At 45.0% G+C, this 1153433-nt stretch overlaps 13 protein-coding genes, 8 long non-coding RNA genes and 3 pseudogenes across 117 annotated transcripts; 11 read left to right on the plus strand and 13 right to left on the minus strand.

Moving 5' to 3' along the window:
- Window positions 1–60654: 60654 nt before the first annotated feature.
- On the minus strand, window positions 60655–121982 carry GPATCH2L (G-patch domain containing 2 like). Of its 19 annotated transcripts, none has more exons than XM_086319513.1 (12): window positions 121913–121982; window positions 121254–121548; window positions 119079–119754; window positions 104019–104083; window positions 97092–97268; window positions 95055–95134; window positions 92299–92366; window positions 91180–91219; window positions 89543–89578; window positions 89106–89191; window positions 72309–72403; window positions 60655–66057 (listed from the first exon to the last, which is right to left on the minus strand). In XM_086319513.1, the coding sequence occupies exons 2-12, from the start codon at window positions 121546–121548 to the stop codon at window positions 65897–65899; spliced, it is 1779 nt and encodes a 592-aa protein (XP_086175639.1). In that variant the 5' UTR covers window positions 121913–121982; the 3' UTR covers window positions 60655–65896. The 19 variants fall into 19 exon arrangements, 14 of the variants coding, with proteins under 14 accessions (XP_086175639.1, XP_086175633.1, XP_086175642.1 ...); XM_086319507.1 differs by having other exon boundaries at window positions 121176–121548; XR_015133953.1 differs by lacking the exon at window positions 91180–91219 and adding an exon at window positions 91080–91134 and having other exon boundaries at window positions 65737–66057; window positions 89543–89618; window positions 121176–121548.
- Window positions 121983–122093: 111 nt separating this feature from the next.
- Window positions 122094–124777, plus strand: LOC147363966 (uncharacterized). The gene is made up of 2 exons (XR_015133958.1): window positions 122094–122824; window positions 124145–124777. It is a non-coding gene; the product is annotated as an uncharacterized LOC147363966 (long non-coding RNA).
- Window positions 124778–170643: 45866 nt separating this feature from the next.
- LOC147363967 (uncharacterized) lies at window positions 170644–176315 on the plus strand. Its single transcript, XR_015133959.1, has 3 exons — window positions 170644–172257; window positions 175251–175393; window positions 175742–176315. It is a non-coding gene; the product is annotated as an uncharacterized LOC147363967 (long non-coding RNA).
- A 33243-nt stretch (window positions 176316–209558) lies between these two features.
- IFT43 (intraflagellar transport 43) lies at window positions 209559–317017 on the minus strand. Of its 7 annotated transcripts, XM_086319587.1 has the most exons (10): window positions 316641–317017; window positions 313307–313360; window positions 310130–310222; window positions 268470–268534; window positions 238125–238157; window positions 237443–237489; window positions 210808–210880; window positions 210491–210566; window positions 209950–210012; window positions 209559–209820 (listed from the first exon to the last, which is right to left on the minus strand). In XM_086319587.1, exons 2-10 carry the CDS (start codon window positions 313316–313318, stop codon window positions 209701–209703), a joined length of 582 nt encoding a protein of 193 aa, XP_086175713.1. In that variant the 5' UTR covers window positions 313319–313360; window positions 316641–317017; the 3' UTR covers window positions 209559–209700. The 7 variants fall into 7 exon arrangements, 6 of the variants coding, with proteins under 6 accessions (XP_086175713.1, XP_086175712.1, XP_086175715.1 ...); XR_015133964.1 differs by lacking the exons at window positions 313307–313360; window positions 316641–317017 and adding an exon at window positions 313092–313155 and having other exon boundaries at window positions 237610–238157; XM_086319586.1 differs by lacking the exons at window positions 313307–313360; window positions 316641–317017 and adding an exon at window positions 313092–313155.
- Window positions 310157–343366, plus strand: TGFB3 (transforming growth factor beta 3). Of its 4 annotated transcripts, none has more exons than XM_086319584.1 (8): window positions 310157–310295; window positions 318871–319700; window positions 328660–328823; window positions 329319–329448; window positions 335321–335428; window positions 338026–338191; window positions 340784–340937; window positions 342113–343366. In XM_086319584.1, exons 2-8 carry the CDS (start codon window positions 319223–319225, stop codon window positions 342269–342271), a joined length of 1359 nt encoding a protein of 452 aa, XP_086175710.1. In that variant the 5' UTR covers window positions 310157–310295; window positions 318871–319222; the 3' UTR covers window positions 342272–343366. The 4 variants fall into 4 exon arrangements, with proteins under 4 accessions (XP_086175710.1, XP_086175709.1, XP_086175708.1 ...); XM_086319583.1 differs by having other exon boundaries at window positions 310159–310295; window positions 318488–319700; XM_086319585.1 differs by lacking the exons at window positions 310157–310295; window positions 318871–319700 and adding exons at window positions 320169–320312; window positions 322061–322191.
- Window positions 343367–346520: 3154 nt separating this feature from the next.
- TTLL5 (tubulin tyrosine ligase like 5) lies at window positions 346521–663143 on the minus strand. 50 transcript variants are annotated; one of them, XM_086319523.1, is made up of 35 exons: window positions 663007–663143; window positions 660905–661073; window positions 654892–654998; window positions 641586–641668; window positions 640203–640309; window positions 636634–636764; window positions 631377–631459; window positions 623733–623802; window positions 623224–623308; window positions 611689–611790; window positions 609822–609913; window positions 608932–609039; window positions 597199–597280; window positions 595590–595651; window positions 594028–594122; window positions 591493–591534; window positions 581938–582051; window positions 581592–581683; window positions 567083–567145; window positions 562023–562061; window positions 556320–556477; window positions 555080–555386; window positions 550521–550641; window positions 547664–547810; window positions 546462–546565; window positions 543794–543921; window positions 540475–540558; window positions 539504–539899; window positions 532332–532519; window positions 509459–509613; window positions 447165–447360; window positions 426767–426984; window positions 401927–402009; window positions 357135–357220; window positions 346521–347173 (listed from the first exon to the last, which is right to left on the minus strand). In XM_086319523.1, exons 2-35 carry the CDS (start codon window positions 660976–660978, stop codon window positions 347003–347005), a joined length of 4173 nt encoding a protein of 1390 aa, XP_086175649.1. In that variant the 5' UTR covers window positions 660979–661073; window positions 663007–663143; the 3' UTR covers window positions 346521–347002. The 50 variants fall into 50 exon arrangements, with proteins under 50 accessions (XP_086175649.1, XP_086175652.1, XP_086175650.1 ...); XM_086319526.1 differs by having other exon boundaries at window positions 662845–663040; XM_086319524.1 differs by lacking the exon at window positions 663007–663143 and adding an exon at window positions 662691–662842 and having other exon boundaries at window positions 532332–532516.
- On the plus strand, window positions 493134–498599 carry LOC147363971 (uncharacterized). Its single transcript, XR_015133966.1, has 3 exons — window positions 493134–493474; window positions 494072–494172; window positions 497377–498599. It is a non-coding gene; the product is annotated as an uncharacterized LOC147363971 (long non-coding RNA).
- On the plus strand, window positions 617739–636798 carry LOC147363972 (uncharacterized). The gene is made up of 3 exons (XR_015133965.1): window positions 617739–618212; window positions 622922–623012; window positions 635058–636798. It is a non-coding gene; the product is annotated as an uncharacterized LOC147363972 (long non-coding RNA).
- Window positions 663144–663205: 62 nt separating the features above from the next.
- ERG28 (ergosterol biosynthesis 28 homolog) lies at window positions 663206–673585 on the plus strand. Its single transcript, XM_086319593.1, has 5 exons — window positions 663206–663304; window positions 665631–665794; window positions 668384–668474; window positions 671382–671500; window positions 671627–673585. Exons 2-5 carry the CDS (start codon window positions 665662–665664, stop codon window positions 671704–671706), a joined length of 423 nt encoding a protein of 140 aa, XP_086175719.1. The 5' UTR covers window positions 663206–663304; window positions 665631–665661; the 3' UTR covers window positions 671707–673585.
- A 3080-nt stretch (window positions 673586–676665) lies between these two features.
- On the minus strand, window positions 676666–702774 carry LOC147363974 (choline/ethanolamine transporter FLVCR2-like). Of its 7 annotated transcripts, none has more exons than XM_086319575.1 (11): window positions 702050–702771; window positions 698920–699025; window positions 696107–696247; window positions 687913–687980; window positions 686624–686727; window positions 683299–683409; window positions 682128–682236; window positions 681868–681979; window positions 681252–681294; window positions 679497–679523; window positions 676666–677766 (listed from the first exon to the last, which is right to left on the minus strand). In XM_086319575.1, the coding sequence occupies exons 1-10, from the start codon at window positions 702632–702634 to the stop codon at window positions 679514–679516; spliced, it is 1389 nt and encodes a 462-aa protein (XP_086175701.1). In that variant the 5' UTR covers window positions 702635–702771; the 3' UTR covers window positions 676666–677766; window positions 679497–679513. The 7 variants fall into 7 exon arrangements, with proteins under 7 accessions (XP_086175701.1, XP_086175700.1, XP_086175706.1 ...); XM_086319574.1 differs by having other exon boundaries at window positions 698884–699025; window positions 702050–702769; XM_086319580.1 differs by lacking the exon at window positions 702050–702771 and adding an exon at window positions 700560–700694.
- Window positions 702775–720388: 17614 nt separating this feature from the next.
- On the minus strand, window positions 720389–729448 carry LOC147363975 (ergosterol biosynthetic protein 28 homolog). Of its 2 annotated transcripts, none has more exons than XM_086319594.1 (5): window positions 729163–729448; window positions 726838–727002; window positions 724391–724481; window positions 720742–720860; window positions 720389–720615 (listed from the first exon to the last, which is right to left on the minus strand). In XM_086319594.1, the coding sequence occupies exons 2-5, from the start codon at window positions 726968–726970 to the stop codon at window positions 720539–720541; spliced, it is 420 nt and encodes a 139-aa protein (XP_086175720.1). In that variant the 5' UTR covers window positions 726971–727002; window positions 729163–729448; the 3' UTR covers window positions 720389–720538. The 2 variants fall into 2 exon arrangements, with proteins under 2 accessions (XP_086175720.1, XP_086175721.1); XM_086319595.1 differs by having other exon boundaries at window positions 729340–729417.
- A 7265-nt stretch (window positions 729449–736713) lies between these two features.
- LOC147363976 (uncharacterized) lies at window positions 736714–745861 on the minus strand. 2 transcript variants are annotated; one of them, XR_015133968.1, is made up of 3 exons: window positions 745641–745861; window positions 745049–745232; window positions 736714–738366 (listed from the first exon to the last, which is right to left on the minus strand). It is a non-coding gene; the product is annotated as an uncharacterized LOC147363976 (long non-coding RNA). The 2 variants fall into 2 exon arrangements; XR_015133969.1 differs by having other exon boundaries at window positions 741001–745232.
- An 11570-nt stretch (window positions 745862–757431) lies between these two features.
- On the plus strand, window positions 757432–808287 carry LOC147363977 (choline/ethanolamine transporter FLVCR2-like). The gene is made up of 10 exons (XM_086319596.1): window positions 757432–758472; window positions 780489–780630; window positions 783053–783193; window positions 793429–793496; window positions 794730–794833; window positions 800497–800607; window positions 801390–801495; window positions 801656–801767; window positions 802448–802503; window positions 806434–808287. The coding sequence occupies exons 1-10, from the start codon at window positions 757888–757890 to the stop codon at window positions 806509–806511; spliced, it is 1503 nt and encodes a 500-aa protein (XP_086175722.1). The 5' UTR covers window positions 757432–757887; the 3' UTR covers window positions 806512–808287.
- An 11134-nt stretch (window positions 808288–819421) lies between these two features.
- LOC147363978 (tRNA wybutosine-synthesizing protein 5 pseudogene) lies at window positions 819422–820374 on the plus strand (annotated as a pseudogene). Its single transcript, XR_015133970.1, has one exon. The product of XR_015133970.1 is annotated as a tRNA wybutosine-synthesizing protein 5 pseudogene (transcript).
- Window positions 820375–821708: 1334 nt separating this feature from the next.
- LOC147363979 (uncharacterized) lies at window positions 821709–831625 on the minus strand. Of its 2 annotated transcripts, none has more exons than XM_086319597.1 (4): window positions 831089–831625; window positions 827228–827261; window positions 826671–826793; window positions 821709–823386 (listed from the first exon to the last, which is right to left on the minus strand). In XM_086319597.1, the coding sequence occupies exons 1-4, from the start codon at window positions 831095–831097 to the stop codon at window positions 823229–823231; spliced, it is 324 nt and encodes a 107-aa protein (XP_086175723.1). In that variant the 5' UTR covers window positions 831098–831625; the 3' UTR covers window positions 821709–823228. The 2 variants fall into 2 exon arrangements, 1 of the variants encoding a protein (XP_086175723.1); XR_015133971.1 differs by lacking the exon at window positions 821709–823386 and adding an exon at window positions 825903–826168.
- Window positions 831626–855066: 23441 nt separating this feature from the next.
- LOC147363980 (ergosterol biosynthetic protein 28 homolog) lies at window positions 855067–873462 on the minus strand. Its single transcript, XM_086319599.1, has 3 exons — window positions 873129–873462; window positions 862546–862636; window positions 855067–856031 (listed from the first exon to the last, which is right to left on the minus strand). The coding sequence occupies exons 1-3, from the start codon at window positions 873151–873153 to the stop codon at window positions 855863–855865; spliced, it is 285 nt and encodes a 94-aa protein (XP_086175725.1). The 5' UTR covers window positions 873154–873462; the 3' UTR covers window positions 855067–855862.
- On the minus strand, window positions 868131–869216 carry LOC147363981 (tRNA wybutosine-synthesizing protein 5 pseudogene; annotated as a pseudogene). The gene has a single exon (XR_015133972.1). The product of XR_015133972.1 is annotated as a tRNA wybutosine-synthesizing protein 5 pseudogene (transcript).
- Window positions 873463–879557: 6095 nt separating the features above from the next.
- Window positions 879558–935065, minus strand: LOC147363982 (choline/ethanolamine transporter FLVCR2). 3 transcript variants are annotated; one of them, XM_086319601.1, is made up of 10 exons: window positions 934032–935065; window positions 906998–907103; window positions 904383–904523; window positions 894368–894435; window positions 893031–893134; window positions 887236–887346; window positions 886348–886453; window positions 886082–886193; window positions 885346–885401; window positions 879558–881415 (listed from the first exon to the last, which is right to left on the minus strand). In XM_086319601.1, exons 1-10 carry the CDS (start codon window positions 934698–934700, stop codon window positions 881338–881340), a joined length of 1551 nt encoding a protein of 516 aa, XP_086175727.1. In that variant the 5' UTR covers window positions 934701–935065; the 3' UTR covers window positions 879558–881337. The 3 variants fall into 3 exon arrangements, with proteins under 3 accessions (XP_086175727.1, XP_086175726.1, XP_086175728.1); XM_086319600.1 differs by having other exon boundaries at window positions 906962–907103; XM_086319602.1 differs by lacking the exons at window positions 904383–904523; window positions 906998–907103; window positions 934032–935065 and adding exons at window positions 895095–895279; window positions 896364–903352.
- Window positions 895783–906940, plus strand: LOC147363983 (uncharacterized). The gene is made up of 2 exons (XR_015133976.1): window positions 895783–895908; window positions 903346–906940. It is a non-coding gene; the product is annotated as an uncharacterized LOC147363983 (long non-coding RNA).
- Window positions 935066–940512: 5447 nt separating the features above from the next.
- Window positions 940513–944599, minus strand: LOC147363984 (uncharacterized). 3 transcript variants are annotated; one of them, XR_015133975.1, is made up of 3 exons: window positions 943778–944173; window positions 943203–943366; window positions 940513–942604 (listed from the first exon to the last, which is right to left on the minus strand). It is a non-coding gene; the product is annotated as an uncharacterized LOC147363984 (long non-coding RNA). The 3 variants fall into 3 exon arrangements; XR_015133973.1 differs by lacking the exon at window positions 943778–944173 and adding an exon at window positions 944469–944599 and having other exon boundaries at window positions 942393–942604; XR_015133974.1 differs by lacking the exons at window positions 940513–942604; window positions 943778–944173 and adding exons at window positions 942611–942748; window positions 944469–944599.
- An 18579-nt stretch (window positions 944600–963178) lies between these two features.
- On the minus strand, window positions 963179–985125 carry BATF (basic leucine zipper ATF-like transcription factor). Its single transcript, XM_086319603.1, has 3 exons — window positions 984805–985125; window positions 982416–982520; window positions 963179–963738 (listed from the first exon to the last, which is right to left on the minus strand). The coding sequence occupies exons 1-3, from the start codon at window positions 984865–984867 to the stop codon at window positions 963529–963531; spliced, it is 378 nt and encodes a 125-aa protein (XP_086175729.1). The 5' UTR covers window positions 984868–985125; the 3' UTR covers window positions 963179–963528.
- On the plus strand, window positions 963733–971689 carry LOC147363986 (uncharacterized). Of its 2 annotated transcripts, none has more exons than XR_015133978.1 (2): window positions 963733–969943; window positions 971362–971689. It is a non-coding gene; the product is annotated as an uncharacterized LOC147363986 (long non-coding RNA). The 2 variants fall into 2 exon arrangements; XR_015133977.1 differs by having other exon boundaries at window positions 971391–971689.
- A 58599-nt stretch (window positions 985126–1043724) lies between the features above and the next one.
- JDP2 (Jun dimerization protein 2) lies at window positions 1043725–1089270 on the minus strand. 5 transcript variants are annotated; one of them, XM_086319605.1, is made up of 4 exons: window positions 1089064–1089270; window positions 1078132–1078355; window positions 1052999–1053103; window positions 1043725–1044860 (listed from the first exon to the last, which is right to left on the minus strand). In XM_086319605.1, exons 2-4 carry the CDS (start codon window positions 1078330–1078332, stop codon window positions 1044675–1044677), a joined length of 492 nt encoding a protein of 163 aa, XP_086175731.1. In that variant the 5' UTR covers window positions 1078333–1078355; window positions 1089064–1089270; the 3' UTR covers window positions 1043725–1044674. The 5 variants fall into 5 exon arrangements, with proteins under 5 accessions (XP_086175731.1, XP_086175735.1, XP_086175730.1 ...); XM_086319609.1 differs by lacking the exon at window positions 1089064–1089270 and adding an exon at window positions 1088305–1088450; XM_086319604.1 differs by lacking the exon at window positions 1089064–1089270 and adding an exon at window positions 1087889–1088136.
- Window positions 1089271–1144457: 55187 nt separating this feature from the next.
- Window positions 1144458–1145798, plus strand: LOC147363988 (glutamine synthetase-like; annotated as a pseudogene).
- The last annotated feature ends 7635 nt before the right edge of the window (window positions 1145799–1153433 follow it).

Raw genomic sequence — 1153433 nt, forward strand, 5'->3', positions numbered from 1 at the left:
TCAATTTAGGAGAAGACTTGGCTTAACAGACTCCTGCATTTTTTAGGCTTCGTTTACCAAGTGATGAGGATTCCTGGCAATAAATTTGAACACCTTCCATTGCTCAAAACAGACCTAAATAGGGAATTTGTCATTTTATTGGCTGTCCAGCATATAATCCCCCTTCCTGCTATTATCCCAATATTGAAAATTCACATTGGATGTCTTCTTGGGAAAGAGAACTCCTGCCCATCAAAATGGGGAATCGCCCACAGGGTGACATCCTAGGGGTAGAGGAGGACCTGTCCATCATTGTTTGTTGTTGTTCAGTCAGTAAGCTGTGTCCAACTCTTCGCGACCCCATACACTACAGCATGCCAGGTTTCCCTGACTTTCACTATCTCCAGAAGTTTGCTCAAACTCATGTCCATCATTAAGGAAGCTCAATCTTGACTCTTTTGATCCATCCTCAAAGATGGGCGAAGATGGGTGAGTTCAAATTTGGCCAATGGGACCCTCTCTCCCTGGAGCAAGTGATTCAAGTGTGTGGGGCAGCTGGAGGCTGTGTTTATCTCAGCAGTCACTTTAGGGCCCAGACCTGCCAGTTCCTGCTCAGGTGGGCTTGGTCGGAGTTCCTGCTGCACAGTCCCTGGCTCTCCTGGCTCCTAAAAAATTTGTGAGCCCTTGATATCCCTTTAGAAAATTCCCTTTTACCCATTAGAGAACCACAGCCAATTTCTGTTGGTTGCAACCAAGAACCTTCCCTGACACAATTTGCATTATAAGAGCGATCATTCATTCAGCACCTTCTGAATGTGAAACATTGTACACTTTGCAGTTTGACTACAGCTACCTTTGTATGAATTACAAGATACCCCCTATGGTGGCGGGTGGGGTGGGGGGGGGACTTGAAATGCCCCTTCCTCCATGGTGACACAGCATAGAGTGGGGCATAGAGTGGGCTGGTCCCTTTGGGTTTGAGCAACTTGCATGGTCATACCTGCCTGCTTTGCTGTAATTTCTGTAACTACCCCTCAATGTTATCAACAGTTTCTGGGAAACCAAGGCTCAGAGATGTTAAGCAATTGCTCGTTTCACTAGTAAGTGGCAGAGCCAGAGACAGACCAAATCTGCTTGACTCCAAAGCTTGCCAATTACACAACACCCACTGCCTGCTGCATCAGAGATGGACCTAACCTAACCATCCAGTTAGAGAACTGGACAGAAAGAGATTTCCCTGGTGATCCAGTGGTTAAAAGTCTGTCCTTCCAGTGCAGAGAGTACAGGTTCCATCCTTTGTCTGGGAATTATGACCCCACGTGCTGCAGTGTGGCCAAAAGGAAAAAAAAGAACGGATAGGAAATGAAGCCAAGCAAAGACGATTTTAGGGTAAGAGCCAGCCCTTCTAGTCAGAAGCACCCTACTGAGCAACGTCCACAAGCATTTGTTCAGGGCTGTCTGATCAGCACCACCAGAGTGGGGGCAGGACCTAAATACACTACACCCACTGAAGTTTATCAGAAAAGACAGCAAAGCCATGAGCGGGTGAGAGTCCATCTCCCCGCTGCTTCTCTTTCACTAGAAGCCAGAGTAAAAGTACATGAATTTCCCTATGACCCAGCACTTCCACTCCTAGATAATTACCCAAAAGAAAACACAGATCTATAAAAAGGTTTTGACACATATTCATAGCAGTTTGCTCTTAACAATCCCAAACTGGAAACAACCCAAGGTCCACCAACTAAAACAGAATAAACAAATTATATACATTCACAGAGTGGATGATAGTGAATGATAGTGATTCTGTTCAGTGAATGATAGCAGCCAAATGCAAAAGACTTCATAGAGCGTGATTTCATGTAACTGAAATACAACCTATGGTGACTAACCTATGGCAACGATACTAACCTGTGATGATTGAAGTCAGAACATCGGTTTTTCTATGGTGGGGTGGGGGCAGGGGAATAAGAGAACTTTCTGGAATAAAGGAACTGTTCTATATCATATCAATTTCATAGGTATTGTTGTTCAGTTGCTAAGTTGGGTCCGACTCTTTGTGAACCCGTGGACTGCAGCACACCAGGCTTCTCTGTCCTTCACTATCTCCCTGAGTTTGCTCAAACCCATGTCCATTGAGTTGGTAATGTCATCCAGCCATCTCATCCTCTGTTGCCCCCTTCTCCTCTTGCCCTCAATCTTTCCTAGCATCAGGGTCTTTTCCAATGAGTTAGCTCTTCGCATCAGGTGACCAAAGAATTGGAGCTTCAGCTTCAGCAACAGTCCTTCCAATGAATATTCAGGGTTGATTTCCTATAGGACTGACTGCTTTGATCTTGCCATCCAAGGGACTCTCAAGAGTCTTCTCCAGCACCACAGTTGGAAAGTGTCAATTCTTTGACACTCAACCTTCTTTATGGTCCAACTCTCACATCCATACATGACTACTGGAAAAACATGGTCATAATCCATGGAGCTGAGCTTAAGAGCTATTTACTTTATTATACGTAAATTATACTTGAATTGTTTTTTCTAATGTCAGTTAAAAAGAAAAAAAGAATAAAGGCCAGAAGCTGCTCTTCCCTGGGGCTCAGAAGGCCACTTCTCCCCCCCCACCCCACAGGTGTGGCCATCCTACTGACACTTGGCACTTCCCGACCTGCTCTCTGGCCCCCAGGCGGGTCCACTTATCCTCAGCCTCTAGACTTATCGCTCCTTCCCCCAGCTGGTGACGGAATTATCTCCACAGGATTCTAGCTGGGAAGAAAGACATTATAAAGAAACCTCTCAACATCCAAAGGAACTCCGCAGCTTTGGTTACAACTGCCCTCTGTAAGCTGCCCGTCCATGTGAGCTGCCTCGTGGACAGACAGCCTCAGAGGGGGACTAGATAGCTTGGGTCCTGTGGTCCAAAGTATTCCTTGGGGAAAGAGAAAGACCCATTGTCTCAACGCAAACTGAAGAAGGCAGATGAAATTCCAACCGCCTGTCCGGGCCCTCGATGAAGTGTTGGAAATAGAAGTGGGGGAGAAAACGCCTCTTTTCTGAGAGGCTTTGTGGTATGAGAGAAAGAGCATGCACTCTGAGGCAGGGACAGGGGTTCAAACCCCAGCTGTGCTACTTATCAGGAGTGTGACTGGGAGCAGGTGACAGCCTCTGAGCTGGGAATGACGCACGCTTAGAATCCTACCCATAAAGCCTCATCCCCTCACCTGAGCTAAGCACATGGCATATGAGGATCGTTGCAACCTTCCTGCAGACACGCAGTAACACACATGTGCAGAGGTAACCTGTGTACATGAACAGGCAAAGTCCTCCCCCTTCTTTGCATCTCAGGCTGAAGGTCAATTCCTCAGTGATGGCTTCTTGGGCCTCTTGCAAACCAAATTAAACCCCCCTCCCAAATTCTCTCTCAAGCACTTATTCCAAATTATTATTACATATTCATCTGGGCTCATATCTCCCTTGTCCCCAGGCTACTATTTTCATGAAGGCAGAGACTACATCTGCTCTCTTTATCCACCCTTCCAGTAAACACATAACACAGAGCAGGGCACGTAGTGAGTGTTCAGTACATATTGTGAGTGAAGAAACTCAGATCCATGCTAAAAGATGGTTTGAAACGAATTCTCTCCAGAATCTGGAACGTGACGAAACTCAGTATGCAGCTACACATGGCAAAAGATACGAGATGTTTCTGCACGAAGATATGTGTTCATGGAGACTATCATTAAAGTGAAACCCACAAAACTTTATTCCTGGTTGGCATCCAGCCGTAAACTGGCATCTGGCAAAAGCACCATTTTTCATTCTAACAACCTGCATCTGTAAGCGGCACGTGCTCATAACAGAGCATATGCCTTTCACTCTGAAAAGCTCAATAAATCACTTGTGATATTTTTAATGGAGATGAAATTAAATTAAAACTATCAGCTTTTATTTTTTATGCAGTTCGCATTTTCAACATTTATTTTAGAATAGTTCAAGATCTGTAAAACCTGGGGCTTTGGTCTGAGGTTTCAGAGTTAATTTCCATATTAATTTAAACTGCAAACATGATTTGGAAGTAAATCTACTGCCAAATATATATATACATACATGTACATTCAGAAATCAAAGGTGCTTTTGGGATTATCAGTGGATATAGACTTCCAAGGCAGAGGAGCCTTGGAACTTAATTAATATTGCGGGGGAGGGGGTGTAAAATTGTTTTTACGAGTTAAATTTTTAAGGAGGTCAGCTTCTGAAGTATCATGCCACCCTATTAATCAACAACTTTCCTTTCTTCAGATCATTCTCTATGACTCACTTCTTCTGAGAAGCCTATTCTAAGTCCTCTTCAAGGAAAATAAACTCAGACATAATCCTGACCACCTGCCAGTGAGCTCTCCCCAAAAGGAGGCAGTAACGCTGAGCTGGGCTTGCAGGAACACTCTGAACAAGGAGCCTGCTCACCTTTGCTCACCAGGGTCTTTGCCCCAGCCAGGCTTCTCTGGCTGAGTCAGTCACACCTGGCCTGTTTATTTCTGAGCACACACAGTGAGTGGAACCCTGTGCTGAGAAGGTTTAGCAGCTTAGCTCTGTAAGGTCACCCTCTTTCTCTCCTCATCTTATACAGAAAGAAATAGAAGCCCAGAGAGGTTAAACAACTTGCCCAAGGCAACTGAACTGAACTGAGTGGAGTAGGGGGTGTGTGGGGGATGCCAAGGTCAGGCTAATCAGAATCTTAGTGATTGGTGAAGAGAGGGGTACCTAGTCAGCGCCAATGAGAACTGGTCCTGGGATTTCTCCTGGTACCTCTGAGAGAGAAGATTTCTTGTTCCTAGAGTTGCTGAGTGGGCAGAAGACAAGCCAAGAGCTATGACAGCTATCTTGCCACCAAGGAAAGGAATGATGTCAGCACGGAAGACATGGAGATGAGGAAGGGAAGGCACAAGGTTCTAGATAACATGGGGTGCCTGGACCTAGTTCTAACAATTTGATCAACCACAACTTTTCAGATACTAGGGGTGATACTTCTCTCTTTGGCTTTATCCACTGTGAGTTGGCCACTGTGCTGTGCTTAGTCACTCAGTCTTGTCTGACTCTTTGTGACCCCATGGACTATAGCCCACCAGGCTCCTCTGTCCTTGAACTTTTCCAGGCAAGAATATTGGAGTGGTTTGCCATGCCCGTCTCTAGGGGATCTTCCCAACCCAAGGATAGAACCCAGGTCTACTGCATTGCAGGCAGATTCTTTATCGTATCAGGGTAACCCCAGTTGCCTGATCACTATTATGGGCTAAAACGTGTCCCCCCTAAATTCATAGGTTTCAGCTTTAACCCCCAGTACTTTAGAATGTGGCTGGATTTGGAGATACGGACTTTTAGAGAGAGGTGATAAGTTGAAATGTAGCTGTGAGGGTGGGCCCTAACCCACTCTGACTAGTATCCTTATAAGAGGAGGAAATTGCATGTACAGAGAGGTCCCACAGCCTCAGGCAAACGAGGAAAAGGCCCTGGGAGGATGCAGTGTGTAGGTAGCCATCGGCAAGCCAAGCATAGAGGCCTCAGAAGAAACCAGACTGCTGACACCTTGATCTTAGAATTCTAGCCTCCAGAACTATGAGAAATAAATGTCTGTTGTGTAAGTCAGCAGTATTTCGTTGTTGCCGCCATGATGATTACTTCTTTGTGTCAATCTGACAGTCCTAAGGGAATGCCCAGATAGCAGGATTTCTGGGTGTGTCTGGGAGGGTGTTTCTGGAAGAGATTAGCATTCGATTCAGAAAACAGTAAAGCGATTCACTCTCTCCAGGGTGCGTGTGTAATTAGTCGCTCAGTCATTCGTGTCTGACTCTTTGTGACCCCGTGGACTATAGCCTGCCAGGCTCCTCTGTCCATGGGATTCTCCAGGTAAGAATACTGGAGTGGGTTGCCATTTCCTCCTCCAGGGGATCTTCCTGACCCAGGGATCAAACCAGTGTCTCTTATGTCTCCTGCATTGGCAGGCGGGTTCTTTACCACTAGCGCCACCTGGGAATCTGTTGGGGGCCTGAATGGAACAAAAAGGTCAAGGAAGGTGAATTCTCTCTCTTCCTGAAAGAAGAATGTCCATTGTTTTCTGCCATAGACATCGTAGTTCCTGGTTCTCAGACCTTCAGATTCCAGGACCTAGAACTGGAGTTACACCCCCAGTTTTCCTGGTTCTGGCTTGCAGATGGCAGAGTGTAGGACTTCTCAGCTCCATAACAGCCTGAGCCAGCTAATAAATCTCCTCTTATTTATCAGTCTATCTATGCATCCATCCTATTTGTTCTGTTTCTCTGGAGAACCCTGACTAATACAGTTGTTGTTGTCCAGTCACTCTGGGACCCCGTGGACTGCAGAACTCCAGGCTCCTCTGTCCTCCAGTATCTCCTGGAGTTTGCTCAAATTCATGTCCATTGAGTCAGTGATGCTATCTAACCATTTCATCCTAGCAAACTAATACAGCTACCAAAAGAATCTTGGTTTTCCTTTTGCTCAATCTATGGGAAGAACCATAAAAAGCAGCTTTTCAATACTGGATAAAAATACAGGAAGAGCTTCAGAAATGAGGGGGAACAGGGTGCTGAAATAGTCAGAAAGGACTTGGGTTGGGGGAAAGATGAAACTGGGGTTGGAAGTGAGCATTTTATGTATAGTAGATAAGTAAACTAGCCAGGGCTTCCCGGGTGGTGCTAGTGGTAAAGAATCTGCCTGCCAGTGCAGGAGACAAAAGAGACAAGGGTTTGATCCCTGGGTCAGAAAGATCCCCTGGAAGAGGGCATGGCAACACACTCCAGTATTCTTGCCTGGAGAATCCAATGGACAGAGGAGCCTGGCGGGCTATCGTCCATAGCGTCGCAAAGAGTCAAACATGACTGAAGCGACTTGGCACACATGCAAGCAAACTGACCAGAGAATAGCTGGGAGAGAAAAGGAAAAGTGGGTATTTAGGGGTTAGATTAGGGAACGGTTTAAAGTCCCGTCTAAGGAGTTTGGAATGTATGTTGTAGATGACAAGGGTTGGGGTAGAGGAGGGACAGTTTGAAGGTGGTGTCAGGGACAGGGAGAGACCAGAGTCAGGGAAGTCGTGACTGAAATAAGGATCACTCCCAGAATCGCACTGGGGGATGGAGAGAGAAGGAGGCAACCCATGAGTTTGCTTGAGACAAGGCCCAGTTCCAGGCTAAGGAGCCCCTGTGAGTCGCCTGGAAAGCTCTGGGGTTAGACTCAGTGAAAGCTTCAGTCTGCAAATGCTCTCTACACTTCTACACTTGCCTCCCCTCAGGGGCACAGCTGGAGGCCACTGTCACTGCCAAGGGCACGCAGCTAACTCCCCCACCATTTCTGCCCCACCCTTAATGCCAGTCACTGTCAGAGCTTCCCAGTTCCACTAACGCCCATGGCCTTTGTGCGTATGCCTAATATAGACAATAAAGCTTTACTGCCCCAACAAAACTCCCCTGGGTCCAAAACACCCTCTAGATCCAGCCTCCAACCTGGAAGAGGGGTGAAACCGTCCTCTTCCCATAGCCTTCCACCGTGGCAACTCCGCAGAAACCAGCGCCAGGGCCCTTTCACTCAACAAGTACTTGCTGTATATCTACAACATGCCAAGCCCTGTGATAGGCGTTGGGCACTGAAATACAGGATTCAGGTAAGATCTGGGTGGGAGTTCATCCACTGCGAATAAGACATTACAAAGCCGTCATAATTAAGATTTTATAGAATTGGCTCAAAAATGGGCAAATGGGCCAGTGGAACTAAATAGGGTCCAAAAACAGACCCGTATTTATAGGGTCATTTGATTTACAACAAAAGTGGTATTGCAGATCAGTGGGGAAAAGATGGTCTTTTGAATAAATGGTGCTGGGTCCAATCAATTTCAGTAAGGAAAATAAAAAGAAAATTAAGACCACCCATACCTCTTATCATACACAAGAATCAACTCCAAATGGACTATAACGAAAACAGAACAGCAAAACTTTTAGGATAGTATGTAAGAAAACAGCACTGCCTATAGAGAAAGAGATCAATATATTTAACTTTGTTAAAATTAAGAAACTGTTCTCCAACTTTGATGGAACTGTTCTCTAACTTTGATCAAAGACCCCATCGAGACAGTGAAAAGCAAGCAACGTGGCAAGAGAAGATTCTTACCAGGAATCAACCATATAACCAGCATAGGACTTACATTCAGACATATAACTCCCTCATATCACTTATTTTAAAAGCCAAACACACAAAAAAGAAAAATGGGCAAGATACTTGAACAGGCAATTCAGAAAGAGTATTCCAGTGAGCCAGTAAAGATGAAAATGTTGACCTCATTACAAATCTGGGAGATGCAAATTAAGGCTGGAATGAGTTACCTCCATCTATTTAAAAAAACCTGACGTCTTTGTTCTAGAGAAATGTGAAACAACAGGGACTTCCATGCAATGCTGGGGGAGGGAAACTTGTAAAAACAAAGTGAACACTTTGATTCAGAAAGTCCTCTCTTGGATCCACAGCTAAGAAAAATGTGTGCACAGGAACACCGAAGACGTGGACACAAATGTTTATAGTTTATAGCAAGCCTTTTCATAATATTCAAAAGCTAAAAACTGCTCAAATATCCATCAACAATAGTTTAGATAAACTGCTGGGCAAGTTCCTACAATAGAGTACATACCCAGGTGAAAATAAATTAATTACAGCTAACCGTAACAAAACTGAGCTGAGCAAAAGAGACCAGGCACAAAAGAGAATTTATGTTATGATCCCAAGTTGCTCTGGTTCAGAAATAGACCAGACTAACAGTGGTGTTAGAGGTCAAGGGAATTGTTGCTTGCAGAGGAAAGGAGGGGTAAGGATTGAGAGGGAATGGAGGGAATTTTCTGGGTTGCTGGCAATGTCTGGGCAGTGAACACAGAATTTTGTTTTACAATAATTCATTGCATTTTATCCTTTATGTTTTGCGCAATTCTCTGTATATGTGCTATATTTTATAAATTGTTTTTTTAACTGAATGTTTATACAGCCAACAAATTCACAATCGAACTGGGAAAGCAGAAATGTAATCAGACACTTATAACACAGTGAGATAAATGTGCTGATGAGCCAGGCCTGGCCTCCCCTCCCAGCTTTGCCACATCCGAGTCATGTGATGACAAGTGAATTAGCCTCTGCTGGTCTTTTCCTCTTGTTTAAATGGGAATGATTATTATGCTCGCCTCATGGGGTTGTTTAAATGAGTAAATAATAGGTAATACGGCTAGAATATACCTTGTATACAGTAAATGATTGATATTCCTGTTAACTTTTATCATCATTGGGCTTTCCTGATGGCTCAGATGGTAAACAATCTGCCTGCAGTGCAGGAGACCTGGGTTCAATCCCTTGGTCGGGAAGATCCTCTAGAGAAGGGAATGGCAGCCACTTCAGTATTCTTGCCTGGAGACTTTCATGGACAGGGGAGCCTGGTGGGCTATAGTTCATGGGGTTGAAAAGGGTTGGACTCAACTGAACGACTAACATTTCCACTTTTTTTTCCCCAATTATCATCACTACTAGTTTCACTTTCACTATATCACAGGAGCTTAAAAAAGGAGCACGCAACCCACACAAAAGGCAGTAGAGTTTCGTTAATCTCTTCTGTCTGCTCTTGATCACTCTTCAGCCAGCTTTGGTACCCAGATGGCTTCCCTGGTGGCTCAGATGGTAAAGAATGTATCTGCCTCCAATGCAGGAGACATGGGTTGGATTCCCAGGTCTGGAAAAGCCCCTGGAGAAGGGAATAGCTACTAACTCCGGTATTCAGGAAGGTGGAAGAGAAAGGCACAGCATTATATTCCCCTGCCCTGTCTGCAAGGTCTTGGAATCAGCCACGGCAAGCAATTCTCAACCTCACTTGCCTCAGGATCAGGCAGAGGAACGCCAGAGTCACTACCAATGCTTGAGCCATCCTGCCCGTGCCCTGCGCACAGCAGGTGCTCAAGAAATGTATATTGAAGGACTGTAAAATAAGGGGAGGAGCATGAAAGGGGAAAGCGGGTGAGTGAGTGAGCAAAGCAAGCTGAAGAGCAGGCAGGAAACCCACGTGTACCAACAACTGTGACTAGGAACAGATGTCGGACATCCTTTGGCCACCTCCCTTTCCCTCCTTGTGGCCAGAATCTTTGCTCTTCCCTGTCCCTCATCCTGCTCAAACCTGCTGCTCACCCAGACTAGAGGTCACATCATGATCCACCGAGCCACCTACTGCTCAGACGGCCATGTGAGGGAGTTGCTATTTATCTTTGTTACTGCTGCAAGTGTCCGAGAAAAAACAGCTTCAGAGATCACGTCTGTTGGGATAACCTATTGATTTGTGTCACATTTCTCCCAATCCCCATTTTCTTGTTGTTCAAGACTGGGTCAGGGCAGGTCAAAAATAACTCTTTCCAGTGGAGGCAACAGACTGGGGAATTCTAACAGGAATTCTGAATTCTCTAAAAGGTGTGGCCTGTGGAAGTAATGGAAAACCAAGGTAACCCGCTGCCAAATGGGTGGGTGAGGGGGTCAGAATGAGGCCTGTGACATTCAGGCTGAGGGAGAAAAGACAAAATTAACTAGGAAGATAGAATGGATTTACAACTTAGGATCGATACTCAGTACAAGATTTGAGAAGTCTTTTTAAAATTAGTTTTTCATACTGGACACACCAGTTTGCTGAATATAGTCCAAGTATTAGCCAACTATTCTATGGTCAATGAAAGGGAAGACATTTCATATTTATGAATACCAGATCATCTGCCAAATACTTCATCTATAGGATCAGTCGGCAAAATATGACCAAATCCAACCACTGGCTGTTTTTGTAAATAAAGTTTTCTTGGACCACAGTCATGTTCATTCATTTATATATTGTCTATGGCTGTTTTACTACTAATAGAGTTGAGTATCAACTCTAAGACCATATGGTCTGCAAAGCCTTAAATATTTACCATCTGGCCTGTTGCAGAAAACATCTATAGGATCTTGGTTAATTGCCACATCTCCATTTTACATAAGAAAACTTTAACTCATGAGTTAAATAACTTATTCAAGATCAGATTTAAGGGTAGTCCTGGGATTTGAATACAAGTCTGCTTGATGCAAAAAAAGTTCCTATAGATATGTGCCATTTTCCAAAGAAGAAGATATTATGTTCAATCTTAACAATGCTATTTATTTAAGGCAAATATCTACACAAATCACAACTCTACAAGTCAAATTTGGCCCAAGGACTGCTTAAACCCCACTCTTTCAATTGAGTGGTTTTTGAGGTTAAGGAAGATTTCTTTAGGTTTAGAAGTCTTTTGATTATGCTGAGATTTCAGGGTAATGGTATTTGTCATTTAGTTAACTTATGGTCCATTTCATCTTAATTAGCTCTACGTTCCTCCTTAATCTTGACCAATACTAACCAGTAAGATGGGGGGACAAATATGAATCCCCTCTTGAAGGAGGCTAAGTAGGGGCATGAAAAGGCAGTGACAAGGCATAATCAGTAGTGATTTAGGCACAGCTCAAGTCTTCTCTGTGTTCGTCTTTCATCTTCACTCCCTCCCCTGGCAGAAGAGTCATCCCGTCAGACACCGGGCATAGCTGTCATGATATTCAGGAGGGAGGAGGTAGAAAATTGCAGAACTTTTTCAGAATGCAACACTTTCCAAAGAATCTCTGATTCTCTCATATAACTGATAGGAACAGATAGGATACCTCATAGGAACTGATGACTGATAACTCAAAGTGGGAGAAAAAAAACCCTCATTGTGGTCAGAATGGAATGAGGAAATATGCTACTGTTTGGAAAAAAAAAGTATTAAGTGAGGAAGAAAAGGCAAGTACAGAGAGATTCTCAAAGGACATGACATGACATCAGCATCTTGAGAGAGATTATTTAGGAATAACTGAGAAGAAATAATTCATAGAATGTGATTTTTTAATAGATCCAAAGGACATTAAGGTAAACCCCTGGTCCCCTGTGCCCTGTAGCTCTTCTGGAACCATTTGTCCAGTGCTGTGAGTATGGAGTTTGCAAAAAAAAAAAAAAGATACCTGGGAATTATGGAAGGATCTCAAAGGAAAGGAAAGAAAAACCATGGGGGTATTTTATTGGATGATGTAGAATAAAATCCATCAGTGCAATTGATGGCAGTTCCCCATCACTGCCAACCCTAATTCTGAAGCAAAGTACCTTCAGGAATGTACTTCTATTCAAAGTCAACCTGGGGACCCCTGAGAGACACTAACCTTACCGATCTTTGGAGAAGGGATGCTCCAGGGTTAAGCTTGCCCTTTTCCAGCTGCCCCAGACATCCTAGTTCTCATCCCACAGTTGGATCCCTCCCTCACATATTCTTGGACCGGCCTTTTCTTCCCACCTCCACACTAGCTGCAGGGCGTGGACCATATGACCACGTACACATCCTGTTCTTGCCATACAGCTTCCCTACCTAGAACTGTTTGTGGGAGAGCAGCCCTATTGATACTCCAGAGCAAGTTTAGAGAGAACGATGGGAAAACCAGGAAGGCCCAGGCATGGGCAAAGCCCATGAAACTGACAAACACACTAAGAAATGTCTTTAATGTCAAATCTAGCCCTGTTTTCTGTCCCGCTCAAGACCACCTTTTCCAAGCAAGGAACTTAAGCCCCATTACAGTCTTTGAACGCTGCTGGGGATCGCAACTTCAGAACCGAAGCAGCTCTGGTCCCAGGCCGAGGCACCTCAGGAGTTAACCAGGGGTATTTATTTACAGGTTAAAGAGGCCAGCTCCAGAGTGCGCGCTGTGCTGAGGAGACGCGGAGCGTGAGCTAACAAGACGCTCTCTCTAGCGGCATTCTGGGCGATTACTCCCGAGCACCCAGCCATACCAAAATCAATAAACAATTTCAGCGCAGCCCAGGGAACTTTGCCACACTTAATAAAAGTCTCCAGCTGCAGTTATGGCTTCATTTCACCTTAACGTCTTCTTTAACTGTCCCTTCTTTTCAAGATCAATTAGAGGTACATGCAAAGAGAATAAAGAAATCCGCACGTGCAGACGCCCACACGCTAACACACACATGGCCAGCAAACAAGGTCAAAACTGGTAATGAGGGCAGATGGACTCTCCCCTCGTTGCTCTAATTCCCAGCTTTAGGGTGAGTGATGGTGGATATGTCTAGGCACACGGTTGGGGGAGTGGGGTTGGGTTTTGGGGGAGAAAGGAGAGGGAGAGAATGGGGGGATTTGTCCCCTAGTTCCTAAGTACATATAACTAATCTAAATACAGAAAGCGCTCCTACTCTATAGGTGTCCAAGTCAAAGTGTTAGTCGCTCTGTCGTGTCTGACTCTTTGCGACCCCGTGGACTCTAGCCCAGCAAGCTCCTCTGTCCTTGAACTTTTCCAGGCAAGAATGCTGGAGTGGGTTGCCATTCCCTTCTCCAGGGGATCTTCCCAACCCAGGGCTTGAACCCAGGTCTCCTGCACTGCAGGCAGATTCTTTACTGTCTGAGCCACAGGGAAGCCCATGGGTGTCCAAGGAGCTCTGCTTTTCTGAAAACTGCTCATGATGCTTTGCTTTTGATTGTTCATTGACTCCCCAGAATATCAATTTAAGAATAGACAGAAATGGAACTTCCCTGGCGGTCCAGTGGTTAAGACAACGTGCTCCCACAGCAGGGGTTAGGGTGTACCTCTCTGGTCGGGGAACTAAGATCCTGTATGCCACAGGGTCCAGGTGTGCAAAAGGAGAAAGAAAGAAAGAAGAGAGAGAAAAAGAGGAAATGAGGCCAAACTGTGTTGATTGTATTGCTAGTGACTTGAATTAAAAGTTAAGAGACGTTGCTTGGAGCAGTGAGGCTGGATGGAGAAGAAGAGCTTTAATCTATGGACCAAAATGATGCGTGTTGTTGGGGTGTTTGTCTCACACACATGAGAAGCCCACTGTCACAGTAGCTCTGGCACTTGTATTAGTGTCTGCTTAACTGACCAGAGTTGTTAGCCATTTTCCAGGCTTGATTGGATATGTGATGAAACTAAATGAGAATCTGTTTAATTTTTTAAGCATGGTCCCAGTGTGTGGTACATTCTATATATTAGAAAGTTCATTACATATGCACGTGTCTACATGCACAAACCCTTTTCTCTCACTTTGGAAAATTACTGGACTCTGTGAGATGAACCACTCACCCTTTTAGGAAGTCAATAACACTAATTAATTCATCATCTTTCTTGGATTCTTTGCCACTGAAGTGTGGTTAGAAACAAGTGGAAAGCTTTATCTGCAAGAAGCAAGAAGATAAAGACCTTCCATGAAACATCCTTTACAAAAAAAAAAAGAAGCCACTCAGATGATGGGAATAGAGATAGTGTTAGGACTTTTAGAGTGAATAGTTCCCTTTCTCTGACTATAACTCTGAGCAGTAAGTGCCAAGAGACATCAAGCTGACCATCTTCCTTCAGGTAGAGAAGTCCTTTTGGAAGAAGAGATAGTGACTCTAATTGCTAGATGCGCTGTCCTTTCCCTAGACTGTAAAGGCACCCTTGCCATTGAGTATGTGAAAAGTGGACACACACGTGAAGAGGAAGTTTTTTTTACCAAGGACTCTTGATCCCAGAATCCGCTCTACCTCCCGGTGTGTCGGTACATTGGTGCTGCTTCTCTGAGCTACAGGCTTTCTCCACTTTTCCAAGGATTTGACTCCATCATCAGAACAGCTTCATCCTCTACTCAATTCTATGCTTCTCTCTCCAACTCCACACATTCTCATTCCCGCCTGCCACTCTCCAGTAGACTTTCACACCTCACCAGTCATCTTCCAATCAAGCTTTGGGAGACCCCAAGCATTTGGAAGGGTACAAGACATTTAAGTGGCAATTATAGCAAAGTTCATATTTCCCCCTGCCAGTATAGGAAGTGGCTCTGTGTAAAAGTTCTGTTCCTAGGGGTAGAAAGAATTAATTGTATTTGACAACTTCTAATGCAGTTACAACAGGTTGGAATGCTAAAATTTGCAGTTTGGGAGAATATTCTTTAGCACTTCAGAGTAAAGAATAAAGACATACCAACCACAGAAATAAAGCAGACTTTCTAAATTTGTCTATTTTTGTTCTGAGACCAAACTAGATATGTCGACAAGTCAATTACAGAGCTGTCCACACACTAGGCACTTCCTCAGGTCCTGGTGGCCTTCCATCACTTACTAGCATGACAGGTCCCTGACATCTAGTTAACACATGAGGCAGGAAATCCTAAGCCTACTGGTAGCTAACATAGGATAAACCACAGGTGCACCTACCTTTCTAAAACTCAGTCAATAAACACATTTGTAAAAATATTCCACAAAATGTAGACGGATCTGCAGGTTCTAGCGGAAAAGCCCAACTACAAAGGTGTGTGTTCTTATGCCTTCTTCATGCCTCTAGCCTATTTAATATTTTCATGGTGAGCACAGAGGGGGAGGCTCATGTCTAATTCTGTCTTTTGATTTCCTGCAGGAGCTCAGGATGTGCAACTATCTTTATAAGCAACCTTCACAAGCACACTCGTTTAAAAAATAATCAACTGGGAATCTGGTTAGAGTAATGCTTAGTGGTTGAGGACTAAGAAAGGCAAGGTGGAGATTAATGCAAAATATATTAGGTAGCTAAAAAAGAGAGAAATTGGACACCTGGGTATCTGAAGGCCTCCTTTATTTTGAGAATACATAAGACTTGTAAGATAATACACCTTCAAGTGGTGATTCAAATAGTATAATTCACCAAATTCACAAATGACAAGATCTGATCTTTGTATATTTTCTGATCTCTGTATGGTTCTGTATATCATGTAGAGCTTTGAAATATATATTTGGAACCAAATAACATGGAAACTGGCTTCATCTGTAAATCAATTCCAGGGTTACTGATTGCCTTTTAAGGAAATTATTTGATAATTAAGTGTATATATGAGCTATGACAGGTGATTGAAAATCACCTAGAGAGAAGACTAGAAATAATCAGTCAATGTGCTGACCTGGCCTCTCCCAACCTAGGCTACCCTCAACACCCACACTCACCCCACTATAACATGCGTGATAATTGATCACCTCACACCCAAGTCTCAACCAAACTCACTTAGCTGCTGATATTGGGTTTCTGTGTAGACATAGCTAGCACTGTACTCCATGCTCTTTTAGGGCATGTCTTGTAACCTATTCCATTTAAACTTCTGCGCAAAGAGGACTGGGGCTTCCACTCATTTCTATAACAATATAGGACTCTGATTCTCAGAAGGTCTACATCCAACTGCTGCATTGTGTAGGGTTCCCTTTGGGTCAAGGACTAGCACAAGTTCTTTCTTGGTTCTTCTCAGGGCAAATAACGAACAATTACAAAGACTTTTTTTTTTTCCACATGACTAAGGCTACTATGGCTCAGTGGTAAAGAGTACGCCTGCAACGCAGGAGACACAGGAGACATGAGTTTGATTCCTGGGTCGGGAAGATCCCCTGCAGGAGGAAATGGCAACCCACTCTGGTATTCTTGCCTGAATAATCCCATGGAAGGAAGAGCCTGATTGGCTAATAGTCCAAAGGGTCACCAAGAGTTGGACATGACTGAGCACAGCACACGTACAAGGCGTTCTTACTCAGTTCAGTTCAGTCGATCAGTCGTGTCTGACTCTTTGTGACCCCATGAATCACAGCACGCCAGCCTCCCTGTCCATCACCAACTCTCAGAGTTCACTCAGACTCACGTCCATTGAGTCAGTGATGCCATCCAGCCATCTCATCCTCTGTCGTCCCCTTCTCCTGCTCCCCATCCCTCCCAGCATCAGAGTCTTTTCCAATGAGTCAACTCTTTGCATGAGGTGGCCAAAGTACTGGAGTTTCAGCTTTAGCATCATTCCTTCAAGAAAATCAGAGATACCAAGGGAACATTTCATGCAAAGATGGGCTCGATAAAGGACAGAAATGGTATGGACCTAACAGAAGCAGAAGATATTAAGAAGAGGTGGCAAGAATACACAGAAGAACTGTACAAAAAAGATTTTCACGACTCAGATAATCACGATGGTGTGATCACTCACCTAGAGCCAGACATCCTGGAATGTGAAGTCAAGTGGGCCTTGGAAAGCATCACTATGAACAAAGCTAGTGGAGGTGATGGAATTCCAGTTGAGCTATTCCAAATCCTGAAAGAGGATGATGTGAAAGTGCTGCACTCAATATGCCAGTGAATTTGGAAAACTCAGCAGTGGCCACAGGACTGGAAAAGGTCACTTTTCATTCCAATCCCAAAGAAAGGCAATGCCAAAGAATGCTCAAACTACTGCACAATTGCACTCATTTCACACGCTAGTAAAGTAATGCTCAAAATTCTCCAAGCCAGGTTTCAGCAATATGTGCACTATGAACTTCCTGATGTTCAAGCTGGTTTTAGAAAAGGCAGAGGAACCAGAGATCAAATTGCCAACATCCACTGGATCATGGAAAAAGCAAGAGAGTTCCAGAAAAACATCTATTTCTGCTTTATTGACTATGCCAAAGCCTTTGACTGTGTGGATCACAATAAACTGTGGAAAATTCTGAAAGAGATGGGAATACCAGACCACCTGACCTGCCTCTTGAGAAACATGTATGCAGGTCAGGAAGCAACAGTTAGAACTGGACATGGAACAACAGACTGGTTCCAAATAGGAAAAGGAGTACGTCAAGGCTGTATATTGTCACCCTGCTTATTTAACTTCTATGTAGAGTACATCATGAGAAACGCTGGGCTGGAAGAAACACAAGCTGGAATCAAGATTGCCGGGAGAAATATCAATAACCTCAGATATGCAGATGACACCACCCTTATGGCAGAAAGGGAAGAGGAACTCAAAAGCCTCTTGATGAAAGTGAAAGTGGAGAGTGAAAAAGTTGGCTTAAAGCTCAACATTCAGAAAACGAAGACCATGGCATCCAGTCCCATCACTTCATGGGAAATAGATGGGGAAACAGTGGAAACAGTGTCAGACTTTATTTTTTGGGCTCCAAAATCACTGCAGATGGTGACTGCAGCCATGAAATTAAAAGATGCTTACTCCTTGGAAGGAAAGTTATGACCAACCTAGATAGCATATTCAAAAGCAGAGACATTACTTTGCCAACAAAGGTCCGTCTAGTCAAGGCTATGGTTTTTCTTGTGGTCATGTATGGATGTGAGAGTTGGACTGTGAAGAAGGCTGAGCGCCGAAGAATTGATGCTTTTGAACTGTGGTGTTGGAGAAGACTCTTGAAAGTCCCTTGGACTGCAAGGAGATCTAACTAGTCCATTCTGAAGGAGATCAGCCCTGGGATTTCTTTAGAAGGAATGATGCTAAAGCTGAAACTCCAGTACTTTGGCCACCTCATGTGAAGAGTTGACTCATTGGAAAAGACTCTGATGCTGGGAGGGATTGGGGGCAAGAGGAGAAGGGGATGACAGAGGATGAGATGGCTGGATGGTATCATTGACTCGATGGACGTGAGTCTGAGTGAACTCCGGGAGTTGGTGATGGACAGGGAGGCCTGGCGTGCTCTGATTCATGGGGTCGCAAAGAGTCAGACACGACTGAGTGACTGATCTGATCTGATCTTCCAAAGAAATCCCAGGGCTGATCTCCTTCAGAGTGGACTGGTTGGATCTCCTTGCAGTCCAAGGGACTCTCAAGAGTCTTCTCCAACACCATCAAAAGCATCAATTCTTCGGCGCTCAGCTTTCTTCACAGTCCAACTCTCACATCCATACATGACCACTGGAAAAACCATAGCCTTTACTAGACGGACCTTTGTTGGCAAAATAATGTCTCTGCTTTTGAATATGCTATCTAGGTTGGTCATAACTTTCCTTCCAAGGAGTAAGCGTCTTAATTTCATGGCTGCAGTCACCATCTGCAGTGATTTTGGAGCCCAAAAAATAAAGTCTGACACTGTTTCCACTGTTTCCCCATCTATTTCCCATGAAGTGATGGGACTGGATGCCATGGTCTTCGTTTTCTGAATGTTGAGTTTTAAGCCAACTTTTTCACTCTCCACTTTCACTTTCATCAAGAGGCTTTTGAGTTCCTCTTCCCTTTCTGCCATAAGGGTGGTGTCATCTGCATATCTGAGGTTATTGATATTTCTCCCGGCAATCTTGATTCCAGCTTGTGTTTCTTCCAGCCCAGCGTTTCTCATGATGTACTCTACATAGAAGTTAAATAAGCAGGGTGACAATATACAGCCTTGACGTACTCCTTTTCCTATTTGGAACCAGTCTGTTGTTCCATGTCCAGTTCTAACTGTTGCTTCCTGACCTGCATACATGTTTCTCAAGAGGCAGGTCAGGTGGTCTGGTATTCCCATCTCTTTCAGAATTTTCCACAGTTTATTGTGATCCACACAGTCAAAGGCTTTGGCATAGTCAATAAAGCAGAAATAGATGTTTTTCTGGAACTCTCTTGCTTTTTCCATGATCCAGTGGATGTTGGCAATTTGATCTCTGGTTCCTCTGCCTTTTCTAAAACCAGCTTGAACATCAGGAAGTTCACGGTGCACATATTGCTGAAACCTGGCTTGGAGAATTTTGAGCATTACTTTACTAGCGTGTGAGATGAGTGCAATTGTGCAGTAGTTTGAGCATTCTTTGGCATTGCCTTTCTTTGGGATTGGAATGAAAACTGACCTTTTCCAGTCCTGTGGCCACTGCTGAGTTTTCCAAATTCACTGGCATATTGAGTGCAGCACTTTCACATCATCCTCTTTCAGGATTTGGAATAGTTCAACTGGAATTCCATCACCTCCACTAGCTTTGTTCGTAGTGATGCTTTCTAAGGCCCACTTGACTTCACATTCCAGGATGTCTGGCTCTAGGTGAGTGATCACACTATTGTGATTATCTGGGTCATGAAGATCTTTTTTGTACAATTCTTCTGTGTATTCTTGCCACCTCTTCTTAATATCTTCTGCTTCTGTTAGGTCCATACCATTTCTGTCCTTTATCGAGCCCATCTTTGCATGAAATGTTCCCTTGGTATCTCTAATTTTCTTGAAGAGATCTCTAGTCTTTCCCATTCTGTTGTTTTCCTCTATTTCTTTGCATTGATCGCTGAGGAAGGCTTTCTTATCTCTTCTTGTTCTTTGAACCTCTGCATTCAGATGCTTATATCTTTCCTTTTCTCCTTTGCTTTTCGCTTTTCTTCTTTTCACAGCTATTTGTAAGGCATTCTTATAGTAATCCCTTAAAAGTGAAAAGTGAAAGTGTTAGTCGCTCAGTCGTGTCTGACTCTTTGCGACCCGGTGGACTGTAGCCCTCCAGGCTCCTCTGTCCATGGGATTCTCCAGGCAAGAATACTGAATGGGTTACCGCACCCTTCTCTAGGGCATCTTCCCAACCCAGGGATCAAACCCACATCTCTTATGTCTCCTGTATTGCCAGGTAGGTTCTTTACCACTAGAGCCACCTGGGAGGCCCGAACATGGATGCATAAAGTCCCACAGCTTTTGAAAAGGACAATTTATTATCACTGTGCCGTCAGTCATTAATGCTGTCCTAAGTCGATCAGCGTTTTTAAGACTCATCCTTCTTTCTTTTAAATTATTAATGACTGGGTTTGGTTTCAAAAATTTCACCTTTGTTATGAATTCTGTAGTATTCTCTGATACACATGTGCAGATTTGCTTGGAATCTGCAGTTTTTGCAATTATTTAACTTAAAGACCTGCAATGTTGCTGTTCAGTGAACCATCCATATCCCTTACGAAAAAAGGTAGATTGATGAATCCCCACCACATACACACAATTTCACTGTAAGAGATCCTCGACTGTGATTATCGAGTTCTATTTTCCAACAGAAACTGAACACAGGTAGGTGATCAGCCAAAGTCACAGATTCTAGCCCTTTTCATGAGCACACAGGGTACCTGGATACTAATAGCTTAAGAAAGAGATTCAGCATCAATGAGAAATAATATGTTTCTTAGTGACATTAAATTTGTGCATGAGACCAGTCAGGATGGAAGCAAATTACAGTACACATTTTAGAGTTCTCCTGTGATTAAAAAAAAAAATCCCCCAGTGTTGTAATATTTCCACTTATAGAAATTCTGAAATTTGTTCCTAGTTTTGGAAGACAGTTCACAGAAGAGCTATGGTAATGTCACTGTACAAACCAAGTCCTTTCTAAAGGTTGAATCAGAAAACACATTCAGGAAAGGGTAGTTTGTGGAAATGAAAATTATTCTAGGAAAATCAATACACCATCTAAGAGCCTTGGCTTGGAGGCTCTTTGCTGCATTGTTCCCTCACTGAAGATCTCGTTCCTCTTCTCCAAGCATCCTACCATGGACCTTTCATTCCCATTCCACCACTGTGGAGGAAAGATAACCTTTCTCTTCATTAACTTCACTTCCTTCCAAAGGTTTGCTTCCATTTGGTCAACTAACACAAGAAAGAAGTTGCACCAACTTCTAGAATTCAGACAAAGGGCAATCGCAATACACCGATAAATGAATCCTTTGCTGACCCAAATTTCAGGTGGGAATGGGGACTCCCCCAGTCACCCTCAACTGACCTCGCACCCTTTGTGACTCCAGCATGGCATGTTTGACTGTTGACTTACTAGGGTTATTATTATATTTAACTCTATTAGATACAGCAAGGAAAGGCATAGATAAAGATATAGACACACATATGTAATACACCTGGAGAAGGGCATGGCAGTCCTCTCCAGTATTCTTGCCTGGAGAATCCCATGGACAGAGGAGCCTGAAGGGCTACAGTCCACGAATTGCAAAGAGTTGGACATGGCTGAGCAACTAACACACACACATGCAATACACAATATTATATAATGATTTTTCGTTAAGTATCCATTGTGTGCAAAGTAGGTTCTTTGAAGGGAGAATGACACGAGGGTGAGAAATGTAAGTGGATGACTAAGAAGACAATATCTGAAAAACCGTTTGGCGTTATAGATATCAAAACTGAACATACACTTTTAAGAGGTTACTCTATGACCCATCAACCTAGCCCTGATGTATGCATACGTATATTCACCAGAAGAATGGACAAGAATGTTCACAGCAACACTCTCTGTCACAGTCTCAAACTGGACACAACATGGGTGTCCATCAACAGGAGCATGAACACAGAAACTGTGGTATATTTATACAGGGCAATGCTATTGCAATGAGAACGGACGACTGATCCATGTAACAAACTGAGTGAATCTCACAGACATAATAACAAGCTAAAGAAACCAGACCAAAAACATAGCACTAGGCATAGAGAATAGACTTATGGACCTGGGGAGAGGGGAGGAGAGGGTGAGATGTAGGGAAAGAGTAACATGGAAACTTACATTACTATATGTAAAACAGATAGTCGATGGGAATTTGCTCAGGAAACTCAAACAGGGGCTCTGTGTCAACCTAGAGGGGTGGGATGGGGAGGGAGATGGGATGGAGGCTCAGGAGGGAGGGGATATATGTATACCTATGGCTGATTCATATTGAGGTTTGACAGAAAACAACAAAATTCTGTAAAGCAATTACCCTTCAATAAAAAAATAAAAAGAAAAAATACATAGCACTGTATACTTCCATTTGCATGAAATTTAAAAATAGACAAAACTGACCCATGTATTTAGAAGTAAGGATAGCAGTTATCCTTGAGAGGGGCTGGTGATTAAAAGTGGATAAGGAAAAGAATGAGAAAGGGAAAGTAAAAACTTTACTTGTACTTACTCTTTCAAAATAAAAATTAGATATATTTAAAATGTACAACATGATGTTTTGATATGAACGTACATAGTGAAATGGTTACTAGAGTCAGATCAGATCAGATCAGATCAGTTGCTCAGTCGTGTCTGACTCTTTGTGACCCCATGAATCGCAGCACGCCAGGCCTCCCTGTCCATCACCAACTCCCGGAGTTCACTCAGACTCACGTCCATCAAGTCAGTGATGCCATCCAGCCATCTCATCCTCTGTCATCCCCTTCTCCTCTTGCCCCCAATCCCTCCCAGCATCAGAGTCTTTTCCAATGAGTCAACTCTTCGCACGAGGTGGCCAAAGTACTGGAGTTTCAGCTTTAGCATCATTCCTTCCAAAGAAATCCCAGGGCTGATCTCCTTCAGAATGGACTAGTTGGATCTCCTTGCAGTCCAAGGGACTCTCAAGATTCTTCTCCAACACCACAGTTCAAAAGCATCAATTCTTCGGTGCTCAGCCTTCTTCACAGTCCAACTCTCACATCCATACATAACCATAGGAAGAACCATAGCCTTGACTAGACGAACTTTTGTTGGCAAAGTAATGTCTCTGCTTTTGAATATGCTATCTAGGTTGGTCATAACTTTCCTTCCAAGGAGTAAACATCTTTTAATTTCATACTAGAGTCAAGCTAATTACATTTCTGTTTACAAGGTTACCATTTTTTTGTGTATGGCAAAAGCACCTGAGATCTATTCTCTTACCAAATTTTCGGTATACAATACATTATTATTAACTTTAATCATCATTCTGTACGTTAGCTCTCTAGACTATTCAGCTTACATAACTGCAACTTTGGACCCTTTGACCAACATCTCTGTTTTTGCCTGGCCTTCCCTCCCTGGTTCTACTTTTGGCTTCTATGTATTCAACTTTTTAAGATCCGCTATATACGTGAGATCATATGGTCTTTTTCTTCCTGTTTCTGGCTTATTCCACTTGTATGATGTCCTCCAGTTTCACTTATGATGTAGGAAACGGATACATAGATGTAATTCAGTACATTCCTTTGTCCACTCATCAGCTGATGGACATTTAAGTTGCTTCCATATCTTGACTACTGTGAATAATGCTGCAATGGACACAGACATCTCGTCAAAATACTGATTTCATTTCCTTTTGGCATATACCCAGAAGAGGGATTTCTGGGTCATCTGGTAAGTTTTAATTTTCTGAGGAACTTCTGTACTGTTTGCCATAATGACTATACCAATTTATATTCCCATCAACAGTGTGCCAGGGTTTCCTTTCCTTCACATCCTAACACTTATCTTTTATCTTTTGATAATAGCCACCCGTACAGGTGAGGTGATAGTTCACTGCGGCTTTGATTTGCATTTCCCTAATGATTAGTGATGTGGAACAACTTTTCATGGTGGCCATCTGCAGATCTTCTCTGGGAAAAGTGTCTATCAAGTTTCTGTGTGGTCAGACCACTCAAGAGGGCTGTCCTCTTGCTCTTTGTACGCTGCCTGCTTGGCTAGTCCCAGCTTCACCTACACTCTACTCGCATAAGCACACTTGCCCCCTCCCCCCAGCTAGTGACTGTTCTAATCCTCAGGCCAGAATGGCTGCACCTGCTAGTTTACTAAAGGGAACTATCTGACCTCTTGAGGGTCATTCATCTGAGGGGCTGAAAAACATGCCCCAGTTGCTGGTTTCCCTGGCAACTGATGAGCCAACCTGATGTCAATTCCCCCTATAAATGTTAGTAGCCTCTTTTCCTGGAGAAGGCAATGGCACCCCACTGCAGTACTCTTGCCTGGAGAATCCCACGGACAGAGGAGCCTGGTAGGCTGCAGTCCATGGGGTCTCGAAGAGTCAGACATGACTGAGCAACTTCACTCTCACTTTTCACTTTCATGCATTGGAGAAGGAAATGGCAACCCACTCCGGTGTTCTTGCCTGGAGAATCCCAGGGGCGGGGGAGCCTGGTGGGCTGCCGTCTATGGGATCGCACAGAGTCAGACACGACTGAAGCGACTTAGCAGCAGCAGCCTCTTTCCCCACCAAGAAGCAACAGAGGCTGCCATGGTCCATTTGCTGGCCACCGTACACAGTGAGTGTCACTCCAGGAGCTTTTGGTACAGGCCGGTAAGATTCCCATCCAATAATCCATTGATGTCTCTTTCACCAACTCCGGGCTCTGTCTTCAGTCCCCAGGCTGGGCAACTACAAGGTTTGTTGGCCTGTAGGGTGCAGCCCAACCACTGAAGAGCCAGTCAGGAGGCCAAGGAAACTCCCATGAGCACTGAGATGTCAAGAAATATGGAAGGGAATGGAAAATTGCAGGGGTAATCCCGAGGTGGCCGTCCACCAGCATGCAGGGCCCTGTGGCAGCTGACCACTACGGGAGACATCTTTCTCTTCTATTATATTGGTGGTGTCCTGTTAAACCTCAGAGTCTCTTTCTAGCTTAAAAGTAGCAGCCCCAAGGTCCTGGCTCATCTGACTCCACGGGGGTGGCTGGTGAACACAGACAAAATCTCAAGGACTGAGATTATCTGTCAAATACTTAGGTGTTATCTGACCCCTAAATAGTTACGGACACAGGCTGTAGGGATATTGATTCAGGGACAGACTTGTGAGTTGGACATGGCCAGTTACCTAGAAGGGTTTGCTTGGGTCCTGTGGCAAGAGCAAAGTAGTAAGAGTATCCTTGGGCCTCTGGGGCAGCTACAGATGTAGGCAGAGCTGTCATAGAGTGTGATGGGTACCAGCCCTGTGCATCTACAGAGCATTATAGCAGGTGGAAGACCTTACTAATGGTCTACCTGGGTCATCAAGTAATGCAGAAAATCATTATTCAGGGTCTGAAACAGCTGTGTATAATGTAAGGGCTGCCTCCCCCCCACTCCATTGGATAGCAACCCAGGAATCCTCTTTAACAGCCATGAAGTTCAGAAATGGGCTGATAAAAATGACCAACACTGGCACTTCCACCTGTCCACAGCCCCACCGCTGTCTGGCTAATTGGAAAGATGAACAAACTACCTAAACAAGAGTTGAGATGGGAAACCTGCTCTCCTAACACAAGGAGCAGAGGGCTGACTGGAGCCCTACTGCTGTAACTGAACATCCCAGGAGCAGTCATCCTGGTGCCGTGCTGTGTTAACCACAGAGGCAACTAGTCAACACCATCTGAGTTCAACCCCTGACCACGGAGGGACCCCTGCCAACTATCGGTCAGGACAGTGACTCAGGTTTCCTCTTGCCACAGGACGCACCTGGGGGATCACATTATAAAAAGCCGTGGGACAGGAGGATAGGTCCCTGGTGGTTTGGGTTTGCACCCCGTGGGGAACAGGAGTAGAAGAGAACTTAGATTTCACCTTCTACCTGCCCCACTCAAGACCACTCAGGAGGCTAGGCACCATCATATTAACCCTGTGCTCTGCTGTTAATCCACCTCTCCAGTACTTGGCATCAACTGTGGGGACTGAAAGGGCTGGCCAGGACAGAGACCTCAGGTTGGGGCGGTGTTACCTCAGAGTGCTGCCATGGCTTGTATTCTGCTTAATGATCATGGTCTCCCTTGTATTATGCCTGTTAAACATCTTCCATTTCACCCCTAGTCTGAGTAGAGGGAAATCTGTTTGCAGACTGGGTGACAATGGTGGCCTCACTATGAAATGAGTCTGATGGCTGGGTCTGCAGTGAGATGCCGTTGTTTTCCTACAAAGCTTGCAGGCCTGCAGGTGCAGCCCAACAGGTCCTTTGATCTTTTTCTTTTTTTTTTTTAGATCGGATGGTTTAGCTTTTTTCGCTGTTGAGTTGTACGAGTTCCTTTGTATTTTTTGGATAGCGGCGGTTCATTGGATACATGGTTTGCAAATATTTCTCTCGGTCCATAGGTTGCTTTTTCATTGTGGTGATTGCTTGCTTTTTCACCGTGTTGGTTGTAGATGCTTTTTAAAATATATTTCTATTTATTACTTATGTTTGGCTGCGCTGGGTCTTCGTTGCTGATACAGGCTTCTCTAGCTGCAGTGCACAACCGTCTCGTGGTGGTGGCTTCTCTTGTTGCAGAGCGCAGGCTCTAGGGCAGGGGTGCCGTAGTCGTCGTGCGCGGGCTTAGTTGCCCTGTGGCGTGTGGAATCTTCCCAGACCAGGGACTGAACCCATGTCCTTTGCATTGGCAGGTGGATTTCTTAACCAATGGACCACGAGGAAAATCCTGTGTGGATGTTTTTTAGTCTGATATAGTCTCACTTGTTTATATTTGCTTTTGATGTTGTATTCAAAAATCATCACCAGAGCAATATCAAGAAGCTTTTCCCATATATTTCCTTCTAGGAGTTTTTATGGTTTCAGGTCTTATATTCATTTCAGGTCTTTAATCCATTTTTAAGTTGATTCTTGTTTATGATGTAAGATGAGTCTGATTTAACTCTCTTGTATGTAAATATCATGTTCCCAGCATCATTTATTGAAGACATTATCCTTCTACCATTGTGTATTCTCGGTGCCCTTGTCAAAAATGTGTTGACTGTATATGCTTGAGTTTATTTCTGGACTCTCAATTCTGTTCCATTGACCTATGTATCTGACTTTACGCAGTACCATACTGTTTTTTGGTACAGTGGGCATGCATTTATTTAGAAATCTGTATTTTCATCAATAAAAATGAGACTACATATATAAAGTGGGGGGTGGGGGAAGAGAGGGGAAAACTAACAATAGCAACAGAAATGGTAAAATACTTAGGAATAAGATTACCAAAACTTCATATACTCCTATAAAAGATCTAAAACATTAGAGAAACACAATGACTTGAACTGGAAAGACATGCCATGTTGGAGAGGAAGAAATTTTCCTCTACCCTTCTAGATTCTTCTGGCTGATCTAAGAATTAAACTGACATGAGACTGATTAACAGAAGAAAATCAGACTTTTAATAACATCTTCCCAGGTGGCTCAGAGGTAAAGAATCAGAAGACAGAGGAGACACAGGTTTGATCCTTGGATTGGTGAGATCCCCTGGAGAAGTAAATGGCAACCCACTCCAGAATTCTTGCTGGGAAAATCCCATGGATGGAGGAGCCTGGTTGGCTACAGTCCAAGGGGTTGCAAAGAGTTGGATATAACTGAACACACACACAACAGCCAGAGTGGCCAACTGCCCTAGGAATGCAAGGTGTTAGGTGGCTAAAAAATCATGTCCCTACATGCTCTTTGTCCTCTCTAAGCCCTCTTCAGTTGATGAAACTGGCCAGACTCTGGCCAAAATGAATGCTGACTAGCAAGTTCTTTTAGTTTCAGATTACAGTATTGGGAATAGAGCCTGGATCTTTCCTCAGCAAATTAAATCTTTTAGCCCGCCACCTGTATTGACATGTTTTCCACACATGTGGATAATGTTTCTCTCATTTTGAGAACTTTCTCTAGCATCTAAGCATTATCTCATGGCTTTTTGCCCAATGAGAACTGTGGAAAAATCCAGCACTAGTCTGTATAGAGTATGTATGCTCACAAGTTCTAAATCTGTGCCCCTGCGACTCCACAGGGAGCTACTGTAAACTGTGTCCAGACAGAGCCCTAGTTTGGGTTAAGAATAAAGCCGGAAGACGGAGGCTATTTTTGGCTGGTTTTCCCTTTTTCATTTTGAACATGAAAAAAATGGGATGGGAACTCCCAGATGTACATTAACTGGCTGCCCAGCTTAGGATGGCTTAGGGAAAAGGAAGTTTTTCTAGAATGCTGCTGCTGCTGCTGCTGCTAAGTCGCTTCACTCGTGTCCGACTCTGTGTGACCCCATAGACGGCAGCCCACCAGGCTCTCCCGTCCCTGGGATTCTCCAGGCAAGAACACTGGAGTGGGCTGCCATTTCCTTCTCCAGTGTATGAAAGTGAAAAGTGAAAGTGAAGTCGCTCAGGCGTGTCCGACTCTTAGTGACCCCATGGACTGCAGCCTACCAGGCTCCTCCGTCCATGGGATTTTCCAGGCAAGAGTATTGGAGTGGGTTGCCATTGTCTTCTCTGTTTTCTAGAATAGGGGTTCTCAAAGCTTGATCCGTGGACAAAGAGCAACAGCACTATTAGAAACTTAGGAGGAATGCAAAGTCTCAGATCCACCTGGACCTACTGAGTCAAACTCTGGAGGTGGAGCCTGGCCATTTGTGTCTTAACAAGCATTTTAGGAGATTCTGATATTTGTTCAAGCTTTAGAAAAATCCTACCCTCAACTTACAGCATGTAATTGATAATCACTTGGTTAAGTAACTGGACTGGATACGTTTCATTTACTCTAGTTTGTGCACAAACAATGGTAGAAACACAGAGATCAGGACGTGTGGCTTGTAGTCAGATAACTGCTTAGAATTAGCAGCAGAGCCTAGGTCCTTGATTTCCAGAAAGTGGAAAATGTCTAGTCTTTTAAGAAGAATAAGGCGGTGTGAGGGAGGCACAGAAGAAAAGGAGAGGGAGGAGGAAAGAAAAATCATGTATTTCAGTCCTGGTTCCCTAAGACATCAATTCTTAAGACAATCAGAGAATTCAAACACCAGTGATCTTCAAGACAGACTTAAAGTTAAACATTTTCAACAATCCTATGCCCCACGACACTCAGCATTACTGAGGGCGTTGTTCACATCTTCGAGGGAACAAACATCCCACCAGAGATGTGTCTGGTGCTTCAGAACTTTCTCCCAAACAACTCATTTGCTTTTATCTCCTAGACACTGAGAAGGGAATTGTCAATTATGCTTCCTTCTTCTGGAAAACTCAGAATCAAATTAGCAAGTGCACATCAATCGGCCTTTGGTAGAACAGCCTCGTGTGGCTGTCTTGTTTTCCTACCTCTATTTCCCCTGCCTGATGTTGCTCCCTGACCGACTACCTTGCTGCCTTGTTCGTAGTTTTGTCAGACATCTCTAATCCTTTTAGGAACAAGACTGGCGATATGAATTCAAAAGGTGGAGGGATTCTTTTCCCAAGCAAACTGAAAACCTGGGAGGAGCAGAAGGGTGACAAGCCACCGGTCCAACGGGAACTTCCCTGACCCCCTCCAGCAGTGGTGGCCGAGGGCATAGCAATCCAGATCAGCCTTCGAAAAAGCAAGAGCAAACACAGGGAAAGACAGCTGTTAGTGGCAGAAAAGCTTTGTGCAAGTTGGTTTCCAGAGTTGAGAAAGGGGGAGGCGGAGAGGAAATTGGGTTCTAGCTTCTCCATCTCATGAAATGGACCTACTTTTGTCTTCCTTTGTCTAAAGACTAAGTCGGCATCCACACAAAACTGGCCTACCTTCTGGACCCAAGCCTTTCTCCCTTTGAGTATAATGAACCAGCTACAGGGACAGACCACCCTGCTTCCACTTGGCTCAGAGTTCCCAGGGAGACGGGCTGGCTTCAGGACAGGGAAGCATAGACAATTAAAGGCCTCTGGTTCAGGCTTATTGCAAAACTGAAAGAATATTGCTTTGATTTCCTATCTAGTTTGGAACAGGTCAAGGGTATCTTCCCTGGGTAGCTGTCTTGGAGGGACTTATTTCAGCTTCAAGGCAGGCTGACTGGAAAGGACTCAGGAGTCAGCCACGGAACAGGGTGGTGGGGGCTGTGTGGAGCGGCCCACTCCCCCAGCCAGGAAAATTTCCATCCACAGCTCCATCAGAACTGCAGCGTCAACCTTGATCAGTCCCTTCTGAGACCAGTTACATCCATAATGACACCTCTGCACCTTCCCCTTCCCCCAGGGGCATGACAGATGACAGGCTTCATGGAACAGGTCCCTGAGCCGCGATGGGAATCCGTCTCGCTCCACTGCAGGAAAATATATATCCCTGAACAGCTGGGAGGAATTCTTTCATTATTCACCTGCGGTCTTATGGCTAGTCCTCACTTCCTCATTTTACAAGAAAAAAAAAGAAAACCGATTGAATGGCATATTCTGACAAGGCTTGTTTTTAAACACCAGGCTGGATGGAATAGGGGAGGTGGTGGAAAGAGCACTAGGAACAGAGGGTTTGTGAAGCCCAGGGACCTGGAGACGAAGAGTAGAGCTGCCCCTGCAGGTGGGAGGCAAGGAAGATTCCCAGGGTGGCCTGTACGCGTGGTGAGCACACAGGGTCAGCTCAAGAACGCAGGCTTATGTCCCCCTCAAAAGCTTTTTGTTGGGAGCAGTTCACAACCATCCAGAAATCAGACTAGGGGAGCTGTGTAGAGAGGAGAAGACAAATTATATCAAAGGCAGAGATAGTCACAGTGTGAATAAAGTGCAAGGTAGACACCCAAAACCCACACACTCAGTGTCGTCCACAACAGAAGGAAGCACGGGCATATTGAGAAGGTGGAAATCCTTAGAGTTCTCATGAGGCTTACCCTCCAGAAGCTCATCCTAAGGTCAGGGGAAGCAGGCCAAGAGGAGATCATGGGGGAAGCAGCAGGGAAGGCAAGTTGGGTGGAGTATACCACAGTCATCCTGGCTAGGAGGAGGATCTGGCCAACTCAACCAGTGCCCATAGGGGTCACACTACCACCTCCAAGGCAATATGGTGGTGATGGTGATATTTGACCATCTGGTCAAAGGCTGCAAGACTCATTCAGCTAGAGGCAGAGTATCTGACCAGTTCTTAACTAGCCTTCAGTATTAAACTGAGGCTTAGCAAACATCCACCATATTCATTTTCTATGCCATTTAACTAACTACCACAAACTTAGCATATGGGGGCTCAGATGGTGAAGAGTCTGCCCGTAATGCAGGAGACACGGGTTCGATTCCTGGTTCAGGAAGATCCCCTGGAGAAGGAAATGGCACTCCACTCCAGTGTTCTTGCCTGGGAAATCCCATGGATGGAGGAACCTGGTGGGCTATAGTCCACGGGCTCACAGAGAGTTGGCCGTGACTGAGCAACTTTCAGTAGCATCTTTAAAGACACATTCACCCTGTATGGTCTCTGTGGGTCAGAAGTCTGCACACAGTCTGAGTTCTTTGCTGAAGGGCCTCAGGTGTCACTTAGGGCTGTGCTCTCTTGAGAGGCTCAACCAAGGGACCTGCTGCCAGGCTCCTTCAGATTATTAGCGGATATCATGTCCTTGTAGTTTCCAGAGTGTGGGTTTTAGTTTCTTGCTGGAATCTACCCTCATCTCCTAGCGACTGAGCACTGTCCCTTGTCACCTGATCTGCTTGCTTCCTGCAGCTAGCTTCTCCAAAGCCAGCAACAGAGAGAGGGTGGGGTGGCGAGGAGAGGGAGACCGAGGAAGAGAAAGGTGGCCAGCAAGATGGTGTCTCACATAGCATAATCATGGGTGCCACAGCCATTGCCTTTACCGTATTGTATTTGTAGAAGGAAGTCAGTCAAGCGGAGGGGGTTACACAAAGGTATAAACATAGGGAGGACAGCCGTGAACAAGCCGTGTCTTAGAGGGAGGCGAGAACAAAGTTACCTCTAAGAGGGAGGCAGAGAAGCAGGAGGGTGAGAGAGTCTGGAAATTAAAGAACGTGTGAGATTTAAAACTATACCTGCAAACCTCAGTATCTGGACTGCATTTGGATCCTGATGTTTTTCATGTTTAAAAAACCTGTTGATTATGAAACAATTGGAAACTTGAATATCAATTGGATATTTGAAGACATTAAGAAATTATTACTTTTTGAAATTATATTTGTGGACTTTTAACGAGCCCTTACCTTCTAGAAATTCATCTGAAATATAAAAGATAAAATGATATGCTAAGAGATTTTTCTTTACAAAGCTACGGGAATAAGAGAAGGTAGAGCTATGAATGAGGTAGGAGCCCCAGAGGCTGATGTGGGGCTGGGATGATGGGCACATGGGAGTTCATTAAGTTACTAAGCTTTCATAGATACTCAAGATCCTGCATAATAAAAGCTTAAAAATAAGCATGAGTATATACCCTTATTGGTAATCATTATTAGTCATTTCCAGGGGATCTTCCCTACCCAGAGCTCGAACCCAGGTCTCCTGCATTGCAGGCAGATCCTTTACCATCTGAGCCACCAGAGAAGCCCCATTAGTAATCACAGACAAGCAAAAACCATGTTAGATCACTTTGTGTCTATCAAATTGCCAGAAATTTTTTTACGTGACAGTACCCATTGCAAAATGAGGATGTGATGAAACAGGGGCTCAATGTGCTGCTGCGTGGGGATGGAGAGGGGGTGGAGTGTAAGAAATCATCTTGATAATATGTATCAAGGGTCTTAAATGTTCAATATCCGTTGATCCAATAATTCCATTTCTAGGAATTTACCCTAAAGGAATAGCCCTCAAAATGGACAAAACTTATGCACAAAGATAGTCACTACAAGACGTATACCAAAGAGCAGTCCAGCCCTGGCCACTGAAAAGTCTAACGCTGTGATTTATGATGGGTGCTTTGGGCCAAGTAGGGGCTTCCCTGGTGGCTCAGCTGGTGAAGAATCCCCCTGCAATGTGGGAGACCTGGGTTTGATCCCAGGGCTGGGAAGATCTCCTGGAGAAGGGAATGGCTACCCACTCCAGGGTTCTGGCCTGGAGGATTCCATGGACTGTGTAGTCCATGGGGTCACAAAGAGTCGGACACAACTGAGTGACTTTCACATTTTTTGTTGGGCTAACTGGTGTCCACTCTGTGTCTGGAAGGACTGGAGACTAAAGGGGCATTCTCCCAGGGAGCCTCTGGATATGGTTTACCTGTAATCTCTGGACATCAAGGCTCAGGTGAGCTTCCTTGGTTGGCAGTACTGATACATGTTACACACCGTTGCCGGAAAAGTAACACTGTCTGTGACTCCATGGGAAGAAGACTGCTGGAAGCTCTTCCTCTGGCTGATTTTCATCTTTATTTTGAGCTGTGATAAACCATGGCCACAAGTATAACAGCCATCAGTGAGTTCTGTGAGTCCTACAGTGAATTATGGAAACTCAAGGTGGTCTTGAGGACCCCTAAATTTACAAGGGTGTCACAAGTGAGGGTGGTCATGTGAACTGTTCCCTAACTTTGCAGTTAGTGTCAGAAGTTAAGGCAGTCTTGTGGATTGTGCCCCCTCTAACCTCACATGGGGTTATCTATTAAAAAAAAATTTCCCAGGTATGACTTCAGTGTTCCATAATGGAACAGACTTATGCAATATTATGCAGATATTAAATGTAGCAATCATAAAGAATTTGTGTTACTAAGAGGGAGGGTATGTTACATGTCCCAAACTAAAAGTTTGATTTATGGTATTTTTACTACACACATGTAAGATTTTGAAATACAGGTAGAATAATGTGTACATGAAGTACACCAAAATGCCAATGGGTAGCTGTTATGGGCTAGTAAGATTGTGATTTTGTTTTTTCTACTTCTCTGAACAATTGATGCTTTTGAACTGTGGTGTTGGAGATTTTTCTACTTCTCTAAACTTAAATGGCCCATAGTACGCCAATAAGTATAACTTACTTTGATAATCAGAAATGTGTGTTTAATCCCTCAGTTCTGGCAATGATTCCATAGCATAAGGTAGCTCGTGATTGGGAAACTCTCAAAAGCTCAAACCTGACTATAAAACTAAAAATGTCACCAAAAGGAAAGAAAGGAAGACGGACTGTAAGGAAATCTAAGCAGTTGCAAGAGGAACTCTGACAAGCACAAATATAAAGGGTAGAGAGAAGAAACACGAAACAAGGGACCTACATAACTCTGCGAACAGTGACAGGCAGTGCTATAGAAGAGAAGTCTGTGATGACAAGGTGATGTGTGTCTATAATGGGGGCTGTGCCCTGGTAAACCCTTCGGATCACTTCCAGATTAACACTAACAGCAGAGCCTTCAGTCCTTAGGTGAAGCAATGGGGCCTTGAGTTGACACAGTACTCAAAACACTTTCCCAAACACTGCCTCTATTCTCAGGGGCTTCTGTTCTTCAAAATCTTAGCAGAGCTGAATGTGAATAAAAACTTTAATGAACAAGATGAGTTGCGGTTAAAGGGTCAGATGGCTGAAGCCAGCAATAAGGGGAAAAAGATGCCATGGGCACTGTTGTGGAATGATGGAGATTTTTATCAGAAATAAGGCAGAACTTCTACATCCCCTAATTTGCTTCCCTCTTTACTGTCCAATAAAATCTTTTACCATGAAATGTGTAACACAAATGTTGATAAGAGGGAATCAAAGCCCTGAGTGAAGAGATTATAAAAAGTGCACCTGTTTTCCAGCTACTCTAATGAATTAAAGTCGCTTACCTCAATGAATTATTCTCCTAGATGCTGATAACTCTAGCAAATGGGATTGCTAACTTATTGTCAAGGATCTTGGATATAACTGGAAGAACAGAAGATTCTAGAAGATGCAGGTTGGGGCTTTTGTAACAAGGGTAGCGTAGATCTAATGCATTATGTTTCACTAAGTATCTTCATACAGATTCTTGCCTGTTCTTTGCAGCAAACAAGTATAGTTGGATCAAGTGAGAATAAATGCTAAATGATAAAGCTGCATACAGAAGCTTGAAAGTGTAAGTGGGAGGGATTTAACTGTTCCATTCATCTTACAGATGAGGAGGCTGAGGTTCTAACAGACCTGCTAAATGTCCCACTGCTAGTTTACTTTGCAAATAAAGGAGCTTATTACTGCCACCCAAACAAGAGTATCAAATTCCAAGTAAGCTCCAAGCACTAGAATACAAAATGGTGAACCTCAGGATGCTGTATGGATTCATGTATAAACATACCCACGAAACATCAGATTGACATCATTTCTGTCTTTGTCGTGATTGTTAGGCTCTCTGATATGGCATATCTATAATTCAACAAAGGGATTTCCTGATCCCCTTCCTCCAGGCACAAGGCTGACTGTCCTTATGGATGTGGATATGTGTCAGAGGCATCACCCAGGAAACCTGGAAAGTTGTGTTAATGGGGACCTAAAGCTGAATTAAGGAAAGCTAGGTCAGAACCTGGTAACAACCAAAACCTGTACTTTATTCTTTTTAGTTATATTGCAACAAGCAATAGACTCTCTCATAATTTTAAGGGGAAAGTGGAAGAAGTATGGTAAGTCTGGGAGAACTTGTGGAATTAGTAGGAAGGTGGAGAGGCCGGGCAAGGATGAGCAGGACTCAACTGGCTAGAGCTGTCTGGTCAGGCACTCCCGCTGGAACGCGTGGATGTGCTGTTGTCTCTGGCGGAGGGGACACTGTCCTTATTTCGTGACTCAAGATGGCTAGCAGTGGAACTCACTGTCCCAACCTTCCATTTAGTGGGCCCACCCCTTGAGCCTGGAGAAGGGGAGGAGACATTTCATCTAAACTTCATGAAGTGAGAGCAGAGGAGGACAGATCCCCAAAGAACAGAAATGTTGCTGGAAATAAGGTGAATGAACTACGTTTGGACCCCTGGGGTAATCTGCCTTCTGGGCCTGTGCTTATATGTGGAGTATTTTAGCGAGAACACACTCCTCTACCCGTGAGAGAGTTGAGATAGGACTGAATGAGAGAATGCACAGCAAAGTGATTCATAAATGGAAAGATGCCACAAAAGGCTTAATATTATTAATTGGACAGAAGGAGCGAAACTTCTCTGGCGCACTTTGAGAAGGAGCAGAGAGTGTCCATCAGCCCCCCTGGGTTCTCTTGAAGCCTGCCTGCCCAGTGGGAGTCGCTGCTCTGTTAGGTAGTAACAGGGTGGGATGGGCTAAGCCGGCATCTTGGTCTCCGTCTCTCTGATAACTGGGTCTGTCTCTCATTTGGTCCTCAAGTTGGGAAGGAAAATGGATCTCAACCATCCACTTCCAGCCCCATCAAACCCAATCTCAGGGAAATCAGGGGAGCCAATGAGCAAGCCACAGTGAAGGCCGCGGGTGGAAGGCAAGCTGGAACGGGTCCCCAAGGCGGGGCTCCATGCTCATGGTGACTTTGATCTAGCTCTCACACTGGCTTGCATAAGCCTGCAGCTGCTCAAGGTCCCAGAGTACCCACACATGACATGGAATTTCACAGTGCAGTGGATGAGATATCGACATAAGAGTGGGCAACAGCACAGACTCCATCAGAACACTTGGGGTCAAATTTTGGCTCTGCTCGGTGGTCTCAGGCAACTTAATTAACCTCTTTGTGTCTTATCTGTTTAATGGGAATAGTGACAGTACCAACTCCACTGGGTTATTATGCAGATTAAATGAGACAAGTCTGGCACATAGTAAGGCTCAGTAAAGTAATCATCATTATTAAGAAAACAGCATATGCAACTAGAGATTATCACACTAAGTGAAGTCAGTCAGAAAGAGAAATGCCATATGATATCACTTATGTGGAATCTAAAATGTTCCACAAAATATGTGACACAAATGAAACAGAAACAGAATCAGGGACATAGAGAACAGACTAAGTGTTGCCAGTGGGCAGGGGGTTGGGGAAAGGAGGGGTTTCAAGGTACTAAAGTATAACACAAATAACTATAGTCAATATGCTAAGTCACTTCAGTCATGTCCGACTCTGTGTGACCCCATAGACGGCAGCCCACCAGGCTCCCCCATCCTTGGGATTCTCCAGGCAAGAACACTGGAGTGGGTTGTCATTTCCTTCTCCAATGCATGAAAGTGAAAAGTGAAAGTGAAGTCGCTCAGTTGTATCCAATTCTTAGCGACCCCATGGACTGCAGCCTACCAGGCTCCTCCATCCATGGGATTTTCCAAGCAAGAGTACTGGAGTGGGGTGTCATTGCCTTCTCTGACTGTAGTCAATATTCCATGATAAACCATAATGGAAAATATTTTTTTAAAAAGAATGTATATACACGTGCAACTGAATCACTTTGCTGAACAGCTGTAATTAACACAGCATTGTAAATCAACTATACTTCAGTTTAAACAAATAAAAATTAAAAATATAGCACAGCTGCTAGTTTAATTAGGGGAGTCAGTAACTACCATACCCAGTGGGATTGCCTCAGAGATATTAACTAAAGGAAGTTTTTAAAGGTTATTCAAGGACCCTGTCCTGGATGCCATCCTCTCATTTTTGCCAGTGATGGAGAGCAAGACAGAAAAAGGTATGCTTATCAAAGTGCAGGAAAACCAAAGCTGCAGATGAAGGTACACGCTTGCAATGGCAGGATATTCAGGATCTTAAAAAGGTGGATCCACAAACCAATCTAACAAGACAAAATGGAATAGTAATAGTAATTGTACTGTTCTTCATGTAGATCCAAATGTAATCAAATCATATGAGCACAGGGTAGACAAACAGCTTTGCAGCATGTATTAGAAATGCAAAGAGATTTTAGATTAGAGCTGTTTTAAAACTAATCCAAAGGATGTCTTCCAAAGCCCGCTTACTGACCACCAGTACAGAAAATGGAAGGGGATGCCTCTCACTTACCTCTGGGCTGATGATGGGGGATTAGGCAGGAGCAGGAAGGCTACTCAAGGAATTTGAAAGGAGAAGGACCAGGGGTATGCTTCCAAACCAGACTCTTTGATGAGTAACCAAATATAAGGGTTAAATCTAAAGGAACTTAACAGGATTATGAATGGGAAAGAATCAGAAGAGGTTGGGAACCAAGTGCAAATAGGATCTAAGTGAAAGTGGAGGGGCATTTGAAGAGGAAATTATGAGTGATGTCCACGAGCAGCATAGAACAGATTTGGGCTAGTGTGAGAACATACTTTCTAAGAGTTGAGTTTTCTGACAATGGATGAGCAACACTGTGAGGCAGTAGTATTCAGGAAACCATTGGGTTTACCTGATGGGGTAAATTATATAAATTTCATAAATCGGATGGGGAATAGGGCCGGGCCACAGATTTAAGTCCCTGTCAATTCTGAATTTCTGTGATTCTATCATGAAACCATGAATACACAGCCTTGTTCTGACAGCAAGCATAGCATCTATCATATTAAGGGACATCAATCCATTATGTAACCCAGAAATTAAAGTTCAGTAAAGCCACTCCTAAGCTGCCATGTTTGATAGTTAGCTGAGCTCCTAACCCAAGAGTTCAAAGAAATTGAAGTCATGTTTTCTCTTGATGCCCGTAGAGAGTTTGCAATCACCTGGCTGCGGGCTGCAGCCCTCTGGATGGAAAGCATGTCTGAGTCAGTGCCTGTGTCAGGAGACAGATGGAAGCTGGCCACATGACCTCTGGTCCCACATCCATTCCACCAAATGGAGAGACATGACAAGCCTTTTATTTTCAGGACAGAGCGCCATTGATTATTCCCTGTTAATGCTTCCCTGTCGATGGCGGGCAGGGACTAGAGGGAAATGGAAGGATGTGATATCCGGGCCCCCAAAGGGAAAATCAATGTGATATGGTTTGTATTTCATCCTAGGATAACCTCTTTCTCTGAGTTCCAACCCACAGGCCACTGTTTTTCTCCACCAACTCCTCCAGACACTGTCATGTCCTTTCACACTCATTAAAGGACAGGGAGGAAGGGGAGAGCAGATAAGGAACAGGCACCGGGAATTATTAAACTCAGCTTTCATTTTCTTTTTGGAATTCACAGTCACTAAACAGGCTACAGGATACACGGAAACTTCCTCAGCAGGTTCAGATCAGAGGGGAAGAGCCAAATAAGTCAGCCGAAGAAACCCTTGTCTGACTTATTACTGATGCATCCGGCAGTCAGCTAGTCTCAAAGGATGACCTTGGAAAACTGACAACCTAGAAACTGCATGCCCCCTGGCACAATGCTGAAAGTTACAAGTTCAGAGAAAGAGGCAGAGACTTGTAATGTGGGGAGGTGAGAGGGAAGGAGCAACCTTTCTTTGTGTACACACACACACACACACACACACACAAATCAAACACCAAAACTGTTTATGTTCCTCCCTCCGCAAAAGGAACTCAACATTTTGAAACAAAATGCTTGAGATTCTGGGATCTTCCCTGTGGGGTCTGGGGGAAGAGAACGCAACACTACCTTACTGTCTTTTTAAGTAGAGATGCAAACCAGAAATATCCTGATACCTAGAACTTATACTTACCCTCTAGTTCCAGACAGGGCTTTTTATTAGCATTTAACCTCCTCAGAGTTGAAGCCACAGAGACCCATAAGGCCGTGTTGCTTCTGGAAAGCTACAGGATTATCTACTGCTATTTTCCCCTTTCATGTAGGAATTGACCCAGGAGAACTGAATAGACATTTTAACTCCACTTACTTTATGTCCTAGGTCCAGGAATCATGGACCAAGCCCTCTGGTTGGGGGAGGCTGGACCAGGTGACCTCCAATGAACTTTCCAACTCTCAGCCTCTACGTAGGGTCTCTGTGGTGATGGCCAGAGTGGCCAGGATTAGGAGGCTGTTCTCTGCTTGTAGGTAGAATTGAGTAGCCCATGTTTTACATACCTACACATGTGGATACCAGTTCCACTGGTTACAGGCAGTACTCTTCCCAGTACTACAGGTATAGGATCATATCTGTGTTACAAACATGAGCTACTTTTAAATAACTTAGAGAAAGCATGTGTCCCTAGCAGGAGCATGATTCATTTTATGTTACTCAATTCACAAATGACTTGCAAGCAATGCCACCAGAGAGGCTGTGGATCATGAATATCCTAGAATGGTCTTGAGGCCATGTCTCCACATGTTCCCGGATACAACTCCCCACAGTGGGTCAAGTTCATTCATGCCTTGGGTTCTAACCCCGTCAGCTGGTCACAGTAACTTCTGCCTGAGTCCTTCTCCCCTGGGCTTTGGGGCTCCATTAGTCTTGCTTCCCTATTGCCTAGGTGATTTCCCCTCTACTCCACAATGGCCAGATAGGCACTTTGAAGTTGGGGAGAGGAGGAGCTAAAGACCTCCATGAGCAATTGCTTAGGCCAACACCAGAGATAATACTTTGGCTACTTGTGAAGAGCCAACTCACTGGAAAGACCCTGATTCTGGGAAAAGATTGAGGGCAGGAGGAGAAGGGAGTGACAGAGGATGAGATAGTGAGATGGCATTACTGACTCAATGGACATGAGTTTTGGCAAACTCCGGGAGACAGTGAAGGACAGGGAAGCCTGGCGTGCAGCAGTCCATGGGGTCGCAAAGAGTTAGACATGACTTAGTGACCAAACACCAACACTACCAGCGATAATTCTATAGGGAAAGCAATTATTCTAGAGAAAGATGCTGGCCAGAAGCCTGGGGTGCTGAGTCCCAGCATGGCCTTCACTGTGGAAGACCTTTTTCAAACAGCATGGAGAATTACATATGGCCCCATGATGTATTCTAAAAGGAAATGCCAGAGCCCCTCAAGGATCCCCAAATGGCAGGGGGGAGGACCCCTCAAGGTGGTCCAGGAGGGCCTCTGAGCAGTACTTCCTGCCCATTTCCTGAGTGTCAAGGGGAGGTGAGGTCTATAATGCCCTGGCTCTCAGACATCCCCCTATACCCCTGCTCACAGACATTTTTTGTTTGTTTTGTGTTGTTTTTATTGACTATAACATATCTCCAGAAAAATGCACATCACGTTTCTGAGCTGTATTCATGTTGCTTCATGTCGTTTATTAATCTTTATATGTATTAATATTATTCCACTGTATGACTATATCACAATATATGAATTCATTCTGTTGATGAATTTTTGTATCATTTTAAGTTTGGGTGACTATGTATAGGGCGGCTATGTCCCTGTGGTTTGGGACACATGTGTACACGTTTGTATTTCATATATAGCTAAGAATGGTATTCCTGTGTGGCTAGGTTTGCATATGTTTAGCTTTAGTTCAGTTCAGTCGCTCAGTCGTGTCTGACTCTTTGCAACCCCATGAATCGCAGCACGCCAGGCCTCCCTGTCCATCACCAACCCCCAGAGTTCACTCAGACTCACGTCCATCAAGTCAGTGATGCCATCCAGCCATCTCATCCTCTGTCGTCCCCTTCTCCTCCTGCCCCCAATCCTTCCCAGCATCAGTCTTTTCCAATGAGTCAACTCTTCACTTGAGGTGGCCAAAGTACTGGAGTTTCAGCTTTAGCATCATTCCTTCCAAAGAAATCCCAGGGCTGATCTCCTTCAGAATGGACTGGTTGGATCTCCTTGCAGTCCAAGGGACTCTCAAGAGTCTTCTCCAACACCACAGTTCAAAAGCATCAATTCTTTGGTGCTCAGCCTTCTTCACAGTCCAACTCTCACATCACATGATCACAGGAAAAACCATAGCCTTGACTAGACGAACCTTTGTTGGCAAAGTAATGTCTCTGCTTTTGAATATGCTATCCAGGTTGGTCAAAACTTTCCTTCCAAGGAGTTAAGCGTCTTTTAATTTCATGGCTGCAGTCACCATCTGCAGTGATTTTGGAGCCCAGAAAAATAAAGTCTGGTACTGTTTCCACTGTTTCCCCATCTATTTCCCATGAAGTGATGGGACCAGATGCCATGATCTTCGTTTTCTGAATGTTGAGCTGTAAGCCAACTTTTTCACTCTCCACTTTCACTTTCATCAAGAGGCTTTTTAGTTCCTCTTCACTTTAGCTTTAGTGGATATTGTCAAATAACCATCTAGGTGGCTAGACCAGTATACACCCTTGCTGGCAGTTTAGGGGATTGTCTGTTGTTCCGCATCCTTACCAGCACTCATTGTCAGTACTGTCAGTCTTTTTCATTTTAGCCATTCTGTTGAGAGTGTGTGGTTTCGTGGTTTTAATTAACATTTCATGAATGACTAATGATGTTTAACAAACCTCTTTCATACACTTACTGACCATTTGGATATCCTTTTTTGTGATGTTTTCTACAAGTCATTTGCCTGGTGTTGGATTATCTACTTATTTAATTGATCTGTAGCCGTTTCTAAAATAGACTGTGGATGCAAGCCTTTTCTCAAGTATTTGTATTGCAAGTATAATCTCCTACCCTGTGGCTGACTTTTTTTTTTTACCCTTAATTGAGTTCTTCAAATAGAAAAATTTTAATTTAACCTGATACATCAGTCTTTATCTTGCTGGGTAGTACTTGTTATTTTGCATAAGAAATATTTACCTACTTCAAGGTAATGAAGACATTTTCCTGGTTTTACTTTTGTTTTTCTTTTGGAAGCCTTATTGTTTTATGCTTTCACCTTTATAATACAATTTTTTATGGAACTGGTTTTGTTTAATTGGTAAAGATAGGGTCCAGAGAAGGCAGTGGCCACCCACTCCAGTACTCTTGCCTGGAAAATCCCATGGATGGAGGAGCCTGGTGGGCTGCAGTCCATGGGGTCGCGAAGAGTCAGACACAACTGAGCGACTTCATTTTCACTTTTCACTTTCCTGCACTGGAGAAGGAAATGGCAACCCACTCCAGTGTTCTTGCCTGGAGAATCCCAGGGATGGGGGAACCTGGTGGTATGCTGTCTATGGGGTCACACAGAGTCAGACACGACTGAAGCGACTTAGCAGCAGCAGCAGCAAAGATAGGGTCAAGATTTATATTGCAAGTAAATATTCAGCTGAATGAGCACCTTTATGAAAGATCATCCATTCCTCACTACACTACATAATCATCTTTGTCCTTAGCAAGGGATTGTATGTATATGGGTCACTTCTTATCTCTATTCTATGCCATTGGTCTACTTGTCTATGTGTACATCAATACCGCATAGCACTACAGCTTTATAAGAAGTCCTGATACCTGGCAGTATAAGTCTTCCAGCTTTGTTCCTTCAAGACTATCTTCTCTATTCTTGGTCCTTAACATTTTCATATAAATATTAAAATTAGCTTGTTAATTTCCCCCTCCCAACACCCTCCCCACCCCACCCCTCTGCCCCCGCAAAAGCTGATTTTGACTGGATTGCAATCCTTCTAAAAACAGATATTTGAGCCTTCAATTCATGAACACAGTGACTTTCTCCATAAGGTCTTTTTAATCTTTCAATGTTTTCTCTGTAAAGGTCTTGTATATATTTCATTAGATATATTTCCAGGTATTTTGTATCTTTGATACTATTATAAATAGTATTTTAAATTTTCATTTTCAGTTTATTATAGGTATGTAGAAACATGTATTTCTTTAATCCAGAGACCTTTCTATATTCATTTTTAATAATTCTAGCTATAGATTCCTTAGAATTTTCTACCTTAAGCAATACTTTTATCCGTGAATAAGGACAGTTTAATTTCTTCCTTTCTAGTTTTTCTAGAATCCACCTGCAATGCAGGAGACCTGGGTTTGATCCCTGGGTTAGGAAGATCTGCTGGAAAAGGGATAGGCTACCCACTCCGGTATTCTTAGGCTTCCCTGGTGGTTCAGCTGGTAAAGAATCCACCTGCAATGTGGGAGACCTGGGTTTGATCCCTGGGTTGGGAAGATCCCTTGGAGAAGGGAAAGGCTACCCACTCCAGTACTCTGGCCTGGAAAATTACATGGGCTGTATACTCAGGGGGTCCCAAAGAGTTGGACGTGACTGAGCGACTTTCACTTCTGGTTTTTATAACTTTTTTTCTTGTTACAATGGTTAGACTCACTAATTCTTTTTTCTCTTGTTATAATCGTTAGAATCACTAGAATTCCTAACCTAGTACAATATTGAATAGAAGGAATATTAAGAGGTATTCCTAATTTCAGGGTGAAGGCATTCAGTATCTATTAACTATGATACTCTCTGTAAGATTTTTACAGATGATCTTTACCAGCTTAGTGGAGTTTCCTTCTATTCTTAGTGTATTAAGAGTATTTGTCATGAAAAGTATTTGATTTTATTAAATGCTTTTTCTATATCTATCTATATCATTTGGGGCTTCCCAGGTGGCACTAGTGGTAAAGAACCCACCTGCCAATGCGGGAGATGCAAGAGACACGGATTCAATCCCTGGATCGGGAAGATCCCCTGGAGTAAGAAATGGCACCCACTCTAGTATTCTTGCCTGGAGAATTCCAAGGACAGAGGAACCTGGTGGGCTACAGTCCATGGGGCCTCAAAGAGTCCAACACGACCAAGCACATACTTACATATTTCATTCTACTGAGATGATCTTATCCTTTTTCTATGTTTTTATGTTAATTTGGTTAAACAGACTCATTTTTAAATTGAGATATAATTCATTTACTACAATAGTGATCCTTTTAAAGTGTACAGTTCTGTGGTCTTTCAGGATATTTATAAAGTTGTACAAGCATCACCAGTATCTAATTCCAGGACATTTCAACCACCCCCAGAAAGAAACTCCCTACCCATCAGCAATCATTCCTCATTAACTTCTCCCTCCCAGACTGTCGTAGCCACTAACCTACTTTCCGTCTCTGTAGATTTGCCTTTTCTAGACACTTCATATAAGGAGAGTCATATGTGGCCTTTTGTGTCTGACTTCTTTCACTTAGCACAGTGTTATCAAGGTTCACTCATGTTGTATTATGAGTCAGTATTTCATCCCCTTTCGTGGCTGAATAATATTCCATCATACGGATGGAGCACCTTTTGTTTGTCCATTCATTAGTCAGTGGGCATCTAGATTGTCTCCACTCCTATTATTAATCATGCTGCTATGCACACGGGACAGAGGTTCATAGGTTTTTAGTTCTTGAGTAAACAGCTAGGAGTAAAGCTGCTGGGTCATACGGTAACCTGTGATTAACCTTTTGAGGAACTGTCCAGCTCTTTTCCAGGGTGGCTTATACCACTTTACATTCCCACAGCAATTTGTGAGAGTTCCAATTTCTTCACATCCTTGCCTTACTCATTATTGCCTCCCTCCCTCTCTCTCTCTCTCTCTCTCTATATATATATATATATATATATATATTATTACTGTCTTCTTCATGGGTGTGAAGTAATGTATCATTGTGATTTTGACTTACATTTCCGTAACGACTAATAATGTTGAGCATCTTTTCCTGGCTTGTTGGCCATTTGTATATTTTCTTTAGAGAAATGTGTACTCAAGTCCTTTGCCATTTTTTTTTTAAAGTTGGGTTGTATGTCTTTTTGTTGTTTAGTTGTAAGAAAAACTTAAATATTCTGAATTTAGACCCTTATCTGATATATGAATTGCAAATATTTTCTCCTGCTTTGTGGGTTATCTCTTCATGTTCTTTATAGAGTTTTGGAGGACAAAAATCTAAACTTTTGATGAAGCTCAGTTTATCTTTTTTCATCTTTTGCTCGCTTGTGCTTTTGGTGTCATATCTAAGGAACCATTGCCTAACAATGTCATGAAGATTTACATTTGTATTTTCTTCTAAGAGTTTTATGTTTCAGCTCTTACGTTTAGATTTTTGATCCATTTTGAGTTAATTTTTACATATGGTATATGGAGATCCAACTTTTTTTTTTTTAACATGTGGCTATCCAGTTGTGCCAGCACCATTTGGTGAAAACAGTTTGATTTTGTAATGTTAAGCCAAGCCTGCATCCCTAAAATAAATCATATAATTGGACACTACTTGTTAATTTTGTTTAGTATAGTTGTAAATATGTTCATGAGAAATATTAGTCTATAATTCTGCTTATTATAGCATACTAGTCACCCTTTGGTATTAAAATTATGAGTTGGAAATTGTCTCTTATTTTTCTATTATTTGGAAGTTTGTGTAAGATTATGGACATTTCTTTAAATATTTAGACAAAATTGCTAGTTTCAGTTACAGATTCAACTTCTTTTTTTTTTTTTTTTTTCAGATTCAACTTCTTAAACAAACATAAAACATTTAGATTTTCTTTTTCCTCTTCAGTTGGTTGTGTTTTCCTAGAAATTTCATGTAGATTTTCAATTTATAGGCATGAAGTTCTTTGTAGTATCTACTTACGACACTGATAACTTATACCTTCTTTCTTCTTCTTTATTTTCTTCATCTGGCAGTTTCCCCTTGTTAGCAGTTATTAATAATATTGGTCTTCTCAAAGAACCCACCTCTGGATTTGTCGACTTCCTTTTACCTATTTTTCTGTTTCATTACTTTCTGCTAGTATTTTCATATCTTCAGTTTTTTCCTCCACTCTTCTATCTTTGGATTTAATGTACTATTATTTTTCTACTTTCTGAGATGGACACTTAGCTTGATTTTTAACCTTTATTATCTTTTATTATATGAAATTTTAAAGAAACAAATTTCCCTATAAGTACAGCTTTAGTTTTGTTCTTTAAATTTTTATACACATTTTATTGTTATTTAGCTCAAAATACTAATATTCATTGTAATTTCTTTTGAATTATTATTTAGAAATATATTGCTTGATTTCCAAATATGTGAGGGTTTTCTAGTTACCTTTATGTTATTGATTACTACCTCAATCCCACTTTGGTCAAAGAATGTATTTTGGATGGTTTTACCTTTTGGAACTTGTTAGAACTTACCAGCATGGTAAATGTCCCACAATTACTTAGAAAGAATACATACTCAGATAAGGTTGACTGTAGTATGGTATGTGTGTCAATTAGATTTAATTTATTACTCACGTAGTTGCAATCTCCTGCGTGTGCACTCAGTTGCTCAGTCATGGCTGATTTTTTGTGACCCCATGGACTGTAGCCCGCCAGGTGCCTCTCTCCCATCTTCTTTTTTTTTTCACTCTTTATTCCATCAGTTCCCTATAGTTCTGTGATTGTGCTTTTAAAACTGAATTAAGTGCATCAAAATACAAAATTATTATATCTTCCTGATAGACTTATCTTTATGAACTGATCTTCTATCTTTAGTAATACTTCTTGACTTACATTTACCTTGACTGCTCTTTGTATGGCTACATCTCCTTTGGGTTAGTCTTTGCTGGGTGTATTTTTTCATTGCTTTGCTTTCAATCTTTCTTTGTCTTTACACTTAAAAGTGTCTCTCTTGAAAGCAGTATACAGTTAGGTTTTTAAAATGTTTTTCCACGTAGTAAGTAGTTTCTTTAAGACGATTCCAAATGATCTTCACCTCTTGTCATTCGAGCCCTTGTATAATCTCCTCCCCCTTGCGCGTGCACTGAGCCTGACACACCTCTAGTGAATTCTAATGACCAGCAGTCAGGAGTTATGTATGTGAAAACACATACACAGTTGTATCTTAGGAAAGAAGCATGGCTGTAATTTTTTTCCAGAATACCATTCAGTGGTCCCCACTTCTTGAATATTTTCCCCACTGAATGAAAAGCTGCCCTAATCATAAACTCCTATTTCTGAACTGTTTTGTTTTGCTGATCTAAAGTATGACCACACTGTTTTAACTGCTGTAAATTTACAAGTTTTAAAACATCTATGGAGTTAATCTCCCTCTATTACCATCCCTCTTTCTTGTATATTCTTGCTTGTTTTTCCATATGAATCTGAGAATCAGCCTGTGTAAATCTTTTTCTTTTTAATCCTATTGGTATTGCTATTGGGTATCACGTAGATTAAAAAGAGGTGACATCTTTATGATACTGACTGTTCCTACTCAAGAACATGGGATGTCTTTCCATTTATTCAGGTCTTGTTTTATGTCCCTCATTAGCATTTTAAAGTTTCCTATAAAGTAATGTTTCTTAAGTTTATTCCCAAGTATTTTATATCTTATGTTTTTGGCTATTATAAAATGACCTTTTCTTTCCTTAGAGAATGTAATTGGACATTGTTCATACAAAGGCTATTTACTGAAAATTAATTTTGTATCAATTTATTAAATTCTGATTTTTTGGTTGGTCTTCCTTTAGTTCCTAAGTAAACAACCCAGGCATATCATCTACAAATTACAAGCCTGTCCTCTCTTCCTTTCTAATTTCTATACCTTTAACTTCTTTGGTCTAATTGTTTTGTCTAAGTCCTAGCGAACAATTTTAAATGATGGTAATGATTAGTAAATGTCTTTGTCTTATTTCTGACTTTAATGAAATTGGTTCTCTAATTCTCATTTAAGCATGATGCTGGCTTTGGGTTGAGATAAATATATTTTATCATATTAAGGAAACACTCGGTTAGTCTTAATATTAAATGAGCCTTGTTTTCCTGAAATAAGCCTCATTTTGTCATGGTGAACTACTCCTGGCTAGAGCCAGCTTGATTGGGTTCAAATTCTACCACCATTATGGGAAGTTGAGCATTTATTAGGACATTTGATCTCTTTTTGACTCAGTTTTATTGTCTGTAAAGTACGGATGTTAAGAATATCCACTTCACTCACTATGTTGCTATGAAACTCAAATAACTATGGCAAGTTGAGCATTTTTTCAAGTGCTTAAGGGGCATTTGCATTTTTTTCTGTGAACTGTTCATACCCTTTCTGTATTTTTCCATAGGATCTCCTCTATTTTTAGAAGCTCTTTATAAATTAGAGGGGTTTCCCTAGTGGCTCTGGTAAAGAATCTGCCTGCAATGAGGAAGACCTGGTTCGATCCCTAGGTTGGGAAGATCCCCTGGAGAAGGGAACAGCTACCCAATCAAGAATTCTGGCCTGGAGAATTCCATGGACTGTATTGTCCATGGGGTTGCAAAGAGTCAGACAGGACTGAGCGTCAGTTTAGCTATAAATTAGAGACTAGCCCTTAATCTTAATCAAGGAGAAGGCAATGGTAACCCACTCCAGTACTCTTGCCTGGACAATCCCATGGACGGAGGAGCCTAGTAGGCTGCAGTCCATGGGGTCGCACAGAGTTGGACACAACTGAAGTGACTTAGCAGTAGCAGCAGCCCTTAATCTGTGAAATAAATTGATGATGTTTTCCTAGTTATCACTTGTAGTTTATTTTACTTTGGTATATTTGAGATGCAAAAGGAATATTTTTGTTTTTGTTTTTTAGCATAGCCAAATATCTCTCTGTTGTATCTAGATTTTTAAGTTATCCTTAGTTTGGAGGATACAGTAGCCCCAATTCTTCACCCTTTATCTGTATCCCCATGCTTTACCGTGTGAATTTACAATTCCTTCCACCAGATGGGTGGAGAATATTTTCCTACTGGTCCAAGGAGACTGAAAGACATGTAGTGTTATTACGCAATAACTAATCAGTACTGTTAGGAAAGTTTCCTCACTCCCAGGTTATAGAGCAGGGATGACAACTTTTAAAAAATATTTAAGTAAATATTTTAGAGTTTACAACCAGATATATTCATGTATTTTTCCTTCTCCTCATTAAACCCTTCAAAAGTGAAAAAAAAAAAAAAATTCTTACTTAGCTTTCAACAGTCCAAAAATAGTCTCGCAGATTTGGACCGGCCTGTCTACTGAGAAATTCATCTTATTTTTTCCAGTATGTCTTAATATTGTACAACTGAATCTCTGATCAATTTCAAAATTATTCTGGCACATAGTATGAGAAATAGATCAGTTTTCATTTTCATATGACTATTGAGTTATGCCAATACCTTTCATTTCTATAGTTCATCTTTCCTCCCCACTGACTTAAGGTACCACCTTTTATTTTCTTTTTTATTGTATAAAAAAATAAGTATAGTTGACTTACAAAATTATATTCCAGTGTACAGCACAGTGATTCAATATTTTTATAGATTATATTCCATTTAAAATTGTTACAAAATAAGGGCTACACTTTGCTGTTCTGAACAATATATCCTTGTTGCTTATCTATTCAATACATAGTATCTTTTAATCCCATCTGTTTTGAGCTCCTTCCCTCTTCTCTCTCTCCACTGGTATTAAATAGTTTGTTTTCTATATCTGTGAGTCTGTTTTGTTATATACATTTTTTTTTAGATTCCACATATAAGTATAATATTTTCTAGGTCCATCCACATTGTTGCAAATGGCAGAATTTCATTCCTTTTTATGGCTGAATAATTTTCTTGTTTTTCAGTTGGTTGGTCGTGTCTGACTCTTTGCAACCCCATGGACTACAGCACACCAGGCTTTCCTATTCTTCACTATCTCCCGGAGTTTGCTCAAACTCATGTCCATTGGCTCAGTGATGCCATCCAACCATCTCATCCTCTGTCACCACCTTCTCCTCCCGCCTTCAATCTTTCGTAGCATCAGGGTCTTTTCCAATGAGTCAGTTCTTTGCATCAGATGGCCAAAGTATTGCAGCTTCAGCATCAGTCCTTCCAACGAGTATTCAGGGTTGATTTCCTTTAGGGTTGACTGGTTTGATCTCCTTGCAGTCCAGAGGACTTTCAAGAGTCTTCTTCAGGACCACAATTAGAAAGCATCAATTCTTAGGGTCCCAGCCTTCTTTATGGTCCAACTCTCACATCCATATATGACTACTAGAAAAACCATAGCTTTGACTATATAGACCTTTGCTGGCAAAGTGATGTCTCTGCTCTTTAATACTCTGTCTAGTTTTGTTCATAGCTTTTTCCCCAAGGCTTCCCTGATAGCTCAGTTGGTAAAGAATCCACCTGCAATGCAGGACATACTGGTTTGATTCCTGGGTCAGGAAGATCTGCTGGAGAAGGGAAAGGCTACCCACTTCAGTATTCTGGCCTGGAGGATTCCACAGACTGTATAGTCACAGGGTTGCAAAGAGTAGGACATGACTGAGTGACTTGCACTTTCACTTTCTTCCAAGGAGCAAGTGTCTTTTAACTTCATGGCTGCAGTCACCATTCACAGTGAGTTTGGAGCCCAAGAAAATAAAGTCTGTCACTGTTTCCATTTTTTCCCCCATCTATTTGCCATGAAGTGATGGGACCAGATGCCATGATCTTCTGTTTTTGAATGTTGAGTTTTAAGTTAGATTTTTCATTCTCCTCTTTCACCTTCATCAACAGGCTCTTTAGTTCCTCTTCACTTTCTGCCGTAAGGGTGGTGTCATCTGCATATCTGAGCTTATTGAGTCTCAAGATTCTCCTGGCAATCTTGATTCCAGCTTGTGCTCCATCCAGCCCAGCATTTTGCATGATGTACTCTGCATATAAGTTAAATAAGCAGGGTGACAATATATAGCCTTGATGTACTCCTTTCCCAATTTTGAACCAGTTCATTGTTCCATGTTGGTTCTAACTGCTGCTTCTTGACCTGTGTACAGGTTTCTCAGGAGGCAGGTAAGGTGATCTGCTAGTCCCATCTCTTTAAGAATTTTCCAGTTTGTTGTGATCCACACAGTCAAAGGCTTTAGTATAGGCTGAGCAATACTCCATTGTATACATACAGAGAGCTACACATAGAGAGAGCTATAGATATAGACGGAGAAGGCAATGGCACCCCACTCCAGTACTCTTGCCTGGAAAATCCCATGGACGGAGGAGCCTGGTGGGCTGCCGTCTATGGGGTCGCACAGAGTTGGACACGACTGAGTGACTTCACTTTCACTTTTCACTTTCATGCATTGGAGAAGGAAATGGCAACCCACTCCAGTGTTCTTGCCTGGAGAGTCCCAGGGATGGGGGAGTCTGGTGGGCTGCCGTCTATGGGGTCGCACAGAGTTGGACACGACTGAAGTGATGCAGCAGATAGATACAGATATGCAACACATCTTTATCCATTCATCTGCTGATGGATGCTTGGATTGCTTCCATATCTTGGCTATTGTAAATAATGCAAGTATCATTTCAAATTAGTATTTTGGGGTTTTGTTTTCAATAAATACCCAGGAGTGGAACTGCTGAACCATATGGTAGTTGTATTTTTAGTTTTTAGAGGAACCTCCATACTGTTTTTTTCAATTGAGGCATTGTAGATGTACAATATTAAGTTGCAAGTGTATAGTACATTCACAATTTCTAAAGGTTATAATCCACTTATAGTTATTATAAAATATATTCCCCATATTGTATAATATATCCTTGTAGCTTATTTATTTTATATAGAATACTTGGTATCTCTTCATCTCTTGTCCCTAACTTGCCCCTCCTCCTTTCTATCTCCCCACCGGTAACCACCAGTTGTTTTTTTAATAATTTTATATTTACTTTTGATTGTCCTGGCTCTGTCCCTGCATGCGGCTTTCCCCAGTTTGCAGCGAGTGGGAGATCCTCTCTAGTTCAGTGTGCGGGCTTCTCATTGTGGTGGCTTCCCTTGTTGCAGAGCATGGGCGCTTGGCTGCCTAGGCTTCAGTAGCTGTGGCGCACAGGCTTGGTTGCCCCAGAGCATGTGGGATTTTCCTGGACCAGGGATCGAACCTGAGTCCTCTGCATTGGCAGATGGCTTCTTGACCACTGGACTACCAGGGAAGTCCAACCACTAGTTTGTTCTCTATTATCTGTGAGTCTTTCTTTTTCGTTATATTTACTTGATGTTATATTTTTTTAGTTCCACAAATATAGTATTTGTCTGTGACTTAGTTCACTTATCATAATTGCAAATAGAAAAATGTCACTCTTTTTTTATGGCTGAGCAGTAGTAATAGTTCATTGTGTATATATACCACATCTTCTTTATCCATTTATCTGCTGATAAACACTTAGGCTGCATCCTTATCTTGGCAATTATAAATAATTTACACTTTACTGGTATATTTACTACTATATTTGAATCCTTTTACCATCTTGTATACTTTTTATTTTTCTTAACTTTCTATTTTCTTGTTTTACCTTTTATCCATTATTAGTTTAAATGCTATATTCTTTATATTTATTCTTTTAATAGTTACTCCAAATATTTTAACATATCTACTTACTAAAGTCCCAAATTAATAAGACTCTTTAGTCCCCTCTTGAACAATTCAAGGGCAGTACGACATGTTACCTCTCATCAACTCCTTTCAAAAGTATATGCTTTTGTTACCTGGTGTTTCGAAGCCTCTCTTTGACTTCCTGAAATATATTTAAAACATGTTTAACATGTTTATATTTCATGCTAATAAATATCTAGGTTGTTTGTGAGTATGATTCTCCTGTATACTGTTTCTGATGATTTGATCTCACGATATCTTATTTCCCTCTTGGGTTTGTGGTTTTTAAGTGTGAGCTACCGATAATCTTTGTGATTTTATCTGTGGAAATTCTTTTGGTACCTAGATTGGAGTTTCACTCTTCCAGAAGAGTGTGTGTTTGCTTCTGCCAGTCATCTGGGGTCACCACCTACCTTGGTCCACTGTAAATTAAATTCCTACTTGCAGTATTTTGGACCACCCAATTAGTATAAATTTGGGCCAGAAACCTCTATAAGGGACAACTTGTTAAATATTTTTAGGTTAAATTAAAAGTCCTTCCTCCATCCAGGGCTAAGGCCAAGAAAGGTATGTTCCCTTGCTGTTATTTCTGCTTGGTGTATTTATTTGGTATTCACCCTTACACTGCAAGTGTAGCACTTCCGAGGTCCTCACTCTGGGAGATCTCAGATCTTTCTCCCTTGAGCAGGCCCTCCTCTACCTCCTGCACTCATCAGAGTCATCAAGAAAGAGACTCAAGGAGACCAAGTCTCAGCAGACACCTGCAGGGTGGAAGATGGCTTCTGTCTTACTTGACTCCCAAGTTTTGAGCTTTCACATCCCTTTTGACCTCTACATATTCTTTCGTTTCTTGCCTCTGCTCTGTGCATGTAGAAAGCTATTTTTGACCCTCAATGATAAAGCTAACCCCAAAAGTACTAGGTAAGTTAGCAGGATAAAAAATTAGCATATAATAATCAACAGCCTTCATATATAAGAACAATAACCAAGTAGAAGACATAATGGCAGAGAGAACCCCACTTACTAGCAACAAAGATTAAATATGTAGGGAATAACCTTAACAAGAAGCACACTGAAGCTATTCAAGGAAAATTTTAAAGCCGTCCTTAAAAGGCACACAGATAGACTCGAAGAGTAGAAATACACCCCCTGTTCTTGGATAAGATGATTCAACATTGTAAAGATGTCAGTTTTCCCTGTTAGTTAATAAATGTAACATGATATAAAAAATACCAACACATTATTTTTATGGCGTAACATGGGTTGATACTAAAGTTTATATAGAAAAACAAACATGTAAGATTAGGAAAACACTGAAAAATTATGACGGGACTAGCTCTCCCTGTGCTGTAAGTTTTCCATAATTGAAACAGTGTGGGACTGCGCTCAAGTAGACAAACAGACCAGTGGAACAGAAGAGAAAGTTCAGAAAGAGACACAGATGCATGCAGATCCTGGGCTGAACCCTTAACCAGAGAAAGAACGCTATTGGCAAAAGTGGTGAAATTCAATGAAGTATGCTGCTTAGTTAATAGGGTTGTGTCGATGTTCATTCCCTGGTTTTGATACTCGTATCTTGCCTACGTAACATTAGAAACTGGGAGAAGGGCATACGTCAATTCTTTGTCCTATTCTTGCAATTTTCCTTCAGTCCAAAATTATTTAAAAATAAAACGTGTGTTTTTTAAGGTTTTGAATCCCGGACCTGAGAATATAGAGAGAAGACTGAGTCACAGTAACGTGGCACACTACAAAAGGGCCACTGGCCACCACTGTTGGCCAGAAGCACTTAACTGGCTTTGCTGTACACAGTTCCAAAGGGTTCAGCTCCCTTGATTTGCTTATAGCATGCTATCAGTAAGATGAAAATTACAGATCAGCACTTAAGTGTGGGCCAGATGTGTTGTTTCATCCTGTGGATGTTTTCTACAGCCTTGAAACTGCAAAGATTGTGAAGGTCCCTGATCTAAAAAGTGGGACAGGATCAATACATTTACTGTCACTACTGAGAAATAAAGCCTCAAATGCATAACTGGTGGTTGACAGCAACGACTCTTACTGAGGAACAGTACTAGGAATTAAGACCATCACATTGTGCTTTAAATTCTACCAAGATAAAATTTAAGTTGACTCAAGTTGAATAACTTCGGACCGGTATCACCAACAGAACAAGTAAGGGAACTGGACAGCCATGGTATAAATTGGTATTTCCAATTAGGTTCAGTCCTAAGTATGTCAGTAGCTCTTACAAATAGGGGGACCTGAACATATTTCCCAGAAGATTAATTAAGGAGGTGCAAAGCAGTTTGTATCTCAGTCCCAGTGCTTTGCTCACACAGTGGGCCCGGTGCTGCAGGGTTTCCATGACTGCACAGAGGACCATCACAGCTCTCCAAATCAACAAGCAAGCCCGTGTCCACAGAGCTTGCTTTTCTGTCTCCTGCCTACTGTTCCCTGCTCCTCTGTATGCTTTATATGTCAGCCTTGCCAAAATACTTGCAGTGCTCTCTACCTTTGGATGGCCTCATCCTCTCTTAACACTTCCTTATCCTTCAAGATCTGTTACAGTATTTTTTTAATCCTCCCTCTGTTCATTTTGAGTTGAGTCACTTGCTCCTTGCTGCCAAAATACCTTAATATTCTTATCTCAAAGTCACTCCACATTGTAGTATTTGCTTTCCTTGTCTCTCTTTCAGAAGACCACGAACTTCGTAACAGCAGAAATGCCTTCCCTCTTTGCTCCCAGCAGAATGGTTGGCATACAATGTGTTCTATACACATCTATGGGGCTTCCCAGGTGGGCCTTAGTGGTAAAGAACCCACCTGCCAATGCAGGAGACGTAAGAGACAAGGGTTCGATCCCTGGGTCAGGAAGATCCCCTGGAAGAGGGCATGGCAACCCACTCCTGTATTCTTGCTGGAGAATCCCATGGACAAAGGAGCCTGGTGGGCTATAGTCCATAGGGTTGCAGAGTCAGACATGACTGAAGCGACTCAGCAGGCAGCAGGCAGGAATACACATCTACTGATTGAAAGGACGTGTATGAAGGCCAAGACTTTAAAGACAGCTATTTGACCAGCAGTTCCATAAGGTTAGCAAGATGTTACAGTCCCCCACTGCCTTTAACAACTCAAAGCTGTGCTCTCCTGGCTTAGGGATCAGTTTCGCTCTGGCACACACGGGACAGTACCTTTTTATAGCCATTGGTTTGTTAGGTTTTATTGACGTGTGCTCCTGTCACTTTCAAAAACAAAAGTAGGTCAGTGTAGGAGGTGCCACAGAAGCTGGCTGTCTTCTTTCAGGGTCATAAGCACAGAGGTTAGACCAGCTCGTGTACAGTTGCTCTCACAGAGGAACAGCCCACCAGAAGCAACACATAAGTGAAGTAAAGGAATCTCACCAGACACCCAGCCCTGGGCCCAGAGGCACAAAGTTTATTTCAGATGTACATGCCCACAGTTCATTGGTATTGAAAAAAGGGGCAGCATAGGGTATTGGTTGGGAATAGAACCTCTAGCACAAACAGACTTAAATTTGAATTCTGGCTGATACTTAACCAGTTATGTGACTGAGTAAGTTAATTAGAACTGTAAGTGTATTTTGCTGCTTTAAAACAGAGATAAAAGTCCCTGTCTTAGAGTTGCTGAGGATTAAGGAAGATGCTGTTTACAAATAGCACATAATACTCAGTAAACAGTCACCATTATTAGGAGGAGGGGGACAATGGGCTCTGAATAGTAGTCTACTGGTTTCCAGCAGAGTGTCCAAGGGACCCAGAATGTCCTGCTTTGTGGCAGCCACCCTCTTCTCCAAGAAGTCCCTGACGAAGCAGGCTTAGTGAGTTCTCAGTAATGATCGGTTCTATCAGAGAACAGGGCAATGATTCTAGTGGGCCTCTGTCATTCCTATCAGCTGTTCGGTATCTAACCTGCCCTCCTGTGTTTGGGGGATTCATTCATACTCAACAAAAGCTAAACATTGCAGATAATTTCATTCTCCCTTCCTGCAGTCAGGACACAGGCACCTGGCGACTCATCAGACCTACCTGTCCCAGACTTTAAATCAGAAGCTAGTGATATGAAGAAGCCAGAAACATACAGAGTCCCTTCTGGTGAGGGAGGAACCCCTGCACAGAGATCCAGAGGCATCACGCAGTGATGTGGAAAATCAAGTTCCACTTCCTCATTAGTAAGGATAATGCCTGAGACTCCAAAAAGTTGTTCTCTGAGAAAGGAAGCTCCAACAAGGCACCCAAGGTCAAAAAGAGGTGACGAAATGAGTCTGTCTCATCCCTGAAACTCAAACTAAAATCTTACCAACAGCAGCAGTAAAAATAGACACCTTGAGATGGCTTTCCTTATGGATGGTAATTATCACTGAAAGAACGTGCGTCCCTCCTATCAGTGCTTTAAGCCAGCACATTAAGGTGGCTTGGCAAAGGAAGTCATCAGCACATGACTATTCCTCAAGTAAAGGAGGTAAGGGCAGAGGCAGACTTTGAGTCTGTGTTGGATTGACCTACCGACCAGTCTGCCCGTCTGTGGAGGCTGAGACAGTACAGAAGTAGGAGAAAGATCAGGAGAGCAGGGTCAGAAAAGGCAGAATTCCAGAAAGGAAGCAGTTACGTGGTATCAAGACATCAAGAATGTCTCTTCACATGTACCCCAGCGTTCATTACAACACTGTTTCCAATAGCTAGGACATGGAAGCAACCTAGATGTCCATCAGCAGATGAATGGATAAGGAAGTTGTGGTACATATACACAATGGGATATTACTCAGCTATACTATACAGAGTGAAGTAAGTCAGGAAGAGAAACACCAGTACGGTATAGTAACACACATACACATATGGAATTTAGAAAGATGGTAACAAGGATTCTATATGCAAGGCAGCGAAAGAGACACAGATGTAAAGAACAGGCTATTATTGGACTATGCGGAAGAAGGCAAGGGTGGGCTGATATGAGAGAACAGCGTTGAAACATGTATTCTACCATATGTAAAACAGATGAACAGCCCAAGTTTGATGCATGAAGCTGAACACTCAAAGCTGGTGCTCTGGGACAACCTAGAGGGATGCGGTGGGGAGGGAAGTGGGAGGGGGTGTTTGGGATGGGGGAGGGGGTGCGGGTACTCCCGTGGCTGAGTCGTGTTGATGAGTGGCAGGGGCCACCTGAGTCACGTGAAGTGATTGTCCTCCAATTAAAATTGTTTTTAAAAAAGCGTCTCTTATGTCTCCTGCATTGGCAGGCGGGTTCTTAACCACTAGCACCACTCGGGAAGCCCAAAGATCAACCTAAGGACTAAATTTTGGCAACTAGAGGTCATTGGTGAACCAGGCAAGAACAATTAGAACTGTTCAACTGGTGAGGGTGGCAGCCAGGTTTTAACATGTTTGCTCTTAGCCCCAGGGGCACGTTGGCAGCACAACCTTGTTTTAAAAAGACTGTCCCACCACCACCCCATTCCTGTGTAACTGGCCTGTGTTTCAGTTGAGGGAATTAGGGGGGTTTTGTTTTTTTTTTTTAATCTCCCCAGATGATCCCAGTGTGCAGCCAGGGTTAAAAACTACTGCTTCAGTGGATTGAGAATTAACAGAAAGTGCAGGAAAGGGCAGTACTTTTAGTGCTAGTCAAGAGGTTCAAAGAGTTGAGGAAAGGTATTTTTGTTTGAAGGGGAAGTCTTTGAAGGTGTTTAAATGCAAAGCTGTACGTGTCAGGAGTGAGAAGTTGTACTGAGCAAGGCATTTGATCTAGGGAGAGGCCCTGAGTGTAGGAGAAGGGATTCTTAGGGGCAGGACAGGCATTTCCAAGACAAAGAGGAGGTGAGGAAGGGTGTATGCGAAGGTGTGTAAGTGGCCTTTCCCCCTCTAATGCTCTACTATCTCTTAGGGGAAGGTGAGATTCCCAGCTGGGAGTGAAAGGTGGGAACTCAAAGGGTTTAAAATGGTCAGTTTGTGAGAGCTAGTGACAACAGGTGGGAGACTGAGTAAGACAAATATTTAGAGCAGTTCAAGTTGTCACCATGATTTGGCGGTGACAGATGTTTCATGGAGAAATACATGGCCCACTGTGGGCAGTGGTGGGGGGCGGGGAGGGGAGGTGCAGGGAGCAAGGTGTAGAATCTATACCCAGTGAAATGAGTTGACTTTCGTCATCAAGGCCGTTGGTAAGTTCTTGGATAATTCCTTTTTCAATTAAACATTTGCATGAGGGATCTGCAAGGGTCAGAACTCACTTCTAGGGAAAGAAAACATTGATTTTCATAACTTTTTATGTCTTTAAAAATTTTTATACTCCAATACCTTGATAAAATCTAGTAAAACTACCATGTTTAGCCAGAGGTGCTTTTTAACTAGTTTTCAAGATGGAAAAAGAAAAATTATGTGATGCTTTAAAACACTACAAAAATTGAAAGGCGAGCTAAACAGTCTATTATGCATGTGTATTAATCGTGTTTTTTATTTTCTATGTATTATGATGTTTTGACATCTTAAACAAGGTTTCTGGATGGGGAGACTGCCCCTCCCAGGGCTGGCCAGTTCTTAGACCCAGCAAGGGACTCAGCATGCGTCTGATGTGCAAACTAACCAGGTCCATGGAGACATACCTCCTCCCTTTGACCTGCACATCTCAGGCTGCAATCATCCCAGGCCAGGCATCCAGCAACTGGAGCCTACAATGTAGCCTTAAGGACGGGGAATTATTGGGAATTATTCACTAGCCATTCCTAAACTGTTCTCCCTGCCCTGCTTTGCCTTTCCCAAGAAAACCCCCATCAAGGCCCTGGCCTAAAACTATCACTTGCTCCCATCCTCTGCTTCTGACCCAAACTTGGTCAGAAGTTTTGGTGTGGCCCTGCCTGGCAAACCATGCCTCTTGTTTCTAGGGAAACTAACATTAGACTTTTCTTTCAGTGGCACTGACCTCTCTCCATGTCATCACTCAGTTGCATTTATAAAGATCCAGGCACAAAACAGGAGCATCAGAGGAAATAGAGAACTCCTCCATAGCTACACATCTTCCCAGAAAGAACTCTGGTTCACAGGCTTTAGTAATAAAAGTCAGACCAAGGCCAATTCAAAGAAATAAAATCTAAAGAAAAAATGGCCATGATTTCATTTCAAAGCTTTAAGATTACCGTCTTCGGAAACACTGACTAGAAGTCAGCCAAAGAAAACATATAACACGCTGTTCCTACTGGTCCCCAAGCCCTGTGGAATCACTAGATGAAATGTAAAACAAAGACAACAGAGTGTGATTAACTGGGATCACTGAAAATTGATTTTTACATGCTCTGAAGTACTGAGATTAATTCCCAGCAAAAGACAACCAATAACCCAACAGGTATTTATTACACAATAGCTATGTATTAGAGGTGGATCCCCCCCTTTTTTTTCATTTTTGTGAGCCACACTTTAAAGGCTTCTTCATTATGATGCTGGAAAATACATGACATTTTCCCATGAAACCAAGATGTAATGAACAGGTATCATAAAATCATGGGTGGCACTATCTTACACAAATGTTTTACTGTCAATGGCGAAAAACAACTTATCACTCACAGACTAAAAATCCAGTTGTATTTTAATCCACTTTTTAAAAGAGCTGTTTTCCATCCATCTAAAAACGACCTCAATGACATTTTTCTCCACATCATCCTATCTCAGTATTTCCAGATCTTTTAGGACCTTGAGGGGAAAAGTATGGTAAATAAAGACATTTAATAGTTTCTGCAAAGAACCATACACAAAACATTTCTATACTTATGGAGGAAAGTATAAGAGCACCTCAGAGCTTAGGGGGGATACCAGTATATTAAAACACTTCTTTCCAACTACGGCAAAGCCTGCAGTTCTAACACATCATGTGGAATCCCCTGGAGGGTTGGGCCTCACCCTCAGCTTCTGATTCAGCCGATCTGGTTGGCAGAGAATGTGTGGGTGCTGTTGGTCTCAGGGTCCTAGTCCGCTTACCCCATGCGTCTCCTTCTCTTCTCCTCACCTTCTCACTCTGGATCTTGCCAATATCCTTTTCCTTGGTGAACATCTTCAGGACCTGCCCCACTCTTCAAATACTGTGCTTAAAAAATGTATTCCTCACATTTGGCAGTTTTACCTAGTGCAGTGGCAGGAAAATGTCTTCTTCGGGCCATCGAGTTTGTTTTGCTGAGCTTCTTACAAACTTGATAATCCACACTCTTCAGCCAAGATTATTTGATATCCTTGTTTCTTTTCAACGTTGCTATCTGTAGGCATTTGATGTTCATGTTTTGTGACCTCAACGAAGATGAAGGCATCACTGGACCACTTGTGTTCAGTGCTAACAGCTGCTGCTGCTGCTGAGTCACTTCAGTCGTGTCCGACTCTGTGCGACCCCACAGACAGCAGCCCACCAGGCTCCGCCATCCCTGGGATTCTCCAGGCAAGAACACTGGAGTGGGTTGCCATTTCCTTCTCCAATGCATGAAAGGGAAAAGTGAAAGTGAAGTCGCTCAGTCGTGTCTGACTCTTTGTGACCCCATGGACTGCAGCCCACGAGGCTCCTCCATCCATGGGATTTTCCAGGCAAGAGTACTGGAGTGGGTGGCCACTGCCTTCTCCAAGTGCTAACAGCAGAATCCACCAGCTTCCTCACCTTCCCACTCTGTGCCAGTTTTCTAACGGGGTAGAAACCCAACCCGAATGCTGTCATGTTGGTCACTCCACTCACTGTCATGACTAGAGTGGGAGATCAGGAGATAAGGAAATACTGACAACTAAAATGGGCAGTAACCAAGGAAGCAGCTGACAGTAAGAGCAATCTGCTTCCACCACCCCTCCCACCATCATACGGACCATGATACAGTCTATAAACTACGCCCCAAATAGAATGTAGCCACAGCTGCCGGAGAACGTCACTCTGCTCTCATCCCAGCTCAAGGTAAGGTTCACCAAATATAGAATGCTGAATACGGATTCTAACACTGAGATTTTTACCTAGCCTGATCCCCAGGAAACAAAAGCTTGTGGCTCAGAATCATGTAGTAAAAGCCAAAATAAAGCAAAGACTTGACACGAATCATGCATCACCAGGAGACTTTGCCTTAAGCCAAAGTGGGGAACCCATCACACCAGCCATGACAGTGCTCACCTGGCTTCCTTGCTCAACACTGTGATTTGTTCGACTCTAGACGACTTCTGTGATAACTCTGCTCCTGTACTTGGAGCATCAAAACTTGCTGTGCTGTGGTCTAGACTGTACTTCTGGTTCCAAAATGCAGCGATATCTCAGATTCATCCATTTGGGATTCAGAAATAGTTTAATTACCTGTCCAAGGTGTTGAGCTGCACTTAGCAAAGGATGCCATAAACATCACCGATTAAGAATCTTTATTTCAGCTTTTGGTCATTTTGTTGCCAAAACAGGTCTTTTTGCAGCCTGTCTGTACAGCCCAGCAAAACAATGTCACCTGAAATTTCCAATTATGCTTGATTTCTATAGAATTCAAGGCCTATTTATCAAGAACACACCACTCAACAAAGATCATACTCTGCTCCTCCAAATTTGGCACCAAAAACCAGCTACTAATTTCTTCTGAATAGTTATCAAAATGCAACAAAACTTCGGATGCAAATGAAGTTGTTCCCTTTAAAACACTGAATCTGAAATATAATCTTAAATTCCCTTGAACCTGTAAGCAGAACTATCCTTTATGAAAGATGCTCAGGCAAGTAGACAATGTCTTGACTTTCGTCCATTGTGAAAAATACCCAAGACTAGGACCTAGACAGGCAGACTATAGCATGCTGGGATAAATCCGAAACCTGAAATAAGGAGGAACTGGGGAACTCTGCTTCAGTTATTACTTTTGAGCAGATCATACATATGTGGGCTCAAAAATTATCCTCAAAGGAAGTCAAGCTATTATCTGGTTTTCTTCCAAGAGATTACAAAACTTGATTTTGAAATTATTTTTTTGTTGAAAGGTAACAGATTTTTCTTAATTTGTAACATTACACACTTTGTTGTATAAAAAGGAAATTCAAAGCTTAAGATTCAAAATACACTTGATTCTAAGGTTAGTCCTCTGGAATGGACTCATACAAAAAACAAGCAGAGTAAATCAGTGAGTCTTCTATAAGCATGCTCATGCAGCAGCTTTAAAGAAGGAGCACAATTTACAACCCTGTGTTGGAATGTATTTGTGTGCTTAATGGCTATTCTCTTAGGCAATTAATTTTCTTTTCTGCTTATTACATAAAGGTAGATATGGCATTTTGGGACTTCCTGGTAGATCAGCTGGTAAAGAATCTGCCTGCAATGCAAGAGACCCCCGGTTCAATTCCTAAGTCGGGAAGATCCCCTGGAGAAGGGATAGGCTACCCAGTCTAGTATTCATGGGCTTCCCTGGTGGCTCAGACAGTAAAGAATTCAGCCACAATGTGGGAGACCTGGGTTCGATCCCTGGGTTAGGAAGATCCCCTAGAAGAAGGCATGGCAACCCACTCCAGTATTCTGGCCTGGAGTATCCCCATGGACAGAGGAGCCTGGTGGGCTACAATCCATGGGGTTGCAAAGAGTTGGACATGACTGAGCAGCTAAGCACAGCACAGCATGGCATTTTGGGGTGCTCCCTGCTGAAAGTATTCAAAATATTCAGGAAAGATTGATCAAGAAAGAGGATATACAGCTTGTCTGGCATACTGTTTCAAAAATATGAGTCTCAGAGTGACTCAGTTCTATTAATGAAAAACAAAAGATTATAACCCAGGACTAAGAAAGTCTGAAAGTCTGGGATTTTAGTCTTGGCTTGATTATGTGATTTGGGGCAAGTCACGAAGTTCTGTGACTATTCTTAACCCTATAAAATGTAAAAGTAGTAATCACCTACCTTTTCGTCACAGAAATATTTAAAATGTAAGTAAAGCTGTTCATATAAATTACTTTTAATCATAGGTAAAAAGGAGAATTATTAGGTTATATGTCATGAAGACAAAGATGCTACCCAAACTACAGAGGTCTCAATAGGCCATTATCGCAAGACTGATCTCTGCATGAGCCATGGAGCTTACTGCAAAGAAAATACAAGTATTATGTTCGTGGATTTCTCCCCGAAATCCAACAAATTCCATTAGAGATGTGTGCCTCAGGACACTACTGGGACTAAGTAAGAATGCACATATGACAACAAAAAGCTACCTTCATCACTGAAACAACAGAGTAGAACCACTTCATAGTCAACAGACATTGTTCCCTATACTGATGGGTGCAGCCTAATGGCAAGGAAGTACACGCGCCACCACAAGGGCACCTGGGCGGCTCCCAGGGAAGCTGGGCTGGCTTGAGCACTACTCCTCACTCCAATCTCCACCTGCCCCTCGCTCCGCAGGATCCCTTGTTACGGACAACGGCCAGGTTCTCAGTCTTCGATAAAGTGCTGCGTAAACAGCTTCCGGTCCCCCTTTCCCACCAGATTCACACCCACCACACTGATATGGCCATTCTGTAGCTACCACTGGTGAGGAGGACAGTTTTCAAAGGACTACGAGAGCGCGGCCCACCCTTACGTTCTGTGTGAGAAGAGGCACAATGGCGCTTCCGGGAGAGGAGGCTCTGTCCCGCCAGGTGCCGGAGTGCGCGCTGCTCCAGAGCGCCACCAGAGCAGTGGGCACTTGAGAACGGCTCCTGCGTACTGCAGAATAAAAGCACTCAATTTGTACCGAAAAAGAGCCCTTCTGCCAACCAGGTCCCAGGATGACAGACACTCTTGATGATACTTTTTTAGAAAGGGTGGCTTTTCTCCAGTAGCTGTAGGCAGTCACGTATTCCTCATTTTGACAAAGGATCATCCAACTTCAGGCATGGCTGTATATATAACTCCACAGGCAGCTAAGCCGTCATAAACACGCCAAGTATAAAGTCATGTTGAAAAGACATTTTTCCTCCCCAATGTATGGCCCCAAGAAGCCATTATTATAATAGAGTATGAATTTCTGCTACAGGTTATTGACCTATAATACTAACAGTAAAAGTCTCGTTTAGTACATAAAGGCTTACACCATGACATGAAGTATTTAGACACAATCCACCGACTATTTTAAATTCGCTGTACACCTAAAGGACCTTCTTCATTACACCCATCTGTATGTATATGTATAGAGGTCCTCTTTGGGTAGAACACAGACTTTGGAGATGAGGCAACATACAGTGCAGCTGCTGGCGATGCCAACAGGCCATCTAGAAAAACAGAGTAAGTTCCCAAGGCCCGTGCTGCTGGTGGCTCTTCTGAGGCTTCAAGTTAAGAACTTTCTGGATTTATCTTATTGGCACTCTGCTTGAATAAAGACCAAGCTCAAAGGCAAGCCTTATCTCCTGCAAATTAATTCCACACACAGGTCTTAACTCTGTGTTTGGAACTGACTGCAAATTTAGAACTTCCTCAAATGGTATTAAAAGCACTACACAAAAAATACGCAAAAGCAGGTACTGGTTTTTCAAGAAAAACAGGACATATCTGCAAAAAATCAACAGCTCTGTAAACAGAGCTGTAGGTAACTGTTGGGACAACAACAGCAATTTAACATATACAGCATTGGATGGCCTTTTTTAAAAAAACTGCTGTCTCAATCCTTTATAATAATAATAAAAAAAAAGATTTGCACAACATGATTTTCTAAGAGAAAGAGTTCACTTCTTTGTTTGAAGAGGAGTCAGTCTGATGGTGAAAGGGCTGGGAATGTCAATTAAGATATGCAAGACAATATAATACAAAGTCTGATATTTGTTTCAACAACATCCAGTCAGCTCCTGGTGGGTGAAATACTGCGTTCTAGCTGTATCCAGGGCTCTTTTCCTGTGGCATTTTAAAAGACGTAGCTGCAGCTGAGTCAGTGGCTTTCTCTGCCGCAGAGGTCCTGACCAGCCACTCCGAGTCTGGAGGTCTGGGGGCCTGTGACGCTGCTGTAGCTGACTCCACTGCATCCATGTGAACTGGTAAGGGTGTTACGGTTAAAGTAAGGAGGAAAAAAGTCAGAGAGACAAATTAGAACAAGAGGCATGTCAACACAAAACTTTCGTAATCCTCATATTTTATGTCCTATTAAACCAAGCAGCTACATAGGGTTTCTTTTTTTTTTTTTTAACCAAAAACTAAAGGCAAGATTTAAGTATGATAAGTATTTCTCCACATCAAGAAATAGGTTTAACTGAACAAATGAATAAATTCAGGACTACAAATTCTTAATGTACTAATAACCACTTATGAAGCATTTATATGCCAGGAAGTATACTATATAAATACTGTATACTTACAATCTTATTTCTTAATGCAAACTCTTAGAAATAGGTATTGCCATTTCCCTTTTTTGGGTCAGAAAACTGAGGCATAGAGAAAGCAGATAATTCATTCAGAGACACGGCTGTTTAAGCAGCAAGACTCAAACTCATATACTAGACTCCAAGCCCTCTGCTCTTTTTATAATGTTCCATGCCTCCAATATGACAGAGTCACCAATGAACACTGAACAGTAAGGCAAATGGTAGAAAAATTACACAGCCGGGCCCTGTTTTCAGCACGGACATTAAGACATTCTGGACAGGATGACACTGCTTGTGCAGGGCTGTCCTATTTCTTTTAGGACACCTACCCTTCCGGACCCTGTCCTTGAATGCTCAAAGCATTCCCAGTCACTGTGACAACCCAACACTGCCCCCACATTTGCAAATGCCCCCTGAGCAGAGGAGTACAAACCACCATTACTCTACTGAAAACAAATATACACTAAAATAAAGCAAAATATTAAAAATTTTCATTTTTATCCTGTCACAATAATTCTACTCCCAGGAATATAATCTAGAAAAGTAATTTTCAAATTATGGGTCACAAAACCAATGTAGTAGGTCATGACAAATACTTTTTTTTCCCCCCTTAATGAAAAAGAACAGAAAATATCAGAGGGAACCCAAAGGTTTATTTCAGATTTTACAGGTACACCCAATATATATTCAAACAAATTTCTTACTGTGAGTTACCAAGAAAAAAAATCGAAAGCTATTACTCTATGGCACATATACAAGTTTTTTAGAGGGCAGTAGTTTTCAAACATTTCAGAACCTCAACCCCAGGAGCAAGAAATACATATGACATCACCACCCAAATCTCTCTTTTTCACACACAAGTACGCATGCTCATTCACTCTTATTTAAGTGAAAATAAATTTCATAAAAACTGTACCTACCATTACCCCAAGGTCATCAACCACAGGGGAAAAACTATCTGAGGAAAACTTTTTGTGTTGGCTACATATATATTTTTTTATTATGGCAAAATACACACAAAATATACCATTCTAATAATTTCTAAGCATACTCCCCAGTAGCATTCAGTACATCCACACTGTTGCACAACCATCACCACCACCCATGTCCAGAACTTTTTCTTCATCCCAAATGGAAATTCTCTACTCATTGAACAATAACTCCCCATTCTCCTCCTCCCCCAGCCCTTGGCAACCACCATTTGTTTTATTTTCTAAGAATTTGATTTGTTTTAGGTACCCCTTATAAGCAGAATCAAATCGTATTCATCCTTTTGTGTCTGGCTTATTTTCCTTAACACACTGCCTTCATTCATATTATAATGTGTGTCATAATTTCATTCTGATAATGAAAGTTTTCAGGTTGAATAATAACTTGTTGAATGTATAGATCACATCTTGGTTGTCCACTCATCCGGGGATGAACATTTGGGTTGCTTCTACTTTTGGACTGCTGTGAGTAACGTTGCTATGAACAATGTTGCTATGAACACAGGTGTACAAATACCTATTTAAATCCTTGCTTTCAATTCTTTTGGGTGATGTATATCCAGAAACAGAACTGCTGGATCACAGGGTAGTTTTATGTCTAAACTTTTGAGGAACCACGAGATCTTTACAGTGGCTGCACTATTTATATTCCCACCAGCAATACACAAGCTTTCCAATTCCTCCACATTCTTCAAACAACGCATGCTGTTTTTTGTCTCTGTTTGCTTGTTTTGATACAGCCATCATAAGAACTGAGAAATGGCCAAGAAAAACTTTTGCGTATGTTCGCCCACAGAATGGTGCAATACTTTCCCCAGTAGCACAAACCAGCATGAGAATAAGAATCTGATTACGATTATCATAAGAATATGATTGAAATGTTTATCAAGAATGACTAACTGTAATATATTCATCATGCTCAGAAATGGAATACTATACATATGGCAATAATGAATGGATTCTGGTAGGATAAAATGTGAATGGAATCAAGAACTAGGTGAAACTTGTAACATATAATATGACATTCCACTTACAGAAGCTTCAAAAACATGTAAAACTAGACAATATACTGCTTAGAGATACATGTATCTGTTGTCAAAACTATTTGAAAACAACCAAGAATGACAAATAATTAACCAAAAATATATATTAGGAAAATATATTCCCACTCTCCTTCATAGAGTGGGAAGAAAATTTTTTAAAAAGACATTCTTTTTTTTCCTAAGGGAATCTTCCTGTTTGAATACTTACTTACTTGACTGCGCCAGGTCTTGGTTATGGTACTTGGGATCTTGGGTCTTTGCTGCAGCATGCAGTATCTTAGTTGCAGCATGTGAGATCTTAGTTGCAGCATGCGAACTCTTGCAGTTGTGGCATAAAAGATCTGGTTCCCTGACCAAGGACTGAATCCAGGTGGAGTCTCAGCCACTGCACCACCAGAGAAGTCCTGATGCTCTTTTTTGTAAAGTAGATGGTGGGTACATGGATACTTGTTGTATTGTTTTTCTTTACACCACGTATATATTCTATAAACGTTCTTTTGCGGACATTCAATATTTATCTTCAAAAACATTTTTAACTTTAAAAAATATTTAAACCTAATTAAAAGGCATAGTAGGCAATAAGAATCTGCCCCATGACTCCTGAGACAAGGGCCAATCTAAAATGGAAGTACTGAATCCAATCCCAGGGTTAGAATAATATTGAGAATAACTCTGTTTTAAAGATTCTATTCACTTAATTCATACATTAAATATCTAATGAGATTGTTCTATGTGTGGAGTGCTGTTTTTTAGATGCTGGGGGTACAGCAGTGAGTAAGACAGGTGAAACTTCCTGCCCTGGTGAATGCACTGCTGGCATGGCTGGCCTGGTATCTGAAATCTTAGACAACTAATTAACAGGTTAACTGTTGGGTACCCTTTCAAGGACACATATCCTATCCCAAGAAGGTCAAAAAAAGGCTCTTGGAAGGGCCAATGTAGTCAGGGCTTTAGGGACTTCCCTGGCAGTCCAGTGGTTAGGACTCTGCACTTCCACTGCAGGGAGCACAGTTGGGAAATTAAGATCCCACCCCTCCCCTCACCCCCACAAAAAAATAAGTCAGGACTCTCAACAGAACATCTTGTCATCCCAATTCTCCTTTACCTAAAGCTATATGTTTACTTTTTGGAAAAAAAAAAAAAAAAAAGGAATTTGCACACCCAAAGCTCTGATTTGCCACTCTAACAAAGAAAATCATCACAAGAAAAAGAAGTCTTGTTTCCATCTAAGTTCCTTATGCTTCTTATAACTACTTAGTCTCTCAAATTTTCAAGAAAATAACCCTTTTTTCTTTTCCAGTTGCATTCTTTAAGAACATACACAATAGCTGGTTCACTTCAGCATGGGGCAGACAGTACTAGAAGTCCCTGTTCTGGTGTATCAACCTTAAAAGCAGGTTAATACTCTTACTCACTAGGATCCAGGGTGGATCCCTGTGCACTAAGCACAAGCATGTTTTAAAGCCACAGAGGGAAGGGGAGTGGAGATGGATCTAACCAACGACCCCATGACAAGGTCCTTCTCCCTGGTCTTTGTTAGTATTAATACAAAAAGACAGGAAGGCACGTTTTTCCTTTTTGTTCTTCACCTTTCTAGTCTTATTAATATCTTTAAATCCAGTCAATTTCAACTCAAAACTTTCCACTAATGGGGGAGGGGGAAAGGGAAAAGATTTGTGGCTGCATGTTTAAGAAAGAAGCTGAATTCATCACGGTGACAGGGGAGAGTGTTGGCAGAGATCTGAGCTATTTATTCTTTTAGGAAAATCCTATAAAGAATGACACAAGGAAGCCTCTATCTGCAGTCTTGTTCATCACACTGGTGAAGAGTCCGATAACAGATGTATGCAGGAGCGTGATTTAGTGCCAGGAGCTGGCCCCTGATGTGTATTAATACAGCGGCAAAGCGGAACGCACCTCTCTTCATCACTCATTTCTATAAAAGAGGTGGAATCCGAGATGGCCCGATGTTAGGCAGAGCAAGCCCATTTGTTCTACTGACTGATGGCGCGGGCTTGGGCTATGTCCTTCACCTCCATGGGGCACTCAGGTTGTGGATAGGAAAAAAAAAAGAAAATATTCAGTGAAGCAGGCCTTAGTCAACAAGTGAGAGGAGCTGGGCTTAGCAGGGGAAATGTTTAAGGCTCAAGTCTTCTTAATACCTCCCAGTACTTTCCTGATTTGAATATGGAGTACGGATTGTGAACTCTTCTCAGCAGTTCTGCTCTTATCAGCAATTAAAAGTTAAAAACATAAGCTAGACATTAAGGGGGAAAAAAAGAGCAACAACAAAAAAAAGAACAAAAAAGAGGGGAGACTACATTTCACTGTCTCTACTAATTCCACAGACTGGATGAAGACCTGGGTTTTGACGTGGAGTCATGGTTTGGAAGCAATCCTGTCATATATAAGACCAAACGCCTGCAGTGTTTAAGAGGGCAGCTTGAGAGTCATAGGGAAACTGGACTGAATCTTGGTCTACAATTTATGAACCATGTAACCTCAGTGACTATTTTAACCTCTCTAAGCCTCAATTTTCCCGTGTGTAAATTGGGAATAAAAAACAGCATCTCCCTTATTAAGTTGTTGCAAAGATTAAGTGAAATAATTCAGACAAAATGTTCAGTTCATGGCACGGCCATGTGAAAACTCGCTTAAAAAAAAATCTTCCTACAACCATCAGAACTGTGATTGAGACTATTCAGTATGAACCACTATCAAGTAGCCATCCAAACAGAAGCTCACACAGGTCAGTTTCAGAGTATGCTGAAACTTACTAAGTTAGAGAGAGAGCAGTTTCTATCTGTCTGAGGTCTACTCTTTTACTCAGGTATCAAGTGCTCTGATCTATATATTATTGGGCTGGACAAAAAGTTCGCTCGGGTTTTCCCTTAAGCGATAATGGAAAAATTGGAATGAACTTTTTGGCCAACCCAATATCTATTTTCTGAAGAGAATAAAATAATTTATGATATACTCAATTCCCTCAGAGTGAATTCACCACCAGCAAGAAAATAACCATAAGTACTTCTGATAGGTCCTATAAGCAGATACGCTCTTTTTAACCAGAGTAATTTATCCTAAAATGTATTACAATGTATAAAGTATTTCCAATGATTACTAATTACATTTAATTATCTTAACTCCAAAGAAAAATATCTACAGACACCCAATATTCTTGATGATATAAATGATGATATAAATATATAATCATCTCCCTTTTTTCATCTAAGGATAACATACATACAGAGCACCTAATCAATGAATCTTTATATGTGCATATACTCATGTAATCCCCACCAAGTTCATGGTATAAAGCATTTCCAGCATTGCAAAAAATTTTTTTATGTCATCCTCTGGTCCCTACCCTACACTGACCGTAACTACTATTTTGGTTTCTATAACTAGTTTTGCCCAGAAAACTTTTAAGTTTTAACTTGAAAACTTAATTAGGAATTTCATGACTAGAAAAATACGAGCACTCTACTAGACATTAGAACAGTGATACGTATTGTACTGTACACAAACATGAAAGTAAAAAACCCGTGCGGCTCCTTTACTACTGATTAAGCTGCCACCCTGCCAGGGTTTTCATTACCACACATCTAACTTCCTGTCTGTGCTGCAGCAGAAGTGCAGATGACTCCAGATTGCCGACAGTGAAACACAGGCATTCAAACTCAAGAAAGCAGAAGACAGTGAAAAAGAACAGACTTTAGGGTCAGAGAGACTTCAAGCAAATTACTTTTCACATTCTCAGTTTTCCCATAGAAAATGGGAATAAAATGACCTACTTTCTCATAAAGGTGACATGAGAAGGTGTATAGAACATATAATTTAGTGCCTGACACACAGCAGGTGGTCAATGAAGGATAACTACATATCTAATTACCGGCATTTGGGCTGGACAGCGATGCCGTGGCCACAGGTTTCCGTTTCCTCTTGATGTCACGTGAACATGGGGGCCCCAGGTGTATGTTTGCCTGTCTGCAGATACGAGGAAGAAAAAATACTGCTTAAGACATTATGTTCAGCCCAGATGAAACCCCTCACCCACTACACACATACACTAACAAAATGGGCACCACCCTTTGCCATCAAGTGTCAGTACAAGATTCAGAATTAATCCTAACTTATTCTTTACACACAATATATACCCATTTTAAACTTATTACCTGAATTCAGAACAGACATTCAAGATTAATTTCAATAAATATGTGCTTCATTACATGCTGGTTTTGTACAATTATTTTTCATAAAAACCACAATTGTTCTAAACTTGTTAATGAAATACTTACTCCCAAGTGGTAATATATTGAAAAGTTTAATGCTGCATGAACACAGATATTTGCATAGAATTTCAATAGCAGGTTTAACCCTTCTATCAGTATAAATCTGGATTTCTAATAGTGACTGTATCACAAAATTAGTTTCTGTGATTTTTAAAAATAATAATTTATGTGCTAATAATAGGTTCCCTGAAATAAATATTCAGCTTGTTTAAAAAAGAAAACAGTAAGAACTTCAAAGCTAGAAAAGCAAAAGATTCTCTGAAAGGCAGTGGACTTAACACTGAAATTTTTGGCAGGTTATTTTATATAATTTTTATTTTATATTGGAGTATAGTTGATTTAATATCTGTCAAGATGGCGCCCACCAGAGCAAGACCCAGTTTTACTCACAGCCAGTCCCTCCCACCAGGAAGTGTCTACAAGCCTCTTATCCTCATCCATCAGAGGGCATACAGAATGAAAATCACAATCACAGAAAACTAATCAAACTGATCATATGGATCACAACCTTGTCTAACTCAATGAAACTATGAGCCATGCTGTGTAGGGCCACCCAAGACAGACGGGTCATGGTGGAGAGGTCTGACAAAACGTGGCCCACTGGAGAAGGGAATAGCAACCACTTCAGCATTCTTGCCTTGAGAACCCCATGAACAGTATGCAAAGGCAAAAAGATGACACTGAAAGATGAACTCCCCAGGTCAATAGATGCTCAATATGCTGCTAGAGAAGAGCAGAGAGATAGCTCCAGAAGGAATGAAGAGGCTGAGCCAAAGCAAAAACAATGCCCAACTGTGGATATGCATGGTGGTGAAAGTAAAGTCCAATGCTGTGAAGAGCAATACTGCATAGGAAGCTGGAATGTCAGGTCCATGCATCAAGGTAAATTGGAAGTAGTCAAACAGGAGATGGCAAGAGAGAACATTGACATTTTAGGAATCTGAACTAAAATGGACCAGAACGGGCAAATTTAATTCAAATGACCATTATATCCACTACGTGGGCAAGAATCCCTTAGAAAAAATAGAGTAGCTCTCATAGTCAACAAAAGAGCCCGAACTACAATACTTGGATGTAATCTCAAAAAGGACAGAATGATCTCTATTTGTTTCCAAGGCAAACCATTCAATATCACAGTAATTCAAGTTTATGCCCCGACCACTAATGCCAAAGAAGCTGAAGTTGAACAGTTCTGTGAAGACCTACAAGACTTTCTAGAACTAACACCAAAGATGTCCTTTTTCATCATGCAAAATTAGGAAGTCAAGAGATACCTGGAGTATCAAGCAAGTTTGGTTTTGGAGTACAAAATAAAGCAGGGCAAAGGCTAACAGTTTTGCCAAGATTATGCCCTGGTTATAGCAAACATCCTCTTACAACAATACAAGAGATGACTCTACACATGGACATCACCAGATGGTCAATACTGAAATCAGACTGAATATATTCTTTGCAGCCAAAGATGGAGAAGCTCTATACAGTCAGCAAAATCAAGACTGGGAGCTGACTGTGGCTAAGATCATGAACTCCTTATTGCAAAATTCAGACTTAAATTGAAGAAAGAAGGGAAAACCACTAAGCCATTAAGGTACGACCTAAATCAAATCCCTTACGATTATACAGTAGAAGTGACAAATAGATTCAAAGGAGTAGATCTGATAGACAGAGTGCCTGAAGAACTATGAACAGAGGTAAATGACATTGTACAGGAGGCGGTGATCAAAACCATCCCCAAGAACAAGAAACACAAACAGGCAAAATGGCTGTCTGAGGAGGGCTTACAAATAGCTGAGAAAAGGAGAGAAGCAAAAGGCAAAGGAGAAAAGGAAAGATATACCCATCTAAATGCAGAGTTCCAAAGAACAGCAAGGAGAGATAAGAAAGCCTTCCTAAGTGATCAATGCAAAGAGATAGAGGAAAACAATAGAATGGGAAAGACTAGAGATCTTTTCAAGAAAATTAGACATACTAAGGGAACATTTCATGCAAAGATGGGCACAATAAAGAACTGAAATGGAATGGATCTAACAGAAGCAGAAAATATTAAAAAGAGGTAGCAATAATACATAGAAGGACTATTAAAAAAAAGATATTAATGAACCAGATAACCATGACGGTGTGATCACTCACCTAGAGCCAGACATTCTGGAGTGTGAAGTCAAGTGGGCCTTAGGAAGCATCATGATGAACAAAGCTAGTGGAGGTGATGGGATTCCAGCTTGAGCTATTTCAAATCCTAAAAGATGACGCTGTGAAAGTGTTGCACTCAATAGGCCAGCAAATCTGGAAAACTCAGCAGTGGCCACAGGTCTGCAAAAGGTCAGTTTTCATTCCAATCCCAAAGAACGGCAATGCCAAAGAATGTTCAAGCTACCAAACAATTGCACTCTTTTCACATGCTAGCAAGGTAATGCTCAAATTCTCCAAGCCAGGCTTCAACAGTCTGTGAACTAAGAACTTTGAGATGGTCAACCTAGTTTTAGAAAAGGCAGTGGAACCAGAGATCAAACTGCTGACATCTGCTGGATCATAGAAAAAGCAAGAGAATTCCAGAAAAACATCTGCTTCACTGACTACGCTAAAGCCTTTGACTTTGTGGATCATAACAAACTGTGGAAAATTCTTAAAGAGATGGGAATACCAGACCACCCTACCTGCCTCTTGAGAAACCTGTATGCAGGTCAAGAAGCAACAGTTGGAACTGGATATGGAACAACAGACTGGTTCCAAATTGGGAAAAGGAGTACGTCAAGGCTGTATATTGTCACCCTGCTTATTTAACTTCGATGCAGAGTACATCATGCAAAATGGTTGGCTGGATGAAGCACAAGCTGGAACCAAGACTGCCAGGAGAAATATAAATAACCTCAGATATGCATATGACACCACCCTTATAGCAGACAGAGAAGAACTAAGGAGCCTCTTGATGAGGGTGAAAGAGGAGTGTGAAAAAGCTTAAAACTCAACACTCAAAAAACGAAGATCACGGCATCCGGTCCCATCACTTCATGGCAAATAGATGGGGGAATAATGGAAACAGTGACAGACTTCATTTTCTGGGGCTGCAAGATCACTGCAGATGGTGACTGCAGCCATGAAATAAAAAGACACTTGCTTCCTGGAAGAAAAGCAATGACAAACCTAGACACTGTATTAAAAAGCAAAGGCACTACACTTAGCCAATAAAGGTCCATACAGCCAAAGCTATGGTTTTTCCAGTAGTCATGTATGGATGTGAGAGTTAGACCACAAAGAAGGCTGAGCGCCCAAGAATTGATGCTTTTGAGCTGAGGTGTTGGAGAAGACTCAGAGTCCCTTGGACTGCAAGGATATCAAACCAGTCAATCCTAAAGGAAATCAACCCTGAATATTCATTGGAAGGACTGATGCTGAAGTTCCAATAATTTGGCCACCTGATGCAAAGAGCAGACTCATTTGAAAAGACCCTGATGATGGGAAAGACTGAAGGCAGGAGGAGAAGGGGATGACAGAGGATGAGATGGGATAGCATCACCGACTCAATGGATGTGAGTTTGAGCAAGCTCCGGGCGATGGTGAAGGACAGGGTAGCCTGGTGTGCTGCAGTCCATGGGGTTGCAAAAAGTTGGACACGACTGAGTCACTGAACAAGAAATAGTTGATTTACAATACTGTGTTAATTTCAGGTGTACAGCAAAGTGATTCAGTTATACATATACATGTATGCATTCTTTTTCAGATTTTTTCCATATGGCTTATTATAGAATATTGAATTCTCTGTGCTATACAGTAGATCCTTGTTGATTATTTTATATACAGCAGTGTTTATATGTTAATCCCTAACTCTTAATTTATCCCTCCCCCCAACCTTTCCCCTTTGGTAACCGTAAGTTTGTTTTCTATGTCTGTGAGTCTGTTTCTGTTGTATAAGAATAGTTCATTTCCATCGTACTTTAGAGTCCATATATAAGTGGTATCATATATTTGTCTTTCTCTGACTTGACTCAGTATGATAATCTCTAGGCCTATCTAGAGATTATGAAATTATGAAATTATGAAATAATGCCTGCTACAAATGGCATTATTTCATTTTTTACGGCTCAGTAATACTCATTGTGTGTGTGTGTGTGTGTGTGTGTGTACTGTGCGCGCGCGCACAGTACACACACACCTTCTTTATCCATTCCTCTACTGATATACATTGAGGTTGCCTCCATGTCTTGGCTATTGTAAATAGTGCTGCAAACAGTGCTGAACACTGGGGTGCATATCTTTTCAAATTATGGTTTTCTGCCCAGGAATGGGATTGCTGGACCATATGGTAATTCTATTTTTAGTTTTCTGAGAAACCTCCATACTCTTTTTCAGTGGCTGCAATAAGTTACATTCCCACCAACAGTGTTAAGAAGTTTCCCTTTTCTGCATGCCCTCTCCAGCATCTGTTATCTGTAGACTTTCTAATGATGGGCATTCTGACTGGTGTGAGGTGGTATTTCACTGTACTTTCGATTTGCATTTCTCTAATTATTAGTGATGTTGAGCATCTTTTCATATGCTTTTTGGCCATCTGTATGTCTTCTTCAGAGAAATATTTATTTAGATCTTCTGCTGATTTTTTGACTGGGTTGTTTATTTTTTTGATATTGAGCTGCATAAGCTGTTTGTATATTTTGGAGATTAATTGCTTGTTGGTCACTTCACTTGCAAATATTTTCTCCTGTTCTATGGGCTGTCCTTTCATTTTGTTTATGGTTCTCTATGGTATGCAAAAGCTTTTAAGTTGAATTAAGTTCCACTTGTTTATTTTTGGTTTTATTTTCATTACTCAAGGAGGTGGACCCAAAAATATATTGCTGTGATTTAAGCCAGAGTTTTCTATGTTTTCCTCAGAGTTTTAGAGCATCAATATCTTACATTTAGGTTTATAATCCATTCTGAGTTTATTTTTGTGTATGGTGTTGGAGGATGTTCTAACTGTACACGTAGTTGCCTAGCTTTCCCCACACAACTTATGGAAGAGACTGTCTTTTCTCCATCGTATATTCCTGCCTCCTTTTATCACAGGTTGATCACAGATGTGGATTTGTTTCTGGGCTTTTTATCCTGTTCCACTGATCTGTATTTCTGTTTTTGTGCCAGTACCAATACCGTTTTGATGAGTGTAGTTTTGTAGTATAGTCTGAAGTCAAGGAACCCAATTCCTTCAGCACTCTTTATCTTTTTCAGGATTGCTTTGGCTACTTGGGGGTCTTCTGTAATTCCATACAAACTAAAATTTTTTGTTCTAGTTCTGCAAAAATGCCATTGGTAATTTGATAGGGATTGCACTGAATCTATAGACTGCTTTGGGTATACAGTGTTTTGACAACATTGCTTCTTAAGAACATGCATATCTTTCCATTTGTTGTGTGTCATCTTTGATTTCTTTCATCAGTATCTTATAGTTTTCAGAGTACAGGTCTTTTGTCTCCTTAGGTAGGTTTATTCAGAAGTATTTTCTTTTTGATGTGATGGTAAATGGGATTGTTTCCTTAATTTCTCTTTCTAGTCTTCTGTTGTTAGTATATAGAAATTCAAGAGATTTCTATGTATTAATTTTGTATCCTGCAACTTTACTGAATTCCCTGATGAGCTCTAGTAGTTTCCTGGTAGCCTCTTTAGAATTTTCTATGTATAGTGTATGTCATTTCCAATTTGGATTCCTTTTATTACTTTTTCTTCTCTGATTGCCATGGCTAGGAGGCTGGTATGCTATTTCATTTCCCTGCTTCCACCTTCCTCTCAACCTAGACAGATCCTATCCCTGATTAAAGGACCAAGCTGAGTCAGTCTCACATCTGCACACAGCTTTCCTTGAACACTCTAGGCCTCATCAGCCATGAATCATTATTTAACTGGTGTATATGTATCTGGTTTCTCTAAAGAGGCTAACATCCTTGGGAACAGGGACGCTGTTTACATTTATTTCATAATTTTCCAGTGACCTACCAACTTCAGCACAAGGCACACAGCTGACCCCCACTAAGTATCTGTTGACTAAAACAGATATGAATGAATAAAAGTTTAAAAAAAAAAACTTCTCAATTGTACACTTACGGGGGATTCAAACAGTAATTTTTTTTAGCCATGCCGCACAGTTTGCAGGATCTTAGTCCCCTGACCAGGGACCAAACTCTGGGCTATGGCAGTGGAAGCACTGAGTCCTAACCACTGCACCACCAGGTATTCCCTAAAATGGCAAATTTTATGTTATGATATTTTAATACAACTTTAAAAAACACAGCCAGAGTACAAAGCATATACAAAAGACTCCAATAAAATTATATCAGATGAACTCCTAATTGGTAGTCCTAGCTGGGGAATCAAGTCTCATGGCTTAACAGCCTTAAAAATGAAACCTCACTCAAATCTAAGAGAATCTAGTTAGCAAGGCAACAAGACTACTGTTGAATAGGCAAATTTTCCTATCCAGAGGTCCCCAATCTGGCAACTTCCACAGTTTAAAAACATATGGGCATGTGCACCCACATGCTTCCCTCTCGCCCTCACACACACATGTATACTCTCTCTCTTTAAAACAGCAAAAGCTTAAGAGTCAATTCAACTTATAAACAAGAAAAAATAAGAATTTGACTGAAACCATAAGAAATACTTTAGAATGCAAAGAACTCTACAAAAGGCAGATATTTGCAATATAAAGCCTATGGTCCAAAAAATTCCACCTAAGTCACCTTTTATTGATCATTCGCATCTATATGGCAAAAGACTATAAGTTAGGTACTCCATGAATAATTAATCCTGAAACCCCAAGTGAAAGGAAAGTATAAATGTGTAAAATAGCAGAAATGATCCATTTTTTATACCTTATGGAGTTCTGGGAATAAGTCTAAATCAGCATGCCGATTTAATAATAAGAAACACATAAGACAGAATGTCAGAGGTAGACAGGTCTAAATGTAGACATATCAATTGCCTTTGAAGTCAAAGACACAGGCAGAAAAGAAAGTGACACTACAAATTTTGTTTCTCCTCAAAACAGAGAAGTGTACAGAACAGAGCTTCTATTTTTCCCACAAGCAAGGTGCTTGAGTAAATACTATCCAAGCCCTTTGTTCTAGTTCAATCAAAAGTGAAAGCGAAAATCGCTCAGTCTTATCTGACTCTTTGCAACCCCACGGATAGCCCGTGGACTTCTCCAGGCCAGAATACTGGAGAGGGTAGCCGTTCCCTTCTCCAGGGGATGTTCCCAACCCAGGGATCGAACCCAAGTCTCCCACATTGCAGGCAGATTCTTTACTAGCCGAGCCACCGGCGAAGCCCAGCTCAATTGTGCTTCTCCTAAAGAGCCAGAGAAAGGGAAAAGTCAAGCAAAGGGAAACAGTTTACAGCCATGCTCCTTTCTTCTTTACCTTAAGCTCACTGAAGGACTCACTAAAATGTTTCAGATTAAACATTAACCCCATTTCTTCAAACTAAACAATGTTATTAGACATCAAGACAGTGGCTACCCTTGAGCTGTGGCTAGTGGAAGAGGGACAGCCACTAGAAAAGGCTCAGGCAACTTGCGGGATTCTTTCTGGGAATGTTCCATTTCTGGATCTAGATGCTGGGTTACTAGGATGTGGCTTCATGAAAATTCATCAGGTGTGTATTTCTTCGTACACTTCTCTGTACGTATATTATCCTTCAATAAAAACTTTTTTAATTAAACTTTTTTAAATTAAAAACTATTGCTTCTTCAAGGTCAATGTTTATGAAATGCTAAGTTTTGACAGATACAAAATAACAATGATAAGAAAAACACTCAAAAGGGCTTTAAGGTAGTAATTCTCAAAGTATCAACTTGAGCTAAACAAAGCAAATACTGCCTTTTATTTACACACCGTCCATCGTTTCACAGCTCTGTGTGCTTGATACATGTCAAGAAGATGGCTGAGGGCACGTATTATCACTCTCTATGGGCCTAGTCAGTAACATTTATCCCATATTTTCAAGGAATGACACATTTTGGAATAAAATTCTTTACATTTTAAACCATTTTAAATGGAAATGCAATGGTTTTTTAAATGCTTATTTTAGTAAAAATGAAAATAAGTATTACTTGCCTACTGTTCCGGAGAAGGCAATGGCACCCTACTCCAGTACTCTTGCCTGGAGAATCCTATGGATGGAGAGCCTGGTAGGCTGCAGTCCATGGGGTGGCTAAGAGTCGGACACGACTGAGCGACTTCACTCTCACTTTTCACTTTCATGCATTGGAGAAGGAAATGGCAACCCACTCCAGTGTTCTTGCCTAGAGAATCCCAGGGATGGGAGAGCCTGGCGGGCTGCTGTCTATGGGGTCGCATAGAGTCGGACACGACTGAAGTGACTTAGCAGCAGCAGCAGCCTACTGTTCTACACATAGTTATCCCCTGCAGTATATAGTGCAACATCCTGAGGAGGCCGCTGTGTGCTCAAGGTGGTCCTTGCAACACCTGCCCCCTGGGCCTTGCTTCCTGGATCCCCCACTGGTCTCTGCTCAGCGATGTTGAGGGCTTCGGGGTTAACTGTCCCTACGTTAGTTAAATGACTTCCGACTGCTAAAGCCTTCACCCTGTCACTTCTCTGCAGTAAACGGTCTACTTCTACCATCTCATTCCCACTCCTAATTGTTATACCTTCAAAATTCATAAATTCCTCTTAGGAAAGAACTGGAGGCTTTCTGAAACCAGACAACACAACTTATTTTGTCATAAAAGTATGTAGTTCTGTGTGGACTGTTTCCTTTCTACTCAGGAGGGGAGTTTTGCTCCTTTCACTGTTCACTGAATTTCTACCTGGTGGGGGAGATGATATGGTGGTGAATGAAACAGTCTCTTCCCTAATGGACTTTATAGCCTGGGCCCACTTCCAGAAGCACAGCTTTCCCAGTTACAGAACCTGTATAGAAAGGAACTGAGGCAGCCCTAAAGAGACGTCACGCTCACTCCTAAAATTCAGGTTAGTGCTCCTTCCCTCTTAAAACATTTCTCTTAAGGCCATTTCCAGGTGGGAGAGTCATTTCATAAGAGGCAGAATAACTTCACAACTTAGGGCTGAGTAACAACAACAAAAATTGTGTTGTTTTCACTCTGACAACGTCGCTGTCTCCCAAAACAGGGACTGAAGAGGGCCAACACTCAGGTGAGGAGGCATCACAGAGGGCCAGGGAGCAGCAGGGGCTTCCCCTTCTCCTGGCACGCAGACCCCGATCCTTATCCACTGAGTGGCAGAAAATTTAACTACATTTCTTTTTTTAATTTTAACTCTTTTTTTCCTTTTAAAGAGCAGTGCAAGTTGCTTTTGTATGGTGAACCATGTCCTGTGCAAGGAGGGAGGGAATCTTTCAATTATGCAGAGGCAAAAAAAGGCTAAGTACTAGTTAAGCTAAAGCCACCACCAAGTTAAAACTCCCTTCTCAACTGAAGTGATATATGGTTATGTAAGAAGCTTTTACAAAATACACATCTCCCACCACGCAGGGATGGAAGAAGAATCTGTAATATGTTTATTTTGAAATTCTACCTCAGGTAATTCTGATAAGCTTCTACCTACTGTGAAAATTACTGAGCTAAAAAAAAAAAAAAAAACCTCCCAAGGCCAAGCTAGTCCATAAAATAGATCTAAATATTTAACTTAAAGAATAAGAGAGTGATTAAATGAATATAAATGTAGATGAAAAATATATTTATTATTCCCCAGTATGCAAGCAATTAACCCAGAGGAAAGACAGGCCACGTTCGCTCTATTCGTCTGATCTGGGCCTCAGTGTTCCGGGCACTGCTTCTTTCACAGCATGAGTGCTGGGTCAGAACTTCTCCTAAAAGCATCACATTCAGCAGCATTTGCTGAAAAGCTCTGGGGGTGGTGTGGGTGGAACGAACATTAAAAACATTAAATGCACTCTTTAAAAATTCTTACTTCAGGAAAAAAAATCACTAAATTCACATTGTAACTGTGAAGGTGAATGCTGAAGATTAAAAATTAATTGAAAGAGTATTCTGTATATTCACACGTAAACACAACACGTCTATTTTATTTTTTACTGCAGGTAACTGAAAAGATCAGGTGAGTTGTTAAAACTGCAGTGTTACTTAGGAAACTGGGCAGGTCACTATGTCCTTGGGGCAGGAATGTACTTTTAGGGGAAGAAAAACTTACTTTGAGAAATACATGCATGTTTAATAGAACCAATGTTGGCAAAAAATAAATAAATAACTGAAGTGACTGCTTTAGATTTAGAACAAAGAGGTTTAAAGTCATTCCTAAGGAAAGAGAACAGTCTTCTGTCAACAGCAAGCTAATTTTTAAGGAATGGTTCACCTTCAAAAAGCACTCATTTTAAAAACTCACTGAAAAGTTCATGTTTTGGTATGAAATAAAAATAAAATTTATTTTAAAAAGATATTTATTTGCTGTACTTCTCCTTTAAAAACACACAAATAAGTAACATCAGGAAAAAACTATTGATATTTCTAATGACCAAAGGTCATATACATCATATATTCCAATTATTCTCCTCAATTACTAATCTATTCACCTCAATTATTTTTAACAAAAATTTATGAAGGCCTACACTGTGCTGGGTACAGAGGTTACACACAAAATGACTGAGCCAAGGGCCCGTCCACCAGGAGCTCACAGCAGAGGGAGGGAGGCCGACGCATAAGGCGATACGAGACACTGAGCTGTAATCAAGGAGCAAGGAAAGTGAGAGGGGAGAATGAGGGAGAAGAGGAGGAAACCTCAGGAGTACAGACCCCTCCTCACATGTGATTTTACCTTCAGGGTTACGTGACATTTATTAGACACCCAGTCGGGGAAATATATCTTCACAGACTTGCACATTTGACAGGACCCAGGCCTATGACACTAGAAACAGGAGTGTCGCAGTGAGGAGAGAAAACCACCTCCCGATCAGAGGACACAAAGGAGGTTTTAGGAAGAGATCCTGGCAATCCCACTCATGTTTTCACTCAAACCAAACCCTCAGCAGTTTGTGACAAACTGCTCGCCAGCACCTGAACATTCTCTGTAATCTACTTACTTCCCTTTGCTGGGCGAAGGCTGGCATCTCATGCCACCCACAGGAGTAGAACAGTTCCATATCCATTGGAAGGATGGGTATATTACAGTAGCAAAACAAGAGAGAGAGAAAATGCTTTCATCATTCCATACCTGGCAGTAAGATGCCAGCTGGCTGAGAGCTGCTATAAACAAGACAGTTCAACAGAGGACAAAAGATTCCAGAAGTGTTCACTACAGAATTCGAAGTCCCGGTAGGAGCGGGCAGCCGTGTGGACAACGTCACAGCACAAACACTTCCTAACACAGGACTGAAACCAAGCGCTGAAGAGGTGAGCGAGAGCTACTGTGCACCACAGCATCCCCAGCAGAGAGAGGACTAATAAAAGGTTCTTTCCCCTAAGCCCCGAGGTAAAACCTGAGGCTGTTTACTATGGCTCCAAAGGTCAAAATTAATAGCATGAATTGAGTCTTCTTTTTGCTCTTTGAAACTCCTTGTCAAGTGGCACAGCCAGCTGGGCACACAACTCTGATATGCAGATCATAGCGTTTTTGAACAGATAAAATGAATTACAATGAGTGCAGACTATCATATTTCAACTAACAGGAAGGTCTCTCTCTCTTTCACCCAAGCACTGTCCAAATGCCTTCTCTTATAGTCCACTTGGGGTCATTTTAAACACCTCAAGAATCTATACTAAATATTCATTAGCAAATGACTCTGGAAACCAACTCAAGGTTTGTAAAACTGCAGTTATCCTTAGAACAGGGTAGTGTAGTTAACTATATAACAAAAATAAGTATTAGCTACCAGTATGCTAAATATTCAAGTATATTATTTCATTTTGATCCCGACCAGCCCCCAAAATATTGATATTTTCATTTTCAAGGTGAGGAAATTGAAGTATGGGGAGGTTAATTCTTTTGCCCAGGTAAAAGCCAAGACTCCTATCTGAGTCTGCCTCAAACTAATATGAGATTAAAAACTTAAAAGAAAGAATAAAAGAAATGGTGATACACTACAAAGTGATCACCCAAAATAGAGGAAAGATCAGGAAAGTCAAAGAAACTCAAAACTGCCTCAAGATATTCAAAAACTACAACCGGCGACTTGTGCATCATACAAAGAGATGTAGCAATTTATAAGTTCCAGTTATGGTTCTCTAAGACAATAATGGTTTTAAAAAAAAACTACCTTTCAATCAATAAATCTCTCATTTTGGAAAAAGCTGCCTACAGCACTAGTTCCTTATTACCATTCTGGGACTGTGTCCTTGACAGCAAAACCAGCGCTTCTACCAGAACACCAATCACACCATCTGCTGTTTGAGCAGCAGCAATTCTTAGCACCGGCCCCCGGTCTTACTACTTTAATAGCAACAGCCCAATACCAGCAACCAAAGCAACCAAACCCAAACAGCTGGCTTACGAATTTTATCTATATACACCCTGCCCACGATCCAGCTACCCACACACTCACCCATCAACTCTGCCCATTTGCCCACCAGTAAGTGCTGGACCCTACTGCTCTCCTCCTCACCTGCAGCAGTTCTCCAATGCTAAGAGAACCCAGCATTGTCCCTTCCGTACAGAACTGTGCTCACAACACCCAAGCACAGGACAATTGTGAAATGGGCTTTCCTGTTAAGTAAATTACAAAGCATCGGTCGTAAAACCATATGCATCTCGGGCAACAGTTCCCAAGCCTGGCTGCATGTTAGAGACACCTGGGAGCTCCAAAGCACTGCCAGTGCCCGGGCCTCATCCCAGGCCAATTGGATCAGGATCGTGCCAAGTGGGGACCAGCCTAGATAGACTTTTTTTTTTAAGCTTCTCAGGTAATTCAAAAGTACAGCCAGGGCTGAACACCAGAAAACTTCAGTATTTCTAGGGCAGTATTTCTGAAAACCTCTTAGCCCACAAATGAATCAGTGGTACAAAGACCACACAGGTTCGCTCTCACTGCACCCGCCATCTGGGTGGTATTAAAATGACACATTGATCACATTTCTCTTAAAATCACCTCCCCATTATGTCTTGTTTATGGCAATGGAAAGCTAACAAGAGAGTACCTTGAGGTCACTCACTGTCCCCCAGCAGCCCCCAGGCCTCACTTGGAGAAGGTGAGGAGGTGCTTGAGGAACCCTCCCTCTCTTGCAGCTGAGTATTTGGGGGGAGTTGAACTGGTCCCATCCAGGCAGGAAGCAGCCTCAGCTCAGTAACCTGACAGGAGGAAACCTGCACAGTTCAGGCATGATCATCAAACTCTTTGTGCTCTTACAGGAGAGTAATTATAGGCATGTGAAAAAAGGGAAGCACTCCCCGAGGAACTCTTCCTCACATGCTTCCCAAGAGGCAGTAGGGCCATTAAAAATTCCATGATGAAGAGGAAAAACAGCCTGGGAACAGCCAGGAGGCAATACAGCAAATTAATACACCAGGCCTCCTCGGGGAAAGCTGTGATAAAACAGGAAACACTTCTCTCTTCGCAAAATAAAATTATACCGCTAATGATAACATAGTCACCACACACACACGCACAAATCGTTCTAATGATGGGTGTGAAATTCCCAATGCTGCCCAGATGCTTTGAAAGGAATCTTTACAGCAAATAAGATGAAACAAGAAAAAGACAAAATTTCCATTCGAAACAATTTTTAATGTGGTCACTCACCTGCCTCTTTCCTGCCACCACTGCTCTTTAACATCCTTCCCTAGGTGCCAGGTTTTGTTAAATGGTCCACTCTTTGCAAAGCCCACCATCCATTTCTGAATCTGATAGCACCCGTCAGCCACACTGGAGCTAGGCTGCTCCTTCTCTGCTGACCCCTTGCCAGGCAGGGACCTTGCTGTTAAGGAAAACAGGGAGCCCCGTGGGAAGTGACTCATCACCCACATTTCCTAAAACCTGTGGAGGTCACTTGTGCTGACCATTTCCCACAGATCGGGGGTTCCCAAACTTTATTGCTCGTGCGCCCTCAGTAAAAAAAATCTGAACACTCCTTATATATGTAATACATACACATAAAAATATGTGCTGCTAGACTAATATATGTATAACTTAAAAAAAATTTTAAAGCATAAGATAATAAATAAATGTAAGTTTAAAAATGTTCTTCCCGTGCCCCAAAGAACCTTCATGTTTGCAACCCCACTTTGTATCCACTGACCCAGGAATGATGCCAGGCAGGACAAGCATGAGCTGTAAGTGTCCACACTCTCTCATCCTGCTTTCAGCAATAGTCTGAAGCAATAAGCACTATTTCCACAGAGCTGAGTGCACCAGAAACACAGCCTCGGCTTCCTTATGTTTCCAAGTCTGCACGGCTTGGAAGAGAACCACAAGCACGGCCGGTAAGAGAACAAAGATAATGATGTGGATAATGAGATGCACAAAGAAACACGAAGCTCACACCCACTCCAACCAGGATGAGGCCTTAGAGGCAATAGGAGGCCTGACAAAGGCATGGATACACCAATCTCAGCACAGCTCAAGGCAGCAGAAGTCGGGGGAGGAGGACAAATAGTCCACTTTCAGTATCTGACATGACATGGTTTTACTCACAGAGTCTTCCTGAAGAGCACACGTGGACATTATTTTATTTGGTATTAAAACAAGTAGCTGGAGGGCTGCTTTCCTATGGACTGAAATTTCATCTTCCAAGACAGCCTGAGCACTACCACCTCTAAGAAAAGCTCCCTGAGCCTGAGTGAGGAGCTGCTCTTCTGAGTTGCTATCACTCTGGTGCACACAATACCTGTCATTCCTAACTGTAGTTGTCCATTTCTACACCTGACCCTCCCATGAGGATATAAGCTCCTTTAGGATAGTATTAAATATTTAAACAAAGTACCTGGCACATAATAAAGTGTAAGGAAGTGAAAGTGTACTCAGTTGTGACTGACTCTTTGCGACCCCAGGGACTGTAGCCCACCAGGCTCCTTTGTCTATGGGATTTTCCAGGCAAGGATACTGGAGTGGGTTGCCATTCCCTTCTCCAGGGAATCTGTCCCACCCAGGGATTGAACCCGGATCTCCTGCATTACAGGCAGATTCTTTACCATCTAACCCACCAAGGAAGGCTTCCAAGGAAGGCTTCCCAGGAAGGCACATAGTAAGGACTCAGCAAATGAATGAATGAATGATGGCTAAATAGCATGCGACTAAGAAAAGGCCTTACAGTAGTTTACTAATATCCCCTAATTTTCCAAGCTCTTACTTAACACCATGCGTGATAGTCTCTTTTTTCAAAAGATTTTTCCTACTGAAATACTACTTTTCCAGTAAGAGGTCAGGCAGGCGGTTATAGTGCAGAGTTCATTATTATAGGCCATAGCAAATATCCTAACTATATCCATGAAAAAAATCATTTCTTTGTGCAGCCTGCCCCCCAAATCTATGAATATATCCACTTAACAATGTGTTAGGAAGAATAAAGAAAAAAAAATCATTGGAACCTTGGGAAGAAATTCTTTGTGCCACGAGAAATAATAAAAGTTCTATGGTTCAGCCTATTAGCTGCTCCTTATGCACAATAACCCACTAGGGCATGCCATCATAGAAACCATATTTACTCTGCATTCACCCAACTTGAGAGAATGTATATTCAGAGGCACTGATCTCATTCTGCTATCCAAGTGCAGGATTTATCCTGACAAATTCATACTGAATGCCCTGTAAGCGCCAGACACTGTGTTAGGCGTGGGGGCCGGACGTATCAGGGAACAAGACAAGGTCCCAGCGCTCTGAAGCTTATAGTCTAGTGAGAGACAAGGGGAAAAGTAAGAAGAAAAACAAAACAACAATAAAGTCATTAGAGACTGTAATTAAAGCTCTAAAGCAAAGAGAGAACGAGCGGTGAGAGGTGCAGGCAGGCACTTTTACACAGGATAGCCGGAGGGGGTCCTCCCAGAGGAGGCGGCCCCAGCTGGGGTGAGAAAGAGCCAACCACAGGAAAAGCTCTAAGACGGCAGTCCAGCAGAGGGAACACGTGTCGAAGGTTCAGCGGCAGGAAAGAGTTGTGAATCTGAAGAATAAAACAGAGCTCCCAGGCACAGCTGGATCTCTCTCTCAGTGAGGAGGAAGCAGTCTATGAAAGGAGGCTGGACAAGAAGGCAGGAGTCAGATCACAGAAGATGAGTCAGAACTTAGGTCAAAGCTGAGGTTTTAAATCATACAGTAAGCCATGGGACCACAGGAAAGATAACTTCAACACTCTGCCTCAGTTTCTGCCTCTCTAGAACAACTCCTGACCTCAAAAAGTTGTTGAGAGATCAAAGTGGACAGTATACACTAACATACTTTAATCTGAAAAGGCTTATAAAAGGACAATAGTATCATCTAGAAAAGACAGTCACTAGGACACAATTACCTGGCAGAGCAGTGCGCTGGTGAACACCTTCGGTGAGAAGCGTCAGCAAGAACATCCAGGGAGTAAAGGGGAGAGAGAGGATTAAACTGCAGAATAAATGAGATTATTTCAGTAAGGCTTACATGAAACAGACCTGATCCTAAAGGGCTACCTGCTACTTGCTTACTTTTCCCCTTTGATTATTCAACTCTCCTGTCACACCACAGACACCGTTCAATCAATCTGTGCACAGTCAACAGTGTACCCACAAATGTAGCGTAACTAATCTAGCCAGCCTCAAAAACAGGCTAGTCCTTGGTAAGCAGCAATTTTTCAAAAACTTCTGATACATAATAATTACTTAAGCGGCAGAATACAGTACTTTCTAACTGACATAAAGGGAACTTATGCCTACTGATTTGCAGCCCTTGTTCCCAAGAATACTAGCATGAAATTACCTTGTCCTTATCCTGGCAGATGTTTCCAGTGAATAACTGGTTAGCACAAACCAGCAGCAGTGTAGTGGAAACAGAACTAGATTAAGAATTAGAATATCCAGCGTTTAGTTCCAGCCTACCACTGAGTTGTCATATACTAAAAACTACAAAATCTCTTTGGGCTTTACCATCCTCATCTGTAAAACAGATGTATCACTATCTGTCTTACCTATTTCATGGGATTACTGTGAGGGCTACATAAAATATTACTTTTGGTTTAAAGTAATTTCAGTTTCTCATCTGTAAAACACCTATTCACCTCAAAAGGGGGTTGTAAGGATCAACTGGGAACTACATAAAAGTACATCACTTTATGTCGGCTAGCCTTCTTTGGATTTTTTTCTACAGTAAATACTCCCCCCGCCCCCACATTTCAGAAATAAATATATATGAATACCAGAAGAACAGTGAATGGTGTTAATCATCTCAAAAGAACTTAAAAAGTACACAAATTAAGCAACTGTCTGTCAGAGGTTCCAGTTCCAGTGCTGTATGACTTTGGGCAAACGGTTTAAACCTCGTTTGTACATAATCCATCTCATCTGTAATTAACAGATCTGGATGAGATGATCATCATAGGTCTCTCTGCCTTTAGATTCTGATGCAAACACAATTAATACTCTAGCGTAGCAGTTTCCAAACTGTAGTCTCTCACATTCCACCTTAATGACTATCTACCGATCACCTGCTCTACTACTTATTTCATATTTTCCTGCATATTAAGCTTTACTCAGCATTGTCATCACTATATTTCTGTGAAATAACAAGTTTGATAAAATGATTACATTTTTCTAATATAAATTATTGTAACTAAAGTAAAAACTGTGGATCCACATGCCATCTAAAATTATATAAATTCATACCAGTTAGGTCTAACACTGTTCTAGTTCATTTTGAAATAGTAACTTCAAGGCGAAAATGCCAAGTCTAAAAAGTATTACCAACTTATTAACAAGATAATAAGCAGAAAAACCAAAAAACCTATCAGTATTCGTCTATTTTACAACTAATCATCAAGATGAAACAAACTCTCTCGCAACAAAACACAAAAGGCTAGGACATTAAAGGAACACACTGAGAGCCACTGTCAGCAATTTTAAAATCAGGACCCTTATAAAGGCCTAGATACGCCGAGGGCCCCTCAGGAGTAGCCAGAGAAAAGAGTAAGAGGCTCTAAGGCCTCAACCCCATTTCAGCCAAAGCAGCTCTACCTTCCTCTGCTTCAAGTGTTTAGGATTCAACATTGCATTTCTCAGCATGGGATGCTAATACTGAACTAAAAAATAGGCAAATGAAGTTCATTCTGATTTTTTACTGCAAAGTTCAAAACCAGAATAAAAACTGGATTCCTATGAAATACGTCACACGTAATAAACGGAAGACCACAGCTGAACCTAAAAAGGTGAAGGGACTCTTGTTCCTACTAGTGGATACTAAGATACTTGTGGAAAACAGTTCTCCAAGAAAATCAGAATAACATACGGAACACGAGCCTTACCTCATGTGCACAAGCAGAAATGTGAGGAAAACCAGAAGCCAAGGCTTTATTCTTTCTAAAGAAAAGGAAATCAAATGATGACAAAGAAAAATAATCTTACCTGATTTCGTTCTCTTTTCCCAGCTGATGGTAACCAGAAACTACAGAGAGGGAGAGAATAAGAGGAAAGAAAACAATAAAAGAAGTGGTGAGTGAAGTTGCTCAGTCGTGTCCGACTCTGCGACCCCATGGACAGTAGCCAACCAGGCTCCTCTGTCCATGGGATTTTCCAGGCAAGAATACTGGAGCGGGTTGCCATTTCCTTCTCCAGGGGATCTTCCCGACCCAGGGATCGAACCCGGGTCTCCCGCACTGTAGGCAGATGCCACCAGGGAAGTCAGAGAAGTGGTACGAACATTATTAGAGACGAGAAGATAAAAAAGATATTGGATTAATGAAGTGAAGAAAAAAGAAATGAGGGGGAAAAAAGGAATCAGAGGAGAAAAGGAGACATTAAATGTGTATGAACTTTTTTTTTTTTTGCAGAAAATGACTCTTCAAAGTAAAAAGTCAGGATACAGAAGACTGGACACTAAAACAACTCAAGGCGATGGTGTGAAACCAATGCACTCTCAGCTGTGCGGTGAGAACAGGATCCCAGTTCAACAAGGGCACAGACCACAGCTTGTCAATTTTATAACAAACAACCAGGCTGGAACGATACAGGATCACAATTGGACACTGACCATGACACAAACTAGAGACACCAAAGAGCCAACTGTGTTAGGGGGTAAGGCTGTCACAAGAAAAGGCAGAACGCTACACACAGGCTCTCCAGTAGCACGTATCACAGTAGTTAGAACAAAAAGATATTTCTTTGTCTAGACGCCTAAACATGGGAAGTGCATACAGAAGAGAATACAGAAGCAATCACACATTTTGAACAAAAAAATTTTAAGAGATGGAAAAAGTGATTTAAAATACAACATTCTCATTAGAGGCTACTTTTACAATGTAGCACCTAGAGACATAAAATGCAAAGAAATAAAAACTAGTCTAGAAAGGAAAAACTAATCACTCTCATGAACTCAGCATGTTAGCCATGTTATAAAGTACCAATCTTTAAGATGACCTCATTCAGCTCTACAACAGAATTTCCAGGTTTCTTCATAAAATGTTCTTCTGCGCTCTCCTCCAAGGAACAGGCTAGGAGAGGACCGGTAAATACAGAAGCACTTACTCTTTCTGCCGAGGGTCACTAATAAGGTGGCCTATCCTCTCAGTACCCAGATTACTTATGCTGGACTCCTGAAAAGGCAAAGAAGGTAAAACAATCATTAAGTATGATCTGTCACCAAACTCACCCTTTCCCATGATTATACCAGCAACCCCAAAGCACATGTCAGATGTCAATCTTAAAATCCAATAGCAACTAGACAGCTTTTTGTGGAACTGTATTGTAAAAGTATTGCATGGTATTCTAGACTTAGTTTTCTTTAGTGCTCAGAAAAAGTCTTTTTTTTAAACTATGTATAGTATTTTAATATACCTCCTGGACTTACTAAAAAATGTCAAAATAGAAACAGTTTTTAAAAAAATCCAACAGCAGCCAATTTTTAACAGGCCAGCACACCAAATCCCTAGAGTCATTCACTTATAGCCTCAACAGCCTTCATAATGCGACATTTGTGAAGTCCTCACTAGGAACACCTAAGTATCTACTGACTGTATACAGGTCAAAAGATTTTTGTAACTTACAAAAATTGTCATCCTGTATTTTGTCTGTTAAACATCATCTCCTAAAGTAAAAATACAAGTTGTATAAACTGGTTCTTAAATTAGTGGTTCTCAAGATTGTAATACAAAATCATACCCATACCACCACAAGCAATTCAGAAACTAATCTCAAAAAAACTGGAAAATGGCAGAAGGCACTCACCCTTCATTTAACTTGAGTACACTTACAGTGAGTATCTATCACAGAACTTGGGCAAGCGTATTGACAGTACATGAGCAAGAGTTACACGCGTGTGAGGACGTGTTAAGATGAAAGAGCATAAGTCATGGGCATGAATGTCAAAAATGTCAAGCCTGTTACTCAAACACATTTGTTTCTGGGCAAACACTATTATCTGTACTCATCTGTGTGTGGATTAGCCTAAACATGAGGGTACACATTTTAGCAGAACTGACTGTAGAAAAATTAACTTGGAGGTCAGATTTTGGGTGGGAGTGGAGCTAAATGAAAAGGGTTCCCATACTGTATTCTTCCTATTTTTCACTCCTTACACCTACGCCTCTTGGTCACAGACACAACCATGGCAATGGGGCCACGAGAAAAGATAGGTGAAAAATGAGCTATTTGTTACAGCAGAAAAATTATTAACTTAAAGTGCCGTAATGTTTAAATTTACAGTTTATTACTGTGTAAATTACAAGCAGTACTTTGCGTAATTAGCAGCTCGCTGGCAGGGAGCTGTGAATGAAACTCATTATTTATGATTACAATTTAGAAAAAGAGGAGAGAGATAGGGGAGGGAGAAGAAGGGGGGCAGAACAGTGACCTCTGCTAGAAATGACAAATATCCCTTTAAGGTGATGAAGATGAATTAACCAAGTAAATATTATCCTATTCATTTGAAATCATTACAGACACATCCAACAGGCCCAGTTTTCCTTCCAGGCAAGCTAAAGGGGGTTCTCCAGGATGAAATTATTTACTTCCATGGGGTGGAAGGCTCTTATTCTATAGGAGCTGAAACAAAATAAGGTAGGTGTTAGGGAGAACACCATGTGTCAAGCCTAACCAATAAAGAAGAAAAGTCAAACCATTGCTCTCTTCCCCACTCCCAACATCCTGGGGCCTCCCTCCACTCCATGTATTCCTACCTGCTAGCTGTCCTGTTAGAATAAGCTCCCACAATAGAAAATGCAGCACTGTGTTGCCTATAAAATGAGTAATCCAGAAGAAAAGGTATTCTTCCAATAATCAAATATTTTTCTAATTAGAGATATGAAATAGAATTTAAAGACAGATAAAAATATGACTTCATCTCAAAATAAACAGACTCACTTCTTTTGCAGCTCCCTTAAGGCAGGAAGACTGTGGCTCTGATCACTGCATACCTGGCCGGGCACAGGGCCTGCCACACTCAGGCAGTCTAGATACTTACTGAGTGAACAAACATATTAATGCTCTAAAAATGCCTCTCCCACCCTTATTCTTTCTCCACCACAATCTTCTCTGACTGGTATTGAGCCTCAGCCTTATTTTCAATCTCAAAGCCAGAGTGAAAAGTAAGTAATTAATTAAATTTAAATTTTAAAAAGATAAAAGAGAAGTAGACCTGGGTTCAATTCTCTGTGTTTTGCCACTTCTATCTGGATAACATCAGACATTCGTTAACACCTTTGAACCCATTTTCCTCATCCTTTAAAGAAAATATCACCTTTTTAACAAGAGTTTTGGGAGGAATAAATGAACTGAGTACCTAGCAGAGTCCCTGGCAAAGGCAGAACTGAGTAAACGGTAGACAGTCCTCTCCTATGGCCAAGGAGGGACTTTTGGAATTTGATAACAGGTCTTGCTTCCCATTTTTTTTTTAATGAATTAGAATAAAAGACCAAAGTTAGAACAAAAGAAGCATTCGTGAATTCAAGAGGAGTCATAAAGAAGCCAAGAGCATTTCAACTTATACAATAATAATATAATCAAAAGAGTAGAAGGGACAGAGAGCGGGCCTCTAGGTTTACAGACCACCAACACTGTCATGACAGTGTTTGCTTTGTCAGAACTTCTGTATGAATCAAGCTTCAGCTTTCATGTATGTATCCACTCATGTCCTATATAATGTTCACTCTTGTGAATGTGCAAAATACATCTGGTTTAATTAACCCCAGGGAGTTCTTCAGCACCTTTGATTACCAATAGGATACAAATCTCTTGGGGAATAAATTATCCTCCCAGGGAGCCTAGGAAACAGTGAGAGCTATCACCTTCCCCACAAGCCTTCTTCGCCCTTTTCTGAGGCATCGAGCTGCAGCTCCAGGCAGACGATTAAAGCGAGCGTGGTACCCTAAATAAAAAAGAAGACAGACCTCAGTAACTGAATGCACAAGATTCATTAGCAGTGATATGCTTTTAGTACACAAAGGCCTTCCACCTGGGATCTTACTAGATTGATCCTTAAACCAGTATCATTAGGCTATTTGCCAAGGATTTACTATTCCTTTGTCTTTGTCACCAGTGGTATGATCTTAGGCATGTCATTTACCTGTGACCTAGGCATCCTTGTTTAAAAAGGGAACAATCGTTTGCTCAGTCCGCTTTTACAGGACTTCAAGACTCCATGAAACAGCATATGGAAGGTACTTTATAAACTGAAAACACTACACAAACATAAGGTATTATCAATAATTTCTAATTACAAATTAAATGTTAGCTATCATCTCAAAAACATTCTAACTCAGGGGCTTCCCTGGTGGCTCAGCGGTAAAAGAAATCGCTTGCCGGTGCAAGAGACACGGGTTCAATCCCTGGTCCAGGAAGATCCCATGGGCTGTGCAGCAACTGAGCCTATGTGTCACAACTACTGAACCTGAGCTCGAGAGCCCACGATCTGCAAATACTGAGCTCACGTGCCACAAGAACTGAGGCCGGCGTGCCCTAAAGCCCATGTTCTGCAACAGGACAAGAGAAGCCACAGCAATGAGAAGTCTGTGCGCCACAATGAAGAGTAGCCCTTGCTCACCGCAACTAGAGAAAAGCCCGCACAGCAAGGAAGACCCAGCGCAGCCAAGAAATAAACAAACAAAAGTATTTAAAAAAAATTTTTAAAGACATTCTAATTCACGAAACAGGTTAAAAAAAAATAGCATGTATAATATAACCCCATTTTTCTAACTGCAGCATATGTTCTATGCACAGAGGAGACTACTGGGAGAATCCACATGAAAATATTATCAGCAACTCTGGCTGTGGGATTACAGGCCATGTAAAGCTTCTTCTTTCTAGTCTTGCTTATTTGTATGTACTTTAAGTGGTGCATAAAGAACTTTTAGAAATGGTCATTGACGTGTTTATGAAAACTATTAAGGTGTCAAATGACGTGCCTCGGCCAGGCATCCTTACCAAGAACAGACTGCTTTGAGAAGGCGTTTCAATCACCCAAATTCATAATGAAACACTGCAGGACAGGAATTCACAACTCTTAGTGCAATGCTGCACCCACAGATGCTCAACATACACTTGGAAACTGGATGATTTTTGGTTTCTGGGGATCTTTTCATCACAAATTTACAGAGCTAAAAGAAACCTCTGAAACAACATTGTTCAATGTCACAATATCCTAAGTCATCACTCTGATGCCCCAAGGAAATGAAGTTACTACCAGTCACAGAGCTAGGAAGACCGCACCAGAGAGTATTCCCACATTTCCTTCCCCCGTCCTAGGCTCCACTCACTCCACTTTGTTACATCATAGTCAGTGGAAAAGCACAGGGAAAGAATACACATTTGTGTTAAAGCCCACAATAACAGAATTACTAAAATAAAAATTTTTTTTAATATTTTAAAATCACCCATTTAAAAATGTCATTACGCCTGTTGTTGTTATGAATGTTGTTACTGAAATCTGTTCTCTTCCAAGATCCACTACTTCAGGCTTCCACTGGGCACTCAGGAGCCCATCGGTTTCACAGGACAGGCAGCAGTGACACACTGCTGGGCTTCTTTGATCTGGCACAGATGGCAACTGCAAGCTGAAGGGATGCCCTGCTAATATAAATCCCAGGAGTCTCCGTGATCCCTGCTAATATAAATCCCGGGAGTCTCCGTGGATTGATTCAGGTAAGAATGGAGAAAACCTCAAGCTTTGAGACTGACCGTTGAACCTTCTGGACAACTCCCTGGCCTAGTTCTAAAATTCAGACAGTCAATGCATGCTTACAGGCATGAGTAGGCTGGCCATGGGCGGACTCCCCCCAGAGAGAACATAAAAGTATGAAGTATGTTTTGGTTTCCTCAGAACTCACCTCTTTGAGCTGGTCGAGAAGGTAAAAGGAATGTGGAATCGGAAAGTTTATCCAGTCCAGAATCCATTCTCTCTACCTCGGAGCAGTGGTCAGGAGCCCACTTGGGCAGCAGATTAGGGACAGTGAATCCTGGGACGCATTCTCCTTCATAGAACCAATCACTCTGCTCATCGTCCCCTAAAGGAAAGAGATTCTGTCATGGCTAGAATTTTTAACGTGCTCTAAGAGAAGCCAAGTGGGAAGATGATGTCTCAGTGATATGGGTCTGATTATATTTTTTTAAATAAAGTCAAAGTACAAAAAAAAAACGTTTGCTACTTCTTGATCCATATTATGACAAAAACCGGGACATCAGACTAGTTCCACATAAATGTCACACTGAAACTGGGAAGCTTTTGATAGTCAAAACTAACAAAGTTACCGCTTATAAGTCCTGTCCACCTACCAGAATCCATGCTAAAAAATCTGTAAATTTGTTATCTCTTCCAAACATTACACTAACTTCAACTTATCAATTAGGCAACTAAAGCCCAGAAAAATCAAGACAGAGTTAGTAACGGTGAAGCCACGGTACGCCCGAATGACCCCAAAGCCTTTCACATAAAAAAGAACCGCCGCTCGTGCACCATTCTAAGCGGCATAGATGAACCTGGAGGTTAAACCCACAAATACTACTCAATTCGAAACTGGCTATTTTTGCAGGATTTCTTGCTGTTATTTCTTGTACTAGGTGAGTAGAGAATGTATACTCGTCCCTTGTTTCTTCCTTGATATCTCATTGATGGGACAGAAAATCATCTTGACAGTAGCAACCCAAGCTACCAGAAAAAAAACTAACCACAAAGACAAGGTAACCCCAAGGCTTGTCGAGAAGCTACACCATTTGCCCGAGGCCATACTCAATTACTGACAAAGTCAAGACTAGAACCATACAGCCAGACTCTTGGTTCAAACTTCTTTCTACCAGCTACTATAATAGCATCTCAATTTCCAGAAGAGCTTATTCCTGCCCACAAAGAGTAAGATGGATAACTTTCTGTCTGCTACCTCTCACCCTTTTCAAAACAGCAAGGATGAAGGAAATTATTACTAGAACATCTAAAGAGTTCACATTGCATTCATTCTGATGGGCACTGGATCTCAGGGAAGCTGCTCAGACCTGTTAATCACAAGAAGTATCAGATTCATGGATCACTAAGGATAACTCTTAAATCACTGCAGAGATCTTTAAAAGGAAAAAGAAGCCACTAAAGAAGCTGCTCCAAATATTCTCTTATAAAAACACAACATCAACAGCTGTCTTTCAGAACAGTGGTTCTCAACCTTTAGTGTGCTTCAGAAGGATGGGGAAGGACTACCAGAACACACACTGCTAGGCTGCACTGCCCAAACTTCTGCTTCTGGCCTAAACAGGACCAAGAACGCACATTTCTAACAAGTCCCCTGGTGAAGCTAAACTGGTCTGGAGACCACATTTGGAGAACCATTACTCTAAAAGCATCTAACCTAACCAGGTATAAGAATGAATAAAAGATAGGCATCAGAATTAACGATGATTAGTTTCACTCCAAGTCAATACAGTGATTCCTTCCTATTCATAAGCATTCCTTGGGCCCTTTATTAATTAGTATATCATAATTTTCTAATAACAAATGGCAGATTAATAGGGAATTTTTTTTGTTTGTTTTGGTTCTCAAGCATTGACTCCAGATTTTCGATAATACAAGAAAGGACTCACTGAACTGGAAGGACCCTTGTGACATCATTTAGACCAGTAGTCTTCAACCCTGGTTCACTAGGATGCCTGATGCAGGAGCTCCTCAAAAGAGGGCTGCCAGAGAATAAGGGAGAGGCTGAGTGCGTCAGGCTCTGACCTCCTGCTCCTCTAGGAGCTTGCTTTAACCAGAGTGAGTTTAGTTGTTTTATAATTTGAGGTTCTGTGTACAATTTTGTTTCAGGAAGAGAAAGGAGAATTTCCCCCTTATCTGTGTTCCCCAATAATTATTAAGAGCTTATTATATGCCAGATAATGTGTTACTACTGTGGTAAAAAATAAAAAACAACAACAAAAAACTCCTGCCTCTGAAAAGCTTCCATGGAAAAGGCATGCATCTGTTACCAATAAAGTAATATGGTCAGTAAATAAAACAGTAAGTTCAGGGAAAGAAAAAGAGTTAAGGGTTCTAGGAGATGATGTGTACACTGACTGTATTAGAATCCCTTTAGGAAATATGTACATTTAAATGGGGTATTTGAGACTTCAGTGATTATTTACAAACATGTAAGCAGTATTAAGAGAAGCCAAAGGGATGCTGAAGCATCCCGGAGCCAGCAGAGCAGTGAGTCTTTACCATTCCTAGACCTGAAGAAGCAAGGGGAAATAATGCTTACCAGAACGTGGAGAACTGTGGTTATAGGAGAAGGGTCCAAACAGGGGTGGTAGCCTTCAGCAGAAGAGCACAAACAGGAGCAACCAGGAGAAGGGAGTCAGGGACGGTTCTAATCCAATGCGGTACCCTGCGTTATTGTTTCCATCTCTTCACTGCCTCCCCATAACAGAATGATACATTCACACCCTTTGCCCTTTGCCCTGGGATTCCACAGAGCCTACCCCTTGAGGAAGAGCACACTTTTTCATCCCACAGACATGGGGCTTACTCATCTGACTGGCTTCAGGTAGAACATTAGCAGATATGATTCAAGCAAAAGCTTTAAATATTCATATATGTTCTGGCTTGGTCACTTGGCATTCACGTCCTCTGCCCTGAGAAGTCCATGAAACGCAGAGCCATTGCTCCTTTAGCCTAGGTCCCAGAATAAGAAAAAAATGAGTAGATACAAACCTAACTTGAAGCTTGGAGACAGGCTGAGCCCAGGCAAGAGCAGCTGAACCACAGCCAAGCCCCAGCCCCACAGCAAGAAATTAATGTACTGGATTGACCACACAGTTTGTTTGAGTTTTCCCATAGCATCTTACAGCAAAACCTGAACGGACCATGGCCAACCCAACAATAAACCACTGAAAGCTAGGGCTGCTAAACAGTATTATCATAATAAAAACTTGATACAACCAATCTCATTCACCTCCCCTGCCACACACACTTCCACTGCTGCCTCCTAAACAGCCAAACCCAACCAGAAGTTGAGAGCAAAAAAACCCATGGATGTAGTCCATAAATATGCCCCAGAGGAGCAAAATGAGCACAGTCTTGGAGGATGACCAGCCATTCAAGGCAAGGTAAAGACGAGAAATTCTGAAAGAGATGGGAATACCAGACCACCTGACCTGCCTTTTGAGAAACCTGTATGCAGGTCAGGAAGCAACAGTTAGAACTAGACATGAAACAACAGACTGGTTCCAAATAGGAAAAGGAGTACGTCAAGGCTGTATACTGTCACCCTGCTTATTTAACTTATATGCAGACTACATCATGAGAAACGCTGGGCTGGAAGAAGCACAAGCTGGAATCAAGATTGCCGGGAGAAATATCAATAACCTCAGATATGCAGATGACACCACCCTTTGGCAGAAAGTGAAGAGGAACTCAAAAGCCTCTTGATGAAAGTGAAAGAGGAGAGTGAAAAAGTTGGCTTAAAGCTCAACATTCAGAAAACAAAGATCATGGCATCTGGTCCCATCACTTCATGGGAATTAGCTGGGGAAACAATGCAAACAGTGTCAGACTTTATTTTTCTGGGCTCCAAAATCACTGCAGATGGTGACTGCAGCCATGAAATTAAAAGACGCTTACTCCTTGGAAGGAAAGTTATGACCAACCTAGATAGTATATTCAAAAGCAGAGACATTACTTTGCCAACAAAGGTCCGTCTTGTCAAGGCTATGGTTTTTCCAGTGGTCATGTATGGATGTGAGAGTTGGACTGTGAAGAAAGCTGAGCACCGAAGAATTTATGCTTTTGAACTGTGATGCTGGAGAAGACTCTTGAGAGTCCCTTGGACTGCAAGGAGATACAACCAGTCCATTCTAAAGGAGATCAGTCCTGGGTGTTCTTTGGAAAGAATGATGCTGAAGCTGCAACTCCAATACTTTGGCCACCTCATGCGAAGAGTTGACTCATTGGAAAAGACTCTGATGCTGGGAGGGATTGGGGGCAGGAGGAGAGGGGGACAACAGAGGATGAGATGGCTGGATGGCATCACCGACTCGATGGACATGAGTTTGGGTGAACTCTGGGAGTTGGTGATGGACAGGGAGGTCTGGCGTGCAATTCATGGGGTCACAAAGAGTCGGACGTGACTGACCGACTGAACTGAACTGAACTGAACTGAAAGATGAGATTTAAGGCAGAGAGACCAACATAAGGAAAGACACAGAAGCAGGAAGAAACATACCTTTGTGCTGAGAACTCTAAGCAATTAAATATCACCAGAATGTGCAAAGTTGATGCAGAGACAAAGGGCAAGGCTGGGGCTATAAAATATTCTATGACCTTCCATAATATACCAAGGATTTCTTGTCATTGGAAGGCTTTCCAAAGGCCCAAAACTTAATCTGTTGTAGTAACTCCACACTTTCTTACACCTCTGTATACACAGCATAACCTTTGAAAGATGCATTATGATACTATAGTAAAAGCAAAGAAAAAGAGCAAATATTAATATTAGTAATTCTGAATGTATGCTCCAGTTCATTCATGAAAGACCAAACTTTCCTGGTATGAGATAAGAGAATCAAAACCCTAGCTACAGACAATGCAGGAGTATATACGCACAGTCTCTAATGACACCTAGCTCCCTCAGAACCAGAAACGGATAGGAACGCATTCACAGCAGCCTCCATTAGAGTGGGAAGCTCAACAACTCCACTTGTACCCACAACTCTGAGGCATGGGTGAGACACCTCCCCATGGTCTCTTTACAAAATTAGGATTTGGAACCTAAGTCTCACAGTCCTGGGATCCCTTCAGTTACTAAGGAGCCAATATGGATCACCTAGACATATAGCCACCATGCTTCTAGCCTTCAATCACTTAATCGTCAGAGAAAAATCACTGAATTTCAGAAGGGACTTTAGACATCTACAAATCACTCACTTAGATTAAGAAAACCACAGTCTACCCTTTATAAAATTACATTCTCAAACCAGTCAATCCTAAAGGAAATCAACCTGAAATATTCACTGGAAGAACTGATGCTGAAGCTGGGCCACCTGATGCGAAGAGTCTATTCACTGGAAGACTCTGATGCTGGGAAAGATTGAAGGCAAAAAGGAGAAGGGAGCAGCAAAGGATGAGATGGTTAGATATCATCACCGACTCAATGGACATGAATTTGAGCAAACTCCGGGAGAGAGTGGAGGACAGGGAAGCCTGGCATCCTGCAGTCCATGGGGTCGCAAAGAGTCGGACACGACTGAGCAACTGAACTGAACTAGCAATAAAAGGGAACAAATTACTCATAAATGAAAATATCACAGATAAATCTTACATACTTTAGATGAGGAGGAAAAGAAGCCAAACACAAAGAAATGAACATTCTGTAATTCCATTTATGAAGTTCTCCAATTGGCAAAACTAATCTAAAGTGGAAAATAAAATCAGAACATTAATTGCCAGGGCAGGGAATGACAAAGAAGGAACACAAAAGAAATCCCTGGACAGATAGCAATGTTCTATGAGTTGGGAGGTTACAAGACTTCATTTGTTTGTCAAAATCATGTAGCTAAGATACGCACATTTCAATTCATATAAATTATAACCAAAAAAATGATAACAATAATACATGGAATGTGGGGTGGAGTGTGGGTGGAAACAAATGAAATAACAGCAGAAAGCTGGTAAGTGTTGAAACTATCTGACTGGCTCATGAGGTTCATTATTGTATTTTGTTTACTTTCCATACGATTGATATTTGTTTAGAATTAAAAACTTAATATATGTAAACAAATAAATAAATTGCCTTATACCTGACTTCTGGAAAAGATTAAAAAAAAAAGAAAACCACAATCTAAGGGAGCTATAAAAAATTCTTACTGTTACACACTTAGTGTAGCACAAAAGTGTATAGGACAAGATCAAACTACTGTTTAAATAGTAAAAAATAAAGAACTGATAATTAACACACACAAGCCTTCCTCACAAGAAGTTTCTACTAAACTTCAGAAAACAAGATCTTTTCTATCGTCTCTTCACCCAGAACACTACGATCATCTATTGTTGCTGTTTACTCACCCATCAAGTCCGACTCTTTGCAACCCCACAGACTGCAGCACGCCAGGCCTCCCTGTCCCTCCCCATCCCCTGGAGTCTGCCCAGGCTCCTGTTTATTGTATCAGTGATGCCCCCTTCATGGATCACCGCCCTGTCATGGCAAGGGGGCTTGCATAACTCAATGAAGCTGTGAGTCATGTCATGCAGGGCCACCCAAGATGTATGAGTCATAGCAGAGTTCTGACAAAACGTGATCCACTGGAGGAGAGAACAGCAAACCACCCCAGTATACTTGTCAGGAGAACCTCATGAACTATATAAATGGTCACTTATAAATAAGGTTAGAAAAGTATATTCTCTCCATGTGAAAATAAGAATGTCTTACCATCCACTAATACAATGTTACAAAATAACCTTATTGTTATTTTTTGGTTTTAATAAAAAGCAACTTTCCAAAGTTCTATCCTTGATACTGTAACACCCCTGGATCAATGATCCTCAAATTCTGAACTACCTGCATTAAAAAAAAATCACCACAGGTACTTATGGAAAATGCAGACTCCAGGGGCTAACTCCAGACCAATCTGAGGAGCTCAGGAACTTGCAGTTTTAACAGTTCCCCACATGGTTTTTATGCCCTAAAGTTTGAGAACCACTTTCACAGACAACCATCATACTCCCAGTAAGGCACTCCTAGAACCATCCAAATCCTCCCAGAAACGCTGAACCAACGTCCCAAAGCTAGGATCATGATTACCTTGCCGGCCTTCATCGTTGGTAAAGAGCCCCGTGTCGCTGCTGCTACACACACTGCTGGTTTCACTGAAAAAAAGAGTAAAACACAAGAGAACACATCAGGTCCAGTCAACACGAAGCTGTCCATTCATCTGCTGGTTTTCAAGTCGAAAGATCCCAAGTTTCCCTCATTTCATTCTAACTCATCAGAAATACAAATTTCACAGTTAAGTGTAGGGGTAAATTCATTTTCCCCCAAACAAAAGAAATGTAAGAAGAGGAGAATTGTAAAACTTTTACTTATATTTTATAGTATTTTCAAAAGATTGCAAGTCACTTTGTTAGTTTACCAAGAGGAAGTTATTTATAGACGCTCACAGAAGTAAATTTCAACCTGCTTTGGTATATTAAACAACACAAATTTATCAACCAATTTTATTTTTAAATATTGTCAACTATCAGTTTCAAATGAAGCCGTGCAACTTAAAAGATAGCCAACATGTTTCAAGTTTTCCCATTTACAAAGCAGCAAACAAAAATCCAGAAAAAAAAAAAATCAGTATGACAAAAATTATATTTTCTAAATTTAATGTCTCTTGATATCAAGTGGATACAACAAAATTCACTTTAAAAATAAGGTTAAAAATGAAAACGTAAAAACAAATTCCATTTGAATTCACCAAAATAAAAACTCTGGCTCCACAGAATGCTGTCCAAGTCAGCTTCATCCTGAGCTACTTCCAACAACTGATTCTGCCTCTTCGGATGCTGCGTTTCTCCCACCTAATCATCAAATTTGATTTATCTGGCGCAAGAAAAATTTCTCTATTCTTTATAATACTAGCCATTTCCTTGATGGGGATGTTTCCTTCCAAGCTAGTCAAGTTCGTTCACGTGCTCTAGAAGACAGAAGAAGCATCCTCACCCTGCTGCATAAAGAACAGGCTTGGCAAAACCCCAGTCTGCATTTCTGGATCCAAACTCTGAAAATATTTTGTATTTTGCAACATTTCCAAATGTCTTGCCAGCACTAAATCCTAAAAATGCCAGTTAAATTATGTAGCAGTGTTTCCTCACTTAAGCTTGTCTCTGGGTAACAGATCCAGGAAATCTGTTGCAGTGAGAGCCAATAAAACATACCTGATTTCTTTAAAGTTTCTTTCATTTTCCTCTACATTTATAAATGGGAACATTCTCCGGTGTCATTATGAGAAATGTCTCACAAAACTTAGCACCACTGGATTCTGATGGATTTAGATTCTTCAAAGCGCTCTGCAGTTAAATCCAGAAGACATCCTCACAGGGTACTGCATTCTTCCTACTTCTGAGTTTAAGGAACGGTGCCTGCTAAATTTATGGTGCTGTTTTTGTTTTTAGCAAGTTCCTGAGAGCATTAGTGGTATACTCTAAGTCCACTGAGTCTTACTACACATCCTCTCATATCAACTATTTTATTACTATCATCTTACCTCAAAGGTAAACCATATTTTATTTATTTTTTAGCTCCTCTACATGTTAAGGAGGGCTTAAAAAGCACATCAGACCATAAAACAAACATTCTCCTCCACCACTGTGTTATATGCATTCTTGGTTAGCATATCACTGAGATGTAAGGGTCATCAAACAACAGCCTGTCAACTATTTTTGTGTAGGCTGTGAGCTAAGAATGGTTTTTACAGTTTTAAATCACCAGGTAGAGGGGCAGATCAAAAGGAGACTATTTCGTGACATACAGACATGACACAAAATTCAAATTTCGGTGTCCATAAATAAAGTTTTATTGGAACAAAAAGTTCCTATACAGTTTTGCTCATTCGTTGACTATTATAGATTTTGGCTTCTTTCACACTACAACTGCAGAGTTGAGGAGTTGCAATAGAGAACATATATTACCCACGAAGCCCCCAAATACTTGCTAGCTGGCTTTTTACCAAGGAAATTTGCTGTTTCCTGCTCTATGGGTGTTTTAAGTTCTACCCTGCAATGTCTATGGGCTCCTCTATTTGAATATTTCCAATTAAGAAATTAAAACTAAGGCCTTATTACAAAGTCTGTGGATTCTGCCCCCATTTATCTCCGGCCACCTGTAAGCACTACAAGATACCATGTTTCTTTCATCCTTTTTTGCATGGATTCCATTATCTCCTCAGACTCTAAATAAAGGGAGTGATCTGCTGGATCCAGGAAGGTATGGGTAACCTAAAACCTTCCTGTCTTGTATATTTTCTATTTCTGTCAACAGTATTTAAAGAGACTCACTGTTCTTGAAAGAGCTTGCACTAAACTTGTCTGTAAGTTTTCTATATATAGTTAATTAGAGTAACGGCAATGATGTCATAGAAATACCACCAGGATTTTAAGACTGTGTTCTAGGGAGATATGTATTTTCTTCATTAAGAAAATAATGTGTGCCTTACAGAACACTTATTACATAAAAGTATCATCATTCCACCAATATCTGGAAATGATTATTTCATCTGATAGCATCTGCTAATTCTATCTATGTCTCCAGAAGAACTTGCATTGTGAAAATCTAACCACATGTAAAAAAAAAAACTGTTTGCATAATTTACTGAGGACAAAGAAGGGAACTTCATGGCATTATCTGCACATAAACACTATGATACAGCATATAAAAATGTAGGGCTAGCTATGAAATAGAAGCAAATTTTTCCTTTTCCAATTTATAGGCCAAAGTCCGGTGGCCTTCATTCACTTCTGAATCAGAGATTACCATTTAAAAAAAAATCAGATTAGTAGGATTTTAATAATGATTCAGTCAACTGTAAAATGTTAATTCAGCTAATTAAACAGAATGTTTAATATTCTGTTAAAAATAAGCACTTATCTTCCAATAAAAACAACTGTCTTTTAGTACCTTTATACATCACAAGGTCAAAAAGTTCAAAGGTGGTAGACTACTACACATTTTTCCTATTACAAAACCATGAAAAGAGTTTATACCTTTTTTTGCTATGGGCAATTTTACTAGGCAAGGAAAATAGCTCTGTTCCTCATTTTTATAAGAAAAAGAAAATGAGATACTACCTCTGTTATCCACTTCACTATAGTTCTCTGAAGCTTAGTCAGGAAGACAGAAACTCAGCCTTGATTAATCATCAGAAAAAGTAACAAGATAAAGCCCACAAAGATGCCAGGTAGTAAAAACCTTGTCTTTTCCTAAAATGACAGCAACTCCTAGAGGCACCACGCCTCCTGCCTTTGCCTTGGGAGCTGTTCTGTACTCCTTGTCTCACATGATTCTAATCTACAGAGAGCTTGCATATCAAAGTTTTCATTGAATATTTTGAAAATATTTGGGGGCAGAAATGTATCAATCCTACCATACAATATTCAAAAATATTCTATTGTAAATTGGGGCAATAAAAAGTCTCTAACAGAAGAAAGAGGAGGAAGGATTTCCCCCACTATTTCCCCTAAACTGTCACTCATTCACTTAGTAAGCGTTTATTAAGTTTTTCTTTATACCAGGCCCTGCTATAACCAGCACTAACACTAACAAGGAAGCAGGCCAACCACAATTTAAATCCATGTATTTTATTGAGAAGAAAAAAAACTTAGCCTAGTCTATGGAAGAAGAGTGTGAAAACACAGAAAGAAGAGTGCTTTCCAGTGAAGAAAATTCTCCAGTGAGGGTGGTGCAAGCTGAGAATTTAACCTTATAATACTGGGAAAATCACCTCATATTAGAAGCCAGAAAGTATCTCAAAAATATTCATATGTGAGTAAAATAGTAGTAATACCTCATACTTCTCTGGTTTTCACTGAAAAAAAAAAAAAATCCACAATTCAGCAGCATAGCCACTATTTAAAATAAGACCAAAAAAAAAAAAAAAAAAATTAAAGCCTAGATTTTTGGACGACCAATTAATTGTATTAATATTACCTACTTTTTATAAAATTGTTAGAAGAACAACTGAACCATATCCAACTGAAGTAACATAAATGTAAAGAAATTCAACCTAACCAGCAGTTCCAAAGGCTTTCCTCTCTCAACATTTTATTATGAAGACGTCCAAGCAAACAAAAAAACTTAAAGCAGTTACCACTCACACTCTATCATCTAGATATTGCAATTAACATTTTGGTTTTTTTGTCTTGTCACACATTTGTCCGCCTATCCTTACCCAATCATCTTGGTAATTCAAGGCACTCTGGGTAAACCAGATGACTGGGCATGCCATCCATTTTCAGAGGGGTAGATTATTACAGGAATCCAGCCTAATAAAATACTATTGATATTTCTCATCCACTTAAATTGTTAATTCCAGGGTAGAGTTAGCTAAACATTGTAAATTTTGGTACAAGTTTTTAAATGCTTTCATCTGAACTGCTCTTCTTTCCAAGTTCTGAAAATGAATTGCCTGTCCTTTTCAGGAACAATTTTTAAAAGTATGGTTTTCAAATTAGGAAAAACTCTCCATTTTTAAATCACAGTATTTTTATTCTATAGAAGAAATCAACGTTTTGGTCTTACTGAGTTTTCTACTATGAAAGTCATGCTTGTTGGTAAAAGCAGCGTCAATGAAGTAAAAACTCCATCTCAGTACCAGAAACACTGAGAGCAGTGGTTCTCACCTGGAGGTAATTTTGTCCCCCTTCTCCTATCTTCCCGCCCCACCCCAGCCCTTGGGATCACTGGACAATATCTGGGAAAAGCTTTTTTGTCAGGACTTGGAGGCAGGTAGAAGGAGCTGGTATTCTACTGGCATTTAGCAAGCAGAGGCCAGGATGCCACTAACATCCTACAACGCACAAGACAGCCCTCACAACAGAGGGTCATCTGGCTTAGGACTGTCGGCAGCATCAGAGGTGAGAACCCACATCTAGAGAGATGAATAAAGTGGAGGGATGAAGGGGATGGGACATCACAGTTTAGGAGGGAAACCACTTCGGAGGAGGGGCAGAGGTCAATATCTTATAGAAGAAACAATGTCATTCTGTTGCCAGGACTGGGTGAGGGCCTCAGTCTGAGGTCTAGCAGATCCCACAATGAGCAGGTAGCTGGACCTTCAGGCTAACTGGTCTGAAGAACTGAACTCCTCACAAGTTGTACAGGTCACCTTCCCAGCTTAGCCCAGACAGAAAGAATATCCTACAGCCATGGACAAGAAAGATCCAGGCTGGGAAAGAAGGAAATACCTCGCTTACCTCAATGTCCCCAATGCCTAATACAGCACCTGGCACACAACAGGCATTCAGTAAATGTTGCGCAAATGAAATGAACTCATTCAAATCAGCTCTGTTGCCTCTCCTTGTATGGCTTTTGTGTCATGTCACTGCACCTCTCTAATCCTATTTCCATGCACGTTAAAATGTGGATGGACTGTTCTGAGGGTGTGCTACGAGGATGTATCACGTACGTTATCATGTATGGAGTCTAGGATGTATCTGTGGAGTCTAGAGCTATTATACAAAGGCAAAGGATGAAAGACTCAAAGGCTACTTCTAGGGTGATAATTTTTGTATGTTTCCCAATAATATTATTTTAGAGGCTAATAGTAGTAGTAATTTCCTCACTGGTATTCTTATTAAAATAGTCATCTAAATTCAATGGGACTCTCAATTATACCTCAATCTAAAAATTCTGTAGGACTCAAATCTATTTTCACTTTGAATGGAAAATTAATATGTGACCTATGAAACCTAGCATTTTCCCCACACTGGGTTTCACCCAAGAGAGGGAGACACTGCTCTCAGCAGATATTAGACAAGTATCCCAAGAAGAGGTTTGGCACTTGAATTATTAGGAAAACTATTAATACAGAAAGCTACTATTCTGTATGACTCAGGGAACTCAAACTGGGGCTCTGTAACTACCTAGAGGGGTGGGCTGGGGAGGGACATAGTAGGGAGGTTCAAGAGGGAGGGGACATAGATACCTATGGCTGATTCATGTTGATGTTTGGCAGAAACCAACACAATATAGTAAAGCGATTATCCTTCAACTAAAAATAAACAAATCTAATTATAAAAAAGGTTACTATTACTTATTGATAGCAATAACATCATTTACTGTGTTCTACTATAGAACCAACAAAGTACTAAGTGCTTTATATTCATTATTTCATTTCTTTTACCCTAAAAGTCTATGGGATAACTATGTCAACCTCATAGTACAGATGAAGGAATGTGGCTTGGAAAGATTGAGCAACTCATCCCACACTGCACAACAAGCATTAGAACCAGGCTAGTGTATCTCCACTCCAGTACTCTTGCCTGGCAAATCCCATGGACGGAGGAGCCTGGTAGGTTGCAGTCCATGGGGTTGCTAGGATTCGGACACCACTGAGCGACTTCACCTTCACTTTTCACTTTCATGCATTGGAGAAGGAAATGGCAACCCACTCCAGTGTTCTTGCCTGGAGAATCCCAGGGACGGGGGAGCCTCGTGGGGTGCCGTCTGTGGGGTCGTGCAGAGTCAGACACGACTGAAGCGACTTAGCAGCAGCAGTGTATCTCCACAGCCCACTCACTGAATGGCCACTAAAACACAGGTGATGTAGAGTCATCTCATTTACTGAAAGTCAATTCAGGTTTATTCAGAACGTAATTATGAATTTCAGCACTTCTCATTTTCATTTACCTGAAAATGCAAACAGACTGACTGAACTAGGGAAAGAGTTTACTCTCTGCTTTTTGCTACTTAGAACATTCAGATACAGCTGAAATTCTACCTATATTTTGATGACTACAGCTTATAAGCTAAAAATGCATCATACATGCTGAATAGCATGAAAATGAATTACAAACTCAATTCAGAAAAGATCCTCTCTCCCTTTTGCTACATCTTAAAATTTAAAACATAAACAACCATTTTCAGTATACTGAAAATATAACAATGTATTCTCAGGAATCTACATCTTGCTTGCCTTTATAGTTCCTGAATGTCCTTTCTTTGAAATCAAAGTAAAAACATTCTCTTAGTAAGTTCTGGGGAAATAATTACTCTGAGAATATCATTCCTGAATTTAGCTTCATGCTAAGTAACGAAAATTTTCAGAAGACCAGTAGCCACCTGTGGTAACCAGATTCCCGCATGACTCCCAATGATGCCAGCCTTCTGGTATTTCACACCCTGGTTGGCCTGTGTAACCAACAGCACAGGCAAATCTCATGTCTGAGATTTGGATACTTAAGGGAGAGCCTGCTCTCTCCCTCTCTCCTGCTCTCTCTCTCTCCTCCTTCTCTGTCAGACCATCTGCTCTATGGGAGGCCAACGACTATTTCTCAAGGATGCTAACAGCCCTGTAAGAGGGGCCCAAGAAAAGGAATTGAGACTCTCAATCCAGCAGACTATTAGGAAATGAGATCTACCAACAGCCCTGTGAGTGAGCATGGAAGTGGATTCCTCAGCCCCAGCTGACCCTTGAGACGACGAGAGCCCTTACCAACCGTGAAACTGCAGAAGAGACTCTGAACCAGAATCACACAGCTAAGCTGCTCCTAGATTCCTGACTTCAGAAACTGCACTTGAAGCTGATGTTTTATAAAGCTACTAAGTTCTAGGGCAACTTTTTCTGTAGCAATAAACACAGCATCTTTATGAATTCTCCTTGCTTTCTAGCCCTAATGAGAAGCTTCTAACTTCGAGAAGTCAAATCTCTGAATTCCCACAACTAAGAGCTTGTTCTCTGACCTGTGCTGTTTAGTCACTCAGTTGTGACCCCATGGACTGTAGCCCTCCAGGTTCCTCTGTCCATGGGGATTCTCCAGGCAAGAACACTGGAGTGGACTGACATGCCCTCCTCCACGGGATCTTCCCAACCCAGGGATCAAACCCAGGTCTCCTGCACTGCAGACAGATTCTTTACCGTCTGACCCACCAGGGAAGCCTCTGACCTGAGAGCTTACTAATTCTATCATATTCCTGACCACAGAAAACTGTAAATTTAGACCTGAATAAGAGTTCTTTATACTTGTCACCATTACAGTAAGGAGGTACAGAATTAGTGCTATCAGTTATACTCAAAAGTTGTATCAGCAACTTTACCACCTCGGTTTCTCACCCATTTAAATTATTAACCAAGTAGCTTAAGTAAGATGTATCTTTTACAACTAACTTTAAAAGAAATAAGCAGGATGGAGTTAATGGCTTACAGTATCATGCTAAAAAATAAGGGGCTTCATTTTAATTTTTATTAAATAATGAAAAATACATTTAAAAAAATTTTAATTGTCTTAGAATTTACAAAAACAGAAAGGTTACTCCTAGACCTATCACCTGAAACACCTTCCCTGGATTTCCCTTCCTTGAAGTGGTGTATTTATAATCATATGTAATCAGAGTTCCGATTATGGAAGCCCTCATGACTGAAGGACGGGTTTTTCAGAGAAGTATCTCCCACCAACTGCAAAATTATTCCCACAGTAAGTTATGAGAATGTGTAATGAAGGAGGTTATTTTTTCAGTTTCTTCAGATGGCACCAAGAAAGAAGGCAGCAACCTCTCCAGTTTCACAGGTCAATTAACATGGCCACTGCAATCAGGTATACTTCGTGGAGATAATGATTTCTGTCAGGATTTTGCTACTGAGCTATGGCAGTGACTTAGAGAAGTCCACCCCCTCCTTTTAAGGCTTAGTTAACAGATTCATCCTCAGCAAGACGAGATGCCTTTTCAGAGTAAGTTTTTAAAGAGCATGTATTTTGAGACTTGGAATACCTGAGAATGTCTTTCTGGTGTCTTCCCACTATCTTAGCTATACATAAAATGCAGGGTAGGGAGGGAAGAGGAGGAGGGGAGCAACCTTTCCCCTCAAAATTCTACAGGCAAGTCTATTAGCCCCTGGCGTACAGTACTCTAGGGATGGACACCAACCTTATTTTCATCCCTTTGAAGATTTTCTTTGCAACTGTTCCACTCCCACCACCAAAGCAAAATGCAAAAATGTTGCTAGGATATGACTAGAGGTCTCTTTTCATTAGCTTTCCCTTTTAATCTATACGCTTAATTGTTCAACCCAGGAACATGTTCTCTCTTCAGTTAGATTTTTTAAATCATTCTTCTATCCCAATGGTTTGGTTTCTTCCTTGGGAGTAATCACATACCTGCAGACTAGGCCTCCATTCCTGTGCTCCAGATCTATCACCTTCTCTCTCATTTTTATCTCCTCTGTGCATTTTGGGAGGGCTTCCAAAGTTTTCCACATCATCAACTCAATTTTCTGCAGAATGAATTGTCCTTCATTGTAACATTACATTTCAAATCTCCCTACACTCTTTCCTCCCACACTTCTGGGTTGTCAAACAGCTATCTTTCTGTCCTTATGACTTTCTGCTCCTGTTTCAAAGTGATTAGACTTCCTTGCATCCTTATGAAGATTTTCTAAAATGTTCTTCCGGTTTTCACGAGCTGTCATTTTCAAAGATGTGTTCTTCCTCTGAACACTCAGGAGGGTGTGCCCTTCTTTTTATTCTGCAGAACCTGCTCAAAAGCCCCTTGCTGAGAATTAGTTTACCTACATTTTGGTATCTGCCAACAGAAGGGGTAGCTAAATTACTCCTGGTCCCATTCTCTACTCCCTTGGATACAGGTAACACACTCTTTTCACATCTACAACAAGCCAGGAAGATAGAGCCCCTGGCCTAATTCACCCATAGATTTTTATCTCATACAGCTACGCGGGAGATTGAGATGGGATCTTCTTCTGATCCTCACTGCCTGATTCTGACCCCATTCCAGGAGTCTGCAATAAATGAAGGTATATAAATACTACAGTCTCCAGAACGCACTGCTACTACGAGTGCTTTTTCCTTCTCTGTCTACGCCAACAGTAAACTACTCTTGGAGACTCTTATTTCCCAGGACTCAATATGCTATGACTGCCTCCTACTCCCAAACATATATACACACAGAAAACACTACAATTCCCTATCCGAGTACATTCTGGGAGTTACAACCTCCAGACAGAAAATCAAGAATACTGACTGGGAAGTTAATGGTGCAACAACACTCGAGCTAAAACTACAGCTGCCCAACTTCCTGACTGAACTGAACCCTGCCTTTCTGAACCAAGGGCAGACTATAGGGAGAGAATGCAGGACCTCACTACCGACAGTCAGGGCGGGCTCAGCATGGCTGCGGGCTTCCCACTGCACTCTCCAGAGCAGGTCTATCAGCCTTGCAGTTTGACAAAATCTTGGCAATAAGTCAGCTTTAAGTCCTGGTCTCTGGCAATGTGACTTTGCAATGTTTCACATCTTCGTAAATATTTTAGGGGGTGGCTGAGGTTACTTATCAGATGCTTTTTAAGATGTGAAGTTATAATGATGTGAAGGAGACTGTGACAAAACAATTACAGAATCTCAGTGTTACAAGGGACCTTACAGATCATTCAGTTCAGCCTCTCCAACTCTACAATTCAGTAAGAGGTCATCAAGCCCAGGCTTGAAGTGATCTACCTGGTAAAACAACTCAATTTTTATGGAGATTTAATTTTCAGAATGCTGTATTTTATACTGAGGCAACACTTCACACTCTGCACTTTGTATCTATGGATTCTAGTTCCTTCCTCTAGAGTCACAGAATAATCAAAACATTTAAGAGACAGATCTTCAAATACAATAATGTAACATTAAATCCACCTCCCAAGTTGTTTTTTTTCCAGTTATTCCTTAGCATATAGCAGCAGAGCTTTGAATAAATCTATATAAGCACACTGTGCCCGCTATGCAATACCCTCAAATGTGACGGTATAACCGCAACAATGGTAAATACCCTCTTGGTCAGCATCCCTATTTACAGAATGGAAAACAGAACATCCTCAACCTACCACATACAGTTTTTTCCACAGCTCCAGTAAACCCCTGATTAATGACCTCCACTTGCAAAGGAGGCTACTTACCTTAACCATGAAATAATGAATGCTATTGATCCAACAAGCTACTGCTATAGAGTGTTATTGATCACCCATCTTTGGTTAAAATGGTCCTCATTTAGCAATTTCACTGTTGCAAACACCTGGAGCAAAGCATGCTCATAATTAAAAAGAGTTTGGGAGAGTTAAAGTGAGAGGTGATGGACAGAGATCTCAGCTTTCCACCACTTATTCTTGCTTCTGAGCTATTATTTGTGTCAGAAGGGATATTGATTTTCTATAAAAATAAGAAAACAAGAGGCACCAAGGGGCCGCAGAAGGTCAGCTTGGGCTAGAGAAGGAGGGGGGAGGTTTAGCACTCTATCTCTGTCATTTGGCTTCCAAGAGAAGAGAATATTTTCTTTCCTGTGAGATTGGCTTCTAATACATCACCTTAGGAAGGCTCCTGACTGCAACTTCAGGCCACCACCAAACCAATTCACTTACGAAAGAAAAGAAGCTAAATTATATTCAAGGGGAACAAATGAATGATGTTAGTGAAGAATAAAGCAAAATTGGACTATGACTCACCTAATTAATAGTCACTGTACAGACAATTTGAATAAAGATCAGTAGAAAGTAATTTTACAAAAGAGTTGATCTATTCTAGAATGGAACACACATGGATAGAAAAATATTAAAATAATAATTGAGCTTTTTACATCATAACCACTTTCAGTCCCTCAGAACTCTTGAGGGATTGGTTGGTACAGAATTGAAGGAAGAACAGAAACAGAAAAGCAAAAAGAATTATAGGTTAAATTTAAAACTACTCTATGTTTGTAAGCAGAATAAATTTTAAGGAAAGTAGAAATAAAGTTCTCTGATTGAGACATAGATTTTCAAACTGAAAACACCTAATATATGCTTTTTAAAAGAACTATTTACTAAGCAAAGTACAGCTTAATGATCAACTTCATCCTAATAATTTTACAAACTGGATCATATATTCCGCCAACCCTCAAAAACACTAATATCAAGTTCTACACTTTGATCTGTATGCAAAGTGGCACATCCAAGCAGATTTATGAAAGAGTAATAACCAAGAGAATTCTTAAAAGGATTTCTTTTAACGCAGAAAAAAGGTTGAAAAATTTTGACAGAATCAACTCATCAAGACAGTATAACATCTAAATCATGAACTACTGCCTCCTTAAAACATATGCTAATGTTAGTCCTGTTTATAGGGTATATTTAATAATCTAAGCTAGAGATTTTGGTTCCAATTTACTATTGACAGGCAAAACATAACGTGCAGTCAAGGAATAACTAAGAATCACCATGAGACTTTCCTGGTGGTTCAGTAGTTAAGACTCTGCACTTTCACTGCAGGGGACACAGGATCCTGTTCAAGGAACTAAGATCCCACATGTCACACGGCATTGCCCCCCCCCCCAAAAAAGAATCACCCTCCTTCCTCATAGAGTATATTTAGGGGGAAAAAATACAAAGCACACGTGCTTGTAACTAAGATGAATCAGCATCAGTCAAGGTGAGTTGAAGACTCCTAAATACACTCTGAAGAATTTTTCTCATTCTATGTCTGCTACTTCTCCACCCAATATTCCCTTAGCTACAAGGATTTTGGTGTCCACCAAAAAACTCTTGTTCTTTGAAAGAACTCTGAAGTTATGGGCCAGGAAGACAGCCCCAATGTGGGAACAGGTCTCCTCAATTTGAAAAGAGAAGAATTTCCTAAGAACCGCTGCCTACTTCAATTTACCCAAGCTTTCATATAACTAGATATGTATTATCACAATCTGACTATAATGTATGACAGATGTATCTGGGTAAGAAGGACCTGGAAAGATTCAAGTGCCTCACTGCTAAGTTACAGGCTCTGTATCTGCAACCATACTTGGGCTGTGATCTTAGAGAAGACAGAGTTAACAGTCACACACACATACAATTAAGTCACAGTTTAACAAGAAATTCTGGGGAAGAAATACATATACCCAAAAATATCATTCCAAAAAGCAGTTTTTTTTTTTTAAATTGTCATTCTTAATAGGAAGATGATTATTATTTGGTATGTAAGCTTGATATTGAAACAAACTTGAACACCTCAATTGAGGGTTTCACCATTATGAAAGGATACAAGTTAAGCATTTCTTGTCTGATTAAATATAGCATGATGAGAGGAAAAACAAAAGGGTTTATAATCCAAAATCATACATTTAAATTGGGTTAAAAGGCCCTAGAATATACAGCAGAGGAAAATCAGGAAAGCCAAATTATAAGCCTGCCAAGTCTGACTCTCTGCAACCCCAAGGACTATAGCCTACCAGGTTCCTCTGTCCATGGGATTTTCTAGCAAGAGTACTGGAGCAGGTTGCCATTCCCTTCTTCAGGGGATCCTCCCGACCCAGGGATCAAACCCGTGTCTCCTGCATCTCCTGCAGTGGCAGGGGTGTTCTTTACCACTGAGCCACCTGGGAAGTCCCACCTAGTTGCACAGCCTGGCAAACATAAAGTTAGTAAGAAAAAATTTTAAAGCTAGATTAAAAACCACCCATGAAAGGTACAGGCATACAGACCTGAACAGCTTTTCCTATTCCTGACAAAGTCTCACCTTGAAGTTCCTAAGATTTACGCTTTTGTTTTTCAGACAAATCTCAGAAGAAGCAAAACCCTAAGAAAGATCATCTGTTCTATTAGTTGTAAAAGTTAAGCTGAGACAGAAAAGTGCCATGGGAAAAGCAAGCTCAAAGAGCAATCAAACGCAGTGGTTACCTATGAGCTATGGAATTAGGTTTGATTCCCAGTTTTGCTACTAGATGACCTTGGGCAAATTATCTCCACACCCATAAGCTCTATTTCCTCGTCTATAAAATACAAACAGTGGCCCCTACCAGAGAGGGGAGTTGTGAACATTCAAAAAGAATATACGTTCTGCACAATAGTACAGGGCCTGGCACACAGTTAGTGCTTAATAAATGCTAACACTGTTAAGGGATTCCCTCATAGCTCAGTTGGTAAAGAATCTGCCTGCAATGCAGGAGACCCGGGTTCGATTCCTGGGTCGGGAAGATCCTCTGGAGAAGGAAATGGCAACCCACTCCAGTATTCTCGCCTGGAGAATCCCATGGACAGAGCAGCCTGGCGGACTACAGTCCATGGGATCACAAGAGTAGGACACAACTTAGCAACTAAACCACAATAGTAACAATAATACAGTGGTCCTCAGTTGGGAGTACTCAACCCTACGAGGGAGCACCCATGAAGGCATTTGTTTTGATACTATGAAGGGTGGTGGGAACTGTGTAGGATGCCAAACATGGGACACCCCTCTTCACAAAGAGCTGCCTCACCCAAAACACCAACAGCATCAGCATGGAGAAACAGACACCACACATTAATATTCATAACAATATTAAAGCATCAAGCTGGGGAGTATTGATGTTTCTAGGACTATCTATTTGAGATGTAAAAAATTTTAAAGTCACCCAAAACTACACTGACATTTTAAGCATGCACCCATCAGAAACAAATTTTGCTGGCTCAATGACATCTGGTGTAAGACTAATGGGATTCAGTACTGTTATTTTCAAAGTCTACCATGTATTCTGACAACTTGAATGTCAGCCAATAAAATAAACTCAATACAGTTAAACTGAAAGAAGTAGAAAACACAAATAGAGCCCAGAAATATTACTATCTCAAGCCAGGATTCTTAATGGGTAAAGGCAGCTTACCAAGAACATTTACAAATTCCATATGCCTGGCACCAGCATTTTCTCTCCCACGCACGCATGTGCACACACACGCACACACACACACACACACACGCACACACACACACACACACACAAATCTCTGCTGAGGCCCTGGTTCTAAAGAATAGTTATGTATGTATGAACTGTGTGGCATAAAGAGCAGCAAAATGTTTTTAAAATAAAACTCTCGGTTATGCATTTGAGGTACACATTTTAAATGACTTTCAGAAAACAAATGTGTTGCTATAAATATAGCCTTCTTGATATAGGGTGACAGGATCATTAAGCCAGAGATAAACACAACCTGACTAGTTAAAAGAAAGCTACAAAGTCAGTGTATCAGAGGCTGGTTTGAAAGAAAGTTGAAATCATCAAGACTGTGGATTTGTGCTTAATTTGTAAAATTAACCAGGAAAATCTTTTGACTTAGTAAGATCAAAATAGAATAGAATGGGAGTAGAATGGAAATAGAATGGGACATCTCACCATTCTGACATGTTCTCATCAGAGCCCTGTTTTTGTTCATCTGCTTCACACTCCATCCTTTCTTTCCTTCCCGTTTTGCTTAGGAAAGTCCTGTTTTCTGCTGATTCACACAACCCGTGACCTGATGAGGTCCAGGGAGTATTCTCCTTCCAGCGGGACAGACGCTGCTTCTTGGCCGACTTGAACCTGCAGCCTCTCTCGTAGCTCCAATCTGACACCTTGAGCTTCTGCTGAAGGCTGGCGGCCACCTCTGACGTCACTCGCTTCACCTTACGCCGGCGCCTGAGCGGTCGACAGGGTGCATTTTCAGTAAAGGAGTCAGATTCATGCCAAGAATGCTGCTTACTCTTAACAATGGCGTTGAGAGCTGGGTGCCGTTTGACTACCATTGTGTCATCAGAGTCACTGAAATTGGTGACCGGGGCCATTTCTCGACAGTCCTTGAGAGCCTCATCCAGACTGGACTCAGAGGCCTCACTGTAGCAGCAGGTATGCTCTGCCAGGTGAGTGAAGTCTGAACGGCGCTTCCGGCCTCTCCGTTTGCGAAGCTGCCGCCTCTGCTGCCGCGGGCTCAGGGCCATCTCCTCCCAGAGCTCACCAAGCTTATTCTGCTCAGATGTCTGCTCCAAGGCTGAGGCTAAGTCATGAACCAGCTCATCCATGAGGCCACATCTACCTAAAGGAGGTTCAGAAGAAAAGAAAACAAGAGAAAGACTCAATAGGATCTGTTGCTTTAGGATAATTTTTTAAATAGATCGCGGCACTGCAGAGTCCACTCCATCTACAGAAAATTCACCTGCGTTCACCTGGCTACACTTAAGATTCTATTCCTATCATCCATGCACTGTTAAGTCACTAAAAATAGGTGTCTGGCCCTTGTCAAATGCCTATAGCCGTCATGTTCTTGAGCACAAAAACTCAAAATACTCACCAGATGACAAATGGGTTATTAGTAAAAATAAGCAAACTCAGGGGAGTTATCGCTCCCTTTTCCCAATTAAACTTGCTCAACAAAATTACCTGATGATGAGATCTAAAAGGTTTAGAGAATGTCTCTTTAGACAGGAGCAGAAAAACACTCCACTTCAAAATCACAGATGAAAAAGACTGTTCTACAGTCTTGGGTCACTAAGAAGAAGTGTTCTGGCAGGAACAGAAAAACAACCTAGTGACGCCCTTACAGAGGGCTGCCTGCAGCTCTGGTGATCCGGGAATTTGTAGTGATGCAGGTTTGTGCTGTGCCCGGGAAAAAAAAGGACAGTTTGCACCCACTCTGGTTCCAGCTACCACCCAGAGGCTATGAAGCAAAGAGCTTTAAAGAGTATGTCATAAACTTGTGAATAATTAGCAACTTTTAAGTTCTTCTTCACTCTCCTTCAGAAAATAAAGTGAGCATCCAAATTCTGTGCTTCGGTGCCAGACAATCACACAGAAACAGGATATAACTGAGGCTGAAATGACAATATGTGGAGTCTCTAAGATTTCTAGGTAACAGCTTTCCAAAATTTCCTATTTTTCAACTCATTATTGTCAAACCATCATACTTCAGGGATCACTTCAGAGGCAAACCTTCCAGAGGCAGAGAGCAGGAGGAACAATTTTCAAAATGCCTTTTTTAAAAGGGAAATGTGTAATATACTTCGTACACCTAATTAAATACATGTTAAAGTAGCACTTTTTCCCTAGCTCTTAAGTTCAACCTATTTCAAGACCATAATTAGAGCTTAAAACTCTATGGTGCCACTCTCAGACCATATTTCCGTTCACCCAGTTTATATTTTGCAAAGGACTTTCTAAAAACCTATTTTCATGCGATCTCCATGCCAACCAACTCAAAGTCAGGAGGAGCAATAGTTGACACCTTGTTCCAAAACTACCAACCAAACAAAACTTCTCAAAGTGTCAAAAGCCACACTCACTTAAGCAATAAGCTATTTAAAATGCCATGACTGGGGTTTGGGGAGACAACTGTCCCTAGAAACCAAATAGGTGAATCTAAATCTACTTCCCTCATCTCTATGCTTAACTACTGCTTTAAAAACTCGGGCAAAACTGTACAAACTTTAACACGGAACAACTAGAAGCTGAATGCCTTGCCTGTGCAGTTGAATGCAAGCCTTTCAAAGACTGCAAAAATTGGGACAGCAGGTGACAGAAGAACCCTGGAACTCCTACCCTCCCTGGATGCACCGTCCGAGAGGATCCGGGGCCAGGCAAGCAAAGGCTGTCCGAGTTGCGCAAAGGATGGGACCAGAAACCAGTAGAAGTAAAAAGAAAGATGCAGGCAGGCGCAGGGTCGTGTAGGTGCAGACAGGGTTGGGAGGGGAGACGTTGCGGGAAGACAGGAGGGAACTTCCCAGCTGGGGCGACCCAGGAGCAGGGAGTCAGCTCTTCCAGGGCAGAATCTGCCAAGATGCAAGCCTTGGTGATCTAAACTCCCTCCGTGCCAGGGGTCGCAATGTGACCACATCTGTTGGGGAAAAAAAGTGTGTTTCGAAGGGCTCTCCCCACCACGACCCGGGGCCCATCCCCGAGGACGAGGGCGACCACAGCTTGGGATACCAAGCCCTTACGCTGTCGCCACTCCCTAAAGAATCAGAAAGTAGAGAAGACAAAAAGTGACTGTCACCTGGCAGATGGCCCGAAACCCTCATCCCCCACGGATTCGGGGGGAGATGGGTCCTGAAAAACAAGGCCCGCCACCCTCACCCGCTCCCGCCAGCCTTTGCCGGCCCCCTGACGCCCCCCGGTCGGTCCGCCGCGGCCCAGAGCCCGGATCCCCACTGGCGCCGACCCCCCCGGACCCCGACCCTCTCATTTCCAGTCCCCCTCACCCGCTGCCGCAGCCACCTCCGAAGGCCGCAGCTTGCGGGGCCGAGTCTCCCGGCCGGAGCTTTCCTCTCTGACCTCATTTCCGGTCTGGGCCGGAGGGGTGGGGCGGCGGCGAGATGGGAGGAACTTGGCGGCGCGGGAGGCCCCGCCCCAGCACGGCGCTTCCTGCCAGCAGCCCCTCCCACTTCCGTCCCGTGGGACGCTGGGGGCCACGAGAACCCAGAAGGAAGGCAAGGGGGCCAGGAGCGGTGGTGTTTTGGGGCAGACGAAGGACCGGGGCTGACAGGACCGTGGCGCTGAGGTGCCCATCTTGGGGAAGAGCCTACCCCGTGCAGGCCTCGTCTGCCTTGGAGACGTCAGGAAATTGGGCCCTAGAGAGGGGCGTGGGCCTTGTCCTTGCTTGCTGACCGGCTTTATACAAGCGCGTGGAAGTTAGGGAAATGAATCTTCATTTCCTAACTATGAGAGTTGTATAGCCTTTGGCAGGATAGCGTCGTAGTGAGAGTAACAAGTAGTACTGGATTATAACTTGAAGTATAGAATTGATGCTTTTGAACTGTGGTGTTGGAGAAGACTCTTGAGGGTCACTTGGACTGCAAGGAGATCCATCCAGTCCATCCTAAAGGAAATCAGTTTAGAATATTCATTGGAAGAACTGATGCTGAAGCTGAAACTCCAATACTTCGGCCACCTGATGCAAAGAACTGACTCATTGGAAAATTTCCCTGATGCTGGGAAAGATTGAAGGCGAGAGGAGAAGGGGAAGACAGAGGATGAGATGGTTGGATGGCATCACCAACTCAATGGACATGAGTTTGAGTAAACTCTGGGAGTTGGTGATGGACAGGGAGGCTTGGCATGCTGTGGTCCATGGGGTCGCAGAGTCAGATGCAACTGAGCGACTCAACTGAAAGGTAGCAGCCATAGTCAAACTGGGGTAAATCAATCACTTATACAAATAAATGTATAAATGGGGAAGGAGTAATGTCTTTGGTGCAGAATTCTAAACAATTTTTATAGCTACTCCACCATGAGGCCTCACTCCTCATTCTAAATGTGGCCTGTGCCGTGACTTCCTTCTGAAGAGTACCATGTGAAAAGTGGCGGGAGGAGAGTAACTTCTATAGTGGAGAAACTAAACAAGCACTGCCTCAGTCAGGTGATCAAGGTTAATATTAACAGTGATTAATCATGTTGATAGTATGTGCACTAGCGAGGATATGACAAAAATGGCCTTTCCTTCTAAAACTCATAATCCCAGTCTCAATAAAAGGGAAGAAGTGGGCAGCCCCCACATGAGGGACATTCTACAAAATGTCTGACCAATATTCCTCAAAACTCTCAAGATTTTCAAAGACAAAGTCTGAGAAACTGCCACAGCCAAGAGGAGCTTATGGACACATACCAAGTAAATGTAATATTGTATCCTGATGTGACACTGGATTAGAAAAAGGATATTTGGTAAAAACTAAAGAAATGTGGATAAATTATGGGCTTTAGTTAATAATAATGTCCCAACATTGGTTCGGAGAAGGCAATGGCACCCCACTCCAGTACTCTTGCCTGGAAAATCCCGTGGACGGAGGACCCTGGTAGGCTGCGGTCCATGGGGTTGCTAAGAGTCGGACACGACTGAGTGATTTCGCTCTAACTTTTCACTTTCATGCATTGGAGAAGGAAATGGCAACCCGCTCCAGTGTTCTTGCCTGGAGAATCCCAGGGACGGTGGATCCTGATGGGCTGCTGCCTATGGGGTCGCACAGAGTCGGACACGACTGAAGCGACTTAGCAGCAGCAGCAACATTAGTTCATTAATTGTGACAAATGTTTACTAATGTGAGATGTTAATAATGGAGGACCTGAGGGTGGGGTTGTGGGAACAGTAGTACCTCTGAATTTTCCTGGAAACCTAAAGCTATTGTGAAATTAAGTTTATCTTTAAATAACTTTGACCCTGAAAATTCTGCCTCTATGAATTTTGTCTAAAGAAAAAATTAGAAATGGACAATGTAAAGTACAGGTAATTAATCCTTGTAGTGCCAACTTAAAAAAAAAAGCCTAACGTAAGATTTGTGAGTTAAGTTTTATTGGGGCAAAATGAGGGCTATAGCCCAGGAGATAGCATCTCAGATAGCTCTGAGAAACTGCTCCAAAGAGGTAGAGGGGAAGGTGTATATGTGGTTTTGGTAAAGGGGGAGCACATGCAATCAAGCACGTTCTCTTTTGTTTGGCAGAATGTTTCTCCTAGTCACCAGAAGCAGTCATCACCATGAAGGACTTTAGGACTTCTCTGGATATAAGGAGATACAAGAACTGGGCTCATAAAGTCGACTGTGAAATTATTTAACCATCTGAAGACTTGTTCTGCCAGTTTTTCCCAAAGCACAGAGTGCCTCTTTTCTGCCCTCCACCCTGAATTCCTTTCAGGGATTGTTGAAAGTCAACATGATTTAATCCTTGTAGAGGTAGATGGCAAGTGGCAATTTGTAGTTGACAGGAGCATTGTGGGAGGTAGGCATGAGACTACTAGAAAAAAGCCAGAAATCCTACAACAGGGGTTACTTATCTAAACTACTGTATGTCTATGGGATGGAATACCTTGCAGCCTTTTGACAGTGATTATAGAAGAATATTTAATTTCACAAAAAGTCATCAATTTCTGATTGTGTACATTTCTGTACAATGGTTGTACTTTAAAACATTCCTTTAAAGAAGAAAGTGGGCGGGCCGGGGCGGGGGGGGGGGGGGCGGTTACGGGGAAAGTTTCTTTAAAACTGTAGAGTATGAGACTATTCATGCATAAAGGAAATTAAATCTATACTTGCATAGGAATATGACCAGAATAATACATTGCTTATCATCCAAAATAGTTCCATTATAAGTTATTGTATCTCCTACATGTTGTTTTTATGGGTTTTCAGAATTTTCTATAGGTGAAACATTGTATAAAGAATGAAGGGAGTAGACAAAGATGACTTTGAGCCAGAGTGACTAACAGAGTGAAGTGAAAATCAGTTGTGTCCAACTCTTTGCAACCCCATGGACTGTAGCCCCATGGACTGTAGCCTGCCAGGCTCCTCTGTCTATGGAATTCTCCGGGCAAGAATACTCGAGTGGGTAGCCATTCCCTTCTCCAGAGGATCTTCCCAACCCAGGGATTGAACCCAAGTCTCCCACATTGCAGGCGGATTCCTTACCAGCTGAGCCACCAGGGAAGCCCAAGAATACTGGGCTAACAGAGGGGTTGGTGCCTTTTGCACAACTAGAGAAGTCAAGGAGAGAAAAAAGTTTGGTAGAAAGATGATTAATTCCACTTTGGACATGCTGAATTTGTGACTCCCACAGGACAAAAAGATGGAAATGTTCAAGAGGTGTCTGCAGCCATCAGCCTCTTTTCTGCTTAAGTGAAGTTCTCTCCCATAAATCATATCAGCTCCCATAGTGTCACTTCCCTCCATCAGCAATGAATGCTCCTACATTTCTTGAAATCCAGCTTTTGGTTTCAGATTTATGCTAGATAATTTCCACTTATTTTCTCAACCAGCACCTCCAGGTTAAGATGTCAAAACAAATATTAGTTTCTTCCGTAATCCCTATCATATTTGTCCTTCCCCCACTGTTCCCAGTTTGGGAAATGTCACCACCATCATGCAGTTACCCAGGTAAATTAGCCATTAGCCCCTTTTTTTCCCCCTTAATACTTCTTCATCTAAATAAATGCCAAGCTTCAAGGATTCTACTTTGATAGTATTCTTGCATCTCCCCTCCCCCTTTTGCTTTCTGTCTGCCATTGGGCATATCTGGGTAGGCAGCCTCTCTTGTGGATGGCATAGCAGCCTCCTTACTGGTCTTGCCACTTCCATTCTCTCCCCCAAAAGTCATTCTCTACACCGGCACCAGAGTGAGATTCCTGAAACACCATTTCACTTCATCTTCCACTATCTCCTGTGTCATGCTGGGCACACCAGACCGCTTGCTTTTTCTTGAACACCCCTGGGGTTTGAGGGGATTTAAAGGCTCAGTGTCAGTGTCACCTCCATGACGTCTTCACCGTGCTTGCCTACTCTTTGGGATCTCTCAGAACTTGCTGGCATCTTTTTTTTTTTTTCTTTACTGGTATCTTTATTACAATATTTCTTCACTCAGCCTTGAATCTGAGACAATTCTGTGCAAGTTTGCCTCCCCAGCTAAATTACTCTTACAACAAATACTCACTGAGTACCTATCACACATGTGGCCCTACGCTAAGCTCTGGAGATATAGCTGGGTGAGCAAAAATGAAGCCTACTGCACTGCCCCAGAGAGTCTCCTAGCCATTGTAGTCCCACCAATTCCAGGCACAGTCCTTTGTACTTCGTAGGTGCTCCCTAACTACTGTCAGTTGACAAAAGTAAATATTTGTTTACTATGCCGGAACAGGAAATTAGAATTGCTTGTCTCAATCTTAAGAGAAAATTTAAATGAAAACTAGTGACGGTGGGAGCCATGGGTAGGGCCACTCAAGGAAAGAGGATACAAGAGAAGAAACCCATGGAGGGCAAAGCAGTCAAAGGACAGAGAGCAGTGGAAAACAATCAGTGTGTAGAAGCCAGAGAAGGATGACATTTACAAAAAGAGACCAAGAGGACAATTAGAAACAGGTGTCAGGAAAGGCCATCACACTTGCTAAGTGAAGCAAGCACTGATTATAGGGTTTATGGAGACTTGGAGCAGGTAAAGTGGAGGCAGGAGAGAAACCAAGAGTGAAGCTCCGTACATGATAAGCTGTGTCCTGCCCTGACGGCTTAACTTCCTCATCTGTCTGTCACAAGAGACAACAACAAAACATACTCATCTCTTGGGTGGAGGTTAAATAATGCAAAATGTTTCATTTAGAGCCCAACACAAATTAACCACTCTAAAAATGTTAGTAATTATGGAGTAGCTGCTGCTGCTGCTGCTAAGTCGCTTCAGTCGTGTCTGACTCTGTGTGACCCCATAGAAGGCAGCCCACCAGGCTCCCCCGTTCCTGGGATTCTCCAGGCAAGAACACTGGAGTGGGTTGCCATATCCTTCTCCAGTGCATAAAAGTGAAAGTGAAGTCACTCAGTCGTGTCTGACTCTTAGCGATTCCATGGACTGCAGCCCACCAGGGTCCTCCGTCCATGGGATTTTCCAGGCAAGGGTACTGGAGTGGGGTGCCATTGCCTTCTCCAAATTATGGAGTAGAGGAAGTCAAAAAGTTTCCCTTAACTGACCATCAGGATGGAACTTCAAGTTGAATGAGCAAATCACCAGCTGAAAAGATCTGCACCCAGTAAGGAACAACAGGCTTCTTCCTTCTTTGTTTCCCACAGAGGAAAAAACAAGTACCTCCACTGGCTGATTCATCAGATTCCATGTAGTTATAATAACCTGAAAGTCCTCTGCATGCCTGCACAACCTAGGATATAGTCCCTGCCCCATACTCCTAGTACCAGCCCATAAACTCTCCCTCCATGCCTCCCCACTCCCACCCCAGGGCCTTGGCATATGCTTTCCTGAAACCAAGAATATCTGTCTTTTAGGGCTTTGCAGGTGAGGGTCATGGAATATCCTCATCTTTGAAGTTTTGGCTAAAATGTCACTTCCACAAACAAGCCTTTTCTAATACCATCTTAAGAAATCCTCCTCCCCTAAAGCCATTTTCTATCTCATCGTCTTCTTTATTTCACTTATGGCCTATTTCATAATCCAACGTTAACCTTATTTTGTGTGTATTTGTTTATGCTCTGTCACATCCCACTACACTATAAATATCATAAGAACAAGGAGATTGTCTTTTCTTATGCTTTTGTGTTCCTTCACAACTCATCTCATCAAAGCTATGGTTTTTCCAGTAGTCATGTATGGGTGTTGGAGAAGGAAATGGCAACCCACTCCAGTATTCTTGCCTAGAGAGTCCTGTGGACGGAGGAGCCTGGTGGGCTGCTGTCTATGGAGTCGCACAGAGTCAGACATAATTGAAGCGACTCAGCAGCAGCAGCAGCATGCTTTTAGAACTCATCGTATGGGATTAGTTAGCGACTTAGCATGCATGCATGATGTATGGATGTGGGAGTTGGACTATAAAGAAAGCTGAGCACTGAAGAATTGATGCTTTTGAACTGTGGGTATTGGAGAAGACTCTTGAGAGTCCCTTGGACAGCAAGGAGATCCAACCAGTCCATCCTAAAGAAAATCAGTCCTGAATATTCATTGGAAGGACTGATGTTGAAACTGAAACGCCAATCCTTTGGCCACCTGCTGTGAAGAACGGACTCATTTGAAAAGACCCTGATGCTGGGAAAGATTGAAGGCTGGAGGAGAAGGGGACGACAGAGAATGAAATGGTTGGATGGCATTACCGACTCAATGGACATGAGTTTGAGTAAACTCTGGGAGTTGGTGATGGACAGGGAGGCCTGGTGTGCTGCAGTCCATGAGGTCGCAAAGAGTTGGACATAACTGAGCGACTGAACTGAACAATTCGTCTCCTTGTTCAGAGCTTCTCTAAACTGATCCAAGACATTCTGAATCTTTCCCCCAAATATTCCAATAGCCACTGAAGGGATGTTGTTAATACTAATAGAAGCAGTGTCCACCAGGGAGGACAGGAAGTGTTTGCATTTACCTGAAAAATGGGTACCTCCCTGAAACTTGCCCTCCTCCCTGGCCCCAGCCCTTCTGACACCTTCTCTTTGGCAGGTGGCAGATGGCAGAGGCTTATCAAATTCTATCTATGGCCCAGCTCTCTTACTCTCTCACTCACCCTCCTCAACAACATTGAATTTGGGAGGTTGTCAAGGTAGCATTTATCAAAGGCTTCCTATGGGCCAGGCATTGTGCTGAAGACTTTAAATTCATTATTTCATCTTCTCAGTATCCTTTTTGATGTTGGTGTGTGTATTAATTTCCTGTTGCTGCTAAAACAAATCACTACATGGTGACTCCAAACAACACAAATTTATTATCTTACAATTCCGTAAGTAGGTCAGAAGTTCCACATGGATCTCACTAGGCTAAAATCAAGGTGCTAAAATCATGGCTTGTTTCTTTCTGAAGCCTCTAGGGGAGAGCACATTTCTTGGCTTTTTCTAGCTTTGCCAGGCCTGCCGAATTCCTCAGCTTGTGCCCTCCCACCATCTTCAAAGCCAGCAATGTCAAATCTCTCTGATCCTCCTGCCACCATGTCTGTCTCTGACCACAGCTGGGAGAGGTTCTCTGTTTTTAGGAACCCATGTGCACCCACATGAATAATTCAGGATAATCATTCCATCTCAAGATCCTTAACTTTAATCATACCTGCAAAGTATATTTGTTTGCCAGGGCTGTCATAACAAAGTACCACAGACTGGGTGCCATAAACAACAGTCATGTATTTTCTCCCAATTCTGGAAGCTTGAAGTCTAAGATCAAGATATGAGGAGGTTTGGTTTCTTCTGAGCCCTCTCTCCTTGGCTTATAGATAGGCTGTATTCACTCTTATCTTCACAGTGTCTTCCCTCCAAGTATGTCCCTGTCTCAAGTTCCACTTCTTATAAGGGCACCAGTCATTGGATTAGGGCTCACACTGACAGTCTCATTTTAACTTAATTATCTATTTAAAGATCCTATTACCAAATATAGTCAAATTCTGAGGTACCAGGAGTTAATACATCAACGTATGAACCTGGGGATACAGTCCATAACAGATTTAAGTCTATTATCATGCTATATATTTTCAATTTGTCCCATCTGTTCTTTGTTCTTTTTCCCTCTTTTTCTTCCTTCTTTTGGATTAAGTGCTTTTTATTATTTCATTTTATATTCTTTGTTAGTTTATTGGTTATACCTCTTTTATGTCTTTAGTGGCTGCTTTAGGATTATTAACTTATTAACTTATTTTACTCTGCCTTCAAGTAATATTATAACACTTTATACCTTGTATACAACAATACCCCTCCATTTCCTCTGTCCTAGCCTTTGTGCTATTGTTATCACACATTTTACTTCTAAATATAGCAGAAATCCCCCAAAACATTCTTTTTAAAAAATTAATTAATTGGTTTTGGTTGCACTGGGTCTTTGTTGCTACAAGTGGGCTTTCTGTGGTTGCAGCGAGTGTGGCTACTCTTTGTTGTGGTGCGTGGGCCGTTGCAGTGGCTTCTCTTGCTGGAAGTACGAGCTCTAGGTGCACAGGCTGCCAGTAGATGCCTGGGCTCGGTTCCAGCACGTGGGCTCAGTAATTGTGGCTGGAGGGCTCTAGAGCGCAGGTTTCGTAGTTGTGGTGCATGGACTTAGCTGCTCCATGGCATGTGCAGTCTGCCCGTACCAGGGATCAAACCCATGTCCCCAGCATTGGCAGGTGGATTCTTATCCACTGTACCACCAGGGAAGTTCCCCGCAGTACACTCTTACTTGTTTGCCTTAAACAGTCAGTTATCATTTAGAGATTTTTTTTTAATTAGGTCAAAGAGTTATAATTTCACAAATGCCATTTTTGGTGCTTTTCATTTCTTTGTGTAGATCCAGATTTTTATGTAGTATAAATTTTCCTTCTACCTAAAGTATTTTCCCTTAACATTTCTTGTAGTTCTGGTATGTTATTGATGATTCCTTCAGGTTTGTCTGAAAACATTTTTTAAAAGCTTTATATCATCTTCATTTTTGAAAGATGGTTTGCCAAGTATCGAATCTTAGGCTGATGGTGCTTTCAGTACTTTAAGGATACTGCCCCATTGTCTTCTGGCTTGTGTTATTTCCAGGATAAAGTCTGCTGTTACTCTTATCTTTGTGCCTTTTACAGAAAACACCTTTATGCTGTTGCTGCTACGTTTTTCTCTGTATCTCTAGTTTTAAGCAAGTTGACTATGATGTGTCTTAGTATTCTTTGCATCATGTCTATTGTCCTTGGGATTCATTGACCTTTTTGGATCTATGGGCTTATAATTTTCATTCAACTTGGAAAGTTTTTGGCTATTATTTCTTCAAATATTATTTTTCTCCCCTCTCTTGCTCTCTACTTCTGGGACTCCAGTTACACATACTTTAGATTGCTTCAAGTTGTTCTTTCGTTCTTTCTTTTTTGTTATTGTTGTGTTCTGTTCTCCACCAACACCCGCCCCGCCCCGCCCCCGCCGTGTGCTTTATTTTGGATAGTTTATATTGCTGTCTTCAGAGTCACAATAGTTGCTTCTATATCATCTAATCTATTGTGACTCTCACCCAATACATTTTTCATCTCAGACATTGTGTATTTTTAGAACTTAGATTTGGGGCTTTAAAAAATCTTCCATGTTTTTCCTTAATATGCTTATATTTTTTCTACCTCGTTAAACATCAAATATAGTTATAAAAGCTGTTTAAGATCCTCATCTAATAGTTCTGTCATCTGTGTAATTCTGAGTCCGTTTTTACTGATTGTTTTTTCTTTACATTGCAATTGTATTTTCCTGCTTCTTTGTGCCTGGTAATTTTTTAAATTGCTTTCCAGACATAACTAATTTTACTTTGTTGTCTACTGGAAAATTTTGTATTCCTTTAATTATTTAAGGTGGGAGTAAATACAGTCCCTAGCTGGTACAGTGGTAAAGAATCCACCTGACAAAGCAAGAGATGCAGATGTGATCCCTGAGTCGGGAAGATCCCGTGGAATAGGAAATAGCAACCCACTTAAGGATTCTTGCCTGGAAAACTCCATGGACAGAGAAGCCTGGTGGGCTACAGTCCAAGGGGTCTCAAAGAGTCAGACACACCTGAGCACACTCACATGCACAAGCATATACTCCATTAATGCCAGAAAAAGAAGTCCCAGGCCCTGTATTACATTGAAAATATTTTACTGGCTTGGGAGACTAGAGATTATTTTTCAGTTCAGAAAGCTCTCAGATCAGATCAGATCAGATCAGTCGCTCAGTCGTGTCCGACTCTTTGTGAACCCACGAATCGCAGCACGCCAGGCCTCCCTGTCCATCACCAACTCCCGGAGTTCACTGAGACTCACGTCCATCGAGTCGGTGATGCCATCCAGCCATGTCATCCTCTGCCATCCCCTTCTCCGGCCCCCAATCCCTCCCAGCATCAGAGTCTTTTCCAATGAGTCAACTCTTCACTTGAGGTGGCCAAAGTACTGGAGTTTCAGCTTTAGCATCATTCCTTCCAAAGAACACCCAGGACTGATCTCCTTTAGGACGGACTGGTTGGATCTCCTTGCAGTCCAAGGGACTCTCAAGAGTCTTCTCCAACACCACAGTTCAAAAGCATCAATTCTTTGGTGCTCAGCTTTCTTCATAGTCCAACTCTCACATCCATACATGACCACAGGAAAAACCATAGACTTGACTACATGTACCTTTGTTGGCAAAGTAATGGCTCTGTTTTTGAATATGCTATCTAGGTTGGTCATAACTTTCCTTCCAAAGAGTAAGCGTCTTTTAATTTCATGGCTGCAGTCACCATCTGCACTGATTTTGGAGCCCAGAAAAATAAAGTCTGACACTGTTTCCACTGTTTCCCCATCTATTTGCCATGAAGTGATGGGACCAGATGCCATGATCTTCGTTTTCTGAATGCTGAGCTGTAAGCCAACTTTTTCACTCTCCACTTTCACTTTCATCAAGAGGCTTTTGAGTTCCTCTTCACTTTCTGCCATAAGGGTGGTGTCATCTGCATATCTGAGGTTATTGATATTTCTCCCGGCAGTCTTGATTCCAGCTTGTGTTTCTTTCAGTCCAGCGTTTCTCATGATGTACTCTGCGTATAAGTTAAATAAACAGGGTGACAATATACAGCCTTGATGTACTCCTTTTCCTATTTGGAACCAGTCTGTTGTTCCATGTCCACTTCTAACTGTTGCTTCCTGACCTGCATACAAATTTCTCAAGAGGCAGATCAGGTGGTCTGGTATTCCCATCTCTTGAAGAATTTTCCACAGTTTATTGTGATCCACACAGTCAAAGGCTTTGGCATAGTCAATAAAGCAGAAATAGATGTTTTTCTGGAACTCTCTTGCTTTTTCCATGATCCAGCGGATGTTGGCAATTTGATCTCTGGTTCCTCTGCCTTTTCTAAAACCAGCTTGAACATCTGGAATTTCACGGTTCACATATTGCTGAAGCCTGGCTTGGAGAATTTTGAGCATTACTTTACTAGCGTGTGAGATGAGTGCAATTGTGTGGTAGTTTGAGCATTCTTTGGCATTGCCTTTCTTTGGGATTGGAATGAAAACTGACCTTTTCCAGTCCTGTGGCCACTGCTGAGTTTTCCAAATTTGCTGGCATATTGAGCGCAGTACTTTCACAGCATCATCTTTCAGGATTTGGAATGGCTCAACTGGAATTCCATCACCTCCACTAGCTTTGTTCGTAGTGATGCTTTCTAAGGCCCACTTGACTTCACATTCCAGGATATCTGGCTCTAGGTGAGTGATCACACCATTGTGATTATGTGGGTCATGAAGATCTTTTTTGTACAGTTCTTCTGTGTATTCTTGCCATCTCTTCTTAATATCTTCTGCTTCTGTTAGGTCCATAGCATTTCTGTCCTTTATTGAGCCCATCTTTGCATGAAATGTTCCTTTGGTATCTCTGATTTTCTTGAAGAGATCCCTAGTCTTTCCCATTCTGTTGTTTTCCTCTATTTCTTTGCATTGATCGCTGAAGAAGGCTTTCTTATCTCTTCTTGCTATTCTTTGGAACTCTGCATTCAGATGTTTATATCTTTCCTTTTCTCCTTTGCTTTTCACTTCTCTTCTTTTCACAGCTATTTGTAAGGCCTCCCCAGACAGCCATTTTGCTTTTTTGCATTTCTTTTCTATGGGGATGGTCTTGGTCCCTATCTCCTGTACAATGTCACGAACCTCATTCCATAGTTCATCAGGCACTCTATCTATCAGATCTAGGCCCTTAAATCTATTTCTCACTTCCACTGTATAATCATAAGGGATTTGATTTAGGCCATACCTGAATGGTCTAGTGGTTTTCCCTACTTTCTTCAATTTAAGTCTGAATTTGGCAATAAGAAGTTCATGGTCTGAGCCACAGTTGGCTCCTGGTCTTGTTTTTGTTGACTCTATAGCGCTTCTCCATCTTTGGCATCAAAGAATATAATCAGTCTAATTTCGGTGTTGACCATCTGGTGATGTCTATGTATAGAGTCTTCTCTTGTGTTGTTGGAAGAGGGTGTTTGTTATGACCAGTGCATTTTCTTGGCAAAACTCTATTAGTCTTTGCCCTGCTTCATTCCATATTCCAAGGCCAAATTTGACTGTTACTCCAGGGGTTTCTTGACTTCCTACTTTTGCATTCCAGTCCCCTATAATGAAAAGGACATCTTTTTTGGGTGTTAGTTCTAAAAGGTCTTGGAGGTCTTCATATAACCGTTCAACTTCAGCTTCTTCAGCGTTACTGGTTGGGGCATAGACTTGGATTACTGTGATATTGAATGGTTTGCCTTGGAAACGAACAGAGATCATTCTGTCGTTTTTGAGATTGCATCCAAGTACTGCATTTTGGACTCTTTTGTTGACCATGATGGCTACTCCATTTCTTCTGAGGGATTCCTGCCCGCAGTAGTAGATATAATGGTCATCTGAGTTAAATTCACCCATTCCAGTCCATTTCAGTTCGCTGATTCCTAGAATGTCAACGTTCACTCTTGCCACCTCTTGTTGGACCACTTCCAATTTGCCTTGATCCATGGACCTGACATTCCAGGTTCCTATGCGATATTGCTCTTTACAGCATCAGACCTTGCTTCTATCACCAGTCACATCCACAGCTGGGTGTTCTTTTTGCTTTGGCTCCATCCCTTCATTCTTTCTGGCGTTATTTCTCCACTGATCTCCAGTAGCATATGGGCACCTACTGACCTGGGGAGTTTCTCTTTCAGTATCCTATCATTTTGCCTTTTCATACTGTTCATGGGGTTCTCAAGGCAAGAATACTGAAGTGGTTTGCCATTCCCTTCTCCAGTGGACCACATTCTGTCAGATCTCTCCACCATGACCCACCCATCTTGGGTTGCCCCATGGACATGGCTTAGTTTCATTGAGTTAGATAAGGCTGTGGTCCTAGTATGATTAGATTGACTAGTTTTCTGTGAGTATGGTTTCAGTGTGTTTGCCCTCTGATGCCCTCTTGCAACACCTACCATCTTACTTGGGTTTCTCTTACCTTGGGCGTGGGGTATCTCTTCACGGCTGCTCCAGCAAAGCGCAGCCATTGCTCCTTACCTTGGACGAGGGGTATTTCCTCACCGCCGCCCTTCCTGACCTTCAACGTGGGATAGCTCCTCTAGGCCCTCCTGCGCCCCCATGCAGCCACGGCTCCTTGGACGTGGGGTTGGTCCTCCCGGCCACCGCCCCTGGCCTCGGGTGTGCGGTTGCTCCTATTCCCTCTAAATTCTGTTGACAAGCTAGTTGTTTCCTTTTGTAGTCCACCTCTTTCTTAGAAAGAGCCAGCTGATCATTTCAATACTCTACCTGGAAATTTCACTACTCAAATCCATAAGTTGATTAAGTAATTTTTCTACTTTCCAAATTACCTCAGACAAGTTTTACTAATTGTTTAACTATACATAATATGGGCTACCTTTTTTTCCTGCTATAGCAGTATCTTTATCATCTTTCCCAGCCTACCTACTTGCTTTCCAATCCCAAAGCCAGTGTTTGTATCTTTGCCTTGGGTTTTATTTTTGTTTTTGGCAGCATCAAACTTCTAAGTACCAATTTATGTATCAGTTATCTACTTCAGAATAATACTGCATAACAAGTCACTCCAAAATTTGGTTGCTTAAAACAACATCCACTTATTATTTCTCACAAGTCTATAGGCTGACTGATTAGGATTGCCCATCTGGGGAGAATTGGCAGATCTCGTCTGGGATTGTTCATGTACCTGCAATCAGCAGGGAGACGGTTGCTCTAGTAAATCTTCATCTGGGACAACTTGACTGTCTTCCACATGCCTCAAGCACAGTCATGTTCTCATGACCAGAGTCTAGCCCTGGTATATTTTCATGTGTGTTAGTTGCTAAGTCATGTCTGACTGTTTGCAACTTCATGGACTGTAGGTCACCAGGCTTCTCTGTCCATGGAATTCTGCCAGCAAGAATACTGGAGTGGATAGCCATTCCCTTCTCCAGAGGATCTTCCTGACCCAGGGATTGAACCCAGGTCTCCTGAATTGCAGAAGCGTTCTTTACAGTCTGGGAACCTGTTCTTTACACCAGGGAAGCCCATATCCTCATGACGGTGGTAGTGTTCTAAGAGAGGTATGCACGAAACTACACATTCTAAGATAGAAACATGCAGTGATGACTCTACTCCAGTCAAGCTTATAATTGAAACATTGGCCAAAGCTAGTGATGTGGCTAAGCCCAGAGTCAGCATGGAAAGGCATTAACAAAGGGAGGCATGAAACACCAGGATAGTAATGCAATGAGCTCTCCTACCCCTAAGTCTTAGCAGCGTCCGCATTTTGCATTTTACGGATAGGAAACCGAGGCATAGAGATGTTAAATGACTTGCCTAAGGTCTCAGGTCATGTGTGGCGGAGCTTGGGTTTGAACCCAGGTGATCTGGCTGTGGACTTCAGTGTACACAATGCTGAACTGCCTTCTGAGAACAGGCATTATGTGGGGTCTCTGCGCACCCCCCACCCCCACTTGGATAACGGGTCATCTAGCCTCCTCTTGGGGCCTTCCAGAGACAGATGGAAGCCACTGCCTCCCCAGAGGTCAGCCGGAAGTCACAAGGTCTGGCCAGCAGTGGTCCATGAGGTTGGCCCCGACCAGTCCCTGCTTCCTGCCCCCCCACCCCACCCCGTGCCTGTGGCAGCACGGTGAAGTGTTTCAGGGGTTAAAGGCAAGGAAGAGGGAAACAAAAGAAGGAATAAAGTCAAGAAATGTGCCATGAAGCTTCTTGCGGCGGCGGTGGCGGCGCAAAGCAGAGAAAGTCATTTCCAACTTCTTTCATCTCCTAGATGAAGCCACTAAATAAAGGGGCAAAAGCGGCAAACACAAGGGCTTTTAATCTGTCTCATCTCCTTCATAATAACTGCAAATTCTCCCCGGGCCCCTGGGAGTGAGCCTCTTCCCTCGGCTCGGCCTTATCTCCCCCCTCCACATTTCGCGGGCGCCGCGCCGCTCCCCGCGCGCGCTGCCCGGGCCGTCCCGGCGAGGCCTGGGGGAGCCGGCGCTCCCCGCCTCATTGTTCCGGCGGCCCGGGGCTCGGAGGAGGGATGAAGGCTGGTCAAAGGGAAGCGGGCTCGCCGCGGCTTCATTAACGGCGGCCTTTCAGCGGCGCGCATATCAGAGCCGGGCCTTTTCAGAGGCGCTAATTAGCAATTTGGATCCTTCCCCCCTCTGGAGAGGCGCCTTCAATCTAACAAGTGGGATCAGCGCGGCGCGCTCTCTCTCTCTTTTTCTTGCACTTAATATTTATTGTTTTCCGTTTCTCCCTCTCCCTTTCTTCCCCTTCCCCACCGGCCGCATTGTCCGGCTCCGCCACCAGATAAGGCCTGCGGGGTGGGAGGGGCGGGGGGAGGGATGCATCATTAACCGCTCTTAATTTCTCTGCGGTGATAACTTCCTCTCTCGCACGGAGAGAAGTTAATCTTTCTGGGATGTTGAGAGAAAGAGGAGAGTTGGGACAGGATGGAGCTGGGGTGAATGACCATAGAAGGGCGGAGATGACAGAAGGGACTACTCTCCTCGAATCCTCCCCACACACACGATTTCCCAACTTTCCTGTCCGACTCCTAGGCCTTAGAACTGGATACTCGCATTCTTTGGCGCCCATCCCGGCTCGACTCCGCAGCAACCTTTCTCAACCTATAGAAATTCAACTTACTCTCCAAAGTCAGGTCGGCTGCCACCGCCTGTATGACGCGCACCTTGATTGCCCCGTCCTGCCAGAATTTCCCTCCCTCCGCCTTCTGAAATCTCATAGCACTCGGGACACCAATTTTATATGGTGAATTCTGCCCACCTTCTGGTTGTTCACGACTCAAGTGTAGGGGTCACCAAATCTTTAAAATGTCTATATCCTCCATAGGATCAGCATGCAGTAAATGTTTGTTGAATGAATAGTCAGGAATAGCAAATTCCTGACTGCCACCAGAGCACAGGTTTGTCTCCTGTGTGTGTGTTTTTACTTCCTTCAGTTCAGTCCAGTTCAGTTCAGTTGCTCAGTCGTGTCCGACTCTGCGATGCCATGAACCACAGCACACCAAGCCTCCCTGTCCATCACCAACTCCCGGAGTTCACTCAGACTCACATCCATCGAGTCAGTGATGCGATCCAGCCATCTCATCCTCTGTCATCCCCTTCTCCTCCTACCCCCAATCCTTCCCAGCATCAGGGTCTTTTCCAATGAGTCAACTCTTCCCACGAGGTGGCCAGAGTATTGGAGTTTCAGCTTCAGCACCAGTCCTTCCAATGAACACTCAGGACTGATTTCCTTTAGGATGGACTGGTTGGATCTCCTTGCAATCCAAGGGACTCTCAAGAGTCTTCTCCAACACCACAGTTCAAAAGCATCAATTCTTCGGTGCTCAGCTTTCTTCATAGTCCAACTCTCACATCCATACATGACCACTGGAAAAACCATAGCCTTGACTAGATGGACCTTTGTTGGCAAAGTAATGTCTCTGCTTTTGAATATGCTGTCTAGGTTGGTCATAACTTTCCTTCCAAGGAGTAAGCGTCTTTTAATTTCATGGCTGCAATCACCATCTGCAGTGATTTTGGAGCCCAGAAAAATAAAGTCTGACACTGTTTCCACTGTTTCCCCATCTATTTGCCATGAAGTGATGGGACCAGATGCCATGATCTTCGTTTTCTGAATGTTGAGCTTTAAGCCAAACTTTTCACTCTCCTCTTTCACTTTCATCAAGAGGCTTTTGAGTTCCTCTTCACTTTCTGCCATAAGGGTGGTGTCATCTGCATATCTGAGGTTATTGATATTTCTCCCGGCAATCTTGATTCCAGTTTGTGCTTCCTCCAGCCCAGCGTTTCTCGTGATGTATTCTGCATAGAAGTTAAATAAGCAGGGTGACAATATACAACCAGTCTGTTGTTCCATGTCCACTTCTAACTGTTGCTTCCTGACCTGCATATGTGTTTCTCAAGAGGCAGGTCAGTGGTCTGATAGTCCCATCTCTTGAAGAATTTTCCATGGTTTAAAGTGATCCACACAGTCAAAGACTTTGGCATAGTTAATAAAGCAGAAATAAATGTTTTCCTGGAACTCTCTTGCTTTTTCCATGATCCAGCGGATGTTGGAGATTTGATCTCTGGTTCCTCTGCCTTTTCTAAAACCAGCTTGAACATCTGGAAGTTCATGGTTCACGTATTGCTGAAGCCTGGCTTGGAGAATTTTGAGCATTACTTTACTAGTGTGTGAGATGAGTGCAATTGTACGGTAGTTTGAGCATTCTTTGGCATTGCCTTTCTTTGGGATTGGAATGAAAACGGACCTTTTCCAGTCCTGTGGCCACTGCTGAGTTTTCCAAATTCGCTGGCATATTGAGTGCAACACTTTCACAGCATCATCTTTCAGGATTTGGAATGGCTCAACTGGAATTCCATCACCTCCACTAGCTTTGTTCGTAGTGATGCTTTCTAAGGCCCACTTGACTTCACATTCCAGGATATCTGGCTCTAGGTGAGTGATCACACCATCGTGATTATCTGGGTTGTGAAGATCTTTTTTGTACAGTTCTTCTGTGTATTCTTGCCACCTCTTCTTGGTATCTTCTGCTTCTGTTAGGTCCATACCATTTCTGTCCTTTATCAAGCCCATCTTTGCATGAAATGTTCCCTTGGTATCTCTAATTTTCTTGAAGAGATCTCTAGTCTTTCTCATTCTATTGTTTTCCTCTATTTCTTTGCATTGATCACTGAGGAAGGCTTTCTTATCTCTCCTTGCTATTCTTTGGAACTCTGCATTCAAATGGGAATATCTTTCCAAACATATAAATAGTACCTGCTACCTCTCAGGTACTATTCCAAGTAAACTATATTAAATTAAAATGTCATTAAATGACATTCAGTCATTTAATCCTCATACAGCCCTAGGAGGTAGGTGTGATCTGCATTTTACATATGAGAAAACCAAAGCACAGAGAGATTAAGTAACTTGCCTATGATCACAGAGACTTCCCCGGTGGCTCAACAGTAAAGACTCTGCCTGCAATGCAGGAGACGCAGGAGACATAAGTTTGATTCCTAAATTGGGAAGATCCCCTGGAGGAGGAAACCGGCAATCCACTTCAGCATTCATCCCTGAGAAATCCCATGGACAGAGAAGCCTGGCAGGCTACAGTCCATGGGTCGCAAAGAGTGGAACACAACTGACCAACAGTATTATGGTCACAGAGCTGTTCAGCAGAGTTGGGATTCAAACATAGGCTGCCTTGCTCCAGACTCTGTGCTCTTAAAACCACCTTGCCAGAATATGATCTTGGCTTCCACAGAGATGCCTGCCTCTCTAGCTGGATGGGAGGGAGGCCTAAGCCAAAAGTCCAGGCAGGCACAGAAGGGATGGGTAAAGGTGGTAAATTAGCAAGGCCTTCACCTGGAAAGTCGACACCACAGCCAGATTTGACACTTGGTATTTGGCGTTTGGCTACTAAGTCAGTGATATCGGTGATGCCCGAAGCCCGGGTCCCGTGGACCATACCGATACCGGCCCCAGCTAACCTGATCTTGCTCATCCCAGGCCCGCTCTGCTCACAGAGGCGGCAGGGCAAAATCCCCAACAAACTCTGGTTTCTGCTATTCCAAAGTGCACGGAATGGAGAGGGAGGGAGGGCAGGAGAGCCCCTGAAAATCCCCTCCGAATTATAAACATATCCTCTTTAAGTACATTTCTAAGGATAACATTTGTATTACTCTGTCCTGTGCCTGCAGATAGGGCCATGCCTATCTCCTCCATCTCCCCTCCTTTCTCTACACTCTGCTGGGAGCAGTCCCTATCTGAAACGACGCTGGCAATCCGCCTTCCCTGCAATTGTTTCGATTGAGGGAAAAAATTAATTTCTGCCTATCGTTAATTGAGAGAATTGTGTGGAGGGCGAGGGAAGGGGAGGGGGTAGGAGAGGAAGGAAGAAGGCGGAGGGGAGCAATCGTGTTATTAACCGTGTCCCTTTCATAAGCAAATATTCTGATTGCCATCAGTGAGATGAGAGGCTCATTAATGCAGGAAGCAGAGAGGTGATTAGAGAACTTTCAAGAGCTATTGAGCTAAGTGGAAGGGAGGGTGGCAGGGATCTGGAGGCCGAGGGAATTTGGGAAGAACTGGGATGTGAGGAGGAAAGCCACTGGCCTTTTAGATGGGCTTTCCTGCTCTTCTGCCCCCTCTTCCCCTCTTCCCTGTACTCACTTCCAAATGGTTCCCAAAGCCATCAGCCAGAGTTGGGAAAATTGCAAAACGGTGAGTGAAAACTTTGCAAAAGACATACCTTCTCCAAAGACTCATACATCCTGATGCTAGACTGGTAGTCCACAGGTCAAACTGTCCAGCCCGTTACAGGTTTGTCTAGTGGCCTGTGGTTTAAAAATTATGTTGTTATCTTTACAAGATCGCCTCTACTCTCTGATGCCAGTCCCCACCGATTCCTGTTTATTGCTCCCATTCTGCCTCACTTGTTTACATCCCTCACTTGTTCCCTGCTAGTCTGTGACAGCATTTCTGTCCCACTGGAGGCCCAGGGAAGTGGGGATTGAGAGAGGGGGGCTGTTGAGAAGAGGTGGGCATGTGAAAGGGTGGCAGGGGTAGATGCCATTGGTGTCACCTCCCATTCTCCTGCCCACCCCCCTCTGGTTTCAACCATAGCTGTGCTCACCAGATACATGTGAACCCACCCCAACCAAACCTACCTCCAGCCAGAGCCTCACATTTCTCTCCAGTTTCCTGTCTTAGGGACTTCTCCAGGAAGAAGGTGCTTAGCAGTACCTATCACCAACACAGAAGCATGGTGGAGAAGCAGGGGAGAGTTTAAGTGTATACCTGTGAATGACTGAGTCACTTTGCTGTAGAGCAGGAATTAACATTGTCAATCAACCATACTTCAATTAAAAAAAAAATTTTTTTTTTAAATCGTGGAAGAGTATATAGTCCCAGGGCCAACCCTTAGCCAATGGGGCACAGAGGCTCATGGACAAATACCCTAGCCTTTCCAGAAGCACAATTCTGGGAGGCATTCTGAACCCAGTACAGAGCGCCTGATGGAGCTGAACCCCGCTCCTCATAACAGCCCTCTCAATAATCACCCTTTCAGTTTCCTCTTTATCACTCTCGTTTTCTTCACCCTTCACTCCTGCTTCCTGACGTCATTTCTAAAACTATCTATTCCCAAGTCTACCCAAGCTCTGCTTTCAGGGGAACACAAACAAAGACGGTGGCCATGTGTGTCCCCAGCTCGAAGGACAGGAGATGATCACCAGGGAGAAGTGGCAAGTGCCCCATCAGTGATGGCTCCGCGTGGCTCTGGGCAGCAGTGGTATTAAAGACAAGTACGTGTGTGTGAGGCCAGAAGACCAGGAGCCAAGGAGGACGAAGAAGCTGTACACTGTGCTCAGGCACTGAGACAAAGCCACACGGGGACGCAAAGATGGGAGCACCTGGAAACTGACAGTCTGGTCAGAAAGAGCCATGTATGCAGCCCCATGGCAGCACAGCCCAGTGGCCAACCTCCCAGGCTGTGGCCAGCCACTGCACCAGGGTTCAGCATGCTTTCAGACCCTGTGTGATCAGCTCTAGGTGCTTCCCAACCCCTCCCAAACCTCCCTTCCAAATGTGGACATGACAAAGTCCCCATGACAAATAGGAAACCTGCCCATCCTTCCTCACACCGCGGCACTTTACCTCCCAGAATCAACGCCAATGCCTGTTTTCACAGTAAGATGGTCCCAGCTGGAGGTAGAGACAGGCAGAGGCTGCCTCTGGCCAAGGAATCTCAGGAAGAAACAACTGGAGGGTCAGACAGCTGTGGTGGTTCTGCTCCCAGCCTCCACATCCAAAGAACATTTGGATTCTCTTCCAGGAACCAAATGTTCTCTTCCATCATATTCTGACTCTAAAATCCACCAGCAAAGAGATCAAGACCAAAAAGAGGCCAAGGAAAGAACTGGAAAGATGAAAAGCAGAAAAGGGTGAAAAGTAGGGGAGAAGCAAGAGGGCCAGGCACTTGGAGATTTTCAGAACAATCTCCATTCTCTATGGTGCTTTCTGTTAAAAAAAAAAAAATGAAAAAGGAATGATGGAGAAGGGGAGAGAGTCAGACAAGTTTAATGATGTGTGTTCAAAGCTCAGATTGGAAAAATGACAGAGAAAAGCAGCCTGTTTCGGCACTAATAAATTGTTCTCTGCCGTAAGAAGCGCCTGTCGCGGCATTAATACAGGCCCCTAATACACGGGTCAGGGTTAAGTAATTCTCTCCGGCAACTTAAGCGAATAATGAAGCTGGCAGCGGCTGGTGGTGCGGTGGGAGAGATGGTCTATGCCGCCGGCACTTTGTCTTCATTTATTATGCCAGCGGCCGCCCGGACGGGAAGCCTCCGCCGAGGAGATATCGCTTCATTTCGGCAAGGTAATGAAAGCCGGGTTGGGGGGAGGATAAACCAATTTGCCGGCTGACACTGGAAGGAGTGATTTGCAGACTCAAGAAGGGGAGAGGAGGGCCCATGTACAAGGAGGCACAAGGCTAAACCAAAGTGGGCCAAGGCCCTTCCACTCTGCACAGACCAGGTAGGGCTGCTGAGTGGGAAAAGCATACCAAGCTAGGGGAAGGAGAGAGCAAAGTCAGGGCCCAGGTCAGTGGGAAGGTGGCTGGAAGAATCCACTAGGAATAAGGGGAAGGACCAGAGATCAGGCCAAGGAAAAGAAAGGTCTCAGACATACTGGGTGGAGGCTTGGGCATGAGGCATTGTGAGAAGAAAACAGAAAGTGGAGGACAAGTAGAAGTCAAGGCTAGTCTGGCACGGAAAGCCAGATGATAATGGCAGGGGGGGAAAGTGTTTTGGCTGATGACAAACTTGAACTATCTGGAGCTAAACTGTCTTTGAAGGGAGAGTCTGAAGACCACCCTGATGTTGAGTGATTGCTTCCTCTGTGGGCAGCGTGGGCCAGCCTGGCCATCAGAATCATCTTTGGCAGTTTCTGTTCTCCAATGATATCCTTAGGTGGCAATCTGAATTTGGGGACAGAGGGTCTGAGGTTGTTGTTAAAGAGGAGTAAGTTGGAGGTGCATCTCTTCGGAGCATCTCTTCGGTCTGCTGCTGCTGCTAAGTCACTTCAGTCGTGTCCAACTCTGTGCGACGCCATAGATAGCAGCCCACCAGGCTCCCCCATCCCTGGGATTCTCCAGGCAAGAACACTGGAGTGGGTTGCCATTTCCTTCTCCAATGCATGAAAGTGAAAAGTGAAAGTGAAGCCACTCAGTCGTGTCCGATCCTCAGCGACCCCATGGTCTGAGGGACTGCAGCCTTCCAGGCTCCTCTGTCCATAGGATTTTCCAGGCAAGAGTACTGGAGTAGGATGCCATTGCTCTTTGGTCTGGATGTGTCCAAATCACAGCAAAAGCCCCTCACACCCACACACCCCCCGCCTTCACTTCTGTCTTAAAAGTCGGGGGAAATCCTCCCCCGGGTCAGGTGTTCAGCTGAGTCTCCCTTGCAGTTGAGTACCTCCCTGGAGCAGTCTGGCCCAATTACAAGATGCCATTCTTCTCTGTCACTTGGGAGGTAGGCAAGAGAGCAGGGGAGAACTGGTGAAAAGACCCAGTCCTGCCAGTCCTCATGGAATGTTTGTAACTGGGTGTTACCAACTTGCACATGCTTCATCTGAGCCAGGTGAAATACCCATAGGAACAGACATAATCCCAGGGATCTAGAAAAGGTCTAGGAACATAATCCCAGGGTCTAGTAACATTGCCCTGTAATATTCCCAAACATTATCAACTTTCTTTCATCCTTTCAGCACTAAGACTTTTGGACAGCTCCAGGCAGACATTCAGGTTACCAAACAGGCTTTCTGCCCCCTATATTAACTCATTTTCAAGTTACCGAAAATCTGTTCCAGGTTTTCCAGGTGGCTCAGTGGTAAAGAATCTGCCTGACAATGCAGGAGATGCAGGAGATGAAGGTTCAATCCCTGGGTCAGGAAGATCCCCTGGAAGAGGAAATGGCAACCCACTCCAGTATTCTTGCCTGGGAAATCCCATAGACAGAGGAACGTGGTGGGCTACAGTCCATGAGGTCCAAAAGAGTTGGACATGACTTGGCAATGGAGCAGGCATGCAAGATCTATTCCTTCTCCCTTTCCCCAAGATTAAGGTGATCGGTTCTTCAGCAATCATAAATGGAGAAGAATCTCAACTTCCCTGTCCTCCCCTTGCCAACATGCATTTCTCTCCCTCTTGCCCTACACCCAGTCCTCTTCCCCATCCTCCCACTCACACACTCCCAAGTAATGCTGCCACTTTTCTCCCCTGATGCGGGTTAAGGATTTCCAATAAGGACCAAGTATTTGAAGCTTAGCACTGCAGTCTCTGGAGGAGCCAGGCCAATTTCACACTAATCTAACCCATGAAGGGAGAGAGCATCGGAAGCAAAAATTACATCAAAGAGAAGTTAATGCTGAGAAGCAGGCGACATAAAAAGGAGCTGCTTTCAGTTTCAAATGACTACACCAATCTGGATTAAGAGATCAGCCTGCCGAATGCTTGTATCACCATTTCTGTGCCCGGGCACCAGGCAGAATTGAAGTCTTGTCCTCAGGCACTTCTCTGAACGGGGGTCAGAGGAGAAAATAAAGCTTCCAGCTTACCTGCACATTCAGTGAGATAGGCCATGCCCTGTGCTAGGCACTTTTGAGGGGAAAAAAGTTAAAGATATATAAGAAAAAAGACTAGAAAGAACCACACACTACTGTACATAAAATAGATAATCAACAAGGACCTATTATATAGCACAAGGAACTCCACTCAATATTCTGTAACAACCTATAATGGAAAAGAATCTGAAAAAGAAGAGCTATAGGTATAACGGAATCACTTGGCTGTACACCTGAAAATAATACAATGTTGTACACCAACTATCCTCCAATATAAAATAAAACATTTTTTAAAAAAGACTAGAAGGAAGCACACCAAAATGTTTGTTTTGGAGTGATTTTTTTTTTCCTCTCTCTATTGCTCCACATGTTCTGTAATGAAGTTACATTATTTTCACAGTGACAGAAATAGAGTAGATGTTTAAACAGCAATGGAAATGCAGTGTTTTTCTCTCCAGCTGGAATTTATATCTCCAGGTATTTTCCTTGGCACAGCACTTGACATAGTTATGCTTATATGTGAAAAAAAAAAAAAAAAAAGCACTCTATAAAGGACCACACCGAGGTGGGCAGGGTGTGGTCAGTGACAGAGGGGAACTATAGGTTCCCTGACTAAGACAGAAGTGGCAACCGGAGAAGTTCTTAGCACTTTAATTTTCCCCTTTCCCATAGGATCTAGGGGCTCTGTGTTTTTGATTTCCCAGCATTTCACACAGAGCCTGACTGAATATCACTTATTAAATGAGCAAAAGAACGAATGAAAGGGAAACTAAAGATCTTTTCCATTTCATTTGACCACAGACAGAATTGCTCCAAAGTAGTCAATTTAAATCTATTCCCCACAAGGCCACGCGGCTCCCTCCCAAACACATAACCTGGTGCCCAGGACAGAATTCTTTTTTTGCCCTCAGATGCTCTCAGCCTGACAGAGTCCCTTGGGCAACCACTATGCCTGCCCCAGTGGGGTCCATCTGCCCTAATCTTCCCACCGTTGGGCTTCTTCCCACTCACTCCTTGAGCCTGAAGTCCACTGACCCCCAGGGGAATGACCCAGAGGGTGAAGTGGAAAGTCAGCAAGAGCCAGTGGACTCAGTCTGCCCGGCTCCCCAGGTGAAAAGCCGCCAAAGCCACGAGTCATCCCGTCTTAAGTAAGTGGACCTGAAGTGAGACCAGCCTGCTGCCCACCCCTCCTCCTGCCCACCCTCAGGCGGCAGCCTGACAAGTGTAAATCCCAGAATGAATGAAGGCGCCCGGCCTCGGGGAGCCGGTGTCTCCGCGCGCATCTCCGCGCTGATTGACTTGTCGCCTCTGTGAGGCTGACTCTATCAGCTCCTCGGCGCCTCCAATTCCAGGTGTGATTTAGTTTGGAGATGAGAGGTGACAGTTAACATTGGTACTCGTCACTGTAGATCAGACGCAGTCACGCTGTCTTCCCCCTCCTCTCCTCCCCGGCCCGCCCGGCCATCCTCCGAGGTGAGCGCACTGGCTCCCGCCGCGCCCACCCACCTCCCGGCCCGCTGGCGCGATCCGGATCCGCTGGCTCCCGCCTGACTCCTTTCCACCCTCTGCCCTCCCAAGGGTTTCCTCCAAGCCCGGGACCTTCCTGGAGTCTGACCCCCGGACGGCCCATATCCCCTGTCTACCCCGCGAAGCCTGAGAGGCTTTTTGGTTCTTTCACCTCCTCATCTTCTCTCTTTCCTGGTAACCCCAGCCTCTGGATGCCGTCCTTATCTGCTGGCATCATACTTATGACATCAAAGAGCCGGCCTGGCGCTCACAGCTAGACCATGGCGCTTTCCTGGGGATTGCAAACAATTTCACAGAACACCAACGTCAGACAAAGCCACTCCCTGGCCACGGTGAACCAGGGTGAAAACAAGACCACTTCAAGATCACGCCTGAACATAGATAAAAACAAGAACCTTATCCAAAGCACAAAATGACCAGCCGCCTCTCTAACCTAGCCAACAGGATGACTGCTGCTTCTTTACCAATCATAGCTTTAGCCTAGGTCTAGTCTTGTCTTCTGGGTAAGATTCATAAAAATACCCCAATCATAGAATTAGCCCATCTTCCTGTCAGCAACTAACCCAGAGCACAGTCCCAATTCCTTGAAGCCTCCCCTGTATCACCTAGCCTGAGTCCAAATCCTCTAATAGTTTATTTCTAACACCTCCTTATCCAGACATCCTACAGTGCGCCATGGTGTGCACTCTGCATCATGGCAACAAGTTAGTATGTCCAACTTTGCTCAACTGCAGGTACATTCCTGAGGGCTTTGGCTGGGGGACGTTGGCACACACTTTGTATTTCCCCCATTCACAAACCTTGATGCAGAGGCCCAAGGACAGAAAGTGATGTGCGTGAGTGAGGGAAGTTGGCAGGAGTATGTTATGTGCTGGGTCAGCGGAGCAGGGTTCAAGTCAGAAGGAAAAAGAAAAATGTGTAAGTCTTCCATTTCTCATACGAGTGTTTCAAAGCTCTCCACACTCCAGAGAAGTGAGGGATGCAAGCCCCATTTTTACAGCTGAGGAGACAGAGTTGGAGAGTGAATAATAATTTGCCAAAGCCACATAGTAAATGGCTGGGATTCTAACTCAGGTGTTATATTTGTGACTCTCCAAAATTCATATGTTGAAGTCGTAACCCCCAGTGTAATGGTATTTGAATATGGGGACTTTGGGTTTGGATTTTGATGAAGTCATGAGGGTTGGGTCCACCCCATGATGGGATTAGTGTCCTTATAAGAAGAGAAAGATAAGCCAGAGAGCTCTCTCCCTTGTGAAGAGAAAGTGGCTCTTTACAAGCCAGGAATTGGGTTGCCACTAGGAACTGAATCTGTTAGCACCTTGATCTTGAATTTCCCAGCTTCCAGGGCAATGAGAAAGAAATGTCTGTTGTTTAAGCCACCCAGGTCACTGTATTCTGTTACTGCCACCTGAGCAAACCAAGACATTAAGGTCTACATCATAGAAAGCCATACTCCCAGGACTTCCCTGGTGGTCGGGTGGTTAAGAATCTGCCTGCCAAAGATGGGGACATGGGTTTGATCCCTGGTCTGGGAACTTAGATCCCACATGCTGTGGGGCACTTAAGCCCATGTACCACAGCTCCTGAGCCTAAATGCCCTAGAACCTGTGCTCCAAAACAAAAGAAGCCACTGCAATGAGAAGCCCACGCACCACAGCTGGAGAGTAGCTCCCACTCGCCACAACTAGAGAAAGCCCACGTGCAGCAACGAGAAGCCTGTGCACCTCAAGGAAGACCCAGCACAGCCATGAATAAATCAATTAATAATAAATAAACAAGAAAGCCCCACTCCCCGATAGATTCCCCCCATTTTAGTATTAACATTTAATTATAAAAGTAATACAGTAATAAATTATCATTGTAAAAAATATATATTGCTGCTAATGTTTGCCCAAGCTTAAGTCTTGATATCTTCTTGATCCTTCAGAGGTATTGCCATTAGCAGTTTGGTGTATAAACTTTCAGTTCTTTTTCTATGTACTTACATCCATATATAAATACCCATAGAAAATATATATCATTGTTTTGTGGTGTGACTTTATCTTTACAGAAAACCTTTCTACAGAAGCCCTACAAGCTCAGGGATTTTGCCCTTGATCTTGAACTTCCATGGTCATAGTTGCATCCCCAGGATCTAGAAGCGTGCCTGGCACATACTCGGTGCTCAGTAAACATTTGTTGGTTGGATAAATGGGTACAAAATCATGGAACCTTAGAAAGCCTCCCATGTGAAGGCTCTGGGGCTACCGCATTCTATTCACCGCCTCCTGGCACTCTGAGGTGGGCGGGGCAGGATGTGGTTCTGTCCTCCGGGCAGGATGTGGTTCTGTCCTCCGTGTGGCAATGCCCTGTTGGTGGACACTGTGGTTGTTCCTGGTTCATCACTACCTGGTGCAGCAGTGGACAGTGTGCACTTCTCAGCTGGTGCACACGTGCACAGGTTTCTCTAGAATAGACGTGGCTCCGTGGGTCACAAGGAATGCAGGGTTTTAATTGTCTCTCCCAAACAGTCCTTTCCAAGAGGCTTTACAACTTATTCTCCCTCCAGCAGTATGTATGCCCGAATTCCTGATAATCCTTGATATTGCAAGCGTGCGTGCTAAGTCGCTTCAGTTGTATCTGACTCTTTGCGACTCTGTGGACTGTAGTCCACCAGGCTCCTCTGTTCATGGGACTCTCCAGGCAAGAATACTGGAGTGGGTTGCCATGCCTTACCTTAATGGGATCTTCCAGATCCAGAAATTGAACCCATGTCTCTTATGTCTCCTGCATTGGTAGGTGAGTTCTTTACCACTAGGACACCTGGGAAGCCCCAATACTTGATATCATTACACTTGAAAATATTTACCTATTTGAAGGGTAGGAAATGGTACCTGCTTTTTTTTTCCCACATGATTACTTATACCAAAAGGTTCCTACTATAATTTCTGTGCAAGAAAAGTAGAGAGAAAGAGGAATCCCAGAGTATATTCAGGGAAACCTAGTGAAATTATAATAGCTGACATTGTTAAACACAGCTCTGTGTACATGCTAAATCCATACCTGGGAGGCAGACACATCTGAGTTTGAATCCTGGGAAAGCCCCATGCTAGCTGTGTGATCTCAAGGGAGTCACTTAGCCTTTCTTGGTCTTGGGCCTCCCTATCTGTTAAATGGGGGAAATAATGGTACACACATTACAGGGTTGTAAGAAGAATTAAATGAGTTAACATTTGTCAAGTTCTTAACATGCCCGCCCATCACGCTGTATAAGTGGTCATTGGATAACTAAAAATGGATAGTTATCCACTGGATTACTAACATTAGAGTCTACATTTTTTTATATGTATTGATTCATTTCAGTCTCCCATCAGTTTTAATGAGGCAAAGACAATTGTTAATCTTGTTTCAAGGGCAGAGAGGTTGAGAAATTGGTCCAAGGTCACATAGGGCAGAGCTAGGATTTGAACCCAGATTTCCAGCACCACTTAACCACTGCACTGTATGTCAATGCTGGGAAAGGAAAGAGGCAGATTTTTCTTTTTGTGGGAGCTGTGAAAAGTGGAGGAAAACTCTGAAGTGTTGAGGAAGAGGCCACCGCAGCCTCCATCAGAGGACACCGCAGCCTCGTCCAGGGGAGCACTCTTCCCTCCATCCGGACTAGTTCTGGTCCAGAGTCCAAAACCTGTGTCCACACGCAGCCCCAGCACTTCCTCGCTCTCTGAGCTCGGGCGAACCGCCCACCTGGAGAGCCTCCTGTATTCCTATGTCAAAGTGCCATCTGAACAGGCTTCCTAGGTGGCACTAGCAGTACAGAACTCATCTATCAGTCCAGGAGACAAAATGCCAGCAGACTTCCCCTGAGGATTAAAAGCAATAATACCCACAAAAGCCCTGAGTCTGACAGAGGCCCAAGAAAACCTCATTGTCCTTCCTTCCTGGGGCTTTAGGGCCATTTCTCTATTCAACCTCTTCCTAATTCTCTCCCCTTGAGACTCACATCATCATGAGGGTGGACCAGCGACATTCCAGGGATGGGGTGCTGAGCAGTCTGCTCCAGGTACCGCAGTAAAGGGCTGCATTTTCATAAAGAATTTAAAGACACATCATTGAAAGTCAGCCTGCTTTTTATTATTAACATGCTCTAGTGATTTTAAACTATACCAGTGATAAAATCAGAGAAGGCAATGGCAACCCACTCCAATACTCTTGCCTGGAAAATCCCATGGACGGAGGAGCCTGGTAGGCTGCAGTCTGTGGGGTCGCTAAGAGTCGGACACGACTGAGTGACTTCACTTTCACTTTTCACTTTCATGCATTGGAGAAGGAAATGGCAACCCACTCCAGTGTTCTTGCCTGGAGAATCCCAGGGATGGGGGAGCCTGGTGGGCTGCTGTCTGTGGGATCACACAGAGTCAGACACGACTGAAGTGACTTAGCAGCAGCAGCAGTGATAAAATACTCCTCCTTGGGGAAAAAAAAAAAAAAAAAAACTTTTGTTGATTTAAGTTCTAAATGCCTGCACTCAGGGTGAACCAGCTCCCTACCCAGCCCTTGGTACAACACTGGGCAGGAATTCTTCTTGGTGCAGGAGCATCTGCTCCAATAATGAGTCTTCACCTGGACTTCTTTGGGGGAGGGTAGCAAGAGGCAAGGAGCCAAGGGAGCATGACTCTATGGACCACAGATGAGAGCCCTTTGCTGCTGCTGCTGCTAAGTCACTTCAGTGGTGTTCGACTCTGTGCAACCCCATAGACAGCAGCCCACCAGGCTCCCCCGTCCCTGGGATTCTCCAGACAAGAACACTGGAGTGGGTTGCCATTTCCTTCTCCAATGCATGAAAGTGAAAAGTGAAAGTGAAATCACTTAGTTGTGTCAGACTCTTGGTGACCCCATGGACTGCAGCCCACCAGGTTCCTCAGCCCATGTGATTCTTGCTGCATAACAAACCATTTCAAAGCAACATGGCTTAAAACAAGCACCGTGTTAATGATTATGATACTGTGGGCTGGTTGGGCAGGGCTCAGCTGGGATGGCTTATCTCTGCTCCATGTGGTTCACCTGGGCTTGGTCTGTGGCTGGAATTTGGGCTGAAAGATACAAAGCCTTCCTCTCATGCCTGGCCCTTCAGTGGAGATGGCTGGGACACTGCAACTTTTCTTTACTCCTAATTTTTCATCTTCTAGACCCTTCTTTGCATGTGACTTTTCTAACAGTATGACCTAAACAGTTTTTACCCTGTGGCTCAGAACTCCAAGACAGTGAAAGTAGATGCTCTCAAGGGCCTCTTTGGACCTGAGCCTAGAACTTGTACAACCTTCCTTTGGCCACCAGTCATGGACCAGCCCAGGTTCAGTATGACAGGGAACTACACAGGAATGTCAATCAGAGAGGCTCAGTACCCCACCCAGCAAGGCACCATCTGGAAGCTGTGACTGTCCTGTAGTCAGGGAGTGGTTGAGCCTGGGTGACAGAGCTGTGCAGCTGAGGGTTTCCTCTGAAGCCTTCTATAGCCCCACCCCAGGACACACTTACCTTACTCTGGGTAAGGCCTGGTCTCCCCAGGACCACCCCTCCCCCTAAATTCACCCGCTGGAATATCCCTTTCCTACCCCCATGAAAACTTACTCTCGGGATTGACGTGCCCTACTGACCTGTGCTGACATGTCATGCTGTGTGTGAATAAGCCCCGGGCAGTCCTGGGCCTGGCCCTCCCACCTCCCAGGAGGCCACAGCAGTCTTCTGGAGCAGTGAGTGAAAGTGTTAGTTGCTCAGTCATGTCCGACTCTATGCAACCCCATAGAGTAGCATGCCAGGCTCCTCTGTCCTTGGGATTCTCTAGGCAAGAATACTGGAGTGGGTAGCCATTCCCTTCTCCAGGGGAATTTTCCCTATCCAGGGATCGAACCCAGGTCGCCTGCATTGCAGGCGAACTCTTTACCATATGAGCCACCAAGTTCCTTGGTAAAACTCCAGGCACTTCAGCAAGTGGGTGCAGGAGAGGTTCCCGAGCAGGTGGGGGTGTGGTATCTCCTGGTTGCCTGTGTCCCTGATTGACTATATGCCAGTGGGAATTGCCCATTTGTCTGGAAAATTAGAGCCCCCTCAGTCCAGGCCATTCAGGGGAGTTTTCTGTTCATTACCTTCTCAGCTTGTTCTCTGGGTGCCTTTCCTTAATCATTTCCTTCAGAGCTAACAGCAGTCACTACCACACGCAAGTACTGCTTCTCTGTCCCAGCCTTTGTGTTGTGGTCTTGGGGAACTGCCTCACTGCGTGGAGGGAGCTGCTGTCTGAGGGGGTGGGGGAGCCCACTGATGCTCCTCCATCTCCTGTGCTCTAAGCCCAGGTGCGAGGCCCATTATCCAAGACCCCTTCCGGCAGGCCCTGCCAGTGCCTCTTAGCGTCTCGCCCTCCCCCTCTCTCTGAGCTGCACCCAAGTGTGTGTGTCTATTACAAGAAGGGGGAGAACAAGCCAGCAGTATGTCACGGGAGTAATAATTACATCCCCAACTCCCATCATGCCGTCTGCTGCTGACCTTTCACCCTTCCTCTCTTTTAATCACCCCCCAGCATCACTCACTCTGACAGAGCAGCAGCACGGGCCCTGTGACCTGTCAGCCCGGGGACATGACTTATAGGGCCTCGCAGGTGGACAAAGGGAAGGGAGATAGGCCACATAAATCTCCCTGGTGAATAAAGGAGAGTAATGGAGTGCTCTCCCCAAGCCCTCGATAGCAGACTTCCGTGGTCTTGTTATTCGGCGCAGAGTTTCGGTGATGAGGAAGTGGCCCCGGCTGACGTGTGGGTCCCAATCAACCTTGCCAAAGCCAGCAGCCTCTACAGGAGCCCCAATGTCACATCCACCCTGATGTCCCCGGAGGGGGCAGGACAGGGGAGGGCAGCTGGCTCCCAGGCTGGTTTATTGCATCTGCAAGTGGAGGAGTGCTTAGTTGCTCAGTCGTGTCTGACTCTTGTGACCCATAGCCTGTAGCCTGCCAGGCTCCTCTGTCCAGGGGATTCTCCAGGCAAGAATACTGGAGTGGGTTGCCATTTCCTTCTCCAGGGGATCTTCCTGACCCAAGGATTGAACCCAGGTCTCCTGCATTGCAGTCAGACTCTTTACTGACTGGGCTACAAGGGAAGCCTGCAAGTGGAGAGGAGGAAGGGAACCCACCTCAAGCCAAGCAGCCCCTGGCCTGGCTGCTCCTTGGGTGGTGGTCCCTAAGCTTGGTCAGGAGCTTCTTCCAGGAAGGGGAGAGGGCAGGAGCATCCGCAGGCCTGGAGCTCGCTCTCTAGAGAGAGCCCGGAGTGGTGCCCCTTACCTGGTAAGAGGTTCCCTGGACAGAGAACATTGAGGGGGTGACTTGGCGGATTGTGTGCAGGATTCATCGGGATCCTTTCAAGCTTCACTAATTAGCATGAGAGAACCTGTTCTCACTAAGGCATCTGAGAAGGAATGGGTACCCAATGGCCTGGAACCCTGAGCTGGGCAGGAATATCCCCCTCCCACAGGCAAACCCTCGAGTGGGGATGAGTTGCTGATTCTGAAACTCACTCATTCATTACGACACCAGCTGCCTCTCAAGTCTTTCTTTACCTGTTCATTTAGCTGTGGGGCTGCAAGCTAGGGCCCATGGGTGTCTTTTGTTTAGTCTGGAGTTGTTTTATCAAATTAGAATTTGCAGTTCTTCAGACAGTACTGGCTCATTCCAGTCCACACTCCACAGACACCTGCCATCACACTTAATCATGGTTCCAGTCATCTACATCACCTGCCTCTTCCCTATAGATAGTTTGACCCCAAGGAACCCCCTGAAGCCCAGGCCTGATTCCTAGGTGGTCCCACTCAGACCCTCCATCCTTCTTGAGGACAGTTTCTGCCTCACCTCCTACATCTGTCTGGAGAGCACATTAACTTCCTTGAACCTTTTATAGCTTTTACTGCATTTGAGACTCAGAATAACTCCCTGAGATGTCAAATGGCATCACCCCCATTTGGACAGCTGGAGAACATGAGTAAGAAGAGTAACTGGCTTGCTTTAGGCCACACAACTGGTCAATGAAAGACAGAGGAGGACCCAGAGATTTTGATTTCAGATGTCTTTTTTTCCACCAGACCATCAGTTCAGTTTAGTTCAGCCTCTCAGTTGTGTCCGACTCTTGGTGACCCTATGGACTTCAGTACACCAGGCTTCCATGTCCATCGTCAACTCCTGGAGCTTGCTCAAACTCATGTCCATCGGGTCAGTGATACCATCCAACCATCTCATCCTCTGTTGTCCTTCTCCTCCTGACTTCAATCTTTCCCAGCATCAGGGTCTTTTCTAAAGAGTCAGTTATTCACATTAGGTGGCCAAAGTATTGAAGCTTTGGCTTCAGCATGAATATTATTAGCATGAATATTATTCACCTTGCAATGAATATTAGGATTGATTTCCTTTAGGATTGACTGGTTTGATCTCCTTGCAGTCCAAGGGACTCTCAAGAGTCTTCTCCAATACCACAATTCAAAACATCAATTCTTTAGCATTCAGCTTCCTTTATGGTCCAGCTCTCACATCTATACATGACTACTGGAAAAACCATAGCTTTCACTAGATGGACCTTTGTTGGCAAAGTACACCAGACCATAATTCTAATGAATTTTTGCCCCCACCACACTCAACTACACATTTATAGTTGGATCATCATATCTCAGAGTGCAAGGGCTATTGGGTCCAATTCTCTACCTTTATGCACAAACAGCCTTCATGATAACTCCAGCACAGAGAGTCCCACAGCCCCTGCTGACACCTTCTGGGGCCAAGGGACTCACCGTCTCAGAGGGATGGTTTATTCCATCCTTGTGGAGTGTATTTGCCTTTAGAAAACTCTTTCTCATCTTCCTGGAGCCCAGATATGTGAGGTCCTCTTACCACCACCATGGACTCTTCTGCTGCTCTCAGTATCCACATGGAAGTGGCCCTCTCATTTGAAGGATTTGAAGACCCTTTGTCAGGTTCAACAGGCTCAGTTGCTGTATTGGTCAGGATCACAAGGGACAAAATACTGACCCTAAAGGGAATTTATTCATTCATGAAACTGGCATGATCCAGGATTAGGCATTAGGGGACCCAAGGGTACAAACAGTGTTTTGAGGTGCCTGTCCCCATTTCTCAGCTCTGCCTTCCTCTACACTGACATCGTTCTCAGGTAAGTGCTCCTGATATGGAGGCATCTGGGTAGACTCAGCCTAAATCCCACCAACTCAGTAAATGCCATGAAAAAGAGTTCCCCTTTCCCAAGAATTCCAGAAAAAGCCATGGGTAGGACTGTCTCTGACCGAGCTTGGGTCACATGTCCACCCATTAACCAGTCCCTGTGTCCAGGAAGATGGAGATCTCTGAATGGTCAGGCCCAGGTCATACACCCACCTCCGGGGATTGGCCCCACCTATATGACATGCCCAGTGAGTTGGGGGGAGTCCCTGAAGGAAAATCATGGAGCACTTTACAGAACATGGGAAGATGGAGATTGGCCCCCTGTAGTAGTCATGGTTTCAAGGCCTAGCCATCCTGCTCATTCTCTCTCTGTGCGTTCTCTGGTATGTTTCTTTCCTTGTGGGGTGTAGTTCAGAGAGTAGAACTGAGTCTCCCACAGGTGGTATCATCTGTGAAAAGTGGGTTCCAAATGTGTCCTACCTGACTCCTGGACACTCCACTTCTATCAGACATGCAGGGTCCCATTCGGGACCACACTGCTGTTCTGGCCCCCTGCGCCTGCAGGCAACTAACACACCCCGGTCTTGTACTGCCCTTTGTCCGCCAACCTCCACCTCTTGGTTATCACAATGAGGATTTTAAAAACAAAGGAGTAACACCATTCAAGGCAAACTGTTCAATATCACAGTAATCCAAGTCTATGCCCCAACCAGTAACGCTGAAGAAGCCGAAGTTCTATGAAGACCCACAAGATCTTTTAGAACTAACACCCAAAGAAGATGTCCTTTTCATTATAGGGGACTGGAATGCAAAAGTAGGAAGTCAAGAAACACCTGGAGTAACAGGCAAATTTGGCCTTGGAATACAGAATGAAGCAGGGCAAAGACTAATAGAGTTTTGCCAAGAAAATGCACTGATCATAACAAACACCCTCTTCCAACAACACAAGAGACGACTCTACACGTGGACATCACCAGATGGTCAACACCAAAATGAGATTGATTATATTCTTTGCAGCCAAAGATGGAGAAGCTCTATACAGTCAGCAATAACAAGACCAGGAGCTGACTGTGGCTCAGACCATGAACTCCTTATTGCCAAATTCAGACTTAAATTGAAGAAAGTAGGGAAAACCACTAGACCATTCAGGTATGGCCTAAATCAAATCCCTTATGATTATACAATGGAAGTGAGAAATAGATTTAAGGGCCTAGATCTGATAGATAGAGTGCCTGATGAACTATGGAATGAGGTTCGTGACATTGTACAGGAAACAGGGATCAAGACCATCCCCGTGGAAAAGAAATGCAAAAAAGCAAAATGGCTGTCTGGGGAGGCCTTACAAATAGCTGTGAAAAGAAGAGAAGCGAAAAGCAAAGGAGCAAAGGAAAGATATAAGCATCTAAATGCAGAGTTCCAAAGAGTAGCAAGAAGAGATTAGAAAGCCTTCTTCAGCGATCAATGCAAAGAAATAGAGGAAAACAACAGAATGGGAAAGACTAGAGATCTCTTCAAGAAAATCAGAGATACCAAAGGAACATTTCATGCAAAGATGGGCTCAATAAAGGACAGAAATGGTATGGACCTAACAGAAGCAGAAGATATTAAGAAGAGATGGCAAGAATACACAGAAGAACTGTACAAAAAAGATCTTCATGACCCAGATAATCATGATGGTGTGATCACTCACCTAGAGCCAGACATCCTGGAATGTGAAGTCAAGTGGGCCTTAGAAAGCATCACTATGAACAAAGCTAGTGGAGGTGATGGAATTCCAGTTGAGCTATTTCAAATTCTGAAAGATGATGCCATGAAAGTGCTGCACTCAATATGCCAGCAAATTTGGAAAACTCAGCAGTGGCCACAGGACTGGAAAAGGTCCGTTTTCATTCCAATCCCAAAGAAAGGCAATGCCAAAGAATGCTCAAACTACTGCACAATTGCACTCATCTCACACGCTAGTAAAGTAATGCTCAAAATTCTCCAAGCCAGGCTTCAGCAATATGTAAACCGTGAACTTCCTGATGTTCAAGCTGGTTTTAGAAAAGGCAGAGGAACCAGAGATCAAATTGCCAATATCTGCTGGATCATGGAAAAAGCAAGAGAGTTCCAGAAAAACATCTATTTCTGCTTTATTGACTATGCCAAAGCCTTTGACTGTGTGGATCACAGTAAACTGTGGAAAATTCTGAAAGAGATGGGAATACCAGATCACCTGATCTGCCTCTTGAGAAATTTTTATGCAGGTCAGGAAGCAACAGTTAGAAGTGGACATGGAACAACAGACTGGTTCCAAATAGGAAAAGGAGTACGTCAAGGCTGTATATTGTCACCCTGTTTATTTAACTTATACGCAGAGTACATCATGAGAAACGCTGGACTGAAAGAAATACAAACTGGAATCAAGATTGCCGGGAGAAATATCAATAACCTCAGATATGCAGATGACACCACCCTTATGGCAGAAAGTGAAGAGGAACTCAAAAGCCTCTTGATGAAAGTGAAAGAGGAGAGTGAAAAAGTTGGCTTAAAGCTCAACATTCAGAAAACGAAGATCATGGCATCTGGTCCCATCACTTCATGGCAAATAGATGGGGAAACAGTGGAAACAGTGTCAGACTTTATTTTTCTGGGCTCCAAAATCAGTGCAGATGGTGACTGCAGCCATGAAATTAAAAGACGCTTACTCCTTGGAAGGAAAGTTATGACCAACCTAGATAGCATATCCAAAAGCAGAGACATTACTTTGCCAACAAAGGTCCGTCTAGTCAAGGCTATGGTTTTTCCTGTGGTCATGTGTGGATGTGAGAGTTGGACTGTGAAGAAGGTTGAGCACCAAAGAATGGATGCTTTTGAAGTGTGGTGTTGGAGAAGACTCTTGAGAGTCCCTTGGATTGCAAGGAGATCCAACCAGTCCATTCTGAAGGAGATCAGCCCTGGGATTTCTTTGGAAGGAATGATGCTAAAGCTGAAACTCCAGTACTTTGGCCACCTCATGTGAAGAGTTGACTCATTGGAAAAGAGTCTGATGCTAGGAGGGATTGGGGGCAGGAGGAGAAGGGGACGACAGAGAATGCAATGGCTGGGTGGCATCACTGACTCTACGGACGTGAGTCTCGGTGAACTCCGGGAGTTGGTGATGGACAGAGAGGCCTGGCGTGCTGCGATTCATGGGGTCGCAAAGAGTCGGACACGACTGAGCGACTGAACTGAACTGAACTGAACACTATTCAATTAAGTTAATCATTTCAGCCTCATCATTGCAGTTCATTGGAATCATTTAACAAAAGTTAGTTCTGGCAGTCTGAAACTCTGGTCATACGTTTTTTTATTCTAGTCCCTGTCATATAAAGCTTAGTAGGACAGGATTGAGAGCACAGCCCTATGGCCTCCCTCTAGAGACTTCATCCAGCCTGATCAGTTCAATGATTAGAGCTCTTTAGTGAGACTAACAATAGAACCAATCTCAAAAGATTGTCATGATGATTAAATGAGCTAATATTTGTAAAGCCCTTAGAACAGGACCTAGCACATGGTGAGTAATATGAAGGTGTTGGCTAAACAGACAGCTTGGCCTTGATTAATCAAGAGATATGAACTAGAGCTGTGCTATTATTCAACCCCCATTTTCTGTACCAGGCCCCACGCCTCTTGTGATAGGTTTTATCAAATGCCTTGACATACAAGAATGATATCTCTGCCTTTCCCCTCATCGGTATTATAAAACACAGAAAGTGAGGTTTGGCTGGTATAAACAATGATGACCCCTTGTGACCCACATTCCTTTCTATGAGCTCCAAATCCATCTACTTGATAAGTGTAGTGTTCTAAAACTGGGGACTATCAATCTTTCTGATCAAGAATGTGTGGTACCACCTATTGGAAATTTTGGACAACATGGTATTAGTGTCTCTGTGCTTGGAGTCAAAGTTATACTCAATCAAGAAGAGTAAATTCAGTTTCCTTGAGACCCGAAAAAACAATCCCCAAAGTCAGGACCCTGCCCTTGATCACTCACCAAACCAAGCTAAGCAATAAAGGAAGGTACTTGGATCAGTTAAAAATGCTGTGACCCGCAAGTAACAGAACACACAGACACCACAGCTTGATCGTAAGGATTGGTCTAACCAAGAAGTTCAGAGGTGGCAGGTCTCAGGACTGGTTGAGCATTGGTTAACCGTGTATTGAGAACCCAGACACTCTCTGTTCAGTTCTGCCATCCTTAGCTTTTGATGCCTCATAGTTAGAAGGCAATGGCACCCCACTCCAGTACTCTTGCATGGAGAATCCCATGGACAGAGGAGCCTGGTGGGCTGCAGTCCATGGGGTCGCTAAGAGTCGGACACGACTGAGCGACTTCACTTTCACTTTCATGCATTGGAGAAGGAAATGGCAACCCACTCCAGTGTTCTTGCCTTGAGAATCCCAGGGACAGGGGAGCCTGGTGGGCTGCCATCTATGGGGTCGCACAGAGTCGGACATGACTGAAGTGACTTACCAGCAGCAGCTGAAGCTCCAGATATCATGGCCTTCAAAGAGGCACAAAGACAGTAGATTCTCTTCCTTTTCCTATGGGGTAATAAAATATATTAGTTACATGGTTTTCCCTAGCTACAAGTAAGGCTAGGAACTGGAGTATCTATATTGTACAGAGAGTGGTGGCAAGGGATAAGTGGGTTAGGAATGGCTGCTGGGTAGCCAATAAACAAGGCCTACCATGACTTTCTAAGCAGGACGGTAGCCCTATTTATCCACCACCACACCCCAGAGCCCCTGGAGGAGGGCATGGCAACCCATTCCAGTGTTCTTGCCTTGAGAATCCCCATGGACAGAGGAGCCTGCAGGGCTGCAGTCCCTGGGGTCACAAAGAGTCAGACACGACTGAGCCACTAAGCACGGCACAGCACCCCCTAGACCATATGTTAGCACTGGAAGTAACCTTCAATTCGTCTTGTCCAACTTCATCTGGCTACGATAAAACAGAGGCCCAAAGAGAAAAAGACTTGTCCAAGGTCACACAGCTAGTTAGTAACTAGTTAGTAGCTGAACAGTGTTTTTATACATAAATGAGGATAATAATGTTTTAGTCAAGGCTAGACTCTCTCTCAAAGAGAGAGAGAGTTAGGCTCATGTAATTCTGAGAGTTGACAGTCTGAAATCTACAGGGCAGGCCAGCAGCCTGGAAATTCAGCTAAGAGTTGATGTTGCAGTTTTGAATTCCAGCTTTTAAGGAGGGCAGCAGGCTGGAAATTCAGGCAGGATCTCTATGTTGCAGTCTTGAGAATTCCTTCAGGAAATTTCGGTCTTGAGATGTTCAACTGATTAGATGTGGCCCATCCACATCGTAGAGGGTAATCTGCTTTACTCAAAGTCTAAGTGCTAATTATATCTTAAAAAATACCTTCACAGCAACATCTAGACTGGTACTTACCCAAACAACTGGCTGCCAGAGCCTCACCAAGTTGGCACATAAATCAATCATCACACAGTAGCATCTATCCCATAAGGTTGTTATGATGATTAAATGAGTTAATACTTATAAAGCTCTTAGACGTAAAGAGTCAGTACTTGAAACTGCACTAAATAAATAGATGTGTAAATGAACAAACAAACAACTGGGACTTGCACCCAGGTCTTCTAGTACCATGGTTTTCAAACTGTGTTTCCACACTGAAGCCACATGCACAGGGGCATCAGGATGCTATAAACCTTCCCAGCAAACAGTCAGCATCTGCCGGTGTGGAGGAAATGCTTGCTATCTGCCAAACACGACGTGAATGACCAACCTGAGGTAGTTCACATCTTCAGCGTTGGCTCATACTACATTCTTTACAGTGGTCGCAAGAGGTTCAAGAAGCTGGATTTTCAGTGGTTGCTACAATAAAAGTCAAAGCAGAACTGGTCAATCTTATTCCAAAGTCTGAGAAGATGTGCGGTGTCCAACAGGCACATATATCCCATCGGTATGTGATTACAGTTAACAATGAAATAAAATCTTTTTAAGTTTACATTTATGTCAGGACTTCCCTGGTGGTCCAGCGGCTAAGACTCTAGGCTTCCAATGCAGGGGGCCCAGGTTCGATCCCTGGTCAGGGAACTAGATCCCATGTGCCTCAACTAAGAGTCAGCATGGCACAGCTAAAGATCCTACATGCTACAATGCAGATGGAAGACCCCACATGCCACAGCTAAGACCAGGCTCAGCCAAATAAATTACAATAACTTTTAACATTTAAGTTTGTGTGTGCCTTTTTTTTTTTCCCAAATGGCTAATCAGTTGTGAAAACACAAATGTTTCAGCTATTTAGACCTAACTACTTAAGAAAAACAACTTTTAGCTATTTCTTTTGACCCAGGGGTATCGCCAAAAAAAAAAAAAAAGATCGAGACCCTAAGAGTATGTTTAGGAAACTTTGTTCCTTCTATTTCATTACATTTCTCATGATTGCGCCTAATACTTGTCCACCTCAAACATCCTGAAAGACAGCAGGAAGGGTAAGGAGTTTGGCAAGGCTTCATTTACTCAGTGACTGAAAAAAGCCCTGGGTGGGGGCGTTCCAGGTAAAACCAGGAGCCTGGCAGGTGGGCCAATGGGTCGCCCTGTCTGGCCCTAGAGACAAACCCAAACCGCAGCCCCCTTTTCCTCTGGGGCAGCATCTGGATGCTAAGCCTTGTTCCCCCATCCCCACCTCCGCCAGCCCCCACCGCCAGAGTGAGGCTCAGCTGAATGGCTTCGTTCTTGCTAGAAAGGGCACTGCCATGCAGTCCTGGGGCAAGGGAGGGGAGAGAAGACCCTCCCTAGCCTCCCCAGCTGGGCGGGTACCTTGGAAGAGCCGCAGTGCACAGCACCCCTGCCCTCCCCCCATCTGCTGTTTAACGATGATGGAAGCTGCTGTCAGTGCGCGGCGACAGTAATAAACACTCTTCTTAATAACACAGGGTGTACCTCTTATTAAAATGAATGGACTCCCACAGCGCAGCCTGGGGCTGCACGGCTGGCAGCCAGCCGGGGATGGCAGCCCTCAACTGGAGCAGTTTATCTGCTGTAATTACTGGCAGGACAACACAGTGGGGGCTTCTGGGGGCAGGCTGGGAGTGGGTCCAGGCCTAGACTCAGCTTAGAGTTACAATCACACATTTGGAGATACCCCACACAGACCTCACACCCAAAAGCCCACCTTTCCACGTCCAGGGGTATAAAGACACACCTATCCAGAGTCACATGCACACACCTGGAGTTGACACAGGAACACTTTGATGGGATCTGTGTGCCGACATGGTAAAAGGCAGCAAGAGGGACGGCCGTGTTCTCAGGGGTGGCCCGATACCTCAGGGATGGGTGAGAAATGCGCGCTGTGCTTAGTCGCTCAGTCATGCACAAGTCTTTGCAACCCCACGGACCACAGCCCTGGCAGGCTCCTCTGTCCATGGGGAGTCTCCAGGCAAGAATACTGGAGTGGGTGGCCATGCCCTCCTCCAGGGTGAGAAATAGGGCTCTGCAAATAAATAAAGCTCAGGGATCACCCACAGGACTTCAAGGGGTGCAGGAACCAGGTGGTAAGCTGCTTGGCAATGCTCGGGATCAGAGAGATCTACAGAGAACTCCGGGCCTATGACATCACAGTAACATGGGCATGTGCTCTTATGGCACCACGGGAGGCACTTAACAGAATTAGAATTGACCATTTTAAGATTCGTTACTTAAGAGTGCTAAAGGAATGTGTGACTGGACGAGTGAGTGAATTAGTGAAGTAAACACAAGTTCTGCAGGGAATGTGATGAGCGTGAGGACTTTTCTGGGCACACGTACACAGACGCACATGTGAACACACACTCAGGCACAGACACACACACAGAGGCACACAGACACATACACATGTAGATGGACACACACACGGGAACATACAGTCACACATGCACACACCTGCAGACACACACACGTTCACAACTCATATCTGACACGCCCCTTTTTTTGGCTCAACCAGTGCAAGAAACATCAGTCAGTGCTAGAAACACACACTGTCAGCTCAGGAAGGTGACCTCAGACCCACCATGAGAGACTCTGCTTTTTAAGATATTTTCCTTTTGAGAAGTGAGAGAAAGGTGTTCTGTGAAGACCCAAGAGAAGGTGAGACAAAGGGACTTGGGGACCCACAGCATTCCTTCCTTGCAGCCCCCAGTTCAGCCCAGCCTGCCCGTGATGCAACTGAAGCCCCATCAAGCAGAGGCCTCGCCCTTCCTTCCACTGAGCCATGTTGCCCTGTTTTTACAGGGACCTAGACGTCCCTCCAGGACTCTCCACAAGGAGGGGTCTTCCCACAAGGTGAGTGAGTGAGTGTGTGTGTGAAAGTCACTCAGTCAAGTCCAACTGTATAGTCCATGGAATTCTCCAGGCCAGAATACCGGAGTGGGTAGCCTTTCCCTTCTCCAGGGGATCTTCCCAACCCAGGGATCGAACCCAGGTCTCCCACATTGCAGGCGGATTCTTTGCCAGCTGAGCCGTAAGGGAAGCCTCCCACAAGGTAGTGGTTTCCAACTCCATTCCTCCCCGGCCTTTGCAGGGGTTCCACTGGAGGAGGCCGTGGGGAAACTGAGAGAGAGAGAGAGATGGAGGGACAGACTGAGGCAGGGAAGGCACGTGTCTGTAGGTGGGTGTGCGTGCTCGAGGAGGGCCAGAATTTCTATTCCCCAGGAGGAGCGAATCTCCTTTTCCATCCTAGTATGAGGCTACACAAAAGAATTTGCCCAAAGGGCTCCATTCTTTACAAATATACAGAAATTGAAAACCACCAAACTAGCCTGGAAACAACTGTATCTTGCTTATCTCAGTTCAAGCTGGACCTCAGAAGCCATGGAGATGAAGCTTTAACCCATGAGATGCTGATAAAATCAGTCATTTCCGGCTTCTACCAAGCATTTCCTCTGGGCCAGGCCTGGCTGTGCACTTTAGAGAGGCCATCTCATCTAATTCCCACATCAACCCTGTCATCATCTCCACTTCATAAAGGAACAAGTAGATAGGAAGTAACAGTAGCAGGATTCACTCCCAGGCTGCCTGGTCCCAGAACTCAGGTTCTCCATCAGTGTACAGCACTGCCTTTGGAGGTAGCAAGTACGTGAACTTGACCTCAGGAACCAACACTGCAACCCTCAGCATTTTCCAGCTTCTTGGAAGCGATTCCTCACAAATGAGATGCTAGGTGGGAGGCAGCCTCTCACACTAGCCTCCTACAGGTGATCGTGGCTGCTGTAGGGGAGCTGTTCCTACACCTTATAGCCACGGGAGTTCACTGCTTCTGGATTTGGACGACTAGCTTGTATCTGGCCAACTCCAGCTTCCAAGAATAACTACTAAACCTGGACTTAAAAACAATACATACAATCACGGGTGACCCTTGGGAACATTAGACCAAGTGAAATAAACGAGTCACAAACAGAAAACACTGCAGCACCTTTTCTGATCACAACTGTGCGAAACTAGAAATCGATGGTAAGGAGGAAACTAGAAAAGCCACACACATGTGGAGATTAAACACCATGCTAGTGAATGACTAATGGGTTACCATTTCCTTCTCCAGGGGATCGTTCCGACTCAGGGATTGAACCTGGCTCTCTTTGCAGGCAGACTCTTTACCGACTAAGCTACAAGGGAAGCCCTTAATGGGTCAATAAAGAAATTAAAAAATACCTTGAGGCAAATGAAAACAGAAATACAACCTACCAAAACTTATGGAATGCAGTTATAAGAGGAAAGTTAATAGAAATAAAAATGCTTACTTGAAACAAGAAAAATCTCAAACAACCTAACTTTATACAAGGAACCAGAAAAAGAACAAATGAAGCCCAAAGTTAGTAGAGTAAATAAACAAGATCAGAGCAGAAATAAAAAAGAATAAAGAGGAAAAATATAACATCAATAAAACTAAGAGCTGTTTCTTTAAAAAGTTCAATAAAATTGACAAAACTTTAGACTCACTCAGAAAAAAAGAGAAAGGACTCAAAACCAGAAATGAAAGAGGTAACATTACAATTGTTACCACAGACATAGATGATGATCTGCAAGCAATTTTATGCCAACAGATTGGATGACCTAGACGAAATGGATACATTCTTAGAAACATAAAGCCTTCCAAGACTGAATCAAGAAATAGGAAATCTGAATAAACAAACTACTGGCATGAAGATTGACTCAGTAATCAAAATCCTCCCAATAAACAGAAGTCCAGAACCAGGCAGCTTTGTGGTGAATTCCATCAAAGAGTCGAGAAGAATTAATGCCAATCCTTGTCAAACTCTTCCAAAAGATAGAACAAGAAGGAACACTTACCAATCATTTTATGAGGCCAGCATTATCCAGACGCAGAAACCAGAAAAAGATACCTCAAGAAAAGAAAGTCACAGGCCAACATCCTTGATGAATAGGCTTCCCAGGTGACTCAATGATAAAAAATCCACCTGCCAATGCGAGAGACACAAATTTGATCCCTGGGTTGGGAAGACCCCCTGGAGAAGGAAATGGCAACCAACTTCAGTATTCTTGCCCAGAGAATCCCATGGACAGAGGAGCCTGGCAGGCTGCAGTCCCTGGGGCCACAAAAGAGTCAGACATGACTTAGCAACTAAACAACAGTCCCTGATGAATAAAGATGGAAAAATTCTCAATAAAATATTAGCAAACCTAATTCAACAATATATTTTAAGGATCATCACCTCAATCAAATGACATTTATTCCAGGAATACAAAGATGGTCCAACATATATACACACATTATTAATATTATTATGAATATTATTCAGCCATAAGAAGAATGAAATGTTAACATTTGCAACAACAGGATGGACCCTGATGGCATTATGATAAGGAAAGTGAGTCAGACAAAGACAATACACTCTCAATTATATGTGGAATCCAAAAGAAAAAACCAAGCTCATAGATGCAGAGAACAGACTGGTGGTTGTCAGAGGTGGGGGAGCATGAAAGGGGCAAAAGGAGTCAAAATGTATAAACTTCCAGTTAGAAAACAAGTCGTGGGGAGGTTGATATACAGCCGAGCGACTATAGTAAATAATACTGTATTATACATTTGCAAGTTGCAAAGAGAGTAAATCTTAAAATATCTCAGCACAAGAAGAAAATCTGTAACTGTGTATGATATGGAAATTAACTAAACTTGATTGTCGTGATCATTTCACAGCACATACAAATATTAAATCATTATGCTGTGCATCTGAAACTAATATAAAATTGTATGTCAATTATACCTCAGTAAAGAAAAAGAAGAAAAAAAAAGAAAGTGGTTAAAATGGTTAAGATGTGTATTTTCCCACAAATACAAATGGAATGAAGGGTTTGGAAGAGCTAGGCTAGCAGGAAGTGTCCTCGGAGAGGGCTGCAGGGGATCTAGATGTCAAGCCTTCAGCATCCGTCTCTGGTCCTCCTGCTGCTACTGCTGCTGCTGCTGCTAAGTCGCCTCAGTCGTGTCCGACTCTGTGCAACCCCAGAGACGGCAGCCCACCAGGCTCCCCCGTCCCTGGGATTCTCCAGGCAAGAACACTGGAGTGGGTTGCCATTTCCTTCTCCAGTGCATAAAGGTGAAAAGTCAAAGCGAAGTCGCTCAGCCGTGTCCGACTCCTAGCGATTCCATGGACTGCAGCCTACCAGGTTCCTCTGTCCATGGGATTTTCCAGGCAAGAGTACTGGAGTGGGGTGCCATTGCCTTCTCCAGGTCCTCCTGCTACCACCACCCATCTTGAGCCTTCCCACACTCCCCAGATGTTGAACAGGCCAGTCTTCAGCTGAGGGTGGCCCTGCAGCAACCTCTCCAAAATTAACCCCTTGCTCCCCTTTTCCTCCTCCTCTTTTCCCTTCTCCCCCTCCCCATGGTTTGCCCTCCTGACCTGAGCCACAGCTACAAACAGCTGGGATGCTCCTCTGGTTCCTCTGGTTCCATGTTTCCACTGTGCTTAACTTGGCTCCAACTATGGGAACCACAGTGAAAGAGGAGAGTGAAAAATGTGGCTTAAAACTCAACATCCAGAAAACTAAGATCATGGCATCAGGTCCCATCACTTCATGGCAATAGATGGGAAAACAATGGAAACAGTGAGAGGCTTTATTTTGGGGGACTCCCAAATCACTGCAGATGGTGACTGCAGCCATGAAATTAAAAGACGCTTGCTCCTTGGAAGAAAAGCTATGACCAACCTAGACAGCATATTAAAAAGCAGAGACATTACCAACAAAGGTCCATCCGGTCAAAGCTATGGTTTTTCCAGTGGTCATGTATGGATGGGAGAAGGCAATGGCAACCCACTCCAATACTCTTGCCTGGCAAATCCCATGGACGGAGGAGCCTGGTAGGCTGCAGTCCATGGGGTTGAAAAGAGTCGGACACGACTGAGTGACTTCACTTTCACTCTCATGTGTTGGAGAAGGAAAAGGCAACCCACTCCAGTATTCTTGCCTGGAGAATCCCAAGGATGGGGGAGCCTGGTGGGCTGCCGTCTATGGGGTCACACAGGTCGGACACGACTGAAGCAACTTAGCAGCAACAGCATGTATGGATGTGAGAGTTGGACTATAAAGAAAGCTGAGCACCAAAGAATTGACACTTTTGAACTGTGGTGTTGGAGAAGACTCGATGGTCCCTGAGACTGCAAGGAGACCCAACGAGTTAATCTTAAAGAAAATCAGGATTTCCCTAAATATTCATTGGATGGACCGATGCTGAAGCTGAAACTCCAATACTTTGGCCACCTGATGGGAAGAATTGACTCACTGGAAAATACCTTGATGCTGGGAAAGACTGAAGGCAGGAGGAGAAGGGAACGACAGAGGATGAGATGGTTGGATGGCATCACTGACTCAATGGACAAAAGTTTGGGTAAATTCTGGGAGTTGGTAATGGACAGGGAGGCCTGGTGTGTTGCAGTCCACGGGGTCACAAAGAGTTGGACACGACTGAGTGACTGAACTGAACTGAACTGATGGGAACCACCAAGTTAAAGCAGAGCCAGTTCAAAACTGCATTTACCACCACAGTTCAGGTGGTTCTAGGACCAGCTTTTGATGGTGGGTGAAGAGGAGGCAGGGTCTAGAATTTAATGATCATAAAATGACATGCCTTTGGTGCACACCATGTGAAAAGGGTTTCACAATCGTTGTTTCCTTTCATGTTCACCACAAAGCTATGGTGGTAGTGTGAGCCCATTTTACAGATGAGGAAACTGAAGCTCTGCGTGATTACACAAATTGCCCAAGGTCCCAAGCTTTTAATCACTGAGCTATGCTGCTTCTGGTGGAATCCAGACACCTCTTCCCCTCCCATGAGGAAAGAGGATGGCAAGTGCCTTCTCTTGGGATGAAGGATAGGGACTGTAATGACTTCCGTCATGCCTTTGGGCAGCTGTGATGACAGGAGTGAGAAAGTGGCTGGGCAACACCCACTGTCGAGGCCTCCAGTGACTAAGCTCATCAGACTCTGGGTCTAAAGACGTCTAATGAACAGGCTGGCCACTGGGCCACCCGTGGTGGGGCCCTGCAGGTGAGGCGTTCAATAAACCCCACTTTGGGCCCCTCCAAAATTTGTGTCCAGGTGTTCTCAAGGGAAACCTTAAATGGAACAGGAAGCTGTGAAGAAGGGCATGGTGCAGAAGGGGCAGTCTCACCTGATTTGTGTTGGCAGTGATGACATCACCATTGGCAGTGATGACAACACCATTGGCAGTGATGACATCACCATTGGCAGTGATGACATCACTACTGGCAGTGATGACAATAATAACCAAAGCACCACTGTTTGCGAACCCACCATGAACCAGGCACTTGCTCTGATCGTCTGCATCCTTGTTACTAAAATCACCTGGAAGCTAATTACAAATAAAGGCACTCAGGCCCTACCCCAGCCTTGCTGAGTCAGAATCTCCATTTTTCACAAGGTCCTCAGGTGATTCACAGGCACTGCCTCACACCTTGTCTTATTCAGTCCTTAGTGCCATGTTCCCAAGAAATTATGTTTTTTCTGTTCAGATTTTACAGATGAGGGAACTGAAGCCCAGGGGGGTGAATTTCATTGTCCAGGGACAAGAGGAGGAAAGAGTTGGAATCTGACCCTGTGGACAATGTGACTTCAAACCTACGAAAGAGGTGAAGGGAAGTTTATGAGCCGTTCTCTGATTTTGGGCTTTTGATTCTTGTCTTTTAACCAGGCTGCCCCCCAGAAGGACACAGGAGGCTCCCTGCAAGCAGGAGGAGTTACTCGAGGCCTGCTCTGGACCTCAGCCTTGCCACTTTCTCCTGCACCCCAAGTGGGGCTTCCCTGAACTTGGGCACAGCAGCCCCTTGAGGGAGGCGCTTGGGAGGGCAGTGCTCAGAGGGAAACAAGGATGCTCTCTCACCTGCTGCTCCAGCTTGGTCCTCCTGACACTCATAGGCAGCCAAAGACATTCTCTCCCCTGCCCAGGAATGTGGCGCCCACTCCCTCCTTCAGGAACCCCACGAAGCCACGCGGCCTATGCCAGCAGCATCTTGGCCTGTGGGGCTGTGGCCCACGCCGTGTCTCATTCCAAACTCCTCAATCTCTCCCATTAGCTGAGATTGCAGGTTCAGAGCACAAACATCGCCACCTGTCACTGCAGCCGCAACTCCTCCGTCAGCCGAGAATGGTCTCGTCTCCTTCAATCCATCACGGAGGGTTTCTATCGCTCTCCCTCTGTGAGCCCTTCCCCCAGCACCTGGCCCAGGGGAGTTGCTTCACTGCCAGGTGGGAGGAGAGAGGTGGCAGGAAGCCCAGGGCAGGGACCTCTCAGGCCCTGAGCCTGGTAGTACCTGGAGAACCCAGCCCCGACCAAAGAGCACACCTGCTTCAAACCCAGAGGAAGCAAATGAGGTGGCGGGAACAGAGGAGTTAGTTGCTCAGTCGTGTCCGACTCTGCAACCCCATGGACTGTAGCCAGCCAGGCTCCTCTGTCCATGGGGATTCTCCAGGCCAGAATACTGGAGTGGGTTGCTATGCCTTCCTTCAGGGGATCTTCTTGATCCAGGGATTGAACCTGAGTCTCCTGCATTGCAGGCAGACTCTTTACCATCTGAGCCACCAGCAAAGCCCCCAGCAGGAGCAGAGGGCTTCCCTAACACTCCCCAGGCATGGGATGTACACTTGCTGCCCTTGGAGATGAAGTCACTGTAATCTGGGGGCCTCATCCCTGGGCTTTCTGACTCCGGGTATCTGGGGCAGAGCCTGAGAACCTGCATTTTTTAACAGAGCTGCTCCATGTGATTCTGAGGCCATAGGTCCCCAGATCCCAATGTTGAGCAACTTGGTTGATGGAGCCTCTTATCAGTAGGTTAGGCCGGATGGTGCTGTTGTAACAAACAACCCCCACACCCTCAGGGGCTTAATACTATAACGATTCATTTCTTGCATCTCCATGCCCAAAGCTAGCTGGCTGGAGGTTTCTTTCACTGAGGTTATTCAGAAACCCATCTGAGGAAACTCGTCTAGACCAGATTTCTGTGATTGCGGTGAGGAGCACAGCTGGGGGGTCCAGCGGACAAGTGCTCAAGCCTGAAAGCGACACAGAGCACTCCTGCCCACAACCCACTGGCCAGAACTAATGCTAGCTAGCACCCTGCCCAGCTTTGAGAGGATGGGGAGAAGTAACCACCCCCCGCCACGTGTGCCAGGGGAGAGAGAGAGGAGTGGGATACGGGGGAACCGTCTGGGCATTCCCCCTGGACGGCACTGAGGCTGAAAGCCCAGCCCCTGCCTCTGATGCCTGACCCACTGGCTGCAACCCAGAAGACACGAAGGAAAGCACGAGGTGAGTGCCTGGGCCTGCCATCTGTTTCCATGGCACTTAGTCTTTGCCAAAGTTTAGTCACATGCGTTATTGCATCAATGATTCTTACTGCAGCAGAATTATTTATACATGTATATTATTTGTTATGTTGTGTGTGTGTGTGTGTGTGTGTGTGTGTGTGTTAGTTGCTCAGCTGTGTCTGACTCTGTGCAATCCCATGGACTGTAGCCCGCCAGGCTTCCCTGTCCATGGAATTCTCCAGGCAAGAACATTGGAGTGGGTTGCCATGCCCTTCTCCCATTTGTTACAGGTTACATCATTTCTCTTAGCTTTCAGAGCAGTTGAGCCTATAACCCTTGAGGCCACAGTTAGTTACAGGGGAGGACTGAGGTTAGTGCCCAGGTGTTTGGGCTCCTAGGCCAGGGCCCTTCCGATCAGGCTCAGGCCAAAGCAGAGCCAGGGCAGGCTGGTCCCATGAACTTCAGGCTTGTTGGTTTGGGCTGGGCTTCCCTCAGTGGACGGGGTCCTCTGCCCTTGGAAGTCTCACATTAGGTCTGCAAGGGTCCAACTCCGCTCTCCTACCACTATGATGCTGCTGTCAGCCCCAGAGCTAACCAACTTTCTTTCTCTGCCATCTGCTGGGAAAAGGGAGACTCCATCAGCCCCTGACCACCAGCAGTCTCCCTAATAATATTTAGGCCCACCTCTCCAAGCCTGGGGCTTCCCTCATAGCTCAGTTGGTAAAGAATCTGCCTGCAATGTAGGAGACCCTGGTTTGATTCCTAGGTCGGAGGATCTCCTGGAGAAGGGATAGGCTACCTACTCCAGTATTCTTGGGCTTCCCTTGTGGCTCAGCTGGTAAAGAATCCACCTGCAATGCAGGAGACCTGAGTTTGATCCCTGGGTTGGGAAGATCCACTGGAGAAGGGAAAGGCTACCCACTCCAGTATTCTGGCCTGGAGAATTCCATGGATACAGTCCATGGGGTCGCAAAGAGTCTGACACGACTGAGCGACTTTCACTTTTCACTTTCACTCCAAGCCTGGCAGACAACACGTGCCAGGATTCAAATTTAAGGGTGATGGGGAACTCGCAAGTGAGTGGTGTATCTGAGACTAGGTAGGTTTTTCTGTGGGAAGTCAGGGCAGGAGTTTGGGGGCAGGAAGACTTGTCCAATCATTTTTGGGAAATTAAGGAGATGAAAAAATTAGTCTAATCAAACTCTTATTTTACTGCCTAGCTATGAAATCCCGGCTAGAAAAGGCCAATGGAAATAGGAAAATCCGGTTACACAGTCCACATTCTCAAATGTTCCCAGGGCCCCAGGAAACCGTGGAGGCCCACAGAGGTCCTGAGGCTGTCTTCAGGCAGGGCTGAGTGCTCGCCACAGCCAGTGCAGCAAAGCAACTCGAAGTACTGAAATGTGGCCACTTCTGTACTTTTCATCTTAAAATAGGTTTGTGCCGCCTCATACATGCCTTTTATTTTCTCCTAAGAAAAATACAACATGGGGGCTCAGGGGTTCCCAGATCCCCTGAGAGACTGTGTGCTGTCACTGAGCCACTCCACGACCTTCAACCCATACCTCATTTTCCTCTGCCTCATCGTTTTGCACCCACTCTCAGCCCAGATAGTCAAGGGTGGGGTGGAGAAGAATGAGCCTGGGCCCGCTGACCCTCTGCTGGGGTATACTTATGGGGTGTATGGCCTCAGATCATGAAACTTCACAGAGACTGGGAGTTGGGGGACAGGGGGATGGGATAATTTTCAAGTTCAAAGACCTGGGACGGAGTTCCCGGCTCAATGATTTCCTATCTATGTGGTCTTGATAAATCTCTTATTCTTACTAACTTCCTTATCCATAAGATAGGACAATAATAACTGTCTGCTTTCTAAGACTTCAGTTCATTCCTCCAACAAATATTTATTGAGCAGGTGCAGCAGTTGGTGGGGGTGGGAGGGAGTGGACAATAACCAAGGGCACTAAGGAGGTGCTTACCGTGGAGGTAAGTGCCATGAAAGAAGCAATCAGGATGGTGAGATAAAGGGTAACAAGGTGAGGCTGGGAGACGGCTATTTAGACTAGGAGATCAGAGAATTTCTCTCTGAGGAGGTTGCATTTGATCTCAGACAAAAGTGCAGACAAAAGTGAAGACCTGGGGCAGTGCATTCAGACCGAGGGAAGTGCAAAGGCCCTGTGGTAGAAAAGGGCTTGTCAGGCTGGCAGGCACTGGGGCAGTGTTTTGGGAGAAGACAAAGTACTCAGTGAGGCCAGCCCTGGGAGAAAAGTGAGCTCCAATGCAGGCCACAATGAACAAGGCCTAGGGACTAGTCGGTGGAAGTCCAGGCTTCCTGCTTTGTGATTTCTCCCCTCAGACCTGTCCCTGCCTTGTAGCTGCCCCAGGGGAACCAGAAGTGGTTAGGCAGCTAGCTAGACTGCCCTGGGATCAGAGAAGCCTTCCCACCTCACCTGGGCAAGCTCAGGCACTCAGTTGGCCTGGCTCATAGGAGGGGAACAGCTCATGACCTCTCAGGCCCAGACAATGGGAAGGGCTGGTGTGCTCGCTCCTGGCCAGGTGGACCTGGATGAATCCTCCCAGGAGACGCCTGGGCACCCACTCAGCAGCCCTATTTCTGCCCTCCAGTCTACACACACAGAGGAAGAGTGACCTCTAGTGATGGATGCCCGGCAGAGAGCTCAGGTGCCCAGCTGGCTTCCACCAGGCCCTGCTTCAGAGCCCAGAGTGGGCAAAGGTGGGGCAAGACTTCGTGGGAACCAAGGAAGCCAGGGCAACTGCAGACCCAGAGCACAGGCTGTTCTCTGAGGGGTGAGAAACAGCCTCGCGTGCTGGCCAGGGCACTCAGCTGGGCTAGGGAGCCCTAAACAGAACCCAAGGCTGGGTGACCTAGGGGTCTGAAAGTCCCCCAGCCTCGGTTTCCCCTTCTAGGCTGTCCAAGATTCCCATGAGTCTCCTATTAAGACTCTACAGTAGGTATTGGTCTCTTCATTTTAGAGATGAAGACATGGAGGCACATATGGGGAAAGTACCAGAGCCAAGATTCAAGTCAAGATCAGTGTCATCCAAAGCCCACCCCTTTCTATTGTGCCTCACCCTCCCTCAGCCTGGACCTCACCAGGGGACTTCTCAGGACACTGGTGAGCTCCGGGGCATGGTCAGCCCTCTGGGCACCCATCTGGGGCTGCATAGTATGGGAGGCAGAGACAAGTCAGTGTGCATGAGCAGGAAGCCCGTGTGGGCAGGGTACTTGTGGGTGCAGGACCCCTGTGTATTCAGGGTCCACGCATGTGTGCAGGCTGTGTGTGCAGGAGATGGCTTGTCCAGCAAGCCCTGGGCCTTCCCAGGTCTACCATGCATCCTCCTTTTATTCTTACTCAGGAACTAGCTGAAACCCCCATCTCAGGATTGAGGGCAGGGGTGGGAGGTAGACTCTGAGGCTCCCCTCTATTGTGTCTTCCTGTTCATTTGCATTTCCATCCACACAGTTGAAGAACTTGACAGGAAGACCCTCAAAGGTCCTGATGTCTGAGTCTTCTCTACAACGTCCAGCTTCAGGAGGGATGCCTCCAATGGCAGAGACCCACTGCCTCCATCACCACATCCCATTCCAATCTGTAGCATCCATTAGTCACAGAAAATTCCTCTTTATGCTAAGCTGTCATCTGCCTCCAGTGAACTTTGAACTATCAAGTCTGGCTTTCTTCCTAGAGTCATATGAGATAACTCCATGGAGCCTTCTTACGATATCTTTGACAATTAAAAACTCTTCTAAGAAAGCTCCTGCAACTTGCAGAGGGATTCCCTCTGGTTATTGCATGAGAACTGGTCAGAACATGTGTGAGAAGCTACTAGAGGTTGAGAAAGAACCACTGCAAAGCAGTAAGTCCAACAGCTTCTCAACTTCACACCCGACTGGAACTAGTTTGTGTTCCTGCCAGCCCCAATGGAAAGACCTCATAATAAACTGGGCGTGGGGTAAAATCCCTGGAAGTGGGGACATGTTAGATCTAGATGACAGACTATTCTGGATCAGCATAATAAAGCACAGAAGTGATGACACCTCCTGGATGAATGATTGCAGGGAAGAAAAGGGGAGTTGAGGACCAGGGTCAGGGCTTGAAGTATATCTTCCTGTTCACTACACACCTTTTTTCACTGTTTGGAATTTTTTTTTTTTGGCTTTGTCCACCTCACAAAGCCTCCAAAAATTATGAGCAGCACAGCCTATATTTCTTCCGAGGCTTGGAATTTTTACTGTGTGTATATATTCCTTTTAAAATACTTTTTTTTTTAAAGAGGGCAGGCTCTGGAGTCAGACTGTTTGAGAATCTGGCTCCCTCTCCTGTAAGCTGGTTAAACTCAGGCAAATCACTGAAATCCTCCAAGCCTTGGGTTTCTCGTGGATGAACTGAATTTTGTCCTTTTGTTTCAGGTGACCATGACCATCCCTCAGTTCCAGAGATGGGCATATTACTATGGTCTTAGGTGGTGGGGTCTCTAGGGTGATTAGATCATGAGGATGGAGCCCTCAGGAATGCAGTTAGTGCCCTATATAAGAGCCTCTGGATTTGAAAAAAAAAAAAAACTGAAAAAGAAGAGATACATGTATATGAATAACCGAATCACTTTGTGGTACACCTGAAACTAACACAACATTATTAATAAACTGTTCCAATATAAAATAAAAAGTTAAAAAATTAAACTCTTCTGCAGGGAAGATCTAAATAGACATTTCTCCAAAGAAGACATACAGACGGCCAACAGACACATGAAAAGATGTTCCATATTGCTAATTATAAGAGAAATGCAAATAAAAATTACAATGAGAATTATACTCCAATAAAAAAAAAACTACAATAAGGGGTCACCTCACACCAGTTAAAATGGCCATCATCCAAAAGTCTGCAAATAATTAATGCTGGAGAGGGTGTGGTGGAAAGGGAACTCTCCTACACTATTGGGAATGTAAATTGGTGCTGCCAGTATGGAGAATAGTATGGAGGTTCCTTAAAAAACTACAAATAGGGTTACTGTATGATCCAGCAATTCCACTCCTGAGATACATATGCAGAAAAGACCTGACCACCAATTCAAAAAGATACATGAACCCCAGTGTTCATAGTAGCACCATGTACAATAACTAAGACATGGAAACAACCTAAATACCCACTGATGGCTTCCCTGGTGGCTCAGATGGTAAAGCATCTGCCTGCAACGCAGGGGACTCTGGTTTGTTCCCTGGGTCGGGAAGGAAATGGCAACCCATTCCAGTACTCTTGCCTGGAAAACCCCATGGACACAGGAGGCTGGTAGGCTAAAGTCCATGGGGTTGCAGAGTCGGACATGATATCTATCCATTGATAGATGAGTGGATAAAGAAGATGTGGCATATACATACAATGGACTACTACTCAGCCACAGGAAAGAGTGAAATAATGCCATTTGCAGCAGCATGGATGAACCTAGAGATTATCATATCAAGTAAGTCAAAGATAAAGGCCATATATCACTTATATGTGGGATCTAAAAACATTATACAAGTGAACTTCTTTATAAAATAGAAATAGATTCACTGACACAGAAAACAAACGAATGGTTATGAAAGGGGAAAGAGGGGAGATAAATTAGGATTGACAAATTCTGATTAACAGATATATACTACTATATATAAAATAAACAACAGGGATCTACTGTATAGCACACAGAAGTACATTTAATATCTTTTAATAACCTATAATGGAAAAGAACCTGAAGTGGTACTCCTGAAACTAGCACAGCATTGTAAATCAACTAAAGTTTAATAAATAAAATAAAAATGAAAACATGGAAAAGAAATGAAGAAGATTCTCTTCTGCAAGAAAAATAGTCTGGGTTCCTTTGAGCATTTCTAATTGTCTAGCTTCTCTCCCACTCTGGCCGCCTCCTGACAACTTGTCTCTTCAGAAGCGAGTCAAACACGTTGGGAAACTGTATGTGAAAAGGACTCTTTATGGTAAAGAAGCTTGGGCAAGAAAAAAACCCATGAACATAACCCAATTTTACTATATATGCTGTACGTTCCTACAAAATAGGAGGAAAGATCGGAATCAATCAGTTTAGAAAGAGCAGAAATAGTATAGTTTCTTGTTTATGTTGATTCAACAGCCATCCTAGAGCTATCAACAAAAACCCATATATTTAGTCAATATATAGTTGCTTAATGAAACCAGAAGGTAGACGAGAAGAAGAGAGAAACATACCATCGCCTTATTTTCCCCACCCCGTCTCCCTGCCATCAACCACTGGGCCCTAGAACATACCTTCAATTCAATAAATATTTACAGAGAACTTGGAGGCCTCAGAGCTCTGGCTCACCTTCCTGTTGGGGAACAAATCCTTTTTGTTTGCTTTGTTTTGGCTGCACTGGGTCTTCGTTGCTGTGCTCAGGTTCTTTGTTACGGCACGGTGCCCCGCAGCATGTGGGATCTTAGTTCCCCAACCAAGGACTGAACTCACGTTCCTTGCACTGGAAGGCAGATTCTTCACCACTGGATCACCAAGCAAGTCCATGGGAATAAGTTCTTGAATTGTCCTTATGTGAAGTGACCAGATATTCAGAGTGGAAAAGAAGCCATTGTGTGAGTGATAGAAAATTTTTTTTAAAAGGAAAATTTTTTTCTTCCAACTTGATACCTGTATCCCAGTTCCCTTCTGAGGAACTGTTTCTCCTCCGGTCTCAGCCCTCTGCAGCCCCAACTCAGAGCTGGTAATCTAGTCCAGAGCCAATTCCAGCTTCTGTCATCCTGTTCCCCCAGCTGATTTATAAACAGGGACCTGCCTCAGTCAAAGCCAATGGGACACAACGAGTCTATTATTTCGGGGAATCTGAAAAGAGGCTCCTCTAGATAGATCTGAGGACCTAGCGTGTGAGATGAGTGCAATTATGCAGCAGTTTGAACATTCTTTGGCATTGCCTTTCTTTGGGATTGGAATGAAAATTGACCTTTTCCAATCCTGTGGCCACTGCTAAGTTTTCCAAATTTGCTGGCATATTGAGTGCAGCACTTTCACAGCATCATCTTTCAGGATTTGAAATAGCTCAACTGGCATTCCATCACCTCCACTAGCTTTGTTCGTAGTGATGCTTCCTAAGGCCCACTTGACTTCACATTCCAGGATGTCTGGCTCTAGGTGAGTGATCACACCATCGTGATTATCTGGGTCATGAAGATCTTTTTTGTACAGTTCTTCTGTGTATTCTTGCCGTCTCTTCTTAATATCTTCTGCTTCTGTTAGGTCCATACCATTTCTGTCCTTTATTGAGACTCTTGAGAGTCCCTTGGACTGCAAGAAGACCCAACTAGTCTATCCTAAAGGAGATCAGGCCTGGGTGCTCATTGGAAGGACTGATGTTGAAGCTGAAACTCCAATACTTTGGCCACCTGATGCGAAGAGCTGACTCATTTGAAAAGACCCTGATGCTGGGAAAGATTAAGGGCGGGAGGAGAAGGGGACAACAGAGAATGAGCTGGTTGGATGGCATCACCAACTCAATGGACATGCGTTTGGGTAAACTCTGGGAGTTGGTGATGGACAGGGAGGCCTGGCGTGCTGCGGTTCATGGGGTTGCAGAGTTGGACACAACTGAGCGATTGAATTGAACTGAAAATCTGGAGCTGCTGCAGCTATCTTGTAACGATGAAGTGAACAGGCTGTAACATATTTAAAAATATAAAAATGAACGCACTGATTTTTCCCCAGAAGGCTCTTGCTGTCCTGCCTCTGTATGTTTAGGTTTATATGGTATGGGGGACAATCTCTGCTCCCTCCATCTAGCCCATCTTCCCTCACAGCCATCCACCTGGATCTCTGAGCTCCCAGACTTGGTATACATTCCAGGGCCACTGCCTTCTGCATTACCATTCTCTGTAGACACTTTCTTCCCATGGTGCCCAAGAACACTAGATCCCTTCGATGTCCACAACCAGAGTTTCTAGATCAAAAGTCAGCACCCACACCTGACCAGCCTGGCTGGAATGGCTCAGTTAATGAGACCAGGGATTTGCCACCTCTGCTTTCTGGAAAAATCTGGAAAATGTTTTGCCTACGAAGGGTGCTGGGTCTTGATTGAACACACACACACACACAAAAAAACCATGAGCATGGTCCTGGCTCCTAAGTGAGGAGAATCACCCTGAGCTTAAAGGGTCAGTTGCACAGCCCAAATGTAGGCGGCCCAGCATCACCACTGTCCACTTATTGTTCTTAGTCCTGGAGAAAAGAAGAGAAGAGAAAAGAGAAGGCAAAGTCTGAGGTCAAGTACCTTGGGACCTGGAGGAAGCAGTCTGTCGGCAATCCTTATACCCAGTGCTGGGAGGTGGCGTCCTGAGGGGGATTTTGGACCCTGGAAGGGACCCAGGCCCTGCCCTCTGCACTCCTGCCCCTGCCTTCTGAGTCCCACAGCCCTGAATATCCTCTCCAAGGTTGGCCCTGATCTCTGCCTCACCCTAACTCAGGCTCTGGTTCATAGGGTCTTCAGGAGTGGGGACCAAATCTCAACAGCTCCCTGGGGCCTCTCACAGCATTGAGCACACTAGAACCAGCCTTCCAGCCCCAGGGGAGGGATGGAGAGGATTTGCAGGGCTGGGTCAAAACAGGGAGAGTGTGGTTGCTGTGATGGTGTTTTGGGAAGGGCTGGGGACAGTATGAGGCCTCCAACATTTCTGGGGCTTGGAGACATAAGCAAAGGTCTTCCCACCCACTTCTCAGGTGGAAACGTCTTCTTCCCCATTTGCCCATCACAAGGAATGGCAGTGCATGACAGCCACGTCGGGCCGTTCTCAGGCTGGAATAGACCTCATGTGACTTCATTCATGTAACAAGTCAACGAGCTACTATGTGCCCCTTCTAGGAACTGGAGAGATGGAGCGCACAAAATAGAATCTCCATTCTTTTGAGGACTGTGTTCTAATGGGGAAAACAATGAATAAAGATGAATAAGAAAATATCCAATAGCAAATACATGCCAGGCAAAAAATTTAAATGGGGTGAGGTGATAGAAGACTGCTTCAGCCTGGGTGGCTGGGGAATCTGAATTAAAAGGAGTCAGCCTTGGATGTCCCTGGGGTCCGGTGGTTAAGAATCTACCTGCCAGTGCAGGGGACATGGGTTCAATTCCTGGTCCGGGAAGATCCCACACGCTGCAGAGCAACTAATCTCTAGCACCATAATTACTGAAGCCCCAGCGCCCCAGAACCCATGCTCCACAACAGGAGAAGTCACTGCAATGGGAACCCGAGCACCGCAACCAGAAAGTAGCCCTCGTTTTCTGCAACTAGAGAAAGGCCCACATGCACCAATGAAGACCCAGTGCAACCAAAAATAAATTTAAAAAAATTTTTTTAAAGGAGTCAACCTTAGGAAAATCTAGGGAAGAACCTTCTGGATAGAGTGATGGGCTAGTGCAAAGGCTCTGGAGTGGGAAGATGCTTGGCCTGTTGGAGGAAGAGATGCCAAGTAACAATGTCTTGCCTTTTATCGAGCACTTATTAAGTGTCAGGCAATGTTCTAAGACATTTACATTTCATTTAATCCTCACAATCGCCCTACGGGATAAAGGACTTCAACACTGCCTTTTCAAAGATGGCAAGCCCGACACATACAAAGGTCGCCCAAGGTCTCATAATGAATAAATGGCTAAAGTGAAAAGTAAAGTCGCTCAGTCGTGTCTGACTTTTTGCTACCCCATGGAGTGTAGCCTACCAGGCTCCTCCGTCCATGGGTTTTTCCAGGCAATAGTACTGGAGTGGGGTGCCGTTTCCTTCTCCAGGGGATCTTCCCGACCCAGGGATTGAACCCAGGTCTCCTAAATTATAGACAGATGCTTTACCATCCGAGCCACCTGGGAAGTCTAATAAATGGCTAAGTTGAGACCCAATTCCAGGCAGTCTGACTGCGGAGTCTGTCCTCTTGACCACCATGCAAGGCAGCCTGAGGCAAGGGCAACGCTGCAGAAATAGACGTGAGAGCCTCAGACATGGATGACACTTAAAGTGGCAGGGCTGCCCTAGGTGGCTCAGGGTCAAGTCGAGAGAGAGGAAAGAAAGAGAAGAGTGCCGATAGGAGCCCTCCAACCTTAGGAGGTGGAGCAGAGAACAGGGAACAGAGATGGAGCAGCCAAGGAAGCGGGAGGGAAACTGGGGCCTGTGTTGTCATGGCAACCAAGGAGGAGGCTGTCTCAGAAAGAAGAGTGAATTCAGTGGTACCTGTGTAATACACTGTGGAGAGGCCAAGTGAATTGAACACAGAGAAGTGACCATAATTTGGTATCAAGAGGGGTTGCTGTTGATCTAGAGAAGAACAGCTTCAATGCGGTGGAGGGGTCAGAAACCCCACTGGAGAGGTTGAGAGAAGAATGTAAGGTGAGCAAGTGGAGATGGCAAATTCAGTTGGCTCTGTGATGGAGGAAGACCAGGAATCCCAGGATTCCCCAAGGACTGGGCCTGTGGTCTTCAACCAGGGGTCTAACTTTTCTAAGCCTCAGTTTCCTCATCTGTAAAATGGGGATGACGGTGATGCCTCTTCTGCAGGACGGCAATGAGGAATCAAATGAAAGAGATGAAAATGCTTCAAAACCCACAAAGCCCTGTGAAGACGTAAGATGTTTCAGGGGTCTCGAATGCCTCTCTGTGTGTGAGTTGGGATTTGCTCCCTCCCCCTTTTTCCGGTTTAACCATCTGTCTCTCCAATCTGAAATCTGTTCTGCCTGACCCCTAGCTGACCAGAGCCTTCCTTCTCCCTCTGTCCTGCCACAGCCTCCTCTTCACAATCCTGGCTTGACTCTGGGGGGCTCTGTTGAATATGCAAATGTCTCCCCAGCCAGCTGGTGTCTGCCTCCCAGAAACACATGTTCCAAAGCCCCTCTGCCTCACCAGGGAGGGGGGCCAGAGCCTCTGCCGCCTCCCCAGCCCAGAGAGGACACATGGCCAGGCAAGGAACGACACAGCCAGCAGATGGGGAAGGGCTGCTAGGCACAGGTGAAGATGCCAGGAGAGGGGCTGGGGATGCACACCAGTGGGCAGGGAGGAAGGGGTAGAGCGTCAGAGGCGTGCCCACACACCACGAGAGCACGCTGTCCACCCAATGCATCTGTCCCTATTCATCCATCCATGGGGCTTCTTGGTACATTTTACAGCCTCCAAAATTCTACTGGGTTTTGCAAAATCAGCCTTGCCTAAGTTAAATACATATATATGGCATAAAATACTTGAGACCTACACAAATGTATCAAGAATAACACAAAAAGACAAGTATACACTGCGATATTTAACATGTTTAACTAATAAGGACCTACTGTATATATAGCACAGGGAACTCTGCTCAATGTTATATGGCGGCCTGGATGAGGAGGGGAGTTTGGGGGAGAATGGGCTTCTCATTGCGGTGTCTTTTCTTGTTGCTGGGAAAGACTGAGGGCAGGAGGAGAAGGGGGAGACGGAAGATGAGATGGTTGGAGTTTGAGCAAGCACCAGGAGATTGTGAAGGACAGGGAAGGCTTGCGTGCTGCAGTCTGTGGGGTCACAAAGAGTCAGATACGACTGAGCGACTGAACACCAGCAGTGCCTAGTAGGGCTGGAAGGATGAGCTGGCTGAACAGGGCTGCTAACAACCAGCAGCCCCACCATCACCCAGCACGACACAGTGTGCCAAGCGCCACTCCAGCACTTGTTCAAAACGTTTAATGTATTTACTTCCCACTGCACTGTGTCTTTGTTGCAGCGAGAGGGCTTTCTCTAGTTGCGGTGAGCGAGGACTACTCTACTGCAGTGCGTGGGCTTCTCACTGTGGTGTCTTTTCTTGTTGCAGAACGTGGGCTCCAGGTGCGCGGCCTCAGTTGCTCCGTAGCATGTGGAACTTTCCCAGACCAGGGATCGAACCCATGTCCTCTGCATTGGCAGGTGGATTCTTAACCACTGGACCATCAGGGAAGTCCCCATTCCAAGCCTTTTATATGCACTGATTCATTTAATTTTCATACAACCCCATAGGGTAAATACTATTATTTCCTCCATTTTCCAAGTGAGGAAATGGAGGTGCGGAGTGTTGAAATGACTTGCCCAAAGTCACAGTTATAGAGCCAGGACTTGACCCGACCCTGCATGCACCACAACACTGTTGCCCCACGTGTACCCCAAGTTTCACCATGTGCCCCTCCTCATCAGCCAGGTGATGGTCACATCTGGACCCCAGAAGTTGGTGCCCAGAGGCTAAGGTCCCGAGCCTGGGGACACAGCTAACTTGGTGCCTAAGGAGCCCCAGGAAAGCATCAGGCACAGACAACAATGGAGCAGGGTCCTTCTTTCCAGGGTATAGGTGGTTGTGAGCCTGGTGGGAGACCCACCCCCGAGGGCAGCCTGGAACAGCTGCTCAGATGCAATAGGCATTGTCCTGCTTATTTGGAAAATGGTGGATAGAATAAGAGAGAGTCAAAGTTTTTGACTGTAGTTTCTAAGATCTCTTTCATCTCCCAAGTCGCATGACTCTACAACAGAAGCTGGCAAATATATCTGTGGTATATGCATGTCTGACTCTCTGTGACCCCATGGACTATAGCCCATCAGACTCCTCTGTCCATGGGATTTCCCAGGCAGGAATACTGGTTGTGCTCGTGCTAAGTCACTTCAGTCGTGTCTGACTCTTTGCGACTCCATGGACCATAAACAGTCAGGCTCCGCTGTCCGTGGGATTCTCCAGGCAAGCCTACTGGAGTGGTTGCCATTTCCTTCTCCAGGGGATCTTTCTGACCCAGGGATCGAACCCATGTCTCTTCCATCTCCTGCACTGGCAGGCAGATTGCTTACCCGTTCCGCCACCTGGGAAGCCCATTTCTGTAAAGGCCCAGAAAGTAAATACTCGAGGCTTTGAAGACCGTACAGTCTGTGTCACAACCAAAAAGCTTTGCCAGTGAAGGGCGAAAGCAGCAGACAGTATGTAAACAGCTGGGTGTGGCTATCTTCCAATAAAACTACGAATATTAGGAAGTTAAATTTTATATCATTTTCACTTGTCCTTAAGTATTGTTTTTTTTTCCTTTTCATTTCCCCCAACCATTTAAAAATGCAAAAACCTCTCTTAGTACACAGGCCACGTGAAAATGGGTGGCAGGTGGCAGTTTGCCAACTCCTGCTCTCGAAGAGCCTGGATGGGGAGACTAGGAGTCCTGGGTTTGAATGGCAGGTCTGCCATTCTCAGCTGTGCCATCACGAGCAAGCACGTAACTTCTCTGAACCTGATACCTCCTACATACAATGGAGATACCACCGTCGACCCACCCCACCCCCAGCTTGGACTAAAATGAGAAGATTCGAGAGCATACAGTCAGGTCTTGGCAGCAGAGGTGGTCCTCCGGAATGTCAGCAGGTCCATGATTTATCCCCCTAAAGCTCTTCCAAGCTGAAAAGTTGAGGACACGGCTGGTCCCTTTCCATCCTTTGCTGCCACCTCTTCCTCCACCCCTAGCCCTGGGTCACCTCAGCTGCCCAGTGCCTGCTCCTCTGAAGGTCCAAGCCATATGTCACAGAAAGCCCAGGGTCAGAGCGTGCTCTGCTGGCCTCCATGAAGCCTGTGGCCACAGGCCTTCCCTGAGAGGGCAGTGTCCATTGTGTCAGGGTCCTTGGGAGTATTCACACACATTGCTCATATCAGACATTCAGACCTTGGAAAGCTCTTTATTCATGCCTCCTTTTTTTTTTTTTTAAACAACTCTTTGCCGTGGAACTTTACTGACTGGGTGATTCTAGTTATACCAGGAATCTGGCTTCTGCAAATGCCCTTGTGTCACCAACATGGGATACTGTTTTCTGAGGAATGGCAAAAAGGGATGAGGCCTAAGAGCAGGAGCAAGGGATGGAAGCTGGACCTCATAGATCTGTAAGCATCCCATCCCCAGGGCCTGAGAGTGGGCAGCACTGAGCCTTGGAGGAAGGACCTGGGCAAAGGCTGGCATGCAGAATCCCTTCTTACAGTCACGTGTCATCTAGATTCTGCCCCATCGGGAAAGGGAAGCGGCTAGAGTTTCCGTCTTTGGTACTTTCAAGCCCACATTATGTATGTCTGGGCCAGGGAGGGAGGGGACCCAGGGCGAGGAGCATCACAGGCAAGGTTCCCCCTGCATCTCACCCTCTGTGTTAGCTTGCTAGGGCTGCCAGACCAATGTACCACACTGACTGGCTGGCTTAAGCAACCGGAATTTACTTTCTCACAGTTTAGAAGGCTGGACGTCCCAGATCAAGGTGCTGACAGGTTGGTTTCTCCTAAGCCCTCCCTCTCTGGCTTGCAGATGGCCACCCTGTGACCTCACATGGCCTTCCTCTGTACGAGCATCCCTGCTGTCTTCTTCTAGGGACACCAGTCATTTGGGCTTAGGGTCCCCTTATTGGACTTCCCATTACCTTAACTGCCTCTCAAAGATCCCCATCTTCACACACGGTCACAGTCTGTGGTACTGGGGGTCAGGACCCCAACATAGGAATTTTGTGAGGCCCCAGTTCAGCTCAGAGCACTGTCTCTCCACCTCCAAGCCTGAGCTCCTCAAAGCCTCCCCCAGCCCATGATGACGTGGGCAGTGGGGGAGCCCTTGAGGTCCCCAGCCCTCAGGTTCTTGCAGACAGGAAAGGGCAGCCTTACAAGGGATGGGGTAAATGTTTTTGGAGGTGGTGGTGGAGGTAGGAATGAACAGCACGTGAAGTGGGTAGGAAAGGCGGTCGTATTCGTGTAGAAGTGGCACATTCCTTGAGGACCTGAAGGAGGAAACAGACAGAACAGGCTCCTCCATCTTGAAAGCAGGACTCCATCTTGGGCCAGACTGTGGACTTTGAGCTATATGCCCAGTCTCTATGGAAACAACATACCAACTGGAAAACCAGACCCTCTGGATGGAAGAGCCCCAGGGCTCGAATCTAGACTCTCCGTGGCCTAAAAGAATACCCTAATTATCTATGTAACTGAATAGAATCATAAAGTCTATTATGCTTATTGGGGTATGACCACAGGCCTATTAATAATTGTCCACTGTTAACTACCTAGGCTTAAGGCATATGAATCACCGGTTAACTTTGATTGTATCTTTCTTTTCCTTTGTTCGGACTAGTTTCAGGGAATTTGGGGAGGTGGGTTTGGGCACATACACTTAGGGTATAAAAGGTTTTCACAAAAACTGGTCAGGGTCCTTGGCTAAGAGGAGGCTCTGCCTTGGGCCCGCGGGTGTAATAAACTGCACTCCACTATCTGTATTGTCCTTCTGAGTGAGTTTGTTTCCCGGGTCGCGTGGCTTCAACAGACTAACATGACCGTCTGTGATTCCAGGGACTAATGGGTTGGCGGGCTCCCAAAGGAAAGACACTCTTGACGCATGCAGACCCACAGCCTGGAGGCAGCATCGGCCCCTTGAAGGGCAGCACCGGCCCCAGCTCCACGTATGGCTGGCAAAACCGAGTAGCAAACCGAGGAGCAGCCCAGATCAAAGCGAGCCCCACTGCTGCCGGTTCAAAATCACTCCATGGCTCCCCTGAGCTCCATCCACCTCGCCCTCCAGTGGGCGGAGGGTGCAGCAGGGTGGGAAGGGAGGGCACCCAGCACGTTGGCATGGCCTTCACCTCAGCCTCTCGGCCCGCCCCAAGCCGTGCCCTCTCTCCCGCCACCGCCCCTTGGAGAAAACTTTCTCCAACTTGTGAGCTTCCTTCTTGAACTTTTCCCCGCTCGGCGGGGAACGGGGGCGGGGGGGGGGGGGTGCGGCGCAGGGGGGTGAGGCGCGGTGGGGGGGCGGTGCGGCGCGGGGTGGGGGGATGGCGCGGGGGTAGAGGCAGGGCGGCTGGGGGGCTGGGAGCTGCCTCACGCGCCGCCTCTCCCCGTGCGGCCGGCACCTTCTGGTACGATTATTAAACGCAAATTACAAAAGACGTGACCCACGCGATCTTTATTTCTTCTTTCAACAAGTGCTGCCTGCAGGGCCCTGATTCCGAATTCCGTTTCAATTATCTCGGCTATTTTAGACACAAAGCGCCCGGTGTTTGTGATCGGCCAGCGACGAAGGAGACGAGAGAGGAAGGTCCGGTGGCTCAGAAGGGTGATGCCTGCCTCTCCCGTCTGAACTTGCATTTGCGGCAATTAAAGGCACCTAAAGCCAAAGAGGAGACCGGCTGAAACAAGTCGCATCCCCGCAGTACCCGATGCCCTGGGTGTGAGGTTACAGACCCACAAGCCCCAGTGGCTCCCCGGGCAGGAGAAGGGGCTGGAGCAGCCTTCCTGGGGGCTTCCCTTACTGCTCCCTGTGCTCCTCCGTGCTGATGGCAACCTCAATACTCCCGGATGGAGGAGGCTTCCCCACCTCTCATCATTGGTTCTGGGGTGAAGATGCAACACAGCTCCCCTGTACAAGGCTGGTGGTGCCGGCAGGAGGACCCTCAGGAAGCAGAGAAGGAAACCAGTGGTGAATCCGTTATCTTCCAGCAGGACCCACAGTGCCCCCAGCGCGACATCAGAAACCCCGGAGGAGGATTACATCTTGCTCCCGGACATGCCCAGCCCTGGCCCACGCACACAGGACATGGTGACGAAGAGCCCCAGTTCCTGAGTCGCAGTCCCTGAAGAGCCCTGAGTCCCGGAAGTCCGCCCTCCCGGCTTGCCATTTACAAGCCAGATGACCTTGGGCAAGCTCTGTGACCTTGCTAGACTGACATCAGGGGTTTCATCTGTGAGAGATAGGGACGGTCATGGTAACTGCACCCCATAGAGTTTTGGGGAGGATTAAAGACAATATGATGGCGAGCCTCAGCGTGATGCCTGGCACGTGGAAGCATGAAGAGCGCCAGTGGATCTCTAGGCCAAAACCAGTGGAAGTCTGAGTGGCTCCAGCCAAAGCCACAGGTGTAAACATGTCAGGGGTCCCTGCCCTCCCACCGGCCACCCTGCCCCCTCCCAGACGCCTGTGATCCTGGGAAGGCCTGGGGGTGCTGGCCAAGTGCTGGTCCGCTGGCCGCCCATCCCTACTGCCCGGTTGCGGGGACCGGGCCTGCCCAGTCATGGGAAGGCCGATTTATAGCTGCGCTTAGATGGCTGGCGAGCCATCTGTCACAGGGGCTCGGGCACCTTGTTCCACCTGTGTTGAGTGTGTTTTATTGGTGTTGAGCAGAGTGAGGCCAGAGCCGAGTCGGGGATAGGAAACCCACTCAAGTGAAAAATGAGGAGAGCCAAATGGGATTGAGAGAGCGATAGGGGGAGAGCCGGCGAGAAGGAGGTGAAGGGGTGGATTGTAAAACACAAGACAAATGGGTGCTGTGGCCTTGGGGTTGCTGGAGACGGGTACTGAAGGCTGGGGCCTTCTACACCTTCCCCGCTCTCTCGGGGACCCATGGGGGCCTAGGGAGGTGCCAGTAGCTGCAAAGGCAGGCAGGTCAAAACCATCTAGAGAGGGAGAGAGACATAGCCACAGACAGAGATGCAGGAGTAGGGGCTGCAGGCTCTGGACTGATGGAGCCTCTGAGTCTGCAGGTCATGGTACAAAAAAAAAAAAAAAAGGTTTTAAATAGAAAAGCAAACCCATCTTGGGGCGCAGGGCTCCCCAGTCCTCTCCTGGCAGAATCTCGCTCCCCAGCCTACTCTGGGAAAAGGAGGCCAGGCTGATCAGCTTCCAATTTTACCCCATTGCCTTATCGTCCCTCAGCACGGAAGTTTCAAGTCCAAAACCATGAAAAGGGGCTGCGGTGAGGCAGATTTAGAGATTTCCCTGTTAGGAACAAGAAAGGAAAGAGAGGGAGACAGGCAAAGGAAGTGAGGGAGAAAGAGAGGGGGAGAATGAGGGGGTCGGAGAGAGAGACACTAGGCTTTGTGCCTGCAACAAGCCACTGAAGGTGCATTTTTAATTAAATTTATACAAAATGTGTCAGTTTTATCTCTAGGTTTCAAACCTGACTCTTTTTCTATCAAAGAGGAGTATTGATCTCCATTGCCCCGGAGCTACCTGACTGAATTAAACAGAATAAATAGAAGGAGGAGGACTGAAAGGGCTCAGAAACAACTGCAGAGAGGCAAAAATCTAATGGCTCCACAGTCATTTGCTGCAATTAAAAAACAAAACCATTTAGAGAGCCTGTTAACACCTTGAAGTCAGAAAACTCTCAGTTCAAAAAAAAAAAAAAAAAAGGCTCCAAACAGCTCCCAGGCAAAACATTTTAATTGCTCTAAATCCTTCTATCTCTGGTGGGCACTTGGGTATCTATGCATTTCCCTGTGACACCCAGGCACATGCATGGTTCTGTCCCCTGGCAGTCCCCCCTCCGCCATCCCAACCGGCATCAGCCCCCTAGTTCTCTGGTTGTTTGCACTGAGCCACTCCCAGCCCCAGACGCACACTCAGGCTCCAGCAGCTGGCTCCCTCCCTCACTAGGCAAGTGACTGTACCTCTCTGCACCTCAGTTTCCTCATCTGTAAGAGACAGGCAATAACACACACTTTATGGGGCAGTTGCAAGGATAAAGTAATACAGGAAAGGACTCTCTGTGCAATGCCTGGAAAGGTAAAGGCATCCACAGACCTCAAGTTCTCAAGGTGGTGACTTTGCATAAATACTAGCCATGGCACCCTTCCCTGCGTCTTACGAGCAACTTCGTTGAGGTATTATGACCCTAGTGTGTTTTCCTGGTTGGGCCTTTCTCCTCATAAGAGGCTCAGTTGCGATTCTGGGGCCCCGTGACCTCTCATTTGGTCTCTGTGGCATCGGGAGTGGACGTTCCCATCACTGAAGAGACTGGCAGTAACCAACAGGCCCCAGGATGGTGGCGGTTCTGTGTGGCTGTGACGCTGCTGTGGGGAACCGCAGACAGGCGGCTTCCTGGCGTGCGCTCGTGTAGTGCCACAGAGCTCTGCACTTTATTTTTAGTATTTTTATCGGCGTATAGTTGTTCTGCAGTGTTGTGTCAGTTTCTGCTGTAAGCAAAGTGAATCAACTCCATGTTTACATATATGCCCTCTCTTTTGGGTTTCCTTCCACGTGGGTCACCGCAGGGCACTTGAGTAGAGTTCCCGGTGCTCTACGGCAGGTTCATGTTAGTTATCCATCTTAGCAGCCCTGCACTTTAAAAAGGTCCCAACACTGGGCTAATGCTCTGTGGTCCTCACTTTGAAATTCTGAATTTTTGAATAATAGGCCCCGCATTTTCACTTTTCACTAGGTGCTGCAAGCTCTGTAGCTTGTCTTGACCTCGGCATATCCCCACCGCACCCTCACGTGTTCCCTTTGTACTTATTTCTGTCAAGTACCACGGTGCTGCCAGTTACTCAAAATCTCTCCTTCACTGCCCCTTCTGTCACTGAGACCCTGCTGCCGCTCTAGGCCAGGTGTCGAATCCACGTTCATCCCTTTCCTTTCAGTCTGAGCTCCCCTCAGCTCAGGCCCTCCCCACCGCACATGTGGGAACTGCAGGGATTTCCCCCTGCTCAAGTCTCTTCCTCTTCAGTCCATGCCCATCAAGGCACACTTGGGCCTGGCCGGAGTCTGTCACTCAGCTGAGGTCAGCCCGCTCGTGCGGGGCTACTCGAAAGTGTGGTCCTGACACCTGCTGTAACAGCACCACGTGGGGGCTTACTAGGAGGAATTCAGATTCATGGCTGCCTACCAAATTAGAATCCCAGGCGGCCACGACCGACCGGCATGCTAAGCGCGGCCGAGAGGAGCCACCCCACGTCCGAGGTCAGGGGCAGAAGCCGGGAGGACCCCATGCCCGAAGGGCGGCGGCCAAGAGGAGTTACCCCACGTCCGAGGTCAGGGGCAGCGGCCGAGAGTACCAGCCTGCGACGGCGCAGGAACGGCCGAGAGGAGCTACCCTGCGTCCGAGGTCAGGGGGGCGGCCGAGAGGAGATACCAGTGTCCGAGGTCAGGGGCGGCGATGAGAGGAGTTACCCCGCGTCCGAGGTCAGGGGCGGCAGGCGGGAGGAGCTACTCCACACCCCCACGCCCGAGGCCAGGGGTGGCAGCCGGGAGGAGCAACCCCACGTCCAAGGAGCCGTGGCTGCCCGGGCGCAGGAGAGCCTAGAGGAGCTATCCAACGTTGAAGGTCAGGAAGGGGTGCGGTGAGGAGATACGCCTCGTCCAAGGTAAGGAGCAATGGCTGCGCTTTGCTGGAGCAGCCCTGAAGAGATACCCCATGCCCAAGGTAAGAGAAACCCAAGTAAGATGGTAGGTTTTGCAAGTGGGCATCAGAGGGCAAACACACTGAAACCATACTCACAGAAAACTAGTCAATCTAATCACTCTAGGACCACAGCCTTGTCTAACTCAGTGAAACTAAGCTATGCCCCTGGGGCAACCCAAGATGGGCGGGTCATGGTGAAGAGATCTGACAGAATGTGGTCCACTGGAGAAGGGAATGGCAAACCACTTCAGTATTCTTGCCTTGAGAACCCCTTGAACAGTATGAAAAGGCAAAATGATAGGATACTGAAAGAGAAACTCCCCAGATCAGTAGGTCCCCAATAGGCTACTGGAGATCAGTGGAGAAATAACTCCAGAAAGAATGAAGGGATGGAGCCAAAGCAAAAAGAATACCCAGCTGTGGATGTGACTGGTGATAGAAGCAAGGTGCGATGCTGTAAAGAGCAATATTGCATAGGAACCTGGAATGTCAGGTCCATGGATCAAGGCAAATTGGAAGAGGTCAAACGAGAGATGGCAAGAGTGAATGTTGACATTCTAGGAATCAGCGAACTGAAATGGACTGGAATGGGTGAATTTCACTCAGATGACCATTATATCTACTACTGCGGGCAGGAATCCCTCAGAAGAAATGGAGTAGCCATCATGGTCAACAAAAGAGTCCAAAATGCAGTACTTGGATGCAATCTCAAAAATGACAGAATGATCTCTGTTCGTTTCCAAGGCAAACCATTCAATATCACAGTAATCCAAGTCTATGCCCCAACCAGTAACGCTGAAGAAGCTGAAGTTGAACGGTTCTATGAAGACCTACAAGACCTTTTAGAACTAACACCCAAAAAAGATGTCCTTTTCATTATAGGGGACTGGAATGCAAAAGTAGGAAGTCAAGAAACACCTGGAGTAACAGGTAAATTTGGCCTTGGGATACGCAATGAAGCAGGGCAAAGACTAATAGAGTTTTGCCAAGAAAATGCACTGGTCATAACAAACACCCTCTTCCAACAACACAAGAGAAGACTCTACACATGGACATCACCAGATGGTCAACACTGAAATCAGATTGATTATATTCTTTGCAGCCAAAGATGGAGAAGCGCTATAGAGTCAGCAAAAACAAGACCAGGAGCTGACTGTGGCTCAGATCATGAACTCCTTATTGCCAAATTCAGACTTAAATTGAAGAAAGTAGGGAAAACCACTAGACCATTCAGTGGCCTAAATCAAATCCCTTATGATTATACAATGGAAGTGAGAAATAGATTTAAGGACCTAGATCTGATAGATAGAGTGCCTGATGAACTATGGAATGAGGTTCGTGACATTGTACAGGAGACAGGGATCAAGACTATCCCCATAGAAAAGAAATGCAAAAAAGCAAAATGGCTGTCTGGGGAGGCCTTACAAATAGCTGTGAAAAGAAGAGAAGCGAAAAGCAAAGGAGAATAGGAAAGGTATAAACATCTGAATGCAGAGTTCCAAAGAATAGCAAGAAGAGATAAGAAAGCCTTCTTCAGCGATCAATGCAAAGAAATAGAGGAAAACAACAGAATGGGAAAGACTAGAGATCTCTTCAAGAAAATCAGAGATACCAAAGGAACATTTCATGCAAAGATGGGCTCGATAAAGGACAGAAATGGTATGGACCTAACAGAAGCAGAAGATATTAAGAAGAGATGGCAAGAATACACAGAAGAACTGTACAAAAAAGATCTTCACGACCCAGATAATCATGATGGTGTGATCACTGACCTAGAGCCAGACATCCTGGAATGTGAAATCAAGTGGGCCTTAGAAAGCATCACTATGAACAAAGCTAGTGGAGATGATAGAATTCCAGTTGAGCTATTCCAAATCCTGAAAGATGATGCTGTGAAAGTGCTGCGCTCAATATGCCAGCAAATTTGGAAAAACTCAGCAGTGGTCACAGGACTGGAAAAGGTCCGTTTTCATTCCAATCCCAAAGAAAAGCAATGCCAAAGAATGTTCAAACTGCCACACAATTGCACTCATCTCACACGCTAGTAAAGTAATGCTGAAAATTCTCCAAGCCAGGCTTCAGCAACATGTAAACCGTGAACTTCCTGATGTTCAAGCTGGTTTTAGAAAAGGCAGAGGAACCAGAGATCAAATTGCCAACATCCGCTGGATCATCGAAAAAGCAAGAGAGTTCCAGAAAAACATCTATTTCTGCTTTATTAACTATGCCAAAGCCTTTGACTGTGTGGATCACAATAAACTGTGGAAAATTCTTCAAGAGATGGAAATACCAGGCCACCTGATCTGCCTCTTGAGAAATTTGTATGCAGGTCAGGAAGCAACAGTTAGAACTGGACATGGAACAACAGACTGGTTCCAAATAGGAAAAGGAGTACGTCAAGGCTGTATATTGTCACCCTGGTTATTTAACTTCTATGCAGAGTACATCATGAGAAACGCTGGACTGAAAGAAATACAAGCTGGAATCAAGATTGCCGGGAGAAATATCAATAACCTCAGATATGCAGATGACACCACCCTTATGGCAGAAAGTGAAGAGGAACTCAAAAGCCTCTTGATGAAAGTGAAAGTGGAGAGTGAAAAAGTTGGCTTAAAGCTCAACATTCAGAAAACGAAGATCATGGCATCTAGTCCCACCACTTCATGGGAAATAGATGGGGAAACAGTGGAAACAGTGTCAGACTTTATTTTTCTGGGCTCCAAAATCACTGCAGATGGTGACTGCAGCCATGAAATTAAAAGATGCTTACTCCTTGGAAGGAAAGTTATGACCAACCTAGAAAGCATATTCAAAAGCAGAGACATTACTTTGCCAACAAAGGTCCGTCTAGTCAAGGCTATGGTTTTTCCTGTGGTCATGTATGGATGTGAGAGCTGGACTGTGAAGAAGGCTGAGCGCCGAAGAATTGATGCTTTTGAACTGTGGTGTTGCAGAAGACTCTTGAGAGTCCCTTGGACTGCAAGGAGATCCAACCAGTCCATTCTGAAGGAGATCAGCCCTGGGATTTCTTTGGAAGGAATGATGCTAAAGCTGAAACTCCAGTACTTTGGCCACCTCATGCGAAGAGTTGACTCATTGGAAAAGACTCTGATGCTGGGAGGGATTGGGGGCAGGAAGAGAAGGGGACAACAGAGGATGAGATGGCTGAATGGAATCACTGACTCAATGGACGTGAGTGTGGGTGAACTCTGGGAGTTTGTGATGGACAGGGAGGCCTGGCGTGCTGCGATTCATGGGGTCGCAAAGAGTCAGACACGACTGAGCGACTGATCTGATCTGATCTGATGGGGTCCAGGAATCTGCTTTTCAATAGGACCTCCCAGTGATTCTGAGGCAAAGGTTTGAGAAAAGCGAACGTGAAAGTCACTCAGTCGTGTCCGATTCTTTGTGACCCCATAGACTATACAGTCCATGGAATTCTCCAGGCCAGAATACGGGAGTGGGTAGCCTTTCCCTTCTCCAGGGGATTTTCCCAACCCAGGTCTCCCACATTGCAGGTGGATTCTTTACCAGCTGAGCCACAAGGGAAGCCCATGAATACTGGAGTGGGTAGCCTATCCCTCCTCCAGCGGATCTTCCCAACCCAGGACTCGAACTGGGGTCTCCTGCATTGCAGGTGGATTTGAGAAGCACTGATTTGAAGTGCTTTAAAAGGTTTGAGAAGCACTGCTCTAAAAAAACAACAACAACAACAACAGAAAAACAACCTTTTTATTTTATATTGAAGTACAGCCGGTCAGGAGCCTGGTGGGCTACAGTCCATGGGGTTGCAAAAGAGTCGGACATGACTTAGCGATTAAACAACAAGAATAACATATTCAATCAGCAATGTTGTGCTAGTTTCAGGTCAACAGCAAAGGAACTCAGCCATACAGATAGATACATGTATTCACTCTCCCCCAAACTCCCTTCCTTTCCAGGCTGCTACATATGTAATAACACTGAGCAGCGTTCCCTATGCTATACAGTAGGGTTGTTGGTTATCCAGTTTAAATATAACAGTGAGTACATGTCGATCCCAAACTCCCTAACTACCTCTTCCGCTCATCCTTGCCCCTGGCAACCGTAAGTTCGTTCTGAGAAGCACTGCTTTTGATGAGCATTGGTCATCAACCAGCCATGCCTCTCCAGCCTTCCAGGCCCAGTGTGGCCCTGCCTGGGACGTGTGCCCCTGCCCTCAGGCCCCTCTGGGAAAGCGGAATGTCCAGGCCACCGAGCCCATCCATCCCCTGCCTATCAGGAGAACTGATCATGCCCATTTCCACGTGGGCAGTAGTGGGCTGCCCAACGTGGCTTAATTAAACAGGGGAAAAGATCAGGTTAATGCCAGATAAGCAGGCAGGATTAAAACAGACAGAAAGAATGGACAAAGGGGGAGTTGTCAGCACCCTGGCCTGTCTAGAATGATTATTAATAATGATAAGCTGGAGAACAAGAATAATAAAGGAATAATGAACTGGTTCTGAAAGTGACAGGAGATGGGATCTGATAGAGAGATGAGCCCTGGGGGCCTGATGCCCTGGGGATGGGGAGCAGGGTTTGTGGTGGAGGCTCGGGGCTGGGGGAAGGACTCTCTTCCTTCAAGGAGGCCAAAGACCCAGGAGGCCGATTGGACCCAGGGCCCAGTTAAAGCTATATTCACTCTCCTCCCTCTAGATGACTGCAGATCTTAAAGCCGTGCAATGCATCAGGATCACCTGGGGGTACCACATTGAAAATGCAGATTCCCAGGCCCGACTCCAGAGGTGCTGATCCCCCAGGTCTAAGGTGAAGGCCAGGCATCAGCATTTTGGATGCCTTCCCAGGAGGATCTGTTGTGGTGGTCCGTGAACTTTGCTTTTAGAAACACTGATCTTATATGCCAGGGATGGTATCTACCTGGAGCAGGGGGTACATGTCATGCTTGGATCATTCTGAAAACACATCTGGCAGCTGCTGCCAAAGGAGAGAGAGAAGAGGGGTGGGGAGGGGTGAATTGATGCCTTCCATGTGAGCTCTGCAAAGCGGGACAAAGGCAGGCCTACATCCAGGGAGGAAGTTGCACCAGCTTTGGCCATGCTGTCATGCCCTGGTGCCTGGCATTGGCACTGACAGATACAAGCACTGCTATCTCCTTTGGCCAGGGGTCACAAACTCACAGTGTCCACGGAAGCAAAGAAGAGGCAGGCCTGGGGGCGCCTCCAGGGTGCGCAGTACGGGAAGGCGGGTTCGGTACTACCGGATCTTTGCAAGAAGCGGAGGTCTGTTTGCTTTTTCCTGTGATGCTCCTGATTTTTATATGCTGTCAGGTAAGACATAAATGTCAAGAAAACTGTTAAACTGTTTCAGCCAATACACTGTGAGTGCAGACTGCAGTCTGTGAGATGACAGTTTGCATGGTTCTTGAACAGGGTCGGAGGTGGGCAAGGTGATAGTTTAAAGTGCATATACTCAGGTGCCCCCTGCCAGGTCTCTAATCTTGCAGGTCAGGCTTGGGAACCTGTTTGTTGGGTAAGGTCTGCGGAGTCCTCAGAGGCAGGCGGGCCGTGCCAGGCAGCCGCCTCTGAGAAGCCCTGGCTTGCAAGTATTGTCGTTTTGCCTCTAGACTCTAAGGTAACACTTTAAACAGCCCACTGAAAGGTGGGCAGACGGAAAACCTGACGTCCTTGTCGTCCTGTGCCCAGTGCTCCTGTCCTGCTGAGTGATGGGCAGAGCTTCAAGGCTCTGGCATTGCCGTGGTACAAAAACTGCCCCTCACGGAGGAGACCCCCGTATGGGGTCAGAACCTTGCTGCAGCCCCAGTCAGGAGAAGGAACCAACAGAACACTGGATGTACCCCGAACAGGAATGGACTCTTCCCCAACTCATCCAGTGTTTGATGAAGATGAAATGAGAAAGCCCTAGGTTAAGCCTTACTTTCTCTTACCTGTAAAATGGGCACAATCACAGTACCGCCTTGTTGAGTTGAGATGGTTGAGTGAGATACTCTACAGAAAGCATTGCATCTTTTGCCTGAAACCTGGTAAGGGCTTCATAAATGATAGCTATTATTGTTGTTGTTCAGTCACTAACTTGTGTCTTCACTCTTTGCAACCCCATGGACTACAGCCTGCCAAGCTCCCCTGTCCCTCCCTGTCTCCTAGAGTTTGCTCAGATTCATGTCCATCAAGTCAGTGATGCCATCCAACCATCTCACCCTGTCACCCCCTTCTCCTCCTGCCCTCAATCTTTCCCAGCATCAGGGTCTTTTCCAATAAGTTGGCTCTTCACATCAGGTGGCCAAAGTACTGGAACTTCAGCTTTAACAATCTTTCCAATGAATATTCAGGGTTGATTTCCTTTAGGATTAACTTGTTTGTCCTCCTTGTGGTCCAAGGGACTCTCAAGAGTCTTCTCCAGGACCACAGTTCGAAAGCATCCATTCTTCGGCACTCAGCCTTCTTCTTCATTTTTTTTTTTTTTATGGACCAACTCTCACATCCATTCATGACTACTGGAAAAACCACGACTTTGACGATACAGACCTTTGTCGGCAAAGTGACGTCTCTGCTTTTTAATATGCTGTCTAGGTTTGTCATAGCTTTCCTTCCAAGGAGCAAGAGTCTTGTAATTTCATGGCTGTGGTCACCATCTGCAGTGATTTTGGAGCCTAAGAAAATAAGGTCTATCACTGCTTCCACTTTTTCTCAACCTATTTGCGTTGAAGTGATGGGACTGGAGGCCATAATCTTTGTTTTTTTAATAAATGATAGCCACGGCTGGACATAAACATGAACTGGGACATATGCTAACAGGGACACAGGGGCCGCTTAGCTCTTAGTCTTAGCCAGGGACAAAGCTATCTCAGGCGACAGCGCCTGACACTGCCTGGCCCCAGAGTGCTCATCAGTGAGTTAGACACACGATCGAGAGGCCAACAGGGAATTCTCACTGTGGGACTGATTAGGACAGGCCCAGCCTCACCCTCCCCCACACGGACTGGACTCCCCTGTTTCCACCAGCGCCTTCTCCCTGTGGCCTCACAATCACTCTCCTAAGGCCCCCTTTGTCCTGGACCAGCCATCCCAGGGGACTACTATTCCCTCTGCCATTTCTTACCTGGCGGGTGGCTGGAATGAACAGAAGAGCTGCCTGTCTTTTCAGGGGCTTGATGGGAGTCTGGCAGAAGGAACTAGAGGTGAGCCAGTGCTGGAAGGCAGCAGGTCCCTCAGAGCAGTCAGGGCGGAAGGAAGTCGGCTCCATCTGAATGATCATTGCGTAGAAGGGCTGACGAGGGGATGGAACTGTGAGCAAGAGAATCTACAGAATAACGCCCATCATTGAAAAGGAGGCCGGAGAGAGGTACTGAAAGGAAGGTTCTGCAAGATGTGCTGTAGAGCAGAGAAAGCAAAATCCAGGCCATCCTTGCAGAATGGTCCCTACTACCTAAATAAAACTAAGCTCTGGATCTCTATTTGTATGTCCATGTATATGTACGTGTGCAGAAATCTCTGGAATGATATCACAGTCACCTCTGGGGAGGGCTGTGGAATGGAAGGGGGCAGGATATTCACTATATTTAGATATACAGTTTTAAATGTAGTGATTATGTATCTATGTATATAATTTCATGAATATGTGCAAGTTAAAGATCATATTTTTAAAATGGGATTTGCGAGCTTTTAAAAAAAGAAATTTTTTTATTTTAAAGAGCTGGCATCCAAAGTTCCTATATCCCTGCTCATCCCCCAGGTCAAAAGATTTATTGCAATGCAAAAGATGGCATACCCTGTTCTCTCTGGGGTCACATCAATTTTAATCGGTCTTGGGTCTTCAAGGTTCCCTGTGTCCTCCCTTACTCCAGGCTCAGTGGACCTGGGCTTCCATTAGAAAGTCAAATATGAGTCCCAAATGCCTGTGCTTTCCTTCACATCGGACTACCTGTGGTAGTCAGACTTGCTGGCTTTTCTTTCCACGGAAACTCATGGAAAACTAAACTGCAGATAAGACTGTGAAGCCAGCTCTGGAGTCTGAGTAGACTCCTAGTCCGAGGGGCGGGGGCTGAGGTGGCCTTTCCACAGAGCCTCTTTGCTTCCTGAACCGGTTCTCAGGGGCGGCCAGGCTGCTGGGTGCCAGGGCACAGAGGACGTTGAAAAAACTGTATGATGCTGCAGAAACTCAGCTGCCTCCTCTACCTGAAGGGGGGAGGGGACAACGGTGAGAATCAAGTTCACCGATGTACAATCGACATACCATAAAATCACCCTTTTTTAAGTGAATCCTTTGATGAGTTTTATAAACAGACATGTAACCAATTGCACAATCAAATTATGGAACATTTCCATCCCCCTAGAACGTTCCCTCCCACCTCCATGTAGTATCCCCCCCCTGCCCTCCTCTGCCTCACCTAGGTTTGGGTTTTATTTATTTATTTTGTTTTCTAGTTAAAGAAGTAAGTATTAGTCACTCAGTCATGCCCGGCTCTTTGCGACCCCATGCACTGCAGCCCACCAGGCTCCTCTGTCCATGAGATTTCCCAGGCAAGGATACTGGAGTGGGTTGCCATTTCCTTCTCCAGGGGATCTTCCCAACCCAGGGATCGAACCCAGGTCTCACGCACTGCAGGCAATTCTTTACCAGCTGAGCCACAAGGGAAGCCCAAAGGCTATACTAATTTTTCCTCTTTGCTTCAGCTTCCCCTGCCAGTGCTCTCTCCTCCAACTACACCCTAGGAGGTAGCTTTCTTGTTCAGTCTTGGTTCCACCGCTTTGTCTAAAGTTGCGTGAGCACCCCGGAGAACATGCGTCTCAGGTACAGTGTAGGACTGCCCACTCAGCTTCCGTCAGAACAAGCCTGGCCCTTCACAAAGCCTCCAGCAGCCTCCCCTCTGCTGAGGGAGAGCACACCATCTCAACAGCTGTGTGCAAGGGTGGCGTGTCTACCGGGCCCCTGCCCCGGAGAGGTCTGGGGCACAGTCATCTAAGTGGCATTTCTTCTCCCACCTTCATCAATGACCACCCCCCTCAGACTCCAAAGGAGGGCACACCCAGTCTCCTGGCAGGCCTGGTATCCGCAACACCCCCTGTTCTCTGCCCATAAAGCCACCAATAGAGTCTTTAGGCCTGACCTCAGCAAAAAAGAAGGAGCTGTTTTCTCCTCTGGCTGAGAGGACACCAGATTCTTTCATCAAATACCTGCTGGGGGGTTTCAGTTCCTCCTCGGTTGGATTAGGTTCTACGGTGGCACTTAAATGAGTGAGAGGGACTGAGCTCTGGCCAACCTCCCCCAGTCCCTCTCCAGGAATCCCAAACCCACTGCACCCCAGCCAGGCCACGGGGGTCTGGGAGGCATCTGGATTTTGGAGAAGCCGTTGCCCACTCCTCTAACCAGCTGCCTCCTCTCAGCCCTGCTCCAGAGTCTCGGCTGGACCACCACATCTAGCTGGACCACCCCAGGCCCACAGTTTGGGCCCTGAGGGAAGCAGACACCCAGACTGAAAGATAAAGAGGGAAAGATGCAGGACGCGACAGGAAGAGGCTTCAGGCGGGGATGAAGGGCTGACAGCTGTGGACAGAGAGGAGAGGAAGGAGGATTGGATAGCAAGGATCTCAGACTGCCGTGCAGCTCTGACAAAGCTGCCGCCAGCCCCAGGAGAAGGTCTGGTGGGAAGACTGCTCTAGACTAGTCCTGTGCTGGCCTGGACTGGCGAGCCCCGAACCACATCAGGTTCAGCGACGGTCTGGGAAGCTCACAGCCTGGACCTGGAAGCAGATCCCAAAGGCACGTCACTTCTTGGGCAAATTTCCCAAAGGGTGCAACCATCACTGTCTGTCCTCCTGAACTCGGCATGGAGACCCTGGCGTCTGGCAGCCGGGGTGGGCTCTCCTGCCCCGAAGGCCTGGAAGCCAGATGCATCCCAGGCAGCCTCATCTCCATCACACCTCTGCAGCATGACTGAGGCACTGGTGGCAGCCACAGAAAGAAGGCAAACCTGCTAATGTTCTCCTGCTGAGCTGGGCCTTTATCAGGCGCAGATGCCATCAGCTGCAGGGCAGAGTTTAAATGGTTCAATGGAGGGCAAATGACTGAGGGTCCAGTTATTGGCCCTGGAAATATCCCAGAACTCTGCTCAAACTCTCGTCAAACCCATACTGGACACCAGGTTAGATTTCTGATCAGAGGGGGATAACCCCAGAGTAGGTAACACTGGACCTCCTCCAGAGCTCATGTGGTTTTAGCGTGTCCATCAGTCAGTCCTTACTGACTAAAGGACACTGCTCTGCAAGTCAGGACTCAGGTTCCAGTACCCATGACCTTGGATGAATGCCCTTGGGGAACAGGATTTATTGTTGTTCAGCCACTCAGTCGTGTCTGACTCTTTGCCAACCCCAAGGACTGCAGCACTCCAGGCTTCCCTGTCCTTCACCATCTCATCTTCTGTGGTCCCCTTCTCCTTCTGCCTTCAATCTTTCCCAGCATCCTGGTCTTTTCCAATGAGTTGGCTCTTTGCATCAGGTGGCCAAAGTATTGGAACTTTAGCTTCAGCATCAATCCTTCCAATGAATATTCAGGGTTGATTTCCTTTAGGATGGACTGGTTGGATCTCCTTGAGTCCAAGGGACTCTCAAGAGTCTTCTCCAACACCACAGTTCAAAAGCATCAACTTTTCATCACTCAGCCTTCTTTATGGTCCCACTCTCATACTCATTGGCAAAATGAGGAGATGGGGCAGGGTCTTGCAGTCAGTGCCTGGAGAGTGTGGTCAGAAATGTAAGTGAGGGCGGAGTGGGGTGTGTTGACCTGCCCCTATTCAACGGAGCTCTGGCCTCTCTGCTCATGGCAATCTCTGCCTCAGGGACTGTGGCCTGGTAGACAGATCTCCCAATTTCATAAGAGAAGCTGGAAATCCAGGTTTAAAATAAAACCTTTCCATTTTAAATGTTGATAATTAACCGAACAATGAAAAAAATCTTGCGTTAGCCAAATCAAACACGTCCTGTGGGTCAAAATCAGCCTGTGGGCCTCCCGCTCATGACCTTGGGGTAGATGCCCATGTGTAATCAGTGCCGAATATGCAGCCATCCGGGCGAGGGGGCATTGTCTGTCCAACCAGCGTGATCAGAGCTCAGCTCCATTGAGTGCTGGCTTCATGTGCCAGACACTGTACATGGTTAAAACAACACAATAACGCTTTGAGACAGGAATTGTTTTCTACAGATGAGAAAACCGAGGCACAGGGAGGCAGGGAATCCGCCTGAGCCCTTGAGGCTGTGACAGGAAAGCGCAGGGATTTGAACCTGGGATCGTCTCCATTCTCAGCCTCTGTGCCCTCCTGCCTTGCTCCCTCCATGCTGACTTCTGACTCCCAAGGGACAGTTAAGCACCAAGCAGGCTGAAGAGTACTCAGGAGGTAGGGGGGTGCAGATTCTGGGACTGGTACTTAGGAGGGCGCCCCATCCCTGTGCACCGCCCCTCCCAGCACCATCCCATCTGCCGGCAGGACCTGTGGCTGGTGGGTGGCGTCTCCTGCAGCCCGAGAGAGAGTTCTGGAAGAGACAGCCTTCTGCAGGGCTCTTGCTGGTCTTCGCCCAGCCCCTCCGCAGCAGGTGTTCTCTGGCGGGGGACCACTTCCCCTGCAAAGTGCTGTATGCTGCAGCTGCGGCAGATGCTGCCGGGCTGAGTTGGCCAGCCCTCGTTCTGTGGAAGCCAGGAGCCTCTGTAGCCCCGGGGAATTCAGGGCTAATGCTCAGCCCTGGCACGGTCCCCTCTCTTGCTGACCCCTCCGGTCCAGGTCACCATGACAGATGCTGGGAACATATGCCGGGAATTAATTCACTCCAACTCAGCCACGAGAGGGGCGGCCTCTTCCTCCACTTGCTCCCAACACCCCTCCTCTCAGATGTCTGCTTCACCAAAGGAAAAAAAAATCAGGCTTTCCCTTCCTCCCTTGCTCCTAACCTCCTGCCACTGGGCTTTCTCACCAGTACTCTGAGCCTGCTGCCCAAGGTATCTGAGTCCTGGAGTCTGCCCCCCTCGACCCCGCTCCTGCCTGAAACAGGACCAAAGGCTAAGAGCCTAATTGGTCTTTCCAGCTTTTTGCTTCCTGATAGATTCTGTCCCAACTGGAAATGATGAGGGGATTTTTTTGCTTTTTTTTTCCTTTTCTTAAGGGAAGTTTGTCTCTCTCTCTTAGGAGCCCAGAATCACCCCATCCTTCCAGCCTTTCTTTCCATCTAACTCAGCTCACTCTTGCTGTGATTGCTTTTCTGAATGGCGACAAGCAGCTGAACTTGGGAAGCCTGCGGCTCTTGTTATTTCTCTTTTGTCTAAGGAGGGATTGGCAAACTTTTTCTGTAAAGGGCTAGAGAGTAAATAATTCAGGCTTTGCAGGCCACGTGGTCTCTGTCACAACTGAGTTCTGCTCCTGTAGCCCCAAGGTAGCCATAGGCAGTATGTAAATGAAGGTACGTGGCCATGTTCCAGTAAACTTTACACAGGCAGGTGGCGGGCTGGATTTGGGCCACAGGCTGCAGTACGCTGACCCCTCTAAGCACACCAACCCCCTTCTGCATTTCTGGGTGGACAAACCAAGCTCCCTCTCTCTTCCTTCATCTGCACTTTACAGTGCATTATTTGGGTTCCTGCACTCGTCTGGAAAGCCTCTGTGTTTTTCAAAACCAATGCTTTGAGAACACAGAGGAATCTTGTGTCTTTAGGGCCGTGTCTTATTTGACTTTGAACTCCTGGAATATGCAAAAGCCTGGAAAGAAACTCAAACAACACCCGGACTTATCCTGGAGAAGCTTATAGGCTGGTGGGGAGAGTGGACAGATGAGCTCTGTGTTCTCAGCAGAGAACTGACAGGAAGAAGGCGGGGAGGGAGGAACCAGGAGATTGTGCCTCCTATAAACTTGGCAGTGACCTTTGAAAAAACTTACGGGAAGGAGATAAGAAAAAATCTTAATTTTTACTGAATTAATCCTGATACGATAAAGCACTGAAAAACCAAACAAATAAAACATGCCCTGGAAAAGTTTGGCAGTTAAAAGTTAAACAGAAATATACCATAGAATACCGGAGTGGGTAGCCATTTCCTTCTCCAGGGGATCTTTCCTACCCAAGGACCAAACCCGTATCTCCTGAATTCCAGGCAGTTTCTTTATCATCTGAGCTACTAGAGAAACCCTAAATATACCATATGACCCAACAATTTCACTCCTAGGAATCTACCTTGGAGAAATGAAAATCATCTGTCCACACAAAGACATGGACATGGATGTCCACAGGGGTTTTATTCTTAAGTCCAAACTAGAAATGACTCAAATGTTCGAGAGCCGTGGAATGTCAAGCATAACATAGTATGTGTCCATATTAAGAGAAGAACGTTCAGTAATCCAAAGGATGAACTGCTGGCGCATGGTATGACATGGAGGGACCTTGAAAATACGGTAAGTGGAAACAGCCAGACTCAAAAGACCACATGTAATATGAGTTCCACTGATATAAAATTCCCAGAAAAGACCATTTGAGAGTGAGCAAGCAGATGAGTGGTTGCCTGGGGCTGGGCGTGGAAGAGGAGGCTAACTGTAAACGGACACAAGGGAGCCTTAGCGGATGATGAAAATGTTCCAGAGACAGAATTATGGTGATGGTTGCATAACTCCATCAATTCACTAAAATCACTGAATGGCATACTTTCAGGGGGTAAATTTTAAGGCCTGCAAATTATACCTCAATAAAGTTGTTATAAAAACAAAACAACCCCAGTGCCAAACCATTATCTAGCCACGGCTGAGAGATGATGCTGGCGGGGGAAGGGAGGGTGGGAGCCCCTCGCGAGATGCAGGTGCTTGTTGTCGCAGTAAAATACCCAATGTGACTTTCCCGAGGTTCATTTCCTACCCCGTTCATTTCCAAACTCTAACAGCCATCAGCTTTCACTGGGCATCACAATCCTAAGATTATCCCCATTTTAGAGATGAGAAAACAGGGTCAGAGGGAAAAGGAGCTTGCTCGAGGACCCACAGCGACTAAGTGGCAGAACTGGGCCTGGACCCTAGGACTGCCTGACTCCAGAAGCTGTGTTCTTGGACGCTGCTCCCTTCCCTCCCCCTTCCATGCATCTCCTTGCCCATTGACTCTTTGCCTCCCCCCACCATCCCCCCACCCCGGGTAGGGGGAAGCATAGCACTGCTTGGAGAAGCAGAGCAAGGATGCTAAAGCTTCCTTATCTCGAAAATCCTTTCATTCAAGCCTCCTGCAGCCATGCTCCCAGGAGCCACCCTCACAAAGGCCTTGACTTCTGTGAGCAGCAGCGCCCCGTGATCTGGCAGCCCTGGACTGGCACTAGCAGCGGTTTCCATGTGGAGCCTGTAGTTCCAGAAGCCTGTCTGGGGGGTGTACTGCTGCTGCTAAGTCAATTCAGTCGTGTCCGACTCTGTGTGACCCCATAGACGGCAGCCCACCAGGCTCCCCCGTCCCTGGGACTCTCCAGGCAAGAACACTCGAGTGGGTTGCCATTTCCTTCTCCAATGCATGAAACTGAACAGTGAAAGTGAAGTCACTCAGTCGTGTCCAACTCTTAGTGACCCCATGGACTGCAGCCCACCAGGCTCCTCCGTCCATGGGATTTGCCAGGCAAGAGTACTGGAGTGGAGTGCCATCGGGTTTAGCAAAGAGGTAGAGATGACCTCAGGTTCAGCCACAGGCTGGCCTTGCTTCTCATCAGAGCTACAGGTTTCCAGGGAGCGTCCCATGCAGGGGTCTCACAGGGCTGCCATCTGCCCTGCACACAGCAGGCCCCGGCCTGTGGGAGCTGACCACAGCCTCTGGACCTCTATTCCGTGTCTGAAGAGCTCGTGGTTCCTCTCTCCCTCGATGTGGCATTAACCCTTCTCTCCAGGCCGAGGCATAAAGGGGTCCTGCAGGCATTTGAGGAAACTTTTTCCAAAGGCTGCCTGGTGAGCTCATGGAGGCCTGAGGGTGTTCGTGTCACTGGAGGGAGCGGACCACACATGTGCAGAGGCCTTTTCTGTGATGAGCCTGGCCCCCCAGCAAGACACAGCATCTCCTCTCCGCTGGCCCCCTCCCCACCAGGCACACTGCCTCCTGCTGCTACTCAAAGCAGCCAGGCCTCCACTGCACTACATGCTTTTGCAAATACTACTCTCTCTCCTTGGAACACTCTTCCCCAGGTACCAGTCCCACTCCTTCCTATACCTTCTTCAAATCTTTGCCCGCATGTCACCTTCTCAGTGAGGCCTCCCCTAATGGCCCCACCTAACTCTGTACCCCCTGAGCCCAGCACCCCTTCCCCGGCCTGCTGAGTTCCTCTCCCCAGCACCAGATGACCAGCTGACATCCTCTCTTACTTACTGGTCCATCTCCCTCACCGGAACAGAAGCACTTTGAGGGAAGATAATTTTGCTTGTCCAGTTCCCTGTCTATAGAGTCTGAAACAGCACCTGGCATGTATTACTACATAGTCTCTACCAGAATCTCATGAATGAACTTTCCCACCAGGGCCCAGCCTATGAACTGCAGCTCTGTGGCTACCACCCACGCCAAATTTAGCCAGGTACCGGCTGGGGCTTCTCTGACATGAGCCAGTCTGGGAGAAACCAGAAAGGAACCCATCAATCCACCACATGAAGGAGGCCCACTCCATGCCTCCTCGCCGCCCCCCACCCCCCAACCCCACCATATCTGCAGAAAACCACGCTTGGGTACCTGTCGAAGCTTGTCCAGTCTATCGGGCCTCTCGCATCATCTTCTTGGGAGGCCCTTGAAGTCTTGGGTGGGCTGGCTGGCATATAAAGAAGGTGTCTGAGAAGTAAACGGAGGGAGTCAAAACCCAGCCCCTGCGCGAGCTGCTGGCCGAAGACCTCCAAGGTTACCAGGGTCCCGAGGTACTTGAACTTGCCAGGGATTAAGGTACTAGAAATAGACAGCCTTTCCTCCTTTGGGTTTCAGAATCTTGCAGGCTCAAGAAAAACCAGCCTGGACGGAAACTTCTCAGTGACCATGGGAATTATTCCAAAGAGGGGCCGTCTGGGCTAAAAGTGTGACTCTGGAAAAGGAGGAGACAGGACCCCAAAGCCCCTGAATCCCTGAGTTTATAATTAACAGACACGTGTTCTCTGCCTGCTCTGAGCCGAGCCCGGTGGTTCACCGGGGGAAGGGCACCGTAGTCAGACAAAATCACCCCCTAGTGGGTTTTTGAAGTGTTGAGCCTCTGTTTTCCTGAATTTTAATGAAGGGCTTTCCAGGCAGGATGAGAGCAGCACTCAGGGCTCCCCACAGCCTGGAGTGGACCTTGGCTAGCGGCCGCCAGCCTGCACAGGCCTGATCCGAAGTAGCACCTAGAAGCGGGCGGGAGACGTCCTGTCCTCGGATGGGATGTCTTGGGGAGAAAGAGAAAAACAAAAACAAAAGATGCCTCTGTTTCGAACAAGGGCTGGGCTCTGCTCCAGATCTTAGCATACGTTGGAAATAGGCGGTGATGATGCTTGGAGTGGGGGAGAGCAGTGGAGATAAACAGCTCTGCGTCGGAAAGGTTGGGGGTAATCGGGGGAGAGGCCTGGGGTTCCCTGAGAGTTTTTGCGGACAACTCAGGGCTGCCGAGTGCCCTCTGCTGGTGAGAACGAGAAACAGGGCCCTGGGAACCTGGGGGGACAAAGGGAAACACGTGCTTTGGGAGCTCCAGGCCTGGGTTGCAGGAAGCAGAAGGGAAGGGGCACGCTATCAGAAGAGCCACCAAACCCTGACATGGGCAATGGGGTCACCTTATCACATGTTCTGTGTGCTGTCTTCTCAGCTAAGTGGCCCTGAAAGCACAAAGGAGACAGTGCAATGTCACCAATGTCACTGACCATCCAAAGGGAGAAAGGTGTCTAGCCAGGCCCTCCCCAGGACCCCAGCAGGAGATGCTCCCTGGAGCTGCTGTGGCCTCTGTGAACGGAATGGTTTCCAGGTGCACAAAGCCTTCCCTTCCCCCACCTAGCTTTCCCTCATGCTCTTCAGCGATGGGGCGAGTTCCCATCAGTGGCTCAAAAGATGCCTTCCTTCAGCCTTGATGGATTTTTCCAAGAGGGCGGTGCAAACGAATGGAAGAGAGGGCAACAGAGCAAACGCAATTTCTTGCCACGGAACAATGCAATTTCTTACAAGAGAAAATATTTTTATTACGAAATAGTCCATATATAAAAATCCCGAGCCTCTTGCGAGCTTCTTTAGGTTTATGGCCTTTTCCTCAAGTCCAGAGCGGAGGTGTGCGTGTGCAGGGAGAGCAATCCCCCGGCTCAGGTGTGTGTGGGCTGCCCCACGGGGCCCTCCTTTTCTGTCTGCAGTGCGTCCCACTCGCTGAGGAGCTCGGAGGACACCTCCGTGTACAGGTGGTCCCAGTCCCAGCTGACGTCGTCCTGCGGGGAGCAGCATCCTGGGGTGAGACGGGGGAGGCCCTCCCCTCGGGCATGGCCAGCCTCCCACCAAGGTCAGCCTTGGGGCCCGCTGCTCATGGCCGAGGGGCAGGACCTGCTGCTGCCACGTACCTCTCGAACCTCATGCTCCGGCGCCAGGACTTTGGTGAGGAGCTTCAGGTCAATCTCTCCATCCTGTGAATGTCAGGGCAGGAGGGGGTATGTGTACCATGGGGCTTTTGGACAATGACCTCTGGGGACCAAGTTGAGTGGGGTAGAACTCTCCAAACCCAGCCCTGCAGGAACACCTTGTGAAACAGCAAACCTGTGGGTGGACCACACGGCCGCTGAGAGCTGGGGCGGACACCACGATGTCCTATGGCTGGGCACTCCTTGGGGCAAAGTGAACACCAGGGAGGGGCAGGCATGGCGCAGCACATCTACTGATGCCAAGAGGGCAGGCGGGAGCATGGGGGAGACTGGCCCTGAGAGCACTGGGATAGGCTGGGTCCAGGGATGCTCTATACCCGAGGAGGATGCCTCTGGCAAAGGGATTGTCGCCTGGCAGCCTCAGAGCCTCACGGAGAAGGGGCTGCAAGGCCTGGGAGAAACTGAGAAATCCCCGCGGATGTCGATGGGCGCCTGCCCCTCTGTGTAGCAGCTGTCCACTCACCAAGGTCTGAAAGGCTGAGTACTTCATGAGGTCATTGTCCAGGTCACGGTAGGTCATCACTCGGTTCACCTGGATGCTGTGGGAAAGACAGAATGTGGGCAGGAACCGATGCCAGCAACGCTGCCAGGCCGCCATCCCCAGAGCCTCCTAGGCAGCTGGGAAGGACCAGAATGGGGAAAAAGTGTGCAATAAATGGGAACCCTGGGATTGGGCCCGTCACTAGAGACGTGTGGATCTCCCCAAGGGGGCAGCATCACTGCTGATGGCTCCTGGCACGGTCCCCAGCCTCCCTCCAGCTTCAGGCGAATATAACATACCTGGGAGGGGCTGCCACCTGCAAGACGAAGTCTTCCTCCTGTACCTCCTCCAGGTCCGGAATAACAGGGATATCTGCAACCAGAGGGTAGGCAAAACTGTCAGCAGCATGAGTGGGGATCTAGCCCACTTCCCCACTGATGACTCAGCAGCTTCAATACCCTGGCCACCGTGAGGGCTACAGGCTTTGGGTAGAATGGACACTCGGATGGTCTCTGGCCTCCAGCACCCCCACTCCCCCATTCAGGGTGGTGGAACTGAACTTGAGGTGTGCATGAGAATCGAAGGCAGAACTTCAATAATTTCCAAATCTCAGGTTTTACTACCCCAGAACCTGCGGGAATTAAAAGTTTCCTGGGTGGGGCCTGGGAGGCTGAATTTTTCCCTAAGATTTCTTGGCTGGTCCTGACATTTGGTCCATGTTAGGAGCCATGGGAGTAGCTCTCCAAGGAGAAATGTAAAGAAATGAGAAGTCCTGGACAGCCCTGGGGGGAAGCACTTAGAGGAGAGGAAGGAAAAGAGGAGCTGAGTGAGTGTGGCACGGTCAGAGACAGAGGAGTGGGGGACACGCTGTGTCACTAGGCGGACGTCTCCACGAGCGCACCTCCTCATGCCCGAGGCCCACGTGTGCATCAGCTCGTCCTAGTCTTCACAACCGTCACAGCCCCGAGCCTGTATCTGCAAAGTCACTTTCCACCTAATGATGTGACCTGGCTTCCCGGCAGCATCCAGGATCAGAGTCTCCATTCAAAGTGAAAGTGAAGGTCGCTCAGTCGTGTCTGACTCTTTGCGACCCCATGGGCTGTACAGTCCATGGAATTCTCCAGGCCAGAATACTGGAGTGGGTAGCCATTCCCTTCTCCAGGGGATCTTCCCAACCCAGGGATCAAACCCAGGTCTCCCACATTGCAGGTGGATTCTTTACCAACTGAACCACAAGGGAAGCCCAAGAATACTAGAGTGGGTGGTCTATCCCTTCTCCAGGGGATCTTCCTGACTTAGGAATCAAACCGGGGTCTCCTGCATTGCAGGCAGATTCTTTACCAACTGAGCTATGAGGGAAGCCTGAGTCTCCATTGGCCAGGTCTAATATCCTAAACAATGCTGATTCTAAAGATGACACTTCCCTTGCTGTCTCCTGGAGATTCTTCTTTTCTGAATTCTCTGTATGAGACGGACATACAGACACAGGAGGAGACACGAGGCCATTCCTTTCGTCAATCTAACGAGCTCATGCAAAGGGAGAAACAGAGACGGCGCATCACTTAACAGCGGCAACTTGCTTACGGCAGAAAAGCCAGCATCTTCTCGAACACCCCAGAGAAAGACTGCCTTCTCTCAGGGAGTATCACTGACTGGCAGAGGGGGTTTCTTTGCTTTAACCAGTCTGCACAGAGATAAAAAGAGATGGGGCAGGGAAAATAAAAAGGTGAAGCAGGGAGAGACAGTCCTGGAAGTCCCAAACCAACTACGAATATTAAAAATTCCAGAGAGGCAAGAATAGTGAAGACACCCTTCCTTTTTGCTTCTATGGACTAAATTAACTTTTTTTTTTTTTTTTTAAAGAGATACAGAATCATTCCAAGAGCAGCTGAAAAGGACCCTTCCCACTTTCAGGCTATTCATTATTTAGACTTTGCAATGGTTCTAGTCAAGCTTAGCCTGAGTATATATAAATGTCAGTTCCCAGACTGGTGTCTTTATTACTGCTTCCGATGGCAGAGTTATAGATGTTGTACCTGGAAACAGAGAGAGAGAACATGCGAGGGAGAGACGGAGACACACAAAATAAGACGAGAGAGAAAGAGACAGGCAGAGAAAGACAGAGAGTTAGAGGATGAAAATAAAAAGAAATGGCTGATAAAAGGGAAATAAAGAAGACGCACACACCAGCCCAGAAATAATGAATCACACTCTGCAAGTCCTCTATCCAGAAAGAAGCTGTTCAGAGGTTAGATGGTATCTCTCTATCCTGCTAGAGAATTGGATACGGAATTCTCTAATTTTCTATTTTTTATGCTAATAGAAATTCAGCTTGCTCTGAGTGGATCCAGTCCACTGCTGGCTGATGGCACCGTCCCTGAGTCTGGGGCGAGGGGCCTCCCAGGCTGGTGAGACCACGTGGGCCCTGCAGCCAGGCAGGGAGGAAGCTGGCCGAGCCATGTGCCATCAGCACCGTGACAGGTCTGGTGTGAGACAGCAGGCTACTCTTGGCTCTGCTCGGCGTGGGGCCCAGCCTGAGATGAATATTCAGAAGCTGGTAAGAAAATGCCCCCCTTTGCTGAGCTTCAGGCTCAGGATCGGGTCTTCCCCAGTCCTCCCTTGCTCTGCAATGGCAGCCTCTGGGCCCTGTCAACCCTGCCCAGCTTCTCCCAGCACCAAGTAGCTGTGCTTCGGCCCGCAGTCTGCTCCGGGTCCCCAAGGGCTTCCCCGTTCATCCCTGCCTCCTTCCTCCAAATGCACAGGAAAGCGAGTGGGGCTGGCCCCATCTGCGCCAGAGCGGAGGTCAGCGTGGGCCTTGGCAAAGGGGCCGCTTGGAGGGACGCGGGTGGCGCTGGCCACACAGTGGGGTCTCTCTCTAATTGGAAGCCTGGTGCCCGACAGAGCCCAGTGAAGCACCGGAGTGGGATGGAGCCAGCGATGACAGCCAGGCCGAGGCAAGCTGGAGCATTCCGGTGCAGCGACAGCTTGAGCTCGTCACTGCAGAGCCTGGCCATCCAACTCCCGGCCCCGGAGGAACAGGTGGCCGTGGAGCAGGTCTTGGGCAAATTTCAAAGAACTTCCTCATTTTACAGTTTCTGATGTACAGTCACAAACAAGGGCTTGCTTATGAATACGTGACACGTTCCCAACAGTTTCTGTCCTCTTGGCCTCTTTCTCTCCCCCTCGTCCCGCTCCCCTCTCTCTCACACACACATATCATGAGGAACCAACCTAGAAAAAGAAAATGGGCTTGAGAAATCAATCCGCTTCCTTACAAAATGACCTGCACGGAACGATGCAGCCGTGTCTGCAGTCAGCGATGGCTATGTCACCTGTAGGCCTGGTCCGGAGACCCGGTCTGATTCAGGGTGTCGAGTTTAACATCCCAAGTTGTATGCGACGATATACCTTTAATAACGATGATAAGAGGAATAAAGGACTCTGCTCCAGCACCAGTGAAAGTTCATTCTACTGACTTTAGTCTCATTTTCTTCCATGCTGCTAACAATAAGAATGTTAACAGAAACAATGGCCTTGTTAAGCATGTGGGCAGGACTCCTGTCTGGTGGTTAAGAGTGCAGGCACTGGAGGCATTCACAGCCTGGCTCCCCCATGGACTAGCTGTGTGACTTTACCCTCTGGATGCCTCAGTTTCTACGGCTGTAAAATGGGGAGCATAACTACACCCATTTCATATGTTGCTGTAAGGTACACATGGGACACTTTTTATAAAACACTAAGCGCTACGCTGGGCACCTAATAAATATTCTGTACTATTCTTACTTTTCTGACAGATAAAACACTGAGCATGGAAAGAAGCTATACGGCTTTATCCTCATTTTCGCATTTAATCCTGCCCATTTGCCTCATTTTCCAGAGGACACTGAGGCTCAGCAAGATGGAGCAGTTTGCGTGGAGTGAGGCATTAGGAACAGACAGAGCAGGCTTCCCACTCCAGTTCAACTGCAACCACCCCCGACTCCCAGCCTGTGCCACCCTCAGGCTTTCTTTGCAAAGGTGCAGTGACTTCAAGCCGCTTTGGCTAGTGGAGGGGTGAGACGACCGCCTAGAGTTGGGACAAACTGTTTTGCCTGGAGACTCAGGGTCCTCTGTTTTCGGTTATTCCTCTGTCTCCAGGAACTATAACTAAGCTAAGTCTCTCCCTCACCATTGCCTACAACAAGGCCATTGGAACAGAAAGGAAAATGGACCAACACGCGAGAGCCCAGAGACTCCCTCCCCTGCTGGTCGTGTGGCGTTAAACCAGCCGTGACGAGGAGGAGGTGGCTGAGATACCTCAGACACCCCCAGGAAAGGGGCTGGCGAGGCAAGAGGGTTGACATGCCAGCACCCTGGGAGCGGAGCCCTCATCCTTGATCTTGGTCCCCAAAGAGGGCGCCCCCCCTCAACAGGTCACCTGCCACTCTCTTCCACTTGGGCTCCTTAATAACACGGGCCTTCCCTGCTGGGCTTTTGCTCTGGGCCTCTCAGGTCAGCCGTCTCATTTGCTGTTCACCTGCTTCTGGGCCCCATGTGGTGCCCAATTAGCCACACAGTGGGGAAACTGCATTTGTGTGACTCCATGGACTGTATGGTCCATGGAATTCTCCAGGCCAGAATACTGGAGTGGGTAGCTGTTCCCTTCTCCAGGGGATCTTCCTGACCCAGGGATCGAACCCAGGTCTCCCGCATTGCAGGCGGATTCTTTACCATCTGAGCCACCAGGTAAAAGTAACATCATATGTGGTAACAAATTCAAATGCTACAAATTCGAAAGTTTAAGATGGAAGACATCCTTTCCTTATATGAACCCCAGTCATCTCCCTAGAGGTGACCGCTATTAATCATTTCTCATATATGATTACTGAAGGGAATTTCTGCATATACAGCACGTTTGTCCTTTTAAAAATGTTCGCAAGTGGCATGTTACATATCCAACATCCTATGATTGATTTTTATCTTTCCTTTTCAGTGTACAGATTCATCTTATTCTTTTAAATGGCCATCTAGTATTCTATGGGTTTCCCTAATGGCTTAGATGGTAAAGAATCTGCCTGCAATGTGGGAGACCGGGGTTCAATCCCTGGGTTGGGAAGAGCCCCTGGAGAAACAAATGGCTACCCACTCCAGTAGAGTTGCATGAAGAATTCCATGGACAGAGGAGCCTGGCAGGCTAGTACTCTACTGAATGGATGCTGCATAATGCACTTAATTCCATCCAGAGAGAATCTAACTTGGGATTTTGAGGGGTGGTGTGAGGGGTGAGGGGAGGTCTCAGAACTTGGACAGAGCAGCTGGAGGACAAACAACACTAAGCCAGGCAGGGGACAGCGTGCTCAAAGGCACCAGGAGACAAGGAGCAACTCTCCGAGGAAGGCTGGTGTGCCTGACGTGGAGGGCTCGGGAGAGCCGCACAGAGTAAGGCAGGAGAGAGGGCATCAGGTGCCAGGTGGGGAAGAACCTGCATCGACCAGCCAGGAGACACGTGCCTAATGGGTGCCTGCTACAGGCAAGACCCCTCCAGAGGCACGTTAGGGGCAAACCAAGACGGACTGAATAAGCATGAACAAGTTGCAGTAGGAGGGCCTATACACTTACAAAATGATGACAAATGAACAGAATAAGTAAAACGCACATCCCTTCCTTTGTAGATCATCTGGGAAGCCAAAAGCAGAATTCAGAGCTTCCTCTGTCTTTCCATGATACTTTATTCAAGGCCATGAGATGGACCTGATCACCTTGCTGTAGGTGGAGTAAGTGAAATTTTCCCTCGGCCTACCTCCTATTTGAGGGTGAAGACTGTGTCTCAGTCACTTCTGCATTCCCAAAGATGGGCAGACTAAAGGACAATCGAACAGAACTGACATCAATAAACGTCTCTCAAATCTGAAAGCCACACCCGTAGAAGGATGCCATGTTTATTTTCTCTAGATCATTCCGGTTGTAGTATAAGTGCTATTGAGTCTCAGAGCTGCTTAAGCAGGGTTCATTTCACGAGAACAACCAAGAGCCATCCTTAGACACTTCCTGGGTTTGATGGCATCATAGCAAAGGCTTTGCCTTACTTGAGAGCTGCAAGGCCTGCTGGGAAGGGCCTGTGCATACACAAGAAACGACGGAGCAGTGGGGACAAAGTTACAGAGGAAGAGTCACTCAAATATGGTCCGTACGGACCCCTCGGCTTCCATCCTGAGGCTGGGTCACACTGTCCTTCACCAATCTCCCTGAGCTTCCTCTCGATCTCTGGTGTGCCCCAGTCTTTTCACTCCACTTTCTGGGAGTCCCAGTAAAGGCTTGTTGATGTATAGCAACAACAGTAGGAACTAATTCCAAAGGGAGAGGTTGCCAAATGGAAAACTCATTGATACCAGTACATCAGTCTGCCAACAGGCCTACCAACCAACCAACCACCAGATGAAACCACAGAAATAAATGAGGGGTGCTTAAATAAATAATAGAAATGTGGGAACACCAGCAGGATCAATTACAACTGATTTCAAAGATGTGAGAAGTTGCCATTTGCCCTGAAATCCATTCATTATGAATAATACCATCACACCGTCGCACTAAAATGCTAAGTACCCAGGAAGTCCCAGTGGGATCCTTTTTAGCCCCTGTGGCTTGACAGCAAGAAGCCTGCCTGCCTCTTGCAAAAACCCTGGCCCCAGGTCGCTGCGATGAGCCTGCCTTCACACCTGGCTGTCGTCTGCTTGTTTTGGTACAAGAACAGAAGGCGATTTCTTGGACTGGACTCCACCTGTGATGAGGGCACCCTGAGCATCACTCAGGCTCTTTCCCTGGAGCATAAATCTTCCTGCAGAGGAAGGAGAGAACAAAGGAGACACCCTGACCCGGGCCCTGGTCCCATCCAGGCAAGGATGGTGCAGGCAGGGAGCTGCTTCTCTCTGCATTTCTTTAGCTTCTACTCTGTGCTGATGGTTCTTGGTTGGGGATTTCTGAATGGGATTCTGTAGTCGTGGCCAGAAGGGTTTCTAGAGAGCTACATGAAGTCTCTTCTAAACTTCAGCACATTCTGATCCTGATGCCTTAGTAAACAGTACTAGGGTCGGCCTACCTGGCCTGGTCCTTCTAGATGCTGACTGATGACATCTGTCCCTCTCGCTTCACTCACTAACCTCACCCCGGCTCCGCAGGGTAGAGGACCCACAAAGCCCCACACAACTGCTTCTCCAGCAGTACCCCGGCCACTGCAGAGCACTTGTGGGCTGCCAAGGGCTCACGTCCACCCTTTATAAGGCACAGCCATGTTCAACAACCAACCCACCTGAAAGGGACCTGACACCCTGCAGGGGGGACACCCCAAGAAGAACAGTTGAGACAACCCCCAATGGTGTGTTCAAAGTCAACAGACCTTCAACAGAGCTCAAGAGCTTTTGAAAGAATGTCCATGTTTCTAGGAGATGGCAACTTTAAGCCTGAGATCATTATCATTTTTCTCTGCAGCTGCAAAACTTTGTTTTACTGAATGCTGTTACCTTCTGCATCACGTATGGGGAATTTTAAACAGGCAAATGGAAGAAGGTCTGATTGAAGATGAAGTTAAGTGAAAGAAATTGGTCTCATTTAGCACATGACAGGATTCATCTGTGTTCCCAAGTCCACTGAGGTGGCATCATGGGCGTTTCATATTCATGAGCTGCTGCGACACTGTGTCCCCTCATTTACAAAGAGCCGTGTTCAGCAAATTCTGTCCCCATGGACACTCCGTGCATTTCATGGTCTTGTCAGAGAGACATCAAACGCTCCAGTAACCAAATACCAGAAAATGGCTTTAATTAGTGGATCTCAATCGTATAATTTTTTTTTCTAAGTGAAAAAATGGAGCATTTTTTTTTTTAAGGGAAAAGAAAAGGGGAAAGCAGTAGGCAACAGGCTTCAAACACCCGAAGGAACAAGGGGAAAGGATGCTCTCAGAGGAGCTCTGGGCCCCTGCAGTCCCTGGGTGGACTCGGGTTCCAGGGCAAAAAGGCACCTGCGGATCCCGGGCAGGTCTGCTTCATGAAGACCGGTCCCTGGTGAGTCCCCCTGACCCAGCTGGGCCGCTCGGCCGGGAGGAGACGGGTGGCCCTCAGAGAAGACAGGCTGAACATTGTGACACCATTGGCCAGAGCGCCCACTGCAGGGGCTGAGAAACAGGTTCTGACTATGAGCAAAAGGAGCACAAGCAGGTCCCTGAGGAAATCAGTGCCAGGGACAGAAAGAAGATGCCCGTCTCCTGAGGGGCTGGCTGGCGGGGGGTGTGGGGGGCTTCATCCATATCCCATATATGCTGAGAAGTCTCCGTGCTTCTACCCAACCGACCCGCTTCCTCGTGCTGCTGGGGAAGGAGATCACTGACTTCAAGATGAACATCAAAACAGCTGGTGTTGAACCTACGTGCAAAGCAGAAATAGAGACAGGGACGTAGAGAAGAGACGTACAGACGCCAACGGGGGAGCAGGGTAGGATGGACTGGGAGGTTGGCACTGACGTATATATCAGCACGTTACTGTGCAAAGAATAGATAAGTAATGGGAACCTGCTGTATAGCACAGAGAGCTCTAGTCAACCCTCTGTGGTGACCTAAACGGGAAGGAAATCCAAAAAGGAGGGGATAGATGTATACATCCGGCGGATTCATTTCGTTGTATAGCAGAAACTAACACAACACTGTAAAGCAATTACAGTCCAATAAAGACTAAAAAAAAAAGAAAATAGAGCCGGTTGCTCCGTCCAGCCCCCACACTGTGGCAACCGTCCTGGCTGACGCTGGGCCGTGAGAGCAGGGCTGGGACTGAGTCTGTGTCTGAGACCAGCTGGGTCTCAGCGGGTGTGGTGCTGGCTGGACGGTGGGCAGACGGGAGGCTGTGCTGAATGCTGACTCAGCTTGTGGCCTGCCTCAGGCATGCAGGCCCGGCCTCATCGTATCGCCTGCAGGGGGGACAGTAGCACATTCCAGAAGGAGCCTGGAATGCGACACCCCAGGAGACTTGCCCAGTCATCGCAGCCAGTCCACCATGGGCTACGGGAGAGTCCCTATGGACCACGGGAAGGGTCGTTAACCAGGACTGACCCTTTGCAGCAATTAAAGGTGGTGCTCCTGACAGACAAAGCAGACCCAATGATGGTTCTCCACAGGGAAACGCCCCGTTCAGCCCAGGGGCCTAACACGGGGAAGGAGCCCAGTGTCACCTGAGAGGGGTGACCTCTAGTGAACGACTTCCCTGGTGGCTCAGCTTGTAAAGCGTCTGCCTACAGTGCGGAAGACCCAGGTTTGATCCCTGGGTCAGGAAGATCCCCCTGGAGAAGGCAGTGGCAACCCACTCCAGTATTCTTGCCTGGAAAATCTCATGGATGGAGGAGCCTGGTAGACTACAGTCCATGGGGTCGCAGAGAGTCGGACACGACTGAGCGACTTCACTTTTTTGATACACTGGTTACTACTTGAAGGAAATTAAAACAATGAACAGGGGGGCTCCCAGTTACTGCCAGCAGCTCTCGGCACTTCACGGCAGTTCCAGCTTTGATCCGGAGAGACGTGTTAAGGATGACGAGGGCTAAGGGCCTTTAAAGGTGACAAAGGATGAAGTGGCCGGAAGAGACGGAAAAGGGAGGACCTCTCCGCTCTCTTCAACAAGGCCCAAGACACAGCAAATACAGACTGAATGTGACAGAGAGTGGCCTTCTCAGAGCCGCCACTAGAAGTATTAGAAACCAGGCATATCTGATTCTATTTCATCCTCTTCGTGTTATGCTGAAAAAAAAAAAAAAAACAAGACAAACTACACTGCTTTTATTCTAAATCCTTAGGTTTTGTGTTTTTCCTTATATATATTTATTAAAAAAATGCTCCTTTGATCGGTGCCACCCGTGACACCCCCACATACAGAACGGCTTCTGAGCGGTTTCCTCCGTGCAAGGCCACTGCTGGTGACAGCCAGCTGGTTTTGATCACAGCCATTCCGAATCGGATTTTCATAAGATAGATGAGGAGTCTTACCGCTGCTCTCTCTCTTATCAGATGCGAAACAGAGGGGGAGCGGGGGCGACGGGTCCTGAGGGAACAGCCCAACAATCAAGGGCTGCCTGGTTCTCTCTCCGTCCCTCCGCTGCTGCAATTTTCAAAGGCATTTGCCTCGGGCACTTTTAAATGATGGTGTCTCAATTCTGTAATCATCTTTCAAGAGCTTTCTCTTAAAGGGTCTTTTAGGTAAACCCAGTCCGTCAACCACACTTATGGACTCAGGAATCATTTTTCCCAATATCTGCCCTCCTGCGTGTGCATACGTATAGGCGAATATACCCACACACATGGCAGACATCTGGGCATGTTTAGAAAGCTGGGAGGACCTGAAACTGGAAAGGAAGACCCTACCGGCTGGCCATACCAAGTTCACATCTCGCTAAGGTAAGAGGGTCCCCTATCACCGCTTCCCTGGATTTCTGCTATACCTAGGCTTTGCTTATATGCAGGTATTAGAAGGGAAGACTTCTCACACTGAGGCCCAAGTGATATGCTGAGTCCCAACCTCAGATGCACAATCAAGCCTGTTCCTTCCCGTCTCACCTAAGTGTTGTCTGACTGTCAGACTTCAAGACGAGTAAGGGCACCACGTCCACCTGCTTGGAGAATGCAGTCCCCAGGCCACAGCTGACTGTGGCTTTAGTTACAGACTATTTGGAGCAACTCCTACAAATCCATCTGTCTCTTTTAGTTGCAGAGAACACCATGCCTCTTCTCTATACAGTCCCCATCGCTTGAAACAGACATCCTATGGCATCGAGCCTCTATTTCTTTCTAATCACATAAAAATCTAAGGAGCCTAAGATGTCCCTGGGCAGTGGTTCTCACCAAACTGGCTTCGTCTCCTCTCTTCCTTCATCCATCATTCCTTTCACAGCTGTGTGGAGAAGGACCTGTGCTTCTCCCCAAAGCAGGACCGTGGCCCACAGTCACACCTAGGACTGTCTCACAAAGCTAAGTGGGATTAGCTTTGTCCTATCCCAATCCTCTTTTCTGTATTCGATAGGGAAAGAACCCAAGGAGTTACAGAATAAACACCCAGGTCTCCATAGCTATTTCAGGGAGGGTGAGCTCTCTTTTGCTTTTGTCAGTGCCTAATGTTGGAAGATTTATTATTAATCACATTCCTCCAAACAGACTACGGCACCGTGGGATGCTGACGGAGCCTTCCCTGTGTTCCTGGAGGAAGGTCAACACAGACTGCTTTGTTTACAACGGTTGTGCATGTGTGGTCCAAGGCTTGTTTCATCCTCCCCATCCCACCTCTTCAGACAGGGACATCCCAGAAAGCTGCTCACATGAACAAGGAAACTGGAGCCCCAGAGACTGGTCACTGGCAACTGCCTTTTGGGTAGAGATGTTCGTGATGGAGAGTTTGGGAAGGCTGGTGTGACCCAGACATGGGAGGGGACCGCCAAGGGGCCTAGAGGACGCTGTTCGGCTCTGCCAGTGAGCGGGAGGTCTGGTCAACGCTCCAGGCTGTGCTGGGCAGCTGGACCAGGGGAGGTAGGGGACAACTGAGGGGACAAAGCAGAACAACCGAAGTCTGGTCCAAGCTTAACTCTGTTTCCAAAACCTGCCCTGACACTGCCTTTTTGAGAGGCAAGGAGAACAGAGCCAAACCAGTCTCTACTAAGCTTGCTGAGTCAAGACAGTCCATCAGCTCCCAGATACCTACTCTGTGATGGCATATGTTTTTCGCATGGTGGGATCATGGGACCTTGAACACAAAACCAAGTTAAAACAATTTCTCTTGCCGCATTAATGAAACTTCAGGCCAATTCCCTGTAACTTCTCTGGTGTCTCATTGGCTCTGGGGACCAGCCCTGGCCAAACCCACAATGGGGAGCCGTGAAGTCGGCCATTGGGGCCTCAAGAGTTTCCATCTACTAGAGTTCATTTCCCCACGAGGAGTGTGGCTTTCACTGTCTATCATGGAAGAACCAAATCCAGACTCTTGCTGTGCAGAGCTGAACCAGAGGGCAGACCCAATCAGGAGTCAGGAAAGCCGGGTCCCAGCTCTGGCCCTGACCTGCTGACTTAGTGCAGCTATTTGTCAGGTCTGCTCCCAAGTTTCCTTATCACCAAAATGAGGTGCCTTCTATCTCGAAGACATCCTTATCTCTGGGGTGTCCACTGGAATATATCTCATGGTATAATTTTTAAAAAACACCTGTCACATTGGCCTGTGGAGCAGTCTTCCCCAATATTCCAGCTAGATACACCACCTACGTGTCTGTAAGGCAAGCTGGGTCTTTTGTTTAGAGAATCACTGTATAGGGGACTGCCCTGGTAGTCTAGTGGTTAGGAATCCACCCTCCAGGGTAGAGGACCTGGGTTTAATCCCTGTTCGGGAAACTAAAATCCCACATGCCATGAAATATTGAAGGCCAATGTAAGATCCCTCATGCTGCAACTAAGGCCTCATGTAGCTAAAATAAATACTAAGAAAGGAGAATCGCTGTATGGAAAGTTCATTTTCTCTAATGCAATGAGTCTACACAGATCCCTCCTGTGGCCCACAGCGAACTCAGCTCCGTATTCGCACCTTATAATCCAACACCCCTGACTGGGGAATCTTTGACGTCCCATACAGCGTCTGAGATGTCCCAAGTCTCCGTGACGTCAATTTGCTCACCCTCAGCTGCGTCTCAACGATGACACTAGTGGGAGAGCTCCAACCAGAGCCCTCCACGGCCCAGGGAGCACCCTGTGGGGTCTCTGTTCTTCTAAGTGTTTCACACTCCCTGGTGCTCACACTGCCACCCTCATAAGACTCTCTTTCCTTTCACCCTAAAACAGGAGCGCCTCTCTGGAAGACCTAGCAGAGGCGCCAGAATTCCTATTTAAAAGCAATCTCACGACTTCTTGGTGGTCCAGTGGCTAAGACTCTGCTCCCAATCCAGGGAGCCTGGGTTTGATCCCTGGTCAGGGAACTAGATCCCACATGCCACAGCTAAAGATCTCACTGCAACAAAGATTGAATGAACAGGTGAATATTTTAAAATGTAATAATAAAAAAGCAATCCCAATGGATCTGATAGAAAATAAAACATAAGTTGGGGGAGGAATGGTCCAACCTGAAGGTTCTGTTCATGCCACATAGCTTTAAAGACCTAACTTCTCTGGCTTTTCTCTACTCAGCCTGGGTGCTGCTGACAAGACTTCAGAGAGAGAGGATCGGCAGAGCCGAGGACAGGGCCAGCAGGGTAATCTGAGAACCAGGAAAGGAGAGCAAAGCTGCACCAGGGCGCTGGGAAGATGAGTGGAGGCCAGCTTTCAGGATAAGCAGGCTGGAGAAACGAACCTAGCGCTTTGACGGTGAGGAGGAAGGCGCTGAGAGCAGGTGATCTGGAGTCTCGAAGGCCATGTCCCAGCTTCAGCTCTGTCATTTACTAGAGGTGATGTTCTGGAGCAGTTCAGGCTGTCTAAAATGTTTGGGAATTTCGCATGCAGGTTGTTACGCAGAAACATTATTAAAGATTAAATTATATATTGTTGCTGTGACCCCATGGACTGCAGCACGCCAGGCTTCCCTGTCTTTCACTATCTCCTGGAGTTAATTAAATAGGGCTTCCCTGATGGCTCAACAGGTAAAGAATTTGCCTGCAGTGCAGGAGACACGGTTGATGCGGGTGTGACCCCTGGGTTGGAAAGGTCCCCTAGAGGAGGAAACTGCAACCCACTCCAGTATTCGTGCCTGAAATGGACAGAGGAGCCTGGGGGCTACTGTCCAACAGGTCGCAAAAAGTCGGACATGACTGAGCGACTAAGCAGAACACAACACAGCGTAATTAAACAAATTATATTAAAAACAAAGGTAATACTCAAAACTTGCCACTTTCTAAGTTTTATTGCATTTTACTTTACCTATGCTTATGAACTTATTTACATCCAATGGACTGTGCGTTTAGTCACTCAGTCGTGTCCGACTCTTTGCGACCCCATGGACTTAACTAACCCCTATGGAGCCCGCCAGGCTCCTCTGTCCATGGAATTCTCCAGGCAAGAATATTGGAGTGGGTTGCCATTTCCTCCTCCATCCAAAGGACTGGTGTGATGGAAATATGATATGCTGGTGTGCTACTGTTCATCTCTTCCCAGTTTTGTGGTCACTGGTGTCATGCTGGGAGCTTGAAACCAGCCATGGTAGGAGTATGTGTGTGTTCAATCACTGTAGCCCACCAGGATCCTCTGTCCATGGAATTTTCTTAGCAAGAATACTGGAGTGGGTTGCCATTTCCTCCTCCAAGGAATCTTCCTGACTCAGGGATCGGACCCTAGTCTCTTGGGTCTCCTGCATTGGCAGGCGGATTCTCTACCACTGCGCCACCTAGGAACCCAATGAGGACTTTGCCCCCTCCCCACCCCGGAGAGCTGGTTGTTAAATAAGTACATCTCTGTTTATTAGTTATGTGACCTCTGTTAGCTATTTAACTTCCCAAGGCTTCAATTTCTTTCCCTGGACAAGGGTAACGATCACAGTGTCTCCTCGTAGAAATGCTGAGGACTGACTAGCATTGCAGGGAAAACAGCACAAAGCCTGGCTCTCGGCAAACACACACATTAATTATGAATCCCATTTTCCTGTAAGAAGGACTTCTTTTTCCAATCTCACACCTACTATACTATAAACAACAGCAAGTTTAACAAGGCACAGACAGCAGACAGGACAGTAACTCCTGGGATTAATGAATCCCACCCCACTCCACCCCTGCCCTCTTTCCTGCTCTATGTTTAGCTAAAAGGAACCTGGGTTAGAATAGATTTAAAAAAAACATCAGGGAGGCAGGACTTCCCAGGTGGTCCAGTGATTAAGAATCCACCTGCCAATGCAGGGCACACAGGTTTGACCCCTGGTCCAGGACAATCCCGCAGGCCATGGGGCAACGAAGCCCATGTGCCACAGCTACAGAAGCCCAAATGCTCTGGAGCCTGTGCGCTGCAACAAGAGAAGCCACAGTGATGAGAAGCCTGCGCGCCGCAATGAGAGGAAGCCCGCAAGCAGCAACAAAGCCCCAGTGCAGCCCAAAATTAAATAAAATAAATAAATAAAATTAGGGAGGCAAAGGGACTAGGTTTGGGTACCACCTAAGAAGTCCGATGCGCTGTGTTAAGCTTAAGGAGTGAATGCCAATATAATGGAACATTCTGACTAAGCAAGAGAAAAGAATTGAGACATCAGGGTTCCAATTTATCCGCATTAAAAGAATTCTTCCCACTCTCTCTTTCTCCGCATGAAAACTGCTTGGGCTAAGACTGACTGTTGTTTTCAGGAGAATGGATGAAAGATATGGTGGCAGAATTAAGCAAGGAATGAGAAAGAGCCCAAATGAGCCACAGAAAGCCTGGGGACAGAGATGAACAGGGAGAGGGGCAACAGAGCAATAGTCTACTACAGATAGCGTTTTTCTAATTCTGCTGACAGTCTGGCATCTCACATCTCATCCAACCTCATTGCTGGGATGTGTTCAGCCACTTTTACCTATTTTCCCTGTTGACATGGATAGAAAATTGAGCAATTACCCTTAAACTCAGAGCTCTCAGATCATCCAGATTGTTACACTCGCAGAATTAAGTCCCCAATTGCCCCTGGCTAAAAGTGGCTCAACTCCGCCTGTCCTTTAGGAATTACACACTTTTGGGTTGGCCATGGGATTTATTATTCCTGAGGTTTTGAGGTATTTGATTCTGTCAAAACTGGACCCCAGGATACAAAGAGCGCCACCCTCTCCAGTGAGAAGGCAGCGGGCCCCAGAGCCGTGGGAGCTGCCAGGAAGAGTTATTGAAAATTCCACCTGCAGTCCTGGATGACGCCAAGATGCGATGGTTACATCCAAAAGAGCTAATTCTTTTTTTCAGAGCTCTTGTTTTCAGAGACTTTCCACTTTTTAAACCAAGTTCTTTCCTAATTTGAATTTACCTGGGAGATAAGCTTTTTGAAAGCTGAGTCCATATCTAATTGTGTTTTCAGAGATTCTCTCAATCTGAAGACTGTTCATCTTTTCTAAAGACAAAGAGTTCTTCTCTCCCATTTGTGTGCTGCTCAATGTTTCAAGTTTTACTATTCATCGGAGTTCAGTTTCTGAGAGCTGGATTTTAGAGCTCGAACAGCCCTGGGAATTCTATTCTCTGATGCTTCTGGTATCAGAGAGGTGACTGGACTCTGCGCCTGCTGGCTCCTCTACCAGGGTTCCCCTAGCCCCCAGCACCCACCCCGCTTTTGCTGGCAACTTCTGCATGTCCCCCAAGTTTTGACATTTGAAAGCCATTTCTTCAGAGAGGTCCTCCCTCCTCACCCAACCCAAATCAGGTCTCCCCATCATTCTCTTTCATGGCACCCGACTCTTCCTTCAGCAGACTAGACTACAATCTGTCCATACTCATTTAATGCGTGATTATTGGCTTAGTATCCCCTTCCCCGACTAGACTGTAAGCTGCATGAGGGTAAGGACTGAGAATGTCTTCTTGTACACCATCATGCCCCCAGTGCCAGCCCCAAGCATCGTGCATAGAAGGTATTCAACAAATGGTGGTTAAAGAAATGAATAAATGAATTACCTGCCCAGTATCACCTGTAGAGACTGGATCCAACTCTATTCCAGATGTGAGGCAAACTAAAAAGTTGATTCTAAGAATAGGGATGGATAATTAAGCCACTAAAAGGAAGGTCAGCCATCCTACAATTTGGGGACCCTGAGATCATTTGGGGGCTCTGGCTGTCCATTACAGGGCTTTCCCCATGGCTCAGCGGTAAAGAACCCAATTGCAATGCAGGAGACACAGGCTCTATCCCTGGGTCAGGAAGATCCCCTGGAGGAGGGCATGGTAACCCACTTCAGTATTCTTGCTGGGAACATCCCATGGACAGAGATGCCTGGTGGGCTATAGTACACAGGGTCACAAAGAGCTGGACATGACTGAGCAACTGAGCACAGAGCTGTCTACTATGGTCTCCACAACCACGAATCCTACCTTCCCTGAAGCACTTTATCAGTTCTAGCTGCGAGCTTACCCAGAATCAGCAAATTAGATGACTGGCAATCTTCAAACTTCATGAAAGGCGGTTTACATAAGGATGTCGAATACGAGTAGTTGAGAATGGCCCAGAATCAGGGCTTAGATCTGCAGAACCAGCTTCTCTCCTGGTGACGGTGAACTCCTCATTCATCCTCTAAGCAGAGTCACTCCTGATGCCAGGTGGCTTACCGTGGCAGGCTGTGCCCATTTCTCTGCCTAACCTAATCCTATCTAGCCTACAGGACCCAAGCAAGTTCTACTTTCTTCCTGAAGGGCCGGCAGCCCATGCTTCAAAGCACTTAGCAAGGAAATCACTAATATAACAATAACCACTTGTTAACTCTGCCACTCACTACACTGCTACTTTAGTTACTTAATCCTTGTCTGGATTTTCATTTTTCATGTTTTGTCTCCTTAACAAAGTTCAGTGTCCCTTTAGAGCAGAGCCCTCCAAGGTCTTATGTTGCTGTTTGCTGTCGTTCAGTTGCTCAGCTGTGTCATGACACTTGGCGACCCCATGGACTGCAGCGCGCCAGGCTTCCCCGTCCTTCACTATCTCCTGGAGTTTGCTCAAACTCATGTCCATTGAGTTGGTGATGCCATCCAACCATCTCATCCTCTGTCACCCACTTCTCCTCCTGCCCTCAATCTTTCCCAGCACGAGGGTCTTTTCTAGTGAGTCGGCTTGTCGCATCAGGTGGCCAAAGTATTGGAGCTTCAGCATCAGTCCTTCCAAAGAATATTCAAGGTTGATTTCCTTTAGGATTGATTGGTTTGATTTCCTTGTTGTCCAAGGGCCTCTCAAGAGTCTTCTCCATCACCACAATTCAAAAGCATCAATTCTTAGGTGCTCAGCCTTCTTTATGGTCCAAATCTCACATCCATACATGACTACTAGAAAAATCATAGCTTTGATATACAGACCTTTGTCAGCAAAGTGGTATCTCTGCTTTTTAATACACTGTCTAGGTTTGTCAGAGCTCTTCTTCCAAGGAGCGAGCATCTTTTAATTTCATGGCTGCAGTCACTGTCCACAGTGATTCTGAAGCTCAAGAAAATAAAATCAGTCACGGTTTCCTCTCTTCCCCCATCTATTTGCCATGAAGTGATGGGACTGAATGTGTCATGATCTTAGTTTTTTGAATGTTGAGTTTTAAGACAGTTTTTTCACTCTCCTCTTTCACTTTCATCAAGAGGCTCTTTAATTCCTCTTTGCTTTCTGCCATTAGGGTGGTATCATCTGCATATCTGAGGTTGTTGATATTTCTCCCAGGAACCTTGATTCCAGCTTGTGATTTATCCAGCTTGGCATTTCACATGATGTATTCTGCATATAAGTTAAATAAGCATGGTGACAATATACAGCCTTGACATACTCCTTTCCCAATTTTGAACCAGTCCATTGTTCCATGTCCAGTTATAACTGTTGCCTCTTGACCTGCATACAGGTTTCTGAGGAAACAGGTAAGGTGATCTGCTATTCCCAACTCTTTATGAGTCTTCCACAGTTTGTTGTGGTCCACACAGTCAAAGGCTTTAGTGTAGTCAATGAAGCAGAACAGATGTTTCTCTGGAATTCCCTTGCTTTTCTATGATCCAGTGGATGTTGGCAAGGTCTTACGAAGGATTTACAAATCGCTTCCTAAAGGCCTACTCCAATTCGAAGATGCATTTTGTTCTGTTCATAAAGTGACGTTTAAAACTTGTCATTATTTAAAATATGAATTTGACAACTTTCACGTCATGCCATCTCCCCTCCAAGCTCACCACAGGCCTCACCATTGTTTATGGTCAAACACGCCTGCTGTTTCAAGTGTTTATATTATCTGCCGAGCCCCTAGAAACATTTGAGTTCACAACCTGCCTTGGTCTTGCAAACAGTCCCTCTGCAGTACACTCTGGTTAACCAACAGAACCCCACACCACCTCTGCACAGCACTTACTCTCTGCTTCTCATTTAAAAAACACGTCTCATCCCAACAGCTCCTTCCTTTCTCTGTTTTTCTGTTCTCTTCCCTCAGAAGCCTGAGGGAAACATCAATAAACAAGAGAATGTGTTTCTCTTCTCTCCCTCAGCTTCTTCCCCAGGGAAGGAGGAGGAGCACCAGGTATCAAGAGAGATCCAGGACTTCCCTGGCACTCCAGTGGTCAAAACTCCATGCTTCCAATACAGCGGATGCAGGTTTAATCCCTGGTCTGGAAAGGAAGTGAGTTAAGAGCATCAAGAGGAGGGAATGAAGGAGGAAACAGACAGAGCTGGACTCCATCTTAGGCCAGGCTGCGAACATTAGGCTACAGGCATGGTCACCCTCCCAGTGGACTCTGAACTTTGTGCCTGGTGTCTATAGAAATGGCATACCCATGGAAAACCAGACCCCTGGATAAAAGCGCCTCAGGACTTGTACTTGGACTCTCCCTTGCCTAAAAGAATATGCTAATTATCTCTGTAACAAAGTGGTAAATTCCATTATGTTTATGAGGATATGACCCCAGGCCTATTGATAAATATCCACTGTTTATCTAGTCTTGTGACACATGAATCATGCGTTAACTTTGATCCTATCTCTCTTTTACCTTGTCCAGACTAGTTTCAAGGAATCTGGGGAGGTGGGTTTGAGCAAGTACACTTAGGGTATATGAGGCTTCCCTGGTGGCTCAGACGGTAGAGCGTCTGCCTGCAATGCGAGAGACCCAGGTTCAATCCCTGGGTTGGGAAGATCCCCTGGAGAAAGAAATGGCAACCCACTCCAGTACTCTTGCCTGGAACATTCCGTGGACTGAGAAGCCTAGTGGGCTCTGTGGGGTCGCAAAGAGTTGGACATGACTGACGCTTCACTGGAAAGTAAGATCCCACATGCTGCTCAGTATAGCCAAAAAAAATAAAAGCAGAAACATCTTTTGAAGAGTGATCTAGGGAGGCTGAATGATGAGAAATATATCTCAAGAGACATGGCTCCTCAAAGTCTACATAAAAGAAGAGGAGGAAAGAAGGCCGGGCATGTCTCACCAGACCAAAGAAACCTGGAGGGCAGGGACTGTCTCACTCACCACCATTTCCGAGACCTGGAGCAGCACTGCCCACAGGAGACGTTTCATGAAGACCCCCTGGCTTTCCTCGGTGAAGGTTCATCTCCAAGATGCTCAGAGGAGGCCCTGGACCTTGGCTCCTCACTTCTATTCCTGGTAATTCATCTTCTCCTTCGAGATGGCTCGTCAATCACACAGCCCTACCAAGTACCAGAAGAGGAGTAGCCCCTTCCAAGGTGAGAATACAACTCACTGATGACCTCAAAGAACCTGGATGTGATTATTTTAATTAAAAAAAATGTATTTATTTATTTGGCTGTGCTGGGTCTTGGCTGCTGCGTGGGCTTTTCTTTAGTTGCGGGGAGCGGGGGCTGTTCTCTGGTTGCTGTGTGCAGCGTTCTCACTGTGGTGGCTTCTCCTGCTGTGGCGCACGGGGGCGAGGGTGTGCAGGCTTCAGCAGTGGCAGCACGTGGGATCCAAGGTTGCAACTCCTAGGCTCTAGAGCACAGGCACATGGCCTTAGCTGCTCTGAGGCATGTGGGATCTTCCCAAATCAGGGATCGAATCCAGGTCTCCTGCATTGGCAGGCAGATTCTTGAACACTGAGCCACCAGAGAAGCCCCCAGATGTGATTTTATTAAGGGAACCAGTAGGTTTCCTCACAGGTGCCCAGAGATCTATTTAACGTCATTGTTAAATGAGCGTCCATGTCCATGTCCAGGTTCAGGGCAATCATTCATGGAGTTTCCCCACCCACTGGTTATTCTAAGTTCAAAGGAGCAGGCTTAACTAGCCAACCAAGTAATTCTCTGAGCAAAGATAATTCTAGAGACTAGTTATATGTAACATATGATTCCTACGGCAAAATGGATTCTAAACATTCACATACAGTGAAATGGACTAAGTCGAGTGTGAAGTGTAACATATGAACTGATTTTCCATTAAAGGACTCAGGGATAACCACATGGAAAACAGATTTATGCCAGGGCAGAGACATACCTCCTAGAAGGTAACATCAAGTGTACTCTGACAAGAAAGGCTTTTTTTGCTTCAAAGTCCTGGAGCCAAAATAAAGGTCAAATCACAAATTTCACATTCCAAGTTTATGAAAGGGAAGAGAACACCAGAGGTATTCTCCGAAAACAGCAACTCTCTTCTCTCCTTCCTTAATGGAATTGCATCAGGCATCCTATCAATCATGCCAGCACTGTGTCTTACACACTGGGGAGCTGACACTTACACAACCGACCTGTGCAAGGAGATGCCAACACAGCAGAGGGTCGTGCTATTTGTTACAGCCCAGGGGCCAAGAGCAAGGACTCTGGGGCCAAGATATGTGTTCAAATCCTGGTGCTGGGCTGCGTTGTGCTAGTAACACATGGTGAACACAGCTGCCTTCCAAACCCTGGTGTTGGCACTTACTAGTTGTGTGACCTTCGGCAAAGTTGCCTTTCTTTGCCCTAGCCTCCCCATCCTTAAAATGGGGATGATGACCAATTAAAATGTCCCTTAACAAGTGAATAGATAACCAAGATAACCAAAAATGTGCTATGTATCCATGCAATGGCATATTATCAATAAAAATGAACCGGCTAATGATACATGCAACCAGCTGGATGGATCTCGAAATCATTCTAATGAGTGAAAAGAGTCAAACGCAAAAGCATACATATGTATGATTTAGTGTCTAAAATTCTAGAAACTACAAACCACTCTATCATGACAAAAAAAAAAAAAGAGAGATCACAGTTGCCTAGAGACAGGGGCAGAGGGAGGATGGACTGAAGAGAATGAGAGCAACTTTCGGGCGTGATGGGCACGTTCTGCACATTGATGGTGGTGGAGGTTTCACTGGGTATACACAGCTGTAAAAATTCACACTGTGCACTTCGAATGAATGCAGTCTATCATATGCAAATCAGACCTCAATAAAACTGATATAAAAAAAAAAAACCTCTCCCACAGATTTGTTTTGAGAATTAGATGAGAAAAAAATGTGCAACACCAGGCTTGATAGCTGGCACATGGAAATGTTTGGTAATGCTGGTGAGGGCAGTGGGGCTGGCGGAGGCCACGGCACGAGGACAGAGAGCGCCCCTGGGGGTCAGAGGACCTGAGTCCCTGTTCAGCCCGATGATGCCGTACAATAATGCTTAGGCCTCAACCTCTCAACACGTCAAACAGCAGGCCTGGGCGACATGGCGTATAGAGACGCCAAAAGCTGCAACAACTTGATTCTAACGCGATGACGCCACAATTGCAACCAGCATCGCCTTCTAACGATGCATGTGTGGTGTATGTAAACTTCAGTATTCAGAGGGTTTTGCTGTGATATAGTTACTCCTTGAAATGGAGCATTTTCACACAACTGAGGGCTTCCCTGGTGGCTCAGACCATCAAGAATCAGCCAGCAATGCAGGAGACCCGGGTTCGACCCCTGGGGTTGGGAAGATCCTTTGGAGAAGGGAATGGCAACCCACTCCAGTATTCTTGCCTGGAGAATTCCATGGACAGAGGAGCCTGGTGGGCTACAGTCTATGGGTCTGCAAAGAGTCGGATACGACTGAGTGACTAACACTTTCTTTTTCTCCCAATTGAAAAAAATGGAGAAGGTAGGATTTCAGAAGTCCTTTGAGGGGAGTTGAAAACAAGTCCAAGCTAGGGTGGGAAGAGGTGTGAAGAGTTCCAGTTGAGTAAACCCTCTGCAGATCAGGGATTCACCAAGCACCCCAGCGTCATCAGCATCACAGTTTCCAAGCACACTGTACCTTGACCACCTGGTAGGGATCCTGCCTCCTTGAGCCCATTGGCACATCCTTCTGGTTGCTCTGCGGCCCTGTGTAACCAACGGCTGAAGCAACAGAGCCTCTGAGGCCAGGCCGACCCAAAGTGTGGTAGAAGCCACCAATCAGTGAGCATCACAGCTGTCACCGTAGCGGCGGCAGAGGACGTCCCAGGAACACGTCTGGGAAGACAGACTTCTGGGGACAGAAGCGCAGGGTACCTTGTTGACCAGCGCCACCGGGAATTAATAGCGGGTGGAGTAGCTTGGCAGCTGAGACGAACTGAGTGAGAAGAGCTGAGGCGGAATATCTAGCAAAAATAAATGACCTTGTTGATGAGAGAGAATGGAAAAGCAATCAAAGGGCTAAAGAATGATAGAAGGAGACTCAGGGGCTCTTACTAACCCTTAGAGCGAGTGCAGACTCAATTCCTGACCTCTAGTGACTACCTTTCTACCTTCATACCCCTTTGGGATGAGATGAAACGGAAGTACTTGTGCACACGACTCCCTCTCCAGTCCTCAGTCCTGGCTTTGGAGGCATCACAGCAGGGCTGTCAAATGTCAGTGTGCAAAATATTTATCTGGGGAGCTTACTTAAATTAATGCAGATTCCCTGGGCCCCAATCCCAGCTTCTACTTTGCCAGTGGCCTGGGAATCTGTATTTTTAAACTTTTTATTTTGTTCTGGGGTGTAGCCAATTGACAATGTCGGGATGGGTTTCAGGTGAACAGCAAAGGGACTTAGCCATACATATGCATGTATCCATTCTCCCCCAGGGCTTCCCCAGGTTGAGATGGTAAAAAATCTGCCTGTAATGTGGGAGACCTGGATTCGATCCCTGGTTGGGGAAGATCCCCTGGAGAAGGGAACAGCTACCCACTCCAGTACTCTGGGCTGGAGAATTCCATGGACAGAGGAGCCTGGTGGGCTACAGTTCATGGGGTCACAAAGAGCTGGACACGAGTGAACAACTAAGCACTAAGCACATTCTCCCCCAGAAGCCCCCTCCCACCCAGGCCAGCACTTAACATTGAGCAGAGTTCCCTGTGCTATGCAGTAAGCCCTTGTTGTTTACTCATTTTAAATACAGCAATGTGCACACGTCCATCCCCAACTCTGTGAATCTGTATTTTAATCACCCTCCTAGCATATTTCACAATTGTCCTATATGACTCTCACCCTGATCCTGTGTGGTAGCTATGGCACAGAGAATCATCTATGTTCCCCAGATTCAATTCTCTCCTTCACCTTAGTCACATGCAAAGGTTAGTTAATAGAAGGCTTTGGAACTCCACTTCTGGCCATGAGAGAGTAACTGGTACCAGACTTGCCTTCCTGTTATAAACAATCAGAAAACTAGAAAAAAAAATACGAGAAACAGCTGCTTTCACACAGTGGAAAGAGGTAACACAGAACTGGGACCCCTGAGGGCAGGAAATGAATGGAGTGGGCCCTTCAGTCACCCTAGCTTCCGCTTAAAGGTGCTTCCCAGGCACTGGTACAGGGTAGGGAACCCCGAGTCAGGCACAGGCAGTCTGGAGGGTTGAGGAGACACAGGTCAAAGTTTAGGTGGCTGGGATTTGAGAAACAACCTAAGTGTCCACTGATAGATGAATGGATACAGAAGACATGGTGTGTATATATATGTGTGTGTGTGTATACAGACACACACACACACACACACACACACATACAAGGCTTCCCAGGTGGCGCTAGTGGTAAAGAACCCGCCTGCCAATGCAGGAGACTTAAGAGACACAGGGTTTGATCCCTGGGTCAGGAAGATCCCCTGGAGGAGGAAATGGCAACCCACTCCAGTATTCTTGCCTGGAGAATCCCATGGACAGAGAAGCTGGGTGGGCTACAGTCAAAGGGTCGCAGAGTCAGACATGACTGAAGCATCTTAGTGCACAGCACACACATACATATATATATATATATATATGTATGCATATATATAAGCATGTGCGTGTGTGTGTGTGTATATATATATATATATATGCACATGCTCACGCTGTGTGCTAAGTCGCTTACGTGTATATATATACATATGTAGGGCTTCCCAGGCGGTGCTAGTGGTAAAGAACCTGTCTGCCAATGCAGGAGATGCAGGAGACCCAGCTCCAATCCCTGGGTTGGGAAGATCCCCTGGAGAAGGAAATGGCAACCCACTCCAGGATTCTTGCCTGGAAAATCCCATGGACAGAGGAGCTTGGTGGACTATAGTCCATGGAGTTGCAAAGAGTCGGGCACGCCTGAAGGGACTCAGCACAGAATACATATACACACAAACATGTGTATGTGTATATATACATGCACAGTGGAGCGTTGCTCAGCCATGAGAAAATGAAATCTTGCTGCTTGTGACAACAGGGATGGACCTGGAGGGTATTAGGCTTAAGTGAAATCAACCAGACAGAGGACGACAAACACCATATGACCTCACGTATGTGTGGAATCTAAACCACAAAACAAACACAATACAGGAACAGACTTCAACACACAGAGGACAAGCAGGTGGCCGCCAGAGCAGGGGGTGGGGTGAACTCGGGCAACAGCAGGAAGAGGCACAAACTTCCGGGGATAACGTACATAAACCGCTGGGAAGTTACATCCAGCATGAGGAGTATGGTCAATAAAATTGTAGTAACTTGCGTGGGGACAGATTTATCATGAGCTCATTAATGGGCAAACGTCAAATCAATACGTGGCACACCTGGCACTAGCATAACACGGCCCATCAACCACGCTTCACTTAAACCCAAAGAAACAACGGCCACAATGATCTGAATCTGATGAAAACCACAAATCCACAGACTCAAGACGTTCAAGTAGGATAAACACAAAGTAACCCACAACAAGGCACATCGTGACCAAATTGCTGAGAATAACAGATAAGGGAAAATAAGTCTTAAAAGCAGGACAAAAAGACAGTGCATACAGGGGAGCAGAGATAAGGAGGACCACTGGCTTCTCGGCAGACAAGCAAGCCAACGGACGACGAACCAAGTACCTCAAAGACTAAAAGGGAAAACCGAGGCGTCAGCCCAGAATCCTTTATCTGGTGAAAAGTAAAGACATTTTTCAGACGAACAAGACTGAGAGAATTTCTTGCCAGAGGACCCGCTCTACAAAAAAATAAAACATTACATGAAGCGCTTCAGGCACAAGGAAAATGATACTAGATGGAAATTGAGTTCTACACAAAGGAACAGACTGAGGAAATGGTAAATATGTGAGTTAAAAAAGAGGCTTTGATCATTCAGGTCCTAAAGATAACCTCCCCTCTAGTAGGTTTCCTGCAAAAGGTACACACAAACTTTATCTCTTTTCGAGTTCTGAACACGGGCTTCAGCTGTGACACGGCTGCTAGCCGCTGAAGCACTGTTTCTCCCTTATTTACAGCATCAGCCTTTAACCAACTATGTGCCATGCACTAGAGATGCAAAGATAAACAAGACAAGGTGTCCACTATCAAGGAGCTTAGAGCCTGGTGGGAAGAACAACTGAGCCAATAAAGCGTTAAAGCATGACAGTCACTCAGCCCTGTGACCACAGGCAACTTCATCGCTCTGTACTTTAGTTTCCTCAAATATAAAAGTGGGATAATAACAGTACTACCTCGTAGGGCTGCTGTGAAAATGAAATGCTTCAGCATCTATAAATTGGGAGAACTGTGCCTGAGACTAATAATAAAGAACCAATAAGTACCAGCTATTATTGCTGTGGGGGGTGGTCGTTACAATGGAGGTTTGCCCAGGAGGTTGTGGGCACAGGGAGAAACAACACCTGAGTCAGAGACGGCGGGTGGGATGGCAAGAGAAGACAGTTCAGAGGAAGTGATGCTTCTGGCCAAGTGCTGAAGGACAAGGAGGATTAATGGATAAGGAAGTGGGGAGGAACCCCAGGCAGGGGCAGCAGCACTCGGCCAGGCACAGAGACGCAACCCACAGGCCAGGACGAGGCCACAGGGATGTGTCCAGTAAGGCCTGCAGCAAGTGGCACCTTGGCTGTAGCCCAGGAGATGCTCTGGGACGTCTCTGGAAGCCCTTCTGACTTCCTCCACGGGCATCTTACCTCCTCCGTCATCTGATCTATCCAGGCTCTGCTGTCTGAGGCGGTGGCTGTCACCAAAAAAAAAGGAAAAGAAAGGAGGAAGTGAGTTTGAAACACAGGAAGGAACAACCTATTATATTTTGATGGCTTCCATTGCTTTTCCTAGGTGAAAATGTCTCTGGACCCACCTTCCTCCACCAGCTTGGTCAGGCCTGCTTCGTCAGTTTGGTCTGCTGTGCAAGGCGCACAAGCTGTACCATCCCACCAGCAGCATCACACGGACTGCGAAAGGATGCTCCTCCCGCCTACCTGCACACTCCGTCTTGACCCAGAAACCTGCCTTCTTTCTCTTTGATATGTCTGGGGAGGAGGCTAGGATTAGAAGGCTGGTGTTCCTTCTGCCCATCTTCATCAATAAAGCAGAACCTAAGGGTCAGTCCTGTTGACACCTGAACGTACAATCTAAGACCCAGGGCGTGGGAGACAGGACATGGCCATCCATGCCAGAGTCCAGCCCTTCAGCTGCAGAAGCAGCATTCGCTGAGCCCCTGACTATCACTCTGATCTCCAGCCCGAGCCCAGCCCGCTCCCTGCTGTCTATGTTCGGATGCTGCGTTCAACAAAGGCTGAGCTGATGAGGACCACACAGACCGCATGGTGGACTAGGGTCACACAGGATGCCGTGAGAATACTTGAAACATACTCCTGTATTTCTTCAGAAGCCCTCCTTTGTGACCTGAAAGAGAGAGAGACAAAGTTCATGAGAAACTGCTAGTCTCTGCACTGGGTGGGACACTGGAGGGGTGTTTCAAAAGTGGGGTAAAATGAGAATAACTCAAGTGATCTATCTGTCTGGATTCCTCTTTATAGACCAAGGCCCACAACCAATGAGAGAGTGACGGTGATGCCTTCTTACGCCCTTTTCTCAGCATGTCGCCACATTAAGCTGTTGAGCTCGAGTGCTTAAATTGAAGGAGAAGCTCAAAACTCAAAAGCGGTGTGGATGATACCGTGCCTTCTTTTTCTTTCAACAATTAACTGATCAGTTTACAGGAGCATGCTCTTAGGACGGAGGCCGTGGGTCTCGTTTGGAGCTGTTGTGCTAACACACGTAGTTCCCCGTGAGCAGAAGGGGATGAACCAGCCGTGCAGTTCAGGCCTGACTTCTTGCCTCCCCCACGGGAAGGACCGCAAGGCCCTGTGAGTGATGGTGGCCTGTTCACACGCTTATGTGAGGCCTGGGTTCTCCAACCTGAACGTGTGTACAGACCATCTGGGAAGCTTGTCAGACATGCAGATCGCTGGGCCCAGCAGTGAGAGATTTCTGGATCGGCTGTCTAGGGGAGGGGGAATACATCTTAACTTTAACAGTCGTCACCCTTTAGCCAATCTTACTTAGAAGACTTAAGACCAGAGTTTCTCAGAGGCTCAGTAGTGACCTGCTTGGATTAGAATTCCTGGGAATTTGAGCGTGCATTACACCGAGATTACTTTTCTGTATGTGTGACAATCTCTGTGATAAGAGAGTATTTGTTCTCTTTATGAAATCTTTTAAGTCAGAAATCAATCACCATGATCCATGCGGGCACAGGGTGATGGCGATGCCTTAATGGCTGGGAGGCAGGATGCCTGAGAAGTTCCTCCCCAGGAAAAGTGACCTCAGGACCAACCGGCACTTTCTGCAAAAATGCAAATAATTCTCCCCGAGAGGGGAAAGGTAAAGTAAACCCTGGGACCACTGCCTCTGACTGTCGTGGTGAAGTTGAATGCCATAAACATGCTGTCCGAAGGAGCCGGTCCTGTCACCAGCAGCAGGAAGGCTTGTATGGAAACCGGGATCAGAGGAGAGGAACAGGCTTCAGGAAGGTGGTCGCCCAGGCCTGCACCTTCCCGCTCTACAGAAGGGGCAGTGCCATCTCTGGTTACCCTCAGGAGTCTTAACAGAATCGTTCTTTCTGAAGCCCTGTGCCAGGGGAAGCAGCAGCAGTGACTCGGTCGGAAGGAAACCATAATGATAAGGCTACTCTTCGGGGGAAGGCTGATTAATTGCCATTTATTCACTCATCATCTGAATCGGTGTAATTGCTGCTGAACCCACGTCCAGCTCCACCCCACTCTCAGGGTAGCCCAGTATCTTCCTGCATCTCGTTGCATCCCGCAGGGAAGGAGTTGGAACTAGAGACCACGGCCCCCAGGGATGGAGGGCGGGGATGTCCTCAGGTGGCATTCTGTCTGTCTGTCTGTCTCTCCATCTCTCCTGCCAGAAACAGCAGGTTCTGGGCGAGCCTTCTGCTCGGGAGATGGAAAGCCTAGTGGGAACCTGTGTGGGGCCCCAGAGAAATGGCGTGAAACCCTGCCTGTAGAACAGTGGGCCACTGTCAGGCCATACCAAGCTTCAGGTAAGTTTGGGCTGCGCCACACCACTGATTATTTTGGTTTGGTTTCATTTTGTTCTGTTTTAACATGAATTTGGTGTCCAAATTGGTTTATTTTGTACAAAAAAAAAAAAATCTGGATTTCTGAATTTTTCAAATATGAACACTGGCAACACTGCACTTACATTCCCTTAAGGAAAACTTGGGGAAGCTGGGCTGTGCCCAGCGCCCTCCCCACTGCAAGCCTGAGCTCTGCCCTCCTAGAACTGGGGGTCCCTACTAGCTGAGGCTGGGAAAGATCGAAGGCAGGAGGAGAAGGGGACAACAGAGGATGAGATGGTTGGATGACATCACCAACTCAACAGACATGAGTTTGTGATGGACAGGGAGGCCTGGAGTGCTGTGCAGTCCATGGGGTCGCAAAGAGTTGGACACGAATGAGCGACTGAACTGAACTGAACTAGCTCTTTATCACTGAGCCTGTGGTGCCGGCTTGAGGAAGCAAGTGAAGCATTTCCCGTAGCTGTGCAGCTACCAAAAGTGAGAAAGCAAAAGGCAGTGGGAAGCATGCTTCAGGAGAGCAGGCAGAGGGTACATTTCTTCACAGAACCGTGATTATGCAAGTAACTTCTGTTCCTCGGTGATATAAGTCAAGCGGCTATTCTGAAACGATCCCCACTTCACAGAGTTACTATACCTGACCAGTCAGTCCCCAAAGGCACCTCAGGCCATGCAGTGACGTGAAGTCTAGCACAAGGATTTTCAAACCACAGGTCGTGACCCATTAGTGAGCCATGAAACCCATTTAGAGGATCACCAGCAGCCTTTCTTTTTTAATCTTTCTTTTTTTTTCAATAGCAAAGAATAGTGAAGAGGGTATATTGCAAATCGTAAAGATAAATATTATGTAAGTTTTTTTTTTAGGTTTATATACGGATATACCCAGTCATGATGGAGAGTGCATTTTTAAAATTGCTGGAGACAGGTTAAAAAAAAAAAACACGTGGTGTTCTATCACCGCCCAGCAGGTAACCCAAGAAGGAAGGACGTGGGGCTGCAGTCCCGTCTCTCCCAGGCTGTGTGGGTGGGTGGAGGCTGACAGAGGGGACAGCGGGTTCTGGGTCATCTCGTCCTCGCAGACACATTTCCGGGGACGCGGTGTGAGCCGGGCCAAGCCTGAGGCAGGAGGACTGCAGAGTGGCGGCCAGCTCCGCCCCGGGCTCCCCCAGAAGTGCTGTGAGAGGGTTTGGGAGCCTGGCAGTTATCATACTGGGGAGCCCACTGTATAGAGACACAGCACGCTTTGGGATTTTCAGAGACTCTCGTGCATATCAGCAGTCATTCTGGAAAGGAGGCAGCCGCAGGCTCCGGGAGCATCGTGTCACACACAGACTGGGACCGTGGGTGCCGCGCTGTGCACTTCTGTCCACGCCACAGAGCTGGTCGGTGGTGAGGCTGAAACGAGACTCCCCGTCGCCCACCTTGCACCCCCGATTCCAAATGCGCTGCCCTGAGCCCTTGCAAAAGCAGGTACCCGCTGATTCTTAGCTGTCCCCTGGGCTCCCTGAACACTGCTTGGATTTACTGGGCTCGCATGTTTTCCATACTTACAGGAGACAACAGACAGCTCATTGAAAGCTGGACAGAATCCTTTACACGAGGAGTTCTTAACCAGTGGACCACAAGAGAATCACCCCTGGGAAGCTTTTGCGGTGTCCACCCCAGGCCCCACAAGCGAGTAATTTCTAGAAAAGGAACCTAGTCATGGATGTGAGAATCACCACTTGAAACCTTATGTCAGAGAGCAGGCTGAACTCACTAGTTGCTAAGCAGCAGGAGGTAAGCCTTTTTGCCTTGTCCTTCCGAGTTGCCTACTTTCTCCCCTGTGTGTTAGTCGCTCAGTCGTGTCCAGCTCTTTGCGACCCCATGGGCTGTAGCCCACCACATTGCTCTGTCCATGGAATTCTCCAGGCAAGAATCCTGGAGTGGGTAGCCATTCCCTTCTCCAGGAGATCTTCCCAACCCAGGGATCGAACCTGGGTCTCCTGCATTGCAGGCAGATTTTTACCACCTGAGCCACCACGGAAGCCCTTTCTCCTAACACAAGTGACAGGCTGAGGGGAGGAAGGAAACGGCCTTATGGACTGAAGGCTCCATTCCCGAGTGACCCTGAACTGGTGTTCCAGAGACTCAGCTGGGATTCCCCAGTGTTCGTAAAAGCTCAGCAGGCGCCCTCCGCCCCGGGAGGCCCAGAAGCAATTCAGGTCCGATTAGAGATGCTTGTTCAATATTCAAAATGTAAAACACAGAGGTTGCTGAACCAGCACTTTGAAAAGTTAATTAAATGCCAGGTTTCTTTTTAAGAGCTACTCCATCACTTGCTGATTGCTTTGGCCATTTTGCAGAATGAAGCTTTAACTCCAGACAATGAGAGTACATGTTCTCCCTCACCTCTCACCTTGGGGAGACAGGGTGACGGGAGTAAGGGCACCCTGGTCTCCTGCTTTGCATCGAGGGATGGCTGGACCTGGTTGGTAACTTGCCAAGAAGGGAAACCATGGCCCTCTCTGTGGGGAGCTTTTCAAGTCACTAAGATCGCTCAGCTTCATGAGAAGCTGTCTGTACTTTAAACACTGAGTTCCCAGGTGGAGACTTCAAGGTTAGGGGCATGGTCTGGTTTCCCCTATTTTATTTTTATTTTGTTTATTTTTAAATTATTTTTATTTGTTTTTATCTTTTGGCTGTGCCACACAGCATGTGGGATCTTAGTTCCCTGAGTAGGGATCGAACCTGTGTCCACTGCATTGGAAGACAGGAGTCTTAACCACTGGACCGACAGAAAAGTCCCTTGGTTTTTCCTTACTTTTCTTTAAAGCCCAGTCCTTCAGCTCCACATTCAATCAGTCCCCTCCTGGTGTTCATCCCCACTTCTCTACCATCCACACACTGGGTGTTTCCTCCTCAGCTCCACACATTCACCCTCAATTCTCAGGGAAAAGACCCTTCCCAGGCCCTCGCCCACACAGACCTGTAAAGCTGATGACTGATGACAGCAACAGTTACCATTTATAGAGCCTGCTGGGTGCTGCTGCTGCTGCTGCGAAGTCACTTCAGTTGTGTCCGACTCTGTGTGACCCCACAGACGGCAGCCCACCAGGCTCCGCCGTCCCTGGGTGCTAGGCACTCTTATTCATATATCCCTGTTATATAACACTATGTAAGCATTACATATTACCTTGTTTATTTATCACATTATCTTCTTTCACGTGCTCCCTTTTATAGATGAGGAACCTGGAGCTCAGAGAAGTAAAGTTAATCTGACTAAAGTCACCCAGCTAGAAAGTGATCGGGCCAGAATACAAATTCCAGTTCTTAACCCCTACGTGATACAGGCACGCAGGCAGCTCTGCTGACCAGGGGAAGGGCTCATTCTACATTCTGCTTGAAATTCAATTCATATTTTCCACGATGAGATGAGGATATAGACTGTAAGACTTCTGACTTAGAGGAGCACGACAGCTTTGTACCAGGGGGTAGTTAATGTTGGCTTAATTGTTCTGCGTCACTGTTAGTGAATTTTTATTTACAACCTCACAGCTCGTGTAATGGCAGAGAGGAGACCTCATCTAGCCAGGTCACCCTTCGCTCCATGTCCTTGCCTTCCCAAACTTCCTCTGCTCAGATGCAGTTCCTTTCTTTTGACATTTAGAGACCACGCTGACATGCACTGGGCATGATTTTGGTCAGCGGAGGACAAGCTTGCCGGCTTCCAGCACATCTCCCCTGCAGCAACACAGAACCACAGCCTGATCCCGGATGCTCGGTTTCACCCTGGGGCTCAGCGGCAGAAAAGGACCTCAGTGTGAAAACCCTCCCGGCCTGTGCGGCCCATCTCCTCTGCCTGCCCTCCTGCGTCAGGCAGAAGGCCTCAGCTGCTGCCTACACGGGTCACGTGCTGAAGGGTGAAAGGCGGCTCTAATGTAGACATCATCTCAGTTAAAATGTTGCTCTCGAGTTTAATGGAATACCGCAGAGATCTAAATGGAGATAAAGCACCACGGCTCAGAGAACAGCCAGGATGCTATCTTTATGCGGCATGACAATGTTCAGTGGTTAATTAGACACCGTTAACCTATTTTAGCAGGGGACATAACTGGGATAAATGGGGGGAAGTGTCCTTGAAGTCTCTTAATATCCACAGCACATATTGGACCCTAGACTCACCTCCTTGCTGCAAGACAGCACAGGCTTAAAATAGATCAAAGTGCTGGACATGGAAGCGCCCAGTGGAAGACACTCTACCAGCCCACCCTGCCTGGGCCACGGTCTCTAAACGGCGAGGGATGTGAAGGGTTTGGACAAGTGGTTACTAGTACAACTTGTGGCCCATGAGAGAAGCGCTAAAGCCACTGTAAGGGGCTTACAGGGCTCCCATGATAAAAAGAAGAGACTCTGCAGCCAGGGACCAAATTCATAAATACTTAGCAAGGGCAAGAGCGGGAGTGAGAGACCAGCTGAAGTGAAGCTAAAGCTACCTTATATTTTCAAAACATATCACTCCTCTGGAGGAAAAGCAGGCAAAATACCACTTTCTTGCGAGGTTTTCAACTCTCATAATTCTTAAATGTCCAATAAAAATCTCACAAGCCTCGCTGAGGTCAGTTTTACCAAGATGTGAGAGAGGGGAGGTCATTTGTCCCAGGTCATATAACACATCACCAGGACATCCAACATCGAGGCTCTACTTTATAAATTGTATGACCCAGCAAATGAGCCTTCACAGCAAAAATCCGAATCTGAGCAGACGAGAAATCTCCCATTGTAATCTCGGCTACCAGGTCCATTCAGCATCAGGCAGGGGACCACTAAACTGGGGTCCCGCTGCTCCAAGTGTCCCCATACCTACAATACTGATTAACAACCAGATAGTTCTCATGAACTGAAGTTTTCTTTGGCTAAAAGATTTCTTTTTATTGAAAATCTCTCCTGAAAGTTGAAACCCCCTCTTTCCCCCTGGGTTCCTAATTCTTGTCATTCATGCATTTAGTGTCTAGAATATTTTTCTAGGTATTGTTCGTTTTCCTTTCTTTTTAAAAACAAACGAGAACTCCCCAGCACCCAAATTCTGGCACTTTGTAGTTTTAGATCACCTTAGAGTACAGTTAGCGCTTACTGGCATTATCAGCAAATAAGGTGTCTAGTAGAAAGACGAAAGAACAATCTCCAAATCCTGTCTGTAGACTCCCAAGCCATACCAAGTGGAAGGGATAGGGAATTACAAGGCAATTCCTGGGTGAAGTTTGCCCCCTGCTGGTCAGATTCAAAACAACATCTTTGTTCCAATTCAAACTCAAGAGAAGCATTTATTTATCAGGAGGGAAAAAAAAGATTGAAATATACAGAAACAGTCTTAGTAGCTAAAAATAATTATTGGAACATATAATATGTATGTATATGCCTTATATGAATAAAGTAAAAAGTTGAAGAGTTCACACCTCTAGAACTTAGGTACCTTGAATGAACACTATTTTGTTTAGAACAAATGGTGGGTGTTGGGATTTGTGGATCTTTTGCTCAGGATTTTACAATTTGGCTTCAGAAAAAGAACATTATAGAGATGGCAGTAATGCCTCCAGAAGTCTCACCCACCGCAGTGCCTGAAAGACTGTGGCTACCATCCCACCTGCGCATCTTATAGGTGAGGAAATAAAGAGACCAGGAGATGCAAAACGACTTCATTACAGACCCAAGGCGAGCTGGACACACAGCTGGAACTAGAAACCAATATTCCCTCATCTACTGCTGCTTCTATTACGGCCCAGATTTAACAGAACAAGTGTGTTGATCACTCAATTATATCTGACTCTTGTGACCTCATGGACTGTAGCCTGCCAGGGTCCTCTGTCCATGGGATTCTCCAGGCAAGAATACTGGAGTGCACAGCCATTCCCTTCTCCAGGGGATCTTCCCAACCCAGGGATTGAACCTGGGTCTCCCGCACTGCAGGCAGATTCTTTACCATCTGAGCCACCAGGGAAGCCCAGAAGAACAAGTGAGGTCAGAGCAAAACATCATGGCAGCACTAAAGACAGAACTAATCTTTCTGGTTGGGTGACGCTGGAGAGACTCCCTAGAAAACGTGCTTGAGACTGGCAGGAAAGTCACAGGAGGAGAAAAACCTGAATAAAGGCAGGGGCCACAAAAGGGCCAGGTGTACTCAGAAAAGAGCAGGGGAGCTGGTGCGACTGAAATACAAAGGGTGGTGGCTGAGAATGAGAAGGGCGGAGGAACTGGCTGGACGTGCTGACAGACTGGAACAAGATGCTCTTCCATGTAGGTATCAACCCCAGAAACACAGACGCTGATACCGCTCAGGGATGGAACGGGGTGGGGGGGCGCAGGCTACACATTTTCGCTGGGCTCCTTTTTTCCCCTTCAAGTTACTAAGACGATTGAGAGGGGGTACAATGAACAGTAGGCCACCTACCACATATCTGGCAACACAAAAGCAGCACGAAGGGTTAAGTGGACGACACTCGGTCATCCTTCCTGCTGGAGAAGGATGGGGAGGAAAAATCTCCGGGAAGAAGTGCTGCCGAAAAATCCGCCACGCTCAGATGCCACCCTCACGCAGTTTGCTGTAAGTGGACTTCCTGCAACTACTTTATACGTTGACTCCTTACTTTTAATTTACTTAAAAGAAAACTTTACATTCTCAATGGAAATTCTGCATTACCAACCATAGAGAAAGTAGTTACAAAAAAAAAAATACAGCTTAAACAAAACACAAAATTTATTATAGCTACATATTGCTATTTGCCAAAGTCTGAGCTTATGGCATATTCCTCCTTTGTTAAAAAGGTAGATTAGCAAGGTTAGAAAGGTATTAAGGAAATACTAGGTGCAAACTGCGACTTTCCCATTGATACAATTGGAGGGGGCTGAAAGCCGATGGGAAAGACAGTAACTTTAAGACTTAGGGCTGGTCTCTGGGAAATGTAGCCACAAGGACGAAAAGTGAAATGACACAGGACGTGGTAACCAAAGTAAGTGGAAATCACGGCTCCACAAGTCAGTTTTTGCTGTTGTTCAGTTGCTCAGTCATGTCCGACTCTTTGTGACCCCATGGACTGCAGCATGCCAGGCCTCCCTGTCCTTCACCATCTCCCCGAGCTTGCCCAAACTCATGTCCATTGTGTCAGTGATGCCATACAACCATCTTGTCCTCTGTCATCCCTTCTCCTGCCTTCTATCTTTTCCAGCATCAGGGTCTTTCCCAGTGAGTCGGCTCTTTGCATCAGTTGGCCAAAGTACTGGAGTTTCAGCTTCAGGATCAGTCCTTCCAATGAATCTTCAGGGTTGATTTCCTTTAGAATTGACTGGTTTGATCTCACTGCAGTCCAAGGGACTCTCAAGAGTCTTTTCCAGCACCACAGTTGAAAAAGCATCAATTCTTTGGTGCTCAGCCTTCTTTATGGTCCAATTCTCACATCCATACATGACTACTGGAAAAACCATAGCTTTGATTATATGGACCTTGATTGGCAAAGTCAGGGGGCAAACTTTCATCAGTGCTTCTAAAAACCTTTATTTCAGTCCATTTTTTAAAAAACTAGAGATGATTTACACTGAATGATCAGGGTCTTTTACTTCTCCTAGAATTTTCTTCTCCATAATAAAGAAACCGGTGGAGACTTCCTTCTGGTCACTCACTAGTTGTTCTCTCTGCCTTTCCGTCGCATCCTGTGGTCCCCCACAGGCCCGCAATCACACTGGGACTCACCCAAGTGAGAAGCTACCCACAGGGAAGGTGATGCAGTGGTACCTGCCGCTAGAGGTGGCCCCCTCCACTGCCGACGTGCGAGGCCCTCCCGGGGCCTGGCAGGGTACTGTGTGGGGCAGCCTTCTGGAAGGCTCCGGATCCAACCCAGTGACTCCCTGGTACAGAACCGAGGACACTCTGGCACTTCTCAATATGGCCTCTTGTGTGATGACCGCTGTGAAACCAGGAGAAAGAGGCCTAGCCCCCAGTAACCAGCGGTGGTGAGGGAAGACGGGACAAAAAGTAAAACCACCAGCAGACCCACCAGACCAGAAAAGAACCGAGCTTATACAAAAGGGGTTCTATTTCATGTGCATAAATTATACCTACGTCTGCCCGGGCTGTGGCTTCGACAACGAAAACGGCTTTCAGTTACTTCTCAATAAAGGACTAAAAAGAGAAGGGAAAAGGCAGGTATGATGTTCACAGATGCATTTTATTTTTGAGAGACTGAATCCATCAAAGGGAGAACAAGGAGATCATGTATGCCAGGAGAATTCTAACCAATGGCAGGCGCCCCCGTCGCTCCCTGCTGGCTTTCAGCCGGCTCACTCTGCAAAGCAGTGCATCCCCCTTTAGCAGACGGGCTGGCTCAGGGGACACAACTTCTTTTCCTTGAAAGTTTTTTTTTGTTTTGTTTTGTTCAGTAAGATTGCTTCATATGATCAACATCTCATTTCTGCGAGGGTCCCGGAGGACCGCAGTAAAGACGGGTTTTATTCTCACAGATGCGCTGTTGCACAAATAGCGTAGTGCACGGCCTTTTCATGAACTTGAGATGAATGCCTGCCGCTCTCCAGGTTTGAGGATGGCATGGCTGCAGAACGAGAGGCACATTCTATTACACTAATTAGCGGGACGACCTTGGGCAGCGGGGCAAGGTGACATCTGCCGGCTTTTCTAAGTCTTAAGATTCCACCCCTGAGCCACTTAACCGCCCCAGGCCTCATTTCCTCCACCTCCAAACCGAAGGGGCCACCTCGTGACCTCTCGGGTCCTTCCTCAGCTCTGTGAATGACGCTGACCCTGCCTCTATTGGCCCCCACCGCCCACCCCCCGAGTCTGTTCCCATGAAAACTATTTCCTACTCTGACAACCTCCCAAGCCGCCCCTTTCCCGCACCTGGTCTGTGTGCTCAGTCGCTAAGTCATGCCCGACTCTTTGCGACCCCATAGACTGTAGCCCACCAGGCTCCTCTGTCCACGGGATTCTCCAGGTAAGAACACTGGAGTGGGTTGCCATGCCCTTCTCCAGGGGAATCTTCCTGATCCCCACAGCTGTTTAATCCAGCCCTAAAATTTCAATCACTGTCATGTGCTGGTTTGGAGATTCCCAAAGTCAATGCGTGGGGAAAACAAAACCAAAGAGGAAAGTGGGGAGGGAGCAGAAGGGCAGGGAAAGAGGACAGGAACAGCGGGGAAAGGAATTGGGGGACCCTTCTCCCTTATGCAGTCATTCCTAGAGACAACAAAGTTCACACAGACTCTCTTCCTACTGAAGACCTGAAGACATTTTCCTCCTTGGTCCCCCCTTCCCTTTCCCTGTGTGCTCAGTCGCTTCAGCCGTGTCTGACTCTTTGCAACCCTAGGGACCGTACCCCACCCGGCTCCTCTGTCTGTGGGATGCCCCCAGGCAAGAATACTGGAGTGGGTGGCCATGCCCTCCTCCAGGGGATCTTCCCAGCCCAGGGACTGAACTCGCATCTCCTGCGTCTCCGGCATTGCCGGTGTGTTCTTTACCCACTGAGCCCACCCGGGAAGCCCTCTTTCCTTGAAGAAGTGAAGTTGCTCAGTCATGTCCGCCTCTTTGTGACCCCATGGACTGTAGCCCACCAGGCTCCTCTGTCCATGGAATTTTCCAGGCAAGAGTACTGGAGTGGGTTGTCGTTTCCTTCTCCAGGGGATCTTCCTGACCCAGGGATCAAACCCAGGTCTCCCGCATTGTAGGCAGATTCTTTCCCATCTGAGCCTCCAGGGAAGCCTCTTTTCTTAGGTGTTGTCAAAACCTGCCACACTCTCCCAGCTTCACCGGGAGCCTGTACCTCCCCTTCCCACTCCTCTGCTAACCGCCTCGGTGGCTCACTTCCTCCTGATTATGACTCCTTTCTGCTTTCTTTCCCTCTAAGCAGCTGGAGAGAAGGACCTGCTGACCCTCTGGACCTCCCAACAGGGCACCTCAGAAGTCAACCCTCTGCTCTCCCGCTCCCAGAGGGCTGGAGGCCCCGGGGCTCAGAGGGCTCAAAGCCGAGCATCACCATTCACTGGCTGTGTGCTCTTGGGCAAGTCACTTAAACCCTGCAAAACTGGTGATAGTACCACATTTCGCTTCACGGGGCTGTCATTAGAATCAAGTGAGTTAATTTACATCAAGTATTTAGCACAGTACTTGGCACACAGGATGAGACGGGGAACAGCCGTTGCTACTTCCATTACGATGATAATGAGGATGCTTTTAACTCCAGTCTCCACTCCCTGTGCTCAAGACACTGTCTTTCTCCTCCTCAATCCTATAGTGGAACCCTTGCCCAGAGATGGGTGCTGGCTAGGTGTGCACAGCCATTGCTCCATACTTTCTGCTTCTAACCCCCTCGCTTCCCTGCTTCCCAGGTTACTGCTGCCTCTGGCTGAAACTGTCGGGGAATGAGACACACCCACTCTCCCCACTTGGCCAGCCACCCGCCACCTACACCCCCCAAGTCCTCACACCAGCCGCCCGCCGCTTCCCCGATGCTAACTCTCCCCCGATGCTGACTCGGTCTCCAGGTTCATCCTCAGCCTTCTCGGTGCACACCCTTCTCACACTGTCCGTCTCCTGCTTTCCACTTCCTCTGCCACTTGGCCACTTGGCTCCCTTCCTTCACTTCAGCCACTTTTGTTTATCCCTGTCTCAAAAGCAACTTTTTCTGCCTTTTGAGGCCTTTCCCAATGATTCCCTACTTCTAAGAAGCTCCCAGCATTAGGTGAGACTGTTTTTACGCTCCTTAGCACACCCGACTCTCTACATCACATGACACAGTCTCAGAAAGAACCCCAACCAGTGGTTTCTGTCTCTCGGCCTGATGGAGTCGACCACAGAAAACAGCATGGTGCCTACTGAGAACTCCTGTCCTCGTCCTCTCAACTCAAACCCTAATTCTGCTTTAGTTGGTAATGAGCCTAACTAAAAATATTCCACTCTTCAGCCTCTTTTGCACTGAGGGGTGAGCATATACATTCCTGATCAATGAGAAAGGTGCAGCAGTCCGTGGAAAGCATATTCTACCCCCTCACCTCCAAAAAACAAATTCTTACTAATAAAGAACCCTTTTTCTTCTCCTCCATATCATCCACCATTCTTCTTGCCTGGAAAACAGAGGTGAGGTCTGGAGGTACAGCAGCCATTATACCACTATGAGGCATAGCATGATGACAAAGGCCCACATGCAAAGGATGGTGGGCAGGAAGATGGAAAGAGTTCCATCCCTGCTGTCACCACGGAGCTGCCACATCAGCCCTGGACCACAGAGTTCTGGACCTCCTATTTTCTGACATAAACCTCTTTCCATTTAGAGCTCTACTAATATGGTTCTCTGCTGCTTGCCAGTGCAGGAGCCTCAGGAGACAGGATTTCAATCCCTGGGCTGGGAAGATCCCCTGGAGGAGGAAATGGCAATCCACTCCAGTATTCTTGCCACAATAACACCATGGACAGAAAAGCCTGGTGGGCTAGAGTCCATGAGGGACACAACAGAGTGACTGTGCACACACGTATGCTGCTGCCTGCAGATGAATTCAACCTCAGATGAATTCAACCTCACTAATACAACAAAACTAGTGGCAAATGAGAAGTCATTCCAGGTGAGGAAGAACACATATCCTATGGAAAAACCACCCTCATGAAATCATAATTAGGTAACCTTAATAAACAGTCTCATAAGAGAAAGCAATGATTTGAAATGGACACAGGAGGACACAATTCGCAGGAAATGGATGAGTCACATCACCAAAATCTGCCAGAAAAAAAAGGGATGTCAAACTCAAGGGAAAAGCTGAGCAGGCCTCTCCGCAACTCCATCCAACCTAGAGAGAGAAGCACTCACTATACAGAGTGGAGCTGGGGCAGCCCTTAAGAGGAGGCCTCTATGGGAGAAACAGGCGTCTTTTTACATCTGCAAATTCCCCAAGATGGTGCCACATCAGAAAAGCATTCAAGAGAGGTGTAATTGTGTGTCCCTTGCACCACCGGTCGCAGCTGTCAACACATCCAAGGCTCCTGGTAAAGCACATGCCTGCAACTCATAGCCCTGCATGCAGGTCCTTCTCTGCCTTGTCCACTGACTTCCTTCACTTCTCCAGGCAGACCATGGGCTTCCATCTCCCCCGGGCTCTGCCTACTCCAAGTACACTGGGGCACACCCAGGCCTCCTCCACTGGCCCCTGTGCCTGGGAGGCATGCGGCGTCTCGGGGTCTGTCAACTCTTCCATGGTTTATGCACCCAGATGATTTGTCTCAAGTGGCTGTCCAGAAAACACAGTTCAGACGGGCAGATACTCTTTCCGAGTTGTGCAGGGCCTTAGAGACCATTCAGCTCTAACGCTGAAGAGACAGAGCCCAAGGGTGTGAAGCTGGGGGCATCAGGAGAAGCTGGACTGCCCCGCTTTCTCCCAGACAGAGCTCGGTGGAAAGAAATCCCGGGGCCACAGGGCTTGAACATCTGGGATTTCCCAGGATTGTGACATCCTACAGGTGAAATGGGGAGCTTCGAGATCACCTAGTCCAAAGCCCTTAGGAGCCTCAGCCCAAACAGTCCACATGACCTGCCTGCGCCAGGGTGACAGGGGAGTGGGTGACAGACATGGCGATGGGACTAGACCACAGGCAGATGTTTCAGCTTCCAGCAGGCACGGGGAGGGGTGGGGGGCGCGGGGTGGAAGGAGTGACCCTTGGAAGGAGGGGGATAGTGGGGGGGGATGTATGGGGGAGATGGACAGGGGAAATACCTCCCAGGCAGATGCCTGCCTTCATTTCATGAATGCTTGGAGTGCCTGCTCTGGGCTGAGAGCCCATAGACCACTCTGCCCTCGGCCTTGGCAGGAGTCACGGCCGAAACCTGTAACTAGAACCGGCTTCCGAGCTGGCTGCCTGGGGACGGATCCAGTTCTTGGAGGGCACAGCAGGCTTAGAAGGAACGAACGTTTCTGATGCCTAACTGAACTGAACCACGAGCCCAGCTGGGTCTGTTGACCGTGTGACTGGCGTGGCCTTGGCCTGTGTGGACCGCATCCTTTGTGCTCACCATCTCTGCGGGCAGGCAGCCAGGGAAGCCGGGGGTCACGCGTTCACTGCGTGCTGCTCTGCCCTCAGGGGACACCCGCTGAGACTCCCGCCAGTGCACACACACAACACCAGGGGTCAAGGGCACGAAACAGAAGGTGTCAAGGCGCAGAGAAGAAGAGCAAGACCCACGGTCAGACTCACCCAGTTCAAATCCTGCCGGGCTCTTACTGGCTGTGTGACCATGAGTAGGTTAGTCAGCCTTTCTGAAGTTTTGTTTCCTTGTCTTTTAGTGGGGATAATAAGAGAACCTACCTAATGGGGTGGGGAGGGTACTTTGAGGATGAATTAAGACAACTGTGCTTAGCACAGCAGCCAGCGCCAAAGCCACAATAAGCACCGTGTGTCTGTGTGTTTTCCCATCCATACAACAAGAGGGCTGGGCATGACGTGTGGGTTGTCTACACGCGGTTCTGCAGTGTGGCCCCAGAAGGTGGGATCTGGGTCAGAGGATGGAGCTGCAAATTTCCTAAAGAGGAGCTGTTTAAAAAAACATGGCGGGGGTGGGGGGGATATTGTGTGTTTGTATATATGTGTATTTATGTGTAATATATGTGTACTCACACACACACACACACACACACATAGTCCTCCCTCCATATCCATGGGTTTTGCATCTGCGGATTCAACCAACCACGGATTGAAAATATCTGAAGGAAAAAAAAAATCTCAAAAAGCAAAACTTTAACTTGCCACACCCTGCCAACTCTTTACATAACATTTGCATTGCATTTACAACTATTTACATAGCATTTACATCGTATTAAGAATCATAAGTAATGCAGAGATGATTTAAAGTACATGGGAGGATGTGTCTAAGTTATATGCAAATACCATGCCATGTGATAGAAGGGATTTAAACACTGATGATTTTCATACCTACGGGTGTCCTGGAAGCAGTCCCCCTTGGATCCCGAGGGACAACTACATATATATACTTCTGAAAGTGCATCTATTGTGCAAAACTATATAATATATCTATTGTTGGTAAAAGATACCAATGAACTGTTATGAGTAGCCACTTCTAGAGAGATGACTAGGATCGGAGGAAATGATAGTTTCAGGCAAATTTAGCTTCATGTCTTGTTTGAATTTTTATGTCATTAAAGTGTCCTTGGTTTGCTTATATAACTACAAAAGACTTAAAAAATATATACATGTCTCCATTGAATCCCCCAGCAGTGGAAGGAGTTCAGGCAAACCGAGGGCAGCACTGTAAAGGCACCAGAATCTGAAAGGATTTGGACAGGACCTTCTAATTTCACTTCCCTGGTGGCTCAGACAGTAAAGCGTCTGTCTACAATGCAGAAGACCTGGGTTTGATCCCTGGGTTGGGAAGATCCCCTGGAGAAGGAAATGGCAACCCACTCCAGTACTCTTGCCTGGAAAAGTCCATGGACAGAGGAGCCTGGTGGGCTACAGTCCATGGGGTCTCAAAGAGTCGGACACGGCTGAGCGACTTCACTTTCACTTTCTAGTTTCAAGATCTCTGCACTAAGTGATAATCCAGAGAGGCACAGGAGCATTCCATAGGACGCTGTGCTTTCTCGGCTACTATAAATTAAGGGACCCCTCTGTGGGCCTGTCAATCCCTTCCCAAACCTCAGAGACTCCCTCTTTTATGATCCTACCCCTGGTTCCCAGCTCCAGTCACACAAGAATTTGCACCTCTGCAAAACTAGAAACTGCAAAGTACCAAAAGTCAAAGCCTTCACAGGACATGCCAAGAACCTATTCTAGAATTGCTCCTGGCTTTCAGTCATAAAGATAAAACTCAAGGGTAGTTTAACTAGTCAAGAAAAGCTGCAGGCATGAGGGAAGCTGGGCGCAGGCTCTGGGCAGGGTAGGGATGGATCTCAGCCTGTTACTTTGCAGTCTTAGGCAGCCCTTCCAACAGGCCTCCCCGCAAGCACCTGGGAAGCAGGGCTGCTGACGTGGGCTCTAGAAACGCGGCTCCTGGGCACCATGCAGCCTCCGGCCTCAGCCGTCCCCTCCCAGGTGCACACGCACAGGCGGCAGGCCCATCTCCAGTCACTGCACGCACCCTCCCCACCTCCCTGAGCACCAGGCACTCACCTCTGCTCCAGGGAGGGCCTGCGCAGGGCTGTCCAGACAGCCTTAGTAGCAGCCCAGTAGTCTGAAGACTGCTCCACCTTTCAGAGCGGGAAGGGAAGTATCCAAATGCTACTCCACGTGGGGCTTACGGGAACAGACTGCTATCACCTTCAACTGGGAGGCATTTGACAGAATTGCAAGATTCCAATTATTTCATATTTAGTCATTTGCATAAGTAAACTGCTTCTGTGACACTAGACGAGCCATCCAGGCCCCTAAACTGCAATGAACAGAACACAGAACATCACTTTCATCAATCCAGATGGGAACGCATGAAAATGCGCCTCTCTCAATCTTCAATGAAAAAAACGATATATGCTTCCTATTCGTTCTCCAGCCTATGGAATTTATATGTACTCCTTACAGTACGTATAAGCCTTTGATATTTTCTACAGAGTCATGTTATGGCAACTACATGAATAAAAAATACAAGTCTCCTTTTACAGCCTGGGAGAATATCATGTCTATTGTCTGCTCATGACTACTTCTATCGAGACAGGAGATTTTGGAGTACTATGCAGCCCTTAAAAATGATGCAGGTCTACTCTGTATTGAGATTCAGAAAGATCACCAAGAAATACTCTTATATGATAAAAGAAAAATGCAGAATAGATGGGCTACCGTTTATGGGGGGGCGTGGTTATAGAGCACATTAACTTATTTTTTTGTAAATGCACAGAGTATCTTTGGCAGGAAACTCAATAAAACTAGTGAACAGTGGTTGACACAGGAAGGGGATCTGAGTATCTGTCGGGGGCGGGGGGGGGGACAAAAAATAGAGAAAGAAACTTTCCTTTTATATCCCAGCCTTTTTTTTTAAGCTTTAATGAGGCATAATGGACAGAGATTATATATATTTAAGGTGTACAACATTTACCACAATCAACTTAATACATACATCATCTCACACAGTTACCATTTGTGTGCATGCAGAGTGGGAATATTTAAGATCTACTGTCTTAGCAAATTTCATGATCCCAGTCTCTTTAATCTTTTGAATTCTATACCATGATTTTTTAAATACAGGGAATCTAGAAAAATGGTACAGATGAACCTATTTGCAGGGCAGGAATAGAGACACAGATGTACAGAATGGACTTGTGGACACAGGACGGGGAACAGGGAGGGTGGGACGAACTGGGAGAGTAGCTCTGACATATAAATACATTATCATGTGTAAAACAGCTAGCAGGAAGCTACTGCATAGCACAGGGAGCTGAGCTCGGTGCTCTGTGATGACCTAGAGGGGTGGGATGGGGGATGTGGAAGGGAAGCTCAAGAGAGAGGGGATACCTATATATATAGTTGATTCACTTTGTTGTACAGCAGAAACTAATATAACATCGCAAAGCAATTATACTCTAATAATAAAAATAAGAGTTGAAAAATAAAATGTATTTAAAATAAATAAAGTTAAACACTCAGAGTTCTGATGTCTCAAAAGACAGGGTGCAGTGATAGTGTCTACAGCGTAAGGATCTGCACTGCCTCTGCATCCTACTCTCTCTCTCTGTCACAGTTGTCTTCACAAAGTGAGCCACCTTTCCCAACTTTGCTACATTTGAGTTTTAAGGTCAAACAGACCTTACTCCACAAAGAGGCAGAATGTTATCACTATGAAAAGGGGTTCTGTCGACCAGAGTTAGACCTGGCGGCATGCGCTGGCTGAGGCGCAGCAGTCTGTCCCTGTGTCTGCAGCATGAACCAACGCTCACCTTTGCCTCTGCCCATGGAGAGTGACCTGCAGTGAGTACCTCACAGCTGTGTGCACTTCGGGGCTCAGTCGGAGAGGACAGTTCAGCAGAGTCCTCCCTTCATGCCCGCTACCTACCAGCCACCAACACAGTACAAGTGTTTGAAGACAAGAGAGGGTAAGGACAGAATGAGCTCAACAAATCACACACTCTTCCCCACTTCCTGAGGACACATTTTTTCACTCGTTATGCTAATGGATGCAGCTTTGGTATCTATTTCATCTTCAGGTTCGACTGAACATAAATGATTTACAGCGATAAACAACACAATGAAATTCTCAATGGTCTACACAAATAAATCAACAAGCCGAAAAAATCCCTGTGAATTCTCTAAGTTGATTCAAGTAAAAAAGTTATCTAGATTGTCCTTTATCATCTTTCCATCCAGGTTCTGAATAGCTTGAGAGCAAGGCAAGAAATTCCTTTTTTGGGAGCCCACACAGATCGAACAAATGGAAGGTGTACGTTAAAAAGGTATGTTGTTGCTTGGTCCTGAAGCCACCTTTTTTTAATCTGTCGCGTCTCAGAAGCCACGTGGAGGAAAAGCACACGTGCAGGCAGGAGCAGTAAAGACAAAGACAAGACAGAGGTTCAAGCAGGGGGCTCACATGGGCATCTCCGAAATCCTCAGTAACAGGGCCATGGCGCCCAAGCCCTGAGCACGGCTTTTGGAAATGGATGCACAATAACCTATCAAGACTTCCCTTCTCAACCATCTCTTGTGTAATGGCCTCATCTGATTTCATCCAACACTGGACACTCATCTCTGATACTTGATCAACCTCGCTGAGAGCTAAATAAATGTTCACTCGTGGTGCTCAGGACGCCTGAAGACATTGCCAGGTCATGCCAATTCTGGGATCCCAGGGCAGCACATGGCTCAGGGCAGCATGTGGAAAAGAAATTCTCCATACTGCTAAACAAAATCGTATCTATTGATGAAAATTCTGAAAGTCAAGGGCTCAAGGATATCTGGTCCCTTTTTAATTACTGGAGCTCTGTAAGAAATGTCCAAAAGACTCAGTGATCACGTATGTACTGAGAACCTGTATATATCAAGTGGTAAGTAATGCAAATGCAAACGCAGCTGCCACTCTCAAACAGTTCAGAAAAAGAAAAAAAAAGAAAATGAGGAAAGAGCCACATTCGGTAAAACATCAGCAATGGGAAGGATGTTTTGTTGTGCTATTCTTGCAACTTTTCTATAGATTTGAAAATTTTCAAACTAAAAAGACTGGATGGAGTAGGGGAAAAGGCAGGATGAAAGGTATAATGAATTGTATTTCAGGCAACCAAACAGTTGGAGAGGAAGTATTTTATGGAAGAATTTCTAATTTTCTATGAGTGAAAATTAGAAAATTACCATATGACACCTGTTAATGAAATCACAGCTCAAGTCATCAGTGGGTACTCTGACCAGTAGGTGGGCGTCTGGTGGGCCATGTAACATGGAGGCCACACCCCTGACTCCAAGGACCCATCACAGCTTCACTGGCAGTGGGAGCCGGGACACCTGTGCCTAGGATGAGATGCAGCGGAATGTGCACAACACGACCTGGGAAGCGCTTCTGCCAGATGGTGAGTCTGTGTCTAACCATCAGCTGACCTAGATCTAACTTCCAGCCTCACTGGGACATGGGGGCCAGAGGAGCAAGTCAGACAGCACGACTAGGAATCAACAGGCCAGATCCAGAATGTGAGCCACCCTGTAGGACAAGTTTCTCAGAGGAAAAAAAAATCAATGGCGTGGGAGAAAAAAAGAGGCGGGTGTGGGGTGGGGATGGCTCAGAATGAAAGAGACTAAAGACATCTAATGACTATGTACAGGTGAGGACCTTGATTTGCCCTTTTTGTTATACAATCAACCATAAAAAGACATCAAGACAATGGAAGTGCTCATGAATATACTCTAGCTATCAGATGACATTAAGGAACCATTATTAATTTTGATAGGCATGATAATGGAAGGATGGTTAATAAACAAAAACAGTCCCTATCAGTTAACAAAAATTATCTTCAACAGGAATGGAAGGAGGGAGGAGGGCAATGACATTTTAATATGTTGTCGAGCGCCTCTGCTCATCCTTGGCCTCATAAAGGATAAAGGATTTTTCATACCCACAGTAACTATATACCATTATATATATCTAGCCCAGCGCCTCCCCATCTCTTTCAAGACTTGGGGGCACTTAATAAAAGCTGAATAGAAAACTGAGGTTGGACAGATGAGACTGCTTGTGGCCGCTGGTGACAGCTCAGGGTCCTTGGCAGCTCTAAGCCGGGCCCCAAAGGCCCACCTATATCCTGCACACAGCACACCAGTGGGCAGGCTCCAGCTAACCCACCTTCGGCGACATCTTTCTAAGAAACTGACTTCTATGGGGATGGCCAGCTTGGAACAGAGCTGCTTTAAAGAGGACAGAACACAGGTCTGCAACTGTGCTCACAGATCTAGGAGCCTGGCGGCTCTGAATTTTTTGCCTTTCACACTTTGGTAGCCTAATAAGAATTAACTACTCGCTGCTAACAAGAAGGTAAAGAGACTCTGGTATGGCAATGACACCGAGGGAGAGGACAGAAGCCCTTTAGTATTCTTGGAACATCTCTGCCATTTAAAAAAAAAAAAAAGCAAGAGGGAAAGAGAGAAGGAGGAGGGAAGGGGGCAACCTCAGGACCAGCACACGGGCTGTTCTACCGCCATCTTGATGTCCTTGACGCGTGCAGATGCTGTGGAAGTGGCTGGCACCAGAACGGCCCATGAGAAGGAACGAGCGGCCAATGGAGATTTATGTGAGGAGAGTGAGATGGACAAGGTAAAATTGTCAGGAGGAGTTGTTAGAAAGTAAAATATATTGTGACAATTCCACTCCTGCCGTTCATCAATAAACTGACAGATCATTTAGTGTCAATTAGGAGTGATAGATGGACAAGTCCCCATGATCCTGGGCCAAAATTAATGGCTGGGAGGGAGAGGGTGATTGAAAATGACGGCTGACATTGAGAGCAAAGTCCTGAAAGTCCCCGAGGGGCCATTACTTGCCTCATTCCCTTGCAGATCAATGCAGGGACAAACCCAAAAACAGACACTTTGAGACAAAACTTAATCAGACTACCTTTCCTTCCTCTCTTTCCCAAGTCTAGCTGACTCTTGTTCAGCTCTATTCCCCACTGGGTACAAGTACCCCACCTCGGACAACTTCAGAGCCGAGGCCAGCCTGGCTCCAAGATGGATTCTTTGGCATAGCTATGTCTGGGGTGCCGGGAGAGGGAACAGGCAGTGATTCCAGGTCTCGGGCCATTCCTGAATACAGCCCTTCCCTAAGTGGCTCAGGGGTGAGTATTTGGGTTCCAGCAGCCAACAGCTCTGGCCAGGGAGGTGGGCAACATATGCCTGCTTTCTAGCTTGGACAGGTTTATGCAAACAAAACAAAGTTATCCCAGAAATTCACACCCCTGTGGCTGTGGGCTGTGAGCCTCTCAGTAAACAGCCTCTTCCCTATTTCCCACTGGGGACAACACAGGCCTCTCTAAGCCTCATCTTCCTTCTCCCTGCCTTGTACTGGGATACCTTAAAAACTAGAATCTACCCAATATGGTTGGTGTAATGCACAGGTAAGGTGCAGCTATGGACTGAAAGTTTATGGCCCCCCAAATTCAAACGTTGATACCCTAATCCCCAATTCAATGGTGTTTGAAGGTGGGGCCTTTGGGAACTAATTGGGGTTAGATGAGATCATGAGGGTGGAGCCCCCATGATGGGATTAGTGCCCTCATAAAATAAGGAAGAGACATGAGATCTCTGTGCGCGCATGCACCAAGGAAGGCCATGTGAACCCAGCCATGCTAGCATCCAGATCTCAAAATTCTAACCTCCAGCACTGTGAGAAACCAATGTTTGCTGTTTAAACCACCCTGATTATGAGACTGTTGTAGAAGCCTGAACTGACTGAGACAAGTGACTAGCACATCCCCAAAGAATTTAAGGGCACACTATTTTTAGTGTGACTTCTCTGCTCTAACCAGACTGACAATATGGTAACTGCTCCCACCCCCAAGACTTACACCTACACTAATCCTTTCCCATGATCCTCTTTGCCCACCAGAATTCCCCCAGCTTGACCCCCAGCTCCTCTTCAAGGGATTCCTTGACCACCGTGATTACTCTCCTCTGACGTCACATCATAGAGGTTGGGCCACTCCATTAGTTTCTCACTTATGATGTGCTCTAGGTGATCCTGATTTTTGCGCATGAAAATGCCTCATCTCCTCAACTGGACCCAAGTTCTTGCGGGGCAGAAAGCCTACTGACTCTCTGAATCCCTGAGGCGCCTGCAAATAGCAGGAGTTCATGTTTCCAGCTTCATGGGGCAGGCCCTCAATGCAGCCCAGCAACTGCCTCTCTTATGGCTAGCTGATCCCCTTTCCTCTTTCTGCTTCCAATCTGTTCTACTAGGCTCCAGATGCCAGCTCTCCTTTGCTTGAACAAGTTTAACACTCAAGTTTGCCCTCCCACTTTGAAAATAAGAAGGGGAAAAAAAGAGGTCAGTTAAAAATGAAGTAGCCCCCAATTCCCTACTTCCCTCAGCCTTTCTTGATAACTTACAGGCCTTTCCAAACCCCCTCTTGTCCTGAAGGAAAAAAATATCCCTGCCTCTTCCTGTCCAAGGTTAGTTAGCCTTTCTTGGAAGGTTTTATCCCATCCCTCAGGATCCTACTTCTTTACACCACCTCCCTTTCATCTGTAATCACTCTTTGCCAGGTATTACACACATGAGGCTCAACACAGATTCCTCCTTCCAAATACTGTCCCACCTGTGTCCGCACCTTCTCAGAGTAGCCTGTACCACTGTTCCCAACCCCCTCACTTCCACCTTCCTCTTCCACATGCTGTAACTGACTCTGGCCCCAACACAAATCACTATAATCACTTTCTCAAAGGCCCCTAGTAATCTCCAAACAGCCAAATCCAAGGCTCTGTCCTTGTCTTCTATTTGTACAGATGGCTCAAATTGCAACTGCTTTTCAACCTCTCCCCTAGACTCCTACATTGAGGAAATGATCTATATTCGCTGCCACCGGCTCCCAAGTCAAGTCTCTCTTTCTGCCTTCCTCATCTGATGACACCACTACCCAACCAGGCAGCGAGATCAGGCACCTTGCAATGACCTTAAACTCTGCCCTCTGCCCTGTACCCAACCAATGGCACGTCTGTTAACCCTTTCTCCAAAATGTCTCCAAATCTCCTTTCTGTCCACGCTCATACCACTGCCTTGGTTCAGGCTCTTCATACAGAGCATCACCTCCCCAGTAGAGCTGCCAGCCTCGAGTTCAGGTCCCACACTGACACAGTAAGTGACCCCTCAGAACTACTGATCTCATCATTCATGTGTTCAATAAATAGTCACTGAGAGCTTATTGTGGACTGGCACTGTTTGAGGGACCTGGGGGCATGTGAACAAGTGTATGTCTCCTCCCACAGAGCTAATAAGACAGTAGAGAGAAAAAGACAATATGTGTATATGTGTATGCACATGTGCGGGCTTCCCTGGTGGCTCAGATGGTAATGAATCTGCTGCAAGGCAGGAGATCTGGATTCTATCCCTGGGTTGGGAAGATACCCTGGAGAGGGGAATGGCTATGCACTCCATTTTTGCCTGGAGAATTTCATGGACAGAAGAACCTGGCAGGCTACAGTCCACGGGGTAGCAAAGAATCTGAGCAACACGCGACTGAGTAACTAACACACACACACACCATACACATGTATATGGACGTATGTCAGGCGGTGACTCTCCCAGCAGGAGGTGGGGAACAGTGATGAAGGGTGCTACAGACAGTGAGGTCACGTGGAGCCTGGGAAGCCATGGGAAAGACTGTGTGGTGTACTTTTGCGGGGAGATGCCTCTGGGGGGTTCTGAGCTGTTAAAAGTGAACTGACCTCACCTATGCTGTAAAGAGGTCATTCTGGCTCCTGCAGTTGAGACTGAAGGAGGCAGAGGGAGGCAGGGAGGAGGGCCTGGCTCAAGTCAGCGCCAGGAATGATGCTGGCAGTGCAGACAACAGGTGTGCTTGAAGTTTAGAATGAACATGGTTTGCTGATGGACTGAACCTGAGTGGAGACAGAAGGGTCCAGTGTGATCCCAAAGTTCAGAGTCTGAGTGAAAGGGAAGGTGGAGTCCTTTTACGGAGACCTGAGGAGGCTTGGGGAGGTGCAGACTAGGGGACAGGGTGGAAGGGGCAGAAGGGGCAGAAATTAAGAAGACAAATTTGGATACGTTAGGATTGAGTTGCACATTCAAGTAGAAAGGAGGTGTGGATGGCTAGATGCTAGTGGAAGGATTGGGCTAGAGATACAAACTCTGTGCAAGGGTCATCAGTGTGCAGGTGATGGGAGACCACCCAGGACTGAACGGAGATTATGCCAAGAGTGAGCGCTGACAGAGAAGAGGAGGCTGGTGGATAAGCCCTGGGCACACTGCCATTGAGTGGTCAGGACTGGGTCATGGACCAAGGAAGCTGAACAAGGAAATCCTTTGAAAAGTAACACGGGAAATGGAAAAGTGCCTCCCTCCCAGGAGAAGCTGATCTGATCTGGAAAAATCTTTAATATATTCATTGAGGACTTAATATGAGATTCCCTTTTTTTTCCCCCTTCTAAGAAGCAGATATAGGATTTGTCTCATTTCCATATTTCAAAACAAATTCCAGATAATACAAACACAAGAATCCCCTAATAACTTAGTAGCTTTTCACTAGAACTTCTCACTCCACTTCTTGTACTTGGTTAACATGAAAAACGGAGAAGGCAATGGCACCCCACTCCAGAACTCTTGCCTGGTGAATCCCATGGACGGAGGAGCCTGGTGGGCTGCAGTCCATGGGGTCGCTAGGAGTCAGACACGACTGAGTGACTTCATTTTCACTTTACACTTTCATGCATTGGAGAAGGAAATGGCAACCCACTCCAGTGTTTTTGCCTGGGGAATCCCAGGGACGGGGGAGTCTGGTGGGCTGCTGTCTATGGGGTCGCACAGAGTCGGACACGACTAAAGCAACTCAGCAGTAGCAGCAACATGAAAAAATGAGTGTTATGTTCGGCAAGGAGCAGTGTGGTACTTAATGATACATGAACAGAAAGACCACTGGAACAGAATCATGAGTCCAGAAACAGACCCAGGCACATGAACAGAAGTCGGCTATGGAGAAGGTGGGGAAGGATGAATGTTCAAATAAATGATGCTGGGACAAACGTCACTTAGGAAAAAGAAATAAAACTGGATCCACACCTCATATCATACACCAGAATTAATTTCACATGGATGAGAGATCTAATTTTTAAAATGTAGATTTACATACCAATGTTCTCTTATGTCAGTCTCCCAATGCAATTGAAAACAACAACAACAACAACAAACGGGACTTAATCAAACTTACAAGCTTTTGCACAGCAAAGGAAACTATAACCAAAATGAAAAGACAGCCCACAAGTGGAAGAAGGGATTTGCAAACAATGTGACCGACACGGGCTTAATTTCCAAAGTACACAAACAGCTCGTATAACTCAACAACAAACAACAAACAACCCAATCAAAAAAGTGGGCAGAAGACCTAAACAGACACTTCTCCAAAGAAGACAAACAGATGGCCAGTAGGCACATGAAAAGATGCTCAACATCACTAATTATTAGAGAAAAGCAAATCAAAACTACAAGGAGGTACCGCCTTATGCCAGATGGTGAGAATGGCCATCATTAAAAAGTCTACACACAGTAAGTGCTGGAAAGGCTGTGGGGATAGGGAGCTCTTTGACACTGTTGATGGGAATGCAGAATACAGTATGGAGGCGCCTCAGAAAACCAAAAACAGAATGGCCACGTGATCCGGCAATCCTACCCCTGGGCAGATTCACAGACAAAACTGTAATTCAGAAAGATGCATCGCAGCGCTATTCACAATAGCCAAGACAGGGAAACAACCTCTGTCCATCAACAGAGGAGTGGATAAAGAAGATGTGGCACTTACATACGATGGAAAATTACTCAGCCACAAAAAGAATGAAATAACGCCATTTGTAGCAACATGGCTGTAACTGGAGATGATCGTACGAAGTGAAGTTAGAAAAAGAAAGACAAGTATCATGTAGTATCACTTACATGCAGAATCTAAAATATGACTCAAATGAACCCATCTATGAAGTGGAAAGAGAATCAGGGACATAAAAACTAAAATGGTAGTTGCCAAGTGGGCAGGGGGTGGGAGAGGGGCGCAGTGGGAGTTTGGGATTATCAGACAGGTACACGCAATGGATATACAACAAGGTCCTACTGCACAGCACAGGGAACTATATTCAATATCCCGGGATAAATTATAATGAAAAAGAGCATGAGAAAGAAGTGTGTATCTATGTAAAACTGAGGCGCTTTGCTGTATAGCAGTAATTAACACAACACTGTAAATCAACTATACTTCAATTAAAAACAAATAAATAAAATGTAGGTTTATAACATGGTCATGTTCCAGGAAAGCATGATCTATAAAAACAGGTGGCTGTGCACTTATGGTCAACTGACCTTTGGCGAGGGATGCACGAATATACAATGGAGAAAAGCCGATTTCTTCAACAAGGGGTGATGGGAAAACTCGATAGCTACATGTGAAAGAATGAAATTACAACATTCTCTAATACCATATACAAAAATAAAGTCAAAATGGATTAAAGGCAGGAATGTAAGACCGGATACTATAAAACTCACTGAGGAAAACATAGGCAGAACACTCTGACACAAAATTGCAGCAATGCTTTTTTTTTGGATCTCCTAAAGCAAAGGAAATAAAAGCAAAAATAAACAAAATGGGACCTAATTAAACTTAAAAGTTCTTGCACAGAAAAGGAGACCATAAACAAAATGAAAAGACAACAAACTGAATAGGAGGAAATATTTGTAAATGACAGGACCAATAAGCAGTTAATATACAACACATATAAACAGCTCATAAGATTCAACATTAAAAAAAAAAAAAAAAACACCAAACAACTCAATTAAAAAATGGGTGGAAGAACTGAACAGACACTTTTTTCAAAGAGAAAATGCAGATGGCCAACAGGCACATCAAAAGATGCTAGATATCACTAACCATCAGGGAAATGCAAATCAAAACCACAATGAGATACCTGTCATACCTGTCAGAATGGCTATCATCAAAAAAAAGGCACACAAACAATAAATGTTCGTAAGGATGTGGAGAAAAGGAAACCCTACACACTGCTGGTGGGAATATAAATCGGTGCAGGCGCTGTGGGAAACTGAAGGTTTCTAAAAAAAAACTAAAAATGGAACTACCATATGACCCAGCGACTACACTCCTGGGTATACACTCAAAAAGCAAAAACACCAATTTGAAAAGATACATGCACCCCAGTGTTCAAAGCAGCATTATTTACAATTGCCAAAATATGGAAGCAACCTAAATGTCCATCAACAAAGTGACTGGATTAAGAAGAAATGGTGTACACACACACACACACACACACACACACAGAATGGAATACTACTCAGTCACTAAAAGAGCAAAATTTTGTCATTTGTAGTGACAGAGATGGACTCGTAGGGCATTATACTAAGTGAAAGAAGTCAGGCAGAGAAAGACAAATACTGTGTGATTTCACTTATCTGTGGATTCTAAAAAAATACAACAAACTAGTGAATATATCAAAAAAGCAGCAGACTCACAGGGAACAAACCAGTGGTTCCCAGTGGGGAATGGTGGTGAGGAAGGGCAACACAGCGAAGGGGAGTGGGAGGTCAAACTGCTGGGTGTAAGGTTCAAGGATGTATCACACAACACAGGGGCAGATAGCCAATATTCTATAATGATTACAATGGAACCTTTAAAAACTGCATAAAAAGCAGAGGACTGGCCTGTGGGCCACAGTTTGCTAAGTCTTAGTATATATAAACAAATAAGGATACATTAAAAATTTTATACATACACTTATTTATTTTGCAAAAAGAAGTATAGGAAGGGTAAACCAGAAACTAATAAAAAAGTTACCCATAGGAGATGAATAGAAATGAGGTGAAAAGAATAAAGATGGGAGTAGGATATCTCTGAGTATATTTTTCTATATCATTTGGAGACAATAAAAAGTATACAGTATCATTTGTTCTTGCCAAAAACCCTTAATTTGAATCTAATCATGAGGAATCAATCAGCAAAATCCAGAATGTGAGACATTCTACAACTGACCTGGATTCCTCAAAAAAGTCAATACACTGGGTGAAGTTATGGTAGTGGGGAAGGGGAGCTGGAAATATTTTAAAGTGTAAAAGATTCTAAAAAGAGATAGAACTACCAACACAATATATGAACTCTGATTGGCTCCTGGAACTATAAAGGACATTGTGGAGACAAGTGGGGAAATTCAGACTATATTTTAAATATTATTAAATCATTATGAAATTTCTTAGATGTGACAATTATACGGTGATTATTTGGAGAATGTCAGTCTTTAGAGATTCATGCTAGAGTATTCAGAGATCAAATATCATGATGATTGCATCTTGTTTTCAAATGCTTCAGGAGAGAAGAAAGCATATGTGTGGTGTGTGTCTATATTTAGAGGTGGGGAGAGGAACAGAGGAGGAAGAGGGGAACACTGGAAAAAAATATTTTTGATAATGCTATTTTCAAGGCAACAATTGCTGAAAGAAATTCAGAACAAAAGTAATACCTATTCTTTGAGAAAAGGAAATTCCTCTCCTGAGTTTATCTTTAGTTAAACTATATTGTTGGCCAAGTGCAGCAAATATATATACATATATATGTGTATTGGTTGACCATTCATCTAAGACTTAGTACAAGGGAACTGAAGGCCAAAATGATTTGTAATCCAGCAGTAACTAACAGGCAATTCCAATCTGTTTAGAAAAGTAACTTAAAGAAGAACACCGAATGTCAAAATATGGACGAACTTTTAAAACATTACGCCAAGTGGAAGAAGCCACTCATAAAAGACCACATAATACAGTAAGTCCCCAACATAAAACCTTCAAGTTGCAGACTTTCAAAGATGCAGACGTGTGTGCCAGTCCCTGTGTGCCAGCTGCTGAACTGCACTACTGTGCTTTTCAAGGTACTACATTATAAGATTAAAAATGTTTTATTTTTTGTTTGTTTTTTATGTATGTATTGTTTGTGTAAGAAGTGTTATAAACCTGTTACAGTACAGTACTATGCAGCTGAGTGTGTTAGGCGCGTACCTAGGCTAACTCTGTTGGACTTCTGAACAAGCTCTCAGAATGGAACTCGCCTGCATGCAGTGGACTTATGGCACGTGATTCCATTTACACGAAATGCCCAAAAACGGCAAATCAGAGTCAGAAAACAGGTTGGTAGTTGTCTAGGGCAGGGGAGCTTGCGGGGAAAAGGGCATGATTGCTAATGGGTATGGGGTAAGAAGAGGTGGTGATAAATATGGTCTAAAAGTGATTGTGGTGATGACAGTACAACTCTGAATACACTAAGAATGACTCAACTGTACATTTCCAATGGGTGAATTGTCAGGTATAGGAATTACATCTCAACAGAGCTGTTATAAGAAAACAGAAGAACGACACAGAAGCACAGCATTCCCCGTTCCACCCCAACCCTGAGATGCTGGCACTCACTTGGAAACCTTCACGGAGGCCTCTGCCCAGCGTCCTTGCCGGCGGGGTGGCTTGGGAGGGGGAACCTGCAAGGGACAGAAGCCACAAAACAGTCACTCAGCATCACCGTTCCAGCAAACTGGGGCTGAGGTTAAGGTCACCTAAACCCTCCTTCAACCTACCAAAAGCTTCTGAATAAAAACACAATACTATGAAACCTGCGTGCTTTCAGACCTTTCATACCAGGAGGGCAGTCTGGCACTGTCAACTGAAAGCCCTAGAAATGCTCACACTTTCTGAGCCAACAATTCTAACCCCAGGAATTTATCGCAAGGAAATAATCAGAGAGAAATGTAATGTCATTTTTAAATATAGGGAATAACTGGAAACAATCAAGGGGGTTAGTCGCTCAGTCATTCTGACTCTTTGTGACCCCATGGACTGCAGCCCACCAGGTTCCTCTGCCCATGGGATTCTCCAGGCAAGAATATTGGAGTGGGTTGCTATTTCCTTCTCCAAGGGATCTTTCCGAACAGGGATTGAACCCAGGTCTCCTGCATTGTGGACAGATTCTTTACCGTCTGAGCCACCAGGGAAGCCCTCAGAAACAATCAAAATGGACATCGACAAGGAATTAAGTAAATCACGAAATACACACGTGAAAATACTATACAATAATGAGAAACTGTTAAAAAGAATAATGATATGAGTTAATGATATAAATGTTATATAATGTTACATTATGATATAAATGTTAACTTTTTGAAACATATTGCAAAACAGTAGGTACATGCTTCTGACTTTGTGAAAGAAAATCATATACATAATACCATACATGATTGAGAGGAAATCCAGTGATAGAATTAAGGCAATTTTTCTTTTTTCTTATGTGTACATTTTCTAATTCTTTTTTTTTTTTTACCAGTCAACTTATACCACTTTTACAAACAGAAAAGTATGAGATAGGCTTGCTTCAAAGATATAAAACTCAATCGGTGGGTTAAAAATCTACTTAAGTTATTTGGGCAAGAAGCATTCACTTGCAATAGATACATTAAGAAACCCAAGTCCAGGAATTCTTGTCTAACTATTTCAACTAAAAATACCAAGGTGGGAATTGACCAATCTACTGAAATACACTGGACAAAAGAGCAAAAGCCTTTCCTATTTTGAATGGCCCAGGACTCATCTAGGACTGCTGAGTTACCAATTTTCTGTTTTCTAAGAACCTCACATAATCATAACTGCTATTCTCAGTCTGAGGAGATTTTTAGATAAGTGGACTAAAATGGTGATTGACAAACTTTTTCTAAAAGGGCTAGGTGGGAAATATTTTTGATTTTGTGGGTTGCAAAGGCTCTGTGTCCAACCCTTTGGAGACTCCATGGACTGTAGCCTGCTAGGCTCCCCTGTCCATGGGATTTTCCCAGCAAGAACACTGGAGTGGATTGCCATTTCCTTCTCCAGAAACAAGAAGTGGGCCAAATTTTGCGGGAAGTATGTAGTCTGCAGTCTCTGGTGCTAAAATCACTGCAATATCCTTTCAATTTGTTGCTTAAAACCTAACTTGCAGCTTGGAAAAAATTTTCATTTATTTATTTTAATTGGAGGCTAATTAGTATACAATATTGTGGTGGTTTTTGCCATACTTCGACATGAATCAGCCACGGGTGTACATGTGTCCTCCCCCATCCTGAACCCCCCTCCCACCTCCCTCCCTACCCCACCACTCTGGGTTGTCCCAGAGCACCAGCTTTGAGTGCCCTGCTTCGTGTATTTTGTGCCCTGCTTTGTGTACTGAACTTGCACTGGTCATCTATTTTATTATGGTAAAATACATGTTTCAGTGCTATTCTCTCATATTGTCCCACCCTCACCTTCTCCCACATGGTCCAAAAGTCTGTTCTTTACATCTGTGTCTCTTTTGCTGTCTTGCATATACGGTTGTCATTACCGTCTTTCTAAATTCCATATATATGCATTAATATACTGTATTGGTGTTTCTCTTTCTGACTTACTTCACTCTGTACCTCATTAGAATGGACTCAAATGCATTCTTTTTTATAGCTGACTAATATTCCATTGTGTATATGTACCACAGCTTTCTTATCCACTCGTCTGCTAATGGACATCTAGTTTGCTTTCATGCTCTAGCTATTGTAAATAGTGCTGCAATGAACATTGGGGTACACGTGTCTCTTTCAATTCTGCTTTCCTTGGTATGTATGCCCAGCAGTGGGATTGCTGGGTCGTATGGCAGTTCTGTTTCCAGTTTTTTAAGGAATCTCTACACTGTTCTCCATAGTGGATATACTAGTGTGCATTCCCACCACCAGTGTAAGAGGGTTCCCTTTTCTCCACACCATCTCCAGCATTTACTGTTTGTAGACTTTTTGATGGCAGCCATTCTAACTGGCATGAGATGGTACCTCACTGTGGTTTTGATTTGCATTTCTCTGACAATGAGTGACATTGAGCATCTTTTCATGTGTTTGTTAACCATCTGTATGTCTTTGGAGAAATGTCTGTTCAGTACTTTGGCCCATTTTTGATTGGATCATTTATTTTCCTGGTATTGAGCTGCATGAGCTGCTTGCATATTTTTGGAGATTAATTCTTTGTCAGTTTCATTTGCTATTATTATCTCCCATTCTGATGGCTGCCTTTTCACCTTCCTTAGAGTTTCTTTCATTGTGCAAAAGCTTTTAAGTTTAATTAGGTCCCATTTGTTTATTTTTGTTTTTATTTCCATTACTCTGGGAGGTGGGTCATAGAGGATCTTGCTATGATTTATGTCAGAGAGTGTTCTGCCTATATTTTCCTCTAAGAGTTTTATAGTTTCTGGTCTTACATTTAGATCTTTAATCCATTTTGAGTTTCTTTTTATGTATGGTATTAGAAAGTGTTCTAGTTTCATTCTTTTACAGGTGGTTGGCCAGTTTTCCCAGTAACACTTGTTAAAGAGATGGTCTTTTCTCCATTGTATATTTTTGCCTCCTTTGTCAAAGATAAGGTGTCCATAGGTGTGTGGATTTATCTCTGGGCTTTATATTTTGTTCCATTGATCTGTATTTCTGTCTTTGTGCTGTATACTGTCTTGATGACTGTAGCTTTGTAGTACAGTCCAAAGTCAGGCAGGTTGATTCCTCCAGTTCCATTCTTTTTTCTCAAGATTGCTTTGGATAGTCAAGATTTTATGTGTTTCCATATAAATTGTGAAATTATTTGTTCTAGTTCTGTGAAAAATACCATTGGTAGCTTGATAGGGATTGCACTGAATCTATAGATTGCTTTGGGTGGTATACTCATTTTCATTATATTGATTCTTCCAATCCATGAACATGGTATATTTCTCCATCTAATTGTGTCATCTTTGATTTCTTTCATCAGTATTTTATAGTTTTTTATATATAGGCCTTTTGTTTCTTTAGGTAAATCGATTCCTAAGTATTTTATTCTTTTCATTGAAGGAGACTATAGCAAAAATCAACAAAACTAAAAGCTGGTTCTTTGAGAAAATAAATAAAATAGACAAACCATTAGCCAGACTCATCTAGAAAAAAAGAGAGAAGAATCAAATCAATAAAATTAGAAATGAAAATGGAGAAATCACAACAGACATCACAGAAATACAAAAGCTCATAAGAGACTACTATGAGCAACTATATGCCAATAAAATGGACAACTTGGAAGAAATGGACAAATTCTTAGAAAAGGATAACCTTTCAAAACTGAACCAGGAAGAAATAGAAAATCTTAACAGACCCATCACAAGCATGGAAATTGAAGCTGTAATCAAAAATCTTCCAACAAACAAAGGCCCAGGACCAGAGGGCTTCACAGCTGAATTCTACCAAAAAGTTAGACAAGAGCTAACACCTATCCAACTCAAACTCTTCCAGAAAACTGCAGAGGAAGGTAAACTCCCAAACTCATTCCACGAGGCCACCATCACCCTAATCCCAAAACCAGACAAAGATGCCACAAAAAAAGAAAACTACAGGCCAATATCACTGATGAACATAGATGCAGAAATCCTCAACAAAATTCTAGCAAACAGAATCCACAATATATTAAAAAGATCATACATCATGACCAAGTGGGCTTTATCCCAGGGATCCAAGGATTTTTCAATATGTGCAAATCAATCAATCTGATACAACATATTAACAAATTGAAAGATAAAATCCATATGATTATCTCAACAGATACAGAGAAAGCCTTTGACAAAATTCAACACCCATTTATGATAAAAACTCTCCAGAAAGCAGGCATAGAAGGAACATACCTCAACATAATAAAAGCTATATACAACAAACCCACAGCAAACATTATCCTCAATGGCAAAAATTGAAAGCATTTCCTCTAAAATCAGAAACAAGACAAGGGTGCCCACTCTCACCACTACTATTCAACATAGTTTTGGAAGTCCTAGCCACAGAAATCAGAGAAGAAAAAGAAATAAAAGGAATCCAGATTGGAAAAGAAGTAAAACTGTTTGCAGATGACATGATGCTCTAGACAGAAAACCCCAAGGACATCACCGGAAAATTACTAGAGCTAATCAATGAATATAGTTAAGTTGCAGGATACAAAATTCATACATAGAAATCCCTAGCATTCCTATACATTAACAATGAGAAAACAGAAAGAGAAATTAAGGAAACAATCCCATTCACCACTGCAACTAACTTGCAGCTTTTTAAGAAAACATTCCTTCAATGTGCTGAAATACATTTAACTTCTGATGTTTTTATTTTACACCAAGATGCACTCCCTTTCCTGGTTCTCCCATAGCCTGCCAAGGATGAGCGCCATCGGGAGACTGGGCCTTTCTGTCGGGAGAGGAAGAACCTGCTGGAAAGGCCTGATGGAGGAGAAGCCAAGACTTGGAAAGCCTACATCCAAAAGACATAACTCCCGAGAAACCTAGGCAGTACTTTAGAGAAAACAATCTTGGGTAATGGCGCTTTGTACTCTCAGAAATGACAAAAATGTGGGAGTAGAAAGTGAACTAGTGCTTAGGTTCTCAGCAGGGAACCCACAGAAGATGAAGGAAGAGATCCCACCATCAATTCCCAGTCCACACATCCTTTTTTGGTGTCTCTGCCACCCACACTCACCTGTCCCAAGGAGAAGCCTTTCATCCCAAGACCCCTCCTTCCTAAGACACAGCTGAGTGAACTAGCAATGCACTAGTCAGACCCAGTCAGAAACAATCCAGTTCTTGGTCCCAGAAATCTGGAATTGAAGCTCAGAGGTTAGGCTGCTCGGACCGCACCAAGTGCTGGAACTGTAAGGACCAGCTAGAATCAGAATAAAGCCAAATGGACACAAGCCAAAGTTGTGTATAAGCAGAGATCGGGAACCTTGTCTTGGTCAGCTCTTATTGTGCTTGCAAAGGTTAAAGAGATTGGAACTGAACCGTATCAGGTGCCTCCAGGAGGTTTTAAACCAATCTGGCTCACAGCTTTCTTCCCTATGCTTTTGCAGATAACATCCCACTCTCCTTTACCCTAAGGGTAGGACCATCTTGTGACAAGGGGCATTAATGAATTTGGAGGTCACAAACTAGGAACCACAAGTTTGGTCTGGCCATACAGTGGCTTTTGTCTGTTTCTAAATTTAAATTACTATTTTAAAAACTGCAAGATTTCCCCACAAAACATCAGTTTCTGACTTCTCTTGGAAAACTGGAAGCTCTAGTGGCTCTGGGGCTGAGCAGCAGCTGCCTTCCGGTGACTAGACATGTGTGTTCCAGTTTGCCACAGTCCCCACCCACCCTGCCTGGCTCCTTCCTGCCCCAAGTGCCAGTGGACATCTATTACGATGGCGATCATGCTGCTGTTTCTCTTCCAGTACAGCATTCCCTCCGGTTCCTATGACAACAGGAAGTGGGAAAATGAAAGCTGTGTCCAGTGTTTTGACAAAAACGGGAATGAGCATATACTTCTTGGTTGGAAGTGGGATCTCTTTACCGCATCAGCGTGCAGACCGCAGGTGTGCCTGTGCCTAACCCTAGGCCTGCTTCACTTCCCCAGGCGCCCTGCCTGCCCCTGGGGCTTCCGGGTGTTGGAAGGACAGGAGGAACCCATGTGAAATCCATGGTGCCCACAGGGTCAAGAGGCCCAGATCTACCTGGCGCTTTTCCACCGAGAGCCTGCAAGAAGAGAGGGATCCTGCTGCCTCGGCAAGGTTCCTCAACCTGTGTGTCACAGCCCCGCCTCCATTTTCTGCCATGGGGTGTGGGTGACAAGGGGGCAGGAGATGCAGACACCAAACTGGGGAAGGATTGTGAGAGACTAGGCAGCAGGGAAAAGGGGTATAAGTGATATCAAATGAGGTCAAGATGCACTCACTTGAGAAACCACTAACCTGTTGAGGGATTAAACGAGTGACTACATGGTAAGTGCTCAGAGCAGGGCCTGGCACATAGTAAGTGCTGGATCTTTACTGTTAGCAGCAGCAGCAGCATCACTAATGTCAATATAGGAAAGGTTAGACCACGTGTAATAAAATACACTACACCATCTGGGGGCAAGATTCCTCTGAGCCTGGCCTGAGCTGTCATTTTGATGATTAATCCATCATATGGTTCATAAAGTTCCCTAACATTCCCAGGGCTTCCCTGGTGACTCAGCTGGTAAAGAATCTGCCTGCGATGTGGGAGACCAGGGTTCGATCTCTGGCTTAGGAAGATCCCCTAGAGAAGGGAAAGGCTACCCACTGCAGTACTGTGGCCTGGAGAATTCCATGGACTGTACAGTCCTTGGGGTCGCAAAGAGTCGGACACAACTGAGTGACTTTCACTTTCACAAGATTCCCAAACCCAAAATGATCTGCTTTATCCTCTTCAACTACAAACCTCAGAAAGTCACAGCCATTGGGAGGATGAGTGAGAATCCTTTCCGCCCAGAGGTCACACAAAGACACGGTTCCTCTCATCTTTCCATTCTGAAACCGTGGCAACTGCTAACCCAGCAGCTTCCAAACAGAAAGACCACCATCCAAGTCACTCCTCCACAGCCAGAAGACCTTAACACCTCGTCCCCAAATCAAAGGGACTTGTGTACTAATAACTGAAGACTTCAGGAGCTGACAAAATGCTGTAAAAACTGCATAGGCTGCTTTTCCTCGAGATCACTAAGAGTTACAAAGACCTTCTCTACACCAAATGGGCAGGGTTTAGCGGCCTTCCCTGCTCCCCACCAGGAGTCTTGGCTACACTTGGGAGACAGCACTGAAGTGGCTGGGAGATGGGGGTAGGTAGAACTCAGCTCTCTGCAAGGTAGGGCTTGGGTGTTTAGTGGGGGGTTGTCTTTTCTGATGGGGAATCCCTAAGCTCATGATTTAGTACCCTGAGTCCAAGGGTAAGAAAAAACATTGTTTTGTAAATCTTCCTAATGAGTCTCATTATGGCCACCCACAAATACCCTATCTGCATGAGACAAATGTAATTAACCTCTACTCAGAAGGCAATGGCACCCCACTCCAGTACTCTTGCCTGGAAAATCCCATGGATGAAGGAGCCTGGTAGGCTGTAGTACATGGGGTCGCTAAGAGTCGGACACGACTGAGGGACTTCCCTTTCACTTTTCACTTTCCTGCATTGGAGGAGGAAATGGCAACCCACTCCAGTCTTCTTGCCTGGAGAATCCCAGGGACGGGAGAGCCTGGTGGGCTTCCAACTGTGGGGTCGCACAGAGTTGGACACGACTGAAGCAACTTAGCAGCAGTCAGTTTAGTCACTCAGTCATGTCTGACTCTTTGTGACCCCATGGACTGCAGCACGCCAGGCTTCCCCATCCTTCACTGTCTCCTGAAGCTTGCTCAAACTCATGTCCTTTGAGTCAGTGATGCCACCCAACCATCTCATCCTCTGTCGTCCCCTTCTCCTCCTGCCCTCAAACTTTCCCAGCATCAGGGTCTTTTCCAGTGAGTCAGCTCTTTGCATCAGGTGGTCAAAGTACTAGAGCTTCAGCTTCAGCATCAGTCCTTCCAGTGAATATTCAGGGTTGATTTCCCTGAGTTTAAGATTGACTGGTTTGATCTCCTTGCTGTCCAAGAGACTCTCAAGAGTCTTCTCCAGCACCACAGTTCAAAAGCATCAATTTTTGGGTGCTCAGCCTTCTTTATGGTCCATCCCTCACATCCGTACATGATCCAGTGATAAAGGCTCCTTCCCAGAATTCAACTTTGCTCCTCTGTGGAGAGCTGAGTGCTGCCCTACACACCAGGTGAGTCAGAGAAAGCAGAAGTCATCCCTGTTCTCAAATGAGACCCCAGTCCAGTGAGGCCAGGAAGACGCAGAACTCAGGGTGTATCAGGTCTTTGAGAAATCTACGTGGTGGACATCCGGCTTTATCTGAAACTACAAAGGCCACACTAGAGAGGGGACGCAGGCATCAGGGATGGAGGAACTGGGGCGTCCTTCCAGGGAGATGCTTCATCCAGAGTCCAAAGGTGCAGCTGAGGAGGAAGTCCTCGGCCATGGGGCGGTTCCACTGAATTTTGCCGTTTTCTCATCACCTGTGGTGGTTTTTTGGAGAAGGCAATGGCACCCCACTCCAGTACTCTTGCCTGGAAAATCCCATGGATGGAGGAGCCTGGTAGGCTGCAGTCCATGGGGTCGCTAAGAGTTGGACACGACTGAGCGACTTCACTTTCACTTCTCACTTTCATGCACTGGAGAAGGAAATGGCAACCCACTCTAGTGTTCTTGCCTAGAGAATCCCAGGGATGGGGGAGCCTGGTGGGCTGCTGTCTATGGGGTCGCACAGAGTCGGACACGACTGAAGGGACTTAGCAGCAGCAGCAGCAGGGGTGGTTTTTACTGGGCCACACTCTCCTGGGGCAACATTCAGGCAGTGCTCTGAGCAGCACGCATAAGCTTGCAAGACAGACCTGAAGGCTACACAGAACCGTAGCAGATGGGCAGTGCTGGGGACGAGGAGACTGACAGAAGCTTTACGGGGTAAGTGGGGCTTACCCTGCACTGGGGAGATGAGCAGAAATGAAAAGGAAAAGCAATCCAGAAGCAACTCGAAAAGGTGCCATGCTACCAGGACAGCACATAACACAGGGGCTGTAGCAGATGCTGCTCCCCGATCATCGTCCTGGTGGGGAGCCAAGGTCCTCAGCAGCCGTTATATACAGTGCTGGCTGGAATTGAAAGCTGATGCGACTTGATCATAATGGAGTAGTTTAAAATCAGGTGCAAACGATCTGTTTGAAAATGTAAGCAATGACTGGCTTTTCACAGTATGATTTAAAAGGTCTGGTGGGTTCTTCTGTGCAGACAGTCTAGCCCCTGAAAGCCTGGCTCCTCTCCGTAAAACCTATGACGATGTCATGGAGACACCTGTTAGCACTGTTTCAGAAAGAGCCCTGAGCTGTCTCTCCAGGACAATTTGAAACACGGGACACACTCTAAACCGAGATGCTACCGTTGCTCCTTTTAGAATCAGCTGCCAGGACTGCTACGTTCTCCCAGCCGCGGTGACAGAGAAGATGCTGGGGGCACTCTGGGAGCTGGAATGCTCTCCCCAGCGCACGGTCAGAGCCCAGTCCTCACAGGGAGCTCTGAGAAACAGTCACCCTTCATTACAGAGCCCTCCATTCGGACCAGGGGAGGTCCTGCCCACCAGGTGTGGGTAAGACAAGAGGAGACATGAATGTGTAATTTATTATTTCTCAAATCATGTGTGTCTGAGGTCTCGGTGCAAAGGCCTAGGCATTTAAAGAAAAAGGAATTGACTCTTGCCCCATCCTTGAAACTAGAAACTCAGTCTAAGACAGTGGTGACCTTTTTCATGGAGCCCACAAACACCGCAATCCTCCTTGACCAAGCACTTGGGGAGACACTACCAATCTGTATGAAGCATGGCTCTGGGAGAAATCTGTTTCCTAGCCCTGTGTTAGGAAAGAGGGGGAAAAAAACCTAAAACCCTGGATAGGTGAGACAGAGTAGGGCTCAAATGGATCTTAAAAATGAAGAGAGGACCCAGACCTAGAATTCAAAAGCCCTGGTTTATTCTTCACATTGCTCCACTTCTGAAATTCAGAGGCACAGCCCCAAGACATCTGCTGGGCAAATGATTTCCAATTTTGGCAGATTTAGTGCCAGGTAATGTTACCCAAACTTATTTTTTTTTTTAAAAAAGAAAGTCTTAAAATGTGCAACACCAGTAGGGACAAAATAGGAGTGGGTGACGGTAGCCCTGAGGCAGTACATCCCTCGCGTTCTCTCCTAAAAGCTGGAGTCATATCTCGAGTGTGGGAAAGCGGCACAGCCTGCCGGGGCTGCCGCCTGATGGACGGAGGGGCCAGGACCCCGCATAGCTCCTGGAGAGAAGCAAAAATGTGCTCTCTCCAAAAATAAACAGGCGCAGGAATGACTGCGAGTAAAGGGTTGGAAGCACGTGACCAGTGGTTGCGGTCCTGAAATACCAGCTTTCGACAAAAAGGAGGCAGAGAGCAGGAAATTCAGGAAACGGCCACTTTATATGGTCTCATCCGAATGGGCAAGGATTCAACTAACTGGAATTACCAAGTCACAGGGAGCCTCGAGGGCTAGACTTGTTTCTGATCTTTATATGGTTCCCCCAGATTCTTAAGATGCCGAAACAGAAAAGACACTGCAGTGCCAAAAAAGGAGCCTTTCGAGTTTAGAAACTTCTCACACACTCTCAGAAGTCCTGGAGAAACCCCACAGTGCGAAGCAGTCCAAACTCCAAACTGCATCCTATTTCAAAAAAGCCAGTCCAAACGTATGCGTGAATTCCCAACAGAAAAGACATTCTGTTCAGCAAGGATCCACTGCACACCTCACATCTCCCATCTTCCAGCTTCTAGGGGCCATACACCTCCCATGTTCAACCCTAGCTAGAAACAAACTTCCTTTCCTTTCTCCAGCAACCTGAGAAAAGATGCAGGAAAGCTTATGTGCTTCATAAAAGAGAAGATTAACCCTTATTAATATGTGCATACGCTGTAGAGGCGGTGTGTGTTCTTCAAATCTGTCCACATGCACAGTTCCATCTCTTTTAAAAAAAAATTTTTTTGATGTGGACCATTTTAAAAGTCTTTATTGAACTTGTTACAATATGGTTTCTGTTTCATGTTTTGGTTTTTTGGCCACAAGGCATGTAGGAGCTTAGCGCCCCGACCAGGGATCAAACCCACACCTCCTGCGCTGGAAGGTGAAGTCTTAACCAGTGGACCACCAGGGAAGCCCTCCACAGCTTCATCTCTGCCAATTTCTCCCTCTAGCCTCACACTGGGTCTGACAACTAATTCACCACAGACTTGAGTTTTCCCCTCGTGGGTTTAAGGTCATGGCAGGTAATGGGCCATCCGAGCTTATAACTGAACCCTTATGAGGAAATGTAGCTCTTTCAGGCTGTAATGGACCTAACAAAATGCAAGATCTATTTTAAGCATGAGACAGAAACCTGACCACCAAGAGATGCTAAAGCCACTAACTAATTGATTAACAGGGAATCGTACATTCTCCTGGTGCCAAAGAATCACCCCCAAGTGTGTGCCAGGTGCGAGGGAGAAAAATGTTCCTTAACAAGAGATATCTATTGGCGTCATAACTCAGGGATCAAACTTAGCCTGTGAATGGTGAGGACCAATGTACTGCCGCTAGAGGCACATGGTGCCACCCAGAAAAAACTGTTGCCACAGAGCCTTCACTGGGAATGCAATTAAGCCTTCTAATCTGATTACTTCTAACCTGCTTGCTGCAGGTCAGGTGAGACAGGAGGAAGTTTAGTGACACTAAGGAAGAAAGAACCAGAAAAATCCAGCACGAGGGAAAATAAGGGGCTCCAACTCTTCAAAAAGTCAACACCATTAAAAAGAGGGGGTGAAACAGGAGACTATTCCAAAACAAAAGAGACTTAAGAGAGAGAGAAACTTAGTGGAGTGGTTCTTGATTGGACCCTAGTTTGAAAAAAATTAACTGTAATAGATTGTTTCGGAGACAAGTGGGGGAAATGAACATGGTCTGGGTAATAGATGGCACTAGGGAATTGCTAATATTGTTAGGTGTGGAGTTGTGGATTTCGAGGAAAATGTCCCTATTTCTCAGAGCTGTGCACTTAAATTACTTAAGTGGCATTTTATGATGGTGGCTCTCAAATAGTTCAGCAAAAAGTTACATGTAAAACGTGTAAATACATATTTTTAGGTATTTTTTAAATACCTAATATGGTATAATATGGTTTAAATACCTAATACCTTTCCAATATGGAAAATGTTGAAAACAGCTGAACCTAGGTGGTGGGTGTATGTTTTCCACGGTACTATCATTTCTACTTTTCTAGATATTTCAAATTTTAATGAAAAGTAAAAGCTAAAACAGAAAAACTGGATGCATGAAGTTTAGGCTAACAAAAGGGAAAAAAGGCAGGCGGTGAGGAGGAGAGTTCCAGTATGAGGGTTGTTCATGGGTAGATCTGCTCAAGGAAGACCTGTGCCAAATAGGAACAGAGACCTTCTCCACTTTGGAGCTGGAAACTCCTAACATCAGCATCCTGAAGGCCAGAATATAACTCTACACCCAAAAGATCGGGTCAGATCCCTGCCAGGGCTAGATGTGATGGGAGAATGCATTTATAAATAAAAGTGCCTCCCCATGCCTCCTACCCCCACCCCTCAGTCTACCATCTTTTAATTGTGTATACATGCATATATGAAATTTGGTTAAGGAAACAAAAATGTGGTAGAAAGTATACTAGGCTAGACTGCTTCTAATCTGGGTTCTGTTTCTGACCCTGCCACTAACTAGTTTCATGATCCTGGATTTTAATTCACAATAGAGGTGATTCCCCCCAGTTCTATAATTCTGTGATTCTTTGAATCTGTGAAATTGTTATTTTTCAATTTGGGGAAAGGGTATCTAGGCAAAAAGATGTAAATGATGACATGAAATGTTTACCATCAATTTGAACTTGTATTAAGCGGAAGGGGACATAAAACAAAGAACACAAGGTTACAGAGAGAAACCAGACTACGTACGCACAAAGACTTCATCAGCAGTGAGACAACCGAAGCAATGAGAAGCAGCACGTTAATCTATAGCTAATAATTATCATTTGATTTGGACAGGAAGGAGATCAAACTAGTCAATCCTAAAGGAAATCAACCCTGAGTACTCATTGGAAGGACTGATGCTGAAGCAGAAGCTCTAACACTTTGGCCATCTGACACAAAGAGTTAGACTCATTGGAAAAGACCCTGATGCTGGAAAAGACTGAGGGCAGGAGAAGAGGGTGACAGAGGATGAGACGGTTGGATGGCATCACTGACTCAATGGACATGAGTTTGAGGAAGCTCAGAAGATAGTGAAGGACGGGGAAGCCTGCATGCTACAGTCCATGGGGTCGCAAAGAGTCGGATATGACTGAGCAACAGAACAACAAATAATTATAATGATGGCCAACACCTACTGAGGGTTTACTCTATGCCAAAGCTTTAGTAGGATTACTTTGCAGAATCCCTGTGACCCACTGAACTGTCCATCACCTCCTAACAAATTTACTCAAGAGGAAAACTGAGGCTTAGATAACATTAACTCACCTAAAATCACTTGAGCGGTACAAAATGGAGCAAAGGTTCAAATCCAATTTGCTTTTTGACACCAAAGCTTCGCACTAAACCAGATGGTATCTGACTCCCTAGATGCTCAGTGCATGCCAGCTAGCACAGGCTTGAAAGAACACAGCGGCTACAGAAAAGAATTTGTCTGGGCTGCAACAAAGTGCCCAAGTACAAGAGAGACTAGATCAATGACAAGGGTAAGACCTGGGAAGTCTAAACCAAAAGGAACATCTCCTTCATATATCTTCCACGCACAAAGTACAGTTGACCGTTGAACTATACTGGTCTGAATTGTGTGGGTCTACTGATTTGCAGATTTTTTTTTTCAATAAATACAGAGCAACACAATCCGTGGTTGCTTGATTCCATGGATGAGGAGCCATAGATACGGAGGGCCGACTATGGGACTTGACATCTGTGGATCTGGATATCCTTCAGTGGAAGAGGGGTGTCTTGGAACCAAATCTGTACCTACTGATAATACAAATATGTTCAGTAAGACAAAGAGGCTTGGTCTGACCCTTACCTCTTTAGTGAGGCAAGCTGAGGGAAGCGTTAAGAGTAAAGTCAGGATTAAAACCCCAAATAAACTACAACAGCCTGCATTCAGCTTGATTAAGGCTGAATTCAATATAAATCTCTGTACCGAGAAAGTAACTGTCTCTTTACTGCCCATCACAGATATCCTGCACATACCAAAGTCCAGTGCTGTGCCATGCTAAGTCGCTTCAGTTCTGTCCCACTCTGCGATCCTATGAACTGTAGCCCATCAGGCTCCTCGGTCCATGGGATTCTCTAGGCAAGAATACTACAGTGGTTTGCCATTCCCTTCTCCAGGGGATCTTCCTGATCCAGGGATTGAACCAGCGTATCTTACATCTAACCTGCATCGGCAGGAGGGCTCTTTACCACTAGCACCACCTGGGAAACCCCCCAACAGAGCAGTAGCTTTGAAGAATGAGTGACTAGGTGGAAGACAAGAGTTTGGCAGAAAGAAATAAAGAGGCAAAGCTATAATTTGAAAGGATTAGGTTAAGGGGGAGGGGAGGGAGGAGTAAGAAAGGAGGGAAAGGAGGGGTGCTCCTGGGCTCAGATTCTAGAATCCTTTCTAGCTACGGAAGCCTTGGGCTAGTCACACCTTCACTAAGTCTCTTTTTCCTCTGCACAGAACGAAAGCGGTCTGTGCTCTTCTAGGGACCCGTTGTAAACATGGGAGACAAACTTGGGCATAAATGCTATATTATTTATCAGAAAAAAATAAAAGCAATGAAATGCAATCTTTGGGGGCTTTCCGGGTGGCTCAGATGGTAAAAAATCTGCCTGCAATGCAGAAGACACGGCTTCAATCACTATGTTGGGAAGATCCCCTGGAGGAGGAAATGGCAACCCACTCCAGTATTCTTGCCTGGAGAATCCTATGGACACTGGAGCCTGGCAGGCTACAGTCCATGGGGTCACAAAGAGTCAGACATGACTGCACACATGCAGCCTTTGGAGGAAACAAACAAACGAACAAAAGACACTTCATTAATGCCCAGGATTGAGACAACGGGGAGTCTGAGGGAGGTAAACACAGTAGCGTCTCTTATTTGGGACTGCCGTGCACAAGTTCACGCCAGGGATCCAACTCCTACTTTAGTCCACTTTCTCTGAACAGAGAGAAATGCTTTAAAGTTGCCTGAACCAAGAGGAGGAAGCCACAGTTCCTCTGTGCACTGGGAGATCCGTGCGATGTTCAGACAACCACAGTGTCTGGCGATGACTCTCGTGGTGTCATACTTCCCCCAATATTCCCACACGCCCTATCGTAAAAAGGCCCAAATCCCATATCTCAATACAGTCATCAAACTGCCCACTTCAAATGACTCATGCAACAGGGCCGCCAGCCATTTGTTGGAGAGGCTGATCCAAAGAGAACAGATTTCAGCCCGCAAATCGTTCTTGAAATTCATCCTGGATGTTCCTAATTTGGGTGGCATACTCTTAATCTCAATTATACCCCTTCTGGTCATTCGAAATCAGCTTTCTCAGGTCTGTGCCTTCCATACACTTGTCAAGAAACGCCCTTGTTTCCCCCAGACTTTCTTCCGTTCAGCCAGAATAAACATTCCTTTTAACTTTTATCATAAATCAAGACCTGTATGTCTGTGTCATTCCCTTAACGCCTGTCAGTTTGTTAAAACCCATCCGGCATGTATGTAACCGGAAGGATGCACAGCGTTGTGGGTGGAAGTGCCCAGCCCTCCAGGAAGCGACCCCTCCCAGCACCCGTGACTTTGGATAAGCACCATCCAGACTCGCTCCCTCAACGAAATCCAGACTGGGATGACCTGGAACAAGTGGAGAGCAGGAGGAAATGGTAACCTCTCTGCTTTAGGAAACCTGATCTCTCATGACCCCTCAAGGGCGATGATGGAAAAGAAGTTGGGGGGAGCGAGGAGCAAGTGTTAACCCGTGAGTCGTCGGAAGTGGGCAATTTGAGGATGAGCACTGAGATACGAGGCTTGGATCTTCTTATGGTAGGGTATGCTGGGATAGTTGGGAATATTCCCCTTACTGTGAGAGGCAGAGAGGAATGCCCGTCTGCAGCCCCTACTCCATTCAGTACCTTGGGACCACAGACATCACAGGCCTCGCCTTACAGTTCTTTATCCTGCTGTGGTCCCGGAGGTGAGAGGAGGAGATAATCTGGGTGAGTGCAAGGTCATGGCTGGCAAGTTAGCCCTACAACCCCCAGCCCCGCGACATGGCAAGTGACTCTGGCAATCCTAAAAAGTTGTTGTAACCTTCTAGGACTGTGTTTCCTAAACTTTTAGATTTCATGGACAGCCAATACTTCAAATGACAAATTTTATTTGGGGAGGGGGGGCAAGCGGGGGCAGATATGGTTGGTGGTACCTGGTGGCTCAGATGGTAAAGCGCCTGTCTGCAATGCAGGAGACCCGGGGTTGGATCCCTGGGTTGGGAAGATCCCCTGGAGAAGGAAATGGTAGCCCACTCCATTATTCCTGACTAGAAAATCCCATGGACGGAGGAGCCTGGTAGGCTATAGTCCATGGGGTCACAAAGAGTCGGACAAGACTGAGAGATGTCACTGAGTTTACAGTTTTTAATTTTGTTGAGAATCTTAAAACACACACACACACCATTTCATCTCACCACTATTTCATTAAAGAAGGGAGCTTTTCAAGCTCCCCAAATTAGGAAGGACATAAACCAGAATAAATAATAATCCTTTAAGCTGAATAAATTCAGTTTATGAAAAACATGCTACATTGTTCTTGGTTTGCTCATTTTAGGAAAAAAAAAAAAGTCCTCCTATAGACCAGTGTTAAGGAGTCCTATACTCTTTCTCTTCTTCAGCTTTTCAGGCCAAGCCCGAGGATGACTTCTCAGGCTCCCTTCCCACCCTTTCTCTCACAAGAAAGGCTGAAAGCCATCTGTTTGACTGCTCCCAGATGACAGCAGCCTGACGCAAAAGGCACGGCCTGGGTTCACTTACCCCATAAATCTTCCTACTTGGTTTGAGGCTTTACATGAAGAACCCCTGCCCTTGATATAGCATCCTGTCAACCTCTCCAACTCTAGAGGCCTTCCTTTTTTTTCATTCCAGTTTTGTTGAGATTTAATTGATGTACAGCACCATATAAGTTGAAGGTGTACAGAATAATGATCTGATTTTCATATATCATGGAGTGATTATCGCTGCAAGTTTAATGAATATCTGTCATCTCATACAGATACACAATTAAAGAAATAGAAATTTTCTTCCTGTGATGACAGCTCTCAGGATTTACTTGCTTAACAACTTTCATATGTAACATACAGCACTGTTCATTATATTTATCATGTTCTATGTGATAGCTCAGTTGGTAAAGAATCCACCTGCAATGCAGGAGACCCCAGTTTGATTCCTGGGTCAGGAAGATCTGCTGGAGAAGGGATAGGCTACCCACTCCAGTATTCTTGGGCTTCCCCGGTGGCTCAGCTGGTAAAGAATCTGCCTGCAATGTGGGAGACCTGGGTTCGATCCCTGGATTGGGAAGATACCCTGGAGAAGGGAAAGGCTACCCACTCCAGTATTCTGGCCTAGAGAATTCCATAGACTGTATAGTCCATGGGGTTGCAAAGAGTCAGACATGACTGAGCAACTTTCACTTGCACTTTTCATGTTAAATCCCTAGTACTTATTTATCTTATAACTGGAAGTTTGTACCTTTTGATTGCCTTTTTCCAACTCCCTCTCCCACTCCCACCTCTGGTAATCACAAATCTGATCTCCATTTCCAACAGTTTGTTTTTTGAAGTATAAACTGACCTATGTTAGTTCCTGTTACACAACATAGTGATTTGATATTTGTATACATTTCAAAATGATCATCACAATGAGTCTAGTTATCATCTGTCATCATACAAAGGTCTTATGGTTATTGACTATACTCCTCACGCTGTACGTTTCATCCCCACGACTCATGTATTTTGCAGCTGGAAGTCGGTAGCTTTTAATCTCCCTCGCCTATTTATTTCCTTGCCTGGCTCTCTCCCCTCAGACAAACATCTCCTGTTCTCTGGATCTATAACTCCAGAGTCCCTTCCAGACTGACTTTTCAGAGTGCTCAGGACAGAACATGCAAGGATGAGCGCTTCCATCCAGGTGACGGAATCCCAGGTCTCTGGGCCTCTTTTCTACCAATGTTTCTGATCATCACTACCAATTCACCACTGATACCAGAATACTTCCTGTCCCAATAGCTAACATACCTGAATGCCCATGTCAGTTATCTCAAGAGAAAACAGACACAATCTGTTTCTTCAACAACCACTCTCATTCTTTTCTTGCCAACAGTACCACTCAAAAACAACCACAGTGTTTTCTGAAGCAATCTCAAAGCAATTTGCAGCTTCTGGATCCAGTAATGCAGGAGCAGTTTGTGTTCAACTAACCTTCACACAGATATCAAATATAAACTCTGGACAAAATATATGAAACAACTATTTGAAGGTCCTGGAGGGCAAACAAAAGCTGTAGGGGAAACTGGAAGGGATCTGACCCTTGAAAGACAAGAACTGCACTGGGTAAAAAAAAAAAAAAATCCTTGTTTAAATGGACTTTCCCTTTGAAAGTGCACTCTCCAGTCTGGGCAGTGACTGAGCACCTAGAATTCAAGCAGAAAGATGTAGTTTTATTGGTTTGAGGACAAATTTGGGGCTGCCAGAGTCACTAAAAATAGACCAGGAGAAATCCTGGGAAGGAGGGAGCCCCAAATCTGCATATGAACTCCCCTAAAATCCTTTAGTCAATACCTGAACTACACATCCATGGAGAAGACTCCAAGAAACTTGGTGAAAAGCAATTGCAGTAGGGCTTTTAAAAAAATGAATGAAGGTAATATTTCAGCTGCTGCAGCCTGTAGGCAAGACACAGATTGGAATACGAGTTTCAAGTTAAAGGTATTTGGTACACACCTCGGGGTTTTCCACTGATACTCCAGAAAAACCACACCTTAGGAGTAAACTCTATGTCCTGGGTCTATGGTATTTGCTCTGGGATTAAGGCCAAAACCAAAATAGACCTGACCTAGCACAGACTAAAACCAGTCTTCATAAATTCAAGGTGATCTGCAAATAATTAAACTGCCTGCTCAAACAAAAATCAAAACTTTCCAAAGAAAGATAACATAACCCAGAGTTTCTAGGCTTTATTATCCACGACATCCTGCATACCAAAAAAACTACTTGACATGTGAAGAAACATGAAAACATGACCTATAGCCAAAAGTAAAAACAATAAAAACTGACCCCAAGATGACCCAGATACTGGAATTAACAGACAACGGTTTTAAAACAGCTATTATAATAAATATGTTCAAGGATTTAAAAGATGCTTTAATGAATGAACGAATGGGAAATCTAATAAAGAAACAGAAGCTATGGAAAAAAAAAAATGGAAATGTGGAATTTAAAAGTTCAGTATCTGACATGAAAAGTTCAAATTGGAGACAGCAGAAGAAATAATCAGTGAACTTGAAGACAGATCAATAGAAAATACCCAATTTGAAAAACAAAAAGATAAAGGAAAGAGGAAAATAAACCATGCTTCAGGGACAAAAAACACAGGACAAACCTATGGGACAATAGCAAGCAGTTTAACAAACAGGCAACTGGAGTCCCAGCAAGGAGAGAGGAAATGGGGCAGAAAAGATATTGGAAATAGTAATGGTCTAAAATTCTCCAACCTGGTGAGACATACTGATTTACTAAATCTACAAACTGCAGCAAATTTCAAGCAGAATAAATACAAAGCCAATCGCCTAGGCACATCAAAGTCAAACTATGGAATCCAAAGATAAAAAGAAAGCCTTTAATACAATCAGAGGGAGGAGAAAAGACTTACATAATGGAGAACAATCATCAGAAACAATGAAGGCAAAGGAATGACAACCTTTAGTGTTGAAAGCAAAAACAATTCTCAATTCAGAATTCTGTACTGATAAAAAAGATCCTTCAAAAATGAGGGTAAGATAAAAATATTTTTAGTAGAGCAAATAGAGAAGTTGTTCTTGGCAAACCCGTACTAAGAGAAGTTCTTCAGGCTAAACAGAATGACACTGTTGCAGTGAAAAGGGAAAAAGAAGAACCAGTTTTTCTTTCTTTTCTTTCCCTTTCCTGAGAACATAGATAAAAAGAACACCGAATAGGCCTCATCACTTCTAATTTTTACTCTAGCTATTTCTAATCTTTAGTTGGTAACTAAATTTGTTTACTTCACAACTACCTGACTCTAGGTAAGTTACACCCTGCACCCTTTAACTCCTGCTAATTTCATCCTGTGCCTTCATCCGGTTCCCTTCAGACCACCCCTTGTAGCTCTTTGCGTTTCAGAAAGGAGGCTGCAGTGGAATAAACCGGAGACAAACGGACCCATTTCCAGGATTGCCAGACCCAATTACCGGGCAACCTGACGCCAGCTACGGCTGTTCTACAGCAAGGCAAGAAGAAGAATGTTAGATTCTTACTACTTTGTCTCTTATCCCTTAGCCCAGACTGTGAGCCCTACCTATGGGGAGGGGGAGGGCGGTGGGGGGCGGGGGGCACAGATCGTGAGGCACTAGCCTGCAGTGTTCTCCCCGCCACCGGCTGTGGATTAAAGCCATCTTTCTATTTCCTCCAAACCCTGTCTCTGTATTTTTTAATTCAGCTTTGGTGGGCAGAGAAAGCCAAGGTTTTGGTCGTATCAACACTTAGATGGAAATCTGCATCTACAGGAGGAAATGAACAATTATAAAGGTAAGGATTTATTATATATATATTGGTGCTCAGTCAAGTCCAGCTCTTTGCAGCCCTAGGGACTATGTAGCCTGCCAGGCTCCTCTGTTCATGGAATTTTCCAGGCAAGAATACTGGAGTGAGGCATTATTTCCTCCTCCAGGGGATCTTCTCGACCCAGGGAAAGCATCTTGGACTCTTTACCGCTAGTGCCACCTGGGAAGGCCATGTGGGTGAATATAAAAGACTACCTTTTTTCCTTAATTTCTCTAAGTGGCAACTGTGTCAAATGGCAACTGTATTGCAGGGTTTATAAAGTACGCAATTTTTTTAAAGTATGACATTACTAGTACAGAGAATAAAGGGACAAATGGATTTATTCTGTCACAAGGGTCTCGCATGTCATGTGAAGTGATATAATACTATCTAGCCAGTGATAAGGATGCATAGTCTAATTCCTAGAGCAACCACTAAAAAAATAGTTCAAAAAGCTACACCTGAAAAGCCAACGGAGAGATTAAAATGGAATATAAAAGCAATCAGCCAAATACAATGACATAATTCTCTATTACACTGGGTAAAGGCATGTGACCAGAAATGTTTCAGTCTATTGCCAGTGACATTCAACATTAGGCAGAACCCTTTTCCTGTAAAGTATCATTATTAAAAGAATATTTTACGACAATCCTGCTCCTTTTCAGTAATTATTGACATGCTACATAATGAGAAGAAATCTAGCCTAGCTAATGATTTCAATGAGGCTTTCCGACCACAATCCTATGGTTCCCGAGCAGATCAGACGTTCCATATTCACAGCCCAGCCTTTCCATCTCTTTGCCTCTCTTAAATCCTGGCTTTCCCCCATAGACTTCATTACTCTTGCAGCTCTTTCAGGTAGGGCCAGCTCATTCTTCAAAACCCCCTCAGGGTCCCAAGATAACCCTCCCATCTCACTCCCCAAAGTTCCTCTAGACCATTGCGCTTTCAAATTACTACAGAACATTTCCTTTGAAACTCATATTGTTCAACTATATCACTTCTCTTCCCTTCTTCATTCCTGTCACTAATAATTGCCTGAGAGCACATTGAGCAAAAATGTGGGCGTTCCTGGGCCACAACCAGCCCCACTGATGTTCAGATGTAAAGTCAATGCTCACATGAACAATCTAATGTGCAACATCTAATTAGCAACAATCTAATGTGCAACAATCTAATTAGCAACATCTAATGCTTGGCTTCACAGTTCCTGGACCCTTTAAATGCCAATGACCTTGCTACTTTCCCAAATTCGTTATCACCTGAAACTGCTCCAATGTGAAATATCTAGCCTTCTCCTCCCTCTGGATCTAGGAACTTCCTTCTTGGTTTCTCTCCCTTCCCTATCAACCCAGCTCACTGCCATGGTCCTGATGGTGTTCATGGCCTCCATGTCCCCTAGAACTGCCCCAAACCTGGATCAAGCCAACATTCTGCCTTCACTGTGTCAATACTGTGCTGGGGGTATTGGAGGGACAGGCACAACCATGCAAACAAAGGCTTCAGAAGCTCAAACTCTGCCTTCTCTCAGATGGGTCCCACCTGGGCTCCCTGCTTCCAGACTCTCCTTTCTCTAATCTATATACTCCACCTATGCACAGGTCCCTAGGAGTTCCAGAGAGTTCCAGATGAAGATGAGAAGCTAGCTCTCAATCAGGAGCCAAATCTATACAAGCATTTCAGATACACTGCCTGATAAGAACTCCAAGAAAGAAATCTGAAAATCCAAGGCCTAGTAACTTGGCTGTGAATTCTCACTACAAGGAAGTATTCACTTTCATATCTATTTTGAATTCATAATTTTCAATTATATTTCTTAAAGAACGTCTCTAAATTGTCTAAGTCTCAGGACTACAAAACCTGGATCCATCCTTGACCAATTATTGTCAGTGTACTCTTTCTAAAATGCAAATCTGATTGTATCTCTTCTCAGCTTCAGATCACACATTTGCACCTAGAAATAATGAAGGGTCCCTGCGCCATAGAAAAGAATCAGAAGCTCTTTCTATATGCTCCTCTTAGAGACTCCAGAATGTATGATATTAATATATGCTGGTCACTCCCACACCTATTAACACTCATTTCCAACTTTCTCCCTTAAGCTCCAGACCAAATTTTCAACTGTTTACTCAGCAGCTCTCTTTGAAAATCCTGAAGGCGATTCACATTCAACAGGCCCAAAATTAAAATAATCATCTCTTTTTGCTCCCCCTACTGCTGAGACTTAAATTCTCGGTCTTAGAAAGATCATTATCCATTCAGCCTTCTCAGCTACACATGGAGTCCACACAAGACCTGCCTTCCCCTCCTACCTCCAACAGCCAATCTGTTACCACCTCTTACCCATCTTCCTTGAAAAATGCCTCTGAGCACTGTCCTGGCCTATTCACCTCTCTGCCAGTCTTTAATTTTTGTTTCCCAGAGTAGGGTACACATGCCAATGGTGTAAGCAAGATGACTGGGGGTGGTACACAGACGTGCCTCTTAAAAATTGCCACGTGTGGAACTTCCCTGGTGGTCCTGTGGTAAAGAATCGGCCTTCCAATGTAGGGGACGAGGGTTCGATCCCTGGTCAGGGAACTAAGATCCTACATGCTGGGGGGGCAACTAAGCTCACACACTGCAACTAGAGTCCACACACTACAACTATGGAAGCCTGTGCCGCAGCTAGAGAGAGCCTGTGCACCACAGTGAAGACCCGGCATAGCCGAAAAACAACAACGAAACACACAGCCATGTGTGCATTTTAATACGTATTGGAAAAAAATATAGCTTTCACAAACGGCACTTTCCGTTCAAAAATAAATGTCTTTAAATATAAACAGGGAGCTGATTTAAAGAAAATTGTTAACACTCATGCTAGTGGTATGTGAATACCCAAACTACCAGAACAGTCTGGGAATGCCTGAAGTTTGGGAACCCTGCCTGCTTCATGGCTCATCATCTCAGGAGGAGATGCTCCAACTGCCTCCCTCCCACCAGACTCCCTGCCAACAAGCCCTCCCCCTCTAAACTATCCTCCACGTAGCTGCCAGACTCACCTTCCTAGAAAACGAAGTCAGCAACATCATTTCCTGCTTTAAAAATCTTTGTGGAATCCCCACAACATACAAAATAAACCAAACCCCTCCACTTGGAATGCCAGGCCTTCATTCCTAAGACACTGAGTTGTTTGCTGTGTGTTGGAAACACCAGGCCCCTGAGAGACACGGGTCTTGGTATAGCTTTTTCTGCTGCCCTTCTTTCTCACTGGAAAAATCTCTCCTCATTTACTGCAACCCACCTCCCAGGTCACCTCCTTCGGGACACCTTTCCTAAGTCCCAGGCAAGGGCAGTTGCTCCTTCCATGCTCCCACTGATGCCACTTAACTATGTTATAATTCTTTTGTCTGCAGAAAAACCAGAGATCAAATTGCAAACATCCACTGGATCATAGAAAAAGCAAGGGATGTCCAGAAAAACATCTACTTCTGTTTCATTGATCACATTAAAGCCTTGGACTATGTGGATCACAGCCAAGTATACAGACTTTTCTTAAAGAAATGGGAATACCAGACCACCTTACCTGTCTTCTGGGAAATCTGTATGCAGGTCAAGAAGCAAGTTAAAACTGGACATGGAACAACAAACTGGTTCAAAATTGGGCAAGGAGTACGTCAAGGCTGCATATTGTCACCTGTTTTCTTAATTTCTATGCACAGTACATCATGCAAAATACCAGACTGGATGAGGCTCAAGCTAGAATCAAGATTGCAGGGAGAAATATCAATAAGCTCAGATATTCAGATGACACCTCCCTAATGGCACAAAGCAAAGAGGAACTAAAGAGCCTCTTGATGAAGGTGAAAGAGGAGAGTGAAAAAGTTGGCTTAAAGCTCAACATTCAGAAAACTAAGATCATGGCATCCAGTCCCATCACTTCATCACAAATAGATGGGGAAACAATGGAAACAGTGAGAGACTTTATTTTCTTGAGCTCCAAAATCCTGCAGATGGTGACTGCAGCCATGAAATTAAAAGACACTTGCTCCTTGGAAGAAAAGCTATGACAAACCTAGACAGTATATTAAAAAGCAGATATATCACTTTGCTGACAAAGATCCATATAGTCAAAGCTATGGTTTTTCCAGTAGTCATGTATGGATGTGAGAGTTGGACCATAAAGAAAGCCGAGCGCCGAAGAACTGATGCTTCTGAACTGTGGTGTTGGAGAAGACTCTTGAGAGTCCCTTGGACCACAAGGAGATCAAACCAGTCAATCCTAAAGGAAAGCAACACTGAATATTCATTGGAAGGATTGATGCTGAAGCTCTAGTACTTTGGCCATGTGATGTAAAGAGTTGACTCACTGGAAAAGACCCTGATGCTGGGAAAGACTGAGGGTAGGAGAAGGGGGTGACAGAGGATGAAATGGTTGGATGGCATCATCAACTCAATGGACATGAGTTTGAGCAAAATCTGGGAGATAGTGAAGGACAAGGAAGTCTGGTGTGCTACAGTCCACGAGGTTGCAAAGAGTCAGACACAACTGAGCAACTGAACAAAAGTTTGTGGTCTATATAACTAGGTATGGAGTTATCATACTCATTTTTGCATTGGAAAGTGTATATGAAATGTACAAATAATAAGTGAATAAATGAATGAAAGGATAAAGTGCTCTTATAAATACATCAATAAAAATATGTAAGAATGGATGGGCAAAAGGCGGTGGTATAGGGGATGGAGTTCTCTGTTATCACTGGTAAAGAATGAAAAACAGGAAGAGACAGGAAAAAGAGAAAGAAGAGGGAAAAAGGGAGAAGCAGAGGAATGCTCAATAACAGAAGAAAAGGAGAAAAAAGATCTGGGAAGGAGATGGGAGTGTCATAATTATTCATGCAATTCTTTCAACAATATTTGAGAACCTACCTGGTGTGGGGCGTGTGGGACTGCATCAGGTGCACGCCGCCCCTCTCTGACTGCTTCCCTGTGAGTACAGGGAAGCCTCAGTTGCTCAATCAAATAGATCCTGCTCCAGAGGGAGGGTCTGGTCTTCCTGGACCCTCTTAGGGGCATGAATCGCTCTTGACCCCTGAGTCCTTGACCCTCTCTCTTATCTTGGTTCTGGACGCCAAAGGGACCTGCTGTTGCCCTCTCCCCTCTGGCCATCCTCCTCGGTCTCCTCTTGTGAGCTTTTCTTTGGCTATGTGTGGCTTAAATGTGGGTGTTCCTCGGGTTCTACTGACTCCCCTTTAACTAGAGTTGGGTTCTCATTTACCACCTTAATAGCAATGACTCCCAAACCTTTGGCTCCAGCTCGGAGCCCAGTCCAAAGCACAGGTCCCATAGTCAAAGCCTCCTGACTGACCTCCAGCTAGTGGTCTCACAGGCCCCTCAAACTAACTTTATCCCTGAACTGAACGCATCACCCCCCCACACACACCTGGGCCCCATTCACTGGACTGGGGACCTACAAGGTGCAGCTCATGGGAGCAGAACAGGAACTCCTGGAAAGAGTAGGTAGTGAGGGAGACGCACCTGAACAATGACAAAGACATACAGTGACAAGCTGCAGGTGAGGTGATAGAGGAAATGTAGGAAACTAAAAAAAAAAAAAGTACTATGAGAGAGTACAATACAGGGCGCTAATTTAAATAAGAATATTCTCATTTAAATAAAAGGATATTCAAGCTGAACCCTTCGAAGACCTTGGAGTTGATAGGGACAGAGTGGAGGGACAATGTAGGTGATTAGTTAATCCCACTAGGAGATTATAAATTAAAAAAAAAAAAGGCAAAAAAAACAGGAGACCCCAGCAAGTTAATGATGACTCAGAAGAACAGGTTTGCTTAAGCACAAAACCATGCAGCCGAAGCACGGGACATGCTCCAAAACAATACAACAATGGCATGAAAGCCACATTCTGCCCAGTAAGCTCAGTGAGTTAATGATCCCTAGGACATGCTCTCTGCAAACATGAAAAACAGCACTTTGTGGACCCTGCTTGACTGTGTAGGGGCCAACAAAGCCCCCTGCTCGACCTGGAGGAGGAGCTGATAAGGGAAGCAGGACATCTACTCAGGAATGACAAAGAAGTTCTTTTCCCTCTCCCCACTTTTTGTTTGACTGAATTGTAGCCCAGTATGATTCTCAGGGCACAGCATCCTCTCACCAGCCCGCCTGTAAGTCTCTCAAGTGTCCTAGCCTAATAAATTACTTATTATCCACCACTTTGCACTTGCTGAATTCTTCTCTGAGACATGAAAGACTACGGTACTGGAGCTCTTTGGAACCCCGCAAACACCACCAAATGGTTTCAGAGTCAGCCCAGCAAAGAGTCTAGATAAGTATTTCAGAGAATTATCCTATGGAATTACAGTACTCTAGGGAACTAGAATCATATAGCAAAGTAAAGACTCCCTGTGACTGCCACAAGGAAGCAGGTGTGAGATGGGGGTAGAGACACAGGAAGGCCCAAATCACAAAGGGGCAAAGCATTTGGGATTGTTCGCCCTGAGGGCAATGGGTGTCCTTGAAATGGCTCTGAGTATGAAATGAATTATGTACATTTTATAAGACCACTGCAGCTGACCTACAGGAGAACAAGAAAGTTCAGTTTAGTTGCTAAGACGTGTCTGACTTTGCGACCTCATGGACTGCAGCACACTAGGCCTCCCTGTCCATCACCAACTCCCAGAGTTTACTCAAACTCATGTCCATTGAGTCGCTGATGCCATCTAACCATTGCATCCTTTCACCCTAAAAGGAGAGACCAGTCATGAGGCAAATGACTCAGTCCAGGAGAGTTTATAGTGGCTTAAGTTTGAGCAAGCTCCAGGAGTTGGTAATGGACAGGGAAGCCTGGCATGCTGCGGTCCATGGGGTTGCAAAGAGTTGAACATGACTGAGCAACTGAACAGAACCCATTTCTTTACTTCTCAATTTATTTTTTCCTACCAGAATGCTAAGTACACTCAAAGATTCTCAGAAGTCTGCTCTGGGAACTTTGCTTGAAATATTAAGTCAATTTTCATTACAACAAAAGTATTATTACCATGAAAATTTTCATGTACAAAAAAAGAAAAAGAAAATCTCTTAACATAAGTCAGTAGTCTACTCCTTCAAGGAGTCAAACCAAATTCCAATATTACAGTAGAGTGAGACCCACAGCAAACAGGTCAGATGTGACTGAGAAATGGATTATTTCCTGCCACATCAGTAAACAGGATGTCACAGTCATCAATGATAACTGCGCAACCCTCCAATACTGAAGGCAGGAGGGGAAGGGGACGACAGAAGATGAGATGGCTCGATGGCATCACAGACTCCATGGACATGAGTCTGAGTGAACTCCGGGAGCTGGTGATGGACAGGGAGGCCTGGCGTGCTGCAGTCCACGGGGTTGCAGAGTCAGATGCGACTCAGCGACTGAACTGAACTGACTGAATATGAGCTGGTGAGCCCTAAAGGCACTCAAGAAGAACACCTGCAACGTAGCAGCCATCAGACTGCAGCCACTCCCTACGGTGAGGAAGCTCCAGATATCAAAAAACACAGGATGCTGGCCCCAGATAGCTGAGATGCATATGAAAGGAATGATTTCAGTGAGCCCAGACTCTTGCATCTTCCCATACATAGAAAAGCACTAAATTCCTTAACTTGGGTTATCTGGTTTTGATTAATAAAAATTTTTGATGTTCAGATTCCCTGCCCTTTGTTGCAAAACTTCTATATAACCTGGCTCCTCCACTTGGCTCCTTGGAGCCCTGTCTCAGGGCTACTTAAATGCTGCCTCCCAGGCTTAAGCCCTAAAAATTCCTGCCAAACAAACTATAACTTTTTAGGTTGTGACTGAACTTTTAGGTTGCGACTATTTTTTAAGTTGATTCGACCTATGTTTGACAATCATGTATATGCAAATTAGGAATGCTGAGAAGAAAAAGACAAGGGTTCTCATCTTTCTTGAGGCAACAAAGTAGTAAGAGGTCACAGGCACTAAGCCCTTCCTTATAAAGAATGAGCCAGAAGAGTTTCCAAGCCATCAATACTATACTTAAGCACATCTCAAAAGTTCAGACAACATACATGCATAGGGAGAGAAGTGCAATGGCTACATTGAAGATGCATCAATGAACAAGAAACATTGAAAAATATTGAAATGTCAGAATCTAAATCTCATGATATTGCCAATTATTTCAGTGTCAAACAAGAAATGCTGGCCTTATATGGTTCATTTTCAAAAAAGGCAAGGGGGCTATTTTTTGAATACTGGAAAAACGTGACATTGCTTGCAAAAGTCACTGAGGACCACCACTCCATTGCCTGAATGGTCAACTGCTCCACTAACAAATCTGATGTGCCATGCTCTCCCTCATCTCCAAAACCTGGCATGTGCTCATGCCTCTACTTGAAGTATTCTCCCTTCCTTGGCCCACTCTGGCCCACCCCTTCCCTTGGCTAACTTCTACTCATCCTTCAAGTCTCAACTCAAACACGATTTTTTCCTAGACCACCTTTCCAGATGTCCCTAAGAGTAAAAGGGTTCAGTGATAGCATTCCCATATCCTTCTGTGTTCACCCCAACCTGTCAGTTAGTTCTCTGCAGCTCTGAGAGGAAGGTTCTAAGTGGACTGGGAGCATGTCTGGTTTATCACCATACTGCCAGCTTCAAGCCTGGCACACAGAAAGCTCTCAATCAAGTTTCATAAGTGAATGAATGAAGAAATGAATGGATGTCACCCTCTACTCCAAGGTCACTGAGATCACCAAGGTCATTCCTGCCCTCTTCATTTTCAACCCATGTGCCCCAGAACAACAAAATGATGTTAAGTCAGCAATTAAGGATCATTCTTTGAAAAGACCGCCAACCTTTAGACAGAGGCCCGGGTTGTGAAAAGAAGATGAAAAGGTATTAGCAAATAAGAAAATCTCTGTATCATGAACAGAACTGCATCTGAGGATAAACTGAGAATACTTTTTAATTCTCATCAGTTCAGTTCAGTCACTCAGTCGTGTCCAACTCTTTGCGACCCCATGAACCAGGCCTCCCTGTCCATCACCAACTCCCAGAGTTTACCCAAACTCATGTCCATTGAGTTGGTGATGCCATCCAGCCATCTCATCCTCTGTCATCCCCTTCTCCTCCTGCCCTCAATCTTTCCCAGCATTAGGGTCTTTTCAAATGAGTCAGCTCTTCACATCAGGTAGCCAAAGTATTGGAGTTTCAGCTTCAACATCAGTCCTTCCAATGAACACCCAGGACTGATCTCCTAACTTTAGGATTGACTGGTTGGATCTCCTTGCTGTCCAAGGAATTTTCAAGAGTCTTCTCCAAGACCACAGTTCAAAAGCATCAATTCCTTGGGGCTCAGCTTTCTTTATAGTCCAACTCTCAAATCCATAGCCTTGACTAGAAAGGAAAAACCATACCCTTGACTAGATGGACCTTTGTTGGCAAAGTAATGTCTCTGCTTCTTAATATGACACAAATAATGACAATAATAGTTAGCATGTGGCAAGCACTGTCCTAAGAGCTTTTTACATTCTCTTATTTAATCTACCAGCAACCATAGAAGATAGTTATTACTATCAGCTCCATTCAGCAGATGAGGAACAGGCTCAGAGTGGTTAAGCAAACTGTCCAGGATAGACACTGAGGAATTGGCAGAGCTGAGATTAAAGATAAAATGATCATTGTTTCTACTTCTCAGGTTGTACAGATAGTAACAATAGCTAACTTATTGGAGCACTGAGCTAAATAAACTGTCCCATGTAGTTCTGACTTAACCCTCCCCATAGGAAAGGGAAGGAATTTTAGGTGCTCTTCAAGCACCACCTTTCTGAACGAAGCCAGTTTTACACATAGTTGAAGGAAACATCTACTTCTGCTTTATTTACTACACCAAAGCCTTTGACTGTGTGGTTCACAACAAACTGTGGAAAATTCCTAAAGAGATGGTAATACCAGACCACCTTACTTGCCTCCTGAGAAATCTGTATACAGGTCAAGAAGCAACAGTTAGAACTGGACATGGAACAACGGATTGGTTTCATATTAGGAAAGGAGTACGCCAAGACTGCATATTGTCACCCTGCTTATTTAACTTCTGTGCAGAGTACATCATGTGAAATGCTGGGCTGGATGAAGCACAGGCTGGAATCAAGACTGCTGAGATAAATATCAATAACCTCAGATATGCAGATGACACCATCCTTATGGCAGAAAGCGAAGAAGAACTAAAGAGCCTCTTGATGAAAGTGAAAGAGGAGAGTGAAAAAGCTGGCTTAAAACTGTACATTCAAAACACCAAGATCATGGCATTCAGTCCCATCACTTCATCACAAATAGACAGGGAAACAATGGAAACAGTGAGAGACTTTATTTTCTTGGGCTCCAAAATCACTGCAGATGGTGACTGCAGCCATGAAATTAAAAGACGCTTGTTCCTGGATGCTTGGGGCTAGTGCACTGGGACGACCCAGAGGGATGGTATGGGGAGGGAGGAGGGAGGAGGGTTCAGGATGGGGAACACATGTATACCTGTGGCGGATTCATTTTGGTATTTGGCAAAACTAATACAATTATGTAAAGTTTAAAAAAAAAAAAAAAAGACGCTTGTTCCTTGGAAGAAAAGCTATGACCAACCTAGAGAGCATATTTAAAAGCAGAGACATTACTTTGGTGACAAAGGTCCATCTAGTCAAAGCTATGGTTTTCCCAGGAGTCATGTACGGCTGTGAGAGTTGGACCATAAAGAAAGATGAGCACCAAAAAACTGATACTTTTGAACTGTGGTGTTGGATAAGATTCTTGAGAGTCCCTTGGACTGCAAGATCCAACCAGTCCATCCTAAAGGAAATCAGTCCTGAATATTCATTGGAAGGACTGATGCTGAAGCTGAAACTCCAATACTTTTGCCACCTGATGTGAAGAACTGACTCATTAGAAAAGACCCTGATGCTGAGAAAGATTGAAGGCGGGAGGAGAAGGGGATGACAGAGGATGAGATGGTTGGATGGCGTCACCGACTCGATGGACTTGAGTTTGAGCAAGCTCCAGGAGTTGGTGAGGGACAGGGAAGCCTGGCGTGCTGCAGTCCATGAGTTCGAAAAGAGCGACTGGACTGAACTAAGCAGGAGGCGTGCGGCAGTGCCCTGGAGCATTGACAGAGCCCGAGGAAGCGCTGTAGGGGAATCGTGAATGCTGTTCCCAACCGGGTGATCTACCCCCGGGGATGATGTTCCCGCCTACACAGTGAGCAGCCCCAGGGATGGGTCGGTGAAGCACACGGGCCCATCTCCGAGGGAGAGTTCAAAAGTCAGGCATACGGAACGTGACCTGAAGACAAGGGTGGAAAACACATTCCTTGTGAACGGGTCCACGGTGGATTCCCCTGTATTCCTCTCTGAACGACATTGTCAGAAGCATCATTCAACCCAGCCTGTTGGAGAGGGACTACGAAAAAGGCTGAAAAATGTGACTAATCTAGGAAAGTTATTTTTGTGAGAAAGAAGAAAAAATGTCACCAAAAAGGGTCAGCAGATAACCCTAGCTGGGCTGAAAATAACTGCCTGCTGGCAGACCAGTGAGGAATAGGCGGAGGGCAAGAGACGTAATACAATTTGCCAGGGGAGCTCCAGCTGAGAGGAGCTGCTGGGGGATGAGGAAACTGGCCTAATTTGGGAACATGAGCCCAGCAGCATTGCTCAGATTCCTGCAAGAGAATCTGGCTGAATTTCAGTTCTGCGTCCTGAGAGGAGCACCAGAGGGATGGTGGCCGCGGGGGGGCGGGGAGGGGGGCCCCCGGAGGAGGAAGAGAAAAGAGAACAGCTGTGTCTCAAACGCTTTTCCAGACAAGTGGACGAATAAGGATGATCAAGTGAGAACTCACATCCTCACCAAAAGGATTCCAAGAGGAAAACCCAAAAGTCTGTCAGCTCCCTCCAAAAGTCTTTCTCTATACTGGGACGTCTGTGCATCTAACCATCCAGGAGGTAGGAGAAGTGGTGATTAAGCACCTGCCTGGAGGGAGAGAGAGGAGAGTCATATGTTAGCTGAAGGACTGTGGATAGGTCACTCGACTCCTTGAAGGCTCGGTGTCCTCGGAGCTAAAATGAGACCCACTTCAGGAGTGACCACAAGGCTTAAATAGGACAGTGTGTGTAACTGGCAGCTGCTCCAGTGTCAGCTATCATTATTATTATTACAAGGACAATCTGCAAAATGGAAGCTAAGCTACAAACTGGTCTAGACCCAGCTGAGAAATACTCATTGAGAAAACAGGCAAGGGAATCCCCTGGCAGTCCAGTGGTTAGGACTCTGTGTTCTCACTGCTGAGGGCCCACATTCAATCCCTGGTTGGGGAACTAAAATCCCACAGGCCTCACCAGGCAGCCAAAAAAAAAAAAAAATCCCCCCAAACAAAAAACAGGCCAGTCCTGAGAGGTTCTGCCACGAGATTCCTCTTCCCCAACCTCAGTGTACGGCAGTGTCACTTCCCAGGAGAAAGTGTCCAGGTCTTTTCTTGAGGCTGAGTAGGCGCAGTATCATTTGAACTGACACACGGTGAAATTCAGGAACAGAAATCCAGTTTAATGCCCAGGGCTGCTCTTCCAGAGAAAGTTATTCACTACAGATGTGGAGATGCTTATCAGGGCACCAGTTAAAGTGTCCACAGTTGTAACACCAACCTGAATTGCTAACTGAACCATGCATCTAGTGATCTAAGCCTGATTGGTGACAAGTGGCAAACACACACACACACACACACACACACACGAGGGGTGCAGTCATAAACCTTCTAAGTACTTACAACTTCTTGAGAGGTGCCTTTGTGCAGGGACCTTTATGTGCATTACCTAATCCAACAGGACTCTATAGTCAACTCCGAGCTAGTAAAACTACTGAAAGAGCTCATCTTTCTGGTTCATCAGTATGATTAGACAGGTAAATTCTTTAAAATTTTTTAAAAATTTATATGGTTGGCTGCAGTCCATGGGGTTGCTAGAGTCGGACACGACTGAGCGACTTCCCTTTCACTTTTCACTTTCATGCATTGGAGAAGGAAATGGCAACCCACTCCAGTGTTCTTGCCTGGAGAATCCCAGGGATGGGGGAGCCTGGTGGGCTGCTGTCTATGGGGTCGCACAGAGTCGGACACGACTGAAGCGACTTAGCAGCAGCAGCAGCAGATTGACCAAGCAACTAAGGCAATGGCACCCCACTCCAGTACTCTTGCCTGGAAAATCCCACGGACAGAGGGCCTGATGGGCTGCAGTCCACGGAGTCACGAAGAGTCGGACATGACTGAGCAACTTCACTTTCACTTTTCATGTTCATGCATTGGAGAAGGAAATGGCAACCCACTCCGGTGTTCTTGCCTGGGGAATCCCAGGGACAGGGGAGCCTGGTGGGCTGCCGTCTATGGGGTCGCACAGAGTCGGACATGACTAAAGCGACTTAGCAGCAGCAGCAGCAAGCAACTAAAGAGACCCTTCCTCTTCTTTCAGAGAGGGAGGAAGAGTCTAATTACCTGGGCTGAGTCACAGGTACTCTACAGGTAGAAAATCCTGAATGGTTACAGATAAAACAGGAAGAAGGAAAAGGTGGAGAAGGGACAACACTGGCAAGTGCATCGAGTATCTTGGAACTTCGGGGCATACAGATTTTCTCTGAACTCTATACAACCCCAAATTAGAAAACTGGAGAGGAATGTGGATTATTTTTTCTTTTTTTGGCTACTAAAAATAATTCTTTCCTTTTATACCCAAGCCTAGGAGAAAAAAATCTTTGCATACATCTTTTTTAATTGATATGTCATAAATTGCCTACTCAGTGATTCCTCTTCTCCCTAACCCCCCAAACCCCAATGTGATGGGTATGGCAACGTGCCCAGCTGAAAAACTCCTTTGAAATTTAAAGTGGTTTTAAGACCTAGTTCTGACCGATGACATGTAACTAGGAAAGTCTACTTGGTGAAGTCTCTGGCTATCACTTTCCTGTCAAGAAGGCACAGAGTTTCTTGGTAGGACCCTGGACTCTTCCCCCCTTCCCTCTCTCCTCACCTAGACTACAGATCACATCTGTGGGGAATGACCGACTATGATGTCAACAATCACGAGAACGCATTACAAGCTCCAGAGGGCAGAGCGGGCATCCAGAAGGGGAGAGGGCGACCCAGGGCCCTCCCCCGTGACCGTACCTGCCCTGCCCGCCACTGGGCTTCTTGCTGTGAGGAAAACCACTCCCGTCTGCTCCAAGCCCTGCGGCTGAGTTTCTGATGCGTGCAGTCACATTTAATACCCATAGATACATAAGGATACCTGGAAAATCAATCCATCCTAAAAGAGCAGGAGTTTTAAACTCAAATGGAAACAGGAGTCAGGCACATCAGATGTGAGTAAATCTGACCAGGTGTATTCAAGTAAGAAAGCGTGAGCTGGAGAGGGCAGGCCATGTGGAAGCAAGCACCTTAATCAGCTCAGGCCAACTGCTGCCAGGGGGAATGCCAGCCTGGTTTCAAAGAGGAGCCCCAAATCTGGATTTTCACATAAAGTTTCCTAATTTACAAAAGATAACACCCAAGTTTAAAAAGTGCTTAACTCTGTCTGGATCAAAGAAGACTTGACTATAGGCTAAGACTAGCCTGAAGGCCACCAGCTTTCAACCTCAGTAGAGAGGGTTAAGGCACAATAATAGAATACCCAAGCTCTGGAGAGATAATAATATAATGAGCACTTATGTGTCAAACTGGGTTAAGGGCTTACTTTACACATGCTTATCTTGTTTTTTCTTTCTGGCCATCCTATTCAATCCCAAAGAAAGGCGATGCCAAAGAATGTTCAAACTACCACATAATTGCACTCATTTCACATGCTAGCAAGTCAAGTCGGACTCTTTGCGGCCCCATGGACTGTAGTCCTTGGAATTCTCCAGGCCAGAATACTGGAGTTGGTAGCCTATCTCTTCTCCAGCGGATCTTCCCAACCTAGGAACTGAACCGGAGTCTCCTGCATTGCAGGTGGATTCTTTACCAACTGAACTATCAGGGAAGCCCACATGCTAGCAATGTAATGCTCAAAATCCATCACACTAGGCTTCAGCAACACACGAACCAAGAACTTCCAGATGTTCAAGCAGGATTTAGAAAAGGCAGAGGAACCAGAGATCAAATTGCCAACATCTGTTGGATCACAGAAAAAGCAAGAGAATTTCAAAGAAAATCTTCTCCTGCTTCATTGACTACACTAAAGCCTTTGACTGTGTGGATCACAACAAACTGTGGAAAATTCTTAAAGAGATGGAAATAGCAGACCACCTTATCTGCCTCCTGAGAAACCTGTTTTCAGGTCAAGAAGCAACAGTTATAACCGGACATGAAACAACAAACTGGTTAAAAATTGGGAAAGGAGTATGTCAATGCTGTATATTGTCACCTTCCTTATTTAACTTATATGCAGAATACATCATGTGCAATGCGGGGCTGGATAAATCACAAGCTGGAATCAAGATTGCCGGGAGAAATATCAACAATCTCAGATATGCAGATGATACCACCCTAATGGCAGAAAGTGAAGAGGAACTAAAGAGCCTCTTGATGAGGGTGAAAGAGGAGAGTAAAAAAGCTGGCTTAAAACTCAACATTTAAAAAACTAAGATCATGGCATCTGATCCCATCACTTCATGGCAAATAGAAGGGGCAAAAGTGGAATCAGAGACAGATTTTATTTTCTTGGGCTCCAAAATCACTGGGGATGGTGACTGCAGCCACAAAATTAAAACACACTTGCTCCTTGGAAGAAAAGCTATGACAAACCCAGACAGCATATTAAAAAGCAGAGACATCACTTTGCCGACAAAGGTCTGTATAGTCAAAGATATGATTTTTCAAGTAATGTACAGATGTGAGAATTGGGCCATAAAGAAGGCTGAGTGCCAAAGAATTGATGCTTTTGAATTATGGTGCTGGAGTAAACTCTTGAGAGTCCCATGCACAGCAAGCAGATCAAACCAGTCAATCCTAAAGGAAATGAACCCTGAATATTCATTGGAAGGACTGATGCTGTAGCTGATGCAAAGAGTCAACTCACTGGCAAAGACCCTAACGCTGGGAAAGGTTGAAGACAGGAGGAAAAGAGGGTGGCAGAGGATGAGATGGTTGGATGGCATCACCAACTCTATGGACATGAGTTTGAGCAAGATCTGGGAGATGGTGAAGGACAGAGAAGCCTGGTGTGCTATAATCCATGGGGTCAAAGAGTCAGACACAACTTGGCGAATGAACGACAACATTTTACCAATGAGGAAACTGAGGTTTGAAAAGGTTAAGAAACTTGCTGAGCCACTGAGCTAACCTGTGGCACAGACAGGATTCCAGCCCATGGCTGTCCGACCCTGAGGCCTGTGTCCTTGTCCACCCTTTGGGAGGAATGCCCACTGCATCTAGAAAGCAAAAAACCTGCTTCATATTGTTACTCGTCAGCCTGTGGATAAATGAGTAGCAACCCTTGGAAAGACTTCCAGTTCTAAAAGAGACCAGGCTCACATCCTCCTTCTCTGCAGCCCTTCAATAACAAGAGCAAAGCTCTGTCCAAATATTCTTATTCACCACTCACTGAATGAATGAACATTTGTTCTGTGCCTTTAAGTTTATTAAAGTGCTTTTAAACGCATATCTCACTTAATCCTCACATCAACCTGGTGGTGTTGTTACCACTGTTTGACAGATAATGAAACGGAGGATTAGAGAGCTTAGTGGGTTTGTTCAAGATCCAGGCAATTAGCAGAGTCCAGGCTCGAGCCCTGGTCTTTCTGATGCCAAGCCTGTGTTCCCTCTATTTCAGCAGACCGCTGCCAGACTTCCTGTATGAGTTCCCCGCCTGCCACCTCACTTTAAAGTCATCATTTGGGATTTCTCATATGGCCCCGTGTCTAAGACTTCACACTCCCAATGTGAGCCCTGGACAGGGAACTACACCTTGCATGTCCCAGCTGAAAGTTTGCTTGCCATAACTAAAAGATTGCAGCTAAGACCAGGCGCAACAAAATAAATAATATTTTGAAAAATTAATAAAGTAAAAAAATCATCATTTGTTTGAACTAATTACTGCTGCTAAGTCACTTCAGTCATGTCCGACTCTGTGCGACCCCATAGACGGCAGCCCACCAGGCTCCCCCATCCCTGGGATTCTCCAGGCAAGAACACTGGAGTGGGCTGCCATTGCCTTCTCCAATGCATGAAAGTGAAAAGTGAAAGTGAAGTCACTCCGCCGTGTCCGACTCTTAGCGACCCCATGGACTGTAGCCCACCAGGCTCCTCCATCCATGCAATCTTCCAGGCAAGAGTACTGGAGTGGGGTGCCACTGCCTTCTCTGGAACTAATTACTACATGGATCCAAAGTAACTCCAGGACTTCCCTGGTAGTCCAGTGGTTAAGCATCTGCCTGCTAATGCAGGGGACAGGAATTCAATCCCTGCTCCAGGAAGATTCCACATGCCACGGGGCAACTAAGCGCATGGATCACAGCTACTGAGCCTACATGTCGCTCCAGAGACCGTGCTCCGCAACAGGAGAAGCCACTGCAATGAGAAGCCCGCACACTACAGCCAGAGAGCAGCCCCTTGCTCGCTGCAACTAGAGAATGCCCGTGTGCGGCAGCAAAGACCCAGTGCAGCCAAAAATAAAATTAAAAAAATTTTTTAAAAAGTAATTGCAGTATGTCTGACAGCCCCCAGGTACCATATTTATGTTTTCATGAATAGCTTCATCCTAGAATATACTCAGTGAGAGGACAAAAATAAATATATCAAGTAATATATTCAGAACTGGAATGTAAATGGGCACACACACAAGTCTTAGAAATCTAATTTTAGAAAGAATCAGTCAAAAAGTCCCACACAGCACAGTGTGCATCTGGCCTGAGGGAGGCTGCCCACACTGCTTTAAACCTCAATTAACTCAGGGAGAGAAGGAATCCTGGAATTCTTACTGGCATTTTGCTGTCAGAGGCACCAGGTAGGTAAAGAACAGAATGACTTTTCATCATGTTTTCCCAGAAAAAATACTAAGGCCCAGAGTTGTTTTTTTTTTTTTAAAAAGAGTACATGGCTCAGTGGAAATAAGTAGGTATTCCAAAAAGGCTGACATGCTGATAGGTGCATTATTCTGGACTTAGGTGCTCACAGCCCTGACTCTCACCTGAGCTCAGGGGAAGGCAAGTGGGCAAACCTGCCTAGTGACCCCAGCCCGGAAGCTGATCCGGGGTGGGGCCACAAAGGACTTCCCATCAGGACACCTCGGCCCATCTTGGGCTCACTCACCTCGCCACTTAAGGTGGCTCCTCCTTATAACCTCCTCCACAATGGGGTTGGCTTGTAATTAGCCTTCGTGACTGCCAGCGAGCATGCAAATGTAAGTTCCATTACTGTATGGGATTTGTCTCTTGTTCACTGAAATATGCCAAGCCCCTAAAACAGTGCCTGGCACACAGTAAGCATCAATAAATACTTGTTAAATAAATGAATTGATGATCTGGGTGTGGGATGGATCTTCCCTGGCCCACAGGCTGAAGTGGCCAAAGGGCAAGAACAGACGTCCGTTACCCTGGTCACTGGCTGGCTCATCTTCTCTTCACAGACATACACCACTGCAGTTCAAGCTTCTTGAGATCCAGGCTTGGGTCTGGTAGCTCTTCTTTCACTGTCTCCCCTCCACTGTACCCTTTTCACTATGCCTCCAATGTCCCACTACCTGCCACCCCAACCCTGTAACACTCTTCTTCAGCTTCCAAGGGCCCTCATCACACACTATGAACTTCACCCCACTCACCCTCTGCATGCCTGCTCTGTGCCAGGCACTGTGATAAACAAAGGGGATAGGGACTTCCTTGGCGGTCCAGTGGTGACTGGATTCTGCGACTCCACTGCAGGAGGCACAGGTTCGATCCCTGGTCTGGGAACTAAAATCCCAAATGCCAATGCAGCATGGCCAAAAAAAAAAAAAAAAATTGTTTTGTTTTTTTTTAAACACCCCTCGCCTTCCAAAAGGGAACATCTTCTGAGGGAGCCAAGAAGATAAACAATTAGAATACAATACAGTGGGTTGGCCAAAAAGTTCATTTGAGTTTTTCCATGCACTCTTATGGAAAAATCCGAATGAACTTTCTGGCTAATCTAATAAGCTCTATAAAGGAGGCACTATGGTCAAAGTCACAAACTGACAACCTTCAGGCCTAATAGAGCCCATATAGTGATTTAATTATTATAATTAGTCACTGATCTCTAAAAATGTGTTGCTTTTACATAAAATTTCAGACTGCCAGAGTCTCTTGGAAAATCAGAAGAGCTGGCAGTACAGGACCTATACTCTCCAGACATCAGCGGCTGTGACCAGGAAGTGGTTACTCCAAGTGTGGTTACCTGTGGCCTCCACAGTCCCTCCCCGACCTCTCCCTACTGACTTCAGACCATGAGGCCAAGAGTCAGCCGCCAGTTTTTCTGTGTTGGCATGGTTGTTATCTGGGGTCACCTGGGTGGCTCAGTGGTATAGAATTTGCCTGCCAATGTAGGAGAGGCTGGTTCAATCCCTGGGTTGAGAACATCCCTTGGAGAAGGAAATGGCGACCCACTTCAGTATTCTTGCCTGGGAAACACCACGGACAGAAGAGCCTGGTGGGCTACAGTCCGTGGGACTGCAAAGAGTTGGACACAATCTAGCAACTAAACAACAATAAAAAATTGTTATCTGAGAGGGAAACTGCTTCTCTGTACCCGTATTTCTATAATCAGTGAGAAAATAGAAGAGAAACTGAAAGGCCCATGTGGAGTGCTTGAAAGCATGGTAGAGGACTTATTTCTGATGAAAGTGAAGGATATTCCTACTTATGTGATATGTAAGTCAAGTGTGTCTGTCTTGTCCCCAGCATGCTGTGCTCACCTACCTACCCGGTCCATCAGGCCTCCCAGCAGAGCTGCCCTCATAAACCCACTGTAGGCTAATGAGCTGGGCAACTGAGTAGCCATGTTGCATGTTGCCCAGAAACTCACTCTCTAGTGGGCCAGACGCATAAACAGAAAACGAGGGCCTGAAACAGGTACCATGGCAATTGAGAAGTACGAGCCCTAAGTCAGCCTGGAGAAGTGAGGAAAAGCTGACAGTGAGAATTACCCTGAAGCCAGCTCTAGAAAAGGGCAGAAGTTTCTTCACACAGGGCAGAGGAGGGTGAAAAGAAGTCCTGAGTAAACTGCCAAAAATAGTGCTCTGGCATCAAAAGTATTGCTCATCAAGATTACCCACCCTCCGCGGAGAAGCTGGATAAATTCCCACGATTCCAGGCCACTTGGAAAAGCTTCCAAGAAAGCAAGGCCAGTACCAGTACGGGTTCCCTTCCCGCCTGAAAACTGTAGAAAGCGCAGGTCACCACTGAGAACAAAACGTCCACTTGTGTAATTCAACTTTACGTCACCAGCATGCCTCACTGGCTTTTATCTGGCAGGAATAAAAACCCGGATTTTGGCTGGATTTTGAAAGCTCCCAGTCCCTTGCTTCAGTTAACGTACAAAACTTCTTCACTGGGAATATAAAGCAATGCAGAGAAACTAGTCTGGCATCAAAAGAAAACAGCTACTCTTTCATTTCTTGCTAATAGGACAAAGGCTGGGGAAGGGAATTCCCAAATCAATATAGGAGGAAGGCTGACATTAAAGAAAAAGAAAATAATAATATGAAAGGCCAAATCCTTGCTCACTGAGTAACTGCCAACTGTTAAGAGCTGAAAACTTTTTAGCACCCACCTCTGCAGTCAGAGTCAAAGAGGAATTCTTGCCACTGAGATGATTCTCGGCTTGGGTGGACTCCTGTTGAGCTCGGCGCCCCATCTTGGCCCCCTGTAAGGAGAGATGAGAGGTGCTGCTGACTCAAACGTCTCTGAGCCACTATGAGGAAGACATTTCTGCCAAGGTAAGCAAGGACTGGGTTTCTGATGACATGGGGTGGATGGGATTTGAGCAACTCGAACATACTTAGAAAATGTTCCAAACCCTTCAAACAAAAGTGCCCAAAGTCAGTTCTATGTGGTAGGGCAAGAAACCCATGTGTTGATCACTTAGAAAATACTCCAAACCCTTCAAACAAAGTGCCCAAAGTCAGTTCTATATGGTAATAGGAAATTCATGCGTTGATCACAATGTTTTCTTTTAATGGCCATAGAACTATTCTACCCAAAGAAATGCACCTAGAACTTCCTCTAGAATGGACAGGCAGCTCATGCCACAGCTCAGGCAGAGTATGGTCAAGGCTCCCACGTCCCGATGTGGGATTTCAGGAGGGCCTAATTTCAAAGCTGCAGCTTGGCATGAAAATAGTTATCAAAAAGGCTTGGTGGGGGAAGAAATTCCATGGAAACTGAAACCAGAGAAATACAGATAGCATTTCCTTTGACGTATATGCTAATTGGATTTGTACTTACAGACATTAAAGGAAAGCTCTTACAAGAATTTTTTGAGACATCAGCTTTGGGAATCAGAACACTTCAAATTCTGAGTCATCAAAGGAACCATTTGCAGGTGTTTCCCAAAGCCCTCCTAGGGTGGAGGGCTCCATCTGTGTCTCCAATGCCTCGCAGCACATACAAACATTATTTGGGCAGACTGGAGGGTGTTGAAATGTTTATATTTTTCTTTTTTTGCTCTTTAAAAAAATACAGCATTACTGTAAGCATTTTTAGATCTCATCTGATGTAGCTTCATTTGATTTCACAATAATAGGGACTGGGACTGAGGCCATTTTACAAATGGTGTAATTGAGACCCGGGAAAGCAATAAAGTGGCAGATAAACATAAGAGCAAAATCTTCTGCCTTCAAATTCTGAAGGCTTTTTCTGTGCCCTGCTGGAATTTCAGTTCTAAGATGTTCTAAGAACTGACTGCATCAATAAATTGAGAGAAGTTACATGAGAGCTGCATAAAAACCCTCATGTAGTGTTTACACATGAAATTCTAATCAATCATTTAGATTTCAGGAATGACAGAAACAATATTTTGGACAATAAGCAGCTCATTTTCTTCCCAAGGTAGACAATTCTACTCCTTCACCTGTGGCTGCCCTTTTCCATGTATTGGGTATCTGAATATGGCATATTACACGGAGTGATTGTGGTCAAACAAAACTTCAAGGATCTTGTCTCTACTGTTTATAGATGGTTTCTCTAGTATATTTGGCAAGGATTTTAAGGTTTTAAACTTTTGGAAGACCCTGTATAAATCCATAGGAATGACTGGTAGGGAAACTACATTACTACCTGGTTTTATATATTTTAAATGTATGGTCTCTTTATTGCCCATCTTCCTCCACTGAAACATAAGCCCCATGAGGGCAGGGACTTAGTTTTTCTTTTCACTGTTATATTTCTAACACCTAGGACAATCAATGCCTGATACACAGAAGGAGCTCAGTAAATATTTGTTGAAAGAATAAATGAGTAACTACACTCATTTTCTCCCGGCACTAAAAAATACACATATCAAGAAAGGCCTGATGACATAATATTCTCCTTGGTCAGTCAAGCAACCTGCTTCTTTCTAGAACAATTTGCTCCCATTCCTCATATCTCCTCTCTAGCAATTTGGAGGCTATCTGATGTTATTAGGGCACTTCAAGACATGTAGAGATTCCACAGCAGAAACTAAAGACTTGTGGGCCAATCTTTTAGTGACTCTGATCTTCAGTAATTTTAAAGGTAAAAAGGCTTGGTGAGCCCATGATGGATTTAAGACACACACACACTGAACTTGGGTCTTGAATCTAGCTCAGTTATCTATATATATATACGTGCTAAGCCGCTTCAGTTGTGTCAGACTCTTTGAGACCCTATGGACTGTAGCCATTCAGGCTCCTCTGTCCATGGGATTCTCCAGGCAAGAATTCTGGAGTGGGTTGCCATGCCCTCCTCCAGGGGATCTTCCCGACACCGGGCTATAACCTTGGGTAAATCACCTCAGAAGCAACAGCCGCTAACCTCTTCTAATAACTCAGCATATGCCAGTTACTGTGTTAAATGCTTTCCAGGCACATCTCATTTCATCTTCACCTCCTTGAAGGAGACATAAATCTCCATTCTAGAGATAAGGAAATCGATGCAACCCATGCAACAGCTTTACACTCCCTCTGACCTCTGGGCTCCCCATCTCGCTTCCGACCACGCCCTCGATCTTTAAAAATGAGGTAACGCCCACCTCCCCTGGGGATGAGTTGAAAGAAAGGCCCTCCCTAACTCCTTTCCCTCCTTCCACTCCGAAAACAGTACGTTTTTTACTTCAACTCCAGGCATGACATGGTCAAGGGAAAAAGCTCTAGCATGAGTGCAAGTGTGACCCTCGCCAGGGCCCCTCCAGTCACTCTCAGATCTATCTGTCCATCCTTGGGAAGTTGGCAAGTTGGAGCTCCAGAAAGCGGAGAGAAACTGGGAAATTTCCCACCGTTCTCACAGGCCGGCAGGGGAAGGATCTGTTTTCCAGTCTTTGAGAATTTTGAAGAAAGCAAACCCTAGGCCAGCATTGGAGCTCACCGCTGCCCCAGGGGCGGAGCGAGGAAGGCCGCCTCCTCGCCGGCCTCACCCCCGCAAGGCTCAGAGCCTGCTAGCTCCTGGCGCCAGGGACAGGCTGGGCCGAGGCGGCTCAGGAAAGCCAGGGCCGGCGGGGTCGCCCCTCCCCACCCGCTAATTCTTGGCCCCGATCCCCGCCCCGAGTCGGTCCTCACGGAGGTGGCCGGGCCGCGACGCCGCTCCTCGCCTAGATCCAGCAAGTCCTCCATCTCTGCGGCTGCCTGACGTCACTTCCTGGAAACCCAGACGCTCAGTCGCGTCCCTGACGACGGCTCCGCCCTTTCATTCTAGGACTTAAAGGGTCCGCTTCAGTGTTTCCTGGAGTGTATGTGCCATCCTCAAATTTAAACCAAATCTTTCCTAAACCTACCTTTTCTGACATTTGGAAGGAATCTCCACATATTAAATCCTGATGAGGGTGCTCCTGTGGGACAGTGAAAAGTTTTAGTCTTTAGAAACTGCCTACCTCTGTTCAGTTCAGTCATTCAGTCATGTCCTACTCTTTGCAACCCCATGGACTGCACAGCACACCAGGCCTCCCTGTCCATCACCAACTCCCAGAGTTTACTCAGACTCATGTCCACTGAGTCGGTGATTCCATCCAACCATCTCATCCTCTGTCGTCCCCTTCTCCTCCCGCCTTCAATCTTTCCCAGCATCAGGGCCTACATCTGTGTAGATCTGTTCAAATAGGTAAGTTGTAAAGTGCAAAGCACTATTATTAATAGTAGTAACTATTCTCATCCTTTTCATGTGTATAGCTCTTGTCAATGTACAGAGGAACTTCACAGTTATTAGCGCATGGAAAATGCATAACAACTTTGTAGGAGACAAGATAAGTTATACTGTCTCCATTGGATGGACACCCTGAGGGTCAGGTGCTAATAAATGGTTTACGATGCAAAGTGCAATATACTTAATTTCTGCCTTCAAGAAGTTGACAGAGCAGTTGAACCAACACATCAAATATAACTTTCAAAAGTACAGATAACCCCTCCAAGCCCCCATGAAGTGAGCAAAAGTAGTATTTCTATCCAACAATTGAAGACAGTGAGGTACAGAACAGTACCTTGAGGAAAATCACCTGAGTATTAAGCAGCAGAGCCACATGCTTTTCTGACACCAGGTCTTACTGGTGTTTTTCTCTGGCGTGTATTGAGACTGACTGGGTGCCAGCCAGTCTCCTGGGCCAGTAGAGGAAGATGGTCCCCAAATTCCCAGCCTAATGGGACTATCAAGTCTTCATTGACTCTACATGTAAGGTTCCCTACGTCAATAACACTGACCAATCCTTGGTACTGGGGACTCCCAGCTGGGACCCCAGAGCTTGAGTTCATGGCCCTGAAAGTGAAGTGTCCCCAGCATCATCCTAGGGGTAAGGCTTTAGATGGCTTCTCAAAAGCAAAGATGTGTAAGAGGGATTACCAACCCTAAAACTGGAATGTAGGATTTCTTCAATCCCTAATAAATGATTAGGTCCAACCATTTATCCACACGTTTACTGGGTAGGGCTATGTGCTAGCATGCCCGTGACAACAACAGTACTGCCTGGATGTCAGAAGAGTTGAAACCTCATCCTAGCTTGGCAGATACTACCTGTGTAGCCCTGCAGAACTTTCTCAGCTTCCTCCCTTGTAGTGACTCTTAGAGATTACCCCTAAAACCTTTTACTCATGAGTTCTGATTCTCAGTGAGAGTAATACCCTGTTAGATTTTAACCTGAATAAACATTCACTGCCAAAGATCTAAGATGGATGAAATATAGGCTCCAGCGAAGCCCTTGTTCCCTTCTTCCTTGGTGCCAGATGAGGAAGAAGGGATTAATCTTAGGATTTTCCCATTTCTTTTAATTGCTGTCAAACAGTAATCAATATGGAGGCTGCAAATAATAAAGAGCTTTATTGAGGGGGTAGGGGTCTGAAAATTGCAATTCGGGAGACACAGATTCTGGTAAAATCAAGAGTGTTCCAGGAAAGAGGAAGGGAAAGGAGATTACAAAGGCAAAGGCCATGACGCTGTTCTCTGATGCTAGAAAGGAAATATTTGTCTTTAAGGAATCAAGAATTGTTTTAGAGTAAGGGTCTGATGCAAAGAACCGATTCATTGGAAAAGACCCTGATGCTGGGAAAGATTGAGGGCAGGAGGAAAAGGGGCCAACAGAGGTTGAGATGGTTGGATGGCATTACCGACTCAATAGACATGAGTTTGAGCAAGCTCCAGGAGATAGTGAAGGACAGGGAAGCCTGGTGTGCTTTAGTCCATGGGGTCGCAAAGAGTCGGACAGAACTGAGCAACCAAAAAACAAGTGATAAGTAAACAGGCTGTCACAAGTTATTATAAGATAGGGGTCTGATAAGTATCTTGAATTTCTGGCAGATCTTCTGGATGCCTTCATTAGGACAGTGAGTGGACAGAAGGTTAGGTTTTACTCAGGCTGAGACTCGCATAATTCATACTTCCTTAATGGCCTTCTGGTTCCATTTTAGAGAGCTCTTTTAGCAATACTGACTCCATTTCTATTTTCTTTCCACTTTTTATAGCCACATCACCACCACCAGTTTCCAAACCTTCACTCCCACTTCTTCCCCAAATTCCTGAAAGCAAAAGATGCTCACTCTGGGCAGAAAAAAGCCCTGGAATAGTGGCTTCCAAACCTTGCTGAGCACCTGAATCACCAGTGAAGTGTGTTGAAAATACACGTGTCAGAGCCCTGCCCTGTGGACTCTGATTGGTAGAGGTGGTATCCAGAAGGATATAACTTTAATAATTTTCCCTCCCATTTTGCAAGTATTTACTTAAAGGTCTCAGTAAGGCCTTCTCTGATTTTAAATTGCAACAGCCCCTTAACCTGGGCACTCTGTCTTCTCTGGTTTATTTTCCACCATGGCACTTACCTTTTATCACACCACATTATTTACATATGTTAAATCAGTTATTGCCTTCCCCATGGTTCTACCTCCACTTCTAGAATGTAAAGTCCTTAAGGGAATGATTTGGTTGGTTTTTTTCACTGCTGCCTCCACAGAGCCTAGAACAGTGCCTGGCATATAGTAAGTGTCAAAAATATTTTTCAAATGATAGCTGAATTACAGAGGAAATAGAGCATAATATTTAAGTGCACTGGAGGAGGGCATGGCAGCCCACTCCAGTATTCTTGCCTGGAGAATCCCCATAGACAGAGGAGCCTGGTGGGCTACAGTCCACGGGGTCACAAGGAGTTGGAAAGGACTGAGCGACTAAGCACAGCACATTTAAGTGAATAGATGCTGGCAACAGACTTCCTGTGTCCCAATCTCAGTGTTGACTCCCCCTGATTATATGACCTAAAAGTAATTCAAACGCAAGTTACTTTAACCTTTTTACACCTGCTGCTGCTGCTGCTAAGTTGCTTCAGTCGTGTCCGACTCGGCAGCCCATCAGGCTCCCCCGTCCCTGGGATTCTCCAAGCAAGAACACTGGAGTGGGTTGCCATTTCCTTCTCCAATGCATGAAAGTGAAAAGTGAAAGTGAAGTCGCTCAGTCGTGTCCGACTCTTCACGACCCCATGGACTGCAGCCTACCAGGCTCCTCCGTCCACGGGATTTTCCAGGCAAGAATACTGGAGTGGGGTGCCATACACCTAGGATCCCTCATTTCTTATGCAAATAAAAATAATGTCTTCCCAAACCCGAGAGCCCGTATTAAATATCACCTCCACCACTCACAAGCAGTGAAGCCTCTTAAACAGGTCTGTGTCTTCATTTCCTCAACTTAAGCTGATCAACCACAGCCCTGGGGATGCAGAGAACGTTCTTTCCGTTAATGTCCTAGGATCCAGGGTCAGGCAGGCTGGGGCGGAGTGGGATGGGATGGCGGGGAGCAGCACCGATTCCCTGGAAAGCCATCAATTCGGAGATTATCCCGTGTCGGAGCGGGGTGGGGTGGTCGGGGGTGAGCGGGCAGTGGGGTGGAAAGGGCGCTGGCATTGTGGTTTGCCCTCCCGAAACTTTTGGTGAGAAAAGACCTAGAAACTTAGGCTGAGAGAAGGAACGAAGGCAGAGGAAAAACAAAAAACAAAAAAACCCTCCCCTCACCCATCTGGGAAATGGGCTCGGGCCAACTGCTGACTCCGCGCTGGCTGGCGCAGCTCCCCGCGGAACCCTCGGCCGGGGAGGGAGGCCGCGCACATCTGGAGGACATTTCTGCGAGAGCGACGGCGGAGCGGGGCTCGGGGAAGGGAGAGGTGCCCGTGTGCGCACGTGGGGCCCGGAGAGAGAGAGAGAGGCTGTTCCCCAGGGCACCCCGTCTTGTTTCTCCTCGCCCTCTTTCGAGCCCTTCTCCCCAGGTTCCCGGCATGACACACCTCCCCAACCACCCCCGCAGACTCCCCTCAACCAGCCCCTAACCACCCCCCCACCAGCCCTCTCTTCAGCTGCCCCCGCCCTCCAGCTCCCCCCCGCACCCCCCCAGCCCTCCAGCTCCTCCCTCCCCTCCCCCCTCAAGGTCCCTCCCATCCAGCCTCCCCGCATCCAGCCTACCCCCATCCAGCCCTCCAGACCTTCGCGGCTCCGACCCACCGAGCCTCTGTCACTGGCGGTCTCGCCTCGCCAGGGGGCACCCTCGGTCTGCCGGAAAACGCCACCCCTTTTTCAAGGCCCCTGGAGCATCTCCAAGCTTCCGGGAGCCACCCGACTCCACAGTCTTGTCAATGAAGAGTCGGGGCCAGGATAGCTGCGGGGCTGAACCTAACTCCAATCCCGCTCCGAGGCCGGGCGTCAACCTCTCCCACCCCAGCCCCGAGGGGTGGGCACGGCAGCCGTGCCCAGGCCCAAGCCCAGGGTCCTGCCAGGCCGGGGGACGGGGGACTGGGGTAGGGGGGAGCGTCTAGGAGGGAGCAAGAGACCCGCTGAGGAGATGACCGACTGACAGCTGGCGAGAGGGCGAAGGAGTTGGGGGAGAAGGAGGGGAGGGGATTCATCGGCCGTAACTTTCCAGAAAAACAGTCAACGTGTAGCCGGAGTGACTCCAAGGGGCGGGGGGGTAGGGGGGAGGAGAGAAAAAGTTCAGTTACCACGTCGATCGAGAGGGACTCGCAAAGTATTTTTCAAATGGGCTCGGCTTTTCCTGTGCCTGTTTAAAACATTAAAATCGTGCAGCAAAGGAGCCTGCGTGGTGCTCGGGTCCCTCCCCCCACCCACTCCACTCTCCACCTCTCTTCGCCCCCTCCTCGCCGCTCACCACCCACCCCCGCCCCCCGCCCCGGGGCCAGAAACGTCATGGGAGGGAGGTATAAAATTTCAGCAGAGAGAAATAGAGAAAGCAGTGTGTGTGCATGTGAGTGTGTGCGAGAGAGAGAGAGGGGGAGAGGAGCTTGAGCGAGAGGGAGAGGCAGAGAGAAGCTGGAGGGAGAGAAAGGGAGGGAATCCGAAAGCCAAGTCCAAGGGCATGAGCAAGAGAGGCGAGAGATAGGGGAAGAAGCCTGAGAAAGAAGGAATAACAGCTTTCCGGAGGAGGCGTGCAGTGAACTGGCTTCTATTTTATTTGTCTTTTCTTTTTTTTTATTTTTTTAAAGAGAATCAGGGAACAGAAGCAGAGGCCGAGGGAGAAGACGAGGTGCTGGTGACCTGGGCGTCCAAGTGGATTAACTGGGGATGCTCTCCAGGGGCTGTACTCCCCCTGCCTTCCAATTGCAAACATAAGCCCACATCCCAGCCAATGAAGATGAGAGGCAGCGTGAACAAAGTCATTTAGAAAGCCCCCCCCGAGGAAGTGTAAACAAAAGAGAAAGCATGAATGGTGTGCCTGAGAGACAAGTGTGTGTTGCGCTGCGCCCCACCTTGAGCTGGGCCAGCAGCCGCCTAGCCCTGCCTCTCCCCACCTACTCACTGGTGATTTTTATTTTTTAATAATTTTTTTCTCTTTTCTTTTCCATCCTCTTTTCTTACTCTCCTTCAGGGCAAGGCAAGGATTTTGATTTGGGGACCCAGCCATGGTCCTTCTGCTCCTTCTTTAAAATTACCCACTTTCTCCCCATCGCCAAGCGGCGTTTGGCAATATCAGATATCCGCTCTATTTATTTTTACCTAAGGAAAAACTCCAGCTCCCTTCCCACTCCCAGCTGCCTTGCCACCCCTCCCAGCCCTCTGCTTTGCCCTCCACCTGGCCTGCTAGAAGTCAGAGCCCAGCAGAACCTGTTTAGACACATGGAGAAGAAACCCAGAGCTTCACGGCACACAGTCGGCTTCTTCGCGCTCAGGGTTGCCAGCGCTTCCTGGAAGTCCTGAAGCTCTCGCAGTGCAGTGAGTTCATGCACCTTCTTGCCAAGCCTCAGTCTTCGGGATCTAGGGAGGCCGCCTGGTTTTCCTCCCTCCTTCTGCACGACTGCCGGGGTCTCCTCCTGCCAGGCCTTGCGGCCTTTCTCCCTGGCCCCCGCCTGAAGATGCACTTGCAGAGGGCTCTGGTGGTCCTGGCCCTGCTGAACTTTGCCACGGTCAGCCTCTCCATGTCCACTTGCACCACCTTGGACTTCAACCACATCAAGAGGAAGCGGGTGGAAGCCATTAGGGGACAGATCTTGAGCAAACTCAGGCTCACCAGTCCCCCCGATCCATCCGGGTTGGCCAGTGTCCCCATCCAGGTCCTGGATCTTTACAACAGCACCCGAGAGCTACTGGAGGAGGTGCATGGGGAGAGGGGAGACGTCTGCACGCAAGCAAACACCGAGTCGGAGTATTATGCCAAAGAAATCTATAAATTCGACATGATCCAGGGGCTGGAGGAGCACAGTAAGTCCAGATTCCCCGCTGGGGGTGTCTGCTCTGGAGGGTCTGAGCTGGGGTGGGGAGCTCCACAGAGGACGGGGGTTGCCTAGCGATGACCACAGGACAGGGTGCCCCAGCTATGCCCCGCACCAGGGATTGGGGGACACACGAGGTGCGATGCGCAGTTGGGGCTGGGTGGGTGAGGAGGGGGAGACAGAGCCATTCTGCTCAGAGCCCAGAGCAGCTGGGAGGCCAGGAGCCCTGGAGTTGAGCGGCGTAGCGAAACTCACATCACATCGCTGAGGGATTTTAATTTGGAGTGACACTGTCCCGTTTTTGTGCTGTGGCACGTGTGGTCAGACAGGTAACTGGAAGCGCGCGGAGCTGTAGAGGGACAGGGCTGGGTGCTCTTCTAAGAGAGCCCGCAGGGTTCCAAGAGGCTAGAAACCTTGGTCTCCTCCCTGCTGTATACACCTCATTGTGACACGTCTCACGTTCCATTTTTCCAGTTCTGGGAAAGAAGCGTATACCTGCCCCCAGTTCATGTCTTGTCCAGCTTCTTGAAGCCCAAGCAAGAGGCAGCCTCTGATTGCTTAGGCCCTCGGTCCACGCCACGCATGCGACCACGTGAGCTGTGTGCGTGGGGGGATGGGGGACACACCTATGTTCACACGGCTGTGTGCTTGACAGCGATGCATCGTCCGGTTTTGTCCCATAGACGGACTCGTGTGCACAACATGGGCATCCTCCGGGCCCGTGGACGTGGGGGAAAGCGAGGATATGGCTCCGGACATGTAGATGGCTGCTGGCAGCCCTTTTGTGTCTGCGTGTCAGGGGAAGAGAGGGTGGGAGGTGTGGCCGTGGGTGCACAGAGGACATGTGTCTGGGAGCGTGTCTTCCCAGGAGGCTCCTGTCTGTGCCGAGAAGCCGGGAGGCTCCTGGGTGAGCCGTCTGTGTGTGTGTTTGTACACGTGTGGAAGTCATGTGTGTTTACTGAACGGGGATTTAAAAAACCTCAATACAAGAGAGAGAGATTTGGCAGATGCTGAGAAACTGACAGCCCGGGAAGGAGGAATGTGAGTCCACTCACAGGCCTGGGGGCTCTGGAGCAGGTCTGTTTGCTTTTCCTACCAGCAGGTGTCCTCGACGGCCAGGCTACCTCGAGGTAGCCGAGGCTCACCTGGGAGGGGGCCATGTCGGGAGTGGGGGTGGGAGAGTGGGATGGTGCGGCCAGGTGAGGGTGGTCCGCTGGGGCACTTGGATAGAAAGAAGGAGGAGTGGGCAGCCCAGGGGTGCACCAGCTCTGGAAGAAGGTGTGGAAGGCCTCGCTGGGAGCTTGCCCATGCCAGGCCCGGAGCCTGTGGTTACTGGCGAGGGGCTCCCACTCCGGTTTCCTGTGGCTGCCTTGGGAGGTAGCTCCCGTGTGGGGCAGAGGCCGGAGAAGGAGGTGCTCCCTGCCCGGGGTCCTCCAGGCCGGGCTGACTCCTGGTCTCCCAGGGCCTTGTGGTTCCCAGCAGTACCAGCAGCTGAATGCCAGGATAAACCCCCAGCACCCTGGGTACCCACAAAGGCAGGAGGTGGTGGCCAAACGTGGGAGGAGGGTGGAAAGCTGAGACCTGCAGGAGAGGTGTGAGGAAAGTCCAGGGCGGGAGAGAAGGACTGGGACCTTAAGGATCCGGGTCAGGAGGAGGAGTCCCAGGGAGGAGGAATTCTGAGTCACCCGGGCCCTCCCAGCCTGGAATCCCAAGCTGAGAACGAATGAGCCAGAGAGACGCAAGAGCACACAGGTGCCGGTGAACGTATGTGCAAAGACTCAGAGCACAATTAGTGGACAGCCCTGGGATCCTCCAGGACAGGGCGGCACAAGATGCTGGGCAGCTCTGGGCTGCAGCAGCAGGACCTTCCTTGAAACTGTAGTAGGTGAGGGTGGCCCTGGCCCTGGGGCCACGGAGCTGTGATCAGGCCGGGAGGAAACCTGGCACAGTGAGCAGGAGACTACTTGGGATATCATGGAGGATCTGGGGCCCCATGGGACCCGAGCAATGCCAGCGAGGCTTGCAGGTGCAAACAGGAAGCAGGCCCAGACTGTGCAGCTGGTGGAGGTGACACAGAGGCTGAGCAGACGCAGGCCCGGCCCGCCCTGCAGCTGGTCAGGTGCTGAGCCAGCCCCAGAGAGGCAGACGCGCAATGCACGCTAATTATAAAGAAGGCAGTGGGCAGATGCAAACGTCTAACAGATGCCAAGAGGGAGCAGAGCCACTCTCCAAGGCCTGGGGAGAGGGAAGCGTGTCTAGAACTCACGAGGGTGGGCTGGGGTCTGAGTGCCAGAGCCCTGGCTGCTGGACTGATGGGATTCCATCCCTTCCACATCTCATCATTCCCAGCCCCTTCCGGTACCCAGTGGGACAGGCTCTCAGAGGAACGTGGCATCAGGAGTTGGGGCAAGCAGACAGAGGTGCCTGGAGGGCAAAGTGGAAGAAGGAGTAACCACCAGAGGCACAGAAAGGGCACCAAGGTGAGAGCAAAGAGGATAAGACCGTTCTCTGGCTCTGCCTGTCAGATGGGTACCTTGATTTCCCTGTTTTCCAGATGAGAAGACTATAACGTGCCTCAGTTAAGTGCTACAGCCCTAAAGAACCAGGGCTGTAACCTAGACATTCTGTCTACAGAATGCATGCTGTTAAGCACTAATGCAAACTGTAAAAATACATATAAAGTCCTACCTTTAACCTTTAGGCTCCAAGAGAAGTTTGGTTTATAATATGAATGAATTGGGCTTCCCTGGAGGCTCAGACAGTAAAGAATCTGCCTGCAAGGCAGGAGACCCAGGTTCCATCCCTGGGTCGGAAAGATCCCCAGAAAAGGAAATGGCAACCCACTCCAGTATTCTTGCCTGGGAAATCCCATGGACAGAGGAGCCTGGTGGGCTACAGTCCATGGATCACAAAGAATTGGACATAATTGAGTGACTACCACACACACACACACACACACACACACACACACATGAATGAATCACATTTTGGACCAAGCAGGTAGGCATAGGAACCTGTAACCCTGGTGACACATTGCATAGAGGGATCACTGGGTGTTTTCTTTCTTAGCTCTGCCTATTTTTATGACTGGGAGATTCATATAGCCACAGACATTCTCCTGGAAGTGTTTTCTTTATCTGCTGAAGAATCCCAAGCAGGTTAAGCAGCTACACTGTGTGGAAGTGAGCAAATCACCTCTCTGACCCTCAGTTTCTTCATCAGTAAAGTTAACCTCTAAACTCCCTTTCAGCTGAAACAATTCTATTGGCTTGGCCAAAAATTTAATTCGGGTGTTTCCAGAAGATGTTACAGATGAACTTTTGGCCTACCCAGTATATATACGTCTGGGATGATTCAGCAGATCTCTGCTGGGGAGTGAAGACAAGACTCATATATATTTTATTCCTTTATATTCCCCAGGATTTTGCTATGGGAGGTGGGTGGAGGCTTTCTCTGACCCACGTGGTGGGGATCCACACATCTTTTTCAGTTCTTTTGTCATCCTTGTTATCAAGATTTACCAGTGTAGGTGTTGTTTTAACTTCTGGCTTGTAATTATCTGTGTCTGGCAAGAGACTCTTGTTTTTATCCAAGGTCTGGCGCTGAGACAACCAGCCAAACCAGAATTCATGAGCAAAGAGAGAACTTGATATTTTAGCATCTCTTTTCTGGATGCTACTTTTAGATCATGTTCATTCTGAAAATTAAAAGATATTTCCTATTGAAAGAACCCATTCGTTCTAAGTGCCAGTGCCCTTGGCACGCTAGGTCAGTGTTTCTCTAAGTGTGGACCAGAGGTTAGGTAAATGTGAAAAATGTCCATTCCCAGGCCCCAATCCCCCCTTACAGAGTCAGAGTCTCTGGGGGAGGGGGGCAGTGTCATCTTGGAGAATCTGTATTTTTAACACACTCCTTATTGATTTGTAAGTGCACTGATGCTTAAGACTCAATGAAAGACGACAAAACCCTTCCTTAGAGGGGCTGCAAACACAAGTGCCTACAGAAGCCAGGCAGCTGATGCAGATAATCTGGAGGAAAAGCTGCAGCACAGGGACCACAACAAACTTCACAGGACACTTGGCCTCAGGGTCACAGAGAGAACAGACTGTATAGAGGAGGCTGGTGGGAGAGGGGCCTGGAAAATCCCATGAAAAGATGGGACCTACTGCTCAGCTCCTGCAGATTTTTGAATTTGGCAATGTGGGTCCAATTCGACTAGATCTTAACTGCTTCCCAGAAGAGCAGAAAATCTGAATCTTTCCGTGAAGTTTCCCAGTTTTTAACCTGCTGCTGCTAAGTCGCTTCAGTCATGTCCGACTCTGTGCGACCCCATGGACTGCAGCCTACCAGGCTTCTCCGTCCATGGGATTCTCCAGGCAAGAACACTGGAGTGGGTTGCCATTTCCTTCTCCAAGTTTTTAACCTACCTGGGCTTAAAACATTTGTGGCTTCTAATTCAAAATTTTATAAAGTGATGCATTGGCCAAACAGTATTTTAATGGGTTAACATTTAAAGGGTAAATCCTTAAAGTTGTGGTTTATCAAACTTGCAGGGCATCTGGATGCCACAGTACCCTTTGCAGAGCACTATATACCATGGTTCTCAATCCTGGCTACATCTTAGGATCATCTGGAAGTCTTTTTTTAAAAAAAAAAAGAAGCTCTGGACCCACCCTCACTCCAACGAGGTCATCAGAATCTCTGGAGAGCAGGTCCAGGCATCATCTGTTTTTAAAACTCTCCAGGTGATTCTCGGGAACAGCTGGGGTGGAGGAACACCGCCACACTGATGTATGTGGTCCCATCATTGGAGCCGGTAGCAGTTTTACTAGCAGAAATGATGGACACCGCAGAGGCACATCTAGGAGCCCAGGTGTCTGAAACATTAAAAAAAAAAATAAAATGCACGGTCTAAACAGGGTCAGCTGTTTCCAGGCTTTTCCATGAATACTCTGCATGAATATTCTTTGTTTATTTTTCTTTCCCTATAGCAAAAAAGGAGAAAATGGCACCCATTAATACATATACTGTGTGTGCAATGGAAAAAGTTGGTCATAATTTAATTTGTCAAGGTGGACCCCCTCATCCAGCTTTCAATAATACTAGTGTTCTGCAGAAGCAGGGCTTAATCACCAAACTGACTGGGAACTGGCTTTTGTCTGAGGCTTAAGTTGGTACTCTAGGCCCATTTCATGGAATCCTGCTACGCTTTGTTGGTGAAACCATCCCTCTAGTAGATGATCTCTGAGGTGCCCTCGAACTTCCAGATTCTCTGTTTCAGTAAATGAGGTCAGAGACCTGGGTTCAAATCCACCTCTGCCACCTACTAGCCGAATGATTTTTTAAAAAATCTTTATTTATTTGTTGATTTTTGGCCATACTGGGGCTTCGTTGCTGTGCGGGGTTTTCTCTAGTTGCAATGAGTGTGGGCTGCTCTCTCATGTTGGTGTGCGGGCTTGTCTCAGAGCACAGGCTCTGGAGTGCATGGGTTTCAGTAGTTGTAGCGCGTGGGCTCAGTAGTTGCGGTGCCTGGGCCCTGCAGCGCAGGCTCAGGAGTTGCGGCGCCTGGGCTCTGCAGCGCAGGCTCAGGAGTTGCGGCGCCTGGGCTCTGCAGCGCAGGCTCAAGAGTTGTAGCACACAGGCTTTGTTGCTCCATGGCATATGAGGTCTTTCTGAACGGGGATCGAACCCGTGTCTCCTGAATTGGCAGGCGGATTCTATACCACTGGGTCACCAGGGAAGCCCTCAGCTGAGTGATCTTGAAAAAGTGATTTAACCTTCCTGATGTTCATGCTTCTCTTTTTAAAATGGTAAATTTTACTTATTCTCCTCAAGGATCATTAGAGGGTCAGGTGAGTTAATAGACGTTCTATGAAATGTAAGAGAGTGTTATTACATTTTATTTATTTATACTCTGGCTCATTCCATGGAATATTTAAGGCATTGTTAGTATTCAGTGGATTTAATGGTCAAGGAGTTTGTGTTTACATTTTGTTTTCTCTCCCACTAATGATTGTGTCTGAGCTTTGCTTGCTAGTGTCAGTTTGCATGTGTCAACTAATTTATGTGTCACCCTGGCCAAGACCCCTCTGGGCATGAATTTCTTCATCTGAAGTGGGTTGTACTAGATCAGCCATCCCCAGCCTTTTTGGCACCAGGGACCAGTTTCATGGAAGATGATTTTTCCACGGACAGGGAGTGATGGGAGTGAGGTGGAGCTCAGGCAGTAATGGGAGTGATGAGGAGCGGCAGTAAAAACTGATGAAACTTCACTAGCTCACCCTGCTGCTCACCTCCTGCTGTGAAGCCCGGTTCCTAGTTCCCTGAGGAACTAGAGGACCCCTAACATTCCTTCTGAGTCTTTTAGAAATCTGTAGATCCTAAGGAGTTAAAAATGACTTTTCCCACTTCCTTGAAATCTCCCTGATGTTCCCACCAAGAGGAGTCTATCTTGGGGAACAGTAACTGATGGATGAACTGGAAGAAACAAAGAAAGAGAGGTGACTAGGGTGTCCTGAAGATCCTCTTGGCTTCTCATTCCCCCATCTCCTGGCTCCCCACTATTTTGTCCCCACTCTGACTCACCTCACTGGCTCAGGCTATCTTGTTTCTCTTTTCCTTTTTATAGCAATGTGCACACTGCGCTGAGATACCTTTTATCCCCTCTTGCAACAGTTACTGGAGGTACTAGTCTTGTTGCTTTGCTGTTCAGTCGCTCAGTTGTGTCCCACTCTACAACCCCGTGGACTACAGACTGCCAGGCTTCCCTGTTCTTTACCATCTCCCGGAGTTTGCTCAAACTCATGTCCATTGAGTTGGTGATGCCATCCAACCAATCTCATCCTCTGTCATCCCCTTCTCTTCCCGCCTTCAGTCTTTCCCAGCATCAGGGTCTTTTCAGATGAGTCAGCTCTTCACATCAAGTGGCCAAAGGATTGGAGTTTCAGCTTCAGCATCAGTCCTTCCAATGAATATTCAGGACTGATTTCCTTTAGGATGGACTGGTTGGATCTCCTTGCTGTCTAAGGGACTCTCAAGAGTCTTCTCCAGCACCACAGTTCGAAAGCATCAATTCTTCAGTGCTTAGCCTTCTTTATGGTCCAACACTCACATCTGTGAGGAGCTTACTTATATCCAGGGGATTACAGACTTTCAAACTCAAAAACTGAACTGCCATCATGATCCCTCTTTCTGGTTCTATCTGAAATGGTTTAGGGGAATCGTTGGCAGTGTTCATTCTTTCAGAGCCAGTTATTAATCAGGGCTTCATTAACTGGCATTCACACATTTGTTTTCCCAACATCTGTTCCATTAATTTTTTAAGAGCCAGTGTCAGACCCACCAGATGGCAGTTTCCAGAAACACTCACTCATCCTTTCCTAAAGCTCAGTAGCGCGTGTGCTTGTGTCCAGGCCTCTGATCCTCCCGCCCTGTCCATGACTTCCTAAACCACCCCTGGGGTGATTATGGGCTTGTTCCAGCCATGTTCATTATGTGAGGAATCTGGGTCTCTGAGCTTGAATTTCAAGTTCTGGCTGTTGTTACCCTTTGTGTAGAAAGTGTTCCTCTGGGGTGTTAATGCTGCTCAGACCTTGGGGTTGTAAAGAAAAGGCAGGATCTTTTTGTCTCCCTTGTCTCGCTCTGATAGGAGTGGGAAAGAGCATGTGCTGTCTTCTGTCTGTGGACAGAGGTGCAGGAGCCAGCAGGGTGCAGAGGCTGGCATAGCATGTGCAGTCAGGGAAAATAATCCTTAGCAGCCAATGGTGATGGACCCACTTACACGCAGTGAAGAAGCATCTGGGGGTCTGCCAGGCTCTAGATATGGGCTCTTTGCCACTCCTGTGCTATCTTGTTAGAGCTAAAGTGTCACTTTCCATGACTCCCTACTGTTGATGATATAAAATCAACCCCTTGGTCTGACGTTTCAGCCTCCCCACAGGTAGATCCCAATCAACTGTCTTGACCTTGTCTCATGGGCTCCAGCCTGGTTGCTTCAGGTCCCTCTTACTCACTTGCATTTTCCTCTCCTTCTGTCGCTCTCTCCCTCCTCTGACCTGTTTACAGCGACTTCCAAGCGTCTCCAAAGACCCTTACTGCTCTCTCTCTGGTCCTGTTGTTTGGTCCATGCACTAAACAACCTCTGTTAATAGCCCCACCTCTGAATGTTAATCTCCCTGAAGGCAGGGCCCCTGTCTGTCCATTTTTTTAAAATGTTATTTATTTGACTGTGTCGGGTTTTTGTTTCTGCACACAGAATCTTCATCGCTTCGTGTGGGATCTTTCGCTGTGGCGCGTGGGCTCTCTGGTTGTGGCACGTGGGCTCAATAGTTGCAGAGCTCGGGCTTAGTTTCTTTCTCCCCAGACACCTGAGATCTCAATTCCCTGACTAGGGGTTGAATCCATGTCCCCTGCCTTAGTAGACAGTGGACCTTTACCACTGGCCCACCAGGGATTTCCCTTGTCTATTCATTTTTGCTTCCCAGCGTTAGCCTGTGCTTGGCATGTAGCATTTGCTCAATGCACGTCTGATGAATGAATAAATGCTTGAATGAAAAAAGGTGTGAATGAATCAGCTAGCTATGCAGTGATTAAACTCCTAGGGGAAATTGCTGATGCTGTTGGAGAATCTGTATTTTTTAAAGGAGTAGGAAAGCAGGTTGGACAGCCTGCCAGAGTGGAGATAATGAGAAAGGGGTTGGAGGGGCCAGTTGTCAGTGCCATGTCCTGGGTGGGGCTCCATGCCTTGCTTCTCCATCAGGCCTGTGTATGGTTCCGGGCCACTGAGAATTTCCCTCCCATTTCTTACCTGTAGGTCTGAGGCCTCAAGGCTCTAGCGAGGTCACAGGTGGGCCCCCCAGCCCCTTGATGAGTGTCCGCTGACAGCACACTGTCCCCATGGGTGTTGCTCACACTGTGCTTCCCCCCTCCCCCAATGCTCTGCCTCCTAGATGACCTGACCGTCTGCCCCAAAGGCATCACCTCCAAGATTTTCCGCTTCAACGTGTCCTCAGTGGAGAAAAATGAAACCAACCTGTTCCGAGCAGAATTCCGGGTCTTTCGGATGCCCAACCCTGCCTCCAAGCGCAGCGAGCAGAGGATTGAGCTCTTCCAGGTGAACCTCTTCCCAGGACAGACACCACGTGGGGGGTAGAAGTCAGTTCCTTTGCCAGATTGAGCCTGCGCTCTGCTCGGAGTGCAACAGGCCTGGGTGTGAATCCTGCCTTCTCTGAGCCTTAGTTTCTATACCTGTGTCTGTCATTAAGAACAGGGGTCCCTAACCTCTGGGCCACGGACCGGTACCTCCTGTCAGATCAGCGGCTGGCGGCATTAGATTAGAAATAAAGTGCACGATAAAGGTGATGCACTCGAAACATCCCGAGACCACCCCCCTCCTTTTCGATTCATGGAAAAGTTATCTTCCATGAAACTGGTCCCCGGTGTCAGAGTTTGGGGACTGCTGCTTAAGAGGATTAAGACTTAACTGAGGAGCTCGAAAGAGCATTTCAGAAGTCTTAGTTGGCTCCTGTTCCCCTCCCCATCCTGCTGCACCGTGACGCTCAGGTGCCCTGTCCTGGCCTCGGGACTTACTCCTTCCTCTGCCCCGTAGATCCTCCAGCCGGGTGAGCACATAGCCAAGCAGCGGTATATCGATGGCAAGAACCTGCCCACGCGGGGCACTGGCGAGTGGCTGTCTTTCGACGTCACAGACACTGTGCGTGAATGGCTCTTGCGGAGAGGTAGGTTGACTCAGGATGAACATTTTCGAAGGAACCTCTGGTCCCTTCTTTCTTCATGACACAGGGAAGGGGATGGCACTAGGGGAGACAACAGATCTGGGTTCAAAGCCCAGCTTAGCCATTAACTTGCTGTGTGTCCATCATTCCTTCATTCAACTGACACTGAGTAAATGCTCCAAGCCAGGCCCTTGGGGATTCAGCAGTGAACCAGACAGGCAGGGTCCCAGGTCTCATGGGGCTTTTGTTCTGGTGGGAGAGACACATAGTGAACAAATAAATGCTGAGGAATAAGACTTTCCAACAGTGATGAGTACCAGGAAGAACAGAAAGAGGGCGCAGTGCTAGTGCCTGGGTGGGGCCCGTCATCAGATGCTCAGCGGGAGTCTCTGTGAAGAAGGAGCTGGTGCACTGAGGTCTGAGGGATGAGAAAGAGCCAGTCTGTGAAGGTCAGGATAAAGGATGTGCTAAAGCAAAAGCAATGAGACCCAGGCTCAGTTTGTTCTGGCAGCAGCAGACTGCCTGGAGCTGCGGGGCTCAGAGAGGACCAGGAGCCAAAATATAGGACCCGCCAGGCCATGGTCAGGCATTAGAACTTATTCCAAGTGTGAAGAGATGTCCTAGGAGGGTTACAAGCAGGGCTGGGAATGTAGGGTGAGGTGATTTGGTTTAAGATCCTCTGGTTGTCACGAGGTCAAGGGAAGAGGTTAGGGGCCACTGCAGCAACCCACGTGAGAGCGCTGTGGGCTTTGGCTGGGGCAGTTTGCTCTGTATTTTGGGTTGGTTCTGTATTTTGGAGGCGGAGCCAATAGGATTGATTGGGCTGATTAGGTGTGGGGTGAGAGGACAGAAGAGGAGTCTAGATGACTCTGAAGATTTGGGACTGAACACCCAGATGGTAACTCTTACTGAAATAAGGAGGCCTGGGAGACGAGCAGGTTTGGAGGTAGGTTCTATTTTGTTGATTAAGTTTGAAAGGCCTGGTAGTCAGTCATACAAATAGGGCTGTCTAGTACGCATATCAGACTTCCTATGGTCCAAATCTCTCCTCCACTGGTTCTGCTTCCTCACCTTCCCTGCATGCCTCACAGAGCCATTTTAAAGATCCATTGTATTTCAGAGAACCTCCAAGTTTTCGGCTCATTATGTGAGTGCTGTGTGTGGCCACTCGGTTGTGTCGACTCTGCGACCCCATGGACTGTAGCCCTCCAGGCTCCTCTGTCCAGGGAATCTTCTGGGCAAGAATACTGGAATAGGTTGTCATTTCCTACTCCAGGGGATCTTCTCAAACCAGCAGTTGAACCGTCTTATGCCTCCTGCATTGGCAGATGGATTCTTTACCACTGCGCCACCTGGGAAGCCCGTTATGGGAGAGTGAGCTTCTATTAGGTCAGGTGAGGAAATGGATGCCCAGAGAAGTTAAGTGGCTCGACCAGTCTTTGAGCCTGGATTAGAACTTGAACTTCCTGACTAACAGTCTTGGGGACTCAGGACATCACACTCCACTATTTCTCCTCTTCTTTACTTGGTGGCACTTCCTGGTCTGTGCTCAGTGGGGTGAGGGCACCTAAGGCAGTCCTGTCTGTTCCTTGTATCCCTCTTGCGAAGAATTTTCTGCCTTCATCAGCTGCCGTGGCTCCACAGTCCACCCACATATGGATACCCAGAGTCCCTGGGACAGGTGGGGCCTTCCTTGTCCTCCTCGATGGTTTAGGAAGTTAAGGGTTAATGCTCGAAGGCAGAGATCACAAACATGTTGGCCTATGTATTGTTTTCAATTTAACTAGCGGTTAACAGTTTTTACGAGAAGGCAATGGCACCCCACTCCAGTACTCTTGCCTGGAAAATCCCATGGATGGAGGAGTCTGGTAGGCTGCAGTCCATGGGGTCGCTAAGAGTCGGACACGACTGAGTGACTTCACTTTCACTTTTCACTTTCATGCATTGGAGAAGGAAATGGCAACCCACTCCAGTGTTCTTGCCTGGAGAATCCCAGGGATGCAGGAGCCTTGTGGGCTGCCGTCTGTGGGGTCGCAGAGAGTCGGACACGACTGAAGTGACTTAGCATAGCATAACAGTTTTAATTAATGTCCGGAGATTTCACATAAAACCTAGACACTCGACTTTTCTTGACAAATGGGTAACGATCCATCAGAGATGAGTAGGACCACCTCTTGAAGGTGGGGCATGTGGTCTTCATGTCACCCCAGGCCCCACCATTCCCCAGTGTTCTCCATGAGTGAGGCTGGTAGCCCCAGTTCAGCATGACGCACTGGCTCACTTTGCTCACATAACCTGCTGGGCTCTCTCGGCATCTGAGTGTGCAGGCTCCCATCTGAGGGGCATAACCTGGTGGTTGAGCTGACAGATTGTGGGCTGGAGGTCCTGCCTCAGCTCCAAGGGTACCGGGAACCCCATTGGATCTCCCCAGCTGCACACGAAAGGAGGAAACCTCGGAGAACCCAGGCGCATCAGCTGACGGCAGCACCATGGGAAATCTGACTCAGCCAGCACACTGCCTAGAACTCAACATGGCTACAAAGAAGAGAGGCGGGGAAATTCATCTCTTAGCTTCCCTGTCTGATTCTGATCGGCTCCACCTGGATTTCTTTGAAGCCCTCGGCACTTAGAGTTCTTATTTTCACAGCTGCAGAACTCAATGAGAAGTTTGCATTGAGAATGATTTCCATCCTCCTTGAGACATCAAAAAAGATAATTTCGTAATAAAACCTATGGGTGTCCCACCCACCATCCACACCGCTGCCAATTCTGAGGTTAGTTCTTCCCTGGAACCTTCCGTTCCCACTCCAGCAGATGCTGCCCACCCCGTGTTCGGGGGAGTCAGACACAGACCTTTACTCTGCAGAGTTTCTGAGTCTCTTGAGGGTTCTTGGCCCCAAACAAAGTGGTAAATGGACTGCAAATGGAGGAGTCGGCGGTGTGGACTGTGAGGAAACTGAGTCACAGGCCCAGTCTTGTATTAGTTCAGCAAACATCAGAGAGCCTGCTCTGCACCAGTTCCCTTCTGGGCTAAGAGCCAGCTGGAGCCCTCTCCAGGGTTGGGGGCCCAGTCCCCACCCTCTTGTGCAATTGGTCCAATGTGTTGGCTCTGTGTGCAGAGCCAGGCCTCCCCGAGCAGGGCGGGTGGGGAGCACGCCAAGTGCCTCGGCTCAGGACAGGGGCACACTGGGAAAACACAACTGTTTTGTGTCTCAGTGACTGGGTGGGCATCTTCCTTGGTGGTCCCTGCTGGGCCCTCTTTGTTCCTCTTTGTTTCGAACAGTCATGAGTGTGGCTGTGATGTCAGGCTGCCTGTGTTTTAATCTTGGTTCTACCACTTACTGGACACCCCCATCAAGCCATTTAATTTTCCCTGAGCCTCAGTGTCCTCATGTGGATAATGGTTGGGGAGAAATAACAGTCCCTGCTCTGTAGGATTAGTATGATTACATACATGAGTTAGGGAGAAGGCAATGGCACCCCACTCCAGTACTGTTGCCTGGAAAATCCCATGGATGGAGGAGCCTGGTAGGCTGCAGTCCATGGGGTCACTAAGAGTTGGACACAACTGAGCGACTTCACTTTCACTTTCCACTTTCATGCATTGGAGAAGGAAATGGCAACCCACTCCAGTGTTCTTGCCTGGAGAATCCCATGGACGGAGAAGCCTGGTGGGCTGCCATCTATGGGGTCGCACAGAGTGGGACATGACTGAAGCGACTTAGCAGCAGCAGCATACATGAGTTAAGGCATGCAGAGTCTTAGAGCATGTAGGCAGCAACACTCAACAAACGTTGGTGATTGTCCCCATCATTCTGTGAGCCTCCTACCTAGATGGAGCCTGTTAGCTAAGCCAGGCACCATCTCACATTCACCACCTGTACCCTAACCCTAACTGTCCCCAACACATCTGCATCTCACCCTTCTAACTCACAGACCCATGGGACTTTCAGTCTCTCCTGGACTGAAAATTCTTCTGGGTAATAGAAGTGTACTATTTTTTATGTAGTTTTATGTTTTTATGTTTTATGTAGCCCGTTTCAGCTACTCCAGCTCCTACTACCTGCCTTAAACCAGAAAGAGTACACTCCTTATGCCTCCCTCTCTGTTCACTTCTAGTTCTCCATCTCGGGCTCAGCATCCTTCTTATGTTGACTCCTCCCCTCCCTACCAGAGCTCACCTGGAACAGAAGGCTCAGCAGGTGTCAATGTGTCCCAGATGCTGCCATGACTAGGGTGGGATAGATAAAGCTGGGATCTGGAGTTTATGGAAGAAGGGACTGAGCTGGTTTTTTTTTTTTTTTTTTTTGATTATTTATGACTGTGCTCATCTTTGTTGCTGAGTGTGGGCTTCCTGTAATTGTGGACAGCAGGGGCTACTCTCTAGTTGCGGTGCACAGGCTTCTCATTGCGGTGGCTTCTCTCGTTGCAGAGCATGGGATCCAGGGGGCACGGGCTTCAGTAGTCTAGGCAAGTGGGCTCAGCAGTTGTGGTCCTGGGCTCTGGAGCACAGGCTCAGGAGTTGTGGTCCCGGGCTCTGGAGCACAGGCTCAGGAGTTGTGGTCCCGGGCTCTGGAGCACAGGCTCAGGAGTTGTGGTCCCGGGCTCTGGAGCACAGGCTCAGGAGTTGTGGTCCCGGGCTCTGGAGCACAGGCTCAGGAGTTGTGGTCCCGGGCTCTGGAGCACAGGCTCAGGAGTTGTGGTCCCGGGCTCTGGAGCACAGGCTCAGGAGTTGTGGCCCACGCGCTTAGTTGCTCTGCAGCATGTGGGATCTTCCCAGATCAGGGATGGAACCCGTATCTCCTGCATTGGCAGGCGGATTCTTTCCCACTGAGCCACTGGGGAAGCCCCTTGAGCTGGTTTTTAACCAGTAGAACTGGGACATCCAGGTCTGCCCAACGCTGCCTGCGGTCTCTGGGGTTGGGCCATTCTGCCCATGAGAAGGATGCTGAGCTGGGCTGGACTCGTTGGGGTTTTCCCTGATGACATCAGATTTCGGGAAGACTCCAGGTTGGCCCCAGGGCTGGATGCTCACATAGAACTAGGGTGATCTCAGCTGACCCTGAGCTCAGAGGTCATCGCCCACGTCCTCCCATACCTGGGCACTGCCCTGGATCAAGAGAGCTTCCCTGGTTCTTACCCACCAGAATTGGCACGATCCTAGACTCAACCTGGTTTCCCTGTACAAAACTACTGGATTCAGTTGAAATTTTTCATTTATTTTTCTCCCTTTCTTCCTTCCAGTTTATATTCAACCCCTTTTAGTAATTTCCTTGCTTTTCCAGTTTTAGTTACCAAAATACCTAATCCCACAGCCAATAGGAGAAAGGGCCAGAGCTGGCCTTTTAGCCCCAGAATATGAGTCATCAAACCCTGGCAGTCCAGGCTTCCTCACACTTGTCACCTCTTGTTCCTCTTCCTCTCTGCTCCATCCTTTCTCAGCGGGTTGGTTGAAAGTCTCCTCTCCCAGCTGACACGTCGGGGAGCGGGGGGGTGACTGTTTCCCTCCTCCTTTCCTGCACCCTCATTCTTTCGCCCTACTAGGCTGGTGACAGCTTTTCCCTAATACCATCCTTGGAAAAATAGATGACTATTAAAATTCTCCTGCATGAGGCCCACTAGTTTATGTCTCCATTTGGTGACATATAACACAACAGAAATACGAGGCAACATGCTCATAAAGGTCCTCGATAGCTCTGGGAGCGCTTTCTGTCTCCTGTGACCCTCAGTCCACTCTAGCCCCATGACTGTGTGTGGCAGGAGAGACCTTGGCTCGTGCGTGTGTGGCTGTGGGTAGACAGCTACGTGGGTATGTGGGCTGCGAGCTTCATCACGCAGACTGCTTTTCTCACCAGCTCTGTGTCTTATTTTGCAGAATCCAACTTAGGTCTGGAAATCAGCATCCACTGTCCCTGTCACACCTTTCAGCCCAATGGGGATATCCTGGAAAACATTCAAGAGCTGATGGAAATCAAATTCAAAGGTAACAAAAGGGATGTTTATGGTAAGATGGGTGGGGGGAGTTAATAAAGCTAGATAAAACAGGAGACCCCTGGCCAGACCCTGAGAAGAGGAAGCAAGCTCCCTCACAGAGATGGCTGACTGTTTTGTATCGGGTTGGCCAGAAAGTTCTTTTGGGTTTTTTCCATATTCTGTTTTGTCCTCAAAGCAAGAACTCCCTATTCTGTAGAGAGTGCATGAGCATCTGGAAGACAGTATTGTGCTGGTAAGTCCTCTGAAATCATATAGGCAAGCTGGTCTACTTCTCTGTACTCAGTCAGCAAACTGGGGGTGAGAGTACCTCTTTCATAGGGCTGTCATGAAATTATATGAGCTTACATATGTGAAATAGAGTGCTTGGATACTCAGCAAATGAGAGTTGTCTTCATTTCCCCTAAAAGAAATGAACTTTGGTGGCCATGAGCATGAGCTCTCTGACTGCTGGGCTTTCCAGATGTTGCAGAGCCCACCCAAGGTGTGTCATCTGGGTTTGAGCTGCTTGGGGCCTCAGGGTGCTTGCATGGAGAGGGCAAAATAGTTGAGAGACATTTCTGGTTTTCCAGTATGTTTTCAAGGTGCTAAGCCTAGACAGTCTCTGAATTTCAGAGAAATTATGTTTTCTTTGCGGAGCCCTGTTGTGGGTTCACAGAGGCACTCCTGAGGCCAAGTGGTTTGTCAAAGTCAAACTAACCAATTTAAAACCTAAGGTCAGAGATGTATCTGGAAAAAGGTACCCATTTCAGGGCCTCTCTTGACCCCCAGCCCTGGGAAGTCCTTCATGAACTTTATTTCTGAACCAAATTTTTTTTTTTTTGGCTGTACTGAGGGTCCCTTGGACTGCAAGGAGATCCAACCAGTCCATCCTAAAGGAGATCAGTCCTGGGTGTTCACTGGAAGGACTGATGCTGAAGCTGAAACTCCAACACTTTGGCTACCTGATGCGAAGAGCTGACTCATTTGAAAAGACTGTGATGCTGGGAAAGATTGAGGGCGGGAGGAGAAGGGGAAGACAGAGGATGAGATGGTTGGATGGCATCACCGACTCGATGGACATGGGTTTGGGTGGACTCTGGGAGTTGGTGATGGACAGGGAGGCCTGGCATGCTGCAATTCATGGGGTTGCAAAGAGTCGGACACGACTGAGCGACTGAACTGAACTGAGTCTTTGCTGTTGCACTCGGGCTTTCTCTACTTGTGGCATGTGGGGTCTTCTTTAGTTGTGATGCAAGGGCTTCTCACTGAGGTGCAGGCTTTTCTTGTTGCAGAGCATGGGTTGGGTTCTAGAGTGTGCTGGCTCGGTATTGCCATGTGCAACAGAGCTTTTTTTTTTTTTTTTTTAAAGCAAATCATTTGACATCCTAATCACAGAACCTCACAGCTCAAAAGACCTTTGAAGTCCTTACCTACATTCTGAATTGGGATGAAATCCTCCCACTTCAGTCAATAGTTATCTTGTTCATAAAGATGTTCAGAAACAGAAACTTGCGACCCAGCTTGCCTTCGATCTCCCAGTCCTAGTATGTCTGCGTGAGGCCCGTGTCCCTCCTCAGTTCAGTTCAGCCGCTCACTTGTGTCCGACTCTTTGCTACCCCATGGACTGCAACACGCCAGGCCTCCCTGTCCATCCTGTTACCATGCAAATCTCACTTCTCCCATTCCTGTCCCTGGTGGAGATGGACAGCCGCCAGCAGCTGGCCATCAAAATAGATCTTCTTGTAGTTGAGACTCAAATTCAGTTTTCAGGCTTTGCAGATGAACTAGCAGGTTTCCTTTGGAGTTTCTCTGCTGTTTTCATACACCTCGTGATCCTGTCTGAGTTTTATAGAGAAAACATTTTGAAACTATAAGTGCAGTGTGAATGTTGTGTGTGTGTGTTAGTCCCTCAGTCGTGTCCAACTCTTTGTGACCCCATGGACTGCAACCCGCCAGGCTCCTCTATGGGGTTTTGGGGGGAAGAATACTGGAGAGGGTTGCCATTCCCTTCTCTAGAGATCTTTCCAACCCAGGGATCGAATACAGGTCTCCCTTGTTGCAGGTGGATTCTTTACTGTCTGGGCCACCAGGGAAGGCCTGATGCGAACGTTAGCAATTGTTGATTCTTGTTCCTCTGGCTCCCATTCAAACTGTCTTAAATTGTGACATCTGGAAAGCATAGGGGGACTTAATGCCATCTTGACCAGTTCAGATTATGAGAGGAGACTCACACCTCAAGCTCTAAGTTTCAGGATCTAAACCGACAACTCAAAGGAATGTGTTGGAGCCTCATAGTGACAAGGATGCTTCAGGAATCTCTGTAAATTCTCTAGGAAGCGTCCCAGGAGGGGCTGTGCCCTCTGGAGGATTACCCTCAGGAGTCCCGAGGGCATCTGAGCACAGGCGTCTTGCAGGTCCCTTGATACCAGTTCTTCCATTGACTCTTCCCGTTCCTGCAGCTGGACAGTAGCATGAAGCTGTGTCTTACCCATGCCTTCCTCGAATACCCCACCGTCCCACCTCCTGAACAGGGTGGGGATGGGATGAGAAAGTAGCATCCACCCTGCCCTCCCAGACGGGAGACCATCACCTTCCTTCCTTCTGCAGGTGTGGACAGCGATGATGATCCGGGCCGCGGAGATCTGGGGCGACTTAAGAAGAAGAAGGAACACATCCCTCATCTAATCCTCATGATGATTCCCCCAAACCGGCTAGACAGCCCAGGCCACAGTCAGAGGAAGAAGCGGGCCCTGGACACCAATTACTGCTTCCGGTAAGCCTGGGCGCTCTCAGGACCCGTGAATTCCTGAAACAACATTGACCGCTCGCCTGTTGCCCCACACCTAAGCCTTGTGCAACTGAGGGCCCTCGATGCTTTTCACACACACCTTGGGGAATGGAGATTTAGAACCTCTTACAAATCTGTTTTTCTGGGAGCCCCACTGTTTTTCTGCAGCACAGTCCTGTAAAGGCCTGGACAAACTAAAGGAGGACGAGAGTGTTGCTGAGATGACTTGGATTAGAGGCTTGGTCTCTCCATGGTTTTCATGCTTTAAAATACTCTTAAGGTCTGCTTGTGTGGCAGGGAGATTAATGCAGAGTTTTCCATTAAAGGCTCAGTTGCCTAGGAAGGGTCCAAGGATGCTACTGGATGAGCGAAAATAAGACAAGTTTACATTTGCAACGGGGAAGTGAGCTAGAGAATTTATGAATTTGGAAATAGTTGGACCGCCATTGTAAAGAGGTTAAAAAAAGAGCATCCATTTTCTCTTATTTTAGAGTAGTTTCTCATTTATAAGGAAGGAGGGTAAAAAAGCACAGACAGTGATTACTTAAAGACAGACAATGACCACATCCATGGGAAGGTCTGAAGGATAAAATGCTTTAAGAAGCTGGGACATGGGATTTCCCTGGTGGTCCAGTGGTTAAGACTTCACCTTCCAGTGTAGGGGGTGTGGGTTCAATCCCTGGTCGGAGAGCTAAATCCCATGTGCCTCTCAGCCATAAAACCAAAACAGAAATAACAAGTATTGTAACAAATTCAAAAAAGGCTTTAGAAGTGGTCCACATTAAAAAAAATAATCTTAGAAAAGAATTTGGGACAAGGAGCTCATCTGTGGATGCAGGGAAGGCTTCAGAAGGGTGTGGAACTGGAGCTGGGTCTTCAGGGATGAGTGAGGCTTGGGTATGTAGGGTTATGGGAGGAGGAAGCACTTCCGATAAAGGAAGGTGCATGAATGGGTCATTTTGGCTGGAGAGGAGGACGCCTGAATGGAACGGGGGAGAATGAATTGGGAGATTTTTAAATCTAAAACCAGGCCTATTGTGGAACAACAGAATGAACTGGGGATGTTGAGTGAGGAACGGAGTGTATAGGGAAGGCAGAGTGGTTGCCTCCAACTGTCTGAAGGCTGGCATGTCCATTTGTTCTGTGTGGCTCTCCTATCAGATAGGAATGGATGATCTTGGCTGCAAGGGCCAGTGGCTTAAGCCACGGGGGATTTCCTGTTCATAAGAAGTATGTAGGAGCAGCCCCAGGGTTGGTCTGGCTGCTTGCTTAATGCTGTTGAGGACACAGGCTTTCTCTCTTTCCAGTCTACCATGCCAAGTACGTTGGCTTGTCACCCCCTTGGTTATGGTCACATAAGCGTAAGCAAGACTGCTAGAGCTCTCGGCATCTTGTCCGTGCTCAAGACAAGAGGAGGAGGGAAGTAGTAGAACCAGCAGCTTTCCTTTTCCATCTGTGACTTTTTAAAAAATATATATTTATTTGGCTATACCAGGTCTTAGTTGCAGCACACAGGATCTTTGATCTTCCTTGCACCATGTGAGATCTTTAGTTGTGGCATGTGGGATTTAGTTCCCTTACCAGGGATTGAACCTGTGTCCCCTGCATTGGGAGTGTGGAGTCTTAGCCACTGAACCACGAAGGAGGTCCCTCATCTTTGACTTTTATAAAGAATCAAATATCTGCCAGAACTTGCCCTTGCCCACTACATACTTCTGCTTCTGTCTGATTGATCTATGCAGGGTTGTATGACAATCTCTACCTGCAAGGGAGGCCAGGAAAACAAATATCTGGTGTTCCAGACTGTAATGGGAGGTGGCAAGAGAGAAGAGGAGTAGGAACGGCTCTTGAGTATAAAAACAAGAATGTCTACCATGGTTCACCAGGGAACCCACAAGAAGTCAGATTTTGGCCAATAGCTGCCTTTGGAAGTAGCAAGTTTCTAGGTCTCAGCACAGGCTAGATGCCCACTTGGCAAGGGGTGTTGCCAAATGGAATCCTGCAGGCAACAGAACTAAAGTGGCCTGAGAGTCACACTGGGGGTAATCTAGGAATCATGAGTCTAATGGAAGGATGTGTCTCATTTTGATTCAATAGACTCTAGAATTGGACTGAGCAGTCATTTACTATAGCGTGTAAGTGCCTGAGCTTAGAGTTCATTTCTGGTTGCGTGCACATTAGGGAGGTAACAGTAAAACCAGCTCAACAAAGTTGAGTTGGCTAATAACACTTAGGGCTTGGTTTTAGGTGGAACACTTCAAGTCTTTATTTTGATTCATGATGTAAAAGGGACAGGACCACTTTTGCCTTTTTTCTCTCCATCATATATTATTTATGTATGTATCTATACCTTCTATGTCCTTGGGATTCTGGTCTTCAACAGAGGAAAATGCTTTTATGGTTAATACAGCTCAGTGCACTTGAACCTGGGGTCCCACTGACCAGAGCCACCTCTTATGATGACCAGGAAGGACTCCAGGTGCCCAGATGAGGGCCACTTGTGGAGTTTTTATGTTAGTGATTTCCTTGTCAGTTTTTCTTTTCTTTTTTTAGTAATTTATTTTTCTATTGTTGCAGCAATTTGGAGGAGAACTGCTGTGTGCGTCCTCTCTACATTGACTTCCGACAGGATCTGGGCTGGAAATGGGTCCATGAACCTAAGGGCTACTATGCCAACTTCTGCTCAGGCCCATGCCCATACCTCCGCAGCTCAGACACAACCCACAGCACGGTATGGTACAGGGTCATGCCTTATGGGGTGCTGGGGCTGAGCTGACCAGGCCACTTGTTTAAAAAGGATGCATGATGGGCTGCATGTTAAATGAGTGGATGGATGATGATCTGGGGTGTAAAATCCCTTATGGTGAAGGTTCTGATTTGGGCCCAACTCCAGTGGGTGACATTTTACCCTTTATAACTTTCTTGCATAGTTTCAACCAGACTTTTAAGTTGTTTATTTGCTCTTGTACTATGGGAATTACTTAGCTGTCACATGCCACTCCATATGTCAGAGAGTTTGGGGGCCAAAAGACTTCTATGATCAGATGCTGCTGCTGCTGCTAAATTGCTTCAGTTGTGTCCGACTCTGTGCAACCCCATAGAAGGCAGCCCACCAGGCTCCTCTGTCCCTGGGATTCTCCAGGCAAGAATACTGGAGTGGGTTGCCATTTCCCTCTCCATCTACGATCAGATAAAGAACTCTAATAATTCTTTTCTCTTGAAAGTAGAAGTTATTTTAAAAGATAACGTAAAACACACAGAAGAAGCCAACATGAAACAAAGGGAAGAGACGAGAGAGAGGGAAGTCGACGTCTGAAGCTAGCTTGTCTTTCTCTCCAGGGGAATCCGAGAGAGGGCCGTAACTTGTGAAGCATATTTCCTCATAGCTCCTCACCAAAGTGACCAGTTACAGCTAGGAGGAACCAACATAGGCATGTTTCTTCCCAGCCAAGAGAATTTCATGATCAGTTCCAAGTCCCTTGGTTGTGGGGGTCATGCTTAAACCAGTAATGCTCAGACCAGTGCCGTATGTTGCATTCCCTGTGAGCAGCAACCTGCCACTCACCCAAACTGGGTTCCGCCAGGTCCTCTGAAATAACATCAGTGGCCTATTTTGGTGGCTCAGACGGTAAAGAATTTGCTGGCAATGCAGGAGACCCGGATTTGATCCCTGGGTCAGGAAGATCCCCCTGGAGAAGGGAATGTCAACCCACTCCAGTACTGTTGCCTGGAGAACTCCATGGACAGAGGAGCCTGGCAGGCTACCATCCTTGGGGTCTCAGAATCAGACACAACTGAGCGACTAAGCACGCAGACTATGGAGCAGCCCCAAGACCTTGTAGAGTCCCTGGGACCCCGGCTTGAAGCTCGGTTTTCCCAGCCTCTTAGTGATGCCTCTCTCCCCAGGTGCTGGGCCTGTACAACACTCTGAACCCTGAAGCCTCAGCCTCCCCTTGCTGCGTACCCCAGGACTTGGAGCCCCTGACCATCCTGTACTATGTCGGGAGGACCCCCAAAGTGGAGCAGCTGTCTAACATGGTGGTGAAGTCCTGCAAGTGCAGCTGAGGCCCGACCTCCACAGGGAGAGAGGAGGGATTACCACTGCCTGCCTGCCTGCCCCTCGGGAAACACAGCAGCGACGGACCTCACTGCGAGGCCTGGGGCCCGCGACCTCCGGCTCCAGGCAGATGATGGCTGAGACGGGGGTTCCCCTTCTGGAACATTTCTTCTTCTTGCTGGGTCTGAGAATCACTGTAGTAAAGCAAGTGTGGGTTTGGTTAGGGGAAGGTCGATTTCTTCAGGAGACATGGATTTTCCGTGTCAGAGGTGGCGGGGATGGAGGAAGAGGGGTGGTTGAGTCGACACATTGCAGGGTTCACGGGATTTGGGACACCCTACGGGGGAAGGTGGGGTGGAGAATGGCCTGGACAGGACCAGACTGGAAGACCCTTGGCGCTGAGGTCAGATTGCTCATCCATCGCTGACCCACGTCTGCTCGAGGGGCATCTGGATCACGTTATACCAGGCAAGCATCTTTCTTTAGGCAGGTTCCCAAGACAAAAGTCCCGGAATTGTATCTCGTACTTACCTGGGATTAAGGACAAGTCTGTTAGTTTTGCAAATTGTCCCCTGGACGTCAATCGGCATTGAGGGTTGTTCCGGGAGAAGATCTAGGTAACGCAGGTCCTGGGGGTCATCAACTATATTGGGCCCAATGGATATGCAGAACTCCGAGGTAGAGGGTGGGAACTGACCCTCTCTGGTCTGCTCCTTGGGTTCCTCCTCTCGCCTTCTTCCTTGATCGTTATTTCTCCTTGGACATTTGGCTAGACACCTTCCAGGTCAGGGCGCACACGACTGGAGTTTGGGTCTCTGCAGCCTTGGGGCATCATGGGTTTCCCCTCCTGACCCCCACCTCCCCACCCCGAGACCCCGTGTTCTTCTGGTGTTCCTGGAAGCAGGTGCTACGACGTGAGAGGCATGCAGGGAAGTTGCACACGTGCCACACAATGACTTGGCCCCAGACGCATAGACTGAGGTATAAAGACAAATACAAATATTACTCTCAAAATCTTTGTATAAAATTTTTGGGGAATCTTGGATCGTTTCATCTTCTGGAAGATTGTTTCTAAACAATAAAAGCCTTATTCTAAGGTGTAAGTCTTGACTCGTGAGGTATCCTTCTTAATGCCATGCCCACATCTAATGATCAGAGGGAACTGGAATCTGAAGGCTGAGACTCTCAAACACTGAGGCACTGCTGACTGTGAATTCCCTGGACAGTGTGCACTGCGCTGCTCTCTGCCCGCCCTCTGCCCTGTTCAGGGAGTTCACGGTGGGGGGAGGGGGGCTGTACTTCAGTCTGTGTTTTGTTCCTTCTCGCAGCAATTATCCTCAGACACACAGAGGCGGTGGCTGAGATTTGGGCAGAAATCATCTCCATTTGACCTCCATTTAACTGTGGGCAAAAATCACCCGGTGTGATTTTTGCATATGGAAATGTGTTGGCTTGTGTATTCACTATAAATTCAGGTGAGAATGAGAGAAACTGTCTGTGGCAAATGGCCCACAAATATGAGGCTGATTCTGTCCTCGGGCGGACCCTAGAAGAGCTCACCGGGGACTCCTTTTCAGAGGATGGGCCTCTTGTCAGGGAGTTTTGGAATGGAAGAGGCCAAGGAAAGCACAGCCCCACGTTCAATCTCTCAGGTGAGGTCACGGGTGCCTGAGCAATGCACAATTCTACTGTGGTTTCATGTCCACCTGAAGCAATCAACTACAATAAGTGAGGAACCATCTAGCATGTTCCTCTACTGAAATTACCACTGGTTAAAAAAAGAAAAGACTTTCTGAAGCTAAAATTTGAGGGTGTAGGATGTGTACAATATGTTAGTGCCTGTATGTATGTGTCTGTCTCTGTGTGTTCACCTTGCTCCTTCTTGAGTTGTCCCAAATTAAACTCATGAATTTGGTCACTAAGACTCTTCTCCTGCTTTGTCTACTGCTGCTGCTGCTGCTAAGTCGCTTCAGTCGTGTCCGACTCTGTGCGACCCCATAGACGGCAGCCCACCAGGCTCCCCTGCCCCTGGGATTCTCCGGGCAAGAACACTGGAGTGGGTTGCCATTTCTTTCTCCAATGCAGGAAAGTGAAAAGTGAAAGTGAAGTCGCTCAGTCGTGTACGACTCTTCACGACCCCATGGACTGCAGCCCACCAGGCTCCTCCATCCATGAGACTTTCCAGGCAAGAGTACTGGAGTGGGTTGCCATTGCCTTCTCCCCTGCTTTGTCTACGCCCAGCCAATTCTGAGGGCTCCTCTCTCACACTCCATCCCATGTGACAGCCATTTACTTCCACTCTTATTTCAGGAACTATGTCCTGGCTGTAAAATCAGCGCTGGTGGGATTGTCCTGTCTTACCAAAGGGAGCCTGTGGGTCTGGAGAGGAGATACAGCATGCTTAGCTCATCAGCCATGGCTACAGCCAGCCCAGATTTTCAGTCTGTTCATTGATGGCAGTCCTTCTCAAATTTCAGTGGGTGAAAGAATCACCCAAGTGCTTATTTAAAACATGTAATTTCAGGCTGCAGCTTTAGAGATGTTGTTATGGCTGGGTTAGGTCCAGCCTACCTAGAAACTGTATTTTAAGAAGTGGTGCCTTATAGCTGATATTGTTGGTCCTTGAGGCTTAACTGAGAAGAGGGAAGTAATCTTACAGGCCCTAGAATACTGCCCCCCCACCCCCGACCCATCCCTGGCTATTTATTGGCCGAACCACGGCATGTGGGATCTTAGTTCCCCAACCAGGGATCAAACTCAAGCCCCCTGCAGTGGAAGCATGGAGTCTCAATCTCTTAATCACTGGGCCACCAGGGAAGTTCTAAACCCTCCTTTTTATCCAACCTCATTAGACATCACTAGAACACTGGCCTCTGTGTTCACACTAATAAACTAAGGCCATGAGCAGTGTTTCCTGAAGGATCCCAAAGAAAAACAGCCCTGCTGTGATTCCAAATCTTCTTTCTGTGTTAGGGCTCTATTCTTATCTTAGCTGATACAAATATGGGCAGGGGTCTGAAGCCCAGCCTCCCTGTTCCACATGTCACTTACAGGACTGCAGAAACCCAAACCATTTTTCTGTCCATCTTTTAAAATATGTGCCTCTTTAGGGGAAGGGTAAAGAGGGGCTCTGTTCTTTAAGGGTAAAGAGGGAGGATCATATGATTTGCTCAGTTTGTTATCAAGAGAAGTCCAGTACCAATAATAAGGACATTAAAATACTTGGGTAAATGAAGGAAGAGACCTGGAGTTCTGGAGTTCTGGTCTTACACTTGATCAGCACGTGGTGAATGCAATAAGCAATTAGCCTGAGGAGTCAGTTCTGATGGTTATCTAGGGCAATTCTAAACACTCTAATTGGTCGAGAAGTTCTTTTACTGGACTCATACCTTCCTATGCTCTTTTGTAAGAACTGTATGGTATGTCTCCCCAAACACCTTATTTCCCAGTTCTACACATCAGCAGGGGGCTATGGGGGAATTCTAATTTGTCTACTAATCAATTCATAACCAAATTAGCAAAGATGGTCCTCAAACTACTCAGAAGTCTCAGGAACATCTGAATGCATTCTTCTCTTCTCTCCTGCAACTGACAGACTTCATCCCTCATGAAGAAAGAGAAGGCTTCCATGTGCTCAGACCTGTTTTCATTCACCAAGAAGGCAACAGAGCCCCTCTTCTCTCCGCCTTTCTGGGTGTCCTTTTTTTTTTTAGGATTTCAGTGCTGAATCTCTACCACCCTGTTGTAGAAACCCCAGATGCTGGATTCTCCTCCAATAGCTTCCTGCGGTAGCTAAGTCAACCTTTAGTGGGCTCTGCAGTCACCTTTTAACCTTTTCTCCAGTGGAAGCCAGAGAGAAGACCTGGATAGGGTCCACCTAGGATGGATGAGGAAGCATGAAAGCAGAGGCTAAGCAGGAAGCAGGGCTGAGCTGTATCATCCTGAGAACTGTTTAGGTAAACACTGTGCGACTGGATACAAATCCACACGCCATGGGAGGACCCGTCTGCTGCGGTCTGGTAATGGAGACGTGCACACGCACCAGCACCCCAGGTGCTGGAACTTCCCTTGGGGAAGAGCCTGGACCCACCATCTGCTGAAACCAAATGTAAGAATGAAGCATCTCTTTTAGAGCTCACATTTCTTAACCAAAGTTTAAAAAATTGCCCAGCAATGAAATAAAATGAGAAGTTGATCCCATTTCAGTCTTGTTTGTGAATACTGATTGTTGGGAAATTAGTAAATGGAAAAAAAAAATAAAAATAGACTTACTTTATTAATTTTAGAAATCAGTTAATTCCAAAGGGTGCATTTACCGTGGCTCATGTGGTCAGCGGCACACCGACTTTGTCTTTACGCCCGGGGAAACTTGTGACGCAAGCCCCCCCTTTCTCCCAAACCCTCCGGAAAGGGAAGAACAGCTTTGGTAGATAACGTTGTTGGGATTCTAGGTTTGTAGGAGGTAAAGCTTAATACTGCAAAGTCTGGAAAAGAAGAGGAAGCAAAATGCAAATAGCCAAAGAGCCTCTTTTATATCATCTGTGTGGTAGCAGGAGAGGGGCAGAGAAGACCTAAGCAGGTGGGGGAATGGGGGGGAAAGAGGGAAAAGATACACGTGTGCTCAGATGGGGTATATATCGCATCCGCTGAAGGTCCCCACTGCCAAGTTCCATCGAAACCCAGCTGATACGTTTCCCTGTCATCTCAGAACAAGCCTGGACTGGCTGATGGGCAACAGTCTACTGCCACTTCTGCTGGAAGGCATTGGGGACTGAAGCAGCAAAAAAATACTCTGGACCCCTTGCAGCACTGGTGAGTGCTTCACTGGAGTCAGGCACCCAGGGGGAGTGGAGCAGTGAGCAGGTTCCTCCTCCTCGGGTCTGTGCTTCATCTTTTAGTGTGAATGGGATCTGGAAGAGAGGAAGTCAACCACTGAGTATCGGACATGACCACGTGGGCTTGTACTAATCTCTGGCAATGTTTGGATAAGTTAGCGTTACTGAAGAATAAAGTAGCTGTGGCCCAGACAAATGAAGGTCATTGGAAGTAGAAAACTATTCAGTTAATAATTTTTTAAGTTTATTTTTTAATCGGAGGATAACTGCTTTACAATGTTGTGTGGGTTTCTGCCATACAACACCATGAATCGGCCATAAGTATACACGTGTCCCCCAACTCTTGAACCTCCCTCCCACCCTTCTAGGCTGTCACCGAGCACCGGGTTGAGCTCTTTTTAACTACTTTTGTTGGAAACAGAAACACTCTCAGAACAGAAACAGAAACACCTGTTCTAAAACACTCTCATTTTGCTGCTGCTGTTTTTTTGTGTAGTCCTCTTAGTTTCTTCCCCCACAACAACATTTATCCCTTTTGCTTCTTCAATACAAGTTACCCTTTTCTAGAACCTCAGAGTCAGCATTTTTAGCATTCGATATTGAACTGCGTGGAAAAACTATTCTATGTATGCTCCAGTTTGTCTAAATCTTCTTTCCATGTGGGGTTATCAGGTAACACTTGGCCTTGTATCCCCTGCGCTAGCCCCCAATATCCCTACACTCCTCCATCCAGTTTAGGAAAAGAACTACCTCAAATCCCCCGTGCTGCTGCTAAGTCGCTTCAGTCATGTCCAACTCTGTGCGACCCCACAGACGGCAGCCCACCAGGCTCCTCTGTCCCTGGGATTCTCCAGGCAAGAACACTGGAGTGGGGTGCCATTCCTTCTCCAGTGCATGCACGCATGCTAAGTCGCTTCAGTCGTGTCTGACTCTGTCCGACCCCATGGACAGCAGCCCACCAGGCTCCTCTGTCCATGGGATTCTCTAGGCAAGAGTACTGGAGGGGGCTGCCATTTCCTTCTCCAGTGAGACTCTCTTAATTCTTTCCCATCCCCACTACCCTGAATTTTGGGTTTATCTTTCCCTTGTTTGCTTTAAAAAAAAAACAGGTTTGGTTACTATATATACTCATATCCTAAACACTATATTTCAGCTTTATGTAGGTTTGAATTTTACGATGCTATTTTGTTATGTGGCTATTCTTACATGTGATCTCAGCACGCAACTGGAAGAATTTCTTTAGGTAGGTACTGAGGAGTGGAATTGTTGGGTCATAAATACTTGCATCTCCAACCCTCTAAAAATAATGCCAGATTATTTTTGAATGCAGTTGTACCAATTCACACCCCCTCTGACAGGGTAAGAGCTTCCCCCACCCCCTGGCCTTCTCTACATGTGGAAAAGTGGTATTGCCTGAGTATAAAATTTTTGTGAATCAACTGAGATATGATGGTATCCTACTGTGGCATCTGCCTGATTAGGAATGAGGTTGAGCATTTTTTCAAGTTTATCTAGTATTACACATACACTTCAACAAAATTCCAGGACATGCCTTTTGCTTATTTTCCAATTGAGTTATTGCTTTTTAGTGTTTGTAAATAGCTCTATTGGGATATAATTCCATACCATTCAATTCATCCATTTAAGGTGTAAAATTCAGTGGCTTTTAGTATATTCAGAGTACACCCATCACCACAATCAAGTCTAGAACATTTTCACTGAAAGGAAATGAAAACCCACATCTCTTAGCCGTCACCCCCATACACCTCATCCCCTACCCCTAGGTGACCATGAAGCTACTTTCTGTCTCTGTAGGTTTGCCTGTTCTGTTGTTGCTGTGCAGTCTCTAAGTTGTGTTGGACTCTTTGCAGCCCCTTGGATTGCAGCACTCCAGGCTCTTCTGTCTATTATTATCTATCTAATATTGCCTCTTCTGTGTGCTCAGTCGCCTCAGTCGTGTCTGACTCTTTAGGACTCCACGGACTGTAGTCTGCCAGGCTCCTCTGTCCATGGGATTCTCCAGGCAAGAATACTGGAATGGGTTGCCATGTCCCTCTACAGGGGATCTTCCCAACCCAGGGGTTGAACCTGCATCTTCTGCAGCTCCTGCCTTGCAGGCAGATTCTTTACCGCTGAGCCATCAGAGAAGCCCATTCTGGACACTGCATATTAAGTGGAATCCTTTAAAATGTAGTCCTTTGTGTCTGGCTTCTTTCACTTACCATAATGTTTTCAGGGGTTGTTCACACTGAAGAATGTATCAGTATTCTATTCCTGAAATGGCTGAGTAATACTCTCTTGTGTATATATACTATATTTACTCACTCACTAGTTGCTGGATGTTTGGGCTGTTTCCACCTCTTGGATATTATTAATAATGCTGCTATAAACACAGAGGGTTATGACCAACCTAGATAGCATATTAGTAGCATATTCAAAAGCAGAGACATTACTTTGCCAACAAAGGTCCGTCTAGTCAAGGCTATGGTTTTTCCAGTGGTCATGTATGGATGTGAAAGTTGGACTGTGAAGAAAGCTGAGTGCCAAAGAATTGATGCTTTTGAACTGTGGTGTTGGAGAAGACTCTTGAGAGTCCCTTGGACTGCAAGGAGATCCAACCAGTCCATCTAAAAGAGAACAGTCCTGGGTGTTCTTTGGAAGGAATGATGCTAAAGCTGAAACTCCAGTACTTTGGCCACTTCATGCGAAGAGGTGACTCATTGGAAAAGACTCTGACGCTGCGAGGGATTGGGGGCAGGAGGAGAAGGGGACGACAGAGGACGAGATGGCTGGATGGCATCATGACTCGATGGACATGAGTTTGAGTGAACGCCGGGAGTTGGTGATGGACAGGGAGGCCTGGCGTGCTGCAATTCATGAGGTTGCGAAGAGTCGGACACGACTGAGCGATTGAACTGAACTGAAGTGAAACATTCAAGTTCAAGTTTTTGTTTGGACATATGTCTTCATTTGGGTTACATACATAAGAGTAGAATTGCTGGGTTATAATGGTAATTCTATGTTTAATGGTTTGAGGACCTGCCAAATTGTTTTCCAAAGTAGGTGCACCATTTTGGATTTCCACAAGCAGAGTATAAAGCTTCTAACTTCTTCACATCCTCATCAACACTTGTTATTGTCTTTTTTTGAATATCGCCATCCTGGTGGGTATGAAATGATATTCTGATGTGGTTCTGATTTGCATTTACCTAGAAACTAATGCTGTTGAGAATGTTTTCATATGCTATTTGCATGTATATCTTCTGTGAAGAAATGTCTTGTTCAGACCATTGCCCATTTAAAAAACTGAGTTGTCTTTTCAATTAATGAGTTGTAAGACTTCTCTACATATTCTAGATGTAAGTCCCTTATCATATATATAATTGCAAGTATTTTCTCCCATTCTGTGGTTTGCCATTTCATTCTGATGGTGTCCTCTGAAGCACAAAATGTAAAAACTTTGATGCTGTCCAGTTTGTCTATCTCTTTTCTCTTTGTTGCTTATGCTTTTGACGTCATATCTAAGAAACTACTTACTGAGTTTTAAAGTTCTTTGCTTAATACCTGGACAGTAAGTTTTTGAAGGTATGTTACAAACACCCTCACTGAGTTTGTGACTTGTTTCTTCAATCTCTTTAGAGTATCTTTTTTTTTTTATAGAGCTTGTTTCATGATTTATTAATTTATAAGTAAAGTCCTATTCCGAGATAAAAATTAGGTTGCATTTTCAGATATACACTTAACAAGCGACCTTTCCAGAAAATGACTTCGTTTCAAATGTTAAGACTTCTAGAATATCCAGGGCAGTCACCATAAAAAACAGATAATTTCTTTAAAATTCTTCTTTAAATTAAAAATTTCAAACATGCACACAAACTAGAAGAGTATCAGACACTTTCCTGTTCCCATCCTCTAGCTTTGATCACCATCAGCATCCTACAATTATTTCATTTCTCTCTCTCCCCGTGCATGCTTTTTCTTCTGGAATACTTCATAGAAAACCCAAGATAACACATCATTTTACCCATAAATACTTTAGCATGTATTTCATGTAGATAAGGACTCATGGATAAAAGGAAAACAAATCAAACCCCCCCACCCCCCGCCCAACATAGTTAGGGTGTCTTAGAAGTTCTTAATTTGAACAAAGTCAACTTGATCAGTTTTCACCTTTCTAGTTTGCACTTTGGGGATCTGACTTGAGAAAGCATTTCCTTACATTATATATTGTCATATACTGTCTTATAAAATATGGACACTTTTGCTTCTGTATTTAAGTGTTTTAATCCAAACTAAAATTGTGTACAGTATCAAGCACATATCTACTTTCAGTTTTTATCACACAATAACAAATTTTCCTAGCATTATTTATTGAAAAATCTACCCTTTTCTCCTTTAACTGCAGTATTTCTCTACCATACACTGTTTCCATGTAGAAGAAACACAGTTTACTGTGCCAATACCACATTTTCTTAATTTCTTTACCTTGATAATAATTCTGCTTATGTGTAAGACAAGTCACATGTGGCCCCTATCTCTCATTACTATTCCGTAAGAGTGGAAGGGTTATTACTTGGCCTTTTTCTTTTCTAGGTAAATTTCAGAATCAATTTAAGTTTTTAAAAAATGAACAACTAATATCCTCTTCTCCAGTCTACAGATCAATTTTGGAGTGAACTGACATCTTACCAAACTGATTTTTAATCTATGAACATGTATCTCTCTTCACTGTTTTTTTTTTTTTCTTTCTTCTAAGTGACTCTACATAGGGCTTTGTAACTTTTTAAATGCTAGGTTTTAACTATTTTTGTTAGATTCTTCCCTAGGTATATTATATGTTTTCATGATTATAACTTTGATACAAAGGGTCTGTGCTAAGTAGCTTCGGTTGTGTCTGACTCTTTGTCATGAGCCCGCCAGGTAGCCCGCCAGGCTCCTCTGTCCATGGGATTCTCCAGACAAGAATACGTGAGTGGATTGCCAAGCCCTCCTCCAGGGGATCTTCCCAACCTGGGGATGGAACCCACGTCTTTTATGTCTCCTGCACTGGCAGGCGGGCTCTTTACCACTACCACCACCTGGGGAGCCCGATACAAAGGCTATCTTTTCTATAATTTGTAATCGATTTTGGAAAATGCTTATAAAGCTAAAAATTTACTTGAACACTTGTTTTGGGTTTCCAATCAGACAGATGCATTATGTGAGAATAATGACAGATTTTCTTCAGTCCTTTCTTCACTTTTTCCCTTGTGCTACTTTATTGACCAGGACTTTCAGTACAACACTCAATAGAAGTGATGGGTTCCCTTGTCCTGTTCTGCACCTTAAAGGAAATATTTTCAAGGTTTCCCAACTAATAGTATGATAGTTACTGTTGACTTTTTGTAGAGATATTCTATTATTAGGTTCTTTTCTGAGTTAGCTAGGAATTTTTTTTATTTAAGTCATGAAAGTACTGAATTTATCAAATGCTCATTCTGTATCCATTGAGAGCAGCATATGATTTTTTTTCCCCTTTGATCTGTTACTGCAGAAAATTACGAGTCAATTTTTAAATATGACATAATCCTTGAAGCTCTGGGTGGCCCTAACTTGATCATGATTTTTTTTAACATTGTTGGGCTCAGTTCGTTAATGCTGTAGCCAGATTTTTTTGCATTTATATCCACAATTAAGAAATTATAATTTCAGAACTTTTGGGGTAGACTGTCTTTGTTAGGTCTTGATATTAAGATGATAAGAGTTAGGGTGTTCCCCCTTTTCCTTGACTCTGGAACAGTTCATAGAAGATTCGTATATGTGGTTCTTGAATGTCCAGTAAAACTATAAAAGCCTAGGGTTGAGCTTCTGAGAAGACTTGTTCTTGACTCAGTTTTCTAATAAGTAAAAGAATATTTGGGCTTTATATTTAGTAAATTCTTGTAAGCTAAATAACTAAAATTGTATCCATCCCTGGTAGCTCATCTGGTAAAGAAGCTTCCTGGAATGTAGGAGATGCCAGTTCGATTCCTGGGTCAAGAAGATCCCCTGGAGAAGCGACAGGCTACCCTCCAGTATTCCTGGGCTTCCCCGGTGGCTCAGATGGTAAAGAATCAGCCTGCAATGTGGGAGACCTGGGTTCAATCCCTGGGTTGGGAAGATCCCCTGGAGAAGGGCATGGCAACCCACTCCAGTATTCTTGCCTGGAGAATTCCCATGGACAGAGGAGCCTGGTGGGCTACAGTCCACGGGGTCACAAAGAGTTGGACGCCACTGAGTGACTAAGCACACACATCCAACTCAACAAAGTTTTAAAAATGTATCAAAACAAGGTTATTCATAGTATCTTCCTACCATCTGTTTTATCTCTGAAGGATGTATAATGTCTTTATTTGTTCCTCACAACCCCATGTTTATTTTCTATTTTGTTAATTTCCTCTTTTATCTTTATCATCTTTGGATTTATATTGTTGTTCTTTTTTTAACTTCTTAAGTCAGACACTTAGCACATTAACTTTCAGCCTCTCCCCTTTCCCTAGAATAAATTTGCCTTTAATATTCCTCAGGTTTTGATAAACAGTGTTTCCTAACTACGACTTTTTTGATGAATTAACTCTTAATTTCTAAACACATGAGACTCTTCCACTTATCCTTCTGTTACTGGACTGTGATCAAGGAAGATGGTCTTTGATTTAAAGCCTACTACATAGTCTCTACAGATACTAATGTTTATTATGCACTTACACAGCATGATGTTCTACAAATATCTATTATGTCAAGTCTGTTAACTGAGTAGTTCAAACTTCCTAAAATGTTTTCAAGTTTTTCAGACTGCTTGATCTAGCAATTACTGAGTCACATTAAAACATTCCATAACGAAGATGGATTTGTCTGTTTCTCTTTGTGGTTCTGTTAAGTTTTGCCCAATGTATATATATTTTTATAACTATTCATTTTATTTAATTTTAAAAATCAGTCAATATGCTAGTTAAAATAAGCCCACAAGGAAAGGTTACTTTCCTGGTGAATCTTTCGAACTTTTTGCCAAAAGGTAGTGATCCCTTTTATTTTTCAATATACTTTTTGCCTTAAAATCTATTTTGTCTGATGACTATAATGCACCCTCCTAGTATATCTTTTTCCAACTTTTCCTTTCATGCTTTTTTATATACTTATGATTGAGATGTATCTCTACTTTTAAACAGTCTACAAGTGGCTGCTTAAAACTGAGGCTGACAATACACCCTCTTCTGGTTGAACACTCCTCCCCACCTCCCCTGCTACTACCTTGCCCTGTCTGACGCAGCAGCCACAGAGATGACATTAGACCCCAAGTCAGCTCCTGCACGCCTCTACCCCGGACGCTCTGACGGCTCGCACTTCCCTCCAAAGGAAAGTACAGGTCCTTTCCTTAGCTTGTGGGGTCTTTGGGATCTGACCCCTCATCATCTCTGAGGCCCATCTGTGCCCACTCTTCCTTGCTCCCTACTGGCCTGCTTGTCTTTCCCAAACGCGGCAGCCACGATCCCTTTCAAGGCAGGCGCTCGCGCTGTTCCCTCTGCTTGGAATTCCTTTCCCTCATCACCACCAGTTCAGGCCCTCACCCCCTTCAGGTCTTCACTCAAACGCCACCCCTCCTGACTACTGTTCAGAATAGTGCTTCTCCTCATTCCCTGTTCGCGTTCACGGCTTCACTTTTCTCTGGAACACTCACCACTATCTAACGTACTATTTGTGTTCCTTATTTGGTTTCCCGTCTCTCTCCCACTGGGGACTCTTGGTCCTTTTGTCCACTGCTCTGAGCTGTGTGCCAGTGCTGACCCCCGTGTGTGGCACACAGTGTGGTTTTGTGCTAAGTTGTGTCTGAGCCTTTGGTGACCCCACGAATTGCAGACAGCCAGGCGCCTTTGTCCACGGAATTTTCACATAGTGGATGCTCAGTAAATATGTGTCCAATGAATCAGTCTCTGACTTTCACTGGAACATTTAGTTCATTCACATTTCCGTAATTACTAATATTTTTATTTATTTCTTAAATCGTGCTATTTGTTCCACCTTTTCTGTGTTTTCTTACGGATTTATCATTTTTATCATCTCATTTCCTCTCTACTATTTTGGAAGTTTCACATTTGTAATCTTTTAGTAACTACTCTACTCACTTCTGCATTTGTATAAAGTATGTATGGCTGAAGTTAATCAATATCTTCATCTTTTCATTGTACCATGTCGGGTTAGATGCTCTGACTCTGATCATACCTTCTCTCTTGATTTATATGATATTGATGTTGGATATTTTCATTCCCTTCCTCTCCCTTTTAACCTCACAAGAACATCATTATTACTTCACTGGTCATTATGTTTATATTTGTCCATATTTTTACACAGTCTTTGCTCATAATTCCTCCTTGCATCTCAAACCTTTTTCGGTATCATCTTTCTCTATTTGAAATACGTTCTTTAGGTTCTTTCCTTTTGTGGCGGTTTGTTAGGGGCAAATTCTTCAGGATTTTGTATGTTAAAAAGTGTCTTTTTTTAAATTCTCATCTGTGAAATGCTTTAAACATGCTTTAGGTTTGGTAATTCTTTCTTGTCATCAATGGTAAGGTTTCCACTATCTCTGTTGAGAAGTATGCTGGCATCCTTTGGTAAGGCTTCTTTTTTCTCTAGCTGCTTTTAACACCTTTCCTTTGTCTCTGTTATTCTAAAGTTTAAGTATGGTGTGTCTAGGTGTGGATTTCTTGCGATTCGCTGCAATTTGTGTATCTTTCATCAGCTTTGGAAAGCTTTTAGCCATTAACTCTTCAAATATTGCCCCTGTCCCATTTTTCTTTCCAGAACTCCAATTAGATATCTATTAGGGCTTCTCGCTTGGTTTTCCACCATTTTATTATTTTTTTCTGTACTACATTTCAGATAGTTTCTTTAAAAACAACTTCAGCTCATTGAATCTCTCTTCAGCTGGATCTAATCTGTACTGAAGCCCATCTGTTGATTTTTAAACTTTAATTACTATATTGTTTTCAATTCTGAAAGTGCTACTTAGTTCTTTTTCAAATCTATTTGGTCATAATTTTAATCTCTTGGTTTTACTCATAGTTTCACTCCCTCTTTTAATTTCTCTAAACATATGAGCAAGTTTTTTTGTGTGTTTGTTTTTAGCTATTTTTTAAAAAATCTATTTATTTTTAATTGAAGGATAATTATAATATTGTGGTGGTTTCTGTCACATCAACATGGATCAGCCATAGGTATATATGTATGTCCCTTTTCTCTTGAGCCTCCCTCCCACCTCCCACCCTATGCCACCCCTCTAGGATGTCACCGATCCCTGGTTTGAGTTCCCTAAGTCATACAGCAAATCCCCACTGGCTGTTTTACACGTTAGTGCATATGTTTTCATGCTACTCTCTCCATTCATCCCCACCCCCTGCCTGCCTATGTCCATAAGTCTGTTCTCTATGTCTGCGTCTCTGCTGCTGCCCTGCAAATAGGTTTATCAGTACCATCTTTCTAGATTTCACAAATATACATTAATATACAATATTTGTCTTTGAGAAATATTTTTTTAATTGTACGTCTAGTTATTTCAATATCTTAGTTTTTACAGGTCTGATGTTGTTAGCTGTTACTTTTGCTGACTTTTACTTATGGCGCCATGCTTCCCTCTTTGCTAAACTGTGATACCATGGTTCTTAAAACGTTACCTGTGGGAATTATTTGAGATTTGAATTGAAGGATGATTTCTCCAGAAAACAAAAAAAAAGTATTTAATTCTACTGGGTGCCTTGGGCCACTACTAGCTTAGGACTACTTAAACGAAATTCTCAGTTTGAAGTTTTTTGGAGCACCTAGGGAATAGGGTTGTAAATGGACAGGGGAGAGTCCCCTACTCCATCTCACTCCCCACCAAGGTTTAAGACAGGCAATTTCTTTCAGTGCCTGAGCAGCGGAGGTCAGGTGGGGGGGGGGGTTGTTTATTTCTGGTTAAACTTTCCAAGGAGGAGATAGCCCCGTGGGGTCCCATCTTTATGTGAAAGGTCTCCAGTTAGACTCTCACCTTGAGACTGGCCTGTTGTCCCTTACATCTGCCATAATTCTGGTCGAGAGCTGCTTCCATCCCTTCTCCTGCCTGATGAACTGGTGCTGGATAATTGGGGCAGGAAGGGTATAGAATGATAATGTTACTGCATTTTTCCCCTCCCTGCCTCTGTGGTCATGATCACAGCCCAGTGCTTTTTTGTAAGACTTAAAAAAAAAAAAAAAACAGCTATTGAAGTTATCCCATCTTCTTTTTCGCTTTGATGTCCTAGTGTGGAAATGCTTTAGTGTTTTTTGGTCAAATGTCTATGGATCATACTATCTATTTATACACTTGGCTTTTATCAAATAAAGTTACATCTTATTAGGTTAGTTCTAAAGTCAAGAAGCAACACCGGCATAACATCAGAGTTACTTTTGAAAATCATAAAGCACCTGTAAACTACATTATACTGGTTTGGCAACTATCAGAGTCCAGCAAACCCAATTTTTCTTCCAGCCTAGCACCAGATTAAAGTAACTGCCTTCTGTTACTTTAATACAGTGAATAAAAATACTTTTAAACATGGGGCAACATTTGTGAAGGCGAACCACGCCATTGGAGGCACCTGGGAGGAGAGGTGGCCCAGCAGATCCACCCTCCGCGCTCACTTTAGAAGCACACGTTCCCCGAGCAGAATGCTTGACAGACTTCCCTAAATTGCCCCAAACAGTTTCTTGCACCTTTTCTGGGGGGTGGGTAGGGGGAGGGGACTGTGTCTTGTACATGTCCCTCCCTCACTTCCCCTGCGACGCTCTTTTAAGGGCAGAGACCGTGTCTTACAAATCTTTATGTGGCCTGAGCTCCTAGTATTTTGGTGTGCGAGTATTTACAGGGGGACCGCATGGTAAACGCCCTGCTGACTGCTGTGGAAATGATCAGTAGCACAGTTCCCAGTGGGAAGCAAAAGGCTCCCAACTGACAATACAGACTGTGCTTCTTCAAGCGGCAAAAGGCCTGGTGTGACAAGCAGCAATCACGCTCCAGACCAGCGCTCTACCACGCGTCAGCTGTCTCAAGGAAAGGGGTGCAGATTTCCAGTGAGATCCTCTGATCATCAACAGCTTTTCTAACTGAGAAAAGACAGAACATCATCAGGACTTCTATTCCAATAAAGACAGCCCAGACCTCAACCACCATGATATAACTAGAGTGATCTTTCTCCCCGCAAGGTCTGAAGTGAGTAAGAGAAAATTAATTTTTAAAATTACCTAAATGCACAAAGTTTTTAAAGTTGTGCCTTAGATTTGCCCCTAAGGCCTTTCCAACTGATCTGAGTCGCCCTGGTAGTACCCTGGCAGCATTCTGGTTTGGTAAGAAAGAGAGTGAATGAATCACTTTATTTTTATCCTGAGTGACACAGGGGAAAGGAGACAGCTGGGGAGTGAGGGCCAACCTGCTGGCCTCCCCCCTACCTTCCTGGGCACAGCTCGAGTATGCAGGAGTGAACAACACAGGCGCAAAAGCAAAGATCCATTTCAGGAAGCCCTGCCCGGGTGACACACAGGCGCACCAGGCACAGCTGCGAGGGGTTTGTTCAGAGCAAAGAGCCCCCGAGTGACGCTGAAAAGCAGTCACGCGGGAGAAGGGAGCTGCCCGACCACAGCAGCACCATCGGACTCTCACGCCCTCCCAGAAACGCTCCTGCCTTTCTAAAAAATACAGGCACCTGGTGTAACTCTCTGATGCCAACACCAACATGGGCTCAAGAGACCATCCATGGGGGCAGATGTACTTCCTACTTGCAAATGAGCATTGAATAGTTTTAATTGCCGTTTAAAGGAATTCTCCTGTAAAGAACTAAAGTCACATAGACAATAAGCCTAATTCTTCTCAGAAAATTGTACTCAATGAAACTCTGAAAGTATATTTCATTCTTACAGACCTGTAAAAACCATATTACGCTTATTCGGGTTCATTTTCTTACTACAATAAACCCTAAGATGAGTGTGATAAAGTTACAGCATGGAACAGAAAGATACAAATCTATGAGAATGACTTTCAGATGTCACTCAGTCAGAAGTGTTTCTTTTTTTAGCTACATTCAAGTGAAAGTGAAAGTTGCTCAGTCCTGTTAGACTCTTTGCGAACCCATGGACTATACAGTCCATGGAATTCTCCAGGCCAGAATACTAGAGTGGGTAGCCTTTCCCTTCTCCAGGGGATCTTCCAAACCCAGGGATCGAACCCAGGTCTCCTGCACTGCAGGCGGCTTCTTTGCTAGCTCAGATAGCGAGTATACTAAGGGCAGACTATTTAACACACTTGCATAGAGGTTTTTTTTTGGCATGCTCTTGCTGCTTGCTCTTTGGCTTCAGTTGTGTTCTGATTCTTTGCGACTCTATCGACTAGAGTCCACCACGCTCCTCTTGTCCATGGAATTCTCCAGGCCAGAATACTAGAGTGGGCAGCCTGTCCCTTCTCCAGGGGATCTTCCTGACCCAGATTTCGAACCAGGGTCTCCCTCATTGCAGGCAGATTCTTTACTGTCTGAGCCACCAGGGAAGCCCTTTTTTGGCATGAACATTTAATAATTTCCTTTTTTTTTGAAAATTTAAAAATTGCAAGGCTGATCTAAATAAAACTGCTTGGGATCTATTAAAAATTCTACGATCTATCTACAACTATCTAGCTGTGAAGCATAATTCACTTAAGTATATCTGAGATATATATATATATATTTATATATGTTTAGATATTTTTATATGTTTTTTAAAATTTTATTTTTTAATATAAATTTATTTATTTTAATTGGAGGCTAATTACTTTACAATATTGTATTGGTTTTGCCATACATCAACATGAATCTGCCATGGGTGTACACGTGTTCCCCATCCTGAACCCCCCTCCCACCTCCCTCTGCATACCATCCCTCTGGGTTATCCCAGTGCACCAGCCCCGAGCACCCTGTATCATGCATTGAACCTGGACTGGCGATTCGTTTCACATATGATATTATACATGTTTCAATGCCATTCTCCCAAATCATCCCACCCTTGCCCTCTCCCACAGAGTCCAAAAGACTGTTCTATACATCTGTGTCTCTTGTTGCTGTCTCGCATACAGGGTTATCATTACCATCTTTCTAAATTCCATATATATGCATTAGTATACTGTATTGGTGTTTTTCTTTCTGGCTTACTTCACTCTGTATAATAGGCTCCAGTTTCACCCACCTCATTAGAACTGATTTGTATTCTTTTTAATGGCTGAGTAATACTCCATTGTGTATATGTACCACAGCTTTCTTATTCATTTGGCTGCTGATGGACATATATAATATCTATATGTAAAATGTTTATATATACCTGTAAATAAGGTTGGATTTATAAAATAGACCACTAAGTTATTAAAAGGGAAATGATTTGTTTCAAAGAAAGTTTTTACCTTGAAAATAATTGATTTCTTATGCAAATTTAATGATGGCCATTCTGACTGGTGTGAGGTGGTACCTCATTGTAGTTTTGATTTGCATAAGAGTAATTAATTGCATAAGAAATTAATTAATTAAGTAGACTTTTTAATGATGGTCATTCTGACTGGTGTGAGGTGGTATTACCTCCTTGTAGTTTTGAAAGCCTGCTAATAATAAAAGTTGGAGAGGATATGGAGAAAAGGGACCCCCTTACACTGCTGGTAGGGATGTAAACTGGTGCAGCCACTATGGAGAACAGTGTGGAGGTACGCTAAAAAACTAGAGTGGCCACAAAAAGTGAAAGTTGCTCAGTCATGTCCAATTCTTTGCAACCCCATGTACTGTAGCCTACCAGGCTCCTCTGTCCATGAATTCTCCAGGCAAGAATACTGGAATGGGTAGCCATTCCGTTTTCCAGGGGATCATCCCAACCTAGGGATTGAACCCAGGTCTCCTGCATTGGAGGTGGATTCTTTACCATCTGAGCCACCAGGGAAGCCCAAGAATACTAGAGTGGGTAGCCTATCCTTTCTCCAGCAGATCTTCATGACCTGGCAATCGAACCAGGGTCTCCTGCACTGCAGGTGGATTCTTTACCAGCTGAGCTACCAGAAAAGCCCCCCAAAACTGCCATATGATCCAGCCATCCTACTCCTGGGCATATACTGAGACAAAAGTATAATTTGAAAAGATATATGTACTTCAATGTTCACAGTATTACTATTTACAGCCAAGACATGGAAATAACCTAAATGTCCACTGACAGATGAGTGCATGAAGAAGATACTGTATATACACACACAATGGAATATTACTCAGCCATACAAAGAGTGGAATAATGACGTCTACAGCAACATGGATGCACCTAGAGATGATCACACTAAGTGAAGACAGAAAAAGACAAACACCACATGATTATAACTTGTATGTGGATCTATAATGTGACACAAATTAACTTACCTACAAAACAGAAGCAGACTCACAGACATACGGGAACAGACCTGTGGTTGGCAGGGGGCAGAGGGAAGGGGAGAAGGACCGGACTGGGAGTTTGGAATCAGTAGAGGCCAAGTGGTATGCATAGGATGGATAAACAAAAAGGCCCTACTGTATAGCACAGGGAACCACCTTCAGTGTAGTATAATAAACCAAAATGGAAAAGAATATAAAAAAGTATACATGTGGGTAAGGGAATCACTGCTGTACAGCAGAAATTAATACAACACTGTAAATCACTATACTTCAATAAAATTAAGAAAAAATACAGTAACAATAAAAAGTTAAAAAAGGATTTAATTTCTTTATAGAGAGTTCTAGAAATGAAGAGTGGCAGAGTAACACAATGCTATGAACTTTAATCTGATTTCTTCTATTTACTAACCTTCTAATCTTTGGAATTTAATGATTATTGTTTTCTGACTATAAGAAAAATTCATGATCACTGTAAAAAATCTTAGGTTTAAGAAGAAATTTTTATATAGCTTTGAGTTCAAAAGCACTGATGTATAGAGGGATCTTTCCTATTCTAGAACAATTATTTTTAGCCTGATAAAACTTCAATCTCATTCCTCCTATAGTAAATGCAGCATTACTTCAAAAAAGCTACTGGATACCAAGGATCAGGAGAAGAGCAGATGTTCAATTACCTGAGGAAAGTAAATGAAGGGACCCCAAACCAGTGACTTTCAAGCTTTTTAAAAATTGCAACGCATAGTATAAAAACTACATCTCATGTGAACACACCCATAAGTAGCTTTATGACTTAAAGTCTCACAGAACAATTCTTACTTTTACCATAGATGGAACTGGGTGTTTTTTCTTTCTACCCCATTCTGTTCCATTGTGGGGGGAGGGAGGAAGAATTGACCATTACCACCAGTGGTATGCTAGTAAATGTTTAACAACTGGCCCTTTGCGGTAAAATAAGCAAACAAAAGTCCCGACTTCGTGTTGCTGGCTGTTTTCCACCACAGCTGAGTTCAAGTAAGCAACGTGAAGTCACCGAAGGCAGGACTAAGAAGAGGCAGGCACCGCGGGCTCTTGTGAGTCCGGCTGTGACCCACTAAATTGATTTGATGACCCACTCGTAGGTCATGACCCACAGTTTAAAAACCACTGCTCTAGAGTCTAGACAATCAAATTCCTCAGCAGTTCACAGGAAGCTGAGAGAGGCCAGCAAATACTGTTCCCAGGAGGTACTGAATGAGCGCACAGGCGCTGGGATGACAAGCCTCCTGGGCGCCAGAGGGGAACAACCTCCCACCCCGGGCATCTCTGAACCAGCCTTCAGCTTCCCCAAGACTGATCATGTGGAGAAAGTAAGTGGTACCAGCAGTAACCTTAGGAAAATTACCATCTCTCTGAGTTTCCTTTTCTTTACTGTTAGATAGAAATTGTGTACTTCAGTGGATTCTTATAGGATAATTCACATGAAGACATTCTGAAAATTGTAAAGGGATCTACAGGACAGTATTGATATGAAAATGACCACATTTAACAAAATCTTATTCACAGGGAATTAAATATCACCTGTCTTAGCATCTGAGTTCATCGATCATGCCCACCTTCTTGACCTCTCCTACGTGGTTCTCTGAGATTATGAAATATCCAGGTGCCTCCTCTCGAGGCTGGTTCCTTGGACTCCTCCACTGGCTCCTTTTCTCCTTCGCACTTTGTTGCTCCTTTCCCTCAGGAGAATTTGTCCACTGACAGGTAGCTCTAAGGACCACTGCTAAACTCTACATCCAGTTTTGACTTCTCCCTGGCTTTTGAGAAGACTTTTCTGAATTTAATGTTCAGCCATCATCTGAATCTGACTTCTAAAATACTATCCAGGAAGCACAGACTCTCCCAAACAGAATCAATCCAAAGAAGGTCACACCAAGACACACTATAATTAAAATGGAAAACATTAAAGATAGAGAATATTAAAAGCAGCAAGGGAGAGGCAACAAGTTACATCCAGAAGAACTCCGTAACACTATCAGCTGACTTTTCAGCAGAAACTTTCAAGTGATGAAAGGGAAAACCCTGCAACCAAGAGTACCTGGAGAGACGTTCATTTAGATATGACGGAGAGATCAAAAGCTTTACAGATAAGCACCACCAAAAAGCTTAGTACCACCAAACCAGCTTCACAAGAAAGGACTTCTCTAGTGAAAAAGAAGAGGCTACAACTAGGAACATGAAAATTATGAAAGGAAAAATCTCATTGGTAAAAGCAAATATACAGGAAAGGTAGTAAATCAGCTGTGTATAAAGCTAGTGCTGTGCTTGCTTAGTTGCTTCAGTCGCGTCTGACTCTTTGTGACCCCAGGGACTGTAGCCCACCAGGTCCTCTGTCTGTGGGGATTCTCCAGGCAAGAATACTGGAGTGTGTTGCCGTGCCCTCCTCCAGGGGATTTTCCCAACCCAGGGATCAAACCCAGGTCTCCCACATTACAGGCGGATTCTTCACCATCTGAGCCACTTAGGGAAGCTCATGAAGCTAGTAGGAAGGTTAAAAGACAAAAGTAGTAAAATCATCTATAGCCACAATAAGTTGTTAAGGGATACACAAAGCAAAAAGATGTATAATGTGATGTGTTGTTCAGTTGCTAAGTTGTCATGTCCGACTATTGCGACCCTGTGGACTGCAGCACGCCAAGCTCCCCTGCTCATCTTCATGTCTATTGAGTCATGCATGATGCTAACCATCTCATTCTCTGCCGCCCCCTTCTCCTTTTGCTGCCTTCAATCTTTCCCACCATAAAACCGGTAAATGCGAGGGTGGGGGAGTCAAAACACGTACTGTGTGGGGAATGAAGCAAATAACTATGCAATATCTTTGCATGGAGACGTAACTAGACTTATTATGGCGATCATTTTGAAATGTAAAGAAATACCAAAATCACTATTTTGTGTAACAGGAGCTAACATAGTGTTGTAGGTCAGATATACTTCAAAAACAAACACACACACAGAAAAAGAGATCAGATTTGTGGTCATCAGATGCAGGGGGTGGAGGGAAGGGGAATTAGATGAGGGTGGGCAAAAGGTACAAACTTCCAGTTATAAGATAAGAACTAGGGATGTAACACACAAATGGTAAATACAATTAACACTGCTGGATGTTGCATATAAAAGTTGTTAAGAGAGGAAATCCTAGGAGTTCTCATCACAAGGAGGAAATGTTCTCTCTTTCATTTCTATATGAGGTGATAAATATTCCCTAAACTTATTATGATATCATTTCATGATGTGTGTAAGTAAAATCATTTTCAGTTCAGTTCAGTCGCTCAGCTGTGTCCAACTCTTTGAGACCCCATGGACTGCAGCACACCAGGCTTCCCTGTCCATCACCAATTCCTGGAGCTTGCTCAAACTCATGTCCATTGAGTCGGTGATGCTATCCAACCATTTCATCCTCTGTCGTCCCCTTCTCCTCCTGCCTTCAATCTTTCCCAGCATCAGGGTCTTTTCCAATAAGTCAGTTCTTCTTTTTTTTTTTTTTTCTTTTAAGTCAGTTCTTTGCATCAGGCGGCCAAAGTATTGGAGCTTCATAAAATCATTATGCCATATACCTTAAACTTGTCCAATGCTGTATGTTAACTATATCTCAATAAAACTGGGAGAAAAAATCTAAATATGAAATTCATAAAAATAAAATATGAATAGTATTATCTGCCCCACTCATCCACAATGCTGGGTGCTCTCATTCTTTCAATGGCACTTATATTATCTCAGTTAACAAGGTTCAATTTAAAATGGCTTACACTGGGCTTCCCTGACAGCTCAGTTGGTAAAGAATCTGCCTGCAATGGAGGAGACCCCAGTTTGAATCCTGGGTCAGGAAGCTCCCCTGGAGAAGGGATAGGCTACCCACTCCAGTATTCTTGGGCTTCCTTTGTAACTCAGCTGGTAAAGAATCCACCTATAATGCGGGAGACTTGGGTTCGATCCCTGGGTTGGGAAGAACTCCTGGAGAAGGGAAAGGCTACCCACTCTAGTATTCTGGCCTGGAGACTGTATAGTCCATGGGGTCGCAAAGAGTTGGACATGACTGAATTTGAAGGCTTTTATATAAAAACTTAAATTTCATTTCTTCAAGGTCTTCTTTTCCCCCTTTGAGGGTACATCATATGGCCTGTGGGATCTTAGTTCCCTGACCAGGGATTGAACCTGAGCCCGTGGCACTGAAAGCTGGGGTCCTAACCAGTGAACCACCAGAGAATTCCCCAGGGTCTTTCTCTTTAAAACACTTTTATTTGTGCTTTTAAAAAGTAATCTGTGCACAGGTTTGAAAAAAACAAACAACCAAACAGTACAAAAGGGTATAGAGTTAAAAGTGTCTCTTCTCCCCTAGACTCCGTTATTGCTATGTATGTCTATATCCTTCTCAGAATAGTCTATGCCCACACAAACAAATGAGGGGCTTCCCGGGTGGCTCAAACGGCAGGGAATCTGCCTGCAATGTGGGAGACCTGGGTTCAATCCCTGGGTTGGGAAGATTCCCTGGAGAAGGGAACAGTTACCCACCCCAGTATTCTGGCCTGGAGAATCCCATGGACAGAGGAGCCTGGCAGGCTGCAGTCCATGGGGTCACAAAGAGTCGGACACGACTGAGCGACTTTCACTTTCATACAAACAAATACATGATAAACATATATTCCTTCTCCCCTTTTTACACAAATGGGAGCATAACCCACAGTAGAATTTGAAAAAGTTTTTCACTTGACAATACATTTCTGAAATTGTTCCATATCATCATAAACATCTACTTTAGGAGAACTCTTTAGGTAACCCATAGAAATACTACTGAAATTCCAAGACACCATTTCAGCATGGGTCATCTTGTGAGATCTTCCCACTGTCTGCTTCCACAGTTTTTTATAAGGAAAACTGAAATGGACCCTAGAACCAGTCTGTCATCTTGTTATGGTGCAACCAGGAGATAACAGGAAACAGCCTCTTCCTCTCTTAAAACAAAGGGCCACCCACAGGGGAGTTCCAGCAAAGCAGGAGCCAGATTACCAGAGCTTAATATTTGGAGACGTTATTACAAGTGATAACTCTTAGAGTCCTCTGGGAGGTAAAGGGAGAGTTTAGCCTCACATTAGCGTAATTTTAGAGACCAAAAAGAGGGCTGCAGGTGAAGAGAGGTTTGCCTGTGGGTGGGAATAATGACAGCTTTGCCACCTAGATGCTGATGGTTAGACAAACATGAGACAACCAAGCTGACAATGCTACTAATTTTAGAGGCTAAAGCTACTGGAAACTCAGCGTAGTTTCTGAGGATTCAGATGTCAACTCACTATCACCACAAAGCAGATGTCCCTTGCATCCTTTGAACTAAAGCTCGAGTTTTAACTATCATCCATCCTTCTCTTGTAAAGATCTTCCTATTCGTTCTCCAAAGGCTCCTGAATATGTCTGTTACTTTATATTTATCTTCCAAACTAATCCGTACCTCCCACTAATCATTTTTATTACTTTTCACTGCATTTTCTAAACTGTATCCTCTTTCTGGGTTTTATGGTTCACTGCATGCCCACTTCTAAGCCACTATCTTGTATCCCTCTTTTTTGTCTATTAACAATAAAAGAGTGATTACAGCAGTTTCTCGACCTTTTATAACCTATGCTCTGCCAGCCAAAAAGATTTTACTTTCTGCAGTTTGTTTTATGAAAGCCATAAATTTCCTATCACTCTCCATACATAAAATTATATTATAGCTTGACATGCTTTTTAAAACTTATGGTCGCTACCCTCCTCTTTCCCCACTGCTATGCACTGCTGGTTGAGAAGCACTGTATTAGACATAGACTTCAGGCTCCACTGTACCACTTCTCTTCAATCAACTCCATAAGTGCTCTTCTTCACTCCCAGAGAAACTTGTCCTAAGTGTCAAGAATTTCTATCAGCCAGATCAGAACTATCTTAGCTTCATAGGATGGTCAGATCAGATCAGATCAGATCGGTCGCTCAGTTGTGTCCAACTCTTTGCAACCCCATGAATTGCAGCACGCCAGGCCTCCCTGTCCATCACCAACTCCCAGAGTTCACCCAGACTCACGTCCATCGAGTCAGTGATGCCATCCAGCCATCTCATCCTCTGTCGTCCCCTTCTCCTCCTGCCCCCAATCCCTCCCAGCATCAGAGTCTTTTCCAATGAGTCAACTCTTCGCATGAGGTGGCCAAAGTACTGGAGTTTCAGCTTTAGCATCATTCCTTCCAAAGAAATCCCAGGGCTGATCTCCTTTAGAATGGACTGGTTGGATCTCCTTGCAGTCCAAGGGACTCTCAAGAGTCTTCTCCAACACCACAGTTCAAAAGCATCAATTCTTTGGCGCTCAGCCTTCTTCACAGTCCAACTCTCACACCCATACATGACCACAGGAAAAACCATAGCCTTGACTAGATGAACCTTTGTTGGCAAAGTAATGTCTCTGCTTTTGAATATGCTATCTAAGTTGGTCATAACTTTCCTTCTAAGGAGTAAGTGTCTTTTAATTTCATGGCTGCAGTCACCATCTGCAGTGATTTTGGAGCCCAGAAAAACAAAGTCTGACACTGTTTCCCCATCTATTTCCCATGAAGTGATGGGACCTGATGCCATGATCTTCATTTTCTGAATGTTGAGCTTAAAGCCAACTTTTTCACTCTCCACTTTCACTTTCATCAAGAGGCTTTTGAGTTCCTCTTCACTTTCTGCCGTAAGGGTGGTGTCATCTGCATATCTGAGGTTATTGATATTTCTCCTGGCAATCTTGATTCCAGCTTGTGTTTCTTCCAGTCCAGCGTTTCTCATGATGTACTCTGCATAGAAGTTAAATAAACAGGGTGACAATATACAGCCTTGACGTACTCCTTTTCCTATTTGGAACCAGTCTGTTGTTCCATGTCCAGTTCTAACTGTTGCTTCCTGACCTGCATACAAATTTCTCAAGAGGCAGATCAGGTGGTCTGGTATTCCCATCTCTTTCAGAATTTTCCACAGTTTCTTGTGATCCACACAGTCAAAGGTTTTGGCATAGTCAATAAAGCAGAAATAGATGTTTTTCTGGAACTCTCTTGCTTTTTCCATGATCCAGTGGATGTTGGCAATTTGCTCTCTGGTTCCTCTGCCTTTTCTAAAACCAGCTTGAACATCAGGAAGTTCACGGTTGACATATTGCTGAAGCCTGGCTTGGAGAATTTTGAGCATTACTTTACTAGCGTGTGAGATGAGTGCAATTGTGTGGTAGTTTGAGCATTCTTTGGCATTGCCTTTCTTTGGGATTGGAATGAAAACTGACCTTTTCCAGTCCTGTGGCCACCGCTGAGTCTTCCAAATTTGCTGGCATATTGAGTGCAGCACTTTCACAGCATCATCCACAGAATGGTAGTATGGCCTAAAGACTGCATCAGTAAGGGAGTGTTCATGTAGTTGATGAAGCTGAATCTGCCATGTAAAAACTGCCAATTTGTCCATCTCCTGACTTTTTATTTTTCCTATACTAAAGACAAAACAAAACTGGTGTGGTAGGCAGTCTTTACAGCGGCCTTGTGTGATGCCTGCCTGCTGGTACTCATGCCCTTACGTAATTTCCTTTCCAGAGTACAGACCAGACTTACTGACCCATTTCTTACAAAGAGAATTCAGCAAAAGTTGTGGGATGTCACTTCCAAGGTTAAGTTATAAAAAGACAGTGGCTTCTGCCTTGGGTGCTTTCTTATTCTTTCCCGTGTTGCTTGGTCACAGGAGGCGAGTTGCCATGTATTAGTCTGCCCAGGCTGCAATAACCACAGAACGGTTGGCTTAAACAACAGAAATTTATTTTCGCACAGTTCAGGAGGCTGGCAGTTTAGATCAAAGTGTGGTCTTTTTGTTTCTGAGGCCTCTCCCTCGACTTGCACATAGCCACCTTCTCCCTGGGTCCTCAAAGGGTCCCTGATGATTCACTGCATGTCCAAATTCCCTCTTATAAAGAAACCAGTTGGGCTGGATTAGGGCCCACCCCAAGAGTCTCCTTTTAACAACCCCTGTGGAGGCCCTATCTCCAAATATAGTCGCATTCTGAGGTTCTGGGGGGGGGGTTAAAATTTCACATACAAACCTGTAATGGGGTCACATTTCAGTTCATGCAGAGGTCCTTCAGAGAGGACTGAATGGAAAGAGGCTTGCCCATTACCATGTGAGTGTGCCTGGAAGCAGATCCCCCAGCTAAGCCTTCAGATGAGATCACAGCTCCCACCTGACAAGCAACCTCAGGCCAGAGGTTCCCTGCTAAGCTAGGAAGCCTGACTCATAGAAACTGAGACAATAAATGCCTGTTCTTTTAAGCCATGATTCTGGGGTAAAATTTGTTATGCGGCAATAGATAAAAATAACAATAACCTCACGTACCAACAAAGAAAAACCAGTCTTAGCTGGGTTGCTTGGGCAAAGAATATTTAGGCTACTTGAACGTCTTTGTTAAATGGGGTTAAGGCCCAATTTTTCTTTGCTTCAAACCTTGCTGCAAATGAATCAGTCTACTTTTCTGCCCCAGTCTCTGAAGACTGAAACTGTTCTATGTGTTGCTTGATAAGAAACAAAACAAAACAATATTTTCACAAGCAATATCTCAGCTAGTTTTCACAGTGAGCCCATGAAGAAGATGTTGCAGCTGTTGTAATTCAGGTGCCAAGCAAAGCACCTGATACACAGTAGGCATTCAAAAACTACCTCTAAATGAATGTATTTCCATTTTACAGATGATGAAACTGAGCCTGTAGGAGTTAACTAACTTGTTTCAGATTGCACAGTTACTAAGTGGTAAGTATGGTAATAGAATCCAAGTCCAGGATTTCCTACTACAGTCACCTGACATATTTGCTATCTGCATCTTTCCTCCTTGAAGTTATGGGTAAAAAAATTAAAAAAATAAGAATTTCAGCTAAGTGACACTTTACATTTCACCCCTCTGGGGGCTGTGTAGGTGTAAGCGAGTAGCTACATTCTGGAAATGATTAGTGCCTAAGGTACGGGCACATACGCCCCTGTAGTTTGCTACTGGGTCAATCTTAGAAGATTTGTATTTAAATCTGACTTCCTTGGTGGCTCAGATGGTAAAACGTCTGCCTGCAATGCGGGAGACCTGGGTTTGATTCCTGGGTGGGAAAGATCCCCTGGAGAAGAAAATGGCAACCCACTCCAGTATTCTTGCCTGGAAAATTCCATGGACAGAGGAGCCTGCTAGGCTACAGTCCATGGGGTCGCAAACAGTCGGACACGACTGAGTGACTTCACTTTATCTTTCTTAAATTAATTTTTTAATTGAAGGATAATTGCTTTACAGAATTTTGTTGCTTTCTGTCAAACTTCAACATGAATCAGCCATAGGTATACATATATCCCCTCCCTTTTAAATCTCCATCCCCTCTCCCTCCCCATCCCAGCCCTCTAGGTTGATACAGAGCCCCTGTTCAAATTTCCTGAGACATACAGCAAATTCCTATTGGCTATCTATTTTACATACTGTAATTAAATCTCATCTTTTTAGAGTTAATAAGTAGTGGATTTAATATCTTAAACCTATTAAAGATAGGTACTCTACTGTATGTCTGTTCTATTCCCTATATGGTTTTCTGGGTGAAGGAAAGAACATAGCCCTTGAACACCAGGAAAAAGCTGGTTGAAGCTGGTGAAGTTTCATGAAGTCTTTTCTCTTCCTCTCAAGAAGTCCAATGGACAGAAAGAAGGATAGAAATAGTTACTAAAATGTTCCAAATTTACAAAATGTGAACACTGTATAGTTGATCTAACATTGTCCAGAGACTTATTTGGTGAATGTTACATTTTATAATAGTAACAGAAACTGACCATTTGTCCCAAATTCACTTACTGAATACCTGCTAAGTGCCCAGCACTATGAAAAGTATTGGTGATATAGAGGTGAATGATATAATTTTTAATTCTCAGGTTTACAATCTAGTGATAGAAGTCAATGAGTAAAAGGCGAAAGATTTATACGATCTGAAGAGAAACCAGAGCATGCATGCCCCTCTCCTCTCCCTTCCCAAAAGCAGGATCATGGAGCTTACGCCACAAAATCCTAGAGGGACGCTCGCTAGGAAGTGCTTGTAGTTCTCGCTGTAGCGCGGCTGGCTTGTTTCTGCCGAGTGTTAGTTGGAAGCCTAAGCCTCTGTTACTGGCTTCAGAAGTAGTTTTTGTACTTCTCAGTAGCGACTGATCGAATGTAAGATAGAAGACAGAATAACTGAACTAAGCTGTTTAAATTCTGAGTAAACATACATTTTATATACGTGCCTTTGGAATGTTCATTATAAAACAAATAAACATCTTTAGTCTTTTAAAAAAAAAAAAAAAAAGAGAAGTCAATGAGTAAAATAAAATAACGTATTTTAGAAAATTCCATTACCGAGGAAGGCAAAGGGTATTACAGGAGTTGATGGTTAGAGGAGGAAGTGGGTCCTGTGGTCAGTGAAGGACTCTGGAAGAGATGACAAGATCTGGGAGTGGAAGCGTGGCTGCAGTTAGCCAAGGTGAGACTGGGTTTCTGCAAAGAGGAAACAGCTTGTGCAATGGCACGGAAGTGTGCAGCAAATAGTTTAGAATGACTGGGATTTACAGGTACGTGTTGGGAGAGTAGTGGAAAACATGGATAGAGAAGAGAGAAGACCACAAAGGGCTTTGGTTACCCACTGAAGGATTCTGCACTTGTAGGAAAGCTTTTGAAAAACTTTTAGTGGGGAAGTATCATAATTATAATTGTTTTTAAAAGACCACTAAGAACAGTGCGGAGGATAAAAGCAGAATGGGGTTGAGGGCAAAGAGACCTGTATGGAAAACACTACAGTAATTCAAACAAAAAGTGATACATTAAGTCTGAGAAAATGAATGAGATTAGACATAAGATCTGAGAGGTATTTAAAGGGAAAAGTATAATAATTGATAACCAGTGGGATATGTGGGTTGATGGGAGTAGCTGGAATGGTTCTTGGGTTTCTGGCTTCATTTAATGAAGGTAAATAGGGAGGGGCCATAAGGGGAGTGTGGCCAAGAAGATGATGAGCACAGTTTTGGATGTGGTGGGTCTGCGATGACTGTGAGACAATCAGGAGAGAAATGTAGAGGTATCTGGGATACAGACATCCAGAGAGAAGTTTGGGCTGGAGAAGGGCTGCGACATACATGCTTTATGCATATGGCATTTCCAGAATTATGCACTGCACAACTCATCTGTGAGGCCATACATGAAGGCCCTGGCTGGAGGTACAGGTTTGGAACTGTCAAATGGAGGTCAGCCAAAATTACGGGAAAGAACTAAGGCCCACATCCAGGTGATGGATCGTAAGCTCAGGCTGAGCACAAGATTCCTGGAGTACCACCATGCTACCTCACCACCAACCAATCAGAAGAAAGTCATATACCCTGCAGCTCTCACCCCAAACTTTGCCAATAAAAACTTTCCCCCCAAACCATAGGCGTTTTGAGCATAAGCCACCCATTCTCCTTGCTTGGCCCTGTAATAAACCTCCCTCAAAGGCAGGATTCTAAAGAATGAAAATCCACAAGTAAGCAAAGGATAAAGAGCTTTATAAAAGTGACTAAGAAGTTTTCAGAGAGATGAGAAAAAGGAAAGCCAACATTATCTAAAACTCATTAAAGATGAACACTTTAAAGATGTGGCTATTTCTTCAAACTGAATGATTAAGTAAACCATTCTTAATCATTCCTTACAAGGTTTATTATTAGCTTTTTTTTGTTTGTTTTAAATGATGTTAGTATTGTCTGGCTATAGTTGATCTTAGTCAGACCTTATTTCAGTCCCAGGTGAATAATTTTATATCAGGTGAAGTCACTACTTTCTTAAGTTACTAAAACTACTGCTTTGCTTGATCCTATTTTCACGTTTCTCCTTCATATATCTTCCATTTCACCCTTGATCCAGTTATTCCTTGAATTTTGGGTTTCATGTTTTATTTACATTAATACATCTTAATACATCTAACCTACTGAACATCATAGCTTGGCCTGGCCTACCTTAAACATGCTCAGAACATTTACATTAGCCTGCAATCAGGCAAAATCGGTGAAAACAAAGCCTGTTTTGGAATATAGTATTGAATATCTTGGGGCTTCCCTGGTGGCTTAGTGGTAAAGAATCCACCTGCCAATGCAGGAGATGCGGGTTCGATCTCTGGGTCAGGAAGATCCTCTGGAGAAGGAAATGACAACCCACTCCAGTATTCTTGAGAGGTAAATCCCATGGACAGAGGAGCCTGTTGGGCTACAGTCCATGGGGTCACAAAAGAGTTGGACATGACTTAGCAACTAAACAACAATATCTCATGTAATTTGTTGACTAACTGTACTTAAAGTACAGTACAACAGACTGTTTGTCTAGGTTCAGAATGGTTGGAAGTATACCAGCTGTCGATCCACATGATCACCTGACTGACTGGGGGCTGTGTTCACTGCCGAGCATCACGAGAGAGGATAATACCTAGCCTAGGAAAATACCAAAATTCAAAATTTAAAGTATGGTTTCTACCAAATGTGTATTGCTTTCAGACCATCGTAAAAGGAAAAAACTGTGAGTTCCATGATCTAAAGTTGGGGACCATCTGTGTATATTAACATTTGTCAAAATATGAATTTGTATTTTGCTTCACTCTGAAGTTGTTTTTCCTTGTGTATATATTTAGTCTGAATCAAGGTTGGGAATCTTGTGTTTCACTTTGTTACTCCTTACATGTACTTACTAGCGTGTTGAACGTAATTATTCATAGAAAGTTCCCATCACACACTCGAAGGCCACATTAGAATGCTAAACATCTCAAAGGTAGAAAGAGAAAACAGCAGTTCCAGAAAACGTTTTCAAAACTCTATTTACAAGCCTGTGTTTCTTTGAGTAATTGCTTTGGCCCTTAAGTTCAGTTTTTAAAACTAGAAGTCACCTTGCCACATGTGAAATTGTTTTTCCTTTTCCCATGAGTAAGATTTGAAAGTTGAAAAGTTATTTTATTGAGGTTTTTAAGCATAACATGTTACAGATTATATAGACTTGAAGCATTTTGGAGTTGAACTTCATTTTTCAGTGTCAAGATAGTAATCAGCATCCTAGGAAAAAACAACTTCAGGTCAGATAAATTTGAGAAATGCTGGGAAAAAAAAAACAAACAAGTTTCTTTACTGAAAGATTCCTCACAGCCTTTAAACAGACTAATACATATTATGCCTCTTTAAGAAATGGCATAGAATAAATGGCATTTCTCAAATTTGTTTGACCGTGACGACCTGCATTTTGCAGAGCACACGCTAGGAGACATTGCCCTAATTCCACAGACGGGGGCTTTGAGCCTGACGAGGTTTAGTGACTTGCTCAAGATCACACAAATAGTAGCCAAGGTGAGATGACAGCTAGTTCCTTTGATTTTTAAATTGGGTCCTCTTCCTATATTGTACCACACTGCTGGTGTGCTCCGCACTTTTCCTCCTAAACACTTCCTGGAGAGCACAGCACAGAACTGGTACCGCTGATCCACAGACATTCTGACTTCAGAATGCCCTCAGAGATGCCCTCCTGCTCTAGCCATGACAGGATGATTTCTTGGGGAGCCTGTCAGCTGCTCTGTGGCCGTGAAATAAACTCTAGAGGCGGGGAGGGTGTTCTGGGAGGAGGAGCTCCCTGGGATGCTTTAGGATGCTTAGAAGAAAAGTGGATTTATGCCGGGGATAATTCCTGGAACAGATGTGAAACCAAATACTTCATATCACAATCCTGCCCCCACCCTTTCTGAAAGGGAAATGAAATAGCAGGATTAACCTGCTCTTCATCAGATCTGCTTTGTTTCTTTCAAAAAAAATCCCATGACCGGGGCAGATTCCATTTCCTGCTACTCCCCTTCCGACTGCAGTGAGGGGAGAACCCGGGAGGGGTGGAGAGGCTTTCCTTAGGCTCTGCAGGCACCAGGAGCACGAGGGTGGGGGTTAGAGAGGCACGCATGACAGCAATGGCTGGGTAAGGCCCAGCACCAGCTCTTACCCCCACAAAACCCAGCTGGATTTCTCCTTCCAGAAGCCATCAGGAAGCATTCTTTTGCAAATGTAATAAACATCTTACGATGCTGATAAACTCACCAGTTTGAGAAGAGGGAGAAATTAGAATTAGCTTAATTCTAGGGCTCTGTGAAAAAAGGACATATAGACTGAAAAGTGACTCATTTTTCCCCCCCCTTTTGGTCATAAAGACTCAGTTCAGTTCTGTGCAGTTCAGTCGCTCAGTCGTGTCTGACTCTTTGCAACCCCGTGGACTGCAGCACGCCAGGCCTCCCTGTCCATCACGAACTCCTGGACTCAAGGTTTGTGAAAGAGATAGACAAACTTTAAAATAAACTATAATGTCTTGACCAGGGAATGACACAGCAAAACAGGAATAAAGCAGATAATACACACACACACACACACACGTACGTATATAATCATCACAAAGCCAGTTGTTCCATGCTTAAAGTGATTTGGAACTCAAGTATCATAAACTCTTCTGTAAGAACCAAGAGACTGGCGGCTTCTCACTGTTTACACTTCTCACTGATAGGCTGCTCCCTCTCGTGACCCCAGCACTGAGGCCAGGACCATAGGCGAGTCAGCGGCAGCTACCTTCTCTCAGACCAGGCTTGACTGCAAGTGGTATCTGCCCACAGAAGATCTCTGGTGCCCCATGGCAATGAACATCAAGAGCATCCCCGCAAGCCAGAGGGCTGGGTCACTTGAGGTGTCTCTAAGAATCACCTTTCAAAGCCAAAACCACTTGCTCAATCATATCACAAGTGGGCAACAGGACAGTGTGAAGGGAGGGGTGCCTGCGGACGGCAGAATTAAAGGGATTAACAATGGGGGAGAAGCAATTGGTGGCACGGCTAGCCCCATTCTCAGCTGCTCTGTCTTGGATTTGGAGCATGAGGTGAAGCTTAAGGCTCTGAAACTATAATCAGGGTCCTCCTTGCTCCGTGCTGACTAAGGCAACGGAAATACCCGACACCTTTCCAAACGGGGAAAAAGCAAGTGAGGCCAGGCCAGAGACAGCTGTTGTCCCCAGGCACACCACCTTCCTCGGAAGCCTGAAAACGAGGAGACAAAGCTAAGCCCGGGCATCTTTCTCCCTAGGACCTCGAGAGCACGCCTAGGGCAAGGAAGGCAGCCAATTAATTGCTGAATTAATGAACACGAATAAATACTTTGTGTACAAGGTTTAATTAAAGAATTTTGTTAAATTCTTTAGTAAGAAGTCAATACAATTTGCTTACACTGAAGGCTTTTTGTTCTGTTTTTTACTTTTTAGGTATCAACTACTAACTTTTTAAAGGTCTGAGATCTATTTCACACACTAATAAAATTCACCCATTTAAAGTGTATCTCAGGGTGTAGTGTAACCATCACCCCACCTACTTTTAGCATATTTTTATTATTCAAAAACAAACACCCCGAAAAACAAAACCCTATGACTACTGGCAGTCATTCCTCAGTCCCCCTTCCCCTATTCTAGTCCAGGGACCTACTGATCTACTTTCTGTCTCTACAGACTTGCTCCAGACATTGCACATCATAGAATCTACAGTATGTAGTCCTTTACTTAGCATTACATATTCTAGGTTCACCCATGTGGTAGGCATGTCCCAGGACTTCATTCTTTTTATGGCTGAGTAATGTTCCATTGCACACACACCACCCTGTTTACTCATTCATTATCTGATAGACGTTCAGGTTGTTCCTACATGTTGGTTACTGAGTAAGGCTGCTATGGCCACTCAGGTACAGATTTATATAAACATACGTTTTCATTTCTCCTGGATATATATTAATACTTAGGAGGAGAACTGCTGGGTCACGTGGTAACGCTGTGCTTAACTGTTTGAGGAATCAAGAAACTATTCCCAAAGCAGTTGTGTTTTACATTCCCACTAGCAAGACTCTAGGGTTCTAATTTCTCCGTATCCTCACCAACACTTATTACCTGACTTTTTATTGGGTGTGAAGTGGTCTCTTTTTGTAGTTTTGACTTGCACTTCTCTAATGACTAACCATGCATCTTTTCATGTGCTTATTGGCCATTTGTAAAAATTCAAATTCATTGTTCAGTTTAAAGATTGGGTTATCTGTCTTTTTATTGTTGAGATCTAAGAGATCCATATGTAATCTGAATAGAGTTTACTTGCCAGATATATGATCTACAAATGCTTTCTTCCATTCTGTGGGCTCTTTTCACTTTCTTTATGGTGTCTTTCAAAGCGTATATATTTTTTCACCTTCATTCAATTCTTTTTTTTTCAAATTGAAGTATAGTTGATTTATAATATTACGTTAGTTTCAAGTGTACAGCACAGCGATTTGTTATTTCCATAGATTATACTCTATTAAAAGTTATTACAAAATAATAGCTCTAATTTCCTGTGTTGAAAAATATACCCTTGTTGCTTATCTAGTTTATACATACTAGTTTGTATCTCTTAATCCCAAACCACTATCTGGCCCCTCCCCCTCTGTCTCTCCACTGGAACCACTAGCTTATTTTCTGTATCTGTGATTCTGTTTAGCTTTGCTATATACATTTGCTTATTTTTAGATTCCACATATAAGTGATATCATATGGTATTGATCTTTTTCTGTCTGACTTATTCCACTCAGCATAATATTCTCTAGGTCCATCCACATTGCTGCAAGTGACAGGATTTCATTATTTTTATGACTAATATATATATACATATGACTTTATGATTATGAGTCACAAATCATATGATTTATGAGATAAATCTCATATGATTATGATATTATATTCTTATAATCTCATATGATTGTGGAAATATAAATTATGAGTATATTTATATACATATTATGGCATATATATTTATGACTGAGTAATACACACACACACACTCTACAGCTTCTTTATCCACTCATTTGTTGATGAAAAATTGGGTTGTTTCCATATCTTGGCTACTTTAAATAGTGCTGCTATGAACGGTGGGCTGCTTGTATCTTTTCCAATTAGTGTTTTCAGTTTTTATGGATATATACCCAGGAGTAGAATTGCTGGATCATATGGTATTTCTATTTTTAGATTTTGAGGCATCTCCATACTGTTTTCCATAGTGGCTACAGCAAACTATATTCCCACCAGCAAGTGTATGAGGGGTTCCCTTTTCTCCTCATCCTCGCCAACATTTATTATTAGTGTTCTCTTTGATGACACCCATTTTGACAGGTGTGATGTGATATCTCTTTGTTATTTTTATTTGTATTTCTTTATAATTAGCAACATTTAGATCTTTATATGTGCCTGTGGACCATCTGTATGTCTTTGGAAAAATGTTTATTCAAATCCTCTGCCCATTTTTTCTTTTAATTGGGCTATTTGTCTTTTTGGTTGTATGGATTGTTTATATATTTTGGATATTAACCACTTGTTGGTCATAACATTTGCAAGTATCTTCTCCTATTCACTAAGTTGTCTTTTCATTTTGTCAATGGTTCCCTTTGCTATGCAAAAGCTTTTAAGTTTAATTAGGTTCCATTTGTTTATTTGTGCATTTCTTTCTTTATCCTTAGGGGACAACAGATCCAAAAAATACTACATGATTTATGTCAAACAGTATTCTGCCTATGTATTCTTCTAGGAGTCCTATGGTTTCCAGTCTTACATTTAGGTCTTTAATTTTGAGTTGACTTTTGAATAGTGAGGAAATATCCTAATCTCACTGTTTTACATGTACTTGTCCAGTTTTCCCAGGACTTACTGAAGGGATAATCTTTTCTCCACTGTATATTCTTGTCTCCTTGGTTGTAGATTAATGACCATAGGTGCATGGGTTTATTTTTGGGCTCTCTATTCTGTTCCATCGATTTGTGCCAGTACCATGCTGTTTTGATTACTGTGGCTTTGCAAGTATAGTCTGAAGTCTGGAAGGACAATACCTCCAACTTCGTTCTTTTCTCTCAAGATTGCTTCAGCAATTCAGGCTCTTCTATGGCTCCATATAAATTTTAGGGATTATTTAGTTTATTAGTTCTTTGAAAAATGTCATGGGTAATTTGCTAGGGATTTCATTAAATCTGTAGATTTCTGTGAGTAGTATGGCCTTTTAACAATATTAATTCTTCCAACCCAAGAGCAATGGATATCTTTCCATCTCTTTGTATCACCTTCAATTTCCTTCATCAATGTTTTATAGTGTTAAGAGTAGGTCTTTCACTTCCTTGGTTAAGTTTATTTCTGTTCTTTTTGATGCAATTTTAAATGGGATTTTTTAAACTTTTCTCCTTCTAATAGTTATTAGTATATTAGAAAAAAACAGAATTATGTATATTATTTTATATCCTGCCATTTTTACTGAATTCATATATTAGTTCTAATAGTTTTTTGGGTGGAGACTTTAGGGTTTATATATAAAAGCATGTCATCTGCAAATAGTGACAGTTTTACTCCTTCCCTGTCAAATTTAGATGACTTTTCTTTCTTTCTCTTGTCTGACTGCTGTGGCTAGGATTTCCAATACTATGATAAACAGAAGTGACAAGAATTGTATCACACTGATTGATTTGCAACTGTTGAACCATCCTTGTGTGCCTGAAATAAATATAGCTTGATCATGTTGTACGATCATTTTTATATACTGTTGGATTTGATTTGTTAATATTTTGTTGAGGTTTTTGCATCTATATCCATCAAAGATATTGACCTGTAATTTTCTTTTCTTTTTTTAAATGTCTTTCTCTGGTTTTGGTATCAAGGTAATGTGGCTTAGTAGAATGAATTTGGGGATGGTCTGTCCTCTTCAATTTTTTGGAATTGTTTAAGAAGAATAGGTATTAGCTCTTCTTTATGTGTTTGGTGGAATTTTATTGTGAAGTCATCCAGTTCTAGACTTTTATTTGCCAGGAGTTTTTTTTTTTTTAATTACAAGTTCAATACCACTACTAGTAACTGTTCAAACTGACCATTTCTTCTTGATTCAGTCTTGACATGTTCTTTGTTTCTAGAAACTTGTCATTTCTTCTGAGTTGTCCAATTGTTGCCACATAACTGTTCATAGTATTCTCTTATGATTTTTTGTATCTCTGTGGTATCAGTTATTTCTCCTCATTTCTTATTTTATTTGGATCCTCTTTTCTTCTTGGTGAACCTGGCTAATGGAGTATCAGTTTCATTTATCTTTTTTAAAAATCAGTTCATGATTTCATTGTTTTCCATTGCTTCTGTTTTTTTGGTCTCTATTTTACTTATTTCCTTTCTGATCTTTATTATTTCCTTTCTTCTGCTGACTTTGGGACTTGTTCTTCTTTTTCTAATTCCTTTAGGTGGTGGGTTAGATTGTTTATTTGAGATTTTTCTTATTTATTGAGGAAGGTCTGTATCACTATAAACTTCCCTCTTAGAACTGCTTTTGCTGTATCCATAGATTTTGGAGTGTTGTGTTTCCAGTTTCATTTGTCTTGAGGTAAATTCTGATTTCTTCTTTGATTTCCTCATTGACCCATTGGTTTTTTTAGTAGCATGTTGTTTTGTCTCCATGTTCGTTCTTTTCCCATTTTTCTTTCTGCAATTGGTTTCTTGTTTTATAACACTGTGGTCAGAAAAAAATGCTTGATATAATTTCTGTGTTCTTAAATTTGCTGAGACTTGTTTTGTGGCCCAGCGTGTGACCTATCCTGGAGAATGCTCCATGCGCACTTGAAAAGAATGTATATTCTGCTGTTTTTGATATAATGTCCTGTACATATTTATTTAGTCCAGTTGGTCTGTTGTATCATTTAAGACCACTATTACCTTACTGATTTTCAGTCTGGATGATCTGTTCATCGATAAAAGTGGGGTATTAAAGTTCCTTAATATTGTACTATTTGTTAAGTATCTGCTTTACATATTGAAGTAAGTACTCCTGAACTGGGTGCATATATATTAATGAGTATAATATCCTCCTGAAGCATATAAACTTTTCTTTAAGTGAGACAGGGGTCATTAATAACCTCTCTCACTTTTTAAAGCAGCTGTACTGTGATTACAGTAGTTAAGAGCAAGGGCTTAGAAGTCAAATCTCAGCTCAAAGCCTAGATTTGTCATCAGTCAGTTATGTGAACTTGGCTGTTTCCTAGTGTTTACACCTTAATTTTCTCTGTTAAGTGAAGAAGAAATTGCTAACCCACTCATAAACACCATGGCAAGCTTTCTCTATAGTTTCTCTGCTCAACCCTGGGCATGTAAGGGTGAATAGCACAGTCCTTGTCCCCAAGGAACTCAGAGTCTAGTGAGAAAGACAAACACTAAGAGGAGATCACAAAGGAACTGCAACAAATGCTACAAAGGAGAAGCTATACAGTTGCTGTAAAAGGGGGACATGCCCTAATCAGAGAGACCAGAGAAAAGAAATTCACCTGAGGGTAAGGAAAGAACATTCAGGTGGAACAGAATCCTCAAAGGCTCTGTGGACTGAGGAAGTGTGGGGAGTTCAGAGAAGACCAGGATGGTTAGTGAGGAGAAAGCATGTGAGAAAGGTGGTGTAGGGGCTAAGAATGGAAGGTAGGCAGGTCATGTAAGACTTTTTATCCTGTTTTGTTTTGATCCCAAGAACAGTGGTAAGCTTTGTTTTTTTTTTTTTTGAAGGGCTTCATGTAGTACGTGTATGTGTATGTCAGAAACAGTTTGCATCTTGAAATGCTCACAATGATGTGAGAATGGAAAGGAGGAAGAAGAGAGATGGCAAGGGTGGATGGACTAAGAAAGCAGTACAGTAGATCCAAGTGAGAATGTTTGGTGACTTGACTTTGAATCCTTGCACGTGGGGAAATCTAACCCATGTTTCAAGCTAGGGAGTTAAGTCAATGATTATGAGTTTTGGGGTTATTCTGAGAACACTATCCAAAAGACACAAACGCAGCACACCTGATATTCTGTATACAATTTCAGGGGATTCACAGATCAACTGAAGTTATAACCATGGCTTGTACTTGGGTCATACGCCCCAAATTAGACAAGAAAGCTTTATAAACCCTTTGAATGTATCACGACCCCTTTGTTTTACTTCTACTTCTTTCCTGAAGGACATGCCCTGTTTGTCAGACCTCCTTTCCCTGTCCTCTTACCTCCCTACCCTTACATCAAATGTCCCAGGAGGGTCACAGGAGATGAGTCAGTTTTCCTAGTTCCAGGAATAGAAGATGCCTGATGACTCTTACCTTGTTAAACAAGAAACAGTCTTTGTTTCTTTCATCCGCTAGATCCTTGGGTAGGTAATGGCCTTTGAACTACTTATACCTGAAACCTGTGATGCTGATGGTGTTCCTAGATTCAGGCCAGGCTTGAAGAGAACTATGGATTCCTCAAGAATAGCAAAAGATCAGATCTCTAGATTGAAGAATAACACTCACTTAACCCATATATTGCCAATGTCAATTTAGAAGGACATCAGCATGGCTTAGTGGTAAAGAATCTGCCTGCCAAGCAGGACATGCGGGTTCAACTCCCGGGTCAGGAAAAGCCCCTGGAGAAGGAAATGGCAATCCACTCCAGTATTCTTGCTTAGGAAATCCCATGAACAGAAGAGCCTGATGGGCTTCAGTCCACAGAACTGCAAAAAGTTGGATACAACTCAGTGGTTAAACAGCAGCAGTAGCAACAATCATTTGTAAGAATCCTGTAACCCAGAATTATTTAGAGTGGAGTCCCAGATTGGTACCAGTTTTGAGAACTCTTTGTTACTAGGTTACAATGAGATAAGTTTAGAAATTGAAAGTGGGCAGTTAAAACCTTTATAGCAAATTGTCACAGCAATTTTACGTCTGATGAATCTGTTGATAATAAATTTGAGCATATCTGTTATATAATTTCTTATTTATCCAGTAAATTTTTTTGTGTATGTATTTTATTAAAGTAACAGTCCATGTAGGACTTAAAAAGGAAAATAACTAGTTCTTAACCACCAAGGATTTGAAAAGAAATGCTATATCAATGGAAAGTTCCCTAGTTATTGCTTTAACAATGTGAAAGATATAACATGGGAATTTTACTCATGAATACAGAGGACTAGAAATGAGCCTGAATGGACTCGGAGGCACTAAAACCTGAGTTTTACTTCTAAATTTTTGCTATAGTAATGCATGTTCACTCCCCTCCTCTGCAGGAATGAAAGACATTCCCCACCTCCACTGCTACCCTCAGCCCTTTCTAGCGACGGCCCCATTACTCAAGGTTACATTCTTGTCCCAGGCAGCCCATATCCAAGGACAGGTTGGCAGAGAGGAAGTATGTAAACTGTGCCCTAGCCCCCCCACCATGACTCACAAATCTGAAAGGTCATTTCAGTTCTATAGCATCCTTGGGGGCCAGCTGAGGCCTCCTTTGTCACTGCATCACAGTGTACTTTCTCCCACTGTCCAATCCTGCTTCTTTCCATTCCCTTCCCTTCTATAGGTGCTGATCCCAAGAGCACTCCTTAATAAACTTCCTGCACGCTAATGTACATCTTAAAGAGTTTGCTTTCTAAGGAATCTAACTTTTTAAATATTATTTAACAGTAATATGACTTCAAGGATCATAATGAAGCCACATGCCTTGAATGGTGACACCACAGTAAGAACTACCATTTATCAAGAGCCTATCATGTACCAAACACTACGAGGTGCACTGTATACAGACTCTATAGTTTTCTGTAATGTGGAGTAAAATACTCATAACATAAAATGAGATTGGATCAATAATCAAAAACCTCTCAACAAACAAAAGTCCAGGACCAGGTAGCTTCACTGAGTCTATGAAACAAGAACACCAATCCTTCAGAATTCTTCCAAAAAACAGAAGAGGAACACTTCCAAACTCACTTTACAAGGGTAGCAATACTTCAATACCAAAGCCACATAAGGATGCCACAGAAAACAAAAATCATAGGCCTGACGAACAGATGAAAAAACGGTCCTCAACAAAATATTAGCAAACAGAATCCAATAATATATAAAAAGGATCATACACCATGATCAAGTGGAATTTACTTCAGGAATGCAAGGATAGTTTAACACTCACAAATCAGTGTCTATATCACACTTAAAAAATGAAGGATAAAAATGATACAACCATTGCAACTGATGCAGAAAAAGCATTTAGCAAAACTAGCATCCATCCAACTTAAAAACTCTCAATAAAGTGACTACAGAGGGAATATACCTCAGTATAATAAAGGCTATAGCAGGAGACTCCAGTTTGATTCCTGGGTTGGGAAGATCTGCTGGAGAAGGGATAGGCTACCCACTCCAGTATTCTTGGGCTTCCCTGTAGCTCAGATGATAAAGAATCTGCCTGCAATGTAGAAAACCTGGGTTTGATCCCTGGGTCAGGAAGATCCTCTGGAGAAGGGAATGGCAACCCACTCCAGTATTCTTGCCAGAAGAATCCCCATGGACAGAGGAGCCTGGTGGGCTACAGTCCATGGGATGGCAAAGAGCCGGACATGACTGAGCAACTAACACTACTATGCCAAGCCCATGTTAATATCATACTAATATCATACTCAATAGTGAAAAGCAAAAAAATAATGACAGCTTTTCCTCTAAAATCAGGAACAAGACAAAGATGTTCACTTTTATGTGATACAATACCATCCCTGCCAGAAGAGTTAGACAAGAAAAAAATAAAAGCCATCCAAATCAAAAAGCAAGAATGAAACCATCACAGTTTGCAGATGACATATTGTATATCAGTCAGTTCAGTCGCTCAGTCGTGTCCAACTCTTTGCGACCCCATGAATCGCAGCATGCCAGGCCTCCCTGTCCAACACCATCTCCCGGAGTTCACCCAGACTCACATCCATCAAGTCGGTGATGCCATCCAGCCATCTCATCCTCTGTTGTCCCCTTCTCCTCCTGCCCCCAATCCCTCCCAGCATCAGAGTCTTTTCCAATGAGTCATCTCTTCACATGAGGTGGCCAAAGTACTGGAGTTTCAGCTTTAGCATCATTTCTTCCAAAGAAATCCCAGGGCTGATCTCCTTCAGAATGGACTGGTTGGATCTCCTTGCAGTCCAAGGGACTCGCAAGAGTCTTCTCCAGCACCACAGTTCAAAAGCATCAATTCTTCGGCGCTTAGCTTTCTTCACAGTCCAACTCTCACATCCATACATGACCACTGGAAAAACCATAGCCTTGACTAGACGGACCTTTGTTGGCAAAGTAATGTCTCTGCTTTTGAATATGCTATCTAGGTTGGTCATAACTTTCCTTCCAAGGAGTAAGCGTCTTTTAATTTCATGGCTGCAGTCACCATCTGCAGTGATTTTGGAGCCCCCAAAAATAAAGTATATAGAGAACCCCAAAGATTTCACCAAAAACTATTAGAACAAATGAATTCCATAAAATTTAAGGATACAAAATCAGCATACAAAAATCAGCTGAATTACTATACACTAACAATGAACCAACAGAAAGAGAAATTAAGAAAACAATCCAATTTATAACTGCATCAAAAAGAATAAACTACGTAGGAATAAGCCAAGAAGATGAAAGACCTGTACAATGAAAGCTATAACATGTTGATGAAAGAAACTGAAGAAGACATAAATGAATGGAGAGAGATTCTGTGCATGGACTGAAAGAATTAATACTGTTAAAATGCTCATATTACCCAAAGCAGTCTTTGCAACCCAATGGACTACAGCACACCAGGCTTCCCTGTCCTTCACTATCTCCCAGAGTTAGCTCAAACTCATGTCCATTGAGTCAGTAATACCATCCAACCATTTCATCCTCCTGTCGCTCCCTTCTCTTCCTGCCTTCAATATTTCCCAGTATCACAATCTTTTCCAGTGAGTCAGCTCTTCACATCAGATGGCCAAAGTATTGAAGTTTCAGCTTCAACATCAGTCCTTTCAATGATTATTCAGTGTTGATTTCCTTAAGGATTGAGTGGTTTGATATCCTTGCTGTCAAAGGGACTCTCAAGAGTCTTCTGCAGCACCACAGTTCAAAAGCATCAATTCTTTGGCACTCAGCCTCCTTTATGGTCCAACTCTCACATCCATACATGACTACTGGAAAAACCATAGCTTTGATTATACGGACCTCAGTCAGCAAAGTGATGTCTCTGCTTTTTAATACACGATCTACATTTGTCATAGCTTTCCTTCCAAATAGCAAGCACCTTTTAATTTCATGGCTGCAGTCATCGTCCCCAGTGATTTTGGAGCCCAAGAAAATAAACTCTGTCACTATTTCCACCTTTCCCCATCTATTTGCCATGAAGTGACATCAATCTTGGAGATGATTTTTTGGATTTGACACCAAAGGCAACAAAAGCAAAAATAAACAAGTAAGACTACATTAAACTAAAAAACTTCCACACAGCAAAAGAAATAATCAACAAAATGAAGGCAACTTATGGAGTGGGAGAAAATATTTGTATGTCATATATCTGATAAGCAGTTAATATCCAAAACTTTCATATACATATATATATATATATATAACCTCATACCACTCAATAGCAGTAAAATGAAACAATCTAGTTAAAAATGGGCAGATAATCTGAATAGACACCTTTTAAAAAATTTTATTTATTTATTTTTTGGAGGCTAATTACTTTACAATATTGTACTGGTTTTGCTATACATTGACTTGAATCTGCCATGAGTGTACATGTGTTCCCCATCCTGAACCCCCTCCTACCTCCCTCCCCATCCCCTCCCTCTGGGTCATCCCAGTGCACCAGCCCCAAGCACCCTGTATCATGCATCGAACCTGGACTGGCGATCCGTTTCACATATGATGATATACATGTTTCAATGCCATTCTCCCAAACCATCCCACCCTTGCCCTCTCCCACAGAGTCCAAAAGACTGTTCTATACATCTGTGTCTCTTTTGCTGTCTCCCATACAGGGTTATCGTTACCATCTTTCTAAATTCCATATATATGCGTTAGTGTACTATATTGGTGTTTTCTGGCTTACTTCACTCTGTATAAAAGGCTCCAGTTTCATCCACCTCATTAGAACAGATTCAAATGTATTCTTTTTAATGGCTGAGTAATATTCCACTGTGTGTATATACCACAGCTTTCTTAGCCATTCATCTGTTGATGGACATCTAGGTTGCTTTCATGTCCTGGCTATTATAAACAGTGCTGCGATGAACATTGGGGTACACGTGTCTCTTTCAGTTCTGATTTCCTTGGTGTGTATGCCCAGCAGTGGGTTTGCTGGGTCATATGGCAGTTCTATTTCCAGTTTTTTAAGGAATCTCCATACTGTTCTCCATAGTGGCTGTACTAGTTTGCATTCCCACCAACAGTGTAAGAGGGTTCCCTTTTCTCCACACCCTCTCCAGCATTTATTGCTTGTAGACTTTTGGATAGCAGCCATTCTGACTGGCGTGAAATGGTACCTCATTGTGGTTTTGATTTGCATTTCTCTAATATTGAGTGATGTTGAGCATTTTTTCATGTATTTGTTAGCCATCTGCATGTCTTCTTTGGAGAAATGTCTGTTTAGTTCTTTGGCCCATTTTTTGATTGGGTCGTTTATTTTTCTGGAATTGAGCTGCAGGAGTTGCTTGTATATTTTGTATATTAGTTGTTTGTCAGTTGCTTCATTTGCTATTATTTTCTCCCATTCTGAAGGCTGTCTTTTCACCTCGCTTATAGTTTTCTTTGTTGTGCAAAAGCTTTTAATTTTAATTAGGTCCCATTTGTTTATTTTTGCTTTTATTTCCAATATTCTGGGAGGTGGGTCATAGAGGATCCTGCTGTGATTTATGTTAGAGAGTGTTTTGCCTATGTCTTCCTCTAGGAGTTTTATAGTTTCTGGTCTTAATGTTTAGATCTTTAATCCATTTTGAGTTTATTTTTGTGTATGGTGTTAGAAAGTGTTCTAGTTTCATTTTTTTACAAGTGGTTGACCAGTTTTCCCAGCACCACTTGTTAAAGAGATTGTCTTTTCTCTGTTGTATATTCTTGCCTCCTTTGTCGAAGATAAGGTGACCATAAGTGTGTGGGTTTATCTCTGGGCTTTCTATTTTGTTCCATTGATCTATATTTCTGTCTTTGTGCCAGTACCATACTGTCTGGATGACTGTGGCTCTGTAGTAGAGCCTGAAGTCAGGCAGGTTGATTCCTCCAGTTCCATTCTTCTTTCTCAAGATTGCTTTGGCTATTCGAGGTTTTCTGTATTTCCATACAAATTGTGAAATTATTTGATCTAGTTCTGTGAAAAATACCATCGGTAGCTTGATAGGGATTGCATTGAATGAATCTATAGATTGCTTTGGGTAGTATACTCATTTTCACTATATTGATTCTTCCAATCCATGACCATGGTATATTTCTCCATCTATTTGTGTCCTCTTTGATTTCTTTTGCCAGTGTTTTATAGTTTTCTATATATAGGTCTTTTGTTTCTTTAGGTAGATATATTCCTAAGTATTTTATTCTTTTCGTTGCAATGGTGAATGGAATTGTTTCCTTAATTTCTCTTTCTGTTTTCTCACTGTTAGTATATAGGAATGCAAGGGATTTCTGTGTGTTGATTTTATATTCTGCAACTTTACTATATTCATTAATTAGCTCTAATAATTTTCTGGTGGAGTCTTCAGGGTTTTCTGAATAAACACTTTTTCCAAAGGATATATACAAATGGACAATAGCTATCTGAGAAAATGTGGAACATCACTAATCACCAGAAAAAAGCTGGCAACCATACTTTCTGTCTCTGTGAATTTGACAACTCTAGGTCTCACACATAAGTGGAATGATACAGTATTTGTCATTTTCTGACTGGCTTAATTAACTCAGCATAATGTCCTCAAGGTTCATTCACGCTGCAATGCAGAAATTCTTTCCTTCTTAAGCCTTAAATAATAACATTTCATTGTATATGTATAACTACATTTTGTTTATCTGTGATCCATTGATAGACACCTGGGTTGTTTCTACCCTGTAGCTATTGGGAATAATGCTGCTATGAATATGGGCATACAAACACATGTTCAAGACTCTGCCTTCAGTTCTTTTGGGTATATACACAAAAGTAAAACTGCTGAATTATACGGTCATTCTGTTTTTAATTTTTTAAGGAAGCACCATATGAGGCTGCACCATTTTACATTCTCACCAATGGTATACACAAGATTTCCATTTCTCTAATTTCCTTGCCAAAACTAGTTATTTTCTATATATATTTTTGTAAATAGTTGCCATCCTAATGAGTATAAGGTAATATCTCATTATGATTTTGCTTTGTATTTCCTTTATGATTAGTGATGTTGAGCATATTTTCATGTGCTTATTGGCCCTTTGCATATCTCCCTTGGAGAAATGCCTATTTCCAGTCCTTTGCTCCTTTATAAATCATGTTGATTAGTTTTTGTTGTTGACACAATCTGTAATCTTTCCATCAATCCTGCAAGATAGATTTTTTTTTTTTTGGTCACATGGGCATGTGGGTCCTTAGTGCCCCAACCAGGGATCGAACCTGTCCCCCATGCAGTGGAAGCATGGAGTCCTCACCAGTGGACCACCGGGGAATTCCTAAGGTTGATGCTTTTTTGCTCAAAGTACAGATGAAAAAACTGATTCAAAGAGGTTATGTGATTTAGCCCATGGTTGCCAAGTGGGAAGTGGCAGAGCCCAGAAAGGTCACTCTAACTTCAGAGTTATGCTCTTTTCAGTTTACATTGGAATTCTTACAAAAGTTAGGTATTATTGTTGATGATGCCAGTGATATTGGCATATGGCACTGAACTTGAAGGAAGAGGAAGCAGGGAACGTAAGAGGTAATAAGGGCTGAGAGAACTTTAAGTTTTGGTTTTGAGAATACTATATAAATATAAATAAAAACTGTAACATATGACTTGAGAACCATAATGACAAATTTTAAAATATAATCAATACTAAGCAGAGCACTAGTATTATAGTATCCAATGTCAGGTATTATACAATTTAAGAGGAGCCTAAAGAATTCATGGAGAACTTCCCTGGTGGTCCAGTGGTTAAGAATTCACCTACCAATGCAAGAAACATGGGTTCGATCCTGGTCTGGAAGATCCCACATGATGTGGGGCAACTGAGCTCATGCACCACAACTGCTGAGTCCGCATGCTCTAGAGCATGTGCTTTGCAACGAGAGAAAGCTACTGCAATGAGCCTGCACACTGCAACTACAGAGTACCCAGCTCATGCACCAAAGAAGACCCAGAGCAGCCAAATTAAAAAAAAAAAAGAATTCATGGAGAGTCCAGAAGAGAATAAAAAAGACACTTCAGTGTTGAGAAGCAAAACCTGATCTATGTGATAAAGTTAAAGAGCTCCAATTAGTTAGTACAGAAGGAAAAAAAGCTGAAGGATAATATTTTTGAAAAACTATACCTCATTTTAATTGTTATAAAAAGATCCTTGATGTGTCTAAAACAGAACATCTTTATCCTGAATTCTGCACTGTAATTGAAATGGCAACGTTATGAATGTGTATGAGGTTGTTATCTGAAAAGTAATGATTAGTCATTATTTTGTAGGAAGTAGTTTTAAAATACTGCAAGAAATAGGTTAAAACACTAGGTAATTTATAAGGTAGGTGATTTTAGTTTTGAAGACTATTTAATAGTAAAATGCTTTATTTATAAAATTTTCATTGTAATCTTCTGAGATTAGGCATTTTACTTTATTTATTTTTTTAGGCATTTTACTTTAAAGTGAGGAGGATAAAGGGCATAAACTATTTTCCAGAAGAATTTTATGTGTGTTAAGTATTTTTTTTTCTTAAGGGCTGATACTACAAGGTAATGCATTTTGGATATTGCTAGAAGTTTAAGAAATTTACAGAACATAATCCTGCCCTCAAGGATTTCTGGTCCTACTGAAAGAGGCAATTTGCTCCAGAAGTAAGTAATGAAAAAAGATGACAAAGTACTTGAAGCATTGAACTTCGTGGTATAAAATATAAGTGCTCTAGGGATTTTTAAAAATGGCAAGATAAATTTAATTACATGAATAAGCATTATTGGAGGGGAAAAAACTTAACTGGATCCTTAAAGGATAAGAAACATTTGTACAGGTGAATAGGTACTCCAGATGTTGGCAAAAGAATACACACAGACAGAAACATGAAATTCCACTCATTCATCTATTCAATCTGAATTTTTTAAGTCCCTACTGCTGGCTGGTCATTGTGCTAAGCCTTGGGGTTTCAGCATCAAATCACAGCTGATCCTTGCCTTCCAGGGAATTATAGTCCAATGGGGGAACCAGTCAAGTGATCCCTGAGGATATTAGAATGTTGCAAGTGTCATATTCTAGTAGAGGTAATCACAGGGTTCCACTCAAGCATAGTCAGAAAGCATCTAAATCAGATCGGGCATGCAAAAGGGCAAGAGGAGGTGGATGGTGCACAAGCAGAGGGAACTACATACAAATAAAGGCACAGAGAAGAAATATGCCGTATGATGGGGTGAGAATATCACTTAGCCTCCACAGTGCTCACAAAATGTTACCTGCGCCACCTGTTTTCCAAAGCATACAGAGGCATCTTCAGCCAGCAATGTGGAAGACCAGGTGTCTGGACTTTAGCCTAAGAGTACAACCAGCTCTTACTAAGCAATCAATATTGTAAGAAGTTGTATTTTCAGATTGTCTGTGGCATATGCTATCCATCCAGTCCTCTAAATAACCAATCCTTTACACTTGGACTTTGTCGGACCACAAAGAAACTTAGATTATATTAGTTCTGTCCTTCACAAAACTGTCTTCGTTGACATGCACTGAAATACTTTGCCTTCGTTGTTGGTCACGCCAAGCAGTGTGACCTACTTCTGTTGTGTTAGGGTGCTGAGGGCACTATCATTCATTCAGGGGTGCTCAGTGTCCTCCGTGTAAAGTAGGAAAACACAGGTTTTGGAGTAAGAGCTAGGAAGAAGCTTAATTTCCCCCCAGGGTATTTCTCCCTTTTTGGTAATGAGAATTATATACTTTTATTCATCACACTTCCCATTTTGTCCTGGTTGTTAGGAGATTCAGAACCAGATTCAGCCTCAGTTATAGTAATTTTACTTGGTCTGATATTTGAAAAATTTGAAATATATACTTCTTGGCCTTGATTTTCTCTTTATATTTTATTATTTTATTGCACATGGTATTATATTTTTTAAGACTCTGCTAGAGATGAGACGTCTATGCTGTATCTGCCTAGCTACAATCTCAGCTGACGAAAATTGCCAGCCGTGCAGACTGGAAACTTTTTAATCACATAATCAGGCTAACACTAGAAGCAGCCTGACATCTGAAAGGCAGCAGCTACCTAACTTTAGTTCTGCACACCAGTGACACTTTGCTAGATGAGTGAATGGAAAATATTCTGATTCTGTCTTTTAAAGCTGAACGCAGCAAGTGGGGAGAGAAAGAATCACACAGAGAGGTCGAGCCACAAGTAAGGGTCACGAGCTGTTCACCCGAGAACAATGAAAGCTAGTTGCTGAGGAGACAATAGATGACCTGGTCATAGGGATGGCCTAACAGACTCATCATTTAGCCACCATAGCTGCTAACTGTCCCAGATAAGGCTACAGGTTTTCATGAGGTCTGACTTTTGAGACTGTCTCTCCCCTGAGCTTATGTACAATAACTTTCTGCTGCTGCTAAGTCACTTCAGTTGTGTCTGACTCTGTGCGACCCCATACACAGCAGCCCACCAGGCTCCACAGTCCCTGGGATTCTCCAGGCAAGAACACTGGAGTGGGTTGCCATTTCCTTCTCTGAATAACTTTCTGTACCAGAGGTAAACTGAGGGCCTCTCTCACCTCGATAATCAAAGGCTATTGTAGACAACCTAAATCCTCGGCATGAAAAGAGGAGGATAAGGATAGGTACCAGGAATAATGGCGATTTGCAGTGGAGAACAGTAGAAAGGATGAGTAAATAGAAAATACAAGGCCTGAGAGAAGTCACATTTCTAGAAATTGCATATTTTAATGTCTGCAGATTAACTATGAATGATTCATTATTTACTAAGACTTGAAGCTCAGCCATAAAAAATTAAAAAATAACTCATCAAATGTCTTGTCACATATCTTAATTTCCCTGGGAAGCAAACCAGAAGTGAATGGCAGGGAGGAAAGTCACTTTTTAATCCAACTGATCCAAAAAAAGAAAAAAGTGATTCTTCTGCCCAACAACAGAAGCCACCAACAAACAGGCAACACTGAAACAGCAGCTTCTACCCAGCTGACTTTCTCCTTCACACCCTGACAACCAGGTTGGATTTCTCAGGTATATCCCCATTTTATACTGGGGACACATGCTATGTTTTCTTGATGAAGCTGAAGGGACATTCCACACATTCAAGCTGCTCCCCTTTGGTATCACATAACCAGTTAACCTGGGTATAGGTTTCAAGAGAAGAGGGCTCGCTGATACTTACAGAAGCCCCAAATGGACATATTGCATGTCCAAAAGGTGCGATCAGAGAACTGTAAGAGACCATTGCTTTACTAGTGATGATCTTCATTCTGGGGACTTAAGAGAATCTGAGTCTTTTGCCTTATAATCCTAACTTGAAAGAATACAGAATAAATATAAATGTGAATCATGCCCACAGGGCAATATAGTTCAACTCACCATTCTCCACACCTTGCGTTACCTACCTACACACTCTTTGGGACCCAGTTCAAATTCTACAGGTAGGGCAAGCAGAGCTGTAAATATTTCCACGGGCAAAACTTGCTTTTTCCAAAGACAGGCATGGCTTAGCATGCCGTTTTCTTTCTTTAGAACATTTAGGAGCAATTATGTCCTAAGGATAAAAGGATGGCAGAGCAAAGGTATGTGCCTATAACAAGCATCTCATTGAATCCAGAAGCATGGTGTGTGGGTTCACTGGAGGAATAACCACGGAGTATAGATTGATGACTTATAGCGATAAAGTATAAAGGCTCCCAGGGTAAGGTAACTTTATGCTGGTTGCCTGCCCAATTCAGGACTGCAAGAATAAACAGGATCTTTTTCCACCCAAAGTGAATGGATACCACACAGGACAGCACAAACCTGCTACAAGATGCAGTGGTAGGTAGAGCTCTAACAGTCCAGGGTGCCAGGCAAATTTTTTCCAGAAGGTGATTGTGCTTCCTTAATACAAATGTAAGTTGAGAAAGGAGCCACCGCACTTCCCTCCTCTGTTTATAACAAAGTAGTAATTGTTAACAATTGAAGAATCATCGCTCCTCTCTTGGGACTTTGCCAGCTCAGCAAGAGACAATATCCATTTTCAGATGTTATCTCAGTAGTCCATTTCTTAATCCCTTTCAGAAGCAGAGTTCCCTGATTTTCTTTAAGGCAAATGAACCCCCTTTGGGTGGGTTCTTAGAAGCACCCCCCCACCATTTCCCCTTAAACTGAAAGACGGGCTGTTTCCTACCCCCTATTTCCACCCAGGTTGTTCAGCTATGCCTGAGTTTTGTTGCTGAATGTAGAAAGAGTTACTACATGAAATGAAAGAGGCCTCGGGACAGGAAAGCATGAAATTTCAATGGCTGGCAGCCAGGCGATGTTGCCATGTAGAGGGACCCACATCCTTCTTGTGTGGCTGCAGCCAGATTGAGACTAGAAAACACCTACTGTTCAAACATCACTTGTGCAATACAGCCTGTAATGAAGTACTAAGACCAGTTGCTTAGAACTGGGTGATACAAACCTAATTGATTCAGATTTTTTCCTGGTTCCTTGTACAACAAATCAAAGCTATTCTTCCTATTGATGTCTGTTCTAAGAAAGTACATGTTGGGTATGGTGCGCTGAAGTCAGCACGGTTAAGGGGCGGGTATGAACAAGGCCTGGCAGGACGAAGTTGATTTTGGTCGTAGGTCCCAGACAGGGGGTCATGTCCGCCATCCAGGGGCAAACGTCAGTGTACTCAGAAGACAGAGGTGAGGGGAAAGGCTAGGCCAGAGCCTTATTTGGAGTTTCCTTGGGAAAGGTGAGGCGGGGCAGGGTAAACAGCTTAAAATGGGCTAGTTTAAATAATTCTGGAGGGCTTTGGGCTATAGGGGTGGTATCTACTTGCTTGGTCCCTGGTCCCAGAGTGACTTAGGGCAAGGGAAATTTTGACTTGCCATGGAAGAATTAGATAAGGAGGTAGTCGGGGATATAAACTTGGGATTGGCTGGTTTGTATATGAAAGGCACATATGTGGGCAAGTTGTCATTATCTTTAGGCACTAGCTTGCCTGGCAGGGGCAGTCTGTAAGGTCCCCAAATGCCAAAGCATCAAGAAAATAGAGTTGACATAATTGACTCTGAGATGAATGGATGCAAGTTGACAATAAAGACTCTACGAAGACACAGAACAGTGCATGTTTTTAAATATGCCACTTGCCTGGGGCAGCATTTGAGGATCTTAAACTGTCTTGAGTCCCCAGTATCCTTCAGCACATCTTTCTCATTTTTTGATAAGAACTGGTATTTTTTCAGTCTTATATAACATGCTATGCAAACACGTATCAAAATCCTTGAATTTAACTTGACTGCCTCTCTAAACTCATATATGGAGAGCTGGTGATGATCTTCCTTCATGACTGTGGCTAAAGGGACCTCTGCCCAAGCAGTGATTCTGTCTACACTGCATTTAAATGGGAATAAAGCACACGTCTGGGTGATGGGCTGTGGACTCCTGGGGTTCTGCCTCCTTACTTTGTAAACTACCTAACTCCTCTGCTCAAGGAGAGGCAGCCCACTGCCATCTGCTGGGCTGGCGGGCCTGCCCCCGGGGCCTCCCCGCAGTTATACTGCACCCACTGTCTTCTGGGCCCATACACACTTGGCGTGTGGTCTCACCCCCACCTCCCACCCCTAGCTTAGGTACAGCTCAGGCTCAGCGGGATCTGTGTCTCCAATGGAGATTTAAGTGTTGAGAGACAAGCTCTTTCCCGGGGCTTCTTTGCTGATGAGCCTATGTTGCCAGTGTATCTTCTGGGTGGACTGTAAGGGCTACTAATGAAATAGGTTCAAGGAAAGTGATATTACAACCGAGGCAAGTCCAAGTCTCACAGTCCTGGAAACGGAGGGACATTAGTACTTCTTGGCAGGCCGCTGGTTTGGTTTGGAGCTTGATGTCACATTCATTCTCCTGGCTGCCAGTCTCCTGAAGGAAATATTGACCTTCTCGCTTTAGTTTTCTATATTTTATGCGTTGCTCCTCACTGGATAGGCTGTTTAGTATCAGAACTGCAGGACACTGGTAAGCATTACCAATAGCACTCTGGTTGGTTTCGGTTTCTCTGGTACATTTTGGTAGATGACCAAGCCGTGGATTTGGTGTTCCGTCCTCTCTTCTCATTCCTTTTTGGAAAGAGTTGAGATGGGCTGGGGAAAGATATTTGAAGCTTTCTGATCCAATGTAAATGAATCCTGTGGTGGGTAAATAATTTTCCTCCCTCCTTTGCCTCTCCTGGGGTAGTTTGATGAATAATGCTTCTCAAATAAGTTTATAAATATTCCACTAGAGGTAAGAGGAGTATTAAGCTCATAGCAGGTGTGCCATTAATGCTTTAGTGTGTAGGGTAGAGCAAAGAGGAAAGGAATCATCAAAATTTTGTGGTTTCATAGAATTTTCTGGAAGTGAGAGCGGGGAACAAAATACTGGGGGCGGGTAGCACTGGTGAAGTGTGGGTATAACCTCACAAGATCAAGTCAGGGCATTCCTTCAATGAAGGAGCTTTTTTTGGGACAAGTGGTAGGATGGAGTTATAGTTTTGTTTTTCTTCCAGTTATAGTATATGTTTATCTTAACTCAGAAAGAAGCATAATTAATCAATCTCGCCAAAAAATTAAAAAATAATTTTTTTTCTTTGCCTATCTCCTATTATCTCAAAGTCCAATTCACAAATTACTCAACTGTAGTCTAAAAGTCTTCTTTAATAATAAATATTCATCTTCTTTAGATGCTACTGCAATTTGGTCTTCAAATATCATGCTTTTCAACATATCCTGTTACATTTTATTTGTGAATAACTCAATTACGGTTTTAGTTTCTTCTTTGATTGGCCTTAACGTCCCCATACTTTTAACCAAAAGCCTCCATAAGAGTTAAGGAGATTTCTTACTGCCACAGCGCCACCTACTGGTAGGTCAACACAGACGCAAGATAGCGGTAGCTTAACTTGGACCCACAATTTTGGAGAGTCCTTCTGAGCTTCGGTTTTTATAAAATGCCAATTTCCTTGTCATTTTGAGAAACTATCACTTCTCTTGATAGCTATTAATACTCTTGCTGTGGCATAAAGTCAGCAAGTTATAATAAAAAAAAAATAAGCTCTTATTTCTTACTGTTACCTTAAATTGGCCCTGACTTCACCGACTTTGGTTTTCTGTGTCCTATAACTGTAGCAAGGGCTCCAGATTGTGTGGGCAAGGGTTTGGATCTGGCGAAAATAACCTGGGGAGCTTCCAAAGATCCTGAAAAATGTAAGAAAAACCCCCACTTAACACTTTATTTAATCTTGGCTGAAAGGACAAGAGGTCAAATCTAAAACTAGGCTTTAGGGGATCATTGTTCACCCTGATGCTGGAGCCCCATTTCCTGCCAAACATCGAATCTATCCTCTCTCTCTTGCTTTCTAACCATGTTAAGAGTGGGTAATAAACCCAAATTCTTGTCCCTCTGGCTCTGGGGAGAGAACAACGTTTTGGGAGCAGTGAAGTGTATAAGACACTAGGGCAAGAATCTCAAGGGTTTGTTTATTTTTACTAATTTATTATATTCCAAAGCCACCCTGGATCTCCAACAACTGTACCATGCATGTGAAAAGAATAAGAATCTGAGAGTGAAAAATAGGTCATCCTGCCAAGAGCGGCCAGGCAAATAATTTCATTTGAAAGTCAAAGTGATTTCTAGATCCTTAGGGTTTGACTTCCACTGGCTTTACTTTGTATTGAAATAAGTTCCTTTCCCTTGTTGTCCCAGAGACAACAAAGCAGGCGGGCAGAGGCCCACTGAGGTGCTGCTGCCATGTCCCCATGCGAAAAGCACAAAGCAGCACAGAATTTTACCAGGGCCCACATGGCCAAAGCTTAGCAGAGGACACTGCTTCTCACTACTTGTAAATGAAACCCACACTGGTGTTCGAAAGGCCAGGTAAGGTCCCTTTCTCTGACTGTAGATCTACAATAGCTTTAAAAAAAAAAAAAGCCTGGGGGAGTGTATATGGAGGCTGGGCTCCAGGACAGGAAAAGCTTAGGAGGAAGCAGAGGGACAGGGATGAGGGCAGCTGGTGTGGCTTCAGGCCCTACAACAATGGTGGTTTACACCATCAAATCAGCACGAGAGAAATGCCAGTTATCTAATCTGCCGCGCTCTGCTATTTTCGTTCACCGTTACCACTTCGGAACTCAAGAAGAACACCATGCTTACAAAGGAGGAGGGCCAGTGGCTTTGGCTTTAAGCCAAAGGCCCTCATTCCGGCTTCCTTCTCAAATTTCCAAATCTGCTGACTCTACACCTTCCCTTCTATAGCACACACAGAATATAGCTGGAGGTAGGGAAGTCAAGGAAAAGTAACATTCACGGTGCATTCCAGGCACTCTGCTAAGAGCGTTCCCGTTCACTACCTCATTTAAAGTTCATAACAAAAAGAATGTCACTATGCCACCGTCAGTGGGAAAGGACTTTTGAGTGGTTTTTCAACAGCACCCTGGGATGAACTGTATCTTGTTCAGACGGCCTGACGAGCAGGGTCTCACAGCTTAAAGGCCTGGTTGGCTAGACTTGGGGAGGGGGGCAAGAGGTCAGGAAGCAGACTTCTGCTACATTCATGGACTCAATCACTGAGTTAACTGGACCAGACAGGAGCTAAAACACCTTTCTCAGGCAGTTTAGTGAACCCTGTACAGGAAAACTTCCCAACTCTCAAAGAGATGTGCAAACCTTCTGACTTGTTCTCCCTTCTTGTGGGTTTAAAGAAAAATGCTTTTAATAGCAGCCTAACCTCCTCCTTTTTATAGGATGTGCTTCTGAACCCCCAGAATAATGCCTTTAAATCTATGTGTAACACAGAAAAACAGATAATTTGTGGGTGAAACACTGAAGTGCCAGGTAGTTATTTAGTTATTATTATATTGCTAAGGTAAAACATTTATTGGGAAGTCTGGAAGATGCCTGAACCTTAGTTACCGCACATTCATCCGCATTTCTCTAAGGATCAAGAACCCCAAGCGAGTCATGGAAGAGAACAAATTCAAAGGACTTTGGAGGCCCAGAGTCATTTGGAGACAAAAGCAGTCCGCAGAATCCCGTGTAAAGAAAGCGGGAAGACAACGCGCTCATCTTCAGTTAGAAGCATGGAGAGACGTATTCATAGATAAGAGAAGCTTAGGAGAACCAGGAATGCAACTTCCCCTTGTCCTGTGGTTTTACAGCGATACCAAATTCAGTACAACTGTTACAGAAACTTCTAAGTACCGTCAACAGTCAGTCAACACTACTTCATGATCAAGATGCTGGAAGTGTGACCTGCCTGGTCACTCAAATTTCCAACTTCCTCGGCCAGAGTGCATGCAAAGAGTTCAGTTTCATACTTAATGTATCAAGGAGACATGCAAATGAAATAGGCAGGTTTCTTGGATCTCCTAAGCTTTGTAAACCTCTCCAGCCTCAGCAAATCTGAAGAGCTGCCGAGGCTCTAAGAGCTCTATCTCATGGAAATCATTCCAGGTAGGCCATGGTTCTTTTCACCTCCCACTACTCAGGCCATAAGAGTTCCAGGTGAAAATTTAACCTCCTTAAAAATAACTATCATGTTCTAGGAGTTCTTTTTAGGGGGAAAGGGGAGGGGTAGTTATATACCCATCAACTATTTCTTGAATTTAGGTTTGAAGAGTTTAAGTGGAAAACAAAATCTATACTCTTTCATATTATTATCTGACTTGGGTGCAGTTACAGAGCCTTTCTCTATATACAGTAAGCCTATGAGGTATATGTATTAATAATTATCCCCATGATACAGGCAAACGAACCAGATTCCTTAACAATCTTGTCATCATTTTAAGGTGCATTGTATCACACACACACACTCTTGCACCCTGCCCTTAAGCCCTCTGCTCAGAGGCCCTAGTTCCCAGCCACACTGATACAGGGGGGCTCCCAGAACACAACACCATTTCACCACCAGCCCCCTTCCCTCACTGGCCTTTGCCCACACTGGTCTCTCTTCCTGGACCTCCTTCCACCCCAGGCCTCCCCGCTCCCGGCTGATCTGTCAGAGTCAGACCCCAGTTTAGACGTGTCTTCCTCTAGGAAGCCCTCTTCTATCCCTAAAGAGCCTGGGCCAAGTTGCTTGGGTTCAAATACTGCTCCACCACTGACCAACTGTGGCAATTTGGATTATGGTTCATAATCCGTCTGTGCCTGTATTTCTTCAGTTGTAAAACAGGGAATACAGCCCCCATATGGCACGTGTGCTTTGTGAACAGATGAATTATGGCATGTGAAGCATCCAGAGGTGTGCCTGACACACAGCAACACTGTCTTCTATTATTCCCTGTGTCCCCAGTGCCTGGCACTCCCTCCCGCATCCACATCCCGTCAACCTCTCTCTCCCTGAGCCTCTAAGCTTCTTGACCGCAGGGAAGGCCTAGTTCACTCTTCATGTGTCTCACTGCCCAGCATGCTACTTTCTTCACAGGAGGTGTTCAAAAATAAATACTTGTTGAATCGAATAGTGGATTTCCTTTCAATTTTCTGACTACTTATGAGTGCAGGAACTGCTACTCACAGGAAACTATCCCCGGGCCAGTGCTGCCTCATACGTTGAGAGGCTTGAGGCCCTCAGCTACTACCTGGCAAGACCGTGGTGTTAGCAGGCAGGACACAGCCCGGACCGCAGCTCCAGATCTGCACCCACGGGTCAGCTCCCACAGGCTCTCCACTTTCTAAGCAGTGGAGAGCAGCTCCGGATCTGCACCCACGGGTCAGCTCCCACAGGCTCTCCACTTCCTGAGCCTCTGTTTGCTCACATGGAGGGGACAGGGTACACCTCACAGGGCTGCGGTGAGGATTTAACGTAAGATGCTAATACTATGTGTGGAAACACCATATAAATGGTAAAACACTGGCAAGTTTTTTCAAATACAGGCAGTTTTTACTAAATGCTACAAATCTGATAACACTCTGCCAGACTGGGAAATTTCACCTACCCCAAACTAAGCTCAGAAAAACCACTTTATCCTAAAATGTATCATCTGAAAGAAGACAGCGACTACATGCCCATTTGCCAACGCTTCAGAAGCCTGGGAGGCTTCGTTCTCTGAACTGGAGCTCTCCTCAGAGGCAGAGGAGAGAAGGGTGGGCCCAGTCCCTCCCCAATGCCCTGCCCAGACTAACCTGTGGAGCTGGTGATGGGCACAAAGGCTGCAGAGTTAAGGCTGCTCTGGAGTCCGTTCAGCTGCCCTTCTGCGGAGGCCCCTCTGAAACACAAGCGGCTTGGTTAGACCTGAAGACAGAAAGGCGAGGTCAACTACAGCCCTTCAGGGGCACTGCCTCTTGCTTCTGGGGTTGCCCCCCTCCCCGGCTTCTTTTAAGACTTCTTTCAAGTACAGATGTCATCTTATCAGAAAGGACTTCTACTATCAACCTATCCCCTTCTTCTGAAGTGTTACATGTTTTAAAATTGTCCATTTCTCCCCACTAGAATACAGCTTCAAGAAAATATAGGCTTGGATCATGACTGTGTCCCCCGCCCCCCACTACCTATCACAATGCCTGCACCTAATAAGCACTCAACAGATAACTTGTTTACTGAATGAGTAAATTAAGTTCCTGGTATTGACTTAGACTAATCATAAGTAAAGACGTCAAAAAAAAAAAAGTTTTATGTGCAACAGTGGTTCAACTGGGGGAGGAAGGAGGGGCGGATTTAGGCCTCTATCCCCACCCTCCAGTAAGGGACATTTGGTGATGCTGAGATATTTGTGGTTGTCACAACTGAGGGGCCTGCTGGCATCTAGTGGGTAGAGGCCGGGAATGGTGCTAAGCCTTTCCCACAGTGCCCCTGGAAAGTGCCCCCAAAGAGTATTCTAGTCCAAGATGTCAGCTGTGCCAAGGTTGAGAAACCACATATAGAGGTAGCTCCCCTCACACCAAGTTTTGACAAGAGATAGGACAGAGTATTTTAGATTCTCCAGCACAGGTTCCCCAGCCGCCTGCTTTAGAAGTTCTTTCACTGGCTTGACGCCCTATAGACTATGCCAGGTCCTCCTGCCACAGGCTCTTACAGCTCTGTCATTCTTTCATTGCATTTACCAAAATTATATATTTTTTTCTTTTTAAATTTTTTTCCTTGACTGCATCTCATGGCATGCAGAACTTCTGAGGGGTCAAACCTGCATGCCCTGCAGTGGAAGCATGAAGGCTTAGCCTCTGGACCACCAGGAAAGCCCCTGCCAAAACCATGGGACTATGGGGTAGCTGTGAGCCTAACATCTGTCATCCTTGCTAGAATGTGAGCTCCATGAAGGCAGAGATTTCTTCAGTCCTACTCACTGTTATACACTTAAAATTTCTAGAAGTAATCTGACCCATTACCCCATAAATACACTTATTTGTTGGGCCTGTCTACCTTGATTTCAGTTGACATGTAAAAATTTTACCTGGGAGAGTCAGTAAACACCCTCTTCCAACAACACAAGAGAAGACTCTATACATGGACATCACCAAATGGTCAATACTGAAATCAGATTGATTATATTCTTTGCAGCTCTACACAGTCAGCAAAAACAACACCAGGAGCTGACTGTGGCTCAGATCATGAACTCCTTATTGCCAAATTTAGACTTAAATTGAAGAAAGTGGGGAAAACTACTAGACCATTCAGGTGTGACCTAAATCAAATCCCTTACGATTATACAGTGGAAGTGAGAAATAGGTTCAAGGGATTAGATCTGATAGACAGAGTGCCTGAAGAACTATGGATGCAGGTTCATGACATTGTACAGGAGGCAGTGATCAAGACCACCCCCAAGAAAAAGAAATGCAAAAAGGCAAAATGGTTGTCTGAGGAGCCTTACAGATAGCTGAGAAAAGAAGAGAAGTGAAAGGTAAAGAAGAAAAGGAAAGATACATCCATTTGAATGCAGAGTTTCAAAGAATAGCAAGGAGAGATTCGAAAGCCTCCCTAAGTGATCAATGCAAAGAAATAGAGGGAAACAAAAGAATGGGAAAGACTACAGATCTCTTCAAGAAAATTAGAGATACCAAGGGAACATTTCATGCAAAGATGGGCACAATAAAGGACAGAAATGTTATGGATCTAACAGAAGCAGAAGATATTAAGAAGAGGAGGCAAGAATACACAGAACTATACAAAAAAGATCTTCATACCCAGATAATCTTGATGGTGTGATCACTCATCTAGAGCCAGACATCCTGGAGTGCAAAGTCAAGTGGGTCTTAGGAAGCATCAAAGCTAGTGGAGGTGATGGAATTCCAGTTGAGCTATTTCAAATCCTAAAAGATGATGCTGTGAAAGTGCTGCACTCAACATGCCAGAAAATTTGAAAAACTCAGAAGTGGCCACAGGTCCGGAAAAGGTCAGCTTTCATTCCAATCCCAAAGAAAGGCAATGCCAAAGAATGTTCAGACTATCGCACAATTGCACTCATTTCACATGCTAGCAGAGTAATGCTCAAAATTCTCCACGCCAGGCTTCAACAGTACATGAACCAAGAACTTCCAGATGTACAAGCTGGGTTTAGAAAAGGCAGAGGAACCAGAGATCAAATCGCCAACATCCATTGGATCATATAGAAAGCAAGAGAATTCAAGAAAAACATCTGATTCATTGACTATGTTAATTAAAGCCTTGGACTGTGTGGATCACAACAAACTGTGGAAAATTCTTCAAGAGATGGGAATACCAGACCACTTCACCTGCTTCCTGAGAAATCTGTATGCAGGTCAGGAAGCAACAGTTAGAGCTGGACATGAAACAACAGACTGGTTCCAAACCGAGAAAAGAATACGTCAAGTCTGTATATTGTCACGCTGCTTATTTAACTTATATGCAAAGTACTTATATGCAATCATGTGAAATTCTGGGCGCATAAGCTAGAATCAAGATTGCCAGGAGGAATATCAACAACCTCAGATATGCAGAGACATCACCCTTGTGGCAGAAAGCAAAGATGAATCAAAGAGCCTCTTGATGGAAACGAAAGAGGAGAGTGAAAATGCTGGCTTAAAACTCAACATTCAAAAATGAAGATTATGACATCCAGTCTCATCACTTCATGGCAAATAGATGGGAAAACAGTAGAAACAGTGACAGACTTAATTTTGGGGGGCTCCAAAATCACTGCAGATCATGATTGTAGCCATAAAATTAAGACACTTGCTCTTGGAAGAAAAGTTATGACCAACCTAGACATCATATTAAAAAGCAGAGATGTTACTTTGCCAACAAAGGTCTGTCTAGTCAAAGCTATGATTTTTCCAGTAGTCATGTATGGATGTGAGTGTTAGACCATAAAGAAGGTTGAACGTTGAAGAATTGATGCTTTTGAACTGTGGTGTTGGAGAAGACTCTTGAGAGTCCCTTGGACTGCAAGAAGATAAAACCAGTCAATCCTAAAAGAAATCAGTCCTGAATATTCATTGGAAGGATTGCTGCTGAAGCTGCAGCTCCAATACTTTGGCCACCTGATGTGAAGAACTGACTCATTGGAAAATACCCTGGTGCTGGGAAAGACTGAAGGCAGGAGATGAAGGGGATGACAGATTGTACAAACTGTATTTTTCCCGGCAATCTTGATTCCAGCTTATGCTTCATCCAGCCCAGCATTTCGCATGATGTACTTTGCATATAAGTTAAATAAGCAGGGTGACAGTATACAGAGATGGTTGGATAGGATCACCAACTTGATGGACATGAGTTTGAGCAAGCTCTGGGAGTTGGTGATGGAAAGGGAAGCCCAGTGTGCTGCAGTCTATGGGGTCATGGAGTCGGACACGACTGAGTGACTGAACTGACATGGGAGAGTCGAGTTCGTGTATACTCAGTTTTTTATCTGTTGAGCAGCATACAACCCAAGCTTTAGGACCTTCACCCAACACTATTTTTCCACTTATTCACTCATGCAAAAATTACCTACTAAGCATTCTCTATGCTCAGTGTCAGTGAGAAGGTAGACACCAGGCAAATACATAGGATACAAACTGTGATAAACGCTAAGAAGGAAAAGCACAAGGCGTTATGAGAGAATACGATGGGGAACCTGATTGAGATGGTGAGCACAGTGGTCCAGGATGGCCTTTCTCAGGAAATCATACTTCAACCAAGTCATAAAGACAGGAGAAGTGGGCATGAACCAAGAGTAGGGAACGGGAAAGAGTTTTTGGCAGAAAAGAAACGGCTATGTAATGATTCTGAGGAAGAAAGGGTCTTCGAATATCCTAATCTTGCTGCTACTGCTGCTGCTAAGTCGCTTCAGTCATGTCCGACACTGTGCGACCCCATAGACAGCAGCCCACCAGGCTCCCCGTCCCTAGGATTCTCCAGGCAAGAGCACTGGAGTGGGTTGCCATTTCCTTCTCCAATGCATGAAAGTGAAAAGTGAAAGTGAAGTCGCTCAGTCCTGTCCGACTCTTAGTGACCCCATGGACTGCAGCCCACTAGGCTCCTCTGTCCAGGGGATTTTCCAGGCAAGAGTACTGGAGTGGGTTGCCATTGCCTTCTCCAATATCCTAATTCTAGGAGCCTTTAAAGACCAGCAGGGCTCACCAAACATCCTTGACAGGAATCACCTGTGGTCACTTGTTAACCACACAGCTTTCCAGACCATTCCCTTGGAGATTCTGATTCAGTGGTCTGAGACAGGCCTTGAAAACTTAGGTTTTTTTTTTACAGCCCCCAGGGGCCTAGGTGATTGGTACCACCAGAGAAGTCAGGGAAACACTGACTGGTGGGTACAGAGCAAGGTGGTATAAGGAGCTCTGGGAGCGCCTGGTAGAGGCTTAGGTGCCAGGTGGTCCCAACACCCCCAATGGAGACAGGCCACTTGAAATCACACTCCAGGATCATGCTGTCTTACAGCCCTTCCCCTGCAGTGAGCTGCGACCTGGGCCCTGCCCACCCCTCTCCACTTCTGAGGACAGGGGAAGCACAGATGCAAGGAGGAGAGGAAGGAGCAGAGGGCTTTCCCTTTTCCAAGCCTTCGCCTTGGAGACCTACATCTGGAATGCTGGTGCATTTTATTTCAGTCCCTCATGGACTCCTGAAAGCCATCCAAAGCACCTGTAAGGCTGATACTTGCTCTTCTAGGTCCAAGTGAGAAACAAAAAGTTTTGGAGGGTCTGGGATGGGCTCTTTCCTTTAAAAAATGTTAAAAATCTAAAGGCCTGTTCATTTGCGTTAGGAGCCACTGAGTCAAGAAAAGTTAAGGGGCTGATCCCAGTGTCATGGAGGAAGCCCTGAGTGTAGCAGTAGAAAGGCAAGTGGGCAGGCAGAAACGTGGAGGCAGTAAGAGAAACAAAGCAGGGGACAGAGGGCTACTCGGGAGACGACTCCCTGGGGTTTAGGGCTAGTGCGTTCTCTTTCTCTGCTCCTCTCTGCAATTTCTACCCTACACTTCATCTTTATAGGCTGCCTGCTGGCCTCACCCAAGATCTCCTGCCCCTGTCCCCTCTGTACCCAGTTCCACCCACCTTTCCATCCTCCTCCTTCCATCAGCCCCCCACCACAGGCGTCAGGAGAATATTTCTAAAGTTCAGCCAGGCTTCCCTGGTGGCTCCGTGGTAAAGAACTGCCTGTCAATGTAGGAGACACAGGTTCGATCCCTGGGTCAGGAAGATCCCCAGGAGAAGGAAATGGCAACCCACTCCGGTATTCTTGCCTGAGAAATCCCATGAACAGAGGAGCCTGGCAGGCTACAGTCCATAGGGTCACAAAGAGTTTCAGACACGACTTAGCGACTAAACAACTACTGTTTCTCACATGAGGTCCCCTTCTCCCCAGTGGAGGAGAAATATGTCCATAGACATCCAAGTGGAAGCATAGAGTAAGTTTTCCCATGGAAATGCTGTATACAAAATGGTTTGGGTTTATGTTATCACAACTTTAGGCACATGAGGGGTAAACAGGCTTTTGTTGTGATTATAATATCACTTCCTTGGAAAATACATTTCAACTTCTGGACAACCCACTCCTAAATGAGACAAACACTGCTTGTCTAGAGCCTGCATGTTAACTTGCACTTGCTGATCTGATGATTCTTTGCTGTTTTCATAGGGAGTACTTGTATTTTAGGAAATATTTACATAGGAAGGTAAGTATATGTTCCCTCGGTTCTTTCTAAGTTAATCACTGGGCTTTAACATTAAGATAACAGGACCTATCTCATAACATTGTTAAGAATTAAATAAGATGGTGGATGTAAAGTACATCTTAGTACAGTGTCAGGCATCACACTTAGGGCTAAATAAACATTAATTATTAATATAGTAGCATTATTTTTACTTAGGAATACATGGATCACAGCCTTGTCATGGTGAAGGGGCTTGTGTAACTCAATGAAGCTGTAAGCCATGCCATGTAGAGACACCCAAGACATGGGTCATGGTGGAGAGTTCTGACAAAATGTGGTCCACTGGAGGAGAGAATGGCAAACCACTCCAGTATTCTTGCTGTGAGAACCCCACGAACGGTAGGAAGAGGCAAAAAATTATGACACTGAAAGATAAGCCCTCCAGGTGGGAAGGTGTACAATATGCTACTGGGGAAGAGTGGATAGCAATTACTAATAGCTCCAGGAAGAACGAAGAGGCTGAGCCAAAGCAGAAATGATGCTCAGTTGTGGATGTGTTTGGTGGTAAAAGTAAAGTCCAGTGCTGTAAAAAACAATATTGCATAGGAACCTGGAATGTTAGGTTCATGAATCATAAATTCCAAGTGGTCAAGCAGGAGATGGCAAGAGTGAACATCGACGTCTTAGGAATCAGTGAACTAAAATGGACAGGAATGGGTGAATTTAATTCAAATGACCATTATATCTACTACTGTGGGCAAGAATTCCTTAGAAGAAATGGAGTAGCCCTCATAGTCAACAAAAACATCTGAAATGCAGTACTTGGATGTAATCTCAAAAACAACAGAAGGTTCTTGCTTCAGTTCCAAGACAAACCTTTCAGCCTGACAGTAATCCACTGTCTATGTTCCATCCTCTAATGCTGAAGAAGCTGAAGTTGACTGGTTCTATGAAGACTTAGATCTTGAGCTTCTTATTGCAAAATTCAGGCTTAGATTGAAGGAAGTAGGGAAAGTAGGGGAAAAAAGACCTAAACCAAATCCCTTATGATTATACAGTGGCGGTGATGAATAGATTAAAGGGATTAGATCTGCCAGACAGTGCCTGAAGAACTGTGGGTGGAGGTTCGTACCATTGTACAAGACGCAATGACCAAAATAATCGCAAAGAAAAAGAAAAGAATGTAAGGAGGTAAAGTGGTTGTCTGAACAGGCTTTACAGATATCTGAGAAAAGAAGAGAAAGGCAAGGAAGAAAGGGAAAGATACACCCAACTGAATGCAGAGTTTCAGAGAATAGCAAGGAGAGATAAGAAAGCCTTCTTAAGTGAACAATGCAAAGAAATAGAGGAAAACAACAGAATGGGAAAGACAGAAATCTCTTCAAGAAAACTGAATATATCAAGGAACATTTCATACAAGGATGGTCACAATAAAGGACAGAAATGATAAGGACCTAACAGAAGCAGAAGAGATTAAGAAGAGGTGGCAAGAATACACAGAAGAACAATACAAAAAAAGTCTTAATGACCCAGATTACCATGATGGTGTGGTCACTCCCCTAATGTCAGACATCCTGGAGTGTGAAGTCAGTGGGCATTAGGAAGCAGCTAGTGGATGTAATGGAATTCCAGATGAATTATTTCAAATCCTAAAAGATGATGCTGTTAAAGTGCTGCACTCGATATGTCAGCAAATTTAGAAAACTCAGCAGTGGCCACAGGACCGGAAAGGTCAGTTTTCATTCCAACCCCAAAGAGGAGCAATGCCAAAGAATCTTCAAACTACTGTAAAATTGTGCTCATTTCACATGCTGGTAAGGTAATGCTCAAATCCTTCAAGTTAGGCTTCAGCAGTACATGAACCAAGAAGTTCCAGATGGCCAAGCTGGGTTTAGGAAAGGCATAGGAACCAGAGATCAAATTGCCAACATTTGTTGGATCATATGGAAAGCAAGAGAATTCCAGAAAAACATCTACTTCTGTTTCACTGACTATGCTAAAGCCTTTGACTATGTGGACTACAACAAACTGTAGAAAATTCTTAAAGAGATGAGAATACCAGACCACCTTACTTGGCTCCTGAGAAACCTGTACGGGAGGTCCAGTTAGAGCTGAACATGGAACAACAGACTGGTTCTAAATTGGGAAAAGAGTATGCCAAGGCTGTTCACCCTACTTATTTAACTTCTATGCAGAGTATATAATACAAAATGCTGGGCTAGATGAATCACAGTTGGAATCAAGACTGCTGGGAGAAATATCAGCAACCTGAGATATGCAGATGATACCTGTCTAATGAGAGAAAGTGAACAGGAACTAAAGGGCCTCTTGATGAGGGTGAAAGAGGAGAGTGAAAAGTTGGCTTAAAACTCAACATTCAAAAACTAAGATCATGGCATCCAGTCCCATAATTTCATGGCAAGTAGAAGGGGAAAAAGTGAAAGCAGTGACAGATTTTATTTTCTTGGGTTCCAAAATCACTACAGATGGTGGCTACAGCCATGAAATTAAAAGACACTTGCTTCTTGAAAGGAAAGCTATGACAAACATAAAGAGCATATTAAAAAGCAGAGGCGTCACTTTGCTGACAAAGGTCGGCATAGCCAAAGCTACGGTCTTTCTAGTAGTCCTATGTGGATGTGAGAGTTGGACCATAAAGAAGGCTGAGTGTTGAAGAATTGATGCTTTTGAACTGTGGTGTTGGAGAAGACTCTTGAGAGTCCCTTGGACCACAAGGAGATCAAACCAGTCAATCTTTAAGGAAATTAACCCTGAATATTCATTGGAAGGACTGGTGCTGAAGCTGAAGCTCCAATACTTTGGCCATCTGAATAGAAGAAATGACTCATTGGAAAAGACTCTGCGGGTAGGAAAGATTGAAGGCAAAAGGAGAAGGGGGCAGCAGAGGATAAGATGGTTAGACAGCATCACGGACACAACGGACATGAATTTGAGCAAACTCCAGCAGACATTAAAAGACAGGGAAGCCTGCTGTGCTGTAGTCCATGGGGTCACAAAGAGTCAGAGTTAACTCAGGGACTGAAGAACCACAGGAATATCAACAGTCTTTGCATTTACTATGGGCCTATCCATATGAAGAAGCATTTAAAAAATATGATTCATTTGGCTGTCATGTCTCAGGTATGGCATGGGGAATCTCCATCGAGCATGTGCACTCCAGATTACAGGCTCGGTAGTTGTGGTATGAGGGCTTAGTTGCCTCACAACATGTGGATCTTAGTTCCCCATCAGGGATCCCACCCTGCATTTAAAGGCAGATTTTTAACCACTGGATCACCAGGGAAGTCCCCTACATGAAGAAATATTAAGTTGGATGACTCACTGATTCTAATTCAGCATGGATTATTAGTGCTAAACTGTAGAAGAATGACCATGAGATGTTCAGAACCTGCAACTTAACAGCAATTCACTATTAAAGTCAAAAGGTAATTGTTGGTAACTTATGAGGCAGAAATTAAAATTAGTCAAAATTACTTTCAAACTCTCTTTGGAAGACAGGTCTCATTTGAGACTGAGAAGCAGTCTCAATAAATCTAACATAGGACTTCCCAATCTCCTGAGAAACCTGTATGTAGGTCAAGAAACAATGGTTAGAACTGGACACAGAACAACAGACTGGTTCAAAATTGAGAAAGGAGTACAACAAGGCTGTATATTGTCACCCTGTTCATTTAGCTTATATGCAGAGTACATCATGCAAAATGCTGGGCTGGATGAATCACAAATGCTATAGTTGAAACCAAGGAGAGCGTGAGGGACGACTGATTCTGCAGTGTTCCTCAACTGTTATTCCTGGAAATGGTGAAAGTTCTGGAGATGGAAGAAGAGTTAGACGTGGGCTTACTACAATCTCAGCTGCAGTAACTGGCCTAGTTCAGACCCTTCTCTGCAGATGAACTGTCTATAATTATCAAAAACTGCTGAAGGGCAAGATTCCTGATGAACTGAGCCACCTCAAAAAAGCGAAATAAGATAGGTGCCTACATTAGTAGCAATGATGAATTAGAAGAACTCTATTAACGGTGACATCTCAACATAGAAAGGAACTTTCCTTGGGACATATTCAAAGTTAGTACCTAAGAGTTCCTCAAATATTAGATATATACCTTCTAACCCAGAATTCGATTCACTTGCTCCATTTCTTTCTACTCTTTTTGCCTCTTCCATTTTCCTGAGGTCTAAGAAAGATCCTGGCACTGAGGGGAACAGGCCTTTCAAAGATGCTGTTCAATAATACATTGCAAACAAACAGTGTCTCTGTAAGTGGAAATATGTCTGCATTTATTATTTTGAGAGATTTCTTCTAGGGCAAGTCTCTACTTAGGGAATAGCGAAGTTGTTCAGTAGTGTCCGACTCTTCACGACTCCAAGGACTGTAGCCTACCATGCTCCTCAGTCCATGGAATTTTCCAGGCAAGAATACTGGAGTGGGTTGCCATTTCCTTCTCCAGGGGATCCTCCCAACCCAGGGATCGAACCCAGGTCTCTGCATTGCAGGCAGACTCTTTACCCTCTGAGCCACCAGGGAAGCCCATTTAGGGAATAGAAGATGATTAAATGGGTGGCTAGGAGTTCCACCACCATTAAGATCACATCATATAGCAGGCCTACGTAAAATGCCATCACCAAGGAGGGTTATAATGGGTAAAATCCCCGTTATCCATTTTGCTGGTGAGGGTGACTCTGTATTTCCTTTATTTGTGGTTTCCTCTCCCTGCCTCCGACCATTATTTTGATCGGTGGAAACTTTTCCTGAAAGTGATATTCTTTCTTTAAGATCTGTTTTGATCATTACTTCACAAGGTTGACTGTGGTCTGGTGCTATATTTCAAGACTTTCCACATCTCTAACGTAGAGGTACTAGTTTTCTATTTCAATGGTTTAGTGAAAGTCTATCTTGGATTCAAGCCACCATGTTAGGAATGACCTTTCCATAGAAGGGAGGACCCACAAAAGGAAAACGCTCAAGATTTTACAGAAAGAGTAGAGTTAGAAATGCTGATCTTGCCAGGGCTGTGGCAAACAGCTGTGGTGGCATTTATCAAGGTCCTGAAAAGAAACATCCTCAAACTTGATAAATTTTATAAAATATTGGTGACCAACACTTTAAATTCTCAAAGGACAGAAGAAATCCTAAGATGCAAATTAGGTTAAAGAATTGAATTCCACCTCTCCCACCTCCCGCCAAAAGACTTCAACTTTGCTTAGCAAACATTTCACACAGATTAGTTATCTTCTAATTCTCCATACAATATATCTATGTGCAGATAGGTGTATGTGTAATCCTGATTGAGGCACTGTTCTCCCACATGCCAGGTTGTTCTAAGTGATTTCTGTATTTTTATTATTTGATTTTGGTTAATTTACTGTTGTTTCATTTATAGCGTTTCAAGTTAAATGACTAACTCATTGATTTTCAAGCTTTCATATCTTTGGAATAAATGTATTTAAGGTTATAAGCTTACTTTAGAGTGCAGTTTTGACTATCCCACAAATCTGATATGTCATACTTTCATGGCCATTCAGTTCTAATGATTATTATTTTTGTTATGATTACCTCTTTAATAACTATTATATACTTTATTTTAAAAAACTTCTAAACACATGGGCCTTTAAAAAAACTATTATTTCTAAATTAAGTATAATTATAAATTATATATGTAATTCTTCTCAAGTGGCTCAGTGGTAAAGAATCCGCCTGCCAATGTAGAAGACGCGGGTTCGATACCTGGTCTGGGAAGATCCCCTGGAGAAGGAAATTGCAACCCACTCCAGTATTCTTGCCTGAGAACCCCACAGACAGAGAAGCCTGGTGGACTACAGTCCCTGGGAGGAGTTGCAAAAGAGTTGAACACGACTTAGCGACTGAACAGAGAGAGAGAGACAGAGAGATTATAAAGTGTGATACTGCTATTTTGAAATAGGTGGAGCCTTCATTTATGACACAGTATGTACTGAAATTTCGTAAATATTCCACGTATACTTTACTTATTTTTTTAAATATCTGTTTATTTGGCTGCACCAGGTCTTAGTTGCAGCAAGCAGAATTTTTAGTTGCAACAGGAGACTCTCGGTGCAGCTTGTGGTGTCTAGTTCCCCGACCAGGGATTGAACCTGGGCTGCTTGCACTGGGAGCACAGAGTCTTAGCCACTGGACCACCGGGGAAGTCCTCCACACATACTTTAAAAGAATGTATATTATCCCTTTTGGGCCCAAGAGACGATGCATAGCTATTCATATTTTCCCATGAGTAGTGACTCATAAGGGGTGTTTGTAAAATTAATTTAGGGGACACAATCAGCATTTTTAAAAGTATTATGTGAAACTTCAACTTCATACATATATAGATATTTTTACTGGGTTGCATATAAAATGTATTTTTAAATTATGAGTGGTTGTCAAAAAGGTTAAAAGCCACTTATTAAAGCAAACAGTTAATTCTGTATTTCAAGTATTCAAAATCCTCAGAAATTTTTGAGTTACTTATCAGTTACCAATAGAAGTATATTTAAATAAATCACTCACTATGATAATTTGTGAATTTCTCTTAGATAATTTGCTAGCTTTTTATTTATATTTTTTGATTTATACACTTTGAAGTTATGTTAAGTGCATACAAGTGCTTTTCTTTATCCCTACCAGTGCTTTTTGTTTAATTTCCTTTTCCTATGGCTATCCAAGGAATTTCAGAAACAACATCTACTTCTGCTTGACTACTCAACAGCCTTTGTCTGTGGATCACAACAAACTGTAGAAAATTCTTAAAGAGATGGGAATACCAGACCACCGTACCTGCCTCCTGAGAAACCTGGATGTGGGTCAAGAAGAAACAGTCAGAACCTTACATGGGAACAACTGAAGGTACAAAATTGGGAAAGGAGTAAGCCAAGGCTGTATACTGTCACCCTGTGTATTTAACTTAAGTGCAAAGTACATAATGTGAAATGCCATACTGAATGAAGCACAAGCGGGAATCAAGACTGCCAGGAGAAACATCAACCTGAGATATGCAGATGACACCAGTCTAACGGCAGAAAGCGAAGGGGAACTAAACAGCCTCTTGATGAGGGCGAAAGAGAAGAGTGAAAAAGCTGGCTTAAAACTCAACATTCAAAAAACTAAGATCATACCACTGGTCCCATCACTTCATGGCAAATAGAAGGGGAAAAAGTGGAAGCAGTGACAGATTTTATTTTCTTGGGCTCCAAAATCACAGTGGTGACTACAGCCGTGAAATTAAAAGATGCTTGCTCTTTGGGAGGAAAGCCATGACAAACCTAGATAGTATATTAAAAAGCAGAGACATCACTTTTCTGACACAGGTCCACATAGTCAAAGCTATGGTTTTTCCAGTAGTAATGTATGTATGTGAGACCATAAAGACCATAAAGAAGGCTGAGCGCCGAAGAATTGATGCTTTTGAATTGTGCTGGAGAAGACTCTTAAGAGTCCCTTGGACTACCAAGAGATCAAACCAGTCAGTCTTAAAGGAAATCAACCGTCAACAGTCATTGGAAGGACTGATGCTGACGTGGAAGCTCCAGTACTTGACATCTGATGAGAAGAGATGACTCATTGGAAAAGACCCTGATGCTAGGAAAGACTGAATGCGAAAGGAGAAGGCAGCGGGAGAGGATGAGATATCAGATGGCATCACTGACTAAATGGACATGAACCTGAGCAAACTCCAGGGGATAGTGAAGGACAGGGAGGCCCGGCTGGAGTCCACGGGGCGGCAAAGCTGGACAGACTTGGCAACTGAGCCACAGCAGACAGTTCTCATTCTAATTAGTACTGCATGGCTTATCTCTTTCCAATCTTTTACCTTTCTGAGACTTTCCTTTCGATATATCTTTTAAGCAGCCTATAACTGCATGTTTTAAAAATCAGAATTAGATAATATATCTTTTAATAGAAGAGTATAATCTGTTAACATTCATTGGGATTACTCATGTGTTTTATTTTATCTTAGTTTTAATTTTCCACTTATTATCTTTTTCCTTTGCTTTTTTCCCCATTTCCTGCCTCCCACTGGATTCATAAAGTTTCTACATTCCCCTCTCTCCCCCTCTGTTGGTTTGAAAGCAGCAGACTGTATATGTATTACTTAGCTTCTATTTTCTAAGAAAGTCTAAAGCTATTCAGTACTTCCATCTTGCCCTTGAACTTGACACAGATGTGTTCACACATTTACTGTCCACTGAATACTCTTGTCCTCGAATCCTGTTGTTGTCATAAACGTGTTTAATCCTTTTAAGAAAACCAACAATTATTTTTATAGTTGTTAATGTGTACAGACATTTCACAGTTTTTGTACTTCATTATTTCATGTTATTCTGTGTTCACATTTATCTTCACTAATTTTTTCAGTGAGGGCCATGGGTATACTCTTAGACTTCGAATATCTCAAATTATTATTTTTTGCCTTCTTTCTTGAATGATAATTTAGCTATATATAGAATTCTAGACTGCAAGTTACTTTACCTCAACACTTTCAAGCTATTAGCTCTTGTCTTCTGCCACTTATTACTTCTGAAGAGAAGGTTGCTGCTATTCTCTTTTTCTTTGTAGTTAAAAGTAGGTTTCTTTCAGGTAATACATTAGACTACCCACTTATGCTTGATGGTCTGCACTTTCTATGCAGACACACTATGATGTCGCTAGAGGTACATTTATTTTGGTGCAAAGAATGATTTTTTTAGGTGAAGACCCATATCTTTAGCTGAAAATTCTGTTATTATTTTTTATAAGTATTGCTTGTTCACCTATCCTTTGGCTCTCTCTTCTGATATTCCTATTAGACTCACATGTCATATTCCACAAGATATGGCTAGATACATGATCAAATATGTCTCACCATTCAAAACATTAATTTCATCTGTGAGGAATTCATGGTTCAGGTTTGATTCTGCAGGCAATCTTTCTTAATATTAGATTTATTCCTGTGTTCTACAGTTCTGGTTTGCAGGCTCAGTTTGAATAGGAATCACTTTCCCCCTTTGTCTCTCCACTTGTTCATCCCTCCCTGTCGGAAGACTTCACAGTTGCCTCCACCCAGTCCCCCTGACTCCAATCTAGAACCAGATTTTACAGTGGTATTTTGGTGCCTCTGCCACAGAGATGAATAGAAATTCAGAAGGCATTTCATTATCTTTCTAACTCTGAGGCTCATGGCCTCACGTAAAGACGGAGCCTCAGCCAGTGGGTCCATGTCTGCTTTATCAGTCTCCTACAGACGGGGCCCATAGCATTCTTTAGCTCAGGATTTTCCAAGTGTGGTATACTGACATTTTGGACCAGATAATTCTTCACTATGGGAAACTGTCCTACGCTTCGCAGGATACCTTTTTTAGTTTTTTTAGTACCACCGCTAGACTCTACTCAGTACATGCCAGCAGCAACACCCCTCCCCCAACTCACAACCAATGACTCCAACACTGCCAAATGCCCTCTGGGGGCAGTATCATCTCCAGCTGAAAAACTCGCTCTTTTGTGTTCTATGAATGAGTCTCGCCTCTTGGGTAGGGCACCCTCAGGCCCCAATATGCCACGGGAGCTGAGGTCCAGGCTGCCACTGCCTGCTTCCACAGCAGGGCTCACAAAGCTTGTTGCTTCAGCCTCATTCACTGATTGCTATTTGTTGCAAGTACACTTTGGGGCCATGGAGATGCTTCCCTTGTTTCTTTTTTCTTCTTTAAGCTGTTTATCTATCACTGCTGTGTTTGAAGCAGAGGGGGAATACTAAGCATAAACTTATGGAGCCAACTTAACTGGAAGTCAGCAAGTCCAAATCTAATCATTAGTTTTGTTTGAAACTAAACCTTCACCTTCAATAGTCATCAGAGTTATTAGTGTTCAGGAAATCAGAATGTGTGTGGCTTTCCATAGCCTGGTTAGCTAGAGCCATATCACACTTATGAACATCAGTTTAGTAACAACAAAAATGAGATTTAACAGGGAATAGTAACAGCAGCAGAAATTACAAACCACACCAACCAGCATGCAACGGACACTTACTATATGTCAGGGAAACACATGATCTCCTTTAAACCCAAGAACAACTCCATGATGTAGATAATATCTTACAGATAACAAAACAGAAGCTTAGAGATATCTCTAAATTACAGTCAATTAAGTGAAGGAGCCAGGATTCAAATCTAATTTCAAATCTTGGGCTATTAGCAGTTGTACTCCACAGCCTCCCATACTCTCCGTGGTCTAAATGATTAATGAAGAGATCTTTGTTACTTAGGGTCCCTGATGCATTCACCCTGATGGAAAATACTAAGTCGCCACTATCTCCACCTTCACCACCACCTCCTCCACTACCATTTCCTGAGAACTTATCATGAATATAAGTTCTATCAGGGGCTGGGGACCGAAATTCTCTCCTCTCAAAATCGATCTTCACGAATACAGGGCTCATGTCTGTCTTGTCCACCGGTGTTATCACCAGCATCCAGAGCAATGCATAGCAATGGACATTCAATATTTATATGATAAAAGGACAAAGACAAGACATTTGTCCCTAATAGAAAGCAGAACACATAGGAAAAGGAAAAATAAGACAAGGACGCAGATAGCAGAGCCAGCTGAGGAGTTGACAATGGGGCAGTTGGTCAAGCTACATCAAGGGGATAAACTAGAACCTGATCTTGAATAAAAGGCAGGACTTCGACTGAAGATGGAGAAGGGCATTCTGTGCAGGGCGCATGACACGGGCAGGTAGGAGCAATGAATGGAGCCGAGCAGACTAGAGACAGGATGGAGAATATACCGTAGAGGGCTTCAATGTCCAGAGTAAGGACTCTCAACTTTATCTTGCAGGCAACTGGACGCCTCCAGAGAGTGCAGAAGAAAGGTTCAAAGAACTACTTTAGAGACGATATTTTAAAATTGCTTCCTAGGCCTATGCGTGTACCCTATTTCTTGAAGTACCTATTTGGAGAGTTTAAAAACTTCTACTGTGTTCCACTTGGGTTTTCTTTTTATTCAAGAACCAATTTTGAGAGTCCCCATTTTTCAAAATATTATCTTTCATCCAGTTTTGAAAATTTAGTAGCCTATAACTATGTGCAGTGCTCTCCTGATTTTTCCATCTCCCCTATATCTACTTTTTTAAACTTTTATTAATTATCTTATCTTTCTGGCAGAACTGTGTGAAAATTATTTTCTGCTTTCCTGTCCCCCTACCCTGAACTAAAAAATGTTTTGGGTTTAGCTAATTTTGCTGCTTGTTTTCAGTTTATATTGCTTTCTTCTTGATTTCCTTTGATCTGTTTTTCTTAGCTTTGTTTTATTGACCCTTTTCTAGCTTTTAGAGATGGAAGCTTAGTTTAGGTATGACAAATATGTGGCTTGCATAGTCACCACTCTCAACATCAGACATTACTAATCCATCACAGCACTCTTTCCTGCTGAGCTCAGAGAAGTCCTCAATTCTCTTTAACATGACACTGCTGTAATGAGTTGAAACCAGTTTATTGGTTGAAGCTAATTTGCCATTTGTATCTTGGTTAATACCTTTACAATCTTTCCATATTTAACACAAAATAATTATGAGTTTAGCTTTAAGCACACTGTTGCCTACATTTCAAACATAAGTTTGATATATGTAATTCATTTTTTACCTTTAAAAGTTATTTCAGCTTTATTGACTTGACAAAATTATAAGTTATTCAAAGTACATTGAGGTGATTCGGCATATATACTGCAGAAGGATTCCCCCATCTAGTTATTTAACACATGTATCACCTCACGTAGGGCTTCCCAGGTGATGCTAGCAGTAAAGAACCCGTCTGCCAATGCAGGAGATGTAAGGGGTGGGTTTGATCCCTGGGTCGGGAAGATTCCCTAGAGGAGAGCATGACAACCTGGTCCAGTATTCTTGCCTGGAGAATCCCATGGACAGAGGAGCCTGGTGGGCTACAGTCCACAGGGTTCCAAAGAGTCAGACACAAGTGAAGTGACTTAGTACACACACATCACCTTACATATTTACCTTTTTCTTTCCCTTTCTCTTTCTTCTTTTTGGTGAGAACATTTAAGTTCTACTCTCTTGGAAAACTTCAGTGTCTAGAATGGGCTTTTCTGTCTTGTTTTGATATGTACAATTCTTATTTTTAACATAGTTTCCAAAATAATTTTGATCTAAACTACTTAAAAGAGTATTTTAACATTCTAAATTTATTTAGGCATTTGTCCAGATTTTAAGGAGCTTCCCTGGTGGCTCAGACGTTAAAGCGTCTGCCTGCAATGTGGGAGACCAGGGTTCGATCCTTGGGTAGGGAAGATTCCCCTGGAGAAGGAAATGGCAACCCACTCCAGTATTCTTGCCTGGAGAATCCCATGGACGGAGGAGCCTGGTGGGCTACAGTCCATGGGGTCGCGACGAGTCGGACACGACTGAGTGACTTCCAGATTTTAAAATCTCATTTTATTATAAAGTGGTCAGAGAATGGAGACTGCATAATTTCTGTTTTTTGAGGATTTATACTAAAATAGTTTTGAAAAATATTCCATGGGAGCTCTGCAGGGCATAAAATTGCATGTTATTAATTTAATCTCATTAATTATACTGTTCAAAACCCTTTATGTCCGGGTTAGATCTGTTTTGCCTGTAATAATGACTATTCTATTTTCCTTTTGGAATTCATTATTTTAGGTGGAATCTATCTTTTCTCTCATCATTTTTACCTTTGTACACTTTTTTCTTCAGAATTTTGGCAGAATTTTAACAGTCTGTCCTGAATTTCACTAATTCCATTTTCTACAGCACCCAATCTCTATTCACCATGTTTAATCCAATTTTTCACTCAGGTGTTCTTGTTTCCATTCAATCCTTCCTGACCCCAGACTACTTGCTCTCAGATAGCTTTTTTGAGCTCTACACAACTAATGCACACTAGGGATTTTTCTGAAATGTTTTCTTTCTTGATTAAACTTACTTTGGAGGTTGACAGCTCCTCTGAATCTTCTCCATGGATCTTTCTTTAAAGCTATACTATCTATTTCCAGGCCCTGAGATTTTAAAGTATTTGCTCATCCTCAGAGAAGAAAGTCTAAGTTTGCCAATAAGGACTGAGGATCACAGAGGAACTGATATAAATTCTATCAAAGGCTATTTTAAATTTCTATCCAAATCTTTAAAAAAATTTTTTTTAATTTATCTATTTGGCTGCATCAGGTCTTAGTTGTCCTAAGACGTGCTTCTCTCTAGTCGTGGCGTGTGGGCTCCAGAGCTCGCGGGCTCAGCAGTAGCAGCGTTGGGCTTAGCTGCCCCACACATATGGGATCAGGGACTGGAAGGCAGATTCTTAACCACTGGACCACCAGGGAAGTCCCTATTCAAATCTTTTTAAAAGGGATTTTTTTCATAATCAGATAAGATAGAAGGGAAGTGAGAGATGGGAAATACCCAACAGTCACATTACCATTTTAACATCTCAGCAAGGATGAATGAAAAGTAAGATTTTAATTTAAATTATCTAAGTATAAAATCACCAAAGGAAGATTCATCATTCTATGAGTCTCATGTATTTCTCTCCCCATGGGACCATACATAATTCCAATGATAACAACTGGTTAGATGTGATTTAGAGTACCTATTTTCAGACTGATGTCATTGTCATCATGGCCAAAGCAAATCCTAAGATCTTCTAAGGCTACCACTGAGGTCCAAATGCTGAGAGCTAGTAAAGGAAAGAGAGTCTGAGTGGTGACTCGTCACCTGGCCCCCAGCTCTTTCTGTCTCCAGGCCTGCCCGCTTAGAGTGAGAGGGCTCTGTCTGGTGTGTTCCAGGGCTGCCAGTGTTTTCCTACACTGCGCTCCCACAGGCAGGCACTATATAAAGCCCTCAATGAGGTTCTTCAATCCTTCTTGTGCTGCATCTAACAGACATTTCCCCAACACCTCACTATGAGGGTGGCACTAACTATTCCTACTTTTGAGCATTTCATTGGCCATTTAAGTGGCAAAACTAGTGTGGAAAGGAAGTTTCTAAGTGCTGACACTGCATTTTCCCAAAGGCAGTATTTTAGGATGATTAATCTGTCCCTTGCTGCACAGAATGGATGTGAATTGATTGGTGGGGGGTCTCTGAAATCAGCGGTCTACTGGGATGAGTATGGGGTTAGCACAGTAGGGGATGTGAATTCTGGCTTTGGTTCTGCCACTGTCCATCTGTGTACCTTGCTATACCCAAAGCCCTGCACGGCGCCTTCCTCCAGGTTTTTATCTTTCAGCACTAAGAGTCTATGACTATATTATTTGGGAAGTGCATAAATTAGAAATCTCATATTTAAGGATGGATACACTACAGCTTCAATCATATTTCTCAAAGCTACACATAATAAGACTGAAAAGCTGATAAAGATGGTTAATAGCCTACAACATGACATCTTCAATGCTTACCTCAAGACCCTACTTTTGGACCATTTTAACTCCTGATTACTTTGCCTCCTGTTCACGACTCATTTGTTAAAAAGATACAACATATTTTTTTCTTGATCCTTTATTTTTATATTTTTCTGACATTAATGTGAGCATCTCCATCACACTGCTGACCAAATGTTGAGGTCACATTAATTGGTGTTTGGATTAACATGCTCCTGGGTTTGGGACAGCTTTCCTGCCTCCTAATCCCTAGCAGCCTTTAGCAAAACACCACTGTCCTGGGTGCTGACACAGAATAGCAGTTGGCTTTGAATTCTACTGAAGTCACTCTGATGCAGAATATACTAAAACCTGGCAAGGAAAGGTAACTCCAGCTATTTAAAGAAAAGCCCTTTCGTTGAGTCTGGTGTTTCTCATGCAGTTTTCTTTTCTCAGGAAAGTCCCAAGGTAAACAGCTTTGACCCTGCCTTTTCAAATTCATCTCTAGTCTCTGAGTTTTGCCCACATCCCTGGCAAACACTGATCTTCTCAGATTTCTTTCTGTATATTTCCTGGAGAGTATGATTCTGGCTCTGAAAAAAGAGTCTTTTACAAGAAGAGATAGTTCATATGCATGTAGTTGTTCAGCGGCTGTCATCCTTCCTAGTTAAGCTGCCTGCTTGGAAGAAATACCACAAATAGTTTTGAAAGGAGGATCTGAAGTTGGTACTAAATTATGAAGTGTTACAAACATTAGAGAGGAAAATCAAAAAAGGGTATTGGCACTGTGGAAAAGGCAAAAAAAATCTAAATCATTCTCTTCACAGAATTGACAAGTGAGATTTAGCTAAAGGAAATATAAGTCTATGAATCTAAGAACTATAACAAAGAACTGCTGGGCCAAGAAAGGATGGGGAAAATGGCTGTAAAGAGTCAGGATTAAAAAACAAACGTGCTCATAAAAAAGCTTTCAACAGAACAGACTGAAAACAAGTTATTTTGGTTAATTATTCAGTGGGGACAGTGAGTTTTGTTTTACAGTTAGGAAATTGAAACCTTTAGAGGGAAAGTGACTAGACTATTATCATAAAGAAATAGGACCCCACTGTTCCGATTCTCAACTCCCTTTGCACCAAAATTCAAAAGACATTCCATCTTTTATGTTCTATTGTTTTCTAAATTCAACCCTCTAGGATGTGGAAACTTTGATGCTCTTGGAAATTGCTTCTATATTCGTCCAGTGCCAACTTCTGCGCTAGGAGAGGTTTGAAGTTCAACCCAAAAACACAGGGCTTGGCACGGTCAAAAGCTCATTACAACTTCTCATTAGTTGTGTCTCTTGGGACAACTATGGCATTCCTGAGTGTGACTCAGTATCGCCAGTCATAACTGATCAGTTAGTCAGTCAGTTCAGTCGCTCAGTCGTGTCCGACTCTTTGCGACCCCATGAATCGCAGCACGCCACGCCTCCCTGTCCATCACCAACTCCTGGAGTTCACTCAGACTCACGTCCATCGAGTCAGTTCCTGATTAATATGAACCAAGCCCGCATCAGGGTGGCAATAAGCTCAAGCAAATGAAGCAACACATTTTGTGGGAATAAAGCAAAAAATTACGTGAAAATTTCTTGGAGTATCGTCTTAGTATTAACCACAACACCTAAAACTCCTTCAGTATTTACCACGCACCAGGCACTGTATTTGTGCTTGACATTCATCAATTCGTTTACTTCTCTTAATAACCCCATGAGGCAGGTACTATTATCATTTCTATTTTAAACAGGAAACTGAATCACACAGATGTCAAGGAACTTGCTATGCTGGCTAGGAACAAGTACTTTGGAACAATAATAAGAATATGTCACCTGATACTTAGGATCCTGATTTCAGAAGCCATGAAAGGTTTCTCTAGATTAAAAATAACTTCAGCAATCCAAATGAAGTATGGCGTTTAGTTGATTGTAATGTATGGGCGACAGTTTCTTCGTATTGCAGTATCTTCAAATGTACCATGGCAATATAGGATGTTAACATGGAGAAAACTGGGTGTACGTATCTTTATGTGTACTATCTTTACAACTTTTCCATAAATCTAAAATAATTCTTACATGAAAAGATTATTTCAAAAAACTTTATCTGGATGCTTCCTAGGGAGAACTTTTCACTGAGTCAGTTCAGAGAAAAATAATGCTATTCTTCTTCCTAAAAGCCTGAGAGCAGGTTGAAAACAGGGGGGTCCTCAAGCCCTGCATTTTTCATGTAAAGGAGAGGATGTTCAGGTCTCCACTAGCGCTAACTTATTTAGCTTCACAGACTTGTGCTAGAGTTTTAAAGGCAAATTGGAAACTATTTCCTGGAACAACGCCTCAACAGCATGCCTTTTGATACTTGGATTATACTTTTTAAATTCTAAAGAAATCCTGTTTTCCCCCCCTCTTTTGTGCTTTTTTGGTGCTGAGCTGCTTCCGGTTTTCCCACACTCCTGCCTGTCAGAGACAAGAAACCACAAAAATGCAGCAGAGCAAAGCCTGTCCATAGAGCTGCAATTCCATCTGAGAAGCCTGAAGAGCTCTCCTGCCAGTAGTGAGTTCAGGGCAGTGAGTGGGGTCCTCCAATGTCTGGCCTCACTCCTGCCAACAGAGCCCCCCTCTCCACCAGCACATGAACTTCATCGGCCACCACAGGCCATCTCAGCAATAACTGGAAAGACCACGGCAAACAGCACACTCGTCAATTCAACATTCATTTCCCCGCCTAACTGTGGGCTTTTCAAACCTGGGAAGGAGTGTGTGCTTTTGGAACACTTATGATGGTTACTAAGACTTACAGAGGTCTGAAGTGTGCCAGATATTGTTCTATGTACTTTACATATTTTAAGTCTGCTCATCTTTATCAACTGTCCTATGAAACAGATATTATCTCCAAAAACAAGGGAAAAAATAACTGTAGGGGGTTGTGTTAGCTCTTCATTGCTGTCTTAGGCGCTCTCTAGTTGCCGCAAGTGGACTTCTCACTGGGGTGGCTTCTCTTGTTACCGACCACGGGCTCTAAGCATGCAGGCTTCAGTAGTCATGTCTTACAGGTTAAGCTGTCCCACAGCAAGTGGGATCTTAGTTCCCAGACCAGGGATCCGACCCGAGTCCCCTGCGTTGGCAGGTGGATTCTTAACCACTGGACCACCAAGGAAGTCCCCAAGTAAGGAAATTGAAGCCAAGAGTTTAAGTAAATTGCAACTTGTTAAAGATCTCGCATCAATAAAGTGTGAAGAGGGGTCTGACACAGACAGTCAGGCCCTGGGGGCTGTGCCCTTAAGGAACCGAGAGGGGCCACACATCCTTCTTGTCGTGCCATCGGCTCTCAACCACAAACTGAACTGTCTACTGCTCCAGAGAGTTCTCTAAAGTTATTACGATGCCAGTTATTCCTAGAAGAGTGCTTGGCACTTAGTAGGCACTGAATAAATATTTGCTGAATAAACGAATCTGGCAGCAGTATAATTAAAACAACCACAAGGGATTGCTTTTCAACCCAAATTTGATTCATTATCCAAGGGGGCAAAAACACGAACTGTTTTTTCTGTGCCCTAGGATTCCTTTTTATAACTCGAGTTGGTTTTGTGAAGGACAAATGAATGGGGAACCCCAAGGACAGCAAGAGAAATATACAAATCTCTTCTAGGTGTTCATCCATCAGGGATTGCCTCCTCCTCCGGACAGCTTTGGTAAGTCCGACAGCTTTGGACAGCTTTGGTAAGTCCCCCAGTTTTAAATGGACAGGAGCTGCTAAAACCAACACTTTTTTTTTTTTTTTAAATCAGTCCATTTCTAGTTTTCTAGGGAAAATGGCTGGGGGTAGTGTGAAGAATGTGACCTAAAACATGTATGTGATGCGGGTACAGAGATGTCTTTTTTTTCAGGTAAGACAGAAAGATGACAAAAGGTATTAGAAACATCGTTGCTCCACAGAGCCTGATGACTAATGTCAATGAAGTTAATTCATCTTATGAAATCTCAATCCTATGTCTTCCCTTTCAAATGCCTAAAAACAAATAAACAAGGGTGGAGTGAGGGAAGAGTGTTGCATTTTACATGAAATTGGAAAGATCTAACTCTGTAGAACGACTGAAGGAAGAATACGTCCCGGAGGAAGTTCCCTCCTCCAAGTCCACAGTTCAGCGCCGTTACCAGCTGTTGCGTCTGGTTGAGGCTCCTGCCAGAGGCCAGAAGCGGCAGCTGCCAACGACCCTGAACCTGCCAGCTGCAGTGCTCGCCATCACCCTTGGCAAACTTAGAAGAGCAGCCTCTGCCCCTCTCACAGGGGGACAGCCTCGACACTGGCCATGCTGTAATAGCTCCCCCGGTGATTCTAGCTTACAGCCAGGGCTGAGAAAACAGTTGGCCTTTATTCCCCATCAGGTGTTCTTTTCAACACTGCAGTACACATTGTCTGAGCCTCCATAAATAAAGAGCATTGTTAGCACAGAACTGATACAACTCAGAAGGAGCTGAACAGAAGAATTTCGAAAACTTACTTGGAAGCCCTTTGGGATGCTGCCTTTCTGAGGACTTGTTTGTGACTGGATGGGGGTTTGGGGACCAGGGAGGAGGAAGAACTTGGAGGCGGCACCACTTTTTGTGGCAGAGTCGTTGGCTTCTGGCCACTGGCTGTGGCGCTTGGAATTCTGCAAGCTGCACCATTATTTATTGTCCATAAATTGGAGTTAGGTAGTGTCTGGCTGCCAAAGATCGCCTAGAGAAACAGAAAAACAGAAGATTGATGGAGATATCCTTCACAGTCTGTTTGCTGTAAGTGAATAGCAGGTGTGCAATCCTGAGGGGAGGACAAAAGGAAAGGGGAAACCATTCAAATGAAGCAACTTTAAAGAAAAAACACCTCCTCCAATAATGCCAGTGCAGGTGTAGAGTCACAGAAGGGAAATCTCTCTTAGCAGAGAGTGGAGATGGTCTTGTTGAAAGTGCCCTGGGCTAGGACTCAGGGCAGCTGGGTACTATGAACTGTCCATAGACATGAACTAGAGAAGCATTCGGTCTCGCCTTGTCTTAGTCTTTCCCTTCATTGTTAAATTCAACAGGAATTTAATGGACGCCTCTTGTCGGATGTCAAGTACTAGAAATACGGCAGAGAACAAAAGTGACTTGAACCTGGCTCAGTTCCAGCCCACTCAGAACTCTGAACTCCTCTGGAAGGTTTGCACCTTTGAGGAAACAGAAGGATCCAGTGTGGAGTAGTAACATCTTGATGACCTAAAGATTAACATAAGACCTACACTTGGAAACACTTTCAAAGTAAAATTACAACATGAATACTGGTTATTATACATGAATACAAGATCACAACAAGGGTATTTTCGCTTAGAAGGTAAGCCAACAGATACTAAATAAAGATCCCAAAATCACCATCCAGACATCACAAATACCAACACATACCTGTAGGAAGGATGTACGCTTAATTTAATTGTACACTTCCTCAGAGAGAGGCTTAAAAAAACTCTTGCAACTTATTTGCCTCATTATAAATAGTTTTTTGTGTGTGTGTTACAAATTTTGTTACTGATTCTTGAAATACGTTAACACTGCTTTCAGTAGGCATGAAAGCTTTAAATATAAAAGGATATTAGGAAGAAAATATAAGTGAAAAAATACATAGGACTTTTTATTAAAAGGATTTCTGGCAATTGATTTCTACCTATAGGCACTACATTTCAAGAGGCAATGGGAGAAATGTCATTTTCTCGTGGCAAGGCCTGAAGGAATATCAAATGTTCTCAGGAGACATTCACCTTCTAGGTAAACTACACTGGCAGTATTTCTGTCCTTTACGAATTTTAGTTTTTGAGATATAAAAGATGAACTGAGTAGCTTTAGTAAAGAAGTGTTAACCAATCCTTCTACACTAATGCCTTGGAATATCCCATTTCAGGAAAATGTGTCCAAAGGTCCCTGGTTGGGCAGACACGGGGCAAAAGGGGTAGTCGGCAGTCTTGTGTGGAGGGAATGTGTGTGGTTGAGAGGCTTGACAAAGAGCAAAGCGATTTCAGAGGTGGACGCTCAAGGCAGTTTCTTACAGACCAACTGGACTGAAATGGTCCTCATCTCTGGAAGCCACCAGAGAGGGAATGAAAGAGTGGCTCACTCGCCTCTACCTCTGAGCAGAGGAGGGGCGCCAAGGAAGACCTGAGTCCAGGACAAAGCCTAGTGTGCAGGGCTGCAGAGCGTGTACATGGGGCTGCACACGGGGACGTGGGCAGTGGGAGCAAGGGCGTGGGCCATCTGTAACCAAGGCGCGCAGCAGAGGCCAGCTTGCGGAACTGGCTCAAAAAGAAATCCACTCCTTTCAAGCACCATATCTAAGGGCCTAAAAAATCTGTGGGAGAGATTCAATTGGAAGGAAGGAGGGTGGCAGGAAGGGGTGACCCCACAACCTCCCAATAAATGAGCTTAGACTGAAGAGTGCTTGCAAGATGCCTCGCTCAGGGTGGGGAGGAAGCCGGAACTGACCATGAGGGCTGACGAGGTCTACGCTGGCCCTCTATAAACACATTCACTGGATGAGAAGCAGAGGAGGAAAACCACTGTTAGTGAAGAACTCATGGAAATAAAAACACTCTTTATTGAGTTAGGTTTTCACACAGTGACGGAACTGCCATCAGGAAGAACATCTATTCAATACATGTTGCCGTGGTGACAATAAATATAGCTTTATATATAAAAATAAACATATCTTTATATGCCAATACACACACACAAAGATATATACCATGTTGGTATCTGCACAGAACAGTTCTGAAAGGATTAAAAACAAAAACTGGCAGCCTCCATGGAAAAGAACTGGTTAGCTAGGAGTCAGGGGAAAAGGGAAACTAATTTTTGACTATATATCGTTTGTGTCTTTTTGAATTTTATACCATCTAAATGTAGTTATTTATTCTAAAAATAAATTATTGAAAAGTCAAAAGTAAGTCAAGTTCTAATAAGATGTGAGCAGGCAGCAGATTAACTTTCTAAGTATAAATCAAAATATCAAATGAAGCCCAGCTGGTTCAAGGACTCGCCAGTAGACTGTGTTGAAGAAGGAATTGACTGTTCAACACTTACTATGGCTTCAAGACCAGATCAGGTCATCAGCGATAGGCAAAGGCTCACGGAAGTGGAAAGGAACATGGCTCTACAGTCAGGTGTGACAAGTGGTTAAGGCGTGATAAGTCAGACATGCTCAGTCGTGTCTAACTCTTTGCGACCCCATGGACTGTACCCTGCAAGGCTCCTCTGTCCGTAGAATTCTCCAGCAAGAACACTGGAGTGGGTAGCCATTCCCTTCTCCAGGGGATCTTCCCAACCCAGGGATGGAACCCAGGTCTCCCTCATGGCAGGAAGAGTCTCTACCATCTCAGCCACCAGGGAAGCCCATAGTCAGGTGTGCCTGGACTCAAATGTAGGCTCTGTCACTTATAAGTTGGGTGACCTTTCAAGTTACTTAACCTCTCTGAGCTTTAGCTTTCTCATCAGCAATTATAATCACTCGGCTGGACTGTGGGGGATTAGATGAAGATCAATAAGTAAACGTAGCCCAGGCACTCAGTAAAGGTTTCCTGAAATAAATCAAAGCCCCAGGCACACAGCAGAAACTGAAATGCCCCCTTCCTTCCCAAACTACCACCTCAGTTTACTGAGGAACCAAGCGGTGGCTGACATGCAAGTCTGCTTATCTGCAGTGACTTGTGAATGGTGGTTGGTTTCGTGTTTTCCAGCATATTTTTCCAGTCTTATGATGATGCTCACTAGCTGCAAAAGCAAACTCATAAACTGAAAGCACATGTGTAGGTTCCCCAGATCATGTTTACGCAATTCTTTCTGGCAGAACAGCTTTTTTCTCTTCTAAACGCTTATAAAACTGCATTCGTATCTGTCTTATCACATTTAGCAAAATTACCTTGTATCACAGCCACTTATACACATACTTTTTTCTGTGTCTGGACAATACATACTGGAAATGCCTGCCTTTGTACCAGATTAATTTTTGTTTCACTAACAGCGTCAAGAAGACTGGCTTGTGTACAAATGGTGCTTAATAAACATTTACTCCACAAGTGAAGAAAAAAACACCTCATATTATACCAACTACTAAATTCCTACACAAGAAAATAGACAAGTTTGTGTTTACATAGAGATGCAATCTCGTAGTAGGACCGTTCTCTGGAGTTTGAATAGTGAAAGTGCCTTCAGCTTACACTCAGCCACAATACATAAGTTAAGCCCTTCTTCAGATTCCAAATGAAAATAAATTCACCTTCCTAGATGCACATACTGTGGCAGGACCTCAGACACTTGTTCCATAGTAATAAGATGACTCTTTACCTCAAAACCACAAAATAAACCAGGAGAATTTATTGCTTAGGAGACTCACTTGCCTGGATACTAATAATTCTTCTTTTCTTCCCTCCAAAACTATCCTGGTTTTTTTTTTTGGGTAAAAACATGTGCCCACCTAGAACATTCTATTTCCCAGTCCCTCCTGTACCTTGAGATAACCCTGTGACCTGGTTCTGAATGGTAAATAGAGAAGTTTCCAGGTGCAGTTCTGGGAAAACTCTTCAAAGGGGGCAGGCTGGGCTGCCCGGTGCACAGCTGTTGCCCTTTACTGTTGTTCTTCACCCAGAACATGGCCCTCTACTTAGAAGCAGCCAAGGTGGAAGTCCCTTGCTAAGGATCGCAGAGGATAAAGACAGGAGGAGCATGGGTTCCTGACCGCACCACGGACTTTAGGAGCACCTCTATCTCTAGATACCTGGTTATACAAGGGAAAGAAAATAAATCTTTAACTTGTTTAAACAGCCATGGGTGGGAAGTGTTCTATTATATGCAGCCAAATGGAATCCTAACTGAGTTGAGATACAATTCTCAATCTACCAAAGAGTCAAGCTTGTTTCAGCTTCAATATAATAAAAATATAACTGCATCTCAAAAATAGCAGAGAGTCTTCCCAAATACAGTAAAAAGCTTCTAGGTTCTCATTTGTCATTTGGGGATCATATACTCATAAACTGAATGGATAATGAAATTATTGTAATTCTATGCCATCCAAAATTCCCCAAAGTCAGTAATGTGTCAGACAAGTTCCCAAGTGCTGCACCAAAGCCAAGGCTAAGTGGAATGAGATTAAAGTAATCAAAACTGATGAGAAGAAAACCAGAAAGTACTCAGGCAAAGATAAAAGAAGACATATAGATGTGTGTAGAATATTGGCAGAAATCAGCCTCCCCAACCCCCACCCACCACCTCCCCAACCACAGCCTGTATTGACCCTAATCCTACAAGTCTACCACTATGACAGATTATGTGAACTGTTTTGTCCTGGTATTCATTCATAAATAAACAGGAGCATTATATAAAGTTCTCGCCATGTAATTCCTAAGAACTGTGAGGTCTGGACAGAGTGTTAGCGCTCTGCACTTGTGGGCTAACCCAGGGGTGGGGCCTGCGCTGTCATCAGTCACTGTCCTGGGAACGTGAAAGCTGTATCAGCACCAGCCTCCACTCAAGACCTGGTCAACAAACACAGGCCTTTGCTTCTTTATTGGGTGTGGGAAACAGCGATGCTTCGGCAAGGACACTCAGAGAAAACCACAGTCGGAGGCTTGGCTTGGCCCCAAACAAAAGAGTGGAAAGGCCCTCCTTCTCCCACAACAGAAGGGTAATCATGGGTGGGAAGGAGGAATCTGTGATAGACAGAACACAGACTGCAACTTGGAAGGTCACAGGGAAGCAAGATCTGGGTTCTCTTACTTGAAAGATAATACCGTTCAGAGATTAAATTCTGGGAGGTTGTGTGGTGTATGTGTGTGTTTTAATGCCTTCCAGAGAAACACCCCTTTCAGTCCTGACTCAGCCTTCTTGGTGATGGAGTATAACTGGATGCCTCCCTGCAGTGAAATAACTCTCTAAATTCATTTTCTAAAAATTAAGGTAGATGAAACAGGCAAATAAGAATCTCTATTTGAGGTTAACGTCACTTTGTATCCCTTTTTCTCTGCTATCAGAACAGCAAACATTTTAGGCATCATTCTCCCCATGTGAGATTTTATCCTAACTTGGATAAAGTTCCCATAACATAGCTTCTAGTTCTGGCAACTCAAGTACTGGATGGTTTATCTGCCTGAGAAGGTAAGATGCTAATCACTCATCTTTACTACAACCAGGCTGAGAGTTGCTCAACGCAAAGAACACATTACGTGCAACCATACAATGCTGTAGAGAAAGGCAGGGGGATAGTGCTGTGCTTAGCCGCTCACTTGTGTCTGACTCTGTGACCCTGTGGACTGTGTAGCCCGCCAGGCTCCTCTGTCCATGGAGATTCTCCAGGCAAGAATACTGAAGTGGGTTGCCATGCCCTCCTCCAGGGGATCTTCCCAACCCAGGGATCGAACCCAGGTCTCCCGCACTGCATATTATACAGTATTTCTGTGGGCTTACAAAAATTGGTATATGATATCTGATTTTTTTGAGACTTTTTTTTTTCATTCAAATATCGATCTTGAGCATTTGGTTCCATACCTATAAGGGTAGATCTAGATCACTGTTTTTAATGGCTATCTATTTTCTACTGGGCTTCCCTGGTGGCTCAGTGGTTAAAGAATCTACTTGCCAATGCAGGAGACATGGGTTCGATCCCTGGGTTGGGAAGATCCCCTGGAGAAGGAAATGGCAATCCACTCTGGTATTCTTGCCGGGGAAATTGCATGAACAGAGAAGCGAGTCAGGCTACAGTCCATGGGATCACAAAAGAAGTCATATATGACTTAGCAAGTAAATAACATTTTGTATTACAGTTTATCATAATTTAAGTCACCAACAGTAGAATACTATAAACGAACACAGTAGGTCTATATACGCAATTAAGGAACTAAGTTTCCAATACATTTTTAAGTAGGAAAAAGTAGGCCCCCTAAAATTTTATCCTTTCATTTTGAAACCACACACACACACATACAGAAGTTTTCGCCAGGTTAATTCTGTATTTAAGAACAGTGTTGTGATAAACATCATGTTATTTCTACCTTTTGATATATGCTGGATCATTTCCTTAAAATAATTTCCTTGAAACAGAATAGCTAAGATCAGAAGGCTGCTGCTGCTTCTACATCTTTTTTAATACATATTCTCAAATTGCCCTCTGTAAAGGTTGTACCAATTATATTTCCATCAGTATGTTTGGAAGAATATCTGCCTTACCTTTCCTTGATTATTATAAGTAAACACAACATGTCCTATGGAAAGCTGGCTCCTGACTTGTTGCTAATGCTGTTTCTCTTTTTCTCTAATGTTTATAAGACATTTATGCTTTTGGACAAACATATTCTTTTAACCATTTTACCATGGTACTATTCATCACTCTTTTTACTCTTTCTCCTCACGTCTCTCTCTAGCAATAATTTGCATATAATTTCCTGCTGTCCAAATAAGTAAATATTAGTTTTTAAAAATGTAGCTAATTAGTATTTTATGAGCCTTGAACTTCTAAACCACCTTCTTAAATATCATTCAAACCAATTTCTCCTTCTGGCATGAGGGGTTTGACTAAAACCCCAAGTTGAGCTATAATGCTATGGACATGTGCATGTATGCTCAGCCGCTCCATCATGTCCAGTTTTGCAACACCATGGACTGTGGCCCGCCAGGCTACTCTGTCCATGGGATTTTCTGGGCAAGAATACTGGAGTGGGTTGCCATTTCCTTCTCCAGGCAATATACCCGACCCAAGGACTGAACCCGCATCTCTTGAGTCTCTGCGTTGGCAGGTGAATTCTTTACCACTGAGCCACCTGGGAAGCCCCACAGATAGGTACATTTAAGGTTAAAAGTAATATACAATAGAAGATATGTCTGCATCTTCAGGTTCATTAAAGTCTTATTTGCAGTAGCTAAGATGTGGAAGCAATCTAAATGCCTATAGACTGATGAATGGATAAATGTATATACATATGACAGAGTATCATTAAGCCTTAAAAAATAAAGAAATCCTGCCCTAAACTACAATAGGTGAACCTTCAGGATATTATGGTAAATGAAATAAACCAGTCACTAAAAAATAATATGACATGATTTAAGTGATAAGAGGAATCCAAAGTAATCACATTCACAGGAACACAAAGTGAAGTGGTGAATGTCAGAGGCTGGGCGGGGGCTGGAGCTGCTCCACGTGTGCGGAGTTTCAGTTACGCAAGATGAAAACGTTTAGTAATCTGCTGTACAACCACGTGAACAGTTAAAAATACTGCACAATAAACGAAAATCTCTGAGAGGGCAAATTTATGCTATGTGTTTCTTACCACAATGAAAAACAAAGTAATACATAACAGTAAGAGCAACACATTTTTATGGAGCTTTTAGCATGGTCAGCATTGCTCTAAGTGCTTTACATATTGTATCATAGAACGTTCCCAACCATTTATGGCGGGTCCCATCATCACTTCCATCTACAGAAGAAATCAGAGCACAAAAAGCTTCCATGGTCTGTCCATGATGGCAAGTCCTGGGAGGAGTCTTATTCCATGGCCCCACTACACTACACTGCCTTCCTCCTTTAGGCAATGGCACCCCACTCCAGTACTCTTGCCTGGAAAATCCCACGGGCGGAGGAGCCTGGTAGGCTGCAGTCCATGGGGTCGCTAAGAGTTGGACATGACTGAGCACCTTCACTTTGACTTTTCACTTTCATGCATTAGAGAAGGAAATGGCAACCCACTCCAGTGTTCTTGCCTGGAGAATCCCAGGGACGGGGGAGCCTGGTGGGCTGCTGTCTATGGGGTCGCACAGAGTCGGACATGACTGAAGAGACTTAGCAGCAGCAGCACCCCCTTTTTACATCAACTCCACTGAAGTTAAATCCATCTCCCTTCCAAAGAAAAATTAAAGCAAACCTAGCAATGTGTTCAACTTTTACCAGATGCATTTAAAAGACAGAGATTTCACTTAATTTATTCCAAGAAAAAATGGTTGAAAAAAATTTGTGCATAAGCAAACCTTTGTTACTTACTTGGAAAGTTAAAGTGTGCAAGAATATGAGTGTGTGCATTATAATAAATAAAGGTAACCTCAAAAGATCACCCATGACCCCAGACTGAGAGTTCAATTGGTTAAAAAAATAACTCATAGCCTTACTTTCAATTGTCTCTTTTATCTTTTATTTACTAGTAGTTTTAGGGAATTATTTCTATATCAGTGCCCTTGTTCTCCTAATAATGTGTTTGCCTCATATCTTCTGATGAGTAAATGAAATAATTAGACAAAGTAATCTCTATGTTCCTTTACAACTTTAAATTCAGTTTCTAAATAACTTGCCTTTGTCTTCAAATGTATAGTTTATTTTATTTGGCTCAGAATATCACACATTGACCTACTGTTTATCTTATATAAACTTTGCTGTCATAGAGCTATTAAGTTTTTTTCCTGTGGCTGCATCCATCATGGATGGATGGGGTTCTTTATGTTTAAAGACGAAGTCTTTCATCATTTCACACAAAGTTACTGCTGTGAGTCCCTCATATGCCCACAGAAAAACAGAAAAAAGCCAGAGGTCAGAGAGTGAGGGGAGGGAAGGAAACTGGCCACCAGGCAACTGCAGCAGAACCCACATTTTAAGGGTATGTGGCAAACAAGGCCAATCCCAAGCAGCTGGTAGGTGAAGAGCTGTCTCTTAGCATAACTAGACCAAGTGGGGTTTTGAGTTTTGATTCATTGTATTGACCTTTTCTTTCATATTTGTGTGTATGGATGTATAGCAGCAGAAACAATAAAACTCGAATGCCTTATCTGACTGATAATAAATGTATAAAACAAGGAGAAAATGAAGTGTCACTCATGGGGGAGGGAGGAAGAGTGGAAAAGGGCTTTAGAACCCTCTGACCTGGCTTGTCTATTATAACTGCAATAAAGCTAGCTGTACAACCTTGTGGAAGTTACTTAAAGTTTTTGAGCATCAATTTCCTCATTAGTGGAACAGAGATAATACTACATCTAGCATACAAAAGGCACTCACTATACACCTATTTCCTTGCTCTCACCTTCCTCCTTCCAAGCAACAGCTTAGAAAACACTCTGGTAATAACCAGGGGATTTCTATTACTAGTAGTAATGAATCAGCATAATGAACTGATGTCTGTATTGTAACAGTGCATTAAGAATCAGATTTCTATGAAATCTATTGAGAAAGCAAGCATGATACAATCATGCAAAAGTGTCATCTGTGGTATTAACATCTGCAGACACCTGTCGTGTTTCCTGATAGCCTTCTCAAAAATACCAGCATAGAAATAAAATTTAAAAAATATAACCAATAACAAAAACAGGGTTGAAAGGACGAATTGATCACTGAAGAGATAATTCCTATGTTATTAACAACCCACACATTGAATCTTCAAACTCATAGAACATATTTCAGGATGCTGCAAGAACAATCCTACTACTGGGCATATACCCTGAGAAGACCATAACTCAAAAAGACACATATAGGCCTCAACGTTCACTGCAGCACTATTTACAAAAGCCAGGACATGGAAGCAACCTAGATGTCCATTGACATATGAATGGATAAACATGTGTTATATACATACAATGGAATACTACTCAGCCATAAAAAGGAACAAAATTGAGTCACGTGTAGTGATGTAGATGAATCTAGAGGGTATCATACAGAGTGAAATAAGTTGCACTGACAAACAACTAATCTCAAAAATATACAAGCAACTCCTACAGCTCAACTCCAGAAAAATAAATGACCCAATCAAAAAATGGGCCAAAGAACTAAATAGACATTTCTCCAAAGAAGACATACAGATGGTTAACAAACACATGAAAAGATGCTCAACATCACTCATTATCAGAGAAATGCAAGTCAAAACCACTGTGAGGTACCATTTCACGCCAGTCAGAATGGCTGCGATCCAAAAGTCTACAAGCAATAAATGCTGGAGAGGGTGTGGAGAAAAGGGAACCCTCTTACACTGTTGGTGGGAATGCAAACTAGTACAGCCACTATGGAGAACAGTGTGGAGATTCCTTAAAAAACTGGAAATAGAACTGCCTTATGATCCAGCAATCCCACTGCTGGGCATACACACTGAGGAAACCAGAAGGGAAAGAGACACGTGTACCCCAATGTTCATCGCAGCACTGTTTATAATAGCCAGGACATGGAAGCAACCTAGATGTCCATCAGCAGATGAATGGATAAGAAAGCTATGGTACATATACACAATGGAGTATTACTCAGCCATTAAAAAGAAAACATTTGAATCAGTTCTAATGAGGTGGATGAAACTGGAGCCTATTATACAGAGTGAAGTAAGCCAGAAGGAAAAACACCAATACAGTATAATAACGCATATATATGGAATTTAGAAAGATGGTAACAATAACCCTGTGTACGAGACAGCAAAAGAGACACTGATGTATAGAACAGTCTTATGGACTCTATGGGAGAGGGAGAGGGTGGGAAGATTTGGGAGAATGGCATTGAAACATGTAAAAGATCATGTATGAAACGAGATGCCAGTCCAGGTTCGATGCACAATACTGGATGCTTGGGGCTGGTGCACTGGGACGACCCAGAGGGATGGTATGGGGAGGGAGGAGGGAGGAGGGTTCAGGATGGGGAACACATGTATACCTGTGGCGGATTCATTTTGATATTTGGCAAAACTAATACAATTATGTAAAGTTTAAAAATAAAATAAAATTAAAAAAAAAAGAAAAACAAATACAGTATATTAATGTATACATATGAAATCTAGAAAAATGGTACCAATGAGCCTATCTGCAAGGCAGGATTAGAGACCCAGATGTAGAGAATGGACTTGTGAAACAGTGGAGGAAGGAGAGGGTGGGACAAATTGACGCAGGAGCACTGACATATACACACCACCACATGTAAAACACCAGCCAGTGGGGAGTCGCTGCGCAGCACAGGGCCTCAGCCTGGTGCTTTGTGACGACCTAGAGGAGTGGGAGAGGGGGATGGGAGGGAGGCGAAAGGGGGAGGGGCGATATGTGTACACATAGCTGATTCATGCTGTTGTACAGCAGAACCCAACACAACATTGTAAAATGATTATACTCCAATAAAAAACCCAAATAACTCAGTGGTCCCTGACATTGTTCCTAAATAATAAAAGTACAACGGAAGGTAGAGTGTGGCCATTTCTAAGAGTTTTAAGCCCTGGAACAGCTTTTCTAAGGTGTGCCACTGAGAAGCGTGATAATACATCTATTACTTATTGCATGCCTGAATATTGTCAGAGATGTAACAGAGCATGATAGCCAAGAGCTTGGATGCTGGAGGCTGACCTGCCTGGATTCAAAAACCCCAGCTCCTCCATTTATTTGTCACTTTTTTGAGCCTGGGAAAGCCACATACGTGATGCTCAGTTTTCATAAGAGGGCAGTTGTGAAGATTCACTGTGATTATACAAATACCACTGCAGGTTTAGTGCTTGGGCACATGGAAACATCCTGAGGAATATGATCCTCACGAAAACCCACAGATACACATTATTATCCCCACGTTAGAGATGAAGAAACCGAGGTTCAAGGAGGTTTAAAGAGCTTGGCGCAGGTCATGGGCTCAGGTTGAAACAGGATTATCTGACTCCACAGCCTGTCCACAGTTCTGTTTCTGAACAGCTGAATGCGGTTTTAGGTGTATTATCACATATTTTGAATGGCATGTCATTATGGAAGAAGAGGTTAGTTTGGGCAAAATCTGCTAAATCGAATGGCTCTAAGACAATCATAATTATAAACAAGCTAGATGAATTCCCAATAAAGGTCAGAAGGAAGTATAAAATTGAACAAAAGATCCCCAAACCAAATGAAAACAACACAAAACAAAACAGAGCAGCAGGAGGTTAGAAGTTCAAATCAGCCCGCTCCAGGAACTTAAGCACTGGCCTGAGGTTGTGCCCAGACCACCCCCCTAATCCCCATGCCCAACCGTCCTCCCAGATACTCTTGTTGGAAAGACCTAGAAAGACTCCCCCTGCAGAGCTGGTCTGCTTGCTGGCTCTCCCTGGGTCAGGCTGAGGAGCTAGCATGTTATTGCTGGCTGCCTGGAAAAGCCCGGGTGCCTGCTGCCTCCCCCTCCCCCACAACACAAACACAGCGGAGAAGGCTGAAGTGCTCACTGCTGAAGTGGGGTTGCGGGGGGAGGGCGGGCGGTGTGTATGCACAATTTTTCTAGACACATGCAATGAACTTTTAGGAGCAGAATAACAAGACTTGGCTGGGTTTATATGGGAATCCTTCCCACACCTGTGAGGTTGTGCTTATATACACACACGCCGTTAGCAAAAAGCTCATTACACACGGCACCCAAGATGTTGCTATCGTACTGAAAGACCCCTTCAAGTGGACACTGAGCTGCCCCCCGCCCTGCGTGTCTCGGGACGTTAGTCTCTATTGGCCCTCACCGAACCTAGCTGAGGTGAAATTGGGGATTTAGGATGAGGAAGGAAGGCAGACAGAGAGGAAGAACCAGAGGAACTGAGGATGCAAGGTTTTCTCCTACCCTGAGTTCCTTTGCAAAGTTAAAAATTACATCTACTAAAAATTGAAGGGCTTTGGAAACCAGTGAAAAATTAAGGTGTACTTAAAATCCTCTCTCCCTCTGTTGTTAAAAGAAATATCAGCAGTTCTGCCTCCACCATCAAAATATCCTTAATTTTTTGGCTTTTGGGGCTTTTTTTTTTTTCCAGACTGGAGTAGGTAGAGAGAGAGTGGGAGGGCAAGAGGATGGGGGCTGGGAGCAGAGCTTTAACAAAGAATCACTTTAACAGAAACTACTGAGTAATCGTTCTGCCCTGGGCCAAGAATAACATCAGCTCCATGTTGGCAATTAGAATCAGGTCAGTCGGCCTCACAGCTGGCGCAGCCCTCCTTGCAGACCCCAGCAGGGAGGGCCACTCAGGCTGATGTCACCAGCAGTCACCGCTGCCCAAGAAGGTCCCCCCGCTCAGCTGACAGAGAAGTTTTGTTTTTTTAATCCTTCTTCTTCGAGGGCAGGAAGCCAGTCTGAGAAGGAAGTGGGAAGCAGTGAGAGAAACCAGAGAGAAGACACCCTGGGATACATCAAGACGTAGATTCATTGAACCACCCTTAGACGGCCAAGATCCCGCGACTTCCTCAGCCATCCTGCAACCCATTTTAAATGAATGAATATACCTTAAAGCACATAGAATACTGCTTGGACCACCATATGTGCTTATTATGTGTTGGCCATTCTTACTTAAACCAAGAGGGAGGAATCTGCGCCGTTACTTATCTCTCTTCCCTCATAAAACTGGAATCCTGAGAGCAGTGGTTGCTGGGCAAAATGTACCCTGATAAGAGGAATGAACAGGAAGTTTTCAAGTTTGGAAAACTTATTCATAAGGAAGCTGTGGTAGATGAAGTGAAAAAGATGGAAACAAAGTTCCTATTAAAAAAAAAATGCCTCAAGTTTTATAAGGGCAACACTAAGTTTAACAAAACCAGCCTCCCTTCCAAAAGACACAGGACAAATAATGAAAAGGAGATACTTCTAATCTCTTTCTCTCTAGCTCAGTGGTTCTCAGAAGTCTTGGCATCCTCTGGGAACTTAGAAATGGAAATTATTGATACCCATCCCAAACCTTAAACTATAAAGAAAAATGAGCACTGAAGAATTGATGCTTTTGAACTGTGATGTTGGAGAAGACTCTTGAGAGTCCCTTGGACTGCAAGGAGATCCAACCAGTCTATGGATGTTCATTGGTGGGACTGATGTTGAAGCTGAAACTCTAATACTTTGGCCACCTGATGTGAAGAGCTGACTTCTCTGAGAAGACCCTGATGCTGGGAAAGATTGAGGGCAGGAAGAGAAGGGGATGACAGAGGATGAGATGGTTGGATGGCATCACCGACTCAACGGACACGGGTTTGGGTGGACTCCAGGAGTTGGTGATGGACAGGGAGGCCTGGTGTGCTGCGGTTCATGGGGTTGCAAAGAGTTGGACACGACTGAGTGACTGAACTGAACTGAACTGATCCCAAACCTACTGAATCAGAAATGGTGTCAGAGAAGCAACTGATGTTTTAACAGACCCTTCAAGGAGTTCTGGTGCTCAAAACCAAGGGTTTGCAAACCAGGGCTTGCAGGCCAAATCCAGCCTGCCATGTTTTTCATTTTTAAAACTGTTTTATTTGTTTATTTATTCATTCTGTTTTGGCTGTGCTAGGTCTTTGTGGCTGCACACGAGCTACCCCCTAGTTGCGGTGTGCAGGCTTACTGTGGTGGCTTCTCTTGCTGTGGAGCAGGGCTCTAGAGCACACGGGCGTTAGCAGTTGTGGCACATGGGCTCAGTAGTTGTGACTCCTGGGCTCTAGAACACAGGCTCAGCAGTTGTGGTGCACGGGCTTAGTTAGTTCTGCAGCATGAGCCCTCTTCCCGGGTCAGAGAGGGAACCTGTGTCTCCTGCACTGGCAGATGGAGTCTTTACCACTGAGCTACCAGGGAAGCCCCCTGCCATCTGTTTTTGTAAAGAAAGTTTTAGTGGAAAACAGCCATACTCATTCATTTACATGGTCTATGGCTATTTTCCTTGGCAGAGCTGAGTAGTTACCACAGACCCTATGTACAGCTTGCAGGGCCTAAAATATTTACTTTATGGCCATTTACAGGAAAAGCTTGCTGACCTCTGCTCTGATTTAGAACCATGTTTTTATAAACTGCTCACAGTTTCAATTTTATCTTGTTTTGTTTATCATGTTCTCTATCAAATGACCGGATCATACCTATTTCCTTGTGCCTCTGGCCCTGGAAGCCTCTGCCAATGGCTCCAGGTGAGTTTCCTCTCCCAGGTCCATATTATAGGACCAGTCTTTTGTATGAGTGAGTCAGTAACATGGCAACTTCTAGACTTATGATTGAAATTCTAGACAGAGATGAGGATCAAAGCTTACACTGCATGAATGGTTAGAGATGCCCATTTCCAAACTCATATCCTGAATCAGTTTTCCTTCCTGAAAGCTTCAAAAAGCTAAGTGCAAAAGGGATAGACAACTTCCTTTGAATGCAATGCAAGAAAGGCTGCATGCTTTTCCAACAATATTTTTAGGAGATCACTATGAAAGACACGGTCCATGTATAACAGTAGACTAGAATACAATATAGTATGTGTATGTATTAGTCACTCAGTCGTGACAAACTCTTTGAGACGCCATGGACTGTAGCCTGCCAGGCTGCTGTGTCCATGGAATTCTCCAGGCCAGAATACTGGAGTGGGTTGCCATTCCATTCTCCAGGGCATCTTCCTTACCCAGGGATCGAACCAGGGTCTCCTGCACTGGAGGCAGATTCTTTATTGTCTGAGCCACCAAGGAAGCCCCACAATACTGTATAAGGTCCCTTTTAATGTCCTAGTCCATAAACATGTTTCTCTTGTGAATGAGTACTAGGTAAATCAGATTTCAATTCTATCCACTGCTCTCAAACAGGAGCAGGAAATGGCAACCCAATCCAGTGGTCTTTCCTGGAGAATCCCAGGGACGGGGGAGCCTGGTGGGCTGCCATCTATGGGGTTGCACAGAGTCAGACACGACTGAAGCAACTTAGCAGCAGCAGCAGCTCTCAAACAGGCAATTAACCAAACTGTTACTTATATCAATGGCTGTCTACAGTTTAGCAACTTGAATCCAAAGCATAAGAAGTTCATCAGAGAAATCATCTCTATCTAAAGGGGTAACCCAAGGACAGACATATAGGCCACACAGAGAAGGCAAACCCTGTTTCAGGCAATCATTTGGTTGTAATTTATAAAGGTATAATCACAAGCTGAGCTAAAAGTAGAGGCTTAAAAATCTAATAGGGCTTTGCTCTTTCTGTGGAGTATTTCTAAAAATCCTCTGAAATAAAGTGCTCTAAGTTACTAAATATCTTCATGTTATAACATTTAATAACTTATTTGCTATTTTAGTAGTTATAAACTCTTCAGGCTAATAGAATGTAGTTTCTTTCACTCTCTCCCACAGTCCCAAACTTCACCCCTACTCATTTTTACCTAAATCAACTGTGGATTAGAAGAACAGGGGGAAAAAATAAAATGATGTTATAAACATATATAAAATTATGATAAATGATGTTCTGTTCCCTCTCCAGGAGACACGAGATTAACTCCCTTCTTGGGAGTTCTGACTTCTCCCTAAAACAGGTATTCTGACAGATTCTAAAAAACATATTTTCCATATACTTCATAGTTCAGTGAAACTAGGTCAGTATAATCCTCAGTGAAAAAAAAGAAAATCCACACAAGAATAGCAGTACTCTGAGTTTTCAAAGGAATGTGAGTTGCTGGAAGCTAATCAAAAGAATGAGAAGGACTTAGAAATGAAGCAGTTTCTAAAAGTGAAAATCAGCAAAACTGCCTTTTCCCTCAAAACTTTCAGTGCTCTGCAATCACCTCCCTTTTTTTTTTTTTTTAATCATCCACCATTTCAGGGTATGGGAGCATTAAAAGGGACCAACTGTCTAGATTCTACTCAAATAAGGGAAATACGGCTATGTATATTTCCACTATCCAGCATCTGATTAAATTGGCATTCTTAAGTAATCCAAACTGCATGGGGTTCAGAAGTTTTAAAAGTTTTAAGAAATTTACACAGATTAAAAAAAAAAAAACAACCTAAGATATACTGTGGGAAAAAATAAAAATGGAGTTGCTGCTAAGAGCATTCTCTAAAATGGAGCCAGGAGGCCACTGAGGACGTGTGGCTTCTGCACATCTCAGCAGGAACGGAATTTGAACCTCAACCGCTCCTTGTCTTAACACAGGCATCCAGAACATCTGCCCAGTGTTCCAGAAACTCAGGATGCTTAGGGGACCCTTATCCTCTAAGATAACTTGTGACAGTCTATTTATTTATTGGTCCTTTACCCTAAAATGACTCATAACCACCTATCCTTTAAGGACAAACATTTCCTTCCGTGTGTCAGGGTTGCACAGAACAACTCTAACCCTGTGGCATTGGCCTTGAGCCCCTGACTCTTTCTCTTCCTGGGAATAATCTTTTGGTATTACCCAAATCTGTCTCCTCAACTGGAATTCTTAAGACCCTGAATAAAGCTCTAGGGAATTCCCTGGGTGGGTGGGGTGTCCAGTGCTTGAGACTCCCTGCTTTCACTACCATCTCTGATCAGGGAACTAAGATCCCCAACAAACCAGGCACTGCAGCCAAAATGAAAAAAAAAAAAAAAGTTCAAAAACTGGCCTAAATGTCTCTGCTATCCCAAATATTATTTTTATTTATTAATTTTGGCTGTAGTGGGTCCTCGTTGCATCACACAGGCTTCTTTTGTTGCGCTGACTAGGCTCTCTAGTTGTGGCACAGGGCTCTCTAGTTGTGGTGTGCAGGCTTAGTTGCTCCAGAGGAGGTAGGATCTTAGTTCCCTGACCAGGGATCAAATCCACATCCCCGACAATGGAAAGTGCGTTTTTCACTGCTGGACCACCAGAGAAATCCTCCACAAAGACTGCTTAAATAAAGAAATTTCTACGTGACAGAGGGTAGTGGAATGATGTTGTATTCCAGCTTTACAGATAAGAAGTCAGAATTTTTCTCCAGTAAAAAAAGACTTCACAAATGCCGGCATTTATGATTGTAGGTTGCATTCACCCTACAGGTTTTAGATAAGAGGAAGTAATTGCCTAAATTATTTAGTTCCTTATAAACCAAACTATCAGTAATCAAAGCCATTAAATAATATTTAAGTGAATATGTGGGGCACAAGAGGCCAAGCCTCTCTTTTTTTCCCAATAAAAGTGATATTAAACCAGTTTCAAACTAAAGCTACTACTTAATCTTAAAGACAGAATTTCAGAGAGAGTAACTAATTTACAAGAAATGAAATTTCTCCAACTTGTACCTTTCTGAATCAACTCTAGCACATCAAAAATGTCTGTCATTATTGGTCTTACTAACTCTAGTGGCAAATGCCATACTGTTTGAATTTTTAGGAAATCAAATCCAGTGAATTTTAGTGAATTGGTTTGCCCATTCCTGAAATTTTTCATTTTCAAGTGCCTGATCTGGGAAAGACAGGGAGAAAACAATTACATTTATCCAAAGGTACATTATAAAGATATGTATTTTATACCTAAAAAGATATTTATCCTTATGTTTGTCGATCTCAAATGGACAGGTGCCACCATGGCTCATTTGACAAGTGGCTCTTGGCCTGTGCATCTGAAATGATCATTTCAGATTAGAGAATAAATCCTGCACAGCCATGCTGTGACCACAGCAGTGCCTGTCTAAAATCTAAGTGCACCAGTCTGAGAAAGAGAGATGGTGTGATTAATCAAGTTGTATACAGGTTTTGTATTTATTTGAATAAAAGTGGGGGAAAAAAGCAAAAAAAAAAAAAAAAGAAGTCAGAATTTTTCTCCAGTAAAAAAAGACTTCACAAATGCCGGCATTTATGATTTCTTACAAAGAATCAACATAATATACGGGCTTCCCTGGTGGCTCAGACATCAAAGAATCCACTTGCAATGTGGGCGACCTGGGTTCAATTCCTGGGTTGCAAAGATCCCCCAGAGGAGGGCATGGCAACCCGCTCCAGTATTCTTGCCTGGAGAATCCCCATGGACAGTGGAGCCTGGTGGGCTACAGTCCACCAAAGAGCTGGACATGACTGAGTGACTAAACACAATATAATATACAGATTATACTACCACAGATAAAGATTTTCAAGTGATGAATGATACTGAAAAAAATAAAAATTCCTATGGACCTGGATGGTAGTTGAAAAGATAATAGAGAGCACAATGATAATTGCTTTATTAGAAGGAAAAAAAAAAAACCTTTGGGAATGTTACCTTTGAGTGAATACTAATTTTGCACAAATTAGTGTACACTACATACTACATTTTTATAAGAGCAAATGACAAGAGATTAACCAATATATTTCTTCACATAAATTTCAGGGAAGCTCACAGAACCAGTATGGATTCATACAAGCAGAACATGAAAAACGTGGTGAAGAAAAGTGAAAGTCACTCAGTCGTGTCCGACTCTTGAATTCTTTAGGCCAGAATACTAGAGTGGGTAGCTACTCTCTTATCCAGGGGATCTTCCCAACCCATGGATTGAACCAGGCTCTCCTGCTTTGTAGGAGGATTCTTTATCAGCTGAGCCACAAGGGTAGCCCATGATAGGAGGGAAAAACATGGTAACTGATTCTAATGATAATCCCAAATCATCAAGAAAAATTTAAGTCTTCATGACCTGATTTTTTTGTGTGTGTGAAGTCATCCTTTCTCTGTGAACTTCCCTGGTGGCTCAGACAGTAAAGCGTCTGTCTGCAATGCAGGAGGCCTGGGTTCAATCCCTGGGTCGGGAAGATCCCCTGGAGAAGGAAATGGCAACCCACTTCAGTACTCTTGCCTGGAAAATCCTGTGGATGGAGGATGTAGGTTACAGTCCATGGGGTCGCAAAGAGTCAGACACGACTGAGCGACTTCACTTTCACTTTTATAAACCAAAAAAATTATTTTAAAACGCTGGCTTTTATGTATCTGGGAATTAGAACCTTTGAGAAATCACTGAATAAGATCAGGCAACAGAAAGGGTAAATATTACAAAAGAGATTTTTGTGCTGAAACTCTGAAATGAAAGAAAGGATGTTAAAACTGGTTCAGCATCACCTTTCAACAAAGCCAATGGATGGCTTCAGAACATGACTTGTTTGTAGATTTCCCCACGAACCAACCATTCAAGCCATGGTGGCACTGGTAAACTTTTGAGAGACTATTTCCACACTTCTCATGAAAGGAAAAAAAAAATTTTTTTTTTTAACAGAAGGAAGATACTAGCACATGGAAAAGCCTGATTTTGAATTACCTGGTGCCGAGCTCGACTCTGGTCCAGAAGCTGCCGGGACTGAAGTTTTTGCTGTTCTAGTTGTTGTAGGGCAAAATGGAGTTGGTAGCTGCCTGCTGTGGGGTGGTACTTGTGCTGGGGGGCCACCCCTGTAGCCTTGCTATATGCGTTGTTCTCTACCTCTCCCTCCCAGGCAAAGCCACCTGTCTGGAGGCTCCTGAAGAGAAAAGAAAGCAGATTTTTTAGAATGGTTATATGCACAATGAAGGCAAGGAGAGAAACACCTCTGTTATTTTTCCTTGATAGAACTGAACACAGTCTGGAATTACAAATCTGATTTACCTACTAAACCGCAGCCCCATGAAGACAAAGGTGGGTGGCTCTGCTTTCCATTCTATTCGCAGCACTTGTCCTAAGCCTTGGCACAGACTGTTAAATAATTTAAAGAGCCATTTTCTCTCCCCTTTAAAATGGCAATCCGCTCCAGTACTCTTGCCTGGAAAATTCCATGGACAGAGGAGCCTTGTAGACTACAGTCCATGGGGTCGCAAAGAGTCGGACACGACTGAACGACTTCACTTCTAATGGCCAAAAGGACCCCCCAAGCGGAGCCTTGAGAGCTTCAAATGCAGGAGGGCTAGTTACTTTAAGGTGACAACAGAAGCACAATCATACTAACAGCGACTTCAAAAGCATATGGGTGAATGATACAGGATTCTTGGTTTTCCTTAGCCACCTATTGTCAAGTATCTGCTAATATCTCATATCATGGGACAGCATAACTGGTGTGAGAAGACACATTTTTTTCTTATTCTGAATTCATCTCATTTGAGTTCCGGCCACGTTGACATTTAGCTTGCGCACATTTAAGACATTACTGCTAGCTGAAATAAACCAGCCAGAAGAGGACAAATATTGCATGATCTGTCATACAACAGTCAAATTCATGCAGACAGAAAGTTGAATAGTGGTTGTGTGGGGTTGGGGAGACAGGGATGGGGAAGATATTGTTTAATGCGTATTGTGTTTTAGCAATAAACAATGACAAAGCTTTGGAGGTGGATGGCAGTGATGGTTGCACAACGTTGTGAAAAAGTGAAAGTGTGGAAGTGCTAGTCGCTCAGTCCTGTCTGACTCTGCTACCCCATGGATCGTAGCCTGCCAGTCTCCTCTCTCCATGCTATTCTCCAGGCCAGGATACCAGAGTGCGTTGCCATCTCCTTCTCCAGGGGATCGTCTCGACCCAGGGATCGAAACTGGGTCTCCTGCATTGCAGGCGGACTCTTTACCTGAGCCACCAGGGAAGCACAACATTACAAATGTACTAAATGCCACTGAACTGACACTTAAAAGTAGCAAATTTTATTATATGTATTATTTTGTCACAGTTGGTTTTTTTTTTTAAGATCTCTATTTATTTTTAGAACAATCTTATTTGTAAATCCTTCCATCTCCTTAACAGTTTTGGCTATTTAACTCTGAACCTTCTTTAACTACCTAGTATTTTTTTTTTTTCTTTTCCTTTTAGAATTATAGTGACCAGAAAATTGTACACAGAAGAAACATGAAGAGCCTCATGGTGAACTACCTTATCCCCAAACCTTGGTGAATGGGGCTTAGAGAAATAAAACAGTGCCTAATTCAAGAAACCTATTCATAGTGATTTAAATCATCATGTTGTTCTTTCCTTTGTAAATATCCTTTGGTGTTAATGGTCATTTCAGTGGCAGAGATGCAACAAGACTGGGGTGAGCTGACACAGATCTTCCTGAGTCCTGACCTACCGGCCGCCTGGTTATTAACAGTCTGGGTCTTGGTGACCCCAGAAGAGCTCTGGGGGGGTGGGGAGTGGTGTGGGGAGAAAAGTGAGTCGTCTGCCGAGGCCAGAAGCCCACACTCCTCTCTTGCCGGGGACCTCCTCTCTCTCAGCGTGGTCATTCGGGTCTCTGCTTTGGTTTCCCTACCCCTCTCAAAGACATTCCAGACACCTTGTTAAGAGAAAGTCTGTGTAGTGTACTCTGAAGTCCATGGATGAAAGGTTTTCTACTCGCGTGATCTCACCTCTGTTATGTCACATCCCTTGCACACCTCCTCCCACAGTTGGGCTCCCACAGTGCAGTTGCACAATTACGCACTTTCGGCTAATCTTCCTGGAGAACAGCACCAGAAAGCTCAGAGCTTACTTATTATTAGCTTTCTTTCTTTTTTTTTTTTTTGACATTTGATCTTCCTGATCCCTCCTGAATTACCTCAAGGTACCAGTTGCTAGACATAATCTTTCCCAAGGGGCTTCTGGAGATGTGGAGAAATGTGGAGATCAATGATCGTGCATAAATATAAACTCCAGTATATGGATAAAATGTTAATGTTATTCACAAAGCAAAGTGTTGAGTGGGAGTCAAACAGGAGTTCCAGAGTTCAGGAGTGAGGGGCTAGAGGAAACAACTATCTCTCTTCTCATTAGTGAGGGAAGAGAAAAGCTTACTAACAAAGATACAACAAATAGAGAAGGGAACTGAGGGAGCTCTGAGTGGAAGGGAGGGCAATGGAGCAAGGCATCCAGGTACAATGAAAAGCAGGAGCAAGCCAATCCAATGAACACAGGGGAAGAGACATGATACTGCAGGAACTGCCTGCTGAATAACTCTGAGATCTCCATGCCAATTAAGGCAGGAATTTGAATCTAGAATGAAATGATCACTTATGATAATTGGACCAAAGGTCAGACAATTCATCAGTTGTGATTCTGCTTCCATTCCTGGTCTGCTGGTTACAGAAGGTTCTAGCCACAAGAAGCAGTCCAGACTCAGGGATTCAATACTAAAGGGTTTATATAACAATATAGATTGTATTTCAGAATTCAACTTATGGGCTAGCTAAATTGGTTTTATTTTCTAAAAACTGTTTTAGGGTCTTCTCTGGTGGTCCAGTGGCTAAGACTCCGTGCTCCCAGGGTTCAATTCCTGGTCAGGGAGGTAGATCCCACATGCCACAACTAAGAGTTGGCACGCCACAATTAAGATTCTATACGTCACAATGAAGATCGAAGACCCTTCATGCCACAACTAAGACCTGGTGCAGCCAGATAAATAAACAGATAAATAAAATATTTTAAAAAATCGGTAACAGCCGGTTATGCCTGGAACCAGTGCTGTTACTATTACAAAAACTGCTTTAATAACAAATATTTCTAGCAGACATTGACTTTAATGTCTTCTTGTAACCAGAGAGTCTTATTAGGAGATGACCAGGGACAGAGTCTCAGGGGTATGGACACGAAGCAAGGGTCTGTCCATGTATACGGGGCAGGACAGTAGTAAGAGAAGATCAAATGAGGGCCTTTGGATAAGAGAAGGCTTATCCATCCGACTGCATACACATTGGACAGGCTGCAACAAGATTAGTTTTTAAAGTGAAGGCTGTTTTTAATCTCATCAATAACAAAAGCAGTCTCCAACTCACAAAAAGAAGTTTCTTTAGTAAGTAGAGGTTTTTAGCAAAGAGGAAGGAATTTTTGCAGTGCTACAGTAGGTACGTGCACGAGTGCTCAGCGGTGTAAGGCCATGTGGTAAGGGCCATGAGGAACCTGCTTGCTTTGAATTCCAGTGGGTGCTACTCAGACCTCGGTGTCTCACAGTCAAAGCACAAGACTTCGGGGTTTGCAATATGCACGTATTGTCATCACTGCCACGGAGGATGCCAGCTACACTGTCACTTGGGTTTGCCCCTAGTGAGATTATATATCTACATAGTCCTTTTAATACATTTCCTACTTCCACCAAAATTTTGAGATTCTGTTACTCTCTATAAAGTTCATTTTTTATGTTATTCTTTGCTCAATACTAAAATATAATATTATATACATTCCCTATAAATAACTTCCTTATACATTTATGTTATTTATAGAGTAGGATAAACAGAGTTAAAAGAGTTAGCTGTGAGAATGCTCTGTTGAATATTCAATTCAAATTCAGAGATTCAAAGCGAACTATGGTGTATTTTGCCCTGACTACCTATGTAGCTAACAGCCAACAATACCGCAGACTTCTCTAAACCGTTCTTTCTTTTACTAGCCTCGTCATTTGGAAGGCTGTCGTTCCTCCTTTCTTTAATACACCGTAGCACTGCAGGACTAAACGTTCTCACCATCACTGCCCTTCCCGCAACATGTCCCACCCCTCCAACTTCTGGTCAACAGGGCTGTATCTTTCACACTGGTTTAGTATCTGTTCCATCAAATGGATGCTGGTTGTCAGGAACTCGGAGGAAACTGGTAAAATACATAGGTCTTTAGCAAAGCAAAATCTCCTGAGCAGGCTGTTGCCCTCTTCATAAAGATATGCCTTCAGTGTCATGATTTCCCAAGAGTAATATGATGTCTCAAAAGAGTATGCAGGGTAGCGATGAAATGGAGGAACTCGACAGTTGTGCAGTGTGATTCCGCAGTCTGTTTCCCCAGTTCCTTCCACCCCATCCAAGCAAAACCTGAGCAACCACATACAAGGATGCCTCTGCCCTCTTGAGGGTGCTGGCAAGCGTGCTTTCATCTGTCCTGATAGTGGGGCTGTGGGATTACTGACATTTAATAGGTAGAGGTGCTAAATGCCCAAAAATACCAGGAAGAGTCAGCCTTGTGCTGGGAAACTATGCCACTGATGCTTCTAATGAGAAACAATGTGAAGACTGAGGGAGGTGCTTTTTGGAAAGAATCTTACTACTTCTTCACAAGAAAGAGTATCTACCCACTTCCATGACACTACACCCACTGCAGACAGTGGAATGTCTATCTATGGAATCTACAGATATTCATGGACAGCAGAGGCTCCATTCTCTTTGCCTATAAATTTTTAATCTCAAACAAAGTAGTCGTGGCACACAGTAAGTGCTGGAAAGGTGCTGCAAGTGCCAAAAGTCCTACGAATGAGGGAAGAGCTCCCACAAGCTGTCCAAAGCGGTGCTGGCCAGGGACTTCCCTAGCCGTCCAGTGACTAAGACTCTGCACTCCCAATGCTGGGGGCCCAGGTTCAATCCCTGATCAGGGGAATAGATCCCACATGCTGCAACTAAGAGTTCACACGCTCCAATTAAAGATCCTCTATGTCCCAACTAAGACTGCTGCAGCCAAGTAAGTAAATATATTAAAATGAATAATTAGAAAACAAAGCGGTGCTGGACAGAATACGGATGCTACATGCTCAGAGAGGCATTACAAATAGTGCTGGGGAACCCCCTTGGCCATGGGGGTTATTTTCAAGGGCAAAATTGGTGTGATTCTGCATGGAATGTTGTGTGTCCCATTCTTGTCCCTCCCAGGGCAGCTGGGGCTGGGTCATATTCACAAAGACCAAATGGATAAGAAGAGAAGACAGGGCACACTACTCTGGCTTTTCTTACATCCAACTTCTCTATGCTTTATTATTCTTAAACTTTCACCTGTAAAATAGGGATATGATAATAGTACCGATCAACACTTCATAGGGTTATCATGCAGACTGAAGAGTGAACACAAGTCAAAGTACAGGCACACAGGAAGAGTTACAAAAATATATCACCACTACAACTACTACCGTTATAATTATTCTTGTCCCTCCTAAACAGTTCCATTTCCCTGCTGCCCTATAGTTCTTTGAGGTATTATAGTATATAGAAACATAAATTTGATCATTTTCCACCAGAGGATTCTATGTTACAAAGTTAGCACAATTTAGTTATGAGTATTCGTTGTAAGGTCAAAAGTGCTCCAAGTTATTAATACCAAAAAGGAAAGCCTTGATGTACAGTGAATCCAAAGGGTTATTATAATTGTATTGCAATTCCTTATGTTAAAGACTGAGACAAGTTATTTGGGGAGGGATGGATCCATCTCCTCTTCAATCCACTAAATAGTGAAGGTGGGAGACTTGCCTGGTGGTCCAGTGGCTAGGACTGCATGCTCCTGATGCAGCGGGACTGGGTTCAATCCCTCGTCAGGGAACTGGATCCCACATGCTATAAAACTAAAACCCGGTGCAGCCAATAAATAAAAAAAAAATACTTTTAAAAAAATAGTGAAGGGGGTACCTATATAATCTACCCTGTCAGGTAGTCAGTTTTTTGCTCAAACCTACTTTCCGATCCTACATCAAAGCCAATCATCTCAGAGGCTGAACGTGTGATCTATAAGCAGCCATGAGTCTACCTTCCTCCACTCTTCACTGGTGATCTCAAACAGAGGACTTTCTGTTTATACTGCCTGTTTCTGTCCTAACATTCTCCCCAGTTTTCTAACATGGTTTCCATCCATGTAAATATAATGGCTTCCTTTTTCTATTCTAGACAGTGGTCAAGGGACAGCAAGAGTGAACTGGAGAGGCCTCTGGGGCTCCTTAAAACTCATGATCCCAAAGGGGAGTCCTACCCTCCACTTTCAGAAACAATGAAATAGCTCTCTATTTTATTGTAGCTCGTGCATTCAGCATCTTGAATATAACCTCTCTTGTAAATAAACGAAAGGTAAAAAAAAAAACCCCAGAAAACATTTAAGAGTTTCTGATGGACCTCTGCTTCTGAGCAAGTAGAAAGTTACTTATACCTTAATGAAAATAGTAAGCTGAATACACTGCTAAATTATACTAATTTCAAAACCAACAGAATGCTGAGGAACAAAATGCTAAATGAATATAACCACAGGAAGTGACAAGCTCTTCGGATGGTCCCTGGGACGAGGAGGAATGGAAAGTGTCAAAGATGGGGCCTAAGATCTCCCCTTTGGGATCTACCAGCTCAACTTCTGACAAGCTTGTAACACCTGGACGTGGCAGGTTATTTTAGAAGCCCTAGCCACAGAATAAGTCTGTACCCACCCATCAACTCTTCCATCAACTTCATGGGGACACAGAAGGCTTGGGAGGGGTGGTGCTGTGTGCAAGGACTGATTAAAGTCCCTTTCAGAGAAATGATGGATATTATTCTTTGACCTTGACCAAAACGCAACAAGTAGTACAGTCTAAAAGTTAGTAATGTAAAATCCGAGACCAAATCAATGAGCTTTTCATACTCTGTTGATCTATCTAGCATTTTGAATGGATTTTTTTATCTATACAAGATTTTTGTAAGATACAGCATTAATCTTTAGAAATACTGGTTCACTGAGTTATGCAGACCTTCCAAATGTAGACATATTTCATTACACAATATTAAAAAACTGTATTTATTAGTATCCATCACTCCAATCTCACCAAAAAACAGTCTTTAAGTATTAGGAAGGTGTCATATTCATAGTGGTCAATATCAGTTTTTCAGAATTCTTTGCACAAAAAGATCTTACTGGTGATTCCATTCTGCCCCCCGAAGCAGCCAGAGGTGAAACAAATCTAAAGTTACAACAAAGTCTAGACCCAGCTTAATTATCAAATTGGCTAACCCCTTCTCCCTCTGCCTCCTTTCCATATACTGGAAACCTGAGAAAAAGATGAACATTTTTTTTGGGGGGTGAGGTGTAAATATTATTTACTTACACCTATGGTTTTACCTAAAATGTCCAGCATACAATTAATCATTATAAAAGGCATGTAGAAGCAAGAAAACATGACCCGTGAGAGAAAGTCAGTGGAAGGACACAGAGAGGCAGTACAGATGTTGGACTTAGCAAACGTGGACTTCAAAATAACAGTTATAAATTATTGGGTACCCAAGAGTATTGGGTAAAAGATGGGCAACACCTATAAACAGATGGAGGATGTCAATAGAGAGATGAAATCTATTAAACAAAGAACTGAACAAGAATCCTAGAAATGAAAAAAATATAAAATCAGAGATGAGGAGTGCATTTGGAATGTTTAACAGCAGACTGGACACAGTAGAATATCTAATATGTACAAAATTGAAATCCCAGTAGTTGAGGATAGAGGATGGGACAGTAGAAATATTTGAAGAGATTAGGGCTGGGAATTTCCAAAACTGATGGTAAACATTAACCTACAGACCTAAGGAGTTGAACAAAACCCCAAGCAGAATACATACAAAGAAGCCCATACCCAGGCAGATCATAGTCAAATTGCTGAAACAAATCTTAAAAGCAGCCAAGGTGGCGAGGTGCTTGGTGGTAGTAGTATTTTTACATACAAGGGAACAACAGTGCAAATGATTTGATCATTTATTAAAAAATGACAGCCAGAAATATTTAGTTATCTTTAAAGTGGTGAAACGGAAACAAAAATTACAAAGTGCCAACCTAGACTTAAACATCTATAAAACACCCTCAATCAATTCAGTCTATTCGATAATTATGGAAAACTAACCCAACAACTTTAGAATGTGTATTCAAGTACATGGGGAACATACACAAGACAGCCTAAATGCTGGGTCATAAAACAAATCTGAATAAAAATGAAAAGATCAAATCACATAGAGTATACTCTAACCAGAATGCTATTAAATTAAGAATCAATTAGCAAAACGATATCTAGAAAATTCCCAAATATTTGGAAATTAAATAGCATACTTTAAATAACCTATAGATCAAAGAAGAAATCACAAGAGAAACTAGAAAATGCATCAAACTGAATAGTAATGAAAACACAACCAAACAAAATTTGAATTTCAGGGAAGAGTCCTTAGATAGAAATATATAGCATTAATACTATATGGTCAGGGGCAGTGGCCAAGAGGAGCAACCTCACGTCCAAGGAGCGGTGGCTGTGTGGGCGCAGGAGGACCAAGAGGAGCTACTCCACATTCAAGGTCAGGAGGTATCTCCTCACCGCCAGGAGGAGGTGAGGAGATACCCCTTGTCCAAGGTAAGGAGCAGCAGCCATGCTTTGCTGGAGCAGCTGTGAAGAGATACCCCACGTCCAAGGTAAGAGAAACCCAAGTAAGATGGTAGGTGTTGCGAGAGGGCATCAGAGGGCAGACACACTGAAACCATAATCACAGAAAACTAGTCAATCTAATCACACAGACCACAGCCTTGTCTAACTCAATGAAACTAAGCCATGCCGTGTGGGCAGGTCATGGTGGAGAGGTCTGACAGAATGTGGTCCACTGGAGAAGGGAATGGCAAATCACTTCAGTATTCTTGCCTCGAGAACCCCATGAACAGTATGAAAGGCAAAATGATAAGATACTGAAAGAGGAACTCGCCAGGATGGTAGATACCCAATATGTTACTGGAGATCAGTGGAGAGATAACTCCAGAAAGAATGAAGGGATGGAGCCAAAGCAAAAACAATACCCAGTTGTTGATGTGACTGGTGAGAGAAGCAAGGTCCAATGCTGTAAAGAGCAATATTGCATAGGAACCTGGAATGTCAGGTCCATGAGTCAAGGCAAATTGGAAGTGGTCAAACAGGAGATGGCAAGAGTGAATGTTGGCATTCTAGGAATCAGCGAACTCAAATGGACTGGAATGGGTGAATTTAACTCAGATGACCTACCACTGTGGGCAGGAATCCCTTAGAAGAAATGGAATAGCCATCATGGTCAACAAAAGAGTCCAAAATGCAGTACTTGGATGCAATCTCAAAAACGACAGAATGATCTCTGTTTGTTTCCAAGGCAAATCATTCAATATCACAGTAATCCAAGTCTATGCCCCAACCAGTAATGCTGAAGAAGCAGAAGCTGAATGGTTCTATGAAGACCTACAAGACCTTTTAGAACTAACACCCAAAAAAGATGTTCTTTTCATTATAGGGGACTGGAATGCAAAAGTAGCAAGTCAAGAAACATCTGGAGTAACAGGCAAATTTGGCCTTGGAATACAGAATGAAGCGGGGCAAAGGCTAATAGAGTTTTGCCAAGAGAATGCACTGGTCATAGAAAACACCCTCTTCCAACAACACAAGAGAAGACTCTACACATGGACATCACCAGATGGTCAACACTGAAATCATATTGATTATATTCCTTGCAGCCAAAGATGGAGAAGCTCTATACAGTCAGCAAAAACAAGACCAGGAGCTAACTGTGGCTCAGATCATGAATTCCTTATTGCCAAATTCAGACTTAAATTGAAGAAAGTAGGGAAAACCACTAGACCATTCAGGTATGGCCTAAATCAAATCCCTTATGATTATACAGTGGAAGTGAGAAATAGATTTAAGGGACTAGATCTGATAGACAGAGTGCCTGACGAACTATGGATGGAGGTTCATGACATTGTACAGGAGACAGGGATCAAGACCATCCCCATGGGAAAGAAATGTAAAAAAGCAAAATGGCTGTCTGGGGAGGCCTTACAAATAGCTGTGAAAAGAAGAGAAGTGAAAAGCAAAGGAGCAAAGGAAAGATATAAGCATCTGAATGCAGAGTTCCAAAGAATAGCAAGGAGAGATAAGAAAGCCTTCTTCAGTGATCAATGCAAAGAAATAGAGGGAAACAACAGAATGGGAAAGACTACAGGTCTCTTCAAGAAAATTAGAGATACCAAGGGAACATTTCATGCAAAGATGGGCTCAAAAAAGGACAGAAATGGTATGCACCTAACAGAAGCAGAAGATATTAAGGAGAGGTGGCAAGAATACACAGAAGAACTGTACAAAAGAGATCTTCACAACCAAGATAATCACAGTGATGTGATCACTCACCTAGAGCCAGACATCCTGGAATGTGAAGTCAAGTGGGCCTTAGAAAGCACCACTACGAACAAAGCTAGTGGAGGTGATGGAATTCCAGTGGAGTGATTTCAAATCCTTAAAGATGATGCTGTGAAAGTGCCGCACTCAATATGCCAGCAAATTTGGAAAACTCAGCAGTGGCCACAGGGCTTGAAAAGGTCAGTTTTCATTCCAATCCCAAGGAAAGGCAATGCCAAAGAATGCTCAAATTAACACACAATTGCACTCATCTCACATGCTAGTAAAGTAATGCTCAAAATTCTCCAAGCCAGTCTTCAGCAATACATGAACTGTGAACTTCCAAATGTTCAAGCTGGTTTTAGAAAAGGCAGAGGAACCGGAGATCAAATTGCCAACATCCGCTGGATCATGGAAAAAGCAAGAGAGTTCCAGAAAAACATCTATTTCTGCTTTATTGACTATGCCAAAGCCTTTGACTGTGTGGATCACAATCAACTGTGGAAAATTCTGAAAGAGATGGGAATACCAAACCACCTGACCTGCCTCTTGAGAAATTTGTATGCAGGTCAGGAAGCAACAGTTAGAACTGGACATGGAACAAAAGACTGGTTCCAAATAGGAAAAGGAGTACGTCGAGGCTGTATATTATCACCCTGCTTATTTAACTTCTATGCAGAGTACATCATGAGAAATGCTGGGCTGGAAGAAGCAAAAGCTGGAATCAAGATTGCCGGGAGAAATATCAATAACCTCAGATATGCAGATGACACCACCCTTATGGCAGAAAGTGAAGAGGAACTAAAAAGCCTCTTGATGAAAGTGAAAGAGGAGAGTGAAAAGTTGGCTTAAAGCTCAACATTCAGAAAACTAAGATCATGGCATCTGGTCCCATCACTTCATGGGAAATAGATGGGAAACAGTGGAAACAGTGTCAGACTTTATTTTGGGGGGCTCCAAAATCATTGCAGATGGTGATTGCAGCCATGAAATTAAAAGACGCTTACTCCTTGAAAGGAAAGTTATGACCAACCTAGATAGCATATTCAAAAGCAGAGACATTACTTTGCCAACAAAGGTCCGTCTAGTCAAGGCTATGGTTTTTCCTGTGGTCATGTATGGATGTGAGAGTTGGACTGTGAAGAAAGCCAAGCGCCAGAGAATTGATGTTTTTGAACTGTGGTGTTGGAGAAGACTCTTGAGAGTCCCTTGGACTGCAAGGAGATCCAACCAGTCCATCCTAAAGGAGATCAGTCCTGGGTGTTCCTTGGAAGGAATGATGCTTAAGCTGAAACTCCAGTACTTTGGCCATCTCATGTGAAGAGTTGACTCACTGGAGAAGACTCTGATGCTGGGAGGGATTGGGGTCAGGAGGAGAAGGGGACGACAGAGGATGAGATGGCTGGATGGCATCACCGACTCGACGGACTTGAGTTTTAGTGAATTCCGTGAGTTTTTGATGGACAGGGAGGCCTGGCGTGCTGCGATTCATGGGGTCGCAAGGAGTCGGACATGACTGAGCGACTGAACTGAACTGAATACTATACTGATTTTACACATTGATGTGTAATGCAAAATCAATGTCCTAAGCTACCACTTTAAGAAGCTAGAAAAATAAAGCAAGTTAAACACAAAGTAAAAGAATAAAAAATAAAATAATAAGAGCAGAAGCTAATAAAGTAATTAAACAAGGAAGCCATTAGACTGAGGTGGCATTAATGCCTTGGCAGTCAACATAAGCAAACCAAAACCCACACTGGAGTCAATGCACTGACATTTGAGAAAATGCATTTAAGAACAACGAATCATAAACAGCCAAGTAGTCTTTCCCAAGTAAGGCAACCCCTTAAGCTATAGCCAAATAATTTGCTTACTCTGCTTAAGAGTCTGCTCTGTTTAAAAAAAAAAAAAAAAGCTTTCCCCTTAGTCTCTGCCAGTGGAGCACTCCAAACCATTTTCAATTTGAGTGAAAGTATGTTAGTAGCAGTCGTGTCTGACTCTTCGCGACCCCATGGACTGTAGCCCGCCAGGCTCCTCTGTCCATGAGGTTCTCCAGGCAAGAGTACTGGAGTGGGCTGCCATGCCTTTCTCCAGGGGATCTTCCCAAGCCAGAGATCAAACCGAGGTCTCCTGAATTCTAGGCAGATTCTTCACCATTTGAGCCACCAGGGAAGTCCACTTAGTTTGGTGCTACCCAATTAAATTCAACGTTTGTTCAAATGAACTCTTTGAAAATTTATTAATAATGTACTTTAGTTAACCTTTTAATACAATGAAATAGAAAATGGGCAAATAGGAAATACCAACAAAAGCAAAAGTTGTCTATATGAAAAGAATTGAAAATTGATATTCAAGCAAACTAATCATAAGGGAAAAATATGTACATTATTAATATCAGGAATGAAGAAGGGGAACATCATAGAGAGAATACAGACATCAAAAGTATAAGGCGATATTATGAACAACTCTGTCAAATACTCAACAACTTAAGATAAACTGAAAAAATCCTTGGAAAGAAACCCTTTTTGAAAGGGACATGATGAGAGAAAATCTAAATATATAAATTTGACTTGTAGTCAAAAACCTTAACAAAGAAAGCTTCAAGTCCAGATGGTTTCAATGAATTCTATCAAACATTTAAAGAAGAAATAATTTCAGTCTTTCACAAAATCTGTCAGTGAAGACAAGGGAAAACTTTCCAACACATTTTATGATGTGAACCTCCCTCTGAAATAAAAGAAAAAAAAAAAATTTGACAAAAACAAGAAAAGAAAATTACAGACCTATATGCCTGAACACACACACAGTTTTAATAAAATATTAGCAATTATAATCAATCTATCTGTCTCATATATAGGATATATATTATGATCAAGTGGTATTTATCACAAGAGTGATTTAAGGTTAAAAAAAATCAATCACGTAATTTATCACATTAAGAAAATGAAGAAAAATCATATGATAAGATGTCAAAATACACTGGACAAAATTTATTCACGTCTATTCATGACAGAAACTCTCAATAAACTAGGAACAGAAAGAAAGTTGCTCAATCTAATAAAGGATGTTTATGAAAAACCTATGGCAAACATGAGACTTATTGGTGAAGCACTGAGCATTTCTTCTCCTAGATCAGGAATAAAGGAAAAACATTTGTTCTTAAAATTAGTAATATAAGACCCAGTCAGTGTCATAAGAAAAAATAAAAATGCCATTATTTATAGATATATTTTCTTACACCAAAAACTCTACAACTTTTAATAAAAACACTGCACTGGAAGAACTAATGAATGGAGCAAAGCAGCAGAAACTAAGGTCCATTCAGCTCAGTTCAGTTCAGTCGCCCAGTTGTGTCCAACTCTTTGTGACCCCATGAACCGCAGCACGCCAGGCCTCCCTGTCCATCACCAACTCCTGGAGTCCACCCAAACCCATGTCCATTGAGTCGGTGATGCCATCCAGCCATCTCATCCTCTGTTGTCCCCTTCTCCTCCTGCCCTCAATCCCTCCCAGCATCAGGGTCTTTTCCAGTGAGTCAATTCTTCGCATCAGGTGGCCAAAGTATTGGAGTTTCAGCTTCAACATCAGTCCTTCCAATGAAAACCCAGGACTGATCTCCTTTAGGATGGACTGGTTGGATCTCCTTGTAGTCCAAGGGACTCTCAAGAGTCTTCTCCAACACCACAGTTCAAAAGCATCAATTCTTCAGCACTCAGCTTTCTTTATAGTCCAACTATATATAAATATATATATATATGGTCCATTAACAAAATACAATCATATTTTTATATGCTAGTCATACACAATTAAAATTTCAATGTAATTATTAATTGAAAATGAAACTTTAAAAAGCAATATAATTTAAAAATTCATAAAAATATACCAAATATCTCAAAATAAAGATACTGGAAAATGTATAAGGTATATACATTGATTTTATGAACATTAATGAGAAATCTTACACAAAACCTAAGTAAATATAAAGATATCCCATATTCCTGACTGATTGGAAAATTCAACACTGCTAATATGTTTATTCTGGATTACAGACATTAGTTTTTCTCAGTTCACAATTTCCATCTATAAATTTGTCTTGAAATTTTCTTTTATTCATTAAAGCCTACTTTTCTTTATACCCTTGTTCATAGTTACATTGGCCACTTTAAAATCTTTGTCTGTTAATTCTGTCATCGGAGGCTTCTAAGGACTGGGGTTGCAAAGAGTTGGACACAACTGAGAATGCACGCACACAAAGAAAAAAGGGAATCACTTAAGACCAGGATTGATTCATGAAAAAATAAGTCATGCTAGACTAACCTCAACATTCAAGAAACTAAGATCATGGCATCTGGTCCCATTACTACAAGGTGAAGAGATGGGGAAACAGTGCAAACAGTGACAGACTTTATTTTCATGGGCTCCCAAATCACTGTAGATGGTGACTGCAGCCATGAAATCAAAAGACGCTTGCTCCTTGGAAGAAAAGCTGTGACCAATCTAGACAGCATATTAAAAAGCAGAGACACTACTTTGCCGACAAAGGTCCGTGTAGTCAAAGTTATGGTTTTTCCAGTAGTCATGTATGGATGTAAGAGTTGGACTATAAAGAAAGCTGAACATTGAATAATTGATGCTTTTGAACTGTGGTGTTAGAGAAGACTCTTCAGAGTCCCTTGGACTGCAAGGAGATCAAACCAGTCAATCCTGAAGAAAATCAATCCTGAATATTCATTGGAAGGACTGATTCTGAAGCTGAAAGTTCCAAAACTTTGGCCACCTGATATGAACAGTTGACTCAGAAAAGACTCTGATGTTAGCAAAGATTGAAGGCAGCAGGACAAGAGGACAGCAGAGGACGAGATGTTGGATGGCATCACTCACTCAAAGCACGTGAGTTTAAGAAAGCTCTTGAAGATGGTGAAGGACAGAGAAGCCTGGCATGCTGCAGTCCAGGGGGTCGCAAAGAGTCAGACACATGTGAGTGACTAACACTTTCTTCTCACTTTCCAGGGAAGATGAGGAAGTGAAGGGAAGTCTGGAATGGCAGAACTATGGAATAGGTGGTGCTTCCAGAGAGGTTCAAAGCATCGGAGGAACAGCCCTGACAGTGACTCAAGGGGAGCTGGCCAACATGACGCTGACAGTGAGAACAGGTACTTTAGCCCCTGAAGGATCAAATAAACGGGCGAGAACTTCTGAAGAAGTGAGAGATACATAAGCAGAGTGACAGTAATGATGGTAAATGGTTGAAAGGCAGAAAAACTCATGGGCCCTGGAAGCTTACACCGGAAGATATACTACGAAATTAAAAGTTATATATAGTCAAGAGGTCAGTGATAATTAAGTTTAACACTAAAATGACATAGTGTAGTCTCCAAGAAAAAGTCTGCTTACAAAAGGCTTCCATTGAATGACTGAGAGCTACTTTCATTAGTGAAAGAATAAAAGTTGAATTGCATGTAGATATCAATTTAATAAATAATACAGAAACTGTCTAGTAAGTCTTAAGGCTTGTTGTTAGTCACTGCTGACTAGGAACAGTAACAGCTGGCCACATGAAATTTGTGCCTCAAATTACTTAAGTGGAATGAATTTGAGATTTTATATTCACGGTGACAGGTGCCTTACTTAGAGAATTTTTGTTTTGGAAAATTATTTTAAAAGATCTCTAAAAATGCAAGTGCTGAAGGCTAAAATTTTATTTTTTTACCTTTGAGTTCGCTGCCTGAGATAAGACTAAACAGTTTTTTTTCCTGTTTTGAATCTATGGAGTTGTATTGAGATGGTTCTTATGCAGAAAGAGCTGTAGTACAATAAAGGCAGTATGAGAGGTACAGAAAAGCTCAGAAACTATCTGGAAGAACTATGTGAACTTTTGATGACCTATATGCTAGGTCAAAAAGCACAGAACTATATGAAATTATAAATGCAGGCTGATCTTCCTGCTTGAGAACAGGATGAAAAGCTTAAAAACCTTTAAATATTTTGTTTATTTGAGAGGATGAAAGGCTCTTGGGAAAGGATTAAAGAAATAATCCAAGAAAGAAGGCAAGAAGAAATAAAAGGCTTTGGATGCTGGAAAGGAATCAAAAACCAATGCAAGAGCTGGGTGGGTGAGAGAATTCTAGAGGGAGAGCAGAGTCCCTGTGCCCCTGGATCCGCCCCACAGGTTCCCAAGTGGACGACCCTCAGGACAGGCGCAGCACAGCTTGGTGACGAAGAGCCGGGCTCCTGAACAAGACTGCTACGTTCAAATCCTGGCGTTACCACTTAAAGCAACATGCTCAACACCTCTCCGTGCCTTGGTTTCCTGGGCTGTGAAATGGGAGTAAAACTCAATCTCACCTCTCACAGGGCTGGTTCAAGAATTAAATGTAATAATCTGTCTAAAAGCATTGCACAAATGTCTGGCACACACAATAAGTGCTCAATAAATGTGAGCTGCTGTTATTAACATTCTTTCTGTGGAAAAATCAACCCAAACCTTTGCGAAAATAAGCAATCAGGATGCTAAGGTGTGAGCGATTCTATTACTTCTCAGAAGGAAAAGGAGCAAAGAAGTATTTGTAACCTCCTGACTGAGTACTGTGTCCACATGGCTTAACCTGGGTGATAAACGGGGGAGTCAACCTAGTGGATCTGAAAAAAAAAAAAAAAAAAAAGGACTCAGGAGTCCTCAGTGCTTTCGAGCTGGGTTTCCCCAGCTACAGACAGCCGCTGCACGGCAGCCCCTACCTGACGTCGCTTCCTCATGATGGAGATCTTGCTGCTCCAAACCAAGCCAGTGGGAGAATGCTATGACCACAGGCAGGGTGCCGCCCCTGCGGGGAAGTGGGTGTTTACTAATAATGCTGTTACGGGAGGACAGCTGTTCAGGCACTGACGGATGATGGAGATTATCACCACTCTCCTTCCCCTCCCCCACTTCTGTTAATAAAAGCCTAAGCTATCAGCACTGGCTATATATAGTGCCTTTTGCAAAAGCATTTTTTTTTTTTTAAGGACCAAAAGCAATATACTCACAAATGTCATAAACCTGAAAAACACAAAAAGAAAAGCAAAAAACAAAAGTCACCTATCTGCACTCCAACAACCAAAGACAGCTACTATAAACACTTCGTCAACATTCTGATATACACAATTCCTTGGTATTTCCCCACACAGAGTGATTCTGTAGTATCTGCTTCATAATCTGCTCTTTCAATCTGGCAATAGGTTGTGAAAACCTTCCCACATGATAGTTCTGGTTTTGGCAGTTCTTACTCAATGGTTAACTTCTATTACACTTAAAGTCAATTTAAACCCTTAAGCCTTCTTCATTTGAATTTCTAAAACCATGTGTACAGCTTTATGTTTTTTCTTATTAAATTCCATGAATTAAACTCATCATTCTAATCTGTTTAAATCATTGTGAATTCTGATCTTCATCCAAAGTATTCAGTATCCCACTGTACTTCATGTCATCTGAAAGTAAGCTTAGTATGTCTTCTAGATATATAAGTGCCTAGTAGGCACCTAAATAAATATAAATTGACAAATTAATTCATTGATTAATAATGGTGGCCTAGTGAGCCAATCACAGAGATTTGTTGTCCTCAGAGACTTGGTTCTCAAACTAATCTGCTGTTTGGTATAGCTGCTTATTTACCAGGGATTCCTAATGATAGTATTATCATGTTCACATTTCTCTTTTGTGCTCACAAGATTTCATTATGCCTTGTTGAAACCCGGTTAATTCTTTTTTTTTTTTTTGCCTCCCAATCTTCTCTTTCTAAAGTAATTCCATCATGAAGGAAAATAAGGTTAGTCTAGCATGACTAATTTTCTTCATGAATCAGTGCTAGACTTCAGTGATTCCCTTTTCCTTCTTTTCATGCGTGTGTGCTCAGTTTGTCAGACTCTTTGCAGCCCCTTGGACTGTAGCCTGCCACGCTCCTCTGTCCATGGAATTTTCCAGGCAAGAATACTGGAGTGGGCTGTCACTTCCTCCTCCAGGGGATCTTCCCAACCCAAGGATCGAACCTGATCCTCCTGCACTTCCTGCACTGGCAGGTGGATTCTCTACTGCTGAGCCACCTGGGAAGCCCTCTCCTTCTTTAAGGGCTGCCAAATCACTGGTTTGCTAATCTGTCAGATTTTGGCCTGAAACTGACATCTCAATTACCAGTTTATATATTCAGCATCTAATTTATTTATATCTCTTCCCTTCTGTTCCCAGAGTATGAGCTCTTTCATTGCACATGAAATAATATGCTGAATCATAATCACAGGACTAGAACTGTAAATCACATATGAGTAATCATAAGAACTGCTCCTCTTTGGACAAAGTAATTCAATTATTAAGTACAGAAAATAAGATTGATTCAATAGCTTGACCCTTGTGAATTTCATTTTCTTTGAGGAATAAAGGATTTGGATAGGATAAGATATGCCCTGAAAAGAAGATAAGGGTTACTCATATCAATATAATATCAATTGACACCCTAAAAATATATCTATTATCTATTGCTTACTATAGGCTTCCCCGATAGTTCATTTGGTAAAGAATCTGCCTGCAATGTGGGAGACCTGGGTTCGATCCCTGGGTTGGAAAGGTCCCTTGGAGAAGGGAAAGGCTACCCACTCCAGTATTCTGGCCTAGAGAATTCTATTGAGTGTGTAGTCCATGGGGTCACAAAGAGTTGCACTGTTTACTACACATGCTCAAAGTGGAAGCAGGACAACATATTAAAATAAGGTGGCTCAAAATCAATCACAAGAAAAGAAAAAAAACAAGCAAGACTCAAAGAGATTAAGAACATGAGCAGGATCCAAGTAAGATACATACTTTGAAATACAGAATTATAAGCAATTGAGCAGGGAGGTTTCTGATCATTCATTCAATAAGCAGATATATAGAAAAGGAAAAGGAAACAGTAGTGATGTCTGAAAAATGTCTAGGGGGGTTATTCTGGCTAACTTTAACTCTGGTTTTATTAATACTGTGTGACCATGACATACATGTGGGAAGAAGTATCCAGTCAAAAAGCTAAGAGCTGATATTCTGGCCCTTTTAAAGTACAGTGAGATCCCAGCCAGCTGGACTTGACAATGGATTTAGAATGTGAACCAGACTTCTGCTGTCTCCACACTCGTACCACTCCATGATTGATGGAACGATCCCCAGGAGGAGGAAATTAGGACAACGTTGGATTTCTCAGTACATCTGGCAGAAAATCTGGGGGCAAGTTTTATGGAACACAAGACTGGATACAAAACCAACCCTTTTAAAAGGTTAAGTTCACAGCACTGTTCTAGAAGACAACTTAGAATTCTGGGAATCAGCCGGTTATGTCGATGGTGACTCCTTAGTCCTGTATCTGTTACCAGTCTGGATCTGCAAAGACAGATGGATGCTTAGCCTGATTAACAAGAAATGTCTTTGATCCAGCTCTTTACTTTGGCATAACCAGCATACCACATGAAGCCTGAAAAACGGAGCTGTGAACTAAAAAAGAAGTGAGCAAAGGGTGACCTTTACGAAAGCCAAAAGAGAACTCCCTGACACCAGTTCATTCAACAAGGAAGACTGAACCCAGCTCAGAAGGATTTTTATCAAATAAAGGGAAAAGTCTGATGCCTTTGTGACAATACAGGTACACACGAGCACAGCTGGCCCTTGTAAACTTGGACCACCATCACCTAGCTTTCACAGCCTGCAGAGACAAGCCAGGAAAAGTTTTCAAGTGAAAGCTAATGTGCAGATTGTCTAGGGCAACTGACACGCCAATTTCCAAGAACTTCTACATTGAATTGTAGCTGGGTTCAAACATAGTGCACACAAACAGCTTACAAAGTGTCACACATTTAGAATTCCTGCCCCATCACATCAGTTAGGGCTCCTTTCGTTTCTCCTCTTTTTCCTGGGAAGCAAAACAGCAGGCAGCTTGGAACAGTCACGTCCACAGTTTTTCTGGCTTCAGTAACCTGTCTCTGCCCCCTTTCTCAATTGGCCAAGGGAAACGGGAGATGGTTCCAGAACTCCACCTTCCTTCCTTCCTATCCTCTTCTTTTTCATCATCCTGTTTTTGTTTTAAACCTTCTCTACCTGTTCTTTTCCTTTCTTTATAAATAATGATATTTTTATAAAATAGGGAGAATGCTGGGGAAATCACAAGGAAGGAGATTTTCTTTTCAAGCCATAGGGCCAAAGAGGGGAAAATAAAATGTGTGTAACAGTCAAGACTTCTTGCTGCAGTGTGTGTGTGTGTGTGTGTGTGTGTGTGTGTGTGTGTACACTGCATCTGAAGAGCCCATTCTCAAGCTACCTACCAAACTATGGAAACAACTCTTCACTGCAACAGGAACTGGTCTCTTATTCATCAAGTCCGTGGCAAGGCTACAACAGTACCTGCTTCTGTTGTGTCACGACAAGTCTACTGAAATTTGCTGTCCTCAAGATTTACTAGGGGGGTTTCGTTCAAGGTTACCGCTGCCATGAAATGCAGGCACCTACCTCCGATAAGACCAAATCATTAAAACTCACTATCCTAGTCCTCAGCTGCTTACACTGAACACTAATTTCTTACCAGCCCCATGGGAGGCAGCAATAGCATATGGCAGTGGTTCTCAAAGTGTGGTCCTTGGACCAACAGCACAGCATCACCTGGGAACTTGTTCAAAGAGAAAATAGCAGAACTTCAGCCCAGGCTGACGGAAACCAGAAACTCTGAGGCTGGGCCCAGCAATCTCTGTTTTAACAAGCCATTCAAGGGATTCTGGTCCAGAGGTTAGGAGCATAGACTCTGATACCACTTGGGGTTTGAATCCTGACTGCCAGTCACCAAGGTGCCATTTAAGGGCAAGTCACTTCATTGTTCTGTGCTTAGTCTCTTCATCTGTAAGACGGAAACGATAACGACTTATCTCACTGGGGATCTGTGAGCACTAAATCAGTTACTATGTGTGAAGCTCTGAGAACAGTTGCTGGCACAGGATAAAAGTTAGCTATTAAATAAGTTAAAGTACATAGAGCATGTAGGGCCTGGCAATTCATAAGTACTACAAGTTACCATTTGCTACTCTTATTTCTTGTATATCATCTTATTGTTGAGATTCAATGGGATGTAACCTGGACTTCTCACAAATCAACAGGCAGGCCATGTTCCTACATGATAAATTGCATCCTCTTGTTATAGAGAAGCTAATCACTTGTAGTAGGAAAATGATAAAACCAGGAATACAGAATTTGTATTTTAGGGGTGAATCAAAACTCTTTAGAACTCAAATTCCAGACATTACACTTGCTGATGAAGAAATGTATGATTCATTTCTGTGTCTGTCTATGGCCACATTCCCCACACACTGAGTCCATAAATGGTCTGGAGGCTAAAAGGGACACGTTTCTTTATCTCTACTTCTTCTCTACATCCTCTTCATGATACTATGGTTTTTTCCCCTCTGCGTTTGATCTTAGCCAAAAGTCCAAGAAGTGATGGTTCTCTTCTAAAATACCGTAGCTGTTAAACATGTGTTGGTTAAACCGTAGCTAAAATGGCAAATCACATTTATAAGATGTGTTGAGCAGCACCTGTGTGATCAGGCCATTGTGAAAAACCAAGAAGACCAAAAAAATCTACAACTTCCATTCCCTAGAGTCATGACATTTCCCTTGTATGAATTACCCACCATTAAAACCAGCCATCTTAATCTGTCTGAGCTACTGGTTCTAATCTGTGACAGAAATTAAGTTATATCCAGAAGAATAAGCATACAAAGCAAACAAAAATGTAATCCAAATTGTAAATGCCATATACTTAGAGTTAGCTTCTTTAGTCTATTGATGCTTTCTGCCCACATACAATGGCACCCCACTCCAGTAATTTTGCCTGGAAAATCCCATGGATGGAGGAGCCTGGTAGGCTGCAGTCCATGGGGTCACTAGAGTTAGACACGACTGAACGACTTCACTTTCACTTTTCACTTTCATGCATTGGACAAGGAAATGGCAACCCACTCCAGTGTTCTTGCCTGGAGAATCCCAGGGACGAGCCTGGTGGGCTGCCATCTATGGGGTCGCACAGAGTCGGACACAACTGAAGTGACTTAGCAGCAGCAGCAGCAGCCCACATACAAAGCATGACATTAGTGTCTGATAAAAGTAAAAAAGAGTACAGACTCACAGACAATGGTAAAGGTATCTGTAATGCTGAACTGTAACATTCCAGCTACTACATTTGTCTTCACGTCTGTCCACAGGAATACTGTTTCTTACATTTCATCAATGATAGTTTATTTTCAGAAATATTTCCACCTCTCCTTCGCACCTTATCATCACTAATAAATGGGTCTAGACCAGCCTGAAATGCCACTGTGAAAAGACTGGTATTGATTTTCCTCTTCCCACAAGTAGGGAAGGTCAAGCAATGAAAAGAACATAAACTTTCACATCAGAAAGAGCTGAATTCAGGCTTCCCACGTGGCTCAGTGGTAAAGAATCCATCTGACAATGTAGGAGACATGGACTTGATCCCTGACCTGGGAAGATCTCACATGCCAAGGAGCAACTAAGCCTGTGTGCTGGAGCCCAGGAGTCAGAACTACTGAGCCCATGTGTCGAAACCACTGAAGCCTGCATCCCAGAGCCTGTGCTCAAAAGAAGCCACTGAAATGAGAAGCCTGCACATGATAACTAGAGAGTAGCCCCCACTCACCGCAACTAGAGAAAAGCCTGTGAAGCAACAAAGACTCAGCACGGCCAAAAATAAATATATAAAAAGAAAACTGCTTTTAGAAAAGAGAAAGAGCTGAACGCACATGTTTACATTTCTAAGGCTATGTCATTATCTGAACTTGAGGCTGACAATACCCATGTTACAGCCACGTTTTCAGGAGTAAACAGGGTAAATCATACAAAGCACAGGATCTAGCACGAGCTGGGCACTCAGTGAATATTAGTCCCTTTCTCCTTCCCTTGCTTTTGTTCTTCTATGTACGAGACAGCAAAAGAGACACTGATGTATAGAACAGTCTTATGGACTCTGTGGGAGAGGGAGAGGGTGGGAAGATTTGGGAGAATGGCAATGAAACATGTATAATATCATGTATGAAATGAGTTGCCAGTCCAGGTTCGATGCACGATACTGGATGCTTGGGGCTGGTGCACTGGGACGACCCAGAGGGATGGTATGGGGAGGGAGGAGGGAGGAGGGTTCAGGATGGGGAACACATGTATATCCGTGGCGGATTCATTTCAATATTTGGCAAAACTAATACAATATTGTAAAGTTTAAAAATAAAATAAAATTAAAAAAAAATGGTAGAACAGAATCTCAATGTTTCAGAATAAGGAAGAAATATTTCTGAATTGATAGCATGTTGTAGGGTGATTTAAGCAATATAAAAATCAATTTAAGGACTTCCCTGGTGGCCAGTGGTAAAGAGTTCTGCTAATGCAAGGGACACGGGTTTGATCCTGGACCGGGAGGATCCTACATGCTTCAGGGCAGTTAAGCCCTGTGCGCCACAACTACTAAAGCCAGAAGGCTCTAGAGCAGGCGTCCCCAACCCCCAGGCCTTGGACCGGTAGCAGTCCACAGCCTGCTAGGAACTAGGCCACACAGCAGAAGCCGAGTGGCGCCCCATCACTCCTCATCCCTCACAGTATCGCCTCAACAAGACCCACCTCCCGACACTCGCGGAAAAGTTGTCTTCCATGAAACCCGTCCCTGATGCCAGAAAGGTTGGGAACCGCTGCTCTAGAGCCACGACTACTGAGTCCACACGCCTAAAGCCTGTGCTCTGCAACAAGAGAGGCCACAGCAATCAGAAGCCAGCACACGGCGACCAAGAATAGGCCCCGCTCGCCACCAACTAGAGAAAGCCCACACGTAGTGATGGAGACCCAGCACAGCCAAAAATAAAATAAATAAAAAATTTAAAAGATCAATTGAAAAATTAATACATGCCGATCATAAAAATATATATGTACTGACAAGAGTAAAGGAGGAGAAAAAAATGTCACCCATAGTCCCATTTCACGGGGTGAGCACTCTGGCATGTCTCATGCCAGTCTTCTTCCAGTACGCTGTGATTATACTATCCCGTTTTTATCATTTAATGTTAATGCCAACACGCTGGATATATTTTATTTATGCACTTAAAACATGTGATTTTTTTTTTAATTAGGAAAAACACTCCCGCCTCTCCCTATACTCTGTATGCCACTGTGCTGGGAACAGGACACTGGCTTTAGAAGACAAGAGGAGGGAGCTGCTTCCCACAGGGGAAATCAAGGAAGATGTTAAACTAGAAATGGTCTCAGATGGCCAGCACTTTGACAACCAGAAGACGCTGCAGGTAGAAAAAAAGAGGATGTGAAAGAGCAGCAAACAAGAGGAAACCCAGTGTGGCTCAACAGTGGGGATGGTGGAGAGCAAAGAGACCCTGCAGTTAAGGCTGGTAAGACAGAACTCTTGTTTATTCAGAAACATAAACACTAGTTGGTCAAAACTGCCATCTAAGCAAAGCGCAGCACAGTAGCTTTAACTGGAATCACTCGTGTTCATGATGAAGCTACTTATAATGAAATATAAGCAATATAATGAAAAGGATACAAGTTAAGGTTTGGGGAAGGCAAGGGGCATGAGTGAGTATGGCTGAAGACAGCCAAACACAGAGACAGCCAAGTCTCGTTACTATTACCAAGGTTAGCTTATGTGAAGCCACTTGTGTCTGACTCTTTGTGACCCCATGGACTGTAGCCCGCCAGGCTCCTGTGTCCATGGGATTCTCCAGGCAAGAATACTGGAGTAGGCTGCCATGCCTTCCTCCACGGCATCTTCCCGACCCAGGCATTGAACTGGCATCTCTTATATCTCCTGTATTGCCAGGCAGGTTCCTTACCACTAGTGCCACCTGGGAGGCCCAACATCAGCCTGAGGGCTTTCCAAATGCCTAATGTCAAGCCCAGCCCTTTATATGCCTTATCTGAGTTGGTCTTCAGAGCAATCCATTGAGAAAGGTATTATTACTATTTCATTTTAGATTTTTTTTTAAATTTTATTTTATTTAACTTTACAATATTGTATTGGTTTTGCCATATATCGAAATGAATCTGCCACAGGTATACATGTGTTCCCCACCCTGAACCCTCCTCCCTCCCCATACCCTCCCTCTGGGTCGTCCCAGTGCACCAGCCCCAAGCATCCAGTATCGTGCATCGAACCTGGACTGGCGACTCATTCCATATATGATATTATACGTATTTCAATGCCATTCTCCCAAATCATCCCACCCTCTCCCTCTCCCTCTCCCACAGAGTCCAAAAGACTGTTCTATACATCAGTGTCTCTTTTGCTGTCTCGTATACAGGGTTATTGTTACCATCTTTCTAAATTCCATATATATGCGTTAGTATACTGTATTGGTGTTTTTCTTTCTGGCTTACTTCACTCTGTATAATAGGCTCCAGTTTCATCCACCTCATTAGAACTGATTCAAATGTATTCTTTTTAATGGCTGAGTAATATTCCATTTTAGAGATTAGAAAACTGAAGTTTAGGTTAAATGACTCAGGTTTAACTTCTCTCATAGTAAGTTAAAGAGCCATTTTTGAACCTAAATCTGTATGATTACAAAGGTACAATGAAGAACAGAAAACTGGAACCTAAAATCAAAGTCAAAGTGAAGTCGCTCAGTCGTGTCTGAATCTTTGCGACCCCATGGACTGCAGCCTCCCAGGCTCCTCCGTCCATGGGATTTTCCAGACAAGAGTGCTGGAATGGGGTGCCATTTCCTTCTCCAAGGGATCTTCCCGACTCAGGGATTGAACCCGGGTCTTCTGCATTGCAGGAGGATGCGTTTCGTCTAAGCCACCAGGAAAGCCCAGAATAGTCTTCACTAAAGATTTTATAACAAATTATTATTGTTACACACCTTTGTTTTGTTTTTGTTGTTGTTTAGTCACTAAGTCGTGCCTGACTCTTTTGTAACCCCATAGACTATAGCCCGCCAGGCTCTTCTGTCCACGGGATTTCCCAGGCAAGAATACTGGAAAAGTGAAAGTGAAAGTTGCTCACTCATGACCAACTCTTTGCGACCCCATGGACTGTAGCCTGCTAGGCTCCTCTGTCCATGGAATTCTCCAGGCAAGAATACTGGAGTGGGTAGCTGTTTCCTTCACCAGGTGGTCTCCCCAACCCAGGAATTGAACCCAGGTCTCAAAGGCAGATTCTTCACCATCTGAGTCACCAGGAAAGCCCATAGACCTTTGTTTTAGGAATACTAAAATCATCAAAAGCAGAGACATTACTTTGCCAACAAAGGTCCGTCTAGTCAAGGCTACGGTTTTTCCAGTGGTCATGTATGGATGTGAGAGTTGGACTGTGAAGAAAGCTGAGTGCTGAAGAATTGATGCTTTTGAACTGTGGTGTTGGAGAAGACTCTTGAGAGTCCTTTGGACTGCAAGGAGATCCAACCAGTCCATTCTAAAGGAGATCAGTCCTGGGTGTTCTTTGGAAGGACTGATGCTGAAGCTCAAACTCCAATACTTTGACCACCTCATGCGAAGAGTTGACTCATTGGAAAAGGCTCTGATGCTGGGAGGGATTGGGGGCAGGAAGAGAAGGGGACGACAGAGGATAAGATGGTTGGATGGCATCACCGACTAGATGGACATGAGTTTGGGTGAACTCCAGGAGTTGGTGATGGACAGGGAGGCCTGGCGTGCTGCAATTCACAGGGTCGCAAAGAGTTGGACACGACTGAACGACTGAACTGAACTGAACTGACTGAAAATCATCCAAGACCCACAATAAAATGCTCAACTGATGTGACAAAATAAGAAAAGTCAATACAATGGAGGAAGGATAATCTGTTTAAAGCCATCTGTTAACAAATGGTGCTGGAGCATTGTTGTACATTCACAGGCAAAAAAAAAAAAAAGGACCTCAACCTAAGCCTCAGACTTAAAAATTAATTCAAAACGGATCATTCAAAACATTTACTTAAATTTAAAACATAAAACTACAAAATCATCCCAAGGATGATTCTGGGAAAACATTTGCAAAAAAAGAGATGTTTCAGTTTTAGCTGTGGGTAATATGAGGATACCAACGAAGACAGACAATAGTAGGTGCCAGGCAGGGTGCTAAATGTTCCCTGTGCCTTACACCTCACTGAAACCTTTCACATGCCAGGAGGCAGAGACTGACTGCGCTTCGTGCTGTAGCCGCGACAACTGCTGCTGGAGAGGTCGGGAGCTGCCCAGTTACCAGCAGAGCCCAACACCTGTCTGCCCTGTGATGCCGACTGCCTGCTGCTGCCACTGTCTCACCTTTGAAATGGTGACTATTTGACAGAAAAAAAAAAGACATTTCTTGGACACATCAGACTTTTACAGGCACCTGGACAAAGTTCAAGTCAAGACGGAAGTAACAGCCAGGTGTCACCCCTTTTCACTCACCGTCCCTAGACCAATGGCCAGGCCGAGGGGCAAATGCCTATCCTTGCCAATCTGCAGGCCGCATGGTCAGGGAGTGCCCTTCAGCTGCAGACAGTCTTTATATCTCAATTCCACAGTGGCAGGCACGGACTTTCAAGAGAAACAGAGGTCGGGGCCTCCAGACAAGCGCCCGGACTTCCACATGGGCTACTGGGTGGACTCTGGACTCCACGGAGGCCATTCATGTCATGGGATCATTACCGATGGAGACTGCCTGTCTGTCCATGGGGGTTCTCATTAGCTCTGGCCGGCAATGGGAGAAAACATCATCACCCAAAACCGGCGAGCTACTGGTCAAGCAAGCTGCTGCTTAGTAAAGCCTAACCTGCAGAAAGAGTGCTGGGGCCCACTGTGAGGAGCAGCCAGCGGGTGCTCCCTCACTGTCTTATTACTCGCCTCCACCTTCCTTCTTTTTGTCTGACAGCAAGAGGAACACGGTCATCAGCCATGTGCCAGGGCTTCAAAGCAGACACGGCCTCTGAACAGCTGAGCAGGGGGCTGTCCAGGTATGGAAGGGTTAAGGCGTGTCCTGTGCTGTTGGCCCTCGGTTATTATCACTTTGAAAAGCTGTGGGTTTACAGGAAGAGTGTGAGAATGCTGCAGCTTTCCCAGCCAACATTTGGTTCCCATTACCGTGAATAATCTCTCTCCGCCCTCTCTCCCCACCCCCCCACCCTGCTTCTCCTTTTTCCACATTTTATATTAAAAGTACATCAAACACTTTTCTTCCTTTTTCATATTTTCCTTAAGCTTCCCTCCACTCAGTTTGCCGGCTTCTGTGACTTTTCTGGTTATCCAGGACTGAGGGAGGGGAAAGGGTAAGCCTCCTTGGATGGAATCAGTCGAAGACAAAAGCAGGAGGGAAAAGCACTTCAGCAGTGCAGGGTTCGGGAAAGAAGCTAAGGCACAGGGATTCTTCCTGGTCTTAACTGATACTGACAGAGAGCCCACTGACAGAACTCTTTTAGCCTCCTGCTTCTCAGTCCCATCTCAGCTATATTCTTGCCCAAAAACAAAGCATCTCTAAGATAATATATCTGAAGATAGGTCTTTGCCTAATTTCATCCACAGAAAAAGAGCAGAGAATTTACAGAAAAGGAAGAAGTGATAGTCCAAAGAACAGATGCTGGCAAGTGTGGGGAGAAAGAGCACACTGCGGGTTGGAGGGGGTAGTGGCACAGCCATTTGAGAGCCCTTCTTGAGGCCAATTTTATAGTATCTATACACATTCAAAGTGTACATCTCATTCGATCCAACACATTCCACTTCTTGGAATGTATTCGATAGAAACACTTGCAGGTGTGTACAAAGATACGTACGAAGCATTCACTGAAGACGCCTACATTGCATGCAACTTAGTGTTCTTTAACAGGAGAGTCGCAAAATAAATTACAGTACAGTCATCTTTTGGAAGACTACATAGTGGTTAAGAATATTCAGATAAGCTAATACAGGGCCTTCCCTGGCGGTCCAGAGGTTACGACTCTGTGCCTCCGCTGCAGGGGCCACCAGTCTGATCCATGGGTAGGGAACTGAGATCCCCCAGGCTGCCCTGCAGGGCCAAATAAAAAGATAAGCTTATACAAACAAACTGGAGAAACATGGCGACATTAGGGAGGAAGAAAAGTCACAGAACAACATATAGAAAAATATACAAATCAACCTTTTAACTGTGGCTACCTCTGAGGAGGTGACTTTATCGCTTCATAATCTATATATATTTCTGTTAGATTATTTTATGATGTGGCTACATTATTTTTACAGTTAATTTTTATAAAGTATGAACATAAATATTTCAGTCAATAGAAAATAGGAACATATATAATATATACATGTAGGTGTGTATGTGTGTATATGTGTGTGTATATGTGTATGTATATGTGTATATGTGTGGGTGTGTGAATGTCCTCCCCAACCCCACAAAGCCCTATGTAAACAGTCTTAACCTGGAAGAAATCTGAAACTCGGAAAATTTCTTAACTTCACAATATGTACCAAGACAGACAAAATGACAGAGAAATGGATCAACGGGAAAAAAGACATGATGATTCTGCTGCTGCTAAGTCACTTCAGTCGTGTCCGACTCTGTGCCACCCCATAGACGTCAGCCCACCAGGCTCCACCGTCCCTGGGATTCTCCAGGCAAGAACACTGGAGTGGCTTGCCATTTCCTTCTCCAATGCATGAAAGTGAAAAGTGAAAGTGAAGTCGCTCAGTCGTGTCCAACCCTCAGCGACCCCATGGACTGCAGCCTACCAGGCTCCTCCGTCCATGGGATTTTCCAGGCAGGAGTACTGGAGTGGGGTGTCGTTGCCTTCTCCGATGATGATTCTAAAAGGTCCCAAAGTTTCCAAGGGCAGAGTTGTGATAACGCAAACAGCAAACACTGGTCAAACCATATGATGCGTTTACCGCAAGGATGGAAGAAGGGAATTGTGTGTGTGTGTGTGTGTGTGTGTGTGTGTGTGTGTGTATGTGTGGTTGGGGTTGGGGCAGGACAAAGTAGAACAAGAATGTTAAACTTTCATCTTCAGATATGAATTTATAACTAATATATAAAATAAAAAGCCCTCAGATGGCAGATAAACATGATTTAGAAATATGAAAGTAAATAACAGAAGAAATAGCTAAAAAAAAAAAAAAGTTGAAAGCAGTTATCTCTGGAGTGTGGAAATTAAGGTTGGGTAGCAATGGGAGAAGAGGGGTAGGGGATTCCCATTTTCATTATAAACTTTATAGAATTGCTAAACTTTTAAAACTATATACTTGAATTATTGTAGGAACCAGTTCCAAGATGGCCCCCAATGCTCCCCACATCCTGGTATTCATATCCTGGGTAATCCTCTCCCACAATGAATGGAGCTGGCTTGTGTAAACAGTAGGATATTGCAAAAATAATAGTGTATTTGAAAAATCTAAACATAAGAGCTGAAACTATAAAACACTTCAATGAACAAAGGGCAAAAGCTTCAGGACACTGGATTTGACAATGATTTCTTGGATACATGCCAAAGGCACAGACAAAGAAGAAAAAATTTTAAAAAAACAACAACAACATACTTCATCACAATTAAAAACTTTTGTGCATCAAAGGATACTATCAAGAGAGTAAAAATGCAATCCACAGAATGGGAGAATATTCTAAATTTTCAAATCATATATCTGATAACCCAAAAATATCCAAAATATATACAGAACTCCTAAAACTCAACAACAAAAGAGGCAAACTCAATTTAAAAATGGGCAAAGGACCTGAATAGACATTTTTTTCTATAAAAAGCTACACAAATGACCAAGAAGTATATGCAGAGATGCTCAGCATCACTAACCATTCAGGAAACATAAATCAAAACCCACAATGATATACCACCTCACACGCATCAGGATGGCCACTATTGAAAAACAAAAGATGTTGGCCAAGATGTAGAGAAACTGAAACGCCTGTGCACTGTGGGTGGAAATTTGAAATGGTGCAGTTGCGCTGGAAAAGTCTGGAAGTTTCTCAAAAAGTTAAAAATAGGGACTCCCCTGGTGGTCAAGTGGTTGAGAATCCACCTTGCAATGCAGGGGATGAGAGTTCAGTCCCTTGTCGGGGAACTAAGATGCCATATGTTGGGGAGCAACTCAGCTGGTGCTCTGCCAACTGCTGAGCCCACACACCACAACGAGAGAGGCTCCGCAACGCAGCAGAGACCCAGTGCCACGACTAAGACCTGAGGGAGCCAAATAAATAAAGAATAAATTAAAAATAGAATTGCTTTTCTACTCCAAGGAAACACTGAATGGTGGATGGTGCTGGTGTTCTAGGAGGCCAGGAGGTGACCACAGCAACTTCCACAGTGGCAGCTATGCTCAGATCGGAGCCAAGGCCACAGAGCTCACTAAGGGGAGGCTGAGGATAAGGAGTGGCTCCTTGTCAACAGGCCAGGCTGCTGGGTCACGGACAAGAAAATCAAATCCCTGCAGGAAATATATCTCTTCTCCTTGTTCATCAAGGACTCTGAAACCACGGATTTTTTCCCTAGAAAAAACGACCCTAAAGGGTGAGCTTGAAGATTCAGTTCAGTTCAGTCACTCAGTCGTGTCCGACTCTTTGTGACCCCATGAATTGCAGCACACCAGGCCTCCCTACCCATCACCAACTCCTGGAATTCACCCAAACTCATGTCCATTAAGTCGGTGATGCCATCCAACCATCTCATCCTGTCGTCCCCCTCGCCTCCTGCCCCCAATCCCTCCCAGCATCAGGTCTTTTCCAATGAGTCAACTCTTCGCATGAGGTGACCAAAGTATTGGAGTTTGAGCTTCAGCATCAGTCCTTCCAACGAACACCTGGGACTGATCTTCTTTAGGATGGACTGATTGAATCTTCTTGCAGTCCAAGGGACTCTCAAGAGCCTTCTCCAACACCACAGTTCAAAAGCATCAATTCTTCGGCATTTAGCTTTCTTCACAGTCCAGCTCTCACATCCATAAATGACCACTAGAAAAACCATAGCCTTGACTAGACGGACCTTTGTTGGCAATGTAATGTCTCTGCTTTTTAATATGCTGTCTAGGTTGGTCATAGCTTTTCTTCTAAGGAGCAAGTGTCTTTTAATTTCATGGCTGCAATCACCATATGATTTTGGAGCCCCAAAAATAAAGTCTGACACTGTGTCCACTGTTTCCCCATCTATTTCCCATGAAGTGATGGGACCTGATGCCATGATCTTAGTTTTCTGAATGTGAAGCTTTAAGCCAACTTTTTCACTCTCCTCTTTCACTCTCCTCAAGAGGCTTTTTAGTTCCTCTTCACTTTCTGCCATAAGGGTGGTATCATCTGCATATCTGAGGTTATTGATACTTCTCCCGGCAATCTTGATTCCAGCTTGTGCTTCTTCCAGTCCAGCGTTTCTCATGATGTACTCTGCATATAAGTTAAATAAGCGGGGTGACAATATACAGCCTTGATGTACTCCCTTTCCTATTTGGAACCAGTCTGTTGTTCCATGTCCAGTTCTAACTGTTGCTTCCTGACCTGCATACAAATTTCTCAAGAGGCAGATCAGGTGGTCTGGTATTCCCATCTCTTTCAGAATTTTCCATAGTTTATTGTGATCTACACAGTCAAAGGTTTTGGCATAGTCAATAAAGCAGAAATAGATGTTTTCTGGAACTCTCTTGCTTTTTCGATGATCCAGCAGATGCTGGCAATTTGATCTCTGGTTCCTTTGCCTTCTCTAAAACCAGCTTGAACATCTGGAAGTTCACGGTTCACGTATTGCTGAAGCCTGGCTTGGAGAATTTTGAGCATTACTTTACTAGCGTGTGAGATGAGTGCAATTGTGTGGTAATTTGAGCATTCTTTCGCATTCCCTTTCTTTGGGACTGGAATGAAAACTGACCTCTTCCAGTCCTGTGGCCACTGCTGAGTTTTCCAAATTTGCTGGCATATTGAGTGCAGCACTTTCACAGCATCATCTTTCGGGATTTGAAATAGCTCCACTGGAATTCCATCACCTCCACTAGCTTTGTTTGTAGTGATGCTTTCTAAGACCCACTTGACTTCACATTCCAAGATGTCTGGCTCTAGGTCAGTGATCACACCATCATGATTATCTGGGTCGTGAAGATCTTTTTTGTACAGTTCTTCTGTGTATTCTTGCCACCTCTTCTTAATATCTTCTGCTTCTGTTAGGTCCATATCATTTCTGTCCTTTATAGAGCCCATTTTTGCATGAAATGTTCCCTTGGTATCCCTAATTTTCTTGAAGAGATCTCTAGTCTTTCCCAATCTGTTGTTTTCCTCTATTTCTTTGCATTGATCGCTGAAGAAGGCTTTCTTATCTCTCCCTGCTATTCTTTGAAACTCTGCATTCAGATGCTTATATCTTTCCTTTTCTCCTTTGCTTTTCACTTCTCTTCTTTTTTTTTTTTTCATTTTATTTATTTATTTTTTAATTTTATTTTTAAACTTTACAGTATTGTATTAGTTTTGCCAAATATCGAAATGAATCCACCACAGGTATACATGTGTTCCTCATCCTGAACCCTCCTTCCTCCTCCCTCCCCATACCGTCCCTCTGGGTCGTCCTAGTGCACCAGCCCCAAGCCATTTGTAAGGCCTCCGCAGACAGCCACTTTGCTTTTTTACATTTCTTTTCCATGGGGATGGTTTTGATCCCTGTCTTCTGTACACAATGTCACGAACCTCCGTCCATAGTTCATCAGGCATTCTATCAGATCTACTCCCTTAAATCTATTTCTTACTTCCACTGTATAATCATAAGGGATTTGACTTAGGTCATACCTGAATGGTCTAGTGGTTTTCCCTACTTTCTTCAATTTAAGTCTGAATTTGGCAATAAGGAGTTCATGATCTGAGCCACAGTCAGCTCCCAGTCTTGTTTTTGCTGACTGTATAGAGCTTCTCCATCTTTGGCTGCAAAGAATATAGTCAATCCGATTTCGGACACCTGCACAAAAGCAGACCCACGCTGGCCAGCAGACCAGGTTCAAGACATCCCTTGCCACTGAGGACTGACTATGTGTCAATCTGGGTAAGCAGTCCAAGAAGGCAGCCACTGCCATCCCCAGAGCCACTGTCCTGGCCAAGCTCTCCATTGTTGCTGTGCAGTAAGGCTACCCAGCAAGCAAGATCAGCAAGCCCCACACTGTCCTTTGCAAAGTGACAAGCCACTGCGGTCTGTGCTGTTGTATCTCACCCAAACACCAAAACCACTGGCAGCCTCTGGGCTCTTGTGTCCAAGAAACTGATGCCAAGTGTCAATCACTACTATACCTTGTCTGGGGGGCTGCATTGGCCCCCTCAGCAACTTCACCACATCTACCTTTGATGCCATCTCAAACAGCTACAGCTACTCCTCTTGACATCTAGAAAGAGATCATGTTCACTAACTCTCCCTCTCAGGAACTCACTGACCTAAGAGCTATGTCAGAGTCTCTGTGAAGAAGACCCAAGCCCAGCCATGGTCAGCATGTAGAGTTTTTATACAAGAAAGATAAAGTGAATTAGTTACGCTTGGGAAAAAAAAAAAAGAATTATCATATGACTCAGCAATTCTACCTGCATATATACCCAGAAGATGAAAGCAGGGCCATGAGCAACTATCTGTACATCCATGACAATAGCAGCATTATTCACAACAGCCAAAAGGCAGAAGCAACCCAAGAGTCCATCGACGGATAAATGGATAAACAACCTGTGGGATATACATATGACGGACATTATTCAGCCTTAAAAGGAAGGAAATTCTGACACATGTCACAACGTGGAGGAACTCTGAGGACACTGTGCTAAATGAAATAAGCCAGACACAAAAGGATACATACTGTATAAATTCCACTCACACGAGGTACCTAGAGCAGTCAAAACTTAACAGAGCCAGAAAGTGGAAGGATGCTTGCTACAGGCTGACGGAAGGAGGATGGGGAGTTATTTTTTAATTGGCACAGAGTTTCAGTTTTGCAAGATGAAAAGAGATCCTGAAGTAGATGGTGGGGATAGCTGCACAATAATGCAATGGAGTTAATGCTACTGAACTGCACACTTAAAAATGGTAACTTTTATGTATATTTGTCCATGATGAAAAAATTTTTAAAAAATGACTGTGTAGGGTCATAAAAGACACGTGGCTTTTGTCTTTCTCTGAGGTCACTCACTCCAGGGGAAGCCGGCTGCCATGTCATGAGGACACACAGGCAGCCCTGTGGAGAAGTCCATCTGCTGCAGAACTGGGGCCTCCTGCCAGCAGCCAGCCTGAGCTCATCATCCACGTGAGGATCAGCATCACAGAAGGGGATCCTTGGCCCCAGGCAAGCCCTCCCCGACAGCAGCCCTCCTGGCTGACTTCTAAACTGCCTCCTTGTGAAAAGCGCCGGAGCCAGAACCGCACAGTTAAGCTGCCCCTCAGTCCCTGACCCACAGAAACTGAGAAAAGACACGTTTACTGTTCGGCTGCTACAAGGTTGAGGTAATTTATTACGCAGCAATAGATCAGTTCTGCAACTACTTAGATACATTTGAAAAGGAAAAGAGAAATTTGCTTTAACATGTTATCCTATCAGGGTAGCCTGCCGTCCTAGCAAAGTGTGTGTCAGGGCATGACCACGATGCTGGGCTGCTGCATTCGAGGCATCTCTTCATTGACGCCTTACGAGGGAGATGCTCAACTACTCGGTACCGAGAAAACTTCACAAGTATGTAGCGTGTGACCAGTAGTAAAGTAAATTTAATGACATATGTTAGCACGGTGTTAACAGCTGGGTTTGGCAGATGAGTCCTGAGCTGGCTGCAGCTGGTGGCATGGCGTAGTGCAAGGTATATGTGCAGTAAGAGGAGAAATGTAACATCAAGCTGGTGCCAAATACAGATACTGTGTGTGTGCTTAGGAGACTTCTCCTCCTAAGTATTTTCAAATCCATCAGTAGTAGTAGTAGTGGTAGTCGCTCAGTCCTGTCCAACTCTTTGTGACCCCACGGACTGTGAGCACCAGGCTCCTCTGTCCATGGGATTCTCCAGGCAAGAATATGGGAGTGGGTTGCTGTGCCCTCCTCCGGGGGGTCTTCCCCATCCAGGGATTGAACCCGGGTCTCCTGCATTGCAGGCAGAGTCTTTACCGTGACTTTTCCTCATGAGTATATTCAAGTATAGACAGGGCAGTCAATAAATCATACCACTCGCCCCTCCACACAGCCCTGAGAAATGACCAGGAAAGGAGTGAAACCGCAGCACTTTCACGGACACCGCGAGACGCTGCTCGACTTTAAAACCGATTCCACCACGTGGAATTCACCTGGTTTGAGAATTGTTTTTTGAGTCTTTTAACTCCTTCAAGCGTGCTGAGGAAAATCCTAGCATATGGATGTGTGCTGCAAATGCAAAACAAGTGACAACCGCTCTCCCAGCAGCTTTTTAATCAGCTTAGTGTTTTTCCTCTCTCTGTCTGTGTGTGCTCAGTCGTATCTGACTCTTTGCCACCCCATGGACTGTAGCCCTCCGGGCTCCTCTGTCCATGGCATTTCCCAGGCAAGAAAACTGGAGTGGGTTGGTTCTTGTCTAGAGAAACTCAAAGCGCAAATCCTAAAGATGGCAAGCATGTTGAGCTGTGGCTGGTTAAAGGAGAAAGTCTTAACCTAATTCACCTAAATTTTTGTGGTACCAAAGACAGTATTAGGGGAAGAGCTGCCTAGGTGGAAGTCTGGTCTGTGATTATGAACCTAGATATTTAAAGTTATTTGGCATATGTTAAACTAGTGGATACTATGTGTCAGAACCCTGGGGTAGGAAATGGCAACCCTCTCCAGTATTCTTGCCTGGAAAATTCCATGGACGGAGGAGACTGGTGGGGTACAGTCCATGGGGTCGCAACTGAGTCAGACACAGCTGAGCAATTGAGCACACACACAACAGATGCCACATTAAGAGCAAGAAGTATAAAGATGAGTAAGTCTGGACTTATTTGGAAAACCTGTAACACAATGTAAATGACAGAGCTCTGGGCAAGCAGGTGGCCTCTGTGCGGGACAACAGTAGAAGGTGCAGAGAATAAGGGTTATCCAGAACGATGGCAAGAATTTGCCAGATATGAATGAGGGAAAGCAAAGACAGAGGCAATATTACATATAAAACCCCAGAAACATTAAAGGAAAAACAAACTTCCAAAACTCAGCTCACTTCTTCAGCTGACATTAATAACAAGGGCAGATAGTGGGATAAAACCCCCTTAGCATGGTGTATCAGGTTCTTGAACTCTTCCATCTCACCCTCAACACCGCCGCACGTGCATACCACACTCCCGCGACACTGCCCTCAGGCATGCTCGTCCATTCCTCCCTGCCTTCACACAGGCTCGGGAGTCTCACTTAGCTGAAAAACAATAATCCATTCTCTGTACAATCGACTGGGGTCTTCCTCTGACAAAGCTTATTCCTTGAAATGCCAGGATGCCTTTCATTGGCAAGTTTTGGTACTGTGACTGTTCTTCACAATGACTATTTCTCATTCACTGGACCGACCATTTAAAGCTAGTCATCGTTCTGGTCTTTGTCCACTCAAAGCCTGGCAGTGTCACAGTCATGCAGTGTTTGCTGAATGAACAAATGCATGAAACTATGAACATTCCTCTCTCTGGACGAGTCCCATGTTCCACCCAAAGAAAGGAAACTAGAATTACCCTTTGAGGACTTAGTGGAATCAAATGGAAACGTCACTGGGTGAGAATTAGAATGGGTTCTCGTCCTGATTTCACCACCAGGTAGGCAGAATTTGCATAATCCACTTAATTTCTCTGGGCCTCAATTTTTAATACCTTTAAAACAGGGTATGGATAGAATGTGTGGATATGTTTACAGTTAATTCTCATTTATGGAGCACTTACTCTCTGGCAGGCCCTGTAAAAATGCTTTCCTATATCATTTAATTTTCCGTTGCTCCTTAGGACATACCTAGGAATTTTCAGCATTTTATCCTCATTTAAAGATAAGTACAATAGTTTCAAAGAATCTGCCCGAAGTGACATAGCTGGTAACATTATCTGGCTAAAAAGGGGAGGGATCCAAATGGGTCTGCCTCCGTAGAACACCTGCTCTCAAACACTAGGTCATAACGTTTAAATGGAAGAGCACAGATATTCTAAAATAAAAGGGTTTGGACTTTCTGAAGCCATATGACAGTAGTAATAAATGGCAATGTTCTTTTAATTTACTTTTTTCTGGGAGGGAGACGCCTTAAGGTGATATGGAGAGGGTGACAGGTATGTGGAAATGCACCAAACAGAGTCTTGAAAGGGGGGCCATCCTTTCTGGATGAAAGGTCTGAGCCTAGAGAAAAGAAAATGCAAGATGAGATGAAATGGAAAGGGAGGATTAAAGGGATACAGCCTGGCAGAAAGGCAAGGGGAAGAGAGAAGAAAACAGGAAGGGACCCTGAGCCAAGCTAAGAATGAAGATGGGGGGCTGGACAGGAGAGGATGAGGACGGGGCCCAGTGCTGTCAATGGGCAGAGTGGCGGGAGGCAGGTCGCCATGCTGAGAGGAGGATCCACCAGCATGGAAATTCCAGCCCAACGGGAAAGGGGTTGGGATGACTGTGTTTCTCGAAGAACTGAGGGGGGTTAAAAGAGACAGCTCAGCCTGAGCCTGAGAGGAGCAAAAGGGAGAGACTAGTAAGAAAAACAATGACCCCACAGGTCTGAAAGGAAGAACGTGCAGACTGAAAAGAGAGGTGATGACAGAGTGTGCCTGGGATGCGCCATTTAACGCTTTAAACCTGTGCCAAGCTGAGTAATGTGGGCTTCAACTGGGGAGGTACCTCAGCTCTGGGAGAGAATAGACCCTGCATCGTCAGCAGCATGAGCAAACATTACAGTTTTACAGCAATAAGAAGTATTATTAATACTGAAAAGACCCAGTCGTGTGTCGTGCTCCGTAATTTCCAAAGCATGTTCACAAGGGTCATCTCACTGAACCCCCAAGACAATCTGAGCATCTTTGCTTCTCACCTGGCAACATGAGGCTGAAGTTCAGTCAAGTGATTTACCTCCAGCTCAGAAGTTCCAAGTGGGCCTGAAATTGGCACACGGGGCTTCTTGTCCTGGTCCAGGATTCTTTTGTGTAGGAATAAAACATACCCTGTGCCTTTCATTCAGTTACAGTTTATTTACAGTGCTTACAGTCCAGGAGAGCAAGAGCAAAGGCAGAGAAGATACGGACACAAGGGAGAAGACGCTGTGCGCCACAAGAGTGGAGTTCAGGGGAAGGAGCAAATCTGGGGCCAGCAGGAAAAGTCTGGGGTAACTGCAGACTGGACAGGAGAAAGGATGACTTAAGCAAAGGGGCAAGGAGGCAGAAAAACCTCAGAGTAGGCTTCAGAGGGCGGCTCTGCCTACCCAGTCCTTGCCCCCGACCAGCACAGCAGAGGCAAGTGCAACCCTTTAACAAAACTGAAAACAAATACCTGTAAAACCGGGTATTGTTTTGTCTTGGTGAACAAGATCTACATTCAAGAAATTTACTCTGAGTCCAAAAGCTGTCAGGACTGCATGCTGGGGGGTCGGGTGGGGTGTCACGCCTTCTTTTGGAAAAGGGAGATGTTCTACTGTCAGAGTGATGCTCTAAATCCTCAGAGAAATGGAGGAACTCCAATTTTTCAAAACTTACTATTTTTCCAAAATGGAAGAAGACTCTTGTTTGCCTCTCCTTTGGCAGTGATCAGAAAAGATTAGAGCTGAAAATGGAAGAGGGCTATTTCACAGCAGTCACAGAAAAAAGGGAAAAAAAGTGGGGAGTGGGGTGGGTATGCTTAGCACCTTACTCCACAATTTTATATTTACCCTCCCAACACGCAAGTTCCATTGTGTATTCTATGCACACATAGTAAAGAAAAAAATGTGATATGGGAACATAGTGAGGGAATCTGTGAAGTGCTGAAACAGCATACCTGGCAGCTGCTAAAACAAAACTTCAAAGATTTGGCTTCTTTGAAAAGCCATCAGGCAGGACCCCACCTACTCCCTCTGCTAGCCACAGCTTCCCTGGGAGCTGGTACACGTAACCACTTCCGCATGTTTGGCTCTGTTCCCCGGGCTATAGCAACTCTATAAGCCAAGTCAGAACTGCCAGCCAAGCAGGTGGGGGACTGGGGGCTGGGTAAGTGGAGGGAAGCAAGACCTCTCCCCACCATCTAGTCATGGGCATATCCCAGAAAATAAAATGATAATGTTAGGATCTGCTTAAAAAGTCCCTTCCTCTCAGCCAGCCCAGCTCTTGGTTAAACACTAGTAATTGGTTAAACACTAGTAATTCAGAAGCTCTGAGCTTTTGAGATTCCCAAGGTATTAAAATATGCCCCTTCCAGTACCACAAATTAGTTCAAGAACAGCATCTGTGGTAAATGTCTAGATCTAAACAAAAGAGCCTAATCAAGAATATGCCTTTCTTTGTACTTTTTTTTTTTTCTTTCTGCTGACAAGTTTCGGTCTTTATCACATATTTGAACCTTCTGGGTCAACCATCTTGTCCTGTGCTGCCCAGTATGGTAACGATGAGCCACTTGTGGCTTTTGAGTACTTGCAATGTGGCTAGTATGATGAGGAACTGAATTTTTCATTTTACTTAGTTTTAATTAATTTAAACATTTTTAAATCCACATGTGGCTTGCGGCTACCATATTGGATAGCACTGATCTAGCCACTTATTCACCAAACGTTTACTGAACACTTTTTACAGCAAAGTGTAAGGATGTAAAGATTTGCAAGACTCAGTCTCTGCCCCTCAAAAGCTTACACTCCAATACAGGAGGTGAGACAAGTATACAGATAACTATAATACAAGGAGGAGTGGTGTGTGTGATAGCAGAAGTAAACAGATAGATTCTCTAGGCAAGAATACTGGGGTGTATTGCCAGGCCCTTCTCCAGGGGATCTTCCCGACCCAGAGATTGAACTCACGTCTCTTAAGTCTCCTGCATTGGCAGGCAGGCTCCTTACCACTAGTGCCACCTGGGAAGTCCAGGTCACTTCTAAAACCTAATAAAATGTGAATGTTGTGTAAACAGTTACTGGACTACAGAGAATTCAAGTTTTGCTTTTTGGAACTTCCTGAATTTTTTTTTTTTTTCCTAAATACTTCAATCCATGGATGCAGACCTGTGGATATGAAGGGCCGAATACAAGTCTATCATATAGAGGACAGGGAGAAGAGAGGAACTACTCCTAAGAACACCAAAAATCTGAAACATTACACACATACACATATTCAGTAAACATCCCAACTTATTAGTCAACCAGTGTGAAAAGGCTGAAAGTAAAGAGACAGCCATCCTATACTGGGCTGTCAAAGATGCCTGATGCCCTTTCACTCCTAAGTACCTTCTAGGAATGGCTCTCAAGATTCCGTGGGTCTGGTGGGGTGGGGTGGATGTTGGTAAAAATAAGGGTTTCTGCCTTTTCCTCTTCCTTCACACCCTGCCTCTTCCAAGAGCACCTCTCCCCGCCCCCTCCCTCCCAAGGCAGAGGGCCTTTTGATTGTAGGGCACTTTTGATCTTAGATAACTGGAAAGAACTGAAGAGGACCTGGTGACTTGGGAAGGTGGTTGTGTGAGCTCTGAACTCAATGGAGAAGAAACAGGGCTTCCTTCCCTAGTGTTCAGATCATCAGGCTAGGAAGAGCCACAAAGATCAGTTCTTGGGGAATTAAAATTGGACACTAAGCCAGAGCTTCCTCTGAATTATATCTTTTAGGAACATGCGTTTGGTGGATGAGGAATACAAGGAAGAGAAAGTCTAATGATATTTTCTTGGGATGTCATCAGGGAAGGTTGCAGAAAGCCTACGCTGAGCTGAGCCCTGTAGGAGGAAAGACACAGGTGAGAACAGGGAGTCTGTTCATTCATCCATTCTTTCTTTTACTTAATATTTGTTCTTCGTGTTTAAGTGCCTACTGTTTACCAAGGCACTGGGATACAACAATGAATAAGACAGCTTACACTTTCATGAAGTAATCACAGGAAACTAACAGGATAAGCATCATAGAACGGTATAAGGATAGGAAAATGTACCATTTTGATCCATTGCATCTGGCTGGAACTAAATATGTGAAGAATAAAACTGGAAAGGAAGACTGGGGCCAGATACAGGTATTCACTTTGAAAATTATTTTTTGTTTTGTTTTTCTTTTTGTGTTTGTGGTACATTGGAAGGTCCTTTTATTTCTTCCTTAAAATTTTTGTTATCATCAGAATTAAAAAAATAGAAAGAAAATCTTTAAAATAAATAAGACAAATTAGAAAAGCTTAGCCTTGAAAAGTAGAAGCGCATTTGTACCGTATTTTCAAGACATAATCTCCAGCTTATCTTTATAAGTAATAAATCAGTATTTTGCTAGCTTTGATTTTGTTTTCTATAATTTCTTACTTACTTGTGACCTGGAGGAATCAGAAAGTATAGTTGATGCTTCATAAGCCCCAACATCAATTTCTAGACTTTCATAGTTGAATGAACTGAAAATTCTCTTACAGTTAGGACCCAGCTTGATTTCCGTTTCTATCACTTTAAACTAATACATTTTATCAGCCAGACTGGTTCCTCCTGACTGCCCCTTGAAAATGCCTGAAACCCCTTGTACGTTTCCTCTCTTTTTCTCCCTCCCCTTTCCTGCACCAGTCTGTAGCCTATACATAATCTAGGACTGTATTTAAACCCTTCCTCTGCAGAGCCTGATCTTTCCACCCATCTCTAGGGCCTTTCCTGAGTTGCAAGCTCCTCTGAGCCCATATAAGGGCTTCCCAGGTGGCGCTAGTGGTAAAGAACCTGCCTGCCAATGCAGGAGATGTAAGAAACGTGGGTTTTACCCCTGGGTCAAGGAAGATCCCCTGGAGGAAGGCATGGCAACCCACTCCAGTATTCTTGCCTGAAGAATTCCGTGGACAGAGGAGCCTGGTGGGCTACAATCCACGGGGTCGCAAAGAGTCGGACACGACTGAAGCAACTTAGCACACGCACACACTGATCCCACATACCCTCCACTTTAATCACTTGCTCTGTGTTTCATGTGCCAAAAATAATTAAACTCCCAGGCAAGTATTCTCCAGACCGTCCTGCTGAGTGTCAGCTCAAACGTACGTGAGTATGCCACACATTTCTTGATCTCATAGATGCTCACATAGAGTCAAGCACAAAGTAAGCGTGCAATTCTCTCTTAATTAACTTTGGCCTTTCTGCTTACCCAAGCCTTAGCTGCCCTTCCAGAGTCACCTCACACGTCTTTACCATGAAGCTTTGGCCACTTTCTCCAGTCAGAGTGACCTCTTTCTCCTCTGAAGGTGTACCGCTCACAGCATAGTCCTCGTTGTCTACAATTAAGTACATACTGCCTTACACTGCTTGTATTAATAACTTAAATGACTATCAAATTTCCTCCTTGTGGACAGAGAGACCCCGTCTATTACTTCCTTCAGAGTCAGCCCCCTGCCTTGCATTTAGGAGATATTCGGTAACATGTTAACTTTTTAAGGATAACATTGTTTTAACAACTACCAGATGAAGCCATTTCCCAGCTGGAACATTACTTATTACCAGTTTCACCTTTCTTTTCAAGTATTTCAATATACTAAATATTTGGTGAAGAAGGTAACAAAACTCTTCTCTTAGGGTCTTGTATTTCAAATGTCAGTGTTGGGTTCAAGCAGCTAGCAAGATATTTGAGAACACTAATAACAGGCAGATTTTTTCATCTACTCAATTTTCCTTGGTGCAACCCAACTACACAAGAACATAATTTTATTTCCTGTAGCCTTTAAGTACAACCTACTTATTACCACCACTCCGCTGCGGCTTCCTTACCTGTGGTACCAGAAAGCCCGATTTTCTCATCCAAAGATTTCTAGATTATCGTCACATTACTGAGATGCATCCATATTTCACTTTCATCACATAAAGACAGTAAAACTTCTTTTACAAAACCAGGCAAACACGGTATTAATTATTGTCTTTGAAGCCAAATTAATACAAGTCTTAGCCTGATAATTCATGAAAGCTAAAAAACATCCCTTTATTGCCTCTAAAGCATAAGAATGGTCCAATTAGGACAAGAGGTCTACTGTTACTTATTACGAACACCTGGGCCTGCCTTGTGACACTCTGAATTCCTAAACTCTCATATACTGCCTCTCTCACCTCCAGCCCTACTCTCATCTCCCAAAGAACACTTGGTTCCATATTAAAATGTTACCTTTTAAGTGGAGCTTCTCTATTTTTCCTTACAAGCATTTTAATAGTTTGTAATCAAAATTTTAATATATGGAGCCTCACTTCACAATAAAATCAAGTAAGGTAAACCGCAGAGATTAGGTATAACTGCTTTGTCTACTGTGATACAATACGACACTTCACATGTGCGGTGGCCAGCGGCATCTAAACTCAGCCGTGTAGCAATACTGTATCTCAGGCAAGTCTAATTCTGTGTTACTCTCTTTTCTGGAAAAAGAACTGATACCAAGAACCTACACCCAAACCAGAACTTACACCAAACTTTTGCTCTGAAAAATGGCTGCAGGGATGAGAGAATCTTTACTGCTGCTGCTGCTAAGTCGCTTCAGTCGTGGCCGACTCTGTGTGACCCCACCAGGCTCCTCCGTTCCTGGGATTCGATACTACAAGTCTATGATTTTATTAAAATATAGAGTCAAGAGGGATTTTTTCCCTTCAGCCTTTTAAACCCTCAGTCAGTTCAGTTCAGTTCAGTCGCTCAGTCGTGTCCGACTCTAAAGAATTGATATTTTCTTTGTATTTGGTCAGTAACATGCTGAGGGTTTTTTAGCAATAAGACCGGCAGGAGGGTAGGTTGAGGTCTTTATTAGCTAAAGGTTCCAGGGAAGCCAGCTGGTTGTCCTAACTGTGGAGTCAACATTAAGTAAGCTCTAACAGGGATCATCAGTGTTTCTCTACAGCAGTCAGAAAGAAAGATACAGTGTTTCTTCACCACTGTGCATCTTTGCAACTCTGTCAGGGCTGGTAACCAGTTCCATGGGAAAGATGATAGAAAAACTGCATGAGAATTAAACTGAAACATGAATTAAGTAACTTTGATAAAACTTCCTAATTCTAGGAAAGGAGTCTCATTCTCCTTGTACATGGATTTTTGTCATTCAGTCCTCTTAAAACCAAAATAATCATCAATTGTGGATGGATATCAAATTACAAAGCGAGTGGCTAAAAAGGAAAGGGTCTTGCCGCTAACAATGACTCTGTATGTGTCTGAGTGTGCAGGTGTGCACGTTAATCCTGAGGAACTGTACGTAAGGTGGTTTACCTTAGATGCTTGGGCGGGTGGGGGCGGGAAGCAACCTAAATTGGAAACATGCTACACTGGCAAACCACAAAGCGAGCTGCGTTTTATCCTGACTTGTAGATAAGAAAAGATCCCCCGCCTTTCACGCCCGAGTCTGGGCCCAAACATTCCCGAACTTCCTTTGCCTAGGCCCCGGTATGAGGTCCAGCCAGCAAGCTTTGACACACTTCCAAAGTTTTTACCAACATTCCTTCAAAGAGGCAGAAGTCCAGTCATGCTGGCCTTGGCACAGACGCCTATGGCGCTCGGCTCTCTGGGTGCAGGAGAAACTGGAGACCATCCCGGGGCCTGAACTGACACGGAGCTAACGCCTGAGAGGCTGCGTGTCTGGCTGAGCGAGAAAAACAGCAGAGAGGACTCTGCGCCTTGATCACGCGTGTGCCAGAGGCGTGCGAGACTCGAGGCGACGGAGTGGCAAAAGCTAAAACTCAGGAGGAAGGCGGTCAGGTAAACCTCATTTTCTGGGAAGGGAAGGAGGACAAGGAGAGAACTATCACTTCGGCAGCACTCTGAACAAGCGAGAGTTTCCTTCTGGCTTTTAGGCCGCACTCCGCCCCCCCCCCCACCACCACCCCCAAAGTGGTTTCTTTTTGTGATTGTGCTCTTTGGCTACAGAGTGTTGTTTATATAACAGGATAAAGTACAAAATTATAAGCTCCAAACTCCTCCAGAGAAAAGCTCTCCCAAAGCTCGACCCCCAGGATGGATGGAAAATATGAGTGTTTACTGGCTGGAATACTGAGCCGCAATGGAAATTTCAACATTGGGGAGAAGATAGCAGAGAGGAAGGGCCTGTTGAGTAGAAAGAAGTCACCCTTCAACAGAGGGGTCAAAGAAAAGAAAGAGTCTCTCCTGTTGGCCCCACTTTGATACCCTCCACTCCTCAGCTGCAACGGCCGCATCTCTGCAACACCGCTCCACAGGGCACTGCCTGTGGCTCACGGCCAGTTTCCTCTAAACTAGATACTAAAACAAGGAGTGCAGGAATCCCAGATCCCAGGCAAGTCCAATTTTTAAGCTTCTCCTTTTTTTTTTTTTCCACAGGAAGGGAAGTAAATGGTATCAAGAACCTACACCCAAACCAAGCACTCCATTGGCTACTTTGACATGCACAACTCAACTAAATCTTGAAACAACTTAATGAGGTAGGTATTATCATCTGCACAGGGAAACTGTGGCTCAGAGAAGCTAGGTTAACTTGCCCGAGGTCACATACTCAGTAAGGCAAATCCTAAAGTCCCTTCTCTTTTCACTACACCATGCCATCTTGCTAATAGGGGTTGATGGACCCCTTTCCTATAAAGTTAACATGCTTTTAAAGAATATATCAATAGAAGCATTTAAAGGACTGGTTCCAGAATAATTTCCCTAAACAAAGGGAGAGAATGGAAGCAAAGCCTTAGCATTCTGGTAATTTTTTTTGCCTAACTATGGGACTCTCTTTTAAAACCTAATATCTTCCTCCTCCTAGTCTCTTTATCATGGTTTAAAGAAATGTATGACTTTAAATTTGCTGTCTTAACCATTTTTATGAGTACAATAGTGTTAAGTATGGTTACACTGCTATGCAAAAAATCTAACTTTTTCATCTTGCAAAACTGAAACTCTATAGTCATTAAACACTAATCCCCCATGTTCAGTTCCCCCAGCCCTTGGCAATCACCTTTCTACTTCCTGTTTCTACAATTTAGACAAGTTTAGATACTTCATAGGAGCGGAATCCTACAGTGTTTGTCTTTTTGTGACTGGCTCATTTCATGCAGCACAATGTCCTCAGGTTCAGCCACATTCTAGCGTGTGACAGGGTCAATCTTTACATCCTCTTCTGCATTCCCCTTCTTTCACTTGCTTGTGTCACAAACTTAAATCTTTGTCATATGCTGCCCAACGCGGCTTCCTAACTGTTCCACGTGGATGTGGTTCCTTCTTGCCGCTGGATGGTAGCCTTTTAGTCATCCAACAACAGGTCTTGAAAGTCTTTTAGACCCTACCCAGTGCCCTGCAGAGCTTCCCTGGTGGCTCAGTGGTAAAGAATCTAGCTGCAGTGCAGGAGACCCACTTCAATCCCTGGGTTAGGAAGATCCCCTGGAAAGGGAATGGCACCCCACTCCAGTATTCTTGCCTGGGAAGAGGAGCCTGGCAGGCTACAGTCCATGGGCTCACAAAAGGATCGAGCGTGACGTGGAGACTAAACAACAGAAACAACAACGAAGTGGGGTGTGCTAGGCTAAAGTCAGACAGCCCCTGGCCAGCGGGCTCCGGGGGCAGGGCAATTCTGTCTTACTTGTCAGTGCTCCACAGCAGCTTTAAAGTTCTAAAATACAGTTTTAGAACTCTAAATTGTAAAGCTCTAAAATACAGTTGTTTTCCAGAGTGGAAGCCACCTGGCCAAGCAGCCTAGGTCCACGATGTCACAAAAAGGAGGAACAGACTTAGGGCTGTGCCTTCAACCTCCCCCATACCTGTAACATCGAGGAACAGACAGATCTCCAGGTTGTGTGTGCTAACACAATGCCTAATACACAGAAAATGATTAGAGGGTTTATTTTTAAAGAAAATAAACAGTATTTCTGAAGACTGACTAAAAATGAAAAGGTGGGAAGTCAAAGTCCTGAGTCTCTACCAACATTCATAAAAAAATAATCTAAAAGAAGGGAGAAAAGTATTAGCTGAACTGGTATCAAAACCTCTGGAAATTGGTCCCAAAAAATTAGGTAAAAGAAAGGGCCCAGACTATAATTTATTATTTAAATGTAAGCAGGCAGAAGAACAAGGTAATGTGAAATAGCACCCAAATTTCCAAGATTTGTGGCTTCATTGTACCCCATTCCCCAGGACTGAATTTAAAATTCTAAAATACAATTGTTTTCCAGAGTGCAAGCCACCCAGCCAAGCAGTCTAGGTCCAAGATGTCACAAAAAGAAGGAACAGACTCAGGGCTGTGCCTTCAACCTCCCCCGCACCTTTAACATCGAGGAACAGACAAATCCCCAGGTTGTGTGTGTGAAAAAGCCAGAGATGGATAAAAATAATTCAATGACAAATGCTGGAAAAACATACAAAGGGGCAGAAGCCAGACATTCGTGGGATTCCCTGACAGCTCGATCCACAAGGAAGGGCTGGACTGGAAAAAAACAGAGCTTCAGGCTCCTGCCAAGCTGTCTGAGGCCCTGTTCTTCCCAAATCATTCCAAGCAGCAGCCAAAACTTTACAGTAACCCTTCCAGGTCTCCCAAAGAAAGATGCACTCCTCACCTAGAAAGTGCTCCTCCCTGACGTGGTCCAGTTCCGTGCAAGGCTGGCAGTAACGAGGAGGTGCCTCTCGACATCAATTCTCAGCTCTGAATAACTCCCCGAGTGCCCAGAAAAATGGATAATTAAAAGGTAGCTTGAAAAACCCTAGCCATTTCACTGGCTAAAGAAAAGCTTAATAGCCAGGTATCAGCATCTGGGCGGGGGGTAGGGGGGTGTTTCCCAGGTGGCTCAGTGGTAAAGAATCTGCCTGCAACAGGAGACGCAGGTTCGATCCTTGGGTCAGAAGGATCCTGTGGAGAAGGGAATGGCAACCCACTCCAGTAATTCTTGCCTGGAGAATCCCACAGACAGAAGAGCCTGGTGGGCTGCAGTCCATGAGGTCGTAAAATATTCGGACATGACTGAGCTACTAAATAACAACAACATCATCCGTATTATAAGAGTCAAATACAACCCCTTTAAGAAAAAAAGAGGTTGCGAACACTTGGTACCTGCATCGTGGATTGTATCATTCTCAGTCGGCCTTGTTCAGAGGCACACCTCAGGTTTCTAAACATGTGACTGCATTTGGCCCTGACTACCTTCTCTTCTGGAGATCGGCCTGCAATTAATCTCACTTATTACCTCTGAAAAGTAACAACAGAGGAATGGCTGGCCGAGTCCAACTCTGAGTGTCTAGGGAACTGCAAGCTCCACGGCCAGGCCTCAGACTGTCTGGGCAAGGCGTGGGCTCTCTGCCTTCCTCTCCCACAACAAAGCTCCAACAGGGACTCCAGACAGACCAGAGGAACCGAGGGATTTGAGGAGCTGGGCTGAGCTCACACTGACCCAATGGGAGACGACAGCCCTGGGCTACACTTGGGATGGTTTCAAAACAGCGGGGGAAGAACAAGGTTGTCTGGTGAAAACTTGTGTGATCCATAAAATTGAGAACAATAGCAACACCACAGGGAAATGAAAAATAACACTATTTGCAGAGCTCTTGTGAGTCACTAGTTTTCATTCCTGTGGCTACCAAGTCACTGAATCCTCCAATATGCAGATGAAAAGTACAGCCAGCAGTGGATTCTCTTTACATCTTTTCACTGTTTACAGGGCAGCCCCTGGTCGAGTGAATTATGAGAGTTTATCAGCACTGGAATCCACCGATGCTTTTGTGGATGTACACGTAAGAGTACTTTTTATTTACTCAGCACCCACTTCCAGGGAGATCAAAGTGCTTTAAGGACAACCTAAAAGCTCTCAAAACAGGCCAGTTTATGTGTAAGTATGCTTATCCAGTAAAAAGATTAAATGAATAGTTTAGGGTCACTTAGTGTTAAAACCAGTAATAAAACTCACAACTCTAAGCTACTAAGCCCTTCCTCATTAAACTTAGTCACCCTTACTACTAAGGAAGGAACAACAAGAGACTAAATAAATATTCACAAAACAGTGACTTACAGGTAAATAAAGAAACTGAGGCCTGGAACAGAGCAGAATGCTTGAGGGAGGTCTGGCTGGGGCCCATGTCATCGCCAGTTCTGGAAGGACCACTTGAGAATTCACTTAGGGCTGCTTGTGGGTGGGTAGCTCTGGGAATTCCCCATGGAATTAGAACTCACAAGCTGAGCTTCCAGGCTGTCCTGGCAACCAGAGGTTGTTTGGGGGTAGGGGAAGATTTTCTAGGGCTACCTTGGACTAGAATGGGGCCTAGAAACTGACCTTGAACTTGAAGAAGAGGTGAAGGGAGGGATGTTATGGTACAACTAACCCCCAAAGGGAAAGACCAGGGAACTTTGCAGGGGTTGCTTTCTGGCGCCAGTGGTTGTGACGTTGATTGTATCATGTGCCGTTTCTACCACAGCCCATGAGCAGAGCCTAGCTGGGAGCAGGCCATTCACAGCGCTGGGCCCTAGGTCCTGCCTCTGACCTGGACGGATCCCTCCATTGTTCTGTGTCTCAGCATTAACAGGTGTCACCAAGAGAAGGCTCTAAGCCCAGCCATAATTTTTACTCCAAATACAAACTATAAAAAATACGAAAACTCAGGGCTTCCCTTGGAAGTCCAGTGGTTAAGAATCTGTGCTCCCACTGCAAGGGGCGTGGAATTCCCAATCCCTGGTTGAGGAGCTGATCCTGCATGCTGTGTCTGTCCAAAACGTACAGTCCTGACATTGTTTATCACATGGAAAACAACTGCAGTCCTGGATAAAGGCAATATATCCAAGACTGTGGAGAAAGTGTTTTCCGTAGAAACAAGATTTGGATTGTAAAATGAAAATGGAATATTTGGAAATATTTTATATGGAAAATAAAGCTCTGTGGCATAAACAGAATTTCTTTTTTACGACTTATGTTTTAGGAATGTGGTTACTCTGTAACTGTAAATCACCAAAGGACAGACTTCTCCTGTGAAGAGAAGCATGTGGGAGGATGGCCTATCTTCAAAAGTCCTGCCTCGTGGTCTTCAACACTTCCTAATTCTGAACCGAGATGGTTCTTTTCACCCTTGACCACAACGATCACTGGTTATGAAAGACACTGTACCCGAGCATGATGTAATGTGCTTATGTTTATCTTGCTTCCTGGGCAGAGGCTCTGCTTCCCAAATTAGTTCCTTAAGTCATCATTCTAATGGCAACAACTACCTGGACAACAATTAGGTATTTCCTCCATGCCTGAGCCTTCGGTCACCCCTCCTCAGGGCAGGGGAGCATCCAGAGTGGTGGCTGGCTGGCAGAGGCCTGGGGGTGGGGACCCGGTGGGACACGTGTGGTAGAGCCTCTTTATTTGGAGGGAACAATATCTTTCAGCTGGTTGGAATACTTCATCGAAACAGTCACATTACTCTCTAGTTCATCTGACTCAGGGACAGATACAATTAAACCCATATTTAATAGCCATTAGAGCCAAGATGTACTGGGAATCTGTTTCTTCTTTTTTTTTATACAGGGAGACTTAAAATACAGACAGAGACTAGATTTCAATAGAGTGGTTTCTTTTTTAAAGTAGAAGTTGCTGACTTTATGGCCAGAATTTATTTGCATTTTATCCTCCCCCATTTTGCTCAACTACATAGAGGGAATTTCCTTCCCACTTTCCAAATGAACACTGTCCAGAGAGTCTAATTAGACAACCTACATAAAAATACATAAAACAAATATATGCTTCAAAAGAAAAAAGAGTCCAAAGTTAATACAAGGTATAAAAAAGAATTATGAGACAAGGAGAAAATATCAAATGTCAATACATGAAAATGTTGACTATGAGCAAAGGATTAAACACAGTATATGCCTTTGGGGTTCCCGCGATCCAAGCCGCTGCACTACCTCCATGCTCGGCCCTCACTGGGGCAGAGCCACTGGAGGCTAGAAAACAATCCCAATGGCACCATATCTCCTGCACCCATGGGCACTGGCTTCCCTGCACACCTGGTCCTGCCGGGGTCCATGCGATCCAAGCAGCTGTCCCACCTCCAGGCCTGGTCCTCACTGGGGCAGACTCAAGGCCTCCAGGGAAGCCTCAGAAGCAAACTCCTGTGGATGACCCACATGCAGAGGGGGGATAAAACCACACTTAAGCTCCAGGGATGGAGTGACTAAGGAAGAGGATCAAAAAACTTTCTAAAAGCTGTATAAGCTGTAAATTAAACCCACAAGAGCAACTAGGTAGACTCTCTGTCTATGGACATACAAAAGGATAATGAGTACTCCTACAAAAGAAAATTCTCTAGCTCTGGCAGCTCTGGACACTGGAGGCAAGCACATGTGGGAGTAGGGCCAGATTAGAATCTGAACTGTCCCCAAAGAAGGTCCAGAGACCAGTCCTCCTGAGTACCGAAGGGCCTCCTAAGAAGGCGAAGGTGGGCGTGGGGGGTGAGAATGCTGACAGCTGAGACCTGAGAAAAACATTTATTATTATTCCTATATTTTTATTCCTTCTATAGTTGGTTCTGAATATTCTTTTTTTTTTTTCTGTTGCTGTGGTTATTATTATTATCTCTTTTTGAATATACTTTTTATTTCTTTTCTATATTTCTATTTTAGCTTTTTGTGTTTTGTTGTTGTTGCTGTTTTTCTTGTTGAAGTTTTACTTTAATATGCATGTATCTTCTTTATATATTTTGACGTAACTTTGCTTTTCTATTTGTTTTTCTTTTTTCACCATGTTTGTTTCTTTTGTTTTCTTCGCTTTATTCCGCAGTTGACACTCTGCTTTGGTCTTGTTTTCTGCTTTGTGTTTTAGTTGGTTTTGTTTTAATTGGTTGATATTATTTGGTTTCCTTTGTTCGCCTCTTGAACTTTCTTTTCTTTGATAAGCTTTGGTTTCGTGTGTGCGGTATGTGTTGTGTGTGTGTATGTTCCTTTGTTTTTGTTTTTATTTGTCTAATTTTGCTTTTACCATTTGTCTGGGGTTCATTGTTAGTCTCTTGGGTTTTTGTTTGTTTGTTTATTATTTGTTTTAATCCCTTTTATTACAGTATTCTTGCCTGGAGAATCCCAGGGACAGAGGAGCCTGGCTGCTGTCTATTGGGTCGCACTGAGTCAGACACGCCTGGAGCAACTTAGCAGCAGCAGTAGCAGCAATGCCATAACAAGCAGCTTGCGAGATCTCGGTTGCCCGACCAGAAGTAAGGCCTGAGCCTCTGGAGTGGGAGTGTTGAGTACAGGACACTAGAGAACTCTTGACCCCAGGGAGTACTAATCAGTGAGAACTCCCACAGAGGCCTCCACCTGTATCAAGATTCAGCACCACCTGACTGCCTGCAGCACCTAGCACAGGATACCTTACCCAGCAACAAGCAAAACAAAAGCACAACCCAATCATCAGCAGACAGGCTTCCCACAGACACCCCAAAATACACCACCTCACATGGCCCTGCCCATCAAGAGGAAAAAAACTCACTTCCTCCCACCAGAATTCAGGCACAAGTGCCTTCATACATGAAGCCTACACCAGGAACTGGACCAACCTCATCCATGAGACAAAAAGCAAGAGGAACTATGACCCTATAGCCTAGGGAAAGGCAGACCTCAAACACAGTATTTTACACAAAATGAAAAGACAGAGAAATATTGTGCAGACGAAGGAACAAAGATGAAGGAACAAGACCAAATAAACAAAGAGGAAATAGGCAAACTACTTGAAAAAGAATTCAGAATAATGACAGTAAAGATGATCCTGGTAGCTCAGTTGGTAAAGAATCAACCTGCAAAGCAGGAGACCTCGATTTGATTCCTGGGAGGAAGATCTGCTAGAGAAGAGATAGGCTGCCCACTCCAGTATCCTTGGGCTTCCTGGTGGCTCAGCAGGTAAAGAATCCACCTGCAATGTGGGAGACCTGGGTTCGATCCCTGGGTTGGGAAGATCCCCTGGAAAAGGGAAAGGCTTCCCACTCCAGTATTCTGGTCTGAAGAAAGACTGTACAGTCCATGGGGTTGCAAAGAGTTGGACACAACTGAGCTTCATCACATTCACCTTTCAAAGATGATCCAAAATCTTGAAAATAGAATGGAGAAAATGCAAGAATCATTTAACACATTTCACAAGGAACTAGAAGAAAAAAAATTAGCAAACAGTAATAACACAATTACTGAAATTAAAAATACTCTAGAAGGAATCGATAGCAGAATAATTGAGGGAGAATAATAAGTGAGCTGGAAGGTATAATGGTAGGAATCATTACTTAAGAGAAGAATAAAGAAAAAAAGAATGAAAAGAATAGTCTCAGAGACTTCTGGGACAATATTAAATGCACCAACATTTGAATTATAGGGAGAAGAACAGAAAAAGAAAGGATTGACAACATTTTTGAAGAGATTATATTTGAAAACTTCCCTAACATGGGAAAGGAAATAATGAAGTCCAAGAAATGCAGAGTCCCATACAGGATAAACCCAAGAAGAAACATGCCAAGACACATATTTATCAAACTAACACGAATTAAACAAAAAGAAAAAATATTAAAAGCAGCAAGGCAAAGACAACAAGTAACATATAAGAGAAATCCCATAAGGTTAACAGTTGATCTTTCAGTAGAAACTCTGTAGGCCAGACAGGAATGACAATATATATTTAAAGTAATGAAACTGAAAAATCTACAACTAAGATTACTCAGTACAGATCTCATTCAAGATTGATGGAGAAATCATAAGATTTATAGACAAGCAAAAGTTAAGAGAATTTAGCACCACCAAAAAAGCTTTACAACAAATGTTAATAGAAATTCTATAGGCAGGAAACACAAGAGAAGGAAAAGGCTTACAAAAACAAACCCAAAACAATTAAGAAAATACCAATAGGAACATATATACCAATAGTTACTTTAAATATAAATGAATCAAACACTCTAACCAAAAGATACGGAGTAGCTGAATGAATACAAAAATAAGACCCATATACATGCCGTCTACAAGAGACCCACCTCAGACCTAGGACACATATAGACTGAAAATGAGAGGATAGAAAAAGATATTCCATGCAAATGGAAATTTAAAAAAGCCAGAGTAGCAATTCTCATATCAGACAAAACAGATTTTAAAATAAAGAATATTACAAGAGATAAGGAAGGACATTACATAACGATCAAGGGATCAAGGAAACATAACAATTGTAAATATTTATGCACCCAACAAAGGAGCACCTCAATACATAAGGCAAACATGACAGACATAAAAGGGGAAATCGACAGTGACACAATAATATTAGGGGACTTTAACACTTCACTTATACAAATAGACAAATCATCCAGACAGAAAATTAAGGAAACACAAGCCTTAAATGATACATTAGACCAAATGTACCTAACTGACATCTTCAGGACATTCCACCCAAGTGCACAAGGAGCAAACATTCTCCAGGACAGATCATATATTGTGCCACAAATCAAGCCTCGGTAAATTTAAGAAAACTGAAATGTATCAGGCATCTTTTCTGACCACAACACCATGAAACTAGATGTAAATTACAGGAAAAAAAAACTGTGAAAAACACAAATACACAAAGGTTAAACAGTACACTTCTAAATAACCAATAGGTTATTAGAGAAATCAAAAAAGACCTTGAAACACATGACAACGGAGACATGATGACCCAAAACCTATGGGATGCAATAAAAGCAGTTCTAAGAGGGAAGTGTATAGCAATACAATCTTACCTTAAGAAACAAGAAAGACATCCGATAGACAACCTAACCTTACACCTAAAGCAATTAGAAAAAGACGAACCCCCCCCCCAAAAAAAACAAACCAAACAAACAGACCCCAAAGTTAGTAGAAGGAAAGAAATCATAAACATCAGAGCAGAAATAAATGAAAATAAATGAAGGAAACAACAGCAAAGATTAATAAAACTAAAAGCCAGTTCTTTGAGAAGATAAACAAAATTGGCAAAACATTAGCCAGACTCATTAAGAAAAAAGGGAGGAGAATCAAATCAACAAAATTAGAAGTGATAAAAGAAGAAGTGACAACAGGCAATGTAGAAATACTATGGCAGAAAGTGAAGAACTAAAGAGCCTCTTGATGAAAGTGAAAGAGGAGAGTGAAAAAGCTGGCTTAAAACTCAACGTTCAGAAAACTAAGATCTTGGCATCTAGTCCCATCAGTTCAGTTCAGTCAGTTCAGTCGCTCAGTTGTGTCAGATTCTTTGTGACCTCATGAACTGCAGCACGCCAGGCCTCCCTGTCCATCACCAACTCCTGGAGCTTACTCAAACTCACGTCCATTGAGTCGGTGATGCCATCCAGCCATCTCATTCTCTGTCATCCACTTCTCCTCCTGCCCCTAATCCCTCCCAGCATCAGAGTCTTTTCCAGTGAGTCAACTCTTCGCATGAGGTGGCCAAAGTATTGGAGTTTCAGCTTTAGCATCAGTCCTTCCAATGAACACTCAGGACTGATCTCCTTTAAGGATGGACTGGTTGGATCTCCTTGCAGTCCAAGGGACTCTCAAGAGTCTTCTCCAACACCACAGTTCAAAAGCATCAATTCTTTGGCGCTCAGCTTTCTTCACAGTCCAACTCTCACATCCATACATGAAGTGATGGGACAGGATGCCATGATCTTGGTTTTCTGAATGTTGAGTTTTAAGTCAACATTTTCACTCTCCACTTTCACTTTCATCAAGAGGCTTTTTAGTTCCTCTTCACTTTCTGCCATAAGGGTGGTGTCATCTGCATATCTGAGGTTATTGATATTTCTCCCGGCAATCTTGATTCCAGATTGTGCTTCTTCCAGCCCAGCATTTCTCATGATGTATTCTGCATATAAGTTAAATAAGCAGAAGTAGATGTTTTTCTGGAACTCTCTTGCTTTTTCCATGATCCAGCGGATGTTGGCAATTTGATCTCTGGTTCCTCTGCCTTTTCTAAAACCAGCTTGAACATCCGGAAGTTCACGGTTCACGTACTGCTGAAGCCTGGCTTGGAGAATTTTGAGCATTACTTTACTAGCATGTAAGATGAGTACAATTGTGCAGTAGTTTGAGCATTCTTTGGCATTGCCTTTCTTTGGGATTGGAATGAAAAGTGACCTTTTCCAGTCCTGTGGCCACTGCTGAGTTTTCCAAATTTGCTGGCATATTGAGTGCAGCACTTTCACAGCATCATCTTTGAAATAGCTCCACTGGAATACTATCACCTCCACTAGCTTTGTTCGTAGTGGTGCTTTCTAAGGCCCACTTGCCTTCACATTCCAGGATGTCTGGCTCTAGGTGAGTGATCACACCATCGTGATTATCTTGGTCATGAAGATCTTTTTTGAACAGTTCTTCTGTGTATTCTTGCCATCTTTTCTTAATATCTTCTGCTTCTGTTAGGTCCATACCATTTCTGTCCTTTATCAAGCCCATCTGTGCATGAAATGTTCCCTTGCTTTATTGACTATGCCAAAGTCTTTGACTGTGTGGATCACAATAAACTGTGGAAAATTCTGAAAGAGATGGGAATACCAGACCACCTGACCTGACCTGCCAGTCCCATCACTTCATGGCAAATAGATGGGGAAACAATGGAGACAGTGACAGACTTCATTTTGGGGGGCTCCAAAATCACTGCAGATGGTGACTCCATCTGTGAAATTAAAAGACACTTGCTCCTTGGAAGAAAAACTATGACAAACCTAGACAGCATATTAAAAAACAGAGACACTACTTTGCCAACAAAGGTCTGTCTAGTCAAAGCTATGGTTTTTCCAGTAGTCATGTATGAATGTGAGAGTTGGACTGTGAAGAAAGCTGAGCGCCAAAGAATTGATGCTTTTGAACTGTGGTGTTGGAGAAGACTCTTGAGAGTCCCTTGGACTGCAAGGAAATCCAACCAGTCCATCCTAAAGGAGATCAGTCCTGAGTGTTCATTGGAAGGACTGATGCTAAAGCTGAAACTCCAATACTTTGGCCACCTGAGGTGAAGACCTGACTCATTTGAAAAGACCCTGATGCTGGGAAAGATTGAAGATGGGAGGAGAAGGGCATGACAGAGGAAGAGGATAAGATGTTTGGATGGCATCACCGATGCTATGGACATGAGTTTGAGTAGGCTCTGGGAGTTGGTGATGGACAGGGAAGCCTGGCATGCTGCAGTCCATGGGGTCAGAAAGAGTCGGACATGACTGACCAACTGAACTGAACTGATATGCCAATAAAACGGACAACCTACAAGAAATGGACAAATTCTTGGAAAAGTTCAACCTTCCAAGGCTGAACCAGGAAAAAATAGAAATTATGAACAGATCAATCAGAAACACTGAAATCAAAACTGTGATCAAAAATCTCCCAAAAAACAAAATTCCAGTGCCAGATGGCTTCACAGGTGAATTCTATCAAATGATTGCATGCTCAGTTGCTTTAGTTGTGTCTGACTTTTTGCGACCCTATGGACTGTAGCCCACCAGGCTCCTCTGTCAATGGTGATTCTCCAGGCAAGAATACTGGAGTGGGTTGCCATTCCCTTCTCCAGGGGATCTTCCCAACCCAGAGATCAAACCGCATCTCTTATGTTTCCTGCATTGGCAGGCAGGTTCTTTACCACAAGCACCACTTGGGAAGCCAGTCAAACGTTTAGAGAACAGCTAATGTCTAACCTTCTCAAACTCTTCCAGAAAACTGCACAGTGAGGAACACTCACTCTAGGACGCCACCATCACCCTGATACCAAAATCTGACAAGGGGACATCACAAAAAAAGAAAATTATAGGCCAGTATCACTGATGAACATAAATGCAAAAGTCCTACAAAATTCTAGCAAAGAGAATCCAACAACACATTGAAAGCATCATACACCATGATCAAGTGGGGTTTATCCCAAAGATGCAAAGATTCTTCAATATATGCAAATCAATCAATGTGATCACCATATTAACCAATTAAAAGATAAAAATCATATGATAATCTCAACAGATGCAGAAAAAGCTCTGGACAAAATTCAACACCCTTTTATGATAAAAACTCTTCAGAAAACTGGCATAGAAGGAACCTACCTCAACATAATAAAGGCCATATATGACAAATCCACAGCAAACATTATCCTCAATGGTAAAAAAACTGAAAGCACATCCTCCAAGATCAGGAACAAGACAAGGGTGCCCAGTCTCACCACTATTATTCAACAGTTTTGGAAGTCCTAGCCATGGCAGTCACTGAAGAAAAAGAAATAAAATGAATCCAGATTGGAAAAAAAGAAGTAAAACACTCATTGCCTGCAGATAATATGCTACTATACATAGAAAGATAGTAAAGATCCTATCAGAAAATTACTAGAGCTAATCAATGAATTTAGTAAAGTCACATGATACAAAATCAACATACAGAAATCCTCTGTATTCCTATACACTAACAACAAAAGATCAGAAAGAGAAATTAAGGACTCAATCCCATTCACCATTGCAACCAAAAGAATAAAATACCTAGGAATAAACCTACCTAAAGAGATAAAGGACCTGTATACAGAAAACTATAAGACACTCATGAAAGAAATCAAAGATGACACAAACAGACAAAGAGATATAGCATGTTCTTGGATTCAAAGAATCAAAATTATGAAAATGACTCTACTACCCAAGCAATCTACAGATTCAATGCAATCCCTATCAAATTGCCAATAGCATTTTTCACAGAACTAGAACAAAATATTTCACAATTTCTAAGAACCCGAATAGCCAAAGCAATCTTGTTAAGAAAAATGGAGCTAGAGAAATCAACCTTCTTGACTTCAGACTATACTACAAAATTACAGTCATCAAGGCAGTATGGTACTGGCACAAAAACAAATTATAAATAGATCAATGGAACAAGATGAAAGCCCAGAGATAAACCCACACACCTATGGGCACCCTATTTTTGACAAAGGAGGCAAGAATATGCAATGGAAAAAGGACAGTCTCTTCAATAAGTGGTGCTGGGAAAACTGGACAGTTATGTATAAAAGAATGAATATAGAACATTTCCCACCACCACACACAAAAATAAACTCAAAATGGATTAAAAACCTAAATGTAAGACCAGAAACTATAAAACTTGGATGAACACATAGGCAGAACACTCTTTGACATACATTGCAGCAAAATCCTCCGAGACCCACCTCTAAGAGTAACGGAAATCAAAACAAACGGGACCTGCTGAACTTAAAAGCTTTTGCAAAGGAAACTAAAAACAAGGTGAAAAGACAACCTTCAGAATGGGAGAAAATAACTGCAAATGAAGCAACTGACAAAGGATTAGTCCAAAATATACAAGCAGCTCATGCAGCTCAATATCAGAAAAACAACCCAATCAAAACAATGGACAGAAGACCTAAACAGACGTTTCTCCAAAGCAGATGGCTAATACACACATGAAAAAATGCTCAGCACTGCTCATTATTAGAGAAATGCAAATCAAAACTACAAGAAGGCATCGCCTCACACTGGTCAGAAAGGCCACCGTTATCAAAAAATCTACAAACAAAAAGTGCTGGAGAGGATGTGGAGAAGAGGGAGCCCTCGTGCACAGCTGGTGGGGATGAAAACTGATACAGCCACTATGGAGGACAGTACACAGACTTCTTAAAAAACTAGGATAAAACTACTATATGACCCAGCAATCCCACTACTGGGCACATAACCTGAGTGTGTGTGCTCAGTCACATCCAACTCTTTGTGACCCCACGGACTGTATCCCACCAGGCTCCTCTGTCCATGGAATTTTCCAGGCAAGAATACGGGAGTGGGTTGCCACTTTCTGCTCCAGGAATCTTCTCAACCCAGGGATCAAACCCATGTCTCTTGTGTCTCCTACACTGGCAGGTAGATTCTTTACCACTAGCACCACCTAGGAAGCCCACATACCCTGAGAAAACCATAATTCAAAAAAGACACATACACCCCCAAAGTTCACTGCACTACTATTACAATAGCTAGGACATGGAAGTAACCAAGATCTCCACTGACAGATAAATGGATAAAGAAGTCGTGGTACATATATGAGTGGAATATCACTCAACCATAAAAAGGAATGAATCTGAGTCAGTTCCAGTGAGGTGGAGAAACCTAGAGCCTGTTATACAGAGTGAAGCAAGTCAGAGAAAAATAAGTATATCTTAATGCATATATGAAATTTAGAAAAATGGTACAGATGAACATATTTGCAGCTCAGGAATAAATACGCAGACACAGGGAACAGACTTGCAGACACAGTGAGGGGAAGGGAGGATGGCGTGAATTGAGAGTAACACTGAAACATACATTACCATATGTAATACACATAGCTAGTGAGAAGCTGCTGTATAACACAGGGAACTCAACCCAGCGCTCGGTGACAACCTAGAGGGGTGGGAGGTGGGAGGGAGATTCAGGAGGGAAGGGACATATGTATACTTATGGCTGATTCATGTGTGGTTGTATAGGCACAAACCAACATAACATTGTAAAGCAATTACCCTTCAATTAAGAACAAAACAAAAACAACACAGTAAAAAGTCTTGCTCCTTCAGCCTGGAAGTAAACTTGCTAAACTGTATCAGAAATTTCCTTTTCATTTGATTTGGCCAAAAACTGTCTTACAAGTAAAACGAGGCCCTATATCGAAGCATCAGAGGATTAGGACACATGGAGAGAGGAGTCCGTCTTCCTGGTGTCTGTGCAGGCAACTCAAAGTGGGAATGACTTGCGTAGGACAGGCTGCCTGTGTGTGACCCACAGGCTGGCTCCACGCCCCTTACATACCTGCTTCCAGGAGGGGTGGAGTGGCTCTCAGGAGCTTGGGGGTCTGACTGTATTGACCATGTTGGGCCAGCGGGACTGATGACAGGCCGAAGTGTGGGGGGAGTTGAAGCACTGCTTCTGTTTATGACGCTGCTTGCCAAGTTCAGGTTTGTGACCTAGAAATGAAGTGAGGGAAACAGACTGACTTTATAGAGTTTTAGAAAAGCATCATTAAAAACATACTGGGGAAATCATGTAGAGGTTCAGGCGATGCTGGCTCATCTGGGCTGACACAGTGGTTGTGACAAAGGCGCGCGTTAAAGTGTGACCTCGGTGCACATCCAAGAGCAGAGGTGAGGGTCCCGAGTGTCAATATAAGTTAACAAGTATTTATTCCACCTACTACATGCAAAGCACCATACTACGCTAGGTGCAGTAAAATAAAAAGATTAATAACAAAGAGGGTGAGTATTTACCAAGTATTTACTGTGTCATGCAAGGTTCTAAGAATCAGGCAGACTGCTTAGCCTTTCTGACCCTTGTGTCCTCATACGAAAGTTCTAAATGCTCAATAAAGTTTAGTTATAAATAATAATTAGATAAAGTCACTGACTTAGAAAAAAGTTGCCCAGGCAATAGAAAAATGGGCACTGACTTCAATAAGTGATTTACAAAAATTGAATATAATTAGCCAATTAAACAATTAAAACTATTCAGTTCTATTGTCAAAGAAATGTAAATTACAAGATAACACTTTTATGTGTTACACTGACATATACTAATAAAAACTATAGTACCTAACAATGCCAAGGGTGATATTAGATGTGTAGTGTAAGTACACATCTTTCATTGGTAGACTCTTTCTACAAGTAAATTTGCCAACATATTATTAAAAGTATCAAAATTTTTGTACACTTTGATGCTATAGTCTAAGTTATAGGAACTATGCAAAAAAACAACTGCAGATCATTAATGAGGTATTATAATAGTAGTTACTATTTAGCAGAACTTAAAATGTGCCAAGCTCTGAGTAAACAAGTATATTACATACATCTCATTCATAATTCTATTTGCAAGTACTATTATAATCCCCACTTTACAAAGAAGGAAACAGGAATAAATGGCAGAACTACAATCTGACCATAGTCTGAAACTCCAAATTCCCTGTTCTTCCTCACTACACTATACTGTGAACAGAAACTGAGAACAAGCATCCTTTTTAATATTGAAAAAGGAAAGATTTAAATGGCTAATAGTAAACATATAAGGCAATGTTATGTATCCACCAGAATTTTTTGCAGAATACTTAATGGTTTAGGAACATGCCGACGTCTTGAATTAAAAAAAAGAAATCACAATATGAAACTGTACAGAGAGCAGATTCAAATTTCCTTAAATGCACACATATGCGGATACACATTCCTAAAAGGGATATGTTACTTTTATAATCCAGAAGGAAAAAAATGTACATTATTATGAAAAATACAGGTGTGAGCTGATAAGCTTAAAACCTGGATGGGGAGAGTGGAATCAGAAAAGGAGGCTTCGAGAAGCATTTCAAATAAGATGCACAGAGGGTGCTGAAAAGGGGTGGGGGACTCAAGGCTGAAGGCAGGGTGCTGAGGGGGAGACACAGGGAAGAGTGACGTGAGGAGATTTAAAGTCCAAGAAAAGTGTCCCAGGAAGCTAACAATTTTGACACAAATAGGATTTTTTTTAATCTGAAAGAAAATAAGTCATTTTTAGCACTTTAGTGCTTCATTCCTAGTTATAGAATTCAGTAAGCGACAACTGCCCAGGCCTGTGTCTTCCCACCAAAGACTCAAGTATTTTTGGCCCCTTTCTGCCGCTACCAGGGGAGAAGAAAGCCCACGCTGACAAAAGGGGGAAGGCAGCGAGCAGGTGACGGCAGTGCCCTCTGGCCCCCGAAGGGCCTTGACCCTCTTCCTGCACCCTACCGAGAGGCAACAAAGGTGCTCAGGCAATCGGGCTCCCGCAGGACTCAGCTCACCCTTGCCCCAACACTAACCCCCTTGGCCCTAAAGATTAGGCTTCTCAAATCAGACCCCTGGCCCTAAAGATTAGGCTTTTCAAATTAGACATGAGCTTACAGCTTACAAAGACGTTACCAAGTAGAAAGGTCTTTCTGATAACTAACAGCTTCTCCAATTACTGTCTTAGTCAGTTGTGCCAAAAACCTAATAAAAAAGGCTTATTAATAATTTATAGTGGGACAGCAATAAAATAAACAAAATGGACATACTTTACCATGGTTAGTATAAACTTTCTGGCTTGGACATGAGTGAATGGGAAGGAGAAGAGATATTAGACTTGGTACATTTTCTCTCTTTTGGCCAGACTGCCTTTAACTGAAACATCATTGTCTTCATCGTGGGCTTCCCTGGTGGCTTAGCCAGTAAAGAATCTGTCTGCAACGCAGGAGACTGCGTGGATCAGGACGATCCATAGAGAAGAAAATGGCAACCCCTTCCAGTATTCTTGCCTGGGAAATTCCATGGATAGAGGAGCCTGGGGGGCTACAGTCCATGGGGTTGAAAGAGTCAGACCCAAATTAGCGACTGAGCCATCATTTTCATCATAATCGCTAACATTTACTGAATGCTCACCATGTGCTATGGGCTTAGCTCAGCAGTCCTCAGCCTTTTGGGCACCAGGGACCGGTTTCGTGGAAGATAATTTTTCCTTGGACTGGGGGAGGGGTGGATGGGTTTTGGGGGTGATTCAAACGCATTACATTTATTGTGCACTCTATTTTGTGGCAATCTCAGAATATTCGGCCTTGACTTTAGGGTTAGGATTCATGCCTATGAGAATCTGATGCTGCTGATGTGAAAGAAGGCTGAGCTCAGGCAGTAGGGCAAGCCATGGGAAGCGGCTGTACACACAGATGAAACTTCACCCTCCACTCACTCCTGCTGGGCAGCCCCGGTCCAACGGCCATGGACTGCTACAGGTCTGTGGCCCAGGAGTTGGGGACCCCCAGCTGAGATGCCCTTGCATCATCTTGATGTGCACAATTTCACTTAACCCTGAGCCAGCCTTTCAAGAAATGTCTATTGTTACTCCCATTTTACAGAAGAGGCAACTGAAGTCTTAAGAGGCAAATAATTAGATAAAGGTAACACATCGACTAGATGGCAGGGCCAAGAGGAAAAGAGAGAAAGTCCTCTTCCAAATGCATGTGGTATACTTTATCCTAATCCTATGGCTTAACATCTGAGTCCTTGCAGGAGAAGTGCCAGGTACTTATAAGTGAGGTTTTTATCTCCCTCCATTACTCACAGAGATAGATATTGTGATACTCTTTTCTCTCTCTCTCTCTCTCTGTTTTTTGGTCACTCCATGTGGTTTTCTGGGATTTTAGTTCCTATACCAGGCACTGAACTCAGCCCCTTGTTAGTGGGAGAGGGGTGTCTTAACCACTGAACTGTTAGGAAATTCCCTGAGTACTCCCTTCTCAGATATGGAGAAACTAAGGGTCAGAGAAGTTATGGTAAGTCATTGGTTCAAGGCCACATAACAGTTGCAGAACTGGTACTCTTGTTTTAAAAGCCATTTTCCAGTTTTGAAACAAATAGGGAAACAGTCTTAGTTGTCCTTAATTACTAGAAAGTTTTGAAAATATAATCGGATACAGACCTCAAATTCTGAAAATAGTGATTATACAGGAATTGATTATACCTATTCCAGCTTTTTCTCCTTTTCCTTAAATTTATTTCCCACTTGTCACCCTTCACCACAGCAGATTAGAGAAACAGACTAACAAAAAGCCCCAAACAAAACCATCCTCAATCAGTTTTGTTTCTTGGCAGATAAAGTAAGAGATGGTACAAACATAAAACTAATTTTGGACTCGTAGTGAATTTTATTTTTTCATGTAACATCCACTCTGCATTTCATGGATAAATCAAGAATTGATAGCCATTATTATTTCCTTCTACATAAAAGCAAAGCATCCTTAATTTATTTTGAGAAAGATAGCAAAAAAAGACCACTGCTTAAATGTGAGAGTATGTAAGGAATAAGAAAAGTTTTGAAGGTTCTCATCTTTCTATGCAAAGGATTCCCCCTTAAAAAAAAAAAAAGGAGTCTATCTCTATTAAATAATAACAACTTGCCCCTCTAAATATTCAACTCTTACTTCTGTGATTTTTGTCTAGAAGACATTCAGTGTCCAAGGCCACAGTTACCTCCATACCACCCAGCTCCATCTTCCCAGGACATACATTGCTAATGAGTAATACAATAATTTGGGGCTCACTTAGCTATGGCCTCAGAGTCTTCTTTACACAGTCCTCCAGGCAGCTGTCTCCAGTTAATCAGAACTGACAGGGGAGACAACTATTTTCAACCCTTGTTCTAGAACAGGACTATCCAATAGAACACATTGTGATGGACATGTTCTATAAACTGCACAGTTCAATACAGCAGTCACCGGCCACAGATGATCATTGTGCACTTGAAATATGACCAGTGTGACTGAGGAACTGGATTGTAAACTGTATTTAACTTAAATTTTGAAAGCCACATGAAGGCCGTGGCCATCTTATCAGACAGCACAGCTCTAGAGCCTTGACCAGATCTGGCTGAATCCTATGAGTACAGACTTATGCCTGCCTAAGTTCAGTCTAAGCAAAGTATCTCCAGATTAAATGAGTTTTGAATGTCTCTAGTTCTTTCTTTTAGCTTCTCGGTTTTTTCTAGAATAGGCAGAAGAATTCCTTGAACTAAAACAGACCCATGCATCAACTCTGGTGGCCCTTGCTACACCTTGTCTTGACTAAGGATAGGGCTGACCAAAGGGCAGGGCAGGTCTTAAGAAACTCTATAAGCCAATTAGAGTTCACACCTGGCAGTTTCTTCCTTAAAGGGACAGAATGATGATGACTATTCCTGTCACAGGCTCCCTTTGCTTCCCTGTCCATCTACATTTCTCCAGCTAACGTAACAAAACCAGCTTTGATAAAATGAAGAGAAAGTGGAAAATGGCATTTAATTACACCTGATTTGCAACAAATGGGTAACATGTCACTACTAAAGAATTTTTTTTTTTAATGACAAGGCTCACAGCACATAAAGACACAGCACCAGTCACAAAACAGAGGTTCATCATTTGAGAGAGGAGGATCAGGCGATTAAGGTAGAGGTGGTCTGGCAACCCACTCCAGTATTCTGGCCTGGAGAATCCCATGGACAGAGGAGCCTGGCAGGCTATAGTCCATGGGGTCGCACAGAATCGGACACAACTGAAGTGACTTTGCACAGCATAGTCGCCATTGGGCCAGCTGGCTTCTCTGGGCTAATAATCAGAGACTATGCTACTAAACCTAGGCTGGTCAACTCACGAATTTATGCCACGAGTTGCATGGGGTCTGGAAGACAGGATAGTTAAAGAACATGTCTTATTGATAAAGGATATCAACATCTTTATGTCGCTTATAAGAACTTTACAAGTCTATGTGTGGATCTCTAAAATGCTTTGCCATAGTTAGTTTTTAAGCAAATACGAAATCTTTCAGGTTCCTTAACAATAACAGTAATAACAACAAAGTTGGATTAGCGCTAATGATGGCTAACTTTAATCAGTATTTTGTTTTTGCCAGGCATTGTTCTAGACAATTAACTCAATCTTCAAGACACATCTGTTAGGTACAATTATTGCCCTCATTTATAGATGGGGAAACTGAGATTAAGAGGTAAAATAATTTGCTCAAGAACAAATAATTGTTATCTATAAGCCCCTAGTTTCAATTCCTGTTTTCCCTGATACAAAATCTCCTGATTTTGCAGTTTTAACCACTGAGTTATTCCCACTGCCTTATAACTTTCAACCTGAACTTACTATTATGTCTGTGGACTGGCATTTGCATTATCCAGGAGTTTGTTAAAAATGCAGACTCAGCCCAATCTCAGCCCAGTGAACAGAAATCTGTATTTGACAAGAGCCACAGATAATTCACGTGCATCTTTAAGCTTGAGAAGCACTTGCTACAGGGCATGGTGGGAAAGGAAAGAACAGGGAAGAGGAACCTTTCAAATCTAGTCCTCCATAAAGCTCAGGGGATCATCCAAAAACCAGCAGAAATGCCCTAATGGAGTGGGGGAACAACATACAAAACAACCAAAGGGAAGGAGGAAAGAAAACAATTCTATCAAGAACTTTGCGGCTTTACTATGTCTCATTGTCATTTGGATGCTCAAACATGAACATGCATAATGTCAAGTATGCCGAGGATGCAAAAGTGGATGAAACAGTTTGGAACAAGCTTCAGGGAACTTCAAATCTAGCTTATCATGCTGCCATGAAAAATGGTGGTCATGAAAAATAAATCAAGACAAGGGCTTCCCTGGTGGCTCAATGATAAAGAATCCCCCTGCCAATGGAGGAGACGGGTTTGATCCCTGATCCAGGAAGATCCCATATGCCTCGGAGCACAGAGCCCATGTGCCTCAACTACTGAAGCCTGCATGCCCTAGAGCCTGTGCTCCACACAAAGAGAAGCCACTGCAATGAGAAGCCCACATGCCCCAACGCCAGAGTGGCCCCATCGCCATAACCAGAGAAAAGCCCAATCAACTAAGTAAAATTATGTATAAAAAACAAACCAAGATATTTAATCCTCATAACAATCAGCTTGTTAAATATTCTTCCACCCCTGCCTTTCTCTAAGTGAAGGACAGCCTGTAGGAGAATCCTGTCTCGAGCTTGTGCCTGCGTGCGTGCCAAGGCCCACCTGAGCCTTAGGGTCCGCTGGCAGATGTTTCACCCCTTGCTCTCCTCCTCCCCCTCCTTTTCCTCTGCTCCCACTCTCTCGGAGAGGAGTCTGCAGAAGTTCCACTCCCGTTCCCTTCCTCATGTCCGTTGCCACGCTGACCTCAGGGTGTTTTTTCTTTCAGTACCAAAACTCTTGTTTATTTTAGAGCCAACCTTCCGAATAAGGCAGGTGAGCAAATATCTGAATGTGTGGGGTAGGGACACATTGCACGCATTCCATCTAGACAGGTGTTTAAATTACTGCGGGAATAAATACAGGTGATGGATTGAGAAAAGGGGTAGCAGCAACAGAGAGGGAGGCCAATTTCCGGTGGCTGGCCCGCCCAAGTGTTACTGCTTGTTACTGCTGTTTGCTCAAAGTAGCGCTACAGCCAGTGCTGTAATTAAAATATGATGGCATTGCCCTGATGGCTTCCCAGAATATACCTACCACCCACTCAGACACATAACCTTTTGGTATCCAAAAAGGATCTGGGGCCAGGCCTAACTAGATCACTGTTGCTCTGCAGGCATGCTCGAGAAATGCTACAGTCCTGAATGCTCAAAAGAAGTCCAAAACTCAAAGATTTAAGTTCATAAACATTTACTCTGTTGCTGCAAAGCCTTGGGTAATGTCTTAAGAGTATGGGTGGCCATACTCTTAAAATGTGGCCTCTGCCCTTAAGCCATGAAGGAGTTGGTAATCTAGTGAGAAAAACATCCAGACAAATAGCAATATTAAAGGCCTCCAGGATATGGTAATTGCTGTAATAAAGGCATTAAGGAAATTCAAAGAAGGCAGTTGAACTGGTCCTAAAATGATCTGTAGGAGGACTGGTTTGGGGCTGGTGGAATGGTGGTGGCTCCAAGGAGAAAAGATAAGGCAGGATTAAAAATGCAGAGACAGATAAGCAAGAAGAGTCTCTGAGAAACAGAAAGACTCTAATTCGGCTAAAGCTTAGAGCAATGGAAGATGGAAACCAATAGGACAACACCTTGGGGAGGTCCCTGAATTCTCCTCTCTTCATCTAGTAGACAGCAGTAAGATGGCTCGCAGATTCGGACAGAGTAGGGCTATGCCAGGACTGTGGGGAAGCAGCGAGATCTGGCTGAGAGTCAGCACGGTCAGGCGAGACATAATAAGGATGGGATGCAGGACATGCTTTGCGGGTCTCTCCTCATCCCCCCTCCCACCCCGCCCCAAGGCTGAAGGAGAGTGCTGGGCCTTGGACTGGAGAGCGGCATTTGTAGTAAGATGATAAAAGCTCTCAAGTTCATGTGTTCACATTTTCTTTTGAATCAGCCCTCTTTTGGATTGCATCCTCCCAAACAGCTGGCAAGGCAAGTTGGCACTGCCCACCCTTTAAGAAGGGAAGGTCCAAGAGTGGGCATCTTAGGCCAGCTTTGTTCTAGGGCCTCATGGGAAAATGCGCCTTTCCTTAGATTTATCATTCCATGCCCCTCCCCCCCCAACAAGAAAATGATTTGAGGATCAAGACAAGGAGGTGGACCAGGAGCGACGTGCCTAGGAGGCAGACTAGATGGCTTCTGTCTAGGCCTGAGACCTGGAGGCAAAAGAAGACATTGGCTCATCCAGCCCATGTCACCAAAGCTAGGATTCCTACTCAGGAGACTGGAGCCAAAAATCTTGTAGTGATTAAGAGATGCTTTGGCCTGGGAGATCGTCTCTGGGAATCTTGACTCTTAAGTTAGCTGCTATGGAATCTGGATTCCAGCCATAGTTCTCTTGCAGTCAGTGTTTAATGACCAATAACTTCTAGATCCACCATGGAACAACAAAAACAAACAAACTGACGTTTAAGGATAGGGAGGTTTAGGCAAATATTTGAAAAGACAAAACAGGTTAATGGAAAAAAAACAAGTTGCCAGTGTCTACTGCGATATTGAATCCCCTACCATATCAACATTAACTAGCATCTACTTCTGTGCATTTTGGAGAAGGCAATGGCAGCCCACTCCAGTACTCTTGCCTGGAAAATCCCATGGGTGGCGGAGCCTGGTAGGCTGCAGTCCATGGGGTCGCTAAGAGTCGGACATGACTGAGCGACTTCACTTTCACTTTTCACTTTCATGCCTTAGAGAAGGAAATGGCAACCCACTCCAGTGTTCTTGCCTGGAGAATCTCAGGGACGGGGAAGCCTGGTGGGCTGCCGTCTATGGTGTCACACAGAGTCGGACATGACTGAAGGGACTTAGCAGCAGCAGCAGCACTTCTGTGCATGCATGTGCCACCAGAGATGCTCAGAGGGCTCAAACAAACCTTGTGCGCACCAGGACCCAGAGACCCCACAGAGACTGAGAAAGAACTGTGTTTGAGTGTCTCCTGTGGAGGTACGGGTCAGCAGTGGACTGCTGCGGGGGCAGGGGCTCTGGGTGAGGTAGACCTGGGTATGGCATTAGCCCTCTTGGAGGAGGTCGCCATTAACCCCACCATAGAGCCACCAGAACTTAACACAGGACTGGGAAACAGACTTTTAAAAAGAGAAAAGCTATGAACAACCTAGACAGCATATTAAAAAGCAGAGACATTACTTTGCCAACAAAGATCTGTCTAGTCAAAGCTATGGTTTTTCCAGTAGTCATGTATGGATGTGAGAGTTGGAGTACAAAGAAAGCTGAGGGCCGAAGAATTGATGCTTTTGAACTGTGGTGTTAGAGAGTCTCTTAGACAGCAAGGAGATCTAACCTGTCCATCCCAAAGGAAATCAGTCCTGAATATTCATTGGAAGGACTTATGCTGAAGCTGAAACTCCAATACTTTGGCCACCTGATGTGAAGAACCAACTCACTGGAAAAGACTCCGATGCTGGGAAAGACTGAAGATGGGAGGAGAAGGGGATGACAGAGGATGAGACGGTTGGATGGCATCACCAACTCAATGGACATGATGAGTAAGCTCCAGGATTTGGTGATGGACAGGGAGGCCTGGTGTACTGCAGTCCATGGGGTCCCAGAGAGTCAGATATGACTGAACAGCTGAACCAAACTGAACCACTGTGCATGCATGTGCCATCAATCCCTCAAGAATGAGACACTCTCCACTTACAGCAGGCCCCTGGGTTCTACATTTCTACTGATATGGCTTGTCTACAAACGTAGTGGCAAAAACCCTTCTCTCACTGGGGCTTGTGGGTTTTCACAAGACTTTCACCTTAACGCAGTACCTAGGTGTCTCATTGTGCCTGGGAAGACACAAGCAGCAAGGACAGATACAGCTGTGCCAGGACAGGCAGGAGTTATCCCCAACCTGGAAACTGAAAAATCAGAGGCTATTTTGGGCTTCGCCATTAGCCCTAGGAAGGTCCTTCACACCACATAAGTAGAGCTGGATCCTGAAATCTTGTTGCTAGTACCTTGCGCTTTACTTTCCAATGTTAGATTTATTTTTCACACAAGAGGTCCCTCAGCTATAAAGGATCCTTACCATTACACTGTTTCAAGAGCATAAGGGTAGAGTTGAAGAGCTTCATGCCATGTTTTGCATTGTATTCTAATTATAGGTTTATTCACTTATCTTGCCCCACAAATTACATGCTCCCTTAGGACAAGGACTGCATCTTATTCCCTTTTGTATCCCTAGAGTTTACCCAGTAGGCACAAAAGTATTTATATAAATGAAGCGGGTCTCATCTAGTCTCAAATAACCCTCACAAACACACCTCAATCTCCTACTAGCAGCTAGTTTCTCCAGTGAGTTAAAAAGTGATTCATGTCACTGGAAGGCTTGCAAGGAAATTAAAGGTTCCAAATTACGTCTCTTTAAAAATACCATAAGGGAAGGACTGCTTTGGAATAAGGGGAAATGAAATAATCAGTGACTAGAGTGAGAGATAAGTGTTGCTCTTGCTATTATCAACCTGCATAATTTTAGAGATGATTTCTGCCCGCTCTTGAAGTTTTGGGCAAAGTTCTTAAATGGGTCGAATAATAGCTTAGACATACAGATTTTATTCCTTGTCGATGAATATACTATATACGCTTTTCACGACACTGAAACAGCAAACAGCTAACATTCCATTTGAGATTCACTCAAGCAACCTCAGGTTCACTAAGGCTGTCTGCAAATTTCAGGTATCTTATTTATCAAAATGGAGATGGAAATTCAACATCAAAGACTTAGTAATAGCTTAACATAAGAACAAATCAGTGGCAGAGCATTCCCAATGCAGCTTATAATCTTGGCATAGCTCAGACTCCTCATTATAGCGTGGTCCATAAAATCTTAACTAAGTCATCTAATGAGGTCTAGAGATGGGGTTCCACAAGATTATTTAATTAATCCAACAAATGTTTATCAGACACTCTGTGGCATTCTTCTGAGCACTGAGGATAGAACAATCTTTTTTTAATTAAAAAAATTCTTGCCTTCATGAAGATTATGGCCTGGGGGAGGGGGGAGTGTTGTATCACTGAAATATACAAAGAATGTCTGAAGGTAAGATAATCACAAATTTAGAGCAATCACTTTTGGCCAAATTACTGATATTAATGACCATATACTACCTACAAGTTTTCAGGAGTTCTCAACTTGGAGACCTTGGGTCCACCAGGCATCATGAAGGAGTTAAGCTAGAGGCGGAGGAAATGTTTATGAACCCTCTGAAATTAATGTACATTTCTAAGTTTGAGTGCACATTTTTTTCAGGACAAAAACTGTAACTTACATTCAATTCTCAAAGGAATCTCTCACTCCAAAAAGGTTAAGACTCACTTCATATCACTGCTACGAAGATTAATTTTTCTAAAGCTGTATTCACACTGTACTCTGAACTACACAGCAGCATCTTGAGAACAACGTTCTCTGTGTCCTTCACATACAGAGGCTCATCAGAATACGATGGGATCAACTCAGTCTGTCATGGACCCTTCATTCCCCTGACCATGGGGCCCTGAATTGGAATAGAGAAATGTAGTGGTGAGTCCTAGCTGACTTGTTTTACCATATGTCGCTGGAACAAAAGGCAATCCTTGAATAAAAAAAAAAAATCACTGGACCAAGATCTATTTCACTCAAGATAAATGAAAACGCAAAGTGCTGGATCTGTACTTAATTACATGATTTGCATCACTGAATAAATACTAGAGAATATATTCAATTAAGAAACAAGAAAAGAATCATCCTTAAACAGCTACTTTTAAACCATTCTTCCAAGGGCACTTCCTGAGCAGGTATTAAATCATTAGCCATGACCACAAACATGTTTTAAGGCATGACCTTTGTCTCCTGTTCCTGGATACTGATAAAATGAATCTCAAGAAATTTATATTCTAATCAGCAGGAGATAAGAGTTCCAGTGTTAATCTCACTTTCAAAGGGGTTAGGCAAGGCAAGGAAGCTCTGCAGCTCTGTTGCATTAGAACTCAGTTCTCCTGCCACGTCTTCTCTCATAAACGCTGTCACTTACACGACATACATACACACACAGACACTTGGTGTTCCAAAATCTACAAAGAGTTCCAGATCAAGAATTGCCAAAGACATTCCTGGAAAACCTTACAAGATGGCCAGATCCGTTTCTTGTACTTCTAATTCATTATTCAGTCTTTGAGTCGATGGGGGCCACCGCCACCACGATAAACAGATCTACTCTCACTGTATCTCCAGGGATTAAGAAGGCTGCTCAGTGATGAACCTGAATTCACTACCAAACAATCTGATGGCTTGGCTACAACTCTACAGTGGCCTTAAGCTGAGTCACTAGAGTCTAAGGAGAGGTGAGAGTCCTGTGTGGAATGAGAAGAGGCAGAAAAACACCGAGGGAAAGAGTATAAAGTCAGAGAGATCTGGGTTTGCGTCCTGGTGCCGTCACCTGCCATATGTGTGACCTCAGCAGAGTGGCCTATGCTTTCAGCTATTTTCTTCATCTGTTAAAAAAAAGTCTCTACTTCATAAGGTTACAGAGACAATAATGCATATAAAGTACTTACCACAGTGTCCAGTACAAAGCAGACATTCAACTAATGTCACCTACTTGATTATAAAGGGCAGGTGTGTTGAAAAAAAAAATGGAAGAGGAATAGTTTTTTAAAACAAATGTAAAAACCAATATAACACAGAAGAGAAATTTTTTTTTAATTTAGCAAGCATGTAATAAGTGCATACCAAGTGCTGGGTGATGGATTAGAAGGAATACCATCACATAGTTTATAACTCAATAGAAAAGAAGAGATGCAAAACTATAACATATTTTGTTATAGGGAATGACTAATGAAGGGCTACAGATACAGACAATGGAAAGATGACGTCTGGATGGGGTGGCAGGGGATTATTCATTCATTTATTTTAAAAATAAGTATCAAATCCACACTATATACCCAGGTTGGGAAAACTGGTGAAAAAATGGACATGGTCACTTTCCACCTTAACCAGGTACCTTATAGTCCAGTAGAATTAGCACATTTACTGAGTACTACCCATGAGTTAGGTTCTGAGGCAGCAAAGGATACTGCCTCCAAAGAGCTCACTGTTCATTAAAGGAGAGAGCTATCTGAACAAACACAAATAACTGTGTGGCGAATGAAATGGCATGCCTCTGAGAGAAGTGGCATTTACACTGAGCCTGGACAAACGTATATAGTTACATATAGTGTTGTTGTTGTTCAGTCAGTAAGTCGTGTCCAACTCTTTGTGATCCCCTGGACTGCAGCAGGCCAGGCTTCCCTATCTCCCGCAGTTTGCTCAAATTCATGTCCATGGAGTCAGTGATGCCACCCAACCATCTCATCCTCTGTCGCCACCTTCTCCCTTCCTTAATCTTTCCCAGCATCAGGATCTTTTCCAATGAGTTGGGTCTTTGCATCAGGTGGCCAAACTACTGGAGCTTCAGCTTCAGCATCAGTCCTTCCAATGAATATTCAGGATTGACTTCCTTAAGGATTGACTGGTTTGATCTCTTTGCTGTCCAAGGGACTATCAAGAGTCTTCTCCAGCTTCACAATTAGAAAGCATCGATTCTTTGGTGCTCAGCCTGTGAGAGGTCCAACTCCCAAATCCATACACGACTACTGGTAAAGCCATAGCTTTGACTAGACGGATCTTTGCCAGCAAAGAGATGTCTCTGCTTTTTAATGCACTGACGAGCTTTGCCATAGTTTTTCTTCTAAGGAGCAAGTGTCTTTTAATTTCACGGCTGCAGTCACCATCTGCAGTGATTTCGGAGCCCATGAAAAAAAAAATCTGCCACTGTTTCCACGTTTTCCCCATCCATTTGCCATGAAACGATGGGACCAGATACCATCTTAGTTTTTTGAATGTTGAGTTTTAAGCCAGTTTTTTCACTCTCCTCTTTCACCTTCATCAAGAGGATCTTTAGTTCCTCATTGCTTTCTGCCATAAGGGTGGTATGATCTGCATATCTGAAGTTTATATTTCTCCAGGCAATCTTGATTCCAGCTTGTGCTACAGCCAGCCCATCATTTCATATGATGTACTCTGCATATAAGTTAAAAAAGCAGGTGACAAAATAGAGCCTCGACATACTCAGTTCCCAATTTTGAACCAGTCCATTGTTCCATGTCCGGTCCCAACTGTTGCTTCTTGAGCTGCATACAGGTTTCTCAGGAAGCAGGTAAGGTGGTCTGGTATTTCCATCTCTTTAAGAATTTTCCTCAGTTTGTTGTGATCCACACAGTCAAAGGCTTTAGCATAGTCAATGAAGCAGAAGTAGATGCTTTTCTGAAATTCCCTTGTTTTTTCTATGATCCAACGGATATTGGCAATTTGATCTCTGGTTCCTCTGCCTTTTCTAAATCCAGCTTGTACATCTGAAAGTTCTCGGTTCATGTCCTGTTGACTGGGGAACGTTTCCCAAGAGAAGATAGCATAAATTAAGGAACAGAGACTAAGAAAATTCTGGATGAACTGCACAAAAACCTCTGTCATGGGAAGGAGACAGGTTGGAGAAAGTAATCTGGAGCCAGATTCTACATAAAGGCTTTGAATAACATTTAATAGCTGGGGCTTCCCTTTGAAGATAACAGGATTCCATTCAAGATTCTTGAGCAAAGGAGTATCATTATCAGACTGGTGGTTTAGAAAGATTCCTTTAGAACAAAGACTAGGGTGAATAGAGGAGAATGGCTGGGAGACCATTTAGGAGGTAACTGTAGTGATCCAGTCCAGAGATAATTAAGTCCTTAAGCAGAACAGTAGATGTGAAACAGAGAAGATACATATCAGAGAAATTATAGAGTCAGACTCAACAAGAACTGGCAACAACTGCCCTGACATAGAATGAGGAAACAGAAAAGCTGATAAACTAAAGGCTCTGCACCGAAGCCCCTAGGAGAAGTGCAGTGTCACCGATACAGAGGGGAAAAGGGGAGAAGAACAGATAAGTATTAGATATACTGAACATTTTCTGAGTATTTTCAAAACATGCTTAAAAAGTACATTGAATATTATGGGTTCTTGCAATACAGTTGGATGGAGATGTCTAGCAGGCATTTGGAAATCTGGACATGACACTCAGAAAACAGGTTCCAACTAAAGACATATATTTGGGAGCAATCTGCAGACCAGTACTAGATGAAGCTATGGGAAGAGGAAATCTACCCAAGGGGAGGCACTACAGAGAGGCATAAAGTTCAGGTGAGCTCTGGAATTCAGATGCATGTTGAAGGATACCTGTGAGAACAGGGGGAAACAGATGCCGAGGCCGCATCCCCTTCTTTAATCAGAAAGACTCTGCTGTTGTCAGTTTACACATTTCAGGCCTAAATACCAGTGGGTTTTTAAAAATGTGGAAAGTGGAGTCTAGTTTTTTGGGGGGACGTATAGGATCAGATCTCAAAGGAATTACCCAAGGGCTGGAGAAGCTAAGGGGAGTTTTCAGGAAGGAGGCAGTCAATAATAGTGCCATGTACTAAAAGAGAATGAGGATTAATAACAGGTGACTGAAGCTGGCAATTCCAAGGTCATCAGTGACCTTTGAGAGTTACTGTTTTGTTTAGTCGGTCAGTAATGTCTGACTCTTTTGCGACCCCCATGGACTGTAGCCTGCCAGGCTCCTCTGTCCTTGGGATTTCCCAGGCAAGAATATTGGAGTGGGTTGCCGTTTCCTTCTCCAGGGAATCTTCCCAACCCAGGGATTGAACCCATGTCTTTTGCACTGGCAGGTGGATTCTTTGCCACTGAGCCACCTGGGAAGGCCTCTGAGAAAGAGTCAAAATGGTAAGAGATAAAAAAAAGGTTATTTTAGAACAAGGGACCATCAGTAGGTCAACGACCTAAGGAAAATCTGGGGTTTAAAGCCTGAAGAGACACAGAAGAGCTGGGGAAATGATAGGATCAACTGGTACTATGACTCAGAGCAGGGAGGCACAAGGGTCCAGGAGACTTCGTCTTGACACTGTAATTACTCCACTTGACACAGAAGAAAATTAAGGCACAGGGAATTTAAATAACTTGTCCAAAGTCTCACTGACCCAAGGGCTTCTGTTTTTTCCATGTACCCTTTTCGGTTTCTAGAAATGGAGAAAAGGGAAGTATATGACACAAAGAAGCACAACTTTTCTACCCAGAAAAATACAGACCCAAAGAAGCTACACTTAGGGGAAAAAAATTAAAAAATCAGAACACAAATGGACAATAGTTCGAACGTGTCAGATACGGTCAGGAGGCAGGAAGAGCATTTCCGGTACTGAATGCCCAAGCGTGTGATAACTGGGGGCCGCTGGCGTCAATCCTGGAAAACACCTGTAACCACGTCAAAAAATTGTGCTTCCTCTCTGCCAGCTTCACCTTCAAATAGCAATTTCTGAAATTGAGATCTACTCCAGGTCCACCCTGGACCCTGAAGAAATGAGCAGGATCACAATGGAAACTGCTGAAGCAGAAGAAATGATCAAAGAACTCCTTGAGTGCAAACGGATGGGTAAGCGGTGTGAGCCAACGTTCTCGACCTGGGCGGACACCCTTCTCTAGGACTAGGCGGGAAAGGGGCAGGGTGAGGAATGAAAGTAAAAAGACATTGAATGCTTTTTCGTTTCTCCTCTCCATCTAAATGAAAAATGGAGAAGTAAAAAGCATCTCCTCCCTCCCATGTATCTGTCAGCATATTTCCAGGAGGCCTGGCCACAGCCCGGGCACTGGCTGGCCGGGAACAGAGCCTGACACAGCACATTCGCTAGCACCGGAGCCTCGCCTGGGTGGTCGGCTGTTATTCCTTTGATTAAACTCCCAGGCTGGAAGAGCTGGAGCTGCTCCTAGTGATAGCTGGTCCTGCAATCTCACACTGGCCCGCACAGAGAGGCCAGTGCTCCCTCTGTCTCCCAGCCTCCCTCTCCTCACTGCAGAGCTGGGCTCCTTTGCCACATTCTTCTGTTCACTGACAGTGGTAACCACAGAGGGCTGCAGTTGTAAAGCACACCTCTCCTGGCACGGGGGTGAGGAAAAGACAGTGAGATCTCATAGTCAAGCTGCTACTCCAGCGTCACGCTATCAGCTACCTACCACAGGGCTCTCTCCCCAACCAGTGAAAGATGCTTTTAGAGCACCCCGCTTTCAGGGATGTACGCACTCATTTCCAAAGGATCCCAGCCCCCAAAGATAACCAGCTTCTCACGTGTCAAGGGAAAGAACTAAATCTGACCTTCTCTCTGCTCAGATTTGTTAGGCTGAATAATCCTAGATGCAGAATATGTAACTCTAGTTTCCAAGCATATGCAAACACTTCCAAAGTGGCCACGGTGGCCACTTTATGGTGGCAGGGCAAATTCAATATTCTTGTATGCTCTAGGCTATAAATAAGCTTAAATAATAGCAGAAATAGTAAAAGTAGTTACAAGATAAATGAAGTCCTGTTTTTAGACAAATAAATTTGTTAAGAATCTAGCCTCTAATGGAAATGATGGGCAACTCAAAGTTTTATAATCAAATTTGTAGGTTGTCTGAGTACTTTGCTTTCTTTTCTTTTGGCTAATTCACTGTTCTTCAGCATCTTCACCAGCGAGCAGGGAGGAAAACGGAATGCCATTGCTTCATCCTGCAACCCATCCTCCTCCCAGCTACCTAAATGAGACAGTTAAAAGGCAAGGCCCATTTGTCTCTGTGGCTCCTGGTCATTGTTGAGATAAAGAGCCGAGTTCCTTCACAGGTCATTCAAAGCGCTCCTTGAATCAGCCCTTGTCTTCTCCTCCGGCGTCCGTTTCAGCTGCTTTCTGCTGACTCCCTATGCTCCAACATTGCTAACCACCAGCTTCCTGGTTCTCCAGTACACACATGCAAGCTTTTCTTTTGGAGCCTGCCCCACCCTTCTTCTGCCACCCACCTGCCTACCCTTAAGATTCAGTGTAGGGGTAATCTCTTCCAAGAAGGCGGCTTTGGCACTCCCACTCCCACCCACATGCTGGGTTAGGTACCCTCTGGTGGCTTTGTTATTCCCTAGAAACCTCGGTGCATATCCCATGCAGTACATTCCGTAACACATTCTATCATGTATTATGTGGCTGTTTCCCATTCCACACTGTGAGTTACTTCACACTGAGATCTGTTGTCTTGTATCATCCCTATGGCTTAGCATTAAGGTTTGGAACACTCCTAAGAGTGTAACAAAATGTTTTTGAAAGAATGAGTTAAAAGAATGCATTTGAATAAAAAGTTTTATGGAAAATGCAACTAAAAACTTTAATGGGCAAGTAGCTGAAATCATAGACAAAATAAAGGAACTCTTTTACAGAAATTCCCTCAAATTTCAATTTTTCGGGGGAGGGGAGCCATGCCACATAGCATGCAGGATCTTAGTTACCTGACCAGGGAATGAATCCATGCTCCCTGTGACAGAAGTACAGTCTCAACTGCTGGACTGCCAGGCAAGCCCCGAATTTCAATTTTTTTAATACTCATCTTCCAAAATAGCATGAAAATTTAAAATCAGCATACCTTACTTAGTGGAAGATCTCTTGACACTTTGCCAAGAAAAGTAATATAGAGATATATATCAGGGCTTATGGAATATAATACTTTGGCCACCTGATGCAAAGAGCTGACTCAATGGAAAAGACCCTGATGCTGGGAAAGACTGAAGGCAGATGCTGGGAAAGATTGATGGCAACAGGAGGAGGGGGGCAACAGAGGATGAGATGGTTAGATAGCATCATCAACTCAATGGACTTGAGTTTGAGCAAACTCTAGGAGATAGTGAAGGACGGGGGAGTCTGTGTGCTGCAGTTCACGGGGTCACAAAGAGTAGGACACGACTTAGCAACTGAGCAACAACATGGCATATAATTCAAGCAAGACCCACAGGAAAATCCACAGCTTTAAATTAAAAAAAAAAAAAAGGAGAGGAAATGAGTGAAAATAAGGGAAGTACTCAATTCAAGAAATTGGGAGGAAATACCAAAACTATAGAATGCAGAAGGAAGTTAGCAAAGATAAAACAAGAAGATAACCAATTAAAAAACTATAACAGAAAGAATATATCCTATAGAACAGGGATGGAGCAAAGAAAATATTCATGAAAAAAAGCACAGATGCAAAACAGGAATTGAAAGTAAGAAACTAATGACAGATAAGAGGAAATTAGAAACATTTGAAGGAATTACTGTACACAGAGTTGCTTCTGGTGAGCTGAGCTAAAGGTTCACACCCCAAGTCCGGAGAGGAGAGTGGACCTTTCAGCACATTCTGACTGGAGGCGCGCCTCTCACCAGAACCACAGACATCTTATCACTTGCCTCAGTGAATAAGCAACCAAGGCACTTTGTTTCAAACACAGCTAGGAGCAAAAGGAAATGGCTAGTAAACAGATGTTCCAGGGCTCATATTAAGTCATTACAACATGTTATTATTTACCAGAAAAAGAACAATAGAAGAATTCCCCAAATTCCAAATTAAGGAATTACTTTCTCTGAGGAGAAATAACACAAATAACATATAACTTGAACTTTTCAACAGCAACATTCATTTTGGTAACACAATGTTTTATCCAAAAACTGACTTCAAATCAAATCACAAACCTTTAGTTATTAAGAGCCTTCTACAGCTTTGAAAGAGCGATCCTTTCCAAGCATACAGCATTTAGACTTTACAGAAAGGTTTTTGCATACTGTCTTCATGACCTTGTTGTATTTTCCCCATCAACAAATAAAGACCGTGAGGTGTACAGAATTTGAGTGAATTGCCCAAGATCACACAGCTAGTAGAAGAAGGCAAAAAAAGTCAGCCACTGTTTCCCTATCTATTTGCCATGAAGTGATGGGACCAGATGCCATGATCTTCGTTTTCTGAATGTGAAGCTTTAAGCCAACTTTTTCACTCTCCTCTTTCACTTTCATCAAGAGGGCTTTTTAGTTCCTCTTCCCTTTCTGCCATAAGGGTGGTGTCATCTGCATATCTGAGGTTATTGATGTTTCTCCCGGCAATCTTGATTCCAGCTTGTGCTTCTTCCAGCCCAGCATTTCTCATGATGTACTCTGCATAGAAGTTAAATAAGCAGGGTGACAATACACAGCCTTGATGTACTCCTTTTCCTATTTGGAATCAGTCTATTGTTCCATGTCCAGTTCTAACTGTTGCTTCCTGACCTGCATACAAATTTCTCAAGAGACAGGTCAGGTGGTCTGGTATTCCCATCTCTTTCAGAATTTTCCACAGTTGATTGTGATCCACACAGTCAAAGGCTTTGGCATAGTCAATAAAACAGAAACAGATGTTTTTCTGGAACTCTCATGCTTTTTCGATGATCCAGCGGATGTTGGCAATTTGATCTCTGGTTCCTCTGCCTTGTCTAAAACCAGCTTGAACATCTGGAAGTTCAAGGTTCATGTATTGCTGAAGCCTGGCTTAGAGAATTTTGAGCATTACTTTACTAGTGTGTGAGATGAGTGCAATTGTGTGGTAATTTGAGCATTCTTTGGCATTGCCTTTCTTTGGGATTGGAATGAAAACTGACCTTTTTCAGTCCTGTGGCCACTGCTGAGTTTTCCAAATTTGCTGGCATATTGAGTGCAGCACTTTCACAGCATCATCTTTTAGAATTTGAAATAGCTCCACTGGAATTTCATCACCTCCACTAGCTTTGTTCATAGTGATGCTTTCTAAGGCCCACTGGACTTTGGACTCCAGGATGTCTGGCTCTAGGTGACTGATCACACCATCATGATTAGCTGGGTCGTGAAGATCTTTTTTGCATAGTTCTTCTGCGTATTCTTGCCACCTCTTCTTAACATCTTCTGCTTCTGTTAGGTCCATACCATTTCTGTCCTTTATCGAGCCCATCTTTCATGAAATGTTCCCTTGGTATGTCTAATTTTCTTGAAGAGATCTCTAGTCTTTCCCATTCTATTGTTTTCCTCTATTTCTTTGCAGTGATCACTGAGGAGGGCTTTCTTATCTCTCCTTGCTATTCTTTGGAATTCTGCATTCAAATGGGTATATCTTTCCTTTTCTCCTTTGCTTTTAGCGTCTCTTCTTTTCACAGCTATTTGTAAGGCCTCCTCAGACAGCCATTTTGCTTTTTTGCATTTCTTTTTCTTGGGGGTGGTCTTGCTCCCTGTCTCCTGTACGATGTAATGAACCTCCGTCCATATAGTTCATCAAGCACTCTGTCTATCAGATCTAGGCCCATCGATCTGTTTCTCACTCCCACTGTATAATCGTAAGGACTTTGATTTAGGTTGCAACTGAGGTCTAGCGCGTCTATTCTGCTCATTAAAATTAGAAACATGCTCCAGGCCGTGACCCAGTGAGAGCAGTGTCACGGGTCACCGGTCCTTCCCCTCCTCATAGCCTCTGCACATTTCACAGTTCCTTCTCATTCTCTTTTCACATCATCCTGTCACTAAAATCTAACTATTAATTACTTTCAAGTCTCAACACTGCCTGTACAAGATTCTTCACTTTCTAATTCACATTAGGCTTTTTACCTACTCCCTTTCAACTATTAGAGATTTGAAAAAGAAAATTCATTACAACCTCACACTCTGGGATGAGGCGGAAATAAAGCTTGAATTATGGCCCATAATTTTACACAGAGAAGTAGGGCACCACCAGGGAGCAGTGTGTTGCCTGCTTTTAACATGCACTTGAAGTAGTCTATGGCTTCACTTTTTTCCTAGATTTGATTATCAGTAGAGGATTGTCAGGCTTTCCAGGTCATGCTAGTGGTAAAGAACCTGCCTGCCAGTGCAAGAGACGTAAGAGACGTGGATTCGATCCCCTGGAGGAGAGCATGGCAACGGACTCCAGTATTCTTGCCTGGGGAATCCCATGGACAGAGGAGCCTGGCAGACAGATTACAACGGGGTCGCAAAGAGTGAGACATGACTGAAGTAACTTAGCACAGCACAGCACACAGCACAGAGAGCTGTCACCAATTAAAGAATATGACACTATGAAGATACAGAAAACTATAACTTTGGACTTGAATTACAATAATTCCTTTGGAGGATTTTGATGCCATTTTATATTAAGAAAAAGGAAAAAATATGGCTTCTGCTTCCAGTTAAATACCATAGAGATAATCAGCAAGAAGGGCTAAAAGAATCCTATAGTTCTTAACTTTACTGTGTTGTAAAGCTAGTCAACATACATACAACGTAAAAGTCAAAATCCCAGTATCCATCAAGCTTGCTGGATGACCTTGATTATATAACTCTTTTAGCCTCAGTTTCCCCCATCTGTAAAATGGGGAGAATGATATGGTTTGAAATAACTCATTAATCAGTGCCCAGAAAACATCCTGACATCAAGAGATGAAAGGTAGTACAGTTAAAAAAGTAAAAGGTAATGTTATGGCATTCTGGTAAAAAGATTTCTAAGACTACAACTCATTGGCAATTTTTACCAATGAAATAAGTTATTTTTAAAGATTGTTTAAAAGTGTATTTACAACTGAACATTCGAGTTTATTTGTCCACGAAATAGGTACATCACAGCTAGCAGCAGACTTAACTTTGCGATACCTGTGACAGAAATCCTTCCTTTAAAGCCGAAGAGGAACACTTTTAGCTAACATTCTTTAGCTCAAAAAACCAGTGAACATTCATTCAATAAGCATCAGCATATGGGCATTAGTAAAGACAGGAATGGCAGAGAACCATGGAGTTAACCCTATCCACTGGTTAAAAGCTCCATGACACCCCAAACTGCCGTACCTGCTGGGTGAGGAGGCTGATGTGAGTGGATGGAGAATACTGCCTGGCTGCCTGCTTCTCGGCCAGCCGCTGAAGTTCGGCCGTAACCATACTTGGGTTGTATCGTTTGCTGTATGAAGAGCCATCTTCTCCCTCCTTTTGGGTTCTGGCCACTCCTGAATGCTGCTTGTTTGGATGGCATGAACCTGCTAAAGAGAAAAGCTTTCATCCACTTAGGAAAAAAAGATTAGAAAAACTTAGGATGATGACAACCAATAGGTAGTTCACTGAATCCCAGGGATCTTTGACAACAAGAGGAGCAAGGAACTATCTTCAAAAGCTCACAAAAGTAAACGCATACCCTTATTATACCCGAGGATCTCTTCCTATCACCAATTTGTTACAAGCATCCATAACTATGTTTTTGCATAATATGAATCCTTCACAAAAAAAGGATTTTCATCATATGTAGTGGGAAATAATTGATCCTAAAATGAATGAATATAAAAAGTGCAGCCTTGAAAATCGTTGTGATTCTTGCTTTTCTTGTTATGTGACAGTACTTGTCAGTAGTCTGTTGAGCCCACTGTCAAATCATCCACACCGCAGCCCACCAGGCTCCTCTGTCCAAGGGATTCTCCAGGCAAGAATACTGGAACAGGCTGCCACGGCCTCCGCCAGGGGAGCTTCCCACCCCAGGCACTGAACCTGCATATCTTACACTGGTAGGTGGGTCTTTACCACCAGCACCACCTGGGAAGCCCCACAATCCTCCTTACAAAGCTCAAAAAGGAAAAGAAGGATAAAAACAAAACTGAATTTATTTAGAAAAACAGTAATAATCCTATATCATCAAATTTCAATTGATTTCTCTTTCAGATTTCAGTTTCTTCTTTCAACTATAATATCAGAGAAATCTATTGTTTTTGAGCACTGAAATTTTGGCAAAAAGAAATTATTTAATTAAAAATCAAGGTTCATATTTTTTCTATGGTAAGTCACACAATCCATTAGAAAAAAATTAAAAAGTCAGAAAAGTGGAAACACTAATGTGTTTCCTTTCTGTCTTATTAGTGCTTATATAACCATGATCATCCTTGTATATACAATTTGATGACACTGCTTTATTATATTATTTGACACATATAAAATACTATCTACAATAGATGTAGAAGTTATAAAACATATAATGAACTGACTACCTAAGTCATATTAACATGCATCAACCCATGGGTTCCTTCTCATTCTTAATCTCCCCTTATCATTCATCCCCTTCTTTTTTTAAATAGTTTTATTCTTCATTTCTGTGTGTGTAGGCATACTTAAAATACAGTTAATTTTGCTTGTTTTTGAGCTCTATAAAAATGGTATCTTACTGTAGTAGTTTCCTGGGACTTGTTTTTGTTAATACCATACTTCTAATATTTATCCTTTCTCAGTACAGGTGAAATTCATTAACTTTACATGGTGCTTGGTATTCCATTTTGGAAATACACTACAACTTATCTTTCTATTTCCTCATTGATGGTTATTTTGGTTACTGCAAGCTTATTGCTATTGTAAACAGTTCAGTTGTGAACACTCTTGCATACATGTCCTAGGGCATGTGTAGAAGAACTTCTCTTCTGTATGTGGCTAGAAGTTGAGTCAGAGAGTATAAGAATTTAAAAATTCATGTGATAATAACAAACGGTATATTTTACACTACCACAAACAAAATACAAGGCTTCCTGCTGATCAGTATCCCCTCCAACACTTAGTATTGTCAAATATCTTAATTCTTCCCTCTTTTAAGAGGGTGGAAGGTCTCACTGTAGTTTTCACTTATATTCATCTGATTAATAACGATGTTGAGCACATTATCTCTTTTGCGATACCATTATTGGGTTGTCTTTTTTTCTTTCTGAAGGAGGCTTGCTTATGTTTTTACTTTCGTTTCCTACCATAAGTTATTAAAGATGGTCTAATCTATTCTAGAGTCTAAAGTTTGCATCTGAGATTGATTATATGGATTGTATGAGGCAGGGATGTAATTTCACTTTTGATCCTGTTTGGATAACCAGTTGTCCCAGCACCATTTATTGAAAAATGCATCCTTTTCCGTCTGTCATATATCCAAGTCTCATCTATCTGTGATTGTTTCCAACTTTCTATTCTGCTTCACTGGTCACTCTGCACCTTTTCCAATACTGCATTTTCTTAATCATCATACCTTCATATTCTTATCAAGATATTCGTCCACCATTTTTCCTTCTTCAGTAGGTTCTCACTACCCTTGGTCTTTTGCCTTTCCAGTATTGTTTTAGATGAGCCTTGTCAAGTACAACGCAGCTGTTGAGATTTTGGTTGGGATTGTATTGAATTCAGAGACAAATTTGATGAAAACATTTATGATATTAAGTCTTTCCATCCATGCACAGTCTATTTATATATTTATTTATGTTTTCTCTGTCTCTCAACAAAGTCTTACAAAACTTCTTTATAAGTCTTTCCTAAATTTATGCCTAGACAGCTTATAGTCTTCATGTAAATGATTTTTTAAAAACTTCGTTTTTGTGGTGATATGGTTGTACAGCAGTGTGAATGTACTTAATGCCCCTGTACACTGAAACATAGACAAAATGGTAATTTTTATATTATGTATGTCTCTGTTGTTGTTCAGTCACTCAGTCACGTCTAGCTCTTTGCGACCCCATGGACTGCAGCACGCCAGGCATCCCTGTCCTTCACCATCTCCTGGAGCTTACTCAAACTTGTGTCCACTGAGGCAGCTATGCCACCCAAACATCTTGCCCTCTGTCATCCCCTTCTCCTCCTGCTTTCAGTCTTTCTCAGCATCAGGGTCTTTTCTAAAAAGTCAGCTAACAGATTTTTAATATTGATCTTAGAGCCATCTATACTGCTAAAATAATTATTTCTAATGTATCGATAGCTTATTTTCAGTTTTCTATGTAGATAACATATAATCTGTAAATAAATAAGTAAATTTTAATTCCTACCTTTTGATGCTTATGTTTTTAATTTCTTGTCTGTTACGCTGGATCCTGACCTCCAGTAAAACACTGAATAGAAGCAAAGCTAGTAGGCATTCTCTTCTCTCTCTTAAAGGGAATGCGTTCAGTATCTCCCCATTTACATTAACATCTATGGTGAGATTTGGTGGATACCCTTTTTAATGAGGATTTCCTTCTCTTCCTTGTATGCTGAGAGTTATTATCATGAATGAGTATAGAATTTTACCAAATTCTTTTTCTACATCTACTAAAATAATGAATACAGTTTTTCTCCTTTAATCTGCTGATGTGACAAATGACATTTATAGATTTTCTACTGTTTTAAACCCTCTAGTATTCCCAGGATAAACTTGTTCATGGGACCTTATCTTTTTCACTTGTTGCAGGATATGGTTGGCTCATATTTTGATTAGAATTTTTGCATTTGTGTTCATAAATGATTCTAGTCTGTAATTTCCCTGATACTGTCCATAACTGGTTTTGTTATCAAGATTAAACTAGCCATACAGAATGATTTAAGGATAATTATTTCTTTTCCATGTTCTATGACAAGTTTAAGATTGGAATTATCACTCCCTTGAAAGACTGTCAACATTCATCTATAAAATCATCTGGGGCTCAAGTTTTCCTTGTGAAAATTATTGTATAAGTTATGTTAATAGTTACAATATCATTCAGGCTTTCTTTGCTTCTTGAGCCAATTTTTCTTATGGTATACTTTTGGTGGCATTATCCATTTCGTGTAGATTTTCAATTTTATTGGAACACAGTAGTTAACAGTATTCTAATATTTTTTTCACCCAAGCTAATTTGTATTTTCTGTGTGCTTTTCATTCTTCATATCATTTATCCATGTCTTCTCTCTTTTCCTGATCAATCTCACCAAAGGTTGCTCCACCACCTTAGGCTTTTCAAAGAATTTTTGGCTTTGATATTTTCTCTACTTTATTTTTAAAATCTGTAATTTTTACTTTTGTCTTTGCTGTTTAATATATCTTTTCTCTTTCTCCTTTATTTAGATTTATAATATTGCTGTTTTTATAACATCTGAGATCAGATATTTAGCCTTCCTTTTCAAAAATAAGTATTTTAGGTAGTAAATGTCCCTCCAAATACTGTTTTTCATTGTCCTCCACACATTTAAATATGGAAGTTTTTTCATTATCTTTCAACTCTACAACTTTTACATTTATTTCCATTATGATATCTTCAAACCCTCTTTCTTTGCTGACTTATAAAATTTCTTTATCTATTAGTAATAGAAATCATTGGAAATCTCCCACTAACATAGTGGATTTACAGATTCCTCATGCAGGTGTATCAATTTTTGTTTTACTTATTTGGACGTTATTTTGTTAGGTGCAGTTAGAACTATTATCTTTCTGCTGAACCAGACTTTCTGTTTTATGTAATTACTCTCTGTATCTGTGAAGAAAATTTTATCTCTTAAAGCCTAATATAAGTTAATATATACTAAGTTAGGGCTTCCCTTGTGGCTCAGCTGGTAAAGAATCCAGCTGCAATGCAGGAGACCTGGGTTTGATCCCTGGGTTGGGAAGATCCCCTGGAGAAGGACTCCAGTATTCTGGTCTGGAGAATTCCATGACTGTATAGTTCATGGGGTCACAAAGAGTCAGACATGACTGAGCAACGGTCACTTTCACGCTAAGTAAACAGCATATATTAATATAGCTATACCACTTTTTTCTGGTTGGTGTTCTGAGAATTATTATCATGAATGAGTACAGAATTTTATCAAATTCTTTTTCTGCATCTACTGAAATGATGAATACAGTTTGGGAATGAGGTTAAGATATTATTTAAACTTAGACTTTTTGGCATTTCTTTCTTCATCCTTTTACTTTCAACCATTCGATGTCCTTATTTTTACAAGCGTCTTTCTTTGCTAAACAACATATAGTTGGATTAAAAAAAAAATCAATCTGACACTAACAAGTTCAGTCCATTTATATTCATTTGATTCTTCATATTAGGACTTGGTTTACCATCTTCAAGCTTCCATTTCTTGCATTTTCTAAGCTCTGTGTTTTCTGTGCTTCTATGTCTATAGGTGTTTCCCCAGGCCCAATTCTTTGTCTTCCCAAATGTTTAAGTTTTCATATTTTAATTTTTTCAGTGGTGACCCCTGAAACATGATACAGCATATATATCATGAAAAAGTCTAAATAATATTTTAACCTCATTGCCAAACTATTCAATCACTACAGAAAAATTTGACTCCAATCACCTATAGGCTATTATTGTAGTCAACTATATATTATTATCTATATATTATTGTCCACTACTGTTTAAGCCATTCAGAGTATGGTTTCTAACCACAGTGGAAATAAGCTAAAAGGCAATTACAAAAAACAGAAAATGCCAACTATGTGAAATTAAACAATAAAAACAATCCATGGGTCAAGAAAAATCACAATGGAAATTAGGAAATATTTTCAAACTGACTAGCTTCTTCCGTTCCTTACCATTCTCTGGGAAATGTATGAAAAAGAAAGGTTTAAAAAAGAAGTTCTAATGATAACACAAGGTATTGGAGGCATTGATCTTACTGAATTTCTTTCACACAGGAGAAAATCAGAACATAATTGATTATTATTATATTGATTTTAGAAGATTAAACCATAAGAATAATCACTCAGAATTAGCAGAAATACACATATTTGTACATATTTATATTTATGACATTAAAATAGACCATTTAGTATCTCTGATTCAAATTTCATATTATAATATCCATTTCATTTGAAATCGGATACCAATTAAATATATGCTGGCTACTTATTCAGGACATGGAAGCAACTTAAATCTCTACCAACAGAGGAATGGATAAAGAAGATGTGGTACAAATATACAATGGAATATTACTCAGGCATAAAGAAGAAGAAAATTGGGTCATTTGTAGAGATGTAGATGGACCTAGAGATTGTCATACAGAGCAAAGTTAAGTCAGAAAGAGAAAAACAAATATATATCATATATTAACACATATATGTGGAATCTAGAAAAATGGTATGGATGATCTTATTTGAAAAACAGAAGCAGGGAAACAGATGTAGAGAAGAAATGTTTGGACATCAAAGTGGGGAAGAGGGGATGGGATAAATTGGGAGATTGGGATTGACATATATATACTGCTATGTATAAAACAGATAACTAACTAGAACCTAGTGTACAGCACAGGGAGCTCTACCTAATGCTCTCTGATGACCTACGTTAGAAGGGAATCTTTTTAAAAGAGAGTGGATATATGTATATGTATGACTGATTCACTTTGCTGCACAGCAGAAACTAATACAACATTGTAAAGCAACTATATTCCAATAAAAATTAAATAAAGGAAAATAGAAGTATATATTGGCTATTTCTAATGCCACAGTAATGAAGACAACGTGGTACTGGCATAAGTACAGATACATAGATCAGTGGAGCAGAACTGAGATTCCAGAAGTAAACGCTTACATTTGAGATTAAATGATTTTTCACAAGAGTGCCATGACAATTCAACAGGGAAATAATACTCTTTCAACACATAGTGCTGGGACAACTAAATATTCACACGCAAAAGAATGATGTTAAGACCTTTATGCCACACCATATAAAAAATTCTATCAAAATGGATAAAAGACCTAAACTATAAAACTCTTAGAAAAAAACAGACATCTTTGTGACCTTGGGTTAGGCAATAGTTTTTCAGATATGATATCAAATGCACAAGCAACAAAAGAGAAAATAAATTAGATTTCATCAAGATTAAAAACTTTTGTGCATCAAGAAAATGAAATGACAAACAACAGAATGAGAGAAAACACTTCTAAATCAAGCATCTGGCAAGGGACTTGTACCCAGAATATATAAAGAACACTTACAACTCAACAACAAAAAGACAGATACCACAATTATCTCTTGACCACGCTGTAAGCTCCCAGGAAACAGAAGGCCTATTTTATTCATCTCTTTATCTTCAGTACCTAAAAGAAAGCGCTGCATTTTCTTATCAGTAAATGAATGTCACTGGACCAAATGCAAGACTTTTCCTTAGTCACAGCCTGCATCCCTTTATCTTTCAAAAGAAAAAGCAAAGGGAAGAGATGACATTCTGTGTTTATTGGGGCTGGGGAGGAGCTGACATTGTGGACTCCCTTTCATTTTCTCACTCACCTGCCTTTGCTGAAGAGGGACGAGACAGTTTCTGGCTATAGATGTGTGCAGCACTTTGGAAAGAGGAAAAGGGGCCAATGGTGTAACTGCCTGATCGACAGCGTGGCAGGCCAGCGGGGCTTGGTACGTTCTGTGTCCCAGGATGCATGGAGAGAGGAGCACTCTCAGGGACTGTGCTCAGTAAAACTGCTGGCTGGTGAGGCATGCTGGGGATAGCTGGAGGGATCTGAGATAGACAATGGTGGCCTGGCCCTGGTGAGAGGTCAGGGGTGGTAACAATAGATGACAAGTGGGTGTTGGGAATTTTCTGCAGAAGGGTAGCAGCAGGACCAGAGAAAGAAGTAGAAGAATTGGTATAGATTAATTTAGCCTCTTTTTCTGCTGAAGTGGTAAATCCTATTAAAATAAAAACAAACAAACAAAAACAGATCATGTTAGGAAAAGCTAACACATAGTCTCTACATGTAAACATGAACATTTTTAAACACCAAACTAACCTTAGCATGAAACAGATACCATGAAAAATACATATTTTAATGAGCAGTCATCATGAACTTAATGAATTTTGCCCACTGAGACAATCTGGCATTAGAAATAGTTCATTTCTAGTCCTTGTTAAAAGCTGGCTTTGCGACTACCTCCATCAACCAGAACGGATGTTTTATAAACGTAAGGGCATCAGGACAAAGTTTCTGGTAATGAGAGCTAACTCCTCTCCCTCTGATTTTCACCCTTCTAGAAACAAGTGCTCAGAATTTGAAACATTAAGTAAGTAAAAAATTCCTTGGAAAGATGTTAATAGGTTATTGGTAGATAAAAGGAAATTCTAACAGAGAAGGAAAAACAAAGAAAAATGAGCTTTCTGGAGTAACGCTGCATGCCCTAAAATCATTTAATATCTGATGAGTTTTCTTTTTTATTAAGAGATTTATCTGAGAGTAACAAATTTATGCAGGTTTGAAGTCACTCACGAGATAATTTATCAGAGTGAATTTCTGTTGTCTGTTGCTGTTTGGGCTGCTTTATTTTCACTTCTTCCATCGTTTCAGGATGATCTGAAATAAATAAATACTGAGCTGAGGTTCTGTCACTAATCAAACACTAGAGCACCACTCTACACATAATTTTGTTTCCAGAATATAACGCAACTAGTAATCAGTGCCAAGAACTATTGCATTTCTCACTGCACTTTTCCAAGGATGGCCATGTCCATATCCCTGTTGAGTGGGACACCAAGCAAATGATTCCAAACTAGCCTAGCTAGCCCAAAGCCCAGCTCCAGCTGACCAAACCAGGGAAAGATATGGAAAGCCAGGGCAGCGATCCATGGACTGCCAACAAACTAGGACCTGCCTGGGAAAGACAGTGAGGGCGGTAAAGGGGCTCCCCCAGGTGGCGCTAGTGGCCAAGAACCCGCCTGCTAACGCGGGCCATGTAAGAGACACGGGTTTGCAAGATTTCCTGGATGAGGGCATGGCAATCCACTCCAGTATTCTTGCCTGGAGAATCCCATGGACAGAGGAGCCTGGCGGATTATGGTCCATAGGGTCACAAAGAGTCAGACACAACTGAAACGAGTTAGCACGAATGCCAGGGCAGTAAGATGCCTCTGTCAAGAATTCAAATTTGCAGAACTAAGAGACTAAACTGGTTGGTGGTACACACTGGAGCAAACAAGTCACAACACATACGGACAGGGAACTGCCAAGAGATGAAAATAACAGCCCCAGTATTTGTTGGCATGATATCTGAATATCACAACAGCTCTGTATCTTAATCTCAGTTTTCCTTGAATAAGTTGAGTGAATTTGCTTATTAATCAGCATATTCAATAAGAAAGTCATTCTAGTAACATCAATTTCCACTGTAATAAATCAGGTTTTCTTTTCCTACTACAGAATTTTGAAACAGAACAGCCAGAGCTAATCATATATACTTAGAGAAATAGTCCCAAAATCTTTTCTCAGGGCCAAGTTCATACAAACACTTAAGAAAGGCCATTTTACAGATCATCTTTCAGAATGAAAGAATAAGGACATATGAATTCTCTTCTTTCCACCACTATCAGCAGTGGTAATACTGTCACACACTTGTTGGCTCATGTTTGAAACAAGAACAAATACTATCAAATGTCATAATGTTGTTCCCTTGATTGAGGCCTTCCTACTGCCTGCCCAGAGTTAATCTTCATTGGAATTGCTAGGTATAAATGTTACAGTAAGTCTCCTACAGACAAACCTTCAAGTTGCAAACTTTCAAAGATGCGAACATGCCCCTGTATGCCAGCTGCTGTACAGTTGTTTAGTTGCTAAGTCATGGCCAACTCTTTCGAGACCCCATGGCCTGTAGTCTGCCAGGCTCCTCTGTCCATGAGATTTCCCTGGCAAGAGTCCTGGAGTGGTTTGCCATTTCCTATTCCAGGGGATCTTCCCGACCCAGAGATCCAGCCTGCATTTCCTGCATTGTCAAGCGGACTCTTTACCACTGAGTCACCAAGGAAGCCCTGTTGTACAGTACTGTGCTTTTTCAAGGCACTGAACTATAAGATTAGAAATGCTTTATTTTTTGTGTTTGTTTTCTATGTGTTATTTGTGTGAAAAGTATTATAAACCTATTATGGTACTTAGTTGGGAACCTAGGCTAACTTTGTTGGACTTACAAATAAAATTGGACTTATGAACACGCTCTCAGAATGGAATTCATTTGTTATGTAGGGGACTTACTGTATTACATAAAGGTAGTCCTTAACACATGAACCCCAGAATCTCTGAGGATCCACCTGTACAAACAGGTGCTGCTAGTATCTGTTGTCAGGGCTTCCCCAACAGTGCCAGGGGAGAAGTTACTATCTGAATGCCAAGCTAGGACCTCACCTCCCTAGGTTAGTACACAGTTCCCCTTCCGTTACAAAAACTCCTCAGTCTCCCTTTCCTAACACTGTCATAGGATCTTTTCAGAGATTCTATCAACCTTCTTCCTGAATTTACTCATACGACTTCATCAAGCAGACAATAAATATTATAAAGTCAAGAACTGTGACGGTCCTGGTTCCCGCTCTCTCTAGCAACTACTATTATCATAACGTCTGACACTTAATAGGTGTCTATTTAAAAATATGTAAAAGGAATGAATGAAAACATGAATAAACTAGCTTTAGAACTTAGATTTAGGAAAGCTCAAAGAAGAGGGTGGACTCAGAAGGATTTTTGCTAATATAATACTTCAATTATACAGTGAGCTAGACAGGCTTTTAGACTAGCCCCTGCAGCTAATCAGTTTTGAAAACATTAACACTGCTTCCTCAGGAAAACGTACCCTACATTTTAGATGATCAATTGTCTTGGCTCTTTCCACATTAGGCTATGATCACCTTAAGAGTAGCAAAGAAGTCTACATCTCTGAATCTAGTGGTTAGCATACTACAAAATTAGTATATTGATTATCTGTGTCTTATGCTCCCATCTAGATTTTAAATGCATCTTATACTTGAAGCACAAGCTTTGTTTATAACTGAGTGTTGCTGTTATTTTTTTTTAGATCATATGACATGGGCTGGATAGTTTGGTCCACGTCAGTTTCAAAATCCCCAATCCTGGAGTTCCCCAGCAGTGAGAAATTTTTGAAATGTTGTGGGAACACTGGGTTATCACAATGACTGAAGGAAGACAGTAGCATTTAGGGCTTGTGACTAAGGATATGAGACATCCCACCAGGTATGTGGGAATAATCCCGCACAACAAAGAATTCTCATACCCCAAATGCAAATGGTGATAAGCTGGAGGAAGCAAAAGAAACGTAAGGAGAGTGAGAAGTAATCATCAGGAGAAGCAGAAGAACGGAGATTAAGAGCACAAGCTCTGAGTCAGGAAGACTAAAGTTTGGATTCCTGCTCCACTGGACAGTGCTGGGCGCCCCTGAGCAAGTCACTCCACCTCTTTCAGCTCTGTTTCCTCATCCGTAGAGAAGTTTTATAATAGCACCTACTCCATAAAAAATAAGATCATGTCCAATAAACAGTAACATGAGTTCTCACAAAATGTTAGCTGTTATTAGCTTGTCTTGAACTCTCTACTGTTAATTTTCATAGGAAAAAAAAAGTTTGAACATAACCCTCTTCCACTTTTAGGACAAAAACACACGGCTTCCTCACTCTCCCACCCCCACAACTACAAAATTCCACCACCTTGGAGTCTATTAGTGCTTAGCAACATATTATTTTTGGTTCTCCTCTGCACGTCTCACTTTTTCACTTGTTCTTCTTATTTTTCATTAATTAACCAACATACTTACCACCCTTTGCCCCGCTATCAGAAAAACTGTTGCTGTTTTTGGAACTTTTTGAGTGCGTCCCCAGGAAGACACTCGCAGACTTGTTTTTTTGGGTATAAAAAGTCAACACCTCCTCCAGTTCAGCCTCACTGAAATGGGGAGAAAAAGGATGGTCAGAACAGGAAGCTCTTCTGGAAAATCTTTCCACCAGACTTTATTATGGAAATGGAGTAAGCTGAAGAAGGGGGAAATGAAAAGCACAAGCTGAAAACTCCCTATTAATAGGTAGTTAAAACGGAAAATAAATGAAGTAGTCAGAAAATTTTAAAGCACAACAAGGTTTTATTTATTCCACAGTGAATTTTCTAGATCTGCACTGTCCAATACGGTAGCCACTAGTCACATGTGACTATTTATATTTAAATGAATTAAAATTAAAGATCCATTTCCTTGGTTACATAGCCACATTTCAAGTAGTCAGTAGCTACAATACAGAAAGTTCTACGTTCTAAATCAGGGGTCAACCAGGAACCGACTGTGGGCCACAACTGATCAGCAGTCTGTTCCTGCATGGCTCCCAGCTAAGAATGGTTTATAAATTTTTTAAAGAAGACTATGCTATAAAGACCACGTGGAGTTCACTAAGTCTGAAATATTTATTATGTGGAGCTTGACAGTTTGTCCACCTACCACTTCTAGATAATTGGAGTATATTCACTAAAGGAGTCACTTTGTCATAAATAAGGAGATTCACTAGGGTATCCAGGGAAGATTTCCCTTACCATCTATACAATGGAGATTGAAACAGTCTCTAGGTAACTTCAAATATAGAAATTATATGCATTTTTTATGAACACCCACAAAATGAAAAGCATAAGGAAATAGAAGAGGGCCTGTTTACTAGAACTCTTGCAGTAAACATATCATGTCTGGGTTTTTTAACACCTGTAGCAGCTCCTCAATGGCCTTTGCATTTTTTTCACAGAGCCTGTCAATGTTCCAGATAAGTGACCTTCAAATAAGCAAAATACTCCTGCATCATTACAAAGAACCTATATCCCAGCTTCAGAATACACTGCAATGACAATCCCAGAAACTGCTTCTGTGAATCTCAGGGTAAACTCCAAGGTCTCCAAAGCAGCAAAGAGCCACCAGAAAGCAACTCGAGAAACCACAAAGATCTAAAGCTGAGGGTGCAAACAGACGAGCGCCTCTGCCTGTCAGTGTGTTTCATTTGGCCCTTCCCAGAAAAGGGAAAGACCGAGGTGGGCCAAGATATCAACTGCTCTATACCTCCTGTCTTACTCTCTGCTCATTTTATAACATGTTTTCCTGCCTACTCCTGCGGGTAAACTGAATTTGCCAACGCTGACACACACAGGTATCCATGTCCCACCTCAAATGTAATAAAAGAACTGATGCTACTGCATATTTCCAACCATCAGCACAACCCACCATCAGTAGTAAATATGTTCTAAAATACTTTATCTCCAAGTCAACATCACTGGTTAACAGTACATATAATTAATTTTTAGCAGCCAAATAGGCCTGGTAGGGGAAACACTCTTCACTTCCTAAAAGGTTGCTTTTTAGTTTCTTTTTTTTATATTTCAGAGATTTTGAAGATGTCTAGGAAGAACTAGAAATTAATGTTTTAACTTTAAAAGCAGCGCCACTTTCTGAACATAATCCAGCCTTTCTTCTTTGCTATTTGCACAATGGTGAGGTAAGAAACTACTTCTTGCTTTGTTTCTATACTTGCTTTATCAACCGTATTCCTCAAGACCTAAGAATGTCAACAAAATAACATTACACAATTATGAACTCCTATAAAATGATGTTTGTTTGTTGTACGTTTAAGCACATGATCCTGGGGCTATAATTAGCTGCATACAGAGTATTACACACAGATCACACTATGTTGGTGGTTGATAAATCACCACCTGACTTAACGTCACAAATCAACAAAGAGTTGATTTTCTACTGCTTTTCTCCCCACTGGGACTTTGACGACTGAAGACTAACTAAGGCAGATTTACACATATTTTATGCTTTATTTTAGTAGTTTTGTCCAGCCCTCTACTTAAGAAAAAGGACAGGTCTTATAAAATTAAAAATTAAATGCCTTTATTACTTCTTCCTTTGCAAACACACTGTAAATGGACAAAGTGGCCTGGCTAATTTGTATTAAGATAGAGAGCTGAATGTTGATATTTTCCATCCCTAAAGGCTAACCTTAAGCATGAAGGACTTGTTTTATTTTATATAAATTAGGCATAACCCTCATAGTACTGAACAACTGCCAACTCCTCAACCCACTCAATGTAGGCAAAATGTGGTCATCTCCACTGCATCAGTAGGGCAGGAATAAATTCAGATCCAGTAAACACTAGAAGCCTCTAACTTCAAATTTCCAAAGTGCTCCCTCAGCACTTTAAGTGGTGTGTACTTTGAAGGCTGTCTAGAAATATAGCCCAGATGCCCAGCAGCAGTGTTTTGATAACTGAAACCATGACAACTGCCAATAACTGGCTGAGATATGGAGACACAAAGACTATGAACCCTTTTTCTCTTCTTATAAGTGACTGTACTCACATCCACGTTAGAAACAAGAGAATACTGGGAATTCAATGGGGCAGTGTGGAAGACAGAATAAGATTCTAGTTTATTAGTGGAGAATGTCTTCTACCTTGCTTGTCTGATGAACTCCTGAAAGTTTTCCGAATTCACCCCATCTTCCTCTTCTTCCTCAAGTTTCTTCTTTGATTTCTTTTCAGCCATTTGTTCTGTTTCCTATCCAGCCCCCAATCCCAAAGAAAAACAAGATAAAACTGACTCCTGATAAATGCATAATTCATCATCTGGTTTCATTATCACTGGGTCAATTTGTCTTTATAGAAAAGACATCCACTTCTTCAATGTCCTTTGGCCACCTATAAACTTGGTATATTATTTTCTGCCATCATTTCATGAAACATTTTAAAGTTTCCAACTCAGAGTTGCAGAATAAACATAAATTTTTATCATGTTTTTACTTATATACTCAGGTAGCCCTGTGAAAAAAAAAGACCTTGTTGATGTCTGTGGTCACACTTGAAGCATGACAATAGAGACACTGTTATTTTGTTACAATTAGGAGGAGGAAAGCTCAGACTTGGAAGACACTTCTATAGCAGCATCCAAATTGCATAAATTCTTCACTTACATAAGACAAAATTCTCAACAGAGCTAGAGTAGCTATGCAGCTATGGATTTGTTGTGTTGATCTTGTACTGACCATTCCACACATTCCACAAAAGCTATTTACATTTCCAGGACTCAGATTTCCTCTCTGAAAAATGGGCACACTCCCAGCTCCTCCCACTCCAAAATGACATTTCTAAAGTATTCTAAGACCCTTGGATAAAAGATGCTTTGCCAACTAGTTTCACTAAATAGTCAATTTTCTGGGCTTGGTTGTAAAACGAAGTCACTATCTAAAACGTTCTAGAGAACAAAGTATAACTCTCTCAGGAAACAAGACTGTGTCATTCCATTAAATCCACAGTTCAAATTTGTTCTCATATAGTCAGTTCACCACTGTCTCCAGGCACAGTAATGACAATGCAAATTCACACAGCCCAGGATTCATCTCAGATACAACAGCACTCAAAAGGAATATGCTTCTGCATGAGAGTGAACTATGGCCTCTGGGCCTTCACAAGTAATAAGTAGCTTTTCAGACGAGCTGAGTTAAGGAGTGAGGTCTAACTCCCCATAACCGTCATACACAGCACACAATGATGCTAGAAGGGAAAAAGATCCTCTTCACCCAGCTGGACAGAGGCTTCTAGCCTGTTTCTGACAGTGGGTGGTGATCCAAAGCACAGGACTAACGGATGAACCACCTACCTTGTTGTACACAGAGATAAAGTCACCCAGCTGGTGGGCCAGGATTCTTCTGCGTTCCAGAAGTGCCAGTCTCCGACTGGGTAATACCATCCTCAGTGAGTGCTGGAGGTTACTTGATGCTCGCTTGAGGAAACGAACCACTAGCTCCTATAAATTAGAGAGCCATTGGGGAGAAAAAGAAGAGATTGTGCTAAGCAACAGAAGACAAGCTACAAGGGGATTATACAATAGAGAGCTAAGAAGAAGTATACTACACTCTTCAACAAATAAGACCCAGAGCAAACATATTAGGTATAACAAGAATACAGCCAGACAAGAACAAAACAAAACAAAACAAAACAAATGTAGCATCTTCCCTTAATAAGCTGACAATAAGAAAATAAAAATCAAGTCTGTATGCAAATATCTATGTAATAAAGTAATAGCTGTAAAAGTACCACTACTCATATATACAAAGTACTACAATAATCCAAACCGCAGCCATCACTTCTAATAGGGTGATCAGAGAAAAGTGCTTAGGAAAAGACAAAGGTAGCAGAAACTAAAACCTTGGAAGCACAGGAAGTCATCAAAGACGAGAAGGGAGAGAAGGAATACAGAAATACTGACACTTTGAGGTAGGAAAGAGGAGGAAGAATCAGAAAACAAACAATCAGCAACAACAAACCATGACAGAAGTATTAGAAATGCACGAAGAAATCCAGGAGAAAACAGTGTTATGGAAGCCAAGGCAGGAAGGTACCCATGTCACAAGCTTCCAAGAGGCTGAGTTGAGAAATGACCACAACTACTTTCAGCACAGTAAAGGGAATGGAACAAAGAGGTTAAGGAATGAATGGATAATGAAGGATAAACGTGAAGAGGAGAAACTCCTGACTTAAAACGTTTAGTGACAAACTGAAAGAATTGTTACTAAGCTTGAAAGGCAATAGCTTTTTATTTATTGATTTTTTCTTCCCCAAGAATAAGCATGCTTTTAGAGTTGTGTGTTGGCATGGGGAGCACAGTGAAAAGTCATTAAGGGGTAGAAGAGATACACCTCATTTGAGATGGGGCAAAGGATTTTGAAATCTGAATAGCAATCAGATCATTCAACTTGGATCAGAGAAGGCAATTCTACACCCACCTTCCTCATAAACAAGACCACTGCCACAATCACCAGGTAATGGGTGAGGTTTTGCTGTCTAGATAGATTTTCATTTGGGAATGCACAGAATTGATACTAAGTTCTGCAGTGATAATCCTAAATATTCCTATTAAAAGCCCCATTGAAATCCTGGGTGAATTCTAAGCCAGCAGCTGCAATGGTTATTCTCTTCTGAGCTATTTTTCTTTTCTTCTTGAATTTGATTTTGGTTCATTGTTCTTTCGTGCCAATTTACTCCAACATAAAGAAATAGTCTCATTACCAGAGGGTTGGATTTCATAGTTCCACTCTGTTGTCTTTACTATAGGGTGGTTTAAGCTGCTATACTAAAACATTATTTTTTCACAGTGGAGCAGACAAACTGACTCTCAAAAAGGCAGTTTCAATTTTCCACTTGGAAAGAGCAGAGCTAACATTTTCCACTGATGGTTGAAGAATTATTCACAACACACAAGGTTTTATCTCTGGGTTGCATTGGCTACTTTAAATTCACGAGTTGTTTTCTGGGATATCCATCATGTTTTTATAATAAGCCCAGCATACTGTATGCCTCTCATATGCGGAGAACTGAAAATTACAGTAGGGTCACCGTGAGCTGGCCAAAGGAGGCAGCTTTCTCAGACTTAGAGGTCCCTCTCCTTTCAGTGACAGATCTCTGTGGTAAAAAAGTAAAGAATGGCTGTGGCTTCTTCTATAAGCACTGACCTTTCCAAAGAGCTTGAGGCTTCCTGTCATTCTGATCCAAAAAGGAAAACCTTGCTAGAATATTAAATTTTAGGCAGGTTCGAATGACTTATGTATAGTAAAAATCATTACACAAGTTTGTTTTCAGTAATCTAAGAACTTTATAAAGTAACAACTAGTAAAGAAAAAAAAAGTTTAACTGGAGGATGGTACATTCTCAGAGGGCCTGTGATAAAGTGTTGACTTTGAAAGAGGTAACTCCACCCCTTAGGGTAGAAATCAAATGCCTTCCGATCCATGGAAACAGTGCAAAAGGAAATCATGCACAACTGTAACACCTGAGTCTAAGTTCCAGGTTCACCACATACGAGCTACAGGACAACAGGAAATCATGCACAACTGTAACACCTGAGTCTAAGTTCCAGGTTCACCACATACGAGCTACAGGACAACAGGAAATCATGCACAACTGTAATACCTGAGTCTAAGTTCCAGGTTCACCACATACGAGCTACAGGACAACAGGAAATCATGCACAACTGTAATACCTGAGTCTAAGTTCCAGGTTCACCACATACGAGCTACAGGACAACAGGCAGGCCCCCCTTCTCTAGGTCTTTGTTTCCTCATCCGCAAAATGGGGATGACAGTGTTTATCTTAAAGAGTTAATACAATGTGAAGCTGCTTGGGAAAGGACCCTGAAAATTGTTATCCTCTTCTAGGGCTTTGCATAGGCCTGACGTCTAATGAGGACTCAGTTTCCATTTTCAGAATGAAGAAAACGGACACCTCAACGCATATTGCTCCAGATTCAAGATTTAATTCATAGTAAAGTAAGAGAAATCTATAAGCTACACCGTGGAAGGATTCCTTCTCCAGAAGTATACTGTTCTGTACCTTAGTATAGGGAACCAAGAAAGAAAGGAATAAAGAAAGAAAGAGGGAGGTAAGGGAGAAAGAGAGGGAAGGAATAGAGAGAAAGAAAAAAGGGGAAACTAAAAAGGTTCCAACAAGAAGAACCTCACCATCTGTTCATCCTCTTTGGCAGCCCAGCTGGCACTGAACGTTTGACTTCCACTGTCTTTCATCAGGCGGATTTGAACATGCTGGAGATAGGCAGAGAATGCTATTCGGGCCTGCACTTTGCTACAGAAATCCAAAACAACACACCGTTATGAGACAGAATGGTGCACCAACCAAATGCGTGCTTGCCTTTCTCAATGTGGCCTTTGAGGATCCTTCTATTAGGATGGCTACGAAAAATGAAGCCCATCATACAGTCACTGAATAAAGATTCCTTCTACCCAGCACATGAGATTTCTGCTTTTTCTATTTAAAGAATGAGAGATGAAGAATTCTACTTATTTTCTCATTATTGCCACATGGGGGAAAAAAAATCAAACAAGAAAAGAGATTCATCTTTTCTACTCTTATCTCTTTGAACTTTTAAACAACTTTCTTGAGGAAATGGACAGGAAAGTACTGACTTTTCGTAAGAACCTTTGTATTGATACAGAAAGGCTTTTCTGCCTCTGTGCTTATGTGTGTCCCGTCACTTTTGTCATGTCCGACTCTATGTGACCCCATGGGCTGTAGCCCGCCAGGCTCCTCTGTTCATGGGATTCTCCAGACAAGAACACTGGAGTGGGTTGCCACGCCCTCCTCCAGGGGGTCTTCCCAACCCAGGGATCCAACCTGCGTCTCTTACGTATCATGCACTGGCAGGCAGCTTCTTTACCACTAGTGCCATGGACCCTTTCAGTTCAGTTCAGTTCAGTTACTACAAAAGGATGGCTTTTGTTATGGCAACTGATTCTGGGTGTGCGAAATCCTCCAAAGCTGCAAAGAGATAAATCTTACGAAGGAACTTTTGAGACCAAATTTTAAGGTCAGGCTTTTTTCTCAACTGCAAGACGGGAGTGGCTGGAGCCCAGAACAAATGAGCGAGATCCAACAGAGTCTGGTGCAGAGGCACTGATGGGCTAGGACGAGCCCAGATGTTTGGTGGGAAAAAGACACGTGTGCATTCAGTACAGAGCACCTCAGCGACAACGCTGAAGAACCCCGCTGACTTCCGCTGGGGCCCTAGGCAGGCAACAAGGGAATTTGACCAAGCTAGCCTTCAGCAGACAGAAGTACCAAGAAACCACTGGTGACTTTCACTTCAGCTGCGAACTGCGGGAGATCTGTTTTCCTTCAGGAGAGCTTTTGGTTACTTCAGCTGCTCGGCCTTCTGACATACTAGCCAAAAGTACGTCAGTGAGGATTAGAGCCCAACACAAGCTCTGTTTACACTTTTCACACATGCCGTCACTGAATGCTCTCTACTCACTGTTCCCCAAGGTCAGGACGAAGGACTGGTCCAGAGTAAACTGGAAATCCTAGAGGGTCTCTGTCTAGCTTCTGTGTGTGTCGGAAGGGACAGAGGTAGATCTGCCTTTCAAGCAGATCTTGTGTTTGTGAAACACAAAGCTGCACCTTTGTCACTAGTAAGAGCAGCGTAGGGGAGCACAATATGATTTTGAAATGTGTATTTTCAAACGTTTCTCATCAAGGCCACACTTAAAATCCTTGTTCTGGAGACCATATATCACTTTCCTCTCAACCATTCCCATAAGCTTTCCCTCCAACAAATTATTTTCAAGTCAAAGTGAAGGGGAAAAAAAAAAAAAAAAAAAAAAACCTCTCCACTTTGGCCAACAAATTCACTTGCAATATAATGAGCTACAAGTGTCATGTTTCAGATACCTGCAAATGTAGCAACATACCCAATTTTATCGATTATTCCTCTAATATTAAAATACAGAAGTCTTTGGATAAAGGAATTATTGCTTGGAAGTTGAGATTTCAATCATTATTTTGTGGCATATCATTGTTGTAAATCAAATGAACAAGTATTGAGTTTTCCATTTCTAAAAACCCCACTAAGAGAACTTCCATGGGGTCACAAAAGAGTTGGTGATGACTTCGTAGCTAAACAACAACAACAAACCTTACTACAGAGATCTGTGAGATGTTAATCCTGAGGTTGTGCCCTAAGGTGTTGGAGATACTGGTCAGCTAGAAATCTGCAACAAACAAGCCAAAATGCTAGAATGATTTACACTGGAGAAATCTATTTTTAAAACATAAAAGCCTTTGTAGATCCTCAGGATACAAAATATACAACTAGTGGGCTGGGGCTTGGAGTCTTGAAGCCTTGCCACGGACCACCCCTCAGATCCCTCAGTAGCCGCTGAGATATCCCATACAATGAGAGGCAGCTCAGGGGAACAGAATTTGAAAACCACTGATTTATACGAACACACCCTGCAATTATAACAGCTTACTCATTGAAAGTGAGATGTGTGAGATTTAGGAGTAACTAATTTATTTCTACAACATCTAAGTAGAATGTTACTGCTGAAAAGGACCTTAGAATATAATTCAGTGGTTTTGAAATGTTCCATTTCATTCAGTGGATTCTTCTTTCCCCTCTAGAGAGCCCAGTCTGAAAAACCTGTCCATGTCTAACCTGATCACGTGGCCTAATGGAAAAGAAAACTGAGACACGCTGACTTGCCCGTGATCACACAGTCAGCTGGTAAGCAATGAAAAGTCACAGCCAAGTCTTCTGACAGAGCTCAGTGTGCTCCCCACTAACGGAGCCGTGCTCATTCTCCACGCACCACTCCAAACCTCAACCTACCCTCCAACCCCCTAAACACCAACAGCACCCTCCAGCCTTGCGCTTTAAGAAGTGACCTCCAGCTTAGAAAATAAAGGCCACTGTGCCTGAACACTTACACTTCCTGACTCTTTAACTTCTAATCATTGCATTCAACCCACAGTGCTTTAGGGGCTTCCCAGGCAGCTCAGTGGTAAAGAATCTGCCTCCCAGTGCAAAGGAAATTAGAGACGGGGGTTCAATCCCTGGATCAGGAAGATCCCCTGGGGTAGGAAATGGCAACCCACTCCAGTATTTTTGCCTGTACAATTCCATGGACAAAGGAGCCTGGTGGGCTGCAGTCCATGGGGTCACAAAGAGTTGGACATGACTGGGCATGGTCGCACGCCTAGTACTTTCTTTCTGACTTAAGATGGCGAGGCACCCCTCCACTGGCCTCTTTATACCTTCCTATACGACAATATATCCATTCCTGTATGTATCTTTAATTCTTTTACCATCAAATCCTCCCCCTAATCTATAAATCAGCTCCAGAATCCCTATCTTAAGAAATCTTTTTTCTCTTAGCCTGCTCTCTGATGAGTTCTCACCTTCCTTTCATTCATTGTCAAACCCTCTGAAAAAGCCATTTCACACTTGCTTTCCTATTTACTCAGCTCAGTTTCTCTTCTATCCACAAAGTCCACACCCATGTCATAAATGCAAGAGACTGTTCAGAGGCCTCATTCTAAACTGGGCTGCCCGAGGCACTCACTCTTTAGCTTGAAACTCTCTTCTTGTAGCTTACCACCCTGTCTCCTCCCACTTTTATAGCCATCTCTCTAACTGCTATTTCCTGATCTCTTACTATAGAATGTTGGTTTTCTCCAGGCCTCAATTCTCTTCCTTTTCTCATTGTCCATGTTTACCGAACTAAACTGAAATAAACAAGTTCATCCACTCTGAAGCTGTACAGTCCTATTCAACTCCGACTTACAAAGCTGTATTTTCACCTATCTACTGAACATTTTCACCCTAGAGCTCTTCCACCTCACTGTGTCCCAAACAAAACACATTATTTTTATCATGAAACAAACTCCTGTGCTCCTTATATTGACTGGCTGCAATATCACGTGACCAAATTTGCAAAAATATAGGCTCTGTGGGGTTCTTACATCCACAAAGACCAAGCCCTAGCAACTTTAACTTGCAAATTTCATTAACTCCATCCCATCCTCTTCACTCCTATAGCCATTGCTCTGATAGGGCCTTCATCTTCCCGGCTCTGGGCTACTTGAACAGCCCCTAACTCAGTGCTCTACCCTTTGTCGCTGTTCAGTCGTGTCTGACTCTTTCCGACCCCATGGACTGCAGCACACCAGGCTTCCCTGTCCTTCATCATCTCCCAGAGCTTGCTGAAACTTATGTCTATTGAGCTGGTGATGCCATCCAACCATCTCATCCTCTGTCATCCCCTTCTCCTCCTGCCTTCGATCTTTACCCTTACTTCTCCTCTTATCAATCACTATCCCACAATGCGACCAGAATTTACTTCCTAAATCAAGATCTGACCATATCACTCATCTGCTTAAAAATTATCTAGAAAAAAGTCCAGGCTCCTCTATGGCCCTTTATGATCAAATGACATCCAATTTTTTAGTCTCACTTCTTACCACACCCTTTTCTCCACATAACTCCACACCACTAATCTATATTCCTCAGACTTGCCAAGCTCATTTCAATTGCAGGGTTTTTATACTTGCTGCTCTGCCTGGAATATTCTGCCACCTAATATTCACATGATTTACTCCTCCTCATCATTCAGGACTGATGAAATGAAAATGAAAAATGGCTATAAAGCCACTAGCACAATACCCTGGTGCACAGTACAAATGACCTGCTTTCGGTTTTACCAGAATAATTAGGAAAGATACATACCTAAGATTGCCATTATCTTGCAGGATCTGCATCAGGTTAAATTTAGGCTCTGGCTCCTGAGTTTCAATTTTGCAGCATTGTTCACCTTTGTTATTCCACTCAGGAACCTTCATGGCATTTTCTTTGGGTGAATTTTCTATCATAACAGTCAGTGAGGGTGTGTATTTGGCTTGATTTTCTCCAAGGGACCCTGCAGACTCCTCCTGGTAAGCTTCCTGTTCTTCATCTTCATTGTCTAATGCAACTTCTTCCTCTTCTTCACTCTCTGTCTCAGTTTTAACATTCATTTCAGCTGGTTGGGTAATCACTAAATGCGAAGAATCACTAATGTTGCTGAAAAAAGGATTAAATTTTCCTCTCTCCCAATACCTTCCTTTTATCCTTTTAGTAAAAACCCATTTCTAAATCGGATGGCAAATAATGCACCATGTTAACAGCACACACACGCCCCTCTCCAATCTTATACCTTCTAAAAACCTACTAATGATCTTCATTAGAGACGATGCTTCTCATCACAATACCAATGGCTGTCTCACATCTCTAGGCAGAAAACTTTTTAGCGATCCCAACAGTGTGTTAAAAGTTTCTAGAGGGATGCTTTTCATGGAGGTACACAGAGCAGGGGGATATCTTTCCACCCTTTGTTTATCCATTCTCCTTCTCCTTCACGGCTTTGGCAGGTCTTTGAAGACAAGGGCCACGGCTTTTTTTATCTGTCAGTAAAACTGCAGTGACTAATGTGGCTGACACAGGCACTCAACAAACAAAAGGAGGAGGGAGAAAGAGAAGTCAATTTGTCAGTGACAAATAGATCTATAACATGGGAGATTCTGGGAGAGAAAGAAATTCCCCCTTTTCTGTTTGTGTTTAAAATACTTACACCGTTCAGCAAATGCCAAAGGATAAATTGGACTTCATACCTAATCATGAAAACTCCAAATAAGAATGCTCGGGGGTTCCACTGAACTTAAGCTAAGTATCAGGTAGCAAAATGATGCTGGAATAAGAGCAAAAGCCCACATGTGTGTGCTTCAGATAGTCTTCAACACAAATATTATAGAATGGAAGAATGATTTTTTTGAAATGAGTTTCAGAGGAAAAGAGTATATATATCAAAAAAAAAAAGTAAGCGTATGTGATCAGGGAAGTCCTGATTCATTAAGTACTAGTTAAGAAGCTGATTGCATCAGTCTGACAGGACACAGATATTGGAGCTTGGTGAAGGCTCCCCGGCAGGTACCTGGGTATTTTGGCCTCATTGCCCTTAATCTGCCACTCCGTCGTCTACGTTTTCGCACCTCCAGAGACAGGAGCTTCCTCTCATAGAGAGCAGCGTGCAGCTTGGCCCTTGAATTCATACTCTCTACCTTCAGTTCTGGTGCTCCATCAATCGCCATCCTGTGAGGAAAAAACATGGCAGCTAGAACTTTCAGAAGTTCTTTTATTCAAGACTAAGCTTGATAGAACTCTGTCATGATGTCAGATCAGGCATGGTTACTCTCGTGAGTTCTGAAATGTCTGGCCAATAAATGGGAATATTGGAATCTACGTTAAAATTTCACTAATGGCCTATCTGAATTTGTTAAATGTTGTGAACAAAAATATGCCTGAAGACAATGGTTAAGCATTTTTATCTATCCAACAATACGGGCTGACTATTCAGTGCAGAGACCATAAAGTGCTACCAACTCCCAAGCCTAGAATGACTTGAGATACTGGCAACACTTCAGTTCTTAAGCTGAGGGACGGCCAGAGGTGTACTTATTATTTATTCATTATAACTTAGAATGATACAAACATTCTTTTGAAGTAGGCAGTATTTAATGAATACAGATTTAGCAGCTGTTGAGGAAAGAGCTGATAATCTGTGATGAGAGCAGGACAGACCTGAATGAGACTCATGGGCAGAGAGCGTCCTTGTGAAAAGTCACTATGATCTTGGGACGCGTTAAGTCTCAAGCACTCCAACAGGAGGGACGTCTCCCTCGGAGCACACTGAGTTAGAGGAGGAGCTGGGGAGAGGTGGCAGGGACTCCCCCGGTGTTGAGCACAGGTCAGGAGTTAGGGTGAGAGGCACAGACAAGGGAAGGCAACAGATGGGGGACAATGCCAAATTCAATCAGGTCATGGATGGGGAGAGGGACAGCCACAGCTACACTAGGCATCAGAAAAATCATAAAATTAGGGAAGTGACAGGCATCATCAGCCCTCCACACAAGGACTGGGCAGAGTATAGGACAGGCAGAGAAATCCAGGTCACCAAAGAGAGACAGGGTTCTTGGGTCACCAAGTCAGAAAAGATGTATCCACATTAGTGTTGGAAAGCAGGCAGCCAATGCTGTGCACCCAGAACTCAAGATCTAACTGGTTGGCTCTGAACTCTCTCTCTTGTGAACTCTTTAGAACGGGGCTCTCCAATCTCGGGGATCTAATGCCTGATGATCTGGGGTGGGGCCCACATAATAACAATAGAAACAAAGTGCACAATCAATGCAATGCACCAGAATCATCCCCAAACAATCCCCTCTACCCCACCTACGGAAAAATCACCTTCCCCAAAACCCGCCCCGGTACCAAAAGGTTGAGGACCACTTTGAGGTCATAATTCATCGTCATTCCCCTAGGAGTTTTCAGTCCCTGAGTATGATAGAAAGGCTGTGTCTTCTGGTCTATTTAAGACTTCTAGGGATTTCTGGTTGGATAGTCTGGACATAAATATTTTGAAGGCCTCCTCTCTAGAGCAGGACATTGAGCTAAGAACTGGAAATGTCCTGACACCGGGGGCAGAAAAGGGAAGCAAATTAATAAACTTTTAAAAATTGTTCAACCCCAGTTTATCATAATCTCAACAACTGAATGTTAGCCCCCCACACACAGTTGTGAAAATGGTTTTAGATAATTAAATAATAAAGAAAATAAAACAAATCTGATGTTTAAAATAACAACTATAAGCTTCTAAGGAACCCTGAACAGACATACAACTCACCACTATTACAAGGCATGGCAGTAGGGAGCGCTAGGGGAGGAGACAGAACTGTGTGTATAGTTCTCTGAGGGCAAGGCCCGCGCTTGTCTTTTCTCACTGGTCAGTGACACTTCTGAGACTGCTCAGCATACACCCAACATACTATAAATACTTCTGATTTAATAAACAATTGAACTCCTTATAAATAAATTGTAATAGCTTTTATCTACATGTATTTCCTTTTATCTTTCTAACATTTTATGAAATATTTAAATAGAATTATACAGTGAACATCTGTATACCCACTGGCCAGTTTCTACAATGAATATTTTACTATATTTATTTCATCACATATATATTTAATCTTCTCTTTTTCTATCCAAATACCAATCCACTTAATTTTTTAAGCATTTCAAAGTTGCACAAAGACATCAATGCACTTCACTCCTAAACACTTAACTGATGAAATTATTGGGATCTAGAGGTCAATATTTGCTTTATAGGGCTTTGAACTTTTTTCCCTTCTCTTTTCTGTAACCTAAAAATAATATACAGTGAAATACCCAAATATTAAATGTCTATATGTCCATTTGATAAGACCTAGAGCTATGCAACCCAAATTCTAACATTCTACCTCCTCAGAAAGTCCTCACATCCCTTCCTAGTAAACCCCTCCCTCATACTCCTCAAGGAAACTGTTCTGAATTTTTTCATCACGTTTTGGATTTACCTGTCCTACAACTTCATAAAAATAGAATAATATAGTATGAACTCATTTATTAGCATATTTTTGAGATGGATCAAAACTATGGCTTGCCTAATAATTTTCTTAAAAGTGTTTTTAATAAACAAAATTTTTATTATTGAGGAAATTTAACTTATCATTTTTTTCCTTTTTGCTTACTGCTTTCTGTGTCATATCTAAAAACTTCTGCCAAGCCCAAAGTTACAAAGATAATTTCACTCACAAAGTTTTATAGCAATATTTTTTATGTCTATGTCTATGAATCACCTATAATTTTTGTGGGCAATAGAGGTTGAGGTTCATTTTTTAAAATACAATATCCAGTTTCACCCCCATCTGTTAAAAAGTTTCCAAGTTTCCTTTCCCCATTGGATTACGTTAGGCCTCTTGTTTAAAGTCATAAGGGCCCATTTCTGGGCTTTTTATTCTGTTTCACTGATAAATTTGTAAGTTTTCATTACTACAGCATAATATTCCTTTAAGTCAGGTACTTTAGGTCTTTTTCAAGATTACTTTGGATATTCTAACTCCTCTGCATTTTTAAATACACTGAAAAAAAAAAAAAAAAAAAACGGTCAATTTCCACCAAAAAATTGCTACAATATTCTTTAGATCATTTTGTGGAGAATGAATGCTTACAATATTAAGTTTTCTAAACCATGAACATGACATATCACTGTACTTATTTAGATCTTCTTTAGTCTCTTTAAGTAACATTCCGGAGTTTTTAATATATAGATAGTAAGCATAGTTGTAAAATTTATCCCTAAGAATTTTGACCTTATATGCCAAGACCTTGCTAAGAGCACTTGTAAGTTCTTATAATCATTCTGTATATGCCTTAGAATTTTCTACTAACCTGATCATGTCATCTAAGAGGAAAGATTTTAACCTCTTCGTTTCTAATCTGTATACCTCTTATTTCTTTTTCTATCCCTCGTTTTACTGTACTGTTTAGGAACTCTACCATAAAGGAAATACAAGTGGTAAGAGCAGACATCTTGCCTAATTACTAATCATAGGGGTAAAGCCTTCAATATTTCAGTTTGACATTAGAATTAGGTTTTTCATAGAAGGCCTTTATCAGATTGAAGTTCTCTTCTATGCCTGATTTACTAAGAATTTTTCTCATAACATGTATTTAATTTTATCAATTCAACATATGTGGGTTGTTTGGGGTCTTTTTGCAGCTAATAAAATGATCATTGGGTTTTTTTCCCCTTTATTTAATATATAGGAAATTAAATTGACTAATTCTCAAACCTTAAACCAACTGTGCCTTACTGGGGAAAATCTCACTTTAGCCATCTGTATTATCCTTTTCATATACTAATCAACTCTATTTGCTATTATTCTTTTAAGAAATTTGTGTCTATGTTCATGTAGATATAAGCCTATAATTTTTTAAAATGTTTTTGTCAAGTTTTCATGCCATACACTTCTGGTATCATAAAATGAATTGGGAAGAACCCTTGCCTATTTTTTTGGAAAGAATTTCTTTAAGACTGGTATATGTTCTTCCTCAAATATTGATACAATTCACCAGTGAAATGACTTGCAGTGTGCTTTGTAGGAAAGTTTTTTTTTTTTTTATAAATTCAATATTCTGATTAAGCATAGGGCTATTCAAAATTTCTATTTCAGTTTGTATCAGTTTTACTGAGAGTTCTCTCCCCACAGGGAATTCAGACATTTCATTCAGGTTGTCAAAATAGTGAAATCAGGTTGTTAATAATAATAATATTCCCATAATATTCTTTTTATGTCTGTAGGATCCATAGTGATAGCCCCACTTTACTATCTGACATTGGCAATCAGTGTTTTCTCTTTTTTCTAGATAAATCTACTTAAGAGTTTATCAATTCTGCTATTGGATTTTTATTAATTTTCTTTATTGTTTGTCTTGTATTTAATTGGTCTGCCCTTTATCATTTTCTTTCTTCAACTTACTTTTGGTCACTCTTCATTTCCTAGTTTCATAAAAGTGAACATTAGATCAGTGATCTAGTCCTGTTTCCTAGTACAAGTATTAAAGTTATAAATCACACGCCCCCGCCCCCCATCCCCCGCCCCAAACACACACAAGCAAACAGTACTTTGGCTGCACCTCACACATTTTAATGTTCTATTTTCATGATCGTTTTGAATTTTCCTCATGAGTTCTTCTTTGAGCCATTGATTAGTTAGAAATGTGTTGTTTAATTCCAAAATATCTGGATATTTTCTATTGTTATTGATTTCTAACTTCATTGCAGTCAAAGAACATAACTCTTAATAATTTTAATTTTTTTAAATGAACCTTTTATTTGCTTATATACCACCAGAAAACCAGTTCTGATGACACATAAAATGTCCTAAAGAACAAAACCCACCAACGTTTAAATAAATATTCTTGTTGTTGAAGTTTTTTCCCCTAATTTCTAAATTGATAGTAGTATATCTATGAAATGTATTCCTTGACTAATAACTGGAGAAAATTTATAAGCTAAGCATGACTTTCATTTAGAAACAAACTATAAAAGTTTATTTTTCTCAGTTTTCCCTAAATTAAATGGCTATCATATTTTCCTCCTTTAAAGAAAAATCAGATTTATGCTTCAAAAGATTTGGATGAGAAAACCAAATTTATCTTAAATTCTTAAATGCAAAAGAAAAAGCTAAATATAGGAGTTTCTTTCTTATTATCACTGTGTTTTTTGAAGAGAAACAGCACAAAGGGGATGTATGCAATCTCTCAAACTGAAAGGTATGTATTTAGGGTTAAGAGTTCTTATTCTGGCTGCAGTTTTCAGTTGGGCAAGGCCACCCCAGTCATTCTTCTAAGCCCTTCCTCTCTTCTGCCAAAATTAGGAGCCACAGATATTTTGCACACTTCTAGTTCCAAGGTAAACTGCAAGTAGTTCTGCTCAGTGCTATATGGTACAAAGTCCCATACCTGTATGCCCCAGGTATGCCAAGGCCAAAACATAACATTGTCTTTGAATTTAGCCTGAGATTGATCTTGAAATCTCACGAAGACTTTGGGCTCTCTCACATAGCCAAACACAACTACTATCATTGAAATGATATATTTGTAGTTAAAAAATATAAATCCCAAACTTAGTTTGTAAAAAGTTTGCCACAGAATAGTGCTTCAATACTGAAAATGGTTATGTAAAGTATCATGCTTAGTCTGTGCATGGCCACATATTATGCACAGGGAAAGAATTTCTCAACTTTTAAAAATCAGTTACCGTGTTCTTCCTGTCAATAAGCTTCTTCTTGGGTTTCCCCTACAGGAGTAGAAAGGACAAGTGGGTTAGAGCACTACACAGATACTCTCTCCTGAATTCACACACACACACACACTCCTGAGATTTATACTACAGAGCTTCAACATGGAATTATGCCAGGGAAGGCATCTTGGGGTAGAAGCAGAGAGATGAATCGAGAACATGCTCAGAAAAGAACAGAGTACCATAACCTTTAGGGAAGATCAACAAAAAAACAAAAGATAGAGGACAAATGAATTATAGAGAAAAATTCTAACAATTACTTGCATTTGTACATATAGCCACAAATCTAATCACACTTACTGTTCACAATAATAATATGAGCCCTGTTTATAAAAATGAGCAGGATAAGACCATTTGGTGACAAGCTCAATGTCAGAGCTTTAAACAGTTTAAATCTGAGCCCACAACTTTGGTCTCAGACTTCAGGACTCTTTCTACTTATACTGAACTATATTAGGGAAGGAAGTCCATCTCAGTTCTCATGGGGGTTCAAAAAAGATGCTCATGATAAATAGATTTTCCATAATTAAAAAAAAATCTCCTTAAAAAAAGAGATGTTCCTCATTGTTTCTAAACTAGAGTTGGGCTCTAACCACAGGAAGTACCATTCACATTCAAACTGGCTTCTGTTTGTCATTCAATTTCCTTTCACTTGACACACTTTTAAAAAAATTTCCCCAGCTTTACTTGTACTCATTTATGAATGTGTATATTTAGTTTGGTACAATTTTATCACTGTGTAGGTTCATGTATCCACAGACAAGATACTGAACAACCCCATCACCACTGGATCCCGTATGTTGCCGTTTTATAAGCACACACTTTTTACCTAACTTCTGGCTTCATCTGTTCTCCATGCTAAAATTGTATCATTTCACAATGGTTATATAAATGCAATCATACAACATGTAACCTATGGTATTGATCTTTTAAAAAAGAGACAGATGCAATCAATATCAAGATACTCTATCTACAGAAAAAAATCATCTGAAAAATCTGTCTCCACCAAAACATTTTATCCTTTCCTCCCCATGTCTTCTATTTGTGCCAGTGTCCTAATACTGTCAACTTATTATCAGAAAGTCTCAAAATTATTTTAACTTTTTAAAATCAGATAATGGTTTTTCTCTGTAATTTGCAATCGTGCATTCACATGACAGTCACCGGGGTGGCTTTTTAATAAGTACAGACTTCAGTTTGGGATTGGCTAGGGCACAAATGGGCTTCCCTCCGTGGCTCAGCAGTCCATCTGCAATGCAGGAGCTGTAGGAGACACAGGTTCAATCCCTGAGTCAGGAAGATCCCCTGGAAAAGGGCATGGCAACCCATTCCAGTATTCTTGCCTGGAGAATCCGAGGGACAGAGGAGCTTGGTGGGCTACAGTCCATGGGGTTGCAAAGAGTCGGACACGACTGAAACGGACTAGCACACACATGTAGCACAAATATGATGTTGCTAAAATACAGCCAGATTTAAAACTACTGTCGTGCCATGAGACAGCAGGTAAGACACTGTTTGCCAGGGCAGGATGGGTGAGTGGAGCATGAAGGGGGAGGGCAGGGAAGGCATGCAAAATGAACCAATTATGAAATGAAATGATTAGAGAATTAGTTTGAAAGTAGTTCTGACAATAATACAGTAGGATTTGCAAAAGAGAAAACATGAATTCAGATTGAAGAGAACAGATTTAATGGAAGATGTAAGGCTTGCAACAAACATAATTTAATTTTTTTAACGCATGTTTGTGTGTGTGCCTGCTTCATGATAGGTTTTGATACCGTTAAAGAGGAATATAACCAAGTATCTACTCTTAAAGGCCAACTTGAAAGTAGACAAGAGTAGTTAGTACTAACTGGCAATTATAATACAATATGTACAATACGGCGATCTAAATCCGATGGAGGGATAAGAAAGGCTGGGAGAACTTCCTTCTAGCCTGGGTAAGAGGATGAATGACATAGCTAGAAAAAGAATTCAGGGTAAACTGAAGGCCATTCCAAGGGAATGTATGGGAATTCCAATGGAATGTAAGGATAAGGAGGCATGAAAGAGCAGTAGATATGGTCTAATTGGCCATGGGTTGGTACTGAAAAGCGGAGATTAGGCTAAAAAGGTAGGAAGAGTAAATCATAAGGGCCTTTCTTTGCTAAACAGAAATTCATGTTTTTTGAATCACAGTTTTTAGAATGCTTTATAAGCAGGAGTTGCTACTAGAGCCTAAAGAAAGAAGTCAAGGAAGATATCAATTTGGATGGGAAAAAAAACAAAATTAATCCTCTAAAAGAAATTCAGCATCATATACATGTAGGGGATCATCCGTAGTTGTGTAAGTGCAATTTTGTTACCAAAAGAAATAACACAATTTTTTCATGTTACTTTAGAGTTGTTCCAGGGGTCTCAAAATATTGCCAACACTTCCCACACTTTTTAAACTATGGTGGTTATTAGTCCCACTGCTAGGCCTACTACTATTAACACATTATTGAATGTGTTAATGAAAAAAGCACATATGTTATTATATCTCAAGTGTTTTCACTGTTTTGCTTGCCCCAGAAAGAATGCTTCCTAATTTTGGTAGTGGCTTCCAGATTGCCTGTTCTACCTTTCTTCTCCCTCATAAGAAGCTCAATTACAGAGCAATCAAGCCTCAAGCATAGACTCTATGTCAGTTCACAAACAGACTGACACAACCTTTAAGGAAACTCAGGCAAATTACCAATCCTAAACAAACAGTCCATTACTTATAAATATGACTGGACAATTAGAAATCACCAGATGTTGCAGGAAATATAAGAGCATAAACTAGAAAGAATGAGATAAACAAGGAGAAATAATCCAGAAGAATTCAAAATAGTGCAAAAAACAGAAAAGAACTTTCAATAATTATGCTAGAGAGATTAAAAAAAACATATTTGTAACACTGTGATTTATAGTGAGAAATATATATACTTACTTGGTTTTCATCCCTGTTTCTGGCACAGAGCTCCTAAAACCCTTAAAATGTCTAAGTGATGAGTGGTAAAGGCATCGTTTGTCATGCTAATGAGGTGACTTTTAGAAAGTCCTTGGATCACTTCAGGATGGGGGCTGGTCACCAGAGGAATCAACCCTGTGATGAGAGGGTTGAAGCTTTCAGTCTCATCCCCCTGACTTTCTGGGAGGGGAGAGGGGCTAGAGATAGAGTTCAATTACCAACAGTCGATGATTTAACCAATCACACTTATGTCATGCGGCCCCCATAAAAACCTGGAAGTATGGGGTTCAGAGAGCTTCCAAGTTGCTGAGCTTGTGGAGAAGTGGGGAGAATGGTGCGCCTGGAGAGGGCCCTAAGTGTCTTTCCCATCTGGCTTTCCCATCATGAGTTATATACACCTTTTTATAATAAACTGGTGATCCAATGAGTTGAATATTCTTCTGAATATCTCCCCCCCACAGAAGGGGTCATGGAAATCTCTTATATGCAGCCAGTAGGTCAGAAATAAAGGTAACAACCTGGGCTGTGATTAGCATCTAAAGTAAGGTGGGGGGATTGTGGTGGGCGGGGTAGACTCTTGTAGGACTGGACCATTAACCTGGAATCTGACGCTGATTTCCAGGTAGATAGTGTCAGAACTGAACATGTTGCAATTGCCTGGTGCTGTAGGGGAAACTCCTACCTCCTCCACATTGGAACTGGTACCACAACCAATTTAATATTACATCCATAAACTATGAAAACTAGTCAGAAAGCAAAAGCAGTTGTTGGATGTTAAAATCGTACCTGCCAAAATAAAAAGAAGTAGATCAAACAATCCTCTTGCAGTGCTGGTACTGAGTAACAAGATAGGTAAGGCTAAAGATCAATTTAGAATTTTTAGAAGACAAAGTTCAAAAAAGCTCCAAGAATTTAAGGCTAAGAGACCATGAGACCAAAATTATGAGAAAAAAGTAAAGAAATATGGAGGATATAGCACAAGATCCAAATTTCATCTAACAGAAGGTCCCCAGGAAAGACAGGATACGGGGAATATTTCCCACAGTTTAAGAGACTGAAACCTTCAGACTGAAAGGATTCATCCACTGCAAAAGCAAAATACTGAAAAGTAACACACCAGAACAAATCTTAGTATAGTGTCTGAACCGGAACAATAAAGAAGGCTTGTAAAAATTTCCAGGGAGGAGGTAGCAGGTAGGGAACTGGGAGCAGGTTATATATAAAGAACTGAGTTTCTACATAGTCCAAGTAAATCTCAATATCTTTTTCACTGGAAGCTACACAGTGTAATTACTTAATCAATGGTAATAACCACAAATTTACAGAGAGAAACTGGAAATCCCATACAGTTTCTGATGATGGATAATGAAATCACAAGAAGTGGCTGAAATCGGGATATCTCTTTTTAAGAATTCCACATAAAAAGCATACATACCTTGAAAATAATACAGACTTCTTTAAATACCTAAGGTTCCTTGTTGGTCAATTACTGAACTGTACTGCAATGCAGTTTATGTCTCGGGGGCAACAGAAGTATGTGGGACTAAGGAGTCCCTGACTGCTGTGCTATTTGAATTCCGGCGTCTGTTTTCCATCATTTCTGCCCTATTTCCCCTTGTACTGAGGTTATCAGTTGTCATTTCTTACAACTCTCACTGTATTTATTTTGTGAATTACCTCTCCTGTAGCTTTTCTAATCTGATCCTTTTAGTCTCGTCTAGTCTAGAAAGACAGATAATCATGTCTGTGATAAGTGTGTCTAAAGCAAAAAGGCACTGAGAAAGGGCCTTCCTTTAAGGAGGAAAAATTTTAGGATATGTGTTAAGGTCTTTACGGTTTAATCTGTAGCGTCTAGAAATATTACAAAGTGCTGAGAGTTAATGAGTTCTAAAAAAAATGAGGTTTTATGTTGTGTTTTCCATAAAGCTCTTTCTATCAAATATTCCTGAAGAGTTTCATAAAACCTCTTTTCTTTGTTTGCATTTACTTTCTGTTAATTTTATGATCTAGTCCTACTAAATTTATAAGATTAGCAAATCTCCACCTGTCTTGAAAGAGACGTGTTGCCAGCATATAGTTCATGGAGGTCTTGTGTTCAAGGTAGGACCTAAAAGACAAAGATAGGAACTGGTTATTTCTTAAAGCTTAACTGAAGAGGAAAAATATAGAAATAAAACACAAGTCAAGCACAAAAGTGACAGGTTTTCTAAAAATATATATATAGTCTCTAACGTGACAAAGGAGGAGCTATTTGCTCAAACTAAAATGATAAAAAAACTAGAATAGCAGAAAATACAATAAAAGAAAAGAATATAGATGACTTAATAATACGAAAATAAAAAGGAAGAAAAGGCAGGATTTCTTGGATTAATAAAAGCTTGTATACTAAATTCAGAAAATAAAACTGGAAAACAAAAATGAAACCACCACCAAAAATCACAGATAGCTAGAAAAGAGGTCAAATGAAGCTGGAATGGAAGATGCATAAAGGGCATGAAAATACTGACAGATTGTTTCCATCATCTTATTTCTCCAGAGGCTTCAATGGCTCCGTGATGCCAACTGCAAGAGGCATACACTTTCTCTTTCAAGATTTCAAAACCTGGGTCATCTATACCATCCGTTCATTCACCCTTTCTCCTTACAGTTCCCCAACAGGGGTCCTAAAGTCCAGACAGGTCTCCTATAACCCTCTCATACCACACCTCCCACTGACACTTTTGCCTCTGTCTGGACACCTTCTCCTCACACCCTCTTTACTTATCCATAATCCACCCTTCAAGAAGCAGCTCAAGTCCACTATGCTACAAGAAGCCTTCCCTGAGAGGACTGCTGCAAGTCTACAGAGGTTCCCTTGTTCTGGCCTTCTTCCTTCGCCTTCACTGCATGCCAGAGGGACCTGTCATATGCTGTCTCGTAGAATAACTTTCTCTTCTTGGAAAGCAGCATGATGCAGCAGGGAAAACTAGGATCTGGAGTCAAAACACCTGCATCAAGTCTCACTGTGTGATAGTGGACAAGTCACATTACTTTACTGAGCCTTATTTTCCTTATCATTAAAATGGGAATAACAATGATGTGTATAAGTGAGTGACTGTTAGTCACTCAGTCGTGTCTGAAACTTTAAGACCCCATGGACTGTAGCCCGCTAGGCTCTTCTGTCCATGGTGTTCTCCAGGCAAGAGTACTGGAGTGGGTTGCCATTTTCTTCTCCAGGGGATCTTCCTGACCCAGGGATTGAACCTGGGTCTCCTGCATTGCAGGCAGATTCTTTACTATCTGAGCCACCAGGAAGATGTGTATAAAGTACATTATAATTACAAGGAGCAATACAAATATGAGCTATTTCTATTACATGTATAAATAAATTCTCTCTAATCATGCTGCTAACTCTCAAAGAACAGAGATCCCAACTAACACGTGTTTCACACTCAAAGCACCAAGCATACTGCTAAATACTTGTTGATATTCAATAAGCATACATTAATAAAAAAGGAATATTTGTTAGCAGATAAGTGCATCTTTTCCATGCTACATGAAGGTAACTCAATTAGTTTAAAATTCTTGGTGCTCTCTTTCACTTTTCTCAGAAAACAGTTGAGCATTACCTTCTTTTTTTAGCATTATCTTTTAAAGTTGAACATTCACTTATCTTATTGCTCTAGATACATTCCATTCATAGATATACCCAGGAAACACACATTATAATATTTACAGCACAGCTGTCTTTAACAGCAAAAAGACCAGGAAGTTGTCAAATACCATCAAAAAGAGAATGGGAAATTTAACAGCAATATAAAGTCATAGAAGAATATAATAAAGCACTGAAAAACAATAAATGAATTCAAAAGCTACATGTAACAAAATAAAACTTAATAATATAATATTGAATGAAAAAAGGAAGAATACATAAAGCATGCCATTTTTAAAAGAAAAAGTTCAAAAGCAATACAAACTAAACAACAGAATTCTGTTTCTACATATAAGATGATAACTGCCGTAAGACTTGCTCTTTCACCATTAACAGCTAGAAAAGTGCATAAATACATGAAACAGCTGTTTGCACATATGAAACAATAGGCAGCGCAGGACTGTGATACCTGAAAGGGGAGATAGATGAAGGGAGCCCCCGACTGTGCCACCTTCCTACCAGAGGCAATTCCAGACAACACGCAAAGAGAAGGAATTCAAGGAAAATCCAAGAGTCTCTGTGTTGACAAGACAGAGATCATAGTTCTAGAAGTGCTAGAATGTTCAGAGCAATGTCCTGGAAAGGAAGAAGCTATACATAAGAAGAAATCAAAACAAACCAAAAAATCATCACAAAGGACCCTTTGAATCTTTGGATGAATTCAGATCTACTCAGGCACAGGGTGAAAAAGTGCACAGGCTGTGCAAGGAGCAACTGTCAGAGTAAAGAAATTAAGGAGAAAGTGTAAGCTGAATACTTTGCACATACAAGGCTGCCAATTGATCTGAGTTCCCACCAGCCAGAATGGAGAGATCTCACTGAACATGGGGGTCATTTAACAGACACCCCCAAAGAGTCTTCAGTAGTGGAATTATCCTAGACCTAGACAAAAAGCTATTCTAAACAAACCATAAAAACACGTTTAAATGAGCCTGAAAAAGATTAAGCTGATCTACAAGTAACTTAAGTCTCTAGCCTAAAAAAAACTTTCAACAGGCTTTAAAGAAGCAATAAAATCCAAACACAACCATACAACATTTACAATGTGCAATTACAACATTCAGTTTTAAAAGAATCACTGTATATCCGCAGAAACAGAAAAAATACAACTCATTGACAAAAGGAAAATCAGTCAATAGAAACAGACTCAGAAATGACAGAGATAATAGAACAAGATTTTACAACAGCTATTATAAACATAATATATGCACATGAGTCTAAAGGAAATCATGAAAATAATTTTTCAAAAGAGAAAAAGAAGATATAAAGAGAAACAGATGGTGGTCCTAAAGGTAAAAATAAAATACGTGAAATGAACACTTCATTGATTAGAATTAATAGAAGATTTAACACTGCAGATGATTTAATTCCTTCAAAGATGAATAAAATGAGAACCAACCATCCAAAATGAAGAAAGAAAAAGAATATAAAAAAATGAACAGAGCCATGTAACAATAGTACTGAAAGGAGAGGAGGGAAATGGAAAAAGCAAATAAACAAACAAAAAATTTGAGGAAATAACTGCCAAAAGTTTTCCGAATTTGAGGAAAACTATATATAACTCCATAGACCAAGAAACTCAATGAATCTAAAGCAGAAGAAGCATGAAGAAAATGACACCAAGGCATATATCATAATCACATTGTTGAGAATCAGTTATCAAGAGATAATCTAAAAAGCAGGCTGAGAAAAAGAGCCACATTATGCACCAAAGAACAAGGAAAAAATTACTGCATGCTTCTAATCAGAAAACTGCAAGCCAAAAGACAACAGAACAACACTTTTAAAGTATCAGGGGATAAGTGCCAGCCCAGAACTCTAAAACCAATGAAAAAAATCTTTCAAAATTGAAAATATAAGATAGACTTTCAGATAAACAACACTTGAGAGAATTGATTGCACTAAAATAAAGCCTAAAAGTTCTTCAGATGGAAGAAAATGTCAGATAAAAACATGATCAACATAAAAGAAAGAAGAGCAATGGAAACGATAGTAAATGCATAATTATGAGACTTTCCCTCCTATTTATATTTCCTTAAACTGTTCAAAGCAAAAATAACCAAAGCACTATGGTATTTAAAACTTAAATAGAAATAAAATGCATGACAACCACAGCCCAAAGGACAGGAGGGAAGAATGGAGGTATACAGGTTGTAAAATCCCTAAATTATACATGAAATAATATAACATTATTTCAAGGTGCCCTGTGGTAAGTAAAAGATGTATATTGTCACCCTAGAGCAACCACACTTTTAAAAAGCACAACAAAGAAGCAGGAGGAATGAATTAATCCAAAAAAGACAGGAGGAAAAAAAAAGGGAATAAAGAACACATTAGACAAAAAGAAAACAGATAGTAATGTGGCACATTAAATCCAATCACATCATCATGCTGTACATTAGATTCCCAGAGTCTATTCATCTTAACACTGATTTGTACCCTTTGATCAACATTTCCCATTTCCCCATACCAGTCCATGGCAACTATCAGTCTACTCTTTGTTTCTATCAGTTCTACTTTTTTTTTTTTTTCCAATCAAGATTCCACATATGAGTGAGATTATACAATATCTGCTGTTCTGGTTTATTTCAGCTAGCATTATTCCTTAAGGTTAATCCAGGTTGCCACAATGGCAGGACTTCCTTTTTTTGACAGTAATCTACTTTAACTATAAAGACGCAGAGAGATTAAAAGTAACACACACACACAAAAAAAAGATACGGCATGCAAACACTAGTCGTAAGAAAGTTGGAATGGGTAAAGGTGAGGGGAGGAGAAACTGGTGAAGACAGTCAAAAGGTACAAGTTTCCAGTTACAAGATAAGGAAGTACTAGGGTTATAATGTACAACATGTAAAAAAGAATTAATACTTCTATATGCTATAGATAAAAATTGTTAAGAGACTAAATCCTAAGAGTTCTTTAGTTTTACTTTTAGTTCTTCTCTGTTTAACTTTGTGTGCTATGAGCTGATGGATGTTCATTAAACTTACTGTGATAATCATTCCATGATGTAAGTCAAATCATTATACTACACAACTTAAAAAAAAAAGAAAGCTAAAGCAAGTATATTAAGCAGACAAACAGACTTGTGGACGAACAGCATTATCAAAGATAAACAGGGACATTTCATGGCAGTAAATAAGTCAATTTATGAAGAAGACATAACCAATCTATTGCAGAGGGACCTAATGACAGAGTTCCAAAATCCATGAGAAGCAAACCTGACAGAACCAAAAGGAGAAACTGACAAGGTCTCAATTACAATGGGAGACTTCAACATACACTCTTGACGACTGATAAAATTAGTAAAATAGAGAACATATGAACTGCCCAATACTTTGACTAACAGACATTTATAGAACACCCCACCCAACAATAAATAGCAGGATGTATATTCTTTTCAATGGACATGTTACGTTTGCTGCTGCTGCTGCTGCTAAGTCGCTTCAGTCATGTCCGACTCTAGGACAAGTCATACCCTGAACCATAAAACAAGTCTCAGTACATTTTAAAAGATTCAGCTTACACAAAGTACATTTTCTGAGTACAAAAGAAGTAAATTGGAAATCATTAACAGAAAAATCTCTAGAAAAAAATCCAAATATCTGAAAACTAAATAACGCATTTCTAAATAGTCCATAGGCCAAAGACAGAATAAAAACAAAAAATACAACAATCAAAATATATGGGACTCTGCAAAAACAGTACTTGGTAGGAAATTTATAGCGCTTAAACACATACAGAAAAGAAGAAAGGTCTCAAATCAATGACATCAGCTTCTATCTAGAGAAACTAGGGGGGAAAAAAAGCAAATGAAGTCCCCTAGTAAATTAAAGAAAGGAAACAATATTAGAAGGAAGTCAATGTATAAGAAATAGAAAACAATGAAACTAAAAACTGGGTCCCTTAGAAGATCAGTGAAATTGATAAACCTCTAGCCAGACTGAATATGATAAAAAGAGAGAAGAATTAAATTACCAATATCAGAAATGAGAGAAGTAACATCACTGCAGATTCTACCAATATTAAAAGGATAGGTGAATATTAGGAATAATTTTGTGCTTACCAACACAACATATATAAAATGGACAAATGCTTAAAAAGATACCAACTACCAAAGGTCATTCAACTAGAAACAGATAATCTGAATAGCCCTGCATGTGTTAAAGAAACTGAAATTGAACTTCTGGTCCAGATAGCTCCACTAGTGAATTCTACCAAACATTCAAGAAATAAAAAATACCAATTCTCCATAAATTCTTCCAGAAAATTGAAGAGATGAGAACACTCTCCAACTTATTCTATGAGGCCAGCATTATCCTCATACTGAAACCAAATATATTATAATAAAACCACAGATCAGTATCTCTTATGAACAAAGATGTAAAAATCTCATTTTAGTAAATCAAATTCAATAGTCTGTAAAAAGGATACATGTCAGACCAAATGGAGTTTATTTCAGGAAAGCAATGCTGAGTTTAACATTAAAAAATGGATGTAATTCACTATATCAAAAAACCAAAAGAGAAAAAACATATTATTATGTCAAGAGATGCATAAAAAGTAATTGGCAAAATATAACATCCATTTCAGTGTGTCTGCCACAGCCTTGTCTAACTCAATGAAACTAAGCCATGCCCGTGGGGCAACCCAAGATGGGCGGGTCATGGTAGAGAGAGCTGACAGAATGTGGTCCACTGGAGAAGGGAATGGCAAACCACTTCAGTATTCTTGCCTTGAGAACCCCATGAACAGTATGAAAAGGCAAAATGATAGGATACTGAAAGAGAAACTCCCCAGGTCAGTAGGTGGCCAATATATACTGGAGATCAGTGGAGAAATAACTCCAGAAAAAATGAAGGGATAGAGCCAAAGAAAAAACAATATCCAGCTGTGGATGTGACTGGTGATAGAAGCAAGGTGCGATGCTGTAAAGAGCAATATTGCATAGGAACCTGGAATGTCAGGTCCATGAATCAAGGCAAATTGGAAGAGGTCAAACAAGAGATGGCAAGAGTGAATGTCGACATTCTAGGAATCAGCGAACTGAAATGGACTGGAATGGGTGAATTTCACTCAGATGACCATTATATCTACTACTGCGGGCAGGAATCCCTCAGAAGAAATGGAGTAGCCATCATGGTCAACAAAAGAGTCCGAAATGCAGTACCTGGATGCAATCTCAAAAAACACAGAATGATCTCTGTTCGTTTCCAAGGCAAACCATTCAATATCACAGTCATCCAAGTCTATGCCCCAACCAGTAATGCTGAAGAAGCTGAAGTTGAATGGTTCTATGAAGACCTACAAGACCTTTTAGAACTAACACCCAAAAAAGATGTCCTTTTCATTATAGGGGACTGGAATGCAAAAGTAGGAAGTCAAGAAACACCTGGAGTAACAGGCAAATTTGGCCTTGGAATACGGAATGAAGCAGGGCAAAGACTAATAGAGTTTTGCAAGAAAATGCACTGGTCATAGCAAACACCCTCTTCCAACAACACAAGAGAAGACTCTATACATGGATTTCACCAGATGGTCAACACTGAAATCAGATTGATTATATTCTTTGCAGCCAAAGGTGGAGAAGCTCTATACAGTCAGCAAAAACAAGACCAGGAGTTGACTGTGGCTCAGATCATGAACTCCTTATTGCCAAATTCAGACTGAAATTGAAGAAAATAGGGAAAACCACTAGACCATTCAGGTATGACCTAAATCAAATCCCTTATGATTATACAGTGGAAGTGAGAAATAGATTTAAGGGCCTAGATCTATAGATAGAATGCCTGATGAACTATGGAATGAGGTTCATGACATTGTGTACAGGAGACAGGGATCAAGACCATCCCCATGGAAAAGAAATGCAGAAAAGCAAAATGGCTGTCTGGGGAGGCTTTACAAATAGCTGTGAAAAGAAGAGAAGCAAAAAGCAAAGGAGAAAAGGAAAAACATAAGCATTTGAATGCAGAGTTCCAAAGAATAGCAAGAAGAGATAAGAAAGCCTTCTTCAGCGATCAATGCAAAGAAATAGAGGAAAACAACAGAATGGGAAAGACTAGAGATCTTTTCAAGAAAATTAGAGATACCAAGGGAACATTTCATGCAAAGATGGGCTTGATAAAGGACAGAAATGGTATGGACCTAACAGAAGCAGAAGATATTAAGAAGAGGTGGCAAGAATACATAGAAGAACTGTACAAAAAAGATCTTCACGACCCAGATAATCACGATGATGTGATCACTGACCTAGAGCCAGACATCCTGGAATGTGAAGTCAAGTGGGCCTTAGAAAGCACCACTACGAACAAAGCTAGTGGAGGTGATGGAATTCCAGTTGAACTATTTCAAATCCTGAAAGATGATGCTGTGAAAGTGCGCTCTCAATATGCCAGCAAATTTGGAAAACTCAGCAGTGGCCACAGGACTGGAAAAGGTCAGTTTTCATTCCAATCCCAAAGAAAGGCAATGCCAAAGAATGCTCAAATTACCACATAATTGCACTCATCTCACACACTAGTAAAGTAATGCTCAAAATTCTCCAAGCCAGGCTTCAGCAATATGTCAACCGTGAAATTCCTGATGTTCAAGCTGGTTTTAGAAAAGGCAGAGGAACCAGAGATCAAATTGCCAACATCCACTGGATCATGGAAAAAGCAAGAGAGTTCCAGAAAATCATCTATTTCTGCTTTATTGACTATGCCAAAGCCTTTGACTGTGTGGATCATAATCAACTGTGGAAAATTATGAAAGAGATGGGAATACCAGACCACCTGATCTGCCTCTTGAGAAATTTGTATGCAGGTCAGGAAGCAACACTTAGAACTGGACATGGAACAACAGACTGGTTCCAAATAGGAAAGGGAGTACATCAAGGCTGTATATTGTCACCCTGCTTATTTAACTTCTATGCAGAGTACATCATGAGAAACGCTGGACTGGAAGAAACACAAGCTGGAATCAAGATTGCCGGGAGAAATATCAATAACCTCAGATATGCAGATGACACCACTCTTATGGCAGAAAGTGAAGAGGAACTAAAAAGCCTCTTGATGAAAGTGAAAGTGGAGAGTGAAAAAGGTGGCTTAAAGCTCAACATTCAGAAAACAAAGATCATGGCATCTGGTCCCATCACTTCATGGGAAATAGATGGGGAAACAGTGGAAACAGTGTCAGACTTTATTTTTGGGGGCTCCAAAATCACTGCAGATGGTGACTGCAGCCATGAAATTAAAAGACGATTACTCCTTGGATGGAAAGTTATGACCAACTAGATAGCATATTGAAAAGCAGAGACATTACTTTGCCAACAAAGGTTCATCTAGTCAAGGCTATGGTTTTTCCTGTGGTCATGTATGGATGTGAGAGTTGGACTGTGAAGAAGGCTGAGGCCCAAAGAATTGATGCTTTTGAACTGTGGTGTTGGAGAAGACTCTTGAGAGTCCCTTGGACTGCAAGGAGGTCCAACCAGTCCATTCTGAAGGAGATCAGCCCTGGGATTTCTTTGGAAGGAATGATGCTAAAGCTGAAACTCCAGTACTTTGGCCACCTCATGCGAAGAGCTGACTCATTGGAAAAGACTCTGATGCTAGGAGGGATTGGGGGCAAGAGGAGAAGGGGACGACAGAGGATGAGATGGCTGGACGGAATCACTGACTCGATGGACGTGAGTCTGAGTGAACTCCGGGAGTTGGTGATGGATAGGGAGGCCTGGCGTGTTGTGATTCATGGGGTCACAAAGAGTCGGACACGACTGAGCGACTGAAGTCAAGTGAGCTGAACTGAACATCCATTTCTGATAAAAACTCTTAGCAAAAGAGAAATAGAAGGGAACTCCTTCAATCTGATGAAGCGCATCTACGAAAAACCTAACACTAACATCATACTTACCCACTCCGGTGTTCTTGCCTGGAGAATCCCAGGGACAGGGGAGCCTGGTGGGCTGCCGTCTATGGGGTCGCACAGAGTCGGACACGACTGAAGTGACTTAGCAGCAGCAACAGCAGCAGCAACATCATACTTAATAATGAAAGGCTGAATGCTTACCCTAAGAAGAGAAACCAGACTGGGATGTCTGCTCTCACTGGTCCTGCTCAACACTGTGCTGGAGGTTCTTGCCAATGTAATCAAGCAAGAATAAAGCAATAAAACATATCCAGATTGGAAAGAAAGAAGGAAAACTGTCTTTATTCACAGACAATATTTTCAACTAGGTAGGAGATCCTATGGAATCTCCAAAAACCTTCAATAAATGACAAGTGAGTCTAGCAAGATTGTGTGCGTGCGTGCTAAGCTGCTTCACGTGTGTCCGACTCTGTGCAATGGACTATGGGCTGTAGCCTATGGACTGTAGCCCGCCAGGCTCCTCTGTCCAGGGGATTCTCCAGGCAAGAATACTGGAGTGGGTTGCCATTGCCCTTCTCCAGGGGAGCTTTCCGAACCAGGGATCAAACCCTCATCTCTCACATCTCCTACACTGACAGGCAGGTCCTTTACCACTAGCGCCACCTGGGAAGCCCCGGGCAGTGCAAGATTACAGGACACACGTGAAAGTGAAAGTCGTTCAGCCGTGTCCAGCTCTTTGCGACCCCATGGACTACACAGTCCATGCGATTCTCCAGGCCAGAATACTGGAGTGGGTAGCTTTTCCATTCTCCAGGGGATCTTCCCAAGCTGAGCCACAAGGGAACCTCAAGAATACTGGAGTGAGTAGACTATCCCTTTTCCTGCGGATCTTCCAGACCCAGGAATCGAACCAGGGTCTCCTGCACTGCAGGCAGATTCTTTACCAGCTGAGCTATCAGGGAAGCCCCAGTCAATATGGAAAAGTCAACTATATTCCTATATACTAACAACAAACAATCAGACATTGAAATTAAAAAAACAAAATCAGTTATAATCGAATCAAAACATATTAAATACTTAGGAATAGATCTGACAAAAAATGTAAAAGATCTGAACACTGAACACCACAAAACACTGCTGAGAAAAATTAAAGATGACCTAAATAAATGGACAAATATACCTTGTTCATGGGCTGGAAGACTCAATATTGTTAAGATGTCAATTCTCTTCAAACTGATCTAGAGAGCCAATACAATGCCAATCAAAATCCCAAGCAGGCTTTTTCGTAGAAACTGACAAACTAATTCTAAAATCCAAATGGAAGTGCAAATGACCTAGAATAGCCAAAACAACCTGGAAAAAGAGCAAAGTTAGAACAAGATTTTTTACAAAGCTACAGTAATCAAGACAGTGTGGTACTGTATTGGCACAAAGACAAAAAGATCAGTGGAATAGAATAAACAGTAGTTTTCCACAAAAGTGAGAAGACGGTTCAACGGACAAAAGGTAGTCTTTTCAAAAAGTGGTGCAAAAACTATTGGATATCCATCTGGAAGAAGAAAGAACTATGATCCATTTATATACATGGTACATAATTTTTGTACCATATACAAAAATTAACTCAAAATGGAACAGACTTAAATGTAAAACTTAAAACTATATCTAGAAGAAAACTTGAGATAGGCAAAAATTTCTTAGATGCCCAAGCACAGTAATTAAAACAAAAAAATTGGACTTAAAATTAAAAATCTCTACTCCTCAAAAGCTACTATTTAAAGGATTGAGAAGACAAGCAACGTATCGGGGGTGGGGGGTGGAGGAGGCGGAGGGAGGGGTGGTGGAAATCTTCTCAAAGCACACATCTGATAAAGGAATTGTATCCAAAAAAAAAAGAACTCTCATAGCTCAATTAAAAGAAAACAAAGTCATTTTAAAAATGGGCAAAATATCTAGTCATCAAATGGCAAATAAGTACATGAAGACATGCTCAACATCACTAATCATTAGGAAAATGCACGTGAAACCATGAGATATCACTACACCTTTCTTAGAGGAGCTAAAATTAAACTGGCCATACCAACTGGTGATGAGGATGTGGACAGACTGAAGCTCTCATACATTTATGATAGGAATGCAAAATGGTAAAACCACAAGGCAGTTTCTTAAAAAAGTTAAACATGTGCAATGATATGATCCAGTCATTCCACAAGTAAGCATTTACCTAAGAGAAACGAAAGCACGTTTATACAAAAATTTCTATACAGATGCTCACAGAGCCTTTCTTTACAATAACCAAAAAACTGGGAGGAACCTAAACGTTAATCCACAGAGGAGAGGATAAACAAATTCTGATATATGCCTGTTAACAAAATGCCACTCGACAATAAAAGGAAATCAAACCACCGATACATACTATAACATGTATGGATCAAAAAATAATCTTGCCAGATAAAAAGAAAGATCAGTAAGTAAGAGGACAACCAACAGAATTCCATATATGAAATCCTAGGAAAAGGAAATATCTCTTTATTGACAGAAAGCAGATCGGTAGCTACCTGGGACAGGAATAGGTAGGGCAGGGAAAGGAAGAACAGGAGAGAGGAATTACCAAGGGGGACAAAGAAATAGTTGGGAGTGATGTATATGTTCACTGTGTTGACTGTGGTGGGTAGTTTCAGGCATTTATACATACCTATGTTACCTTATGAAATAGTACACTTTGAATATGCAAATCTTATTGTATATCAATTATAATTCAACAAAGCTGTTAAAAATAACATGTACATGAAATACTAAGCAATAAGTTTAATGTGTTCAAGATTTACACTGAAAACCATAAAACACTGCTAAGAGAAAGAAAGCAAAGAGGTCCTAAACAAATAGGGAAATGAGATATATCATGTTTATGGATTTGGAAAATTCAGTAACTGTTAAAATATCCACGTTCCCAATATTAATCTATATGTTCAAGGTAATGCCAACCAAAAGTCAGCATAGAAACTGACAAAAAAATTCTAAACTTTCTTTGGAAATACAAAGGACACAAAATAGTCAAAATACTTGTGAAAAAGAACAAAGTTGGAAGACTTACACTACCTAATTTCAAGACTTAGTATAAAGCTACAGATAGTAAGACAAAAACATAGATCAGTGAAACAGAATAAAGTCTAGAAATAGATACATATATATTTCAATTAATTTTCAACAAAGATGCCAAGTTAAATTCAATAAGGTAATTTCAAAAAATGGTGCTGGAACAAATGGACATCCATATGGAAGGAATTTCAACCCTTACCTCACACCATACACTAAAATTGAATCAATACATATCATAGACCTAAATATAAAAGCCAAAATTATAAAACTTCTAGAAAAAAACAAAAGAGAAAAGGCTTTGTGAACTTGGGGTTGGTAAAGCCTTAGAAAACACAAAATGCAAAAATCTTAAAAAAGAATTAGTTAATTGGATTTCATTAACATGTAAAACTTCTGTATTTTGAAAGCCACTATTATAAACAAAAAGGCTAGCCACAGACTTGGAGAAAATATTCACAATGAAAATATCTGGGAAAGGACTTATATCAAGGGTCCTCTATAACACAGAAATAAAAAAATAAAAATCTTAAAATTTAAAATGAAAAAAGAAAGATACAAAAATGGCCAATAGCACATGAATGCTCAATATCATTGTTCATCAGACAAAAACAAATTAAAACTACAAAGAAACACTATACACACACACACAAACACACACACACTAGAATGACTAAAATTAAAAAAGCTTGACAATACCAGCTGCTAGCAAGGACAGGAAGCCAGTGGAACTCCCATGCTGCTGCTGCTGCTAAGTCGCATCAGTCGTGTCCGACTCTGTGCAACCCCATAGACGGCAGCCCACCAGGCTCCCCCATCCCTGGGATTCTCCAGGCAAGAACACTGGAGTGGGTTGCCATTTCCTTCTCCAATCTGTGAAAGTGAAGTCGCTCAGTTGTGTCCAACTCTTAGCGACCCCATGGACTGCAGCCTACCAGGCTCCTCCGTCCACGGGATTTTCCAGGTAAGAGTACTGGAGTGGGTTGCCAGTGCATCACTGGTAAATGTAAAATGGTTCTTTCTCTTATCCCTTATCATATGACCCACTTACTCCACCCGTAGGTATTTATTCAAGAAACACAAAATCATGTATCCACACAGAGACTTGTGCATGAATGTTCGAAACAGCAGCTTTCTTCACAACAGCCCCAAACTGGACACAATCCAAGTGTTCCACAAAGGTGAGGAGATAAACAAACTGTGCTATATTCATACAATGAAATGGTATATAATAATGATAAGGGAGGAACTACCACTGTTTCACACAACATGGACAATTCTCAAAATTATGCCAAACAAAAGAATGTAGACATCGAAAAATATATACTGTATGATTCTATTTGTATAAAATTCTAGAAAAACTATAGTGCTATAAAAAGCAAATCAGTAGCTATTGGAGGCTCAGGGTAATGAGAGGCACTGACTGTAAAGGGCCATGAGAGGCCATCTGGAGGTAACGTAATGTTCTGTATCTTGATTGTGGTGATGAAATTGATAGCTATATTAGTCAAAATTCATCACCAAACAAAATAAAATGGATGCATTTTATTGCATGAAAACTTGATCTCAACAATGATTAAAAATAAACAGTATATTGTTTAAGTACACTTACAGAAGGTAAAAAAAATTTTTTTCAAATCAAGGTAATAACAACCACAAAATTTAGGACAGTATCTAATTCTGGGTTAGAGGGCTAGTAAGGAAGGAAGCAGGGAACTAGCAAAAAGGGAGGAATGATGCACAAGTAGATTAAATTATCATTAAAGCTTTAGTTCTCTGGTGGAGTAATATTCATTATTGTTACAAATAATTAAGATAAGAAAAGCAGCAAGTGGAGAGCACTGATGATACCATATCACAATTAATTCAATTCTCTGGACCTGAAGTACAGATTAAAAAAAAAAAAAGGTAGTCACCTCACCCATATATTTCCCATGTCTCTGATGTGGGGAATATGCGAATAAATCCACCTCTCCGATCATTCTCTTCCTTCACCCTCCGTAAAACTTTGATCTACATGGAGGAAGAGAAAATAAAATGAGCACCTATTTTGATAAATGTAATCCATGTGGTTACAGGACAGAGTTATGACCCAAGAATATGCAAGAAGCATGAAGGAAGAAATTAATTCCATTTAAGACGCTGTTTTTGAGAGGCTATATCTCCCATGTTCCGTGTAAGACAGGACTGTCATGAATATTATGAATCACTAATTTTCACTGAACCCTATGTTAACCCACAAAGGCCTGAGATGGAGTCATCTTTACCTCCTCCATTGACAGACCAAGCACAGAACCGCCTAACTTCCCCGGCACCTTCTCCCGTGCTGAGCCCACAAGGTTTTTCATTTCCGCATCACTGGCGGAGAGTGGACGGGAACGCTAGGGAGAAGAAAAAAGAAAAAGAAAATGTATTGCCATCGTCTTTCTTCACTTCCCTCTAGTCAGTCCCTCAATACCATTATGTTTCATAATATGTATAAGCTCAAATCCAAAGCCCACTTTCTGTAATAGATCTCTCAGCCTGAAATCCTGGCAAACAGATGAAAGTTAGTAAATTCAAAGAAGAGAAAAAAGGACAGAACGAAAACACTATGGGTTGAAACAGACACACAAAAAAGAAAGATACCCACATGGCTTCCTAAGCTAGTACTTACTCCTAATCTTCGTTTTGACATAAATCTAACAGTTTGAAAGATATGGGAGAAAAAAATCTGAAAATAACTTCAATGTAAGGTTAGAAAGGCAATGCCAAAGAATGCTCAAACTACCGCACAACTGCACTCATCTCACACGCTAGTAAAGTAATGCTCAAAATTCTCCAAGCCAGGCTTCAGCAATACGTGAACCATGAACTTCCTGATGTTCAAGCTGGTTTTAGGAAAGGCAGAGGAACCAGAGATCAAATTGCCAACATCCGCTGGATCAGGGAAAAAGCAAGAGAGTTCCAGAAAAACATCTAATTTCTGCTTTATTGACTATGCTAAAGCCTTTGAGTGTGTGGATCACAATAAACTGTGGAAAATTCTTCAAAAGATGGGAATACCAGACCACCTGACCTGCCTCTTGAGAAACCTATTTGCAGGTCAGGAAGCAACAGTTAGAACTGGACATGGAACAACAGACTGGTTCCAATAGGAAAAGGAGTACGTCAAGGCTGTATATTGTCACCCTGCTTATTTAACTTATATGCAGAGTTATCATGAGAAACACTGGGCTGGAAGAAGCACAAGCTGGAATTAAGATTGCCGGGAGAAATATCAATAGCCTCAGATATGCAGATGACACCACCCTTATGGCAGAAAGTGAAGAGGAACTAAAAAGCCTCTTGATGAAAGTGAAAATGGAGAGTGAAAAAGGTGGCTTAAAGCTCAACATTCAGAAAACGAAGATCATGGCATCTGGTCCCATCACTTCATGAGAAATAAATGGGGAAACAGTGGAAACAGTGTCAAACTTTAATTTTGGGGGCTCCAAAAATCACTGCAGATGGTGACTGCAGCCATGAAATTAAAATACGCTTACTCCTTGGAAGGAAAGTTATGACCAACCTAGACAGCATATTAAAAAGCAGAGACATCACTTTGCCAACAAAGGTCCGTCTAGTCAAGGCTATGGTTTTTCCAGTGGTCACGTATGGATGTGAGAGTTGGACTGTGAAGAAAACTGAATGCCAAAGAATTGATGCTTTTAAACTGTGGTGCTGGAGAAGACTCTTGAGAGTCCCTTGGACTGCAAGGAGATCCAACCAGTCCATCCTAAAGGAGACCAGTCCTGGGTGTTCACTGGAAGGACTGATGCTAAAGTTGAAACTCCAATACTTTGGTCACCTCATGCAAAGAGCTGACTCATTGGAAAAGACCCTGATGCTGGGAGGGATTGGGGGGCAGGAGGAGAAGGGGACGACAGAGGATGAGATGGCTGGATGGCATCACTGACTCGATGCACATGCGTTTGGGTAAACTCCTAGAGTTGGTGATGGACAGGAAGGCATGGCGTGCTGCGATTCATGGGGTCACAAAGAGTTGGACATGACTGAGTGACTGAACTGAACTGAAGATTAGATATGTGTTTATTTCAGGAAGTCACTATATTCTTTTAACACTCGGGAAGGAGAGCTAGGAAAAGTGAGACATAAGACAGAAAAACAATAAGCAATCTGCTATGTCACCGATGACAAAGTTGGACAGTAGGATGTTTCAGAACTTGAGGGGTAAATATTGAGATGAGAGTTATCAGTGATGCAGAAAAGAAATGCGAGCAAGGCTATGATGTGAGAAACTCTGTAGCTGCTGGACTTCAAGAGACTTGTATCTAGGATGACTGCCTTGGGTACTCCAAGGAGGCACCCCAGTTGGTCATGCTCCTTATGAGATCCCCAAAGATGAGCAGGGTGACTTCAGCTTCTTAATGATGATCAGGAAGGTTGTCGCAGAACGTAAGTTTTAAGTGATTTTGATGTTATGAGAGCAGAGAAATATAAAGGCAACAAAGGAAGGCAGATGTATGAAAGGTGAAAATAAACTATTATTTTAAAAAAACTGATAACTTGGCTTATAACTAAATCAGCCAAGTTAAGTCAGCCAAGTGGGAATAAGGAATGAATAATCCAAGAAATGGGGGTGCAATTTGTCTCTCTAAGAGTCCAAGAAGTAACTCTGACCGGAGAAGAAATCTTACTGTCAGAAACTATTGTTTATTTGCCTCTTTGTGTACATCTATGGAAAGGCTTTTTGACAACTCACTTTTGACATTTCTAGCTACACTCAACGGCAGTGGTTTAGTCGCTAAGTCGTGTCCAACTCACAACCCCATGGACTATATCCTGCCAGGTTCCTTTGTCCATGGAATTCTCCAACCAAGAATACTAAAGTGGGCTGCCATTTCCTTTTCCAGGGGATCTTCTTGACTCAGGAATTGAACCCAGGTCTCCTGCACAGCAGGCAGATCCTTTACCAACTGAGTTACAAGAGAAGCTCCTCAACAATACTCATTGTTAAACTAAATGTTTGTGTTGCCCCAAAATTCATGCTGAAGCTGTAACCCACACAATGTGATGGTATTTGGAGACAGGGCTTTTCGGAGGTAAGTAGGTGAGGACGTGAGAATGAGGCACTGGTCTAATGAGATAAATGCCTTGTAAACAAGAGTCACCAGGGAGCTTGTTCTCTCTCTCTCTCTGCCTGAATATGCACAAAGAGCACAGTGCAAGATGATGACCATCTACAAGCCGAAAGAAGAGGCCTCAGAACAAAACCTATCTTGCCAGCACATTGACCTGGAACTTCCCAGCCTTCAGAACTGTGAGAAATAGATTTCTGTGGTTTAAGTCACCCGGTCTATGGTATTTTGTTATGGTAGCATACAGACTAATGTCTACCTGTATATAAATAACCATGATTGGATTTATCTTTGGATACAGGGGAGACCAATATATACTAATCTTCAAAACCAGCATGGAGTTATAAAACACAGATTTTCTGATAAGCAAATCCATGAAAGAAAAATCATTAAATCAGCAGATACAAGCAATGAGTGAAGGCAGGAACTTTTCTCTCTTTAGCTTTTCCTGCGGTATCTTTAGCATCTAGAACACTACTTGGCATGGAGCAGGATATTCAATAAATATTTTTTGAACAAATAAATAATGCGCTGACACACAGATCAACCATGGTTAGAATTAAAATTTGCAGAGGATTTTGGAAAAAAAATTCAACTCCCTTCTAATCCCTGGAATTACACAGCACATGTTGGGATTACAGGGCAATTAAGAAGAAAGTTTAAAAATTTAGGAAGGCAATCAATATAATCATTTTTAAAAATCTTTAAAGTGTGAGTTCTTATTTAGCATATAATTTGGAAAAGCCAAAATATTAAATGGGTGTCTTGAGGACGTCTGTCATTTTCACACATTATTTACTGTTTCCTAAAAAGACTTACGGAGAAGGCAATGGCACCCCACTCCAGTACTCTTGCCTGGAAAATCCCATGGATGGAGGAGCCTGGTAGGCTGCAGTCCATGGGGTCGCTAGAGTCGGACACGACTCAGCGACTTCACTTTCACTTTTCATTCTCATGCATTGGAGGAGGAAATGGCAACCCACTCCAGTGTTCTTGCCTGGAGAATCCCAGGGACGAGGGAGCCTGCTGGGCTGCCGTCTACGGGGTTGCACAGAGTCGGATACGACTGAAGCAACTTAGCAGCAGCAGCAGCAGCAGCAAAAAGACTTATCTACCTCACATGTCACAACATGACTTTGATCAGAAAGCCACTGGCAGTAAAACCTCCAAAGTCAAGTTGCCTTATCACCTCACACTAGTTAAAGATATCTTAAAGTCCTCTGAAATTATGAAAGAAGAGAATGTGAAGTAAGCATTCATTTTAATGATATAAATAAAAATAAAGATTAAGCATTTTAGAATAGAAAGAATGCTACTTTAAAATGCTGATTAACTGTATTACAAGGTCACTGATAGAAGTATTTTAAGAAATAGTTATTGCCTATCAGAATAGTTTTAAGGAATCGTCATATTTATAAGAACATGGATCAAGTCACTACTGATCAAGTCACTCATCTGATGAGCACCACCAATTAAAAAAAATTTTTTTTCTGCTTTTTTGTCTTTTTTTGTTTTTGTTGTTCAATCTCTTGTCTTTATTAGGGGTTTTTTGCTTGTTTGTTGTTTATTTTTCTTTTTTTATCTTTTTAAACTTTTTTTTTTTTTTGCTTTCCTAGGACCTAATTTTCATTTTTGTAGAACTGCTTCCTGATAGAGTGATATTGCTGGCTTCCAAAGATTGAGATTATTATGATGCTGCTGCAATCTTCCTCTACTCATCTAAGCCTGCTCCCACAAAGAATGAGCACCTCAAAACATTCCCAGTCATTTTCAGAGTTGTCACTGACCCACATTCACAATACTCACAGTACACAATCCTAACTCAAGCCACTGCATGCCTGTGTGAGTGTTATTTGAGTGGGGTGTGTAGGAATTCAAGCAGGTGCTCCTGGTCGGGGTACTCGGGAGGTTAGAAAAAGGAGGGGGTAATGGTGCTTGTTAGATGAATGCTCCAGCTGTTAACTTCCATGAACCAAGGTCTTTATTCTTTTACTGCCACAAATACCACAAGGCTGCAAAGAAAAGGTCAATGCTACTTCAAGAGGAAAAAAAAACGTGGCTGGAAACTCCTTTAATCTCTTCACCCATTTATCTCAGTGTCAACTATTAAGAAGGCTGAGGGGGGCTTCCCTGGTGGTCCAGTGGCTAATACTTTGTGCTCCCAACGCAGGGGACCTGGGTTCGATCCCTGGTTGGGAAATATCCCACATGCCGCAATTAAGACCCAGCACAACCAAATAAATATTAAAAACAAAAAAAGAAGAAGAAGAAGAAGGCTGAGGGGGAGAAATGTGAAAAGATGTAGCTCCTGAAATCTAGGTATCTCAGATGCTTCTCTAACATCCACCCAGGTGTCCTATGTCTTTGGAGAAGCCAGTGGAAAATAATCAAATTAGAAAGTCAAAAATATTTTGCCAACCTCAGCTTTTCAATAAATTTGAAATTAGAGAGCAATTTTTTAATCTACATAATATCTGTTGTGCTGGTTCATAGAGAAATGTATTTATACAGGAACAGCAAAGCATTACTATTCTAGACCTACAAATACTTATTAACGAAATGAAGCCTTAACAAATGAATTACAGACACAGGTAAGAGAAAAAGGGGAGAAGAAAGGATAATAAAGAAAAAAAGAAAGAAGAAAAATGCTTATGAGTACCAAGGAGATACTTAGAAATTAAAAGCAAAGAAAAAAGAAATAAGGCTGACTTGAAAGGCCATCAGGATTGTCAAAAATAAGAGCAAAATAGTTTAAATGCAAGCCATTCTGTGGTTTTGACTTTGGACACAAAAGCTCAGCTTCATTCTCCGGGTAGTAGATAGAATAAATCCACATACTGCAATGAATTGACTGACTACACTAAGGAAATAAGGCTCCTCTGAACGTAAAAAGAACCACTGCCTCTGGCTAGATGACGCAAGATTTAAACTACTGGGTTCTCAGACACACTTTTAACTGCCGCAGTAAGAATTCTGCCATGCAACACGCATCTAAGTTGTTAAAATATCATTAGTACAACTCAGGATACAGAACTACACCCAGGGAAGAAACACGTACACAGCTAACTTTTGTTGCTGGGGAAGAACTGAAAAGTACCAGTTAGGAGAAAACTGGACGAACGCAGAAAATAAAAAAATGGTGAGGCATCCTCAAAGATATCAAAATTGAGGGGTTAAAAAAAAAATCTGTTTGAAAGAGAACACATGCAGAGAAAAAAAAAAATCTCCCAACGCAATTTTACAAAGTTTGGAATTCTGTGTTAAAAACACATGGATTAGAAATAGATCAATTTATATGTGATGCATCTTGCCACCCAGAAAATAAGAAGGACAAGTTTAAGAAGTGAAATGAATCACTGATATCAAATGAAAGAAAATGAACAAAAAAAGACCACATGTGAACAAATCTGGGTGGAAATAGACCAAAAATGGCTAACAGAGAAGTCTTAAATATAATGATAACGGGAAGTACACTACTGAGAAATTACGGGGGGCGCGGGGGGGGGGGTGCAGGGAAGAAAGCAAGTAAGTAGGTGTGTGTTACAGTAAAAGAAAGAGACATGTAGCATCTGAAAATGTGTAATAAACCTAAGTCAGCAGGTCTGAGAGACATGCATCTTGTTATTAACAGAACTGGCTTTAAAAACAAAAAAACTTACCAAAACCACTTACAATTATGTTTGAAAAATCATGGAGAACTGAGGAGGTACCAGAGGATTAGAAAAAAACAAATGAGGTACCAATCTTCAAAAATGTAAGAAGTATGCTCCTGGTGATTACCGCCTGGTAAGTCTAACTTGAATCCCTAGTAAAATAATGGAACAAATATTAAAAGAAAAAAAATCCATAAACATTTAGAGTTTAATGGGTTCATAAAGAATAGTAGTACGGAGACTGCTTTATTTTAAAACATGCTTTAAAATTTTGATTTTTGGACAAAATAACAAAAAGGAGGAAAAGCACAAAAATATTTAATGTCTCTGGATGTTAGAGAAGCATCTGTGAAAATTTCATAGAATTTTTACTTTTAGTTTTATTTCCAATCAGGACTCAGTATCATGATATAATAAATAAAATACACCAATAAAAGCTGAACACAGTTAAAAGACAACTATAAGGTAAGATAAGTAGAGGTGAACCAAATTAGGAGGTGACTGGGTACTGATTAAGAATTGAATTTAGAATATGTATTGGTGTCTGGGAGGATGAATAATAAATTAATTGGGTTGATTTGCATTTCTTGACGATAGTAAATGTGAAAAGACATGACTACAAATAAGTGAATATCAAAATAACACCAGATACTGACAATGGAAAAAGGAAAAATCAAAATAGGACTTGAAAGTGTGAAGGGGACTAAATCTTCTGAGGGTTATCTGTGTGTCCAAAACTATCCCAAGTATTTTCCCTATGTTTGATCATTCCTTTGTCAGCATAACCCCATTTGTGTATTACTACCCTCATTTGTAATGTGATTTGTGTAAAACACAAATGGGATTATGGTAAGAAAGGAGTGGGAGAAGCCTCTTGAGAGTCCCTTGGACTGCAAGATTAAACCAGTCAATTCTTAAGGAAATCAACCCTGAATATTCATTGGAAGGACTGATGCTGAAGTGGAAGCTCCAATACTTTGGCCACCTGATGCAAAGAACTAACTCATTGAAAAAGACCCTGATGCTGGGAAAGACTGAAGGCAGAAGGAGAAAAGGGTGGCAGAGGATGAGATGGTTTGACAGCATCACAGACTCAGTGGACATGAATCTCAGCAAACTCTGGGAGATAGTGAAGGACATGTAAGCCTGGTATGCTGCAGTCCATGGGGTCTCAAAGAGTCAGACACAATTTAGTGACTGAATACACACCCTCATTTGATGGATGAGGGAAGTGAGCCTGAGACATAAACGAACTTGCTGAAGGTCTAAGAGTTAGTGACTGGCAGAGTTCAAATTCGAACCCAGGTCTATCTGACCTCAAAGTCCCTGTTCCTTCCACAAAACAATACTGCCTGCCTTGGAACACTAAAATATAATTTCTGTTGAGTGAAAAATATTAAACCATAGGCCTTCAAGAGAAGGGAGAAATGTAGAAAAAGATAATGCATTAAAAAGGAATTATCAGACAACAAGTAAAAAAATGTATCTTCAACAATCTGACAGCACCAAAAAAAGAAATGTTTACAGTCTAAATGGCCAGAGCTAAGTTTCTTTTCTTTTTTCACTTAGCTCTGATGAAACTATTGTAGACTTGAAAGTGTTTCATTAACAGAAAGACAGGGACACAGGAGAACATTGCAAAGGACAATAAGAGTTAAGAATTCAATACATTTAAGACTGCCCCAGTAAAGTCACAAGCCTTTGTATCATGTGAGCCGTGCTGAAATACCTAACCACTACAGTGAGACCTTGCTTGTCCATAGGTTGTTTGCAACTTATGACTATTCAAGCAATAGAGGTAGAACAGAATTAAAACGGGTAGTGGGACATTAAGATTAGAATTCCATATCAAAGACACTTCTTTGGAGTCAAGTTCAGAAGCTATGAAACAGTACTTTAATGTTCTCCTTAAAGAGATTAGGTCAAGAGATAGGTAGAGTATAAGGTCTTTGAAAGCAACAGCCTTGGGTTTTGTCTGTGTTTTTGTTTGCCATGGAGAGGAGCTTGCACACTTAGGTACCTGCTAAATACAAAACACCCTTACAGAGTTTTGAATTCCACCAGTTAAACAACAAAACTTGTATTACAAAACTATGCTAATCAGTTACCAAGTATTAGACAACACAGCAGGTCTTTTTTTTTTTTCCATTTCTTGAATTCATATATACCATGTAAATCACTTTATCAAAAATAATAGCTAGAAACTTACAATTCAAGCTTCCAAGCTTGAAAGAATCTGTATCAGAGTACAAACGCCAAAATAAATATATACGGGAGCCTTTTACTGAAGGATTAATAATTGCAAGTGACGCATTTATGAATGGGAACATCTACATCCTTCACATCAACGCATCAAATAGCAGGAGCAGTCCCCTCACTACTATCCTATCACTTCAAAAAGATGCTAAAAAAAATTTGCATAGAGGAAAGCGACAGTGTATCTCACATACTGCTAACAAGAACAGAAGGAAGACACATGCTGATCATTCAGAGACTGAGATCAAATATTCTGTCTTTATTCTATAGTTAGTAACTAAGATAGTAATGATGGCAGCGTTTCTAAGATTCATGACTACATATCACTACATTTAAGAAAAGGCTTCTGTTAAAAAACAAACAAACAAACAAATATAGCCCAATATCCAATGTGAAAACATTTCCAACATTAAGCTCCTGACAAGGGTATGTTTCATAAGACCCCTGAACAAATGAAAGGTGACTTGTGAACGATGATATTTCCTTTCTGGAATATTTTAGTCAAAGCCATAGATATGCCTCTAAACTGTGTTCATCATCTGGATTCAGCTGCCTCCATCACAGCATGATCACTATCAGAAAAAGAGGATTCAGAAATCCCTGCAACATCTTTTATATACTACATCTGAAAAGATCTCAGCATTCATTTTCACTTATTCTATTTTACATTGTTAAACTATTCAAGGAGCAGGTGCATGAAATATATACTGTGAAACGGTGAAGCTAAAAGGCTTTCCATTTGGGGAATGGAGATAAAAGTTTGAATGAACTCTCCACATGATCCAGAACTTACCTGCTTGACGGTTGATGACTGAAACTGTGCAGATACTGGACGCTATAAAAGACAGAAAAATGGAATAAAGCCTTATCTTCTCCTAACATGCCTGTATTTTCCAACTCCTACATCTAATATAAAAAAGAAAAAAATAATCTCCAAGCAGAGAACAAAAGCCAAAGCCCTATATTTTGCACTTGAAAGATTAGAGCATTTATTATTTTTCACACCGCATTCTCCTGTGGTATAATCATTCCAGCTTCACCTTCTTACCACTGAGAACTCAATCCCACTGTAACGTACTGAAGATCCTGAAGGTATTAGTCCACCTGGTAAAATGGTCTCACACAGTACATGGAACTAATCTACAGCTTCTTAAGCCTTTAAGTAATTACCCTGTGGACTGCTCATGGATAAAGTCACGCTGTTACCTACCAGTTAGCAGAGCACACAGCGAGTAGGTTCTTCACTATTTGCAAAGTCACCAATAAAAGCTGACAGGCAAGCTAAGAAAAGGGGTCAATTCATTCAAGATTGACATACAGCTACTCCTAGAGTGGAACTTGCAGAAACTCTGTTAAAGCCGCAGAGAAACATTCGTAATATTTTATACACAATCCTATGACTCACAGATACTGCAGAAAACAATTTAAAGGAACATGCGTGATTGCCTCAATTCAGTTCTCCTAGTACACCTAGGTTAAACCCTCTACTTTTCTGTTAAAAGTTAAAGAAAACCCTTTGACCTGTAATGTACTACTGATCAGGACTTCCCCAGTGGCTCAGCGGTAAAGAATTCACCTGCACTGCAGGAGACACCGGAGGTGAGGGTTTGATCCCTGGGTCAGGAGGATCCCCTGGAGGAGGGCATGGCAACCCACTCCGGTTTTCTTGCCTGGAGAATCCCATGGACAATGCAATCCCATGGACAGAGGAGCCTGGCGGGCTACCGTCCACGGGGTTGCAAAGAGTTGGACACGACTGAAGCGACTGAGCACACACACGCACACACACACACACATACAACTGATCAAGTACAACATTGCTGCATGATTTCACTTCTAATCTAATACCCCTTAAAATAGAGTTCACCTTGTTCTATACTACAGCACTGATACTAATAGGGAATAATTTGAAAGCAACAGGTCACAGGCAGCCTGCAAACTAAATCCACCTCACCGACATACTATGTTTCATCTGCAAAGTATTATTTTTTTAATTGAACTTGTTGTCAGTATTTTAAAATAAGATTCCTGATTTCTCTAGAAAGTAAGAACATCTGACAACTCACAGCAGTGATCAGCTAAAGCACAGAAGTAAGAGTTGCCCTGTTAATGTGAAGCATGCACTACCCACTCGGCTGCAGTCACGGCACTCGTGTATCATACCTGGCCCTGTTTACTCTGCAATCCTCAGACGCATTTTGAGGTTTCAAACCCTGTTCTAATGAAAAGCTATCTGAATAAATAATGCATGTAAGCTTAGCAAACAGAAGTAGCAGTACTCTAAATGAGACCAGCAAACAAAAGGAAGAGGAGTGGCAGGGAAAGGGAGAGATGGAGGGCTAAAGTGGAAGTGGGATGAACGCAGTAGGGAAAAAACAAGGGAAAGAGGAGGAATGGGGAGAAATAGCAGCTGTTTCTGCCTTCAAAGAGCTTACAGTCTCACAGAGGAGTACTGGACAATTTAAAGGCAACAAATCAACGAAGGCAAAACAATGCGGTTGAGAACCAGTAAATAATGTTGTAATGAAAAGAAAAGGCCATGACAGAGTGGAATGGGTTTAGTAAGAAAGGGTCTCCAAACTTCTGAGCAGGTAAGGGAATCAGTCCAGATAGGAAGAGAGGAGGAAAGGGGACCTTTTGGATAAGACGAAAGGTTAAAGGCAAAGAAACAAAGTGGAAACTAGCCGGGTCTAGACGGGCAGGGACTGATCAGATGATGGAATGGATAAACCATCAGACAGCTGACTGGTTTACCTGGAACAAAAATGCAGAGTACACAAAGACTGGAGCAACACTGGGTCAAATGAGGTTTCAGACATGCCCGCCAAGCTCTCTGCAGACATTTAGCTCATTTAAATTCAATCAGCACCTCATGATCACTGAGGGTCCTTGTGAAGAGAATCGCATGTAGAGAAGATATTATTTCAATTGAGCATCTTCTCTGCAAAGCTAGCCTGAAGATCATAAAGAATGCAGCAGAGTACTGACGAGAAATTTGCAGAATCCCTCTCTGTGCCTCATTTATGAGCATATCAATGTGAAAAGACTGGGAGCAATTTTTCAAAAGAGAGAGAAAGAAAAAAGAAAGATAATGAAAAAGGAAGCCAAAAGAAAAGAAAGACAAAAAGCAGAAAGTAACATGGTTTGAAAGCATTAAAAGCGTAAGCTATTTGCCATGGCTGAATATAACTGCCTCCTGTCTAGAATGCTCCCCCAATTCTCCTGCTGTAAGTGACCTTCTAATCATAGTGCTTCAGCTCACTTATTGACAACAGCTGCGACTTTACAATAAGCTTCCTTGGGGCTTTCTGTTGCTGGAACTGCTTACCTGAGGTTTCTGGAAAGGGTTTCGCCTGGAAGAGTCAAACGTGGGGTAAATTGGCCGGGTTGATGTCCGCTGGGCAGGATCTTGACACACAAACCCTGAATGGGGAACGGGAAACATTAAAACTGCCATTTGCTAAGAAATTAGAAGGTTTAGCTGCACGTTTCCTTTCGATGGACAAGCTCAGTTTCACTGCCATAAATCTGATAGAGCTCCATCCTGAAGAGGTTTAGGCATGACTCTCCCATACACATCCTCCACTTGAACTTTGAACTATCACGACTGGAGTGAACAAGAAAGGAAAATATGCAGATCAGTCAGCCTTCCCTGTTGGGAACCGAAATGTGATTCTGATGGACAAAGAGATGGAGACTTTCGATGACATTCAGAGTAAAAGTTCACTTAAAAAAAAAATAATAAAGACAAATTATTTTAAAGTGGCTTCCTGGATGGTGACTGGAAAATAACAGTGTTGGTTTTTACCAGGAGAATCCAGAAGCAAGTGAGGGGTCTTGTCCTGTTATAGGATCCACTTCTGGAACGTCTAAAAGGGAGAGGGAGAGGGTGGGATGATTTGGGAGAAGGGCATTGAAACATGTATAATATCATGTATGAAACGAGTCGCCAGTCCAGGTTCGATGCACGATACTGGATGCTTGGGGCTGGTGCACTGGGACGACCCAGAGGGATGGTATGGGGAGGGAGGAGGGAGGAGGGTTCAGGATGGGGAACACATGTATACCTGTGGTGGATTCATTTTGATATATGGCAAAACCAATACAATATTGCAAAGTTAAAAAATAAAATAAAATATATAAAATAAGAAGAAGAAGAAGAAAAAGAAAAAAAAAAAAAGAAAAGTGGTCTACTACTGGCAAGTTCCAAAATACACATTGTAGATTCTCCAGGGCTTAAGAAATTAGGCTTCGGCTAATCTCACTTATTTCCTAAAAAGAAGCAGATTCTCATCCAAGGAGAAAGGGGGAGGAAAGTTTTACAGCATTTGCTGGTACATCAAGTGCTAGTTCAAGTGCGTCTTATTATGTGTTTTTTGGGGTACTTAAAACAACAACAACAACCCTAAACCCACAACATACCCACTTGGCAGCCCATCTCCATCTCAAAGTTTTGTTTTATCTACTCACAAAGGGATTTTTTCCTTGGCTTGCTTCAGTTATAACTACTATAGAAAAGATTGTGTTGACACCAGTAAAGACTGCATAGCAGAAACATAGCCAGTCTCCTTGGTAACAAAGCCTCTTCAGTGGGTTTCACTATATCATCTCAGGGCAAAATTTATTTTCTCCAGATCTTTGCTTAATTCTCTTCCTCAGCTCATGATTCCTGTGCTCCAGGAATTAGGTCTCAGCCCTAGCTGTGGTTCAGCCTCAGGAAGGAGGAGCCAGGGGGTGTAGAAACATATAAACACTTCCCTAAAAATATAATTTTTGAGTACAAAACATTCAGTATGGCTGAGGAACTGCCAGTTGGCAACACATATAGAGTCTGACAAAATGGATGCTCTACTTCACATTTATGAGTCTTCAGAAAAGAATACTACTCACCTACAACAGTGAACATATCTGAGATCATACTGGCTTTAATTTTTAGGTCCAGAGGTGCATCACTAACAGAATAAAGAAAGAAAAGAGCAATTGATAATTTTATAGGTTAAGAGAATAGCTGCCCTTAACAGCCCTCAATATAAAAGAGCTACCAAATGTCAGTGAGGAGCAACACTAAAGTACATCAAATCCATGGGGGGAAAAATCTGGGCAAAAATTCTAGACATAAAAGCCTGGTGTCAAGCTCATCCTCTGTAAGGCAGGCCCAGCTGTAAGGCGCTGACCCACTGACACTCAACCTTTTTATTCCAGAAGGTCTTGTTTGCACAGGGTCATGAACACTGCTGTATTATCACTGTGGATTTTAGAGGTTCAGATTTTTAATATGCTCTTTTATGAGCATGCCCATCATCCAAATTATTTTTTACTGCTGTGATCATCAAATCACATTCACATGCAAGAGAAGGAACTTGGGCTATCTTTGTACTTTTTTAAGACTTCATTTTCCATTCTAAACTGACCTTCTTAAGATTGTGTGCTTGCAAATTAAAGCAAAAAAAAAAAAAAACTGTAGCAAAGTACCACCAGACGATGCAGCAGGAACCCACATGGAAACAGAAACAAGAAAGCCTGAAAGCGTGGGGCCTCCCTGTGGTGATGATGAGATGCTGGCTTTGGGGTTGAGGTGTTCCCCCAGAAACCAGACTCCTCTAACCCCTTACCCTGGGGCTCTCTAATACTGTATGATGTGCATTGCCAGGAAATCTACAAAACACTGACTTAACCTAAGTGTAGGACAACATCTGAAGCATCTGTATTATCCAGCTCTACAGCTTATAATTGGGGTGAAGCCAAACTCCCATCCAACCAAGTAGTCAGTCTGTCTTTATTTGATTACTTGGCATTTTGCCAACATTTTTCATTGTTAAAAATGCAGCAGCTGGGTGGTCTCTGGCATAAATCTCTAGGGTTTTCTAGCTGTTTAGAGAAGCATATAACTAACAGAAACTCTGGTTGTAGCCACAGATAGAAGCAGAGTCTTCTCTGGTATTGGAAAATAAGTTTCTTTCCTTCTTCTAAACGACAGGTTAAAAATAATTTCTTAAAACGTCTGAAGATTCTAGACTTTAATCTTGGATAGATAACACCAGGACATGGACAGCGTAAAAGGACCAGATATTATTTACACACTCCTAGGCCCAGCTCTATACCTTTATGATATGTGTGGGTTAGAGCATGTATAAACTTTCGGTAACAAAGAAAATATATCTCGTGTATTTCTTTACCCTTAGCTGAACACCTAAAAGCTTAAAAAAAGTGTGAGAGGGAATGCAGTGGAGATAAAAATGAAAGAAGCATCCCTAGAAGCCCAATAAGACAGTAAACAGAGACTGCAAATTGACTAGTAAGACAGAGGTCCATGGTTGCAATACGGACTCTGATAATATACCACAAATCCCCCAAATTTAGAAATTCTAATCATCTCAATCTAATAAAGAAGGGGGGAAAAAAAATCTCCTAGTGCCAAGAGAAATGACCAAAAAAAAAGTGTTTTAGTGTCGCTTATTGAAGGTTTGTCCTTTGCTAGTTGGTGGAACAGACTACTTACCAGGCCAAAGAAGGAGAGAGATTCACTTCCAACAACCATGGCTTCAGGGTAGAATCTATGAGCACGTCAAAGCCATAAAGTTCTAGAAACACAACATAACACAATACACAAAATCATTTTCCATGTCACAACCAAACAAAGATCTGGAAGTCAATCCAGTCAACTTCCATCAATGGCCTAGAAACTTGCTGAGTATCCAGAGACAGTAGATGCAGAAAACTTTCAAATCCAAGAGAAATTAATCAAGTTCTAGAGATAATAATGCTCCATGGTTTCTATTATCCACTCGACATTTCTGAGTTCTATACAGAAAGTTACCTGACTCTAAAAGTTAGCAAGCATGATTCTGGTGCTGTGCAGAAGGCTAAAAAAATGTCAGGAAAAGGAATGCAGCAAGTGCATCTAATATCAATGCTGCTGGGCTTGTTTTGGGTTGTTCTTCTCCACCACACTCTGAAAACAGGAAAATCTACTGAAGGCATCTCTCTAGGATCTTCCCATCACACTTTTTTAAACCAAGACCTTGCTTTCACAACCTAGGTCAAAAAAAAAATAAAAAGCACACACACACACAAAAGGCAGAAATCTATTTGTTCTTTCCCCTCTAAGGTTTCAATTCCCCTTTGAAGATAGAAAATAAAATATACCAGCCCAACATAGAAAGACAGAAGAGAAAGGAGGGGGCTAATGGCAGCCAAGCAGGACTACGACAGGTCACAAGAAGGGAAGGAGCCAAGGATCAAATTTCCTTTGCTAATTCTTGTCCCTTAAGTCCCCAACTGTTACAAAGCCAGAACCAGGAGCTGGCTCTTCTCCCGGAATGCAGGGATGAGAGGCTAACTTGGAACCTTAGCTGGCAACCTTTACTCTCATTATCATCATTAACGAGGCCCTCTCCACAGTCCTCCTCAGTATACACACATCGAATGCATCAGACTTTCCGAAGTCCCACTCATTCTCCAACATCCCACTCTGTGTCCCTCAAATAAACTGTTTGCACACACCTTCTCTGCAAGAGAAAAGACTAGCTTCCTGACAATTCGACCAGAGGTCACAGGCCACACAGCTCACACCCACGGAATACAACCAGGTATTTTCCAGAAATTCATTTTGAGGCAGATTTCTTTACTTCAAGAACTTCTCCATTTCTCAATCCTCTCAGACACACAGAAGAACAAATGGGAATTTCTAAAAAGATGATGCCAAAGACTCCTTCTGGAACATGGAAGTGTGGTGCAATGGGAATCCAGGGACCCAGGCCCTCCTCACCACCCTGCCCTTCACTCCCTATGGAGCCTGAGAGGATCATCTCTCTCCCTCATATTTATTAGCACACTCTGGCTTCCCTTATCCTCTATCAATCACCATTTGTCGATATCTGTATGCTCAGTTAATGTATAAACAGAATTCCTACTTATGCAACATAGATTCAGGTAGATATGCATTTTTAAATTCTCTCTCAGGAAAAGTTTTTCAGGAAGGAGTTGGTTTCCATAGTACTTATTTAGGATTCCATTTAATTTACAAAAATAATCACAAATTATAAGAGAGTCTGAGACAGGATTCACCCTCATGTAACTACACCAAAATCATATATTATCAAAACTTTAAAGGTGTAAAGAAAAGGAAGCTCCTTTACCTATCTTTTTTTTTTGGTAGCATACTCGTAGCTTTTATGGCCAGTACATTCTTCTGACTATTTTATCCAATCTTCAATCATTTAATAGAATATTCCCCCTTTAATTTGAGAAAAATCTTTCTGTGATACAGCACTAGTAAAGGCATTTAAGAGGAAAAAACTACAAAAACTACAAATCCATGTTAACATTACACAAGCAGAGAAAAGTACAATAGGAGTCTGATTCAAGAAAAACCTTCTCTTCAGTTTTTGAAAGCTGAAGCACAGGATTCAACTATTTCATAAACTGGTAAAATTAATAATAATAATAGCTTAAGGAACAGGACAAGAATAATGACTGATGCACATATCGATCAGATTTGCAGAATCAGCCACAAATGAACACAAATTGAACTCAGAAAAACAAGCAGTAAGACCTGTCATTTAAACACCTCACAATAAGCAGCCGACATATTTACTTAACTCTCTCTCAAATTTAGAGGCAAAGTCCAAGACTCTCAGTTGAAAGGCTGAGAAACCAGTAATGTGGAAAGTAAGAGAAAAGAAAAAAAAACAAAAAACCCAAAGAGAGACAACAGCCTTTATCAGTTCCGTTCAGTTGCTCAGTTTGTCCAACTCTCTGCGACCCCGTGGACTGCAGCACTCCAGGCTTCCCTCTCCATCGCCAACTCAGGTGAATAAAGTCCACCAGGGCCAAATGATCTCAGAATCAACTCTGAACCTAACCAACATCTGTACACACAGATGTACAGATGTGTGACAGCATCGTAGCACACTGCAAAGCCCAGGTCACCTGAGAGGCTGGAACTGGAGGAGAGGACCGGGGTGACAAAGAGAGCACTCGTATCAGGCTTATCTCTTACAACGATCAACTCGGCTTAATCAAAACCATTTGGTTACTTGGCAGGCTACAAGAGTCCTTAGAGCAAATCTTTTAACTTAGGCTTAGTCTTTTCTCTGGACATTACAGATTTTAAAAGGTAAAAAGCATCAATAAGTTGCACGGAGAATATTAAACTTCCTCACCTTTCGATGTATGTTTTAGCAGCAGTGTCTACAATTTCAAAAATTCAGTTATCCATGATGACATACACCAGTGCTCCTGTCATTAAAAGGTGCAGGCAAACTAGGCTTCTCCAGTTCTGAGAGCTAACTTTCTTGGTTCCTCTGTGTTGTCTCCATCGTGACCGAAAAACAAGTATCTTCAAAGGACTGTTGCTACCACCTTACTCAACAATGTTTCCCCAAGAAAATTTTCCTTGGAGAGATACAGTTCCTTCAACCCCAGCCAAAACAAAACAAACTTGCAAATCTAACTGGTGCATGGTAAGAAGCAGCCTGACTCCAGATCACATTTTACATTAGCGCCCTTATCCCCCTGTTTCTTCCAAGCAGTTTCTTAGAAAGCAATCTACACTTAGCCGCATTCGTTTCTTAATGCCTGTTGACTCTCCCGCCCAGAGCAATTTGCTTCTGTTGCCATTCTTTAATAACCGACTGTTCTCGCTATGATCCCAAAGACTGCCTTGCTGCTTTCAGCCCAAGCACCTGAAAACTGCTGACCACCCCTTACTTATTGGAACTTTCCTCGCCCTTGGTTCCAGGACACTGCTCTCATCTGACTGTCCTTTCTCTCTGTCTTTCGTCCCTTCTCTTCTGCCCAGCTAGTTACTGGTAGGTTTGCTCAGGGTAGCATCCTCAGGTCTCTTCCCTTCTAAGTTCTAGCTCTTCTTGGCTGCTCTCATGTATTCTCGTATCTGCAATTAATATTATGATGATGACATTCCAATCTCTGTCTTTAGTCAGGTGTCTCCCGGACACCAAATCCGTAAATCCAAATGCCATCCAGACAACTTCACTAGGATATCCCACAGGTACTCGACGCTCAACGAAACATAGCTCGATATCTTCTCCCAAAACTTTGTTTGGCTTCCCACTGTTCTTCACCTTGGAAAACCCCACACACTAGTCACCTGTGCTAGAGACACTGTTCACCACCTGCCAAATACAACACATTATCATATCTCTTTCTCTGTTTCTCTTTAGTCTATTTTCTATATTCCCCTTTGAGGTAAAATTTACATATTTAATGAAATGGACAGATCTTAAGTGTGCTATCTGATGAGTCTTGATACATCCATAAAACCCACATTCGTATCAACACACAGAACACTTCCATCACCCCAGAAAGATCCCTCATTCCCCTTCCTGGTAAATACCCTGCTCCCTGTCACCACACCACCAGAAACTATTATTCTTATTTGTTATACCAGGGATCAGTTTTGCCTAATCTGGAGTCTCATACAAATGGATGCATACAGGATACACTCTTTTGAGTCTGACTTTTCTCATTTAGTATGCTTTTGAGGTTCATCCATCTATCATTATTTCTTATTTAAAGACAGGTTTACTGAGGTGTAATTTACACACAATAAAGTTCACCCTTCTGAATTATAGTTTGATGAATTTTGACAAATGTATGGTCACTCGCCATCACCAACATGTAGAACAATTCTATCACAAATGTTCCCTTTGTCCCTTTGCAGTCAATGCTCTCTCCCGGTCCACTGGCAATCATGATCTGATTTCTGCCTTTTCCAAAAGTCAAATAAACGGAATCACAAAGTACGTGGCCTTCTGAGAGTGGCTTCTTTCACTTAGCACTGGGCGTGTGAGATTTATCTACATCATCACACATGTCAATACTGTAATTCATTCCTTTTACTGCTCAGTAGTATTCCATTTTATAGACCACAATTTGTTTATCTATTCAACGGCTGATAGACATCTGGGCTGCTTCCAATTTTTGGCGATTATAAATAAAACTGCTACGCACATTTGTGTAAAGCTATTTGCATGAACATATGGTTTCACTTTTCTTGGGTAGATACCTAGGAATGGGAGTGCTGGGTCATGTGGCTAAGTGTATACTGTCACTGTGTTCCTCCTACTGCCCATCATTTCCCTAGCACTAGTCTCTCCCTATTGTAGTCTATTCTCCACATGGCCATCAGAATTATGTTCTAAGACACAAATCTAACAGTCAGATGGAAAGACAGGCAGGGAATCGGCCCAGCAACAGACTCTAATGTCAGGCTGGTTCCTGGAGGACTATAGTCATTTCATGGGGCTTTCTGGGCGGCTCAGCAGTAAAGAATCCATCTACAGTGCAGGAGGATCCAGGAGACACTGGTTCAATCCCTGCATTGGGAAGATCCCCTGGAGGACGGCATGGCAACCCACTCGAGTATTCTTGCCTGGAGAATCCCAAGGACAAAGGAGCCTGGCGGGCTACAGTCCACAGGGTCTCAAAGAATCGAACATGACTGAAGCGACTGAACTACAACACAATAATGTTATACAGTATTCCCTCTGTTATAATTCTGTCATACAAAGCTATAGGTCAAGTCATAATAAAAGTTAAAGGAAAAATAGTAATCCTGTTTTTCCACTGCTCAAAAAACTCCATAGCTGTCTATTGTCTACAGGATGAATTTATACATGCCAGTGCTTTATAAGGAGCAGGAAATGGCAACCCACTCCAATATTCTTGCCAGGATAATGCCATGGACAGAGAGGCCTGGAGGGCTACAGTCCATGGGGTCGCAAAGAGTCGGACAGGACTGAGTGACCGAGCGCAGTGCTTCACAAAGGGGCCCTAAACTACTTCTACAACCTTGTCTCTCACCACCTAATCCAACTCAGGCTACATCTAGTCACACTGAACTTTTCATTTCAAAACATGCCACTTCCTGTCCTGACACTGCATTTTGCATGTCATATTCCCTCTGCTAGGGATGGCCTTCTCTGGCTCCCCGAGGCACAGAGCTGGTAACTCCTTGGATATTCCAAGGGCACCTGAGTCACTCTACTACTTGCCCTGAAATGTGTCATTTCATTTCTGCTTATCTCCACCACTTGAGGGCAGAGGTCATGTCTCATTCACTGCTCTATATCAAACAGCCTGTACTATACAAAGCACACAGGAAGCAATCAAGAAATAATGATTTAAAAAAAAGAAGAAAAAAAATTTTTTTAATGTAAAACACTACAATTTTTGAGAAAGACAAAATAATTTGCAGCTACTTCCTAAAAATAACCCTAACCAGAAGACTTAATACTCATAATAAAGTCACCAATTACAAAGAAATAGGAGAAATTCTAATTAAGATTTTTACATATTAAGGAGAAATTTAATAAAAAGAGGCATAGAATGGGAGGAGGAAAAAAAAGATTTAACAGAGAAAATAACAGTGCATCCAAGTCCTAAGAAGATTACTAAACATGTCATACCATTAGTTCTGGAAATCAACCTACTAACACTCCCCAGAAAAAAAGTCCTAGCTGAAGTTGTAATCTTTGAAATTGGAAAGTGCTGACATTAGCCAGTGCTTGCTGTCAGTCAAATGCTATTGTATAATGGAAATTCTTTTCACCTTGCTTTGGATTGGAATTAAAAATCTAAGAAGGAAGACTCTATCTGGGGTCCAGCAGGAAAATTTGGGGAAAAAAAAAAAACATACGAAAATCCCACAGAAAAATGAACTAAATAAAAGAAAAAGCCCAGAGCCAATTTGTTACCTAGTCCAATAAATCAACATGGTATCTGGCTACCATATGTAAAGGTGGACTTGAAGGGAGTATCTAGAAGGTGGTGTAGTGGTAAAGAATCTGCCTGCCAATGTAGGAGATGCAAGAGATGCAGGTTTGATCCCTGGGTTGGGAAGATCCCCTGGAGTAGGAAATGGTAGCCCATTCCAGTATTCTTGCCTGGAAAATTCCATGGACAAAGAAGCCTGGCGGGCAACAGTCACAAACAGGGTCACAAACAGCTGGACGCGACTGAGCACGCACGCACGTACACACGCACTGCTGATTAGAACAGAAAGAGGCCTTTTTTAGACCTGATCTGCTAAAAAGGATGATATCATTTTTCCTGAGATCTCGTTACAGGAGAGCAGAGGGAGAATCCAGGATATGAGGCGTGCCAAAAATGGCTGGACGCACCAGAACTTGTATTTATGTGGGTGGAGAGTGAGCCAGAGAGACCTGGCTTTCAAACTTGGCTTTGCCATTTATTAACAGCATGACCTGGGACAAATTATTTAACCTCTCTGAATCTTTTTTCCTGGTCTATAAAACATGAGTAATAAATACCAACAAAACTGTTATGAGGACTAAAGGAAATAGCCAACGAAGTGTGCCTGACAAACAGTAGGTACTTTCTTTTAAGTTCCTTCTACAGTAAACTTCCCTTCCCATCTAAACAGAAGCATTCAATTAGCCAGAAAAGAAAATTATCTCAAAAAGTGAACTGTTTGATGACTTTCATTATTTTTTTTATTGGTCAAGTAGTTTACATTATAAAATGTATGCTGCCCACTGTCAGTCCTTCAGCAAATATTTATGAACAGCCCTACTTTAAGAATGTCAGTTTAGGGGTTTCCCTGGTGGTCCAGTGGTTAAAAAAATCTGCCTTGCAATGCAGGGGACATGGGTTTGATCCCTGGTCCGGGAAGATCCCACATGCCGCAGAGTAACTTAAGTCTGTGAGTCACAACTACTGAGCCTGCCCATCTAGAGCCTATGCTCAGCAACAAGAGAAGCCCACCCACTGCAACTAGAGAAAGCCCGAGCAGCAATGAAGACCCAGTGCAGCCAAAAAATAAATAAATTTTGGAAAAGAAAAAAAAAAGAACGTCAGCATAATTACCCTGTGAAATAGTCTTAAACAATATCAATAAAAGGCCAAACCAGCATACATTCCACAAAATAGGGTATATTGAACATGGCGGTGGTGGTTTAGTCACTAAGTCATGTCTGACTCTTGTGATACCATGGATTGTAGCCTGCCAGCTTCCTCTGTCCATGGGATTCTCCAGGAGAGAATACTGCAGTGGGTTGCCATTTCCTTCTCCAGAGGATCTTCCCCACTCAGGAACTGAACTCAGGTCTCCTGCATTGCAGGCAGATTCTTTACCGACTGAGCTATGAGGGAAGTCCTTATATTGAGCACAGTTAGTCCTGAACAAGGAAATCACCAGTCTCTGACCTAAATGAGGCCAGTCTGATCAATTTCACAAGTGGCAGAACAGCTGGTTCATATGCTCTTGGGCTAGAGAGGACCGGGGTCATAGCTTGTTACTTCAGCCATCCTCATACACACAGATGAAACCACTGTCAGCAGCAGCATCTTTAAAGGATAGCTAACATCCTGTTGTTCTTGGCTGCTTTTCTCCAACTGCTCAAAAAAAAATTAAAAAAAAAAGCTGTTCTCATAGCCAGTTATCTCACATTGCCAATTTCCTAAGCATATTTAAAGGGTTGTTGTTTGTAGCATATATTTCACATGGTACCACATTTTCAAAATCTTAAATGCAGCAAATATTAAGACTGTCAAAAGTTTGTTTTATTGGGAGAGGCATCAAAAATCCTATTGACCATTAGCCCTATGACCAAGATGACTTGATTGCCAAAACTCCTCTTCTGACCCCTTTTCTCTTAAGCTGTCTCTTTCATTTGAGTTCTCCAATTCACTAGCTCCAGGGGGAAGGGACTTAATTTCTCAGGGCCCCAATTTCTTAATTCAGACTAATTATTCTCTGAGGTCCTTTCCAGATGTACAAATTTATTAAAAGGCACCAAGTGGCTAAGTTTCTGGGAGCTTATGAAGGTTCCTAGGTCTACTTTTAAATACTATTAACACAATGCAGGTATTTGTGTATGTTGTCTCATGTAAAATTTGGTTTGATTAAACCACCACCTTATCATCTACACCTTGAACACAGCAGGAACTGAGAAAAGTTACCAGCATAAGAAAACAAAGGAACGGGAATATTGAAGATACCTGGAAACATTGTTGGACACTACAGTCATAGGCCAGAGACACTTAGATACTAATGGAGTGCTCTTGGCAAGGAATCACATAATGCGGAAGGGCAGAAACAACCACCCAAAGAATATAGTGAACCCCATCACCCGACTATTGGCTTCCTCTAAAACACCAATGCCCTGTTCAAGCCAAATTCTTCTGGGAAGCTCTCAATTCCTGTTTACTCTAAAACAAATGAAAAAGAGAAGGAGAAAAAAAAAAACAACCAGATTATTCCTTGTAACTTAAACCCCAGGGGAGGTTGGGAACCAGTGGGAGGCAAAGAGATTCACACAAATACACACACGTATACAAAATCACTTCTGATGGGGGGAGGTTAATAAGGCACACAAAATCCCAGGGCTGACAGGAAGTGGAATTAGAACCACAAAAGCCAAGAAGACAGTCAACAGTTTAAAAAACTCCAGATGCACCCAGTTCATTAAAACTGAACACAAGCAGGGAGCCAGGAAGGAGACCCATGGCTGATGAAATAGTCTTACAGGGTATTTCACTGAGTCAGAGAAAGTCACTGCTCATTTCTCATCAGAACTTCTAATGCCATTAAAATCAAGAAATTCTTAAGCTTCCAAAAGGCAATCAGGTAATGAAATAAAATAGAAAACATTCAGAAGAGCTTTTGATGATTTCTAGAACCACGATTTTCACAATAAGAGCTACTAGAAATTTACTCTTATAGAAAAGCCACATAGATATGGAAAAGAAATACTTATTTTTTTAATCTAATAAGGTGTTTGCAGTTGGAATTATATTTCCCATGCCCCCTCCTCAAAAAGAATGCAATAATTTCTAGGAGCTCTAAGTCCTGACTACATCAGATCCATTGGGCCACCACAAGGCAATTAAAGCAAAGAACCAATCATTCATTCAACAAACATTTTCCAGACATCCTCCAATAGCAAAAAAATGCTGCTGTGCACAAAAGGAGCAACAGCAAGGGAGACATTGTTGCCATCTTCAGGGAGACAGACACATAAAGGAGAAGTAGAGGACATGAAGGGGCTCCTGAAGACTGAACAGAAGACTGGGGTCAGGGAGGCTAACTGTGGTGGGAAGACTTAGGAAAACATCACCAAAGAAGTGATACTTGACTTCATCTTGAAAGAAGTCAGGTAAAGTAACAAGAGAAAGATATTTCATCTTTCATCATCTTTCATCATTCATTTCATCTTTTGTCATCTTTCAGGTAAAGTAACAGGAGAAAGATATTTCCGGCATAGGATAAAAGCAGGTGCAAGGCAGAGGGTGAGGAGAGGAGCCACAAAGGCCAGGGAGATGGTAAAAGATTTGGTTCAGCAGAAGCGGAGACGGAGGGGAAGGGGAGACATGGGGACTACTAAGACGCTAAGCTCGGCAGCTACTGATAGGAAGAGAACACAGAGGAACACATACAGAGCAGCATGAGCAGGGAGGGCGCTTGGCTGGGCCAGGATTTCTGGAGGGAGCACGTCAAGTCGAGTCTCAAGATACAAACAGGAGTGTGCAGGGCCAACAGGAGGGGCATCTTCTAGCTGGACAGTGGCACTTACGCAGAGGCCCAAGGGAACGGAGTACGCGGGGACCCCATTGGCTTCTGAGGTGTAAGCGGGGAAATGATACTCCAGAAAAGTCGGCTGGAGTCAGATCCTTAGAGACTTCAAAGCCCTACTAAGTTTCTATTTGTAAGTTAGGTCTGCTGCTGCTGCTAAGTCGCTTCAGTCATGTCCGACTCTGTGCGACCCCATAGACGGCAGCCCACCAGGCTCCCCCGTTCCTGGGATTCTCCAGGCAAGAACACTGGAGTGGGTCGCCATTTCCTTCTCCAATGCATGAAAGTGAAAAGTAAAAGTGAAGTCGCTCAGTCATGTCTGACTCTTAGCAACCCCAAGGACTGCAGCCCACCAGGCTCCTCTGTCCATGGGATTTTCCAGGCAAGAGTACTGAAGTGGGCTGCCATTGTCTAGGGAGCCGCTAAAGGATTTTAGGAGACACGAACATATTTGCATTTTAAAAGAGATACACAGACATCGTAACCTCTTCTTTTCCTATATAATTTTAGGTCCTAGTTTATCCACCATCTTCTATTCAGAGTCTCAATTTGTATTCCCTTTGTTGAATGCCCCTCAAGTACAGACTGCTATGATAATCTAATATTAAAGAGATCAAGAATTATAATGCCTAATTATAAAAATAACAAAAAAACATTTTTATGGAGTACAAATTAAGGGCTGATAAGTGCCAAGTGCTTGGCACATGTCATCTCATTCGATCTCAGGGTACTCTCAGAAGGTAGGTACCCTCATTATTGCCGTTTTACAGTCGAGGAAACAGGATTAGAGTAATTTGCTGAAAATCAGGAGTGTAGATGAGTCTCAAACTCAGTCTGTCAGGCTCTAACACGCGTGTTCTTTAGTTCTCTGGTATCCTGCCTCTGGAGCAAGCTGGGGCTCTCACAGTCTTACTACTGTATTCCTTTAATTATCCGCCCCATCAATGAGCCTCCTGTGTTTCACTAACGCAGCCTGCCACCTGCTGAAAGTCTGTGTGACTGCACAGACACTCGTACCAGCCTTCACCAAGGAGTCACAGCCGCACAGACAGCAAATGGGTGCAGGTACCCGCAGTGCCACAGTCACAGCTAGAGGGTCAGTAGGCAGCAGGCTCCCCGTCTGGCAGTTGTGAACTGCTTCCTGCTCCTTCTCTGTGCAATCGGGGAATTAAGGGTGGGAGGGGAGGGGTGGAGGAGGAGAAAGGGAAGAAAGAAGAGGTGGGGTGGGGTGGGGTGGGGGGGAACTCACTAGAAAGAAGACTGAAACAAAGAGGAGGAGTCATTGGAAAATGGGAGAAAGTACATACTGGTACCAGCCAGAGCTTCTTGGAACAGTTCCCAGTCTGGCTGCCAAAGAGCTCTGGAATATATTTGTTAGAGCTGGATTCCTGTACAGTCCGTTGCAGACTTTTTCTGATTGCACTCTGACAAAGAGACCCACACTCTTAGTTCCAATCCCCGCTTCCCACACAGAAAGCTGGTTAGTCCTCAGGGGACCTCCAACTAAGCTCACCACTGGCCTCTTCATATGCTACGTGAGTTTAGAAAAGAAACAAAAGTCCACCACATACCTTTGACTCCTGTAGAATCACTAAGCCTCTCTACCCCAGGATCCCATCCCAACTTCCCGAGCCCCTTTTCACAAAATACGTTAAGCTTCTTGAGTCTTCTTACCAAAACAACTGCTCCGATGAGGAACAAAGGTTTTACAGGCTGTGGCAATAGCTAGTTCAGCAGAGATTATAGTCTTAATGATCAGGTCCTCTACATGGGCCATCAGTGCTACAGAGGAAAAAAAAAAAAACACTATAATGCATGGATTAGGACTGGATTCCAGAACACAGTATAATTATAAAAGCACACGTGCTCATTCAAAGAAGTCTTCACGTGGCATGTGAATGGTGCTCCATGTGAATGGTGCTCCAGGACAAGGCATGTATGTGAACAGAGGGATGCAGGCAAGAATGGAGGTCCTGGGGGATGCACTCAAGTGGCCTCCAACGACAAGAGACAGACTGGAAAAGGAGTCTTCCCCTCTTCTTATTCTCCTCCTCTCACCCTGCCCTTTGTGGACTGAACCAGGCCTGCAGGCACAGGTTCTCATTCTGCTCAAGGCTCAGTGATAGTGTCCACTTTGATTCAGAGCCCTTGTACTCAAACTTGACCCCGTCCATTCACTAATTCAACAACATGAATGAGAGAGACTGCCTGAGGAAAATCTGAACTCAGGGCCAATGCAGAGGTAAGACAATTTGTTATATCAATCTAAAAAGCTGACCGTAGTTTAGTGAGAGCACTTTGATAGTCAAGAAGGACAAACTCACTAAAGACTAAGGAAAAAGTTGTCTTCCAAACTAGAAACAAGAAAAGGGATTTGGGGAGCCACGATAAGTAAGCCCGTTGTTCTCTGTCTTGTAAAGGGCAGGAAAAATTAGCACTAAGAACCATGATCCCTTTAGACATCTCAGCGACACTTTCAGAAGTAGAGAGAAAGACTCCTGGTAAGAGGCAATAGTGCCGTGACGCAAGAAGTGAAGTCAGGAAGGAACAGGCCCGGCACTCACCAGTTGTGTCTCTGCCTTCTTGTTTCAGATACCGGAGCATAGCACTCATGCTCCACTTGTTCCCATAATCCTCCACTTCCGGGTCATCACAGCTAAAACAGATTCATGGATCAAGGTCACAGAGGCAACTAGGCTGCCTCTAGAAATAAGAGTTTCCAAATAGTCTTTAGAGAAATCTTCCCTTTGCTGACTTCCATTCACCCATTTTTTTTTTCTTGGTGCTTTTTTGTCATATCTGCCTTTGTATCAGTTTCTTTTATCGAAATGAAAATGCATATATTAACAGCTCACCTTAATGAAGGAGGTTGGGGAAAAAGAAGGCAAAATCCTCCTTAACTAAACATGATGCATCATGAATGAGTAGAACAAATTTGCGACTGTGAACAAATTTAAGAATGGTCACAATGCATTGATAGACTGAAATGGTTTGGGATACTAACTGGCCTTTGAGGTAAATGTCACACGTGCCCACAAAACCACCTCTCATGCCATTTTCAGACCAGAACTGAGTCTCTTGGCTAGTGAGCTAATCTTGTGTAGCATTTTAATGAGCTAACCCTGAACAGAACAGTGTTGACATCTGAAGCAAGCTCCCTTCTGTCAAGTGGTAGACATGGCTTTTTGGGGGATACCTTTTGAGGTATCACCCAAGGGAAAACTCTCCAGGGCGACACCTGAAGCAATGAAGTACACCACTATTACAGCCACAAACAGGGTACATTCCCAGACTGCTGGAAGGGTTTTGCAATCTGAAACCTGTATTTTACAGCTGCCCCCTTATTCCCCACCACCAGCCCTCAACCTACCAGTTGCATCTTTGCCCATCTTCCAAAGTCCAGGATACTGTACCTTCCACCAATTCCAAACACCGGTCACAGGACACTCAATGAAATCTATACAGCTCTGGCAACTATGCCATCACTTCCAGATTCCTTTCTTTCTTTCCTTGGACCTTCTAGGGACCTATTTTTAGTCTCAGTAGAAAGTAACTGTTTGGGTTTCTTTTTTATTTTTCCACTTTCTGGCAAAATTATCAGGATGAAAGAAAACAGAGCAGAAAGAATATTTCCACACAGCTGGGCTGGTATTCTGTTCCACTGAATCTTTTTCTGAGATGGCCTCATTTCTTTTCTTATTTAATTTATTCCTAACATTTTTCCCCTGATCATAAAAATGTTTTAGAAAAACTTAGGAAATACATAAAAGCACAGAGAAGACGACAGATATCCTCCACCCATAATCCCATCCATTATAGTTAAGGACTATTCACATTTTAAAATCTATCCTTCTAGTTTTCTTCTCTCCCCCACACTCCCTCAAGGGGGAAAAAAATCAGCTTTAGTTATCCTATATATTCAAAAAAGAAGTGAAATTGCGTGCACTGTATAGTAACCTGCTTCTTCCCCCAGACAATGTACAGGGATGAACATTCTTGTCTCTGAACCTGTGTGCATACCCTTTGTTATTTCTTAAGGTTAAGTTCCTAGAAATACAATTGCTGGGTCAAAGGGCACAGTATTTTTGAAGCTTTTGATACATTTTGCCAAGTGCTGAAATGACCTAACTTCTTGGCTTCTAAAAAGTTCCATATGCCTAGAAAATTCCCACCCCTAAGTCAAGTGAGGGAACTTAACAATGAGGAAGACAAAACTTGGGAAGGCAGGCATATTTTGGTGGAGAAACGGGACACTGTGGCTGGGCAATCAATAGAGAAGCCATAGCAGGTGAGCCTCAAAACTACACGAAACAACTCTAACAGCTCTACTCTAAGTCACAAGTATATAAAAGTCAAGTTTTCCTCCAGTGCACTTCAGCATCTGCCTCTGAGGCTGACCTCCCTGGCTCCTAGCTCAGGCACAGTCAGTACCTGACATAGTCTCCACTCTTCTTATTCACACTGTAATTGGTCAGGTGCATGAACTGGTTCCGAATGTTCTTGGCTCCTTGGTCATATCGCACAGTTGCAAACCTGATAAAAGAGACAGAGGTTAAATATCACAATAGGGCTTCAATAAAACATAGGGTCAATGAGATATTAATAAAGAGAGGGTGGCATCTGCTCAAACCCTGAGTGCTTATTAAGTGCCAACTCCCGCGCTAAGTGTTTCATGTATAACATCACATTTAATTCAACCATTAAAGCGATTCTTTGAAGTAGGGACTGGTATGTCTAATTTTTTTGATATGAACATTAAAATATGACTTGGAAGATTAAGTAACTTGCCCCAAATCACACTGACTCCAAAATCCATGTTCTTAACCATGGATGTTTTCTGATATAAAATCTTAGTCTGATAGGAAGGATTAAAATGAAAACAAATTTATTCACAATCAGGGAAACTGTATAGGATGCTACAGATGAGGGCACATTAGCTGGTCAAGAAACACTTGAGTGTCTATACAATAGTACCTGGTACTAAGGCATTCTTTGGAAAACATTATGCCAAAAGGAAAAAAGGACGCATAATAATATATAGACTTAGAACTCAGAGCCACAGGAAAAAAAACAAACTGATCTATAAAATTAAGAAAATAATGGCAGCATTAATAGCATACAAAGGCTAGGTCTACAGAATGGCATAAATGTAAGCATAGAGTGGATTAATTCCTGAATTTGGAATGAAGGCAAAAAGAGGGATTAAACACGGAGTCCACTGAAAACAGAGCAGCAATCCGATATTCTGGACTGTTGTCAAAAGAAGACTGAAGTATAAAATATATGTGCCTCTGAAGGAAGTAGCCAAGGAGAGAGAAAACTTTCCAGTGATGCTCAACATCAACAAAAGGACACTCGAGTTGAATGGTTATGGTAAATATATCATTCCCTGTTTACATACCACTCTAACCGTATCACCCCCTTCACTAAAGCAGTTGTCCCAAGAGGCACAGCCAAGCGTGTGAAAAAAAATCCTGGAAGGCCACAAGTTTATTTTCATATGATTTGCAAATTATTTACATGTGCTTACTCAGACTATGAAGTCAACATGAATTTTTACCACATTAAAGGGCAACATTTAAAATTTCTCCTTTCCTCTATTTCTTCTCACTCACCCACTATCTCTGTTCCTTAATTCCCCGTACTGGAAATATACAAGAGCCAAAAAAGAAGAGTGGAAAAAGGACAAACCCTCAAAACTAAAATAAACAAACATGAGGCCAGGAAGAAGGATGTGGACAAAGAGAAAATGTTGACCAGGCATGCACAGCTAAGGGACAAGAGTTTGACTGTGTGAGAAGGACTTCAGATTTTCCAGAAACTTCCGGTAGTTATCACTTAACTTCAGCCACGTCATTCTATGGTGAGTAAACCTTACCTATATATCCCCGCCTTTCTTCTTCAGAGATTCTTCAATGAAGAGGGAACCAGTCATTCTCTGAATTCTTGTGCAATGTGAGGGGGGCCCATGCAGGCCCTGCAGAGGCAGCCTGCCTCAACCAGACATTACCTCACAGAGACATACCTCCTGCCATCTCTCCCCCAAAATAATGATTTAGAAGGAGGAAAAAAAGTTCTGCTTCAGAGAAAGAGGTTTTTCACCTCTTCTAAATTCAAGTATCTGATCTAATTTGGTCAACAATGTGAAAAGATTGGCAAAGGCCTGGCAGTCAACCGTAAACTGGTACCCAACATATCTGTCGTCCCTACACTCCTTTTTTCAGTAGGACTACATCTCTAAAAAAAAAAAGAAAAAAAAGTTTTCTTCTTCCTAGTCTTCCTTTTTGCTGGAGCATTTATGTTCTAAAACTCAGCAAGGACAAGATTATTTATGTTACAGTTCTACAGAGCATAAGCAGAAGTAAGAATAAGAGAAAACAAAAACGAAAAACCTGAACCCAGTGGAAGTTACCCAAAAGGGCCAAAGTGCTACTTTGTTTATTTCAGTCAGCAGAACAAGGAAAGGAGAAGACCATGGAGAGGAAAGGCAGGTGCACGTGACCTCTGTCCTCCCGTCCCAGGAGGTTCTTACGGTCCTCACTGAAGCAGGATGGAACAGACCCTATTCATCTCTGATAACCACTTTCCCACATTTTCTTCTTATTTCTAGACCAAAGGTCCTACTAACTTCAGATCTGGCCTACTAACCAAGTTCTGATCAACCTACACAGATTGTTTTTTGTTTTAAAACTTGAATAACTTGGCCATCATTTAAAATTGAGACCTTTCTTCCTCAAGTCCAGTGGCAGGCAGGGCCCACGTGAGGAAGATGGTGGACAGGACGGGAAGGCAGCCCAGAGGCAATACAAGGAGGAGGTTATCTAAGCAGGGTGGTGGCCCCACAGGGGTCAAAGTTCACTCAAGGAGGGCATCTGAATGGAGTGGTAACAGGAAGGTTGGAGATTGGCTACATACGAGGGAACTGAGTAAATACGTGTGTTGAAGATAACAGAAGTCAGATTCCTCGCTGTTGGAAAAAAAGGCAAAAAATATGGAAAGGGGAAAAATGAGCACGAATCCGGTAGTTTTGAGGTAAAATTGGAGGTGTTCACCTGAACTGTTGCTTTTCAATACAGAGATACAGAAAAAAAATAAAGATGTAAATGTCTATGTATTTGTACATGTAGGTATATCTATACACATATTTCCTAGGTCTGTCCCTTGCACAAACCTAAGAGTAGACATAGCTGAGAACTATGAGCATATCTAGCACCTGTATCTGGATTTCCAAATACTATCCTCCATTAAGGGGCTTCTCAGATGGCTCAGTCGGAGAAGGCAATGGCACCCCACTCCAGTACTCTTGCCTGGAAAATCCCATGGATGGAGGGCCCTGGTAGGCTGCAGTCCATGGGGTCGCTGAGGGTCGGACACGACTGAGCGACTTCACTTTTACTTTTCACTTTCATGAATCAGAGAAGGAAATGGCAACCCACTGCAGTGTTCTTGCCTGGAGAATCCCAGGGACAGGGGAGCCTGATGGGCTGCCATCTTTGGGGTCGCACAGAGTCAGATATGACTGAAGTGACTTAACAGCAGCAGCAGCAGCAGATGGTTCAGTGGTAAAGAATCTGCCTGCTGATGCAGGAGTCCTAGTTAGACATGACTGGGTAGGGAAGACCCCGTGGAGGAGGAAAATAGCAACCCACTCCAATATTCATGCAAGGATAATCCCATGGATAGAGGCCCCAGGTGGGCTACAGTACATGGGGTCTCAAAGAGTCAGACATGACTGAGCATGCACACACCTGATCCTCCATTAAAAGCAATCATTGCTCCTTGGAGATAATGGTTGACTCAGGGCTGGGCAGAGAAAGAAGATGAGCCTGAAATATCTTGTGCTTAAAGAATGAAGGGACACGTCAAAAGAACACCAAAGTCAGCTTACAGGAGCTCCCACTGGCCAAATCTGGGGCAATTTCAGCATCAGAATAAATCAAGAGAGTAAAGGATTATAACCCATTAAGTAACATAGGAATCCTTAAGTCCACATTGGTGTATATAAACAAATGAATACATGAATGGGATGGAGAGAAAACTCTTTCTGGGGCTAAAATGCCAAATAATAAAAGTAAAAGTATGATGGGATTAGAAATTCATCACTGGACAACCATCATAGTAATCATTCATTCAAGCAAGAAACATCAATGAATATTAAAATTGGGTGAAAATGTGATGAGGAATGACATCCTACATGGTCTCAAAGTATCTCTTCATAAGATAATAATGTGTATCAATTACAGGGGGAAAACAAAGCAATTTTACAGTGGAGAAATCTGCCAGATGTTGTCCTAAGTGTCAAACACCACTAAATAATTGTCATATACCATCAGATTTAATGTGTGAGAACATGGCATCACTTCTGTGACATTCTGGCCAAAAATATATAAGCTGAGTCTAATTATGAAAAAATAACAGACAAACCCAAATTGAAGGCCATTCTACAAAAAGATCAGCCTAAATCTTCAAAAATGCTAGTGATGAAAGTCAAGGAAAGGCAGAGTAAACACTCCAGATCAAAAAAGACTAAAGGGATGTGATAGCTAAATATAATGTGTGATCCAGAATTTGGACCCTTGTATTATAAAGAAAACTATCAGGACAGTTGGCCAAATTTGAATGAGGTTCTCAGACGAAAGGGAAAAGGCAGTCCTTCATACTATTTTTACAGTTTTTCTATAACATCAAAATGGCTTCAAAATTAAAAGTCTAAAAACTTTTATCAACAAAAATAAGTTTCTCTTATTTTTAATAATTAATAATAAAATCTAGATTTTTTTCAGCCTCCCTTAAAACAGCCAGAAGATTTGGCAATACCACCTGTTCTAGTCCATTCAGGCTGCCATAACAAAATACCATAAACTGTGAAGCTTATAAACAACAGAAATTTATTTCCATTGGCTGGAAGTCCAGGGTCCAGATGCAGGCAGACAGAGAGCACCTTCCTGTTGTATCCTCACAAGGTGGAAGGGGTAAAGAATCTCTCCAGGACCTTTTTCATAAAAGGGCACTAATCATATTCGTGAGGGCTTCACCCTCATGACCTAATCCCCCCAAAGCCCCCACCTCCTAATACCTTGCAGGGGAGAGGTTAGGATTTCAACATATGAACTTGGGAGATCACATTCAGACCGTAGTACCAGCATTACTGCACATCAGTTACTTACTGCCAATGAACAAACAGTAAAGGCCCTTCGGGTGGGACATGTGATCTACCGTTCTCCAGTCTCCAACCAGCCAACTTACTCAGTGAATGTCCTTGTAAGCATTCTGGTTTGTGACTTGTGATTTAGATTCTTACATATCAAACTTCACTCTATTTAGGTCTGAAAGCTTCAACAAGTTTCTTTACTAGAATTAAACTACCCTACTAGATAGGCTTCCCTGGTGGCTCAGAATCCTCCTGGCAATGCAGGAGTCATAGGAGACGCAGGTTTGATCCCTGAGTTCGGAAGATCCCCTGGAGAAGGAAATGGCAACCCACTCCAGGATTCTTGCTTGGGAAATCCCATGGACAGAGGAGCCTGGCAAAGAGTTGGACATGGCTTAGCAAATAAACAACAACTTTATAAATACTTCTCTCCTAACACATACTGAAATTTACATCATGAATTAAGTCTTGAACCTCCCTCTTAATGAAATCAAGATTTAGGAACAGTTCTCAAGACAGAACCTGGAGAAGGAAATGGCAACCCCACTCCAGTATTCTTGCCTGCAGAATCCCATGGACAGAGAGAGGAGCCTTGCAGGCTACAGTCCATGGGGCCGCAAGAGTCAGATATGACTTAGCAACTAAACCACCACCTCAAGACAGAATTCCATAGCCTTGACCTTTAAACCAAAATAAAGAAAGAGTAGAAAACAAAAACGGAGGCAGTGGGGTACGGGGATGTCTGCTTTCTTTGCCAAATCTGAAACCCTGGTACTATTTCACAACCTACAGATGAATAGAGAACTATATGCCCTTTTCTCTTTTTTTTATTTTGTGACACTAAAACATATATAATCTTTATTCTGACAATGCATTCTTAAATCAAAAACATTTCCTTTTTGCTTTCTAATGTTTCTCAGTAAGAATCAAGACAATGATAATAATTTGTCTCAAACTCCTGAGTGTGAATGTGAAGGAAAGGGTTTCGGCGTTAGACATATAGCAGGTACCTGATGAGCACTAACTAAAGCTACACTTGGAGTTGCTCCTTTGGGAACTTGACCAACATGGGACTCAAACAGGAAAAGAAATCAGAGTTAGTGGGGTCTTTTGCAAACTCTCTTCCCTCATTCAAAAACTACTTTGTTCTTCTATGAATATGACACCGTAGTCAGAGTCACAGGGAATCCAGATGGAGGACAGTTAAAACCGCACCCCCGACCCCGCTTTGATAGCTACATATTCTAACAAACATTCACCACCACTGCACAAAGTAAGAGGAGGCCAGCTCTCAGGAGACCCTGGCTGTGGCACACGTGTTATCTTTCAGCAGGTGGAACCCGTTCAGAGCCAGAAAGGCCTGGAGGATGAAGAGACGGCACCTCGGGCAGTCTTGCCAGAAGCCACTGGGTTTCATCCCGGCCTGACCCAGAAAAATCTCATGGAAGAGAACGAGAGGCCCACCAGCTCTCTGATCTGCTGTCAACCAGCTGCGGCCGGAGACTGCCAAAGTGCTGCGATGACTAGGCAGCGCCCTGCGGAGCCGTCTGGGAGGGGATTACCAGCCTGATCCTCTGCTCTTCGGAGCCAGAAATGACTCAAACTTCACAAACAGCCGGGGCCTGCCAGGGAGGGTGACAATGAGCGCTGGAGAGGGTTTTCTCCCCCTGGTTGGTGTCTCTCCCCCCCTCTCACTGCGGTGGCAGATTCTGGACAGTGTGCAGCCTGTGAGGTAATCTGAATTCCTTGGCAACCGGCAAGTACCTGAATTCTTTCAAAACCACAGGAATCCAGCAGAGAAAAGGTAAATATCCCAGCGGAGCCAGTGTTAATTAGCAAGGAAGGCTACTGAAGAAGGAACTGGGGGTGGGGGAGGAAGGGAGAGGCATCTCAAATGCTTTGGGATCTTTTCTCAATTTCCACTGAACAATATGGCCGAGGAAGAAGAGGGGCGGTCCCCGACTTGGGCCTTGTCAGGGTCCCCTCCTCCCAGGCCAGAGCGTGGGTGGAACTTTCCTGGTTCCCTGGATGGACACTTTCATTTCCCCCCAGTGGCCAGCGCTACCTATCTTTGGGTCACCGGATAGCACATTTGGTTTTCAACTCAATTTGGTTTTAAGGTTTTTTTTTTTTTTTCTAACTTTTTATTTTTCCTGTTTCAGTGAAAATTTGGCTATTAGTTTTGTCTCCAAAAGGGCCTCGTCCAATCATTTAGACCACATACTGGATCCACCTAAAACTGTAAAATCCAGGACAAAGGCTTTTTGGATTCCACCTCTGACAGGAAAAAGAACCTACAGCATTTCGGTAGAGAACTGCACCCCTCTCTGGAAACTTGAGTGTCCCCTGCTGGTGCAAAACAGCAGCAACACACACGTGAAACTCACAACTAGGACGGGGCAAAATGCTGGACTCCAATACCACTAACACAGTTTTTTTTTAAAGTCTCAATAATTGGCTCACATATAAGAAAATGATGAGAGTTTTTCTACTTCCTATGTAAACAAAGCAAGGACAAATCAAATGATTTACCTAGAAAGAACCTACTTTGGGTCTTTTTCTTCAGCAAATTTAAGAATGTAAAGAATTTACACAAAATTCTTTTTTCACAGAACTGTCTTGCAAAAAGAACTTAATCTTTCTGTCACTTAAACATGAATTTTGAGGCCCCAAATGGAAGTGATAAGGGATAAAATCATTCTTTTCTAAAGAAGGAAACCAATTACATTGCCACTGGTTCTGTCTCTTTAGGAAAGATTATGGTTTTTCTTGCTGAGCCTCAAAGTAAAATGGTCTAGTGATCTCATCCCGAACTGATTATCTTCAGTAATGTCTATTTAAAACACACGTGACCCAAGATTACTAGAGGCTGCAGAGCTGGAGATGCTGTAGACTATTGTTGAATGTAATGACACAGTCAAACGGCTTCTGAAGATTAAAAAGCAACAGATGAATGCCAAGATACACAGTGGTTAAGACACAGGGACTTAGGCACATGGAAGCTATTGTGCAGAGCATATGCACTCTCCCAGGACTAATAGCCTATCATAATGAACCATTGTAAGGATTTCACATTCACCTAAGGCGATGGCACCCCTCTCCAGTACTCTTGCCTGGCAAATCCCATGGATGGAGGAGCCTGGTGGGCTGCAGTCCATGGAGTCGCGGAGAGTCGGATACGACGGAGCGACTTCCCTTTCACTTTTCACTTTCACGCATTGGAGAGGGAAATGGCAACCCACTCCAGTGTTCTTGCCTGGAGAATCCCAGGGACAGGGGAGCCTGGTGGGCTGCCGTCTATGGGGTCGCACAGAGTCGGACACAACTGAAGTGACTTAGCACCAGTAGCAGCAGCATACTTTCAGGTAAAATAAGCCAAAGCCTTGAAAATTCATATTTTTTTTTTTGTTCAATTTAATCCAAATTTTTATAAAGTTGTTTTCCAAATTATTCTGAGGAAGAGCATCCACTTTTTAAATATACATATATATACTCAGTTCCAGCTGGAGGCAAGAGACAAGAGTTACTCAGGTCAGTGGTTTCTGACTTCCAACACACACCCAACAGCCAAAGCACTTGCATGTCTGTAGTAAACTCTATAATAAATATCAGTACTGCTCTCATTTCATATCCGAATGACTGAGGCTTAAAACGACACCAAATTTTACCAATAGAGAGGGTGTTAATATTGTGGGTGAAATACCTTTGGAATAATATGCAAAACACAGCGCGATGAGATCCTGGAGAAACAGTGAGCATAACCTTGAGGCCTTCTCCCCATTCAAGAAGCCCAGTCTAGACTAGATATTCAGTGCTGCTCCTCACGCTCTATGTGACTCCTCCCCCAACTACCAAAGAACAAGAATGTCAGAACACGAAGATTGTTTTGTGTGGCCACGGGTGTCTACCCAGGTCATCTCATCCTAATTCTGCAACAAGCACAGTAAATGACATTTAATAGAAATATGATGATGGACAGTCACAGCTGGTTTAAAATTTACAAATATAGGCTCTCATGAACCCTCTTAAAAAAAAAAAAAAAAAAGAGGTCCAGTTTAGTACATTACCATACATCAAATAGATGGCCAATGGGAATTCTCAGTATGACTCAGGGAACTCAAGCTGGGGCTCTGTAACAACCTACAAGGGTGAGATGGGGAGGGAGGTGGGAGGTAGGTGCAGGAGGGAGCGGACATGTGTATACCTATGGCTGATTCATGCTGATGTTTGGCAGAAACTCACACAGGACTATAAAGCAATTATCCTTCAATTAAAAGTAAATAAATTTTAAAAATAAAAGGAGTCCAGTTTAGAACTTAGAATTGCAGGAGGAAAGACAGCTAGGGAGTTTGGGACGGACATATACATGCGACTGTATTTAAAGTGAATAACCAACAGGGACCTACTATAGGACACGAAACTCTGCTCAACATTAGGTGACAGCCTGGATGGGAGGCGAGTTCGGGGGAGAATGAGTTCCTTTGCTGTTCACCTGCAATTATCACAACGTTGTTAAACAGCTATGCTGCTGCTGCTGCTAAGTCGCTTCAGTTGTGTCCAACTCTGTGCGACCCCACAGACGGCAGCCCACCAGGCTCCCCCGTCCCTGGCATTCTCCAGGCAAGAACACTGGAGTGGCTTGCCATTTCCTTCTCCAATGCAGGAAAGTGAAAAGTGAAAGTGAAGTCACTCAGTCGTGTCTGACCCTCAGCGACCCCATGGACTGCAGCCTACCAGGCTCCTCCGTCCATGGGATTTTCCAGGCAAGAGTACTGGAGTGGGGTGTTGAACAGCTATACTCCAATACAAAATAAAAAGTTTAAAAAAAAAAAAAAAGGAGTCCAGTTTATGGCAGGACATCATCAGTTCCTGAGAAGGGTACAGGAGACAAGTTGAATGAGGATGAGTGGAGGTGAAGAAGCTCATGACACACACAGGAGGGAAGCTCAGACATCTCAGATTACAAAAGGGACCCTCAGCACTTTATACACCTGAGCAGAAGTCAGGGGCCCATTTCACTGTCTTCTCATTCTAGGTAATATACTCAGTTTTTATCCCTATACATCAAAATCTGAGAGCACAAGTGTCTCAAAACACTACAGAAAACTTTTCCAGGAAAATATGATTAGAGTTAGTAGTTTGTGCCCAGATACCTGGTTCAGCCCTTTATCTAAACACTGAGAAATGTTTTCGTTTTTCTCCCCCTCAATTTTCAAGGAACCAGAGATCAGAACTAGGGTGCTTCAGTGGCCATCAGTGTTCCCAGGATTTAAACTCAAAAATCTTAGTAAAGAATATGACCGGGCTTATAAATGCTGTCAGTGCCACCTAGAGGTAAAGGGAAGACATGGCTCAAGCAGTTAGAATACAGTTGAATGTTCTCGCCCTCGGACTCTAGTCACAGGATGCATCAAAAACGTCTAAGTCTAAAAAATAATTAAAATATGATTCTAAAAGAACAGTTACCAGAATATAATAATATATGTCAAAACACCAATAATTATATGGATAGCCTTCTTTTATTCATGGTATTTCTCATCTTTGAAGTACATTTTCTAAAACACAGAAACACGTATAGGCCATGCTTTTTACAGATGCAAACCACCTCCTAAAGTACTACACTATATAAGGAACTTCAGAGCAAGCTACTTGGGAAAAAAAAAGTATATTTATATATATATTTATATATATATATATATATCGGAGAAGGCGATGGCACCCCACTCCAGTACTCTTGCCTGGAAAATCCCATGGATGGAGAAGCCTGGTAGGCTGCAGTCCATTGGGTCACTAAGAGTCGGACACGACTGAGCGATTTCACTTTCAGTTTTCACTTTCATGCACTGGAGAAGGAAATGGCAAGCCACTCCAGTGTTCTTGCCTGGAGAATCCCAGGGACGGGGGAGTTTGGTGGGCTGCCATCTACGGGGTCACACAGAGTCAGACACGACTGAAGCGACTTAGCTTATATATATATATATATACACACATATATGAAAAGAACACAAACACACCAAATTTATCCTTATTTTAAATGATTTAAGGGGTCTAAAATAACACTGTCAGCTGTAAAATTTTATGGATACAGGAAGTGAAACTTCAAATTAAGTTGAACTTTATTTTGTAAGTCACACTACCTTAAAACCTACAAAGTACCTCAAGAAAAACAGAAATATATGTATGTGTGTGTGTGTGTATAAAATCCCTAAAAATATATTAAAGACTTGTAAATTAAAAAAAAAAAAAAGTGGCTAATGCCCCTCTCTTAAATACAAGAGGTCATGAAACAGCTCAAGCCTTCAGCTCTGGAGTCAGATCCAGGGGTTTAAATGCCCTCTCCACTGTCAACCAGTTGGAGACGTCAGGGAAGTGACTTCAAGTTTCCTTAACTCTCTAAGCCTCAGTTCCTTCAACTACAAAATTACCTCAACTTTAAGGTTGTTGTGAGCATTACAATAAATGTCCGGTATATAACAGCTATATACATGTGGGATATTTTTTTTTCCTTTCTAGAACATTTGTGAAGCATAGTGGCCCGAGAATTTTCCTACCTTATCACCGCTGCATGAGAGCACAATATGATCCTGGATCCCAGCTGGGAAAGGTAAGCGTGTACATATACAGGCTTATTCACGTGCATGGATATGCGGGTGAGACTGTGAATGAAACTAAGACTGATTTCTGTAATCTGAAGCTCCTCTGGGGACACTCCTGTTTTCCTGAGTTGAATACAACAGGAACGATGACCTGACCTTAACACACTCTTCAGTGGGTCAACTCACATTAGCAACACCCTACACCCGAGGGTCTCTTACCGAGCTAGTCCTTCTTCATAGAGATAGATGACAAGAGGGTCATAGGAAGTCACGAGCACATAGAGGCGCACATCAAATTTGAAATCTAGAAAAAAAAACAGGGTGCAAAGGGAAAAACTAAGCTCTTGGTTTTGTTACAGAACTGAACAGGACAACTGTAACAGAGAAACGTGAAAGAAAAAACAGTCCTCTCCCCCAGGAAACAAACACTGTGCACACACCTTACCTTTGAGGATAAATAATGATTATACCACATAAACATATATAGTTTCCATACATATCTGTTACTATTATAACAAGAGAACACACTGTTTTTTATTATCTCAAAATCATCTTCAAAGTAATCCCATGAGGTAGGTAAGAAACCAGCTTCATCTCTGGAGTCACAGTTGCCAAGCATTTCACACTAGCTTAATAAACACTTACTAGAGAAGACTATAAAAATGTTAAAAAAAAAAAAATTTGGTGAGATCTAGCCCAATCCAGTCAAAGGCTTAATCACAACTCACCATCTATGAGCAGGGGGTTGTTAATATAACGGGAGACCAGGATGTTCTCTTCCAGGGAAATCTGGTTTGGCTGTTGAGCAAAGAGAAAACTGAAAGGTCAAAATGCAAAGGAAACCTAGCTTACTGTAGAGAAGCTAAGTTCTTAACCTTTGAGAAATGATAATATGGAAAACTAAAACTTTAAGAAAAGTTTTCCTCTAAGCTACCCATACATTAGTTGGCCATATAATATACCACTTCCATCAACATTGTGAGAATCCAGTTATTGGGGGGGGGGCGGGGGGAGGGATTTACACAGCACCTCTCCCATAATAAACAGAATCTAAACAGCTCTAAAGATTTTTATACATGCTATTAAATACTTACATACCAAGAAAATAAAAGTTACTTAAAAAAATAAATAAAAACTTGCATTCTCCCAGATGTAAATAAAGCACATTGGATATTTTAAAATACCACCATTATTCTTACAGGAAGGCTTTCATCAAGTTACTCAGAAATTTACAGATCTGTCTACAAAGGATTCTGGCATTTTCCCCGTGAAATGGGATGGATGTTTCATTGATTCACTTAATAGTGCTTACTGTGCCACTGTAGGTAAAGATTGAACTAGATCTCTTAAAGATTTTTTTCAATGAAAAAGAATTGCCTATACAATAAATAATGATGAGTATTGATGGGTGCTGCATAAGGCACTGGGGATACAGTGGTGAAGGAAACAGATGAGATCCCTGCCCTCACGGAGCCCAAGCTCTACTCCCAAACAGTCTGATGACTGGGGAGAGGGAGAGCAAAATACAGAATTTAAAAGAACACAAAGCAGCATGTCTACAGGTGTGAGATGTGAGGTTGCCCAGTGGAAATGCAGACCTGCCAGGAGGACCAGTCAGGGAAGGCTGGTTCAGGATGAGTAGGTTCAGAAGGGAGTGTTGAAAGCTAGCAAGCACACGGTGGAAAGGAAAGGAAGCCGGTGTGTAAAGACAAAGCCCAGGTAGAAAGGAGAGTGGGCAGATTCAGTGACCTAGGGCTAAAAGATTCAATTGGGAAATAATGAAAAATATGGTTAGATAATTAGAAAGGAAGACCCCACTGGCAAAGGGATTTAAACCCCTGGTAAGAGGAATTTAGATTGAACATAGTGGGAAACAGGAAATTACTGTAGATTCTTAATTAAAGATCTGGAACAGAACAACTCCAAGTGAGATGAAGACAGAAAAATCAGCTGTCAGTCACCACAATCCGTACGGGACAAAAGGACTCGAAAAGGAAAGCGTCTCTGATGATAATTGTGAAAATAACAACTATAGTAGCAGCAACAGACACACTATTAACATTAGCAGGAAAAAAAATTACAAGCGTACCGAACGTCTGCTATGTGCTAACATTGCTCTTATCCTTCACAAGTATTATTTCATTTAATCATCATCTAACACCCACATGGTAGGTCTAACACCATCCAAATATTATGGATGAGGAGCGAGTCAGAGAGGGTTAGGAAACTGCTCAAAGTCACACAGCTAAGAAGTGATAGAGCACCATTTGAACCCAGTCTGCCTCAGAAACTCAGTTCTTAAGCACTATTTTCAACTTTTCTCCCAAGTTCTGACCTAAAATAACTGTCCCCCCAATTCAAAAGTTGTCTTTATAAAAATGTATTTGTTATCCTAAGTACTACAGTTTTTTTGTTTTTTTTTTAAAGGATAATTTTGTGACCCCGGGGTGAAGATGATAAGATTTCCCTCTCATTTCCCACTGCTGCCATCTCACTCAGAACACAACTTCACAAGCCATTTCTATGCATCATACGGACACTACAACATCACTACTGATTCATGCTTTGGCTCTGGTCACCCACACCATTTCCTGATCAGTTTCTCACACAGACTATCTCTATTTTGAGTCAGCTTAGGGTGTAAGAACTGATGCAATCACAGTACAAAGCAGCAAGCTACAGGCTGTGTTCCAAACCTAAAAGTAAACAATTGCAGCTCTTTTTCTACTAAGTAACACCTACAGGCTACAATGGATACTTGACCACCCAATCTGACCACCTAGCTTTCCTCGGAACCAGAGAGGACACTGGTAATGGTCTTCACTCCATGACACTCTAGCTAACGTCCACGCTCATTTCCTCTCTTTCCTTCCTCATTATATACATTTGTCCTTTGAGTTATGCAGAACATAATCTCTTACACTGTTCAGATAACCTGTTCAATGGTCTATACCTCTCATTTCTGTCTGCATCAGGAATTAAACTGTAAGTTCACACAAGAATGATTTTGAATACAGTTTTTTTTTTTTGTATACTATAATATACAGATAAGCAACTAATGAAATCTCTAACATCTTCAAGCCTTTTTCATATTTTCATCCAAATATCTTCTTGATATTTTCATCCATCCCCAATTAACTCATTTTAAATGATGTAAATTCTAAGCTCAAATTGCCCTCCTAAGTATGCTAAAGCAAGAATCTGAATTGTCGGGAAACACATCCATTTTTCTAATTTGACTTTAAAGCTCATGGTATCTGTTAAGTTATTGTAAGATAGAATGGTACAGCGGTCAAGAGGGTATGCTCTGGAATCAGGCAGGCCTGAGTTAAAATCTTCACTTACTAAGGAAGGAATAGTAACGACCTTTTAGGATTCTCATAAAAAAGACTAAGTGAGATTGTATTTGGGAGGTACAGTGGTAGGCACATAGTAAATGCTCAAGGAATATCAGTTATTATTAGTACTGCAAACTCAACAGTATCTGTGTAGTTCCATTTACTGAGTACCACAATTCAATAGCATGCCTCATAGCATGCCATATACCACTCATATGATTCAGTGCACTCAGTTATAATGAAGAGACGTAAGAATTAGGAGACAATCCCTATTCCTACAATAAAGAGTCATAAGAATTAGGAGATGATCCTACTCCTCAGGCAGGCTGGCACCTGGCAGGCAGCAGGGACGTCCTAAATATCTGTTGAACAGTGAGACCTACGAGCGTATGGAGAGCGTATGAGCAGACAGAAACAAGAGAGCTGTGGAGAATTATATTCACAAACAGAGGGGTGAACAGTGACCTAAATACTCTTCTAACCATAACTCTCCTGATACTTCAAAATTTCAGAGAAGATATGCGTATCGTATTTACCAAGGATAATGTGTGAGACAAGGATGACTAAACTTGATTTCCATAATCAAATCCATACCTTAATCGGAAAACACCAGATCTTTTCCCTCCTTGATTTGAATATACTAAATTGGGAAAATATGGCATTTAGTCACGGTTACTGAAGGAGCTGGAGCAAACTCGACTCTGCTCCTTTATGCTGTGTTTCCAGAGTTAAAGAGCCCAGCACAGAGACCAGCCAAGATGCTCCCACCTGTAGGAGCTCACACTCCTCTCTCTTCAGTGTTACATGCAAGGAATGCTTTTCCTGTCCTTTGTCCTATTCTCGTAATGGCAAAAGTGGCTATTTGCAGATATTTTCCAAAAGGTTATGACTATTATGGGGAACTTTTAATGAGAGGCCCTTCTTGCTCCAGTGGGAAGACAGGGGAAGGTGTTTTTACTTGGCCCTCACACCTAACTCTGCCCTACCCTGCACGCCTCACCCACTCACACTAGGGGGGCTCACAGACCCTCCAGCAGAGCCCTCCCTCTCCATTCCCCTCGAGTCTAAAAGGAAAGCAGGCAGCAGCCTTGGAAAGAGTTACTTCATCCAGTTGGCTAATGGGTCACATATTCCATGGGAAAGGATCCAGGTATGGAACAGAGGAGATGGTGAGGCCGTGTGTGTGTGTGTGTGTGTGTGTGTGTGTGTGTAGGGAGGGAGAGGAGCGTATTAACTGTATGGTTTGTAGGTCTGGGTAAGATGTGATAAAATTCCAGATCTGGAGAAAAATTGGGAATATTTTCCCATTACATCCACATGCTGCCAGCTCCCCTGGTGCTTGCTGGCATCTCCCCAGGCTTCTGTCTGGCACCTCCACCAAAGACCTCAAAGAATCAGACTCATTCCAAAGCTTCACTGAGGGAGAGGGGGCAGGCAAAGGGTCCCGCCAAGTACTTTGATCTCTGCAGGGGGTCTCCAGGGAGTTAGTCCAGGGAGAGGTGGGAGGCAGGAGGAGAGTCTGCCAAACGCGCATTCTCTGAAGACTTGTCACCCCCTTTATGAGACAGGGAAGAGTCAGGGCACGGGGTTCTCAGCCCCACCAAGGAAAGTTTAACTTTTCTATTCTTTATGATGTTGATTTTAAAATAACAAATCACTAGGGCAAAAGAGCATTCCAAGAGAAAAACGTCCCAGATGAGCTGGGAATAGATCCTATTCTTTTTGACTCATGTCTAAGAAAATAAAAAGCAAACTTGTACCACAGTTGACTTTCAATAGCAATTCCATTTGGCAGCTCAAACCCAAACCCAAACGAGGGCCGTCTATGAGATTCAAACAACACTGGAGCTCCTGGCGCGGAGCTGGAGGAAAAGCTGTTGGACAGGAGCCGTCACACCAAGGTCAGAACAGAAACAAGAAAAGAGAGCTCTGCGGCATATGACCAGGGCCTTCTGTCCACAAAAGACCCGGGGCAGAAGCCCTCCGGAGTGACCCAAGGGCAAGGAGCAGGCCTTGTAGCCTGGGCCTGGGGCTGCACAGTTACTGCATCAGAACCACATCCGGTATTTCTCCAGCATAAAAGGTCTGGCTATCAGTGTTTACTGTACAGTTTTTAGTCCAGACCGAATTTGAGGATTTTCCCATGTGAAAGACCCCTCAGAAAATCAGTTTCTGCACATATAGAAAGTAGCTCAGATCGTGTGCAGAGAAAGAGAATTGGGAAACTTGAGACGGTGTACCAACTGCACACACAACATCCATCTCCAGCTCTCCTCCCTTCCAGGGTCCCACTCGAAGGACAGAGAAGATATTTTTAAAAGAATGAAATGATAAATAACAAAGCTAGAAACAGTTAAAGGAACCAACAAAAGACCAAAGGTTTAAGGAAATCCTGAAAGACGGAAAGCAGATGGGAACAGGTTGAGAAAACAGCAGAGGAAGACCCAGCCCCACATATCACAGAGGGGAGAGTGATCTTCCCAAGAAGGCATCTGAGATGTTCCAAGCTGGCAGTGAACACGCATATGGAGAGCAGGAGGGAGCCAAGGGACAAGAATAGGATAATTAATTAACAAATGGTGTTTAAAACACTGCGGCCAACAGGCCTTCAACAGCCACAGCTTAGCCCTCAGAATGAAACCTAACGGGAGGACGTCTGTGTGCGTGGGCGCAGGGATCTGACAGAGGAGGGGAACTCTGCAACCCCGTGGCAGACACAAAAGGGAAAACAGGGGAAGGGCAGCGCCGCCCCAGAGGGAGATCGCCAAACTCCTCTGTTATAGCCTTGCGTTCCGGGAAACAAACTCACCCAGAAGGGCAATGCAGATAGTGGAGTGCAGGGAACCCGACCAATTTTTGTGAAAACCTTATAAATCCTAAGTGTACTTACTCAAACCTACCTCCCCAAGTTCCCTGAAACTAGTATGAACAAAGGAAAAGAAAGCAACAATCAAAGTTAACCCATGATTCATATGCCTTAAACTCGTGATTCGTATGCCTTAAGCCTAGGTAGTTAACCGTGGACAATTATCAATAGGCCTGTGGTCATACCCCAATAAGCATAATAGAATTTATGATTCTATTCGGTTACACAGATAATTAGGGTATTTGTTTAGGCGAGGGAGAGTCTAGGTAGGAGCCCTGGGGCTCTTCCATCCAGGGGGTCTGGTTTTCCAGTTGGTATGTCATTTCCATAGATACTGGGCATAGAGCTCAAAGTCCACAGTCCAGCCCAAGATGGAATCCTGCTTTCAAGATGGAGCCTGTTCTGTCTGTTTCCTCCTTTACTTCCTTTAAATCCACAATCAGACCAGTCCTGTTTTGGCAAGGGAGAGGGAAGAGGCAACGATCCTCACCCACAGCAACCTACGGTGCGGACTGACAGTCAACAGGCCTTGCCCTTGCCACAAGGCTCAGTCCGCCCTCCTGTCCAGAGAATCAGTCCTATACAATGGCAGGGGAAACGCAGGCCGGCTGTCAATTTCAATCAGTCTACTCTTCCGTTCATTAGTATGACTCAACACTGAAGGTCACTAAAATTGAGAGAACACAATTTCAAGAGAAAAAAAAAAAGGGCCCAAGAAAAGTCATGGAACAAAAGAGAACTTTAAAAAGCTTTCAATTCGTATGGTCAGAAAGACCAGCTGGCAAACTGCATCTATTAAGCAATAACAAGATGTTATCCAGAAAAAAAAAAAAAAGGCAAATCGGAAAATAAGAGTTTTTGTACATTATGAGAGCCAATATAGAAATACAGTAGATGGAATGAATGATAAAATGGATCGCACTCAAACTGGTGATCCAGAAGATAATGATGGGAAAAGACAGAGAGTTTAAAATGGAAAAAAGTTGACATGAAGACCCAAAATGCTTCAAAAAGGAGTTTCAGAAGGAGAACAAGACAAAAATGAATGATTTTCCCTGAAATAAAGAAAAATCACTAGTTTCTAAACTGAAAGGGCTGACCAAATGTGCAGAAGGAAGTATGAACAAAGACCCAGACAGAAATATTGATTAAATTTCAGAATTCCCATCTGTAAAATTTCCGTAAGTTTAAATTTTTTACTCAACTTATAAAGCAGAGAAACTGAATCACAGTTATTGAAGAGAATGTAAACATGATAAACCTTTAAAATAGAAAAACAATAAAAAAGTAATTGAACTTAGAGATGGAATGTGGAAGGGAGGATAGGAGGCGATATGCGTGCAGTGAATATCAAACTGAGAATTAAGAAACAAAATGTAAAGTTGAGAAAAGATAAAACACAAATCAACTGTACTGAGTTACTAACTACTGTTAAAAGTCTAATGAGTGAGACTGGGGTTAAGACTTTATTTACTCTGTATATCTGTCCAACTGAAAAACAACTTTTAATGAGGATCTGGCAAAGAATCAAGATACTGATGACTTCTGAAAAAAGAAGCGGATGAGGAGGAAGAAGGGGGGCTGGCAGGAGCAACAAGGATGCCATGCCGAATTAAATTAAGGTTAATTTGCTTGATGATCTTGAGGGTAGGAACCCACAGTTCTCCCCACGATAGAAATTAAATGTACGTGCTACCAGCTAATGCTTAGTGTGGAGGAATTTGCAAGACAGAATGCTGAAAGCAGAAAAAGTACTTCTTTTCTGTTGACAGTAAAGGCTGCCCTCCCCCCAAATTCAATCAAGTGACATTAGCTGTAGAGTAACTGCTGGCATGGGAGGAGGTTACTGCCAGTAAGGTGAACAGTAGACTCACGCCCTCCCTCAAAGTACACTTCTGAACGCACACTTAGCTAACACAAAGGGAAGAACAAACAGAGTCAAGTGTGCCCCCGTCACAAACTCAGAGTCAAGTGTGCCCCCGTCACAAACTCAGAGTCAAGTGTGCCCCCGTCACAAACTCAGAGTCAAGTGTGCCCCCGTCACAAACTCAGAGTCAAGTGTGCCCCCGTCACAAACTCAGAGTCAAGTGTGCCCCCGTCACAAACTCAGAGTCAAGTGTGCCCCCGTCACAAACTCAGAGTCAAGTGTGCCCCCGTCACAAACTCACGTTGTTGATCAGGTAGACGCCCCGCCCCCTGGAAGAGGCCACTGGTTTTACGATCCAAGGTCCCCGGTCCTTTGAATATGAATCTGCTCAAAATATTGGAAGACAAAAAAAAAGGGGGGGAGGAAGAAAGGACATGAGTTTATTATCTCAAATTTCAACATGGTTATCTACTCAGGTACCCAAAGAATTTTCCAAATTTCCAAGTGAAGGACAGCAGCTAAAATAACCTGTATTTTTGGACTAGCCTTAAAAAGGAGAAGATAGAGAGAGAAGGGAAAGAGATAAGGAGAAAAAAGGAGACAGCAAAATTACATAATGTATTTCTTCCATCATTTCCCTTCTTGAATGAGAGGATGAAGACAAAATAAGGCACATATTCAGATGTTAGTCTATTACTGTCACAAACCACCTTCAAGAATCTTGCAGGCCATGCAATCTCTATTACAACTACTCAATTCTGTCACTGTAGCTCAAAAGCCACCAGAAAGAATATGTAAACAAAGGGGCATGGCTGGGTCCCCCAAAACTTTATGGATGGACACCAAATTTCCTATGATTTCCACATGCCACAAAATTTTATTCATCTTTGATTTGTTTTTCCCCAACCATTTAAAAATGTAAAAACCATTTTTTCAGTTCATGGGACCAGATTTGACACAAAAGCTGGAGTTTCCAGACACCTGTTCTACATAATGAAATACTAAGCAGACACACAAATGAGAATGTTATTAATGAGAGGCAATGAGCTCAAAGACAGGCTGCTGAGTGAAAAGAAGTCAAGTGCAAGGCACTGGTTACCATACACTCCATCTGGTCACAAACACACTCAAGTCATGTGCTAGTAAGCACTCAGAATATCTTTAGAAGGATATGTATAAATACTATACTGATCACTTCCGGGGAGAACTAGATGACTGAGAAAGAGAGGAGGAAAAAGGCTTTTCACTGATTATCATTTTGTACTTCTCTTGTGCCATGACTATATTACCTTTCAAAAAATATAATTTATGTAATTTTAGAGTCTTGTAATGGATGGCATATTTACAGTTATAAGACAAATTAACCTTTATTAATCTCTATAAAGTGAAGCCACTGAATATATGTATATGTATACCCAAATTTTGCCATTATCCCCAAATTCTGAGATTACAATAGATTGAAAACAAAAGGAACTATTAAAAGAAAACAAAAAGATTTTTTAAACTTCATTCATTCAGTACTTCTAAGTACCCAACACATGTCAAGCAGTTCTCGAGTGTGTGGAATGCAGATAGTCTTCACCTTCACAGAGATTAGCCCAGCAGAAAGCCAGACACTAAGCAAGAAATCAGACATTCACAAAGAGGAGGGAGGGGGCCACAGGAATGCCACAGAAAATGACCACACCTCACTGGAGACAGAACCCTCTGGGAACAAATGAATGAAGAAAAAGCTTGTTTTCAGAACAGGGAAAATCTAGCTAAATGCAACTTCTGCCATGTAACACTTTTAACAAACCTTACTTTGTGGATGGGCCTTATCAGAAGTTGCTGCTTCTATTGGTGCTTCACTTTTATCATATTCTCAAAATCTTAAATACCAAAAATTTGTCCTTTATGCTAGGTGTTTCTCCTTGATTTGTTGTATTTCAGAACAAGGACTGATTTCTTTCACAGGTTCCAAAAATGTGCATCAGAAGCAGAGGCAGGGCAAAGAGCTGGGCAGTCTGTCAGGACGAAATATACTAGACCAGGGGCCTGCAATTCTTTCCAGTGCCTTCTAGCTCCTAGGGTGGCAGCATGCTTGGTCTAACAGAAAAAGCACTGAACCAGGAGTAGGAAGATCTGAGCTCTAATTACCCAGTCTCATCTTTAAAATGCAGGCTTTAAATTCAAATTATGAGATCTCTCATAATCCTACTATTAGGATTCTATAAGTTTACTGATTGCTATGAAATCCAGTCATCTGCAATTAACTGGCTGACATCAAAGTTTTGCCCATTTCTTTGAATTATTTCTGCCTCTCTTACATCTAAAGATAGCCAGAGGACACAATTCTGGCCCGTGAGGAGTAACCAGGAATCTGCTGGGCTGTAGGGTAAGGTCTCTGCCTTTCTGATATTGGCGCCACCCTGTCTGCCTTGCTGTTTCCTTCTTCCTGTTTAGAAAAGTTGTCCACTCGGGGGACGAGGCTGCAGCTGGCAAGATTTTTGGTTAGAATGTTTGGTGTCACAGACCTCCAACTGTACCACACACCATTACACTAGCAGCAGTGGCACTGGGAATCTAGCAAGATCTGGTCCGTATATTCCAAGCCTCACATTCTAATTACTGGAAACAGTTTGGCAATATCCAGGCTTTTTCATCTTCTGAGGCAGTGTTTGGTCTGTGGGCTTGGGCTCTGCAAAGATGCATTTCAGGTTTTCCCTTATAAGAACAGAAAGCTACAAATTCATGAGACCCGCCTTGACTGGTATCTCTAGCATCTTCAGGCAGCCCTCATGTTCCTCACCAGTTCTCTTCCAAAGGCCCATTGCAGGCTATTCACACGTCTTTCTGCCCCTCAAACACCCAAACCCATCCCTAGGCCCCTCATTCCTGGTATGTGTCCTCATCGCCCTCCTCACCAAGAAGGCTGGTGATTTGTAACATAAACCCACTCACCTGCTTCCCTCCCATTGAAAAGTGCTATCTCGATGACCACTTAGCTTCCTTCCTTCCACCTTTTAGGGGAGAGACTCACCCTTCTACTCGCGCTCTTGATCAAACTCTCTCCTGCCTCGTCTGGGATTTCATTCCTTTGCTCGTATCTTCAACCTCTCTCTCCCCTCTGATTTCTCTGTGGTTCTTCCTCTCTCTCTTTTTCTCGTCCATGGTAATCATATCCACCTCCACATCTACAACTTCAAGAATCTATATCCCTGGCAAAAATTCAAAACTCCCCTTACAACTGCCTGTAAAACATCACCACGTGGAAGCCGGCAGGCACCTCAAACCCACACCAGGTCCAAACGTGACACTCCTCTTGCCCTTCTAGAATGCAGAACCCATTACAATTTGAAGAATATTACGCAGTAGCAATCCCACTGAAGAACAGGTCAGGCTTGAACAGATGGGGCACTCTAACTCTATCCAACCTTCTGAATGAGCATTCAGCCCTCAAACCGGCCTCCAAAGGGTGGGGAAGAACCACAGAATAGGAACTAGTGGAGAGGGAAAAGGGAATTTTCAACTTAATATCCCTTTAGTGTTTAATACAGAATTATTCTAGACTTTGATTTCTCATTAGGGATTCAACAGCAGGAGGTGTTCACTGTCAGGAACCCTTTTACATTGCTGACATGGTAGCTGAGGCATTTTTAGGCTATCATGTTGGCTTCCTACATAATTTTTTTACTTTTTTTATGTAACAATGCATCTCAACATAACTTGAAATAGGAAATATTATTGAACATGTGTTATGTACCTATCAGGCCCCACTCCAAGTGCTTTCCATGTATCAAGCTACTTAAACATCCCAGCACTATAACATTCATACAGGTAACAGTCCCACTGAACAGAGGAGAAAGGTAAGACACAGGAGGTTCTGGTATCGTGGCTAAAACCCCTAACAAAAATCCCTAACTGCAAATGTTCAGCTCTGAGTACACTGTCGCTCTGAAGTTAATTCATGTACTGAATTCTCTGTTCTGACCCATTCCAGAGCCTGCTGTGGACCAACACTGAACCACTAGTCCCAGCACGGGCAACAGGTGCTCTCAGAGGAACGGCCTCTCCGAGGTGAAGGAGGAGGCCTGTGACCACCCCTGACGCGAGTCCCAGAGGATGAACACCCCACTGGGCAACCAGACCAGACTCAAAGTCCAACAGGCTAACAGAATCAAAGCCAGGAAGTCTAGAGCAAACTTTCTCTTCCTCTTTCCATGCTTCCTCATAATAGAGGAAGAGTCTCTCTCTCGGACTTAGTGAGAAGAAAACTATCCATCTATCCTGTGTCAAATCTGATCTCCCTCACAGAAGTGGATTCTCTCAAGGGAGGTATTGAGAGATGGTCATTGTGTGCACATGCCCAGTGTCTTTAGCCACAAGGCACAGTGGTGAGGAGCTTGGCTTCTGGAACCAACTGGAACCAAACAGCTGTATAATCTACAGAAAGATACTTAACCTCTCTGTACCTTAGTCTTCTCACCTACAAAGCTGGGAGTAGTAACAGTTCCTACCTCAGAGTAAGGCACCACTTAGAAGAGGGCTTAACAGAAGGAAAATGTTCATCAGCTATTATCACTGCTTCTACTTCAGTTCAGCTCAGTCGCTTAGTCGTGTCTGACTCTTTGCGACCCCACGGACTGCGGCACGCCAGGCCTCCCTGTCCATCACCAACTCCCAGAGTCTATTCAAACTCATGTCCCTTGAGTCAGTGATGCCACCCAGCCATCTCATCCTCTGTCGTCCCCTTCTCCTCCCGCCTTCAATCTTTCCCAGCACAGGGTCTTTTCAAATGAGTCAGCTCTTCGCTTCTATTTAGACTCTCCCAAAAGACCTGCCTCACTCCTTCTCTGTACTTATGCCTCTTCTGTGCACTAAGCCTGTGCAGAGACAGGCTCTGCACACCAAGGAGCAAAACCTGAAATAGCCTGTCCCCTCTGTCTGGACATAAAGAGGTCTAAGTTCACCTTAAGGCAAAAGAAACAATGACACCTGTATGCAGGCCACACATTCCTATCTAGCTTAACCAGCAAGACAGCAGACATCCGCATTGCTATCTCACTCCCATGAATATATTTCAATTAGTCTAAACTCCAAGGAAACAGGGTGACGAACTGGCACCTCTAAACCCTATCACTAAAACATGCGTGATACTTGTACCCCCGAAGAACATAAGTCACACACGTCCAAAAGTTGAGGTGACAAACATTCCTTAAATGACAAGAGGAAGAGAGATACCAAAAAGGGTGCCTCTGTGGTTCATACGCAGAAGTACATTCCTCCTTACATGGGCACTAACTCACCAGTGAAGAAGGACTTTCCGTGCTAGACAGGAGCACATTTATATGACACCCCAGTGTGTCCTTACATACCTGACACTGACAAGCTTACTAAGAATAAACACACACAGACATAATCAGCATAAAACAGTGTTAAAGTTATCTCTGCAGCTGTTTTACTCAAGAAACAACTTTTTAAGCATTTGAAAAGCCCTTGGGAGTAAATAACTCTGCTCCAAGTTCAGTTGCTGGGAATGGGGATGAGGGATGGGGCACCAGGAGTCAAGCACTTACTACAGAATTCCGCATACTCAGCTGGCAGCAGGAAGGTCTGGGGGAGGATGTGAAAAGCCTTGAATCCATGTGTATGCTGCATTCGAATGATGTTTTTGTACAGTCGGTCCTTCCGGGTTAGTTCATATGACCTAAGTTTCATAAAAGCATTGCCGTTTCAGTAAACTATGACTCGGAGGTTTTCCTATGTTAAAGAGTTCCCAGTTTATGAGCAGTTACTGAGGACAGTCTTATACCCCAAATCTATCACTTTGTCAAGGAAATGATCACCTTAAAACCAGGGCAATCACTGCTACCCATCAGGGACTGGAATCTGGCAAACTACAAAGATGGGCTTCAGTTAGCCATGACCGCACTCATGAGTCTCTGGTTTGTTGCACTATTTAAAGACCATCCAAGAATCTTTGCTGTAACCATTAAAAACACATTCCATCTGTTGCTCAGTTCAAAATTTTCACTTTGATTTCTTAAAATCAAAGGTTTCTTTGCAAGATCTAGGTATCACCAACACTTCTTCCTTACCCACTGTCCTCCTTGGATCTAGAGCAGAGGTCCTCAAATTTGAGTGTGCATAAGAATCACTCATAAAGTTCCTTAAAAATGAATGTTCCAAGATCACATCTCCCAAAATTGGGGGATGAAGTCTAGGATTCTGCATTTAAACATGCACTCCAGGTGATTTTGCTACAGATGGTCCAAAAAACTGATTTGGTCTAAATCAGTGATTTCTGAACTTGACTGAGATATGGATCACTCACTGCTTTTAAAATATATAACTTTCTAGGAATATATTTACCTAGAAAGATTAAGCACCTGGAAGGTGCTTTTTAAATATATACCTTCTCTGGAAATGGTGATTCCTTGAATCTGCAATTAAGACCTGTGACTGTAATGTACCCCCAGTGACGCTTATCATTAAGCAATTAGAAACAATAAACCAGAGGATAAGAAAAACAACACATTCTCGTACAGCTACCCAGTATTAGTGGTCTCCAAACATTTTTGCTTGGTACTCCTGATACAAATTTTGTGAAACCACATATCTTTTTAGTTGACATGTAAGATTTTTCATCATAAACTTAAATTGTTCCAAAGGATCTAACGAATGGCAAATACAGTTTTAAAATAAAACTATAACAGTATTCTTTTAAGTATATTCAAGGGAACCTCAATAACAATAGGATTCATTAGCCACTGTGCATTTTCTAAGTATTATAAAAGAAAGGCTCTCCTCATCAGTAAATATTTCACTTTTTTAAAATATTACATTTTTTACTGAAATTAACATAAAAACAGGAAAATAAACAAGTCACAAATGCAGAGCATGATAAACTTCAGTCTGTGTGACCACCACTGAGCACAGAACATTCCCAGCACCCCAAAAGCCACCCTCATACTCCCACCCAGACATGACTCCCCACTTTTGTCCTTCCGTTTACTTCTTCCATTACGTTTCCCACAAACAGCTTAGCCTACCATAACAGATTCAATACTTGTGTCTTTTACATTATATTATACCTTTTCTATAAGAAAAATGTGCATACAAATTATATTTAATACTTTTTAATTTCCTGTGATCATAAGGCTGTGTCTGTTATCCATACATTGACCTATCATTACAGGAACACAGTACACAATTCATCAAAACACCATAAAGACTGTAACTTTTGATTATAATATATATCAAACAAAAATCAATTTCTCCATTTTGATAATTACACTATGGTTATAACTGATGTTAACAAAAGGAAAACCAGGTAAAGAAAACAAAGGAATTCTGTATTATTTCTGCAACTTTTCTAAAAGTCTACATTTAGAATAAAAAGTTACATTAAAAGAGCACACAATAATATTGGAAACATTTTAAGTGTTTGCATTCTTCTTGTTCATGAGTCAGCTGAGCTCCTACAATTCAAACAGGAGTCAAGAAAACATAGGTTAGAATTTATGAATACTGAGTTCAAATTGAGATGGAATTCCTATATACCTACAGCGTATTTCAAAAGCTATTGAAATAAATAATATATTACTAACAGGCATTAGGAATGCAGTCTCTATTGTGGGCTATTTTAAGACTGTTTAAATATTTCTTTAAAATAGCTGCATCTGATTTACTTCAACTACTCAGTCACCCATTTAGAAAACCAGTCACATCTTCCAGACATTAAGGAAGAAACTAAGGTTTAAACTATTTTCTGCCCATGAAGCTCAAATATAAAATAAAACTGGAACCTGTTGAAAAGATTTAAAATACACATTTATCTAAGATGATGAAGAAATTATTTGATGTTGGAGACAGCATAAGCTGGGTATTTATACACATTAACTAAATATGAGACAGTAGAACTGAATAATCAAGAAGAAAACTTCATTTCATAAAAATGAGGAGTAAAATACATGAAGTGATTGAAAAGAAAACTTCTTGAGTGAGTAACTGGGGCATAAGTCCTGGAAATAAAATATAACATAACCACTGAGCAATTAACACAATTTTTATTAGATCTGCATCCTCTTCATTAGATAGATGAGATTACCTGCCCTCTTCCCCAGCAGGCCATGTATCTCTCTGTCGTTGAATATTACTCACTGCTAGAATAAAACAGGGGATTCAGCATCAATTCTATTCCTGTTTGCTTTTTCACAGATGTAAACACTGAGAAACAGAATAGCTAACACTTATATACAGTGTTTACTATGAGGCAGGCATGTGACGTTCTAAGCACTTCAGATCTTGATATCTAAAATCCTCACTATAGTCCTACAAAGTGTGTGTTATTAGTATCTTCTTTTTACAAATGAGGAAGCCGAAGCTCAGAAAGCTCACCTGCCCAAGATCAGTCAGCAGAGCTGAGATCGGGGCCCAGGTACCCTGGCTACAAAGCTCCTGCTTCTAGCTACCAAGCAGGATTGCCTCTCGAGGCTGACATTTAACCTAATTGACTGGAAGAAGTTTAATACAGCAATGATCCTCAATTCTTTGAACTATTTACTAATTATAAGTCAAAAGCCAAAAGACGACCTATCATTAAAATTTATATTTAATGATTTATCAGCTGACAACTTGATCATGTCCTTCTTTAACTCTGTTAAAAAGCAAAGAAATGGAAATCACTAACAGGCTAAAAGATTCATTATACTATTATCTGGAGTAAACATCAATTTTTTTCATTCCATGTTTGGAACTCTGGAAAGTTTTACATCTCTGCATAATATACATATTAAGAATCTAGGTGGGCTATTCTTTTATAAAGGGGAAAAACAGTAAATGAAAAAGGAGGTGAGAGGTGAGACTCTAGCCACATTGAGGGGCTCACATGCAGCTCGATTTGAGGAAAGAGAATCTATGGGATTTGCAATCCAGAGTAGTGTATTTTAAAACCATCCATCCTACAGAGCCCTCACAAAGTCTTCAACTACATCCAAGAAGGTGAACACCTCAGTTTGATTTATACACAGCTGCCCTATATCACAGATTTCCTTTTTTTTAAAAGATGTTAATTAGCTCTGCTGGCTACATGCCTCGATGTCAGGTACCTTTAAATGGAGCAAAGTAGCTGCAAGAGCATTACCTGGGAAAGTGATTAACCTTCTGTGCTTCAGAGAGGGTACGAAGTAAGAAGGGCTTCAAGTGGGATCCTGTCCACATTAGGTTATAGTCAGTGCTGCTCGGATGAACCTAAGGCAGATAAAAAGACAAGGTAAGAACCACCAGAGACAGCGCCTGGAAGAAAAGTGGAAGAAAAAGCCATAGAGATTATTCACCCACAGAGCGCTCATGGGGGTGGGCCCATTAGGATCTGAGCCTAGTAAGACAAAAAAGCTGAGTGTAAGAACACGGGCATAAGCAAGTTTAAAGAACTGTGAGAGTTGGGCAAGTACTACCTACAAAGAGTAGAATTAACTCTTTTATAGAAGTCCATGATACCTCTTAATATTATTACATATCAAAGTAAGAGACGAGGACTCCCTTATCAGACTGTCCTTGCAGACGCTGAGTATAAAGTGATATCAGATCTAAAACCTTATACCAACTCAGAATGCATTCATTCACTAGAACTCATTTGTTCATTCACTCAACAATTATGTATCCTCTGCCTCTGATGTAGCAGGTACCACTTTAAACCCTGTAGATAAAAATCAACAAAGACAGGATATAAACTGGTATCAGAACTTCCTCAAAATGTCTACTTCACATCTCAATGTAAGATAAGAAGTGAACAACTAGACTTTTATCAATTGTCTCAAAATATCTACAATGAAAGTCTGACCAGCATTTTTACCTATCCCTATTGATACCAACATCCCCATTTTCCCAATTTTCTTTTAAAGGATCTGCCAATCGCCCACCCCTCCTTTCCCCCAAGGAGTGGACCCTTGACTCAAGCTAGTCCAATCATTCCATCTCCAGAATACAGCTCTTGAGTGGAGAAAGGCATAAGGACAATGAATAGAGTCAATTAATTCCACAGCAGCAAAGGTGGTCCTGAAGACTTCTGTTGCCAGATCCCTAGGGCTATTGCAGTCTCCCTTTCAAAGGCCTGCTTTTTCAGCTGTTCCTCTGATTCTGCTAGCCACTTTATGCACATCTTTACTACAAATTCCTTTTCCTTTTTGGTTTAAGTTAGGCAGAGTCTGTTTCTGTTGCTTATAATCAAAGAGCTCTAACTGAGTATTAGACAATTCCTTATGGACATCTCTGCCTCTAGCCCATGCCTAAAAACATAGCAAGGAAAAAAATTAAAAAAAAAAAAACAAACCCACACAATCTTGTGGAAATGTTTTCCATGTATTTCATGGTAAAGCCACTCAGAAAGTCAATGCAAATTCTGCATCATCTCTAAGTAGGGGTCCCATGTACTTTCTAGAGCTAGCCTTGTTAGATCATAGTCAGTTAGGTAGCTGGGACTTTCAGCTTTTGAGCAAATCAGGTAAGGTAATGAAAATGAGCTTACTTCATGAAATCCATGGGCTGTCAGAATGCTGCGTACCAGGCGACTGTCTGTTCGTACAATCTTGTAAGACAAGTGATAACGTTCTAAAGAAAAACAGAATCAAGTTCAATAACAGGAAAGTTAACTGTGGAGAAAGGAATAAAAGAGATAAACAGTAATATGGTGGCCGCCGTATTGTAATTACACAAAATAACATTATACTGCTATCCTTATGCTACTAATAAGTGGATTATTTTGGAACAAGGGGATCTTAACCAGAGAACCTGAGGTCCATGGGGCTTCACAAAACATGGGGTGGAGGTGGGGGGAGAAATGACATCCTTGTTTTCAGTAATTTCTAGTTGCAATTTAACAGTACCTTCAATCAGGAATGTAAGCAACAAAGCGGAATGGTACTAGCAGTGCCTGTGACCCTGCCACCCAGAGACAGCAAGTACTCTAAGATTCTTCTACAGTTGTTCAGTTATCTTAGAAAACCCCTTATTCTCAGGAGTTCCTTGGTGGCCTAGTGGTTAGGACTCTAGGTTTTTCACTGCGGTGGCCTGGGATCAGTCCCTGGTTGGAGAACTGAGACACTTGCAAGCGGCAAGGCACAGCCCCCCAAAAAAATCACTTATTCTCACAGTATTTAAAAATTAATAGAGTTAACAGACCCACAACTAAGTCATGTTATTTAGCACACTAATAAAAAGCATACATATCACAAACTTGGTTTTGAAAAATATTCTGAGACTATATTTCAATACAATTTATTTTCTTTGTAGTCTTGTGTATCTTTAAAATACACCTAAAAAACATTAGTCTGAGAAGAGACCCACAGGCTTCCCCATACTGCCAACACCATTCACTACACCAAAAAAGGCTAGGAAGCCCTGTTCTACATAGCCCCATGTGCAACAATTCTGATCACCAGCATATCTTAGACCAGAGACATGATAAACTGGTGATGTGCGGATCGAAACCAATCTGCAGACCTGGCTTCTTTGTTCTCATTGTGCTTTAAAAAAAAAAATTGAGGGGGGCTTCCCTGGTGGCTCAGGGATAAAGGATCTGCCTGCCAATGCAGAAGACCCAGGTTCCACCCCTGATCCAGGAAGGTCCCACATGCCACCACAGAGCCACTAGGCCGGTGTGTCACAACTATGAAGCCTGTACTCTAGAGCCTGGGAGCCTCAACCACTGAGCCTCTTGTGCCGCAGCTACTGAAACCCTCACGGCCCAGAGCTCATGCTCAGCAACAAGAGAATTCACCCCAATCAGAAGCCTGCACACTGCCATTAGAGAGTAGCCTCCACTCACCCCAGCTAGAGGAAAACCTGTGCAGCAAGGAAGACTCAGCACAGCCAAAAAAAAAAAAAAATTTAATGTGTTAAAATAGATAAATAAAATTGAGGGACTTCCCCGGTGATCGAGTGGGTAAGACTCCACACCACCAATGCAGGAGGCCCGGGTTTGATCCCTAGTCAGGGAGCTATAATAGATACCGCATGCCACAACAAAGACTGAAGATTCCGTGTGCCACAACTAAGACCCCGTGCAGCCAAATAAATGAATTAAAAATATTTTTTAAAAATTAAAAAAAAATTAAATTAAATTTCTAATCTTTTTCAATTGGAGGAATTCATATAAAAATATAGATTTCTGGACTTCTCTTGAAAACCCTGGCGACCCTGGGCTCTCCCTTTGGCAAGGCAACAGTCAAGCAGAGAGACGTGCACATGCTTCTGTCAGTACAGACCCTCACTGTCCGGGGTTCAGCACCTTCACCACTTGGCCTACCAAACCCATTTCCTGCCAGGCCCCAGAGAGCACTCTGCGCTTGTGACTCCTGGCTAAGAAGAATGTCTGTAATCATGTGAGGCTTCTATATACCTCGAAAGACTAACATTTTCCCTGGCCCATTATATTGAATCTCTTTCTACACATCACTATAAATTGTTAGCTAAGAGAGATGGGAATACCAGACCACCTGACCTGCCTCTTGAGAAACATGTATGCAGGTCAGGAAGCAACAGTTAGAACTGGACATGGAACAACAGACTGGTTCCAAATAGGAAAAGGAGTACGTCAAGGCTGTATATTGTCACCCTGCTTATTTAATTTATACACAGACTACATCATGAGAAATGCTGGTCTGGAAGAAGCACAAGCTGGAATCAAGATTGCTGGGAGAAATATCAATAACCTCAGATATGCAGATGACACCACCCTTATGGCAGAAAGTGAAGAGGAACTAAAGAGCCTCTTGATGAAAGTGAAAGAGGAGAGTGAAAAAGTTGGCTTAAAGCTCAACATTCAGAAAACGAAGATCATGGCATCTGGTTCCATCACTTCATGGCAAATAGATGGGGAAACAGTGGAAACAGTGTCAGACTTTATTTTTCTGGGCTCCAAAATCACTGCAGATGGTGACTGCAGCCATGAAATTAAAAGACGCTTACTCCTTGGAAGGAAAGTTATGACCAACCTAGATAGCATATCCAAAAGCAGAGACATTACTTTGCCAACAAGGTCCACCTAGTCAAGGCTATGGTTTTTCCAGTGGTCATGTATGGATGTGAGAGTTGGACTGTGAAGAAGGCTGAGTGCCGAAGAATTGATGCTTTTGAACTGTGGTGTTGGAGAAGACTCTTGAGAGTCCCTTGGACTTCAAGGAGATCCAACCAGTCCATCCTAAAGGAGATCAGTCCTGGGATTTCTTTGGAAGGTCTGATGCTAAACCTGAAACTCCAATACTTTGACCACCTCATGCAAAGAGTTGACTCATTGGAAAAGACTCTGATGTTCGGAGGGATTGGGGGCAGGAGGAGAAGGGGATGACAGAGGATGAAATGGCTGGATGGCATCCCCAACTTGATGGACAAGAGTTTGCGTGAAGTCCGGGAGTTGGTGATGGACAGGGAGGCCTGGCATGCTGCAGTTCATGGGGTCGCAAAGAGTCGGACACGACTGAGCAACTGAACTGAACTGAAGAATTTGGCAGAATGAATTTTTTTTAAAGGACTGCACACTGAACAATTTCTGAGTGAGTATAATACAGAAACATATGAACAGGCTCTGGAACAAAATTCAGCCTCAAGAGTCAAAGATAAGCATTTCTTTTTATAACTTTATGTGAAAACATTCATAAATCCCTGCTGCCACTTGCCCAGCCCTAGCAGAACACCGTGCCAAGCAGACACAGGAGGACTGGAACCATAAGGCCAGACACTCCATACTTCTCATTCCCACAGCAAACTTGTAAAGCCCAGGTACGGAGTCTTCCTAATGGTCAATCACTGTTATATTGTCTTTACAATATTGTTATAAGAAAAGCAGTGGGAAGTATAATATAAGAAACAGCGCAATACAATGCTCAAGAGCGTGTGTTCTAAAGTTTCCTAGAGCTTATCTCTATAAAAACAATCAATACGAAGAGGAATTAGCTGAACTGTTTCACTCTAGCAATAAGTAATATTCAACTATGGATAAACGATCCAACTAATTTTGTAAATGCACAATTCATATATTAAGAAATGGATTTCTATTTTTTCTACTTTTATGTTGATTACTTATTGAAGTTTTAATTTACTCATACTGTTTTTCTCAATTTTGTATATTCATTAAGATTGTGACATAGCTTAATCCAGGGCACATATTCAGTTTCTGGAGATACAATGATCACAATAAATTTAAAAGGTTTTTTGGAGTTTGTGTCCTGGTTTCAAGTTGGGGAAGGAAAGCACGAGGTAAGCGTGGAATACACTGCTATGCCAAGAAAGAGGGCGGTCACAGGGCTGAGAACACGCCACAGGGTCCTGAAGGGGCTCCCCAAAGCCAAATTTGAGGCAATTGGAATGTAAGAATGAATGCTGACAGAAATAGATTTTTAACTCACTTATAAAAAAGAAAACCACCCATGAATCCACACTGATCAGAAGGTGAGAAAGCTATACTAGTTGTCTAGGGCGGAAATCCAATACAAGCGTCATCAAGGCATGGGCAGGGCTGCGTTCCTTTCTACTGGCTCCAGGTAGGATCCGTTTCCTTTCCTCTTCCAGCTTCTGGAGACTGCCCCCGTTCCCTAGCTGGTTGTCCCTTTCTTCTGTCTTCAAGGCCACCAATGGCAGGCCTAGTCCTTCTCACACTGCATCAGGGTGACGCTTCTTCCGTCTCCTTAGTGACTGTCCTCTTTCTGATAAAGCAGTATATTCCACGCCTATCTTGTAATTACATCGGGCCCACTTAAAGAATCTCCTTATCTTAAGGGTTAGCTGATTAGCAACTTTAATTCCATCTATGACCTCAATTCCCCTTTGCTAAGTCAGGTAACATTTTCACAGGTTCTGGGGATTAAGAAGTAGACATCTTTGGAAGATTATTATTCTGTCTACATATAAGGGAAAGCTCTTCTTTACAGAAAAGCCAGCTAATAAATGTAGCAGGACAAACTGAAATATAGAACCACTATTTTACAAAAACTGTGATAGTAAGTGATTCAGACAAAAATCAATGAACACCAATGAGTGAGAGGCTAGTGGAGAATAGGTTATTCAGACATCTCAATACATCACTACAGAGAATGCTTATAACAAGAGGCAAGAGCACCTTTAGAATGAAGCAATCTCGTAAACACTATCTAACCAAACAATTTAACTTGTCATCACTAATCATGCAATAAAATGATGCTATATGCTTCCTAATGTGATACACTGAGTGCCACATGACTTCACTAAGTGATAGTCCTGAAAATTTTTTTTCAACTTTTTTAACCTGAATCTAAATATGTGAAATCAATCTGACAAGCCCAAACTTAAGGACATCCACAAAGCAACTAGTCTGGAATCTTTACAAATGTCCATGCTATGAAAGACAAAAAAAAAAAATCCACTAAATGGATGTAGATAATAAAGGAGACTCAAGAAATATGACAACGATATGCAACCTCTGATTGGATACTCAACTGGGAGGCGGGGGCGGGGGGGTGGGGCAAGATAAAGGACAAAATTGGAACAATAAGAAAATCTGGGGGGAGACTATATATTAGATAAGAGAGTTTCAGCAATGGCAGATTTCCTGAGGGTTATCAATGTACTCTGGTTATAGAGAGGATCCCTTGTTCTGAGGGTAAACATGTTGAATAAGGTATTTAGGCGTGATGTACTTGAACTAATTCTCAAATGGTTCAGAGACAGAAAGAGAGAGAGAAGCAAACATGACAAAATGCTAATAATAATGTTAATAATTATGAAACTAGGGAAACAGTATACATGAATTCACTGTACTATTCTCATAACGTGGGAGGTTTTATTTTTTTAAATAAAATGTTCAGAAAAATGAAAGAAAACCAGGTCTTTTTCATTATAGTAACTGATCACTGACATGCCCAGTTTTACATGTAAAAAGCCCAAGCCTCAGAATCTGCCTGCAATGCAAAAGACCCTGGTTCGATTCCTGGGTCGGGAAGATCCCCTGGAGAAGGGTTAGGCTACCCACTCCAGTATTCTTGGGCTTCTCCAGTGGTTCAGATGGTAAAGAATCTCCTGCAATGTGGGAGACTCGGGTTCGATCTCTGGGTTGGGAAAATGGGAAGATCTCCTGGAGAAGGGAAAGGCTACCCACTCCAGTATTCTGGCCTGGAAAATCCCCATGGACAGAGGAGCCTGGCAGGCTACAGTCCATTGGGTCGCAAGAGCTGGACACGACTGAGTGACTAAGCACACATCAACTGCTGGGGACCAGGACTGCACCTGATTCTCGCCTGCTCTACAGCGCCTGCCCCAGGCCACAGGGAAGATGATCAGTAAGGTGTTTGGAAAAACAGTATCTCTGGAGTCAAACTGCCAAGGTTCAACTTCTGGCTCTGCTACTTCCTGCCTGTCATCTTAAATAAGTTATGTAATTTCACTATGCTCAATTTCCTCACCTATAAAATGAGGTTGATAACAAAGGAACTTATCTCACAGGGTAGCTAAAAGCATTAAATCAGTTAATACATGTTGAGCTTTTAGAATAAGAAAGCTTGCTGATAAGCGAATTTCCTGACAGTCCAGTGGCTAGAACTTGAGGCTTTCACTCTGTGTTCAATCCCTGGATGGGAAACTAAGATCCCACAAACCACAAGGTGTAGCCAAAAAAAGAAAAAGAAAAAAGTTTGCTGATACATAGGAAAAAATTTTGTATAGTGGAAAAAAGAAAAACCACACTACAAAATAGCTACAAATATATATACTGATACACAGAATACATAGTAAATTATACACTTGGGCTTCTTCTGAAATATCTGGGGCTTCCTTGGTGGCCCAATAGTTAAGAGTCTGCCTTGCAATGCAGGGGATATCAGTTTGATCCCTGGTCCAGGAAGATCCCACAGGCCACAGAACAACTAAACCCATGAATCACAACTACTGAAGCCCATCCCCTAGGGCCCATGCTCTGCAACGAGAAGCCACCACAATGAGAAGCCCGCACACCGCAACTAGAGAGCAGCCCCCACTCACCGAAACTAGAGAAAGCCCAAGCAGCAATGGGAGAAGGCAATGGCAACCCACTCCAGTACTCTTGCCTGGAAAATCCCATGGACTGAGGAGCCTAGTAGGCTGCAGTCCATGGGGTCGCTAAGAGTCAGACACGACTGAGCAACTTCACTTTCACTTTTCACTTTCATGCTTTGGAGAAGGAAATGGCAACCCAGTCCAGTGTTCTCACCTGGAGAATCCCAAGGACGGGGGAGCCTGGTAGGCTGCTGTCTATGGGGTCACACAGAGTTGGACACGACTGAAGTGACTTAGCAGCAGCAGCAAGCAGCAATGAACACCCAGTGCAGCCAAAAATAAATAAATAAAAGAGCAATACCTGATAAGCCTGGGCTCCCTCTCCCCAGACAGAATCCAGTGGAGAACTGCAACTCTAAACTGAATCTACCAACTGCTCAAGTCACAACGACCTCAGCCATGTTTTCTTCCATATAAAAACAAGAGGCAGGGCGAGCAAACTGCCAAATGTCCAACACCTAAGACTCTAACACACATCGCATCAATTCTACTATGAGACTGTAGAACTGTCTCGTCAACCACTCACATGCATCCCAAAAGACAATCTGAAGGACTAGGACAACCGGCAAGTCCCAGCACGAACTGCAGCACAGCAAAGGCAAACAAGGAACCTATAATCTAACTGCCAGCTCAGAAGCACCCAGTGACGTGCCCTAAGGAGTCTGTGGAACTAGAAGGAAGATAAAACTAACATTTTTTAAAATTACTTTAGAATTCAAGAATAACCCTTTCAATGGCAACACAGTGTATTTTTGCCTCCCTGTCAGAAGACTAGGTCCTTACCTGGACTGTTGACTCTGGCAGTCACTAGCCACATGTAACTTGAGCACCGCAAGGGTGACTAGTATGACACAGGAATTGAATTTTTCATCTTATTTAACTTTAATTAATTTTTAATCTTAAAACTCATACTCAATTTGGTCTCAGTACAAGTTGGAAAACTTATTTGGAACAACTTGAGCATAGGAATTTACTATAATTTCAAACTATAACATTTATGAAATCTAAACACAGACCAAATGCTTCCAGTGAAAACTGTACCACATGGCGATGTACTAAAAGTGCAAAATACACCCTGGATGTGAAATATCGTCACAATTTTCTTATACTGAGCAAATGTGAAAATGATATTTCAGATTAAATAAAATACATTATTAAAGTTAATTCCACCTGTTTCTGCCTTTTTTTTTTTTTTTAATAAAGCTACTGAAGAATTACACCACATTTCTGTTGGATAGTGCTAGTCTACACAAATGCAAACTGATGAAAATGACACATTCAGGGACAGAACACAAAATGCTTCATTCCAGGAAAAGATTACTTTAAAGGGAAAATATCTGTTGCCTCTAAAATGCAATTCCACTTAAATATTCAAAGCATGTAATTTTGGGAAAAACATGGATATGGTGAGTAAAAACATATTCCTGGAATATTTCACAAATAAAGCATATGAAATCTTATTGTATGAAAAATATTAACAGTGAATTCAATGAAACATTTAATAACAGAAAAAAACAAGGTTGGAATCTCACACTCTAAGATCAACAGGAGATAACTAATGCCCCAGATACACTTCTCAAGGGGATTTAACCCAGGATTACTATTTGAGCAGATCTATGTCAGCTATATTTTAAGACAGAGGGAAAAAAAAAAAACACCAACAGACCAAGAGTGTTTAGCAACCCAGAAATCTCAGGAAGCAACTAATAAAACTCATTCAAATTGGTCTTTTCATAAAGGAAGGTGAAGAAAATTATTAAACCTCAAGGAATTAGGAATATATAGAAAATTCAAAAACAATGTTTGACAAAACAAGTTTAGTGGCTTTTTTTAAAACATAGGAAAAAAATCTAAAAACTTATAGGTTCTAGAAAATTGTGACTGCTTGAATAATGGCATGATTACATCAATGGATGCTAATGTCCAATAAATGTTAGGTATTCTAGAAAAGAAGGGTCTGCCTATTGCTACAGAATACATGGATTCATTTGTGTGACAAGCAAACCAAAAAGAAACATGTTTGAGGGAAGGATTATTTACTTCTGCTGTTTTTAACCTACCTTTGATGTTTTGACTCTAACCATATTTAGAGGGAGATTCTCAACAAACGTTAGTAAATCTTCAGTGACTTCAACTTCTGTGAACATGAATGAATCACGTGCCTTTAAGTGGTAACCTAGCAACTCGCTGAAGGGATTAGAATGCCAGGACCCTTGGGGAGGGAGGAAAATTCAAATCCCAGAAGCAGGTGCTAATCCTCCTCTGAACTCCGGCCTACTGTGGGGCAAGGATAGAGGTTAGAGTCACTCACAGTAGAGGAGATCTTGTTCAACAAATAGAGTAAGCAGCACAGATTTTGAGTGCCTACTATGTGCTAAACATAACGTGATCGCATTCTCACAATGCCTGCAAGGTAGCTATTATCTCCATTTCACTAATAATGAAATGGATTGAGAGACTGTAAGTGATTGCACAAGATTCACAACTAGTAAATGCCAAAGCTGGGATCTGAAGTATTGACTCAGAACCCATGTAAAGATGCTTTCCACTATATCACACAACAAAAGTTCAGATGTGTGGGATGTGACCTTTGCAGACAGCTACAGGCTAAGACCAGGATTCAGAGCACTACTTAAAATCAAAGATGAGTGAAGGTAAATGAAATAAAGACTATGGTTTTTCTAGTAGTCATGTATGGATGTGAGAGTTCAACCATAAAAAAGGTTGAGTGCCAAAGAACTGATGCTTTCTAATTGTGCTGCTGGAGTAGACTCTTTTGAGAGTCCCTCGGACTACAAGGAGATCAAACCAGTCGATCATAAAGGAAGGACTGATATTCATTGGAAGGACTGATGCTGAAGCTGAAGCTCCAATACTTTGGCTGCCTGATACAAAAAGCTGATTGACTGGAAAAGACCCTGAAGTTGGGAAAGATTGAATGCAAAAGGAGAAGGGGGTGGTAGAGGATAAGATGGTTAAATAGCATCACTGACTCAATGATTCATTGAACATGAATCTGAGCAAACTCCAGGAGACAGTGAAGGACGGGGAGCCTGGCGTGTTATAGTCCATGGGGTAGCAAAGAGTCAGATATGACTTAGCGACTAAGCAACAAACAATAATAGAAAAACAATAGCAAAAATAAGCAAAATAAAAAGCTAACTCTTTAAAATGATTCTCCAAGTGGACAAACTTTTAGTTAGAATGATGTAAAAGAAAAGATTCAAATCACTAAAATCATAAATGAAGGGTGGATATTACTACTGTATAACAGAAACAAAAAGGATTACAAAAGAACACTAAAACAACTATATGCAAACAAAATTACATAAACTAAATAAAATGTGCAAAAAGCCCAGAGAAACACACAGATTACCAAAACAGACTCAATAAGAAACAGAACAGACAAGTAGAGGTTGAACCAGTGATCAAAAACCTGTCAACAAAGAAAAGCCCAGGACTAAATGCTTCACTGGTGAATTCTATCAAACATTTAAAGAACTGTGGTGGTGATTTAGTCACTAAGTAGTGTCCAACTCTTTCAACCCCACGGACTGTAGCCTGCCAGGCTCCTTTGTCCATGGGATTCTCCAGGCAAGAATAATGGAGTGGGTTGCCATTTCCTTCTCCAGGGGATCTTCCTGACCCAGGAATTGAACCCAGGTCTCCTTCATTGCAGGTAGATTATTTACCAACTGGAACTCTTTACCAATGAGGGATGACCATTTAAAGCCAATCTTTTTCAAACTCTTTCAAAGAGGAAGGAGCCCATTCTGTGAGCCCAGCATTACCCTGATACCAAAGCTAGATAAAGGCATTAAGAGAAAACCAGAAAACAATATTCCTTATGAATATAGATGCAAACATCCTCAATAAAATACTAGCAAACCAAATCCAGCAGCATATTAAAAGGACTATATACTATGCCCAAGTGAGATTTAGCTTAGGAATGCAAGGCTGGTTTGGTATACAAAAGTCAATCAACATAACATACCACATTCATAAAATGAAGGAAAAAAGACATAGAATCATCTTGATTGATGTAGAAAAGGCATTTGACAAAATCCAATAGTGTTGTATGAAGACAACACTCAACTAAGGAATAGAAGGGAACTTCTTCAACATGATAGAGGGCATTTATGAAACCCTGGAGCTAACATCAAACTGAATGGTAAAAGACTGAAAGCTTTCCCTGTAAGATTAGGAATAAGACAAAGATGCCCATTTTCATGACTTCTATTCAACACTGTACTGGAAGTTCTAGCCAGGTAAGGAAGGAAGGGAAGGAGGGAGGGACGGAGGGATTGATAAATCTCCATTTACTGATCACATGATCTTACATAGAAATAATCCTAAAGAATACACACACACACAGTATCAGAGCTAATAAATGAGTTCACCATAAGATCAGTATACAAAAATTCATAGTATTTTATACACTGACAATGAACAACTCAAAAATGAAATTAAGAAAACAATTCCATTTATAAGAGCATCAGAAGGAATAAAATACTGAGGAATAATGTTTACCAAGGAGCTATAAGACGTGCACACTAAAAACTGTAAAACATTGCTAAAGAAACTAAAGAAGACCTAAACAAATAGGAAGACATCCCATGCTCATGGACTAGAAGACTTAAACGTAAGATGGCAACACTTCCAACAGCAATTTACAGATTCAATGTACTCCCTACCAAAATCTAAACAGCCTTTCTTGCAGAAATGAAAAAGCTGGTCCCAAAATCATGGAATTGCAATGGACCCTGAGTAGCAAAAAAAAAAAACAAAACTTAAAAAAGAAGAACAAACTTAGAGGACTCACATTTCCCAGTTTCAAAACTTAGCTCAAAGATACAGTCAGAAAAATAACATGGCACTGGTATAAGGATAAACATACAGAAGGACAGAATATTAAGAGTCCAGAAATAAACCCATACGTTCAATAGTCAATTGATTTTCAACAATAGTCCCAAGATTATTCAACAAGGAAAGAACAGTCTCTTCAACTACCCATGTGGGGGATTATCCACACGTAAAAGAATGAAGGTTGGACCCTTATCTCACAGTATGCAAAAAAGTTAACTCAAAATGCATCAAAAGACTGCTTAGCTCTAAATGTAAGAGCTTAAACTATAAAACTCTTAGAAGAAAACATAGGGATCATGACTCTGGGTTAGGCGATGATTTCTTAGATACGACACCAAAAGTATAAGCAATAAAAGAAAAAGTAGATAAACTGAACATCATCAAAATGAAAAACTTTTGCCACGAAAGAAAACTATCAAGAGCATGAAAAGACAAACTACAGAACAGGAAAAAATATTTGGAAATCATTTTTCTGATAAGGTTCTAGTATCCGGAATGTGTAAAGAACTCTTACAACTAAACAACAAAAAGACAAGCAACCCAATTAGAAAATAGGCAAAAACCTTGATAGACATTTCTCCAAAGAACACATGTAAATGGCCAAAGGGGACATGAAAAGATGCTCAATGACAGTAATAGGGAAATGCAAATCATAACCACAATAAGATACCATTTCACACCATTGCTGGTGGGAATGTAAAATTGTACAGTCACTGTGAAAAATCCTTTGGCAGTTCTTTAATAAGTTAATCACAGAATTACCATCCAACCTAGCAATTCCATTCCTAGGTATATACCCAAGAGAACTGAAAACAAACAAAAGATTGTACATGAATGTTCACAGTAGCACTATTTACAAGAGTCAAAAGATGGAAACATTTATCCGTCAACTGATGAACGGATAAACAAAATGTGGTATATCTGTACAACGGAATATTATTTGGGCTTCACTTGCGGCTCAGCTGGTAAAGAATCCACTTGCAACGCAGAAGACCGGGGTTTGATCCCTGGGTTGGGAAGATCCCCTGGAGAAGGGAAAGGTTACCCATGCTAGTATTCTGGTCTGGAGAATTCCATGGACCGTACAGTCCACAGGGTTGCAAAGAGTTGGACACAACTGAGCGACTTTTACTTTCATATTTATCCATCAACTGATGAATGGATAAACAAAATCTGGCATGTCTGTACAATGGAATATCATTCAGCCACAAAAAGAATGAAGTACTGATATATGCTACAACATGGATGAACCCTGAAAATATTATGCTAAGTGTAAGATGCCATACACAAGAGGCTACATGTTGTGTGGGACCATTTATAAGAAATATCCAGACTAGGTAACAGCATGGAGGCAGAAAAACCAGTGGTTTCCAGGAGCTGGGATGAGGGGGTTGTGGAATGACTGTTCAATGGATACTGAGTTTACTTTTAGATGAAAATGTTCTAGAATTAGTAAATGATGATGGCAGCACAATATTACGAATGTACCAAATGCCGCTGAGTTGTCCACTGAAACGATGAAAACAATAATTTTGTTATGTGTATTTTACCATAATTGAAGAAAACAATTATCACTAAACTTTGTGTGATAATCATTTCACGATACATGTAAGTTAAACCACCATGCCACACACCTTAAACTTTCTACAGTGCTGTATGTCAATGATCTCTAAAGAAAAAAAAACATAAACACTTGTACACATAACTCTAAAAACAAAAAACAAGGAAAAAAATTTAATATGCAGAAAACAATTTAAGGAATCATAAATAATCCTTTCAAGTATAAAACATCATGAGAGTCTTCTCCTGACCAAGGCCCTTTCCCTAAATGTGGTTATCACTTTCTCCAAGGCGAGGTTATCAGGGCCATGACCAGCCCTGCCCTCTCTGGGGAAAATCATACCTACCTCCAATTACTCGAATATTGTTGTCCTTTGTCAGAATAGCCTCAGCATGGAATACCAAAACTGGAATTCTCCTGCAGCCTCCAGTCCACATGATGCATGGATGATCTCTACAACCGTAACAGAAGCCTTTATTAATTCACAGCTCAAAATCTGAATTGACAATTGAAGCAGATCACCGGGGTTGGCTGCTTAGCAACTTTCCCCTTCTTCTAGAACAAGCATTCCAAAAGCGCTACAGGAAACCAGTTCTCTCCCATTCTCAATCACGTGGTCTGTTCCAGATGAACTCCATCCCTGGGGCAGGGACAGGCCTTGACTGACGTCAGCCAATCAGGGTTTTCCACACCCTAGTTATAGTTACTGGTTCAGGGATGAGGACATGAAGCAGCTGGAGACAGTGTGTTAGGAGACAGTATGGCCCTCTAGGAGAGCGATGCTTTCTTCCCCTTCTGCAGCAGCTGTAGAGAGATGGCCTCCTCCCCTTGACGGTGTAAGAGAATGAGGTCTGGAAGTGCAGTTGTCACTGTGAGCAAAGGAGAAAGTCAGGGGGAGCCCGGCTGAATGAGAGAGATGAGACCCTGCGTGGCAAACGTGCAGGTACAGAATCAAGTCCTTCCTAAATATGAGTTAACACACTCCGTTTATTATTTAGGACAATTTATGTCTTAGTCCCCAGGACAGATAAGAATCCTAACTAAAAACTAAAATAATCACAATAACTGACATACCCCTTTTACACCGTATAGCCCCTTTTTAAGCCAATTTGAGGACCCATCCTAACAGTCTGAGCTAGGAAACCTAAAGAAATACAAGTATTCCAATTAAGACTATATGTTTGAAAGCAAGCCTATACTAAATGGAACAATATTTTCTTCCAGAAGAGGACCTCTAACTTTCTCTTACCTTCCAGAAATCTCTGTTAAATCAATCTCAAATGTGTATTTATTCACAGATTAGAAGAATCTTCAACTGCCTTAGTGCAGGGAGGCAGGAAAGGAAAGAAATGGCCTGGATCCCTCTTATGTGTCAAGAATTACACTAAGAGCTATCAAATTATCTCATGTAATCCTCTTGCCAGTACTTAGAATCGAAGAAAAGGTGTCTCCGAGAGGTTATGTAATTTCCTCAGAGTCATACAGCTGGTTGTGCAAGGGAACAGGCATCTGACCCAAGTGTCTGTGTTCTTTCCACTCTTCCATCTCCATAATCCCATTTCAGTGATATTTTGCATAAACATCTTAAACTGAACCCCTGAGGAATTGAAATTAATCAGTATCTTGTATGGAATAAGATCCATTTATTATTATTATTATCATTAATCCAAAGATTCAGGCTGCTCTCAAAAACTCACATGACCACACCCCTTAAAAAAGCCATACCACAAACCTCAGGGCCAAGTTAGACACTCCCAACACAGGTTGAAACAGATCCACGCTTTGAATGTATAGGCTGCCAGGCTACCATTCTCAGAAGTGAGGCAGCTTTACACTTAGGATGAGTTGCCAAGAGATTTAGTGAAGAAAGCAGAGACTGCTACACCTAGTTCATTCCCTGTTTTCTAGAAATGGAAAGTGCATATTTAATGTTGCTGCAAGTTGACTTGGGTGACAGTGACCATTTGAGAGAAATGGTGTTTACAGGGTGCAAGAAGGATTTGTGTGTGTATCTGTGTGTGTGATTTGCTTTCTTTTCCATCTTAATCAACATCCCTGGTGGCTCAGATGGTAAAGAGTCCGCATGCAATGTGGGAGATCTGAGTTTGATCCCTGGGTTGGGAAGATCCCCTGGAGGAGGAAATGGCAACCCACCCCAATATTCTTGTCTGGAGAATCCCACGGACAGAGGAATTTGCTGTACTACAGTCCATAGGGTCACGAAGAGTAAGACACGACTCAGCAACTAAGCACAGTACCATCTTAAACACCTGTAAAAGGGACCAGATAATTCCTATGATCCCTTTCAATGTTTTTTTTTTTTCTCCCGCTACACATCTAAGTCAGAGGATAGAGGTAAAAATAAGCAGGTTGAGCTATCAAGCTTTAGATAGAAACTTTGGAAATGGACTAAAGTTCCTTGTCAATCCACCTCTAACTGCAAACTGGCACCAATCTGCCTTAGCACCTACAAATGATGCATTACTGATAAAAGGTAAAAATGTTTGACAAGAGTCAGGAACACAATAAGCACACACAGCTAACAAGAGCCAAGGCCTGAAACATACTATCTGTAGAAAGTCACATCCCTGACAGAGAATCTTTTCATTTACAACCTCTGAAAAGAGAAAACAGGTAGCAGATGAATTGTTAATTCAGTAAGGTCAAACTAAAAATACTTAAGGCAGGCGCTGCATTGTCACTAAAAGCACGTTCCCACCAGTTGGCGCTAAAGGGAAAAGATTCAAAGTGATTAGGAAACTGAAAATTGGGACTTTAAATATTCATTTACACCAGAAACCAGGACATATTAAGAAATTACACTTTTACAGACATGAAAGAACAAAAAACTTGGATTAGTAACCAAAGTAGACTAGTTTTATGGCTTACTTTATTGAAAGCCTAAGAACATTTTGGTTTTTAAACAGTTATTTCATGAGGAATAGATATTATTCACTCTTGGGATCCAGCCTACATAACTCAAAGCCTCTAAGCCTCATTCATCCCAATGTCTGTGCTGGAAATGCCTTCCCCACTTTCTCTGTTCACCTAATCCCACTCTCTATAGCCCAGCTCATCTCACCACCTCCCTGGAGCCTTCCCCAGCTCCTGCAGCCCACAGAGATGTATTTCTCTGAACTGTAGCACTCGCTGTATAATCATTTGTTGAAAATGAAAGCTGCTCAGTCATGTCTGAATCTTTGCGACCTCAAGGACTATACAGTCTATGGAATTCTCCAGGCCAGAATATTGGAGTGTGTAGCCTTTCCCTTCTCCATGGGATCTTCCCAATCCAGGAATCAAATCCAGATTTCCCGCATTGCAGGCAGATTCTTTACCAACTGAGCTATGAGGGAAGCCCATCATTTGTTGAAGATCTTTTTAACTGATGTAAAACCAGCTTTTACAATCAGAATTAGATATTTTTTAAGGACTAAAGAACCTATATACCAAATGAACATTTCCACATGTATATGTATAAATTTATAATTTGGGATCCCCAAGGAAAATATAGAAAAAGAGCCCCTTTACATTTACTATTGCAAAGAATGTCGTCCAAAACAAGGATGCCTGGACAGTTTATAGCTCTAATGTCCAGGATTGCAAAGCATGAATACTTTAATACAGCCTGGGGATCTGAGCAGATCTAGCAGATGTCCATGGAGAGACATCTTGGGATCAAGTCAACATCCTAGATGATTTAAGACCTTTGAACTTGCAAAACTTTAGAAATGTAAGCATGTTCCTCCAAGTGTGAACAAGATTGACTTTAAGATTCCTAAAGTATAAAACAAGTGTTTCATAGACATGAGCTGATGGAACATTAATAATCAAAACTCAACAGTAGGAGTTTAAAAGTAAGAGGAGCAAATGTCCATCAATTTGAACTGGGGTGAGGTGGGGTGGGATTACACCTGTATTTTCACTAACTTCTACTAGAAATTTAGCATTTCTCAATTGTGAATATAGGCAACAAACCACAGTACTACTAGCACTACCTGCCCCTTCGCCTCCATCTGAAATGATAGCTTTTTTGTACCATATGACATTTGTTGCAGACATCTCAAAATAACACTGACATTTATCACTACTTCCAAGTTATGGCAGTTACTAAAACTGCCACTAGATCCCCTGTGATTACAGTCTTCTCATCTGGTATAATGAGGATGGACCACATCTGGCAAGCTTCTACCCTCAAGCAATCATTCAGTTACCAAATGGTGAAGGCTCCCAGTGGTGGTCTAGGTATCTATGATATCCCTTTGTATCCTCCACTTACAAGTGTTAATCAGACACAACCCAAGGACAGGGAGCTTATGCAAACTAAAAACAGTCCTCATGTCGCTGTCTTTAGAAAGCAAAATTTAGGTTTTACCTTCTAAATGAATGATCTTGCTAAATACATTAACAAACGTGCCATATATTCATTCATTAAGTTAGTCATTCGGGCAGCAAGTATTTTTGAGCACCTACTAGAATAAAATTAGTCTGAGTCATCTAAAATAAACTGAAATCATGTTGAGCATCTAAAGCTCTCAATATTCTGACTGTTTGACTTACCTAAATAGCAATTTTATACAATCCAATCTGATACTTGTTGGGCCCAACCTATAAGCCCACTAATAAAAAGGACAGTTATGAAGTAAAAGTTAAAAGAAGATCTTGAATCAGAAAGACGGATGCCTGCAGAAGAAGTTAAAAATGTGGAGAAACGGCTAAGAGGCAGCACACAGAAAAAGTCACAAGATGGCAAAGTGCCCAGAGGAAATTATCCATTTAATTATCCTGAATGAGAATGACCCAAATACATTAATAATAACAAATCTCTTATTATTTTCTATGACCTAACAGTGATGAAAAGCCTTTCCCCAAAGCTTTACTAATGCTTCAATAATTTTTTCTAATTAAACAATATAACCTTCTGCTGGATTATAAGAAATACACTTTAAAATCAATATTAAATCCAGCAGGAATAATGCTTTATCACTTGTATGGCACTTTATAATTTAAAGGTACTTTGATTTTCCAACAAAGGTCCGTTTAGTCAAGGCTATGGTTTTTCCAGTGGTCAGGTATGGCTGTGAGAGTTGGACTGTGAAGAAAGCTGAGCGCCGAAGAATTGATGCTTTTGAACTGTGTTGGAGAAGACTCTTGAGAGTCCCTTGGACTGCAAGGAGATCCAACCAGTGCATTCTAAAGGAGATCAGTCCTGGGTGTTCTTTGGAAGGACTGATGCTAAAGCTGAAACTCCAGTACTTTGGCCACCTCATGCAAAGAGTTGACTCATTGGAAAAGACTCTGATGCTGGGAGAGATTGGGGGCAGGAGAAGGGGATGACAGAGGATGACATGGTTGGATGGCATCACCGACTCGATGGACATGAGTTTAGGTGAACTGGGGGAGCTGGTGATGGACAAGGAGGCCTGGCGTGCTGCCATTCATGGGGTCACAAAGAGTCGGACACGACTGAGCGACTGAACTAACCATTCTACTCGATTCAGCCTGGCAGAAATTATCTCCACTTTTCAAATGACATAGCACATGAATCCTAGTGGACTTACACAGAATCTTAAAAACTAACCTTATCTTTAAGCCAGATTCTCTCTTTGCTGTCTATGTCATGTAATAATATTAAAGGAGGCAAAATATCTAAGAGTTGCAAAATCATGGAAATCTAGGTCTAAATCTCAACCTATCACTTAATCTCTATGCATCCCTAAGGAAGTTCTTTGACATGTATGGGGCTGAGCTTAGTTAAATGGGAATAATAAAATCTTCAGATGTTATTGTTAAATGGGATACAGCAGTTAAAGCCCTTACCATCACCTATAGCAGCTACACTTAGCACTGTCTTCATTTATATTCTTGTGAGAATCCAGCAATGAAGAAACTTAACTCTTATCTAAAAGAACTTGAGAAAGCCATGGACAGCGCAGGCCTCAGAATTCTAATGGCCTGTCCCACACTTATTCAAATAACTTATTATCATCACTCTATCATCCTAAAGGCTTTGGAGAAAATAACCAATGTCACAGTGCTGGGAGACCTATTTTTCTTAGATATCTAAAAATTTCAAAATCTCCTATGTAAGGAGCTCTGATCAAGAGTTGATTAAGAGCTATTACCTGTATCATCTAGGGCTGATGTTCACTCATGACGCCAGAAACAGAGCCTTATCTCATTTCAGATAGCTGATGGTCCCCACAAAAAAGATCCCAAACTAGACCATGTATGGAGACTAAAACCAGAGTCAGATAACACCAAAGGAAGGATATTGGTAAAAGAGGAGAGGAGTAAAATAAGAGAACTATCTTTCAACCTGAAGGCAAAGGGTCAAAAGCAGGCTTGCTATTACTTACTCCTGGCTTACCACCTCCTCATCCTCTGAGGATGATGCTGTTTCCTCCAGGTCCCGGGCCATCACAACTGGCATTTCCTTTAGAGTTTGTCATGCAGTCAGCAGACGGGGGCCTCAGAGACCTTTCCTTGCACATTCACTGGATCAAACAATTTGGGTGGCACAGATTCCTGCAAGAGAGACAAAGGATCTGAAACATAACCCAGCTGTCTTTATGTTCATTATTAACGGCGATCTTTTATGTAACTAAAACAGATATTTATGTAAATAGGGTCCAGCCTTTAGAAACTTACCTTTTTTCACAGTGCCTCACATATGGCACAATGATCAAGATTTTTTTTTGTCTGTCCTCTGTGTATTTGAAGAGAGGCTATTAAGTTTCCTGTGTTTCTTACATACTAAATGTAGTATGTAAGAAAGTTACATACTATGTAGTATGTAGTAGTTACATACTAAATCTAATATGCACCAAAATGATAGGGTTACTTAACTTTTAGGAAAATCTGAGGTATGCGGCTCATTACCTAAAACGTAGGTTCCTTGATAGCAAAACCTGACATGAGCTAAAATGAAAAACACAACTTTTAAGATCCTTCCAAATATTTCTTTAGAGTATAGATAAAATACGATCATGATTCCACTGAAATAAATACAAGCAAAAAATGAATATATTCTGCTGAATCAAGGTTGTAAATAGCAGCGGGGGCGGGCGGAGGGGAGAGGGGTCTGTCCTTACAAACGCTCTCAAAAATTATTCTCCCTTACTGAAAACCACAAACTATTACCCGAATATCGAATAGACATTAAAATTAGCCCATTTCTAATTATAATACTTTAATAGAGAAAAGGTACATTTCATAGTATGTTTGAGGATGGACTAGAAATAACAGATAAGAAAATGTTTGAATGACCATAATCCTATTACTCAAAGATTACCATTGAATCTTTCCAAACCTTATTTTTCTATGCATTAATATATGTTGTTGCTATGTTGCTAAGCCGCTTCAGTCGTGTCCGCTCTGACTCTGTGCGACCCCATAGACGACAGCCCACCAGGCTCCCCCATCCCTGGGATTCTCAAGGTAAGAACACTGGAGTGGGTTGCCATTGCCTTCTCCAATGCATGAAAGTGAAAAGTGAAAGTGAAATCGCTCAGTCGTGTCCGACTCTTAGCGACCCCATGGACTGCAGCCCACCAGGCTCCTCCGTCCATGGGATTTTCCAGGCAAGAGTACTGGAGTGGGGTGCCATTGCCTTCTCCGCATTAATATATGGGATAATCTAAACAGGGGGCGAGGAAAGCCAGTTCCGACAAGGATTCCCTACACATGTTCAGCGAAATGGGCAGTATGGAACAATCTCAAGGCTTTCTACCGAGTATCCCCAACAGGATTTCTCAGTATTTCCCAAAATGTTGGGAAGTCCCTTAAATTCATACAAAAGAAACTAAACCTCTAAGCGACGAAGGGATGCCAACCTGTCCTAGGCTGCGAGCTGGGCAGTAACAGACAGGGCGATCGGAAGATTGAGGGCACTTGCCCGAGTAGTGACCTCTCCCTAAAGGGATAAGGCTCTCAGATACACCCATGGCTCAGCCCTTCCCAGGGAGGTCCTCAGATGCTCCCCACGGAAAGGACACGGGGAGCCGCAGCCGCTGCGATTCAGCCCAGCGCGCCCGGAAGCCAACAGCTGTCCCGGACAGGGAGAGGGAAGTGCAGCGGTCGGCGCCCGCCCGGACTCGGGGCGCCCCTCTCTTCGGGGAGGAGAGCGCGGGCGCAGGCGTTTACCTGTTTCATCTTCCCATCGCTCGGGGCGGGCAGGCAGGGACAGCGCTCTGCGCCTACCTCCCTCCTCCTTCCCCAGCCGGGCTCAAGGCCGCAGCCGAAGGCGGCTTCCCCCGTTACTACAACAACCAACCAGCAACCGCCCGCTCGGACTCACTGCGCAGGCGCCTGCGCCCCGGCGCGGAGGACGCTTAGCTTCAGGCGCGTACAATTGTCGTCACCGCCGCGCCGAGCGGGCACAGGGCTCCGCTCCCCACAGAAGTCTTGACTTACTTTTCTTGCTCTTTCCCCCTCCGCCCCCAAAAGATTGACTCCGAACCTGGAGTGTTTCGCTGCGCTCAACAGGAGGGTTCACTGCAAGGGCGGCGTGCTGGGAGTGAGGTTTGCGGATCGGCAACCGCTGATTGGCAGTAAAGCGGTTCACGCCCCATCGCCTGCTCGAGCATAACCTAAACAGCCAATCAGAACGAGGGCTGATCGCAAGAAACCAATGCCGGAGCCGGGCTGAGAGTGGGGGCGGGGACAAGTGGCTCAGGTAGACTCAGGTCTGGAGCTGTGCTAGGGCAGTTCCTTTGCTGCTGCTACTACTGCTGCTGTGCTGAGAGTACTGTCGCCAGGTAGGGTGAATGTTGGGCGGGGTGGGGGGGAGAGGTGGGTGTCTGTGTGGCTTCTAATGGAGAGGATCCGCACAGCCTAAAGCAGTGGAGATGGGACAGAAGAAAGATACCCGGGAGGCAACCTTGTAGGGGGAAAAGAGATTTCAGAGACCAAGAGAAGACGAAGCTGGGAAAATGAAGGAAGCTTGGTAGGTACAGAACGAGTGAATCGATGAACAAATGAGTGGCCACTCTGAGCCTGGCACAATACTAGGAACCTTTGCTTTCTAAAGTAATTCTTATAATAACTCTTGGAATAGGTAATTTTAATCTCCATTTTGCAGGTAAGGAAATCTAAGCTGTAAAGTGTAAATTACTTCCCCACAGTCACACAGCTACTGAAAAGTGAGCCCAGGAAAGGAAACTCTCACCTGACTCTAGTAAACCACCTTACCTTTGCTGGCTTGTGCCTGGGTAAATTTTGAGAATAGACGTTGGATACTCTAACAGGCCCTCAAAAGCTTTGAGGCAGTCGTGCTGAGGGACTGGCAGAGCAGTTTGGAAGAGTGCTCAGGCTCTGTCTTCATCATCCACCTTCTGGAGTTTCTGAGAATTTCTGTGAAATGGGCATAAGTTCTGTCAAAGAGAGAGGTCATCCATACAGCTTTTCTGACTCTGAGAGCTTAAGGCTCCTGGTGAGGCACGGTGAGAAAACAATATGTTGGGGGGAGTGGAGTGTGTATGTCTTGGCCCATGCTGAAACTGCTTGTGATTCCATTAGAGCTTCATTCTCTCTGGACTTTAACGTCCAGCTTTGTGATCCATTTGCACTGAGGGGTTCATCCACTGACCCTTCTATCTCTGGAACTTGCTGTGTTTTTTGGTGCATCACACTTCTGCCATTACTGACTTTAATATTTGTTTCAGCTGAGTAATGTAGGACCATTCCAGAAGGCCTACTGTCAAAGTGACAAAGGAAGCCTGATAATTTGTCGCCACTTAAGGTTCAAAAAATTAACCAGACAATAGATAAACCATGGGTCACATACCAAAGATGAGAAGAAGCACTTCCATGATTTGATTTTTATCTACATGGTTTTTATTTAAACCAAGATGATTGAAATCTGTGCTCAGCCATGGTTGATCGAACATTTTGTTCTGTTTTTTAAATAAAAAATACATAGCCTGATGGTATTTTCTATACCACTTGAAGACAGGTGGCTATGGCTCACTTGTCTCTCACAGAAATGGAAACTTCATCAAAATATGCTCAGTGAGACATCTTAGAGACCAACAGACCATGGTTTTTATCTGAGCTCTTTCATCTATAGACTGTGTAACCTTAAGCAAGTCACTAAACATCTCTATGCCATCCCTCATCTATAAAGTGGAAATATTAATAGTGTCTACCAACTTTGTTTAAGGATTAAATGAGATAATATATGATAGGTGCTTGGCACAGTGCATGGCATATACAAGTCCTCAATAACTGTAGATTCTTCTGCAACCCAATACCAACATTGCTGTTTCCTTCTCCATCTAATTTTCTTACTATTTGTGAACTCACAACAATTTATTAATTTGTAACTTTTATATTGTTCTCCTAATTTATGAAGCATGATGTCCCTGAAAACCAAAGTATAGAAAAGTTAAAGCATGTTAATAATGCCCTCAAATCATACATGCCACTCAGACATAGAAGGCTTGTCTGTCCTTGGAAGGATCGCTCACCAGTAGCCAGGCAGGTATCTATCAGTAGATTTATAATCACCTTTGAGCTACTTGCAGTACAAAAGGTTGACGTGAAACACCAGGTTACAAGTAAAGATCCCAGGGGACTAATTCTAGCCAAGAGAAGAGAGTACTGATTTAGGCTAATATTTTGGAGAAATTCCTTAGACAAACATAAGCATGGTGCTACTTATTTCAGAGTATACTGTTGACTCACCACTATTAGTATGATGAAATATTGAGACCAATTTCTGTGAGTCTTACACTAAATTCCATTTTATTTCTTTGTAGTGACGTTTGGACACCTCCCTATCTTCTGTTTCTTTCTTTCCATTTTTCTCACTGGGTTTGTCATTTCCACCCACTGCATTATTTAGTCTTTTTACTCTGGTCAGCACACTTTGATTTAAGGTAGATATTTAAAGGCAGTGTGCCAACCCTATAAAGGGTGCCTGGGGATAGACAATTCTCCGGCACTTGGGAGAGAAGTTTATGAAATCACTGACAAAGTAGGATTAGTACAGCTCTCATGAATGGGACACAGGTTAACTACAGAGCTTATGGTAGAAGCACATTAACCATCTATTGTCTCCTGCCCTTTGCTTTTGTTTCCAAGGCAAAAAGCCCTCTCAAGTTGGAGGGGAGCCATGAGCCGATTCCTAAACATGTTACGAAGCTGGCTGGTGATGGTATCCATCGTAGCTGCAGGGAACTCACTACAGAGCTTCCGAGACCACACCTTTCTCTATGAAAAGCTCTATACCGGCAAGCCAGACCTGGGTAAGAAAGCAAACACCTCATCCTTTGTGGTAGTGGCTTAAATGGTGGTCCCCAGACCTGGCTGTACATCACAGTAACTGTGAAAAACTAAAATCAAACAAAGCACAGGTGGCCAATTCCCTCTCCAGACCTAATTATTGAATCTTTCACCCCCTGGATGTGTCATAGGAAGTTCTTTTTAGAAACTTGGCAGGTGATTCTGATTTTGCCTAAGCTAGTGATCCTAAGCTACTAGAGTAACAGATGTGGTGGATAACAATTGTCCATTTTGCCCACAAGCTTCTCTGAATACCTTTCCCTTCATTTTACACTGCCCTTGGCAGCTGGTCTATACAAATACCATTACAAGAACAAGTGAGGAGACAGACTTCTGATGACTGATACCTGATGAGGAAACCATGAAGGTTTTCCTGTTGCTTCTTTCAGAAATCAGGTCATGGGCCGTATGGTTTATACCCTACATTGCATATGGAGAATTACTCATCCAAGGTCTTCTCAAACCATGACACAGACCCTGACTAGATATCCAAAATCCCTCCAGGTTGGTTTCCCACATGAACTTCCACAGGCCCACGATGGCTTTCCCCAGCGTCCTGAGCCTCTCTGCTGGAGAGTGGCTGCACATTTCAGCTTGCGCTTCCCTGCTTTGATACGTGGGGTGGCTTGAGCGGCAGCACCGTTTCATAGTAGCGACAATTCTATGTCACATTTATAGGTAACCTAGATTCAGGCTCTGACCTAGCTCATTTTTCTGCAACATCTGGGTATAAAATGAAAGTAAATAGGCTAAGCCTCACTTTGAACAAAGCTCAAGTATAATAGGCTTAGAGAACCTGGAAAAGTGGGTGAAACAATTCCATTTTTCACCCTCCAGTGCTGTCCTCCAGTGGTCCAGGAACTCTGTATAGATTCACAGGTTTTTAGAGGTCATCTCACCTAGCCCTTTGAATTTAAAGTTGAGACAGAAAAGTCCAGGGGTTATGTGATTTGTCAAAGGGCGTATAGCTGAGCAGAAGTGTGTTTGTTAGTTTGTGCATGCATGCATGCACACACAGCCCGGAAATAGGTCCCTCGGGACCTCCTGGTGCTTTGCTGGTGATAGCAGGACCCTGGAGCATCCAGTAGAAGAATTGTACCTGATGCCTACTCTGGTTAGCGTTACTGAGGTACTCCATTTGTATATCTCACCCTTAGTGAGATATATAGAAGTAGAATAGAGAAATTTCCTATCTTTCCATCAGAAGAGCTATCAAAATGCTTTATAAAGAGTGTAAAAAGAAAAAATATATATAGCCCTCCAGGACTGACTTCCCTGGTGGCTCAGATGGTAAAGCATCTGCCTACCATGCAGGAGACCTGGGTTCCATCACTGGGTCGGGAAGATCCCCTGGAGAAGGAAATGGCAACCCACTCCAACATTCTTGCCTCAAAAATCCCATGGACCAAAGAGCCTAGTAGCCTACAGTCCATGGGGTCACAAAGAGGCGGACACAACTGAGCGACTTCACTTCAGGACTAACCGTTAAATATTAGTTTGGGATATGGGATTTTTTTTCTGAAAATGACTACCATCTAAAGATCTTTGGGGTTATGCATTTGGTGTTTCTGTCTGGTTTTCCAAAGGCTCAAAAATCCTTAAAGGAAAATCCTGAAAGACATTTCGGTTGTGAGTCTTGTCCCTTAAAATTTCTCTTGCTCAGGAGACCAGCAAAGGAAGTATCTTTGCTTTTCACCGTAGATCAATGCCAGTACATTAAAATCAACAAGGCAAGGCTTTAGAAAATACCAGGGGGGTTTCAGCCTACCTCCAGAGTATGTGATTTCACTGATCTGGTATCCAGGTCTTGGTAATTTGATAAAATTTCTTCAGTTGATTCTAATATATGCCCAGGGTCAATAAGCACTGTTACGATGGACTATGATTCACACTCTCTGGAGAAGATATTGTCACAGCAGTGCCAGAATGAAACTAGCAAGAGCAGAGTGGCCCTAGCAAACACAGGAACTTTGTTCCCTTCCCACACGCACAGGAAACCAGCCTCATTAGGGCTTCATTCACATAATATAGATCTGAATTCAGGAGATCCAGGGACCTGGGTCTCTTAAAGACCAGGTGTGACTCTCTAGACAGGGCTCAGTATTGCTTAGTATTTTTGTGTTCTGTCCCGCATCAGCCTCACTGAAAGTCTGCTGACCTCCTAGGCATCTTGTATTGACAGACCGCTCACCACCGTGTTCCTCCACACTTATCCTGATTCAGACTCGCTTGCTTCACCAATACTAGAGCAGCTTCCAGGCAGAGCCATAAACCACTAACCCAGGAATTACTGTCTAAGTGGGCTGTTTGTTGGGTTTCTACTCTTGGAACTCGCCCGCCCAACTGTAGGCGTTGGAAGAGAAGCTGAACCAGTTCTCCTTCCGGAATTCTTTGCATCCCTTCTAGTTTGCACGTACAGCATCAGAGCCTGTACTTTGCCCAGCCAAGGGGATCGCAGGCTCAGCTCTCTGACTCCTCCAGTGAAGTTGGAGGAGTTTGGAGGGAACCCTGATGCACCCTTCTCAACACTCCTGCTTGTTTCTGCTGCACAGTGAATGGCCTCCAAGCTCGGACCTATGGAATCTGGACGCTGCTCTCATCAGTGGTTCGCTGCCTCTGCGCCATTGACATTCACAACAAAACGTATGTAAAGGAGGGAACAGCATCTCCCTGTGTTGGAAATGGGTGCTAAGCAGAGCCATTGTGTTCCTCCCTCGGAGACTTATTTATCAATGCCAGTACATGAAAATCAACAAGGCAAGGCTTTAGAAAATACCAGGGGTTCCTGGGCCCGTCTCCAGAGTGTATGATTTAACTGATATGGTATCCAGGTCTGGGCAATTTGATAAAATTTCTTCAGTTGATTCTAATAAATGCCCAGGGCCAAGAGGCAGTTATGATGGACTATGATTCCATCATATGGTCTATGATTTGATACAGTAACCTAAGATGTGAAGATAAAAGATTACTAGGTACCATTCCTTCCAGGGCTATAAAACAGAACAGGCCTGAAGGTCTTTAAAGCTTAACAATTCTTTGAAATGGACACAGCAAACTGGTTATGTGTGATCCAGCGGCCTGCATCACATCCCTCTACTTCCGTACTAACGGGTCAGCCTTTCTTCTACTAAAGAGGTAGTGTGCTTGCTCTTTTTAGAGAGGCCATGGCACCTATACTCACATTCCTCCTTGAGAGGCAGGGATGAACAGAAATCAGGATCCATGATGTCAAGAGCCCACCAGTAAACAGCTGTTTGTTTACACAGAGTCATGAAGTGAGGGTCACAGAGAACCGAGGACTCCTCTGTATTCTGCCTCTTCATAGGGCTCACACAGACTGCGTGCATGTGTGCGTGCACACTCATGTCCAGCTCTTTGTGACCGCATGGACCGTAGCCCACCAGGCAAGAATACTGGAGTGGGTTGCCATTTCCTTATCCAATGCATGCATGCTAAGTCGCTTAAGTTGTGTCTGACTCTGTGGGACCCTATGAACAGCAGCCCACCAGGCCCTTCTGTCCACGGGATTCTCTATGCAAGAATGCTGGAGTGGGTTGCCATTTCATTCTCCGTCATACAACTAGTGTGGAACAGGTGCAGGCAGTCGCAGCCCCTGGGCTAGACAGTGTTGTAATCTGAACTGGCCGCTGGATGGGGCTCGAGCTGTCTTTACAACACCAATCATCACCGCAACTGAGGTGGAAAGTTTGCTCAGGTCCCCAAGTGAGGCCACCAAAAGAACTTCATACCAAAATACTTGTGTGTTAGCCAGACTCTCAGCATCTGGGCAAGAGAGGAGATGGTGATACTTATTGAGCCCCTCTTATTATACCAGATGCTTCCACATGACTTTGATGAAGTCTCCTCCTAGTAGCCCTGGGAAGCAGTGATTTTTGTTGCTGATTCTGTAGATCTGCATATTAGAGACTCAGTTCATTTAAACTGAGAAGACTAGGACAAGTGGGATTTGAGGGCTGTTAGCACTGTGATCTCTCCAGCTTTATTTTTTCATACTTTTGAACCTGAAACAATGGTCTACTTGTTCTAGATTGATATGTATTTTTGGAAGCAGCAAGGTTTAGTGGAAACACTCGGAGGCCCAAGAATGAAAATTAGAAAATAGGCTCTGGTCTCATTTCTGTTGGTAATAGCTTTGAAACAGCAAGTTTATTATAGACCTTCTCTGCATCTCAGTCCCTTCATGTATAAAATGAGACTCGTGGATCTGTTTTTCCTCTCAGGGTGACTGGGAGGGAGTAAGGACCGCATAATCATTTTAACGACCTTTACCATGATGAAGAATTACTGACAAGTAGAAGGGGTGTATCTTTTCTTTGTTGTGCTTTGGGGATGAACAGGGACAGCTGAGACTTAACTTTAGGTCTCTTACCCATTCATTTCCCCTCCACCCAACACAGGACAGCCAGAAATGCTGACTTCCATTTCCAACTTTTTTGTAAAGCCTGGATTTTTTGTCCCTGTGCTTCTGATATGCTCTCTGATCATATTCCCTCCCTAACCAGAAACCTGAAGTCAATTCCCAGCTGTTCTCACTTTCTGAAACAGTCTGCATTTTTCCTATTTAATAGGTATTTCTCTAAATAAGCCAACTTTCACTTGAAAGAAAAAAAGACATTCAGGAAGTTTTAACTGAAATCTGTAATATTTTATTTCTTAGGAAAAAGGTATCTGAAGCAAAAATGTCAAGATAGTGAGATTTGATGGAGTAGGGTATTGGTTGTATAGGGGTAAATTCTATTATGAATGATTTTTTGTATGTTTGAAGTATTTCATAATTTTTAAATTTCGTAGTTAAAGAAGAAAGATACCAGCTATCAAAGTGGTCCATCTTCCTATAACTTCTGTCTTCTCCACCTCCTTGTCAAAACTGAGGAACAAGTTATCTTCCTGTGAGGTTGTCATTGTGTCCTCCATCTGACCATTTTGCTAGGTTAAGATGCAGAGTATCTTAAGATGCAGCCAATGTTGCAAAATCATCTAAAAGTCCCAGAAAGGCCCTTGCTACCCATTCCTCATTCATGCCCTTCATTCAGTGGCATCCATCAGATGAGCACTGACCAGCCCCTGGCCAGACACTTGAAAAGCAGGCTTGGACTAGAGTCAAGCCAGTTTGAGTAAGTAGAATACATAAGTGTGATTGATCCAAAATTGTCTACACTATCTAGGATTGCCGTAGTCCAGACTCTGCTATCACTGGCTTCACCACCTTGCTAAGACTTGCAAAGCCACTCTGGATGGCTGGGTCATTCTCCTCTCGATTTAGCAGTTGAAGGCTTCAGTTTTGCCCTAGAGGTGAATAAAATTGATGTGATCTAGCAGCTGCCATCTGTGGTGTCGCACAGAGTTGGACACAACTGATGTGACTTAGCAGCAACAGCAGCAGCAGCCAGGTCTTTCGCGGGACCAAGTCTCCTTTTTCTTTAGCCGTAGTCATTTCCTGGGTTTTAATTTGTGTGTTTCAAGTCTGACTACTTCCTCCACACTGAACAAACTGTACCTACAATCCCATTTCTGTCTGTTCCCCTGTAGGCTCTACTACATCACGCTCTGGACCTTCTTCCTCGCATTAGGGCACTTCCTCTGTGAGTTGTTTGTATTTGGGACCGCGGCTCCCACGATTGGCGTCATGGCACCCCTCATGGTGGCAAGTAAGCATCGAGTGACCCTGGAACTCCCACAGGAGCCGTCCCAGCCCTAAGGACAAGCCTTATACAAGTAATCTAAGCAAGCACGGTGCTTATGTCAGCCACTAACCTTGTCTGTCTGTATTTAAGGTATCTCAATCCTGGGCATGCTAGTGGGGCTCCGGCACCTAGAAGCAGAACCAGGATCCAGACAGAAGAAGAGAAACTGAGGCCAACATCCCCATGTCCAAGATGTCATCTCCTGCCTTTGCTCGCCTCTTCTGTCTCTATGCTCTTCAGTTTCATTTCTGCTCCATCATCCACTTACAGCCTTTCACATTTGGGGTTTTTTTTCTTTAATTAAAATTTTTTAAAGATATTACATGCATACAGAAAGTCAGTGCCATTTAAATGTATGTAAAGAATGAAATTCTCCAAGCCAGGCTTCAGCAATACGTGAACCGTGAACTTCCTGATGTTCAGGCTGGTTTTAGAAAAGGCAGAGGAAGCAGAGATCAAATTGCCAACATCCGCTGGATCATGGAAAAAGCAAGAGAGTTCCAGAAAAACATCTATTTCTGCTTTATTGACTATGCCAAAGCCTTTGAGTGTGTGGTTCACAATAAATTGTGGAAAATTCTGAAAGAGATGGGAATACCAGACCACCTGGCCTGCCTCTTGAGAAACCTATATGCAGGTTAGGAAGCAACAGTTAGAACTGGACATGGAACAAAAGACTGGTTCCAAATAGGAAAAGGAGTACATCAAGGCTGTATATTGTCACCCTGCTTATTTAGCTTATATGCAGAGTACATCATGAGAAACGCTGGGCTGGATGAAGCACAAGCTGGAATCAAAATTGCCAGGAGAAATATTAATAACCTGAGATATGCAGATGACACCACCCTTATGGCAGAAAGTGAAGAACTAAAGAGCCTCTTGATGCAAGTGAAAGAGGAAAGTGAAAAAGTTGGCTTAAGGCTCAATATTCAGAAAACTAAGATAATGGCATCTGGTCCCATGACTTCATGGCAAATAGATGGGGAAACAGTGGCTGACTTTATCTTTCTGGGCTCCAAAATCACTGCAGATGGTGATTGCAGCCATGAAATTAAAAGATGCTTACTCTTTGGAAGGAAAGTGATGACCAACCTAGACAGCATATTCAAAAGGAGAGACATTACTTTGTCACCAAAGTACGTCTAGTCAAGGCTATGGTTTTTCCAGTGGTCATGTATGGATGTGAGAGTTGGAGTGTGAAGAAAGCTGAACATCGAAGAATTGATGCTTTTGAACTGTGGTGATGGAGAAGACTCTTGAGAGTCCCTTGGACTGCAAGGATATCCAACCAGTCCATCCTAAAGGAGATCAGTCCTGGGTGTTCATTGGAAGGATTGATGTTGAAGCTGAAACTCCAAGACTTTAGCCACCTGATGTGAAGAGCTGACTCATTTGAAAAGACCCGGATGCTGGGAAAGATTGGGGGCAGGAGGAGAAGGGGACCACAGAGGATGAGATGGTTGGATGGCATCACAGACACAACGGACATGGGTTTGAGTGGACTCTGGGAGTTGGTGATGGACAGGGAGGCCTGGAGTGCTGTGGTTCATGGGGTCACAAAGAGTTGGACATGACTGAGCGACTGAACTGAACTAAACGGAAAGAAGCATTTTATAATGACGTACATCTGTCCAAATCAAGAAACTGCCAATATATCTGAAGCCCACTGTGTGCTCTTCCCGCACCCACGTCCTCTTCCAGCACTACTTTTCCAGCCTTCTCCTTTTTTGATTTTATTTTTAACTGTCGACTGGTATGGTTGGAAGACACAAACTGAAACTTCAAGCTGCTACTTTGCCCAGAGCATTGCCACCAAGGACTGCTTTGAGGGGTTGTCCATCCAGGTTGGGTTCCTTTCTGCTGCTTGACCCAAGACTCTGAACCACCTGGGGGACAAGCAGTTCTTTTAAGAAGGGCTGGCTGGCCAGTGAGTGTGGCCCCTGTCCTTGTGCCTACAGGTGGATCAGGGTTGGAAGGGTCTTTAGACCTTCCAGTCAGCTGTATTTGTGTAATGAGACTTGTAATAAATAGAGAAACCTTCTGCTCTGATCCGTCCTGGTACTTTGGCCTCCTCTAATCCCAGAGTGCCCCTGCCCTCCTCTGAGGCCCAGCAGAGGAAGATCCCAGCTTTCTGCAGATCAAATACACAATAATGAGTAGGACAGTGCAAGACCCAGGCAAACCTGGCTGCCTTTAGTCTCTTGTTCATTTCTGATGAAGTCAAATCTTCCTCCTCTCTGTCCCCACCTTCAAAATTCTGAGCACACAACTGAATAGCCAGAACCCTCTCTTGTTTTCTTCACAAAGAAGAATCAGGTTCCTGAGAAAGCATAACCAGACAACATGGAAGAAACAGCTGTATGAGCATGAAAAGAGCACTGGAGCCCAAGGACAAGGCACTGGAGCAGACGGCTGCCGTCCAAACACAGCCCTGAGCACCTCCACAGTGGCTGGACACTCACACACAGTGTATAGATGCGAGAACCCATTCGCTACTTCAGCGAGTGTTTATTGAACACTTACTCCATGCCAGACACTTGGGAAGGGAAAATGAATGACCCAGGCAATGTCCCTGGGGTCAAGAAACAGACTGTCAACAAGCCCACACCTGAAAGCACAACCCCAGACAGTGCTAAGACTCTAGAAAACCAGGTGCCATGATTCAGACGAGGAGGGAGGTACAGAACTGAGATCACTGGGAAAAGCCTCTCTGAGGAGGTGTGATCTGAGTTGAATATGTGTCAGGCAGTATTTGGGCTTCCCTGGTGGCTCAGACGGTAAAAGCATCTGCCTACAATGTGGGAGACCCAGGTTCGATCCCTGGATCAGGAAGATCCCTTGGAGAAGGAAATAGCAACCCACTCCAGTACTCTTGCCTGGAAAATCCCATGGACGGAGGAGCCGGGTGGGCTGCAGTCCATGGGGTGGCAAAGAGTCAGCACTTAGTCTGTTCAAGGACTAAGGTCACTAAACTACAGAATGGTGACGTTCCTAAGTGAAAGGTAGAAGCTGGAAAGGGAGCAGGGGGCTTGTGAAGGGCATTCCCAACCAGTTAAGGCTCTTCAGGTGAAAGGAACAAAATCTTCCTTAAACTAGCTGAAGCGATAAAGATAACATTGGCTGACAAAACTGGAAAGAGGATTATAGGCTTCAGGAATGGTTTGATCAGGACTCAGTTCCATTTCTCTGGAGTTCTTTTGACTCTGCCCTCCTGTGTTGGCTTCATCCACAGGCTGGCTTCGTTCATGGTACCAAAAGTGGTTGTAGCAATTCAGGCCTCATGTCCCCACCTAGAAAGAGAGCTCCGTGGTACAAACTATCTTTCCCTTACCAGCTATTGTAGGAGGCAGTAAGAAAAGCAGTGATCTTACAGAGAGTTAATGTTCAGGTGGAGGTCTGCAGGGAGCCCAGCTTAGAAAGGAATGAATGAAAGCACAAGACGATATGGGTCTTCTAGGCGTGCCTCAAGGAAATGTGATTCCAAATAAATAAAGGCAAGATCCCAGAGGATCTACAGAAATGATACAGAGTATTTGGCAGCTACTCTGGCTATTAGGGTTCTCAAACAGCCCAGGCTTGGCTCCCTTCCCAGGTGATTTAAAGTGGAATCCTAACGTTGTTTGTCTGCCTAAGGATTGCTGACAGAGGGAGCCAGAGTGCCCCAGACACAGCCAGCTCACTAGAGAAGAAATGTCCAGGAAAGTGATGACTGCAGCCCATTCCTGTAACGCACAGAAGGTGAATGCATTACAAAGGGAAGAGGGACAGGAAGGGGAACAATCCAGAACTGCAGAAAACAAAACTGGATTCCGGCCCAGTCAGTCTGCTGCATGACTGCTGTGCTTGGAGAACAGACATGCCAGCCACCCTGGGAGATACAGGCAGAAACCACAGTGGGCTCTTGGCAGCAGGCACACTCGGGTGACGCTGTCACACTTGGCAGCAGGCACACTGTCCTCATGTGGATGCTGTGTGGAAAGCAGTCCCAGTCCCGTGTTAGGCACTGAGTTGCAGTGCCCAAATAGGCCAGGTGTAACCTCTGCAGCCTCATCTTAAAAATAACCCACAAGGGGGAAAAGACCTAAACAGACATTTCTCTGAAGAAGACATACAGATGTCTAACCGACACATGAAAATATACTCAACATCACTGATTATTAGAGAAATGCAAATCAAAACCACAATGAGATATTACCTCACACTGGTCAGAATGGCCATCATTAAAATGTCTACAAACAGTAAATGCTGGAGAAGGTGTGGAGAAAAGGGAAGTCTTGCACTGTTGGTGGGAATGTAAATTGATCCAGCCACTATGGAAGATGGTATGGAGATTCCTTAAAAAACTAGGAGTAAAACCACCATATGACCGAGCAATCCCAGTCCTAGGCATATACCGTGAGGAAGCCAGGGTTGAAAAAGACACATGTATCCCATTGTTCATTGGAGCACTATTTACAATAGCTAGAACATGGAAGCAGCCTAGATGTGCATCAACAGATGAATGGATAAAGAACTGTTACATATACAGAGTGGAATATTACTCAGCCATAAAAAGGAACACATTTGAGTCAGTTCTGATGAGGTAGATGAACATAGAACCTATTATACAGAGTGAAGTGAGTCAGAAAGAGAAATAGAAATACTGTATTCTAGTCCACATATATGGAACCTAGAAAAATGGTACTGAAGAATTTATTTACAGGGCGGCAGTGGAGAAGCAGACATAGAGCTTATGGGCATGGGGAGAGGGGAGGAGCAGGTGAGATGTATGGAAAGAGTAACATGGAAACTTACATTACCATATGTAAAATAGATAGCCAACGAGAATTTGCTATATGGCCCAGGAAACTCAAACAGAGGCTCTGTATTAACCTAGAGGGGTGGGATGGGGGGAGTTTCAAAAGGGATGTGATGTATGTATACCTATGGCTGATTCATGTTGAAGCTTGACAGAAAACAACAAAATTCTGTAAAGCAATTATCCTTCAATAAAAATTAAAAAAAATAATAACCCACTAGATGGCAACGTCTATGCAGCAGAGGACCACCTCTCATGGTATGGAGCCCCCACCCCTCCTTCCCATTCCCACCCCCAAAGCTGTCTCTGCCCCAAAAAATGACAAGGCAAGCCATAATAACTATTTATATATTAAAAATAAAGCAATAGTTTCAGTAAGCATTTTGTTTATGCATTTTAAGCCACTGAAGAGTAAACACTTTGGCCTTATCGAAAGGAAAAAACCATCACTGTCCACTTCCCCTCCCACCCCTAACTCGGTCCTCCTGCCAGAAGTTTGGCTTCTCTTATGTGCAGAGTATTTGTGCACACAGACACAGACACCGCGGGCTCACCTCGGGTCCTGGCCCAAGCACCGCTGCCACGCAGGCCACTCCAAGGTGCTGCGGCCAAGGCAGTGGGCACAACAGAACAGCACAGGTGTCTTGATTACAGAGCTCAGGGCACAGGAGAACTGGCAGAAACGTCTTATTCTGAGGCGATTCTCCCCAAGCCCTTGAGTAGAGCCAGATGCAGGCAAGGCAGGAGAGGTCAGCTTGGGCTGGTTGAAAGGAGTCCCTTTAAATTCAGGGTGTCTGAGAAAAGATTGTTGCTGGAAGAGGGATGAGGAGAGGCTGCAAACACTGTCCCCACCAGAGGTGGACGAGGTCATCTAAGCCAGCAGACCCAAGGCCCATTCAAGGGCCACCTCTCCTTCTGCCCTTTCATCTCTCGGGAGACCCTTGGAGTTCTTGGGGGCAATGATCCACGTGAGTTTGTGGTGAAGCACACAGACAGTGGGCTGGGCTCGCCCTTCCTCTGGAGAACATCTCCCTAGAGAGGGGCTGGAGCAGGAAGGTGAGGCAGCAGCCAGGACTGACTCCAGGACTCTCTCTGCCCGCCCCACTCCCAGCTCCCAGAACCTGCAGGGGGAGGGCAGGTGCCCAGCATGTGTGGTGGAAAGGGCATTTCCCCCATGGAGACAGGGCAAGCTCTGGAGTGGCTTCCAGGAGGCAGAGCGCTGTCCTCCAAGACACAGATGTTCCTCCCGGTTCCCCCAGAAGCTGCTCAGTGAAGGCCGTGGGGCTGGCAGGCAGAGCTGTGCTGGCTGGAGAGGTGGGGGCAGTCTGAGTCCCCTGAGTGGCTCCTCTGCCTTCTCTCAGAAATGCTCCTTCTGGACAGTGGTGGGGGCTTTGCTGCTCTTGCTGTCCTCCTCCTCCCCCTCCTGGGGTTTCTACAAGACAGACAAGGGGACAGCCCTTGGGGTGAGGAGGTAGGGACTGCACCCTGCTGAGTATCTGCCTGCCCGTACATCTGGAATCCGGGGGGAAGACCAGAGTCCCACGCACTCAGCATCCCCGACTGAACAAGGACGAGGACAGGGGCTCCGGTCACGCACTGTGCTCCCCAGACACACACACCATCACGACAGGAGCAAAGGAGGAGCGAAAAGGTCAGCCTTCCAGGACACCATAGCCTCCAGGGACCATCTCACTGTGAGTGCCACTGAGCTCCGGTCACCATCCTCCCCTTCTGACGGCCTCGCCCCACCTGGATGGACCCCCACATGGCTGTGGATGGGCCAGGTCTGCCCCCTCCTCAGGAGTGCTAACTACCCCCGGTCAGGGGCAGCCCCCAGGCGAGGAGCACGGTTACCATGTGTGTGGAACAGACGCACAGTAAACTGTTACCAAGACAGGATGCAGTATGGCTCAAAGTATGTATATATTAATATAGCATCCCCAGAGAAGAAGAGACTTTGGCTGTTCGTCATCAGATTTCTTGGGGACGATTTCACGGAATTAGAAGGTATTCAAGGTCTCGCTTGTTAGCTGGGTGGGATTTAAATATGCCCTGAAGATTATGCTCTGAGGCCCCTAAGTACTAACTGCCAACTTGGTCATTTGTCTGCTATTTTAGGAACACTTTGCTTCTTCCCTCAGGGGCTCATCTCGCTCCCCACAAGGCCTCGAGCACAGGCCGAGCCCCACACAGCTCTGACCATCGAGGCTGGCGGAGCACACGCAGGCCACGTCAGCTGGACAAACGGCACTTCACCCGCCACGACGCCCAGGGCAGCCCGTGGCGGAGGCAAAGCGGGAGATCCAGCATCCAGTTCTCCATCTTGCTAACTTGTCGGCACCAGCTCGGCCTCATCTCTGAGAAGCCCTCACTCAGGAGCCAGGAGCAGACTTCAACCACTCACGCCACCTCCTGTCTCTGACACACTCATGCACACACACCCGCCTCCTTCAGCACCATCACCTTGAAGTCACAGATAAATAGGGCTTAGTGTCTCTGGGGCCAAGAACTACCAACTGGAAGACAAATGGAAACCCAAACACAGATTGTCATCATTAGCGTCAGTCCTGACCCACTGGAAGTTCTGGCTCTTTCTGCCAATGACCCACCTCACTGATCAGAAAGCGCAGCTCTGGCCTGATGCGCTCCCTGCCCTGTAGTCCCCTGACGCTGAGACAGAAGTCCTGGGACGGTCTGCAGGTCCCTCCCACACTCTCCACCTCGGTGGGAAAATGACGGCTCCTTCACGACGCCCTCTGACAGCCCTGACTTCCCTGGGACCAGCCCCACGTGCCTCTGACCCCCGTCCCACCAGGCCCCCCAGGTGTATCCAGGACAGCACCGTGAGCCTGCACCCACTGGCCTCCTGGCCCGACTCGCGCTGCTTCCCACAGTCCACACGCGCAGGACTGAGCCCTCACTGCCTGCTGGATAACAAACCTGGCCCACGGGGACAAGGATCTGCCTGTGAGACAGGGAAATGTGGGACGACCTCAGTAGGAAACAGGAGGAAACGGACATGTGTACATGGAGACGTGGGGTTTGGGGGGCAGCGGTGTAGAAAGGTTGTCAGACTCTCCTAAGGAAACGAGCAGGGTAGAAAGGCCAATGCACAGTGCACCCACAGGAAACACACGGGGAAATGAGTGAGATGTTACTTACTAAATTATCTCTGGTTGCTACAAATACCTGAAAGGAAAACACAGATTATAAAGTAAACATAGCAAAATTTCTATCACTTCACACAATGGGTCACATTTCAAATTGAAACATTTTTACTAGAATCCATCCTGTTATCACAGGCATCTTTTACTCAGGCTCACAATCGATTCACCAAAGTGTCCCAAATCAGTTTCCTCGTCAGTGGCTCAGAGACAAGCCCATCTCCGCAGGGCTGCTGCCACGCTTCTCACAGGCTCCTGAGAAGACCGCTCCTGTCTCAGGCGTTCCCTGTGCCCCACTGAACGTCCTGTCCCAGGCGCCTCCCCCCACCTGCTCCCTGCTGCCCGCTGCCAACTCCAGAGCTTGAGATCAGAGGACAAAGACCTAAAGACTAGCATCCAATCATCAAAAGGACTAAATATACCTGTTTCAGATTCAATTTTTCTTGTGGAAATTGGCAAAGATTTTTCAAACTGGTAAATACGTCAGTTTGGACCTTACATACTCTGAGAGCAGTGTAAACAAGTAGTGTTGACAGCACCTTTCTAGAGGACAGCTGAGTAATACACATCAAGGTCTTAAACATGGGCATGGCCACTGACCCGTTACTCAAGGAAATACTTTGCTAAAGAACAGGCCCAAAGATCCAGCTTCTGGGACACTGATCACAGTATTGTTTAAAAACAAAATTTAGAAACAACCTTAATATTCCTGGCCAAGAAAACTGTTAAATCATGTTTATCCACGTGCAATTCTTAGGACACTGTGCAGTCATTAAATGTATGCTGCAAGTGGGGGGAAAAGTGTATTGTAAGAAACTAATGAACTGATAAAGCGCTGGCAACAAGTAAAAAAAAAAAGAGCACATAGAACAAGATTCCATTTCTATTAAAAATACAGCTGTGTACACTATTATATGTGGACACAGACATATATAAGAAATGCAAAAATAACAGCACCTCATCTCTAGCTGATACTATTACAGGTGACCATTAAATTTTTACACTTTTCCATATTTTTTAGTTATTTTACAAAGAAACATGTATTACCTCTGTAATAAGCTTTAAGTCGTTTCTTCTGTTTTTAAAGGAATGTATCCTACTATGCTCCTTCTTAAAGCTGAAAATTCCTTTCATCCTGGTTCAGACTTGAAACCTAACAGTTTGATTAAAATACTCCATAGCCCATTAGCACAATTGGGAAGCACTTTTCTGTTCTAGATCAAACTCCTGGTCCTCTCCCCTTTCACCATCAATGCCTGCTTCCTGACTTGTCCTTTTAGAGCCCTGCTGGCAACCCACTGGTCTCTCCATCCCCTGGCACTGCCTGGGGGGCAGTCACATGCCAGGAGAGCCACTGCCTGGAGACCACCACCACCATGACGGAGCGATGGAGCCAGCCCCCAGCCTTCCTCCCCAGTCACTGATCGAGGCTAAGAGGAGAGGAGTCGGGGCCTCGGGACTTGTCTCAGGACGCCGGGGTGGGTGCTCCTCTGCAGACTGTGACACAGGGACCAGCTCTGGGGGCCAGAGCAGGGAGGCCAGGAGCAGGGAAGGAAGTGGCAGAAAAACCAGGAGAGGGCAGCAGAAAAGCGGGGCTGAGCCCCGCAGAGGAAACCCTTTGTCTCCACGTGTGTGACGCTGAGCTGCTCTCACAGCCACCAGTCCCCCAGGCGCTCCCTCCGCTTCCCCCCAATGCCACAGCCTCAGCAAAGTCTGTGCCCACATCTCAGCCAAGCAGCTCCCACATACTCACATTCTCAGGATCCTCTGCCTCCGGAGATCTGCCTTAATGAATGCTAAGATCAAGGGATGACAAAGAAGGGAAAGTTATCAAGCAGAGCAATGGTCAAGCTCATCCACGAGAGGGAGCCCTTAACTCTCCTAAGGGTCACGGGTATCCCACCTCCTTCAGACCTTCCAGGGATCTGGAGGTTCCACCAGCCAGCCTGACAGAGCCTGGGAACCACTGCTGTACAGACAGGAAGAAGCCAGTGACGACACTGGCCTCCATGCATAGACCCCTGATATTTGCAGGGAGTTTGCACACAGTGCTCCAAGCCTCACAGCCATCTCCATTCTACAGATTAGGAAAGTGGGGCTCACAGAGGCTGGTCCCCTTGCCCATGGTCAAGGGCTATGGAGGTCAGTGTCACAGTACAGGGTTCCAACAAGGGTCTATTGCGGGTAGGGTGGGGGCAAAGCCCATGCTCATGCTTCCCAAAGATACTTCCTCACGAGCCCTCCGCTTTGCACCTCTGCACCAGTGTCCCGGATCTGTGTGATCAGTCAGGACACTGGGGTCTGAATCTGCCAACAGCGTAAACTCAGGCACAGTCAGAGCATCACTTTGTCCTGAGGCCCTGACTCACCAGTGAGCACTGCTCCAAGGGTCAGGAAGACACACAGGAAGATGTTCCCAGGCATGGTTCCATAGTTGTCGATAATCTGGCCCTGGGAGATGGTGAAGATGATCCCAAATACCTGCAAAGACACAGAGAAGACGGGAGACAGGGGCCCAGCCACACAGCCCACGGGGAGCTGAGCTGCCTTATGCAGCGCCTGCACCTGCCGAGCCCAGCAGGGAACACAGGCCCACGGCTCCGGTGCCACCACCCAGCGAGAGGCCTACCTGGGCAGACACATTGAGGAGGCCAGACGACGACACAACTTCCGATTCCAGGTATGTCAGCTCCACGGCAAATTCAAACCCCAGAGTGAGATAGCCGGATATGGAGAAGCTGACGACCAGATCACAGAAACAAGGTGATGGAGGACTTCCGGAACAAGGAGGACAGGAGCCCATCTCCTCCGTACAACGACTTTGCCTGTTGGCTTTCTTCCCATCAAGACATTCCAGGCCCTTGAAAATCAGGCCAGGCCAAGAAAACAGGGACTCTTGCAGGCCAGAAAGGAGCCGAGGCTATTTTCTCAGCTGGCCCTTTGGGGATCCCTGTTCCTTCTGCATCTGACCATCAATTAGACAGGGCCAGCATTTACAGGAGGGGTTGGGATGCCTGGAGTGTTCAGCCCCCAGCTGAGAACTGCTGTGTGATGGGTACATGGCCCTGGGCTGGCAGGGGAAGTCCCTGGATATTGACCAGCCTCTCCATGGCTCTCTGGGACTCAAGGGGAGGGGCTCGGAGTCTTGAGTGTCCTTCAGAGAGGTGCCAGCAAAGCAGGACTCAATCTCTCTCTCTCACACACACACACAGTCATGTACAGCCCACAGAAAAATAATTGGGAGGTGACAATGAGCAGAGGTCCCTGTGGACAGGTTCTTTCTCATATAACCAGTCTAGAAAATGCCAGTTCTGTGATCTGACATCTGCACCACACCTTCTGCTGCTGTCACATCTGTAATCACTCTCATGGCTTCTAACACCTGCATACATATGGCAGGCCACTCTTATCTTCTGGGTCTCAGAGCACTTATGTGACATGCCTGGGGTTTCAGATAGTCCCCAGCATAAGTGACATTAGGACCCCCCTTTCTGATTCCCAGACCCGTGTGCTTTCTGTGGCCCCTGGTTGTCCCAGGCAGAGTTCATAAAGACAGGACATTTCCTAGCCTCCTAGAGATTTGTGAAGGACACGGTCCATCTCATCAGCATGGATGGGTCTGGAAGCCCCCAGGGAGCCTTCTGAAATCTGACAGGTGAACATGACCTCTGGCCACCATTTGCATCTTTCTGGAGGTCAGTGAGAGGCTGCAGAGGGACTCCTATTTCTTCTAGGAGGTCAGAGCTCTAGGAGCCATGCAGTGGTGCTTTCCAGTTAAGCAGGTGAGAGGTGAAACTTACCCAATTATCCCAGCAGTGATGTATACTATCCACAGGTGTCCCAGGTTCAAGGTCCCTGTGTACCCCGCCATGCCCACCAGAGTCATGATGTAGAGTACCAGGAAGGTCTGCCTACAAAGAGAGGTGAAGGCTCTAAGTTACGGCCCGTAGACTTCACCAGGATCTTTCCTTCCTCCCTCCCACACTCCCTCCCTCCCATCCTTCGGGTACCTACTATATGTCAAGTCGTCTGCTGTGTGCTGGGACATCTACTCACATGGACACGGTGTCCATGTGGTTAGTGGACAGAAGACCCATGATCACACAAATAGTTCTTGTGCTCAGAGCTACCAAGGGTCAGACCAGGACAGTATGAAGCCATCTTGAGGCATGTGTGTTCTGCTGTAGACCCCTCTCAACCAGATCACTCTGCACCTGGACTTGACACATCCTACCTACATGAAAGAAGGCACAGCTCTTTCGTCTCCTTCTCCTTCACCAAAAAAAAAAAAACAGGGGCACACACCAGCTGTGGTCAGGTGGCAGTGGTCACAGGACCAAGAAGCCCATTTTGCTTGTCTGCATCGCCCCCCGGCCCCCGGACAGTGCCGGGCAGGGACCTGACTGTGAGTCTCTCTCGTCTCCACATCCTTCCTCTTGCCACCTGCACACGTGCAGCACAGCTTTCCCTGCTGAATCTGAACTCCTCCACTCCTGACAGTGCAGCTGAGAGAACAGTCTCCAGCCCTGAACTAGCCCCTGATTCCAAAGCCCAAGGGAGAAAGCTGTGCCCCCTCCTGGGTGCGTGTCCCTCTACTGGTCCCTCAGAAGGCCCATCAGTCCTGGCTTCCGTTTCAGGCTCACCCTGCCTGAGCCCCTCCACGCACCCCTCCCCCAAGTTGCCCCCCAGGACCGCTGTGGCCCTGAGTCCTGCACTGGGACCGGCCCCCTCTCCCCGTCCTCCTGACTGAGGTCAGGGACTCACAAGGCACCTCCTTGTGCACTCTGGCCACGAGCATCAGGACTCAGACCACGGAAGCTCAGAGCCTTCCCTCATCTCTGCTGAAGCCAGAAACAAGGTGGGGTGGCTGGCAGGTGTATACTGTGCTTATGTCAAACTAATACTGCACTTGATGGATGCCAGAGATTCTCTTAAGCACTTTACATGCAGTTAGTATTTCATTCAACTCTTACAAAAGGTGTGCAAGAAAAGTCTGTACAACTATCCTGAATGTGACCAAAGAGGAAACATGAGGCTCAGGCTATGTGTCCAAGGTCATGCACGCAGTAACCGCATAGCTAAGGTTTGAACCCAGAACTGGGATTGGAAATCTGTGCTCTTTCTACTCCCCCACACAGGAATACTAACACCCGGTTAGTCTTTGGAAAAGAGCAACAGCCTCTGAAGGACACTCCTCCCTCCTGGATCTTCAAAGCAGCTGCTGAGGTCAGAGGGCCTTCATCTCTTCTCGCCCTGCTCCCCGCATCCAGGCCCTCCCGCTCACAACCCAGCCCCATGGACACCCATCTCCCTTGCTGACCACACAAGCTCACCTTTTGCCATATTTCTTTACACACAGCTTCTTCTCAAACCACTAGCCTGTCTGCAAAACCATCCGTAGCCTCAGCCAGACATAAATGGATCTGACCATCCAATTTCTGTCTCCAAACCAAAGGAGACCCACGTGGGAGCCTCAGGGAGAAGGAACAGGCACCAAAATGCCCAGATGACAGAGCTCCCCACCCTTTCTCTGCCCAAGTAGTGGAGCGGAAAGAAGAATGTCCATGCTGATTGCAGGATGCAGACATCAAATGCCACTAGGAACCGTATCAGCTAGACTCTGCAGTGTCCTCCCAGCCTTTCACTGTCTTTTCACTGTCTTTTCTGGTTCATCTGAATCATCTGGTTGCCCACATCCCGGCCCCGCCAACATTTCAATCCCTCCTTTCTGTTGCCACAGAGCAAACCTGGAAGAGAAATGCTGCTATCCCCCAGTTCAAGGGCGGCCAGTCCTCACTACCTGAAACCAGCAACCAGCATATGGCAGAAACGAGGCAGTAGCCCAGCTCTGCCAGCAGTAATTAGGACCAGCTGGGCTCCTCCTTGTGTCCAGCCAGGCAGCCACATCCCCAGGGAGGGCCTCAGTTGGCCTTTGCCGAGGGCAGCCAGAGGGAGCCCTGGTCTGACCAGAGCCTCATAGAAGTGGGTTTGTGTGCAGAGAACAGGTCTGCCACTGTCTGTCACCTCCAGACACTGGGAACTTTGGAGGCCTTGACAAAGCAGCCCAGAATACTGCCCTGCCCAGCGCAGGACAGCCCAGGCAGCTGCCCCACTGAGCAGCATTAACTGAGCACCCAGTGGATGTGGAGCACAGGACAGACACAAGTTGAGCCTCTGTTTCCAGAGCACTTTCTCCAAGGCTGGCTACTGAATCAAGGCATCTGGGTTGATTTTTAAATGCAGACTCCCCTACTGAATTGACATCCATGAGGGTGGAACCCAGGGATCTGTGTTTTTAGTAAGCGTCCTGGCTGCTGCTGCTGCTAAGTCACTTCAGTCGTGTCCGACTCTGTGTGACCCCATAGATGGCAGCTCACCAGGCTCCCCCATCCCTGGGATTCTCCAGGAAAGAACACTGGAGTGGTTTGCCATTTCCTTCTCCAATGCATGAAAGTGAAAAGTGAAAGTGAAGTCGCTCAGTCGTGTCCAACTCTTAGTGACCCCATTGACTGAAGCCTACCAGGCTCCTCCGCCCATGGGATTTTCCAGGCAAGAGTACTGGAGTGGGGTGCCATTGCCTTCTCCGATTAGCCTGCAATCCACTAAAATTTTAGTGGCTCTTAGAAATGCACTGGGTAATCAGGACTAAACCACATCACGGTATTTACCAATGACGTGGAAGCAACTGCAAGGTAATACACTGAGAATTGTTGGAAGCACAGAGCACCCTGGTTAACCCCATGGGGTCCATGAAGGAGCCATGGAAACCTGGCAATGGAACCACCTTCTCATCCCCACTCTTTGGCGTTTCCACATACGTCCAACTGCTGATCCTTTTCTATGTTTCTTTTCTCTTTCCTTTGCTCCTTCTATGATCTACTTGGATGGAACTCGGAAAAGCCTGATGTCCTCTATCTCTACTCTTCCTATGGTCCCCACAGGGAAGGAACTGCTTCCCTCATTTTATAAATGAGGAAACTGAGCCTCCAAGAAGATACATCTGAACTGCCTCCTTGACCACTCATACCCCAGCTGCTGCAATCACATCCTTGAAGCCATGTTCCTAATGAACATGTCATTTTAAAACACGGTCTCCAATTCAGTCCAAGAGGAAGAGTCACTTACTTGTAGGTTTTGGTCCTATCCAGCCAGATGCCTGAGATCACAGCCCCAAGCATCCCTGCAACAGCGATGGTCAGGCCAATTCTTCCAACTATCACACCTTCCTCCTGGAAAAACCACAGCCCCAAGGATCACTCAAGGATGGAACAAGACATCTGATGGGTGCAGTCACCAGCAGGCAAAGGGGGTAAAGACAAGTAACTGGCGTGCCATTAGAGCCAGTTCTCAGGAAGTATTAGAACAAGATGACCTGTAAGAAGCTGCCAGTGGGAATAAAATCCTAGAATAATTGCTCCTCCCAACATAATATAACCCTGGATGTGTGTGGATCATACTGAATCCTGGGGGGAAATAAATTCTATCCTAGAACCACTTTTAGATAGATTTTTAAAAATATAATCTTTATAGGAAATCTTTGTCATTATTCCCATCTCTAAGATGGAAAAACTGTATATATATCCAAAGATTCCACACTTAGATTTTTTTCCAGCTATCAATGCTAAAGGGATAGAAAGATAATAATTATATATACTTAAAGTGTTTTTAGAAGCCAGACAGCATGCTGGGCATTTTTATATCATCATCTCATTTAATTCTCCAAATTCCCCACCATAAGGTTAGGAATCAATATTCCCCATATACTCATATGAAGACACTGAGGCACAGTGAGATTAGCCCACTAGCCCAAGGTCATGGGGCCTTTATTAAGTGCAGAGGTAGGATTTGAACTCAGAGCTGTCACCCTCCAACACTGGAACACTCAACACACAGTGGCCCATGCTCCCACAAGCATGAGACCCTTGATTTTTAAAAGGAGGCCTGGGCCTTGGATTCTTGATTGTAAATATTCAGAGTCCCATTCCCAACCCTCCCTGGTTCTGGAAACATTTACAACAGGCTTTCTGTTGAGCCACTAAGCATTTAAAATTAAACCTTGTCCCGATTTCGCAACTGAGATGTTTCAGCTGCGAGTCTGTGTGTGTGTGTTTGCCTACTATGTTGTCCGGCACCACATTATATACTTTACACATATATATCTTAGCATTTACTTTCTAAGCCTCAACTAATCTTTCAATAAGCAATTAGGCTTCTTCTGAGAAAAGAAAATGAGAGCTAAGAGACGGTAAACCAGTGTATCACACATCTGAGTTCTATTGGCGGTGGGGCTGAGACCCAGAGCCGCCTCCCTCCAAATCCTGGAGCTCACACCATAGCATGCCGCCTCCCCAGCTCCTGCCCAGACTAGAGATCGCCTTCTCTCAGGACCCAGCAGGTTTGGGGGACACCCTTACCACGTAGTGGAAGATCACCATGCGATTCAGCAGGGTGCACAAGGCATAAAAAGCACCAGCATTCAGACCTGAAGGAGGCAGGGAGAAACACAGCATTAGGGATGTTCTCCTGCTGGGGCCATCGCTGACTTCTGCCCCCAGGGGTGAGAGGTCAGAAACGCTCACCTCCTTGCAGTGAGAGTGGTGCCCTCAGAGAAGAAGAAATGCGCCAAAACAAACAAAAGTAATCACTTGAATCTCTTCTTAACCACACAGCATTGCCGACTCATCCCTTTAGCTCTGTCCTGGAAACCCAGGTTCCAGAAAGTACATATTACTCCCAGTCAGAACTGTCTACATCCTTCTTAAGGGTTGGCCTGACCTAAGGGTTCGGTGAAACTACGGGACACCTTTCCACCTCCTCCTGATGACCTATGCCCCCTAAAGAATGCTCCAGACCTCTGACCCCTGACAACACTCCCTCTGTAGGTAGACTGTCACCTCTTTTCAACATCCCTCTTTCAACTATCTTCTCAGATTCCATATCACCCAAAATCCTATATTTGAAATCAGAAAGGACCCTAAAGAATATCTAGTTGATGCTCCTGATTCATTGATTCATCCATCAAGTAAATGGAGCACCTAGAATATATTTTAGTAATCGGTGTCATTAGAGAATGAGGCCATTTGTCCAAAACCATATAGTGACTGTGTAACTAAAATGAGACTAAAACTGATCCAAAGAAAAGGGCCTCCTACCCTCCCTTCATAATAATGATTATGATTGTGGTGACGCTCACACGACTACCACTGGCACACTTGGCATTGGGTCCACTTAGAAAGATGTAAGACAGGATCCGGTGCCCAGGCAGGGCAGCCTCAGGAATTGATGGTGACGGCTGATGGTGATGGTGGTGGTGGTGACGGTGGTGATTGTAGTGATGGTGGTGGTGGTGATGGTGGTGATGGTGATGGTAGTAGTGGTGGTGGTGATGGTGGTGGTGCTGGTGGTGATGGTGATGGTGGTGATGGTGGTGGTGATGCTGGTAGTGGTGGTGGTGGTGATGCTGGTGGTGATGGTGATGCTGGTGATGGTGGTGGTGGTAGTGATGGTGATGTTGCTGGTGATGCTGGTGGTGATGGTGGTGGTGGTGATGCTGGTGGTGGTGGTGGTGGCGGTGGTGATGGTGGTGGTGGTATTGGTGACGCTGGTGGTGATGGTGGTGGTGGTGGTGGTGGTGGTAGTGGTGGTGATGGTGGTGGTGGTGATGGTGATGCTGGTGGTGGTGATGGTGATGCTGGTGATGGTGATGGTGGTGGTGGTAGTGATGGTGATGGTGATGGTGGTGGTAGTGATGGTGGGGCTGGCAATGGGGGTGATGGTGGTGGTGGTGGTGATGCTGGTGGTGGTGGTGGTGGGGGGGGTGATGGTGGTGGTGGTGATGGTTCAGGTGGTGATGGTGGTGGTGGTGATTGTGATGCTGGTGGTGGTGGTGGTGATGCTGGTGGTGATGCTGGTGGTGATGGTGATGGTGGTGGTGGTAGTGATGGTGGGGCTGGCAATGGGGGTGATGGTGGTGGTGGTGGTGATGTTGGTGGTGGTGGTGATGGTGGTGGTGGTGGTGGTGATGGTTCAGGTGGTGATGGTGGTGGTGGTGATTGTGATGCTGGTGGTGGGGGGGGTGATGGTGGTGATGGTGATGCTGGTGGTGATGGGGGTGGGGGTGATGGTGGTGGTGATGGTGGGGGTGGTTGAGGTGGTGATGGTGGTGGTGGTGATGGTGATGGTGGTGGTGCTGGTGGTGATGGTGGGGGGTGGTGGTGGTGGTGATGGTTATGCTGGTGGTGGTGGTGGTGGTGGTGGTGGTGGTGGTGACGCTGGTGGTGATGGGCGTGGTGGTGGTGGTGGTGGTGGTGACGCTGGTGGTGATGGGGGTGGGGGTGACGGTGGTGGTGATGGTGGGGGTGGTTGAGGTGGTGATGGTGGTGGTGGTGATGGTGATGCTGGTGGTGGTAGTGATGGTGGGGCTGGTAATGGGGGTGATAGTGGTGGTGGTGGTGATGCTGGTGGTGGTGGTGATGGTGGTGGTGACGGTGGTGGTGGTGCTGATGGTGGGGCTGGCAATGGGGGTGATGGTGGTGGTGATGCTGGTAGTGATGGTGGTGGTGGTTGAGGTGGTGATGGTGGTGGTGGTGGTGATCGTGATGCTGGTGGTGGTGGTGGGGGGGTGATGGTGGTGGTGGTTGAGGTGGTGATGGTGGTGGTGGTGGTGCTGATGGTGGGGCTGGCAATAGGGGTGATGGTGGTGGTGATGGTGATGCTGGTGGTGATGGGGGTGGGGGTGATGGTGGTGGTGATGGTGGGGGTGGTTGAGGTGGTGATGGTGATGGTGGTGGTGCTGGTGGTAATGCTGGTGGTGATGGTAGGGGGTGATGGTGGTGATGGTGGTGGTTATGCTGGTGGTGACGGTGGTGGTGGTGGTGGTGACGCTGGTGGTGATGGGGGTGGTGGTGGTGGTGGTGACGCTGGTGGTGATGGGGGTGGGGGTGACGGTGGTGATGGTGGGGGTGGTTGAGGTGGTGGTGGTGATGGTGGTGGTGACGGTGGTGGTGGTGCTGATGGTGGTGGTGACGGTGGTGGTGGTGACGGTGGTGGTGGTGACGGTGGTGGTGGTGGTGCTGATGGTGGGGCTGGCAATGGGGGTGATGGTGGTGGTGGTGGTGATGCTGGTGGTGATGGTGGTGGTGGTTGAGGTGGTGATGGTGGTGGTGGTGGTGATTGTGATGCTGGTGGTGGTGGTGGGGGGGTGATGGTGGTGATGGTGGTGGTTACGCTGGTGGTGATGGTGGTGGTGGTGATGCTGGTGGTCATGGTGGTGATGCTGGTGGTGAGGGCAGTGGCATGTCCTTACATACTTGACACTTTTCTAAATACCTTACAGTCCTAATAACGTAAAGTAGGTCATATTCTCTTCCAATTTTATAGATGTGAAAGGTACACTCAGATTTGAAAAACAATTATACAGAGGTCAGTCTGGAAGACTCACCAGGGGTCTTTTTAATTTCAGCTAATTTTGAGGCTCACGTGACTGCCACTGGCACACCTGGCATTAGGTCCACTTAGAAGGACATAAGACAGGACACGGTGCCCAGGGATGGCAGCCTCAGGCACCCCTCTTCACTGGAGCCAGTCCACGGGACCCCAGGCCACAGAGCCACTCAGAAGCCATCCTCTTTCGCCCCCAAGCGGATGGCTCAGCGCAGGGAAACGTGGGTGTGGCCCCCACCCTGCCTCAGCCCCTCCCAGGAGCCACTATTGTTTGTAACTCAAGCACAGGCTTAGTTGCCAGGATCCCCATAAAGGGCAGGCCAGTGGAGAGAGCTGCTGTGCTCAGAGAAGGACAACGAAGGGCTTCCCAACAGGGGTGAGAAGATGGCCCAGGAGGGGGACCAAGCTGGTAGAGGAGTGGGACGTGGAGCTCATCTTCTCCCACCAAAACATTAGAAACACACCTGCAATGGAACAAATCACACAGAACAGCTACTGAACACTGACAGAAGCCCCCAGACTTCCATAAAGACGAGAAAACCTCCACAAAGAAGGAATCAGGGTGGGGCCTCTGCCCCAGGAGGGAGCTGTGAAGGAGGGAAGGTTCCCGCACCTGGGGAAGCCTCCTCACCAGGAAGGGGATAAGACTGGATGAGGAAGAGCTTCTGAGCCCAGGAGGAGGGCACAGCAGCTGGTTTGTCAAAGGCAAAAAGGAGAATGACCTGCACAGAAGGCCAGCACCATCTCCCGGCACCTCCCAGCCTGAGATACTCCCCCATCGGTCCAGGCGGGGACTGGATGATGAAGCTCAGGCTTCAGAGGTCAGACCCAGGGAGAGGACCAGGGTTGGCTGCATGAAAATAGCCTGAATAGGTGACTGCGGCAAAGGAGCGTGTACTTAGAAGATGCTTGGGCCTGCCAGAGAGGCAAGGTGCCATTATTGGGGGCACATGAGGGGAGGGGCAGGACCACCATGAGAGTTTCTTTCCCTGTGAGCATGCCCAGGAAACAGGACACCACTTACAGGAGGTCCAAGGACAGCACAAGTCACCACTGTCCTGGTGGGCTCGAGGGGCAGGCACAGATTGCCACCAGGAGACCCATGAGTAGGCGCCAGGCCCTGTGCCCACTGTCCTGGGGGCACGCAAGGCCTGCTGTAACTGCACACCCCATATCACCGGGATAACAGCCAGCACACATTGAGGGAAGAGGCAGCAAGCATCTAAACTAAAAGCAGCCTCTCGATTCCAAAAGAGAGTGCAGAGGAGAAGGACTTGAGCTCACCTCCTCTTGTAAAAATGCCAAACCTGGAAAAAGAATGAAGGCACAGACTGAGAAGTTACAAGAGATGTTCAACAAAGAGCTAGGAAATATAAAGAACAAACAGAGGTGAGCAACACAGTAACTGTTATAAAAAACACACTAGGAGGAATCCATAGCAGCATAACTGAGGCAGAAGAGCAAATAAATGAGGTGGGAGGCTGAATGATGGAAATCACTGCTGTGGGACAGAATAAAGACAAAAGAATGACAAGAAATGAAGGCAGTCTCAGAGACTTCTGGGACAACACTAAACATACCAACACTTGCATTGCTGCTGCTGCTAAGTCACTTCAGTCGTGTCTGGCTCTGTGCAGCCCCATAGACAGCAGCCCACCAGGCTCCCCCGTCCCTGGGATTCTCCAGGCAAGAACATTGCAGTGGGTTGCCATTTCCTTCTCCAATGCATGAAAGTGAAAAGTGAAAGTGAAGTCGCTCAGTCGTGTCCGACCCTCAGCAACCCCATGGACTGCAGCCTACCAGGCTCCTCCGTCCATAGGATTTTCCAGGTGAGAGTACTGGAGTAGGGTGCCATTGCCTTCTCCAACACTTGCATTATAGGGGTCCAAAAGGAGAATAGAGGGCATGAGAAAATATTTGAAGAGATTATAGTCAAAAATTTCCTAATATGAGAAAGTAAACACTCACTCCAGTCCAGGAAGCAGAGAGACTCCCATACAAGATAAACCCAAGGAGAACATGCAGAGACATGTATTAATCAAACTGACAAAATTAAAGACAAAGAAAAACTATTAAAAGCAACCAAGGAGAAGCAACAAATAACATACAATGGAACTCCCACAAGCTTGTCGTTCAGGTGCTAAGTCACATCCGGCTCTTTGTGACCCCATGGACGACAGCACGCCAGGCTTCCCTGTCCTACACTGTCTCCTGGAGTTTGCTCAGACTCATGTCCATTGAGCTGGTGATGCCATCTAACCTCTCATCCTCTGTGCCCCTTCTCCCCTGCCCTCAATCTTTCCCATAAGGTTATCAGCTGGTTTTTCAGCAGAAACTTTGCTGGCCAGAAGGGAATGGCAAGATATATTTGAAGTAATGAAAAGGAATAACCTACAACTAAGAATACTCTATGTAGACAGGTCATTCAGATTTGACGGAGAAATCAAGCTTTACAGATAAGCAAAAGCTAAAAGAATTCAGCACCACCAAACCAGTGTTATAACAAATCCTAAAGGAATTCTCTAGACAGGGAAAAAAAAGAAAAGGCAACTACAATCAAGAAAATTGCAAATGGGGAAGCTCACTAGTAAAGACTAACATAAGGTAGAAAATAATCCACACACACATAGGATATCAAAACCAGCAATCATGAGGAGCAAACAAATGCAGGATATTGGAAATGCACTTGAAATCAGAAGATCAGCAACTTAAAACAATCTTATATATAGAGAGACTGTTTTATCAAAAGCTATGAAAACCACAAACCAAAAACCTATAATAGATACACAAGAACAAAAACAGCAACCCAAACATATCACTATAGATAGACATCCAATCACAAGAGAAGAGAATAAAAGACAAAGGGAAGAAAACATACTTTCAAAAACAAATCCTAAACAATTAACAAAATGGCAATAAGAACATTCACATTGTTAATTACCTTAAATGTAAATAGATTAAATGCTCCCACCAAAAGACATAGACTGACTGAATGGATACAAAAAGAAGACCCATATATATGCTGTCTATAAGAAACCCACTTCAGATCTAGGAACACACACAGACTGAAAGGGACAGAATGAAATAAAAAATATTCCATGCAAATGGAAATCAAGAGAAAGCTAGAGCAATACTCATATCAGACAAAATAGACTTTAAAATACAGAATATTACAAGATACAAAGAAGGACACTACATAACGATCAAGGGATATATAAAAATTATATATATATATATATATATGCACTCAACATAGAAGCACCCAAATATATAAGGCAAATGCTAACAGCCATACAAGGAGAAATCAACAGTAACACAATAACAGTAGGGACTTATAAGCTGGTTCTTTGAAAAGATAAGCAATATTGATAAACCTTTAGCTAGATTCATCACGAAAAAAAGGGAAAGAACACAAAATCATAAATTAGAAAGGAATCAGGAGACGTTAAAACTGACACCACATAAATACAAAGGGTGACTACTATAAAAAACTATATGGAGGAAACCAGAAGGGAAAGAGACACGTGTACCCCAATGTTCATCGCAGCACTGTTTATAATAGCCAGGACATGGAAGCAACCTAGATGTCCATCAGCAGATGAATGGATAAGAAAGCTGTGGTACATATACACAATGGAGTATTACTCAGCCATTAAAAAGAATACATTTGAATCAGTTCTAATGAGGTGGATGAAACTGGAGCCTATTATACAGAGTGAAGTAAGCCAGAAGGAAAAACATAAATACAGTATACTAACGCATATATATGGAATTTAGAAAGATGGTAACGATAACCCTGTATACGAGACAGCAAAAGAGACACTGATGTATAGAACAGTCTTATGGACTCTGTGGGAGAGGGAGAGGGTGGGAAGATTTGGGAGAATGGCATTGAAACATGTGAAATGTCATGTATGAAATGAGATGCCAGTCCAGGTTCAATGCACGATGCTGGATGCTTGGGGCTGGTGCGCTGGGACGGCCCAGGGGGATGGTATGGGGAGGGGGGAGGGAGGAGGGTTCAGGATGGGGAGCACGTGTATACCTGAAATAAAAAAAAAAAAAAACAACTATATGCCAATAAATGGACAACCTTGAAGAAATGGACAAAGTCTTAGAAAGACACAGCCTTCTAAAACTGAACCGGAAAGAAGTAGAAAATATGAACAGACCAATTGCAAATAGTGAAATTAAAACAGTGACTTAAAAACTCCCAACAGGGACTTCCCTGGTGGTCCAGTGGTTAAAATCTGCCTTCCAATGTAAGAGGGATGTGGGTTCGATCCCTGGGCAGAGAACTAAAATCCCACATGCTGTGTGGCCAAACTAATAAACAAAAAACATAAAAACAACAATGCAGTACACCCAGTTAGACTTGACTTTCAGGAAAATAATTTTTTAGTATAAAAATGCCCCAAATCCAGATACATCAGGTCTCTTCTTTCACATTTCTAGTTGAAGTACACGCCTGGACACATCTGCTTCTTACCATACCTGATGTTGTCTTGCATTCAGGTAAAAAAAGGAGCCAAGTGAGCAGATGAAGGATTGGTTGGGGAATGATTCACATAGTAAGACTCATGTAAACATCCATCCATACATTCATTCAATCACCCATTTAACAATTGTCAGCTTGGAGTACCTGCTCCAGGCTATAATTTCTCCTACTGCTGAGGAAATATATAGGTTAATAGACATAAATCCCTACTCTCAGGGAGTTCCTAGTTTGTGGGAAAACAGACTTGGAAATGACTTGTCGTGTCTGACTCTTTGTGACCCCATGGACTGTAGCCCACCAGGCTCCTCCATCCATGGAATTTTCCAGGCAAGAGTACTGGAGTGGGTTGCCATTTCCTTCTCCAAAGATGTACTAAGAACAGCACAATAAATGGTCACCTAATACTGCTTCACAGCAGACATACTGGGATGAGACTTGGAGGGTCAGCAGACATGTTGCCAGGTGACTTGACAGGGGAAGGAATGGTTTCCCAGGTAAACTTAAAGGAACAGGGAAGACTCTGAAGCACAGCTGGCTCTTCTGCTTAATCCTAAATGACGACTTTACATATACATTTGGGATCTGGAAACAGTAAGATACACAGAAACGTCAGGTCTCTTGTCTCACATGCCCAGCCCCAGTACACCCCGGACACACGTGCATCATACCATAGGTGATGACTAGCAGCACAAAGTTGAGGTTTTTGAAGAGTTGGATGATGGAACTTAAGTACGAAGCATCAGTAGACGCCAAGGCATAGCTCAGGCACTGGGCCCTGCTGGGGGGATGTTTAGGCTTCTCTTTGAACACTGAAAGGAAACAAACAGAGGTCATTGCAAGTCCCCTGGTCCTACTCCTGCAGAGCTGACACACGGATAAGAGCTGACTCCCTCATCTGAGAAGGGGCTCAGACTCCAAAAGGAAATATTAACTCTTTGATTAAATCCTCTCGAGTCTCCTCTCTTGAAGCTGCATCTCACTGTCTGTGGCTGAGGGGCTGGTCCTTTGACTACTTTTTCTTAATGACCTTTGGACAGCTGCGATCATTGGACTTTCCAGGCAGTGCTCGAGGATAAAGGAGTCCTGTAATAAATGGCAAATACCAAATGGCAGAGCACTGAAAAATCCCATAGTAACCAGTGGACAGAAAGGAAGTGAGAGCTGAGGCTCTGGGATTCGTGGGCCCAGATGGGGACTCAGCCCCAGAGCTCCTCCCGGGGAAAGGGCTGGGCTGCCCATGAGAGCACAGAGCCTGGCACCTGCTGCCAATAAACGCTCCCTGAGTGAGGGAAGGAGCTACTCCTATTGCAGAGACCTCGAGTCCCTCCCTAGTTTCTCAGAGTATGCCTCCTGGGAAACCAGAGGACTAACACGTGCTCCTGCAGGACTGGGGCTCTGATAGGAAGGACCGGGGAGGGACAGTGGGAAAACCATTCTCCGTACGTTCTAGCTTCAGTACAGCTGGTACAGTCCATTTCACTGCACTGACTGCTGTCCAGTTCTCTGGGGGCCAGATCAGTTTAACCAGCTGTCTGCCTAAACTGGTCCCCCAGCTGAAGCACCATCTTCATCCGCAGACTCCATAAGAACACTTGTGAAAGGTTGGGAGACTGTCTCCATTTAGAGGAAGCTCTGGAAATGAGATTTAATCACTTGAAGATCAAATGATCCCCCCGCTCAGACAACCCTCCAGCCCAGACTACAGGGCCCTGCTTCTTCCTTCTCTGGAAATAGTCTTGAACAACCTACCACCTTTAGGAACCTCTCATCCATTGTCTGGCCTGTTCACCTCCGTTTCTATTATGTGTATGTGCTGTGCTTAGTCGTGTCTGACTCTTCGCAGTGCCTGGACTACAACCCACCAGGCTTCTCTGTCCATGGGGATTCTCCAGGCAAAAATACTGGAGTGGATAGCCTATCCCTTCTTCAGGGGATCTTCCCAACCCAGGAATCAGACCAGGGTTTCCTGCATTGCAGGCAGATTCTTGACCAGCTGAGCTAACAAATTGGTCCCAAGTTTTCTATTAGCGGAAAGAAATCAAGGAAAGAAGTGTTTTGTTTTTTAATATCTGTAATGGCAGGGTTTGCTCAGGGACTTGCCAACTGCAAACCACAATTCAGATAAGATTTTTCAGTTCTTTTTACTCAAGGACTGTGTGTGTTTAATAGTAAAATGTCACGCTGTAGAAATGTCCTACCTTCAGATCTCAACTGCAAAGGACCAGGCCCTCATTTGCTACAAACACAAGGATTGACAACTAGGTACATTACAGTTTGAAACTTCAGTTCTGGCTGAGATTGTTTTCAGCCACAGCTTCACAGATCCCACCTTTCCAGGAGCAAGAAGGAACTCCATCCAAGGGATCCTGTGAGCTTTGAAAAGCCATCAGGCAGCCCCTCCTCAGCTTGGACCCGGTGAGGGAATGACAGTAAGAACAGCTGGATGAGGTGCGTGATCATAAAATTGTTTGACTCTGGAGGTGAGGCCGGCAGGAAGGAAGGAAAACTTAAACGTGTGTGGTGGAATTTTCAGATATTAAGAGACAGCTGGTTAATCTTTAAAGACAAATGACTCACTGAAAATGAACACTTCTTCTGCACTCTTTCTGAATTTATCACAGCCTGTGTGATATCACTCAGATGATAAAAGAGGATATAAATCGTATTAACCAAATATCTCAATGCTCAGATATATATTCATATAAAATTAATAGTAGTTATTTGAGGTTTCTGGTTGGGGTTAGCTGGTTAGTTGGTGATCCTTTTCTTTATGCTTTTTTTTGTGTATTTTCTAGATTTTTCCATAATAAGCCTATCTTATATACCTTTTTAAAAAAGTATTTTAGAAATGTGGTCCCCAGGTATTTTCAGGTGAATGTATGAGAGGACTAGTGTTTATAGGTCAATCCTGTTTTGTTCCAGAACTTTAGAGTATGGAGTTAAACAATTTAGGCTTGAATCCAATCTCTGCCACTTACTATCTGATCTTGAATACCTTCACTCTCCTCAAGTATCAGTTTCCCCTTAGTTAAGTGAACTGAGAGTGGGATCCCCTCTATAGGGCCCTTGAAGAGTCAATGAGATCAGGCACACTCAGCACAGGGCCTGTGACATCATAAATGCTCACCGGGGTTTCATCAAGGAAATCAGCAGGCTGCCCATTAATTCTAATGAGGTCACGCTAGGAAACTGGTGAATTACAGCTAAACTTTACTGAGCAGCTAACAAAGTACACAGAACCAGCTAGCACTGTATGAGCAGCACCTACTCAGGCTATAAGGCTTGAAGACCATTAGAAGCCCAGCCTCCAGTTTCTGTAGATATATTTTATAGAATGCATGGTACCTAGAATGGTGTTCTAGGGTCATGTTCATAAGGTCCTCACCCAAGTCAGCAGGACCTCCCTCCGTCCCCACCCACCCCTTAAATCTGCTAATGACCTTACCGACGATGACAAGGATGAAAAGCAGAGTGGCCACACCTGCTGTTACGTAGAACATGATGCTGATATAGTAGGCAAGCTCATCAGGGTTGTCGATGTTGGGTACCGAGACAGCAGGGACCAAGAACCCAAGGGCAATTCCAAGCTATAGAAGACAGAGAGAATCAATAGTAGTATAAGTGTTCAAGAGGGGACAGTACACACTTAACCCACTCCTAATAAGAATCATAATCCCCAACTTCCGTTCTCTCTTAGAACACAAACAGGGATTGTTTTCCCTCTTAAGACACCACAGAGATCTTTCTTTTGCTTCACAATTCAACTTACGTACATTTATGACACCCCTCGGTATCAATCCTATTGAAAAAATTATAGTTGGAGTTCTCAATGCAAGCTGGCTCTTCTCTAGCTGCAAACTACTGAACAATGTTCCTATACTCCCATCGCTAAGGTAGAATGAAATCATGCCATTTGCAGTAACACTGATGGACGTAGAGATTCTCATACTGAGTAAAATAAGTTAGAGAAAAACAAATATCGTTATGATATCTCTTAAATGTGGAATGCTCAAAATCCTTCAAGCTAGGTTCAGCAGTATAAGAACCAAGAACTTCCAGATGTACAAGCTGGGTTTTAAAGAGGCAGAGGATTCAGAGATCACGTTGCCAACATTTGTTGGATCATGCAGAAAACATGGGAGTTTCAGAAAAAAATCTTCTTTTGCTTCATTGACTACATGAAAAGCTTTGACTGTGTGGATCACAACAAACTGTGGAAAATTCTTAAAGAGATGGGAGTACCAGAACACTTTACCTGGCTCCTGAGAATTCTGTATCTGGGTCAAGAATCCAACAGTTAGATCATTACATAGAACAACTGACTGGCTCAAAATTGGGAAAGGAGTATGACAAAGAGGTATCCCTGCTTATTTTAACTTGTATGCAGAGTTGCTGTTGTTTAGTCGCTAAGTCATGTCCAATTCTTTGCCTGCCAGTCTCTTCTCTCCATGCGATTCTCCAGGCAAGAATACTGGAGTGGGTTGCCATTTCCTTCTCTAGGGGAACTTCACAACCCAGGGATCGAAGCCATGTCTCCTGCATTGCAGGCAGATTCTTTACTACTGAGTCACCTGGGAAACCCATATGCAGACTTTATCATGTGAAATGCTGAGTTGGATGAATCACAAGCTGGAATCAAGAATGCTGGGAGAAATAGCAACAACCTCAGATATACAGTTTACTTCATGTATCTGTGGGAGGTACAAGGGTGTGGAGCTTCCTGGTCCACAATCTACTAAGGGACAGGCTGGGTGGGAAGGTCAAGCGAGAAGGAAACAGAAGACATAGACTTGATTCCACGGAATCATCAGGCCCTCAAGACTGCCTGCCAAGGCAACACGGCCAAGACAGAAGCCAGGCCAGGCTACCAGAGCCTCCTCCCAAGCAGTGCACTGAGCTGAAGGTCAAAGAAGCAGGGTTAGGAGTTACTCTGCTGTGGTTCCACCTCACAGGCCTGCAGGGCCTCTACCACCCTGCCCCGCATGCCCCAGGGGTCCAGGATATTTTCAGAACCTCAAGTGAATCAGAATTATAAGCGTTACCCCAAGCCCACCCTCCCATCTCACTCTGGAGAGCGACTGAGCTCCCAGCTCCTCCCCCTGGGAACTGGACCCTTCCTACAGCAGCACAGACACGCCAGCCCCGACAGGAACCCGGCTCCAGGCAGGAGGGCGCCTTCCCAGGGCACGGAGCTCCTCTCTCCTGGTGATTTCACGTCTGATCACAAACCTCGCCTGGGAAGCCAGGTGGAAACACAGGCGCCTGGCCTCTTCCCTGGAGGATCTGATTAGAAGTCCAGGTGAGGGCCCAGGCGTCTGTAGTCTGTCCTGGACCCACAGGTGAGGTAAATGGGCACCATTTGAGGGAGCACTGGTCTAGTTTCCTTCCCCAGTGGCCAGCCTCTGAGCTCACCCACCTGCCTGTATCTTTGGTGAGGGCTTTGCATGAAGGAGAAACCAGAACTGGCATTCAGTTCCCCTTTACCTTCCCTAGAAGTCTAATATAACCCACAATTTAAAAACTTTTAAAATAACAATAATTATAATAAGTTTTTGAGTTTTATCAGCATATAAAAAAAGTTTATAAGCTAGACTCAAAAGACAAATATTATTGATTTTTATTGATATTGATTTATTTATTGATTTATTGATATAAATATTGATTATTTGATTTTGGTTATATGAATTATCTAGAACATGCAAATTCATAGAAAGTAGAAGAGCTTACTAGAGGCAGGAGGAGGGGGAAAGGACAGGTTGTTATTTAACTGGTACAGAGTTGTTGGGAATGAAGAAAAAAAGTTTTGGGTACATATATTAGTAATTCTTATACAACCTTGTGAAAATAATGCCATTGAATTGTACATGTATGACTGGGTAAAATTACAAATATGTCAATTTCAACACAATTTAAAAAATCAGGTTCATAACACGCCCAACTTTCTGGCCCATAAACTCATGGAGATGCAAAGAATTTAAGACTCTCCTTTCAGAATGAAGGAAAAACAAAGGCTTCCCAGGACTTCCCGTGATTTGCAGGCCTTGGAAATCAGAGCAGCAGTTCTGCTCTATCCTCCTGCACTCAACTCTAACCTCCAGGGAAGGAGTTGGGCCCCGGGCTCTGATCCGCTGTCCTGGCCTCAGCTGTGTGTAAGGAAGGTGAGAGCAACAGCAGGGCCACCAGGGCCCCGCTCTGCTTTCCACGGGGTATGGGAGATGCTGCGCTTGAGGAAAGCTGGTTGGACGGGCAAAAAACATCTGCCAAGCTTAAGACACAGCATAGTCTGACGCGCAGGGACTGCTCCCCGAGGAAGAACAGCAGCACAGAACTCACAGGTTCAAGCTGGTGAAGTAAGTTGAGGAATGAGATCATAAAGATGGCGACAGCAGGCTTTCTGCCTGCAGAGGAGACACCGTGGGTGACAGGAAAGGCCCATCCTTCTGTCTCCCCACTTTTCTCACACAGTCACTCAGTCACACTTAGTCAGACTCAGCCACACTTCACCTAGGGTCGCAAACACTGTTGCAGTCGGAAAACACAGCCTTCACCCAGTGAGGCAGTTCGGTACAATGAACACTCAGTCCCCAGTGAACACCCACTCCTCCACCCACCTGATTGCCGAGGACAGCTATGGAGCAGGCTGTTGACACCTCATCATCTCCGAACCAGACGGAAGCAATGTGGGAGGGCATACCCAGGATGAAGACCTGGGCCACGGAGCAGACAACCTGGCCCAGCACCGTGACTGGGAAGAGATGCGGCTGCAGGCTGCCCAGCTTCACCCAGGCCCCCAGGCAGTTGAGAGCAGAGCCAGCGAGGGCGATGGTCCACAGGCCGAACTTCTCCAAGAGCCAGGCCACCGGCAGGAGCAGAGGAATGTAGGCCAGCATGTAGCACATGGACAGCCAGTCGATGGCAAAGGAACTGACCCCGTAGAAGTACATGAAGATGTTATTGATGGCGGCGTACTGGATCCACTGGAAGGCATTGCACATGGAGTAGCAGCTGAACACCAGGACGACTGCCCACCGGCGCTTGCTCACCTTGATCATGAACTCTCTGTCCAAGATTCTGAATAGGGTGTAGCCACGGGCTTCCGCCTCGAGTGGGGACCTCTGAGAAGGGGTGCCATCATGCTCCTGTTGGTTCAGATCTTCATCCTCCATGACTCCAACCTGTACCGGAGCCCTGAGCATGTGCTAGGGACTCCAGCAGTCTTAAGAGACAGCGCTTTGACCGGTTCTCTGAAGCCCTCAGGCCACTTGCCCCGCCTGTTGCAGAGTTCCAGAATAAAGGGAGGCCTGAGCCTACCGAAGAGCCCAGAGTGGGGCTCCCTGTGCTCCCCTCCCAGCGACTGCTCCCACTTGGCCTTTATGTCTCTGTCCCTGACTGCTATGCCCTAGGCTGGTGGAAAATGCCTCGAGCCAGTCCTGGCAACCTCCCAAGGCTTTCTAGCCAGTTCAGCCCATCAAAAACAGTTATCTCCTTGCACAAGAACTTTACAGGACTGTGATAGCTCTGGGGCGGGGACTGGGGCCTGGCTCCACCTCACTCCCCCACCCTAATTCCCAACCCTGTTTGCTAGACTTTCAGTTTAAAGATAAATTTGTAAATTTCCCAGGCTGGTTGTGCTCTTGGGATAAAGTGAGTTATAGAAAACTTGTCTCCTATTTGCTTTCCCCCAGTCCTGGTCTTTTGTTAGGGAACTCAGATTTGCAGCTAATTGGCAGGGTTCTTCTTTCCTTTGGATTCCTGGGGCCTCCTACACGTGGGGACCTGAGTGGGAGGGGAGAGGGGAGTTCTCAGATGCTGAAGACGCAGTGTCAGTTGAGTGAACTGCCTAGCACAGCACACACTGTTAAGTGGGCTCTGCAGCCAGCTAGCCCTAGACTGCCCCCTGCTGGTCTGCAGCCAGGTAAAACCTCAAGTCAAAGCCTAGAACACACATTTATTTCAGCCCAGAGGGGAGATTAGAGGCCAGATCCTCCCTGGTTTCAAACACCAGCCCAGCTGCTCCTAGGTGTGTTCTGTAAACTAAGATTCTCCACATCTCTGTGTCTCAGTGTTTTGGAAAATCTGTGAAACAGGGATGATGAGATAATGGTACCTACCTCACAGTATTGTTTGGAGGCTTGAGTGGGTTAAGATTTGAAAGCACTTGGAAAATTCCTGGCGGGTAGTAAACATTCCAGGAGTGTCAGGTATCCTAACAATTAAAAACACACAACTGTTTGAGGTGTGCTAAATCTGTCTAGTGTATTCGCTCATTTAAGCATCACAAGAACTCTGTGATGGAAGTGCTTTCACTAGTGTGCAGTTTTTAGATTCGAAACCTGAGACACAAAGAAGGGAAGTAACTTCTTACTTGAGGTCTCAGCTGATGCAAAGAGAGGTGTAATTCTCCTGCAAGTGTGTATCCATTGTGATACATGCCAGCTACTCAGGCACAGTCTGGGGACAGCCGTGTTGGCATCCCCTTGGGTTTATTACAAAGGCAGGAGCCCAGCTTCACCCCAACCTACTGAATCAGCGGCTGCATTTTGAAAGACCTCTAGGTGATTTATTTGTTAGCATATTAAAGTTCAAGTGCCACTGGGTGCTGTGCTTTCTTGTGTTCTTTAATTTTCACAGCAAAAAAGGAAGAATTTAAGGCTCTGCGGATGTGGTTCTAAACTTGTTCTGCACATTAAAATCACATGGGGAACTCCACATTCCCAAAGCCTCTGCCACACTCCAGATCAGGTCTCTGAGAGTGGATCCAGCCTTGGCATGTTTAAAGTTGCAGCCAGGTTTGAGCACCCTTGTGGTTTGAGAGCCACTGGTTTCCAGGAGTGGGAACACTGATTGAAGGCATCCAATTTTTCGGTAAAAATCATGAAGTCTTGGATTATAGTAGAGTGTCTGAAGAGGGAACTCATACCATATAAGAACTTCTACATTAATTTCCCATCCCCTGTCTCAATATTCCTATGTTTTCCCAATCTTCTCCAGGGAGCATGGAACTTCCTTTCTCGGGAAACTCTCTGAGAGGTCTCATTGTTTCTTTCCCTAGGTTATCATGGTTCTTTACTAAAACCTTGCAGATACATTCTTAACTTCATTTTACAGATCTGGAAACTGAGGCCCAGAGAGTCAGAGGGTGTTATCAGAGCCCCACAGCTGACTGGCATCAGAACAAGCAGACCGGTTTCCAGAGTCCCTTTCCACAAGTCTCTCCTAAGTGCTTCTCTGGGGCAATGCTTCAGACAATTCCCAAGTATCTAACCTGGGATTCAAGGGGTATTTGGAGTTGCCTTTTGTGTGGAGGGAGACAGATCTACTGTGAGCCTTGGACTTAGTGTACTCAGGGTTCGTTCTACACTATGGGCTTTGGGATCCTGGGCAAGTTATTTTACCTCTTTAGTCTTCAATTTATGAATATGTGAAATGAAGATTAAAACTACAGTGTCATAGGGTTGCTGTGAGAATTATTAATAATTAAGATAATGTGTCAATTGTTTTCAAAAACAATATTCTGACAGCCACCAAGTACTGTAGTACTATCTCTTGGCTGATTCCCACCAGGGAGAGGAAAGGTATACAAACGTGGAGTAGATTTACATTGAGAGAAATATTTTGTATTCAGGGAAGAAACACTCATTGAGCAGCTTACTATATGTTCTATTCATCAGCATGTTCTGTCTATAGACATCAATCAGTATACACTGAAGCTGAAGGAAAAGTACATTTTAGTGGTTGCTTTTTAAAGGGATTCTGCTTCCTGGTTCTATTCCAATTGACTCCCCCAGGGAGCTAGAGAGAACCCCTGCCTTTGAGTTCAAGTCTTCCTGGTTCTGCGCAGAAAGGTTAGAGGGTCTCCCCTGGAGGCCAGCACTACCACTGGCATTAGGAGCTGATCCTGAAGTCCAAAGCTGGTGGTACTTTTTCATTTTGTCTTAGTTTTCCTTTGGTTACGTATCAAAGGCAAAGATGAGCCGGACTTAACGGTCAAAACAGATAGAGATGAGAAAGGAAGACACCATTTGGCTGGGGGTGTTGAGGGAGGTAGGCCCTCCCCAATCCCTCCACCCCAAAAACACATGTGGGGGTGGGCAGTCTCAGTCTTACCTCTCCCACCTCCCACAGCACCAAACAAAGGCCTCCAGCCCCAGGGGCTGCTCCCACCGCAACCTGGGCTGTACATGCAGCGGTTTCCAGCAGTCCCAGGGTCAGGGGGTGTGGCACCCTTTTGGATCGCTTACCACCACCTCCGTGGGGGCTGTAGAGTGACAGCATGGAGGACGTCAAGGGCAGGCTAAATCGCTAACGAATCAGGTGAGGCCCTCGGTGAACCTCCCTAAAAAGTACTGACACGTGGAGTTTGTATAAATGCTGCCCTTACGCATCCTGCATGTGCCGTTTCCATGTGCAATACTGCGCTAGCGACACCCTGTCTGCCTCAGCGTCCGCGCTTCCCACGTATTCCAGCTGGAAACTCTGCTGCATGTCTCTGTTCAGCCTGGGACCCTGAGTGAGGGAAACTCCACTGACATGCCTGTCTCAATATCTGTGTGTAGAGTGGGCTGAATTTCTTATCACTACAGAATTTTGAAAACTGAAATGAAGAGGAGAGCCAATCAGTTTACACAGAGAGAACAGGTTCTTAAAACATTTTCAAGAAAACAGATGCAGAGTGTCATCAGGTTGTTGTCAAGCCTGGAACCTGGAGGTCAGTAGAACAATGTTTTCTGAAGGAGAATCATTTCCTGCCTAGACTCCTACACGGAGACCACCGAAGGGGAAAAAAAAAAAAAAACTACTAGAAAAGAACCAAACACTTTCACACATGTAAAGTTTTTAAAGGCACTTCCTTCTCCTCTCAAGAAGCTGCTAAAGGATGTGCTTCACCAAAACGAGGGAGGAGACCGAGAGAGAGTAAGATGTAAGATCGAAGAAGCCAGGATGCCAACCCCAGGAAAGGAAAGGGGACTCACCAAGATGACAGCAAAGGAACATCCCAGGGACAGCTATAGGCCAGGCAGAGAAACCGCCCCGTTCAGACTGAAGCCAATCAAAGACTCCAGGAAAGGTTGGTCGAGATGACCCTGAGAAGACTGTGTTTTGGAATATTGAAAGAGGTTTACAGACTGGGAGCGAATTAGGGATGGGACTCGTGATCAGTACCACAAATATAGCTAAATAAATGGGGAGGGGAGGCAATCTTATTCCAGTGAAATATAAAAAACTATGGAGGAAAAGGGAACAAAGTCATGATTACCTTAGGAGACTCAGTTGTGAACAACGTGAGCACAGTCATGATACTATGAACACTGAACTTGAAATGATCAAATTTGACCAAAATGATCAAAGTGTATCAGGAGGATGGGGGAACAGGAAGTGGGTACATGCATGTGGTGGAGATGAGGGTGGGGTGAGCAGAGCTGAATCCTTGACTGCCATATTGGAAAGTCAGCAGATAATGCCTAACATGGATAAAATCAGGAAGTATCTGTATACCCATGTTAATTAGAGTGAGGAAGGTAAATATCAAAGAATCATCTGCTAATGGCTGAAATAGTTGCTTCAGAGGACCAGGAAAGCAAGGTAGGGAATGATATGTTTGATAGATGATAATTTGAGTTTTTTAAACTATGCAAAACTTTGGTTTAAAAAAAACCTCAAAATTTAAACATAGATCAATAATAGAGATTGAGCTGCTTCTCTGAGGCCCACAGGTGATGTCCAGGGGTGAGGTCAATTCCATCCTGGACTTTATAATGTTGGAGCTAAAATGAACACCAGGTCTCCTACCCTGGAGCCGCAGGGAAGCCTCTTCAGTTGAGCTGTGTCCTCCAAAGCTGTGCTGGGTGCCTCCTCAGAAAAGCAGGTGTGTGTTCAGAGGCCCTGGTACCTGCACTCGAGTCTTCACCCTTCTCTGGCCTTCCGTCTGCTTCTAGTGGCTTTCAGGCTTGTAGCCTCTCTGGGGGTCTGATGCCTTCTATAATATTTGTGACTCACCTGCTGCCCCAGCATCCAAAGGCCGACCCAGGTCTGCTTCTCCCCTGAATCCTTGTGTCAGTGAGTAGCTCTGCCAGCTCGCAGTCAGCCAAACCCAAGCCCTGAGAGGCACCATCACTGTGTCCACGGGGTGCAGACCTCCTCACCTTCTTACTTCAGATTCTCATGGCTTCTCACCTTGATTCTGTGACGCCATCTTCATCGTTCTTACATGTCTTGTTCACATTATTCAGTTCCACAGGGCATTTCCCTTCCGTCTCAGGCTGTGCCCTGCCTTGAACACTCCAGTAGCCACCCCTCACTTCCAGAGGGTTCTCACTTCCTGACTTGGTGCACAGGAGGTTGTGATGTCGCCCTGGCCACCGCTCCCACCACTGCTCACTCCCACCTTTCCCTCCACGTGCTGGATCCACCTGCACCTCCCAGGCAGCACTAGGAACACATCCTGCCTAGCGTGTGCCATGCTTCACTGCAGGACAAGCATCACATCCTCCAGGAAGCCTTCCTTAGCGCCCAAGTCTGAGTCAGAGTTCACCTGCTCACCTTTCTGGTAGCTCCTTTCTAATGGTAGCATGAACGCTTGTTTTCCTCTTTAAGTCCTCTATTTTCCATGGGTTCTTTGAGGTTATGAGTCATTCCTTTCATAGTCAATCCTTAACCTCTAAGCCTGCTAACTGGCCCCAGAAGGGACATGAAGGTGTAACTGAAGTGACTTCCGAGAGGCAGTTCCTGAGTGTGCCTCTCCAGGGACCTCAACATGAATGAAAGCGTGTCCAGCTATTACCCAGCCCAAGCTTGCTCTGCTCGCCACACGACAGGGCAGTAAATGGGAGATGAGTTGCTGGGGACAATGAATAATGACTTTAATCAGGAAGCTAGCAGACCAAGAATTTGACAGACTACTGTCTCAAGAAACCTATCTTCCCTCAGTCTGAAATGGTCTCCTTTTATACTTACAACTATCCGCAACAGAGGAAGTGAGCAGCCACTGTGATGGCAACCGATGGCTGAGAGGGACCTCTGTCAGTCTCTGGCTAACATGCCTGTCCCACCCCTATTACAATTCCAATGTATCAATCTAGATACAATCTAGTGGGAATAAGGGGTGATAATCTTTCTAGCCACTTCCTGCTAAACAGAGATGATGAGGCCAGGTTGTGAAATGGAATTGATCAGCTTTGGGCTAGGAATATTTAAAAATTTTAGTAAATAATACATTTCTCTTCCTTTAAATACAACTATTTGAACCTGATGAAATTTCTTCTACAAGGAAATTTTAATCTCAACACTTGTCTTTTTTGAAGAGCAACCTTAAGGCTTCTAAGGGCTCACAAACCTCTTGCCCTCTAGGCCTCTCAGGAGTTGGGTCATTTTCTGATGACAGTGGGGCTGCTTTGACCTGAATGTGACATTTCCATGGCTTTACTCCAGCTAACTTGACAGATGACTGCATGGTAATTAAAACCAGGGGCTTCCCTGGTGGCTCAGAGCTAAAGAATCTGCGTGCCAAGCAGGAGACCTGGGTTCAATCCCTGGAGAAGGAAATGGCAACCCAACCCAGTATTCTTGCCTGGACAATTCCATGCACAGAGGAGCCTGGTGGGCTGCAGTCCACGGGGCTGCAAAGAGTGGGACATGACTGAGTGACTAAAAATTTCACTATTATGTGTACAGCTTCTATAATCAAATTGTCCACATATTGGAGGAAGAGTCCTTCATCCAATTTGAAGTTTCTAAGGTCCCTAGCCAACACTAACATTTCCCAAAAAGGTAAGGGGAATTTTTTTCCACTGTACCACATGCAGCATGTGGGATCTTAGTTCCCCAACCAGGGATAGAACCTGTGACCCCTGCAGTGCAGTAGAGGCATGGAGTCTTAACCACGGACCATTAGGGAAGCCTCCAAGGTAGAGCAATTCTTAAATCCTTGAGGCAGGACTGTCCAACTATACTGTTGGACTATCTGTTCTTGTGGGCTATCATTCAAAAACAAACAGCTGCTATGATTCTTCTGTGATAGGGGTGCAGAAAAAAAGCATCTTTCAAGTCCAGAACTGACAACCAGCTTTAATTCTCCTAGAATAGTTGAAAGCAGAGTGGATAGTTGTAAGTAGCTACCACAGGTGCAAATCTTAGACTATTTCATTACTAGCCCTCAAGTCTTAGACAAAGCAATACTCCACTGAGTTTGACTTTTTGACTGGGAAGATAGGGGTGTTATATGGGGACAGACAAAGTGTAATCAGTCCTGTTTTCAAAAACCTTAGAGAATTGGCTGAATTCCCTTGTGGGTTTCTTGCTTAAGGGGGTATTAGGTGTCCCAGGATCCCTTTTGAATGGGGTTTGTATTAGCCTTGTGTTTTTGCCCTATCCTGGAGTGCCATCTGGAGAAGGCAATGGCACCCCACTCCAGTACTCTTACCTGGAAAACCCCATGGATGGAGGAGCCTGGTAGGCTGCAGTCCATGGGGTCGCTAAGTCGGACACGACTGAGCAAATTCACTTTCACTTTTCACTTCCATGCATTGGAGAAGGAAATGGCAACCCACTCCAGTGTTCTTGCCTGGAGAATCCCAGGGACCGGGGAGCCTGGTGGGCTGCCGTCTATGGGGTCGCACAGAGTTGGACACGACTGAAGCGACTTAGCAGCAGCAGCAGCAGGGGTGCCATCAGCCTGCACTCCCAGCCTTACCTTTCTGTAGGCCTGGGAGGAGAGGTGCTGGGAGACGAGAGTTCTGACTCCTTTTCTGGGATGTCCATGAATGCCATGTAGGCGTACAACATGCTCTGGTGGGACCCTTGAGAGGGTAACAGGCAAAAAGGCCAGGGGTCTCCAAACAGAGGAAATAGCCTGCAAGTGTCAGACATTTTTCTCTCTCTTAAGTGGCAGGAAGAAACAAACTAGCGATATTTTTTCCTTCTCTACACAAATTTAAAAAGAGTTTTCTCTTAAAATACTGTGTTGCCATAATGACACCTGGTTTCACCTGAAGTTAAGTATTCTCAAACCTCAGTTCAGTTCAGTTCAGTTGCTCAGTCGTGTCTGATTCTTTGCAACCCCATGAATCGCAGCACCCCAGGCCTCCCTGTCCATCACCAACTCCTGAAGTTCACCCAGACTCACGTCCATTGAGTCAGTGATGCCATCCAGCCATCTCATCCTCTGTCATCCCGTTCTCCTCCTGCCCCAATCCTTCCCAGCATCAGAGTCTTTTCCAATGAGTCAACTCTTCGCATGAGGTGGCCAAAGTACTGGAGTTTCAGCTTTAGCATCATTCCTTCCAAAGAAATCCTACGGCTGATCTCCTTCAGAATGGACTGGTTGGATCTCCTTGCAGTCCAAGGGACTCTCAAGAGTCTTCTCCAACACCACAGTTCAAAAGCATCAGTTCTTCGGCGCTCAGCCTTCTTCACAGTCCAACTCTCACATCCATACATGACCACAGGAAAAACCATAGCCTTGACTAGACGGACCTTTGTTGGCAAAGTAATGTCTCTGCTTTTGAATATGCTATCTAGGTTGGTCATAACTTTCCTTCCAAGGAGTAAGTGTCTTTTAATTTCATGGCTGCAATCACCATCTGCAGTGATTTTGGAGCCCCAAAAAATAAAGTCTGACACTGTTTCCACTGTTTCCCCATCTCTTTCCCATGAAGTGATGGGACTGGATGCCATTCTCAAACCTAGAGATAACCAATGCCTTTTTCTTATGCAAATGTTTGTCTTAAGCTATGCTAATACGCTAAAGCATAGGCGGCTGCGACTGGTGCTAAAGTGCAGGCCGAGAGGACCTACCCCACGTCCGAGGTCAGGGGGGTCAGCCGAGAGGAGATACCCAGCATCCAAGGTCAGGGCCGGTGACGAGAGGAGTTACCACACGTCCGAGGTCAGGGGTGGCGGGCGGGAGGAGCTACCCCACACCCTTAAGCCTGAGGCCAGGGCCAGCAGCTGGGAGGAGCAACCCCTTGCCCGAGACCAGGGGCGGTGGCCGGGAGGACCAACCACACACCCTGGCTGCATGGGCACAGGACGGCCTAGAGGAGCTATCCCACGTTGAAGGTCAGGAAGGGCGGCGGTGAGGAGATACCCCTCATTCAAGGTAAGGAGCATTGGCTGCCCTTTGCTGGAGCAGCCGTGAAGAGATACCCCATGCCCAAGGTAAGAGAAACCCAAGTAAGATGGTAGGTGTTGCAAGAGGGCATCAGAGGGCACACACACTGAAACCATACTCACAGAAAACTAGTCAATCTAATCACATTAGGACCACATCCTTGTCTAACTCAGTGAAACTAAGCCATGCCCGTGGGGCGACCCAAGATGGGTGGGTCATGGTGGAGAGATCTGACAGAATGTGGTCCACTGGAGAAGGGAATGGCAAACCACTTCAGTATTCTTGCCTTGAGAACCCCTTGAACAGTATGAAAAGGCAAAATGATAGGATACTGAAAGAGAAACTCCCCAGGTCAGTAGGTGCTACTGGAGATCAGTGGAGAAATAACTCCAGAAAGAATGAAGGGATAGAGCCAAAGCAAAAAGAATACCCAGCTGTGGATGTGACTGGTGATAGAAGCAAGGTCCAATGCTGTAAAGAGCAATATTGCATAGGAACCTGGAATGTCAGGTCCATGAATCAAGGCAAATTGGAAGTGGTCAAACAAGAGATGGCAAGAGTGAATGTCGACATTCTAGGAATCAGCGAACTGAAATGGACTGGAATGGGTGAATTTAACTCAGATAACCATTTTATCTACTACTGCGGGCAGGAATCCCTCAGAAGAAATGGAGTAGCCATCATGGTCAACAAAAGAGTTTGAAATGCAGTACTTGGATACAATCTCAAAAACGACACAAGGATCTCTGTTCGTTTCCAAGGCAAACCATTCAAAATCACAGTAATCCAAGTCTATGCCCCAACTAGTAACACTGAAGAAGCTGGAGTTCAACGGTTCTATGAAGACCTCCAAGACCTTTTAGAACTAACACCCAAAAAAAAGATGTCCCTTACATTATAGGGGACTGGAATGCAAAAGTAGGAAGTGAAGAAACATCTGGAGTAACAGGCAAATTTGGCCTTGGAATACGGAATGAAGCAGGGCAAAGACTAATAGAGTTTTGCCGAGAAAATGCGCTGGTCAAAGCAAACACCCTCTTCTAACAACACAAGAGAAGACTCTACACATGGACATCACCAGATGGTCAACACCAAAATCAGATTGATTATATTCTTTGTAGCCAAAGATGGAGAAGTTCTATACAGTCAACAAAAACAAGACCGGGAGCTGACAGTGGCTCAGACCATGAACTCCTCATTGCCAAATTCAGACTGAAACTAAGAAAGTAGGGAAAACCACTAGACTATTCAGGTATGACCTAAATCAAATCCCTTCTGATTATACAGTGGAAGTGAGAAATAGATTTAAGGGCCTAGATCTGATAGCTAGAGTGCCTGATGAGCTATGGAATGAGGTTCATGACATTGTACAGGAGACAGGGATCAAGACCTTCCCCGTGGAAAAGAAATGCAGAAAAGCAAAATGGCTGTCTGGGGAGGCCTTACAAATATCTGTGAAAAGAAGAGAAGCGAAAAGCAAAGGAGAAAAGGAAAGATATAGGCATCTGAATGCAGAGTTCCAAAGAATAGCAAGAAGAGATAAGAAAGCCTTCTTCAGCGATCAATGCAAAGAAGTAGAGGAAAACAACAGAATGGGAAAGACTAGGGATCTCTTCAAGAAAATCAGAGATACCAAAGGAACATTTCATGCAAAGACGGGCTCAATAAAGGACAGAAATGGTATGGACCTAACAGAAGCAGAAGATATTAAGAAGAGATGGCAAGAATACACAGAAGAACTGTACAAAAAAGATCTTCATGACCCCGATAATCACACCCCGATGGTGTGATCACTGATCTAGAGCCAGACATCCTGGAATGTGAAGTCAAGTGGGCCTTAGAAAGCATCACTACGAACAAAGCTAGTGGAGGTGATGGAATTCCAGTTGAGCTCTTTCAAATCCTGAAAGATGATGCTGTGAAAGTGCTGCACTCAATATGCCAGCAAATTTGGAAAACTCAGCAGTGGCCACAGGACTGGAAAAGGTCACTTTTCATTCCAATCCCAAAGAAAGGCAATGCCAAAGAATGCTCAAACTACTGCACAATTGCACTCATCTCACACGCTAGTAAAGTATGCTTAAAATTCTCCAAGCCAGGCTTCAGCAATATGTGAACCGTGAACTTCCTGACGTTCAAGCTGGTTTTAGAAAAGGCAGAGGAACCAAAGATCAAATTGTCAACATCCGCTGGATCATGGAAAAAGCAAGAGAGTTCCAGAAAAACATCTATTTCTGCTTTATTGACTATGCCAAAGCCTTTGACTGTGTGGATCACAATAACCTGTGAAAAATTCTGAAAGAGCTGGGAATACCAGACCACCTGATCTGCCTCTTGAGAAATTTGTATGCAGGTCAGGAAGCAACACTTAGAACTGGACATGGAACAACAGACTGGTTCCAAATAGGAAAAGGAGTACGTCAAGGCTGTATATTGTCACCCTGGTTATTTAAATTATATGCAGAGTACATCATGAGAAACGCTGGACTGGAAGAAACACAAGCTGGAATCAAGATTGCCGGGAGAAATATCAATAACCTCAGATATGCAGATGACACCACCCTTATGGCAGAAAGTGAAGAGGAACTAAAAAGCCTCTTGATGAAGGTGAAAGTGGAGAGTGAAAAAGTTGGCTTAAAGCTCAACATTCAGAAAACGAAGATCATGGCATCTGGCCCCATCACTTCATGGGAAAGAGATGGGGAAACAGTGGAAACAGTGTCAGACTTTATTTTTCTGGGCTCCAAAATCACTGCAGATGGTGATTGCAGCCATGAAATTAAAAGACACTTACTCCTTGGAAGGAAAGTTATGACCAACCTAGATAGCATATTCAAGAGCAGAGACATTACTTTGCCAACAAAGGTCCGTCTAGTCAAGGCTATGGTTTTTCCTGTGGTCATGTATGGATGTGAGAGTTGGACTGTGAAGAAGGCTGAGCGCCGAAGAACTGATGCTTTTGAACTGTGGTGTTGGAGAAGACTCTTGAGAGTCCCTTGGACTGCAAGGAGATCCAACCAGTCCATTCTGAAGGAGATCAGCCATAGGATTTCTTTGGAAGGAATGATGCTAAAGCTGAAACTCCAGTACTTTGGCCACCTCATGTGAAGAGTTGACTCATTGGAAAAGACTCTGATGCTGGGACGGATTGGGGGCAAGAGGAGAAGGGGATGACAGAGGATGAGATGGCTGGATGGCATCACTGACTCGATGGACGTGAGTTTGAGTGAACCCTGGGAGTTGGTGATGGACAGGGAGGCCTGCCATGCTTCGATTCATGGGGTCACAGAGTCATACACGACTGAGCGACTGATCTGATCTGATAGTCCTACTGCCCAGAGATAACCTAGTAACATTTTAGTCATTTCCCAGTGTTTTCTATGGATGTGCTTATGCCATCGAGTTTTTTATCTTTTTGGCCATACCACCCAGCATGCAAACTTCCCTGACTGGGGATAGAACCATGCCCCCTGCAGTGGAAGCACAGAATCTTAACCATTGAACTGCCCGGGCAGCCCTCTCTTGGGGCTTTCTACCCTGCTTGTTTCCGTAGGAGAGTCTGACAGCCTTTCCACACCACTGCCCCCCATCCCCACGTCTCCATTTCCTCCTGTTTACTACTTAGGTGGTCACATTTCCCTGTCTCGCAGGCAGATCCTTGTCCCCGTGGGCCAGGTTTGTTAACCAGCGGGCGGTGAGGGCTCAGTCCTGTGCGTGTGGACTGTGGGAAGCAGTGTGAGTCGGGCCAGGAGGCCAGTGGTTGCAGGCTCACGGTGCTGTCCTGGATGCGCCCTGTGTCCGCACCTCCCTCGCACCTGGGGCGCCGGGTGGGATGGGGGTCAGAGGCACACGGGGCTGGTCCCAGGGGAGTCAGGGCTGTCAGAGGGCATCCTGAAGGAGCCGTCATTTCCCCACCGAGGTGGTGGGTGTGAGTGGGACCTGCAGACAGTCCCAGGACTTCAGTCTCAGCGCCAGGGGACGACAGGGCAGGGAGCACATTGGGCCAGAGCTGCGCTTTCTGATCAGTGAGGTGGGTCATTGGCAGAAAGAGCCAGAACTTCTGGCTGGGGGCTCATGAGTCACCTTTAGGAAGACAATCTGCATCTTCTTCCAGTTGGTAGTTCTCCACCATAAGAGACATAAGCCTTGTTTGGTTGTGATTTCAAGGTGATGGCACTGGAGGAGGCAAGTGTGTGTGCATGAGTGTGTCAAAGAGAGGAGATGGACTGAACAGTTGAAATCGGCTGCTGGCTCCTGAACGAGGGTGTTTTGGGGTTCGGGCTGAGATTATCAGCCAAAAAGGTAGCAAGATAGACAATTGGCAGCTGGATCTACTGCTGTAGCCTCCGGAGGGGCTGGCCTTAGAATGTTCTGGGAAAGAAAGTTTTTCCTCCTGCTGACGTGGCCTGCATGTGCTCTGCCAGCCTCAATGGCCAGAGCTGTGTGGGGCTCAGCCTGTGCTCAAGACCTTGTTGGGAACAAGATGAGTCCCCGAGGGAAGAAGCAAAGTATTCCTAAAACAGCAGACAAATGCCCAAGTTGGCAGTTAGTACTTAGGGACCTCAGAGCATAATCTTCAGAGCATATTAATCCCACCCAGCTAATAAGTGTGACCCTGAAGAACTTCTAATTCTGAGCCATTGTCCCGCAAGAAATCTGATGACAAATAGACCCAAGTCTTTTCTTCTATGGGGATGCTATATTAATATATACATACTTTGAGACATAACGCATCCTGTCATTGTAACAGTTCACTGTGCGTCTGTTCCACACACATAGTAACCATGTTCCTCACCTGCGCGCTGCCCCTGACTTGGGGTAGTCAGCACTCCTGAGGAGGGGGCAGACCTGGCCCTTCCACAGCTACGTGGGGGTCCATCCAGGTGGGGCGAGGCTGTCAGAAGGGGAGGAGGGTGACCGAAGCTCAGTGGCACTCACAGTGAGATGGTCCCTGGAGGCTGTGGTGTCCCAGAAGGCTGACCTTTTGCTCCTCCTTTGCTCCTGTTGTGATGGTGTGTGTGTCTGGGGAGCACAGTGCGTGACCAGAGCCCCTGTCCTCGTCCTTGTTCAGTCGGGGATGCTGAGTGCCTGGGACCTGCGTCTTCCCCCCGGATTCCAGGTGTACGGGCAGGCAGATACTCAGCAGGGTGGAGTGCCTAACTCCTCACCCCAAGGGCTGTCCCCTTGTCTGTCTTGTAGAAACCCCAGGAGGGGGAGGGGGAGGAGGACAGCAAGAGCAGCAAAGCCCCCACCACTGTCCAGAAGGAGCATTTCTGAGAGAGGGCAGAGGAGCGACTCGGGGGACTCAGACCGCCCCCCACCTCTCCAGCCAGCACAGTTCTGCCTGCCAGCCCCACGGCCTTCACCCGAGCAGCTTCTGGGGGAACTGGGAGGAACATCTGTGTCTTGGAGGACAGGACTCTGCCTCCTGGAAGCCACTCCAGAACTTGTCCTGTCTCCGTGGGGGAGATGCCCTTTCCACCACATAGGTTGGGGCCCCGCCCTTCCCCTGCAGGTTCTGGGAGCTGGCGGGGTGGGAGGGCGCAGAGAGAATCCTGGAGTCAGTCCTGGCTGCTGCCTCACCTTCCTGATCCAGCCTCTCTCTAGAGTGATGTTTTCCAGAGGAAGGGCGAGCCCAGCCCACTGTCTGTGTGCTTCCCTGCAAACTCACCTGGATCATTGCCCCCGAGAACTCCAAGGGTCTCCTGAGAGATGAAAGGGCAGAAGGAATGGGGGGCCTTGATGGGCCTTGGGTCTGCTGGGTTAGATGACCTCGTCCACCTCTGGTGGGGACAGTGTTTGCAGCCTCTCCTCATCCTTCTTCCAGCAACAATCCTTTCTCAGACACCCTGTATTTAAAGGGACTCCTTTCAACTAGCCCAAGCTGACCTCTCCTGCCTTGCCTGCATCTGGCTCTACTCAAGGCCTGGGGAGAATCGCCTCAGAATAAGACGTTTCCGCCAGTTCTCCTGTGCCCTGGGCTCTGTAATCAAGACGCCTGTGCTGTTCTGTTGTGCCCACTGCCTTGGCCACAGCACCTTGGAGTGGCCTGCGTGGCAGTGGTGCTTGGGCCAGGACCCAAGGTGAGCCCGCGGTGTCTGTGTGTGTGTGCACAGATACTCTGCACATAAGAGAAGCCAAACTTCTGGCAGGAGGACCGAGTTAGGGGTGGGAGGGAAGTGGACAGTGACGGTTTTCTACATTGTGATGAGGCCCAAGTGTTTACTCTTCAGTCCCTTACAATGCATAAACAAAATGCTTACTGAAGCCATTTTTCAATTTTACAAACATAATCAGTTATTTTCTAGTTGTTAATATCAAATGTTTCAAGGCAGCAATAGATTCTCCTTATGGTCTGCCCTGTCATTTGTTGGAGCAGAGATGGCTTTGGGGGTGGGAATGGGAAGGAGGGGTGGGGGCTCCACAGCATGAGAGGTGGTCCCCTGCTGCATAGACGTTGCCATTGACTGGGTTATTTTTAAGATGAGGCTGCAGGGGTTACACCTGGCCTATTTGGGGACTGCAACTCGGTGCCTAACACGGGACTGGGACTGCTTTCCACACAGCGTCCACACGAGGACAGTGTGCCTGCTGCCAAGTGTGACAGCGTCACCCGAGTGTGTCTGCTGCCAAGAGCCCACTGTGGTTTCTGGCTGTAACTCCCAGGGTGGCTGGCATGTCTGTTCTACAAGCACAGCAGTCATGCAGCAGACTGTCTGGGCCGGAATCCAGTTTTGTTTTCTGCAGTTCTGGATTGTTCCCCTTCTGTCCCTCTTCCCTTCGTAATGCATTCACCTTATGTGCATTACAGGAATGGGCTGCAGTCATCACTTTCCTGGACATTTCTTCTCTAGTGAGCTGACTGCATCTGGGGCACTCTGGCTCCCTCTCTGTCAGCAATCCTTAGGCAGACAAACAACGTTAGGATTCCACTTTAAATCACCTGGGAAGGGAGCCAAGCCTGGGCTGTTTGAGAACCCTAATAGCCAGAGTAGCTGCCAAATACTCTGTATCATTTCTGTAGATCCTCTGGGATCTTGCCTTTATTTATTTGGAATCACATTTCCTTGAGGCATACCTAGAAGACCCATATCGTCTTGTGCTTTCATTCATTCCTTTCTAATCTGGGCTCCCTGCAGGCCTCCATCCGAACATTAACTCTCTGTAAGATCACTGCTTTTCTTACTGCCTCCTACAACAGCTGGTAAGGGAAAGATAGTTTGTACCACGGAGCTCTTTTTCTAGGTGGGGACACGAGGCCTGGAATTGCTACAACCGCTTTTGGTACCATGAACGAAGCCAGCCTGGGAATGAAGCCAACACAGGAGGGCAGAGTCAAAAGAACTCCAGAGAAATGCAACTGAGTCCTGATCAAACCATTCCTGAAGCCTATTATCCTCTTTCCAGTTTTGTCAGCCAATGTTATCTTTATGGCTTCAGCTAGTTTAAGGAAGATTTTGTTCCTTTCACCTAAAGAGCCTTAACTGGTTGGGAATGCCCTTCACAAGCCCCCTGCTCCCTTTCCAACTCCTCCCTTTCACTTAGGAACGTCACCATTCTGTAGTTTAGTGACCTTAGTCCTTGAACAGACTAAGTGCTGCTAGGTCTGCCCTAGACACTGCCTCACATATGAAGACATATGACCTCTGTGATTCAACTCAGATCCTACCTCCTCAGATAGGCTTTTCCCAGTGATCTGAGTTCTGTACCTCCCTCCTCGTCCGAATCACGGTACCTGGTTTTCTAGAGTCTTAGCACTGTCTGGGGTTTTCTTTCAGGTGTGGGCTTGTTGACAGTCTGTTTCTTGACCCCAGGGACATTGCCTGGGTCATTCATTTTCCCTTCCCAAGTCTCTGGCATGGAGTAAGTGTTCAATAAACACTCGCTGAAGTGGCGAATGGGTTCTCACATCTATACACAGTGTGTGAGGGTCCAGCCACTGTGGAGGTGCTCAGGGCTGTATTTGGACGGCAGCCGTCTGCTCCAATGCCTTGTCCTTGGGCTCCACTGTTCTTTTCATGCTCATACAGCTGTTTCCTGTATGTTGTCTGATTATGCTTTCTCAAGAACCTGTTTCTTCTTTGCGAAGGAAACTAGAGAGGGTTCTGGCTGTTCAGTTGTGTGCTCAGAATTTGGAAGGTGGGGATAGAGGAGGATTTGACTTCATGAGAAATGAACAAGAGACTAAAGGCAGCCAGGTTTACCTGGGTCTTGTGCTGTCCTACTCATTATGGTGTATTTGATCTGCAGAAAGCTTGGATCTTCCTCTGCTGAGCCTCAGAGGAGGGCAGGGGCACTCTGGGCTTAGGGGAGGCCACAGTACCAGGACAGATCAGAGCAGAAGCCTTCTCTATTTATCACAAATCTCGTTACACAAATGTAGCTGACTGGAGAGTCTAAAAATAACCTAGACCTTTCCAACCCTGATCCACCTGTAGGTGCAAGGACAGGGGCCATGCTCACTGGCCGGGGAGCCTTTCTTAGAAGAACTGCTTGTACTACAGATGGTTCAGAGTCTTGAGTCCTGCTGCAGAGAGAAGCCCAACCTGGGTGGACAACCCCTCAAGGCAGCCCTTGGTGGTAATGCTCTGGGCAAGGCAGCAGCTTCATGTTTCACCGTTTGTGTATTCCCACCACACAAGTCAAGAGGACAGTTAAAAATAAAAGCAAAAAGCAGAAGGCTGGAAAAGTGGTCCTGGAAGGGGCTCTGTGTGGGAGAAGGGCACACAGTGGACTTTGGATATCCTTGCAGTTTCTTGATTTGGATGGAGGTACAGAGCACTCATTCTAAAATGATTCTTTACATACATTTAAATGGCACTAACTTTCTGTATGCATGTAATATCTTAAAAGTTTTTTAATTAAAGGAAAAAAAAACCCAAATGTGAAAGGCTATAAGTGGATGATGGAGCAGAAATGAAACTGAAGAGCATAGAGAAGGAAGAGGCGAGCAAAGGCGGGAGATGACATCTTGGACATGGGGATGTTGGCCTCAGTTTCTCTTCTGTCTGGATCCTGGTTCTGCTTCTAGGTGCTGGAGCCCCACTAGCATGCCCAGGATTGAGATACCTTAAATACAGACAGACAAGGTTAGTGGCTGACATAAGCTTCGTGCTTTCTTAGATTACTTGTATAAGGCTTGTCCTTAGGGCTGGGACGGCTCCTGTGGGAGTTCCAGGGTCATTCAATGCTTACTTGGCACCATGAGGGGTGCCATGACGCCAATTGTGGGAGTTGCGGTCCCAAATACAAACAACTCAAACAGTATGTGCCCCGTGGCGATGAAGAAGGTCCAGAGCGTGATGTAGTAGAGCCTACAGGGGAACAGACAGAAATGGGACTGAAGGTACAGCTTATTCAGTGCAGAGGAAGTAGTCAGACTTGAAACACACAAATCAAAACCCAGGAAATGACAATGGCTAAAGAAAAAGGAGACTTGGCCCTGTGAAAGACCTGGCTACTTGATCACATAAATTTTATTCACGACTAGGGCAAAACTTGGAGAAGGAAATGGCACCCCACTCTAGTACTCTTGCCTGGAGAATCCCATGGACGGAGGAGCCTGGTGAGCTGCAGTCTATGGGGTTGCAAAGAGTCGGACATGACTGAGCAAATTCACTTTCACGCATTGGAGAAGGAAATGGCAACCCACTCCAGTGTTCTTGCCTGGAGAATCCCAGGGACGGGGGAGCCTGGTAGGCTCCCGTCTATGGGGTCGCAGAGTCAGACACAACTGAAGCGACTTAGCAGTAGCAGTAGCAGTAGCAGTAGGGCAAAACTGAAGCCTTCAACTGCTAAATCAAGAGGAGAATGAACCAGCCATCCAGAGTGGCTTTGCAAGTCTTAGCAAGGTGGTGAAGCCAGTGATAGCAAAGCAGAGTCTCCAGTATGGCAGTCCTATGTAGTGTAGACAATTTTGGATCAATCACACTTATGTATTCTATTTACTCAAATTGTCTTGACTCTAGTCCAAGCCCGCTTTGTACATAGCTGGCCAGGGGCTGGTCAGTGCTCATCTCATGGATGCCACCAAATGAAGGGCATGAATGAGGAATGGGTGGTAAGGGCATTTCTGGGGCTTTTAGGTGCTTTTGCAACATGGGCTGAATCTTAAGATATTTTGCATTTTAACCTAGCAAAATGGTCAGATGGAGAACACAGTGATAACCTCACAGGAAGAGAACTTGTTCCTCAGTTTTGACAAGGAGGTGGAGAAGACAGAAGTTATAGGATGATGGAGCACTTAGATTGCTGGTATCTTTTTTTAAAACTATTTAATAATTAATTTATTTAATTAATAAAATTTATTTAATCATAAATTTAAAAATTATGAAGTACTTCAAACATACAAAATATCATACATAATAGAATTTATCCCTATGCAACCAATACCCTACTTATCAAAACTCAGTATCTTGACATTCTTGCTTCAGATACATTTTTCCTAAGAAAACATTCCAGAATTCAGTTAAAGCTTCCTCTGGATCCTTTTTCCACCCTGATCCCATTCTCCTGCCTCCCTTCTTCCCAGAAGGAACTAATATCTTAAAGTTGATTTTTATCATTCCTGTGCATATTTTTACACACTTAGAAAACATGTATGTAAGAGTTATTTTTTTTAATTGAAAGTAGGTTTTTTTTTTTTTTTTTTAGAAAAATACACATTAAATGGGCAGAATGCAGACTGTCTCAGAAAGTGAACAGCTGGGAGTTGATTTCAAGTTTCTGGTTAGGGAGGGGATAGAGTCAGAGAGCATATCAGAAGCACATGGACCAAACTCCCAGGCTTTAAAAAGAAAGTTGGAACTAGAAGTCAGCATTTCCGGCTGTCCTGTGTTGGGTGAAGGGGTAATGAATGGGTAAGAGAGGTAAAGATAAGTCTCAGCTGTCTCGGCTCATCCCCAAAGCACAACAGACAAAAGATACACCTCTTCTACTTGTCAGTAATTCTTCATCATGGTAAAGGTCGTTAAAATGATTATGCAGTCCTTACTCCCTCCCAGTCACCCTGAGAAGACACACGAGTCTCATTTTATACATGAAGGGACTGAGATGCAGAGAAGGTCTATAATAAACCTGCTGCTTCAAAGCTAGTTACCATTAGAAATGAGACCAGAGCCTATTTTCCAGTTTTCATTCTTAGGCCTCAGAGTGTTTCCACTAAACCATGCTACTTCCAAAAATATATGTCAATCTAGAACAAGTAAACCATAGTTTCCGGTTCAAAAATAGGAAAAAATAAAGTTGAAGAGATCACAGTGCTAACAGCCCTCAAATCCCACTTGTCCTAGTCTTCCTCAGTTTAAATGAACTGAGTCTCTAATATGCAGATCTGCAGAATCAGCAACAAAAATCACTGATTCCCAGGGCTACGAGGAAGACTTAATCAATGTCATGTGGAAGCATGTGGTATAATAAGAGGCTCAATAAACATCACCATCTCCTCTCTTGCCCCAGTGCTGAGAGTCTGGCTAACACAAAAAAATTTTAGTATGACGCTCTTTTGGTGGCCTCACTTGGGGACCTGAGCAAAGTTTCCATCTTGATTGGGGTGATGATTGCTGTTGGAAAGAAAGCTCGAGCCCCCTCCAGTGGCCAGTTCAGATTACAACACTATCTAGCCCAGAGGCTGTGATTGCTGACTATTGTTCCACACTAGAAGGCAATGGCACCCCCACTCCAGTACTTTTGCCTGGAAAATCCTGTGGACAGAGGAGCCTGGTAGGCTGCAGTCCATGGGGTCGCTAAGAGTCGGATACGACTGAACGACTTCACTTTCACTTTTCACTTTCATGCATTGAACAAGGAAATGGCAACCTACTCCAGTGTTCTTGCCTGAAGAATCCCAGGGACGGGGAAGCCTGGTGGGCTGCCGTCTATGGGGTCTCACAGAGTCAGACAAGACTGAAGTGACTTAGCAGCAGCAGTCTGTATGAGGGATTCCCAGGTGGCAAAGAGGTAAAGAATCTGCCTGCCAATGCAGGAACTCAAGAGATGCAGGTTTGATCCATCCCTGGGTCAGGAAGATCCCCTGGAGTAGGAAATGGCAACCTGCTCCAGTGTTCTTGCCTGGAAAATACCATGGACAGAGAAGCCTGGTGGGCTACAGTCCTTGGGGTCGCAAAGAGTTGGACTTGAGTGTGCACGCACACATGCATGCAGTCTGTGTGAGCCCTCTGAAGAGGCAGAATACAGAGGTGTGCTGGGTTCTCTGTGACCCTCCCTTCATGACTCTGTGTAAACACACAACCATTCACTGGTGGGATCATGATGTCATAGATCGTGATTTTTTTTCATCCCTGCCTCTCAGGGAGGAATGTGAGTATAGGTGTCATGGCCTCTCTAAAAGGAGCAAGCACACTACCTCTTTAGTAGAAGAAAGGCTGACCCATTAGTAAAGAAGTAGAGGGATGTGATGCAGGCCACTGGATCACAACAACCAGTTTGCTGTGTCCATTTCAAAGATTTTTAAGCTTAAAAACCTTCTGGCTTGTGATGTTTTCTAGCCCTGGAAGGAATGGTACCTGGTAATCTTTTATATTCACATCCTGGGTTACTATATCAAATCATAGGCCATATGATGGAATCATAGTCCATCATAATAGTGCTTCTTGACTCTGGGCATTTATTAGAATCAACTAAAGAAATTTTATCAAATTACCAAGACCTGGATATCAGAAGAGTTAAATCATATACTATGGAGGTGGACCCAGGACACCCCTGGTATTTTCTAATCCTTGCCTTGTTGATTTTAATGATAAACAGGTCTCCGAGGGAGGACCACAATGGCTCTGCTTAGCACCCATTGCCAACACAGGGAGATGCTGTTCCCTCCCTTACATACGTTTTGTTGTGAATGTCGATGGCGCAGAGGCAGCGAACCACTGATGAGAGCAGCGTCCAGACTCCAAAGGTCCGAGCTTGGAGGCCATTCACTGTGCAGCAGAAACAAGCAGGAGTGTTGAGAAGGGTGTGCCAGGGTTCCCCTCCAAACTCCTCCAGCTTCACTGGAGGAGTCAGAAAGCTGAGCCTGAGATCCCCTTGGCTGGGCAAAGTACAGGCTCTGATGCTGCACCTGGGAACTAGGATGGATGGAAAGAATTCCAGAAGGAAAACTGGTTCACCTCCTTTTCAAACGCCTGCAGTTGGATGGGTGAATTCCAAGAGTAGAAACCTAACAAACAGCCCACTTTGGCAGTTATTCCTAGGTGAGTGGTTTACCGGTCTGCCTGGAATCTGCTCTGGTGTTGGTGAAGCCCAGTGAGTCTGAATCAGGATAAGTGTGGGGAACACGGTGGCAAGTGGTCTGTCAATAAGAGATGCCTAGGAGGTCAGCGGACTTTCAGTGAGGCTGATACAGGAGAGAACGAAGAAATACTGAGCCCTGTCTAGACACCCACACCTGGTCTTTAAGAGACCCAGGTCCCTGGATCTCCTGAATTCAGATCTATATCATGGGAATGAAGCCCTAACAAGGCTGGTTTCCTGTGCGTGCAGGAAGGGAACAAAGCTCCGGTGTTAGCTGGGACCACTCTCCTTTTGCTAGCTTCATTCTGGCACTGCTGTGCTAAATACCTTGTCCAGAGTGTTTAAATCGTAGTCCATCATAACAGTGCTTCTTGACCCTGGGCATTTATTAGACTCAACTGATGAAATTTTATAAAATTACCAAGACCTGGATACCAGATCAGTTAAATCATATACTATGGAGGTGGGCCCAGGACACCCCTGCTATTTTCGAAAGCCTTGCTTTGTTGATTTTAATGTACCAGTATTGATCTACAGTGAAAAGCAAGGATACTTCCTTTGCTGGTCTCCTGAGCTAGAGAAATTTTAAGGGACAAGACTCACAACCGAATTGTCTTTCAGGATTTTCCTTTAAGGATTTTCCAGCCTTTGGAAAACCAGACAGCAACACTAAATTCACAACCCCAAAGATCTCTAGATGGGAGTCATTTTGAGAAAAAAAATCCCATATCTCAAACTAAAATATAGAGGTTAGTTCTGGAGAGCTATATTCTTTTTTTTTCTTTTTTAATTCTTTATAAAGCATTTTGATAGTGCTTCTGATGAAACAACAGGAAATTTCTCTTTTCTATTTCTATATATCTCTTTATGAGTGAGAACTAAAAATGGAATATCTCAGTAACGCTAACCAGAGTAGGCATCAGGTACAATTCTTCTACTGGATGCTCCAGGGTCCTGCTATCACCAGCAAAGTACCAGGAGGTCATGAGGGACCTACTTCCGAGCTGTGTGTGCATGCAGGCCTGCACAGGCGCACACACACAGTTCTGCTCAACTATTGCCCTTCGACAAATCAGATAACCTCTGAGCCTTTCTGTCTCCATTTTAAATTCAAAGGGCTAGGTGAGATGACCTCAAAAACACTGTGAATCTATACAGAGTTCCTGGACCACCGGAGGACAGCACTGGAGGGTGAAAAGTGGAATTGTTCCACCCACTTTTCCAGGTTCTCTAAGCTTTGTTCAAAGTGAGCCTTAGCCTTCTTACTTTCATTTTATACTCAGATGCTGCAAAAATGTGAGCTAAGTCAGAACCTGAATCTGGATTACCTATAAATGTGACATAGAATTGTCGCTACTATGAAACGGTGCTGCCGCTCAAGCCACCCCACGTATCAAAGCAGGGAAGCGCAAGCTGAAATGTGCAGCCACTCTCCAGCAGAGAGGCTCAGGACGCTGGGGAAAGCCATCGTGGGCCTACAGAAGTTCATGTGGGAAACCAACCTGGAGGGATTTTGGATATCTTTTCAGGGTCTGTGTCATGGTTTGAAAAGACCTTGGATTAGTAATTCTCCATATGCAATGTAGGGTATAAACCATATGGCCCATGACCTGATTTCTGAAAGAAGCAACAGGAAAACCTTCATGGTTTCCTCATCAGGTATCAGTCATCAGAAGTCTGTTTCCTCACTTGTTCTTGTAATGGTATTTGTACAGACCAGCTGCCAAGGGCAGTGTAAAATGAATGGAAAGGTATTCAGAGAAGCTTGTGGGCAAAATGGACAATTGTTATCCACCACGTCTGTTGCTCTAGTGGCTTAGGATCACTAGCTTAGGTAGAATCAGAATCACCTGGGAAGTTTCAAAAAGAACTTCCTGTGACACATCCAGGGGGTGAAAGATTCAGTAATTAGGTCTGGAGAGGGAATTGGCCACTTATGTTTTGTTTGGTTTTAGTTTTTTGCAGTTATTTTGATGTACAGCCAGGTCTGGGGACCACCATTTAGGCCACTCCCACAAAGGATGCAGGTCTTTGCTTTCTCACCCAGGTCTGGTTTGCCAGTGTAGATATTTTCATAGAGAAAGGTGTGGTCTTGGAAGCTCTGCAGCGAGTGACCCGTGGCTATGATGGATGTCATCATCAGCCAGCTGCGTAACACGTTGAGGAATCTGCTCATGGCTCCCCTCCAACCTGAGAGGGCTTTTTGCCCTGGAAACAAAAGCAAAGGGCAGGAGACAACAGATGGTTAATGTGCTTCAACCATAAGCTCTGTAGTTAACCTGTGTCCCATTCATGAGAGCTGTACTAATCTTACTTCGTCAGTCATTTCATAAACTCCTCTCCCAAGCACCAGAGGCTCGTCTATCCCCAGGCACCCTTCATAGGGTTGGCACTTTGCCTTTGAATACCTACCTTAACTCAAAGTGTGCTGACAATAATAATAAAAGGCTAAATAATGCAGTGGCTGGAAATGACAGACCCTGTGGAAAAAGTGGGGAGAAAGGAACAGAGGAGAGGGAGGTGTTCAAACATCACTACAAAGAAATAAAATGGACTCTAATGAAAGATTTATGGAAGTTGGTCTCAATATTTCATCATACTAACAGTGGTGAGTCAACAGCATACTGTGCAATAAGTAGCACCATGCTTATTTTCGGCTAAGGAATTTCTCCAAAATATTAGCCTAAATCAGAACGCTCTTCTCTTGGCTGAAATCAGAGCCCTGGGATCTTTACTTCTAACCTGATGCTTCATGTCATTCTTTTGTACTGCAAGTACCTCAAAGGTAATTATAAATCTACTAACAGATACCTTCCTGGCCACTGGTGATCGATCCTTCCAAGCACAGAGAAGTCTTGCACGTCTGAGTGGCATCTATGGTTTGAGGGAAATATTTACATGCTTTAAGTTTTCTCTACTTTGGTTCACAGGGATTCCATGTTCCATAAATTAGGAAAACAATATAAAAGTTAAAAATAAATAAATTGTGGTGACTTGAGAAACAGTGAGAAAATTAGACGGAGAAGGAAACAGCTATGTTGGTGTTGGGTTGCGGAAGACATTACAGTTATTGATTGTTTGTATACACCACCTGCTGTGCCAAAAACCTATCTATTGTCTCACTGAACCTTAAACAAGGTCGGGAGACACCATTAATATTCCCACTTTACAGATGAGGGCTGGCACAGAGATGTTAAGTGACTTGCTTGAGGTTACGCAGTCAATAGATGAAAGAGCTGAGATACAGAGCATGGTCCATGGGTCTCTAAGATGGTCTCACTGAGCATATTTTGATGAAGTTTCCATTTTTGAGAGAGTCAAGCAAACCATAGCCACCTATCTTCAAGTATATAGAAAATACCATCGGGGTATATACTTTTTATTTAAAAAACAGAACAAAATGTTAGATCAACCCTTGCTGATCACTGATTCAAATTATCTTGGTTTAAATAACAACCATGTAATAGAAATCTAATCATGGAATTGATGCTTCCCATCTTTAGTATGTGACCCACGGTTTATCTACTGTCTGGTTAATTTCTTTGGCCTTAAGTGGTGATAAATTATCAGGCTTCCTTTGTCACTTTGACAGTAGGCCTTGTGTTATAGTCCCACATTACTCAGCTGAAACAAATACTAACATCAGTAATGGCTCAAGACAGTGTGACACACCAAAAACCAAAGAAGTTCCAGAGGTAGAAGCATCAGTGGATGAAAGGCTCAGTGCAAATGGGTCACAAAAGCGGACTCTGTCAAAGTCCAGAGAGAATGAAACTCTAACGGAATCACAAGCAGTGTCAGCATGGGCCAAGATACACACACTCCCCTCCCCTCCCCTCCTCCTTGTTTTCCCTCCCTCCCTCAGTAGGACACTTAAACTCTCAGGGTCAGAAAAGCTGCATGGATGGCCTCCCTCTTTGACAGGACTTATGCCCGTTTCACAGAAGCTCTCAGAAACTCCAGAAGATCAGAAACTCCAGAAGATAGCTGGTAAGGTAGAGCCTGAGCACTCTTCCAAACTGCCCTGCCAGTCCCTCAGCATGGCTTCCTCAACACTTTTGAGGGCCTCTGAGAGAATCCAACCTGTATTCCCCAATTTTGCCCTGACCCAGGCCAGGAAAGGTGTGGTGTTTAGTAGAGTCGGGAGTGAGTGGTTCCTTTCCTGGTCTCACTATTCAGTAGCTGTGTGACCATGGGCAAGTAATTCACACTTTACAGCTTAGGTTTCCTTACCTGCAAAAAGGAGATTAAAATTACCTATTCCAAGGGTTATTATAAGAATTACTTTAGAAAGCAAAGCTTCCTCGCATTGTGCCAGGCTCAGAGTGGCCACTCATTCGTTCATCGATTCACTCGTTCTGTACCTACCAAGCTTTCTTCGTTTTCCCAGCTCCCTCTTCTCTTGGTCTCTGAAATCTCTTTTCTCCCTACAAGGTTGCCTCCTGGGTATCTTTTCTATCCCATCTCCATTTTTTCCAGGCTGTGCGGATCCTCTCCACTAGAAGCCACACAGATACCTACTTCTCCCCGCTACATACACCCTACCTGGCTAGAGTATTCTCAGCACAGCAACAGCAGCAGCAAAGAAACTGCCCCAGCACAGCTGCAGACCTGAGTCTACCTGAGCCCTCGTTCCCGCCCCCACTCTCAGCCTGGCTCCCAGATTGGGTTGTTTCTATCTGTCCTCGTTCTGATTGGCTGTTTTCGTTCTGCGGGACGCCATGGGTCTTCGACCCCGTTACTGCTAATCAGCGGTTGAAGCTGCCCAAGCCTCAACCCCAGCACTGGGCCCTTGCAGTGAACACTCCTGTTGAGTGCAGCAGAGCAACTCCGGGTTCGGAGTCAATCTTTTTGGGACGGGGGGGGGGGGGGGGGGGGCGGGAAGAGCAGATAAAAGAATTCGAGGTCGGTGGAGGAGGAGGGAGGGAGGTGCAGAGCGCTGTCCCCGCCTGCTCGCCCCGAGCGATCGGAAGATGAAACAGGTAAACGTCTGCGCCGGCGCCCTCCTCCCTGGAGAGAGGGGCGCCCCGAGTCCGGGCGGGCGCCCGCCGCTGCACTTGCCTCTCCTTGTCTGGGAACAGCTGTTGGCTTCCGGGCGCGCCGGGCTGAATCGTAGCGGCTGCGGCTCCCCGCGTCCTTTCCGTGGGGAGCATCTGAGAACCTCCCTGGGATGGGGGTGAGCCATGGGTGGGACTGAGAGCCTGATCCTTTTAGGGTGAGGACACTCCTCGGGCGAGTGTCCTCAATCTTCCGATCGCCCTGTCTCTTCCTGCCCAGCTGGCAGCCTAGCACAGGTTGGCATCCCTTCGTCGCTTGGAGGTTGTTTGTTTTTTATTAACTTAAGGGACTTCCCAACATTTTGGGAAATTCTGAGAAATCCTGTAGGGGATACTCGGAAGAAAACCTTGAGATTGTTGCATACTGCCCATTTCGCTGAACATGTGTAGGGATCCTTGTCGGAATTGCCTTTCCTCGCCCCCTATTTATGTTATCACATATGTTAATGCATAGGAAAACAAGGTTTGGAAAGATTGAATGCTCATCTTTGAGTAATAGGATTATGGTCATTCAAACATTTTCTTATCTATTATTTCTAGTCCATCCTCAAACACAATGAAGTGTACCTTCTCTTTATTAAAGTATTTTAATTAGAAATAGTCTAATTTTAATGTCAATTTGATATTTGGATCATAGTTTGTGATTTTCAACAAGGAAGAATAATTTTTGAGAGCGTTTGGAGGGACAGTCCCCCCGCCCCAGCTATTTATAACCTTGATTCAGCAGAATAAGACCGTGGCATCTGGTCCATCACTTCATGGCAAATAGATGGGGAAACAATGGAAACAGTGAGAGACCTTATTTTGGGGGGCTCCAAAATCACTGTAGATGGTGACTGCAGCCATGATATTAAAAGACACTTGCTCCTTGGATGAAAAGCTATTACCAACCTAGACAGCATATTAAAAAGTAGAGACATTACTTTACAAACAAAGGTCTGTCTAGTCAAAGGTATAGTTTTTCCAGTAGTCATGTATAGATGTGAGATTTGGACCATCAAGAAGATTGAGTGTCAAAGAATTGATGCTTTAGAATTGTGGTGCTGCAGAAGACTCTTTTGAGAGTCCCTCAGACTACAAGGAGTTCAAACCAGTCAATCATAAGGGAAATCAACCCTGAATATTAATTGGAAGGACTGATGCTAACACTGAGGCTCCAATACTTTGGCCATCTGATAGAAAGAGCCGATTGATAGAAAAAGACCCTGAAGTTGGGAAAGATTGAACAGAAAAGAGAAGGGGGTGGCAAAGGGTAAGATGCTTGAATAGCATGACCAACTCAATGACTCAAAAACACCAATCTGAGCAAACTCAAGGAGACAGTGAAGGACAGGGGAGCCTGCTGTGTTATAGTCCATGGGGTAGCAAGGAATTGGACATGACTTAGTGACTAAACAACAAACATCAAGAATAGAAAAACACTAGCAAAAATAAGCAAAATTAAAAGTTAACTCTTTACAATCATTCTCAAAGCTGACAAAATTTTAGTTCAGTTTCAGTTCAGTTGCTCAGTTGTATCGGACTCTTTGCGACCCATGGACTGCAGCACGCCAGTCCTCCCTGTCCATCACCAACTCCCGGAGCTTACTCAAACTCATCTCCATTGAGTCGGTGACACCATCCAACCATCTCATCCTCTGTCGTCCCCTTCTCCTCCTGCCTTTCGTCTTTCCCAGCATCAGGGTCTTTTCAAATGAGTCAATTCTTCACATCAGGTGGCCAAATTATTGTAGTTTCAGCTTCAGCATCAGTCCTTCCAATGAATATTCAGGACTGATTTCCTTTAGGATGAACAGGTTGGATCTCCTTGCTGTCCAAGGGACTCTCAAGATTCTTCTCCTACACTGCAGTTCAAAAGCATCAATTCTTCATCACTCAGCTTTCTTTATAGTCCAACTCTCACATCCATACCTGACTACTGGAAAAACCATAGCTTTGACTAGATGGACCTTTGTTGACAAAGTAATGTCTCTGCTTTTTAATATGCTACCTAGGTTGGTCATAACTTTTCTTCCAAGGAGCAAGCATGTTTTAATTTCATGGCTGCAGTCACCATCTGCAGTGATTTTGGAGATCAGAAAAATAAAGTCAGCCACTGTTTCCACAGTTTCCCCATCTATTTGCCATGAAGTGATGGGACCAGATGCCATGATCTTAGTTTTCTGAATGTTGAGTTTTAAGCTAACTTTTTCACTCTCTTTCACTTTCATCAAGAGGATCCTTAGTTCTTTTTCACTTTCTGCCATAAGGGTGGTGTTATCTGCATATCTGAGGTTATTGATATTTCTCCTGGCAATCTTGATCCAGCTTGTGCTTCCTCCAGCTCAGCATTTCTTATGATGTACTCTGCATAAAAGTTAAATAAACAGGGTGGCAATATATAGCCTTGATGTACTCCTTTCCTGATTTGAAACCAGTCTGTTGTTCCATGTCCAGATCTAACTGTTGCTTCCTGACCTGCATACAGATTTCTCAAGAGGTAGGTCAGATGGTCTGGTATTCCCATCTCTTATAGAAATTTCCACAGTTTGTTGTGATCCACACAGTCAATGGCTTTGCGTAGACGTTTTTCTGGAACTCTCTTGCTTTTTCGATGATCCAGCAGATGTTGGCAATTTGATCTCTTGTTCCTTTGCCTTTTCTAAATCCAGCTGAACATCTACAAGATCATGGTTCATGTACTGTTGGAGCCTGGCTTGGAGAATTTTGAGCATTACTTTACAAGCGTGTGAATGAATGCAGTTGTACAATAGTTTCAGCATTCTTTGGCATTGCCTTTCTTTGGGACTGGCATGAAAACTGACTTTTTCCAGTCCTGTGGCCACTGCTAATCAAAATTATTAGGAAACTGAAAATTGGGACTTTAAATTTTCATTTGCACCAGAAACCAGGATGTATTAAGAAATTACACTTTTACAGACATGAAAGAACAAAAAAGTTAGATTAGTAACCAAAGTAGACTAGTTTTATGGCTTACTTTATTGAAAGCCTAAGAACATTTTGGTTTTTAAACAGTTATTTCATGAGGAATAGATATTATTCATTCTTGGGATCCAGCCTACATAACTCAAAGCCTCTAGGCCTCATTCATCCCAATGTCTGTGATGGAAATCCCTTCCCCTCTTTCTCTGTTCACCTAATCCCACTCTCTATAGTCCAGCTCATCTCAGCATCTCCCTGGAGGCTTCCCCAGCTCCTGTAGCCCACAGAGTTGTATTTCTCTGAACTGTAGCACTCGCTGTATAATCATTTGTTGATGACCTTTTTAACGGATATAAAGCCAGCTTTTACAATCAGAATTCAATACTTTATAAGGACTAAAGAACGTATATACCAAGCGAACATTTCCACGTCTATATGTATAAATTTATAATTTGGGATCCCCAAGGAAAATATAGAAAAAGAGCCCCTTTACATTTACTATTGCAAAGAATGTCATGCAAAACAAGGATGCCTGGACAGTTTCTAGCTCTAATGTCCAGGATTCCAAAGCATGAATACTTTAATACAGCCTGGGGATCTGAGCAGATCTAGCAGATGTCCATGGAAAGACATCTTGGGACCAAGTCAACACCCTAGGTGATTTAAGACCTTCGAACTTCCAAAACTTAAAAAATGTAAGCCTGTTCCTCCAAGTGTGAACAAGATGGACTTTAAGATCCCTAAAGTATAAAACTAGTGTTTCATAGACATGAGCTGATGGAACATTAACAATCAAAACTCAACAGTAGGAGTTTAAAAGTAAGAGGAGCAAATGTCCATCAATTTGAACTGGGGTGAGGTGGGGTGGGATTACACCTGTATTTTCACTAACTTCTACTAGAAATTTAGCATTTCTCATTTGCAAATATAGGCAACAAGTCACAGTAGTATTAGCATTACCTGCACCTTCGACTCCATCTGAAATGACAGATTTTTTTGTACCATATGACAGTTGTTGCAGACATCTCAAAATAACATTGATATTTATCACTACTTCTAAGTTACAGCAGTTACTAAAATTGCTACTAGATCACCTGTGATTAGTCTTCTCATCTGGTGTGATGAGGATGGACCACAATTTGGCAAGCCTCTACACTCAAGCAATCATTCAGTTACCAACTGGTGACCTCTCACAGTGGTGGTCCAGGTATCTATGATGTTCCTGGTATTCTCCGCTTACAAGTGTTAATCAGAGACCACCCAAGGATGGGGAGCTTATGCAAACTAAGCAAAAATAGTCTTCATGTTGCTGTCTTTAGGAAATAAAATTGAAGTTTTACCTTCTAAATGAATAATCTTGCTATTTTATACATTAATAAATTCCAGATGTATTCATTCATTAAGTTAGTCATTCGGGCAGCAAGTATGTATAGAGCACTTACTAAAATAAAATTAGTTTGAATCATCTCAAATAAAATGAAATTATGTAGAGTCATCTAAAATTCTCAATATTTGACTTACCAAAAATAGCAATTTCATACAGTTCAATCTAATACTTGTGAGCCCAACCCCTAAGCCCACTAATAAAAGAGACAGTCATAAAGTAAAAGAAGATCTTCAATCAGGAAGACGGATGCCTGCACAAGTTAAAAATGTGGTGAAATGGCTAAGAGGCAGCACACAGAAAAAGTCACAAAAAGGCTAAGTGCCCAGAGGAAATTATCCATTTAATTATCCTGAATGAGAATGACCCAAATACATTAATAATAACAAATCTGTATTATTTTCTATGACATAACATGATGAAAAGCCTCTCCCCAAAGCTTTACTAATTTTTCAATAATTTTTCCTAGTTAAATAATATAATCTTCTGCTGTATTATAAGAAATATACTTTAAAATCAATATTAAATCTGGCAAGAATAATGCCTTAACATTTGTATGGCACTTTATCATTTAAAGGTAATTTTATACATATTATTCTATTATATTCAGCATGGGAGATACTATCCCCACTTTCCAGATGACATAGCACATGAATCCTAGTGGACTTACAGAAAATTTTAAAAACGAATCTTATCTTTAAGCCAGATTCTCTCTTTGCTGTCTGTGTCATGTAATAATATTAAAGGAGGCGAAACATCTAAGAGGTTCAAAATCCTGGAACCTAGGTCTAAATCTCAATCTATCCCTTAATCTCCATGTGACCCTAAGGAAGTTCTTTGATATGTGTGGGGCTGAGCTTAGTAAAGTGGGAATAATAACATCTTCAGATGTTATTGTTAAATGGGATACGGCAGTTAAAGCCCTTATCATCACCTATAGCAGCTACATTTCCACTATCTTCATTTATATTCTTGTGAGAATCCAGCAATGAAGAAACTTGACTCTTATCTAAAAGAACTTGAGAAAGCCATGTGTCTCAATAGACAGCACAGGCCTCAGAATTCTAATGGCCTGTTCCACACTTCCTCAAATAATTTATTATTATCATCACTCTATCATCCTAAAGGCTTTGTCACAATGTCACAGTGTTGGGAGACCTACTTTTCTTCCATATCTAAAAAATTAAAAAACTCCTATGTTAGGAGCTCTGATCAAGAGTTGACTAAGAGCTACTACCTGTACCATCTAGGGCTGATGTTCACTCATGAGGCCAGAACAGAGCCTTATCTCATTTCAGATAGCTGAAGTGAAGTGAAGTGAAGTGAAGTGAAGTGAAGTCGCTCAGTTGTGGTCTGACTCTTGGCAACCCCATGGACTGTAGCCTGCCAGGCTCCTCTGTCCATGGGATTCTCCAGGCAAGAATACTAGAGTGGGTTACCATTTCCTTTTCCAGGGGATCTTCCCGACCCAGGGATCAATCCTGGATCTCCCACATTGGAGGCAGATGCTTTAACCTCTGAGCCACCAGGGAAGCCAGATAGCTTATGGTCATCCCCATAAAAGATCCCAAATTAGACCATGTATGAAGACTAAAACCAGAGTCAGATAACACCAAAGGAAGGATATTGGTAAAAGGGGAGAGGAGTAAAATAAGAGAACTATCTTTCAACCTGAAGGCAAAGGGTCAAAAGCAGGCTTGCAATTACTTATTCCTAGCTTACCACCTCCTCATCCTCTGAGGATGATGCTGTTTCTTCCGGGTCCTGAGCCATCATGACCTGCATTTGCTTTAGAGTTTGTCATGCAGTCAGCAGACGGGGGCCTCAGAGACCTTTCCTTGCACATTCACTGGATCAAACAATTTGGGTGGCACAGATTCCTGCCAGAGAGACAAATGATCTGAAACGCAATGCAGCTATCTTTTTGTTCATCATTGCTGGTGATCTTCTATGTAATGAAAATGGATATTTACCTAAATACTGTCCAACATCTATAAGCTTAGCTTTTTTCACAGTGCCTCACATATGACATAAAGATCAAGATTTTATTTGTCAAACATATTGTCTGTCCTCTGTGTATTTGAAGAGCAGCTATTAAGTTTCCTGTGTTTCTTTTACATACTAAATCTAATGTGCACCAAAAGGATAGGCTTACTTAACTTTGAGGAAAATGTGAGATACACAGCTGATGGCGTAAAACATAGGTTCCTTGCTAGCAAAACCTGACATGAGTTAAAAAGAAAAACACAAGTTTTAAGATGCTAGCAAATATTTCTTTAGGCTTTATGACAAGCACAGGGAAAATAAGATCATGATTCCACTGAAATAAATTCAAGCAAAAAATGAATATATTCTGCTGAATCAAGGCTATAAATAGCTGGGGTGGGCGGGAGGTCGGGGGGGGGGGGGAGGTGGAGAAGACTGTCCATCGAAACGCTCTGAAAAATTATTCTCCCTTACTGAAAGTCATAATCTATGATCCAAATATCAAACAGGCATTAAAATTAGCCTATTGCTAATTAAAATAATAAAGAAAAGGTACATTTCATTGTGTGTTTGAGGATGGAATAGAAATAACAGATAAGAAAATGTTTGAATGACCATAAATCCTTTTATTCAAAGATTACCATTCAATCTTTCCAAACCTTATTTTTCTATGCATTAATATATCTGATAATGTAAATAGGGGGCGAGGAAAGCCAATTCCCACAAGAATCCCTACACAAGTTCAGTGAAATGGGCAGTATGGTACAATCTCAAGGTTTTCTTCCGAGTATCTCCAACAGGATTTTTCAGTATTTCCCAAAATGTTGGGAAGTCCCTTAAATTAATAAAAAACAAACTAAACCTCCAGGCGATGAAGGGATGCCAACCTGTCCTAGGCTGAGAGCTGGGCAGGAAGAAACAAGGCAATCAGCAGATTGAGGGCATGCACCCGACGAGCATCCTTGCCCTAAAGGGATCAAGCTCTCAGTCCCACCGATGCTCACCCCATCCCAGGAAGGTTCTCAGATGCTCCCAACGGAAAAGATGCAGAGAGCCGCAGCCACTGTGATTCAGCCCAGCGCGCCCAGAAGTCAACAGCTGTTCCCGGACAAGGAGAGGGAAGTGCAGCTGCCAACACCACCCGGACTCAGGGGCGCCCCTCTCTCCCGGGAGGAGGGAGGAGGGCGTGGGCGCAGGCCTTTACCTGTTTAATCTTCCCATCCCTCGGGCTGGCAGGCGGGGACAGCACTCTGTGCCTACCTCCCTCCTCCTTCCCCATCCAGGCTCCACAGAAGTCTTGACTTCTCTTTCCCCACTCTTTCCCCCTCCATCCCAGAAAGATTGACTTGGAACCAGGAGTTGTTCTGCTGCGCTCAACAAGAGGGTTCACTGCAAGGGCGCTGTCTTGGGGGGGTGAGGCTTCAGTCAGTTCAGTCCCTCAGTCATGTCCGACTTTGCAACCCCATGGACTGCAGCACTCCAGGCCTCCCTGTCCATCACCAGCTCCCAGAGATTACCCAAACTCATGTCCATCCAGTCAGTGAAGTCATCCAACTGTCCAGGGAGTTTGTAACTTCCTCAATCCTGTCTCATCGCAACAAAAATTTGAAGCGATGGGCAGACCAGCGTTACAGCCCTTGGATGGACCAGTGTCACAGCTCCGTGTTACAGCTCAGTTTATTCAGAAAGTAAAGGAAAACACATCCTTGAGGCATGAGGGTATGCCGACCCATAAGACACGAAGAGAAGAGAGCCCCCCGCCCCCCGCCCCACCCCCGGCCCAATTTGGCTCCTCTTTTTACATGTTTTTTCTCCTCCCTCTGGGCCTGCCCTATGTAAACTGGGCTAGCCAGGAGTGCTGTTTGTTTTACCTGAGGTCCTCATCTGGTTCTCCGACCTTCCTTTGTTCTATTTTTGCAGGCTTTTCCCTTCCTTGACTTTTAACCACCGCCATTCTGGACTCTTTTTTCCTATTCTAACTCCCTAACATTCCCTTCTCAAGAGATGGGAGGCCCAGTTCCCTGGGAATAGGGGTGTGAGGGCTTTCTGGCTACTTCCTGCTGAACTGGGATGGTGAGGAGCATAGGGCCTCCACGTCTTGCTAGTCTCAGGCTTCAGAGTCCTTACAGTGGTGTCCATCTAAGGGTGAGTGATATTTTCTGTGGTTGGCTGTAGTTTTATATATCCTTGTTGAACTGGCACTGCATGTTGTAGCTTGTTGACCTGGGCAGAGACAAAATGGGTTAGACAACTGATAATTCATGGAGCAGTCATAAGGAGCATCTATATGGTGATGGCAGGGAATAGTAGGGGCATTAGCCAATTCCAAATTTCCCATAGCCAGGAGGATCCCCCAGAGAGAGATTATAGCCACCCCAAGAACTCTCCAGCTCTTTCTTTGAGGTCCTGTAGGATCTAGAATGTTTTTCTTGAGGACTAAAAACAGTTCTCATTCAAGATGGCTCAAGTCCCTCCTTGTTTAGGGATCAGGAGATCTATCTCCTGTCTATTTTGGAGTACAACACCTTCCCAGCTGTGTTGACTCTTTAGAGCTATCCAGAGGAATCTTATCCCCAGAAACTTAATTTTGGGGGTGTTCACTAGAATGGCACTCATTTGTAGTTCTGAATAGGTATCTGAGATCTCCCAGGGGCTCACAGGTGTATTTAGTGTCCTCTTCTGTTTTCTTCCATGGCTTGACTTGTGTGTAGTGAATCCAGGAGTCATGTCCTGGTACCTTGACTGCTGTGAGGGTAAAAAGTATTACAGGGTAGGGGCCCTTCCATGTTCGCTGGAGTTGAGCCTTTGGGGACCCATCCTTCCAGACTTTAATTAGGACTTGAGTCCCTAATTAAAGTCCCTTTATTTAGGACTTGAGTCACCCATATAGTGGTGACTCTTTAGAATCTTTTGGGTCCTGGTTGACACCCCACAAGCGTATATCCTGTTGGAATTGCCCAATGGTCATGATATAAACCAGAGGGTCTGAGCCTCTGGATCTAGGATGAGGTCATTGACATAAACAAAAGGTCTCCATATAGCACCTCATAAGGACTAAGACTAACCTATTCCTTAGGGGCAATATGGGTGCAGATGAGAGCTATTGGTAAAGCCTCCTTCCATCCCAGGAAGGCCTTTTAGGTTAGCTTTTTTATCACTGATTTTAAGAATTGGTTGGCTCTTTCTACTTTCCCTGAAGACTGAGGCCTCCAGGCACAATGGAGATATTAAATAATCCCCAATGCTTTAGAGACCCTTGGGTGACCTTAGAAGTAAATGATGTCCCACTGTCACTTTGTAATGACCTGGGCAAACCAAATCCCGGAATGATTTCATGGAGCAGTTTTTTTTTTTTTAACCATCTCCTCAACCTTCTCAGTCTGTGTGGGAAAGCCTTCAATCTAGTTTGTGACTGTATCTATCATGACTAATAGGTATTTATACCCTTGAGAAACTGACATCTGGGTGAAGTCCATCTGCAAGACCTCTCCTGAGTACGTACCATGTCCCTGGAAGGACTGGGCCAGCTAGGGTCTTCGAGTTCCTTGGGGGTTATTTTTTAATTGGCAAGTGGGACAAGAGGAGACCGACCACTTGCCTTATAGTTGTCTGGAGGCCTGTCCCTCTGAAGGAACTTTCTAGTCGTCTTTGGAGTGCCTTCTCCCCTAAATGAGTGGTGGGATGTAACGAGTTAACGAACTTCCATTGGAGGATCCCAGACAGAAAAAGGAGTCCCTCCTTTGGAAACACATCATATGGTCTTCTTGAAAGCCCTCAGTCTTAGCTTTAAGAGTCTCCCTTCAGTATATGAAGAAGTTTCTGGCATTTTAGTCTGTGGAACTAAGGTGGCAACCCGTATTAGGTCATTGTTGTGTAATGTTGCTCTCTTAGCTGCCTGATTGGCTGCTTGGTTCCCTTGTGCCACTTCTGTGCTCCCTTTTTGAGTTCCTTTACAGTGGGAGACTGAAACCTTAGTGGGCAGATGAACTGCCTCCAAGAGCCTAAGGAATTGATCACCATATTTGACTGGGGAACCTTAGGTGGCCAGTGGCCCCTTTCTTTCCAAATAGCAGCATGAGCATGTAGCACCAGAAAGGCACACTTGGACTCAGTGTAAACGGCGACTCTTTTTCCTTTTCACAGCTCTAAAGCTCGAGTCAGGTCTATGAGCTCAGCAAATTCGGCTGAAGTACCTGGTGGCAAAGTTTAGCCTCTATGGTCTCAAAACTGGAGACTACTGCACATCCACTCTTCTTTTTCCATCCAAGACAAAGCCGCCTCAATCAGTGTACCAGACTTCCTCAGGATTTGTCAGAGGATCTTCTGACAATCCCTCTGGGGGTTTTGTTCAGTGGTCAAAGTTTTCTAGTCAAGAGTGAAAGAGGAGAGAGCCCTCAGGGGTAGGCAGGGGGGTGGCAGGGTTAAGAACCTTACAAGGGGATATAGTCAGGCCTGAATTTTCCATCAGCACTACTTGATATCTGAGGATCTTTGATCAGACATCCATAAATGGCCTCTCCCATTCAGGAGTTTTTTCACTTGGTGGCTGGAAAAAAATAGTTTGCCCCCAAGAGAGAGTTTTAAAGCATCTTCTATCAGGATTGCAATAGCTGCAAGATTTCAAAGGCAGGGAAAGATCTCTTCCCAATAAGGGAGGAGGACACTCAGGAACCACCAGAAACTGGTGGGAAAATATTTGTCCATCCCAGCAACAGAGAAGTGCTTGGGTGAATCTTTTAGTAATCGTTTTTCCTGTATCACCCAAAATGCTACAGGTTTGGGAGGAGAAGGCTCTGGAGTAGGAGGTCAGGACAGAGTAGGTAGCCTCTGTGTCAACCAAGAAATTCTCAAACCTACCTGCCACATCCAGTTCCAACCTTGGCTCCAGCCCCATGATGGTTATCTGTGACAGGTGGGCTGGCTGGAGCAGGCCATTTCAGTCCTGTTGAACCATCGTGAGGGAAGGCTTGGTGCTTGACCTTGAGGCTCTTGGGTCCTGAGGGCAGAGTGCCACCCTCCTTCCAATTGATGGCATTTGTAGCAAGCCGTTTTAGGAGACTTGTCATGGTTTAGACAGTCTTTGGCCCAATGCTGTACCTGTCTACAGATTAGGCATTTGCCTAGTGCCTTATCCTTCATGGACTCGGGGTTTGCCATAGGGCTTCCCTGGAAGGCAGCCAGCATTGGGCATGCCTTGTCTCTTTCCTTTTCTCCCTTCCCTGAGTCTTGGCGTCCCTCTCCTGTTCTCTGTTATAAAAGGTATTGGTGGTTGTCTGGGCCATCTCGTCTAAAGAAGAAGCAGGGTTCTGCTGCTATAGCTGTTGTAACTTTATCCTGATGTCTGATGCACACTGGGGCAGGAATTTGTCCTTTAAAATCACCTGTCCCTTGTAAGAGTCTAAGTCCATGTTGGTAAACTTCTAGAGGGTCTCTTTAGCCTTTTTAGAAAGGCAGTGGGTTTCTCATTGGGCTCCTAAGTTATTGCTGAGACTCAGTCATAGCTGAATACTTTTTGATGGGCTGCTTTCAGTCCTGCCTTCACATAGGTCAGAAAACGATCCCTTTCCCAGATGTGTTCAGGGTATTATAATTCCAACTAGGATCTGAGGAGGGGACCGCCGTTTCCCCTACTGGGTATTTATTGCTTGACATGTGAAGCCCCATAGCATACCTTTGGGCTCCCTTAAAGACCCTAGTATCAGTCCTGGGTGTTCTTTGGAAGGACTGATGCTAAAGCTGAAACTCCAATACTTTGGCCACCTCATGCGAAGAGTTGACTCATTGGAAAAGACTCTGATGCTGGGAGGGATTGGGGGCAGGAGGAGAAGGGGACAACAGAGGATGAGATGGCTGGATGACATCAACGACTCGATGGCCAAGTTTGGGTGAACTCTGGGAGTTGGTGACGGACAGGGAGGCCTGGCATGCTGCAATTCATGGGGTCGCAAAGAGTCAGACACGACTGAACGACTGAACTGAAATGAACTGAACTGATGTTCAGGGTCAGATAAAGTTTGACTAAATATGAGCATGATGTCCTTCCTTGTCAAGTCAAAGACCAAGGTAATATGTTGGAATGTATCTGTATATTTGCCTGGGTCATCTGTATAGCTTCCCAGGTCTTGTTTGATTCATCTTAGTTCTAAGAAGTTCTTAGTCTTGTGGGCCCAGGTTGGTATGAATTCGCCTCCAGTTTTGACTAAGGGACATACTTGAGTTGCCTTTTTTGGAGGGAGTGCTCCCGGATATGGGGGCACGTTTGGATATAAGGAAGGAGCACCAGGCAACTCGGGAACCATGGGAGGTGAGCCTTCACGGGGGGGGGGCTCCTTTTCTTGGTGGTCTGTACCTAGCACATTTGCCTAGCAGTGAAGGAGGTAACAGACAGAACAGGCTCCATCTTGAAAGCAGGAGTCCATCTTAGGCCAGACTGTGAACGTTGGCTACATGCATGGTCACCCTCCCAAAGGACTCTGAAATTTGTGCCCAGTGTCTATAGAAACAGCATACCAATGGAAAACCAGATGCCCCCGGATGAAAGAGCCTCAGGACTTGTACCAACCTAGACTCTCCATCGCTAAAAGAATATGCTAATTATCTCTGTAACAGAACAGAGTCATAAATTTTATTATGCTTATTGGGCTATGACCACAGGCCTATTGATAAATGTCCACTGTTTAACTACCTAGGCTTATGATACATGAATTATGGGTTAACTTTGATTGTATCTCTCTTTCACTTTGTCCAGACTAGTTCAAGGAATTTGGGGAGGTGTGTTTGAACATGTATACTTAGGGTATATAAGGTTTTTACAAAAACTGGTTGGAGTCCTTGGCTAAGAGGAGACTCTGCCTTGGGCTCACCAGTATAATAAACTGCACTCCATTATCTGCATTGTCCTTCTGAGTGAGCTTGTCTCCTGGAGCACATGGCTAAAACAGTAGGCTCACTTTTAGGGCATACAACAATTCCATACTTAGGACAGAGTTCCTTCATATCTCTTAGTGGGAAGAAAATTTGGACATAGGGGATCTTTGTCCATTTCCCTTGTCTTTTGCAGAATAAGTCTAGCTGCACAATGGCACTGTAATTTAAACTTCCATCCTCAGGCCAGTGTTCCTTGTCCCCTAGAGGATACTGTGGCCACACAGTGGCACAAAAGAATTTTAAGCGAATTCTCCTTAGAGTGAGAGGATGGAACAGCTTACACTTATCAAGGGCATCTGTTGGGAAGTGGATTGCTTCTTTCCCATCTGAAAGACAGTGATGACAGGGAGGAAAAGAAAAAAGAAAAATCTAATAGGCCTCCTCCAATTTCCATGGGTTGATTTCTTTAAGGGTGAGTCATTTGGAGCTTATCCTATGCAGTACTGTTGCAACCTGAGAGCCAGCCATTCCCAGGTCAGGGTGCAGATCCCCAGGCAAGCTGAGGCATGGCAGCCTCCTGGAGATCGAATCCCCAGGCAGGTTGGGGCAGGAAAGGCATGTTGACCTACTGGGATCGCTGGACTGGCGGATCTCCAAGCAGGTTGAGGTGTGACAACCTTTTGAGGAACAGATACCTATGCAGGTCAAGGCAGGTCGGCCTCCTGGGACCCCTGGACTGGAGATGAATGTCCCCAAGTTCTCCAGCATGACTCGTGCTGGGAAGGATTAAGAGGTTGTAAAAGACCAGATGTTCCATAAAGGTGGAGTTGAGATTTGATCTGGGGGTATGTTTGTAACTTTACGAGAATGGTGGTAAGGATTTGGGCCCAAGTGGCCTGCAGGGCTAACTCCCAAAGTGGCAAACATTATCCCCAGAAGCCCTATTGCCCTTGAAGGGATGCCACCAACAGATGGCCTTCTAGTGGGCATTGCATGCCTGTCACCCACCCTATCGGGTTCACTGACAAATGCTGTTGTTGCACATGTTATAGGAAACATGGACGATAAAGGCCTGACTATCCAGAGGGATTGGATATTATACAGTATTTCCCTCCCAAGGGCCAGCTATTTTTAGGCTGTCCCTCCAGAAGATTGTAGAGGCAACATTGTGAGCCTGGACAGGCCTCAGGAAAAGAGCATGGAACAGGAGGGAAGGAGGCAGGGCACAACTTTTGAAAGAATGACATAGCGCAAGACCATAACATAAACCGATTAATATCAAATGGGCCCAAGATGGCAAGTCAAATTCAACTAAAACTTTATTCCCAATGTGTAAGCTAAATGACACACCCAGAGGTGGCAGGACAGTTCCAAGGCACTGTCAAAAGACAGAGAGTGAATGCTTCCCCATGGTTGGGATGAGCCTCCCACTCATTACCACATGAAATCTCTCAGCTCAGGAAAACTAACCACACCACATTCCACGGCCACCTCAGTCTCCTCTGCGATGGCCCACACCCTGTGGCATGTGCTTTTCTCTGACTCTGAGCAAATCCACCTCTTACCTATTGCTGTGTCTCTAACTGAATTTTTGCAATGAAACATCAGAGCCTGAGCTTCATTCGGTCCTGAAGCCAGACACCAAGGGTTTTGGCCGGGCTCAAGTCCCAGGAGAGAGGAGCAAAGGACAGGAGGAAAAAGCACTGGGAAAAACGTGCCAAGGAATCTTCATTACCTGCCAGAAAATCTGCTAAATACCTGACCTGTGCTCACAGTTTTCATTGACCTGATCCTTGGCACAAAGAAGATTAAGGACAGAAGAACGCCCAACCGCTTGGGCAACATCTACTGGGGCCCAGCAGATCGTGGAGCGTTTGGGACACGCTGAGGAGTAGCCCCTTCCAGGGTCCCTCAATTGCACCCACTGCCACTCACCTGTTCATAGGGGGTTCGAGGAAACAAGAAATGAGAGATTGTAAAGAAATTAAGATTTTGTTAGGCATATGTCCTTCCAGCCATAGGAGCAAGGACCTCCTACCTTAACTGGAGGTCTTCTGCAATCTGAGACTGAGTCGCGGGAGTTTTCTGCAGTTTGTTTTTCGCTGTCCCGGTTTCCAGTACACTGGGCTTCTGTCACTTCCCCTGTGCTGGGATTTCTTCACCTCGAGCTTCCACGGTGAGAGCTTTCGCTGAGTTGGGCTCCTGCCATGCTTGGCCTCCTCCTTGAAGGAGAAGAGCCGAGGTTGTTTCAGACAGGTAAAATCTGAGTCACAGCACCACAGATGTCAGGGGAGTTTGTAATTTCCTCGGTTCTGTCTCATCGCAACAAAAATTTGAAGCGATGAATGGACCACCATTACAGCCCTCGGACGGACCAGTGTCACAACCTTCGGATAGACCAGTGTTACAGCCCTCGAATAGAAAGGTGTTACAGCTCCGTGTTACAGCTCTTTTTATTGAGAAAGTAAAGGAAAATACATCCTCGAGGTGTGAGGGCATGCCAACCCAAAAGACGCAAGGAGAAGAGAGGCCCCTGGCCCAATTTTGGCTCCTCTTTTTATATGTTTTTTCTCCTCCCCCTGGGCCTGTGCTATGTAAACTGGTCTAGCCAGGAGTGCTGTTTGGCTTACCTGAGGTCTTCACTCTGGCCCACGGACCTTCCTTTGTTCTATTTTAACTTCCTCCTCTTTTAGCCACCACCATTCTGGACTCCTTTTTCCTATTCTAACTACCTAATACAACCATCTCATCCTTTGTCATCCACTTCTCATCCCGCCTTCAATCTCTCCCAGTTTCAGGGTCTTTTCCAATGAGTCAGTCCTTTGCATCAGGTGGCCAAAGTATTGCAGTTTCAGCTTCAGCATGGGGGCGGAGGTGGGGGGGAGGGGCTTGGGCAGTGCCAACCATAGATTGGCAGTGATGGGTCGCCTGCTCGAGCAGAATCAAAACAGCCAATCAGAACAAGTACTGATGGAAACAAACCAATCGGAGCCCGGCTGAGAGTGGGGGCGGGGACAGTGGGGGCTCAGGTAGACTCAGGTCTGCAGCTGTGCTGAGGCAGATTCTTTGCTGCTGCTGCTGCTGCTGCTACTGCTGTGCTGAGAGTACTCTCGCCAGGGAGGGTGTATGTGGGAGGCAGAAGAGGTAGGTATCTGTGTGGCTTCTAATTGAGAGGATCCTCACAGCCTGGAACAATGGAGATGGGATAGAAGGAAGATACCCGGAGGCAACCTTGTAGGGAGAAAAGAGATTTCAGAGACCAAGAGAGGAGGGAGCTGGGAAAACGAAGAAAGCTTGGTAGGTACAGAACGAGTGAATCGATGAACGAATGAGAGGCCACTCTGAGCCTGGCACAATGCGAGGAAGCTTTGCTTCCTAAGGTAATTCTTATAATAACCCTTGGTATAGGTAATTTTAATCTCCATTTTGCAGGTAAGGAAACCTAAGCTGTAAAGTGTGAATTACTTGCCCATGACAGCTACTGAATAGAGAGACCAGGAAAGGAACCACTCACTCCCGACTCTACTTAACACCACACCTTTCCTGGCCTGGGTCAGGGCAAAATTGGGGATACAGGTTGGATTCTCTCAGAGGCCCTCAAAAGCGTTGAGGAAGCCGTGCTGCGGGACTGGCAGAGCAATTTGGAAGAGTGCTCAGGCTCTGCCTTCACCAGCTATCTTCTGGAGTTTCCGAGAGCTTCTGTGAAACGGGCATAAGTTCTGTCAAAGAGGGAGGCCATCCATGCAGCTTTTCTGACCCTGAGAGCTTAAGTGTCCTACTGAGGGAGGGAGGGAAAACAAGGAGGAGGGGAGGGGAGGGGAGTGTGTGTGTCTTGGCCCATGCTGGCACTGCTTGTGATTCCATTAGAGCTTCATTCTCTCTGGACTTTGTCAGAGTCTGCTTTTGTGACCCATTTGCACTGAGACTTTCATCCACTGACACTTCTACCTCTGGAACTTTCTTTAGTTTTTGGTGTGTCACACTGTCTTGAGCCATTACTGATGTTAGTATTTGTTTCAGCTGAGTAATGTGGGACCAAACCAAAAGGCCTACTGTCAAAGTGACAAAGGAAGCCTGATAATTTATCACCACTTCAGGCCAAACAAATTAACCAGACAGTAGATAAACCATGGGTCACAAACCAAAGATGAGAAGAATCAATTCCATGATTAGATTTCTATCTACATGGTTTTTATTGAACCAAGATGATTGAAATCAAGCTCAACAAGGGATGGTTAACATCCCCCGATCACGCCTCCGTCTTCTCCCAGGTCTGCCTCCTGGAACCCGCTCCAGAGCTTGCCGCATCTTTGTGGGGGAGATGCACTTTCCACCACACAGATTGGGGCCCCGCCCTCCCCCTGCAGATTCTGGGAGCTGGGGAGGCAGAGAATCCTGGAGTCAGTCTTGGCTGCTCCCTCACCTTCCTGCTCCAGCTTATCCCTTGGGACAAAGCCTGCACATTATCCCGAAAAAAAGCTTATCAGGAGATTAACTTTTTCTAGTGTCTGAAGACCATTAGGAGCCCAGTTCTAAGGAGCAGCAGCTGCTCTGGGTGAGGGTCATTCTTGGGCCCCCAGACTGACCACTGACATTCTGTGGGAGAGCAAACACCCTCAGGACATACCCCTCAGGACTCTGGGACCAGGTTCTTCTGGCTCGTGTTGGCATCTGTCTGCAAATCCTCTTTCCTCAGAGCAGATCAAACCAAACATCAATAAACTTGACAAAACCTTTGCTGTGGCCTAGAACAAGAAGCTGATTTCAGAGAGTTGACCTCCTTGGGATGTGATGGTGCTAAGAATCTGGGGGGTCTGGTAGCCTGATTCGGGAACAGAAAGGCTCTTTTCTGCAGAAGACGACCCGGCCCAGGGCCTTGTGTGCGTCACTGCCACCTCCGTGCCTTCCTCCAGACACCACTCAGGGGCTCGTGTTCTCCTGCCTGTGACCCTCACTGCAAACTCAGCTGGGTCCTCCCTGCCTGAGAACTCCAAAGGTCTCCTGAGAGATGAGGGGAAGGGGCAGAAGGACAGGCGGCCCGTGAATGGGACTCGGGTCTGCTGGGTTAGGTAAGCGCATCCACCTCTGGTGGGGACAGTGTTTGCAGCCCCAGCCCCTCTAGCCACCCCTCTTCCAGCAATAATCCTTTCTCAAATATCCTGAATTTAAAGGGACTCCCTTTCAACCAGGGGCCCTCAGGTGTTGCCAATGGTAAAGAGTCTGCCTGCCAATGCAGGAGCTGCAAGAGACACAGGTTTGATCTCTCAGTCAGGAAGATCCCCTGGAGTAGGAAATGGCAACTCACTCCAGTATTCTCACTTGGGGAATCTGATGGACAGAGGAGCCTGGTGGGCTACAGTCCGTGGGGTCACACAGAATCAGACATGACTGAGCACACACACACGCACGCACCCTTTCAACCAACCCAAGCTTACCTCTCCTGCCTTACCTGCTGTCTTGCTCTAGTCATGTGCTTGGGGAAAATCTCCTCAAAATAAGACATTTTGGTTGCTTCTCATGTCCTTGATCTCTGTGCCATGACCCCTGTTCTGTTTTGTTGTGACCACTGTCCCCCAGGCTCAGCATATTTGAGCTGCCTGCGTGGAAGCACCACTGGGTGCTTGGGCCTCTGCCCAAGGGTAGCTGGTGTGTGTGTGTATACAGTACTCTGTATATAAAAGAAGTTCACACTTCTGGTGTGAGAGCTGAGTTAGGGGTGCAAAGGAGGTAGAAAATGATGGTGCCTTAATTTCCCAAGAATGTGTTTACTCTTGAGCCTCTTAAATGTATAAACAAAATGCTTACTGAAACCATTGCTGTATTGGAAATCATAATTAGTATTTTCTATTTATACACCAGATCTATTAAAGCAATAAAATATCCTCCGTGTGGTCTGCTTGTTTCTTGTTGGGGCAGAGATGGCTTTGGCGGTGGGAACAGGCTGGAGGGGTGGGGGCTCAGGGTAGAGGAGGCGCTCCTCCGCACTGTGGAAGGTGGTCCTCTGCAGACATAGATGTTACCGTGCCAGTGGGTTAGTTTTTAAAGATGAGGCTGCAGACGTTGCTGTCTGTCCACGTGGAGTCTGCAGCTTAAGGCCCGATCAGTGGCCCCAACCACTTTCCATACAGCACGATCATTTTACAGTGCAAGTCGACCACATCACTCCTCCACTTCCAACCCTCACCTAGCTTCTTAGCTCAACCAAAACCCAGTCCTCACCAGAGCCTACAAGACCCCATGCACTGTGGCCCCCACCTACTTATCTGATCATCTGTTCTCTACTCTTCTGTTCAGTCTCTCTGGTCCAGCCACATGACCTCCCTGCCATGTGTAGAACATACCAAGCATATTCCCGCCACAGGTCCTTTGCACCTGCCAATCCCTGTGTCTCGGGTTCAAATACTTCAGATATCCATATGACTTGTCTTCTCACTTCTGCTCAAACTTCCCCTCCTCAGCCAGGCCTTCCCTACCCGCCAGCTCACTCTGTCTTGCTGTCTTCCATGCTGTTACACTCACTGTTTGTCCCCTGAGTGTCTTCCCCACAGGACTGTGAGCCTCAGCAGCTTGAAGACCTTGTCAGTGTGTTCACCATCTCTTGCTCGGTGCTTGGACCAGTGCGTGGCTCATAGTCAGGGTTCTAAATGCACTTGTTGAAGGAAGAAATGAGTGAGTGGATATCACCAGCCCCAGACCACCCTCCATCCCTGCCTCCTTCCACCTCTCACTGACTTTCACGAAGGAGAGGAAAGAATTCCTGGATCTCTAGACCCCACAGAGTCCTTGTGATGTCTCAGACTTTCCCAGGACTCTGGCTGAGTGCTGGGTTTTGATGACTGTGGAGATGCTAGGGACATGTCAGATTGAAAGGGAGTGAGTGTCTGGGAGACAGAGGGAAGCAAGCTCCGTGATGGGCTTGGGGCCAGGCTCTGCGGGGACGCTGAGTCCTGGCTCATGTACCATGAGGGCTGCGGGGTGTGTCATGTACCATGAAGGAAGCAGCATGTGTCAGTCATTTCACATGTGGTTACTGATTCACAGAGAGGAGGTGTGCCAACAAGGAAACGACACAGCGTCACTGTGTGCATCCCCCGGATGCTTGCCATCTGAGTCTGTGCCCATTCGTCTCCCTCGGTATTCCCCACACGGCAGTCACCCAGGCACCATGAGCAGCACCCCATTTCTGCAGCATCCGTAAACTCTCTGCACTGTGACTTCCCTTTTTAAACCCACTTGCTTTTCTTGAATCCAGGGATCTGAAAAGGAAACTCGCAGACAAGGGAGGCCAACAGGAAAGGTGGGAGCAGCCTGCCAGCAGGAGGAGCTGTCTGCCCAGTGGAGGCAGAGGGGCCTTGGAAGTGTAGGCAGGGAGGGGCTGGGGGGGCAGGTCCCAGGTGAGCAGAGTGGGAGGAGGTGGAAGGGGAGGGGCCCAGGACCCTGGGAGGAGGGACAGGAGAGGGGATGGCCTGGGACTGGGAGCTGGGCTGGGGAGGCTGCTGGGGGAAAGCTGAGGGGCAGGGAGTTGGGGGCTGACATTGAGGTGCTGTGCTTGTGGGGTTGGGGGTGAGATGTGAGTGAGAGACAGGATAGAGGCTGTGGAGGGGCCTGGGGAGGGTGTTAGGGTGGGGGAGCCCGTGGGGGAGGCTGAGACAAGAGTAGGCAGAGGAAGGGGCTGGGGGGAGGGGGCACAGTGAGGGTGGCCCTAAGAGTTAAGGGAGGAACGCAGAGGAGCAAGCTGCCTGTAAGAGATCCTGGTGGGTCAGGCCTGAAAAGGGGCTGGAGGAAGGGCAGTGATGGGGAGAGACGGGGCTGGGTGTCCCCTTCCCAATGGGCCTGGCTGTCCCCCTGGGACTGGACAGGGAGCATGCTGGCCTTGACTGGGCGGCTCCCCTTGTGCTGCTCGTGTCTGAAATGAGCTCACTCACCCCTGGTACACAGCTCCTACCCCAAAGGAGATCAGTCATTGAGTTTGTGCTCTCCCGCTACACAGGTAAAGGAGGTCTTGGGAGCACTGGGGAGTGAGAAGCACGTCAAGGAGTGAGAAAGGAGAGGGAGAGGGACCAGTAAGGTGAGTTGTCACAGGGACATCTGTAACAGCAGAGACACGGGGCTGTGCTTGGACTCTGGAGGCGTCTGCGGTATCACAAGTTGTTGTGCATGAGAAATTTGACACAGGCAGCCTCCAATGTGGCTGTGGTCCTGATCATTACTCTGGAGAATGTGGTGGTGTTTATTAGGAAAATGTGGATGCTCCCCAGCCCCAGGAAGAGGGGAAGCAGGTCCCTCACTTCTACTGGCCCCTGCTTCTCAGGACATATGAGTTCACTGTCACGTGCTGCTGGACTCATCTCCTGGTTGATTGCCCCTCTCCTTATGGGAACTGCCCCTCCTCCAGTCCAATGTGCACCCATGGAATTGGCTGCCTTTCCCCCATGGGCATGGCTGATGAGTCTAGGACTAGGCTAGGATTCTGGGAGTTTGTATTTAGCCAGAACATCAGGGCAGCCTTTCTCTGGCAGCTGAAGATGTCAAACAGTGAAACTTCAGCATGCAGAAAGCTAGTCTTCAGGAAAGAGACAAAGAAAGCTGTCACGCAGGATGCTATGAACTGTTTGTGTCTCCAAAATTTATATACTGAAAACTCATCACCACCCCCCTCCAAGATGTGATGGTTTTAGGTGGCATGTCCTGTACGAGGTGACTGGGTCATAAGGGTGGAAGTCCCATCAATGGGATCAGTGCCTTTATAAAAAAGGACCCCAGAGAGCTCCCTCGCCCCTTCTCTATGTGGAGACACAGCAAGAGAAGCTTCCTAGAATCAGGAATTGGACCTCACCAGACATGGAATGTGCCATCACCTAGAACCTGGGACCTCCTAGCCTGTAGAACTAATTGTAAGAAATAAGTTTCTGCCATGTGTAAGGTATTTTGGTTACAGCAGCTCAGAGGGACTGAGACACAGGGAGACAGAGAGAAGGAAAGAGTCCTGAGTGCCGTCCAGCCCTGGCTGGGGCAGTTCCCAGGGCATCAGCAGGTCTGACTTTTCTGCCACTTGCCTGGCCACCTCCTCCTTGAAGTCTGAGCTCCCTGACTGCCTAATCTGGTTCAAGTTGGGCATTTGTCATCTGCAGTCAGTGTAACAGTAAAAGGAAAAGATGCTTGAAAAAGTTCGGCTGCAGCCAGCATTCTTGGTTTCCCCATTTGAGACAGTAGGAGGCACTTTCAAGGCTGCTCGAGCTCAGGACTGCTGCTGGCTTCAGCTGCAGGGACCTCACCCAGCTATCGACTTTGAAAAACTGCAGGGAATCCATAAATCCTTGGGCTTCATTTTGATGCTTGTTTCTTTCTAATTACTCATTTACTCCCAGAATTAAGGTGAGCCAAGTGTCCCACCCTGAAGCCAAAGAGTGAAACCTGAGAGGATTTACTTTCCATTCAAATTTGATTATTGGATTTTTATGGAAATCACACTCTGATTTCAGCCCCCTTCTGGAGCCTCTGGACCTTGCAGAGGCTGAGGCAGCTGTAGGAAGGGGTTGGAGGCTTAGTAGAGAAGCAGGAGAGAGAAACAGGAGGTGGGGGCGGTGTATAATGCAGGTGCTTTTCCTCTACAACTTGTCTCTGCAAGATTTCCAGGAGGAGGCCGTTCCCTTCCCTGCAAGGGCATCATCCTGAGTCCTCCCTGTTACTCCCTGTCCCCAACGTTATAAAGTCCAGGATGTAATTGACCTCACTCCCGAACATCACCTGTGGGCCTCAGAGAAGCAGCTCAATCTCTATTATTGATCTATGTTTAAATTTTGAGGTTTTTTTTAAACCAAACTTCTCCACAGTTTAAAAAACTCAAATTATCATCTATCAAACATTTCATTGCCTACCTTGCTTTCCTGGTCCTCTGAGGCAGCTATTCAGCCATTAGCGGATGATTCTTTGGTATTTAACTTCCTTACTCTAAATAACATGGGTATGCGGATACTGCAGATGGTGACTGCAGCCATGAAATGAAACGACGCTTACTCCTTGGAAGGAAAGTTATGACCAACCTAGACAGCATAGTCAAAAGCAGAGACATTACTTTGCCAACTAAGGTCCGTCTAGTCAAGGCTATGGTTTTTCCTGTGGTCATGTATGGATGTGAGAGTTGGACTGTGAAGAAGGCTGAGCGCCGAAGAATTGATGCTTTTGAACTGTGGTGTTGGAGAAGACTCTTGAGAGTCCCTTGGACTGCAAGGAGATCCAACCAGTCCATTCTGAAGGGGATCAGCCCTGGGATTTCTTTGGAAGGAATGATGCTAAAGCTGAAACTCCAGTACTTTGGCCACCTCATGCAAAGAGTTGACTCATTGGAAAGGACTCTGATGCTGGGAGGGATTGGGGGGAGCAGGAGAAGGGGATGACAGAAGATGAGATGGCTGGATGACATCACTGACTCAATGGACGTGAGTCTCAGTGAACACAAGGAGTTGATGTTGGACAGGGAGGCCTGGCGTGCTGCGATTCATGGGGTCACAAAGAGTTGGACACGACTGAGTGACTGATCTCTGATCTCTCTCTGAGGCAGATACTTCCTGATTTTATCCATGTTAGGCATTATCTGCTGACTTTCCAATATTGCAATCAAGGATTCAGCTCTGCTCACCCTACCCTCATCTCCTCCACATGCATGTACCCACTTCCTGTTCCCCCATCCTCCCGATACACTTGTCATATTTGATCATATCAAGTTCAGTGTTCATATTATTATGATTGTGCTCACATTGTTCACAACTGAGTCTCTTAAGGTAGTCATGACTTTGTTCCCTTTTCCTCCATAGCTTTTTATATTTCACTGGAATTTAAGATTGTCTCCCCTCCCCATTTATTTAGCTATATTTGTGGTACTGATCACGAGTCCCATCCCTAATGCTCTCCCAGTCTATAAACCTCTTTCAATATTCTAAAACACAGTCCTCTCAGGGTCATCTTGACCAACCTTTCCTGGAGTCTTTGATCGGCTTCAGTCTGAATGGGCGGTTTCTCTGCCTGGCTCATAGCTGTCCCTGGGATGTTCCTTTGCTGTCGTCTTGGTGAGTCCCCTTTCCTTTTCTGGGGGTGGCGTCCTGGCTTCTTTGATCTTACATCTTACTCTCTCTCGGTCTCCTCCCTCATTTTGGTGAAGCACATCCTTTAGCAGCTTCTTGGGAGGAGAAGGAAGTGCCTTTAAAAACTTTACATGTGTGAAAGTGTTTGGTTCTTTTCTAGTAGTTTTTTTCCCCCCCTTTGGTGGTCTCCGTGTAGGAGTCTAGGCAGGAAATGATTCTCCCTCAGAAAACATTGTTCTACTGACCTCCAGGTTCCAGGCTTGACCACAACCTGATGACACTCTGCACCTGTTTTCTTGAAAATGTTTTAAGAACCTGTTCTTCTCTCTGTATAAACTGATTAGCTTTCCTCTTCATTCCAGTTTTCAAAATTCTGTAGTGATAAGAAATTCAGCCCACTCTACACACAGATATTGAGACAGGCATGTCAGTGGAGTTTCCTTCACTCAGGGTCCCAGGCTGAACAGAGACATGCAGCAGAGTTTCCAGCTGGAATGCACAGAAAGCGCAGACGCTGAGGCAGACAGGGTGTCGCTAGCGCAGTATTGCACATGGAAACGGCACATGCAGGATGCGTAAGGGCAGCATTTATACAAACTCCACGTGTCAGTACTTTTTAAGGGGGGTTCACCGAGGGCCTCACCTGATTCGCTAGCGATTTAGCCTGCCCTTCACGTCCTCCATGCTGTCACTCTACAGCCCCCACGGAGGTGGTGGTAAGCGATCCAAAAGGGTGCCACACCCCCTGACCTTGGGACTGCTGGAAACCGCTGCATGTACAGCCCAGGTTGCGGTGGGAGCAGCCCCTGGGGCTGGAGGCCTTTGTTTGGTGCTGTGGGAGGTGGGAGAGGTAAGACTGAGACTGCCCACCCCCACATGTGTTTTTGGGGTGGAGGGATTGGGGAGGGCCTACCTCCCTCAACACCCCCAGCCAAATGGTGTCTTCCTTTCTCATCTCTATCTGTTTTGACCGTTAAGTCCAGCTCATCTTTGCCTTTGATACGTAACCAAAGGAAAACTAAGACAAAATGAAAAAGTACCACCAGCTTTGGACTTCAGGATCAGCTCCTAACGCCAGTGGTAGTGCTGGCCTCCAGGGGAGACCCTCTAACCTTTCTGCGCAGAACCAGGAAGACTTGAACTCAAAGGCAGGGGTTCTCTCTAGCTCCCTGGGGGAGTCAATTGGAATAGAACCAGGAAGCAGAATCCCTTTAAAAAGCAACCACTAAAATGTACTTTTCCTTCAGCTTCAGCGTATACTGATTGATGTCTATAGACAGAACATGCTGATGAATAGAACATATAGTAAGCTGCTCAATGAGTGTTTCTTCCCTGAATACAAAATATTTCTCTCAATGTAAATCTACCCACATTTCTATACCTTTCCTCTCCCTGGTGGGAATCAGCCAAGAGACAGTTCTACAGTACTTGGTGGCTGTCAGAATATTGTTTTTGAAAACAATTGACACATTATCTTAATTATTAATAATTCTCACAGCAACCCTATGACACATCTGGTTTTAATCTTCATTTCACACATTCATAATCTGAAGACTAAAGAGGTAAAATAACTTGCCCAGGATCCTAAAGCCCATAGTGTAGAATGAACCCTGAGTACACTAAGTCCAAGGCTCACAGTAGATCTGACTCCCTCCACACAAAAGGCAACTCCAAATAGCCCTTGAATCCCAGCTTAGATACTTGGGAATTGTCACTAAACTGAAGCATTGCCCCAGAGAAGCACATGGGAGAGACTAGTGGAAAGGGACTCAGGAAACCAGTCTGCTTGTTCTGATGCCAGTCAGCTGTGGGGCTCTGACAACGCCCTCTGACTCTCTGGGCCTGAGTTTCCAGATCTGTAAAATGAAGTTAAGAATGTATCTGCAAAGTTTTAGGAGAGAACCATGATAACCTAGGGAAAGAAACAGTGAGACCTCTCAGAGAGCCTCCTGAGAATGGAAGATGGAAGTTCCATGCTCCCTGGAGAAAGATGGGGAAACCTTTGGAATTTTGAGACAGAGGATGGGTAATTAATGTAGAAGTTCTTAGATGGGTATGATTTCTGTCTTCAGACACTCTACTATAATCCAAGACTTCATGATTTCTACTGAAAAATTGGATACCTTCAAGCAGTGTTCCCACTCCTGGAAACCAGTGGCTCTCAAACCACAAGGGTGCTCAAACCTGGCTGCAACTTTAAACATGCCAAGGCTGGATCCACTCTCAGAGACCTGATCTGGAGTTTGGCAGAGGCTTTGGGAATGTGGAGTTCCCCATGTGATTTTAATGTGCAGAACAAGTTTAGAACCACATCCGCAGAGCCTTAAATTCTTCCTTTTTTGCTGTGAAAATTAAAGAACACAAGAAAGCACAGCACCCAGTGGCACTTGAACTTTATTTTATTTTATTTTTGCACTTGAACTTCAATATGCTAACAAACGGATCACCTAGAGGTCTTTCAAAATGCAGCCTCTGATTCAGTAGGTTGGGGCCTTTGTAATAAACCCAAGGGGATGCCAACCCTGCTGTCCCCAGACTGTGCCTGAGTGGCCAGCGTGTATCACGACGGATACACACTTGCAGGAGAATTATGCCTCTTTACATCAGCTGAGACCTCAAGTAAGAAGTTACTTCCCTTCTTTGTGTCTCAGGTTTCGAATCTAAAAACTGCACACTAGTGAAAGCACTTCCATCACAGAGTTCTTGTGATGCTTAAATGAGCGAATACACTAAACAGATTTAGCACACTTCAAACAGTTGTGTGTTTTTAATTGTTAGAATACTTGACACTCCTGGAATGCTTACTACCTGCCAGGAATTTTCAAAGTGCTTTCAAATCTTAACCCACTCAAGCCTCCAAACAATACTGTGAGGTAGGTACCATTATCTCATCATCCCTGTTTCACAGGTTTTCAAAAACACTGAGACACAGAGATGTGGAGAATCTTGGTTTACAGAACACACCTAGGAGCAGCTGGGCTGATGTTTGAAACCAGGGAGGATCTGGCCTCTAATCTCCCCTCTGGGCTGAAATAAATGAGTGTTCCAGTCTTTGGCGTGAGGATTTACCTTCTGGGATGGGCTGCAGACCAACAGGGGGCAGTCTAGGGCTAGCTGGCTGCAAAGCCCACTTAACAGTGTGTGCTGTGCTAGGCAGTTCACTCAACTGACACTGGGTCTTCAGCATCTCAGAACTCTCCTCTCCCTTCCCGCTCAGGCCCCCATGTGTAGGAGGCCCCGGGAATCCAAAGGAAAGAAGAACCCTGGCAATTAGCTGCAAATCTGAGTTCCCTAACAAAAGACCAGGTCTGGGGGGAAAGCAAATAGGAGACAAGTTTTCTATAACTCACTTTATCCCAAGAGCACAACCAGCCTGGGAAATCTACAAATTTCTGTTTATACTGAAAGTCTAGCAAACAGGGTTGGGAATTAGGGTGGGGGAGTGAGGTGGAGCCAGGCCCCAATGCCCGCCCCAGAGCTATCAGAGTCCTGTAAAGTTCTTGTGCAAGGAGATAACTGTTTTTGATGGGCTGAACTGGCCAGAAAGGCTTGGGAGGTTGCCAGGACTGGCTCGAGGCATTTTCCACCAGCCTAGGGCATAGCAGTCAGGGACACAGGACGTAAAGGCCAAGTGGGAGCAGCTGGGAGGGGAGCACAGGGAGCCCCACTCTGGGCTCTTCGGTAGGCTTAGGCCTCCCTTTATTCTGGGACTCTGCAACAGGCGGGGCAAGTGGCCTGAGGGCTTCAGAGAACCTGTCAAAGCACTGTCTCTTAAGACTGCTGGAGTCCCTAGCACATGCTCAGGGCTCCAGTAGAGGTTGGAGTCATGGAGGATGAAGATCCCAACCAAGAGGAGCATGATGGCACCCCTTCTCAGATGTCCCCACTTGAGGCTGAAGCCCGTGGCTACACCCTGTTCAGAGTCTTGGACAGAGAGTTCATGATCAAGGTGAGCAAGCGCCGGTGGGCGGTGGTCCTGGTGTTCAGCTGCTACTCCATGTGCAATGCCTTCCAGTGGATCCAGTACGCCGCCATCAATAACATCTTCATGTACTTCTATGGGGTCAGTTCCTTTGCCATCGACTGGCTGTCCATGTGCTACATGCTGACCTACATCCCTCTGCTCCTGCCGGTGGCCTGGCTCTTGGAGAAATTTGGCCTGTGGACCATCGCCCTCGCTGGCTCTGCTCTCAACTGCCTGGGAGCCTGGGTGAAGCTGGGCAGCCTGAAGCCACATCTCTTCCCGGTCACGGTGCTGGGCCAGGTCATCTGCTCCGTGGCCCAGGTCTTCATCCTGGGTATGCCCTCCCGCATTGCTTCCATCTGGTTCGGGGCTAATGAGGTGTCAACCGCCTGCTCCATAGCTGTCTTCGGCAATCAGGTGGGTAGAGGAGTGGGTGGCGTTCACTGTGGGACTGAGGGTGTTGGTTGTACCAAACTGCTTCACTGTGTGAAGACTAGCTTTCCGACTTCAGCAGTGTTTGTGACTCTGGCTGTGGCTGGGTGTGACTGAGTGAGTGGATGATTGTGACTGAGCGAGTATGTAAGAGAAGTGGGGAAACGAAAGGAAGGGCCTTTGCTGTCACTGCAGTTTCTCTTCCTCCAGCAGAAAGCATGCTTCTGGAACGCATGTTGTCTTTATTATCTCTTTCCTGAACTTACTTCACCAGCTTGAACAGGAGAGCCCTTCTTTCTCAGGGAATAGCTCCTGGCTGTCAGACTATTCTGTGTCATCGGAGGTTGGCGGGTGTTTTTTGCCTGTCCAACCAGCTTTCCCAGAGTGCAGCATCTCCTGCTGCTGCTGCTGCTAAGTTGCCTCAGTCATGTCCGACTCTGTGCAACCCCAGCAGCCCACCAGGCCCGTCCATCCCTGGGATTCTCCAGGCAAGAACACTGAAGTGGGTTGCCATTTCCTTCTCCAATGCATGAAAGTGAAAAGTGAAAGTGAAGTTGCTGAGTCGTGTCGGACTCAGGTCTAAGTGATGTCTGGGGGTAGGAGAAGGCCAGTGCCTGTGTGCTTGTGTTTGTGGTCACTGTCAGGGCACATGAAGCACCTGCCCCCATGGCTGGCTACTTCTGGTTGGGAGAGAGGACCAGGCAGGGACTGGGAGAGCCAGGGCAAGGCTGGTGAAGACTGGCATGAGAAGGGGTGGGGCCAGGACCAACCCTCTAATGCTCATTGGGGCAGCCAGGTCGTGCAAGGAAATGTGACACAGGAGGAGGGTCACGGCATCGTGAAAGCACGCGTCCCAGCTGAAACTGGCAGCTGCTTCAGCCTCCGCCAACCGTTCGTATACACAGCATGACCGTCTCATGTTATCAGACCGTCTCATTTGTTGTTGCCTTTAAAGAAGCCAGGAACCAGATTTTTACTTAAATTTATTTTTAATTGTGCTAAAATTATAACTTATTCATAATTTCAACCATTCATAATTATACAGTTCAATGGCATTAAGTAGTTTCACAATGTTGTTTAAGAATTATCAGTATCTATACCCAAATTTTTTTTTATCATTCCCAACAAGTCTGTACTCATTAAACAGGAACTCCTCTATAATCTCTATTCTATCGCTACTCTATTCTACTTTCTGTCTCCATTAATTTGCCTATTCTAGGAAGGCAATGGCACCCCTCTCCGGTACTCTTGCCTGGAAAATCCCATGGACAGAGGAGCCTGGTAGGCTGCAGTCCATGAGGTCACTAAGAGTCGGACACGGCTGAGAGACTTCACTTTCACTTTTCACTTTCATGCATTGGAGAAGGAAATGGCAACCCACTCCAGTATTCTTGCCTGGAGAAACCCAGGGACAGGGGAGCCTGGTGGGCTGCCGTCTATGGGGTCGCACAGAGTCGAACACGACTGAAGCGACTTAGCAGCAGCAGCAGCAGGTACTGCATATAACCAAAATCATGCAGTATTTTGTCTTTGGAGTCTGGCTTATGAAATCTGTTTTTTGTTTTTTTTTTTTTTTAATTCTGATAAAACTCAAAAATTATGCTGCTGTTGTTACTGTCCATGTTTTGAGACTGTAAGTCATATAAGACTTCTAGGGTGAGACTTCTAGGGAAGGTAAAGGGGAACTGAATGCCAGTTCTGGTTTCTCCTTCATGCAAAGTCCTCACCAAAGATACAGGCAGGTGGGTGAGCTCAGAGGCTGGCCACTGGGGAAGGAAACTAGACCAGTGCTCCCTCAAATGGTGTCCATTTACCTCACCTGTGGGCCCAGGACAGACTACAGACGCCTGGGCCCTCACCTGGACTTCTAATCAGATCCTCCAGGGAAGAGGCTAGGCGCCTGTGTTTCCACCTGGCTTCCCAGGCGAGGTTTGTGATCAGATGTGAAATCATCAGGAGAGAGAAGCTCCGTGCCCTGGGAAGGCGCCCTCCTGCCTGGAGCCGGGTTCCTGTCAGGGCTGGCGTGTCTATGCTGCTGTAGGAAGGGTCCAGTTTCCAGGTGGAGGAGCTGGGAGCTCAGTCACTCTCCAGAGTGAGATGGGAGGGTGGGCTTGGGTGGGGCTCCTAATTCTGATTCACTTAAAGTTCTGAAAATAAACAAAGCCCTGAGGAGTTTGGGGGGGTTTGGTGGGGTGGGGAGGGCCTGCAGGCCTGTGAGGTGGAACCACAGCAGAAGCTCCTAACCCTGCTTCTTTGACCTTCAGCTCAGTGCTCTGCTTGGGAGGAGGCTCTGTAGCCTGGCCTGGCTCCCGACTTGGCCGTGTTGCCTTGGCAGGCAGTCTTGAGGGCCTGATGATTCCGTGGAATCAAGGCTACGTCTTCTGTTTAGCATCCAGGGCCCCTCCTTCCTTGCCTTTCCCAGCCAGCCTGTCTCTTGTTCCCTCCCAGTGTTTCCCCTGCTCTGACCAGTCTGGCTTCTTACTTCTGTCCTTGAAGATACATTGCTTAGAGATTAAGCCTAGAACCTTGGAGAGTGACATCGGTAGATGGTGGACCAGGAAGCTCCACACGCTTCTTCTCCCATGGAAACATTAAATAAATGAGAAACTGGCTAAAATAACCTTCCCTATGGCATTTCTGTACATCAAAGATCTACAGCAAACAAGGAAACACCCAACTGAAGAAAGTCACATTCAAAATGGTAGAAAGTTTCATGGCCATTTTGCTCAAGTTTGCCCCTCCCCTCTCCCTTCTCCTGTGCCTCCCTGCAAACCTGAGAGCACAAAGCAGACCAAACTTGCAACATTTTACATGGATTGTTTCTATACACTAACAATGAACAATCCCCAAAGGGAAGTAAGAAAACAATTCCAATTACAGTAGCATTGAAGAAAACACTTGAGTCATTTAACCAGCAAAGTGAAAGACTTGTGCACTGAAAACTGCAAAATGTTACTGAAAAAAATTAAAGAAGTTATAAATAAATTAAAAACATCCTGTGTTCATGGATTGGAAGACCTTAATGTTGTTAAGATGTCAACACTACACAAAGCAGTAGTATAAATCTATAAATTCAGCACAATCACTATCAAAATCCTGATTTTTTTCACAGATGAAGGAAAAAAATGCATCCTAAAATTCATATGTGGAAGTTTAAGGGACACTGAGTAGTCAAAGCAATCTTGGAAATGAATCCCAAAGTTGGAGATCTGACACTTCCTAATGTGTCTAATAAAACTAACAAAACTAATAACAAAGTTATAGTAATCATGACAGTGTGGAATCAGCGTAAAGACAGACTTACAGACCAAAGGAGTACAGAGTCCAGAAATAAACCCTCACATCAGTTCAGTTCAGTCCAGTCCAGTTACTCAGTCCGAGTCGCTCAACTCGGACACTAACTACTTGGAGTTAGTGCAGACCCCAGAAGTTAAGGGCTTGGACCCACAAGACTGTCTCCGTTGCAAGTCCTAGGGACCTCCTATATTTCTGACTGACTAGCTATAAGGCAGGGTTCCTATGAGCCCTGCTTAGGATCTGTAATTTGCTAGAATGGTTCAGGGAACTCAGATAAACAGTTGACTTACCTGTTTTTCCTGGTTTATTATAAAGGGTACAAGTCAGGAAAAGCCAAGTGGAGGAGATTTCAGAGCCTCTGTGGGGTGCCGCCCTCTTAGCACTTTGATGTCACGTGTTTACCAGCCTCACGGAACTTTCCTGGTTCAAGAGTTTTTCTAGAGCTCAATTTCTAGCTGCCCTCCTAATCTCAAGGAGGGGGAGTGGGATTTGCTGCTACTGCTGCTGCTGCTGCTAAGTCCCATCAGTCGTGTCCGACTCAGTGTGACCCCATAGACGGGGGCTCACCAGGCTCCCCCATCCCTGGGATTCTCCAGGCAAGAATACTGGAGTGGTTTGTCATTTCCTTCTCCAGTGCACTAAAGTGAAAAGTGAAAGTGAAGTCGCTCAGTTGTGTCCGACTCTTTGCGACCCATGAACTGCAGCCTACCAGGTTTCTGTGTCCATGGGATTTCCCAATCAAGAGTACTGGAGTGGGCTGCCATTGCCTTCTCTGGGGGTTTGCTGAAAGTTCCCAAACTCTAATCACTTGAGCTTCTGGAGACCAGCTCCATCCCAGGGCTCTAGCAGGGCCCCAGTCTGAGTCACCTCATGGGATAAGTTCTGGTGTGATGTAAACAGGATCCTTATGAATCACAAAGGATACTCCTATCACTCAGAAAAGCCCAGGGTTTAGAGCTCTGTACCAGGAACCAGAGTAAAGACTAAATGAATTTTTATTATACCACAGGTACTGCGAGTAATCAAATTCATAGAGGCAAAATGTAGAATGGTGGTTTTGAGGGGCTGGGGCAGGAGGGTGGCAGGAGCTCGTGTTTAATGGATACAGAGATTCAGTTTGGAAAGCTGAAAAGTATTGGCGATGGATGGAGGCGATGGTTGCACAGTAATATGAATGCACTTAATGCTGCTGAACTGTACAGTTAGAAACAATGAAAATAGTAAAGGTTAGGCCATATATGTGTGTGTGTGTGTACATGTGTGTGTATTCTACTACCAAAGAAACAAGACACACACTGCTTGGGAGGTGTTTCCTGTGGTTGGGTACCTGATACCTGCTCACCCTGCCGTCACCTTGTCAATCTCTGTGCCGGCAGAAGGTGGTCCTTGCCCTTCTGTGTAACTGCTGAGTTTCCATGGATACTGGCCTTTGTTTTCCCATGGTTCGTGTTTCCCTGTTTCCTTAACTTTTCTCCTGTCCTCTTCCCCTGTTCCCCCACCTCCTCTAAATGGGAAACTTGCCAAAGGACTGGAACCTTGACTAGTACATCTCTCCCATGTCTCAGGCCTCTGGGCATAACAGGCGCTTATGAATGGTCAGACTTATTAGTAAACAAGTATTCCTTTCCTAAGGGGAAGTAAGGTGACCACTCAGGTAGCTGAGAGCTCAGGTGGTTCTTGAAAGGGACTCTTATGCCTGGATTGTCTTCCTGACATGACTCAATCTTATTCCTTCAGTGGAAAACTCTATTCAGTCCTTACAGGGCACCTTGAACTCTGCTGGGCCCACGATGGTTAGAACACCATCTTTAGCCCTGCTGTGTACTCTTGGACAAGGCCTTAACTTTTCTAACTTTTGGCATCTTCTTTTGTAAGATGGAGATAATATTGAAAGAAAGCATTAGTTACTCAGTTGTATCCGACTCTTTGTTACTCTGTGGACTGTAGCCCACCAAGCTCTGTCCATGGAATTCTCCAGGCAAGAATACTGGAGTGGGTTGCCATTCTCTTCTCTGGGGATCTCCCTGACCCAGGGGTCGAACCCAGGTCTCCTACATTGCAGGCAGGCTCTTTACCATCTGAGCCATCTGGGAGCTCACAGGAGATAATATTAGCTAATGGACATGAACTTGGGAAAACTTGGGGAGGTGGTAGGAACAGGGGAGGCCTGGAGTGCTGTAGTTCGTGGGGTCACAAAGAGTCAGACAGGACTGGGCAGCTGAACAGCAACTGCAAAAGGCGGCTGAGGGGAGGAATGAGTGCATCTAGTGAGCAGAGTTTATCTGCTGAATGAAGAACAGGTGCTGTCACTACTGTATCCTCAACACGGATAATTGGCTGCTGATCTGGAAAGAGACCAACACGAAATGCTCATTATAGCACTGTGTGGCAGGCTTAAGGGTCTGTGTGTACAGGACATTCAGTCTCACTCTGTGGGAGGACGTGCTCCAGAGTGAATGTCGGGGGACCCAGCCAGACAGCATCCCCAAGGAGGTGATGGTTATGAGCCAATTCTCCATGAATGAAGTGACCAGGAATTGGGTCAACAGGGAACAGCGGGCCTTTCTAGAAGTTTCCAGGCAGTATCCTGATGGGGACTTGTTCCTCTTGAGAACTACTCAGACTAAAAGCTGTCTGGTGCTGGGAAACGGTGTTACCTTCCCAATGTGTGGTTGATGGAACCTGGCACCTGTGTTGAAGATTTTAGGGTCTCGGGGATGATACAGGTACTGGGCCAGCTCCTACACATCAGACCTCAGGCTTACAAACCTAAGAGCCTACTGAAGGAGGGATGGTGCCCAGGCTTATCAGATGGACACAGCCATTTTCCACTGCCTGATTCTTGATGTTTATCCAAAAAAACTGTTAACAGGATGTCCTTCCTTTGCCTTCAGCTCCCTCCACCCCCGGACATCAAAGGGCCCTGTGTGAATTGGTTAGATCCCTATCAGAGATTCCTATCAGGGCTTTTTCCCCAGTGGCTCAGACAGTATCTGCCAGCAAAGCAGGAGACCCGGGTTCAATCTCTGGGTTGGGAAGATGCCCCTGGAGAAGGAAATGAAAACCCACTCCAGTATTCTTGCCTGGAGAATTCCATGGAGAGAGGAGCCTAGTGGGCTATACAGTCCAGGGGGTCACCAAGAGTCGGACACAACTCGGTGGCTAACACTATCAGAGATGATAAAGAGCTACAGGGTTAGGGTGCAAGTGGGGTTTGCTCTTCTTTCTTTCTTCTCTATCTCTTGACTTCTGTCTAGCACCATCCCAAACTTAACCCAAGGGAGCATCTCCCTTCTCTTGGTTCTTCAGGACTACAGGCCTTTGTCTTTGCTGAGTTATTCAGGGGTGGGAGGTATCCTGCAAGTTCTGGAGGCCCATCTGGACTCCTCTGCCTCTTCCCCCTTTTGCAAGCATCTCTCCTTTTCTCTGCTGGTGAAATCTGTAGCTTGGCCTCTGAGCCCCACACGGTTGGAGATGAGGCCTTGCCCCAGCGTGAGGACAGAGAGGAGGGTATTGGGAGGTAGGGCTGGCTTTCCCTTGCTCATCAACTTCTCGGGATTAGACAGAGTGTCCCCAAACCACGAGTGGAGTGGTATTTGCTGTGGCTCCTGTCCGACTCTTTCTTTAGAGAGGAGGTGAACACAAACCCCTTTTGGTACCAGATCAGTCTTGATGGGACAACTCTGCTGACTCCAGGAAGGACAGGAGCTGGAGCAAGGTTGGGGGTTATTTTTCTTCCTCTTCCTCTCCCCTGGACATTCCTGATCTCTACCCCTACGTTGCTGTGTTGGCATGGCTGTGGCTGCCCAGCTGGCTCTGGACGCAGCTGTCTCTGCTCAGGGCCATTTGCTGTGCCCACCAACTCAGAAATGTAGGAAGTGGGGTGCCATGAGTTGTGGCCTTAAAGCAGGGTCCATTGCAACCAGCTGTTTGGGGTGGTGGCTCCCCTTGAGCAGTCCTCGCCTCCTCAGACCTTTGACCTGGGCTTCCTGTTTGTGGAGCCCCTCAATGAACTCAGAGGCCCGTTTCTTCTCTGTCAAGGAGCTAGGCAGGAGCACGCTGGGGTCCCACCAACCACCCCTTCCTGGGACTCCAAGGGAGACAGCAGCTGAGAATTAGCTCTTGATTTCTGTCCTTGGGGGATGCTAAGTCACTTCAGTCATGTCCGACTCTGCAACCCTATGGGCCATAGCCCATCAAGCTCCTCTGTCCATGGGATTTCCCAGGCAAGAATACAGGAGCGGGTTGCCATGCCCTTCTCCAGGAGATCTTCCTGACCCAAGGATCGAACCCTCGTCTCCTATGTCTCCTGTATTGGCAGGCAGGTTCTTTACCACTAGCACCACCTGGGGAGTCCTCGGGGCAGTGAAGGGCCATTGTTTCTAAGTGAGCTCCAGGAATCTCCAGCTTCAGCACCACCTGGGCGGGGGATGGGGAAGGGGGGAGTATTGTTTGTTAGATATGCAGATTGCCAGTCCTAGGGGGCCAGATCCAAGGAATTACCCTCTCCAGGGTGGGACTTTAGAATCTGTGGTTTTGATTCTCCACCAGGAACTGTGATACTGAAATTTGAGAAGTCCTGGTACGGGAGCCGTGGGACCCTGACCCGGCTCTGCCAGCCCCCGTCTTTGGGGCCTCCTGTTGGACACCTGCCCTCTTGGGGCATCAGCTTCCTTATCTGTAACAAGGAAGCCAGCCTCACAGGTGGACATCCATGTTAAACGATGTGTGAAAGCTCCTGAGCCCGGAGGAGCCTCCATAGACATTCACTGAGTGCACATCCGTCTTCTCCCTCCCACCAGACTCAGATTCGCAGCACTCCTTCAGGTGCCTCTGGATCTAGGCCTTTCTTTCACCTCAGCTGCTGTCCCAGGAACACCACTCACTGACCCTCCTCCCTGACACCATAGGTCAGGAAGGAACTTAAGCAGACCTGCCTGTCCACTCCCTCCACCGATGCGTTAGGTTGGTGCTGGCATCGCCACCCTTCTAGAAATAGGTCACCCCCCATAAAACCTTGTTTATAGAAAACTGGCCAGAAGAGGCCCTGGTGAGCACACGGTGGGGACTGAGAACATGCAGATGGAAAGATGGACAACTGGTGTTCTGGTTTTACCCTTTATCTTTGGGGCATTGTCTTCTCATTGCTGAAGGGAGATTCCAGAGCATATTTTTGCCATCGAATGATGTCACCCAGGGCCTCAGGAGCATGGGAGTGGTGGGTGGAGGAAAAATGCAGCTTGGCCCAGAACTCCTATTAATCTTTTCCACTTTTTATGTGTCAGTGGGCCTCCTGAGAAAATCCCCTCCACCTGCTTCCTCAGCAGCCTTGGAAGCTGGTCCTGGGAAGAGTGGCAGGTGGGGAAGCTCCTCCTCCTTTGAGACTGGCTGACTTGGGGGGTGAGGCCTGGGAAGACCTGGCTGCCAAGAGACATTCTCAGCCTCTAGCCTTGGGACAGGCATCTCGATAATGCCTTGCTTTATTTGTGGAGTAAAGACAGTCCTAGGGCTTCCCTGGTGTCTCAGTGGTAAAGAATCTGCCTGCCAAGCAGGAGATGTGGGTTTGATCTCTGGGTCAGGAAGATCCCCTGGAGCAGGGAATGGCAACCCATTCCAGTATACTTGCCCAAAGAATTCCAGGGACAGAGGGGCCTGGCGGGTTACAGGCTATGGGATCGCAAAAGAGGCAGCAACTATACAACGATAATGACAGTCCTCCTTGGAAATGTTTGGTTCTCTCAAGGCTACTGTGAGGGAAGGAAGTTGTGTTTGCAGGGATCAGACCACCACTGTAATTTTGTTGAGAGACACCCAGAGATATTGACATTTTCTCCAGTTACTGTACTGCCTCTGACTCACTGTCCAGAAAGAACTTTAAGAAGAAAATTATTTATTTACTTGGCTGTTTTGGGTCTTAGTTGGGGCATGTGGGATCTAGTTCCCTGACCAGGGATCAAACCCAGGCCCCCCTACATTGAGAACATGGGCTCTTAGCCACTGGACCACCAGGGATGCCCCTAGAAGGAACTTTGATAATAGGTCCAGAGTAATTGTTAGCCATTCTATAATGACCCAAACACATTCCTTAGTTATGTAGCAAACCCCATTGCAAAGGACCCCATTGGTCCCTGGCTCATCTTGGGTCTCAGACCACGTGTTCCTGGGCTGTGTGGCTGCTTGAAGCCTGGCTCAGCAAGGCTCTGTGGGAAGAGAGCAGGGCTGGGAGTGGACCCACAGAAGTCCTGATGTTACCTCACTACTGATCAGCTCTGTGACTTCAGCAAGTTGAGCCAACTCAGTTATGAAATGGAGAGAAGGACGGGCCCTCCCAGGGCTCGGTGTCTCATCTGTGCCATGGGCTTCCTGCTGTTCACCTCACTGGATGGTTTTGATGCTGTTTGTATGCTGGATGTGCAGGTGCCTTGAAAACTGTGAAATTCTGTGCAAATGTGGGCTTTTGAAAGTGAAAATTAAAGTCACTCAGTCATGCCCAATTCTTTGTGACCCCATAGACTTATACAGTCCATAAGGGGGTAGCCTTTCCCTTCTTCAGGGGATCTTCCCAACCTAGGGATAAAACCCAGGTCTCCCACATTGTAGGCGGATTCTTTACCAACTGAGCCACAGGGGAAGCCCAAGAATACTGGAGGGGGTAGCCTATCCCTTCTCAGGGCATGTTCCTGACCCAGGGATCAAACCGGCATCCCTGCATTGTAGGCGGATTCTTTACCAACTGAGCTATCAGGGAAGCCCCTTAAGTGCCCTTAAAAACATGTCTGTAGACTTGCCCATGACACTCAGAAAGTAAAAGGCTTCCTGTATATAGATCAGGTTCTGGCCATCTGGTAAAGAGTCACCTTTGATTAGGGGCCACACACTTGGTTTACAGGGCTCACCATTCTTGATTTTAGAGTCAGCTGTTGATTTCAGAAAAAGTTCCAGTCATTCTGGTTGTCGGGGCCTCTCCCAGAACTGCTGGGTTCCAGAACATCCCTGCTGATTTGGTCTTTTTGACTTGAGCCACGATGCAGCTCCTGAGGTCCTATGGACCATTCTAACTCCTTTTTGATTCCAAGGAGGGCCTTTTGCCGGGGGTTGGCACAAAGCTTTTCAATCTCTGTATGCCCTGGATGGCTCCTGTCTTCGATGTAGGCAGTAGCCTTTGTGGCAGAACGCAGAACTGACTTAGTTCTCACTGTCAGGAGATGGGTCCCAGGAGTAAGAAGTCTTCTCCTCGAGGCCTAGTGGTCCTGGTGTTACCACATTTTCTCCCAGGCCCCTTAGAGTTGGGCTTTCCTGGTGGCTCAGTCGGTAAAGAATCTGCCTGCAATGCAGAAGACCCAAGTTTGATCACTGGGTCAAGAGGATCCCCTGGAAAAGGAAATGGCAACCTACTCTGGTATTCTTGCCCAGGAAATCCCATGGACAGAGCAACCTGGTGGACTACAGTCCATGGGGTTGCAAAGAGTCAGACACGACTGAGCTACTAAACCAGCACCCCCAACCACCTAAGGGTGATGCTGACCCACGGTGACAAGCAGGGCTGGCGGGGCTCAGACCATCCATGTGAGTGTGATCACTGACTTTTCTCTCTCCAGAGTTCTTCTGTCTCTCCTTGGGGAACAGAGGACCCCATTATCTGCCCCAGTAGTGCTCGCCTTGTATTCTCATGCTGCTCCACAAAAATCCACATCCTTTACCAGGGTGTCCCCACTGCGGGACGGATCTCTGTCCCTTGCAAGTACCCAACACAGGGCCCTGGCCATCAGCCTTTGTTTCTCTTTGAATTCTATTGATACTGGATTGCATCCATTCCAGCCAGCCTCTGGGTGTTTCCCCAGTTGACAGACCACACGGAATGTGACAAATGAGAGCAGTGAATGAAGGCTCTAACCCCCTTGGCTGTCTATTTCATGTGGTAGAACCTTGGATTAAGGGTTTTGACGGCTGGTTGGTTTGTCGTTATGTCTGACTCTTTGTGACCCGCACCTCCATCCATGGAATTTCCCAAGCAGGAATACTGGAACGGGTTACCGTTTCCTTCTCCAGGAGCTCTTCCCAACCCAGGGATTGGATCCAGCTTGGCAGGTGGCTTCTTTGCCCTTGAGCCACCTGGGAAGCCGTTAAGGCCTATGTGTATATGTGCTAAGTCCCTTCCATAGTGTCTGACTCTTTGCAACCCTATGGATCGTAGCCCACCAGGCTCCTCTGTCTATGGGATTCTCCAGGCAAGAGTACTGGAGTGAACTGCCATGCCTTCTTCCAGGGGATCTTCCTGACCCAGGGATCGAACCCACATCTCTTACATCTCCTGCATTTGCAGGCAGGTTCCTTACCACTAGCGCCACCCAGGAAACCCATTAAGGACTATGTCAGTTCTTGGGAGCTATGGTTTTCTTGAGACAATGCACCACAGCCTTTGATTACTGACTGAACAAATATTTCTTGAATATCTACTCTGTGCCAACCCACATTCTGAGCTCTGAGGAAGGAGTTGTTCAGTCAATCAGTCATGTCCGACTCTTTGAGACCCCATGGACTTTAGCAATAGAAAAGAAAAGTTCCTGAATTCACATCTAAGAGAAGAGGGATTAGACTCTAAGGCTGATGGAGTGACTAGTGGTGGAAGTGTCGGGCCAAGTAGGAGGGGAGCTGACCTTAGGTAAGTAGGTCCTGGGTAACTCCCTAAATCCCAGGCCAGAGTTCATGGTATTACTCTCCAGGGATGGTGGTAGATATGACTAATTAATAGTTTTTCTGGTGCAAGGTTTAGATTTCTTTTTCTTTCCAGATCTCTCTGGGACCATGAGGCAGAGCTAGTTACCTTATGAAGTTGGCATCTTAGGGAAAAACTACCGAGGGCCCTGCCTGTCTCTTTTTGGAGGCTCATCCAGAAGTGGGAGGAGCTGGGTCTGGCTCGTGGCAGCCTGTTAAGAGCCCTCTTCTCTTAGATGGGAATTCAGGAACTTTCCAGGGCCTGCCTGTGAGTAAGTCCTCTAGTCTGAGTTTCACCTCTGAAAGTCAGAAGTGGGGGTCTTTCAACCAAGAAAGCCCAATCAGACTCAGATGAAAACTTGGGAGTATTAGAAACGTGTATGGTCACATAAGGGGCTTCCTGGTAGCTCAGCTGGTAAAGAATCTGTCTGCAATGCAGGATTCAATCCCTGGGTTGGGAAGATCCCCTGGAGGAGGGCATGGCAACCCACTCCAGTATTCTTGCCAAGAGAATTCCATAGACAGAGGAGCCTGGCGGGCTAATGGGGTCACAGAGTCAGACACGACTGAGCGACTAAGCATGCACTCATGGTCACGTGAACCGCTTTCAGGAATGACAGCATGTGACATATCAGACAAAGGAAACAGTTCTTCTGCTTTGGGCTATTTCACCATCTGTCACCAGGCAGGGAGTGGTGAGGTTGAGCATGGGAACAGTACCCGAGATGTGTGAGTTCAACTGTTGGCTGCCGTGGGCTGGCGTCTGGTTGGGGGTTGGTGGAAGTGCCAAAGCATCTCAATGGAGCTTTTTACTTTCTCCAAGAGTTGGAGAAACTGAGGTCTGCATCCACCCCTTTCCTGGCCTGGTGGTTAGAAAGATGTCCCTTTTCTTTCCTCTTCCCTGACTGAATCACTGGGGAAGTTCTAGGAGCCTGTGGCCACTGGCTGTCCGCTTTGTCATGAGGGGGACCTTTGGGTGGAGAAGTCGGCCATGAGTTGGGCAGTTGGGGAAAGGGGAACAGAGGCTGGAAAGGGGGGTAAAGGCTGCTCTCACCTAGACCAGAACGGAGCCTTTGCTGATGTCACCACAAGCACAATTTCAGGAGCAACAGCTACCCTTAAAAGGAGGCATGTGTGCATCAGGAGCCTCCTGAGGTGATGACTGAAAGCAGCACAAATATGAAGCTCAACTAAAAGAAAAAAAAAAGCAAGCCCTTTGTCAAAAAAATTAATCAAAATTTCCCAGTAGAACTCAGGCCCCTTCCCTAAACTTAGCACCTTCTCTGTTTAGAGCCCAGGGTACTTCTGCTATCTGCACCTTCTCAATAATGAGGAAACTCATCCCCAAGGCTGTAGGTCAAGATCAAGGCATGTTGGCTCCTTGGAAGCTTGGTAATGCTCTTCATCTTGCATTTATCTCCTCCTCTACCTTTTAGTGTGGTGCTTCATATCAGTGGGTGTTCAGTAAATCTTAAGTGTAGGTTTGAGGGTGGGTGGTTAATCAGCCTACATTCCAGTGACTCCCCGTGTCTGATCTTGGGGAGCTCCAAATTGGGGGTCTTCCCTGCGTTATTCCACCTTGCATCTGCTTTCTTTTGGTGGTCAACTCTTGCAGTTCAGCAAATTGCTACTCTGCCCAGCTTCTTTGCCGTAGCAGAGACTGGCAATACTTGATTTAGGTTTGAGCTGTGGAGTTCTAAAAGTCTTCTCTGTTCAGAAGGTATTTCCTGAGCCTCATCTCTGTTCTTGGCAGAGTACTGGTGTGGCATGGGGAGGGGTCACACAAAGAAAGATTTGTCAATGTCCCTGTCCTCATGGTGCTAAAATCTAGCTGGAGAGATGACAAATAGCCTACATGGAAGACAATCAGAAGTCAAGCATGTAAGAACAGGAAACCCCATAGGGGTTGACTAAGTGGTCAACAGTCAGACTATAGCTGGAACCACATCTGCTGATTGCTTCCTCCAGTAGCTAGACTCATGGGAGGCGCTTGAATGATAGCATTGCACCTGTAAGCCTGGAGATGTTATCAGGTCTCTGAGGCAGTTACTTCCATGAAATATGCCCAGTTTGTCAAGGGACTTGGAATCTGTTTGCCAAGGGCTTGCATCTCAGTTCTGCCATTAGAAGCTGGGTGACCTTGGGCAAAGTTATAGTTTTCTCTTCTGTAAAAACCAAACCAGAGATAATCTTGCTGACTTTAGGGAGTTGTTGTGAGGAATTTAATGAAATAGCGTGAAAAATCATTTAGCAACTGCCTAGCACACAGTGGGTGCTCATTATGTATTCATGTCCTTCCTTCTGCTTTGAATAACAGCTAGGACTGGAATGTTTGGCCAAATGGTTAAGGCTACAGACTCTAGTACCCATGGCCTGAACTTGAAGCCTAGCATAGAACACTTGCTGTTCTGTGACCTTGGACAAGCTACTCAAATGCTAGTTTTCTCAATTTTAAAATAGAGATTTGGGGACTTCCTTGGTGGTCAAGTGGTTAAGAATCCGCCTTCCAGTGCAAGGAACACGTTCGACCCCTGGTCAGGGAACTAGGATCCCACATGCCATGGGGCAATCAAGCCTACACGCTACAACGAAAACCCAGCACTGCCAAAACAGCATAGAAAGCAAAACAACAACAAAAAATAGGGATTAAAGGAGGGTGTGTGTGCACGTAGGTACAGCATTTAAAAGCAGAGCCTGGTGGGCTGCCGTCTCTGGGGTCACACAGAGTTGGGCACGACTGAAGCGACTTAGCAGCACCAGCAGCAGCAGGCCGGCAGCCTTGATGGAGCTTCTGACCTTCCCTGGGAGGCAAGTCTTACAGGCCGTCCCGGTGTCCCTGGTGCTCCTCCTGCCTTCACCTCACCTCTTTCCTCACGTGCCGTGCCTTCTAAGTTGCTTCAGTCGTGTCTGACTCTTGGCCTGCTAGGCTCCTCTGTCCATGGGATTCTCCAGACTAGAATACTGGAGTAGGTTACTGTGCCCTCCTCCAGCGGATCTTCCTGACCCAGATATCAAACGCATATCTCTTTCGTGTCCTGCATTGGCAGGCGGGTTCTTTATCACTAGCGCCACCTGAAGGACTGAGGAAATCCAAGAGTGTCAAGGTTATGTAAGCCACCAGCGCAATCACAGATTTGAGGACAAACCCTGTGATTAGGGGAGGGGATCCTAAGGGAGTCTAGAGTCTGACCAGCTGTGACACCGCTTCTCAAGTTCTTAGGGACCTAAGCTTAGCGTATTAAATCCAAAAACCTCTTTCATGGGCGATTTGTCCCCAAATCAATGAGATTGTTTTTGTTTCTGAAGGTCTGCTCCATCCTTAATCCTGAGTTGGCTTTTTCAGAAGAAGCCAGGGGCTTGGATTTGGGAATTTAACAAATACAGTCATGTGAGCAGGCTCTGCCTGCACGTTATTGCTGACTGTGATGTGTTCCTAGGAGCTGCCAGGTGGTCCTGGGTGGCCCGTCCTCATGAGTAAACCGTTGATCGAGTTCAGTGTTGCTGTGCCCAGCAGCTGCCTCGCTCCTTTCTGGGGCATCCAAGACTCAGTCCCAGGACCGCCCTCTGAGCCTGGGCTTTCCTGAAGCGTGCCACGCCACCCTGGGGGCCCGGAGGCTTTTCTGTGCGTCGTTTTGCCCAGATTAGTTATGCCTTGATCACTGAGGTGTGGTGTGTTCACTGAGGTGTAAGCAGTGGTCTGAGTGGCCCTGGCCAAGCCGGGAGAGCGGCGTTAATAGGAGCGGAATTTTGTGTTGAGCGTGCCGACTTGCCTCTGCAGCACCGCTTTGTGGTGTTCAAATGCACACAGCAGTGTGTAGGGATGGACCTTGAGTGCTGAAGTCACTTCTGGGTTTGTCCACAGGGTGTGGTGGCAGCCTCCCTGTGGGTGGCCCTGCTGTCCACGTCTGAGGGACCAGAGTCCAGACGTGAGACCAGGAGTGGGTGGGTTTGTGTGTATGGGATGGAAAGTTGACATACTGCTTTTTGTAGCACCTTTTGGTGCTTCCCTGGTGGCTCAGATGGTAAAGAATCTGCCTGCAGTGTGGGAGGCCCGGGTTCAGTCCTTGGGTGAGGAACATTCCCTGGAGAAGGAAATGGCAGCCCATTCCAGTATTCTTGCCCAGAAAATTCCATGGATAGAGGAGCCTGGTGGGCTATAGTCCATAGGGTGACAAAGAGTCGGATACAACTGAACAGATAACACTTTCACTTTAATGCCCATAAACTCGGTATGGACTTAAATGACCCTTTATGAAAGAACATTTTCGTATGTTTGTCTATGTGCATTCTTCTCAACTGTTGTTCTTCGTGAGCTCTAGTTTCTGACTAATCTGTAATGATTAATAGATCATGAAGATCATCGCTAATGTGTACAGACATGTATAGATACACACCTGTTCGTGGTCACCCATCGCATAGAAACGGCCTTGTGGGGGTGGCATCGTGCTGTGCACTTTAAGATTGCTCGTGGGGGTTGATCAGCTTTAAGCAAACTTGGTGTATGGAAATCTAGATTAAACCCAGATTTATCTCTCATGTGGTGCTAATTTAAAAGGAACCTTTACTATGTTGTTTTAAAAAGCACACTTTCTCTAAGAGCCTTGTCTAGACAGTTTTAAGTTTCCAACCACATCATTCCCCAGGTCTGGGTTCAGAGCTAGTCTGGAAGGGAAGTGATGTTTCCTGACGTGCCAGTAAACTGCAGCCCTTTCGTTTAATGCCCATTTATCAAATAATCCCCTGTCCTGTTTACCAGGCAGAAAACTAATGTCAGAAGAAAGGGTGAAATTTAAAGGATTCAAGGGGTTGGGTCAAGGAAGCCAGGCCTCCCGGAAATAATCAAGGACTCAGAGAAGGAACTGAGGGTGAGCTGGGCTCTAAAAGGTTCGAGGTTTGCAAGTAGTCAACCTGCTGGGATAGAGATGATGAAGGGTTGGACTTGTGAATCACCCAGTGCGGGGACATCCAGAGAAGCAGATGGAGATGAGACTGGAGGTGAAGAAAGACAGGAATATCAGGCTGAGGGGCGTGGACGTGGTCCTGCCTGGGAGAGGACTGGCTCCTTGAGGGTCCTTGAGCTGGACCCCGTGGTCAGAACAGTGCTGAGGAAGGTGCTTCTGAACACTCTGTGCAAGGTGGTGGGGGAGAGGTCACATCACCTGAAAGGGACACAGAGGCAAAGTGGGCATCCCAGGGAGGCTGGGGAGGGTCTAGACAGCATGGATGTGAGAAGGCAGAGGCCAGGGAAACCGAGAGATGAGAGAGGCAGAGAGAAGGAGCAGAGACGGATGACGAGGAGAACCAGGGTAGGTGGCTGAGCGGATGCATCGGTCAAACGAACACGTCTTGTTTGTCCAGGTGGCCTGTCCTCCCAGGGTTGTCGCCCATGCTGTGGGAGAGCGTGGCGGGTGGGAAGGGAGTGAACCCTCCTGACATAGAGCATGCTGCTGGGAAGTCCATTCCGATGGGCCCACTAGGCCTCAGAGCAACCCCCTGAGCGGCAGTACAGTACCTTCCTGTGGGCTAGGAAACAGGCGAAATGAACAGAAATAACATGTCAACGTCAGCTTCTAGTGACTGGCAGAGCTAGGCTGTGAACTCAGACCTTTCTGACCCCGGAGCCTAAGCCTTTAACCGCTGTATAGAGTGATGACAAGTCAGAGGGACACTGGGGTACAAAGGAGGAAGGGGGAGAGGTTTGCTTTGAAATGAACAATGTTCACTCTTAAAATGAACTTCATGGGTGTGAGCTCCTTGAGGAGCAAGGTGATTCCCGGTGAAGACATAAGGAGACCAAGTTGGAAGGGAGCGTTCAAGCCCGGGGCTTCTGCTGCAGGGAAACTGCTGACCCAGTAAGGGGACGTTTCTGATCTTTGGTCCCAGGGAGCTGGCTCTTGGAAGCCCTGAAATCCTAAAGATATGTTATCCTGACCTGGTGACTATGGCCAAAGGGGAGGAATGAGGCAGTGGGGGCCTAGCCGTGGGGCTGAGAGTGGGCCCGGCTTTCTCTGATCAGCCGGTCTGCCTGGGGGAGGAAAGGGCCGAGGAGGAATGAGGTTCGGTGGGTGAGAACCTGCTTGCTGATGTGGTTGCCTCCTACCAAGAGGAGCGGCACCCTCCTGGCCAATACCTGGGTCTGGAGGATGAGGAGCCTGCGACCCTGGCAGAGGGTTCAGATGGGGACCAGTGTCCTGGTTCCGGTAAGACTGAGCCCTCACCATGGTGTTGACACAGAGCTCCCTGCCTTTTGCGAAAGCCCCAGGGTCTTCCTCGGATAGTCTGGGCATGTTCATGACCAGGCAGCTTTGGGGAGACCCTGGATGGTCTGGGCATGTTCATGACCAGGCAGCTTTGGGGAGCAGCTTTGTGCCTGGGTTCTGATTCTGTCTGACTTGGGGCTTTTCTGGGTGCCCCATGTGGATGGTGATGGGGACAGTGGTTCTGTGGGTCTCAGAGCAAACATAACACATGTTGTGCTGTGCTGTGTAGTGGTTAAGTGTGGACGTCTTACCCCAGATGCAGCCTCGTGGTTTCTGGGTTAATTTTTGCTCTGCCAAGTTCGTGAGCGAGAATGACAAGTGATGCATGACGCAAGTATGGCTTCCTCCTGTCACCCGAAGCCCTCGGGCTGCACAGGTGTGTTTTTAACTGGGACATTTGCTCTGCGAGTGCTCATGATCGCAGCTCTTGCAACAGGGTTTAGATGTCATCCTTGCATTTGCAGAAAGGGTGAAATCAAATCAAAGATAAAAATAGAGTGTCTTCCCAGTCTGCATCTCCATCCTTCATTCACCCCGTTTGGATTAAACGTCTTCTTCTGGGGCAAAGTGCACCATCGTAATTAGGCTCCTAGGCTCTGAAGGCTGGAGACTGTGACTGGGTTTGTCTGTGAGTTGTGTACTTTGCCCATGACTATTTGAGGAGGATAAAACTAGAACAAATGCTGGGGCAAAGGGCAAGCCAGAACCAGTTAGCCGTGATTTTTAATCCTTTACATTCATGGTGTGGGTCCTTGCTTTTTCTTGTGAGCGTGGAAAAGATGAGGATCCTACCCTTGGGAGCAGCATTCTCTCAATTCTTCACATTTTTCTTGGCCTCACTTGGGCTGCAGGTCTCTGATTTTCACCCTGGTGGGTGTCCTATCGAGTGTGTGACAGAACTCAAAGGAGTGAAAATATAGGCTTCTAGGTTGACTGATAATCACATCAGCACCATTTCCTGGGAGGCAGGAGGTGAGCTGGGGCCCAGAGTCAGACAGAACTGGTTTGGGAGCCCAACTCTTATGCTACCAGCCAGTGTGATGCTGGCTGCGTACTGACCAGTTTTTCTCATTTTTGTCTTTGTTGTAAGAGTTCATGGACTAAGTGAAAAAGATAAGCTGTATTACATGCCCAGTGCCTAGCAGATGCTCAAAAGCTAGTCAGGATCCTACCCTCTTCCCACCCACAGCCCCACACTGATTTTCTTCCCTTACGACTGGAAATACAGCATGGTTTGTAGAAAGAACATGGTCATTAGTGGGCAGACCTGTGTGATTCTACCAGCTTTGTGTAGATAAGACCTTCTACCAATATCCATCTGTCCATCCACCCAGCCAGCCAACATGGCTGAGTTCCTGCTAAGGCACAGACTCGGGATCTAGGAGCTGGGTATAGGGCTCTGCACACTCACTGAGCATGGCTTTCAAGAAGCAGGAGAAATATATGCTCTGGAAAACAGAAGAGGCAGCAGCTGGCAGTGCGATCCCTGTGTTTGAATGTTCACACTGGGTATGAAAGTACTGCCAAAGCTGGCATCCTCCTGGAGAAAGGTCCCTGTGGGACAGCCTTGCCACCTGGCCAGGGCCGCCTCGGACCCTTCAGCTGATTGCCCCATCCTGAGGCTGGAAAAGCACTCATTCAGGCTTAGAGTGTGGACAGAATGTGGACAGAGGATGGAGGGGGGCCTCTGAGGGCTCAGGTGTGCAGCGTGGACCCAGCTGGGAGGACCTCCCTCTCGAGGCAGAACATCACTGGGCATTAGGTCCCCCTCCATCAAGGTCCTTTTGAGAATGAGAGAATCCCAGGACCTTGAGTGAAGTCCCATATCTTCCCTCATTCTTGCCAAAGGGACCCTCTGGCATCCTGTTTGACACTAGATCTGCAACTTCAAAGCGCTTAGGAAACCAGAGAGGGCGTGCAGTGGCCCAGCTTCCCAGCTGTGAAGGCTACATTTGCCCCTCTATCTTTGGCTGGTTTTTACCCTCAACATCTTGGAGACCAGCAGTTAAGAAGCGGGACTCAACTCTGATAGATTAATGTAAGTGAGGATCAGATAAAGCTCTAAGGACACGAAATACCTTCTCATGGAGGAGCCTGCTCGCTTGGACTTTTCTCATGACTTTAGCCCTGAAGGGCAATCTAGGCCCCATGAAGGAGGCACATCTTCGAGATGCCAGGAGGTCTGGTTTCTCAACTCTGTGTGACCCTGAACAAGTCACTAAACCTCTATTTAGTCCTCTAATAATGGGTGTATAACAGAGGGTGATAAAGGAACTCTGGAACTATTGTTCAATCATTTCAACCCACAAGTATCTCCATTTGTGTTACCTTTTGTATCTTTCTTTTAATTCTCCCTGCCCCCACTAGATTATAAAGCTCCTTGAAGCAGTACTCTGCCATATACGTCTCTGTACTCCCTCAGAAATCTAGCAGAATACATTTCAAAAAGCAGGTGCTTAGAAGATCAGTTTGACTTGTTGATTGTATACAGTACGCACTGGAAGAATGCTGCTCTGAACCTGTTGATGATGAGTTTTGAGACTATTTCAGAGCTAAGAATCACTAGTGAGTACCTTGAGTGGCTATAACTGACAGGCTAGAAAACCAACTGGGACGATGAGTGCATTGGCAGTTAATGATGTTATAATCGGCCTGAAAGCAAATTGCTTCTCTCCCTGCAGTTGCTTTCAAATTCAATAAAGGAGAAGTGGTACCTTAACACAAAAGAGTTAGCGTCTCTCAATTCTAGAATTTGAATCTTGCATGAGTTTTCAGGCTGTGTTCCAATTTCCACCTTGGTATTTCATGTGGCAGAAGGGTTTGGGGCCTTGTATCTCAGCTGGTCACTCCTGAATCACGGTGTTTCTGCTGTCAGAAATACTCAACTGTTAGGTCCCTGAAGTTAGAACTGCAGTGCTGATATGAGATGTTTCAGTTTGTTGGGGTATGTGAGTATGTGTGTGTGTGTTTATAGCCAGTTTGCATGTTCCTATGTCCTGTGTATATAAATTTATGCAGTTCTGTGAATTCACACCACAGATGCTTTCTAAATGACAAGTTAGAGTGAACTGAAACATTTACGTTTGTCAGTGTGGTCACAATGTTTGGCTTCCGTCTCTCACTGGATGCAAGTTCTTGGGGTTGTAGTATATAGAATTTATCCCTCAGGTGGTCTCTCAGCTACAGTTTAACAGATTCAGTGAAATCAAGAATTTAACTGGAACCAAAAGCAAAACTAGCGTTGTTTTACTTTACCACAGAGATGGGAGTATAAAAACTGTTCTTCATTAATTTGTTGTTAGAAAAAAAAATCGCCTGCAATGAGAACCCCAACTACAATCTTTTTCAGTGGTTCCCTCGTAGCTCAGTCAGTAAAGAATCTGCCTGCAAAGCAGGAGACCTGGGATCAATTCCTGGGTCGGAAGATCCCTTGGAGAAGGAAAAGGCAACCCACTCCAGTATTCTTGCCTGGAGAATCTCATGGACAGAGGAGCCTGGCAGGCTACAGTCCTAAACTGTACACTAAACCACCATTGATAGTGACGGTGGTCAAGAGGGTGTGTGGGTTGAGCTGTCAATCAAAAGAAAGATCTCTGGTGTCTTGAGTGGGAAACAACCCCTGTCTGGGTTTTAAGGACTGGAAGTTGAGGATTGTTTCTTATTAGGAGTCTCTTAAATGTGTGCCTCTTGGCTATTGATACTATAATTGATTGTCTCTGTCTTCTATAGCTTGGAATTGCCATTGGGTTCTTGGTCCCTCCCGTCTTGGTACCCAACATCAAAGACCAGGACAAGCTTGCCTACCACATCAGCATCATGTTCTACATAATAGCAGGTGTGGCCACTCTGCTTTTCATCCTTGTCATCATAGGTAAGGTCACTGATAGACCCATGGGGGGCGGGGAGACAAGGATGTCCTGCTGACCTGGGTGAGGACCTTGTGAATATGGCCCTAGAACACCATTCTGGGTATCATGTATTTTATAAAACATGTCTATAGAAACTGGAAGCCAAGCTTCCAATGGTCTTCAAATGTTTTAGCCAGAGTAGTTGCTGCCAATACAATAGTAACTGGTCCTGTGTGCTTTGTTAGATGCTCAGTCAAGATTAGTTCTAATGACCAGTTCCTCCGTATGACCTTATGAGAATTAATGGGCAGCCTTGATCCCCTTGATGCAACTCTGCTGAGTACTTGTGACACCACAGGCCCTGTGCTGAGTGCACCTGTTCTCATTGACCCCTATGGGGCGGGGAGGGGGGCGGTCCTAGTATCAGTGTCTCTTAACCAAGAGAAAACTATGACTTAAGAGGAGATAAGGAAATTATTCAAGATTAGATAGTAAGTGGCAGAGATTGAATTCTAGCCTAAGCTGCTGACTCCATAATCTACATTTCTGAAATAAAACAGGATTGACCCACAAACACTAAAGCTCTCATATAATCACCCGAGAATGCCTGGGGCCCACATTTTTTAAATACTTTGAAAAAATGTGTATAGGATAATGCTCATTATGAAAAAATCTAGAAGATACAAAAAAGCATACACAAAACGATGACCATTAACATAGCCTAGAATTAGTTAATCCCAAACTCCAGCCCCAGAGAACTACTGATATTCCATGTATACAGATTTAATCATTGAGATGTTTGGTTAGTATAATTTATATCATCTTTTATTATCTGAGTAATATCAGATGGGCTGTGATAAAGAGTATAGAAGAAGTTTTCATTTTCAGTGAGTCAGTTTCTTTAAAGGTTAACCAGCTTTCATTTAATATTTGAAACTCCACCATACACGTTAAAGATTTCCTTCCTGCCTGCCGGCCTCACCTCCAGAGTCAAACACTATTATGATCATGGACCTCCCCTAGCTGTTCTCACTGTGTCATTCCTTCCCTGGGGTCCACACTGAGAGGAAGGGCTTTTCAGGGTTCACAGAATCTCCTGGACGGAGAACCTGGAGTTCCTGGAAACGTGAGAAAGGTGTTCCTTTGAAGCTGTGGTTGAGAACAGGAAAGAACATCCTCAGACAGCCTTGAAGTTTCGAATTGTAATGTGCTCAGCTCCAGATTCTTGTGTTGGTAGCAGGTGAGGGCCTGGTCCTTTGCAGAGATCCTGGAGATGGGACCTTTCTTTGCTTTACATTATACTAGCAAGCATTGACCACTGCTCACTGAGTAAGGAACTGAAAAATCTTATCCAAATTGTGGTTTGCGATTGCCCAATCCTTGAGCAAACAGCTATTGTTGCCAAGATTAAAAAAAAAAAGTCTCTCGCCTTGATTTCTTTCCCCTGATAGAAGGGGAGGTGAACAGGTCAGACAATGATTGAGAGGTTCCCAGCGGGTGGGGGAAGTTGGCCAGGACTATTTCCGGAAAGGAAGAAGCAAGACTCTGAAGTCCGGACTGGAGATTTATCTGGGTGGAACGGGAAGACGTTTGATGTTCAAGAAAGTAAACCTCATTTCCAAAGCTTCCTCTAACTGGAAACCATCTCCTGACCTTTCAGGAGCATTCTCATGGAGGCTGGGGGTGAAGATGGTGCTTCAGCTGGGGGACCAATTTAGGCAGACAGCTGGTTAAACTGATCTGGCCCCCAGAGAACTGGACAGCAGTCAGTGCAGTGAAATGGACTGTACCGGCTGTACTGAAGCTAGAACGTACGGAGAATGGTTTTCCCACTGTCCCTCCCAGGTCCTTCCTATCAGAGCCCCAGTCCTGCAGGAGCTCGTGTTAGTCCTCTGGTTTCCCAGGAGGCATACTCTGAGAAACTAGGGAGGGACTCGAGGTCTCTGCAATAGGAGCAGCTCCTTCCCTCACTCAGGGAGTGTTTACTGGCAGCAAGTGCCAGGCTCTGTGCTCTCATGGGCAGCCCAGCCCTTTCCCCGGGAGGAGCTCTGGGGCTGAGTCCCCATCTGGGCCCACGAATCCCAGAGCCTCAGCTCTCACTTCCTTTCTGTCCACTGGTTACTATGGGATTTTTCAGTGCTCTGCCATTTGGTATTTGCCATTTATTACAGGACTCCTTTATCCTTGAGCACTGCCTGGAAAGTCCAATGATCGCAGCTGTCCAAAGGTCATTAAAAAAAAGTAGTCAAAGGACCAGCCCCTCAGCCACAGACAGTGAGATGCAGCTTCAAGAGAGGAGACTCGAGAGGATTTAATCAAAGAGTTAATATTTCCTTTTGGAGTCTGAGCCCCTTCTCAGATGAGGGAGTCAGCTCTTATCCGTGTGTCAGCTCTGCAGGAGTAGGACCAGGGGACTTGCAATGACCTCTGTTTGTTTCCTTTCAGTGTTCAAAGAGAAGCCTAAACATCCCCCCAGCAGGGCCCAGTCCCTGAGCTATGCCTTGGCGTCTGCTGATGCTTCGTATTTAAGTTCCATCATCCGACTCTTCAAAAACCTCAACTTTGTGCTGCTAGTCATCACCTATGGTATGATGCACGTGTGTCCGGGGTGTACTGGAGCTGGGCATGTGAGACGAGAGACCTGACGTTTCTGTGCATCTTACAGTTTCCAGATCCCAAATGTATATGTAAAGTCGTCATTTAGGGTTAAGCAGAAGAGCCAGCTGTGCCTCAGAGTCTTCCCTGTTCCTTTAAGTTTACCTGGGAAACCATTCCTTCCCCTGTCAAGTCACCCGGCAACATGCCTGCTGATCCTCCAGGTCTCATCCCAGTATGTCTGCTGTGAAGCAGTATTAGAAAGAAAGTGAAGTCGCTCAGTCATGTCCTACCAGGCTTAGCCTCAGTCATAGCCTAACAGGCTTCTCTGTCCATGGGATTTTCCAGGCAAGAGTGCTGGAGAGGGTTGCCATTTCCTTCTCCAGGGGATCTTCCCAACCCAGGGATCGAACCCAGGTCTTCTACATTGCAGGCAGACGCTTTACCCTCTGGGCCACCAGGGAAGGCATAAAGCATATTAGGTGACCGTTTATTGTGTTGTTCTTAGTACATCTTTTAGTAAGTGTTAATTGCTCAGTTGTGCCCAACTCTTTGAGACCCCATGGACTGCAGCTCACCAGGCTTCTCTGTCCATGAGATTTTTCCAGGCAACGATATTGGAGTGGGTTGCCATTTCCTTCTCTAGGGGATCTTCCCAACCCAGGGATTGAACCCAGGTCTCCTGCACTGCAGGCAGATACTTTACTGACTGAGCTACAAGGGAAGCTTGTAGCATTTTTAGGGCTTCTCTGGTGGCTCAGAGGGTAAAGCATCTGCCTGCAATGTGGGAGACCCAGGTTCGATCTCTGGGTTGGGAAGGTCTCCTGGAGAAGGAAATAGCAACCCACTCCAGTATTCTTGCCTGGAGAATCCCATGGATGGAGGAGCCTAGTAGGCTACAGTCCATGGGGTCGAAAAGAGTCGGACGTGACTGAGCGACTTCACCATACATCTTTGGAGAAGGAAATGGCAACTTACTCCAGTACTCTTGCCTGGAAAATCCCATGGTCGGAGGAGCCTGGTGGGCTACAGTCCATGGGGTCGAAAAGAGTCAGACAGGACAAGTCATTTCCAGATCTCTTTCCCCACACACTAGGAACTCCCTGAGAGTAGAGATTTATGTCTTTTTACCTGTATAGTTCATCAGCAGTAGGAGGACTTGTAGCCTGGAGCAGGTACTCCAGCAGTTGTTAGATGGGAGATTGAATGAATGTGTGGTTGGATGTTTACATGAGTCTCACTACATGAATCACTCCCCAACCAATCCTTCATCTTCTAACTTGGCCTCTTTTCTACCTGAATGGAAGACAACATCCAAATTTCATGTAATTTTCTTGGCTTTGGTAAGATACATGTCAGTCTTTCTGCTGGCATATTGGCTTACCTTTCCAGCAAGGTGTTTGCAGCATCTTCTTTCTAATGATTAATGGTAATGTTGTCCTAGACCTGGGCAAGGACACAACCTCAGGGCATTCCATTAAAGGTGTCTTTACAGATCCACGCAAATCTACTGCTCTCCACTCTGCCCATTTACCCCTCCAGTTTGGTGTGATTACAATCCTGGAAGTATATCATGCTCAATAACCAGAAGAAAAAAGATGTGAGACTGGTTTGACATGACTTATTCTTAGTGAAATCCCAGTTGGCTATTGTTCAGTCGCTCAGTCGTGTCCAGCTCTTTGCAACCCCATGGACTGCAGCATGCCAGCCTTCTCTGTCCTTCACTGTCTCCTGGAGCCTGCTCAAACTCATGTCCATCGAGTCAGTGATGCCATCCAACCATTTCATCCTCTGTCATCCCCTCCTCCTCCTCTTTCCCAGCATCAGGGTCTTTTATAATGACTTGGCTATACCCTTAGGTTTTCTCTAGGCTCCGAAGCCATGTGTAATAACATTTGCTATGTGCCAAGATTTTTTATTTAACTCCCACGACACCAATGTGCGGTAAGTGGTATCATTTTCCCCATTTTAACAGAGGAGGAAACAAACTCAGAGAGATTAAGTAATACCTCAAGAATACACAGCTTTTAAAGGGCAGAGCCAAGATTCAAACACAGATTTCTCAGACTCCAAAGCCTGATCCATGATTGCCTGTGCTCCTTCCTTGAATTTTGGCAGGGAACGGCAACCCACTCCAGTACTCTTGCCTGGAAAATCCCATGGACAAAGGAGCCTGGTAGGCTGCAGTCCATGAGTCTGACTCAAAGAGTCAGGCAGGACTGAGCGACTTCACTTTCACTTTTCACTCTCGTGCACTGGAGAAGGAAATGGCAACCCACTCCAGTATTCTTGCCTGGAGAATCCCAGGGACAGAGGAGCCTGGTGGGCTGCCATCTATGGGGTCGCACAAGGTCGGACACGACTGAAGCAACTTAGCAGTAGCAACTTAGCATTTTAAGCTTATCAATGCCCTTTACCTGAATTAAAGTGTTTGCCTGCTGAGGTGTTAGCTAAGAGGTGGTATCATCAGTAGAGAGGCACCCCTGGTTTTCAGGCATATGAATCGGTTAGGTGAATAGCACTAGGTATCCATGTCAGTCTTCAAGGTCTGTGGTCTCCAATCCTCCTCTGTCCACCTTCTCGGTTCTGAGTGTGTCTCTGCATTCATTCACAAAACAAAGTTTCTAATTCTCAGGGTGGCCAACTAAAGATAAAAATGGCGATAAAGTGATAAAAATGGTGATAAAGTGGAGTTGCTCACCACTGAGAGATATTCAAGTGTAGGTGGAACCAGCCTACACTTTAGTGGGGATATTGTGGGGAATATCAGCCTATAGATGGATGGTGAATCATGATAGTGAAACTTTGGCCACCTGATGTGAAGAACTGCCTCATTAGAAAAGACCCTGATGCTGGGGGAGATTGAAGGCGGGAGGAGAAGGGGACGACAGAGGATGAGATGGCTGGATGGCGTCACCGATTCAATGGACATGGGTTTGGGTGAACTCTGGGAGTTGGTGATGGACAGGGAGGCCTGGCGTGCTGCAATTCATGGGGTCGCAAAGAGTCGGACACAACTGAGAGACTGAACTGAACTGAACTGAACTGAAATGTGATCTTTTGGTTCCCTTCCAGACTCAGGATTCCATGCTCCTAAGAACTTTCCCTTTTCCCTAGAATTAAACGTCTTGAGTGCATCAGCCCTTGACCACTATAAACCTTATTGTGTCTGACAACAGGGCATTTGAGACCTACCATGGAATTCTAGGAGAAGGCAATGGCACCCCACTCCAGTACTCTTGCCTGGAAAATCCCATGGACGGAGGAGCCTGGTAGGCTGCAGTCCATGGGGTCGCTAAGAATCGGACACGACTGAGCGACTTCACTTTCACTTTTCACTTTCATGCATTGGAGGAGGAAATGGCAACCCACTCCAGTGCCTGGAGAATCCCAGGGACGGCAGGGTCTGGTGGTCTGCCGTCTATGGGGTCTTTTTGCCGTCTATGGGGTCGCACAGAGTCGGACACGACTGAAGTGACTCAGCAGCAGCAGCAGCAGCAGTGGAATTCTAGGGCAGATAACTGCTTAATAAATATCTCCTGTGGGTGAGAATAGTGATGGTGGTATTAACCAGGCAGTGGCCTCATTCCGGAGGTTTCAGTCTTCAGTGCTAGAGGCTGTTGATGGCAGGGTCAGGTCACTGACCCATGAAAGTAAGAAATACCAAAATGTACGAGGAGCAGCACTGTTTGATATGGGCTGGGCTCTGGGTTCTGGATACTCTTCCTTATCTATCTGGTTAAGTGATAACACAGAGAATAAATGCATTAACACTTCTGGGATGGTGGAGTGAGGACAGTAGATCTTCTGATCCTCCATGAAAACAAAAACACTGGCAGACATTATCAGCATCAGTTATTTCAGGGTTCTTGACTAAAGGCTTAACCCAACGAGCATCTGTTCAAGGCAAATGGCTAAATAATGGTAAAGTAGCAAGCTTTGTGTCTTAACTTGTCCTATTCCAATCCTCCCCTCCAGACTCTGTGGTAGCCTTGAAAACTAGCTTCCCAGACATGATAGCTGTGAAAACTAGCAACCTCACAGCCACTGGAGGGGCCCAGACAATTTTGGACAACCCCCCTGCCCCCCTCCCCAACAAAGTCCCATCCCTAGCTCACTGTTTATTTGACTTCCGTTTCCCTGGAAAGGCTCCATTCAGAGGATTTGCCTATATTTGACCTGACTCAGAGTTTTCTCAGTGGGAAAGCGCTATGTCCGGGTATTTATTGAAAGCAGTCACTGTTTAACATCACAACTGTCTGAGGTTACAATACCAGTTGGGGTCATCAAGAGGCTGGCCAAAGATCTTGAAAGGAAAATCTGGAGAATGAGACAACCAGGGGGCTTTGGAAACCTCTGACATATTCTTAGCAGTCTAGAAATCTGCATGCCCAGAGCTGTGCACATGCCCAGGACAAGCCCAGGGAAGTGCTAAAGTCTCACACTGGCTGAACGTGAAGCTCTGTGTAAGCGGAAAGTGAAGGCTAGGGCAGAGGTGGCACCACCCTGCTGAAGCATCACAGGCGAATCCCAGTGAATACGTAGAGGTCCTCAGCAAAGTGGGAGACTTATGGGCTTACAGTATTTAAGGAAATCTCTGTCTAATCGTTAGCCCTAAACTAAGTTAGTAGCGCAGAAACCAGTGGCTGCACGTGACACAGGACACAGGTGTTACGAAATGAGTCCAAACTGCAGCGGCAACAAGGGTGGGGGAAGGAGGAGAATCTCGTTTGTAGGGATGACATTATATTAAAAGTGTCCAGTTTCAAAAAAAAATAGAATTTCTTAACATTTTTCTCAAAAGCCTGGGGCAATCCCAGTGAGAAAGTGTTGAACTAATCTGGTTGTTTGCACACATTTCATTATGGTCAGAAAAACACAAGCCTTATTTTCTTGAGAGAGGGTTGGACTTGGTGACAGGGTCTTTGCCAACTAGGAAATGATTCTTGGGCTTGATCACAGATTTGGGAAAAAATGTTATCAAGCCGTTACTGTGTGTCAGGCGCCGTGTAAAGTGCTTTATATGCATTATCTCATTTAATCTTCTAAAGAAATCCATGACCTAGGTGCTTAACTGCTCCATTTCATATTAAGGAAACTGAGGCTCTGATTTAATTCCTTGCCTGTGATTAAACAGTAGTAAGCAAGAGAGCTTAGTATAGACTGTCTGTCTGAGACCAAAGCCTGTCTTCCTAACCACACCACTTTGTCTCCCCATGCTGAAGGGAGCCTCTTGGAGACAGAACGGGGGTCTGTTTTCAGCCTCAGTTGCCTGAGTGGCCTCTGGATCTGTCTGGCAGGGGTGGTAGTGATGGATTGTCTTTCCTCAGATTCAGTCCTCAGACCCTTTCCCTGGGGCTTGCTTTCCTTGAAGATGAGGCTCTGGAGTTCTGGGGGTTAGAAGCAGGACCTGCCTTCACTGACCAGCCGTCTTTGGGACATGGGCATGATGAGGTTTCAATCTTAATGTGTCTTTCTGAGGGTTACAGGTCATGTAAAGGCACTGTTTGACACTCAATCTGCCTAAGAATCCCTGCTTTCTTCTCCTACAATCTTTGCTCCAAACTGAAAAGGCACACACAACCAAAAAAAAAAGACCCTCTACAAATTCGACTAAATGCTGTGAGACCTCCCAGAATCCTGCAGGTTAAGCTTTGAAAAGGAACATGGTTCATACTTTAATTATATGTGTGTATAACCATTTCGTGTAGGGCTTCCCAGGTAGCTCAGTGGTGAAGAATCTGCCTGCCACTGTAGGAGATGCAGGAAACTCGGATTTGATCCCAGCGTCGGGAAGATCCCCTGGAGTACCCTGGGGTAAGAAATGGCAATGTACTCCAGTATTTTTGTCCAGAAAAGTCCGTGGACAGAGGAGCCTGGTGGGCTATAGTCCATGGGGTCGTAAAGAGTCGACACGACTGAGCGACGAGGACACATGTAACCGTATGATACACAATGTTTGTATTTTCCTCTGAATTATGAACTCCTAGGACCATGTCGTTGGGAATCAAGCAGTTGATAGAGTTTCATGGACAAATGTACTGGATCTGGGTGCACATGTCTTGGAGTAATAGCCTTGATTGATGGGCCAGTGAATGCAGAGTTGGTACGTAAGGAACATAAGGTCTGAGTTTTTGGTCTCAGCTCTGCTAATGACTGAGTGTTCCACTTTCACCCATCCTGGGCTCCTCCTTTGTCTCTCTAAGAACCGGCCCCTCAGAAAAGAATAATAACCTTTGCTTCCCATTTGAGTTCCCTGGAACTCAAGCTATGCTTGTGAAGAATCTGCAGGGTTGGGCATCTGAACTCACAGCCTCAACCTGAGTCCGAGGACACCTGTCCTTGGGGCTCTCAAGGCCTTTACACCGCCCTACATGGGCCTCGGAGGAGCTGTGTGACCCCTCAAGATGCTGGCAAGATGCGGGGTGTAGCAAATCGTTCTGGGAGTCCCTGGAGCTTTGCTGAGGTCAGGCTGGCCCTTTAAACCAACAGTTTACTCCAGGTTCAGGAGGACAAAAGGGAAATGAGCACAGAGTTCCCAGAACCCAGACATGAGATCTGGGATCAGAGTTTCCCACTCTGGCCTGATAGTAGAGTCCCCTGGGTTGTGGGTGGTGTGTGCCTGGATTCCCTGCCTCTCTTCTGCAAAGTCAGATTCAGAGAGTCTGCGAGGGCCTGGGAATCTGCCTTTGCAAGCATTCCAGGAGATTCTAGCATGCAGCAGAGTTGAGAACCTCTAATGTGGGTGTGTAATGGGTGATTCTTGAAGCCCCTTCCCCACCCCAGCTGCCTCCAAGGGAACCCCAGCCTCTCACAGCCTGGGCCTGCTCTGTGATCTTCTTGTGCCCAAGGCTATTTAGTCACCTTTTCAGTGAGTTTAAGAGATGCCCGGGGAGGGGGGGGTTTATTGTTGTTAAAATGCAGATTCCTAGCTTCATTCCAGGAGAATCAAATTAAGTAGGTCCTGGTAGAGCTCAGAAATCTGCATTTAAAAAATCTGAGGCCTTCTAATGTCAGTGATCTCTAGGCTGCTATTTGTATAATTTAGTCTTGACACAAGACAGAAACTCAGAGTCCCTTCTGCCTTTCTAAAGTCCACCCTCTCAGGGACCCAGACCTCTCCCACAGGTGGCTGATACAGGCATGACCTGGCCTTTCAGGGGCGATCACATTTCACTGACCTGGCAGGCTTACATTGTTGAGGGACAATCACACTCAAATATAACACAGTCACCTGCATTCCTGTGAGAGGTAGTCGTGCACAGGACAGAGAATGAATTTCATTCCTGCCCTTCAGTGTGGACACCGGACCCCTTGGTTTGGTCAGTGGAGTGGAAAGAAAGTGAAGTCGCTTGGTCGTGTCCAACTCTTTGTGACCCTATGGATTGTAGCCTACCAGGCTTCTCCATCCATGGGATTTTCCAGGCAAGAGTACTGGAGTGGGTTGCCATTTCCTTCTCCAGGAGATCTTCCCGACCCAGGATCGAGCCCAGGGCCCCCGCATTGCAGGCAGAAGCTTTTACCGTCTGAGCCAGCAGGGAAGTCAGTGGAGTAGACTCTCGCCATTTAACTGTATCTGGCAACCTTTGGCAATATGGGGAGGGCCATCTTATTCAAAAGGGATTCGAAATTTCTAATTCCTTTAGGGTTGGAATGTAGAAAGAATTGAAAAGAATGGCAGCCTTCCAGGGGGAACCCCTGCCCCGCTCCACACCCTCCCTGCCTTAGCCCTGACTCCATCTCCTGTCTGGCTGGGAGCCAGGGATGGTTACTGGTAGATAACACTAGTCTAGCCGAACCAGTGGGTCTCAAGCTTTATCAGAATTACCTCGAGGACTTGATAGCACAGACAAAAGCCCCACTCCCAGTTTCTACAGCAGGAGGTCTGGGTGGGGTCACGATTTGCATCTCTAACGAGCTCCCATGGGTTGTTGATCTGGAAGAGATTTTCCTAAAGCTTTGAGCCTCATAAAGCTGCTTGCTGTCCCTGATCAGCCCTCTCTTCATTGTTTCTTTCTCTGTTTTGGGGTCACGAAAGTGCTGGTGTTTAGAGTTTTTTGCTCCCAGTCCTCTTGTATAATTTCTCAGTTGCCTGGGGATTCTGCCCTCCTTGTTCAGCCCAGGTGGGCCCAAGCTGAACTTGACCTGGCGTGTGCCCTGTCCCCTGGCCTTGTTAAACTGAGGGACAGAAGGGGGCTGGTTTCATCCTCCTTGCACCGCCCCACCCCCATTTCAGGAATGTGTCTTCTTGTGGGTTCTCTTGACCTGGGCATGGAATTTCCAAGTGGCTGAGAGTGGTAAGTGGTAAGAAGGTGAGGTGTAGGTATGCTTGTTATCTAAGAGGTTGCTGAGAGCCTGAGTGTGGCAGCTGTAGTGATATTTGATGGCACGTCTGGGGCACTGAGCTCAGCCTTGCTGCATCCCTGAGGTGACCTGCTCAGAGAGTCTGGGCATGAAACTACCAGTGAGCTGAGCTGGGGGAATCTTTGAGGATCAGTTCGTGAGGATATAAAATCGAGTGTTTAAGATGGAGGACCTGGCATCCTACAGTCTGGGTTCGATGCAGCCCTGCGTCTTACCACGCATGTGATGGTGTGGAGGGCAAACCAGACCCCCCACTTTGCAGGAGAATTTGACCTTGGCTTAACTTTGTATCTCATTCCTCTGGGAACCTGATCAAGAAAGGAAGTCAACTGCGGTTAGACTTTACTTCTCACGAAAATAACTGCAGTGGGCTGGGCGATCTACTCACCCCTGTTGGGAAGCCATTCTTTGTGTTTCTCTGAGCACATCGACTCTCTCCACGGGCCTGTCCTTTATGGGGATCCTGGCAACTAAGCCTGTGCTTGAGTTACAAACAATAGTGGCTCCTGGGAGGGGCTGAGGCAGGGTGGGGGCCACGCCCACGTTTCCCTGCGCTGAGCCATCCGCTTGGGGGCGAAAGAGGATGGCTTCTGAGTGGCTCTGTGGCCTGGGGTCCTGTGGACTGGCTCCAGTGAAGAGGGGCACCCGAGGCTGCCGTCCCTGGGCACCGTGTCCTGTCTTACGTCCTTCTAAGTGGACCTAATGCCAGGTGTGCCAGTGGCAGTCACGTAAGCCTCAAAATTAGCTGAAATTAAAAAGACCCCCGGTGGGCCTTCCAGAATAACCTCTGTATTTGTTTTTTAAATGTGTGTGCCTTTTCTTATCTATAAAATGGGAATGAGGTTAGCTACTTTCTGGGATTGTTATGAGGACGGTAAGTTGTTTAGAAAAGCACCTAGCACAGAAAAGCGTGCTCTTGCCATCACTACCACCACCATCACCATCAGCCATCACCACCGGTTCCTGAGGCTGCCCTGCCCGGGCACCATGTCCCGTCCACGTCCTCTCCAGTGGACCCAATGCCCGGTGCGCAGGGGTGGTCGTGTGGGCCTCAGCACCATCAGCACCCCTGCCATCTCACCGTCGTCACCGCGTCCATCACCCTCACCGCGCTCCCAGCGTCTCACTGTCGTCATCACGACATCACCACCGTCACCACCACCATCGTCACCGTCATTGTTATCGTGAAAGGAGAGCAGGAGGTCCGTCTCCTTTGGATTCATTTTTAGTCTCACATTAGCTACAAAGTCACTGTATGGTTTGAACAAAATGACTTGGTCCTCTGAGGAAATTGATTCTTACAGAATGTTCTAAGTATTCCATTTATTTGTTGGGTAAATTGACGAATTAGAAGAGTCATCTAAATGTTCTTCAGGGTCCTTTCTGGTTTCAAATATAAGACCTGTGTGGTGTTGAATCTGAGAAGAAAAGTTGGAGAGATGTGAAAACAGGTGAGAATGGGAGTGTTGTCAAGGGTCAAGGGTCAGAGGTCTGGAGCATTCTGGAGGGGGCATAGGTCATCAGGAGGAGGTGGAAAGGTGTCCAGTAGTTTCACTGAGCCCTTAGGCCAGGCCAGTGCTTAAGAGGGATGTAGATGGATCTGACCTAGGAGTAATGCGTACTTCCTGGAGCCTGTGTTTTTAACGACAGGATAAAGGGATGAGAGGGCAATGGCGTGTGGCTAAAAAAAGGTTACGATGGTTACCTTGGGTTGTTCTGGAGTATTTCTTCTTCTCTGAGGTCACCACCTTCAGTGACAACAAGCATGAGAATCTCCTTCCTCTCTCACCACTGGAGGGAGAGCCAGCAATGGCCCCACCAGGACAGGGACCCTAATGCTGTGTTTCCCCTCCTTCCTTCAGGTCTGAATGCTGGTGCTTTTTATGCCTTGTCCACTCTGCTGACTCGCATGGTGATCTTCCACTACCCGGTAAGGGCGTCCCCTAAGCTGACCAGTCCCAGAGAGAAGGAGATTTCTAGTGTCTGGGCAGGCGCTGGGGAGGCGGTGTGGTATGGTGTGTGCTCCAGGATTTGGAGGGAGGAGGCCCTGAGTCTCAGACCCAGGTCCGGTGGTTCTCAGTGGTGTGAGAGCTGGTTAGCATGGCTGAGCTCTCATTCTCTTTTCTGCAAAAGAAGTCTAGTTATTTATTGAAAGATTAATTTAATTTTATATTTTTAAAAGACTAATTTAGGATGAGTAAATCATAAGATTTATACGTGTAAAGTACACAGCAAGGTGCCTGACAACTTAGTAGGGAAACGTATATACACATAGAATTACCTATGAAGTCAATTACGTTGTGAAATGTGAGCAGGATTTAAAGTCTTAGTTGCTCAATGGAAAGCAGGTTGCAAATGTCTCCAGAACTAGCGAGGGTTAAATACTGGGAACTGGACACTGAGTATCCTGGAGTTGGGATGTCAGGCCCAACCCTCTTTTGGAAGGTCAAGGGTCTCAGCTTGGGAACTGTGGGCCACCATGGGGGAGTGAGTGTTCCAGTGTGGGAGGTTGACAGGTCTGAGTTCAAATCCTGCCTCTGCACTTAATAAAGGCCTCATGACCTTCAGCTAGTAGGCTAATTTCAGTGTGCCTTGATGTCTTCATCTGTAAAATGGAGAGTATTGATTCTTAACCTCCTGGTGGGCCGGCAGGAGAATTAAATGAGATGATGATATAAAGTCCTCAGCATGGTATCTGGCTCTTAATAAACACACAAACATATGTAATGTCTTCCTACCTCAAACAGTGATAACTGGGAAAAAAAAAAAGCCTAAGTATGAAATGTTTAGATATACATATTTCAGTTTTCCATCTGTGAAATGAGAATAATGATAAAGGATTCCTATGAGGATTATATTTTTGAAAAATCTACCTAAAACTGGTTTCTAAGGATAGAATTTGTTTTCCCCCAGCATCCAGTATCATGCACCCACACCCAGGGTTATATTATATTATATTATATTGGGAGGAGCAATTATTCTAGGATTTCCTCCCCTAGAATTACTGGCAGCTTTTTACAGCTTGTCTTGTTCTGCTGCTTCCTGAGAACTGGCTGCAGTGGCACCCCAGTTACTTGCCTTACCCCTTTGCCTCCTGGTGAGTGAGCCCCATCAGATGTCTCGTTCCATCCTTGAGTGATCCTTGGGGCTATGGTTTCCCCAGGGGGAAGAAGTGAATGCTGGAAGAATCGGCCTGACCATCGTCCTTGCGGGAATGCTTGGGGCTGTGATCTCAGGCATCTGGCTGGATAGGACCAAAACCTACAAGTAAGTGACTCTTCCGCTTGGACTGAATTGGAGACCGTGTTTTGAAATGACATGTTCATTAGGAACATGGCTGCAAGGATGTGATTGCCGCAGCTGGGGTCTGAGTGGTCAAGGAGGCAGTTCACATGTATCTTCTCTGGGATGAGGAGGTTCATTGCCAAATTCCCATGGCTTGCTCGTGGACCTCCTGGGGTTAACCAGGGTGCTCTGTGCTTCCACCAGTTTTCAGTGTATTACCTTGCAGTTGCTTCCACGTCATTGGTAAATACTGTAACGTGGTTTAGTCCTGAACACCCCGTGCATTTCTAAGAGCCAGTAAGGTTTTAGTGGATTGCAGGCTAATCCAGGACGCTTACTACAAATACAGACCCCTGGGCCCCACTCCTCATGGATGTCAACTCAGTAGGGGAGTCTGCATTTAGAAATCAACCCAGATGCCTTGATTCAGTAGCCAGCCTTGGAGAAAGTGCTCTGGAAACAGAGGCTCAACTTGTGTCTGTCACGTGCTCCGCATCCACTGGGTGCTCAGTTAATGCTGCTCAGTGGGGCAGCTGCCTGGGCTGTCCTGTGCTGGGCAGGGCAGTATTCTGGGCTGCTTTGTCAAGGCCTCCAAAGTTCCCAGTGTCTGGAGGCGACAGACAGCGGCAGACCTGTTCTCTGCACACAAACCCACTTCTGTGAGGCTCTGGTCAGACCAGGGCTCCCTCTGGCTGCCCTCATCAAAGGCCAGTTGAGGCCCTCCCTGGGGATGTGGCTGCCTGGCTGGACACAAGGAGGAGCCCGGCTGGACTTAATTACTGCTGGTGGAGCTGGGCTACTGCCTCCTTTCTGCCATATGCCAATTGCTTGCTTCAGGTAGTGAGGACTGACCACCCTTGAACAAGGAATAGCAGCATTTCTCTTCCAGGCTTGCTCTGTGGCAACAGAAAGCAGGGATTGGAATGTTGGTGGGGCTGGGATGTGGGCAACCAGATGATTCAGATGAACCAGAAAAGACAGTGAAAAGACAGTGAAAGGTTGGGAGGACACTGCAGAGTCTAGCTGACACGGTTCCTAGTGGCATTTGATGTCTGCATCCTGCAATCAGCATGGACATTCTTCTTTCCGCTCCACTACCTGGGCAGAGAAAGGGTGGGGATCTTTGTCATCTGGGCATTTTGGTGCCTGTTCCTTCTCCCTGAGGCTCCCAGGTGTGTCCCCTTTGGTTTAGAGACGGAAATTGGATGGTCAGGTCCATTTATGTCTGGCTGAGGCTACAGATAGTTTTGCAGACAGGCTAGTGGTTTGAGAAGAAGCTGTGTGTAAAGAAATACGGCAAAAAGGTGAGCTTGTGTGGTCAGCAAGGGAGATGGGTGTCCATGGGGCTGGGTTGTGAGCGGGAGGGCCTGGATGCAGGGAGCAGGGTGAGAAGAGATGAAGGCCCTCTGACCTCAGCAGCTGCTCAAGACCCAGGAGGGAGGGGTGTCCTTCAGAGGCTGTTGCTCATTTCCGAGGATGTAGCCCCATCGTGTGTTAGTATTCCTGTGTGTGGGAGCGGAGAGCATGGGTTTCTAATCCTGCATTTACCTACTGGGTGACTTTGGACAAGTAACTTGGCTGGTCTGAGCTCAGTTTCCACATTTGTCGTATTGGAGATAGTCATATGCTTCTTTTTTCCTACCAGTTTTATTGAGATATAATGGACTTAAACTATCTATATACAGCACATGATTTAATTTACATACATCGTGAAATCGACATTGCAAATAGTTTAGTGAACCTCCATCATCATGTATGGATACAAAATTTAAAAAACAGAAAAAGTTTCACGATGAGGACCTTTAGGACTTATTTTCTTAACAACTTGTACACATAACATACACCATGTTGATCATATTTATCATGTTGTACATTACATACTTGTGTGTGTGTGCTGGTCGCTCAGCTGTGTCCGACTCTTTTGCGACCGGATGGTCTGTCCATGGAATTCCCCAGGCAAGAATACTGGAGTGGGTAGCCGTTCCCTTCTCCAGGGGATCTTCTTGACCCAGGGATGGAACCCTGGTCTACCCGGGTAGAATGTAGGGTAGCAATGTAGGCTGGAACCCAGTCTACATTGCTGGCAGATTCTTTACTATCTGAGCTACCAGGGAAGCCCACATTACATACTTAGTCCTTACTTATTTTACACCTGGAAGTTTTTAACCTTATGATTGCCTTCTTCCTATTTTCCCTTCCCCTATCCCATCCTTACCTTTGGTACCCACGAATCTGATCTCTTTTTCTGTGAGTTTGCATGCTTGTTTGGTTTTTGACATTACTGACCTACTACACTAGTAGCTTAGTTCCTTAACACAACTTAATGATTCAATATTTCTAGGAATTTCAGAATGAGCCCTAAGTTAAGTCTGGCTGTGGTCTGTTCCCATACCAGGATATTACTAGTCATGGAGTGTATTCCCCGCCCTGTGCATTTCAGCCCTTTGATTTATCTGTTTTCCAACTGTAAGTTTGTACCTCTAATCTCTCTCACCTGTTCCTTTCCTCTCCCCCCACCCTCTCCCTTCTGGCAGCCATCTGTGTGTTCTCTGTATCTATGAGTCTGTTTCTCACTTAACGTCTGTTCATTTGTTTTGTGTTTTAGACTCTACATAGGAATGAAATCATATAGTATTTGTATTTCTCTAACTTATTTCACTTAGCACAAGAGCATTTGGGTCCATACATGTCACTGGAAATGGCAAGAGTTCGTTCCTTTTTATGGCTGAAATACGTATGTGTGCATGCCACATCTTTTTAATCCGTTTATCTATCGGTGGGCACTTAGATTGCCTCTGTATCTTGGCTTTTGTATGTAATGTTACAATGAACATAGGGGTACATTATAGTTTTGAATTAGTGTTTTCGTTTTCTTGGGATGAATGCTTAGGAGTGGAGTTGCTGGGTCATCCGAGTGTTCTGGTTTGTCATGTATATGCGTATGGTTTCATTTATTTCGGCTGAGCTGGATCTTTGTTGTTTTGCAGTCTGTTCTCTAGTGTGCATGGGCTTCTCACTGCCGTGGCTTCTCCTGTGGTGGAGCACAGTCTCTAGAGTGCCTGGGCTTCAGTGGTTGCTGGTCTAGAGTTCCATTGATGTGGTGCACAGGCCTTCTTTCTCTGCCCCACGTGGGATATTCCCAGACCAGGGATCAACCCATGTCTCCTGCATTCACATGTAGATTCTTTACCACTGGGCCAGCAGGGAAGCCCCCTGGGTGTTCTATTTGGAACCTTTTTTTTAGAAATCTCCGTACTGTTTTCTATAGTGGCTGCACCAATTTGCAGCGCCCACCAGCAGTTCACAGGGCCCCTTTCCGCGTGCTTCTCGGCCGTCTGTGTGTCTTCTGTGGAAGAATGTCCGCACAGATCCTATGCCCACTTTTCCCTTGGGTTTTTTTTTTCTTTTGATGTCGAGTTGTATTAAATCTCTGTATAGCTTGGATATTGACTCCTTACAGATACACCTTCTCCATGCAGTAGATGGCCTTTTGCCTTTGTTGGTAGTCTTCTTTCCTGTGCTAAAGCTCTCCAGTTTGATGTAGTCCTGTTTGTTTGATTTCGCTTTTGGCTCCCTTGCCCGAGGAGACATTTCCTGCCCCGCACCTCCCGGCCCTCGAAATTACTAAGACTGATGTCAGTGTACTGCCTATAAATTTATTCTAGAATTTTTGTGGTTTCAATCTTACATTTAAGTCTTTAATCCATTTTGAGTTTGTTTTTCTGCATAGCGTGAGAGAGCAGTTGATTTGATTCTTTTGTATATAGCTGTCCAATTTCCCAACAGCATCTGTTGAAGAGTGTGTCTTTCCCCACTGTATGTTCTTGCCTCTTTCATCATGGGCTCATGGTTCACATACATGTGGGTTCACTTCTGAGTCCCTATTCGGATCCATGGATCCAGGTGTCTGTTTATACCAAAACCATTCTGGCTGGATTACAGTAGCTTTGGAGGACAGTGTGAGATCTGGAGGAACTGATACCTGTAGTTTTATACTTTCTCAAGACTGCTTTGGCTATATGGGGCCTTTTGTATTTCCATACAAATTTTAGAATCATTTGTTCTAATTCTGCCAAGTTGCCATTACTGTTCTGACAGCAATTGCTTTGAATATGCCAACCGCCTTGGATTACACTGTTTAAAGATTTTCCTTGTGTCCTGAGATTCGCTTGTGTCACTAAAAACTTGCCTCTTGGAACTGCTTTTCCTGTACCCCGCAGAGTTTGTGTTGTGTTTTTTGTTAATTTGTTTCCAGATGTTCTTTTTTTTAAATTTCTACTTTGATTTCTTCAGTGACCTAGTGGTTGCTTGGTAGATAATTGTTTAGCCTCCATGTTTTTGTGTTTTTTGTAGTTTTTTTCTCATTGTTGATTTTTAAAAATATTTTAAAGTTCCTTTTTACATTAAAAGATTTGCTTATTTTTTAATTGAAGGATAATTGCTTTACAGAATTTTGTTGTTTTCTTTCAAACATCAACATGAATCAGGCATTCTCATAGTTAATTTCTAACCTCAGTTTTGTGATTAGAAAAGATGCTTGATATGATTTCAGTTTTCTTAAATCAGTCATACTTTTCCTGCAGGGCCTTTGTAAGGGTTAAATGAAATACTAAATATATGTAAAGTGCATAAGAGAATCTCTGGCGTCCAACAAGTGCAGTATTAGTTTGACATAAGCACAGTATGCACCTGCCAGCCACCCCACCTTGTTTCTGTCTTCAGCAGAGATGAGGGAAGGCTCTGAGCTTTCGTGGTCTGAGTCCTGACGCTCGTGCAGAGTGCACAAGGAGCTGCCTTGTGAGTCCCTGACCTCAGTCAGGAGGACGGGGAGAGGGGGCCGGTCCCAGTGCAGGACTCAGGGCCACAGCGGTCCTGGGGGGCAACCTGGGGGAGAGGTGCGTGGAGGGGCACAGGCAGGGTGAGCCTGAAACGGAAGCCAGCACAGATGGGCCTTCTGAGGGACCAGCAGAGGGACACGCACCCAGGAGGGGGCACAGCTTTCTCCCTTGGGCTTTGGAATCAGGGGCTAGTTCAGGGCTGGAGACTGTTCTCTCAGCTGCACTGTCAGGAGTGGAGGAGTTCAGATTCAGTGGGAAAAGCTGTGCTGCACGTGTGCAGGTGGCAAGAGGAAGGACTCAGAGACGACAGAGACTCTCACAGTCAGGTCCCTGCCCGGCACTGTCCGGGGGCCAGGGGGCGATGCAGACAAGCAGAATGGGCTTCTGGGTCCTGTGACCACTGCCACCTGACCACAGCTGGTGTGAGCCCCATGTTTTTTTTTTCTGGTGGAAGGAGAAAAGGAAAGGGCTGTGTCCTGCCTGTGGATAGGAGGTGGCCAGTCCAGGTGCAGTGTTTACTCGCTGAGAGGTTTCTGCAGGAGAACACACGTGCTACAAGATGGCTTCGCACTGTCCTGGTCTGACCCTTTGTAGCTCTGAGCACAGTGTGACCATTGGTCCGGTGTCCATCAACCTCACGGACAGAAAATTCTATGAGAGTAAATAGCACACAGACGTGGGCTTGCTCAGCGCTCAGCAGTTGCCCAGAGGATAAGAAGTGGGGTGGAGGAAAAGAGGAAGGAAGAAGGGAAAATATCCTGTTAAAGTCTGCAGTTTATGACTCAACTTCATTGCCTCTGCTTGTAGGGAGACCACTTTGGTGGTCTATGTCATGACTCTGGTGGGCATGGTGGTTTACACAAACACCTTGAACCTGGGACACCTGTGGGTAGTATTCATCACGGCTGGCGCAATGGGGTAAGTTGTACTTCGAACCTGCTTAACTGGAAAGCACCATCCATGGTTCTGAGACCTACTGACATCCTAAGATGCGATAGAGATCTGCCGCCTCTCATGACTTCTGCACACGTGGAAATGGCCAGAGGTCATGTTCACTCATAAGACTTCAAAAGGCTGCCTCGGGCATCCAGGCCGTCCATGCTGTTGGAACGGACTATGTCCTTCATAAATCTCTGGGAGGCTAGGAAATGTTTAGCGTCTTTATGAGCTCTGCCTGGGACAACATGGGGTCACAGAAAGTACACAGGCCTGGGGATCAGAAAGGTGGGTCCTGAGCTCACTGTTGCCGACTGTTTATTAGATCATCGGCACCTCCTTACTCACTCTGAGGCTCAGTATCTTCATCCGTAATTGCAGATGAGTGGCCTCCCTTGTGGAGTTGTTGGAAAGGAGGAGAGGATTAACAGACGTGAAAGCGCCAGGAAGTGTGGTGCAGTTGTAAGGGACCAGAGCTGGAATTTTCTAGACCTGTTGTATGACAAAGTATAGGAAATGGAGCCCCTTCCACAGGGATCTCTGCTCAGCTTCACCTCTTGCTTATTTTCCTATGGACGATACACGTGACGGTGTGTGAGCGTGCGTGTGTATAATGACCACCTAGAGGGTGGCCTGATTTTCAAGGGCCTGGCATGTCTTGATGGGAAGAAACAGAAAAGGGAGTTGTAGGGCAAGAGCTGGGCACCCTTTTTTCCTTGCTCTGGAATTTCTCCATCACCTCGTGTCTGTGATCTGGCCTTCAGATTCTTTATGACTGGCTACCTCCCACTGGGGTTTGAGTTTGCCGTGGAGCTGACATACCCGGAATCAGAAGGCATGTCGTCTGGCCTCCTCAATGTGTCTGCCCAGGTAGGCCTCTCGTTGGGTGGTGGCACTGGAGCCGTGGGCCTGTGTTCCCTGCCGGGCTCGGCGGGTGCGGGTGCGGGTGCGGGTGCTGCATAAGGCAGCTCAGCTCCCCGTGGGCTGCGTGGCTGGGCCCCTGTCTCCCGTCTTCTCCGTGTCTTTGCAGGTATTCGGGATCATCTTCACCATCTCCCAGGGCCAGATTATCGACAACTATGGAACCATGCCTGGGAACATCTTCCTTTGTGTCTTCCTGACCCTTGGAGCGGTGCTCACTGGTGAGTCAGGGCCTCAGGCCAAAGTGATGCTCTGACTGTGCCTGAGTTTACGCTGTTGGCAGTTTGGCACCCAATGTCCTCACTGATCATACAGCTAAGGGGCTCACGTGCAGCAGGGCAGACGAGAGGGTTCATGAGGAAGTGTCTTTGGCAGGCAGTAGCATATTTTGTTGGAATGAGCTTCAGTTTTGGAAGCCTCAGTTTTTTGGAATGAGCTTCAATTTTTTGGAATGAGCTTCAGTTTTTTTGGAATGAAACTAATGAGCTTCAGTTTTTTAGAATGACTTTCCAAAAGACCCTTGTCGGAACCCTGCACTGTGACACTGACCTCCATAGCCCTTGACCTTGGGCAAGTGGACCATTCTCTGGGAGCCCCACTTTCCTAATCTGTAGAATGGAGATGGCTGTGAGGCTTGGAGCACTGTGTGCAAACTCCCTGCAAATATCAGGGGTCTATGCATGGAGGCCAGTGTTGTCACTGGCTTCTTCCTGTCTGGCACAGCAGTGGTTCCCAGGCTCTATCAAGCTGGCTGGTGGAACCTCCAGATCCCTGGAAGGTCTGAAGGAGATGGGATATCCGTGATCCTTAGGAGAGTACGGGCTCCCTCTTGTGGTTGAACTTGACCATTGCTCTGCTTGATATGTTTCTGTTGCCCTTCTTCTGTGTCCTTGAACCTCAGCATTCATCAAGGCAGATCTCCGGAGGCAGGATGCAAACAAAGAAATTCCTGAGACTGTGAGTATGTGGGAGCTGCTGGGCTGAGATGTGGGCTCAGACTTTGCTGAGGCTGTGGCATTGGGGGGAAGCGGGGGATGGGGGTAGCACCAGGGGGACTGGTGGCTGTGAGAGCCACGCAGCGTCACACACATGGAGATAAAGGGTTTCCTCCGTGGGGCTCAGCCCCGGTTTTCTGCTACCCTCTCCTGGTTTTTCTGCCACTTCCTTCTCTGCTCCTGGCCTCCCTGCTCTGGTCCCCAGAGCTGGTCCCTGTGTCACAGTCTGCTGAGCAACACCCACCCCGGGGTCCTGAGACAAGTCCTGACGCCCTGGCTCCTCTCCTTTCAGCCTGGGGTTCATGAACAGAGAGGAAATGTAGGGGGCTGGCTCCTTCATCCTGTCATAGCGGTGGTGGCCCCGAGGCAGTGGCTCTCCTGGCATGTGGCAGGGCCTCAGGAGGTGCCAGGGAGGGACCAGAGCCAATGGGTTGCCAGCAGGGCTCTAAAAGTACAAGTCAGGAAGCAGGAGTGGATCATGGTGGAAGGGGAGAGGACCAGGAAGTAGATCAAGAACAGAAGAGTATTTCCCATCTTTTCTAATTGGGAAAGATGGGAACTCTGTTAACCATCGTGCTGTGCTGTGCTTAGTCACAGTGTCCGACTTTGTGACCAAGCACTTGTGACTAAGTCACTTCAAAGTGTCTGACTCTTTATAACCCTATGGACTGTAGCCTGCCAGGCTCCTCTGTCCATGGGGATTCTCCAGGCAAGGATACTGGAGTGGGTTACCATGCCCTCCTCCAGGGGATCTTCCCAGTGAAGGGATCGAACCCAGGTCTCCCGCACTGTGGGAGGATTCTTTACCATCTGAGCCACCAGAGAAGCCCAAGAATACTGGAGTGTGTAGCCTATCCCTTCTCCAGGGGATCTTCCCGACCCAGGAATCGAACTGGGGTCTCCTGCTTTGCAGGTGGAGCTACCAGGGAATCCTTTAACCAATGTGTTAGATATCAAATCTGAATCAGGATGAAGGGAATTTCAGCTCTCAGGAGTCAGTGGGATATTGCTTAAAAAAAAACAAAACACCCAAAACCTGTTACGGAGGTAATACACATACTTTGTGGAAAAAATTTAAAATATGGCAAAATGTACAAATTTTTTAATCTTTTGTTTGTTTTAAAGTGTACAAAATTTGAAAGGCATCGTGTAATAGCATCACCTAGAGATGAGGTCCTGTATTTTTGCATTTACTCACACGTCTGTGTACACATATATATGTGTAGATATATGTATGTATTTTTTAAACCAAAGTAGAATCTCGCGCTTTTGTGGTTCTGCAAGCTTTCCTGTTCCACGTGCTTTCGTACTTTCTGCAAGCGCTTCGTCAGGTCATTAGTCTTTTACAACGTACTTGACATCACAGTGTTCTAATAACTGCACATGGATAGACATGATTTGATTGACAACTTTCCTGTCCAGGAACACTAAGAGTGTCTCTGGTTGTTGTTAGAAATTATATTGTGTTTACTGTTCTGGAGCTGACTGTCTGGGCATGTTCTTAAGCACTGTATTTTCTTGAGAAATGGATCAGTGGTTGTGCCTGTAGTTAAGACTTTGACATGTGTTACCAGACTGTCCTGTAGAAAGAAGGTACTATCAATACTACTAATGTACATTGCTCTAGCAGTGTATGGGGCCAACCCTGAGTATTTCTCATTTTGAAAATCTTTACCAATTATCGAAGGCAAAAATGGTATCTGAGAGAGGTACGTTTAGTGCTTTAAGGCTGTGCGCTGAGAGACGTTTGTCCTTGATCTCACGCCCTGGAGTTGGCAGGTGGCAGCAGGGAGCAGGTGAAGGGTGAGGCGCCTGGGACAGGACGTTCAGTGGGGCACAGGGAACGCCTGAGACAGGAGCGGTCTTCTCAGGAGCCTGTGAGAAGCGCAGCAGCAGCCCCGCGGAGATGGGCTTGTCCCTGTGCCATAGACGAGGACACGTGATCTGGGACATTTGGGTGACTATAGTGTGAGCCTATGAAAAGGTGCCTATGATAACAGGATGGATTACTCATGAAAAGCTTTCAATTTGAAATGTGATGCATTGTGTCAAGCGATATGAGACTCTGCTGTATTTACTCTGTAATCAGTGTTTCCCTGGGCAAAAGCAAACAGAGGAAAGTAAAGGCTGCCCGTAGGCCTAGTGCCCAGAGATACCCTAGTGACACTTTAGTCATTTCCCAGTGTCTTCTGTGGATGCAGAAATGTGCTTGTGCACGCTGGATTTTCTACTCTGCTTGTTTCCTTAGGAGAGTCTGACAACCTTTCTATACCGCTGCCCCCAACCCCACGCCTCCATGTACGCGTGTCCGTTTCCTCCTGTTTCCTACTTAGGTCGTCCCACATTTCCCTGTCTCACAGGCAGATCCTTGTCCCCGTGGGCCAGGTTTGTTATCCAGCAGGCGGTGAGGGCTCAGTCCCGTGCGTGTGGACCGTGGGAAGCAGCGCGAGTCGGGCCAGGAGGCCAGTGGGTGCAGGCTCACGGTGCTGTCCTGGATACACCTGGGGGGCCTGGTGGGACGGGGGTCAGAGGCACGTGGGGCTGGTCCCAGGGAAGTCAGGGCTGTCAGAGGGCGTCGTGAAGGAGCCGTCATTTTCCCACCGAGGTGGCAGGTGTGGCAGGGACCTGCAGACCGTCCTAGGACTTCAGTCTCAGCGCCCGGGGACGACAGGGCAGGGAGCGCATTGGGCCAGAGCTGCGCTTTCTGATCGGTGAGGTTGGTCATTGGCAGAAAGAGCCAGAACTTCCAGTGGGTCAGGAGTGACGCTGATGATGACACTCTGTGTTTGGGTTTCCATTTGTCTTCCATTTGGTAGTTCTTGGCCCCAGAGACACTAAGCCCTGTTTATCTGTGACTTCAAGGTGATGGCGCTGAAGGAGGCGGGTGTGTGTGCATGAGTGTGTCAGAGACAGGAGGTGGCATGAGTGGTTGAAGGCGGCTCCTGGCTCCTGAGTGAGGGCTTCTCAGAGATGAGGCCAAGCTGGTGCCGACAAGTTAGCAAGATGGAGAACTGGACGCTGGATCTCTGCTTTGCCTCCGCCACGGGCTGCCCTGGGCGTCGTGGCGGGTGAAGTGCCGTTTGTCCAGCTGACGTGGCCTGCATGTGCTCCGCCAGCCTCAATGGTCAGAGCTGTGTGGGGCTCGGCCTGTGCTCGAGGCCTTGTTGGGAGCGAGATGAGCCCCTGAGGGAAGAAGCAAAGTGTTCCTAAAACAGCAGACAAACGCCCAAGTTGGCAGTTAGTACTTAGGGGCCTCAGAGCATAATCTTCAGGGCATATTTAAATCCCACCCAGCTAACAAGCGTGACCCTGAATACCTTCTAATTCTGTGCCATCGTCCCCAAGAAATCTGATGACAAACAGCCAAAGTCTCTTCTTCTCTGGGGATGCTATATTAATATATACATACTTTGAGCCATACTGCATCCTGTCTTGGTAACAGTTCACAGTGCGTCTGTTCCACACACATGGTAACCGTGCTCCTCGCCTGGGGGCTGCCCCTGACTGGGGGTAGTCAGCACTCCTGAGGAGGGGGCAGACCTGGCCCATCCACAGCCACGTGGGGGTCCATCCAGGTGGGGCGAGGCTGTCAGAAGGGGAGGAGGGTGACCGGAGCTCAGTGGCACTCACAGTGAGGTGGTCCCTGGAGGCTGTGGTGTCCCGGAAGGCTGACCTTTTCGCTCCTCCTTTGCTCCTGTCGTGATGGTGTGTGTGTCTGGGGAGCATTGTGCGTGAACGGAGCCCCTGTCCTCGTCCTTGTTCAGTGGGGGATGCTGAGTGCCTGGGACTCTGGTCTTCCCCCCGGATTCCAGACTTATGGGCAGGAAGATGCTCCAGCAGGGAGGAGTCCCTGCCTCTTCCCTCAATGGCTGTCTCCTTGTCTGTCTTGTAGAAACCCCAGGAAGGGGAGGAGGAGGAGGACAGCAAGAGCAGCAAAGCCCCCACCACTGTGCAGGAGGAGCATTTCTGAGAGAGGGCAGAGGAGCGACTCGGGGGACTCAGACCGCCCCCACCTCTCCAGCCAGCACAGCTCTACTTGCCAGCCCCACGGCCTTCACCGAGCAGCTTCTGGGGGAACTGGGAGGAACATCTGTGTCTTGTAGGATAGTGCCTCTGCCTCCTGGAACCCACTCCAGAGCTTGCCCTGTCTCCGTGGGGGAGATGCCCTTTCTACCACACAGGTTGGGGCCCTGCCCTGCCCTTGCAGGTTCTGGGAGCTGGGGAGGCAGAGAGAATCCTGGAGTCAGTCCTGGCTGCTGCCTCACCTTCCTGCTCCAGTCCATCCCTTGGGACAAAGCCTGCACATTATCCCGAAAGAAAGCTTATTCAGGAGATTAACGTTTTCTAGTGTCTGAAGACCCTTAGGAGCCCAGTTCTAAGGAGCAGCAGCTGCTCTGGATGAGGGTCATTCTTGGGCCCCCAGACTGACCACTGACATTCTGTGGGAGAGCAAACACCCTCAGGACAAACCCCTCAGGACTCCGGGACCAGGTTCTTCTGGCTCATGTTGCGAATGTCTGCAAACCTCTCTCCTCAGAGCTGATCAAACCAAACATCAATAAACTTGATAAAAACATTGCTGTGACCTAGAAGACTAAGCCGATTTCAGACAGTTGACCTCCTCAGGATGTGGTGGTGCTAAGAATCTGGGGGGTCTGGTAGCCTGATTCGGGAACAGAAAGGCTCTTTTCTGCAGAAGACGTCCCGGCCCAGGGCCTTGTGTGTGTCACTGCCACCTCCGTGCCTTCCTCCAGACGCCACTCAGGGGCTTGTGTTCACCTGCCTGTGACCCTCACTGCAAACTCAGCTGGGTCTTCCCCGCCTGAGAACTCCAAAGGTCTCCTGAGAGATGAGGGGAAGGGGCAGAAGGACAGGCAGCCCGTGAATGGGACTCGGGTCTGCTGGGTTAGGTAAGCGCGTCCACCTCTGGTGGGGACAGTGTTTGCAGCCCCAGCCCCTCTCGCCACCCCCTTCTATAATAGTAATAATTCTTTCTCAGATATTCTGAGTTTAAAGGGACTCCCTTTTGATCAGGGGCTTCTCAGGTATCGCCAGTGGTAAAGAATCTGCCTGCCAATGCAGGAGACTCAAGAGACACAGGTCCTATCCCTGGGTCGGGAAGATCTCCTGGAGCAGGAAATGGCATCTCACTCCAGTATTCTTGCCTGGGGAATCCCATGGACAGAGGAGCCTGGCAGGCTGTAGGCTATGGAGTCACAGAGTCAGACATGAGTGAGCGCACACACACACATGTCCTTTCAGCCAGCCCAAGCTGCCCTCTCCTGCCTCACCTGCTGTCTGGCTCACCGGCTCGGGGAGAATCTCCTCAAAATAAGACATTTTGGTTGTTTCTCACAGGCCTTGCGCTCTGTGATCACAACCTCTGTGCTGTTTTGTTGTGGCCACTGCCCCGGGCTCAGCATACTGGAGCTGCCTGCGTGGGAGCGGTGCTGGGTGCTTGGGCCACTGCCCGAGGGCAGCTGTTGTGTGTGTGTGTGTGTGTGTGTGTGTGTATACAGCACTCTGTACATAAAAGAAGAAGTACACACTTCTGGTGCAAGGACTGAGTTAGGGGTGGAAAGGAGGTGGAAAATGAAGGTGCCTTACTTTTTCATAAGGAGAAAGTGTTTACTCTTGAGTCTCTTAATTTTATAAACAAAATGTTTACTGAAACCATCGTTTTATTTGAAATCATAATTAGTATTTTCTATTTGTAACACCAGATGTATTAAAGTAATAAAATATCCTCCGTGTGGTCTGCCTTGTCACTGGTTGGGACAGAGATGGCTTTGGTGGTGGGAACAGGCTGGAGGGGTGGGGGCTCGGGGTAGAGAAGGCGGTCCTCCACACTGGGGAAGGTGGTCCTCTGTAGACATCGATGTTACCATGCCAGTGGGTTAGTTTTTAAAGACAAGGCTGCAGACGTTACTGTCTGTCCACGTGGAGACTGCAACTCAAGGCCGGATCAGTGGCTCCAGCAACTTTCTATTCCGAGTGATCCTTTCACAGTGCATGTCAACCACATCAGTCGACTTCAGACCCTCTCCTAGCTTCTTATCTCAACCACAGCCCAGACCTCACCAGAGCCCACAAGACCCCATGCACTGTGGCCCCCACCTTCCTATCTGACCGTCTGTCCTCCACGGTTCTGTTCAGTCTCTCTGCTCCAGCCACACGACCTCCCTGCCGTGCCTTGAATGTGCCAAGCATGTTCCCAGCGCAGGGCCATAGCACCTGCCAGTCCCTGTGTCTGGGATGCACTGGCTGCAGATGTCCGTATGACTTGTTTCCTCACTTCAGCTCAAACATCCCCTCTCCAGAGAGGCCTCCCCTGCCTGCCACCTCACTCTGTCTTGCTGCCTTACACGATGCTGTGATTGTTGTTTATCCACCGACTGTCTTCCCCACAGGACTGTAAACTTCACTTTGGGGACCTTGTCACTGTGTTCACTGTTCCTTCCTCTGTGCTTGGACCAGTGCCAGGCATGTAGTCAGGGCTCCGGATGCACTGTTGAAGGAAGACCTGGAAGAGTGGGTACCATGCCCCTGAGACCGTCTCCACCCCTGCCTCCCCCTACTTCTCAGTGACCTTCGCAGAAGGGAGGAAGGGATTGCACACTATGAATGAGAGCAGTTTCCGTGGACTCTGGACTTTGCCGTGGCCCAGGCAGCTGCAGGAAAGGGTGGGAGGCCCAGTAGGGAAGCAGGAGAGAGGACCTGGAGGCAGGGAGATAACTCAGGCACTTTTCCTTCACAACTTATCTCTGCAAGATTTCCAGGAGGAAGCTGAATTTTAAAAATAGATACACAAAAAGCAGCAAAGGTTAACTGTATAGCAGTGGGAACTACAGTCAATATCTTGTAATAACCTATAATGGGAGATAATCTGAAAATAATATTTGTACTATCTGTGTATGTACATATGTAATTGAATCACCTTGCTGTGTGCCTGAAACATTGCAAGTCAATGATACGTCAATAAAATACATATATTAAGAAAAAAATTCCACGGACAGACGAACCTGGTGGGTTAACGTCCATAGCATCACAAAGAAGTGGACAAAACTGAGTGACTGAGCTTCATCATCAACCTACAAAGGACCATCCAGTGATCTCTCAAAATTGCTTGATTTGTACTAAAAATAACCCAAAGACTGCTATCAGATCTCCCCAGACAGGGACCCAACACATAGGAGCCTGTGCCGAGGACTGACAAATAGACTTGACTTCAGTGCCTTGAGCCACAGGAAATTTCAGATCCCTGCTAGTACTGGTGGTCTTTTTCAGGACTGGTGGAGGCACCAGGACTGAAAAAGCCTCCAAAGTGGTGAAAGCCACGTTTAAGGAAAATTTCCCCCAATTTGGATAGTCTGCTGCTGCTGCTGCTGAATCGCTTCAGTCGTGTCTGACTCTGTGCGACCCCATAGACGGCAGCCCACCAGGCTCTGCTGTCCCTGGAATTCTCCAGGCAAGAACACTGGAGTGGGTTGCCATTTCCTTCTCCAATGCGTGAAAGTGAAGTCGCTCAGTCATGTCCGACTCTTCGAGACCCCATGGACTGCAGCCCACCGGGCTCCCCCATCCATGGGATTCTCCAGGCAAGAGTACTGGAGTGGGTGCCATTGCCTTCTCCACTGGATAGTCTAGCACCCTTCAAAGTGATAATGGGCCTGCTGTTTTCTCTAGCATAACCCAATAGATGTCCAAACCACTGCAAATTAACGGAAAGCTATATTCATTCTGGAGTGCACATTCAATAGGAATAACAGAGAAAATGAATTCTACATTAAATAGCATTGCAAATATATGTTGAGTCTAATTTAACTTGGGGTTAGGGCTTGACAGTTGCCCCACTATGGATCAGAGTGGCTTCCAGAAGCAGGCTTAAAATTAGCCTCTTTTTATTGTATGGTAGGCCACTCCATGTGTCTGCCCATGAGGGACACTGTATAAATACTCCGGAAGATATAGCAGTTACCAATTATGTTCAAACTCTAGGCACAATACAAACCTCTGTTCATGAATTTGCTTCTAGCAAATCTTCCTTACATCCTTTCCAGCCTGGACATTGCATCCTCTTAAAACATGTGGAGGACAAGGGCCTGAGCACCAGCTGACTGCAAAGCGGACAGAACCACCTGTGGTATTACTCATCACACACTCACCTGTCAGGTTAGCTGGAGTGACTGGAGTAAAGCCACGGACACATCACAGTCAGGTCAAAGCAGCCTCACCGTCATCAGAAAATGACCCGACTCCTGAGTCCTAGAGAGCAGTGTGTTCGTGAACCCTTAGAAGACTTAAGGTTGCTCTTCAGAAAGGATAAGTATGGAGAATAAAATTTCCTTGCAGAAGGAATTTCATCAGGTTCAAATAGTCGCAGAGAATTGTTTTACTTACTAAAATTATTAAGGAGTATTCCTGACCCAAAGCTGATCAATTCCATTTCATGATCACCCCCTCATTGCCTCTGTTCAGCAGGAAGTAGCCAGAACAATCATCACCCCTTATTCCCACAAGATTGTGGAATGGACATTGATAGATAGGAATTGCAATAGGGTCGGGGCAAGCACATGGCTTTTAGTGAGTGGAGGTTAGAGGTCCCACTCAGCCATTGGTTAGAGTCAGAATGGCCCCCTACTTCCTCTGTTTAAAAGGAGCTGAATTCAGACTGAGGGAAGTTGGGTTTTGTTTTTTTTTAATGAAACATAACTTTTTAATGATAAAAGGTACAATTCACTAAGAAGATAGACATCATAAACAAACAAAAAGCAAAAATCAGAAGAAATATAAGAGAAAAGAAAAAATACATAATCATAGTGAGACATATAAACATTTCTCTGAGAATATTTTATCAAGTGCAATGGCACCCCACTCCAGTACTCTTGCCTGGAAAATCCCATGGACAGAGGAGCCTGGTAGGCTGCAGTCCATGGGATCTCGAAGAGTCGGACATGACTCTTCTTCACTTTTCATTTTCATGCATTGGAGAAGGAAATGGCAACCCACTCCAGTGTTCTTGCCTGGAGAATCCCAGGCATGGGGGAGCCTGGTGGGCTGCCGTCTGTGGGGTCGCACAGAGTTGGACACGACTGAAGCCACTTAGCAGCAGCATGAAAAATAAGAATAGGAGCATCTTGAAGGATGTCATTAATAATTTAAATATAATAGATCTGTTTATATTAATTTATATTAACCTTATATACTACACAAATATACTTAAAATATACTTAAAAATATCTCATAAGTTATTAGATGTCCACAGGGCATTTAGAAAAACTGACAAAAGATAAATATTATTGAATTTCAGAAAGTAGAATTCTTTTTTTGGTGATTCAGTTATACAAATAGATATGTTATTTTTGAAATTATTTTCCATCGTATGTTATTACAAGATATTGACTATCATTCTGTATGCTATACAGTAAACCTTTGTTGCTGTTGCATGTCTAATTTTTTAATTAGAAATCTATCATTCTATTCATGATAAGAAACAAGTAGAATCAAAATGTCATAATTTTTTTCAGTTAGGCAAAAATTCATAAGGTTTCTAAAATATATATATTATACATATTAATTATGTATGTATAGAAGAGCTTTTCTACTACACTTGATAAAGAACATCAAAAAGAGGAAAAAAAGGAAGAGATGGAGAAACCAGAAAACATAAACCAAATGAAATGGGAGCACTGAATATGAAATGGAAAAAGTGAAACTAAATAAAAGTAAAAGATCATCATCCTGCTGCTGCTGCCAAGTCACTTCAGTCGTGTCCGACTCTGTGCGACCCCATAGATGGCAGCCCATCAGGCTCCCCCATCCCTGGGATTCTCCAGGCAAGAATACTGGAGTGGGTTGCCATTTCCTTCTCCAATGCATGAAAGTGAAAAGTGAAAGTGAAGTTGCTCAGTAGTGTCTGACTCTTCGAGACTCCATGGACTGCATCCCACCAGGCTCCTCCATCCGTGGGATTTTCCAGGCAAGAGTACTGGAGTGGGGTGCCATTGCCTTCTCTGAAAAGATCATCATAGAGTCCAGTTATTTTTAAACAGGGCTGCTCATTAGAAACATATCTGGAGCTCTGGTGAAAAAAAAGCAATACCTGGGCATTTGTATTTTTCAAAAAGCTCCAAGATAATTCTGATATGCATCTGGATTTAAAAAGTGATTACAGGTTTTTCTATTAAACGATAACATAGAATTCTGTTATTTTTCTGAAAACCGATCATGATAAAATGGTATTAAGTGAGTAATAGTTTTATAATTGAAAGGTTGCAGCTGCAAGCCATGTGCTATGCTGGGATTCATGACCTCCAGCAGAGAGGATTTTGATCCAGGGACATTTTGTGTAGCAAAAAGTTTTGTTGTAAGAAGGGGGGAGCGGCCCTCCAGGGCCCCGAGAGAGGTCTCTTGTCTAACACTCATAAAAGAATAGTCTGAGGAGACACGTGCTGACAAAGCAAGAGATTGTATTGGGAAAGGAGCACCTGGGCGGAGAGCAGTAGGGTAAGGGAACCCAGGAGCACTGCTCTGCCGCGTGGCCCGCAGTCTCGGGTTTTACCGGATGAGATTAGTTTCGGGTGGTCTTTGGCCAATCATTCTGACTCAGAGTCCTTCCTGGTGGTGCACGCACCGCTCAGCCAATATGGATGCCAGCGAGAGAGATTCTGGGAAGTGGGCAGACACGCGGTGTCCCCTTTTGACCTTTCCCAAACTCTTCCGGTTGATGGTGGCTTATTAGTTCCATATTCCTTATCAGGACCTCCTGTCCTAAAACAACTCATGCAAATGGTTACTAGAGAGCCTGGCCAGGGTGGGCGGTTTCAGTGAATGTGTTTCCCCTAACAGTTTTCTTCAAGTATAAAAGGGATAAAGAAAGCTTCTGACATAAACACCAGAAGGGGACAGAAAGAGTGCCCCCTTGCTAGAGTTTAGCAAGATGTTATATATCTGTTAGCAAGTTGCTAATCAGATAAAAGAAGCACATCAAAAACTGAGAGAGTTGCACCAGGCCCCTCTCCTACCACGTGCATTTTTGATAGCACCGGCACAAGGTGAGTCATCCCAAGCCGTAAAACAATTGACATGAATCTTGAAAGAAGGCAGATTTCCAAGCAAATACATAGTTTCATTAGCATAGCTTAAGAAAACATTTCCATGAGTAAGATGTACTGGTTTGTTGAGCCATTATCAGTTCAAGCTTTGAGAAAAAGCTTAGTCTTAGGCAGAACCGATTTGAAGAAAGGCAGATTCCAAGTCAAATACATAGTTTCATTAACATAGCTTAAAAAGATTTCCATAAGAAAAACGCATTGGTTAGCTTAAGGTTTGAGAAAAGTTAAGTTCAGGCAGAACCAAGTGTCGTCATGACAACACAGGATTAGAAAAGAAAAAAAACATCTGCCACCTGCAGTTAATTTCCTCCTGCCTCTTGGGGACCCCTAGCCTTCCCACCTGTTACCCTTTCATAATCACAATAGTGAAAGATGTTTATCGATTTTCACAACCAATAGCCAGACAAAAAATAAAAGATAATGACAATTGCAAGCCCTAATGGGAACGTGATAACCTAATCCAGAGCAACGCTGGGCTGGTTAACAGCCGGATATGCTTTCATGTTGACACCTCTGGAGGGGGATACATTGGGAATTGCCTCTCTTCAATCACACTTTCCTGTCCCTTCTGGGGCCAGTCAGCAAGCTGAGAGGTCGGGGGTTTAATATGAAAGAAATGATTCATAACCTTGAAGAAACCACGGTGAATGGAGGACTTAAGCAAATAAACACTCATGCTACAGTGAGACAGAAGCTACCAGAAAGGTGGACAGGCAGGAAGTGAGGGGAGCTCCTGAATCACACTTGGGCTGTAAGGAAGGCTTCCTGGAGGAGGTGATGCTTGTCCTGCAGTGAGACAGGACACTAGGCATGATGTGCTCACAGTGCTGGCTGGGAGCCGCAGGTGGGTCCAGTAGGTGGAGGGAAAGCTGGGAGTGGGCGGTGATGGGAGAGGCAGCCAGAGCAGCATCACGACCTCCTGTGCGCTAAGCCAGGGAGTGAGAACCTTCTGGAAGGTAGGGGCAGGACAGAGGCCCGGACAGAAGCGAAGAGCCCTGTGGAGGGTGTGATGGGGAATAAGAGGCCTCAGAACAATGAAGGCGGCATTGCATGATCAAGGTAAGGAGCCATGAGAATCTGAACGAGAGTGGTGCCCATGGGGAAGGTGGTGAGGAGGTCTGCACCCAGTGGACACAGTGATGGTGCCTCTCAGGGCTTGGGTTTGGCTGACTGTGAGCTGGCAGAGCTACTCACTGACACAAGGATTCGGGGGAGAAGCAGAACTGGGCTTGGCCTTTGGATGCTGGGGCAGCAGATGAGCCACAAATAGAAAAGTTTAAACCTCCACAGAGTCTACAAGCCTGAGAGTCACTAGAAGCAGGTGGAAGGTCAGAAAGGGTGAAGACAGAGGTAACAGAGCCTCTGACCACATACCTGCTTTTCTGAGGAGACACCCAGCACGGCTTTGGAGGACACAGCTCAACTGAAGAAGCTTCCCGCGGCACCAGGGTTGGAGGTTTGGTGTTCAGTTTAGCTCCAACATTATAAAGTCCAGGATGGAATTGACCTCATCCCTGGACATCACCTGTGGGCCTCAGAGAAGCAGCACAATCTTCATTCAACTTGTTCCATTTTAAAATTTTACAGTTTTTTTTTTAAACCAAAGCTTTACATAGTTTAAAAAATCAAATAGTCATGTATCAAAAATGTCATTGCTTACCCTGCTTTCCTGGTCCTCTGAGGTAACTACTTTCAGTTACTAGTAGGTGATTTTTTGGTATTTATCTCCATAGCTCTAAATAACATGGGTATATAGATACTTCCATGCTTCCCTTGTGGCTCAGGTGGTAAAGAATCCGCCTGCAATGCAGCAGATCCTGGTTCAATTCCTGGGTTGGAAGATCCACTGGAGAAGGGATAGGCTACCCACTCCAGTATTCTGGCCTGGAGAATTCCATGGACAGTTCATGGGGTCACAAAGTCATGGGGACATGACTGAGCAACTTTCACTTTCTCTATAGATACTTCCTGATTTTGTCCACATTAGGCATTGTCTGTTGATTTTCCAATATGGTAGACAAGGATTTAGCTCTGCTCACCCTACCCTCATCTCTACCTCATACATGTGCCCACTTTCCATTCCCGCATCCTCCCAATATAGTTATGCCATATTGGATTATATCAACTTTGTTTTCACAGTATTATGGTTGTGTTCACATTGTTCACAACTGAAGTCACTTAAAGTCACCATGGCTTTGTTCCCCTTTTCCATAGCTTTTTATATTCGACTGAAGTTTTAAATTGATGCCCTTCCCCATTTACTTGGTTATATTTGTGGTTTTTATCACAAGTCCAGCCCCTAATTCTCTCCAAGTTCTGTTTACCCCACTCTATATTTTCAAATACAACGCCCTCAGTGTCATCTTATTGATAGTATCTTTCCTGGAGTCTTTGATCAGCGTCCATCCGGACAGGCTGTTTTCCTGCCCGACTCATAGCTGTCCACCTGGGAATTTGCTTTTCCACAGTCTCAGTGATTCCCATCCCTGCCCTCATAACCCAGTTTCCTGAATCTCATCTCTCACTCTCTCTAGGTTGCCTCCCTTGTTTTGGTGGAGCATATCCTTTAGCAGCTTCTGGACATAGAGGGAGACAGTTCATTTTCAGTTTGGAAGTGTGAAGTTTGGAAGTGTGAAGACGTGTGACTCGCACTTTTCTTCGGTAGTTTGAGTGTAGGACTCTAGGCAGTTAAGGGTTCTCCTTCAGACGGTGCTGTCGTACTCAGCTCCAGCTTCCCAGCTTGAAGACAGCCTGCTGACATTCTGTGCCTGTTTTCTTCAAAGTGTTTTATGAACCTGTTCTTATCTCTCTGAAAACTCATTGGATCTCCTCTTTGTCCCAGTTTTCTGAAATTTCGTGGTGATGTGGAGTTCAACTCAACTCTATGGACAGGTATCCAGATAGACATGTGCAGTGAAACTTCTCTCGTTCAGGATTCCAGGCTGTACAGAGATGTTCACAAGAACTTGGAGCTAAAATATTAGGGAAATTGAGAGGGTAACAGGCAGGAAGGCCAGGGGTCTCCAAATAGAGGAAATAGCCTGCAAGTGTCAGACATTTTTATCTCTCTTAAGCGGCAGGAGGAAACAAACTAGCAATATTTTTTCCTTCTCTATACAAATTTAAAGGGAGGTTTCTCTTAAAATACTGTGTTGCCATAATGACACCGGGCTTCGCCTGAAGTTAGCTATTCTCGAGTCTAGAGATAACCAATGCCTTTTTCTTATGGAAATGTTTGTCTTAAGCTATGCTAATATACTATGCCTTTACCCCAAACTCTTGTCTCCAAGTCGGTTCCTCCTCTTGGCCCAGAACCTACTTGACAAACCAGTATGGATATTGTTCCCCTAATCTATGTAAATGAAACTATTTGTATGGTGGTCTGCCCTTCTTCAAGATTCAAGTTAATCATTTTATGGCCCAGGATAAACCATTTATCCCAAAATGCATCTTATGGGTGAGGGGCCTGGTGCCATTCTGAATTTTAAGATATTCCTTTCTTTCATTAACAGACTGCTAGTGACTATATAACATCCAGCTAAAGACTAGCAGGGGGGTACTCTTTCTGCCCCCTTCTGATGCCTATGTCAGAAGCTTTCTCTATCTCCTTTATACTTCAATAAAACTTTATTACACAAAAGCTCTGAGCGATCAAGCCTCGTCTCTGGCCCCGGATTGAATTCTTCTCCTCCGGGGGCCAAGAATCCTGGTGTATTCGCGTGATTCAACAACAACCTTTCAAAATGAAGGAGGTGAAGCAGACAGGGTGTGGGCAAGTGTGCAGTATTACACATGTAAATGACAAATACAAGATGTCCAAGGGCACCATTTTTACAAATTCCAAGTGTCAATACTTCCTAAGAGGGACTCATACAGGGTCTCAACCTGATGTGTTAGCCATTTAGCCTTCCCATTCCCTCCTCACCTCCACTGTATAATCATAAGGGATTTGATTTAGGTCATACCTGAATGGTCTAGTGGTTTTCCCTACTTTCTTCAATTTCAGTCTGAATTTGGCAATAAGGAGTTCATGATCTGAGCCACAGTCAGCTCCCAGTCTTGTTTTTGTTGACTGTATAGAGCGTCTCCATCTTTGGCTGCAAAGAATATAATCAATCTGATTTCGGTGTTGACCATCTGGTGATGTTGATGTGTAGAGTCTTCTCTTGTGTTGTTGGAAGAGGGTGTTTGTTATGACCGGTGCATTTTCTTGGCAAAATTCTATTAGTCTTTGCCCTGCTTCATTCCGTATTCCAAGGCCAAATTTGCCTGTTACTCCAGGTGTTTCTTGATTTCCTACTTTAGCATTCCAGTCCCCAATAATGAAAAGGACATCTTTTTTGGGTGTTAGTTCTAAAAGGTCTTGTAGGTCTTCATAGAACCATTGAACTTCAGCTTCTTCAGCATTGCTGGTTGGGGCATAGACTTGGATTACCGTGATATTGAATGGTTTGCCTTGGAAACGAACAGAGATCATTCTGTCGTTTTTGAGACAGACTGGTTCCAAATAGGAAAAGGAGTACGTCAAGGCTGTATATTGTCACCCTGCTTATTTAACTTCTATGCAGAGTACATCATGAGAAACGCTGGGCTGGAAGAAGCACAAGCTGGAATCAAGATTGCCGGGAGAAATATCAATAACCTCAGATATGCAGATGACACCACCCTTATGGCACAAAGTGAAGAGGAATTAAAAAGCCTCTTGATGAACGTGAAAGTGGAGAGTGAAGAAGTTGGCTTAAAGCTCAACATTCAGAAAATGAAGATCATGGCATCCGGTCCCATCACTTCATGGGAAATAGATGGGGAAACAATGGACACAGTGTCAGACTTTACTTTTTTGGGCTCCAAAATCACTGCAGATGGTGACTGCAGCCATGAAATTAAAAGACGCTTACTCCTTGGAAGGAAAGTTATGACCAACCTAGATAGCATATCCAAAAGCAGAGACATTACTTTGCCAACAAAGGTCCATCTAGTCAAGGCTATGGTTTTTCCTGTGGTCATGTATGGATGTGAGAGTTGGACTGTGAAGAAGGCTGAGCACCGAAGAATTGATGCTTTTGAACTGTGGTGTTGGAGAAGACTCTTGAAAGTCCCTTGGACTGCAAGGAGATCCAACCAGTCCATTCTGAAGGAGATCAGCCCTGGGATTTCTTTGGAAGGAATGATGCTAAAGCTGAAACTCCAGTACTTGGCCACCTCATGCGAAGAGTTGACTCATTGGAAAAGACTCTGATGCTGGAAGGATTGGGGGCAGGAGGAGAAGGGGATGACAGAGGATGAGATGGCTGGATGGCATCACCGACTCGATGGACGTGAGTCTGGGTGAACTCTGGGAGTTGGTGATGGACAGGGAGGCCTGGCGTGCTGCAATTCATGAGTCAGACACGACTGAGTGACTGAACTGAGCTGATTCCCTCCTCAGGCTCCATGCTTCCACATCTACAGCCCTGGTGGAGGTGATGGTAAACCAGTGCATGACATTTGGACTTCAAGTTTAATTCCTATTGCCTTGAGCAGTTGTTGGCCTCTAGGGGGCAGACTGTGCTAGCTTTCTGTAGAAAACCAGGAGCTGCTTCTCTCCACAGGGATGCTCAAACCTGGCTGCAAGTTGACATCACCAGGGGAGTTTAAACATGCAGATTATGGGGCTACTCTCAGAGATCTTGACCTGAAATGTGGTTCAGGTTTTGGGAATGTGAAGAGTTCCCCCATGGGATTTTAATGTGCAGCTCAGAGAGGGTCCCGGGACTTGGAAGAGGATTGGCGTGAACAACCATGGCCGGGCACCACTTCCCAGTACCCCGATTCGAGGGTGTTTCGCAGGAGCAGTTCATAGAGCACCTGTATCCGCAGAGGAAACCTCTAGTGCTAGAAGGAATTGATTTGGGAGCATGTACAAGCAAATGGACAGTGGATTACCTCAGCCACGTCGGAGGGAGGAAAGAGAACTTTACCTTTTGACAAGTTGGTACTAAGGGCAGCTGAAGAAAAGCATACAGAATTCTTTATTTCAGAGGATGAGAAGTACTACCTCTGATCACTTGGAGAAGACCCTAGAAAGGATGTTGCAGATATCAGAAAGCAGTTTCCTTTATTGGAAGGAGATATTAAGTTTCCAAAATTCTTCAAAGAAGAGCAGTTCTTTTCCAGTGTTTTTCGAATCAGCTCACCAGGGTTACAACTTTGGACACACTATGATGTAATGGATAACTTCTTAATACAAGTGACAGGAAAAAAGCGTGTTGTTCTGTTCAGTCCTCGAGATGCCCAATATTTATATTTATCAGGTTCTAAATCAGAAGTACTGAACATAGATAACCCAGACTTAGCTAAATATCCACTGTTTTCCAAGGCTAGAAGGTATGAATGTTCCCTTAAAGCTGGAGATGTGTTATTCATTCCTGCTTTATGGTTCCATAATGTAATTTCTGAAGAGTTTGGAGTGGGAGTGAATGTCTTTTGGAAGCACCTTCCATCTGAATGCTATGATAAAACGGATACCTATGGAAACAAAGATCTGACAGCAGCATCAAGAGCTGTACAAATTTTGGACAGAGCCTTAAAAACACTAGGTGAATTACCAGAGGAATACAGGGACTTCTATGCACGGCGAATGGTCTTGCACATTCAAGACAAAGCCTATAGCAAAAACTTTGAATGAATAATGAAATGAATGCAGTGAGCATAAACTTTTAAATACAGTTCAGCCCAAATATTGGAAAAGTGTAACAAGATGTAAATTAGTTTTTTAAAGATTTAATCTTTGTTACAATAGGAAAGATAAATCAATCTCGGATTTACAGATTAAAAAATAATAATAATAATAATGTGCAGCTCAAGTTTAGAACCATAGCCCCAGAGCTTTGAATTCTTCATTTTGGGGGTGAAGATTAAAAAAGAAAGAAAGCAAGGAAGCACAGGCACCCAATGACTGTTTAATGTGCAAACCAACAAATCACCTAGATATGTTTTTAAATGCAGCCTCTAGTTCAGTAGGTCCAGGGTGAGCCTAGGCTTTTAATAGGCTCCAGGGCTTGCCTGTCCCCAGACTCTGCCTGAGGAGCCAGGCTGCAGCTTGGATGAATATGAGATGAGACTTGTGGCTCTTTAGCAGCTGAGACTTTATCTTAACGTCAATCTTGTTCACACTTGGAGGAACAGGCTTACATTTTTAAAGTTTTGGACGTTCGAAGGTCTTAAATCACCTAGGATGTTGACTTGGTCCCAAGATGTCTCTCCATGGACATCTGCTAGATCTGCTCAGATCCCCAGGCTGTATTAAAGTATTCATGCTTTGCAATCCTAGTTTTGCATGACATTCTTTGCAATAGTAAATGTAAAAGGGCTCTTTTTCTATATTTTGGTGGGGATCCCAAATTATAAATTTATACATATAGATGTGGAAGCCTGCACTTGGTATATAGGTTCTTTAGTCCTTACAAAGTATTTAATTCTGATTGTAAAAGCTGGATTTATATCCATTAAAAAGATCATCAACAAATGATTATACAGCGAGTGCTACAGTTCAGAGAAATACATCTCTGTGGGCTGCAGGAGCTGGGGAAGGCTCCAGGAAGGTGGTGAGATGAGCTGGACTATAGAGAGTGGGATTAGGTGAACAGAGAAAGTGGGGAAGGCATTTCCAGCACAGACACTGGGATGAATGAGGCTTAGAGGCTTTGAGTTATGTAGGCTGGATCCCAAGAGTGAATAATATCTATTCCTCATGAAACAACTGTTTAAAAGCCAAAATGTTCTTAGGCTTTCAATAAAGTAAACCATAAAACTAGTCTACTTTGGTTACTAATCTAACTTTTTTGTTCTTTCATGTCTGTAAAAGTGTAATTTCTTAATATGTCCTGGTTTCTGGTGTAAATGAAAATTTAAAGTCCCATTTTCAGTTTCCTAATCATTTTGATTAGCAGTGGCCACAGGACTGGAAAAGGTCAGTTTTGATTCTAATCCCAAAGAAAGGCAATGCCAAAGAATGCTCAAACTGTTGTAGCCACGTGTTCCGGGAAACAAACTCACTCAGAAGGACAATGCAGATAGTGGAGTGCAGTTTATTATACCGGCGGGCCCAAGGCAGAGTCGCCTCTTAGCCAAGGACCCTGACCAGCATTTGTGAAAATCTTTTATACCCCGATGTGTACGTGTCTGAACCCACCACTCCAAATTCCTTGAGACTTACATCAACCAAGGAAAATACAATCCCAATAACCCCATCATTCACGTGCTATGTGCTCATGTGCTCAAACAGTCAAACAGTTAGCCAATAATCAATAAACCCGAGGTTACACTCCAATAGATATAGAAAAATTTATGGCCTGTCTGGAGGAAGGGGTGATTAGTAAATGTTTTCTCTTAGGCAGTGAGTAACCTAGATACGATCTTCAAGGTTCCCCTGTCTGCAGGGGGTCTTATCCTTCTGTTGTTGTTTTCATAGGCACTAAACAGAGAGTTCAGAGTCCATTGGAAAGGTGGCCAAGCATGATCAGCATGAACAGGCCTAAGATGGAATTCAGGCCCTATGAATTCCTTCTTCATTCCCCCCTCTTGATGCTCTTAAGTCATATTATGAGCATCATTCATAGGGATATATTGCACCCTGGCTCTCCAACTGCCAATTTGGGAGAATGACTACAACCTTCGGGTTACAAAGTTTATAATACATTGTAAAATTCAGGGTCCACAAAGCAGAACTATCAAGGCAACTATAACAGTGGTAAACATAGTTTTCCACCAATCACCCTTCACCCAAGATAGGACCGAAGTCCAGAAACGAATGTTTTCATTTGACATTGCTTTTACCTGGTTTTTCATGTCATCTAAAGCAGTCGATACATTACCAGATAAGTCAGGAATGTATACGCAACATTCAACCTTAATTATAGCACAGGTCCCTCCTTGAGCAGCTGTGAGTATGTCCAAAGCCATTCTATTATGAATTACTGCTTTTCTCATTTGGATTTGCTCTTCATTTAAGGCTTGGATGGCTTTTGTTCTATCTAGGAGGGCCTGTTTTGTGAAATTAGTAAGGTCTCTACTTTAATCATGATATCTGTTGTCCCTATAGAGGATACGAATAAGGCAGCAATATACTCATACCATTGAAACACGGATCTTGTCCATCTAGCATGTAAATAAGGTAGATTTACCAGGGCTACCAGGGTAGATTTACAACAAGTAGGTTAGGCTTTGTTACACGGGCATTTATATCAAATGTAACCCCACGACCCGAGTCTACTGACTGCAGGTCTTACACCAAGAGAGCAAGGAGAGGTTGTGATTGACAAGAGAGGAAAGTCTCTTTTTGTCATCCCAGCAAAGAGCAGAGTGGTTTAAAATCTCCTTGGCAGAGCAGTGATACCTACCAAGGAAGTCCATCCATCACTGACAGAGGCACAGCCCCACATATCCAGCAGCTGGAGGTGTTTTGGAAGTCTGCATAGAAATGTGCCCATGAGATGAAAACATTGTCCTGAGTTGAAATGGAAGTTAAATTCAAAATCACGTTGATGAGGCCAAGCAGCAGGAGTTGATTGTGCGGCCTCATCCTGAAGGGGCTCATCCAGGATCTTTTTTCCTTCTTCTTAAGGATGGTCTTAGTCTCTCGAGGGTCAGCGGGGTCCCTCTGTGCAGCCCACTCAGCGTTTTTTGGGTCTGCGTGGTAGTTCTCGTCACCCTCGTATGATGGATCCAAGGGGCAATACCTGCAACTTTAACTGCAGTAGGGGTAGTTAGAATAACATAAGGGCCTTTCACCAAGGGGCTAGCAAATCATGTTTCCAATCTTTGACCCATACTTGGTCACCAAGTATAAACTCATGAATCTGTTCCCCAAGGGGGAACAGCACCTTTTCTTGTACAAACTTAGTTACCTGATTTATTACCATACCCAGTTCCATCTGCTGTGAAATCGTATTCCCCCTTACTGAGGCAAATTTCTTGACACCTGTTTTATTATGGGAGGGAGCCTCCCATTCACAATTTCGTATGGAGAATAGCCTTGGAACTCTGGGGTCATCCTGAGTCTGAGCAGAGCTGTCAGAAGCAAGTCCACCCAGGAGCAGTCAGTCTCTATGATCCACTTGGAGAGTCTCTTTAATGTCCGGTTGGTTCATTCCACCATCTCAGAACTCTGGGCCTATATGCAGTGTGCAGTTTCCATTTGATGTTTAAAGTTTTGCTTACTTGTTGTACTAAATCAGCTACAAAAGCTGGGTCATTGTCTGAACCAATGCTGGTAGAAAGTCCAGATCTGGGAACTATTTCCCAAAGCAGGCACTGGGCTACTTCTGATGCTCTTTCAGTCCAGGTAGGAAAAGCTTCTACCCATCCCGAGAACGTACATACCATGACCAGCAGGTAATGGTAGTGTCGGTGAGGTTTCATTTCGGTGAAGTCCACTCCCAGGTGTTCAAAGGGCAGCGTGCCTTTCTGCTGAATACCCAGAGGTTTCTGTCTGATACCTGAGAGGCAGCATTAACCTGTGGGCAGGCAGCATGGCCTAGGTGGGTCGCTTGGTGTGTTTGGCTTACCAGATGGTGTGCCAGCTCCTCTGGTACCAATAATTTGCCACTTGGCAATTCCCACCATCCCTTTTCAGTCTTGATGGCCCCTTCCACTTTGGCTAACCTGACAGCCATTGTCCTTGTTTTATGAGGCTAGTGCCATCAGTTTATAGGACCCAACTAGGGTCTGGACCCTTGCGTCCTTCTTTAAAACAAACCCCGGATACCTGACCTCCTCCTTGCAGATCTGGGCCTTCTTCTTCAACACCCGGTAACCTGCTTCCATCAGCAGCTGGAGCAGTCCTTTTGTTCCTTTCCAGCATTTTTCCTTGGTCTCGGCAGCCAGCAGCAGGTCATCCCCGTATTGTAGGAGCCAACATCCATACTCTTCCTGATGGAATGAGTTCAGGTCAGAAGCCACGGCTTCCCCAAAGATGGCTGGGGAGTTCTTAAACCCTTGTTGGGGAGTCCAGATGAGCTGTTGCTTGGTGCCCCTGACTGGATCTTCCCATTCAAAGGCAAAGATGGGCTGTGACGCTGGGGTGAGGCATACGCAGGAGAAGGCGTCCTTGAGATCTAGGCGAGTATAAACTTCAGTCTTCCGTGGGAGGAGGCTAAGTAAAGTATAGGGCTTTGGAACGGTGGGGTGTAAAGTCACAGTAGCCTGGTTGACTAGCCTGAGATCCTGTACAGGCCTATAGTCCTTCCCTCCTTCCGTTTTGACTGGCAGGATCGGCATATTCCAAGCCGACTGGCACTCTACTACAATGCCCGCTTGTGTCAGTCTATTGATGTGGGGTGGTATGTCGGCCCAGGCCTCTGTCGGTAGTGGGTACTGGAGCTTTCTAACTGGGATGGTGCCTGGTTTGACTTCTGTTATCACTGGGGCTTGATGTTTAGCCAGCCTGGGGGGAGGAGGGGTGGTTGTCTTCCGCCCAGACCTCAGGGGATAATTGAGTTAGCTCGCTCTCATGCTCTTCCAGCTCACCCGTTCTTCCTTCGGAGGCTCATGCAACCTCCACTCATCTTGGGGTGGTATTGAGAGAGAGAGCAAATAAGTCATAGTGTCCATCTGGAAGGTGGGCCTCTCCTCAGGGGAGAAAGTCACTTGTGCTCCTAGTTTGGAGAGCAAGTCTCTTCCCAACAGGGGTACTGGGCACTCAGGACTTGGTGCCCCCATCTGACATCTTCTGGGCTGGCAAAATGATTTAATCATCTCTTCTCCCGATACCCCAGTTACAGCGGTAGTCTTTTTGGACAGTGGTGCCACAGGTTTTGTTACTACCGAACTACAGTTCTGCTCCAGTATCCACCATGAAGTCACTGTTTTGGTCCCCCACTTTTAAGGTTACCATGGGCTCTCGGGGACCTGATATCTCTGAGCCCCAGCAGCCCTATTTACTTTCCAAGTCGGCAAGCCCCACAACTGCAGGAGCTTCCTCTTCCTTCCTTGCCTTAGGGCATTCATTCTTCCAGTGGCCCAAATCTCGGCACCAGGCACACTGGTTTGGCTGTAACCGGGCCGGGGCCTCCGTGGGGACCGGTTGAAGGACTGTCCTGTCACTGGGGCAGAGGAGGTTTTCAGGAGGGCCCGAGATAGACTTTCCCAGAGCAGCAGCTAGCATTGCAAATCTCTTGTCTGTTCTCTTTCGTTCCCTCCGACTCTCTGGCAGAGCGCAGTCTCTGCTTAATTCCAACATCTCCCTCCCCTTCTTGACAGTACTTACCGGGAGAGGCGGGTATAGCTTGGGGGGTTCGGCTGGAGCCAGATCCTGGAAGTGTTGGCCAGAGGCTTCTGTCACTGGGATCGGAGCCTGCTGAAGTGGTGGCTCTACGACCTCAGGGAAAGCTGGCAGAGGAGCAGTGACTGCTGCAGGACTTCACCTGGCCCTGGGTTGGGCATTAAGGTGGCCTCTGGTCCTGGTGGAGCACTGGGAGGCAGGCATGTCATTATCCAGTATGGGGGAGGGGTCAGGTCGTCCCTGTCCAAATCCTGTAGAATTTCCTATTTTATCATCAGTCAATTTTTGTGCCATTAATATTTCCCCCTTTCCCTTCTGGATACAGAACCTTGTCCAAGTAGGAGGGTCTTGAGCTAACCCTAGCCATGAGTCAATATGTGGACATTGATCCGGGTGTCCTGGCTGTCCTGTGACTACTGTATAGCCTGCTTCCACTATTTTTAAGTTCATGGTGTTCTCTGGTGGCCATCCTACTCCCACAGGGGGCCATTCGACCTCACAGAGTATATGGAGGTGGTTAGGCTTCATCTTCACCCCAGAGTCTCCTCCTAATCCCTTCTTAAAAATTTTAATCACGCACTCCAATATGGTTGCCTTAGATTCACTTCCCCCCATCCTGCTTACCTTCTTCTATTTTTCCTTTTCGTTCTGTCTATGAAGTTCTCAGTAGCCTATGTACTTCTGATATTTCCACTCAATGACACTTAAATTGCCATTCTGCCTCCTTCCTAATTGGGGTGAGAAGAGTCTTACCTGACAGATCCCAGAGGGAGAAGGGGGATCGGCGTGCCTTCACCTGCCGGTCAGCACAGCTGAACCAGAACACCACGTGGTCCAAGACTGTTTCTCCCTTAAAGTCCGTTCTGCTTTGGTGGGCTTGATCAGGTGCAGATGAAAACACAGATGGGTTAAATATCCCATGTCCTAGGCCATCTCTGGAAAAGCCAATTTGTACTCACTTATGTATTCCCCTCCTTCTAGCCTGACAATTCCAAGGGGGTCAAGAATTTCACAGCAGATGGGACACCTCCTGGGGGAGGGAAGAATATGAGCACACAAGGACCAAGTTTCTTCTCCTAAAAATCCCCTGGCGGTTGCTTGGTAATAATTTTCCCCAAGACGGCGTGGACACCACCTCCTAAATGACCTTCACAAATTTCTTTCCTAAGCCCTAACATGCTCGTCGACCTGTGTATCAAGCAATTGTCACCTGCCTATTGCAGGCTCCTGTGGGCCCCCGCTCCTTCTAGTCCCTCCCAGGGGGGTGATCAGGCCCCCTCTTCCACCCTGCCAGGTGGGTTCCTCCTCACCTGAGCGCTCAGTTCCCTTGCTGCCGTTCACTACCTGCCAAAGCAAAGAAACCAGGTGTTGAAAGGCTGAATTCTTCCAGAGGAGCGAGGTGCCTTCCCCCTCTAGGAGATTCAAGCCAAAAAGCCTCGGGGTGGCCTCAAATGAGACCTGTCTCCTCAAAGTGAGGAGGTTCCTGGCCAATGCACCAAATGTTGTAGCCAGGCATTCCAGGAAACAAACTCACTCAGAAGATAGTGCAGTGCAGTTTATTACACTGGCGGGCCCAAGGCAGAGTCGCCTCTTAGCCAAGGACCCTGACCAGCATTTGTGAAAATCTTTTATACCCTATGTGTATGTGTCTGAACCCACCACTCCAAATTCCTTGAGACTTACATCAACCAAAGAAAATACAATCCCAATAACCCCATCATTCACGTGCTATGTGCTCATGTGCTCAAACAGTCAAACAGCCAATAATCAATAAACCTGAGGTTACACTCCAATAGATATAGAAAAATATATGGCCTGTCTGGAGGAAGGGGTGATTAGTGAATGTTTTCTCTTAGGCGGTGAGTAAACTAGATACGATCTTCAAGGTTCCCCTGTCTGCAGGGGGTCTTATCCTTCTGTTGTTGTTTTCATAGGCACTAAACAGAGAGTTCAGAGTCCATTGGAAAGGTGGCCAAGCATGATCAGCATGAACAGGCCTAAGATGGAGTTCAGGCCCTTCCGTCTTCAAAACTACCGAGCAATTGCACTCATCTCACACACTAGTAAAGTAATGCTAAAATTCTCCACGCCAGGCTTCAGCAATACATGAACTGTGAACTTCCAAATATTCAAGCTGATTTTAGAAAAGGCAGAGGAACAAATTGCCAACATCTGCTGGATCATGGAAAAAGCAAGACAGTTCCAGAAAAACATCCTTTTCTTCTTTATTGACTATGCCAAAGCCTTTGACTGTGTGGATCACAATAAACTGTGGAAAATTCTGAAAGAGATGGGAATACCAGACCACCTGACCTGCCTCTTGAGAAACCTGTTTGCAGGTCAGGAAGCAACAGTTAGAATTGGACATGGAACAACAGACTAGTTCCAAATAGGAGAAGGAATAATTCAAGGCTGTATATTGTCACCCTGCTTATTTAACTTCTATGCAGAGTACATCATGAGAAACGCTGGACTGGAAGAAGCACAAGCTGGAATCAAGATTGCTGGGAGAAATATCAATAACCTCAGATATGCAGATGACACCACCCTTATGGCAGAAAGTGAAGAGAAACTTAAAAAGCCTCTTGATGAAAGCAAAAGTGGAGACTGAAGAAGTTGGCTTAAAGCTCAACATTCAGAAAATGAAGATCATGGCATCCGGTCCCACCACTTCATGGGAAATAGATGGGGAAACAGTGGACACAGTGTCAGACTTTATTTTTCTGGGCTCCAAAATCACTGCAGATGGTGATTGCAGTCATGAAATTAAAAGACACTCCTTGGAAGGAAAGTTATGACCAACCTAGACAGTATATTAAAAAGCAGAGACATTACTTTGTCAACAATAGTCTGTCTAGTCAAGGCTACAGTTTTTCCAGGGGTCCTGTATGGATGTGAGAGTTGGACTATAAAGAAAGCTGAGCAATGAAGAATTGATGCTTTTGAACTGTGGTGTTGGAGAAGACTCTTGAGAGTCCCTTAGACAGCAAGGAGATCCAACCAATCCATCCTGAAGATGATCAGTCCTGGGTGTTCATTGGTGGGACTAATGTTGAAGCTGAAACTCCAATACTTTGGCCACCTGATGCGGAGAGCTGACTCATTTGAAAAGACCCTGATGCTGGGAAACATTAAGGGCAGGGAGAGAAGGTGATGACAGAGGATTAGATGGATGGATGGTGTCACCGACTCAATGGAGATGAGTTTGAGTAAACTCATCATGAGTTTGAGTAAGCTCCGGGAGTTGGTGATGGACAGGGAGGCCTGGTGTGCTGCAGTCTATAGGGTCGTTCGACTGAGCAAGTGAACTGAAACTGAACTAAAATTTTATCAGCTTTGAGGATGATTTTAAAGAGTTAACTTTTTATTTTGCTTATTTTTGCTAGTGTTTTTCTATCTTGATATTTGTTGTTTAGTCACTAAGTCATGTCCAATTCCTTGCTACCCCATGGACTATAACATGCCAGCCTCCCCTGTCCTTCATTGTCTCCTAAGTTTGCTCAGATTGGTGTTTTTGAGTCATTGAGTTGGTCATGCTATTCAGCTGTCTTACCCTCTGCCACCCCCTCCTCTTTTCTGTTCAATCTTTCCCAACTTCAGGGTCTTTTTCTATCAATCGGCTCTTTCTATCAGATGGCCAAAGTATTGGAGCCTCAGAGTCAACATCAGTCCTTCCAATTAATATTCAGGGTTGATTTCCCTTACGATTGACTGGTTTGAATTTCTTGTAATCTGAGGGACTCTCAAAAGAGTCTTCTGCAGCACCACAATTCTGAAGCATCAATTCTTTGACACTCAACCTTCTTGATGGTCCAAATCTCATATCCATACATGACTACTGGAAAAACTATAGCTTTGATTAGACGGACATTTGTTTGTAAAGTAATGTCTCTGCTTTTTAATATACTGTCTAGGTTGGTCACAGCTTTTCATCCAAGGAGCAAGCATCTTTTAATTTTGTGGCTGCAGTCACCATCTACAGTGATTTTGGCTGCTGCTGCTGCTAAGTCATTTCAGTCATGTCCGACTCTGTGCAACCCCAGAGACGGCAGCCTACCAGGCTCCTCTGTCCCTGGGATTCTCCAGGCAGGAACACTGGAATGGGTTGCCATTTCCTTCTCCAATGCATCAGAGTGAAAAGTCAAAGTGAACTCGCTCAGTTGTGTTCGAATCTTCGAGACCCCATGGACTGTAGCCCACCAGGCTCCTCCATCCATGGGATATTCCAGGCAAGAGTACTGGAGTGGGGTGCCATTGCCCTCTCCGAAAGTGATTTTGGAGCCCCCCAGAATAAAGTCTCTCACTGTTTCCATTGTTTCCCCATCTATTTGCCATGAAGTGATGGACCAGATGCCATGGTCTTATTCTGCTGAGTCAAGGTTATAAATAGCTGGGGAGAGGGGAACCTTCCCTCCAAACGCTCTCAAAAATTATTCTCCCTTGTTGAAAATCACAAACTATGATCCGAATATCAAATTGACATTAAAATTAGCCTATTGCTAATTAAAATACTTTAATAAAGAAAAGGTACATTTCATTGTGTTTGAGGATGGACTAGAAATAATAGATAAGAAAATGTTTGAATGACCATAATCCTATTACTCAAAGATGAGCATTTGATCTTTCCAAATCTTATTTTTCTATGCATTAACATATGTGATAACGTAAATAGGGGGCGAGGAAAGGCAATTCAGACAAGGATCCCTACACATGTTCAGCGAAATGGGCAGTATGGAACAATCTCAAGCTTTTCTTCCGAGTATCCCCTAAGGATTTCTCAGAATTTCCCCCAAATGTTGGGAAGTCCCTTAAATTAATAAAAAGCAAACTAAACCTCCAAGCGAGGAAGGGATGCCAACCTGTGCTAGGCCGCGAGCTGGGCAGGAAGAGACACGGCGATCGGAAGATTGAGGACACTCGCCCGAGGACTGTCCTCACCCTAAGAGGATCAGGCTCTCAGTCCCACCCATGGCTCACCCCCATCCCAGGGAGGTCCTCAGATGCTCCCCACGGAAAGGACGCGGGGAGCCGCAGCCGCTGCGATTCAGCCCAGCGCGCCCGCAAGCCAACAGCTGTTCCAAGACAAGGAGAGGCAAGTGCAGCGGCCGGCGCCCGCCGGGACTCGGGGCGCCCCTCTCTCCGGGGAGGAGGGCGCGGGTGCAGGCGTTTACCTGTTTCATCTTCCCATCGCTCGGGGCGAGCAGGCGGGGACAGCGCTCTCCACCTCTGTCCTTCCTCCTTCACCGGCAGGTCTTCACAGGAGTCTTGAATCTTTTATCCGCTCTTTTCCCCGCCGTCCCAAATACATTGACTCTGAACACGGAGTTGTTCTGCTGCACTCAACAGGAGTGTTCACTGCAAGGGCTGAGTACTGGGGTGGAGGCTTGGACAGCTGCAACCGCTGATTAGCAGTAAAGGGGTCCAAGACCCATGGCTTCCAGCAGAACGAAAACAGCCAATCAGAACGAGGACAGATAGGCTCCCAATCTGGGAGCCAGGCTGAGAGTGGGGGCGGGAACAAGGGCTCAGGTAGACTCAGGTCTGCAGCTGTGCTGGGGCAGTTTCTTTGCTGCTGCTGCTGCTGTGCTGAGAGTACTCTCAACAGGTAGCGCGTATGTAGGGGGGAGAAGCGGAGAAGGCAATGGTACCCCACTCCAGTACTCTTGCCTGGAAAATCCCATGGATGGAGGAGCCTGGTAGGCTGCAGTCCATGGGGTCGCTAAGAGTCGGACACGACTGAGCGACTTCACTTTCATGCATTGGAGAAGGAAATGGCAACCCACTCCAGTGTTCTTGCCTGGAGAATCCCAGGGACGGTGGAGCCTGTTGGGCTGCCGTCTATGGGGTCGCACAGAGTCGGACACGACTGAAGCGACTTAGCAGCAGCAGCGAGGGGGGGGTGGGGTGGAGCGGGGAGTTGGGGGGAGAGGTGGGTATCTGTGTGGCTTCTAATGGAAAGGATCCGCACAGCCTGGAAAAATGGAGATGGGATAGAAGGAAGATACCCGGGAGGCAACCTTGTAGGGAGAAAAAGAGATTTCAGAGACGAAGAGAGGAGGGAGCTGGGAAAACGAAGAAAGCTTGGTAGGTACAGAACGAGTGAATCGATGAACGAATGAATGACCCCTCTGAGCCTGGCACAATGCGAGGAAGTTTTACTTTCTAAAGTAATTCTTATAATAACCCTTGGAATAGGTAATTTTAATCTCCTTTTTGCAGGTAAGGAAACCTAAGCTGTAAAGTGTGAATTACTTGCCCGTGGTCACACAGCTACTGAATAGTGAGACCAGGAAAGGAACCACTCACTCCCGACTCTACTAAACACCACACCTTTCCTGGCCTGGGTCAGGGCAAAATTGGGGAATACAGGTTGGATTCTCTCAGAGGCCCTCAAAAGCATTGAGGAAGCTGTGCTGAGGGACTGGCAGAGCAATTTGGAAGAGTGCTCAGGCTCTGCCTTCACCAGCTATTTTCTGGGGTTTCTGAGAGCTTCTGTGAAACGGGCATAAGTTCTGTGGCATAAGTTCTGTCAAAGACGGAGGCCATCCATGCAGCTTTTCTGACCTTGAGAGCTTAAGTGTCCTACTGAGGGAGGGAGAGAAAACAAGGAGGAGGGGAGGGGAGGAGAGTGTGTGTATCTTGGCCCATGCTGGCACTGCTTGTGATTCCATTAGAGCTTCATTCTCTCTGGACTTTGACAGAGTCCGCTCCTGTGACCCATTTGCACTGAGCCTTTCATCCGCTGACCCTTCTTCCTCTGGAACTTTATTTGTTTTTTGGTGTGTCCCACTGTTTTGAGCCATTACTGATGTTAGTATTTGTTTCAGCTGAGTAATGTGGGACTATAACACAAGGCCTACTGTCAAAGTGACAAAGGAAGATTGATAATTTATCGCCACTTCAGGCCAAAGAAATTAACCAGATGCTAGATAAACCATGGGTCACATACCAAAGATGGGAAGAATCAATTCCATGATTAGATTTCTATTACATGGTTTTTATTTAAACCAAGAGAATTTGAATCGGTGCTCAGCAAGGGTTGATCTAACATTTTGTTGTTTTTTAAATAAAAAGTATATACCCCGATGGTATTTTCTATTCACTTGAAGACAGGTGGCTATGGTTTGCTTGACTCTCTCAAAAATGGAAACTGCATCAAAATATGCTCAGTGAGACCATCTTAGAGACCAATGGACCATGCTCTGTATCTCAACTCTTTCATCTCTTGCCTGTGTAACCTCAAGCAAGTCACTTAACACCTCTGTGCCAGCCCTCATCTGTAAAGTGGAAATATTAATGGTGTCTCCCGACCTTGTTTAAGGATTCAGTGAGATAATAGATAGGTTTTTGGCAAAGCACGTGGTGTATACAATCAATAACTGTAATTTCTTCTGCAGCCCAACACCAACATAGCTGTTTCCTTCTCCATCTAATTTTCTCACTGTTTCTCAAGTCACCACAATTTATTTATTTTTAACTTTTATATTGTTTTCCTAATTTATGGAACATGGAATCCCTGTGAACCAAAGTAGAGAAAACTTAAGGCATGTAAATATTTCCCTCAAACCATAGATGCCACTCAGACATGCAAGACTTCTCTGTGCTTGGAAGGATTGATCACCAGTAGACAGGAAGGTATCTGTTAGTAGATTTATAATTACCTTTGAGGTACTTGCAGTACAAAAGAATGATATGAAGCATCAGGTTAGATATAAAGATCCCAAGGCTCTGATTTCAGCCAAGAGAAGAGAGTTCTGATTTAGGCTAATATTTTGGAGAAATTCCTTAGCCGAAAATAAGCATGGTGCTACTTATTGCACAGTATGCTGTTGACTCACCACTGTTAGTATGATGAAATATTGAGACCAACTTCCATAAATCTTTCATTAGAGTCCATTTTCTTTGTAGTGATGTTTGAACACCTCCCTCTCCTCTGTTCCTTTCTCCCCACTTTTTCCACAGGGTCTGTCATTTCCAGCCACTGCATTATTTAGCCCTTTTTTTATTACTCTTGTCAGCACACTTTGAGTGAAGGTAGGTATTCAAAGGCAAAGTGCCAACCCTATGAAGGGTGCCTGGGGATAGACGAGCCTCTGGTGCTTGGGAGAGGAGTTTATGAAATGACTGACGAAGTAAGATTAGTACAGCTCTCATGAATGGGACACAGGTTAACTGCAGAGCTTATGGTTGAAGCACATTAACCATCTGTTGTCTCCTGCCCTTTGCTTTTGTTTCCAGGACAAAAAGCCCTCTCAGGTTGGAGGGGAGCCATGAGCAGATTCCTCAACATGTTATGCAGCTGGCTGATGATGATATCCATCATAGCTGTGGGTCACTCGCTGCAGAGCTTCCAAGACCACACCTTTCTCTATGAAAATATCTACACCGGCAAACCAGACCTGGGTGAGAAAGCAAAGACCTGCATGCTTTGTGTAGGTGACTCTGATGCCTGATGAGGAAACCATGAAGAAGGTTTTCCTGTTGCTTCTTTCAGAAATCAGGTCATGGGCCATATGGTTTATACCCTACATTGCATATGGAGAATTACTAATCCAAGGTCTTCTCAAACCATGACACAGACCCTGAAAAGATATCCAAAATCCCTCCAGGTTGGTTTCCCACATGAACGTCTGCAGGCCCGCCATGGCTTTCCCCAGTGTCCTGAGCCTCTCTGCTGGAGAGTGATTGCACATTTCTGCTTGTGCTTCCCTGCTTTGATACGTGGGGTGGCTTGAGCGGCAGCACCGTTTCATAGTAGCGACAATTCTATGTCACATTTATAGGTAACCTAGATTCAGACTCTGACTTAGCTCACATTTTTGCAGCATCTGAGTATAAAATGAAAGTAAGAAGGCTAAGGCTCACTTTGAACAAAGCTTAGAGAACCTGGAAAAGTGGGTGGAACAATTCCACTTTTCACCCTCCAGTGCTGTCCTCCGGTGGTCCAGGAACTCTGTATAGATTCACAGGTTTTTGAGGTCATCTGTCCTAGCCCTTTGAATTTAAAATGGAGACAGAAAAGTCCAGAGGTTATCTGATTTGTCGAAGGGCAATAGGTGAGCAGAACTGTGTGTGTGCGCCTGTGCAGGCCTGCATGCACACAGAGCTCGGAAATAGGTCCCTCATGAACTCCTGGTGCTTTGCTGGTGATAGCAGGACCCTGGAGCATCCAGTAGAAGAATTGTACCTGATGCCTACTCTGGTTAGGGTTACTGAGATATTCCATTTTTAGTTCTCACTCATAAAGAGATGTATAGAAATAGAAAAGAGAAATTTCCTGTCGTTTCATCAGAAGCACTATCAAAATGCTTTATAAAGAATGAAAAAAGAAAAAAAAAAGAATATAGCTCTCCAGAACGAACCGCTATATTTTAGTTTGGGATATGGGATTTCTTTCTCAAGATGACTTCCATCTAAAGATCTTTGGGGTTGTGAATTTAGTGTTGCTGTCTGGTTTTCCAAAGGCTGAAAAATCCTTAAAGGAGAATCCTGAAAATCACAAATTTCGGTTGTGAGTGTTGTCCCCTAAAATTTCTCTTGCTCAGGAGACCAGCGAAGGAAGTATCCTTGCTTTTCCCTATAGATCAATACCAGTACATTAAAATCAACAAGGCAAAAAAAAAAAAAAACAAGGCAAGGCTTTCAAAAATACCAGGGATCTCCTGGGCCCACCTGCATGCTGCTGCTGCTGCTAAGTCGCTTTAGTCGCAACCGGCTCAGTGTGACTCCATAGATAGCAGCCCTCCAGGCTTCCCCGTCCCTGGGATTCTCCAGGCAAGAACACTGGAGTGGGTTGCCATTTCCTTCTCCAATGCATGAAACTGAAAAGTGAAAGTGAAGTTGCTCAGTCGTGTCCGACTCTTAGCGACCCCATGGACTGCAGCCCACCAGGCTCCTCCATCCACGGGATTTTCCAGGCAAGAGTACTGGAGTGGGGTGCCATTGCCTTCTCCGGCCCACCTCCATAGTATATGATTTAACTGATCTGGTATCCAGGTCTTGGTAATTTTATAAAATTTTGTCAGTTGAGTCTAATAAATGCCCAGGGTCAAAAAGCACTGTTATGATAGACTATGATTTAAACACTCTGGACAAGATATTTAGCACAGCAGTGCCAGAATGAAGCTGGCAAGAGCGGAGTGGTCCCAGCTAACACCGGAGTTTTGTTCCCTTCCCGCACGCACAGGAAACCAGCCTCGTTAGGGCTTCATTCCCGTGATATAGATCTGAATTCAGGAGATCCAGGGACCTGGGTCTCTTAAAGACCAGGTGTGGGTGCAGGGCTCAGTATTTCTGTGTTCTGTCCTGCATCAGCCTCACTGAAAGTCTGCTGACCTCCTAGGCATCTTGCATTGACAGACCGCTCTCCACCATGTTCCTCCACACTTATCCTGATTCAGACTCACTGGGCTTCACCAAAACCAGAGTAGATTCCAGGGAGACCCATAAACCACTACCCCAAGAGTTACTGCCAAAGTAGGCTGTTTGTTGGGTTTCTACTCTTGGAACTCGCCCACCCAACTATAGGCATTTGAAGAGGTGCTGAACCAACTTTCCTTCTGGAATTCTTTCCATTCCTTCTAGTTCCCACGTGCAGCATCAGAGCCTGTACTTTGCCCAGCCAAGGGGATCTCAGGCTCAGCTCTCTGACTCCTCTAGTGAAGCTGGAGGAGTTTGGAGGGAACCCTGACGCACCCTTCTCAACACTCCTGCTTGTTTCTGCTGCACAGTGAATGGCCTCCAAGCTCGGACCTTTGGAGTCTGGACGCTGCTCTCATCAGTGGTTCACTGCCTCTGCGCCATCGACATTCACAACAAAACTTATGTAAAGGAGGGAACAGCACCAGTCTCCCTGTGTTGGCAATGGGTGCTAAGCAGAGCCATTGTGTTCCTCCCTCAAGACTTGTTTATCATTAAAATTAACAAGGCAAGGCTTTAGAAAATACTAGGGGGGTCCTGGGTCCACCTCCAGAGGGTACGATTTAATTGTTCTGATATCCAGGTCTTGGTAATTTGGTAAAATTTCTTCAGTTGATTCTAATAAATGCCCAGAGTCAAGAAACACTTATATGATGGATTATGATTCCATCATATGGCCTATGATTTGATTCAGTAACCTAGGATGTGAACATTAAAGATTAGTTCAGTTCAGTCACTCAGTCATGTCCAACTCTTTGCGACCCTGTGATTTGCAGCACGCCAGGCCTCCCTGTCCATCACCAACTCCCAGAGTTCACTCAAACTCATGTCCATCGAGTTGGTGATGCCATCCAGCCATCTCATCCTCTATCATCCCCTTCTCCTCCTGCCCCCAATCACTCCCAGCATCAGAGTCTTTTCCAATGAGTCAACTCTTCTCATGAGGTGGCCAAAGTACTAGAGTTTCAGCTTTAGCATCAGTCCTTCCAAATAACACCCAGGACTCCTTTAGAATGGACTGGTTGGATCTCCTTGCAGTCCAAGGGACTCTCAAGAGTCTTCTCCAACACCACAGTTCAAAAGCATCAATTCTTCGGCGTTCGGCTCTCTTCACAGTCCAACTCTCACATCCATACCTGACTACTGGAAAAACCATAGCCATGGCTAGATGGACCTTTGTTGACAAAGTAATGTTTCTGCCTTTTTTTTTGTTTGTTTTTTGTTTGGCTCACTTAACATTTTCTGATGAGTTGTCAACATTAAAGATGAGATTTTACACAAATCCCCACATTTCTGCTCTTGCTCGCAAACCACATCGTCGGCCCCCGCTGGGCTCAAAGCGCGGTGGGGATGGGACCCAGGCACCCCGAGTTCAAGGTACCCCCCAGCCCAGGTTTGTTCCAGCACTTCTCTTTCCTGTGTTTTGGGTAGTCAGCTTTAGGTGCAAAATTCCGATTCTCTCTTTACAGGGCTTCCCCGACACGGTCGCCCGGGAAGGCCCCTTCGCAGGCTCCAACCCCGCGCTCATTGTCTGAACCCGCCCCGGGAGCTGGGCTCGCGGGGGCCAACGGCTCTTTTGTTAGGCGGGTAGAAAAGATCATTTGTGTGTCAACAGCTTCCCGCATTGTGCTGCGGGCCGTGTGACTGCGGCGCGGCCTATTCGGCCGGAGGCGCTTCTCTGGGTCTACCCCTCCCCCCCCCAACCCCCACCCAAAAGAGAAGAAACCACTAGACATGTCCTAGAATACCATCTTTCGGTGAAAAAAAACAAAAAACAAAAAACGCAGGAGAGAATTTCACGTGAATTCTTCCTACAGAGAAGGTGCTCGTAAGGTTATTTTAAATAACTTACTTCGTCAAAAGGACAGAACGGGAGATAAGGACCCCAGGAAGACCTCCAAGCTGGACGCTCCCTTTCCCTACGCAAGCTGCTGGTCCCAGCCGGCACCACCGTCTCACCCAGTGACTTACAGACACTCGAGGCCAGGGGCCGCGCCGCCGGAGGAGATGAGTCACTCTGGCGTGGCCTCGGGCGCCGACCCCTGCCCCGCCCCCGTCGCCCAAGCTGCGGACCTCACGGCGCGAGACGCCCGGTCTCGGGCGGACCGAGGCGCCGGTCCGGGGGGCAGGCCAGCGCTCGCCCCGCCCGGTGCCCCGAGCTTCGGGGCCTGCGCCCGCCCGGGAGCAATGGCGACGACGCCCAGGCTACCTCGCTGATCCGGCCCCCAAGCAATTCCCTCACGGGGTGCCGGGTTCCCGCGGGCTGCGGCGGCTTTAGCGCCGATATAGGCGTCCCCGCTCCCTCGCCCGCCCGCCCGCCCGGCGATCCCGTCAGCTCCGGCCGCAGCCATTTTGGAGCAAGCGGAGACAAAGAGCCAGTCATTGCTGCCGCCCCCACCAGGCCCCGGCCGCGGTCCCCGCCCGTCTTGTCCTCCGGGTCGTCGGCCTCTGGCCCGTCTGGCAACCTGGACCCCAACAACCCCGCCAGCCCAAGGACGCCCGGGCCCTTAGCCCACTAGCCCGCGACCCCCGGCCGCCCGCCCGCGCCCCGGCTTCTGCCTGTTTCTGCTTTTTAATATGCTGTCTAGGTTGGTCATAACTTTCCTTCCAAGGAGTAAGCATCTTTTAATTTCATGGCTGCATCATCATCTTCAGTGATTTTGGAGCCAAATAAATAAAGTCTGACACTGTTTCCACTCTTTCCCCATCTACTTGCCATGAAGTGATGGGACCAGATGCCATGATCTTAGTTTTCTGAATGGTGAGCTTTAAACAGTTTTTTTACTCTCCTCTAACTTTCATCAAGAGGCTTTTTAGTTCCTCTTCACTTTCTGCCATAAGGGTGGTGTCATCTGCATATCTGAGGTTATTGATATTTCTCCCATCAATCTTGATTCCAGCTTGTGCTTCTTCCAGCCCAGCGTTTCTCATGATGTACTCTGCATAGAAGTCAAATAAGCAGGGTGACAATATACAGCCTTGACATACTCCTTTTCCTATTTGGAACCAGTCTGTTGTTCCAGGTCCAATTCTAACTGTTGCTTCCTGACCCGCATATAGGATTCTCAAGAGGCAGGTCAGGTGGTCTGGTATTCCCATCTCTTTCAGAATTTTCCACAGTTTATTGTGATCTACACAGTCAAAGGCTTTGGCATAGTCAATAAAGGAAATATGGATGTTTTTCTGGAACTGTCTTCCTTTTTCCATGATCCAGCAGATGTTGGCAATTTGATCCCTGGTTCCTCTGCCTTTTCTAAAACCAGCTTGAACATCTGGAAGTTCACGGTTCACGTATTGCTGAAGCCTGGCTTGGAGAATTTTGAGCATTACTTTACTAGCATGTGAGATGAGTGCAATTGTTCGGTAGTTTGAGCATTCTTTGGCATTGCCTTTCTTTGGAATTGGAATGAAGACTCACATTTTCCAGTCTTGTGGCCACTGCTGAGTTTTCCAAATTTGCTGGCATATTGAGTGTAGCACTTTCACAGCATCATTCAGGATTTGAAATAGCTCCACTGGAATTCCATCACCTCCACTAGCTTTGTTCATAGTGATGCTTTCTAAGGCCCACTTGACTTCACATTCCAGGATGCCTGGCTCTAGGTGAGTGACCACACCATCATGATTATCTTGGTTGTGAAGATCTTTTTTGTACAGTTCTTCTGTGTGTTCTTGCCACCTCTTCTTAATGTCTTCTGCTTCTGTTAGGTCCATACCATTTCTGTCCTTTATCGAGCCCATCTTTGCATGACATGTTCCCTTGGTGTCTCTAATTTTCTTGAAGAGATCTCTAGTCTTTCTCATTCTGTTTTTTTCCTCTATTTCTTTGCATTGATTGCTGAGGAAGGCTCCCTTCTCTCTCCTTGCTATTCTTTAGAACTCTGCGTTCAGATGCTTATATCTTTCCTTTTCTCCTTTGTTTTTTCATTTCTCTTCTTTTCACAGCTATTTGTAAGGCCTCCCCAGAAAGCCATTTTGCTTTTTTGCATTTCTTTTCCATGGGATGGTCTTGATCCCTGTCTCCTGTACAATGTCATGAACCTCATTCCATCAGGCACTCTATCTATCAGATCTAGTCCCTTAAATCTATTTCTCACTTCCACTGTATAATCATAAGGGATTTGATTTAGGTAATACCTGAATGGTCTAGTGATTTTCCCTACTTTCTTCAATTTAAGTCTGAATTTGGCAGTGAGGAGTTCATGATCTGAGCCACAGTCAGCTCCCGGTCTTGTTTTTGCTTCTCCATCTTTGGCTGCAAAGAATATAATCAGCCTGATCTTGGTGTTGACCATCTGGTGATGTCCATGTGTAGAGTCTTCTCTTGTGTTGTTGGAAGAGGGTGTTTGCTATGACCAGTGCATTTTCTTGGCAAAACTCTATTGGCCTTTGCCCTGCTTCATTCCGTACTCCAAGGCCAAAATAGCCTATTACTCCATGGGGTTTCTTGACTTCCTACTTTTGCATTCCAGTCCCCTATAATTAAAAGGACATTTTTGGGGGGTGTTAGTTCTAAACGGTCTTGTAGGTCTTCATAGAACCGTTCAACTTTAGCTTCTTCAGTGTTACTTGTTGGGGCATAGACTTGGATTACTGTGATATTGAATGGTTTGCCTTGGAAACAAACAGAGATCATTCTGTTGAGCAGTTACTAATTAGGAAAGTGGGGGAATGCAGAAACAAAGGGAAAGCAGTCAGAAACAGTGGCTGAGTCCTAGTTCCTTCCCAAGTTCCTCTCTTACAGGAATGTTGGTGATGTGTTATATGCAGACATGATTATCCCCAACAAGGTAAACCTGCCAGGCCAGGGCCATATTCCTGTGAGAAAATGTGATTACCCCTCAGAGGCTGCCCATTAGGTCATTCCTGGTATCAGCCATGTGGAAGAAGTGCAGGTGACTAAGGGGGTGGGCTTTAAAAAGGCAGAAGGGTCTTGTCATCACCTTTCTCTCCTGGTGAAAACCAGTTTCTTTAAACTGTGATCCAGAGACCACTGGCATTAAGAGGTCTTAGAGTCTACAACTGCATATTCTGAAGCTCTACCTTGGACCTGCTAAATCTGATTCTTCTGAAACAAGGCCAAGAATTCACATTTTAACAACAACCACCACACACACACACACACACACACCCTTTGCATTTCTTAATACTTGGAATGAATGGCCATAGAAATACGGAGATCACTGAGCAAGCCCAGGCTCTGAGAGGCCAGGGTTAATGTGGAGGAAACTGAGATGGGAAAGGGCTTCAGGACCCTGAGAATCACCTACAACCCACCCGCATTAGAAGTTCTCAACTTTGCTGCAAGCTAGAATCTCCCAGAATGATTATGAAAGCAGATTCCCAGGCCCTTGCAGACTATCTGTATCTGACTTTCCAGAAGAGAGGCAGGGAATCCAGGCACACACCACCCACAACCCAGGGGACTCTACCATGAGGCCAGTGTGGGAAACTGGTCTCAGATCTCATCTCTGGGTTCTGGGTACTCTGTGCTATTTCACTTTTGTCCTTCCTGACCCAGGAGTAAACTCTTGATTTAAAAGGCCAGTCTGACCTCAGAAAACCTCCAGGGAATCCCAGAAGGATTTGCTGACCACCCTGAAGCCAGCATTTTGGGGGGACACAACCCCTCCAAGGCCTATATAGGGTGGTGTAAAGTCCTTATTGCCAAATTCAGACTTATATTGAAAAAAAGTAGGGAAAACGACTAGACCATTCAGGTATGACCTAAATGAAATCCCTTATGATTATACAGTGGAAGTGAGAAATAGATTTAAGGGCCTAGATCCGATAGAGTGGCTGATGAGCTATGGAATGAGGTTTGTGACATTGTACAGGAGACAGGGATCAAGACCATCCCCATGGAAAAGAAACGCAAAAAAAGCAAAATGGCTGTCTGGGGAGGCCTTACAAATAGCTGTGAAAAGAAGAGAAGCGAAAAGCAAAGGAGAAAAGGAAAGATATAAGCATCTGAATGCAGAGTTCCAAAGAGTAGCAAGAAGAGATAAGAAAGCCTTCCTCAGTGATCAATGCAAAGAAATAGAGGAAAACAATAGAATGGGAAAGACTAGAGATCTCTTCAAGAAAATTAGAGACACCAGTGGAACATTGCATGCAAAGATGGGCTCAATAAAGGACAGAAATGGTATGGACCTAACAGAAGCAGAAGATATTAAGAAGAGGTGGCAAGAATACACAGAAGAACTGTACAAAAAAAGATCTTCACGACCCAGATAATCATGATGGTGTGATCACTGACCTAGAGCCAGACATCCTGGAATGTGAAGTCAAGTGGGCCTTAGAAAGGGTCACTAAGAACAAAGCTAGTGGAGGTGATGGAATTCCAGTGGAGCTATTTCAAATCCTGAAAGATGATGCTGTGAATTGCTGCACTCAGTATGCCAGCAAATCTGGAGAACTCAGCAGTGGCCACAGGACTGGAAAAGGTCAGTTTGCATTCTAATCCCAAAGAAAGGCAATGCCAAAGAATGCTCAAACTACCACACAATTGCACTCATCTCACATGCTAGTAAAGTAATGCTCAAAATTCTCCAAGCCAGGCTTGAGCAATATGTGAACCATGAACTTCCTGATGTTCAAGCTGGTTTTAGAAAAGGCAGAGGAACCAGAGACCAAATTGCCAACATCTGCTGGATCATGGAAAAAGCAAGACAGTTCCAGAAAAACGTCTATTTCTTCTTTATTGACTATGCCAAAGCCTTTGACTGTGTGGATCACAAGAAACTGTGGAGAATTCTGAAAGAGATGGGAATACCAGACCACCTGACCTGCCTCTTGAGAAATCTGTATGCAGGTCAGGAAGCAACAGTTAGAACTGGACATGGAACAACAGACTGGTTCCAAATAGGAAAAGGAGTACGTCAAGGCTGTATATTGTCACCCTGCTTATTTGACTTCTATGCAGAGTACATCATGAGAAACGCTGGGCTGGAGGAAGCACAAGCTGGAATCAAGACTGCTGGGAGAAACATCAATAACCTCAGATATGCAGATGACACCACCCTTATGGCAGAAAGTGAAGAGGAACTCAAAAGCCTCTTGATGAACGTGAAAGTGGAGAGTGAAAAAGTTGGCTTAAGGCTCAACATTCAGAAAACGAAGATCATGGCATCCGGTCCCACCACTTCATGGGAAATAGATGGGGAAACAGTGGACACAGTGTCAGACTTTATTTTTCTGGGCTCCAAAATCACTGCAGATGGTGACTGCAGCCATGAAATTAAAAGACGCTTACTCCTTGGAAGGAAAGTTATGACCAACCTAGATAGCATATTCAAAAGCAGAGACACTACTTTGCCAACAAAGGTTCGTCTAGTCAAGGCTATGGTTTTTCTGTGGTCATGTATGGATGTGAGAGTTGGACTGTGAAGAAGGCTGAGCGCCAAAGAATTGATGCTTTTGAACTGTGGTGTTGGAGAAGACTCTTGAGAGTCCCTTGGACTGCAGGGAGATCCAACCAGTCCATTCTGAAGGAGATCAGCCCTGGGATTTCTTTGGAAGGAATGATGCTAAAGCTGAAACTCCAGTACTTTGGCCACCTCATGCGAAGAGTTGACTCATTGGAAAAGACTCTGATGCTGGGAGGGATTGGGGGCAGGAGGAGAAGGGGACGACAGAGGGTGAGATGGCTGGATGGCATCACTGACTCGATGGATGTGAGTCTGGGTGAACTCTGGGAGTTGGTGATAGACAGGGAGGCCTGGCATACTGCTATCCGTGGGGTCGCAAAGAGTCGGACACGACTTTCCCTACTTTCCTCAATTTCAATCTGAATTTGGCAATAAGGAGTTCATGATCTGAGCCACCGTCAGCTCCCGGTCTTGTTTTTGTTGACTCTATAGAACTTCTCCATCTTTGGCTGCAAAGAATATAATGAATCTGATTTCGGTGTTGACCATCTGGTGATGTCCATGTGTAGAGTCTTCTCTTGTGTTGTTGGAAGAGGGTGTTTGTTATGACCAGTGCATTTTCTTGGCAAAACTCTATTAGTCTTTGCCCTGCTTCATTCCGTACTCCAAGGCCAAATTTGCCTGTTACTCCAGGTGTTTCTTGACGTCCTACTTTTGCATTCCAGTCCCCTATAATTAAAAGGACATCTTTTTTGGGTGTTAGTTCTAAAAGATCTTGTAGGTCTTCATAGAACTGTTGAACTTCAGCTTCTTCAGTGTTACTGGTTGGGGCATAGACTTGAATTACTGTGATATTGAATGGTTTGCCTTGGAAACGAACAGAGATCATTCTGTCGTTTTTGAGATTGCATCCAAGTCTGCATTTCAGACTCTTTTGTTGACCATGATGGCTACTCCATTTCTTCTGAGGGATTCCTGCACACAGTAGTAGATATAATGGTCATCTGAGTTAAATTCACCCATTTCAGTTCATTTGAGTTCACTGATTCCTAGCATGTTGACATTCACTCTTGCCATCTCATTTGACCACTTCCAATTTGACTTGATTCATGGACCTGACATTCCAGGTTCCTATGCAATATTGCTCTTTACAGCATCAGACTTTGCTTCTATCACCAGTCACATCCACAGCTGGGTACTGTTTTTGCCTTGGCTCCATCCCTTCATTCTTTCTGGAGTTATTTCTCCACTGATCTCCAGTAGCATATTGAGCACCTACTGAGCTGGGGAGTTCCTCTTTCAGTATTCTATCGTTTTGCCTTTTCATACTGTTCATGGGGTTCTCAAGGCAAGAATACAGAAGTGGTTTGCCATTCCCTTCTCCAGTGGACCACATTCTGTCAGATCTCTCCACCATGACCCGCCCGTCTTGGGTTACCCCACGGGCGTGGCTTAGTTTCATTGAGTTAGACAAGGCTGTGGTCCTAGTGTGATTAGAATGACGACTTTTCTGTGAGTATGGTTTCTGTGTGTGTGCCCTCTGATGCCCTCTTGCAACCCTACCGTCTTACTTGGGTTTCTCTTACCTTGGGCGTAGGGTGTCTCTTCACGGCTACTCCAGCAAAGCACAGCCAGTGCTACTTACCTTGGACGAGGGGTATCTCCTCACCACCGCCCTTCCTGACCTTCAACGTGGGATAGCTCCTCTAGGCCCTCCTGTGCCTGCGCAGCCAGGGCTCCTTGGACGTGGGGTTGGTCCTCCCGGCCGCCGCTCCTGGCCTCAGGCGTGGGGTTGCTCCTCCTTGCTGCCGCCCCTGATCTGGGACGCAGGGTAACTCCTCTCATCACCGCCCCTGACCTCGGACGTGGGGTAGCTCCTCTCGGCGGTTCCTGCGCTATCGCAGTCTGGCACTCTAGGCCACTGCCCCTGACCACGGGCATGGGGTAACTCCTCTTGGCCGCCGCTCTTCGGGCATGGGGTCCTCCCGGCTTCTGCGCCTGACCTCAGATGTGGGGTAGCTCCTCTCGGACGCGCTTAGTGCACCGGTCACAGCTGCAATTCATGGGGTCGCAAAGAGTTGAACACGACTGAGCGACTGAAGTTAACTGAACTGAAGCTAACGCCAGATAATTAAGAGTCTTGGATGACAGTGAACACAGATTGTATTTGCAGATAAAGTAGGAGCAATGGCTGCTTTTGAGGAGCTGAAATTATTGTTTGAAGAAGATAAATCTGAGAGCAGAATAATTCATAATTGGCTGTGATAGAAATAACGTTGCATTGTTAGAGAGATTTCCTTGGTTATAATTTTCGTTTTAGCACTCACTCACTATATAATGTTTAGATAGTTCACTTAACTTTTCTGGGCTTCAACAGAATCATCATCCATAAGATGTGTATAAAATTAGGTGGGAGGGTCTTTATTAAATAATTTTTTTCAGGTTTGCTTCCAGCTTAGCCTAACTGCTGCTGCTACTGCTAAGTCGCTTCAGTCATGGCCGACTCCAGTGAGTGAAAGTGAAGTCGCTCAGTCGTGTCCAACTCTAGGGACCCCATGGATTGTAGCCTATCAGGCTCCTCCATCCAGGCTCCTCCATCCAGGCAAGAATACTGGAGTGGGGTGCCATTGCCTTCTCCGTTAACCTAACTGCTGCTGCTCCTGCTAAGTCGCTTCAGTCGTGTCTGACTCCGTGCAACCCCATAGATGGCAGCCCACCAGGCTCCCCCATCCCTGGGATTCTCCAGGCAAGAACACTGGAGTGGGTTGCCATTTCCTTCTCCAGTGCGTGAAAGTGAAAAGTGAAAGTGAAGTCGCTTAGTCGTGTCCGACTCTTAGGAACCCCATGGACTGTAGCCTATCAGGCTCCTCCATCCATGGGATTTTCCAGGCAAGAACACTGGAGTAGGGTGCCACTGCCTTCTCCGTTAACCTAGCTAGGAAGACCAAATATAAAATTTACTCCTTATCCAAGTGTGAGGTAATAATAAGCCAGGGAAGTAAAAGGATATATAGGGAAAAGGAGGTATACGGGTCAGAGAAGGCTCTTTCGAATTGGTTGATTCTTAACAACAATGGTGTTATGTGTTAAGTTATGTTATGGTGTGAAAATGATTAGGAGAAATCCCTAACTCATACATTGACTGTGATGTGACCTTAGGACAGCCAATTCTATCTGAGCTAATGTGAAAGAGTAAATAGTTTTTATTAAGACCTTAAACAACGGGCTTCCCTGGTGGCTCAGATGGTAAAGCGTCTTCCTGCAATGTGGGAGACGTGGGTTTGATCCCTGGGTTAGGAAGATCCCCTGGAGGAGGAAATGGCAACCCACTCCAGTATTCTTGCCTAGAGATTTCCACGGATAGAGGAGCCTGGTAGGCTAAAGTGCATGGTGTTGCAAACAGTTGGATACGACTGAGCTACTTCACTTGACTTCATTTCACTTAAACAACTGAATTCCTTAAGTTATATTCTTTCCTATTCACTCCACTTTCCCTCACCCTAATAGCTAATCTTTTACCTAATTTTTTGTCTATCCTAGGTAAACACCTGTGTTCATCTAGTTCTCTCCACCCCTCTAGTTATCTGGATTACTGCTGCAACATTTGTGATTAATTGGCAAGGAAACTGAAGGATTAATTGGCAAGGAAACTGAAGGATTATAGAAACTGAAGTTAAGAAAATTAAGCTAGTTTAAGTCAAACTGTTTTCATAATATTTCAACAATTTAATACTCAAAATTACTTATGGAAACGGGAGAATAAGAGAATGATCCAGGCCATTGAGCATATTTAATGAATTAAAGAGGAGATACCATGTCCTAGATACTCTCACAGTTCTTTTCCACATATAATTTCATCAATAATAATATAAAAATTTGGTGATAAAAATGATAACTGCCATTTTCAGAATAAGAAACCTAGATTTAGAGAGAAATTAACGCACTAGCCCGGGTCGCACAGTTGACATAGTGCAGACGTGGGTCTGAATCTTGTTATTTCAGATTCCAACATCCACACACGTGGCAACACTTGAAACTGCTACAGAAAGCAGCTGAAGATGGGAGACTGAATCTCAAATGAATGTTTGGGGTCTTAGTTGTATATTGAGGACTCTTTAGGTTAAGGTTGATAAATGATGATTTAAAACAGAGCTACTTCATTATGGAAAGAAGAATAGAGAGATTGCAGGAGAGGGCTGAGCAGTGTACCCCAACAGTTTCCACTGAACCAGGGGACTCTGAATTCTTAGTCTATTACATATAGTTACAATTCCTTGAACTATGCCTTTCATTTCCCATAAAACTTTCCAGAACGGCACACTTTTTCACAAGATCCTGTCACTTTTAAATTATGGTCAAGATAAACTCCAAATGAGCATCTTCTCTACTATTGCTGGTATTTCTGAGTGGCAATTTTCTTCTAGCATTAACAAGTCAAAATAACCACAGTTTCTATGTTTAGAAGAATATAATTCTAATCTCTATATTCTAGGTTCTTCTGTAAACTTATTCCATTCCCTTTCATGGAGATAGTATATTTGCTTCCTTGGAGGGGTGGTTTTAAAAACTGTAGGTGGATCTTCAAGTTTCTTGTCTGTCTTTCATAAACGCTTGTTTTACATTATTTTGCATTGCTGTTCATAAACCACTTTCATCATGTTCTAAATTTAGACTTTATGTATTGACTTTTGCCTGGAGATATCTGCACCCCAGGTACCACTGATGGGATCTTTATTGCCATGCAAATGATGGGTGAGCCACCTTCCAGATCGCTTAGTGTTTGCTGTTATGAAACATATCTGGCATAAACTGTCACAGGCTGGATTCCCTGGGAAGCAGACTCTGGTGAATTCTCTGGAGATGGACTTTCTCCTGCAGCCAACTTTGGTTGGCCGATTCCATCAGCTGCTGTTAGAGGTCTACTGACCATGAATCTGAATTGTTCAATGACAGTCAGTTTGCTGTTCATCCCTGGAGCTACCCGCAATGGAAAGATCCAGGATGGAAATCTCAGCCAGCCAGCCAAGCGTTACTGGAAGTCCAAGTGTCTCAGATGAACACGATTATTTTAATGCACCTGTATGTGACATTTACTCCTCTTTACTCCTGGTGATCCATTGTCAGAGCACCGAGTCTACTTTACCTAGAGCTAAAAAGCAAAAAACAAGAAAACCTGCATCCTCTTCCCCCCACCAAGTCACAAGTGTTTATTGCAGAAATTTGAAAAAAAAAAAAAAAGAAATTTGGCTAAGGTTCTAGTTCCATGCCCCTGGCTGGAGGTTGACTCGGGCTGATCATGCCCGTTTCTAACACTTTCATGTGTATTGCCAGATTGGCCTGTAGAAAGGTACTGTCAATACTACCAATGGACATTGCTTCAGCAATGTATGAGGCCAATGCTGAGTATATATAATTTTGAAAATCCTTGACAATTTCCCCAAGCAAAAATGGTGTCTAAAAGAGGTATATTAAGGATATGTGCTGGCTCATGGGTGCTAATCTTTAGTTCCTTGTTTGTCCTCTGATCTTATGCTCTGGAGTTGGCAGGGAGCAGGTGGGGGGAGGCGCCTGGGACAGGACGTTCAGTGGGGACACAGGGAAAGCCTGAGACAGGAGCGGTCTTCTCAGGAGTCTGTGAGAACCCTGCCATCACCCCTGTGGAGATGGGCTTGTCTCTGAGCCACTGACGAGGAAACATGATTTGGGAACTTTGGTGACTATAGCCTGAACCTGGGATAAAGGTACTTGTGAAAAATCAGGATAGATTTCTCTTGAAAATATTTCAATTTGCAATGTGATGCATTGTGTCAAGTGATAACATTTTCCTATGTTTCATTTATAATCTGTGTTTTCCTGGGCAGATACAGGCAAAGAGACAAAAGTAAAGGTTGCCTATAGTCCTACTGCCCAGAGATAACCTAGTAACATTTTAGTCATTTCCCAGTGTTTTCTATGGATGTGCTTATGCCATTGAGTTTTTTATCTTTTTGGCCATACCACCCAGCATGCAAACTTCCCTGACTGGGGATAGAACCATGCCCCCTGCAGTGGAAGCACAGAATCTTAACCATTGAACTGCCCGGGCAGCCCTCTCTTGGGGCTTTCTACCCTGCTTGTTTCCGTAGGAGAGTCTGACAGCCTTTCCACACCACTGCGCCCCAACCCCACATCTCCATTTCCTCCTGTTTGCTACTTAGGTCGTCACATTTCCCTGTCTCACAGGCAGATCCTTGTCCCCGTGGGCCAGGTTTGTTAACCAGTGGGCGGTGAGGGCTCAGTCCCGTGCGTGTGGACCATGGGAAGAAGCGCGAGTCGGGCCAGGAGGCCAGTGGGTGCAGGCTCACGGTGCTGTCCTGGATACACCTGGGGGGCCTGTTGGGACGGGGGTCAGAGTCACGGGGGGCTGGTTCCAGGGGAGTCAGGGCTGTCAGAGGGCGTCCTGAAGGAGCCGTCTTTTCCCCACCAAGGTGGTGGATGTGAGTGGGACCTGCAGACTGTCCCAGGACTTCAGTCTCGGCACCAGGGGATGACAGGGCAGGGAGCTCATCGGGCCAGAGCTGCGCTTTCTGATCAGTGAGGTGGGTCATTGGCAGAAAGCCAGAACTTCTGGCTGGGGGCTCATGAGTCACCTTGAGGAAGACAATCTGCATCTTCTTCCAGTTGGTAGTTCTCCGCCATAAGAGACATAAGCCTTGTTTGGTTGTGATTTCAAGGTGATGGCACTGGAGGAGGCAGGTGTGTGTGCATGAGTGTGTCAAAAAGAGGAGATGGACTGAACAGTTGAAATCGGTTGCTGGCTCCTGAACAAGGGCGTCTTGGGGTTCGGGCTGAGATTCTCAGCCCAAAAGGTAGCAAGACAGACAATTGGAAGCTGGATCTACTGCTGTAGCCTCTGGAGGGGCTGCCCTTAGAATGTTCTGGGAAAGAAAGTTTTTCCTTCAGCTGAAGTGGCCTGCATGTGCTCCACCAGCCTCGATGGTCATAGCTGTGTGGGGCTCGGCCTGTGCTCGAGGCCTTGTTGGGAGTGAGATGAGCCCCTGAGGGAAGAAGCAAAGTGTTCCTAAAACAGCAGACAAACGCCCAAGTTGGCAGTTAGTACTTAGGGGCCTCAGAGCATAATCTTCAGGGCATATTAATCCCACCCAGCTAACAAGTGTGACCCTGAAGAACTTCTAATTCTGAGCCATTGTCCCGCAAGAAATCTGATGACAAACAGACCCAAATCTCTTCTTCTATGGGGATGCTATACTAATATATACATACTTTGAGCCATACTGCATCCTGTCTTTATTTAATTTAATTTAATTTTTTAACTTTACAATATTGTATTCGTTTTGCCATATATCAAAATGAATCCGCCACAGGTATACATGTGTTTCCCATCCTGAACCCTCCTCCCACCTCCCTCCCCATACCATCCCTCTGGGTCATCCCAGTGCACCAGCCCCAAGCATCCAGTATCGTGCATCGGACCTGGACTGGCGACTCATTTCATATATGATATTATACATGTTTCAATGTCATTCTCCAAAATCATCCCACCCTCTTCCTCTCCCACAGAGTCCAAAAGACTGTTCTATACATCAGTGTCTCTTTTGCTGTCTCGTATACAGGGTTATTGTTACCATCTTTCTAAATTCCATATATATATGTTAGTATACTGTATTGGTGTTTTTCTTTCTGGCTTACTTCACTCTGTATAATAGGCTCCAGTTTCATCCACCTCATTAGAGCATCCTGTCTTTATAACAGTTCACTGTGCATCTGTTCCACACACATGGTAACTGTATTCCTCACCTGGGGGCTGCCCCTGACCAGGGGTAGTCAGCACTCCTGAGGAGGGGGCAGACCTGGCCCTTCCACAGGCACATGGGGGTCCATCCAGGTGGGGCGAGGCCGTCAGAAGGGGAGGAGGGTGACCAGAGCTCAGTGGCACTCACAGTGAGGTGGTCCCTGGAGGCTGTGGTGTCCCGGAAGGCTGACCTTTTCGCTCCTCCTTTGCTCCTGTCATGATGGTGTGTGTGTCTGGGGAGCACTGTGCGTGACCGGAGTCCCTGTCCTCGTCCTTGTTCAGTCGGGGATGCTGAGTGCCTGGGACTCTGGTCTTCTCCCCGGAGTCCAGATGTACGGGCAGGCAGATACTCAGCAGCGTGGAGTCCCTACCTCCTCAGCCCAAGGGCTGTCCCCTTGTCTGTCTTGTAGAAACCCCAGGAGGGGGAGGGGGAGGAGGACAGCAAGAGCAGCAAAGCCCCCACCACTGTCCAGGAGGAGCATTTCTGAGAGAGGGCAGAGGAGCGACTCGGGGGACTCAGACCGCCCCCACCTCTCCAGCCAGCACAGCTCTGCCTGCCAGCCCCACGGCCTTCACCGAGCAGCTTCTGGGGGAACTGGGAGGAACACCTGTGTCTTGGGGGACAGCGCTCTGCCTCCTGGAAGCTACTCCAGAGCTTGCCCTGTCTCTGTGGGGGAGATGCCCTTTCCACCACCCAGGTTGGGGTCCCGCCCTTCCCCTGCAGGTTCTGAGAGCTGGGGGGAGGGGGGCAGAGAGAATCCTGGAGTCAGTCCTGGCTGCTGCCTCACCTTCCTGCTCCAGCCCCTCTCTAGGGAGATGTTCTCCAGAGGAAGGGTGAGCCCAGCCCACTGTCTGTGCCCTTCATCACAAACTCACCTGGATCATTGCCCCCGAGAACTCCAAGGGTCTCCGGAGAGATGAAAGGGCAGAAGGAGAGGTGGCCCTTGAATGGGCCTTGGGTCTGCTGGCTTAGATGACCTCATCCATCTCTGGTGGGGACCGTGTTTGCAGCCCCAAACCCTCTCCCCACCCCTTCTCCAGCAACAATCCTTTCTCAGACACCCTGAATTTAAAGGGACTCCTTTCAACCAGCCCAAGCTGACCTCTCCTGCCTTGCCTGCATCTGGCTCTACTCAAGGCCTGGGGAGAATCGCCTCAAAATAAGACGTTTCTGCCAGTTCTCCTGTGCCCTGGGCTCTGTAATCAAGATGCCTGTGCTGTTCTGTTGTGCCCACTGCCTTGGCCGCAGCACCTTGGAGTGGCCTGCGTGGCAGCGGTGCTTGGGCCAGGACCCGAGGTGAGCCCGCGGTGTCTGTGTCTGTGTGCACAGATACTCTGTACAGAAGAGAAGCCAGACTTCTGGCAGGAGGACCGAGTTAGGGGTGGGAGGGAAGTGGACAGTGATGGTTTTCTGCTTTTTGATGAGGCCCAAGTGTTTACTCTCCAGTCCCTTACAATGCATAAACAAAATGCTTACTGAAGCCATTTTTTAATTTTACAAACATAATTAGTTATTTTCTAGTTGTTAATATCAAATGTTTCAAGGCAGCAATAGATTCTCCTTATGGTCTGCCCTGTCATTTGTTGGAGCAGAGATGGCTTTGGGGGTGAGAATGGGAAGGAGGTGTGGGGGCTCCACAGCATGAGAGGTGGTCCCCTGCTGCATAGACGTTGCCATCGACTGGGTTATTTTTAAGATGAGGCTGCAGGGGTTACACCTGGCCTATTTGGGCACTGCAACTCAGTGCCTAACACGGGACTGGGACTGCTTTCCACACAGCGTCCACACGAGGACAGTGTGCCTGCTGCCAAGCATGGACAGCGTCACCCGAGTGTGCCTGCTGCCAAGAGCCCACTGTGGTTTCTGCCTGTATCTCCCAGGGTGGCTGGCATGTCTGTTCTCCAAGCACAGCAGTCATGCAGCAGACTGTCTGGGCCGGAATCCAGTTTTGTTTTCTGCAGTTCTGGATTGTTCCCCTTCTGTCCCTCTTCCCTTTGTAATGCATTCACCTTATGTGCATTACAGGAATGGGCTGCAGTCATCACTTTCCTGGACATTTCTTCTCTAGCGAGCTGACTGCGTCTGGGGCACTCTGGCTCCCTCTCTGTCAGCAATCCTTAGGCAGACAAACAACGTTAGGATCCCACTTTAAATCACCTGGGAAGGGAGCCAAGCCTGGGCTGTTTGAGAACCCTAATAGCCAGAGTCTCTGCCAAATACTCTGTATTATTTCTGTAGATCCTCTGGGATCTTGCCTTTATTTACTTGGAATCACATTTCCTTGAGGCACGCCTAGAAGACCCATATCGTCTTGTGCTTTCATTCATTCCTTTCTAAGCTGGGCTCCCTGCAGGCCTCCACCTGAACATTAACTCTCTGTAAGATCACTGCTTTTCTTACTGCCTCCTACAATAGCTGGTAAGGGAAAGATAGTTTGTACCACGGAGCTCTCTTTCTAGGTGGGGACACGAGGCCTGGAATTGCTACAACCCCTTTTGGTACCATGAACGAAGCCAGCCTGTGGATGAAGCCAACACAGGAGGGCAGAGTCAAAAGAACTCCAGAGAAATGCAACTGAGTCCTGATCAAACCATTCCTGAAGCCTATAATCCTCTTTCCAGTTTTGTCAGCCAATGTTATCTTTATCGCTTCAGCTAGTTTAAGGAAGATTTTGTTCCTTTCGCCTGAAGAGCCTTAACTGGTTGGGAATGCCCTTCACAAGCCCCCTGCTCCCTTTCCAACTCCTCTCTTTCACTTAGGAACGTCACCATTCTGTAGTTTAGTGACCTTAGTCCTTGCACAGACTAAGTGCTGCTAGGTCTGCCCTAGATACTGCCTCACATATGAAGACATATGACCTCTGTGATTCAACTCAGATCCCACCTCCTCAGAGAAGTTTTTCCCAGTGATGTCAGTTCTGTACCTCCCTCCTCGTCTGAATCACAGTACCTGGTTTCTAGAGTCTTAGCACTGTCTGGGGTTTTCTTTCAGGTGTGGGCTTGTTGACAGTCTGTTTCTTGACCCCAGGGACATTGCCTGGGTCATTCATTTTCCCTTCCCAAGTGTCTGGCATGGAGTAAGTGTTCAATAAACACTCGCTGAAGTAGCGAATGGGTTCTCACATCTATACACTGTGTGTGAGCGTCCAGCCACTGTGCAGGTGCTCAGGGCTGTGTTTGGATGGCAGCCGTCTTCTCCAGTGCCTTGTCCTTGGGCTCCAGGGTTCTTTTCATGCTCATACAGCTGTTTGCTGTATGTTGTCTGATTCTGCTTTCTCAGGAACCTGTTTCTTCTTTGTGAAGAAAACAAGAGGGTGTAATGGCTGTTCAGTTGTGTGCTCAGAATTCGGAAAGTGGGGATAGAGATGACGAAGATGACATCTTGAGAAATGAACAAGAGACTAAAGGCAGCCAGGTTTGCCTGGGTCTTGTGCTGTCCTACTCGTTGTGGTGTATTTGATCCACAGAAAGCTGAGATCTTCCTCTGCTGGGCCTCAGAGGAGGGCAGGGGCACTCTGGGCTTAGGGGAGGCCAAAGTACCAGGACAGATCAGAGCAGAAGGCTTCTCTATTTATTACAAATATCATTACACAAATACAGCTGACTGGAGAGTCTAAAAATAGCCCAGACCTTTCCACCCTGAGCCACCCATAGACTCAAGGACAGGGGCCAAGCTCACTGGCCGGGGAGACCTTCTTAGAACAACTTTTTGTCCCGTGGATGGTTCTGAGTCTTGGGTCCTGCAGCAGAGAGAAGCCCACCCTGGATGGACAACCCCTCATAGCAGCCCTTGGTGGCAATGCTCTGGGCAAGGCAGCAGCTTTACGTTTCACAGTTTGTGTCTTCCCACCACACAAGTCAAGTGGACAGTTAAAAATAAAAGGAAAAAGCAGAAGGCTGGAAAAGTGCTCCTGGAAGAGGCTGTGGGTTGCGGAAGGGTGCACAGTGGCCTTCGTATATACTGCCGGTTCCTCGATTTGGATGGAGGTACAGAGCACTCATTCTAAAATGATTCTTTACATACATTTAAATGGTACTGACTTTCTGTATGCATGTTATATCTTAAATTTTAAATTAAAGGAAAAAAAAAAAACCCCAATGTGAAAGGCTGTAAGTGGGTGATGGAGCAGAAATGAAACTGAAGAGCATAGAGACGGAAGAGGCGAGCAAAGGCGGGAGACAACGTCTTGGACATGGGGATGTTGGCCTCAGTTTCTCTTCTTCTGTCTGGATCCTGGTTCTGCTTCTAGGTGCCGGAGCCCCACTAGCATGCCCAGGATTGAGATACCTTAAATACAGACAGACTAGGTTAGTGGCTGACATAAGCACCGTGCTTGCTTAGATTACTTGTATAAGGCTTGTCCTTAGGGCTGGGACGGCTCCTGTGGGAGTTCCAGGGTCACTCGATGCTTATTTGCCACCGTGAGGATTGCCAGGATGAAAATCATGGGAGCCACGGTCCCAAAAACAAACAACTCAAAGAGCAAGTGCCCCATGCCAATGAAGAAGGTCCAGAGCGTGATGTAGTAGAGCCTACAGGGGAACAGACAGAAATGGGACTGAAGGTTCAGCTTTTTCAGTGCAGAGGAAGTAGTCAGACTTGAAACACACAAATCAAAACCCAGGAAATGACTATGGCTAAAGAAAAAGGAGACTTGGTTCTGCAAAAGACCTGGCTGCTTGATCACATCAATTTTCCTCATGTCTAGGGCAAAACTGAAGCTTTCAACTGCTAAATCGAGAGGAGAATGACCCAGCAGAGTGCCTTTGCAAGTCTTAGCAAGGTGGTGAAACCAGTAACAGCAAAGCAGAGTCTGGGGTATGGCAATCCTACGTAGTGTAGATGATTTTGGACCAATCACATTTCCATATTCTACTTGCTCAAATTGTCTTTACTCTAGTCCAAGCCCGCTTTGCACCTGTCTCAGTGTTCTTGCCTGGAGAATCCCAGGGACTGGGGAGCCTGGTGGGCTGCCGTCTGTGGGGTCGCACAGAGTCAAACACGGCTGAAGCGACTTAGCAGCAGCGGCAGCAACAGCCAGGGGCTGGTCAGTGCTCATCTGATGGATGCCACGGAATGAAGGGCCTGAATGAGGAATGGGTAGCAAGGGACTTTCTGGGGCTTTTAGATGCTTTTGCAATATGGGCTGCATCTTAAGATATTTTGCATCTTAACCTAGCAAAATGGCCAGAGGGAGGACACAGTGATAACCTCACAGGAAGAGAATTTGTTCCTCAGTTTTGACAAGAAGATGGAGAAGACAGAAGTTATAGGAAGATGGACCACTTTGATACCTGGTGTCTTTCTTCTTTCTGAAATTTACAAATTATGAAATATTTCAAAAATACAAAAAATCATACATCATAGAATTTACCCCTATGCAACCAATACCCTACTCCATCAAATCTCATTTTCTTGACATTTTTGCTTCAGACACTTTTCCTAAGAAATAAAAATTACAGATTTCAGTTAAACCTTCCTGTGGATCCTTTTCCACCCTGATCCCATTCTCCTGCCTCCTTTCTCCCCAGAAGGAACTAACATCTTAAGATTGACTTTGATCATTCCTATGCATATTTTTACACACTTAGTAAACATGTATGTATTTTGATACATACATGATGTATGTATGTATCATTGGGTTGATGTCTTTTTTTTTTTTTAAGTGAAAGTAGGTTTCTTTAGAGAAATACACATTAAATGGGCAGAATGCAGACTGTCTCAGAAAGTAAGAACAGCTGGGAATTGATTTCAAGTTTCTGGTTAGGGAGGGGATAGAGTCAGAGAGTATATCAGAAGTACATGGACCAAACTCCCAGGCTCTTAAAAAAAGGTTGGAAATAGAAGTCAGCATTTCTGGCTGTCCTGTGTTGGGTGAAGGGGTAATGAATGGGTAAGAGAGGTAAAGATAAGTCTCAGCTGTCTCGGCTCATCCCCAAAGCACAACAAACAAAAGATACACCCCTTCTACTTGTCAGTAATTCTTCATCATGGTAAAGGTCGTTAAAATGATTATGCAGTCCTTACTCCCTCCCAGTCACCCTGAGAGGAAAAACAGATCCACGAGTCTCATTTTATATATGAAAGGACTGAGATGCAAAGAAGGTCTAATAAACTTGCTGCTTCAAAGCTAGTTACCAATAGAAATGAGACCAGAGCCTATTTTCCAGTTTTCATTCTTGGGCCTCACAGTGTTTTCACTAAACCATGCTACTTCCAAAAGTATATGTCAGTGTGGAACAAGTAAACCATAGTTTCAGGTTCAAAAAAAACGAAAAAATAAAGATGAATAGATCACAGTGCTAACAGCCCTCAAATCCCACTTGTCCTGGTCTTCCTCAGTTTAAATGAATCGAGTCTCTAATATGCAAATCTACAAAATCAGCAACAAAAATCACTGCTTCCTAGGGCTACTAGGAGGAGACTTCATCAATGTCATTGGAAGCACGTGGTATAATAAGAGGCTCAATAAATATCACCACCTCCTCTCTTGTCCAGGTGCCAAGAGTCCAGCTAACACAAAAAAATTTTAGTGTGAAGCTCTTTTGGTGGCCTCACTTGGGGACCTGACCAAAGTTTCCACCTTGATTGTGGTGATAATTGGTGTTGGGAAGAAAGCTCGAGCCCCCTCCAGGGGCCAGTTTAGATTACAACACGATCCAGCCCAGGGGCTGCGACTCCCAGCATTGTTCCACACTAGTCTGTATGAGGGCTTCCCAGATGGCAAAGAGATAAAGAATCTGCCTGCCAATGCAGGAACTCAAGAGATGCAGGTTTGATCCATCCCTGGGTCAGGAAGTTCCCCTGGAGTAGGAAATGGCAACCTGCTCCAGTGTTCTTGCCTGGAAAATACCATGGACAGAGGATCCTGGTGGGCTACAGTCCATGGGGTCGCAAAGAGTGGGACTTGAGTGTGCACGCACACATGCACGCAGTCTGTGTGAGTCCTCTGAAGAGGCAGAATACAGAGGTGTGCTCAGCTCTCTGTGACCCTCCCTTCACGACTCTGTGTAAACACACAACCATTCACTGGTGGGATCATGACATCATGGATCCTGATTTCCGTTCATCCCTGCCACTCAAGGAGGAATGTGAGAATAAGGTATGTCATGGCCTCTCTAAAAAGAGCAGGCATACTACCTCTTTAGTAGAAGAAAGGCTGACCCGTTAGTAAAGTAGAGGAATATGATGCAGGCCACTGGATCACACATAACCAGTTTGCTGTGTTTGTTTCAAAGACTTTTCAGCTTTAAAGACCTTGAGGCCTGTGATGTTTTCTGTCCCTGGAAGGAATGGTACCTAGGTGCTCTGGCTGCATGGGCGCAGGAGGGCTGAAAGAAGCTACTCCACGTTCAAGTTCAGGTGGGGCGGCCATGAGGTGACACCCCTTGTCCAAGGTAAGGAGCAGCGGCTGCGCTTTACTGGAGCAGACATGAAGAGATACCCCACGTCCGAGGTAAGAGAAACCCAAGTAAGATGGTAGGTGTTGCAAGAGGGCATCAGAGGGCACACACACTGCAACCATAATCACAGAAAGCTCTCCGATCTAATCACATGGACCACAGCCTTGTCTAACTCAATGAAATTAAGCCATGCCGTGTGGGGCCACCCAGGACGGGAGGGTCATGGTGGAGAGGTCTGACTGAATGTGGTCCACTGGAGAAGGGAACGGCAAACCACTTCAATATTCTTGCCTTGAGAACCCCATGAACAGTATGAAAAGGCAAAATGATAGGATACTGAAAGAGGAACTCCCCAGGTCGGTAGGTGCCCAATATGCTACTGGAGATCAGTGGAGAAATAACTCCAGAAAGAAAGAAGGGATGGAGCCAAAGCAAAAACAATACCCAGTTGTGGATGTGACTGGTAATAGAAGCAAGGTCCGATGCTGTAAAGAGCAATATTGCATAGGAACCTGGAATGTGAGGTCCATGAATCAAGGCAAATTGGAAGTGGTCAAACAGGAGATGGCAAGAGTGAACGTCAACGTTCTAGGAATCAGCAAACTAAAATGGGCTGGAATGGGTGAATTTAACTCAGATGACCATTATATCTACTACCGTGGGCAGGACCCTTTAGAAGAAATGGAGTAGCCATCATGGTCAACAAGAGTCCAAAATGCAGTACTTGGATGCAGTCTCAAAAACGACAGAATGATCTCTGTTCGTTTCCAAGGCAAACCATTCAATATCACAGTAATCCAAGTCTATGCCCCAACCAGTAACACTGAAGAAGCTAAAGTTGAACGGTTCTATGAAGACCTACAAGACCGTTTAGAACTAACACCCCCCAAAAATGTCCTTTTCATTCTAGGGGGCTGGAATGCAAAAGTAGGAAGTCAAGAAACCCCATGGAGTAATAGGCTATTTTGGCCTTGGAGTACAGAATGAAGCAGGGCAAAGGCCAATAGAGTTTTGCCAAGAGAATGCACTGGTCATAGCAAACACCCTCTTCCAACAACACAAGAGAAGACTCTACACATGGACATCACCAGATGGTCAACACCGAAGTCAGATTGATTATATTCTTTGCAGGCAAAGATAGAGAAGCTCTATACAGTCAGCAAAAACAAGACCGGGAGCTGACTGTGGCTCATATCATGAACTCCTCATTGCCAAATTCAGACTTAAATTGAAGAAAGTAGGGAAAATCACTAGACCATTCAGGTATGACCTAAATATAATCCCTTATGATTATACAGTGGAAGTGAGAAATAGATTTAAGGGCCTAGATCTGATAGATTGAGTGCCTGATGAACTATGGACGGGGGTTCGTGACATTGTACAGGAGACCGGGATCAAGACCATCCCATGGAAAAGAAATGCAAAAAAGCAAAATGGCTTTCTGGGGAGGCCTTACAAATAGCTGTTAAAAGAAGAGAAGTGAAAAAACAAAGGAGAAAAGGAAAGATATAAGCATCTGAACGCAGAGTTCCAAAGAACAGCAAGGAGAGAGAAGAAAGCCTTCCTCAGCAATCAATGCAAAGAAATAGAAGAAAACAACAGAATGAGAAAAACTAGAGGTCTCTTCAAGAAAATTAGAGACACCAAGGGAACATGTCATGCAAAGATGGGCTCGATAAAGGACAGAAATGGTATGGACCTAACAGAAGCAGAAGACATTAAGAAGAGGTGGCAAGAACACACAGAAGAACTGTACAAAAAAGATCTTCACAACCAAGATAATCACGATGGTGTGGTTACTCCCCTAGATCAGGCATCCTGGAATGTGAAGTCAAGTGGGCCTTAGAAAGCATCACTACGAACAAAGCTAGTGGAGGTGATGGAATTCCAGTGGAGCTATTTCAAATCCTGAAAGATGATGCTGTGAAAGTGCTACACTCAATATGCCAGCAAATTTGGAAAACTCAGCAGTGGCCACAGGACTGGAAAATGTGAGTCTTCATTCCAATTCCAAAGAAAGGCAATGCCAAAGAATGCTCAAACTACCGAACAATTGCACTCATCTCACATGCTAGTAAAGTAATGCTCAAAATTCTCTAAGCCAGCCTTGAGCAATACGTGAACCATGAACTTCCAGATGTTCAAGCTGGTTTTAGACAGGGCAGAGGAACCAGAGATCAAATTCTCAACATCTGCTGGATCATGGAAAACGCAAAAGAGTTCCTGTAAAACATCTCTTTCTGCTTTATTGACTATGCCAAAGCCTTTGACTGTGTGGATCACAATAAATTGTGGAAAATTCTGCAAGAGACGGGAATACCAGACCACCAGATCTGCCTCTTGAGAATCCTATATGCGGGTCAGGAAGCAACAGTTAGAATTGGACCTGGAACAACAGACTGGTTCCAAATAGGAAAAGGAGTACGTCAAGGCTGTATATTGTCACCCTGCTTATTTGACTTCTATGCAGAGTACATCATGAGAAACGCTGGGCTGGAAGAAGCACAAGCTGGAATCAAGATTGATGGGAGAAATATCAATAACCTCAGATATGCAGATGACACCACCCTTATGGCAGAAAGTGAAGAGGAACTAAAAAGCCTCTTGATGAAAGTTAGAGGAGAGTAAAAAAAAATTGTTTAAAGCTCACCATTCAGAAAACTAAGATCATGGCATCTGGTCCCATCACTTCATGGCAAGTAGACGGGGAAAGAGTGGAAACAGTGTCAGACTTTATTTATTTGGCTCCAAAATCACTGAAGATGATGATGCAGCCATGAAATTAAAAGATGCTTACTTCTTGGAAGGAAAGTTATGACCAACCTAGACAGCATATTAAAAAGCAGAAACATTACTTTGTCAACAAAGGTCCATCTAGCCATGGCTATGGTTTTTCCAGTAGTCAGGTATGGATGTGAGAGTTGGACTGTGAAGAAAGCTGAGCGCCAAAGAATTGATGCTTTTGAACTGTGGTGTTGGAGAAGACTCTTGAGAGTCCCTTGGACTGCAAGGAGATCCAACCAGTCCATTCTAAAGGAGTCCTGGGTGTTCTTTGGAAGGACTGATGCTAAAGCTGAAACTCTAGTACTTTGGCCACTTCATGAGAAGAGTTGACTCATTGGAAAAAACTCTGATGCTGGGAGTGATTGGGGGCAGGAGGAAAAGGGGATGATAGAGGATGAGATGGCTGGATGGCATCACCGACTTGATGGACATGAGTTTGAGTGAACTCCGGGAGTTGGTGATGGACAGGGAGGCCTGGTGTGCTGCAAATCATGGGATCGAAAAGAGTTGGACACGACTGAGTGACTGAACTGAACTAATCTTTAATGTTCACATCCTAGGTTACTGAATCAAATCATAGGCCATATGATGGAATCATAATCCATCATAATAGTGTTTCTTGACTCTGGGCATTTATTAGAATCAACTGAAGAAATTTTATCAAATTACCAAGACCTGGATATCAGAACAGTTAAATCATATACTACGGAGGTGGACCCAGGACACCCCTGGTATTTTCTAATCCTTCTTTGCCTTGTTGATTTTAATGATAAACAAGTCTTGAGGGAGGACCACAATGGCTCTGCTTAGCACCCATTGCCAACACAGGGAGACTGGTGCTGTTCCCTCCCTTACATACGTTTTGTTGTGAATGTCGATGGCGCAGAGGCAGCGAACCACTGATGAGAGCAGCGTCCAGACTCCAAAGGTCCGAGCTTGGAGGCCATTCACTGTGGAGCAGAAACAAGCAGGAGTGTTGAGAAGGGTGCGTCAGGGTTCCCTCCAAACTCCTCCAGCTTCACTAAAGGAGTCAGAGAGCTGAGCCTGTGATCCCCTTGGCTGGGCTCTGCCAGAGAGCCAGAGGGAACGAAAGAGAACAGACAAGAGATTTGCAATGCTAGCTGCTGCTCTGGGAAAGTCTATCTCGGGCCCTCCTGAAAACCTCCTCTGCCCCAGTGACAGGACAGTCCTTCAACCGGTCCCCACGGAGGCCCCGGCCCGGTTACAGCCAAACCAGTGTGCCTGGTGCCGAGATTTGGGCCATTGGAAGAATGAATGCCCTAAGGCAAGGAAGGAAGAGGAAGCTCCTGCAGTTGTGGGGCTTGCCGACTTGGAAAGTAAATAGGGCTGCTGGGGCTCAGAGATATCAGGTCCCCCAGAGCCCATGGTAACCTTAAAAGTGGGGGACCAAAACAGTGACTTCATGGTGGATACTGGAGCAGAACTGTAGTTCGGTAGTAACAAAACCTGTGGCACCACTGTCCAAAAAGACTACCGCTGTAACTGGGGTATCGGGAGAAGAGATGATTAAATCATTTTGCCAGCCCAGAAGATGTCAGATGGGGGCACCAAGTCCTGAGTGCCCAGTACCCCTGTTGGGAAGAGACTTGCTCTCCAAACTAGGAGCACAAGTGACTTTCTCCCCTGAGGAGAGGCCCACCTTCCAGATGGACACTATGACTTATTTGCTCTCTCTCTCAATACCACCCCAAGATGAGTGGAGGTTGCATGAGCCTCCGAAGGAAGAACGGGTGAGCTGGAAGAGCATGAGAGCGAGCTAACTCAATTATCCCCTGAGGTCTGGGCGGAAGACAACCACCCCTCCTCCCCCCAGGCTGGCTAAACATCAAGCCCCAGTGATAACAGAAGTCAAACCAGGCACCATCCCAGTTAGAAAGCTCCAGTACCCACTACCGACAGAGGCCTGGGCCAACATACCGCCCCACATCAATAGACTGACACAAGCGGGCATTGTAGTAGAGTGCCAGTCGGCTTGGAATATGCCGATCCTGCCAGTCAAAACGGAAGGAGGGAAGGACTATAGGCCTGTACAGGATCTCAGGCTAGTCAACCAGGCTACTGTGACTTTACACCCCACCGTTCCAAAGCCCTATACTTTACTTAGCCTCCTCCCACGGAAGACTGAAGTTTATACTCGCCTAGATCTCAAGGACGCCTTCTCCTGCGTATGCCTCACCCCAGCGTCACAGCCCATCTTTGCCTTTGAATGGGAAGATCCAGTCAGGGGCACCAAGCAACAGCTCATCTGGACTCCCCAACAAGGGTTTAAGAACTCCCCAGCCATCTTTGGGGAAGCCGTGGCTTCTGACCTGAACTCATTCCATCAGGAAGAGTATGGATGTTGGCTCCTACAATACGGGGATGACCTGCTGCTGGCTGCCGAGACCAAGGAAAAATGCTGGAAAGGAACAAAAGGACTGCTCCAGCTGCTGATGGAAGCAGGTTACCGGGTGTTGAAGAAGAAGGCACAGATCTGCAAGGAGGAGGTAAGGTATCCGGGGTTTGTTTTAAAGAAGGACGCAAGGGTCCAGACCCTAGTTGGGTCCTATAAACTGATGGCACTAGCCTCATAAAACAAGGACAACGGCTGTCAGGTTAGCCAAAGCGGAAGGGGCCATCAAGACTGAAAAGGGATGGTATGGTGGGAATTGCCAAGTGGCAAATTATTGGTACCAGAGGAGCTGGCACACCATCTGGTAAGCCAAACACACCAAGCGACCCACCTAGGCCATGCTGCCTGCCCACAGGTTAATGCTGCCTCTCAGGTATCAGACAGAAACCTCTGGGTATTCAGCAGAAAGGCACGCTGCCCTTTGAACACCTGGGAGTGGACTTCACCGAAATGAAACCTCACCGACACTACCGTTACCTGCTGGTCATGGTATGTACGTTCTCGGGATGGGTAGAAGCTTTTCCTACCTGGACTGAAAGAGCATCAGAAGTAGCCCAGTGCCTGCTTTGGGAAATAGTTCCCAGATCTGGACTTTCTACCAGCATTGGTTCAGACAATGACCCAGCTTTTGTAGCTGATTTAGTACAACAAGTAAGCAAAACTTTAAACATCAAATGGAAACTGCACACTGCATATAGGCCCAGAGTTCTGAGATGGTGGAATGAACCAACTGGACATTAAAGAGACTCTCCAAGTGGATCATAGAGACTGACTGCTCCTGGGTGGACTTGCTTCTGACGGCTCTTCTCAGACTCAGGATGACCCCAGAGTTCCAAGGCTATTCTCCATACGAAATTGTGAATGGGAGGCTCCCTCCCATAATAAAACAGGTGTCAAGAAATTTGCCTCAGTAAGGGGGAATACGATTTCACAGCAGATGGAACTGGGTATGGTAATAAATCAGGTAACTAAGTTTGTACAAGAAAAGGTGCTGTTCCCCCTTGGGGAACAGATTCATGAGTTTATACTTGGTGACCAAGTATGGGTCAAAGATTGGAAACATGATTTGCTAGCCCCTTGGTGAAAGGCCCTTATGTTATTCTAACTACCCCTACTGCAGTTAAAGTTGCAGGTATTGCCCCTTGGATCCATCATACGAGGGTGACGAGAACTACCACGCAGACCCAAAAAACGCTGAGTGGGCTGCACAGAGGGACCCCGCTGACCCTCGAGAGACTAAGACCATCCTTAAGAAGAAGGAAAAAAGATCCTGGATGAGCCCCTTCAGGATGAGGCCGCACAATCAACTCCTGCTGCTTGGCCTCATCAACGTGATTTTGAATTTAACTTCCATTTCAACTCAGGACAGTGTTTTCATCTCATGGGCACATTTCTATGCAGACTTCCAAAACACCTCCAGCTGCTGGATATGTGGGGCTATGCCTCTGTCAGTGATGGATGGACTTCCTTGGTAGGTATCACTGCTCTGCCAAGGAGATTTTAAACCACCCTGCTCTTTGCTGGGATGACAAAAAGGGACTTTCCTCTCTTGTCAATCACAACCTCTCCTTGCTCTCTTGGTGTAAGACCTGCAGTCAGTAGACTCGGGTCGTGGGGTTACATTTGATATAAATGCCCGTGTAACAAAGCCTAACCTACTTGTTGTAAATCTACCCCGGTAGCCCCAGTAAATCTACCTTATTTACGTGCTAGATGGACAAGATCCGTGTTTCAATGGTATGAGTATATTGCTGCCTTATTCGTATCCTCTATAGGGACAACAGATATCATGATTAAAGTAGAGACCTTACTAATTTCACAAAACAGGCCCTCCTAGATAGAACAAAAGCCATCCAAGCCTTAAATGAAGAGCAAATCCAAATGAGAAAAGCAGTAATTCATAATAGAATGGCTTTGGACATACTCACAGCTGCTCAAGGAGGGACCTGTGCTATAATTAAGGTTGAATGTTGCGTATACATTCCTGACTTATCTGGTAATGTATCGACTGCTTTAGATGACATGAAAAACCAGGTAAAAGCAATGTCAAATGAAAACATTCGTTTCTGGACTTCGGTCCTATCTTGGGTGAAGGGTGATTGGTGGAAAACTATGTTTACCACTGTTATAGTTGCCTTGATAGTTCTGCTTTGTGGACCCTGAATTTTACAATGTATTATAAACTTTGTAACCCGAAGGTTGTAGTCATTCTCCCAAATTGGCAGTTGGAGAGCCAGGGTGCAATATATCCCTATGAATGATGCTCATAATATGACTTAAGAGCATCAAGAGGGGGGAATGAAGAAGGAATTCATAGGGCCTGAACTCCATCTTAGGCCTGTTCATGCTGATCATGCTTGGCCACCTTTCCAGTGGACTCTGAACTCTCTGTTTAGTGCCTATGAAAACAACAACAGAAGGATAAGACCCCCTGCAGACAGGGGAACCTTGAAGATCCTATCTAGGTTACTCACTGCCTAAGAGAAAACATTCACTAATCACCCCTTCCTCCAGACAGGCCATAAATTTTTCTATATCTATTGGAGTGTAACCTCGGGTTTATTGATTATTGGCTAACTGTTTGACTGTTTGAGCACATGAGCACATAGCACGTGAATGATGGGGTTATTGGGATTGTATTTTCCTTGGTTGATGTAAGTCTCAAGGAATTTGGAGTGGTGGGTTCAGACACGTACACATCAGGGTATAAAAGATTTTCACAAATGCTGGTCGGGGTCCTTGGCTAAGAGGCGACTCTGCCTTGGGCCCGCCGGTATAATAAACTGCACTCCACTATCTGCATTGTCCTTCTGAGTGAGTTTGTTTCCCGGAACGCCTGGCTACAACAGTTTGAGCATTCTTTGGCATTGCCTTTCTTTGGGATTGGAATCAAAACTGACCTTTTCCAGTCCTGTAGCCACTACTAATCAAAATGATTAGGAAACTGAAAATGGGACTTTAAATTTTCATTTACACCAGAAACCAGGACATATTAAGAAATTACTTTTACAGACATGAAAGAACAAAAAAGTTAGATTAGTAACCAAAGTAGACTAGTTTTATGGTTTACTTTATTGAAAACTTAAGAACATTTTGGCTTTTAAACAGTTGTTTCATGAGGAATAGATATTATTCACTCTTGGGATCCAGCCTACATAACTCAAAGCCTCTAAGCCTCATTCATCCCAATGTCTGTGCTGGAAATGCCTTCCCCACTTTCTCTGTTCACCTAATCCCACTCTCTATAGTCCAGCTCATCTCACCACCTCCCTGGAGCCTTCCTCAGCTCCTGCAGCCCACAGAGTTGTATTTCTCTGAACTGTAGCACTCGCTGTATAATCATTTGTTGATGATCTTTTTAATGGATATAAATCCAGCTTTTACAATCAGAATTAAATACTTTGTAAGGACTAAAGAACCTATATACCAAGTGCAGGCTTCCACATCTATATGTATAAATTTATAATTTGGGATCCCCACCAAAATATAGAAAAAGAGCCCTTTTACATTTACTATTGCAAAGAATGTCGTGCAAAACTAGGGTTGCAAAGCATGAATACTTTAATACAGCCTGGGGATCCGAGCAGATCTAGCAGATATCCATGGAGAGACATCTTGGGACCAAGTCAACATCCTAGGTGATTTAAGACCTTCGAACGTCCAAAACTTTAAAAATGTAAGCCTGTTCCTCCAAGTGTGAACAAGATTGACGTTAAGATAAAGTCTCAGCTGCTAAAGAGCCACAAGTCTCATCTCATATTCATCCAAGCTGCAGACTGGCTCCTCAGGCAGAGTCTGGGGACAGGCAAGCCCTGGAGCCTATTAAAAGCCTAGGCTCACCCTGGACCTACTGAACTAGAGGCTGCATTTAAAAACATATCTAGGTGATTTGTTGGTTTGCACATTAAAGTCATTGGGTGCCTGTGCTTCCTTGCTTTCTTTCTTTTTTAATCTTCACCCCCAAAATGAAGAATTCAAAGCTCTGGGGCTATGGTTCTAAACTTGAGCTGCACATTATTATTATTATTTTTTTTTAATCTGTAAATCCAAGATTGATTTATCTTTCCTATTGTAACAAAGATTAAATCTTTAAAAAACTAATTTACATCTTGTTACACTTTTCCAATATTTGGGCTGAACTGTATTTAAAAGTTTATGCTCACTGCATTCATTTCATTATTCATTCAAAGTTTTTGCTATAGGCTTTGTCTTGAATGTGCAAGACCATTTGCCGTGCATAGAAGTCCCTGTATTCCTCTGGTAATTCACCTAGTGTTTTTAAGGCTCTGTCCAAAATTTGTACAGCTCTTGATGCTGCTGTCAGATCTTTGTTTCCATAGGTATCCGTTTTATCATAGCATTCAGATGGAAGGTGCTTCCAAAAGACATTCACTCCCACTCCAAACTCTTCAGAAATTACATTATGGAACCATAAAGCAGGAATGAATAACACATCTCCAGCTTTAAGGGAACATTCATACCTTCTAGCCTTGGAAAACAGTGGATATTTCGCTAAGTCTGGGTTATCTATGTTCAGTACTTCTGATTTAGAACCTGATAAATATAAATATTGGGCATCTCGAGGACTGAACAGAACAACACGCTTTTTTCCTGTCACTTGTATTAAGACGTTATCCATTACATCATAGTGTGTCCAAAGTTGTAACCCTGGTGAGCTGATTCGAAAAACACTGGAAAAGAACTGCTCTTCTTTGAAGAATTTTGGAAACTTAATATCTCCTTCCAATAAAGGAAACTGCTTTCTGATATCTGCAACATCCTTTCTAGGGTCTTCTCCAAGTGATCAGAGGTAGTACTTCTCATCCTCTGAAATAAAGAATTCTGTATGCTTTTCTTCAGCTGCCCTTAGTACCAACTTGTCAAAAGGTAAAGTTCTCTTTCCTCCCTCCGACGTGGCTGAGGTAATCCACTGTCCATTTGCTTGTACATGCTCCCAAATCAATTCCTTCTAGCACTAGAGGTTTCCTCTGCGGATACAGGTGCTCTATGAACTGCTCCTGCGAAACACCCTCGAATCGGGGTACTGGGAAGCGGTGCCCGGCCATGGTTGTTCACGCCAATCCTCTTCCAAGTCCCGGGACCCTCTCTGAGCTGCACATTAAAATCCCATGGGGGAACTCTTCACATTCCCAAAACCTGAACCACATTTCAGGTCAAGATCTCTGAGAGTAGCCCCATAATCTGCATGTTTAAACTCCCCTGGTGATGTCAACTTGCAGCCAGGTTTGAGCATCCCTGTGGAGAGAAGCAGCTCCTGGTTTTCTACAGAAAGCTAGCACAGTCTGCCCCCTAGAGGCCAACAACTGCTCAAGGCAATAGGAATTAAACTTGAAGTCCAAATGTCATGCACTGGTTTACCATCACCTCCACCAGGGCTGTAGATGTGGAAGCATGGAGCCTGAGGAGGGAATCAGCTCAGTTCAGTCACTCAGTCGTGTCTGACTCATGAATTGCAGCACGCCAGGCCTCCCTGTCCATCACCAACTCCCAGAGTTCACCCAGACTCACGTCCATCGAGTCGGTGATGCCATCCAGCCATCTCATCCTCTGTCATCCCCTTCTCCTCCTGCCCCCAATCCTTCCAGCATCAGAGTCTTTTCCAATGAGTCAACTCTTCGCATGAGGTGGCCAAGTACTGGAGTTTCAGCTTTAGCATCATTCCTTCCAAAGAAATCCCAGGGCTGATCTCCTTCAGAATGGACTGGTTGGATCTCCTTGCAGTCCAAGGGACTTTCAAGAGTCTTCTCCAACACCACAGTTCAAAAGCATCAATTCTTCGGTGCTCAGCCTTCTTCACAGTCCAACTCTCACATCCATACATGACCACAGGAAAAACCATAGCCTTGACTAGATGGACCTTAGTTGGCAAAGTAATGTCTCTGCTTTTGGATATGCTATCTAGGTTGGTCATAACTTTCCTTCCAAGGAGTAAGCGTCTTTTAATTTCATGGCTGCAGTCACCATCTGCAGTGATTTTGGAGCCCAGAAAAGTAAAGTCTGACACTGTGTCCACTGTTTCCCCATCTATTTCCCATGAAGTGATGGGACCGGATGCCATGATCTTCATTTTCTGAATGTTGAGCTTTAAGCCAACTTCTTCACTCTCCACTTTCACGTTCATCAAGAGGCTTTTTAGTTCCTCTTCACTTTGTGCCATAAGGGTGGTGTCATCTGCATATCTGAGGTTATTGATATTTCTCCCAGCAATCTTGATTCCAGCTTGTGCTTCTTCCAGCCCAGCGTTTCTCATGATGTACTCTGCATAGAAGTTAAATAAGCAGGGTGACAATATACAGCCTTGACGTACTCCTTTTCCTATTTGGAACCAGTCTGTCTCAAAAACGACAGAATGATCTCTGTTCGTTTCCAAGGCAAACCATTCAATATCACGGTAATCCAAGTCTATGCCCCAACCAGCAATGCTGAAGAAGCTGAAGTTCAATGGTTCTATGAAGACCTACAAGACCTTTTAGAACTAACACCCAAAAAAGATGTCCTTTTCATTATTGGGGACTGGAATGCTAAAGTAGGAAATCAAGAAACACCTGGAGTAACAGGCAAATTTGGCCTTGGAATACGGAATGAAGCAGGGCAAAGACTAATAGAGTTTTGCCAAGAAAATGCACCGGTCATAACAAACACCCTCTTCCAACAACACAAGAGAAGACTCTACACATCGACATCACCAGATGGTCAACACCAAAATCAGATTGATTATATTCTTTGCAGCCAAAGATGGAGACGCTTTATACTGTCAACAAAAACAAGACTGGGAGCTGACTGTGGCTCAGATCATGAACTCCTTATTGCCAAATTCAGACTGAAATTGAAGAAAGTAGGGAAAACCACGAGACCATTCAGGTATAACCTAAATCAAATCCCTTATACAGTGGAAGTGAGGAGGGAATGGGAAGGCTAAATGGCTAACACATCAGGTTGAGACCCTGTATGAGTCCCTCTTAGGAAGTATTGACACTTGGAATTTGTAAAAATGGTGCCCTTGGACATCTTGTATTTGTCATTTACATGTGTAATACTGCACACTTGCCCACACCCTGTCTGCTTCACCTCCTTCATTTCCCTAATATTTTAGCTCCAAGTTCTTGTGAACATCTCTGTACAGCCTGGAATCCTGAACGAGAGAAGTTTCACTGCACATGTCTATCTGGATACCTGTCCATAGAGTTGAGTTGAACTCCACATCACCACGAAATTTCAGAAAACTGGGACAAAGAGGAGATCCAATGAGTTTTCAGAGAGATAAGAACAGGTTCATAAAACACTTTGAAGAAAACAGGCACAGAATGTCAGCAGGCTGTCTTCAAGCTGGGAAGCTGGAGCTGAGTACGACAGCGCCGTCTGAAGGAGAACCCTTAACTGCCTAGAGTCCTACACTCAAACTACCAAAGAAAAGTGCGAGTCACACGTCTTCACACTTCCAAACTTCACACTTCCAAACTGAAAATGAACTGTCTCCCTCTATGTCCAGAAGCTGCTAAAGGATATGCTCCACCAAAACAAGGGAGGCAACCTAGAGAGAGTGAGAGATGAGATTCAGGAAACTGGGTTATGAGGGCAGGGATGGGAATCACTGAGACTGTGGAAAAGGAAATTCCCAGGTGGACAGCTATGAGTCGGGCAGGAAAACAGCCTGTCCGGATGGACGCTGATCAAAGACTCCAGGAAAGATACTATCAATAAGATGACACTGAGGGCGTTGTATTTGAAAATATAGAGTGGGGTAAACAGAACTTGGAGAGAATTAGGGGCTGGACTTGTGATAAAAACCACAAATATAAGCAAGTAAATGGGGAAGGGCGTCAATTTAAAACTTCAGTGGAATATAAAAAGCTATGGAGGAAAGGGGAACAAAGCCATGGTGACTTTAAGTGACTTCACTTGTGAACAATGTGAACACAACCATAATACTGTGAAAACAAAGTTGATATAATCCAATATGGCATAACTATATTGGGAGGATGCGGGAATGGAAAGTGGGCACATGTATGAGGTAGAGATGAGGGTAGGGTGAGCAGAGCTAAATCCTTGTCTACCATATTGGAAAATCAACAGACAATGCCTAATGTGGACAAAATCAGGAAGTATCTATAGAGAAAGTGAAAGTTGCTCAGTCATGTCCCCATGACTTTGTGACCCCATGAACTGTCCATGGAATTCTCCAGGCCAGAATACTGGAGTGGGTAGCCTATCCCTTCTCCAGTGGATCTTCCAACCCAGGAATTGAACCAGGATCTGCTGCATTGCAGGCGGATTCTTTACCACCTGAGCCACAAGGGAAGCATGGAAGTATCTATATACCCATGTTATTTAGAGCTATGGAGATAAATACCAAAAAATCACCTACTAGTAACTGAAAGTAGTTACCTCAGAGGACCAGGAAAGCAGGGTAAGCAATGACATTTTTGATACATGACTATTTGATTTTTTAAACTATGTAAAGCTTTGGTTTAAAAAAAAAACTGTAAAATTTTAAAATGGAACAAGTTGAATGAAGATTGTGCTGCTTCTCTGAGGCCCACAGGTGATGTCCAGGGATGAGGTCAATTCCATCCTGGACTTTATAATGTTGGAGCTAAACTGAACACCAAACCTCCAACCCTGGTGCCGCGGGAAGCTTCTTCAGTTGAGCTGTGTCCTCCAAAGCCGTGCTGGGTGTCTCCTCAGAAAAGCAGGTATGTGGTCAGAGGCTCTGTTACCTCTGTCTTCACCCTTTCTGACCTTCCACCTGCTTCTAGTGACTCTCAGGCTTGTAGACTCTGTGGAGGTTTAAACTTTTCTATTTGTGGCTCATCTGCTGCCCCAGCATCCAAAGGCCAAGCCCAGTTCTGCTTCTCCCCCAAATCCTTGTGTCAGTGAGTAGCTCTGCCAGCTCACAGTCAGCCAAACCCAAGCCCTGAGAGGCACCATCACTGTGTCCACTGGGTGCAGACCTCCTCACCACCTTCCCCATGGGCACCACTCTCGTTCAGATTCTCATGGCTCCTTACCTTGATCACGCAACGCCGCCTTCATTGTTCTTAGGCCTCTTATTCCCCATCACACCCTCCACAGGGCTCTTCGCTTCTGTCCGGGCCTCTGTCCTGCCCCTACCTTCCAGAAGGTTCTCACTCCCTGGCTTAGCGCACAGGAGGTCGTGATGCTGCTCTGGCTGCCTCTCCCATCACCGCCCACTCCCAGCTTTCCCTCCACCTACTGGACCCACCTGCGGCTCCCAGCCAGCACTGTGAGCACATCATGCCTAGTGTCCTGTCTCACTGCAGGACAAGCATCACCTCCTCCAGGAAGCCTTCCTTACAGCCCAAGTGTGATTCAGGGGCTCCCCTCACTTCCTGCCTGTCCACCTTTCTGGTAGCTTCTGTCTCACTGTAGCATGAGTGTTATTTGCTTAAGTCCTCCATTCACCGTGGTTTCTTCAAGGTTATGAATCATTTCTTTCATATTAAACCCCCGACCTCTCAGCTTGCTGACTGGCCCCAGAAGGGACAGGAAAGTGTGATTGAAGAGAGGCAATTCCCAATGTATCCCCCTCCAGAGGTGTCAACATGAAAGCATATCCGGCTGTTAACCAGCCCAACGTTGCTCTGGATTAGGTTATCATGTTCCCATTAGGGCTTGCAATTGTCATTATCTTTTATTTTTTGTCTGGCTATTGGTTGTGAAAATCGATAAACATCTTTCACTATTGTGATTATGAAAGGGTAACAGGTGGGAAGGCTAGGGGTCCCCAAGAGGCAGGAGGAAATTAACTGCAGGTGGCAGATGTTTTTTTTCTTTTCTAATTCTGTGTTGTCATGACGACACTTGGTTCTGCCTGAACTTAACTTTTCTCAAACCTTAAGCTAACCAATGCGTTTTTCTTATGGAAATCTTTTTAAGCTATGTTAATGAAACTATGTATTTGACTTGGAATCTGCCTTTCTTCAAATCGGTTCTGCCTAAGACTAAGCTTTTTCTCAAAGCTTGAACTGATAATGGCTCAACAAACCAGTACATCTTACTCATGGAAATGTTTTCTTAAGCTATGCTAATGAAACTATGTATTTGCTTGGAAATCTGCCTTCTTTCAAGATTCATGTCAATTGTTTTACGGCTTGGGATGACTCACCTTGTGCTGGTGCTATCAAAAATGCACGTGGTAGGAGAGGGGCCTGGTGCAACTCTCTCAGTTTTGATGTGCTTCTTTTATCTGATTAGCAACTTGCTAACAGATATATAACATCTTGCTAAACTCTAGCAAGGGGGCACTCTTTCTGTCCCCTTCTGGTGTTTATGTCAGAAGCTTTCTTTATCCCTTTTATACTTGAAGAAAACTGTTAGGGGAAACACATTCACTGAAACCGCCCACCCTGGCCAGGCTCTCTAGTAACCATTTGCATGAGTTGTTTTAGGACAGGAGGTCCTGATAAGGAATATGGAACTAATAAGCCACCATCAACCGGAAGAGTTTGGGAAAGGTCAAAAGGGGACACCGCGTGTCTGCCCACTTCCCAGAATCTCTCTCGCTGGCATCCATATTGGCTGAGCGGTGCGTGCACCACCAGGAAGGACTCTGAGTCAGAATGATTGGCCAAAGACCACCCGAAACTAATCTCATCCGGTAAAACCCGAGACTGCGGGCCACGCGGCAGAGCAGTGCTCCTGGGTTCCCTTACCCTACTGCTCTCCGCCCAGGTGCTCCTTTCCCAATACAATCTCTTGCTTTGTCAGCACGTGTCTCCTCAGACTATTCTTTTCTGAGTGTTAGACAAGAGACCTCTCTCTGGGCCCTGGAGGGGGCACCCCCTTCCTACAACAAAACTTTTTGCTACACAAAATGTCCCTGGATCAAAATCCTCTCTGCTGGAGGTCATGAATCCCAGCATAGCACATGGCTTGCAGCTGCAACCTTTCAATTATAAAACTATTACTCACTTAATACCATTTTATCATGATTGGTTATCAAAAAAATAACAGAATTCTATGTTATCGTTTAATAGAAAAACCTGTAATCACTTTTTAAATCCAGATGCATATCAGAATTATCTTGGAGCTTTTTGAAAAATACAAATGCCCAGGTATTGCTTTTTTTCCACCAGAGCTCCAGATATGTTTCTGATGAGCAGCCCTGTTTAAAAATAACTGGACTCTATGATGATCTTTTCAGAGAAGGCAATGGCACCCCACTCCAGTACTCTTGCCTGGAAAATCCCACGGATGGAGGAGCCTGGTGGGATGCAGTCCATGGAGTCTCGAAGAGTCAGACACTACTGAGCAACTTTACTTTCACTTTTCACTTTCATGCATTGGAGAAGGAAATGGCAACCCACTCCAGTGTTCTTGCCGGGAGAATCCCAGGGATGGGGGAGCCTGATGGGCTGCCATCTATGGGGTCGCACAGAGTCGGACACGACTGAAGTGACTTGGCAGCAGCAGCAGGATGATGATCTTTTATTTAGTTTGTTTCACTTTTTCTATTTCATATTCAGTGCTCCCATTTCATTTGGTTTATGTTTTCTGGTTTCTCCATCTCTTCCTTTTTTTTCTCTTTTTGATGTTCTTTATCAAGTGTAGTAGAAAAGCTCTTCTATACATATATAATATGTATAATATATACATTTTAGAAACCTTATGAATTTTTGCCTAACTGAAAAAAATTATGACATTTTGATTCTACTTGTTTCTTAGCATGAATAGAATGATAGATTTCTAATTAAAAAATTAGACATGCAGCAGCAACAAAGGTTTACTGTATAGCATACAGAATGATAGTCAATATCTTGTAATAACATATGATGGAAAATAATTTCAAAAATAACATATCTATTTGTATAACTGAATCACCAAAAAAAGAATTCTACTTTCTGAAATTCAGTAATATTTATCTTTTGTCAGTTTTTCTAAATGCCCTGTGGACATCTAATAACTTATGAGATATAAAATTTTAAGTATATTTGTGTAGTATATAAGGTTAATATAAATTAATATAAACAGAACTATTATATTTAAATTATTAATGACATCCTTCAAGATGCTCCTATTCTTATTTTTTATGCTCCTGCTAAGTCGCTTCAGTCATGTCCAACTCTGTGCGACCCCACAGACGGCAGCCCACCAGGCTCCCCCACGCCTGGGATTCTCCAGGCAAGAATATTGGAGTGGGTTGCCATTTCCTTCTCCAATGCATGAAAGTGAAAAGTGAAAGTAAAGTTGCTCAGTAGTGTCTGACTCTTCGAGACTCCATGGAGTGCAGCCTACTAGGCTCCTCCGTCCATGGGATTTTCCAGGCAAGAGTACTGCAGTGGGGTGCCACTGCACTTGATAAAATATTCTCAGAGAAATGTTTATATGTCTCACTATGATTATATATTTTTTCTTTTCTATTTCTTCTGATTTTTGCTTTTTGTTTGTTTATGATGTCTATCTTCTTAGTGAATTGTACCTTTTATCATTAAAAAGTTATCTTTGTTTCATTAAAAAAAAACAAAACCCAACTTCCCTCAGTCTGAATTTGGCTCCTTTTAAACAGAGGAAGTAGGGGGCCATTCTGACTCTAACCAATGGCTGAGTGGGACCTCTAACAGTCACTCACTAACAGCCATGTGCTTGCCCCGACCCTATTGCAATTCCTATCTATCAATGTCCATTCCACAATCTTGTGGGAATAAGGGGTGATGATTGTTCTGGCTACTTCCTGCTGAACAGAGGCAATGAGGGGGTGATCATGAAATGGAATTGATCAGCTTTGGGTCAGGAATACTCCTTAATAATTTTAGTAAGTAAAACAATTCTCTGCGACTATTTGAACCTGATGAAATTCCTTCTGCAAGGAAATTTTATTCTCCATACTTATCCTTTCTGAAGAGCAACCTTAAGTCTTCTAAGGGTTCACAAACACACTGCTCTCTAGGACTCAGGAGTCGGGTCATTTTCTGATGACGGTGAGGCTGCTTTGACCTGACTGTGATGTGTCCTTGGCTTTACTCCAGTCACTCCAGCTAACCTGACAGATGAGTGTGTGATGAGTAATACCACAGGTGGTTCTGTCCGCTTTGCAGTCAGCTGGTGCTCAGGCCCTTGTCCTCCACATGTTTTAAGAGGATGCAATGTCCAGGCTGGAAAGGATGTAAGGAAGATTTGCTAGAAGCAAATTCATGAACAGAGGTTTGTATTGTGCCTAGAGTTTGAATAATTGGTAACTGCTATATCTTTCGGAGTATTTATACAGTGTCCCTCATGGGCAGACACATGGAATGGCCTACCATAGAATAAAAAGAGGCTAATTTTAAGCCTGCTTCTGGAAGCCACTCTGATCCATAGTGGGGCAACTGTCAAGCCCTAACCCCAAGTTAAATTAGACTCAACATATATTTGCAATGCTATTTAATGTAGAATTCATTTTCTCTGTTATTCCTATTGAATGTGCACTCCAGAATGAATATAGCTTTCCGTTAATTTGCAGTGGTTTGGACATCTATTGGGTTATGCTAGAGAAAACAGCAGGCCCATTATCACTTTGAAGGGTGCTAGACTATCCAGTGGAGAAGGCAATGGCACCCACTCCAGTACTCTTGCCTGGAGAATCCCATGGATGGGGGAGCCCGGTGGGCTGCAGTCCATGGGGTCTCGAAGAGTCGGACATGACTGAGCGACTTCACTTTCACTTTTCACTTTCATGCATTGGAGAAGGAAATGGCAACCCACTCCAGTGTTCTTGCCTGGAGAATTCCAGGGACAGCAGAGCCTGGTGGGCTGCCGTCTATGGGGTCGCACAGAGTCAGACACGACTGAAGCGATTCAGCAGCAGCAGCAGCAGACTATCCAAATTGGGGGAAATTTTCCTTAAACGTGGCTTTCACCACTTTGGAGGCTTTTTCAGTCCTGGTGCCTCCACCAGTCCTGAAAAAGACCACCAGTACTAGCAGGAATCTGAAATTTCCTGTGGCTCAAGGCACTGAAGTCAAGTCTATTTGTCAGTCCTCGGCACAGGCTCCTATGTGTTGGGTCCCTGTCTGGGGAGATCTGATAGCAGTCTTTGGGTTATTTTTAGTACAAATCAAGCAATTTTGAGAGATCACTGGATGGTCCTTTGTAGGTTGATGATGAAGCTCAGTCACTCAGTTTTGTCCACTTCTTTGTGATGCTATGGACGTTAACCCACCAGGTTCGTCTGTCCGTGGAATTTTTTTCTTTATATATGCATTTTATTGACGTATCATTGACTTGCAGTGTTTCAGGCACACAGCAAGGTGATTCAATTACATATTTACATACACAGATAGTACAAATATTATTTTCAGATTATCTCCCATTATAGGTTATTACAAGATATTGACTGTAGTTCCCATTGCTATACAGCTAACCTTTGCTGCTTTTTGTGTATCTATTTTTAAAATTCAGCCTCCTCCTGGAAATCTTGCAGAGATAAGTTGTGAAGGAAAAGTGCCTGAGTTATCTCCCTGCCTCCAGGTCCTCTCTCCTGCTTCCCTACTGGGCCTCCCACCCTTTCCTGCAGCTGCCTGGGCCACGGCAAAGTCCAGAGTCCACGGAAACTGCTCTCATTCATAGTGTGCAATCCCTTCCTCCCTTCTGCGACGGTCACTGAGAAGTAGGGGGAGGCAGGGGTGGAGACGGTCTCAGGGGCGTGGTACCCACTCTTCCAGGTCTTCCTTCAACAGTGCATCCGGAGCCCTGACTACATGCCTGGCACTGGTCCAAGCACAGAGGAAGGAACAGTGAACACAGTGACAAGGTCCCCAAAGTGAAGTTTACAGTCCTGTGGGGAAGACAGTCGGTGGATAAACAACAATCACAACATCGTGTAAGGCAGCAAGACAGAGTGAGGTGGCAGGCAGGGGAGGCCTCTCTGGAGAGGGGATGTTTGAGCTGAAGTGAGGAAACAAGTCATACGGACATCTGCAGCCAGTGCACCCCAGACACAGGGACTGGCAGGTGCTATGGCCCTGCGCTGGGAACATGCTTAGTACATTCAAGGCACGGCAGGGAGGTCGTGTGGCTGGAGCAGAGAGACTGAACAGAACCGTGGAGGACAGACGGTCAGATAGGAAGGTGGGGGCCACAGTGCATGGGGTCTTGTGGGCTCTGGTGAGGTCTGGGCTGTGGTTGAGGTAAGAAGCTAGGAGAGGGTCTGAAGTCGACTGATGTGGTTGACATGCACTGTGAAAGGATCACTCGGAATAGAAAGTTGCTGGAGCCACTGATCCGGCCTTGAGTTGCAGTCTCCACGTGGACAGACAGTAACGTCTGCAGCCTCGTCTTTAAAAACTAACCCACTGGCATGGTAACATCGATGTCTACAGAGGACCACCTTCCCCAGTGTGGAGGACCGCCTCCTCTACCCCGAGCCCCCACCCCTCCAGCCTGTTCCCACCACCAAAGCCATCTCTGTCCCAACCAGTGACAAGGCAGACCACACGGAGGATATTTTATTACTTTAATACATCTGGTGTTACAAATAGAAAATACTAATTATGATTTCAAATAAAACGATGGTTTCAGTAAACATTTTGTTTATAAAATTAAGAGACTCAAGAGTAAACACTTTCTCCTTATGAAAAAGTAAGGCACCTTCATTTTCCACCTCCTTTCCACCCCTAACTCAGTCCTTGCACCAGAAGTGTGTACTTCTTCTTTTATGTACAGAGTGCTGTATACACACACACACACACACACACACACACACACAACAGCTGCCCTCGGGCAGTGGCCCAAGCACCCAGCACCGCTCCCACGCAGGCAGCTCCAGTATGCTGAGCCCGGGGCAGTGGCCACAACAAAACAGCACAGAGGTTGTGATCACAGAGCGCAAGGCCCGTGAGAAACAACCAAAATGTCTTATTTTGAGGAGATTCTCCCCGAGCCCGTGAGCCAGACAGCAGGTGAGGCAGGAGAGGGCAGCTTGGGCTGGCTGAAAGGACATGTGTGTGTGTACGCTCACTCATGTCTGACTCTGTGACTCCATAGCCTACAGCCTGCCAGGCTCCTCTGTCCATGGGATTCCCCAGGCAAGAATACTGGAGTGAGATGCCATTTCCTGCTCCAGGAGATCTTCCCGACCCAGAGATAGGACCTGTGTCTCTTGAGTCTCCTGCATTGGCAGGCAGATTCTTTACCACTGGCGATACCTGAGAAGCCCCTGATCAAAAGGGAGTCCCTTTAAACTCAGAATATCTGAGAAAGAATTATTACTATTATAGAAGGGGGTGGCGAGAGGGGCTGGGGCTGCAAACACTGTCCCCACCAGAGGTGGACGCGCTTACCTAACCCAGCAGACCCGAGTCCCATTCACGGGCTGCCTGTCCTTCTGCCCCTTCCCCTCATCTCTCAGGAGACCTTTGGAGTTCTCAGGCGGGGAGGACCCAGCTGAGTTTGCAGTGAGGGTCACAGGCAGGAGAACATGAGCCCCTGAGTGGCGTCTGGAGGAAGGCACGGAGGTGGCAGTGACGCACACAAGGCCCTGGGCCGGGACGTCTTCTGCAGAAAAGAGCCTTTCTGTTCCCGAATCAGGCTACCAGACCCCCCAGATTCTTAGCACCACCACATCCTGAGGAGGTCAACTGTCTGAAATCGGCTTAGTCTTCTAGGTCACAGCAATGTTTTTATCAAGTTTATTGATGTTTGGTTTGATCAGCTCTGAGGAGAGAGGTTTGCAGACATTCGCAACATGAGCCAGAAGAACCTGGTCCCGGAGTCCTGAGGGGTTTGTCCTGAGGGTGTTTGCTCTCCCACAGAATGTCAGTGGTCAGTCTGGGGGCCCAAGAATGACCCTCATCCAGAGCAGCTGCTGCTCCTTAGAACTGGGCTCCTAAGGGTCTTCAGACACTAGAAAACGTTAATCTCCTGAATAAGCTTTCTTTCGGGATAATGTGCAGGCTTTGTCCCAAGGGATGGACTGGAGCAGGAAGGTGAGGCAGCAGCCAGGACTGACTCCAGGATTCTCTCTGCCTCCCCAGCTCCCAGAACTTGCAAGGGCAGGGCGGGACCCCAACCTGTGTGGTAGAAAGGGCATCTCCCCCACGGAGACAGGGCAAGCTCTGGAGTGGGTTCCAGGAGGCAGAGGCACTATCCTACAAGACACAGATGTTCCTCCCAGTTCCCCCAGAAGCTGCTCGGTGAAGGCCGTGGGGCTGGCAAGTAGAGCTGTGCTGGCTGGAGAGGTGGGGGCGGTCCGAGTCCCCCGAGTCGCTCCTCTGTCCTCTCTCAGAAATGCTCCTCCTGCACAGTGGTGGGGGCTTTGCTGCTCTTGCTGTCCTCCTCCTCCTCCCCCTCCTGGGGTTTCTACAAGACAGACAAGGAGACAGCCATTGAGGGAAGAGGCAGGGACTCCTCCCTGCTGGAGCATCTTCCTGCCCATAAGTCTGGAATCCGGGGGGAAGACCAGAGTCCCAGGCACTCAGCATCCCCCACTGAACAAGGACGAGGACAGGGGCTCCGTTCACGCACAATGCTCCCCAGACACACACACCATCACGACAGGAGCAAAGGAGGAGCGAAAAGGTCAGCCTTCCGGGACACCACAGCCTCCAGGGACCACCTCACTGTGAGTGCCACTGAGCTCCGGTCACCCTCCTCCCCTTCTGACAGCCTCGCCCCACCTGGATGGACCCCCACGTGGCTGTGGATGGGCCAGGTCTGCCCCCTCCTCAGGAGTGCTGACTACCCCCAGTCAGGGGCAGCCCCCAGGCGAGGAGCACGGTTACCATGTGTGTGGAACAGACGCACAGTGAACTGTTACCAAGACAGGATGCAGTATGGCTCAAAGTATGTATATATTAATATAGCATCCCCAGAGAAGAAGAGACTTTGGCTGTTTGTCATCAGATTTCTTGGGGACGATGGCACAGAATTAGAAGGTATTCAGGGTCACGCTTATTAGCTGGGTGGGATTTAAATATGCCCTGAAGATTATGCTCTGAGGCCCCTAAGTACTAACTGCCAACTTGGGCGTTTGTCTGCTGTTTTAGGAACACTTTGCTTCTTCCCTCAGGGGCTCATCTCGCTCCCAACAAGGCCTCGAGCACAGGCCGAGCCCCACACAGCTCTGACCATTGAGGCTGGCGGAGCACATGCAGGCCACGTCAGCTGGACAAACGGCACTTCACCCGCCACGACGCCCAGGGCAGCCCGTGGCGGAGGCAAAGCAGAGATCCAGCGTCCAGTTCTCCATCTTGCTAACTTGTCGGCACCAGCTTGGCCTCATCTCTGAGAAGCCCTCACTCAGGAGCCAGGAGCCGCCTTCAACCACTCATGCCACCTCCTGTCTCTGACACACTCATGCACACACACCCGCCTCCTTCAGCGCCATCACCTTGAAGTCACAGATAAACAGGGCTTAGTGTCTCTGGGGCCAAGAACTACCAACTGGAAGACAAATGGAAACCCAAACACAGAGTGTCATCATCAGCGTCAGTCCTGACCCACTGGAAGTTCTGGCTCTTTCTACCAATGACCCACCTCACCGATCAGAAAGCGCAGCTCTGGCCCGATGCGCTCCCTGCCCTGTCGTCCCCAGGCGCTGAGACTGAAGTCCTAGGACGGTCTGCAGGTCCCTGCCACACCTGCCACCTCGGTGGGAAAATGACGGCTCCTTCACGACGCCCTCTGACAGCCCTGACTTCCCTGGGACCAGCCTCACGTGCCTCTGACCCCCGTCCCACCAGGACCCCAGGTGTATCCAGGACAGCACCGTAAGCCTGCACCCACTGGCCTCCTGGCCCGACTCGCGCTGCTTCCCACGGTCCACACGCACGGGACTGAGCCCTCACCGCCTGCTGGATAACAAACCTGGCCCACGGGGACAAGGATCTGCCTGTGAGACAGGGAAATGTGGGACGACCTAAGTAGGAAACAGGAGGAAACGGACACGTGTACATGGAGACGTGGGGTTGGGGGCAGCGGTATAGAAAGGTTGTCAGACTCTCCTAAGGAAACAAGCAGAGTAGAAAATCCAGCGTGCACAAGCACATTTCTGCATCCACAGAAGACACTGGGAAATGACTAGAGTGTCACTAGGGTATCTCTGGGCACTAGGCCTACGGGCAGCCTTTACTTTCCTCTGTTTGCTTTTGCCCAGGGAAACACTGATTACAGAGTAAATACAGCAGAGTCTCATATCGCTTGACACAATGCATCACATTTCAAATTGAAAGCTTTTCATGAGTAATCCATCCTGTTATCATAGGCACCTTTTCATAGGCTCACACTATAGTCACCCAAATGTCCCAGATCACGTGTCCTCGTCTATGGCACAGGGACAAGCCCATCTCCGCGGGGCTGCTGCTGCGCTTCTCACAGGCTCCTGAGAAGACCGCTCCTGTCTCAGGCGTTCCCTGTGCCCCACTGAACGTCCTGTCCAGGCGCCTCGCCCTTCACCTGCTCCCTGCTGCCACCTGCCAACTCCAGGGCGTGAGATCAGAGGACAAACGTCTCTCAGCGCACAGCCTTAAAGCACTAAACATACCTCTCTCAGATACCATTTTTGCCTTCGATAATTGGTAAAGATTTTCAAAATGAGAAATACTCAGGGTTGGCCCCATACACTGCTAGAGCAATGTACATTAGTAGTATTGATAGTACCTTCTTTCTACAGGACAGTCTGGTAACACATGTCAAAGTCTTAACTACAGGCACAACCACTGATCCATTTCTCAAGAAAATACAGTGCTTAAGAACATGCCCAGACAGTCAGCTCCAGAACAGTAAACACAATATAATTTCTAACAACAACCAGAGACACTCTTAGTGTTCCTGGACAGGAAAGTTGTCAATCAAATCATGTCTATCCATGTGCAGTTATTAGAACACTGTAATGTCAAGTACGTTGTAAAAGACTAATGACCTGACGAAGCGCTTGCAGAAAGTACGAAAGCACGTGGAACAGGAAAGCTTGCAGAACCACAAAAGCGCGAGATTCTACTTTGGTTTAAAAAATACATACATATATCTACACATATATATGTGTACACAGACGTGTGAGTAAATGCAAAAATACAGGACCTCATCTCTAGGTGATGCTATTACACGATGCCTTTCAAATTTTGTACACTTTAAAACAAACAAAAGATTAAAAAATTTGTACATTTTGCCATATTTTAAATTTTTTCCACAAAGTATGTGTATTACCTCCGTAACAGGTTTTGGGTGTTTTGTTTTTTTTTAAGCAATATCCCACTGACTCCTGAGAGCTGAAATTCCCTTCATCCTGATTCAGATTTGATATCTAACACATTGGTTAAAGGATTCCCTGGTAGCTCCACCTGCAAAGCAGGAGACCCCAGTTCGATTCCTGGGTCGGGAAGATCCCCTGGAGAAGGGATAGGCTACACACTCCAGTATTCTTGGGCTTCTCTGGTGGCTCAGATGGTAAAGAATCCTCCCACAGTGCGGGAGACCTGGGTTCGATCCCTTCACTGGGAAGATCCCCTGGAGGAGGGCATGGTAACCCACTCCAGTATCCTTGCCTGGAGAATCCCCATGGACAGAGGAGCCTGGCAGGCTACAGTCCATAGGGTTATAAAGAGTCAGACACTTTGAAGTGACTTAGTCACAAAGTGCTTGGTCACAAAGTCGGACACTGTGACTAAGCACAGCACAGCACGATGGTTAACAGAGTTCCCATCTTTCCCAATTAGAAAAGATGGGAAATTCTCTTCTGTTCTTGATCTACTTCCTCGTCCTCTCCCCTTCCACCATGATCCACTCCTGCTTCCTGACTTGTACTTTTAGAGCCCTGCTGGCAACCCATTGGCTCTGGTCCCTCCCTGGCACCTCCTGAGGCCCTGCCACATGCCAGGAGAGCCACTGTCTCGGGGCCACCACCGCTATGACAGGATGAAGGAGCCAGCCCCCCACATTTCCTCTCTGTTCATGAACCCCAGGCTGAAAGGAGAGGAGCCAGGGCGTCAGGACTTGTCTCAGGACCCCGGGGTGGGTGTTGCTCGGCAGACTGTGACACAGGGACCAGCTCTGGGGACCAGAGCAGGGAGGCCAGGAGCAGAGAAGGAAGTGGCAGAAAAACCAGGAGAGGGTAGCAGAAAAGCGGGGCTGAGCCCCACGGAGGAAACCCTTTATCTCCATGTGTGTGACGCTGCGTGGCTCTCACAGCCACCAGTCCCCCTGGTGCTACCCCCATCCCCCGCTTCCCCCCAATGCCACAGCCTCAGCAAAGTCTGAGCCCACATCTCAGCCCAGCAGCTCCCACATACTCACAGTCTCAGGAATTTCTTTGTTTGCATCCTGCCTCCGGAGATCTGCCTTGATGAATGCTGAGGTTCAAGGACACAGAAGAAGGGCAACAGAAACATATCAAGCAGAGCAATGGTCAAGTTCAACCACAAGAGGGAGCCCGTACTCTCCTAAGGATCACGGATATCCCATCTCCTTCAGACCTTCCAGGGATCTGGAGGTTCCACCAGCCAGCTTGATAGAGCCTGGGAACCACTGCTGTGCCAGACAGGAAGAAGCCAGTGACAACACTGGCCTCCATGCATAGACCCCTGATATTTGCAGGGAGTTTGCACACAGTGCTCCAAGCCTCACAGCCATCTCCATTCTACAGATTAGGAAAGTGGGGCTCCCAGAGAATGGTCCACTTGCCCAAGGTCAAGGGCTATGGAGGTCAGTGTCACAGTGCAGGGTTCCAACAAGGGTCTTTTGGAAAGTCATTCCAAAAAACTGAAGCTCATTAGTTTCATTCCAAAAAAACTGAAGCTCATTCCAAAAAATTGAAGCTCATTCCAAAAAACTGAAGCTTCCAAAACTGAAGCTCATTCCAACAAAATATGCTACTGCCTGCCAAAGACACTTCCTCATGAACCCTCTCGTCTGCCCTGCTGCACGTGAGCCCCTTAGCTGTATGATCAGTGAGGACATTGGGTGCCAAACTGCCAACAGCGTAAACTCAGGCACAGTCAGAGCATCACTTTGTCCTGAGGCCCTGACTCACCAGTGAGCACCGCTCCAAGGGTCAGGAAGACACACAGGAAGATGTTCCCAGGCATGGTTCCATAGTTGTCGATAATCTGGCCCTGGGAGATGGTGAAGATGATCCCGAATACCTGCAAAGACACGGAGAAGACGGGAGACAGGGGCCCAGCCACGCAGCCCACGGGGAGCTGAGCTGCCTTATGCAGCACCCGCACCCGCACCCGCCGAGCCCGGCAGGGAACACAGGCCCACGGCTCCAGTGCCACCACCCAACGAGAGGCCTACCTGGGCAGACACATTGAGGAGGCCAGATGACATGCCTTCTGATTCCGGGTATGTCAGCTCCACGGCAAACTCAAACCCCAGTGGGAGGTAGCCAGTCATAAAGAATCTGAAGGCCAGATCACAGAAACGAGGTGATGGAGAAATTCCGGAGCAAGGAAAAAAGGGTGCCCAGCTCTTGCCCTACAACTCCCTTTTCTGTTTCTTCCCATCAAGACACGCCAGGCCCTTGAAAATCAGGCCACCCTCTAGGTGGTCATTATACACACGCACGCTCACACACCGTCACGTGTATCGTCCATAGGAAAATAAGCAAGAGGTGAAGCTGAGCAGAGATCCCTGTGGAAGGGGCTCCATTTCCTATACTTTGTCATACAACAGGTCTAGAAAATTTCAGCTCTGGTCCCTTACAACTGCACCACACTTCCTGGTGCTTTCACATCTGTTAATCCTCTCCTTCTTTCCAACAACTCCACAAGGGAGGCCACTCATCTGCAATTACGGATGAAGATACTGAGCCTCAGAGTGAGTAAGGAGGTGCCGATGATCTAATAAACAGTCGGCAACAGTGAGCTCAGGACCCACCTTTCTGATCCCCAGGCCTGTGTACTTTCTGTGACCCCATGTTGTCCCAGGCAGAGCTCATAAAGACGCTAAACATTTCCTAGCCTCCCAGAGATTTATGAAGGACATAGTCCGTTCCAACAGCATGGACGGCCTGGATGCCCGAGGCAGCCTTTTGAAGTCTTATGAGTGAACATGACCTCTGGCCATTTCCACGTGTGCAGAAGTCATGAGAGGCGGCAGATCTCTATCGCATTTTAGGATGTCAGTAGGTCTCAGAACCATGGATGGTGCTTTCCAGTTAAGCAGGTTCGAAGTACAACTTACCCCATTGCGCCAGCCGTGATGAATACTACCCACAGGTGTCCCAGGTTCAAGGTGTTTGTGTAAACCACCATGCCCACCAGAGTCATGATATAGACCACCAAAGTGGTCTCCCTACAAGTAGAGGCAATGAAGTTGAGTCATAAACTGCAGACTTTAACAGGATATTTTCCCTTCTTCCTTCCTCTTTTCCTCCACCCCACTTCTTATCTTCTGGGCAACTGCTGAGCACTGAGCAAGCCCACGTCTGTGTGCTATTTACTCTCATAGAATTTTCTGTCCGTGAGGTTGATGGACACCAGACCAATGGTCACACTGTGCTCAGAGCTACAAAGGGTCAGACCAGGACAGTGCGAAGCCATCTTGTAGCACGTGTGTTCTCCTGCAGAAACCTCTCAGCGAGTAAACACTGCACCTGGACTGGCCACCTCCTATCCACAGGCACGACACAGCCCTTTCCTTTTCTCCTTCCACCAGGGAAAAAAAAAACAGGGGCTCACACCAGCTGTGGTCAAGTGGCAGTGGTCACAGGACCCAGAAGCCCATTCTGCTTGTCTGCATCGCCCCCCGACCCCCGGACAGTGCCGGGCAGGGACCTGACTGTGAGAGTCTCTGTCGTCTCCACGTCCTTCCTCTTGCCACCTGCACACGTGCAGCACAGCTTTTCCTGCTGAATCTGAACTCCTCCACTCCTGACAGTGAGTGAACAGTCTCTCCTGACAGGAGAGAACAGTCTCCAGCCCTGAACTAGCCCCTGATTCCAAAGCCCAAGGCAGAAAGCTGTGCCCCCTCCTGGGTGCGTGTCCCTCTGCTGGTCCCTCAGAAGGCCCATCTGTGCTGGCTTCCGTTTCAGGCTCACCCTGCCTGTGCCCCTCCACGCACCTCTCCACCAGCTTGCCCCCCAGGACTGCTGTGGCCCTGAGTCCTGCACTGGGACCGGCCCCCTCTCCCTGTCCTCCTGACTGAGGTCAGGGACTCACAAGGCAGCTCCTTGTGCACTCTGCACGAGCATCAGGACTCAGACCACGAAAGCTCAGAGCCTTCCCTCATCTCTGCTGAAGCCAGAAACAAGGTGGGGTGGCTGGCAGGTGCATACTGTGCTTATGTCAAACTAATACTGCACTTGTTGGACACCAGAGATTCTCTTATGCACTTTACATATATTTAGTATTTCATTTAACCCTTACAAAGGCCCTGCAGGAAAAGTATGACTGATTTAAGAAAACTGAAATCATATCAAGCATCTTTTCTAATCACAAAACTGAGGTTAGAAATTAACTATGAGAATGGCTGATTCATGTTGATGTTTGAAAGAAAACAACAAAATTCTGTAAAGCAATTATCCTTCAATTAAAAAATAAGCAAATTTTTTAATGTAAAAAGGAACTTTAAAATATTTTTAAAAATCAACAATGAGAAAAAAACTACAAAAAACACAAAAACATGGAGGCTAAACAATTATCTACCAAGCAACCACTAGGTCACTGAAGAAATCAAAGTAGAAATTTAAAAAAAAGAACATTTGGAAACAAATTAACAAAAAACACAACACAAACTCTGCGGGGTACAGGAAAAGCAGTTCCAAGAGGCAAGTTTTTAGTGACACAAGCGAGTCTCAGGACACAAGGAAAATCTTTAAACAGTGTAATCCAAGGCAGTCGGCATATTCAAAGCAATTGCTGTCAGAACACTAATGGCAACTTGGCAGAATTAGAACAAATAATTCTAAAATTTGTATGGAAATACAAAAGGCCCCATATAGCCAAAGCAGTCTTGAGAAAGTATAAAACTAGAGGTATCAGTTCTTCCAGATTTCACACTGTCCTCCAAAGCTACTGTAATCCAGCCAGAATGGTACTGGTATAAACAGACACCTGGATCCATGGATCAGAATAGGGACTCAGAAGTGAACCCACATGTATGTGAACCATGAGCCCATGATGAAAGAGGCAAGAACATACAGTGGGGAAAGACAGACTCTTCAACAGATGCTGTTGGAAAACTGGACAGCTATATACAAAAGAATCAAATCAACTGCTCTCTCACGCTATGCAGAAAAACAAACTCAAAATGGATTAAAGACTTAAATGTAAGATTGAAACCACAAAAATTCTAGAATAAATTTATAGGCAGTACACTGACATCAGTCTTAGTAATTTCGAGGGCCGGGGGGTGCGGGGCGGGAAATGTCTCCTCAGGCAAGGGAGCCAAAAGCGAAATCAAACAAACAGGACTACATCAAACTGGAGAGCTTTAGCACAGGAAAGAAGACTACCAACAAAGGCAAAAGGCCATCTACTGCATGGAGAAGGTGTATCTGTAAGGAGTCAATATCCAAGCTATACAGAGATTTAATACAACTCGACATCAAAAGAAAAAAAAAACCCAAGGGAAAAGTGGGCATAGGATCCGTGCGGACATTCTTCCACAGAAGACACACAGATGGCCGAGAAGCACGCGGAAAGGGGCCCTGTGAACTGCTGGTGGGCGCTGCAAATTGGTGCAGCCACTATAGAAAACAGTACGGAGATTTCTAAAAAAAAGGTTCCAAATAGAACACCCAGGGGGCTTCCCTGCTGGCCCAGTAGTAAAGAATCTACGTGTGAATGCAGGAGACATGGCTTTGATCCCTGGTCTGGGAAGATCTCACATGGGGCAGAGAAAGAAGGCCTGTGCACCACATCAATGGAACTCTAGACCAGCAACCACTGAAGCCCAGGCACTCTAGAGACTGTGCTCCACCACAGGAGAAGCCACGGCAGTGAGAAGCCCATGCACACTAGAGAACAGACTGCAAAACAACAAAGATCCAGCTCAGCCGAAATAAATGAAACCATACGCATATACATGACAAACCAGAACACTCGGATGACCCAGCAACTCCACTCCTGAGCATTCATCCCAAGAAAACAAAAACACTAATTCAAAACTATAATGTACCCCTATGTTCATTGTAACATTACATACAAAAGCCAAGATACAGAGGCAATCTAAGTGCCCACCGATAGATAAACGGATTAAAAAGATGTGGCATGCACACATACGTATTTCAGCCATAAAAAGGAACGAACTCTTGCCATTTCCAGTGACATGTATGGACCCAAATGCTCTTGTGCTAAGTGAAATAAGTTAGAGAAATACAAATACTATATGATTTCATTGCTATGCAGAGTCTAAAACACAAAACAAATGAACAGACGTTAAGTCAGAAACAGACTCATAGATACAGAGAACACACAGATGGCTGCCAGAAGGGAGAGGGTGGGGGGAGAGGAAAGGAATGGGTGAAAGAGATTAAGAGGTACAAACTTACAGTTGGAAAACAGATAAATCAAAGGGCTGAAATGCACAGGGCGGGGAATACACTCCATGAGTAGTAATATCCTGGTATGGGAACAGACCACAGCCAGACTTAACTTAGGGCTCATTCTGAAATTCCTAGAAATACTGAATCATTAAGTTGTGTTAAGGAACCTACTAGTGTAGTAGGTCAGTAATGTCAAAAACCAAACAAGCATGCAAACTCACAGAAAAAGAGATCAGATTCGTGGGTACCAAAGGTAAGGATGGGATAGGGGAAGGGAAAATAGGAAGAAGGCAATCATAAGGTTAAAAACTTCCAGGTGTAAAATAAGTAAGGACTAAGTATGTAATGTGGGCTTCCCTGGTAGCTCAGATAGTAAAGAATCTGCCAGCAATGTAGACTGGGTTCCAGCCTACATTGCTACCCTACATTCTACCCGGGTAGACCAGGGTTCCATCCCTGGGTCAAGAAGATCCCCTGGAGAAGGGAACGGCTACCCACTCCAGTATTCTTGCCTGGGGAATTCCATGGACAGACCATCCGGTCGCAAAAGAGTCGGACACAGCTGAGCGACCAGCACACACACACAAGTATGTAATGTACAACATGATAAATATAATCAACATGGTATATGTTATGTATACAAGTTGTTAAGAAAATAAGTCCTAAAGGTCCTCATCATGAAACTTTTTCTATTTTTTAAATTTTGTATCCATACATGATGATGGATGTTCACTAAACTATTTGCGATGTCGATTTCACGATGTATGTAAATTAAATCATGTGCTGTATATAGATAGTTTAAGTCCATTATATCTCAATAAAACTGGTAGGAAAAAAGAAGCATATGACTATCTCCAATACGACAAATGTGGAAACTGAGCTCAGACCAGCCAAGTTACTTGTCCAAAGTCACCCAGTAGGTAAATGCAGGATTAGAAACCCATGCTCTCTCCGCTCCCACACACAGGAATACTAACACACGATGGGGCTACATTTTCAGAAATGAGCAACAGCCTCTGAAGGACACCCCTCCCTCCTGGGTCTTGAGCAGCTGCTGAGGTCAGAGGGCCTTCATCTCTTCTCACCCTGCTCCCTGCATCCAGGCCCTCCCGCTGCACAACCCAGCCCCATGGACACCCATCTCCCTTGCTGACCACACAAGCTCACCTTTTTGCCGTATTTCTTTACACACGGCTTCTTCTGAAACCACTAGCCTGTCTGCAAAACCATCCGTAGCCTCAGCCAGACATAAATGGACCTGACCATCCAATTTCCGTCTCCAAACCAAAGGGGACACACCTGGGAGCCTCAGGGAGAAGGAACAGGTACCAAAATGCCCAGATGACAGAGCTCCTCTACCCTTTCTCTGCCCAAGTAGTGGAACGGAAAGAAGAATGTCCATGCTGATTGCAGGATGCAGACATCAAATGCCACTAGGAACCGTGTCAGCTAGACTCTGCAGTGTCCTCCCAGCCTTTCGCTGTCTTTTCACTGTCTTTTCTGGTTCATCTGAATCATCTGGTTGCCCATATCCTGGCCCCACCAACATTTCAATCCCTCCTTTCTGTTGCCACAGAACAAGCCCAGGAAAAGAGATGCTGCTATTCCTTGTTCAAGGGTGGTCAGTCCTCACTACTGGAAGCAAGCAATTGGCATATGGCAGAAAGGAGGCAGTAGCCCAGCTCCACCAGCAGTAATTAGGTCCAGCCGGGCTCCTCCTTGTGTCCAGCCAGGCAGCCACATCCCCAGGGAGGGCCTCAACTGGCCTTTGATGAGGGCAGCCAGAGGGAGCCCTGGTCTGACCAGAGCCTCACAGAAGCGGGTTTGTGTGCAGAGAACAGGTCTGCCGCTGTCTGTCGCCTCCAGACACTGGGAACTTTGGAGGCCTTGACAAAGCAGCCCAGAATACTGCCCTGCCCAGCACAGGACAGCCCAGGCAGCTGCCCCACTGAGCAGCATTAACTGAGCACCCAGTGGATGCGGAGCACGTGACAGACACAAGTTGAGCCTCTGTTTCCAGAGCACTTTCTCCAAGGCTGGCTACTGAATCAAGGCATCTGGGTCGATTTCTAAATGCAGACTCCCCTACTGAGTTGACATCCATGAGGAGTGGGGCCCAGGGGTCTGTATTTGTAGTAAGCGTCCTGGATTAGCCTGCGATCCACTAAAACCTTACTGGCTCTTAGAAATGCACGGGGTGTTCAGGACTAAACCACGTTACAGTATTTACCAATGACGTGGAAGCAACTGCAAGGTAATACACTGAAAACTGGTGGAAGCACAGAGCACCCTGGTTAACCCCAGGAGGTCCACGAGCAAGCCATGGGAATTTGGCAATGAACCTCCTCATCCCAGAGAAGATACATGTGAACTGCCTCCTTGACCACTCAGACCCCAGCTGCGGCAATCACATCCTTGCAGCCGTGTTCCTAATGAACATGTCATTTCAAAACACGGTCTCCAATTCAGTCCAAGCGGAAGAGTCACTTACTTGTAGGTTTTGGTCCTATCCAGCCAGATGCCTGAGATCACAGCCCCAAGCATTCCCGCAAGGACGATGGTCAGGCCGATTCTTCCAGCATTCACTTCTTCCCCCTGGGGAAACCATAGCCCCAAGGATCACTCAAGGATGGAACGAGACATCTGATGGGGCTCACTCACCAGGAGGCAAAGGGGTAAGGCAAGTAACTGGGGTGCCACTGCAGCCAGTTCTCAGGAAGCAGCAGAACAAGACAAGCTGTAAAAAGCTGCCAGTAATTCTAGGGGAGGAAATCCTAGAATAATTGCTCCTCCCAATATAATATAATATAATATAACCCTGGGTGTGGGTGCATGATACTGGATGCTGGGGGAAAACAAATTCTATCCTTAGAAACCAGTTTTAGGTAGATTTTTCAAAAATATAATCCTCATAGGAATCCTTTATCATTATTCTCATTTCACAGATGGAAAACTGAAATATGTATACCCAAACATTTCATACTTAGGCTTTTTTTTTTTCCCAGTTATCACTGTTTGAGGTAGGAAGACATTACATATGTTTGTGTGTTTATTAAGAGCCAGATACCATGCTGAGGATTTTATATCATCATCTCATTTAATTCTCCTGCCGGCCCACCAGGAGGTTAAGAATCAATACTCTCCATTTTACAGATGAAGACATCAAGGCACACTGAAATTAGCCTACTAGCTGAAGGTCATGAGGCCTTTATTAAGTGCAGAGGCAGGATTTGAACTCAGACCTGTCAACCTCCCACACTGGAACACTCACTCCCCCATGGTGGCCCACAGTTCCCAAGCTGAGACCCTTGACCTTCCGAAAGAGGGTTGGGCCTGACATCCCAACTCCAGGATACTCAGTGTCCAGTTCCCAGTATTTAACCCTCGCTAGTTCTGGAGACATTTGCAACCTGCTTTCCGTTGAGCAACTAAGACTTTAAATCCTGCTCACATTTCACAACGTAATTGACTTTATAGGTGATTCTATGTGTATATACGTTTCCCTACTAAGTTGTCAGGCACCTTGCTGTGTACTTTACACATATAAATCTTATGATTTACTCATCCTAAATTAGTCTTTTAAAAATATAAAATTAAATTAATCCTTCAATAAAGAACTAGACTTCTTTTGCAGAAAAGAGAATGAGAGCTCAGCGATGCTAACCAGCTCTCACACCACTGAGAACCACCAGACCTGGGTCTGAGACCCAGGGCCACCTCCCTCCAAATCCTGGAGCATACACCATACCACACCGCCTCCCCAGCGCCTGCCCAGACACTAGAAATCTCCTTCTCTCTGGGACTGGTCAGCTTAGGGGACGCCCTTACCGGGTAGTGGAAGATCACCATGCGAGTCAGCAGAGTGGACAAGGCATAAAAAGCACCAGCATTCAGACCTGAAGGAAGGAGGGGAAACACAGCATTAGGGTCCCTGTCCTGGTGGGGCCATTGCTGGCTCTCCCTCCAGTGGTGAGAGAGGAAGGAGATTCTCATGCTTGTTGTCACTGAAGGTGGTGACCTCAGAGAAGAAGAAATACTCCAGAACAACCCAAGGTAACCATCGTAACCTTTTTTTAGCCACACGCCATTGCCCTCTCATCCCTTTATCCTGTCGTAAAAACACAGGCTCCAGGAAGTACGCATTACTCCTAGGTCAGATCCATCTACATCCCTCTTAAGCACTGGCCTGGCCTAAGGGCTCAGTGAAACTACTGGACACCTTTCCACCTCCTCCTGATGACCTATGCCCCCTCCAGAATGCTCCAGACCTCTGACCCCTGACCCTTGACAACACTCCCATTCTCACCTGTTTTCACATCTCTCCAACTTTTCTTCTCAGATTCAACACCACACAGGTCTTATATTTGAAACCAGAAAGGACCCTGAAGAACATTTAGATGACTCTCCTAATTCGTCAATTTATCCAACCAATAAATGGAATACTTAGAACATTCTGTAAGAATCAATTTCCTCAGAGGACCAAGTCATTTTGTTCAAACCATACAGCGACTTTGTAGCTAATGTGAGACTAAAAATGAATCCAAAGGAGACGGACCTCCTGCCCTCCTTTCACGACAACAATGACGGTGACGATGGTGGTGGTGACGGTGGTGATGTCGTGATGACGACAGTGGAGACGCTGGGAGTGCGGTGAGGGTGATGGACGCGGTGACGACGGTGAGATGGCAGGGGTGCTGATGGTGCTGAGGCTCACACGACACACACCGGGCATTGGGTCCACTGGAAAGGACGTAAGACGGGACACGGTGCCCGGGCAGGGCAGCCTCAGGAACCGGTGGTGATGGCTGATGGTGATGGTGGTGGTAGTGATGGCAAGAGCACGCTCTTCTGTGCTAGGCGCTTTTCTAAACAACTTACCGTCCTCATAACAATCCCAGAAAGTAGCTAACATATCCTCATTCCCATTTTATAGATAAGAAAAGGCACACACATTTAAAAAACAAATACAGAGGTCATTCTGGAAGGCCCACCAGGGGTCTTTTTAATTTCAGCTAATTTTGAGGCTTACGTGACTGCCACTGGCACACCTGGCATTAGGTCCACTTAGAAGGACGTAAGACAGGACACGGTGCCCAGGGACGGCAGCCTCGGGCGCCCCTCTTCACTGGAGCCAGTCCACAGGACCCCAGGCCACAGAGCCACTCAGAAGCCATCCTCTTTCACCCCCAAGCGGATGGCTCAGCGCAGGGAAACATGGGCGTGGCCCCCACCCTGCCTCAGCCCCTCCCAGGAGCCACTATTGTTTGTAACTCAAGCACAGGCTTAGTTGCCAGGATCCCCATAAAGGACAGGCCCGTGGAGAGAGTCGCTGTGCTCAGAGAAACACAAAGAATGGCTTCCCAACAGGGGTGAGTAGATCGCCCAGCCCACTGCAGTTATTTTCGTGAGAAGTAAAGTCTAACCGCAGTTGACTTCCATTCTTGATCAGGTTCCCAGAGGAATGAGATACAAAATTAAGCCAAGCTCAAATTCTCCTGCAAAGTGGGGGGTCTGGTTTGCCCTCCACACCATCACATGCGTGGTAAGACGCAGGGCTGCATCGAACCCAGACTGTAGGATGCCAGGTCCTCCATCTTAAACACTCGATTTTATATCCTCACGAACTGATCCTCAAAGATTCCCCCAGCTCAGCTCACTGGTAGTTTCATGCCCAGACTCTCCGAGCAGGTCACCTCAGGGATGCAGCAAGGCTGAGCTCAGTGCCCCAGACGTGCCATCAAATATCACTACAGCTGCCACACTCAGGCTCTCAGCAACCTCTTAGATAACAAGCATAGCTACACCTCACCTTCTTACCACTTACCACTCCCAGCCACTTGGAAATTCCATGCCCAGGTCAAGAGAACCCACAAGGAGACACACTCCTGAAATGGGGGGGGAGCGGTGCAAGGAGGATGAAACCAGCCCCCTTCCTGCCCCTCAGTTTAACAAGGCCAGGGGGCAGAGCACACACCAGGTCAAGTTAAGCTTGGGCCCACCTGGGCTGAACAAAGAGGGCAGAATCCCCAGGTAACTGAGAAAGTATCCAAGAGAACTGGGAGCAAAAAACTCTAAACACCAGCACTTTTGTGACCCCAAAACAGAGAAAGAAACAGTGCAGAGAGGGCTGATCAGGGACGGCGAGCAGCTCTGTGAGGCTCAAAGGTTTAGGAAAATCTCTTCCAGATCAACAGCCCCTGGGAGCTCGTTAGAGATGCAAATCGTGACCCCACCCAGACCTCCTGCTGTAGAAACTGGGAGTGGGGCTTTTGTCTGTGCTGTCAAGTCCTCGAGGTAATCCTGATAAAGCTTGAGACCCACTGGTTCGGCTAGACTAGTGTTATCTACCAGTAACCATCCCTGGCTCCCAGCCAGACAGGAGATGGAGTCAGGGCTAAGGCAGGGAGGGTGTGGAGCGGGGCAGGGGTTCCCCCTGGAAGGCTGCCATTCTTTTCAATTCTTTCTACATTCCAACCCTAAAGGAATTAGAAATTTCGAATCCCTTTTGAATAAGATGGCCCTCCCCATATTGCCAAAGGTTGCCAGATACAGTTAAATGGCGAGAGTCTACTCCACAGACTTCCCTGCTGGCTCAGACAGTAAAAGCTTCTGCCTGCAATGCGGGGGCCCTGGGCTCGATCCTGGGTCGGGAAGATCTCCTGGAGAAGGAAATGGCAACCCACTCCAGTACTCTTGCCTGGAAAATCCCATGGATGGAGAAGCCTGGTAGGCTACAATCCATGGGGTCACAAAAAGTCGGACACGACTGAGCGACTTCACTTTCTTTCCACTCCACTGACCGAACCAAGGGGTCCGGCGTCCACACTGAAGGGCAGGAATGAAACTCATGCTCTGTCCTGTGCATGACTACCTCTCACAGGAATGCAGGTGACTGTTATATTTGAGTGTGATTGTCCCTCAACAATGTAAGCCTGCCAGGTCAGTGAAATGTGATAGCCCCTGAAAGGCCAGGTCATGCCTGTATCAGCCACCTGTGGGAGAGGTCTGGGTCCCTGAGAGGGTGGACTTTAGAAAGGCAGAAGGGACTCTGAGTTTCTGTCTTGTGTCAAGACTAAATTATACAAATGGCAGCCTAGAGATCACTGGCATTAGAAGGCCTCAGATTTTTTAAATGCAGATTTCTGAGCTCTACCAGGACCTACTTAATTTGATTCTCCTGGAATGAAGCTAGGAATCTGCATTTTAACAACAATAAACCCCCCTCCCCTCCCCCTCCCCGGGCATCTCTTAAACTCACTGAAAAGGTAACTAAATGGCCCTGGGCACAAGAAGATCACAGACCAGGCCCAGGCTGTGAGAGGCCGGGGTTCCCATGGAAGCAGCTGGGAGGGGAAGGGGCTTCAAGAATCACCCATTACACACCCACATTAGAGGTTCTCAACTCTGCTGCATGCTAGAATCTCCTGGAATGCTTGCAAAGGCAGATTCCCAGGCCCTCGCAGACTCTCTGAATCTGACTTTCCAGAAGAGAGGCAGGGAATCCAGGCACACACCAGCCACACCCCAGGGGACTCTACTATCAGGCCAGAGTGGGAAACTCTGATCCCAGATCTCATGTCTGGGTTCTGGGAACTCTGTGCTCATTTCCCTTTTGTCCTCCTGAACCTGGAGTAAACTGTTGGTTTAAAGGGCCAGCCTGACCTCAGCAAAGCTCCAGGGACTCCCAGAAGGATGTGCTACACCCTGCATCTTGCCAGCATCTTGAGGGGTCACACAGCTCCTCCGAGGCCCATGTAGGGTGGTGTAAAGGCCTTGGGAGCCCCAAGGACAGGTGTCCTCGGACTCAGGTTGAGGCTGTGAGTTCAGATGCCCAACCCTGCAGATTCTTCACAAGCATAGCTTGAGTTCCAGGGAACTCAAATGGGAAGCAAAGGTTGTTATTCTTTTCTGAGGGGCCGGTTCTTAGAGAGACAAAGGAGGAGCCCAGGATGGGTGAAGGTGGAACACTCAGTCATTAGCAGAGCTGAGACCAAAAACTCAGACCTTATGTTCCTTACGTACCAATTCTGCATTCACTGGCCCATCAATCAAGGCTATTACTCCAAGACATGTGCACCCAGATCCAGCACATTTGTCCATGAAACTCTATCAACTGCTTGATTCCCAACGACATGGTCCTAGGAGTTCATAATTCAGAGGAAAATACAAACATTGTGTATCATACGGTTACGTGTGTCCTCGTCGCTCAGTCGTGTCGACTCTTTACGACCCCATGGACTATAGCCCACCAGGCTCCTCTGTCCATGGAATTTTCTGGACAAAAATACTGGAGTACATTGCCATTTCTTACCCCAGGGTATTCCAGAGGATCTTCCTGACGCCGGGATCAAATCCGAGTTTCCTGCATCTCCTACAGTGGCAGGCAGATTCTTTACCACTGAGCTACCTGGGAAGCCCTATACGAAATGGTTATACACACATATAATTAAAGTATGAACCATGTTCCTTTTCAAAGCTTAACCTGCAGGATTCTGGGAGGTCTCACAGCATTTAGTCGAATTTGTAGAGGGTCCTTTTTTTTTTTGGTTGTGTGTGCCTTTTCAATTTGGAGCAGACTGTAGGAGAAGAAAGCAGGGATTCTTAGGCAGATTGAGTGTCAAACAGTGCCTTTACATGACCTGTAACCCTCAGAAAGACACATTAAGATTGAAACCTCATCATGCCCATGTCCCAAAGACGGCTGGTCAGTGAAGGCAGGTCCTGCTTCTAACCCCCAGAACTCCAGAGCCTCATCTTCAAGGAAAGCAAGCCCCAGGGAAAGGGTCTGAGGACTGAATCTGAGGAAGGACAATCCATCACTGTCACCCCTGCCAGACAGATCCAGAGGCCACTCAGGCAACTGAGGCTGAAAACAGACCCCCGTTCTGTCTCCAAGAGGCTCCCTTCAGCATGGGGAGACAAAGTGGTGTGGTTAGGAAGACAGGCTTTCGTCTCAGACAGACAGTTTATACTAAGCTCTCTTGCTTACTACTGTTTAATCACAGGCAAGGAATTAAATCAGAGCCTCAGTTTCCTTAATATGAAATGGAGCAGTTAAGCACCTAGGTCATGGATTTCTTTAGAAGATTAAATGAGATAATGCATATAAAGCACTTTACACATATAATGCATATAAAGTGCCTGACACACAGTAACGGCTTGATAACATTTTTTCCCAAATCTGTGATCAAGCCTAAGAATCATTTCCTAGTTGGCAAAGACCCTGTCACCAAGTCCAACCCTCTCTCAAGAAAATAAGGCTTGTGTTTTTCTGACTATAATGAAATGTGTGCAAACAACCAGATTAGTTCAACGCTTTCTCACTGGGATTGCCCCAGGCTTTTGAGAAAAATGTTAAGAAATTCTATTTTTTTTTTTTGAAACTGGACATTTTTAATATAATGTCATCCCTACAAACGAGATTCTCCTCCTTCCCCCACCCTTGTTGCCGCCGCAGTTTGGACTCATTTCGTAACACCTGTGTCCTTTGTCACGTGCAGCAACTGGTTTCTGCGCTACTAACTTAGTTTAGGGCTAACGATCAGGCAGAGATTTCCTTAAATACCGTAAAGCCCATAAGTCTCCCACTTTGCTGAGGACCTCTATGTATGCACTGGGATTCGCCTGTGATGCTTCAGCAGCGTGGTGCCACCTCTGCCCTAGCCTTCACTTTCCGCTTACACAGAGCTTCACGTTCAGCCAGTGTGAGACTTTAGCACTTCCCTGGGCTTGTCCTGGGCATGTGCACAGCTCTGGGCATGCAGATTTCTAGACTGCTAAGAATATGTCAGAGGTTTCCAAAGCCCCCTGGTTGTCTCATTCTCCAGATTTTCCTTTCAAGATCTTTGGCCAGCCTCTTGATGACCCCAACTGGTATTGTAACCTCAGACAGTTGTGATGTTAAACAGTGACTGCTTTCAATAAATACCCGGACATAGCGCTTTCCCACTGAGAAAACTCTGAGTCAGGTCAAATATAGGCAAATCCTCTGAATGGAACCTTTCCAGGGAAACGGAAGTCAAATAAACAGTGATCTAGGGATGGGACTTTGTTGGGGAGGGGGGCAGGGGGGTGTCCAAAATTGTCTGGGCCCCTCCAGTGGCTGTGAGGTTGCTAGTTTTCACAGCTATCATGTCTGGGAAGCTAGTTTTCAAGGCTACTACAGAGTCTAGAGGGGAGGATTGGAATAGGACAAGTTAAGACTCAAAGCTTGCTACTTTACCATTATTTAGCCATTTGCCTTGAACAGAGGCTCGTTGGGTTAAGCCTTTAGTCAAGAACCCTGAAATAACTGATGCTGATAATGTCTGCCAGTGTTTTTGTTTTCATGGAGGATCAGAAGATCTACTGTCCTCACTCCACCATCCCAGAAGTGTTAACGCATTTATTCTCTGTGTTATCACTTAACCAGATAGATAAGGAAGAGTATCCAGAACCCAGAGCCCAGCCCATATCAAACAGTGCTGCTCCTCGTACATTTTGGTATTTCTTACTTTCATGGGTCAGTGACCTGACCCTGCCATCAACAGCCTCTATCACTGAAGACCGAAACCTCCGGAATGAGGCCACTGCCTGGTTAATACCACCATCACTATTCTCACCCACAGGAGATATTTATTAAGCAGTTATCTGCCCTAGAATTCCACTGCTGCTGCTGCTGCTGCTGAGTCACTTCAGTCGTGTCCGACTCTGTGCGACCCCATAGACAGCAGACCACCAGGCCCTGCCGTCCCTGGGATTCTCCAGGCACAGGAGTGGGTTGCCATTTCCTCCTCCAATGCATGAAAGTGAAAAGTGAAAGTGAAGTCGCTCAGTCGTGTCCGATTCTTAGCGACCCCATGGGCTGCAGCCTACCAGGCTCCTCCGTCCATGGGATTTTCCAGGCAAGAGTACTGGAGTGGGGTGCCATTGCCTTCTCCTAGAATTCCATGGTAGGTCTCAAATGCCCTGTTGTCAGACATAATAAGGTTTATAGCGGTTAAGGGCTGATGCACTCAAGACGTTTAATTCTAGGGAAAAGGGAAAGTTCTTAGAAGCATGGAATCCTGAGTCTGGAAGGGAACCAAAAGATCACATTTCAGTTCAGTTCAGTTCAATTCAGTCTCTCAGTCGTGTCCGACTCTTTGCGACCCCATGAACTGCAGCACGCCAGGCCTCCCTGTCCATCACCAACTCCCAGAGTTCACCCAAACCCATGTCCATTGAATCGGTGACGCCATCCAGCCATCTCATCCTCTGTCGTCCCCTTCTCCTCCCGCCTTCAATCTCCCCCAGCATCAGGGTCTTTTCTAATGAGGCAGTTCTTCACATCAGGTGGCCAAAGTTTCACTATCATGATTCACCATCCATCTATAGGCTGATATTCCCCACAATATCCCCACTAAAGTGTAGGCTGGTTCCACCTACACTTGAATATCTCTCAGTGGTGAGCAACTCCACTTTATCACCATTTTTATCTTTAGTTGGCCACCCTGAGAATTAGAAACTTTGTTTTGTGAATGAATGCAGAGACACACTCAGAACCGAGAAGGTGGTCAGAGGAGGATTGGAGACCACAGACCTTGAAGACTGACATGGATACCTAGTGCTATTCACCTAACCGATTCATATGCCTGAAAACCAGGGGTGCCTCTCTACTGATGATACCACCTCTTAGCTAACACCTCAGCAGGCAAACACTTTAATTCAGGTAAAGGGCATTGATAAGCTTAAAATGCTAAGTTGCTACTGCTAAATTGCTTCAGTCGTGTCCGACCTTGTGCGACCCCATAGATGGCAGCCCACCAGGCTCCTCTGTCCCTGGGATTCTCCAGGCAAGAATACTGGAGTGGGTTGCCATTTCCTTCTCCAATGCATGAGAGTGAAAAGTGAAAGTGAAGTCGTTCAGTCCTGCCTGACTCTTTGAGACCCCATGGACTGCAGCCTACCAGGCTCCTTTGTCCATGGGATTTTCCAGGCAAGACTACTGGAGTGGGTTGCCGTTCCCTGGCAAAATTCAAGGAAGGAGCACAGGCAATCATGGATCAGGCTTTGGAGTCTGACAAATCTGTGTTTGAATCTTGGCTCTGCCCTTTAAAAGCTGTGTATTCTTGAGGTATTACTTAATCTCTCTGAGTTTGTTTCCTCATCTGTTAAAATGGGAAAATGATACCACTTACCACACATTGGTGTGGTGGGAGTTAAATAAAAAATCTTGGCACATAGCAAATGTTATTACACATGGTTTCGGAGCCTAGAGAAAACCTAAGGGTATAGCCAAGTCATTGTAAAAGACCCTGATGCTGGGAAAGAGGAGGAGGAGGGGATGACAGAGGATGAAATGGTTGGATGGCATCACTGACTCGATGGACATGAGTTTGAGCAGGCTCCAGGAGACAGTGAAGGACAGAGAAGGCTGGCATGCTGCAGTCCATGGAGTTGCAAAGAGTTGGACACGACTGAGCGACTGAACAATAGCCAACTGGGATTTCACTAAGAATAAGTCATGTCAAACCAGTCTCACATCTTTTTTCTTCTGGTTATTGAGCATGATATACTTCCAGGATTGTAATCACACCAAACTGGAGGGGTAAATGGGCAGAGTGGAGAGCAGTAGATTTGCGTGGATCTGTAAAGACAGCTTTAATGGAATGCCCTGAGGTTGTGTCCTTGCCCAGGTCTAGGACAACATTACCATTAATCATTAGAAAGAAGATGCTGCAAACACCTTGCTGGAAAGGTAAGCCAATATGCCAGCAGAAAGACTGACATGTATCTTACCAAAGCCAAGAAAATTACATGAAATTTGGATGTTGTCTTCCATTCAGGTAGAAAAGAGGCCAAGTTAGAAGATGAAGGATTGGCTGGGGAATGATTCACGCAGTGAGACTCATGTAAACATCCAACCACACATTCATTCAATCACCCATCTAACAACTGCTGGAGTACCTGCTCTAGGCTACAAGTCCTCCTACTGCTGATGAACTATACAGGTAAAAAGACATAAATCTCTACTCTCAGGGAGTTCCTAGTGTGTGGGGAAAGAGATCTGGAAATGACTTGTCCTGTCTGACTCTTTGCGACCCCATGGACTATAGCCCACCAGGCTCCTCCGCCCATGGGATTTTCCAGGCAAGAGTACTGGAGTGAGTTGCCATTTCCTTCTCCAAAGATGTATGGTGAAGTCGATCAGTCATGTCCGACTCTTTGCGACCCTATGGGCTGTAGCCTACTAGGCTCCTCCATCCATGGGATTCTCCAGGCAAGAGTACTGGAGTGAGTTGCCATTGCCTTCTCCAGGAGACCTTCCCAACCCAGAGATCGAACCTGGGTCTCCCACATTGCAGGCAGATGCTTTACCCTCTGAGCCACCAGAGAAGCCCTAAAAAAGCTACAAGCTTCCCTTGTAGCTCAGTCAGTAAAGAATCTGCCTGCAGTGCAGGAGACCTGGGTTCAATCTCTGGGTTGGGAAGATCCCCTAGAGAAGGAAATGGCAACCCTCTCCAGCACTCTTGCCTGGAAAATCCCATGGACAGAGAAGCCTGTTAGGCTATGACTGAGGCTAAGCCTGGTAGGACATGACTGAGCGACTTCACTTTCTTTCTAATACTGCTTCACAGCAGACATACTGGGATGAGACCTGGAGGATCAGCAGGCATGTTGCCGGGTGACTTGACAGGGGAAGGGATGGTTAAACTTAAAGGAACAGGGAAGACTCTGAGGCACAGCTGGCTCTTCTGCTTAACCCTAAATGACGACTTTACATATACATTTGGGATCTGGAAACTGTAAGATGCACAGAAACATCAGGTCTCTTGTCTCACATGCCCAGCTCCAGTACACCCCAGACACACGTGCATCATACCATAGGTGATGACTAGCAGCACAAAGTTGAGGTTTTTGAAGAGTCGGATGATGGAACTTAAATACGAAGCATCAGCAGACGCCAAGGCATAGCTCAGGGACTGGGCCCTGCTTGGAGGATGTTTAGGCTTCTCTTTGAACACTGAAAGGAAACAAACAGAGGTCATTGCAAGTCCCCTGGTCCTACTCCTGCAGAGCTGACACACGGATAAGAGCTGACTCCCTCATCTGAGAAGGGGCTCAGACTCCAAAAGGAAATATTAACTCTTTGATTAAATCCTCTCGAGTCTCCTCTCTTGAAGCTGCATCTCACTGTCTGTGGCTGAGGGGCTGGTCCTTTGACTTCTTTTTCTTAATGACCTTTGGACAGCTGTGATCATTGGACTTTCTTCCAGGCAGTGCTCAAGGATAAAGGAGTCCTGTAATAAATGGCAAATACCAAATGGCAGAGCACTGAAGAATCCCATAGTAACCAGTGGACAGAAAGGAAGTGAGAGCTGAGGCTCTGGGATTCGTGGGCCCAGATGGGGACTCAGCCCCAGAGCTCCTCCCGGGGAAAAGGCTGGGCTGCCCATGAGAGCACAGAGCCTGGCACCAGCTGCCAATAAACACTCCCTGAGTGAGGGAAGGAGCTGCTCCTATTGCAGAGACCTCGAGTCCCTCCCTAGTTTCTCAGAGTGTGAATCGGACATCTGCCTCCTGGGAAACCAGAGGACTAACACGCGCTCCTGCAGGACTGGGGCTCTGATAGGAAGGACCTGGGAGGGACAGTGGGAAAACCATTCTCCGTACGTTCTAGTTTCAGTACAGCCGGTACAGTCCATTTCACTGCACTGACTGCTGTCCAGTTCTCTGGGGGCCAGATCAGTTTAACCAGCTGTCTGCCTAAATTGGTCCCCCAGCTGAAGCACCATCTTCACCCCCAGCCTCCATGAGAATGCTCCTGAAAGGTCAGGAGATGGTTTCCAGTTAGAGGAAGCTTTGGAAATGAGGTTTACTTTCTTGAACATCAAACGTCTTCCCGTTCCACCCAGATAAATCTCCAGTCCGGACTTCAGAGTCTTGCTTCTTCCTTTCCGGAAATAGTCCTGGCCAACTTCCCCCACCCGCTGGGAACCTCTCAATCATTGTCTGACCTGTTCACCTCCCCTTCTATCAGGGGAAAGAAATCAAGGCGAGAGACTTTTTTTTTTTAATCTTGGCAACAATAGCTGTTTGCTCAAGGATTGGGCAACCACAAACCACAATTTGGATAAGATTTTTCAGTTCCTTACTCAGTGAGCAGTGGTCAATGCTTGTTAGTATAATGTAAAGCAAAGAAAGGTCCCAACTCCAGGATCTCTGCAAAGGACCAGGCCCTCACCTGCTACCAACACAAGAATCTGGAGCTGAGCACATTACAATTCGAAACTTCAAGGCTGTCTGAGGATGTTCTTTCCTGTTCTCAACCACAGCTTCAAAGGGACACCTTTCTCACCTTTACAGGAACTCCAGGTTCTCCGTCCAGGAGATTCTGTGAACTCTGAAAAGCCCTTCCTCTGAGTGTGGACCCCAGGGAGGGAATGACACAGTGAGATCAGCTAGCGGAAGTCCATGATCATAATAATGTTTGACTCTGGAGGTGAGGCCGGCAGGCAGGAAGGAAATCTTTAACGTGTATGGTGGAGTTTCAAATATCAAATGAAAGCTGGTTAACCTTTAAAGAAACTGACTCACTGAAAATGAAAACTTCTTCTACACTCTTTATCACAGCCCATCTGATATTACTCAGATAATAAAAGATGATATAAATTATACTAACCAAACATCTCAATGATTAAATCTGTATACATGGAGTAACAGTAGTTCTCTGGGGCTGGAGTTTGGGATTAACTAATTCTAGGCTAAGTTAATGGTCATTGTTTTGTGTATGCTTTTTTGTATCTTCTAGATTTTTTCATAATGAGCATTATCCTATACACATTTTTTCAAAGTATTTAAAAAATGTGGGCCCCAGGCATTCTCGAGTGATTATATGAGAGCTTTAGTGTTTGTGGGTCAATCTTGTTTTGTTTCAGAAATGTAGATTATGGAGTCAGCAGTTTAGGCTAGAATTCAATCTCTGCCACTTACTATCTAATCTTGAACAATTTCCTTATCTCCTCTTAAGTCACGGTTTTCTCTTGGTTAAGAGACACTGATACTAGGACCGCCCCCCTCCCCGCCCCATAGGGGTCAATGAGAACAGGTGCACTCAGCACAGGGCCTGTGGTGTCACAAGTACTCAGCAGAGTTGCATCAAGGGGATCAAGGCTGCCCATTAATTCTCATAAGGTCATACGGAGGAACTGGTCATTAGAACTAATCTTGACTGAGCATCTAACAAAGCACACAGGACCAGTTACTATTGTATTGGCAGCAACTACTCTGGCTAAAACATTTGAAGACCATTGGAAGCTTGGCTTCCAGTTTCTATAGACATGTTTTATAAAATACATGATACCCAGAATGGTGTTCTAGGGCCATATTCACAAAGTCCTCACCCAGGTCAGCAGGACATCCTTGTCTCCCCGCCCCCCATGGGTCTATCAGTGACCTTACCTATGATGACAAGGATGAAAAGCAGAGTGGCCACACCTGCTATTATGTAGAACATGATGCTGATGTGGTAGGCAAGCTTGTCCTGGTCTTTGATGTTGGGTACCAAGACGGGAGGGACCAAGAACCCAATGGCAATTCCAAGCTATAGAAGACAGAGACAATCAATTATAGTATCAATAGCCAAGAGGCACACATTTAAGAGACTCCTAATAAGAAACAATCCTCAACTTCCAGTCCTTAAAACCCAGACAGGGGTTGTTTCCCACTCAAGACACCAGAGATCTTTCTTTTGATTGACAGCTCAACCCACACACCCTCTTGACCACCGTCACTATCAATGGTGGTTTAGTGTACAGTTTAGGACTGTAGCCTGCCAGGCTCCTCTGTCCATGAGATTCTCCAGGCAAGAATACTGGAGTGGGTTGCCTTTTCCTTCTCCAAGGGATCTTCCGACCCAGGAATCGATCCCAGGTCTCCTGCCTTGCAGGCAGATTCTTTACTGACTGAGCTACGAGGGAACCACTGAAAAAGATTGTAGTTGGGGTTCTCATTGCAGGCGATTTTTTTTTTTTTAACAACAAATTAATGAAGAACAGTTTTTATACTCCCATCTCTGTGGTAAAGTAAAACAACGCTAGTTTTGCTTTTGGTTCCAGTTAAATTCTTGATTTCACTGAATCTGTTAAACTGTAGCTGAGAGACCACCTGAGGGATAAATTCTATACACTATAACCCCAAGAACTTGCATCCAGTGAGAGACGGAAGCCAAACATTGTGACCACACTGACAAACGTAAATGTTTCAGTTCACTCTGTAACTTGTCATTTAGAAAGCATCTGTGGTGTGAATTCACAGAACTGCATAAATTTATATACACAGGACATAGGAACATGCAAACTGGCTATAAACACACACACACATACTCACATACCCCAACAAACTGAAACATCTCATATCAGCACTGCAGTTCTAACTTCAGGGACCTAACAGTTGAGTATTTCTGACAGCAGAAACACCGTGATTCAGGAGTGACCAGCTGAGATACAAGGCCCCAAACCCTTCTGCCACATGAAATACCAAGGTGGAAATTGGAACACAGCCTGAAAACTCATGCAAGATTCAAATTCTAGAATTGAGAGACGCTAACTCTTTTGTGTTAAGGTACCACTTCTCCTTTATTGAATTTGAAAGCAACTGCAGGGAGAGAAGCAATTTGCTTTCAGGCCGATTATAACATCATTAACTGCCAATGCACTCATCGTCCCAGTCGGTTTTCTAGCCTGTCAGTTATAGCCACTCAAGGTACTCACTAGTGATTCTTAGCTCTGAAATAGTCTCAAAACTCATCATCAACAGGTTCAGAGCAGCATTCTTCCAGTGCGTACTGTATACAATCAACAAGTCAAACTGATCTTCTAAGCACCTGCTTTTTGAAATGTATTCTGCTAGATTTCTGAGGGAGTACAGAGATGTATATGGCAGAGTACTGCTTCAAGGAGCTTTATAATCTAGTGGGGGCAGGGAGAATTAAAAGAAAGATACAAAAGGTAACACAAATGGAGATACTTGTGGGTTGAAATGATTGAACAATAGTTCCAGAGTTCCTTTATCATCCTCTGTTATACACCCATTATTAGAGGACTAAATAGAGGTTTAGTGACTTGTTCAGGGTCACACAGAGTTGAGAAACCAGACCTCCTGGCATCTCGAAGACGTGCCTCCTTCATGGGGCCTAGATTGCCCTTCAGGGCTAAAGTCATGAGAAAAGTCCAAGCGAGCAGGCTCCTCCATGAGAAGGTATTTCGTGTCCTTAGAGCTTTATCTGATCCTCACTTACATTAATCTATCAGAGTTGAGTCCCGCTTCTTAACTGCTGGTCTCCAAGATGTTGAGGGTAAAAACCAGCCAAAGATAGAGGGGCAAATGTAGCTTTCACAGCTGGGAAGCTGGGCCACTGCACGCCCTCTCTGGTTTCCTAAGCGCTTTGAAGTTGCAGATCTAGCGTCAAACAGGATGCCAGAGGGTCCCTTTGGCAAGAATGAGGGAAGATATGGGACTTCACTCAAGGTCCTGGGATTCTCTCATTCTCAAAAGGACCTTGATGGAGGGGGACCTAATGCCCAGTGATGTTCTGCCTCGAGAGGGAGGTCCTCCCAGCTGGGTCCACGCTGCACACCTGAGCCCTCAGAGGCCCCCCTCCATCCTCTGTCCACACTCCGTCCACACTCTAAGCCTGAATGAGTACTTTTGCAGCCTCAGAATGGGGCAATCAGCTTAAGGGCCTGAGGCAGCCCTGGCCAGGTGGCAAGGCTGTCCCACAGGGACCTTTCTCCAGGAGGATGCCAGCTTTGGCAGTACTTTCATACCCAGTGTGAACATTCAAACACAGGGATCGCACTGCCAGCTGCTGCCTCTTCTGTTTTCCAGAGCATATATTTCTCCTGCTTCTTGAAAGCCATGCTCAGTGAGTGTGCAGAGCCCTATACCCAGCTCCTAGATCCCGAGTCTGTGCCTTAGCAGGAACTCAGCCATGTTTCTGGCTGGGTGGATGGACAGATGGATATTGGTAGAAGGTCTTATCTACACAAAGCTGGTAGAATCACACAGGTCTGCCCACTAATGACCATGTTCTTTCTACAAACCATGCTGTATTTCCAGTCGTAAGGGAAGAAAATCAGTGTGGGGCTGTGGGTGGGAAGAGGGTAGGATCCTGACTAGCTTTTGAGCATCTGCTAGGCACTGGGCATGTAATACAGCTTATCTTTTTCACTTAGTCCATGAACTCTTACAACAAAGACAAAAATGAGAAAAACTGGTCAGTACGCAGCCAGCATCACACTGGCGGTAGCATAAGAGTTGGGTTCCCAAACCAGTTCTGTCTGACTCTGGGCCCCAGCTCACCTCCTGCCTCCCAGGAAATGGTGCTGGTGTGACATCAGTCAACCTAGAAGCCTATATTTTCACTCCTTTGAGTTCTGTCACACACTTGAGAGGACACCCACCAGGGTGAAAACCAGAGACCTGCAGCCCAAGTGAGGCCAAGAAAAATGTGAAGAATTGAGAGAATGCTGCTCCCAAGGGTAGGATCCTCATCTTTTCCATGCTCACAAAAAAAGCAAGGACCCACACCATGAATGTAAAGGATTAAAAAATCACTGCTTAAAAAAAAAAAAAAAAATCACTGCTAACTGGTTCTGGCTTGCCCTTTGCCCCAGCATTTGTTCTAGTTTTATCCTCCTCAAATAGTCATGGGCAAAGTACACAACTCACAGACAAACCCAGTCACAGTCTCCAGCCTTCAGAGCCTAGGAGCCTAATTACGATGGTGCACTTTGCCCCAGAAGAAGACGTTTAATCCAAACGGGGTGAATGAAGGATGGAGATGCAGACTGGGAAGACACTCTATTTTTATCTTTGATTTGATTTCACCCTTTCTGCAAACGCAAGGATGACATCTAAACCCTGTTGCAAGAGCTGCGATCATGAGCACTCGCAGAGCAAATGTCCCAGTTAAAAACACGCCTATGCAGCCTGAGGGCTTCGGGTGACAGGAGGAAGCCATACTTGCGTCATGCATCACTTGTCATTCTTGCTCACGAACTTGGCAGAGCAAAAATTAACCCAGAAACCACGAGGCTGCATCTGGGGTAAGACGTCCACACTTAACCACTACACAGCACATCACAACATGTGTTTTATTTGCTCTGAGACCCACAGAACCACTGTCCCCATCACCATCCACATGGGGCACCCAGAAAAGCCCCAAGTCAGACAGAATCAGAACCCAGGCACAAAGCTGCTCCCCAAAGCTGCCTGGTCATGAACATGCCCAGACCATCCAGGGTCTCCCCAAAGCTGCCTGATTATGAACACGCCCAGACTATCTAAGGAAGACCCTGGGGCTTTCGCAAAAGGCAGGGAGCTCTGTGTCAACATCATGGTGAGGGCTCAGTCCTACCGGAACCGGGACAGACCACTGGTCCCCATCTGAGCCCTCTGCCAGGGTCGCAGGCACCTCATCCTCCAGACCCAGGTATTGGCCAGGAGGTTGCTGCTCCTCTTGATAGGAAGCAACCATATCAGCAAGCAGGTTCTCACCCACCGAATCTCATTCCTCCTCGGCCCTTTCCTCCCCCAGGCAGACCGGCTGATCAGAGAAAGCCAGGCCCACAGCCCCACGGCTAGGCCCCCACTGCCTCACTCCTCCCCTTTGGCCATAGTCACCAGATCAGGATAACATATCTCTTGGATTTCAGGGCTCCCAAGAGCTAGCTCCCTGGGACCAAGGATCAGAAATGTCCCCTTAGTGAGTCAGCAGTTTCCCTGCAGCAGAAGCCCCGGGCTTGAAGGCTCCCTTCCAACTTGGTCTCCTTATGTCTTCACTGGGAATCACCTTGCTCCTCAAGGAGCTCACACCCATGAGGTTCATTTTAAGAGTGAACATTGTTCATTTCAAAGCAAACCTCTCCCCCTTCCTCCTTTGTACCCCAGTGTCCCTCTGACTTGTCATCACTCTATACAGTAGTTAAGGGCTTAGGCTCCACAGTCAGAAAGGTCTGAGTTCACAGGCCAGCTGCCAGTCACTAGAAGGCTGACGTTGACATGTTATTTCCCTTCATTTTGCCTGTTTCCTAGCCCACAGGAAGTACTGTACTGCCGCTCAGGGGGTTGCTCTGAGGACTAGTGGGCCCATCAGAATGGACTTCACAGCAGGATGCTCTATGTCAGGAGGGTTCACTCCCTTCCCACCCGCCACGCCCTCCCACAGCATGGGCGACAACCCTGGGAGGACAGGCCACCTGGACAAACAAGACGTGCTCGTTTGACCGATGCATCCGCTCAGCCACCTACCCTGGTTCTCCTCCTCATCCTTCTCTGCTCCTTTTCTCCATGGAATTTTCTGGGCAAGAATACTGGAATGGGCTGCCATTTCCTTCTCCAGGGAATGTTCCTCACCCAAGGATTGAACCCGGGCCTCCCACACTGCAGGCAGATTCTTTACCATCTGAGCCACCAGGGAAGCACCAAAAGGTGCTACAAAAAGCAGTATGTCAACTTTCCATCCCATACACACAAACCCACCCACTCCTGGTCTCACGTCTGGACTCTGGTCCCTCAGACGTGGACAGCAGGGCCACCCGCAGGGAGGCTGCCACCACACCCTGTGGACAAAACCAGAAGTGACTTCAGCACTCAAGGTCCATCCCTACACACTGCTGTGTGCATTTGAACACCACAAAGCGGTGCTGCGGAGGCAAGTGGGCACCTCAACACAAAATTCCGCACCTATTACGCCGCTCTCCCCGCTTGGCCAGGGCCACTCAGACCACTGCTTACACCTCAGTGAACACGCCACACCTCAGTGATCAAGGCATAACTAATCTGGGCAAAACGACGCACAGAAAAGCCTCTGGGCCCCCAGGGCGGCGTGGCACGCCGCAGGAAAGCCCAGGCTCAGAGGGCGGTCCTGGGACTGAGTCTTGGATGCCCCAGAAAGGAGCGAGGCAGCTGCTGGGCACAGCAACACTGAACTCGATCAACGGTTTACTCATGAGGACGGGCCACCCAGGACCACCTGGCAGCTCCTAGGAACACATCACAGTCAGCAATAATGTGCAGGCAGAGCCTGCTCACATGACTGTATTTGTTAAATTCCCAAATCCAAGCCCCTGGCTTCTTCTGAAAAAGCCAACTCAGGATTAAGGATGGAGCAGACCTTCAGGAACAAAAACAATCGCTGATTTGGGGACAAATCGCCCATGAAAGAGGTTTTTGGATTTAAAATGCTAAGCTTAGGTCCCTAAGAACTTGAGAAGCGGTGTCACAGCTGGTCAGACTCTAGACTCCCTTAGGATCCCCTCCCCTAATCACAGGGTTTGTCCTCAAATCTGTGATTGCGCTGGTGGCTTACATAACCTCGACACTCTTGGATTTCCTCAGTCCTTCAGGTGGCGCTAGTGATAAAGAACCCGCGTGCCAATGCAGGACACGAAAGAGATATGGGTTTGATATCTGGGTCAGGAAGATCCGCTGGAGGAGGGCACAGTAACCTACTCCAGTATTCTAGTCTGGAGAATCCCATGGACAGAGGAGCCTAGCAGGCCAAGAGTCAGACACGACTGAAGCAACTTAGCAGGCGCTTGAGGAAAGAGGTGAGGTGGAGGCAGGAGGAGCACCAGGGACATCGGGACGGCCTGTAAGACTTGCCTCCCAGGGAAGGTCAGAAGCTCCATCAAGGCTGACTCACTGTGCTCGCACGCCACAGCTGCCGGCCTGCTGCTGCTGGTGCTGCTAAGTCGCTTCAGTCGTGCCCGACTCTGTGTGACCCCAGAGACGGCAGCCCACCAGGCTCTGCTTCTAAATGCTGTACCTACGTGCACACACACCCTCCTTTAATCCCGATTTTTTGTTGTTGTTTTGCTTTCTATGCTGTTTTGGCGGTGCTGGGTTTTCACTGTGGTGTGTAGGCTTGGTTGCCCCATGGCATGTGGGATCCTAGTTCCCTGACCAGGGGTCGAACGTGTTCCTTGCATTGGAAGGCGGATTCTTAACCACTCGACCACCAAGGAAGTCCCCAAATCTCTATTTTAAAATTGAGAAAACTAGTCATTTAAGTAGCTTGTCCAAGGTCACAGAACAGCAAGTGTTCTATGCTAGGCTTCAAGTTCAGGCCATGGGTACTAGAGTCCATAGCCTTAACCATTTGGCTGAACATTCCAGTCCTAGCTGTTATTCAAAGCAGAAGGAAGGACATGAATACATAATGAGCACCCACTGTGTGCTAGGCAGTTGCTAAATGATTTTTCATGCTATTTCATTAAATTCCTCACAACAACTCCATGAAGTCGTCAAGATTATATCTGGTTTGGTTTTTACAGAAGAGAAAACTATAACTTTGCCCAAGGTCACCCAGCTTCTAATGGCAGAACTGAGACGCGAGCCCATGGCAATCGGATTCCAAGCCCCTTGACAAACTGGGCATATTTCATGGAAGTAACTGCCTCAGAGACCTGATAACATCTCCAGGCTTACAGGTGCAATGCTATCATTCAAGCGCCTCCCACGAGTCTAGCTACTGGAGTAAGCAATCAGCAGATGTGGTTCCAGCTATAGTCTGACTGATGACCACTTAGTCAACCCCTATGGGTTTTCCTGTTCTTACATGCTTGACTTCTGATTGTCTTCCATGTAGGCTATTTGTCATCTCTCCAGCTAGATTTTAGGAGAGGGACATTGATAAATCTTACCTTGTGTGACCCCTCCCCATGCCACACCAGTACTCTGCCAAGAACAGAGATGAGGCTCAGGAAATACCTTCTGAACAGAGAAGACTTTTAGAACTCCACAGCTCAAACCTAAATCAAGTATTGCCAGTCTCTGCTACAGCAAAGAAGCTGGGCAGAGTAGCAATTTGCTGAACTGCAAGAGTTGACCACCAAAAGAAAGCAGATGCAAGGTGGAATAACGCAGGGAAGACCCCCAATTTGGAGCTCCCCAAAATCAGACACGGGGGTCACTGGAATGTAGGCTGATCAACCACCCACCCTCAAACCTACACTTAAGATTTACTGAACACCCACTGATAGGAAGCTCCACACTAAAAGGTAGGGGAGGAGATAAATGCAAGACGAAGGGCATTACCAAGCTTCCAAGCAGCCAACACGCCTTGAACTTGACCTACAGCCTTGGGGATGGGTTTCCTCCTCATTATTGAGAGGGTGCAGATAGCAGAGGTACCCTGGGCTCTAAACAGAGAAGGTGCTAAGTTTAGGGAAGGGGCCTGAGTTCTACTGGGAAATTTTGATTAATTTTTTTGACAAAGGGCTTTTTTTTTCTTTTAGTTCAGCTTCATATTTGTGCTGCTTTCAGTCATCACCTCAGGAGGCTCCTGATGCACACATGCCTCCTGTTAAGGGTAGCTGTTGCTCCTGAAATTGTGCTTGTGGTGACATCAGCAAAGGCTCAGTCCTGGTCTAGGTGAGAGCAGCCTTTACCCCCCTTTCCAGCCTCTGCTCCCCTTTCCCCAAGTGCCCGACTCATGGCCAAAGGTCCCTCGCATGACAGAGCAGACAGCCAGTGGCCACAGGCTCCTAGAACTTCCCCAGTGATTCAGTCGGGGAAGAGGAAAGAAAAGGGACATCTTTCTAACCACCAGGCCAGGAAAGGGGCGGATGCAGACCTCACTTTCTCCAACTCTTGGAAAAAATAAAAAGCTCCATTGAGATGGAGCTTTGGCACTTCCACCAACCCCCAATCAGACGCCAGCCCACGGCAGCCAACAGTTGAACTCACACATCTCGGGTACTGTTCCCATGCTCAACCTCACCACTCCCTGCCTGGTGACAGATGGTGAAATAGCCCAAAGCAGAAGAACTGTTTCCTTTGTCTGATATGTCACATGCTGTCATTCCTGAAAGCAGTTCATGTGACCATGAGTGCACGCTTAGTCGCCAGTCGTGTCTGACTCTGTGACCCCATTAGCCCGCCAGGCTCCTCTGTCTATGGAATTCTCCTGGCAAGAATACTGGAGTGGGTTGCCATGCCCTCCTCCAGGGGATCTTCCCAACCCAGGGATTGAACCCTGCATTGCAGACAGATTCTTTACCAGCTGAGCTATCAGGAAGCCCCTTATGTGACCATATACACTTCTAATACTCCCAAGTTTTCATCTGAGTCTGATTGGGCTTTCTTGGTTGAAAGACCCCCACTTCTGACTTTCAGAGGTGAAACTCAGACCAGAGGGCTTACTCACAGGCAGGCCCTGGAAGAGTGGTTTCTTAACAGGCTGCCACGAGCCAGACCCAGCTCCTCCCACTTCAGGGTGAGCCTCCAAAAAGAGACAGGCGGGGCCTTAGGTAGTTTTTCCCTAAGATGCCAACTTCATAAGGTAACTAGCCCTGCCTCATGGTCCCAGAGAGATCTGGAAAGGAAAAAAAATATAAACCTTGCACCAGAAAAACTTTTAATTAGCCATATCTACCACCATCCCCGGAGAGTAATACCATGAACTCTGGCCTGGGATTTAGAGAGTTACCCAGGACCTACTTACCTGAGGTCAGCTCCCCTCCTACCTGGCCCGACACTTCCACCACTAGTCACTCCATCAGCCTTAGAGTCTAATCCCTCTTCTCTAAGATGTGAATTCAGGAACTTTTCTTTTCTATTGCTAAAGTCCATGGGGTCTCAAAGAGTCGGACACGACTGAGTGACCAAACAACTCTTTCCTAAGAGCTCAGAATGTGGGTTGGCACAGAGTAGATATTCAAGAAATATTTGTTCAGTCAGTAAATAATGGCTGTGGTGCATTGTCTCAAAGAAACCATAGCTCCCAAGAACTGACATAAAGGTCAGAGTGCTTGGCCCTATAAATGGAGAGTATAGCCCTTAATGGGTTTACACTAGTGGTAAGGAAGCCGCCTGCTAATGCAGGAGATGTAAAAGATGTGGGTTCGATCCCTGGGTCAGGAAGATCCCCTGGAGGAAGGCATGGTAGTTCACTCCAGTGTTCTTGCCTGGAAATCCCATAGACAGAGGAGCCTGGTGGGCTACGATCCATAGGGTTGCAAAGAGTCAGACTCCATGGAAGGGACTTAGCACATATACACATAGGCCTTAACGGCTTCCCAGGTGGCTCAGGGGCAAAGAAGCCACCTGCCAAGCTGGATCCAATCCCTGGGTTGGGAAGACTTCCTGGAGAAGGAAACGGCAACCCGTTCTAGTATTCCTGCTTGGGAAATTCCATGGATGGAGGTGCCTGGCACGCTACAGTCCATAGGGTCACAAAGAGTCAGACATAACGACAAACCAACCAGCCATCGAAACCCTTAATCCAAGGTTCTACCACATGAGATAGACAGCCAAGGGGGTTAGAGCCTTCATTTACTGCTCTCATTTGTCACATTACGAGTGGTCTGTCAACTGGGGAAACACCCAGAGGCTGGCTGGAATGGTTGCAATCCAGTATCAATAGAATTCAAAGAGAAACACAGACTGATGGCCAGGGGCCTGTGTCGGGTACTTGCAAGGGACAGAGATCCGGCCCGCAGTGGGGACACCCTGGTAAAGGATGCGGATTTTTGTGGAGCAGCATGAGAATACAAGGCAAGCACTCCTGGGGCAGATAATGGGGTCCTCTCTTCCCCAAGGAGAGACAGAAGAACTCTGGAGAGAGAGGTCAGTGATCACACTCACGTGGATGGTCTGAGCCCCGCCAGCCCTGCTTGTCACCGTGGGTCAGCATCACCCTTAGGTGGTTGGGGGTGCTGGTTTAGTAGCTCAGTCATGTCCGACTCTTTGCGACCCCATGGACTGTAGTCCACCAGGCTGCTCTGTCCATGGGATTTCCAGGGCAAGAATACCAGAGTAGGTTGCCATTTTCTTTTCCAGGGGATCCTCCTGACCCAGGGATCAAACTCGGGTCTCCTGCATTGCAGGCAGATTCTTTACCGACTGAGCCACCAGGAAAGCCCAACTGTAAGGGGCCTGGGAGAAAATGTGGTAACACCAGGGCCACTAGGCCCTGAGGAAAGACTTCTTACTCCTGGGACCCATCTCCTGACAGTGAGGACTAAGTCAGTTCTGTGTTCTGACACCAAGGCTACTGCCTACATTGAAGACAGGAGCCATCCAGGGCATACAGAGATTGAAAAGCTGCTTTGTGCCATCCCCTTGCAAAAGGCCCTTCTTGGAATCAAAAAGGAGTTAGAATGGTCCATAGGACCTCAGGAGCTGCATCATGGCTCAAGTCAAAAAGATCAAATCAGCAGGGATGCTCTGGAACCCAGCAGCTCTGGGAGAGGCCCCAACAACCAGAACAACTAGAACTTTTTCTAAAATCAGCAACTGATTCTAAAATTAAGAATGGTGAGCCCTGTAAACCAAGGGTGTGGCCCCTAATCCAAGGTGGCTCTTTACCAGGTGGCCAGGACCTGATCTATATACAGGAAGCCTTTTACTTTCTGAGTGTCATGGGCAAGTCTACAGATACTTTTTTCAGGGCACGTAAGGGGCTTCCCTGATAGCTCAGTTGGTAAAGAATCCACCTACAATACAGGGGATGCCGGTTCAATCCCTGGGTCAGGAACAATCCCTGGAGAAGGAGTAGGCTACCCACTCCAGTATTCCTGGGCTTCCCTTGTGGCTCCATTGGTAAAGAATCCGCCTACAATGTGGGAGACCTGGTTTTGATCCCTAGGTTGGGAAGATCCCCTCAAGAAGGGAAAGGCTACCCCCTCCAGTATTCTGGCCTGGAGAATTCCATGGACTGTATAAGTCCTGGGATCACAAAGAGTTGGGCACGACTGAGCGACTATCATTTTCACTTTCAAAAGCCCTTTTGCACAGAATTTCAGTTTTCAAGGCACCTGCACATCCAGCTTGCAAACAGCATCAAAACCATCCAGTGAGGTGAACAGCAGGAAGCCCATGGCACAGATGAGACACAGAGCCCTGGGAGGGCCCGTCCTTCTCTCCATTTCATAACTGAGTTGGCTCAACTCGCTAAAGTCACAGAGCTGATCGGTAGTAAGGTAACATCAGGACTTCTGTGGGTCCACTCCCAGCCCTGCTCTCTTCCCACAGAGCCTCACTGAGCCAGGCTTCAAGCAGCCCAGGAACACGTGGTCTGAGACCCAAGATGAGCCAGGGACCAATGGGGTCCTTTGCAATGGGGTTTGCTACATAACTAAGGAATGTGTTTGGGTCATTATAGAATGGCTAACAATTACTCTGGACCTATTATCAAAAGTTCCTTCTAGGGGCGTCCCTGGTGGTCCAGTGGCTAAGAGCCCATGTTCTCAATGTAGGGGGGCCTGGGTTCGATCCCTGGTCAGGGAACTAGATCCCACATGCCCCAACTAAGACCCGAAACAGCCAAGTAAATAAATAATTTTCTTCTTAAAGTTCTTTCTGGACAGTGAGTCAGAGGCAGTACAGTAACTGGAGAAAATGTCAATATCTCTGGGTGTCTCTCAACAAAATTACAGTGGTGGTCTGATCCCTGCAAACACAACTTCCTTCCCTCACAGTAGCCTTGAGAGAACCAAACATTTCCAAGGAGGACTGTCATTATCGTTGTATAGTTGCTGCCTCTTTTGCGATCCCATAGACTGTAACCCGCCAGGCCCCTCTGTCCCTGGAATTCTCTGGGCAAGAATACTGGAATGGGTTGCCATTCCCTGCTCCAGGGGATCTTCCTGACCCAGGGATCAAACCTGCATCTCCTGCTTGGCAAGCAGATTCTTTACCACTGAGACACCAGGGAAGCCCTAGGACTGTCTTTACTCCACAAATAAAGCAAGGCATTATCGAGATGCCTGTCCCAAGGCTAGAGGCTGAGAATGTCTCTTGGCAGCCAGGTCTTCCCAGGTCTCACCCCTCAAGTCAGCCAGTCTCAAAGGAGGAGGAGCTTCCCCACCTGCCACTCTTCCCAGGACCAGCTTCCAAGGCTGCTGAGGAAGCAGGTGGAGGGGATTTTCTCAGGAGGCCCACTGACACATAAAAAGTGGAAAAGATTAGTAGGAGTTCTGGGCCAAGCTGCATTTTTCCTCCACCCACCACTCCCATGCTCCTGAGGCCCTGGGTGACATGTCATTCCATGGCAAATATATGCTCTGGAATCTCCCTTCAGCAATGAGAAGATAATGCCCCAAAGATAAAGGGTAAAACCAGAACAGCAGTCGTCCATCTTTCCATCAGCACTTTCTTAGTCCCCACCATGTGCCCACCAGGGCCTCTTCTGGCCTGTTTTCTATAAACAAGGTCTTATGGGGGGTGACCTATTTCTAGAAGGGTGGCGATGCCAGCACCAACCTAACGCATCGGTGGAGGGAGTGGACAGGCAGGTCTGCTTAAGTTCCTTCCTGACCTATGGTGTCAGGGAGGAGGGTCAGTGAGTGGTGTTCCTGGGACAGCAGCTGAGGTGAAAGAAAGGCCTAGATCCAGAGGCACCTGAAGGAGTGCTTCGAACCTGAGTCTGGTGGGAGGGAGAAGACGGATGTGCACTCAGTGAATGTCTATGGAGGCTCCTCCGGGCTCAGGAGCTTTCACACATCGTTTAACATGGATGTCCACCTGTGAGGCTGGCTTCCTTGTTACAGATAAGGAAGCTGATGCCCCAAGAGGGCAGGTGTCCAACAGGAGGCCCCAAAGACGGGGGCTGGCAGAGCCGGGTCAGGGTCCCACGGCTCCCGTACCAGGACTTCTCAAATTTCAGTATCACAGTTCCTGGTGGAGAATCAAAACCACAGATTCTAAAGTCCCACCCTGGAGAGGGTAATTCCTTGGATCTGGCCCCCTAGGACTGGCAATCTGCATATCTAACAACAACACTCCCCCTTTCCCCATCCCCCGCCCAGGTGGTGCTGAAGCTGGAGATTCCTGGAGCTCACTTAGAAACAATGGCCCTTCACTGCCCCGAGGACTCCCCAGGTGGTGCTAGTGGTAAAGAACCTGCCTGCCAATACAGGAGACATAGGAGATGAGGGTTCGATCCTTGGGTCAGGAAGATCTCCTGGAGAAGGGCATGGCAACCCGCTCCTGTATTCTTGCCTGGGAAATCCCATGGACAGAGGAGCTTGATGGGCTACGGCCCATAGGGTTGCAGAGTCGGACATGACTGAAGTGACTTAGCATCCCCCAAGGACAGAAATCAAGAGCTAATTCTCAGCTGCTGTCTCCCTTGGAGTCCCAGGAAGGGGTGGTTGGTGGGACCCCAGCGTGCTCCTGCCTAGCTCCTTGACAGAGAAGAAACGGGCCTCTGAGTTCATTGAGGGGCTCCACAAACAGGAAGCCCAGGTCAAAGGTCTGAGGAGGCGAGGACTGCTCAAGGGGAGCCACCACCCCAAACAGCTGGTTGCAATGGACCCTGCTTTAAGGCCACAACTCATGGCACCCCACTTCCTACATTTCTGAGTTGGTGGGCACAGCAAATGGCCCTGAGCAGAGACAGCTGCGTCCAGAGCCAGCTGGGCAGCCGCAGCCATGCCAACACAGCAACGTAGGGGTAGAGATCAGGAATGTCCAGGGGAGAGGAAGAGGAAGAAAAATAACCCCCAACCTTGCTCCAGCTCCTGTCCTTCCTGGAGTCAGCAGAGTTGTCCCATCAAGACTGATCTGGTACCAAAAGGGGTTTGTGTTCATCTCCTCTCTAAAGAAAGAGTCGGACAGGAGCCACAGCAAATACCACTCCACTCGTGGTTCGGGGACACTCTTGTCTAATCCCGAGAAGTTGATGAGCAAGGGAAAGCCAGCCCTACCTCCCAATACCCTCCTCTCTGTCCTCAGGCTGGGGCAAGGCCTCATCTCCAACCGTGTGGGGCTCAGAGGCCAAGCTACAGATTTCACCAGCAGAGAAAAGGAGAGATGCTTGCAAAAGGGGGAAGAGGCAGAGGAGTCCGGATGGGCCTCCAGAACCTGCAGGATACCTCCCACCCCTGAATAACTCAGCAAAGACAAAGGCCCATAGTCCTGAAGAACCAAGAGAAGGGAGATGCTCCCTTGGGTTAAGTTTGGGATGGTGCTAGACAGAAGTCAAGAGATAGAGAAGAAAGAAAGAAGAGCAAACCCCACTTGCACCCTAACCCTGTAGCTCTTTATCATCTCTGATAGTGTTAGCCACCGAGTTGTGTCCGACTCTTGGCAACCCCCTGGACTGTATAACCCACCAGGCTCCTCTCTCCGTGGAATTCTCCAGGCAAGAATACTGGAGTGGGTTTTCATTTCCTTCTCCAGGTGCGTCTTCCCAACCCAGAGATTGAACCCGGGTCTCCTGCTTTGCAGGCAGATACTGTCTGAGCCACTGGGGAAAAAGCCCTGATAGGGATCTCTGATAGGGATCCAACCAATTCACACAGGGCCCTTTGATGTCGGGGGCGGGGTGGGGGGGTGGGGGGATGGGGGGAGGTGAAGGCAAGGGAAGGACATCCTGTTAACAGCTTTGTTGGATAAACATCAAGAATCAGGCAGTGAAAAAGGGCTGTGTCCACCTGATAAGCCTGGGCGCCATCCCTCCTTCAGTAGGGTCTTAGGTTTGTAAGCCTGAGGTCTGATGTGTAGAGCTGGCCCAGTACCTGTATCATCCCCGAGACCCTAAAATCTTCAACACAGATGCCAGGTTCCATCAACCAGCACCAGACAGCTTTTAGTCTGAGTAGTTCTCAAGAGGAACAAGTCCCCATCAGGATACTGCCTGGAAACTTCTAGAAAGGCCCGCTCTTCCCTGTTGACCCAATTCCCGGTCACTTCATTCATGGAGAATTGGCTCATAACCATCACCCCCTTGGGGATGCTGTCCGGCTGGGTCCCCCGACATTCACTCTGGAGCATGTCCTCCCACAGAGTGAGCCCTAAATGTCCTGTGCACACGGACCCTTAAGCCTGCCACACAGTGCTATAATGAGCATTTCGTGTTGGTCTCTTTCCAGATCAGCAGCCAATTATCCGTGTTGAGGATACAGTAGTGACAGCACCTGTTCTTCATTCAGCAGATAAACTCTGCTCACTAGATGCACTCATTCCTCCCCTCAGCCGCCTTTTGCAGTTGCTGTTCAGCTGCCCAGTCCTGTCTGCCCAGTCCTGTCTTTGTGACCCCACGAACTACAGCACTCCAGGCCTCCCCTGTTCCTACCACCTCCCCAAGTTTTCCCAAGTTCATGTCCATTAGCTAATATTATCTCCTGTGGGCTCCCAGATGGCTCAGATGGTAAAGAGCCTGCCTGCAATGTAGGAGACCTGGGTTCGACCCCTGGGTCAGGGAGATCCCCAGAGAAGAGAATGGCAACCCACTCCTGTATTCTTGCCTGGAGAATTCCATGGACAGAGCTTGGTGGGCTACAGTCCATGGAGTAACAAAGAGTCGGATACAACTGAGTAACTAATGCTTTCTTTCAATATTATCTCCATCTTACAAAAGAAGATGCCAAAAGTTAGAAAAGTTAAGGCCTTGTCCAAGAGTACACAGCAGGGCTAAAGATGGTGTTCTAACCATCGTGGGCCCAGCAGAGTTCAAGGTGCCCTGTAAGGACTGAATAGATTTTTCCACTGAAGGAGTAAGATTGAGTCATGTCAGGAAGACAATCCAGGCATGAGAGTCCCTTTCAAGAACCACCTGAGCTCTCAGCTACCTGAGTGGTCACCTTACTTCCCCTTAGGAAAGGAATACTTGTTTACTAATAAGTCTGACCATTCGTAAGTGCCTGTTATGCCCAGAGGCCTGAGACATGGGAGAGATGTACTAGTCAAGGTTCCAGTCCTTTGGCAAGTTTCCCATTTAGAGGAGGTGGGGGAACAGGGGAAGAGGACAGGAGAAAAGTTAAGGAAACAGGGAAACACGAACCATGGGAAAACAAAGGCCGGTATCCATGGAAACTCAGCAGTTACACAGAAGGGCAAGGACCACCTTCTGCCGGCACAGAGACTGACGAGGTGACGGCAGGGTGAGCAGGTATCAGGAACTCAACCACAAGAAACACCTCCCAAGTAGTGTGTATCTTGTTTCTTTGGTAGTAGAATACACACACACACACACACACACACACATATGGCCTAACCTTTACTATTTTCATTGTTTCTAACTGTACAGTTCAGTGGCATTAAGTGCATTCATATTACTGTGCAACCATCGCCTCCATCCATCGCCAATACTTTTCAGCTTTCCAAACTGAATCTCTGTATCCATTAAACACGAGCTCCTGCCACCCTCCTGCCCCAGCCCCTCAAAACCACCATTCTACATTTTGCCTCTATGAATTTGATTACTCGCAGTACCTGTGGTATAATAAAAATTTATTTAGTCTTTACTCTGGTTCCTGGTACAGAGCTCTAAACCCTGGGCTTTTCTGAGTGATAGGAGTATCCTTTGTGATTCATAAGGATCCTGTTTCCATCACACCAGAACTTATCCCATGAGGTGACTCAGACTGGGGCCCCGCTAGAGCCCTGGGATGGAGCTGGTCTCCAGAAGCTCAAGTGATTAGAGTTTGGGAACTTTCAGCAAACCCCCAGAGAAGGCAATGGCAGCCCACTCCAGTACCCTTGCCTGGGAAATCCCATGGATGGAGGAACCTGGTAGGCTGTAGTCCACGACTGAGCGACTTCACTTTCACTTTTCACTTTCCTCGCTGGAGAAGGAAATGACAAACCACTCCAGTATTCTTGCCTGGAGAATCCCAGGGAAGGGGGAGCCTGGTGAGCCCCCGTCTATGGGGTCACACAGAGTCGGGCACGACTGATGTGACTTAGCAGTGGTAGCAGCAGCAGCAGCGAACCCCCCTCCCCCTCCTTGAGAATAGGAGGGCAGCTGGGAATTGAGCTCTACAAAAACTCTTGAACCAGGAAAGTTCCGTGAGGCTGGTAAACACGTGACATCAAAGTGCTAAGAGGGCGGCACCCCACAGAGGCTCTGAAATCTCCTCCACTTGGCTTTTCCTGACTTGTACCCTTTATAATAAACCGGGAAAAACAGTTAAGTCAACTGTTTATCTGAGTTCCCTGAACCATTCTAGCAAATTACAGATCCTGAGCAAGGTTCATAGCAACCCCACCTTATAGCTAGTCAGTCAGAAATATAGGAGGTCCCTAGGACTTGCAACGGAGAAAGCAATGGCACCCCACTCCAGTACTCTTGCCTGGAAAATCCCATGGACGGAGGAGCCTGGTGGGCTGCAGTCCATGGGGTCGCTAAGAGTCGTACACGACTGAGCGACTTCACTTTCACTTTTCACTTTCGTGCATTGGAGAAGGAAATGGCAACCCACTCCAGTGTTCTTGCCTGGAGAATCCCAGGGACGGGGGAGCCTGGTGGGCTGCCATCTATGGGGTCGCACAGAGTCGGACACGACTGAAGTGACTTAGCAGCAGCAGCAGCAGGACTTGCAAATGGAGACAGTCTTGTGGGTCCAAGCCCTTGACTTCTGGGGTCTGCACTATCTCCAAGTAGTTAGTGTCCGAGTTGAACTGAATTGCGGAACACCCAGTTGGTATCACAGAAAGTCAGAATTGGTTGGTGTCAGAAAAAAAGACAGCTCAATAGGTCACATGAGTAGAATTCCAGAATATCTATTTTTGTGACTACCATATTCAACTCAGCCACAGTGTCTTTAAGGTCCATCCATGTGTAGCATGTCAGAATTTCCTTTAAGAATGAATAATATTCCAGCATGTGTATATTTCATATTTTAACAATCAGCCATAGATGAACACTTGGGTTGCTCCCACCTTTTAGCGATTGTGACGAATCATGCCATAAACATGGGTACAAATATGTGTTCAAGTTCCTGCTCTGAATTCTTTTGGGTATATACCCGGAAGTAGAATTGCTAAATGCTATGGTAATTCTATTTTTAGTTTTTTGAGGAAGTGCCATACTGTCTTCCATGTGACTGCACCACTTTACATTTCCATCATCGATGCACAAGGGTTCCAATTTCTCCACATTTTTTCCTACATGTATTACTTCTTCCTTTTGGACAGTCATTGTAAGGGGTAATGAAGTGGCATCTCACTGCAGTTTTGGTTTGTATTTCCCTAATGTTGAGCCTTTTTTCATATACTTATTGACCATCCACGCATTTTTGGGGGAGAGAAATTTCTATTCAAGTCTTTGGCTCATTTTTAAATTGGGTTGTGTGTTCGATGTTGTTCAACTGCAGGAGTTCTTTATGTATGCTGCCTATGAACTTCATATCAGATATATGATTTGCAGATAGTTTCTTCCATTCCACAGCTTGCCTTTTCATTCTGTTGAGAGAGTCCTTTTTACATGAAAGTTTTCCATTTTGATGTAGTCCAATTTATGCTATTGTTGTTATAGACGTTTTTAGTGTCACATCCAAGAAATCACTGCCATCATTATAAATCCAGTATCATGAAGATTTCCCCCTACGTTTTCTTCTAAGAGTTTTATAGCTTCTCACAATACCATTTGTTGAAAAGACTGGTGATCATCATGTGTCCTTGTAGGTTCATCGGTTGTAACCCATGCACCACTCTAGTGGGGGCTGCTGACAATGTGAGAGGCTACACAAGAAGCAGGTGCGGGGAATCTATGGGAAATCTCTACCTTCCTCTTGATTCTGCTGTGACCCTAGAACTGCTCTAGAAAACAGTCTATTAAAAAAAAAAAAAAAGGCTGTCCTTTTCCTCTTAAACAATGTTAAGGTCTTCCAATCCATGAACACAGGATGTTTTTACAATTATTTATGACTTCTTTAATTTTTTTCAGCAACATTTTACAGTTTCAGTGCACAAGTCTTTCACTTTGCTGGTTAAATGACTCAAGTGTTTTCTTCAATGATACTGTAATTGGAATTGTTTTCTTACTTTCCTTTGGGGATTGTTCATTGTTATTATAGAAACAATCCATGTAAAATGTTGCAAGTTTGGTCTGCTTTGTGCTCTCAGGTTTGCAGGGAGGCACAGGAGAAGGGAGAGGGGAGGGGCAAACTTGAGCAAAATGGCCATGAAACTTTCTACCATTTTGAATGTGACTCTTTCTTCAGTTGGGTGCTTCCTTGTTTGCTGTAGATCTTTGATGTACAGAAATGCCATAGGGAAGGTTATTTTAGCCAGTTTCTCATTTATTTAATGTTTCCGTGGGAGAAGAAGCGTGTGGAGCTTCCTGGTCCACCATCTACCGATGTCACTCTCCAAGGCTCTAGGCTTAATCTCTAAGCAATGTATCTTCAAGGACAGAAGTAAGAAGCCAGACTGGTCAGAGCAGGGGAAACACTGGGAGGGAACAAGAGACAGGCTGGCTGGGAAAGGCAAGGAAGGAGGGGCCCTGGATGCTAAACAGAAGACGTAGCCTTGATTCCACGGAATCATCAGGCCCTCAAGACTGCCTGCCAAGGCAACACAGCCAAGTCAGGAGCCAGGCCAGGCTACAGAGCCTCCTCCCAAGCAGAGCACTGAGCTGAAGGTCAAAGAAGCAGGGTTAGGAGCTTCTGCTGTGGTTCCACCTCACAGGCCTGCAGGGCCTCCCCACCCCACCAAACCCCCCCAAACTCCCAGGGCTTTGTTTATTTTCAGAACCTCAAGTGAATCAGAATTATAAGTGCTGCCCCAAGCCCACCCTCACGTCTCAACCTGGAGAGTGACTGAGCTCCCAGCTCCTCCCCCTGGGAACTGGACCCTTCCTACAGCAGCACAGACACGCCAGCCCTGACAGGAACCCGGCTCCAGGCAGGAGGGCGCCTTCCCAGGGCACGGAGCTCCTCTCTCCTGATGATTTCACATCTGATCACAAACCTCGCCTGGGAAGCCAGGTGGAAACACAGGCGCCTGGCCTCTTCCCTGGAGGATCTGATTAGAAGTCCAGGTGAGGGCCCAGGCGTCTGTAGTCTGTCCTGGACCCACAGGTGAGGTAAATGGGCACCATTTGAGGGAGCACTGGTCTAGTTTCCTTCCCCAGTGGCCAGCCTCTGAGCTCACCCACCTGCCTGTATCTTTGGTGACGGCTTTGCATGAAGGAGAAACCAGAACTGGCATTCAGTTCCCCTTTACTTTCCCTAGAAGTCTCACCCAAGAAGTCTTATATGACCCACAATCTCAAAACATGGACAGTAACAACAACAGCATAATTTTTGAGTTTTATCAGAATTAACAAAAAACAAAAACAGATTTCATAAGCCAGACTCCAAAGACAAAATATTGCATGATTTTGGTTCTATGCAGTACCTAGAATAGGCAAATTAATGGAGAAAAAAAGTAGAATAGAGTAGCGATAGAATAGAGATTATAGAGGAGTTCCTGTTTAATGAGTACAGAGTTGTTGGGAATGATAAAAATAAATATTTGGGTATAGATACTGGTAATTCTTAAACAACATTGTGAAACTACTCAATGCCATTGAACTGTATACTTATGAATGGTTAAAATTATGAATAAGTTATAATTTTAGCACAATTAAAAAATTTTAAGTAAAAATCTGGTTTCTGGCTTCTTTAAAGGCAACAACAAATGAGATGGTCTGATAACATGAGACGGTCGTGCTGTGTATACGAACGGTTGGCGGAGGCTGAAGCAGCTGCCAGTTCAGCTGGGACGCGTGTTCTCACGATGCCGTGACCCTCCTCCTGTGTCACTTTTCCTTGCACGACCTGGCTGCCCCCATGAGCATTAGAGGGTTGGTCCTGGCCCCACCCCTTCTCATGCCAGTCTCCACCAGCCTTGCCCTGGCCCTCCCAGTCCCTGCCTGGTCCTCTCTCCCAACCAGAAGGGGAGGTCAGCAAGTAGCCAGCCACGGGGGCAGGTGCTTCGTGCCCTGACAGTGACCACAAACACAAGCACACAGGCGCTGGCCTTCTCCTACCCCCAGACATCACTCAGACCTTGAGAGTTTCTCTGACATGGCAACAGCCAGATTGATCAGTCTGAACTTTGACCCACCCATGTGCTTGGGAGTCTGGAACAAGACGAGGCTGGCCAGCCACCTCTCCTGACCTTGACTCCTGAGTCAGCCTCAGGAACACCCAGTCTCCCTGGGCAACAGACGACCAGCCAGCCCAGTGAACACCACCTCCTCAAGATGGGACTCACTTTCCTAGAGCCCGCATTTATCCACGAGAGCCTGATTTCCAAATGCTTGAAATATGATGAGATTCAGGACCCGATGCCCCCGAATATGGGACCTTGGCATAGTGAATATTTTAAGCTGAAGGAGTTTGAGAACTGCAAAGCAGAAAGGTCACTCTGACCTCCTCCCCCCGCCTCCCCATTCTTCCCCAAAACGAGCCTTAAAACCCTCCTGTGGGAGGTACCCTCCTGGCACCCAGAGGAAGGGAGCATCCTTGTCTCTGAAGATAAAAGGACACTGCAGAAAAGAATCCTGACATATAGGCCTTGACAGTGCTCCCGATCTACAATGATCTCAGACCTATCCTCTGAGTGTCCACTCTTATCAAACCTGGCACAGAAGTGCACAAGTCTGGACTTCCTGGTGACTCAGTAGTAAAGAATTAGCCTGCCAGTGCAGGAGACACGAGTTCAATCCCTGATGCAGGAAGATCCCACATACGGCAGAGCAACCAAGCCCGTGCGCCACAACTGCTGAGCCTGTGCTCTAGAGCCTGGGAGCCACAACTGCTGAAGCCCACCCACCCTAGAGCACGTGCTCTGCAATAAGAGAAACCTCTGCAATGAGAAGCCCGCACACAACTAGAGTAGCCCCTGCTTACTGCAACTAGAGAAAAGTCCATGCAACAACGAAGACCCAGCACAACCAAAAATAAATAAAATCTTTTTTTTTTGAAGTGCATAGGTCCAACTATTGCTTCATTTCCTCACAAACACTCCCGTGTCACCTAATATTTATAGTAAATAATTATGCATAATTTGCTTTTATTAATCTGACTTTGTCCATTTAATTTTTAGCTGGGGACTCTAAGACAGTCAAGGAAAACTTTTTCCTCCACTACAATTAGCATCATCATTCCAGACATAGTGGAAAATGTTGCTAGTCAGTAGGCCTAAAATATATGCTAACTTCTAAAGACTCACCATGGAAAAAGAATGTAAAACAGCCTCTCGGTAATTTTATTACATTGATTTCATGTCAAAATACTATGTTGGATATACCGAGTTAAATAAAATTATAGTTCTAAACCTAATTTCACTGTTCTGTTTACTTTTGTAAACAAATTTACATTTTACCTGTTTTTCATGTGGCTGCTAGAAAATTTGGTCATGTATGTGGCTTGTGTTTGTGGCTTTCATTATATTTCTATTGGAATATAATGTTCTCCAAAGGCCACAGCCAAGGCTGCTGTAGAACTCTAAGGTAACTGTATTTTCTTCACGTTGAAAAGCAAACTGGTTCTCTCTAGTCTTTTTCTGGGTGGCGCTATGCTGGGAGCTGCCCTGGGGCCCTGGAGGAGATCCCTTCTGGTCTTAGCGCTGGAGGCTCCTCATTGGGGCTGGGGCTGCCTTGAAGATCTAATCCTGCTCCCACATCTCCCTCACTCCCATGCCACCAAGGGGTCACCAGATCTCACACAAGGCTTTCCTCCCTGCCTGGCTCAATAACAATGTGTCCACATCCCTCCAAACCCCACACAGATGGTTCTCCCTGGAAACAATGGAACCAGTGTTGCCAACACTGCGGAACTGCCACCACCTGTGCGAGGGTCACAGGACTCCCTGTCCACTCTCACCCCAGCTCAGATCCACTGGGTTCTTCGCCCCGGAGCCTGGGGCCCCACCTTCCTGAGGCTCAGGGAGGTAGGAACAGCCCCTCTGCAGGCAGCAGGTGAAGTGTGCCTGCTAGTCACGCCCAGCTCTCTGCGACCCCACAGACTGCAGCCCGCTGGGCTCCTCTGTCCATGCAATCTCCCAAGCAAGAATACTGGAGTGGGTTGCCATTTCCTCTTCCAGGGGATCTTCCCAACCCAGGGATTGAACCCACATCTCCTGTGTCTCCTGCATTGGCAGGTGGCTTCTTTTACACTGAGCCACCTGGGAAATCCATCAGGTGAGGAGGCAATGCTAATGCCTGGAAAGTCAGAATAGAAGGCAGGGGCTGGCTCACAAATTCTAGACAAACTGCTAGACACTGTGTCACCACTAACAAACCTCGAGACAGAGGGCCAAAACTTGAAACTCGGAATCTTGCCATTTTTATTTTTAAATATATGCTTTGTCCCCATGAAGACCCAATAATGGCCCACTGACAGGGCCTGTGGAAGTGGAACTGGCTTCAAACCTCCTTTTTATCACTCAGGGCCTGTAGGACCCTGGAAAAGGTTGCTCCATTTATCTGCATCTGAAGTTTCTCACCTATAACAACAGAGACAATCCCACCCACCTCAGAGGCTAAAAAAAAAAAAAAAAAAAAAAGCATATGGATAAAAAAGTGCCTTGTATTATCATAGGTGTTTGATAGAAATTAGCTTCTTTCTCCTTCAATCTTCCCTTAGCAATGACAAGAAGACAGTAAAAACCTTGCAAAGAACTGAAAACAAATCCTCTATACTCTCATCTTGTTGCTTCTTGTGTGTTTTTTTAAAAATCTGGATGTTGGTGCCTGGTACAATTTAAAAGCCTGGGAGGAGAACTCTGAAGGCAAGGGATTCTCTGTGTAGCCCCAGCACAGCACCTGGCCAAGGCATCTGTTTCCATTCTAATACACCAGCCATGGTGGTAGTGGTTTAGTCGCTAAGTCGTTTCCAACTCTTGCAACCCCAGGGACTGTAGCCCACCAGGCTCCTCTGTCCATGGGATTTCCTAGGCAAGAATACTGGAGTGGGTTGCCATTTCCTCCTCCAGGGGATCTTTCCCACCCAGGGATCAAATGCAGGTCTCGTGCATTGCAGGCAGATTCTTTACCAACTGAGCCACTGCAGGTTCTGGGTAAATGCCTATTGAGTCAAGGAATGAATGAGGTCAGAATTACCAGGGAACAGGAGTTTGGCTGATCATTGTGAAGTCTGCGGCCACGAAGAGTAACTCTCTGAAAAGACGCTTATAGTCTGTTTAGACAGCTTCATGGAATCTATTTTTTTTCCCCTAAAAAAAGAGCTCAAGGTGTTCTATTAATATTTCTCCACCATTCCATCATGCTTTACTTAGGAAAAAAGGTTAAAACACATGCCAAGAGCCAAACAAAGTCACCTCTATGTGAGGAAGCATAAGCAGTTCAGCTTTTCATAATTTTTTAGCCCGGTGGGTTAAGCCTAAAAGAAAGCACTAAATTGATGGCTCCATGACAAGAATATATGCTGTTAGGGTGTCTTTCAATGTGAAATTCTTAGCATTTTCTGACCTTGGTGGGGAGTAGGGATAGGAAATGGCTAACTATTCATACTAAATTTTAAAGATATATTTGGCTTTAAGTTAGGGCTTCCCTGGTGGCTCAGATGGTAAAGAATCTGCCTGCAATGCAGGAGACCTGGGTTTGATCCCTGGGTCTGGATGATCTCCTGGAGAAGGGAATGGCTACCCACTCCAGTATTCTTGCCTAAAGAATCCCATGGACAGAGGAGCCTGGTGAGATACAGTGCATGGGGTTGCAAAGAGTCAGACATGACTGAGTGACTCACACTTAAACTCTTCCCTCACAGGTGTGTGTGGAGAAGTCTGAAAAGCAATTAGCTTTTGCTCCATGGTTAACAAAAAAAGCGTTGGGTTCTCTGATCTCACCAGGCCACCTGAGGGTGCATCTCTCTCCTGCCCTCCCCAAACAATGGGTTTGGGACTGCAGTGACCTTATCTGAATCCTGTTGGGGCTGCAAATAGACAGCTTTAACCCTCTGGAGACATGAAAGATCCTGCCCCCCGACTCCTCAGCTTCACCCTCGGATAAAGAAAACATCCAGTAATGTCAACCCCACCAACAATGCTGTAATGGAGATGTTCAAATCTGTGGTCACACCACCTTTGAGTATGCTATGCTATGCCTGACTCTGTGTGACCCCACAGACGGCAGCCCACCCGGCTCCCCCATCCCTGGGATTCTCCAGGCAAGAATACTGGAGTGGGTTGCCATTTCCTTCTCCAATGCATGAAAGTGAAAAGTCAAAGTGAAGTCGCTCTGTCGTGCCCGACTCTTAGTGACCCCATGAACTGCAGCCTACCAGGCTCCCTCGTCCATGGGATTTTCCAGGCAAGAGTACTGGAGTGGGGTGCCATTGCCTTCTCTGACCTTCGAGTATAGGGTGTTGTAAATGTCACCCTCAGTACCTATTTTTTAATTGTCCTGAACAAAAACATCCAACTGGTTTCTTCCCCAGCCCTTAAATCCATTCAATCTTCTGAACGGTCAAACCCACAGGTTAAAGAAAACTGGGTAGAGGCTTTTCTGTTGCCTGCTTGTGCTGAGAAGGCCTGTCTGTTGCTTTCACTGACTGCTTACACTATTACCCAAGTGGCAGGACTTACTGGCCTGAAAAAATTTAGCTCAAGTTACCTTTCTGGTGGTAAAGATGAACAGAATGACAATTAACCTTTAGAGAAGTTTGGAAGTTTCTGACCCAAAGAAGAACTTTCTAAATGAAAGCTTAATCGTTCTAAATCAGCAGTTCCCAACCTTTTGGCACCAAGGACAGGTTTTGTGAAAGACAATTTTGGCACAGGCTGGGAAGGGTGGATGGTTTGGGGATGATTCAAGCTCATCACATTTACTGCACACTTCATTTCTCATCTAATGCCACCGCTGATCCGACAGGAGGTACCTGTCCATGGCCCAAAAGTTGAGACCCCTGTTCTAAACGTAATAAACAAGGAAGAGAAAACAAGCCTTCAAGAACTAAGGGTTCCTGGTCATTTGTTAGATGTGTCACCAAAACTGCATGCGCTTTGGAAGAAGTGAGACCCACCCCCCCCACCAAGGCAGTGGTCCAGATAAAGAAGGACCCCATAAATAGCTGCTTCAGCCTTTCGGACACAGGGATCAGACTCACAATAAGCCCACCTTTCTGGATTTAATATTCTCCTTCCCCTAAGGAGGAAAGACAAAGGATTAAGATATGAACTTTCCAGGCCTTCCCATGGCTTCTAGGCCTTAGAAATTCAGAGCAAGAATTTGATTCCATCCTCCTGGACTTGACTCTAACTCTCAGGGTAGGCATTTGACATCAAGCACTGCTCCCACTGTCCTGGCTCCAGCTGTGTATAAAGAAGGTGAGCGCAGTGCCAGCGTTGCTCTTGCCTTTTCACGCGGTGTAGGAGATGCTGCACTCTGGGAAAGCTGGTTGGACAGGCAAAAAACACCGGCCAACCTCCGATGACACAGAATAGTCTGACAGCCAGGGGCTATTTCCTGAGAAAGAAGAGCTATCCTGTTCAAGCTGGTGAAGTAAGTTCAGGAATGAGATCATAAAGACAACATGTGTTCCAGAAGCACGGTTTCTACTGGAGGAAGAGAAACTGCGGTGACAGCAAAGGCCCTTCCTTTCGTTTCCCCACTTCTCTTACATACTCGCTCGGTCACAATCATCCACTCACTCAGTCACACCCAGCCACAGTCAGCCAGAGTCACAAACACTGCTGAAGTCGGAAAGCTAGTCTTCACACAGTGAAGCAGTTTGGTACAATGAACACCCTCAGTCCTGCAGTGAACGCCACCCACTCCTCTACCCACCTGATTGCCAAAGACAGCTATGGAGCAGGCGGTTGACACCTCATTAGCCCCGAACCAGACGGAAGCAATGCGGGAGGGCATACCCAGGATGAAGACCTGGGCCACGGAGCAGATGACCTGGCCCAGCACCGTGACTGGGAAGAGATGAGGCTTCAAGCTGCCCAGCTTCACCCAGGCTCCCAGGCAGTTGAGAGCGGAGCCAGTGAGGGCGATGGTCCGCAGGCCGAACTTCTCCAAGAGCCAGGCCACCGGCAGGAGCAGAGGGATGTAGGTCAGCATGTAGCACATGGACAGCCAGTCGATGGCAAAGGCACTGACCCCGTAGAAGTTCATGAAGATGTTATTGATGGAGCCGTACTGGATCCACTGGAAGGCATTGCACATGGAGTAGCAGCTGAACACCAGGACCACCGCCCACCGGCGCTTGCTCACCTTGATCACGCTAAGATCTTCAGGGCCCGAGCTACTGGGTTGGATCAAGCCACTGGGTTGAGCCAAGGTACTTGGGTGGGCCGAAATACTAGGGTATACAGAGACACTGGGGTGCATCGAGACGCTGGGGTGGGCCGAGACGCTGGGGTGGACTGAGAAATTGGGGTGCTCCTGGAGCGCCGAAGTTTGCGAAGGGGTGCCATCGTGGTCCTGTTGGTTAGGGTCTTCATTCACCATGACCGCAGCCTCTCCTGGCACCCTAAGCAGGTGCTGACAACTCGAGTCGACTTAAAGGACAGTGGTGTCGCCTGGTCAGCTAGAGCTTACGTGGCACTTGCCCAGCCTGCTCCGGAGGAATAAACTGAGTCCCCAGCCTGCGTAAAAGCCAGCGAGTGGGGCTCTTCCGCTCAGCCCCAAGCTTCGGCTCTCACTTTCCCTTGGCGTCCTCAGTCCCTGACAGCTGTCCCCCAGACCGGCTGCACACCGGCCTGAGCCAGGTCCTGGCCGCTGGTGCCTTGAGTGCCTCGGAGGCGTCCTGCCACCTTCAGCCCCTCGGTCCTGGTCAGTTTTCTCCCGGCGGCGCAGCCACTCGGCTGCGACTCGGATTCCTCCTCGGGCGGCTTGCGGCCTCGCCCCCTCCGCACACGTGACCGACCCGCCCCCGCCGTGCGCGGCTTCCACCCCCCTACGAACCCCCCACCCCCACTCCCACCCCACCCCACCCCACCCCGCCCCCACAGCCTCCAGCCTTCTCTAGCCGCTGGCCGGACAGTACAGTTGTTTCGCCACCGCTTGCGGGTGCATTCCTCCCCCCCACGCCCCAGGCACCATGGAAACCGCCCGGTTAACCCCCTCACCCTGGCACTGCTTTCTCAAATTCATTTGCCCCCTCCCGGGGCACTCTGCAAGAAAATGCCCTTCGCTTTTGCGAAGGTAATCCTCTAAAGAGAGTCTCCTCCCTGTCAGTCCGCATTCCCTGCGCGCCCACACGGATGCCCGGCGCCTCCAAACGGCTCTGTGGTATCCAAGAGGGATTCTCGACTTTTGCCCACTTGGCTGAGCTCCTCAGCCCTTGTTGGACTTTCGGAATAAAGACAGATTTGTAGATTTCCCGGGCTGGTTGCGCTCCTGGGGTAAAGGCGAGAAGCGCAAACTCACTTTCCCTCTTTGCTTTCCCTGCGAACTTGGTCTTACATTGGGGAACTTCAGATTTGAACCTGTTGAGTAGGACTCTTCTTTTTTCATGGATCCCCGGGCGGCCTCCTAGGCGACAACTTGAGGGCGGAAAAGAGAGGGGAGTTCTAAGACGCTGAAGACCCAGCGCAGGTTTTGTGGTGAGGTGCCCAGCACAGCGCACGATAAGTGGCCTCTGCACGCATGCAGCCCTATGCTGCCCCCTGCTGGTGTACAGCCCATTCTGCAGAGAAGCCCTCAAGTCAGGGCCTCTGGAAGGTCAGGCCTGCGGTGACTGCAGCCCTAGGGAGGAATAAGGGCCCAGATCTTCCCTGGGTTCAAACACCGATTTAGCTGCTCCCAGGCCTGCTTAGTAAACTAAGATACCCCAACCTCTCTGTGCCTCAGTAGCTTGGAAAATCAGTAAAACAGGGATGATGAAATAATAGTACCTACCTCACAGAGTTGTTTTGAGGCTTGGATAAGTTAAGGCTTGAAAGCTCTTGAAACATTCCTGGCAGATGATAAGCCTTCCCAGAGTGTCGGATATCCTAACAATTAAAAACTGAACATTTCTATTGTGCTAGAAATGTATACTCTGTTACCTCATTTAAGCATCCAAGAATTCTGTGGTGTAAGTGCTACTGCTTGTCTGCGTTTTATAGATCAGAAAACTGACCTCAAAGAAGAAAAGTCTCAGCTGACCTAAAGAGCCACAAGTCTCATCTCATATTCATCCAAGCTGCAGCCTGGCTCCTCAGGCAGAGTCTGGGGACAGTGTGTGGGCAAGCCCTGGAGCCTGTTGAAAGCCCAGGCTCACCCTGGACCTACTGAACTAGAGGCTGCATTTTAAGAGACATCTAGGTGATTTGTTTGCTCATTAAAAAGCCATTGGGTGCCTGTGCTTCCTTGTTTTCTCTTTTAATCTTCACCCCCAAAATGAAGAATTCAAAGCTCTGGGGCTGAGATTCTCAGCTTGGTCTGCACATTAAAATCCCATGGGGAACTCTCCACATTCCCAAAGCCTGAACCATATCTCAGATTAGGATCTGTGCTGCTGCTGCTTCTAACTCACTTCAGTCCGACTTTGTGTGGCTCCATAGACAGCAGCCCACCAGGCTCCCCATCCCTGGGATTCTCCAGGCAAGCAAGCACACTGGAGAGGGTTGCCATTTCCTTCTCCAGTGCATGCATGCATGCTAAGTCGCTTCAGTCATGTCCGACTCTGTGCGACCCTACAGGCAGCAGGCCACCAGGCTCCTCTGTCCATGGGATTCTCTAGGCAAGAATACTGGAGTGGGTTGCCATTTCCTTCTCCATAGGATCTGTGAGAGGGAACCTAAGCATCCATATGATTGAAGATGCCCAGGTGATCTCAATGTGCAGCCAAGTTCGAGCACTGTTGTGGCTTTAGAACCACTGGTTCTCATTGGAGGCACCCAATTTGGGGGGTAGAAATCATGGAGTCTTGGATTACAATGGAGTATTTGAAAGGAGAACTCATACCCATTTAAAGAATTTGTATTAATACATTAAATTCACTTTCACTATTCTCAGTTTTCCAATAGTGTTTCCCATCTTTCTCCAGGGAACACAGAACTTCTGTTCTCTTAGAAACCCTTCTGACATCTCTGTTCCTTGCCCTAGGTTATCATGGTCCTCTCCCCAAACTCCACAGATACATTCTTGACTTCATTTAACAGATCTGGAAACTGAAGCCCAGAGTCAGAAAGTGTTGTCACAGTCCCACAGCTGATTAGCATCAGAACCAGTAATAATGAGATAGGTTTCCTGTGTTCATTTCCACATGTCTCTCCCACATGCTCCTTGGGGCAATGCTTCAGTTTGCTGAGAATTCCCAGGGGCTCTCACCTGGGATTCAAGTGATATTTGGGGTTGCTTTTTGTGTGGAAGAAGTCAGATCTACTGTGAGCTCTGGATTCAGTGTACTCAAGTTTTATTCTGCATATGAGCTTTAAAAGATGCTTGCTCCTTGGAAGAAAAGCTATAACCAACCTAGACAACATATTAAAAACAAGAGACATTACTTTTCAATAAAGGTCTGTATAGTCAAATCTATGTTATTTCCAATAGTCACATGGATGTGAATGTTGGATCATAAAGAAGTCTGAGTGCCGAAGAATCGAAGAATCGATGCTTTTGAACTGTGGTGTTAGAGAGTAACAACTTGAGAGTTGTTATTATCAAGTTACTCTTGAGAGTCCCTTGGACTGCAAGGAGATCAAACCAGTCAATCCAAAATGAAATCAACCCTGAATACTCATTGGAAGGACTGATGCTGAAGCAAAACATGCAAAGAGCCAACTCATTAGAAAAGATCCTGATGCTGGGAAAGACTGAAGGCAGGAGGAGCTGGGGACAGCAAGAGCACGAGATGGCTAGATAGCATCACCAACTCAATGGACATGAATTTGAACAAGTTCTGGGAGATGGTGAAGGACAGGGAAGCCTGTCGTGCCACAGCTTTTGGGGTCACAAAGAATTGGACACGACTGAGTGACTGAATGACAACAACAATGAGCTTTGGGATCCTGGGCAAGTTATTTTACCTCTTTAGCCTTAAGTGTCTGAATGTGTAAAATGAGGATTAAAACTACTTGCCTCATAGGGTTGTTATGAGATTTAATTAAGATAGTGTATCAACGGTTTTCAGTAATGATATTATGGCAGCCTCCAGGGTAGTGCTGTCTCTTGGCTGATTCCCACCAGGGAGGGGACAGGTATACAAATGTCAGGTAGATTTTACATTGAACTGTTCTGTATGTATCCATTGGGGAGACATTTACTGAGCAGCTTACCATACATTCTATCTAGTTATCAGTATATCTACCTATCAGTATCAATAGATACACCTTCAGGGCGAGTACATTTTAGGGATTACTTCCTGAAAAGGGGCCTGGTTCCTGGTTCTATTTCAGCTGTCACCCCTGGGAGCTTTGGGACCCACTGACCTGGAACTCAAGCCTTCCTGGCTCTCTACAGAAAATTAGCAATGTCTGATCCCTCTGCGTGCGTGCTAAGTCACTTCAGTCATATCCAACTCTTTGCAACCCCATGGACTGTAGCCCACCAGGATCCTGTGTCCATGGGATTCTCCAGGCAAGAATAGTGGAGTGGGTTGCCACGCCCTTCTCCAGGGGATCTTCCAACCCAGGGATTGAACCTGCAGCTCTTTGTCTTTGGCAGACACATGCTTTACCTCCAGCACCACCTGGGGAGCCTGCTCCGTGGAGGCCAGCAGCTCCTCCTGGACTTGAAGTCAAGCTGTGGCATCTTTTCTGATAGCTTACCAGCATCTCCACTGGAGCTGTAGATGTGGGAACGTGGAGCATGCAGAGGGCATGAGAAAACTAAATGGCTAATGAATCTGGCTGTGATCCTGGATGAAAGGGAAAGTTAGTAGCTCAGTCGTGTCCTACTCTGCAACCCAATGGACTGTAGTTTGCCAGGCTCCTGTGTCCATGGAATTCTACAGACAAGAATACTAGAGTGGGTTGCCATGCCCTTTTCCAGGTGATCTTCCTGAACCAGGGATCGAACCCAGGCCTCCTGCATGCAGGCAGATTTTTTACCACTGTGCCACAAGGGCAAAGTCGACCCTGGATGAGTCTCCCTTAAAAAGTACTGACAGATAGAATTTGTAAAAATGTTGCCCTTACACATCTTGTATGAGTAACGTATGTGTGTAACACAGCACACTCACCCACACCCCTCTCTCAGTTCCCATATATTCCAGCTCTAAAATCTTGGGCACGTCTCTGTTCAGCCTGAAACCCTGAGTGAGGGAAGTTCCACTGCATAGGACTGTCTTGATATCTATGTGTGGAATTGAGTTGAATTCCACATCACCACAGAATTGCAGAAAACTGGGACAAAGAGGAGATCCAAGGAGTTTTCAGAGCAAGAAGAACAGGCTTCTTAAAACATTTTAAAGAAAACAGGTATAGAATGTCATCAGGTTATTCTCAAGCCTGGAAAACTAGAGGTCAGTAGAACAATGCCTTCTGGAGAATCATTTCCTGCCTAGAATCCTATACTCAAAACTATCAAAAAAGAAGTATTGGAAAAGAATCAAACATTTTCACACATGAATAGTTTTTTAAAAGGTAGTTTCATATCCTCTTTCTCAGGAAGCTGCTAAAGGAAGTGCTCCACCAAAACAAGGGAGGAAACCTAGAGAGTAAGACATAAGATCCAGGAAACTGGGACATGACAGCAAGTGATGGAATTCACCAAGATCATGGTAAAGGAACATCCCGGGTGGACAGCTATGAGCCAGTCAGAGAAACGGCCTGTTCTGATGGAAGCTGATCAAAGACTCCAGGAAAGATTGGTCCAAAAGATGACATTGATAAGACTGTGTCTGAAAATACTGAGAACAGTTTACATAATTGGGAGAGAACTGGGGGATTGGAGTAGTGATAAGCACAAATTAAGTGCCACAATTTTGAACTCTGGTGGAACATAAAAAGCTATGGAGGAAAGGGGAATAAAATCATGGTTACTTGAAGTGACTCAGTTGTGAACAGCATGAACACAACCATAATATGTAAAGACTGAAAATTGATATAACCAAATATGACAACTGTATTGGGAGGATGGAGGAACGGGAAGTGGGCACACGTATGTGGTGGAGGTGAGGGTGGGGTGAGCAGAGCTGAATCCCTGTGCACTGTATTGGAAAGTCAATGGATAATGCCTAATGTGGACAAAACCAGCAAGTATCTATACACCCATGTTGTTTAGAGCTAGGAATGTAAATACCAAACAAAAAAAATCATCTGCTAATGGCTGAAAATAGTTGACTCAGAGGACCAGGAAAGCAGGGTAAGCAGTGATATTTTTGATACATAACTGATTTTTAAACCATGTATATATATATATTTTAAAAAACTACAGAATTTTAAAATAGAACCAAATTAAATAGAGATTGAGCTGCTTCACTGAGGCCCACAGGTGTGTCCAGGGGTGATGTCAGTTCCATCCTGGGCTTTACAATGTTGGAGCTAAAATGAATAACTAGGCTGCAGCCTTGGAGACTCAGGGAAGCCTGTGCAGGGTGTCTCCTCAGAAAAGCAGGTGTGCGTTCAGAGGCCCTGTTACCTGCACTCAAGTCTTCACCCTTCTCTGGCCTTCCGTCTGCTTCTAGTGGCTTTCAGGCTTGTAGCCTCTCTGGGGGTCTGATGCCTTCTATAATATTTGTGACTCACCTGCTGCCCCAGCATCCAAAGGCCAAGCCCAGGTCTGCTTCTCCCCTGAATTCTTGTGTCAGTGAGTAGCTCTGCCAACTATCAGTCAGCCAAACCCAAGCCCTGAGAGGCACCATCACTGTGTCCACAGGGTGCAGACCTCCTCACCTTCTTACTTCAGATCCTCATGGCTTCTCACCTCGGTCCTGTGATGCCCTCCTCATTGTTCTTATGCCTCCCAGTCCCCATCCCGCAGCTCCACAGGGCTCTCCACTTCTCTCCAGGACTCTTCCCTGCCTCAGGTCTGCCTTGAGTCCTCTGGTGGCTGCCGCTAGATTGCAGAAGGTTCCCACTCCTTGGCTTAGCGCACAGGTCTTTGTGATATCACTCCGGCCACCTCCCCCACCACCGCCCACTCCCACCTTTCGCTCCGGGAGGGTGGGCCCACTTGTAGCTCCCAGCGAGCATTATGAACTCATCATGCCTAGCATGTGACTTGCCACACTGCAGGACAAACATCACCTCCTCCAGGAAGCCTTCCTCAGCGCCCAAGTGTGATTCAGAGGCTTCCCTTACATCTTATATGTTCCCCTTTATGATAGCTCCTGTCTTACTGTAGCATGAATGTTTATTTTCTTCAGTAAGTCATCCACTTACTTGAGTCCCTCAAATCCCTCAGTAGGAATCTTGCCTATTCATGTTCAAACCGCAACCTCTGGCTTGCTGTCCTGACCTAGAAGGGACATGACGGCATAACTGAAGTGACTTCTGACAGGCAATTCCTGACGAATCCCCCTCCAGAGGCCTTGGCATGAATGAAAGCAGGTCCAGGTGGTTTCTGAATCGTCCCATCTTTGTTCGCTTCATTTGCTCATTTCTTTCCTAAGGCACTTCCCCCATGGGTGTTTTCCATCCTGCGCCCCTCACCCAAAATCTCATGGAGCCCATGGTCAGGATGATCAGAGGGCACGCCTACGCTGATGGGGAACCTGAATTCCTTCCCCTCTTCCTTCCTTTCAGAGAGTCTCCAAGTCTGTCCTCGAAGGGGGTGTGGCAGAGCCTGCCAAGGCCCAAGGCAGGAGGGAGATGCCTTCTCCTTAGAAGAGGGTGGCATGAGAGCTTTGTGTCTGGATGTGGAGATACCAGGCTCTGCCCTGGGCGCAAGGTTCGAAATCGATTTTTCAGTTCCTTGGAAACACAAGACTGCAACTAGAGGGGCTGGAAATGGTTCCAGCCCTTCTTTAAGGGAAGGCCCTTGTGCCCATTTTATTTTCAGCTGTACCAACTGGGTTGTGTCCATGGGTATCCACTCTGTTGTTCTTCATACCTCTTTATGTCTTGAGTGCTTCTTAATAATTAGAAAATAAAAAAAAAGTTACTCCATAAACATGGAAAGCCCTAGCTAAAAAAAACACGAGTCAAAGAGGAAGGAGATATTAAAATGGCTTTTTTTTTTTTGCATAATCTATAGAAAGCCCAGAGGTGTGAGGCTTTCTTTGCATATTGAAATAGAGGAACTGCATTAGCAGTGAGAGTTGTTGCTGCCTGGGCAACAGTTAACAGCCCATGGGTGACAAAGCAGAGGGGTGCTGACCCGGCAGGGTTATGTGATGTTGGAACCGCAGTGTAGACAAGAGATAGAATCATCTGGTCCAGCCCCGTGCTGTATAAAGATCCTCTCTGGCTTGTGCAGCTGTCTTCACAGTCATTCATTCATTTTCACAGTCATCACCACAGACCCAGTGCTGTGCTGGGTGTCTGGGAAACAGACACAACAAAGACCATGGTTCTAGGGGACTTTCCAGGGGGCCCAGTGGTTAAGACTTCGCCTCCCAATGCAGATGGTGCGGGTTCAATCCCTGGTCAGGGATTGAAGATCCCATATGCCTAGCAGCCAAGAAACTAAAACATAAAACAGAAGCAATACGGTAATAAATTCAATAAAGACTTTAAAAGTGATGATTACGTCACTCAGTCGTGTCTGACTCTTTGCGACCCTCCAGGCCAGAATACCAGCGTGGATAGCCTTTTCCCTTCTCCAGGGGATCTTCCCAACCCAGGGATTGAACCCAGGTCTCCTGCATTGCAGATGGATTCTTTACCAGCTGAGCCACAAGGGAAGCCCAAGAACACTGGAGTGGGTAGCCTATCCCTTCTCCAGGGTTGGGGAGGTCTGCTGGAGAAGGGAGAGATCTACCCCTCCAGTATTCTGGCCTGGAGAACTCCATGGACTATACAGTCCATGGGGTTGCAAAGAGTTGGACAGGACTTTAAAAATGGTTCTCAACAACAACAAAAAGTCTTTAACGAAAACAAAACAAATGAACAACAACAACAAAAAGACTGTGGTACTTACCCTTGGGGAATCCACAGATTCGCGAGACTCGTCTGTGAACCCATCATTGCAGGGCAATGCAGTGAACGTGTGGTTCACAGTTGACAAAGCAGGGAGCCAGAAGGGGGCTTCTCGGAGAGACGTTCCAACAGAATCTCGAGGGGCAGGTAGGACTTGGCCAGACTCTGTAGCAGAGTTGGGGTTCAGTGCTGAGCAAAACACATGTGTTCCCTCCCTCCCTGCACAGAGTTGACGGTCTAGTTGGGAGGACAGCCACCAGTCAAACAGTCACGCCTATAAGTAAAACTAGGATAAGTACTATGAGGGTTATTTGTAAGAATTTATAAAGAATGGATGAGCTAGATCTTAAAGCAGGTCTTAAGAAAGAGTGGGGACTAAGTAAGAGAAAGAGAGAGAGGAAAGGCATTCCAGGCGGAGGGAACAGTACATGCAGAGGCCCTGAGGCAGGAAGGAGCAGGGCCTTTCAAGGAGTTACACGAAGTCTGTGTGTCTGGAGCAGAGAGAGGGTGAAGATAAGACTGGAGAGAGAGGCAGCAGCTCCTGGTGCAGGAGCCATCACAGGCTTTTCATTTTACCCTGAGAGCAGAGGGGAGCCACCGAGAGGATTCAAGCAGAGGAGGGTCAGATTTGTCATCGGGACAGGCTTCTCTGGCTGCTTCCTGGAGAAGCCAGTTGGAGAGGAGGGCGGTGAGCAAAGAGACAGAGAGACCTCTCATGAGGCCGCTGTGTCACCCAGGTGAGAATGGAGTTTGTGAACTGAGCACAGGCAATGGCAGGAGGGTGGGGAGCAGTGGGCAGTGAAAGCAAGGGCTGGACGGGATTGGATGGGGAAGGGGAGGCACAGGGAGGACTCAGGATGATGCCCTTGGAGACAGGGGAATGGCCTCCTCCTGGAAATCTTGCAGAGACAAGTTGTACAGTTAAAGCGCCTGCATTATACCCCCCCGCCTCCTGTTTCTCCTGCTTCCCTGCTGGGCCTCCCACCCCTTTCTGCAGCTGCTCTAAGTTCAGAGTATAATCCCCATGAAAAGCCAATAATCAAATTTTATGGAAAGTAAATCCTCTCCTTTTTCACTCTTTAGTGTCACACGCCCTCAAGGATTCAGGGTGGGACGCTTGGCTCAGGTTCACTTTAATTCTGTGAGTAAATGAATAATTAGAAAGAAACAATCAAGTCCAAGATGAAACCCAGGGATTTACGGATTCCCGCAGTTCTCCCAAGTCGACAGCTGGGTGAGGTGCCTGCAGTTGATGCCATCAGCTGACCTGAGCTCCGAGCAGCCTTGAAAGTGCCTCCCAGTGTTTCAAGCGCAGAGACCAAGAATGCTGACTGCACCTCACTTTTTCCAATCACCTTTTTCTCTTACTGTTACATTGACTGCACGTGACAAACACCCAACTTGAACCAGTTTAGGCCCAGGGAGAATGTGTTTCAGCTGCAGTAGGGGAGATCACAGACTTCAAGGAGGAGGTGACCAGGCAAGTGGCAGAAAGGTCAGACCTGCTGATGCCCTGGGAACTGCCCCAGCCAGAGCTGGACCACACTCAGGACTCTCCTTCTCTCCGTCTCCATGTCTCAGTCCCTCTGAGCTGCTGTAACCTAAATACCTTACACGTGGCAGAAACTTATTTCTCACAGTTAGTTCTACAGGCTGGGAGGTCCCAGGTTCTAGGTGCCAGAAGAATCGATGTCTGGTGAGGCCTAATTCCTGTTCCTAGAAGGCTTCTCTTGCTGTGTCTCTGGGGTCTTTTTTTTTTTTGCAAATAAGGGCACTAATCCCATTACTGGGGGTGCCACCCTCATGTCACAGTTACCCGCTAAAGGGCCCAGCCCCCAACACCATCACATTCTGGTTTAGGTTTCAGCATGTACGTTTGGGAGACACAAAGTTCACAGCATCCTGCACGTCGGCTTTCTCTGTCTCTCTTCTTGAAGACTAGTTTTCTGCATTGTGCTGTTTCACCCCTTAACCTCTTCAGCTGCCTGAGAAAGGCTGCCCTGATCTTCTGACTAAATACAAACTCCAGAGTAATGACTGGGACCACACCCACGTTGCAGGCTGCCTGTGTCAATTTCTCATGCACGACACCTTGTGGATACTGCAGACGCCTCCAGAGTCCAAGTACAGCCCTGAGTCTCTGCTGTTACGGATGTCCCCATGACAACTCACCTTCCTGGTCCCTCCCCCTCCCCTTTCTCACTCCTTGACGTGCTTCTTAGTACCCAGTGCACGCAAAATCTCCTTAACCTGCCCAGCAGGAAGAGCACAAATGGCTTTCTGGCCCACAAACTCGCTGACTGATCTCCTTTAGAATGAAAGTAAAAGCAGAGTCACTCAGTCGTGTCCGACTCTTTGCAACCCAGTGGACTGTATCCTGCCAGGCTCCTCTGTCCATGGGGTTTTCCAGGCAAGACTACTGGAGTGTGTTGCCATTTCCTTCTCCAGGGGATCTTCCCAACCCAGGGATTGAACCCAGGTCCCACATTGCAGGCAGATTCTTTACCATCTGAGCCACCAGGGAAGGGACAAGTAGGAGCCATGTACCAGGGGTGAGTGAGCTCATTTCAGACACGAGCAACACAAGGGCAGCTGCCCAGTCGAGGCCAGCACGCTCCCTGTCCAGTCCCAGGAGGACAGCCAGGCCCATTAGGAAGGGGGCACCCAGCCCCGTTTCTCCCCATCACTGCCCTTCCTCCAGCCCCTTTTCAGGCCCGCCCCACCGGGATCTCTTATAGGCAGCTTGCTCCTCTGTGTTCCTTCCTTAACTCTTAGGGCCACCCTCACTGTGCCCCCTCCCCACTGCTCCTTCCTCTGCCTGCTCTTGTCTCAGCCTCCCTCACTGGCTCCCCCACCCCAACACCCTGCCCAGGCCCCCCCCCCCCCGCAGCCTCCACCCTGTCTCTCACTCACATCTCACCCCCCAACCCCACAAGCACAGCACCTCAATGTCAGCCCCCACCTCCCTGTCCCTCAGCTTCCCGGGTGGCCTCCCCAGCCCAGCTCCCAGTCCCAGGCCACCCCCTCTCCTGCCCCTCCTCCCAGGGTCCAGGGCCCCTCCCCGGCTCCCCTCCCCTTCCATCTCCTCCCCGCTCTGATCAGCCCCTGGGACCTGCCCCCCACCCCCAGCCCCTCCCTGCCTGCCCTGACTAGGCCCCTCTGCCTCCACTGGGCAGACAGCTCCTCCTGCCGGCAGGCTGCTCCCACCTTTCCTGTTTGGCCTCCCTTGTCTGTGAGTTTCCTTTTCAGATCCATGGATTCAAGAAAAGCGAGTGGGTTTTTAAAAATGAAGTCACACCGTCTCTTCGGGAAGTGGTCTTGGGATAGCTGGACACCTGCATGTAAACCAATAAAGAGCCCACCAGGTTCTTCTGTCCATGGAATTTTCCAGGCAAGAATACTGGAGTGCATTGCCAGTTCCTCCTCAAGGGGGTCTCCCCTGCCACCCCCCCACCCCCCCAGGGATCAGACCCGCATTTCCTACATCTCCTTCATTGGCAGGCAAATTCTTTACCATTGAGCAACCTGGGAATTCCCATGACATAAATCATACTTTTTTTTTTTTTAGCTGAGTCTCCAAAGGCAATTGAAATTAAAACAAAAATAAACAAATGGGACCCAATTAAACATACAAGCTTTTGCACAATAAAGGAAATCATAGACCAAAATGGAAAGACAACCTACAGAATGGGAGAAAATATTTGCAAACGGTTTAACAGACATGGGCTCAATTTCCAAAACATACAAATAGCTTATACAACTCAACAACACAAAACAGACAACCCAATTGAAAAATGAGCACAAGACCTAATTAAACATTTCTCCAAAGAAGAAATACAAAGGTACATGAAAAGACGCTCAACATCCTTAATTATTAGAAAAACGCAAATCAAAACTGCAATGAGGTACCACCTCACACCAGAATGGCGATCATAAAAGTCTGCAAATAACAAATGCTGAAGACGATGTGGAAAAAAAGGAACTCTCTTAACACTGTTGGTGGGAGTATAAATCGGTGCAGCTGCTACAGAAAGCAATATGGAGGTTCCTCAGAAAACTACAAATAGAACCACTACTATATGACCCAGCAATTCTACCCTGGGCATATAACCAGACTACACTCTAATTCAGAAAGATCCATGCTGTTCAGTCAGTTCAGTTCAGTTCAGTTCAGTCGCTCACTCGTGTCCGACTCTTTTCGACCCCATGAATCCCAGCACGCCAGGCCTCCCTGTCCATCACCAACTCCCGGAGTTCACTCAGACTCACGTCCATCGAGTCAGTGATGCCATCCAGCCATCTCATCCTCTGTCGTCCCCTTCTCCTCCTGCCCCCAATCCCTCCCAGCATCAGAGTCTTTTCCAATGAGTCAACTCTTCGCATGAGGTGGCCAAAGTACTGGAGTTTCAGCTTTAGCATCATTCCTTCCAAAGAAATCCCAGGGCTGATCTCCTTCAGAATGGACTGGTTGGATCTCCTTGCAGTCCGTGCTGTTCAGAGCAGCACTATTCACAGAAGCCAAGACATGGGAACCACCTAAATGCCCATCAACAGAAGAGTGGACAGAGAAGACGTGGTGCACACATGCAATGGAGTACCACTCAGTGATGGAATGAATGAAACAATGCCATTTGCGGCAATGTTGCATCTAGTGGATGCAACTAGAGATTATCATACTGAGTAAAGTAAGTCAGAAAAAGACAAATACTGTATTGTATCTCTTATATGTGGAATCTAAAATATGATACAAATAAACCTATCTATGAAACAGAAAGAGTCTCATAGGGAATAGACCTGTGGTTGCCGAAGGAGAGGTGTTTGGGGGAGGGCTGGAGTGGGAGGCGGGGGCTAGCGGATGTAAGGCATTATATAGAGAATAGATAAACAGCAAGGTCCTATTGCACAGCACCGAGAACTATATCCAGTATCCTGTGACAAACCATAATGAAAAATTATTTAGACGAACATATATATACATATATATATATATATATATATATACACGCACAAAACTGAATCAGTTTGCTGTACAGCAGAAAGTAATACAACATTGTAAATGAACTATGCTAAGTAGTTTCAGTTGTACCCAACTGAACTATGGACTGTAGCCTTCCAGTCTCCTCTGTCCATGGGATTCTCCAGGCAGGACTACTGGAGTGGGTTGCCTTGCCCTCCTCCAGAGGACCTTCCTAACCCAGGGATCGAACCTGCATCTCTTATGTTGTCTCCCGCGTTGGCAGGCAGGTTCTTTACTGCCAGCTTCTCCCAGTAGCTAGCTCATGGACGCTACAGACATGGCGGTGGTGGTGCCTGGATGACTGCAGTGTGGGGAATACTGAGGGAGAGGAATGGGCACAGACTCAGATGGCAAGCATCCAGGGGACGCACACAGTGACAATGCCGTGTCATTTCCGAGTTGGCACACCTCCTCTCTGTGAATCAGTAACCACACGTGAAATGACTGACACACCCTGCTTCCATCCCCGCAGCCCTCATGGTACCTGAGCCAGGACTCAGCGTCCCTGCAGAGCCTGGCCCCAAGCCCCGTCACAGAGCTTGCTGCCCTCTGTCTTCCAGACACTCACTCCCTTGGAATCTGACACGTCCCCAGCATCTCCGCAGTCATCAAAACCCAGCACCCAGCCAGGGTCCTGGGAAAGTTTGAGACATCACAAGGACTCTGTGGGGTCTAGAGATCCAGCAATCTTTTCCTCTCCTTCATGAAAGTCAGTGAGAAGTGGGAGGAGGCAGGGATGGAGGGTGGTCTGGGGCTGGTGATATCCACTCACTCATTTCTTCCTTCAACAAGTGCATTTAGAACCCTGACTATGAGCCACTGGTCCAAGCACTGAGGAAGAGATGGTGAACTCACTGACAAGGTCTTCAAGCTGCTGAGGCTCACAGTCCTGTGGGGAAGACACTCAGTGGGTAAACAATGAGCATAACACCATGGAAGACAGCAAGACAGAGTGAGGCAGCAGGTAGGGAAGGCCTGGCTGCGGAGGGGAAGTCTCAGCAGAAGTGAGGAAACAAGCCACAAGCTCGATATGTGTATCAGGCAAACTCAGACACAGGAATTGTCAGGTGCAAAGGCCCTGTGGTGGGAACTTGGTTGGTACATTCAAGGCACAGCAAGGAGGTCGTGTGGCTGAAGCAGAGAGAGGAAAGAGGAGTCGGGGACAGATGTTCGTGTGGGCAGGGGCTGCTTTGCATGGAGTCTTGTGGGCTCTGGTGAGGACTTGGGCTTTGGTTGAGGTAAGAAGCTAGAGAGGGTTTTAGGTGAAGGAGTGATGTGGTTGACTTGCACTGTAAAAGGATCATTCTGGCTGCAGTGTTGAGTAGTCAGGGGACCAAACGTAGAAGCAAGGGAGCAGCTGGAGAATGCTAGCAAGGGATAAATGAGGCAAGTAGATATATATGCTCTGGGGTAAGAGGTATTGATGGCGGGCTGGGTGGATCATGGCACCAACTGTCAAAATGGGGGATCCCTCTGTGAAAATGTAACTCAGCACAGAAGAGTCATGTCTTCAGCTATTTGGGTGTCTCAAGCCCCACACACACACATATACACACGCAGATATATACACACACGAACATATAGACACACACACATACACACAGCAGTAGAGTCTCTCGCTATGAAGCCTAAAGATACATTGATAATATAAAATCTCCACTCAGGACATTTACTCAAATTGAAGCAAAAACAGAGACTAATATTTAGATGGCCACAGTTTGCTCTTGAGGCAAATGAGTCAATCAACTCAATCTTCAGAGCAACAGTTGAAACCAGAATCAATCCTGATAGGTAGCATGGCATGTTCAATTTAGTTTCAACACCTCTAGCACCTGCCATGGGAGAAGGCAATGGCACCCCACTCCAGTACTCTTGCCTGGAAAATACCATGGGCGGAGGAGCCTGGTAGGCTGCAGTCCATGGGGTCACTGAGAGTCGGAAACGACTGAGCGACTTTACTTTTACTTTTCACTTTCATGTATTAGGCTTCCCTGGTGGCTCAGACGGTAAAGCGTCTGCCTGCAATGCGGGAGACCCGGGTTCGATTCCTGGGTCGGGAAGATCCCTTGGAGAAGGAAATGGCAATCCACTCCAGCACTCTTGCCTGGAAAATCCCATGACAGAGGGGCCTGATAGGCTACAGTCCATGGGGTCGCAAAGAGTTGGACATGACTGAGCGACTTCACTTTCCTTTCACTTTCATGCATTGGAGAAGGAAATGGCAACCCACTCCAGTGTTCTTGCCTGGAGAATCCCAGGGATGGGGGAGCCTGGTGGGCTGCCATCTATGGGGTTGCGCAGAGTCGGACACGACTGAAGCGACTTAGCAGCAGCAGCAGCAGCAGCAGCAGCAGGACCTGCCGTCCTCCAATCTCTAGTATTCTTATCCCTCCCTACCCTCTTGTCAATCAAAAAAGACCTTCAGAGAAGGAAGAGGCAAAAATTCTGTCTACAGTGTAAATGACTGATAAGACAAAGTATTGCTCATACTGGGAGCATTTGCACTTTGGATGTAATAAATGCCTTAAGCCACAAGAACAAAGTCTAGTGTTCTTCTGCCTTTGTGATTATATTCTATCAACAGCCACCTGTCTCAAAAAAGTTGTCCTAATCTTTCATTCACCGTAGTTGGAAGATCCTTGACTGTTTAAGCACAAGAGCATTTTGTCAAAGGGATATTTTTTTTTCCAAAAGGATATTTTTTTATATATTACTTTAAAACCCATTAAGCTTCTAACTTTTAAAATTCTCAAGTTACAAACTCAATGTGCATCTTCAATCCATCCTTGAACCTCATCCCATCCTCATCCCCCATTCTTTCCTTCAGTCCATTTATGATCCACTGTGTCAGACTTGCCAGGTCAAAATCGCCCTTGAGTCAAATGTTCTGCTTTACTTCAAGTTGGTTGACTTGCAAGGATGAGGCTGTTCTGGCTCACTACATGGTGATGACTGATGAGAGCTTGTAACTGCCAGTGGGGCGCTCCTTGCCCTTGACCACCCTGTCTACCAGCAGCCATTTCTTGAGGCTTGGGTACTTGCTATGTCAACTGATGAGTTGTTTTTACCTTGGAGAGGGTCTACAAATTGGTTTCAAGAGTCAGTGAACCCCTGAAATCATATAATCTAGATTTGGTGAGTACATAAATACAAAGGGGAGCAAAGAAATCCAACGGCCACCAAATGTGAGAAATTAGGAGACAGATGGGCCCGTGGGCTGGACAGCTGGTGTTTGTCAAGTGGAGTAAAACTGAAGCTTTGTTCTCATCCAGACACTCCAAGGACAAAGCTTGTGGCAGAAGCTGAGCTCTGTTGAAGTAAAGAGATAAGGGGCCCACTCCTGAGGTCAAGGAAGACTTCCCTGTCTGCACATGTGCAAGAAGGCTCCTTGGGGGTCAAAAAGGGAGGGGTGCCAAGGCATAATAAGTGCAGACACACCCTCACAGGCCTCAATGGTGGGATCCATCTTGGCAAAAAGTTGAACACGCATCTTGGGGAGGGCCCGAGGAACAGTCGGGAGTGAAAAAAGAAATAAGATAACTAGCCGAAGGTAAATGAAGCCCCAGAACAGTTGCCCTATACAAGTGATTTAAATCACCTCTTTATTACCCACCTTCTTGTTAGAGAGGACACCCATGCCCTTGCTCTCAGGGTGTGTATTTCTGCTTTGCTTCTGTCTTAAATAAACAAACCGCTTCTCTGTGTGCTCTCCCACCTGTTATGCTGGATCTCTAACAGTAAACTTTGTATCTGTTTTTACAGTGTTTGCCTCCTTGAAACATTCTTGCTTTCAGCAGGGGTAAGGGTCATGGGAACTTTGCTTCTAGATTCTAGCCCCTGCTGGTCTAGTAGCTAGGATTTCTGATTTTCACCCAAGCTACCCAGATTCATACTGTTCATGGGTTCTCAAAGCAAGAATTCTGAAGTGGTTTGCCATTCCCATCGTCCAGGATGAGATGGTTGGATAACACCGACTTGATGGTCATGAGTTTGAGCAAGCTCCAGGAGTTGGTGAAGGACAGGGAAGCCTGATGTGCTGCAGTCCATGGGGTTGCAAAGAGTCGGGTACGACTGAGTGACTGAACTAACTGACTGACCCAGATTCAATTCCTGGGCAGGGAACTAAGATCTCTCTTTACGACCGTTCACCTCTCTGAGATCAAAATCATCAGTTTAGATGGGTACTCAGATATTTCAGGTAAAAAACAAAAACAGTCAACTTTTGAGTATGCCACCTAATATCTGCCCTCACTAGATACACCGTGTTCGGGCCTCATCCTTCTGTTAGGTTTTTTTCGTCGCTATGGGCAACTGGATCATGTAGCCCAAATATTAAGTGAATTTCTTAACACAAATGATGCACTTTGGAGGTAACCTTTGAGGACTAAACAGAGAAGGACTAAGCTAGGTTAATTCTGGGCAGAGAGAAGCAAGTGTTTTGTGAAGCCATCCCTGCCTTCTGGAAGGTGACCCTTTTATTCCCGCTCTACTTTGCACCAAGATTCCAAGAACCAGGTCTAAAAGGAGAATGTGGATTCTGGCTTCCATGTTTCAGGTGACTTTGAGTTTGGGAGAAGACCCAGAAAGAGCCATGGGAAGTGCAGAAAGTGGGAACTGCTCCTGCTTACCTGGCCAGCTAAGATGTCCTACTACGGTTAAGACCGAAATCGCTCAGCAGCCACACGTTTCAAATTGAGGTAACTCCCCGCTACCTTAAAGGTCAGGACAGCCGCTGTGCTGACAGAGGCCTCCTCTCCCTGGCAGTCTACCCCACAGCTCTTGAGTCATCACGTCTGGATGACTAGGCTGACAAAAACAAGGTTTCAGGGGCTGAGTAGAATTGGTGGGAAGCAGGGCGGTAGGGCAGAGTGGCGGAGAGGAAAGCACTGCCCCTGGAGTCCAAGGACCTGGACTCCAGCCCCTGCCCTGTGATCTTGGGTGGGCCTGCCACGTTGATCTCTTGGCTGTCGGATGCAATTAGATAATGCAAGACATGGTGCATGAACTTCCCAGGAAGTGGAAGGTGCTCAGTGAGATGGATTGTGCAGGACTCAAACTGAGGCAGAAGTCTTGGCCTTAGACCAGGCTATGATCCTCCTGGTTCCTCACAGGAAAGTGTCTTCATAGCTTGTCTTATGGAAACCAGGTTGGTCCCCTGATCTGTAGAGATTTGCATCCCTAACCATTTATTCTACAGATGTTTCCACAGAGCTATGCTGAAGCCCAATGAGGCACCGGCTTGCATCTAGAAGTCACTTCTGCATATCCTGGGAACACAGAAATGGTTGGCTGCCAGAGGTAGAATGCAAACTGTCTGGGTCTGTCCTAAGCTGGGAAGTGGGGATGGATCCAGGAAAGGGAAGGAAGGAGGCGGGGCGGGTGGCCGGGGCGGAGGAGGGGGGTGGGGGAGAAGGGGGGGGGGGGTTGTCGCCACTGTTCTCCGTCTTGTCACTAGGTGGCAGCACCAACACAGGACTGCTGTCCAGATCCCGTAACCTGGGACTTGAGAAATTCCATCATGGGCACTCAAGCTTGGTAAACAGCTCCAGCTTTGGAGGCAACAAGGGCAGGTTTGAGTCCCATATCTGCCCTTAGTTGTGTGACCTTGAGCAAACCATTTAAGCTCTTTTGAGCCTGTTTCTTTACCCATAATAATAGTCCCTACAATAAGGTAAATGCTTGATAAGTGGCAGACACTGATGTCCCTGCCCTCGGTGAGAAGATTAAACAGCATAGTTCCCTTATTCTTTTATCACTCTTATTTTGTGCCTTTTTCCCCCTCTTTCAAGAGCACCCCTGATGCTTATTTCAAATAAGCATGTAGGTAAACACTGGGCTGGGGGAAGGCAGGGGAAGGTCCACTGTGACTTTCCAAGAACAGACTCAGCTTTTCCCCTTCCTTCCCTCTACCCTTTCTCTTCATTATCTTTCTTCTACCTTGGGATTTTTATATTTTACTTCCAAATGTATGTTAACCGCTTGCTCTGGGCAACTGTAAAGCCCTGGGCTAGCTGGGACCAGTAGGGGTGGGGTGTGCAAAGGGAGCAGAGAGGACAATTTTTTTTTTTTACTACTTCTCAAAGCATGCAGGATCTTAGTTCCCTGACTGGAGATCAAACCCACATCCCCCTGCCTTGGAAGCATGGAGTCCTAGCCACTGGATCGCCAGGGAAGTCCCGGATGGGAACAGAATTATATACACTGAAGACAGAGTCCTCCTTCAGAAGTGTTCCCAGTCCTGTAGGCACTGAACCAATCCCTAGGTGGTGGGCACCCAGCGTAGCTGAACTAATTATTAAAATATTTACATCGTTGCAAGTCAGTAATCCCTGCCCTAGTGCCATTCCTTGCTGCAGAGCAGAGAAGGCTCCACTGTGCTCCAGCACCAATGTCCATGCTGATTGGCTGGTGCCTGGCCTGAATTTTGAATATTGCCCCTAAGCAGGTTGGTTGGACTCCACACAGAATGAACTACGGAGGATGGAGAATGCAGCCTGGCGGCTGAGCTGCCAAGTCCCATCCCGGTCATAGTTTTAAAATCAGAGACTGGGGTTCTCACCAGAGGCAGTGATGGGTCTGAATTCAGGTCAGGCACACCAGAAGCTGGTGCAGTGCTGGCTGAACGCCCATTTCTCATGGAGCACGGGGCATCCCAGAACCCTCTCAGAAAATGATCTATTCCTACTGGCCCCTGAGAATTAAGATCCAGTACTTGCTGCCTTCCTGGGAAACCCAGGTATGAGACATCATTCCTGAGTTTACGGTTCCTTAATAGAAGCTGACTTTAGCTGATTTAGGGGCTTGGATGATAAAGAATTCACCTGCAATTCAGGAGACCCGCATTTGATTCCTGGGTGGGAAAGACTCCCTAGAGGAGGCTATGGCTACCCACTCCTGTATTCTTGCCTGGAGAATCCCATAGACAGAGGAGCCTGGTGGGCCACGGTCCATAGGGTCACAAAAGAGTCAGGCACAACTGAAGCGACTTAGCATGCATGCACTAGTTGATTTTTAGGAGAAAGTGAATTTGTTGAAAGGAGATTGTGTGGCTCATAAAATCCAAAGGAAGGCTGAAGAAAAGACTCAGAATAAGGCAGGATTCAGGTCAGTTCTCCAACACAGAACTCTCTAGTCAGGGTTCACCGTGGAAGTGGAGAGCTAAGCACTCACTGTCTTTCGGGTCTTCCTTTCTTCTACTCAAAAGTCATTCCCAGGACACAGTCTGACTGGTCCAGCCTGGGCCACACCATTGCACCTGGCCAAATAAGGCAAGGCGCCTGATTGATAGCTCTACACGTGGGAAAGAAGCAATGCTTTAAGAGGAAATTAGGGTAATTTACCAAAGGAAGGAGGCATGGATTCTGGGTGGTGAAAAACGACCCTGCTAATCACCTGCCTCTCAATCCTATGTCACAGTTCAAGTGACACCCTATCTTCAGCTCCCAGGGGTTAGATCCAGGCAGAACTAGATCCCCATACTAATGGTACTTTAAACTTCTAGAGGCCACCAGATCAAGCCAGTCAGCCTGGGTTCCTACAGCCTTGTTCTTCCTACCTCCCTGGGGATAAACAATAGGCCAACATCTGAGGGGGCCATAAGGAATTTTTACCTGAAGTAGACAAACTTTAAGACTATCAGAACTCCTTCCTTCCCTCCTTCCTTCCTTTTTCCCTTCCTTCATTTGTCAAACAAATAATAAGGGTCTCCTGTGCTGGGTACTAGGGACACGGAAGAAACCAAGATAGAGACAGTCTCTACTTTTGCTTATGGGCTCTGAATGGCCTATGTAGACAGCCATTCGCCTGTCCACCATTAGTCACCACTGGTGGCTTTGTCCATGATATGGACTTGTCTTCATCGTGGCTATCATGTTTGAGGCTCCAACGGAAGATGCTGCCTGGGGATGTGTCCTCTTTCTTTCTGTCAGAGGACTGGTTTATAGAGAGGGGGTATATGTGTGAATGTGTGTGTGTGTGTGTCTGTGTGTGTGTGTGTGTGTGTGTCTGTGTGTGTGTCTGTGTGTGTGTAAGTCTGTGTGTGTGTCTGTGTGTGTGTCTGTGTGTGTGTGTCTGTGTGTGTATGTGTCTGTGTGTGTGTGTCTGTGTGTGTGTCTGTGTGTGTGTAAGTCTGTGTGTGTGTCTGTGTGTATGTGTCTGTGTGTGTGTGTGTCTGTGTGTGTGTAAGTCTATGTGTGTGTCTGTGTGTATGTGTCTGTGTGTGTGTGTGTGTCTGTGTGTGTGTAAGTCTGTGTGTGTGTCTGTGTGTATGTGTCTGTGTGTGTGTGTGTGTGTGTGTCTGTGTGTGTGTCTGTCTGTGTGTGTCTATGTGTGTCTGTGTGTCTGTGTGTGTCTGTGTAAGGGATGAGGGGATGGAGAGCCAGCTGAGCAGGGAGGCAGGCCGACTTCCCCTGTATATTATCATGGACTTTGAGGAGCAAAACAGAAACCGAGGAGGGTTGACAGGGCAAATGTCCTTTTGGAGAGTCCTGCTCAGGAAGCCAGCTTGCTTTTGCTTTGATCCTGGTCCTTGGCTCTGTCTGACGGATCATCTAAATACAAGACAGAGAGCTAGACGGTGGTGTGCCTCAAGAGACACAGCTCACCTATGCTTCCTGTGGCCCCATCTGGGGCTCCTGTCCCCAGTTTCTACCGACTCTACAGGAATGAGTCCCTTCTCTTGATTCCTTTTCTTTAAAGATCTGACTTGTGCTCACTCTCCATATGTTAGTTGAATGGAATTTTGTTGCTTGCATTCTATTGTCAGAATAAGAATTGTCTTGGATTCAGTACAGTGCAATCACTCAGTTGTGTCCAACTCTTTGTGACCCCATGGACTGCAACACACTAGGCCTCCCTGTCCATCACCAACTCCTGGAGCTTACTCAAACTCATATCCATCGAGTCAGTGATGCCATCCAACCATCTCATCCTCTGTCATCCCCTTTTCCTTCTACCTTCAATGTTTTGGATTATACAATCCTAAAAGGCAGGCACTGTGTGAGCTGAGGGGTAGAGGATGTAAGGTGTCCAGGGTCCCATCAAAGATTTGAGTCTTCACTTTAAAAGTCATCTGGAATAACTTTGACCCTCTAATCATGCCCTGTGCCAGCGGGCAGTTGATAAGCAATTGATGTGAATAATACTGACTTCACTCAGAGAAGATGCACCAATAGGGATGGGCAGGACCTGCTGCTGATGAGACAACCTAATTTCACTGTTCCAATAGCACAGCTATGAACAGCTGATCTCCAAAGTTGATCACTGACTGCACATAGCAAGATGGTTCTGAAAGTTTAGCGTCAGTATCTTAAAATGCCTCGAGATGGGGAAATGAGATATGTTGCTTTTCACTTTTCAGACTTGGATGCGTCTCTAGAGAAAGTAGAAAGGGAAAATTTCAGAGATGCTACTGGGCTTCTAAACTTTGGTATTTATACTATATATTTGCTGGTTTTGAAAATTTAAATCTATTGATTTTATATAAATATATATATATATTCAGTTTTGGCCAGCACAGAAGTTTTATTCATCTCTCTCTTACCCCTTTATTCTTGTGTTCAATGCATATTAAAAAGTAACAACATAAAAACAGAGCAAATATTTATTAATACATAACACGTACATAACAATACATCCCAACTTTCCTCCTGGTGGCTCAGACATAAAGCGTCTGCCTGCACTGCAGGAGACCTGGGTTCAGTCCTTGGGTTGGGAAGATCCCCTGGAGAAGGGAATGGCAACCCACTCCAGTACTTTTGCCTGGAAAATCCCATGGACAGAGGAACCTAGTGGGCTACAGTCCATGGGGTCACAGAGAGTCGGGCACCACTGAGCGACTTCACAACATGTACATTAATGAGTTGTGTTTCTTAATCGACTGTAGTTTTTAGCATATTTCTTTAGATCATTTCACTTTTTATGAAAGTATATTAATTTGTAAAGGAAGATGTATATCATCATAAAAAGTGGAAAACCACTAAACTTATTGAAATAAATATACACTGACTAAATAAGTTTTACTTGAGTATCATCTAAAATCATCCTGCATTCTAAGCAGGCACTGTGGCGATTGAGTGGAACTTTGAAAAATGGACAGAATTTTAAAAAGCTAAGGTGGCATAATAAAGTGAGGCATCTATGCCATTTAGATCAGATTCACCTCATGCTACTTAAATCAGAAAGGATAGGGAATCTTATTAAAAATGAGGATTCCTGGGTCCCACTTCCAGATTTACTGAAGAGATAATAGCTAGATGAGCAAAGGCTTGATGAAAGGGAAGTTTGAGATGTGGACAAGGACATGAACGAGGACTGTGAACAGCCTGGCCGATCCACAGGGTTTGCTTCCAAGAGACGAGAGGTGGACAGGAGTGTCAGGGTGGGTTAGTAGGCCGTCCTGGACAAAGCGAGGGTTCTGCAGTTAGGTGAGAGGGGAGAATGGCCTTGAGAGGTCAATCATCAGTCTCTGCCACTGTTCCTAACCTTGGTCTTTCATCAGGAATCCTCCAGAAGAAGCCAGACAAACCTCCTAAGCATCAGTGAAATTTGTCTCTGTAAATTTCTCCTCTTAAGAGGCGGCTCTTTAGCTCTGCCTGCTGGTAGATTCTTTAAACCAGAATCAACTTTTTATTCCATTTCCTCAAAGTAGATTAACTCAAATCACATATCAAGCAGTTGAGAAACAACATTTTCAGGAGGAAGGGACTTCTCTGGCAGTCCATTGGTTAAGACTTTGCCTTCCAATGCAGAGGGTGAGGGTTCAATCCCTGGTCAAGGGGCTAAGATCCCACAAGCCTTGCAGCCAAAAAAACAAAACACAAAATGGAAGCAATATAGTAACAAATTCAATAAAGACTTTAAAAATAGTCCACGTCAAAAAATGTTTTTAAAAAAAGATTTTCAAGAGGAATATGTCTCTATTCCTTTCCAGTCCCCTGGTATGCACAATAGTAGCCAGTCATCCACATGGTGAGGATTCCATTACATACATACTGGCTACCAAGTCTAAAATGCACCACTGGGCATCGTTCCCTCAGCCTAGGAACCTTGGATACCTCTTAAAATGCTAATCCCCTGAGACAGAGGTAAAGATGACTTCGTCTGTCCCACCTTAGCGTTGGTCTTAGTTCACGTAGCCTTCGTTTTCCCCCTTGGAATTCCTGGGCCGCTTGGGAGCACTGACTCCCGTGAGGCAGAAGGAGGCCAGGGCAGCACAGAGAGCCGGCCTGTCTGTCCCAGAGAGAAATGGAGTCCCCAGCCGGCTGGGGAAACTGCATGCGAAGCTGCAGCTGCAGCTGGGACACTGACTGGAGGTATGAATAAACACTGCTGGGAAGTTTGGGTCCAGCAGATGGCAACCCCGTGACCTCTGAGGTGACTTTACCTCCCTCTCTCTCCCCACCCACGCTTCTCAGCCCGAAGACCAAAATTCTGGCTTTCCTGTAATTTGTTTTGACACGATCTCAGGGAAGAGCGCTGCAAGCAAGAGACGAACACTGAGGACAACAGGAACCCTCTGTCAAACCGACAGACGACGATGTGCCCATTTCTTGCTGCATAGGGCATTCACCTCGCCGGGGCATTCCGCGGAGACATGGTTAACCCAGATCAGACTGACACATTGGCAGGCCTCTGCAGGGCCACCCTCAGACCTGGGCAAAAGAGGTCCCTGCTCTGGACTTGCCCCATTATGGGAACTCCCCTCCTCCTGCTATACCCCTTCTCATGGGGCCCTGAGTCCTGAGGACTGAAGGGATGTGCCTACCCAGAGCCCTCTGTCCCTTTAGACCATGCTCCATATTCTCAGCACGTTGGAATCCCCTGTCAGTGTCCCTAGCTGTCTTCCAGCAGCTGTAACCTTCTTCCCCGGATAACTCTTCACCAGAGTAGATCAGACCCTGGTAGGTGCCCCCCTGGACCTGAGGGAGTGGCCCACGGATGGCTTCTATGGAGGAAGGGTGTGGGTGGACCGGTCTCGTAGGCTGGTTATGTCCACCGCCATCCACATGAGGCCTCTGTGGAGGAGCCGGAGGAGGGATGAGAAGAGAACTGGTTGCAGCCTCAGGGCTGTTTCTCCCTGTGCTGCCTTGCGCTAATACGAAGTTCTGCAGCATTGCAGGCCTTTATATTCAAACCCTATCTTCCAGGTTGTGAGGAAGGTCCATTTATCAAGGCAAGAGAAAAGAGCGTATTTTGTCTAACACAGTTAACATATTTTATAAGTTTGATACCAGTAAATCTTTAGCCATAGGGTACGTGGCCTCTGTACTTTTGCTACAAGCCCTGCAAATGTGAGAGGCAAACCTCCTCCACACACACATTTTGTTTGATCGGCAGAGGGTTTTAAAAACTGGAGGAATTCATGTAGAAATTCTGATTTGGGGCTTTTCTTGGAGAATTGGAAGCTCTGGCCACACTGGCCCTGAATTCCAGGGCAGCATGGAATGGTTTGCTGTTTGCAGCTGTTTGCTTTCAGCAGGTAAGTGCTCATTGTTCAGCCTGCCACATTCCCAGCCACTCCCAGTTGTCCTGAGTCCAGTGAGTTTCATGTACTTACAGTGCCTCCCTGGGCCCTGGAGGGATTTATATGTGACTGGTCCACCCACCTGAGGGACTATCTCTGTCATGGGTAGGAGGCTGAGACAGAGCCTGGATGGTGGGACATCCGAAGTCAGGGCACTGGAAGTTGAGACCTCTCTGTAGCTGCCCCTCCAATTTCCCTGTGTGGCAATGAAGTCAGCTTTGACACTCACCCTAGCCTTCTGTGGTCTCCGTCAGACTGATCAGAAAGGAGAAGTGGAACTTCCCAGGCTCATTAGAAAGTAGCGAATGAAAGGGGAAGAGAAGTCCTTGCCGAGAGACAGGAGCGGCACACGTGAGCCCTGTATTTCTGGTTATGGCTCTGAGTGTCATTCGGAAGGTGCCCAGCACTGGTCATGTGCCTCCTGCGGGGGGTTTCTGGGGGGAAATCACAGAGCTAGAGCAGGGGTGGGGACAACATCTCTGATTGGAGGGAGGCCCAAGAGAGATCTGGTCCAGGAAGGGCTAGCTGGAAAGTTCTGCTTCCTGAGACTGAGAGAGAAAAATCAAATTTTAGTCAATGCAGGCCATATCTCAAGGGGCCATTGGCGGCTTTGCTTTGCCTGTTAACACAGGTGTGGGAAGGAGCTACCCAAAGCATCAGAGCTACCAGAAACCAAGCCCTGAAGGAAATGGAGGAGAGTTCCTTCTTGCCATAGCCCCTCATCCCAGGCTACACCAAGTTCGTGCACTGGAAGGGGAGGCTCATTTACCAAGTTCTGCTGGGACACCAAAGGTTAGAATGCAGGATTCTGCAAGCAATGCTAATCCTTGGGAGAGATCTTCCGGCCTGTCTCCAACAAGCTCCAAGCCCCCTTCCCGCATGCCGGGCCTCCATGGGGAATCGACTTCAGGGATGAGAGCTGAATGGTGGCAATGCGCTTTCAGAGGCCCTTGGGCTGCACGTCTCCCATAGTTAGGCCACAGGGAGGTCAAGTGGCCACGTGCTAGGACGCAGCACTTCCAGGCCTCTGCAGAGTTTAGTAGTCACACTAGTACAACACTAGCATAATCCCAGCGGGTAGGAAAGACGGGCAGGGAAGGTCCCTGGAACCTTGCCGCAAGTCAACCAGAGCTGTCAGCGGGCAGGCCCACGAGATGCTGGCACAGGGGAGCAAGCTTATTCCTCCCTTCCCCCCATGCTCGCTGCATCCCAAGACAGCTACCAGCAGGGAGGCCACAGGCAGCGGCTCTGAAGGACCACGGGGTGGGCTGCGGAGGCTGCTAAGGGGCTGCATCTGACACCTTCCATGCCAGTCCCTGTCATTTTGGGCCCCAGCTGGCTCATCAGGGGCCATGTGTGTGTGTCTGGGTTGGGGGCGGGGTGCGGTGGTAGAGACAGGTCCTGCCATGGCTCTTGGGCAGTGGTATGGGTAAGGCCAGAGGGCACTTGGCCTGGGGATTTCTGAGGAGCAAGTGGACATCCGAGCAGGAAAACCAGAGCACACTGGTTTCAGCTCTGCCAAAATTTGTGAGTTCGTAGCCCTGAAGATAATCCTATGTTATCTGAGCCACATAACAGGACTGATGCTGAAGCTGAAGCTCCAATACTTTGGCCAACTGATACAAACAACCGACTCATTGGAAAAGACCCCAGTGCTGGGAAAGATTGAAGGCAGGAGGAGAAGGGGATGACAGAGGATGAGATGGTTGGATGGCACCACCGACTTGATGGACATGAGTTTGAGTGAGTTCTGGGAGTTGGTGATGGACAGGGAGGCCTGGCGTGCTGCAGTCCATGGGGCCGCAAAGAGTTAGACACGACTGAGTGACTGAACTAATCTGAGCCGCTGCTGCCCTCAAACCGTGGAGCCTTGAGGAGACAGCAAAGCTGTGTGTGCGCTATCCCAGCTTCCCAGGGGAGGTGGAGTCCTCAGCAGGACACTGGTGCCTGTGTCTCTGAACCACGGGTTGCCCCGCAGAGAGGAAAGCCTTGCCTTCCTGTGAGGTGCTCCTTGAGTTACTAGTGCTCCTGGCGTGGGGCCAGGCATGCAGCAGTCCCCAGGGCTGGCCGTATGGACGGGGCTGAGTCTGCGCAGTCCTGTGAGAGGTGAGTACCAGCCTGAATGACCATCCCACTCCACCGCACCAGCCCTTCTCTCCTGCAGAAAATGACCCTAGAACCGTTTAGAACTGACAATCTAGAAAGCATCATACAATGAGGCATGGAAAGTGGGAGATCACATAGAGGCGATTTGGGGAGGGAAATGATGGAGATGCCTAGAGGGGAAATTGAAGATGCTTTGAGAAAACCCAGCTTCCCAAGTAGATGAACAAGCCGTGGGAAAGAGCCAAATGAGCAGAGTCTCCAGACCTTTAAGGGCTCCTGAGCCCAAGAACCAAAAAAATGACAGAACTTTAGGTTTCAAGCCCTTGCCAGATTGGTTTCTTTTAAGACATTTATTTAGAAAAATAACCCTGCCCTACCCTGCTCCCTCTGGATCACGAGACTTGGGCGTCATGCTTGACCCATCACTGGGTCGGGCCTCCCAGCCAGTTGAAGGTCCAGGCCCCTGGCGGCGTGTGGCCATGCAGCAGGCGCTGCACACACATCCAGTTGCCGCGCGTTCCCGTCCCCGGGCTCTCGATCCTGGGGTCCGGCCTCGGCCTCTGGCTTTCTGGGCGGCGAGAGGGCGCTGACGGAGGACAGCTGTCTGTGTGCTCCTCCCGAGACCCCGGGAGCAGCTGGAGACGCAGGCTCTGCTCTCTGCTCGCCCTCCCTTGGGGGAGCTCAGGGCTGGAAGCGCGGGGAGCTGACGTGAGGCTGGTGGAAGGCGTGGGTGCTGTACACCACCTCGGGGGGCGAGGGCGCGCCGGGGGCCAGCACAGAGCACAGGGGCTCGTGGCTGCTCAGCACCGACGTGAAGTACTTCATCTCTTCCGTGAGCTGTTTGATCTCCTTCCGCAGCGCCGCGTTCTGCTTCTCCAAGTCTTCACTCTCCTGTGAGCAGAAAGGATGGACATTGCAGGTTACTCTCAGGGCGCAGGGGAAGATTGGGGGGCGTGGAGGAGGCAATGGGAGTTCCGCATTAGATTTCCACTAGTACGGCCAGGCAGGGCATCGGTGACTTTTTCTGCACATGCCAGTGTGTGCACGCGTGCGTGTGTATTTGCACGTGTCATGTGTGTGGATGGGTGCGGTGCTGTGTGCTGTGCTTAGTCCTGTGCTGTGCTCAGTCGCACCCGACTCTTGGCGACCCATGGACTGCAGCCCCTCAGGCTCCTCTGTCCATGGAGATTCTCCAGGAGAGAATACTGGAGTGGGTTACCATGCCCTGCTCCAGGGGATCTTCCCAACCCAGGGATCGAACCCAGGTCTCCGGCGTTGCAGGCAGATTCTTTACCATCTGAGCCACCAGGGAAGCCCATGCATCTGCATAAATACATGTATATTTGTACATGTATATGCATAGCTGTTTAGATCAAACCATATGAAATTGCTGATATTTATTTTGACCTCGGAAAATGGCAGTTGCATTTGGTCCCAACTAACAGAGATATGTGTGTGTGTGTGTGTGTGTGTGTGTGAAGGCATGTGTGAATTGCATTAGTGTGCTCCTTTGTGTGCAGGTACATGCATAGGTCTCCATAAGTGTATATGAGAGTTGAGAGTGGCAAGTGCATGTCCAGGCCAGTGCATGACCAGCTAGAGCTAGAAAAAATGGAAAACAGTTTGTGAGACTGACTTATACCAATTTCACTCTTTTCTGCTCTGTTACACTGGTGTGTTTGCCTAAGGTTCCCAGCATTTGCATTTAGTCTTATGAATGGAGTCCTTGGTTAACTGTCTACTTCACCCAGATTCTAGAACGTTTGGGGTCTTCTAAATGATAAATGGTCAATCTCCAGCAGAGTTCTCTCTCCGGCAGCTTGTCCTGTGGAACTCTGGGTGTGACCCAGCACCTGTGCTTTGTTTCCAGAAACATCTTTACCCCTTGCTTCAGGGAACCATCAGATACATGCTAATCAGAAAACCTCAGGACACCCTGGTGGTCCAGTGGTTAAGAATCCGCCCTCCAATACAGGGAATGTGAATTCAGTCCCTGGTTGGAAAACTAAGATGCTGCAGAACCCCTAAGTCTGCATGCCGCAACTAGAGAAGCCTGTGCGCTGCAACTAGAGAGAAGCCCACATATGCCAAAACAAAGACTCAGCGCAGCCACAGAAATTTTAAAAAGAAAGACTCAGGGTAAAGAGCTCTGACTACTGATCACATCATTAATTAATCAACAATTACACCCTGGTAATTAGCATTTACTGGAAAACAATCCCACCTTCAGAAAACCAGGGGAATTGCATTTCCAATGTGATTTTAATGTTCACATTCTTTGACTCAGATAGATCGTCTTTGCTAATCATTGGTACCCACAGAGGAAGAAAAAATGGCACTGGAGATGCAAATAAATTACATTTCTGTTCAAAAAGTGACCTAATATTTGGATTCTAGGTCTTATTTTTCTTGTTCTGTTTCACTTAGCTTGTTTTCCAAGCTTGCCATGACATTAGAACTAATCTGAGGGCCTGATAAAAATATAGTGCCAGGCACTTCCTGAAATCTAGAGGTTTGAACTCAGTGAGTTTGGGATTTGGGGTTTGAATTCTGGGAATCTGAATTTTTAACAAATGCCCCAGATTATTCTAATCACCAAACAAGTTTGAAAACAATAGCTAGTAATGTTAAATGTGATAATAAATGTGTTCTAACTATCCAAGCACTTATTAAGTGCCTGGCATGGAGTATGAACTCAAGTGCTTATTGATTGGCCGCCTGATGACATCGACCGATGGATCAGAAGTTGACTCAGAATTACAGTAGGCAGTGAGCAGATGTGTGATAACTTGACATTTAAAATTTGCTTTAGAAAACCAGCTTCAGGTTAATGAGAGAGTTAGTTACTCTGCCGACTGCCCTAAGCCCTGCAAATGGGAGTTCTTTTGAAGTGGTAAGGAGAACGTGGCCTTATCCATCAAGGCAGCTTCCGGCGGTTTGTACAGGACAGACGCTAGCGTGCTCAACCTCAGCCTGGCATTTCCTGTGTGTGGCCCAGGGCTAGAAAATGTGTCCAGGTTGATACAAAGGAAAACCCCATCTCTAAAACAGGGTGGGGAGATGGGATACCAAGAGCCACGATGGTAGAGACAGGGGCACTGGCTGCTGCTTCTGCAAGGTGTGACCGGCTCATTCATCTCACCATTTGGTTATTTCCGGGCACATCCCAGAGAGAGGGCATCCCCTCTCTTTACCAAAAGGTAAGATAAAGCAACACATGAGACTGGGGGGCGTTGGCAAGACGGGAACTGGGGGCCGGGAGTCCTGGCCCCTTCCTCTAGCCCTTTTCCTCGCCCCCTCTGAGAGTTTCCACTGGTGACAACATTTACTGTAAGTTCTGTGCTCCGAAGAGCCTGGGCAAACCCCGAGGCAGAAGGGAGGGGCGGGGTAGGCGGGCCGCAGGGACCAACCGCTCTGACCTGCTCTCCGCCCAGAGGCCGGCCGGCTTTCGGGAAGTGACAGCGGGCTCTTCCTCCCTAAGCCAGCCCTGCTGAGCTCCAGCTTTGTCCTTTCCTTCTCCCTGTCCCCTGGGAGATCCCGGAGCTCTAGGGGAGTGTTCAAAACCACCATGGCCTCTAACTAGAAAACAACCAGCTGCGACAAGAAACTCGTCTTTACCTTGGGAAGCAAGACTGTTTCCTGCCAGGGCCCCAGAGAAACCTGCACTGCCAGCCCAGGGGCCCTGCAGCCAGCCAGACACTTCGCAGAGGAAGAGCCTGGCTTCCCTCGCAGAAGCAAGCGGCTGATCTAGGGCTCTCATCCCCACCTACCCCTGCCCGGCCTAGGTCCACTCTGACCCTCCCTGGGTCCCAGCATGCCCTGCAAAGGGTTCACACAGGGACACTGGCTGAGGGACACCTGGGAGCAGCTCTCTACCCAGAAGTACCATGATCACAGACCCCCTAACTTCCCCCTGAATTCCCAACAGGGCCTGGAAACCGAGAACTCAGCAAGGGAAAAAGGAAAGTAACATTTAGAAAGTAAATTTTAGTTTCTAATGTGTGTGTCTTCTCCTAATGTGGGGGGGCAGGGCTGCCCTTGGGCTTCCACATAACCTGCTTTTTACTTTTGGGAATACATTTAGATCCTTTAGGCTCCTTGCAATAACCCTTTGAGGTAGCTATGTAAGGCCAGCCCTTATCATTGTCTCCATTTTACAGATGAGGCCAACTGAGACTCTGGGAGAAACCTATTGCGCAAACCCCCTACTCCCATCCCTAAAGGAGTACAGGCTGGTGGCAGCAGCTGCTGAAACAAAGAGCTATAGATTCACCTAGAGACACTTATTTTCTAACTATCCCTTCCCCCACCCCACCCCTGACCCCCGACACCCATAAATTCGTTCTCTAAGTCTGTGAATCCGTTTATGTTTTGTAAATAAATTCATTCGTATAATCGACATGTACACACTGCTATATTTAAAATGGATAACCAACAAGGCCCTACCATATAGCACAAGGAACTCTGCTCAGTGTTATGAGGCAGCCTGGATGGGAGGGGAGTTTGGGGGAGAATGGATACAAGTATATATACAAGTATATGTATGGCTGAGTCCCTTTGCTGTCCACCTGAAACTATCAACTAAACATTATTTATCAGCTCTAGTCCAATACAAAATACAAAGTAAAAAAATAAAAATAAAAAGACATATTTTTCTTGGAGGTCCAGAAAGTTTGAGTGGGTGACTGATCCAAAGGCCCAGAACCAGGCAGATACAGAGCAGGGCTGGGCTCTCGGCTTCTCCATCTTCAGTCCTGTGCTCCTTTTAGCCCACCCACTGCTTCTCCTGAGAGACTTGACGACTCAGGATCTCTGGAGTCACTAAGATCACTGGCCTTCTAAGAGAAAACTGGGTCTTGGTTTGGTGATCCTTCAAGACAACACAAGAACCCTGAGTCGGTCATACTCTTCCAAACACAGAGCTGATCATCACCTCCTGCCCTGAGCTGGGATGGAGTCTAATGTGCAGCTACTCTATGAGAGGGTTGACTTGGGGCCAGACCATCCCCAGACCACAGTATGGTCTGGAATACATGGCAACGGGGGTCGGGGGGTGGGGGGGCTCCATCAGGTAACAGTGGACAGGGGTCTTGGTCCTGGCTCTGGCTGGGTGACTCTCGGTGACATCCTTTTCCTCTCTGAGCCGCAGTTGCCTCACTTTAAACTAGGAAGACTGGACCAACACAGTGATTCTCAATCTTGGTCACACACTAGGATCAGTGGGATCCCTGGAACGTTTTACTGATGCCTGATTCTGATTTAATCAGGCTGGGGTGCACCTGGGCATTGAGTTGTTAAGGGCTCCCCAGGGGAGTCTAATGTGCAGTGAATGTTGAAAACCACAGGATTAGAAGCCCAAGCCCTCTCTAACTTTCAAATATTTCAGATTTTAAATTGACTACCTGTGTATTAGCCAACTAGAGCCTCTGACTGTTTGGAAAGAGTAGTTGTGTGTTGGAACCAGAGGTATGTAGGCTCAATGTATATGAGATAGGTAGTAGAAACCAAAAATTTAAAAGGCTAATCCAGTTTGAATTAATAATGACTAACATTTTTTGGGCGATACCATGTGCCAAGTACATTACAGTTACCATTACATTTAATCTTTGCAACAACCCTATGTGGTAGATAATGTTACTAGCCACATTGCACAGAAGAGGGAAATCTAAGGTAGAGAGAAGTTTAGTAACTTGTTCAAGGTCACACAGCTTGTCAGCTATAGCACCAGTACTTGAACTGAGACTGTCTGCCTTCAGAGCCTGTGCCCACCATCCCCTGTTGCCTTTGAAGTCTGTTTAAATCTTATGATATCTGGTAATTATCTCCTGTGAGGCCTCAGCCTGGTTGACTTTCCTATTTCATCTTCCCTCTCTTCCCGCCTCATGCAAATTGAGATGCTAATGTTCACAATTCACCCTCACCTGTGAGGTTACTTGGTGCCGCCCTTACCATGAACCACAAGCAGTTTGGGGGTGGCTAAGGAGGAGGCTTCTTGGGGGTGTGGGAACATTCTGGGAAATTCCCTAGTGGAGGGGCCAAGCAGGGGGTCACTGTAGAGTGCATCAATGATGGGGAATCCCCAGGCAGGTCCCTTCCCCACAGGGAAGCCAGTTGGGACTGAGGCTAAGGACTAACTCTAACCCAAGGCTCTAGCGGGGACTCTCCAGGCCTCCTTTGCAGGGCTTGGAGCGTCTTCCTGCCAGGTCTGGTTTAGTGCCTTGACCTTCTCCTTGAGTTTTCTAATCACACTTTCCAGAAGGGTGAAAATAGTCCCTGTGTTTTTCTCCTCAACAGAACCTACAGTTATTGGTAGGGTGACCTTTCAGCTCCCACCCACACTTCAATACGAGAGTGGTGTGTGAAGCTCACACCCAGCTCTTGGTTCAATCCCCAGCAGTCTGCAACCCCCCCGCCCTCCCAGGCAGAACTAGGCTGGAGCCCACCATTCCTGGAGAAGTCCATGAACGGAGAGATAGGGCACTTCCCAAGCCATAGTGGGATCTGTGCTATGTCTCCCACCAATCCTGGGGAAATAGCCCCACTCCTGTTCCTCACCTGAGGAGGAGAGAAGAATCACTAAACCACAGGTCTTTGCACTGAATTCTGGAGAAATCTATACTTTTGAGCCTTAAAGTTGAAGCTCCAGGACTGTCAGCACCTGGTCATCCACTGATACTTAACCACATCAGCCACGCCCCTCAGGGCCCTGCCCTCTCTTCTGTTCCTTGGCTTTCAGGACCATGACTTCATTGATCTCATATATGAGAAACACTATAAGATGGCTCACTCAACGTCTATCCAAACTCCTTACCCCTGCTTTCCTCTAGAGAGGCTAGGAAAAGAATTCCTCAATTACCCAGCTTCCCCTGCAGCTAGATAGGACCATGTGACAGATTCTGACCAATGAGACATAAGCAGAAATACAGGGAGGGAGAGGATGAAGCTTCGCTTCCCCGGGGATAAAAGGGAAAGCCTCACCAGAAAAACGCTAACCTCTCTGGACACAGACTGATGCCTGGAGATTCAGGAGCCATCTTGCAGCCTTGAGGATGAGACCCCCCCATCCTGAGAATGACTGCCCAAGAGAGAGAAGGAGGTTGGTTCTTTGATGACATTCTTGTACTATCCCTGGTCTGTCTACTTCTGAACTTCTTATTTGAGAAAAATCTAAAATACAAATGACTTGTTGATGCCTCTGCTGGATAGTTTTTCTATAACTCCTGACTGATACCTCAAGTTAGAAAGGATATCGTCCAGTTTTGAAAAACAAACTAATAATTTCCATCAACTTCAAGGTCTGAACTGTTTTCTTTGGTTTTGTTTTAAGCTCCAGGTCTCTGGGACAGAGTGTCTGGGTATCTACTCACAAATTGCCCCAGATTCACTCCACACATTCTACCACATGCATCAGACAGGCTTCTAAATGTCACCACTCCCTGATTCTCAGCCCTGGCTGCACACTGCAGTTTCCTGGAGAGCTTTTTTTTTTTAAAAAAAAAATCTTGATTCCTGGATTTTACCACTGGGAGGTTCTAATTTAGTTGTTCCAGACTGGGTTCAGGCATCAAGATTAAAGAAGTACTTGCCAGGTGAGCTTAATGAACAACCAGCTTGAGACGTATGTTCATAGTAGATTCTTCTTGAAAATAATAAAACAATATAAATATATACAGTTTGATGTTGTTAAATTTATGATATCATATTTATATATTTACTTATATTTTGTTTTATTAAATGTATTTATTGTGTAACATAGTATAAATAATATAAAGAACTTTAAAGAAGGAAGAGGATATTTCTAAGTCAAAATTTTTTCTAAAAGTAAATGGCTATTTAAGGCGAAGAGTCTTATAGTTGGTGAAAATTTCAAGTGGCCCAGAATAGTTCACTCTTATAGAAAGGCAAGAGGTAGAGGACTTATTGGAATCTCATTAATGATAACTTCATCAAATTATTTGTCCTATGGATTGTTAAGCTCGGTGAGGACAGGAGCCATCCTTGTCTTCACTGTTTTATCCTCAGTGAAGGACAAAACACGGTCTGGAGTGAAAGACAGTGTTTTGTCCTGGGACTGTGCCTGGCACACAGTGAAGTGATCAGTAAAATCATGTTTCTTGATTGCCAACTTGGAGTCTGTAAGAATTTACCAAAATCTGAAACCTGCATTTGAAGAGTCTGCTAAATTTGTGATATCCATGAAATTTCCCAGGGAGTGTTTAACCAAGCATTTAAGTACTTTTATTGCTTCTGCATTTAACTCTAGAAGAGTTACAAATGAGTGTTTGGTGGTGGTTTAACCGGTAAGTTATTTCTGACTCCTGTGACCCCATGGACTGTAGCCCGCCAGGCTCCTCTGTCCATTGGATTTCCCAGGCAAGAATGCTGGAGTGGATTGCTGTTTCCTTCTCCAGGGAATCTTTCCAACCCAGGGATCGAACTCTGGTATCCTGCATTGCAGGTGGATTCTTTATCAACTGAGCCATCAGGGAAGCAGATTCTTTTTTTTTTTTTAAGGCCTGCTTAGCAACATTGTTGTTCCCCAGACTGAAGCTGTGGAGTGGAGGCAGCTGAATTACAGCACTGTCAGAACCCTGCGTGCAATTTCCCTGGCCTCAACTTGACCTGTCCCAACTAAACGAAGCAAAGGAGACCTGACCAACTGTAGTGAAAAAGCCAGCCAAGGAAACAGCGTTCTTAAAGTTTGTATAACCAACTGGAAAGAAGGGCATACGTTTTCATATATGATCTACTTCTGATATCTTCATGTGATTGATTTATAGGAAAATACTGGCCTCTCTGCATTAAACAAATAAAATCTTCTCTCCAATGCAAAACTGACAAATGCGCTATTGCTTTCTTTTAACATTTGCTCTCACATTATTTCTCAAACAGCCCAGTGAGATGTAATTGCTTTACATTTTGTGGATTAGAATTTAGGTTCAGATATATCTGCCCTCTCCCTGTCCCTACTGGATTTGAAGTCATTTTACTGGGGACCCCACCCCCACCCCATCTGGTTCCTGCTTCCTGGGGCACAATGGCCTTTTTTCCTGAGTTCCTCTTCTTGAGCTCACAGTCCTGGGCCCCACAAGGCATCTTTCTGACCCTTGACAGGCCCCACAGAGTTTGGCCTGAAGGCTCTGCAGATAGCACTCTCTCCTGAGATCTTCCCAGGCTCCTTCCCATGACTCATATTTGATTTCAGATGTCAGGCCCTCAGAAGGACCTTCCTTGACACCATTCCCAGCCCTGTCCTTAAGTCACTGTTAACACTGCACCATTTGCTTTCCTTTGAAGCCCTCCTCACTTTGTGTGATTAGTGAGATAGTAAATAACAATTGGTCAGTTGATTTTCCAGTGTGACTTCTGATTGAATGTAAGGTCCCTGAAATCAGGGACTTTGTCTTGTCCCTGCTGAACTCTCATCACCTAGGGAAAAAAAAAAAAAAATGCCCATAGGAGGCATTTCATATATACTTATACAGCAGAAAGAATCATTTCTGTCAACATGAGCTCCAGTACTAGGAATATGGCCTTTGTTTTTGTCATTTTCTGGACTACTGCACCCTCTTAGCAATAGGCATATTTTTGTGTCAGCTGAGTAACTGGAAAATATTTTAGTAACAGGGTCATCTCGTGCAGGAAATTGCCTTCTAGCACCAGGAATCTAGCCCCCTCTAGTTGGCTCTGAACTTAATCTTTACTCGTGAATTTCCTAAGCGCCTTAGGTCTCCTCCTTGGTTCCCCTCAATCTAGTGTGACCAGATGTTTACTGGGACACTCCCAGTTCATAGTATTGTCCTCGTGTAATTTTTCACTAGTGGCTCTTTTCACTCTCAAAAATGTCCCTGTTTGGAAGATAAATTATGAGATCTTCTGCCAAAGGCTTTCTCCTAAATTCTAACTCAGGGATACCCTCACTGTTCTCATCCTCTGTCCACCAGAATTCACTCAGGGTCTATTTGATCATTTTCTTATGTTTTTTAATAAAAAACATACAATATAAATATATTAAAGATATATTTTTAAAAAGTATACCCACCCATGATTCTAGTCCTCTAAACACAACCCTTTTCATTTGTACATGGTGCCATCTTGTCCTTTTTAACAAATAATAGCAGCCAAAATGTCCAGCATTTTTGTAAGTGTGACAAAATTATTATGACAGAAAAGAAAAGACAAATTTGTATATATACTTAGAGTATACTTACAAAATCACCATAATTATTATTTTAATGGCTACATCAACAAAGAGATGGTCCACAGTTTACCTTATGTGGTTTTCTAATGCTGGAGATTTTGGTTGCTGTTGTAAATAATGGTGTAGTGAACATCTTGCAGTCCTTGGTTAGTATTTTTATAAAAGGTTGTGTAAGATATACAGTGTCATCGGCCTTGAATGTATATATTAATTATTACAACGACATTGTCAGGATTTAGGTGTTGTAATTTTAGGTGATTTTTTTTTTGTTTTTTTTTTTTTGGCCTTTCTGCGTGGCACTGGGGACCTTAGTTCCCCAATCAGGGATCAAACCCACGCCCCCTGCAGTGAAAGTTCAGAGTCTTAACCACTGGACTACCGAGAAAGTCCCAAGTGTTGTAATTTTAAATAATTTATTTTGCTAACAAACTTTTGGAAAGTTTCTTAATTTCATTATAATGTTACAAGTTATTGATTACTAAGAAGAAATAAATTTCTATATATGTATTCCCTAGTATAGCATTCTCAACCAAGGAAAATTTTGTCCCCCCAGGGAACATTTGGGAAGATTTAGAAATATTTCTGATTTTCATAACCAGAGGGATGAGGTGGGTGCTACTGGCATCTAGTGGGTAGGTTTTAGATTTTACAGTGCTGGAGACCAACCCCCTCCCACACACACAACAAAGAATTGTCCAACTCAAAACGTCAATATTGCCGAGGCTGGGAAACCCATGGTGTGTATTGTTTTCACAATCAGAATAGAAAATTGGGCTATGTTCATTTCAGTAGGAAAAAGCATTACGTAAGCTTTCTGTTCATAGCCTTTACCCACTTACCTACTGGCATCTTGAGGTTTTTCTTAAAAAGGCTGTTCTTTCTATACTGTAAGTATTAAATCTGAATTTATTTAATTTGACAGAAATATTCCCCTAGTATGTCATTGTCCTTTTGATTTCGGATTACACCTTTAAGATCTTTTTTAAAATAAATGAACTTTGACTTCCCTTGTGGTCGAGTGGCTAAGACTCTGAGCTCCCAATGCAGGAGACCCGTGTCCAGTCCCCTGGTCAGGGAACTAGATCCCTCAGACCCAGCACAGCCAAATACATAAATAAAATAATGGAACTTTTCAATTTAGCCCCTTTTAACCTGGGACTCTCTGCCTTTCTGGTCTCTTACTATGTGGTTGGGCTCTGTTGCTGAACAGTGTCTGGACTGTTCACATGTCCCGGTTAATGGCCTACTTCTTAACTCACCCTTTGCAAAAGGACGTGTGAGAGCAACACCATCTGCAGAGCAAAGTCCTGCTCAGCAAAGTGGCACAAAAACAAAAGCAAGTGGTGGGAAGGCAAGAGGTTTCGTTTCTTGGGTGTCCTTGAGGAAGACAGCAGCGTCCTCAACAGTAATACATACAGCAGGGTGACCTGGAGCAACTCTGAGTTCCTTTTTAATTCTGCGATTCCATCAAGAAGGGGGCATGACCACAGTTATGGTTAGTCCCTCTACGAACTCCCGTATGGACCCATGGCAGGGTCCCCTACAGGTACTCCGCATTCTGAAGGGGACTTTGTCTTGTGGAACCAATCTATGGAATCCTTCTAGGACTCGGGGGGCCTGACTGAGTCCTACAGAGGAAATGGAGAAAACCCCAGAGCAGCTTGGGGTTTGGTGAGACTCCCTCATCCTTTCCAAGAGAAAGTAGTTTGGTAGCCACTGAAAACAGCTTCATGAAAACAGCTTCAGCTGAGTGGGTGCCACCAATTTCTGACCGGGACATGTAATCGCTTTCAGACAGAAATTCCTTACACTGCCGAATACGCCTGCTGACCATAACCACACTGACCGCTTATTAGTAGGACAAGAAGTTAGCGGGGTGTGAGTTCCTCTGTGTGTTTTTCCTTCCCAAATGAGAATCGTCAAATTTTTATTACAGATTTTTAAAACAGTACACATTTATTATAATAAAAAGAACTACAGAAAAGTACCAGGAGTAAGGTGACTTATTCAAATCTCAACCACATAGAAGAATCCACGGTTAGCATTTTGAAGACTGTTCTTCCAGACATCTCTTTATGCATGCAAACGTGCCCCCAAACCACAACTTTTACATCAAGAGGATTATACTCTGCATATTCTTTGTCACTTGCTTTGTCACTCAATGCCATGTCATTAACATCTTTCTGTGTTGATAAATACAGATTCACTTAGTCACTTTTAGTGCTAGCATAGAATTCTAGTGTATGAATGGTCATAATATACTTATCTCCATAGCTGGGCATATGTCCAATTTTAGAGTATTGATAAAGTGTATGCTGCTGCTGCTGCTAAGTCTCTCCAGTCGTGTCTGACTCTGTGCGACCCCAGAGACGGCAGCCCACCAGGCTCCCCCGTCCCTGGGATTCTCCAGGCAAGAACACTGGAGTGGGTGATAAAGTGTATACTGTTCACAAATAATGATGAATTGGCCATCTTTGTGCATCATTGTTTCTTCAAACTCCTGTAGGTGGAATTGCTCCACCAAAGAGCAGGATGTTAATATTTATTGCTACACCGCTTTCTTTAAAAACGGTCTCAATGGCTTTGATCTAGTGCTTACTTTCTCAGCTAGGCCTAATGGTGGAGGAGAAAAAGTGTCAACTTTGGAGGATGCTGCTTAAAGAACAAAAGAATAAAATTCAGGAAGGGGTTCAAGGAGGATCAGTCTTCACAAGAGTCCAAAGGAAGAGGCTGTGTTGCCTAGTGGTTAGGAAGATGGGTTCTGAAGTCAGACAGACCTAGTTACAAAATGTGCGACCTTGGACAAGTTACTTAACCTAATATAGGAATGACAAAATAAGGTTTTTGTGCAGATTAAACGAGACAACTGCAGGTAGAGCACATAATGCACCGTGCCTGGTATATAGTTGTGTGTTCAATTAATATGTTTTTAATAAAAAGAAGTTCAGAGCAGTAAAGGCATAAGAGAAATGTCCTTTCCATGGATAGTTCACTGATTTTACACTGAACTTCTTTAGGCTGGAACCAGCAAGAACATTCTTTCTGTGGTTTTCATTTTGCTTTATTTTTTTTTTAACCTATGACTTCTCTATACCAATAAAACTTACGGTATAATCTCCTAGAGGGAGGAAAGAAAAACTGATAGAATGAAAAAGAGCCATAAACAGCCTTCTTGCATGGCCCTTACCAGAAGACCGAGAACAACACTCCCCTCCTCAGGAGGCCTGGGAAGTGAGCACCTTTGCTGAGCTTTGCTTCTTCCATTACTTAATTCTCCTCCAATTATAAAAGCTTTACTTCTCACAGCATCAGCTTAATTTCAGACATAATTTACCCTCCTGATATTTGCTACATATGACATTAAAGATCTACCCTGGGCCTGTAAATCTTTCTTTTTTTTAAACTAGTATGAGATCTTCCACACTAGAGGCTGCCCCAGGCAAACACCTGTCCCTCCTCCAATCTAAGTATCTGAAGTTCCAGCTTCCAGATCTGACCCTGTAACTCTGCTTTGCTTCCATTTCCATCCTCAAGGCCACATCTGACTTGTCAACATCATAGCTCTGGGCTAATACTACTGCCTCTCCATCGCCTCCTCTACTTTGAGCCTTTTCATGAACACAGCTTCTCAACTGATCTCAATTCTCTTTCCCACTGACCTGGGACACAGACTCAAAATCCTTCCTGCTACAAGGCACCAGAGTATCCGACAATTACCGAGATAACCACACAAATGAAACTGATTCGCTGTCCCTTACAGTGGCTTGTTTAGTGCTGGAGACCTTAAGATTACTCATTAGAAATCCCAATTGACTGTTGTCCCGAAGGACTGAGATATTTATGCACAATGTTCAGGGATAAAACATCACAGTGGAAGACTATTCAATGTTTGAGATCAAATTAGAAAAGAAATCATTCTAATGCACATGTAATAATGATCTATATTGGGAATTTAATATCTATATTATATAAATAAAAGCACATAATAAAAACATCCAAACTATATAAAAAAGTAGAAAAACACAAAGTATCTCTCTTCTGCTTTAGACCTTTTGTCCTACTTTCAGAAATATGTATCATTAGCAATTTTGGGGGAAAACCTACTTGAAAAATTTTAAGCTTATATGCATATGCACATATATGTTTTTATTTTCGTTAAAAATATGCATAGAAGAAAACTATACTCCAGACTCATACTTATTCACTTAAGAGTATAGAAGCTTGATAATCTTTCCAGAGTAGCACATTCAGATTTAACTTGTTATTTTACTACCTTCGTGGTATTCCACCGAATAAACCAACTCTAGTCTATTGAATGAGTCTCTTACTGACCATTTAGCTTGTTTCCTGTCTTTGCTATGACAAGCAATGCAGCGAGGATTATATCTACATGTACATAATTGTGTAATCCGTGAATATGTTTGTAAACAGATTCCTAGATGTAAAATCGCCAAGTTACCGTGTGTGCGCACTAGTAACTTTGGACATGGTCAAATTGCTCCCTAATGGAGTTGCACCAACTTATGCTTCCAATACCTGCTTCACCATCATCTTGGGAACATCGTCTTTTAGCAACATTTTCTGTCTTTGTCAGTCTGGCAGAGAATGTAACTGTTGCTTTAACTGTTGTTTTCCTAACTGAGGTCTAGCAGCTTTTCCGTATTTATTTGCCATTTATTTTTCTCTTTCTATAAATTGCCTATTCTTCTTATTATTCATTTTTTCTTTTGTTTGTAGATCATTTTCTTATTCATAAGGGCTCTCGTATATTAAGCAAATATGCCCTTTTTTGGTCATATGTGTTGCAGGTATTTTTCTCAGTCTTCACTTGCTTTTGATTTTGCATATTAGGTACTTTGAACTGTATAGACATTTTCACGTATGTATAAAATACGCTTTTTATTGATAAATGTGTATCAATCTTTCCCTTTATGGCTTCAGGGTTTTTCATTTTACCTGGAAGACTTAATTCCAAGATAAATGTTTTTAATGCTAATTCTTCAAATTTCTTTAATTTTTTCTATATTTAATCTATATGCATTGTAAAAGAAGTGAAGACTCTAGCTTTTTTTTTTTTTCTCAGATGACCAACCAGTTTTCCCAACACAATTTATTGAGTACTTCATTTTTCTCTTGTTTCAAGTGCCATCTTAGACATTTTGCATTTTTACTTGTGTCTTAGGAACTAACACAAATTTGAGTCTATTTGTCTTTGAGTCTATTTGTATTTGGGTCTCAAATTTGAGTTTGTTTGGAGGTCTACTTCTATGTTCTATTCCGTCCAATATTCTATCTTTTCCACATTGTTTTGATTTCTATATTTATAATTCACTTTAATATTTTATTCAGCTAATTGTCTCTAATTACCCTCTTTTTTTAGAATTTTCCTAGAAATTCTCACATGGTTATTTTTCACAAGGTATTTACAATATCTAATTTAATATCCTCAAATACTCAGAAAATCCTATTTTATTGAGATCACATTAAATTAGATAAATTTCTAAATTAACTTAAGGAAAATTGCTATCTTTATATAAGACATATTTTTTCAATTATTTGAAATTTTAAAAATCACCTAGAATAATTTTGAAGCTTAAAAAAATTAAGCTTCAAATTTTTTTGTTAAATTTATTCCTTCTTTCCATTTGCTGTTCTTGGTATTGTAAACAGAATCTTTCTTTCTATTAAATTTTTTAATCTAATTTGCATAAGAAAAGTTATTACTTTTTGTGTTAACTTTGAAAGCTGACTGGGTTCTTGTTATTTTTAATAGTTTTTAGCTGATTATCTTAGATTCACTTATTACTTTTGAAAGTGAATGGCTCAAGATATGACTTTCTCCTTTTTAATCAATACCTATTCTATGCCTAACGGACTCTATACTTGACCACGGGAGAAAATGAACTGAGTGTGCGGAGTGCTGTGTGAGACACCAACCAAATGAGAATTAAAACAGAATGTGGGGGAATTCCTTGGTGGTCCAGGGGTTAGAACTCTGAGCTTCCACTACAGGGGGCACAGGTTCAATCCCTGGTCAGGGAACTAGAATCCCACACGCCACGAGATGCAGCAAAACAAACAAAAAGACAGAACGCGGATACTGTTGATATTATGCTTATGAAAAGGAGCTCCTCCTGATCTGGCTTATGTGAGTGGTAGTCAAGGCCAGAGATGTTATCACATTGGCATGAGGTTAAACCGCTTGTTGAAAGCATCAGCTTCCCTACTCTGCTATTGTAAAAGCAATCTACACACAGAGTGTTGATGCGAACCACTTATAGGATAGATACTGAAAATGCTAAATAATAGGTATTCCTCTCTCTCACTGGAGAAACAGAATAATTTTTTTGCTATTTTAAGAGAAATAATAGTGACAAAGTTGAAACCAAGAAATCAGTTGTTACCCCAGCATCTAAGAGGCTAGCATACTAATACAAAGGCGGTCCTTATTTAAGACCACAGTACTTTCTAAACCCTGGTCTTTTACATCTTGTTAGGTGAGTCCTATGGCTGTGTCTTCCGGCCAGAGAATGGTTCCAGAGCCTCAACATGTGGAGACAAGCATGGAAAGGAATCAAGGACAAACCACCCACCCAACCCTAAGAATGCTGGTGATAAATAGAAGGCTTTCTACCTGAATCACAAACATGATTAAGAGGATAATGGATGCAGAAGATGGGTGATTATTGTCTGAGAGGAAATGAACATTTCAGATCACAATCAAGCTCTCTGTTTGACGGTGGCAGATTTGTATGTTGCTGCCAAATTTCAGATCACAGCCAAACCCTCTGCTTGATGGTGGCAGATTTATATGTTGCTACCAAAAGTTTCTGCCCAAAGTCAAGAAACATAAGTCACACTGGTTGCAACACTCAGGCTTGCTGTATAAACTCTGAGGTGTTCTACTCACTGGTCAAAAAGTGAAGGTGAATGCCATGGTGCTCAGAAGAAAGGAGTGGGGAGGAGTCTGTGTCCAGGTATGGCAAAGATGAGAACATTCTAGAGACTGAGGCCAGGGTTTTGAGTGTGGACATGGTGACTACATGACTTGGGTCTCCATGGACCCCCAAACCCCAGAGCGTATCTTGGTATAGTCTTGACTAGTATAATCAGATGGGCTATATATCTTCTGGCTCAAACTCTTTTCTTGCAAAGAGATGCAGCAGAGTCAGTGTTGAAAACCTTGCCATAGCAAGGAAGCATGCATATCACCCTCACTGATATGTCCCCAACGAGTTGAAAAAAGACCAGGGGGTTGAGTTCCCAGGGAGACAGTGGCACAGCTCGAGTTAGGGAAGACTCCTCTGCTCCTATCGGGAGGTAGAGGGCTCTCCATCACTAGGCGTGACAGGCATACTTTGGGGATCATGTCTAGAGGGTGTTGTAGAGATTCTTGAGCATCAAAAGTGTGTCTGAACTTTCCAGCCTTTAAGAAATCTTTCAGCCCTGAGATCCTGTGGTTTATATATAAATATAAGTTCAGATGCATAAAACTTTAGCTGTAGTCATCTTATTTCTTATAATGATAACTCTTATTATACTTAAAATTTTTGAATAGTTATGATATGCCTAGGAGGACTGAGCTTGAGCTGTTATATTATATGCACTCCATCTATGAGGTAGTCATTGTCCCATTTTCCTGATAAGGGAACCGCAACTAAGGGAAGTAAAGGACATCTCTGCAGTCTAAGGTGGGTCATACAGACAGTGAATGGCAGAACTGGGACTCACACCATGTCCTTATGACGGCGGCACTGCTGAGCAATACATAATTTCCTTTTTAAAAAATATTTCAAACTTATAAAGCCTATAGCAGATTTCCAGTTTCAGAACATTGTCTACTTCTACCAAAAGATAGACTTTATCATTACTAATTTTATTTATTTGTTCATTTGCTTGTTCTAAAGAATACTGAATAAGAATCAGACGCTGATGGAGGCAAAGTGAGCAATCATAGATTTTTCAAGCCTAAAAGAGTAAATTGGAGTGTCATGAGCCCCTAAGCCATGGTGAAATCATGGAGAACATATCAGCAGCAGGGCCACCACCAGCTTAACATTTAGACTACTGATCACAATTACCAAAGAGAACAGGCTTAGTGTTCATTCATTCTTTCTTTCAACAATTATTCATGAGTATAAAACTACGTTAGTATGCATTGGAAGACATGCTGAATACGTTTCAAATAAAACACGAGCAACCAATCAGAGATCTTCACACTACCTGCTCTCTGCTTCCTTACAAAGTTAAAAAGGGTGTCTTTTAACCTAAAACTGCACCTTACTTTTCCTTGATGGGATTAACACAGTTATTCTTTAACTGACCAGTTACCAGGCTAATCTTTCAAGTAAACATAAGCATATTCATTTTTGATGCCAATTCCCCTTTTTATCATTGGAATGAATTCCCAGGATGCTAGGGGTCTGGGAATGGTGTGGGGTCGGCGGAAGCACGGGGAAGGATGAGAAAGGACAGTGTTGCTAGAGGAAGGGCTGACGGGATAGAAGAGAAAGGAGCTAGTGGAATAAGGGTTGATTGAAAAGGAGCAAATTAAAGGGCAGGGTGAAGAGAGGCAAGGTGGTAAGGTGAGGGAGATGAGGAGAAGACTTTTCTGTAAGAAGCACACAGCCACGATTTGTAAACACTGACCAGAATCTTGTGCTGCTGAAAGAAATGCAGTTCTGATCACCCAAGTCCCCTGCTCAAGCCAGGGGTCAGGGCTTCCCTAGAAAGTGCAAGACTGGAGGCAACTCAATCAGGATGGTAACTGTGCCAGATACGTGCACTTGCAACTGTTATCATTCACAGGCCATCTTGGGATACCATCAAAACAGAAATTTTGAAATCAAACCTTAATAATGTTCAGAAAAGAAGTTGTGGGGTGCAGCACCCTGTGGACCTCATTGTCCCAAATGCAGGGCCCGGAGTGGCCACCCCGCTGGCCTCCCAGGGGATGGGACTATATACATGTGTTCCTAGCACTGTGAGATGACAGACCCTCCCAAAGCACATAACACCTTCTGAACTGCTCCCAAAAGCAGTCGTGACTTCTGCTGCCTGGGTCCACGCAGAATGGAGCTCTCTGAGGTTGTCCCACCCCTGAGCAGGTGGATCTGCCTTCCACCAGCCTCTGGGCTGCCACACTCAGCCCCTTTCCTCCACATGCCATCCTGGGGCTCATTTCTGTTTCAGCCTCCTGGCCCATTTCCTACGACAGAATCACTCCACCTGCATCCCTCACCCCTCCACTGACACCCCACATGTACATCTCCACACAGGCAGACTCAAGGCTCCGTCCCAGTGTCCCCAGGTTGGTGGGGAGCAAAGCCTACAGCCCGAGAGGATGAAAAGAGGTCTGAACACTCACCAGGTGGAGGGTGTCGGCTTTCTGTGTCTGCCTCTGCCGGCTCTTCTGGGCGGCGATGCGATTTTTCTCCCTTCTCTGAACCTTTCTCACATCATCAGATGAGTCCTGGGGAGCAGAGATGATGAAAATTAGGGGAGTCTACACCTCTCTTCTGAGCTGAAGCCACCTCTCATGGTGTTTGGTATCCTGCCGTCCACCCTTCCATTTCTTCATCGTTATTTGCCTGTCCACACCCTGGTGACCAAAACGCTGAACCCAAAAGGGAACTCTTCCCCACACTCTGTGAAACTCTCTTGTGTCTCTGTAGCTTTGGCCAGAAGATACAGGAAGAGGGCAAAAGAGCTTGAGGCCTCAGGAGGGCTGTATTTGGAAAAAGATGGTTAAGGTGATGAAGTATGTTTCATCACCTCTCCTGTTCAGGGCTGCTCCACCCTTACTCTGTTACTTCTGGCCTAGAACCTTCTTGTTTTTGTTTTTGTTTTTTTTCTAAAATGTTGTTGAGCACTCACTATGTGCTTGCTTCTGTGCAAGTGTTTTTCCCTGAGGTGCTCTTGTTGAACCCCCTGATTTGGTGAAGTTGATGTGAGTATTTGCATCTTACATGGGGGAGCGAAGGCTCAAAGAGCTTGCCCAGGAGCTCACAGTACTCTGGCAAGTTGCATCCTCGAGTGCTGAGTCTGATGCCTCTCCAAGCCACTCCCTCACCCACTACCAACTACTTCTTCCCTGGTGTGACCCCTTGGGGCTTCTGTTTCCTACACCCCCACCCCCGCCCCAGTATGAGGTCCCCATCCCAGATCTGCCTCTTTGTCCCCTGCATTCCCTTCCTTACACTCAGTGTCCCTGACATCCCCCAGGGTGCCCTGAGCACAAGCCCTAGTACAAATTGGAGACCAGGAACAGTTTTAATGATGGAGATGACCTGGCCCTGGCAGGTAGGAGACGGGTGCTTAGAAGGACCCGGGACCTTTGGTGTCATCTGAGTGCCTCCCACAGATGGGCGTGTGCTCTACTTGGGCAGAAAGGTTAGCTCTAGCTTTGCCCAGACGCTACAGGGTAAGTGTAGAAGTTTGACCGAAGCCCTCCTGCACCCCCAGTTCTGTGCCATCTCACATCCCTGCAGGCTAGCAGGACACAGTTCCCAGGACAAGAGTCTGCCCTCCCAAGCATATGTCTCACCAACGGGCCCAGTACTTCCAGGCCATTGCAGTCAGAGGGCAGTGGGTTAGATAGGAAGGAAGTGCTCTTCCTCTCAGGGGTTTGGGGAGCCGGGTTACCATGAAAGCCGTGAGTAATTTCCTTCCTAAGAAGAGCACAGACTTCCAGGCGGTCTGAACAGCTCGATTCGGTCTCGAGCCGAGGACTGGCTTGTCTGTCCTCTAGAGGTCTCCACGAGGGCTCCTTCCTACCTGCCTCTCTTCTGTCAAGTACTGATGACAGAAGCTGTGGTATAAGTTTGTATACTTTTATTCGGGCTGCAGCATTTTCAAGGCCCTCTCGGACACCCGTGCGAAGGAAAGAAGGCAGTTTTTAAACCCCGAATTGGAGAAGACATTGTCCTCCACCGTTGTACTGGATGATCAGGGAGAGGGCTGTCAAGGAATGTGATGAGGAGAAAGCCCCGGGAGAGGGGAAGCAGCCAGTATGCTCGTGGTGTTTTGTTTTTTTTTCTTTTCTTTGAGCAACCCTCAAGTTGAAAATTTTTGAGTTGGAAGTTACAATCTTAGACACCCAGAATCTCCACCCTCACCTCTCTAGTTTCTCCAGAGCTGAGCTACAAGGGAATAATTTCAAGTGCCCAGAACCATCTCCTGATTCATTTCTTTCCTCCTCCAGCCCCCCTTCCCCCCTCCTGTGCCAGCAACAGGTTCTGTGCTAGGAGGTAAGATAGATCCTTCCGAGCTGGCCTGGGGTCCTCCTCCTAACTTGCCTCCCCCAACCCCATCCCTTTCCTCTCCTCTTCTGCTGGCTGTCTCCTGGGCAACCATCTAGCTTTCAGGGTGTGCGTGCCCTCAGCCCGCATCAGCGCTCCACCCCACTCACTCTGCTACAGCCTTGGAGAGAGGTAGACTCTCTCTTCTGAGAGACCAGAGTTCTTTGGTACCCATTCCCCTCGGCTTCCTAGAAAGCTTCCTGGGATGGGACCCCAGGTGAGGTGAAGGCGATGGGTACCATTAGGGGACACGGAGAGCATCCTCTGGCAGGAGGGGCGGAAGGATGAGGGTCTCCGCCTGAGACGCACGGCTTCCCTGCAGCCCTTGAGTCTAACAGGATGCTCCGGCCATCTCCTGGCCCCTCAGCGTCCCTGGGCAGAGGCCCAGGAAGCCTGACCCTCTTCCTGCTGCCCCGGAGAATCAGGAGGGAGGAGGAGGGAAAGGCAGGACTCTACCTGTTTGCCGGGGGGTGGAGAGCGGCTGAAGCTGGAGTCGCTGCTGTCGGAGCTGTGAGGCATGGCCGCAGTCTTCCGGGCTCTCCACACAGCCCCAGGCGCCTCGGGGCTCTCCTGTCACCAGCTGGCCTCCCTTCCTGACTGCTCCCCCCAGGCCAGCAGCCCACCCCCCTCCGCAGGGCCCTCCTCTGCCCGCCTTGCCGCTGCCCCTGACCCCTGCGTCCTCCTCGCTCCGGGGTGCAGAGGCTCTGCTCCCCACAGGGACATGTCGCTTGCCCTGGGGCTCGCGCCCTCTCTCTTGTGGTTTCTGGTAACGCGCTGAAAGTCACATGGGCGGAAACTTAAGTTAGAAGTTAAATTGAGAGAAAATACATATCTGGGAAAAGACCCACAGAATTATTTGAAAGAAAGAAAAGACAAAAAAAAAAAAAAAAAAGATACACAAAACCCCAGATGCCTTCCGACAGTTTGAAAGGCAGAACAGCTCACTTCAATTGATGAAGATAAAAAGAGAAAAACAGCCCAGGGAGGGAAAAACCCCAGCCAGAATTAGCAAGTCCGTCTTCTGTCAACATGGGCAGAAAGGAGAGGACAGCAAGGAAAGAGTTTCCACTGTCACCCGACTTGATTTTTAAACTGAAATGAAAGCAACGGGCTGGGATTTCTTTCTGGTTTTTCAGCAAAGTGGCTGCCTGTCCTGTCTTGCGGGGGGGCCTTCTCTGTCTCTCCTGCCTTGGGGTGGGCTGGGGTGAAGGGACCCAAGGGCTCAGACCTTTCCAGACAGACAGAAGGGGTGGTGGTAGGTCTGAAAGCCACAGGGGCTAGCCTGGAATCGATGTTCTAAGCATTTATTCATCACCTATGCCTCTTGGCAGGTGCTCTCTCTAGAGGAAAGATGCTTCCTGTGTTGAAGGTCTTTCAGGGGATCCGGGTCAGCCTGGAATCTTAGTGATTCATGAAGGTCCCAAGGTCAGAGCCCAGAGTGTAGGAACAGCTGAACACACACACAGCCACAGAAATGAGCACTGTACTTGGAGTTGAAATAATCAGGATTTGAAATCTCCCTCTATCCCTTAGTATGTCTGTGGCCTTGGATAGCTTACTCATTTATCTGTAAATGAAGGGTGATAAAATCTTCTCTGCCTACCTCTCAGGGCTGTTTCAAGAAGCAAATAAAAATGGATTACAAAGCCCCAGCAGACTGTAAACTATGCCATGAAGACAATTGTTGGTTGTAGCGCCACTTGACCTGTTACATACATGTTTGATAAGTTCTCAATAAGCAATCCCCCACACACCTAGGCATTCGAGCTTTCAAAAAATATCTTGTCTTATTCCCCATACGGCTCCAAGCTAAGTATTTGCCTTGCTTAGTCCTCACTGAAAGGAAGTATGGCCCCTGAGGGATGCTGTGTCCACTGGCTGAATTTCTGCCCTAAGACAAAACTGTCCTAGAGGTAAATTGAGCAAAACAAAATCCCTTCCCCCATGGAAGTTGTATGTGGGGGGGGAAGCAGACTGTAAACAGAGCAGTTAACATTTAGCACAGCAGAAGGTGACAAGGGGCATGGAAGAAAATAAAGCAGGTATGGGGTGGGGAATTCAGGGGGGTCAGTGGGTTGCTGTTTCTGCAGGGTGGTTGGAAAAGGCCTTCCTGAAAGGGAGACAAGTGAGCAGAGCCCTGAAGGGAAGGAGGGAGTGAATGGTGTGGGTGTCTAGGGGAAGAACATTCCAGCAAGGACCCGAGGTGGGAGAGGAAGAGCAGCGAGGCCAGGGGAGCTGGAGTGAAGAGCTGTGAGTGGTAGGAGGTGAAGTTAGTGACGTACCAAGCATTTACACCGGCCTCGGAGGCCACTGTTAGGACTTTGGCTTTTGTTCTGAAAGAGATGGGGAGCTCCCAGAGGACCTGCCCTCCCACTTGGACGCTGTGATTCTCTACCTCAGCCACTGTCTGTTCCCAGCCCTCATCTGACTTAGTAATTATTTACTTTGTTTTCTCCGGGTGTTCCCTCTTTGGAAGGTGAGCGCCATGTGTGAGTTTCATTCAACAAGTGTTTATTGAGCACCTACGCTGTCCCCAGTTCTAAGTAAGGATATAGTTAGTATTTTGACTGTTTCTCTGAATGAGAGGTGAATCCGTTTGTTTTGCTGCATGACAAACCACAAAAAAAAAAAAAAAGAAAGAAAGAAATCTCAGTGGCTTAAAACAACAGCCATTTAGTCAGCTTTCAGTGAGAGGATCATCTGGAATATTCCCCCCGGGAGCTGGGGGGGTCTCAGCAGGACCTCATCATGTGTCCTCATATACCTGTAGGTTGGTTGATCATCGGCTGGTCTAGGACCATCTTGCCCAGGACAGTTCCACGTTCTGTGCCCTCATATACCCAGTAGGTTGGCTGATCATCGGCTGGTCTAGGACAAACTTATCCAGGACAGTTCTGCTTCACATGGCTTCTCATCCCTCAACAGGCTCTCCCAGGCTTGTTAACACAGCCATTCAGAATCCAAGAGGAAGGCTAGAAGCATTCAAAGCCTCCTGGGGCCCAGATTTCCCACCACGGTCCTTCTGCCACATTCTATTGGACAAAGACAGTTACAAGGCCAGGTCAGATGCTCTGGGTTGAGAAAGAGACTTCATCTCTTGATGGGAAGAATTTAAAGAATTGTGGCCATGTCTGTGGTCTCCCACAGATGAGGTTTTAGAGCAGGAGTGATGAGCTCTAATTTAGGGTTTTTAGTTTTTTTTTAATCTATTTATTTAGTTTTGGCTGCACTGGGTCTTCATTGCTATGCACAGGCTTCCTCTAGTTGTAGCTCATGGGCTGTAGAGTGCAGGCTTAGTAGATGTGGAACACGGGATTAGTTGCCCCGAGGCCTGTGGGATCGTCCCAGACCAGGGATTGAACCTGTGACCCCTGCATTAGCAGATGGATTCTTAACCACTGAACCACCAGGAAAGTCCCTAATTTGAGTTTTAACAGGATTTCTCTGGAAGCAGTTGAGATTTAGTGTAGTGTAGAGGAACAGACGGAAGTAGGGAGGCCAGGTAGGATTCCAGCATTGGATTAGTGCAAGAATCCAAATAAAAAATATTGGTGACAGTGACCAGTGAAGTAGTGATGAAGGTGGTGAGAAGTGGGCCATGTGATAACGGAGGACTGTGTCTCTCTTATTTACAATTATATACCCAGGGTGTTACTGGGTCAATCAGTCTTGTCCAACTCTTTCGTGACCCCGTGGACTGTAGCCCACCAGGCTCCTCTGTCCATGGGATTTCCCAGCAAGAATACAGGAGTGGGTTGCCATTTCCTTCTCCAGGGGATCTTCCCGACTCAGGGATTGAACCCACGTCTCCTGCATTGGCAAATGGATTCTTTACCACTGCGCCAACTGGGAAGCCCACACCCAGGGCGTAGTAGATGCCTAAGAAATAGCTGTCAATGAAATTAATGTCTGAATAAATTCCCAAAGAACTTTGCCTATAACTTATGGCTCTTATCATGACCACCTTGTCCTGTATCTTTTCTCACTGTTAGTGTACTGAAAGCTCTGTAAGGATAAAAGCTGGCATGTTTGTGTTTCATTCAGTTTAATTTAACAATGATTAATGCTGCTTGTGGGGCTTCCCTGGTGACTCAGATGGTAGACTCCGCCTGCAGTGCAGGAGACCAGGGTTCTATCCCTGGGTTTAGAAGATCCCCTGGAAGAAGGCACAGCAACCCACTCCAGTATTCTTGCATGGAGAATCCCCACTGATAGAGCAGCCTGGTGGACTACAGTCCATGGGGTCGCAGAGTCAGACATGACTGAGTGACTAGCACACACGCAATGCCTATCATATGGCAGAAATTGGAAGTCTGAGTAAGGCAGAGACCCCCCAGCCCCATAGTAAGAAGGGAAAGAAGTCCAATAACCAGAAAGGCTATCAGAAGTATAATAATAATGTAATAATTGTAATAATGTTCAGGTGAAGTTCTTAACTCTTTAAACTTTCTACCATTCAACAGTGTTTTAAACACTTGTTATGTGAATGACTGCTTTATTCTGTGGTTCCAAATCAATATACTGCTTTAATATTCAACAGAGACTAATGATGACAGAAATGAAAAATTAGCTCTCATGAAGAAAGATGGTCTCCTTCAATAGTAATGATTATCAATTATTTTTAAATATTTAAGATGAAAGAATAATAAACACTTGATATCTACCATTAAGCTTAATAATAAATAAGATGAATAGAACTGAAGGCCCCTATAAATCCTTCCCTAATCCTGTTCCCTCTCCACCCAGATAATGGTTATTCAGAATGTTGTTCTTATCATTCTTACATGTTTCTCTTTATTTGAACCATATCTGTATGTATACCTAAGTAATACATGGTGCTGCCGTGCATTATTTTTAACTTCTTACATTGTCAATATTTTTACATTTAATTTCTAGTTTTTATTACACAGTATCTGAATGGTCACAGCAAGACTTGGAATATTGGCATTCCCACTGAGGTTATTCTGCACAGTATCTGAATGGTCACGACAAGACTTGGAATACTGGCATTCCCACGGAGGTTATTCTGGAGAACACTACAAAGCCACCAAGTGACTGATGTAAAACAGCTCAGTCAACAGCAGCCCAGCCTAAGGATAATGCTAAAAGGTAGCTTTCTTGCTGGCTCAGTGGTAACGAATCTGCCTGCAGTGCAGGAGACGCAGGTTCAATCCCTGGGTTGGGATGATCCACTGAAGAAGGAAATGGCAACCCACTCCAGTATTTTGCCTGAGAAATCCTATGGACAGAGAGGCCTGGTAGGCTACAGTCCATGGGGTCACAAAAGAGTTGGACATGACTTAGTGACTGAACAACAACAAAGCATTTGCAAGACACTGAAATCCCTTATGTTGACAACTAACATCTGTCAGTCAGAACATTTGCTGGTTCTTTCATGGTCCTGGTACAAATTAGAAAACAGTGCCACCTCTTGGTAGGCAATCCCAGGCCAAAAGGCATGGACTGGTGAACCCCTATCTGACTTACCGTCAGGGCTCTTGTGCAGTAAACAGTCCAGTACCCTTGCCTTGTCTCACTTCCTATGTGTTAGGCACATAAAATGACTCATTTAATCCTCACAGCAGACACAGAAGCTAAGTAGAGTTGACCTTTGAACAACTCAGGGGTTAGGGGTGCCGCATATAACTTTCAACTCTCCAAAATCTTTGACTTAATAGCCTACTGTTGACTGGAAAACTTACTGATAACCTAAACAGATGATTAACACATATTTTGTATGTAATATGTGTTATATACTGTATTCTTATAATAAAGTAAGCTAGAAGAAAGAAAATGTTATTAAGAAAATCATAAGGAAGAGAAAATGTATTTACAGGACTGTATTTCATTTATCAATACTGTAAGTTTACATCATCTGTTTATAAGATGAATCGTCTGTCAGTACCTACCTCAATATTGCTTTATGTGATACAAAGATGTTATACATGTAACTAATACTGGACATCAAAAATGGAAAGACCATGTGAAAAATTCATACTTATTACAGGTATAATGATTCATGTACAGATAACGAACAAGCAAGCAATATGACTGTTTTATGGTAGCCTAGCTTATACTCTGGGAGAAGGCAATGGCACCCCACTCCAGTACTCTTGCCTGGAAAATCCCATGGACAGAGGAGCCTGGTAGGCTGCAGTCCATGGGGTTGCTAAGAGTCGGACACGACTGAGCGACTTCACTTTCACTTTTCACTTTCATGCATTGGAGGAGGAAGTGGCAACCCACTCCAGTGTTCTTGCCTGGAGAATCCCAGGGACGGCGGGGCCTGGTGGGCTGCTGTCTATGGGGCCGCACAGAGTCGGACACGACTGAAGCGACTTAGCAGCAGCAGGAGCAGCAGCAGCAGCAGCTTATACTCTAATGAGTCAGTGAACTGTTACAAAATTTTTAAGGTATACTGTATTACAGTCATATTTATAATGCAGTATGAGAAACACTGTTACTTTTTTAAACCTATGTTGATAGGCTGATTGGCCACTTCTCCAGTTACTTCAGAGAGAGAGGCATACTATGCTGCTGCTGCTAAGTCACTTCAGTCGTGTCCGACTCTGTGCCACCCCATAGACAGCAGCCCACCAGGCTCCCCCGTCCCTGGGATTCTCCAGGCAAGAACACTGGAGTGGGTTGCCATTTCCTTCTCCAATGCATGAAAGTGAAAAGTGAAAGTGAAGTCGCTCAGTCGTGTCCGACTCTTAGCGACCCCATGGACTGCAGCCCACCAGGCTCCTCCGTCCATGGGATTTTCCAGGCAAGAGTACTGGATACTATAAAGTAGTGTAATTTTTGAAAGCAAATAACTTTTGAGTAGTGGGATCACAGAGGTGGGAGAGGGGGTGGTGCTGAGGGAGAGGATGAGAGAAGCGGAAAGAAAGGCAACTCTGAGAATTTAGGGCAGCAGCCATTTGCCAATATGTATTTATTTCAGTGTGTAAATAACTAGAATCATAACACATGTGCCTATCGGATGAGCCTTGTTTAAAATTAGCAGGATATGTTGTAAGCAAATGGGCTTCTTATGGTAATTGAAAATAGACATTTTTTAAGTACCATAAGCTTGCTATATTCACACCAGTCTAGTTCTCCTATTCCTTTGCTGTTTCCAGTGCCAGCACGAATATAGACTTCAGCCCAACTCCTACTGAATCAGTTCATTTCCAAGACCCCTGTTTTACAAAAGCTGAGATGCTCTGACCAAATTGTTGAGAAAATGGGTTGAAACTGTGGAACCTAGCAAAGCAGAACCTTCCTGATTGTCGGTGGTGTGCCCCCAGGGGTTGGGGGTGGGAGTCGGGGGCTGAACAAACAACTAGGTACTTTTCCTTCAGGATAGTCATTTCAGAAATCAAGCTTCCCTACCTGGGAGGAGGTACAAAATCTCCCAAAGTCGAAAAAAAGGAAGGAAATACTTGCTTGGGACCCCCCCTCAGTTATTCTGATATAACCGGTCTCAGCTCGGGTATTTTTTAAAAAGCTCCCCACGTGGTTCTAACATGAAGCCATTGGATGGAGGGGAAATTGCGGAGCCCATTTCTCCAGGAGGGGTTCCATCATGGCCTCAGAGTCCAGTTAAGCTTCTCCGCCCAGTTCTTTCATCTCTATTCATCCTCTCTCACCGGCCCTGGACACAAAGGCCTCCACGCCCTGGGGTTAACCGGCTCCAAATCCACTTTCCTCACCTGATTTGAGCTGACTCAGGGCCTGTATGTGTGAGCCCCAGGGTCCAGTCCACGAAGCAGATTAGGCAGAAGGGTTGGGGGCGGGGCGGCGGGCGTCGTGGGCCCTGGACGGGGATGAGAGTCAGGGATGGTTAGGGGAGCTCCCTCCCCTAGCAGGCACTCGAGGGGCATCATCGAGCAGCTGGGACCACTGGCTGCACTTTCAGGCCCCTGAGCCTTTTCCTCTGAGAAAAGGAAAGGCCTTTTCCTTTTCACGTTCCTAGAGCTCTCTGCCTCACGTTCCCTGATAGCCCCCTGTCTAGTTAGTAAAGACAAAACCCAGGAAGAGGAGAGAAGACTCTTCTGCAAGTGCAGGCAAATGTCCCCCAGGCCCCCAAGGGCTCCTCACTGGTGGCGATTAGGCGGGAGGCCTTCTCGTCAGCTGCTGCCCACCCTTGCAGGCCACCCCCACCCAGGTCAGAATTCCTGGGTTGTCACCCCTCCCATCTAGACCAGGAACACACTGACACCAAAAACCCACTCTTTTTTCCGAGCTCTCTCTGAGCACTTCGCTGGATGTACCACCTTTGAAATCTTAAGAGCTGACTGCTGCTTGTTAGCTATTTGAGTAAAAATAATAAAAATCCCCTAGCTGCCTTATTAAAAAAAAAATTTTTTTTGGTGGTAAGGCACAAAGCACAGTATGGCACATCTTCAATGCTTACAAGATGGCTAAAGGGGATTTTTCTCAAAGTTTCCCAAACAAGCAGGGAAAATATTTACCTGAAGGCAGAGCACTCCAACAAAGGGACCAGAGTGGGTGGCCAGGTGATGGTAGGGAAATTCCCCCTGAAGGCATGGGCAGGGCCTGTAGTCCAACCCTCTTCTTATCTGGGCTTTAAGCTTTAAGCCGAGATAGGCTTTGTAGGAAGCCTCTTAGGAGGCAGTGGCCGCCCTGAATATGTCGGCCCCAAAGGGTTAAATCAGATTTCTTAACTCACATTTTGCCATTTGGACAGATTAATCTTTTCTGTGGGGGGCTATTGTAGGCTGTATAGCTGTATCTCTGATCCCTATCCATTAGATGCCAGTAAAATTCCCCAGTTATGAAAACCGAAAATGTTTCCAGATCTTGCTTCAGTTCAGTTCAGTTCAGTTCAGTCGCTCAGTTGTGTCCAACTCTTTGCGACCCCATGAACCACAGCACGCCAGGCCTCCCTGTCCATCACCAACTCCTGGACTCCACCCAAACCCATGTCCATTGTGTAGGTGATGCCATCCAACCATCTCATCTTCTGTCATCCCCTTCTCCTGCCCTCAATCTTTCCCAGCATCAGGGTCTTTTCAAATGAGTCAGCTCTCCACATCAGGTGGCCAAAGTATTGGAGTTTCACCTTCAACATCAATCCCTCCAATGAACACCCAGAACTGATCTCCTTCACGATGGACTGGTTGGATCTCCTTGCAGTCCAAGGGACTCTCAAGTCTTTTCCAACACCACAGTTCAAAAGCATCAATTCTTCAGTGCTCAATTTTCTTTATAGTCCAACTCTCACATCCATACATGACTACTGGAAAAACCATAGCCTTGACTAGATGGACCTTTGTTGGCAAAGTAATGTCTCTGCTTTTGAATATGCTATCTAGGTTGGTCATAACTTTCCTTCCAAGGAGTAAGTGCCTTTTAATTTCATGACTGCAAACACCATCTGCAGTGATTTTGGAGCCCCAAAAATAAAGTCTGACACTGTTTCCACTGTTTCCCCATCTATTTCCCATGAAATGATGGGACCGGATGCCATGATCTTCGTTTTCTGAATGTTGAGTTTTAAGCCAACTTTTTCACTCTCCACTTTCACTTTCATCAAGAGGCTCTTTAGTTCTTCTTCACTTTCTGCCATAAGGGTGGTGTCATCTGTATATCTGAGGTTATTGATATTTCTCCTGGCCGTCTTGATTCCAGCTTGTGCTTCTTCCAGCCCAGCGTTTCTCATGATGTACTCTGCATATAAGTTAAATAAGCAGGGTGACAATATACAGCTTTGATGTACTCCTTTTCCTATTTGGAACCAGTCTATTGCTCCATGTCCAGTTCTAACTGTTTCTTCCTGACCTGCATACAGGTTTCTCAAGAGGCAAGTCAGGTGGTCTGGTATTCCCATCTCTTTCAGAATTTTCCACAGTTTATTGTGATCCACACAAAGGCTTTGGCATAGTCAATAAATCAAAAATAGATGTTTTTTTGGAACTCTCTTGCTTTTTCGATGATCCAGCAGATGTTGGCAATTTGACCTCTGGTTCTTCTGCCTTTTCTAAAACTAGCCTGAACATCTGGAAGTTCACGGTTCACATATTACTGAAGCCTGGCTTGGAGAATTTTGAGCATTACTTTATGAGCGTGTGAGATGAGTACAATTGTGCAGTAGTTTGAGCATTCTTTGACATTACCTTTCTTTGGAATTGGAATGAAAACTGACCTTTTCCAGTCCTGTGGCTACTGCTGAGTTTTCCAAATTTGCTGGCAGATCTTGCTAAGCAGATGTAAACTATTATATGTTCAGTCGCCCAGTCCTATCTAACTCTTTGCAACCCCATGGACTGCAGCATGCGAGGCCTCCCTGCCCCTCACCATCTCCTGAAGTTTGCCCAAGTTCATGTCCATTGCATCGGTGATTCCATCCAGCCATCTCATCCTTTGACACTCTCTTCTCCTTCTGCCCTCTACCTTTCCCAGCATCAGGGACTTTTCCAATGAGTCAGCTGTTTGCATCTGGTAACCAAAATACTGGAGCTTCAGCATCAGTCATTCCAATGAGTGTTCAGGGTTGATTTCCCTTAAGATTGACTTGTTTGAGCTCCTTGCTAGCCAAGGGACTCTCAGGAGTCCTCTCCAGCACAGTTCGAAGGCATCAGTTTTTTGGCGCTCTGCCTTCTTTATGGTCCAGCTCTCACAACCGTATGTGACCACTGGGAAGACCATAGCCTTGACTATATGGACCTTTGTTGGCAGAGTAATGTCTTTGCTTTTCAACACATTTGTCTAGGTTTGTTACAACTTTCCTGCCAAGAAGCAGTAATCTTCTGATTTCACTGTAGTCATCATCTGCAGTGATTTCAGAGCCCAAGAAGAGGAAATCTGTCACTACTTCCACCTTTTCTCCTTTTATTTGTCATGAAGTAATGGGACCGGATGCCATGATCTTAGTTTTTTTAATATTTAGTTTTAAGCTGGCTCTTTCACTCTCCTCCTTCACCCTCATCAAGAGACTCTTTAGTTCCTCTTCACCTTCTGCCATTAGAGTGGTATCATTCGCATATCTGGGCTTCCCTTGTGGCTCAGCTGGTAAAGAATCCGCCTGCAATAAAGGGGACCTGGGTTCGATCCCTGGGTTGGAAAGATCCCCTGGAGAAGGGAGAGGCTACCCACTCCAATATTCTGGCCTGGAGAATTCCATGGACTATATACAGTTCATGGGATCGAAAAGAGTACTGGCATGACTGAGCAACTTTCACTTCACTTCACATCCGCATATCTGAGATTGTTGATGTTTCTCCTGCCTATCTTGATTCCAGCTTGTAACTCATCCAGTCCTGTATTTCTCATGATGTGCTCAGCGTATAGGCTAAATAAACAGGGTGACAGCAGACAGCTCTGTCATACTCCTTTCTCAGTCCTGAACCACTCAGTTGTTCCATACTGTTCTAACTGTTCTTATTCTAACTGTTGCTTGTTGGCCCACCTACAGGTTTCTCAGGGGACAGGTAAGATGGTCTGGTATTCCTATCTCTTTAAGAGCTTTCCACAGTTTGTTATGATCCACACAGTCAAAGGCTTTAGTGTAGTCGATGAAACAGAGATAGATTTTTTTTGGAATTCCCTTGCCTTCTCTATGATCCAACAAATGTTGGCAATTTGATCTCTGGTTCCTCTGCCCTTTCTAAACCCAGCTTGGATTTCTGGAAGTTCTTCGTTTGCATAATGCGGAAACCTATCATACAAGATTTTAAGCATGATCTTACTAGCATGAGAGATGAGTGCAATTGTCCAGTGGTTAGAACATTCTGTAGTACTACCATTCTTGGGAATTGGGATGAGGATTGACCTTTTCTAGTCCTGTGGCCACTGCTGGGGTCTTCCAGATTTGCTGATCTATTGAGTGCAACACTTTGATAGCATCATCCTTTAGGGTTTTGAATAGCTCTACTGGAATTCCATTGCATCCACTAGCTTATTAACAGCATATACAGAATGGATATATAACAAGGTCTTACTGAATAGCATAGGGAACTATATTCAATTTTCTGTGAAAACCACAACAGAAAAGACTATGAAAAAGTATGTACATAAATGTATAACTGAATCACTTTGCTATACAGCAGAAATTAACACATTGTAAATCAACTATACTTCAATAAAATAAAATTTTAAAACAATGTTTTTTGTCCTTGCTAATTAACTTATGGGATTTTTAGTTCCCCAACAGGGATTAAACCTGGGCGTGAGAGTTCAGAATCCTAATCTCTAGAGTGCCAGGGAATTCCCTCAATAAAATAAAATTTTTTTTAAAGTTTCTAGACCTTGCCAGATGTCCCCTGGGAGGAGGATCAAAATTGCCCCAGATAAGAACCACTGAATTAAAGACCGTGCACCTTCACGTGGCAATGATCCCCCCATCAGTCTGGACCTGAAGACTTCCTTAAAAACCCTTCAAACTTCAGGAAACCTCTAGACAGATCTGCTCTATTCCATTCGACTTCTCAGTCCCCAGGTTTTGGACCTTCTTCAGCCAGTGGGTGTAGCTGTACTGACTTCAGAGCCTTGGGCAGCTGAGCATCAGAGCTGCTCCAGGTAGGCTCCCTTCTTTCCTGCCCCTTGCAGACCAGTGAAAAAGGAGCATGGCCTCTCAAGGTCAAGAGAGAGGCCACTCCAGTTTTTAGTTGGTGACTATATTTAAAAATGCAGCTATATCAGGATAAGATAACAAATACGGTGTTGCTTAAAAAAAAAAAAAATTTGTTTGGCTGCAAAATCTTTCAGTGTGACCCACGGACTCTCCAGTTGTGGCACGTGGACTCCAAAGTGCACAAACTTAGTTGCTCTGTGGCATGTGGGATCTTAGTTCCCTGAAAGAAAGAAAGAAAATGAAGTCACTCAGTTGTGTCCGACTCTTTGCGACCCCATGGACTGTAGCCTGCTAGGCTCCTCCGTCCATGGGATTTTCCAGACAAGAGTACTGGAGTGAGTTGCCATTTCCTTTTCCAGGGGATCTTCCCAACCCAGGGATCGAACCCAGGTCCCCCACGTTGCTCAGACGCTTTACTGTCTGAGCCGCCAGGGAAGCGCATAGTTCCCTGAGCAGGGATAAAACCTGCACCCAATGCACTGCAAGGCAGACTCTTAACCACCAGGGAAGTCCCAATAATGCTGTATTTTTAAAGCAGCATGTTTGCACTAAAATCAGATAATTATGGAGTTTATACACTATTGGTTCATGGCTCCCTGGAGGTGGTACCGACAGACAGTGGAAAGTAACTTCAACAATGGGTGGATCCCTTGTTCTCTGGCCTGGCTGAGTCTTTCTGTCTGGATATACGAGTTCACTCGGACATAAGGTGCTTTGAGAACGAGAGACCTATCAAATCATTTTTCAGCACCACCCGCCTCATCCACCGAATCCTGAAAGGATGTGGAGAGAGTTCCTTGGAAGAAGATGAGAAAAGGGAAACGCTACTTAGCTTTGAATTTGAATACACAATCAAATGCTCTGACTCTGTTGCTTAGTAACCATGTGATCTGGGGCAGAGCACTTAAAACTCTGTGCCTCAGTTTCCTCATCTACGTAATGGGAATTACAGTACCCGCCTCTTAATGGGCTTCCCTGGTGGCTCAGATAGTAAAGAATCTGCCTGCAATGCAGGAGACCAGAGCTCGATTCCTGGGTTGGGAAGATCCCCTGGAGAAGGGCACACCCCTGGAGAAGGAAATAGCTACCCACTCCAGTATTCTGGCCCAGAGAATTCCATGGACTATAAAGAGCTGGACATGACTGAATGAATGACTTTCACATAATAGTGAACATATTTAAATAACTTGGCACAGTGATTGTGCCTAGTAAGCCTTTTGTGCTAGTACTGTTGTTATACTCATTTTATATAGCCCCCAGTAGATCTGGTCTTATTTTGGAACAGTCTCATCCAAAAGAAGCATTAAGAAGAGGGAAGCACATCACGGGTCAGCTTTCTGAAGTCTTCTTGACACAGTTTCTCCCCAAAGTCACCCTCCTCAAAGCTACTGTGCCAGGCTCACCTTTCTTTTCTGAGGTTTCTACTCAAATCTCACATGCTTTCTGTGACCTTCACTCTTCTCTTGCTAAGCAACTCTCCTCTCTACCTCCCAACCAAGTGTTCTTTGATCCTGGACTAGGTATCTCCAGGCCAGGTCAGAATCACTTACCTTTTTGCCCCGTCGTCTTCCTCTCCACTCTCTCCTGGATCCATAGGGCAAAGGTTCAGTAGCCACTGGCCCCTGAACAAAGATATCTCCTCCACGGGCAGTTTGTTATTTATTCACCTGCTGTTGGACATTTGAGCTGTCCTCAAGTTTTGACTATTGAGTAAACTGTTTCTGCATATTAATATACATATGAATGGTGGGTGTATACTTTCATTTTTCTTGGGTGACTACATAGATGAGGATATCTGAAACCTTGCTATAGTCACTTATTCATTCAAGTAGATTTTATGTAGATTTCTTAGGCTTTTCTTTGATGATTATGATTTTTGTGAATATAGTTTTACATTTTCCTTTCCAACCCATTTGCTTTTTTTTTTTGTTTTGCCTTATGCAAGTGTTTTTGTGTAAAATAAAAGTACTGAGAGTTGACATCCTTGCCTTGTTTCTAATCTGAAGAGATAAACATCTATTATCATCAAGTAAGCTATAGGGTTTTATATTTTATAGATTTTCTTCTATCAGGTTGAGGAAATTCTCTTCTATTTCTAGCCTGTTGAGAGCCTTCATCTTGAATTTTTGTTTCTTGAATTTTGCTTTTTCTTAATCTATTGATATAATTCCATGATCTGTCCCCATTATTTCATTTTATAATATTTATATTAATTGATTTTTTGAATGTTAAGCCAACCTTGCATTCCTGGGATATACTTTATTTGCTCATACTTCTTAGCATATCTATTTATTTATTTTAACTTTTTGACCACACCCTGTGCATGCGGGATCTTAGTTCCCTGACCAGGGATTGAACTTGCACCTCCTGCATTGGAGGGTAGAGTCTTAAGCACTGGACTGCCAGGGAATTTCCTTAGCATATTTTAAAATTGAGATATAATTCACACAGCATGAAATTTACCCTTTTAAAGTGCAAAATTCATTGTATTCATAGAGTCGTGCAACTATTACCACTATCTAATTGCAGAACATTTTCCTCACCTCAAAAAGAAACTCTGTACCTGTTAGCAGTCACTGTCCATTCCCTCCTCCCCCCGTTTTCTGGCAATCACTAATACACTTTCTATCTCTGTGGATTTGCCTGCACTGGACATTTTATATAGATGGAGTTGTACAATATGCAGCCTTTATGACTGGCTTCTTTCACTTGGCATAATCTCTTCAAGGTTCATCCATGTCGCAGCATGTATTGCTATTTCATTCCTTTCTATGACCCAATAAAATCCCATTGTGTAGATAAGCTACATGCTGTTTGTCCATCATTCATGTTGATGGACATGTGGATTTTTTCTGTATTTTGGCTTTTATAAACAATGTGGCTAGGAATATCTGTGTACACGTTTTTGTGTGGACATATATATTCAAGTCTCTTGGAAGGGGATTGCTGAGCCATATGCTACTTTTAACTTTTGAGAAACTGTTATACTGTTTTCCACAACGGCTCCCCATTTTACATTCTCCAGCCACATATGAAGGCTTCAGTTTCTCTACATTTTCATCAACACTCGTTTAATCATCTTCTTTATTATAGTCATCCTAGTGGGTATGAAGCGGTGTCTCAATGTGGTTTTGATTTGTATTTGCCCGTGACTAATGATGTCAACCTTCTTTTCATATACTTACTGAATATTTACATATTTTCTTTGGAGAAGTGCCCATTCCAATCCTTTACTCATTAAAGGAATGGATTAAAAAAATATTTACAAGTGAAACTTCTTTATATATTCCAGGTACTAGATCTTTCTTAGGTATGTGATTTGCAAATATTTTTGTGAGTTGTCTTTCATTTTCTTCTTTTAATTTATGTTACATGTTATATTCTTACAAATTTGGGTATAGAAGACCTGCCCAGTTAATGTTCTTTACTCTAGACTGGATTTTTAGTGCGGTTTGGGGAGTTCTTGAATAGGACATAATCCTTTTATGTTAGCTGGGACAAGATTATGGAATAATTTGGAATGAGTGGTTTTGTTCACATATCTGTAGAAAGATAAATTGAACTTGTCTTCCAAATTTAATTATAACTACTACTGCGTTTTTGTTGACATTAAAGCTGAACCTGGATGATGACTTACTTTTCTATTGAATTAATGTCTTTTACTGTCTTGATAGGGTCTTTTTAAGAACAAAAATTTTAATGAAGTCCAAGTCCTGCCTTTTTTTTCCTTTTAGTTGCTTGTGCTTTTGGTGTCATATCTAAGAAACTATTGCCTAAACCAAGGTCAAAAAGATTTACACGTACATTTTCTTATAAGAGTTTTATAGTTGTAGATCTTACATTCAAGTCTGTGATCCATTTTGAGTTAATTTTTACATGTCTCTTTGATGCAACTAAAGGTAGAATTTTCTTAATTTTATTTTTGTATCATTCATTGCTGATGTGTAACAATATAACTGATTTTTATAAATTGATTTTGTATCCTGCAGCCTTGCTGAACTCACTTATTAGCTCTAACAATTTTGTATCTGTATGTGAATGCCTTAGAATTTTCTATATACATGATCATGTCTTTTGTAGATATCATTTGTTTTTCCTTCCAATCTGGATATCCTTTATTTCTCTTTTGAGCCTAATTTGACTGCTAGAAATTCCAATGTTGAATAGTAATGGTGAGAGTAGATGTCTTTTTCTTGTTCCTGATCTTAGTGGGAAAGCCTTCCATCAGTCTTTCACTATTAAGCATAATATTAGCTATGGGTTTTTAATAGATATCTTTTATCATGTTGGGAAAGTTCTACTCTTAGCTTGTTGAGTTTATCATAGAAAGCTGTTGGATTTCGTCAAATGCTTTCTCTGCATCTACTGAGATGATCTTCTGGGTTTTGTTCTTTATTCTAATAACCATGCTGGTGCTCTTTGCTAAGTCGCATCCAACTTAGCGACCCCATAGACCGTAGCCAAGTTCGTTTGTCTATGGGATTCCCAGGCAAGAATACTGGAGTGGGGTGTCATTTCCTTCTCCAGGGATCTTCCCGATCTGGGGATTGAACCCCCGTCTCCTGTACTGGTAGGCATTCTTTACCACTGAGTCACCAGGGAAGCCCACATTCTAATATGATGTGTTACATTGATTAATTTTTATAAGCTGAACAAGTCTTGCATTCCTGAACTAAATTCCACTTGGTCATGGTGTATAATCCTTTTCATATGTTGTTCTATTTTTGGAAGGTTTTGAAAAGGATTGATATTAATTCCCTTTAAACATTTGATTGTATTGTATTCACCAGTGAAACCTAACTCCTAGGCTTTTCTTGGTGGCAAGTTCTTGACTACTAATTCAATCTCTCTATTTGCTTTCTTTCTATTCAGATTTTTAAATTTCTTCTTGATTAAGTTTCAGTAGTTTGTATCTTTCTAGGAATTTTCTTTTTTTATCTAGATTATCCAATTTGTTTTTATAAAAAGTATTTTAGTATTCTCTTTAAACCTTTTTATTTTTGTAAGATCAATAGTTGGATAGTTGGATGGCATCACCAACTCAATGAACATGAGTTTGACCAAGCTCTGGGAGTTGGTGATGAACAGGGAAGCCTGGCGTGCTATAGTCCATGGGGTTGCAAAGAGCTGGACCTGATTGAGCAGCTGAACTGAACAGAACTGAACTGAAGATCAATAGTAAAGCCCCTTTCATTTCTGATTTTAGTAATTTGAGTCTTCTCTCTCTTTTTTCTTGGTCAGACCAGTTAAAAGTTATACAACTATGCTCATCTTTTCAAAGGACCAACTTTTGCTTTCTTGAATTTTTCTATTATTTTCTATTCTCTGTATAGTTTACTTCTGCTCTATTGTGGTTATTCAGTCACTCAGTCATGTCTGACTCTTTGCAACCCCATGGACTGCAGCACACCAGGCTTCCCTGTCCTTCACCGTCTCCCAGAGTCCACTCAAACTCATGTCCATTGAGTCGGTGATGCCATCTAACCATATCATCCTCTGTCATCCCCTTCTCCTCCTGCCTTCAATCTTTCCCAGCATCAGGGTCTTTTCCAATGAGTTGGCTCTTCGCATCAGGTGGACAAAGTATTGGAACTTCAGCTTCAGCATCAGTCCTTCCAATGAACATTCAGGACTGACTTCCTTTACAATTGACTGGTTTGATATCCTTGCTGTCCAAGGGGCTCTCAAGAGTTTTCTCCAATACCACGGTTCAAAGGCATCAATTCTTCGGCACTCAACCTTTTTTAGTGTCCAGCTCTCACATCTGTACATGACTACTGGAAATACCATAGCTTTGAGGAGACAGATCTTTGTCAGCAAAGCAATGTCTCTGCTTTTTAATATGCTGTCTAGGTTGGTCATAGCTTTTCTTCCAAGGAGCAAGCGTCTTTTAATTTCATGGTTGCAGTCACCATCTGCAGTGATTTTGGAGGCCCCCCCCCCCCCCCCGCCAAAATAAAGTCTCTCACTGTTTCCATTGTTTCCCCATCTATTTGCCATGAAGCAATGGAATCAGATGCCATGATCTTCGTTTTCTGAATGTTGAACCTTAAGCCAACTTTTTCACTCTCCTCTTTCACTTTCATCAAGAGGCTCTTTAGTTCTTTGCTTTCTGTCATGAGGATGGTGTCATCTGTATATCTGAGGTTACTGATATTTCTCCCAGCAGTCTTGATTCCAGCTTGTGCTTCATCCAGCCTGGTATTTCACATGATGTACTCTGCATATAAGTTAAATAAGCAGGGTGACAATATACAGCCTTGACATACTCCTTTTTCTATTTGGAACCAGTCTGTTGTTCCATGTCTAGTTCTTACCAGCTACTGTTACTTGCCCACAGTAGTAGATACAATGGTCATCTGAATTATATTTGCCCATTCTTGTCCATTTTTAGTTCACTGATTCCTAAAATATCAATGTTCACTCTTGCCATCTCCTGTTTGACCACTCCCAATTTACCTTGATTCATGGACCTAATATTCCAGGTTTCTATGCAATATGGTTCTTTACAGCATTGGACTTTACTTTCACCACCAGTCACATCCACAACTGGGCATTGTTTCCACTTTGGCTTAGTCTCTTCATTCCTTCTGGAGCTATTTCTCTGCTCTTCTCCAGTAGCATTTTGGAGACCTCCTACTCTGTACTGCATGTGCTTAATTGCTCAGTTTTATCTGACTCTTTGTGACCCATGGACTGTAGCCTGCCAGGCTTCTCTGTCCATGGGGATTCTTCAGGCAAGAATACTGAAGTAGGTTGCCATGCCCTCCTCCAGGGGATCTTCCTAGCCCAGGGATTGAACCAAGGTCTCCTGCATTGCAAGCAGATTCTTTACCATCTGAGCCACCAGGGAAGCCCAAGAATACTGGGATGGATAGATTCTTGACTAGCTACCAGGGAAGCCCAATATAGACATTATCCAGCTAGAAAATTCCCTCTAAGTAATGATTTAGCTGCATCCAGTAAGTTTTGGTATGTTGTGTTTTTGTTTTCATTCATCTGGCTGCTGCTGCTGCGTCGCTCCAGTCGTGTCCGACTCTGTGCGACCCCATGGACTGCAGCCCACCAGGCTTCTCCGTCCATGGGATTCTCCAGGCAAGAACACTGGAGTGGGTTGCCATTTCCTTCTCCAATGCATGAAAGTGGAAAGTGAAAGTGAAGTCGCTCAGTCGTGTCTGACTCTTAGCGACGCCATGGACTGCAGCCTACCAGGCTCCTCCATCCATGGGATTTCCGGGCAACAGTACTGGAGTGGGTGCCATCGCCTTCTCCCTCATTCATCTTAAATTAGCTTTAGTTTCCCTTGTGATTTCTTCTTTGATCTGAACACTTCTAGGAGTGTGTTATTTAGTATCAACATGAATGTGAATTTTCCTTTTTTCTTTTACATATTTCTAATTTCATCCATTGCGGTTGGACAACATACTTTGTATGATTTCAGTCCTTATAGCTTTACGGAGACTTGTTTTATGGCCTAATAAATTATCTATCCTGGAGAACATACTTGAGAGAATGTGCGTCTGCTTTCGAGTGGAATTTTCTGTCAGTGTCTGGTTTACTTGGTTTAGAATGTTATTCAAAAAAAAAAACAAGAATGTTATTCAGATTTTCTATTTCCTTGCTAATCTTATGTCCAGTTGGTCTATCTATTAATGAAAGTGGGGTGTTAAAGTCTTCAACTATCATTGTTGAATTGTCTATTTCTCCCTCAATTCTGTCAGTTTTGCTTCATGTATTTTAAGGAGCGTGCTGTTAGTGCATATATGTTTATAATTGTCTTGTCTTCTCGAGGGATCGATCCTATTATTATTGTAAAATATCCTTCTTTGTTTGCCCCTGTGCTAATATTTGTCTTAAGTTCTTCTTTTTTTTTTTTCCTTCTGATATTAGCACAACTATTTTGGCTTTCTTTTGGTATTGTTTACATGGCATACGTTTGCCCATCTTTTTACATACAATCTATTTATTTCTTTGAATCTAAAGTGAATTTCTAAGAAACCACATGCAGTTGGATCACATTTAAAAAAATGAATTCTGCCGATTGCTACCTTTTGACCGCAGTGTTTAATCCATTTGCATTTAATGGAATTGCCAATAAAGCAGAATTTATGTCTACTATTTTGCTATTTGTTTTCTACATATCCTGTGTTCTTCTGTCTTTTTTGTGCCTCTATTCCTTTATTATTTCCTGCTTTGGGGTTAAATAGATATTTTCTAACATACCATTTTAATTTCCTTTTTCTTTTAACCTATGTAGTTACCATTACCAGTGTTCTTTGTTTTCTTCACGTGGATTCCAGGCACGCTCTCTCGCATCCTTTCAGTTCAGCCTGAAGGACTCACTTTAGTATTTCTTATAGGTTAGGTCTGCCGATAATAAGTTGTGTCAGTGTTTGTTTATCTGCGACTCTCTTAATTTTGCCATTATATTTTAACTGCTTTATTGAGATGTAGTTTACATTCCCTGATAGCTTAGTAGGTAAAGAATCTGCCTGCAATGCAGGAGACCCTGTTTCAATTCCTGGGTCAGGAAGATTCCATGGAGAAGGACTAGGCTATCCACTCCAGAATTCTTGGACTCCCCTTGAGGCTCAACTGGTAAAGAATCCACCTGCAATGTGGGAGACCTGGGTTTGATCCCTGGATTGGGAAGATCCCCTGGAAAAGGGAAGGGCTACCCACTCCAGTATTCTGGCCTGGTAAATTCCATGGACTGTATAATCCATGGGGTCGAAATGAGTCGGACATGACTGAGCCAGTTTCAGTTTCACTTTACATACCTACAATCGACCCATTTAAAATGCACAGTAAATTATGTTTACTGTACTCACAGAGCTGTGCATCCACCACCATAGTAAATTTTAGAATATTTTCCTTACTCCAAAAAGAAACCTTGTACCCTTTAGCCATCACTCCCCAAATCTCTCATATGCCTCCATCACTTCAAGCCCAGGCAACTGCTAGTCTACTTTCTCTATAGATGTCCCTATTTGTTGATCTATTTGGTCTTTTAAAAGAATAATCTTTTAACTTTATTGATTTTCTCTATTCTTTTTTCATTTTCTCTGTTTATTTGTCTGTTGAGTGTAGTTGTAGTTTGATCCTTCTAACTGATGTTGCTATTCCAATGAATGTATATCATTAATTTATTTATCCATTGATTCTTGACAGAATTTTGGATTGTTATGCATATCTTCAACATTATATGTCTAGCATTCCAATCCTATTCTTCAATTATTTGTATTTCCCCCTTTATAACGGAATATCCACTGGACTGATTTACATTAACTGGGTAAAGACTTGCTGCTCTCAGCATGCTCAGTGATTTTCACTTTTTAATCTCAGTTACTGTAAGTTAGATTTACATTTCTTGTGATTAGTACCAGTACTTCCACTTTTCCAGTCTGTATTTCTTTTTTAAGGAAGAGGACAATGTATTAGTCAAAGAAACAGAACAGAACTTATATATATATATATATATATATATATATATATATGGGAGAGAGAATTATTATTAGGAAACTGACTCATGCAATTATAGACACCAAGTTTCAAAATTTGCATTTGGCAAGTTGGGGATCTAAGAGAGCCAATGACAGGGTTCCAGCCAAAAGGCCAGCAGGCCTCAGACCCAGGAAAACCTGATATTTCAGTGTGAGTCTGAAAGCGGGGGGCGAGGGAAGGCTTAACTTGAAGGCAGTCAAGTAAGAAGAACTCCTCATACTCATGATAGGTCGACATTTTGGATTTATTCAGGCTTCCAGCTGATTGGGTGAGGGCCACCAGATTAGGGAGGTGTTGTATGCGTGCATGCTCAGTGGCTCAGTAGGGAGGTGTTGTATGCGTGCATGCTCAGTGGCTCAGTCCATGTCCGACTCTTTCAGGCCCCAGGGGCTGTAGCCCACCAGGCTTTTCTGTTCATGGGGTTTTCCAGGCAAGAATACTAGAGAGGGCTGCCATTTCCTACTCCAGGGGATCTTCCCAACCCAGGGATCGAACCCACATCTCCGTCATTGACAAACAGATTCTTTGCCACTGAGCCACCTGGGAAGCCTCTAGGGAGGTGTTAGGACTTTATTAAATTCACATTTGTTAAATGAAGCACTGGGGGCAGGATGGTTAGCCCGGGTTCAACAAAAGACCACAAGAGAAATTGAAATAGGGAAGTTCATTACTCACAGGTCCAGGAGGAAGCACAGGGCACACCTGGAGAGGAGGTCAAGGCAGGTGCAAGCAGAGAGTGGCAGAACTTGGTGCCCACGCCTATATTAGAGTCCTTGGGTGCAGTGCTTTGAGGCCCCCAGGCTAATGCTTGATTGGTCAACTTAAACCAAAAAGAGCAGGGTTTTGGTAAGCTGCATGGGGGTCTTATCTAAGGGGGGCACACAAAGGGAAGGTGCTGGGTAGGGGTGGGTTGAGAGGGACTGTTACTCACAGGGCTGTTGAGTCATATCAGGAATTCACATTTACTTCTGACTCAGTGGGCTATTCTCTAGGGCATGCGCTTGCCTGAGGGGCTAGTGTTAGTTCCAGGCCCCTACAGGCCACTTGGCCAAGAGTGTTGAGGCAGCAATTTTATGGAGACACTTACCTAAACTCTCAACAGAGGGCAATCTGCTTTATTCAATCTATTGGTTTAATTGTTAAACCCACGCAGACATACCCTCACAAAACCACCCAGAATATTGTTTGACTGGATATCAGATTCTCCCCCACCCTCCGATCCCATGATCCAGTCAAGTTGACATCCAAAATTAACCCCCACAGGCAACATGTGATAAAATATTAAAGAAGTGCACAAAAAGATTAAAAATGAATATATAACAGCCCCTCTGTGCTCGTATCACCTTCAAGGATCCATCCATGAAGATACAAAGTATGATTTCTCTCTCATTCTACTGGTCAGTAGGGCATGTGGCCACATGGTAGGGTCAGGCTTAGGGGCTGAGAAAATAGATGTACCAGTGGGCTTTCCAAGTCAGTTATTATCTAAAGATTACTTTCAAAACACCCTTACACCTCTGGTCCAAGATGAACTGAGCCCAGATGCTTGACAGGAAAATCCCATTGAAATGAATTTTAAGTGACTTTTAAGTATCGGTGGGAGATATTGTGAAAAGGACACTATAAAAGGTGACAGACCAAGAAATACAGATTTAAGTAAATTGTTTCAAGTGTTAAAGGTTACCAACAGACTAAAAACAAAAATGTAAGTAAAAATTGGAAGGGGGAAAAATGAGGTGATATGTTACCAAATTAAATTCTTCAGTATTCAATATCCACATTATTGAAAGTGAGGGGTTCTTTAAGTAATGTTTAAAGTAGATAACGTTGAGGAAGAGAAGTATAAGCATATTTTTGAATTCTGAATGTAACCACTGGAAGCACAAAACCTGTTCGTGATTTCAAATGTTGACCTCCGGAGAGTAGGCCTAGGGGTAGGCGTGGAGAAGTGGAGAACTTGCACATTTTCTTTACCCTTTCTAAAATTGTTTGAAACGTTATGACCCCGTATATGAGCCATTTTTATGGTAGTTAAAAACAGGGGCGACAGGGCAAAAACTCCACCATAGGAAACTCTAACCCTACCTTAGGAACTGCAAGGGAAAAGTTTCTCTGTTTACCTCCTTACAACAGTTGAACTGATCCTGTGGCCTCTCCCACATCCTTCCTGGTCAGAAGGTACCACCAGGGAAGCATACAATGACCGGGCTTTACAAGGTGCCCTCAGTTTAAAATCTTTTTTAAATTTAATTTTTTATTTATTTGTTTATTTCCTTAAGATGAAGATAGATTGATGTCAGGGGAAGAGGGGTGGTGGGATGGAGAGTTGTTCAGTGGATATAAAGTCACAGCTAGATGCAATGAATGATTCCTGAAACCTGCTGTACCACCCAGAGTTTATAGGGAAAGATACAAGATACAGTGAGTGCTGGGAACTTAAAGCTTGTTGAGAGGTTGTCTTATGTTAACTGTTCGTAACATACACACAGACTACACAAAGCCAATGGACATAAGGAGTCTTTTGAAGGTGATGCATATGTTTATTATCTTGATTGTGGTTGATGGTATTATGGGTGTTGGTACATGTCCAAAGTCATTCAAATGTTTATCTTAAATGTGTACAATTTTGTGTATCAGTATACCACAATAAATCTATACTTTAAAAAATTTTTACTATTTCATTTTTAAATTTATTTAACTATATTTTGTTCTACAGCTCTAGAGTAAATACCATCACCATTCTTTTCTGAGTTCTCTTTTCATCTGACTTGGTTTAGTCCTGGCTTGATTAGCAGAACCTGAAACAATAGGAACTTTTAAAAGCATGAGGACAGAAAACAAGGATTCCCAAGCCCAGCCCTTTGAACTTCTTGTCAATAGGAAGAGTGCCCAGAGCCTAGGAGTCAGGAACCTTGACTATCCCAGGTCCCCACAGACAGAGACTCAAGGAGTCAGCCACTCCCAGGCCCATTGCTTCGTCTGCAGAGTGGGGCTCGTCAGAGTAGCCACTTGCAGATTTAGTGGGAGAGGCAGATGAGATGATGGCCATATAAAGAGGCATTCATACAGCGCACGTGGTCACCACGCCACCTGTGTCGGTGGTGTTGGTTTCTCTAGGCTCTTGTTTAGCTGTCACAGCTGTTCCTGGAGTCCTCAGAAAGAACCCAAAGTGAAAGTTGCTCAGTCGTGTCTGCCTCTTTGCAACCCCATGGACTGTACCGTCCATGGAATTCTCTAGGCCAGAATACCAGAGACGATAGCCTTTCCCTTCTCCAGGGGATCTTCCAACCCAAGGATCGAACCCAGGCCTCCCACATTGCAGGCAGATTCTTTGCCAGCAGAACCACAGTGGAAGCCCAAGAATACTGGAGTGGGTGGCCTATCCCTTCTCCAGTGGATATTCTCGACCCAGGAATCAAACTGGGGTTTCCTGCATTGCAGATGGATTCTTTACCAGCTGAGCAACCAGAGAAGCCCCAGAAAGAACTCAGGGAGATGCCATTCTGCATCTGAAGGAGCTCAACGCCAAATAAAAAGTGAGGCCCCAGTGTCCATCAGCAGATGAATGGATAAGAAAGTTGTGGTACACACACACAATGGAATATTACTCAGCTATAAAAAGGAATACATTTGAGTCAGTTCTAAAGAGGTGGATGAACCTGGAGCCTATTATACAGAGTGAACTAAATCAGAAAGAGAAAAACAAATACTGTATATTAACACATATATATGGAATTTAGACAGATGGTACCAACAACCCTACATGCAGGGCAGCAAAGGAGACACAGATGTAAAGAACAGACTTTTGGACTCAGTGGGAGAAGGCGAGGGTGGGATGATTTGAGAGAATAGCATTGAAACATGTACATTACCATATGTAAAGTAGATGACCAGTGTAAGTTCGATGCATCCAAAGACAGTGCTCTAGGCCAACCCAGAGGGATAAGGTGGGAGGGGGATTCAGGATAGGGGGGACACGTGTATACCTGTGGCCGATTCTCACTGATGTACGGCAAAACCCATCACAATATTGTAAAGTAATTATTCTCCAATAAAATAAACTGATTATTAAAAATACTAAAAATAAATAAATAAAAGAGAGGTGGCAGTTGAGGTTTTGAAATAATGTTTCACCAAGAAACAATATAGAAATAGCAAATAAATACATGAAAAGATTTTTTAAAAAGCCTTTACTCTCAGAGGCAAGAAAAGCTAATGAAAGATGGCTCAATAGGTGAAGAATCCACTTGCAATGTGGGAGACCTGACTTCGATCCCTGAGTTGGGAAGATCCCCTGGAGGAGGGCATGGCAACCCACTCCAGTATTCTTGCCTGGGAAATGCCCATGGACGGAGAAGCCTGGGGGGGCTACAGGCCATGGGGTCGCAAAGAGTCAGACTATGACCGAGCGATTAAGTACGCACAACACAGAGTGATGAAACACAGCACAGACAGGAAGACGGCAGGCCAGGTGACCTCCACGCTTCTCTGCCATCCGTCCTCAAGCTATAGAGTTCAGCTTTCAGTTAGCTTTCAAAAAAGAAAAACAAGGCTGTCATGGTGGTGTGCACATCCAGAAATTCAGACTGGGAAATCCAGGCACAAGGGTTTCTAGAAGTCTAGACTGCACCACAGAGCCGGGGCCTACGGCTAAGGTTTCCTGATCTGAGTCACCTGGCATTGAGGCGGTCAGCTGTGGCCGCGACGGCCACAGGCGCACATCTGGCTGGTTCCGAGGAGAAGCCTCCACGGGCTCCTGGTCACATCTGCAGAGCCGTTCTCCCGTGTGCGCTCCCAGGTGTGGAGAGGAGTTTAGAATTTCTACGTGTATTTATTTTTACCCCCCAAAAAAGGTCAGAAGGAAATTGGCTACAGTCATCTTTAACATATTAGTACCAGAGCAAGTATCTCTTTTGTAAATAAATACACAATATCACTTTGCAAACCATTTAACATAAGCTAATTGTCTAAATAAAACTTTTTGGGTGCTCAAAAAAAAAATCAACAGATGAAGCACAGTGGCAAGAAGGTTCAGAGATCACAGTTCTGCAGAACAAAGCCCCAGGTCCCCCTGTAAAGTCATTCTTCTTCCAGCAAGCTTTCTGGCCAGAACCTGGGGACTTCACCTTCTAGCTGTACTTCACTGGTACTTCTCGGCAGACATCATTGTCTTTCTCGACTCTGCTCTTCTATTCTTGTTGCTTCCTCTGGGTTGTCCCTTACCCCGCTGACCTGGCCAACTCCTACACACCCCTAGGCATCTGTTTGGCTGTCATCCCTGCCAGGAAACCCTCTCTGATGCCCCGTGTTGGCTATTCTTGGAGGACTGTCCCTGCCCGGTTACATTTCTTTATCACAGCATTGACATCTCTTCCCATTGCTGTGAAATTCTATTCACATGTCCGCCTCAGTCACTAACCACGAGGCTGGAAGTTCTTATTTGGTCTGTGGTTTCCAGGACCTAGCTCAATGGCTGAAGTGACCACCGGGGGTCTTTCTTCTCCCATTCACACCACGGACTTAGCCAAAAAAAAAAGGTCTTCTCCAGAGTCCCATTCCTTCTGGAACTTGAGTCAAATTGAGACCACCAGGCCAAGGGTCTCCCTTTGAGAAAGAGAAGAAAGTTCCCCCACTTCAACCACATGCCCCCCTTCTGGAGTGTGGTTCCTTCTGCTCGAAGCACAACCAAGGACTTCCCCTGTCAGAGACTGGCTGAGTGAGCCCCTTCTGCAGAAACTTGATAACATCAGAGCATGGTGAGGGTTCCAGGTAACAGACGGCCCTTCTCCTGTGACTGGAAGAGGGGCCTTTGAAAGAGGTGAAGGCTTCCTCTGGGCAGGGGCCTCCCCCGGTGCAGAGCTGCTGGGTCTTGGGGTTTCTTGTCACTGCTGCCCCGTTGGCATCTGCTTCATCTCCCGCCTTTCTGCACCAGCCTTCTCCGTGTCTGAGGACGGCTGTCTCCCAGCTCCGGAGTTAACATTGCCTCAGTGGAAATAAGCAGGGGAGCCTGACGAGCCCCTCAAAGTTGGGATTCCCAATTGGGAGAGAGGCTTGCGCGGGTCTGACTTGAGTCTGGGGTCCACCCCTGTGTCTCTCAGTCACTCACAACTCACAGGGTCAGGGAGTGGTCTTACAAATATGAGTGCCAGGGCCCATTCCTATGGGGGCCAGGAGGCTGGATGGCTCTCAGAGAATGGAGCTAGGCACATACTCTCCAAAGGGTCATCCATTAGAAGGAAGGAAGGGAGCAGAAAGGACATGTAAGCTGAGTTTCTATTCAATGCCAAGTACTTCAGCAATTCTCTTAAAATATGGAGTCTGATCTTGAGTGGCTATGGAGAAGCTGGCCTCATCCATCTCTCCAACAGCCCCTTTGTGCCAGCCCCCCACCAGGAACTCAGAAATGGAGCAGAAAACGGAGGAGACAAATACCTACATCTGGGAGCCAACGGTTCAGTTAGCAAAGCTACAAAGGAGCCTAAAGCTGGCATTAGGAAGCCCAGCCTCTCTTCCAAGCCCACCCACACCCCACGCATCCCTCAAGGTCCAGGCCATGTTCCTCCTCCTCTGTGGAGCCTTCCCTACACCTCCTCTGTGTAGACCGGAATGTAGGGTTGTAGGACAGAGAGAACCAAGCTGGAACGTCAGTTACCAGGCAGCGGGTCCTGCCTTTGCCAGCAACTGGCTGTGTGACCTTGAGGGCATCATTCGTCCAGCCTCAGTTGCCTCGTCTATGGGCTGAGGATGCTCGATGTGCTGAGGGGAAGCCTTTGCGGAGCTTTTAGAGTTCATGAAAATTTTCATCTTCAACTCCTTGGAACTTCTTTAGAAATATGATGTCTATGTGACACCGTCTCTTTTCTAAGCCATTTCAAGGTGTAAAAATGAGTGGGTCTTGAGGATGAGACTTGTACTGCAATCTACCATCTCTTCTCCTTGCGGAATGATCTAGAATGGACTTGCTGTTTCCTGAGGTATCGCTGGCTTTGTCCCACTTCCAGGGGTTTCGCGCACCTGGGAGCATATCAGCTCTGCATGATCCAAATAACATCTGTGCTTCCTCGGTTACGTCTGGTACCAGGGTAGTTGTGAAACTTGGAATGGTAACGTTAAAGAATCCCATCTGTGATAGTATGTGACTGCTTGGGCTGTCATGGGACTAGAAATCTGCCAACATCTACTACTTTGATACATGAAGAGAGAAATGAGAACAGAAGTCCTAAGTATTTTCAAATATCTTGATACTTTACAGAACAGGAGGAGGAGGAAGGGGGAGGAGGAGATGAAGGAGGAAGCAAGGGAGCGGGGAGGAGGTAAAGAAGAAGAAAATGGCACTGAAATCTGAAATAAAGGAATAAAGCAGTCATAAGTCCTTAGGACCGGGTGGTGACTGCTGCAACCTCATGCAGCTGGGTCTTTTTGGTTTTTTTTTTTTTTGGCTGAGCTGCGTGGTTTGTGGGATCCTAGTTTCTCGACTAGGGTTCGAACCCAGGCCCTCGACAGTGAAATCGTGAAGCCCTAACCACTGGATCGCCAGGGAATTCCCCCACTGGGTCTTTATATACTGATGATGTTGCTACTTTCTGTGCCTGTAGATAAAAATCTCAAGGTGTCAAATGTCAGCAAACTGGAGAGGCCTTGAAACTCTACTGAGAGGATTAGTATGAAAGGAAACCCTTTTACATTGAGATTTGAGCTATCTCTTATGTCCATCTGTGCACACACTTCATGCGAAATTATGTTAAAAGAAATCAGGAAAGTTTTACCATGTAGAGGGGAAAAAAGGTTGCCCGCCACTCCTGTTCTACAAGGATCAGGCACAGGCTGAGGGCAATTCAGGATGGAGAAAAGCAGGAAGTATTCCGAGTTTTGTATGTATCAACCCTTAGATAGTTAAGATGTATATTTAAGGAAAAATTTCGATGACTCCAGATTCTTGCATCCTCCCATACATAGAAAAGCTCTAAAATCATTGGCGTGAGATGCCTCTTCTTTGTGGTTAGCAGAAATTTTGTGATATTTGACTACACTTTTTTTTCCAGCAAAAAATTCATAGAGCAATATATCCTGGCCCCTCCCTTACCTCTTCAGAGCAATTCCTCAGAGCTACCTGAGAGGCTGTCTCATGGGCTATAGTCCTCAGAAAGTCCCTCAATAAAACTTAACCCCCAACTTTTACATTGAGCGTTTTTATTTCAGTTAACAACTATAACCTCCCACCCAAAAAAGAAAAGTTGGGGGAGGGTGATGTTGATCTGGAGTCAGACAGACTGACTTGAATCACAGCTCCACCCCTGGCTAGCCATGATACTTTTGGCAAATGATTCTGTAGTTCAGCGCCTTAGTTTTCTCAGTTGAAAGACGAGGATGTTACCAATATATACATTATGGAACTTTTTGGAGAATTCCATGAGATTTTTACATTCGGTGCTCTAGGTGAATGGCAGCCATTGTCATCGCTAATACAGCCACAGGTAACATCCTGCCTCTTCTTCCAAATCGACTAAGGGTGGGAGCCGATCACAGTCATCCCTGGCACTCACAGCAACGCCCAGCGAGGTCTAGGCGCGCAGCATTCATTCAAAGAATTGAATTGATGAAGCCCTGGACCAAATTGCCCTGGCCTCTCTGAAGTCCCCAGACTTAGATTTGGAAGAGGTGTTAATTACATCGTGTGACAGGTCTTGAGAGAAGATGTCCAGCGACCTCCCAATTCCTTCCTAGCGCCAGGAATAATTTAACTCCACGGCTGGTCATTTTTGCAGACTAAATTTTGCTAATGAAATAAATGAGACCCCAAAAGGAAAGAGACTTTGGGTTAACTATCTTGAGTCTTAAATTTCATATCTACTTATATATACATATCTATTTCCCCCCATTATCCTGCAGACAAACCTGTAATCCCATTCACCCTTCACTGGGCTGGCAATGCCAGCACAAACACCTGCAATAGGCACAAATCCCTGGAGCCTCGGGCTCACCAAAGCCACACTTCAAATCAAAGCACCCCCAGCAGCCCACGGCCCAGCCCCGGCTCTCATCTACGCAGAGATGCACCAGTGAACAGTTTCCCAACACCGCCCCTTCTCTGCAGCATGATGAAGAGTCCAGCACTTCAAATTCCCTGCACTGAAGGATAACGGTCACTTCTCCAAGAACACATAGTGAGTGGACACCTAAGCGGAGATCTCCAGGGACCTTGTGCTTTTCAGTCCCAGATCATCAGAGGAATGAGGAGGGGAATCCATATTTTAAAAGGCAGCAACAGCACGGCCAGCTACCATCCACTCAGGCCAGAAAAGACCTCAGAGGTACCAGAACAGGAACTTGCTGATGCAAGTCTTTAAAGGCAAAGTCTTTAAAGTTGTGACCAAACTTCCTTTAAAATAAGTACATAGTTCCAATTTCCTTTATCGCATTAACACATACAAAGAGTTCAGAATTTCTAATAGCGCAGAACTTATAATGAAAACCAGAGAGATGCTTCCAGAAATAACCACTGTGACTTCCATTTACTGAGCACCTACTGTCTACCATGCACTTTACAGCCATGATCTCAGTTAAGACTCACATCACTCGTGAGATATGAGAGCATCACACTTTGCCAACGAAGATACTGAAACTTGCTTAGTGACACACAGGTTAAGAAAGGAAAAAGCGCAGTAGATCTATGATTAAACTATGATGATCAGGATGGAAACAGTTGATTTGATGAGGGTGATAAGATGACAGGGATTTTGTTTCCTCCTTGATGACCTTTCTGTTGTTTTCATACAGTGACATGCTCTACTCCAAGATGAAGTTGATTTCAAACACCCTAGGGGGGATGGGGCCAGGGAACCTAGCGGGGAGGGTCATGGGTTGTCAGCCTGGTGACAAGTGCCCGCCATTCCAGCTGCTCCTTTCCCTCCCCACCTTCCTTTCATGCCGACCTCCCAGCACTTTCTCAGCCTCTTTGTCAAATGCTGGGTGTATGGAGGGAGAGTTTGGGGGAAACCCCTTCTCCAGCTCAGATTGGCTTTGGTTCTTTTCAAAACTGACTGGAAATTTGCTCCTTTGGAACTTAGGGTTTTTTTTTTTTTTTTGCTTCCCTTTTGTGAATCAACACAGAATTAGCCTGCGTGGGCCAGAGGAGTTTCTGGAATACAAATCTTCCTGGGATCCTAATCCTCCTCGGTCCACTGTCTCCCTCTTTCCTCAGATTCACTGGCCCAGGCTCTAGGATGCCTCCCACTCCTTCCTGCCTCCAGGAACCTGGGCTCAGAGGCAAAGCTCAGTCCCCCAATCCCAGAGGCAACCTGGGGGGTGGTCCCTGTAATCGAGACACCTTAATGAAGGGTGAAGTCATGGGGGAACTGTGGTCCCCCTCCCCAGAACTCAGCTTTCCCTGGGGCATCATATGACTACTCTGACCTCCTTTCCAGGAAGAGCTCCAGCCAAGTGACCCCACCATCCCATCCATCCCCTGCCTCCACCTTTCCCGCGCCCCAGCTCGTGGCAGGTGCTGAGAGCATAACCTGATACACTTGCCCTTGTTAAGTGGTTCCTCGCAAAACAAGTTGCCCCTCTGAGGCCATTTTGTGTCATCCGACTCTCACACCTACCCAGGGCATCCAGGGTCAGTGATCCCATTTCACAGATGAGATAACGGCGACTCAGAAGCACAAAGAGATTTGCCAAGGCCACCAGCCAGCCGGCACCAGGCTGGCACTCTTGCCCATCCCCCTGCCCGACCATCCTTTTCTGTCTGGTTAAACTGGGGTTTACATTTCATTTGAGGACTCTTAACAGCATAGCAGGACTCTGTCCTTGCTCATCGCTTCTACCTTCATCTTGGCACCAGGCAGTGGAAGCGGGGCTTGTCGCAAGGGGAGAGAAATGGAGATGAGCTCCAGGGGTTGGAGCTGCAGGGGGGCTTGGAATCCTGAGCTGCTCACAGTCCCCTCCCAGATCCCAACCTCAGCTACAGGCCAAGACTTATCATGCGCAGACACCCAGGGACAGTGCGGAGGAGAGGAGAACGAACAGAGCCCAACATTTAAAAATTCTAAATGTCCCAAAACAGAGACCTGGATTGTAAGGGAAAAAAAAAAACAAAAACTAATCTTATTTTGCCTGGAGCGATCACACTTTCGATGACTTAATATCACCAGGACTAGGTTTTCCCTGCTATTCGGGCTACTTTCTCTTACCGCCTTCATTTTGTAAGCTGCTGCAAGGTTCTTTGGGAAGTGGAAGGATATAAATCGTCAACAACTAGCTAACGCGCTGCATTGTTTTATCGCTGTGGCGTTCGTGTGTTTCCTAAATTCGAAGCCAGGCCCTGTTGGGGTACAAGTGCAAGAGGAGATGCCTGTGTGGGGTCCTCCCTGGGGGCAGGTGCAGAAGCACAGATGACCTGTGACCACACTCGGCGTCTCAGTTCCATTCTTAAAGCGCAGACGCCCCAACCTCAACCTCAGAGGGCTTTCCAAAACCCTGTTCCGGGACGAGCAGTCCATGATTCTGAAACTCAGTGCCACGGGGTGGGGGTGGGGGGAAGAGGGGAACCCAAGAGACCACTCCCAACCACTTCCTCTGCCCTCTCAGCTATTTGCGGCAGAGGTCATCGGTTCAGCAATTATTGAGCACCTGTGATGTGCCAACTCCAGGTAAGGGCTAGGGATTCAGCAGTGGTGGAGATAAGCCCTGCAGGATGCAGCCCACAGGATCATGGGGAGACAGGTGGTTAAAGAATGTTCATCCATGCACAGATGACATGAGAAAGGAAGTACAGAGCAGGGGCACCCAATCCAGACTCAAGAGGCCAGGATCTTTTTTTCACTGGAGCAACTGAATTGTAAACCAAGACCTCAAGTCTGTTTAAGACATAAGCCAAGAATGGCAGAGAGTGATGGGCCGGTTGTTGCCTCCCCCTCCTGGATACAGAGCAAGACTACATTCCCCAGCCTCCTTTGCAGTTAAGAGTGACCAGGAGACTGAGCATTAAGTAAATGGAATACAGATAGAGTTGAAAAGTACCACTTCCGGGCCTGGTCCATATTCTTTGGTCACTCAGCAGCTGAATGCAGAGGACTCCAAAGTCCCCAGGGAGAGTAGAACCAGGAGATGGAAAGGAGCCAGGGTCCCTGATGACCACATGCAAGGCCTGCCACCAAATGGGAATGCTCTCATGAGTTATTGCGTTCATGAGTAATACAGTCCTGGTACACAAACCATAAAGATGTGGGTTTATCTGTTACAGCAACTGGCATCACCCTAACTTATAATCAAGTATTCTATCACCAACTTGATGGACATGAATTTGAGCAAGCTCTGGGAGTTAGTGATGGACAGGGAAGCCTGGCATGCTGCAGTCCATGGGGTCACAAAGAGTCGGACGCGACTGAGCAACTGAATTGACTGATGACTCTAGAAAAATATGTTAGTAAAACATGCTACCTTAGGAAGCTACCTAAGGTAGCTTTGGAAGCCACCTTACCTAGATGTCAATCAAATAGACAGGAAAGACCAGAGGCTCCAGAACCAAATGAATGAAATTAAACTGTGGTTCTGAATTTCCTAGCTGTGTGATCTTGAACTCTTAACCCTGTGTGAATCTTAGTTTCCTCTTTTGTAAAATGAAGATAACACCTTCCTTGAAGGGTTGCTGCTGCTGCTGCTGCTGCTGCTAAGTCGCTTCAGTCGTGTCGGCGACTCTGTGCGACCCCACAGACGGCAGCCCACCAGGCTCCCCCGTCCCTGGGATTCTCCAGGCAAGAACACTGGAGTGGGGTGCCATTTCCTTCTCCATGAAGGGTTGCAGTGTGTATTAAATAAAGAGTCCTTAGAATGGTTTCTAAGACATAAAAGGCTTATCAGATAATAAATCCCTTACTACTAGCTATATGCATTCATAGCATGACATTTAACTAGTGATATGCTTTGGTAACTGGTAATAGTAATGACAATAATAAAAATTTACTGAGAACCATTTATGTCCCAGACATTGATCTAATCATTCAGATGCATTAATTAATTCCATCTTTCCAGCTCTATGAAGTAGACTCTGTTCCCCGCCCCCCCAGTTTTACAAATGAGGAAATAGAGTTACACTGATGTTAAGAAAGGTGTTCAAGGGGTAAGTGGTAGAACAGGGCTTTAAATCCAGGAGGGTGTGGTCATGATTCCCTTGTTACAGACGGGGGAACAGAGAAGTGACATAATTTGCTTAAAGCCGCACAATCTCAAAGCGTCCCAGGTCGGGGTTCTGGAACCAGCCACTACTTACCGTGATTCTGTACAGGGCGTGCTCGGACCGTGAGAAGCACCATCCATTTGTGTACCAGCAGGTGTGCCCGTGGCTTTACAGTAATGATACTCACCAAAACCATACACTGCTTCAATCAACTGTTAGAAAGCAGCAGGTGAGTGTGCACCAAAGCCCTTCCACTGAAGACAGTCAAGCCCTCTGGTTGTGCACTCAAGGCTGAGGGGCTTTGATTTTAACAAAAACCATATTTTCACAAGAGCTTTAAAGAAGCTTACACTGGAACAAATCTCATCCAGTTTAATAAGAATGCCCAGCCTCCAGGGGGAGAAAACAGTTCTAAGAAATGGGACTTAAGAACGCAAATCTAAAGAAAAGTGAAAAGAGAAAGTCACTCAGTTGTGTCTGACTCTTTACGACCCCATGGACTGTATAGTCCATGGGATTCTCCAGGCCAGAATACTGGAGTGGGTGGCCTTTCCCTTCTCCAGGGGATCTTCCCAACCCAGGGATCAAACCCAGGTGTCCCACATTGCAGGCGGATTCTTTACCAGCTGAGCCCCAAGGGAAGCCCAAGAATACTGGAGTGGGTAGCCTATCCCTTTCTCCAGTGGATCTTCCTGACCCAGGAATAGAACCGGGGTCTCCTGCATTGCAGGCAGATTCTTTACCAACTGAGCTGTCAGGGAAGCAAAATCTAAAGAAGTAACCCACTAAGAGGATTTGCTCATTGGACTTGCTTAGGTCTTAAATGACCACCAGAGGGCAGCAAAGACATTGGTCAGAGACAGCAGAGGCCCATTTGGGGTTCTTCTAGATCCATCTTTGAAGGATGGAGATAGACAAGAAAAATGAAAAAAGGGCCTTGTCTATCATCTAGGAAGCATCCCCTAAACTTGGAATCCCAGCTGTTTAAAAGAGAATGGGCTTTGAACTTGTTCTTCAGATCATGTAACTAACACATGGTAATGGAGCAGGAAGAGGAGGGGACGACAGAGGATGAGATGCTTGGATGGCATCACCAACTCGATGCACATGAATTTGAGTAAGCTCCGGGAGTTGGTGATGGACAGGGAAGCCTGGCGTGCTGTGGGCCATGGGGTTGCAAAGAGTCAGACACAACTGAGCGACTAAACTCAACTGAAAGGGAGAAAAATTGGAAAATACAGAAGCATGTCAATCAAACCATTACAATCCCACCATCTGGAGAAAACTGCCATCAGTTAGTATTTTAAGGATATCCTTCTGGATAGATGTAGAAATCGATGTGGGTTTACATACAGATAAAGATATACATTTACATATATTTTGGCTTCATGAAACTGGTATCAGTCAGTATACTGGCATACCCTAGAGATAGCATGGGTTTGGTTCCAGACCACTGCGATAAAGTAAATAACTGTACAAGCATTAGAGATCCACTTTAAAACTCAACAAGAAAATTAAAAAATGTGTGTGTATGTATATACATATGTCAACCTTTTGGCCAAGTGTGTCTCACTCGCTCACGTGTGAGCCCCTAGGAGCAGAGGGGTGAGAAATGGCTGGAGCAGGACCAACATCATCCGAGGCCCACTAGTCACTGGCTTTGTCCCTTCACAGTCTGGGTATAAGCACGCTGAATGTTTGGGGAGGGGAGTCGCTGCACTTTCGAGACTCCCCTCGATGAACAGGTGCTCAGACTTCACCGAATTTCACCAAAATGAGTCACACAGAAGGTATGAAGGAGTGACAGTTTTGAGTTCCCACTTCCCTGTTCCATTCCAGCAGGTCACCCTTTTAACCCAGATGGAGGCACCGTGTGCTGGGGGTCCCGGCAGCAGCCACAGACATGCCCATTCTCTCCAAACACAGAGCTTCTACATCATTTCTTTGTCCTTTGGGTGTGACTATCTCTTGCCCCCCAAAAAATATCGGCATCGTTACTCTTCGACCCCCTTGATCATTATTAAGTGAGCGTCACAGCTAACAAGCCCACTGAAAGTGCAGTGGGGCTTGAATTGAGTCTGAAGACGCAGGTGTTTAACCAGGTGAAGGGAGGGAGCATCGAAACCCCTGGATTTCTAACACTTGCTTCATTCACAGAAATCGGGACACCACTGAGCCCCTAAGGGAGTTCTCTCTGGCATGTGCTTTGGACTGAGACCAGTCTGGTTCTGAATCAACTTCACTTCCTGATCGTGCGATTTCAGACATGTCATCATATAACCCTGGGTATCCTGGGGAAGGACCAAGGGAAGAACTGGTGGAATAGTTTTTGGGGGGAAGCAACTGCTCGGCGTGCTGCGATTCATGGGGTCGCAAAGAGTCGGACACGACTGAGCAACTGAACTGCTCTTCAGTCTGGCTGGAGCCCCGGATGAGAGAAGACAGAACCAGGGAGCCAAGAGGGTGGCCTTGAATGCCATGCCAAGCAAGGCCACTAGGAGCTATGACCAGATTTTAAGGAAAGGTCAAATCATGCAATAATATACAATATTACAACTGCAAAGCACTGTAGAATTTGAGGACTCTTTCATCCAGTTTAACACATATGTATTTAGGGACTCCATGCTTCCATTGCAGAGGGCCTGGGTTTGATCCCTGCTTGAGGAACGAAGATCCTCCAAGCCACATGATGTGGTCAAAATAAATAACTAAAATATTTAATACATTAATACTTATTTATTAATATTTATATTAATTTTAGATATTTACATATACATATATTTAATATTATCTGTTTTACTAATCTCACAAGGGTCTTCATAAAAACCCACAAAATCCATTGGAGGAAGGGCTTTTAAGCTAGAAACATCCTGGTCACTGGCATCATTCTCTCCTATTTGAGTGACCACGACTGGCTCCCAGGTACAGCCTGGAGGGTCCCCACCCTGACTCTCCATCCTAGTCATGCCTGTGGAAGCTTTCCAGTGTGTGTAGTTCTTGCCCTCTCGGATCCGCTGTGGTCACATTCGCAGCTCAGAAGGTGTTTGTTAAACTTTTTCAGTCCTGCTTTAAGCCAAGTTGGGGTGAGTGGGGTACAGAGGGGGGTGCCAGAGGGAGGAAAGGAAAGAGGCTTCCTGCCTGGCAGTTGGGGATGCCCGGGTGTTGAGCAGAGAAACCACGGTCAGAGGCAGTTTCCCCCAAACCTCAGTGCACCCAGGCCCTTCCCCTGCTCTGCCAGCACGCAGCATTTAGTTATAGCATTTTGCTGGCATCTCTGCTGCAGCAGGTCCTTCATCCTGCCATCCCCATTGTAGTTGGGAAGCAGAGCTACAGACAGGGGAGAAACCAGACACGTGGTCTCAGACCTGGCTCGGAATCCTGCCTCATCCCCAACAATTTCATCACTGTGGCCACTGATGTCAACCTTCTGGGCCTTATTTTCTCACCTGTCAAGTGAAAAATAGTATTATTTACAAAGTCTTAGGTTATTTCGAGACTTAAATGAGATAAGCAAGCACTCAGTACGTCTGAGCTAGAATTATTGTTAATATTAGTCATTCTGTTTTTCCAGCCTCCTTTGAACTGGAAGCTCCTTGAAGGCCCAGAATCGTATCATATCATACTCAGCTTGTGTGATAAAGCAGCGTGGGCAGTGCCTGCAGCTCATGATACTTTTAGGAGCCCCTGAAAGTGTTTTAATGTCTTTTAAGATCAGAAAAGAAAAATTAATATAATGCAGTCTGGGTTATATTTGTTTTTGTATCAAAGGAGTTGTAAACAGAGAATTCTTAATTTTTTTTTTACTGGAGGAAAGGGCCCGCAGAGGCAAAGTGCCCTCCACCCAGGAATGTCACAGGGTGGCCCTGAGTGCGGGGGCTTGGAGTGAGACAGGTCAGGTTTGAACCCCAGGTCCACCGCGAAGCTATGAGAGTGATCTGCAGAAAGGCACTTAACTTTCTTGAGCCCAGTTTCTTCATGTGAAGAAAGGCTCATCTGATAAATCCTACCTCCTGGGACACCTAATTCTATTCCCCCTTCCTTTTTAGTCACTTGTCACGTCTCTAGTTATGTATTCAATGTCTGTCTTTCCCCACTAAGCTGTAAGCCCCACAGAAGCAGGAATCCTGTCTAATTTTATGATCCCTACACACAACATTTACAGTGCTCTTACTGTGTGTTGTACATTGTTCTAAAGGCCTTAAATGTATGACATCAGTTATGAAGGGTTTTAGCCCCATTTTACAGATGAAGAAACTGAGGCTAACTGGTTGAGTGGCTTGTCCAGAATCACACAGTAGGAAGTGGCAATGTGTGTGTGAGTTTGTGTGCGTGTTTAAACCCCTGAACCTGTCATCTTAACCATGCCTCTCACTGTGATATAGAGCTCAGAGCCTGGCAGACAAAACAGGGAAAGGAGCAGGTACCTAAGCAATGCACGGCCCAGAGGAAGCCACCTCTCAAGGCAGTTCTGATAAACTGAAACAAAGATTTGTTCCTGAGTAGGTGGCTGGAAATTCAGGAGACAGGAAGTCATTAGGAAGAAGAATTCCTCAAAGACAAATGCTTTCCATTCATGAAGGGGGGAGAGTTTAGGTAGAGAGAATAATCTGACCACATCGAGCACAATAGTGATTGTCCCCACAGTGAATCAGCGAGCGGTTCAGACACCCTGGGAAGCTGGTCCGCTCAGGTCTCCCTGCGGTAGGGGAACTGACAAGCCCAGAGGCCAAGTGTAGTCCAGACTCAACCTGAACAGATCAAGTGCTTCTCATCTGTCATCCTACCCCCGCAGCCTGCTCACTTTGTGTGACTCTCACACGTACAGAACCCTCTCCAATATTCTTGCCTGGAGAATCCCAAGGACAGTCGAGCCTGGCAGGCTACAGTCCATGAGGTCACAAAGAGTAAGACAGGACCGAAGTGAGTTAGCATGCATGCACATGTACAGAGGAATTGGCTTTGCGTAATGTTTATTTATTTAATATTTTATTTATATTGTTTTTATCATCTTTATTTTTATAATTATCTTTTTTATAATAATGGTCTTTTCTGATTGCAAAATAGCACACATATCTTCATCTTAGAAAAATTGGAAAATACAAATACACAGGCACACAAATCAAGTGAAAGTCAGTGATCATCTCACCACGTGGGAATGACGTTGTTTAATGTTTTGTATATTTTCTTCCAATTCTTCTTTATGGCATATAAATACATATTTATTCTTGCAACACTGAGATCATAAACAATACAGTTGTTTCTGTAAACAACTTGGTGGAATCTTTAAGAAAAACAGTCAACAAAACCATTAAAATTATTGGTCTAAAATTAAACTATGTACAATGAAATGCTGATTTGAATTTAGCATCCCTTACTTTCGTCTAGATAGCAAAGGCTGTTGTAATGTGCATAAATGTGGGGTGGTTTGTACCAACTTGTCAGCAGGTTTATTTTTATTTTTGTTTATCACTATTTGTTGACAGTAGTGATGTTGATGATTTGTACCTGGTTTTGATGAAACCCCTGAAGGTCTCTGCTGTTGGGGCTGGTAAACCAGGAAGAAATATGCCTACGTAACCAGCAGGGTAGAAGAAGCCCTGGGAGGTCCTAGGGGTCTTCCACTGGGGTCTTCCTAGGTCCGAGGTGCTTTGTGATGAACCTGTGACCCAAAAGAGGCAGTGAGTCTGGTAGGGTTCTTACAGAGGCTTACAGCCAAGCCTCTGTAAGAGGAGGAGCTTAGAGCTTAGAGCTGGCCTCTCTGGATCTTGTGCTGCCTCACTTGAAAGCTTTTAATGCTTTTCCTGCAATAAGCTGTAGGTTTGCAAGCACTGTCAATTGGATCCTGTGAATCTTCTTTAATAAACTCTGCCTAATGACCACAATTAATGTCCATGAGATGGTAACAACTGTAGTTGCCAAGAAAAAGTCAGATCTACATGTACTGCCTGGAAAGAGATTTTAAATGTATGTGAAACAAATAAGTTTCAGACTAATAGGTAAAACATGATTTGTCTTTATTTTTTGATGTGTGATGCTAGGTATAAATATCAATGTATTTGTAGAAACTTAGGGAAAAAAATCAGGAAGCATGCGCATCAATATAAATATGTGGGAATATGTAGAGCAGGGAATGCAATAGGCTTGAATATCTACTTCTAACTTTATGTGATGAAAAAGATGGGATTATAGATTTTTTTTTTAATTAATAAACTATTTTTTAGAGCAGTTTTAGGATTGAAATATTGAGCAGAAAGTATAGAGAGTTCATATGTTCCCTTTCCTTTCCCCCAGAGTCCCGTGCCATACACTTTCCTCCATTATTAATATCCTGTATTAGTGTGGTATATTTATTATAATTGATGAACCAGTATTGATATATTGTTCATGGCTAAAGTCCCTAGTTTACATTAGGGTTCACTCTTTGTGTTGTACAGTGCTATGAGGTTTTTTTTGTTTGGTCGTGTGGTATGGGGTGTGGGATCTTAGTTCCCAGCCAGGGATCAAACTGGTGTCCCCTGTATTGGGAGTACAGAATCTTAACTACTGGACTGCCAGGGAAGTCCCAGTACTTTGAGTTTTGACAAATGTGTAATCTCATATATACACCATTAAATACCATACAGAATAATTTCACCACCCTAATCATCCCCTGGGCTCACGTAGTCATCTCTCCCCACCACACCCTCCATGAACCCCTGACAACCACTGACTTTTTTACTGTCTCTTTTGCCTTTTCCAGAATGTCCTATAGCTGAAACTATATATATGTAGCTTTTTCACACTGGTAATATGAACTTAAGGCTCCTCAATGTCTTTTCATGGATTGATCACTCATTTCTTTTTATTGCTAAATAATATTCTATTGTCAGGATGTCCCACAGTCTGCTTATTCATTCACCCACTGAAGGACATCTGATTGTGCTCAGTTTTTGGTGATTGTGAATAAAGCTGCTTCAACTTTTGGGTGGAAAGAAGTTTTCAACATATTTGGGTAAATATCAAGGAGGGCAATGTCTAGATCATATGGTGAGAGTATGTTTAGCTTTGTAAGAAACCACCCAGCCATCTTCCAAGAAGCTGTAAATAAGAGTTATTTTCTCCACATCCTCACAGAGATTTGGTGTGGCCATTGTTTTGGATTTTGGCCATTCTAATAGGTGTGTGGTTTTATTTCACTGTTGTCTTAATTTGTGAATCTCTAGTAATATGTGACGTGGAACAACTTTTCATGTTTATTTGCCATCTGTATGTCTTCTTTGTTGCTTCGTGATGTGCATACAGATTTCTCAAGAGGCAGGTCAGATGGTCTGGTATTCCCATCTCTTTCAGAATTTCCCACAGTTTGTTGTGATCCACACAGTCAAAGGCTTTGGCATAGTCAATAAAGCAGAAATAGATGTTTTTCTGGAACTCTCTTGCTTTTTCCATGATCCAGCAGATGTTGGCAACTTGATCTCTGCTTCCTCTGCCTTTTCTAAAACCAGCTTGAACTTCAGGAAGTTCACGGTTCACATATTGCTGAAGCCTGGCTTGAAGAATTTTGAGCATTACTTTACTAGTGTGTGAGATGAGTGCAATTGTGTGGTAGTTTGAGCATTCTTTGGCATTGCCTTTCTTTGGGACTGGAATGAAAACTGACCTTTTCCAGTCCTGTGGCCACTGCTGAGTTTTCCAGATTTGCTGGCATATTGAGTGCAGCACTTTCACAGCATCATCTTTCAGGATTTGAAATAGCTCAAGTGGAATTCCATCACCTCCACTAGCTTTGTTCATAGTGATGCTTTCTAAGGCCCACTTGACTTCACATTCCAGGATGTCTGGCTCTAGGTCAGTGGTCACACCATCATGATTATCTGGGTTGTGAAGATCTTTTTTGTACAGTTGTTCTGTGTATTCTTGCCACCTCTTCTTGATATCTTCTGCTTCTGTTAGGTCCATACCATTTATGTCCTTTATTGAGCCCATTTTTGCATGAAATGTTCCCTTGGTATCTCTAATTTTCTTGAAGAGATCTCTAGTCTTTCCCATTCTGTTGTTTTCCTCTATTTCTTTGCATTGATCACTGAGGAAGACTTTCTTATCTCTTCTTGCTATTCTTTGGAACTCTGCATTCAGATGCTTATATCTTTCCTTTTCTCCTTTGCTTTTTGCTTCTCTTCTTTTCACAGCTATTTGTAAGGCCTCCCCAGACAGCCATTTTGCTTTTTTGCATTTCTTTTCCATGGGGATGGTCTTGATTCCTGTCTCCTGTACAATGTCACGAACTTCATTCCATAGTTCATCAGGCACTCTATCTATCAGATCTAGGCCCTTAAATCTATTTCTCACTTCCACTGTATAATCATAAGGGATTTCATTTAGGTCATACCTGAATGGTCTAGTGGTTTTCCCTACTTTGTTCAATTTCAGAATTTGGCAATAAGGAGTTCATGATCTGAGCCACAGTCAGCTCCTGGTCTTGTTTTTGCTGACTGTATAGAGCTTCTCCATCTTTGGCTGCAAAGAATATAATCTGATTTCAGTGTTGACCATCTGGTGATGTCCATGTGTAGAGTCTTCTTTTGTGTTGTTGGAAGAGGGTGTTTGCTATGACCAGTGCATTTTCTTGGCAAAACTCTATTAGTCTTTGCCCTGCTTCATTCCGTATTCCAAGGCCAAATTTGCCTGTTACTCCAGGTGTTTCTTGACTTCCTACTTTTGCATTCCAGTTCCCTATAATGAAAAGGACATCCACAACAGACTGGTTCCAAATAGGAAAAGGAGTACGTCAAGGCTGTATATTGTCACCCTGCTTATTTAACTTATATGCAGAGTACATCATGAGAAACGCTGGGCTGGAAGAAACACAAGGTGGAATCAAGATTGCTGGGAGAAATATCAATAACCTCAGATATGCAGATGACATAACCTTTATGGCAGAAAGTGAAGAGCAACTAAAAAGCCTCTTGATGAAAGTGAAAGTGGAGAGTGAAAAAGTTGGCTTAAAGCTCAACATTCAGAAAACGAAGATCATGGCATCCGGTCCCATCACTTCATGGGAAATAGATGGGGAAACAGTGGAAACAGTGTCAGACTTTATTTTTTTGGGCTCCAAAATCACCGCAGATGGTGACTGCAGCCATGAAATTAAAAGACGCTTACTCCTTGGAAGGAAAGTTGTGATCAACCTAGATAGCATATTCAAAAGCAGAGACATTACTTTGCCAACAAAGGTCCATCTAGTCAAGGCTATGGTTTTTCCTGTGGTCATGTATGGATGTGAGAGTTGGACTGTGAAGAAGGCTGAGCGCCAAAGAATTGATGCTTTTGAACTGTGGTGCTGGAGAAGACTCTTGAGAGTCCCTTGGACTGCAAGGAGATCCAACCAGTCCATTCTGAAGGAGATCAGCCCTGGGATTTCTTTGGAAGGACTGACGCTAAAGCTGAAACTCCAGTACTTTGGCCACCTCATGCGAAGACTTGACTCATTGGAAAAGACTCTGATGCTGGGAGGGATTGGGGCAGGAGGAGAAGTGGACGACAGAGGATGAGATGGCTGGATGGCATCACTGACTCAATGGACATGAGTCTGAGTGAATTCCGGGAGTTGGTGATGGACAGGGAGGCCTGGTGTGCTGCGATTCATGGGGTCGCAAAGAGTTGGACACCACTGAGCGACTGAACTGAACTGAACTGAACCGATGTCTTCTTTGATGAGGTGCCAGTTCAGATCTTTTGCCCATTTTTTAATTGAGTTGTTTGTTTACTTATTGATGAGTTTTAAGAATTCTTTGTATATACTGCACACAAGTTCTTTCTCAGATTTGTGTCTTGCAAATATTTTCTCCCAGTCTGTGTCTTTTTTATTTTCTTAATTGTAGGCTATTTTTTAGGGATAAAAACAGCGTGGTATATAGATATAGATGGGATATATATACATATATATGCTGCTGCTACTGCTGCTAAGTCGTTTCAGTCGTGTCTGACTCTGTGCGACCCCATAGACGGCCTCCTACCAGGCTCCTCTGTCCCTGGAATTCTCCAGGCAAGAACACTGGAGTGGGTTGCCATTTCCTTCTCCAATGCATGAAAGTGAAAAGTGAAAGTGAAGTCACTCAGTCGTGTCCGACTCTTAGCGACCTCATGGACTGCAGCCTACCAGGCTCCTCCATCCATGGGATTTTCCAGGCAAGAGTACTGGAGTGGGGTGCCATCGCCTTCTCCAATACATATATATCAGATCAGATCAGATCAGTCGCTCAGTCGTGTCCGACTCTTTGCGACCCCATGAATCGCAGCACACCAGGCCTCCCTGTCCATCACCAACTCCCGGACTTCACTCAGACTCACGTCCATTGAGTCAGTGATGCCATCCAGCCATCTCATCCTCTGTCGTCCACTTCTCCTCCTGCCCCAATCCCTCCCAGCATCAGAGTCTTTTCCAATGAGCCAAGTCTTCGCATGAGGTGGCCAAAGTACTGGAGTTTCAGCTTTAGCGTCAGTCCTTCCAAAGAAATCCCAGGGCTGATCTCCTTCAGAATGGACTAGTTGGATCTCCTTGCAGTCCAAGGGACTCTCAAGAGTCTTCTCCAGCACCACAGTTCAAAAGCATCAATTCTTTGGCGCTCAGCCTTCTTCACAGTCCAACTCTCACATCCATACATGACCACAGGAAAAACCATAGCCTTGACTAGACGAACCTTTGTTGGCAAAGTAATGTCTCTGCTTTTAATATGCTATCTAGGTTAGTCATAACTTTCCTACATATATATACACACACATAAATAGCCATAAAAGGGAATGAAACAGTGCCATTTGCAGCAACATGGACCTAAAGATGATCATACTAAGTGAAGTAAGTCATACAGAGAAAGACAAATATCATATGATATCAGTTACAAGTAGAATAAAAAAATGATTAAAGTGAACTTATATACAAAATAGAAACAGATTCATAGACACAAAAACCAAACTTACGATTACCAAAGGGGAAAGATGGCAGGGAGGGATAAATTGGGAGTTCGGGAGTAATATACACACATACTATATATAAAATAGATAAACAGCAAGGGCCCACCGGATAACATAGGGAACTACATTCAATATTTTGTAATAACCTAGATGCGAAAAGAATCTGAAAAAGAAGATATATGTTTATTCATGCATGTAACTGAATCACTTTGCTGTACACCTAAAACTAATACAACATTGTAAATCAACTGTACTTTAATAAAAATAAATAAATAAAAATTAGAGGCCATTTTTCACTTCTGTGTTTTTCAAGTAAATGTTTAAATAAAGAAGACAACAGTGAACAGGAATGACTTAGTTTAGCCTCTCTTGCCTGGTTAGAGGACGAGAACCAAGTCTAGTGAGGAGGAATCCACGCCTACATGTTATACTTTTGAACAGTTTTGTATTTCTGTAACTAATTTTAAAAATTCCACTCATTGTTTTTATCTACAGTTTATGAAGAAAGAACCCCCTCCCCATCCCTTTCTCTTTTTTTTTGCAAGGCCTAATTAAAGAACTGCTGTTCAGTTTGTGGGAGGGGCAGAAACTGGACTCCAGGGCACCTTTGTGGGTCAGCTACTCCGTGGTGGGGGCGCCCAGTCAGGGATGGAGTGTGAATGAGGGGCTGCCTCTCCTTCCACCTACTGATGCAGAAAGTGGGGGGTGTACCTGACCAGGCCCCTCCGAGTCAGTTCCCTGAGAAGCTGAATGTTTTACTTGAGCTTATTTCAGGAGACCCACAGAGATGACCTTGGTTCGACTCCTTACTTCCCTTTGTAATGAGGAAAGGGACTCTCTAGAGCTCTGGCTGGAAGCTGCTTAGAAATGCAAAGGTTCAGCTACTTGAAGGGAAAACGTTTGAGGGAAGTCTCCCCTGTGCCTTCAAAGAGGAACAGAGCTTTTTCAGAAACCTGGTGTAAAGGCGGAGAGTTCAGAGGCTCTGGTCCCTGGGCCCAGAGGAGGTATCTTCCCAGGCAGTGTTATGCAAATCTCACTTAATAGAAGACTGACTCTTTATTCCCAGCAAAGAAAAACAAGGAAGGAGAATTAATACCCTTCACATTTGGACTATAAATACCACAGTAAATAGGGCTGGAAGGGAAGGATTTGAGGCCTTTGGGGAGCTTGTATCCACTATGAGGCCTACAGCTGGTATGTCAGTGGTACTTCTCACAGGAAGGACTGGCGGAGCTGGATTGAGGGACTGGAATGGACACCGATTGGAACGACAGCCCCAAGGACCCAGCCACCACTGCCTGGTAGCCCCTTGGTCACCTAAGAGCAGCAGATGGCTGAGAAGAAATTGTTCCCCGTCGGCTGACCATTGGGGATCAAAGGGGCCAGGACTGCTGTCAAAGATTAAAGCATTGAAATGCGAACTACCTTTGGGAGAGCAAAATGATGAAACGGTCACCAAACCAAGATGTGTGCTCCAGCCAAAACGGGGTATTGTTTTCCCTCAGAAGGAAAGAGCGCAGACCCAAGGGTCACCTGACCCAAGGTAGAATCTCCCTACCTGTAGCCTTAGATCTGCCTCCGCCACCTTCCCAAAGGACTGAGACCTCCTAAAGGCAGGGATTCCATCAGGTCCCTATTGTTTTGCAGCCTGGCTCAATAAAATGTTGCTGGGATTGAATCTGGTGGTGCTAACTGCCTCAGTTTCCTCATCATTAAAATGCAACTTAAAATTATAACAAGAAGCTAGCACATGGTAAATACTCAATAAACATTAATATCTGTCCTTTGTTCATTGTGAAGTCATACTCTCGGCTGCAATTGTGTAGTAATCTCTTTTTTTGTGTGGCCACGCTCTGTTGCAGACAGGATCTTAGTTCCCTGACCAAGGATCAAACCCATGCCCCCTTGCATTGGGAGCCTGGAGTTCTGACCACTGGATCACCAGGCAAGCCTTTGATAATTTCTTTTTCACAGCTACATAATCATAAGTCTGTTAAACTTTATAATCATAGTGGTAAAGAACCCACCTGCCAATGCAGGAGAAATAAGAGACATGGGTTTGATCCCTGGGTCAGGAAGATCCCCTGGAGGAGGGCATGGCAACCCACTCCAGCATTCTTGCCTGGAGAATCCTCATGGACAAAGGAGCCTGGCGGGCTATGGTCCATGGGGTCACAAAGAGTCAGACATAACTGAAGCAACTTAACACGCATGCACCCATTAACTCAGAAAACAGTGTATCAAGATACTAAAACTCAAGTTTTGACTGAGACATCAAAGCATAATACTTGGTGATATCTGCACATCACCAAGTGCAGACTTTACACATTTTAAAGAACTGGTTTCAAGGTAGCTGGACCTTTATCCAATTTGTGAATATAAAGGGGGCTTTTAGGCTTGGAGAAATGGGGAAAGCATTTGTAGAGCCAGTTCTTGGAGAAAAGAAACCTTGTTGTGGTGCTGAGTCCTCCTCTCCACCAGGCTGCAGGGAGGACTGCTGCCTCCTTTTCCTCAAGCCAACTGAAGAGGGGGCTGCCCTGGAGCCCCTCGAGGAAATAGTTGTGCCAGGCTAGGTCTGTGTGCCCCAGTGTCTCTGGGCAAGGGATGACTGAGATCTTCCTAAGGCCGGTGTGGGCTGGCCTGGGTCTGTCTAATAAGGCCATCTAGAAAATCCTAGATGTACCAGCAAGAAATTGGAGGTGAGAGACAGTCTCCTGGGCCCCAGGAAAAGTGCTTCCTGCAAATATATTTGCCCAGGTGGAGGGACATAAAGATGGAGAGTTCCCTGGAGAACCTAGGAAGAAAGAATTCGCTTTAAATATTTGCCAGTGCACCCAAAGTCAGCTTAGGGTCGTAATAGTTCTAGATCAAGAGCCCATTCCTAACCCCTCATCAGTGCCTTAACCCTGGGCTCCATCCCTGGGAGGAGTCAGAAACTGGCCAGCCAACCTGGGGTGAAGGAAGGGAGAAGACAGCGAGGAGAAGCGTAGAAGAGATCCCCAGCTGTGCCTCCCAGCTGCCCGCTCTCAGCCTGAAGCAGGCCTGTGCTGCTGTGCAGGGAGAAGACCTGAGCCAATGAAGCTTGGGGTTTCTAAAGAACAAGTTGACACTTAAAATGGCACAGGACTGTCTCTTACCTGAGAATCAGCGGAAAAGCCCCAGGCCAGCTGGAATTTTCACCCCGGGGCAAGGAAAGATGATCCTTCTTGGATACATTTCAAAGAGATCATGGGAGATAACATAGTAAGCTGTATTTTAATTTAGCTTGAGCTGTGCATTCACAATAGCCAGCACCTTTCAGTCCATGGTACCTCTTAGCCTCACTGGATCTGCCAGCTGCTATGGTGGCAGCATATACGGCGATATGGTATCTGTGGCAGAGTAGCTGGTGCTGCAGCCTGGCCCTGCTGTAAGCACTTTCTTGCTCCAGGCACCACTCAAGACTAGCAGCTTTCTAAGCCGCTGATAAATAGGTTAGAGCAGTATTCCTAAGTGGGGTGTACATATGTATTGCCTCCAAAATTCTGAAGCAGTCTACCAGGCCCTGTGCCTCTTAGTGATGGAGTGCCAGGGGCAATTATCTATCCTTAATTTTAAAGGTGAAAGTCCCTCAGTTGAGTCTGACCCTTTGTGACCCCATGGACTGTACAGTCCATGGAATTCTCCAGGACAGAATACTGGAGTGGGTAGCTGTTCCCTTTTCCAGGGGATCTTCCCAAGCCAGGGATCAAACCCAGGTCTCCCACACTGCAAGGGGATTCTTTACCAGCTGAGCCACCAAGGAATCTTGAAGGGGAACTTCCAAATGCCTCCGACCACAGGACCACTGAAAACACCATCCCAAGGGACTCCCGTGGTGGTCCAGTGGTTAGGACTTCACCTTCGAATGCAGGGAGTGTGGGTTCGATCCCTGGTCAGGGAGCTAAGACCCTGCATGCCTTGCAGCCAAAAAAAAACAAAACATAAAAAGCAGAAACATTGTTGTAACAAGTTCCATAAAGACTTAAAAATGGTCCACATCAAAAAAAATCTTAACAAACAAACACACACCACCCATATGCAGATCCCGAAATCCTCATGAGCGGGACTCTTTCCCATCCTCCGGTGCTCACGCACCTTCAGTGGCATCTAGAGTACTGTCTGCTCTGCAGGTCCCATGAGCACTGTGCCAACTGTACAACGGGAGCAACTGGACTCTCTGGAATGACAAGGGGATCAAAGCGCCTATGGATTAGACTCTGCTGGGGGGCAAGAGAGTTAATACAGCCCTTGGGCTAGGCAGTACATGGGCACTTCTGCCTTTCTCATGTAAAAGTGAGCTGGTTTAATTGATTTTGCTTATTGATGGGAATTGAGTAGAATGCATTTATCAATTAATAGCTGCTTAGGGCTTCCCTGATTGTTCAGTTGGTAAAGAACCCACCTGCAATGCAGAAGACCCCAGTGTGACTCCTGGGTCAGGAAGATCCACTGGAGAAGGGATAGGCTACCTACTCCAGTATTCTTGGGCTTCCCCTGGTGGCTCAGCTGGTAAAGAATCTGCCCACAATGTGGGAAACCTGGGTTCGATCCTTGAGTTGGGAAGATCCCCTGGAGAAGGAAACAGCTACCCACTCCAGTATTCTGGCCTGGAGAATTCCATGGACTTGTATAGTCCACGGAGTCACAAAGAGTGAGCGACTTTGCAATTGAGCGACTTTCACTTTCACTTACCAAAGACCAGGAGTGGTGTAACCTGTTCTAATCATAACACCCCAAGCATGGCAGCTGAGGGAGGGAATACCACTTGGTAAGGTTTACGCTGTTCCATCATCACTCACCACCATCCATCTGATTTCACAGAGATCAAACAAGTGAATTCTACAAGAATATGATATAAACTGCCACCACCCTTCTGCATCCTTTAAGTCTTTGCTGGTGGTGCTGTTTCCTGCAGTTGCACCTAAGATGTAGTGTCATTTCTGATTTTCTATCTTGGCTGGGGATGCTATAGTTTCAAGCACTCCCATTCAGTTTTTCCTACCAAAACACTCTTTATCAGTCAGGAGCTGGGGAAGGAGCCATAAGAAGGGTCTGTGGGCCCAAAAACCCACTGGAGGCAGACATGGGCCAGGACATTTCTTATCCCCTGTCCTCCATAAACCCATCTCCAGCCAGAAAAGCATGATAGCAGGTGTCCTGGCATCAGTGTCATCTCATACCCTTAGTTTTAATGCGGGTGCTGGGATTGATTCATTGGTCCTCAAGAGATGTGAGAATTCCCTTCCCTCCTGTATAGTTACTCTTTAAGGAAGGATTGGGAAAATGTTTATTGAATACATGTGATGGTAACATAGGGGTTTTCCTCAAGGGGACCCTGCCTATCCTTCAGTCAGTGGGCTCTGGGTCTGGAAACTGACTTAGATCTAGAAAGTACACGAGGCTCTTGCTGTCCATGGTACCAGTTAATTGCCTTTATCTGGCCTCTCAGTTCAGTTCAGTTCAGTTTAGTCGCTCAGTCGTGTCCGACTCTTTGCAACCCCATGAATCACAGCACGCCAGGCTTCCCTGTTCATCACCAACTCCTGGAGTTCACTCAAACTTATGTGCATCGAGTCAGTGATGCAATCCAGCCATCTCATCCTCTGTCGTCCCCTTCTCCTCCTGCCCCCAACCCCTCCCAGCATCTGTCTTTTCCAATGGGTCAACTCTTTGCATGAGGTGGCCAAAGTATTGAAGTTTCGGCCTCAGTCCTTCCAGTGAACACCCAGGACTGGTCTCCTTTAGGACCTCTACCACTCTGGAATTCCATAATCTCCACTGACACTAGGCAACTCCAGTTCTATGGCAGCATCTCCTGTTGTCCAGCCTGGCTTATAGAGGTGGCCAATTCAGGGCTTCTCCAAGATGCCAGTGGCCCTCTCTCCAGTATGTCATCACTATCTTAGTGATGTTCCAGCCCTCCTGAGAAGCATGGTCAGGTGACATCTCACATAACAAATTCATCTGACCACGGCAGATCAGTTCATCTGACCATGGCCACCTCCCAGGACCTTAGGACCTTCTGACACTTCCTTAATTCTCTGCCAAGGCAAGTTGAGCATCTCTACCTCATTTACTGTAGGTTCATATCATCTATGGGCTCCCCAGGTGGCACTAGTGGTAAAGAACCTGCCAAAGAGGAGACATAAGAGATGCACATTCGATCCCTGGGTCAGGAAGATCCCCTGGAGGAGGACATGGCAACTCACTCCAGTATTCTTGCCTGGAGAATCCCGTGGACAGAGGAGCCTGGGAGGCTACAGTCTATAAGGTCGCACAGAGTCGGACACGACTGAAGTGACTTAGTAGTAGTAGTAGAAGGAAAAAAGAGTACAGTATGGATGGGTAGACACAGGCAGCCTCAGAGAGAGAATGGCTGAGTCATGCCCTTGTGGCTGTTTAAATCACTTATAAAGACTGATAATACAGATTATCAGTCCTGATGCCTGATAATACAGATCAGCCATGCCCTGAAGTTCTTTCAACAGATAAGTGATGTCCTTCTGGAGCAGGGACTGTTTTTCCCGCTTGGACTGAACTGAGAGGTGACCTTGTTTATCTGCCTGGCAGTAATGAGTGTAGCAGAAGTGGATCTTGAGGGTAAACATCATGCTGCTCTGAGAGCAATCTTTCCATGATCTCCAAGCAAGGGGAGGCTGATTTTAAGGGGCAGGGGACTGCTTCTGCCAGTCCAGAGGGCTCAAGGGATTGTAGAGTTTCAGAGTCTCATTTATCCAAAGGTCCCATTTCAGGTCTCAAGGTTCTACATTTTTCCCTTTTAGCATCCTGACTTTGAGGCTGAAAATTTCTCAAGGATGGACATTGCTGCTGCTTCTGCTGCTAAGTCGCTTCAGTCGTGTCCAACTCTGTGCAACCCCATAAATGGCAGCCCACCAGGCTCCTCCGTGCCTGGGATTCTCCAGGCAAGAATACTGGAGTGGGTTGCCATTTCCTTCTCCAATGCATGAAAGTGAAAAGTGAAAGTGAAGTCACTCAGTCGTGTCTGACTCTGCGCAACTCCATTGGTTGTAGCCTACTAGGCTCCTCTGTCCATGGGATTTTCCAGGCAAGAGTACTGGAGGGGGTTGCCAGTTCCAGGATGGACATTGGTTCTTCTTAATGGGTCTGCCACCCTTACAGTTAAATTCTGGGCCTGACTCTCAGCACAGAGTGACTGAGACAAGTATCTCCTTAAATACTACCAAAAAATGCACTCTGATTTTCACAGCGCATCTTCAGTTTATAGTTGCCTAACTCAAGCTTGCTCCTTGAAAGGAAAGTTGTGACCAACCTAGATAGCATATTGAAAAGCAGAGACATTACTTAGTCAACAAAGGTCTATCTAGTCAAGGCTATGGTGTTTCCAGTAGTCATGTATGGATGTGAGAGTTGGACTATAAAGAAAGCTGAGCTCCAAAGAATTGATGCTTTTGAACTGGAGGAGACTCTTGAGAGTCCCTTGGACTGCAAGGAGATCCAACCAGTCCACCCTAAAGGAGATCATTGAATATTCATTGGAAGGACTGATGTTGAAGCTGAAACTCCAATACTTTGGCCACCTGATGCGAAGAGCTGACTCATTTGAAAAGACCCTGATGCTAGGAAAGATAGAAGGCAGGAGGAGAAGGGGACAACAAAGGATGAGATGGTTGGATGGCATCACCAACCAACTCAATGGACATGAGTTTGGGTGAACTCCAGGAGTTGGTGATGGACATGGAGGCCTGGCATGCTGCAGTCCATGGGGTCACAAAGAGTCAGACACGACTGAGTGACTGAACTGAACTCAAGCTTTATATTTTCTTTTTCTGAGGCTTTCAAAATGGTTAACAAAGGGCAACTGACTCGAACTTTCTAACTTATCCCCATACCATCCAGCTGCCCCAGAGATCACTTGCCTTTTTACCCGTATCACATATGACATCTCGATCCACACAGAAGAGTCTGAGGAACTACAACAGGTCAGGGATTCTCGCCACCGCACTGACTGTCACTGCAAACAGACTCAGGTCTGAATATCCCATCCTAAATGTCCCTGAGGGTCTGATTTCTAGGACTGCTTCTAGGTGCCAGGCGCTGGGGTTGCCTGTGTAGAGACGCCATCCTCACGGCACTTACACAGAAAACAGCCTCTCTTTGCTAGGGAAGGAGGAGGGCTGGCGTTTAGAATCTCCAACTCTTAGATTCCTATTGTAATAGGCAGAATACTGCTACTGCTACTGCTAAGTCACTTCAGTCGTGTCCGACTCTGTGTGACCCCATAGACAGCAGCCCATCAGGCTCGCCCGTCCCTGGGATTCTCCAGGCAAGAACACTGGAGTGGGTTGCCATTTCCTTCTCCAATGCATGAAAGTGAAGAGTGAAAGGGAAGTCGCTCAGTCGTGTCCAACTCTTCTCAACCCCATGGACTGCAGCCTACCAGGCTCCTCTGTCCATGGGATTTTCCAGGCAATAGTACTGGAGTGGGGTGCCATTGCCTTCTCCAAATAGGCAGGATAATGCCTTCCAAATACTGAACATACGAATATGTTATGTCACACGGCAAGGGGAATGTTAAGGTTGCAGATGAAATTTAAAATTGACCTTAAAACAAGAGTATCCTGCAGTATCCACGTGGGCCCAATATAATCACAAGCGTCTTTAAAAGATGGAAGGGAGAAGGAGGAAATGTCAGTGTCAGAGTGATTGACAGGAGAAAGACTCAACCAGCCAGTGATGGCTTTTAAGATGGAAGGGGCCATGAGCTCATGGAAGGTGGGCAGCCTCTATCAACTGGAAAAAGCTAGAAAATAGATTTCCCCAGAGCCTGCAAAAAGGATACAGCCTGCTGGCACCTTGCTTTTAACCAGTCGAGACCCATTTTGGACTTCCGCCCTTCAGAGCTCTAAAGTATGAAATTTGTGTTAAATCTGCGGCACTTTGTTATAGCAGCAATAGGAATCCAATACCCTGGGCAACTGGGTCTTCAAAAGGCTCCCCCTTTGCTTTAAAGCTGCCTTTAAAGGTGGAGTTGCATTTTACACAGGGATTGGGTTGACAATTCAGGACCTAACAAGAAAAGTTAGAGTCCGAATTAACCTTGAACATGCCTTCCATGGCTCATTATGTAGAGAACAGGTACCAGGGCCCACTGAAGTGGTGCAGATCAACTATCCCCAAGGTGCCCTCACCCCAGGGCACCCTCACCACCAGGCACACCGCTTATTAACTAGAAGGGCCAGCTAAACAAATCACACTCTTTGTATCAACTTTCTCTCCCTCAAGGCATGCAATTAAAATTTGCATAAATTCAAAGAGCATATGCTGCTACAGCTTTGTAATTTCAGATTTTTTTATTTCCTGAGCATACCAAGGAAAGGATGGAAAAACAAAACCTTCTATTGGTGTTGTTTGTGGCTTGTTCTTTTTTTTTTTTTTACTAGGAAATACACCAAGCATACAGAGAAGTTGGAAAAGATAACCCACATGTGTGTGCCCATCACCCATCTCTGACAAATGCAAACATTATTCTACATTTGATTCAGATTTTTAAAAGTTAATGAAATGTTACATGTACAATTGAAACTCAGTGTCCTCTATAGCCTTGCAGATACCATCCCAAACCGCTTCCTCCCCTTCTCCAGGAGTAATTCCCTGTTACTGATTCTGATATTAATAGCATTCCTATGCATGCTTTTACACCTCTATCACCCAGATCTGTGTGTACCCATAAACAATAAAGGATCAATTTCCATGTTTGGAAACTTTGCATAAATGGCACACCATATATATTCTTCTGGAACGTGCTTCCCATCCTCCAGTTCAATAGTGTGTTTCTGAGGTTCGTCCACACTGATGCTTGTAGTTCTGATACATCCTTTTTAGCTACCTGCAGAACAATACTCAATTTTAGGAAAACACAGTTTATCTGCTCTTCTGTTCATCAGTATTTAGGTTGTTTCCAACTTCTCTTAAATACAGATGAAGCTTCATTGAACGTGCTTGTACTTTTCCTTGTGCCCCTATGCTGGAGTCCTTCCAAAAATGTACACTTAGAAGGGAAATTGCTAGGTCAAAGGATGGGTTTAGCTTTAGTGCCACCGGTTATTGCCAAATTGCTTTGCACAGTCGCACCAATTTCCCACTGGCAGCACAGCTTAGTTCCCTTTAATCTGAATCCTGACCAGCACTGCTGGCTATTGCCCATCTGCTAATGGGTCTTATCCTTCTCAGGCTGCCCAGTTGATTCTCATAGCAACCCTGGGCAGAGGTGGTACACATCTCATTTATGACCACTGGGCAGGAAGGCACAAGAAAGCCCAGGGAGAGGATGATGAATCCCATATAGCTGGCTGTGACTGTTCAGGAGCCAAGCAAACTCTCGTATCCCAGCGTCCATTGCTATGGGAACTGGATACATGGCCAGAACACTAACGCTGCAGCCACCTTTAGGGAAGAAAAGATATTCAAGTGGTTTGTACTGTGTAGTAGTTAACAACTGTTCATGCTAACAGAGAGCAAGAGACTTGCCACTTTGTGGAGCTTTGTGTTTCTGAAAACATTTTTACACGCATTCCGTATTTGACCATGATAACAACCGTATTAAAAAAAAAAAAAGACTTAGATTGTTACTGTTCCCACTTTACAGATAAGAAAATTGAGGCTCGTGGCTAGTCAGTAGAAGATTGGATCGTGAACCTATTAGCCTTTAAAGTGGGTCTTCTGTACTTACACTTGGAGATGGGTGTCTGAGAGCTGGGAATCCTCAACCCATGCCATCTCCCCTGGCCTCCACACACAAAACTGAGGTCACAGCAAAAACACAGAGTGTCTCCCCCAGGGGGAAGCCCTGTCCAGCTTTTTACACCTGGAGTCAGATTAGAAGAACATTCTGGCTCTGCCACTCAAAGGACTGTGACCTTTGGCAAGTTCCTTCTCTGTGCCGCAGTTTTCTCATCTGCAACACGGGGACAATGGTACCTACCTCCTGACAAGGTCATGCAGACTGGCCAAGGTAGTGCATCTAACACGCCAGGTGCACAGGAAACCCAAGCACGTTAGCTCTTATGAGACAGATGACTGTGACTTCTGGCTTCCCACAGCAGGGAGCAGGGGTCCTGGTGAGGAAGGGTATGTCTCGGCACAGCACGTGCCACTGAATCTGGGAGACAGCCTGTCCTCGGAGGCGAAGGACGATACAGGCTGGTAGGTACAGGCTGGCAGCTCCCTGGACAAGACCAGAGGAACCACAGCCAGGGGTGGGAGGTGGTCCTGCTGAAACGGGCACCAGCTCATGTGAGGGGCCTGCAAGTCCACATCTTTGTTTCTCTTAAGGCTTGGCGAGTGTCAAAGGATTACAGCCTGGGGGTTTGCTGTGTGCCACCACAACTGCCAGGGAGCTGACAGGCCCTGCTTCTAAGGTGAAGCCTGGAGCGGGTTGCCAAGTGGGTAAGGGTGGCACACCAAGTGTGTTGGGTAGAGGGACCTGAGACGAGGAAGTTAGGGACCAAAGGCATTTTAATGACCTTTTCTTGGCTCCTGTCCGTCCTGGAAGTTCTCATTCAAGATGTGAGAAGCAACCCAAGCTCACTGTTGTCCTTGTCATGAAGCCTGACCAGCAACAGCTAGTTATCTAGCCCCGGTGATGGAGGAGAGAGAGCACACCAATAGGCAGTAGGAGAGGAGACTTCAGCTCCTGGTTCTACCTGTTTCCAGCTGCATAAACATTATTTTTGGGGTTTTTTTTTGGCTACAGCATGCAGGATATGGGACCTCAGTTCCCTGGCCAGGGATCTAACCCACATCCCCTACATTGGAAGCACAAAGTCTTAACCACTGGACCTCCAGGGAAGTCTCAAACATTAATTTTTGTAAGCTTCAGCTTGCACAGCTAGTACAATGGAACTGAAACCCCTATCCCATCTACCTCCTAGAGCTGGAATATCAGATGAGCAACACGCATAAACAGAGAAGGCAATGGCACCCCACTCCAGTACTCTTGCCTGGAAAATCCCATGGACGGAGGAGCCTGGTAGGCTGCAGTCCATGGGGTCGAGAAGAGTCGGACACGACTGAGTGACTTCACTTTCACTTTTCACTTTCATGCACTGGAGAAGGAAATGGCAACCCACTCCAGTGTTCTTGCCTGGAGAATCCCAGGGATGGGGCAGCCTGGTGGGCTGCCGTCTATGGGGTCACACAGAGTCAGACACCACTGAGGTGACTTAGCAGCAGCAGTAACACGCATAAAAGTGCCTTGTGAGCCATCAGGTGCCACGTGAACGGCAGCTCTTGCCTATGGCATCGAGTCCTTCTTGCTCTTCAGGGCGGGTATTCAGCTGTGAAGGTGAGGGCATGGCTGAGACAGCCACACCATTTGCTCACATCACTGGTCCACTCCACGATCGTGGCACAGCCTGGAACTCCATCCAGCCCTCCCAGAAACTGGCCCTGTAACCATGGCCTCCTAGGCCTCCTGTTCTAATCAGGTGAGATGTTCCCTCACGGGGGCAATCACACAATTAGCTGGCCACAGCGGGAGAGTCACGGGCCTTGGGAAGCAAAGTTCGAGCATCAGCTCTGCTCCTCACTAGCTGGGTGACCTTGGATGAGTCACATACCCTCTCTGAGCCTCAGTTATTTACAAAATGAAGGGCAACGATGCCTATTTCATGTTTTGAGAGAAGTGAATGAGACTATATATGCTAGTTACTCTGTTAAGTCCTCAGCAGGGCAAGTTTTAAACTCCCTGGGCCTCGAATTCCTCATCTACCAATTGGGACCATTGCTGCTCCCTGTCAAGGCTGTTGTGAAAATGAACGGTATATGGAGCACATACAAGATTTAGCTCATGACCGTCAGCTCCATAAATGCAGGGCCCAGCGACTACTCAGCGCCTTGTGAGAGTACCTGGCACACTCCTGGCTGGCACTTAGGAAACGTGTGTTGAGTGAATAAATGAAGTACTGTGTATATATATATAATAACTTCTCTGAGCCTCGACTTCCTCATCTGTAAAATGGGCATATAAAGACTTACCTGGGAAGGGTTGTGGTGAAAACCAAGGGCCCATGATAGATGCTCCAAACATTCTCTAACACTACACACCACGGGTGACCAAGTGTTCCCTGTACCCCCATTCCCCAGGCAGACACTACAAGAGGTGGCCAGGTAAGTAAGAGTAACGTTTACTGAGTGATACAGGACTGAGTACTATGAAGGGTTTACCAGGATGGAAACACACCCCACCCCCTCCCCGGCCACCCCCTAACACCCAGAGACTACAGTACTTAGAAGTTACACACAATGACCATAACTGCTGGATATTTGTTCGTAACAAACAAACCATAGCATATTTATACTGTATCACATCGAGTGATTATAGAAATCCATATATATATTGCTTGTATAAAATCTTTTTTTTTTTGTAAAAAATATTAAAAAAAAAAAAAAGAAAGTATAAAAAACATGTGCAGTTGAAAGCCCTGCCAGGACAGCCAGTCTGTAAACATTCAGTGAGTATGTGCTTTGGAAGGGCGCCTGCGCCTCGTGCCCACAGCAAACTCCAGCAGGGCCGGCCAGGATGCACCCAGCTGCCGCTCCCCAGCAGGGCCCCGCTGGGCCCCGCATCTCGACCCTCTCTCTCCAGCCTTGCATCAGGGTCGGCAGGCAGATGGCCGTGTCACTCAGTTCGATCCTCAGCCGCGTGTTTGGTTGCAACTCATGGCTTTTCCTGGCTGCTCGGAGGTCCCTGGAGTGGGTACCCTGGTGGAGAGCCCAGAGAAGTGCCTGAGGCTGCTTTCCAGCCCCAGGTGCCTCTGTCCTGTCTCTCTGGAGCTGGGCCCCAGCGGGACAGCCCCACCCTCGAGTCTACTTTGGTCTCAGCGCTTGGTCCTTCTGGGTTTCATCAGCCGGCTCTTCCCCTTGTGCGGCTGATCTGAGTTTCACAAAAAAAAAAAAAAAAAAAAGGCCCGGCCAATTACTGGCTGTGCTGAGCCTCTGGTGTAAAGTTTTTCACACACCAAAGAAGAGCCCTCTGGTGCCCTCCTCCTCTTCCTCCCTCTTGCCATCTCCTACTCCTCGTTCTTCCTTTGTCCTCCTCCTCCCAGCCCACGGTCACTTCTTCTCAAGCTGCTCAAGCAGAGGGTTGCCTTCTGACTCAGGTGTCTTGACGCTGTCGGTCCGAACGATACAGGTGGGACGATGCCGGTTCAACATCAAGATGAGCTGCTGTCGCTCCTGCTTTAGCTCCTCGATCTGGGTCTTCAGCTCAGCGTTCATGAGTTCCAGCCGCTCAGATTCCTGCATGCAAAAACAGAGATGAGGCTTTAAGCTTTCAGTGGGGACCAGCTCCAGGGAGAAGCTCTCCACCTAGGTAGTCACAGGGCGCTCCAGGCTGGCCTTTGTCTATTTTCTGTCAGTTTCCCCCTGGAGAAGCACAGAATCTGCTACAGAGTCCCCTGGAGTAACTGATTTTGTTCAGGTCCTGCCCGTCATACCAGACACTGGCCTGTGTTGTTAGTGGGATGAATCTAGGGTATATCCTGGGGCCAGCCTGGCTCATGTTCCCCTCTCCTCCCCTACTCAATCCACTCCAGCCACAGTGGCTTCCTTTGTGTTGCTGGTGTTGTTTAGCTGCTTCAGTCGTATCTGACTCTCTGTGACCCCATGGACTGTAGCCTGCCAGGCTCCTCTGTCCGTAGAATTCTCCAGGCAAGAATACTGGAGTGGGTTGCCATTTCCTTCTCCAGGGGATCTTCCTGACCCAGGGACTGAACCCATCTCCTGCATTGGCAGGTGGATTCTTTACCACTGAGCCACTGGGGAAGCCCAGGGGCTTCCTTGCTGTTGCTCAAATATAGCAAACACTCTTCTGCCTCAGGACCTTTGCACAAAAAACAAAGGGTGGGAGAAGAATGGAGGCCAAGTGGATCCAGAGCAGATGCGTGGAGGGTCCACAGAGAGGTTAGAGGTGGCCCACGATGGCAGTGCCACAGAAAGTGCTTTATGTGTGATAAATGCATGTTGGGGATATATTGGCCTGTGGCATCCACAAGCCCAGTGTGGTCACGTAATTTCTCCTAAAACATGTGCTTCCTGGTTATCGGTCTATGATTATTTAAGGAGTCTCTTCCTTATACCCTGTTAGCTAGAATCTTTGCCCACTGGGAGGCAATCAATAGTCACCCTTCTGGATCCAAAATGTGGTTTTAAATAACCCCAAGTGAGATTTCCAGAGAACTTCCAGTTCAGTTGGAGAGGCTCCAGGGTGAGGAAAGGATGTTGACTTGATTTATGGGGAGTTTTCTTGCTCATGGGGCTTCCCTGAGAGCTCAGTTGGTAAAGAATCTATCTGCCTGCAATGCAGGAGACCCTGGTTCAATTCCTGGGTTGGGAAGATCCACTAAAGAAGGGATAGACTACCCACTCCAGTATTCTTGGGCTTCCCTTGTGCCTCAGCTGGTAAAGAATCCGCCTGCAATGCGGAAGACCTGGGTTCGATCCCTGGGTTGGGAAGATCCCCTGGAGAAGGGAAAGGCTACCCACTCCAGTATTCTGGCCTGGAGAATTCCATGGACTGTACAGTCCTGCTGCTGCTGCTGCTGCTGCTAAGTCGCTTCAGTCGTGTCCGACTCTGTGCGACCCCAAGACGGCAGCCCACCAGGCTCCCCCGTCCCTGGGATTCTCCAGGCAAGAACACTGGAGTGGGTTGCCATTTCCTTCTCCAATGTGTGAAAGTGAAAAGTGAAGTCACTCAGTCATGTCTGACTCTTCTCGACCCCATGGACCCCAGCCTACCAGGCTCCTCCATCCATGGGATTTTCCAAGCAAGAGTACTGGAGTGGGGTGCCATTGCCTTCTCCCACTGTACAGTCCATGGGGTTGCAAAGAGTCGGACACAACTGTGCGACTTTCACTTACTTACTTACAAGTTTGTGATGTGGAGAGGTGATGGGCACACCAGTTCAATGCTCGGGAGTCAACACGGTAAAATACGGAAGCGCCTGAACTGGTATTTCCTGGACTCTATCTAAAAACATATAACCAGTGTGGAGGTTGGAATTCACCCAAAGGCTGGCAAAGGTTGAGACCAGTCATTCCCAACTAGAAGCGATTTTGCCTCCCAGGAGACATTTGACAGTGTCTGGAGACACTTAGTGTTGTCACAACTGGGGAGGATGGGCGCCCTTGGAATTCAGAGGGTAGGGATCAGGGATGCTCCTAGTCATCCTTTAGCGCACAAGGAGCATCCGGTCCATTGCCAGGCCCAGGCAACCCGCATCCGACAAAGAACGGGCTGTGGTTGTGATGGGCTGAGTGGCCCCTCCCTGCCGGGGCTGAGAGATCCCCAGGGCCTCTGGCCTCAGGGCTGCTGTCTTCCCCACACCAGCCAGGCTGACTGAGCTGTTCCTTGTACTCATATCTGTGGAAGCAGCACAGCGCCTGGGGACTCACAACTGCTGAGATGTGCAGTCCTCGGGACAAGACGCTGAGGGAGAAAAGCCTCAAAGAAGGAAAAAATGCTCAGGGGGGGAAAATACCGAAAGCCAGCTAGGGTGGTTTTGGATTTAGCGGGACAAGGGGCGACAGGGAAGCCAGGCTGGTCCACTGTTCTCCTAACACCCCAAGCAGACAGCCTCTGAAGGCAGGAGAGACCCCATGTGGAACCATGAATCTGGGGCAGGTAGGGGCTGCCTGCTCACTGGGTCTACAAGCTGGTGACTATGGGAATGTCTCTGACCATCTGGTTCCCCCCAGACACAATTTAAGCTCCAACTTCAAATCCTCTGAGCTGCTGCCTCTAGGAGTCTCGGTTCAATCCATCCACCCAGGAGCAAGTGCAGAGAACCTGCTTTGTGCAGTGAACCCTCTAAGGGGCCCCGAGGTCCATGAGCCCGTAACATGGATCGTGTGCAGCTTCCACTCAAGGGGGAGAAGGATCCAGACAGCCAGGCAGAGCTTATCAAGTGCCATCAGCCCTCCAGGGTCTAGAAGACCTTCTGAGAGTGGGCTGAATGACCAGGTCTGATCTTGGGTTTGGAGAAATGGGTTGACTCTGGTTGAGCAGAGAAAGTCAGTGGGAGAGTGGGAAGATGTTTCAAGAAGCGAGCTCTGAGTGAACCAGGATGCAGACGCGGGAGCGCGTCAGACGCATTTAAGAGACTAAAAATCCTCCCGGATGGCCACACGTCACTTTTGGACCTATCAGGGCACCAAGCTGGGAAGGTGGGTTTAGAGCCAGACCCGGGGTTTGGAAATCAGAGTCAAGAGCAAGTTTCCTAACTTCCCTGAACCCTAGTTATCTCCTCTGCAAAAAAAAAAAAAAACGATGATCGTGGGGGATTAAATGACTTCAAGTGGGAAAGGTACTTTGTAAACCAAGGGTTAGGGAGGCTTAAGGAATTTTTGCTTTAAGCCACAAGCAAGGGGGGATGAAGAAGCAAAGGAGGAGAAGCAGAGGAGGAGGCCGTTTCCAAGAAAACTTGGCAGGTCTGGGAGACTGCCTGCGTCTGCAGAGTGGGCGGTGGGTAGACAGTAGCCTGTGAGCATGGGGGAGGGTCCAAGGAAGCAGGGAGGTGGCAGCAGTTCTGGAGGGCGGTGGGCAGGACGAGGAAGGGCTGGGTTGTGCTGGAAATGGAAGTTAGAATGGGACATGCCAGGGGCAGGGTCTGGCAGGCTTACACACATATCCTCGCCCTTGAGAAGACATCACACCCACCTCACATCTGTATCACACAAAAAGACCAAGTGGGGTGCCTAATTGGCTTCCCCATGCATTTATCATAGCAATGGCATGACATTCTGCTGGTTTGAAAATGTACGGGTACATCATGGAATAGCCTGCGCTTTGACAGTCTGACTGTCAGGCTGTAACTAGCTGCTCTGTTGTTTGATTTTCTTCTGTTTTATTAGTTGATGCTACATACTTATTTACTGGGTAAGTATAAACTGAGTTTTGAAAAATCTTTTTTTTAGCCGTGATTGTAGAAGTGGTTTGTGGTTTTAGAACAACAATTACCTAATCTGTTTTCCTAATTAATTCAATCAACATGGGCTAGGATCTTCACACCTTAATTAGGAAGTGAACAACTCTGCTTGCATTTTTGTTTATCGTTTTGCCTCTGGTAGATATTTACTGCCTTGGAGAAAATGAAACCATTTGTCATTTCAGAATGGAATTAATGCATGTGAAGGAGGTTCTGTCTCCTCTGTGGCAGTCAGTGAAGGCAGTAGAGAAAATACAGGGTGAGGGGCTGAGGTGTCCCAGCAGTGTGCCCTTGGCCAAGTCATTTCCCTTCTCTGGGCCTCAGTTCCCCCACCCCCACAGAAAATATGATTGGCCCAGGGGACTTTCAGCATGAAGATTCTCTGACTCTTATTTTTCAAAGTTACCCTAATGTACTTAAAATACAGCTCCACTTCCCAACGTTTTTTTTCTGTAAAAAAAAAAAAATAGCCTGATGCAGACTTCTGAGCCCCAAAGCCCTGCCTGAATTAAAATCTTGACTCTGCCGCTTGCCAGCTAGGCTGCTGTGAACAAGATCCCCAGGGGGAGGGTGAGTAGAGGGCCGGGCAGGGGAGGAAGCTCTGGGTCCCCATCCTGACTTGGCCACTGTGTGAATCTCTCCGAGTCTCAGAATCTGAGCAAGTGGATGTGGCTGCCTTGCCTCCTCCCAGAGTCACTGTGGCCGTCAAGGAGAGAGGGGCCTTGAAGAGCCATGTGCACCAGGGGAGCGTGCGATGGTGTTAACTGCTGCCCTCTCCCAGGGAACCGTGTCTGGCCCAGTGGAGTTGCAGAGGCGGCCCCACAGCAGCCACTGCTCCTGCCCGTGGACAGCAGAGGTGCTCAGGTGGCCCTGGGACCTGCAGGGCAAGGGATCTGACCCAAAGGCCTGCCTCTTGCCTCCTTCAGGGCCTTGCCTGGTCGAGGCAGATGACATGTGAGATGCCACAGAAATAGCCTAGCCTGGACGAGTCCCCAGGGGTCAAGGATGGGAGGGTGACTTGTGATATTGTACATATATGTGTGTTTGCGTGCACGTGTGCGCATCCGCTCCGGTCACGTCAACTCTGTGCGATGCTTGGACTGCAGCCTGCCAGGCGCCTCTGTCCATGGGATTCTCCGGGCAACAATACTGGAGTGGGTTGCCGTGCCCTCCTCCAGGGGATCTTCCTGACCCAGGGGCCAACCTGCGTCTCTTACGTCTCCTGCGTTGGCAGGAGGGTTCTTTATTACCAGTGCTACCTGAGAAGCCCATATGTGTGTACGCACGTGTGTGTGTGCGTGTGTGCACATACACACACATACACCTTTGTACCTCTGAGCCTTGTATATATTTGACATGTTAAAAAATAAACGACAAGAGAATCCCTCATGTCATCAGGCACGGACTGTCCACACAGCCTCCGCCTTTGGGCCTTAACCCTTACACGTGGCCTCAGCCTCCATGGTCAGAGGGGAGGAGGGGAGCATGGTGAGGGGCTGGGCGTGGGCCCCAACAGAACTGTCCAGGCCCCCCTCCCAGACCCCAAGGCCATGCACTTCTCTTGGTCAACAGCTGCCTTCTCCTCCCTGGGGGATAACACAGCGATGTAACCGATCTGCCCACTCGGGCGGGGGGGAGGGGGGGGCCAGTCCACGCCCCTTGCTGTAACCATAGCAACAGGGTGTGTCCCTCTCCTCCTGAAACCCTCCCATGGCTCTCTGCACTGCACACTCCTTCATCCTAAAGGGACAGGGCATGAGAGTGAAAGAGGGTGCTCTTAATAACCAGGCCAGGACAACAGGCTTAGTTAAAGCGGGATTGCCCCGGACAAGACGGCACAGGGACCACCCCACACGCGAAGGCTCTGGGCCCCTTTCTCTCCGTGGATCCTGCACTCTAGCCACACCGGCGTTCTTTTCAATCCCATCACCGCAACCTTAAACGACACCTCAGCCTCTGGCCTGCGCTTTGGCTGTTGGTGGTGACCCCTCCAGCACTGTCCCTCCCTAAGTGGGCTCCCGCCCCTGGTCTATGTACCCATCAGGAGTCGTTCTGCAGTCTCGACTTGGACAGCCGCCCCTCCCTGCCCCCATCTGTGCTCACAGCCCCGCCCCGCCGGGCTCGCCCAACCTCATGCTCAGCACACATCCCATCCCTGTTTTTCCCCTGCCACCCCTGCAGCCACGGCCTGCGGGCCCACTGTGCGGCGGGCACTCACTCGGCACTGAGGAGGGATGGATGGGTCAGCAAACGGATGGATGAACCCTGACTCCACTGCACGCTGGCAGTGGTAACCTCGGGCAAGGAACTTGACCTCTCTGTGCTACAGGTACGTGTCTAAAAGGGGGATCGGCAGGGTGCTCAGTGGAATGAGAATAAACGGGACCCAGGAAATGCCTGGCACACAGTAGGTGCTCAGACCATGTCACTGGAATGCACAGAGCAGCTTGCCCGCTCATCTGGCACTGACCGTTGGTGACACTAGTGTGTCACTGGTGTGCATTCACTTGGCACACCTTGCCTGCTGGCTGTCTGACAGGCCCTGGAAGGCGGGGTTGGAATATGAGTGTTCCCTCTGTGCCCTGCCCAGTTCTGCAGGCTCTCAGGGCTGGAAATGAGGTGTGTGACACTCCATCCATCTTAAAGGCTTATGTGAGACCCGTGTCTTAGAAATTTCTTGAAACCTTCCCTCTTGGTGTCTGTCCACCATCCCTTCTGAGGGGCTTCCAGCTCCAGAGTCTAAGTCCCACCTATACTGACTGTTCCCCTGCTGAAACGCTCACAGCCGGAGGTGCACACACAGCCCCAAGGCACTGACACCCGTGACCTCCGATTTGTTCTCTGTTTGTTGCAAGAATGAGAAGAGACCCATCGACCTCCAGAGAAAACCCAGGCCAACCTGGCCTCGCCTCTCCAGCTCCCACAGGAGGGACCAGGACTAGTCCTGGGTGGTGTGTGCCCAGCACACCGAGCACAGGACCAGGCACTCAGTATACGCTTGACACTGCTTGTCCACACATCAATAAACAAGCAAAAGAACGAATGAGCAAACCCAGGAATGAATGGATGAGAGCCAGTAGGGCAGAGTGCTGAAGACAGGTGCTCTGAAATTAGCCTCAGGCCGAATCTCAGTTCTCCCAGGTCACTGCTGAGTGACCTGGGCAAGTTACTTAACCCCCGTGCCTTCCTTAGTGTCCCCATCAGCAGACTGAGAATAACGCAGGCCCCTACCTCATACAGCTATAACGCAATAAAACGCACACTGCGCCTCGCACAGGGCCGCACTTCACAAATGTCAGCTGCTGCTACTGCTAAGTCACTTCAGTCGTGTCCGACTCTGTGCGACCCCATAGACAGCAGCCCACCAGGCTCCCCCGTCCCTGGGATTCTCCAGGCAAGAACACTGGAGTGGGTTGCCATTTCCTTCTCCAATGCATGAAAGTGAAAAGTGAAAGTGAAGTCACTCAGTCGTGTCCAGCTCTTAGCGACCCCATGGACTGCAGCCCACCAGGCTCCTCCGTCCATGGGATTTTCCAGGCAAGAGTGCTGGCGTGGGGTGCCACTGCCTTCTCCGTCACAAACGTCAGCAGCCACTGTTAACTGCGGCTCACTGTAGAAGGCAGCCTGACCTGGGACATGACTCTTCTGCACTGTCACTATTGTTATTTAGAAACCAACAACAGATTGGGAGTGGGGAGGCTGGAGACCACTGGCTGGGACCAATTAGCGTTTTGGTCATGTCCCTTCAAAGTCATCAACCATTTCTGAAAAACAAAAATAGGAGGGAAATCCTAAGGGACAGAAGAAGGAACAAATGCCTGTTTGACACATTCCAAATGAAAGGGCAGGGGTGTGCTCTGAGGGCCATGAGGCAAGGCAGCCTTCCACTCGCCTCGGTGTGCAGAGCTGACTTCTGTGGTCCTGGAGGCAGCAGCCAAGAGCTGGGGGTGAGTAGGGGGATGTCAGCTTTGGTGGGACAGAGTCCAGGCTGATGGGAGTCAGGGCCAGAAGAGCTTTCTGCACTTGAGGGAGGGGTTTTTTTCTGCCCCATGGTTGCATGCACTGCCCCCGTGCAGGGAGCCATCACCAACTTCATCTGCACCCACGCCAGACAAGTTTGGGAGCCCTCAGTGCACCAGCATGGGGAGTACCTGTCCTGGGCCACCTGGGCCCTCAGCGCCGAGGATCTATACCTCAGCTGGAGGCGGGGAACTTGGCTCCTTCCATAGGCTCTGGCCTTCCTGTGATCAGGCTGCCCCCTGGGTCATCTCAGTTCAGGGAGGGGGCACTGGATAGGAGTGGAGGGTAGGAACAGAGGGGTCGTGGCCGCCCAGGCTGATGCCAGTGAGCATGCATTGATTCCGCAGGCCCAGGATGCTGTCTCCTGGGCTACCAGCACACAAGCCTCTAAAGGACAAGGCCGGGGCCCACCCTGGCCACTGCCCGCCTCACCCGCTGCAGAAATTCCGTCCGCTCCTTCTTCTTGTTCCGGCATCGGGCCGCCGCGACTTTGTTCTTCTCCCGACGCCGTTTCCTCCGCTCCTCTTCCTCGTCTAGCTGTGGGGGCAAAGAGCCACAGATGAGACACTGAGGCAAGCCTGGCGGCTGGCTGCCCTCCCAAGACTCAGATAGATGGACAGACGGATGACCTAACCATGAGTGAGCAGCCCTGCCAGCCCACTGGCCTCTCGGCAGGTGGGATGCAGTGGTTCCCAGCTGGTCCCAAGGATGCTCACGAAGCAGGTGGGCATCCCGGGGAGGAATCAGCATCCCAGGAGGGCAGGGCCACATGGGTTCTGCCAGAGTTCAGGAGGCCTGGAGCCTGGCGATCGCCTCACTCAGAGGTGACACCCAACAGGCGGTCTGTTCTCTGGCCTGGCCCGAGCCTCTGGGCACTGTTTTCCAGGCCAGCAGCTCCCAGGCATTTCCTTTCAAAACACCTTGAGCATGAGTGTTGATTTTACCTTCTGCTCCACCCATTTTCACTCCCTGTCCTCCCTCTCAGGTCCTTCCGAACCCTCAGCTCTATCCTGATGATGGAGCAGTCTTCCCACCCCTCACCAGGTTCGTCCTTCCCTCTGCCAATGCACTGGAGAAGGAAATGGCAACCCACTCCAGTATTCCTGCCTGGAAAATTTCATGGACCGAGAAGCCTGGTGGGCTGCAGTCCCTGGCATGGTAAAGAGTCAGACACGGCTGAGCAACTGATCACACACGCACGCTGCCTCTGCATTTTCTTTCTCCAGGATACCCACTTGCACCCCAAGATTGCAGGGGCTCCCCAAAGTGCCCTTCTCAGGACCTAGACAGAGGAGGCTTCTGAATCTCTAGACTTACTTCCCTGGTGGCTCAGTTGGTAAAGAATCAGCCTGCAATGCAAGAGACCTGGGTTCGATCCCTGGGTTGGGAAGATCCCCTGGAGAAGGGAATGGCTACCAACGCCAGTATTCTGGCCTGGAGAACTCCGCAAACAGAGGAGCCTGGGTACAGTCCATGGGGTCACAAACAGTCGGACATGACTAAGTGACTTTCACACACACACACACACACACACACACACACACACACACTAGGAATCTTATCATGTGTGAAACAGGGCCCACTGAATGGGAGAGAAGAGGCTCACTGCCTGCCAATATGGACTTCCAGAGCTGTGGTTATTACTGTTTAATATCATTAATAATAACAAGAGCTGCCATCTGTTGCCCTCTTTGTTCAGTGCTCTCAACATAGGTCCTATAATCCTCACATCACAGTCTGATGAGGAAGTTCCCTGACTGCCCCACTTCACAGACAGTGAGACTAAGGTTCACCTGCGCAGTCTGCCCAAGCCCCTCCAGCAAGGAGATGATAGAGTCAGGCTTCCCACTCTGATTTCTCCGACTTCACCCAACCTGATCTTGACCACAGCCCCAGCCCATCAGGATCACTTGGACGTGAAGCCTCTCGTGGTCCACTGCTTGCTAGGGGATTCTGGACGACCCACAGGATCGGCCGGGCTGGACGTGGCCCAGAGTCCGAGGCCACTGGAGAAGTCGTCGGGCAGCCTGGGCCTGCCAACCCTCTCACTTCTGGAACCAGTGGGGGTGCTTCTGGCAGCCTGAGGCCTGGAACAAGGTCTCGGCCCAAAAGGGCTGCAGGCCAGGAAAATAAACAGCCTCCCTGCCTGCATTCCCGGCATGCTCCGGGAACTCAGGACCAAGGGGTGAGCCGGAGACCAGCACCCACGGCCCCCGGCATAGGCCCTGGCAGGGGCCGCCCCATCTCCTGGTTCACCACCTTGGAGCTTCTCCCTGACCCACGCCCTCCCGGCCTGGGAGGCTGGCTGGAGAGGTGCCCTGTCAACACGGCCGCACCCAAGCACCTCCCAGCCCCTTGGCCTCCTTTGAAACTGAACCAGAAGTGACAGCTCCTCTGGCTGACCCGCATCTGGGGAAATAGAAACCCGGACAAAGTTGATTCCGCCCAACCTCTACCTCACCCCCAACAAGGCCGAGGTAACCGTGACGACAGGCAGAGGGAAGGAACTGGAGGAAGTGGCTGGCAGTGCAACCTCCCCTCGGCTGAGAGGGTTTGCCCACAAACTGCCAAGGTGATGTGTGCAACCTGGGCCCTGCCAGACGCGCAGGGCCTCCGGCCCCTCTCCCAGAGCAAACCCCGGGTTCTGGCAGAACCTGGGAGATACAGCCTCTGTCCCTCAAGAGCTGGCTCCCTCCTCTACCTCTGTGGAGGGCCTCATCCTACATAAAGTTGGAAGACAACGGAAGCCGCGCAAGCAGCAGACACAAAGAGGCTCAGCGCTGGAAGTTTAAGACATCAGTTGAACCAGGATGACACCCAGATGGGGGGGCTGCTCCTCCTGCCCTCTGCAGCCACATCGGTCCCCTCCTACCCTCACCCTAGACTCCAAATGTTTCACCTTCTCCAAGTCTACCAGGCCTCCTGAGATAACCTTCCTTTCCTATTGGTCAACTCTTACAACCCTCAAGAGCAAACGCCACCTCCTCCAGGAAGGCTCCCTTGACTCCCCAGATTGAATTAACTGCTTTTTCCACTGTTTATGATAGCCAAGACATGCTGTGCTGTGCTCAGTTGCTTCAGTCATATCCAATTCTTTGCAACCCTAGGCATGGTAGCCCACCAGGCTCTGTCCATGGGATTCTCTAGGCAAGAATATTGGAGTGGGTTGCCATGCCCTCCTCCAGGAAGCCTAGACATATAAGCAACCTAAATGTCCATCAACAGAAGAATGGATAAAGAAGATGTGGTACATATATACATTGGAATATTACTCAGCCATTAAAAAGAATGGAATAATGCCATTTGTAGCCACATGGATGGACATAGAGAGTGTCATACTGAGTGTAAGTAAGTCAGACAGAGAAGGAGAAATATCACATGCCATCCCTTATATGTGGAAAAAAAAAATGATACAAATGAACTTACTTACAAAACAGAAAGACTCACAGACTTAGAAAACGAACTTATGGTACCCAGCGGGTAAAGGTAGTTAGTGACTTTGGGATGGTCATGTGTACCCTGATACATGTAAAATGGATAACCAATAAGCACCTATTGTGTAGCACACAGTAGCCTGCTCAACAATATGTGCCAGCCTGGATGGGACGGGAGTTTCGGGGAGAATGGATACAAGTATGGCTGAGTCCCTTTGCTGTTTACCTGAGACTACCACGACATTGTTAATCGGCTATACCCCAGTACAAAATAAAAAGTCTAAAGTTTGGTTAAAAAAAGAAAAAAAGAAAAAATTAACTGCTTTTTCAGTGCTACAGCCCTTTGAGTTCCCTGCTGGAAGAACCTCCATCATACCCCACCGTAATTCTCAGCTTCCATAGGTAGCTGCCTTCCCTGCTAGTCTGGAGGACGGGGGACCCGGGTAACCCCAGCACCTGGCACAGAACGTGGCACTTAGGAGGGGCACAGCGAATGTTAGTCAAATGAATGAATGGAATGAAAGATTCAGAGAAAGATGCCACAGGCTTAAATTCTATAATTACAAAAGTGATTTATTGCCTGTATCTGCATAACCTTTGCTCCAGGGCTTCTAAGGAGCCTTCTCCACCAGGGATGGCCTCATGTTTCTGTCTGCAGGAGGCCAGCAAAGCTTGGGAATCGGGTCCTGCCTTCCCCAGAAACACACTGGCCTGAAGACGGAGTCAGGATTTGGGATGCAGGCCACCTATGGCTGTGAAAGTGAAAGACAGTGAAAGTCACTCAGTCGTGTCCGACTCTTTGCAACCCCATGGACAGTCCATGAAATTTTCCAGGCCAGAATACTGGAGTGGGTAGCCTTTGCCTTCTCCAGGGGATCTTTCCAACCCAGGGATCAAACCCAGGTCTCCCGCATTGCAGGGGGATTCTTTACCAGCTGAGCCACAGCAGAAGCCCAAGAATACTGGAGTGGGTAGCCTATCCCTTCTCCAACAGATCTTCCCGACTCAGGAATCAAAACGGGGTCTCTGCCTGCATTGCAGGCAGATTCTTTACCAACTGAGCTATCAGGGAAGCTCCCTATGGCTGTGGCGAGTGCACGAATCCCATGCAGGACGTGAGAGCATCAGGCTATGTGTACTTAAGCCCCAAAATCCCGGTACCCATAGCACCGCTGGCTTCCAAGCCCACGCCTGGGCCTTTCCCATGCCTGTGTCCTGCCTTGGCTCACACGACCCAATAAAGCAAGAAATGGCTGCACAACCCCTTCGCCACACTTTCCCCTTTGAAACTGTGCTGTATTTCCCCCCAGTCCTCCTGCGGCTCTTTAAAAGCCCCCCAGAGGGCTCAGAGAAAAGAGAAGCTGAGTTCCTGCCTGAAGGAAGACAAGGGTTGGGCAGTGCCCTCAGGCCTGCATCCCCATGGGCTCCCTCTGGCTCCTTTCACAGGGCCTGCATGGGCTGCACCCTCTGCCTGGAGCTGTTTGGAGACTGGCTCGGCCCTCCCCCCGGGCTTGAGGCTGCTGCCTTCTCCTAGATCCTCTAGGCATCTGGTCCCGCGTGGGTGAGAGACAGTGCCGTGTTTTCGCCGCACACGACTCCAACATCTAAAACCGGAACCCTGAACGGGAGATGATGACTTTTTCTGCAGACACAGCTGGAGGATCCAGCGTGTTTGAGGAGGAGGCAGCTTGAGCTTCAAGACTTTGAAAAACCATAGTCGGGGTGGGGTGAGTGGGGGCAGGCGGGTGGAGCAAGCAGATCGTTCCTTGTCCTTCAGCTGGGTTCTGGCTCTGGGTTTCTTCAATTCCCAGGGCGGCCCGAGGACAAAGCTGTCTGTGTTCTGGCAGTGATGGGGTGGAGGTGGTGGCGGGCCCTTGCACCATCCTCCACCTTGGAGGGCCAGACCTGGGGGTCCGGATCACGGCCAAGGAGGCCCTCACTGTTGAGCAGTCCCTCCTCAGACAGCCTGTTCTCAAGTCCCCCGAGGAAGCCCAGGGCAACCCTGGCCCCTGCTCTAGCTGACTGTATGTGGTATGAGTGGCTGACCTGAGCTGGACTGTATTCACCAAGAGGAAATCTGAAACTAAACTGCTGGGCCGGAGGGTATGCAGGCTGGACAATCAATTTCAACCCAGAGAAGCAGAAGGATCAGGCTGCTGATGTGTTGAGATGAGCAGAGACCACCCGGCAAGACAGAAACAGACATTCGGTTACAGGAGCGAGTCGAGACAGAAACAGACATTCGGTTACAGGAGCGAGTCGAAAAAAGAGAGGGGATGGGCGAGAGAGTGAGAGAAGCACAGCCTGGACAGGGTGTGGTGAGCAAGGGGCCCAGGGCACAGATTTAAGGAGGTGCTCATCTCTGGAGCTTGTGCCAGGGCAGGGTCAGCACCCGGAGGCTGGGTGTCTCCTTAAATGTCACACGCTGGGCATCTGGCTTGCCGCATCCTGTCCAAACACCGAGAGACAGAGGGAGCTCCAGACAGAGAAAGGTAGAGACACATACAGGGAAGACAGAGAACACAGAGAAACAAGATGGGTGGAGAGAGAGACAGAGAGTACGGGGCAGAGCCACAAAGAGAGAAACCCAGAGACATGGCCACAGGCCGATGGTACAGACAGACAGAGGGACAGACAGCAGACAGACAGGAACGCTGATTCCACCCCTGCAGAGGCCTGACTGTGCTTCGTCTCCTCGGGGTCCATGATGAATCTGAATCTACCCTGGAAATTCCTCCATTGGCTTTCAGGGAGCTGGAGAAGGTTTCTGCCTCTTGCCACTGAAAGATACGTGTGACACCAGGGTCCCGCTCTTGTGAAGTCAGGTGATGCCAGGTGTGCAGAGGGTGGTCCCCAGGAATCCAGGAGAGAAGGCCTACCCAGGAGCAATGCTTCTAGAAGACCTGGGAAAGCGGCAGAGCCTGGATGCAGACGAGCTCTTGAGCAAAGAGAGGTGGGTCACCTCAGCAGGAAGGAAACCCTGGGGATTCGGGGCCCTGGGGGTTAAATGGTCTCAGGAAGCCAAGCAGGACAGGCCTACTATCTTCCTCACTTTCATAGATGTGCAAACTCATGATATCAAGCTTGATATCAAGACATCAAGGCTGCCCAAAGGGCAGTGACAGCTTCGAATCCAGGCCTTTGGGGCCCAGGGCCTGAGCATCTTCTGCTCTTCGAAGGGCGGGTGGTCTTGGTAACAAGACCCCGACTGAGCCTTTCAGCTCCGTGCCCAGGGATGGAACTATTAAGCATCTAACTGTGAGGACAATGACCGTTTTATTTTTTCCTGCCTGGGTATTTCTTTTTTTTTAATCGAAGGATAAGTGCTTTAACTGGAGGATAATATTGTGTTGGCCTCTGCCATGCAACAACATGGATCAGCCCCAGGTATACATGTATCCCCTCCCCGCCCCGAATCCCTCTCCCATCTCCTTCCCCATGCCACCCCTTCCAGGTTGTCACAGGGCACTGGCCTGAGCTCCCTGGGTCACACAGCAAATTCCCATTGGCTATTTATTTCATATATCTGCCTGGGTATTTTTAAGTAAAGCATATTTGTTGCGCAATTAACACAAGAGTGTAGCACAAAAGCAGCATAGTTTACAGCAGGGGGGCCCACCCCGCTCCAGTCATGACTCTCAGGCCCTGTCTGCCAGCCACGTGGCTCTCACACGGTGGCAAGTCACCCAGATGTGATTTTTGAATCCTGACATTTCATAAGCATTTCCAAATATGTATCTTCAGTTCAGTTCAGTCACTCAGTCACGTCCGACTCTTTGCGACCCCATGAATCGCAGCATGCCAGGCCTGCCTGTCCATCACCAACTCCCGGAGTTCACTCAAACTCATGTCCATCAAGTCAGTGATGCCATCCAGCCATCTCATCCTCTGTCGTCCCCTTCTCCTCCTGCCCCCAGTCCCTCCCAGCATCAGGGTCTTTTCTTACAGACCCTCAAAGAATCAGGATAAGAAAGAGCAGTGACACTCGGTAACCCCAGGCATGGCAAACACAGAAATTCTCAATGGACAAAACAATAGAGAAAAGGACAGTGAGGCAGGTGCCCAGCCGAAACCGAGAGGGAAAAATCAAGTCAAACCCGCAGTGCTAAGCAGAGTACTGAAGGGCTGAAAGACTTATCTTAGACTGAAAACTCTCCCAGGCAGAGAGAAGCGGGCTTATCTGAGACTCGGGGCATCAATGTTGTCAGCGTGAACTCTGGGGTCTGACGGCCTGGGTCTACCCTAGCAGCTCTGTACACCAACTCTTCCTGTGTATTGCTTTTTTTTTGGCTGGAAGATGTTATATGTTGAATAAAATTTTCTATAAACATTTTTTAAAAAAGTGCTCCGGGCAAGTCCCTCAGCCTGTCTGAGCATCACTTGTACAAGGAGGATACTGAGCCGTGCTGCACAGGGTTGCCATGACGACTTAAGTCTCATCCCAGAGCTGGGGACACAGGAAGGGCTCTGAAAATTCCAGCTGCCCTGTCTTTCTAGGTGAAGCCAGTGCTGCCCCGGGCCCACCTCCCACACAGAGAGAACCTGGCATAAAAGGAGCCCTGGGGGCCGACTGCAGGGTGGGGGTGCTTCAGGGCACACAAGTTGTCAGTGGGCAGGCCTGAGTGACCGCCCTCAAGCCTCCAAGTCGAGCCCTGGCCGTGCCTGCTGGGACCCTCCCCCTTCCGTGGAGGAACCACATTTCAACACCAGGGACCCACGAGCACCCTGGGAAGTAAACACCCAGATACCAAACATACCAGACATTCTCCCACATAAACACAGCTGCTGGGAGCCAGGGGCTGTGGGCCCTGCCCACCTCCCTGCCCAGGACCCTCTATATGCACTGAGTGGTTTCAGCCACCACCTCTTCTCGAATGCCAACCAAGTCTTTATTTTCAGGGCAAAACATCCACTATCTGCTGGATGCTCGATCCAGACTGTCCTCAACTGCTGGCTTTATCTCTCTTCTCCACCCTAGCTGGCACCATTGCCCACCCGGTTACAGGCCTCGCCCGCTCACCTGTCCCTCCCCTGTCTCCAGTTTTGACCAGACAAGCCATCCAATTCTACATCCTATATCATCCTCAGACTTGCTCTCCACTCTCTACCCCCCTGCCGTTTTCCAGGTTTTCTCTCTTCTCTTGTCTCTGTTTCTCTGTCTCTCCATCTCTCTCTCTTCTGCTCCACCTCCTGGGAGGCCTCCTGACCGTGTACAACCATCCTCTACTCCAGCCATTGGAGGGAAGTTTCTAAAATGCAAATCTGATCCAGTTACTGACCTTCAGGGGCTCCTCATTACCCTCAGGATAAAGCCCAAGCTCCTTAATACACCCAACAAGGCACCTGGTGACTTGGCCCCACCTGCCCTGGTCTCACCTCCCATCTATCCCTATCCTACACACCCTCATCCTGCAACACTGAGCCTCTACTATACCTCACACTTCCCTGGCCTCATGCCTTTGCCTCTGCTGTCCCCTTGGTTTCATTGCTGTACATTCAGCTCAAGTGTGACCTCCTACAGGAAGTCCTCCCTGATTTTCATCCCCTCCAAGCTGGGGAGGTGTTCCTCTGCTCTGGGCTTCCAGAGAACTTTGAGTTTATCCTGGCCTCTACTGTGCTGTATTCTAGCCCTAGTTTCTGCCTCCACTAAAATGGGAGTTCTGTGAGGGCAAAGTCCGTATTTTGTTGACTTTCTGTGTGCCCCACACCTTGTAGAGTTTATGGCCATCAGTAGCACTCAATAAACGTTTGCTTAAGGGAGGTCTGATCCCCAGAGCTGGGGACCTGGACAAGAACCCAGTACTCCTGACTCCCAACCCAGTGCCCTTTCCAACTGCCCCCACTGTCAGGCTGTAATCCAACACTCTCACCTATAAGCAAACCCACACATCTGGATGCCATGCTCACTCAAAGCTCCAGCCCAGCCAACCACCAGGTGAAGGCTCTGAACAGGAGCTGGCAGAGGCAATGGCTGCACCTGCCAATTCACTGTACTCAGCTCTCCTGGCTGGGGGCGAGCACAGGTGGAGAGGTGACTGCTCAGGGCACTGGGCCTCTGCACGAAAGCGCGGGGAGCAGCAAGATGGCAAGCTACTCTCCATCCTGAGGTTCTGGAACTAAGAAGACCTAGAGATCCTTGATTCCTGCCGCATCCGAAGGCTGGAAACTCAAGTTCAGGGAAACAGAGTGAGTCCAAGCAGGTCTCTGGGTCAGACAGTGGTGAGACCACCCAGAACCCCACTGCTTTCTGGAAAGAAGCAGGGAATACCTCTTTAGGATGAAAGCCCGCTCCTATTCTTCTTGTTGCATTAGAGCCATAGGGGATCCAATCAAACAGATTTCTCTGAGGTCTTGCATCTCAGTAAGAGGAAGCATCTCATGACCCCTGCCTCATGGGCCTCAGTCAAAACCTTCTCCAGGGTTAAGAGAACCTCTAAAAAAATAGGCCACCCAAGGCCTGAGGCTGGTTTATGCACAGAGTAGGAAAGGGCCATTCTCTCAAAAGCAGTGGAGAACAGCCTGTTTCTACCACTAAGAAAAGACAGCATTGTGTTTGGAACAAAGCCTGAAATAGCCAGCTGGGCAGGGTGGCACCCATCTGTGGATGGCCCTGCTGAGTGAAGGGCAAACTCTGTTACTGTGAAAGTGAGGGGGAGGCTGGGAGATAGAGGCAATAATCACCTTGGCTCAGGCAGAGGAAGAGAAAAGGGACAAAGGTTGCCGGGAAATCCTTTTGCGGACAAGAGCTATTTGAAGAATGATGGCTCTTTTTTGTTGTTGAAATCTGTCTATTCCAGGCCTGTTTCATATTTATGGTTTAGGGAGGTTTGGTTTCCCACTAGGCAATCAATCAATTTTGTTGCCCAATTGACATTCACTTCAAAAAGATGAGAAAAGGACAGAAATAGTAGCCTCCACATATGAGATTCTCCCCACCCCCAAAAGAATGGTCAGAAGCAGAATATACCTGACAGGGGAAAATCCATTTTCTTCACAAAAAGAGTTAATCATACAATAGAAACTGGGTCTTTAACAATAGCAATAACAACGAGCCGTGTAATATACCTTGATTGCACAGGGCAAAAAAAAGAGAGAGAGACAAGAGCCCCTGCAAGTGACTGAATGACAGTCTATAATTAAATGAAAATGCAGCTGTTGCAAAGAATATTTATGAACAGGTCTGTTCTGAAAGTCCCGAGTTGGCCAAAGTAGAACATTTCAAGTGCCATCATCCTATTAAAGCATTGGAAGTCATTCGTCTTTCATCATGAAGGTGAAAAACAAGGTCCTTGGCTTAATTATTCTCTTAATTAAACTCCAACGCAGTTCCGTTTAATCTGTATGCAGGGTGTGCAGCTGAAATACAGATTTCAGCCAATTTCTTTCAGACACGAGGCACAGATAAGAAATCACTGAGTGAAACGGAGACCTCTATTTTGAGGAAACAGAAAGCCAGCTAATAAAAATCCCATCCAGATGACAGTGGTCAAAGGAACTGACAGCCAGGGATGCCTGGCCTGGAGCTTGGAAGGGTGATTTCACCATGCATGACTTATACAATGAAATGGTTGCAGTTAAAGTTCATAGTGGGTGAAGGCAGGGTTTCGTAGCATCTAGACAGATGACGGGGGCTGAAAGCCCCCACTCCCCAGTTATCAGACCAGAGCTGCTGAGAACTCTGGGCCAGATACAGCAAGTGAAGGCTCCTTTGGCATCAGAACAGTATATCTGATTCTCTCCCTTCTACAACAATAAAGGAGCCGGCCTATTGACAAGCTCAGCAGTTTAATTGGGAAGTCCCTTTGGGTGTGAATGCTGGCAGCAGGAACATCTCAAGACCTGGAAATAACTGCTTTGGAAATGCTAAGGTGTTTGCAGACTCAGAGAACAACCCTGCCTTACACAGACTCAGATACCACATGATGGTATTCCTCCAGGTATTCCTCCAGATACCACATGATGGTATTCCTCCATGATGCAGATTCCTCCAGGAAACTTGAGATAGGTTTGAAGAAAAATGTGGCTTCAAGCCCTTGTAGCCGTTCTCCGAGAGAACCATCACCAGTAAGAGCTGGAAGCAATGTTCAGTTCTGAGAACATCAGAACCTACTGGAGGGCTTCTGATGTCACAGATTCAAGGGCTTCACCCTCTAGAGAGTCTACTTTAGTAGGTTTAGGGTGAGACTCAGGAGTCTGTGCTTCTCACACACTCCCAGATGCCACTGGGTCCGCGCCTGACTTTAAATAGTGCTGAGTCATTGGAAAAGACCCTGATGCTGGGAAAGATTGAAGGCAGGAGGAGAAGGGGACAACAGAGGATGAGAAAGCTGGATGCCATCACTGACTCAATGGACATGAGTTTGAGCAAATCCCGGGAGATCATGAAGGACAGGGAAGCCTGGTGTGCCGCAGTCCATGGGGTCACAAAGAGTTGGACAAGACTTACTTAGCAACTGAACAACAACAACGATATACTAAATTGATAAAGGTGGTATTTTATTAAGGGGCTCAAATTGTATCATGTACTTATTAGAGTCATTCAATAAGAATATAAAAATGAGTTCTGGTTGATGCAAAATCTTTAACTCAGAGGTTATGGGAGAAAGTTGAAGGTTTATGATAGCTTCAGGATCCAAATTATTCCTGTCTTATGTTTCCCCTGCACACATAAATCGGTAGTTGCAAACGGGTGTGTATGTGTTATATAAGTACACACACACATACATACATAAATAATGGTCTTCCAGCTTGCCCTGCACTCTCAAGGCTCAGCAGTAAAGAGAAGTAGCAGAAAGACCTTTGTTCTGAACAAAACAGACCCACCTGGCACCAGATGTCACCTTGGCAGTGCTCTCCAAAGTGTCAGATTTGATCATTAACAGGTATGAGCATGGGTGTAGAACTTGCTTAAAAAAAAAAAAAAAAAAAGATTAGATAAAATTATGCCTTAAAAATGAGACTCTGGCAAGTTAATCTCTCTGAGCTGCTGGTTCCCTAACAACTAGTGGTACTAAAAAAACATCTAGCTCATAAGGTTTTTGAAGAGATCAAAGGAGATAATCTATGTAAAGCAGTTTTCAAACCATAAAATCCACTGCTCATGTGATCCTTCTGTCCTGAAGGCAAATGTCTTTACTCCTTCAAAGACCTGGGCCAGTTTATAAGGTAACGTGGGTTTCAACCAATGGCTACAGATCAGAGCCACCTGCTGGCCCCACCCAGACCAACTGAGCTAGAATCACTGGGATGAATTTCGGTATTGTTTTTTAAACACTCACCAGGGGATGCTAATGAATAAGCAGGATTATGCCATATTTCCTCCCAAGTTCCATACAAAACCCTGCCAGGCTGCTCCCATTGCTTTTGCAGGGCCTCTAGCAACAAGAGAGAGAGAGAAAATATCCCTAACCAGACCCTGGCTTTTTTGCCACTATTGACCTAAAAGGGCCAGTGGCGGGGGTATTAATCATCATAGCTACTAATTCTGGAGCATCGATACACGCTGTGTGGCATCACGGCTATGGCACCGCCGCATCACACATGCTATACGATTAACATACAGTATCCCTTTTAATCCTCCCTGTACCCAAGTGAGGTAGATATTACTCTTGCCTGTATTACAATAGCTTTGAGATAAAATTCACACATACCACACAGTTCAGCCCACTTAAAGTGCACAGTTCAATTGCTTTGAGTAGATTCACAAACTTGTGCAGCCATCACAATTAACTTTACAGAATTCTCATCGCCCCCAAAAGAAACTCCATACCTTTGAGCCATCACTCCAACTTCGCCCATCTCCCCCGACCTTAGGCACCAGGGAACCAGTTCTCCTCCTTGTCTCTACAGATTTGCCTCTTCTGGACATCTCATAACAATGGACTCACACAACATGTGGTCTTTTGTGACAGGCTTCTTTCATGTAAGGTTTGCAAGGTCCATCCACGTTGTGGTACGTACTTTATCCCTTTTTATGGCCAAATAATATTCCATGATATGGATATGGCACGTTTTATCCATTCATCAGCTAATGGACATTTGGGCTGTTTACACTTTTGAGATATTGTGAACACTCCTGTATAAGTTTCTGTTTTAATTTCTCTTGATCACATATACCTAGAAGTGGGATTGCTGGGTCATAGAGAGAAGAAAACGGCAACCCACTCCAGTATTCTAGCCTGGAGAATCCCATGGACAGAGGAGAGTGGCTACAGACCATTGGGTTGAAAAGGTCGGACACGACTGAGCAACTAACACACTTTCATTTCATGGTAACACTATGTTTAGCCTTTTGAGGAGCTGCCAGATTGTTTTCCAAAGCATCTGCACCATTTTACATTCCCAACAGCAGTGGATGAGGATTACAACTTCTCCACACCCTTACTAATACTTGTCATTATCTGTCCTTTTTATTACAGTTATCCTAGTGGGTGTGAAGTGGTATCTCATTGTGGTTTTGATTTGCATTTCTGTGATGGCTAATGATGTTGAGCATCTTTCCATGTGCTTATTAACTATTCATATATCTTCTTTGGAGAAATGTGTATTGAGATACTTTGTCCATTTTTTAAATTAGGCTATGTGTCTTTTAAGAAGACATGGCAAGAATACACAGAAGAACTGTACAAAAAAGATCTTCACGACCCAGATAATCATGATGGTGTGATCACTGACCTAGAGCCAGACATCCTGGAATGTGAAGTCAAGTGGGCCTTAGAAAGCATCACTATGAACAAAGCTAGTGGAGGTGACAGAATTCCAGTTGAGCTATTCCAAATCCTGAAAGATGATGCTGTGAAAGTGCTGCACTCAATATGCCAGCAAATTTGGAAAACTCAGCAGTGGCCACAGGACTGGAAAAGGTCAGTTTTCATTCCAATCCCAAAGAAAGGCAATGCCAAAGAATGCTCAAACTACCGCACAATTGCACTCATCTCACCCGCTAGTAAAGTAATGCTCAAAATTCTCCAAGCCAGGCTTCAGCAATATGTGAACCGTGAACTTCCAGATGTTCAAGCTGGTTTTAGAAAAGGCAGAGGAACCAGAGATCAAATTGCCAACATTCGCTGGATCATGGAAAAAGCAAGAGAGTTCCAGAAAAACATCTATGTCTGCTTTACTGACTGTGCCAAAGCCTTTGACTGTGTGGATCACAATAAACTGTGGAAAATTCTGAAAGAGATGGGAATACCAGACCACCTGACCTGCCTCTTGAGAAATTTGTATGCAGGTCAGGAAGCAACAGTTAGAACTGGACATGGGACAACAGACTGGTTTCAAATAGGAAAAGGAGTACGTCAAAGTTGTATATTGTCACCCTGCTTATTTAACTTATATGCAGAGTACATCATGAGAAATGCTGGGCTGGAAGAAACACAAGGTGGAATCAAGATTGCCGGGAGAAATATCAATAACCTCAGATATGCAGATGACACCACCCTTATGGCAGAAAGTGAAGAGGAACTAAAAAGCCTCTTAATGAAAGTGAAAGTGGAGAGTGAAAAAGTTGGCTTAAAGCTCAACATTCAGAAAACGAAGATCATGGCATCCGGTCCCATCACTTCATGGGAAATAGATGGGGAAACAGTGGAAACAGTGTCAGACTTTATTTTTCTGGGCTCCAAAATCACTGCAGATGGTAACTGCAGCCATGAAATTAAAAGACGCTTACTCCTTGGAAGGAAAGTTATGACCAACCTAGATAGCATATTCAAAAGCAGAGACATTACTTTGCCAACAAAGGTCCGTCTAGTCAAGGCTATGGTTTTTCCTGTGGTCATGTATGGATGTGAGAGTTGGACTGTGAAGAAGGCTGAGTGCCGAAGAATGGATGCTTTTGAACTGTGGTGTTGGAGAAGACTCTTGAGAGTCCCTTGGATTGCAAGGAGATCCAACCAGTCCATTCTGAAGGAGATCAGCCCTGGGATTTCTTTGGAAGGAATGATGCTAAAGCTGAAACTCCAGTACTTTGGCCACCTCATACGAAGAGTTGACTCATTGGAAAAGACTCTGATGCTGGGAGGGATTGGGGCAGGAGGAGAAGTGGATGACAGAGGATGAGATGGCTGGATGGCATCACTGACTCGATGGACATGAGTCTGAGTGAACTCTGGGAGTTGGTGATGGACAGGGAGGCCTGGCGTGCTGCGATTCATGGGGTCGCAAAGAGTCGGACACGACTGAGCAACTGATATGATATGATATGATATGATGTGTCTTTTAATAAGAATTTTAATCATTCTTTATATATTCTGGATACAAATCCTTTATCAGGTCTATAATTCGCAAAAGTTCTCATTCTGTGGACTGTCTTTTCACTTTTTGTCCTCTGAAGCACGACAGTTTTTAATTTTGATGATGTCCAAGTTATTTTTCATTGCTTGTGCTTTTGGTGTCATATCTAATCCAAGGTCACATAGATTTGTGGCTTTTTCTTCCAAGAGTTTTGTGGTTTTAGCTCTTACAATAGGTCTTTGATCCAATTTGAGTTAATTTTTGTATCTATTGTGAGACAGGGAGGAAGCTGAAGCTCAAATGTCTAGTAACCTCTCTAGAGCCAGACTGTTCCAATCAACTGTCCTGTTTGGTTACATGGCTTCCAAAGAGCCAAGGTTCTGTATTGGGGTTGGTTCGGGGGAGACACAGGGAGCAGCGGCATGGAGGCAAGCCACAGAAGAAGTTGTCACTCAGGACATGCACGTGCACAGTACTTAGTAAAGGAGGACACTGCAGTCAAACAGCAGAGCACAGCCAGTGAGCCCCACAGAGGCCAGCATGTACACAGGTTCTAGCCCACCAACCTCATTCCAAGTATCTCTGCAGCCAGCCCAAATCTGCTCCAATGTCCTTCTAGGTCTCTGAGCTCAAGCTCTCCTGAAGTTGTCTTGTATCTTTGGGGCACAGTAGACTGGAGAAGGCAATGGCACCCCACTCCAGTACTCTTGCCTGGAAAATCCCATGGATGGAGGAGCCTGGTGGGCTGCAGTCCATGGGGTCGCTAAGAGTCGGACACAACTGAGCGACTTCACTTTCACTTTTCACTTTCATGCATTGGAGAAGGAAATGGCAACCCACTCCAGTACTCTTGCCTGGAGAATCCCAGGGACAGGGGAGCCTGGTGGGCTGCCGTGTATGGGATCGCACAGAGTCGGACACGACTGAAGCGACTTAGCAGCAGCAGCAGAGGGGAAAGAGATCTGGCTGGCTTCAGAGTTGGCTTCCCTGGCAGCTCAGGTGGTAAAGAATCTGCCCACAATGCAGGAGAACCAGATTCCATCCCTGGGTCAGGAAGATCCCCTGGAGAAGGGAATGGCAGCCCACTTCAGAAATCTTGTCTGGAGAATTCCATGGACAGAGGAGCCTGGCTGGCTACAGTCCAGGGGGTCACAAAGAGTCAGAAACGACTGAGCAACTAACACTTTCACTTATACACTTGCAGAATTGTTCAGCCAGAGGAGGACCCGTGAGGGGACTCAGTTTCCCAACTCTGAGTCCATATTGCCAGCGGGTCTGGGGACACCAATGTAAGATGACCAGCATTGACAGAGCTGCTAAAAATACCGAGGATTCTTGGGAAACCAGCAATGCCCTTAACACCACAGGAAATGAGATAAGAGGTCACTCAGGGCAACTTAGTGGAAACCTGAGGGTTGAAGGGCCTTTTCATTCACAGTTTGTGATGGTAACTAAAACTCTGGCTGCGTTTAAACATAAACAACCAGAAACAGGAAGGTCAGCTTGCCTCTCTGAAACCGTGGCCATAGATACAACACATTGGAAAGACCCCTGCTGTCAGAAACTCTAGTGTGATTCACTGCAAGTGGACTCAGTCCCTAGTAAAGGTGATGTAAGGGTGTGATGACTATAGTCAGGCTATCTTTACACACAGTACCTCACTTTAAGTTCACCACGAAATTTCAAGAGTTTTAGTTTCCTCCTTTTGCAGACAAGGAAACTACACTCAAAAAGATCAGCTGACTTGTCCAAAGTTGTCCAGGGAGTAGGCAATGGAGCCAATTCTGAAGCCAGAAGCTTGAACCCAAGCCCAAAGCTCTTTCTAGGCCCAAGAAGCAGCCTGTTTGCTTAGGCAGCCAGGTTGCTGCCCCACTCCCCTGACACCTGGACACCTCCACTCACTCAGGCCACTCACCACCTCCAAGGGTAAAATACCACAAGCAAATGAAAGCCCAAGAATCAATTTTTGAATCAATGATAAAACCATCTGATTGACTCATTTGAAAAGTCATTGCAGTCATGTCTTACATTTGTTGTGTATCTTCTTAAGTGCCAGGCATTATGTGAAGCCCTTCTTTACCTGCATTAGTTCACTTAATTATACAGCAACACTAGAAGGTAGGAGCTATTATTATCCCCATCTCAAGGCAGAGATCTAAGAAGGCAGCATGGGACTCCTTGAACTTTTCAGAAGTGTCTGATTTCTGCTAAGAACATACAGATCCAGCCATGTCCCCACCACCACCTCTCCAAGGGGCCTGGTGCTATGATAACATTCTTTTGACGTTAAAAAAGAAGTTAGGAATCAAAACTGCAATGAGATATCACCTCACACCAATCAGAATGGCTATCATCAAAAAATGCACAAACCACAAATGCTGGAAAGGGTATGAAGAGGAGGGAACACTAAAACACTGCTAGTCAGAATGAAATTGGTACAGCCACTATGGAGAGCTGGAGAAGGAAATGGCAACCCACTCCAGTATTTTTGCCTGGAAAATCCCATGAACGGAGGAGCCTGGGAGGCTACAGTCCATGGGGTCACTAAGAGTCAGATGCGACTAAGAGATTTTCACATACATATATTCGTCTGTAAGCCATTTGAGTTCGTTTTGTGGTTCAGCTGGTGAAGAATCTGCCTGCAATGCAAGAGACCTGGGTTTGATCCCTGGGTTGGGAAGAAGCTCTGGAGAAGGGAAAGGCTACCCACTCCAGTATTCTGGCCTGGAGAATTCCATAGACTGTATATATAGTCCATGGGGTCGCAAAGAGTCGGACACAACTGAGTGACTTTCACTTTCACTATGGAGAACAGTATGGAGGTGCCTTTAAAAACTAAAAGTAGAGCTACCACATGACCCTGCAATCCCACTCCCGGCATATATTCAGAGAAAAACACGATCCGAAAGGATACATGCACCCCAATGTTCACTGCAGCACTGTTTACAATAGCCAAGATAGGGAAGCAACCTAAATGTCCATCGACAGATGAATGAACCAAGATGTGGTACATATATACAATGGAATACTATCCAGCCATCGGAAAGAATGAAATAACACCATCTGCAGCAACGGGGATGGACTTTTAGAGTCATACTGAGAGAAGTGAGTCAGACAGAGGAGAAGCAGCATATGACATCCCTTGCATACGGAATCTAAAAAGAAATGATACAAATGTACGTACAAAACAGAAAGAGACTCAGAGACTTAGAAAATGACCTTATGGTTGCTGGGGGAAAGGGACAGTTAGGGAGTTTGGGAAACTATATTCAAAATGGATAACCAACAAGCACAGGGAACTCTGCTCAAAGTTATGTGCCAGGCTGGAGGGGAAGGGGATCCGCAGGAGAATGGATATATAGATATATGTATATATGGCTGAGTCCCTTCACCGCTCACCTGAAACTACCACATTATTAATTGGCTATACCCCAATAGTAAATTAAAAGTTTAAAGTTTGAAAAAAAAAGTTTGGAACCTTGTGAATGCTCAGGTTATGGTATGAAATAAGAGTAAATACCACAGGGGCCAAAGTTAAACACATGCATGGCTATCTTTAGCTATCACTCATTCGCCCTCAAATTCAATGATTAAAGTGGGGTGGGGGAAGCTAACAGCTTTGGAAAATGTGCTAACAAAGAGTGACGGAACTAAAGTGGAAACTTAGGATTTCAAAGATGAGTTGAGAGATTCTATTCCAAGAAGGGACAGATTGGATCTCTCTGCCAAGCAAGTACGAGACAGAAAAAGCATCTGAGTCAGAGGGAATAAGGCCAACGCTATTCCAAAGAGCCACAAATTAAAAACCAATTATGCAAGGCTTGCGAAAAAATGTCAGTGGGCTGCCTTTATGTTTTAAATCACTAAAAACACATGCATGCTTAGGCCAACATTTACCCAGCACATCAGCTGGTTTGGGGCAATTTTTTGCTCAGGCTAAACATGGATGAACATTTTGGTCTTTTTGGTGAGCAAACTCTTAAGAGTGAGCACACCTTCCAAGATCACACAATAGTTCATTGATTCAAAGTCCCACTTCTTCCAAAGGGGAAAACCTTCTAAATGTTCTTGAGGGTCCCCTAGAGAAGTTGGGAAGTGACCAATGTGAAATCCACAAACACGTAAGTCTCCTCTCCTGCTTTCAGGATGGTGAGGATAAGGATCTAGTTACCACATGGATTTTGCTGGAAAGGCAAACCATGATGGAATGAAGACATTGATTCCTAGGGAATCAGAAGAGTACAAGAAGTACAAACAGAAAGTCAGGTTCCCAAATGTAGCCAAGTACTCCCTGGGCCCTCTAAATACACAGATTCCCTGGACCCTCAGAGATTCTGAGTACCTGGGCCTAAGGTTGCGTCTGGGAATCTGGATTCATAAGAAGGTTTCCAAGTGGTTTTGATGATCAACCAAGTTTGGGAATGGCTGGTTTGATTTTCATTGTGTCCTCTTGCCTGTAGCCTGAAGTCCCTTATGCTCACAAACAGAAAAAAAAAAAAAAAAAAAATGGACAAATGCCTGGAGATGAGAACTGGGAGATATAGAAACTAAGGGATGGAAAGTTTAAGTGACTTGCCGAGTCGATACAGCTAATTAATGTTCAAACCACCAAGCATATCTTAACATACAATCTATAGACCAGACGGGCTTCCCTTGTGGCTCAGACGGTAAAGAATCTGCCTACAGTGACGCAGGAGACCCAAGTTCAATCCCTAGGTTGGGAAGATCCCCTGGAGAAGGGAATGCTACCCACTCCAGCATTCTTGCCTGGAGAATTCCATGGACAGAGGAGCCTGGCAGGCTATAGTCCATGGGGTCACAACTAGTTGGACAGGACTGAGCGACTAACACTTTCATAGGCCAAGCACTGTCCACCGTCTGGTGGACATAAAAAGGAAGGAATGAAAGATGTAGTCCCCGTCCTTGGAACCTAAACACAGGACACAGGCTCAAAAGCAGGCTGGTGACAGGGTGTGAAATGGGCTGGGTAGAAGGCAATAGGGGGCAGTGGGGACTGCAGAGAACTGAGGCCCACATGCCAACACAGTGAGTGTCTGCTACTCAGTTCCAGCTTCCCGGTGCATATAAGGCTGTGGGCCTAGAGGGGCCACATATTCTGGGTTTTTTAAAGAAGCCAAAAAGTCCACATTTCCTGGCTTTTAAATATAGCAACTCTTTCAATTAAAAAAAAAAGAAAGGAAGAAAAAACCCACACGGTGAAGGCCAAACAAGATTCATCTGTAGGCTGACTCCTGCCCATGGAATGACAGTTTGCAATCTCTTTCTTAAAAGGTCATCCAGGCTAACTTCCCACGAACTTGAGTCCCTACTAGAGCACCCCAGAGTGGCACAGAGGGTGAGGGGTTCTATCCAGCAGGCTGTTAGAGCAGTGCTTGGCGGGGGTTGGGGTGGGGGGCGGTTGCAAGGACAGGGCTTCTAGTCTCCCTCCCCCACTACTGGAAATGCATTCCAGGCCCAGAGGCAGGGTGTGGCCACCACAATCAGAGTAGCCCAGTCAGAGATGACCCAGCTGGGAAAGGCCAAGACCTCCAGGACAGTAGAGAGTGCTTGGTGGAGGAGTCCAGCTTTAAGAGGCTACAGAACAAAAAAATGGACAAAGGAAGGAAAGCTCTGGAGAAAGCCAGGGAGCAAAGCTGCCTTGAAAAGGAGTATTGGAAAGGAAAGAAGAACAAAGAGGCAAGACAGAAGCATCAGCTCTAAAAATGCCATAAGTCACAATATAACATGCCCACATGCCCTAGCCAACACGTAATCTGGCCACTGGCCATCCACTTGGTCTACTGAATTTGTCTTCATGACACTGACCACTACCTGGCCTTTTATATTGTATGTGAATTTGCTTATTCTCAGATGTCCCCACTCCAAATACATAGTCCAAGAGAAGGTGGGTTTTGTCTACTTGGCTTACGGTTCAGTATCCAGTGTCTGGCCCAGTGGTTGGCACACATTGGGTGCTTAGCAAGTATCTGCTAGACAAACGGACTGCAGGAAAGCAGCTGGCATGAAAATAGTTTCACATGATGTGTCAACCATATAATAATAACAACATCAGCACGAAGCACTTTATCATTACAAAACCTGTCCTTTAACTTAATTCCTCCGATTTTCTCTTACGCAACTGCTTTGTGTATTTGGACATGGCCCAAGAGGCTGTTGGCCTCCACAAGGCGGACAGCCCAAGAGCCGGCTGGGATGGAGCTGCCTGCACAGCGGCTTGGCCTGTCCACTCTATGGGGGCCTGAGAGATGAGACGGCTGCAGAACTGCCGGGCTCAGCGCTAATCGGGCCACGTCATCAAAATAATGGAACATTCTGGGACCAGGTTCATCTGCCTCCCCAGCCTGCTAGAGCACTGATTAGAATCCTGGAAGGCAGGCAGTGAGCACAAAGGGCAGCAGAGCATGAGGTTAAAGCTTTGGCTGAAAAGCCAGACTGCTTAGGCCTGTTTCCCAGCTGTGTGACCTTGGATGTCCCCAAGACTTGTTGATGGCATCCATACTGTGGGCATAACAATAACAACAGTAATAATAATGACTTAGAGGGTTCTCAAGAGGGTTCGGTGAGACACTTCGCGGAGCATGCCCAGCATTGTGCCAGATGCACCCCGCAAGTTACAGCAGCAGTATCTTCCCCATGCAGCTCCCAGCTCTGCCATCCTCCAGCTGTGCAACCCTGCGTGACTTGACTTCCTCCTCCCTGGATCTCAACTACCTCTTCTTTTATTTTTTTATTTTTAAATTAAAAAAAAAATTCTTTTGTCCACACCTCTTGGGCTGAGGGATCTTAGTTCCCCAACTAGGGATTGAACCCTGGCCCTCTGCAGCAGAAGCATGGAGTCCTAACCACTGGACTGCCAGGGAAGTCCCATATTCTTCTTCTTTAAACTGGAGGAGAATCGGATCACCAGGACCAGGTAAGGAACAAAAGAGATCATACGTGTTAAGCCCTTAGCAAAAGGCCTGCTACGTATTAAACACTCCATAGATGTAAATTCGTATCTTACGGTTATTCAAGAAACTTTTACAAGTCCAAGGTGCTACTGTGAAAATTCCCCAAAGGCAGTGTGCCATATGCAAATGACTCTTCAGGATGTAAGGTTCCCAGTGGCAAGGTTCTCTCTCAACCCCCTTTATTTTTCAGTTGCTCTCAGAAGGCACCCCCCCACCCACCTTGGGTCTGACTTAGCGCATTGCAGGTCGGCTCCCAGTGCAGGGCTGACCTTATTCCACACCAGCGCCTCTGTGCTCCTCCATCTGGCCTCATCGCCCCCGCAACACTGCAGTCTGACAGCGGGGGAGAGGACATGCAAATACACCCTAAAAAAAGGCTTGTTATTTTCACAGCCTGGATGGTGCGCATTGTGGGTGCCTGTGAGGACAGCACGTCACCGTCAGGTACAGGGCATATGCCACCAACTGGGGGAGGCTGTGAAATGTAAAAATATGCAATCCAAATAAAGGCATTTTCCAAAAAAGAAAGCTCCTCTGGCGCCTTTTGTGCAGGGAAGAGGTGGTAACTCAGCCCCTGCCCCCCTTCCCCAGGGCAGATCCCAGAGACCAAGGCACCAGGCTCTTCATCAACCCCAACAGCCTCAGTGCCCCCTGCTCAGCTACTGGTTTTAAATGGTTTTAAATACTGTGGAATGACCCAGAAATGGATACTTTCACGTTCTGGGCCTGGGGAAGTGAAATAGCAAAAAAAAAAAAACCCAAGACAAGTCTTTGCACGAAGAATGCAGAGAGCACCGAGTAAGCTGGGAAGTGTATTCCACAGCACACGGACAAAGTCAATTTAGAAGAATATCATTACCATCCACTCTTATCTTGTCATCAACAGTCTCTAGGGAGCCACTACAGGGCACCTAACCCAGGTGTCTCCAGTACAAAAGTCTACAGCAGGGGCCACGTAGCCCAGGGTAGATGAGAGCTGCAGGCAGCAGTGAAAGTCAAGCCAACAAGGGGAAGCGAAATCATCGAGAGTTAACAGGGAGGCTCAGGGGCCCATGGGAGATGAGAGAGAGGAAAGTGATGAGGGTCCCTTCAGGGAGCTATGGCCACGCCAGCACAGGGCCGGCTGTGGCCAGATCGCCCCATTTTGTAATCAAAGGTTAAAATCCAAGTTTTCAAGTGAAAGGTTGGCTCCAGCTTCTTTTAAAACATGGTGCAGGCCAAACCAAACACACCTGAGAGCCATGGCCAGCCCCGCCAATGGCCAGCATGCCACCCCTGCCAGCTGAGCTCCCAGCAGATCTTCTGTGCAGTTTTATGGTGCTTTTGGGGGAGACAAAGGGCAGAGGGCACAGCAGAAGCACCATGAAATACCCAACTGCCCCCTCCCAACCCCTGCCAGTACCTGGACACCTTTCTCCACCTAGAGTCCCCCTCTCTGGGAGGTCCAGCCCTGTGAGCTCCATCCTACAGGAAGAGCCCCCATCCCGGAGCACGTTTCTGAATGCTCCCTCCCCGAGAGTGGCCCAGCATCTGAGACTCAGCTCCCCCACCCGACCCTGCTGTCTGACACCTCTCCAGCTTCCCAGGTGGCATTAGTGGTAAAGAACCCACCTATCAACGCAGGAGACACAAGAGATGTAGATTCGTAGATTCGATCCCTGGGTCAGGAAGATCTCCTGGAGAAGGAAATGGCAACCCACTCCAATATTCTTGCCTGTAGAGTCCCATGGACAGGGGAGCCTGGTGGGCTACAGTCCACGGCATCACCAAAGAGTTGGACACGACAGAAGTGACTTAAGCATGTTTAGCATGGCTCCCAGCACCAGCTCCTTCTCCCTTCCAGGTGGGCAGCTACTCAGTCTGGCCTCTGAAAACATGGCCCTGACGGGGACCTCACAAGGGCAGGCCTTTGGACAAATTGCCAGCCCTGGGGCAGTGACCCAGGGCGTGCCCAGCATTGATGATCACCCACCCTGGGGGACTTCTGCTTCTCACTAGTCCCCAGGGAAATGCTGCTATTCCACAAGGAAGGCTCATGAGCGCTGCAGCTGCAAGGGACCTGAGGAAGGCAGGCTGCGCGGTGGGTCCTCTGCAAATACCAGCTAAAGCGGGCGACGCTGGGCAACTGAGGCCAGGCCCGGCTCTGGCAGCATTTTGGGAAGGGAGCCCACACCCTCCTCCAAGTTCCTGCTTTCAGCTCCAACCTGGAGCCAAGAGCAATAAAGACAATGATGTGACCAATGATAACAATTTTTTTAAACTAACCCAATATTGGCTTTGCCTTATATACTTTTCAAAGCATGTGTACATTTCCATTGCCTCCGCTGACCACCGCCCCCCTCAACACTCCGGAGTGATGGTCAGATGTTATTATTCAATACTTTTATGATTAATCACTCTTCCTGTGCCCCTTGAAGAACCAGAGACAGGTTTAGCATCCTGATCTAGCCCAGTGCTTCTAAAACGTTAATGTGGCCATGAATATCCTGGTGTGTGTTGGGGGGCTGGGGGGCATTTTGTTAAAAATACAGGTCCTGATTCAGAAGATCTGGGGTAGGGCCTGAGATTCTGCATTTCTAACAAGCCCAGGGTGACACGGATGCTACTGGTCCTCAGACCCCACATTAAACAGCAAAGCTTAGGTCACCTGGCAAGTTTAGAGTAGACCTGGGATGCTAGTTCAGTTGGTAAAGAGTCCACCTGCAATGCAGGAGACCCAGGTTCAGTTCTTGAGTTGGGAAGATCCCCTGGAGAAGGGAAAGGCTACCCACTCCAGTATCCTGGCTTGGAGAATTCCATGAACTGTGGTCCATGGGGATCACAAAGAGTCAGACATAACTGAGCAAATTTCACTTTCACTTTGGGATGCTAACCCAGGCATCTTACCCTCCCCAAGATCCTGCCTGGGGGAACAAGGCTCACTCACCTCACTCTTCACAGGCTGGGGCCTCTTGCCCAGTTTCACCTCCAGGAAGTGCAAAGGGGCGATCATGGCCCCGATGTTGCGGATGTCGGCGTATTTCAGCTCCTCTGCAGTCAGAGCCGAGCTGGGGAGTCCGGTCAGGGGGCCAAGCCCTGGCAGAGAGCCCGCAGTCATGGAAGGGTCTGGGATCTGCCCAGGCATCATAGCAGGAGGAGTGGCAGTCCAGCCTGGAGTGGACAGAAGAGCAGGACAGGCACGGTCAGCCGGGTGAGAGCTTCCATGGGGGGCTTAAGTCCCAAGTCTTGCTGGGACCCCACCCTTTCTTTCATCAGTGTCCCCCTAAACCCCTTCTCCACCCCAAGTTGCTCTTCCTGCCCTTACATCCATTCTGTTATTGAGAGAAACTTGATCAGTCAATTCACACCAAGGTTATCACTGGCACCTAGGCAATGCTTAACCCAATCACAGGCCACGTGGATTCAGTATTTGCTCTGAGCTAAGCACTGCGGTCATCCTTCCACCAGCCCCAAAAGACTAGATCAGAGCCCAGGACATGGAGGAAGAAGGAAAGCTTAGAAAGAGAACTCACTCCAGACTGAACACTTTAAAACTGGTAGAGCTGGATTTAGACTGCAGCTCGCTGCCTCCAAAGGGAATGGATCAGAATGGAGGCACATCGAGCACCTTTGCACATGTTTAAGAGGGAGCTATTTTGAGGCTGGCATGGTGCCTCCCCTCCAATCACACATCCCATTCTGCCTACTTGTTAAGACACTCTGAATACAAGATGAAGCAAATTGAAGTTAACAGTGTGTGTGTGTGTGAGTTCTTGCACCTGGCATCTATGAGGAAGCGACTGAGGCAAAGGAGATGGAATTAATTAGCATGCGCTTTCCCCGTGGAGCCCAGGACAAGAAAAGTCCTCCATGGGCTCTTCACTCTCAAAGCAAGCACATATTCTAGCTCCTCCAGACTCAGAAGGTGTGCAAAGGAAGACAGATTCAGGCATGAAAGAAAGACATAAATTAGACAGGTCAGCACCCAGGGAATTCTTATTTCTTCCTTCCTTTCACTGGGGGAAGCTCATGGATAAGAAACGATCACTTCGCTGCACAGATGGCAGCGAAGAAACCTTGTCTGCCAGTAACGCCAGACTTTCCGGTCACTTACGGGGCTCCTATCCATCCATTCAACCATCCACCCATCCATCCAATTGTCAACTACCTACTATGAGCTGAGAGGCACTGAGAATAGTATGGAGATCAGTTGTACACATTCCTGGCTTCTAGGCAGCCTGATAAGTGGTATTTTAGTACAAAAATGCTTCTGGATTCTAGTCCTATAAAGAAAATCATTTCTCTGCGCCCCACCCCCCCACCTCTTCATGCATCTCTGCACAAGGCTATCAAATCAACACTTCATCTGTCTTGGAAATCCTGGGGGAGAAACTCTGGCCCATCTCTCTACCACAGAGAGGGGTGTATTTAGCGAGACAGGGAAGACGGGATGTCCATCAGACCTCACGCCTCTGCTGGGCAGTTACTCCTGTGGCCACGCTGTCTGGGTCTCAGGCTCTCATGTCTAGATTTCAAGGAGAGCAGCATATTAGCGAGGCCATTTGGGTCATGAGCCTAAGTCACCTTCTCCATTTCCATTTCACTTCTAAAGGTGAAATTTGGTTCCCTATCTAACCCTGTGTTTCTTTCTCAATTGGTTCTGTGCTTTGGGGGGAAAAACATGTTGGTGATTTGCACCCTGAGGCCACCAACACTTCCTCTGGACATCAACTTTCTTGAAAGAAAGGCACTTGTGAGCAGACAGCGGACCTGCCATTTCATCCTCAGCACCAGCCGCATCTGCCATGAAGCCTTCTGCACACAGCGCCCCACCTCGCACCCCAGTTTACACTCGGGCCCCAGGCTCTTTCCTCTGTGCTCTACCTGCTCTGCCTCCCACACTTGGCCTCTCAGCAGCCCCTGTTCCCCACCCCACATCCTTTCTCCCCTTCCTCAGCACCCAGTGTCCCCTGGGCCATTCTCAGAAAAGGATCTCAGGCTCATTCACATCAAGTTATAGTCTTAGAGCTGGAGGAGGCCCTGTGCTCATCTAAACCACATCCTCATTTTGTACAGGAGAAAACAAGCTCAGAGGTTCAATGACTTGCCCACCGTCACACGGCTATAGAGGGACAGAGCTGGACTCCTGGGCCCTGGGTTTTAGAACCAAAGCTTTTTCACCCCACACTTTTTATTTCCCCTCCGGTGGTCCAAGAAATGTTAGTGCAGAAGGAATGACCTTCTAATGGTGGATTTTCAGACATCAGTCCACAGTGGAGGATCATTCTCTTGCATAGAGGACCCTCTACTCTGCTTTCCATGGAGATCCAGGTTCAAGAAGTTCCCCGAAGAACTACATGACAGGCTAGGCAGAAGTCCAGACATAGAAGAAACAGTCCCTGGGACCTCTTATATGTGGTTGGTCAATGTGCTATGACCCTCCCTAGGCCTGAGCTGGACTGGAATCCAGGTTTGGTGATAAAGTCACTTCCTCCACCCACTGGGGCTTCCCTGGTAGCTCAGATGATAAAGAATCTAGCTGCAATGTGCGAGACCCAGGTTCCATCCCTGGGTCAGGAAGATCCCCTGGAGAAGGGAATGGCAGCCCACTTCAGAAATCTTGTCTGGAGAACCCCGTGGACAGAGGACCCTGGCAAGCTACAGTCCATAGGGTCACAAAGAGTCAGACATGACTGAGCAACTAACACTTTCACTTTCCACCCTCTGGAGCCAGGCCTGCAGTGCAGAGGGGGCAACAGGCTGCCAGGCCAGAGGCTGCTCCAGGGCACAGTGGGTGAGTCACATGTCTTCTGGGGACTCCTGCAGGGAATAAGAAAGGGCCAGTATAAGGACTCACTCCTGTCTGGGTAAACCATACCTAGGATCTTCCCGACCCAGGGATTGAACCCACGGCTCTGACGTCTCCTGCACTGGCAGGCCGATTCTTTATCACTAGCAACGCCCGGAAAGCCCAATTTCAGGCTACCTGAGCCAAACTGACAAAGGAAACTCATACCTTCTTCTCAGAAAGGAAAAAAAAACCCTACAGCGGCCCACCCCCACCCCCAGCACCCCTTCTAGACCTGAACTGATGCTATAAAGAGTCAGCAATCCCAGGAAGGATGTTTACCTGAGCAGGTCACAGTGGACAGGAGCTGGGAAACTTGACAATGTTCTACACCTGGTGCTTCAGCTGAACACCAACCCCTAACAGGGGAGGGAGGCACCACGCCTCAGGTGTGGAGCAAAGCAAAATAGAGTGCAAGGTCCTCTCCGTGGCCCAAAGCCCCAGAACCTCCCTGGAGCGTAAGGACCCATGCACGTGGCAAAATGTGCCATGTGGCCACTTAGCCAGTGGAAGGTGAGCCACAGGCATGCCTGTTGTTGCCCCATGGGACCCCATGCCTGCATCATTTATGGCACAGAAAGGATAATCCACAAAAACTTGACTGAACGAATGAACGAGGGATACGTTCATGGGGGAGCCAAATTCAGTGAGTCGGGTGAGGATCTGTCTCTGGAGGTTTAGACGCTTGTCATCCACCTCCAGACCATGCGCTCCCACAGTAGCCCCCAAGAAAAATCCGCCAGAGGCTTCTGGATGTTTCCTCGCCTAAGCCATCTCAGGAGATGGAAGCCAGACGCCTCTGTGTTCCGGGAACGATAGGCTCAGCTTGCAGCTTCTGTTTATTTTCATACAGATGGTATAAATGAGAAACTAACAAATGATCCCAAAGTATAATGAATTCTCTGCTACCGTGAGAACCCCACCCTTGCCAGAGGGAGCACCCCCTGGGAGCAGCAGCCCCATGAATTCTTCCCATTCCTGCTCCCCTGTAAACACACCCCAAGGACAAGCCTCACTTGGGGGATTAGGCACCAGGCTTTCCTTTGCAAAAGTGGAAAAAAAAAAAATCTCCCTCTCCTGCCCTTCCCCTCAAGGGTGCCCCTAAATGCTCAGATACAAACCACAAAGTCCTTAACACATGCCATTCCAAGAAGACAACCACAACAGCTGACATCCACCAGCAAGAAGTCATCCTACATGGCTCCAGGGGTGGGATGGGGGGAGCGCAGAGATGGAGGAGCTGGAGCAGCTGCCTCTCATAATTGGATCCCCATTAACTGGAAAGAGCTAGCTGACAAGCCCTGGCTGAAAGGCAACTTGGGCGATTTGAAAACTTGCAGTGATTTAGGGATCGACTAGAAGGTGTGTGTGGGAGGGGGAGAGGGGTGGCAGGGAACCCACAACAGTCAGGAAGAATTGACCCACTTCAAGGAAGACAGACGGAAGATGACAAGAGGTGAAATCATCTCCCAGACTGGTTGTTCCATAAACAATTTAGTGGGAAAAGGAGAACTAAACAGCAGAAGATTTAAGGGAAGAACTGAGTGTTGCCCTTTGGGCCCAGGGGTCCATATGGAACATAAAGATCCTCCATGCCTTCCATGACATGGAGGACATCCTCCATGTCTCATTAGTAACTGGGTTGCATAAAAAAAGAGCAAACTCTATATGCTGGCAGAAGACCCATATTGGCAAATAGCTCTTGTGCCTCAAAAGACAGGCCTAGAATCAAAAAGACTTTGGCAATTTGGGACACTGACCAGGAACGACCTGGAAACTAGCCAATGGAGAAAAACTGGGTACTGCGTAGATCCAAGATGAGACAGACAAGCAAGGCATAAATGAGACAGAAAACATTCTGGAGGTCACAGTGGATCCTACGCTGTTGTTGAGCCTAAGATTTGGGATGGTCTGATGCAGCTCCTTAAAAGCCAGCTTGAAAGAAACAGGGACCAGGTAGATCCAAGGGGAAAAGAACCTAAAGAAAAGATCTGATATGTCTCTATCCTGACTTCCTCAGGGACTTGTAGGCACATGGTCTGGGGGCACTGCCTTATACAAGTAGAAGAAAAACCACAAAACACGTCAAGTTCCAAAAATGGGCCCTAATGGGAGACATTAAGATGAAGAGTCATTCCAGCCAAAAGAAGGAAGTGTAGAGATAAGTTTTTCCCTCTTATTTTCTTCCCTCGTTTACTGTATGTAAACCTGTAAGATATTATTATGTTTTTTTTAATGGGAGTATCTATAAACAACAGTCCCAACTTCTGAAAGGCTAGTCTTATTAGAAAGTGCCCAATAATGGGCATCTCGATCTAAAATGGCAAAGACAGATTTTTTTTTTCCCCAAAAAGACAGGTTAAGAAAAGGTTAGGATCTGCCTCATGAACTTTCTGCCCATAAAAACAAAAGTTTAAGGACGGCTCTAAAATCCCTGGGGGTTAGCTCCCTTCTAAGCAAATAGCTGGCCTGGGCAGGCATCGGGAGCCAGAAATAGGGGTGCAAATGAGTACCAGTGGCCCAAGGCTTGGTGCAGAAAGTGGAGGTGAGTGAGAGCAGGTCAAGGAGCAATGGAGTTCATAGGGTCAGACCCCAGGAGCACTAGTGGGGTTGGAAGTTAAGAGCAAGCAGCTGGTAATTGAAATCAACAAGAGCGACTTGGAAGTCTTGGGAGCTGGAGCCTCAGAAGATTCCCAGGAAGAAGCTGTGGAGGGCAGAAGTCCATGGCAGCAAGTAGAGGGCAGAGAGGCCAGAAAGTTGCCAGGCCAGATATCACAGAGCACAGCACTAACAATCATGAATCTTGGAGAATCAAACACCAAATCTGTCCCTGGAGCTAAGGAGTTATCTGGGATGACCTCTCTCCTGGAATCTGAAATGATGCAGGCCAATCAGCTTCCAAAAGACAAGGAGATTCAGGAGGCAAGGAGGAAAAGGTGGAGAAAGCTCCGAGATGGAGCACAAGAGCAAGCAGCAGAAGACCATCTCCGACGGCTGGCTTAGCTCTGCAGGCAGGAGAGTGAGGCAGGTTAAAAGTGGAAACTCCAAAGCCAGATCATCTGAGTATGAACCCTAGCTCTGCTCCTACTAGCTGTGTGACCTTGGGCAAGTTCCCTAACCTCTCTGTGCCTCCCTTTCCTCTGCTGCACAGTGGGACTAGTCACCTAAGGCTGAGAAGAAGATTTAATTAGTTAATGCTTGGAAAGCACCTGGAACAGCACCTGTGAGCATGACGTCAGTGTGGCTCTGAGCGCCTTCCTTCCTGGAGCAACACCAGTGCTGGGCGAGCCCTCGAGGCTCCTTCTGCTCTGTTCCCAGTTCCCATCGAACACCAATCTCCCTATCCTACGGCCAAGAAGAGGATCCACGCCATCACCCCCAGCCCGGCCCAGAGGGTTCTCTGCTCTTCTCCTTCCCAACTCGAAACCTCAAGAGGGCAGGACCATCCTGCATCCAGGCAGTTACTGCAGAAGAGAAACAACAGGTGGCAGATCGGGGCTGGGTAGAAAAGTGTGGAAATGAGAATGAGACCCAGCACCTGCCCTTTGCCTCGGTTTCTCCTAAGTGCTTCTCCATCTCACCAGCCAGGACAACAACTACATAGATCACTGGCAACAGGGTGCTCCCATGGCTGGGTTTCCATGCCCACCTCCAGAAGAAGAGGGCCAGTATTGGCTGTCTTTCAACTCACTGTACCCCTGCATTGCTTAGAAGGGGTCACTCCTCAGATCTTTATGAAAAAAAAATGAGGGGTGGTAGGTGTCAGAAGAAGCCCCTGACATAGTGTGAGCCCTGCATAGCCAACCCAGCCATGAAAGAAACTAGAATGTCTCCCCAAGAAAGGTTCTTCCCCAGAGACCAGGGAAATGCTTTAGACAAGCCCTGCCTATAAGCACGGGCTTTCTCTCCTGCCTAATGTAGGTGCTCAGTAAATACACAGTAAGTCGTTTCTGCCTGGATCCTTATTCTGAGCAGTGAGAAGCAGCTGAGAAGGAACTGTCTCTGGGCCTCCTAGACTCTCTTCCCTGCTCACCCTGTCCTGTTCCTGGCGCCAGGAGTTCATATTGACGCACAGCACAGACACACACACAGCCTGTGACCGATCCTTTGGCCCTTTTTTAAAAAATTATGCCATCGGCCAGTTAAAGCTTTAGAAATTGAGCTCCACAGATGGAATCCCATGGGTAGGAGCAAGAAAACAGACTAAAAAAAAGAGAGGAAAAAAACCCAGAATGGTGGGCTCTGGCCGGGCCTCCCACAGCCAGCCACGAGTGTAAAGAAACACAGGCCGAAAATTCCAACCCTGGGTTGCTAAGGCATTTGTCTCTGCTGAGTTTTGAGAGGCCAAACCACACACATGCACAAGAGCGAGCGCGCACATACACACACACACACACACACACGTATGTGTGCGCGCACACACACAGGCATACAGAGCTTGGCAGCCTGTAAGTTCCAGAGCTGGTAATACAAGCCACGGAACCTACTGCCAAGACAAGCAACAGAACGAGCCAGGCCCAGTTTCATTGGCCACCATACGCTGCATATGGCCCGGGACGCAGCCAAAACAGTGTTCTCACCCTCCTCAAAGGCATAGGAGACCCTCTGTTTTCAAACACACCTCCACAGAGCCTTAATTAAAGGAAAATGGAAAAATAATGTGCCCGCTGCTTTCCCCCTGCCTATATAGGTATGCACACACACATACCTATACCACTCTAGTTTTCTCTTCCTATTTCAGTTTCCAACATAATTCATTCACATGGAAAAAAAGCAAACTGCATCCTGCAGCAGAAAAGCAGAAAAGAATGTAGCTTGCCCTCAGCCCTGGCTCTGACTCCTGAAGTTGAGCTGGGCCTGAATGAATACAGAGCAGGCCAACCTAGAGTCTGCACTGGCCCCTTCTTTCCAGAGCAGAACTGGAAACAGAGACACTTGTGTCAGAGACAGCCCCACTGCAACACCAACAACCCCACAACAAACAAGGCCTGGAGAGCCTAGCCCATCTCAGGGTTCTGCCAAGGGTCTGGCAGGTTGGAAAAGATGCCTACACATCCTGCAAACAGGTGGGAGAGGCAACGACAGATGCTGGTGGCTGCAAAAGCTAGGCAGCAAGTGAATGGAGAGATTCTTGTCCAAGTTCTTCCTTGGGGGACACTGTCACCAGTTATCAACATATCTCCTTGGAGGTGGCTGCAACCAACCCAGGAGAAAAGTCAGAAGCCTCTACATCCATGCCTTCTGAGTGAAAGTGAAAGTGTTAGTTGCTCCATCGTGTCGGACTCTTTGCAACCCCATGGACTGTACCCGCCAGGCTCCTCTGTCCATGGAGTTCTCCAGGCAAGAATACTGGAGTGGGTAGCCATTCCCTTCTCCAGGGGGTCTTCCCAACCCAGGGATCAAACCTGGGTCTCCTGCATTGCAGGCAGGTTCTTTACCATCTCAACCAATCCATGCTTTCTAGCTGCCCTTCAAATCTCACAGCACCCAGCTCTTCAAGAAGATTCTGGGGCTACCTACAGCTCTGAACCAAAGCCAGAGTAGAAGGGGAACAGAAGAGTCTTTGAGAAATCAGTTCTCCGTGTTTTAAACAAGGAGAAATCTTAACCAGCCCGAGGCACGAGAACAGATCATGCTTCTCTTCCCTGGTCGTCAGGTTTATATAAAATCAGAGCCATGCTCACACCTGATACCTGGCTAAACTCTCCCCTAGAAACCTGTGAAGGAAGATAAGGCGTTCATTCAAACTGCAGCCAGATTGGCAGGGAAGATGAAAGCAATGGGAGGTGTTTTTAAAAACCCTGGGGGAAGGCAGATGACATGTGAACACAGTTTTCTGCAAGGTCTTAAAGGATAAGCGGGCTCCCAAGCATAGTTCCAAGCTCCAGTCTCTCATGTTCCCCAAACCAAGACCCTGAGGACAGTCTACCGAGATTTAAACCTGGGAACACACACGGGTCTGCAAACTCCCTGTCCCACGCCCGACCCCACCACTGACCCAGGCAAAACTTGCGAGTGCAACCCCGGGATCAGGGGTCCAGGCCGTGTTAAGTCCTAACCTTTCAGGCTCTTTTGAGGGGCGAGGCAGGAGAGAGCCGTCTAAACTGGGCTGGGCCGGAGAGGAGGGGCTGGTTACCTAGCGCAGCGGGCTTGACTCCTTATGTAACCTGGCTTGGCAGTTGGGGGAGCCCAAAGGGGACCCAGCAGCCCCTAGACACCCCCCCCACGCCCCCCTCCGAGAGGGGGAATCCCCGAGCAATGGCCCTGAGGGAAACCCTCTTCATTGTATGAAGAGCCCAGCCCTTGTCAGCGCCCTCTTCCAGGTCCTCAGGGAGCCGCGCTTCCTCCCTGCGAAGGGGAGGGGCGGGCACGACTTGCCAGCAGGTCCCTGTCATCCCTCCACCACCGGCACCCTTGCACCTCCCAGGCCTTCAACCCTCCATTTCCACCCCAGGGCCGTCTTCTCCCCACTCACCCGCCTTCCCCGCCGCGCGAGAGCACCTCCCTGCAAAACGGACGGGGGAGGAGCGCGCGGGAGGGAGGCAGAGAGAGCGCCTCGGCCGTCCCGGGAGCGGACGGAGCCTCCCGTCCCAGGGCGGGAACCAAAGAGAAAGCCACCCGCTCGCGGGCGCTTAGCGGGAGCGGGTCCGGGCTGCAGAGCGCCCCCTCGCCGGGGCCGCGCGGGCTCCCAAGGCTGCAGGAGCCTCCCCGCGGGGCTCGGGTTCCGGGGGCTCCGGCACGCTCCGCCCGCACTGGGGGTGTGGGGTGTGCGGCCGTCCCAGGTGCCCGCGCCCGGCGCGCCCCACCCCGCCCTCCCGCCCGGCGCCCGCCGGCGCGCGCGCGCCCTCGCACCCACCGTGCAGAAGCCGCGGGCGGAGGCGGCGCCCCCGGGGCCAGGGCCCTGCTGCAGGCGCCGTGCCCGCTCAGCGCCTCTGCCTCCCGGCCGCCGAGCTCCGCCCGGTGCCCAGGCCCGTCCCGGCCCGGGAGCCGCCGCGGCGCCAGCCCAGCCGCCGCCGCCGCCGCCGCTGCAGCGCCCCCCCTCCGTCGCGGCCGCCGAGCGTCCCTCCCGCAGGCTGTGGCGGGCGGCGGGACGGGTTGCATCAGCCCCGGCTATATAGCGGCCCCTGGGCGGCGGGGAGGGGTCGGGAATGCGGAACCGGCCGGGCTGCCAGCTCCAGACGTCAGAGGGGGACGGAGAGGAAGGGAAGGAGGGGACAGGGGAGGACCGGGGGCGGGGGGGCGGTGTGCATCGGGCGCTTCACACCCACTGACCTTCACCTCCCCCGCCGCCTCTCGCGCCCTCCTCCCGCAGCTCTTCACGCTCATCTCCCCCTGCGGGGGCGGCCCCGGCCCCGCAGCGCCTGCCCCGGCTCCATCGCGGTCCACGCCCCCCCCCTCCCCCCAGGCTCTCCAAGCCCGCGCGGTGCAGGAGCGCGCGCGAGGAAGCAGGACGCGGCCGGGCGATTATGTAAGAGCATCCCCCGCGCACCGCCGCCCGGCTTCCACCGCGAGACACGAGCTCTGGCCCGGAGAGCCGAGGAGGCTGCGGCGGGACAAGTCCAGAGCCCCTTGGAGAGCAGACGTAGCCTGTGTTGAACCATCTTCCTCAATCCTTAGCTCTTTTTTTTTTTTTTTCCCAAACCGAGAGAGAGAGAGAGAGAGAGAGAGAGATTTCAACACATTTTCATCCTTGGACACTTCAGCACTGAGTGAGGAAATATCTCGCAAGCCTGCTTCATTTTCTATAGAAGGATGGGCAGAGGACCAAGGCGTTTGTTGGGTGCTTCTCCCCCCGACCCACTAGCCCACTTGGCCACTTCAGCTGTCCTTAAGCCCCAGGGTGGTGGTTCAGTGCTAGAGACCTGCCTTCCTTGGGCAGCAACCTGAGCCCCTTTCCCTGTCCCAGTGGCTCACACAGTTTGCCCCCTAGTCTTTTCCGCCCAGGGACACTCCTGTGAGCAGCCCAGCCCTCAGCCCACCCCAAATGGCCTTCTTCCCCATGACAACTTCCATTGCCAACTAGACTCCTACCTGCATCCTCCTAGAGTGGCAGATGGTTAAGGGTGACTCCAGAGGAAATGTGTCCTCTCCGGTGCCTTCAGTGTATAAAGGCACAGAGACTCTGAGCCCTCAAGCACACATGTGGCGCCCAAGCCCTTGGCATTGTGGTTTCTGTCCCCTTCCTCCAGACCCCTGGGTGCTCACTCAACCCTCTGCCTTTCTGCCTCAGCCAGTGAGGAGTGACAGTGTTTATATTCGGCGACCTTCAGCCTCTTTCTCAGGGTGATGTCAGATCATCACCCGCAGAAGAAAGGAAGTGAAAGAAAAAGTTCATGCCTTCTTGGAGTGCAGATGCTCAGAGCGAAAGAAACAACAAGCCTTGAGACAGATGGGAGCAAGCGAGCAGAGCCCAGCGAGCAGGTCTCTTCAACAGGAGGACAGTGAGGTCCTATTCTCCTTATGGCCCAGGTGCAGGAAAGTATTTCTGGATCAGAGGACTGGTGTTATGGCAGGAAAGACAGAGCAAATCCCCATGACACTGACCATTTTCACCTTCACTGACAACTCTCTCCCTCAAAGCATTGAAGTTAGCAAGTAAAAAGAAAGTAAGGCCCTGAAAGAAGATACAACGGAAAATGAGTGGTAATATGATAGTCTTGTGAAAGAACATGACTCTCAGCTACAGAAAGGTCGACTACACCTTTTCTATAGCATAAAGATCAAAGCTGGGTACTGTGAAACCAGCTTACGTTGTTTCCCCGAGACTGAAGTCTGGACAGTTATATGGAAGAAAACACTGAACAGGGAGAATGTTACTCTATGCGTCTTCATCTGAGACTTTGGAAAAACAAACTGATCTATGGGTTGTTCAGTCGCTCAGTCGTGTCCGACTCTCTGCAGCCCCATGGACTGTAGCATGCCAGGCTTCCCTGTCCTTCCCTATCTCCCGGAGTTTGCTCAAACTCATGTCCATTCAGTCGATGATGCTGATCTATGTGTGGGACTAATAATTAGTTTGTGTAGTTAGAGCAGTCCTCTCCACTGTTGACTGGGCCACTGGCAGGCCAATTGGGCTTTTGCTTCGTCCACAAATAAAATACACTACAGGGGTGGCACCAAGCAGTAACTTGGAGGTCTTTAGCTCCTTCCATCTCCCTATAATATCCATTAGGTCTCCTCCATTATTTGATATGGATGCTTTTAAATTTTAAGACTTCTGTCAGTAATGCCTAATGGGAGCCGCGTTAGGCATTACTGACAGACCTCCAGCCACATGATCCTCTACTAGGCTCTTCTACATAGTCATTGCCTCTGGAAGTCTCTGGAGGGAGAGACGATAAATTGGCCTATTTATGTTCACGTTGGTCTGCTTCTCCTTGCCTTGCTATTGGAACTGATCTACCACTGGCTCTTGGGGATGGACAAGTGACCCAGCCTAAAGCAATTTAAATTTAGGATTCCTATTCCTTGCAGCTAAAAAAGTCCTGGTTAATATATCCAGCCCTGGTCAGTGCGTTGCCTCAGAGCCTGCCGTGGGTCCCAAGTGAGCCTGATGAGACTAGCAATTTTGTGGACCTGCTGGGAAGAGAAGCTACCAAAAGTTGGGCCTGAATCTGCCAGAAGCTACCATGTAAGAGAGTCTACTGAGAGCGAAGCTAATGCAAATTCAAAAAATTTAAATTCAAAAATCTCCATTTCTGTGCTTTTGAAAAAAATCAAAGGTAACATATAATAATCAGTTTAAGAAATATACTTGGGCTTCCTTGGTGGCTCAGCGGTAAAGAATCCACCTGCCAATGCAGGAGACACGGGTTCAATCCCTGGTCGGGGAAGATGCCACATGCTGTGGAGCAACTGAGCCCGTGCACACACTACTGAGCCTGTGCTCCAAAGCACGGGAATCACTCCTGAGCCCACAGGCTGCAGCTACGGCATCCTGCATGTCCTGGAGCCCGAGATCCACAGCAAGAGAAGTCACTGCAATGGGAAGCCTACGCACCACGACAAAGAATAGCCCCACTCACCACAACTGGAGAAAAGTTGCGCAGCAACAAAGACCCAACACAGCCAACAATAAATAAATAAAACTTTATATGTACATAAAAAGGAACAGACTCACAGACTTAGAGAACAAACGTGGTTGGGGGGGCATAGCGGGGAGAGACAGAGAACTTGGAATTGATGTGTATGCATTGCTATATTTTAAATGAATAATCAGAGGGACCTACTATATATCACAAGGAACTCTGCTCAACATTATGTAACAACCTAAATGGGAAAAGAATTTGAAAAAGAATAGATACATGTATAACTGAACCACTTTGCTGTATACCTGCAATTAACACAGCATTATTAATCAACTGTACTCCAACAGAAAATAAAAAGTTATTTCCTGGAAAAAAAAATCCAAAAACAGAAATATAGGTTAGGACAGGTTATGCTGCAGTAGTAAACATCCTCCAAAACTCAGTGGCTTAACATGAGAAGAGATGATTCTTACTGCACAAGACCGCTGTGGATTGAGGTGACAATCAGGGCAGCTGTCCTGCAGGTGATGGCTCAGTATGGCACCTCCATATCAGCAAACGTGTCCCTGGTCAAGATGGCATGGAAAGAGAGAGAAGTGGAGAGGGCCGTGCAGCAGCAGTTAAATATTTCCTTCCAGAGTAACATACCTCACTTTAGTTTACATCTCTTTGGCCAAAACAAGACACATGGCCATTCTTAATTGCAAAAAGGTGGAGAAATTCAGTCCTCCTATGTACCAGGAGAAGAAGAGAACAATGTCCTAGTGAACGGTTAATATATATCCCATCATAAACTGTCTAATGCCAACAGTGGGCTGCAGCCTACTTGAAGCTGGCCCCTTGGGTGGGACTTAAACACCCCAGTTTGCCACAGCTTCTACTCAGCCTGCTGGGGAATTTACATGGCTTGCCTGGCCTCTGAAAGCATTTGATTTTGCAGCTCCTGGTATAAATAAAACCAATCTCAATATCAGTCTTTCAGTGGCCCTAGTGATCCATGGGCTTATCACAAATTTTTCAAAAACAAGGTTTTAAAAAATTAGCTAAACTTAAAAAATGCCACAAAGAGTTCTTAGGTTAAGGGCAGGATGGTATCATAAAATCAAACAAGAAGTTGAGACTGGCTGTTATATAGTCTACAAAATACAGAGACCTGTTTATGATAGTTTCTTCCTCCTCCTTTCCCCTGGCTCAATGAAATATCTACAGGAGAGACCAGGAGAAGTGAGCCTTCCACTCTCTTCCTTAGGATAGGAGGAGAAGTCTACATGGTAGTGATTTGGGGTAGGGTGTGCCTGGCTTAAAATTTTTAAAATTTCCCATATATATGTATGTATATATATTCATGGCTGAAGTATTTAAGAAGAAAATTTGAGTTGCCACTCAACCATCTGAGACCGAATACAGAACTACACTGAGCTGCCTTATTACAGTTCAGAGTTCAGTTGGTCATTTAAATAATTTAGACACCTTTGTTTGAATGTTTGCTGTGAGGCATACACCATATGCCACTCTATTTGAGGGGGCAAAGCAAAAAGAAGATATCATCCTTGCCCATAAAAATGACACAATAGAGGACCAGGAAGATGGATGATATTCATTAAAATGGGGAAATGAGGACTTAAGTGATCTAGGGAGGAGCTGATGCATTCTGCTCCCAGAATATTCTGTTTCGGCATATGTCTTGAAAACACCTGGGAGAAGATGAAAGGCCCATGTGGGGATGTTTTTGTGTAAGTCATGCATATATAGGTGCTCCCTGAAGTTGACACCAGGACTGTAGGTAGAATCACCAAACTCCTTTAAAGATGATCTTTAGAAATACTGAATTTCAGATAGTAGGTGATTCACAAATTTTGAGTTAATGAATGAGTAAACAGAAGCTGGCCTAGGACTCAGTCTTAGGAGATGATGATAATTAACAAACTGGGGCTATAAGAGGAGGCAAAGAAGTTAGCAAAGAGTACCCCCAGAAGCACAGAACCTCAAGTTTCTGCAGATCTCATCTCCCTTGACACAGGAGTGGGTTCCCCACTGCCATGGAAGCCAAAATGGGTTGTCAGTATGGTCACATGTAACATAGAGAAGATCTGAGATGAGTCCTCTGTACTTGTTCAGATCTGGAAAATACGTTATAAATATAGGGATATAGACTCTAGAGGCCTCAAGTCATTTTTAAAAGAAGGAGTTTAATCTGAAAGCGTTGACATTATGCTATGAAAATGTTTCCACTTAACACCCAAGGAATTCTGCTTCTAGAGAAATGGAGGACCCTTCTTCACGTTTTCCTTCCTTCTTAACCCCTGTCCCTTCATACCTACAAAGTGTTACTATGGATTGGTCAAATTCCTCCATAAAATCTTTGGACCTCAGTTTCCCTGTCTGCTAAATGGGGACAATAATAGTGCCTACTTTAGAAGGTTGATGTGAGGATTCAATGTGATACTTATTATTAATACCTTCCACACGCGGAGTTCAGTAAGTTTGCCTGTATTCGTCATTATCATCTTTACCACCATCCTCATTACGTTTTAGCCAACCCAAGCCCTGTTGCTAAGTAACCTTCTTAGATTTGTCAAACCCAGAGAGATTTCTCCCTCTTTCAACCTTGAGTAGCATATCCCCACCCATCTATCAGTAATCATATGCTATTTTAAATTGTTCTCTCTTTTAAAATTTTTTTGTTTATTTGGCTGCACTGGGCCTTAGTTGAATCATATCAGATCTTTCGTTGAGACACACAGACTCTCTGGTTGTGGCTTCCAGGCTCGGTACTTGCAGGCTTAGTTGCCCTGCAGCACGTGGGATCCTAGTTCCCTGACCAGGAATCGAACCCACATCCCCTGTGTTGCAAGGTGGATTCTTAATCACTGGGCCACCAGGGAAGTCCCTAAAAGTGTTCTGTTTATTTCATATTCACAGTGTCATTCCAGTGTGCTTGAGGTTACCAGAGATGCAGGGATATCTTACATTTCTAAAACTCTTATAGCACTTGTCATATACTGACTTTGAGGTTTGCATTTAACAGCCACTTAAATAAGTGGTGGGCAAGAGTCAGAATATAATTTCTTTTGTATCCCCAATAATGTCGAAAGCACTCTGGGCTCCCAGCACTTAAGGAATATTCATCAAACAGATGCTGAGCCAAATGTAAAAGATCAGTTACTCCTCATACAGCACACACTTGTAGAATATTTAAGTGAGGAAGGGGCTGTATTTTATAGATGAGGAAATTGAGGCCCACGCTGATGACATAGATCCAGCTGAACAAAAGTTATGATGGGAATAATTCTCAGGACTCTTTTTATGCTCTGTGTTTTAAAACAACCACCAATAAAAAAGTTATTTCAGCAAATGTTTATCAAAGGGGAAAAAAAAAACGTCCCCGAGGTTTTCTGCGGGAGGTGGCGTTTCCTCTTACACTCAACAATTTTGGTGGTGTGGCAGACCGAGGTGTGGGAAGGAGCCAAGGGGAGGGGGGCCCTATGACTGGGCTGTTGTGTGAGCCCCAGTGTTGGGGGAGGGATGGGATTTTTCACTTCTAGGAAAGCTCTTCCAGCTCTAGGCAATCCAGGCCAGGTTTTGCCACCTACTTTCCTAAGCACGCCACCCTGAGTTGGCCCAAGGGTGCCTTCCAGAGAGCTCCATACCTGTCCCCAGGCCAAGCTCACAGAAATTCAACCCAGGAACCAGAAGAGTTCCCCACACTTGGAACCTGGGAGGCGCGGTGCTGTCCCTGGGCAAGGAGGAGAAAACATTTACAGTCATTAAATAGAACTCACTGCTGTTAGGACACATCTGGGCTGGCCGCAAGATGAGGCTCTGAGGGGGGCCGCTCGCCCTGCAGCCGGAGGAGTCCTCCGGACAAGGAGCCTTTGGTAGCCCCGGCCAGCCTCACAGGCTCCCTTTCAGGTTTTATGCCCACATTTCCCTACCCTCGCCTCCCGCCAGTGTTTCTCTATCTCTTAAATATACCTCCCTAATCCTCCCCTTCCTCCTTTTTAAAGCCTGCCTTTCCTTTCAAATACTTCCTCAAATGCCAACTTGTTATTTTTGTGCCCTCCCCTTCAGGAGCCTTCCCCAGCGCTCTGACTGAAAGTATACTTCAGACCACAGGGCTGGATTTTCATTCATTCCTTCCTTCATTCATTCACTCAATAAATACTTCATTCCATGTGCAGGAATGTGGCGATACAATCGTGAACAAGGCTGGCCCAGTTCTTTGGTGCATAAGTCATTAGCTAATTAACTAAATAATTACAACTGTGCAAAGGAGAATGATAGACAGGACCGACAGAGAAACCAGCCTTTCTCTTCCTGGTCAGAGCCTCTTCTCCAAATCAGCTTGGTGCCCCAGGCCGCTTCCTCTCATCACAGGAGCAGGTGTCTTATCAAAAGCTTCCTAGGAACGTGTTCCCTGCTCCCACGGGTCACAGTTTCAGTGCTCCAGGGGGTCTCCTCAGACTCCGCTGCCCAGCCCTAACTCTCCCAGATCTCCGTCATCATGAGGTCTCAGGTTGTCACCCGTGGCCATCCATACACAAGGGTTTCATCTACTTATCTGATCTTCAAAGGTTATTTCATCATGCAGGGCAGTAGAGCACAGTGGCAAAGAGCATAGACTCTGGAACCAGACTGTCCCTTTCTCTGATACATACTAACTGTGCGGTCTTGGGCAAGTTACTTGACGGCTCTGTGCTCGATTCCATCATCATTAAAATGGGGGGGAGGGTGCTGTGTGTGATAATACCCAACCCACAGGGGTACTGGGGACTTCTCTGGTGGTTCAAATGGTAAAGAATCTGCCTGCAATGTGAGAGACCTGGGTTCAGTCCCTGGGTCAGGAAGATCCCCTGGAGAAGGAACTGGCAACCCACTCCAGTATTCTTGTCTGGAGAATCTCATGGACAGTGGAGCCTGGCAGGCTAGAATCCATAGGTTTGCAAAGAGTGGGACACAAATTAGTGACTAACACACAAACATAGGCGTATTATAAAGATTTAAATATATAAATATTCAAAGAGTTACTGCCTGCAAAGCACTTGGGACAGTGGTTCGCACCAGTAAGGGCTCAGCAAGGGAGTTCTTGGATGCTGTAGTTTGAATCTCCCCTGACAAGGTGTCCAGCCTTGGTCTGAATCCAGCTTGGGTCAGAGGCTCAGGGTGCTGCTTGCATGGGAGAAGAGCTTGGAACTTTCTTAAAAAGACAAGATCCTGGCAGCAATGAAGACTGCCTGGAAGCAAAATAGACAAGGGCGGTGAAGCCAGCTGGACTTGGGCGTGTGGATCTCAGGGATCTCAATGCCCTAAATCAGGGGCCATTCTGACTGACTGTTGCTCGAGCAACAAGAAGGGAGCCCTGAGACCTGGTTTTGAGCAGGGCTCACCTACCTCCAGCTATGCACTGTGCTTGGTTGCTCAGTTATGGCCAACTCTTTGCAACCCCGTGGACTGTAGCCCGCCAGGCTCCTCTGTCCATGGAGATTCTCCAGGCAAGAATACTGGAGTTGGTTGCTATGCCCTCCTCCAGGGGTTCACAGAAGAATGAAGGAAGCAATAGAAGATTCACTCTGAAAACAGAAACACCATGTAATTATTCTATGCTGTTAATGTTACATATCCAGTTAAGATTTACCAAACCCATTTCAGAAGCTGGCCAAGGTACTAAGGGGTTAATATTCTTCTTCTTTTTTTTTTTTTTTTGGCAAAGAGTCCCTTGGACTGCAAGGAAATCCAACCAGTCCATCCTAAAGGAAATCAGTCCTGAATATTCATTGGAAGGACTGATGTTGAAGCTGAGACTCCAATACTTTGGCCACCTGATGCAAAGAACTGACTCATTTGAAAAGACCCTGATGCTGGGAAAGATTGAAGGCAGAAGGAGAAAGAGACGACAGAGGATGAGATGGTTGGATGGCATCACCAACTCAATGGACATGAGTTTGAGTAAGCTCTGGGAGTTGGAGATGGACAGGGAGGCCTGGCGTGCTGCAGTCCCTAGGGTCACAAAGAGTCGGACATGACTGAGCAACTGAACTGAACTGAACTGATGCTGCCTGTGTGATCTTAGTCTCTCCACCAGGGTTGGAACCCCTGCCCCCTACATTGGGAGCACCAAGTTTTAGCCACTGGACTGCCAGGGAAGTCCCAGGGGGTTAATATCTATGTGTAAAAGCTTAGTTTCTGGTTCTTGGAGATTTCTCATTTGGGACTTGGCCTCTCGAAGAAGAAAAAGCTTTTCCAAGCCTCAGGGCTTAGTAATCATGGTCTCAGAGAAAGCTCCCTTAAGGAGGCACCATTGCCTGTCACCCCTCCCCCCACCACTGTTACTGAAGCATCAAAGTAAATCACATGTGTGGTCAGGGGGTTGGCTGCCAGCCTCCTCTAAGAGCAACTGGTGGACCCGAGTCCACACAGGCTCCCATTTGGCCAGGCTCATCCAGCAGAGACAGCTGCACCCTCTCCCTGGGGGAAGGCTCCCTGCCTTGGGCTAGTGTGGAATAGTAGCCAGGTGCCATTACATCCCAGATTCAGTCTCTGTGTCAACAGAGATGAGCCAGGGCCCACAGGCCCAGTCAAAGGAAGTTAGTCAGGTGCTCTTTAAAAGACATCATGAGCAGTAAAACAGAAATCAAAATAAAATAGCAGAAAGACAGCGCTCTGCCCACCTATCGAAGAAGATGGTTTCTTCCGCACTCAGTTTTTAAGGTCAGAAAAACCGCTTCCTTAGACACCACCCTTGCATCTCATTGGCCAGATTTAGTCACACGCCCATCTCTAGACCAATCCCTGGCTAGGGTGCTAGGTTGATTGTGATCGGCCTCATTCCTTGGAGGCTGCGTGGGTACCGGAGCTAAGCAGAAGCTCTACCAGCCGAGAAGGCAGAGGTGGGGAGTTAGACATGCAACTTCCAGCAAAGGGAGAAAGTGTTAAAACTTAAAAGATGGAGCATGGCTTTGAAGCCAAAGAACTGGGTCCAAATGGTGCCTCTTACCAACTGAAAAAAGTTGAGTGGGATCCTTGGTCTCCGAGAGCCTCAGGTTCCTCTAACAAGGCTGTTGTGAGGGTCAAAGGAAATAATTTAATATTCATGCAAGTTCCTGGCAGACTTTAACATCCCATGAGATAGATGCTTCTATCACAATTATCACTACCAGTGAAATGGTGATGTAAGTGGATCTTCATGGAAGGGGAAGTGGCTGGAGTTGCCTATTAAGGGCACTCATTTGGTTTCTTTACAGGCTGTGGCTAAGTGACCCTTTTTGAATGAAGTCAACTACTGTATATACTACTTGATCTTCATTACATTAATACCTAGTTCATTCTCTATCCCAAAGCAATATATATCATTTAAAGTTCTTGTCCTTTAAAAAGCAATCCTAATTGCAGTGCAAATGCACATGTGTAAATTCCAAATTCAATTATGCTAATAGGGCTATTGGGGAGAATGTCCAATAAACATTAAATGCATTAAAAGTATGTGAAAAAATGTCAAAGTTCATCAGCTGTTCTCAACTAATCTCTCAAAGGTCATAGTACTCAAGGGTGTTTGTGATGGTCAAAGATGATGAAATTACCTCAAGTTTGAACACCAGTCTTTGTTGCTCTAACACAGAGCTTTCTTCCCCAGAGTGATATCAGAGACCAAAGAGTATTTGGCTGGTGAAGGAAAGAATGGAGACTGGGGGATCTGCCAGGTCACTCAGGCAAATGAAATGTAGGTAATTGAAATTGAGAGTCATTCAGTTGTGTCCAACTCTTCGATCCCATGGACTATACAGCCCATGGAATTTTCCAGGCCAGAATACTGGACTGGGTAGCTGTTCCCTTCTCCAGGGGATCTTCCCAAACCAGGGATTGAATCCAGGTCTCCTGCATTGCAGATGGTTTCTTTACCAGCTGAGCCACCAGGGAATCTGAAATTTAGGTACCTTGCTGTTTTTCCCTGCCTGATCCATTGGCTTGGGCCTATTAAGAAGCATCTTCTCTGGATCTCAGAGCACGTGTGATCTTGAAAGCTCTGGCTCTGAAAAAGATCTTGTACACCAACATACAATAAAGAGAAGTTCCATTCTGTCAGACAACTAATTGTCTCTCCTAAGTACAAGGGATTGCTATGGTCAGTGGTGGCAACAGCCAAACAAATGAAATCAACTCTTAAAAAAGATTCACATTTTTAATAGTAGCTCACATTAATTGAGTAATTAATTAATAATCACTGTGCTAAATGATTTAAAATTTACTAATTCTTTAAATCATCACACACACACACATACAAATATGAAGCAGGCATATTATTATCCCCATGTCACAGATGAGGAAACAAAAGCACAGAATGTTCAGTTGCTGTAGATCACAGTTCGTTAGGGGGCAGACCTAGGACTCAAACACAGATAGTCTGGCTCCAAGGCACATGCCCTTAACCATATACATTATGGTGTTTTATTTGTTTCTGCTTCTTAATAGACTTTATTTTCTAGAGCATTTTTAGGTTTATAACAAAACTGAGCAGAAAGTATAGAGATTTCCCATATCCTTCCACAAGGATTTCCCATATCCTTTCCCATATCCTTCCATATCCTTCCTGCAAGCACAGGCTTCACCACTATTAGTATCCTCACCAGAGCGGTACACTGTAACTGATGAACCCTCATTGACACATCTTTACCCAAAGTCCATCATTTACTTTAGGATTCAGTCTTAATGTTGTACATTCTATGGATCTAGACAAATGTATAATGGCATATATCCATCATTATAGTACCATACAGAGTAATTTCACTACCCTAAAAAGTCTCTGTGCTCCACCTATTCATTCCTTCCTCCCCACTAACCACCAGTAACCACTAATCTGCTAACTGCATCCATAATTTTGCTTCTTCTAGAATGTCATATAGTTGAATTACACTGTCTGTAGCCTTTTCAGACTGGCTTCTTTCCCTTAGTAATATGCATTTAAGTTTCCTTCATGTCATTTCGTGACTTGATAGCGCATTTCTTTTGAATGCTGAATACCAGTCCAATGTCTGGATATACCACAGTTTATCCATTCACCTACTGAAGGACATCTTGGTTGCTTCCTAATTTTGACAATTACGAATAAAGCTGCTGTAAACATTTGCTTGCAGGCTTTTAAAAAAATGTATTTATTTGTTTATTTATTGGCTGTGCTGGGTCTTTGTTGCTGCGCAGGCTTCTCTCTAGTTGGGTCAAGCAAGTGTTACCCTCTAGTTGCAGTGTGTGGCTTCTATTGCGGTGCCTTCTCTTATTGTGGAGCACGGGCTCTGGGGAGAGCAGGCTTCAGTCGTTGCAGCACATGGGCCCAGCATTGTGGCTTCTGGACTTAGTTGTGGTGCATGGGCTTAGTTGTTCCATAGCTTGTGGGGTCTTCCCTGATCAGGCATCCAACTGTGTCTTCTGCATTGGCAGGCAGATTCTTTACCACTGAGCCACCAGGGAAGCCCCCGCCCCTTGCAGGATTTTATGCAGACATGTTTTCAACTCATTTGTGTAGATACCAAGGAGCACAATCGCTGCATCATACAGTAAAAGTAGGTTTACCTTTGTAAGAAATCACCAAACTGTACCATTTTGATTTCCACCAGCCATGAATGGGAGTTCCTACTTCTCCACGTCCTCACCAGCATTTGAGTTCATCAGTATTTTGGATTTGGGCCATTCTAATAAGTGTGTCCTGGTGGCTCAGATCACCTGCCTGCAATCTGCCAATCAATCTGCCTGCAATGCAGGAGACCCATGTTTGATCCCTGGGCCGGGAAGATCCCCTGGAGAAGGGAATGGCTACCCACTCCAGGATTCTTGCCAGGACATTTCCATGGACCGAGGAGCCTGGTGGACTACAGTTGGGGGGGTCACAAAGAGTCAGACATGACTGAGCGGCTAACACACGCACAATAAATGTGTAGTGATATTTTGTTAATTGTGATATATCTTCTTTGGTGAAGTGTCTGTTCAGAGCTTTCGGCTATTCTATAATCAAGTTTGTTTTTTTATTGTTGACTTTTATCATATAGCATGAAAGTGTGGATTCATAGAATGTCAGGGATGGAAAGACCTCAGAATTCAACCAGTCCATCCTCCTCACTTTACAGACATAACAAATGAGTCCCAGAGGCACTCAGATGGGGCAAAGCTGGAGCCAGAGCCCAAGAGTTCAGTGCCCCTTCACCGACAGTGTGTGTCATCAGACACTGTCCTCTGTGAGCAGGTAGCTCCCCAAGGACAGGAGTCACGCCTGGGCGTCTGTCTATCTTTCCCTCATACCTCACCTGATACACAGTCAGTGACTATCTATAGGAGAGAGAAAGAAATTACTTTCTTCTGGCATCACTGTGCCCTTTCCAAAGGGCAGGCCCCTCTGCCCTCTGCTCTAGTCTCTAAAAGGAGTTCAGTTCAGTTCAGTCCCTCAGTCGTGTCCAACTCTTTGCAACCCCATGAATTGCAGCACCCCAGGCCTCCCTGTCCACAACCAACTCCTGAAGTTTACTTAAACTCATGTCCATCAAGTCGGTGATGCCATCCAGCCATCTCATCCTCTGTTGTCCCCTTCTCCTCCTGCCCCCAATCCCTCCCAGAATCAGTCTTTTCCAATGAGTCAACTCTTCGCATGAGGTGGCCAAAGTATTGGAGTTTCAGCTTTAGCATCAGTCCTTCCAATGAACACCCAGAACTGATCTCCTTTAGGATGGACTGGTTGGATCTCCTTGCAGTCCAAGGGACTCTCAAGAGTCTCCTCCAACATCACAGTTCAAAAGCATCAATTCTTTGGTATTCAGCCTTCTTCACAGTCCAACTCTCACATCCATACATGACCACTGGAAAAACCATAGCTTTGACTAGACGAAATTTTGTTGACAAAGTAATGTCTCTGCTTTTTAATATGCTATCTAGGTTGGTCATAACTTTCCTTCAAAGGAGTAAGTGTCTTTTAATTTCATGGCTGCAGTCACCATCTGCAGTGATTTTGAAGCCAGTGAAGAGAATTAATGTTTTGGATCTTCCATGGGGCAACAGGTGAGGGCAGAGGCCATGTCAAAGTATAATTCTTCACCTTGACTGTGCAGCAACATCACCTGCAGGTTTAAAAAAATGCAAACTGGATGCCTGAGCCTCATCCCCAGATGTATGGATTCCCTATATGGTGTTAGTTTATTGTACACTAGGCCCTGGGCTAAGCCCTTCACCTGCAGCATCCTATTTAATCATTCCTTATGCAGTCCTTACTTCTTGGAAGGAAAGTTATGACCAACCTAAATAGCATATTAGAATGCAGAGACATTACTTTGTCAACAAAGGTCCGTCTAGTCAAGGCTATGGTTTTTCCAGTGGTCATGTATGGATGTGAGAGTTGGACTGTGAAGAAAGCTGAGCACCGAAAGAATTGATGCTTTTGAACTGTGGTGTTGGAGAAGACTCTTGAGAGTCCCTTGGACTGCAAGGAGATCCAACCAGTCCATCCTAAAGGAGATCAGTCCTGGGTGTTCATTGGAAGGACTGATGCTAAAGCTGAAACTCCAATACTTTGGCCACCTCATGCAAAGAGTTGACTCATTGGAAAAGACTCTGATTCTGGGAGGGATTGGGGGCAGGAGGAGAAGGGGACAACAGAGGATGAGATGGCTGGATGGCATCACCGACTCGATGGACATGAGTTTAAGTAAACTCCAGGAGTTGGTGATGGACAGGGAGGCCTGGCATGCTGCGATTCATGGGGTTGCAAAGAGTTGGACATGACTGAGCGACTGAACTGAACTGAACTGAACTGAACTATGCAGTCCTACAATGCAGACAGTATTCTCCTCCTCCGTCTGTAAATGAAGAAACTAAGGGCTTCCCTGGTGGTTCAGCAGTAAAGAATTTGCCTGCAATGTAGGAGAAGCAGGAGACACGGGTTTGATCCCTGGGTAGGGAAGATCCCCTAGAGGAGGATATGGCAACCTACTCCAGTATTCTTGCCTAGAAAATTCCATAGACCGAGGAACCTGGTGGGCTACAGTCCATAGCGTCGTAAAGAGTCAGATAATGACTGAACGACTAAGCATGCATGCACATGGTTCAGAAAGGTTAAGAAACTCACCCAGGGACACACAGCTAGTATATACTGGAACCACTATGCAAATAAAAACCACCTAACTGCATGCACACAGCCACTGAGGCTTCTACGCTCGACCCTGTGCAAACCCTACGTTTTGAGCCCCCAGAAGCCAAAAGGCAGAGACATGGGGACCCCCAGAAGAAGACTGATAAGAGAAAGCTCTTCACAGGGTGAGACAGTGGCACGGCCCATATAGGGGTCCTGAGAGTTGTATGTGAGGCCCCAAATTAAAACCCATCTGCTCTACCAAAAACCAGAGCTCACAGACGCCCACACACTTGTTCTAATTTGCACACCATTCAGACAGAGCCCTCACTCTTTTATTTTTCTGATACTGGAGGGAATTTTTTACTGAACTGTAACACACAACTCTGGAGCAGGAACTGGCAACCCACTCCAGTATTCTTGCCTGGAGAATTTCAGACAGAGGAGCCTGGCGGGCTACAGTCCATGGGGTCGCAAAGAGTAGGACACGACTGAGCGACTAACACACATAACACACAAACAATAAAGACACAGAATGCACAAACAATAAAGGCACACAAATATTAAGTACAGCTCGATGAATGGTCACAAAGCAGACACACGGGGTAACCTGCTCTGCTTATTTTAGGTAACATCTGTAAGCATCTCCAGTTATCTTAAGGGTTTCATTGAAGACTCCAAAGTAAACATTTTAAAACTGAATCTCACATACAGATAAATGCCCTTTTGCTGTTGTTGTTCAGTCACTAAGTCTTTTGGCACGCCATGGACTGTAACCCACCAGGCTCTTTTGTCCATAGGATTTTCCAGGCAAGAATACTGGAATGGTTCAACAGGAATACTGGTTGCCATTTCCTTTTCCAGGGAATCTTCCCGGACCAGGGATCAAACCCACGTCTACTGCATTGGCAGGCAGATTCTTTACCACTGAGCCACTGGGAAAATGCCCTTTTACAAAAGGAATATTTACGATAATAAAGTGGACAGCAGCATTGACTGTGGAGGTAGGGGAGCGCAGACTTTGGGGACAGAGAGCTGGGTTCTCCAGGGACCTCGGCAGGCCCTCTGCAATGAGACAGTAAATGCATCCCCTGGCAAGGCTCAAGGCTCACTCAGGTTTTCCTTTTTCTCCAGCCATATGCACATTGCATGAATTTCTCATGTCTTTTCCCTCCCCCCACAAAAGGAAACTATGGATAGTTTTTCCCTTCTTTTTCATCTTCTGAGTGATGCCAATGCAGAAAGGAAAAAAAAAAAAACCTCAAAGCTCCCAGATTTGATGTTCTAAGAGGGCTTTTGCAAGAAACTAAAAATAACATTTTCAAAAATTTTAGATAATAAAATAAGTAAACAAAAGCAACAGAGCACTGCAAGTCTAAAAAGCCTGGAAATCACTGTGTTGCTATTTTAAACAAAATGTGAACTTTCAATTTAGGAGTCAGTTTGATATTTCTTCTAGATCACTAAATCTTAGGAGGGATTCTTTTACACTTAGACGTGATGATTTTCAAGGGCAGTGACAGGGAGGGACTCTCTATCCTGGGCTGCGTTTTTATTTTTTGCGGCTCCCGGGCTTCCCTGGTGGCCCCGATGATAAAGAATCTGCCCTCAATTCGAGAGACCTGGGTTCGATCCCTGGGTCAGAAAGATCCCCTAGAGAAGGGAATGGCAACCTACTCCAGTATTCTTTCCTGGAGAATTCCATGGACAGAGGAACCTGGCAGGCTACAGTCCAGGGGGTCACAAAGAATCGGACACGACTGAGCAACTAACACTTTCACTGTGTATACATCTCATGGTAGCCTGTACTTCCCCGCTATGTGCTCTCAGGACTGAGACTGGGAGGCAGCATGCTAGCAGTTCCAGCACAGGCTTGACAATCAGACAACCTGGGCTCCGATCCAGCCTCTGTTACAGCCTGGCTCCATGACCCCAGCAAGCTGCTTACTCTCCTCCCACATCAGCGCCCTCGAGTGTAAAATGAGTCCTCGTCTGCACCTTCTGTGACCATCGATAGGGTAAATGAGGCGTGTAAAGTATGATGTCCATGCCTGGCATGCTGATGAAATATTCCTCAGTCCTTATTAGGATAACCTGCCTCCTATTTTCTGAAAATATGCAGAAAAAGAGAGCAGTGGATCCAGTACCACAGCAGCAAGGGGAGGGAGACAGTGAAGAGGAGTCCAGGGGATGTTCCCAGTTCAAGGAACATTTGTCATTTGCCTTCAGGTCCTGACTCAGAATGCGGAGGGGCAGGTTAATTTCTGCAGGTCAGCGAAGAGACTTCCGCACCAAGCCAGAAATAAAAATATTGATTCTTGAGGCTCAGTCCTGGAAGCCTGAGGTGTCAAAGCCAGAAATGCAATGGTCCCTTCATCTGTAGGGGCTCTCAGCCCCGCCTGGATCAGCACTATCAGCCAGGAAGGCTTGCCTACAGAAACACCCAGACCAATGCAAGACTGGTTGCCATGACAACCCAGGGACCAAGTGGGCTGGTAGCATTTGAACCCCTCCCCACATGCCTGTTCACACACCATAGGCTCACACCCACCTTGCAGGAACCTTGGCTCTCTGAGCCGCAGAAGTTGGGTCCCATAGTTGGGAGAGAGAGTGTGGCCCTTCAGCTCCGCCTCTCTATGCCGCACTCCAAGCTCAGGGCTCCTGGAAACCAGAGACTACTAGAAGGCAATGAAAGTGTTCAGCATAACTGGTCTCACTAAGTAGCTCGCTGGAATTGACCACCTTGAGGCCCCTGGGACTCAGGGGAGAAGGAAGCTAACCTTGGGCTCACCAAGGCCCAGGGGAAAGGGGCCCTGAGCCAATTAGACACTTGGATCCTGCCCCCTCCTCCCCATCCCCAGGCCCTCCTTTCCTTGTCCTCCCATAGGACCTGTCCATGAAATGCTCCCTACTCCAGTGCTGTAAAATAAAGGCTTAGAGAACTATACTTTCCAGGGGCTTTTGCATTTTAATGGAGACTATGGACTCCATTTAATGGAGCCTGGTGGACTATCATCTATAAGGTTGCAAAAACTTGGACATGACTGAAGCGACTTAGCATGCACTCATTGAAAATCAAAATGCTTTCAGGCTTAACAAATAAATCTCTTAATGAGGAATCTTCAAGTTCCCTGAGAGTGGTGGTGAGAAGTAGGAAGGAGGTGGTTGAGGGACCAGGTGAGAAACACCCTCACCAAGAAGACTACACTTAGGTTTTAATGACCAACAGGTTTGAATTTGAGCCCTCCCTGTATGACCTTGGAACTTCCCTGTGGCTCAGCTGTTAAAGAATCCAGTTGCAAAGAGTTGGACTTGATCCCTGGGTTGGTAAGATCCCCTGGAGAAGGGAAAGTCTACCCACTCCAGTATTCTGGCCTGAAGAATTCCATGGACTGTATAGTCCATGGGGGTCACAAAGAGTCAGACACGACTGAGTGACTTTCACTTTCACTTATATGACCTTTGGTAGGAGCCTCAGTTCCCAGGTCTGTAAAATGGGGTCATAATCTTAAGTCATATGGCTATTAGTACAGAGCCTGGCACAATGTCTCAAACCCTGAAGTAGGACCAGACAAGGAGATTGTTGTGCAGCACAGCCAAAGCCCAGGATCGGTTCTGACAGTCTAAGCCTGGGCTGGGTGTTTGTTAGTAACACTATGTCCAGCTACCAGGGATAGGCAATGGGTGGAAGGGGGGCCTGAAAGAAGGAACAAGTTAAATAGACAACATTTTGATGCTGTTATGCTTTTAAGTTTGTTTTTCTCAGGAGGAGTGACTGGGAAAGCACGAGGCCCTTAGAGTAGGGGAGAAAGAAGAGGTACTTGTGAGGACAGAGAAGGGGAAGCAGTAAGGACCACCTGCCCAGGCATTGAGGACCTCCAAGACCCAAGGCCCGCTGAGGAAAACACTGGAGCTGTACACAAAGGACCTGTTTCTGGCAGTGGCAGTGACTGTTTTAAAATTAGTGAGGTATGACCATCTCTACCATAAATGGACTGACATTCATAAAGCTAGGGATGCTGCTGGACACAGAGTATGTTGATCTAGAAGAATCCTAGTCAACCGGAGGGGAGGTCGAGATTTGAGACAAACCCCCAGGTCCCCCCCAGTCCCCGTTAACACTTACCTGACTTTCTTAAGGCCATTACCCTCCTCTTCAGGGCAGCAGCAGGATGAAGCAGAGAGAGCCTGGCCCCACCCCAGACTACCACTGTCAACCGAGGTGATTCATGGGTCTTGAGCCTCCATTGCCTTATCTCTGTAATGAGAGGATACTTCTACTTGGATGGACTGTGAGGTTAAATGTCACAGATGTGAAGCAACTAGTGTAATAACCAGGGACAGATCACTGGTTATTTGTTGACAGGCGCTCAACAAATGTTAACTTCCTTCTTTGACAAAATAAAGAGTACACTCTTCCCACTGTGGTTTTGTTTTACAAATCCACACTTATATTTATTCACTTTTCAGTAAGTTTAAATCCTCGAAGGATATAGCATCATGCAGATTCTGTGTCCAAAGACCTTAGCCAGAAAGGTTGCTTCAAAATTTGGCACCAACCATGCCCCTGCTTCTATGAGCTCAAGTATCTTTCCCCAGATTACTCTGGTTTTGCTAGGTTTTCCACCAGGAGTTACTAGTTGTTCTTTGCTTTGTATACATAAGCACATCTCTTGCCTAGAAAGAATTCAGTTTCATCTCAAGCATACACACCCTTCAATTTTCAGGAGAGCCCTGTGCTCCCTCTTGTTCCATAGACCCTGGTTCAGTTCAGTTCAGTCGCTCAGCCATGTCCGACTCTTTGCGACCCCATGAACCGAAGCATGCCAGGCCTCCCTGACCATCACCAACTCCCGGACTCCACCCAAACGCATGTCCATTGAGTCAGTGATGCCATCCAACCATCTTATCCTCTGTCATCCCCTTCTCCTCCTGCCCTCAATCTTTCCCAGCATCAGGGTCTTTTCCAATGAGTCAGCTCTTTGCATTAGGTGGCCAAAGTATTGGAGTTTCACCTTCAACATCAGTCCTTCCAATGAACACCCAGGACTGATCTCCTTTAGGATGGACTGGTTGGATCTCCTTGCAGTCCAGGGACTCTCAAGAGTCTTCTCCAACACCACAGTTCAAAAGCATCAATTCTTCAGCGCTCAGCTTTCTTTATAGTCCAACTCTCACATCCATACATGACTACTGGAAAAACCATAGCCTTGACTAGATGGACCTTTGTTGACAAAGTAATGTCTCTGTTTTTTTAATATGCTGTCTAGGTTGGTCATAACTTTCCTTCCAAGGAGTAAGCATCTTTTAATTCCTTGGCTGCAATCACCATCTGCAGTGATTTTGGAGTCCAGAAAAATAAAGTCAGCCACTGTTTTCCACTGTTTCCCCATCTATTTGCCATGAAGTGATGGGACCAGATGCCATGATCTTAGTTTTCTGAATGTTTATCTTTAAGTCAACTTTTTCACTCTCCTCTTTCCCTTTCATCAAGAGGTTCTTTAGTTCCTCTTCACTTTCTGCCATAAGGGTGGTGTCATCTGCATATCTGAGGTTATTGATATTTTTCCTGGCAATCTTGATTGCAGCCTGTGCTTCTTCCAGCCCAGCGTTTCTCACGATGTACTCTGCATAGAAGTTAAATAAGCAGGGTGACAACATAGAGAACTGACAAACGTGCTTACAGCCAGCAAAAATGGACTTGGACCACACCCTTCCAGGCATATTCGTTGATTTAGAAGTCCTGTTCCCAGCAGGCCTCCACAGGGTCTGAGATGGCTGAAAGAGTTCTCCCCACTGGTTTTTTCTTCTCCCTACATCCCTGCTGGCAGCCATCAGGACAAATTTTATCAGGCATGCTATCAGCTATCAGAACATCCATCTAACAATGGACGAAATAGGCATTCATTTTCCTCAAATAAGGATAAATCTAGAGGCAAGTAGCCACTGTTCTGGTACTGTGGCTCAGCAATTTCCAGACTATTGTTTCTTTGAGTCTATTAGCCTTTCCCTCACGATTAAAACATGGTTGCTGCAGCTCTAAGCATCACAGCTCAATTCCAGGGAGAAGAAGGAGCCAGCACCAGCTGGGAGTTCCTTTCACAAGCAAGGGAAAAAATTCCCAGAAATGCCCATCAGGTATCTTATTGGCATGACTGTGTCCCGTGGTCATTTCTATGTGCTAAGGAAGATGGGAAAGCAAACCAGCCTCTAGAGTAGAGGCAGGCAAGGGAGAAAGAACTGAAGAAGTGACAGTTGAAGAAGCCAACCCACAGGCCACAGCTGTACATCAGATTAAATACAATGTTTCCATTTATTCATTCAACAAGTGAATGCTGAGCACCTACTATGCCCTGAGCTAGGTGCTGGAGAGGATTGATGAGTCATATCAGACTTGATGCTGGGGGTGAGGAGCCGTTGACACACATCTATGTGCAGAGCTTTGTGGGAATAGCACCAGGTTTAGGGGGGAGGGGTGAAGAAGACTTCCTGGGTGGTGCTGACAATGACTGGGAGTAAGCCAGGTATTTGGAGTGGAGGGAGGCAGGGCGGCTGCTCTTGCAGTGTTCCAGGCAGAGGGAACAGCATGTGCAAAGTCCTGGCAGCAAGACAGATCATCGTCAGCATTCAGGGAACTGAAAGAAGTTCCCCGAGGCCACCAAAGGTTATTCAAACAAGAAGGATCAAAAGCAGCCCACACAGATGTGAGTGAGTAAATTTGACTAGCAAGACCATTAAAGCGTGGTCCACCAGTCCTTTCCCACGGCGGAGAGAAAGCACTGGCAGGTTCTCTAAACACAGAGACTGCAGGAGGCCGAAAGCCTAGGGAGCTACTGTGGACAAACTCCGCTACCTTGCTGGCAAGATCAGCTACCTTGCTGGCAAGATCATTTAGAAGAGGAGAGACTCTGGCCCTGGCCAGCTGGGTCCTGCTGGCAGGGGAGACTCTACCTTCCACTGCCTCATTTACAGAAGGCCTTTGGGCCTGCTGTGTCTCAGGCCTGGAATCATCTTCCCTGAGTCTGCATGCTCCTCATTTTCATCCCCTCCTCACCCTTCAGATTTCACTTCCAGCCACACCTCCCCAGAGAGACCTCTTCTGACCACCCTCTCCCTGAAATACATCAACTTATGACAGTGCACACACCGGGGATCTCAACTGTGTAACGATTACAAGGTGATAATGACTTTTCATCTATTCAAGTGGATTGCTTTTACATTAAAGACCACCTCTCCCCGTGGACTGTAAGCTCTATGAGGGCAGCAACCAAGGCTAGTTTTGCCAGAAGATATTAATATTTCCACCTGATGCAAAGAACTGACTTGTTAAAAAAGACCCTGATGCTGGGACAGATTGAAGGCAGGAGGAGAAGGGGAGGACAGAGGATGAGATGGTTTGATGGCATCACTGACTCAAGGGACATGAGTTTGAGCAAGCTCCAGGAGTTGGTGATGGACAGGGAGGCCTGGTGTGTTGCGGTCCGTGGGGTCACAGAGAGTCGGACATGACTGAGCGACTAAACTGGTGCTGACTGAACTGATTAACATTTCCCCAATACCTAGCTTTGTGCCTGGCACAAAATAGAAGCTCAATAAATATTAAGAGCTAGACCATATCAAATTGACAATATTCACCCATTTTTGCATAGCAATTTCATATGGCTCATCCTAATATTAAGGGAATGAACGAATTTGAATTTTTCTGAACACTATTTACTGCAGCATGGAATTCAGTACAGGGAGGGTCCGTGCTGGGACTGTTTAAAGAGCAGGCTTTCCTAAAATTATGAATAGCTGAGAATCTGGTCCCTAGTCACGATCTTGACCGGAACAGTGCTTCTCATACTTCAACATGCATTTGGAGCCCCTGGGGATCTTGTTCATGTGAAGATTCTGCTTCAGTAGGTCTAGGGTGGGGCCTGAGATTCTGTATTTGTAACAAGCTCCCAGGTGACGCCATGGGGAGGTGGCCAGAGGGATTGAGTCCAAAATTCAGCCTTACAGCAGGTTGCTGAAGGGCCTTTGTTCCAATAAAGAGCCCCCACTAAGGCTGTCCTCTCTTTTCTTCCTCAGCCAATAGGAAATCAGAAAGTCACCTGAAAAGAGATGGGACTCCAGGTACCAGAGTACCTCATTGTATGGAAAAGAAGCCAATCAGTAGTCATGCATAAATGAACTTTCCATATAACTGAAATGTAGCCCTCCAAAGGCCCCAAACTGTTTTTATTTTAATAGTTATTGGTGGAAATGTTTCTGATCTTAGAAATGCTATCTTGCCTTCTTCAACAGAACAAATTGGACATAACCTAATTCTTGCTTTTTTTCTTACTTCTTAAAAAAAATATTGGTGAAAAATATCACATACGTGAATAAAGCACACGTGTACAGTTTAAAGAATTTAAATCGAGTGAATACCAATGGACCCATCATGATAAGAAAAAGAATACACTGTTCTTAGAGCTTCTTCTTTCCCCATCAGAACAACCACTACACCAAGTTATGTGTTGATCATGTCCTTGCTTTTCTTTATTGTTTTATCACATATGAATGTAGCCTCAAACAATATAATCGATTTTGCCTGTGCTTGAACTTTATATTCATTGAACTCTACTTGTGTATTATCTCGTGGTTCTTTCCTTTGCTGAACGTTGTGTTTTTAGACTCACCCATATCGCCATCTGCAGTTTGTGTTCCCTCCTGCATAACAGTCCATTTCAGACACTGCCACAGTGCGTTTACCCACTCTACTGTCTGGGCATGTGAGGGGTTTTGAATACTATTACAAACGATGCTGCCTTGAATTTTCTGCCATGTGTCTCCCACGACTGCGTGCCAGGGTTCTTCTCTCTGTACCTCCTCAGGAGAACTGCTGAGTCAAGGGTTCTGCCTGTGCTTGGCTTTGCAAGGTGCCGCCAAACCAGTTTCCAAAGCGGTCATTCTCCCACCAGCAGTGGGGGAATTCCTGTTGCTCCACATGTTCGCCAGCACTGGATGCTGGCCCACTCTGTAACTTTCCCTGACTTTTCACAATGCCCAGTGTTTTCATGAACCGCGCTGTGTCAGTCCATTCAAGTTGCCTAACAAAATGCCATGGACTGAATAGTTTATAAACAACAGAAAGTTGCTTCTCTGTTCTGGAGACTGGAAGTCCAAGATCAGGGTGCTCACGTGGTCAGGTGAGGGCACTCTTCCTGGTTGCAGACCCCCTCATCATAGCCTCACGTGGTGGAAGTGTCAGGGATCTCCCTGGAGCCTCTCTCATAAGGGCATTAATCTCACTCTTGAGGGCTCTGCCCTCATGACCCAATCACCTCCTAATACCATCGCCTTGGTGGTTAAGATTTAGTATATGAATTTGAGGGGACACAAGCAGTCCACAGCACCCACTACCCCCCACCCCATACTTGGACTGGACTGTAACACAGAGCTGCTCCTGTTATACTACATGGGCTCGGGGGCCACCCTGTGCTCTCCTGTAACACAGAGCTGCTCCTGTTATACTACATGGGCTCGGGGGCCATCCTGTGCTCTCCTGTCTACTTTTTCTTACAGGTGCGTCTCTGCCTTAAGCACCAAATAACAACCATCTTGTCATTCCTATCAGAGTGTCAAGTCTCCAGCAGCCTTCCCCCCCTCCCCTTCTAAGGTCCTCTCCAATCTGCTGTGGACTGGGAAATTCTTCACCCAGATTTTCCCTTGAACTGTGTCTGCACAAAGAGGAATGCACTCTGGAGAAGGGTCTGCATGGCTTGGGTGAGTAAGTATGTAAACTGTAGGGGAGGAATCCTGTGACATTTATTTTGACTGTGAGTGGTCTTTTTTGTTTATTTGAGAGTGGTTGGTGGTTTCCTTACCTGTTTTTTGGTTTTTGTTTATTTTTGCCTCTTTCTTGGTTCCTGACAGTGTTCCAAATAGCTGAGATTGCTGTGTAAACTGCCTCTGGATAAATGAAGTGCTGCTGCTCTTTGAATATAATTTAACTTTGTATTAAATTTAATTAAATGCCTGTTTAATTTTGGTTGCTGGTATCCTCCCAAAATATCAGAGCTTCAACTAGCAGATGGCACGTGTCCCTGTAACAAGAGACAGCAAACATTCCAAGGAGCCTGATTCAGCCCCCACCAGAAGCATCTTTAGAAACAAGGGCATTGGAAAATTCCTATTCTTTTTAGATGAGGTTCGTGCCTTATGTTGAGTCTGAGTGAAACTTATTTGATGGCTAAAACCAACCATCTTGGTGAATTCTTATTGTTGAAAAGTATTTTGACTCTGGGTTACTGACCAACTCTAGCAGATGTGAGCAGAAAGGGATTGATTGACAAGGTATTGAAAAACTTACAGAATCATCACATGGGCTGGCAGACTGGGCTTGAGATCATGCAGCCAAGAATGGTGCTGGAAATCATGAGGCAAAACTGGCCTAGTGAGGACCTGCTGCCACTACCAAGCACTGGGCCCTGCATCCTCCTGTGCCCCCACCCCCCGCACTGGACCTTGGGTGCAAACACCACTGTAGGAATTCAAGCTCCCTGCTAAGACTACCTTGACCAGAGAGGCTGCCTCGGTGGAGTCTGGTCATATGCTGCCCTATGGCTGCAAGAAACCCTGGGAAGACAAATGCATTATCCAGGCTTGGGTTCCACACCACATAATAGAAAGCTCAAAATACTTGCAGTTTTACATAAACTCCAAAACAAAATCGAAATTTATTTCTCCCTGTGTAAAAACGTTTAAGGCAAAGAGTGCGTGCAAGGTGCTCTGAAGCTCCTTCAACTCTGCCTTTGCATACTGTTTCATGGACCAATATGGCTGCTTGAGCACCTGCCATCAAGTCCACATCCCAACCATCAAGAAAGACAAAGTGGCAAAAAAGAATGATTTCTTTCTTTACCATTTCCTGAAACACACACATTACTTATAGCTCAATGGCTGAAACTTGATCATTTGGCCAAATCTAACATAACAGAGTCTGGGAAATGTAGTCTTTGATCCAGGTAGCCAAGTGCCTAGCTAAAAATCAGAGGTTCTCTTACTAAAGCAGGAACTGGTGGTGTCTGCCAAAGCAAGTTCCTAGCATTTTTGTCATCTGTGCTAGGATATGAGCTCTGTTCCCTATCAAGACACATCAAAATATATGCATGCAGGATGGGATGTTTCCCAGACTCAGAAAAGGGCTTCTGAGCTACAGAACCAGAAGAAAATAAAGAGAGAACACAAAATTCCATTACTGCTGCCTTTACTATAAGTAAGGCAAGCTTGTTAACTGATTCACATAGAATGGAGCCTTTGAATGAAGACATTTGCCAGAGGCCTGCGACATGAAGGAAAAAGAGATTTGGAGTCACAGCTGGAAATAGAGGCATCCAAACCAGGCAAATCTTTGTTTTTTCATGGGTTTGGGGGACCAGGGCAAAAAGTCAAGGACCTACACACAAGGTATTTAAATATTTAAAACCTAATAGCCAAGCTAACAACTTGTTAAATAAATTATGTCTTCTCCAGGTACCATCAAAAATGTACCTTCCTAATATTCTTGGAAGGCCAAGCTTAAATTTTAAATTCTCAGGCTCGGAACTTCTTGGTGGTCTAGTGGTTCAAAATCTGCCTTCCAAGGCAGGGAACATGGGTTCAGTCCCTGGTCAGGGAATTCAGATCTCACATGCCGTGGGGCAACTAAGCCCGCCAGCCGCAGCTACTGAGCCCATGCACCACAGTGAGGAGCTGCGTGAAGCAGCAAGACCCCACATGCTGCAACTAAGACGCCACGCAGTCAAATAAATAGTTTCTTTTTAAAATTCCAGTGCTCCTCAAACCAAAAGGTGGTACAGGTACAGACAGTCTCAGGCCAGGGCCTGTTCCCTTTTTGTTCCAACACTCAGCAGGGGCTCTTGCCCACCTGCATGTGCCTAACACCAGCCTGTACCTCCACATTCTGCCCACCACCTGTGCCCAAGCAGCTACCCCTTGGCCACTGGCTGCACAGGGCACCCCGGACCGGGGAAACGGGCCCCCATGGGCCCTGGAAGTAAACCTGGGCCACTTGGGCAGAGTCAGCAGTCCTGGGTACCAGGAGGGAGATCTAGACAAGGGTAAGCATGGGCATGGGTCTAGACCCTGGTTGGGCTTCTCCCTTGGTCCTGACCACTTCTCACCCCAGGGATGCTGGGAGACCAGGGCAGGGATCAAAGGTCAGGGCCCGCTTGCCTGGGTCTCAGGGTGTCACTGGATCACATTGTCACACTGACCTGGCAGGCCTGTGCATACAGTGAATTGAGGGAACTATTTTGACAGTTTTCCCAGCTAGATCTGGGGTCTGGAGATATCCTCTGGATTACTGACTACAGGAGAGGATTTCTTTTGCTGTGACTGCATTGGGGGCAGAATTCAGCGCTAAATGTTTGTCTCCTCACCTCCAGATACAAACCCAAACCAAAAAAAAAAAAAACCCAAAATAGAAGAAAACGAAACAGGAATCCCTCTTCCCTCCTTGATGCGCTCAGCGTATTTCTGTTTCATCCTCCAACACCCTCCCATCAGGCGTCCCCCTTCGTCGTCTGGCTTTTCCCTGCTCACTTTGTTCCCTCCACCCTCCTTCCCTGGCATGTCTTAATGCCTGCCATAGCGACAGGGAAAACAACATAACACTGGGGCAGATGAGAGCTGGATTTCAAGAGCCCTTCTGAAAAGCACAGGCTAGTGCGGGGGTCAGGAATTTCCATGGTGAAACAGACCAGAGGAAAAGCTTGAAATCTGGGAGAGGTGATGAGGAAAACTTTGGAGCTGGAAGAACAAGGGGCATCCCCAAAACCCATCGGAGGTTGACATAAAAGGAATAAGAAAGGGTGCTCGGCAATGTCGGTAAAAGATTAATGTACTTCCCCCCAATGCCCCACAGCCCATGACCATCCCAAACCACTGTTAGCAGAGGGGTAAACAGTGGGGAGCAGACCTTCAGGAATACCAAGATCCCTGTTCTGAAAGGAGCTACAGGGTTAATATTTTTGTGAAGTGGAACCCAGCATTTTATGCTTGGAGGGATGGGAAGGGGTTAACACACCCAGGGAGCAAACCTTCCAACCTGGGGTAGCTTGGAAGGGTGTGGCCCTGAAACTGATTTATTTTAGAAGCAGAGGAAGCCAGTGAATGTACTTCTGGCCACAAGACACAACAGGTAAGAAAAAAAAGAGGAAAGAGGCCTGGTTTCTGCTTCCTGGAGAGAAGGTGTTGTTCCAGATCTCCCAGGTAGCACACCACACACCTTTCACAAAGAAGAACGTGTACAAGCCCTGATGGCTCTCTCCTCCCATCGCCCTATCTCTTCCCAGTGGCTGGATCCCCAGCACGCTGGCACTGGAGCTGCCAACACCTGCCAACAACAAGGAAGCTGGGTATCATGGCTGCAGCTCTTGGAGGCTACTTATGAAAAAGATGACTAAGCCCTGGGGGCAGGAGGAGGGTGCAGCTAACACCTAGCTCAGCAAGTATTGCTACGCTCTCAACTCAGTCCAATTCAAGGCTGATCAAGTGCCAACTATGTGTCAGGCCAGTCCCTGGGTATAAGAAGATTGCTCCAGAGAACCAGGTATGCCCACGAGGAACTGTAATCAGATGCATAGATCCACAGAAAAAGGAGAATTAAGAGTCTCGTGGTGGAAATGATTTTCCTGGGATACAGTGAGGGAGGCAGAAGGAGGAAGAAAGAGCTTTTTTCATTCGTGTCTCCAGGCCAAGAGTTTTAGACACACACATTCTTTTTCAAACACACATTTGTCCCCAGACCCTCTAATCCAGTCAGTCTGCTCTGGTCATCTGAGCAACCCTCACACTGCCCCCTTCTCCTGTCTTGGCTCAGGTTCTTATTTCTGGACTCGGTCTAGGTTCTTTGCACTCAGCTCCCTGAGTCACTGTCCTCCAGTTAGATCCAATCAGCTCATCCCCTGGATGAAAACCTTCCACTGCCCCAAGAATAAAGGTTAAGCACCAAGGTCCCTCACATCACGGCTCAAATGTGCCTAAGTCCTCAGGGTAGAGAGGGCTTCAGGGTAGGTTTGATTTAATGGCTCTATATGTCATCAACACCCCTGCTTGCTTTTTTCTGGATTTCCTCTCTGCCATCCACGGTGTTGTATTTAACCTTGGGCAGTCTTCTTTCATGGTGACAAAATGGCTGCAGTAATTCCTGCCCTCACACCCACACGCCATGACGTGTTGAAGGAGAAAGACGGTGTCTTTTTCCAAAGCTGTCAGCAAAGTCTCCAGTCTCTCTGGTCAGAACTAGATATCTTGCTCGTTCTCAGGCAAGAAGGGATTTTGCTGATGAGTCTATATTGGACCTATATGCCCCACCCCTCTGTTGTGGAGTCAACTTCCTCCAGAGTGTGTGAGCAGCAGAGGGAGGGTGGACACCCAAAGGAAAATGGGGTAGTTACCAAAAGGGAATGGATGTTGAGGAGGCCACTGCAGAGTCCACTGCAGCATCCTTGCACCACCAACTTCCCTCAAGCCTCACTCAGCTACTTCCTATTCCCATGCCTGTCCTGTGCTTTGATGTCTCTAAACCTCTGCACACATTGTCCCTTCCACCTAGGATGCTGCATTCTCTGCCTCCAATTGTAAGGTGTGTGCTTGGGAGGGGGGGACAAGCAGGGGCAGGGGCAGGTTTCCATACCAGCGGGGTGTCCTACAGTTCAGCTCAGTGCTGACATAATCTATCTGGAGACAGCATGAGTTTCACAGGTTGATGGCTCAGTCCTGCAAAACTGTCCTCTGCTTCAGAGGCCAGTCCCAAGACCAGATTGTTGCAGGTACTTCAGATTAACTGGCTGTAGGTCACAGGTTCCCATGACTTCCTTCTCTGGTTCCATTCATTTGCTAGAGTGGCTCACAGAACTCTCACTAGGTTAGTGATTTGTCATTTAAAAAAAAAAAAAAAAAATGTACAACTAGGGAACAGCCTGATAGAAGAGATGCAGAGGGCAGGGTGTGTGGGAAGGAGCGGAGCACTTCCATGCCCTCTCCAGGCGCACCATTCTCTCCACATCTCCACGTGTTCACCAACCTGGAAGCTCTCCAAACCTCATCCTTTTGGGTGTTTATGGAGGCTTCATTTTATAGGCATGGCCATTTAAATCATTGGCCACTTGTGGTTGATTCAACCTCCAGCCCCTCTCCTTTCCCGGGAGCTCAGGGCCTGGGACCTAAAGTTCCAACCCTCCAGTTACAAGGTTGGTTCTCTTGGCACCCAGCCCCCATCCTAAGGTTCGTCCAAAAGTCACCTCATTAACATAACAAAAACACCTTTGTTGTCCTCATCACTTAGGAAATTCCAAGGGTTTTAGGAGCTCTGTGCCAGAAACGGACAAAGGCCAAATATAGATTCCTTATTATAAACCACAGCATCACAGATGCCTTTTCATTCCCGGGACTCAGTGTGCACCCATTCACTTTTCAAGCCCTTGCCCAACATCACCTTCCCTATTCTTTAGATATTGTGATCACTGGCGGAACAGAAAGGAGGTTCTTCTTCACTTGGCATAATGCACTATCTGGCACACAGTTGGTGCTCAATTAAAAACTTGTCCGGTGAATGAATAGTGCTGATGAGACAATAGTATTTCCAAAGCCTACAGCAAGAAGCTAGAGTCTCCTCAAAATCTCCTCCAAAAGTCTAAGAGGTAACTAATGTAAGCAGAGTTGTAATGTGGAAAACTATGATGAGGCAAGGATGGAGCCCCCAGGAGGTTCAGATAAAGGAACATTGATGGGCAGGAGTTTGTCCAAGTGTCTCCAGCATCATCCCAGAGAGAGGGCTCCCTCACAGTCTTGCAGGAATGATTTAGTTCACTTGGTAGATCAGTATACCCTTAAATGGAAAGGGGTCTATCAGGCCATCATGGTGCTGTTGTTTAGTCATTCAGTCATGCCCGACCCTTTGCGACCCCGTGGACTGTAGCCCACCAGGCTCTTCTGTCCATGGGATTTCCTAGGCAAGAATACTGGAGTAGGTTGCCATTTCCTGACCCAGGGATTGAACCCACATCTCCTGCTTTAGCAGGTGGATTCTTTACCACTGAGCCATGTGGGAAGCCCAACAGGCCATCAGATTATCCTACTGGGAGGAGATTGTAACAGCAGATGCGAGCCACCCACCCACCTTATGAGATTATAGTCTCATTAACCCTTCATAAATTGGCTTTCTGGTTAGCATTCTAATCTGTATTTCCTTAGTGTGGGTGGTCTGGGACTAACACCACCAGTTGATTCCCAATATCTTTTCTCTTTTCCTTCTTTAGTCATAGCACCCCACCCCCTCAAATTTTAGGTGGCCACATCATCACCTAAAATACAGATTACATTTCTCAGCCTCCCTTGCAGCTAGGTAGGGTCATGTGACTACATTCTAGCCAATGACATGTAAGTCAAAGTAATATGTGACTTCTCTGAAGTGTTATTATAAGAAGGTAATGTTTCCTCCTCTTTCCTTTTCCCCTTTCTGCTGGCTGGAATGTGGGTGTATTGGCTAAAGCTGAAACAGTCATACTGGACTGTTGAAAAATTTGGAAATGAAGTCAATGCAGAGTAAAGCAACAATATAGAAGACAGAAGCAACAGGATAAAATATGTGCTGCATATCACCACAGTGCCATCTAGGACAGCACTCGATGTCTACTGGAATGTTATATAAGAGAAAATGTACTTCTCTCTTATTTAAACCACTTTTGACATTAGCAGCCAAACCTAATTCTAGCCTAACAGCTGTACTGTTCCATACATGTGACTATTGAGCACTTGAAATGTGGCTGGTACAAACTGAGAAATCCACAGTGAATTTTGATTTAGTACCCAAAAAAGGAATGTAAAGTATCTCATGAATAATTTTTATATTGCATACATATTGGAATGGTAACATTTTAGATACATTGCATTAACCTATTATTCTTTTCATTTTTTAAAAAATTACCACTAGAAAATTTTAAATTATACTGTGGCTCACACCATATTTCTACTGGACAGCGCTTCTCTGGGTCTTGTTATCTTTGAACTGATAATATCAAACTAACCATGTAAAGCTGAGAGATGATCAGATACTGGATCCAGGCTTATTCCCCAAGGTCCAAACTCTAACTTTGCCTCTGACTCTGTCATCTGTCTTCTGCTCACTGCAGCCCCTCACCCTATTTGCTGAACTACCTTATCTGCAGCCAGAATAGCTGTAAAGCCCGGCACAGAGTATAGCTAAACTTAAAATGAAAAGAGAAAACAGGAGGCGATTAGGAAGTTTAAAAGACATCTTCATCAAGTCGAGGAAGTTGCCCTCTATTCCTGGTTTGCTAAGAGTTTTTATCATGAGTGGATGTTGGATTTTGTCAAAGGCTTTGTCTGCATTAGCAGATATAATGGTACATATAGTTTTTCTTCTCTAGCCTACTGATGTGATGGATTACATGGATTGATTTTGGAATGTTGAATCAGCCTTACAAGCCTGAACTGAATCCCACTTGCTCATGCTGTGAGCATGAGCAATTCTTTTTATACATTGCTGAATTTGATTTACTAATACTTTGTTGAGGATGTTTACATTTATATACATGAAGGATGATCGTCTTGCATTGTCCTTTCTTGTAATGTCTTTTCTTGTTCTGGCAATAGAGTAATGCTGGCCTCATAGAATGAGTTAGGAAATGTTCTCTCTGCCTGTGTTTTCTGGAAGAGGTTGTAGACAGCAGTATCATTTCTTCCTTGAATGTTTGGTGGAGTCCACCAGTGAAATCGTCTAAGCCTAGTGCTTCCGTCTATAATAGACATATCTACTCAACTATCTATTTTTCCTTGTGTGGGTTTTGGTAGTTTGTGTCTTTCAAGGAATTGATCCATTTAATCAGAGTTACCAGATTTGTGAGCATGGAGCCGTTCATAGTGTTCCTTTAATGTCCCTTCACTATCCCTATATGTCCACGGGCACACCTCTTTCATTCCTAATCACTTCCTTCTTCTCTACTTTTTTTCTTGTTTAACCTGGCTAGAGGTTTATCCATTTTATGATCTCAAGGAACTGGTTTTTTGGTTTCACTGATTGTTCTCTATTGTTGTTCTATTTTTCAGTTTCCTTTATTTCTTCTATTGTTTTTATTATTTTTCTGCTACTTGTGTTAGGTTTAATTTGCTCTTCTTACTTTGTTCATTTTAGATATTTCTTCTTTTCTAATATATGTATTTAATGCTATAAATTGCCTTCAAAGCTCTACTTTCACTGCACACATTTTTAATAAGTAGTATTTCCATTTTCAAATTTCTCTTGAGTCTTCTTTGACCTACACGCTATTTAGAAGTGTGTCATGTAATTTCCGAATGTGGATTTTCCAGCTCTCATTCTGTTATTTCTACTTTAATTCCACTGTGAGCTGAGAACATACTTTGTATGATTTACATTCTGTTAAACATATTAAGGTGTGTTTTATGGCTCAGAATGTGAGTGTCTTGGTGAATGTTCCATGTCAGCTTGAGAAGAATGTGTATTTTGTTGTTTTGGGATTGAGTATTTTACAGACATCAACGAAATCAAGTTGATTGGTTGTGCTATTCAGGTAAACTATATCCTTACTGATATTCTCCCTGCTTGATCAGTTACTGAAATAAAAGTTCTAAAGTCTCCAGCTATAACAGTGGGTTCATTTATTTCTTCTTGTAGGCCTGTCAGTTTTGGAACACGTATTTTGATACTGTTTTTAGGTGCACACACATTAAAAACTATTAGGTCTTCTAGAACAATTGGCTCCTTAATTGGTGTGTCTCTGATATATTTTTTTGTTCTGATGTCAGTTTTGTCTGAAATTAATGTAGCTATTCCAACTTTCTCTGATGAATGTTAGTATGATGTATCTTTCTCCATCCCCTTGCTTTTAACTTATCTGAGTCATGATACTTAAGGTCAGTTGTTGATAAACATCAGATCAGATCAGATCAGATCAGTCGCTCAGTCGTGTCCAACTTTTTGCGACCCCATAAATCGCAGCACGCCAGGCCTCCCTGTCCACAACCAGCTCCCAGAGTTCACTCAGACTCACGTCCATCAAGTCAGTGATGCCATCCAGCCATCTCATCCTCTGTTGTCCCCTTCTCCTCCTGCCCCCAATCCCTCCCAAAATCAGAGTCTTTTCCAATGAGTCAACTCTTCGCATGAGGTGGCCAAAGTACTGGAGTTTCAGCTTTAGCATCATTCCTTCCAAAGAAATCCCAGGGCTGATCTCCTTCAAAATGGACTGGTTGGATCTCCTTGCAGTCCAAGGGACTCTCAAGTGTCTTCTCCAACACCACAGTTCAAAAGCATCAATTCTTGGCGCTCAGCCTTCTTCACAGTCCAACTCTCACATCCATACATGACCACAGGAAAAACCATAGCCTTGACTAGACGGACCTTTGTTGGCAAAGTAATGTCTCTGCTTTTGAATATGCTATCTAGGTTCGTCAAAACTTTCCTTCCAAGGAGTAAGTGTCTTTTAATTTCATGGCTACAGTCACCATCTGTAGTGATTTTGGAGCCCAGAAAAATTAAGTCTGACACTGTTTCCACTTTTTCCCCATCTATTTCCCATGAAGTGATGGGACCAGATGCCATGATCTTCGTTTTCTGAATGTTGAGCTTTAAGCAAACATAGAGTGTCTTATTTTATTTTTGTGTTTTTTTTTTAATCCACTCTGACAACCTCTGCCTTTCCTTTATATATTTATAGCATTTACATTTGAAGTGATTATTGATATAGTTTGTATATTGATATACTGTTTTCTCCTTGTTACACTCGATCTTTTCTTCCTCCCCACCTTTTTCTCTGCCTTCACTTAGTGTTTAGATGAATGCTTTATATGATTCCATCTTATCTCTTCCCTTAGTATATCAATCACACCTCTTTAAAAAACTTTTAGTGGTTGCCCTAGAGTTTACAGTTACAACTATTTAAGCCCATCCTCAAATAATACTATGGTACTTAACATATACTACAGGATCCTTACAACACAGGATTTCCAGTTTCTCTTCCCATTCCTTGTAACGTTGTTGTCATCCATTTCACTTATCCACAGGCTGTAGCCACCCAGTTATATTTTATATCAATATATAGTAAGAAAAATAAAGTTTTATTTTACACTCATTCATTCCTTCTCTGGTGCTCTTCCTTCCTTTATGTACTTCTGATCATATATCATTTCCTTTCTCCCTGAAAAACTTCTAATACCTCTTACAAGACTGGTCTGCTGGAATTATTTTGCCTCAGTTTTTGTTTGTTCAAAAAAGTCTTTGCTTTTCACTTTTGAAAGATAATTTCACTCGACATAGAATTCTAAGTTGGCATGTGTGGGGTGGTGGTTTATAAATATTTCACCTCAATCTCTTCTTGCTTGCATGGGTTCTGTCAAGAAATCCTCTGTAATTATTATCTTTGTTCCTCTGTAGATAAAGTGTGTATTTCCTCCAGCTTCCTTCAAGATATTCTCCCTGCCGTTAATCTTCTCCAGTGTGAGTACAGATTTGGCTAAGTGTAGACATGTTTAGCATTTATCCTGCTTGGTGTTCTCTGAGTTCCTTGGACCTGCTCTTTGAAGTTTGAAGACTATCATTAATTTTGGAAAAGTCTTGGCCACTATCACTTAAAATATTTCTTCTGCTCTGTTCTTTCCTTTCCCTCTGGCATTCTAATTATGTGTATGTTATACCTTTGGAAATTGTTCCACGATTCTTGGACGTTCTGGGTGGTTTATTTTTTTTTCATTCTTTTTTTTTTTTTTAACTCTTTGCATTTGAGTTTGGGAAATTTGTTTTGTTTGGCCTTGTTTATTTAAGAGTACAACATGAGGTCCACTTCCTAACAAAATTTTAAGTGTACAGTGTATTGTTGTTGACCAGAAGTCCAGTGTTATGCAGCAGATTTCCAGACTGAAACTTTATGCTCTCTCATCAGTAACTCCTCATTTCTCTCTCCTCCCAGCCAGTAGCGACCACCAATCATTCCATTCTTGTCTCTGTGGATTTGACTAGAGATTTGACTATTTCAGTTTGGGAAATTTCTATTGACATATCTTCAAGTTCACTGATTCTTTCCTCAGCCAATCCAGTCTGCTAATGAGTTCATTAGAAACATTCTTCATTTCTGTTGCAAACATTTTTTTTCCAGAATTTCCATTTGATTATTTCATAGTTTTCAAATCTTTGCTTATGTTACTGCTTGTTGTTTAATTTTTCCATTACAGCCTGTAACATGTAAGTTATTTTAAATTCTCTAATTCCAGGATCTGTTATATCTGATTCTGGTTCTGATGCTTGTTTTGTTTTTGAGTCTGTTTTATATTGCCTTATAATTTTTTGTTGAAAACTACACGTGAAGTGCACAGTAATAGGAACTGAGTTAAAAGCCTTTAGTGTGGGGTCTTACATAATCTGGCTAGGAGGTGAGCTGTGTTTAATCTGGGCTCTAGCTGCAGGTCCCAGAGGCTTCAGGTTTCATTAGTGTCCTTCTTTGTCTCTTCCACTGTCTTTGTACTTCTGTAAGACCACCTCCTTAAACAGTCTTCACCTTACAGTTCTTCCAGCTGTAATTCACTGTCATCACACAGGAGCCCAGTTGATGTGATGATAACATGTGAAGGGAGGAAGTGTTACATAACCTTACGATTTCAGTCAGTCAGTTCAGTAGCTCAGTTGTGTCCGACTCTTTGCAACTCCATGAATCGCAGCATGCCACGCCTCCCTGTCCATCACCATCTCCCGGAGTTCACTCAGACTCATGTCCATCGAGTAGGTGATGCCATCCAACCATCTCATCCTCTGTCATCCCCTTCTCCTCCTGCCCCCAATCCCTCCCAAAATCAGAGTCTTTTCCAATGAGTCAGCTCTTCACATCAGGTGGCCAAAGTATTGGAGTTTCAGCTTCAGCATCATTCCTTCCAGAGAACACCCAGGACTGATCTCCTTTAGGATGGACTGGTTGGATCTCCTTGCAGTCCAAGGGACTCTCAAGAGTCTTCTCCAACATCACAGTTCAAAAGCATCAATTCTTCGGTGCTCAGCTTTCTTCACAGTCCAACTCTCACATCCATACATGACCACTGGAAAAACCATAACCTTGACTAGACGGACCTTTGTTGACAAAGTAATGTCTCTGCTTTTTTAATATGCTGTCTAGGTTGGTCATAACTTTCCTCCCAAGGACTAAGCGTCTTTTAATTTCATGGCTGCAGTCACCATCTGCAGTGATTTTGGAACCACAAAAATAAAGTCTGACACTGTTTCCACTGTTTCCCCATCTATTTCCCACAAAGTGATGGGACCAGATACCATGATTTAAGCCCTGTCTTTTTTAAAAATTCAATTTCTTTCTTTATTTTTGGCTGTGCTGAGTCTTTGCTGCAGCACACAGGCTCTGAGTAGTTGCACTTGGGTTTTTCTCTAGTTGCAGTGAACAGGGGCTACTCTCTACCTGTGGTGTGCAGGTTGCAGTGGCTTCTCTCATTTTGAAGCACGTGCTCTAGGGCACACAGGCTTCGTAGTTGTCACTCACAGGCTTAGCTGCCCCAGAGCATGTGGGACTGAACCCGTGTCCCCTGCGTTGGCAGGCGGATTCTTTAAAGACAAGACCAACAGGGAAGTCCCTAAGCTCAGTCTTTCAGTGGACCTGTGTCTCTGGCTGTGACTTTCACAAATGTTTCTTCGCTTCCCTCTTCCCTTTAGGTGAGATAGGAAGGCTAAAGGGGGCTAGAGTTGGGTAAGTGTACTTCCCCCAAGTGGCCTAAGGCTCTAGCAAAGTATTTTCCCCAGGAAAGTATCCTTTGTTACAGAAAATGCTCTGAATGTATCTGAAAATGATTACTTTGCCCCTCTTGCTCCCAGGGCCACAAGGGGATCTTTCTTGGCTCCTCACTGTGAGAACCTGGTCGAGTTCCTGGAGGGAAAACCCAAAAGAGTGTGGGGGTCCCTAAGTCTGTTTCCCCCAAGAATGTTTTACTCTCATGATAGTCCACATTCAATCTGCAGTAGTTCATCTAATTATCACTTAAGTGTTCCCACAAGTTTATGACTCAAGAAACACCTGTTCCGGTTTAAGCTGATCCCAGCTGTGTTCCTCTGCATTCACATCTCTTTACAAATTTCAGGGTGGTGATTTGCCCTGAAACCCCAATTCTGATAAATTCAAGGAAAGTCATTGATTTTCAATTTGTATGGCTTCTTCTTGTTGTTAAGACAGGAATGACAACTTCTAAGTTTTTTACATGCCAGAGCTGATTCTAAAAGTCTGTTGGGTCTTTTTTTTTTTTAATAAAATTATATAAAGTTCAAAATATATAGTAATCTGGGTCTACTTAGTGTGGATCAAGTTATCCAATACACAACATCATAAGGGCAACAGAGTACTCTGGTAGGCATACTAAACCATCAAGAAAAGGCTAAATCATGTTCCAAATACTCTACTAAGCAAAGAAAAGAAGCATGCATACATTTTTAAAGACCACCAAAATGATTTAAGTTTGGGCACCCAAATTTTAACCCTTTAGAATAACTAACTTATCCCTTCTGGAGTTCCAAATAGCTGAGGTTATAAGGCTCAAAGTAACCGAGTAAAGAGATTCTAAATCAGGTTGAAGTCCTTCTTTCCTTTCCTTAGTTATCATTTAAGAAAACAACCATACTATCGATATTTATACATAAATCAGGCTCCACGTGAATGGCCCCTGGACAGTATTCCTCCTAGGTCAGGACGGGTCCCCCGTCCACTCCCTTAGGGAGCAGTGTCCAACTCTGCTCTGACCTGGAAATCTCTTCTTGGCTCCTTTTTCCTCTAACGGATCCAGCTAGCCTCTCAAAAAAACCCCAGGTATCCTGGGAGCTGGGATGGCTGAAATAACTGTGCCATAGCCAATGTGCTAATGAATTCTTGAAGCTGCCTAGTGGAATGAGGTTACAAGGAGGTGTTGGAAGTGTTCCTTTCTCTCTTTTCTTAAAAAAAAAAAAAAAATAGGCCTTTCTTTTTGTGAGTGTGTGTATACACACACATACACCAGGCCTCTAACCCAAAAAAAGCCTTCAATTTCCAACTGCCCCAAATTACTTAAGGTAATTTTCCCATCTCTAAGATCTCAGAATGTTCAGGTTCTGGACTGATTTCTGTTCTTCCCCTTCTGAAATCCCGTCCCCTTCCTTAAAACTCAGTTGTTACTAGTGATCTCACTTTCATGGCATTCCTTCTGTTTGACATGTTAATGTCTTTCTTGATGACTGAGAGAACCTCAAGAGCTGAGCCTACATCTTATTCTTCTAATATTCCTCGTATCTCCCAAAGCTCCTGGTATCCACAATACCTCACCCAAACACTCAACAAATGCTTATGATTTTTACTCACTCCTCCATTAATAGTAATAGTGAACACATATGGAACACTTCTTAGATACCAGACACTGTTTTGGTTACTTCACACGGATGAATTCACACAACCCTCCTAAACACTCCTAATATTATCCCCATTTGACATATGGGGAAAATAATGCACAAGTTTGTTAAGTAACTGTACACAGGTCACAGAACCAGCAAGTCATGGCAGAGCTGAGATGTGAACCCAGGTGTATATCTGGCTCCCCTATCTTCTAAATGACTTGTCCATATCGCCTCCCCCAGTGTGCATAAGTCCCTGAAATGATTTATCAATTTAGTCGTTGGCTGTCATAGCAACAGAACAACGACCTGGGGTTTAACTTTTCAGAAGTCTGTAATTGCATCATAAATGAGCTCTATGGTTTTGCTCCCAGTCAAGCAGTCTTTGCATCACTGGCAAGGCCTAGGCATTTATGGAAGGTACAAAGGAGACAGGGACTCCTTTTCAAATTTTGAGACCTAGGTTTCTTTAAAAAGAAAGAAAGAAGGAAACGCAAACTTATGACATGAGTGAAAAGCAAGAACACTGTGATGGTTAATTCTATGTATCAACTTGGCAGGGCCAGGAGGCTCCCAGGGAGCTGGTTAACCATTATTTCTGGGTGTGTCTGGAAGGTGTGTCCACATGAGATTAGCATTTGAATCAGTGAACTCTGATAAAGTGGATTCCTCTCCCCAGTGTGGGTGGGCCTCACTCTATCACTGAAGGCTTGACTAGAACAGGTGGAGGAAAGAGGAATTTGCCCCTTTTCCTTCTCACCTGCCTGTTTGAGCAGGTACATACCTCTTGATGTGGTTGGTCTTTTCCTGCCCTTGGACTGGGATTAACAACATCAGCTCCCCTGGTTCGCAGGCCTTTGGACTCTTACTGGAGTTATAATACACCACAGTTTCCACCTACTTCTGCTTCATTGACTATGCTAAAGCCTTTGACTGTGTGGATCACAACAAACAGTGGAAAATTCTTAAAGAGATGGGAATACCAGACCACCTGACCTGCCTCCTGAGAAATCTGTATGCAGGCCAAGAAGCAATAGTTAGAACCAGACTTGAAACAGTGGACTGGTTCCAAATTTGAAAAGGAGTATGTCAAGGTTGTATATTGTCACCCTGCTTATTTAACTTGTATACAGAGTACATCATGAGACATGCCAGACTGGATGAAGCACAAGCTGGAATCAAGATTGCCGGGAGATACACCAATAACCTCAAATACGCAGATGACGCCACACTTATGGCAGAAAGTTAAGAGGAACTAAAGAGCCTCTTGATGAAAGTGAAAGAGGAGAGTAGAAAAGCTGGCTTAAAACTCAACATTCAAAAAACTAAGATCATGGCATCTGGTCCCATCACTTCGTGGGGAAATAATGGAAACAGTGACAGAATATCTTCTTGGGCTCCAAAATCACTGCAGATGGTGACTGCAGCCATGAAATTAAAAGACGCTTGCTCCTTGGAAGAAAAGCTATGACAAACCTAGACACCATATTAAAAAGCAGAAACATTACTTGGTCGACAAAGGTCCATCTAGTCAAGGCTATGGTTTTTCCAGTAGTCATGTATGGGTGTGAGAGTTGGACTATAAAGAAAGCTGAGCACAAAAGCATTGATGCTTTTGAACTGTGGTGTTGGAGAAGACTCTTGAGAGTCCCTTGGACTACAAGGAGATCCAACCAGTCCATCCTAAAGAAGATCAGTCCTGAATATGCATTGGAAGGACTGATGCTGAAGTTGAAGCTCCAATACTTTGGCCACCTGATGCAAAGAACTAACTCATTAGAAAAGACCCTGATGCTGGGAAAGATTGAGGGCAGGAGGAGAAGGGGATGCCAGAGGATGAGATGGTTGGATGGCATCGACAGGATGGATATGAATTTGAGTAAACTCCAGGAGTTGGTAATGGACAGGGAAGCCTAGTGTGCTGCAGTCCATGGGGTCACAAAGAGTCAGAAACAGCTAAGCGATTGAACCAACTGGACAGTTCCCTTGGGTCTCCAGTGTGTGATCCATAGCGTGATTTGGGGAGGACCAGGACAGCCCTGCCCCAAAGACCAATCACTTTGTGTTAGCTCCCACCATCATCAGTTGGCTCTTTAAAGCTCATTGCCCTGTTCCTCTTGTCCTTTTGTTGAAGCATGTGCTTTTCCAGAAGAAAAGTCTTGTATGGTGTAAGCAAAAAGGTCTCAATATGGGGTAGGGAGAACTGGAGTCTGGCACCAGCCCACTCACTGTCTCTATAGACAACAGAGATCCAGTATCCACACAGCTCATCCTCTGTGAAATAAAAGGGTTAGACTTGCCATCTCTGAGGACATTTCCTGCTACAAGAAACTGTGGTCAGTGATTCAAGTGTGGATGGGCTCCCTGGACAGCCTTCCTTCAAGATGAGGCACATAGCACAGAAGCCTAATTAGAAGGCTGGGATCCCAAGACTCTGCTGCCCGAGCCCTAGTTTGCCCCAGAGTTGGATCTGACCAAGGGCAAGGAGAACCTGGGGCTGTGGACATTACCAGGCTTCAGCCAGCTCCCACAGCCCCACAATTCTACATTAGCAAAGCTCTGTCTCAGAAAGGTCCAAGGAGAAATTTATTGGTATAAGCTGGAAGTTGGTTGGCCACATTAAGAACTCAGCATCCCCCTTCCCGTGGTCCCACTGGCTACAAAAGGAGCTTTGTCTGCCATGGGGAAGCCAGTCCAGGATGTGACCACCAGATGGAATTCAGACTTTAATAGGCTACAATGTCTGCTCAGAAACATACAACTCCAAGATTCTGCACCTCCAGGGCTGGATGCCCTCCACATCAATCTGGGTCACAAGGCGGGGTCTGGCGTGGCTCTGAAGAGAAGGGCCTGGGCTGCACACCAGCTTGGGCCACCCTTCTCTTCTCATGCTTTCCATGTCCATTCTGAAAATGGACAAAAATGGCTGGGGGTTGCACTCAGCAGAAATGGCAGGGTGAGTTCAAGGATTTCCCTTTCTCTGTGGTTCCCTCAAAGGTAATATTGCAAGGAGCTGTCCCGGGTCTTATCTGGGTCAGGAGGGAGTATGGTACATAAATGGGATGGGTAGAACCCTAATTCAGAGCCTGTGTCACCTTCCCTTCCACAGTCTCCCCAGCCTGCTACTTCTCTCAGTGACCAGCTGGGCTCCACCACTGTTGTTGAGTCGCTAAGTCGTGTCTGACTTTTTCACGAGCCCATGGACTGTAGCCCTCCAGGCTCCCCTGTCCATGGCATTTCCCAGGCAAGAATACTGGAGTCCATTGCCATTTCCTTCTCTGCGGAATCTTCCCAACCCAGGGATCAAACCAGGGTCTCCTACATTGCAGGAGAATTCTTTATTGCTGAGCCACCAGGGAAGCCCCATCACACGTAAGAGCTAAGCTGTGAAACAGAGAAAAATCTGTCTCAGGTACCCACTCCTACTCTGTGGATCCTCTTGTGCCCAAGCCTTTTACTTTAGGGAAACCACCTAGTTGGTGGAGTTAAATCCCAAGGGCAGAGTACCTTCCCGGTGGCTGTAAGATGTCACCAAATAGGTGGTCTCCCTAACGGAAAGTTGGCCCTTCCATGGGATGAAGGTGGGGAGAGGCTGTTTATGGGGGAGGAAAGCTGCACTGGCAGGAGAGAGGAAGGAAGCAGTAGTTTTTTGGCTCTCCAAAAATTTGCCTAGAGGCATCCTGGATTCTGCCCAGCCTGCAAAAAGAGGGTCATTCACCACTATGGCAGCCCCAGCTGCAGAGAAGTATTGAAAGGTTTTGGTCTGTCCATGGGCAGCCAGCCAAGTGTGTGGCCATACAGCTCTAATATCCAGTAGAAAGGGATAAAAGCCAGAGGAGAGTGTTGGATTGCTTGTAGCTGGAGATCAGGGGAAGATGTATGGTGGCAGCGGTGGTTGAAAAGAGAAATAGGCCTGGACACACAGACCTTATAGGAAAGGCTTTCTGGACACAGGGAGCACAGAGGGTCAAGGTTCCATGGCTGGAAGACACAGGTGCTAGGCGGAGAGTTTGGCAGGGTGGAAGGTACATGAAGGGAGTAATAAGAAATAAATTTGAAAAGGTCAATTGGGATCCAATTATGGAGGGTGGGCCTTGGGCCATGCTAAAAAATTTGGACGGTATTCCAAAGGCAATGGGAGCCTTTTAAGATCTTAGCCAAAAAGTGGCTTAATTAGGGAAATAAACCAAAATTTGCTCAGCACCAAGGATCAGGCACTTTCCCAATGTTATCGCATATAATCCCACAGTGATCCCATGAGGTAGGTGACATAATCCCCATGTTGCAGTTGAGGAAATTGAAGTACAAAGAGGTTAGAAATTTGTCCAAGTCACACAGTTAAATCCTCACATGGGTACCGTTGACCCTTGAACAACACGGGCTTGAACTCTGCAGGTCCACTAAAATGCAGATTTCTTTCACCAAATACGTTCTATAGTACTACACAATCACTGGTTGAATCTGTGGATGCAGGGGGCTGATGGTAAAATTATATGTGGATTTTCAACCTCAGAGAAGGTTGGGGCCCCTATTCCCAACATTGTTCAAGGGTCAGTCATACCTGATGTTTCCTTCTTGTGCACCTTACAGAAAAACTAAACGAGAATGTTCTCCAGGAAAAGTGAAGTGAACATCAGGACAATAAAAGGATAGTGTGAGAATACAGAAATGGTGGAATGATCCCAGAAGTCAGCTGTTTAGCAATACTCAAAAGAAATCGGTGTTCAATAAAATGTCAGGGAGTCCCAAGGAGAAAAATTTCTAGAAGAATATAATGGATCCAAGAAACACATAAAATTAGTAAAAATCTAGATGATAAAATTGGAACAAGATGGCAAAAACCTAGCTTTCTTTACCCAAAGAGAAAAAAGGGAAGCAATCAAAAGTTTGGTGAAAAACAAACCACTAACCAAGAAAGTCATGCTCCAAAAATGAAGCAACATAAGAGCTAAGACGCATTTGAGCAAATGGCACATAATATAGGAAAGTCTATTTGATCTCGGGGCTAAAAATATTGCCCTTGGAGTGGCACAGGGGTCTGCCCTTGGATATACAGGAAAAGAAATGTGATCATTATCATCACCAGGCCCTGGGCCCATTTACCCACACAAAATATGCTATTCCAGTCGCTGTTTATTGGTCTTCAGTGGACCATGAACAAAAAAAAGGGAAAGGGCCACTACGGTTTGGGGACAGGACATAATGTTACCACACTTGACAAATGTAGAAATTTAAAACTCGCTGATAGAAGAGGTGAGAGGGGAAGACTAGGATGGTAATGCCAGTATCCTACCTTGTAGGCTAATGTGTCCAATACAACTGAGAACTAGTGAAACAAAGGTATCAACAGGGGAGCTAGAATTAGTGACTGCATGAGTTAAAATTCAAGGAAAAAAAGGAACTATTATGGGGATAACACATTCATGGGACCTGACTAAACAGTCTGTGTAAACCTGTTGCCTCTGTGTCCGGTGCTGGACCTGACGTCAGCAGGACTAGCAGTAGAGAGGAAAAGATGGGCGTAAAGAAGAAGGACAACCTGGAGCCTGTTTCTGTCTCTACCTCCCATCGCCATGATACGGGTGACTTTCTGGATAAGCGGATGCCGCAGCCATGGAGCTGCACTTGCATCCAGCCCAGGTCATAGGAGAGCTGGAGGAGACCCGGAAGGAGCGGGAGGAGCCTCAGGCCGCAGGCCAGCGAGGTAAGGCGCTTGTCAGCGACGGGCGGGAGCTGCAATGGCACCTGGCCCTGTGCCAGCCTGCAGAGAGTAAAAGTGGCTGTTGCCTCACTTCCACCTTCCAAAATTTTGTGCAAATGTCCTGCATGACTAATCCTAATTTGGAACCTTGATGGGTAGGGAATTGGGAGAAACAATATAAGAGTTCCTACTAAGTTAACACTGTACATACAAATTGACATACTCTGAAAATCCGAGAGAGGGACAAGGACAATTGTCACAGGATGAGGTCCCTGGAAATAGACACTGAGATAATTAGAGACACATGATGCTTATTACAATGGACACCTGTGAAAAGAGTGGGCTCGTCCAGGACGTTTGGCCTTCTCCAGAATGTCCATAGGACGTTTGATCCACAGACATTTGGTCCACGCCAAAAGGTCCTTGGAATGTGGTCCTAACCAAACCATCCATGAACATATTTGGTCCATGTCATAGGGTTTTTGACAGGATCGAATATCAAGGACCTTTTGGCATGGACCGAATGTCAGCTAACCAGGTGGGAGGGAAGCAGGTTGGGCAGAGGGATGAGTCAAACTGCAATGCAGATCCTACAAAGCCTCCTCCCACCAACCCAGAGCACTGAAGTGAGCATTCACCGTTGGAGTCCATGGACCAGAAATGACCTGGCCTTATTCTCTCGTGTGATGCGCTGGATACAGGCTGCTGCAGAAAAGTGTGGCCTGGGCAAGGCAGCTGTGCGCCTCTGGAGCTGATCCTAAAGGAGCTGGCAGCTGGCAGACCACTATTCATGTGGCTGGGCTGCAAGTGGTTCTTGTGTGTGTGGGGGGGTGATTTTTTATTTATTTATTGGCCATGTGGCCTGTGGGATCTTAGTTCCCCCATCAGGATTCAAACCCATGCCCCCTGCATTGGGAGCACAGAGTCTTAACCACTGGACCACCAGCGAAGTCCCTACAAGTTGGTTTTTGTAGGGATCATACAGCATCTGGATGACCTGTCTCTGCGTCCACCCAAGCATATGGATGAGCTAAATCCTGCTTAATCTGAGCAGGGAGACAAGAGGTGAAGTCCCCTCAAGAACCACGAGGACACAGCAGGGTTGGCATATTCTATTACTTAGAGATAGAGGCAACTGACAGAACCAAGAACCACAACAGTTAAAAGCCATCGCCTCCGAGGGACAAGACCAACTCCAAGGCACAGTGGAATGGAGATCTGCTGTTAACTAGAAGCCCTCTGTGCCATTTCCTTTTTCTAACCATGTGCATATAGTTCATGGATTAAATATTTGTAAATTTTCTTCTAAATTTGGGGTTGTCTGACTCCATGCTACATCCCGGAGTCATGCCCCAGGCAGGCCTATTTGGAGTGGGCACAGGGAACCTTCACTTTCTCCGGGGGGGTAGGCCCAGCTGTGAGTGCCTGGCTGTGAGTGCCTGGCTCTAAGTGCCTGGCTGTGACTTGGCAGGTGGTGCCTGGCCCATCATTCCCAAGGCTTGGGAAGCTGGCCAAGTCCTTCATCTCATGCCCTGAGTGGACGGGTGCCCAGGACCAGCCCCCGTGTGGTGCTGGATTGGGGGCCTCTCTGTTTCCACTGGAGAGCTGCTGAAATTGCCATCACTGAGAAGAGGGGTGCCCTTTTGTATATCCAGACTCTTCCCAAACTTTCACATCTATGATTCAGACTCCGAGGAGCAGTGTCTGACACCTGGAGAAGGTCAGCAGTCAAGTAGATATGGTGGGAAGTATTCCTTAAGGCTGGCTGGACCTGTGGTTACTGCGGGAGGATCACTCAGTCTGAGGATGTCCCTTCTTATTTAAAAAAAAAAAAAAAAAACTTTTAAAAATTTATGAATGGAATATGACTACTGTATAGGAAGTTAGGAAAATAAAGACAGGTTGGCCATAACTCCACCACCCCGCCCTCCAATGCAGTCATTACTTCCTTGCAATATTTCCTCTCACTTCATTCTTTTCTATAGCTACCTTTTAAAAAAAAAATCTAGTGGTCATCCCATTGTACATAAATTTGGATGCTTGCATTTTTTGCTAAATTTACATCATAAGCATTCTCCCTGTTGTTACCTAAGCTGTATAGCTATTATTTTATTCTTTAATATTTATTTATGTGTCTTTATTTCTTTTGGCTGCATTGGGTCTTAGTCACGGCACATGGGCTCTTCGCTCTGAACACGCAGGCTTCTCTCCAGTTGTGAGGCGCGGGCTTAGCGGCCCCACGACATGTGAGAATCTTAGTTCCGCAACCAGAGATGGAAACTACATCCCCTGAATTACAAGGCAGATTCTCTCTCTCTCTTTTTTTTTTTTTCTGTTTTCATTACAAGGCTTATTCTTAACCACTAGACCACCAGAGAAGTCCCCATAGCTATCATTTTAAATATCTGCATAAGATAAGGCCAGGGATTTTATCCCAGAATCTAACAACACAGGATCCCGATGCATAGTAGACAATTCATACTCTTTTTTCAGGAACAGAATGCATGATCAGGCCATAATCTGTTTTACGACCCCAAAAGAACTTTTTGGCCAACCTAATACTATTCTCTTACTGTGAGGAGCTGATACTGAAGGAATTCCAGTTTTTCAAACACACTGTCTTATTTCTCTCCTGAACAGCCTTCCTTTTTCAATCAATTTCACCAACCAACCTCTACACTCTGCTCTTTGCCTGCCAATCCCAAATCACACAGACTCTGTCCTTCGTTTATCATAAATCAGCCAGCCTTTGCGGAGCAAGCAGCGGTGCCCAGCAGTGGGTTACATGAGAAAAAGCAAAGCGTGTTAATAGCTGGGTTAGCGGAGTGGGGAGCATGGTCCCGTCTGAGCCGGGGCCCCCATGTCTTCAGGGGCAGTGGGTTCTGTCAACACTGCTGTCACCATCAAGCACCCCTCGTCCTGAAATAGTGGCCCAGGCCCTGCCAGTTATTTCATCTCGGTGCTTACGTTCTTCATGTGAGTTTAAACATTCAAACATCATGAGCATGAAACATAAACACTCAACCCGCCATGGCATTTTAATGAGGTTCAACTGGGTTCAGCATGTCCTATGACTTACAATTGTGTAAAAGCTTTTCGACCCAGATCACTTCCTTAGGTCTGGCCCATTTCAGCCAAGACAAACTGTGTTTTCTGAGCACTTTAAAGTTTGGGGAGAATTATTCTGGGCAGATGATGAACACCCACAGGGCCTTCCTCAGCTCTGTGTAGTTGGATAAGCAGTTTAACTGAGCTTCTCAAAAACTCCTGAAGAGGAAATGACTGAGTGATAAACCATGATCTCTCACTTGCCCCGAGGATGCTCCCCGCCCACCTTTGCCTTGCTCCTTCACTTCTCAAATCACAACCACATCTGTGGCTCTTAGATGCCTGCCATGGAGCAAAGAAAGGGTTCTTAATGTTCCCATCTGACAAGTGTGGCAACTGAGGCCTAGAAAGATAAGGTGACTTATGCATGACCACAAAACAAAGAAAACTAGTTGTGCAAGGTTCCTTCTACTAAATGTACTTAGGTACAGACTAAGCTGCTATCCTAAAGGAAATCAATCCTAAATATTCATTGGAAGGACTGATTCTAAAGCTGAAGCTCCGATACTTCAGCCACCTGATGCGAAGTGCTGACTCATCAGAAAAGACCCTGATGCTGGGAAAGATTGAGGGCAAGAGGAGAAGAGGGCAACAGAGGATGAGATGGTTGGATGGCATCACTGACTCAATGGACCTGAGTTTGAGCAAGCTCCAGGAGATAGTGAAGGACAGGGAAGCCTGGTGTGCTGCAGTTCATGCAGTCACAAAGAGTTGGACGCGACTTAGCAACTGAACAACAAAAAACAAGCGGCTATAAAGATGCTTCAAACTGTCCCAGCACACAGACAGGTGGTCCAGGCCATTTAGGTGATCCTGCCATCCTCAACACACAGCTTCCATTGCTGTGTCCAAGTCCACGATGGCTTCTCCAGTATCCTCACCCCCCGGTGAGGGAAGGTAGAAAGGGCAGGGGAGTGGTCATGAGTTCCTTTTAGGGTCATGCATTCCTTTTACGGCCATGAGTTTAAGGGACATACCAAGCAGCAAGGGCAGCATGTGCCCGGTTCACACTCTAATAATGAACAAAGGGGGTCAGATATCAGTTGACAACCAGTACACTCCAGTGCGTATGTCATGGGCAACCCTAAAGATGGCAGATGAGGGAAGCTCAGGGAGGGCTAAGTTTCAGCAGCTCTGATTATCCTGGAGCTACGGGCTCAGCACACACACACACAACAAATGCACAGAAACTGGCCTTGCCCTCTAGGAGCTCACATTTTAAGAGGCAACAAACATAAACAGGACATGCTGACCAGAGGACAAAGCATGAAACCAATAGATGACTGGATGGCAAAACATAGACACACACCAGGTGAGGATTTCCTGCCAAGGGACCAGGGCATCTAAGGATAAGATGGAGATCCCTGAACTGGTCCGCAAACTTTGCCTCCTTCCCACCTTCCATTACATGTTTGTATTGTGATCAGTTGGGCATAAATGTGTCACTCTACCCTGTCTAGAATAAAAATCTCACCACATCTTGTGTACCCAGTGCTTAACGTAGTACCTGGGAAATAATGGATGCTAAATGAATGAGTGGCCCTTACAATAGCCCTTGAGACTTCCCTGGTGATCCAGCGATTGACTCTGCTTTCCAATGTAGGGGGCACGGATTCAAATCCTGGTTGGGGAACTAAGATCCCACGTGCTGCATGGCACAGCCTATAAATGAAAAAGTAATTACTTGATTAAAATGACTTTTTAAATTGTGTCATTTTCCACCATATACCTGGTGCACAATATATGCACAATGCCTGACATTTAGTTGGTGCTCAATACATGGAGTTGACTGACTTAACTAGAACTTAATTAAAGAGGAATGCTATCAGGTGCAGCAAAGACATCCCCCAGAAGGCACAACGCATGGTTCCCAAATCAGTCCAGCTGCACCAACGGGATTTTCAGAGTCTGTAAGACCCTTATGTCCAGCTTGGTCTGCCGAGCAGATGGAGGCTTATGATGCATTTGGCTAAGGTTGTCTGGAACTGGGGCCAAACATGCTATACTTTAGGCTTCCACTCCTTTTTTCTCCCCTCACTGACTCCCCAAGTCTCAGTCCTTAACCAGCAGCTCTGGTCCCCATCCTCCATTTCCAGGGAGACTCAGATTATCAACAGGGCTGCTACTGGATCATTTTGTCTTCAGTGCACCTTGAGTACCAAGCACAGTGCTTGGCACTAAGGTAGCGCAGTGAATTAGACAGATAAGGTCCCTGCCCACACGACACACAGCACCTAGCAGGGGATCAGCTAAGCTAAATGATCCCAAAGTGACACAGTCAGGTGTACCTGTCACCTTGAGAGTAGCATCTGTCTTCAGGACACCAAGCACTTCACACTCAGCCTATATCCCCTCCTGAACTGAGATTCAGATAACATGAGCATGAGTCCACCATTGGACCCAGACCTACCTCCTGCCAGCCTTGAGCACATCCTTTATCCTCTCCATACCTGTCCCCTCATCTGTGAAATGAGCTCAAGAACAACAGCTGTTCTGCCTTCATTTCAGGGTTAGAGGAGGACTAAATAAGGTATGTGAAAGGGCTTTGTAAGCTGTAAGGCGTGCATGCATCTGTGCTAAGTCACTTTAGTCATGTCTGACTCTTTGCAACCCCATGAACTGTAGCCCGCCAGGCTCCTCTGTCCATGGGGATTCTCCAGGCAAGAATACTGGAGTGGGTTACTATGCCAGCTTCCAGGGGATCTTCCTGACCAGGGATCCACCCCAGTTCCCCTGCAGCTCCTGCACTACAGGTGAATTCTTTACCACTGAGCCACCAGGGAAGCCTTAAGCTATAATAAATGTTGCTTATTACTGTCGTTGCAATTAGTATTGTTACTCCTAAGTAATCCTTCCTCCTGATTTTTCCCACTGACTGTAAGTAGTGTCAACATTCTCCCCATTCCCTAGCCTAAGGTTACCTATTGTTTCTGTCTCTGCAAACCTTTTCTCCCCTTCGACAGACCAAAGCTCAACTGGTTTTCCTATTAAGAGCACATTCTTTCTCCATCTCCCTGGCTACAGTGATTGGCTCAGAGAATGGGCATGTGACCCAAGCCAGCCAGTAGGAATCCTTCTGGGATTTTCTTCCCAAAGCTATGAAAGAAATGGTCCCTATCTGCTGAGATTACCTGATTCTGGAGCTCCAGCAACCACTGATACCATTAAAGCTCATCTGAAGAATAAGCCAAGCAGAAAAAGACTATGCTGAAGCAAGCTGTTCTTAAAGCCAGAAGTAACCCTAGACTTGCTAGGCACACAAATGAAGGTAAGCTCTCTTTTATATAAGCTGATTGAGTTGAGTTTCTATCACTCAAAAGGGGAAGACTTTTGACAAACTCAAGACTCAAAACTTAGGTGATGTGTTCTATTTGTCCTTTTTTCTTCTATTCCAACATTTGATCTACTAGAGCTTGTAAACAGAGTCCTTTCTGCTATGTGGTTTTGCCACTGTCCTGGCCAGATTCTCTTTGTCTCACACCTGGAGGCAGTCTGGTGGGGAAAGCTGAAGGATTCGAGTCAGAAAGAGCTAGGGTGAATCCTGGCTGCATTATTTACTCATCATTCATGTGATCTTGGGTTTATCTCGACCTCAGCATTTTCCTCTGTAAAGTGGGACAAATCATCCATACCATGCATGGCTGTTGTATGAAATGTTGTTGTTGCTCATTTGCTAACAGACACATCTGCCTCTTTGCAACCCCATGGACTACAGCACACCAGGCTTCCCTGTCCTTCACCATCTCCTGGAGTCTGCTCAAGTTTATGTCCATTGAGTCGGTGATGCTATCTAGTTATTTCATCTTCTGTTGCCCTCTTCTCCTCCTGCCCTCAATCTTTCCTAGCATCAGGGTCTTTTCCAAAGAGTCATCTCTTCGCATCTAGTGACTAAAATATTGGAGCTTCAGCTTTAGCATCCATCCTTCGAATGAATATTCAGGGTTGATTTCTTTTAGGATTGACTGGTTTGATCTCCTTTCAGTCCAAGGAGACTCTCAAGAGTCATCTCAAGGCCTGGCTAAATAAGAGACAGCTATTAAAGCCATAACAATAAAATGGCCATAGCCCAGTCTGAGAAAATGGGACCCAGGCAGCTATGGATGCTTGGGAGCCACTGGGGCAGAACAAGAGATGATGGAGCTGCTGGGGGAATGACACTTGGGCAGGGATAGTCTCTCAGCATCAAGGAGAGGGTCCTCAGTGATGAAGTCACCAAGCAGCCCATCAGAGGTGAGTGCCTGAAGAGGCCAGCCCAGGTGAGGTCTGGGTTGGAATAAAGGGCTGGTCCTCAGGAATAAGCAGAGTCCTCTCCCGGGAGATATTGAGGGTGGGGTCAGTGCTTAGAAACTTTGTACATTTATGACTTGCTGTGCATGTACTAGTTTGTAGGCTCTCTGCAAAATGCCAAATTTGGAGTCTGCCCTTTCCTTTTCTTGACCACTGTTCTGTCTTATTGTTCCTGAAGGAAGAGAATAAGGACCTAGAGTCTGGGATCTGGGGCTCCCACCTCATTTGCAGCTCATGAGCTCTGTGACCTTGAGGAAGCAGTCTCCCCTCTCTGGGCCTTGGTTCCTTCACCTGTTGAGGGTGGTGGGATGGGGGAATGGCAGATGTTCTCTGAGATCCCTTCCAAACTTAACTTTGGAGTCCAGGCCATCCTCAAGCCTTAAGGGGTTAATCAGGGTGGGCCCCACCTCTACTACCCAGACCACACCAAGGGCTTTTGTTTTCAAAGAATCCGAGGTAGGGCTTGAGGAGGGAGCAGTGTTCCCAATTTCCAAAGCTGATTAATCCAAGAGAAATGACGAGGCGGGCACTGAAGCTCGGGAGCCCTGGGGACATTCTCCCCGCTGGACAGGGCCGCCTCTGTGACAGCTCCGCATGGAGAACCATGAACCAAAAGCTAGGGGGTGACCATCCCTGTTTAACAGCTCTCCATTTGTTTACCGAAAAAATATTGTTCCATCATAAAAATTCCCAAAATAGTTCCTTCCCTGGCCAGACTGACTGGCGGGCGCCCAGCTTGGGAGCCCAGCCTTGCTGGAGACACGCTCTCAGGGAGGCAAAATTAGCCAGGGAAGTCGGGGGCTTCAGTCTGAGGACCACCGGCCCCACACATCCTGTGTGGGGCACGGCCCAGAGGGTTTGAGCCACGGAGTCGTCTCTCAGGGTGGGGGGCGGGGGGGCCTCTGGGCAGTGACAGGATTTTCTGAGGCTCAGCAAGTTTATTTTTAGCTCTGAAGGGTTTCCTCTGCTCTAAGGGGACTGGGGGTGGGGGGCGGTGTTTCATCTGCTGGAGGGGGACAGATGCTTTGCTCTCTGCTGGAATGTACTCTCCCACACTGATTCTGACACCTTCTCCTCCCTCAGTTCTTGACTTAACTCCACAAAGAACACTTTTCTGAGATCTTTCTGAAAATGACCCCGATGAGGATCTCAGCTATCCAGTTCTAAAGACTCTTCCTTTCCCTTTGGAGAACTTATCACAGTCTGTGCTTACAAATATACAAATGTTCATCTTTCCCATAGACTGTAAGGTTCTTGGGCAGAGAACCCAGTACCTTGTACCTAGTAGGTGCTCAATAAGTATACTTCCCATTTGTTGTTGTTGTTCTTCAGTCGCTCAGTCACGTCCAACTCTTTCTGACCCCATGGACTACAGCACTCCAGGCTTCCCTGTCCTTCACCATCTCCTGGAGCTTGCTCAAACTCATGTCCATTGAGTCGGTGATGCCATCCAACCATCTCATCCTCTGTCATCCCCTTTTTCTCCTGCCTTCAGTCTTTCCCAGCATCAAGGTCTTTTCTAATGAGTCAGCTCTTCACTTCAGGTGGCCAAAGTATTAGAGCGTCAACCTCAGCATCAGTCCTTCCAATGCATATTCAGGGTTGATTTCCTTTAGGATTGACTGGTTGGATCTCCTTGCTGTCCAAGGGACTCTCAAGAGTCTTCTCCAACACCACAGTTCAAAAGCATCAACTCTTCTGTGCTCAGCCTCTTTATGGTCCAACCCTCGCATCCATATATGACTACTGGAAAAAACATAGCTTTGACTATACAGACCTAATGACTTCACTTGCTTGAGACTTAGACTAGCCAAATAAATTGCCCAAGGTCATGTAATTTACAAGTGCCAGAAGTAGGATTTGAACCCAGCTCTGTCTGATTCCCAAACCCAGGTTTTAACTCCATTGTCCTGCTCCACGTGATCTGCAGGGCTGGATAAGTCACTGAATGAGAGGGCAGGAAACAGCTGTGATTGTGTCTTCTCTGTCACTTTCTTCTGCCCCCATGATGGGGAGGAAAGAGGGCATACAGGTGGCCCCCAAGAAGACTCAATCCCAGTGCCTCACATATAACAGGAGATCAGGAAGTAGGTGTTGGGTGAATGTTCCCTCTGCCAGGGACCCCAGACATCTCCCAGAAGCACACAGGTCTTGGCAGGGATCTGTCTGTATTTGTGGATGAGAGAGTGAGGGAGAGGGACCTATAAAAATGAATCCCTCCAACTGGTCTCTCCTCCTGCCCACCACCCCACCCTAACCAGAGCAGGACCCCAAACAGGAACATGACCCTCCGTAGTTAAGAGCCGTCCTTACTAACAAGATGCTGTGGCTGCCAAGAGTTTCCAGGCTGAGTTTCCAAGCAAAGGTGAGCAAGCCCCTCCTGGCTCCCTCAAAGACCCTGCTTTTAGACCCACCCACCCCCTTACAAACACCCCATATCATACATAAATCTTCCTTAATTTCATGTGAAGTAGGAACAAATTCACCTTAGAATTTAATAAATTCAGTTAAACTAATTAATTAATTCACCTTAGAATAAAATGCCAATTTTATTGAGCTAGAATAAATATAATACATATACAGTGAATGTATTTATAATGAATATAAAGAATATAATGGCTTGCTTTGCAAACCAAGCTCTAACACAAGCACTCCCTCCCCGCTCAAAAAAAAAGACAAGCCCCACACCACCTCCTGGGAGGAGAGAGAAAGATGTAGTGAGAGAGACAGAGAGAGAGCAATCGGAAGAGTGAAGATGTTACCTCAGGCCATTCCACTCAGTGAGTAGAGGCTCCACAGAATGAAGAACAAGATGGCAGATACACCCTCTGCAGCTGGTTTTGGCTCCCACAATGCTTAGCACCTTTTCAGCAGCTTGAGCGGATTCTGATATATGAAAATGTGTATCTTTTCATATATCTTGAGCCCTAAATTTAAGGTAACTACTTCATGATACACAAAGTCACATATATCCCATTTTAGTAGGGAAGTTATCTTTAAGGGGTAATTTTAAGAGACAGGATCTTTTTCTTTATATACTGACTTTAGAACCTGACTTTTACTTAGCATCCAACAATACTGTCGTTAACAGTCATTGTGAGGAAACTGAACCATAGATCCAAACAAGAAAAAAACACAAGGCAAGTGTGTACAAATGCATATTTATTATATCCGTATTTTCTAAAGGGAAAACTGGAAAGAAGTTGGCCTTTTGAAATCTACAGGTTGTGATTTTTTTCAAAGTCTTTTCTTTGAGAATACAATGGGCTCGATTCTTTCCTTTTCAAACTCCTCTTTATACTCTAGGCCAATTTTCCGCACTGTTACTTTGTACCAGAAAACTCCTTGGCATCCTGAGTTCTAAGCAGGTGAGAGTCAGAATCACTCCCAGTGGAAAAGAGGCCAAAGGAACCAGGATGAATCTTTTCCTTCTTCCCAATTTGGCCTCCGGTTAGTCCTGTAGGGAAGCTGGCCCAAGAAGACTGAATCACATCCATAAATCACACCTGTACTCTGTCTCTCCTGCCCCTTGAGGCTGAGCCATTATCACCATGGTACAGAGGATGCCACGTACTGTTGGGTCCAGATGGTACCCAGTACTTGTGCCATCTGGAAGCAGGTAGGCTCGTCATCATTTCCTCCCAAGACCAGATGACACAGGGAGAAACGGAAGGAACACTTAGACTGAGAGAGACTTAGGAAATAAACACCCTCCCTTTGCCCCATTCAAACCATTTCTAGCCTCAGTTTGTTTCTTTGCCCAGTCAAGAAGGAAGGGATGATTTTGGCAGAGCTGAGGATGGGAGAAGAGCAGTGTGTGTGCAGCACCCCCGGTCTCCTGGCCTGTCCCCCTGCACTTCCTTCTCCCTGCCTGCCTGCCCTCCATCCAGGACACCTCCCGCCATGGCCACCTCAGCAAGCTCCCACTGAAACAAAGGCACCCATCAAGTGGGCATGTCCCTGCCTCAGGGTGAGAAAGCCCAAGCTATGCATATCTGGATCAACAGCGCCAGATGAGTTGCCCGAGTGGCATGTTGATGGCTCTATTACTTTTCAGTCTGAAGCGACAACAGGGACATGTATCTCATCCCTGTTGGGAGGTTCCAGGACCTATTATGCAAGGACTACCACCTGGGGTTCTGTGAAGTCTTCAAGCACAACCGAAAGGCTGCAGAGACCCATGGAAGGCATCCCTATAAACAGAACACAGATGTGGTGAGCAACCAGCACCCCCATTTGGACCAAAGCAGGAATATATTCTCATGGGCACAGATGAGCACCCCTTGGGTGGCCTTCCAACTGCTTCGTTGGACCCCAAGGTCCATACGACTGTGGTGAGGGAGCAAAGATTATGGCAGGGATATCGTATGGGCTCACCACCAGGTGTCAAGATTTTGAGGACAGAGTGCCAAGGTCGTGGCCGCCCCATGGGAATTTCAGATAAGACCCTGTGAAGGAATGGACATCAGACATCATCTCTGGATGGACCATTTCATCTCACACCATTTATATGAAGACTTTGGAATGACAGCAAGCTTTGATCCTAAAGCCCATTCCTGGGACCTGGAATGGTGCCGGGTGCCACACCAACTTCAGCACCAAGGCCATGAGAGAGAATGATCTGAAGCACCTTGAGGAGGCCATTGAGAAACTGAGCAAACGGTACATGCAGCTGAGCCTATGATCCCAAGGGGGACCTGAACAATGCCTGGCACCTAACTAGACTCCCTGAAGCCTCCACTGTCTATGACTTCTCAGCCAGCATGACCAACCGTGGCTCTAGCACCCACATTCCCAGGACTGTAGACAGAAGAAGGGTTACCGTAAAGACCTCTGCCAACCGTGACCCTTTCTCAATAACAAAAGCCCTCATCTGCACGTCTTCACTTTTTTTTTAAACCTGGATGAATATTTTTTAATATACTTATTTCTTTATTTGTCTATGCCAGACCTTAATTGTGGCTTGCAGGATCTTTACTTGTGGCATGTAAGACCTAGTTCCCTGATCAGGGATTGAACCTGGGCCCCTGCAGTGGGAGCATGGAGTCTTAGCCACTGGACCACCAGAGAAGTCCCTGCACGTATCTTCTCAATGAAACTGGCAATGAGCTCACCCAGTACAAAAACTAAGTGGACTGACTTGCCGCCATCAAACCCCTCCTAATTCTACACCCTATTTCTACTCTGACCCCTCTCTCCATTATCCTAATAGCTGTAACTTAAAGGATGGGGTACCAAGGTCTTTCTTAATTCCTGGGGGAAAAAAAGAGAATTTGAAGAGCAACAGGGTTCAATGTCGAATGCTAACTAGAGGGGAAAAATGTTTGATACACTGCGTATTTTGTAACGGCCTGGTTTCATTTCGCTTTGTTTTCTTCAGTATTTGGTGGTTGCAAATCTAGTCCAAGATTGGCTGTGGATTTGAAAGATCAGTGGTTTTGATTAAGCATTTGGACTTTGATCTTTGAATGGAATTAACCTTAAAAAGAAAACAGTGCTGCTTAGATGAAAGAAATCACCAGCCTCCTGCTCTCCTGAGTGGAGCGTCAAGTTACTTCTATACCATGGCCAAGTGACTACTAAGGAATTTGATAATTACCTTTCCAGTTAGAATAGCACATATTCACTGCTCAGATTCAAGAATTTGTTTAAAAATGCAACTATAAATAGTGCAGGTACTTCCAGTTTCTAACATCAGTCTTGCAAATTTCCTGTCCTTATGAATAGCCTGTTGTTCAAGCCACCCAACCACAGTCAGCAAATGGACTTGCACGAGCTAGCACCCCTTCACCACCTTTGTGTTTATTTAACCACCTTGCTCTCAGGATAATTTAAGATGACTTTTAAAAATTGCATGCAATATAATGAAAGCAAAACAGTAGGTATATAAGAAAAAAAATTAAGGGAACAAAAACAGAAGATGAAGATGCTAAGGGTAAAATTTAAGTTTTGCGGGTTGTGAAGGTCTGTACACTGGCTCAAGACTGCTTCATATTTGAATATAAACAGAAAGCAGGGAGACACGGTCAGGTATATGATCTAGAGCATCCATAGAATAAAAGCAGGTGTTTAGGGGAAAAACAATTATTTCTGGAACGAAGACCCACCAAAAATGTCTTCCATTGATCCTCATAAAGAAAGCAGCATTCTTACCATAGATATGACAAGGAACTCCATAAATTTTTCTCTTAAAACATTTCTGTGTAGGCTGATGACTTCTTAAGAAATCTGAGTTTATTAAAAATCATTTCTGGAGACCAAAAGCTCATGGTTCAGATCCACAGCCTGTGTGGTTCAAGGAGAGATTTTAAGAACTGGGAGAATACATAGACTGTGAAAACTTCAGACCATCCTCATCAAGTTTTATTTCTCTAAACCAAGCATTTGTAAGCATCGTAAGCACGATGAGTTTACAGATCCTTTCCTTCTAACCAGCACTTGTGATGCTAGTTAAACATCACTGTATTTGCTTTAACTTGAGCCACGTCAGGAGTAGGGTCAAGGTCCCTGGTGGAAAGTGCAGGGAAGCGACCACACCTCATCCTTGTCTTCCTTTGTCTTCTCTTACAGGGAAGACGTACAATGTCAAATTCTCTCCTTTGCCCCCTTTACCGTCCATTCAAGGTCTAGTTGGGCCGTTCTCAGAACAACTTTCTCATGCAGTACTGCTTTTAGACAAGTAGAGGTCTTGATCCTCTCTTTTGCCCCAGATCCCACATCTTCTCTTTGAGGTGTTCTCCAGTCCCTCTTGGGGCTTCCCTGGTGGCTCAGACGGTAAAGAATCCACCTGCAATGTGGGACACCCAGGTTCAACCCCTAAGTTGGGAAGATCCCCTGGCAGAGAGCCTGGCAACCCACTCCAGCATGCTTGCCTGGAGAATCCCCATGGACAGAGGAGACTGGCGGGCTACAGTCCATGGCATCACAAAGAGTCGGACACGACTAAGCAACTATGCACAAGGTCAGTCCCTCTGCCCACGCTATCTTCTTCTCACGCCCCCAGACATATGGGTTGATCAGCTATCCTGAGGGGTTCCAGAATTCACATCTCTGGAGCTGTCCTGGAGTTCTGGCCAGGTCCAGGTTGGGAAGGACATCAGTGCTGGCTAGCAGGGTATGTTTTTCGTGGGACTGGGCTTCCAGAACGGTGCTGTCATGCTGATTCAGGGTGACTCACTCACATCACACACAGGGAGAGTTCAGGGCTCTGGGCTATCAGGCATCACCACTGACCATTACGTTGGGGCTGTGTCAGTAGGCTGAGCACCACCTTTCTCCTGCTCCTTTCACCTCACCCCACCTACCTCACCCAAAAAAAGTGCCAGAGGACCCACACACAGCGGGATGTCACTGCTCACATAGCAAGGCAGTTTATTTGTCCAGTTTCTTCCAACTCCTACCTAGTGATCTGAAGAGGAACAATGTTTCCCCTCTTTTTGTCTTCACTTTATTCCATTTGTCAGCAAAAGCTCAAAATCCATGTCTGATCATCTTAAACAGTGTAGCTAATAATGCTTTGGGGCTTCCTTTGTGGCTCAGTGGTAAAGAATCTGCCTGCCAATGGAGGAGACTCATTTAGATTCCTGGGTCGGGAAAATCCCCTGGAGAAGGAAATGGCAACCCACTCCAGTATTCTTACCTGGGAAATCCCATGAACGGAGGAGGCTGGCAGGCTACAGTTCGTGGGACCACAGAGAGTCAAACACTACTCAGCAACTAAACAGCAACAACAATAATGCCTTACAGAAAGAAGCTGCTGCTGCTAAGTCACTTCAGTCGTGTCCGACTCTGTGTGACCCCGTGGACCGCAGCCCACCAGGCTCCACTGTCCCTGGGATTCTCCAGGCAAGAACACTGGAGTGGGTTGCCATTTCCTTCTCCAATGATGAAAGTGAAAAGTGAAAGCGAAGCCCCTCAGTCGGGTCCGATTTGCAGTGACCCCAGGGACCGCAGCACCAGGCTCCTCTGTCCATGGGATTTTCCAGGCAAGAGTACTGGAGTGGGGTGCCATTGCCTTCTCCGTACAGAAAGAAGAGAAAGTCAAATTAACCACACTCAAAAACCAGGACCATCATCAACACCCCAACACCCCAAACCCTTACCACCTATAATTCTCACAAAATCTACCTATACTTCTAATAAAATTGTTCACCCTTACCACCAACATTCATGAAAATTAAAAATGAATTCTTATTTGGTTTTATAGTTCTTCTATTTAAAAGCGCGGAGGGTGAAAAAGTAGTGTTTCATACTTGCATTAATTCCATATGGGCAGGATTTCAAATATATATGAAGTTAAACAAGTTTCAAGGATTAACTAAACCACATAGCCATATATAATATTGTTTTTATAAGAAAATGTACTCCCAGTTCCCATAACCACTATATAATTGAACTTCTGGTATAGAAAGTCGGGTACTTCCTATTCAGTGTCACCTACATGTACGAAAAGCATGAATCAGGATCACTGACCACCACTAGCAATGAATCATGCCTGAGCATATGAAGAAGGGCAGATTATTCCAGAAATGATCACTTCTGGAAGTGATGAATTGTTCCAGAAATTTATTTGAGATATCAGTGTGACAAAAACCATTGCAACAAAAATCCCTTGATAGTGTGCACACATGTCCACACATCCACACAGGTATACACATACACCCCCACGAAGGGTTGGGTCAGGCGTGAAGACACTGCCAGTGACCACGGGTTCAGGTTTGTTGCATTAAGACTTGTACTTGGGAGCTTGGGCTTGCACTGTCTCTCTTGGCAAATGACCCAGACATTGAGACGAGTTGTATTCTTTTCTTTGCAGGCTCCTGGGAATATTTAAACCTCTTACCAAAAAAATGTTGCTCATACTTTTGCTCATGAAAATGTAGACTGTATGAAATTAAATTACTATTGATGGATTTAGGATAAAATGGAGGGTGAAAGAGCAGTGAATTAAAAGGCAGGCATCCTCAGTTCCAGACCAACCCTTCTACTGACCGGGTGACCTTGGGGAAGTTATCTCACACGTATGAACCTCAGGCTGCTACGCTGTGACAGGGCAGGGTCAGACCAGAGTCACATCGAAGAGTCCTTCCATGCTGAATGTCCGTGACGTCCCCTCTCTGACCAGCCGCAGTTCACTTCAGACTGTCATCCCGCCCACACAGGCCCTGGAGCACCAGTGCGGAAGCTGGGGACCTCTGAGAGGTCCCAGGTAAGAACTGAATCCACTGTACTCAGACGAACGTCTGCACACTCTCGCCTCCCCCCTCTCTCTCCAGACATTTGGTGGCCTCCTGTGTACACAAACTCACAGAACTTCGTGCTGCCGAGTATAAACAGAGCGCTGTGCATACCCTGAAACTATGAGGGAACAGCTGATGGTATCATAACAAAAGGCAGAAAACTCGGCAAGCGGCTCCAAACCACACAGCAAATTCACGGCGTGATGCTCACCCACCGTGGGAGGGGCTGGGGGTGTTCTCACCTGCCAGCACTGACCCCTGCAGGCCCAGAGACAGCAAGTGGGCCCAGGGTAAGGAGGAATCCTTCCTCTGGCTTCCTCCAACCTCCTGGAGCCACGGGCGCTGGGCAGACCCTGGGAATGTTCACCGGCTGCAGTCTTGGCTGCACAACAGTCAAAAAAGCCCCTCCTAAATCCTGATGTTTCTAGCCCAGAAATGCAGCCTCTGGGATTAAAGGGGAAGAGAGGAGAGCTGGGTGAGTTGCCGTGCAAGGCAGTGATCCTCCGGAGGGTTGAGTTACATTGTTATCATGCTAACAAGTTATGGATGCCTTTCTGCCAAACGCATCTAGAGGCTAAACCAGGGTAGCTAAGAACCCAGAACTAGGCCTGCATTGTGGGCTGAATGAATGGTTCTGCCACTGGATTGGAAGACCTAAGAAGGCTGGGGTTTTGTCTGTCTTGCCCACTGTTGTGGGTCTGACTTCACATCTAGGAAGTCTTCAATAAGCATTTGTTGTGCGCCTGTCAGTGAACCAAAAGGTAGGTAGCCTTTGAATGAGAGGAAGCTTATTTTAAAGGGACAGTGAATGGAGGGATCAAGCCAGAGGAAAGGCGACCACAGTCAAAATGTGGAAAGGGGGGTCACTCTGCAGGACAGGACAGTGCTCTAGCCTTTCCAGAACCATGAACATGTACCCCAGAAATCTCGTGAGCCACTCTAGGCTACTGTTTGCCTCCCAAGCTTTTGGTGTTGTTTTTTTTTTAATTATTTATTTGGCTGCTCCAGGTCTTGGTTGTGGCATGTAGTATCTTTCCAGCTTCATTATGGCGTGAGAGATCTTTAGTTGGGGCCTGTGAGTCTGCTTCCCTGACCCCAGGATCGAACCCAGGCCCCCTGCATTGGGAGCTCAGAGTCTTAGCCACTGGACCCCAGGGAAGTCCTGACTCCCAAGCTTTAAGTACATTACATATGGAGGGGAGGCTATTAGCTCTGGGGGGTATGACATGGAGAAATTTGCTGTTTGTCTCAAGAGGCCCACTGGGCCATCCATGGGATAATGCTGACCAGGCCAAAGCCCTCATTCCTGCTGATCCGCGGTGGTGGGAGATAGCAATAAGAGCAGAGGAGAAAGGAGGCCAAGATAGCCTCTTTTTTTTCCCCGACTCCAAGCCTGCTTCCCACCCCCACTGTCTTGAGATGGTCCTCCCCAGGGTCAACAGGCAGCAAAGTCCCTCCAGCTTTGACTTGGCTAGCTAGCTCTTTCCTCTTTGTTTTGTTGCTAATTTCTGAAAAGAAGGTTCTGGGAGCTGTGATTGCCCTGTACCCCCAAAGACTTTCACACTAAAGGAGGCGTGAAGGTGCTGGCATCAGGTGCTGCCATTAACAGCAGCCAGGGTGGAAGCCCCAGACACCCGGCCTTGGGAATTTCACAGCCTGTGAGGTCTGGTTGACCTGTCCTGAGGGCTCCTGACACCCAGGTCCTGGTAGAAGAACAGGCGGGGTGGTGTAGGGGCACGGAGCTACTTCTTTATCTGCTGACATTGGTTCTAGGGCCCAGTGTAGGCAAACCCATAGGCTTTTGAGGAGTCTATGAGATAACGCATGGGCAGAAGTAGGCACAGTGCCAGAGAAACAGGCATGCATTCCACAAATATTTATTCATAGTGTCTCTGTGCCAAGTACTGTTCTAGGCACTAGGGAGACAACTCTGAACAAATCAATCCTGTTCCTCTGGAGCTTCCATTCCACTGATCGTTAGTCGCTCAGTCCTGTCCAATTCTCTGTGACCCCATGGACTGCATCCCACCAGGCTCCTCTGTCCATGGAATTCTCCAGGCAAGAACACTGGAGCGGGAAGCCATTCCTTTCTCCAAGGGATCTTCCTGACCCAGGGATCGAACCCGGGTCTCCTGCATTGTAGGTAGATTCTTTATCGTCTGAGCCACTAGGGAAGCTCATCCCATAGAGGGAGGCAGCTAATACGTTAACAGTATATCATGTGCTACAAAAAAAAACAAAGTAGGGTGAGCGGGTGGGAGGCTTCCATCCAGACTGGAGTGCCCCCGGGTAAGGAGGCCACAGAACAAGAGCTTCCAGCACTCCCAGAGGTGAGGGGGCTGAGGCTGGAACAGTATGTTCACTGCCTCGGGGCTGTGCCTTAATGCAGAGAAGGAGGTGGTTGGGAGGGGGGCAGGAGGGAGGCTATCATTAACCATCCTTCTACCTTAAAGAGAGTTTGATGTTGTTTGAATGAACTTTCCAGAAGCCTCTCCCTCACCTTCTGCAGAGGAGTCATTGTCCTGAAGCGCTGTCTGTTAAAAACTATCTCCAGCGCTTCCGACCAGCATCAAGTCCCCTTCAAGTTGGAGGAGGGGACGACTGGTGTTCCTGCCCCAACAGCCAGGGTCACCCAGATGCTGCCTCAGTTTCCCCAGGAGGATAAGCCTTTGGAAGTCTTAAAAACCAAACCATTCAGATCAAGGTCTTGGTCTGGCACTTACTGCCATGTGTCCCTGAGTGGGAAAGTTTCGCAGCCTCCATGAGCCTCGGTTTCCTCCTCTGCCACAGGGAAATTAGTCATGGCACCTACCTTGCAGTAGCCATGAGGCTGATAAAATGTGACAATCTGGGAAAGCACTTAGCACAGAGCCTGGTACACACAGTCGCCTCAAAAATGTTTGCTACAGATCCCAGACTGCATCCCTTATCTCAGTGTGTAGCAGACTCTTGACCTTTTCACCTCTCTGGTGCCGAGGTGACTGCACTCCTACTCAAGGACCTAAGAACCAAAGACAATTGATGGTATATTCCTGTACTAGAGGAACAGGAACTGGGGAGCCTAACAGACACCGTCAGCCTTCTGAAAGCACCGACTCTGGGGAAACACCTGCTGTGTCTGCCACCTAGCTTCTGTTCATGCTGTTTTCAAGAATGGTACCTTGATTTCCCCTGGAGAACCTGCTCCCCAGCTCTCAGTGTCAGCATCTCAGAGGGAGGCCTCTCCTGGCTCCAGGGTGGAGCACAGGATCTGGGTTTTTAACCCATCCGCACGCTCCATTCTCTTCACCACGGCCACTGGACCAGGAGCACATGGGGCCCCATATAAACCAATGAGCATGAGACCTGGACTTGTGGAGCGGGGAGTGATTCTCCCTTTCCTGCTGAACTGGACCTCAGAAGATGTCAGTTAGAGCCCCTACAGGTTTCTTCCTCCTTAAAATTAGCATGCCTCTACTACTATGCACATTTGAAATATAATTTAAATGTAAATGTGGCATTTATGCACCAATTCCATCAGCGATTG

Source organism: Bos grunniens, chromosome 10, assembly GCF_055505025.1.
Source record: "Bos grunniens cultivar Pamir isolate PY7600 chromosome 10, Bosgru_T2T1.0, whole genome shotgun sequence".
Classification (NCBI taxonomy): Eukaryota; Metazoa; Chordata; class Mammalia; order Artiodactyla; family Bovidae; genus Bos; species Bos grunniens.

Bases quoted from the DNA above. Each gene is read 5' to 3' on its own strand.
- GPATCH2L (XM_086319507.1), bottom strand. From the start codon at position 121,548: ATGTGGTCACATTGCGACCCCTGGCACGGAGGGAGTTTAGATCACCAA. The intron at 104,084-119,078 runs GTGAGATGTCCC...TCTTTTTTTCAG, and splicing joins GATGAGAACATGTCAGAATG to TGAAACCAGCAGTGTGTGTA. The intron at 66,058-72,308 runs GTAATTAGATAT...CACCCTTACCAG, and splicing joins GCTGTCCAGCCCAAATGCCG to TTCACATGGATGCAGTGGAG.
- IFT43 (XM_086319586.1), bottom strand. From the start codon at position 313,145: ATGGAGGACTTGCTGGATCTAGGCGAGGAGCGGCGTCGCGGCCCGGCC. The intron at 210,881-237,442 runs GTAAGATGCCCG...CTCTGGTTGCAG, and splicing joins TAGATCAGATGACGGAGGAG to ATATCCCTGTTATTCCGGAC. The intron at 210,567-210,807 runs GTATGTTATATT...TCTTTCCCACAG, and splicing joins CAGGTGGCAGCCCCTCCCAG to CATCCAGGTGAACCGAGTGA.
- TGFB3 (XM_086319584.1), top strand. From the start codon at position 319,223: ATGCACCTTCTTGCCAAGCCTCAGTCTTCGGGATCTAGGGAGGCCGCC. The intron at 319,701-328,659 runs GTAAGTCCAGAT...TCTGCCTCCTAG, and splicing joins CCAGGGGCTGGAGGAGCACA to ATGACCTGACCGTCTGCCCC. The intron at 328,824-329,318 runs GTGAACCTCTTC...TCTGCCCCGTAG, and splicing joins AGAGGATTGAGCTCTTCCAG to ATCCTCCAGCCGGGTGAGCA.
- TTLL5 (XM_086319523.1), bottom strand. From the start codon at position 660,978: ATGCCAGTTGTGATGGCCCGGGACCTGGAGGAAACAGCATCATCCTCA. The intron at 631,460-636,633 runs GTAAGTGCTTGA...TATTTTGAGCAG, and splicing joins TGAGTATGCGGAATTCTGTA to ATTCATATTCAAAGGACCGG. The intron at 550,642-555,079 runs GTATGTATCTTT...GGATTTCTGTAG, and splicing joins CAAGATAATGGCAATCTTAG to CAAAGTGCAGGCCCGAATAG.
- ERG28 (XM_086319593.1), top strand. From the start codon at position 665,662: ATGAGCCGATTCCTAAACATGTTACGAAGCTGGCTGGTGATGGTATCC. The intron at 665,795-668,383 runs GTAAGAAAGCAA...TCTGCTGCACAG, and splicing joins TACCGGCAAGCCAGACCTGG to TGAATGGCCTCCAAGCTCGG. The intron at 671,501-671,626 runs GTAAGCATCGAG...TCTGTATTTAAG, and splicing joins GGCACCCCTCATGGTGGCAA to GTATCTCAATCCTGGGCATG.
- LOC147363974 (XM_086319574.1), bottom strand. From the start codon at position 702,634: ATGCTCAGGGCTCCGGTACAGGTTGGAGTCATGGAGGATGAAGATCTG. The intron at 686,728-687,912 runs GTAAGGGTGTCC...TGGTTTTTCCAG, and splicing joins TGGTGATCTTCCACTACGTG to GAGGAAGGTGTGATAGTTGG. The intron at 681,980-682,127 runs GTAGGCCTCTCG...GTGTCTTTGCAG, and splicing joins TCCTCAATGTGTCTGCCCAG to GTATTTGGGATCATCTTCAC.
- LOC147363975 (XM_086319594.1), bottom strand. From the start codon at position 726,970: ATGAGCAGATTCCTCAACGTGTTACGCAGCTGGCTGATGATGACATCC. The intron at 724,482-726,837 runs GTGAGAAAGCAA...TCTGCTGCACAG, and splicing joins CACTGGCAAACCAGACCTGG to TGAATGGCCTCCAAGCTCGG. The intron at 720,861-724,390 runs GTATGTAAGGGA...GTTCCCCTGTAG, and splicing joins ATCGACATTCACAACAAAAC to GCTCTACTACATCACGCTCT.
- LOC147363977 (XM_086319596.1), top strand. From the start codon at position 757,888: ATGCTCAGGGCTCCAGTAGAGGTTGGAGTCATGGAGGATGAAGATCCC. The intron at 780,631-783,052 runs GTAAGGTCACTG...GTTTCCTTTCAG, and splicing joins TTTCATCCTTGTCATCATAG to TGTTCAAAGAGAAGCCTAAA. The intron at 802,504-806,433 runs GTGAGTATGTGG...TCTGTCTTGTAG, and splicing joins ACAAAGAAATTCCTGAGACT to AAACCCCAGGAAGGGGAGGA.
- LOC147363979 (XM_086319597.1), bottom strand. The intron at 826,794-827,227 runs GTGAGGAGGAAC...CACCTGATCAAG, and splicing joins CAAGGGAACTGAGCGCTCAG to CCCACCAAAGCAGAACGGAC. The intron at 823,387-826,670 runs GTAAGACTCTTC...CCCCTACTGCAG, and splicing joins CTCCCTCTGGGATCTGTCAG to TTAAAGTTGCAGGTATTGCC.
- LOC147363980 (XM_086319599.1), bottom strand. From the start codon at position 873,153: ATGAAGGCGGCGTTGCGTGATCAAG. The intron at 862,637-873,128 runs GTAAGGAGCCAT...TCTGCTCCACAG, and splicing joins GGCGGCGTTGCGTGATCAAG to TGAATGGCCTCCAAGCTCGG. The intron at 856,032-862,545 runs GTATGTAAGGGA...GTTCCCCTGTAG, and splicing joins ATCGACATTCACAACAAAAC to GCTCTACTACATCACGCTCT.
- LOC147363982 (XM_086319600.1), bottom strand. From the start codon at position 934,700: ATGGTGAATGAAGACCCTAACCAACAGGACCACGATGGCACCCCTTCG. The intron at 904,524-906,961 runs GTAAGGTCACTG...GTTTCCTTTCAG, and splicing joins TTTCATCCTTGTCATCATAG to TGTTCAAAGAGAAGCCTAAA. The intron at 887,347-893,030 runs GTAAGTGACTCT...CTCTACTTGTAG, and splicing joins GATAGGACCAAAACCTACAA to GGAGACCACTTTGGTGGTCT.
- BATF (XM_086319603.1), bottom strand. From the start codon at position 984,867: ATGCCTCACAGCTCCGACAGCAGCGACTCCAGCTTCAGCCGCTCTCCA. The intron at 982,521-984,804 runs GTAGAGTCCTGC...TCTGCTCCCCAG, and splicing joins CTCCACCCCCCGGCAAACAG to GACTCATCTGATGATGTGAG. The intron at 963,739-982,415 runs GTGAGTGTTCAG...TTCTGCTCACAG, and splicing joins AAGCCGACACCCTCCACCTG to GAGAGTGAAGACTTGGAGAA.
- JDP2 (XM_086319605.1), bottom strand. From the start codon at position 1,078,332: ATGATGCCTGGGCAGATCCCAGACCCTTCCATGACTGCGGGCTCTCTG. The intron at 1,053,104-1,078,131 runs GTGAGTGAGCCT...TTGCCCCCACAG, and splicing joins CCCAGCCTGTGAAGAGTGAG to CTAGACGAGGAAGAGGAGCG. The intron at 1,044,861-1,052,998 runs GTGAGGCGGGCA...TTTTGCATGCAG, and splicing joins GGACGGAATTTCTGCAGCGG to GAATCTGAGCGGCTGGAACT.